The 1,092,331-nt window shown below is 43.1% G+C and overlaps 21 protein-coding genes and 1 long non-coding RNA gene across 58 annotated transcripts in view; 11 read left to right on the top strand and 11 right to left on the bottom strand.

Moving 5' to 3' along the window:
* Window positions 1-700: 700 nt before the first annotated feature.
* On the bottom strand, window positions 701-65,561 carry TRIM24 (tripartite motif containing 24). The gene is made up of 19 exons (XM_080391248.1): window positions 64,984-65,561; window positions 41,166-41,284; window positions 33,312-33,459; window positions 30,883-31,015; window positions 29,464-29,580; window positions 28,199-28,313; window positions 27,367-27,513; window positions 24,453-24,570; window positions 20,882-21,147; window positions 20,079-20,243; window positions 18,329-18,508; window positions 15,419-15,551; window positions 14,206-14,278; window positions 12,058-12,226; window positions 11,181-11,494; window positions 7,948-8,080; window positions 6,478-6,552; window positions 5,053-5,202; window positions 701-3,753 (listed from the first exon to the last, which is right to left on the bottom strand). Exons 1-19 carry the CDS (start codon window positions 65,378-65,380, stop codon window positions 3,544-3,546), a joined length of 3,162 nt encoding a protein of 1,053 aa, XP_080247374.1. The 5' UTR covers window positions 65,381-65,561; the 3' UTR covers window positions 701-3,543.
* A 7,623-nt stretch (window positions 65,562-73,184) lies between these two features.
* Window positions 73,185-129,323, top strand: LOC308065381. The gene is made up of 2 exons (XR_013928753.1): window positions 73,185-74,147; window positions 75,530-129,323. It is a non-coding gene; the product is annotated as an uncharacterized lncRNA (long non-coding RNA).
* A 17,148-nt stretch (window positions 129,324-146,471) lies between these two features.
* AKR1D1 (aldo-keto reductase family 1 member D1) lies at window positions 146,472-233,601 on the top strand. Of its 2 annotated transcripts, XM_080391284.1 has the most exons (10): window positions 146,472-158,206; window positions 158,386-197,557; window positions 213,886-214,053; window positions 218,501-218,617; window positions 222,542-222,619; window positions 224,839-224,961; window positions 226,672-226,781; window positions 227,257-227,422; window positions 228,203-228,285; window positions 231,942-233,601. In XM_080391284.1, exons 2-10 carry the CDS (start codon window positions 197,465-197,467, stop codon window positions 231,982-231,984), a joined length of 981 nt encoding a protein of 326 aa, XP_080247410.1. In that variant the 5' UTR covers window positions 146,472-158,206; window positions 158,386-197,464; the 3' UTR covers window positions 231,985-233,601. The 2 variants fall into 2 exon arrangements, with proteins under 2 accessions (XP_080247410.1, XP_080247409.1); XM_080391283.1 differs by having other exon boundaries at window positions 146,472-197,557.
* Window positions 233,602-274,576: 40,975 nt separating this feature from the next.
* LOC308065379 (protein mono-ADP-ribosyltransferase PARP12-like) lies at window positions 274,577-284,172 on the bottom strand. The gene is made up of 8 exons (XM_080391282.1): window positions 284,030-284,172; window positions 281,583-281,700; window positions 280,999-281,119; window positions 279,853-279,943; window positions 278,560-278,635; window positions 277,667-277,797; window positions 275,343-275,494; window positions 274,577-274,907 (listed from the first exon to the last, which is right to left on the bottom strand). The coding sequence occupies exons 1-8, from the start codon at window positions 284,110-284,112 to the stop codon at window positions 274,627-274,629; spliced, it is 1,053 nt and encodes a 350-aa protein (XP_080247408.1). The 5' UTR covers window positions 284,113-284,172; the 3' UTR covers window positions 274,577-274,626.
* Window positions 284,173-290,277: 6,105 nt separating this feature from the next.
* Window positions 290,278-317,902, bottom strand: LOC308065377 (cystine/glutamate transporter-like). 7 transcript variants are annotated; one of them, XM_080391278.1, is made up of 14 exons: window positions 309,709-317,902; window positions 309,471-309,551; window positions 304,870-307,203; window positions 301,978-302,104; window positions 301,118-301,233; window positions 300,310-300,435; window positions 297,771-297,870; window positions 297,637-297,681; window positions 297,324-297,447; window positions 296,906-297,009; window positions 294,986-295,082; window positions 294,020-294,169; window positions 291,365-291,539; window positions 290,278-290,452 (listed from the first exon to the last, which is right to left on the bottom strand). In XM_080391278.1, exons 3-14 carry the CDS (start codon window positions 305,060-305,062, stop codon window positions 290,388-290,390), a joined length of 1,422 nt encoding a protein of 473 aa, XP_080247404.1. In that variant the 5' UTR covers window positions 305,063-307,203; window positions 309,471-309,551; window positions 309,709-317,902; the 3' UTR covers window positions 290,278-290,387. The 7 variants fall into 7 exon arrangements, 6 of the variants coding, with proteins under 6 accessions (XP_080247404.1, XP_080247402.1, XP_080247401.1 ...); XM_080391276.1 differs by having other exon boundaries at window positions 304,870-305,136; window positions 307,099-317,902; XM_080391275.1 differs by having other exon boundaries at window positions 307,892-317,902.
* A 12,461-nt stretch (window positions 317,903-330,363) lies between these two features.
* KDM7A (lysine demethylase 7A) lies at window positions 330,364-429,173 on the bottom strand. Of its 7 annotated transcripts, none has more exons than XM_080391258.1 (22): window positions 420,403-429,173; window positions 404,057-407,648; window positions 400,090-402,658; window positions 372,033-372,118; window positions 365,810-365,927; window positions 364,400-364,560; window positions 362,745-362,886; window positions 362,278-362,464; window positions 361,447-361,609; window positions 357,959-358,046; window positions 357,121-357,227; window positions 353,891-353,982; window positions 349,540-349,629; window positions 348,518-348,727; window positions 346,905-347,029; window positions 346,225-346,382; window positions 342,379-342,476; window positions 339,924-340,072; window positions 339,571-339,779; window positions 337,353-337,438; window positions 335,990-336,263; window positions 330,364-335,302 (listed from the first exon to the last, which is right to left on the bottom strand). In XM_080391258.1, the coding sequence occupies exons 3-22, from the start codon at window positions 400,203-400,205 to the stop codon at window positions 335,208-335,210; spliced, it is 2,754 nt and encodes a 917-aa protein (XP_080247384.1). In that variant the 5' UTR covers window positions 400,206-402,658; window positions 404,057-407,648; window positions 420,403-429,173; the 3' UTR covers window positions 330,364-335,207. The 7 variants fall into 7 exon arrangements, with proteins under 7 accessions (XP_080247384.1, XP_080247383.1, XP_080247385.1 ...); XM_080391257.1 differs by having other exon boundaries at window positions 400,090-405,561; window positions 407,486-407,648; XM_080391259.1 differs by having other exon boundaries at window positions 407,486-407,648.
* A 135-nt stretch (window positions 429,174-429,308) lies between these two features.
* On the bottom strand, window positions 429,309-454,239 carry SLC37A3 (solute carrier family 37 member 3). Of its 3 annotated transcripts, none has more exons than XM_080391270.1 (15): window positions 454,035-454,239; window positions 450,283-450,445; window positions 449,249-449,363; window positions 446,670-446,762; window positions 446,094-446,177; window positions 444,729-444,874; window positions 443,992-444,088; window positions 442,799-442,883; window positions 441,545-441,726; window positions 438,892-439,033; window positions 437,509-437,610; window positions 435,534-435,581; window positions 434,430-434,581; window positions 432,620-432,685; window positions 429,309-431,768 (listed from the first exon to the last, which is right to left on the bottom strand). In XM_080391270.1, exons 2-15 carry the CDS (start codon window positions 450,381-450,383, stop codon window positions 431,676-431,678), a joined length of 1,506 nt encoding a protein of 501 aa, XP_080247396.1. In that variant the 5' UTR covers window positions 450,384-450,445; window positions 454,035-454,239; the 3' UTR covers window positions 429,309-431,675. The 3 variants fall into 3 exon arrangements, with proteins under 3 accessions (XP_080247396.1, XP_080247397.1, XP_080247398.1); XM_080391271.1 differs by lacking the exon at window positions 454,035-454,239 and adding an exon at window positions 453,592-453,715; XM_080391272.1 differs by lacking the exon at window positions 454,035-454,239 and adding an exon at window positions 453,359-453,580.
* Window positions 454,240-454,310: 71 nt separating this feature from the next.
* On the top strand, window positions 454,311-459,834 carry RAB19 (RAB19, member RAS oncogene family). Of its 2 annotated transcripts, none has more exons than XM_080393449.1 (4): window positions 454,311-454,432; window positions 454,563-454,775; window positions 455,552-455,735; window positions 458,081-459,834. In XM_080393449.1, exons 2-4 carry the CDS (start codon window positions 454,581-454,583, stop codon window positions 458,344-458,346), a joined length of 645 nt encoding a protein of 214 aa, XP_080249575.1. In that variant the 5' UTR covers window positions 454,311-454,432; window positions 454,563-454,580; the 3' UTR covers window positions 458,347-459,834. The 2 variants fall into 2 exon arrangements, with proteins under 2 accessions (XP_080249575.1, XP_080249574.1); XM_080393448.1 differs by having other exon boundaries at window positions 454,333-454,446.
* Window positions 459,835-465,670: 5,836 nt separating this feature from the next.
* MKRN1 (makorin ring finger protein 1) lies at window positions 465,671-486,868 on the bottom strand. Its single transcript, XM_080391273.1, has 8 exons — window positions 486,555-486,868; window positions 478,929-479,057; window positions 474,965-475,191; window positions 468,692-468,918; window positions 467,990-468,204; window positions 467,180-467,290; window positions 466,592-466,730; window positions 465,671-466,165 (listed from the first exon to the last, which is right to left on the bottom strand). Exons 1-8 carry the CDS (start codon window positions 486,728-486,730, stop codon window positions 465,953-465,955), a joined length of 1,437 nt encoding a protein of 478 aa, XP_080247399.1. The 5' UTR covers window positions 486,731-486,868; the 3' UTR covers window positions 465,671-465,952.
* A 144-nt stretch (window positions 486,869-487,012) lies between these two features.
* On the top strand, window positions 487,013-518,768 carry LOC308065373 (uncharacterized protein). Of its 4 annotated transcripts, none has more exons than XM_080391265.1 (19): window positions 487,013-491,188; window positions 492,914-492,998; window positions 493,546-493,660; window positions 494,933-495,107; window positions 495,679-495,790; window positions 496,785-496,891; window positions 497,702-497,828; window positions 498,400-498,520; window positions 498,803-498,888; window positions 499,998-500,122; window positions 501,405-501,464; window positions 505,672-505,738; window positions 506,734-506,828; window positions 508,436-508,564; window positions 510,064-510,178; window positions 510,998-511,135; window positions 511,897-512,063; window positions 512,485-512,573; window positions 515,502-518,768. In XM_080391265.1, the coding sequence occupies exons 2-19, from the start codon at window positions 492,983-492,985 to the stop codon at window positions 515,695-515,697; spliced, it is 2,040 nt and encodes a 679-aa protein (XP_080247391.1). In that variant the 5' UTR covers window positions 487,013-491,188; window positions 492,914-492,982; the 3' UTR covers window positions 515,698-518,768. The 4 variants fall into 4 exon arrangements, with proteins under 4 accessions (XP_080247391.1, XP_080247388.1, XP_080247389.1 ...); XM_080391262.1 differs by having other exon boundaries at window positions 492,914-493,017; XM_080391263.1 differs by lacking the exon at window positions 508,436-508,564 and having other exon boundaries at window positions 492,914-493,017.
* A 5,972-nt stretch (window positions 518,769-524,740) lies between these two features.
* DENND2A (DENN domain containing 2A) lies at window positions 524,741-584,947 on the bottom strand. 4 transcript variants are annotated; one of them, XM_080391249.1, is made up of 20 exons: window positions 584,810-584,947; window positions 560,507-560,605; window positions 557,561-558,772; window positions 556,358-556,512; window positions 552,992-553,113; window positions 551,316-551,513; window positions 549,141-549,234; window positions 547,797-547,847; window positions 544,704-544,891; window positions 543,883-543,992; window positions 543,602-543,671; window positions 542,893-542,970; window positions 542,247-542,387; window positions 539,744-539,892; window positions 531,273-531,450; window positions 530,445-530,486; window positions 528,959-529,076; window positions 527,526-527,765; window positions 526,351-526,437; window positions 524,741-525,460 (listed from the first exon to the last, which is right to left on the bottom strand). In XM_080391249.1, exons 2-20 carry the CDS (start codon window positions 560,575-560,577, stop codon window positions 525,429-525,431), a joined length of 3,336 nt encoding a protein of 1,111 aa, XP_080247375.1. In that variant the 5' UTR covers window positions 560,578-560,605; window positions 584,810-584,947; the 3' UTR covers window positions 524,741-525,428. The 4 variants fall into 4 exon arrangements, with proteins under 4 accessions (XP_080247375.1, XP_080247378.1, XP_080247376.1 ...); XM_080391252.1 differs by having other exon boundaries at window positions 556,385-556,512; XM_080391250.1 differs by lacking the exon at window positions 584,810-584,947 and adding an exon at window positions 579,723-584,588.
* Window positions 584,948-586,640: 1,693 nt separating this feature from the next.
* Window positions 586,641-598,806, top strand: ADCK2 (aarF domain containing kinase 2). Its single transcript, XM_080390870.1, has 8 exons — window positions 586,641-587,700; window positions 588,419-588,565; window positions 590,095-590,223; window positions 590,877-590,972; window positions 592,982-593,233; window positions 594,675-594,803; window positions 595,463-595,516; window positions 596,756-598,806. Exons 1-8 carry the CDS (start codon window positions 586,783-586,785, stop codon window positions 596,897-596,899), a joined length of 1,869 nt encoding a protein of 622 aa, XP_080246996.1. The 5' UTR covers window positions 586,641-586,782; the 3' UTR covers window positions 596,900-598,806.
* A 791-nt stretch (window positions 598,807-599,597) lies between these two features.
* Window positions 599,598-612,741, bottom strand: LOC308065180 (uncharacterized protein). 3 transcript variants are annotated; one of them, XM_080390869.1, is made up of 10 exons: window positions 610,733-612,741; window positions 610,108-610,199; window positions 609,757-609,928; window positions 608,313-608,541; window positions 607,169-607,725; window positions 606,127-606,268; window positions 604,736-604,980; window positions 602,980-603,143; window positions 602,051-602,294; window positions 599,598-601,724 (listed from the first exon to the last, which is right to left on the bottom strand). In XM_080390869.1, the coding sequence occupies exons 1-10, from the start codon at window positions 610,826-610,828 to the stop codon at window positions 601,527-601,529; spliced, it is 2,139 nt and encodes a 712-aa protein (XP_080246995.1). In that variant the 5' UTR covers window positions 610,829-612,741; the 3' UTR covers window positions 599,598-601,526. The 3 variants fall into 3 exon arrangements, with proteins under 3 accessions (XP_080246995.1, XP_080246993.1, XP_080246994.1); XM_080390867.1 differs by having other exon boundaries at window positions 612,122-612,741; XM_080390868.1 differs by having other exon boundaries at window positions 609,757-611,024; window positions 612,122-612,741.
* A 406-nt stretch (window positions 612,742-613,147) lies between these two features.
* NDUFB2 (NADH:ubiquinone oxidoreductase subunit B2) lies at window positions 613,148-617,278 on the top strand. The gene is made up of 3 exons (XM_080390895.1): window positions 613,148-613,306; window positions 613,391-613,535; window positions 613,610-617,278. Exons 1-3 carry the CDS (start codon window positions 613,236-613,238, stop codon window positions 613,682-613,684), a joined length of 291 nt encoding a protein of 96 aa, XP_080247021.1. The 5' UTR covers window positions 613,148-613,235; the 3' UTR covers window positions 613,685-617,278.
* BRAF (B-Raf proto-oncogene, serine/threonine kinase) lies at window positions 615,188-707,720 on the bottom strand. 3 transcript variants are annotated; one of them, XM_080390866.1, is made up of 19 exons: window positions 703,297-707,720; window positions 687,634-687,735; window positions 675,942-676,205; window positions 659,152-659,255; window positions 658,310-658,412; window positions 656,872-657,020; window positions 655,613-655,732; window positions 646,932-647,091; window positions 645,292-645,328; window positions 643,762-643,881; window positions 640,967-641,103; window positions 640,131-640,248; window positions 639,333-639,417; window positions 636,861-637,037; window positions 635,350-635,396; window positions 634,661-634,779; window positions 633,761-633,892; window positions 630,701-630,835; window positions 615,188-629,818 (listed from the first exon to the last, which is right to left on the bottom strand). In XM_080390866.1, the coding sequence occupies exons 1-19, from the start codon at window positions 703,438-703,440 to the stop codon at window positions 629,645-629,647; spliced, it is 2,427 nt and encodes an 808-aa protein (XP_080246992.1). In that variant the 5' UTR covers window positions 703,441-707,720; the 3' UTR covers window positions 615,188-629,644. The 3 variants fall into 3 exon arrangements, with proteins under 3 accessions (XP_080246992.1, XP_080246990.1, XP_080246991.1); XM_080390864.1 differs by lacking the exon at window positions 643,762-643,881 and having other exon boundaries at window positions 615,188-623,170; window positions 629,665-629,818; window positions 703,297-707,716; XM_080390865.1 differs by lacking the exons at window positions 643,762-643,881; window positions 687,634-687,735; window positions 703,297-707,720 and adding an exon at window positions 683,098-684,379 and having other exon boundaries at window positions 615,188-623,170; window positions 629,665-629,818.
* An 8,449-nt stretch (window positions 707,721-716,169) lies between these two features.
* MRPS33 (mitochondrial ribosomal protein S33) lies at window positions 716,170-721,434 on the bottom strand. Of its 2 annotated transcripts, none has more exons than XM_080390893.1 (3): window positions 721,383-721,434; window positions 718,627-718,882; window positions 716,170-716,907 (listed from the first exon to the last, which is right to left on the bottom strand). In XM_080390893.1, the coding sequence occupies exons 2-3, from the start codon at window positions 718,839-718,841 to the stop codon at window positions 716,802-716,804; spliced, it is 321 nt and encodes a 106-aa protein (XP_080247019.1). In that variant the 5' UTR covers window positions 718,842-718,882; window positions 721,383-721,434; the 3' UTR covers window positions 716,170-716,801. The 2 variants fall into 2 exon arrangements, with proteins under 2 accessions (XP_080247019.1, XP_080247018.1); XM_080390892.1 differs by lacking the exon at window positions 721,383-721,434 and adding an exon at window positions 721,349-721,373.
* An 11-nt stretch (window positions 721,435-721,445) lies between these two features.
* On the top strand, window positions 721,446-993,839 carry TMEM178B (transmembrane protein 178B). Of its 7 annotated transcripts, none has more exons than XM_080390884.1 (5): window positions 721,446-739,436; window positions 804,788-804,901; window positions 943,281-943,418; window positions 974,928-974,993; window positions 989,005-993,839. In XM_080390884.1, the coding sequence occupies exons 1-5, from the start codon at window positions 739,055-739,057 to the stop codon at window positions 989,088-989,090; spliced, it is 786 nt and encodes a 261-aa protein (XP_080247010.1). In that variant the 5' UTR covers window positions 721,446-739,054; the 3' UTR covers window positions 989,091-993,839. The 7 variants fall into 7 exon arrangements, with proteins under 7 accessions (XP_080247010.1, XP_080247012.1, XP_080247009.1 ...); XM_080390886.1 differs by lacking the exon at window positions 989,005-993,839 and adding an exon at window positions 975,808-979,578; XM_080390883.1 differs by lacking the exons at window positions 974,928-974,993; window positions 989,005-993,839 and adding an exon at window positions 961,427-974,904 and having other exon boundaries at window positions 721,446-737,762; window positions 737,938-739,436.
* A 216-nt stretch (window positions 993,840-994,055) lies between these two features.
* AGK (acylglycerol kinase) lies at window positions 994,056-1,032,443 on the top strand. Of its 2 annotated transcripts, none has more exons than XM_080390878.1 (15): window positions 994,056-994,249; window positions 1,002,976-1,003,015; window positions 1,007,183-1,007,262; window positions 1,008,527-1,008,602; window positions 1,009,943-1,010,035; window positions 1,010,995-1,011,027; window positions 1,013,009-1,013,103; window positions 1,015,222-1,015,291; window positions 1,017,637-1,017,716; window positions 1,019,799-1,019,856; window positions 1,022,224-1,022,371; window positions 1,023,462-1,023,559; window positions 1,025,788-1,025,858; window positions 1,030,268-1,030,352; window positions 1,031,970-1,032,443. In XM_080390878.1, the coding sequence occupies exons 1-15, from the start codon at window positions 994,140-994,142 to the stop codon at window positions 1,032,105-1,032,107; spliced, it is 1,275 nt and encodes a 424-aa protein (XP_080247004.1). In that variant the 5' UTR covers window positions 994,056-994,139; the 3' UTR covers window positions 1,032,108-1,032,443. The 2 variants fall into 2 exon arrangements, 1 of the variants encoding a protein (XP_080247004.1); XR_013928703.1 differs by having other exon boundaries at window positions 994,058-994,249; window positions 1,025,788-1,025,862; window positions 1,030,271-1,030,352; window positions 1,031,970-1,032,011.
* A 2,121-nt stretch (window positions 1,032,444-1,034,564) lies between these two features.
* Window positions 1,034,565-1,050,539, bottom strand: DENND11 (DENN domain containing 11). 3 transcript variants are annotated; one of them, XM_080390879.1, is made up of 9 exons: window positions 1,050,116-1,050,539; window positions 1,044,069-1,044,168; window positions 1,042,860-1,042,988; window positions 1,042,009-1,042,162; window positions 1,041,618-1,041,756; window positions 1,041,059-1,041,190; window positions 1,040,722-1,040,872; window positions 1,040,193-1,040,261; window positions 1,034,565-1,039,077 (listed from the first exon to the last, which is right to left on the bottom strand). In XM_080390879.1, exons 1-9 carry the CDS (start codon window positions 1,050,348-1,050,350, stop codon window positions 1,038,882-1,038,884), a joined length of 1,305 nt encoding a protein of 434 aa, XP_080247005.1. In that variant the 5' UTR covers window positions 1,050,351-1,050,539; the 3' UTR covers window positions 1,034,565-1,038,881. The 3 variants fall into 3 exon arrangements, with proteins under 3 accessions (XP_080247005.1, XP_080247007.1, XP_080247006.1); XM_080390881.1 differs by having other exon boundaries at window positions 1,042,830-1,042,988; window positions 1,050,116-1,050,512; XM_080390880.1 differs by lacking the exon at window positions 1,050,116-1,050,539 and adding an exon at window positions 1,044,602-1,044,727 and having other exon boundaries at window positions 1,042,830-1,042,988.
* On the top strand, window positions 1,049,414-1,068,361 carry WEE2 (WEE2 oocyte meiosis inhibiting kinase). Its single transcript, XM_080390871.1, has 12 exons — window positions 1,049,414-1,049,554; window positions 1,054,279-1,054,650; window positions 1,057,764-1,057,963; window positions 1,058,833-1,058,881; window positions 1,061,392-1,061,564; window positions 1,062,207-1,062,328; window positions 1,063,607-1,063,753; window positions 1,064,544-1,064,645; window positions 1,064,974-1,065,059; window positions 1,065,955-1,066,125; window positions 1,066,214-1,066,356; window positions 1,067,198-1,068,361. The coding sequence occupies exons 2-12, from the start codon at window positions 1,054,318-1,054,320 to the stop codon at window positions 1,067,352-1,067,354; spliced, it is 1,683 nt and encodes a 560-aa protein (XP_080246997.1). The 5' UTR covers window positions 1,049,414-1,049,554; window positions 1,054,279-1,054,317; the 3' UTR covers window positions 1,067,355-1,068,361.
* A 276-nt stretch (window positions 1,068,362-1,068,637) lies between these two features.
* Window positions 1,068,638-1,073,664, top strand: SSBP1 (single stranded DNA binding protein 1). The gene is made up of 6 exons (XM_080390894.1): window positions 1,068,638-1,068,787; window positions 1,070,078-1,070,138; window positions 1,071,067-1,071,207; window positions 1,071,837-1,071,924; window positions 1,072,143-1,072,231; window positions 1,073,497-1,073,664. Exons 1-6 carry the CDS (start codon window positions 1,068,764-1,068,766, stop codon window positions 1,073,541-1,073,543), a joined length of 450 nt encoding a protein of 149 aa, XP_080247020.1. The 5' UTR covers window positions 1,068,638-1,068,763; the 3' UTR covers window positions 1,073,544-1,073,664.
* Window positions 1,073,665-1,081,165: 7,501 nt separating this feature from the next.
* Window positions 1,081,166-1,092,331, top strand: part of CREB3L2 (cAMP responsive element binding protein 3 like 2) — a gene marked incomplete at its 3' end in the record, with an annotated part of 80,115 nt that continues 68,949 nt past the window's right edge. The window contains exon 1 of the mRNA XM_080391619.1: window positions 1,081,166-1,081,523. Coding sequence (XP_080247745.1) covers window positions 1,081,419-1,081,523 — 105 coding nt within the window. The 5' untranslated portion in view covers window positions 1,081,166-1,081,418. The remainder of the gene's footprint in view (window positions 1,081,524-1,092,331) is intronic.

Here is a 1,092,331-nt window from a genome sequence, read left to right as displayed (position 1 = left end):
TTTAAATTGTTGTCTTTTAGAAATGCTTATCGTTTACGTTTTTATGTCATTTAAAATGTGTATATGGTATTTCATAAAAGACGGGGGCGGAATAATCAAAGTTTAAGTAAGTAAATGGACAAGGCAACTTATTCTTTCCTTGTGAGTGAAATTCAACCCCATGCACAGAGGGCAGAGCACCACTTAGGCCTTCAAATGGTTGAATTTACAGTAATTACTAAGCAAAACACTTCATTAAAACTGCTTTAGACATAAAAGGAAAGTTTTGTTTCAACTCCAGTTGGATTAATTTTGGCTAACAATGGTTGAGATAAATGGGAGTGTAATGATTCCTTAATGGGATCTCCCCTTTTCCTGGGGACTTAACTCGACAGCATTATTATCCTCCCTGCTACAAACAAGCATTATAAGCTCCAGCTGCTCTCCTTTACATGCAGAAGTCCAAAGGATGGAAAAATAAAAAAACTGCAGCAAAAACTGTTGAACGTATTGTCCAAGGGTCTCACACGGTACAGTCATTCAACCCATACAAGAATTTACATACATGATGTAAGAGTTCTTTTAACATGGCAATATTTAGTCCTAAGGCTCCAGGCAATAGATGTGTTCTTTAAAACTAGGTCTATATGAACCAACTAAATAAAAAGAAATATGTAAGTAACTTTTTGTGAAAGCTAGACAATGACATTTTAAAAGCATATCTGCTCTTGTTTCAGTTTATTAAGACAGCATTAGTCTACTCTCAGAGTCACAGGGATTGCCTATTGGAGGCGAGACCTTTTGGACATATCCAATGCATACTATTTTCCCCTGTATCCATTTCTGTTGTTTTTCATGTGCATGTTATTAATTTTATGTGTGTTTTTTTTTCTTTCCCCTTTTTAGCAAGTAAAATGAAAGCAAGTGTTTGATGTTGGATTGGGTAGGAAAGAAAAATAAACCTTTGGAATCTGTCATTTCCTGTCAGCTGCATTTGATGTTGATTGCTTCTCCATACCATTTCCATTATTAAAAATTGCAACTGAACAGTGTAAGAGCTATGATTTATATAGGGAAATGGTAAATTTCTCAAGGACTTTCCTTTTCTTATGATTCAATTAATAGATGCTTTCTACGTGTCTCGTGAAGTGAGATGAAGACTACTACTAGTAGTACACACAAACAGGAAAACAGCCACCACCATCCAAACAGTGGATTGAGGCAAAGGGGGGGAAATACACAACGTAGATATGGTCTTTGCCATAGCAGTTTGAAAGAATATAGTACTTTCCTTTAAAAACAAAATAGCATTCCTCAACTATTTGTGTGTACACCATCTCCATTAAAGTAGTTAATTTTAACATCTCAAAATTCATTGCAGTGACAATTTCTGATGATTTTTAGGATGATATTCAGGACCACAAAATGAGAAGTTGAGTCAAACTTTTCCAGCGGATTATTTAAACAGACATTTTTAAACAAACAGTTTACAGCAGACAGGTAAGTAACTGAACTGCAAGAGTACATCTCCACTCCTGTCCCCAGTATTTTTCCACTGGGAGAACAACTTGACTGTGAAGCTGTATAGGTGTCTAACTTCACCTCTAAATGCACTAAGCCTCCTAAAAAATCTGTGCTTGCAACTTACAGTACAGAGAAACACACAGCACCTTCCTCTGGAAGCACTGTTAAGTTGGTGACAGGGTATCTAGGACTCCTAGGCATTCCTAGACGTTTAAGACTTCAAATGTCGCAATGGCCGTGCTTCTTATTTCTTAAATCTGTGCTACTGTAGCGTGTATTGATCACACCTATTTTGTTAGAATGGTCTCCCTCACCACCCTCTTCTGCTGCTTCATCTCTCTTCCTTTTTTTTCTGGTGCTCTGGGATGGTAAAACTCCTGCTACAAGCAACTTTCTTGAGGTAATAAAAACTTTCCACAAAACTTTCCACTATGCCCTCCCAACCTCCCACCCCCACTCCATAAGAAAAAAAAAAAGAAGAAAAATAAGAAAAGAAATTATTACTCTGGACAGCTTAAAAATCAGCCACATGATCATGGCATTCAAAAGTTACATCAAAGGCCTGCTGCAGACACAACTGAGTGTTCTTTTGAAGTGTCCGCTACATTTCAGTGTGCAGTGCCACCCTATGACAAAGGCAGGTGGATAGTATCTCATCTGGTGAAAGGCAAAAAAAAAGGGGCTTTTTCTGAGTGCATATGTACACAGCAGGGAGGCACAAGCAGCACTTGTACCTAGTCTCTTCGATGATCTATCCACAGCACCACATCAGTGCTATGTCAAAAGCAGGCTTGTGTCTTCACAATTCCATCTGCAAAATTCTGGCACAATCAGAGCTCAATTAATCCAAAGACTGCCTGCTCTCCCCAAAACTCAGTATTCATTTAAGATTACGTAAATGAAGGGTATAAACCAACAGCTGAAGCAACCACACACAAGTACTTCTCTAACTGTGCTCTCTGAGGGCAGATACAACCATCTATATTGTTGTCAATGCTTCTGGAAAGTAGGGAGAGAAAAAAAACAAAAAAGGTAATTTTCCCTCACCTTCTGGTGATTTTAACAGGGACAGACGAAGGGTTGAAAAGCAGTATCTTTCTTTTTTCTCCTCCTCTTCAAACTCATGTACTTCCTCATGTACTTCCAAGTGAATAACTATGCTGGTTACATTCTGGCAATGACCTATTTAACAATTTGAAAAAACAAGAGCTTGTGGATGGAAAGGATGCTTTTTTTCCTTTCTCTAAACATACACAAAGACTGACTGATAGCTGCAAGCAAATGTTTTTGCCCTCGAGACTTTGCCATCAACTTCATTAAATAGAGGTACATTAAACTTAAGACACCTCTTAAAGGAAATAGTACAAGAATACCATTGTTCCTTGCTGGTGGTGGTGAGAAAAATGGCACAAACCAAAGTATTCTGTCCTTTACTTCCTCCATTAAAAACTCTCAAAGAAATTCCTTTCTTTTTTCTTTTCTTTTTTTTTAAGTTATTTTTAATACACTCTCCCTTACATTTTGAAATTACCAATAACTTCTTTGGGGGCAACTGCACTTTCATTGTACCAGTCAGTATTGCAGGACAATAATATTACACCATCTGTTTTCATGGCTTGTGTTAAATACAGTACAAAGAAATCAAATTATGGCCAGCCACATGCCTTTGGTAAAATTAAAAGTCTGGTGCGATCACATTTTCTTCAAACTCAGAAAGCCACATGTTGAACCCATGTAATGTTTTGAAGGTCAATTCTATACAAACTTCTTTTCTTCCTCAAAGTAAAGTTAAACAGCTGTCACCCCACGCAAATGGCAATTTCTGTGCTGTTCAGAAGTACGATGAAAGTTTGGAACTTCAGAGAAGCTCTCCACCTGCCTTGGTCTCCATTAAATTTGTGTTTCAGATAAGGGGTAGAAAGTCTAGTAAATATCCACAAACCTAGAACTCAAAGCAGTCATTATTTTTTCCCCTTTTCACAATTAACAGTGATAAATACTCTTAGTTTTTAAAAAATGTTCTGTAGTAACACATGCAGTTCATTTAAGCAACTGACGTTCTTCTCCTTTGAGACGTTTTTTCCGGGGTTGTACAAAGTCATCATCTGAATCATCAGTAAGTTCTGGATTATCTTTTTCACTCTGGCAGTTGGGTTGTACGGGGAACTTTCTTTCAGGATAAAGGTTGCTTAGAAGTTCTTCAAAGTACGCTTCAAGTTTCATGCCGGCATTAGCCACTTCTGAATCAGGCTGTTGGGTGAATTAACAACATCAATGCATCACAACATAGGTTTATACTTAGATCACATCAGGTCTTTTAGGTACTTCTACAAACTACATAAAAAAACCCCAAGACAATCAGCAGTAAGGATGGCACCTGTGGAACACACGGTCCCAAAGAGCACAGGCCTGCAAAACAGAGGATGAGGACAGATCTTTTGGCCAGCACCCCCAATGACTGTTTTCTCTGATGGATCATCACAGAAGACAACTGCAAAAGGCAACTGCCTGGGTTCTGAAAGCTATATAAAGAGATTCTAAACCCCTTGAACCCTGACTGAAAAAAATAAACCCAGAAACAGAAGTTGGGTTATGCTCTGAAACATATAGGTGTGCCTTCAGTCTGTTAAAATGTTTTGGAATAACTGCTGGAAATGTTAGAATTTCTCAAGCTTACAGACCTTTTAATTACGGTGAAAATATTACCAGGATAGCTGATGACTGTAGCCTGGAAGACTACCCAGTCCTAAAGTCTTTCATAGCCACCACGGCTGATCAGTTTCCTGAAGCAGAGATCACCATGACAGGAAGTATTCCCAGCTGCCAAGGGTGACTGCATGAGAACCTCATTGAAACCACTTAGAGAAGCCTTTCTTCCCAAAATAATTTTCTCTCGTTTTGTGGTCCACTCAGTACCTGCATCCCTTTTTCACCATGTGTTCCTTGTGTGCAGTGAGGAATAATAGCAATCACCCAACATGCAACTAGAAATCATAAGGGTGAGGACAGCCTTCCCAGAATAAAAGTCCCACTGAATTTAAGATCTGAGACAAGAAGGACTAAACCAATTTTTAAATCAAATGCCCACCATTAACTTCTATGATAAACAATTTTCTTATTCTTTAGCTGCTGTCCTGCCATTCAGCTAGCGTAGAATCATAGAATTGTTTAGGTTGGAAAAGACCTTTAAGATCATCAAGCCCGAACGGTAACTTAGCGCTGCCAGGTCCACCACTAACCATGCCCCTAAGCACCACATCTACAACTCTTTTAAATACCTCCAGGGATGGTGACTCAACCACTTCCCTGGGCAGCCTGTTCCAATGCAAGGCTTGACAACCACGTTTGTTACAATCCTCCTTCCTTCTATCTCCACTGCATAGTCATCTAACACCACAGTAGTTTCAAATGTGATCTCTGTTTTCACTGCAGTCTCATCATCAAAGTAAGTTTAACACAATAAATCGTGTTGTAAGTTGTACCCCCACTGCAATTTTCTGGAAAGCAACTAAGCCTACAAAACCTGGTAAAAGTATCTACTTTTCTAACCTCATTAAATTCAGCACAGTTTTGGAAAATCAGTCTGAAATCAGCCACAAAATCTTCTGGCTTTGTGTAGAATGAACTGGTCACTTCAAGTCTTTTCTTGATGGTTGACAAGTCCATAGGCTTTTTGATTATTTTGTAGTAATCAGGAACCTAAATGGAGAATAAATTTTTTTAACAAATGCAGTCATGATCATTGTTACTTATTGTTTTACAAACCTTTAGCTCTGAGGAAGAAGGCAAGGTTTAGTCTCATCTTCAAAGCACAATTGTAAGATATAACAATTGTACTTTCAACATACATGCAAACAGTTCCTGGAGTAACAGTGACATCCTAGTTTTGCTGGTAAAAATATACTCCTCCCAATGCCTATTTTAAAATAAAATAAAGACAAATAAAAAACCCCACCTACATTGACTACATACGATAGAGCAAATGATTTGGACATTATTTTTGGACGTAGTCAAATGAGACAACTATTAAGTTTCACTCTCAAGACTACCGTATGATAACTTTGGCAACCCACTCAAAGAAAGATGGTACATGGGTTGCTCAAAAAGAATTTTGGTCATGAAATATGTCCTTGGAAATGGTGGAAAATCTCAGTGATAACAATGACTTCGGCACTCAAATTGTGGTTGTAGGATTAAGGTTTATTCCTTCTTTAGAAATAATTAAAAATTAGAAAATAAGATACGATAGCCAATGATAGTATTTTTATACTTTTTCCCTAACTAGATTCACATTTTAAGATAAATGCTATAATACCTGCACTTAGTAATACATGACCATCATGTGATTAATCAATCTCCTGTGCCATTTCTTATTATCAGACTCTGTGGAATGTTTTTCCGAAAAAATCTTATTCAAATGGAGTAAAAATGGTGTATAGGAGCACGTTATTTATTAATGAATTCTTTTCCCATTGACTTGTCTTGAAGAACATAAAAGAGGTACTTTCCGTCTGATCACACAGGTAACTCCTCTGTGCATCCTTGGACTTCTAAAGTACCCAGGTATTGTTTGCCATTTTAAGCTAATAAATTTCAAGTTAATAGTAAGAAATTCAATTTCATATTACTACTGTGGAGCACCCTAATACTCAAAATCAGGTAATTTCTAAAAAACCCAAATGCATCCCAATTCACCTTTTTAGTAGTATCACTCAGCATTGTGAGACCAGCAGACAGTGTTAGAACTCACTTTTTGTGTCTCTTTCTTAGGGAATTTTCATAGTAAATCCCCTTCTCACCTAATGCTTCAACTTTTAACTCCCCTTCAGATAGTTTTAATAAAACTGAACATGTTTAATACGGTTAATGTCTGGGAAACTTGACTTCTGATAACGCACTGTGATAGGACATTAAAACGCCATTAGAAACATGCCAATTATGCTATTAACATAAAATGGAAAGTGAGGTACATACTGTGAGAGGAACTGGATCTTGAAAAGCAAGACTCATTTCATGACAGTAGAGGTAGAGCAGCAGTCTTTCGCACTTCTGTGTCAAGAAAAATATATACCCAAGTAATTAGAGAATCCTACGCGATTTGTTCTGAAATAAACTACAGAAAAATACGAAACAGATGCTCAGTACTCCCTCAGGCCATAAGCAGAAAAGTGAGCACACAAACTGTATTTGGAAGCAAGATTAACAGTCATAACTAGTGGCCTACAGCATTCCTTCTCTGCAATAGATGCATCATTATCAACTCTCAAATGCATGCTATGAAACCTCATACAGTTACTAACAGTGTTATTCAGCATTTGCTGAGCCCAGCATACATTCCAGGGAATAAAAAAGCATGTGTGGCTCTTAGTGCTTTACAAATATTCAGAGACAGCAATAATATTTTTCCTGATCTGGGTATAACCACTCTGATAACTGCAAAGCCTACAGTGCTTTTTCTTAGCAGTGGGAAGGTGTATCTTTTCTTTGTGTATCCAAATATATTAAACCAGATCTTAGGCCTCGAAAGAGATTTTAAAAATAGTTTTTGTGTGATTTTAAGCTTGCTGATCCTTTATCAGAGTATTTACAGGACTTACATTTTCATAGCTTACATTTAAAGCAAAATACGCACAGAGCTAGCTTTTTTCCTTTTAGATAGCAGCACTTGTAAATAATGGTTCTACAGATAGACTAAGACCCCAAATAAGACAATAATTTCAGTGTATTTACACAAGTTGCCAACTGAAGCCAAGTAATACACTGCTGAAAGTTTCCAATACAGCTCAAAACTGCTTTAAAAAAGTTTTGAATAATAATAACTACAAAGAAATAAGAAAAATCAAAAAAGGCAAAAACCCCCTCCAAAACTGCCAAGATTCCAAATGATTCTGTCAAGCAGTTCAACTGTCTGCTCAAAGGCACCATTTTTTCTTTTAATTTTTAGGGAAAGACAAGAATTGGGGATCCACTGTTTGCTTTGTAGCTTGTCCACCAGGAACATTCAAAGCTGCCGAAGCATAGAAGTTATTCCCAGAGACTTGTGTTAATCTCTGCAGGATCAGTATTGCATCTCTGTATATCTTCACTGAGAAAGAACCACCTTGATTTTTTAAAAGGATGTTGATAAAGTGCTTTAAAGACTAAAACCATTAGTTGATAACATCAATCTATGTCAAATTTGGAAAGCACAAAGAAAAAAATTCTCAATGCAATGTGACTGTGTACCAGAGCTCTGGTAGGAACAGCACTTGGTAATTCCTAGAACACAGTCCCAGATCACAACCACTTTTCAGACATCCAAGCATGTATTGTTCAGCATGAAAGCTGTTATGATCTCTGAGCTTATTTAAAGAGTTTAATTCTCCTTTTTTGCCATCACTTTTTAAAAGATGCATACATTTCAGAATACAAGAGGCAGCAAGACAGTACTCGTGTTAGCCTTACCCTACGGTCTATCGGTGCCAAACCCACAGTGTCTTCCAATTTTCTTTTTTCAGAGCTCTGAGCAGGTTTATCACAGTCATATTCAACTTCTGGCTTGGACAAATCCCGACAGAACGTACAAATCCACTCTCCGCTAAAGAAGACAAACAGACACATTGACCTCAGTGGCGTAGCACGCTCTTGATAAAAGGCTTTCAACGCATTTCTGGGTCAGTTCCTCATTTGTGGGGTGATTTTTTTCTGCCTTGCATTGCTTTGTCCTTGCTGGTTTTTTAAACACTACAAAAGGCAAAGACTGCTGGTAAAAAAAGCTTTATTAGAACTTTGTTTCCTTTTTAATGCCACAGGCATCATCAGTGATGTCATAACAGAAAAATGGGTTTTCATAATAGACAGATGGTGTTTATCTTTGTCAGTACTGAACTTTTCCACTTGAGCATACAGGATTCAAGCAAAGCAGTATTAAGAGCTCTGTTTCCTATCTACAGACTGAAGGAATCATATAGGCCAAACAGAAGGAAAAGTGTTAATATGATATGGCAAGAACTATATATTCTTTCTACAAGCTTGATCTACAACATATTACCACTCTACATAGATCACCCTAGACAAGATTTTTTTTTTGAAAACTGGAAATTCTTTACTCCCTAAAACTTCCAGATGTGCCTGATAATATCAGCTGGTCTAGGAAAATCCTATAAATTTAAATGACAGCATTAATATTATGAAAAAAATTAGTTCTGCAAGCTACAGTCACTGATTCTCTATTATAATTTGTGAACGTCTAAGTTTTGAAAAATTTATGAAGAGTCCATGTTTTTAATATAGTTCTCCACAAACAAAGCAACTTGCATGGCTGCAGAAAACCACAAGAGGGCTGAATTGTACTTCTGAGACTGCAGAAAGAATTCAGCAATAACCAGTTAGGCGATCTAACTGCATGTGTTTACTCAGAGGTGTGTTATAATAACATCTTTGTAAATGGGAAATAGTTTCTGCAGCACCTTTTAATTCATTTCGATAGTAAGGCTGAAGACCTTTAAAGTTAAAAGAAAAAAAATCTTATTGTTTTTTATTCAGAGTAATCCCAAGACTTCCACCATGTGCTAGTTTTAGCATACAGTAGTGGTTAAAGGGCATTTTACCTCAGAGACTTATACCGTCTAATGTCTTAACTTGATGAAGTTACTTATATGACAGCTTCACCCCTGTGCTCGGGCTAGTATCACAGAAATGATGTAGTAGACATACAAAAATTGATACAGACCATGATCTAAAGATCTTACGACAGAAGAAAATAAGAAACACAGGAATGATGGGGGAATGACGTATTTAAATATCCAAGAATCAGGAAGAGTGTGGTGGGTTGGAGTGAAGAAAAAAAGATGCAGTGACCTTGTGAATCTATAGGGAAACAGTGATAGGACAAGGGGTAATAGTTTTAAATTAAAGGAAGGTAGATTCAGGCTAGATATAAGGAAGAAATCTTTTATAATGAGAGTAGTGAAACACTGGAACAAGTTGCTCAGAGGCGCTGTAAGATGCTCCATCTCTGGAAACATTCAGTCAGGTTGGATGGTGCTTTGAGCAACCTGATCTAGTTGAAGACATCCCTGCTCATTGCAGGGGGTTGGACAAAATAACCTTTAAAGGTCCCTTCCAACCCAACCCATTCTATGATTCTATGAAATTGTTTTATTCACCTGAAGCAAGAACAAAAAGCAATTATGAAAGAAGTAGCCTGACATTGCTGACGTAACAAAAAAGGAATTATTTTGTGTTTGAAGGAACTAATGCTAAGAGACCAAAGTCTGTTAAGCAGACAGCTACAGCTGAAAAAAAACCCAAACCAATCCACAAAGATGAGAACAAAAACCTCATACATATGAAGCCAGGAGGAAACAAGCTAATTGTCGTTCTGAAGCCCAGGAAAACACGCACTTGTATTAATTAATATGTACGTTTACAGATCTGAACACTTGTCAGAAAAGTTGGTTTTGGCTCCCTTGCCCCTAGACATCGTCATTTCAGTTTCCACAGAACAATCCAGTAAAAAAGAGACATTTTAAAGACTTAATTCTTGAAGCTTTAATTTTAATAAAAACAAAGACTTGTAAATACATATTTATCTACCTGCTTAAAGATTCTTTTTTGTCTTGTCAGAAAGGCACAAATGTTTACATGTTTACTGTAACTTTACTGAGTTTTGCTTATGGCTCAAAGCTGTAACATAGTCAACCTTTACTTTTTTAAAAAATATCAACTCTAAAGTTTCAAAAGGTAAGAACAACATTTTATGCCATTGAATAGTGGCATAAAATTATGGCATTGAAATGCCATTTCAAGTGACATTTAAAAGAGCAGGTATACTTGTGGAAGTATGCTAGTTCAGAGTAGCACAGAGATGATAAATGTATGAAACTAAGTTGTTACCCAAATATTTTACACCATCAAACTATGCTGACATTTAATAAGTAAAGCTAATATTTATAAAAGCATTAAACAATGAGCATGTTATGACAGATGTTTTTATCCTTTAATACTAATAAGCTTATTGCATGGCATTTCCAAGTTGGAACATTGCTAAATGCCATTTATTTTAATCAAAGACACTAATTCCAGAAGCAAATGTCAGTAATGCTTATAACCACAACCTATTTAAGACTTTATTTTGAAACTCAAGAAACTGAGTAGTTGTTTTGTAACAGCCAATCAAGAAAGCCTACTGCTTGTTTCAGCATCGAAGGAGATGTTACTAGAAGACGTCAGTCACTACATCTGATGCTTGGAGTGTAGTCATGTTTAGCACTATATATATATATATAAAAATATATATATAATATATTTAATATGATATTAGCTTAGATATTTCTATTATCATTATCATTATTGTTATTATTGGAATGTAAAACCTTTCTGTCACTCTTAAAAAATTTTATGACAGATTGGTAATTCTGTGGCCCAGTTTTAATAATAGATGCCCTAGATTTAAGTGATCTTGCTTAATTGTCAAACTAGTGAAGAATTTTGTTATAGATTTTGCAGTCACAACAAAGTTACACTGAAGTTTCAATATAAATTCCAATTTTCACCAGTTAATAAAACTTCTGGATTCAAGACTTCAAAGATGACACTGCTCCCTTTGAGACTGACACTTCTTGTACTGGGTTTTCCAATGCAAAGCTTATGTCTTTTAATGCAAGTTTAGATGGAATTAAAGGGGTCATAATTACCTTGGAAAGCTCATCAATGTAGGGACGTGACAAGAAAGATGGAACACTTTGGGACACTTCTCACAGCAAAGGAGCTCCCCTCCATTTTGACATACTGCACACCAATCTTCATTGGGATCATCCTCTTTTCTGCCCTCCCCAGTGTGGGAGGGTCCTATCCACCCTGTCTTCCCACTGGATGTGTTCTCCTGCAGTATCCCTGGCTGATCATCTGTGCTGTCTGGTGCATCTGTTCTTACGACCGCTTCATCAGAAGTGGAATTATGATTGCTATCTAACAGCAACGAAGTAAGTATGCTTCTTGAAAAGGTGGCCTGCAACAAGAAACGAAGGAAGCCAGGCTGTAATATTTATGCACATTTACATGACCCCAACAACAAGTAAACTGACCAGAATAACAAACTTACATGCAAGCAGCCATACAAGTTTGCAACATGCATGCAAAAATTACTATCATACTATAACATCAGATAACTAACCACAAGAAATTAGCTATGAAAGGCTATTTACTGCTCTACTAATTAAAAACCTAATCTGCGGTGCCCCCAAAGTCTAGCGACCTTATTTAAGTGTATTACTGCACGATGATTAGAAACACTTCCTAGCACCACACGAAAATATGATGTTTACAAGCTATTTCCTGCCTGCCTAGGTTTTCAATGGATAAAAGCAGCGTGATTGCACCAGTTAATTATTTGAACGGGCAGAAGAGCTAGTTTGATTTTGACTTTCACCTCTTCTTTTTACTTAGCTTTATAGTTTTCCCCTGAAGAACAGGGGATTATTAATAAACAGATTATGAATAAATTATTTTATTCCTCATAAATGCAAAATACCCTCCAAATAGAAAGGAGATCTTTATAACTGTTAATATTACATTTCGAGGCCTGGATTCCTCATCCGTTTCTTGCTTCACTATAACAATCGGGAAATCAAAGTTCTCATTTGGTGCACTTGATTCCTGTTTAATTCTGATCGGCTCCAACATAACAACCGGGACTTTGTGTGTAGAATCAGCTCCTGGTGGCCTGCTGGAGGAGCCAGAACTGTAAAGGACAGAAAGAGGCAGGAAAAAATGGAAAATAATAAGAGTCAAACCTGGACACCTTTTGTACACTGATGCTTTCCAACACCTCAGGATGCTAATCCATTTTGCTGCTTTGAATCCTGAGCACTACAGTATTACTATTACAGAGTACAACATCCAAGTTTATTTACATTACAAACTAAAGGCATTACAAAAAGGGAAAATTTTAATGGTGCAGTTCCAGAACTAGAGAATTATTCATGGTTTGACTTCCCGTTACTGCAAGATTTGCAGATAATCTCCATTTCTTTTATGTCATAGACAAAAAAGCACTGCTAGTGAACATCAGCCCACTTTGGAGGAGACGCAGTTGTATTTCGGGGAAGGTCAGTGTTTCTCCAGAGCTGAACTGATCATTGCAAACTGCACAATAGAACAAGCTAGATAAAACACATATTTAAAGTTTCTTGGAAGAGTTTCTCACAGCCTTGCAGGTCTGCCTAAACTGTGGCCCTACTTTTAGAACTAGATCTGTCTTGCATCATGTGTTTAGCCATAGTAGGATGAGAATGGACAATCAACCTCAAAAATGCCACCTTATTTTTTTTCTTCATAATAACAAAGAATTTTAGATCTAATAAAATTCAAGCAGTAGCAGATAGAATCACATTTTCTAAATGCAAGTAAAAGACTCTTCAAATATTTAATCATTTCATAAGACTCCTTCACAGAATTTACCACATAAATGGAGTAGAGCAAAGGGTATTCTATATTAAAAAGCATCTGCATTTCCAATTAAAGTAGGATGGATGTCATCTGATTTTTCTCTGCATGAAAAATTAATCTCATGTCAGATGCATGCTCTAATTTATTGGAACACATTAATGGATCTGCACTCTTCAAACAACACGGTGTAAATCTATTTGTTCATTAATATTCCATCACTAAGGGATAAAAAACATTTGTGTAGACTCACAGTAGATATCTAGTGCTCACTTAACTAACTGTATTATGGCAGAAAATTCTTAATAACTTTCTTTGTAACATTAGTTTCTTAAATCTGAAGTCATTTATAGTTCCAGGAGGACTTTCAACATGCAACTTTTTCCTTTAGCTGATTTTTCCAAATTTGAAACCTAATTTAGAATTGACATACTTTCAATAACACCAACTTAGCCATCATTTACAGAGTTAAAACGTTTTAAAATGTGCTAGTAATACATTACAAATGAAATTAATGCTTTTTGAATGCAAGGAGTGCTGTAATAACCATCAGGCCTGGCCTGTTAACAGAGGTGGTGAGTGTCATGGTTTAACCCCAGCCACCAACTCAGTACCACACAACTGCTCGCTCACTTCCCCACCACCTCCTCCCCCCGGCTGGGATGGGAGAGAGAATCAGAAGGTGGTAAAACCCATGGGTATACATAATAACAGTTTAATAACTGAAATAAAGTAAAAATGATAACAATAATTGTAATGAAGAGGAGAGGGAGAGAGAGGAATAAAACCCGAGGAAGGGGAAATAACCCCCAAGTGATGCACGATACAGCTGCTCACCACCCACTGACCGATACCCAGCCAGTCCCAAAGCAGGAATTGGCTGCGCCCAGCCAACTCCCCCCAGTTTATAAATGCTGAGCATAACGTTCTATGGTATGGAATATCCCTTCGGCTAGTTCAGGTCAGCTGTCCTGGCTGTGTCCCCTCCCAGCTTCTTGTGCACCTGCTCACTGGCAGAGCATGGGAAACCGAAAAGTCCTTAAGAGTAAGCACTACTCAGCAATAACTAAAACATCAGTGTGTTATCAACAATATTCTCACACTAAACCCAAAACACAGAACTGTACCAGCTACTGGGAAGAAAATTAACTCTATCCCAGCCAAAACCAGGACAGTGAGGCAAATTGACTTCTATATACATTAATGAGAGAAGAGATTGAGGCATGTTGTATGGAGGTGGAAATTACATTTTCTTCTCTCCCACTCTTTCCTTACCTCTCTCTGCTCCCAACACTGGAGGCACTGGGTGAACGAATTGGAGGGTGTATGTTTGTCACACTGACTCCTCCTAGGACAGAAGAATCAGATTAGAACAAAACACAGTTCTGTGCCACGTCTGAGATTTGACTCAGAGAACTGAAACAGGTTTTGGGGAAAATTTCTCCTGCAGTGTCATTTATTTAACCCATATCTCATTTAAACAAATTTATAAGAGGATGAGAAGCATGGGATAACAGAGGGAAGGAGAGGACTAAAAAAGGGCGCACTGCATGTAAGCAGGCTGATGGGTCAGTACCTTTGCCTGGCTGACCACTCCACCTGACTGCTGCAGTTTGTTTTTTGTCTTACCTTATTACATTCTAGGAGATCTGCTAGGAAACTTTAAGCCAGATGAGCCAGCAAGTAGGAACTCTGGGACCAGGTATGAGAGAGACCAAAGGTCTGGGGACCAGATAGCTGAAAGACTTGTGAAGGACATCTTTGCTGAGCATTGGTCCTGAGAAACCAGAGTGGGCTGTCTATGAATGCATTATCCTCCTGTCTCAGCTAATCTGCCCAAGTGTGTGAATGCCGTGCAAGTACATGAACGTTACACGAGTGCTTATTGGGAATTCATGTTCACTACATGAGCATAGCCTCACTACAGATCAGATCAGGAAATGGGAGTAAGGAGCAGCTGCTGATTGCCACCAGGCACGGTGACAGGAATCCCCTGGGTCCTTCAAGTCTACCACATTTAGCTACACATAACAGTAACTTCTCTGGTCAAGTTCTGTCAGTGCTGCTCTACCCTTCCAGTGAAAAAAATTTTCTAATGTCCAACGTGAACTTCCCAAGTCACCATTTGTAGCCACTGTCTCCTGTTACATCCTGTCTTGCTTTTTAAATACTTGCCTCTTACCACAGCTTCTAGGTTTTCATTTGGAGTACCCCTAAGATTGCCGTTTTTCTATGGATTTCTATGCAATTTGCTGAAATCTGCTGGTTTTCCCTCCATGTTTTTTAAGATCTGGGCACTTACCTTTTGTTCACAATGCTAAAATAGTCTCTACCTCCTACGAGGATTTCTACAACTTTGCCTTCATTTTCATATTTCTTGTCTTCAATATAAAATACAAATAACTAATTCTGATATCAGTGTTTAAATGGCTGCATTAGATTATTCTATTATAATACTCAACAGAAAATTGCACCACATTCCAATTACCTGAGAGGCCTGGTGATGGTACCGATGAATTTGGTGACTGCACAGTTCTGTTCAAAGGGGGTTTTGGCTGATTCTGCTCTGCCGTGCCATCCTTCCTTACGTTATCCAGTGTGATGTTTCCTGAACAATCAATCTAAAACACGGGGAAGAGAGGGGAAGCAGTTAGTGTTGAGAGGGGGGAAAAAAATCCCACAACAAAATCCCACCCCATGCCTCTGCCATACTGTTATTTTGAAGATAAAAACCAAAAGGCATTCCACCTAACTTTAGCCACCCAAAAATTGAGGCGGTTACTTTAAATCAGATCATCTTACTTTCTCTAAAAAGAAAAGAAATGCCCAAATCTAGTGCTTCATTTTAAGATCAGATGATTCTGTAAGTGCCAATTTTTCTCCATCAGCTACAGAGAAGGCTTACATCAGACAGGTAGCTTTCACACATTGAAGTAAGAGATGAATTCTTATCTCCACACCTTCTTTTGACATGTTCATATACTCTATATATACACTCTATAAAAGCAATATACCTTAATCCACCAGTGTTTGACAGGACTGGAAAAAACCTCAAAGGACATCCTTATACATGAGCTCAGGAATTGTGGATTAAATGAGTGGGCAGCGAGCTGGGCTGAGAACTGTCTGAATGGCAGAGCTCAGAGGGCTGGACCAGCAGCACAGAAACCTGTAGCCAGTGGTGTTCCCCAGGGGTCAGCACTGGGTCCGGTCCTGCTCAACTGACCATCAGTGACCTGGATGCAGGGACAGAGGGTGCCCTCAGCAAGTTTGCTGAAGACACAGAGCTGGGAGGAGCAGGTGATACAGGTGATACACCAGGGGCTGCGCTGCCATTCAGCGAGACCTGGACAGGCTGGAGAGTTGGGCAGAGAGGAACCTGATGGAGTTCACCAAAGGCAAGTGTAGGGTCCTGCCCCCGGGGAGGAACAGCCCCACGCACCAGCACAGGCTGGGGCTGACCTGCTGGGAGGCGGCTCTGCGGAGAAGGACCTGGGAGTCCTGGTGGACAGCAAGTTGCCCATGAGCCAGCCGTGTGCCCATGTGGCCAAGGTGGCCAGTGGGACCCTGGGGTGCATCAGGAGGAGCGTGGCCAGCAGGTGAGGGAGGTGATCCTGCCCCTCTGCTCTGCCCTGGTGGGGCCGCACCTGGAGTGCTGTGCCCAGTGCTGGGCTCCCCAGTTCAAGGGAGACAGGGAACTGCTGGGGAGGGTCCAGCAGAGGGCTGCCAAGGTGATTAGGGGACTGGAGCATCTCCCTCGTGGGGAAAGGCTGAGAGAGCTGGGCCTGTGGAGCCTGGAGAGGAGAAGGCTGAGGGGATCCTATCAGTGTCTACTAATATCTTAAGGGTGAGTGCCAGGAGGATGGGGCCAGGCTCTTTTCAGTGGTGCCCAGTGACAGGGCAAGGGGCAATGGGCACAAACTGCAACAAAGGAAGTTTCCATGAGGAAAAACTTCTTTACCTTGAGGGTAACACACCACCAGAACAGGCTGCCCAGAGAGGCTGTGGGGTCTCCTTCTCTGGAGACATTCAAAACCTGCCTGGATGTGACTGTGCAACCTGCTGTGGGTGAGCCTGCTTTAGCAGGGGTTGGACCAGATGATCTCCAGAGGTCCCTTCCAACCCTGACTGTTCTGTGACAGTTCTTTCTGTCCCACATACATTCTGGGCAGGTGCCATGCATATTGACTCAAAATGCAAACAGCAAACCAACACTTGCTCTTTCCACCCACAGCCCAGGCCAGACAACTGAACTGTCGGGCTCCCAATTTACCATTCTAACTTTCTGTAAAAATTACACATTCTGGTTTGATAAAGAGAAATGACCTTTTTAAATGTTAGGGTTTTTTGCAATATATAAGATGATTTATGGTAAGAAAATAGGTCACCTTGCTATCAGTTTTCTTAATTACCAGATGCCTCAAAAATCCACTGGTATCAACTTCATTGACCACTGGAATTTCTATTTAAAAGCTAGACTTAGCTGAAGTGGATGCAGAAGTCTCTGCTAGGTCAGCATATCTACAGGGATCTGGGCCATGTATCTTAATAGCACAAACAACCATACAGAAGTAGAAGAGTTCATAATACTGTGCACAAAAATCAGTATGCTAAAATGTCTCACAGTTTTATGATCGCGCTGTGTAGTTCACCTTTTAAGCCTGACAGATACTGTGATTCTGTACTGTATGTACTCTTAGAAAATACAACACTTATCTGTGAGTTTATTGGTGAGAACAAAAGACAGCTAGGAGACACAAGGAGTTAACAGCAAGTTATGACTAGAAAACCATGACGTTCCAAGATGCCTACAAAACCTTAGACCACAAAAATAGGCTTGGCAGTTATTTGAAAGAATGAAGCCAAATAATTAAAACTCAACAGCTCTAATGTGGATCTCTGACAAACACCAATCAGAAGAAACTATGAAAAGAAGTTTAGAAGCTTAAGGAAAGATGATCTTATGATGTTCCTTCTATCACTGGCTCACAGGCATGTTAGAAGATAACATGAAGAAAAAAGTAGCAAAAGGGAAAGATATAAAAATAACATCAGCAAACCAGTGCTATCTATGCACACTGGTAAAAGAAAGCTAAGCTAACGCATTTTTTTAGCATCATTATGGGGGACGGGGGACAAATACACTGCATCCAAGCAAACAAGTCCAATTACAATTTCAACCTGCAAAGTTATTTTTCTTAGTTGTCCTAACTGCTGTCTCCCAGAAGAGTTCTGAATATTGCCGGAAACACATAGGTAATCCTGCATCACTGTTTTCTGGAACTGTCTCACTCTGACAAGCAGAGCAAGAATTTCAGTCAAATGTTTCTACTTCTTACAAACATTAAGACTTACTTCAAATAGAATCCATAAAACTCTGTTCTTATGTTACACTTACATCAGGAAGAGATGGTAGATTGTAGGAGCTACCCACTGGAGAACTCAGATCTATCACAGGGGGACCATATGTCTTCCCATCACATCCTACAGCACTCGTGACTGTGGGGCTGGATGGAGTAGATGTTGTGCTGCTTGCAGTTGAAAGCGCAGTTGAAGTTTGTCCACTACCAATCTGCCACTAAAAAGAAAAGACGATAATCCACAATTCAGCATTGTTGTTTGTTTTTTTTTTTTTCAACAGATCACATCAATTGCATATACCAGTTCTAACTCAGCAGTTAAACAAGCAGCTTGGTTCAGGAAGCTGAATCCTGATTTACTCTGAAGTTATCTGATTTCAAGAACCAATCTTAAAAGACAAAGGGAGATGACAAGTAGTTGAAAACTATTCACAGAAGAAATGAATGTGAATTCAAAGCTGTAACTCAATGTTAAGTGTCTATTAATATTTTATGCTGCATCGACAGTGTTGTGGGAGAAATGTAACAGTTTTAGTGAAATAAAAGCATTACAGATAATAGGCTGAATCCACAACTGCTCCAGTGCCTTATTAAGTAAATAGCTATAGTGTCACTTGGATGGAATCAAGTATTTCATGTTGTGCTTCCCTTAACAACTTAAAGTGATTAAGAATTTGAAATGCTGGCTGGATCTCCACCCACATATACGCTTAACACCATGATATGAAGTGCACAGTCAAGTCAGACTAAATTTCTTTCTCATTTAGACATATGCAGTTTTCAATGACTTTAATGGAATTTCATGGCAACCACAGGCAAAATTTGACTCTGCTAAAATCCTTTTTAGTCAGTCATTCTATTTACTGGTTTCTAGCTTCAGAAAGAAATTACTAGATAATGAAAATACTTGAAAGAAAGGCTTGCAGACAGGCCAATCTTCTTTTCAGAGGCACAGAATAGAAATGACTTAGTTTTTGTCACTACAGGTTCTCTTAGATACTGTACTGCTTGCTTCAATTTAGTTGGAATTAGTTCTCTGACATCATAAGCATTGCAAACATGAAAGGTGTTACTCTGCTTCTCAGGTCACAGATCAGATTCATTTGATTCTGGCCTGCTTACCTCTAGTGACATGATTTTCTCTTTCCTTCCACATACCTAACTCCTCATGTGTTAATATGCTCTTTAATGAAGATTTGCCTTCCTGAACATCCAGAAAACATATGACACATTTGCTTCTTCTGCCCCATTTCAACTGCTGATTAGCTGGGTATTGATCAGTCTTACACAGCAGAGGTCCCACAGTTGTGGACTTTCTTTTCTCTCCTCATCTGCAAAAGTTCAGATTTGGCATACTCTAGAGAATGGTGGCAGCTACAGCTTTTTAGTCAAGCTTTTACCTGGTTCCTAGTGAAGTCAGTAACATCAAGCTAAATAGTGGGATTTTCTATTTTGTCTATTCACTGATTGTAGCATGCAGACCATGGCCATATTAAGTTTTGCACAAGCAGCCAGAAATCACAGTAATAGCAAACAAAGGAAAGAAACACCTACACAGTACGCACAGTGGCTCACTTCCATAATGCTTCAGCTGCTTAGAACTGTCAAACTGAAAGAAACTTGACAGTTATCTCATTAAGAAAACCGTGGGTATCTTGTCATAGAGAAAAACGCAGTCTCTGTTCTAATTGAAAAGCACTCTAGAAACATAATATAAAAGTAAGATGATAAAAAGCACATTTGATGTTTTTTTTCTACAGGCAAGTGAAAAAAGGAAAGAAGCTTTACCTGTTTTATAGCTTGCTGTGCCAAGAATGCCATTTGCAATGGGTTGGGCTTTATTGCTTGCCGTGGTAGGTTCTGATTTTGGGGAAATCTCATTTGTTGTGCAGGAAGAGATGAACCATTGGACTTGGAGCTATGATTCTGAAAATGAATCAAGCGTGGAGGTGCCTGCATGAAAACAAACAATTCTACAAGTTAGCTGATATCTATTCAATGTTCCAGAAATTTTTACCAACTCCAAGTAGCCTTTTAAACTTCTGAAACTCTTTAACAAATCAGATGCAAACTAATAGGATCATACCATTTATCTGAATGATCACACTACACATTGATTTTCAATGTTAAAAACAAAACCTGGCAGATGGTTTTGTATTATTCTGGTATAATAAATGCAGCTACATCACAAGAGCCAGTGAGAGTATCTCCAACTTTGAAAGTTACATAGCAGAATCAGAGTTTTATGCAAAAAAAGCCTTGGAAAAAAATTAATAGCATATTCACTTTTCAATCATTTGGCGAAAATACAAAGTATAGCTCAGTACTATATATGGTTGGATACCATATGATTTTTTTTTACGAACAAAAACAGGCTAAGTGCTACCACACATTTTACCAGACAAGTTTAAAATGCCCATTCAGTTCTCAGCAAAGAAAATGTTACCCAACCCATTTACATAGACATGTGCTGAAGATGATGCTGAAGTTATGGATCTAGATTTAACTTCTTCTTTTGTTCTTATCTTTCTTTACTTTTTCCTTCAATGCCATGGAAAAAAGAGTCTTCTCTGGAAATAGTCATAACCTACCTGATGAGAAGCAGGAGGCTGCTGCATGGCTCCTGGCATTCTTGGATTTGGTAAACTTACTGGACCTGCTCTGCGTTGAGCTTGTTGCCTCTGAGCCATAACCTGTTGCTGCATATGCTGGAGTCGGAGCTGAGCTAAGCTTATCTGCGTTGGGAACTTCGAAAGCTGGTTTGAAGGTAAACTGCCTGGTGGCTGTAAGTTTGTTTCCATCACAGGGCTCTTGGGCATATGTGGTGGGGTTTCTTTATCTTCAATTACTAAAGAACCTAGTTTAAACAAAATCAATACCAGAATACAGCAGTTAACAGAAATGCTATTTTTCACAGTTAGTTCCTTTTATATCATGTAGTCATCATTCATTACTGTAACGTAAAGAATGGATAAATGGGAGATAGAGACTCCATTTATTTTGTTCGCCTGAAAGAAAACAGTTGCATTTTATAGCAAACTGTCTTGTGCTGTAGCCTTCTCTATAGCTTCCAGAAGAGCAAGGGAACAAATTTTCAATGGGACAGAGTATCCTGAGCCAATCATTTGATAAAAAGTTTTAACTGTATCATAAAACTTAAAGGTACTGTGATTCCTTCTGGCCTCTGAGTCAACATTGTGGAATACTGAAATGATACTCTCAGTTGTTACACCCCACCAATTCTAGGATGTGATGGGCACCTCCAGGAGATGCTTTCTCTCTCTCCACTGACTTAGAAGGAAATTTGACTAGACAGTTAATTTTTAGAGATTAATGCTGGGTGAGAGATTTTATCTGAAGAGATATATAGTGTGATTACATGAAACTCAGGTAAAATTCAGGCTACCTCATCCAAGAAACAGGAATTCCAACTAGAAGAGAGTTGATTTGATTCAGTGGAATAGCATATCGTTTGTACAGGAACAGACAAAGACACTTTCTTTATTTAAAATGGAGTGAAGTAGGGAAAGTTGTGGTCCAAGACCAAGAGTTACAAAAATTCCAGTGTTCTGTAAAAGGTTGCACAACAGCTTTTCAATACAGTGGGAGATAGACACCTCATACTCTCTTCTCTCCCAGACATTTAAGGCTGCTTCCCAGGAGAGTTCATTTCACGAGGTGGGCAACGCCACATGACAATTTGACAATCCCTATTACAGCAGAACTTGAAATCACCCTATGCCACTTCTCATATTCATCAGTTTCTGTGGATCCTGTGCAGTTTAGCCTGGCTCATTTTGGGGTAGATTATCTGAACAAGAAAACTTCTTGCATTTTATAGTCCTCTTTTTCATCTCAAGAGCTGAGAAGCTATACAAGTAGCATCATTCTAGTCCCCTATCTAGACACAGGCACAGAGGGAGTCTAGGCCAGCCAATGTACTGTAGCGCAGAGCAGGGCAGAAAGCTAACATCAACAATACTGTTTTCATATTGACACTTGGTAATTTTGGTGTTGCATACACTTTAATTAAGGTTCTACCACATCAGTCATTAACAAAAATATTAAATATGCTAAACAAAATGGAAAATACCTACCAACCTATTGCCTAATACCTTTCATTAAGCCTGTAACAGGTCTAGTCAATGTTTCCCATAAAGTGAGCAAAGAAAAATGCAAATGAATAATACTGTTTCCCCTATACAGTTGTATTTTTTATTTCACTACAGTCAAGATGGATCTGTTTTATTTTCTTTCTCTAGAAAAGGAGTTACTTTGAAAAAGAACGGTATTGACTGTACTACACTCAACTATCAAACCCATACAGCACTTCTATTCTGTTCTCTCCAAGTCTAATTACAATTGCAAAAATATTTCCAGATTTAACATCTGTGGTATAGCTACTTACCCAAAGGTACTACAGAGAATGATTCCCTTCCCTTATTCTAGAAAACTGTGGGCTATCATACAATTTGTGGAATTAAAACAGTTGAAATGTGATTTTTTTTCTTAAATACATTCTGAAATCCATAAGACAATTATCCTATTAGTATAGAGATGTTAATCATATTGTCAACAACAGGCAGCCTAACTAGAATTCAAGCCATTCCCAAAGTAATCTGTTTCTTTACTCAGACTTTAGTGGTTCTTCAGTCTGGTTCATCTACAGAAACTGAACATGTCTGATCACAAACGTAACAGCATAAAGGCTGTGATTTCTGAAACCAGACAGATAAATGTATTCTGGTTTTATCCATCACTTAATTACAAGCACTCCTATGCTGATTGATATAGGTGCCATTTTTATTGCAGCACTTTTCAGAATTTAAGGGAACACATTTAGGCAGCTCATTAAATAAACAAAAAAGAGCCCCAAAACCAAACACAAGAAAAAGACCTCTCTTGACAAGTGTGGTCTCAGTTCATCAGCAGTTCACAGTTATCACCGCACAGCCTGACAGTTAATGTCTGGGAACAAGAGATTCACTTTAGATTCCTTTCCCAAAGAAAATTATTTACAAAGCAGGAACTTGGAGAATTTCCTTGCTAACCATGTAATGTCCTGGTGTATGGGGAAAGGTGCTTGCTGGCCTTAAAGCACTGCCATAACACTTTCTTTCACTGCCTTTGTAGAGAAATGTGCATTTGCACCTCTCTGTACATTTGTAGAGCTCACTGCACTTTCTGATGAAAGGCAGTAGTCGTCCCACAGGTATCCTGCAAAGCATTCTACAGATGACAGAAAAACACAAATCAAAGTAACAGTGGAGAATGAAAGGAAGCATGACAGCAGTAAAAATCCTCAAAAAGACCCCAAAGCTTTAATTCCTGCTCTTAAGCTGATGAGTTCCTAGGATGCTTATCTCCATTAAACTCAGGCTTTCAGGCAATCACACAAGCAGGCTACCTGAAAAGCTTCCAGGTTCTGGGATTCATCAGTATCATAAAACCCTAGCAACTTACAGCTGTTAAGATAAATGTGAAGACCAGTTTGGAGACTAGATCAAAACCTATTAGGATAATGAAGATGAAGTACATTTGCAACTCTGCTAAAAACATGCTTTCTCCTGAATTCCACCCCACAACTTCAGGAAAGGCAATCTAAAAGCCAGGAAACTGTCAAAAAGTAGTGTTCTCTTCCCTATTCTTCTTCATCATTCTCCCTTTCCTTTCATCTCAGTCCTCCAAGGCTTATTATTCAGCATAAGGGAGCAAATCGGGGCTCTTGAACATATGCTGCTGCTGCTGCTGCTATGGGTTTCAGCTCAGGAAGATGAGACTGAAGTAGAAGAAAGAGCTGGAAGATGCAGAATGAGACTGACTTCTGGAATCCTTTCTTAAGATGTGAAGTAGAGTTATAGATTATGTTCCTTGTTTCTGAAGGCAGAGGACATGTGTATTGCCCAGGAAACTGAAAGCTGCTATTTTGACCATCACATATGCCATTCAAGCAGGGTAAGTTCGTTAATACTTTATCGTAAGTATTCATAAGTAATACTTTTTCCCATACAACACTCTTCAAATGTCTTCTGCAGGTAAGGAAATAAATCTAACAAAGTAAACCAAGAAATGAATAGTGTGAAGGCTACTTATTGTCACAAAAAGAAAGCTACTTCCCAAATAGGATAAGGATGCCAAAGGGCTAATAAAACTTTATCATACCTAGATTGAAAATATTTTGAGCCCAGAAGCTAGGATCACAGTGAAACTGGATGGTATTGTTAGTCACTGGTGAAGCATCACACCTTGCTCGGAGAAGATACCGTAGTCGATATGTAATCTAGAACAGGAACAAACAAAGATTTTTTTTTCTCTGGGGCTGGAGCCAGTACCAAAACAGCATAAGAGGTCTTGAAAAAAAAAAAAAAACCACAACACAAAACCATAACAACAACAAAAAAGCAGACACTCCACCCACCCCCTAGAAAACAACAGAAAGCTCTGAATGAGCCCCCAGAGAACTGAGGTGCAAGATAGAGAAATTTGTCCAAGGTACAAATAAAAAAGGTATTCTTAACATCTTTCCCTTATTCCTAAAATAGCTTTAAAATGCAATCAACTACTGCCAAAAAAATATTATTTTTTTCTCCTCTGTAGAAATACATATCCTTCTAAAAATTTGGTCATTACATTGAATGACTTGAACAACTTGCAAGTGAAGTTTCTTCTTACTGATTCACATAACCATTGCTGTATCCCCCCCAAACCTATGTTAGTTCATTCATTTTTCTTTCAAATAAAAGTATCTCATCCTTTTGGGAACAAGTATCATCACAGGAAATTTCCCCTTTTATTAAATATAAGTTTTCTTTGAGAGTCAAAGAATAGATTTTATAAACTTTGTCTTTGAAAACTCTCAGATTCAAAGATATTTTCAGACTCTTACAACTCCTTGGTTCCAAAGCACTGGACTACGATTACATCACACAAGCAAAATGTTCTACCAAATGCTCAGTATTTATCTAGTTCCTAGAAAGAAAATATTTTCTTGCAGTTGTTTCGTAAGAAAAATCTAACACAGGCAGTAATTTCAGAATAACACAGAGCAGATAGAGAAAAAAATTATAAGACTGCAACACTTTTCTTCTTGAATAACAGATTACTTCCAGGAAAAGGTCAAGAGACATACTTGGCAAAATCATCTTACCTCTTTAAAATGACACTAGTTATCTTTTACACCAGTTTTGTAAGAGCTTCCAGTTTATGCATTTCTTCTTTCAATTTTAGGCAGGTCAGTTTTAGATCAGATACAAAAAACATTTAGACTTAAGTTTTTTTTAATGGACATGGAAAATTTTAAGTGCACTAATATTTTGAATATAGATTTCCTGGGATTTCTGCATACACTACCAGAATCATATATACTACACTACAGAAATTCTAGTCACTTGTCCTGTCACCAATACCAGTTGCACACAGTTCTTGTCATAGTTCGTTCCATATATTCCTCCTATTGTGCACACACATATATTGTAGATAAATTCATGACTAGACTATCAGTAATAGTGGTAGCTACTGGTGTTATGTTTGTGCTAGAAGACGAGGCTGGGAAACTGATGTTCTGCAAACAGTTTAGTGTGCTATTTCCCTGAAGTTGACACAGCCTCCTGGCTGTAAGTCTGCATTTAACTCTGCTGAGCATTCCTCCTTCCTAGTTTCAAGTGGTTGAATATGCTGGAGCAAAAGTCTCACATGCTCCTCTATGCATCACTATTCAGGAACAGATTTCCCAGATGTCCACAGACAGGTTAGCTACTCAACTCCCAGGCAGCACCTAATTTCAGCAAAAAATCAGGAGCCTAAAGCTCAGCTGTTCTTTTGAAACATATTTCTCATCTGCTGAGGCTTTATGGGCTAGATGATCTTTTTCTTCAACTGTATGATGATAATTTAGAAAATTAAGATGCTGCAACATATAACTTGTTTTCTTACATAGCAGAAGTCTTTGCAGCAACACTAAGCAATTATAAACAACATGACTCAGTTTGATACCCTTTTTCTCTATTCAATTAAAAAATCTGAATTGCTGAGGCAGCATAAGGCGGGACAATGAATTTAACTACTTGAAGTTGATAAAACCAAGTAATATACCAGTATCTGCTCTAGCCTACAGCATTTTAATGGGTATAAAAAAAAGAAACACCACCACTAAAACCAAATAATATACCAGCATCTGCTCTAGCCTACAGCATTTTAATGAGTATTAAAAAAAAGAAACACCACCACCAAAACACAACAACAAACCCCCAAACCAACAAACCCATCCCCCAGTGGGTTCTCAACTAATCAATGAGAAAATAAAGAAAAAGCTTTGTGATCCAGTTATAGGAACTGGAAAAAATGATCTAGCATCTTTCCTCAATATTGCCACAGATTTCCGTCATCAGGTTTGTACAACCTAGTAATCTCTGGGCAAATCATGGTCAGCTTTTTCTTTGTTTTTTATCTTAAGTCTTTTAGGATTTCTGTTCATCATGAGCAGTCAGCTTAGTGAGAGCACATGCACTGAGATCTTAAGGGTCATTATACCATTGAAACATTTAGCGTCATAACTGTTCGCATGAAAAATCAAAAGCCTCAACTTAATTTTTATCAGGTTTTGAAGACTGTTAGTGGGAAAGAAGCATGACAGAACAAAGCAATACATTATTTTTTACATTAATGTGCTGGATATCAGATTTTACAATATATAAATACCATCCTTCTCTGAACTCAGCAGCTGTAACAAGTACTGAAAAGAACCTCAGTGATGACGTAAGACACACAACATTTCTCCTAGTGTTTCACAGCTTCATGGTTTTCACTTCAGACAAAAGTTGTTGCTACTTCTGCAGATCTACAGCAACTCTATGGTCATGAACATAGAGCTGTATGAATCATGACCAGAAAGCTGAACTATTAGAAACATTCTGTATTTATGTTTAAGAGAAAACCATGAAAAATCATATACAAATATTCCAGTTAGTAGAAAGTCATTAAAAAGTCTAATTCCCTACTATTACTGACAAGCATGTGCATGTGTATCTGCCTTAACTGTAGTCTTTAAGTAAATGGAGAGCTACCTTCCTAACCTTACCAAGCGTTTGCTGTACAGTAGTGCCGTGCTGCTCCCACTGGAAACTGCCCATTTGGAAAAATTCATGACATGTTCCAGCTGTTTAGAGAGACCTGCCACTTCCTGTTGCTGCTGCAGAAGTTTCATCCGATGCTCTTTTGCCAGAGTCTGCAAGTAGAAAAGCAGTTCCAGTCAAAGTGTTCAATTTACAGTTAACAGACATAGCTTCCATATCTGTAATTCACAATGATCAAGTGGTTTCACTTAGCTCTTCTAAAAAGCACTCTTGCCCCCTGACTGCAGCTATCAAACAGAAACGTCAGTATACATTTATTCAAGATGTCAGGACTTTCTGTGCAGATTCCTATTTTCTCTTATGACACATTTTCATATACATAAATATGCCCCCCTCTATACACACATACACTTTTTAAAACACAATTGGAGGTAAGATTTTTCCAGTTATCCATTCCAGACAATTCTCTCCTTTGATTTGCTATTGGATTACTGAATTTATGAAAAATTCTGATGGAAACACTTTTCATACATGACACACAGAATTATGACTTGCAAAAGCATGGAGAAAGAAACTTGGCTCAGAGACAGCCCTGATTCACAAAGCAGGGAACACAGATGATTATTATAAACAAAACAACAACTCCCCCAAAACCAAACCCTCCCCCACTAAAATCCCACTTGCTGGAATGGTTTGTGGGACATCTCTCCACTTTGGAATTCTGACAGGACATGCACAGGTGGTTAATGCTAGAAATGGATTTTATTTTAATGTGGATCCACACAAAAAAATATTAAGATTGACATATTTTGTCTCTTATGATTGAAATGAAATTACCTCCAACTGATGCAGGAGAGCTTTTCCCTTTTTATTTATTTCTACCATCAGTGTAAATATGGCAACTTTAATATCCTGTTCCACCTGCTTTTGATTCTGATTCACTTCAAGAATTCTGTAAGTAGACAGTATAGAAAATAATGTTTTTTAGCTCACAAACTCACCCTCCCAACAGTATAAAAAAACCCACCCTCTACTCTGTAGCTAAGACTACAATATTTCTTGGTCATATGCACCAATTAATACATATACCATCAGACACTTAGAGTAAGGAAAACTACTGAGAGAAACAGAAAGAGCAAGTAACAGTGACCTACTATAAAATTAATTAACTGGTGGCAAATTCTAATGCCATAAGTCTGTAAAACTTCTGACATCTGAAAAAAATTAAATGCTCTTTGTAATTGAAATTCTTGATTTTTAATTGGCACCTTTCTGGAATGGTCTGTGGCAATCAAAACTGTTTAAGTGTACTTTCCATCTAAAGCAGAATGGCACTCCAGAAACAAAAAACAATAAAAAGATCTTCTAATTTAGCTATTTCAACAGCAGTGCTCTAATGTGTAACAGCAAAGCATAATCTATACTGTGAAACCCACTACTGCTAAGACACAAGGGAGAATAACCACTTAGATGCAGCAAAAGAAGAGAAGGGCGCCTGCTGGGTTTTTTTATGTCTCTACCACCCTCAAAGACAAGCAAAGACAGAGGAAGAGTTCAAGTTGCACTCAGCATCCCATACTGTGTTGAACCTTCCTGCCTTTGAACTCTGCTGAAGGAGCAGTTACAAAGACCTACTGCAGCACACATTTTACAGACTTATTTTTCTCCTAGGTTTGTAGTACTGAGTGAATAAAGCCCCAAGCATAAAAGTATTACATAAATCTTCAAATATGTCTCACAAGCATTATGAAAACATGAGTCATAACCTTTCGCTTCCTTAGAGGGATCTACACTAAGAAAGTAAGTGTGCTGATGGTGGGGAAGAATATGACTGCCTTCTACAGTCTCTATTGCCCAAGTTGTTTTCTTGCACCCAAGATATTACTGCCCATTAAGTCCACAGGCTGAGGAGAAGAGTTACCTAACACAACCAAGGACATCAAACAGGCAGCAGTCACTTCAGCAAACTGCAGATTTTAGAATTTATCCTTCTGGAAGTATAAAAGGAGATACAAAATGCACTAATCTAAACATTTCAAGAAATTACAGTGTATACAAAGTTGCCCTCTCTGTCAGTTTCAACCCCAGAATCTGATACATACCTGTTTTGGATCTGCTTTCCTGTATATTTTATGTACTTAGTCTTCTCCATCAATTTGGTGATTAGGGTCTCAATGATCACTTTCTGGTTCTGAAAAGCTTCTTCTATAAACTGGTATCTGCAGTAAAAAACAGTATTTATACATGCAAAAGGTGTGATATACTTGCTAAAGCAGAGTGCCTTACAAAAGCCTTCTTTTATTGAACAAAGATCCTGCTTAAGTCCAAAATTTAACTGTCATCATGGAAGCATGTGTCAGCAAGTGCCAATATATTTTATTTATAACATATTTGAATTTATAGTATAAAGTATATAGTAATTTTAGAAATTTTTTTAGAATTTATGGTTTTCATAATATGAAGGGACATCGCATGACCATAGCCCGCATTTAGCAAAAGAAAAATTAATGTTGTGCTGTAGTCATCACTTTGTAAGTGAACGTGCATGTAAGCTATTTGTGCAAGATAAGGATGTAGAAATAGAAGAAGCGATATTGCTGAGTCAGTAGAAGTCAGCAACATTTTAAATCAAGGAACTGAAATCATCATCAATTTGAGAAAAAAAAAAGAGGTGGCACATTCTAAAATGGTTATAAATCCTACGAAAAGGAGAATTGAAGAGAAAGACTGCAATTCTGCCAGAGCAAGGTTTAGCCTGTTCCAAGGAGCACGTGGCTAACACTTCTCTGCCTGTTGACGTTGACCTGGTCAGGCAAGCAAGTTCTTTGGGTGGTTGCATCAGGTATAGTGAGCATATTAATATTTAACTTGAGTACCTCTGTCCCAGCCCCCTACCATATGCACTAACCAGCAAGATTATTGTCTTGTACTCAGAAGTTGTATATAATCCTGCTTTTCAACTTCTGTGGCCAGTAAGAGATGATCAAAGAACAGCAACTCAAAGATTTGAGCGTTGTAAATAGTGTTGTCAAAGTATAGTACAGCCAAATTTAGGTCTACTGTTCCTTTTAACGGGCTCTTCACAGAAAAAATGCCCATTTGCTCTGTTGTGAAATTGTTTGTTAATGTTCTGTTACATAATCATCTTGTTGAAGGACAAATGGAGAATTTACACATAAGTGTACCATTGCATAACACAGCCCCTGTGCTTTCTAAGGACTCTCTGAAGAGCTGCACAGCAACAAATTCTATCCAAACAACATGACAGTAAAGAAAGGTCTTGTGCCTAAGCCACCAGACTAACAAGTGGAAGACTTAGGTTTTACTCTGAACTACCACATACTCATCAGCCATACCTTTTTTGGATACAATTCTGTTTTTCTGTGGGCTTAATTTCTGAGCAAGAAATTTTATTTTGCACTCTCTTCACCTGACTGTATTCTATACAGCTAGAGCTACAATCAGCTTCAAGCTGTCTTCCTGTAAGTGAGTTGCATAAAGCATACACTTTGTATTGATACCTGTGCTCTTTGTGTTCTAGTAACTGACAGTCTCGGCAGGTCAACTTGTCACAGGTTTCACAATACAACTTCAGCTGCTCCTTTTTGTGGTAAGGACAAAACACAGGTCGCTGACTGGTCACACCAACTGCCTCTGTTGAATAAAGAAAGATGTCATCTCAGTCCCCTGAAATTATTAAAGATCTGCATTCTCCTGTTTCTCCTCACCTAGATGCTGCTAGGCCACTAATAACAAATGTAACAGTTCCAAGCAAAAACTGCAGTGTCTCACTTGATCAAGCATGGAGCTAACACCCTCTCTCAGGGAAAATGTCTAGAGCCTATTTTACCATAACTTATTACAGCCCCACAAAACTATTTACAAAAGGAGAGTCAGTACTGTTGCAGTTGCAAAAGATGCTGCACAATCAGCAAGTTCCTTTCTTAAATGGAAATGAGGATATTGCTGACTTAATTCATTGCTCTGTCTTTCTCAGTCAAATGGGTGAAAGGGGGTTTGAGGATGTCAAGCCACGGGCACTCAAAACTGTAAAACTTACAGACTATACTAACCAGAACTTTACTATGTCCCTTCAGGGTGAGAGGTCTCACTTCAGTTTCTAGTGAGCAAACACAAAAGAGCATAGGAAATACCACCAGATGATAAAAGTGAAATCTGTTCTTTAAACAATTTCACCAACAAAGCCTAATTTCTTCTAAGTTAGACTGGGCAGTGAGTTCATGAGTATTACATTAGTCTGTAATGAAAACCAGCTTCACACTGCAGCCCATCCTTCACTGCAGATCAGCAAGTTCTCTTTTCCATACCCATTAATTTACTTATTTTCATGAAACCTGCAAGAAGTTCTTTTCAGACCTGTATCCTTCAGTCAAAATTCTTTGAAACTGACCAGCAGACTCCGCAGAGGCCTGAATGTGCAGAGAGCATCCCTACCATCAAGTCATGTTCAGCCTGTCAGACACTTCTACCTACTGCTATTGTCCTCTCTTGAAAGTACACTCAGTACTCATTTTTGATTAACCACATCTGAAAGTGGGATACAGAACATAGTGTATATCTCCAAAGTATCATACTGGAAGTTACCCTTTGAGCAATAAAGATTACAGAAATGAAAGCCCACGTTTTATATAAAACTCACAGGACTAGATATGGTGGAATGAAAATAAATTTAGAATACATACATTTACAATAATATATAACAGTTTATTAAAATAACGTATATATTTCCAAGATAAATCGTGCAAGTCCAAGAGACTTATTAGGACCGGTAGAATGTTTGTCAGCATCCTATGTTTATAATTGCCCTACAGTATCATTAAAAAGACAAGACACAATGGGCATAAACTGAAACAAAAGCAGTTCTCAGTTAATAAAAGTACAACCGTTTTTACCATGAGAATAGACAAGATTTCTCAGAGAGGCTGTACTGCACACCACATCCATCCTTGTTGATTCTCAAGGCCCAAATGGTTAAAGCCCTGAGCAACTTGATCTGACCTCACAGCTGACTGCTTTAAGCAGGAGGCTGGACTAGATGATCTCCCAAGGTCCCTTCCAACCTGAATTATCATAGATCCTACTAAGAAAAAACACCCCAGTTCATAACATACTTCTCTTTGATTGCTAAGGCAAAATATTTCAAACTTAAAATATGCTTAGCTAAAACAGGAATTCTGGCACTCTTCATTAGTAACAGAGATGCTTTATTATCAGAGTGCTGAAAAAATATAACCTATTAGTGTTCCTTTTCCTACAGTATACAAAAAAGTTAATATAAAACATCTGGTAGACCTCTAAAAATAACCTAGAGGAGCCAAATGCATAAAAGCAGTATATTTCTGCAGCTGATCTCTAAAGTCTAGACAGCAATTTGCAATCATTCCAGGTGAAAGATAAAAATCTATGTGTATTTATTGGTTTAAAACTTTGCATAGAAATCTTATGAAATATCAGTCTGTAGGGGTTTTTACCACTATGCAGCACACCTGATCAAAAAACCAGCTGTCATACCCCCAGCCGTGACAAAGTCTCCATTTTCCATAGTTACATTCTAATACATCTAATGTTTAAAATAAAGTTTTCTCTTTTGTCAGCTAGATCACTTAAGAGATCCACTTAGATGGACAGCAGCCAAAGAAACACCAGATTTTGTTCAAACGTTTGCAGCCTTCAGCAATGAAGTTGAAACAAGTGACTGGGAGACAGGAAACTATTAAAACATACCCATTACCACCCAGAAAAATAACATGGTTCCACTAATTCATATGTACCAAAGGATTATATCAGAACGAATCTGTCCTTTTATATTTACTATGATTAAGGAACGCAATTTTTGAAATTTATCACTTTAAAAAGAAATGTGGTAGTCTAATACATTTTTCCAGTGCAGACACACATTATTTCTCAAATTATAAATCAAGTGTGTTACCTGGAGATACCTCCTCTTTCTGTCTCACAGTATGATCCTTCGTGAATTTAACCCTCTGGTGAGCTCTGATGCAGGTCTTGCATAACCATTCTACACATTCCACACAAAACCCATTAGCTTCTGCATTGTCTTCACAGCTTGTGCAGACCTAACGTGAGCAAGAAAAGGTAGCTGTTAAAATAAATGTGGAATATATGTACAAGCTATTGTTCATATACCATCAGTGCACATTTAGAGTTTTCTGAAAACAGTGAAGTGAGAATGGAAAATTGCCTAAGGTACAAGAAGGCTATAAATAACTGCATAAAAGAAACTGAACGTGACTTTTCAAAGAAAGTGGGCATTTTGTCAGTGTTACTCTAAAACTGTTACCTGACATGATAAAAGTCAAACCGTTACTTTCTGCCCAACACTGCATGCTTGGAAGCTATATAATGTTTACTATCTACAATATGCTTTTGTAAAATATTTACTAAAGACAGAACACTATCAGCACTGCTCTGATTTTAGAAGCCTCCCTCAGTTCACACAGAAGCTTTAATTTTAGTTCCTGTTCACCAGCTCCGTGTTTCAGGAGGAACACGCAGTACTGAACAGCTTCTCCTCAAGAACCTCTGTATCACCACTTAAAGGTAACATTCTAGTTAAGCTCATCAGTAAAGCTACCCTGGAACTTTGCGATCAATGTTTAGTAATTTTCAAGCTGTGGCCTGTTAACTCCTGGGGCTCTTTGGACTACACCCAAGAGATCTAGAAAAAAAATAAATAAATTAAGCAAAACAAATGTGACAGCAGACCAAAACCTCTCTGCACAGAGTCAATACACACACAAGAAAAAATTCCTATTGATCCACAATCTGAACAACAGGTTGAAAACTAGGAATGATGAACACCACCACTTCACATGTTCAAAACACTACTTTCATTTTTAAATTCTCCTTTACAATGCCTCTGTAGTCATACCTTCAAGGGCCTTTGGGTGGTAAAAATACTGAACAGCCTTACATAGATATCTGTTTAGGCAACCACCATCCATCGTCAACATTTAGCATTGCTGCAAACAAAAGCCTTAAAATACCTGAAAATTGCTGTATCCTACAGATTATAGTTATAGAATTCTGCTAGCAAGAGCAACAAGGAGAAAATTTTAGATGTTATTTTATTTTTCCATTTGATTTAAAAAAAAATCTAACTTTGGTACCCACACAAGATAAATACAGATCAAGTTAAAGAGGAAGAAAATATTTACATCCTATGCAGATAGATAATATATATGTAGAACTATGGCCCACTTTTCCCTTCCAAAAAAAGAGGAAAATGAGCACAAAACTCGCCTTAGGCCACATAGCAAGGTACTGACAGAACTGGAATTTGGACATAGGAGTTCCAGATTCCCAGTGCTGTGCTTATTCTTCTGGATCACATTACCTCTCAAAGCAAGTATCTTCTGAGAAATGAAGTTACAACACAAGGGTTGTTGACCCCTCTTGTTTGTCACATGGAGTTTGAAGCAGTTCTTTTCACTAAAAGTGACCTGCAAAGGGGAAGAAGTTGGGCTTGTGCCCCTTTTTCTTTTCTTTATGAAAAGGAGGCCTGAAAGTTCTATTCTTAAAAATATTCTTAAATATTTTTTATCTTCTGCTTGGCTTTTCTTTTTCTTTCACCTCTTCTATCAACAATAAAAATTCTAGTCCTATCCAGACTAGTTGACTGGGGAGAAATATCCAAGTCCAAACACCATAAAAAGTCAAGAAAATGGAAGTAAAGCAATTAAAGGAAGTGAATTGTAATCAGGAAATTGAAATTTTTTTACTTGCTCTTAAACCTTCATTTCAATGACATTTTGAAAAAAAAAAAAAGTATTCTTTTGCTAAGCATAGTTTCTTGAAAAAAAAAATAGAGCAAGCAAGTAGCACTGAAGCATTATGTCAATGTCGTATTTTCTCTGTCAGAAACTATCATGAGAGAAATTCCCTCCCTTCTCCTTTTCCAACTGTCTCCTCCTCAGGTGTGCCAATGCAACTGTCTGCAAGACTGTGGTGTAAAACTGGATTGATTACATCACTGTAATCCAAAGATTAGTTACATCAGCGCTGCTGACTGGGCAGTGAAATACTGCAGGACAAGAAAGAAGTTTGAAAATCAGTCTTGTTGCCAGAGAGGTAAGACTGTGCTACGCTCCCAGATACCTAGAGGTGTTTTCACAACTTAGAGTGGAGAATAAGAGACTAGGTATTTGTTTTTCTAGTGTAAAAAAAAACAACAGTGAAGACAAAATAAGCAAAGGAAAACACAACAACAAAAAAGTCTTCCAGGCTTTCTTTAAGTCAAAGAAGCAAAACAAAGACACACACATACACACAAAAAAAATAAAAAATTAAAAGGAAAAAGGCAGGAACTCAATAAAATAAAAAGCGCCACACAACCACCAGCCTTTCCAGGTCACCTTAGGCAGATAAACATGCCAGGGCATATAAGTAATTTCAAAGGATTTCTGGAATTCATTCCTCCCAGATTCAAAGATCTTAGTCTGTTTTCTTTTTTCAGTATGATTTAGGGTTCTTAGCTGGTTTGACCTGCTAGAGTTGGAATGAGATTAAGATTGTCATTCAATAACCAATAATCAGGTGCTGCCAAGTGAACTGAAACTTCTTTGTAGTCCCAAAAACACATATTCTATCTTTATACTTTCCAAAGCCATCAAGTAGGAGAGAGGTAGATCTCTAAAATTTTCCATAGACACCATAACTCATGCTGTCAAAATAGCCATGCCTTCTAGGTAGAAACTAGCTAGATTTGCTTCTACCTAATTCTTGTTTGAAATATGCATTTTCAGAGATAACTTGGATTTTGCTAGAACTCCTAGTTATTAGAGTAAGTCATATAGCTAAAGTACATGGAGGTACAATTACTACAAATATTTGGTGTACTCCTACAAAACCTATTTCAGTCTTTATTTCTGTGACTCACACAGGCAGTGCTTCAGCGATTTCAAAGAAAACTCTCCCTAGTTAACCTGTAAGCCTTTATTCTGGTTAGACAGATATTTATTTTTAATTGAGTTTCCCATGTAATTACATTTAATTCAGTTACTAGTTTTAGTATTTATAACCCCGGGAACTGTTCATTCAGCCTTCATTCAAATTTAATGAAAGCTGAGATTACTCAGCATGTTGCAGGTAAGTACTATTTTTTCTGCTGTGAAAGCTTGTATATTTACTCAAAAACAGATTTATATGCAAGAGTTGAGGTAATAGAACTGTCTTTTCTGCTACTGTAGTAACCAACCACTCTTCCAATTAAATAAAGTATTAAAAAGATTAAATAAGCAAGCAAAGGTTTCTTGAGTTTCAAAGGAAGAGAGCAAATTAGTCCAGAGGAATATTCAGTGAACTAACAATTCCAAACTTCACCAGTGTAAATTAGATGCAATGTCTTCCCCTGTTGGATCCAAAACCCAGCAATGTTAATAGTTGTATATCCACCTCTTGGCACATACAAAAGCATAAAAGCCAGCACCTGTCTTTTGGGACATTCACACCTATATGTAACTGTAAATATGAACCACATGCTCATACCTCAACACGCACGACCCCTGATCAACATCTCCTCCTTTCCCCAACATCTCATCAACAGCTGGCTCTCTTTGAAGCACAACAAAACCATATTGTGACTCTTCTGGAGTCTATCACCCACATCCCTAAACCAGTGGCTTTCAAACACCTTTTGGCCACAGCTACAGCCTCCATAAGCTATTCAGCACACTAGTTGTTCTTTGCAAGAATACATAGTGGCTACTCTGGCACCATACTAAACTAGAGAAACTTTTTGTTCTAAATTGTCCTTATTAATCGCTCTATTATGCCAGTCAGACTTGCCGTCTTCGTATCCAGATATCAGGCCTTTTGTTACTACATTCCCAATATCTCACATAAAGTCCAACTGTTCTTCATTCCTACTACAACATTTAATACTCTCAGGTCAGTAAAGATGCTGGTAAAGATACAGCAAGTGTTCTTACTATCAAAAATATTTTTATGCATGTTCTTTTTTGGACACAGAAGCTATGAGAATAAGGACCTAGACTAAAATGCACTACTGGCTCAATATGCTGCAGCAACATCAACGTTATCACTACGATCTTCTGTTCTGCATCCATCTCAAACTTCTCATTTTTACCTTCATGGCTTTGCATGCACATTAAACAATTTTCTTCTGTTAAGTTCCTAAATTCTCCTCTCTTGTCTACCCTTTAGTCTTACTCAAATTTAGCATTTGCTTCAGTAATGTCTTGGGTTTGAAACTCCTTTCTGCTCACTCTTATGAATTAAGTATAATTAATTTTTATTTGCAAAGTTCTCTTTAGCATCCAATAATTTTTGCAAGTCTTCCAATAAATCATAATGTGAAAAAAATTATAAAGAATCTGCTCTTTTGAAGTATTTATGTCCTAGCTGCCCACAACCTACAATCATTACTTATAAGACGACCACAACTGCATTTCCCATTAGTCTTTTTCTCTTCTGGAAAGCTTCCTACACTAATAGCTAGCACAAATTCTTTAATGTTCTCTTTAATGCTAGCTAGGAAAGCCCTTATGGAACATATACTAGGGAGTTTTATGCTTTCTTTATGCTACCTTTTTGCTCCTGAAGTTTTCAGTAGTCATTGCTAGAAAGCACAGCTAAGTAAGGTACTGAACTGCCAAAATAAGACTCGGATAAGGTAAGCAGGAGTTTAGACAGATGGATGGCACTTCAATGGGTCCCAGTTATACTTCTCAGGCCACAATGCCAGGCTCCATGATACGTCATTCACTTGTAAAGTTTTAATTCACTATGCTAAAAATTATAATAGCATTATTACCATTTTACATCTGAAACAATCAAACATTGAATTTTTTGAGTCTCTCTTGAACTGAAAAAACCCAGTCCTTCCTGACAACAAACACATACAGGCTAGTCATAGATATGGACTAAGCCACAACATCACTTGCACAGAACCCATGGCTTGCTGCTAAGTCTAATTTCTAAAACATTCTGCAAAAGCTACCAGACTATCAAAGCCAAACTAACCATCTCAGTAGAAAATTTCTATAAAACAGCCAAAGTTCTTGACAGAATTTGGATGATCTCTGATCCAGTATTTCCTGCAAACCTCAGTGTCTTTTCTACTTTAATTCCTCTGATCTGTTGCCCATCTTGCTACTGGCAATTTTTCTTTCTTTACTCTTCAAAGACAAAACAAAACAGGCCAATTAGATGCATGTATCATCCTTAAACTTCATAATATCCCCCCTTGAACAGGACACTGATCTGTTTAACTTATTAAGTTTGCTGTTCCACAACAGACAGCTTTACAGAATGGTATAACTTTTTTTTTTTTTTATGGTCCAATGTCAAACTACAAAGGAATGTCCAAAAAGCTTCACTATCATACCAAAATAAATCTGTTCAAACAAAACTGAACTGCATAGCATTCATTTCCAAGAGGTAAGATACATGCTCACTTAGCAGGCATCTAACAAAACATATAGTTCCATTTAAAAAAAAAGAAAGCCAGCAGAAAAGCACATGAATGTACTACTTTGCCGGTTCAGCAATGTCTGCTGGTCTGCCATCAACTGCTGCAGAATGTAGCCCGAGTTCAGCCAGGGAACCTAGCTGAAGAACAGATGTGCTTTCTGACTGCAAGCCTGCTGGTTTTTCTTAGGGAGAGAGAGAAACAAATATGGAATAGAAAAGTAAGATGGATGTCTGAGAAGGGAACTTAAGGAAACACAAAATGCTTTGAAGAACGTTCCTGACATTTGCTCACACCACTCAACAGTGGATGACTCCAAACCAGCTGCTGAAATACATGGAATTTCCCTGTATCTCTCTCCAGCAGATCAGGACTCAGTAGTAAACAAAAAAGACACCTTCCTCAGTTCCAAGGAAGCACCTGACTTATCCTGGCATCACGGAGTTTGGTGGATACTCCAACTTTTGATAGCCTATAACCCATTGAAGTACACTCAAGTTGACATGATTATGGTGAACCTTAAGAATATAAAGGTCCCTTCCTGAATTTTCAGTTCCTTACCCAAGTCTCAAAGGCCTCAATTCCCCACTTTCACAGAAAGCAGAAAAAATGTGGGAGGAAGCAAAAAAAAAAAAAAAAGAGACTTTGTCACTAAACCCAGGAAAAATAATTCTACTTCTATCATGACTCACCAAAGCAGTATCTTAGAGGACTTTCATATATCTAAGCAGAGGTTATGGCACAGGCCCCTAGAGAAATTCTGGACTGCTTCTACATAGCAAAGTTACTTGTTCTCTTGTTTCTCTTCCTAATTTTAAAGTCACTAAAAAATTTATGATCAAATTTTCTACGCAACAGGGACTATTCACTTAATCTTACTAGCAGAGTATTGAGAGACTTTGTGTAAATCTCGCAACCATCTCCAAAACTCAGATGTTTCCCTGCAACACCCAGGGGAAAAAGACCAAACAAACAACCCACACAAACACAAAACCCCCAAACTTCAAACTGTCCCACATTAAGAGAACACTGCTTATACTTCCAGAGACTCCCAACTAAATTTCGGTTTCTGGTAAGGTCTATCATTTCTCAGAAATCCAGTTGCAAAATCCCTTATAAGCTAAACATGGTTTAGTGGTTTTTAAGACATAACTTAATTCCCCCTTCCCAGAGATGATGACAACATATGTCTTTAACAGTCATTGAGCTGATATCACAAACCTGAGTGGGTACCTTAATCTGTTCTGGAGAGACATATCCATTCATATATGTAAACACAAATTTCAGCTAAGCTTTGAAACAAGCAGACTACACAATAAAAGACCTCTAAGAAGCTGCCCCAAAACAAATGGATCAAAAGCCAATGATACAGGTCCCTAAAAGAGGAAACTGAAAAAAAAAAAGTATTTTCAAAATAAAAAGTGACCACCATTCAAATGTTAAGGGACAAGTTCAAATGCAAGCCACATTGGCAGCAACCTTTTCGTACTGTTACTATGAAGAACGCAGGAACATATAAAGAGGCTGAATTATTCACAGTAAGTTCCTGGAGTTTAATACAAAGTTTATTAGTAAAGAGATACCTGAGATACTCTCTTACCAGCTAAAAATGAAGACATGCAATATTCTGATACCAGACTCTGCTAAACTGTGGTCCTACACAGCTGTGATTATTCATCTGGTACTGTTTCCACACTAGTACTTTCCTCCTGAAAAACCATCATAAGGAAAAAACTCCAGTATTTCTATTCTTCCAGATAAGCAGGTTTTGGTTTATGAAGTGGCTATTACTTGATTGCAAAAGGAAGAAGAGGCAGCCTACAGAAAAAAAAAACAAACAAGAAACTCCTACAATATACTGTCTTGCCCAACTAGAAGTTTGAGCCTCTTGCTTAGTAACTGCTCTCCAGCTATTAAGTGCCATGTTTTGTCAGTGCTGAGATAAGAAAAATAAAGTTAACTAGAGGATTCTGTTTCACACTGAGATCTCTTGACAGCGTTGTTCAGGTCTCTGCTTAAAAAGAGTGCTTCAAGTGCCCTGTCCAAAGTATAGAAATTCCCATTCTAACACCTATTCTTTACCTTTATCTTTTGCTATCACAATGCAATTTTATATCAACAATTTAAAATAGTTCAGAATAAGATAACATCATCTTCACATGAATTTTCATTGGTTGAAACTGATTTTCTAGAGTAGCTACCCCATGTAATGACTAAGTACTTGGGAGCCTTTTTCTGCATATGAACAGCGAAAAGGCTACACAGCAGGAAGCCAAGGATATGCATACTCTTCCAAAAAGTGTTAACTTGATTACATGTTAATGCACTTACCTGATTTGATTTCTCTACTGTGCTACTGGGAACCTCTGTGGTATCCTTCACAAAAAAGTTATCTATGATGTGTCTCTCTGCACATTCCTGACCACAAATTGGACAGCGGATAACACCGACTGGGAGGGGAAAGAAAAAATAAAATATATATATCAAACAACATCAAAAACAGCTTGCAAGGATAAGTACTTTGAAAGGATGTTTTAATGCTGTCCTGTCAATAAGGTGTGAGAAAAAAGAAGCTAATTCTCATTTATCACTGAAGTAACCTTTACCTGTTATTCCCTGATTATGTACTCCTTCAAACAAGCTCAAGCACCTTTTGTTTCAATCCTATGAAGGATTTGCCTTCATCTTACAGAAAATTAATTCCTTTTCTTTAAAGGGAATGTATTCCCATTGACAATTTGTTGCTATAGAATGGATTAAAGTAAACATTTATTAATGTTGGGATTAATTAGTGACATTGAGTGGTATCATACACACACGCATACACACCAGCAGTATGACATGACTCACTTCCAACTATGTAATACAAGAAGCTGAAACGTGATAAATTCAAAATCAATGAGGTAAGTTGTACAGAGGATGAACGGACCTGTATTAACATCGTGACTGCCTTCACACTAAGCAAGGGAAAGCAAGCAAGAAAGACAGGAATAAATAAGCAAGGTCCCCTCCCTCCTGTCCTCTGCAAGACACACTGGGGAACAATCCTAAGACAATAGCATACTTAGACTGCAGGTTGAAGAAAGTGCTGAGAACCAATAACACAAAGGTTTAAAAAATTAATAGTTTTCTCAAAAGAATAAAAAGACAAAGACAAGTTCAAAACTTGGGGCTCAAAAGTTAGCATACTAGACTGAAATAGAAAATATCTATATAAACATCGTAAAGTAGCCACCTTTCCTAGCTGCAGAAAATGGTATGCCTTATTAGCACTGATACTTGTTTATCATGCAAGAAAAATCTCTGACATGCTAGGCATTAACATTTTGCTTTAAAAAAAAAAAAATTATCACAATCATTACCACTGAAAATAGAAAAGAACTGAAACTAAGTAGGGCTGAAATAATCACTTAGGACATGGAAGTCATCCTGCAAAGCCTACAGTAGCATGGTCACATGAGTCCCCACTGAGATAGATTCTAGACCTACCGCTGGAATTTTAGAGGAGGCATGATTTTAGGGCCTTAAAAAAGATCAGAGGCACCATTTAATCCAATGAATATAACACCAGTATGTAATTCAGCACTTGCATATTTAACTAAACCAGTGTGGGCTTAATTCTGTTCCTGTTTCACTTTTACAATAAAATGTAGAAGCACAGAAACTATTAAATATTTCACTTTATGCAGAAGAACTTAATTCCTTACTGTAAGTGCTTCATATAAGATTTAGATAATTCTTCCATAATTTTCTTCCAATACATGCTAGAGAATTAACTGGCCAACACACTACAAAGCAGCTCTTCATTCTGGAAATTTAGCCAGCAGTTTTCCATTTGTGTGGAAGGCATTTCACTTTTATGTGAAAGGCTATGATATTTGGCTTGGTTTTATTACAATTGCCATTTTGCTAGTCTGCACATCAATACATATTCGTGCAGTTTCCTTTGATATACAAATTCTATATTTTGGCTAAAAATCTTGTAACATTTTTTTGTATCATCGTCATGAAGGATAATGAAGAAATCCAATCCTGGTACATCAGGTAGTTAATAGGACTCCCATGTACTGAATTTCTCCTTTTATTAAGCAAATCAATTTACAATTGTCAAGCTACATACTTACTAAAAAAGACTATTTTTTACATTTTTCAACAGCATCAATATCAAGTCACCTTCTGTTCCCTCACCGCTTGTTCTTGACCCCAACAAAGTACAGTGCACTGGGCCAGCACGAGTGACTGAGTCTGTCTTTGCCTGTTTTGGGGAGCCCAGTACAGACAGAGGATGAGACTGGCAAACTGATTCAGGTGTGGATGTATTTCTCCTGCTCTCTCAGGCTTCACCTGCAGCCCCCAATCTGCTTCCCTGACCAAATGCACTACTGCTTACACTGAAGCAACACGACAAGTAACGTGAGAAGCAGCACAATGGGAAGGGGCCAACCCCATCACTGAAGATTAAACATGGAACCACTCAAACAGATCAGTTTTATTAGTCTGAGTTTACAAACAGCTTGAACTGAAAACACGGACCCAGAATTCAGAGCTTCCTCTGCAAAGAGAGGCAGAAGAGGAAGAACAATGAGTATTTCAAAATTAAGTGGAAAACAGATAAATACAAAAACAAGGTATTCACAGTTTAAAAGAGAACACTGATTATCTTCAAGTAAAGACGTGCTCTAACTGAGCAAAGCTCACGGACAAACATCTCTGTTCCTGCATTAGCATTTCTACTAACATTATCAGGCTCAACTGTCATAATTAAGTACTAAAGTTTTATTTAGAAATAGTAATTTTCAAGTAATTCTTACTTTGCAATACTAGTTACAGAATGCAGCTTTTTGTATAACATGATAAAACTATACACAGGCCACTAAAAGTTTTCAGCCATTCATCCAATACAAATTAGACAATTGTCAACTATTGCAGATCTGATGGGATTTAAGTCAGTTCGTGTTAATTATGTTGCTTATAGCCTAAAATGCATCAGCACAACCCTACAAGCACACACCTGTAAACACCAGACTGCAGAGAGTTATAAACAAGAAATATTGGGTGCAGAAAAGTTACTGGATTTATTCAGCATCTGTTTCTGAAGATGACACAAAACATTTAATTTTTGTCACGTGCCAAGTCTTCTTTTAGAATAAGACCTGGTCCAGTAACATGGTGCATTGGGTTACCAGCTTTTAGTAATGAGGGACAAGGGGGAGCTGCAGGGGTGTCCTCTGTGAGAAGGCACCAGGAGCTGCCCCCAAGTCAAGTCAGAGCCGACTCCAGCCAGCTCCAAGATGGAATCAGCTTGTTGAATTCTGGCCAAAGCTGAATTCATCAGTGATGCTGCCTGGACCTATGCGTGCATGTTTAAGAGAGGGTAAAAAAATGTTGTGGACCAGCAGGTGGGAGAGAGTAAGAAAAATGTGGAAGAAACAGCCCAGGTCAGTGAAGGAGGGGGAGGAGGTACCCCAGGTGCCGGAGCAGTGATTCCCCAGCAGCCCATGAAGAAGGCCATGACAAAAGAGATTGTACCCCACAGCCAGTGGAAGATCTCACCAGTGCAGATACCCACGCTGCAGCCTGTGGATATGCCTTGAAGGAAGCTGCAGTCAGTGGAAAGCCCATGCCAGAACAAGTTCCTGGCAGGAGCTACAAGCCACAGAGGGGTACCCACATAGGAGCAGGTTTTTTGGCAGAAACTGTGGCCAGTAGGGGAACTACACTGGAGCAGCCTGTTCCTGAAGGACTGTACCCCATGGAGAAGATCCACACTGGAGAAAGTCTTGAAGGACTGTATCCCATGGGAAGGGCCCCACACTGGAGCAGGGAACAAGTAGATGGAGGATGAAACAGCAGAAAGTAACTGGTATGAACTGACTACAACTCCCATTCCACATCCTTGCTCAAGTAGGGGAGGAGGCAAAGCCAGGAATGAAGTTGAAGAGGGATATGAGGGGGAAAGTTTATTTCTATTTTTGTGTTTCTATCTTACCCTCCAACATTATTGAACTTCCTCATGTTGAAACTGTTTTGCCCATGATGATAACTGATAAATAATTTCCTTGTCTTTATCTGTCCTGTTGAGAGGCAAGAGGGAGAGAGCAGCTTGGTGGGTGTCTGGCAGCCAGCCAAGGTTAGCTGACCACACACTGGCCCTCAAGACAGACCTCAATGGTCCTGGACAGAACTTAACGGCCTTGGGTTGTTGGGTTTTTTTGCTTGGGTATTTTGTTTGTCCGTTTGGGGCATTTGTTTTGTTTGTTTTTTTAAGACTAAATGCTTTACACTAGAATTCTATCTTGATAAGATAAATGAAATACATCTGAAAGAGATGGAGATTTGTATATAACTTTGCAGGTTTTATGTGGTGAAGATAGTGCCCTGTCATGTTGCAACCTTAAAGAGATGCAGAGAATATATAACTTCATGCCATTTACAGCATCTGTACCACTTTGGAGGTCTAATCGAGTTTTGAATATTGCTAGCTATACAGATCTCAAGCTTCTTCCTTTTCCGAAGTAAAACACACTTGGAAGAGTACTGAGAGAGTGTCGTTGTCTTCAAACTAGTCTGCTGGATGACACCATATACTACAGTATCTTAACAGAAATTTTATTTAAAAGAGTAAAACTCCAGTAGATGCATGCCAGTCTTCTGGTACCAACAAAAAAAAATGGAAAGTGTACAATAAATAACAGTATATTAATGACTTCAGTTTTAATAGATTATTCCTATCTCAAATCATATTATTTACAATATTTTGTATGTACAGTGATGATTTGATAAAGGAATCACATAGTCTGAAACCCTTTTTTCTTCATCCAGTTTTCCAGTACAAAGGCTTAACTCAGACCAAGGACAAGTATCCCCTCCTAGGTCCTATGGCAGTACCAAAACACAACACTGCACAGAAGGATTACTGCTCCCCCCAGCCTCCTAACAGACCTAAAAGAGGAGTTTGCCTTCTTTTGGTGAATAAAGAGGCGGGCTGGTTTAAAGCCATAACTAACCAATAATATCAAGACAGATGGCTGAAGCAAACATAGGAGCACACATACAAGCTTTTTGCTAACACCACAGGTGCTGTAGCAATTAACTAACTTTTTTTGAACAACCAAAAAGACAACAGTATTTTGTAAGACATTTTTGCTTATATTTCAGTGTTACAGTAACATGCAGGATGAAGGAATTCAATACAAAGGCAAGTTAATACAGCCCCAGCATTTTCTTACTACTTTCCATGTATGTATTCACCTTTATGAGGAAAAAAGGTGTACCAATGAACATTAACATTTAATTATTTTAAACTGTTCCTTAAGCATGCAGAGAATGCAATTCCTAAATTAACCTCTGAATTAATTAACATTTCCTCCATCTAGTCCCTCTGCAAGATACTTTCCTAGTGTTATAATGAATCAAACTGGGGGGTTTTTTTAAGTGTTAAGGTTTGGAAGCGATCTTGCAATATCTTTCTAACCATGCTTAATCTTATTGCCAATACTACCTTCCTCTTGTTTCAAGACACCCGCTTCCTGAACTGTGATGCAATTTACTTCACTGCTTTCAAGGCTGAGAACCTTAGGTATTATACTATGGTCTGTTTAAGAAGATTCAGATTCTGAGTAGCAAGATGTTAAAAGCCATTCAGTTGATTTCCTTATAGAAACTGGTAGAGAAAATAACGCATCCTTTGATGAAACTAAGGAGAAGTATACTATGTCAACAAAACTACATTATCACTTTAAAGGGGAAAGAAAAAAAATCCCCCAACTTTGCTGTTCATTCTCCCCTTTCCCCCAAATACCAACAGTTGGGATTTTTTTTAAGAAATGAGGCCAAAGAGAAGATCCAGAAAGCTGCAGCACAGAATGTTAAAACCCCACACCCTGTGGAATAATACAATGAAATTTCACTGCTTAAAATTATTTCTGTAATTGATATTTGCTATACCAAATATATATATTTCAAGTACATTACCAAGTCAGCCCAAAACTAGTATTTTAACAAAAGACAAAAAAAGACTATATTTAATCAAACATTGTCAGAGCAATTATAATGCAGCAGCATCAGAAACAACATCAGATTCAGATTAGCATTTTGGTGAACACTGTTCAGGTTAAGTACATTCCTGGATGCTGAGGCTGTTTATCCCAATTAAACAAGGGGTAAGGAAGACCTCTCATTCCACATTACTGTTCTTTGCACAACTAATTCTTGACCCAATCAGCTCTAAAGAGCTTTGAGATAATTGTGTTTGAATTGAACAATATAGTCAGGAGGCTTCTAAGACCAAGTTATTTTTCAGCAAACAGCAATTTTCCTTCCTGAAGGTTCTCTGCAAGAAGTCTTGCTATGATAGCAACCTGCCAGACATAAAGAGTTGACGCTTGGTATTTTTAATGTCATTTCCTTTCAAATGTTGCAGTACACTCTGGAGACGCAGGGAATATTTGAGAAAACCAGATCTAGTATTACTTACAAGAGGAAACAAGTTGAGATCAAGCTACTTTTCCTACTCCTCCTAGTGTGTGGGGGATGGGGAATTGGGCAACCCTATATTTTCCTAAAATTGCCTGAAGTAGCATCACCTGCTATTGTCTACATCCTGCAGTTTAAAGGAAACAAACACCAGAGGATCCAGCAGGGACTCCAACACACTAGAGCAGCTATAGGAGTAGTTAACCTGGGACCTTCAGTCAGATGTCCCGTTTTTCACAGGACTTACCCTTCCCCAATTGCCTGTTTGTTTCAAACCCTGCTTCCCTTTCAACCTTTTGTCAAGCTTCAGTAGTTGCCAGCTGATTTGCAGTCCTTCCTATCAATTTAGAATATTTACTCCTACAGAACCTCGTTTTCTCTAGTGGTAGGAAGGTTTTCTGGTTCTGTCATCCGTATTATTCACATCAAATGCAATCAACTTCTTCCAGCCCTGTAATGCCTGTCACAATGGGGCAAATGCAGGGGGAGGAAGAAAACCCCACAGGATTCATTTGCAAAATAATTGAAAATTTCAGTGTGTTAGGGCCTGAAGCACGGCAAGGTTTAGTGGATACAAACCAAGAAAAAAAATCTGAGAAGTAGGGAGCACAAAAAAAAACCCCCAACACCCAATGTATTTTGAGAAGTAGCTAAGGTTCCTCTAAAGCCTTATCACTTACTGAATCTTCAAAAGGGCAAAACTGCAAGGGATAAGATAACACGCATTAGAACGATTTTCTCTGGGAACAGATCCATTTTACGTGGACTGAACTTTTCACATATAAGAGTCCTAACAAGAATTGCATAGTTTTCTCTTTTAATAACGAATTGTTACATAAATATCTTCATTCAAAGGTATAAACCAAAGAAATCCATTGTCTATCAAGAAGGAAGAGAGGCTTGAAACTGTTTCTCCTCCTGTCTCTGCATACTCAAGCAAGCTGAGGGAGAACCTAAGCCTAGGTGGGCAGTCCATGGAGTTTTGACAACAGTATTTCCAATGTGTCCATTTGTGTCTGATATAAAATCACTGCAGTAAGTATGCTTTTAAAAATCTTACTTGTTTGTTCTTTCTCAGATGAACGAAGTTCTCAAGTGTCAGGGTTTATTTTTGTCAAAATAGTCCCATAAGATTTATTACTTTTTTTAATGGAGCATGCATTTCCAGAGTCTCCAGCAGGTAGGTGAAAACATATTACTTAACCTGGGAGAAGTTCCATAATCACCATTATGATTATCATGGGGATGGTAAGTGATAAGATCCTACATTTTCATCTACTCCTTTGTGCCAGGATAGCTGTTCATGCAGCTGTATAGTGAGCTGGATTAAAAGCACATGGCTCTCAAGTAGGAGTAGAGGGGGAAGACCTCCACCCTTTTTAGAAGCAGCAGTCATTCATATAAAAATTAAGCAGCTGTGGACCCTTACATTCAGACCTTGCTTGAACCAGGCCCATAACAATGCTGGCTCCCCCTCCCATTCATTTCTAACCCATGCTAACACAAAGATTTATGCTGCCATGCAGTGAGCCAAAATAGGGAATATGACAAGGATTAAATGGCGAAAAGAATTAGTTTCCACCTTAACAGTTCTCACTGGCTACAGGCTCACAATGCATGTGTCTCTTCAAAGAACACTAGCCTGCATTTTAGATGTGTAGGGGGAACCAGGGCGCATTCTTATTCTTCCTCACAAGTTACATGCTGCATCCACAGCAGTGCTGTCTCAAGCCATTCAGACCAGTGGATTTACAGCATATACTGTATTATTTCCAGCTCAGTTCTCAATATCCTGGGAGTACATTCCAGACTACTGAAGCATCCCAAGACAATAGGAGGTGACTGCTCTGGTCTGCCCCAGTTTCAGCTCATTTGCGTCTTCACTGTAGCAAACAGGTTTCAGAGCCAATTTCATAAAGCCACTGAATAATCATCTCTAGGTCCAAAAGGGCTGTTTTGTTTGTAGATGCAAAGTGCTTTACTAAAAATGGAGAGCTTAAGGGTTCCCTTTCCTCAGTACAGACTGGTCAAAAACCCACTAGTTAAGTGAAAAACAGCTCTCTTTAATAAATAGAGTCCTTGGAAGCAACTAATTTTACCTAAAATGACACAGTCATTACAGAATAAATTAATTAGGCTTTCATAATGCAATTTTCCTTGGTTTTACAGAAGTCTTGTTTGAAATTTTAACTATACAGATTTCATAACAGAAAATACTAACAGCAAGTCACACAAACAGTTAATTCTTTTTTAAAAATGGACAGGCTAGTTAACATTAATAGAAGGTATGTCAGACTGAAGACAGTACCAGCAATAAGATTTTTTGCATAACTAAACAGAAAATTAGGGCATTTTGATTGTGACCTACAATCTTTTCTCCTCCCGATGTGTATATAGACACCATTAATACATGCAAGGTTTTTCATTAACATGCATGGGGTTGACAGTAAACTGGCTATATTTACACAGGTCATGTTTTTCCTATTAAAAACAAACACTTAGAAAACATAATTCAAGAGGCAAGATCCTGTGCAATAATGTCTGAATCAATTTTTAAAATAATTACTGCTTTCCTCTTGTTTCTCATTAAGCCAATACTGGTGCTGCAAAATTGGCAACTTCTTCAAACCAGTTTGTTCCAGAAAAAGCTGCTCCTATCTAGTTCTGACAGCCTGCTGCTGCTAGTGGAGGGGAGATAGGTTAAACCAACAAGCAAGCACATCTCAAAAGGAAACTGGCACCTACTGCCAAAATTTAAGCATTCAAAGCCACCAGCAATCTAGCTGCTAAGTTTATTAAAATCTGAATGCTTTGTTTACCACCCTTTAAAATGTAAATAGATGAAAACCAGACAAAGACTACTAGCTATAATCCCCCCTCTGGAAGAGTGTTACAGGCCAGTTTTTATGCTGCAGTGCATTGACTTTCTTGGAAAGCACTGCAGAGCTGAATTAAAATATTTCAGCTGTTCTGTGAAATGGTTCATTGTTTTTGCTGTGTGTGCCCAGTCTTCAAACATTTCAGGTACTGCCTATTAGACTTCATGAACTGTAAGTTTCACAAGGGCTGACTCTCCAGCCACTTCTGAATACCTCAAGAAATTCTGAAAGGAGAGTTTATGTTCACGTCCAAGACTGTCCAACGCATTTCCTTCAACAACACAATTTTAAGTGTCATAATGGTAACAAAGGGAAACACTGTTATTGTGGGACAGACAATATTTAAGTACAAGATGAAGAACAAAAAACCTCACTCCCTTGCAATGAACATGCTTAAGCAATGATGCAGAAGCTGTCAACAATTATGCCAATTGTCACTGCCGTGATAAGCATTTCTTTCATCAAAATTAAAATACATTCTTTCAAGTATTTCCAACTTATATGTAATCAAGCATGCAAGATGCAAGGATTTTTAAGATTCAGTGATATTCTTGCATCATTTTCCCTAAGCAGCCAAATATTTAATTTTCAATTGCTAGCATTTTGAAAGTAGGTTTAATGCTGTCTAGATTCATACATTCTACCAAAACACTATTTCGCAGACACTCGAGGATCCTGCCAACAGTGCTCAAGTCCATTGTATCCATGTGCTTCTGGAACAAGGAAATTAATACTCCCTGAATAGCAGCATGTTAGCATGAATACCTTTCTCTCTGAATAACAGCATTTTAGCATGTTATAATTACTCTTTCAAAAAACAAAAACAAAACCAACCAAAAAACCACCAGGGTAAAAAATGTCTGTTGCCAGAATCTCTGCTAAGGAGGTGAACCCTGTGCCTTAGAGTTGTGAGCATGACGCAGACAGCAGTCATACCTTTATAGCAAGAAATTTCATATTCTAGTTTTCATCTTTTGGAGTTCTCACCTGCTACCAGCTGACAGTTCAGTAGCTGCAGTACAATGCATTTATTATTAGAAAAGATAAGTTATAAAAAAGTAGGTAAGGAGATCATCATTGGGGCAGTTGGAGCCAGTCACAAGCCAAAGAGCCAAGCCTTTCTGGAAGACACTGAAGGAGCTAGTTCTTTTTAAACCTGTGTTGAAAAGATGAAAAACATACTCCAGCACGTGACACTCTTCACTGTTTCACCCACTTCCTCCACTTAGCCCTAGACACCATCATGTTCCATCAACCCTGAGCAGATGTGAAGGTAAAAAAAGCCTTGCAAAATAACTTTAAGAACCTGGACCACATTAAGAGAATCAAGTTGGAAGCTGTAGTGGGAACAGCACTAGGTAACAGGTTAATCAGAGTATTTCAGGAAAACTCATCCAAAACAGGAATGCTTATGCAATTCAAGGCCTTCAGCAAAGCTCATGTTACACCCTCTCTCGAAGTGCTCAAAAACACCCTTGCAATCTGTTCTTTTACAAGTCTCCTCCCATTCTCAATATGATCACCACTCAATAACTGAAAACTACCTCTCAGAACATGGGAAACTAGCCTCTTGGCCCTCATTTTTCAAGCCACTAGCCTCAGGCAAGCAATTCAAGTGCCTAAACAGACATACCTAATTTGAAGAGGATACCCTGCTTGGCTTCCAGCTACTATTCCAGAAGGAAATAGATCTCCTGTGGTTTGTGCAGTCCATCTGCCAGGCCTTTTTTTAATATCACAGGCATCACAGAAATTCAGAAGTAGCAGAAGATACTCCAGTTTGGACAGCTGAATCTTAACTTTCCTGTCTACTCTATTCCACATATCTTTGCTATTGTATTTTCCACCAGGAATTTGAAATCACAACCAAGGAACACAGAAGACCTCTTATGCAGTACCCAAACAAACTGCAGTCTGCAGCTCCAAAAGTGAGTTAAAATCACTTAAGTGTCCATATTCAGAGTCATCAATTTGATCACTGCAGTATTTGCTGCACCCATCTGTATTCTGCTATATAGATACGTATTTTGATGTTCTCCTCAAAGACAGACTTAGAGTTCAGAAGTCATCGATACCTCTATTATGTTTCCTTCAAACTACCTCAAAATATAGCTTACAGTGATGCACCAAACAAGTATGATGGAAGACTCCATCAACTTTATCCATAAATTATATATGCAAGGAATGGATGTTCAAGAGTACATAGAAATAATATGCTAATGTAGAATAATAGATTCTGCATTTAAGTAATTTTGTTTGTTGAGGGGGTGGAGAGAAGAAAGAGAAAGGGCATTCTGATAAAAAAAATAGATTTTTGGCTAATTAGTATCTCTTCAATATATTCTTCAATGACAATATTATAAAAGCACATTTACCATACAAGTACAATGCCCAGGACTTAGATCCCCAACAGTAAAAAAGATAAATTGAATGTCTTCATCAATAAATTCTGAATGTTTATGAAGGTACACTTCTAATCTGTGCTGAAATCAAGTCTATTATGTAACAAACACTTTCATTATTAACCTGGAAATATTTTAAGGATTTCTCAATTTTATTTTTTTTTAAAGCTTGCTGTTGACAGGGACTGAGACAATGAAGGACACATTATTTAATGAAAATTCCCAGTCTGATATATGAGTCAAGTAGCACCTTTTTTTTTGTATTATTTCCTGTAGTTTCCATCCGATAGGTCTGAGTGCTCTGCAAGTCATTATTATTGGAGTAAAAAAGATTTAAGCCATTTGAATTTTTTGAGCAAAACAACCCCAAGATTCCCAAATCAAGTCTACTCTGACTACTTTTTTTTATGTTCAAAAGCTGTTTAATGCTAAAGCTTGTCACATGAAGAATTTTTGCAGCTATGAAAGAGTAACTCTTAATGGCAGCAGAAAAATAATACTGATCTTTTATAATGAAGTGAGTCCCTAAAGTTAAACTTGGCATTTGAAAGATGGATAAAGTTTCCTTGCAGTGTTGCCAAATTTTAGTATCTTTAGTGGGATTCATCTTAGTGTTCATTTACATGAAGTTCCATTCATAGTCAATACAATCCTAGGTAATATAGCTAGGTCATGAGTCATCTCATCCTAAAAGTAGATGTCTGCACCTGGTCAGATGAATCATACTGGAGAGAAATGGATGTTTTTAAGGTAAGTACAGTAATACTCTTTGCCACTATTGGGCATCCAGTTTAATTGCAAGAATCCCCCCAGTATTCTAAACCAAATAATTAGAGAGGAGAATACCCTCCAAGTTATCAGCATCAAACTTTCAGGTGTACAGGATGTACAGAAATAAAGTCAACTCACTTTATATTCCTCTCTTATGTGTTCCCAGAATCCCACAGCACTTCTGTAAGGGTTCAAAAAGCAAGGTGACCAGATTTTTCCAGTTCCCACATAACTGTGAGACTACAAAAAGTTGGAGCAGTATCTGCATTGTGAGATCCACATAGACTATACAGCTTCCAAGAACCAGCATTAATTAAGAAGCAGCACTGTTCCTTCTACTCTGACATTGCATTAATATGAAAATTACTGAATGTAACTAATAAAACATATTCCTTCTGGGTTGAAGGGATGCACTGATTGATCAAGTAAGAATGACAACGATTTCAAACAGCTGCCCTACAGCTCTCAGAAAACAGCAGGTTACAGAGGCAGTGATACTGCCTGTGTTCCCATTACATATCTCCTGATACTCTCTCTTGCTGCAGTAGATAACTAAACCATGAGCTAGATAGACCCTGTTGGCCGACGTGAACATCCACTGAAGAAATCTAGTCTTCCTATGCTTTCCCTAATTTTCCCCAAACCAGAGAAGGGTTCCTTCAAAGGTGCCTTCCCAGCATGATGCTTTCTGTACTAAGAATGAAGCTTTAAGAAAATGAGTCTTCTACCAAAACTGGTCTTGATAAGCATCATTTACCTGTCCTTTAGACTTACTTGATCTCTTTCTACCTTCTTATGCCATATTGCCTGGAAAGACTGGTCATATAGTAGTTTAGATGATAAAGTTCTGGAAAGATTACATCTTGCCTTCAATACCAGTTTGGGAATGAGCTAGGATTATACTTCTATTCCTACTTTACTTTTAAGGAATATCTACAAGGCTTCAAACATGGCATCGAGTTTCTTAACCTACTAGGCTGGCATAATGACAAATGAAAAAAATAAAAACCAACCACAACTTTAGGGCAGAACAGCAGCTATTTTGGCAAAGGTTTGAAGTCAGACATCCTGCAGCTCATAGCACCTACAATGTATTCTCAAAAAATTAAATCAGTCAAAAGACAGCCAAAGAAAACCTTGCTAAATCTGGTCTCATCCCAACAGAACTGGGAGCAGGAAAAAAATCCCGCAACACACACAATAAATGGAGTCAGATTGGAACACAATACAATAATACTGCGGCTAAACAGACCTTAGAAAGGATGTAAAAATAGCATTTAGCTTCTTAAGGAATCCAGACTACATTCAGCTCTTGCACAAAGGGTGGAATGGAGGGAAGAGGACTGTCAGTTCAATCCATTTGGGATGCCCATGTAAAAAAGTCTTATTTCACCAAAACAGCTTCTGGAATGACTATTTTGAGACTAGATATTTGGCCCCATTGGGTTGAAACAGCAATGATAATAATCTAGAAGACATACGAGCTAAAACTGTGACTTTTCTTCCAAGTTGTATTTGGTCTCAGTTATAAGTCCATTTCAAAGAAAAAAAGCCAGGTGTCCAAATCGGCAGTTGAATCAGTTAAGTCTGCTCGGGCCATCAAGATACACACAATTTTACTGATGGTGCCAGTCCCCACAGCCTACACAACACACATTTATTGAGTGATAAGAGCAATTCTTGCAGGTCATTCTTATGATACAAATAAAAGTTCAGGCAAACAAATAAGACCCTGTTACTAGGATTTTTTGTTTGTTTGTTTAATCTTCACTGTTACATGTGGGAAGACCACAGGCCTTCCCATACGTTCCACATCAGGCTCTTCCAAATACTTCCACAACATCGGATTCTGCCTTTGCTATGAAGCAGGGAATAACCATTCTATTTTACAACTTGGAGTGTAGTACTGGAAGAAAGAGCTGCTAGTATCTCTGGACTCACATTCAGGTAGACAACAGGAGGCAAACTACACCTATGTTTATCCCAGGAAAGAATTCTATGTATCTATTTTGAGGTAATACTTGGGCAAGATTTAAAGCATGAGCTCTGAATCTACATTTGATTTCTTGTATAGAGAAGGGAGTGAGGAAAAGTTAAGTAGAGCTTCTCAAAGGAGATTAAGTGCCTTTAACATTTGATTAAACTAAAAATGGAAGTATTTAAATTATTTTGGGGGTTTCAAAGATTTGCTAGCCGGCAGGTTACACTCTTCTAGTCCCCTCTCACTACTAGCAATGGGAAGAGAGAACAGAACTATTGAAGGCCAAGTAGCCTCTAGTTCGGGAATCCTCAAACTACGGCCCACGGGCCAGATACGGCCCCCCAGGGTCCTCAATCCAGCCCCCGGTATTTACAGAACCCCCCTGCTGCCCCCCTCCCCACCGGCCTGCCACTTCATCCATGCCGCCCTGGTTAAAAAGTTTGAGGACCCCTGATCTAGTTGGTAAACTCAACAGTTCATGGGCTGAACAACACAACAGCTGCTTACATGCAGTGAAAGACCCCCACCCAAACAAGCCAAAAGCAACTAACAGAACTACTGAGGTAAAACGATTAAGGCCCCAGAAACAAGGAAGATGTTGTAAGTACCTTAGTTGAACAAAAGAGGCTCCCGATGGTTGTAAGATAAGGGAGAGGTGTAAGATAAGGGGGGTACCCAGATACTCTCATGGTATACAACTCAATCTTGAGAACAATACACAGGGCCATGTAGACAAGAGAATGGCAACAATAGCCTCAGAGGATATGGTCTACTGATCCCACAGCTGAGTTTGCAGAAATAAACGTCAATCAATGGGAACAGTAAAGAAGATCGCAAGCTTTCACCTGAAGACCCTGATGACCATCCAAAGACCAGCAAGGAAGATTGCTGCACATGTGGACCATGCATTTGCATATGCCAATGAGTTCAATAAAATCTCATGTATATGTAAATGCATTCTCAGAAATCTTATGAATATGCATAAGTTTATGGCATATAGTTTCTAAAGGTTTGCCATATTGTTGGAGCACTTATGGTGGAGCTATCCCCCGTGCTGCAGTAAAGAATGCCTCGCTTAATAATACCCCGCTGTTACTGAGTTTTATTCTATCGGACTCCTTACCCAGCCGCACCTAGCTCCCCACTTCAGCAAGGTTAGAAAGCAAGGGGGTTTGGATGCTGCCGATCTTTTTATCAGAGGGCTGAAAAACAACTGCTTCAGCAAGCAAAGGTTAATGCTGGAAACTGGGAATCTGTAAACACTCAAAAGAACTAAATCTAACCCCAAAGTATGAAATCTTCAAGGCAGCAAAGTTCCCAGGACATTTAACCATTACCGAGGTCCTGCTACCAGACACTACAAATCATTACATGGGTCTAAATTTATTCAACAAAGTTTGCCTGCTAAATAGACTGTCTTTATCTCAGCTTCTGACTGACCAGTTGCCTGCTACCCTAATTTACCACTATGGGGCTGGGCAATGCTATGAATTCTGACTTTTACTTGAAAACTGTTGAAATAATACTTACAAGTCACAATTTTTGCAAAGATGATTCAAACTACATCCACTTCTCTAAGCCAACTGACTAGGAGGGCATGTAACTTACACTCCTTCATTACTTCATTAAGTAGTTTACTCATTTTAAAGCAGAGTCCAGGTTGAAAAAAATGTTATGTTTCAATTCACACTTTTGCTGTGCAGGCCAATCTTGCATACTGCTCATTTCTAGTAACAGAGCTCTGATGCTGGATTGTTTTATCAAGGCACTGTACCTTGCATTTAAAATTAGAACCTTGCTCCCACTTTAAAATGTCTTATTCTCCAGCTCCAGTAGTCTGCGGCTCTCTACCTCTCTTTATTCCCACCTACTCATTCCCTGCACAGCTGCCAGCGTTCCCTCCCCTAGCCAGCAGTGTTAGAAGTAACTTGACAGCAAGTTCAGCAGCAGCCCAAGTGTAACATGAACTTCTGTTAGGCTGGCTTACAGCATTAGCTCAACAAACTTCAACTCCACACATCCTTAACCATGTTCTGACTCCATCGCAGATGCCCAAACATGAATGAAGCATATTAAGTGAACTAAGTTTATTGCATGCTTTCTGACCTCAAGTAGACATCCTAGAAAAACATATGGGGGGGTTTCCAAGTCACCATTTACATTGACAGTCCTGTTTCTTTTTCACTATGTACAGTACAGATGTGTCAGCTCACTGGGAAAATACAGAGTCCCATTTCAAAAATATGTAAACATTTTAGCTCCAAGGGTATTTCAGCTACAGTCTAGTTTTATTCAAATTGCACTATATTCACTTGAGGAACTAGCAGTAGAAAGGGGAACCTGCCATTTTTTAAAAAAAGGTTGCCTGTGGCAACTTACTTATTAATCAGAAGCAGGAATCTTTCTACAGTCAGAAAGCTATAGGCTCAGTTCTCTTGTCCACGTACTCCCACTTACAGAGGGTTTAGCACTGGAGTTGCAGATTTATTTCTTGAAATGAGGTTGTGCCCATGACCCAAATGCTTGTTAGAAACAATGGACTTCAAAAGCCACGAGTGCAGTTCAAACAGCCGAGCCTTGCTTACGATCTTCCTCTTTTCCATAGCCCACCAACAGACTTCAAAAATAACTAGAAAGCTTGTTCAACACCAGTCCTCTATCATATGCAAGGTAATACAGCCTTCTCCCACATAAAAGCTTCAGAAAAGCATTTACTTGAGGCACTGGAGGGACAATATCAAGTAATTAGGAACACCCCTTGGCTCAACCTTTGGTTTCATACCTGACTTTACAAGACCATTTCTTGTTAAGAACGGTGTGATTTCCTTAGTTACTTCACACAACTGTTTCATGTGTTGTTTGATGGTAAACATTTATGGTTTTATACATTCTCTCTGGCCACTAGAAAAAAAAAAGTAGATACTTTGTCAGTTCAACTACGACACTGATGTCTTCAAAGCACCTTTGAGCTGCAAGCATGTAGCTTAAATACTAAATGACTGTAGCTACCAAATTGCTAAGGTAAATTTTAACAACATCACTGGAATTTTTCTATGAAAATGATTTTTCTGTGACCCTTACATTAACCCAATAAAAAAGAATGCATCATTAAACTTTTACAGCAGATAAAATTTAAATAAGAAATATTAAGTCCAGTAGGAGATTTTACTAGTATTCCGTTCAGCTGGATCATCTGCATAGGCCCACAATGCAAGCTACGGGGCCATATTCACCTGAAGCCTGGACCAATATATTATTGTTAGGAAAGCAGTGAAAGAATACTGTATTGTTTAATCTTATTGTAAAAATCTTCTTATAGTCTAAGTTACCAATTCCAGAAACAACAGATTTTTCATAAACTGTCAGTTATTCATACTGAAATACATTCACATTAAAATTCACTTCAAATTTGTTTTGGTTTTCCCCTGTCTTGTAAATTAGATATAATGGGCAAAATACCAGCTCCACAAGTTTGCTATTACTGGGAAATTCCACTAAATAACATGGAAATTCCACCTACAGCATGTTAACATAAACTCACACAACCCTGGCAGAAAGCTTTTCCTTTACAAAAGACCAGCTTCTTTAACAACACTACATTCAGAATCAAGTGTTACAACAAAATTCACTTCTTAAATTTAATAAACTGGGTGAAAGCGAGTGAATGTGGCCACTTTGTAGTACTCACGGAAGTCAGCAGGCCAACTTAAAAGCCTGCTGCACAGCCTAGTAGCTTTTCAGCACATTTCTCCTATGAATGACCTAGCCCAAAGAGCGCACTCCTCCCTCGACTTGCCGCTTGATGAAGAGATGCACCACTATTCTCCCTTGCTCTTCTGACAAGTTATTTTCTTAAGAGATCTCTATCATATGCATTAAAACAACCCAATGTACTTTCAACTAGATATACATCTAAGAATTTTTTAATACATTTGTATATATTTCCTCTCCCATTACATTACAATCTAGGATTCCTTTCCATTATTAAAAGTACCATTTGCTTACCAGTGACATTATAAGCCAATTTTGTAACAGAACAGGTTGGCCTCTGAGGATTTAAATCTTCACTTAAAAAATATTCACAGAACAGTTCAGCTATTTTTATAACTTTGACAGCCTAACTTCTGAAAGACTTCTAATTCAAATGAACCTGGCTACATCACTGCAAGTTGTTTTTAACACTCATCCAATGTTTCTGATGGCTTCAGCTCCACCTTTCTATTGGTGAAAGAAGCAGGAATGTAAATGAATCTAATCTACCCTCAAAATGCTATTTTGTAGATATATAAGATAATAAGCATACATTAGATGCTTGTATTAATCATATATCAAAGAAAGTATGATTAATGAGTCTTCCAGCATCGTGTAGTTGTCCACCTTAATAAAAGCCACACAGGTACCTCTACAGATTTTTGTGGAATTCCTGGTAGAAAAGAATGCAGGAATTTTTGGCAAATATATCCTCTACTTCAAACTGCACTTGTACAATTAATATCCTATCCCAACATATGTATCTTGAAAGTATACCTTTTTCTAAAAGAAGGGTGTTACAGTTAGAAAAATAAGAACCTTCTCCAGACAGTTTACTGATTAATATTTCAAGGTTTTACTAGTTTCACAACTTTTTAGCCAAGAGGTATGTCCATTACAGGCTAACAAAACAATAATATTGCATTTCACCTGTAACAATGCTAAATGTTTTTCACATACACAATCTCTGGGAGTTTTCAATTCAAAGCAAGCACAGATTAAAAACAATATGAAAACTAGGCATATCTTTCCTATACATATTCCTATAACATTCTTTTCAAATATCAGCATTCCCACATGTCCTTAAGTTTGTTAGAAGTTAAACAATTTAGTTATTTCTGCTGTGGTGCTATCAAGACTTGTGAAACAATGCATAGATGCGACTACATATGTGCAGCTGTGAGTGTATACTCATATAAATAAAATATGGACTCCTTGCAATAGCAAAGATAGAATTCACTTTAAGCAAGTGGCAATATGAAAGATGAAATGGAAATAATTGTATGTAGCAGGTAGATTTAAAAAAAAAATTAAGTCTTTGTTGACTACTATGATCTGGAAGAAAAATTTATCTTCATAAGAAGCCTCAGAGAACCTATTATATCCTTCAAAATAACAAACAAGGATTGTAATCATTATCAAACTGAAAGAGAGAAAGAATATGTTACATACAGAGAAATAAGAAACTTTAAGTTAATTCCAGAAGCTGTATTTTCAAGGTCAAATAAAGCGATGACATTGGAAAGTCCAGATATCAATATCAGATAAGAGTCTGAGAGAGTTTAAAGTTATCTGGATAAGGACTGACTGTGGGACATAATAAAACAGCAGATGCTACCCGCATACAAGAGGGGATATCAAGGGTTAGGTCTTCATTCCATGCCTTATAGACCTCCAAACTGTACTGGTAAACAAATATTTCTGGACATTAATAAGCTGAAATATGAAACAAACATCATTGAAATCCTTATTTAGTAATTCTGAAGTATTTATTCTGTAATTAACAGCAAGTATTGAACATATTTGAGTTGTTAGTCTGGACACTCCCCAAGAATTTATATCCTGGGAGTGCCTGAGCATTACATGCTTTTAACAGCTTCTTACAGATTTGTTTGCTAGTAGGTTCGTCTATAGTCAAAACATAGGAAAAAAAATCCCTCTATTTTTGGTATTGACACTAGTAAGATTTAATCATGATAACTACATAAAACTTTGCTATGTATTTGCATTCACAAGTTTTCCCCCACACCAGTTCCCAATCTATTTCATGTACAAATTGGTGCTAAAGAACAAACAAGGATGTTTGCAACTTAAATAGTTTTGAACATGAATAGAACCTCAACCTATAGATTTCCAGTTTTCACGTACATTTCACATTCAAAAACTCCACAAGAGGACTGTGATGTCCATACTCCCACAGTATGAATGCTGTCCTTTAACTAAGTATAGGCTACTACTCAACTAGTCACTAAAGTGCCACCCAGCACAAAATTTGGGCAAATGGTGGATTTCTAGTAACAGCCTTCTTGTATGCACCAGTTACAACTTGCACAATCAAGCAGTAAAGAATGGCCATTCGAGAAACAAAAAGAAAACACACATAGCTGAGATGCTTAGTAGCAGCATCTGTAGAGGTTTGCTCACAAGTTAACGTCACATTTACAAACCCGCTCTTGCAGCATTCCCTGCAGTCGTAACATTCTGCACCTGACAACCCTTTTTTTTGGCAATGCAACAAAAAAGTATCACCTGCATCAAGTGACTTGCTATTGGACATTCAGAAAACAAGCAGCAAGTCCCCCAGTGCTAAGACCATGGAAGTCTGGCCCACAGCTGATTCTGCAACACCTTAAACTACAGGAATGGTAGAGAGATCAGAAACACCAGGTTTTATTTTCTATAGAAATTATTTTATTTCAAAACTGAATTCATGTGGCAGTATAGAGTACATTCATGCCAACTGGCCTTACCACCAGCCCACCTTTGTAGGAGGAATAGTGATTGACATCTACCACAGAAACTCCTCCACATGGCAAAGACAAATGTCAAGACATTATCCATGCTGAACCTCATATTCAAGTGAGCAACACTTGAATTCTTAATTCACTCTAGATCCTTAAGTGTTAAAAAAAATTCACAGCACTCCTTTATTAGTTGTTACTATCTTTACAGAAAGAGCATCAACATTCTCCCAAGTAAACTTGTTTGTATGTTGGAAGATAAAGGTATGCATTGTTCTAGTAAAGCAAAAGACTGTTTCTGCTTCGAAACAGTTAACTGAAGACAAAAAGCATATCCAGATTATACTTGAAACTCAGTTCCTCTTTAGCTATCTGTTTCTCAGTTGATTTTGGTATTAGCACAACACTCCTCAAGGTGAGCTCAGTGAAGCATTTTTCAAATCACACCCTTTCCTTTGTAGGAGACAAGATTCCCTTCTACCAATCTTTGTTCAGGCTTCATTTTCTGCAGCATCTTACTGCTCAGCACATGTGCTAAGCACTCTGTGTGCTTATCTTCCAGGAGCTTTTCATAGTTTATGATTCCATTGTGTTCCTTACCTTGGACATTCCTTCCAGCACAAACAGCTTCCTTGCTGTTTTCTTCTTCAGTTTAGTAACAATAATCTTATAATCTACCTCATGAGAGGCATTTACTATCCAACTTTCTAAGCTTATACTCTTCAGTTTATTTCTTCAAGTCATGCCTCAAACATTTTGCACAGCATATTCCCAGAAGAGACAACAGATTTGCACTGTTCTGACCTTCCTTCCATCTTCTGAGAATTTAAGAACTCCTCCAGCCATAAGTTTTCCTCAATATAATCAGCTTTAGACACCGACACATTTTTCTTTTTGAATCCTAACTTAAGTTTACAAGTTTTTTATATCTGCTGGAAAACGGCAGCTAATGCACATCATCAAGTTACCCCTTAGCTAGCCAGTACACAGCCACTACGATTTTAACTGGGCCAAAACCATGACAAGAAGAGATTTAAAGAACATGTCAGAGAAAGTGTGAGACCTATACAAGTTTCTTCCTATTGGACAGTGGATGGTAGTGTGGAAGCATGACAATAACTTGAAAGGAAAGTTGACTGTAAAAATAATGTCGCCAAAAAAAAACCAGTACATTACATTTGTAGAACAAGGAGGAATATACATTGTATCATTCATTCACACAGAACCAACTCAGAGAGTCATAAAAGGAGGGAACAGAGCTACAAGTTTACTGTTGCTACGATTCATTCTTTCATCTATTATTTGTCCTCTCAAGCAGATGTTTGAATAGCATTGATCTTTTCATTCTTATGATGTATCTCATTCCTTACTCTACTACAGACCCCTATTTCTGCTATATGTAAACAGAACATTTGGGAATTGAGCTATGCTGTTCATGACCTCAAAACTGGCATGATGATGATGATTATGTTGTCTCAGTCCACATTGCAACCCTTGAGCTAGCTGCATCTCTGCCCCCTTTCTCATTTCCAAGTATCGCATCTTGAAATATCAAACACCAAAGCTTGTGCTTTTTCTGTTGCTCCCCTGCAGAACTTCACAGTTACGCTTGTAGATGTATGACCAATATCTCCCGAATCAACAAAGCTTAAATGTACTGGCTTTGGATTTTACAGATTTTCCCATTCTGGGACTTCTGACTAGGCAGTCTGGCCACTACATAAGTTACATGCTAAAATTAATGACTGAATAAATACTTTAACACAGACATCTATGTAGATGAAGCGGCTCAGCATATCCTGCTAACAACATACTCAGGACCTTCTCAGATATTCTGAGGCAAGGCTGTCTCTCTAATTGTCCCAAACAGTTCTTTCTCTCAAGGTGTTCCTTTACAAATTACTGCAAGCACTTTGTGTAGTCAAGCTGTAATCTTTCTGGTCAGAACTGCTGGTGGGACGGTAAAGCTTTCCTAAATGTATTTAAAAGGACAACGGGCAATACTTGCTTAAGAATGGCCAACCTTTCTTCCTGTAGAATCCTTCACTTGAGCCCCGCTACACATCCAGTAAGTGCAGCCTCCACATAATACCTATGGAGAAGCTCAATTTCCATCAAACTTCTCTATTCTATTAAGCGTCTCCAGAATCTTTACACATTTCCACTAGAGGATGCTTGTTTGCACCTTTTTCTAAGATGGAGCTGCTTTTAACAAAATTAAGTGACCCCCTACACCTAAACGGGCCAGGAAAAAAGAAAAACATTAGGGAAGTACTTTCAGATTGCAAGAGTTTATTTACACATCTTCTACAGCAAGATGTATTTCTTTAAGCACATCGACATCAGCTGCTATGTCAGCACATGAGCTTACCAAAACTTCCCCGCGGCATTCCCCCTTCAGCACAACTATTAAACAAGTAAGTTTTACGTTAATTTACTAATTAATAGGTCCGCCCAGGCCGCCTGTCACACAGGCAAGTGTTATCGCTCGCCCGCACCTGTCACCGCCCAGGGAGGCGGCACCTGCGGGGCTCCCCTCCAGGTGAGCCCAGGCTGCCGGCCGAGAAACAGCGCTAAAAAAAACAAACAAACAAAACAAAAAAACCAAACCAAAAGAAGTCCTTTATCTCTCTACGTTTTTCTTCCTTCGTACCACCCAGTATTAAAGCTTCCCGCCCGCAAGAAGAAAAAGAAAGCCCCGCTGGGCGCCAAGCGCCACCGGCCCCCCGAGGGCGGGAGGCTGCCCGGGCCGCCCGCGGCCCCCGAGACGGGCCCGGCGCCGGGGGGGGGGAGGGGACGGGACGGTTCTCGCAGCTCCTCTCTATCCAGAGAGGCCCTGGGAAAGTGCATTTACTGCCTTCCCTTCCGAGGTGGGAAATTTGAAAAACAATAAATATGAAACAAACAAAGCCAGCCCACAGTCCCCCGCCAGCCCCGGCGCTGGCGAGCAGCGAGCGCAGCCCGCCCTGACAGGCTGGTGCCCCGGCACCTGCACCCCGCCCACGGCACCCGGCTCCGCCGCGCCGCTCCCACCGCCCCAGGCAGCGGGGGGCGGGCGGGGGGGCCGCGGGGCGGAGGAGCAGCACCCCCGGCTACGGGGGGCCGCGGGCCGGGCGGGGCGAGGGGGCTGGCGGCAGAAGGGCCACTTACCGGGCGTGCAGTGCAGAGGCGAAGAGACGGGCGAGGAGGGAGGCGCCGGCGGCTGCGGCTCCTTCGGGGTGCCGGCGGCCGCGGAGGGGATGGCGGGGGGCAGCATGAGGTAGCGGTCGGGCTGCGGCAGGCAGCGGAGGCAAACCGAGTGGAGGCAGGGCAGCAGCTTGGGCCGCCGGCTCTGGATGGGCTGCCCGCACACGCCGCAAGTGTCCAACAGGTTGAGCGGGGCCACCTCCCCGCCGCGCTCCGCCGGGCCCTGCCGGCTCTCGGCCTCGTTCTCCCCGCTCAGCGTCGCCGCCCCCGTTCGATCCGCCGGGCAGGGCGCCGCCGCCCCCGCCGCTACTGGCGCCGCCGCCCCCGCCGCTACTACCGCCGCCGCCGCCGCCTCTTCCATTGTCCTGCGCCGGCCGCTGCCGGAGCGCCGAAGGGAGGGGAGGCGGGGCGGTCCCGCTGCCCCCGCCGCTTCCCGCCCGCGCCTCCGCCGCGCCGACCCCCGCCCCGCGCGGCCCGCGGTGTTTGTGTGCCTGCCCCGGGAGGAGGCTGCCCCGCCGCGCCACACGGCCAACGGCCGCCCGCGGCCCGCCCCTCGCCACGCTGCGCCCCGCCCCCCCGCCGCCCCGCCCGCTGTCCCGGGCCCGCGGCCCCGCCCTGCCCCGTCACGCCCCCTTCGGGGCCACGCCCCCCGCGTACGTGCAGTGAGAGCTTCTCCCACCCCGCCCCCACAGGAACCAGACGGCCGCCGGCGGAAGCCCCGCCCCAGGAGGCCCCGCCCCAGGAGGCCCCGCCCCCTCCCCGAGCAGTTGTCGAGGGCTGTCCGGCGGGGCGGCCTCGGGGCCCCGCAGGGCATGCAGCGGCCCGGGCCCTGCGCCGCGCCGGCCCCCACGCACGGCGTTAGCGGCTCCCTGCCAGCCTCGCTGGAGCCCAGGGTCCTCCGGGCCTCCGCCCCGACGGCCGCGCTGTCGTCCGGGCAGGCGGTCCGCCCCGCGGCGGCCGGCAGCGTGCGGCAGCTGGGCCCGGCCCGGTGAGGGGCCTTCGCCCCCGTGGCAGGTCGCCCAAGGGCTTGCCCTGCGCCCTCGCGCAGTGTACGGGTGCCTGTGTGCGTAAATTGTGGCCCGCGTTCAGTTTGGCAGATCACATCTATGCTACATGACCCGATGGAAGCCAGTTGGCGATGGGTAAAATCAAAAAAGTGCGACAGAAAAGTAAATTCTCGTCCAGATGCAACATTTTATTAAACTGAACACTTTAGCTCAAGCACGCGTGCAGCCATGAAGCACTGCTGACACATTGGTCACAGCTCAATTGTAAACCTTAGAATATTCGAAGCTCCTCAGAATATTCCAGATGTCTGCACTTAAAATCCCAGAGCAGGCAGAGTGCTTCCCACTTCCTTGTAATCCCATCAAGACCCTAAAATCGGACCCATAATCACTAGGAGCATATAAAAGCCGTACATGATGAAAAATTTATTTCTTCAGTGCATAGAACAACTGCGTACGGGAGCACTGTCATGGTTCAGCGTGCCTCACATCCACAATTTACCGTGATTAACAGGAGAACTATGTTACAGGTTGTTTTGGGGTGGTGGTGGGGAAGTGGATTTGGCTTTGCAATGAGAAACTGTTTAAAGAGGTAAATGTCATTCCCTGCTTAAGAATATCAAACAGAGGGGACAAGCCATGCCTTCTCAACTCTTGACGTGCTAACGCATAGGGAAAAAATGTCACCAGAAGCAGTTTCCTGAAGCACACCTTCTGCCTGCCAGTCCAGCTGCCTCTCTCCCTTTGCTGAGAGTCACCAAGTGGTAGGGTAGAGCCCCGGCATCCTCTTTCTCTGATCCCACACACAGTGGCTTGGTTATCCAACACCCTGCAGTGATGTTCTAACAATTCCTTGTGACAGGAGCTAACATGCGGAGAGCATGTAAGTGTTAATGATGAAACGGGTTCAGCAATCAAAGCTAAGGAGGAAGGTACAGGTTCCATAAAGTGAAAAAGCATCAAAAATGCCATTAGAATAGGTCTATGGGGGAACAAGCGATAACTGAATTATGTTTGATCAATTTTAATAGCAAATATGATCAATAGCAAGTCATAAGATTATTAAACTAGATGGTTTCTGTAATTAGTATAAGCTGTTTCTGCAATCGGTATTAACACAGGAGAACAGAGATATTATCTAATGGTATAAAGATCACCCTGCAAAGGATCTGAACACTTTGTTGGAAATGAGGATCCCCATGAGCCAGTGTCCCAGAGATTAGTAAAATGATACAATTATGTTTCCTGCAAAGTTTGTTTGTTTGGGATGTTTGCAAAGCTCACTCAAACTGTGCGTTAAAATCTGTAGTCGCAGGGCATCTGAACAGCGTCTGATTTAAAATAAATGTTTGAACTTGCACAATTTGAATTTGAATGTATAGCCCTGCTCTCCCTCCTGTTAGTGGCATCATATTAGGATTACTCAGGACAGGAGGAGAAAGCATAGAGAGGCACAGAAATAACCGTCCAGAGATAACCAGCTGTTGCGTATATGAAGACAAGAGAGTGAAAGAAAAGCTTTTACATGTAACTGCATTGCTCAGACAAAACGTGAAAACAACCCATGAAAGATGCTGCACGCCATTATACTTACCTGGGTGCACTGCTTCCGGACCACAGCTACCCCGCGTCTGGCCCACAGGGGCCCCAGGCAGAGCTGGCTTGGGGCCACTTGTAAAAGATGATGCAGACAAACCCGCCATGGCCGATACGTGCTGGACTGTCTTCAGTCTGAAAACAGCTGCTGGTTTTGTCTAGTTTCTGTCAGGAGAAGACATGTTGGGTTCTCCAGTGTTTCACTGGGATGAGACAAACCAATGGAGAAAGAATGAAGATGGTGACAAGCAGGTAAAGAGTCAGTTTATAAAGCATGGAAATGATGTTGACTAGCTGCGGGAAACAATCAGAAGCTGAGATTACTTCATCTCTCCTTCCCTTTTCCACACTGATATAAGAGTTCAAGAGCTTTCTATGCTACTTGTTACTTCTGTTCACAATATGTGAGTTTTACTAAATCCTCTGCTGCTTCTGGACATCCCCAATTAAAGCAAATTCCAGAAGCAGTATTATTCCTCCAACATTTTGCCTTCTGTTTAGATATACACTTTGTGACCACAGTCTAGATCTTTGCTATTTGTGAACTAGATTCCTGCAACATACTCCACAAAAAAGTTATCATTCAGAAATTCCAGCAGCAGAAGGAATGGCTGCCAACGGCCCAGCAGAACTTCTCAACAGAAGGCTCATAACTAGGAGCTCCTTGCACTCAGCATTACTTGCTGGCTCTGATTTCTTCCGTGTCTAGCTCAGTTTGTCTTCTGCCTGTATTTCTAGATTTTCTAGTAGTCAGTCACTCGGTTTTACAAGATGCAACTCTTCCTGGATTACCCCTAAACATCAGCATGTGCATTTCCTCCTCCTAAAACAGCCATGTGACACTAAAGTCTCTCTTGGAAGTATTTTCATAGACCAAAACAAAGCCACACGGCTTGCAGTGTGATTTAGACAGCTCAGTTTTATCCTTCATGTGGCAACAGTGAAGGAAGTGGTGGAGGAGACTCAGCACTCTGTCTGTATCATTAAAAAATGCTTTTGCCACTGTTGTCATCCAAGAGGTAGATATAGCTGCTTTTTGGCCAGAATTCACTACCAGCAACATGAAGCAGTCACTGTGAGGATCTGCCCCAGAATATATAGCATTTACTAATCTGGCTTCTCTTGACAAATGGATGTCTTAATATATGGTTGGTTTTGCCATTGAGTGAAATCCATTAAATAGAAAAGATGTTCACTGGGGGAAAGATGAATACATTAGAAATTCACAGTTAGGAAGATGTAATATATTAATTTTTCTGGCAACAGCGAAGAAGGAGACATTTACACACCAAAACAGCTGGAATAAGCAGTGAATTGACATAGTGACTCCCTAGCTATGATGGCTGAATTAGGAATTAATCTAGAATATGGCTTAGGCCTGTAGGCTGCCTTTTTGCACTCCACTATCAAGAACCCATAAAGCTATAGTAGCTACCTACTTGTCCTCTAAGCCAAGAGAGAGAAACCTGGTTCAAGTAATTTTCTTAGGATTTTCCACTTTCTGTTTTCTGTACTTCACTCACCCAACACACACGCATACGCGCGCACATGCGCGTGCACACACACACACACACAAAACCTTTTCTTCCTGTTATATATGCTATTTACCCAAGTCAAATAGTTCTTCAGGACCTGGCAAATAACCACTGGCACTCTTCTTTCATAGTCAAGAAGAGGTGGTTCACTTGACCAGCTTGGTCTCAGCTGGAAGCTCACCACAGGTGAGGCTTGGTCCAACACCCTGGAGTGGGCCAGCCACCCTGTAATGTTTCCAGTGCTCCACCCAACATGCCTCCACTGTAAACTATGCAATAACACTACCACTTTACAGCTTCCCATTAGTTTCATGTTCAGAGAAGTCACCGCGCTTTTGTAAATTAACCCTGCGCGACATCCCATTAGGTTCCCTTTCATGGAAAAGGGGCTTGCCTAAGGGGCGACGCAACATACCAGTTCTGAATACCTAGTGTTAGATAAAAACATCCTGGTTAACGTCCCCTAACAATGGTCTATCCAATTGTTTTATCGGTTACAGGTCCCATCTCTAATCCCCAATGGACCATTGGAGACCTATGTCTCTCCTAGGGATGAGCAGGATGCTAGGACTGCCTTTGCAGAGATACTGTGGTTCAAAACCGAATCTCTTCCCCCTTCCAGGTCTCGGTGCTTGCCGGCTGTGCAGCCTCAGTGGAAGTAGGGCACCCCAGGGTTGCAAGTACAGACCGGCCCAGCAATAATTTAAGAGTGCAGCTGCAAGCCAACTCCTGATGAGTTAAATTCAGACGTTCATCCAAGTAATCAGGTCAACAGACCATATTCCTAAATTATCACAGGGCAGCTCCAAATCCGTCACATCCAGTTTCTTTTCTAACACGTAAAAGGCCAGAAATACCTTTCTGCAGCAGCACAAGTAACCTTGTTGGGTATTAGACTCATTTCAAGGAACTCAGAAATTATCCAGTGGGGGCCACAGTTTCTGTTGATAAATCTCAGTAATCTCAGGAATTACAAAGTAGGGGGTATAGCTGTAACACCTGTGGATTTGAAATGCAGTAATAATTGAGTGTTTGGCTCCCTACCTGCGTAAGCACTTCCCTTGCCTCTGTCTCTTTGTCTGATGAGGGTTTCCTACGCGGGTTCTTGTTAGCATTAGTGCTGCTGTTAGGAAAAATGAAGCACTGCCAACTCCTGTTGATGTATGTTTCTGGTGAGGTCCAAAGAGTATTTGGACCTACAGAACAGTGTTTCTCAGCTGGCTCCATTGGGAGACTGTAGCCCATCAGGATGAGATTTTACCCTGACTTCATTCCTGAAAAGAGACTCCCTAAACTTCATTTTCTTTTTCAGAGAGGGTGGAGGAGGAAAAAAACCAGTCACTTTCAGCGTCAATAGCGATGGTAGTGAACGCACATGGAAAGGAAGCCACATATGACATCTTTTTTCACTCTTCTAGTGTGAGGCTTTAGCTGTAAGAAGAGTCAAAATTTCATTTAATAGAAGATCACCAAGTTTCAGAATGTTCTTCCATTTGGATTAGGAAAAAAATTCCCCAGTTTTAAAATACTTCATAAAGACAAGCTTTCCAAACAGTCTGGATTTGATTAAAAACTATATTTTCAATTAAAATATTTTGTTTGGATTTTGGCCATTCATTTATTACTATGTTAAATAAATGTTATACTGCAACATAAAGTATTTGGAATCTTTTTTTTCCCCAAAAAACATCTAAAAGACATTTACCAAATTACTTTTACTCCAGCTTCACAATTTTCCAAAGTCTTTTTATTTAAAAATCCCAAAAAACAGGAAAAAAAACCAACCAAAAATCCTCAAAGTTCTGCAGACTGCAAAGGAAAACAGTCATTACCTCATTACTGGTATTCCTACTGTCACCTCACTTGCTGACCCCACCTAGTTTTCAGTAACACATTCACAGCCTGTGCCATATTTGGCCCATAGACCTTTGGCTGAATACCCACAGTAAGGTACATTTTGTTTCATACTTATTCTTACTAAGTGTCAGAGGTTTGTTTTCCCTCTTGTTGACAATAGATCACATTAAATTGCTAAGAACAGCCCAGGACCAAAAATACATTCATTTTCACTAATGTTCTGAAAAGTAACTGTAAAATGCAGTTATGCAATCACATATTTATTTCCCCAATTATTTTAAGGTCAAAGATGCTCAGTTTAAATGCAAAGGGTATTTGTTTGTAAGGTATTAAATTAACTGTTAAGCTACTGCAACTTGCCAACTAAAGGTCATGATATTGCTTCAGGACCAATGATACTCCTAATGAACCCTTATATTTTGACTAGAAAGTCCCTTTCCTTCAACTTAGGCTTTCAGGAGCATCTATATGAAGCACATTAGGGAATCATCTGGGAAGAATAAAATCTCTTTCACTTCATTTTAAATATTGTGTATATTCAGAAATGCCCTACTTTGCACACAGGCGTTACATCTGTATGAGAGATTTGCATCTGTGTGACTAAATTGATTTTGCTGCATCATTGCACATTTGCTTAATGTAAACAAGGTCTTCACTGTTGGCTATGCTGAACTAACAGGGAAAAAACAGCAGAAAAGAAAACTTTCTCTAAGGTTGTTTGGAGATAGAACTCTGAATACAACATATGTTCAGGGAAATACAGGGAAAATAGGAAAGGTTGGTTTGCTTTTACATGTTGCTACTTTCACAGACTTCGTTCTCAATGAAGCAAAGCTTGTTAGAAAATTCAAAATCCATCAACTGAAGCCAAAGGAGTATGCTACAAATTTCCTAGCAGAAAGATATCACTACCCATATCTTGGTTACTGAAAGTTTTATTTGCAGTAGCAATTAGCTAGTAAATAAAATGTTCACCTCTTAAAAAGCCTCTGAGCTATTTAGAGTTCCCCTCTCATTGTGTCCCAAGTCTCTTCCACACAACTAAACCAAAGCCCCACTGGACAACAGACACCAGGACCAGCTGGAGCCAAAACAAGTCCTCTGTTTTATTATGCAACTTCTCTAACAGCCCTGAATAAGAAGATGGGACAATGAAATAGAGGATAAACAAGTCACAATCCTGGCTAAAAGCCACAGTGGACAGACACGGGGCTGCATTACCTGGAACAACACCTTCAGAACCCTCTGGCCATCTGTGCCTGGACAGACATCAAGACTGTTTGTACACAAAGTTCAAGGCTCTCACCTGGCCTCTCAGCTCTGAAAGCCACCTTTGCAATTGGAAACGCAGCACTCTGACTTGTTTAAGTCCCAAGACTTAAGGGATGAGGTATCCCAAGCCTCTCAATTTTTTTCATTCTGTCATCATTTTTTATGGTATTAATTCTTAGGTATTATATGGTAATGAAATTAAAGGGAATAGATATAGATAGATAGATAGATAGATAGATAGATAGATAGATATGAACTTTAGGTAGACAGCTTCTAAACCCCACATTTTACTCTCAGTTAGTACAAGGCATTTCTGGATCTAGGCAAATACTGAACATCTAAGAGCATTTCCTTATCAAGTCTTTCTGTTTGGTTAGCGTCTGGGGCAGAAGGGTGGGAGACAGACAAAGTTCATTTTGCCTTTACTTTTCCACATGCAGTTTCCAGCTGTAGAGAAATTCTTCCCTGGGGTTACGATTTGACATATAACTCTTTTGTCAACAGTGTGTGGTAAAGTGATACCACCTTACTTGCCCAAATGTTCAGTCATGGTCTACAAGAACATTGAACAGCTAAATTACAAATACAACTGTTTTTTGTGTTCCATTTTTTTGGTGGGGCAGGGGGTTATCATCCTTCTGTTGACTGCTGGAAAGAAAATCTTTAAGGTCAATGACTATGCCAGTGGCAACTGTACTGTCCCATCACCACGGTTATAGAGCATTGATTTTACCCTGATGCCCATGTTTCAGCTCCTCAGGCATACCCTCCTCTTGCTTTAAAAAAAGGGGTGATTCGGAATTATATCTATGATCAGAAACAGTATTTTACAAACTAGAAAAGAATACATAAGGTAACAGAGCTATTCCTCTATTTTGAGCTGAGATGCACACCAGTGGTTGTTGGCTCCATCCAGTCTCTCTCTCATTAGATACCCCAACAGAGTGGCCATCACTGGAGAGACCCTGCAGTTCCCCAGCCAGCTCCTTCAGTACCAGTGTGTGGCATAGGAAGGCAAGGATCCCAAGTCAGTGAAGAAATGAGATAATTTATTGCATACACAAGTGCTGGTTATATACAATCACTTATCTACCCAAGTTCCACCTTGGAATTTGCCTACGTGCAGCAAAGCAGTTGCTCATCACAAGCTGTTCGCATGCTTGTAGTTTCATTGCCAAATTTGGCCGCTTATCTGTATACTAACAGTTCCACCTAGTCAGCCTTGTTCTTCTACAAGGTCAACCTATCTTCGTCCCTTATACCAATGGGCTAAAGAAGGATTAGCTGTAAGATCTGTGGTTCACGTGGATCAATGGATGACTACTGATTCAGGGTGTTACGTGACCAGGGCAGGCCATTCTCTGTGTCCCTTTGGCAGATCTGAGAGGAAAGTTTACATGCTAAAATTTTTTCTTTCTCCTTTATGCTGGTGTGGCAAACAGTAGGACTTGAGATTTGCAGAACCCAAAATGCTGCATGCTGGCATACAGGCAAAATTGAAGCGGTTAAGACTGATACCAGCTTTTTATCTGTTGACTTACTTTATTTAAGATTTGTAATATTAATAGAAGACTCAAAATGAGGCTTCAACTGCATTGGTATGAACCTTCAGAACTACTGGTGAGGAGAGAAAAACAGCTGTATATCAGGATTCAGTTATATTTCCTATGAAACCATGCAAGCGCTGCTATCTCTCTTAGAAATGTTTGTACTGAATGTTGTCATATTCTGCCCCTCTTAGATAAGTACCTTACTACATGTTTTTGTTTATATCTGAGCAGTGTCAGCACTGTGCAGCTACCTAATACTGTGGCAAAACCTGCTCCTTCACTCACATGTGTATTTCCATCCTAAATCAAAAGTAAGTAACGCAGGCAGAGTTTGACTCTAATTTGGAGGGCTTGGTAAGCAGAAGCTATGTATTACTGTCACCGAAATCTGACCTCCAGATCTGTGGAGCTGCATGTTTATGCTTTTCCAATACTTGAATAGATTTTAAAATAAATCAGTCTGTAAATACAAGGGAAAATCTAACTGCAGCATTATGAAGTTGTGCAATGCAGCACTCCAGATTTGTTTTCTTCACAACTCTGTAGAACTGTGGGCAATATATAACTAACTAAATGCCTAATTTATTTCTTTTACTTCTTTTCAAACAAGCCATACCCCAAAAGAGTATCTTAGTAATCTACAGTATTGTGAATTTTGATGTGCTTTTTGAAGTTATCACTTCTTTTCAGCTAGGATCAAGGGTGATGTTTCATCCATTAGAGACATTTTCTGGAATTAAAGACAACTGGATTGACTTTTTTTTATATATATCACATATACTTCCCTGGGCAAATTAGTAAGTCTAAACTCTTGCATTAATACAAAAATAGCATTTTCCTGTCCCATGGGCATGTTGTGCAGGACCTCAAAGACTGAGATGTCTCATGTTGTAATTGGAAGTCTCATAAAATATGCGGCAGGCAGATAGTCTAAATGTTAAAGTCAAGCTGGAGCTCAGAAGTGGTTTCTAGTTTGTCATTACTGTCATCCAGTAAAAGGTTAAAATAAGGAGATTATTGCAAATGTTTTCTTAGTCTCAAGCGAAAACTGGATGTATTTTTGTCTTGGGAGACAACTCACAGCTAATGACACAATTCTCATTTCAGATATTGACCAAAACAGAGTTATTCCAAGTTAGTACTCTTAAAAAGATTACACTGTATTAAAAAGAACATGACAAGGATACTCAAAATTCAGATTATCAGCAAATATGGCTCAGCATAACTCCACTGAAGTAGCTAGAAGTAGACCAAGTTGTACTTCCTGGCAGTCTGTCCTAGTGCCCCTACTCACAGGTGTGCAGTGACTAGTACAGTGACTAGAACTAAGAAAACTTAGTTCACCTTTACAAAATGCATAGTTTTATTTCTTAGCTTCTCCTTGAAGCTCACACAGGTGAGTGACAAACTGAGAAGGATTAATGTAAAAACAGACCCGAACAGTATCAGTACCAAGACAACTTTTTTCCCTTGATAAAATTAAACAACCAAAATAGGAGTGGTTGAAAAAAATGTACAGTATCTTAAAAAAAGCCACGATTTTCTGGTAAAAGGAGAGAGCTGTGATAAAACTGCATGACACCATAGTCTGTTGTCTACTGAATTGCAGAAGACAAGATAGAAGTTGCTTTAAATTATTTATGGTTATCCAATAGGCCAGTGCAAAAGTTTTCCATTCTGTAATTTTCTACAGATTTGCCCAGATATGAATGCTAAATAGCTTGAGTTAACAATTCCCGCTCTTGCCACTGGAATATGATGCCTCAACACCTTTCATGGTTTCAGGTACATTTGTTAATGTTTCTCTTTCACTTTCTTACCTCATTTTTCCTACATACATTCCTCTATCAAAAAGGAAAAAAACCCCATCTCATTGTAGTATGGGCATTTCCAGTATCTGCAGACAGTAGGAGTCTTCACCTTCCAATATCTTTTCCTGAATGCATTGACTGGTAATATTCCATTTCAGTACTTCTTTACTCACGTTTTGCCACACTTGACTGCCTTCTTCCCAATTTTGATGCGCTTTTGTTGCAGCCTTTATGTTTTCCTGCCAGCACTGTGCCAGCTCTGTGCTGACTGCAATATAGCAATCACGTCCAAACAGCGTTACAAGATTGTGTCAGATTAGAATCATGCAGTAGTCATATCAGATATACCACACTCTTATATGATTACCTATGATGTGCTGTACTGAGGTACAGGGCTATATTAAGAAAAATGCCTAAGGACTTTTAGAGAAAACACAGGAAGCTGAAGAAAACCAATGTTTCAAATAAAAGGGAATGGCCTCTTCCACTTCAACAAGGTAAAGGAAGAAAGAAACTCTGCTAGTGATATTGCAAGCCAGTAAAAATGGAGTGATTCAGACTTACAAGCAACCAGCGATTACCTCTCATATGTTAGTCTTCTGGTAAAAGCAGTATTTCATTCCTTCCCTCTTCAGGCTGCAGTCCTGTGGCCAGCACCACCATGGCAGAGCCTGGAGATGCTGCAGTCAGGCAGCGGGAGGGAAATGAGGCAGATGTGCACCTACACTTCGGGTACCGTAAGAGCTGGTGTTTTGGAACCGAAGAGTGCTGAGATGTTTGAGCTCTCTCTGTGATCTGCTCAGCCAAGGATGTTGCTGTATGTCAGGTTGCAAGTCCTTTGTCTCGGGTTGCATGGGGAACATGGTTTAACTCAATGGGGAGAAGAGGAAAAGAAAGGAATAGCCCAGGTAGAAACACCCTGGTCTGTTTGGCTGGACCAGGAACCTGGAGATTGAAAACGTTAGACATGTTCCAAACAGATTTCCCTTAAAACAGGGAAAGGACTGGTTTATGGCTTATGATAATGGGCTCTTTTGCCCAGATTCTAATGTTTAGCACAAAATGGGGGGGGGGAGAAGAAAAAAAAAATAAAAGCGTTATTTAACCAACCCTTAAGTCTTTTCCAATGGACTTACACTGTTTAGATGAAAAGAAGTATCCCCTGGCTAGCCTTCGATAGCCTGAATGTGGAAATAAATATAATGTTCCTGTAGTGAGTGGTTCACTCCAACACATCCTTAAACAGCTGATTTCTCTGGTTTGTTTGTTAATAAATATATATACATACAAAAAAAAAACAAAACAAAGACACAATAAAATCTGCACACAAGACTATATAGCAAGACGGAAGAGTAAACCATATTGATTAGGCAATATGGAGTAACTAGAGAATAAGATGTTTGTATAATTTTCTTATTTGCAGTCATACAGAGAAACCTTTTAAACACAGAAAATACCCTCTCTTTTAGATTTTGTTCTAGAGCTTGTCATTACAGAACAGTTTCCCAAATATCAAGTGAAAACAAGCTAAAAACCCCAGGGTTACTTCAGGGTATCCATTCAAGAATTTTGCTTCATACAATGAGAGTAGGCTGCCACCCCCTTATATAAAAATATTACCTAAGACAAGGAAAGAGTATTGATAGACATAGTAGTTAATACACCATCTGTTGTTCTGATACTCACCGGGCATCCCATAGAAATTAAGTACATTTCTATAAAGCCATCACAATTTATTTTTCCATTCAGCTGCACTAGTGCTAACTGACATGTTAGGATGGGAGTTGATTATGCAGCTTAGGAGGTGAATTGGTTTATATCCAGACATACAATGAATTTTCTTGCAGAATATATAAGGGGATTCGACTTTGCTGAGTCAAATTTCACTACAATAAATAGACCTAGAGGGTCAAATGTATTAAAGGTTCTGTGTCACCATAACAAAACTATATTGCTAGACACATTTTGGGATAGGGTTTGGGGTTTCAAATGCATAAAACTTAGCTTATTTATTGCCATGACAACATGAACCACACCAAATCTTTTAAACACTTCATTAAAGACAGAAAAAATAAGGAGAAAAAAGAATTAAAATGTGGAATGCAGAGAAGTAAGGCTTTCATTTTAACAAAACCTCCAGTTTCCATTTGCTGTTAAGAATCTATTTGAGGAAAACACCATTGTTTAACAGGCTTAAAGTGATAGTAGGAAAGACAATTTATGGTTGGGTTTATTTCAGAAAAGAGAGCTGTTCAGTTCACTGAGGCGGGCTGGAACTGCTCCTGGAGCTGTTGTCAGAGCCCAGTCCTTCCCTGGAGAGGCAGGCAATTCGAACAAGGGACAAAGCACAAGCACTGCAGGGGAAGGGAACTCAGCCTCTCGCTCTGGTGTTGGCTCTGAATAGCAAGTTCATTGCTAGAAAAACTCCAGCACAGCACATTGTCTGTTGGTCTCAGGGAAACACAGAAATTGCAGCAGTGCCCTGCTGTCTCTAACATAGCTTTTTGGAAGCTGTCGATTAACAGCATCACAGCAGCTCTTCAAAGGACATAGCTTTAACATCTCAAGAAGATTCTTCTTAAACAGAAAGCAAACACATGTGAAAAAGGAAAGAACAAAGGAGGGAAGGAAAAGTACAAACCAGGGGGCTATGACAGTCTCATTCCAGGTGTTGCTCAGCATTTAGCTGATGCAAATGGAGGTGTGAGGCCACCTGGATTCCCCCTTCTGGCCCAGTCCTTTTATGTTGATTAGAAATGCTCAGTGCAAAAGAGGTGTGGTGGACTGGCTGCAGGGGATAGGGCATATGACTACAATCATGCCAGGCTGTGCTCCTACTGTCTACCTATCTTCCTGTAGTTTAGGTTGAATTAAGCATCCTTGCAGCTGACTCGCGAGGTTAGGGGCACCAGAGAGGTGGAATAGGCCATCCACTCAAGATATTACCCATCAGCAACGCTTACTCTACAGTATATCCATTTGCCCCGCTAAATCTAGTCTCACACTTTTCTTCTTTACTGGACATCATTTCAGCATAGTCCTTGGGGCTTATCATTGTGTCTCTTTTCTTGAAAAAACTGTCATTTTGTCTTTAATTTTTACTGACCTTTACAAATTGCTTTATGTAACAGGCTGAGCAGTACACTGGTCACCTTGAACTATTTAGAGCACAGGCCTTGGCACAGCAGGATCTAATTTTTCTTATTTGCAAGGACATTCCTTATCTTCTCCAAGGAATGAAAGTTTGTATAGTGGTCATTAAAGATATTACAATGCTTTTTATGAGATTAAATGTATCAACTCAGTTGTCCTATCTAAACAATATGAAATTGTATAATTCAGGACTTTTTATTTGACACACATTCTCAAGGGGAACTAGTGTAAAACAACTCAGACATGTCTGACGTGCCGTACAGGCTGTAGGGGAAAATGAGCAGTGCTTAAAAATTCTGGTGTCTTCCATGACAAGGTCTACATCTTGCAAGTTTGGTACAATGGTTTAAAATCTGATAGAAAATAGCATTTGTGTCAGGGATGTGTTGGTTTTATCCTCATGAAATAAGTGCATGAAAAGTTACGGTGCACATTTAATAAAGATGGCTTTGATTTTAACAGCAAACTTTCCTAAAGGTCCCATTTGCTATGGATAGGCATCTGCTACCGTGAGCCCTAAAAGCTCTAGGCACCCAAAGTGAAAGCAGCAGTTGCCTTCCTCTGGTCCCAGCAGCCCCAATGTTCAAATTCTGAGTACAGAGGATGGAGTTGTTCAAATGCACCGTGGAGAAAATCTCACATGGACATACTGGATACCAGAGCTGTGCTAGATGAGGAACAGGGCCAGGAGGAGGGATTGGGGAGTTAGGGCAGTCCAGCCAAGTAGGCTGGGAGCAAAGAATGTCATACTGGAAGTGAGCAAAGACCTATTCAGATTGGGAGATCAGGAGCTGGGATCCTTGCGTGTGTCTCCTCCACAGCTGGGAATTGCTGTTAGGAGGAGACTGGGTCTGGGATGAAGTGGTGCAGGCAAAGGACAAGGATGGTGAGAGGCTGGAGGAGATGCAGCAGGTTAGCTTGCATCTGGAGTATACATCTACCTGGTTACTTGTCACCCCAGCCCAGAAGCAAATCCTTGATTCATGTTTCTCACCAGTGCACATCAGCGATCCTCTCCTGGGAGTGCTTTATTCAGAGGATGATAACACGTGACTGGTAGTGGCACTCCATTAGCTCAAGTAGCAGAAATCTGCGCTTATTTTGCAGTTCTAAGTCTGCTGATGAAAATGAGGTATCATGATGAAATTCATCTTTCCAGCTTGTTTTCATTTTTCTTTTTTCTGTTTAAGAAAATAATTTGTTAAAGAAGAATATTACTGAGATTGCTAAGTCAAGCAATTGAAATACAAAATAGCACAATCAAATAAATTATGTTTATTCTGTTTAATTAATTTTTCCTAATGTGATATTAGGAGCTTATCTCCCCTTCTTATCCCTGTGTGGCCCGATAAGTAATTAGCCCAAACTCATTTAGCGCAGAGAATATGCTAATACAACATAAATATTTCTTCCAGCGTGCCTTTTTTATATGACTATTCTACACAGGCTTATTTTGTGCTCTCTGTGAGTTAGTACAGTGGAAAAACAAGAATGCAACTATGCAGTCATCCTGATTTATCTGTTTTGTACATTGTGCCTGCTGCCCTTGCATTTAATCTCTGTTGTTTCTAGTCTGTGTGCTCTGGTCACAAACTGTCTTTCCATCTCTGCGTGGTATCTAGAATATTTGGAAAGTGACTTATGGAACAATAATGCCAAGTTAATTTCCCCAAATATCTACAAAACATAAAGGACCTTTTGCTCAAGGGAGTAGCCTAATGCTGCCTAAGAGGAAAATGAAAAGCTAATCATATTTTTCAAAGGAAAATAGGGGCCTGTGTTTGTGTCTTGGCTCACATTCCCTCTCTCTTCAAAACAAGCCTTAATGTTCCAGCTCATGTGAGTTATGGCTGAACATGCCAGATCAGCCTAGAGAGACAAGATCTCATATCAAAAGTCACTGTTTTCAAAGAGATTAAATTAATCCAATATTAATCCAAGAAAATTAGTGAAATTGTGGAACAGTCTTAACTGTTCCTAAGGCTTACAGCTGCTCCACCCAACCGACAGCCTTGCACAAGGGCAGAGCTGCAGCTGGAATCCAAAGGTGAAATCATTTATTAGCAGATAATAAGAAAAAATGTCCATTGCCCCGTTGTTCTCTGCTGCAGGGGCTCTCACTGCAGAGCTGGCTGTCATGGACGTAGGAGCAAGGTGTGGGAGCTGGCAGGGCAGGCAGGCATGCCACTTATTTAATTTTGTCCCCAGTTGGTGCTGGGAGCTTATCTCCACCTCTTATCGCTGTCCGGCCTGTTAGGGAATTAACTCAACCTCATTTACAGCAGAGAGTATTCTAATACGGTGTAAGTATGTCTTCCAGTCTATAATTGAATGCTCTAATTATATAACAAAATTGAATGTCATAGCATAGATATTGCTTCGTCACAGCTGTGTTCTGGGACTCATGGCCTTCATCTTGATGCTTCTGCTGCATAAAGGCTGGATACTTTACAGCATGATCTCACCCCAGGAACTGTTGTATGATTACATGCAATGCATACAATGCGTGCTTGTATTATGGTGAGGCAAGTGCGGGCTATGGTTTATATCCCCTTGCTGCTGTCAGCCTTGAAAGCCCCAAGTGATCCAGGTAGTGACATTTCAGTCAAGGTTTTGATTCCAGGAAACAAGCCTGTTCTTCAGTGCACCCCCATTCAGAAAAATGTGTAAACGCACACCAAACTCATCTTCACTAGGTACTTAAAAAGAAGGCACACATTTAAGAACCTCTCCTGAATAAGTCTCTTCACTTCAACTGCTATATACATATAAATACATATGGGCTTTGGTGGGCAGGCTCCCAAATTAAAAAATATAGATATATATATAGTTGTGGAGCTTGGAGAACAAGAACAACCTCATTTTGGAAATTAGGTTAAACCTCTGTGAAAACAGTGAATAAACTCTCATTATGAACACATGTAAGAAACACTGATGCTCCTTCATGGAGGCAGATATCTAAAATAACAGCAGTCTGTACTCAAAACACAGACACATGCTGCTGCTCAGGACATAGGAATATATATAGCACAAGAAGGTGGAAAAACTTCACCAGATACCATTGAGAAATCTGGGCTATGTGTGGGTCTGATTTTATGAGAAAAGTAGAAGAAAGCTGAAAACAGACTGCAGAGTTTTACTTTAAAAAAAAAAAAAAAAAGCACAGAAATAGTGTTTTGTGTTAAAACTTGGCTGAGAAAATGGCTGGGAATTGTAGCAGAGATGATATATCCTGAATTTATTCAATGTAACAGGAGTCTGTGTACCCTCTTACACCAACAGCATCACCTCAAAAACATGCTCAGATCTAAGCTCAAACTTAACAAGCTGAAACAACTTGGTAGATCACTCAAAAAATAACTACTTATGTTATAGATATTGGTCACCTTGCAGATCAACACCAGATTGCACACCCAAATATTTATGGTGAAACAGCAGAATTGTCTCTAATGCAACATGGTTTGATTAAAGATCTGTAATTCAGTCTAGGTAATAAGAAATAAACCATCATTGCTTACGACACCAGTAGGCTCCAGATATCTTTGAAGATACATGAAAGGCAAAATCCCTGTAATCAGGGATCATGTAATTTCTACCGTGGCATGACTACCTGAGTCCCACACCTGCCAACTCTTCTTGGCATGGACTTTCTCCCTAGTCTATCATGACTGCAGCAATCACACGGCCTTGGCAACAGGCCGCTGGCTCCTTGAAGTGTTTGGCAGAGTGCTTTAGTCTGGACATCAGCTGCTCTCTTCATCTCTAGAGCAAAAGCTTTATTTTCCTCCCCTTCAGTAAGGTTCACAACTATTCTCTCCAGTGGCAGCTAACAAAACAAGCTAGCGAAGGCAGGCTTTTTCTTCACAGAGAAAACAAAGCAGTTATGGGGAATGTATCTGATTGTCCAGTAGCACTTACGTTATTCTTACTGTGTTCTCCCAATAGCAAGACTGGGACATGCAGTGGAAATGAGTGTTTTCCATTCCTTTCTGTCCTTTGTTGGTGTTTCTGGTGGACACGGTTGAGATTGATCACTGTCAGCCCCGTGAGGTAGCTCTTCTTAAGATCTCTAATGAACATCCTCTGCTGCATACACACCGGTCTACACAGGATCGTTTCGTGGGGGATTCTTGGGGGCTGCCATTCCGAGAACACACACTAAATACATCCTGTGCTCCCTGCTGGCTGGTGAAAGGTGAGCTGGTGGGCTGTTCCGCTCTATGCTGAGGATAGAGCCCAGTGTTCAGACTTTTCATAGGCACTTTTTTCCAATGCATCTAGTTTTCTAGCATCTTTGATGTCTCTACTTTCCAGGGACTATTTTAGCATTGTAATTACATGTAAATAATAATTTTTAAAATCTAGGTTTCATTCTGGGACTGAATGTCTTGCATTTCCATATGCTGAAATGAGTACAAATGGTGGAATTCTTTCCCAATCCTTGCTGTCAGTTCCTTCCTAATTACTCAGAAGTGGGATATGGACAGGACAGGCAAGCTGTTCTACTTTCCCAGGATTTGTGTTTTCTAACATGACTTTGATGCTTGGTATTAAGATTTCAGGGATGTTTGCTTTGATGGCTGATTTTGAGTCCTGTTTGGCTTCTTGCTTTTTTTTTGCTAGGTTATGTATCTTCACAGCTTTTTTCAGGTCTATGGCTCAGTAACACAATGCTACTAGCACAGTTTATGCTTCCAAGGTATGTGTAATCCACCCCATGGTAGGCTGCTACTTGTGCTGCCTGCATAGCATCTATGTATGATAATGCAAAACAGAAACAGAAAGCAAGCGTGCCCTTGTTTTACACCAGTGTTCAAAGTAAACTGGTCTATTACTTAGATGCACTCGCAAATGCAGCCATCCATCCCTCTGCAAGGCCATGACGATGGAGGACAAGCTGAGTGCTGTAGTTCCACAAGGTGTTCCAGAAGCTGTTGTCAAGTAACCTTAACAAAAAAAAAATCAATGAAACTAGTGATGAGCAAAGCCTGTCATAGCATGTTATTTCAGGATGCTTTTTTGTGTGAATATCCAGTTTTCTGGGCCTGAGTCCAGAGGCTGCTCTCCAATTTTGCATCCATCATCCATGTCATCTTGTGTGGCATTCCACTGCAAATGACCTCCCCTATAGCACAGGGCAGAGAGACACTTTCCCAGTGTCATATTCAAATATTTTAACAACTTCACATTAGTTAGTTAGTTAACTTCACGTCATTGAAAGTTGGGGGGGGGGGTTTCCCCCAGGTTTTATTCAACATCTTTTTAAATCACTAAATGACTTTAAATCACTTTTGCAGTGACATCGTGGGATTTCAGCATTTCTGCTATGAACAAACTATCTTTCATTGCGTTGTCGCTGCTACCTACTAGACTACAACTTGCTTTTCTGATATCACTGCTGAGCTAGTGGCAATCTTCTGTTGTTTGAAGTCACATCATCTCATGTTCACAGAATATCATGTCAAGGTAGGGCTGAGTTTTGCTGCTGACTTCTTTACAATGCTTTGCCCATCTATTTTGTCTCTGTTGTATGTTTCCTTATCTTTGCTTCTGATCAGCCCATTTCCTGTTTAAACTACCCACACAGGATTTTTGTAACTTGGTAAACAAGATCTGTGGTTTCCTACCATGGCAGGAGCTTCAGTTTCAAGTGTTCTGCCTTTAATATGTCTCTGTTGATCTTTCCTTGAACATTATTTTTCACTGTTTTGTCTGCTATCATGTTCCTTTTTATAATTCCACATTTCATCAGTCTTAGCATTAAAGAATTTTTATTTCTGAGTTTTTATTTTCTTTATGATGTGTCCTTTCTGGGCTTACGCATTTTGTTGTTATGCCTGTATTGAAGCTGCTGCAGACATTTCGCATTGTTTCATGAAGCAGCAAGGCAAATTTAATGGCTCACTCCCACCGAAAGGGCCCTGCCCAGCCTTAACTCCTTCCAATCTTAACCACATGTTCCCACCTCCTCCTCATGCTGTGGTGCTCATCTGTCTCCTAGTGAAATAGTTCAGCTAACTAAATCAGCAGAAAGCCAACCAGTTTAAAAAAACTAATCAGCTGCTGCCAGGTTGGTGAGCTGAAACAGCTCACAGAGATGTTGGACAAGGGCCAGCACTAGCTCAAGAGAGAGACCAGGAACACCAGGACAGGACCTGGAGAGAGATGGGATCACCTTACATGATGGCAGCAGCGAAGTTTTACAGACTCAGTCATACTGGGAAACATCGTGCTGAGAATTCTCCCTTTGTAACACCATTTTCTCACCTCACCTACCCTTGGCTTCAACAGTAACTCGATTCACAGGATCACTGAATGATCCAAGCTGGAAGAAGTCTCAGGAGGTCTCTAGTCCATCCACCACACTCAATGCAGGGTCAACGCTGAGCTCAGACCAGGCTGCTCAGGGTTTTATCCTGTCGTGTCTGGACAAACTCCAAGGATGGAGACTGCCAAACCTCTCTGAGCAACCTGTGGCAGTGATTAATTATCCTCACAGTGAACATTTTTTTTCTTATAAATCTGTGCATGGTCAAAGTCAGAATATCATGCAGCACTGTTTCTTTTTCAGCCTGATGTCACTGATTTCTAAGTCATTTTCCCTTTGAAGTCCATCCTTCCCAGACTTTTCTGCTTGGAATTACAAACACCATCACCAATACCATCAGTTACATAGCACATCTGACCCCAGCTGGTGCTCGTATCAGTATCTATTTCTCAGAATCCTTTTGCCATCTGGCAAGGTCCACATTTTTAAGCCAGCAAGGTGCTTAGAAATACGTCAGATAGAAAGCACAGATCAGTCTCCCTCCCACCATTTTGGTCGATCTTTCACACACTCTTACTATTTGTACACAAGGCCTAGGCTGGCTGTGTGACCCCAGCTCTGCCTTACTGAAAAAACGTTGCTAGGCTATGAGTGACAGCACATAAACTTAAACCAAGCAAGATATATATATAAAAAAGCAGAAACAAGGACAGAAGTGAAATTGTTGAGTTGGTAGCAGTCACTCAAGGACTGAAGGAAAAAAAATATTAATGGAAAAAGCCCTAAAATCCTGAGAAAAAAAATCAAAATAGGAGATAGCAAGTCAGCAAAACTGAGCATCCGCCTATCGTAAGGAGTGATGGAGACTGGCGCTTCTACATGTGATTACCATCTGCCTGACCAGCAGAACCCAGCGGGTACCTGCATCAGTGAGGACATTAGTGCTTAGGCTAATAGCACATTACTCCCAGCCATTTATTGCATGTATGATCCAACAAATAGCATAATTGCCACATACTCATAAATTTATCTGTGAGCCTGCTTTCAAGCCTCCATGAACAGGAAAAGACAGCCAAATAAAAGTGAGCAAAAACACTGGGACGGTTATACTATACCACTGCTCTGTCCATTTCTGATTGCTATATTCATCTTTGGTATTAAAGTGGTCCTTGAAAATAAATAGGCTGAGTTTTGGTTTTTCTTTAATTCCTACTCTGAAGGCCATTTTGGAAATGCATGCTTACGCTCTTCTCCACATTTCTGTGTCATAGCACAGCATTGTGTAATATCCATTTTGGCATGTGTGGTGAAATGCATTGCTTAGATCACCTGTTTTGCTGGCACACTTCCTTCTTCTCCGTCCTAATTGCCGGATGACGGACTACCTTCCTGGGGTGACTCAGCATGCAGGCTGGCTGGCTTACCCATCATTCCCTCATCATCTGCAGACGGATGTGTGTCAAGACAGGATATGGGTGGAGATGGAAGCACAGCCCAATTACAGAACCAAGAATGCAAGAGGGAATGTGTGAAATTAATATTTGTAGAGTGGAAATGCTGGCTTTCTTCCTAAAATCTTAACCTTAACCCACCTGTTAGGATGGCTTCCAGCAGAGCCAAAGAATTGGGCTGGTGTTGCAATCTAGGGAAATGGTATTCACAGGCATGACAATGCACAGTACCATCCATTAGCCAAAGAAGCTAGCCACTGAAACTGAAAAAATAAAAAATAATAAAAAAAGGAACAAACTTAAAGAAAAGCTGGGTTTTTTTCAAGTTGAAATAAACTATCGGTTTATTTCAGATAAACAACATCATTGAAAAAAAGAATTAAACAGTGGTGGGAATGCCAAGGTTTGGGAGAAGATGCTGAAGAAGATAGAGGGGGGAGAAGAAGTGGCAATTTGGCTTATAAAGCCCCTTGCTGTCCTGTGGCAAGGTCAGCTGTAATCCTACAGACTCATTAATGACAGCTGTCTTGGGTCTGGGGAAGGAAGGCAGGGTGAGTCTGCTGTCCCTTGCATTTTTGCTTTGTGAGCAGCCAGTAATAGGAGCAGTAGCCCTCCATGATGGACCAACACCTGGTGATCTGCCCAACAACAGGGCCCCCACAGCTTGCCAGCACTTGGTGATTTGGTCCAACAGCAGCTCTGAAAAATTTCTTTTTCCATTGGCGCATCAGTGCAGATGTGTGGCCTCACTAAGTTCAACGCGGTCAACAAAATTTTTTTGGCGCACACACAGTTATTTATCAAGACATGCAAACATGCAGTGCTGCTGTTGCCTCGAATCAGCAGAGTTAATTGTAGCATACACCAAATTTTCCTGGAAGCCAAAGGTGAGTTCCAATTGAAAATTGAGCATATGCATAAATGTCTGCCAAACTGCAGCCTGTATACATGGCCTGATACCTGGTGTTACATGTTTTCTGGTTTACAAATTAAAAAAAAAATCCTTCAGATCTGAAGCTACCCAAACTCTCGTAACACAAACAGGACCTTTTTATTCTCAGATGTAGAGAAAAATATTTGGAAGAAAATATGTTACGAATAAGTGACTACATATAGCTTTTCAGAATTCAAAAGGATTATTTTTCCATCCTCATCATTAACATTAGTTAACCTCATTAATTCCCATCATTAATCATTGATGCAAATGAGCAACTGCCTAGAGGAGAGTGAGACCCGAATCACTGTTGAAGCTGATGGAATAGCAGGTGCAGCTCGCCACCTTCTCCAGCCTGAGAGCTGCCTGAACACATCAGCTAACACTGTTCTACTGACCACAAAGTCCATGAGCAGCCCAGGCAACCTGCCTTTTCTCCTTCTGAACTGGCTGGAGTTTAAGAAGGAGCTGGGGCTACCAGGAGGATGTTGAAGACACAAGGCATGAACCCAAAGAAACCATGCTCCAATGGCTCCGATACTCCACTACGAATAAACCTGTTGACTACAAGTGGTGTCACCTGACGGGAGTATATCAAATCAGTATTTAAGAAACAGAAGTCATTCAATCACTTACAAGCTAATGGATCCTATTGGTATCATATGTAGAGTTTTAGAACACATTTTGAAGGAAGTAATAATTGATAGCTAGATAAATGGAAAAAGGGATTAGAATGTATTGATCACTCAAAAATAAAAGATCATGCTAGAAATCATTTTCTTCAATAAAATGGAGACAAACATTCTTTCAGGCTACTGGAAAAAAATAGCATTTGGTATAAATCAAGCCTGAACGGAAGTGTTAAGTGATGCTTGTATAAATACACCACATTGGACATGCTGTGCATGCAATACACACTATGGTAATATGCAACATTATCTAGGAATGCATAACGTAGATAAACAGCAAAAAATAGAGCCGTGAGTAAGGCTGACCGTGATCCCTCTTCCTGCTTACACCCTCAAGTCTTTAGAATACACTGTTTGAGTATGAGATTCACAGTTACATTTCGCAGCTAAATTGTGATTAGTGTGTGATGTATACAAAGTTACATGCAACGGGACTACATAAGCCTGTGAAAAATACGGGGCCAGTTAAGCTGAGGGCTCTGGAGAGAGAACGCCTGAGAAATTTAGGCTATGACCCCAGGAAATGAGTGAAGGATATGAGAGAGAAGAGCAGTACGTTCCTACTAAAGGAACTGGAAAGGGAATTCAAACATGAGAAAAACACAATGATGTAGGCCTGAGTGGGTCCTCAGCAGCCAGGACATCACATCCAGTTCAGGTGCTCTAGTACATCATGACCACAGCCCTAGTTATTAACATGGCAGAGTGAATTGTCACTAAATGGTGATGATTGCCACTAAATTGAGCAGCCGCTCAGTTGCACACCACTGTCTGTATGTAAGGGGGAGGGGGTGTTACATCCTTTGGTAAGAACAGAACGATTTGTGGTTTGTGCAGCCCACCTCAAATTCAGAAAGACAGAGTGAAAACTGAAAAAAAAAGTCCTTTCAGCTCTGAGAGATTACCAATGTAGGAAGACATATTTACCCATATTTCTGGACAGCTGTCCCCAGACTTCCTCCCCCTACATCCCTTCTGAAACCTCCAACACACCAGGGAACACGATGTAGCTTCAGTGCATTGTATTCCTTCATCTGAACAATGCCAGCCCGTCTGGTTACGCGCTTTCGTAGGTGACAATCTAATGGCTGCCACTGGTACTTTCTAGGATTATGCAGCTGTGTTTTTCCACAATGCTTCTGTCAACTCATGCCCTGCTCTTGAGAAAAGAGATTCTAGATTTAGCTTAAATAGTAGTGATACAAATGAATGGTTGCCTCCAGCACAGTTGTGTGGACTGAATAGGCTGAATCAAGACATGTTTTCTTCATAAAAGCGTATCACTGCAGTAAGAGCACTCCACTGATCTCTTTAGCAAGAATTAATTAGAGAGGAAATAGATACTGAAAGAGCCTGAGCAAAATGAGCAAAAATAGAAAAACAGGAAGGAGGTGCTGGGGAAAGGGAAGTAGCTAGAGAAGAGGAAGAAACAATGAGCCTACCAAGGGGAGAGAGTATACTTTTCATTATTTTATACATCATTGCCAAAATATGTAAATACCAGCTATTTGCATCTGCGCAGGCTCCTGGCTGTGGCCAGCCCCTGGCTCCTTCCTTCCAGGCCATGGCAAGGAAGCCGCAGCATGCAGCCAGCTTCGTTTCCCTCGCCTGGTGAGGAGCAGCATTGTGGGGACCTTGTTAAAGTCCTAAAGCAGTTTAAGCAGCTTAAACTGCTTTATAAGCTTAAAGTGTCTAAGTCTTCAAAGCTGCTTAAAGCTGTTTAAGCTGCTTAAGACACTTTAGGCTGTTGGCATGTGCCATGGGGCTATATGCAACATCCTAGCCCACAGACCAAACCATCCACCTTCAGTTTATCGGTGCTAGCAATGAACCTGCCTCAGCAGGGCTGCCCTAAGCAAGCTCAGGTGGGCTGAGGTTTGGTAGTTTAGTTTAATTGTCCCTCTGCACTTTGGGATTAAGGCTGTCCTTGACACCTGACAGGTTTGTCCCAGGTTCTTTGAACCTAGGCAGTGTTTTACTATTCTACAGCAAGGGTAGGGTGTCTAATGGTAGACCTGAAGCTAGCCAAATCCATTAGGTTAGAATGTATCCATTTGCACAGCAAAATTCACAAGCTCCAGTATTTGTTTACAAAAGAGAAAGTTCTCACGCAGTATGAAATCATTATTCTGGTGTCCAAAAGTCATGTATATTTTTAAAAGAACAAAAGAACCAGCAGACAGTCACTGAAGCGTGGCCTAATCAATAAACACCAAATCTAAACATTTTTTAATTTCTGGAAAGTCATATTTTGTCCAGACCCTGATCTTATCTTTGAGGTTTATGACCATCTTTTTACTAGCCTAAAATAATGATGGTGACTTCAGGTACTTCGAGTGTTTGCAGTCATATTTGGGTCAACACCACAGTGCACTGTGATGACCACAGAGTTCTCTAGAAAACATTCTTGAGATTTTTTTTTATATACTAAGTAGTGACTAGAGTTTGTCAGAAGTTTTACGCAGCTTTGAATTTCAAGCAAAGAGCACATTTTCTGAAAACCTTAGTTTTTCTCAGTTTTCCTTTGGGACTATGATTTTAAAAAGATTTGGTTTGAGCTAACACAAAAAAAAATCATATTGCAGAATGCTGCTTTATTTGCACTGTAATTCTGGTTTGCATTTAGTAGGTCCCCTGGAGGACTGCGGCTCCTATGTTCACTGTGTTCCCCTACCTAAGATATACGTGTGGTACACCATGACTGCAACATTTTGGTTTTTGAATGTTGAAAAGTTAAATTATAATTCAAGCCCTCAGAAATTTCCAGTCTTTTCAGAACACTTACATTTTTTCTCATTCCCATCTCCCATTCCCATTTTTCTAATTTTCAAAATTGGAAAAAATTCTAAAATTTTGAATAAAAGCAATTGCTAAAATTCAGGATTTCTCACAGGTTGAGAAGTCCTGACATGTTAGTTTTACCGAGGTCTGTATCTGTGCTGTTGTTTTGCAGACCCACTGGCACAAAAACAAGATTCTGTCCTTTTCCATTGGCAAAGATTATTTGATCTGTGTTTATTTTGGATATGTTTGTTTAATTCCTCATTTGAGTACTATCATAAACGATTAGGTCATTACTGCCCCGGGAGAATAACTCGTTTAATAGTTAACCTGTGCTTGCAAAGCTCTTCGATAACTCGGAAAAAATACTGTAGTTTGCACATGAATCATGGAAATGTAGACTTGGATGGGCTCTCAAGGGGTTATATAGTCTGTTATTCCTCAATATTTTTAATCAAAGCTGTACTTAACCTTTGTGAGGTAGAATAAAAACCAAACCAAAAAAAAAAAAAAAAAGACCCACAACACAAAACCAAAGGAAAACAAGTTGGTTTTTTTTCAAGAAGTCCAGAGAACAACCTGTGTAATCTTCCATAATGAATATGTCCAGGGCTACACATGAAATTTTCAAATGTTTCCTTAGCAAAAGCCTGTTACGGATTACCTTGTAATAACTTGTACACTCTGTCATGGTTCCAGGGATCTCAGCCACCTACTACAAAAGTATTCATCTGGTCCATCTCCTAACTTTGAAGAGAGGCCACAATTGTCTTCATAATTGTAGATGGCAGTTCCTGTGATCTGTATCTAAAAACATTAATGTCAGGGATTATACAAACTTTTTGGGTAATATATTCCAGTGATAATGTTTTCTACTAGTTACAACATGTTACTATAATACCTCTTACAGTACAGCTAAAAAAATTCCTTCACATTCTGCCCAAATCTTTAATGGGCATGAAAAAAACGTATCACTACCCTCTTTATAATAAACTTTTACATACTTGAAGGCTGTTGAACCACATATAGCTTTATATTGTCTAGATTTAAAAAAAAAACCAGCCTTGCTTTATGGATCCAAATTTCCAGACTTCTTACCTTCTTGATCTTGATCTTATCCGGATTGTTTCCATCTTATCTATATCTTTCTTAAATTATGGTGCTTCAAAGTAAAATAAGAGTAAAATTTTAGCTGAGACCTCACCAGTGCCAAGAAGAGCACACTACTTATCTCTCGTCTTACATCTACTGTTTTGAGCAGAAAATTCAAGAGAATCTAGAATTACATTTATGTCTGTTCCTCAACAGCATCACACTGTTGACTCATTCATGGCCCTCATTAATCATTAGATATTTCTCTGCAGTGACATTCTGTGGTTGTGCTTTTGATTTCATCCTCCCAAATGTACTCTGCAATTGTTCAAATTTTTAATGTTGGATTTCAGAACCCATCCAGATACTTTTGAAATCTACTTCTGTCCCTGAGCACATTTTGCAAATTTTTACATGGTGTCATCTACCAAGTTCATGAGCATATAATTATTTCTAATTCTGTCATCTATAAGTCTGAAACGTTGTACAGAAGCCTATCCATTGCGAGCTGTGCAAGATTCCTTTTCAATGTCCTCCTAGTGCAGCTACCAACAATCATGTGTTAGGTTTACATTAACAGTGGATTGAATTAGGAATGATTTCAAATGGGACAAATTTTCCCAGTTCATTTATGAGCATACAGGACAGTGTGAAAAACCTTAAGTTGAGATACATCTTGGGTCAATATACAGTCATTTTACTGCTTTTCCTTATCTATTGGACCAGTTGCCTTCTTCAAGAAGGAAACTAGATTAATTTGACAAATTCACTTTGGCTGTTTCTTATCACCTTACTAGTCCCATGGCATGTATGCATTTACTTAATAATCTGTCCCATTATCTTTCTTGGTATTGAAGTTAGGCAGAGTATTCTCTATTTCCCTAGATTCTTGATTTCCCATTTTTAAAAGCAGAAATGGTTATAACCCTGCAAACCAGGGCTGCAGCCAAGAACTTCTTAACAGTGCCAGAATGTAAGCCTGCTGTGAATGCCACATTTAAGAAAACTTATTAAATTTCTCTTTGCCTTTCCCTTTCCTTTCCTTTCTTTTTCTTTCCTTTTCCTTTTAAACCATGTGCCACAATGGCAAGAATTAAGGAAGAGCAAGTCTTTAAACTGAATGGGTGTTTTGTTCAAAATAATTTGCAAGATGTATAATGTAATGTCAAATCTCTGATCATTACCAAAGATCAGACATGTGATCCTGACTGTATTTCCATCTTAGGCTACTACCTGGTTACTGCAGGCCCTGGTGACTTATCCACTCTTCCAGGAACTCTCAAAGTTGAGAGCTCAGTATGTATTAAGTGATTTTCAGCAAGCTCTAGAGACTTGTGGACATCTAATTTATTCAAATATTCTTTCACTTTTTTTTTTTCCCTATTCTGGCATATGTCCTTTCCCCTTGTTAAAAAAATAGCATTGTTAAGTACCCATCATTAGTGTTTATGTGCGCGTGAAGAATGCAGCAAAGTAAACAATAAAACATTTCACTCAGTATCTGTTATTTGTGCCTCTGCCCTTCTCTTCCCCTAAATTCTTGGTGTATAAAGAAGTCTTTTTCTTCCTTTTTATGCTCCAGAAAACTTGCAACTCATTTTGTGACTTAGTCTTCCTAGTTTTATCCCTAGATGTTTGTGCTACTGCTTTATTACTCACTCACTTACATGCCCTCACTTTCACACTTTGTAGGATTTCCTTTTTGATATTCAGGTCACTGGAGAATTCTGGATGCAGCCATACTGGTCTCTTACTACTTATCTGTCTTCCACATCAGGATGGTGTGCTGGTGCATGTGCAGCACTGTTTCAATTGCTCACAGGTTCATTTTCCTTATAATTTCTTCATATGGGACAATTCTTAGCAGTATCCTGAATTGCTGTGGTATATTAGTGGTCTTTATTTTTAACTAGCTTGCTTTAAAAACAAAATTAAATGAAACTGATACATTTCATCTGACATTTTCCACATAAGAAAAATAACAGGTTTAAAATAGATAATATGTGGCTCTAAGCAACTTAATTATATCTCATTTTAAAGAACAACTTTGCCAACAAAAAAAAGGCATGTCAGGATTCCAGCGCAATGATTTATGATCCTGTCATAGTGACAGATATTCTTCATGTATCTCTGACATCGTAATCTGGAGTCAGTGTGCTTTTTTTTTATGTTTGCTGGTAAAAAGAAATGCACCATATAAACACATGGTTATTTGTCTTCAAGGCTCTGCCCTGCATTAGCTTGGCAGGTCTAATTTCGAGATGAGTTCTGTAGTAAAACTAAATTGTTCTAGTTTTGAGAGGAGTTCTGTAGTAAAATCGCTTTAGCAGTGATATTGTACCACAAAACCAGCACTGCAGACCCAGTTGGGCCCCCTTACTGGATGCTGACCAGGCTGATACACTCTGATCCAGCAAGGATCTGGCATGCTGCTGTGCTCTTCTGGCTCTTGGCAGACTTCAGCCATCATCTCTGTCTTCAGCTTCTCAGTTCATCCTGAGGGCTGATTCCTGATCTTAAGCACCCCTTGTCTGCATTCAGGATTTACTACCTGTACCTCCTGGCTGCTGAGATGCAGAATTTAAGCCTATGGGAGAGACACTCACCGAAGCATGAGCAGAGAAAGGCATAGACTTATGTGGAGGAAGAGAGACGTCAAACTGTAACAATAAGGAGCTTTTCTGCAGCTCTGCCTCACTCGCTGCGGTTCAATAGCCCTGCACCTCTAGCACTTTCTTAGCTACAATAATTGTTCTTGGCACTCATGTTTCTGCTTAAAGGACTACTGAGAGACACTGGAGGACAAAGACTTCAGTTCAATAAAGTGGTGGAGTGACACAAACATGTAAATATCTATATACATCCTTCTTGCAGTTTTGCTGATGCGGTGGAATCACACTAAAGGTTTTTACCAGCACAGCTCTATCAACCAGGGATTGTACTTCTTCACAGCACAGCCACATTGGTGACAGACTGTAGGACAGACATAGCTAAGCTTCAAAGGTTCCCCAAAACACATCTCATCTTGCTGTAACAGGGAGCTTCCTAATAAAATTTTGTCTTCTATCAGTTTCTTGTTATGAGGGCATTGCTTTGCAGCCCAGATCTCTGCTACGGTTATGTTTACTGGTTAGTCTTTTTCAGCTCCGAGTTCTCAGAACCAAGGTGCAGAGAACTGTCATACCACAAAAGGAAGAAGCTATAGAAAAACCCCTTTTGCCAGATATGACTTTATAACCTATCTTCATTGGGAAAAAAAGTGTGACCAGCTATAAATTCATCCTTAAAAATGTGAAATATTGCAACAAAGAATATTTAACAGTGAACCCTCCAGACTTGCACTATTTTTTATGAAATGCACATTTTGATAAGCTAGGTTTATCATTTTGATAAACTAGGCTAGGGTAAGAATCAAATAAAACGGTTCAGCACTGAGGGAGCAAAAGATGTTAATTCATCTTTCTCATCTCTAGTTTCTATGGGTAAGCCAGCAAATAGGTACAATAATCAATAGGCAATCCAAATTCTGAATGTAAAGACTGACTTCCTGAATATTATCAACAAAGGATGACATTGCTGTGTTCTGGGGTTTCCCGAATAGTACATCACAGATTGAACTAAACCAAGTTTGCCCTGCTTATTTCTACCACGTGACTAATAGTAGCATGTCTGATAGGTAAAAGGAGATATTCTGCTATAGAAGATGTCTGAAACCTTGATGAAGACAGAGTTTGCTTAACAAAAGGCACAGCTACATGCATAGGGGCCCGATGGAAACAAACCCAACAGTGTGTGCTCAGGGATGCTAGGGTTCAGGCCAGTCTGGGAGGTAGAGAGGCACCAAGAGTGGCTCTCTACCACAGCTGATAACCCCTGACCTTCATCTAAAACAGTTACACAGCTTCCAGACCACAGCTGGTGCACATGGGGCAGATGCAAAGCAAGGGTGGAGAAGTTTGGTTCTAGCCCTGACCACTCATATGGCAGTGGTTTGAGATACTCAACCACAAGCTAAACTTAGCAAAACTAGAACATGAAATAAAATTATTATATGAAAGCTAGAAAAAAATCTTATTTTAAAGATGGTAGAACTTATCCATGTCAGTTCTGCAGAGTTTCAGACATCTGCAAAGTTGAAGGCTCACACTGTATTCTTTAGGGTTTAGGAAATCAATAGAAGTTAACCTTTAGGCAATAGAGATGCAAATAATTCACTACTGTGAAAATAAAGTTTCACAGACGGTTACTATTTCCTCCCTTCCTTAGGGCTGCAGATCTTTCAATTTATTTGGTCTTTAAAAAAGAAATAATGCAAGTGACATTGTTCAAAGATTTATACTTGCAAAATCAATATATCTATCAGCTACTACAGAAACTTATTTGGGTTTGAAATATTTTCAACATGGCAGAAGAGCAAAGAATGAGTGCAGTTCCTTGTGTCATCACAGAGCTGTCCTGTTCAGAAAATGTTCTTTTTAGTTTTCTCCATGTTGCAGAAAGCCAGAAACAATAACCAGTAATCATATTACTTCTTTTTAAACGTATACCTTTAAATAGAACCCTTAAGGAAATACTACTACTACTAATACAGCATCTAATATAAATTCTTGATCATGGCCATGAACAGACATATTGTGTACTTTTAAATCACAGTTATTCTGTCTCCCTTAGTAATTCGGTTCATAGCAATAGGGTAGCTTTGAAGCAAATGCCCAGACTGTCCCTACTTTTCATATGTTGGCTAGTTTCTCAAACTGGTGCTGGTGTGCACAAAATAGATTCCTGTTGGATGACACCAAACCAGGAGCTCTACTCCACAGCACTCCAGTGCTCAGTGGAGTCATGGGTCCCTCATCCTTGTGTGGACTTTCCACTACAAGGACCTCCAGCATGTTGCTAAGGTACATGCTTTCCCAGAAGATTCTCAGATCCAGGAGAGTGGCTTCAAAGCCAGAAGGAGATTTCAGAATCAAGTACTGCATACATCTTCCTATTCACTGTCAGCTGCCAGTCCTCAACCACTTTAGTGGTGTCTGCCTATCCGGTACCTTATCCTCATTCATCTAGACTTCAGATCTGAAACCTTTCCCTTCTCATCTTTCCTGCCTTCTGTTGTTGAATCCCCTTGCTGAACATGTCTTTCATTATTCTTCGTTTTGTGTTATCTTCCCCACAATTCTGCTCTCCTCTACCGCACTGGAAGCTCCCTCTTCCACCTGCCAAAAAATTCAGACAACTGCAGCCTGAGCCTTGTGTTTCCCATGAACCTGTGACATGAGAGAAAGAAGAGTTTTTCAAGGGGTAAGCTAACTCAGTGGAATCTCAGAAGGCCAAGAAACTCCCACCAACTGTCACCTACAAAAGAAGTGGTGAACAAGGCTGCCTTAAAAAGTCAAAGATGAGTCACAGAAGCACAGCATGGTCAGGGTTGGAAGGGACCTCTGCAGATCATCTGGTCCAACCCCCTGCTAAAGCAGGCTCACCCACAGCAGGTTGCACAGTCACATCCAGGCAGGTTTTGAATGTCTCCAGAGAAGGAGACCCCACAGCCTCTCTGGGCAGCCTGTTCTGGTGGTGTGTTACCCTCAAGGTAAAGAAGTTTTTCCTCATATTTAGATGGAAATTCCTGTCAGAGTTTGTGCCCATTGCCCCTTGCCCTGTCACTGGGCACCACTGAAAAGAGCCTGGCCCCATCCTCCTGGCACTCACCCTTAAGATATTAGTAGACACTGATAGGATCCCCTCAGCCTTCTCCTCTCCAGGCTCCACAGGCCCAGCTCTCTCAGCCTTTCCCCACGAGGGAGATGCTCCAGTCCCCTAATCACCTTGGCAGCCCTCTGCTGGACCCTCCCCAGCAGTTCCCTGTCTCCCTTGAACTGGGGAGCCCAGCACTAGGCACAGCACTCCAGGTGCGGCCCCACCAGGGCAGAGCAGAGGGGCAGGATCACCTCCCTTACCTGGGGGCCACGCTCCTCCTGATGCACCCCAGGGTCCCACTGGCCACCTTGGCCACACGGGCACACGGCTGGTTCGTGGGCAACTTGCTGTCCACCAGGACTCCCAGGTCCTTCTCCGCAGAGCTTCTTTCCAACAGGTCGACCCCAGCCTGTAGTGGTGCATTATACTATGAAGATAGTCTTGCAGGCCGGTAACTATAATCAGCAGTTGGCCCTATGCCCAGTACAGGGAGCTTGGGAAAGTCTTTGGGAGGGAGCATGTAACTGAGCCAGCATCTGCCCTCCATTTCCATGAATCTAGTGTCCCCACGTAGGAGAGTCTGGAGGAATGTGAGCCCTTGGACATCAATCTTGGCACCTTGACCCCAAGTCCCACAGCAGGCTCCTGGACAGCACATCCAAGGACACTTCTTCAGCTTTCTCCCCTACAGAGCAGATGCCAGCCATCTCCTCTACCATCAGCCCCAGTTCTGACTTGAGCAGTTGTGCACCCCTTTACTACAACATCTCTGAAGTAGAAGGAAAGGGACAGGGGACCTGTAAGATTTCTGGTGGGATTAAAGCGCTGGTCTCAAAGCTGTGGAGAAGGGATGGATTTTGCCAGGCTGTCCATGGGGACTATTGTGTTTTGAAATGCACTGGAGCCATAAGCTGTAGGAAAAATCTCCTGCAGAGGAACTGCATGCATCAGAAACCTCATGGCCCAGCTCTAACCTGTACAAGTGCCTGGCTCGTTGCTAGGGCCTGGGTGAGCTGCACATGTGGACATGTCATGATAATGCAGTTATCTGAGGCCAGACAGGGAGCCCCTGCTCAGCTCCTCCTCCTCACTGGGCATTGCCGCCTATAGTTCTTCTGACAGTCACCCGCTGTGTCATTTGAATGCTTCTGACAGTGTGTTTCTGTTAGCTGCACCTCTTCTTATAGCTATCCTGGGCCTTTCCTTCAGGCCTTGCCTATGTCTGCTTTGCCTGTCCCCCCCGGGTGAGGGCCTGGCAGGAGTGGGGCCCACAGGTGCCCTTGGCCCATTGCAAGGCGGGAGCAGCAGCACGGGAGAAGCTCTTGCCCCGCACCAGGGAAATGGCAGGAGGGAGGGTTACCTTGCTGAAGGACTCCTTTCCCTTCCTCCAGGCCTTAACCAGCCCAACCTCCTGTTTCCTTACCAAGTGTAGTTCTGCCTTTGCAGCCTTTATTGAGCTTCCCTACCCCTGATGCTTTTTCTTCCCGCTGCTGCTTGTGGATCTGTCAGCAGGCAACCCCTCCTCCACACCATCACCCTTCCTGCTGGGCTGCGGTGCCATCTGGCTCTCCCAGCACGGGATGCCTGCGGCACTGATGACACAGGAGGCAGCGTCATGACTTCCTGAGAGCCTTCTTCCTTCACAGACAATCATGCCGCCAGAGGAGGGGCAACAAGGGCAGAGAAAGTTAGAGACCACATAATAAGAGTAAGCTAAAGGGATGGTGGATTGCACATCCATAAGGGCTGAGTGGACGAAGCAAGCCACCTTATGGAGTGCACTAGGGTGTGAAGAAACTCTCTATCCCTTCCCTCAGAAGAGGGAAGATGACACATTGATGTCTCCAAAAGGTTTTCTTATTTGGTCTTCTCATTACAGGCATTGCAAGAAGGCATTGCTGTTTAATTACCCCACTTCATTCTGCTCCATGTACCCTCATGTACAGAGCAGAGAACGTCCAGTACACCACTGCTTTCTTGGTCCCTCAGTGCCCCCAGAGCTGAGAAGAGGTCCATGTGTGCAGCCCCAAGGGAACCAGTCCCCATTGGTCAATCTAGATGGAAGACTCACCTGCATCCCCATGGAGTTTGTGCAGGGCTCAGAAGACACCCATAACTGGAGATCATTGGGAGTGCTGGAGCCAAGTGTGTGTGCTGTGCAAAGCTCATTGTCTGATAGAGAGATGACTGAAAGCTCTTCCTGCTTCCAGTCTACATGCAGAAAATGCATGACTAAACCTTGCAGATGCACCCTTGTTGCCAGGGTATGGCCTTATGATCAAACAACAGAGGGTATATGGCATTTCCCACAAAACCTTAACAGCATGAACCTTTCCCTTCTTGGAACAGAGGTAGACATATCCCCACCAAGCCCAAGGATGGAGTTGTTGAAAATGCACATCATGAGTCTCTGCACCAAAATCTGCTGTGAAATCCATAAATCTCCTTTAGAGGTTGTGCAAAGCCTTACAATGTGTATGGTTGTAGCTGCAATAGGCTGGGACCAGGAGAATATGAAACTTGTCAAAGGCCCTCTCTCAATTTAGGAAGTCATGGAGACCAAAGGCTTGGAGATCTTATCAGATGTCACCCACAGCACTACTGGAGCAAAGAGGTTTGGAAGATGAAATCTTCATAACCTCTTTGCCTGTGGTAGACCTGTCCACCTCAAAGGCATTAGTGACCAAGGAGTAATGGTCAGAGGCTGTGAGACTCTAAAGGATGGCAGCCACTGACTCGGGCATGGCTATAAGCTCTGAAATTTCATGTGAGGATGGTGAAAGTGTAACACCAACTCACAGAAGAGGACCTTGATGATGCCCTTCGCCATCCAAAAGCCTTGTATCTGCCACTGGTTATCCTATCTATCTGTCACATCAACATAGTCCCATCCGCTACATTTATTTTAAGATTTGTATCCTATATTCAGAAAACACTGCAATATTTGAAACTCAACAATGTATTCTAGAAGTAGAGTGGCATTCTTATAGTCTTATGGACCAAGGATATCCAGCTGCTCAGACAAGGTCTTCTCAGTGCATTGCAAACACTCCTAGAAAAAACAGAGCTTAAAACATTGCCACTACAGTGGCAAGATCCTTGATTGATCTGGGTCCAATACATAATCTCAGAAGGAGGGTAATACCAAATATCCATGAGTAAGTCTTGTGATTCAACTGCTACTTGAATAATTGGAGGTGGCTGAATATACATTATTGGAAATTTGTCAGGCAGTGACGATCTTTTAGCATATCATAAAGTTTGTAGCTCTGACAATTAAAAATGTTAACCATGTCAAATCATTCTTTCAGCTACAACAGCGCAAATCTGTTACTTCACTGAAGTTCTGCTGTTTTCCTTTTTAATTACATTTAACCTATCAATAGCTTACTGGCAACAGAAACTGAGAAAATGACTAAAACCAATGTATTTTTTATTTCTTTATCTTTTGAACTCAGAGGATGCTAACTTAAGAAGACAACAGCCAGCAGCTTACCTACCTTCTTCTTTGATCATTTCTATGTTTGCTTGCTGTCTGGAGAAGTGGATGTAAACACTCACTAGAAATTCTACAGCCTACTCCAGTCCTGCTCTAAGAGAATTTCCAGCATCACTTTGCTACAAATGCAAATCCAGGCAGAAGACATGTAACTGTGAGGCAATATTACAATTTTTGTTTCACTGTGGATTGATGAGGAATCAGGTGCCTTTTATTTTCAGTTAGATCAAGATAAAGGAAAAGGGTTATCATTTCTGTCATTTTAAGAATATTAATATGGGCCTCAGCTCCCTTTTTCTTTCCTTCATCATTTTATGATTGTGAAGAATAACTCATTGCATACTAGTGGAAATATAAACACTTCATTTTGAGATAATTGGTGTCATTTTCCAGACTGGCTTCCTTTTCAGGTCTCTTCATTTCCCCATTAGCCACAGCCAGCCTCTGCACATCCCTTGCCCCTTATCAAAATGCATCTTTTTTTTTTTTCTGCCTACAACCCTGCACCTACAGCGCATTCACCCTTCGATCAGGGTATTATGCATTGCCTCAGCAACCTCTTCTGTATGCACTGCCCATATCTACACCAACTGCTGCTCCCTCTGTACCCTTTTCTTTCTCATCTTTTGTTAAAGCCTGCATTTATTTTCAAAGACTCCTCTACTCAGCCTTTTATGTGCCGTGCTTTAATCCCTTTTATTCCCCTGAGCATTCCCAGCTATCCATTCTTTCCCTGAGAGGGAGGTGGATCTTCCTTGAAGTCATTATTCAGGGAAAGGAGACTAGGCCCCATTATTTGATTGATTTCGTAAGTCATTTAAATGAATGGTAGGTATGCGCAACTAGAAAATGCCTGTTAAAATGGTTAATTTGATCATTTCTTTTCAGTGATAGTGGGAAAACCTAAAAATCACAAAATGAGTAACTGAGCAAAATGGCAAGAATTACGTTTTGTCTTCCTTTCTTTGAAATAATATTAAATGACAACATAAATCCTATAGAAATACTTATGGGGTATTACTATATCTACCAAGAGTTCATTATGTCTTACATTATTAGAATGAAAGGCAAAGAAATGAGTGATTAAATTATGATGTTAAAGCTGCACCATTTTTATTTAAGCAATTGCATTACTCGCAGTGTAGCATGCCAGAAAAATGACTGGTTCAGTGACAGATCTTTTTATCTATTACAAAACCCCTTTTAAAATAATTAGCAACAGGACAGAAAGTAAGAAACAAAATATCTTTAAATGTAGGAAAACCCAAGAAATTATTCTGATTATGTAAATTAGCCTAAAGCACTTGCTTGTATGACAAAATCACTGTAATAATTTGTCTAACTTAGTGGTCTTTGTGCAGGGGAGGATGAACACTTCAACAGGGTAGCGGTTAGGGCAGGAAGGACAGTGACAAAGCTCTTCAAACAAAATCTTGCCACTGTCTGCCATACTTGAGCATTGCTTCAGTCAGTACCAGACATTTTGTACTCTAATGGGGGATGGTGCGGGTGGGGGGGAAGAGTTTGTTCTTATATATAAAACTGTCTGCCATCAACTTATTGAAAACATGAGCAACAACTTCCTGATTATTCTTAATTAAAAGACCTTGGAAAATTGCTACATTGGCTTCAAGAGAACGGGATAAGCTTCTGTTGCCAGACATTTGGGTATGATTTCCACTGGCTTTATCAGGAATTGCACCTGCAATCAGTTAATGAAGAGAAAAATATGGCCGTGGAAATAAAAACTGCAAAGTCATGTCTGACAGTGTCTCCAAATAAGCCTGTGAATATACACCACTAAATTTTGCTAGGCAAGTGTACTGATGGCAGGCATCCTTTGTTTGGAGACCTCATTTAAGCATAAACATATTCCTTAATAGGAGGGCCTGAGTCTTAATGCTAGAATTTCCTATGGATTCAGCATTTGTTAACCTCCAGCCCTGGTCCCAAGCTTGCCTCCGTTTGCTCAAATACAGGAAAGGAGCTGCAGTAACTCACCACTTCTCCCTGGCCAAACCCTTTGCCATCACCTTTCACAGCTCTGGTCCTAGGCATGCCTCAGGGACAGCTGTGCAAAAATCTCCAGCCGCCAAAAGCCCCCTAGAAGCCACGGGGAGAAGTGACAGTGTTAGTTTAAGGACTAAATCATAACGTTTCTGCAGTCATACTGCAGTTGGCTGTTGGACTAAATTGCCATAATGCACTCCCTTTACGTGTGTGAGCTTGATTCCCATGAGGGGCTGTTTCTCCTTGGTGGTTAATCCCTCAGTCGTGTATTCTCTATGCCAATAACTTTATTTATATTTATCTATATAAGAGTATACCATATACTTTCCTAACAAGAACAGAGTCATATTTCATGTATATCTTTCTAGCAGTGATTGGGAAGCACCTTGAAACTCATTATTAAGCTTGCTTATGTGCAGTTTGCTAACACTTCCCAGAACAGACAGATGTGCTCATTTCTTGGTTTAAATTCCTTAGTTCTTTCTGAAGTCACCTGGAAGTAGTGTCTGAAATGAAAGGTCACTCTTACTGAAGTCTATGCAAAGCAAGTATCCTTCAGGACATATAGTGCCTTCCATACACTGAAAAACACCAGTCTTATATGCACGCAGAGATATGCTTGCATAACTTGTATTATTTATGCTCTAGACTTCATCAGTTTTCCATATTAAAATGTGATGATTTCACATTCACTCTGTAGCAGCGTATGCTGATCATCCTGGAAAATATTAATCATTTTTCTATGGTTTCAGTTCTACAGTCATTGTTCTGCCATTTCTGTCTTTGCACTGGATGGAGGCTTACCCATTGGTGTCATTGTAAGATGATAGACTGTTACCAGGTCCTTACTAGAAGCATAAAGCATGTGTTTAAAGAATTAAGTTAATAAAGAAATAGAAACTCAGTGGCAGAAAATAGATTATAGACTTTTGAACACCAGGAGCATAATTAGTACTGTGGCATAATGATGAAAGAAAGCAATAAAATAATTTTACTTCATTCTGTAATTCTTAAAGCAATGCAAATTAGCTTGTCAGCAGGGAAGGGTTGGTTTCTTTTCTTTAAATTTCATCTGGATGCTGTCTTAATGTTACTTTCTTTGAAAAAGATTTTGCAGAATACAGTGAGTACCATACAACTGAATTTTGAATTCACATGACATGTGAATGGATCGTCCTTTTTCAGGTTGACAATCTCATCTACAACACAATTAGGAGAGTGGCTGGAGAATCAGTGGTTCTCTGGTCCCAGGAAAAAATGCAGGATATGAGCGTTTGATCTGTGATCTTTGCAAAGCCATGGAGTCTCAGAAGGGCAGAGATAATAGCATCACTGTGCCATCCTTACTCAAAACAAAGAGAAATCATGTTGGTGGCAATTTGAAAAATTCAGAGTGATGAGAAGAACCAACATGCTTTAGTTATTTAAATTTTGTGGAAAAAAAACCCCAAGATTATCTCATAAAATAATGGTGGAGAAAACTGTAAAGTGATACACCAACAGAACAATTAGAGTAAAAGCGTATTAGAAGCAGAAGCAGAAGGCAAATGACACCAAGTGCCATCTCTGCCTCCTGCTGATGCCCATGTCAAAACTTCCCCCGCACTACTTGTTATGTCTACCATATTTTAAAAAGTTATTATTTAAAGTACTGATCAGAAAGATCGTCGTGCCACTGTTTTATTCCAAATCTTTACATTTTTTGTTTCACAGACAGAACATGTTGGGTGAAATTCAGCTGCTACATGTTAAACAACTGCAAAGGCACTGAAATCAATGCTCTTCCAGTGTCAGTACTACATTTGCTCTGTAACCATTTTACTGTTGGATATTTATTTCCTGTTGACTGTATTTATAATACACTTGCAATACAAAACTGAAACATATTAATTTGGTTTTCATTTCTGGATGATAATTGAATGTGATCTGATTCTCTGCTTTTTATTTGTCTTTACTATTTTCAGCAGAGTACTGCGATTCAGATTTCTTTAGAAAGAGAACAGTCAGTCTGAGTTTCCATATATAGTAAGTCAGTTTGCTGCTATTTCATTAAAACCTAATTTAGACTGAACTAAACACTTCTCTGAACTAATTAATCTGACATGGAAAACTTCAGAATACTAAATCACTAATGATCTCGTATTAATAAATGTAGGCAGATATATTGACATCTTGTAGATTGATGTCTGTATGGTATAAAAACACAGAAGAAAAGAGAAGGAAAGGCAAGACCTGACAGGGACAGAAGTTTAATGGAGACAGGCTTGGTCAAGAAATGGGACTGGAGTCTTTTATGAGAAAGGTGGATGGGAAAAATAAGCCCAGAAGATGGGATTTGGTGATGGGATTTAAGGCAATTCAGGGGGCCATTTAGTCTGTTCCAGATGGCCAAGGCAGCATGGGATAAGGAGCTCACTGCCAGCTGTGGTGAGACAAGCAGAGGAAACACAAAATTTAAATGATTTCTATTGAATTACATTAAAAGCCTACATTCAAGGAGTGTTAGGGTTGCAAAGCTGGATACTCAGAGGATAGGAAATGCCTGATTTAAAGTTTCCCAGACAAATTAAACCTGTAGCTCTTACACGCACTGTAAAATCTTTAATTGCAGGATAACATATACCTTTTTACACAGGACCTTTGGCCTTTCTGCGCACATGGAGAGCACACATTTAATGAGCAACTATTCATTAGCTTGTTTTATTCTTATTGTTAAATGCATGGCCTCACGCCTTATTTACTATATCCTATTCAAATTCTGCCCTGAATACACAATTAGTAATATCCTCATAGGATCTCCCACGTAATTTATTGCTATAGTACTTAGTGCTTCACAAACATTAATTAATGTCTCCAACCTCCTAGTAAGGACAGGTCATTTATCTTATTTTTATGGTTGGGAATAGTGTGAGATGATAAAGGACTGATTATTTTTTTAGGAAACCTGCATCCCTGTATTTCTTCTTGAAGAAACGACCGATGACCATTTTCTTTTTCCATCCTGGTGTGAAGCTGGGGCCCCTTCCCCTCCTCCTGCAATAATACTGTGCCAGCTGTTTGACAAGACAGTGAACCTCTGTACTTGATTGTTCTGAGGCAAGTCTATCCCACTGGGCCATCTACAGCCAGACCTGACATTTCCTTGGGCAGCAGGGGGAGAAAGCAAACAACCTCCTGTCCAAACCTACTGCTTGAAGGAGAAAAGACCACTGTGTAACCAGTGTCAGGGAAGTGGTCCTTCAAAACGAACCAGCAGCCCCACAGGAGACGCTGCTCCCACTGCTGCTCATGTGTTAGTGCTGGGGGGATACAATGAGGGTTTGGGTGGCTGCTCCTCTTGGCTGCAGCACACCACAGGGGAACAATGCCACAGGCCAGAGCCGGTGACTGCCACCAGAAGATGCCTAACTTCCTACCGTGTCCCATGCAACAACAGCAGTACAGGCACTACATAAAGGTCCAGCACTCCCAGCCTGTCATGCTGTGGTCTTGCCTGTGTGGAGCATACGGCCATCTCATGCAGCCAGCCATAGTTATGGCATCCCATTGAGCCCTACCTCCCCGCTGGTAGGGAACATCCCCTCTGTGCCAGCCAAAACGTGTCCCTTGGGCAGAGCCTGTTTACTGTAGCTTTCTGGGCTCATAGCCCATCACCGATCTAGATCCCAGCCTACTAGAAGCCCTACATATAATTCTGTGAAGTTAATGGCATCTAAATTAGTAGGTAAGGCCCCAGCACAACTGTCTGCAGTTTCTCTGAACACCCACACTGATAAAAACAAAGGGCAACCTGAATACAACAGCCTAGATCCAGAAAGAGACAAAAGAACAATGAGTTAATCAGTTTTGCCTAATGACTCACAGAGGTGGCACAGTGGGAGAGACAGTTCACAGTTGCTGTCAACTTCTCAAAGGTGTAAAAAACACATTCAAAAACTAACCACGTGTTTGCCAATAAAAACAACCCAGAAGACACGATAAGAATTAAATAACTAGCTTTCCTTGTCCTCTTTCACCACAAATAATCTTGGGCAGACCACGTGCAGACAGATCTTCACACTTCTTAGTATGGAAAAATGAACGAGTAAAATCCGTGGGCTAATGATCGTGCACAGGTGATACCTGGTTCATAAAAAATAAAATTACCTTTCCTTCTTATGCTGCCTCTTGTTGAGGGTTGCTCCATTAGTTGAGCTTTGCAGAACAATTCCAGACACCTGACACCACTCTGTGGCTCCACTCCTGCCAGGACTCTGCCTTGGCTCACCCTCAACGTGCAAATTGCCTGCACTGCCTAAGAAGCAGCTCATGCTCCCAGGTGTGATTTCCTAGTGAAAATCAGATTTTATTTGAGCCCCAGGTCAGATGATGAGGGAGAACCAGCACATGGTGAAGGGCTTCAGGTGGGCACAGGCATATGGCTCTGGCTCTCATGCAGGGACAGAGCATACATCAGCTTCCCACAAGCCAGCATCTGAGTGTTACACCAGGAAGACTACACAAATGGCAAAAGAGGATCTTACCCATCCACCATCACTCTGACCCTTCGTTAGGTCCTCTCTAACCACTGACAAGCTGTGTCAGTCATATCTACTGTCTGCAGAAAGGTGACATCCATCTCCACTCCCAGATGCTCACCTATTGCAACAGATTTAGGTCACCAGTCTACTGAGGCAAGGAAACTTCACAGACTGGGGAGGGGATCTTAAATACCAAAGCCTACACAGTCTTTACAAGCAAATTGCTCCTCCCTTGCCTATTAATGGCTTTGCACACTCCTGTAGCATGTAGCTAGAGTACACATCTTTAAATGTTTTACAAGCTTGAGACAGTCACACATTCATCATTTATGGCTGAGCACTAAAATATTTTGCAGGCAGCTGTAACATAGTAGAAAGTCTTTATAAGTATCAGTTATATAGTAAGAATTACAACTTTCTTACATATAAGAAAGTTGTGACATCAGCATAACTAGCATTTTAATTTTCAAAGCACCATAAACAATAACGAATCCATATAGGATCCTCATGACAGAGGTATGCACTGAAGAGAAATTCAAACTATTTAATTTCCGTGCAGCACTGGGAATGTGAGCCTGGGTTACAGTCTCATACCACCAGGGCTGAAAGCTCTGCTTACACATGAATAAGTAGCACATACTGTAACTGTATTTTCTTGTATACTGTACTCTGCTTCCCTTACAGGTGAGCTTTTAGTTCCACGAAGGTACTGCCAAACAGGCTGCATTCAGGCACAGTGGCATTATTTTTACTGTGAGGAAAAATAAGCTGCTTCAGTGTGTGGCTACCTACAAAAATATTATGCCCAAGATAGTCAACATTCACATAAAATTAAGTTACTTTCTATATCTAAAAGCTAACCCTTTACTGTAAAACAGATCCATGCCTTCATAAGCAAACAAAAAATAATGGTAAAGTAAATAATAAAGGAGTAGTTTGTTTTCTCTGCATCACTTTAGCAGTGCAAAGGGATGCCAGTGAGAATGATAATCATGGCCAAAGCCATTACATAGCACAGCTGTGAAATTAGTCTGAGGCAACATCTGCCCATTAGGTTCAGCACTCATTAAACAATGACTGAGGAGGAAGGATGAGTGCTGTCACCACCAGCTAGGAAACTATTTTGTTCATAGGTGCATGAGTTGATTTACAAGTTGTGAGTTGCAAGCTATGAACTGGAGAACTTGCAAGTGAGAAACCTCATGACTTACATGATGAATTAGTGAATTCACAACAGACTAGTCTGTGCAAAGGGGACATAGCCCTTGTTTGTTGTGTTTCATTCTTAATGAGCTCATATAAAAAAATTTAACTTACAGAGTACATTGTTTTGTAAATTTGAGAGATATAAAGAGACTGTGACAATGGTCTTCAGAAGTTCAGTTTATTTCAACATGGCCTCACCTATTTCAGCACAGAAGAGTGAATGAAAAGTTGAATTAATTTACTTCAACTTATTTTGAAAAAGTAAGTAATAAAAAATAAGCCCACAGATGAGGCCTGGTACATATAAAAGTTTGCCCACAACTGGCCAGGAGGGTGAGAGCCCAGGAAGCCATGTTCATTATTTTGACTACATAAGAGGCCTGTGAAACCAGAGAGTTACAGACCCCAAATAAATTTATTTAAAACCAGATTGGACTAGCTATATTGTTGTCTCCCAATCTACTACACATCTGCCTTTGAAGTCTGGAATTTAATGATTTGTGCTCTAAGTTTTACTATAAGTTTCCCACGTGACATTAGCAAACTTCTATCATGTATTTCTAGAGATGTCAAAACTTCACACAACATAGCGCTGGTGCTTGTAGAGACTTTGAATTTAATTATACCACTTTGCACTTTATGTGATTTGAGCAGGGTGAACCATCTCGATTAACCTCTTCACCAGACTTTCTAGACTGCTTCATTTGTCTGTAACATCTTACCCTTGTGATCGCAATAATTATCATTGCAACACCCCAGGAGTGCTTTTATAAGGAGACTCAGTTCCTTGTTTGTGATTTATTTACAAGCGTGGTCTCATGCCAAGAATCTGTAGATAATTGTATGGTCCCTTTTTAGGCATATAGCCTGTTAGTATTACTAATTCCCCGTAAAATGCTTAAGAAAAAAAAAGCTGAGTTTGAGCCAGTTCGGTGGATTTTTACTGACATGGTAATGAAAAGGGAGGAAGCAGAACCAGGATCTGCCTCACTGGCACTCTGCCTTGGAGCAAACAACTTCTATGCCAAATGGTCCCTGACAGCTACCACAGTGTGTGGATGGCTGGGTTAGGATGCTTTTCTTTTCAACGCCCTGTAAACATCCCTGATGGTTTATGACATGCCTTGTGACAGTTCTCAGCAGTGTACCAAGACAGTAGGTGCTGTACTGCCAGGGGAGAAAAAGGTGCTGGCCCTCAAAGCTTCCTGCATCCCTACCCAATGCAGGCAGGGCAAGACTGAAATCCTGGCCAGCCACACTGGTGGGTGCCAGGAGCCACAGACAGGGATCCATGACTTGAATATTGGTGGTCTGCTGTGCACCCAGTCTGCCTGGAGGTGGAGGAAGAGTGTTGTCAAGCCTGGTGAAGTAAAACAGCCAAGAAAGTGGCAACTAATGTGGTATTGTATGGAACAGCCCTTCTCCCCTGGCCAAGGGATGGAGCTGTGGCATGGATGCGGTGGCTCACATAGAAAGCACCGGAGATGGCAACCACACTGTTTGCAGACACACTGCCTGGCTGCACATAAATGGAGCCGAAGAAATGTGGCAAGAGAAAACCAAACAGAAGGTCTGTCACATGGCTTGTAATAATAAATATCTTGTTATATAACCTCATCCCAGGCCTCCTTCATGTGGGCAACAGAAGCAAATAATCACTGGCAAGGTAAGGCAGACGCAGACAGACAAAGGGGGAGCAGAAGCAGCACCCTGTCTATAGCTAGCAATGACCTTTTTCCTGGATGGACAACAAGCAAATCTGTGCATATTCACACACACACATTACTGTGCCCACACTTTTAAGATGCTCCACCTCTGAGAACAACTTTGCTGTTGTCCAGACTTTTGTTCAAAACAAGCAGAACGGACAACCCAAATGCAGTCTGCTAGCCAAGCACGGATGCTCTTGTTTAGATAGGGTGTGCCACTCACCCAGAGCAGTGCTCAGGGATGGCACCTACAGGTTTCCCAACACCACCATGGCAGAGGTTGGCCAACACTTGTCTTCTCACCCTTCTCATATAGTATTTCCTGCTCTGCAGGATAATATAAGATTTCTCCTAATTCAGCAGCAATTTTACAGAGGTTCTGCTATGAAATTTACTGTTTGGGAGGGTATGGCTGGTTTTGTGTTTCCAAGACAGCAAGTCAACAGCCAACATTGCCTCTTTAGACAAAAGTCACTCACGAGGCATCTCTAGTTCTCAGTTGCTACTGTGGTTTTGCTCGGACTGTACTATTCTTTCCTCTGCTGTGGCATTTATTGTTACATTCTCTACTATAGGTACCTTACAGACCCCTAGCAGCCAAAAATCAAAGGATGCATTTCCCAAATAGGTGGCAGGTCTTGTGCAATCTGTTGAGGCTGACTCCATTCCTCACCAGGGAAAATTAGTCCCAATTTATGTTCTTTGAGCAAAGTCTCACATCACTGTAAAATCCCAAAGCAATTTGTCTAACAACTGTCTGCTATATTCAGCTTTTATTACTGGCAGGCTTGCAACCCTCAAAGGAAGAAGTTTCTGAAACGTGTAGTAGGAGGGCTCTTTGAACATCCCCCAGGCAACATAAAACCTCTGCCACAGACTCAGCTGGAATCCCTTTCTCTGCAGTGGGCCTCTGGCACCTCAGGGGCCAGAATTTACTGACCATGATGTGGTTCTGCCAAATTCCAGCCATTAGCTTCCAGCTAATTTCAGCTCTTAATCTGCCTGCAGTCCTGGTCAAAATGTCCCAGCTTCCAAAATTTCCCACTGCCCAAAGCATTTGCAAATTCCATGTAATCCTCAGTAATCCATGTCAAACCTTGGTCAGGCATTGCTCCAATCCTTCTAGCCAAAAAAAGCTCTACAACTCATCCCAGCACCCCTGGTTGCAGAGGAGCACCCACCGCCATTCTGGTGAAAGCCCCCCTACACCCAGCTGGCACTTTCCCTGTCTCCTGAAGCCTTTAATTGCAGTCACCCCTCCCTCCATGCATTGCCGCTCCTGAGCTCCCTAGCTCAAGATCTGGCACTTCCCGACTATGGATTTGTTCCGGTTGACATCCAGGGCAAGGCTCTGCGCTGCTGATATGCAGGCAGCTCTGCGTAGCCAGGGGGCTCAGCTGGCCTGTCCCATATGGATGTTTATATCCCTGGACAGGCTTTTCCTGCTAATCAGGCTGACCTGATTCCCATACTCTGCTCTCGTGGCGCTTCTGCCTATGGCCAATTGCCAAAGCTGGGAGAGCTCACACTGCAGCTCCAGCGCACCTCTTAGGGCGCTAATCTGCTGGCAGCAAGCAGGCACACACAAGCCTGAAATCCCTCCCTTTGAAGGGCAAATAGCCCAAAATCTGCCTTCTCTCCTTCAAACAAGACTCCTCCTTGCAGCTGAATAACAGCGCATTACCTAGGAACTTGTATTCCCTCACCAAATAAAAGCATTTCAGGTATAGAAAAGGAGCAGAAAGGACCACAGCTTCCCCATCCCTGGACTTTGCAGCAGGTCAGTGCATGTAGGCACAGGCCAGCACTCGACCCGGGATATAGGCAGTGCTGCTGGAAGCGCGAGCAAAGGTGTCCGAGGTAGCTAACTCCCAGGGACACCAGCTTTCTCTAGGCATGAAGCATTTGCCTTGGCCCGGGCAAAGACTGAGTTACAATACCTGGATCCGAGCTCCCTCAGGCAGTAGGAAACCCCATCTGTCAAATCTCAAGTCTACAGAAGCAGCCAAGTGGAAATAATCACTTTTAAATAAAACAAGAAAGTAACAGGGTTTTGATGACCGAAAATCCCAGGAGGCAACTTGTTGCCTGGCTCACTCTTTCTCACACACTTGCAACATCATTCCAACTGCTCTGAATCAAAAGTACAAAGAATCTTTGGGATTCTGGGTTTTAAAGATGCCTGAGAAACCTGCAACAGGTTGTTAGGTAAGAGGATCTGCAAGAAGTGGCTCTGTCAATCCATCCTAAGGGACCAGGCTGAGCTCTGCAGGAGGCCTGCTGAGGGATGCTGACATGTTTATCCTGGACATAAACAGAGATGGAAGAAAATTGCCATAAAAAAGCCAAAACATGAAAAGCCATAAAGGTTGTAGCTACACCTAAAATGTATCAGAGATGAGGCAACTTGTAGGTTTGTTAAGCTACAAAGATTTCATCCAAGCAAAAGCCTGCTGTACTTGGCCAGGTGACCAAGTTCAGAGGTCCAGCGGACTTCCTCAGGCCAGCCACATGGGCCAGCCCATCCCGAACCCCTTTATTTTCTGCTGGGCTGCCAGGAAGAGGCCAGCCACCAGGCACAAGTGGAGATCCTCAGTCCAGCAGGAGGTTTCATCCCCAGCAGCAGTGAGGGTTTGGAGATGCCCTGGTTTCAGCTGGGATAGAGTTAATTTTCTTCTTACTAGCTGGTGCAGTGCTGTGTTTTGAATTCAGTGTGAGAACAATGCTGATAGCACACTGATGCTTTTAGTTTTTGCTACATAATGTTTCTACTAAGTCAAAGACTTGTTAGTTTCTTGGGTCTTGCTAGCCAGAGGGCTGAAGGAGCACAAGAACTGGGAGGGGACGCAGCCAGGACAGGTGACCTGAACTAGCCAAAGGGATATTCCATACCATATGACATCAGGCTGAATATATAAGCTGGGGGAAGAAGGAGGAAGGAGGGACATTTGGAGTTATGGCATTTGTCTTCCCAAGTAACCGTTACACGTGACGGAGCCCGGCTTTCCTGGGGATGGCTGAACACCTGCCTGCCCATGGGAAGTGGTGAATGGATTCCTTTTGTCGCTTTGCTTGCGTGTGCAGCTTTTGCTTTACCTATTAACTGTCTTTATCTCAACCCACAAGTTTTCTTTTACCCTTCTGATCCTCTCACCCGTCGCACTGTGAGGGGGAGAGAGCAAGCAGATGCGTGGTACTTTGTAGCCAGCTGGGGTTAAACCACAACTAGAGGTGGGCTTAAGTCTCAGTGTCACATCAATACCCATGGCAGCCACTAGAATGACGTGCCAGCCACGACTATTCCTGCAGCCTCTGACAGTGGCATTGCAACCAGAAATAGGACTGGTGAGGACAATCTCCCCCTTGGGAGGAAAGTATTAGCTGCAGAAATGAGGAATGATCCTATAAAAGAATCTTGCTATCGAGGGACCCATCTGGCTCTCACCAGCATTTACATGGCTCCCAAGCATTTAAAAGTAGAATTAATAAGAATCTTTTTCTTTCATCAGTTCTAGACAGTAGGAGGAACAGTTGATTACTTTGCTTGTTTAAGTATTACTGACATACCATACTGTAGTTTTCAAACAATCAGATCTTGATTAATTTTGGTCATGTAGATAAAATTTTTACAAGGATTATTTTCAAGCCTATTTAACTCTATATATAAATGCAGCATTCTTTTCAAACCTCAACTTCCCTTTTCTCCAACAAACTAGAGTATATTTTCATGCATATGGCACAGGAAATGAAGAGGTTTTACAGGAATATTTAAAACTCATTTTTGCAGACAAAGCAGACTTAGAAAACCTCATTCAAAAGGGTCACTTTTTCAGGGTTGGAAGGGGCAAATTACAAGCCTTGGGAACAGCATTCATCCTCCTAGAATAATTTCATTTTAATCACACTGTTTACTGGATACTTATAATGGACAGGCAGAAGATTAAAAATGGATGGATGGAAGGATATCAATTGTGCAGAGCTTGGGAAATAACTTCAGATTCTGGTTTTGGAGAGAAGTTCATTGGAAATTCTTGGTGAGAATTCTTATTTCCATAATAAACCCAGAAAACAGACATCTTCCAAATGCACTGGATGCACTACACTGGCCTATGCCCACAAGTACATGTACTTTGGGAAAAACCCAGATTACCAAGCTCCTGGGCCAAGGAACAAGCAAACAGCAGCAGAAATATTTCTGGGCAGAGATGGACTCTCGCCTGGAGGACTGTGGGCTTCCCTGGCAGAGCCAAGCATCCTCAAGGCAAGACATGTTTCAAGAGCGTACAACATGCCAATCTAAATATAAAACTTTGATTCATCTCTCCTTGCACAGTTTCACACTTGTGCTTTAACTGAATGTTCCTTAATGAAAAGGGAAAGGCTGGGGGTGTGGGGGGAGAAAAATCAAGGCAAGTCTCTGAGGAAAGTCTATTGACAGCAACATCTGCTCCACAAAGGCACAGACAGAATTTGCCTCGCTCCCCATTAGCATGTAACTATTACAGAATAAGCAGGGGGGGACAAGGCAGGGCTAGTGAAGGATCTTAGCAGTGACACAGAGCAAATGGCAAGAACTTTTAGATCATCAAGGAACAAAATGGAAATATTCTTCATCAGAAAAAGAAAACCTGTAAAAGTAGGAGAATATCTTACTGATAGGGCTAGAAGAAAACTGAAGGAACAGTTCAACAGCAAAAGTACTGGGCGATGTTTTTCCACAAGCAGTGAATTTGACAAAAGAAAAATGGAAACAATTAGTAAATTCAGGTTAAATTCTGCTAAATTCTTGGCTAAAAGGAGAATACAGGAATAGACTTTTGAAGATGGCGAATCTTTTGATTTCAACAGTTTGCAAAAAAAATTGTGTAACTTATTCAAAGTGTCATTCAATTAAAAAAAAAGACAAGAATAATCAGAACACAAAACATTCAGTTTTGGTGGAATGAAACATTTTGGTTCATTCAGGGTTTTGGCATGATGAGGTTTTTGGTTTCATTTTGCCAAAGAAAACTTCAGAAAATTCTGGCCCAAGACATTTTTCTCTTGCTTTTTCGGTTTGGCCTCTGAACAGAAAAAAAAAAAGCAAAGCAGAATTTGCCCAGATCTGTTACAGTCATTCAATGAAATTATGCCAAAGCAACATCATTTTATCATAGCAAAATAAAGACACTAAAGCATCAGATTAATCCAAAGCAGCTGTGTGCTGGTTTATGATTGCTGACTGCTGAAGGAAATACAAAAGGAGCAATGCAATGCTACATGTCATGAATTCTGGAATATGATTTATCTCTCTAGAACCCAAAGATGGTGGAAGCTTTCTCTCTCTGTGTCCTTTGCTTTTTCTCCCTATGCTTCTGGCCACACATACTAATGATATACTGCTGGCGAGGCAGACAATGCTCCCCAAAACTTTTTTTAAAGATGGACTTCACTGACGAACAGTGACTGCCTTTTGCTAGCACAAGTATTGCCTTGGCCTTCACAGGTTATTTATCGGTGCAGTGCTGCAACATACTTCATTTCAAAAGACATAAGTCATTTTAGCTGTGAAGTTATCTGAAGTGCTTTCAATTTCTGTGTGCCCTCACTTTTAATGCTGAGTGTTCTCTGAAAGGCAAGATGTGATGGTTCATGAGACAAGCACAGCCTCCCGCTGCTCTCTTTGCTCCCATTCCTGCAGCTCCTATGACCATTCCTGCCACCACTCAGGCCACCACTGGGATCAGTGAACCGCTGCCAGCATCAGGAAGAGCAGCGTGAGTGGAAACATGTTTCAGTCCCTCCCATGTATTTGGCAAACGTAAGTTTTTAGAGCTCATTTCTCAGAGAAAAAAAATATCCCATATTGTCTTCACCTGAAAATATATGTACACAAAGCACAGATAAGGAATAATGAAAGGGAGCCAACAGAGCAGTTATTAATGCAGGAGGAATCCTCACAGCACTCTGCTTCCAGCAGCAGTGATCTGTCCCCACCTTGGTGATGGTCTGTGTCTGGGGCATGAGGGACTGAGGGCAGCGGTAGAGAGCTGTTTCATGCCCCCTTTGTGCTCTCTTGTTCGGCTCCATCAGAGAATGTTTCTTATCTCATGTAGAAATAAATTAATAAAGAAGCACCAATAAAAGACGTCTCTGAAAAGCACCCAGTCAAACATGCCAGTTAAGTGTTTAATGAAAACATCAGTAAAATACAGTGTGTGCTACAGCCAAAACAGAAATAGTCTTCCCGACACAATGGTAAACAAGGGAAGCAATGGAGCAATAACAGAAATGATGAATTAAAGACAGGGAGCATAGCATTTTGATGTTCATGCAAGAGCTTGAGAACAATATTTTTGTACTGTCATGAAAACTGTAAGTAGAGTAATATAATAAGATGCAATATTTTCAGTGGTTATTATCCCATTGGATGGCACATGTGACAGCCAAGCATTTTGACAATGATATTAGGACTTGCTTAAAATCACCTGGGATGGGGTAAAGTGATTTAGAACACTTTGTGGTCTGGTGAAGCTCAAATTAGTATGCTACAGTTTGCTAGAAAGGTCCAAAGATGAAGCAGGGAGAAAAAAGACCTAATAAGGAAACATCTACTTCTTCATATTTAGGATGGTGGCAGATGGTGCCTTCCACCCTGCAGAGGAAGAAAGGACAGGTAGCCTGGGGGGAATACAGAGAAATTGTGTGAGCAGCCAGGGATCAGGTGAAGAGAGCTAAAGCCCTGATAGATTTAAACCTGGCCTGGGATGTCAAGGGCAACAACAAAAACTTCAATGGGTACGTTGGTAATAAAAGGAAGACCAGGGAAAAGGTGGGCCATCTCTGGAAGGAAACAGGAGACCTGGTTCCCAAGACTATGAAGAAGGCTGAGGTATTCAACAACTTTTTTGCCTCAGTCTTCACCGACGAGTGCTCCAGTCACACCACCCAAGCTGCAGAAAACAAAGACAGGGACTGGGGGAATGAAGAACCACCCATTGTAGGAGAAAATCAGGTTTGAGACCATCTAAGGAATCTGAAGGTGCACAAATCCGTGGGACCTGATGAGATGTATATGTGGGTCCTGAGGGAACCAGCGGATGAAGTCGCTGAGCCACTATCCATATTTAAGAAGTCGTAGCAGTCCAGTGAAATTCCTGCTGACTGGAAAAGGGGAAACATAACCCCGGTTTCTAAAAAAGATAAAAAGAAAGACCTGGGGAACTACAGACCAGTCGGTCTCATCTCTGTGCCTGGCAAGATCATGGAGCAGATCCTCCTGGAAACTATGCTAAGGCACATGAAAGGTAAGGATATGATTGCTGACAGCCAAGCATGGCTTCGCTAAGGGCAAATCATGCCTGGCAAATGTGGTGGTCTTCTACAATGGGGTTACAGCATGAGTGGCTAAGGGAAGAGCAGCTGCTGTCATCTACCTGGGCTTGTGCAAAGCATTTGACACAGTCCCGCACAACATCCTTGTCTCTAAACTGGAAAGACATGGATTTGGTAGACGGATCCCTCTGTGGATAAGGATTTGGCTGGATAGTCACACTCAAAGAGTTGCAGTTAACTGCTCAGTGTCCAAGAGGAGACTAGTGACGAGTGGCATCCCACAGGGGTTAGTACTGGGACCAGGTCAGCAGCAGGGACAGTGGGAACACATGCACCCTCAGCACATTTGCTGAGGACACCAAGTAGTCAACACACTGGATGGAAGGGATGCCATTCAGAGTAACCTTGACAGGCTTGAGAGGTGGGGCCCATGTGAACCTCATGAAGTTCAACAAGGCCAAGCGCAAGGCCCTGTATGTAGTTTAGGGCAGTCACAAACACAGTTACAGGCTGGACGGCCAGTGGATGGATAGTAGCCCTGAGGAGAAAGACTTGGGGGTGTTGGTGGATGAGAAGCTCAACATCACCCTGCAATGTGCCTTTGCAGCCCAGAAAGCCAACTGTATCCTGGGCTGCATCAAGAGAAGCCTGGCCAGCAGTTTGAGGGAGGTGATTCTCCCCCTCTTCTTCATTCTTGTGAGACCCCATCCTGGAGTATTGTGTTCAGCTCTGGGGTCCTCAACGGACCTGCTGTAGTGAGTCCAGAGGAGGGCCACAAAGATGATCAGAGGGCTGGAGCACCTCTCCTATGAAGGCAGGCTGAGAGGGTTGGGGTTGTTCAGCCTGGGGAAGAGAAGGCTCTGGGGAGCCCTTATGGCAGCCTTCCAGTACCTAGAGGGGGCCTACAAGAAAGCTGGAGAGGGACATTTTACAAGGGCATGTAGTGATAGGACAAGGAGTAATGGCTTTAAACCGAAAGAGGGTAGACCTAGATCAGATTATAAGGAAGAAATTCTTCACTATGAGGGTAGTGAAGCACTGGACCAGGTTGCCCAGAGAAGAAGCTGTGGATGCCCTGCAAGTGTTCAAAGCCAGGTTGGATTAAGCAACCTGATCTAGTGGAAGGTGTCCCTGCCCATGGCAGTGGGGTTGGAACTAGATGATCTTTAAGGTCCTGTCATGGTTTAACCCCAGCTGGCAGCTAAGTACCATGCAGTCACTCGGTCACCCACTCCCCCTTCCCCACCGCTGGTGGGATGGGATGGAGAACCAGGAAAAGGTGAAACCCATGGGTTGAGATAAGAACAGTTTAATAATTAAAGTAAAAGATGATGATGATAATAATAATGAAAAGGGAGATAACAAAGAGAGAGAGAGGAATAAACCCCAAGAAAGACAACTGATGCACAATGCAATTGCTCACTACCCACGGCCCGATGCCCAGCCAATCCCCCAGCAGCAATCAACCTCCACCTCCCAGCCAACTTCCCCCGGTTTATACACCAACCACGTATATTCTATGGTATGGAACACCCCTTTGGCTAGTTCGGGTCAGCTGTTCTAGCTATGCTCCCTCCTGGCTCCTTGTGCACTTCCTCACTGGCAGAGCATGGGAAACTGAAAAGTCCTTGACTTAGAATAAGCACCACTCAGCAACAACTGGAACATCAGTGTGTTATCAATGTTGCTCTCATACTAAATTCAAAACAAAGCACTGTACCAGCTACTGGGAAGAAAACAAATTCTATCCCAGCTGCAACCAGAACAGGTCCCTTCCAACCCCAAACATTCTATGATTCTATGATTAATAACTTCCAAATGTGTAATGGTACATATTATAAATCTATACTTAGTCATATTTCATTAAAATATTCCATGTGGTACATAGTAAGGCAGTGTTAAAGCAGAAATACTCCTGTCAAAAGGCAAAGACGCTGTAGCTATTGGCTAAAACATAGATAGAGAACCATAAGTTGCTGGAAAGAAGATTTTATAGGCAGCTGGGTAATGTGTGCACACAGGCACCCTCACGCATGTCCCCACACCACTGCAAGCAGTTGTTCCCCAGAAGAGCAAGTTCAGGTTTCAAAACATGATGTTATGTCACTTTATTATTCAGCACACGACATACACAACAGGGGAGTGTTTCACTTAATCTATTTCAGGTTTATAATGAAAGCAGGAGTCAGAGTCAAAACCCTATAGCCAGGCTGTATCTCAGATTCACCCACTGTGGGTCTGGTACCCTGGGCAGCTGCTTTGCAAAAAATCCTAAATAAAGGATAGAAACCTATTTTAATGTTTATTGAGCTTTTCCCTTTTGAAACTGAGGAGTCACAGAAAACATCCTTGATATTGTACTGAAAAAGGAAGACAATTTCACTAGCTTAGAGAGCATAATATCTGAATATTTATTTTTGAAGACACATATTCATTGGTAGTTAACATAGATGAAAGTCTTAGGGACCTTCTTTCCAGCGCTAACACCTATTCCCAGTGTTGCCATGAGTGAAACAGCAGGAAGAGCCAATTTAGAAGACCCTCCCTTTAGAAAGTGGGCTTGACAAGGCTAAATTCCCCTCTGCATCCTTCAATCCAGAACTAAAGTTTTTTGTCTCCCGGATACGCTTTGCCCATGATATTTGTTCCACATAGCTTACAGAATGCCACTGCAATGGGAATGCCGTTGTCTACTGCACAGGGTATGCACCTTCACCCCAGGGACTTGCCTCCTTACCTGACTATGCTGGCTATGAGGAGCCCATTTTGAAGCGCTAGAGCAATGGGCTGCATTTAAACTGCTGCTTACAGAAGTCTTGAAAATAGGCACGAAGGCAATTTTTATTCCCATTCATATTACTGGTTACTTGTACCAGGCAGACCAGACTGCCAAGGAGTGTCTTCACTGCATCCCATAAAGGCAGGTGGGACCTGTAGGCTTAGCCTTAATTTAGGTAGGCAAGAAGTCAAGCATGCATTGCTGGAGCTGCAGAGTGACACGTCCTTCAAGACACTGCATGACCAGCATACCAGGTACAGACCAGATGTTGCCCAAGTTCAGCATGTGAATTGGTATCTGCAATACTAAGACTAGATTTTAAGCTCCTTGGTCCAGGAAAACCATCTTCCCCTTTGAAGAGCTGAGGCAAAAAAGCTACAACTTCCAAACATGACAGAAATCTCTACTATAAATTATGCATTAGCTTTCTGTGCAAAGTCTTTCAGGTGACAGAGAAGCAGATGGTTTTTGAGTCATGTATACATATGTTTCTCAGCACAAGAGGTTCCTGTGGAAGCTTCTAGGCACAAAGAACACAGAAAAGATCAGATAAAATCCTTTCATAGAAGAAGAGGAAAAGAAAAGATGTCATTCCAGTGACAAAAAAAAAAAAAAAAAGATACTTCAGCATGCATTTAAAGCTGAGTAGAAGTTTCCTGGATTAAGACACAAATGAATATGTGAGGCTTTGTGTCTTTTTTTCTTTTTAGTGGTTTTTGAGCAGGTTGTGACAGGGGCTTCTGAGAATACACCCACCAGATGACAATAGAGGCCTTGGAAATACAGACACAGGGCAACTCCAGAGGTAAAAGCACAAATACAGATGTCAAGGATGGGCAGTAAATGAATGCAACCCTGAGAACTGACCAGGGCTTGCTTTAGGGCATTGCAAAAAGCTGCAAAAAAGACAACAAAGAACTTATATTGAATATATGAACCCTATACGGTGAAAATGCAAAAGAGGAAAAAAGGAGAAATAATAATAATAATAAAAACCACTTTCCAAGATTGGGAACGCAGAAGAGCAGAGTGAGAGGAGGTGCCCCTGCACTGTGCCATCCCCCCACCCAGGCAGTAACAGCATCATGCCCAGCCAACACTCCTGCAGAGGAGTGCTGTCCTACTGACACTCAGCAACTACCCATCAAGTGTTATCTTTTTGTCTACGGGTTAAATAAACTAGAATTACAGAGTTGTGTACACATGCATATGTGTGTGTATGTGTTAATACACGTGTGTTTTCTGCTCCAGCCTTCCTGGCACAAGGCAATTGAGACCACAACACCAAGTCAGAAAAAAGGTAGACATAACGCAGTTGTTTTATTAAAAAAATAAATAAATATGTGGGATAGTAAAAAAAAAAAATCCAAAAAACTCTAAGTACTTAAAGATTTATAAAATGCTGTAAAACTTCAGATAATGAGTAAATAATTCATTACACAAATACTACCTAAAGATGCGTTTCCTTGCTCAAGGAATTCCTGAAACGAAGCTTGGCAAATGCAATGAACCTATGAAAAGAACAGCATTAATTCCAGAAGGTTCTGAATTTAACAGGTTTCTACTTTAAAATGAGATGGGAATTATTATTCTGTCACTCTTTCTGGAATGAGATTAAGATTCAGATGCCGAGCACAGCAACGGAGTGCAAAGGCTTGCTGTACGCCAAGCAGCTCCTCGCTGCACCTGTTTACAATCGATTGCCTCATTATCATTTTGCACAGCGGGAGAGAACACAGCTAAATTCACCTTCGGAGGAAACTGAAAATTCATGGGATTTATTAACGTCCCTTTCATCTGCAGCCCCTCATGTCACTTCCTGGGGGCCGGGCAGCAGCACACGGCTGTAATGGGGAGCTTTATTGCCCAGTGCTGGATGGCAAAGAATTGCACCAGAGAAGTCTCCAGGCTGCCAGGACGGCAAGTGGACATGACAGAGCAGAGAAATAAGAAGCCATGCCCATATGATGGGTTTTTGTTTGGTTTTCTTTTTTCACTTCCCCCCACTCCCCACCCAAATAGATAAATATAACCAAGAGCAAGCATGGAATAATACATGGAAAGGAAGCAGGAAAATCATTGCATTTTTCATGTTTTCATAAATCATAATAAAACATCATCCCTGACTGTTTTCATCCCTGTGGCCAGATGGGCTCCGTGCTGTGGTGTACAGAACCGCAGTTTGGGCTTCACAGCACAGCTTTCTGCTTCCTGGGCTAGTGGGGACTAGAGACCCAGAGCTCCTGGGCTGCTTGCTGTCTTCAGAGCTGCCAGGAGGGCTTTAGGCACCCCTCCAGGCACTCCCCAGACCTGGCTCAGGGATAGCCTTCTATCCTCTTGGAAATGCAGTAACTACAACCAGAGCACCCTAAGACAAATAGAGATGTATTTCATTGGTATTGACATTCCTCCTGACAATATTTGCAGCCCCTTATCTCTGTTTAGTTTTTGTATGCATACTGCTGAAAGCAAAATTTATTTGCACATAAGGAAAACTTGGTAAATAGATTTATTCATCCAAAAGAGCCACACATAAGAATCACACATGCAGAGACTGGTAACCATCACACAGAAATAAATGACCAACCAGAAACCCCAGAATAGCAAATACCCAGTGAAATGGTTGTAACACTGGAATATGTTTACATAAATTATTCACAGAATAATTCTGAATATGGAATATGTATAATGTTAAGGCAGTCTGGGAAACTCTGCACACATGTATTTTTCCTTTTTGTAGAGTTTTTTGTCCCTCATCCTGCTGGTCCCCTTAATTCCCTCCCTCCTCACAGCCTTTGCAGGCAAAGGTGTAACTAAGTGTCCCTTTCCAACAGCAGCCCTTGTAAGTCAGAGTCTGAACAACTCTGAATGCCAAGAGCAATGGTTAATGTGAGCAAAATGGTTAAATCAGGATTCCTTCATTACAACAACTGCCCATCTGTTATTAGCAGATCCTATTTGCTTGATGCTGAAAATGCTTACAGAAAATGAGTGCTGAGAGTTGACTTGTTTTATTTGCTAGCAGTGCATTGCACTGGTCTTCGGTTGCCCGGATCCTATGCTGACCAGTCCATAACAATCTGTCATCTACCCAAAAACTGCTCACATCTGTAAGGCAAGATAAAGTACCAAAGGTCCAAAAGAGGCAGTTTGACACCACTATTTATTTCTTGTGATTGATTCAGCACAATGCAAGTGATACCACACAACAATTTCAGTTCCTTTCTAGACTGAAAGTATGCAAGAAAAATAAATATTCCTCTTTTAAAATTCACAGAAGGTGACGTTGAGGATTCTCTTGATTCATCATGATCAGAGCATTTAATTCTATTCTGACAAGTGCATTAATTTAAGTCAATGCATCTTGGGTGGGAAAGGTATGAATCAACAAATTTAATTTTATTTATATTCAGTATTAAACAAAACCTAGGCAAAAAAATATATACCACTTTTTCTCTACAGATCCTCCAGCAGCAAACAAAAAATAAGAAGTGTTTTGTGCAGGGCTGTAAATTCTCCTGCTAATGGTGTTTTCTGTAGAACTTGTGCACAGTGAAATGAAGAGGAAGGAATGCTACTCTGTGCCTGAAAGGAGAAAATTAACGTCTGACATGTAGAAGAGGACAACCGCAGAGGAGAAGGAGACAAACAGAAGAGGTCAAATGAAAGGAATAAAACAACCAACAACTGAGATGTTTCAGAGACACAAGCCCACCCTTTCTCGGTCAGTAAAGCCCTAAGCAGAAAATGATCAGCTTGTGATCAGCAATCCTGATTTTCAACACTGAACTCTGTCCAGTGTCTCAGGACACATCTTCATGGCACAATATCGGGCCACACAGAGACCCTGAATGAACTCACTCAAAGAGCTAAAGCAACTAAAGCCTTTCTGAGAAGTGTATTAAGAGCATCACTTTATCCTGGCTAGACCGTGTCTAGTCCTGAGAGGATGATTGAATATAAATCTCTCAAGCTCTAGAGAAAAATGTAGCCATTGGGTGCTTGTGTGCTGCCTGCACAATACAGAATTTTTCCATCTAGGCAAACTCATCATCGCCTTGACTGATGCTGAATGTTTCTTTTGTATGGCTAACTCACAGACCTAGTGATGCAGGTATTGTTCCAATTATTACAGGAAAAGAAATATAAATGAGAATAAAATCCCTTAAAGAGTAAGTGGATCCGCAGAAGTCAATAGTAACATTCCCCACTGATGTCAATATTACAAGTTCATCTTTACAGCCAAGAATATCCTTTCAAACAAGATGGAAAGGTCAAATTAACATCAGGAACTATGTAGTCCTATTTGCAGTAAATTTATGACTTCTATACCTATGCGGTATGACAACTTCACAATTGTTGGTACATTTATCAAGTGTATGAATCATCCCATTTCCATTTTTCAGGTACAAACTCAAATGTCCCTCGGAGAATATCAAGATACTTAGCATCTAACCTTAACCAATTTCCATGGAAAACAAATAAGTGTTATACCTTGAAGAATCTGACACAAAATTATTTCCCTCAGGTCTTAGAAGTAATCAACTGCAGAAGTGAAAACCGAATCCAATTTCCCAAGTTCAAGGCTGGCAGCCTAATCTCTGGACAGGTTCCCTCTCCTGCGTATTAAAGTAGCAGCCTGGAAAAGGAGCCACATGCTGTGTGCATCAGTCAAGTCTTTGACCTTGTCGTGGTATGAAGGATTGGCGGGACTTCTTGGGGCAGGCTATGGGAAGAGGGCTTTCTATATGGAGTAAACACTGTAGGATCTTACTGCCCAGAGTCACTTGCGTGGGCATTTATTGCCACAAGAAATACCATGAATCCACTTTTTTTTTTTTTATCTCTTCCACCATAAGTGTTAGGAAACTCGAAGCTAGCACAGCCCTTCCAGGAGCCACAGTGTTGACTCCACAATCTGGGGCAGAACATGGTTTTTGCATTGCAAGCAGGTGCTGGTGCACTACAAGCAGTCCCCACATGCTTTGCAGTATTGCTGCTAAGAACAGCTGCTGAGGACCTCAAGGGAGAAGGGGACTGCACATGAGCAGCCTTCTTGAGTAGACAAGACCTGAAAGTTCAGAGGCAGATCTATTGTAGCCTTTCTGGCATGTCTGTGTTCTCAAGAATTTCATGGTTTTCTCTCCACGAGCCCCAGAGATTCTCATTCCCCACCTCCAACACACAAGCGAGTCATAAGTAGAAAAACATTTCAAGGCGAGTGTTAAGGCATTTTCTAGGCCCTCTGCTCCACTTCTGTGGGCTTTGCTTGGGAGACGGATGCACCGGGTCAGGGAGGGCTCTTACAGTCCCTGGGATTTGCATGTAAAAATCCAATCCTGATTAGCTCTGCCTTCCTCATCTCTAAAGCAAATGTATGAGACTTTGGATTTGTGGACTCCAGGAATAAATTCTTTAGACTAGCAAAGCCTGCTTATTCAATGTGGAAAAGAAATCTGTTCCCCAGTGAGTTTATAGGACTATTGAATAAATTCCACAGTCAAACACAATCCTTAATCTTCAATTTCCTGTTCTTCATCACAACAACAGATTTAAGTCTGATTAGCTTGTTTATTTTGAATTGAATTCTCCTGTAAGATGTAAAATCTGAATGATTGCTTGACAGTGGGTTCAGAAATTACTTAAAAAAGGGCTTGATCACAACTACTGAAATTAAAGTTTTCAATGACTTTTGGATCAGGCGCTACATAAAATAAATTTTGTACAGATATCTAAGCACATTCTGTTGTGTCGGAAGAGTCTAGAAAAGCTCACATCTCCCTATACCATCATTGCCTTAAGACCACCTGTTGCTTCCTCGAAAATATTTAAAAGATGTTTTATTTGTGAACAATTTTATCAACACATCTCAAATAGTATACTTTCCCTATCACTCTGTTCCAATTACTACTAGTATTATATTAATAAATCACAATTAGTTGCTGTGGAGATAATTAAGTCTGCAAATAAAAGATTATGACTGCGCTTCCAAGGCAAACAAACAGTAAGTATCAGAAAAAGATTAATCCTAAACTACCAATTAGTTTATTTCCATGTAAATTGTGTAATCAGAAAAAGAAAAAATAAAAACCAAAACAACAACAAAAAACTCCAAAACCAAAAACCCAAACCAACTAAATCCCTCTGCTTATCTAGCATTTTCTGATGTCTACTGGGAGATACCATGTCTGCTGGAATGTTTCAATTCAAAATCTGTGTATTTCTTACCTTACAACACCGACGTGCTCACCTCTGGCAGCTGTGCCAGTCAAAAGCAAGCACCAAATGTGCTGCGCGTACAGACAGCTTCATGCATCTGCTTATTTGAAACAGGACTGCAGAGTTAGAGGCAGACACACACTTTAACATTAATACAAACGTATATTTCAGTACGTGAAAAAAGTTTTTAGCCTTGAACTATGAATGTGACTGTACCAGGCCGGCTAGAGGATTAAACTTACAGTAAATTGGGGGTTTCATTATAGCTGAGGAGGGCTGCTAAGATAACGTCTTTAACATCAAGGCAGAAGATAGTTTCACATAGCTATGCCCAAAAATCAAGTACTTCTGAAAGTGAGGTGGCAGATGGGAGGCAAACCCTTGGGAGAAGATTGAAATCAACATTTTGATTAAATTACATTCTAAATGGAACCACACAGAATAAATTAGGTGTAAATGTTATACCCAGAAAGGATCCAAGCAACAAATTTGGTTAAACGTTTTTCGCTGCAGAGAAAAGCCTCTTCGAGTTCATTTAAGTATGGGTGGATAAAAGAACAGTTTTCATCTTAGTTCTGTCTTTAAATTCATTGTAATTGCATTGCCAACATTTGTGCTATGTAAACAAGTTCTCATTTACATTTGTTTTCATCTTTACTGCTGTTAAGTGTGATTTCAGGAGAGCTAGAAAGCAGTGAGGCTTGGGTGTCGTCAGCCTTAAAACTCTCTTTGCTGGCCGCTGCAATGCCATCCCCATGGCCTCCAGAAGGAAAAATCCATGCTGTTCTGGAAACCAGAGGGGTCAGGGCCAGTGCTGTGGCTGCTCATGATGTCTGCACAACAGAAATGTCCTTCTGCACCCAGGATTAGGAGAGATTTTCCCCAACAGCATGACACTGGTGAAGACTGCCTGCACCCTACAGCCTTAGAGTGAATTTCTAACAGTGCCCTCCTTCCTCACAAAATTTAAGGAAAACATTCATCCCCATTAAATTCTCTCTCCGAAGATGCTAACCATCTATCATTCCCTTGCCCTTCTTCCCAACTATCATAATGACTGTTAATGGAATAAAGCATAGTCTACCTTTCTCTCACAAGGTTGACTGCAGGTGGTCACAGTCAGTCTCATGTAAAAACACTTCAAGAGCAATCCCTGTTCTGATAATCAGATTATGTTCTCAGCACTTCATGAAAACAGACAAGGAATTTTACAGTAATAAAGTCAACAGCTGAGGTACAGTGGAGAAAACTGCTAAGAAACCCTGAGATTTTGAAGTTCAAATAGCAAAGATCTTCACAGGCAAAGGCTTGAAGACATATCTGCAGAATGCAGAAAGAGAGACCTTTTCTTTCTCTGTAGTCTGGTTGATACATCACTTCAAGCTAAAGATTGTTTTCATTTTCCAGTTCATGTACATGATGATTTGTTATCAAATTTTGTAACCAGAAGGTATAAGCTAACTAACAAAATACTATATGGACATATGGTTTTGTTTAACAATCTGCGCATATTCTTGAAGAAACAGAATGCACATTCTTTCGATCAGGATGTCCCGTGCAAAGAACTATCAAAGGTGATTAACTGAAGTAATTGCTGCTTAGGACAAGGTGACTTGGAAGAACAATTACTTTGTGGAAAGCTGGCAACACAAGAGTCTTACAACCAAGATAGATCTGCTACTTTCTGGACAGATAAACAAAGACGTGCATTCTTAAGTGAACTACCTTTGCTATAACACTCAAAATCACACCCCTTGTCACCACATACCCTGGCCCACAAGTAGACCCTTCCTCAATGAGCATGCACAGTTAACCAATAAGATTGTGTAACCACTAAGTAGGTTACCATGCCATCAGTGTTAGAGGGTTGGAAGTTAGCAAATTAAGATTCATGTAACCATGCCTAAATCTGCTTGTGGAAACGATCAAGGTGTGCTAGTTCACCTAGCACCCAAGCTCGTGCAACTTTGTATTCAAAGCAGTATCTTGTATTCTTAGACTTTTTCTTTGACTTTGCACACTGGGCAACAAACTCATTTTTGAGATGACAAGATGATTGCCACAGCCCCGATCTTTCAAAAGTGTTCAATACCCACAACTTCAGCTGAACTCAACAGCACCTGGATATGCCTAGCTCCTCTGAAAAGCCAACCTTGTATTTCTTTTCTTCTCTGAACAACACAATCCGGATCCTACTTTCAAAAAATCTAAACAAGGCATCAAAATATTATGTTCTGGCTTATTGCAAAAATATACCTTTTCTTTAAGCAACAAAACCAAAAAAAGCCTACATCTGACCTTTTCTCCAAAATGAAAACATTTTTTTAATCATAGAGTTTTCTAAAAAAAGAAAAAGGAACCTCTGGTTCCTGCTCAGCTCCACTCTGTCCAGGCTTGTTCCTGCTCAAGAGTGAAACCTAGGAAATCCAGTCATCGCCTCACACTCCCTTTGCATCTCATGGTCTTGCCAGGGGGCTCCAGCTGTGTTTTGTGCTACAGAAAAAGAGGCTCAGCTGCTTCTATTGCTGAGCACAAAGACTAAGAGTTTAACATATTCAGCTGCATTACAGATTTGGGATTGCCTTGGTAGAGGATCTCTATTCAGGGGCCATTTTCTCTTTTATATCTAGAGTAGATAAGGAATTTTATATGGCAAAAGAATTGCCACATGAAAACATCAATTTGAAAGCTTTTGTACTATCTTGGAGGGATGGAAACCAACACCTTTTTGTTTTGGTTTGTCAAAAGATATGGAAAGGTTTTAGTCTTAACAGCAGTCTGTGGTTACCTGAATTTCCATGGTTCCTTGTGAGAGCTTAAATGTGTTCCCTGCCACAAGCTGAGCTCTTGGGCAAAACCAGCTCCTGTGATGAGCCATCATTTAGACAAAAACAATATTAAAACACTGGAAGCCCTCGAAAGATGGAATTCCTTCCCCCTACATCTAGCTCTGCTTAGAAAGTTTTGCTCTTTACTGAGCTTTGCTTTAATCAGTTGTTTTCAAACCATACACCCAAAAGAGTTTGATGTTGGACAATATGTGTTTAGAGCCTCGAGCACCCTAAGCACACTACTATTATCAGTACTAAATGGTTGCAAAATTTCATTAACGACTGAGCTTTCTTTAGTACACTAGCAAGCTATGTTTTCCATAGATTTAGCTGGAAAGCCCCTGAAGAATAACTTCTGAGACTTTTACAAGCCTACCCAGAGCGCAGCCAACCACATCAGTGAACAAGAAACACTCTACCATGCCCTAACACGAGCAGCTAGCAACCATGACTTGCACCCAGGCAGTCTGAAGACAAGACCTTGAGGTATGAAGCTGAGGAAGAAATTTCTACATTGAAGTGAATCTTAGTATAAATATTTGTTTTCTAGTCTAAGGGTGCAAGACTACCATCTGATGGTACAATCCCATCTGAATTGTCTTCTCATCTGAACTGAGCTGCCTAAAAGCTAGATGCTGAATCTCCACTTAGCATTTAGTCTCTCCCCTGATGTCTGCAAAGAGCCATAAACATTTCTAAGGATGACTCAGTCCACCCATTTGGGATACCTAGAAATGATACCCTAATTTTTGGCAGGTAAAGTTAGGTCAGGTAAGTCTAGCCTGAGGGTGAATCTCCATGAGGCTTATCCAGGGCAACCTTTTAGATTTATGTAGAGCCTTAGTCTGTTTCTTTCTACTCTGTCATGAGTACAAAAGTGTCAGGGCCCTGAAGGCACCGACAGGCTTTACTCACCCTGACCAGTTGGTAACCATCTTTCTCTGCAATCCTCCTCCCTCTGCAACCTCTTCCCTCCGCGATTTGGCTGTCTGTGTTCAGGGTCAGCTCTGATACAGATGGTGGTGCTGGTTTAGCTGTGTGCCCTCAAGGTGAAGATGACTAACCAGGTACTGAGCTGTATTAGCAAGAGTGTAGCCAGCAGCTGAAACAAATTGATCCTCTTCCCTTCGTTTTGGCACTCTTGAGGCTACCCATGGAGTATGAGGTCCAGTTTTGGGATCTCTGCTAGAAGAAAGACATTGACAAACTGGAACAAGTCCAGCAGAGGGCCACCAGGATGGTAGGATGGCTGGAGGGCTGGCTCATGCAAGTGAAGGAGAGACTGAGGAATTGGGCTTGTTCAGCCATAAGAGGAAGAAAACGCTCAGGCGAGCTCTTACAGCTGTCTTCAACAACTTAGTGGTGGGTTGCAGAGTAGACAGGGAAACTTGCTTGCATTTACACAACAAAAGCACAACAGGCAAACCTGTGCAACAGGCAACAGACACAAGTTGCAACAAGGAAAATTACAGTTGGATATTAAAAGCTTTTCCTTATCAGATGTGGTCGGTTATTGGAAAAGGTGCTCAGAGAAGCTGCAATGCCAACGTCTTTGAGCTCAAAACTCAACTGGATGGTGACAACCTGATCCAGCTCACCATGCCATTAGCAGGAGGTGGGGCTGGATGACACCTTAAGGTCCCCTCCATGAGTCTCTGTGCACCTCAGGGCTCACTTAGCTCCCACTAAATCGGTTTCAGAACTCTGCCAGCTTCAGTGTAGGCTTTCTATCCATTCCATTACACTTGGAAAACAGAATAAAATGCATGCTGAAAATGGGAGAAAAGATTGCTATATTTTAAAAAATCAGAAATAAAGAGACATTTCATTTCAAAATTTCCCAAGATTTTATTTTGGTTTGTTAGTCCAATTCTAGGTATGGTGAAACCTCCAATTTTTCTAACCTCCACTAGCATGTGCATGTATGGGGGTAAAAATTCTTAATATTTAAGATTGAAAGGTTTGGCTAAAAAGTTATCTTTACTAAATGAGCATTCCTTTTGACTGCAAGTTGTTTCCAGCTCACCATTTCTAAGCTAATACTGGGTGTGCCATTCCTATAGGCTCCACCAAGAGCCACCTCTCCATGTTGTCATGTTATTTACTGTTTGATTTCTTAGAATTATAGCAGCTACCAAGATACTCCAGTGAGTCCATCCCACCGAGAGATGGATACCTGGCTTTGTTAACATTCAACTGATTTTCTTAGCTCTTTCTTTTGTTTCTGAAACAGTGTATAGGTTGGGCCTCTGCAATCATTTGACAGGGAACAGGGGGTGGGGTGGGGTGGAGGGCAGAGAGGTAAATGCTGTCCGATTAACTATGATCATGGTTAATAAAGCTTCTGTCTGACCTGTACTAAATTGTACTTGTGGAATTATGCACTTGGAATCCCCAGTTTCTCTGACACATGCAAATGAAAATGAAAATTGAAGTGTTCAAACCTGTACAACTTTTGTACTTTTTAAGTTTCATACTTTTCACAGCTTAACTATATATAAAATGAACGCAACTCAAAAGGTGCGAAAAACAACTGGTTGTCCATAATCACAGGACTGAAATGAAATGGAAAATTTAAAGGCAGCTTGCCTCTCTACAGCATCTCCCAGGAAAGGCAGTAAGGGGAGGGGAGGAAATCTGATAGAATCTATTTTGCATTCAAAGAGGCATAAAGCAGAATTACTGAACGAGTGGGGAGACAGAGGGAAGTGAATAGGCTGGACAGTGTTCAAGGCAGTAATGGCTGTGAATGCTAATGTTCTTGCTGCAATTCCCAACTAAGCCAATTTAATGTGGTGACAAACAGCAATAAAACACAGCACTGCATCATGCTCCTACACAACATCGTGACACTGCACGTTACATTTAAAGATAATTAACTTACTTCATCATAAAATTGTGCCATGGCGCCTGGCCTTTAAGTATACCAAAAAGATAAGGAAATTCTGCACCAAAGTAGAACTGGAGATTCACAGCGGTTTCCCTCTCTGGGTGTGACAAAATTGTACTTCTACCCAAGTACATGTTTCCCAGTTTAGCATTGCTCAATAAATTGCTTTCTTTGTGGCCTTTATTGCAGCATTCCTTTCGTTAATTGAAGAAGAATATTTATATAATCTCTCTGGCAGTCGCTTAGGTTATTAAATCTGCTCCCTACAGAATCTGAATACCTTTACCACAAGGGGTGCAAATTTATATTACAAAGGTTATTTGTCCCAGTTTTCCTTGCTTTGTAGAAAAAAAGCACATCCTACTTGCTAGTGGAATAAATACTCCTTTCTTCAGAGCATGGAGCTCTCCTATGGCATCTGAGCAACTCCCAGCGTTTGTTCAAATTCCCCTGACTTAAGCAGGACAGCGTGATCAGTTCCTGAAATTTGCAGAGCTTAGATAAAGCTCAGAGCTCTCTGACTTTCTTGAGAAATGTTCTTTCCCAAGAAAGTTTGTTTAAAATGTGTCTGTTTCATGCAAGATCCTATGAAAAGCTCAGTTAAAGAAACTCCTTTGGATAACATATGGATAAGACGCTTGCTTCCTAGGACTACATGAATGGGAGACAGCATGTAGGTTCTGAACGAAGATCAAGAGTCAGGTAGGGTTGGTTGACTTCCAGTTTGCTTATATCTATCAGCTTGTTTTCTTTCTTTTATGCATGATTTTCCAGCAGCTGAATTGATCATTTTGATATATTTTCTTTGGAATAAAAATACTACTATGACAGAACAAGTTCCTGGTGTTAATTCTTTTACCACTGTCCAAACCATATTGAAGATGAACTTCTCAATTACCAGTTTATCACTTGCAACACTGTTGAGGATAGGTAATGTACCTCAGATGGCTAACACAGGCTGAAATCTCTGCTGTCATCTCTTTGCTATTATGGTTTAGCCATACCAGAATAAAAACTAACTGCAGATTTTTCGAAATCCACTGTTGTTATGATTTCAAACTATGGTGGTTTTGGCTGAGATAGAATTAATTTTCTTCATAGTAGCTACTCCGGGGCCATGTTTCGGATTTGTCCTCAAAAGAGTGTTGATAATTCAGCGATGTTTTAGTTATTGCTGAGCAGCGCTTACACAGAGCTAAGGCCTTTTCTGCTTCTCACCCCACCCCACCAGTGAGCAGGCTGGGGGTGCACAAGAAATTGAGACACACAGCAGGGACAGCTGACCCCAACTGATCAAAGGGATATTCCATATCATATGATGCCATGGTCACCATATAAACTAGGGGAAGAAAAAGGAAGGGTGTGATGCTTGGAGTTATGGCATTTTTCTTCCCAAGTTACCATTAGGCATGATGAAGCCCTGCTTTCCTGGAGATGGCTGAACACCTGCCTGCCGATGGGAAGCAGTGAGTGAATTCCTTGTTTTGCTTTCCATGTATGCACAGCTTTTGCTTTACCGATTAAACTATCTCAACTCACAAGGTTTCTCACTTTTCAGATTTTCTCCCCCAGGGTCAGGGGTGCGGTGGAGTGAGTGGCTGTGAGGTGCTTAGTTGCTGCCTGGGGTTAAACCACAACACACAGTACCCATCCTCTCTGAAAGCTCTGCAGTCTTCACCTTTTTATCCACACGGTTGAAGGAACAGAGTTAATGCTGCAACACAACAGCATCAGTGTAGTAAATCTCAGTCCGAGACTATATAAGAGGGGAAGGTGACTATTTTGAAGGAGAACAGATTTCACCCCCTGGTACTGTCTTACCTACAAGGACTGAGATGCACATGCCCAAGTGCATCTTGCACGCCTCAAAGACATCTGGCCATGAATACTTGCTGTGGAGGTGGACAAGGTATACAGTTATCAAATCCTCACCACCTCTTCAGGGCTCTTCTCTGGTTGTTTTTGGATATATGTACCCTCCGGGAACACCCATTGTGATACTCCCTCTCTTCATCCTGCCTCACCTCTGTGAGTCATTAGGATTTACCCACCACTTGTTTTTCTCCTTGTAGGGGTGTCTGATATCCAGTCCTGTTATGTTCCCACTATATCTTTTAATGGTTGCAAGCTGGCCTTTGCTTCAGGCTGATCTTTGTTTTCTTCATCAGGACATCCTGAGAAACTGCATGTGTAGGTGGGCTGGGGTCTTGGTGATCTGCTAATCTAGATGCACACCTCTTGTACCTCCCCAGTTTGGTGGTTTCTGGGGGTATGAATCCATACCCAGCCATCCCCATTTAGTCTAGAGTGGTCCTTGGCCCACCAGCAGGTCAGGTCCTGCTACCTGTTCCTCTAGGTGAGCCCTGATACAAGGCAACCATAATCTTGGATCAGACAGTGGAAACAAATTGTGAGGAGGTGTAAGAAGCCTCAATATGGGCTTTCACCCCTGGGTTTGGAGCTGCACTCAGCCTTTATGCCATGAAGAGTCCCCTGCCCAGCCCAGTGCCTTGCTTGTCCAGGCGCTTCTCGCCTCACCCCATGGGATGCCTCAGCATCGCCACTCACCCAGATACCCAACTAAGCCTAGTCACCATTGCTGCAAGCCACCCTCCCCAGGCCACACCAGCACTGTAACATTTGCTACAGGTCTCCATACCATGGTCGTATTAATGAAAAATATACTGTTAGCAAAACAAATGCAGATTTTCTAGCGCCACTTTGTATTCTCACCTCTGCTCGTAACATCCAGTGATCATTGTTACAGCTTCTTGTCTGACTTTGCTTTCCACATACAAAACTCTTGAAGTTTGGTTGATGATGAGATTCTAAGTTCATTTTTCGTATATATTAATAACTGATCTTTGTTTCAAGTAAATTTAATCTATCCTAGCCTCAAACACTGAAAAGTATATCCCAAAATTGGTTCTACACTGAATAATTTCAATTAATGTAATGAATTACAGTTTAAAATATTTCCAGCACTAAAATATAAGCTTTTCATTGTTAAAACATGTTCCCACCTCTGTAAGAACTTTAACATTATCTCACTAATATTGCTTAAAGCATTGTAGGAAGGCTGCTTGAAGGAGAGAAATCCAACTGAATTCACTCTTTAAAATAATGAATAAAGTTTTACCTATCACTTTTCACTGAGATATCTGTGTCATCCTGAATCTCACTAAATCCCCAATACTCACTTTTGAATCATTAGGATTTTATAAATCAATGGAAATTTTAGGCAGTTGTTCTTTATCGCAAAGCTTGAGGAAAACCTCTCAGTGATTCATTTTTTACTACACATTGGTTTTGTTGTTGCTGCTGTTCAATTTACAAAGGTATCCTTCATATCTTGAACTTAATGCCATGGATTTAGTCTGTCTGAAGATAACAGAAAAGGTTTTATTTTCACCCTGCTTACTAACTGGTTTCTCCATGGGTTGGGACCAGAATTTCATTAGCACCACACATAGGAAATGACTGTTTGCCTCACAGATTTTTTTTTTTAAGCTGTAGCATTCCTGTCACTTCTAAAATAAAATACATTAAATATCTCTGACAAATATTAACTTTGTGCTAGACATACTTGTCCTTGCACTGATTTATTATTACAATTTAAGACTGTGAAATTTGCAGTGCCTTTGAATTGTCTGGATTAGGATCCATAAAATTTGAGCAAACAAAACCCAAAAAAAAAAAAAAAAAAAAAAAAACACCACAAAAGGATGAGACATACTGTTCTTCACCAGTCATAAACTTCTTTATGTTTGAGTGATCAGACAAAGCTCATTTCCTCCTCTTTTTTTTATATAATTTACTCTTTTACCAAAACAACAGCTAAGGATTCCAAGGTTTTAAACAAAACTGTAAGCTAATTCTTAGAAAAGAGACAACATGCTAATTTAAGCCTTCAAGAGTTACCTGACAGTATATAATATGGACCTTGAATGTAATTCTCTATTGACTTCTCAAGTGGAGATGGATACTGTCATCTCTAAATAAATAAATAAAAAATATTATGAATTCTGCAGCTACAATTAACCACCCCAGTTTATCGCACTACAAATCTAGGTGCACAGACCTAAACTCTATCACTTAATCTTGATTCTATTGTCATAGTCTCTATTCAAAAAGTGATAAAAAGTTTTTAAATCATGCATGGACACACTTCTGAATACTGAAGAAAGAAAGAACACTTAGGTAAAGTAACTCAGAGATGTCTGATTACAATTCACATGCACAAGTATTTCCAAATCCTTATTCATTCAACTTGGCTCTATAATCATTCAATATTCCATAATATAGAATATTCACATCTCATGTGATGAGATCATCAGTCGTGTCAATGGTTGGCTCAAAACAAGCAGAGACATAAACAAAAATGCTCAAAGGTACTTTATATGCTCCCAAAAAGAAAATATGTTGATGAGTACCAGGAATTTTTATTTTGAATGTGCACATAGTCATATACCAATGGCATATAAACAGGGTTTGTACACTAATTTTTGCTTTCTGTAAAATATATCCTCAGATGTTTCTGAAAGTAGTTCTACCTAGTGCTAATTTGTCCTGAACTTGAACTGTGTGAACGTACATGAAACATTTGTTCTGTGTCCATCAAAGATCCAGAATGTTCAGATATGTCCTGTTACTGTGTTAAGTTTTTTAGTATTATTTTTTTTGCCAAGCAATTTCTCTGCTTTTTCCATTAGCTCATTAATTATAAGCTAATTTTCTCCCTGCTCAACTTGACAAGCTTGCTGCTTTCTTTCCCTGTTCATTCAGTCTCTTTATATGAACTTTCAATGCTTTTCTTTTCATTTTAGGTACTTCTTAGTGGTTCTATTTCAGGTGCTGACTTCAATGGCATTGCATATACCTTATAAAGCTAAGCAAATACAAGACTGAGCTTTTTGTTCCTAAGTTATTAAGCATTTATACATTTCATTACCTGTGAGCAGTTTTCCTTAATCTTAACCGGAATTATTTTGGTTATTAAATAAACAACTGCCGGATGTTGCTGAAGTATTGTCTCCTTTCTGGGGATAAATCCTAAGGAACCAGTTTTCAGTCATTCCTTGGAACACATCTCCTTTAGTGCTGCCATAATGGGATGCCTGCTTCTTAATGCTACATTGGTGTTAAGGAGTTTTCTTATTCCCGATTTTGGTGACAGTTTTGGCAACCCAGATGGGACACTGCTTCTGAATCTCAACGGATCCATGGTATCACAGGACCTCCATCTGGCACTGAAAGATTCTCGGGAAGAACCTCCAATCCCCAGAACAATGAGCTTTAAGAAAGACCCCTGGAAGATAAAGGTGTTCCCTTCTTGAAACGGGACAAGTGTGGCTGCCTGGCCGTAAGGCACAGTGAAAGCTCTGTAGGGTTGTGCTATAAAGAGCAGGATTCTTGAAAAGGGTGGTTGCCTGCCCGTAAGGTGTGGTGAAAGCTCCACAGTGTTGAGCTATAAAGGTACCTAAAGGGAAGGTTGCAGTTCTGCTAGACAAAAGTCTGTGGAACACGTGGGCTTTGGTATTTTATGCACAATTACAGTTTTGGTTGGTATTTTATGCACAATTATGGGTTTGGTTGGTATTTTGTAATAATCAGGTGTAAATGAGGGCTAGAGTCCCACTGCACACAATTGTGGTTTCGATCTTGGAACAGTATTGAGTATTGAGACCCAGATTAGGTTTGAAGACAAAAACGTTTGTAAGAATATGTGTGTGAGTGAATTGTCTTGGGTTTTTGATTTGTCCTGTGTAAGGCATTTTGTTATTTATTGTAATTTTGTTTATTATCATGGGAACAGCTCAATTTGATGGAGAAGGTATTTTAAAGAAATCCCCCTTAGGTTGTTTATTGAAACACTGGGGAAAGTTGAGGGGGAGTCCTCTCACCTTGAAGCAACTCATAGAATATTGCAATCATTGGTGGCCAATGTATACCCTTGATGACCAAGAAAAACGGCTAAATACAATACTATATTGCAATTGATGCTGTTTTGCAGATGAGGGAAAATGGGCTGAAGTCTCATATATAGATTTATTTTTCACATTAAGAAACCATCTAGAACAGCAGAAAAAGTGAAATAATCCCATGAGATCCTATGGTTTTGGTCTTCAAAAAAGAAGGGAAAGGGAGGAATTTGAAATGTTGTTTGGCTTGTAGCACTGGAAAAATATGTTTGATATGTGACAGAGAAAAGGAGGAGAATTTAGAATTTTTGGTGACTCCTTGTCAATGATTAGGAGGTCCTGGTGAGAATCTAGATAGAAACTTGGATGGAGGAGAAGAAGGTAGGAGTGAGAAGGAAGATATGGATTGGAAGGATTTAGTCCAATAGCTGGTAGAATTAGAGGACGACAAGGGGGGGGGGAAACCTTTCAAGCTCCCCTTCACGAAGCAGTTGGGAATAACAGGCCAATTGTGATGGTTAAAAGTTACCATTCTCAATTATGGACTTAGATCATGGAAGGAGACTGCAGGAATATAGAGGGAGAACCCAGAAAGAGTGGCAAAGGTATTTGAAACTGTAATTAGAACTCAGGATCCAGGCTGGAATAATTTACAGGTGATATTAGACACATTATTAGATGGAACTGAGAAGAAAATGGTAGTAAACACTTCAAGGAAGCAAGCAGAAGGAATACATGCTACTGGTAACTTACAAGAGGCAGTGGATCAGAATTTCCCCTCTGTAGATCCAGGGTGGGACCCAAACTAACAGGGACCGCAAGAATTATTAACAAAATATCAAAGATGATATTATTTGTCATTCAACATGCTATGCCAAAAGCAATCAGTTGGTCCAAATTGTATGAAGTTAAACAGGAGCCAGATGAATCACCATTGGCTTTTATGGGAAGGTTTAAAATAACTGCTAGAAAATATACCAATTGAGATCCAGGAAATCTAGAAGAAGCTATTCAGTTGGCCTCTATTTTTACGGGGCAATCATCCCCAGATACAAGAAAGATACTTCAAAAGTTAGAAGGAACAGATTCAACGGATATGCGGAAAATGATGGAAGCAGCATGGACTGTTTTTAATAATCAAGAGAAAGAAAAGGAGACATGACAGATCAGAAGAGAAAATTTGAGAGAGGGAAGGTTAATTGCTGCCTTGACAAGGGCTCCAGGGGGAGTTGCTAGAGGAAGGGAATATCAGGAGATGGGAAGGAGCAGAGGAAGGGGCAGGTTGCCCCCTTTCACACAACCTATACAACCCCGGTTGGCAGAGGAGCAATGTACAATCTGTAAGCAACAGGGACACTGGAAGAAGGCCTGCCCTCAAGCTGGGAAATTGGATCTTGCTCTGCAGGCCATTAAGTTGATATTAGATGATGAATCCTGAAGGGGACCGGGGAAGTCATGCCCAGCTGAATCCCTGGTTATATTCAGGCTGGGGAACAATGAGACAGAATTTCTGGTAGATAGACCAGAGCTACTTTGTACTCAATACTTGTAAAGGAGGTCTTAGTCAAGAGACTGTAAGTGTTGCTGGTGCCACTGCAAAACGTGAGAATCAACCCTTCCTATGACTTTTAAAATTCAAGTTTGGAAAGTAATGGGTAAGTCACCAATTTTTATACATGCCTGAATGGCCAGTGCCTTTGATGGGAAGAAATTTATTGAGTAAGCTAAATGCACAGATAGTGGAGAAGCTAGTAGAGAACTGAGAAGCACAACTGTTAATACCTGAATCAAAAGATGTAGAGGCAAAGATTTTAATGTTACAGAACACACAAAGATCAATGGAAGAAATCCCTGAAGAAGCAGAGAAGATGCAGTAACCACTTTGGTATGGGCTAGTGGAATCCCAGGTCAATCCAAGCTGGCCAAGCCAGTAGGAATCGTTTTAAAATCCAAAACAAAACTGGTAAGACAAAACCAGTATCCTATTAAGTGGGAGTACAGGAAGTGGTTGGAAGAGCTAATACTGAAAATTTTAGATTATGGATTATTAGTAGAATGTGAATCAGAATATAACACTCCAAAATTGCCAGTAAAGAAATCAAATGGGGAGTATAGATTACTTCAAGATTTAAGAGCTATAAATCAGATTGTCCAAGACATTCATCCATATACCTTGCCGACATCCTTAAAGGAAAAGCATAAGTGGTTTACAGTGCTTGATATTAAGGATACTTTCTTCTGCATACCTTTACACAAAAGTAGCCAGTCAATATTTGCATTTGAATGGAAAAGCCCCACCACCAGACACAGAATGCAACTTATTTGGACAGTATTGCCACAAGGGTTCAAAAATATTCCAACAATCTTTGGCAATCAGCTGGCAAAGTAATTGGAATTGTTAAAAAAGGAAAATCCAGAAGGATTGGCATTACAGTACGTGGATGCTATTTTATTGGCTGCAGAGACTCAAGGAGAACGATTACAGATGACTATAAGCTTGTTGAATTTCTTAGAACAAGGAGGATATCACCATATCAAAGAGCAAAGCCCAAGCAGGAAAAGTAACTGCTCTGTCTGGGTTTTGAAATTTCCCAAGGACAACTGACAGCAAGGAAGCAACCTCCCAAACTCCAGAACCAAGAACTGTGCAGGAGCTAAGAGCATTCCTGGGCATGGTCAGATGGCGCAGACTGTGGATCATCAGTTATGGACTGTTGGTAAAACCCCTTCATGAAACCCTGAAGGGGTCAAAAGAGAACCACTTGCTATGGACCCCCAAATGCCGAGCAGCCTTTAAGGACTTAAAAATGTCTCTGATGTCAGCACCTGCATTGGGACTACCTGATTTATCTAAGTCTTTTCTGTTATTTGTATATGAATGACCACACCTGGCCTTGGGTGTGCTGACTCAAAGTGGGGAACATGGAGAAGACCTGTGGGATACTTCTCTAAACAATTGGACAATGCAAGTAAAGGATGGGTAGGATGTTTGTGTGCTGTGGCCGCAACTGTTCTCTTAATTCAAGAACAAGAAAAATAACAACGAGACAGAGAATTACAGTGTATGTTCTGCATATAGTGGTCTCTGTTTTATAACAAAATGGGGGACGTTGGTTGTCTCCAAGACACATGCTTAAATATCAAGTTAACTTGTTAGAGCAGGATGGGATGGTGTGGAACTTAAAACCGCCTACAAACTGTTGAACACATATATTCAAGCAGACAGGATCTGAGAGATGAACCTGATCCTGATTTGGAACTGTTCACCGATGGTAGTAGCTTTGTACGAGATGGAAGATGGCTGGCTGGACGTGCAGTGGTTACAGCTACACAGGCGATAAAGGCCAAGGCTGTACCCAGCAACACGCCAGCCCAGAGGGCAGAACTGGTAGCACTAACACAGGCCTTGAAGACAGCTGAAGGAAAAAGAGTAAATATATGGACTGATTCAAAATATGCGTTTGGGATAGTGCATGCACATGGGGATATCTGGGAGGAAAGAGGACTGTTGTCGGCCCAAGGATCACTTATTAAACAAAAGGAAGAAATTCTTCAACTTTTACAGGATATCAAAAAACCTAAGGAAGTGGCGATCATGCATTGCAAAGGGCATCAATTTGGGCAAACCACGCTGAATGTGAGTAATTGATTGGCTGATAAAACTGCTAAGAAGGTGGCTGAACAAAGCACCCTTGCATTAGTGCCAGCAAAACGCGTAACTCCCAATTCTGAAGCCCAGTTATAGCGAGGCAGATCAACAATTGGCATCACTGTTAAAAGTGACCACATAGGGAGAGGGTTGTTTCATAACCTCCACAAAACAAGTCACTGTCCTGTCACAAAAAACGGCTGAGATTGTAGAAAAGAGATATGAAGTAACACATTGAGGTAATGAGGCTATGATGTCTAGTCTTCAAAATTTAATTATATGTGTAGGAATGACTGGTATAGTAAAGTCCGTAATAGCAAAGCGTCCAATTTGTTTAAAAAATAATCCCATGAACAGGAAAAGACCACCCCCAGGAGCCACTAAGCAGGGAAATTTACCTGGAGGTTACCAGAAAATTGATTTTTCTGAACTATCAAGACAGAATGTGTATAGGTATCTCTTAGTATTGATTGACACCTTCGTGGAATGGCCAGCAGCTTTCCCCTGTTGCACCACCAAAGCTAGAGAACTAACTAAGGTATTACTTAAAGAAGTAATACCAAGGTTTGGGTTACTGATAGGAGTGTCCTCTGTTCGGGTCCACATTTTGTAGCAGACATTGTTCAGAAGTTAAGTAAAATCTTTAGCATTAAATGGGATTTGCATACTCCACAGAGGCCACAATCGAGTGGAAAAGTAGAAAGAATGAACCAAACTTTGAAACAACAGATCAGTAAAATATGTCAGGGAATTTCTTTAAAAGGCCACAGGCCCTTCCACTAGCTCTCTTGGGAATTAGGACACAACCATGATCTAAAAGTAGGATTAGCTCTTATGAGATACTATATGAAAAATCATATTGAATACCATTAATCCCAGGAGAAATACATGTACAGGGAAAGACAAATTTGAAGTTATACTTGATTTCTTTAGGAAAGACCCTTGTGGCTCTCTGACAACGCATTGTTCTGACAGGATCACTTGTGCTGGACACCTACGTGCATCAGTACCAGCCAGGCAACCTTGTGTACTTAAAGACTTGGGACTCCAAACCTTTGCAAGAAAAACGTAAAGGATCTTATCAAGTACTACTGGCTACAAATACAGCAGTTAAATTAGAAGGAATTGATTCCTGGATCCATTTTACTAGGATTAAGACAATTCTATCCAAAGTCTGGACCACAACACCGACAGAACCGTTGAAGCTAGTTCTCAATCAGCATCACCAAACAACCATCACTGAAGAACTTTCTTTCAAAAGAACACCAAGTTCAAAGTGGAGTAAGATGAAACAATGGACTGGAATAATCTTATTTGTACTTTCAACAGATAGTGACAATGGTCAAATTTTGATGCCTAAATGGGATAGAAACTGCAGCATCCAGGAGCTTTTAGCTGGGGAAGTAACCAACATACCATCCTTCTGCATTTCAGCTGGAAATCGGGTGGGAGGGATATATAGCTTTTGTCTAACAGCAGTACCAGCCCTGTTAGAATTACTCAAGAATTATACTATGTTATGGAGCTTTGGCTTTTCTTTAACCTATACAAACATAAATGATACAGGGAAAACAATGCAGATGAAGGAAAGGGGAATGCTGATGGTAAAAGTCTGAGGGATACTCCCTGCAGAACAATGTGTTGTGTTTGAAGGTTGTTCTTTGAAGTGTGAAAATTTAACATGCTTACAACCCCCTCTAAATTGTAGTAATACACAATCCCAAAGCTATGCTTGGGCTTATACTCAACTGCCTTTTGGATGCTTCTTGTTATGTGGAAGGACAGCCTGTTCATATAACCTGGCTAATGTAATGGGAGGCCCATGCACTACTGGGAGAATGGCTCTGTTGTTATTAAAAAAAAGATTTAGTACACAAGGAAAGAGCGAGGAGGTAGGATAGAGGTACAACCATTACCAGAAGATGGTAATTCACAAGTAACTCTACACAGTGTTAGTGAAGTATCAGCTGCAACAATATCTGCACCTGGAGTAGGGGTGGCTATGAATTATCACATGTTGAAAAGAATCACCTGCGCTCTGGTTAAGAACATCAATTACACTTCACAGGCTCTTATGGCCGTGGGGACTGAAATGGCATAGATAAGAGAAGCAGCTCTGCAAAACAGAGAAGCTATGATATCTCTTATTAAGACAATCACGGGTATGAAGAGTTCGAAGGGATGTCTTGTTTCAATCTTACAGATAACTCCCAACTAGTGGAAGAAAAAAAATCAACAACTACAAGAACTAGCAGCAGGGATTAAGGAAAAAGTAGGATTAGATTTTTCTTGGTTGTGCTCTTGGCTTCACAGATTCCCAACAATTGGCTAAAACAAGTGGTTGTGGTTGTGTTACTACTAATCATATTGATCATTGTCACTTGTTGCATGGTTCAATGTGTTCCCTTGTGTAGATGCTGGTCTTACAAGGAAATGGTGTGAGTCTCGTGTATAACATCATAAGTCTCCAAGGGGGAAATTGTTACCATGTATTATTGTTTGTTTCAGTATAATCACTATGGAGAGATTGCTAACCAACCTTCATTGTGTAATTTCATGCCAAGAGGAAAAAAAGCCATCTGAAACTTAAGGTCGTTGAGGAGGTTATTATATAGGAAACTAACGAAACTAACATGGGCTCCTCATGTAAGGGAAGTAAACTGAGGTTCAATGTTCCTACAACAGTAACTATAGGGTCAACTATTGTTTGAGACCCCCTAGAAGACTCTGAAATACACGTGACAATTAACATAGTACTGCCTATTGAATGAATATGCATTATTTTTCTGAGAAATCTAATGCATAAACATTTGTAGTCTATATAATCTTGCCTAAATGAAACATACAGCATGCACGTTAAGTGGAATGATCCCCCATGCACGCAGCACTGAAATAAAGGAATACCTGCTTCTTAATGCTACATTGGTATTAAGAAGTTTTCTTTATTCCTGATTTTGTTGACACAACTATCTTCACCCCTGCTCTGATTTTTTACTTAGATTAAAAAACCTTTCTTCATTTTCATTGTCTTTGTTAGATTGTCTTTTATCAAGGAAAATTATATTTAGGGATGGGGTTTTTTTAAGTTTTTCTACAACAGGCTAACATTTCTCATCTATTTATGCAAATGGATGCATAAACCAAAAAACCATAAATTAATGTTAAATTAGTTGCAATTAAAACCACCAGAAATTTCTTTTATTCTATTTGAGCTCCTCTTGTAATAAGCAATGATGATGAGCAGCAGATATAGAAAATGACTGTATGTACATCACAACCTCAAACTTGTTTGCCTCTCAAGTGGGAATCTTTTAGATAGAAAGCTGTTTAATCAAAGGAGATCTCTTTGAAATGTCTTGCTGTTTTTACCTTATCTCTGTTAATGGGTTTTCCCCAGAATGGCCACACCAATTACACAAGATACAAATCCAGACAAGCACCACCAAAATAAAACTAAACACACGGGATGAGAGAAAGATTGTGACCTGAACAGTTCAACAAAATTTTCACTTTTCTTTGTTGCCCCTCATTCTTCCACCTGTGGTAATTAACTGAGGACTACCAAAAGATGGTTTCTACCTCTCCCTATCTGCTCCAGGAAAGGACGAGAGAGGAAAAACCACAACACTGAAAAGAAGCCAGCCTTCTTTTAACAAAAAAATTCAACATATGCTCAAGGATAAGCCCACACGTGACTCCTTGTCTACACACAAGAATTTTCTAGGTAAAATGCTGTTGTCTTCTGCACACTTGTTCCTCATGCCTTAATTGTCAGGAAAGATTTCCCCATCATCATTATCAGTAACATCCATAATTTTTGTATGTGAGCAGTGACCTATTTTTCAAGATCTTCAGATAAGATCATTGGCTAATTTTAACACTCTAATGAATCATTTTGATGTCTCTGCATATAGAAGGCTACCACTGAGGAGGTTCACCTCTCTCCCCAGTTTTACTAGCACATTTTCACCAGCTTGGAACCACAGATGTTGTCTCCTGCAAGCCTGGACTAAGACGGTGATTCCTCACATGAGCTACTATAAACAATGACAACCCCCAGGAAAGGTTGGGGTTGAGTTGCCAGCAGTCATGGCTAACCTCACAGAGCAGCTTATGGTCTTGTGAAATAAATTATTTCTTTTGGGTTTTATTTTCTTTCTTTGTTGGCAGTTTCCCTCGATGACCTTTATTTAAAAAAAAAAAAAAAAAAAAAAAAAAAAAAAAGCAGAAATTAAGACATCAGATTCTTGATTCTGCCAAGACATGTCTCTGCATGACAGGAGGCCCTCTACTGCCTGTCTCCAAAGGCAGATGCTTTGAGCATGATTCACAGTGGAAAACAAGAGCAGTAGTGCAGTTACTCCACAGTAGAGACAGATGTTAGCAATTAATGCAGTGCAACAAACATTAGAAACGGCCATTTAGGGGCTAAAGAGCAATTGGATTAGTCTTCAGGGTCACATATGAAAGCCAAGGCACTAACTGCCACTTGACTTGCTTAGAAAAGAAAACACTACCTGGGACTACAAAATTGTAACCTCAGGGCTGACATGACCTAAAGACCCAACCTAAACAGGCTCTCACTGGCTGACACCACCTCATACTGACAATAAAACAATAGATTTGCCTAAGGAGGCCAAGCATATAATTGTGACTTTGGCACTTGATAATACGTTCCTGATCGGTCGTGCACCTCACCCCTTATTGTGGTCCTTCATGCATTGGGCTGGGGCACCACTTTCCAGAGTTAATATGAGAAAATAAATTACTTTCTCAATTATGTGATAAACGCAGTCATGATTCATGTCAAAAATAGAATATACTGTGATAAGTGTAATTGTTGTACCCTGTGTAAATCTGGGACCTGTATCGCAGCTGTGGTGAGTGGGCGTGTGTGGTTCTCCTTTGAGACAATGTGATGGCTTCCCCTTCCCCTGAGGCAATCGCTGCTTGGAAAAGCCCACCAAAGGAGATAAGGAAAGGGAAACCACGCCAGGGAAGGCCCGCCGATGGAGACAAAGACCTTGAGATTTGAAAAAACATGCCAAAGGAGAGCCAATAGGAGGAGAAGGCGAATCCTAACGACCCAATGGGGAAAGAGCAGGACGAACATCTGGCAAGAAGGGATTGGTCATGATCTGGGCATAAAAGATACTGCTTTTAGGACTCAGGTGTGCATGTGGTGGAACTAACTGAGTTCTCTGCGCACCCAGTGCTGTTTTTGCTTATTGTTTCTCAACCTAAATTGATTGAACCCAAAATAAAATTGTTTTAATTGTTATCGTTTATAACAATTCTATACTGAGCATCCTTGTCTCTCTCCTCAGCTGGCCAACAATTGACTGACACAGGATATAACGCAGGAGAGCAAAGCGTTAATGAAGGGGAGAAGCCAGCCAATGACCATCTCAACTAGCAGCTCCACCTTCACAGATCAGAGTTATTTCTGGTCACTACCAAAGACGTCTGCTCTACCAGAATTACAAGATGAACACCACTGTAGCAGCATGGGGAAGGAAAGCTGTCATACTGACTTTGCATTCTCCAGCATCAAAATATGCTGCACTATTCATTTATCTTCTCACAAATAAAAGAAGGCAAATATATCTTCATCAAAAGACTTCATTCTTCTGGTTTATTTTTCTAGTGAAAGTAACTGCAGTAGCTACATTTTTCAGTAGCTTGAAGTTGCAAAGTCCAGGATCAGGTAATAAACACAAGTGTTTCTGCTTTATTACCTAAGGCAAGTCTGTTTCCACTGCATGATTGCTACAGAGTGTAGATACTCATCTTTCAAAAGTGTTAAAAGGTGTCTGTGGCATGCAGTGTGGCAACACATCCAACACCATCAAATGCCTTTTCTGTATCGAATTCAAGTGCTCTTGCAGCTCTTTCTGTGATTTATTCCCTGTATATTCTATATCATTTGTCTTGGATTATCAGAAACTGAACAGTGTAGGAAACAGCTTAAATGAAAAGAGAGATTTTTCAGGGTCACTGAACTCACTAAGGCGGCCAACTGAAGTCTTATTCAGCCTGTTAAGAAAGTGTTTTCATAGGTTTTCAAACACAAGCCTAGACAACCGAAATTATTAATAAATATGACACAAAGAAGAATCTTCCTCAGGCTTTTAAAAAGGCTGCAAAACACAGCTAATAATTATTAAAGCAATTTATTATGGGAAGTCGCAGAACCTGTAGAAACCTTTCCTGCTATATTACCCACTATATTGCTTTGTATTCTAAGTTTAAACATTACTTATTTCCCAGGAAGGAAAAAAACCTCAATCATGCTTCTCATGCCTACTGTTAAAAGCTTTGAAAGGTAGGAAACAGAAAAGGAAACACCAGAAAAACTTTCCTCCTTCATACAGTACCTAGGATATTTTTGCATTTAGTCCATCCTCTAAAGTGAAAAAATTAAGGCAGAGAGATTTATTGATATGATTCAGTAGAACTGCTTTTCTCAGACAGCCACTGCAATAAAAAACAAACTTCACAATATCAGTTCCACTTGCATACATGCTAGCACTTCTCCGATCCAAACAAAGCCAATTATTTCAAAATATTATACACTCATTGCAAACTTGAAGCATAAGCGATAGCTATGAAGCTATGGAGAGAACAAGCAAGTCAATGCCTTTCCAAACAATAATGGAAGAAGCATGATTCACACCTCTTCAGAAAATCCTGATGCCAGCCAGGACATAAATTAAAGGAATATTTTCCACCTATAAACTCAGATCTGTAATCTAAGTTGAGTACTTGTTGTTGCCAAAACCTGAATAAGGACAAAATGTCACAGATCAATACCATCAGAAGCTCTGCAGCATATGCAAAAGTATTCACTTTTGATACAACTGTTTTGAAAGAACCAGACAAAAATTGCCGTGACAAAGGACAGGAGAACAAATTTTAAGAAGAAACCAGGCTCCAAGTGTGCTAATGATGTGCTAATGACAAGGCAGATTATATCTTTTGCTGGAAGAAAAGAAGTATCTAAAAAAAATAATCCAAAGGACTCAGGAAATGCTGAGTAACTGAAAGATGACACACGCAGAGGAAAGGTACAAAATGTTGCAGTAAAGGTGATGGGACAGCATAATCTCTGGTTTTGCTAGGAAGGAGACTGTGGCTCTACCAGAAGGCTGACCCACTCTCAGATGATGGGAAACTTCATACAGGCTGGTTCTCCATGAAGTTGGGAGGCAGGGTGTGGGAGTGTGGGTGAGCGTGTGATCAAGCAAAGTATCTAGTCTGGTTTTCTGATATGTTTGCTAATTACAAATACGTGTAAGGAGCATCACTTAAGCCACAAACCCTAAGCAACAGAAAAGGAAGATTTATTATTCAACATATTAAAATTAACATACAGAACCAGCATTTACCCCTATGTGTATGCGATTTTTCAGCAAGTTGTGTTTTTTTTTTTTTACATTATCTGCAGACAACCACTTACGACAGCAAACCAAGACTGAGACTACATTATATAATAAAGTTTGCATTACCACAGGCAAAGACCTCTGCTTTGAGCTAACCAAACACCTGTCAAGGAAACTGAACATTTCCAATTACTTAAAATTTGTCTACAACAGAAAAATACAGTTAGGGTGAACTCTGAGACTGTTGTTATCAGGATCATACTAGTCACTATGAAGCCACTGCACAACTCGGTGCCTCCAAGGATGCATCCTAACCAGTCACAACCATTAATGATGCCTTTGGGCTATGCTGTGTGTTAGGCTATGTGGTAAAAGGCTCATTCCCAAGAACACAAAGGAGCACAAAGAAAACCTCAGTAACCTGGTAAGAGAGGGAGAAGCCCCAGCCCTCCGCCCTCTCAGGGCTGCTCCAAGGGAGCCTCAGCCCCAGGGGCCAGGAGGACACCCTGTACCAGACAGGGTACTACCTATGGGAGTACCAGACTCATCATGGGACAGAAGGGAAGAGCTTTTGGGGATTGCACAGAACTTATAATGGGATGTTTAACAGACAAATTGTAAGTGGGAAGAGGAAGGGAGCAAGATGGTTTGGAGGAAAACGTGCTCGGTATAACAGAAAGATAAAACAGGAGCTGGTCACACATAAGCAGGGCTAGTCAGTATGCTTGTCTGGCATCAGATCACCACAGTCTTCATCATAGTTGCACCAGGAACTGCAGCAAGCGAGGGTGCATGTGCCAGTGTGTGATCGCTAACAGCTAGCCAGCTGGACAGCCCCTGGGGAAAGTGGCTGGGGAGCCAGGGTGCACACGTGTGCTTCTGAGACCCAGAGAAGCCAGCTACCAGAGACCAGGAAACCCACCCAAATGCTGGAGACACCATTGGGTCAACTGAGTGACGCATTTGCATGTATGTACGCACATGTGTGTGTGTGAAAGATATATATATATGCTTCCATGCATGAGGCAGCTGGAGATTATAAGACGCAAGGGCCATGTACAGGGCAGAATGAGCCATCACCTGGATGGATACACATTGCATATTTGTATGTATTTTCCAGTAACAGACCAGAAATGGGAACAGGATGACGCCATTGGCATTTGCATGAGCAAAGAGCACATCTGTCTGTGTTCATCTGTGGGACTTGCTGTGTACATACATATGAGTGCACTGTGTACATCTGCTGGTGTACACACCTATCAGGAATACTTGCTCAGCCTTACAGCTAGTTGGACCTGTGGATATGGATCTGTGGCAGCCACTTCCCTATCAGACAATGGGTTTTAGGAACTCCTAGCGATAGGTTCAACAAAACAGATCTCATAGTATATCCAGAAAGTTAGAAGGTAAACCAAGCAAGATTTACCGATGTTGACAAAGTAACTGGTTGCCTTGGAATTGATTTGTGCAGAACAGCAATTGGCTTATTCAAGGTTTTGGTCTGCAATGCTGCTGAAACTTTTACAGGTAAAGAATAGCTGGAAGCTGTGAAGCTTCAGCAAAGGGAATTAAATTACCAACAAATCTTTCCCAAGCTGGACAAACAAGGAAGCTTTGATCAGATCTTTCAGAAATCTGAGGAATTCAGATTCCATCATGAATTCCCCTAAAAGTAAAATTGAGGGCAATGGAAAGCAATTAGCAGCTTTTCAAAAGAGCTCAGCCATTAACCACCATAGAAACCTTTTAATCCAGTCTGAGCTTCTGCAAAATACAAAGCAAGAATTTAGAGATGAACCTGAAATGTTAATCCAGTGTTCTAGGAACACAGCTGGAAAGCAATGGCAAAGAGAACTTGAACAACTGGCAGATGACTTCACCATCACCAACCACAGCAGCCCTGACAGTTGTGCAATATAGCCATGCCCATTCCTGCCAGATCAGCAAATACACATAAATTAATAACTGACTTCTATCTACACAACTGTCCAAAAGTAGAAACCTCTCCTACAGATCAGTGACAAAAAATTGATGGTGGGTAAGGAAGGCTTGGAGGAAGTGAAAAAAAGAGAGCTGCGATACTCTTTCAAATCCACATCTGATGTCCCACATGTGCCTTATAGCACAACATGCTATAAAAGCAAGAAAGAAATTATTAATGATTGTAACAGAAATTCCAGTAATGACTCTCATGCTTTTTGGTTGGTGGCTATTCCCCCGCATACACAAAGGCAATTTGCGACTGCATAGCTGCAAAGTACTTTAATTTCTGGTGCAATACCAGCCTCACTGCTAATGCACACATTTACATTTAGATTCAGACAGATTTTACCCAGACTTCTACAGCTCTGGTGAGCACGGACCCTACTATCCATATGGTAAAAGCTGCCCCTGTGCAATTCTAACAATGAATAAAATGTTGTTAGCACCTTTCTTATTTTAAAGAACTGGTTCCCTTATGATGAAGAAATAGCAATATTTAAAGTGTCATAAAAGAAAACCAAAACCAAAACTCAAACCAAAAAAAACCAAACCAAACACACCAAAAAAAAACTTCAGACCACAACAAGAACAAAATAAAACAAACAGAAAAAAAACCCCAATAACCAGAAAAACAAACCAAGAACCCCAGCAAAAATAACAATCAAAAATTCCACATTTATCAACTGAGAAGTGTCATCATTGAGACTGTGATTACTACACACAAGGCAGTACTCAGCAAGAATTCTCATACCTAATCTGAGTCCACAGACCTAGATGTTTCTAGAAAGCTTAATCAGAATTTGCCATTTCGGGTTATATCATCTGCTGAAGTTTCTGGCACTTGGTTCATTGACTAGAACGCATTGCCTGTTTGGAAGATGTCTGGTAGACATACTCAGCCTGACAAATGGGCTGAGCTGTAAGCAAGCGCCGGCTGGATGGAGCCCAGGGGGCTTTAATCTTTCCGTTACCTGCGAGATACATATTTGCTGAGAGGTTTGTATTTTTTTATTTCTTTAAACAGCCATTTGGAAGGAGCAGCAACCTTTGCAGGGAGGAGTATCACATAGGTGACAATGACAGCTATGCCTGTCACCCCAGTATGGCTGGTGGTAAGGCAGTGGGACAGCTGTCCAGTGCGTGAGCTGGGTCCCACCCAGAGAGGTGAAGGAAGAGGGGACACATACAGGCACAACAAGAAAGCACTGCAGCACTGCTCCTCCTGTAGCTGTGCAGAAATAAACCATCATCACCGCAACCGCAAAGTCTAGTCTAAAGTAGGGTGCATTGTAAAATTTGGTGGAAGAGCTGGGAGAACACCCCTGAATGATGCCAGGGAAGCAGGCTGCTCCTGGGCTGTCACTGTGATGCCATTTCTGAATGGTGTTATAAACTGCCTGGGTGCTTCACAAACTCACAGCCCCCTGTGTGGTTTTTGGGGGCAATACACCCAGGACACCTCACACCCCCATAGTATTTTATTGGGTAACGATGGTAAATGAAGGCTGAATTATTTGAACTGGAGGCAGAGGAAATTTGACATGATTTATTGAGTCTTTGTCAAACAGAGAGTGACAATTCTATATTAAACAAACAAACAAACAAACAAACCTACCTTAACTTTCCACCTAACCCAGATCAGTTGAAATTAAATTTAGGTTGTATAAGAATAAAAACTGAACACTGAAGGGAAGGAGTGAGGAGCTGTAGCGCAGATAACTTTGCAGAGACAGGATGGGATTTAGAGAGGACAGGACACCGGAGGTGTCGAGTGCTGAAGAGTCAGGAAAGGAATGTGCAGTTGTTCTTTCCTGCACAACACCTTCATGAAAAAGCAAAATATGAAAAACAGGTGAGTGAAAATAGTAGAGAGAGGCTCTCATATTCAGAGATTAATTCTCACTGAGTAACTGACCTACCAGTAAGCGATGTGGAAAACTGCAGAAGGAGAAGAGCTTGCTGCCTGGAAACAGCAACTAGAAATATTCTTGACCCTCTGTGAAAGTGCAGAAGCCTCTAGCCCTGCACAAACTAGCCTCCAAGCAGGGTGCTGCACAGCTGCACCCCTTCATGTCTGCCACACCATCCACTGGTAATGAGGGGAGGGGGTAACAAGCCTTGTAAACCCATTCTTGCAATGATGATTCCTATGTAGAGCAGGAAAAAAAAGTAGCAAGAATTACATTACCCAGTACATTGCTATGTATTAAATGCACATACAATTTGATATCTGAATTATGGATTATCAAGCTGTCCAGTTCCATATGCCCTGTTGTAAAGATCACATGCCTTCACCTTTCTCTTCACCCTTATACCCTGACTGAGCAGACCTATAGACAAATGATGGCTGGTAACAGTGCTTTATCTGAAGCAGTTGTACTCTGGAGCACAGAACTAACCCAGGAACAAGCATGTTTAAAGCAAAATTTCAGAAATTAGTTGTGGAAAATAATTTTTACCATGTAACATGAGAAACTATGTATCAGTGGCCCTGTCTGCACTTTGCTTTGACCTGTCCAAGTTACTTTTACCCTAGCAAGCTTAGGCACTGAAAGCAATTTAAACACAGAAACTGGGGACACCATCACTAGCATTCCAGATATTGACCTGTCTCCTTTGGTAAGTTCTATAGATTGCGTTGAACTCCCTGCTAAAAATACCCAGGCAAGTTTCAAGTTAAATTAGCTTTAAATGTATCTACAAAACCACCTCTGCTCTTTGTCCTGGTCCAACCTGTGAAGCTGCTGACTAACCAGACTATACCCAATGCTGGGCATGGAGACCAGCCCTGCATTGCCAAAAGTGCTCAATAATGAACCCCGAAGTGCCACCAAGTGCCTTTCCCAGCAGAACAGTAGCCTTCTGCTTAATACAAAAATCAAAAATAAAATAAAAATATTCCAGCCAATCCCCTTTGAAGTTATGCAAGAATAGAGGACGCTGATCACATATGCACATTGCTGAATAGCAGGAGATTTCAAGGAGCACTATTTTTGCCTATAGACAAGCTCGACTGTAAAAGCAGATAAATGTGACATTTTTCAGAGGGTCAGCCCTGCAGTGCCAGCACAGAACTGAATTTGGGAGGCTCAGGGAGATGATAAAATTAACAGGAGAGCTGCTTTCAAGTCGCAGAATCTTTCTTCTGGGAGACTCACACACTACACTGACAAATACACAACTTCTCTGCCTTTAGCCTCATGTCCAGTGACATTATCAAGAACAAACTGGTGTTGAGAACCCTGCTTTAGGCTGAAGGAAGAAGAGATGTTGAACTGGTTATCCAAGGGCTGCTGGAAGCTATTTTGTGCTGGGGAGAACGATAAGCCACGTTAATATACTCCAAGATTTTAAAAGCACAATTTAATTGAAAATGCATTCCCTCAGGGGAAAAAAGCTCAAAATGGGATTTACTTGACCAGACATTGTGGTGGCTGTTATGGTGATTAAGAAGTCTGAGATAAACTGTGACTGGAACATATATTGACATTAAACCCTTTAATCAAAGAAACAAACACATCATTAACAAGCAATAACTCAGAATGATGGATAATAATTTTAGTTAGGATGAACTGAGATCTAAATCACAGGACAAAGTGGGAATTGTGCATGCCATAACAAATATTTTGCATTTTGGATGACCGTGGTTTCACAGTATTGGTAAGATGAGGGAAGTGAATTACACCAATTTTATCTTAAGTATGCTTTATATTGAATAGTGAATGCCGTACCACTTGTCTAAAGGATGACGCACCTATGTGTAGTTAAAGGTCAGGAAATGTCCAAAGACCCTTATTGCCACATGATGGATGTACAGACTGCTAAGTCCTTGGGTTGGTTGTCTTTAGAAGGGACATTTTGTCTTAGATTCCTGTTGTACATGCAACGTGGCGAAGATGGAGACTTTAAACATGGCCGCTAAGGAATAGAGTCTGCGCAGAGACAGCTCCTCAAGGACATTGCACAGACATGAGATATGTAAATGAATTCTCAGAATTGTAGTGAATATGTAAACAATTTCTTGGAAAACTAATGAATAGGTATGAGTAGCTTGTATAAAGGGGGGACTGAAAAGTCCCCTCGGTGTGCATGACTTTGGTGGAGCGATCCCACATGCACCCAGCGCTGCCGAATAAAGATAACCTCCGCTCGTCTGTATATTGCTGACTGATTCTTCAAATCAATTTGGCAACTCTGGTGGGACCTCCTCTGCTTGGCTGCGGGACCCACTGAGAGCGGGGACTCCCTAGGGTACCCCCGGGGATTTTCCCAGAGGGGCTCCTCATCTCATCTGGATCACTGCAGGAGCAGGCAAGGACTCCATCTTATGGAGCGAAGGTACTATCTTTATTCAAATATTATATTAGTTCTAAGTATTATATTAATATTATATTTTAAACAGTACTGTTTCGGATTCTGTTCTGGGACCGGTCCATCTGTAAAGCTGTCCGTAAGGTGTAAGATCATTGTATGCTTATGCAGGATGGCGTATACCAGGTAGCTAGCATCCCAGGTATACATCTGATTCTGTTTTGGTACCCGTTCTGATATTAAGGGAATATCGTCGAAACTCTGATTCTGTTTTAGTTGGGAGACAAAAAAAATAAATAAATAAAACAAACAACCAAAACCATTTGATAATTTGACGTCTATCTGTATAGACAGGATTAATAATTATAAGGTTACTAATAATAACTGTTATACTCATTTATGCTGGAAATGTGAGAACATTTCTGTATTAAGTATATTATGAATGTTGGTATGTGGTTATTGTCTTAAACATCCGAGGGGTGAATGTGAACCTCTATATGTTTTAAAGTGTATATGGTGTAAAGAATTATTGTATGTATGGTGGGAGCAAGAAATTGAATGCCCTAACTGTAAGGTTTGGATGCCTTGGGATAAGAGAAAGAGCTGTAAGTGAAATTAGAGTAGTCTGTGGCTGGGATAGCGATTGAGATAATATGGGGGGAAAACAAAGCGGTGGAATAGTAAGAAAGAGTCTGTTGGGATGTGTTCTAAGTCACTGGAAGGAAATAAGGGCAACCTGGAGGAAGTGTGAATAAGAGGACTTTGGTTAAGGACTGCAAACAGTGGTGGCCCCTGTATAAGTTAGGGGACGGAGAGAAATGGCCCTTAAATGGGACATTGAATTATAATGTTTTATTACAGTTAATGTTATTCTTGAGGCGAGAGGAAAAATGGGATAAGTAATGTGTGCAGATATGTTTGTGTGACAGGAGTGTGGGATTAACACCACCTGATCCTCTGATTATGGCTTTAGAAAAGGATAGGAAAAACTGAGACCTAAACTAGAAAAATGTTCTTGTTGAAATTTTTGTGGAAAAAAAAAAAAAAGAGCGCTCAGGTTGTGGTTCCTTCTGTGGAGCAACCAGAATGAAACACGTTGTAAGATAAAAACTTGTACTAATGTATGCAAGATCTGAAGCTGGGGGGTGGAGAATCAAAGACCCTGTGAAAGTGTTAAAGTATTGGGGTGAGTTTGTACAAACCCCCATACTCGCTCGAAGGTGCGGCTGAGTCATGCTGGGCGCATGGCAGGGTGTCTGCTGTTTGCCTGCAAAGGCTGATATGTAAGAACACAGACTTAAAGCAACAAGTAGCAGATTTACATTCAGGGTAAGAAAGAGTTAAAACAGAAGTGCTGTTGCAGAGGCAGGCTTGTGTAACCTGCAGAGCAGGAAAAGCATCTTCTGCTCAGAATCCTTCCAAAGGCAGGAGGAAGGGGTTGCTGTTGCTGACAATTGAGCAGAAGGACCTGAAAATGTTACCCCAAGTGCTGCAGCATTTGCAGTACAACAGGACCGGTAACGGCCCCTCTAGGGCAGGGAATGGGTCTGAGGAGAATAAAGGTGAATCTTTGACAGGGAAATTTAGATGTTTGAAAGTTGGTTGTGAAAGACTTATCAGGATGATCTAACAGGACTAGATAAAGGTTCCAGTTGATTGTTACTAGGTAATCCTGATGTAGAAAAGTTGATAGAAGGAACAGGGAATGTGTACAGAAGTTAAGAGAAGAGCTGGGTCGTGCTAAACTGGTAGAGGAGACAAGGCAGAGACAGAGGAGGAATGTCAGGTAGAAGTGAAAGAGTGAAACCTCTCCTATGGGATTGGATCAGTGTGCACGTTTTAGGGAAAGTGGAAACTGGAAGCGAGATTGCCCTAAGCTAAAGAACCAACAAGGGGTTCAGGTGAACTAGGGACTAGGAAAAATGAGGTGGAATTTTTAGTGAATACAAAACCAACTTATTTGGTGTTAAACTTCAGTGAAAAGAATTTGTTACAGTTGTGGGAGCTGCTGGCCACCAGGAAGAAAACCTGAAACCTTTAAAGTACAAACTAAGAAAACAAATAAGAATGCCAAATTGACCAAAATCTTTGTTGGGATGTGATTTATTAGAACATCTAGACATTTAAAGAAGGAGAAATGAAACCAAAAGTTAAAAATGATCAATTAATTGAAATCTTGATCTTATCTTTAATTCAATAGAAAAGTGGAAAAGAGGACCTCCCTGAAGTAAAAGAAATCTTTAACCAGATATATCTGGAAATAAATTCCAGGTAAGGCAAAAAATGTTTTACCTGTTACAGTAAAAATGATAAGCGGGAGGCCTGCCTAGTTCAGGTAAAACAATATCCCTTGGTCAGCAGGGCTGTAGGGGATATTGGCATGAAAACTAAAATAAAATACACTCTGTAATAGTTCTACTAATGTAAATCTGTGTGTTCTACCATGACAGTGACTTGTTATAGGATGCGCAGATGAAACTCCGCATTGACAATGACGTACAAGGAATAAGGTTGGTCAGGTACCTCCTACCATAGTCAAGGGCAAGACTGGGTCGGCCTCTGTGTTTGCCACCAAGAAGAATCTTGAGTTCCGCTGTTGGCTGCAACCCAGTAGGTACTGAGTGGTGGGAACATATGACATGCCAGACCTTGATGTGAGGAATGGCCCCCTCTGTTACGAGAGGGTCATCCAGGAAGGAAGAATACAAGATGGCCCATTGAGGCACTGATTTGGAAATTGGAAACCGCCTGGCCGACCATGAGGCCAGACGAGTAGCAGAGGAGGTGGGAAAGGAGGAATTATCCTTAATACCAGACAGTAAAATCCAAATTGTAAGTACAGATCAGGAGCCAAACTATTCTAAAGACGACCTAAAGCTAATTCAGGACATGAATGGTAAAATAAAATTAAATAAATGGGCTTATTTGACAGATGGCTGTATAGTGGTACCATCCAATTTAATATGGACCACAGCCTAAACAGAACATTAGACTCATTGGGGAGCTAATACGTTATCTAAAAGTCTAAATCAAAAATTGATAGGGCGAAACTTGTACACTACAATAAAGCAGGTGACTCAACAATGCAAAGTGTGTTTACATAATAATCCCAACGTAGCAAATAGAATAAAACTAGGGAACATTAGTAGAGGAAATTATCCAGGACAACAGTGGCAAGTTGATTTTTCTGAACTCCCAAGAAAAGGGGGGTACCGATATTTATTAGTTATGACTGATACATTTTCAGGTTGGCCAGAAGCTTTTCCTTGTTGAACAAATAAAGCAAGAGAGGTAACGAAGGGATTGTTGAATGAGATTATTCCCCATTTTGGGGTACCGGCAACAATCTCTCCTGATAGAGGCTCACACTTTTATGCCAAAATAGTACAACAAGTGAGTACAGTATTAGGCATAGATTGGCAATTACATACTCCTTATAGGCCTCAAACAAGTGGGCAAGTGGAAAAATGAACCATTTACAGATAGCGAAAATAGGACAAGGAACAAATCTAACTTGGTCACAATTTCTTCCCTTGGTATTATTAAGAATCCAAACTAAGCCAAGAACAAAGGAAAATTTAAGCCCTTTTGAAATATTATACGGGAGACCGTACCAGTTACAATTTGCTGGAGAAGATCTAAGACAGTTGGGAGAGGGATATTTGTGTGAATATGTGAAGGCCTTCCAGGGACAATTAAAGGTTAGAAATAAACAAATATTGGGAACAAGGGCCAGAGGGTTAGATCAACCAATCCACTCCTTTAAACCTGGTGACTATGTGTATATAAAGACTTTTTCAGGGAAACCTTTAGAAGAAAAGTGGTAAGGACCCTATCAGGTACTGCTGATGACCTTCACCGCCGTCAAGATAAGAGAACAACCAGCCTGGATTCACTATTCGCGGATAAAGAAAGCTGAAAAATCATGGGCCATCACCTCAGCAGGACCCATGAAACTACGGTTTATTAGATCATAATTGTCACAGCAATAATTTCTTTAATTGTAATAACTTCTAGAAACACAATGGACTGTCAAAAGGATCAGGGCTATTTGTGCAGAGCTATTCTGATCTTAATTGTAATAACTGTTGTAGAGATATTAGAAACTGAAACATGGGTAAACAATACCTGTCTTCAAACATTACAAATAATTGTTAATGCCACGAAAGCTAAGGAATGTTGGATATGTACCTCTCTTCCTAAGGGAGGCCTGATAACACCCCTGTATGGGGTGGCCTCCCAAAACTGGAATTATCTAGATGGCAAACGGCTTACATGGCCAGACTTTTGGAAAAAGCCAGGCAATGGTAAAGGATACTGTCTATATGATGACAAAATGTATAAGCTGGGTCCTAGATTTGATTTGCAAATATTAAATCTAACCACCACAGTATTCATGAAAAGTGATAATAACTGCCATTGGAAAGCTCGAAGTAAAACAGGAGGACCATGCCCTGGGAATCCAGGGCAAAACACTTGTTCCCAATCTGATGGATGGAATGATTAAACAGACATCCATAAGATATGGAACAAGGTGCAGATCCTGCATGAAATTACTAAAGACAATTTCTCATGGAGTTTTGAGGCTATATGGAACAAACTGACTTTGTGGTTACCTAATTTATAATGGTTAAAGCATACTTTTGTTATAATACTTATTGTAGTAGTTTTAGGAATATTAATATGTATATTACTTCAATGTTTTGTTTGGTGCTGTCGAAGAATGATCATAAGATATGATGATTTTCTGTAGCTGTAAAAGAATTTACAATAGCTGTTAGAAAAAGGGGGAATGAATAGTGAATGCTGTACCACTTGTCTAAAGGATGACACACCTATGTGTAGTTAAAAGTCAGGAAATGTCCAAGGACCCTTATTGCTACATGATGGATGTACAGACTGCTAAGTCCTTGGGTTGGTTGTCTTTAGAAGGGACATTTTGTCTTAGATTCCTGTTGTACATGCAACGTGGCGAAGACGGAGACTTTAAACATGGCCGCTAAGGAATAGAGTCTGCGCAGAGACAGCTCCTCAAGGACATTGCACAGACATGAGATATGTAAATGAATTCTCAGAATTGTAGTGAATATGTAAACAATTTCTTGGAAAACTAATGAATAGGTATGAGTAGCTTGTATAAAGGGGGGACTGAAAAGTCCCCTCGGTGTGCATGATTTTGGTGGAGCGATCCCACATGCACTCAGCGCTGCCGAATAGAGATAACCTCCGCTCGTCTGTATATTGCTGACTGATTCTTCAAATCAATATAGAAGAGAGTTGTAAGGCATGTGAGTCACTGAAAGCCTCAGACCAGTGCATTACACCTTCATAAATTTATTGCTTGCACCACTCTATAGAACACAAATATTCTTATGCATCCCCAAAAATTATTCAGTCCAAAAGCAGTAGAAATAAATAGGTCTAGGACAAAACTAAACTTATTTTCCCAGTGACTTACCATTGGAATTTGAGTACAGACCCCTTTATCAGCCAGCATAATAATTCACTCGGCCTCAGCAGTGGGAGCATTTCTGTATCTCTTTGTGTTAACAGGAGAAAGAGCATTATCCCCGTTCCAGTGCTGTAACATAAACAGTTCTGACCACTGCACCACCACAGCTGAGCCCCCTTCTTCCGCAGTGGGTTAGGGTTGTAAACTGAACATTACTTTCCTTTTCAGTGGCAATAACACCTCTGGCAGTTCCCAACACGCTCATTCCCCCTGCACACACTGTTCCTCAGCAGCACTGGTGCTTTTCTTCTCCCCTATGCCTTGCCAGAGTACCTGAATGGGCAAGGGGCAGAACACAGGTAGAGCAACAGGGCTGCTTGCGCTGGTGCTGCTGCCACCAAGGTCAATGCCATCCAGGCATCCTAGGCTCGTCACATATGTTGTAATAGCTCAGCAACGTTCTCTCAGTGACAACAAGAGTATTCAGTTAATATGAGAAATTTAAGGTACATTTTTTACTTGGAAAAAACATTCCAGCATTTTCAGCTCTTATGGAAACTGCTTCACGAACCAAGGGCTCCCTTTGTGCATGAAAAGAAACCACCTCTTGTCACATATGAGCAAGGATGGTAGATACTGGATGTAAGGACCAGAAATTTGAAGAGACTTTGCTGTGCTTTCTTCCCATTTCAGCTATAATTTCAGCAGTTCCGGAGAGCAGGGTGAGAACGATAAATTCTTACTGAACAAAACCATAGTGACCTTTAATGTGAATTGCCCTAGAGCTCCTAGGCCTTGGAGAACATACCAAAAGTTAGACTGGAAAATAGCTGTCAGCTGGGAGGTCTGCCTTTTGCCACACCTGTGATAAGCCACAAGGCAGGGGAAAATAACATGCCCTCGAAACACCACAGTTCACATGCAACCACACTTTTTTCACCGTTAGCAGCTAAAATTTCTGTACAGTCCTTGAGTACAACTCGGTTTCTGCCAAGACGTAGCTGAAAGCAGGCTGCAGCAAGTCCACCTGACACCAGCTTCTGGGTGTGCCCTTCTCTCACCACCCCCAGAGTGCCCTGTCAGCCCCCAGCACACCCTGCTCCCTCACAATACCAACACCACAAGACCTACACATGTTGTCTTGAGGGTCATTGAGTACATTGCAGGTCAAGGCTAAGATGTACGCAAAAGATGATCTGCAAGTCAGCTCTAGCTCATAGGACAGCTGTGAAACACACACCCTATGTGGCTTAGATGTACTCGGACACAACAGCCCCACAAGATACGGGGGGCAACCATGAAGCAGACATAACTTTTGTGTACCTCTTTCACCAGATCTCTGTAGAGCCGATTGATTTTCCCCCACAGAAAGCTTATCTTTATCTTATGTACCCACCAAAACAAAACACCATGCAAAAAGAGCATTTAGGTTCACCAGTCAAGCCCTGAGAAGGCCACTGCCATCAGCCATGCCCATGCATGAACTCAGCAAAGAGACAGAGCTTAGCATCTCCGGCATGTACCGCATCCAGCGGGCTACAGCAGTTTCACACCAGAGCTGGCTCCCTCCTGGCCAGCTGGCAGGAAGCGCTGAACAAGCCCAGGTTTGTAGAGTACTGCATGGAATTACCTCTAGCCTGCAAAACCATCATCCTAAGCATCATGCCTTTAGTCGAGAAAATTATGTAGGCCACGTAGGTTTGCTTGGTCCTGCCAAAAGCCTCCAGCGATCCCTCCTTTATTTGTTGCTGCTTTCTATAAAAAAGGTGATTGTTATTTTTTTTTGTTAAGTGTAAACAGGAATGTTTGGCATGAAGAACTGTTCACTTTCATGTGGCTTGTGGCTTTCTTAGGATCAAAGACTCACATTATAGGCACCCAATAACATTTTCCAGCTAAATGAGAAGCAAAAGAAAACCTGGAATTTGAGTTAAACTGATTACATAAGACTTTTGAAACCGAAGTTAAACATAGAATTTTGTTTTGAAGTCTGAAGTTTTAGGGCTGCAAAAGATTAAATAAGCTTTACTCAAAATGAATTAAGACCCTCTATTTAAGGTATTTCAGATGGTATTCAGTTAACCTACTTAACATCCAAGGAAATTTATTTAGGCATAACTGAATGAAAATATTTTTGTCAACAAAGGAAGCAGCAAATGCCATTGAAACACAAAATATAGTAAAGCACACAAGTTATGATAAACAAAAATAAACATAAGAACAACATGGGCTGGAGGTTAGAGCAATCAATATTTTCTTTAAAAAATTTTCAGGTGCAGGGTATAAAAATAGTTACTGACCTTGACACAGATGCTAAGCAATAGCAGGTCACAACAGCCACATCACCACCCTGGAGGAAACTCGAAAGGGAATCAGCACCTTACCACCAGAGTAACAAAGGGGATTAAGTAGGAGCGGAAGGTCAGCCCCAACTAAGGGACACATCTACAATGCTGAACGTGGAGGACTGGTAATGGTGTCCGTTGACAGTCCACAGCTCAGCAAGGGATAAGTCAGCACAACAAGCCACCTGAGAGAGAGGACTGGAGACCACCACCCCACAGCAGAGCTCAGGAAAAGACTAACAGACCCAGGCTGAGCTGAAATAGCCCTCAGGCCACGGTGGGCCCAAGGTGAGGCTGGTTGATGAGGTTGGCTGATAAGGTTGTTAAGGCCCATTAAGCAGTTCTACAAGTTGTTCTTGAGGCTATGAGGGACCTTGAGCACATGGTCATGGGTTGCAGTGCATGCATGTGTGTGAAACTGCAGAAGTAACTGAGCGCAAGATGGCTAAAGGACATGCAATAGGGGTCTGAACCTATGAACTTCTGTAACCTTCCCAGGTGTCAGAACTTATGCACAAATCTCCACGGCAAAACAAGGTCAAAAAATCTGAATATGGAATAGGACAACATTTAAGAAAGCTTGGAACGAAGCAGATCAAAGACCACTTGGTGCTTCTTGTTTAGAAATCAAATTATTTATTTTTTATAGTTGTAATTTCTCTTTTCTTCATGCACACTGTATTTTCAAGCACCATCACCAAGAGGTCTCTAAGCTATTTCCCTTCCCCTGGCATAGCATCAGCTTTTGAAGAATCATGATTCCAGAGGTTGCTTCCATTATTCAAATCAGAAGCCATTTTGGGTACTCAGCTCACAGTACTGTTAAGCAACTGATTTTCAAAGGATGGATACTTAGAAAAAATTAACAGCCCCTCAGGGTTTTTGAGTTGGAGGCATGCAAAAGTCTTATTTGCTTTTGAAGGTGCCAGGATAGAATATTTCACCACTGTAAAAAAACAAAACAAAACATGTCACAGTGCTTGTTTACTTCAGCTAGAACCTGTGAATCCCATTATGGGCCCTAAAATAACTATGCTTTAAAGTTCAGCAAATACAGTTCTGACTAATTTGATGACCTGTAAGCAAACTGTGAACTTAGGTCAAATTACCAACTGACCTATTTTTTCCAGAACAGAACATTATATAGAATGGCCGTATGGCTAATGTGTACATTCATACAACAGCAATTTCCCTGAGGAGTCTGCAGCGCAGAAGCTAGTAATTATGTTATGCAACATTTTCAAAACACACTCCACACATTCACGATCAACCACACAATTATGTGCATGTGCCTGTAATTTTGCCTTCTGAACTGTGGTTCTTCATAGGAACCACTGCTCTTGCAGCAATGTTCTTTGCCCACAGCGAAGTGAGAGGAATCTGAGTCATGAGAGGAATCTTGCAGGAGCTCGTCTCTGTGCCCTAGTTTTCACCCAGGATTTCTACAGTCCGTGAGTTTACCAGCTGAAAGATGACAATCCAAAATAAGAAGCCAATTAAGATGAAAGCAGTGACTGCAGAGTCCTCCAAAACTGTGGCCCCAAACCCTGTGCTTCACTTCATCCAGGACACCTTCCCACTGACAACCTTCCTGTGCGCAGCTGCTGCTGCATCATGACAGCCAATTACTCCTATTCGTCAATGCCAGTGAGAAACCTCTTGTGTTAAACCTTTAAGCCTGACCTTTAAACAGCTATGGTAAGACACACAACTTTGTCAATCAGTGGGAGCTGGATGCCTAAACTGATTAAAGAATTGGAAATCTCTTGGGTTGCTCACAGTGCTGTTAGATCCTCAGATTCATTAGAAATTTTACTATGTACCTGCACCCTAGGGATTTTCAGTAAGACACACACAATTAGACATATTTAGACATCTCAGTTTTGAAAACAGAACTTAGTTGCTTCTGACCCACACCTCATTCTGCAACCGAACCACAAAACTGTCTGATTTTTCTTTCAAAGAATCCAGAAGAATAAATTGGTAGGATGAGCTCCTCTGGCATCTACCTGGTGTTCCCCACAAGACAAATGCAGATTTTTTTTAAGAACCTAATAAACAGTAAAACTACCAGGGTTAATTAAACACTAGAGTTACTGGAAAAACCTCTGATGTTAGAGGCACAATTTGCTGTTATGTACAAGTACATGCACCTGAGCTAGAAAATTAAAATTAATGAAGATGGAGGGTGGGGAACACTAAAGCTGTTGGATACCTTCTAACCTAGGTCACTGCAGGGTCCTGAGCATGCAGGTAGTGGGTATGTCCATGTGCTCCCAGGTGGTTTGGGCAGAGAGCAACCTGTTTCTCCCCTGGGGAATAACAAAGTATGGTGGCATTTTTGAGACACCACCAGGCATGCCAGCAGAGTAATGCACCTGCAGAAAGGATGGAGCCCTCAGACATGTTGCAAGCAATGCTGGGTCTGAGGAGTGATTTCCACAAGGATTTGCAGGGGGGATGAAGGAGGAGGGAAGCAGTTGCGGGGCCATGGCTGCGGCATGCACCGCTGGCTCTCCAGGCCAGGTGACGTGGGAGGCCAGGCCTGGATGGATGCATGGCTGCAGCTGCATCCAGGACTGCAGCAAGCACCTCCAATCCAGCGCCTGGAGCTACCACACTGAGAAGGACTTAGCACCTGTGACGGAGCCAGAGTGTTCAAGAACCACTGGATTGTCAAGGCTTTGCCATGTTAAGTGCAAAGCAATCTGAGAGATGAGGCCACAACACAGCCCTAACTGCTTTTAACAGTGTGACAAGCCCACCCCAGGTCCCCAGCAGTGCAAGGCTGGCCCTTGGCTACATACACATACTGCAGCGGTGTTACTGCTACGTCCACATCTTGGCAGGAGTTACTCCATTGCACAGAACACAGACTCACAGGAGCTTCTCATATATCTTTAAAGAGCTGGAGAACAAAACTGAAAGGAAACTATGGATAATAACCAGTGTCATGGTAGGAAAATAAATAACCAAACTGTGTGGAAAAGCAGCCCTGTCAAAGGAATATATATTCTGTTGTCATGTTTGTTTTAAAGCTTTAATAGGTAAAGGTAAACGTTGCAACATGTGAGTCCTGCAGGCAGGAGTCCATCTGCATGATGCTCACATAAGAACCTCATGGTTAGGAAACTCCAATCCCAGGGGATGATACGTACATTTGTTAATGAGGTCTGCAATGAGGAAGGCAAATATTTCAGATCTTGCCTGGTCTTCCAGCAACATTCAAGACTGAGTTTTGCTGACCAGTGTTGTGTGATGTACATGTGATGTGTACGGGTCACGACAGCTGCACTTCCAGAGACTTCCAGAGGCTGCTGTGTGGCATAGCAATTTTGTGAAAATTCATCAAGCAAGTCGGAAGCTATCTCTTCAGAGCACTGAAATGAGGGCGCTGGCAGTACTACTTAGTCGACACATATGGCGCTTTGCTATGATTTCCATTTCAGAGTGTACTATCACTTATTCTCTGTTTTTCTCACAGCTGCTCACTTCCAGTGTTAGCACACCCAGAATAGCCTGCTGGTATATAAATAGGGTTCTCCCTCTGCTGCGCATGGCAGTGCTGCAGGCTGTACCATTCCCCATCTAATTTTAAGATAGTGTTAGTGCCATTAATATCATTTTGTGTCTTTCCATACCCATACCCAAAAGCCTGAGACACTGCAGGTTCCTGGGGTTGCTTATTCTAAGGGATAAGACAAATGACAAGCAGTTACATCCCAATCTAATCAGCAGGGAAAGCAACATCAAGGAAAAAGATCTTACTAACTCCAAGTATCTACCACATGATTCTCATGAGGTTCAGAATGAGCACTCATCAAAGCAGCCCCACCTATAAAGGAGAAATATTAGCTTCAAAGAAACCCCGGGCTTTGGGCAACACGGTTCTCCAAAGTCAAGCGTGTGGTACATCACCACCAGAACCTGACTACATGACCATTTGGGGCATTGTCACATTTCCCAGCCAAGAGATGCTCATCTCTGAACCCTCACTGAGTTTCACTCAACTAGTTGCAGCCAGGCCCTGGTGTCCCTAGTTATTTCACTTTTCTGTCCTGTTCTAAAGTGCTGCACAGCCTCATGTGTCATTTAGTCGGGTACCTGACACCTACCTGCTGAGACATTGTGAAGGGCAGCAGTCCCTTCACACCTTGTGCTGACAATAGAGAAATATGACAAGGTGCAGTTATGGTAGCTAAAAGTAACTGTGCCCCAAAAGCTTCAGGGGAAAGATAAGGGTAGAAGATAGGATTCGAAAAATTATTTTTTATTATTATTATAATTATTACTACTACTATTATTGAACAGATTCTAATAGTAAACACCTTAAAGAGGTACCAAGAAATACTGAGGCTTCTGCTTTTTTTCTCTAGCTTGATATATAATTTCTGTTTTCAGTATGTCCTTGGAAAAAGTTTGAAAACTGTGTTTTGCTCTTAAAGTGATTTTCCTTTTTCCATTTGGCAGATTCCTTGTTGTGATGAACAAAGATGAAACAAAAAAATGATCAACAAATCAATAGATTATTTTCTCTCTCTGCCCAGACTTATACAACCACTAATATCAGGGCATCTTTGTAATAAAAATATTTTCATTTTCTATTTTTACAGACTATTGTATGCTGGGATCTTGATGTCTGGGTGGCACCCCTAAATGTCACTGTAATAAAAGGCAAATATAAATTAGAGGTGTTTCAGCTGTTTTCCTCAATGTATTTTCAACCAAAATAATAAATGTTCTGTGGTCTAAAACATCCAGTTTTCCAAACAATAAACCTGACTATCAATTTAAAATAGCTACTTGCACTGTCAGCAAAAGTTAAGATTGGATTTTTCAAAAACTAAAACACTCCAAACCAAAACATTTTCTATTTTTACGAATGGTCAAGATTCTAATAATTATACACAATAAATATGCTGTCCAAAAATACTGGGAGAAATGATGGTCATGTTTCCAACCACTTGGTTGAATTAATAATACCACACAAATGCTCCCTCTGTTGGTTGATTTTCAAAACCTATTCCAAATATCACAGTAGCATGCATTAAGAGAGTATTTTTTTCTTGGGGGGGTGGGGTAGGGGAAAAAACCCAAACCCCTAAAAAACCCAAACTCTATAACCCAAATTGTGGCACATAAGAATAATTTGTTCAAATTATTGCCAATCTGCAAAACAGGATTAATTAACTTTTAACAGCCATTAGACCAAATTATTTTGATCCAGAACTAAATAGTATTCACACATCAGAACTCTTAAAATTTAATTTTGGAAGGTTTGCAGGCTAATTTTTTCTGGACCAGGGAAAGTGCTCTCTTGCAGTGGAAAGAATACTACTGTTACTTTTCACTGGAGTGAAAAGGCACCACTGTGTATCATTAAGAAAACAGTTCTCTATTAGCATTGACAACAATAATACTAAGGACGAATTTGGGAGTTTTGTTTATGCACAGTAAATTTCCAGCAAGTAGTTCTTTAGGAGCAGGAGTGGTTTTGTGCAGCAAGGAGCCTTCCCGAGCCTAACAGTTGCCATCAAGGAAAAAAAAAATTCTGTTTCCATGGAAACATCGGAGGTGGACCAAGCATGGATTAATCAAAATACAATGAAGCCTTTTTGCAAGGTACTAGGAAAAAACCCAGTTTAAAGTGAGCACCGCTGCTCTTTCCTTCCATTCACTCTGGAAAGCATGGGAAATTCTCCCCAAATATCTATGTGACATACAGTTTAATGAGCACAGTAACAAGTTAGGTTTTCTTACATTTATAATTAGTGTGTGGTTGTGAACTAGGAGCCAAAGATATATTAACATGAAAAAAAGAGAGGGAGTGAAATAAATAATTTAAAATTATATTTACATTTCTCTTCTGTTTGCTACTGATTTTATTAAGCAGCTGTTTATGTGTTAAAAAAAAAAAAAAATAGCTCTTTCTGTATTCTTAGTACTGCAGGCTCGATTCTTAGTACTGAAGGCTCCTTTTGGTATTCTAAATACAAGCTATGCATTAGGGATTTGTTGTTGTTGTTGTTACAACTATACATGATATTATACCATTCTCAGCTATGACCAGAGAAGTTTCTGCCACTAGAATTTAGTTGCAAGTTCTGCCATTGCCTAGAGATGAACAAAAGAGACTACATAAAAGCCAGCATCCCTTCACCAATGTTCACAACAAAGAAGAATGACAACACCGCTCCATTTTTATAAAAGCCCTTCCACTGAAGCGGTTCTTTTGTCAGTTCTTTGCGTTAGCAAAATAGACACCTTTTTTTTTTTTACAATGCTGAAGTTAATTTCTAATTATTCTATTATCAAAAGATATTCAAAAGTGCTCTGAAGATATAAGAGCAGCACACAATAATTACAATGGAAATGAACAAATGTCAAATGACTGTAAACCCTCCATTTGTACACAACACCGTGATACTAATGCCAGAGACACAAAATGCGCTTCCACTTCTAACCCTACCTTGGAGTGAGGCTCTGCTCTGAAAAATTGCCAGCAATAGCATTGGCAGGGTTCCACTTTTGTGTTTTTCAAAGGTTTGGTAACAAATATGCTCACAGATTTTGCTCCTTTTTATTTTATTATTTTCCAGCAGGGATCTGAGAACCAAGCTGGGTTTTCCATCTCCAACATCACCATTAGTAACAAAGGCTTTGTCAGCCAAATTATGATTACAATAATCTGTGTGTAATCTCTTTGTTATTAAAAGATTTTTTTCAGATATTACTCGGTGAAGAAGTCCCCTATTGGCAAGTGACATACGTGGATACCTTGGTGCATGAGCAGGATGAGTGCTACAGGCTCCTACAGGTTTAAATGAAGTAGAAAGCAGCAAATGCTTAATTTCTGTCATTCAGGCAGGCAGATATGACTCCGAACACACAACAGCTTGGGTTGTGCAACCACACACTGCAGCAGCACATCCTAAGAAATAGATTACAGTCAGCCAGTTATTACTTGTATTTTGAGAACTGTTAATGTGTTAGATATAGCCTGGGCAGATAAGCCGAGCTAGTTGCTTTCAGGGCGGTTCAGGGGCATGCACAGCCCGCTATGCATGCAGCAGTGATGTACAGAAGGCACATGGGGCACCACAGGGGACCAAGAGCAGAAGGAGCTGCCCAACATAAGTTCAGGTGAGTCTTTGCAAGGGCACAGGCATGCTGAGTGGCGCAGATGTCCACACCAAGGTGCCAGCCACGGGAGCTAGGGACATATGGAAACACAGCTTCCACTCCAGTGAAAACATGGCCATGCGTCTTGGGCACAGGGAGGAATTAATTGTTCAGGGATCACAGGAGAGGCCGTCGCACTCCCATTGCTGGAGGCTGCCCTCCTAGCCCAGTTGCCACACCGGAATGGAGGGGCAGGAGCACCCCTGTTGCAGCAGGGCCAGCACAGCTGGCTGGAGAAGTGGTCAGGCCAGGTGGCAAGCACAAACCGCATGGCTGAGCAGCCCAGGCTCCACATGGGTCTGCATGTGCTGAGTGACACCGGGGCTGGGAAGCACAAGGAGGGGTTTGGGGAGGGCAGGTGGAAGCAGATTTGGGAGGTTTCCCTGTCTCCCCTTAGGCACTGCCTCCAAGAGCTTGCAGACCCTTGCTAGCTCTTTCTGCCCGCTCCATACCACGTGCCTACCCCAGCCCACCACCCTCACAGGCTGCTGCCTCTCCCGCCAGCCCTGGCCCACACTGAGCCTTTGGGGCTACGGTGGAGGGGCTGAGCCTGGGGTGTCCCACAGGGAAGGGGAGAGGTGGCCCTGGGGACCACCCCGAGGAGCCTGGCAGATGGCTCTGCTGTCCCTGCAGGGCTGGGTGTCCGATGGCCCGCTCCAACTGTCCCAGCTCACCTGAAGTGAGTGGTCTCCTGCCCCCCAGAAGCCTGTGAAGAGGAGGAAAGGTTTTACACATTATTTCTTTGGCTTATATCTGAACCCGATCAAGACCAATTTCTTTCCCCCAATATATTCTTTAAGATGGCAGAATCACTGAGGAGGTGCACACAGGTGCTTGCCCACCAGTTCAGCTGCTGCAGGCTGCAGTGTGCCCCTCACACCGCATCAGCCTGAGCCAGAGCTGGCGAGAGCTGGGCGAAGCTGCGGCATTAGGCCCGGTGCACCGGCACATCCCGGCCTACCGCACTGGCATTCCCTGGCACACCGCACCGGCAAATCCCGGCCCACTGCCTCTCACCGGGAAGTGCCGGCTGGCCCTGGTGGAAGTACCTCTCAGAACAGACATCTCCCTGCCACCCGGCGCCTTTCGCTGGGAAATTAAATGAAAAGGGGCGAAAGAAGCATCTTTCTCCTTGCTACCCATGGCGTTACCCCACAGGCTGATAGATGACGACATATATATACACATATAATTTAAATTTTTTTATTATTGTTATTATTTTTTTAAGGCAGACACCACCTCTCCCCACACGTAACACTGTAGGCCCCGGCCCGCGGGCAGTGCGGTGGTGGTGGGGCAAGCTGCCACCTCTGGCTGCCCAGGGCCACCTAGTAGCTCCCGCAGCCCCAGCCGGTCCCACCACCCACCCTGTCCCCACAGCATTCCCAGCTCCGGGAAGGCTGGCACAGGGGGGACACCCCGCTGCCTGCCCCACCTCACCACCCTTCGCCTCCTCCTTGCTCACTCAGGTCTGCTCAGCTTTTTCAGCCTGCCCCGCCCTTATGTTTTCTTAATAATATATTATATACATAATAATATATTCACGCTAAGAGGCTGGTTATCTCAGTGGGAAAGGCCTGCAATGGATAAGGAAGCGTGCAGCCCGCTCCCTTTACTCAGAGAGACATATGGCTTAGGGGGGACGCATGTCTGCGTGAAAGTGAAATAAATCAGACCATGGTTAGAACAGGACTCGCAAATTGCAACCACATGTCCTGGAAAGATTTTCATTTTGTTTAATTAAAGAAAATAATAAATAATGGCATGGCATCCAGCTCAATTACTTACACCAGTAATAAAGAGTCAAGACACTGTCATGAGAAACAGACCAGTGCCTACTACAGAGATCAGTTTCACAGAATTTCAGTTTCCTGCACCAGCAACACCTTGTTGAGCGGCTTTTCCCACATCAGTGTGTGCTCCTGGTGAGGGACTTGGGTCCAGGCTCCTGGCAGGGAGGGAATGAGCCCTGGAGACTTGGGGGAGCAAGGAAAGGCAGCGAGGGGCAAGGAGGGGAGGTGCAAGGGCATCAGAGTCCAAATCATACCTGTTAGGTAGTTGTTTCATCGGGAAGGAAAATGCTACAGGTGTAAAACACAAAGCCCAGGAAGTGGTCTTTTTACTCACTCATCAGAGCGGAGCTTTATAGGATTTCTGCAAGTCTCCAGCTGGAAGGTGAGCAGCGGTGCCAAGTCCTGCTGGCAAGCTAGTAGGAAAGAGTAAGTCCTCACCTTTTTTTCCTTCAGAACCCGCACATTATTTTCTTTTCGATAACCTTTTATTTTGTCGCAGGGGTTCTTCAAGTGGAGCAGCTCCCCCAAAAGGGATGTCCCATTCTTGTACATCTCCCATCATTTCTGTGCTTTGATGTCTCTCCAGCCACTTCTGGCTTCCCACCCTCAAGCTTCCAGACATGTCTATAATGACTCAAATAAGTTCCTGCTGTTGTCCAAATCTGTGATTTTCTCTTTGGTTTTAATGAACCGATTTTAACTGTTATTTTATAGGTTCAGCCATAATTGGTACAAATAAAATGTTAAAATGGCAGACCCTGAAAGAATCATAACAAGCAACCTAAATGACAAAACTCTTATAAAAAACCCAAACTCTTTGTGAAATGCAGTTATAACACTAAATAAAAACTTCTCTGTACTCAGAAATTTAAACTAAAACATGGCAATTGGGTGACTGAAGCAATGAACATGCAAAGAAGGAATCCAGTGAATGCCATGTAATATCCAAACTGTAAATAGAAGTATTCCAATAACATTTCTTATTATAGAACTTTATTCTTGGTACATTTATAATATCATTAGATTAAATCTATCTTCATATACAAATGTGCTCTTATTGTCAGCAAGTGGAAAATCAGAATGGATCCTGTGTGGGAGGAAATGGGGGAGGAAGGTTCGGAGGGTCAGCTGGGGTTTGGAAGGCTAGATTATCTATCTCCCGAACACGGAGGTGATGTTACGTGTTGTGGCTTAGGTCAACCCAACAGCTTGCTGTCACGGAAAGGGGACAGTTATACTTCACTCTCCCCTGCATGCTTCATGGTGTCAGGTCTGGCACTCACTTCTCTTGACAGAAAACCAACTTAACCAGAAAAACTAATGTCCCCATTCTCCCACTCCCAGAAAGCTACTTAAAAATGGCTTGTGAGAGAAGTCGACTGAGTGGCACTTGCAGCTGGTTGCAGCACACATCTGTTATAACATAGTTATGATCTGCTTTTAGTGCTTTTTTCTCTGCCTACAGCTATTAATTACAATAATTTTCTGGAATATTCAAAAGCATTTGTTAAGAAACAGGAATTCCAAGCTCCTTAAACTTCTTGATCTAAGGGCAGTAGCAGTTTTGTGCTTAGTTAGTGAGGTCTGGGGCCACACATTGCTCATTTCTGTTTATTTGCGTTCTGCTTTCTCAGATGCTAGGCAATACCTGAACTTCACTTTCAAACTGTTCCCAGGACCCACATGAATCAGGATATCACAGATTTGAAAAACTGACCGAGATTGTCCTCCAATCACTTCAATTTCCCCCTCCCAACATTTAGCAAAGCACTTGACTGCTGCAGGACCCATGGCATAAGCAGCACTGCACTTGCACACCATTTCTCCTCCACTGAGCAGAGTGTAGTGGCCTTCCCATCCCTAATGGTGCCCAGGGCCACCTTAGGGTTCCCAGGTGAGGCTGAAGTAACATGCTGCCTAGGAGATATTTTGCCATAGGGTTTTTAAGCTTCACCTAAAAAAACCCATCCCAAAAACCTGAGGTTTTAGTTTCATAGGAGGAGTTCTGATGTTCCTATCTTTCAAAGTAGCATCAAAATGCTTCCCCTGCCTGCCCCCGTCTAGTTTAGATTTTCCTATGAAGGCACTGGGGAAGACAACCCCAACATATGAGTGAAAAAGCAACAGAGAGCTAGAAGCAGTGATAAACCTGCTGGGTGGCCACAGTTCTCCAACCTCAACTTAGAGGCCACGCATGGCTGCAGTCCACCTGTGCCTCAGCCTGGGCTTGCCATGTATGGTTAAGAATAGCTGATTTATTTGTTTTCCTCCCATGTTCTATTCCAAAAAAAAATTACGAAGAACATTTGTGGCTGGGAGGAAGCAGAAAATGACCCTTTGGGAGGTGCAAGAAACCCACAGAAACCCTGACTCATCAGACTCACTTTCAGTTTGTTTGGCTGCCTGTATCCTCCTGTCCCTCCTTGCCCCCCCCCCCCCCCCCCCCCCCCCTTTGCAAACTTTGCCTGATCATCTCTCCCAGGTTTCTTGCTCTACCTATTCACTTTCTTTCCTTTTTCTCTCTGCAAGGCTCTCTTAATCTTTCTTTTGTTTTATTTTACGTTGGGTTTTTTTTTTCCTTTCCCAGTTTCATATTCCCTATCCATGTCCCTCTTCTGTCGCTTCCTGTAAATGCTGTAACCCACTAGAAAAAGATCACAGGCCAAAAAAGAAAGGAGACAGGGCAAAGACAAAGTCTTATGGAGCCTTATAGAACAAAACCGTTCTCACAGAAAACTTTTAAAGAAACAGACCTGTCCTCCATTTGATATTTCTCTTGGGGTGGGGAATAATCTTTTTTTTCCATTGAAGCATCTTACTGAAATGCTAATAAAATGGAGTTTATATGTACACCTGTACATTCTTTTCTTTTTCTTACCTTCTCTATTTTTTTCCCCTTTTTCCTGACCAAAACCACTGTGTGGTACCATGTGCAGAAATACATAAACTACCGTGTAATTTTATTCAGAGCTCATTGTGGCTGTAACACATACGAGCATCTCAAATTTGTAGTTGGCAAATTGCTGGCACAACCGGGTCACTAAAAAAATCTCAGGGAGCGCACGACACCTTTCATGGCCGTTCCACTGCTCAGAGCAGACACCTCCTCCTCCCTCTGAGCAGCCAGCTCTGGAAGATCAGGAGAGACAGAGAGCTTTAAAACAATATTAACATTTACTTTTTAAATGAATGTGAGAAACATCGCAAAGAAAGGTAACCAGCAAGGGCTTACCCGCACACAACGGAATATCATTTTGGTATGGAAACAAGGACTATCAAACTGAGATTCTACTGCCGAGTACCCAAGCCATCAGCAACGGGATGCTGTGTTTTGGGTACCGGTGCCCTCCGAACGCGGTGTGGAGGAGCAAGCCCCGCAGGCCGGGCGCAGCAGCCAGCAGTTGGCACTGTTGCTCCACCGGAGAAGCGGCAGCAGCGCCAGCCAGGGGCGCAGCCGCAGCCAGCCCGCAGCCAGCCGCACCTTCCGAGCATCCCTCGCAAACACGGTCACGTTACACTCTGCCTGCACATGAGCCCAGCCCCGCTACATACACACACTCCGCGCAGACGTGTCACGAGAAAGGAGAAAAGATTTCCATCCTCACTTAGACCCTACAAGCGCAAATCTAACCTGTCCGGTGAGACAGGTGGAAAATAGGATGACATGCTGCAAAAAGACTTGGGAAATTCAAATTAATTTGCAATGTGTGGCAAAGTCGCACATGACAAAATCCTTCACAAAGGCAACAAGGTACTTCAGAACTCACTCAAGAGTATCTGGAAAATGGAAGTTTTCTTCTAAATGAGAGGGACCCTTCTCTCCTTCAGGGGTTTGCTTTTTGCTGTGCAGCCCAAAGTAGCAATAGTTGGTGTAGGTAAGTGAGCGAAGGCCAGAGCAGGGGCTGTTACAAGAGAAAGACAGCCCTGCAGAACTTGCTGATACGAATAAAAAGGTATGTGACAACTTTTCCTGTCACAGAGCCCTTCAGTACCTCATAAGCCTTGGGAAAGTCACAGCACAGCAAAAGGTAAAGTGAAATCCTGTTACTTTACAACTACTTCCCCACCACCACCCTGAAATTAAGGAGGTTAAAACAACTTACACTTGTGCAGCAGGGGCAGGGAAGGGGGAGTCTAATTGGGGAAAAAATACTACCCCCACCCACAGACCCGCTTTTCATGGGTTTTACTACATGCCTTGGCAAAAATGTTAAGTAAGGAAGAATGCATAAGAATGAAGTAAGAACAAGTTACATTTTCAAGAATCAAAATATAATCAACTGGAAACATCTTGGAGGCGAGAAGGAAGAAATTTAAATGAAACACAATACCAACACCAAACCCCCTATATTTCATTGTGAATCCACAGACAAGGAAACCACTTCAGTACATCACATGGGGAACTTTATCCAGCTCCACGCACAGAAGCATGAAAGCTTGTCTGAAGGAAGGGTACATGTCTGAGCTCTGCCTGTGCTCCCTGCTCAGCACCAGAGCTATTTCATCAAACAAGGGGTATTCTGTGATCAAGGTAATGACTGGCCTTGCACACATACAAGCCAGAAAGGCAGAGAAAAGCCTGGGCTAAATAAATTAGATGGTTAAGGGGGAGAGATTCTTACTCAAGGTCTTTCTGCTGGTCACTGGTTTGAGAACAGAAAAAAAGACCCCATGCTATGAGAAAGAAAAAATAAAAAGCAGAAAGAATTGTTGAGAAATAGCAGAAAGACATCCAAAGAAATGAATTCTGGGGTTCAGAAAAGAAAACTAGCCAAGAAGCTAGAGCAGAAGTTTCACTGTGCATTAAAAACACCCCAAAAACAAGAGACAGCTTTGTCTAATAATGTGCCACAAGAAAAACATGGCAGCAGCAGCAGTGAAATCCTTCCCTGCTGTGACTGCAGCAGCAGCAATTCCAGAACACATCGGGGGGGCATGTATATATTGCATTTGGTTTAATAGCCTGAAAAATAAGTAATTAGTTCCTTTACATTGAGGAAATGATGCATTTCTTGGACTAGAGAGAAAGAGGAGGCTGTTTAGCAATACATTACCATGTCTGCCTGTTGCAATGAGCCTCCTCAGGGCAGACCATCCCTTGGGGAGTTGCACCTGAGTTTCTCTACCTGTTATTGGCACAGCCTCCAAGATCATCTTGCCAAGTTGTCTTTCTGAGAGCACATTCCCTCAAAGCAAACCTACCACCAACTGCATAATATTTACCAAGGAAAACCTTTGTAAATCCTAAAAGAAAATAGAACGATATTAGCAAACCTCTTTTATAATAAATAAAATGAATATTTATTCACTATGTTGTCTTACATTGCTACCTGTAGTGACATACATTAACTTTATTTACAGCAGTATATAAGCATGTGGACAAGGGGGATGCAGTGTTGTCTTTTTTAGGTTTACCTTGTGCTAAGGCCCCAACTATTGCCCAATGTGAAGTGATATATGAGTGAGAAACATCAATGCACAGTACTGAGAAATCAGCAACCAATTTCTGCATGTCTGTGACATATAGCAGGGTCTCACTGCACGGCCTAAGTCATGAATATCTTACATATTCTGTGTATTCACATACAAAATTCAAATTACAAAGTTTAAACTACTTTTGATTATGGTCTGGGGTCTCCATGTGCAGAGACCGGGACCATATAAAACCCATCAGGCCAAGTCAAGAAGCATCAATCTTACACCAGTTATGACCATTTTGTATTTGGAAGCCCCACTACCATCAGAGAGATTGCCATACGGAAACTGAGTTGAACTTTGCCTGTATGTAGTAATCAAAGTTGGGAGCTGCTTTCACAAGGGAAACTTGACACAAGAGCACCTTTAATCTCACAGCTGTTTCTGCCCATCGCTTCCAAGGAAGCTGCAGTAACAGTAGAAAAACTAGATGCCTCTAGTTACTTGGAGATCTGGATCTTAAAATACCACCACTAGACGTCCCCTTAGTTCCAGCCAACCAAGGAGAGGTGCTTCTGCAGCCCTGACAGCTTCTTCCAGCCACCCTCTGCAACACCAGAGGCCAGGGCAGAGCAGCACAGGCATATGAGTGCAAGCAGCAGGAACAAGGACTTTCCAGGGACTCTACCTACAGCCTCACCGTTTCTAGACCATGTCAGCTGCACACATGATTTAAGTGCTACAAGTCACACCCCATGTTTGCCAAGCAGAGACATACCTTAAGTATTAGCAGTTGGCTGAGAAGAATGGGTCCATTCAGGCCTGCCTGCAGCCTGCCTTTGCCTTCTCAACTGCCCGGGGAAAACCACCGAGGTGGATCTGCACCAATCCTGATCCTAGCACGTCTGGAAATTTCCTCTGGTACCTTAATTAAGAAGCCAAGGTTCAGCTGGTGTAAGGCAAAGCAGCTGTCTTTGACTGTGATGGAGTCACAAGAGTGATGCCAGTCTGTGCTCTTTGAATGGCCCTTACCTTTCAGAAGAGAAGATCTGACATTCCCCACATCCTGCCTGTGACATGAGGTTAGATAAAATATGTTTAGGAGGCGTGACCTGGCCTGTGGCCCGGCTGTCTGACCACAGTAACCGCGCTTTTTCCTTATAAACAGGACACTGTTCCTTCTGGGTATCTGTGATTTGCCAATTCAGCTCTATTCAGCAATGGCTGTGGAACACTGTTTGAAAACACTGCTGTTCCTGCAGCTTTGACGAAATTCAGAAAAATCGGCTGTTGCGTAGCCACTTGAAGTGGGTTGTTTAGGTACTTGAAAAGGTTTTGACCTGGTTCTTAAGGAGACTTGCCTGTTTGACAGCTGTGTTCATCTTCTGAGACTGACACCCACTTGCACCTTATGTCATAGCTCACAAGAATGACATCATCACCATCACTTCAGGCATTTCAGCCCGAATAGAAGCAGCAATTGAGAGCTAAGGTAAATTCTGCTCTAGCAGCGTGTCAGAATAAAGTAAATGACACCATGGAGGATGTTCTTTTGGGGGTCCAGCTAAAGCAAAAGCAACCACCATTAACCTCCTCCCTATTCACTTCCCCGCCCCCCCCCCCCAGTAACATAAGTGCAATATTCCCCCTACCAATAGGCAGTATTGTGAATAACTCATCATGCTAATTACCTGGACACAATTCCAAATATCCCACTAATAATCACCACAAGATGGCCTGCTGTCTTGCTGTGCTCAGGTATTTCACTGTTGACTTTGGTAGGCACCTGTGGTTGCTCACCCCAACCTGAACGAGGTTGCAGGATGGTTGTTGCTCCTGCTCCTGCCGGATGGCAGATCACAAGCACGTACTAAGAGAACACAAGCTCTTTGTAATAAACCTTCTTATATTCCTTTCACAGTTTCCAAGCCCTGCCACTCGTTACATACTATCAGCCAGGACACCCTTAGGTGCTTTAAAACTATATTGGTATGGTAGAGAGGAGTTTTCTGTCTTCCAGGCAAGCCCCTGCTCAGCCAGGAAGGGCTATAAGTCACCTTCTAAGGTGTGAGTTGACTTTCTTGTCTTCTGTGTTCTATTAGAAATACAAATGCTGTATATTTAAGTGAGCAGAGCACACATGAAGTATAGACAATGGAGTTTTTTGCAGGTTAGGGCAAGAAGTAATAGTCTAAATCAGAGGAAGGGAGGTTCAGGCGAAGCATAAGGGCCTGTTTTCCAGCAGTAGGGATGATGAAGCAGTGGAGTGGAGCACCTGGGGGTGGTGAGGGACCTTGAACCCTGGACATCCTTGAGGACAGGTCAAGAAGGCAATCCTGAGAGGCATTTGCCTGCAGTTGACTCTCCTTCTGTCCCCAGCCCCATCACCCGTGGTACCACAGCTTCACAATGGGAGCAGTCTTGACTATCTAATTTAAAATCAGATCTATCCCTGCCGGGGACTGTGACAATAGCAGTTGCAGAAGATGCAGGAATTCTTTCTCTTTCAGAACTCAGCTGGGGTTATTTCACAAGGACACTTTCCGATCAAAAATGGGGCAGAGCTAACCCATTTTTCTGCCAACTCCACCCTCTGTAAGTAGATGCCAATCTTTCTTTGGACTTTGTCTCTGAATTAGAAAGGTAACCAAAAGGCATCAGATAAGAAACTGGACACATCAAAACAGTCAAACAAAACCTGAAGGACTTTGATAATAAATACACATGGAGTGAAGATATTTTCACATGGATCCCTTACTTCAGCATGTAGGAAGACCTACAGCGGGAATTTAATTTAGGAGAACAAAATACAGCATTGAGATCTTCATAGCAATCTCTAGCCACTCTCTGGGGCTTTTTGTCCCACACACAGGCCACAAGCTCACAGAGGTGTCATCTTTTGGGCACCATACAAACACAGGACTAGTGCAGGAATACCCTGGATGGTAACATAATACAAACAGAGATAAGGGAAGAACACCACTAGTGAACAAATGCAAATGCACTCCAATGACCAGAAAAATCCTGGCTTGCTTCCTAGAGAAGCTATGATAGCACCTGAACCAAAGAGGCCTCCTGGAGCAAAGGACAACGTAAGTGTTAGCCAAAATACGTTGGCTACATAAATTGAATAAGAACTTCATTACAAAGCAAAATATATCCAGAGAAGTACAATTAAAAGATTCAGTTTAAAAGCAGTGTACTCATGCCACTGTAAAATGCCACTTAAACAAACTAAACTTAAAACAGTTTAGCTGGTTTAGCTTATCAGTTAATTTATACAGCAGGGTTGTGCCAGCACAGCAAGGCCCGCTCAGAAAGTAGGAATCATCCCAGCTACATCCCCTCACCAAAATATCTCTCCTGGCAAAAGTCACGTGGAAGATGCAGCGGTGCTGGTGGAAATGGTTTCTGCTGCCTGAGCCTGGGCTGCTTGGAGGTGGCGCGGCTTTCCTGGCCACATGGGCCCCAGCACTGCAGCCGCAGTGGCAGGGCTGCTGCCCCACGTGAAAAACATGCACCCACAGCCATTTACACCAAGTTCCTTCAATGGACTTGAACTCCTTCCTAAATCAGTCAGTAACTGCAGCTGCCTCTGCATTCACTCCTAAACTGAATACAGTTGGTATCAGATCCATCCTTCCTCTCCCTCTGAGTCACATCCATGCACACACAGACATACCAAAGGCATGCAGTGCAGTGTTCATTGAGTTTAATTTCTTGGGTTTCACTTTCCAGCAGACATTCTTCATGGCTGCCAACTCTTCTTGAGGTTAAAATATGGCCTTTTGCTCTGGTCAGTTCAGAAAGGGTAGAGGTTTTGCTTTGCCTCTGGCTAAGCAAATGAACTGAACTTTCACACCTCAAAACCAGCTATATCAATAATTGTAGCACTAATACACAGGGGAAACAGAGGCTCAGCTGAAAAGTCTTTCAGCTCTCCATCTCAGAGAGTAACTTTGCTCGGACCCATGAAGGAACTATTTTTTTCTTTGAACAGTTCTCTCCCCTACCACTTTGATGCCAGGCTGCTGTAGCTACTCAAGTACGCAAATCTGAGCAAGCCACCAGGACAAGTGTTAAAAATCTCCCTGGAAACAAAAGCACTGTACAAACTCCCGCATCCTTCTCCCACCTTCCAACCAAAGGCTGCTCTAGCAGCTGGTAGGATGAGGCTCTCTGGTGAGGTGGGAGCAGAATCACGACAACTTATTGTTATGCACCATCCTCAGTGTTTTGCTGAGTTAGGAAGGGACAGGACACCAAGCACATTCCTAGGCACTCTGCCAAACTGGGCCTCAAAGGGTAAGCAAAAACTAATATGCAGGACACAAAAGCGTCTTTAAAAAAAAAGGAGGGGGCACCAGATGGTCACTGAAATGGTCCAGAACAGGGGAATGTAAATGAACATTTTGAGCTCTGCTTTTAACATCTTATTAAACATACAAAGATCTGTGTCTTAGGAACACACCGCGTTCTGGGAGAGCGAGCCACATTAGGCTGCGATTTTGCAAATAATCCATCTCCAGAGTCACCAGTGAAACCACCACCTCAGAGCTTGAGCATCCCGCTCCTTCCAGCACCACAGTTGGGCACAATCACCCCAATCAGGGTTTTTTTTCCTGATAAGCTCACTTCCAGTATCATTAAATAGTAAATTACCAGAAGCAGGTTTTGTTCATTTGCTTTTTAACTGCAGCCTGATACAACAGAGTGTGCAAACTCTAACGAAGGGCATTTGTACACCAGTGTGGGTTGATACCATAGTTTAACAGAGAGGAGCTTTGTAAAGGAGAACAAGGCTACTGCAGTGTGCTCTAGGGCTTTTACTTCCTATAGCCAGCACCGGATCTCTGTTCCATGTTAATGAACAGCTGCTGTTCATTCACCCGTCAAGGTGGTCCGGCGGGATGGGCCACTATGGGACAATTCAGAGGGGACACGCCACACGCAAAGTCTCTCCATTTATCTGACCACTTCGCATCAACAATACTTCCAAAATCATCCATGCGTATCGCAAAACTCAAGAAGTCACATGGCATCATTTAGGTTTCATGCTGTTTGGTTCAAAGACAGAATAGGCAAGAAAAGAGCTCTGCTTCTCAGAGAAATAAGCTCTGTTACAGCCAAGAGGCAGCCGTTAAAAAAGTTGTGTCCCTTCAGCAGGGGATCCCAGAAGAGCTTTTGGGCTATTACAAGGTCTTGTCATCTGGTGGGACACACAAGAAGCCACCCTCCCACACAAGTTAATGTTCCAGTGATTTTCATTTGGCCTCAACAGTCTCTTGGCTACTTAATAGAATTACATTTCTAAAACTTAAACACTGAAATGAAATTTCAAATGTCAGAAATTTCCATGCTGCCATCCTTGCATTTCTCATACAGAAGAATGCATTTGTTCTTAAAGAAGGTTACAAGCTAAAATCTTGGAAGCCACTATAAGGGAAGAAGTATATAACACGATATGAGATAGTATATATAATATAATAGGAAGGAGTCTGGGTACAGTGAGACACAGCAGAGGCTGCCTGGGCATCACTCTGCAAAGCTAGGTCCAGAAGACCTGGTAGAGGAGAAATTTGTTCTTCTTCATCATTCTGGGAACCAAAGTTTATCAAGCTTTGTCCAGCATACTTTTCTACAAGTTTAAGCACTGCATCACACACTTTTATAAGGAGCTGTGGAAATGGAATATTAATTGCAGTCTGCTCTTAAATGATTTACCTAAGATAAAATAACTCAAAAGTCAATTATTTGAAAACAAAAATATTAATTCACCTCCATGCTGAAATAAGAGTCCAGACCCTTGCACTGGTTTGCCAGAAACCTGCTTAACCACACAGCTTTACTTAAGAGGGTGTAGCACTTTTTTACACAAGCCTGGGAGACAGCCTTGCCTACGAAAGGTGATGGGGACAGGGACTGAAGGCCAGCCCAAGGAAGACCTGGCCATGTGACTGCAGGGTATTTTTTGTGCTTTCCTTTTCTTCCCTGCCAGCTGTCCAACCTGCCTGGGAGCCTGCCTGCCTCCCTAAGTACACGTGAAGGGTGAGCCATTCTCCTGGCCGGTCCTCTGAGTGCTGCAGCTTCACCGGCCTCGTGACAGCTTCAATCAACCTCCTGTTACCTTTCCTCTCTCTCCCCTGAAAAAGCAAAGAAAACCGCCAAGCCTCTTCAAAGCCAGTTACCAAGCAGAAATGAAGCAGGAACCCGAAATAGAAACATTGCCATGAACTAGATTATTTACAGGCTCAAGAGAAAGAAATGCAAATACAAACCCAGTGATTGCCCTATCCTTTTAGTTTCTATTTTCTTACCTTTTTGTTTTGGCATGAGAAATAGCCAGAAGGTGACAGTAAGGTCAGGGTATCTCTGGTTACAGCAGCATCTAAGAAGCGTTTTTCTAGTAAAATGATACCATGTACAAGCCACACTATATAAAAAGCAAAGGAAGCACAGGGCACGGAATACAAAGCGCTCCAGACACAGAGGTATCCACGCTAGCCTTAAATGATGATACCCCAGCTATAGGTCCTGCCCAAAAACCAGGATGTTAGCCCATGCTAAACCCGGCACTGCCATGGCAAAGCAATTAAGGATAGCTGAAAGAGGTAATGCCACCACTGCAGCTGCTGGGCTCGTGCATCTGGGTCCCTACCTAGAGCTGGTTCCTCCCGCTGTGTTGGAGGGGGCTTGCACACCTGATAGACATCTAGTCTGGGCAGATGGTGTGAACAGAAAGCACTATGTGGCACTGCTGACATCAGCCACAGGGTAGGGGAGAGTGAGTAGGATGTCATCACCTGAAAGTTTGGGAGGCAACTGCCCCCCCTGCCCTCTGCCCAGCATTCCTGCCAGTGCAACAAAAAATGCAGCTGCTTTTGTTTTTGCAGGTGTGTACAAGATTTCCCATCCTAGGAGCATCCCTTCCTCCTCTTTTCTGTTAGGTTTGAATCCTTCAAACTATTGATTTTCACCTGGTTTCAAAGCAGCAGCAAAAAATCAGCAAGGGTTCATTATATGTAGCAGAGGCTCCCCAAAAGATTCATAAACCTTTCACTAAGCTGGCCAGAGCTTCAGCTTTCTACCAAAGTGCCTGAAAACAACTTGTCTGCTTTCCCATTAGGAGGCTTTTGCACAGCTCTAGTGCTGATATTACAGCAAAGACTTTTTGAAGCTGTTGATTGGCATGTGTTTTCTGTTTATTTTCTAATAAAAAAGAATCACATGCACTAAGTTTTCTGAAAAGCAACTGTACAGGCACTCGGCCACAGGGAAAAAAAAACTGTAAAAGTCCCTGATGCTTTCCATTAACATCGAATTCAGACAGTTTCATTTACAAATGGGACTGACCTCTTATTTAAGTTCTTTAAGGCATAAAATCTGGGAAAGTTTATTAGTCCACTGTGGCAAATACATTCTCTGAGCAACAAACAGGTCTCTGATCACTTTTACTTACATCCAGACATTTCAGAAGTGGTTGAGTAGATGTTTTCCAGCTTTCTGTTAGTGGAGGGCTGGCTGATCATGGCTTGTACACTGGACCCTGCTCCCATTGAAATGAACAACTAAATCCTCACCAATATCACTAGGAAGAAGAGCAAAAAGGAGTGCTCAAAACCATGTGCGCCTATCAAAAATCTCAGCTTTTTTCACAAACGTGCTTAGACTTTCCCTGGCCCCACTAATCACATTTCCATAACTTCACCATGGCTGAGAAAATCCCAATTTGCCGTTTTTTGATCATTATTCAAGTTTCTGATTATATTTGCAAAAAAGACCATAATATGTTGTGTTAAAGTATAATGAAGTGACAACTGTCTTCATCCCATTTGCATTCCTAGAAGTGATGGGAAGCACTTTATGGCAACTTTTTCCCAGAAGAAACAGTTGAGGTGCTGCAAGTTCCCAGCCCCAGGGAAGGCCTGGCTGGTGAGAAGCAGGACAAGCCCTGGCAGCCACAGGGATTACAGCACTGGAGGCGAACATGAAGGAGAAAGTTTAATTCCTTGTTGTGACAGATTTCAGCAAATGCTTGAACTTCTGTCTCCTACATCGCACCCAGGTGCTCTCCTCTCATGATTAAGTTAATCATCATTTATTATCTTATTTTTCTTCTCAGTTGCTAAATCTCTAAACATTGGTCAAGAGGGGAGCAGCCCCATTCAGCAAGCTCACAGAGGCGGGGGCTTCACATCTACATCAAGGTCCACCCAAGCTGTGACTTGAAGTCTCTTGCCCCTTCACCTCCCTCCCCACCAGACAGGGCTTTATCTCCTGAAATCTCCCCCACTCAGACTTCTTCCCACCATCATTTATAAAGCTCTCCTTTTGCTTTGATGAAGAATGAAAACCAAATGTGCCAAACCTGACTTTTGCATAAGGAAACCTTCCATCACCATTTCCTGCCAACCCCAACCATTGCCTTATTAACACATATGTATTTCAGGGGTACAGACTGCCTCAACGATAGTGGAAATTTAGATAGGAATTGTGTAGCAAGGGCACAACATGCAACACAACAAGGATCTAGATAAGGAGAAAACTGAGACTATCAGTATGTGTACAAATGTGTTTCTGTAGTATATATGCTGGTTTCTGCAGAACAGAGAGTATTTCCAAAAATGAAATTGTCCTGAAGGGAACAACAAATGAAGAAAGTGAAAAAAGGAGGAGATGACAAAATGAAGAGATTTCTAAAAGAAAGGGGCGTTTAAAAATACAATGATGGGGCAGGCTATAGTGAATTTAAATACCAGCCTGCAATAAATGTGGTGTAACAGGATCCCTGAACACAGCCCAGCTCTGAGAGAGGTTTCAGCTCCACTTTACAGGCCTGTCTCTTCGACTTTGTCTCTGTCACATAAATGAACTGAAATGAACATATGTTTTTAAGTTTGTTTCTAAAATAACCAGAGTGAAACAGAAATACCGCACTGCCCACACCAGTCTCCCCCCACCTTCCTCAGGGGAAAGAGCAGAGAAAAACCATGCATGTTAGTAACATCAGATGAAGTGCTACAGCAATGAGGATTTATACAAAACAGAGCTGAGAAAAGGTCTGTTGGGTCCCAGCTGAGACAAACAACCAGCTGTGAGAGCAGGCAGTGACGGCGTGCCAAGGCTCATTCACCCCCAGCCTTGCTGGGCTCCCTGGGGCATGCAGCAGCACTGCAAGTATGCAAGAGATCACCAGGCATGTTGCAGGGATGTGTCCACCTTCTGCAGTGTGTAGAGCTGAGGATGGGCACCAAGAGCATCCTGTAAATGGACGGGATGGGAGGTGCAAGGTATTGCTGCCCCAGGCTTTGCTGTCCTTTCACAGAGAGGTAGACCACATCCAAGGGACTCTAGGTACCAAGGAGATGCTTTTGCCCTTCAGAGGATGCTATAGCAGCCTGAGAGGTGCCCTGACAAGCTTCTTTCTAAGGAGCAAGGATCGTGGAGTTTTAATCACAGTAACAACTGAAAAGGAATTTAGAATTAAAGAGATATGTGTGGAACTGGCAAGGAACAAGCATAAGCAGGAAGCAAAGAGTGGATTAAAACAACTGCTTCCTGGAGAGAAAAGAGACGGTTAACAGAGCACGCATGCTTTTCAACTTGATTGATCCCAACAAAAGTAATTTCTGCTTCAAAATCAAAATGTGATGGAAAATGTCACAACAAAGTTATCAAGTCTAAAAAGCTGTTCCTTATCTTATTCCACACTGAGCAGATGCCGTAACTTCAGGGGTACTTTATTTCAATTCCAAGTTTATATCCCGAAGGATAGGTTTGCACCTTATGAAGATAAGGAGGACACAGGGCTCTGGTAGCCTCCACCTTTTATTCACACTCTGTCTCTTGGCCTGCACTGCAAGAAACCCAAGGCAATTCCTATGCCCAGCATCAATGATTCCCTGTAGTTTCTCTGCATATTTCCCATGTTGCTGCAAGTACATCACTATGCAAAAAGCCAGCCGTGAATGCATCTACATCTACTTGCCTCCTTTCTACCCTAAACACTGAGCCCTGCAGAGTCTTTTCCTTTCACAGGGCCAGTTGTTGCTTGAAAATCCAGGCTGAATGCTCTTCAGTGGAAAAAAAAAAAAAAGGATTTTAGGTCATTTTACCTTTGTGTCCACAATAAGCAGAACAATATACCTGAAATGGCAGCTCAGTTTTTCATGAAATTCAGACATATGGACTATCTAATTAATAATCATTATGCTCACAAAAGTTTCATTTCTCAATTTGGACACTTGATAATTTTCAGGAAGGCCTATGTGAAAGAGATCATCAAACTGGTAGGAGAACCCAAACCCTCTGGCCTAGCGTGTCACTTACTGAGATTACAAGATTTAAAATACTTCTGTTAATGAAGGAATCTAGGAAAGATGGTATTCCACTTTGAAGCATTTTATTTGCTGTCTGCCCACAACAGTATTGTGCATAACTAGTTGAATCGCTGTCACAGGACAGAGTCAGCATCAGCAGAGCATACATAGCTATTTTTTTAAATGATTAAAAATTTCAGGATATAACACTTCAAAGGTGCTTTGACAACAAGGGAAAAAAATTACTTTGCAAAATTTTAGAAAGGTCAAATGTCTCTTTATTGCTTTTGAAACATTTAATAAAAGTTTTATGGCACAATCCTCCCCTAGGGCCACCATTAATCCCTTATGGCTACAAAAGATACCAAGTAACCTATGGAAGCTGGAAGAGAACATTTTGTTCCTTGTTTCCCACCTAATACTGTTTACTAAACTAATTACAGAAGATTTAGTAAATCATCTCAGAAAAAGAAGTTGCTGCAAGCTCTCCATTCTTGTTACGACAAGCAGCCCTATGACTTGTTCTGGGTTCTAGTCCCAGCTCTGCCCCAACTGTTTTTCCAGTCTTATGCAAACAAGGCATTGTTCTTCTGCTTCCATTTCCTAATCCTAAATTGGATCACTACCATTTGATTTGCAAAGATGCTACACAACACCATGGAGAGAGGAGGTTTAACATCATGATGCCTAATTACACAAGATGACATGAGGCACAGAAAAATAGTAGGGTAGAAGGACTGGCCTTTCATAGAAGGCAGCTATTTGGGCATAAGCTTGAATAAACCTGATAATGAAGTTCAAATGGGCAAGGTGGTATGGAAGACAAGTGATAGGCTGGTAGAGCTTGGCAGAATATGATAAGTACGTTTCACAATCCATCAGGAGATTTCTCAATCTGCTGATGTACATGTGAACATCAAAAATTCAGTGGCAACGTGGGAAAAGCAGATGGTGAAAAAATAAATTTTTTTACCTCCACTGCAAAGCAGACAAAAAGAGTGGCCATTGCAAATTGAGAGAGTTCTGAAAGGAAAAAACCACCTTGTGCTTTCATCAGCATGCACTGCCTTGGTACTAAATGTGGAATGAAGAGTTGAATGCGGTTGTGAGTCCCGTCAGGCCCGCTAAAACCTCTGTTCATAAAGCACAGACATTCAAGTGGGACTTCATGTCCTTTGGCAGTGCCACTCTGCCCCCCCAGCACCGCCCCCCTCCCCGCCTGCCGAGGTGGTCCCATTCCCGCCTGCCAGCTCCAGGAAAAGGACTAACCCACACAAAGATGAGTTTATCTGGCTTTTTAAAGCACTCTGGCACACTTTAAAAAGCAAGCAGGTAGGCGAAAATGCATCAGTGGGCTGCTTTAAAGCCTACTCTTCCAAATTCCATGATCCTGCATACAGAGAGCATTGCCAACTAGCAGCTGGCACCAGCAAAACCCCCACCACCTTCTGTTTTTACAGCATCCCAGGAAATACCTGCAAGCAAAGGAACCAGCAGCCGGGCTGTTAGACTTCACCCGGGGGGCTCTCTTTACAAGCTGATAGTTTCCTCCTCCTGAGGTTGGCTCCGGCCCAGGCGAGATGTACTTCAAAGGAAGAGCCTCCCTGGTAGGGACTTGGAGCTGGAGGTGCTGCATTCACCAGGAACTGGCCAGTTTGGGACCCTCATCTCCAAGGCTGTGTTGTTTTCACCCTTTTGAATAGTAAAAGAGAAGGGAAAGAAACTGCATGTGCCTGTTCTCTGCTATTTTACCTCAAGACCATTTGACAGGTGGTGTGCTGTGGAAAAATGTTTTTTCTCCCCGACTGCAAGAAGTTGCCAGCGTGACCTTGTTGTAATTAGTCAGACGTGTCTGCTTGTTGCTGGAGGCAAGGAAAGAAACAGTGTGTCAGCAAGGCTCTTAAAGCAGGTGTCACAGAAAACAGCTGTTCATCCAGCGCAAGGAAGTGAAATGGTCGTTCATCAGAGCTGACCTAGGAAGACCTCCTGGACCGCCCTGAGGTGGACCCAAGGGAGCTGTGTGAGGTTATAAGCCACGTAAGCATGTGAGGTGACTGGAAGGGTGGTGGTGTACTGAGGTGAGCCCCTGACCAAGCTCCGTATTGAAAGGAGACGAGAAATCTCATGGTATTGGAACATGCGGAGATCTGGTGATGCATCTTACTCTGTCCCAAGAGCCTGTTTTGAAGTGAGGGGCTCACATGGGTGCATGACCCTCTCGGTGAGTCACTACCACTGAATCAGGAGTTAAAAAAAAAACAGAACTACAACCCCCCAACTCCCAAAACTTGCATGACACGAGCATTATCAACATCTTCCCACAGTGCCTAACCCTGAAGACAGGCACCTGAAGAAAGGTGAGGAAGGGAGCCCACCGCTCCTCTGCCCTGTAAGTGAGCGGGGCTGCGGATGCACGAGCACCTCTCCTCGGGCTGCCGCTTCTGCCACTGCTGACTCAGAGCCGGGCGCAATGCACGGGGTATTTTCCACCGGCATCAAGACAGGGTTTGGATTTGCAGGATGCCAAAGGAAAGGGCTTTATATTGACAGGATCAAATAGCAGGCCAGACTAACTGAGGTGAGATATGAGGACACTTACTCAGGGCCAAAGGTTAATGCCTCCCCACATGGCAAAGGTCAGTATCTGAGGAATCCAGGGGCCACCATGCAGCTACTGACCTTTGCCCAGGGATCTGACAGACAGACCTCACCAGCTCCAGAGGGGTGCATGAGCCATGGCAGAGACAGTCTGGAGCAGAAACTGAGATACTGTTGCTAGAAGAAAGTGATAACATCAGTAAACAGACCAGGGGAAAAAAAAATAAGCTAGCTTCTGGCTTGATTCCTTACAAGCCCTGCTCTTACCACATTCGAGCATAAGGACAGTGCCCAAAAGACAGCAGGCTCACGTAAACGACACTGGTAAAGGACTAGAGGATTACCTCTCCAAAGCATTAGGAAGATTACTTTTTCAAATGGAGCACCTCTTCCCCTCTCCCAACAGCTGCTGGTCCTCCAAAGGAGCTCCTGGTCTCCCACAGGGCCTTTCAGCCCATCCACAGCAGCCCCTGCAGGCTAACAGAGCAGCTCAGCACCTGAAGTGGACCCCAAAGGGAAAAAAAGCACATTTTAGGGGCCGTACTGCTGGGTGCCAGCCACCCTGCCATCATGCCATAGGAAACACTGTAGTGGTGGTGTATCGGCAGCCTGGCTAATTTTGGCTCTGGTGTTGTGAGATTTTGCTTCCTCTCCCTCAGCTGTGGAGGGAGCAAGCTCTCCGAGAGGCTGCTGGCTCTAGTACAGTATCCACCACAGACGCACTTGGCTACTACAATCCAAACAAGAGGAGGGTTAAACTGCTGAGCGGGCGCTCGCTGTTTGCACAACCACTCGCCTTGGCAGAGCACCCAATGCACCCCATGGCACCCAGTGCGAGGGCTGCGGTGGCATGTGTTCAAGGTGACGCTGCAGCCCCAGGCTCTGCGCCTGCTCCCGGATGGCTCAGGGATGGGGACAGACCGGGATGGCCACCGCTGGCCCAGCCCGCGGGGAAGTCCCCGTGCCTCAATGCAGCGCAAGCACAGCTCCACGGTCGCTGGAAGCGGCGAGAGGATAATCTGGAGCAGCTGCTGGCATTCCTCCTGTACCCCAGGAGCGATCAAAGCCCAGAAGTGGCCTGACTTTTCCAGTGTTACTAGGAGCAATGGAACAGTGTCAAGGATACCTAGGAATTTCCCTTTTATCGCAGCTGTAGCCACAGAGGATTTATCTGAAGCAGAAGGGATAAGTGACCCAGCTGTCAAGTATTTTCCTAATTCTCTCCACAGGCACAAGTGGTAGGCACATTTTCTCCCTGTCCTCATGTTCTCCTTAAGGATCCAGCAAAAGTGCTGTGTCACTGCTGGAAAAGCAAGGCCAGATGAGGTCTTTGGAGGACAGGTACTGCTTTGGGGGTCTTGCAGGGAAGAGTTTCACCAAAAGTGCACACGTATTACGCTGCCATTACTACCAAGCTGTAAGTCAGATACAATTTGAAAGCAGGCTTTGGGCCTTCAAAGAAGGACTCAGCAAGAACAAGTCCTTAGCAGACATAAAAGTTATTTAAATAAACAAGAGCACATCACTTAAGTGTCTCATTGTTTCCTAAGTAGTTTACATGCACCCATGGGAGCTAGGGAAAAAAGCCTTTGCATAGAAACTGCTAAGAAGCCCTTCTTATATCACACTTCCCCACAAAGCCCAGGGGCTGTTATCCTGGCTGTGGTCAGCCTCATTGTGCAACAAAAACGGTCAAAGCAAAAAGATCACAAATGCTTCCATCTGACAAATCCCTTGACCACTAAGGGAGGGAATCACGCAGGCAGTATAAGGCACCACTCACCTCAACGGATGTCCTTGGGAACTATACCATGACATATGTGATGATAATTGGAATCTGCAAATAAAGAGTAAGAAGATGCACGGACATTTTTGACCAGAGAAGAGTTCTCCAGTTTCAATTTATACCATTTGTTTCCACACTGAAAAAAGTAGCAAGAAGAAAAAAAAGACTCAACTCATTTATAGTCCCCCTACGAAACACTATACAGACCTTATTTCCTAGAGTTAAAAAGTGAAACTAGAAGTTTTTCTTGATAAGTATTAGTTTATCATATTTAATGGTAAGAAAGGAAAAGAAATAATAGTCATGACATATGCTACCAAAATCTTTAAGATAAATAGCTGAAAACATATATTACAAATAGATATTCCACATGCACAATGGACACATGCTAGTTTATGTGAGTTGTTAAAGGAGTAGGTTGAAAATATGCAGACATTAAGACCATGTTTTAAGAAATTTTAACTAAAAACACATGCAGAGTATGCATTCTAGCAGATAATTACACAAAGAGTGGAGCACAGCTCCTACAGAAAATAGAAACAGTGTAGCAATGTGCTCTTTTTATCTAATAAATACATGTATTATTAAAGCACTTCCTATTTTCCTTTCTTAAAAAGATAGTTTCTAAGCACTGCAGGTCATTCAGGTCTAGAATCTCACTAATCTCATCTACAATGTGTAAACACACCCAGATTTACGAGATCCAGCAGAATACTTGGTTTAACATCTTTCCTTGTCCAAAATAACAGCTTGCTAAAAAACAAAAGGGGTGGGGGTGGGGAAGACCACAAATCTCAGACAAAACATGAAACTTAAAAAATGACAAGACCAGTCCTGCTCAGCTGAAACTCCTTCTTATTCCCATTATTTATCCTTCAAGAACTTGGGAGGCTGTATTTAAGGGCCTTTTGCATTTTTTCCTCTTCCCAGGATACTCTGCAATTTGAGATAAAATGCGTAAAAGGGTGACCTCTTTACTTTAAAAGATTACTGACAAGTTTTGTTCAGATAAGGAGGATGTTAAGTACTTTCTTTACCTGAGATTTCTGCAAGTTTTTAACAGCAAGCACCCTCAGATTACTGACCTACTTTTCCTGTAAAAACTTACGTTTAATTTTGCTTTACAATTTTAAATCCGTGTGTGTGTGTGTGCGCGCATGCGCCCGCACATGCTTGTGGATATGGGGGGCAGGGAAACACATTTAGGTATAAGATGCTGCTTTTCGAATTCCTGCTCTTTAATTGTCTGAGATGACTAATGTAGCTATAAAACTCTGTGCCATCGATACAGGAATCACAAATCTGCCTTAGTTGCTTTTGAAGATGTTTTTATGTGCTTTACAAGCTTCACTAGAGATGGCAAACTTGTATTGATAGGATGGCAATTCTCATTACTTGCTAGTAAAGCCAGGCTGAAACCTCATTGTTTTTGTTTCCTAGAGAAAGAACTGAGATCACATCTGCATTTTATAAAAGCTCCTGAATAGTTGCTGATCAACAACAACCAGCAGCCAAAGCTTTGCCTCTAGAAACTTGCATTGTTTTGCAGTTGGAGTTGCTAGATACTGTGTCCTCGTAAAAAGTCTGGTTAAGTCATTTAAACTCAAAACTGCGAACTGTACTCCCCTGAACAGCTAGCAGAAATTGTTACTAACAAGAATTATATGCAACAGTCTCCGGGCTGCATTATTTGGCTTCCTTTGTTCTTCAAAGGATACTCATCATCAGCTCAAATACCACTAGTATTTCTAGCTTCTGTGAAACGAGGCTATTTCGAGTGAGTAAACCCAATGTAAATGAAAAAAAGTAATGCATTTTCCTGTCTGTTTTCTGGGGTTTAATATAAAACCTGCAAAGGCATTAAACCAGTAGGGTAGGGAGCTGGAACTGCTAGGGGAATTAAAGTGTCATGTGTGTAAAAAGTGTTCATGCTATTTGCTGTTGGTTAAGGCACCGAAGTGGGGAAAAGGACTTGTAAAACCCCCTGCCTCCAATTTCTCTGACAAGCACTCTGGCTGAATTTTAGAAGGTCTGGTCTAGAAATGAATCTAGAAGAGAGAGGTGACTTTTGCCTCTTACCCCGTGGCTGTCTGTCACCCTGACCCTGCCGTGTGCCGGGGGCTCGTGCCCGTAGCAGGGCAGGGGCGCCTGGGGCTGCCTGGCTTGCCTCGCCAGGTGACTGGCTGCTTTGCCCAACTGTTCCTAGAAGCAGGAGTTGTTCCCCTGCCCAAGCTCCCATTTCTGCGAATTATGGCAAGTCCTTCAATCTTTCTTTCTCAGTTGTCATTGAGGGCTATCGTATATCAGGGCCAGTGCACTCTTGCCAGAGAGGCTCCTTACACTTGCTCACGTGCCCAGGACAGGCACTGCAGACACAGTCATGCTTTGCTTAGCTCGGGATCACGCGCGGCTCAGGGTATGCATTGCTCTGATGCCAGAACACATGAGCTAGCTGGATGTGCTCCGAGCCTGAAGCAAATGTGCGACCTGCACCACAAACACACATACACACCCACCCCACAAACTGCTGGATTAGGAGGAATTATGGAAAAGTGGATTCTGGGGTGGACATGCAGCATGGGAGCTCAGGGGTAGGAATCAGCCACTTGGCAGCAGGGCCTCTTCATGGGTTCTAGGACAGGGCTGAAAACAGTGAGGTGTCTGAATGCCCTCTGCCACATCTTCTCTACTCAGCCCATTTCCATCCCTTTCCATGCTTTTGCTCCTCTGCTGGAAATACCGCAGAACGAGGGCTATGGCTCAGAGATGCAGCACTCCATTCTACACGCTGGCATCGACCTGTCCTACTAAAACCAGACAGAGTGTGCTTAGGCACGGCTGGCACAAAGAGAGGAGATAAGAGCTTCTCCTGTAGCAAGAAAATGGTAGCCAGCTACATGGGAACAAAAGGGAGGCATAGAGGAGGACACTGGTTTCCCTTCCTTATTGTCACATGTGAACACCTGTACCCGCAGGTACCCACAGCTTACAATAGCATGCAGATGGGGTCTGGGCTGCCCACAGTAACTACAGCCAAGCTGTAGTTTGCCCCAGCTTCCCTCCCTGAGATGAGAACCCAGTCACCTTACAGCTAGTTCTTTGCATTGTGTTGTTTACGTAGAGCTTGGGCTGTCAGGAAAGCTTCAGCCACGTTCGTGCCACTTTCCAAGGAGCATTTTACACCACAGCATGCTACCTTTGTCCCACGGGCTGTCCCAGCTATCTAGTAATTTTTGGGCAGGGATCAAGTGGGCTTGCGCTTAGTCATGAGCTGCTTGGCACATCCCTACCAGTAAAAGTGGCAATTTTTCCACCTCCACTGGAGACCCTTGCAGGTATCTAATCTGTAACACTAAAAGGGTCCCTTGGTAGGGAGCTTATTCTCCAGGTAGGTCCCCAGCCTTAACTGCCACTAACCCTTTCACCAAATGCAAATAGCGCACACCTATTGATTTCAAGAACCCTGCAAAGATAACTTATCACAACAGATCCATTAGCCCCTCTTGGAATTGTGCAACCTGCTGAACTATAACCATGCACAGAAACCTAATTTGCGTATTAGAGGAGATAAAATAATCTGCCAGGCAAAGAACATGGTTGTGGCTGAGGAATAATGTCCTCTGAGAGCTTAATTTCAGGTTGATCTAGGAAGGCATGTAAGACCGTACACTTCAAAATCAAACGGGGAGAACTCAGCGTAGACAGGGTTGCGGGACCCAAAGCAGCTGGCTCGGGACAGGGCACCTCCCTGCAGAGCGGTGTAAGGGCACAGCCCTCAGGGGCGGAAAGGGCAGTAAGAGCAGTGGGTTGAATTTCACAACGGGCATTCTTCGACCCTTTCTGGGGTGTCAGGGGTAGGAAACACAGATATTTTTTTTCCGCAGCGGAGCAGAACCAGACGGTGAGGAACTTGGGAGCACGTTCACTGTAATGTGGGACTCGAGCTGAGGCGGAGGAACCGCTCACCGCTCTCCCGTCTGGGATTTTCTTCATTCCTTCCTCGCCCCCACGGCAGTGGTTTCCAGCCGGCAGCCTGCAGCCTTGGGGCAGGGAGGTGGAAACTGTCCCCGGAGGACTCATTGTTGGTAACCCCGAATTTGCAGGTTTAGAAAGAGGTTTTTACGCTCCTGTGGGAAAAGTCCCCAGACCTGCCCCCCCAAAGCGTGGGAAGCCCGTGCCCTGCGGAGGGGAGGGCAGGGCAGGGCAGGGCAGTCACCCCGGCCGGCGGGGGCTGGACCCCTCGCTGGCAGCTGCGGGCAGGGCGGCCCCGCGGGGGCTCCCCGGCAGCGGGCAGGGCCCCCAGCCCCGCAGGACGCCGGGCGCCCCCGGGCCCGCCCTGTTTCCCCCGGGGCAGCCGTCGCGCGGGGGGCCGGGCGCGGGGCGCCGGTGGCCGCGGGGCCGGGGCGGGGCGGGGCGGGGCGCGGCGGGGCGCGGTGCAGGGCCGCCGCGGGCACACGTGGCTCCGCTCAGCCCCCCAAAAGGCGCTGCCCGCCGGCGGGAGCGGGCGGCTCGTACCTCGGTCGCTGCGGAGGCGCCGTCGGTCCGGTCGGTCGGTGGGTGCCGGTTGGCTCGCGGAGCGGCTGCTCCTGCCCCTGCCGGAGGCGGCCCCGCGCTCGGGGCGGCCCTACCTGCCGGCACTATGAACCTGACAGCGGAGAGCCACCGCGTCCCGCTGAGCGACGGCAACAGCATCCCGCTGTTGGGGCTGGGCACCTACGCCGACCCCCAGAAAGTAAGTCCGGGGGCGCCGGGACGTCCCCGCTCCGCTGGCGGGGGCAGGTGACGGCCACCCTCGCTGCAGACCCCCCGAGCCGGGGCTACCCGCCTATTCCCCCCTCCCGGCTGTTCCTTTCTTTGCTCCGCTTCCCGTGCAAAGTTAAAGCCCGAGCTCCCCGAGCAGCACGGGCGGTGCGCAGAGGAGAACAAGGTGGGAAACACACAGACCCCCCGGCTGCTGCTCCCGCACCGCGCCGCGCTGGCGGGCGGGGGGCGCGGGGCCGGGAGCGGCTCTGCCGCTGCCCCGGGGGCTGGGGGCCGGGGCAGTGCAATCCCTGGGGCCGCTGCAGTCACCGGGAGGGGATGTGGGGGCCAGCGAGACCGGGTCCCTGGCAGGGCGGCCCGGAGCCCTCGGTCCCGAGAAGCCCGGAGCCGGGGGGACGGTGGCGCCGGGTGCCCCGGGCCGGCCCCGCCGCCCCCCTGCGCTGAACGCAGATGGGATGGGGGATTTCGGACCGTCTTGCAGCTGGCCCCGACACATTCCAAGGAATGTTCCTGAAACAAAGACCCAGATTCCTGCATCCTGATTCCTGCGGCTCCCACATCTGACTGCCAGCGGCCAAACCGCTCTCAAATATTCTGCATCCTTCGGTTTTGCGTGTCCCGGGCAGGCATCTCGTCTGTCTGCCGCTGACTCTGCTGCGCCGAGGCTGTGGGAGCACACCTGATGCTTCTTCCCTCTGCACACCCGGGAGCGCAAAGCCAGCTCACTAGCTGCTGTCTTATCGCTCTCCTAAACCGCCTGACCTTTCAGCAGGTTTTGGTCTGTGGGTTTTGTTTGTTTGTTTGTTTGTTTGTTTTGTGTTGGTTTGGGTTTTTTCCTCCTTTTGAAGAGTAGGAAAAGAGATACTGTGGCCAGAACCCTTGTATAATAGTGTCCGAGTTGAGATGCAATATTGTGTGTATGGCTCCACGTACCACAAGGTATTTAAAAATACCTTTTTGAAGAAAACTCTTAATTTAAGCAGTTTAACAGCTATTAATTGTACTACGGTACGTTAACAACAGTGCCGAAGAAAATCTTCAGTGAACACTGCTGCAAGCAGTGCGGGAGTGATGCAGAAAGGGTCTAAGAAATCCCCAGGGCTGCGGATCTCCCTGATTAACAGCTGGCTTATGTGGGGAGAACGGGTGGGAATCTGCAACTTCAGAGGCTGGGCACCGTCCCTCACATCACTAGAGTTTCTGGAGGTACTTTCAGCTAGTGCGTTCCTTGAATAACCGTTAGTGAAACAAAATTAAGCTTTCCAACAGGAGTTTTAATGTAGCAAAGCAGAACGTTGCATAATTCAGTGACAAAATATCTGAGCAAACTTGAAGCGCCTCTTTTCAGACTTGCGTATCGTGCCCTCAACCCTCGAGTTGCAATTTTACAGTAGCTTTAAACTGAGAAAAATGGTACTGCCGGCAGAAGAGGCGCTCCTGCCTTGCTGCGCTCCCCCCCTGCAGCCCGGGCGAGCCCTGGCCCGAGGCATTAGCCAGGCTCGGGCAGGGAGCTCAGGGCAAGTGACCTGCCGGAGCTGAGGGGAGGCAGGTTTCGGAGGCAGCTTCTGGGCAATGCCATAACCCTGATTAAGAGTTCGTTCTGCAGAAATTCAAATGTCCCAAAATCACCACAAACAGTTCTGCTTCTCTCTCCGTCCTGCAAAATCCTGCTGCCTCCTCCGCACTGCTGCGGGTCGAGGCGGATAGCGAGCCTCTGCATGGAGCTCTACCAGCCAAAATGAATTATTTTTAGGCAGAGCTGGTTTTCAGCCTGATTAGCCCCAGGTAGCGGCTTTTTGCTTTTCGCATGTACCTCCTTTGTTGTCTGGTGACAAAAGGCGGAGGGGGGACGGGTGGGGGACAGGACACCCGACAGGACAGGATGATGCAGGCAGGACATTGCTATGGCGACTCCAATTTAGAGCCATTGAAGCTGCCGTGTAACTGCACCCTCAGCGGGGATGGGTGCACATACCCAACCACCCATACTCCCTCCCCCCGCGGTTGTAGGAGTCTGGTTTTCTGAGCTGTCTTTCTTTTTCTATATGGTAAACGTGACAGAAAGTTACGGGTGGGAGGGGGAGCTGAGAAGAGGTAGAGAAAGCAGCGCTTTCCCTCTGATGAGGCGCTTGCAAAAGTCTCGTTTTCGCAGGAGACCGGGTGAAACACTGTAAGTTTATCTGGAGGAGCTGGGCTGAAGCTTTACGCTAGGATTACGATCGCGTATTTGAGTCGGGGAACTTGTCACGGAGGGCAGCTGGGGAAGCGCGGTAGCAGGGTGCCGGGGATTTGTTGCAGAACTGTTTGCAGCTACTGGTTGGTGATGGGGCAGGACTTCTAAATAGGTCACGGCTTAAAGCTTGCCCATCTCAAAAAAGCTGCTGTGCTGATGAGGCGGCGGCTTCTTTCAGCACCTTGCCGTGGCAGCGAAGTGCCGCTCCGGAGCAAGCCGCTCCGCAGAGCGCTGCCCTGTGCGTCTGGCGCGGCTTCCCCCGGGATGCTGGCGGGATGTCTGTCCTGCTCCTCCCGCCTGGGGAGCTGAAAGGCTCAGTGGCAACTCGGGACCGTTTCGAAGTTTATCTTAAGGAGTGAGGCTATAAACTAGCACTGACACATTTACTTTAAAATGCCTAGCGGTAGCCTTTTGTGGCTGAATTGCTTGAGAAGCAGCATCTGAGCCACCCATTCTGCAGCGGTGGGGGCAGGCAGCTGGTGGTAGCTACGGTGCCAGCTGTCCCTAGCACACTATTTCTACTCATGAGTCAGACCTCTGTGACTTCTAGTCATTTTGTGCTTCGATACAAAATACAGAGCTGTTCATTTGTCAGATTATTCATCTTGCTCTTCGAGGCAATTTATTCTTTTTTTTTTTCTCTCTCAAAGGTTATTCACCCTGGCACCTCCATGTCAGAGCAGCTTGTCCAAAACAAACCTGTTTTCTCAATCTCGTGTTATAGCCCAGTAGCTCATAATGAGCCCAGAGTGTTCTTCCTGAAGTGCAGGAATGTGCTCACTAGTTAAGAAAACTGGGCAAATCTAGTTAGCCACGGAGCAGGGAAATCTGCTTCTCTGACAGTCGGTTACAAGAAAACAGAGGCAGGAGGCCAGCTTTCATGTTTCGGGCTGTCTGGATACACTGCACAGCAGTGCCTTCAGAACTGAAATGTGTCAGCAGCTTGCCTTGCTTGTCTTAAATAACTTAATTGTTCTCTCAAAGACAGCTTTGGGAGATAAGTCATGCTTCTCCAGTTGTGAAACACTGAACAAAAAATAAATCTATTGACTAGAATTTGGTCCCTGGTAACTGACTCAATGAAGTACATCATGGAGCAGAGCTGGACCACTGTGGAAAACCTCTGTTTGATGAGATTAATTTTGATTGAATGCTCTTTCCCCCTAGGTGTAAGGGAGCTTTTCTTACTGAATACAGGTCAGGGTGGCAAGAATTCAGCTAAATCTTTAAGACTGAAAACACTGGTAGTGCAATGTTGAGGGTTTCTTTTTGTTTTACTCTCCTAGCACAGAAAGAAAGTGCAATGAATCCATTTGCTATCAGCTCATCTGCTAGCAGAAAGGAAAGAGTCTTCACTGGGTCATAGAATTAGTGATAAAGTTGGGCTGTTTATCAAGAAAAGCACTTAAAATATTTTTTGCTGCTTTAATTGGTGTTTCCTATACTTATTTTCAAGGGAAGGTAATAACTGTGTAACTAAAAAGCCTAGTTTACTTTTTGGTGCAGACTTCAGTGTGTTGAAGTTGGTTTTGCATTCTCCTTCACACAGGGAAGGAAGCGTGTAAGTTGTATTAGTTCTTACCTGTATCAATTAGGCTGTTCACAGAAAGGATGGACGCAAATGAAACACTGAAAATCTCAGCACTGACTCCTTCCCCAAATATCCCCTCTCTTCATGGGTCGGGGGAGGGGAACCACAGCAGAAGCAGTGAATCTGGACTATCGAGACCCTCCAGATGGCTTTAAAGTTTGAGGCCAATTGTGCCTTTCTCTGGCTTGGTGGATCCTTCTGGCAAAGCCCTGTGCGTGCAGGAGTGGCTCTGCCAAGGCTCCAGCAGATGCGCCGTTTCCAGCTTTCCCTCCCTACGGGCCCCAAAGCCGTTGACCCAATTCTCTAGGGTATTAAATAGATTGGGGGAGGGAGAGGACAGCCTAACAGGGGAGGGTGGAGGAGACAGCCCCCTTGATGAGCCAGTAGCATCACCTTGTGCCATGGCAGAGCCAGATCAACTCTTTGGGCTCCTGCAACCTCCCAGCACTGGTGCTCAGTTCCCAGCACAGCCCAGGGAGTGGTGCTGGTACCCATCTGGAAGTGGATGGGTGCAGGGACAAGCAGGCTTAGAGAAGAAAGGTGCTAAAATCACTCCTAAATCCTGGAAATCCTATGCCTTGTTAAAATGGCACTTATGCCTACTTCACTTTATAACTCATCCCTGTCAACACAGCAAAGATCATCAGCCCAGTGCCTCCACATAAATACTCACTGTCTCCCTGGAAGGTCAAGGGGCCTTGGCCGCAACTTCTCTCCTGCCTTCCTGTTTTGACTGAGGGAGGAGAGGGCTTGGAGGGAAGGTTGTAGCAACCACACTGTACACAGGCACTACTTCTGAAACAGAAGATTGGGCAAAGTGATCAAGAATAGCACTGGGTGAGGGTTTTTGGCAAGTTGTGACTTTGCTAAAAATGAGGTTCTGAGGTAGCCAAATTCATTCATAAATTGGAAGCAGTTTTGTGGAATAGTTTCAGGCAAAACAAATGGCAAAGCATTTCATTTTGGGCACTGGCAGTACAAGCTGAGGAATCAAAGGATTATTAAAGCAGTTGGAGGTAGCAGTTGCCTTTCCCTGAATAGCCTGCTGGTGAGGGAATCCACATGGGCGGTGGGAAACCAGGTTCAGTCCTCCTCTCTGCCTCTGGGGATTAAAATCATATCACACAACCCAGGGAAATAACATGATTGTGGGGGTATGTGATAGCTAGAGACAGGCAAGAAGAAACATGCTCGGGCTGGAGCAGGAGGAGCACTCTCCCCACAGGAAAACATGCTGCCCACCAGCCCCACAGCTTTGGATGCTGAAGGACTCAGCATGGCATCCAGCCAGGAGGGAGAGAGACCCATTTCCCCAAATCCTTAACTACCACAAAGTAACCCTTGTGAGTGCCCAGACAGTCTGGGTTTTGTTTAAGAAGAAATTGCTGGTTTGAATCAGGGAGAGGAAAAGTTCATCCAGGGCTCCCGTATCCAATCTGAGTGACCAAGTAAAAAAAAAAAAGAATCTGTTTTGGATAAGTAAAAACACTGTTTTGGCACCCTGAATTACTTTTTACACCCAAGCTAGAAGCTGAAAAGAGTAACTTTTTGTTGTACAGGCCTAACAGTGCTCTTGTAGGACCTTTACACCACAAAGTTGCTCGCACAAGGATGCGTGCACACAAACCACTTCAGTTGCGCTTAACAGTGCAAGCCGCACCTCTGCTGCAGGGCGCCTGCTTTTGGAGCTGCTGTAAGTGACCTTTAAGTCAAAAGAGGTAATAAGCAACTTATCCACCCCACCCCCCCACCCCACCCCACCCCCGATGTGATCTGGATCTCTGAGCTGCAGTAAGGGCGGGGATTATACACAATTTAATTCCCTCGGTTTTTCCTTCTGGCCATCAATGGCTTCTGACACATGGTTGTCAGGCATTGTCTGACACATGAAGACAGCAATGATTTCAGGTAATTTGCTGAGAAAGTCACCTGGCCCGACCCAAAGCTACAAAATGGTTTGTGTATTGAAAGTCCCAGGAAGGAGCGACACCCGAGATCTCTGGCAACAAAGCTGAAGTTTAAAGCCTTCCATTTCTTGATCTTTTTACTACAAATTTCTCCTTCTCTGACTCAGACAACTGTCTTCCTCCTTCCTTCTGAGGTAAACCTCCCACTTGGCTTCTAGATTTTTTTCTTGAAAGAGATAGATGCAGTGGCAAGAGCAGGAACTGCCTTAACATGCAAGTGTCCTTACAGCCTTAGCTTACTTCCCACGATATGCTATTAAAATAAACATATAAGGAAAATAATCACAGTCCTTTTAACATGAACAACTACACATGAATATGTGTTTGAACTCAGCAAGTACTGAGCCTGAAGTTAGCTCTGTAATGAAGCAATCTTTATGAACCTACATGAAATCACCACAGATGTAGGCCAGGGAGATATTTTGCCTTTTTCTTCCCTAAAAAGGCTATCTGGAACCCGATTTGAACAGAGCTGGGGGGATTCAGCTGGCATCTTTGGCTAAGGAGATAAAAAAGGGCATAAAAATTTATGCCCTGAACTTAAAAAGTGAAGAAAGTTCCCCAAATGAGATTTATTTTTTTTTTTTTAGATGTTGGGCCATATCCCCTGACCAAGCATCTCCAAAGGACATTTTGTGGCCCTTTACAGTCCCTTTCAGTAACCACCACTGGCTTTCTCAAGCCTTTTGCTTTTTAAGCAGCAGTATTACCTCACACAGCACTAATTCTTCAGGAGTGCTTTGGAGCAGCGGAGCCACGGCTGGCCAACACATAGCAACACGCGGTCTTTCAGGGTTGGGATTTCTGAGATGTTTCGGAGGGTGGCCTTATGTTCCCTTGGCCTCTGAGTATGTCCTTAATCCATACTTCCAAACAGAGATCTGTACGCTTGAGGCAAGGGCAGAAGGGAGGGAGATATATTACTGCAGCCCAGAAAAAGATCTGTGCCTGATCTACAACACATCCTGGAGGGGTCCTTTCTTGTTAGTAAACTCTTAGCCTAGCCTTCACAATGAATGATATTTATCCTGAAGCCATATATCTGTAGCCAACTTGCTCAATGACAAAGTCACGACTTAGTTTCTTGCTCAGAGGACTCATTCTCAGGTCCTTCTGTTTGCACAGGCCACAGGTGGCATGCCTTTCCTTTGGTGGCTGTATCCTGGTGGTGAGTGATACTCTTGCTGCTTCATCTCTTAGATTTTACTCCTTATTTCCTGATTAAGTCACAGTTACTGGCAAGACCCAGTTGCCAAGAGCAAATAAAGGCAGGAGTTCTTGGTATGTGGTCCCCAGATGCCTTGAGGAGGCACAGTAGCAGGCATCAACTTTTAGCCAGCAGCAAAACAACACAGCTCTCAGGCAGGAGAGCAGCTGCCTGCTGGAAACACAATCAAAAGCACCATGAGTAAGAAGATACAGGAGAAGGAGTCTGCATGAGGGTTCAAGAAACTGCATCGGCTCTGGACTGCATTATTGTCCTAATCCACCTCTGCTGCTTCCTACGAAGAGGGCAAATATGCCAGAGGATGAGGGATGAAAACTTAAGATACTGCTTTGGTTGATCAGACTTATTATAGCAAATAGGTGAGAGTACAGAGTAGAGGAATGCATTAAATCAGAAGGGTCTTGGACAAAATCTGCTTTCATCAATGACTTCTACTAAAAACTTAATATTGCATGATGCATTTTAGACTTCCCTTTCATATATGCTTTAATGGTGTACTTACCACCTATGAAAAGCAGAGTTCATTTACCCTACATTTGTCTTTTCTCCTCTGCCAAACAACTTTTCTGTTCTGCCACTGGAACAGTCTTTCTACATTGCTGTGCCTTCAACCCTTTGTCTTCCTGGTGGTTCAGCCTTGACCTCTCCTCCCCTGCCTGCAGCCACCTCTTGACACCTCAGCTCCTGCTAGCTCCCTGTAACCTCATGTTATACAATGGCACATTTTTGGCTTGTGTAAATGCAAGATTGCATCTTTACCTCATTGAAAAAGGAAAACTACATCATCTAATTAGAAAAAACAGGTGTGAGAACTGTACTTTAGCAATTAATGTCGGATTTCAAAGTTAGATTCAATAAAATGACTTATTACTCTCTGTCAAGTTGGAGGAAAGATTCTTGCATGCAACTTTCTTGACGACACAAGCTTTGTTCTTATGACTGTAATTTGCACAAAACCTATGGCTTTAAGACACTGCAGAATTTGCAGGAATTCTTGTTTATCTCCATGTATCTTCTCTGCTGAAATCTCTGTGGTTCTTAATTTCTATGAATCCTGAAGCTTAATAGAAAACAAATTGATAGTATGACTAATCTCTACTTCGTGCCAATGGCTTCCGTGATGTTTCCAGCTATGAACACAATTAGCGTCTAATCACGTGTGGCAGATTAAAAGCTACAATTACTGAAATGGTCAACACGTAAAATTCCTGATGAGGATGGGCCCAAGCTTGTAGATGAGGGTGAATGAAAGACTAACTTTCTAGCTACAAAGTTCATCAACCTATGGAGGACTTCTGAGCAAAATGGCCACAAAATTGCTAGTTCTGGAAAATGGTGTATTTTTTTTGTTTGCTCTGAGGAGTAAATTGTGCTCTAATGACTCCCCCCTAACGATGAGCTTAAACTATAAGCTTTCAAAAAACTCTTCTTAAAAAGATAGCACCTCTAACATAAGCTGACATCTCAGCTGCTATGTGAAAACATTTTCAGACTACGCCAGGATGAAGACACATATCCCCTTGCAGAGCAGAGGACTTCTACTAATGAAACCACTGACAGACAGATAATCGCCTGGCCCTGTGCAGTGATGCCTGCCTAATCCAAGCAGAGGGGATGGCTCTTACAGCCAACCTGGCAACGCATCACTTGGCTCCCAACACCGGTACTGACACACGCGGACTTGGATACTACAAGAGCACTCCAGAGGAAAACGTTACCAGAGCAAGGTGACATTTAGGAGATGACAACTTTGTCTGGGAGTCAGTACAGCTTTTGAATGGTGGATATCAGATGCCAGCATCACCCACCGAGCTACAACACAGGGTAGAATTGCGTTTAATCAGCCCAGATCTGAAACTAATAGCAGGTTAATCCAGATAAGCTTTTAGGACAGTAGCGCTACCCAAAACCAGTCATAGGGCTTCTTTGAAAAGTAACCAAACAGAAAGCAGAACTTTTCCAGTCCAGAGCTACATACTTCAGTGACAAACACTAGCTGTTTCAATATACCTCTCTTCCAAAAACTACAAAGCTAGCTGTTACCAGTGCAATAACATCAAGGCCAAATATTGACACACACACACAAAAAATTATTATTTTCTCTTTTCCTCTGGCTTTCTAAACATGCTGGATTTTCAACCCTGAACAAAAGCCACAAGGAAAGCCCTCTTATGTAAATAAAAGTTATGAAGATTGTTTTACAGAAGATGAGACAGGGAATCACTGGCATTGTTGAAGAGAGGAGAAGCTGAACCCCTACGAGTGAGTAATTTGAATTAACATGACTGAAAGATACACTGTTTGGCTAGAACTTTTAAAGCCCAATTTTCCAGACAAACCTCCATTTTCTAAAACAACCCTGACTGACTCCATACGTTAAATATGGCTGTGGACTCCATGTGTCACCAATTCCCTTCAGTTTTCCAAACAGCGTGAGCATGTTCTTACAGCTCACTCAGGAAGCTAACATCTGGGTTGTGTCTCTGGTTGACCTAGGAGGCCACATTTGTCAAAACTTGAAAACACTGTGCAGAAAATGCCTCTCTAGGCTTAATCAAAGCCAACTTTTATTGGTTCAGCTAACTAGGTGGTGGAATTCCCCAAGTTTTACATATGCCTTTGCAAACACTTACTCCTACTGGTGCCAGAAACCTCTCCCCTTTAACTCTAGGGAATGAAGTAGAAGAACTACTGGCAACCTTTTGTTTCTCCTCTGCCGTTACACAAGCTGGTGCTTTATCTTCACCTTCTACGTCATGCAACCCTGGGATCACATTTCTTGTCTGAAGGGTGTTTTAATAGCAGCCACCCTTCCAGTTAGAGCTGTGCTTTCCAGGGCTGGCTGGCTGGCTGTGTCCTCCAGCTCTTCAGGACAACTCTTCAGGAAACTGTCCCAGTTGACCCCACTAGCACTGCAGGCATGGGACCCGGGCATGCACATTGTTTGCTTGGTTTGCATTAATCCTCTAGCTGCTCACAGAGAGGTATAGCAACCCTTTAGCTTAGGCTTGCATTAAGTGAATTTGCATCAAGGCAGAAGTTGCAGCAATCCTAAAACTGAGGATTCTGCAATCAAGTGGTAAAAATAACTCCAGCAGCCTTTGCCAGCTACAATAATAAGGCTTTCGTGATGACAGCTTTGGCTAAATCTTAGAGTAAGTGTCACAGGAGTTCTAGTAATGCTAAATCTGCAGTTATGCAATCTTAATTTCTGTTTTATAGGCAATCAAACCTCATGCTTCAGGCCGCTGACAGGACATCAGGCTAGAGGAGAAAGGCACCCCTTGTCCATGCTTATTCAGTGTGACACAAGGCAGCATCACCATTCCCCCCATCTTATCTGGGCACATTTGCTGTCCTCCGCTTTCTAAGGCAGCACACTCCATGACAATAAATCAAAGCTCTGGGCCGGCACAGCAGCTGGTGGCTCTCAGCTCTACCTGCTTTTGCAGAGATCACTTCACTGGGTTTTGCTTCCTGGATGGTGGCTGCCAATGCTTCCGGGGGAAGAAAGCCAGATTTTCCTGTGTACGAGAAAGGGGATGTGCTGGCGGTTGCATTTTCCAAGAAAGAGGTGTACAGTACAGCTTCTCCTTTACAAGATTAAACAATTCTAAGAATGTACCCTTGTGTGGCTCACATCCTGGCTTTGTAAACTCAACCTGCACTTTCCTGTAATGCCTTCAATACACATGTTTTCTATGCTCTGTTCCTAACATCTTAAGCCAGTCCTCTCTGCCAGTTTGTCCAGAAAAAAGGCAAATGGAAATAAGCAATTGGGCTTCTAGAAACTTGCATAAAAATCTGTGTGCAAGTGCCGAGCTCTGGTGAAGGAGGCTGTGAGCCCAGGAATGTACCTACTTTCTCCTTCCTGTATTTAGCTGACTCAGATTCCTAAACAGCAGCTCCACATTTTAAATTATAGGTTAGGACTGGAGCACTTAGCCCAGAGTTTGGATTTCTTGTGTAATTCAGCTGCAGCTAAATTCAGATTTTTCCAGGAGATGGCCCCGTCTCTCCCAGCACCTCAAGCTCTTCCTCCAAGGATCATTATTTCCAGCTGAGGGACTGGATCCCGTTGTGCCAACCAGGTGAGGTCCTCAGGACTAAGGCAAATGGCTCCTTCCCTGAAGCGCTGCTTCCTCAGCTCCCACATGCTGCCAAGACTGGTGCATACGTGGAATGAGGCAGATCAGAATCTGGGAGCCTGAGTCAGACTGTTTTCCTTTACTGTATGCACTAATAAAGAATAAATGTCAATAGCGATGTTAAGACGTTTATAAAAGCAGTGCCTATGGTAGCTGTTCACATGGGTTTGCCAGATTACAATCTGCTGCTAACGTGTCCTGTCAGCTTTGTCTTTGGAGGTAACCAGAATCCCTCTGTATTAACTGGAAAGCTGATAGAAATTGCTGACCAGAAAAGGATGCTATAGAAAAAAAGCAAAAGAATTGGAGGACAGCTGAAATGCGACACTAAATAACAGTAATGAGTAGGACAACCACTAACACTGCTAAGCAAATCCTGTTCTGCTTGAAAGGGAACAGTGAAATTCATGGGTATGCCTGCACAACAAATATTCTCCTGTAGCTTGGTCACATGCAACCTGTGAGCAAAACTGAAGCTGTACTTTTTCTATGGTAGGGAGAATAGGTTTTGACAACATGGGATATTATGGAAGGCGCCTGGAATAAACATTAAAAAAATTGAAAAGTTCACGGTCTCAGAGGAAAAAGAGAGCAGACCCTTTCAGACACGCAGAACTGATGAAGCACATTGCTTTTTCAGACTCTTAAAATGTGGTAACTGGCCAGTTGGCTACTTCATCTCTGGAGAAGGGGCCAAATTGCTGCTTCTTTTTTTTTAGTGAAGGTGCAAATCTAAGTCTGCTCCACCTGCCCTTCTGCCAGATTTATTTACCATGGAGCCTGAAGGAAACGGATACTGGTTTAATCTGTCATATGTGGTGGTAAATCAGCAGCTTTACAAGCTATTGAGTGATAAAGGGAATAATTGTGTGTGTTGTTTCCTTAAACAATATGATCTTAAAAATAACCTAGAGGTTCCTGAAGAAGTTATTAGTGATTGACCGAGCGTTTCTAGTCAACCAAGCAGTTTATTTCATAATAAAACATATAATAAATTTAATAACTTTTTTGGCACAAATTAGTGACTGACTGTAAGAGCACTGAAGATAAAAATCTGACTTCCAGGGTACAAGTGGTTATAAAATTCCAGTTCTAAAGCAACAGTCCTTGATCAAAGTAGCACAGTTGCAGGGCACACTGATTAGAAGCTGAAACATTAATTACAGCTAAGGATCAAGCATAACCCTTATCTACACTTAAATAAAAAGCAATAAAGAAGCAAAGATTTGTCTTAAAGCCAAAGCATCCTCAATTACTACTGACAAAGCACAAAGGTTTATAGCATGGAGACATTTCAGTACCTCATCTGGCATTTGTGCTGCTCTGATCATGAGCTCTGCTTATTTGGGAATGGTGGAAGAATAAAGGCCTACCTGAAAGGAGCAGACAGCATAGACAACCACGTTTTAGATAACATACGGTAGTGAGTATAACCTGCAGTGAGGAGGAGAAGGAGGTCTGCCTTTCCTGGTAGATTAAAGGTGGCTGCTCCACGGCCAGGCAGCCTGGGAGGCACTGCTCCATCAGCTGCTGCGATTGAAGTGTCGACCCTTATACAACACCATGAAATGTAGGAGAAGTCATGTCACAAACTTCTATCTGCACTTAAGTAAAAGATGGTTTCCAGTTGGTAGTTTCTGATCTGATCACTACTAGTTAAAGACTTTATTTCCATGAAAGACAGAAGAGATTAAAACACCTCAGACTGAGCAGCAGGGTAGAGGGGAAAGAACTGGGTTTGTGCCTTTTCTGATGGAAAGATGGATGAGCAGTGGTGATCCGAGTCACCCAGCTTTAATATGGTCTGTCAGGAAACAATGGAATAAGATATGACACTTGAAGCAACACTTCTAAAAAGTGGCAAAACCACAACATGTCTAGCCTGTGCAACTCATCAGTACAGTTTACCACAGCCCATTACTGCAGAATTTGGAAGGATTAGATATGTGAAATTCTAGAAATGATAGTTTCTCCATTAGAATAAAAATAAACATATGGTATAAAGTTTCCAGACTCACAGATGTCCCAGGCCTTCAGCTGGGACAGTTCAACAGAGGCAGGATTTTCCAAAAACCATTCCCTAAGTTTGCTTGCATTTTTATATGCAGCACCTTACACCAGAATCTGTCAAAATTAATATACCACATCACATGAAATGAACTAGTGCAATGAAAACATTTATATTTAATGTAAACTCATCTCCAGCCATTGGTAATCAAGGTCTGATCCAAAAAAAGCCTCCTCAAGCCCCTAAAGAATCAAATTATTCCTTGAGATGGAAGTCTTTCACAAGATTATTTGTACAGATGTATGCAAGTCCCATGCAAAAGATTAAGAAATACATAGACGTTCAGCTCTAACTTAACTGATTCAGCCAAAGGCAATTGCAGTAACTGCAAGCTTTCTCATTTTCCTCTATTCCACCCTCCTCCCAAGTCTGCAGTTATGCTGTTCCCCTGTACATAAGACTCTATGTTTCTTTACCTATGCCTTCTGCTTTTGTTTACTGACCAAACTGGCCATGGTGTTTGAGAAAACATGCAACTCAATAACCAACATTTCCTTGCTTGGTGGAGTTTAGTTTACAGCTTCAGGAGACAACTGGGAGCTGTGTTCATGCAATCTCTCAAGAGTGCACAGAGAAGAGAGAGGAAAATCTAGGATCAGGTCCACACCCCATTTTCAGGCTCTTCAACAAATGGAAAAAAAGTTTTTAAAAAGACCCATCTTTTCCTTAAAAAAATAAATCCATATTAAGGTAATGTATCACTGTACTCTAAATGTTCTGCTTTTATACACTTGAACGATAGATGTCAAACGGGCTGAAACAATCTAGAAGTCACACTGTTTGAAAAATCAGATTTCATAGAGAAAACACAATCACATTTCTTAAAATATACTTCTCCTTTGGATAACTAGTCATCACTTAGGCTTGAGCTCACAAGACCTTTAAGGTGAACTAGTCAGCCTGAGTTTTGCAGCTGTGGCTACAGCTGGCATGCAGCTCATTGCTGAGGCAGAGGTCTGAGGTTACTGTCATCAGTAACTGCAGGCTTGTAGTACTTGTATCAGAGCTTTTTGCCTGCTACCTTCCTAAAAGTTCTTTCTTGCAGGTTCAGGCAGGGAAAAAGCAGAGAACGTGTTGGAGGTTGTCGCTGCTTCGTGCCTCTCACTTCTGTAACACTGTCCGACATGCCCCAAGTGAAAACTAGCCATTGACTGTGCCTGAAAGGCTTTTAGCTGCCATGATCTTTGTTATATCCTACTAACAATTAGGAAAAGGCCCTGGCAGGGGCTGAGCATGCCTTTGGGGGGCTCCCACAATGAAAGCAGCAAAGCATTCAAACAAGTGTTTCGTTGTCTCTCTCAATTAACCAGACAATATTGCATCATCACTGCTGTAAATACATTAGCATGCCAAATTATGCCATTTTGCCTCTCAGCCCTCATTCATGCCTGTAATAAATCAGAGCAAACAGAAGTGACTTTGCATTTTAAGTAACCTTTAGGCACAGCATGCTGGAGCAGAAAGTCCCGCTGAGCCTGAACAGAAGTTGGTCCAGTCAAGATTGATAGCAGCCACCCTGACGGAACATTGAAGACCAGAGCAAGTAGGCCAGGACATTACACCAGTATATTCTGACACCAGCCTACAGCCCTGGGACTGAAAGACAGATTGACCCCCACGTGTCTTCAGCAGTCCTTCATAGTTCTTTCTTTCATGAATGTGGAAGAGCAGTCCAGTGTCCTTAGTCACTGCAGCATCCTATGGCAACTATGGGTTTCACATCTAGTTCAGCAGGTGGTGGAAAAGCAGCTGCTTGCTTTATGGCAAAGTCCTGGAGAGCCAAACCAGTGGCTGCTGTAAAAGGGCAGCTTGGAAGGAGGGGAGGGAGACCGCTTGCTGTGGTCCTTCCCAACAGCACCTACTGCCAGTCCTGCTTCATGTGTTTCCTTAGCATCGGTAAAACCAACAAATCTGACATCCTCTCTTCATACGCTGTCTCATTTCCAGATTTCTCTGGCACCTGTTTTCTTTATAGGAGAAGCAGTCTTGGCCCTTCACTCAGAGGTAGCAAAATTCATCTCTTGGCATTTGCTGCTGACAGCAGCACAGCAGAACAGGTTGACTCACCCAGTTTCAGTTTTCCTTTAAGTGAATCAGATGTCTCTGTCACAGCAGAGCAATGCCTATGAAAAGGGTGGAAGAATAGTGCTGCCATGTGTCACTGAGAGCCCTTGACCACCACCACTTTGAGCTGCCCTCTCATTCTACAAAGTGTGGCAAGAATAAGATGTTTTCAGTACAATTTCAGTGACCAGTCTTATGCTTTTTTGCTTGTTTTGGCCTAACTGTATTTTGCTTGCCACATTGGCTGATGGAAAATATGACTGTTCTTGAAAAAACAAGCTTACTCTGAATTTCAGCAAAGATGAGTAAATATAAATGCGGCACACAGCACAAAAATGCCACTTGGACTTATTAAGAGGTTCCTTGGGTTCATCTTAAACTGAAGCAGGAAGACTTATGTAAATATACACTAAAGCATCTACTAGTTCTTAGTCACACGGTAAAGCAACTGTCCCAAACTGACCATACCATTAGACAGTCCTGAGCTATCACGCTTTGGATTGGGATACCCTCAATGGGAAGTTGTTTTGAGGAGAAAGAAGTCAAAACCAAATTCCTGCTCTGCTGAAAGCTTTACTGAGACATAAGGTATTCAAACAGCCTCTGACCAGGCGGGTGGTTGACCAGCTGTGCTCGGCTGAAAGCCCTCTTCCACCCAAGTGAGGGACTTGCTCTCCAGATAGGCAAATTATTTCAGAATTTCTTATCAAAGACATTCAGTTATACTTTCCAAGAACTCTAGTACTCTCTCTTTCCCAGGCATACAGTGAATATTTTGCTTCGCTCCTTTTTCCGCTGTAATTCCGCATTCACGACAGTTTTGAATAAAAGTGCACCACCACATTTTTCTTCAGAAATTGCAACACAGGTGTCTGGGGAGGTAAGGGATGGTTAGGCTGGATGAACTCCAGCATGAACCTTATGCATATCTCAGGGACTCTATAGCATTGCAGGAGAGGTGAGCAGGAGGCTGAAACTGTGTTTATTCTTCTCCCATTAGACTCCCAAAGGTTCCTGTTTGGAGTCGGTGAAGATTGCCATTGATACTGGCTACCGCCATATTGATGGTGCCTTTGTCTACTACAACGAACATGAAGTGGGACAAGCCATCCGGGAGAAGATTGCTGAAGGCAGGATCAAGCGAGAAGACATTTTTTACTGTGGCAAGGTGAGAAGCTGCACTTCGATTATTCACGCTAAATCCAGGATTTCTGTGAATGGGCTTTCTTAAGAGTGTCGGTGGTCAACACCTAGCATGCTTCCAGACCCAACAGCCTTTATTTTTCTTTCCTAGCATTACCATAATGCTGCGGAGCTTTATGAGCACTAGATTTGCTGTTAAGTGCAGGAAATCACTGTTGTTCTCAGTTTAAAGCTCTGTTAGCAATGGAAACCACACAACATCCATTCTGCTTAGTATTGTAGGTACCTGCAAGTTTAGACATTGCTACACTCAGTGGTGCTGCTTAAGCTGTTACAGTTGCACGTGTTGTGCTAGCACACACATTTGTATAGTCACACACTGAACCTAACCTAGACAATGATCCTGCAACTGAATTATTTTCTGTTAGAACCCATACAGGTTTGCTGTGAGATTGCACAATGAAAGGGGTGGGAGCAAGCACGTGCATGCAAGTGTCTGTGTACAGGAGAACATCAAGTGCTTAGGCTGGTACTACTGACAGAAAATTACTCATCAAGCTACACCCTTAGTTAGTGTATCACTTGTCATTAAAAAGTTCTTATGATGATGAATCAGCTTGGAGAGAAGATGTCATCACATCTCTGCTTTAGAGCAACAAGGCCAGAGTAATGCATGAGCTAGCTAATGCTTTAAAGTCTTAGCTGTGAAAGCTGATTCCTCTCCTGGAAAAATGAAATCCCTTGTCCAATTCCAATAAAGTGTCTGACAAAAGCTGTTACAACTATGATGGCTGTATCCCAGGTATGAGAGAGAAAGCTCATTGCACATGGCAGAATAAAGATCAAATGGCCCCAGAAAATTCATGATGCCTGTCTAATTTATGGAGTTTATGACCTCAAGTTCCCCTTCCTGCAGTGCTTCTTTGAAGATGTCAGCCTAATACTTTCCGTTTCTCCTTTCTCTAGTAAGATGTAATCCACAAAAGTTACTCAACAGCCTTGGAAATAAATACCATGGTTCCTAGAGTAACTGATCCTATGGGATAAGAGACATATTTTACTGTGAGCAATTTAGTTAAGCTCTATAATCTGGGAAACTAAGCTTCAGATTGGGTAGTTTGCAGATCAAACGGATTTTCAGCAGCTATAGACCAATTTCAAAGTACAGCAATTTCCAGTCTGTAAGGTATGCAACTCTTTTCCCAGTCCCCTGCTTGTTCTACTGGTATCAAGCTTGCCATCCAGAGAAAGGCTTCATGTCCTCAAATCTTCCACCTTTATCAGGGTAGTCTCTCAGTCTCTCATATGCCAAATATGTTTGGATCAGTCAAAATATTTGGTTTCAATTGTTTTATAGTTTCATTACTGCAAATTACCAGTAATATTTCAAATCAAAACCACAAAGTTGTGCCAAAAGGTTAGAATGAGATGTCCTAACAATGCTGAGTCTTTTCACGTTCCCAACTGCTTCCCCTGAAGTTTATTTTCCCATATAAAACCTTAGGTTCTGTAAAAGCGCATCTCTTGGCAGATTTTCCAAACTCACTTTATTTATTAAACCTTTCTATATTCAGTTGTCTGATCTAATCGCTGGATGATCTGCCTAGTTAATAATCACTACTTAAACACTGAGCCATCTGTGAAACTGCATTTGATTTCTTTATTGTAAGTTCAGTTGTTCCCTAAACTGCAGATCCCACCGGCTACAGGGCTGCAACACACAGTACCATGGAGCACCGTGGTTCCAGCCTGCCTTGTGACTGTGAGATAGGATAAGTGTGAATTTATCTTTCGGTTGTGTCCTGTTTGTGCTTGACAAAATTTCAGGTGCCCAGAGTGATAGTTCATTACAGTATCTCTGTAGTCTTTAAAGAATTCAAAGGCAGAAGTGGCAAATAGTCTGCAACCAATTCAATCTATCACAGTCCAGGATTTTCACAGGTTTCACTGAATATTTTCACAGAAGCTCTGAACTTCCCAGGAGGAGCGAGACTGGATGTCCTTTGCTTTATGAACTTATGTGTCTTTAGCTTTATGTACCTCACAAACTTATGTATCTTATGAACTTCAGGCAAATATCAAGCCACTGGTAAGGAACTGACTGATAGGAATTGCTGCATCTTCTGGAAAACATGGTAGATACAGTAGACCATTCTTGGAAGCGGTCTTTATAACAAAAGTTGGTTTTGTTTTGAGCCACGCTGACATCAGAAGTACTGGAAATTCCCGAGACCCTTCAGACTCAAACCCCTCATGCAGATCTTTCCTTAAAGATGACACAAACCAAAGGCTGGTCGGTCAGGAGGGACTAACAAGAACAGCCCCGCTGAGTGGCAGTGTTACTAGAAAAGCAACTTGGTGCAGTCAGGCTGCATCTGCCAGTTGAAATCATCAGCACTTGCACTTGGCTCTTGCTGCTGGCTGGCTGATCAGGCAGAGCAGCTCAGCATCCAGAAATTTTAGAGGTTTTATATCAACTGCCAACATCTCACTTGGCTTATATAGCAAGACCTTTTTGGTCTCCTCTTTCATCCCAGGATATTTCTTTCATTAAACTAGAAGTAACATTTCCAGGAAATGTGGTGTCCTGAAATGCCAAAGCCAGCTGGCAACTTTGACTGCTCAAATGTCTGCATGGGTTCTACTTAGGCAGATAATACAATAACTTGTACAAATCATGAAAACAGTTATGAAACTTAAGTTTCCATGGCATCTATGTATTAACATAGTACAAAAGTTTGCTATTTCTAAAGACTGTTTCTTTAGAGCCTCTGCAGTTTTTTAAAGTAAAAGTATACTCACTGGCAAGTACTGAGCTCAATAGCACTGGGCTAGAAAGGGCACTTGGAAAAACTGCTTCTAAACTATCAACATAACTCAGGCTACTAAATTTCTAAAACACAGTAACAAAACAAACTAGAAGAAAGGGTATACAGATTCATTTCCTTACCTGTATTTAATTTCATCTCATTTTACATGTAAAATACTTAAAAGAAACACCAGACCACAGGCTTTCAGGAAATCCAGTGGAACAGCCTGAAACTCCGAGAGCAGAACCTTGGTCCCTTTACTGTAGTATACCTTCAGCCTGTGTAACAACCATCTAGTGATCATAAAACTCTTCATGCCTTGCAACATACAGCTGGGGAAGGCCTAGTATGAATTTCCAGATGGCAAAGCCTGTTTTGGTTTGTCAGGTTAGGGCAGGGTCAGATGTGCTGCTCTCAGTGCAAGTGAACTTCAAATGTAATGGGTCCTTGCCTCTGCTGGCAAAACTGAGTAGACAGTTATTATTCCCCAGGAAAACAATAATCTGGTTTAAAAATGCCAAACATCTGAAATACTTTAAAACTTACCCAGGCTATGTGCTTTGACACCTATAATCATTATCTTCTGAAAATGGTAATTCAAGTGTTTTGTGTCTCAAGAACGAATTCACTCTATACCTTGGCATGCGCTGACTGCCAGCTTTGTTGGCAGAACTGGCTAGACAATGACCATACCAACAAACAGCAGGTTTTCCCAGCCAATAAAGGTGCCAAAAACCTCAACATGGCTCCACATGTCAGTTTTGCACATTGAAAAAAGAAGATAAAATAATACAGCTTATTGCGTGCAAACAAATGGTGTTTTAAACCTTCTACTGTGTATTAATTCTGGGTTTTGTCAATTCTAACTGCAGAAATTGGTTTACAGAGAGTCCTTGGTTACTAATTACCATGCTATGGTTTTATTCTTGCTAAAGATTTGCATCAGCAGAGTTCAGTTAGAGATATTACTGAAAGCTAATCAACTCAGCACACTCCATAGCAACCTCAGGGCATAGCCCACAAGGAAGCAGTTGTGATTAAAGCGGCTGAAAAGGCTGCACTTTAACTAGTCACACCTGCACTACAGTAACTAAACTATAATACATATTTCACTGAGGACTAGGGAGTAAATTAAAACTTCCCTAGGTCAGGCACCCACTCCAGCTCCATGACCACAGGAGAAAACGGAAAGATTCTTTCTGCCGGGTGGTTGGTTGCTCAACAGCTAACCCACACCATCCCAGCTTCTGCCTTCAAGCATAAAACCGACCACAGCTTTCTTGTGGGAACAAAGTTTTCCAGTGAAAGCATATGCTTGGAAAACTCAGAAAACAAAAGGCATCTGCCTCAGCTCATTGAGCAGAAGTTTGCAATATCTCGATGCGGAAGAACCTGTGTTGTAATAAACAAATATATAATGCCATTACTGGGTTGGCACTGCAGTCCTGGGCAAAGAGTCCATCTTAACCTCTACATCTGCCTCTGGCAGAGGACAGAATAAGGCCCCTCACCTTTGTCCCGCAGTGATGTAGATCACAATGTCTTTGCACTGTGTACAAAGGGCTCTGTCAGAAGAGAAGTGTTGGTTGGGGGTGTGTGTCAGCTGCAGGATGCATATGTTCCTCCTGGCACCCAGAAAAGAACTTGTGTTTGCCTCCCCAGCTGTGGAATACCTGCCACCCCCCAGAGCTGGTGCGTCCCACACTGGAGAAAACCCTGAAGATCCTGCAGCTGGACTATGTTGACCTCTACATTATTGAGCTGCCAATGGCTTTCAAGGTAAAAGGAAAAATTGCCTGAAAAATGCATGATTGGCTTGAACCAAGGTCTCCATCTAACATCTTACTTGCAGCTTCCAGTTCATGTTGAAAATACCACATTGGCCAGATAGTGTTTGATATATATTACATTTCTGTGCACTACCCATGCAAAGAGAGGCTGATGTTTCTTCATACTGCTGGCTCTGAGCGACTTGTAGCCAAAACCTTTGAATGCAAGGAGCTCACATCAGAGTTGCATGCCTCCCTTAAAAGTCCCTAAACTTTCTGGCTTCACAACCATTTGTACCTTACTTTACAATTTTCCTCTGCAAGTACATGATATAAAGGCAAATTTAGTAATACTGAATTAGAAGAATGAGATTCAAAAAATATTTAAGTGGGTTTGAACCCATTAAATCCTTTTTCTTAGAGATAACAGGGTCAGGCAAGTAGCTGGCTAACTATGTCTGAGGGATGTCTAAGCTCTAAACTGGCCTCTTTTTGCAAGGAAGGCAGTTCTCTGATTACTAAAATTGTATTTTGCTATAGACTCCAAACTGCCAAAAGCATCAGATAGGAAACAATTTACCAATGAAGCAATCACCTTAGACCTGTGGTTCCTTTTTTCCTCCGACAAAGCCATATCCCATTAAGACCTGTATAGGAGTAACTAGACTCCGATATTAAAACTTTATTTATATGGTCCCATGTATGGAATCCTTTTGGGTGCATTTTTAAAAATTTCCCACCACTTGCAATTTCCTGTTTCCCTTTGCTTGTGTTTGTATTCTCTAGTAGTTCATTCTCCCACATAGTGAAGGTCATTGTCTCACAATACAAAGATATAGACAGCTGGCTTTAAAGTAATGTACATCTGACTCCCTGAGGCCTGTATCAACAATCTGAGTTGTTAAAGGAGTAGCAGTCCTAGAGATTCATTCAAGTCCCCCATGAGAGGAGAGAGAAAAAAGTTGCTTTCCGCCTGAAAAATATACATTTCCCTGTGCCAAATACAAAAGGAAAAAACCCGCACCCTTTTGCAATGGTGACTGGTTTCCTCTCTCACAAGTGCACCCATCCCACATGTGATGCTTGCCTTTGGTGAGGGGCATGCAGGTGTAGTACTAAAAAACTTCTATTCTGCCCTAATCTGCAAACATTGGTGCTTTCCTATCTCCCCAAAAGCCTTCTTAGCAATAGTAGTCTTTGCTTAAAACCAGTAAAGTACTTGAGACAAAACTTACAGCCCACTCTGAAACCAGTAAGAAACATGCCCCTGCAGAGCCCAGCAGTGCAAACTGCTATAGGGGCTTTTAGGAGGAGTAACCTGGATTTTGGAGAGCACCACTCGGAGGAGGAAAGCCTCACCATGCCTGCACTTTTAGGTGGCCGAGAATGATTAGAGTAGTCAAGAATAATGTCTGGAGTGACATTTTTCACTGACCTGTCAACATTAACTTGCACCTCCCTGGTTTTTTCCCTCACAGAGATTCCCCATTCAGGACTTCTGTCCTTCCTCCCTTTAGCCCAGTGGTGGAGCTCAGCCCCTCTACCCTAGCAAGGCAGATGACCAGCAGGAACAGGTCTCCTGCAGGCTACCAAAAGCCCTCTGCCTGAGGAGCTTATACCCACTGGCAGGTTTTCTAGGGGGCTCTGCTAAGATGACTGATCTATCAGTGAGCAGGTACCTGTGCACAAAATGATCTCCAAATCTCTCCCAACTACATTGCATTACCTAGCAGGAAAGCAGGTATTTTAGCCCTACACTGAGCAAGTCTCATCCAAGTATCTTATTGTCATTTTAAAAGACTAAATCAAAACAGACCAGTGGCCTCACTATTTGACTTACTATTGCTTTCTGTTTATAAAATAGACATTCACGAGTTGTTAGAATTGCTCTTTCAAGAAAGCCTGCTTGTCAAAGTCTTCTTTTTTGTGAAAAGCGATAGAATGTGCAGACGTTTCTTCCTGCATCTGTGTTGACGAGAAAATTATTATAATGGGCGCAGTGCTTTTCCTATCAGTAGTTACCAACTGCTGTGTTTTAAATATGCAAGTTGTCTGGTAGCTTTTGGAATACCTCCATACTTTGAAATGACATGCTACGATGTCATCCCTGCATAGTGACAGTGACTGTACAGTGCTAGTGCTGTCCCACTTACTTCAGTGCTCATACGGCAGCATGGTAAGAAGCCACCTTGCATTCAGTCTAAGGTGTGTGGCTGACTGCAAGAGAAAACCACAGCATTTGTGGGAGTGACTGGTGTGGTATAGTCCGTAAGAACCCAAAACTAAGAAACGAGACTAACTTCTGAAAGACGTTTGCAAAGACCCAATAACCACCATCTCGTCACCATCAAAACACTACCATCCTTTCAGCACTGTATCCACCTGCAGGCAATTCTTCCATTCAGGAAGAATTGCTTAAAGGGAGAGCCTGGCCAAGAAGGTATTGCCTGGAGATTGTTGAGCAGTGACAACTGTGCTCCGACACCTTGTGTAGTTCCCTGGAGGCAGGAGGATTGATCCTTGTGCAAATCCACAATAGCTGGCACCACTTATCTTAGGATAAGTTTACCTTCAAGCATCGTTCATTCTGACTTTGTCCGCTTTCTGGAACATGAGCAATAGAAATAGAGGGAAGCAGGGGAATGATAAATTAGCTAATGTAATAGCCATTTATTGACTACTATATAATGTTGAACAGAAGTTAATGAATAAGAAGTGGAATAGAGTAAGAAGGTCTTCAAGTAAGATGAATTCAGACTCATCCCCTGAACTCAAAGACATCCAGCTGCTATGCATTGAGCTTACAGTCCTTGAAGAGTCTGGAATGTCATGGGGATTAATGGTTTGTTCCAAAATATCATGGGGCAGTTTTGTAAATAGGGCTTTGCTTCAAGTTATGATGGCAAACAGCTTGCTTTCTAATAGAAAAATTATATAAAAATGTACGCAACAGCCACCTACCTCCTTCTAGTCAAGAATTATTATTTTTTTTCAGGGGCAACAAGTCATCTTTGTTGAATTAATTTAGGAAAATGAGCACATTTGGAGGAGACAGGCTTTTGCCTGTAACTTAGACCCTGGCCTCTGAAATCTGAGGCTGTATTTTCCTTAGGCTCACTTTTCCCCGTGAAATGCCTTGAATTTGAACTTGATTGAATTGGGAGGCACCAGTTACTGATCATATTAGTCACAGCTGCATGTTCCCAAGGAATTACCATGGTAACATCTTGTACTCACACCTTTGAAATGTAGCAGCTTGCAGTCAGATCAAGTGTCAAACATCACTGAAGCATTTTTATGAAGATAAGTGAAATTGCAATCAGACATGAGGGTGGGAAGTGTTAATGCATTACTTGCAACAGCAGTGAAATGACCAGCAAATAAGAGAAAGCCGTGCTCATGAGATATCAGCTCATAACTCATTTCTGAAGTCTTGTTTGTGGTGTATAGAGAGAGGAAGAAAGTTCCTAGTGCCTAAAGAAAGGTGGGTAATGCACTTAGAGAGGTTCATGGCCTGTACTATAGCTATGCACATAGCCCTTTACCACTAGTAAATTGTTCTTGTAAATGGTCCCTCCAATTGTTGGGAGTAGAACTGAGCTGGTACTCTTCCCAGGTGCTTAGGTCACAAGCAGTATCAGGGGAAGGCTGGGAAGAAAGGAAAGAAGTAGTAGTAAAGAATGCAGGTTTGGTACTGTAACCCAGCCCTTTGGAAGGAGACTAATCCTTCGGATGCCATAGTGTAAAAGTCAGAAGTTCACCGAAAAATGAGGCCATCTGTGAACTCCTGAGTGCACACTATGTGACAACACTGAGTGTTTCAGAAAGCTTGATTGTTTTTTTGTTTGGTAGTAGAAACAGTCTTGGAAAAAATCTTTGCTCTGAGGAGTGATAATGTGTCTTTAAAGCACAAAAGTGTGGTTTTGCTTTTCAGCCTGGAGATGCCATCTACCCTAAAGATGAAAATGGGAAAATTATCTACCATGAGACAGACTTATGTGCCACCTGGGAGGTAAGAAAGCACAACATCCATCCACATATGCTCTTAAACCCACACATCCTCATTCTCAGTTTTACTTGTGGCCTTTGTAAACAGAGCTGAGGCACACTGACAAGGCAAATGACTCAAATTCTACTAGCTCCATGGATAAATCTTACTTCTGTCCCTAAGAATGTTGCTTCTTGCCATCACTTAATTATTTTTATAACAAAATGAAACATTGCTGAAGTGTCTGACATTCACATTCCTTCTTTCAGAGTGCACTCTATATTCGGTAGTTGAGGTATCTGTAGGTTTTACCAAGCCCTCCTCTTTATCAGTTCATTACAGAAGGAGAAAGTTGGAGCCCTAAGTGACTGGATCCTCCTAAAAAAAGCAGGGGAAAAAAGGAAGCTTTTCACCTTAAAAAAAAAAAAAAAAAATCAACAAAATTTGTCCTAAAGCTCACCATAAAAAAACTACACAAAAAACAGCAAAACCATTGCCATCAGAACAAATTCATTCAAATTTAATTATCAGATGAGAACACAAGGTATTTCTGCTAAGACGACTTGGAGGAAAGTAGCATTTGTCTGAAAGATGGCATCCTAGTTTTTTTTGCGATCACTCTAGTCCTTTAGCCAGGTGTCTCCTTAAGCCTACTGCCACTTGGCTTCAGGATCTCAGGTGAAGCCACATGTGTGTGATTAGCAATCTCTTCACATTCCTGCCTCTCATAGCCTTGGACACTCTAAGTCATGGCCAAAATTGGTCAGCTCTCCTTCTGCACCAGGTCTGCTGCAGAAGCATCACTAATGGAGCCCAGTTCACACCAAGTGAAATAACATGGGCTACTACATGCTCCACTTCAGCTTGCACTGTCCAGAGCCAGGTAATCACATCCCAGTTTAGCTTTACTCAAGGTGCAACAGAGAGAGGTGGAGGACGGGTGAAACTCTTGAGTGAAAGTTCAGAATGGGAAGAGCCTGGGCAGGTTTGGGCTTTCCCCTGGCAGCTGAGCCATCCAGGCTGGGTCTGAGGGGGAACGGGGTCTTCCACGTCAGCTGTTAACCCTTGTCTTGGGCTGGTACTGTTCATTCCTGTTTCACAGGCTAGTTGCTCAAACATTAAGAGCAACAGCTGTCCAAACACCGTTACGTTTTTATCTTCAAGCTGGTGCTTATTGTAAAGGGTATGTTGTAGCAGGCCACTCTCTTCAGCTAGTAAGCCAAGAGAAAAAATAGGTGATGGTGAGTGCCTGCAAATAGTAACATCAGTCTAAAAAAACTGGCTAAACTCAATCCAGATAATTTCACCCTCTCCGTATGGTGCTAGCAGACAAAAACGGCTCCACATGATTATATTTGCCGACTTGTCACTGAGTGATACAAAGCATACGAGGCCAACTAGAGGTCATAATACATGGTGCCTCTTACCTCCCTGCTTTCAGCTCCTGTGAGACAGAAAGGCATAACAAAACGTGCAGGAGGGGCATCCAGCTCCACAGTGGGGTCTGCTCTGCCTCAAACAGGCACTGAATCATTTGGGTGCAGTTTCTGGGAGGAGAGGGGAGTACCACAGGAAAGGACCCTTTTTTCCCCTTAACAGCCTAGCAGATGAAGCTAATGAAGACCATGGCATGTATTCATATCCTGTATTCATAAGGCTTGCTCAGCTATTAGGATTTGTCTGAAGTACAGAATACCTAGAATTCCTCTCCCCTCCCTATTTTTTCTACTTTATACTGTACTGAAGTTTTCTGTGCTGGTTTTGTCATGTGCCTTGTGAGATATGCAGGGGATTTCACTGGATAGAGACTTCATATAAATGCTGTTGCAGAAATAAAAGGAATAAATTGACTTATCAGGAAAGCAATCTGTTTTGTTACCTCTCCTTTCTCCAGCTTTGAGGCTGCACTAAAGCAGCATAAGGTAAAGAAAGCTCTTTGAAAGCAGATGTCTGGCACTTAAGTATCTGTATCTTAGATTAATCTTTCTGCTCCCCAGACAATTTCTATCCTCATAGGAGGTATAAAACATAAGGGTTTGGTCTGGAAAGCAGATCCACACAGGAATGGAGTTTAGAATAGCGGGACAGCACCAGCCCTCATGCTAAGAGAGCTGTCCATTCTGCTGCAGCAAAGGTTTTTCTGCAGTCTCAAGAGAAGTCCATCTTCTACCTACTTTTAAAATGCATGCTCCAAGGAATCAAGCCAACATGTGGGACTCCACTGATTTTTGCTTTCTTTGCAGGCAATGGAAGCATGTAAAGATGCAGGCTTGGCAAAGTCTATTGGAGTATCCAATTTCAACCGCAGGCAGCTGGAGATGATCCTGAACAAGCCAGGACTTAAGTACAAACCTGTCAGCAACCAGGTATGACTGCAGGCAGTGCCTGCCACGTTGCCCCTGCCCTGTAGGGATTGCCACCGTGTGTGGAAAGGTGACGTACACTTTGCCACAGATGCTGCCTTCCATAATGTCATACTTCCATTTCTAGCTTGAAAATATTACTCATCCTATCTAGGCCAAAGATAAATATTTGAAGGTGCTGGAACAATTGCTCTCCTCAGTTCTTGCTCCAGGGCTATAAAACTAGTGCCTCTGTGCCAAAGCTCCATAACAAGGTTGAATGCTGAGTCAATTCAGATCTTAAGTCTCTGCCATGTACCTTAAAGTCCAAAAAATTCCCAAGACAATCCATTCAGAGTTAGCCAGTTCTCAGTGAAGCCACGTCTACCTCAGCTGACACCAAAACAACACTAAGTATCAGAGATCCTGAGTCACTCTAAGCTCCAAGTCTGAAAGCCATGAGAAGTAACTCCTAGATTTCCTGTACTTGCTTTCCCGTGCCTTTCCTATAAGATGTCAGTAAGAGTTAGAGAAAAACTTAAATTACAGAGGAGACCCTACTAAGCAGCCAACTTGAGCTGAGCAAGCCTGTGAAGACGATAGGCACGTCTGAGTTAAATTACAGCAGCAGAGCTCAGAGAAGGCAGTAAGCGGCAGTGACCCATCTGAATGCCCAGTACTTTGACTCTGGCATTTGGCAGGTCTCTGCATTTCCTCGAAATCACTGGGAAGCTCTTCTAATTCATCTGGCACAAACAGATATCCATGTTAGCAATATCAGAGAAGAGGCCAGAGACCAACTGGGACCAGCTTCCCACCCTCAGCGCCTGGCCTGGAGGGCTGGGGTTGACGTGGAGCAGGGCAGGGAACCTGGCCATCACCTTCAGTTCGGTCTCTGGCCTGCAGGGAAAGGCAGCCTATGAGGGGAGGAAATTCCAGCACCCTTCACTGGGTATTAATATGCCCAGTGGGCACAAAATGCAATTGCTGTTTCTGGCATGCCCTTATGACTGCCCTGAGCATTGCTGCTGCTTCCTGGGGTTGAGGAAAACCAGGCAAAAGATTAAGCCCAGCTTCGGGCAGCTAGCCAGCAGACATAGATGTGCCAGCTAGCTTCAGACTGCCTGCAAACAGTGGTTACTCTGTCACCTTGTAGACATCCCTTTCCCAGAGACCAAGAATGCAGCCAGAAAATCCCTGCCTGTAAGGGAACAGTATTGGCAATGTGGGAGGACAGAGCTTCCAACAAGGTCATCATAAGCATCCTGGGGATGTCTCACCTTTTGCATATCCCCCTCTCACCTTTTTATCTGGGGCAGCTTATGCCAACACTTCCCCTAATAACAACATCAGATTAGTCACCCTGAATGCAAGAGGCAGAGGAATGAAGATCTGACCCAGATGAGATGGGTTGCCTTCTCAGCCTACTTCTCTAGTGAGCTTCCCTCCCCCCTCCTCATTGCTACCTTTCCACTGGGGGCCAATAACAATTCCCTGCAGACAAATTGTAGCCGTGGATATTGATCTGCTGTCCACAAAAGAAAAAAAAAAATCCATCACCCAGCAATGTGCAATTAGAACAGTAACCACAAACTGAGTTTCCCTATTCTTTAACTTACCTGTATCTTTTCCTGAAAGTACCACTTGGTCTGTAGCTCTCACAAATATGGGGACACCATCTGCTTCTATATCTGGCCCTGTTGGTTAATTATTCTTTCTGCATTACTCATGTAGGTTGAATGCCATCCCTATTTTACCCAACCAAAACTCTTGGAGTTTTGCAGACAACACAACATTGTTATTGTTGGGTACAGCCCATTGGGAACCTCAAGAGATGAAACATGGTAAGTCCCCATGTTACTTTCTAATCAAAGGGCAATATCCATGAACAGTATAATAGCTCTTCACAGCTGCACCTCTGTGCAAAATACTTTTGTCCCCATTTTCAAAGTAGTTTTGAACTTCAATGTCTAAATATTCTGTTGTGAATGTAAACTTGCAATGCTCCTGTCGCATGCTGTCATCAAAAAATGCCAGGTTTCTGTATAGGAGGTTGCTTTAGTTCCCCTCTGACAGAAAGCAAGTGTCTGTAACTGGGAATGTCGAGGAAGTAAGGAAGTAAAAACTAAGACAATATTAAGACATCGCATAGGAAGTTGCCACTGACAGCCCACCAACTTAACTGCCAAAGCTTTTCTCCCATCTTTCACGCTGCTTGTCAAAAAGGTGCAGTATTCTGTCCACAAACAAGTAGATTACTATGTTCTGACATGGAAGATTAGGGGCTTTTGATTTTCTTTCTTTCCAATTTTCTTCCAGGGTAAACGTGTCCTCCCCTCCTTTACTGAAGGATCCTGTGCTGAATGCCATTGGCAAGAAGTACAACAAGACAGCTGCACAGGTTGCTTTACGTTTCAGCATCCAGAGAGGGGTAGTGGTCATCCCAAAAAGTTTCAATCCACAACGCATCAGAGAGAATTTCCAGGTAAGTTTGTACTCCAATGGTGCATGGATAAAACCACTTACATTGGCTTAGCCCTTATAGAAGGTTATTTTCCCATTTCTTTCTGTAGACATAAGGCTTGGCCAATGTCAAGCTTTGCTGTATTTTATGGTTTTTGTGCCCATCACTTAATGGTATCATAATGTGACATTAGTAGAGCAAAGCAGACTAAATTTTGTTGTCTTTTAATCCTCTGAAACAGATAAAGTTCCAGGTGATGGTATATCCCAGAACACCAGTTGTTGCAGTAAGCAGCACAAGCAAAATGAAGCAATTCAGTAGGTCAGCATCCCAAGGTTGCTGGCTGTAGGTGTTCAGGAATGACTGACCTGTTCTGCTCAGTCTTCAGATATAGAGCAGCTTTATCAGGGAAGGGTTGCTGCCTACAGGTGTGCCAGAAAGGCTCATAACCACACCACCAGAGAGCATCTGGTTTGCCCACTACACCAAAATGAGATGAAGAATTTGTTCCCATGTCCCTTGCAGCAATGAGTACCCGCACTGCTCCCTGCTTTCCCTGCCAATGTATTCCTTTCAAAGCTGGTGACCCAGTACTTGCCAGACTACCTTTCTCTTCTTGTGAAAGACTATAAGCAAATGTGACTGGACTTTTTCATGCCCTCAAGACTTTTCTACAAGTGCAAGCAAGTATGGTGAGGGACACAGGGGAAGGGAAGGGGATTGTAATTCTGAAACCTGGAACATATGAACATTGATTATGACATGAAACACTAACTTATTCCTAACATGTCCTTCCATTAGATCTTTGACTTCTGCCTCACTGAGAAAGAGATGAAAGAAATTGAAGCCCTGAACAAAAACGTTCGTTATGTGGAACTGTTAATGTAAGTCCAGGAGGAATACTAGATCCTCACAGAACATTCCTGTCTTTTCAGAGAATTTAAAAAACCCAAACAAACACTTCCTTTTAATAGTAATTTTTGTATAAATCACCTTATTTTTAGATAAGGCTTAAATATGGGAGGTCTTTAATGCAGCCTGAATATGTTCCTGGACCTGTTGCGAAAATAAGCATGCAATACTTGCTCACAGCTCAGATGTCAAAAGCCCACCGGGCAGAAAGTGACTGTGTCTGGTTATTCCACCTCTGCTCCATCTCCTTAAACACTTTCTGCTATGTGTTGTAGTGACAGCCTCAGCCACTGATGAGGTGTAGCATTGCCCCATCTAACAGTGCAGACAGAGCTAAAATTCAAATAGGAGCACTTTGTCTTCCCCCCCTTCTCACCTTCATTTCCAGTGCTCAGCAAGTCGTGTTGCTGCTCAAGTACAATGGCTTACGGATTGTAAACCCGGTGTTTCCAGAGGCAGCTTGTCCTAAATTGCCACATGGAAGGCTGAGAATTAAGAACACTGCTACATGAAACCACAAGGCTGATTTAGGGAGAACTCTGCTCCTTTTTGCTTAATACTTTGTTCAGAGTATCAAGATTCACCTACCCAACTTCCTTATTAAAGAGGATACATCTTAGTGACCACAAGCAGTCAGAAACTTTCTTTTGGCCTCTCCTTTGATGCTGTCAACTTCAGCAATCTCCCTCTCCTGCTGTCATGTGAGTTGTACCTTCTTGCATGGAAGGCAGAAAACAATACAGCTTGTTTGACTGCTAGACCACTTCCTAATGATCTCCTCCGAGAACTAACAAGGCTTGATCTCTTACTTCTTGTGATCTAAAGCTTACCACCTAATGTACTTGTGCTTCATGGGAAGGCTACACTACCCCAGAAAACTCAGACTGACCCAACATCATCTTTTCCAGATAAAGAGGCCATTTGTTTTTCTTTCAGCTCAATAGCATGACAGTTTATGGCCAGACTTTATGCTTTCCCCTTTTCAGGGCACTCAATATGTAGCCAAATGCTAGAGATTTTTTCCATGCATTTCTCTTGTTACCTTGGATTATCTGTGTCTTGCCAAACTGTATCATGCTCAAGCACTAAAAATAATGAAAAGCAGGATAGCAGCATCAATAGCACTCTAAAACGTTGACAATTGCCCAAAAGATGGGGGGAAACATTGCAAAGGAACAAATAAGCCACTTACTGTGCTGCATAAATATGATAAGAAATATGAACTCAGTTAAAAACATCATAATGGGGCCCATCTTTAACATTTAAGCTCAGCCAGGTGCTCCGAGGCTTTAGTTTCTTAAAACTTAAAATAGCCTTCCATCAATTAGCTGCACTTAGCTCCAGAAGGCTTTCACATATGGCCTAAAAGATTCTTATATGTGTTTTGGTATTTGAAATTGTTTGCTTTTTCATAGCTAAGTTGAGTTACAACATCATTTAAACTTTTAGTGAGTATATACACAAAATGTAACCTCAGTGCAAATGCAAGAGCCTTTTCCAGAAGCAAAGTTGAAGGCTGCAGACACTCACAGAAGAACTTTAAGCCATTAATCCAAAAACTAATAAATGAAATGCTTTGCTTTATTAGACTAAATTTGGTCACAGGAGGCCACTGAGGACAAGGAAAACAGAATGCATAGGATCAACATTGCCAGCTCTATTTTTCAAAGGAGTGCCATGTTTCGGGAAAATGTTTAAATACAGTCTGACCTCAACTGTGAAAAATTCCTTCTCAGAAAAGTGATGTTGCCATGTAAGGAGCAGCTAAACATATATCTGCCTACTATGTGTTCTTGCACTGAGGTGTCTGGAATCGACACTGCAACAGATGAGTTACCAGCCTAAAGAGATTTCTTATTTTCAGATACATGTTGCTGGATGAAAAGTCAAACTATCATACAGAAATATTTTTGGTTAGTCAGTTTTGTGTAAAACCTTTAAGTGCTGTGATGCAAATGCCAGCAGGAATGGAAAACTCCAGCTTTCCTCTGGCTCTTCCAGTTATCATCTACCATGGGTACTTGTGTGCAGATCTCTTCTGATGTTATAAGCCCATACAAACAGGATGTTGCAGAAGGAGTTGACAAGTTAAGCATCTGAGCAGAAAATTGAGGTTTTGTAGAAGTGAGAACTCCAGGAAATCTCAGTCTGAAATGGTTTCTTTTCCCCCTCAGAGAAATCTGGTAGTATCATGCTGGGCAAGTTTTACATTAATCTGCCTGCTTGATTTATCTTGTCCTCCCAGTCTCTGCTATGGATATTCTTCCATACCAGTTATTCCAAGCTGCATAGACTCCTCAGAGTGAATCGTTTTCACTCAAAAGACTCAGACCTTCGAACATGTGAGATCTGATTAGCAAGCATGCTCCACAGATAGAAAGTAGATGACACTGGCAACTCAGATATTGTCAAATTATACTGAAATCAAACAAGCCAAAGTTTTGTGGCTTGGGGTTTTTTTCTGAACCAACTCAATGTTAATGTGTAAACACTTCAGTTTGGCTGAATATTGGAATGAAATGTTTTGGCACAACCAATTCAAAATATTTGATGCCTTCCAGTTAGTTACCTTCAATATTGTGAAATGTATCCTTCCCTTACTGGAATGATTCACAACTGGGATAAATGCCACTATTTGTTGTGCTCTGCTGTAAGGCAAGACAGCCAGCTGCCATGGTGCACCTGAGAATGTTCTTCAGAAATTTTTGATTTTGCTAATGGAAAGTATCTGTCAAAGCAGGGCTTGTGGTTTAGCATCACTTCCTCAAACAACCAACAAAGCCCACAACAAAACACAACTACCTTTCTCTCAAGTCTGCCAATAATGAGCAAATGGTGTTATTTTTTCACTTGCAGTTGACAACTGGGAATTTTCTCCTTGCCTTCTATAATGATCCTGGACCAGCATCTTCCCTGAGCATGCAGGTTTTTTAGATGAAGCCTGAAGCATCACTACCTTTGGTAGCATACAGCCACGATCATCCCTTTCTCCCCTGAACGGGGTCACCCTAAAGCTTCTTTGTAAATTCTCTGCCACTGGTGATATTAACTCAGTAGGACATCTATATCTAGGCTGAGCTAGATGACAGCCAGACCTAGTCTGGCTATGACAGCCACTTGGAGAAAGCACCAGACCAGACCCAGACATGTCAGCTCTAAGTACATAAGCCAAAGTAGTAGCGTCTGGTGTCTCCACCTCTCCATCAATTTCTGATGGTCTTTGTAGACATCTGAACAAAGAAGTCTTCCTCTTCCACAATGTACATGTAGTGAAGCCATCCTCCTTCCCTAGAACACTCCTACTAACTCAAGTTAAATCAACTGAGTTAAATAGCAAGAATAACAGAGATCCAAACTCTTGGTTTTTCCCAGCTGTCCTCAAGGTATGCAGCCTGTAGGCCTGAAAAATGGTCCTTCACTGCCCTCTCCTTAAATGCACAGGTTTGCTTCCAGTTCTGCAGGGAAGATTATTCAGAGCAGACAGCTGCTGAATAAGCAGGAGAGCCTTCCATGAAGGCCATCTATATATTGCAAGGAAAAGATTTGCCAGGCACAGGTCAACTGCATCTGTGATGTGACATCCTGCTTCACCTGAAAAGCTCACTTGTTCAATCTGACCTATTCACAGGTGGCGTGATCATCCCGAGTATCCCTTCAACGACGAATACTGAGAACAAGGTGTGTCCGGGCAGGTTCCTCAGTGCTGTTAAGCTTCACTGAAAAAGACCTGACATTTGGGGTGCTTTGACTTCATGGGAGACTGTTCAAATCAGCATTAAAAAACATCAAGACATTTACTTCCTCTTGTCTTGTCAGTCTCTTATTGCTACGGAAAAGCAAATCTATTTAACCTGTTGAATCTCTGGTTTTGGCTTAGGAGGCTTTAACTCAGCATTGAAGCTTCAAAACCAACGGCTGATAAAACTGAAGAGTTCTTGTGGAAACAAGCCAAATAATCAATTGCACATTCTTCAGATTTGAAACAAGAAGTTCTACTTCAGTAGATGTGAAGCAGTATCATTTTGTTTCACAGCTCAAGTGAAATTTAGTGGTGAACAATCTGATTTGAGATGATAGATATATTCACTGCTTCATGTAGCAAAGCCTGTTTCACTCTGACCAGGGTATTCTTCAGCTGTGTACATGAGCTATATATTCCATAGGTAGACCCCAGCTGGCTCTACATGCAACTGGCTGAAGCCCTAAAGCATTATAAACATGTTCATCCCCATACCCCCACCCCAGCTGATGACCTCTGTAAACACAGGAGAGTACATCTATATTTCAGCTGCTATATGAGGATGGTAATGCATAGCGTTACCTATGCAACCTGGAGCCATCCTGGAGCTAGTACTTTGAGAGCCTTATCTCATGAAATTAAAAATCCTTTAAACTTATTTCCTGCTCCACAAACCCAAGCTCCAATTCACCCAAGAAAATTGCTCTTCACTTAAATTCTTACTGTTTTGTGTGAACTCCTGACCAAGACAATACTGAATTAGGAAGCTGAGTTTTAAAGGAGGAGAAGTTGTTAAATACCCTTTGCTACTCTGCTTTGAGAATGCAGAACACTGGCAGGTCTAAGAAAGGGCAGGAATCAGGCAGAAGCAGTCAGGCTGAAACTTGGACACCCCATTCTTGGACCTGCCAGTGTTGCTTTTTCAGACCATTTGTTTGCTCAACAAGTTTTGCAGCCTGCAGGTACATTAGTCAATACCCACACCGGCAGAAGGCTGCTTTTCCTCCCTCCGGTGCCTGAGCACTCCAGTGTCCTGCCACAGAGGGGGAGCACCACAGAGTTACTGGAGAAGAAACTAAACTGTATACAGGTAGTACTTCATGTATTAAAACACACATCCTGCCACTGGGAAAAAGTTCATCTGTAATCTTCAGTCTATAGCATTTCTTTTACTGGTTACTATTGCTATTTATTATCCCTGGAGTGACTGCAGCAGGAAAATGCTAGACTGTACAGTTCACCGAGACACTTCTGTTGTGTCAGGGTGTGCTCCTCAGAGCTGAGGCAGAGAGGTACAGGTGACCATTTCACAGGAGCGGGTGGCAAGGCTCCCAAATGGGTCTAGTGCCAATGCTTCTCTGGATGAGCTCAGTGGACACCACTAGAGAGGTCAGGCTCTTTCACTGGGGGTGGCTTTCACACAGAATTTATGAAACTATGTCAACAGAGGAGCATTCTGCTTGCTGGAGGTTACCCAAGGGCAATTTCCATTTTATTCTGTTGCCCACTTAGACCAGAGGGGGAAATAAAATTAAAAAAAAATAAATAATGGGGATCTGCTGGGGTAGATCTAAGGACAATCCCATGGTCAGCTGGAGCTCTGCTCCCAGGGGTGGTCGGAACAGCTATTGCAACCTTGCTTTGCCCCTTTGCAAACAGCTGAGGTCCTGGCCAGAAACCTGAACAAAATCCAAGTCTAAATTCAAGAACCAGAGGAGCACAGTTACCACCATACCCAACATGTTATTCCAGTTGCTTCATAAGTACAAGCCTTAAATAGAGCTATCAGGTCTCAACTGCTTAACAGTAGCACTGTACAAATTTTTGCACTGTAACTTGACCAGGTGCAAGTCTCCAGCCACAGCCAACATTCAGGCCAGGTTTGGCAAAGCTCTTGTTTTCTACGCTACAGATGCCAACTAATGTTCAGCTTAAGGGCTCACACCACCCCCTACACAACTCTCTGCTCTTTCCAGATATCCCCTCCAGAGGTTAGGCAGTGCCCGAGGTTCTAATAAATCAGGTGACCTCATACATGTGAGCAGGGAAGATGATATGACTGTCTAACAGGAAATAGCCTATACTCAAGTTTTCAATCTGTACTGAGTTAACAGGCAGGACAGATTGTGAGAGCTCCTCCAGCCCAAGTCATGCCAGAAAATCCCTTTCCCCCCACCTCTAAATTTAATAGAATCCTCCTCCTCCTTTGCATTGCCTCATTTGAATCTGCTGAAAAAAAATTTCGGCCTCTTCCCAGAGGCAAACACTCCCACGCTCATTTCCATTGGTTATGAAACTGCTACTGACGTCTAGCCTAGTTTTTCGCTCGCTTTGCTCAGTTTCAGACCATTGCTCCCCATTGTTCTCCATTTTGCCCTACAAAGAAGAGGTTTAGAGGAGGGAAAATAAACAGGCCTACAGATGAGGGCTTAGGAAACTCATTCCACCAGCAACTGCACAAGGAAACAGAAAAAACCCAAACCCCAACCCCAAGGTTGATCTGCTCACATCTAACAAGTTTCAGAGGCTTATTGAACTTGCTGCCTGGTGTGAAATGAGTCGCTTGGGTGCTCTGCAGTAAAAATGAGATCTCGCTTCTCCTGGTCAAAGTGTAACACTAACCGAAGACAGAAAGTGAGTTTTTCAAACAATAGGAGATGATCAGAGTTTGTTTGTTTTTTTTTTTTAATCAAAAGATAAAGCCTTTAGTCACATATAGCAGAGTCCTCACCTGATGAAGCTTACTCACTTCACTCCTTTCTTAAATCCAACAAACCCCAAAAGCTGCTCACCTCCAGACTGGCAAGGTGTTTAACCATCACCATATCCTTGGTATGTGCAAAGGAATTCAACAGCAGAGAGGCTGCAATTTCCTTAACTAATTAAGATCACCTCGTAACCAGAATCCGAGTTGATTCTTCAATGTTAATCATTTAAGTGTAGAAACAAAGCTAGTGTTGTAGGGACTCTTAGAGGAAAAGAACTCACACGCCTAGGATGTGCAAGACTTCTCTAGGGTCTCCGCAGCAAGCCAAGAGGACAAATTCAGATCCCTCACGTACAGTAAGCCTGATTTGCAGATTTAAGATTAGATACCCCCTTCCTCACTATGAGGAGTACCGAAGTCCCCTTGTTGCCATCTGCCAAGCTCAAATACTTTGAAATAAATCTGTTTGGACAATTCCCTTATTTTCTAAGGGAGAGCGCTGCTGCCAGATGTATTTTGCCTAACTGTCAATCGGGTACAATTTACGCATCTAGAGAAAAGCACCAAGGTGGAGAAGAAAGTCCATAAGAGAACAACATGTTAGAATGAGATTCAACATGCCTATTTCACTTGTGACCTAAACTGCAAACACATTCGACTTTGGGGGTGGGGGGGTGGTAATTAGCACGCAGTTGGGTACTAGTGCAGTTTTTACACTAATTGATTCTCACCAGTGCCATATTTCAGCTCTTCCCAACATCCTACTACCCTGGAGCAAAAAGTGTAGCTTATAAAGGGCTTTGAAAGTGCAAAAAAACAAAAAAGTTAATTTTTCAATGCCAGACAGACTCCTTGGGGAGCCTTAACTCAACATGCATGAGCAATACTCACAACAGGACAACACATGGCAAATAAAATGCAAAGCAGAACCAAGTGGAAAAAGAGGAGGGAGAGAAGGAGCTGGAAAGTAAGACTACACATGTGTGTGTAAACACAAATACAGGCACACAGAGGGGCACCACTTGATGAAGCAGCTCAGTTTTTGCTCTGTAGATTGCCAAGTTACCTGGATGGAGGCCTCGGATCAGTCCAAGGTCATTGAACACAGCAAAAGCAAAATCCTGCAACAGGACAAACGTGCACTCAGTTACAAGTTAAATGAGAGCTCACAATGATCTAGAACAAATCAGAGAACAACTTCATGCATAATGAGGAAAAGGCCATGCAAGTGCAGGGTGCTGAGGACACTGGATAGGATCTTGCTAACATTTCATCACATACAAATCAGGAATGACTGCTGACTAAGGTTTACACCAGTATAGATGCACAAAACAGAGTCCCCATGCCCTCAGTGCAAGAGAAGTCTCCTAAGTTTTCTGTTCCCCCAATCAGCCTGACCAATGTTTCTCTCCCAGCTTGGGGCAGACCCTGGGAAAAGCTTGCAAGTAGTATTTCATCTTTGTGATCTTTTAGGAAAAATGCTTCTCTCCTCATGCATATGTGTCCCGGTTTCCACCTACAGGGCAACACCCACAGATCCTCAAACGTGAAACAGGGACATTTCCTAGCAAGGTGACCCCACAAGCCCAGTATTGGTGTCCCCAGGCAGCCCCAAATAGCCCAAACCAGCTGTTCAGCAGAACACAGTTCCTTCCTGCTTTTCCACAGTGGTGGGACTGCAGTCCTGCATTGTTTTTCTATAGCATGAGGAGGAGATTGCTTTTACATTTCATTGAATAGATTGATCTGTAGGAGAAGGAATCTCCAACGTTTGGAAAGGTTCTTCTAAGTCACTGACCAGAAATCCACACCCTCATTCAAACAGCCAGTGCAACTTCTCTGGTCCCCTCCGAGGTACGGTCCCCTCAGTATAGAGTAGAAGAAACAAAGCAGAAAAGTAATAGGTAACATACTAGAAATACCCATGGGATTTAGCACTTCTACTATTTTTTTTCCTAAGCGTGGCATTTAGAGCACACCAGCAGTCATGAATTCCCTTGGCAATCTGTACCTTTCCAGGCCTGAGACCACCAAGTTGCTTGGCTCAAGCCCCTGTGTTCATGACTGCTGGTGTGCTCTAAAGGCAGGCATTATAGCTCCCTTCTGTTAGCAGTTAGAGCACTGAGAAGCAAAGCAGCGAGTCAGGTTAAAACCTTTATGGGGGTTTAAACCTACATGTCTCACCTTATCCAGTTACCAAGCTGCACAACCTTCTGTAAGGGATCTAGCTCCATCCACCCCACTGAACTTTTCAACTTCACATGAATTGCAGATGCATCAGGGTGAAAGGACTTGGTAGCTGAGGAACATGAAGTACTTTCTTGGGGAGGAAGGCACTTGCAGTGCAGCTGTCACTCAGGTCACTGCTGACTGGAAAACACTCCCACAGAACAAGGATCAAAACTTCCCCCCTTGTGCCATGGCTCATTCCTATGCTATGTGAGTTGCTCTCTGCTGTTTCTTACTCACGTGCCACCAGTTATATTATCAGACAGGATTCTGTATGTTGGAAAGAATGATGTAAATAAATGCCCCTTTCATCGCAATATGTGTAAACATGAATGTCACTGCATTTCTAGGGTTCATTACTACAGTGAGAGCAAACCCTATAGCATCACTCAACCAAACGCTTACCCCAGCAGGCTGCACAGAAATACCACAGATCCAACTGAATTAAGACATTGATTTGCACCTCCCTCTCACCCAACTGCTCCCAGCACTCCACAAACATTAGTGACTGACCCTATGCGATTATCTTTGCCCCCTCCAAACCTTATTCCTTTGACCCTCTTTGCAGCTAAACACATCCATCCAGATTCTCTGCTCTCTCCCAGGTTTCATTTTGCCACATACCTGAACAACTAATTCAATCAAACTTGACAACTGAGTGAGGGTCCCCCTCACACACTGTCACTCCCTGCAAAGATCACTTGGACACTTGTCCTGATTCTTCTGGTTTCCTCCCATCCACTGAGGAAAAAGGCTTTGATGTGGCCCACCTCCAGCGAAAGGTCAAACACCTAAACTATCTCCCAGCTCCAGTGAAACCCAGCATTTAAGAAGAGTGTTGGGTGTGAAGCATCTTTCCTGTGGCATTTATGATTAAAGCGTTGATATGCTGCACTAGGCCATAAGCATTACAGACCAAAACTAACTAGGAGAGAGAAAATAAAAGGAAACAACGTTATACATCTTTCAGTAATTTTATCCCTGTGAAGGATTCTGAACCTTGCATGGAATAAAGGCCTGATGTGCCCTACAGAATACAGCCTCTGGCAGAGTCAAGACCGAAAAAGGGTAAAAACAGTGGTGGGGAAGGAGAGTAAACCAACTGACAGGTATGGAGACTGGCCTGTGTAGAGTGGTATGGAGAGAAGCGATAGTCTCCCATTGCAAACCATATAATAAGGGATATGAATTATCCTTTATATTTACAGCCTATATCATGATACAGGAACGAGGAAACACTCGAAGAAATCGAAAAGCCTAAGACTGGTCAAGATACGAGTTTTTAACTATGCAGGGCCACTCTTCAGAATTCATGGCTACAGTCATTAAAAGGGCCAGATAAGGGTGCTGGGGTTTGAACCTAATGGCTTGTCTAACAGCCAGTGTTGAATACCTCTGTGCCTAGCTAGTGGGACAGGAACGTGATGGGAAGAGGAAGACTTTCCCACCTTGCCCTGCATGCTACACATGGCGTTACATGACCCAGGCATTACAAAAAGGGATTTGCGTGGTGCTCACGCACTGCTCAGGGCTCAATACTTTTAAGTTGCATTCAATAAAAACACTTTTCACAAAAAAGTAACTTCAGTGCTTCCAGAGGAAGAAAACAGAGATATCTGGAGTTTTGCAGCCAGAAGGCTGAGTATATTTATGATTACAGGCTCACATAGGCACGCACGCACAGAGGCTGGGGATGCAGCCCACTGCAGAGTCCTGCCACGCGTTTCCACAGGGGGGTGCTGGGATGAAGCACATCAGCTTCCATAGGCACCCAGAGCACTGCATCTGCTACAACCATACAGCACTTCACTGGCATTAAGGAATCACAGGCCGAGAGGAGCACAACAGCTTAAACCCAAAACCTGCACTGCAGATAGAGCCTCCCAGGGAATATCACTAAGGTCTAACAAGTAAAACAAAATACTTAAGCCCTTTGCATTAGCTTTACACCAGGTTGATATTAGCCACAGTTTAACCAGTTCACTTGCAGTAGGCTGTTTCACACCCACTTTGCTTTCTTTGCAGCTTGACACTTTCTGCTCACACAAAGTTTTCTCATAAACTGGCCAGAAGCAAAACCAAGAAGCATTCCCCCCCTGTGCTTATCCAGTCTTTTTTCAATTCCTCAAAAATCACTGCAGCATCCCACCTCACAGACCCACCCTTCTATCACAGAGAAGGTGGGTTCCTGCCTCCCTAGTAGGAGCTCAGCAGCCTGAGCTACCAAAGCAAACTTACTTCACCTGACACTTCTTCCTTTTTCTTTCCCCCCCCCTGTGCAAATATCTTACCTGAAGGAAGGAAAAGGTACAGTAAAACTAGCAGCCCTCACCTCAGCAGCTTGAACTGGAACCAGGAAAAGCAGGCCACCCTGACCCTTGTATCTGAGAGATCCTGAAGCTATGGTGATCTTACGTGCTGCTAATTTAAGAAGTCACAGGTGCCGCTAATCTCAGTTACCCCACCCTGAGAGGGGGAAGAAGTAGGAAAAAAGCCCCTGAGCAAGTGTCTCTGCTATATTCTTCGTGTTGCCTAGGGCTTAGGCTGTGAGGTAAACCACTGAACTTAGAAAAATAACAGTCTGTGTATGGCTTTTAACTTATTTTTGTTTTCCCCTACATATGAAATTTATCTCTACTGTTTCTGGGTCATCAGTCTGCAGATCTGCCTTAGTCATCCGGCTAGGGTGTTCACAGAAGAATAAATACATGAATCATGTTCTTTGCAGGCATTGCTGTGAAATAATTCCCTCCCCCTTGACTTCCTTGTATTTCCCGAGTTGAGGAAACCAAAGCCTCCAGCACTGCAGTGAGCATGCTTTGGTCATTGGCTGCCTCACCAGGCAGCTTTGCAGGAAAGCAACCTGTGCACAGCTCTGCTGCTGCCTGCATACGGGGGCAGCTCATGCTCACGGGCTGCGTCAGCCCAACTGCTTGGTCAGGGGCTTGGACATGCCCCTGCAGCACCAGGAGACAGTGGGTGAATCCACACCTGTAAGGGTAGCACAGCATAGGCACAGCCCACGCACACTCCGTGCTTCTGGGGCTGGGATGTTGTTTTGTTTGCAGTTTTCTTAGATTGAAAATAAAAGCAGGCAGGTCAGAAAAGGCAAAAAGAGAAGCTTGAGATGAATTACATTTACCACTCTAAATTACTCCTACATGTGGGTCTGGGGCTTGAATCCATGCTCTGCATTGGACCATGCAGATACGATTTTAGGAGTCATCCTACCCAGTGTGAAGGAGCAGTGGAAGGTGGAAGAAGATCTGTTACAATCTGTCTTGATTTGCAGGGTGAGGGCTTTTGATGGTGCAGTGTCAACCACTGCAGGACCAACTTTTGGTTCCACAACATTTGTGACTCTAAGGTTGCATCTGGGGCTCTTCTGGGCAGCAGGAGATCAGGGAGCCTGCAAGGGGCAGAGGTGTCAGAAGGAAGTTCAGAGAGGAGATGTAAGCCTCACTCTACTTCCAGAGTGAATTAAACACTAATGTTTTCATTGTAGGAAGGCTCACATTTCCAATTTGCCTCTCCCCTGGAGACAAATGTGAAGGTTTTCCTTCTGAAAATCCAGAGGACAAGTGTTTGGTGTTCCAGAAACTCAATAAGAACAAAAGGAATTTTCCACCACCCTTTAAACAACTCACTTCTCCAGTCAATAAGCAGGGCATTAAGCAAGGCCATAGAAGATCCTGGGTTTCATCCGCTTTTGACCCTAAAATATTTTATTCCCTTGACATTTTTGAGGGAAATGTGCTAGCACAACATGTCAGGAGATCTACTGAAGCTGTGTTTCTACAGTTCTTTCAGGTTATGTAGTGAGTTTAGACAAATAATGACAATCTCTGCCGGAGAACTCTTGCAGCCTTCTGAGCAGTCAAGGTCAGCACTTCATTACGAGGGTTAAAGTTTGTTTGCCTTCAACTGCCTTCTGTTTATAGTAGGAAACTCAAAGAACACTTCCAGGATTCTATAAGCAATAGCTCTTGCCTATTTGTAACTACTATGATGTGTTAAGATGGGACTTTCCGCCCATTAGAGAAACAATATACTTCGATCAAATTTCCTGAAGAGTACATTCTGGGATCAGTCTCCCCTCCAAGCTGCCACTTCTTGAAAGCTCTTGACAAAGAGCTTTGCAAAAGAGATCTGTGTGCAAAGTGACCTCATTTTTCTTCTTTGCTTTTACTGGTGTTTTTTTTCTTTTTCTATACCTTAAGTGATCACCATTAAAAATTGTATTTTGTTAGTTACCGAGTGTGGTGGTCAGTGTGAATCTTCTGTAAATAAATTAGTTCAGATCATTTATCCGAACAAGCTCTGAGACAAGCCAGTTCTGAGGACTTGCCCACAGTTACAGCATCACAGAATCAAAGAACCGTCAGGGTTGGAAGGGACCTCTGGAGATCATCTAGTCCAACCCCTGCTAAAGCAGGCTCACCCACAGCAGGTTGCACAGTCACATCCAGGCAGGTTTTGAATGTCTCCAGAGAAGGAGACCCCACAGCCTCTCTGGGGAGCCTGTTCTGGTGGTGTGTTACTCTCAAGGTAAAGAAGTTTTTCCTCATATTTAGATGGAAATTCCTGTCAGAGTTTGTGCCCATTGCCCCTTGCCCTGTCGCTGGGCACCACTGAAAAGAGCCTGGCCCCATCCTCCTGGCACTCGCCCTTAAGATATTAGTAGACACTGATAGGATCCCCTCAGCCTTCTCCTCTCCAGGCTCCACAGGCCCAGCTCTCTCAGCCTTTCCCCACGAGGGAGATGCTCCAGTCCCCTAATCACCTTGGCAGCCCTCTGCTGGACCCTCCCCAGCAGTTCCCTGCCTCCCTTGAACTGGGGAGCCCAGCACTGGGCACAGCACTCCAGGTGTGGCCCCACCAGGGCAGAGCAGAGGGGCAGGATCACCTCCCTCACCTGCTGGCCACGCTCCTCCTGATGCACCCCAGGGTCCCACTGGCCACCTTGGCCACCCGGGCACATGGCTGGCTCGTGGGCAACTTGCTGTCCACCAGGACTCCCAGGTCCTTCTCCGCAGAGCCGCCTCCCAGCAGGTCAGCCCCAGCCTGTGCTGGTGCGTGGGGCTGTTCCTCCCCGGGGGCAGGACCCTACACTTGCCTTTGGTGAACTCCATCAGGTTCCTCTCTGCCCAGCTCTCCAGCCTGTCCAGGTCTCGCTGAATGGCAGCGCAGCCCCTGGTGTATCACCTGTATCACCTGCTCCTCCCAGCTCTGTATCTTCAGCAAACTTGCTGAGGGCACCCTCTGCCCCTGCATCCAGGTCACTGATGGTCAGTTGAGCAGGACCGGACCCAGTGCTGACCCCTGGGGAACACCACTGGCTACAGCTGGACTCTGCTGTTGCTCACAGCCCTCTGAGCTCTGCCAGTTCTCAGCCCAGCTCGCTGCCCACTCATCTAATCCATGCTTCCTGAGCTTACCTATGAGGATGTTATGGGAGACAGTGTCAAAAGCCTTGCTGAGGTCAAGTTAGACAACATCTACCACTCTTTCTTCATCTACCCGGCCAGTCATTCCATCACAGAAGTCTATCAGGTTGGTGAGGCATGATTTCTCCTTGGTGAATCCATGTTGACTGTTCCTGATGACCTTTTCCTCCACGTGCTTTGAGAACAGCTCCAGGATGAGCTGTTCCATCACCTTTCCAGGAATGGACGTGAGGCTAAGCAGCCTGCACTTGCCTGGGTCTTCTATCTTGCCCTGTTTGAAGACGGGTGACATTGGCTTTTCTTCAGTCCTCTGGCACCTCTCCTGTCCTCCATGACCTCTCAGAGATGATGGAGAGTGGCTCGAAAATAACATCTGCCAGCTCCCTCAGCGCTCGGGTGTCCATCCCATTGGGGCCCATGGATTTGTGGGTGTCAGATTTGCTTAAGTGATTTCTAACATGATCCTCCTCAAGCAAGGAAAAGTCTTCCTTTCTCCAGACTTCCTCTCTTGCCTCCAGGGTTGGGGAAACCAGAGGGCCAACCTTAGCAGTGAAGACTGAAGCAAAGAAGGCATTCAGTAACTCTGCCTTCTCTGTGTCCTTTGTCACCAGGGCACCCACCTCATTCAGCAGTGGGCCCACATTTTCCCTAGGCATCCTTTTCCTGCTGATGCACTTGAAGAATCCCTTCCTGTTGTCCTCTGTTTAGTTGTTTTCTGCATGTCTAGTAATTCTTGGAATAAAATTACTTGGCCCCTTCCAAAAATTTCCTCTTCCAAAATGAGGTGTAGAGGTTGTTATTATGTTGTTACAGCTCCACAGAAGAATTTTTTCCTCGAACAGAAAACTGTTCCTCTGGAAATATATCAGCTTTTGTAATATATGTATAATAAAGACATAAAACTTTATTTCTTTATGTATGTGCTTATACCTAGTTTTACCGTTCTGTTTATAATTTTATTTATCCACATTTCTGTGAGTTTTTGTTGTCTTTTAATACAAGGAAGCATTATATTAGCACAGTGTAAAGCACAGTGCATTTACCCAGCACCTTGATACTTAGTGCTGTCTTTATTTCCCATCAAGCAGAGTGACAGAATTTTAATTAATACTCAGTATAATTCTAGCAAGTTAAAAATAAAAGCATAACTGAAAGTCCATGAATCTTTTTGTATAATAAACATGCCTAATAGCCTAAAGTAAGCAGTCATCTGTCTGTTCAAGTGATCAAATGGCACAAAAGACATCTAGCCATAACACATCCAGTCTTATTTACTAGCTCCTCTTCCTGTTCCCAGCTATATGCACAAACGGACCTCTAAATTTACCAGAATGGTTCATTTTACTAGTGTCAGAAGAGCAAAACACTGTAATGCTCCTGCAAGGCTCTCAGGGCTGCAGCTGATGTCAGTGCCCTGCCTGTACTGACCTCCACCACACATGGGTGCCTGCATCCTATTGAAGCTGCTTCTGTGTCATTGGCTCTCACAAGCCCCCATGCATCAACCTTATGCCCATAAGCAAGCAGAGACTCCTGGATCAGACATCACAGGCAGTTTTCACCTTTATGAGAACTGTTAATCAATGCAAGCTGTGTGGATAGTATGATATCTTTGGGCATAGGTGGGACAGATGTGCCTCCAGAAATGAGTAAGGTGGCCCCCAGGCTAGTTTGAGGTGATTAGAAAGATGAGGTGTGAAGTCATGAGCCAGCTAAACTCTTTGAAAGCTATAGTTGGAGGAGATGCCCCGGGCCCCTGTAACTCCTGAGGGTTTCTTGTGCCAGTGGATGAGATCTTAGATAGTGATGTTCCAGCTGCTATTTTTTCCCTCCAGTAAGATGCTAAGAGTGCTTTGCACAACAGTCAGGGAATGCTGTTTCAGAGGAAATGGTTGAAAACTGTTTCAGAAGTTATTTCTGTAGATAAGTCGCGATAGGAGAGGAAGAAACAGCTAACAAGTATTTTGTGACCTATAGAAAAAATATGGTAAATAATCTGGACAAGATTCCTGGACAGGTCCTGGACAGAACCACAGAAGGTCATCCAACCCCTGGATGAAGCAACCATACTATTTTGATGGATATTCTTAAAGACTTTCCTGAATGGCATCCTCACTCCCCAGCATTCTGTAACAGGGCTGAATTGTCCTTATTGGTAGAAAGCATTTTACCTAAGTCTAAACCAAATTTTCCCTTGTTGCCTTTCATGATCTCTGCCTCGCTCTGTCCAACAGGGACTCAGCCCTTCTGGTGGGCCTGCCCTCACTCTCTCCTGTTCCCATCAAATACCACATGACAGTTGCAGAGCTGGGTCTTTTACCACAGACCTCCAGGTTGTCTCAAGGGCCTTGGGAAGATTTTTGAGCTGTTTGGAGTACATGTTCTACCAAGACATTTGAACTAAACATCTACAGCTTGCTAGCAAAGGGGAATGGGTCTCAATGACTTGTCCACCTCCTTCTAGCACCATGTTTTGGTGCTGAGTGGCTCAAGTTAGACATCATTTCCGTTTCGTGTAATCTGACCACTGTTCCCAAAGCACACAAACTACCACATCAGATCAGATCAGAGCATCTAGCAAAAATAATAAGATAACAACTGGGAAAATCTGTCCATTTGAGAAATTTTATCCTAACACTCATCAGTTACTGGGCTGAGTCATACACTGAAATGGGGAGAGAGTTACACTGGAAGGTGGTTGATGAATATGAGAGGGAAAAGCACTGTTTTGGATTAACTGAAAAAAAAAATTATTATTTCCAGCAAAAGGAAAAACATTTAACAGAATGAGTTGTCAGCCTTCTGCAAATTAAAATGAAAGGACAATCCTTAAGGGAAAATTGTTTCAAAATAAAACAAAAAAATGTTGCATTTAGAAAATCTAAATCATTGTAACTTTCCCCAGCTCACTCTGTTTGCTTTAGCTTTAGGCAGTCTGGATTCATCGAGCACATGCTCCATTACCTACCTAGGCTGTCCGTCCTTTCTCTCCCCTTTTTCCTAGTTTGTTCATTCTATCTACATATGGTAGCCAAGGATCCTGCTTCTTCCTCATGCAGGTAGCACTCAGCATGCTTTATGGAGGATGGCCTGGAAAGAAAGACTCCAAAGACATTGGACAAAATGTACATAGCACCTTTTCCCCAGCTCAGGAATTTCACAATGCATCCTACATTTGCTGCCAGCAGCTGCATGCACCCTAGGTAAACCTCATATAGACTGATGGTAAAATGTTGCATTAGGTCATTTACCTTGCTCTTCACAAGCTGAACATCATGTTACTTAAATTCAATGTGAGGGAAGTGTCCCTCTTTTCTGATCAAGTCTTTCAGTCCTGCAACAATGTCAGCATTCATTTACATGCCACAGTGACTTTTACAGAGGCAAGGAGGCTTCGGCAGTCCAGTTGACTCTCACTGGTTTTGATGGTTCCTCATTACTGCAAGATGGATGTACCTCCCAGTCTTAAATGCATTTACCCCCCCAGCATTCATCTGGGTCAAAGCAGTGACCCCATTTTGTGGGCTGGGAATTGAACCCCAGAGAGACTAAAGACTGGAGCAACCTGGGCAAACACATAGGTCCCCAACATTTCTGCTAGGCTTCCCCAGCTCCCACTGTTACGACCACTAAACACTCACATGAGCTCCGTACCATGCTGAGGGGGTTCCTGCTCACATGGTTCAGCAGCCCGATTGGTATGGGACCAGAGCAGCAGTGCTCATTGCTTGTTACAGAGGAGACGATGCAGAGGGTGAGAGAAAAGAAAGACTTCTTTTTTTGGGGGTGACAATCTATACCTGACTTCTTTTTCGCTGAAGTGTTGTCGCAGTTTGACCACAGCCAGCAACGAAGTACCATGCCACCTCTCGCTTACTCCTCCTCCCTGCGGTAGCATGGGAAGGAGAATTAGTAAAAGGCAAAAAAAACCCTGTGGAGTGAGGTAAGAACAGTTTAATAATCGAAATAAAGTAAAATACAATACCACTACCAATAATAATAGTGATGAAAAGGGAGATAACAAAAAAGAGAGCGGAATAAAACTCAAGAGAAACAAGTAATGCACAATACAACTGCTCACCAGTCACTGACCTGTGCCCAGCCAGTCCCCGAGCAGCGATCAGCCCCTCCCAGCCAACTCCCCCCAGTTTATATACTGAGCATGATATCCTGTGGTATGGAATATCCCTTTGGCTAGTTTGGGTCAGATGTACTGGCTGTGCTCCCTCCCACCTTCTTGTGCACCTGCTCACTGGTGGAGAATGGAAAATTGAGAAGTCCTTGATTTAGGGTAAGCATAATGCCACTACTTGGCTACAACTGTGTGCTATCAACATGATTCTCATACTAAATCCAAAACACAGCACTGTACTAGCTGCTAGGAAGAAAATCAACTCTACCCCAGCTGAAACCAGGGCAAGTATTAACCAAGAAATTCCTGCTCTGATACACCTTTCCATTCATTTTTTGTAGCTGTCGTTATTTACTTGAAGCACATTGTTGTAGGTGGACAGTGAGTTCTCATTGCTGACTTGTAGCTGGCATAGCAACAAAACATACACACTTGCATGTCCATGGGGTGGATGGAGGGCATAACACCAACTGCTGCTGGGTTGCCTCAGCCCTCCTACTCTAACAACTTGATTTTCACTGCAGCTAGCTTTGCTCTGTGTAAATATTGACATTTTCCACGTTGGAGAGCCGCTTCTGTGAAGTTATTGTTGTTATTTAACAACATTAATACCCAAGAAACATTATAACATTTATTCCATGACAAAAACTATGCTTTGTAGCAGAACATCAAGTCTGGCAGAGCAGCAGTTTTCATGGCAAGGCCACATCTTTTGCTAATCCCAGGAAAACCTGCCCAACTTGATCAGTTTATAAGTCTTTGCGAAATTACACTTCACAAATATGCTGTTGAAATGCCTTTAGACTTCTTGGCAACTGAGTTCCCATATGGTTTCTCTGTGTCGCTCAGACATTTGAACAGCCAGTCCTTGGGACTGCAGCCCGTGCAGTCCTCACTACCTTCACTTCTGGCCTTCCCTTGCTGACTTTTTCAAGAAATCACTTTTGTACTCTTGACTGTTTCTTTAAGAATCTTCTGGATTTTGTGCATATGTGAGTGAGTACAGGCAAGCTATCTCGCAGCAACAGTCTGAACCGATTTAAAATTATTAGAGGACCTTGGCAGTAGATGCTAGAGGAGTGTGTAGTGTTTATACCGTGTCTATTTACTTGTAATGCACCTTTGCCAGAGCCATAATTCAAAATATGCATACCAATCAACTTTTTAATAATTTCCAGGAATAATTATTGTCATCATTTTATGTTTCAGTGTGTGTATTCCAATAAAATATGTTGCAATTGGATTGAAAAGATTGAATCGCGTTTTGAAAAGTCTTATTTAAAGTTAACAGGTTTTGGTACTTTCAGAATAAAAGTAATTTTAAAAGTTGTGACATAGCAGTCTCACAAATACATTCTTGCAAAATATGAAAACATGTATTCCTCCATGTTCTTGTAGAATTTAATCTCATGAAGTGTGATTTCATTTAGTAGCTTTCAATGATACATATATAAACACTTATACATGCATATGTATGTGTAAGAAAACATAAAGTCCCCAGATCTGTATGTTCCAAATTATTTTTCATGATCTTACTTAGGACTATATGAAATTTGTAATTGTTGCTTCTTGACTTTCATTTAAAAGCACATTCTGTTGCAGTTGCAAGTAACTACTGGAGCTGCATGCTAAGATGCGTGCATTAGCCACCATGTAGACAGGTATAAGCAATACAATGCAATCCCATACCATTCCTCCTGTTGCAAGAAGTGCAGTCCCATGTTTTTCTCATTATTTTAACTAATGAATATCAAAATATTAAATAACCCCCTTAATAAATCAACACCAAAAATCTCGGTACTAACTACTTTCCTGATGGTCAAGGAATGCTGCCAAAATCAATAAACTCATCGTAGTAAAATTTGTCAGCACTTGCTACGAACCATAGAAACATATTACCGGTTGTTTTCTAGAGCTGCAGTTGCTTTTTTATTTTTTAATTGTCGGCTGAAAATTGACCTCCCAGTTGGTCTTCCTGTCAGGAGGGAGCCCTCTTCACACAGCAGTCACCCCCAAGTCAGTGTAACTCCTGTAGCTTCTGATTTTGTCCACCTACCCAACTTCTCCAAGGTGAGCGCACACCTGGAGTGAGTATTAGTGCAAATCAAGCCTTGACTCTGTCCACTGTCAGGTTCACAGGAGGTACTGCTGGAAAACACTGTGGCTGCCATGTTACACCTTCTGTCTCATTCACCTGCCACCTTTGCAGCCTGTGGAGACCCACCTCCCTAGACTTTGAGGCCCAGGGTTCTTCTGCAGTGTCTGAACCCCAGTGAGTGCTGACATCTGGCCAATGCTCCCCATCCTTCCTGCCCTCCAGCATGGTCCCTGTTGCCTCAGCTCACGCGCATTGGCAAAGGAAGTGCCAAAGCCTGACTTCACATTCATACCATGCACAAAAGCAGGAATGCAGAGTCTGGATGACTGGGCCAAATACCATCCAACATGCTGCATCGCAGCAGTGACACGGGTCTGCTGTAGATTTGTACAGGGATGCTCCTGCACGTGCCTCTTGGACCAAGAACAGCAGAGACCTAACTCTCCCAAGGGACTGTGGAGGTGCTACCACAATTTTCTGGTAATACTAATAATTTGTCAGAGCTATATAACAGACACACCTATTTTTCCACTGCTGTGGATGACTGTCAGGCTGTGGAAGACTTCAGATGACAGTGGATCTGTTGCTGCACAATAGGCAAAGTCTTCTTGGTGTTATCCATAGTTCAATTCACACAGCGCCTACAGATATGATGGTTCACTGTGCTTCTTGCCTAGTCACACTGCTTTATGATATTCCTCGTATCAGCCTTTAACATGACTGACTGTTTCATTTAGTATCATTGGTGAGGGAAAGACCGTCTTGGAATAGAAGTAGCCAATAACATTTCTGAGTGCAATAAATAAGAACTGAATTAATTTGATTTTTTGGTAATCAGCACTCAGTAATAGACCATGTTATTCTGACTCCAGCTGAGCAATCAATGAAGAAGTTCTATTCCAATGGCTTTTGAGTTTTTCTAGATCAGCTGGACTGACTTTCAACCTGCTCTTCAAGAGCTTAAGTTGCAACTGGCGATATTTTTTCTAGAAAAAAAAGGGAATGAGAGTAACTTTTCCAATTACTCCAAGAACAGCTACCACTAAAGATTTTGCTTTGGAGTTGGAAATAGCTTGTGGTTCTGTACAGCAGACATTTTTTGTAGCACATGGTCACCACCATGTCCTCTTCTAAGAAGCCGGCCGATTTTTGTCCTTGGCAGTTGCAGGGCAGTGACAGCCCCCGGCAGAAGAGTGGCTGTGACCACCCTCCAGTTCCCCTGCTGCTTCAGTGCGCCTCTCAAAATGAATCCTCACATACTTGTTTTTCAGAGAACAGCAACAGGCTTGTTTCACAACAGCTTTTGCTGTATTTTACTTATGTTTCTTTCTTTCACTCCCGTCAAGGAACACATGAATCGAGCCTTTGTCCAGACTGGCTGTCTTACCCAGCTTAAACCTCTCTGCCCCAGAGACACATAGAGTCACAGCCTTCCTGGCACAATACCCATCAGGGACAGGGCACACTTTGTCACCCACATAGTCATGAAAAATATGGAATGCCACCTATATATGACAACACATGCCTTTGTTGTTTTCCAGCCTCAAAATCATACTTTACCAAATCTAAATCTTAAAATTGAGGTGCCTGTGTCCTGCTTGGGACTGAAAATTATTGAATACAATATACATTACTCGTGGTTTGCTTATGCCTTACTGCTTAGAGTACTGTAACAGTGCTTGCTGCTGACAAACAACTGCTGTTACTGTCACTAGTAAGTCTGTCACACATAGCAAAGTGAGAGAACTTCAGTGTTTCAGATATACAAACTTCAACTTTTCCACCTGAGACATTTAAATGTCTGAGTTTTGTCCAAACTGGTACTGTCCAGGTGTTTTTTCAGGAATATTGGACCAAGGAAATATTGACATATCTCTAATTACTTAATTGCTGTCTCAAACATTGTTAAACACCAACAGATGAATGATGGAGCATACGAGCATCCTCATCCATTTAACACCTGAGACACTGCATGTCACTGTTGACATATGCCAGCCAGCTCAGGTTTGTGGCAACGTACAACATGGTGCAGCGCCATGTTAAATTATTATTGGTACAACTTAGAGAGAAAAAACCAAACACTAGAAATAACAAATTCACTCTTAAGAAAATGTGCTGATGAACCACAGAAAGAAAGAAACCAGGATACTATCTATGAACATTAACATCAGAAACTTTGCAGTAGACTGTTTTCAATAGATATTGCCACAGAGATATATTAGACGACTGTTTGCCCATTAGGTACTGACACCATTATTTTTTAGTAATGAAGGAAAGATTTCATAGAAAATGCATCTCATTTGGAATTATAAAACTAAACTTATAAGAATACCATCTTTTAAAGTACCATACTTTCATCCTGTGTTTTCTCTGGTCTTTCATTATTTTACTCCAAATAGGATGGAATCTACAATAAACTTGTTCAGGTTTTCACAATGTCAAGAACCAAAGTGATCAAAGACCGAACCCTGCACTTCAGTCACTGTCTGGTGATTTTTAAGCCCAATTCACCTCATTGTTTATGTTCCCTACTTTGAGCTATTGATGACGCCAAGCCTAACACTGGCAGAGGTTAGATGTTAACAAGGTTATCTGCAGCACCACCTGGAGCTAGCAGGCTCTGCTGCTGCCGGGTTGAATGATGGAGTGGTTGAGATCAGCTAACACCAAGGAGTCAGACAACTCCCCTACATGTACCAGACCACTTCTGACTGAGGTTGGCGAGCTGTTGGGAACACTGAGAAAAGCTTGTAGAAGATCCCCTAGCAGTTGCCATGCTTTTGTGAGGACTTAAAATTGTATTATTTGTTATTCAAGAACAAATTCCACAAGTCTGGAGAAAAAACCTGAAATTGCAGATGACCCACAAACCTAATTGGCAGGCTGTCAAGGGATTTCTGTGGGTTCAGGTTTGAAACTGAGCTGCAGCAGCAGGATCCACTCCAGAAAATAAGTGTATGTAAAATGCGTAAAATTAAGAGTGCAGCTGTTGACAGCCAGACACTGAAACGATTTGTTTAAAAATAAAACAACTCAAGAAAACACACTAGCAACTGCAGGCCTTAACAGAAGCAGATGCAAAATGTTATAAAGTGATAATTAGAGGAACTGCCTGAATGCATAGTGATGTTGTGCAAGACAGATCAGTTTAGAAATATACAGCTTGTCATGAAATATTTGCTTGTTCCAAGCCATAAGAATACAGAACATTGAGTTTTCTGTTCTGAGGGCATGGGGTTTGGTGGAGCCAAAGTCCTGCTGGCCACAGGGCACCCTGTGCTCCAGTAGGCACCACCTTTCGATAACATTTCCTTTCCTCCTGTGTGGGAGGACATACGTACTCCTAAAAGGAGCTGAGTACTTTAAAATACTGTTTAAAAAAACAGAACAAATGAAAAGACCTGCTCAGCTGGAGAAAGGACATTGTGTTCTTTCTGCGCTTTGAGCACACACACCCCCTCTGCTATTATTAGGGCTCAGTTTGTAGCTGGAGCAGAAAACCAGATGGTAATCCCCAGTCTCAATTAAATGGGAGTCTTTCTGTGCGCTGTCATCTGCTTGTCCAGCCTGTGCATCGAGAACTCAGGGCCCAAACTGGGGGAACAGAAACAATTTCATTGACAGATGGAATTGCTGCTATTTAAGGACAGATGTTTGTACATGTCATCTATTAAGGTCTGCATGTTGTTAAATGCTTGGTTACAAGAATGGGGGGGGAAAAATAATCAAATGTTTGATTTCTTTGGCTAAAAGGTATTTTGCCCTGTCAAAGAATTTCACATGCTTGTGTATGCTACTATGAAACTAAAGTAGTTTCAGAATTTATTCAAATAAAATTTGCTTAGAATTAATTCATAGTTAATTTAATAGATTGCAGTATTTTTGCATATGTTTTTATGCAATTTGAGAAAAAAATAGTTTTTTAGTGTGTGTTTAAATACCCTTCCCTTTTCTTCTGATAACAACCATGGCATAGTAAAGGGCATGTAAAGAAGACACATTTGTAACCTATGCAAGAAAGAAAGAAGGTACAGAGGAAATTCACACTATGGACAGAGAGGTTTACTGGAACAAATGGGTGAAGAAAAAAATTAAATGTATGTACCAGAGAAAACTAAGCATGATTAGACTCCAAGTATATTAAAGGGATTTTGAGATCTCTATAGAACCTGCACTCCTTCCTGTGCCATGGTCCTGACAAAAGATTTGACCTTTAGCAATTTCACCTGAGTCAACTTTCTGTGACAAACTCGGCATTTGATTCAGCTTTCTAACCTGCTGGCAGTTTTTAGAGGGCAGAGGGTTGAGGGGCTTTAGTGTTGATCCTTCCTGCATAATGTTCATGGATTTGAATTGTGTTTTAACGTAAGGTACAAAACATAGTCGATGGAGCTTTATTTCACCCTGAACATTTAACACCCTTCCAGAGAAAAAGATGGACTGGAGCTGTAATTCTATTTTAAGCAACAGAGTATTTGATAATGAATCATAATGAAATTAGAAAGGGATGATATTAGATTGCCTTAACCTTGCTCTGGCTGCCACCTCACTATAGCAGATGACTGGAGAATTGTTGATTGTGTGGCTTTGGGGCTGAGGTGTGTTTTACAAAAAGAAATCAGGACAATTTGAAGAGTGAAAAGTGAATTCTGAAACGCATGGGAAGACCACTGGTTTTCATTCTCCTTCTGCCTTGCTTTCAGGTTCCTTAAGTACTTTCCCCACCCCCACCCCAGAAGGATTTGAAAGGGATTTTTCATTATTCTAAGGTATTTTTTGAACTCCCAAGCTATACTTGATGCCAGAGAAGTGACACTATGATATCAGACCCATGGTACAATCCCAGCTTGGCTCTGCAGGTGGCCTATGGTCAGGAATTGCCAGCAACCACTGTCCCAGAGGTTTTTCCCTAAAAGAAACATTTGTTTAATGCTCAAAATCAGGCCTTCTGCCATTTTATGCCTAATTAATAAGACTGTGAGCCAGCGCTGGTTGAGTTGTCCATACGTTTCACAACATCCTTTACTTGCCTAGCTGGCAGCCTGGGTGCAGCTCACCAGCCTCTGCTCTTGGGGCCAGCATCTGAGCTCTTCTTGGCCATTTTAGGAGCCAGGAATTTATCCATCATCCTGGAAGGAGCATACAGCAGCTCCAAGCAATACTGCTTTTCTTGGAGAGAGCTCAGAGAGCAGTGGTCAAGGCTATTCTTAATGTCTCTCGCTATGCACGTGCCCAGCTCAAGCTTTGCAGTCATCTGGCCCCTCCTCGTGGTGCAAATGGCTGCAGAGCCAACCACGGGAACATCACCGATGAGCAGTCTGCTGCCAAAAAGGCCTTCCTTCCTAGGTGACCTGTGGCCCCTGCTTACTTGCTCTCTGGCACCCTGGCCCAGGTCCTGCTGCCGCCAGCCAGAAGACGGTGGCAGTGGTGTTTACTGCTGTCTCTCTGGCTGGGGAGGTTCATCCATGGTCACAGCTTGGGGATCCAGCCTGGCTCCCCTCCGTGAAGAGCTTTCTCTTCACTGGGGTTTGGCCACGGCAACGTAGGCAGCCTTTACTTTTGGCTGCCAACAGACTGTTCCTAAGCCACGTTTTTCTTGCCTGAGGATTTGCATGCAACACATTTCTGTCACTGGGACTAAGCAGACTTGGGAGCTGGTGTTTTAGCTATCGACAGAGGTTTCTCCTCATCATCACATCAATAGGTTTTCTAGCTGTGGTGTTGTGAGAGGACATTGGATTTAGATGTCCTAAATGATCCAGCAGTTGCCTACATTAGAGCTTGATGTTTTGTGTACAGCTTGCAAAAGATAGAGCTTTTTCAGTTTACAAGGGCCTGTGATGGTCTGTGGACCTGTGAAAATTCTTCCCATGGCTAGAAGGAGTCTAAAAGCATTGGGACTTGCAGCTTAAGCCATTGCCAGCAGTTTTTGAGGGGACGGGGTCATCTGAGCTGCTGGGTGTATGACCTGGCTGGAAGGCAGCAGGTGCCTACAGCTCTGGGTGGGCACTGACTTCTGCTGTTTTGAGGCCCAAGAGAGGACATCAATAGCAATGAATGAAGGGAAGCAACTGTAGTCAAGCTTCCTACTGTCCCAGAAAGAGTTTTACAACCAGAACCAGTGCTTAATACCCAGCTGCAAAGCAATCTTTCCTTCATTTTCAAGCCATCAAATGCCTGCAAGGGGGCAGACTGGCATCCCACCTCAGGTCCAGATCCTCCTCAGATTTCTAACTTGAGACCCAAATGAACTCTTGGTTTCATCCTCCCTTAAATACTCCTGTCCCCTCTTTCCACATGACATCTGTGACTCACACCCACAGAGATCCTATCCTTCTCCAGGGAGAAGCTATCATCCTGTCCTCCATATTGATGTAGTAGCTAGCTCCTCACATGCCTCTCAATAGCATTTCTTTCAAACACTTTTCACTTACAGAGAAAATCCTCCTATCTCATTGGAATAAGTTGATTTATAAGGAAAAATATACTACAGCTACTATTTGTTCAGTGATTGTGTCAAAAGCCTCACTAGGCAAAGTTTTGTGTGAGAAAGAAACCCCTTGGACAGCCTCATCCCAAGAGTTAATACAGAACTGGGAAAGCTTGGTCCAAGTGGAGAGAGCAGACACTGACATACGAGAGAATGACATGACTGCCAGCAGCCCTCCTGCAACCATCTTCTGATTCAGCCCCAATTAGTCATTGCTTCCTACTGCCAGAACACCCTGCTATTACCAATCCTAAACAGAAGCATTTTCTGTGAACCTTACCTAGACCTGCAGGAACCAAAAACCATTATTTCCCTTGACAGTTATAAATACCATGCAGTGAAAATGGCTACATTTGTCAAACTCATCTCCCCATGTACAGGGACACAGTGAGTTTATTGGTGGGATGGGTAAATACGTAATCAGTTTAAGCCACATGGGACTTTCTTGGTGGCTAGACAATAGCTTATCTACTTGGATAAGTAAAACAAAACTTCTTCCAGTAAATAGACTGCAGCCAGCTGTGCCATCTGTGGCCAGTAGGTATTCCCCAGTACCAACCAAAAGTCCATCTCCTCTCCTTCATTTCCCCCTGGACCTCAGTGGACAGAAGTCACTGTTTCCCTTTATCATGCAATAATTGAATCAAGATGTAAGGATAAATTTATAATAGTGCTCTGGGGTGCTTTCCTTCCCTTTGGGACTTGACCACATGAAGGGGCAGTGAGCTCTACTGGTGTGGTACCCTCCAGATGAAAGCTTGCCAGAGCGTGAGGGAGATGCACAGCAAACAGCAAGATCTTACATTCAGTTCTCCAGAATTGTGCTAGCTGTTTGTTAGTCTTCATGCATTCAAAAATACAAAATGCTCTAAGCACCTAGCAGGACAGGTGGTTTAGGGGAGCAAGAAGAGTCTAGGATTTGGTATGCTGATTACCAGAGAGAGCTGAAAGAACAGTCTTAGCACTAACTGGAAATGTTGGCTAGTAAATATCACCCCTTCCAATGCATCCTTTACCTCCTGCTTCCATCAAAAGCTCTCTGCTCAGCCATGGTTAGTGAGATCCACATCCACTAGGTCCACAAAGCTCCTGATGAGCTCACAAGTTTGCTTAAGAAAAATCTTCAGTTTCTGATCAAATCATCCAGCTCCCTACAGAAGGGTAAGAAGGGAAAATGAACCAAATGCAACAATTCAGTCTAGGGGCTAATTTACTTAGATTTCCTACAGACATGATGCAAAATTTGAGATGACAGAACAATCCCTCATCCATCCCACTTGGAGCACACACCACTGGGACACTCCCCAATCACCTGGAGAAGTGCCAGGCAGCAGCAAAGCAATTAAAAATAGCCACCACCAACCAACTTCAGTCTGCAGGGTGGGAAGGGGGGGTGGCTGTGCCAGCAGCCACCCCTCACAAAGCCCCTGTGCCTCACCACTCACTGCTGCAAGCACTGGCTCTGCAGCCCCAGCAGGACACTGCCATGCACGTTTATTCAGCTCACTATGGATGTCCTCACTGTTAATGTCATGGTGCAATGGGGATCTAACTTCAGCAGCCACAATATCCCTGATTCGTTTGACCTAAAGCCAGGAAATCTCTGCTCTGGGACAGGGAGTCACTTAGTGGGGACAGGGCAAGGACAAGGTGTCACCAGTGGGACAGGCAGACTTGACATAGAACAGGTTGGGAAGTGCCAGTAGCAGTGCAGTCAGGGAGCAAAGCAAACCACATCTCCAGTGTTAGTTATGGGGCTTCCAGGATGTTTTATAGCATCAATTTCCTACACCCCCAGGGTCTTCCACTGACAGATGCTGTGGGACTCTTCCTCATGCTGTTACCCAATGGCTGGATGAGATGGGGCCACCAGCACTCAGGTGTTTCCAACTTTATGACCCCAAACTCAGCTCTGGGCAGGTATAGGAGACAACATTCCCAGTCAGGATGAGGTGACTCAAAGCAGATGTGCACTCTTGTTCACTTTATGGGCCTGCTCAAGTCCTCCTAGACCTGCAGAGGCCAGGGCTGCCCACAGGGGATGGCTGAGTGCAACGGCTGGCACCAGGGCAGAGCTCAAGGGAGCTGCTTCCAGCTGGTCTATGGACAAGACCAAGCCTCAGGCAAGCACAGGAGAGCTTGCTCTTTCCTTACCCAGGGCAAAAACTGAGCAATAGCCACCTGCAATGGCCCTGCCGCCTTGCTCCCCACTGCTGCAGTTTAACACCCAAACACGCCAGGGCTGCCCTCAAGCATGGGAGGGCCAGGAGCACAGCAGGCTGCTGCACACCTGTGTGGTAACACCTGGTAGAAATCCACCACAATGTCCTGGTGTGAATCCAAGGAATTTTTCACACGAGTCCTTCAACTTTTGGGAGGGAGGTTGCGTAATCCCTTTAAAGCGAGATCTCAGCCCAGCCTGCAGTCCAGAAGGGCACAGACAGCTCAAAATAACAACGTAGCTCTTTCTAGAAGAGCAGGAAATTACTGTTGTTTTGATTTGTGGTATGACTGGACTGCAGCACAGCCTGTGGTGTCTACCCATTCTCTCAGAGGGGTTATGTGAAGACGGGTCCCTTTGCTAACTGTCCGCTGTGTTGTCTACTCTGGCTTCAGTACACAATCAGTGGCCAAGGCAGACTGAGAAAGACCAGTGAGTCATTTGCTTCTTTGTTATCCAGGAATATTTTTTTTTCTGTCTGAATTGGAGCTCTTCTGACCCTTATTGCAAGATAACCAAATGGGACCAGCAGAGAAATTAGGGAACATGATGTAACAGTCCTTTAGGATATGATCTAAAAACCTTTTCTTGCCACAAAACTCAAAGCAGCCAAACCACAGGACAAAAACAGCCCAGAACCCATTGTCTACTTTTCTTACACTGACAAGATGCTGATGATCTTCACTCCGTGGAAAAACAACTCTAAAGAGTCACCCCTCAAATATGCTTTTTATACTCCATTTTCCTCATTTTCTGTATTAATTTCCCTAAGTATGTCCTAAACAACATCTACTTATGTACCATATTTTACATGGAAGCAATTAGTTTTATAAAATAATTATAATGCACATTTAAATTGACATTGCACTTGCATCCAAATCATCATTACATTGTCATGGTTATATTCTTCATTACTAGTTAACTGCCACCAGTCTTTTTAGGTGGAAAACAACTGTCATAGAGGACCCAGCCATTCCAGAAGTTACCATACTTGTAGTTCCACTCCTGTAACCAAAACAGAGCTGCAGAATAGCTGCACGTCAGATATAGGGTTCTTGCATGCAACATAGGGTTCAAAAGAATCAAACCTTAAAGTGTTGTTTTCAGAGAAGCTGTTGTTACCTCTGACATCATCTTTATCGGGGTGAATGCATATATTCCAAGATGTAGGCCAGGTAAAATGTGATGCTTCTCAAAGATGACAAAGATGGAAGGATTTTTTTGAGTTTCTGAGCAACTGTCCAAAAGGCTGTTTGAAATCCCAGGCCTGGTTGGAGGGTCGAGTTGGAACTGGTTTCCCTGAACAAAGTCCAAGAAGAACTTGAGCTACAAACATGCTGTGGTGGTCTGTGCTGGATGGACAGTGCCAATGAGAATAACTGGCATCTCTGGCAAAGTAGCTTCCTAGGGACCAGAAAAAGCCTCTGGGTAAGAAAATGCCTGAACTGAAGTAACAAACATCTGCCCTCAGCACTTTGGCAGCCATCTCCTTGACAAGCACCTTCTTCTCATTCCTACCCCAGGTACCTCTAAAAACACCCTTGCCAGGTGTTTCCACATGAGTTTATTTTAAGGCATCAACAGCTGAGGTTGATCTGGTGGCTTTCATCTCTGCTTTTTGTTGCTTTACCAGTTACAAAAGGTCTCAGGAGGTAGGATCAGGCCCACACAATAGGAAGCACAGGTTGTGTTGTGCTCTTCCCTGCACTCTGGGAACACCGCAAGCATTTTGATGCCAGTCCAGGTTATGCACTTGTACCTTTTCCATACATTGTCCCATGAGTCCCACAGATCCTCCAGCTGAAACTCTGCTCACAGATCGCAGGCATGTGAGTTGGACTTATCCTGTGGAACAGGAGCCACTCATCAACCTCCTGCCCTGGGCTTCTCTTCTCTGTGTGCTCTTTCTGCCTACAAAATAACACATCAGAAGTTTAACATATGCATATACACCCATGCACAAGCACTTATTTTTATGGATCAGCTGCCTTCTTCACCCAAGTCCCAGGCAGATCCAAAATTATATGGAAGATGGAACACAAAAATGGTGTAGCCATACAACTTATATCCCAGCACGTGATGAAACATGTGCACACTGCACACATTGGAGCGTTGTCTTGGTCTCCCCAGTAAACCTGTGTGTTTGACCAAACCAGAGGCAGCAGTTTTTAAAATCAAAAGAGGCAAAGGAGGTGAGCTAAGACCCTTTTTCCTTGACTCAAGCCTTCTCCTCTCTCACTTGTCAGAACAAAGCCTTCCACCTGAAATCAACTGGCTGGCGGAGGTTTCCTGCATGCCATGAGAAGGCAGGTATTCTAGTGCCCACAGCTACTCTCTGTTCAGCCTTGCCTTTGCAAAAATCCCTTAACAGAGAAAGAGGGTATGCGGCTGTGGAAAAAGAAAAACCACCTCTTCATTTTGTGGTGTTAGGTCATTTCAGCAGACTATGGTCTGACACTGAAATACTAAGCTAGATGGATGGAATTGATGGCATGGCTGAAGGGATGGCTTGATTCTTAACTGGCCTTCAGAGGTTTCTTCTTGACTGTTCCTATCAGTACCAGCAAGGCCAAGAAAACTAATGTGTGCAGGTAGTCTTCCACGGTCAAGTTTTTCCCTCCCTGGCCTCCATCCTAAGGAAAATGTCTTAGACCTTCTTCCCTGCAAAATCAGCAGAAGAAACAAGGGAACTCTGAGCTGGAGCTAAGAGGAATTCCTGTGTCATCACAAATGCAAAAATTCCAATGTGCTTCAGGTATTTTTAAAAGAAACTTTGCTACTATAACAGGAGAAATTTCAGAAATAAAGGATTGTCTTGATGAGGAAGAAGAGAACAAAAAAAAAGAAAACTGAGTTTCTAATATATAGCAAATCGCTGCTACTCACACCTCATACAGGGATAAAGACAATATATCACAGGCCAGACAGCGCTCTCTCATGCTCCCTCTGCAGTCCTGAATTCTAATTCTCAATAGTATTAATACTTTATGTTTTGGTCTCAGACCTCAATTTTTCTGATAAAACACTGGCCAGTAAGCAAACTTCTTTTTCTACAAATTCAGTATATCTGTTCTCAGAGAAGAACTGAAGTAGTCACTTGTTTAGATGTATTGAAACATTTTCAGTTTCTCTCCCCCTCAGAGGGGAAAAATTCATTTAACCACTTACACCCATCCAAATCAAACCTGTCCACTAATTTATTATGCTCTGTTTAGCCACAGAGAAGTTTGACACAAGGAATTTTGTAAAACCACACATTACACCTACAAAACAAAGAGCTCACTCCACCAGAGTTTTGACTAAATGTTTTTGCTGAATTTGTGGAAAATGCCTATGCTAACAGGCACCATATTATTATTCTTTTTCCCCAGGAACTTTCAGGTTGGGTGCTGTTTTTTCCTTGGAAAACTTCAGACCCAGACTGGCATCTCTGGTTACTGCACTTGAGCCCAAGTGACCCTATCGCATGCTCCACTTATGAAATGATAGAGGCAGGCACTCAAAACAGGGAGCCTTAGGTTCAGTTCAAGTACAGGATTAAACATAGGTCTCCCATATCCTGGGGAAAAAGTCCACCTACTCCTCTGGCTGTGGTTAATCAAGCCCTCACATTTCATGAAAAAATAAAACTCTGGCTTTCTTCATTTTGAATGAGAACAGAGCAGTTGTGAGAAGCCAAACAGTAAAGAAAACATTTCCCCAAATCATGTTCTACCAACAGGGAGGGTACGTAAAATTCAAACTCAAAATGGCTGGGTTTGTTTTTTTTTTTCCTTAAAAAGTTCATAGAACCTGGTAGATTTAAAACTGGCTTATGTAAAGCCAGGCTTATAAAACAAGATTTGCATGCACACCAAATCTAAAACCTGGCTTTATAAAAGCCATCTTTATAATAAAAACCTTTTAAGTTGCTGGGGTTTCCTAATCAAAACATAAATATCCTACAAACCCCAGGTCTAATTCCATAGGGCCCCAACTTTTATGTCCTCCCCCTTCCCATTTTCGGATTTAGTTGTTTTTCCACCATAAATCAGAGAATCAGAGCGGTCCGTTCCCGAGGAATGTGCCTGGGCCCACGAGGGCTGGGATACAGGGCTGTGTGGAGAGGGAGGCAGTTTTCCTTTTGCCAAGGGGGAACCACCCACACGCCACACTGGGAGGACGGGATGGGGCCCAGCCATTATCTGAACAGCTCCACTCCACCAGGGGAACGGAGTAAAGCGGATACAAACAACTGGAAATGCTGCCAAAGCGCTGGGCTCCGAATCCTCCAGAGCCTGCAGATGCTGTAATCCTTCATTGTCTGCTGAAATAGGTTCTTGATTTCCCTGTATTTGCTGTCATCACAGCTGTCTTCTGCTAGCTGGAGAAAAGTTAACACAACGCAGACCAATGTGTTACAGTGCTTTCAGTTACACCTTTCCAGTCCCTCCCAGAGGACCTAGCCACCACCTACTGGTGGTGCAATCATGGCCTGGGATTGTTCAGAGCCTTTTGTCATTTATTTATGGTCCTTTCCTCACTCTCCCTCCTGTCCCCGTGTGCTTTAAACTTCTACTCTGAGAGCTTGTCCGTAATACAAAGAAGATACTGCTCTTTGTAGAGCACATTTCTTCTGCCCAGAGAGCACCTGCAGTCCTAAGCAAGTTAAAGCGAAGCTGTGCAAAGACACTGGGGGTTCACAATAGGTGTCCAGCTGTAAAAGAGAAGGTGAAATCATTGTTCTGTATCAAGTCCATACTTACCTTTCTTGTGCACTAACTCATCTTCAGACAAGCCCTGATGTTACTGTAGTGAGTCATCAAAGCAGCTTTATTTATAATCAAGTTGCCTGATGTTTCAAAAACACACAAGACCTAAATCTCATTACAGCGATGCTAAATGAGCTGATGGTCCCCCTAACATGCGTGCTTTGATTTGAAATTCTAGTGCATGACTGAGTTTTAGAGGAGAAACAGTCCTGTGAATAGGAAGCATTGAGGCTCAACCTTCAGATCATCCGCTGTCATCTAGGACAAACCAAAAGCACAATGGATAAACCAACATTTCTGTGCACTGGCCATTTAGATGTACAATTCCATGGTGTGAATGGACGTCCTGTGTCCCCCACGAACGCTTCTGCACAGCTGTCCTTGTTCCTCTTGTAGCTGTAGACTTTGGAGTGACACATGTGCAAGCTGAAAACTATCAAAACCAGTTCCTGGACTCAGACATGTATTTTAGATTTGCTTGATGGAAGCCATTACAGTCTATAACTTTTCCCAAAGCAGCGAGCAGATGTGAACAAATATATACCTCATATCCTATTTCAGGCAGCGCCAAAGGGTCCCAGTCTGAAGGAAACGTGACATATATGAACAGCATCTGAATGCCTGTTTTAAAACAAGTTTGACCAATATTAAGAAACTCAAGGGATTTCCATGAGACAGTCTCCTGGTCATGTTTCAGGGACTGCTACGGAAAACCTTCTGTCTTTATTTTCTACATAAACTTTTCTCTTTTACTAATACAACCTAAAAGTAGGGAATGTCCATATATGTTACGGTGATGCTCTGCAGCAAGATGCATCACACAATGCTTTCAGCAAAGTGTTACCTTTTCCTTCCTCGCTTGGCTACTTGCTTGTAAACATGTCTAAATATATTGTGCCATAGTCCTGCCTAAAGAAAGTATAAACAGCTCTTCAGGCATAATCTTGCATTACCTCTTGTTACCACCACTAAGCTATATTGGCCTCCTCTGGCAGTAAACTACCAAAAAAAGAAAAATGCAGTGACACAAACAGTTCACACAATGTCTGTCGAGACCCAAAGAAAACAGTAAAACTATCCTTTTCCCAAATTGCATGGCAGGACCATGCAATGCAACCCATTGGAAGAGGAATCAGAGAAGGAAAAGCTCACCAAACCCACATCAGATCATCAATATCTGCCTTTTGCTCCAACCTGAACATTCACTTTCTTCCCTTTTCTCTTATTTCCCACGATCGCTACAAGACTCTGCCCACCCCTGTTCCAACAACACTGCACAAATTTCCCCTAATTGATGTCTCTGCTTTTCCAGTTCCACTCTTCCTCCTGCTCCAGACTACAGCATCCACAAATCAGGATGTCAGCCTTACTCCCTGACCTTCCCAGGTCACTAGCAGGCTATGTGACAAACAAAAGTATGTTTTCCCCAGGCTATATGTCTATGCATACCTGCGTTAGACCTGCTGTTTCACATTGTCACCAGTATCAGCCTTGATAGAAGAATATAAAACACCACCCTAGAAACTCCACTGCGGTAGAGTTCTGTCTCTGTCAGATTTTTTTGGACACCCCCAGCCATGTAACTTGTCATCAGCAGAAAGTGGGAAACTGCCCTGGCCGTCTCAGGCCACTGGGATTTCTCCTTGGTGCACTCCCGCTGCAGCACGCCTGCCACAGTGACAGCCTGCCAACACTGAAACCCACCACCCAGCCTACCTGCACGAAGTCTACATTAGCAGATAAATAAGTCATCCTGAAGCAGGAGAGGACTCAATTTTTTTCTACAGGCAGGAAAATAATGAACGTAACATCCCATACCTTTCCTTCACCTGTTTCCTACTGCTACTTGTTATAGCCCTAGGACTTCTGCAGATTTTTATCACAGTCTGAGTATTCAGATTTCTCTGGACCATTTTTTGAAAGAGAAGACAAATGCACCATGAATGAAAAAGGAGGTTTTTGCCATCTGGGAACATTGCCCAGGAGAGCAGATGTCATTGTGCAACACAGTGGGATTAGCCTCACTCGTGCTGCTGCTGCACCCAGCCCCTCCTCTGCTCCCTGTCATTACTGCTTCAGGCATTTTGCTGTCAGTGAGAAGGGATCTGTGCAGACGTTTTGTGCTGTAGTGGCTGACTGAGAAGCTGATTACTACCATCACCCATTTCACATTTTCTTCCTTTCACATAGATTCTGTCTCCAAAGCTACCGAGACTTAAGGGGTTGCTGACCTGGCTTCCAACAGCACTAGCTCCACTCCTGGTATTGAAAGAAGAGACCTTCTTCTCTCTGACCTCATGGTGACAGCACAGGGCACATCCTCACAGGCACTTAAAGTGCTGTCTGTGAAAGTTTTGGGGAGGTTTGTGGACATCTTTGTGACTGTGCCTCACTCCAAGTGGTTGAAGTGTGGTGATATCCAGCAAATTTTTCATTCCATTTAGAGTAGTGTGATCTCTATTAAAAAACAGGCTTCTCTGAACTACGTAATCCTTTTCTGGGGATCTAAACTCTGTCTTAACTCATGCTACCTCTTTTCTGTTTTCCACTGGTGTGACATAGCACCTTGTATTGAGCTCCCTGTCCCAGGCACTTTCACTGTTTTTCTGTTTGCTAGAGATGCTCGGAATAATTTCTGCTGCTCCTCACAATCTGGCAGCTGCCACTGCCCACATGACTGTAGTTCAGAGAAGGACGATGCCTCAGAGGCTGGGGAAGCCCAGAGCCTGCTGCATGCAGACACCCCAAGAACCTGGCAGCCTCTTGGGTGAATGCCAAATTCACCAGCCCCCACACAGTTACATGCCTGGATGGTGTTGGATGACTCAGACTCAGCTTTATCACTGGGGAAGACGTAAGGATCAAAACTCCCCACACTCGCTTACAAGAGCACAGTAATGGAGTGGAGCTGTGAGAAGACAAAACCCAGAAGGAGCTACCAAGATGGAGCTCAGCCATTGTCTGAGAGCTAATTCACTGGCCTGCTTACAGCTCACCTGCCCTGCAGAGGTCTTCAACAAGCTTCTCCCTTTTTCTGGCTGTTGAAGATGTTGAAGATGTTGAAAAAAGGCACATTAACACCCAAGGAAAAGCAGAGTCACCAGCGTGTTGTGCTCACTGTGCACCATGGTAAACTGGATTCATATAGAAAGTCAAATTATAATGCATGCAACAAACAGCTACACTGTGTATGCCGAAGAGGGACAACGCATCCATGATGAATGAGTCATTATCATTCCCTTCAACATACTTGCATCCTGATTTCGGCCCTTGATTTGCCAGTTGTAAATACATGAGAGGTTCCTTTATATACAACCTTAGCTCAGCATGGTGTATCATCAAGGAGACAGAAACACTACTCTAAAATGTCTCACTTTTCAGACCAGAGCCACCCCCACTTTTTATTAGTCTGCAAACACTGCTTCCATTTTTCTCTATTTCATGTTTTACTTCCTTCCCTTTCCCCTTCTCCTTCTTACTGTGCTCAGAGAGGTTGCTTGTACTCCATGAAATGTTCTCTCATTGCTCTCACATCCAAGCAGAAAAGGATTTACAATGGCATTTTGTAAAAGAAGTTGCATGACAGTTGGTTTCCCCATAAGTACATCAAGAGGTAAGCACACGGTTCTTTTATCTTTGAAATTTATCTCAGATTTCTGTGAACCAACTTCCAAATTCAAAAGCACACTGATGAGTTTGAAACCATGGCTCCACATCTGCAAAGTTATAGGGGCAACACCTTGTTCTGGATGCTACAAAGGAGAGGGATATTTGTTAGCAACAGACTTTGGGCCACAGTGGTGTCGCACACTTCACAGAGTTGGGTTTAGCACCTATACAAGTCGTGGGAAAAAGCCAATGGTTTAAACCAGCCAGATCACAGACTCATGTCCGAGCTATGGCAGGGTCTCTGCTGTCTTTGCTGGTCCCTACACCACAGCAGGTTGGGGGGGCTCTCTCCTGTCCACTTCTCTCTGTGTCCCCCACTAAGGACCAGTGGTGGCTGTGCAGTCTGGTTACCTGTGCATGCCACCTCCCGTCACCACCCCTACTCAGCGCTACCCACCTCGCTCCCTGCTGCACATCACCCTCTTCTGACTGCAGGCGTGGGGAGGAATAGAGGCTCCCTGGAAGGCAGAGCTGTGATTCCAGGCTCTGGAATTATTTCCAAGTGAGCTTATAGATAGGGATGACTCCCAGGGGCTTTGACGGGAAAAGCAGGTGGTTTTCAAGGATTTGTTTTTCAGCAAAAATATGTGGAAAGTGAACCTTTCTCTCATACTCAGAACTTTCAAATTAAAATGAGTTTTCAACAGATTCCCCAGCCACCTGTAAAGGCAGCCTGTTTTCAGAGCTGGATTTCCTGGGAGTATTGAGGAAAATCAGAAAAAATGACAGAAATGTGTGAGGTGATCATGAAAGCACTTGGAGAATATCTGCATCACTTTATTTAATAAAGCTATCAAATGCTGAGTTCAAAGCAAGGAAAAGGAGAGCCTCCTTCAAGCAACGTTCAGTTCAGCTGTGGGGATACCTGCCACAAGATGTTGTGGATGCTAAAAAGTTTATACAGATTTAAAAAGTGATGGAATAATTACTGAAAGAAGAACACATCCAGGATTATTGCATATATGGATACCAACTCTGATGCAGGGGATCCCCAGGCCAAAAATTGCTGGAGGCAGGGAGAGCATTTGGGGAAAGTATCACCACATGCCTGCTGCCTTGAGCTTATAATTTCCTTTGGGCACCTCTGTCATCAAGGGATGGGGATGGGGTCTGAATCTAGTTGTACCTCTTGTCCTGGTATGCTACAGTCTTCCTTACACTTTGGGGTAAGGAGACAGCAGAAAGGGAGTGTCTGGCATAGGGTGCTGGGGGTGAGAGGGAGATGCTCACCTGCTTCCCATATTCAGCCCAATGGTTGTGCCCATCCAGCCAACACCAGCAGCTTTCCAGCCTGCCATGGAGAGGGCATCTGCAACAGTGCAGAAAGATGACCATGGGCAACAAAAAAAGGCAGATCATTTTCCGGCAGTCCCAAAAACATTTGCAATAGCTTTGCAGCCCTTCAGCATGCTCTGCAGCACTCCCTGTCTCTTACGTCCTCCTCCAGCTCTTCTTGCTGTGGATCAAAACCTGCATGAAGCTGCACTTGGTGCTCAGCAGCTGCGATTAAACTGTGACTTTTTGGGGGGAGAGGGAACTGACCTGGTTGTGGTTCAGATACTCATGAAGAACAGGACCCAGCATATCCTACAGCCTGGTGACAGTTAACGCTGGAATTGTGCGAGACCCCCCAGCTCTCCCTCAGGCTCACACCTCACCGCGACCACCCTCAGCTCTCCCACCATCCTCTCACCATACCCCAATCTTGCATGTTCCTGCACCGCCCCCCCCTACAGCAGCCTATAGTCCCCCTCCCCAGCCAGGCCACCCTTCCAGCAGAGCGGTCCAGAGCCAGGCTGGCTGCCCGGCCGGTGGGGGCTCCTGGTGGACACCACCACCCAGGGACCCAGTGGCAGCAGGCTCAGCACCCCGGCCTGCATGGGTTCCTCCAGCTGGCAGGGGAGCACCAAGGCACGCAGGAGGAGCGTGGGTTTGGCATGGCGGGGTGCTGGCTGGGAGAAAAGCAGCAGTCAGACAGATTGCAGACTGTTTGTTGAGGAGGATGTTGTTTGGGTGACTGATATTTGTGAGCAAAGAAGATGGGGTGATAGTCAAAGAAGAAAAATAGAAGACTTAAATCACATTATAGGTACAATTTTAAGTGCCCACACCCATTTTTGAGGAGTGGGATTGCAATAGCTCAAAACTGGCTGTTCAATGGGATCAAAAGAAGAGCCTTACAGGTGGACTACAGGAGGTATGTCTGAAGTACTCCTGCTGCCAGTTCAAGTGGGGCATATGCACCATGACCTGCATGTTAGTCTCAAACTATCCTCCTAATACTTCTCCATTTTTTTGTGTGTGTTGAATACCACGACTTCATTTCTCTAATCTTCCAACTGTACAGGTCTCCAATAGCTCCAGCAATTAAATCACAAAGTTAAACAAAAGAATGGGAAATTTTATATATATTTCTCACATTTCGTGCTCTGTCAGACACAGACAACATCTCCCTTAACTCCCCAGTTTACACAATTAGTTTTCTAGTAAGTGCTTTTAAAGATGTACATTCCTTCTGGTGAAGGCAGCTGCTTCTGCTGGTCATGGGGCTACATGAGGCATATTCAGGAGGGAAGCTGCACTATAGAGTCAGCAGCGCATCACATATGTAAATTGTAAACCAGTAAGTAGTCCCCCCTTAAACTTTATCTCATACTTCTGTGAATTGTAGAGTGCCCTCCTGATCTGCCTGGAATCACTTCACCTGGGCAGATGTCACTGAAGCTGCAGAGCAGGTTGAATGCTATAGAAATTAAGGTCATGACAGTAGAGGTGGCATCAGAAGCTCCCCTGTGACAGTCCAAGGACTGGCCAGCACTAGAGGACTATGGAGAAAGCTTGTGTGCCACCTGACAGGCAGTCGTCACAAAAAAACATTCAAAGCAGGATTTCTCCACTAGTGGCTGAGACCTGGGGCTGAGTTTCAGGGGTGCAGTGAATTTTACCTGTACTCAGTTCACTGCAGGGAGTCATGCAGTCAGTACCAGTGGGTTCCCATGCCACCAGATGAGTGAGTGTCAGGAACAATCAAAAGTACAAAACTGTCTTAAAAAGATGGGAGAGAAAGGGAGAGAAAGGGAGAGAAAGGGAGAGAAAGGGAGAGAAAGGGAGAGAAAGGGAGAGAAAGGGAGAGAAAGGGAGAGAAAGGGAGAGAAAGGGAGAACCTGTGCTTCAACCCAGGCATGTAATTTTTTGCCCTCTGAACATGCCAGCCCATGGTATATGCACTGAGCAGACTCTGACCCTGGTTAGTTAGCAGCAGTATTATTTGGTTGTTGTCGAAGTTTCATTTGTGGAAGTCAACACTTCTGAGTTCCCTGGGTTCCCCAACAAAACCTCAGCAGATGTGGGAATAGATCACCTGGTTACCAAGTCCACATCCTTCATGTCACCCACTGCTATGAGTTACTTCCCAAGATGAGCAACAGCCTTCACAGTCATCATGAATTCAGAGCTGTTAAAGGATTGTTCTTTCTTATCTAAGTTGATAGCATTTAGATAGAGAGGAGTCCTGAAAACAGCCTTCCCAGCTGCTATGTAATGAAGATTTTGCATTATTTACAAGTCTTAATAATCATGTTTCAGATCAGGAAACTGCCTAGATGCCACACGTTAACAGGAACAAGCAGAACTAAAAGTTGAGGGGGGGAGGAAAGAAAATAAATCCAAAGGTTGATCTGGGAAGGAAAAGAAAAGCCAGTGAGCAGTACACATCATGGACTTACTCAGAGTATACAGAAATAGCAGCAGCTAAGGAGGTCCTGATGGGAAAAACTTTTTTTTGATAGCACTGTCACCAAGTTTAGGTTTAGTTAGTAGCCTAAAGTTTCATGCAGTGAAAGTAATCATATCTCAGACTATGCTAAAGAAATGTAGAGAGGGCATTCTCTTAGTAAGGCATTTTAGTTGTTCAGTGAAAAAAAAAAAAAAAAAAAAAAAACAAAAAACCAAAACACAAAAGGCAGGCATTTTCTTAAGACATGATAGATGTAAGGACTTTCAGTCAAGTTACACGAAAGGAGAGGCTGTGTAATCACTAATACAAGGTCAGATTGTATGAGGACTGAAGGAGAAAAAGGATATGGAAAAGACTCTTAGAAGAATCTACCTGAGCTGAGAGGCAAAATGAAGGTCAGCTGGCCTTTGGGACAGAAGAACAGATCACAGCTTGAGATGGATGCCACGGAGTACAGGTAAAAAACCGTAAACCTACAGGAATTTTTAAAAGGAAAACAAACTGGAAGATGCAAGGGGCTCTCTGCAAAGTGCAGTCAGAAAGAGTCTGCAAGAAGCAAGAGTGAAAATGTGTACAAACTATTAAAGAAAGCAGAGACCAATGCCACTTCCAACATCTCCTTTGGACTTAGTAAAGGGAAAAACATTTTGAAAAAAAGACAATTAAGGAGACCAAAGCTGAAGATAGAGCCCAAGAAAATGATTTAGAGAACAAACAGTGAAATAAAGCTTCTCTTTGGGAATGGGTAAAGCCAGTTTTCTCCAGTGGTGGGGATATCATGTGTAGACACCTCCCAAGTACTTACAGGTTGAGCTCTGGCACACCAATTAATGGGTCCTCTGACATTGTAGTAAAACATCTGGAAGGAAAATCTAAGCTTATTAAGAACAGATGGAGAAGACCCAGGTCAGCCTTTCCTAGTGCTCCTATTTGTAAGCTAGATGTAAAAGTAATCTTGGAAAGATAGTTTGAGTTGTTCTGGGACATAGTGCCTAGAACTCAGCACCCCAGACAATAGGCTTCATCAAAAGAAACAAGACTGCAAAAGAACAGGAACAAATAGAAAAAGTTGTTTCCTGAATTGCCAAAGTCTGATTCCTACTGATCTGTCTCCTGCAGCCCATACCTGAGGTCCCCTGCCCTCCCCCAAACCCTCAGCCCTCCATCATTACCACAGCCACACAGTGATTTGGGATCTTTACTCCCTTGATCCAGAAACAGCCTTGTTAAATAACGCAGTTGTTAAGCATGTCATGCCAAGAACAATATCTGTGTTTTCTTCAGCTGGCAACCATACAGTGGTCGTGCCAGGTTATGGGGCTCAGGCTGATTTTTAGGAGTTTAAATGTTTTGGAAAATAACATGCCATTCAGCATGTTCAATCAAGCATTAGGTTTCTGCAGTTTAATCATCCTGTAATAAATTCTGTCAAAATTGTTGAAAAGTAACCAGTTAAATGTAACCAACAGTGTTAAAGCAGGGGACATTGTGAAGCCCTAAGAACAGGGCAAGAAAATCAATTAGAAATACATTGTGAGGAAAAGATCTCTTGAGCTAAAATCTTTGCAGGCAGAGACAGAGACAGTGCATCTAAGTATGTAGAAGAAATATTTATATGGAAACAAAATGCAATCGATCTTTCTGAATTGTTGCTGGTTCCTGCAAAGCAATTGCTAAAGAAATGACTGGAGAAGTGCCTCTCCAGGAGATCACAAAGAGAAGCTGCTGCTCCACAACAAGCCCACCCCAACAACTGCCCATCCAGTGCCAGTCTGGCTGGCAGAGAAACCAGCGAACTCCACAGAAATCCCTTTGGCTACTCACAGCATTCCTCAGGTCAGACCTTTTCCACCACCATCTTGGTGACTCTGAAACTGTCAGTCCCAGGCATGAGACAAAGGCCATTTAACCCTTTCTCAACAGAGTAGGGAGATCTTCAAACGCTTCTTTCCAGGGGAAAAAAAAGAAATTAAAAGCCCACAGGTCAGATCCATGCTTAGAGCCTGCCAACAATTGCACGTGTTGTTGATGGCTTGCAAACATTTCTCATCTAAAAGGGGGCTGAGGAATGCTTTCTGCTCAGTGCTCCGGAGGCACCCAGGTATTCCAGAGGTAGCAAATTTATAGTACCAAACAAAACTCCCATGAAGAAGTGTTTACAGATTAAGTTGCTTTTCACTTTTACTAGCGGTTTCTGCTCTCAGAGTCTCACTGACCAAAATATTCCCAAATCTTTTAATGTTCAATAAGCTCTGCTTGGGCTAGAGGTTCAATATCATCTTATGCCAGTCAAAATCTATGCCGCAGCCCACCCCCCTCCCTACCACCACCCCCATCTTCCCCTGCTTCTTTATTAGTGTTGGCACAAACAGGACTGGAAACCATCCTTGCTGAACAATGTATTTTGGATTTGGGTTTTGTGGGGGGTTTTGGCCAGGTCACTTTTCAAGTAGGTGAATGCTCTGCATCTGATCCTCCCCACTCCACTACAGTCACTAGCAGTGGCATGGTGAAAACAGCAGCAACACACACCGGGAGGTGAGACTGCCCCTTTTGGCAGTGACACACAGTAAGAATTGCAGAGAATGACCTTGAAATAGTGCAAGCTGCTCAAGAAGCACTTCCACTTCAGATTTGGTTCTCCAACACCTACAAAGCCCACAACAGCTACACGCCAGCAGTCCCACATACAGCACACAGTTACAGCTGCACGTACCAGACCCATGCCTGATCTTCCTAATATAACACCCAGCACCTAATTTCTGGAGGCTGCAAGAACTCTTCCTGCAGTCAGAAATAGTTTTGACTTATTAGAAGATCTCCTTTTCTTCCAAACTGCATGTTTGCACCTGTCCTCTCCTCTCTGCCTGGTTTCTTTTTTTCCAGACCACAAACCCCCTTTTGTAGTGGCTGACCCGCCCCTCAGCAGGCTGTCTCTTACCTTCTCCTGCCCCCAAGGAGGTTGGCAATCACACCCCAAAGCCCACCTTTCTCCCACACAATAAGTTGTTTGTTCTGTCATGGTGGAGAGGAATGGGGGAAGATGGTTTGTACAAGGGCATCATCCCAAAGAACATTTTCTCTAACAGCAAAACTCTTCCCAAACGCTCCACCTCCCAGCCCCCGTCCTGCCCAAAGCCTGCACATGCAATCCCCCCAATAAGCCAATGAAGCCATAGACAAAATTCATGCAACATTGCAAGGACCAAGGCAGGGTGACAGCTGGAAGTGGTCATTATTCAGTCCCTTCCCATCCTTGCAAGCTTGCAGCTTGGAGGCAACAAGGGGAGGGCAATCGTGGGGTGAAGGCTGCCCATGTACAGCACCCACTGGATGCTACAGCAAGGCAGCAAGACTGTAAACCAAAAAATTCCTCTATATAATCTCACCTATTTATAAAATTAATAGCTTAAAACAGACTTTCCATTATTGTTTGTACAAATAATGCTCAGATTCATGTTTAGGCAAACCACAGATGCAGGTCTATGACAACTGACAAATCCTAAGCAAACAGCTCTCCAAAATCACTGCAGTTTTCCAGTGCAGTGATATTGACAGAACAGGAAAGCAATTAACTGTTGTGTACCACTTCACTTATTGAGAAAGATATATGGCAGATAACTTGCTGCCATATACTTTTATATTTAGTTTTTTAAAAAATTTCAGAATATCATAGATTCAGGAGAAAGTCCATTCAGCTAACTTTCACTTTTACTTCTTGACTGCATGGAAAGCTCTCTGCTCACCTGTGGCTGACAAGATCAGATCACTAACTTGCAAAAGAACAATGTTCAGGCTCCTACAAAAGCGGTGGGACATGGAAGTACACTAAATGTGGCAGCTCAGGGACTCAAGTCAGCTGCCTTTGGGACATTTTCTGAGTATTGTGCCTGAAGATATCAAGCTTTAAGAAAGCTGATGAGATCCTACACGCACCCCTACTCTTGGTTCCTCCCACTCATAGCATGCATAACTGAACCACTTGTGACTTCTTTTCTGAATTGCAACAGCTTAAACAGCAAGACTGTTTTAAAATAAACCATTATTTTAAGTTTATTTAAAATATTTGGCCAGGTTGATTGGGTCTTTGAGTGGTCTAGTGGAAAATGTCCCTGCCCATGGCAGAGGGGTTGGAGCTAGATGATTGTTAAGGTCTCTTCCAACCCAAACCATTCTATGGTTCTATGATTAATTTTTCTTTCCATGCTATCAGTCATCCCAAATGTTATCCCACCATCCACCAAGTTTCAAGTACAATGTTCATCATCCAAGCTTTCACCCATCCATCCCAGTTGGAGCACACACCACTGGGGCACTTCTCAGTTGCCTGGAGAAGTGCCAGGCAGCAGCAGAGCAATTAAAAACAGCCATCACCAACCAGCAGCCACAAAGCTCCTTTACTTCGCTGCTCATGCTGCAACCACTGGCTCTGCAGCCCTGGTGGGATGCTGCCATGTGCCATTATTCAGCTCACCGCAGACTTCCATGCTGTTAATGTCATGGTGCAGTGGGGATCTAACTTCAGCAGCTGTGATATCCCCGCTTCTCTTGACCTAAACCCGGTGGGGATAGAGCAAGGACAGGGTGTCACAGGAACAGGCAGACTTGACATAGAAGAACAAGGTGAGAAGTGTCAGCAATGTGACCAGGAAACAAAGCAAAGTTAATTGCCAGGATTAATTACAAACCATCCTGGCTTTCCTCCTTCCACAGTCCTCACCCAGTCTCACTTTGGTACATCAGCAGCACCACAGGCAGGAACCATCCCTGAGTGACTATATCAGTGAATCAAGTTAATTATATACTCAGCGGTGCCACTTTTGCCAGCAGTAGGTGTCACTGCATCAGGGTACACAAGGCAGGTACATCCCCATCCCAGGCTAGTGATAAGGTGGGGGGTTATAGTTTAGCACTTTCTGCTGGCAAAAGAATAGCACCTACCAAACAGCAGCATCCCAAAGTCCTTCAGGGGTTGGATATTGGTTCACTGCAGTACAAAATGTTCTAAAGCTACTATTAAAATTGAACAAACATTAAAAAGAGATGTACTAAAGTGTAATTTATTCCGTGTAAATTCAGAGGTTCCACCATTCATTACAGGATCATACATTGGGCCCCACTGCTGTACTCCAAGATATAGGCAGGGTAAATCTGGTGCTTCTCAAAGATGACGAAGATGGAAGGGTCTGTCGGGTCGTTCACACAGCTGTCATAAAGTCTGTTTGAATTAACGGCTCTGGGTGGAGGGCGAGGGTAATCTGGGTTTCCCTGAACAAAGTCTCCAACAAGAACATGAGCTACAAACATGCTGTAGCAACCACTATGAGAGGAACAGTACTTGTGAGAATAGCTGGCATCTCTGGCAAAGTAGCTTCCTAGGGACCAGAAAAAGCCACAAGTAAGACAATACATCAACTGAGGAATAAACATCTATCAGCACTTTGGCAGCCAGAAATTCGCAGGCCCAGGTAGCTCTACACCCATCCTTGCCAGGTGTTTCCACATCGGCTTATTCTAAAGCATCGATACGCTCTAGCCACTTCTTGCCATCAACCTCCCAGTCCTGCCTGCCCAAGAGTTTTGCTAAACAGCAGGAACCTGAGGCAAAGAGGGGTGGGTTTAGCCCCTCCAAAAATGGGATTGCTGTGGATGCTGCCTGCAGCAATGCAGATGCACGCAGCTGACAGTGCCCTAATGGCAGGAGTGCGGGAGTCAGGGACAGTCGATCACCTCACACCCACCCACCAGCCCGGCTGGGGTCTGCAGCCCATGCTGCTACAGCCTCTGAACCCACAGTTATGCACTTGTACCTTTTCCATACATTGTCCCATGAGTCCCACAGATCCTCCAGTCGAAGTTCTGCTCACAGATGGCAGGCACGTGGGATGGACTTGTCCCGTGGAACAGGAGTCGCTCATCCACCCATTTTGATTTACTGAGCTTCTTCATCTGCTCCTTTTGCCTAGGGACAAAAAAAAACCCCCAAACCCCAACCAAACAGAAATTAATGACATGTTACCCTGGTTCAAACAAGGACAATTTCCCAACTCAGCTCCTCCTACTTTTGGGTCATGGAGGAACAGTGACACAAACTGCTCTCAGTGGGGTTACTGCCTGCTTTGCACTTCTGTTGGTACCCGGCTGCACAGCTGGCTCCTTCCAACAAAACAAAAAGTTCTCAGCATTGCTATGGACTGTGTCACCCACAACTTCATACCACATGAGAGAGTAGAGAGACAAACATCACTTGACTGGGAATTGGTCAGTTCCCAGGTTATATAAATCTTGAATGCATAAATATGGTTATAAAACTGAGCTGTATGAAGCCACAGCAGAGACTGTATCATCTTTACCCCTATCTTTATCACATAAAAAGTCTGCTTTTTTATTTTTTTTAAACTCCTATGTGGATGACACTAAAACAAAAGGAATAAATCTGAGATACCACAGCTCAGTCACGCTGAAGGAAAAGAACTTTCTTTTTGAATAACACTAGCAAGAAGCCCCCACACAACCTGTTAGGTTATGTGATAAAAGGCTCATTTCCACACAGACAAAAAGCACAGAGACAATCCCAACAGCATAATCACAGAGAGAGGAACCCCAGCCCCGGCCACTTGTAAGGTTACCCCAGGGGAACCTCAGCCCCAGGAACCAAGGGACAACCAGCACCATGAGCAATGGAAAGAGTCCAGAGCAGCTCACAGACATAAGGGGGGTACTGTCGATGAGAATATAGGACTTATTATGGGACAGAGGGGAAGAGCATTTGGGGCTTGCACAGGACTTATAATGGGATGTTTAACAGAGGAACTGTAGGTGGGAGAAGGGAGGGGTCATAATGGTCTGAGGAGGAACAAACACAGGAAAACAGACAGATAAGGGGGTAAAAAGGACTGGCCAGTAGACTTGTCTGACCATGCCCTATGCCTGATCAGCACAGTCTGCCCTGATAGGGTACTCATTAAACTCCATTTCTAACTCTTACTTGGGTGATGGACCTTCCAGCCTGTGTGCATGCGCATGTATGGGGGTCTGGGTGCAGCAACCGCAGTAGGACCTTCGGTCACAGGAGCTATACATCCATAGTACCAGTAATGACAGCAAACAAGGGGGGGTGTGTCAGTATGTGATCATTAACCAACATAAGGCTGAACAGCCAGTGAGGAGGGTAGCTGGCCTGGGAGTCAGGTTTTGAAAGAGTCATAAGTCTGGCCAGATGCTGGAGAGACCAGAAGGTCTGAGCTTGCTTACCAGAGGGACCAGGAGGTCCAGGCCAAGGCTTTCATGGTGAAGACATCATAAAATCTATAGCAACTCACTTGCATGTGTGTGTGTGTATATGCAGAACCTAACTGAAGATGAGAGGATCCAGGGGCCAGTGCCTTGGTAGGCTGAGAGTCTAAAGACCACCCCCTAGAGGGACCCATACATGTACATATGTTCCAGTAAAAGGCTTGCATCCCAGCCATCCGGAGGAAGGGAACAGGATGATCACAGGGGGACCTTATCGCTATCTACAGCTACCTGAAAGGAGGTTGTAGACAGGTGGGTGTCAGTCCCTTCTCCCAGATAAGAAGAAACGCCCTCAAGTCCTGCCAGGAAGGTTTAGATTTGTTATCAGGAAAAATTTCTTCACTGAAAGGGTGGTCAAGCGTTGGAACAGACTGCCAAGGGAGGTGGTGGAATCACCATCCCTGGAAGTGTTTAAAAAACACATAGATGTGTGGTCCTGGGGTCATGGTTTAGCGGTGGACTTAGCAGTCCCATGTTAATAGTTGGACCTGATGATCTTAAAGGTCTTTTCCAATGCAAATGATTCTAGGATTCTAGGATGAGGCCATTGGTGCTGTTTATGATTGCATGAGTGCTGTGCTGTCTGTGTTGGGTTTCGTGGCCAGCTGTGTGCTTATTCATACCTTTTGTGTGTATGTGTGTGTTTGTGCCTGTGTGCCTACTGGGAACACGTGCTGAACCTTGCTACCAGCCGGACACAGGCACACAGATACACGGCAGGCTCACCTCTGCTGGGCTGCTGGATTTGGCGACTCCTAATGCTAGTATGGAGGACAATAGATCAGGAAATACCAGTCTTCTGCTGCCATAAGGATAATGAAATAAAATAGATACAAACCACTGAAAAACTTGCCAAAGCGTGGGGTTCTGGATCCTCTGCATTTGGTGGATGCAGTAATTTTTCATTGTCTTCTCAAACAGCCTCTTAATTTTTCCATACTCATGGGAAGTGCAGCTGAGCTGTACCAACTGAAAATTTTGGAAACACCATAAATAATGTATTACTGACAGCAACAACTCCCAAAGTCCAAAGGACTCACCAACCTCCTCACATCAGGGGAAAAGTCCTGCCGGTAAAATCACAAGCTTCTGCTGTCTTTCCAGTTAACCATCCTCTCCCCACCTTCACATTCACCCACTATGTGGAAGCATAGGCACTGACTGAGGGAGATGAATGCAATCCCAACGAGCTTCCTTCGGTGGACCCACCTCTGCATCTAGGTTACTTTTACTTCAAAGTAACCTGAAGATGAAATGCACAGCAGTATTCATGCCACTATGAGAATAATGAATATCAGTTTCACCTTAATTTGACATTATAGCTCCTTCTAGCGTCTTCCCTGCAAGGCTAAGCCCTAGTTTTAACACAGCAAATAATATTTTGCCTCAAATCAACAGAGGAAATACTGGCACACCCCCTTAAGATGCAGCTCGTCCAGTTTATCAGAGGATCAGGTGCCTTGGGAGAGTGCAAAGGACAGGTCAGACCTGTAGTGGAGAAAAGGGTCTTTCTTATCCAGCATGGTTTATGTAGGGGGTCTCAGAGAGCCTCCCAGGAGACACAGGTCTATTCTGAATGTGAAACTCTCAGTGCTGGTTTACCTCATGGTTTCTTATTTTATAAGACATATTTAAAAACCAGGAATATCTCAACTGCCTTGGGTCACATTCTCAGAAAAATCAGTACAGGACATGGTTTGCCCTACCCCTTGGAGAGTTGGAAAGACATACCTTGAACCCAATATCAGGCAGTGCAGATTGGTCCCATTGTGGAGGATAGATGGAACATGACAGAGTCATGTTTTGGCTGCAGAAAAGAAAAAGAAGCAAGTCAGTCCACGATACTCCTAACTAAATCCCTCTTCCAGAGGATCCAGCCACTGTTATCACTGGATTTTTATTTTTGTTTTAGTTTCCACATTACCATTGTCCCTTCCTCCAGTTTAGATTTCCACACACGTCCTAGTGGCACTAATGCATCTCTTGGCAGGTCAAGACTTTGATAGGAGAGCTTCAAATGAGGAGTAACATGCTCCTAGCTGAATGGTTTGTACAACTGTTCCAGCTAGCCCTCCATGTGTGCTGCTTGAACCTCTAGGAAACAGGAGTGCGAGCCCTCTCCCTCCATGTGGCTACTCATCTCTAAATCCCTGGCCAGATGGGTGGCCTGCCCCTATTTGTCCAAGATCAAGCTTGTCAGGAGGCTGCGGGTGGAGGCTTGTGCCCTGCAGGCACTACTTCACTGGTCAGTGCTCAACGACTTCCAGCATTAATGCCCTCCTGGCATGCATGTCTTAAACCAGGCAACAGAAGCAGTAGCATCCATTCAGGAGCTACAGTTTGTCTCCCTTTTTTTTGAATGAACGCACCCTTGGTTGAACTGACCCTTAAATTGAACACTTAGCTTCAAATGCACCGTCTGCTAGTGAGTTTCTGAAGCAAAGGTGGCTCTTTCTAAAATAAAGCAGTAGCACAACTGACTTCTACAGCAGACATACTCAAACTCTGCCAAGCTGAACTTCCTTTAAAAAAGCCGTAAGATAGGCTATCTCAAATAAGTGCATTCAGTTTACTTCATTTAGAGGGATTTGCTTCTGTGTTTTATTCTGTCCTCAGCTTTTCAGGGGATGACATCTATCTGTTCCACAGTTCTTGGGACTGGCAGTCCCATGCTCCTACTCTGCGCACAGTTTGTTTAGTACTGTTGGGGTATAAATCAAGGAATAAAAATCCCTGGCACAGTTGTGTCAGCCCTATGTGGCCTTGCTCTCACAGAGAGAACAAAACTACTCTAGGGGTCCCTCACAGCTGCCAGAGACTGCGACCAAACATCCCTTCAGCACGCTTCACAGAAGCGTTGCATAATTTACAAATACTGTCACCACAAAATTTGCCATTAAACCAGTCAACAAAAGGTATCTAAACATGAATATAAGAACTCTAAAACTGAGGGTATTCTTAGCAGAAAGGTGCTGTCAGGTAGCGACATTATTAAATATATTATCTTCTTCTGAAGTATATTACCTTCTGTCTTGTCCACCTTGAGAGGACCAAAATTTTGGCCATCGGGCAACTTTTCTTCGAGTTCCATAGGTCAAATTTGTTTGGACCATGTCTTGAAATAAAAACACAATGACTCAATAATTAGATAATTTATTGTCCAGGGACATACCCTTATATGTTTAAAAAAGAAACAAAGCAAGAGGTAGCCCCGAATACCACGTCAAGGTGCTCCCTTTATCACACCTACCCCATACTTCAAAACCATTCCCGCTTGTGCTGCTCTGCTTGGAGATCAGCAAGGCCAGCCACCTGCTAGCATAGGTTGTGAAGCTCAAAGGCAGTCAACTACCAACTGCACTTGCACATGCATTCACATCCAGGCTGTTGGCCAGAGAAAACCACATCTGATGTCAGGCCTACAGCAGGGAAGAGTTTTCAATACGATGGAGGCCATAAATCTAGCTTTCCTAGCAGTGCAGGATTGTTACATGGTGCTAAGAGGAAAGTCTGCCCTCTCTTCTTGGTCCTGCAGCAATATCACAGAGCACATGCTGTGTGACATAGCTAATTATCCATTGTTTCCTCCTTTAAACACCACCCTCTTTATTCATGCCAGGAAACAGATTTAAAGTTTGGAAAGCTAACAGGAGTTTTAAGATGGGTAAATCAGAAACAGAAAAAGCATTTCTCATTTTGCCGTTTTTCTCTCTGTGCAATCAGCCCTAAATTTTCCTTTGCTGCACCTATGTGCTTTCTCACTGCATAAGCAGTTTGCAAGACGTCTATCATGGGCTCACTTCTTCACCATTTGACTTCTCAGTCCTTTTTTTTTTTTTTTTCCCTTTTTCATTCCTCCTCTTTAGTTGTATAAACCCAAATGCATACACCAGATGCCATGAAATATTTACAGTCGGCTCTTCTGCTGAATATACTACATTGTCAGAGATGATTTTTTGGCTATAGATGCACAAGTCTAAAAGCTCGAGCAGGGTATTTCAAAACTGCAGAGAAATGTACATGCTGCTCAAGTTCTGCTTGGAGAAAACTTACAGGAGGAAAAAGACCTGTTCAAAGAAACCCAGACACAGGGTGAGAACCCTGCATGAAGGAGGCTGCCTTACAGCCTGCTGCACTGTATAAGTGGCTTAAAATAAGGAGCTATTTCACCTTCAAAGTCTAACTCATACATCTGAGAACCAGTTGTGAATAACACCGTGCCTTTCTGGTCAGCTAGAAATTCTTTCTCCAGATCTGCAGATGTTACCGTGGCAGAGCAGTGATCCGGATGCTGTAGAAAGAACAAGAAAATAGTCTTTGGTTTAGGTGACACTGTGGGGAAAAAGCAGTATTTTCCCCGGCCTGTATCACTGAATGCCATTTTGAACTAAGTCTTAAAGGCTTCAAGCATTTTGTTCTTTAGCGAGAGGGGTAGCCCACAGAGAACAGCTGCTTGTAGCAACAGCAACCAAGCAGCCTTCAGCCTGTGTGTCAGCTTCAGCCAAAAGGTGTCTGTCATCTCTGGAAAATGCCCCCACTTTCAAAGCCAGGCCTTTGAATGCTTTCACAGAGTAGCAGTACTGCTTTGATGAACGGAAAATTAAGAAGACAAACCCACCAGGGCATCAGAGCAGCACTGCAAGGGCACCCAGCAGCGCGTGTGCAACACCCCAGCTGCAGAACAACGTGCCCTAAATAACTCTTCAAAGACGGCTTAACAAGAGCTTTTGGCATGGACAGCAGGTGGATCTCACCTTTTCCCCATACTCAATCCAGTGCCCAGAATCATCAAGCCAATACCAGGTGTACTCCATTTTGGGAGCAGGTGGATGAGTCAGAAGATACCACAGGTGCAGAAGAGCTGACCAACACCTAATCAGAAGAGAAATCCACATTAAAGTATGGGTCTTTTCCAAAGCTGTCACACTATGTGATATCCCTGGTCTGGTTAGAAGTCTAACTGCTTCTCAGAAAAGGAGACCCCTCCAACCTGGGAAGTGCATGTTTGGCCCAGAACAAATAAACTGATGTTTGTACATTTATGTGGCATGGTAAGCACCACAGAAATGACCCTGACCTCTCTGGGCTGGACAAAGGTCACTGTTTTTCTCTAAAATATATCTTTCTAAAATACACATTGTAAGAAAATAAAACTTGACAGAATAAACTCGGCTTGTTATAGGAAGGCCAATAGTGCCACCTGGCTAATAAGAATAAGATTTGGCTTTCAGGCAGTGTGTGATCAGCTGCAAACGTCAGGACGTCTTCAGAGGGCACTGGTGAAAGCGAAGGTGATGCTCACAGGTACTGTACCGGGTGCAGGTGCCCAGGTGCTGGCAGCAGGGGCTGCAGGGGTGGCCTCTGTGAGCAGATATCCACACTGCAACACATGGAGGACCCCATGATGCAGCATGTGGACATGCCCTGAAGGAAGCTGCAGTCCATGGGCAGGAGCTCATGCCAGAGCAGGTTTATCCTGAAGGACTGCAGCCCAGAGGAAAGGAGACATGCTGGAGTGTGGGAAATTTCTGAGAACAATGCAGTGGTGGGGGGCAACTCTTATGGACTGAGACCAACGCCCATTCCCCATCCCCTCTGCATCACTTGTGGGTGGGAGGCAGGGGGGAAGTAGAAAAGCTGGGACTGAAGGAGTGAATTTCAGCCTGGGAAGAAGGTGGATGAGGGGAAGGTGGTGTTCTAATTTTTGGGTTTGTTTCTTACCATCCAAATCTATTTTAATTGGCAATAAATTAAGTTTCCCCAAGTCAAGTCTGTTTTGCTCAGTGAACTCCCTGTCTTCCTCTCAACTCATGAACTTACTTTCTTCTGCATCCAGTTGAGGAGAAGGTGTCAAATTCCTTTGGCAGGGGAAATCACTTACCAGCAAAGTCTCTGCTCTGCAGTCTACCCTGGAAACACAGTACCTACACAGAGACGAAGCTGAAACAGGTAGCCACCAATAATTCCAATTCAGAAGATTTTATTTTGCTTGATGCAGTGCTTTAGCCTCCTTTGAATGTCCCAGTTTTGGACCCAGCCAATGCTTTTCCATGCATCTCATCACTTTGCTGCTCCTACAACATTTCCCTATCGTGAAGCACACAGACACAGCTGAGACCTGCCCACCTGCATGCCATGGAGTTTGCAAGGGTCTGTGGCTGAGCTACTCAGGGTTACCCAAAGAATTTGAGCACCCTATTCAAACAGAAACTGAAAATGGTCATTTATCCTGCTCTGATGCTCTTCATGCCTTGGCAGGGACCACGGGTATTCAGAGCAGGCTAGTCAGAGGAAAACGTCATAGGAGGAGCTCCCTTACAGAGCTGGTTACAGTACAAAGGTCCACAAACAAAGGCTTGGCAGCCCCTGGACTGCCAGAACAAAGAGCAAGGAAGGACCCACATCTCCTTCACAGCCTCAGCTTGCTCCAGCACTGCCTTCAGACCATGGATGCTCTTTGTACGCAGTAACACCAGCCAGGCCTGTTCCTAGAAAAATGCTCACACTTAATTTGCTCGCAAATCCCACTGCAGGAGATTCATGAGATCCAGCAGTTCTGGGAGATTTTTTTGGATGTGGCGGTCCCTTTTCTCCCCTCTGCACAGCAGTGTGCTGCTGCTGCTGCTGTGGCAGAAGAATTTGAAGTTTGTGGATTTGAAGTGTGGGATTTGAGGGGCAGAAGATAAACAGAGAGGAAAGCCGGGGAGTAGGGTGGGATGATGTTTCCAGGCAGCTTTTCTCCATTGCTCCCCCATCCCTGTTCCCTCTCCCCACTCCATAGATGGATACTAACCCCTGCCAGCTCCCCTGTCAGTACCCAGGGCTCCCAGTCTGCCCTAACCCCATCAGCTTTCCAAAATGCCCAGTTGTGCCCTACTTTCACTTGTCAGCATTTTTGCTCCTGGAAGGGAATTTCCACTTACCAGATAACCCCAACTAGAAAGAAACAGAGGTGAAACAACAAAGCACATGGAAAAAAATTACCTGGCAAGACAGATCTTCACCTTTTACTGAAGATTTTGCTATCTGGTCTTGTGCAATTGAGAGATACCATGTAAATTTGCTTTTTATATCTCCAGAGGAATAGCTTTATACAGAGGGAATTTTATACGTTAAAAGCAACCTCATGCCACCTTTTTTCTTACACTTCTCCCTCACATAGAAGAAAGGACGAATTAATGAAGATATAAGTGCAGCTTACCATATGACTAACTGCAAGCAGGTATCCTTCCAGCAGACCTTATAGCCAAGCCCACAAGCTATGAAACCCCCAGCTTTCTCCATCTGCCTCCCTCCCAGCTCAGCAGCACCCCAGGAAAGCTGCCAGAGCCCGGCACACGCCACCTCCCAGCTGCCCTACTCACAATCATGTTATCAGGCTGCTCAGTCACCACCCCTGGGAGCTGAGGGCACCAGCCACGTGCCTGCCAGTTGGATGAGCCCTCTGAACCCTTGCTCCACATGGGAAAGGTCCCCCAGCTGCAGTAAGACCTTCAGAAAAAAGTACAACTGGCCTGTGATAGCTCCTCATGAACTCCCAACTGCACATCTGTACCTCGCTGTCTCTCTCAGGGTCTCTCTCCGTGGGACATCATGGATGCCTCTCCGCTTAGCCACTGACCCTTAGAAAGTGGAGCTGAGTAACACTTCCTTCTGGTTATTGCGCCATACTACGCATGCGCATCTGCAGACCGGCCAGGCACAGCTGATGTTTTTGGCAGATGCACCAGTAAAATCAACATCCCTACAAACCGGCATCGTTTATCCCTACTGCCTGGTTCCTGTCATCATGCACCAGCACTTAGCTTGTGCCAATTCCTCCCCTCCTTCCAGTGGTTGGGGGTATTCAGGACCTTCTCCTTTCAAGATTCCTGCCAGGAGCAGCTTCTGCCGATCACCATTCTTTGAAAGCCAAAGCTGGCATTGCCTTGCAAAGCAAACCCCAAATCTCAACACAGAAAGTGGGTGCATCTCTCAGCACACTCTCTGCATTGGTTATTACACCGTTCAGCAGGGTTGCAGCATGCAGCGCTGCACGGAGTGACCCAAACCAGCACAAACCGAGCACAGAGTCCTGTGGGGCAGGCTACGTCAGCCCACACAGAGCTCTGCACCTTCCCAAGAATTTGTATTTGTATTCCTTTACCCTGAAGGCTGATCCTCTATTCCATTCTTCCCCACGGAAATCAGAGAAGGGTTAGGAGCTTTCCACTCTGACCTCCAGCCTTTCTGTCTAAAGGTGGACAGTTTCCCAGCTGTGTTCTGAAGCATAACGCTTAACAACAGGTCAAATAGTACTAAGTACATAAACTTGTTCAGATGCAAACACTTTTTGGTTGTGGGGTGGGTATTTTTGTTATACAAATTGCATTCAGCTGAATTGGCCAGAACATTTTTATTTCCTGATGATCTAGTCAGGCCAGATCAGTATTGGCTGAAACACATAAATCTCTGGTTTAGTTTCTGGAAAGGTTGCACCGAGTACATTTTATAGACATAGTACTGAGAGAAAAAAAAAAAAAAAAAGCACACCACCACAAATTGAGAAGAAAAAAAAAAAAAAAGCACACCACCACAAATGAGATTATGAAGTTGAACTTTGTTTCTTCCTCCTCTAGCCTTTTTTGACTGACTTTTGATCTCCCGTATGCTACTCCGGCAGACATGCTCCAGAGCGGAGGATCGCACCAGGGGACCATGGGGAGCTTTCCATGAACTGGCAAAACTGTAAAGCGAGCACGGAGCGAGTGTGGGTGCCCCGGCCCTCCTCCCAGGGCGGGAAGCATTGAGGCCCTGGCAAGCGGCAGCTCTGACCCAGCGTATGCAGGACCAGGAGTGAAGGTGGCCAAACCCCCACCCATACGAAAGCAGCGCCCAGAGAGCGCGACGGCTGGGGCATGGCACGGCAGTCGCCATGCAGTCGCACTAACAGCTTAGAGAGGCGAGCTCAAGCTGTGGAAATCACTCTCCCAGAAGAAACTGAGCTATGGTTTCCACTCAGCCAAAAGCCAGTGCCAGAAGGCATGTGGCATCCCAGACGGCTCCCACGTAACCGCACAGGGCCCAAGTCATGGCCGCAGGGAGTGTCCCAGCCTGCTGCTGCTGCCGGAGGGCACCCGGGTGGGTGATCTGCTCTGCCTGGTGGGAGCTGGAAGGGGAAGGAGAAAGGTTAAGGAGTGTCAGGGAGTGTGAGAGGGAGATAGGCTGCTGGAGCCGCTCTCTACCATCACTGAGACAAATGCACGGCACGGACACACCACAAGAAGCGGAGGCTTCCCTGCCCTCTCACCATCAGGCAGGAGAGGACCTAAGAGGTGAGGACGAATGGTAACAGGTCCCTGCTCAGGGCAGCAAGTGAATCACCTCCCAGCCCACTTCCCAGGTGCCCCTATACAATAGGTGTGCGGCTCTGGAACCCAAGGGCCAGGAAAACAATGTGGGCAAAGGCCTGTCCCGGTTAGAGGGGCTGCCTAGGGAGAGTTGGTCAACGCCAGGCATCACAACCGCCTCTGCTAAGAAAAAAAGAAAGGTGGCTGTCATCAGTGACTCCACTCTGAGAGGAACAGAGAGCCTGACATGCCAATCGGACGCAACCCACAGGGAATCTGCTGCCTCCCTGGAGCCTGGGTGAGGGATGTTACTAGAAAACTCTCTGGTCTGGTACAGCCCTCTGATTATTACCCATTACTGGTTTTCCAGGTGGGAAGCTATGGCAGGTCCTTGTCAAAACCTGAACTCCTTCTACAACAGGATGACCCATTTAGTGAATGAGGGAAAGGCCGTGGATGTTGCCTACCTAGACTTTAGTAAAGCCTTTGACACCATTTCCTACCTCATTCTCCTGGAGAAGCTGGCTGCCCATGGCTTGGACAGGGGTATTCTGTGCTGGGTAAAGTGCTGGCTGAGCCCAAAGAGCGGTGGTGAATGGAGCGACATCCAGCTGGCGGCTGGTCACAAATGGTGTTCCCCAGGGCTCAGCACTGGGGCCAGCCCAGTTTAATATCTTTACCAATGACCTGTATGAGGGGATTGAGTGCACTCTCAGTAAGTTTGCAGATGACACTGTACTGGCTGGGATGTTGATCTGCTTTGAGGGCAGGCTGCAGAGAGATCTGAACAGACTGGACCGATTCGCTGAGGCCAATTGTATGAAGTTCAACAAGGCTCAGTGCCGGGTCCTGCACCTGGGTTACAACAACCCCACACAACACTATGGGCTTGGGGAAGAGTGGCTGGAAAGCTGCCTGGCCAAAAGGGACCTGGGGGTGCTGGTTAAGAGCCAGCTGAATATGAGCCAGCAGTGTGCCCAGGTGGCCAAGGCAGCCAACGGCATCCTGGCTTGTATCCAAAACAGTGTGGCCAGCAGGACCAGGGAAGGGATTGTCCCCCAGTACTTGGTGCTGGTGAGGCCACACCTTGAATACTGTGTCCAGTTTTGGGCCCCTCACTACAAGAAGGACATTGAGGTGCTGGAGCGTGTCCAGAGGAGGGCAGCAAAGCTGGTGAAGGGTCTGGGAGTCTTATGAGGAGCTGGGAACTTATGGAGGGACCTGGGGATGTTTAGTCTTGAGGAAAGGAGAGTGAAGGAAGACCTTACCCCTCTCTACAGCTACCTGAAAGGAGGTTGTAGACAGGTGAGGGTCGGTCTCTTCTCCCAGATAACAAGTGATAGGACAAGAGGAAACAGCCTCAAGTTGCACCAGGGGAGGTTTAGATTGGATATCAGTAAAAACTTCTTCACTGAAAGGGTGGTCAAGCATCAGAACAGGCTGCCCAGGGAGGTGGTGGAATCACCATCCCTGGAGTGTTTAAAAAACACATAGATATGGTTCTTAGGGACATGCTTTAGTGGTTGACTTGGCAGTCCTGGGTTAACCGTTGGACTTGATGATCTTAAACATCTTTTCCAACCCAAATGCTTCTATGATTCCATATAGTATCTGGCTCTCATCTCCACAGTTGCACAACTTTCATGCTTCCTTTTGACTAATGAGATTTATAAGATCAGGTCCCACAGGTTCATTTTTGCATATGTGAATTCTCTAGTAAAATACTTTTCTGAACTGAAGCCAAGAGCCTGAGTAGGCATGAGATATCAGCTCTAGGAAAAACATTCTGGCTTGGTAGAAAATGTTTACGTAGCTTTGCTGGGAGCAGCATACCATCCTCTCTAAAAACAAACTCACCACAAACTGGAGACTTGAGCTCACTGTAAAGTAATACCATTTGAACAGCATATTTTTTATTTTTATCACTTTTAATTGGAATGTCATCCGTGGAGCTGTTGAACCTCTGATTTCTAACTGTCAATATAACCATGGTACTATATCTGTCTGCGTTTCCAGTATCTGACAGGTCTTGGAGCAGGCATCCTATATATAGCCCTGCAAGATCATATTCTTGCAGAGTCAGCAGAGGCACCCAAGTGTGGTTTCCCTGCAGATGTCAAGTGATATATCATGTATAAAGAAACCATGGTCCAGCAGGTAGGATTACTTTTTTCCCCCCAGGGAATTTCAGTTCTTGTTCCCTATTTCTCTTCAGAAAAAATGGACATAGAAGTGATGTTTCACTCTTTCTGTGTGTCTATCTGCAGACATACAGCAGCTCTGTTCCAATTTCAGACCACTCCAAGGTTTGATGCACGAGTACTGATGCAACAGTGTGGGCACACTGTGCGCGCAGGGGTCCTGCAGCATGGGACCAGGCTGGCAGTGCCTCACACTTCTACCTCAGGATTTGGAAAATACACACACACAAGTACCTAAGGGGGGTGGACAGGCTATGTTGGAGTGATGGGGATCATCTTGTTCCACAGTGTCTTCTGCAGGTTGGTTCCCCAGCCACCCACACCAGGGCCTGGCCACTGGGTGTTGTGGAAAGGTGTGCCAGCGGTTCAGCTTCAGCAAAGCCTGGTGCTAGGAGGGACCGAGCAGTGTCTGGGAGCCTGGAAACATTTCCAGATCTCACTCGCAACCACACTATCATTTAAAGCCAGTACGTTCTCCTCCTGTAGGTTGTGATGGTTTTCCCTGTACGACTGGATTTCCTGTTGGACAATGTCCAGCAGCTCATAAATTATACTGTGAGAGAGGAGGGAGGAAGTGAGCCCTGCAACCACGCTGCTGCTATCCCAGCTTAATTTAGCACAGGAACAGGAGGCAGTCATAACAAGAATAATAAATCTCAATTGCTTTGGGAAAAAAACCCCAGCTTATTTATTTCCAAATCTTGATGGTGAATTTTAACAAGTTCCAGTAGATTACACTGGGTTTGTACTTAGAGTAAAACCAAAGTACTGTTTACATAAATGCCTAATAAAGAAGATTTTAAAATGGTCCATGTTCTAATATTGCTCTCTCCAGCAGTCATTAAAGGAACCTCAGCATTCTACTTCCCATCTTTTATGAAAATATTAACAAATAAGTGATTGGAAATAGCTAACTGCTGTTTTATCTGGACGTAATGTTGCCACATTAATAATGTAAACAGAAGTAATCCAATAATGAAAACTTTTCTTATGTCAATAGTTCAAATGAAAATTTATTTATTGATTCAGCAAGTCTTTAAAGTTAAAGCTCTGACAAAGTCTTTCACATGTTCTTACAGCACCAAAAGATGCACTTCAGGATTCTGCCCAAGTCTCATCAGTGGTCTTGTCTAACTAAGGGAGAGGTTGTATTTCATGGGAGTTGAGCCAATATCTGAATTTTCAAGTTTACTTTTACTTACAATTTACTGGTAGTACTGGATAAGGAGCGGGGCTGGGGAGTTGGGGGAGGGATTAGGATCTGTTTTGTCATATTATTTTTGATATTAAACTTTTTTAATCTCTTTGTACACTTTGAAATGTCATTTCAGAAAAATAAAATTCAAAATTGAAACGTTATTTCAAAGCAAAATAAATTCATTCTGCTTATACAAAATCAAAACATCCTGACCTTACTTTGTTAATATTTGACTTTCAAAAGGGGATTCAAATATCTTCTCATTAACCTGAATCTGTATTTTTCAGTGAATAAAATTTTATCCCTCTGCCTCCTCCTTTCCAATTCATCTACTTTACTTCTAATTTGCTGTCCCCACCCATTTCCCTTCGTAATGCTTGTCCAGTGTGGCTACTACACTTCAGTTCGAAATCTGCATGTGGCTTCCATGTATCGGACTCTAAGTTCTGCAGTATGATCCCTTCCCGTATTTGCAAAGTTAGGAAATGTAAAAATTGTGTGCGTGTGTATATACACACACTATTTTACTGAGGACTGAGCTAGGATGCAAAATTAGGATCTTGGTAGATCCTAATCTTCGAAGACACTGCAGGCAAAGCAAGCTCATTTCAGAGAACTACACTGGGTCTGCTGAAAAAAGAAAAAGGCTGAAACAGATGTGGCACATTAATCCTAATCAGCAAGCTTAGGAACACTTGCAACAAGGTTTTGGCTCAGGCTTATCCTCATTTGCAGGATGAAAAGAATAAGAACATGTCCTGCTTTTGGTAGGATCAAAGGTATCAGAAACGAAGTAGATTTTATCTCCTCCTATGAGTTCTGATGGTTTTCTTAGTAAGTCTTGATTTCTTGTTGGACCACTTCCAGCAGTAACTGTAGTTTGTGTGTAAGGTAATCTGAAAGGGGGGGGGGGGAAGGAAGAAAGTTTAGTCTGGAGGAAATCTTGAGATATGACTGAAAATCAGAGCATCAGCACTGATGGCTGGAGTGCTTTATGTTAGCAGATCACTCTATCTGTTTCCTTTCTTGCTTGTTTTCTTCTATTCAGTGGTTACTGATATACCTCAGCCCAACAAAAGAAAACAAGATTCATAACCGAAATTATACATTAAACTAAAAACTGGGCTCTTGTTTCTAAGTAAATAATTGTGCCTCCAGGGCTACATTCAAAGGAAATCTGTGCTAGACAATGCACACAGTGGAGATGTATTTCATTTATATGCCCACATCTGTGCCCAAAACCATCCTGGTCTCTTCACCAAACACAGAGCCCTCAGGCAACACCATCTTCTTCTACAAGACCTCTCCCCTGCCTTTCAGAAGTGGTTTTGTGCACAGGGTTGCAGTGTCTGCCTGTATGTTTCTCCATCCTAGCTTTTGATCTTGTTGCTCAGTGTCAGCCAAATTTGACTGAGGGGTAGTGATCCCAAAGATATGGTAAAGTTTAGTAGAAACCAGGGCTAGGGTGCAAAAGTAATCCTCTTTGTTCCCTCTGTTGGTAGGCCTCAGTCCTGTCTTTTTTGAAACAAAGCATCGAGCTGGCTTGTCAGTATATTCACAAGCCGGGTAGACACAGCCTGTGCCTGGCTGCCAACCACCTGCAGCACAGCCTACCCCTCCTCTCTTCGGCTGCGGAGGCTCGGTTTTGGGAAAGCCAGTGAGGGGGTTGCACAGGTCGTGAATTAGGTTTCATGAGGTCTGTTGGTCATGGAGTAATTTGCGTTAGAGATGAGCCCTGGGAACAATGCAACATCCCCACCCCTGAGCGAGTTTAGACCCACAATACTGAAACTCAAATGCATACTCACAAAATGGGCTACGGCAACGACTTGACATTTGCCTATGGATTATGAGGTAGTAGACTGGAAAGCCACTTAAAACCATGGTGCATCCGATACTAATGTTCACAGGGTCTGAGTAGAAAGACATTGCCACTGTGAAGAGGCAGATGATGGTAAAAGAGATGGGAACGAACAGGGGAACCTGGAGAAAAGAGCACAGAACACTCAGGCAAAGCTGATGGCTGTTGCAAATCAGCCTACATACATCCCAGCACACGCTGTAGTTGCTTCTCCATCTTAAAGAACATGAGAAAAATCACATAGGTGTCCCGCACACTTTTTCACTACCATCAGTTGTCAACAAGTAGGATGCATAGAAAAAAAATTGACTCATACCACCTTTGGAGCCCAGTGTGCCCTGTGGGGTGCATGCTTTCCATATTCATGTGCATCAAAATGAATACCTCACTTGTAACTGAAAGCCAGGCCGGGGGAGAAGGCACCTATACCCACCCCACTGCTCTCTGAATATGCCACTGCTGTGCATGCGCATGCACACATACCTAATTGCCACCTGTGGTGACTGCTGGTGGAAAATCTGCAGCCAACAGCAGAAGCAGCACTTTGAATCGAACTGTTCTTTGGTTATTACACTTGTGACTCATTTTGACCCACCCCCGGCTTGCCTGAGACTTACAGTGGCCAAAACAGGATAAACCAGACTGTCTATTGCACCTACATCAAGAACATGAGCTTCAACGACACCCTGATGAAAGACCAAAGAAGCAGTCAACATTTCAGCATTAGCTGGTTGGGTGAGCCAGTTAATCTGGGTTATTTGGAGAGTAAATCAGAAGACTGCAATAAATAATAAAACTGTGAAACATTCCCTCAGTCTTTGGATCCAACCTCAGCCAACATACTCCTTGCCATGGTTGATGGAATGAAGGAGCTGCTGGTCTCATCTAGGGTGACAATCTCTTTTCCGGTAATAGAGATCTTATTTTGGATGCTGACCATGCCGAGCTGGAAGAGATCAGTTGCTCTAGCGATGGCAGCCATCCAGCCACCAAACTTACGTGCTCTTGCTGTCTTTCCAGCCTGAGCATCCCCTGCCAGCCTCTCTTACGTGCTCGCCCTCACGCTGCACATCTGCTCGAGAGGTGCGCGAGAGGACTGCTTCCTCCTTTTACCGGTGTTTTCTCACCATTTTGAACTCAAATTGGTAAAGAGAAGTACTCGCACAATCACGTTATTTTAGGATTTATTCTTCGTAAACTGGTGGCAGAGCACGACCTAGGTCCGGCCGCTAGAGTGCAGCACACGCCCGCGCCACCTGCGCGCAGCCCTTCCCCCCAGGAAACGGGGCTGCCCCTCTCACCGGGTTATAAAAAAGAAGGAGGGGGGGGGAATATCACCCAAACTGACCCAAAGTCAAGCATTTCCCTCTCTCACTTAATCTGCCCCTAGGAACCGTGAAAAACCTACATCTGTTTAAAACAAGATGGGGCAAAATCTCAGCAGCGGAAAAGACCACTAGTGCCATCCACTAACAAACTTCCTCTAGGAAGCTTGGTTTAAAAGAAAAAGAGAAAACTTATTTAAAATCTGGTTCTGGGTGAGTACACGAGTGCAGCCAGCCAACAAACTGGGAAGCATCAAGGTCTCTGCTAAACATGTTGTCACCAGCAAAGACCAAGAAAAAAAAAAATACCCCAGACCTTACATCAGCCCTTACACGGCTCAGGGAGGAGCCCTGGGAGTTAGGGGGAAGCTTTTCTGTCCCCTGAGCTTCTCGCTGATCAGCTGCCCAGTGCCTGTAGCCTCGGAGGTCTCCTCACCTCCCTCCTCTCCGGGAGCTGGCTGGAGGTGCCATGCAGGCACCACTGGAGACAGGAACACACTATGCACACCTCAAACACCATCCCGGCCAAACACCTTCTGTGCATTATCTGGCAGTGGGAAAGTTGCCCTGAGCACAAGAAAGCTGCTCCAGCACCAATTCCAGCATCCCCCTCTGACACAAGGAGGATCCCAGCACCCAGCAGCTTGAGAAGGGCCACCAGAGGGGCCCAGCTGGAGACTAGGGAAAGGCATGGGAGGACAAGGTGCTTACACTCTGTAGTAGGCATGCACACCCTGTGCTCATCCTCAGGGCTTGCAGCAGCAACAGTTGCACACAAGTTGCTTTACACTATATAATATTTTTGTGCCAGCAGATGGTTGCCTTTAAGTCAGATTTGCTTCCAGGTTCTCTCTGGCCATGCGCTTTTGCCCCAAGCGTGACACCAACCCTCTTGCTTTTCAGCTAGAGCTGAGACTGACTTACCCCTGAAATAACATCCAGGCAAGAGTCCCTCCTTGCAGCCCATGAGAGATGAGTGTGGGAACTGCCTTCTGCACATCTCCCAGTTCCAGCCTGAAACTTTGATCCCTGGAGCAGGCTGTCATCTTACAGATGCAACTGATGACACTACATAGGACCAACTTTATAGGATTTACCACATTTGGCTACTTGGGCACATAAACTAATTTCCCACATGCCTTACTGAGCAACAGGGATCAAGACCCATTAGAGCCTAAAGGCAACCATGGCCATGTAATGCTCTAATTATTAGCAAATCAGACTGTGAAATGACAAGCCTGTGCATTCCTGGCTGTTAGACACATGCCATGCATTACCTTGAACGGGCTGTGCAGCTCCGGATGACGGTGGCGATGGACAATGAGCCCGAGGGTAGCTAATCCTATGAAGAGCCATCGAGAAAAGCTGAAGAAGTTCATTAGATGGTAGATATCTCCGATACACACCATGGCAGTAACCAAAGGGAACTGAGCATTGTGAAGATGAAATATAGTTGTTATATTACAGTCTTACTACTGTACATACATAGCCTTACTACGGTCCTCGGACTAGAAAGGGTACTACAGATCACCTCCTCCAGCCCCCCTGCAACCACAGGCAGCTCCTTCACAGCCCCAACATTTCAGAGGTGAGAAGGCTTTACAAAGTAAGTGTCACAGACTGAAGACAAAAAGCCTAAATGCACTATTATGACATGCCACAGAAAGGAGCGATCCTTTTAAGATCAGCAGCAGCTTTGATGCTTTGTGTCCTAGGCAGGGTAATTAAAACATCCATGATCCAAAAGCCTGTGCTGCCAGTACGGAGGCTACCTACAAAGATACCTGTTCAGTTTTTAGCAGGTCAGCCAAGCTGTGAGGCACTGTAGCACAGTTAGGATGGAGCTGAACCATTGCCGGAAAAAAAACCCAAACCAAAACTGACAGCATCTCTGCAAATGGTCATTCCCTGCATTTCCACCATCCCTGGGAATTTCAGTTTTCTAAACAGCCAAAGCCTGGCAAAGGTGTTTTCATAGGACAATATCAAGCAGCAAATGTGGCAGATGGGAGGGACAGTACTTTTAAAAAAGGTGTCCAAGACTATAAGGTAGTGGGTTTGGATGCCACTGCTGGTACAAGGGGACTTAATACTTTGCAGCCCTTTCCACTCTTCCTCCTTCTTCATTTTTCAGAGGCTGACTTAGTGTCTCAACATCCTTTAAAACTCCTCGGCATCCCCAGGCTTCGCAAGAAAGCCAAGACTGCAAGAACAGGGCATGTCACACAGCCAGATCTCCTTACCATTAACATGACAGCAGGAAGGGGCGTGTGCCTTCGAATGTGGATCATGGAGAAGAGAGGAGGCCACTGTCCTTCCCTGGAAGCGACAAACAGAGTCCTAGGAAAAGACAGGGAGCCCTATGCATTAGCATCCCACATCCAGACTAGAAATTAGATCAGTTGCTGGACTGACCTGAGACCACAAGGCAGCCCCCACCCAGCACAAGTCTGCTATTCAAGGCCACAGTTCTGCCTTTAACCGCACTTTTGGGGCATTTGGAAAAAAAACCCAATGTCGGATTCCCATAACTTTCCCAGGACCAGTTGCTTCAACACAGTGCAGAGCCCACTAGAAGGACCACTGACAGCATCCCCTTTAGGCGGCCCATTAGCAGAGACCTTTGGGCAAGTCCAGAGTGACCATGAAGGAGTTCAGTCTGGAAACAGAAGTAAGGAAGTTTCTGGCCATCAGAGAAGCAGTTAATCTTTCCAGTAGGAAGTGGAGGGCTCACAAACTTTAATTCTTTAAGAGAGGCTGGTGAGTTTATGAAAGGGGATTGTCAGTCTTGATGCATGCATATATATATATATATATATATATATATATATATATATACGTATAGTAATAAATATATAGATATATAAAGTGCAATTTCCTCAGATAATACTGGATTTTCAGACTTCTGGCCAGCTGTTGGGAAATATAGTTTGGTGTACTGCCAAGAGGCCAGTTACATAGAAGACCAGCTACAGAATGACAGCAGAGAGCTCCTTACCTCCATCCCTCCTTTGACTCATGAAAGGGCAATCGGGGAGAAGGCATTGCATCCAATTTCACAAATTTAATATCCACACAAACAAACCGTGCCAGAGCATCAGCTGAGCTGGAGCAGGGCCCAAAGCAGCTGGAGCAGGAGTGTAAAACTGGTTTTATTGCTGTCTCTGTGGTTTTGCTGGGGTGTGGCTGGCCAGCAGCCAGGGAGGCCCCATCGCTGTTTATATGGCCTTTCTGCAGTGATTATCTTAATGGTGCCAGGATGAGGGAGAGAAAAGCAATAGGGACACACAGAACCTCTGTGCTGTCCAGGGACTTATCATCCTCAAAGAAAACCACTATCTGCAGGAGCTAACGGAGAGGATTCTCCACACCTATATTGAATACGGGAATTCAGGGTAGCAGATCAAATAACTCATTAGCTTTCACGCTATGAAACATCCCTTTCATTTCAGCTGATTTTTCCTTTTGCAATCAAAGCTGTGAAGCAGAACCGGCTCCAGAGAGTTCGCTCAGCTTCTCAAGACCAGCACAACATGCTTCTCTGTGAGCTCTGCCCTCCTCTCCAGTTTCAAAGCTCCCATAAGGACTTGCAGCATAGTAACCAGTGAAGCTGGCAAGATAATTTTTCCATGGAACAAAGCTTTTCTTATTACTACAACAAGACTTGTTGAGCCTCGAGTATTGCTTTAGGAATAGCCCATCCCCAATAACATTTCACTGACCTCAAAGCAAAGTCCTCGAGGGAGAGTTTGCCTTTGGCCAGAGATCTTCACAACAGAGGGACCCTGTGCCCTGCAGCAGAGCAGCTGGGTGAACCCAGTGAAAGAAGACTCGGTCTCACTGAGCAGCTGCCAATGTCAACAAAACCTCTAGTTCACCAGAAACATTGACATTTCACTTTAAACTGGGAATTTAAACTGAAGGGCTAGGGGAGGAGATAAAAGTCTTTGTTTGTGACCAGCCTCGGACACCAAAGTCTGGACCTGGCCAGAAATAGAAAGGCCAACAGGGATCATCCTGCACTTGACATCCTGGGAATCAAAGGCCTTACTTTTTGCCTAAGAGTGGCTAAAATGCCATCGCATGGGTGGGCAGTTGCACAGGTTGCTGGTGCTTCCCTCTGATTCAGTAAGCCAAAAGTAACAGATTCTGAGGGATGTGACCTTGAAAATGTGAAGATTCCTCCATTCATTGTTCCAAAGCAGGACAGTGCAACAAGAACAGGGACCACAGAGATCAGGCTTTTGAAGGCTCGCTGCACAAAGCTCTGGAGAAAGAACAAGTGTGACTTTAGGAGCATGTGGTGACATCTAGACAACATCAGATTCACAAGAATGAAAACATCCTCCATTGAAAGAAAGAGTAAAATATAACTCATAAATCTTGCATTTTCATCTGCAGGTTATTTTTCATTACGTTTTAGGCAAGACTAGAAGAAGTTATTGTTGCACAGTAATCCAGAGAAGTGACAAAGCAATAAGCATTTTATATGAAAACCGTCACTGAAACACTTGCCTTGACCACCTCTTCAGCACAAGCTGATCACACCAAAGAAAGATAACAGCAGGGGTGACGACTCACCACAGCCACAGCAGGAGAAGCCAGAACGTCTTGAGTTCCCAGGACTGTGTAATAGGAGATGTTGGTGAGCATGTACCCCACAATTACTGTGATCACGGACACAATGACAGCCAGGGGGATATTTCTACAAGAAAGGGGAAGGAAGAGACACACAAAGAACAAGCTGTTATCCCTTGTTATGCACAGTATTGCTGCAGGTTGCAGCTGGTGTTAGTTAGGTGAACCCACAAACTTATTTCCTCCCATACGGCGTCTGGGAAAGCTGCCGTACCCCAGAGGCTGGTAACCCAAGACAACTCCTTCCCAGCCTTACCGTTCAGGTCTGACCAACTCTTCACGCACAAAGCTGGTCTGAAACCTGCACGATGGGAAAAGACAGGGAAAAAGTTTGAGCCACGTCTCAGACACCAGTCCGCTGCCCATGAAGCGCCCTCCCGTCACACCTACCAGCCTGAATATGCGAACATGCCTGCATAAAAAGCCAGGGGCAGCTTATCCAAAACCAGTGACTGTCTGTCAAATGCATCCTGAAAGTTTTCGGTGTGGCCTGCAGAAGAAATGAACAACAGACACGGAGCAGGGAAACATCAGGCAGGCTTCCTTCCTGCAGGATAACACCCTTTGTACCTCTTGCCCAGACCTAGGAAGTGTGTTTTGACTTCCTTGGAGCCATGTATTCAGATTTTTTTCATTGCTTTAATTTCAGTGCTGTGCTGATGTGTTTACTTCACAAACTGTGACAGAACAAATCATCCCCCATCCAGCTATGGGAGACATTTCAGGAAGGGCAGCAGTGGCGGCTGGTTCTGTTTCAGACAGAGCCTGCTGTGGGAACGGGAGACTGTGGACACGAGAGGACCTAAGTTGTCCTGTTCTTTTTTAGGCCCAAAATTAATCCACCAGGTTTATCCCCCTCTTCCCCCCTCCAGGCCCCTAAGCAGCAGGATGCACACTCCTCTTTGATGTGGTGTAGCCAGCGAGGCAGCTAAATCGGCTCTCGCTGTGCTCCCTCTCGATCCCACTGCTGGAGCGCTGACCCCAGCCCCATGCTGGCTGGAGCATGGGAACCGGGGCAGAGGAGGGAGCAGGAGCAAGGAGCAGGGACCGCCAGCCTGGTACCCCGCTCTGGGCACGCTCCCTGCCCAGCACCCCTGCCAGCCACTGCAGCTCGCTTGCAGGATGAGGAACTGAGGACACAGAGGGCAAAGTAAATAGAATTAAAAAAGCAGAGATGGCTCAGATAGATATCCTGTTTTACCAGCTCTCCCCATTTTCCTAAAAGTTCTCTGCTTGAAATAACAACAACAGCAAACAAACAACAACAAAAAAAAATCAAAGTTAGGATTTTGGATATGAACCGTATTTTATCAAACTCCAAAAAAACCCAGAGAAGGGAGAAACACCTAACAGGTTCTAATTCAAAGGGGAGCCAATAAAAAAACCACAGTCAAAAGGAGCTGTATTTCCAGCATTTTCAAATCCAGTCAGCCCAAGGTTTCACTCCATATCCATACTCAGTTCTTCATGTCAAAGTCTCTTTAAGAGTAAAAGGTGCAGAGCTTGCAGGAAAGGCATGAAATGGTATGGAGCACATAGGCAAAGTCAGGCCACTTCTGTGGAGGTGACTCTGCCAGGAGCTCTGTGACGAGATTTGGGCATTTGAGTTTGAAACACTGGCCCAGCAAGTCTCTAAAACAAACCTGAGCCAAAGGGAAGGCAATGACAGAGGAAAAGACAAGAGTGTAACCAAAACAAGTAGAATAAGGCAGGGGAACCAGAAAAAATGATTTAAAAGCACAAAACTGATTCTTAAGCCCAAAAACACATCAAAAAGAAAACAGATTTGAAGAAAACTAAACCAAAATATGGGAGCAGGCCTATCAGAGTAGTCTTTTTATGTTCTAAAATGATTGCTGGTAAGTGATGGTGCATAAAAAGGATTTATTGTCTGCAATACATTAATGACTGATTTATAGTCCCCCATGAGTCACGTTAAATACAACCTGTCATATTGAGGTCTCTTGGTGAATTCTCCCTCCAGATGTCACCGGCACTTATCCTCCTCACTGTAGGACGAGTGCCAGGGCTCCAGCCTGTCATTTGAAGGCATTCCTAACAATAATGGCTCAGGATTTCTAGCTGCAGGGCAGTCCTTCGGTTCAGAAGTGCTACCAGCCCGAGGGGATCTTTGCATGTTCAAAGGAGTCAGCTCCAGACATCAGAAAGAAACATGAATGTGGAGCCTACTGCCTGTGCTGTTTTCTCTGCAGAGGAAGGTAATAGCTTGGAGAGGGAGCAGGCTTCATCCCTTGTGTGGGAATGCCTTGGGCTTTTCTATAAACTGAGGCTTGGATGAAAGCCAGTACTCTTGCATCATTCCCAGAAGATACGACTGGTAGGGTTTTTTTGCCCACTCCAGATGTGAGCGCAATCCTGTGCGAGTCCATTTTAAGTTTACTAAGTTACTGCTTGTCTCAATTAGGAGGTAAAAAACTTTAGCTTAAGCCACAAAAAGGTTAGAGATGCAGTTACCAGGGCTCAGCTGAGGGCCAGTAACTCATTACACAGCTGTGACTGGCTCGGGTCACCACGGGATGCTGTCACACATCTCTGATGTACATCAAATTTTTGCTGCATTTGAAAGATTTTGAGCCACGCTGAAAACAGGCAAGTCTGACACCAAAGAAAGACAGTCTGTAGAGGAAGGTGCCTGTACGACCCTGAGCAGGCTCACACAGCCTCAGGTACTGAGGCTTGCTCAGTTTTGGAGAAAGCACAGCTGAGCCAGGCGCATTGACCTGGTGCAATGATGCCACTTAGTGCCAACTACCCTGGTCTCAGCTCCCAGCTAATTCACATCCAGGGCACAGGCAGGGAAAGCTCCCGCTAGCTAAAGGAGTGCCACTCCTGTCACTAGTGTCCAATAAAAGCCATGACAGACAGGAACGCCGAGCACCCTCCCTCAGCCACGCAGCAGCACACCTACCCTGGGCCAGCAGCATCATCCCTGGCACGATGATGAGTGCAAGAGCTAGGAGTTTGATGATGGAGAGAGCCGTCTGCAGCCGAGCACTCCAGGTGACACTCCAGGAATTGAGGGTGAGGACCATGTCTGGAGGGGAGACCACACTGCTACAGCTGTAGCCCATGCTCGATGCATATAGGAAAAAATATAGCAGCAGTCTCTGCTCTAGGGATGCCAGGGAGAAGGCTGCATCTTTACAGAGAGGATGCTCAGCATGAGAGATGTCAGAAAATATTACAGGTGTAGCCCCATGTACAGCATTGGAAGGGGAGCTAAGTTATGCTTCTGACAGGGACCAGGACCCTGGTTCCTGTTGGGTGATTCACACCCACCTGAGGGGAAGGTGTGAGTTTGCAGGGACGTCTCAGCAACCTCCTTCACAGTGGTCCCTGTGCCCACACACACCCACCTAGAACAGGCAGGACAGCTTCACAGGCTGGATGCACCAGCTGAGCAACCCAAAGCCTTGAGCCTTATACCCTCAACCCAGCTGGCATTTACATAATTATACAAGAAGAGTTCCTACTCTTGCACTTGGCACAATCTCCCAGACCTAGGGCTCCAGCTGCTCAACAAGGAGGCCCATTCCTCTTCTTGGAGGACATAGCGGCCCCAAACCAGGACCTTGGATCAGAAAGTTTTGGGTGGTCAAAGGAAGATGGGGTCCTGATCCCACAGTGATCCCAGAAGATAACACTCTGTAGGTGCCCCTAGTCTAGGGCAGAGAAGCTTCAAGATCAGCATCCCATAGAAGTTAGTTAGTACTTACAGTACCCCAGGAGAGATACAAGCTTCACAGCAGGGACAGGGGCTGCACAGGGGGCAAAAAATGGCTCCAGCATGTAGCGTCCAAACGCCAAAGAAACCACAGCACTGTTGGCAGGCCTGGGGGTGGGAATCAAGCACAAACTGTGGTCTGTGGATGGCCAAAAAATGACATGATGTAAAAATGCACAAAGCTCAGGGGGTGGGGGTGGTGGGGGGGTGAAGATTCCCCACTCCGCTTAATCCTTCTCTCCCATGCAGATGGTGAATTCCCACAGAGTCTTTTTCATAGGCTTTTCTCAGTAAACGGGTTAAAAATCATATGCACAAAAATATTAGTTCCCAACTTGAATGTAAAAGTTCAGATTAATTGTATGGAGCCATGTAGTGGGGTTCATATATCATCCTGCTTCATCTCAGCTTACATGAAGGACACAGGTTATTGAGAGGTGAGGACTTTCTTTTAGAAGTTAAAAAAGAAGTAACTTACAATTTTCTGAAGTATTTTTTAACTTAGGGCTAAGCCAGAAAATTGCCTCCACCAGAGAATCTGAGAAAGTTTCAAACTGAAAATAGATCTGAAATAAATTTGACATCTATTGTCAGTCTCTGAAAAATACCATGGCTCTTGGAAGATACCAGCTGACAGGGGAGAAGAGAGATATTCTTCAAGTACAGATCACATTGAACATGTGTAACCATTTACTCATTATGCCTTCTTCCTTTTGTCAGCAAAAATCTTTAAAAGTTGTTCAGATTTTTTTCTACTCTTTCCTTTTCAAACTGCCTAGACTGGCACCATAACTTTTGGGTTTTTAAACTGTTACAGCATCCAGCAAAAGGCAAACAAACAAAATCTCTTACCTGATAGCAAAAAACTCTGCCCACAGGAATAAGAAACTTGGCAGAGGCCCTAGTGTCTCCAAAATGTAGATATAATGTCCTCCAGACTTGGTGATTCTTGTTCCAAGCTCTGCATAACTCAAGGCACCTGGAAAAGTTCAGGTAGAAATGCACTGAGTAAATCATCCCATGGATTTTCTTTTCTTTGTGTCTTTCCAGGGACTGAATAAATCTGTTTAAAATAAGTAGTGAATTAGAGAAAGAAAACGAGAATTATCGTTCTAATTTTTGTGGGTTTTGAAGTTTTTTGAAATATGTTTTGAAGTAATTGACTTTGTCAGAAGGAAAGAAATTCTCTATTTTTTGGTTAATGATACAGCTTTTCCACGGAAGTTATGTGGAAAAGTGTGTGACAGAAACATTGCAGTAAGCTACAAGAGGTTTCCTTTGAAAAATGTCCTGAAGGTTCGGGTTCTCGCCTCTCCTCACAGCTAGGCCACTGAAATGGTGCCTAGAAGGCCATTACAGCAGCTCAGCCAACAGGCTATGGCTGAACTGATAATTTCAATCACATTTCTAATCACAGACCACATATTCCTGTGTCCTTATCTTGCATCTTCATATAAATCCCTTCCTTCATTCAAAGACACCAGGCAGAGGACCTGGAAGGACACCTCCTCAGAGAGGGAAGACCTGCCACTGGGGGAAAATATGGCCCCAATGGTGCAGAGCAAGGGAAGCATCCACATGACAGTCTCAGTCAGTCTCTTCTCACATGTTCACATGCAAGTGCACCAACAGAGCTGGGGACAGCCTTCTCCTGCCTTGACAAGCACCTCTGTGCCTCCCTGCCCCTGTGCTGGAGCACAACAAGAAACACCGAGAGAAGCATGCCAGAGAAGGCAGCTTAAAACTTTCAGGCAAATGGATAGGAACATTTATGCCTCTGCCTGTACCAAAAAAAAAAAAAATCACATCTGTGTTTTCTCTATAGAGCACTTTATCAAGTCATTTGAATGCATCTAAGTATGACTCTTAAGCCCTGCCTAAACTGGATTCACCTGCTGGGTTAAACATCCTTTGTTCACCAAAAGAAATCATAAAACATTTCACTTCTTTGAGCACAAATATCCTTGCAATGGGGCTGAGAGCTGTTGGGATGCGATCCTGTTGGGTAAGACCATCTCTAGCTGTGCTATCTACTTATCTGCCCAGCTCAGGCAGCTGTGGAGGAAGAGCACAGAGGAAGGCAGTGCTGTTACGGCCACCGCTCCAAGCCCCACATGGTGATTGTACCATACTCAGGTCACGCTGATGGGGAGGACCTCAATTTTCCTGCCTCTCTGTTAGCAAATCTGTGCAGAATATCTGTTCAAGGTGTTAAATATAGGCAGACACCTCATCTCATTTATTCCGGTGGGTCCCTTTACATGCTTCAAGCATGTGTTTAAGTGCTTTGCTGAACTCATGCTATGGGACTTGTATAAATGCCTTACTTGAAAGAAAAAAGAGCATAAAAGAAAGCAGGCCTTTTCAACGTACTGCAAAAAAAGTGTCAGGAAAATGATCAGGGGAGGTCATCAAGCTGATAAAAGGGAAGAACAACCAAGAAATTTGGCTACAAAATACAATAACTAGATAAAGAGGCTCCCAAGGCTCTTCCAGCAGAATCTATCAAAGGATGCAATGGAGAGAGAAACTTTTCGAAGTGCAGAGCTTGGGCTATGTGATCAGCACACACATTATCATTTATTGCTCTGCTCAGTTAAAAGAAACACTGTGTTCACTTTATATTTTAATATTTTCTTTAAGCAAAAGTATATCATTCGCCAAACAATCACACATAGGCTGCAACATGAAATATCAGTACACATACGCTAAGAGCAATAACCATGCTTGTTGCCTTATTAACAATTTAATGTCCTGATTTCTAAACTTGCATGCACGTCACAGTGCCAAAGTGTTTTTCTCCATATGGAGGGTTTCTGCTTCCTTGGGTTTTTTCTCCTTAATTATGACAGAAGAATGTTAAAGTCTCCCACTGAAATAAACATCAGGTTTCTCCTGAGAGTTGAGAGATCTTGCAGTTCTCCTGACAGCACCTTTAAAGCTTTTATGAGATGGTGATTTTATACAGTTAACGAAGGAAATTAAAAGCCATACATTTTATTCATTGTTACTTTAAAAGCTACATTATTTCGGAAGACCTAGAATGAAACAGTCATCAAAAAAAGTCAGCTCTTTGTGAGAGAAGACTGATACTAAATGCCAGAAACCAAGCCAAGGGCAATGCACAGAAAGCAGGGCTGAACGCACCAGCCCCATCTCCTGCCCCAGGGCAGCACCAGACACATCGGAACCATTTCTGACAGACACTCAGACACCCATCCCAGGCTGGTGGGCACTCTGCAGCTCCCCAGGCAATCTGCTCCAGTGTTTCTTTATTCTGAGTGACAGAAAGGGGATCCCTTAAGGCATATTAAGACTGTCACTTCTTGCCCATTTCACAGTGTCTGTGAAAAGCACTGCACAGCCCTCAGACTCAAGTGCCTTTTAGATGCCTGCATCTCCCTTCCACCTTATGGAAGGAGTCCCCTCATATTCCCCCAGCTTTCCTGGCAGAGACCATGCTATCTCCATCTGCAGCCATGGTCACCCCCCTGCCCTGGACTTGCACAGGATTTCATATTCACAGACCATAAGTGCTGGGATTCTCTCAATCACCCCAGAGGAATCACTTACCCCAAGGACCCATAGTGACCCCTTCCAGGGCTTGTTAAACCTTTATTTCTGTCGCAGTGGGAACAGGGAATTTTCAGTTTATTCTTCTCCCAGTTTTTTGCACGTAAAAATATGCTGGTTGTCCCCACCTCTCAGGTGCTTAAGCAAAGGCTGACAAAGCTCGTCACTCACCAAACATTGAGAGGAGCCCACAGGCAAACCAGACAACCAGGGAGAAACCCACGCTGCCAGAGTTTTGCAGTACTCCCTTTGGGGAGATGAAGATGCCACTGCCAACCATGCTGCCAATGAGGAGCGAGAAAGCCCGCAGCAAAGTTATCTTTTTCCTCAGAAAGACAGCCTCCTCTTTCTTGTCTTTCCCCATGGCTTCCTTCTAATCCCAAAGGAAGGTCATGCATTCAGGAGCTATGGTCTCCCACGTGTTCTCAAGGCTCACCTGTAAGATGAGGAAAAAGTTAGGGATCCGGGGGTCATCTTTTCTGGACAAGGTTTTTCACAGAAACCTGTCAAGATCTCTTGAATCTGTTTTGCTCAGCTGCTGGATGCACCACCCAAAGCACAGGTGCACATAGCACAGTATCACCTCTCACATCGGTACAGCTCCTGAGGGGGGCTCTGACTGCGTTCTGCCTCTTCTGCCAAGGAGCACAGAGCGTTACAAGTTGTGTGCCACACTTCAAGGTATGATTTCCAAATGCAATTTTGATGCCAAGATTGGAACTGGCCAGGTTAGGGTTAACGTAACGGGACCTAATTTGGGGGAACACTGGTATCAGCACACTGGCAGAAAGCAGATTTCAAGTTGCAAACCTAATAATCAAGACCTTGAGGCTCTCTGAGGTTAATTTTTTTTTTTTTTTTTTTTTTGGGGGGGGGAGCAAAGAGCTCTGTTAGGGTACACAGAATATATAAGCTTTTTAAACTTAATACAAGCTTTTTAAACTTCCTATCCATCCTTGCTAAATGAACAAACCCCGGTTTTCTCGCTAGGGCTTCATTTAATCAGTGTTTCTTGATACACTGTCAAGCCTTTTTGCTATCAGAGTACTGAAAAGCCAGGAATAAATACTCCTTACAATTTTAAGACAGAGCATATTCATTAATATCAGACATGTTATTCCTTCTATAAATATAAAAATTTGCTTGGTAATAACAGCAGAAGTGAAGTTTTTCCTAGAAAAGAGGGAACTTCAGACACTCTAGGGATCACATGAATTGATCGAGATCCAGGTCTCACACCACAGTAGCCTACTTCACTACCTTGCCTCCTCAGGCTCTCTGTCAGTCCTGGGCTGGCATCTTCACCAAGAAACTCACCTTTTGCTGAAGTAGGTAAGTTGAATTCACATCAGTTACTACAGTCTAATTTGCTGTAGCAAACTTGTTTGAAGTTTTCATAAGAGCAAGGTAGACATTTTACACTGCTAATTAACGCTGGTGGAGCAGATAAGACAGGTCTGGAGCAGATAATTCTGCTCCTGTCCCCCTTCCTGCCACACATCCCCTCCAACACGCACATGCTCAGCTTTTTTCCGTTATTCTGACCCAGTAAATTGCAGGTATAGTGAATATTTGCCTCAACCCCATGGCTGTATACTACTGCAAAGTTACACTGTGTGTGAGACCACATTTTATGGATTCCTTAAATTAACGACTGCAGTGGTGTGTCCAACAGCAGACAGTGGTCACCTATAGAAACTGATCTACACAGCCAGAAATTATTTTCTTGATAGTCTGTATTTTCCATCCATAGATATAAATGCCTCCATAACTTTGAGGGGACAACTCTTGTTACCACTCACCCACAATACTTTATACGCCCTGTATAAACCCTGTATAACTAAGGGCTTCTGTCCCCCATATCCAGCTATTTTCCCACCTGGAAACTGGCAGGAAGAAGCGGGGGCTATCGCTTTCTCCACACACACATGAATAGCACATGCAGAAAGCCCTCTCTCCTGCCAGCAGCGTTAGATGGTTTCTCTGAGATAGCGCCAAGCCTGCACAAGCATCTTCTCAATCAAACCAGCCAAGTTTAGTTATTAAACCTCTAATGAGTCCCAGAGGACTCCTTAAGGCTCAGATGGGTCTTGTCTGGTCCCGCAGAGCTGCTCCTCAGAGTCCCAAAACCTCACAAGGCTGCTGGAGACAGCAGCTCCAGAGGGATAGGAAAAGAGCCCGGGGAGCTTCCCAAGCCACCAGCTGCAGTTCCCTCAGACGCTAATTAATGGCTCACGTGAAATACCAATATCATCTGGTATTTCTCAGCTAAAAGGAGAACTGCAGAGCATTCATTTGCAATGGTAAAACACAGAGGGCTCACCGAATTGAAACCCGAGAGAGATGCTGTGCCTAGCTATGTCTAAAATGCCGTTGTGAGATAATTAAAAGGGCACTTATCTGTTTGGCTGGGTTTTAAACAAAGCAGGTGCATTTATAATCCATCAGACTCCCATGTCTTGCTGGGATCCCGAAGCAGCAAAAGACAGCGTCTCTTTGCGGGCTCTGAAATTACACAAAGAGGAGGGGAGGAACAAAAAAAGGAGAGATCAAATCAAATTTACAGACCAGGTTAATGATCCAAAGTAAATAACAAACTCCATACTTCTGTCCACATGGTTTTTTGGTTTTTTTAATATATTACTGCCATGCAAAAGTATTTGGAGATAAAACAGTCCAGTACATTACAGAAACAAGAAATCTATCAGGATTTGTTCCAGAAGCTGTTGAAGGAACAGGGGGGAAAAGGGTCGGGGGGGAGAAGGGGGGCAAGAAGAAAAATTGAAAGAGTAACAGAAAGCAAATGAATAGCACTTCAAAGAGACACCTAGCAGAGCCCACCGCCTGGAGAGACCACTCCTGCCTGCTCTGCTTTCCAGCTACATTCCAGCACCAGGCACATTAAAATGCAGAGATGTTAATCCTTGTGGCAATGCTTAAGAATATTCACAATGTGCTTAGCACAAAGGAAATGCACAAAGCTGTGTTTTGTTCACCCCTTTTTGACTTAAAGGACAGGGTCAAATCCTTCTCGTTTCAAAACGCGGTACCTTTGCATGAGATCATCAGTGAGCAGGGCTGGAGAAAAACAAAACCCATTTCACAACTTTTCACACCTGATGGTTCTTTACTCCCTTGTTCTTCATCTTTACTGATTTATTTTTTTTTAATTATTTTTAGCTGTTAATCTTACCTCACAGGCACTGCAGCATGGATGGAGATGAAGGAGACAAGCATAAAGGGAATATCATATTTGTTATTCGTAGTGGTGTCTAGAGGCCCCAGCTGAGAGCAGGACCCATCGTGATCAGCGCACAGCCAGGGTAGATGTTACTCTGCTGAAAAGCTAGCAATATAAACAAGCGAGTTCAAAAAAGCAGAGGAGGGAGAAAGCATCGTTCTCAGCTGGGGTGCTGAGACCCAGAGCAACTAGTGACCTTCCTCCTGTCCCACAGGAAGTGGGTGGCATCTCTGGGAAGCAGATCATACCTCCAGCGTCCCAGTTCAATGACTTACCTCCAAACAAACCCCAGCTACTAGGGAATACTAACTATTTACAGCCGTATTTTCTTTGCAGGGGCCTCAATCAATACCATACAGCCAAAAACAGGTTAACCCTTTCCTTTTCATGCTGCAAAAAAATGCAGGCATTTTCTGCAGTCCAACTTTTTTTTTCCTTTTTTTTTTGTGCCATGTGCCAAAAATGTCACTCCAATGTCCACCACAAGCAACAGGATCTAGCTAAATAAAATCAGCAGTGAATGGGAGCTTTTTTATTCATGCATGAAAGTAGCATAAATAAGCTTTAATGAGACCACTGGTGGTCTGTTCTGGGAACTCGATCAGAAAATCTAGGAGACCTGAGAGATGTTTGTTTATAGATCAAAATGAACACAAGAAACAGGCTGAAAAGACAAGACATGCAGCTCAACTTCTTTTCAGCTTTCTACAACTGGTTTACCACCCTGGATAAGAAACCAAAAGGGACAGTAGATAATAAATCAGACTCAGGCTTGCAGCCCAAGATGTAGTAATAAATCCAAAGTGATTGCCTTAGGTGTAAATGTAAGAATTTCCATTGGCGGCTCCTTCTACAGAGTTACACAAATTTAGTCTCATGAATTGTCTATCAAAAGACTGCCATTCCTAACGCGTATTTCTTGATGAAAACATTTTTTTAAGCCTTAACAGCAAAATGGTTCTTGGCTCAGGTCACACCACTTACCATCTCATTCAGGCATTCCCAGTTGTCCTTTGGACAAGAGTGATTTTTTCTGGAAAACAGACTGATGCTGTGGTGAGTCTGGACCTCTTGGTGATGTGATGATAAACTTTTAATAGAGAACCTACAAGCGTTGAATCCACACTTTGGCTCTTTGGCTAGAAACTGGACTAAACTGAGACTGGTTTTTCAAGCAGCAAAATTCCTGCTGTTTTTAGAGTTCCTTCCTACCAGGATTTATATTCCTACACCAAGTTCAAAACTCTTCATCATAACCCGTTTGCCAAAGCAGCCACTACAAGCGGAGATGTTTTAACAGTAGCATTGATTCATTTTCACAAGATGTACATACAGATCATATGATGTCACCTTACTTTTCTAAGCATCTGAGTGCAACTCTCCATCTAACTGCCACAAGAAACTCACACTTCTGTGCATCCAGAACTGATTTTCCCTGAACGTTGTGCAGGAACATTGGCTTTTTCATGAGCATTTCTTCCTTTCATGTTGCCAGTGACATGCAAAACATAGATACGGGAGAGATGCGCACCTGATTAAAATAGACTCAACTCTTCTTCTTTAACAACAGCTATTGAAGATGATCAGAAAGGTGCAGCAGCGTCCCTGTGAACTAACACAATACCCATTTCTTACAAGCAGGAGAAGGGAAATACCCCAGGCACTTGCCTCCCTGTCCATTGGACCAAATGAGCAGCACCCAGAGGACCAGGCACTGGAGCACATAAACCCTAGGGGAAAAAATCCACGTAACAGGGAGACCGTCTTACATAGTAGTGCTTCCAGAGGCCAGCATCTTGGCTCTATAGTATCTCTTGTGAGGCACAGTACAGGGAACTGTCCTTGGAGCTTTGTTCTTTTGTGGGTGGCTCTCCAAGTAGCAAGCTGTTTTCACTCTCCAGATCAGGACCTCCTCCCTGGAACAAGACAATCTGTCCTATTTGAAACTGTTTTCTTAGCTGCGTAAGACAGAACACAAACAAAAATAAATCTAAACATTTCTAGTAGAAGAGACCCAAGAAGAGAAGTCTAATGCTGTAGGGAAGTACAGCCAAAATTGCCCCAGATGAGAATTCTTCTTAACCATTTCAAATTAAAATAAAAAATAATCCCTTAATAAAGCAACATCCCTTCTCCTCCCAGTAATTTCTTGTGCTGCATCAGTGCTGTGCTCTGAGGGCTGGTCTGCCTTTGACAACGTGGAGCTGGGCAGTGCCAATGCCTGACAGCCCTCACTCTTGCAGAAGAAATTCCTCCATGAACCAGGTCTTTGTTTTACCTCTTACGCTGGCCGAGAGCTATAAAAGATACTGCTTCCTAGCCACTGCTCGGTGATTTATCAAGAAGAAATTTAACAGCTTCAGGCTGCTCCCTGGGGAACACAAATCCCCACCACAGCGTAGCAGGCGCCAAACTGCCACCCGGTCCCTGGGGCTGCCAGTCTGTGGAGCTGCTATGGCCAGGGGGGTAGGGGTTTATCGAGGCCAGTATTCCCATTAGCATTAAGCCAATGGTACCGTCGTCCAGAACCACCCGGTGCTTTTGAGCAGCAGACTAACCCCAAAGCCTTCCCAGAAATGTTCTGCAAGAACAAGGCACATTTCCTGAATGGGGGGAAATGCCAGAGTGGTCGTGCTCATCACCAGTTTTATTCACAAAGAGGAAATTCCCCATGAATGCAAGCTATTTTATCCTGCTATGGAGACAGCTCTCTCCAGGTGAATGTCCCTCTTGACACAGAGGAAACCTTCCTCTGCTCCTGCTGTTGTCAGACCTTGTCAGATGGTGGGCCCCATCCGATAGGGGTTCCTGATCTACCCCTGCCTTAATCATCTGGAACTGAATCCTTTCAGAGCTGACTGTAGTAATAAAACTCCTCTTTCCGTATAGCCTCGTATATTACATTAGTTTCCCCCTTAATTTCACTGCAGCGTTGCTGATTTATCACCCCATGCCTCCAGCTCCCTCAGGCTCCACCGCAGTGCCTGGCTTTGCTCCTTCTCTTCCTGCCTCCAGGGAATTCAAAAGAAAATTTAAACGTTAAAAACCAACAGCCCTTTACACCTGCACTAGCCACTCACTCTGATTACTACTCACTGTCTAGTAACTGTCTAATTCATAGTTAATCCTCAGTGCTTTGTGCTAAATCGCCCACCCCAGTACCTGACTCACGTGCAGCCCAAACTCTGCCTTGAATGTACCTCAGGGTGAGGGGACTCCCTCCTTTGGCCTCTCTGCTCAGCTGTTACTCATTTATTAAAATATCAGCCAAAAATACAATTATGCTGGAGGGAACATGTTTCCTTGTTAACCCTTTCTGGCTCTTATCCAGAATTTCTTAGGCTACAGGGATTTATATTTTACTACGCAGAGGTCCAGATTAGTTGCTCGCCATTCCCCACACCTCTGACGGAAGGAAGGGTGACAAGAAGGGTTTTCTCTGACCAGAACCACTACCTCATCCCCCCTGAGACAGTACAGGAATGCATGTCCAGAGTTTCTGGTGGCCCATCCCAGGTAACAGGGAGCAGTGCCTTGTAAAGAAACAGCAAACCCTCCAGCCAGAAAGAAAACGGGACACACTCAGCCCTGCCAACACATACAGGACGCCTCTAGCCCAGCCACGGGCACGGGCTGTGCTGGCAGCTGCTGGATGGGGGTCTTGGTGGAGCACGGGAGTGGGAGAAGGTTTGGTTAAGGGTGGCAGTTACTAATGCAGAGCAGCCTGAGCAGGGCTTTAACCCCTGGTGTGAAAGGAGCGTCTCCAGTTGTGCACACAAATCCCTCAAAATCCCTGTTCTGTGCCTGCAGCAAAGCAGAAACACGTCACTATGTCTCATGGTTTTAGAAGAGGCGAGGGCATGAACACCGGCACTGGACTCCCCAAGCCCTCCCTAGCTGCAGCCCACTTCACCTGCAGCAGAAGCTGAAGTGCAAAGACATAGCAGAAATATGCGCTGAAGGGCCATTAGGCTCTGATCACAAGGAGGAGTCTCGTTCCAGCAACTGCATCTATAGAGCTCGCTGTGGGGTGGCGTTTGGCACCGTGTCATCACAGGGATGAGTGTGCAGCCCCTGCCAGCTTTCCCAGAGCTTGACAGGTGGCACCAGAAAGTAACCAGAAACCCACTCACGTGTTTTTTCAGGTAACATACGGGTCACCTCCCATTTTCACTCGTATTTAGTGAGAATCAGATTCTAGGAACAATTGTGTCAATAAAATCAGATCAATACGCTCACTGGGAAGGTTAAGTCAACACAAGGGCATGTTTATTCCTGTCATAGAAGTGCAGTCATAGAAGTACCTGCTAGGAAGGACTTCTGTGTGCCTCTGGTCCTGACTCCTGTAAGAAGCAGGACTGTTGCCAACACTAGCTCAGATCAGCCATGGCTTTGTCTAGCCAAGTCTTAAAATCCCTCAAGGTCAGAGGGTCCCTGACCTTTCCGGGTAACCTGTTCCAGTGCTGCACCGCCATCCTGGAGAGAAGCTTCTTCCAATGGCCACCCCTTGTCCCTTGACACCGCTTGTGGCTGTCAACCACAGCCATACCAGCTACCACTCCTTAGACTTGCAGAAGCTCATCCTCACATCTCCCTGCACACATTAGTTTGTACTTGCCTTTGGTGATGGTCCTTGCCACACCACCTTCTCCAGCAACCAGGGCTCCACCATCCCACAGAGACTCCCTTCACTTCAGGTTTCCCTGAAGTCAGTGAACTCCACGCAGCTGCAGGCTGGGATGGCTTAAGCACAGATAGCTACAGGCAAGGGAAAGGCACCAAGCTGATAATCCCCTCCAACCTGCAGCTTCCAACATGGGCTCCAGCATGTCTCTGATGCCCCCTGAGCCCCACACCCAAATGACCTTCAGCCTTGGAAACTATTTTTGGGCTCTTGTTTTTTGGATTTTTCCTTTTCTTCTTCTTTTCCCCTCTCTCTCCTTTTTCCATCCTGGGCTTTGAACCTCCCTATGATCTCTTCTTGTCCACATGATTGCATCATTCACGGCAGGTAAGGTTAGCATGAATAGAAGGAAACACAAACAGCACTTCACACAGCACGCCAGCAGCTGGGAGAACCTGCAGCCAGCAGAGGTTACAGACCCCAGTCAGGTCTAATAAAGACCTGCATCACTGGAGGGGCAGGAACTACAATTGTGGTTATTGATGTTGAAATAGAGGTCACTGCGTCTCCTGCTTCAGAGGCAAATCTGAGCACTGCAGGGCGTCTCGGAAGGAGGTTTCCTTTGTGCACAGCACGAAGCACCAGGTGGCCATGGCAGCCCAGCAAGGCTGTACTGCCAGCCGCTCAAAGGAAGAAACACCATGTGTTCTTTTCCTTGTCGCTGTGGCTCAACACAGACACAACATACGCGTGGAGAGAGTAAGGGAGGACCTTCCACGGCAGGGTAGGGCTGTCACCACGTAAGGCACTGGGATTTGGGGTCACTGTGGTCAGCACCAGGGAGCCACCATCCTGAACGTGGAAGAGCTGAATTCAGCGGTCCTCTCCTGGGTGCCTTAAAATGATACTGGCCAGAATATTCCTACTCCCCATCTCACCACACAGCTCCATCTTGGGGATACTTGCTGTGCAGACAAACAGCAATTCAAACCTCTGTTTCTGTCCCCAGCAGACTTGTCACATAAGACAAGGGAAATGGGACTGTGCAGGGTGACCACGGCTCACCTGGCAGACGTGGGATGAGGAGGCTGTTTACCTGAGGAAGATCACTGCTCTGGCAGGGGCTGTGGCACTGAGCAATGCTGGCTGGCTTGCACGATCCTCTCCATGGAACAAGTGGTTTGTGAGAGATGCTCTGTGTGAGTGAGAACACTGGAAAATTCAGGACATCTGTACAAATTCCAGCCCAATGCAGCTGCTCAAATGTAATTATGAAGAATATTAGCAACTGAATTGGGAAGGCATTGCAAAACAGCTAAGAAAGAAAGAAAATAAACTGGCATGCTGTGATTGATGTAAGCATGTAACAGCCTCCACATGTCACTGGGATCAGCACGATCTGCACCAGCTGAGGCACTGCTTCCAGAGATGGAAAAACACTTCCAAGGGGAGCAACTATGCAGCTAGGGCCAAGCCCTCATTCCCTGTCACGGTGCCGGTGAACCCCACGGGCCTCCCCTGCCACGCAGGATGGTTTTCAAGGGCACAAGGCCTCTGGCCAGTTTGGGCTTCTGTGCTTGTCAAAGCTTGGGACTGATCATGATCAGCTGGGATGAGTTAACTAGATGTCAGGAATGCTCCTCAGCCCCTTTCAGAATTGGACCTCTAGGCCACCAAGAGTGCTTGCTTTCAGCCAGTGATGATGCTCAGCACCCTTAGACCTCACCACAGCCAGCATGAACTGCCAGTCCCTGCCAGACGTTTTCCACCCAGGCACGACCCCTGCTTATAGCTGACCTGGCCCACCGGTGCCAAGCCCTGGAGAGGCAGGGGGACAAAGAAAGGGAGGTGATGGTCATTGTTGCTTGCTGGACTTGCCCATCATGGCCAAGGCTGTCAAACAGCCACCCTCTCCTTTCCTGGTTTGCTTGCCACCTGCCAGGCACCCTAACACAAGTTTGGTGCAAAAAGCTGGGGGAAAGTCTCCATTCCATATCAAACAGTACATGTCATTCAGCCCCAGACCAACGGGCATATGTTGCGCAACTGTCCAGGAGTGCAAAACACTTTTAGCCTCTTGCTGTACTTCCAAGAAAGCACACCCAGAAAGAAGACGCAACATATCCTGCATATCAACAGAGAGAAAACAGTAAGAGCAGTATTAAGAGATTATCCCAGATGCATTTAACTGGTTCTACTCAATACGTGACTACTCAGCGGCAGGTACGGAGGGTACCAAGCTACTGCATTCAGGCAATTCCTGCCACTATCACATCCCTCCCCAGCCAACTACTACTGGTTTAGATAAAGGAAAAAGGTTTGTTCTTTTTCCCCTTCCTCTTCTATATTCTTTTGTTTTATCCTAGCACTAGCAGAACACTACAGATATGTGGCTGACTGAGAAGCAAGTGGCAATTTCAGTCCCAAGACACAGGAAAGCCAACGTGAGTCTTTCCACAGGTTTCAGCAAACTTCAGGTTAGACCTTCAAGGCGAGGCAAGGAAGGAAAGAACACCACAAACCCTTGCACTTTGTCCATGCCCTCAAGCAGCAAGGAGCCCAGGATGCTTGAGGTGAAGCCTTTGAGGGCTGTCCTGTCCCTGGCGTGCCACACGCCATGCAGCAGACGGGGCAAGCTGGCAGGCGCATCCGGCATTGGATGCTCCCACCCAAATGGGATGCCTGCAGATGGTTTTTCCAGGAGGGCTTGGAGGCAGCTCTGGGATTTTGCTGCTGAATCAGGCATTCTGCGGTGCAGGCAGAGACCTCGCTGCTGGCACCCAGCCCTGCAGCTGCACAACGCCTGGCACGCGCCGCCGGGGCTGCGGAGCCAACATGGACAAGCTTGGGGCGACACGGGCTCGCTGCAGCAGTTCGCTCACTTCCAGCTCATGGCATCACTGCAGGATTGTGTCCCCGTGGCAGGAAAAGCTGAAAAATAGGCACCGGAGTATGAACCACAGGAAACGCATCCCTATCTGGGAGAGAAAGGACTTATTGTACAGCACACGCTGAAGATACTGGAGCACAGAGGAGCGGGTGTAGATTTGGCTCTCAAGAGCAAACAGCATGTCCCTGGTGTACCACATCACTAGCCTTCTCAAGCATAAACACTTAGGTTATTGCTATAAGGGTACATGTCCTGAAATATACAATTGTCAGGCTTTTCTGGGAGCTCTTCAAATGCAGTATGTCTCAGCCCTTTCTCCCAGACTGCTTCTACCTGCAGGGAAAGATGGCCTTGTCACCAAAGGTTTCGTTTTCAGCTGCCACCAAATATTTTTCTCTGCAAAGCAAGCAGCCAGGGCCATTTTTGTTCCTGCTTTGCTGTAGGTTCTTCAGAGCAAGAACTCGTTGAGCATGAAGACAGCATGGACCTCAGTCAAGCTCTGTGCATGCAACAGCAATGCAAACATGTACATTCTCCTTCCTTCTTCACTTCGATGCGAGTTGCTTTACACAGACGTCAAGGCAAGCGCAGATACAACAGCCTCCCAGGTTCTGTCTCCTGGAAACCCCAGAGCCCATGCCTGCCAGCCTGTGCTTTTAACGTCTGGCCACAGGAGCACTGTGAAACGGGCAGGACCTGTGCAGCCTTGTTGCAGTACTGTCATTTGCTATGTTTACAGGGCACCTCCTCTCTTTTGGCAGCTAGCAGCGGTAGGCAATTAAAGGCACTTGCAAGCGCAACACCAGGCAAGTGTCTCACTCCAGCTGGCATGGGCAGGAGAGACCAAAGTAAGAGCAGCAGCTCTGAAAAGGGAAATGAGACAGGCAAAGATGGGGGAATGGAAGATTAAAACATCAGATTGAAAAGGAACAATAAGTCCCTGGTGAGGAATATAACTGGAGGGTAGAGAAGGAACAGATTGCAACTCAGTAATGAGGCAGACGGTATTTTCTTTGTGATCTGAAAATTCATTTGGGCTTTCTGGCAGAGAAAGATCCCATGCTATTTAGAAATCTGCTCGATAGATGACCTCCCTCCCTCTGCCTTCAGTGGCAATAGCTGCTGGAGCAGGCAGGTCTGGCAGAGCTCACCTGGTCCTGAGGTCAGCCTGCTCTGGTGGCCGAGCCCTTGCATGCTGGGGAGAAGGCAGGCGTCACAGGACCAAACCTTCCTGGTGCCTGCTCCAAGTTGCACATGCCTGTCAAAATGGGCAGGATGCTCTGCTTGGGCCACAAAGCCAAGGTGATAGCCAGGCTCAGCATCACAGGCAGTGCCCCAGGCACAAGGAGTTGCCTAGAATGGCTGAGGGCACCTGGTAAAACACTGTCTTGCTGCAAGAGTCCTTGGAGTATTGAGAGCCTAGCTCTTCTGTTCAGGCTGCATGGTTTCAGTCTGCAAGGGCTGCAGGCAGCAACACAGAGCATTTCAGGATATGACAACCTTGGAGCAGGGACGTTGCTACCAGCCATCAGGACTAGTGTTCTGGCAGTGCTTGAAAAACTCTTCCAGGGAAGGAAAGGGAGGAAAGACAGCAAGCCACAGATCCTCACATCTAGCTCCCACCTCTCAGTTCTCTGTATTTTATTAGGCAAATAATAGCTTAGGGTCAATAGCATCAGCCTCTTTCCTAGAAATGAAATAACCACAGCCAACTATCAGGTTGCCAGGCTGGGGACCTGGGATGCAGGCAGAGGTTCCTGCTCTGCAGTAGGCTGCTTTTGCTGTCCTTAGCACAGCATTACACCAGGCAACAGCACATCTCTCCTTCGCTGTGGTTTGCGGGACATAAGTATGAAAGATCATAGAGTCATTTATGTTGGAAAAGACCTTTGAGGTCATCAAGTCCAACCGTTAAGCCAGGACTGCCAAGTCCATCACTAAAGCATGTCCCTAAGAACCATATCTATGTGTTTTCTAAGCGCTTCCAGGGATGGTGATTCCAGCACCTCCCTGGGCAGCCTGTTCCGATGCTTGACCACCCTTTCAGTGAAGTAATTTTTCCTAATATCCAATCTAAACCTCCCCTAGCACAACCTGAGGCTGTTTCCTCTTGTCATCTGGGAGAAGAGACTGACCCCCACCTGCCTACAACCTCCTTTCAGGCACCTGTAAAGAGCGATAAGGTCCCCCCTCAGCCTCCTTCTCTCCAGGCTAAACAACCCCAGTTCCCTCAGCCGCTCCTCATAACACTTGTGCTCCAGACCCTTCACCAGCTCCGTTGCCCGTCTCTGGACACGCTCCAGCACCTCAGTGTCTGTCTTGAAGTGAGGGCCCCAAAACTGAACACAGTATTTGAGGTGCAGCCTCACCAGTGCCCAGTACAGGGGGACAATCACCTCCCTCATCTTGCTGGCCACACTGTTTTGGATGCAAGCCAGGATGCTGCTGGCTTATTCAGCTGGCTGTCAACCAGCACACCCAGGTCCCTTCCCTCCAGGCAAGATGGAGCAAGACCTCCCACCCACATGCTTGGTTTCCTCATTGAAGCCTTGGCAGAAGTACTCAGAACAAGTGGGCAGAGGGAGTCCATTCATTTTTTTTCCTGTGGGATAAAGAGATTACAGTTCTCAGTCACCAGACTGATACTTGCCTTTAATGCTAAAGCCTCCAAAACAAAAGAACAAAGAGAAATTCAGCATAATCAATAGCTCTGCATGCAGAGTGCACCTAATGGCCCACACAGAGTTCAGCTCTAGGAAGATACAAATCCTCACTAACATTCACCGGGAGGTTTCCTCTCCCCTACCATTTGCAGGGAGGAACAGCAAAGATGCAAAGTGCCCTTTGCAATATTTGGTTCCAACAAGACACAAAGGCTTGGTTTGCTCAGAACAACTCACACACACTTGCACCCCAGAGGCTGTGGACTGCCAGGCCTCTGACCATCTCTCTGCTTCACACTAACATGTGTGCTGCTACCCGTTGTGCAGTCAGCAGCAACCTCCATGAAGAAGACAAGCCCATGAGAGAAGCCTGGCTAAGCAGGAATTCATCAAGTCAGCCTTCGAGACCCTCTCTCTGCCCACCAGCTGACATGGGCTCTTCTACCCATCCACAAACTTAACTCACAGCCAGGAATGTCACCAGAGCTTGCTTTTACTCTGGAAACACAGCAAACAGCATAGTGCCAGCATATGGACCAGATCACCAACCACGACCACCTGATACAGGGCATCCCCAGCAGCAGACAACTTCAAATGAAGATGCCTCCTTAGGAGATTTGCTCTTGGCTCACACGATAAGTAGGGGGACAGCTACAGGGCCAACTTGAAACACCAGGCTAGGCAGTTTCCCTTCTGACACAAAACCAAAAGTGAAGCCCCTGCCACATGGAACCATTGTAGACTGGTTTTGCATTACCAACATGCTTGCAAAAGGCATGAATATACTTACGTCCTTCTTGGCTGCATAACCATTTAGGTGTTACCACCAGTAGTTATTCAGGGACCATCATACTTAGTTCTTGTATCTTCCTCTCCTATGGAAGTTTTCATCATGTTTTGGAATCAAGTTCACAGACTCTCACAAGCCACCTCTGGCCTTTTATTTCAAGACATTTGCTTACAAGGGGTGAATTATTTCTGACTGGTGCTATCATTGCACATATTGTTAAGAAAAGCCCACCTGTAGGTCTGCAAGGTCAGGATATTCCTGAGGAGTAACAACAAAAAGGCAGACACCGTTTAAAACGGATCTCAGACCATCAGTCATTAAGGCACTCTGCTTTGTAAGTCTTGCATACAAAGGACCGAGTAACAGCCCTCATGCTTTGCCAAAGCAATGTTCCTGCCTCATATGAGGAGACGCTTCAAAAGGCATCTCTGTCCCAATTTACTTAAAACAAAAAATAAAGAAATTTTTGCTCTGGCCACAGAAGTGCCATGCAAATCCCTGTGAGCTGATTTTTCTGGAGAAGTTCCTTGCCTCTAACACTGCTGATAGAAAGTCAATATTTAACGGGACAGATGCCACAGAGATACAGTTCTGTTTTTGGAAATAAACATGAAGACCATATTGAACATGCCCACACATCCCCAACATGACACACATTTACTGCATGGCCCTGAAGACAGCCGTGAGCTGTATGTCAGAAAGCTGGCTGGATTTACCTGCAGGCTGGTGGGAAATACCTGCAGGCATGGGGGGAAATAACCTAATTAGTTGCAGTCCTGAAAAGCTGTATACATTTCAGGTTCTGCCTAAATGTTCTTCCAAAAGACTCTGCAAACTCCAAAGGACAAGTGCAATGTCAACTTTCTCAAATTACTTTGTTAGGAAAATACGATGCAGGGCAGAGGTTTTTCCCGATTTAAAGCAGCAACAAAGTGCGTTCAATGGTAACAATTCCTCAGCCCAGCATGTGGCTTTCTAGAGCAGTTAAGGCAAGATCATTGTGAATTGCATTGAGATCCATCTTTTTTCTTATCTTCTTCTCACTTTCCTCCAATCTCTTCAGTTTAGTGGCAGACCAATTGCAAGATGGATACCAACAGAGAGACATTAAGGTTTTCTTTGCTGTGACACTGAAATAAAGCCATTAAACAATAAGCACAGGCTCACAAAAGAGATCACCAGATTCTCACCTGTCCCCCCTCAACAAGTGAATGCCTAAAAATTGATGAACAGGCTAAACCCCTTCTGAATGTTTTACTGCATGCACAAACACGCAGACAAAGCGCACTCTTAGGCTATGGGAACTCTGGCAGTCAGGCAACTTACATCAAAGCAGGGAAACTGCAGGGAAAAATCTAAGAAAAAAGTTACAAGACATTACACGAGGAAACCCAGCAGCAAGGTGCATTTGCTACAACATCATTCCTGTGATTCCTCATGGGTCTCTTCAACAACTTTCAGTTGCAGCCAGGACTACAATGTTGTTTTTCTGATAGACAGGACTACTAAAGATTTTCAAGCCTACCAAAGCAACACAAACCCCCCACAAATCCAAGCCACAAAAACTGTCACAAGTTGGTATTTCCACTCCCTCATTTATCCCCAGCCTTCTTCCCAAAAAACTGAGTCAGTCAAAAATCATTTTAGTCTTATTTTAAGGCATTGGCTGTTTTGCTATTTAAGTGCAGGTTACTTTGAAATAAGAATAGAATTGTTTGCATTTTTTCCCTGAAGAAAAGCTGTACCAAAACCTAATCTCCTTTCACACACAATGTAGGTGCCAGGAATCTGCATTTTCCCCACAGAAGAACGCTGTGGGAAAGACATGCCATACACATCTCCTGGGTTCATGGGAACTGGATGTAAAAACTGGAGGACCAGTTGAGAGATGCAGTAAAAAGATTGGCTTTATTCTGTTGTAGGAATATCCCTTTGACTGTGACCCTGCCGTTTTAGTCATGGTTTCTCTGGGGTACATCATGACTAACATCTCCCACTGTACATCCCTGACAGCAGAGGAAGTGCTGGCCTCCAAAGCAGTAACAGTGGTGAGTGCAGCCCTTTGTCTTCACCGGATATTTTCAGGGTAGCACAGAAAAAGCAGTCACATCTGGGACCATCACAAGGGGCCACTGGCAAAAATCCAGAGGCTCCATAGAAGCAGCAGCAGCAGACTGTGGATTTCGACGCCTTGGGCAGGATGTCTGTTTCCACAATGGCTGGGGAAGGAAGAAATATAAAGGGAGATGGTCTGATAAGAACATAGCCATGATAAAAAGACTCTGTTCAGGATTAATTTATTTTAGCAAGAAGAAAGGTGCCCACAGTAACTGGCTACAGACGTTAGTCTCTTGCCTCAGTGAAATGGGAACTGGCTACTCTTCAGGCAACATTAAATGCTGGGTTTTTGAAAGAGTACAAAAACAGACAGAGAGCAGAACAGATGTGAGAGACAGTGGGCTTGTCTCATTCATCCTGGAGTTTTGCAGAAAGTTGCTAAAACAATTTCCTCAGCAATTTCAATGCTGGTGGCTCTGTCCTGCTTTCTCCTGGACAGAGGAAACTTAGCAGCTGCAAGCTGAAGATCTCTGCTTTCTGAAATCAAGCATCTCTTCCATAATAAAAGCTACCAGCCTTTCACTTCAAAATTTGTTCTGCTGCCCTTGGATAGCTGGAAACATTCATGTCAGTGAGCAGTGGAGTAACTGACCCGCCTGTAAAGGGCTTTCCTAAAACTTTATAAAACACCACACCATGTGAACACTCCCCCCTTCTGGTTGCCAGCTGGTCTTGATGCCACCTCGGCTAAGGTTTTTACCGAGAGAAAACCAGAGATTTCAGAAGTAAAGTTTGAGGCTGGGATTCCCTACACAACGAGGCCATTCGCATGACGAGTCATCACGTTCAATCTCCCAGCACCTGCCCGGGGCAAGCTGTCCCACCTGCCCTCTATTTTGGGTCGCTTTGCCTTTTCCAGACTTAGTTTTATTTTGTGCATTCCTGTGTCACATGCCAGCAGTGACAGCTGTGATGGGGCGCTGCCCCCCACCGCGCTTGGACTCCCAAGTTCCCCCTCGGGCGGGCGGGAGCGCTGCAGGCTGTGCCATGAGCTCCTCCTGCTGGTACCAGCATCGCATGAACTGCCTCTGTTCAGGGCTCAAAAATAAAAACACAAGCTTTGGGGCATTCTTCTATACTCAAGAAACACATTTTAAAACGGAAACAGAAAATAAACTATCTTTTCTGAGAGTGATGTAAAGGCGTTCGTTCCTCACCGCTTGCAGATGTGGCAAAGGGAATGAACACGTCCTTGACCCTCACATTGATTTTTTTCCCCCCATAAAAATCACAAGTTTCACCTTTTCTTCCTAGCAGAAGAAATACTTTTGATTGCTGCAGTTTCCACTCTTTTTATGACCTATAGTCAAAGAAATACATTTCTTAACCACTTACGTCTGTTGGAAACAGCCTGCTCCATGCCGAGTCTGCAGGGCAGGAAGTGGGAAAGAGGAAGGAGAGTTATCCCTAACATTTTCTGAGACGGGGATGGACTAGATAGAATGGGCAATTCTATTCTGATCAAATATCTTGGGTAAAATATTACAGAAAGCTAAAGTATAAATAATCCTGGCTCAAGGCTTTAACCGAATGAGGCACTGCACAGGCAGCTAGCATCCCCAGCAGCTGCTGCCCCAGAAAGGTCACGTTGCAAAGAACGAGCAGCAACACCTGAGTGAATGGAAAAAACTGTGAAAGAGAACAGTACAGGAGATTTTGCAGACTGCCAGTAGCAGTGGTCTCCACTACCCTTCTAGCTGGCCGTTAATAAATGGTATTTTGGCATTGTAGAGTATCTTCTGATCTCTTTATAACATGATGTTTCATAAATATATGAATATGTAAATAAATTCATAAATTAATTAATACGAATTCTTTACACACACTCTGCTAGCCAAACAGCAGAAACAAAATCTTGCTGTCGGATCTGCCTCTGCTCAGACCCTTGCTGTCAAAAATGGACTTGACATACTTTAAAATTTTCAGAACGGGGCATCAGACACTGTTCACAGTGGGCTAGCAGAAAACTTTGTTAATCCTGCCCATTTTCAGTACACAGCCAAAATGTCTTAAGTCAGAACTATTGAACATCTTGCATTAGAAAGGCTCATTTTAGAAATGTGTTTGCCAGGGTATCCTTCTGATGACTTGGCATGGAATTGTACAATAGCTGATCTACATAACATCAGACAATCCACTTTTCCCCACTATCTTCAGCATCCCTTCCTTTTTTCCCTTTGCTGCTTTTACATGATCACTGTCTCTTATGCAGCACAAGAAGTGCAGACCATATGCTTCCAAAAACCCATTTTGCTCAGGTACTGTCACATGGAGAGAGAAGTGGATTACACCAGCGATCGGAGGCACAACCCAGCCCTGTGCCAGACGGCATTCCTGTGCAGACAGTATTTGCCTCGGCAGTCAATCCCCACTTCTGGGAAAAGCATGGATTCAACGAGCTGTATACACATACACACAAATCGGGATCTTTTCTTCCGCAGACCTCTAAGATACCGTATGAACTAATAGTGATGCAGGTCCTATGTTTGAAAGTGATCTGTAAGTCCCTTGCCAAGCCTCTAAGAAAGAAAAGTTAACGCCATTTCAATTCCCAGCTATTGATGTTACTGATGATGATCTTGATAGTGCTGATTTGGAAGCCCTCTGGGCTGTTGAATGTTACTGGCTATTCTGAGGTATGGCAACCTTTGGGCTCTCACTGCATCGTTAATTAGTAACTTTAAGATATCAATACCATTCAAGGAGACAGGAAAACCAGCTAGCAATAGTTGCACCCAGAAACACCCTCAAAGATGCAGAGAATTTGAAAAACGTAGAAATGGAAGGCCAGAGATATCTTAGCTTACATACAAGAATTACATCAGTGAAAAGGACTAAGCACTTCAATGCAGAAAAGCTGCAAAGTGTAGCCAAAAAAATTGTGAAGTAAAAAGTAAAAACCCATACAGCACCTTAAAATGCCCAATGAGATTTTTGTTCCCTTCTTCTACAAAAACTAAAAATCTACAGAAATAACCTGTAAGATTTTTCAGACTTGTGATTTTTAACTTGGCATCAAACATGGGTTGCAAGAGAACACAAGCCTAAACATAAGACAGTAGTGAAATGGACTAAAAAAAAAAAAGCCATTAAAAAATACATTTAAAAAATTAATGTTACTAAATATTGCCCATTTCAGATTCTTTGCAGAACTAGCCAGTATCTAGATCCATTATAGTCCAATCTTCCTGGCAGCTGATAATTAAATTCAAGCAGAGAGATCCAGAGATCTTAAATTAAATTCAAGCAGAGAGATCCAGAGATCTTAAGTAATTCTCAAAGAGGTCACCTAGTTTAGATGGTTTTATAGAAAAGGAAATGTGCCTGTTTAGCCTCCTTCTGTCCTGTTACTACCGTGACTGAGACACTGATGAATCACTTCCCAGGCTAAGCTGCTACGTTATCAGGTGACTGAAGCATTGGAGAAAGCTACATTCCACTCAATTTCATTCAAAGTAACAGCCGAGGAATGAAACATAGCAAAACGACACTGGCTTAGAAAAAGCTTTTCCAAAACTGCAAAACGGAGAGGTCTGCTTCATATTATGCCAGTGGTGTAAGTGAAAGACTGATTTGGAAAAGTAAGATTTCAATAATACTTTGAAATACTTAAAACTCAAGCTGATCCCAGGGGTTGCATTTATAAGGAGGTTTGGATACCTCTGTATTATTTTCTGGCCTGTCTGTCACAGAAAGGTACTTAACTTCTCCAAACCCAACATCTTGTACAAAGGGTTAGGTCACCAGTCCAGGGAAGCACAGAACCTTCCCCAGCTGGAAGCAGTCCCCAGTGGGCAGTGGCTGGGGGATGGGAGCCTTCCTCTAAGGCTACTCTTTTTTTTCCAATACAAATTCAGAGTTTCACCTTTTCTTCCTAGCAGAAGAAATAAATTTGAATGCTGCAGTTTCCACTCCTTTTATGATCTTGGTCTAGCTACTGCTTCTCCCCACACACAGGGGAAAGCAGATGTCCATCTTTTAGGCCCCCACCACTTCCATGTTCACCACATGGGCTGGCAGGATTTGAATACAATCAGGAAAGAAGTGAAAAGAACTTCTTCTCCACATGGGAGCTGGCATGTCAACCAGTCAAAATGGGAGAAATTCTTTCTGCCCTTTGCAGGTGTCTCAGTGATGCCTGCAGACCTCTGCTTCCCTCTCCTAAAGGACACCAGTTCCTCTGCTGAGTGGCCAATTACTCCGATCCTTGCTGCTCCCTTCCCTGCAAGTACACCCCAGAGGCCCTCATCACATTAGCAAAACAAAGGTTAAGATACAGCAGCACAATCCAAAGCCTTTCCATTAAATGGATTCCTGCACAGGAGAAAGCAGCTCCCAGGCAGCAGAAGGATGACCCTCCCACCAGAGGCTGAGCTGGGAAGCACCGAGACAACCTTTTTTCCAGGAGAGCACTGGGAGTTCTGAATCATCAGTCGTCTTGACCAAGGATCCCAAAAGAGCACACCCCGGCATCACCTGAAAACCCTTAGAAGCAGTGCCTACATATTCAGAGATCTGTCACTACATCAGCTGAGGCATTAATTTAGACATTAATGTCAGTGTGTGCATGTACAGCAGCTGTAGTTAGAAATTAAGGGTAGGATTGTAGCCAAGATGTGCAAACCTAAGCAGACTCTTCCCTCGAAAAAGAAAACCGGGGTGCTTCTAGCCAGAATCAACCCTGTTTTGGCCCTACTACTTGCAGCTATTTCCATCACCTGACAGTCCAAGTATCTCAGGTATTAAGCCCATTCAGTATAACCCCTCCATGCAGGTGAAACAGTGGAAAATCTAGCATTCCCGCAGCTAAAGAAGAAAAAGTTACCTCTCTTTATGTATGTGTAACAAAATTATTAGTAAAGATATTGCTTTAATCATAGTTATGGTAAAAATACTAATATTACTGGAGTTTTGGTAGCTTACATTCTGTAGTGTTTAAAATTATTTGAAATTAGAGACAACAGAAAAAATGGACAGAATAAACATACATGTGTGTGTTAAGTATACACACACACTTGCTATTGTACCTGCCATGGTTGAAGACAGTTTTAACATAAAAATAATAATAAGAAAATCTAGATCCTGTGGCCTGCTAAAGCATTTCTGATTCCCTCAGTTCTGTAATCTTGGGAATCATCCTCTTTTTGAAGTTGTGGTATTTTTAATGTACTCAACACGTCAACCTCAGGGACTTTGCCTCGCTCCTACATCTCCTCCTAGACACTACATATATTTTGCATTCAATACATCCAAACAACATCCTTTTCCTCCTCACTTACTATAGTAAGTGATACTTAAAATGTACTGCAAAATAAGACGGCTACTTATGGCAACACTACTGAAAACAGCCTGTGAGCAACCAGTTCACAGCAGTGGCCCTGTACTGTGAGTACATAAGCCAGGCAAGGTTTGCATGGAGAGGAAATGTCTTACATCTGAACCATGGGCGCTAAACACTGCAAGTATTTCCCACTCTCCAAATAAGTCTAATGCATCTCACTTCCCCTTACAAACCTCACTCATAGGGTTACTGTGGGGATGTATAACATGAAATCTTTCTGCTTTCAGTACAAGCTCAACTCCTTTAAGTGAAATCATCTTAATATTGAAGAAAATGGATCAACAGAACCAGTGCCTAAAATGATTTCACGTAGCCACAGAAGACTTATGTTATACAACGCTTTGGCATTTTCCCAAAGCATCACTAATACCTCTTCTCTGAGCTGTGCAAAAGCCTGGGAAGAAAGACATCGTTCAGAAGCCACATCCAATTTAATGCTTGGTCACCCTCCCAGGATTACAGCAATTCAGCATCACTTGTGGTGCTTAGTTTTATGACAGGCACAGCTGCCCAGCGGCCTCTGGAATATGATCAACTCATTTTGCAGTAGCGCACTGCACAGCTCGCAGATTCTTCTCCTCCCTCTCACTGGAGCTGGGCTGAGTACAGATGAATTTAGGAGTAAAAGGGTTCCTCTCAATGCTAATTTCATCTGAGTCACCCAGGTCTGGCACTGCTTTTAGGACACTTGGCAAGGTAAATACGCTTTTTGAATGCTTTCCTCCTTCAATAGGTGTAACTCAGTGGGAACACAGAGGTTAGCTGTCACGTGAGGCACAGCACTTTAACCACATTGGAAGAACTCTGTTCAGGAACCATCACATGATGGCATTCAACAGAATCTCTACGAGTGCCGGTTGAGCACAGGAAAATCCTTACTGGGCCAGACCTGTAATGGATCTATTCAAAGATCTTTTGTAAAAAAGTAAAACCTCTGTAACTAGAAATCAACAACTTAAGAATGAAGCACATGATTTAGTATTTTTTTCAAATTCATACCAGTCTGAAAAAGCCGCTTAGTTGAACCACATTTTCACAGCCCAAATTCTATTTTGGGAGATCAGAGTAGCAGTTTCTAGTTTTGTTGGCTTTTAGTTTTACTGAAACAAAGCGCCAGCTTGCATCTTTATACTTACCAGCAAAGTGTATAACTCAAGGGCAAATGTTTCTTCCAGATAAATACCACATTCTCCAAGTACGGGTGGGAACTTTACTCACACTCATTGCAGCAAAAAAAACATTACTTACAGGAAATGAACTTTGGGGCAAAGCATCACAAACAAGCAGACTCTTTGTATACTGTTCTTTTAGTTGACTTACATGATCCAAAGTAGAGTATTTTTTCCAAGACCAAAGCAAATACAGCAGGAGCAGTACAGATAAATAGATCTATTAAGCCAAACACAATTCTTCAAAAATTTGCAGTACTTATTCTAAAGACTGAATATAATTGGCTTCAGAGAAATCAGACCTTAGTCTAGACAAAGCAAACTGTCCTATTAGCCGCCTGTTAGGTGGAATACTATGAGCTCTGGCAATGAGAGACTTTATTCACTGTCTTTATCACCCAGCTATTTCTTCTGCAGGTGAAGACTTTAGTCATTGACCACTGTAGAAACAAAGGCATTTCAAATTCCTGGCTGTATCAGAATGAGTAACAATAACATTCTGGTTTTACAGTTTCAGTCTTCATTCACTTTTGGCTTGAGACAGTTTACATTACTTACCAGCAGTAAAAGCGTAATTTCAAGGGCTCCCAAGAGAAATACTTCTATACAAAAAAAGTTTCTATAGAAACCAACACTCAGCATGATTGACTTCGTATTAATTCTACTACTTAGGTTTCCATCATCAATCCAAAGTTATATCTAAACAAAACAAACAAGAAAAGATTTGGTTGAATCTGTTAACTAATGAGCCACCACCACAATAGCTTCACAACTTAAGCAGGTCATGACAAGTCCTCAAGACAGAGAGTTGACCTTCACTAAATGGACACAAACCCAAGTTTGTAGGCACTTTACAAGGGGGTACTCTACCTCAAATGCAGTAGAAGACTGTTGATTAAGAAAAAAAAAAAAAAAACAAACCCAAACCAAAAAGAAACAAACAAACCCAACAACTTTACTCTTCAGATACCAAGAATATCTTGCCCATTCCCTGACTTTAGAAATTGAATTCTTTTGTCTCAATTTGGTAGCCTTGAATTCTTCAAAATACATCTGTCCATTAGGGAAGAACAATCCTCCTCAAATAGAAAAGTAAGAAACCAGGAACTGACTTTTAATGGAAATATGGCTCCAGGTGCTCAAGGCTATCCAGTAGCATGTAAAGAAGCACTTTTGAGATATTTCACACATTTTCCAGTGTATTATCCTACCAATTATGCACCAAAAAGCAGTCACAGAGGAAAGCTCTGGAGCATAGCTTGCAAAACAAAAGGACAAATAGTAAAGGTGCTTATATAGGTTTTTATATGGGTATGAAACTTGTATTTGTGGCCCACTGAGGTGCCCTCAAGTCTATCGCTTTCTTTTAAGACCAAAACATTGGTATGAGCAAGTTCAGCGTGACAAACCCAGATGAGTGAGTCTGATGGAAATGCATAGGTTGTAGCATTGCTCTTCAATCACAGTGATCAAGACTTTTTCAAAATATGTGGTTGCTCTAATAGAAAAACAGCTCTTTCAGATCTTTGGCAAATCTTTGGCTAACCAAATTTAGAATTAGTTTTAATACATTAATTGAAAAGATGTAAAGGCATGTCAAAATACAGCAGGAACTGATTTCTGGACATATGAATATTTAATCTTTCTCCCTTGTACTTAAATAATTATTTTTCCTCGCTATTTCTTACTCCACTCAAAACTTGTTTTTGAAACAGCACAGAAGTTTCTGCCCCCAAAATCTACAACACTACCATGTTTTAAACTTCAGGCCACAGAACATTTTTGTTGGGGCTTTTTAACTATTCCCATCTTATACTCAAGCAGTACATGGTTTCATGAGATCAGCATTCTTGGTTTTTGCCTGTAAAGCACCTGGCACAATGAAGTCCTGTCTCCGAACAGATCTCCTACTTATTACAGTCAACCATAAATTCTCTGTAAACTAAAAGCCAGGCTAAGTAGTAAACTTGAGCAGCTGCAGAGGATGCTCAAATCAAACACTTTTTGAGACCTGGTTCTTCCAATGCCACTGCTGTATCATTTATCTAAGGTTCTCATAAAATGACCGTCAGTGGAACCTAAGGATCTGCCCATCACAGCACTGAGGCAGTTCAGTAGCGTGGACTACTATCTGCAGAAGAAATGCATTACGTGAAGTTGGAGTGCAACACAGTAATGCTTCCATTACCCCCAAGTAGAGTACCCACATGCAAACTGTACTGCCATAGGGAGTTAAAACAGGGAACGCTGACAACTGTAAACTAGATGATGACATGCATTTAGAGAAATCAGAAAAGAAGTCATCCAGGATGTAAGCAAGTATGACGAAGTACATGGAAGCGTGAAAGAGAAAGCTCTTCTTCCAGAAACTGCATACACTTAAAGGAAAAATAAAGTAATTTAAAAAAAATAATCAAGATATGAGTCAGTCATCAGTAGCATGAGACAAACCTGAACAAAAACCAAGAACAAGAAAATACCATTTGACACCCTTCTTGCAGTTCTAGATCTGCTAATATGATCAATCACAAACACTTCCACCACCCTTTTATATCAGGATTCAAAACGAGTATTCACATCTTCACAAAATGCATTTAGTTGCCATAAAACATACTTGGATTGAAATGAGATTTGCACTTTGAAAAATAAAAGAAAAAGTACAAGAATATTCCCTCTCACATTTCTCCAGAAAATGTCTTCTTTAAAATGCACAGAGATTGGACCTACAAAAGCATTTTTCTCCTCATGATATTCTGTACAGTTTTCTGTATTTACATGGGAACAAATGAGCATAAGCCTGGAGAAATTAAACACTTTAGAGTGCTAAAATCAAAACATAGGCAATACAATTTTTTAATTTCAGTATTTTAAAGTACAGAGTGGAAACTATGAATATCAAATACAAATTTAAACAAAACCACTTGTCCTCCCCTAGAATAATCAATGTGAACTACTTATAGAAACTTACAAATTTAAAGTAAAATCAAAACAAAATAAATACTGTACATACACTTTCCCTGCCTGCAGGCAAAAGAGGATGGGAAATACTGTTATGAATTGAAAAAAAAATGCTCTTAAAGCTGCAGCATCCCATTTCCCAGCCAAATACTTAACACAGTAGTGCGTTTCTGTAAAAAGGAAGACACACATACACCGACCCCTACTGAGCAGACAAGCTAATATTTTCAGAGACATTAGAAAGAAAGATAGAAATTAGACTATGAGTAGAAAAAGGAGAGGAAAAGACAAACGGGCCAGCAAAACATTACTACAAAACTAGTAAATATAGCCAAGAACTAGCCCCTTTTTTTTTTTTTTTTTTTTTCAAATTCCATGTTTTTTTTTAAAAAAAAAGATTCACCAAAGCATTGGCAGCAATAGACATTTCCCAGCAGAAGTGACAATACATATCAATATAATCTCTTAAAAGTGATCCCTTTCATTCCCTTCCCAAAGCATGAAACTCTTATGGCTTAATTTATATTAAAAGTAGAAAAAGTCTTTTTTTCCAAATAGAAATGCAGTCTATGAAGAACATGCATTTCCTTATCAGTGCTACTTATATTTCCCATCCACTGCATGATTTATCACTCACACGCTCCCACAAATAGGGTGCTTTTTGTTGGGGTGGGGTTTTTTTGTTGGGTTTTTATTTTTTGGAAAAATGGATGTTGCAGCTTTTAATCTTGTTTAACCACAAATAGTAAGGCCCTTGGTTCCATTTATATTTCTTCTGTGAAAGAGTAGCTCTGGGCTCACTCAACCCCAGAGCTACAAACAGCTTTTAATGGAAGTATTACATGAATGAAACTCTGGAAAGACACTGATCTGGGGGTCATGGTGGGGGTCTGAAGGGACAGATGAACATGTGGAGCCTGAACAGGGCACTAGTTATAGGCCTGTAGTACCATGTCGTTCTAGCTTCGGTTCTGCTCAGTCTCCACAATTCCCAAAAAGGGGGTAGAAAGATTCACACCAGCTCTGACTCCAAAACCCTGCAAAAATTTTCAACATTTACAGTTTAAAGGCCTTATGAATGAAGGTAGCTTTTGCCACACAGCAAAGCTGAAGCTTCTAAAATGTGATGACACTGTGCTCTTATCTCTCTACTAAAGATAATGCAAGCACTTCAACCACCAAAAAAACCAAAACCCCCAAATGGCCCATGTGATCAGAAAGCAACAATTTTAACTCAACATCTAACCCTTTCAAAATTGTCTTTAAGAATGGATTCATGTAGAGTATTATAGGTTGCATAGGTAATCTACCTCAGAGGTCAACAAAGGCTACCTTGTAGCCAGGGTTTATTAGCAAGTATAGTAGAAGAAGAAAAGGGAAAGTTGCTGGAAGAGTCTTTGATATAGTTTCTAGGTGGCCTTTCCATTTTCATGCTTGTTTCTTTTTTTTTCCAATTGCAGGAACGTGAGAACTTAGAGAATGGGAAAACCCCTACAATATTTCCTACTGTTCTGTGTAAAAAAAAAAAATATTAAGTTTTATGCCAAATCCAAGTTCTCTGACTTTTCAAAAAAGATTATCCTTGAAAATGAGTTACCATAGCGGGCTTAATTCTCTTTGTTGTCCAGTCAGTGTTCCCTACTCCCTCCCTCTTCCACCCCAAGTGAAACAGCAAGAAAAAAAATAGGGCTTTTTCTCTCCACTACAACAACACAAGGTTCAGTCCATCTACAGAAAGATTGGTGCAGTAGTGTTTTCATCTAAATTTATCCCTACATACAAGTACACAAAACAAGTGAGGTCACTACATCCTCTTCATGAGCTACCAGGAGACTTCTTTTTTCTTCTTTTTTCCCCATTTTTTTTCTTTTTTTTTTTAATACTGCTCATCATGGCAATTTCTTTTGTGTTACTTATTCTGAGGTGGAACATCAGAATTAACTTCTGCTGGAAGCATGGATATCTGAAGAAAATGGGAACGAACCTTGCCTGTTGACAGCCTGTGAAGAGACTATTACATAAATTCATGACAGTGGAGAGCCACTTTGAAAAAAAAGGTAGAAAATAGAGTAGAGAAAGAATAAAATCAAGAAGAAATAATATATATGGGTCCAGCCACATCTGTGTTCCAACTGTAACATACAGATAAATAATGCAGATGGTCAGAAAAGAGACTTTGTATAAGCCAGTTATGGGTACAAGAAAGCATACTCCATATTTTCAAATTCCTTACTCCAGATTCTATTCTGGCATACTTCTATTTCAGATAAGTATTCTTTAAAAACTGCCTTTAAGGAGAGCGAGCTCATTCTTCATTCTGTTCTGAATCTGATTCCTGCCCTAAACTGAATTTTTCTTTTCTTAAAAATTATACAGCCAGCAAGAAGGAAACAGTTTGGTTCAATACGCTAAAGCTAAAACAGTTTCCAAAGCCTGCCAGGCATTAATCCATTTGCTCAAGCGTAAGCACAGAGAATACTTATATGGATATATAATTTTACCCAATATTGACAACACGGTTTATTTCTTTGACTTACTTTGGTGAGAACATATTAAAGACAGTTAAAATATTTTCTTTTAATTATTTCCACCTGGAAAACATAGCACCTGAGAACAGCAAGTACTCCTAGTGACTTTCAGCACCTGTAGAGTACCTCTTAGCTTATCTTCTGCTTTTTAGAAATCCTGTTACCTCCGTTCCCAATAGTCTAAACAAGGCTAATAGCTTGCAGTAAATTAAAAAAACCCCAACAAATCAAAACAGACTGAAAACATACTTTTGTGAAACCATAATTAGAAAACAAAAAAAGGTTAAAAAAATTCACCCATAAGCACACACACAAAACTATAAAGTCAAGAAGTTACAGTTTTTAAGCTCCAGAGAAAGTAAAGACATGAAAGCTACCTGACTCACTTGCAATCGCATTATGTTTTGATGTTTCTCAGTTCAGAAACAGGATAACATAATGCTAAATAGCTCTGACCCTGCAACAATCAAAAACACTTGACATCAGAACTATTTCCATAAATTTGTAAAGGCATTCATCATCTAGCCTAGATAAAATAACTCTGCACAAATGTTCTAGAAAGTCCAACTGAGTTTGTTTTTAAACCACAACAAGAGAAAACAATTCCAGTATAGAATATGGAGGAAGGAAAGACTGGTATGGAAAGTTAAATCAATTCAATGACTTGGAGAACTATGCCTGAGTATTTTTACTCTTAGCAACCAAAAAATAAACCCCAAACAACCAACAATATTGTTGTCACCAGCATATTCATGTTTACATTTTGGCTGGACCCTACAAAATGCCCTTTTTCCAGAATCAAGTAAAAGTATTCCCCTTTCCGCCTTCATCCCCAGCCCCCAGAAGTTAAATATTTAATTTTATATTACAGAAAAATACAAATTTTAAATCAAAAGTATTTACAATAATTCAGAATTGGCATTTGCTATCAGCTCAGTATGAAGCCTGACACAAATGAGCATTCTGATACCAGTAAGCTACTTTAATGCTTATATATGCACCAGTTAAGACTTTTAATTGGCTGTTTCACCCAGCTTTGAAAGCAACACACATTCTCCTGCCTTCCTGACTCTTCAGTAAAATGTTTTTAAAGTACAATAATAATATTTTAATGCTTCTTCCATGCTACATTAAGTAGTATGCCAAATCTTAAGACTGCAATGTATATCTTATGAGTTACTTCAGAGTAATTATTCTGAAGAAACATTTATCTTAACTGATGTCCCCGTTCCTCCAAAAAGATACGTTTGCCTCCTTTGTACCAACTCTTAAGTAACCTGTACAAATACAATTTCAGGGAGTCTTTTTACAGAAGAAAATCATCACAGACAGATCATCAGAAGGAAAAGTATGCACTCCAATTTGGAGGAAAGGGGTGCAGTTTAAAACAAGTTAGCTACTGGACCGACATAAGAAGATTCTTTTGTCTTTAAGAGTCTCTTCTAGTTCATCAAATAAATAAATCTGTATTAAAGAGGACAGGTCAAAAAATAATCGAGCTGGCAGAGAATATGCAACTTGCAAGTCAACAGAAGCCCAGCCAACAGCTTACAAAAAGCAGGGAAAAAAAATAAGATTCCATATGCCTTAATTTAAAAAATAATTAATAATGCATCTCACCCCTATGTAAGACTATAACCTGAATACCAAATTTAGGAGTCCAGACTAATCACAATTAATGTGGCTCTCCACTGCACCAAACATACATTATCAAAACAATTAAAAACTTTCACATTCTTAAATCTAAATTAATAACTCACAAAAAAAGCCTTCCAAATAAATAGGTTTCTTAAATGAATTTAAAAGTTGTCAAAATCTATCAGAAATAAATTATTGATAAACCACCTTCATCATCTTCCCCTCATTAATTAGGTCAGAAACTACCAGCAACAAATGATATTCAAGCCCTGACGAGAGACTGTTTCTCACAGTCCATGTCTCTCTGAAGATTTCCCCATTCCCATATGGTTATTGCTGAGCAGGTGTGGCACAGTGAAAATGCAGCATTGGGTTGGTTTTTTTTTTTGTTGGTTTTTTTTTTTTTTCCTCGTTTTTGTTCATCAGGCAGTGTTTTATATGGTACATGCAAGTCTGCTTCAAGCAGAGGAATAACAGCAGCTCCAGGCTCTGTTGACCTCAATACTGGTCTGTGTAGGAAAGACAGCAGTAGTAGAAGTAGCAGCTACATTAAACAAAGAAGCGTGCATGGCCATTTCGGTTCAGCTTCAAGATCTTCCCAAGGCGCTGCTTAGCAGTTGCCATTCCTTTCTTTGGACGTTTGCCTGAAAAATGAAATCAAGTACTTCAATCAAGAATTTCAGAACAAATTTTTATCACTATAGAACAAAGATGAAACCTGGTTTTCAAGCTGAAGTGGGCAAAATTTTCACCCTAATCAGCTCAAAAAAAAAGTGCCAACAAATGGGGAATCAGAATTGTCAAAATCCAAGGATTGTTTTCTATAAACTCTGGCCAGCATTACCATAAATAAAGCGATTCTATTATTTACAAATGTTTGCAGTCTAGGGAAAGGCAGTGGGTGTGGTAAGGGAGAGCCTAAACTGAGCTTCCTGAATTTTGCTCAAGTTATTCCCTCTAGTAAATTATAGAAAACACACTAGAAATTAAAAACGGAACAAGTATGATCATCAGACTATTTTTTGAAGTGTTACAGATTTTAAACCTTCACTTTGATAAACAAAACTGATTCAGGCCGGTGTTTCAGACTACAGTTGTGGTTCTGTTCCCTGTAATAAATGCAAAACAGACATGTATGCAGAGGTGCAACAGTAACTACGAAAGTTTCACCTGGCCACACATCCAGTTAGATTTCTCTCAATTCCACCTCCACACATTCTGAGCCAAAACTTGTGTGTCCACAGGATGCCCATTTTATGTTTTCACTCAAGGTCTAAGCCTGTCCTTTTTTAAGTTTCTGTATCTAGCAAGAGGACAGAGATAAACATTACCTTTTGTCGCCTGGTTGCTGATAGGGGGTGGATTTGATGCTGGCCTCTTTGTTGGATGAAGTGGTACAGACAAGGATGTTTCACCATAGGGCCTATCAGGGCTAAGGCTGCCGTCACTCAGCCGACATTCTCCTTGAATTAGATTGGAGTCTCGAGTGTACTTGCCATGCTGAAAACTCAAGCTGTTGTGGATTATACTTCTGTTTTCCTGAACCTTATGATTGGCTTCTGATGCACACTCTTTCTTGATATATTTTTGAGTTTTACTGGTATCCTAGTATGGAAATGAGAAGAAAAAACGTGGAAGTTAATACCTTCTGGCTACAACTTCACTCGAGTTTTTCTAATTATACTACCATATCTTTGAAAAAGATACTGCAGTTCCACCAGTGTCTGACCACTTAATGATTCCATCATTTCTTTTAATACAGATACCTCTTAAAAATAAGATATGCTATAGTATCTCTATGCAAGCTTTTCCATATGCACTTAAGGGCAATGCCACAGATTAATTACACGTACTAGTGTATTCAATTTTTCTACTTTTTGGGTTTAGTTTTAAGTGATCAAAACAAATACAATTGCTTTTGATTAAACTAGCCATTACAGCAAACTATAACATAAACATTGATTAACTACCTGAAAACAAATCGCCTATTAATATTCAGCTGGTGAGAGAACAAATGCTAAACTGGGAATTACAAACTAAGAAGTATCATGTAGTTAGATATTCTTACCAAAAAAAATCCAAAACCACTTCAAAGCATGCAGTTAAAATACAGCTATTAAATAGCTCTTTTCTAATACTTCAAATATAGATAAGTTTAGAAATACTGAAAAAGTTCAGTGTAAGACACACAACCTTTCATTTATATATTCCTTGCTGGATTCCACCTGGACATCAGAAAGCAAAAATATTCCTACCTGCTCACTGTTGAAAGGTTGTATCAGTTTGGCAGTGCCAATTTCCTAAGCAAGTATCTTTACTAGAAATACTATCAACAGGTTCCACTTGTTCTGAAGCTCTGGTTGGGAATAACAATGAATAAATAATAGAGTGCTTCCCCAGTTCAACTGAATGTAAATTCACAGTTTTTTATAAAGTATTTTTTTTTATTTTTCAAGATACTGCCCTGAGCTTCTTAATACTAGCTACTATGACAGAAAAGAGTTTGAAAGGAAAACTCAAAACAACAACAATGAAGATAAGCATGATAAAAATATATATTCAGCCACCAGAACCAGAAGTATCTATTATTAGATATGCAGAGTGTCCACCTGTCCACCATGCTTGCTGACTTAAAATTTCATTATCTCTTTTTCCTACAAAAACGTGTTCAAAAAGTTTAAAGTATTGCTTTACCTGAGGGGTAATCCTCGAAGCTTCATTCAGGTGTCTAGTCCATGCCGAAGTCCCCAAGTCTCCTTCTTCTTCCTTCATGGACCTACCTAAAGAGAAGTTCAACAAGCTTGAATTTATATTTATATTTCTAGTTATTGATTTTCAAAGCTAATTATGCATTTGAACGATTTTAAAATTAAAACAAGATAAGAAAGGAAAAATACAATGGAAAATATTTCCTAGATACAAAAAAAAGTTGTCAGAGCTTCTTGGTTCTACACACTAAATTGGGAAAACAATCCCACAGTACAAACACACCTAAATAAAGATCCATACACCACAGTAAGGTGGTCAGACAAATATAACCATTCAAATTTGAAAGTACTGACGTTGAAGACAGCTTACTTTCTTTGTTAAGCTACAGTCTTCTACCGTAGCTTTGTATCATGAGGAGTTCATACTAAGATAGACATTTAATTTTCAGGTATTATTGACTGTATTGTTTCTAAGCACTGGTGTGTTATTCAGGTATAACATATGGAAGACCTATGCTGACAGGCTTATAGAATAAGCATCCACGTTGAAAACACATTTACAATACAGTTAACCTGTAAAATTGAGAGTATCCTAAGACACCAATTCAATTCAAATTTGGAGACACTGAAAGGTTTTGCAAAACCTGCTAGCTAAGAAGCACAGTGTCAACTTCTTCACCCCTGGAGGCTGACACATGTACCGGGTCTGGCCAGAACAGAATTTTTCCCTAACAGTCCATATGGTGCTATATTTTAGATTTGTGGCTAAAGCAGTGTTGATGACACACCAGAGTTTTGGCTGTTGCTATACAGTGCTTGCACAGCTTTCTCTTTTCCCACTTTGCCCCTAGCAGTAAGTAGTCTAGGGGTAGGCAAGAGATTGCAGGTAAGCAGGACAGCTGACCTGAACTGGCCAAAGGGATATTCCATACCATATACTGTCATGCTTGGCAATAAAAACTGAGGTTGAGGAAGAGGCTCAGGGAAAGGCGGTCTTCCAAGGCAGTCATTGCTCAGACTGGCTGGACCTCAGTCTGCTTGCAGAAGGTGGTTAAGTGACTACCTTTGCACCATTTTTTTCTTTTCCTCTTTCCTTCACTTACTAAACTGTCTTTACGTCAATCCATGTATCTTCTTGAGCTTTTGCTCTTTCTCATCTCTCTCCCATCCCACAGGGTAGGAGGAGAGAACAAGTGGCCATGTGGGTGCTCAGCTGCTGGCCCAAGTCAAACCAACACAATTTAGAGAACTGGATATTACGTTTTTCATAAAGTTACAAAGATAGAAAGGCACTGTATGTATCTCTGTAGTCTGCTGGTTAGGAGGTTTAGGTGGCGGTGGTGTTTTTATTTATCTGTTTGGCTGGTGGTTTTTAAAGACATACAGCTTCAATTACCAGAACACATCCATGTTGTGGGAATTTCCTGGATTCCCATTATCCATTTAAAGAAAAATCAACATACTATTACTTCTTTGAATTAGCACCCTATTTGTTGATGGAGTTCCATTTGTTTCACATCATCAAAGCTATAATCCTCTTCCATTTCCTTCTCAAGCAAAGAATTTTCAAACATAATGACTCTCCATTCTAAGAAGTGGTTTTGATTCCTTTGAGAGGACTAGCGTTAAATGTTCTGCTGTCATTCCCAGAACACATTGAACAGATGTCTATTTTCCACAGACATCAAAATGCCACTGAAAAAAAAATTACCTCTGAATTCTCCTCTTCAAGATTAGAATCTCCTTTAATGCACTGCCTTCATAGCAGAATTTCAGGAGTAAAGCCAAATATGCCTTCCAAAGACACATGAAAAATCACCAAGCAGATTCCTATGGATATCTAACACTCATGCCATGAAAGCTGCAACCATGAAGGTTCTGTCAATCTTGTCTGAAGAAGATTACTTTCAATAAAGAGACTACGCTTTCAATCTAGCCATAACTTTGCCACTCTTGTAAGGATGCCACAAAACTTTTAGATGGCAGTATTTAAAAGATGTATTCTGATGACATTTCAAGCTAAGTTTGTTCCAGTTTTCAGAAGCAACAGTTACTTTTTATAGAAAAAAAAACCCAACAAACCACAAACCCGAAGAATACACCTTCTCAAATGTCAAATCTAAAAATGTAACTTTAAGTGTTTATTCTGAGCAGTTTGTCCACGAGCAGGGAGTAGAAGAAGTGTCATTAGTTCAGATACCTACCACATTCTACTGTTTTGTGGCTCTGAGATGGCTGTCTGTCTTTATGCCGACTCCTGGGGTAGCTTCTGTGTTCCTGAAGAGAGGTTCTTTTATCTGTGCAGTCTGTGCTTTGAGTATGACCTGGTAAACATGTAGTATAGTGCAATCCTGCCATAGAAAGCATGCCCTGAATAGCTTCTTCTTCTGTACTTGTCGAGGTAGGACATTCCCTAGAAAAATAAAGGGGTATTAAGCAGTTTAAAACAGAACCCTAAATTTCTCTGAAGAAATTATTTTGACACTGTTACAAAGCATAAACATAAATATGTGCAAAAAGGTTTACGTTTATAAACAAATGCCCGCTATGTGCTTACTTTTTACTGGGAGTTTCATTTCTGGATGGCTTCTGGGTATTTTGACAAAAGTCTCTCATGACCTTAGAGTCCTCTTTGAAATTGGATGTTACTTCCTGTTTCTCTTCATCACCTGAGCTTTCCGACTCCTCTGTGGAGGAATCCTTCTGCTGAAACAAGACAAAGAAACATGCAGAATGGTCACCACACCTTCTAAATAGAGATGCTACCTTAATTCATGCTACGTAAAAAATTCAGAAGCATCCAGGTCCAACTTATATATATATATATGTGTGTATACATATAGTATTCATAATGAGGTTAATGTGAATATAGCATCTGAGATGCTATACATCCAAATTTTGTAACATTGATGAGTACATGCTCCAGCAATACAGAAAGAGTATCTCAGAAATGCATTTTCCTACAGAAAACATTACACACATTAAACCATGCACAAATCATTGTATTATCTTTAATGACAGCACTGATTAATCTGATCTTTAATATTCAAAGTAGAGTGGGAAAAAATGGAAGTATGGTTCCAAGCAGCTGCCAGAATTGATGCTTATTACAAATAAGGGGACACATCCTGCCCAAGGAACTGTTTCTGGTTCTTGCTCTCACTAAAGGTAACTTTTAGCAGCAGCATCTCTCTGGTGACAGAAGCTCTCAGGTAAATCCAGAACACAGCAGGAACACAAACACAACAGCTGTTGCCTCTCTTACAGTGGCACAGCCTCATTTCATCAATGAAAGGGCTTTTCAGCTCCTGCTGAGATTACAGCTTGTATGGGCAAGAGTTTCTCAAAGGTGGAGCAACCGTACATGACTCAATATATCTTTACGTTAAGCAAGAGCTACAATAGGCATGTTCCATCTTGGTAATTCAGACTAATCTATTTTCAACAAGCACAGAGAACACAATTTTTTTTTTTTTTTTCAAGTCAAGGAATATACATGACATTCAATAAAGTGTTGAAAGTGGAAGATCAGAACATGGAGGAATCATAATCCTTCAAGACTGATACCTCTATCCCTATTCACCAAAAATGGAACTGGAATGGAGTGCATTGTATCACTAAGGGATGGTCTTATACAATAGCTTCATTCACAAGAGCAGCTTGTTAATCTTTGACACTTGGAAAGTGACACAAATGGCAATTAAATTATTACAGTGACTCAATGTTAGTAATAAAGCTATTATCTTGTTTTGTTAAGATCTTCAGTGCAATATAAAAACATAAAAAGGATTTACAGGAGCTACTGAGAGAGTTCATTTTGGATATATCATTACAAAAGACAAATAAAACATGCAGAAAAAACCTATTAGATACGATTATAAATAAAGAAGTACAAGAAAATAGCAGGACCTAACAGAGTAAATAGCATTAATATAAAACATTTCACTCAATGACAAAGTCATCCAAAATTTGCAATATTTCTCCTGTGAAAAATTAAATACATGACTACTGAATAACTACTAATTCTATGTGTTAAAAAAGGAAACCTGCTGAGCCAAATTTGCTGACAATGAAGTTGAGGAAACCAGAAGAAACCACATCATGAAGGTTCCTATCACCTACTCCAACATCTAGAAAAGGTAATGATGGAAGACAACAAATATTAAAAATAGATCTTGACCACCATGGAAAAAGTCGGAATTTGAAGACTTCTGGTAAAATCTTAAAATAGGCTGATGATTGGAAGAAAGACCAAAACATTACCTTCCCAGAAGCACAAAATAAAAATCTGAGGTAATCACTCCACCCTACTAGCATTTTACCCCTATTCAAATAAAATTGAAATTAGTAAGTCAGAGCAACATTTTTCAAGGGAAAAAAATTATAAAAATATTTGTATACAAATATGCAAATTTCTAAATACTAAAAATTGTACTAAAATATGTTTGTAAATGTACATATGTGTGTGTGCATTTATATTTCATTTAGCTGTAAAGACATCACTACAATCTAGATCTCAAACGGAAGATTCCCATTTATTTCAAATAGTCTAAAACACCAATAGGATTTAGCCACTTGAGCTGATTTAAAAAACTGAAGGCCTATAATATTGTTTCAATTTAACCATGCTTCAGAATGAAACTGTGTGGTAGATATTCGTAATTCTAATGATGAAATTTAGACTTGTTATAGAAGAAATGAACAACGCAACTGGGATCTAACTTTTCTCACTTTGCCTGTTCCACAGCAGTGCTCATCCTCTAGCAGCCCCACTTTAATGACAAAGATGATCATAAAATTTGGCTCAAGATAGCATTATCTTGTCATTCTACTCAACGCTAGAATACATTAAGAATGAGGCAGAACTGTCCATCTAAGATACTAACTTGGACAAGAAATAAATACTTTGTTAGTGCTCTTTTAACACAAACTTTGACCAGATAAACTAGAAGTGAGTGAGCAAAGTTATATTTAATGGCCCTGTTTACTTCTGTGACTTTCTCTAGCTATACCTGTGTAGTGCAATCAGGCTCAGATTCTTCTGAATCAGAAATATCAGAGTACTCTGAGGATCCATTCCTGAGTTCTGATTTCACACTTTCAAAGAACACTGCAGAGAGAAAAATTAAAATATAAGACCCAACATTTATTACATACAATGTTTAACAGTTAATCCAGAAGTAAAGAACAAGAAACACACACTTAGTTTTTAACTGTCTGTAAAGAAAAGCACATCCAACACACTGATCTGGTTCACAAGTAAAGCCTGCTTAAAACTAGTGAGTTGCCTAATGTTGACGAATAGAGTCCTCAAGCGACTGACTGGATGAAGCCAAAGGAAGAGACATCAGGTGAAACAGGAGCATATACTTTTTCTCTACTACAAAGCACATACTCCACATAATAATTTATGCTTTTGTATACAGGCCCGAGTCAGAGAAGTGGCCCTTCGAAAAAGTTAATTGGAAGTAATCTTCAGTGTTACTTTGCCTTAAGACTCTTTGAGCTTAGAAATTCCTTTTTAAAAATAAAAACAGTTACAAAGAAATAGTAAACATGCAAGTCAGAGGACATTAAGTGATTTAAAGGTTAACGAAAAGATCATTGTGTTACTTGCAAATTTACTTTTACATCAAAATTTACTGGCATATTCTGCCCATTCTGTGCTACTACAAAGCTGCCACTCAAGGTTAAAATGCAGACCTGTTAAAGAAGATTCAAGTATTACTGTGATGATACCCAATATAGTTGCATTGGTTTTCATCACAGAAAGACCTGAAAGGAAGAGAAGAAATACCATGCTTTTTGCTAGTACTAAGATAAAGTACTAATCAGAAAATAAGGTGTCAAAATAAGACATCAGAAACACTGGCATATGACAAAGCAATCAATCAAATCAGCCACTTAGTCCACATGGTTTACTTTTTTAAGTGCAGAAAAAACTCAAACATGAAGTAGCTGAGCAGCTCTCAGAAGCACGTACTCTTAAAAGACACTGTATGTCCCAGACAACCATAACTAGGCAACACATGTGTAAGTGTTTGGAATCCAAGGCTCAAGATCAGTGGGTTGTATGTGCACCTGTGTCAAGGCTGCTGGCAGAAACCTTAATTAAGTATAAATTTGTGGAAGACTGTAATATACAGTTTAACTAGCAGAAATTTATTGGAGAAAACCCAAATAGAATAAAAAAAAATTATGAATGTGTGTCCAAAAAGGTAGTGGATAAAGAAAGTAACATAAGTTCTTCAAGTTTTCAAGTACTTATGGTTTCAATATAAAACTATGCTGAAAGCAAACCAACATTTTAACTGTACTTCTCTTCATTCCAGAGCTAGTTTCTGATCTGTGTTGTTTTGTTTCAGCACAGTTTTATATGAAACTAGATAAACTGAATGCAATTCTTCATAATTCATTCATTATGCAAGCATAAAAGATGTACCTGTAACCCCATATACACTGCAATGCCGGTAGGATTTTGTTCCTATTGTAGACTGTGGCAAAGGCCACAGATAGGCATCAGATATATTCCAAGGGATATTATTAATTTCTAAACACTACATAAGCAGTAATTGTTTTTAGAGTCAGACACAAGCTAAGAATGAAACCAGTTATCAGAAAGTGAGTAAAGTGAACATCTGGGACCAAAATCTAGAGAAGACTAATTAAACTTAAGCTAGTATTAGAACGAGCTGTGAGGACTATTGAAACACAGTAAATGAGCAACACCACTGTATATGAAGTTAAGCTAAGTAATGCTGAACATATGACAATAGAGTGAATATTCTAAATTACTGTAGCTGAAAAAAACCCAAGGGATTTCTGTTGATATCTCAAGCCTTTGGCTCATTTCAAAAAGGCAAACAAGATTCTACGATAAGCAACAGCATGCACAATACAGAAAATAATATCGTATGTAGCTCAAATGAATTTTTCTTTGGACTACTGCCTTTCTCAAGAAAAGTTATGGCTCCACACACATCTAGAGACTGGGAGGAATACTCCAGAAATTGGGCAAATGAAAACAGTTGTTACCAGTAAGATCAGGCTAAGCTACTGTGATTTCAAAAAAAATATCTTAAATCACCTTCCCCTTCATCCACACAAAGTATCTTGCTCTAATAAGCACAGCACATGATCTTTGTCTCTCTGGTAACACCGGGTCACCATTTAGAACCAGGATCTTGGCATGACACACAAAGCTATACAGAGCTTGATCTGTTAAAAGGCATCTCTCTGTGGACATTGCCTCTTGGCCTAAATCCCAGTAAGAACAATGGCAGGTGGTAGCTGTTACAGAGACAGGTAGTTTCTTCTATGGAATTCTTGGAAGAAGAGTATCTTCCCTCTCTGTCTCTTTTTCTCTCTGTAGTCCTTCAGTTAAAGAAAAATAACCAAATGAAGGTGATCTTTAACATGGAAGTTTGAAGACTCTTACTATTCAACTAAAAATATCAGCGATAGTCCCGAGTACTCAATTTCTGGAAGAAGAATCTCAATGTTCATTACTAGTTCTAAGTACATTTCCTACATTTAGATACACATTGCCATATTCACTCTGTATCAAATAAGAGCAACAACTTTGAAGAAAACCTACCATTTCTCTGTATGACTTAATCTTTGATTCAAGTGTAAAACTTAGTTTCATTTACTTAAATTCTGAAAGTGGAAAAAGGCCATACATGCTGAAGCCTTCACTCAATAAGCTGTTTGCCTTGTTGGTTCATGAGTACTCAAGAGGGACCTCTCTCCTGTGCAAATTTTTTAATACTGTTCTCTGTGACCTTTGGAAGTACAGTCAACAGGGATTACAAATTGCTTTATTAATGAAAATAATCAAATATTTTATACAGACTGACAGACTCAAAAGTTGTTACAGATTGTTGTGCAGGAAACTAAGGGAACTGTAAGTCTCTAGAGGAGTCTTATAATCTTAAGTGTTGATGTCAGTTTTCTAACACATACCCTCTGAGCCCTTGTAAACTCTACTGTGAAAGGATGTGACTTCTATAATTAAACTGAGAGCTGAACAGCTATGTCAAGGACCAATTTGTCACTGCACAAAGCCATGCTATTAAAAATAGGCACCAAAACCAGACATTCAGTATTGATACTTTACTAATGCACTGTGTGATCAGCACTGCTGAACACTTGGCAGGAGGGTTTGAGGGTACAGAAAGACTAAAAAAATATTAACTACTAGTGAAGAATGGTTTAAAGTATTGGCAAGTGGTGTTAAAGTGTTTTACAGATAACCTAAATTCTTCCCCAGCCTTGCAGATTACTGCCGAGGTTGAAAGCAGAAGATTTTATTAATGTTAAATGATGTTTGATCACCTCTATGGAATAAACCTATTCATTAGCAAAATGTAAAAAATTGTATGGTCAAGTATGTAATCACCAAATGGAACAGAAAAGTGAGGTATAAGATAGGTTTACAATTAGCTGCATGTTATGAACTTTTATCCTCTAGAGTGAATGATGTGATGAACTTTTCACACTTAAGTATATTTTGGTCAAGAAAAATCAGTGTTCTTATATTATGAAACAGATCAAAAGGAATAAATACTCATCCAGAACACCAATTGAATCTCCACTCCGAAAAACACTGTACAGGGTATTCAAGATGGCACTAACATAAAAAGGTGAATTTACTTTCCTACTCTATCCTGTTCTCTTCTTCAGTAGACAGATAATATTTGACAAATATTTTGTTGTAACTTCTAATATTACTTCTCTGATCTATTAGTTTATCCTCTTTACACTTAGGTAAAATTTCAGTCACAACTTGACAATAGTTAGACCCTCTTTAAGATCATCAAAACGTTCAATGGATAGGACTTAAGAGACAAGCTTACTGTTCAGTGGTTTCTGGGCATCTGCATTCCCTTCTCCTTCAAACCCTGAGGGCTGGTCTTCTACCTTAACAGTCGTCTTTTTTGACCTTGTTCTGTCATCTTCATCCTCACTATCTGCTGTGTAAAGACTTCGATCAGTAAATGGGCGTCTCTCATCTCTGTCTCACAAGAAAAAAAAAACAAAACAAACCAACATGTTATTCTTACCAACCTGAAGCAACTGTTTTAATTATTTACAACACACTCTTGAGATACAACAGTAATGTTCTCTTATGCTCACCTCTTCATTCCAAATTGTACATATTCTTATTCTATGCCTGTCATTTCCACAAAGATGCAAAGTTTTACACCTCTGTATTTTTAATGAAAAATCACTCTAATAGATGGATACAAACCAACCATTTCTACTGTGAAGCATTCCCTTCAGTACAAACCCAACTGAGCAACTGAATGAAACGCTGTTAACAAAGGAACATACGAACATACGTAGATCACTCCATAACCGTGGCTCCACTAGGGGACAGCAGACACAAGGGACAACGCATTCCTTCAACATTCCTAACATGAATCTTACTGGTAGAAGGGAACCCAGAGCTCCACAAACAGAAATGTTATTAGCAATTAGCATGCTCCAGACCATAATGACTAGGAAGAAGTGATCCACAATCAACCCTCTGTACCTAATTATTCTTCCATTTGAGAGCAGAAGGCGAAGATCATTGTCTTTTGTTCGCCATTCAGGTACTGTAGAAGATGGCTGAAAGGGCTTGTTAAATCTCCCATTCAGTTTCGAGCTTGCGGTATCCTAAAGAAGTAAAAGCAATATTGCTTGTTATTTATTTCTATAAATTCAACCGGTTTTCCTGTATTCCACAGAAGTTTAAACTCAACATCAGGATGATTACCTTCCTGATAACCAACTGAAGAAAGCTCAGACAAAACATGTTTGGGTGTAAAAAAGAAGAGACTGCACCTTCTCCTTCCCTGAATCATCAATATTCTCCTAAAATATCTGGAACAACTACAACTTCACTATAATACTCCTTTTATGTTTCCTTTGAAGAATTATCACTGTATTCAAAACAAAGAAATACCAATAGACAGGCAAGCCAAAAGTTGGGCTTGGAACTGATAAGGCAGCTCCTGGATTGGATATCTGTTCCCTGGAATTAGTATCTCAAAACTGATTTACAGGACAGTAAAACATCAGTAATGCAAAGTAACCTGCCATGAGCAGAACTTTCTTAGCTCAAAGCCATTTGCATTTGACACATACTCTGAAGCAATCAGTGATACATTTATATGCCAAACCAGGAAAATGTAAAATGGTATGTTTTTTTAACATGTTTTACATGTTAATACTGATAGTGAACAATATATTTGTACATTAAATGACGGTAACTAATACTCCTAAACATTTGTTTGTAGCAGTGAACTGCAGAGGTTAACTATTTGTCATAAAATTTAAGTTCAGCTTTCTGTCTTTGGGGAACGTCTCGAAATGAATGTCTCTTGTTCATGCCTTATGAAAATCAGTATCAGTATTTTTCCACTGTGACAGTCCATCCTGTCCCAACTAAATTTGCCAGCATTTGTTATTCTCACAAAGCTACTTATTTCCTTTCATAAAGCTACTTATTTCCACTCTCTCATTCCTCCTCCCATTTCTGTTGCTGTTTTGAAATAAGGTCATCAAACCTGAAAAAAGAATTTTTCAAGAGACTACATTTTACTTATTTATCACTCCATGATACCTTTGTAATACGACCACAAAGTCCACAGCCCCACAACGGAGACCAGAGGCAGCCTTAGGCTTACTGATAGAGAGGCACTGTCATACAGGAAACAGGAACATGACTGAAAACCAAGGCTAATCAAATCACAGTAACAGAACTATAAGAAAAAGCTATCTAAAAACACATAGCGAGGCAGGCTGGCTCAGAGCCTCACCAAATAAAGGTTCTGCAAGCTCCCTTTTCTTCACAGACCTGATTCAAAGTAGCACTTGAGAGCTACAGCAGTCCCAATCCAAAAGCTATACTTGAAGTAGGTAGCAGATTCAGGGCGCCTTCTGAAACACAACATTGAAGGAACCGCCACAAAAAAATGATCAAGGAAGAAAAAAATTTGTTTCAGGAAAACTCAAAAGAAAGAAACTGAAAACAAATCTATCCATATCTCATATGACAGAGTAGTAGCCTGTATTCTTATGCCTGTTAAAAGCTTCTCCCTTTCAACAGAGATTAGAAATCCACTCTGGCTTTGTTTTTCTTGCACATAACTTAATACTTGCCTCCTCCCAAGGTGACATCTCCAGCCTTTTCAGTACCTCCCTAGTGTGGAGTTCAAGGATGTCCAGATTGGAAGGAGTTTTGGTGGCATGATCTCGCAGTTTCCTCACCCTTCGTCTGGAGTGGTGAGGCGAAGTTGTTTCATGCGAAGACCGTGAAGTTGGACACACACCGAGAATTCCCTGAGTTTTAACTAGTTTGCCGTTTTCCTCCTTTAATTAGAAACACATACTTCAGAACAGTCTCACAGGAAAAAATCCACATATTTAAGTGCTGCTTCTTATTCATCTATTTAAATGTAAATTAGATAAATAAATAAAACTGTTAGACCTTTTAGAGAAGTACTACGTATTTCCTATGGATTTGATGTACAAGGCTTATTTCTATTGCACCTCTTTCCCATATACATACTCCCGTAATAGCAGTGCTTAACACCAAAAATTAACACCAAAACATAAGGTTTTATTCACAAAGGCAGCATAGGATAGACATGTATTCTACTCAGCAGATCACATCTCTCTTCAGTTCTCAGAACTGTTCTCTCCACATGCCAATGTGAGAATTTTTCAAGAATCAATATTCATTAAGAAGAAAAAAACACTGACTATAACACAAATATCATTAAAACATCAGAAAAAGAACAAAAGAGACGACAACTGGACCAGAAATAATAACAGTACGACAATAGAATATGCATAGATTTTCAAATTAAACTCTGTAACAACATAATCACAGTAATTATTTTAAGTGGTTTTAAGTAAGAATGTATTAGAAATACTGACTTACAAGTAATTTTACCATTAAAAATATGAAAAACCCAAACATAGAATACCCTTGCTATACATTTTATCTGAAATGCTCATAGCTTAGTATTCCGTAGTCTTCCTCTTGATCTTCTAATATAAATGAACATTAAAAAATTAAAGATTAATATGATCAATTAGAAGCATAACTACTATGAAATTCCCTGACCCAACGATTTTTTTTTTCCTGCAGACTTATGTAGGGTTGCCTCTGTTCTTACCTCTACAGAACGAATCACTTTTGAGAGCTCTTTTATGAGATGCCCAGGCCTAATGTTGTCTGGAATTTCAAAGGCATGTTCTGTTACAAGCTGTATGCAAAGAGGGGAGAAAAGATACTCAATTCATTTTTTTCAGGTAAAAGCAGAAGTAATACAAAAGAAATGTACAGGAGGAAAAAAAAAATAAAATTAATATCTGTAATAAAGACTGCAAACTTCCAGAACTGATACACACACACATTGAGGCTTCCAGTTCAAGCTTTAGGAGGCAGCAGATATCCCTCAATGTGCCTCTTAAGAATCCAAGGAAGGGGTAATACAAAGCCATACTGACAACTACTTTATTTTTTTGTCCCCCTCAGTACAGTAATCAGCTTCTTTTTTTTTTCCTTTAGCAGAAACTTTAATAAGAGTCATGACCTTCAAAACAGCTAAAGACTAAGGGAATTTCACTGCAGCAAAAAATTTAATCTACAGAGCAAATAAAGAGTAATAATCAGTAACCAACATGCAGATTTTTAGACATCTGCTTCACATTTCACTTTAAAAAGTTACTTTCTTAGCTTATTTAGAATCTAGTAGGTTGGAGAAAGTGAGTTTAAAAAGTCATTCCCTATTAAAAAAAATTATGAAACCACAACAGTTTATGTTCCCTTTAATCCTCTGAAACTGTATCAGAGACATATTTCTGTCTCTGATAAAACATATATACTACCAATCTGAGTAAGTCCAAACACTCTACAGTTAGATCTAGTAAAAAGTATGTTTAATACTTCGTATGAACAGTTTAAATGTGCCTGAAAACACTTTCAGGTAAAATTAAACAGAAAAAATAACACTCAACTCATCGACCAGAATGACTGACATGAATTCTATCCTCTTAATCAGCTATTTAAATGGAAAAACATCCCACAAACACTTTCAGCTACCCATACTTCAAAAACAAGGTTCAGCAGCAAAATTATGGCTAGAAGCAATTTGATACTGCATGTGCGTTTCATTGAATGTGGCTTCCTCTGAGTCAACAAAACGAACGCTTCCTCCAAAAAACAACTTGGGTGTATAACCATAGTATAATTCATTTCAGTGCCATTAATTCTACAGGAAAGATTAAATCAGCTGCTATTATTTACCATTGCTCATTCTTTGAATGCATCACCTCCACACACTTGCACGTGGGAACACAGCACCTGTTACTAAACTGTATAATTTTTACAGTAAGTTACTGGTCATCTTAGGACCATTCAGTTCTTTCTACTTGAGGACTTCACTCTCCCAAAAGCCTTCCCGTCCATGAGGACTTCCAAGAGGGAGTGACTGATGGAATCCTCCACAAGACTGACTTCCAAGTTTTTCTGGTATAAAAATACTGAAAAGCTTTCCCAATGCAAACATTTTATATCAGAAGCACATTAGTTTGGCAGTATGATTTACGGTAACTCTTTGAGCAGAGTAAGTTCCACTGGCAAACTCACTTCTTTGCCACTATAAGAAGTATCTATTTATACCAAGGCTTTCTCAAGTAAGCTGTGGCAGCATAATTATTTTTTTAAAAAAGGGGGAGAGAAAAGAAAGAGAGGCAGGAAGGCAGGAAGGCAGACTAAAAATTCACCCCAGCAACTTAAATACATGAACAAATTCAAATGGATACATAATCTAACAGTCCGACAGAAGGGAAGAATGTGCAGGAAATATAAATACCTACAGACACCATGCCTGAAAAATTATTATCATTATTAAATAACTTGGGTTTAAGTTGTCTCTGCATATTGGTTCTTGGAAAAGGAACAAGCAGCCTTTGGGACCGAGGAATTCTCCTGGAGTAAGGAGAACAGTAGCAACAAAATGGCCTAAGTATGTCAGATATAAATTGCAGGTAAAGAAAATAATAGAAAAAAAGCTGTGATTCATTCAAGAGTTTCAAGAAATGGTTTTGTAAATATTTTGGAAATATACAGAGGAAAAAGAAACTTGTCTTAAATCAAGAGATACAGATAAAAAAAATCCTGGCAGGTAAATCAATGCACCCATCTTTGGAGACTAGCATCACAATGAAGTATATCAATACTCAAACACACACACAAAAAAAGATAAAATACAAATAATAAACCTCACATCCCTCACTCCTTATAAAAAAGAAACTGGCCATTTTTTTTTCTTTTACAACACCTATTAATATCTTCTTTAAAAACACAGAACAGTTGCCCAAAATCACCTTATTGGTACATGAATCAAACATCTGAACAACTCAATCTGAGACCTGTTGCTTATGCAAGCTGGCAGGAAGCCAGAGCTAAAATCCAAGAGCTCAGACAACTCAATAGGTCATCATAGTCATTGTTTACAACAACTAACATGCAGACTGATGATCTGCACCAAAATAATCTGAGAATACTCATACTGATAAAAGCCTTGCACAAACTGAATTCAAATCAAGACATGAAAACTAAAATAATTTTAGTAGCACTCAATCTCTATTCTCAGCATCTTGTAAATTTTGGCAGTTTTTAAATATTGCAGAAATGAAGATACTGCTGCCCTGCTGAAGCAGAGTTTGAATTTCTCCAGCAAGTAGTTTAAAACAATTCACTAAGATAATTCACTTGTCTTGAAAAGACATACTCCATGATACAAATGTGAAACCTCATGAGTAGGCTTCTCATTTGAGGAGTATTCATTTGTCATTTCTCTTTCAGAATCTCTCTGAAACCCCCAGCATGAGCAATCATACAGCAATGTACAAAGCTCCTCCTGCCTTCAGCAGCACACAACTACAATCCTATCATGCACATGGCCTGCTGCAAATAAAAGATTAGCTCTTTTACAAAGCAGCAGCTAGAAAAGATGAACACAAGGTACAAAACATGATAGCTGGTGGACAGCAGAAAACACTGAGTAGTTCACTGATGCTGCACGGTTTCCTCACAATTGATGTTTCTGTTCAGCCAGTAGTTTGGGAATACTCACAGGTCTCATTAATAAGCATTCAGAATGCAGCATGTGCAATTAGTTTCTTTGCACAAGAAAGCAGGAAACAGATCACATTCTAAGTGATATAAATAAAATACTTAATGAGCTACAAGACGGTACACAAATGCTACAATACTGTATTACAGCAATCTAGAAAGAGGGATTCCAATCCAATTTCAAATCAAAATAAGGATTTATACGGGCTATGTTTGATCTCCGTTACCAGCAGTCCGATTACTGGGTTTGCTTATTACCCATACCAATACGGGAGAAAGAGCTTGGATTCACACATGGTTTAACAGCTTAGGCACAATATCCTGTAAATACTGCTACACTGCTTACTAGCTAGTTTTGATCCAGAATGGCACAGACAGACACTGGAGAACCAACTCCAAGGTGTTTCAGAGGGCCAGCAAAGGTTCACCTGGAATCAGTAACGCTACACAGGCTGGACTCCTGCAGCTTCCACACAAAGCAACCACCTCTGCGTTTGCACTTGGTGTTCAGTTCCTCAAAGCTCATTACGCTGGATGCAGCACTGTGCAAATATCGTACCTGTTGTATAGTAAGTTCTCTTACAAGGAGAACTTCTGTGCAGAAAGACCAAAGAGATCCCCAAGAGCCAGTTCAAGTCAGCATGGCCAGAAAAAACCTAGAATTAATAAGCTCAGTCAGAACCAAACTGCCTGTCAGTGAACAGCACTTCCCAGAAGCACCGGTTCCAAGAGGACTGATTAGCTCAAGGCACATGATAAAACACATGGAGTTAGGCCAGACCCAGTGCTGTGCCAAAACAAATAAGCTTTCCTGAAGAGTGGAGCACCAGCAAAGCCAGCATAGACAATATATTAATGATTTTACAAGAGTCAGCCAATGTTCAACAGGGATGGTATTCAACTGAAGTTAATGTCCTCATCTGAATCTAAACTAACTCTTCAGCAAGACAGGCATACCTGAAATGTGTTCTCCAAAGTACTGACGTTATTGGAAAATGCTAAGTATCAGGGCATTCCATCCCTCCATTGCCTCAGACTAGAATGAATCAATTATAAAGCCAGATTTGTTAGAAAAAAGCCCCACGTTATCTGCTTATCCTCTAGCATTCTTATCCTCATCCTGAGGTGAAGCAAGATTCTACTTCTATCAGCTAAAATACAAAGCTTATTATTAATTGGTTTAAAAAGACTTTATTAGCATCATGGAATACAAAATTGTCATGATGCTTCTTCTCCAGATCAGCAGTATATAATCACCACAGAGTCTTTCAGTACTCATTAATGGATGAAAATAATCTTAAACTTCAAAAGGGGATAGGACCTTCACTTACTTCTAAATCAAACTAGAGCTCACCAAAATAGCAAACAACATCACTTATACTTACTTCTTTTTTCATCCATAATTTTAAAGCAGTAAGTAAAGCCTTCACTCCTTGTACTAAATAGCTTGGAGGCTGGAAACCATCTTCCCTCAGTTCTAAAAAGGATACAGACACCAATTTAGAACCACATTAACAGTGAAAACAATAGAATGATACCTACCTTTCAGCCAATAACGTTGCACAAAAAAGGATAAATTGTGCAAGCAAATGAAACACGACATCCTGTATTTGTGTGCATACCGTAACAAAACAAGCCAGCCCAACCCTGAAGTGATACTATGCAAAATCTTCCTTTCCTTTTTGACTTATTCTTGCATGAATTGGAGATAATTTACAACATAGTAAAGGTCAATTAGACCAAAACAGATCTCAAGTACAGAACAAGAGAAAACACCTTTGAAAAAAGAAATCACTTTTACTTCATTCAGAAATATTTTAGTCAAAAGGAACCAGAAGGATGTGGGATGTAGCTCTAAATTACAATTCCTATTGCTTATTCCCATACATACAGCAAATGGTTCAGTGGCACACTTCCACTCCCCAAATATTTTCTGACACCCTTCCAATTATCACAGTTCTCCCTCGTACAGTTGACATCATTTTTCCTCCCAAAAATCAAAGGGAGCAAGGGGTGGAAATCACTCTGCTACAGAAGCTGCTCTTCTTAAGAAAGCTGGTGCTCCCAAGGGACTCCAATTCCTTTTCAATTTTCTCTTTTCCTTCATGGGGAAAAAGAGAAGGAAAAAGACAAACACTCCATAAACAGTCAAAAGTAGACTGCAATCTCTCTCCATGTTCCTGACAAATATTTCCACTTGTCAACAGCAAACTGACCAATACTAGGGATATTTGGCTCATTTTATTCCCTTAAAAGAATACACTAATAAACCATATTCTGATGGATAATGTATTAGTCTGCTGGCAGAAAAAGGGAAGTTTGTTACTAAACAGCTGTTCTTCCCTCAAAGATGCCTCCTACTTGTTAAAGGGTACGAGGAGTGGCAGGCCTTTGAGTTGCAGCAGAAGTCTTCCTGCCCACTAGCTGACTCAGTTGATAGAATTTTGAGAATACAATGCAGCACCACAGGCTGGATTTTTTAGTTGCAATAGAAAAGACTGCACGGCATAACAGTAATAAAAATTAACGAGTATCAGATGAATAAGTTACCTAATCTGAAGCCCCAAGAACTATGAAGAAAAACAGTTTAGGTGAATGCCACAGCACTTACAGTATCATAAAACACTTCTTGCCAATGAAAAGACAAAGTCAAAATGTTTATGACCTTGTTATCATTTTATAAAAATAACCAGAAAAACACATTGTGCTGATTTTGCTTACTGACCTGAATTTCACACAAAGTACTGCTAACCACCATGCACTCAACGTTTTACAAGTTGGTCATCACCATACTTTTCAAAACCAAACTGGTATCACCCCTTATTTATTAAACAACAGATTCTTACTAGTAAACACCTAATTCACATGAGTCTGTCTTGATGCCAAAGCCCAACAGAATCTTCACTCTAGTCATGGAGACTTCAATTTTTATTTTTTATGATAAATTCATAGATTATAGCATTGCTCTGCAACAAAATATCTGCTAAACCATAGATTAAAAATAAAATGAGAATAAGCTTCATACTCATCCTCTATGACACAAGTCCCAGGAAGCTCCTAGTCTATGTACTCAAGGAGTCATGGTATAAAAAGGGGAGAGGGAAGAGTCGGGGAAACAGACACTGGAAACTATTAGTATTTAGCTAGATAATATAGAAACGTATATCCCACTGCTTTTCCAGTAGAAATACAGCTCCTATTGTCTTCTGATGAGTTTGTAAGTTTTAGATACACAGAAGTGAGACCAAACAAAGTAAGCTTTCAAGAAGAAAATACTTTTTTTTTTTTTAAAGGAAAAAATTTTTGCAAGTTTGTTCTACTTGTTAAGATTTCCGAGTTGCTTTAGGTTTCTAAAACTTTCAACGCTTGTTTTGGAAACAAGGGTTGTTCAATGCCTTAATTTGCTGAAAGGAGAATAGATAATTTTCAGTAACTGTGACTGTTTCCCTATTAGAAAAAGGTTACATGAGATTCTGATCTCTTGAGAAGCTGGAGCTGAAGTCAGCAGCCTCCTCTGCAAGTTGATTTCTCTCTGTTGAAATACATCATTTGGAATATGACATTTACTATTAAGATTAAACAGAGCAGACAGAGGGCAATATACTTGAGGAAAAGAAGGTCAAGTCAGACAGGCACTTTTCTCAAGCTCAATTATACATGGGTACAGATAGAGGAATTACAGGACTAGATGAGGAGTTTGGAAAGGACCAGCAACTGTCAAGAACATCAGGCTGTTGAGATGTCTATTGATAAGCACTGATATAAATGATTTAACACAGCTTATAGGAACTGATGCACCTTTTCTACAAAAGCCCTCACAGACACCTTTGCCTTTACCACAAAGAGCAGAACACAACAGGTGTTTTGACTGAAAAGGTCAGAGAAAATTGTAGAAGTGCAAGAAAACCTCTTCATTCAGCTGTGAAGCCACAAGAAGAAACCCACAGGTACAAGTTAGTGGGATCATATAAGGAGTCATTTGCTGAAATGAGAGAAACGCTATCAAAGGGTACTTAAAGATTTAAATGATAAAGAAGAAACCTGAATGAAAAACTGATGTCACTGAAGTAAGTTTTCTATTTTCCTTAACAAGGTCTTGACAGATAATGGCAAATTAATCCTGTTTGACTGGCAGTATAATTGCACTGTGCCAAAATCTCAGATACTCTGTCTTGATGATCTAGAATGTTTTCATTGACCATTACCAGCACTGGATGAAAATCACTAATAAAATAGTTCAAAGGTTCCAGCAGCATGCTACAAAGTGCTGGTTACATGCACCACCAAGTGCACCAAGATTTCCACAGTGCAAGTCACTCTAAAAGCCTTTGATCACTGAAGTAGTTTTCAGAAAGATCATTTACTAAAACCAAAAATTGCTGGATCTAGAACTGTCATAGTGTAGTATTCACTGAAATTTAGTTAAAAGAATAATGTGACATTTGAAAAAAAAAAAAAAAAAAAAAGGAATAGGAATTCAAGTCTAGTTTTCCAGCTTAAAAAATTTCATCTGTTCACACAACAGCAGTATAAATTTTCTCCATTATCAATGAAGAGAAAAAAAAATAAATGAAAGCAGATACATGTGTATCTCTTAAAATAAAACAAGGATTACCTTTCAATGTTTCCAGTAAGTTTTTGGCGACAAACCAACAGATGGCTTCAAAGAAAGGGAATTTGAAAAGATCTGGGGTTTTTAGCCTCTTCTCCATTTCATAACACCTGATTAAATAGAAATATTACACAACATTAATGTTTTAATTGTGACATTCATTATTCAACTACGTAATCATTCAAATTTACACAATGTCCAAAATAAAATAACATAACCATGGCCATGATAAATAAAAGAAGTCAAGTACCACATAGTTAAATCCCAACAAGACCACAGACAAGACTGAACTCTGGTCTCATCCAGGCTCTGACCTTATCAAGTTTGACTGCGGCACTTCTAAGAATAAAGTTGGACTTCATAAAACTAGGATACAAACCCAATGTGTGATCTTTTAACAGATGGAATTTTATCAGGATTCCACTGTAATAAATAAAAACAATATGTTTAGAAGACAGCTCCACATCTTGGACAAAAACTAAATACAGCTGCCCTTAGAGCAATGCTGACTTGAGGAGGCTCATTTCAACTCAAGTGTTGCACACCTGGGCTTGCTTAGTTTTGTTTTAGTCACTTATACTAATCTCCAAGGGGAGTTTTTTTGTGGGGTTTTCCCCCCCCAATTCATTTAAATTCTTGCATACCCTTCATTTTGCTTTTGAAACAAACTTTGCAGAAGTGAAGTAAGAGTATGTGCTTGATGCATTCTAATTGAAAATGCCACTATTGTCTATTTGAGAGCCTGTACTGATTTGATCCTGGTTAAGAGCATGAAGAAAAATATCTATTGAAGAATATCCTACTTAACCGAGGAAAAGGTATAGGAAGAGCTGAGACTAACCTGAGCTGCATGCCAATATTGAGGTTGTGCAAAAAGTTTCCTCCAAAAGCCATACAATCCTGAGATGTGAGCACAGCATGAATCCAGCCTGAAATGACAGATTCGGAAACTTAATACATACATATAAATTATTCTAAGATTGTTTTTAAATACTTGTATAAGTAAAAATGCTGTACCCAGAAACAAAAAAGCAAACAAATTTGTATTCTGTGCTAGAAACAAGTAATCTAAATTTTAACAACATGAACATTACAGTGTTTAAGAAATCTAGTGCAACTATAGTTTTCTGAAGAAGCTAAGACATTTTTCATGGTGGGGGGTGAGTGCGAGAGGGTGGGCTGGATGTAAGATTGCTAGTTATTTTTCAAGTAAAAATTCCCAAAAGTTTTCCCTCCAATGAACAAAAATAAGGAAGTCAGGAAAGGAAAAATATATTGAACAAAAGTTATGTCATAAACCAGAAATTATAATCCTTTCAATACTTACATGTTGCTTACAGTAACTGAGCTGTTTGCACAACATAAAAGTCAGTTAACGATACCGAAGTTACTCAAATAAGAATTCAGATATGTTCCATAAATTACCCTAAACACAGTCATCCTAATTCCAGCCAAATTATCATCTGTTTAAAACCCGGTCTAGGCACTCTGACTATATAAATTTGTCACATAATTGAAATATTGTCCTTGTGAATTCCACTATTCATTATGGCAAAGCACAGCCAACATTATGCTATCAATTAACTGGTTACTACTGGATAATTTCAAGTAAGTACACAAAAGAACTCAAGCTATTAACTTTAAAGGTAACGGTTTTTAATTGGGAAGCTTATATTGTGCAGCCTTAACATAATTAGACTACAAACAGAGTTTCTTCTTTCAAGATTTTTTTTTCTGGTTTTGCATGCATACAGATGATCTTTTAAAAAAAGATAAGTTGACCATACATTTGCAGATTACTTCATAGTTTGACTGAATGTAGGGCAAGAGGTACAAACACAGGAAGCTCCCCAGCTTGAAGCAAGATCAGACCAAATCATAAAAAAATATATATTGCAAACTACCATTAAATCCATGCCCTAATTCAGTTAAGAACAACCAGTTTGAGTGAGTTTTTGTGGTAACACATGTTAAAAGATCCGAAACCTAGCAACTACGCTGACTAAGCAACATGCCTACTTGGAGGGAAGCTACACAATGGTATATGAGAGAATCTATAATATGATGCTGCATGCAGTATAAAGGGTTTTTAATTTTATACATTGTTCAGTTTTACTTCTGTTCTTTGAGAAGTTCTGTGCAATTAAGATTGCCTTGTATTACCAGCTGCACTTTGCACTTGTTAATATGGTTTCAGTTTTTCACTCTTACCATCATCACAGTAGATTAATACCTCTGACTCTCCGAAGAATGTATGTATTTCAATCCTTTAAACAGACATATCCCCAGACACTGACAAAACTGACAACAAAACCTCATCACTATTGCTTAAACACCAAGTATTTTTATGGCATACCTGCATCAACTAAAGGATTTCATTTTTTTACATTCCTACTTGCTATTTTTATGCTGTAGTTTTGATCAAGATCTATGTAACAAGGCAAAAAGTTGGTGTAGACCACACAGAGTATCTTGAATAATATTTAAATAACTCTCAAGAGCCTCCCAGTAGGTGCTATTCATCTATATGCAAGACTAATTTTAAACCAGAAATCTACTCTGAATGTATTTCAGAGATCATAAAATAATTATTACATGCACTAGCATCAGCGCAAGCAGGAACAGCAAAAGTGATTTTCAGTAGATACAAGGGGTTTTTTAAAGCCTTTAATTTGCCTTACAGAATTACCCATTTTTTAAACGCCTGTCTTGAAACTTAGTTTAATTTATTGATTCTTACACTATACTCCAACATACATATATAAATATTTATGTGTGTGTACATATACACATGTATATGTACACACAGACAAATACACATATACATCAGAAAATGTTATAATACTTTTCTTTTGGGTGACATTGTAGTGAAAGCCCAGACTCATCTGATTACTTGGGAAGCAGGAACTATTTTCAGAGATCTGTGGGTCACATTGAAGTTCTTTGTTCTGTAATTCTGCATTCTTTGTTCATAGATGTATGACTTCACACTTAGATAAATGGAAAATTAATGTAATCTCTTGCCAAAAACACATGTTTTTTAAAAGCTCTGGATGTTCAGGAATGTTTAGTGCAAATACAGCTCCTCACCATGTAGTATTTATTCTTCACAAGCCATGAACTAGAACAGTAAACACCAAACCCCACAAACAGAGAACAGAGACTACTACATTTTTCGTGTAGCTAACTAGGAAGTTATAGTTACATAGGACAGATTAAGGTACTGACCATATTCTTTGAGGCCTATTCCAGAAGCAGTACCGTGCACCCTTTTCTTTCTCCACGTATTTAAAGCCTCCTCCCCCCCAAAAAAAGGGAAGCTAGTACCCGTACAAATCTTTAGTAATAGAATAGTAAAAAGTATTTATATGGATGAGCTGGATAAGTGAAAATACAAGAAACTAACTGGCACTCCCTTCATTGGCAAAATACAGTTTGTTTATTAAAGACTTCTAAGTTTATGGTATTTGGGAGTTTGGAGGTGTGGGGGTGGTGTGCTTTGTTTGGAGGATTTTTGTGGGTTTAATTGTTTTGGTGTTTCTTTTTCTTAAAAATGTCCTGTAAGTTATCAGATGCTATTAGGTGACAGTTAAAAGAAATGTTAAAGAAAACCAGAAAAGACCATGCCTCTGCATCATTTTTAAAGGAAGCTGCTGAAATGCATTTATGAACGCTACAGTTTCATAAACCATATATACAGGTATCCTTTTATTTTTAATAAAAGGAATTAACATTTGAATTATGTATTCTTCAGCTTTATTTAGGGACACTTTCATTTTGATTCAGAGTCTCCACTGGCTCCACCCCAGTTTAGATGTTCCTGCTGACAGAAGACAAAAAAGGAAAAAAAGAAAAACAAACAAAAAAAAAACACCCGACTTATTTTATATCCTCTAGCCTACAGCATAAGAAGTTTACATGTTCTTGTAATAATTTTGCCTAATAGGTCTTACAATATTCAAAAGCTGTAAAAACAAAGCTGTATTATACAATTAAGATAAGAATTCAGTCTGGATCTCTATCAAATGGTGAAAAATGCGTGTTCTATGAATTGGAACTATTTCCCTGATATCCAAATTAAGTTTTTATTTGTTATCTTAAAACTGTTTAACAAACACCCTTTTTTTCCCCTAATAACTAGTATTACTGCCAGGCAATCTAAAAAGCTAAGTACTTGTTTTGAAAAAAATGTAAATTTCTGAATTTATTATTCTCTTTTATCCAAAACTTTAGAAGAAACCAAATGCTGGTAACACAATCATTTTAGGATACCCTTAACTCCTGGTAATTAAGCACCTTAAGTCCTAGTAGTAAGGGTAAAAATCTTACCTGTTGGAACAAATAAAGTGTGTCCTTGCTTCACAACACATTTGTAACATTTGTCAACTTTGTCCCCAAAATATACTTCACTCTGGGTTACAGAGGAACTCCAAGACTCATACAGAGCCAAATTTTCATCCGTGGGCTTGATCAAATAGAATATCTTCTCACCCTATTAAACGAAAAAAATCAAATAAATGAATGCCCTCCTGTAGGCGTACTACAACCTCTGAGCCACTCCTAATGAAGTAACAGATGAATCTAAATGCTAAGAATTCCATACGTGCACTGTGGAATATTAGGGCTTCCCAGCCCCAAGTATTTCACAGTTGTAATCCACCAAAAGCTTAGTTAACAGTACACGAACCCGTTGGTGTCTTGTGATGTAAAAGAAACAAACCAAACAACCAGAACTTTTCACTGGAGCATAAAAAATTCCAACTTTTATAAACAATTTATGGATACATGCACACATGCCAAATGAGAAAATGTAAAATCAAATTGCCTCTTCTATGATGTATATATGGTCAAAGTTTGTGAGAATAAAAAAGTTGAGTCTGTCAACGATTTTCATTCATTCATTTTTTTCATACTAAAACATCACTATATCACCTACCAGTCTACTAAAATGATCAGCCAATCAATTATAGTCTAGAAGTTACCAACAGCATGCTAAAATAAAAGCATAAAAATGCAACACCAACAATCAGTAATCGACTTTCAAGTTCTTCCCCCAGCTTTTTAAACACAGAATGCCATACAGGTGATAATGCCACGGAAGAAGGCAGCACACTGAATAAACTTTGCTTTGTGTAGTCATAAATCAAGAAGCCTTCATACCCAGAGAACATGGTACCAAACTGACGTTCCTCCAAAATCGATATGAAAATCGGTATAGCTGTCCTGGACACCCATCAAACAATACTTCTGAACAAAAGGCTTAGGGAAGACGGAATCATCTGGCCAATAATTTTCCACCCATGAAAGCTTTCTGGCAATATCTGGTACTTCCACTAATTCAGACATCCTTTATAAAAAAAACAAAACCAAACACAAACACACAAGAAAATAACCATAATCATGAGTAAGCACACCTCTTTTTAAATGACAGCTTTAAATTTGTTTCCTACAAAGTTATTATTTATGAATTAATAAAAATGTTTTATACCCACTTTACATCACAGTAGCTGTCTATATAAAATACACAGTCTCCTATCTTTCCCGCTACAGACATTATGTTCCTACAAATATTGTTCAGCTTAGTAAAAACCACTTCCTACGTTTAAGGAATTGAAATCAATACTCACTTTGTGTCCGAGAATTCCAGGCTGATCACATTCAATACTTTTGGTCGGTCAGGATTTGTGAAATATTTAATATAATTATGGAGCTTCATTTTACTGTCTGCTTGTCTTGCTACATCTATTACATCTATCACTTTGTCGCCACCTGCGAAAAATAGGATGATTTTCTTAAACCTATCACAGATAAAACCAGCCAATTAAGGTATTTAAGAGAAATTTAACTTTTTTCCTACCTTTATCAAAACATTTATGCTCAAAAACTCCACTACCATCAGTATTCTCTTGGAACAGAGACAGATCAGTATAAATGAACTTTTTATTAGGTCTAACTTTAATTGCTATAATCAGCTAAGGACAGAACTGAAAACACTAAAAATAAATCCTCTTGCCTGTGGTTAACCAAAAAGAAAAAGAGCAGTACAGAATGACTGCAAATGGTTTAAAAAAAATGGAGTGTGTAGCTTCAGTTGGAAAGACTAGCATAGAGAGAGTTATTAAGGAAGATCTATTCCGCACTCTTCCTATTAATCATTGCTACAGCACTTGAATATTTAACAGAAGGACCACTGAGAATTCTTCACAAATAATAGATCCTATTGCTCACAGCTTGTAATTATTAGCAAACTGGACTAAACTTGTGCCATAATTGTAAGTTATTAACATTAAAAACTGTGCAGGTATTCCTTTGTAAACATTTTACAAGCCCATCCCTACCCCCCTAATATATACGTGTTAACTTTATATAGCACAGTAGCTTCATTGAATGGTCATGAGTGTCCTTCAGATCTGCAGACAACAAGGACTGGTTGTAAAAGATGTGATATTTAAATGATACATTGCAGAACTACACAAGCAAGAAGCAACCTTTAGCCAAGAGAAAGGATTAACAGCAACACTGTAATAATTGTTTTACATCCATTTAGTTATACAACGGTTCGACAATTTGACAATTAATTGTGGAATGCTGAAACGTATCTAGATGTACATTATAAATGTGATTACTCTAAAATTACAAGTTAGTATCATCTTGATAAAATTCCAGTTAGAATAGTACTTATACAGTTTTCTTCAGTAACAGAAAGGTAAATCTGTGACATTCCAATTTCTTCCCTAAACTAGAGAACCTGGCAGGTCAAAATATATGTATGAGAATCAGAAGATCAAGTCTCTCTAAATCTGAAGAGGCAGTATTACAAATGAAAAGATTCGGAAGTAACAATATTATAATTGCACTTTAAAGCAGAACACATTACTTTTCTAATCATCATAATGGTAACAACATTCCATACACTACATATTTCCTATAGTCAGTAGGTTTTCTGTCCATCAGCATTTTATGATGCCACCTTTCAGCACACATCATTATATTAGGTTATCAAAAGAATACAGACAAGGCCAAACACTGTACTCCTACCAAGTATCTACCACACAATGAAAAAGGAGAAAGTAAAAAAACAAAAACAAAAACAAAAAAAAAAACCACACAACAAAAAACCCACACACCAACAACAAAACCAAAACCATAGCTTGAACATTCCTCTCTGCTAGTCTTCAATTTAGTACATATATTTAAAACCCTGGAAGCTCTTACAGTCATGCAAACATTTATTTTAATTTACAGATAGGATCATTTGTAAGTACTCCAGAGTGACTCTTACCTACATAGCGTTCCACATCTAAAACGGAGAAAGTTGGCGGAGGAAGTCTGAGCCCCAGACCATCTAATTTAGGAACCATAATGGGAACATCAAACCCATGTTTCTCCAAGTATCTTTGTGTCAACTGGCTTCCATGCATTTTTAAAATGACTTCATCAGCACTGGTGGAAGGAAATAATGGAATATTAGCAGAAAAGTATCCGCCAAGCACTACTAGAAAAAAAATTTTATCACAGTCTGTGGGAGGACTGATGGGAATGGCTACATTTGAATCCAAAAGAAGTGGACTCAGTACTATTATATTAAGCGTTTAACGAAAAAACAATGAACATGTCCTAAACCAGCAAGGAAATGTTTACTGCCATGCATAACCTGGGAACTCAATAGTCTTTCTATATGACTGAACATAATAATTTAATAGGATGGGGAAAAGGAATTCTCAGAGAAGGCATTAAAGTACAGTCTGGTAACAACAACAAGCTCCTTTAAAGAATTGTAAGTCATTATGTTTCAGTAAGATAGTCAATCACAATCACAAACAGCTCAGGGTGTAAGTGCAACGATGTTTCTCCATTTTCCTCTAAAGCATGTGAGAATGGTTAGACTACCAGTTCACTGTCCTGGTTTCAGCTGGGGTAGAGTTAATTTCTTTTTAGCAGCTGGCGCAGTGCTGTGTTTTGGATTTGGTCTAAGAACAATGTTAACAGCCCACTGATGGTTTTAGTTGTTGCTTTGTAACATTTATACTAAGTCGATGACTTTCCAGTTTCACAGGTCTTGCCATCAAGAAGGCTGGTGGGGCACAAGAGGTTAGGAGGGGACACAGCCAGGCCAGCTGAGCCTGGCAAAGAGATCCATACCATAGAATATCATCCTCAGGATATAAACTGGAGGGAGTTGGTCAGGGCCTGGACTGGCTGGGCATGGATCAGTGGGTGGTGAGCAATTGTATTGTGTATCACTTGTTTTTTCTCCCTTCCCTTTGGATTTCATTCCTCTCCCTTTCTCCCTCCTTTTCATTATAACTGTTGTTATTATAATTTTGGGTTTGGGGCTTTTTTGCCTCCTATTTTAATTATTAAGCTGTTCTTATCTCAGTCCTCAAGTTATACGTTCCTTTCCAATTCTCCTCCCCATCTCTCGGTGGTGGCAGGTGAGGGGTTATGAAGTGAGTCAGCAGCTGCATAGTACTTAGTTTCTGACTGGGGTTAAACCATGACACTCATGTAAATGATCTATGTTATTTGTAATGGAACTGAGGACTATTCATTGTCAGACAGAATATTCTGACAGTTTAGGCACAAAAAAGAAACACAAAAACCAACCACTCATGCTGCTGCCCCTGATACACACTCGGCCAACACCTCTTCTCTACTTTTTCCACTGAAATGTCTAAGTAAGCTTCTGTACCTTGGGAAAGAGCGAGCCCGCAGCTGTTTAACAAAGGTCCGTGTTCCTGCCTGCACTGGTTTGGAACCATCGTCCAACTCTGTGTAGTCATGTCTGTGCCAGTTTCTCCTCTTCTTCACTACAAGTTTCAGAAAGATTAAACTTTGAATTAGTTAAATCAGATGGTTCAGATCAGCAGTTATCCTATCAGTGAGCCAGACATGCCTCAATTACATTACTATGATTAACAAACCATATTGCTTATGCAGTTGACACACTACCTATCTGCACAAATGAATCGTCAGGACACCTGACAGTGATCCTCTATACTTCTATAGCTCCTTCTGTGTGAGAACCTCAGAGCACATTATACACGATTTAAGACTCCATATCCAGTGCAGCACAAATAAAAAGCAGCATCCTGAAAGCTGTCCAAACTTAAGTTAGCCACAAAACTAGAAATAGAACTTTAATTTACTAAAGCTTAGACATTTTTTTTTTCCAGTTAAGAGAAGAATTGTACCTCTTCAAGATCCATGGACTTAATTTTATGTATCAACACAGAATTCACAGGACCTAATCCCATTGTGCTATCTCACCATACAAGCATAGCTGCATCCAGTCTGATAATATTACTATTACTCACTACCATATGCTGTTTAAAACCAAACCACCTTTCTTTTATCAACTGCTCGCATCTCCATAACAGTTTTAGGCATAAAATGTTTTACACAGTTTTGACCTTTACTATACAAGAACAACACACATAAATACAAGCATTGCACCCCAAAACAATCAACTTCTGAGTGGTTTGAAGCTTTAATGTGCTGTTAAAACAAACTAATAAAGAACAAAGGATAAATTAACATTTTATTACAATTTTGGGAATCAAACTGATTGTTCAATAGAGACTAAATTGCATTTGTAACAGTTCCCTATACTTAAAGGGCTGAGGAAAATGAAAAACTAGACATTCTCATACAAACTGTTGTATTGGTATCCCCATGACAAATGACAGATACACAAATGAGAAAAACAACACTATTTTTATAGAATCATAGAACGGTTTGGATTGGAAGGGACTTTTCAAGAGCACCTAGTCCAAACCCCCCGCAGGGGCAGGGACATCCTTCAGTAGACATAGTTGCTCAAAGCCCCATCCAACCTGGTCTTGAACGCTTCCAGTAACAAGGCATGCACAGTTTCTCTGGGCAACCTGTTCCTGTCTCACCATCCTCATTGCAAAAAAATTCTTCCTTATATCCAACCTAAGCCTACACTCTTTCAGTTTAAAACCATTGCCCTTTATCCTGTCACTATAGGCCTCACTAAAAGTCGTCTTCTTTCTTACAAGCACCCTTTATATATTGAAAGGCTGTATTTTAGAACATTGTAAGCTGTAAGCAGCCACCCCAGTTGAATTTTTTAGTCTTCAGTGAAGCAGAGGACAAAATTACTTATGCTATCATGGTGAACTTACTGCCTGTCTTCAAGTTTTCATTATTTCATGACAAATTATTTCATAATGGATATTTCATTAATTAATCTTCATCAACCACTCATTTTGTATCTTAGTTTATAAAGAACCCAAGCTTACTGCTTTGAAAAGAAGCCCTCAGCTGTATCACCTATCTCTTTCTTAGCGAAACGCATTTTTGAGCACTTTCTATACAAACAAGCCTGTATCTCTTGTACTCAAACATTCAACAGGCTGAGAAGCCTTATTAAATTCCCAAGAGGTGCCTCAGCAAAAAGGACTACCGCCTCATCATCTGGGAAAGAAACTCCAACAGTGCTGAACTTGCCACCTTTCTACTCACCAGCATATTTACCACAGTAAGAAGCATACTAAGGGTATGGCAATTTTTAGGTTGCATTTCAGTTTTTCCTCAAAAAACCAAATTCTGCTCCAAAGCATTAGATAGCTGCTACTGGAACACTGCCCCAAGAAGATTTACTGAGACCAAATGTATAATTTAACCACTAAAATTAAGCATAAATTTAGTTACATCCTGCTTTAGCAGGGGGGCTGGACTAGATTACCTCCAGAGGTCCCTTCCAACCCCAAGCGTTCTGTGATTCTACAATTTGCTGAAGAAGTACAGAAAAGGGAAAAGCTCCTGTTCTTGTCAACACAAATGAGTGTTTTACACACATACAGAATGCAGCCTGCAATGCAAATATAACACCCAGCTAAACCACTGTATAAATACAAATTTGCACTTTATGAAGAGCTCATTCTTAAGTCCACCATAACCATGATGCACCCAAAGTCTGAAAAAGTGCTAGCAATACTGAAAACACAGCTAACAGTAACAGGAAGCTAAGGACTTAAGAAGTGGGAAAAAAAGTAGTTTCTAAAAAGGAAAAAAACCTTGCTGCTTCTCCAGAAAACACAGTTGGTTATATCAGAATAACTGACATCTTAGAGTCTTTACATGTAAATCATAATTATTCCTACTGATAAGCTGTTTCCTACAGACATGACAAAATGTACCCTTTAGAAGACATTTAAATAGCTATAAATATCAGTTTATTCTCTTGCTAACCTGAAAACCAGTGCTGAAGAACTTGCTTAATGAGCCAACTATTCAAATACAGTAAAACTTAATAAACCTGGCTTCATTATTTATGAAGTTTTCAAAGCTATTTTCTCAGTCATAAATAATAATACAAGAAATTAGTGGCTATTACTAATTTGCAACAGAGTAGTTTCTCATAAATTCACTGCTGTTATAATAGCTCATTAAAATTGTAAGATGATACAGCTGCTTAAGAGATTTTATAGCACAGAATGAACTTTTAAAACTCTGTCTTTCCAACATTTACAAATCAGAAATCAAAGTCTTTTTTGTCTTTCCAACATTTAAACATCAGAAATCAAAAGTCCTTCTTTTACTTAGTACTTGGCAATGTACATCATCCATCTGTAAGAGAGCACTGAAGAACAGAAAACAGTAATGAGAACTTTTTCCACTTACATATCTTTTTAATTCTAGAACTTTTATAACCCCTTAAGACATTACAATAACAATTGCAAGAAAAATAAGTTAAGTGAATGGATCCTCATGCTCAAAATGAACAAAACAACCCTACACATGTTGAACTGCACATGTAACACCTCCCCCTCTAAATCACTCCAAACTAGTGGAAGAAACTTGTGTTCACCCTTGCTGTTCCTGAGAACTGAGGCACAACCTGCTGTGACAACGCTGAAAATACACACACTGAAAGTACACTACACAGTTGCAGGGGGGCTAAGAAAAGGAGAGGAGTATACTGGAAGTTTTCATGAAAAGTAAGCAGAAAGCTATTTTTAAACTGCATTCCTTATATGTTCAAAACTATGGACCAATAACTTTACCTACTTCAGGCATACACTGTTCCCTGCCTTCTCACACTACTAGTCCGGTTGCCTTAGAAGTCACATACTAGACTTCAAATGGGGACCATCAAGAGGTGTACATCTGTACAAAGAGGCCCCGAGTCTTGGAAGTGGTCCTCTAGGTGATTCTCTGAGACCAAGGTAAGAGAAATGTTAGCATAGGAAGACTGGAAAACTTTAAGGAGCACACAGTAAATTTAGAATGCCACTTCTAAGGTCTGGTACATCATCTCATATTGTCAGCTCAGACCAAACACTGGCATTACTACCACAGTCAAAAAAACCCCAAAAACAAGTGGGAGGGAATTTACAGAATTTGAGAAGGTAAAACCAGGTTAATACAGTAATCTCCTGACAAACACAGTCCTGTTAACATTTACTGCACATTGTGATCTCTTAAGCTCTGGATTCTAGAATCCGGTGACTGACCTGACTCCCAGCATTCATGCAAACAGCATTTTCAGACTTACAGATCACTGAGAAAACTTTGAAAACAACAAAATATAATATGAAGACACTGAACCAATAAGCTGAGAAAACTCAATAGTGTATTTATGATTTTTTTAAAACAGTCTTAGGGTTTTTTTAATTATTTAGGATGTTAGGATTAATTATTTAGTATTTTACACACATGGCTGCTTACTGAAGGTCTTGTAAAATTGTTGCTCTTCCAAATCAAGAAAAGGATTTTTGTTTGAAAAACAAGAAAAATTTGATTGGTTAATTTGATCTTTACATCTAACTATGCAGCAGCTTTCTTTTCATTATTGGAACTTTTATATAATTAATTTGGTAGGACACTGCAATTAACTATCCATTTGGTAGTACGAAGTATGTGTTTCTTGTCTATTTTTAGTAAATTTTTTGCACTACATCATTTCATTAGATGGGATTATATACACAAGTGTATGCTGAAATCACAGCCATACTTGCCCTCTTTAAACCAAACAGCTGCATTTTTGTCTTTTTCAAAACTCTAGACAAAAGATTTTAGAATATGAAAAGCTGAAAATAAAAATGCTTTTTTTATTTTACTTACATACATAATTTCATATGATTGAAGCACTCTGGAGCATTGCTGCAACACTTGAAGTCACAAGACATTATCAGTCTCTAAATATAAAGTAAGTAGAGCCCAAACCACAAACTATCACAGATTTGATTCTGACAGCTTAGCTGAGAACAATTAATAAGATTCCAGGTGAAGACATACTACAATATATCACCTCTACTTAGGATGATAAGTGACAGGTCTGAAGCTTCCACTAAATCTACACGATCTACTTACTTGAGGCAATAGGAGTGATAAGAATAATTTTTACCAGAGATTTTTGTCTTTTTGAAAAGACTTCAGACACAAAAAAATCACTCTTATCTCTCTGTCAAATTGCTGCAGGTGAGAGAGAGTGCTCATCAGAGCTAGCAGGCTCTGCATTACAAGAAAGGTTATTCACAGGCATCATGGTGAAGCATACTAGTTCTCCCAAATCAAGAAGAGAAAAGAAATTTTGAATTTACTCTATTCCACAAAATAACCAGGCAGAAAGGTAGGAAAATAAATGGCTGTTATTTGTATTCTGATTTACTGGAAAGACATGCAGATTTTTAACTGAAAATGACAACTGGAATATTAAAAACCACAAGCATGTAAAAGAGCATTTATCTTAATTTTTAGCCCCTAACCTAAAAGTAGCTAACCCTGAACTCACATACTGTACTAGATACATATCATGCAACATATATCAATTACATGAATAAGTGGTGCTTTATCACTTTGTTCACACCCCACACGACTACCACTGAGATTGCAGTGGATTTAAACTTATTTCTAAATTATATTCAGCTTTGAGAACATTCTAAATTTAAGTCACAGCTGACTATAAATTACTATGTGGTCTTCAAGGAAAAAAAGAACCAAAGCAAACCCATGTTAGAAAACACAGACAGCCATGACAGCGCTGGGAGGTTAAAGACACACAGTGCATATAAACATCTGTCAGGTCTGAACATAGAAACTTAATTAATTGTTGGAAAGGTGACATTCATTTTTACATTGTTTGCTTTTGAGAAGTCATGGGGGAAAATCCAGAGAGTTGGATAAAGCAGTATCCTTTCAGTAGTTACAAAAAGACAAAAAACTATTCCATCTTTCCACTGCATATCTCTACAGCAAATTGATTTACTGAACCGAGAACCAGAGAAGAGGTGTCTCTTGCTGCTCTGTTTCACAGGCTCTTCTGGCAATTCATAAAATTGCATTAGGACCTTGGTGGAAACTTCTTTATAAATCTGAAACCTGAAATTCAGAGCTGTGTAATTCTCAAGGATGCAAACGGGATGGGGCGGGGAAGAAAGAACACCCACGGGAAGTTCATATTCTCAGGTTGCACTGGACTGTTGCGGCATGTAGCCCACAATCATCAAGAAAGGCAAGACAACAAACTTCCATGTTTTCTCAGAGTTGCCTTCCTAAGTATTAGAATTTTGATGATTAACATACAGGAACTTTAAGCCATTTTTTGCATTTTTCTTGTTTTGGTTTAGTTTTTTTTAAGAATTATTCCCTAATTTTAATTCTCTCACTCTCTGTCAAGTCCAGATTGTTTTATTATAGCTCTGTGCACTTTGACTTCTCTAATGTGTAACAGTGGCTTATATTTTATTCTATCTACATCTCCAGATAAACCTTTCAGGGTGAATTCTTTGGGTTTTTATCAGCTCAGAGTTAGTCATGTAGAACTAGTAACTTCTAAATAATAAACAAGATCTTGAATATTCTTTTGAACAGTCTTTTTCAAATTTACCTGGAGATAAAACAGACTTAAAGTGTAAAATAAAATTTTAATAACCCATACTTACTTAGAGAAGGTCCATGGAGAATTGCACAGTTGGGACAATGGTATAGATCAATGTCAACAGCATGGTGCTCCTCTACCCCAACACAGCTGGAATAATATTTTTTAAATGTTAGTAAGAATGCATGCCAGATTTACTTTTCAAACTAAAAAATAATTAAATCTTAAGTTTTTACCAGAACATGCATAGTCTACAAAATTGTAACGAGATACCAAATTGTCTCAACTACTGGGATGCCACATAGATTTTGAGTAATAATTTGTTTGTCACCAGAGAATACCATTAAACAAAAACAAAAACAAAAAAAAAAAAACAAAAAACAAAAAAAAAAAAAAAAAAAACCCACACGTCATAAAAAGGAAACAAGAATCAATTTTTTTTAAAGCAAGTTCACAGTACAAACCATTACCCCTCAACCCCAGCTTTGATCCTAATTACAGGAAACTTTATGCAAAATCATTCAAGCAATTCTCGTTATGAAAGGTACGATTTAAAAAAAAAAAACAATTTAAATCAATTTATAGAAATTATGGAATTTTTTCTTGTTTCTTCTTTTCTTCTATCCTACAAAAAGCACTTTACTGACTCCTACCTCCCAAGACAAACCAATGAGGAATACTTTCATACTATTCCTGAAATCTTTATACTACTAGTACTAGGCTATGTAAGCTACACAAAGCACTCCGTAGAATTGTTTTTATTTTAAAAAAAGCAACAAGTATTTCAAAGAGCACTTGAGAGATGTAATATTTTCCCAGTGTACATTTTTTCCCAGATAAAACAAAGTGGGATTAAAGTTGAAGATCTTTGTAACAGTCATAACAAAGCACCTATACTGCTATCTGACTAAGTAACACAATTTTAAAGTCAAAATTAAGTACATTTTCTTAGAAGCTGAAACACTAGAACTTAATTGGAGAAGATGTGCTTTTGCACAAAGTTCTCAAAAGAAAAAGTAATCCTTACTTGCTGGTAGAATCTGAAATCCAGCAGAGTTCTTTCTCTCCAAAGTTCACTGACACTTACAAAATTCTTGACTTTATAATACAGAAGCAAGACTATAACACTGAAGACTTACATCAAAATCAGGTATTTACATTCAATGCATTCTAGTAACATGAGAACTTGAACAGTACTCCATTCACGTAACCCATTTCATATCAAATGACTGCTTGAATACTGAAGCTTTGAAATGATCCAGCTAGATGAAGTCTTTTCCTTAGCAGCCTAGTGCCAAAACTGCTGACACACTCCAGTGTCAGTACATGCTGCCAAAACAACACACTAAACAGTCTAGCATTCAAACCGCACCAATGAGCAAATCAAATCTCAAATTGAAGAGCATCTCCCGCGTAACCATCAATGAGAAGTACACCATTCCAAATTCTCTGTAAACTGATTCAGCTGGTTCTACTTCTCCATTCACTACATACCACATGGGATTTAGAAATTACATAGCTTCTTTATATACATACTATTTTAAAATCTGAACACAAAACTCAGCTGCCTCAGCTCATCACAGTTCTTGCAATATTTAGTATCTGTTTTAAGATCAGACCCAGAGCAATTGTTATTACATGAAAATTCAGCTGACACAAAAACAAAAAGGCAGAAGCAGTCTTTAAAAATGCGTGTCCGATTTCCTTCTGCTTGTGTTCTCTTTTTATAGAATTTATGAGTGACTCAGAATCCTATGTGTTATAAGAAAACTGTTTTTAAATGTACACTCTAAAAGCCCCAAATGAGAAGGCTGTTTTATACATCCTTAGGAATCCCATTATTTTAACTAAATTTCTGGGGTTTGAACAGCTACAGATATTCATGTTCCAACTGTATCTTGATCAAGTTTGCACAATTACTCAATGAAACACAGTGCTCCATGGGAAAACTTCACTTACTCCCTTCCCTTTTTCTTGGTGTTTATCATCTGAGATGTTCATCATCAGCCTGATAGATTATCTTGCTGACTAACAGTAAGACCTTTTTATCAAAGTACAGTAAAAATACCTTCAGTTTTGACAACTCTTTGTCATATTCTGTTTAAGAAAGTTAATTTTATTGTCTCTTACAGAATGTTAAACATAGTCTGAAAAGAAGGCAGAAATTCTGGTAAGTACTAAACACTTTCTCCGACTTGATTAATTCCAAAACCTTTCATGAAGGCACATGGGATTTCCTGTACAGAAACAGCAGGCAACACTGGAATAGTATTAGAATAGCGGGAATAGCCATTCAATAAAGAAAGCAAATGTTTTGAGGCTACTATTTATGCTCTAAACTCAGACCTAACTGGAAAGGCAAAACACTAACTGGGAGATGTTGGAAGAACCTAGCAGCAGATACCTGACTGATGCAAAAAGCAAATGAAGTGCCAGCACCTGCAAGAACAAGCCTTGCCAAGGATGCCACAGAGCATATCAATCACGTACAGCAACATCACAAGTCACTTTCCTGAGTTGTTTTCTCCAACGTACATAGATGAATCTGACATTAATCACTGTGGCTACTAGCAAGCGATCAATTACTGTGGTAAGTGCAACTTCAGACCTCAAACATCAAAGCAAGGTCACCAAGAGGTAGCAGAGGGCCTGGAAAGCATTAACATACTCAAATACGGTAGTGCTCCCAACCCACCATTGTTTTCCTGAATGTAATATCATTATTACCCTTCACCTTACCATCCATCTGGGTTGAAATTACTTTAGTATGCACTACATATTTTCTGAATTGCTCATCTCCCACAGGGAGGCTGTAGACCAATCCTCAGGAATGGTGAAAAGTTTACAGTATTACAAAATAAAAAATGAAATACAATAATAATAAGCAACAACTGTGGGAGAGGAGACTCTGCAAAAAATACCTCTCTCATTCTGTTCATGAAAGTGAAAGGCCTGAACAGGCCCAATTTTACTTGAAATGGTTTTAGAAGCAGCAGCAAGGTAGAAAAATCTAGTTTAAAATAGACTCCGTGATAGCAGTCTCTGAGTGGTCAGGCCTTCACAACTTCCCCAAGGTGTCTAATATCAAGGCAAGGTCAGCAAAAGGTAGCAGAAGAATCAGGGCAGTGCTACGTTTTTTCATATACAAGAACATGCCTATCCCTGGCAACTGAAGAAATCCCTTGCTACTCAAAGTTCAGGGAACCTGTTCTCCAGATTTAAGTCTCACTAGAAGGCAAATGTTTTGATTTAGTCTCAACTTTCCATTTCATTATTACATTTGTAGCTATGTAAAAGGAGTGAGTGTAAATCAAATCAATCAGAAGAGGACTGTCTAACATATCTGATAGATACTGTGGACCTCTGCTTTTCTGTAAAGGAAAAATAAGATTTCTTTCACAGGGAAAAAAAATAATCCTGCAGAGACTGCTCTCTACTGCAGTATTGCTATAAGTTTAGAATTTAAGAGACAAGTACAGATAATTCAGTATGGCAGATTCAACAAGTACTTCACAATTATGCTGAAATGCCTTGCACAAGGAGTTTTCAAAAGTCCAAAACATTTACAGGAAGCATTATCCCTGAAGACTGCACTGGCTGTACATTACTAAGCCGCCTGAGGCACCTGGCACCTCTTCTCTCCTACAGCAGCATGACGTTGTGAACAGCTATTGGACCCATGTCAGTCACCACGCAGGCTGCTGCACCTTCCAGATCAAATACCTGCTTGCTTTCCATCCAGTCTGGCTTTTTCTCTTCACTACTTCTGATGTTATCAAGCATGATCATAATGTGTAGAGATTGCATAACCGCCTCTGTTGGTATGACTGAAAAAATCCTGGTTTAAGAAAAAATTCCAAAGCACTCTTGATTCAAGGCCTTATTTTCAGTGTTCTTAAAGGGACATGACCACTTGAAAAGCAATTTATCTTATTAAAACAAGTAGTGTATATACTCTACCATTAAATAAAATTCCAAGTATAAACAGGAATGATTGCACACATAGAACTACAAAAAGTCAAGTGAGGAGTAAAGTTTGGATGCCCATTTCTCCAACTGTCACAGCTGAAAAAAACCTAACAGGCCAGATTATCAACTGTTGGCAAGATATTCCTACTAGCAAATTTCTGATACTTCCTGTATAAAAGGCATACTGAAAATATACATTTTGAAAATTTAGAAATGTAAGCAATTCTCAACGATCTAATGAAAGGACTGCAGAAAACAGATGGATCATCCTCAACATCGAAAAAATGAGTTGATTTGTCAAGAAGCTGGGCCATACACAAGATGCCATCCTCTTGCATTCCATCTTCTGCTCCTTTCCCCCCATCACTTCAATTCCTTAAGCTCCTTTTTCATCTTTTTCAGTAGCATGTGGAAAACAATCTAACAGACTCTTCTTTCTAGATGCAATTATACTTCTTATGAAGCTTCCCACAGTAGCTTCCACTTCTCTCAACACCAGCATGACACTTTGTACCTATAGGCCTCAACGTAGCAGGTGAAGAAACATGACTAGCCACCACAGGAATGTCTTCTACTTCTTCAAAGGATATTGTCAGATAGATATTATTTTACAATTAGGTATTTATTTACAGCTTAAAATTAAGGCAAAGTTGGGTTTTTTTAAAGTTTGTTACATGGAGTTCAGGCCCAAAGACCTCCTGGTTTTCCACAGTCTGACCTGAACAGTCTGACTTTTTCTGTTGTCACTGCACAGCAAAAATGCAGGTTCAGGACTCTTGCTAGCATGTGTAATTAGGCAAAATACCTTGCATCTTTTCCAAGCTACAAAATTACTGAAAAATACATTTTCCAAAATCCCCCCATATTCTCCCTGAATAAACACTATGGTTATTCTTTTTCTTTCTCTGCTATCCCATTTTTGCAGAGGAATTCAGCGCATCCTCTTCTTCAAGTCCACCCTTGCATCAGCACCCACAATCTTTCCTTGCTATGCCTCAAAGAGCACTGCAGGCTTTATCCGTAAAAGGAGAAAAAAACTATGTCTTGACATCCAGTGGGGAAAAAAAGTCAACAAAAATCCTGGAATAGTGGAAAAATACTAGGGCTATTAGCGCATATTCCCTGTTACTACAAATGCAGGGCTACAATTACTAGGGGTATAGGCGTGTTTCCTATTACCTCATAGGGCAGACCCCCAAAATCCTTCTTCAATTTCCAGTTATCCAGAGAACAGCTGAGAAGATATATATACATAGCGAGCCCCTACTGTGTATTAAAAGGGATGAAGAAACAAGCAAATCAATTCTAGAGGCAGCAAAGATTCACTAGTAACTGGACAGCCTTAACTGTCCAAAACCTGAAGTCACTCCTGCAGGGTACTTCACACCATACTACACAGAGTGTAGCTGTTGCTGCTGAAGAGAAGCCCCACTCTCCTTCCTCCAACTGTCTGACTATACATTTCCATTGTTTCTCTCACCAGATCTAAAAACAACAGGGAGCCACGTGACAAGCCAGTTCAACAAGCTGATCCAAAGGAAAAAATACTAACTACCACTCAACTCACTTTTTCAGATAGGCTTTAGCAACCTTAAAAATAAGATTCCTATAAATGAAAAATAAATAAAATGGTGTATGTTACAGTTATGTGCAGTTATTCACCAAATATATAACATGTTATTTTCAAGACACAATACTTTAAAATATTCTGTTATTCCATCTCTACACGATTCTGTCTTTCTAAAAAATATTGCTGAAAAATAGAAAAGAAATGCCTGTTCAGCAATCATATGCCAACAATACACACATACAAGAAAGAGACTGGCACTTGCCTTTCTAGTGTCAGGCCTTATTAGTGAATTTCAAATCATCATAGCTGAGAGAGATGTCTATTAATATAGTGAGCAAATAACTAAGTAGTAGGTGAGTATTACAGCAAACTTCTCAGTTTACCTATAACAAGGTCTGCAGTTGCTACTTTCAGTCCCGATCCATTTGAACATAACAAAATACTATTGCATTTATTGTCAAAATTAATTAGCAAGCTTGCAAGTTATGCAAAGAACAGCTTCTCCTACTTCATTCCAAGAATGCAGAAAAAAGCATGGGGTAGGAAGTCAGTTCGGCAAATTTAAATGACTAACAAGAATTCCTTAAATCAAGCCTATTATTTCCAAGTGGGAAAAGGATGCCAAGTAGGCATATTTTTACAGGTTAAGACAATGGAAGTACTAAAGATGGCACTGCCACAACCAAATCGCCACATCTGCCACTCATTCAGGGACAATATTAAAACATTTAATTAGGAATAGAAAGACAAAGTCATAGTGTGACAATACTGTTAACATACTACATACCATCCCGTAGCACAAAAACAGCTATACAATGAAGTTTATTTGAAGGAAAGTCTAAAACTTAAAGTAAGTGTAGTGAGCTTTAAAAACCTGAACCTCAAGTGCCAGCTAGATTTTTGGTTTTCCCTCTTCAAAATACATGCAGTTACACCAAAGGAATAAAACTGAAAAAAAAAGAAAAAAAACCACCACAAAAAAGTACAGGAAACCACCATCTATTTCTTAGTCTTACTGTGACAAACATGGTAACAATTCTGGAATCACAATACTAGTAAGTTTAGGTTTACAAGGATTTACTTTGGCAGTTAAATAATTTTAAGTAACCGACAAATTTCTATACACTAGATATAGACCATAATGCCTTAAAATAAATTACAGAAAAAAACATCCAACATAAAAATATTTTGAGCTTTTGATTCCACCACATTCACTTTCCAAAATGAAATACCTTTGACTGGCATAAACACAACTCAAATAGCATGCATAAATACACTTTTAAAAAATATTTTTAGAAATAGAAAAACAGAATAATAGTTATCTGTAGCAAATATACCCCTCTCTCAGAGCTATCAATTTTCTCCAGAAAAAAAAAACCACCACATTTTTTAGATTTGTACAGAATATATGGATAGTAACCCAACAGTATACGTAGCTTTAGTACGTACTCACAAAGGTTCCATCAACCAAGTTCTTAAGGACAGAAAAACTACATGTAAGACCAACTCTCAAAATACACAAGCTTATTCAATATTGCATCATCCTACAACGCACTTAATCTCGAGAATAACGATGCTGCATAATACACATAAAACTCTGATCCTTGATTGCTCAGAGGCATCTCTTCTGACACTTCCAAAGGCCTAAGAGATCTTAGTCTACTTTAGATTAACAATTACATTGCACAGTAAAAATGTAAATGTTCATTACACAGGTTTACACTTTTTAAGGTAATTGAACTCCGTTTCTTCTGCATTATGTAACATTTATCTGAAATGAGGTATTGCAGTAACACAAAACACACAGACAGGTACATGATCTATTTTGATTTCCAAAGGGCATTCCAAAGACTCAGACTTCCTGGACCTTCAGAAATAAAATCTAAAGTTTGATAGCTATACTAGCGCTGTCCTTACAGAAGACACTTTCAATAGCAATAGTCACACACGTTCTTCCATTGAGAAAGAAAATCAGTATACATGACTTCTCAGGTAACAGTGCTTTACACTCCTCAAAGCACAGACCAAAAAAAAAAAAAAAAAAAAAAAAAAAATCAGTAAATGACATCTAGTCAGAGAAAGCTCAACTCCACAGAATGGATTCTGAAAAGCAGAAACCTAATAGGAAAATTATGATCAATGGAACAAAGCTATGAAGTTACATAATGACAAATGTTCAGTTACAGATACAACAAAACCTTCTACCTGCAGTTACGGATGTAGCCATGTGTTCAGCATGATCACGAGGGTACCTAAAATCTCAGGGAAACAACACTGACATACATTATCTGTACACCAATTCTTCCACTCTGTAATTCTAATCCAGTCTGAAAATTAGTTGGTATGTTTTTGGAACTGAGCATATGCTTTTTTCTAAGATCTGGATTTTAAGTACAGTCAGTTCAATTTATTGAAATTGCTAGAAAAAAAATTAACAGAGAAAGGACCATTGCTTTTACAAAATACTTTGACAACTGAGTATTTGGTATAATCAGCATAATCTTACTTCTAGTCATCTACGTTGATGAAAAGATTGTGTGGAGAGCTGATTTTTGATACAAAGATATAATGTAACTATTAGGAATTTAATCAAAAAAGTAAAATGACTTTTCAAACTGCAGTCAAAAGAAGGACATACTCAGCAAATCCAAAGAGCTTTACATGCAAAAATACACACTGAAGTCAAACAACCTCTTCACTACGATGTAAGACTGTTAGGAAGAGACACACAGTCCAACATTTCATAATAGCGTTGACCATCATGGATTACGTGTAGCAGTTTTATGAGAAGTACTTTTCCTAATGATGATTTCCTGACAAGGCCAAGTTAACATTACCAAAGTACTTCTGACATATTCCTTCTGTTTAGTGTCATCTAGTAAGCACACAGCCAATTTCTCCCTCCTTCCTATGCCAACTGAGATTTCTACTTATTCTTCCCAACCAGACTGATTGCATCAAGATGCTTTAAGAGTATTTACAATTAATTTTTGTCCGTGTCCTTTTAAAATCATTGTATTACAGAAATGAAGGTCTGAAGGAGCCTAGAACTTCTCGTGTACATTTTAGTAAAATAGGCTGCCTTAAGAAGATCAGGAAAATAATATTTAGAGAAAACTACAGCAGACTTCAAAACTAAACAGCATGTCAGAAAGAGAAATTCATTTTAAAAACAGCAACGATAGCTGAACGCCTTATTTCAGTGTGAAACCTATGAGAGAAACCAGGATGATACCAGCAAGTGAATCAAGACGTAAGATTTATAGGAAAGAAGAAAAAAAGAAAGTGCATCAAATTGACCTGAAGAAAATTTTTTAGCACTTTAAACCCAATAATCACCGTAACCCTTCATATATGAAGCAAAGGACCCCGTTCGGGAATTCAGAAAGATTCTCTGTAGCAGTTCAGATTCCCATCTTCCTCTATTCATTTTCCCAGTATGGCCAGACTGACACACCAAAGAAGAGGAGAAACAAGAGCCCAATCTTACTTCAGGCACTGTGTCTTAGTGGAGTTGCAACTGCTAGAAGCATGTTGAAATAAATGAGAGCTATCCTGTTGTTCCCACACTGATGCAGAAAAAAGGATTAACATTGGATTTCAAGTAATTCTAGCAATACTGGAGTCCCAATTTATCTGGCCACAGCGAACATGAATTTTAGTTCTGGTTATAAAGCAAAGTCTGTAACAGCTTTGTTTTCCCATTAGGTAGCACGGGCCTTACATACACAGAAAAATACACACACTAGTTATTTGATTCAAAGAGAGAGGGCACTGGAAGGGGAAGAGAAAAGACAGAAATCAACTATCTCCCTATACATTGACAACAAAGGTTAGAATTTCTACATCTTTAAAGAAAGTTTTTCCATTAAGTCTTTTTTATCTTCTCCTCAAGAGTTCAAGCCAATGGAGGTTTATGTCTTCCCCACTAAGATATTCCAGAACCTAGTAAAAGGTTCTGACAAATAATTGCATCCTATGTACATAATTTGCTTTATTTCAGTTCCCCGACAGGGTTATTCTAATCATGCTTAGCAATGAGGAAAGAAAAAAAAATATCCAAAACTTACAAGAAGTAAAAAAAAAAAAAAAAAAAGGTACGTTAAAAATAATACCTTGAAACCACAGAGGTTTTAAAGGCAGAACCAACACTGCCTTGATTCTATGACAAGAAAAACAAACAAAAAACCCAAAACACAAAACCACAAAATCTTCAACTTGTTTAAAAGGGCTGCCATAGCTATCTTGAAAAAGGCATATTAACTGAGTGCCTGTGTGTGGTTGCATTCTACCCAAGGACACACTATGATCCAAAATCACCACCATTATTTCCCAAGCAGAAAGAGAGGAAGAAATAAGCTAAGCTCTGCTACAGAGATAACAACAGGATGGAAAAGGGAAGTTGGTATACAATTATTAAACCTTCACTCATTCAGGAATAAAGCAGCTATGACAACTGTAATACAGCAGATGAAGGCCGCCCCTTTTTCTGAATGAAGACATTAAAAAAAATGAAATTTAAATGAGAGATACAGTCTACACATACTTGCTTGCTGCAACTTTTTTAGTTTCTTGTCTTAATCTTCCTCAGTGCCAACTTGCACACAGACTCCTGTTAATTATCATTCTGTCTCTAGCCATCCTAATGAAACATTGCATATGATGTGGTTTTAAGAATTACTAGTATCTCACATCCTCTGACCACAGCCAACGTGAATTTCAGTTCTAGTTCCAGTGCAGTTTCCTATTAGGTAACAAGGGCCTTCTGTACACAGAACAGACATAACAGTTACTTGTTTCTGAGAGGGCATTGGAAGGGGAGGAAAGAAGAGAGAAATCACCTGAATCACAAACACACAGCCTATGAAGAGAAACTGAGGTTCAACTCAAAATGACAAGCAGATCTTAAGAAGCAATGACATGACATAGCTTGTGTTGATCAAACAGCTTGCAGCCACTGGAAGAGGCAGGTTACTCATTCCCTTCCAAGCAAGCACTCCATTTCCCCATCCTGCAGTGGCCCTGGTACTTGCCTGGTTACAAAGCAACCTGTTTTCACTTGCTTATCTGACAGAAACTACCTTAGCCAGTTTTTTGCCTGTTTACCAAGTTAGCTTACAGCACAGTTGGACAACTATCCGAGCCAATCCATGAGGGGGAGAGGGACTATGTCACCTGGAGAGAGGGATAAGAGAAGTAGGACTGCCCCTTCCGACAAGGGAAGGCATTAGACCTGCTCGGGCCTAACTGTTGAACTTCACCTTCATCACTCACTAATACTCAGAACTACTTCAACCTAATGGATAAATTGCCAATAGCTTACCAATTAGATTGCGAGGAACAACCCTCCCTGCACCTGAAAAACTTGCTAGAATTTAATCCTATACCCTGCACAACATGGAAAGAGACATTACTAAGTCAAACATGCATTCATTGGCACCAGATGCTGTAGGTGAAGCAAGGTTCTTTAGACGAAACAGCATTTAAGGTGGTCTTAGTCTGACTCTCCCTAGGTATCCCAACCCTTCTTAGATGAAGTGTTTAGTTTTACCGGTTCCTTGAGACCAGTTACCTGTAGCTCCAGCTATAAAAGTAGCTGAGGCATGTACCAGGCAGATATATGACTTCATGCCACCATCAGTATGTTATTTGCCTACAAGACACAATTTCCAGCAGGTAATTCACTGAAGTACAGCAGTAACTGTAACAGATCCAAAAAACAAGCAAGTAACCCCAACAGTCTGAAAGCTACATTTCCAAACCACAGCAAACATGGATTTCCATAAAGCAGGACAAGATCAGAAGGACAAATTTTCAGCTAGATTCCCACCTCCTAAGTTTGAAGAAAAATGTGATGACCATTGTGAAGCGTGAAGATATTTACCTGCTCTTAGTAAAAGAAATATCCCTTTACATCAGCTTTTAGGGAAACAAGACTCAACATTTGGGGTTTAATTTTTAGACACTGAATAGAAAAAAACTCACTAACAGCTCTTGCATACTCACTCACAGCAGTCTCCAAATTCCAGAATTACTTACAGCCAAGTCTCACAAAAAAAAAAGCCCAAAAACATTTATTATAATATTCTTACGGAACAAGCATCTCTTTAATATTAGGTATTAGGCCAACCACCTCTTTTAGATGACCTGCACTGTATATTAAAAGCTGGGTTTAATTCATTTGGGAATTTGTTGGTATGTCTTCAGCAGTTCCATTCCCTTCTCAATAGCTAGAAGTGTTGACTGCTCGTCAACAAAGGGCATGGACTGCAGCTTCCTACAGAGAGTACTAGCTGGTTATTCCGGTTGCCTAATAAAGATGAGCTGTTTAGAAAGATCAGGTTGCCTAATAAAGATGAGCTGTTTAGAAAGATCACGAAGCATGACAAGCACTACTGGTACTGTGTTATTTTATGCAATGCACAGTCTGTAAAGCTTTCGACATCCTGAGTAATACTGTCAGTACACACCATCAGATCTGTCTTGTCTTCAAGCACAGTGAGAAAAAAAAGGTTTTGAGGCGAACAGTAACAAACCCATGTGGCTTCTCAGTCTGAGAGGATTGATTAGGAAGCTAACGATTGTTTTTAAACTGTGTCACTTCATTGGAAAATTGTCAGGCATGATTTGAAAATATGACTTTCTGCTAACAACATCAGGCAATACCCTCTTCTGTCTCCCACACTGTAGCACCAGTAACAAGTATTAGCACAACCTTAAGACTCCATTGCTGCAAATCCCTTAATCCTGGGTTACTGCATGCTACTATCTGCTGCTTTTACTGACTGCAGCAACAGCAAACTTGGTCTTTGCCTACTTTACACACCTTTTACTTGGCTCTCTATACCAAATACAGTTTATCACCCAACTGGTCTAAAAATTTCTGAACCAGGTTGGTTTTAAAGACCTCCTGGCGCCTCCTAAGTAGCCTTAACACTCACGGTAGCATTCAGTCTCTGCAGCTGTATCTGAAATGAACCTTTTATTGCCTTAAAAATTCAAATAATTAAATTAGTTCTCCTATAAAGAAAAAAAATTAGTAATCAAAGACTTTTTTTTTAAATTCCTCTGCTTCTCAACGGTGTAATTCCCCCTCCAGCCTACAGTATTTTTCGAACTTTACTAAGAACTTTTTAGCCATCTTCTAACCACAACATAAAATAATACATGATGGCTCCTATAGCTTTGAAATACCTTACTTCTTGTAAGGTAAATAGACTTGCAGTCAACAGCAAGTAGAGACAGATGCTTCATTTTTGAAGAAATCTGAGAGCAAACTGTCTCATCATCTCTATCTCGCCATCCTCATTTCAAACACAGATGGAGTAGCTGATTACATTAACTTCTATTTAAGCTATGATACAAGCAAACTGTTTCAGATACACAGATAATGAGTTTAAATATCAGATGTTACACTGACTGGCTGGCAAAGCAGTAAGCAGAATAAGCTCCTTCAGTCAACTAGATAATGCTCATCATTTAGAGATCGTTATTGGATTCTCAGCTGTTTGCAGAGGTCCAGAGGGTCAGACTAGCCAAAACTGTCCATGCAATCCATAACATACCAAGAAGTTACTTTTACACATTATTCCATCTACAGAAATCCAACTGTTCAATACTCTTCAGATGGAATTAATGAAGCACAGTAATTTTCAGACCACATGGAAACTTCAATAGTGCAGAACAAATCTAAACAGAGTTTGGGGGGTTTAGTTACATCAGCACTAAGATTGAATTTTATCTGCAGAAATCATTTTTATTCTGGATATAATGTGACATTCTGATTTTAATCTAAAACTCCAAAAAGTTCAGATCCAAGCTACTGAAACCAGGTTTACTCTATCATAAGCTATATGGAGCCGTCTAAATTATTTGCAAAAGCACAAATCCACATCTTTTATTCTAGACTTTACACACAAACACTTGTAGAGGCAATCTTTACTTCATTGTCTGTGCTACTCAGCTCCACAGCTTTTAGGTGGGGGGAAAAAGATTTTATCTCTCTATCACTCTAGTGTATGTATACATAGCTCTCTTACAGTGTCTTTTTCATAGTGGGCAAAATACCAACAACAAGAAAGCTCAAAGAAACGCACAAGCAAAGTATGAAGCAGGAAGCAGAGGACCTACTGCAAAAGGTCCCCTGGAAATGAGCACAGACATCTACCAGTTCTGTAAAAATTACAGGATGCATTATGGTTTACTTACTGTGAAAACCACAAAATTAATTCTTTGAGACAAACTTTCCGATTCAAGTTTTGCTTAATTGTTTCTATGAGAGAAGACAGGAAGTCTGCCAAAGAGCAACACATCCAAGTGTTTTATTTTGAGTGTTAATACTACAAGTGATTATATGAAAGTGTTTTGATATAAGCTAAGTAAATGATGTATTTGCAATTCAAGAGTGAAAGTACACATTATTACTGGTTTTAGGCTTTGTCTGCAAGGGTAATCTGCACCACTACATGCTGGAGGCCAACTGGCTGGAATGCAGCTCTGCAGGAGAAGGACCTTGTAGCCCTGGTGAACAAGCTCATCATCACCCAGCAATGCAACCTTGTGGCAAAGGCATCCAGCAGCCTCCTGGGCCTTGTCAGGAAAAGCCTGTCCGAATTCAGTCAAGGGAGGTGATCATTCCCCTCTACTCAACAGTGGCGAGGCCACACCTGGAGTACAAGCTTCAGTTCTGGGATCCCCAGTAGAAGAGACATGGACACACCAAGCAAGTCCAGCCAAGTGCCACTAAAATGATTAAGGGACTAAAGAGTCTTTCAGATGAGGAGAGCCTGAGAGAGCTGTGATCCTTCAGCCTGGAGAGCTGAAATTGCAGGGGGAATCTTACCAATGTGTGCAAATATCAATGTGTATAAAATTCCTCTGATGGGAGGGGAAAGGTGATAAGACTTTGCTCAGCAGTGCCCAGTGACAGGACAAAAGGCAATGGCCTCAGATTAAAGCATATGAAATCCATCTAAATACAAGGAAAACAAATATGTATTATTTTTTTAGCTGCTAGAGTGGTCAAACATTGGAAGAAGTTGCCCAGAGAGGTTGCAGAGTGTCCATCTGTGGAGATATTCAGAACACAACTGGACACAGTCCTAAGCAGCCTGCTCCATCTGACCCTGCTTGAGCAGACAAAGTGGACTAGATGATCTTAAAAGATCCCTTTCAACCTTAATAGTTCTGTGAAAGTTATTTATTAAATCAAAATATTCTAGATTAATTTGGGTATGTCACTACACTGTTATAAATGTAGTTTAAACCAAAAATAAGACTACCAGAGGACTATTGTTCCACACCAACTGATACCAAGTGGATTAATTAAAACAGCAAGTACAACAGGAGGCAGCCTTGGAATAAACAGTTGTAAAGAACAACCACTTTCAAATCCAGAGTACAGAACAATGAGGGGAAGAACTGCAAGAACATGGGGGGGGGAGGGGAATGGATACATCTATACAAGGGTATCAGGGCAATATCCAAATAAGGATGCTGGCGCCTAAAGCCTACCTGAATTCAGAAGACAGACAGCTAACCACTGCGGTACCTACACTCACCTGGCACCTCACCACTTGACACGAAAATTCCAAAAGCACCATCTATACTGCTTGCCCTGTGCACCCAGCCAGCATGTTCCCCGTTCCCTGGCATCCAAGCCAGAAGGCAAGCACCACTGCCATGCTTTCAAAATACTGGGCATTAAAAAATAGTCAGGAAGGGAGAAGTTATTTTGTTTTTCCAAGTGAGACAGCAGCAGTGCTTATTCAGGTTGTGGGAGTTCAAGCTCATGCATCTCAAGGCAATGTTCACCCACCGTGTTAGTTTTTATGTAAGGTCACTTTATCTCCTCCACTTACAGCCTCTTACTCTGCAGAAAAGAATACAAGAAATAAAGGCCCAGAATAGAATGTAATGTGACCCAAACACAGTCTTCTGGTTAGGGTGCTCAGACATCAACAAGATTATTTTCAGTCTGGTCCCTGTTCCTGACATTAGAGAATAAATACATACAGTGAGCTTACATTACAGCACAACCTTTTGCCTTTTTTAACAGTGCTTCCTACAGGAACATAACAGTCTACCCCAGACTATGAATGCACCCGTTTCTTTTAGATAAGCAGAACTGTCCATTTCTCTAAATATTTCAGGAACTGGTGAGGACTTCAAATTTGCAACCTGACTCATACCCACCAGCCTTTTTGGAGTACAAGTAACAGTTAACAGTTGTTGCCTTTCTGGTTTGAAAGTGGTAACAGTGATTCACTTTTCTTTACAACCTCTGCTAACATAATCTGAAAGTGCCAAAAGGTTTTTTCTTTAAATACTTCAGCACGAAAACAATCCTTTACCACAAGTGTTTCCTAGATAAAGAGCCTTTACTGAGTTCATTAATTGTGGTGGTTTGACCCTGGCTGGGTGCCAGGTGCCCACCAAAGCCACTCTGTCACTCCCCAACTCAACCAGACAGGGGAGAGAAATATAACGAAAGGCTCCTGGGTCAAGATAAGAACAGGTAGATCACTCAGCAATCACCACCATGGGAAAAATAGACTCAACTTGTGGAAATTAATTTATTACAATTCAAATCAGAAAAAAAAAAACCACCTTCCCCCCACCCCTCCCTTCTTCCTGGACTTAACTTAATTCCCAATTACTCTACCACCTCCTCCTGAGTGGCACAGAGCAATGAGGAATGGGGGTTACGGTCAGTTCATCACATGTTTCTGCCACTCCTTCCTCCTCACACTCTTCCCCTGCTCCATCATGAGGTCTCTCCCACAGGAGACAGTTCTCCATTAACTCGTCCAAGGTGAGTCCTTCCCACAGGCTGCATGCAGTTCTTCACAAACTGCTCGAGCATCGGTCCCTTTCACGGGGTGCAGTCCTTCAGGAACAGACCGCTCCAGAGCGGGTTCCCCACAGGGTCACAAGTCCTGCCAGCAAACCTGCTCCACTGTGGGATTCCCACAGGTCACAGCCTCCTTTGGGCATCCACCTGCTCCAGTGTGGGGAGCCCTTCCTCCCCCTCCTCCTTCACTGACCTTGGTGTCTGCAGAGTTGTCACACAGTCTCACTCCTCTCTTTGGCTGGCACAGTTCATTCCGCCCCCCCCCCCCCCCCCCCCTTCTGATTAGCTCAGCCTTGGCCAGCAGCAGGTCTGTCTCAGAGCCGGCTGGCATTGGCTCCACTGGACATGAGGGAAGCTTCTGGCATGTCCTCACAGAAGCCACCTCTGTGCCCCCCCACCATTACCAAAACCTTGCCATGCAAACCCACTGCAATAATTCACTGAATGCAAAGTATAAGCCATTTTCTCACAATTCAATTACAGAAAGGATTATTTATCAGTTTGTATTACACAGCACTGGCTATGAAACTAAGTAAAACTAAAAATACTAAGAAAAAATAATCAAGCTTCCTGAAGAGTGAGAATTCTCCAACCTTATAATTTGTAGTACATCAACTTAAATACAGAGTCAGCTTTCTTTAAAAAGACAGTTTTTACTTTTAGCAATCCAAACCATACAGCTACATAAGACAACCTCAAACTGTGAATTTATCTTCAGAAAATGCAAGAATTAAGATTGGGCTTGATACAGCTGATCCAGGTTAGATTCCGTTCAGAGAAAGATACAGAAAGCTACATTTTAAATTTAATGTTGATCATCACTTCTTATTTTTTGCACACCATGAAGTAGTTTCTATCAAATAAAAAAAACCCAACCATGCGTCTGCATCAGCAAGCCTATGAGCTGCATTAGAACTTGGATCTTCCACACTTCAGAGTGATTGGTCACTGCAACAGATATTTTAGTTCAGAGGCTTTTTTCACTCACAAATTAATGTTCAAATTCAAAACTCCAGACTCTTGCAGTATTAACATTCTCCAAGTATTCTTTGTTCTAATAACCATTTCCTTCTGCATTGTCTTCACTTTCCTGTCCTCTCTCCATCCAGCTTTTCACCTAGAAGACACTCTTCTTACTATGCTGCTTACTCCCTTTGTAGATACCCTGAGAACAAAAAAAATAAATCTCCTAATCTCAGTTCTGATGTTTCAGACGCCTGAAAACCGGAGTCCTGTCCAGTTACTTTGTGTCTGCTACAGATTTTTGAAAAGGAAGTGTCTGCTTTACTCCCAGCCTCTTAGCATACAGTCAGTAAATGTCCAACAATGATCGTTCAGGACTTTACAGTCTTTCTTCCAAACATATATGAGGGTATACATGACACTGGCAAGTATATTAAGGGGTAGAGCACATTTCCTAACAAAAACCTTTTTCCAAAGTATCATGCTGCACAAATTTCATAGAAAGCTAAGGATTTTCTCAGAGCCTCAGAGCAATGACACACTCACACTGGAAAGAGACTTGTCCAGCTTCCTCAGGTTGGCATTATAAGAAACAGAATTTTACTATACTGCATTAACCAACAATCTAGTACACAAAACACATTTGTCTGCTACTTATGTCTCTAAATTCCCCATTAGCTGTACAAAAAAAAAAAAAAAAAACCACAACAGAAAGATAGACTATGCAAAACATTTATTAATGGGTTATGAAAAGCGTATTACATTTTACTAGCACTGCCCTGGGATGGTGCGGAAAACTGCAGATAGAGGCTTTCCTGCTTCAAGTTGCTATATGGTCCACAAGCAACTCCCTAGTCATTTCCCATGTAGTTTGCATTGGGAACTGACATCACATACTTGCAGGGATGCGTTCACTTCCATTCTCAGCACACATGTGCCAAGAGCAGTAAGGAATGCATTGCAATTCACTCTTAATTACATGATGCAAATGTACGAGTGCCTGTTACATGTAAGTTTAGTCCAGACAAACAAGATACTTGCTCAAAATCATTTTGCTGATCATCCAACCACACTTAAAGGCTAAAGCTTTATTTTCCCATTTTTTACTACTTTTTCATTATTTTGTCTCATTTCCCTGTCCCCCTCCCCACATAACATCGTGGCTTAACACTGTGTGTAGCATCAAAGGAAAAAAAGACTTAGATGCAGTGCTACCCTATGAAAGACAAAGATTCAGCCAACTAGAGACATGCATTAACAGTCACATGTTGGAAGGGAAGAAAAAAGGCACAAGACCACAGAAGTGCAACAAACAAACAGGATTGTAGAGCTATCTCAGATCTATTCCTTAGCATAAGGAACTACTTTTGGGAAAAGACCACTTATGTGTTCCTTGCAAAGATACCTCATGTACAAGGGCACCTCACATTAACAGGTCAAGCACTGGCACCAGCTGGCACCAACCGATACCTTCCTTTCACCGATATACAAGATTTTGATCTCTCTCATAGTAGTAAGTCTATTCAGTATCCAGTACCAGAACTAACTAGGAGGAAAGAGCTTTATTCTTCTATCAAGTGGAGGGTTTATGGTTTTTTCATTAGCCAATAAAGTCATTTCCACACTCAAATAAGGGCCAGGAAGTGGAATGCACAGTACATTCTCATTGGCGATGCTAGCAGAGTTTTTCAAAAAACAAAACAAAGTTAGAATTTGCCCCTACTGGTAAAATATAAAAGCTGAGAGGTAACACTTGCACAAGCACTTAAGAGTTACATCTTCCCTTCAGAAAAATTTGATCCACTCAAATGGTACTCCTAACTCTAGCTCATACCTAAATCCTTCTTACCAGAGTTTCATGATGCTTCAAGCACGATCCAGCTTACCGTGATGGAAGTATAAGCCTACAGTCAAGGCACCTGCTTTCACTCAGTTAAATAAGACACTATACAGCACGGACACTAGTCCACTCACTCAATACTACAGCTGCCCTGTTCGTTCTTAGCAAGAATGAGAACAACAATCTAACTACTTCTTTTATATTCATTACATCAGAGCAGCACATTTTACCGCAGCATTAAGAGATTCAAAGTGATGCCTCCAGAGGTCCTAGCAATTCACACAGGAGGGCACTGCATCAGAGGCAGCAAGTTGCTTCTCACCTTCGCATCACATCGATGTGTCCTCTGAGCACACAGATACTGTAGTTGGAACTTAACTTGAGATTTAAAAAACTACATGTGTACACCATTTTTGTTAACGTGCTTTTGGTCCTATCTTACATAAGCAATAGAGCACAGAGAAATACCTAGGACAGCGCGTCAGGGCTTGAGGCTGTGGCATGTCAACACAGCACACCATCAAGGAAAAAAAGGGAAAACACTATCCTGAGAGGCAGTAGACTGGCAAGATTTGCCTGGGCACGATGTCACATTTGTATGGCTATTTTGCTTTTGGTACTGTTCCTAGATGGCTCCGTATAGCACTCTACAGCTCACAGATCTGCCCATCGGTAACCCTGAATGCTGCACATGAAGTTGCAGTGCCTCATTTCACTGCCGCCTGCTCTTGACACTGAGATTTGCAAGTCAACAGCATGATGTAATCTTTTAGTGAAAAAATCCAAATATTTTTGTTATTGAAACAAAACTAAAAATGCATGCTTTAGGCAAGCCAACTAGAAGTTTTACAAGTACTATCCGGTAATAAGATACAGCAATTTCCTTGGGTGCTCTTCATTTACCCATTTTGGTCTTTGTTTATTGGCCTTCAGACATCAATATCCCAAAAGAAAAACGTCACTCTGTTCAGATAATACTGTCCAATAAGTGCTAAGAATGAGAGATCAGATCAATCCTATATCCTCAATATCAAAGATTTCATTTCTAAGAAAGTCACCTTTCCCTGCACTCATTTTCATGAATAGTGCTTTAAGAGCCTTTAAGTGAATAAAGCACTAATGTAAATGGAACAAACATGAATTTATGAAATTAATTTCCCAGGCTAGCTACAATTTCATCTGACAGTTTCAAATGAAAATAAATAGAATTCTTACCACAATGTATTAAAAATTTAGAACAGTCATCCTCACTCCAGTTGGCTTTTAAGACAGAATGATGTGGGAGGGTTTTTAAAAAAAGCTTTCTTGCTTTTGTGGCAAACATCAGCTTTTATGCCTGCCTGAGCAACAATGAACTCAATATTTTCAAAAAGAAAGACCAGTCTTAAAGTCTACTTTAGTTAATGCTGAAGTAATGGAGAAAACAGTATTAAATATTAATTCCATTCAAAAGCAGAATTGACCTGAGGAGATGTTACTAGCCACATAAATCCACATTACCACCATATAGCAGACATCTCAAGACTATTCATACTCCATAGATTGTTAGTTCTGTGTATTCATGAGCTAATGTTACAATACATTAGAAAGGACTGACAAATGAAACATAGCTTAGCTATTTTAAAAGCTGTATGTCACTAAAACATCTCTCCTACATTGCTAATAAAGTAATAGCAACGTTGTTAATTGAATTTTCATACTTCAGCAATGAGACAAATTTAAAACTGGAGCATGTTCCTGTTTTTAAAGCATGCACATTGTACCTATGAAAGTCTTTACTGATTACTCAGAGTTGTTTTGAGACAATGGTATTTTATTTTAAAATTATATAGGAAAGTACAATTATTTACAAGAAGAGTATGAGTTCATCTTCAACTTGTGCAAACTGTCATGTAAACAGAATGGAGACACTATCTCATGATCTTCCAAGAGATGATATAGAAAGCGCACAGAAAACTGCACTGAGCATAAGAAATCTAATTAATATGAAAATTGTCCACACAAAAAAAAGCTTCACCACAAATGAAGAATGAAAACAAAATTAATGTGATTTTGCCCACTGGCAGTTAACAGTCATACTCCACTGTAAAGCTTAATCCATTTTATTGCCATTGTCTTGCTGTAAGAGAACTCGGATTTATAAACAGATCAAGGTAAGTTTAAAATAAAAAGAATGTATTTCATGCTCTTCACTGTAGCACCTAGCAGATTTATGCACACAGTGTATCAAGGAGCAGCCCCCCACCCAGACTGCTCTTACCTCTGTAGTTCCTAGATACAGAAGTCACAAAACAGAACCTTCTGAAAACATTTTAATTCTTCAGTCAAATCAAGCATACGTTAAATATAACAAAAGGAAAGGAAGATACTGAAGTGCTATGTAAGCATCAACAAATTACATTTGTGGAATATAAAATCATCATAAATTAACTAGCTAATTAAGTTACACATAAAGACTTACAGCGCCTTGGTCTGCATAGTCAAGAATGGCTGAAGAAAAAAGAACTATATCAAATATATTGATATAGGTTGGGTACAACAGTACAAAAAATTAAAGGCAGTGTTTAAGTCACTAATTCTGAAACTTTGCATCTTTCAACTAACACCAAATAGGCCATAATTAATTTGTACTTTAGAAATTAGAACTATTAGCGTTTAGCAATTGTTTAAAAACTCACTAGAATCTTGTTGCAATTCTAATTAAAAAAGCTGAACTATGTACCCTTCAGTTCTCTTACAGATCTTCATTGGACAGCACTTTTTTCCTTGCCTAGTTATCATTTCAGCATGCATATTCAAAACCATCTATGTTTTATTTCACAACATCAAATGATAAAAATTACCAAGTTACAGATCTAAAGGAAAGAAGTGTTAACTTTCAAAGTATACATACTTCAAATAAAGCCAGTTTTTCAAGAAAACCATAAAGAAAAAAACCACCTTGTACATATAATTCTACATGTTATTACACAGCTTCAAAAATTGAAGAAATTTGAATACTTACTACTCTACAGTGCTTATTATAGTAGCATACAAGCATACATCTACTTTAATATATATTAATAAGTCTTCCCACTTCACAGATGGGAACCAAGAGGGAAAAAATGGTTTGCTCAAATGAAGACTATAAAAGGATGGGAAACAAACACCCTATTACAGAAGTGCTAGTCTGGCATCTTATTATTATTAGTTTCTTCTCCATTTAACCAAAACTGTATTAGCTTTTGTATACTTAGAAGAGCTGAAGTCACTTAATTCTCTGGCAGAGGACACACAGCTCAACTGGACTTAAGCTGCGGCTTCCATCCTACCTCTGAGGATACAAGGCTAAACCAAAGAAAATAAGGTTAACAAACACATTAACTTTCCCTTGAAGTCTAAAACAGTTTCCTAGCATACACCCAGTTGCCTCAGGAAAAAAATTAAGGCTTATACACTATAAAAGCCAGTAAGTCAGCTCAAGAGCCTCTGGTGCCAGACCAAAGCTCTAGTGACCAGACAAGGATTTGTTGATTCAGTTCAAGCCCCCAAACATTTATAATCACTGGGCCTTAATTTTCTGCGAACAGAAGGTCTGTACCAGAAGGCATTTGTAACTGCCTCTCTTTGCAGTCTTTTCTAAAAGTCTCTCTTAGGAGTCTCCATGTTTCTTAACATGAGCATCACCATACCTTGTCCTCTAAGTCCCTTTAAGACAGAGGCAAGAGCTTCACATGTCTCTGCAAACAGGTGATGCTCTGGGGTCACCATACCGCAGCTGGGCTGGAAATGCCTCGCTTGCTATGGAACCCACTAGATGAGCAGATGGGTCTGGGTCAAGGCCATCAGCTTCAAAGCCAAATCATATATGGTGACAGAGACACAAAAACAAGGTTCCACAAAACTGGGTGAGCAAAATCAATCCTGAAGTGGGCAGTAAGGAAGAAAAATGGGCAGTTCCTCTGTCTTTTCCTGCCCACTATCATCTCCTCCAGCAACACAGCCCTCACCAGTGTTTTGCAACAGTCTGGGATTCATCCTAGCCCTTGATGAGCCTGTTCAGCTCAGCAACCCAACAAAAAGCTAATCCAGCAAAAGAGTGGGTTTCATCAGTTTTCCACGCAGAGTTGATTTACCAATCAGACAAGCACTGAACCAGCAAGAGAGAAATTACAGCAGCACGCAGCCAGTAGTGGGACAGCCTTTTTCAGCAGCAAAGAGTTGGCGAAGCCCATCGTGCAGAACCTCATGTATAAAGCTCCAAAACAAAGAACCAATTCAGGAGTAGTCGTCACTATAGCATGTGCATTTCCTTCTTAAGGAGAAAGCCTGCCTTCAGAGTACAAACTGGTGTGTTGAGGGACCTGTACCATGTAATCTAACAGCTGCAAGATGGAACCTTGATTTTGAAACTGACATCACATCAAGGAGTGGTTGAGCAATTTTATCTTTCTTCAGAGACCAAATGAAGACAGCCTCAAATCTATACAATATCAGAACAAACATGTTCTGCATGAACTTAGCTTAGATGTGACACTGGCACAGGGGTTTTTTTCTATTTAAGAAAAAAGCCTCAAGGCATCTGCAATTTAAATAATCATCTTCAAAAGGTGCATGAATCACCTTTCTTTTCAAATGATATTATTAAATGTTTTTTAATAGTGACAAAGATGTAAAAAACATCAAACACTTAATGGCAAAGTTCTATATACTATCAATGAACTCCTCTTAGGAAAGGAAAAAAAAGTGAATCCTTCTTTTCAGGAAGGCTAACACAGAATACAGAATTAATCCTGACAGCAAGAGCTACCAATTTGAAAACAATTCCATATAAATTTAATCATCTGATTTCGCTTTGCAACAGATGTAGGTACATACACTACACAAATATTAGTAATGTATTTCCTTTCTTGCCCTCTTACCTGCTCAAATGAAATGCCGATTCCTGTAAACATAAAAATTTGTAAAATAAAAAGGATTTTTGGCTTCCAAATTTAAGTTTCATTTACATAAACCACCAAAGATGCGAGCTAAGTAAAGCTGCATGGGCTGCCTTCTTTCTTTCTTCTCCTTGAGGGGGAGACACCAAAGTTGATGCCCTTATGAAATTTTATGAAAAATTACTAATTTTGTTCAAAACAAGGATGCTTTCCCTTCCTATTCTCCACTGTTCTAGCTTTGAAGAACAAAACATTTCCTTTGTTTCAAAAAAATATTTTTTTAATGTAAAAAAAAAATTAAGAAGGTTACAGGCATTTTAAAAGGCAGAGACCATTACTGTAACTGACATTCATTGAGGCATGCTACAAGTTCACGGTATGCTTGTTGACAAAACACAACACACCTTGGAAAAGTGCTACACAGAAAATTTAATAGGGGTACCTGCATTTCTCTCATGATTTAAATGCCTGACTGACTTCTCCATGCTCCTTTACAACCAGTACAGTACCAGTGCAGTTTTACAAAGCAACAGCCCTAAAAACCTAACTCTACAATCACTTACTCCTGAAGCATTACAGACAACATTACATTGTGCAGACAAAAACTGAATATGCCTGAAACTGATATGCTTAAATTTAAGTTTGTTTCAACCTACCTGAAATCTAGTCTACAGGAATAAGCGGCATCTACACAATGCACATAAATCTAGTCGAGTACAGATATCATACAGAAAAAAGGACAAAATTTCAAAACTGACAACTGATTTTCTGCAGGCTCCATAAACACATTCCAAGAACAGAGCTGACTGCAAGATTGGTGTAAAAAAAGATAATCTGTGCAAAAGGCTGCATATATCACAGTAAAAAACACAACTGAGAAAAGATGACAGTATGTAGTTAACTGAGGTAGAGCATCAAAAAAACAGAGACAGAAGTATCACACTATGATATATATCATTTGAAGATGAAGCCAAGAACTTAAATAGGTGTCAAGAGTTACTGAACAGATTCAAGGAAAAGTTGAACACCTGGAGTTTCTCTGCTGCATCCTAGCTGGAGTATATCCTAGACGTGCCAGAAAGGAGGAAGCAGCTTAGTGTGACTGTTTCATTTAAAGAAGATAAAAAGACCAGGAAAACACAAAAACTGTCTAAAATATAAATGGATTTGCTCATCTGAAAGATTTGACAGTTTGTCACACCTAAGTCTGTAGTCTCTCCGCTCTTGCAAGCCATTCAAGAAAGTGATGAAGCCTAGAACACACACATTACGCTCTTTTGTTCAGCAAGAGGTAATGACACAAGATGTTAGACCCACTCTTAAGAGCAGCTAAAACCCAGAATATGTAGGTTCACAACCTTGTAGGGCACAGCAAAATACTTGCTTCTACACAAATATTTACCAGAATAAAATGCGCATTTGATAACATTAATATATTGATAGCAGTAAACAAAAACACAGTCACTTGAAACAGATAGCACAAGAACACCCAGTAAAAACATCACATAAAATTTAAAGGGACTAGTACCAATCTGTCAGAACAGACTTTGTACTGCCTCTAGCGTATTGCTAAGGCACTCCCTTGACTATATACACAGCAAGGCAGCAAAGAGTCCATAGTCTAACACATGCTAGGTATCATGCTAGTGCAGCACAGACTTAAGCAAGCACAGGTTTCTATGTTTCTTAACATGACGTCAAATCAATCCCATTGCACTGGGGGCGAGAGGGTGGTGGAATAAAATAAAAACAAAATAAAAGAAATAATCCAGAAAGCATGAAACCAAGAAGTTCACAAGCCACGTAACAGTCTTCAGATACTCGCAGAGCAAAGGGAAAGGCACTCCCACAGCAGACCACAGCTGGTAGAGGACAACCGGTCACCCACAAGCCTGTCCCTCAGTCATGAGACTGGGTGAGCATGCAACTAAATCCCAGAGCGACATGGCTGTTGCCAGGTCCTGCTGGCTTGCTTGCTTACTTTCCGCACTTAGGGTTTCAGACTATCAAAGTAGTTCAACGCTAGCACTGGTTTTCTAGCAGCTGCACGACAGAGCTCAAGCACAGGAACCACTATGGATCTTTATGCAGACCAAGATTTAAGAAAGCTATAAAGCAGTCTGTCCCACCTTAGTATCAGACAGTCAATACTCTCCTCCTTGTAACGATTTCAGAAATTAGTTCAGTTGTGCTCCAGTAATATTAGTACACAAAGCCAGCGTTTAGATTAAACCTGCACATAAGCAGAGCAACTGCCAACACAAACCGAGAGAAAAATACACAAACGCAGGAAAACACTTGCAAGAGAGAGAACCTGTAACCGTACAAAGATGTTCAGACGATGTCTGCACCTTTACTACTAAAGGAAGCGACCAAGTTCTGATGAACTTGGATTAAGTAACTTATCCAAAAAAGCTGTTGTGCATCTAGCTTCAGACAACAGTACTGGCAAGAGTAGTCATAGTCCAGTTAAAAATATTAATGAGGGGTTGTTTTTAAAGGTACAACAATCTCACTTTGCCAGTTTTTTACAGTTTACAAAGCCCTTTTCACAGTTTCATTATACTGTGGGTTGAGTCTGGGGAAACTCATATACAAAGAACAAATCAACGTAAGTACAAGTCAACATCTGAAAAGCTGAAAGCCTTCCTTTCATCCTAAAACGTGGCAAGAAAACACCCATGTGTAACAATTACTGTTAAGTAACACCGAGATACGCAACCTACTTTTGGCCAGCATTTTTCTACTGCCATTGAGGGGAAGAAAGAGAAAAATAAATAAAGGAAAAAACAACAGCGACACAAAACCCACACAACCATCGCTCCTCCGCCGCAAGCGCCGAGGGCCAGAGATGAAAGGCACAGGCGGCGGGACCGGCCGCACGATACCCCTCGGCAGCGGGCAGCCCTCCCCGGGCTCCGCTTTGTTCAGCCGCGCCGTGCGAGGCGCCGGTGCCGCTCCCGGCGTGCCGGGACACTCCGGGGCCGCGGGGCCCCGGCGACGGCGGCAGCAGCAGCCACCCCCGCTCCGCTCCGCTCGGCCCGGCCGGGCCCTGCCGCCCCGCGCCGGCAGAGGGCGAAGCGGCCGTCTCGCCGGGAGCCTGTTTTTGTTACACGGGGGGTATTTAAATGTCCTGCTGTCAATCACAGGGCACTTCCTACACGGCCGGCAGCTCCCCAGCCGGCACGCCGCCGCCGGGGCTCCCCACATAATGGGGGCGGTCACTCGGGAGCCCCGCAGCCCCGGCCCGGCCGAGCCGCTGGAGCCGCGGGCCCCCAACTTGCTCCTTTGTTTAACTGCCCGTGAATCCCCACCGCCGCCGCCGCCTCCCCCCGCCCGCAGCCGGGGGGCTGCCGCCGGGCCTTTATTATTCACACGCTCGGCTCCGCAAAACACACGCGAGTCGGCGGCGGCCGCTCGGGACCGGGCTGGAAACGTCAAAGCGTCGAGAAGAGCGGAGCGACCCTCCTCCGCCCCGCGCGCACCCAAACAAAACGCACGGCAGCCGGGAGCCCGGACCGGCCGGGGGGGAGCCCCGGCACCCGGCGCCGTGTCCCCCCCGCACTTCTCCGCCAAGAGACCGCCCTGTCCCGGGAGAGACCCCCGGGGGGAGGGGGCGCGGGGGGGGACACGGCGCCTCCCCGAAGCCGGCTCAACTTCAGGGTGGCGCCGGCCCCGCCGGCGAGCCCCGCATCTGTTGCTCTTTCATAACCGGCCTCCCCCCGCCCGGCCCGGCCGCCCCTCGCAAACGCGAGTCCATGTGCCCAGGGACGGCAGCGCTGGCCGGCACCGGCCGCTGCCACCGCCGCGGGGGGGAGCCGGAGCAGACAAGAGCCCGGTTTCCGCCACCACCCCCACCCCCCCCGCCCCCGTACTGCCGCCGCGTAGCCATTGTCCCCCCGGCCGTCACCGGGGGGAGGGTGACTGCCACCGCCTGTGCCCGGTGGCCGGCCGACCCGGCGCCCCTGCCCCCGCGCCGCCCGGCCCCGCGCGGCTCCCAGCGCCTACCTGCCGTGAAACCAGTCCTTGCAGATGTCGCACTCGATCATGAAGCGGCTCACGTCGTAGGGCTCCCGGCACACGCAGTACACAGGAGTCGCGGCAGCCGCCACCGCTCCAGCCATCTTTAAAGAACTCACTGACTGAGGCGCCCGCCCGCTCCCCCTCCCCCTGCCGCGGCCGGCGGCACCAATAACAACAGCGCGCGTGCCAGCCCCACACGCCGCGCGCGCCCCGCTGCCGGCAGGCAGGCACGGGCAGGCGGCGCGGGAGCGAGCGGACAACAGCGCGCGGGGGCGCGCGCACGTGCGTCACCCGGCCCCCACGGAGGCGGGGGGAGGAGGAGGAGGAGGAGGAGGAGGAGGGGGACCGCCCCCCCGTGCCCTCCCCGCCCGGCGGCCCTCCCTCCGCGCCTGCGCCCCGCCGAGAGCCCGCTCCCCACCCCCACCCCGGCCCGGCCCGGCCCGGCCCGGCCGCCTCGCCGAGCAGCCGGCACTGAGCGTGCGCGGGGGCAGCGGGCTGCCATTGGGGGCGGGGAGGGGGGCGCACGTGCCACCGCCCGCCCCTCCCGCCGCGGGGCGGGGCGCGGGGAGGCACGCGCTAGCCCTGCCCTTCTCCTCCCCCGGGCGGTGTCACGCGGGAGGGGGAGGGGCAGGGTGCCGCGAGGACACGGGCAGCGAGAGGGCGGGCCGCGGCGCGCGCCACCTCCCCCTTATGTAAGCGCGGCGGCGGAAGCGCCCGAGCAAGGCCGAAGGCGGCCGAAGACCCGGTGCGGGGGTCGGGGGCTGCGCTGCGGGGCCGCTGCGGCGGCGCGGCGCCTCCTGCGTGGGGTCCTCCCGCAGGCACCGCCGGCCTCGGCCGGGGGCCGCTGTTAGGGAGCGGGAGGGCGGGCCGGAGAGGGCTCTGCTGCCCGCCCGAGACCCCGCTGCGGCGGGCACTGCCGAGCGGCCGGAGGTGCTTCGTGGGAGCAGGTGTCCGGGAGCACCGCTGCCACCAGGGCCCGGGCTGCCGGCTCCGCCCTGGGTCCGGCCGTGGGACCCGCGCAGGCCTGCCCGGGGGGGCTTCTCCTTCGCGTGTAACTCCGCTCTTCCCAAGTAGCGTCAGGGAAAGTGCCTGAAGGCCCGGCCGGGGGGGGCAGGGCGATGCAGTAGCCTCCGCTCGCCGCGGTTCTCGAAGGCGGTTTTTCCCCAGGGCACGGGCCGGTGCCACACGGTGTGCTGCCGCGGGCACAGCCGCCCTTCTTGCTAGGGGCGCCTCAGGCAAGCGGCACACCTGGCGTGGTGGAGCCCGTGGACAGGCCGGTGTTTCCATGCTGGTGAGCTGGGGCTCGCAGTCAGTTTGGTTTTTTTTCAAGCTCTCTGCATGTTACATGGCAGTTCCATTCCATGCCATCACCTTTTCTTTCAGGACGCAAAAGTAACACTGATGCATTCGTTATGTGTCATCAAGAACAAAAAAGTAGAGCTTAAAATGGAAGGGGTTTTCATCTTTTTTCATTTCTTCACTGTTGGCAGGCAGGTCCTCAAGAACCTATGGAGATTATGTTATATAAGGGAGTGGGGAGTCCTGCCCTCCACACTGAATGCACCAATTTAAAAGCGAAACAACAAATGTTGAAATGCATGTTATGGTGATCATAACTGTAATAGACTAACCGTGCATACAGCATTATAATTTTACATCCCATGCCCTTAACCACTGGTAGCCACCAAAAAAAAACATACACTACATTTGCTTGGCAGGGGGAAGCTCAGAAGTAAATGTTTCCTTTCCAGGCTGTTATTGTGAAGCTAGCTAATGTTAACATTTATATAAGACAGCAACACGAGATGATGATTTGACAGCAAAGAACTGCAAAACAAATTAATCCGGCACACAGGCTATGTGACCAAATGGAGAAGTAAAGGAAATTTAAAGGACATCTTCAAGAAATACCAGATTCTCAGACCAAACCCTGACCTATTTAGAAAGTGCTCGGAGTTCTGCCCTGCAGGATGTTGTTAGTGGGTGCTTTGGTACTCTTGTTTTCCAACACATCTCACTATTTCAGCAACTCAGAATGTGGCTGCAGACACACCAGTCCTCTAAAAAGCTGATGTTAAGCTTAAGAGGGGTAAAATAACAAATGATGATTTCATGGTTTCTGGAAATAATACATACCAAGAGGCTTTCTCATGAAAAATACTGTTTTCCTTTATTAATCTTATTCAAAAGCACACCCAGAAAGATGCATATTAATGGCAGAGCCTGCAAGCTCTTGCAGAAACAATTACAGGTAATACAATAACTACAAAGAGACAATAATTCAGGTTAAAGTTCTTATTCTGCATTTGTGCAACAAAGCATCAGTAAGCGTATGTAGCCATGCTGGAGTCTGAAAATGAGCAATTCCTTGCTCCTTTATTTGCTGTTTCTTAGGCTGACACATGGCGAGTTTTATCTTGAAATTGCAGTTACCAGCTGCAGTGGTGCCTTTATCCAAAAGTGGCCGTAAAAACACACACATATTGTGCTTCAGGAGGTGTCTGCAAATGACGAAACCCTTAATCACCTTCATAAAGCACTCCGATGGGTATTCCTGTAAGAGAGGGGTGTGACGCTGCCTAATGGGCGTTACGTGGGGAGAAGACCTTGTTTTGTTCAGGGTGAGCCCAGTGTTACTGGGCTGGACAAGGAAGTTTTCACTTGACAGAGAAGAAAGTTGCCCAATGATGAGAGTGCAAAGAACGAGGAAGCAGGCTGGTCTCAGCACTCTGTGGGGACCTTCCTTTCACCAACCTCGATTACTGCAACAAACTTAGGTTTTTTGGAAAAGAAAGAAGTTGCGACCTTAAGCATGCAAAGCAAAGCTCACCATTTAATAAGCACTTTGTCTACTGCCAGAAACAACATCCTTTTGTTGTTGTAATTTATTTCAGAATAAGGTGTGTTGGTGATACAGTCTGTTGTAGGTACTCCTTCAGCAGGTGGGGAATACCGACTTCATCTGTTGCAAAAAAGAAGCATAAACCAGCTCCACCTCCCTCTTGTTCTGATCTGCTCTCTGACATCTTTTCTCTTTCCAAGCTTTCTTTCCAACTATACTAAACTATATTTAAATGTGACACAGCAAAAGTTCAGAAAAGCCAAAGACCACACACTGTAAGGGTTACAAAACCACTTTTAGTAAGTATTCTTTGCAGAAACTTGTGGAGCTTTTATATGACAGTCTTATTAAATGCCATTTAGAAACAAAACATGCAATACCAACTTTGAATACAAATAAATAAATGAAGCAAGTGTCAAGCCCAACCCAAAGCAAGCTCATTATTCACAGCAAGAAGTTGACACCTGAAGAGACCTGGGGCCATAGCACTCTCGTTCCTCAGCTCCCAACCAGGAAAACATGCCAACATGAAATATGGGGTGCAGGGCGTCTTGTAATAAGCAACCTCATGTTCATATGCTTGGCCCCTTGGATGCGCTCTGACTGCCAAAAGCAGGCGAGGCAGCAGTGCCACAGGGCTGGGGAGGGCTGAAGAACTAGCGCTGGAGCAGCAAGTAGCTCTGGAGACCCAGACTCGGGTCAAGGACCGAGGACGGTGATGAAGAACCAGTGGAAAGGCAATGAGAAGTAAGCAGGTAGGGTCAATGAAGCTTAAGAAAGGAGCAGGGTCACTGGAACACATTGGCCATTCTCAGGCTGTTCTAATCATCCCTAACCCAGCGCTGCTTCTCTGTGATCATCTTCCTGCTGTCTCACTGATGTACAGACACTGTCATATTCCCCCTTGGCCCACGCTCTAGGTTGCACCCGTCCTACCATCCCCTCAGCAGCTGGAGCAAGCCAGTTCATCCTTCGATCCATGCCCAAACAAAATCTTTGCACCTTAATCTCCACCAAAATGTGCCCTGCCCTATTGAGCACAACCCTTGACAAACGCAGCTTCCAACCTCTACACCCAGCAAGCCCCACTGGCTGCCCCCAGCCCCGTACCTGGACTCCAGCAAAGACCTTGGAAACAGTCAGGAGGGTGGGGGCTGGCAGGGGTGGAGGACTCCAGCACACAGAGGTACAGGCCCATATGTAAAGCGCATCAGGTCTGTAGACACGAAAGTCAAGGTTGGGGACTGGGACATCAAGGACTAAAGAGCACACCACCTCTTTCTTTGCTCCTCAGGGCAAGCCTGGGTGCTGGTACTCACCAAGGCAGAAGGCTTGGGGTTATGTTTGGAGGGGTGTTGGCTGATAGTTTATGGTTAAGGCTGGAATCAGGCTTCGGGGGGAAAAGGGCTGAAAGTGTAGGATTATTCCTGAATAATGTGAGGATTGAAGAGATATTATAAGGTCTGGTGCCCGGTTCTTATCATTCTGGGACAGGGCTGCAAAGGCACCTGAGCTAACCGAATCAAATCACTTCCTGTGAGGTCTGGAGGGACAATGGATGTGCTCAACCTTAAGCTTGGAGTTAGTTATTGCCATGGGTGGGCGGCAGAGGCTAGAGAAAATGTCAGGAATAGGGAGTAGATCTTAGTACTGAGGAACTAGAACAATAGGAAAATTATACAGTCCCCTAGAACTACAATACATGCTTATGCACATGGCTTATAATTAGCTATGGGTGAGGTATGGCTCTCTGTTGTATGGGCCAGTATAGAGTTGGGATCATAGTGGGGTTTAGGTCACAGTGCTAAGTACAGGTCACGTTAGCCAAGGCCATTGCTAGCGGTTGAGTGTGGGAATTTTTCTGTGGTTAAAGTTACTGTTACAGTTGCTGTTACAGATCAAAAAAAGCAGGGTGTATGCAATTCATTTCACCCTGCATGCTCTACAGAATACATCTATAAGGCAGAACATCTTCTGATCTCCCAAAAGACAACCTTTGCCATACAGCATCCTTCACCCACAAGTCTGTTATTGTCTAGGCATTCCCAGATCTTCAGCAAGGTTCATGGTGGGCTGAGGGCTGGTATCACCAGGGAAAAATGGTTTATCAGTGGCCCTAGGATGCTGGGCTATGATTACAGGTAAGGGTCTTAGCAAGCAACCTGTTCTTGCTTGCTAAGTCAAGGTTGCTTGCTAAGTCAAGGACATGACTACCAGCACTTTGCTCAGCAGCAGAGAAGAGGGTGTGGGAGAAGAGAGCACTCACCATTGCAAAATAAAAGCGTCCACAGCCCATGCCTGGCCTCATGCATCTCTCAAAGCACATGCCATACACTGTACATGGCATAAAGGGAAGATAAAGAAGGGGGAGTGTGGCAGGGAGGTTGCCAGCAGGGAGAAAGTGAAATTTTCTGGGACTTCTGTGTCAGCTCTGAGTACTGGCTGAACCACATACATGTATCCACAAATATGCCTACTTGTCTCTTGGGAGGAGGGGGAGAACTCACAACCATCGCTCAGAGGCCAGTGGCTCTCACCCAGCAGTGCACGGCTGGTTGAACTAATAGCGGAGATGATATTCAGCAGCCAAAGAGATCACCCAGCAGTAACTGAGACTAGGGAGAATCAGAAAGAAAAATCAGACATTAATGGACCTTTCCAGAATAACAAAAATTATCAGATAAATTGTTGGGAAAACATGGGGGCAGAGGTAGTTTTCAAATGTTCGGCCATTTCTTCATTGTATTTTTGTACATTTTGGCAAAGCACTCATTTTTAAAATTAATTGCTTATTTTCACATCAAGAAGCTTAAGGCTGCCAAAAAGCAAAGCTCCAGACTAGAAAAGCATTCCAGTTCTCTGCATGAAACTGCCTGAAGTATACCCAGAATTGGCAATATGATCTTTGCATCTGCAGAGAAAATACTGAGTCATGTTGTCAGCCCACACACATCTAACAAAAATAAAAGCAACCCAATGATTCAAGATTCACCCACTCGTCATTTAGAGAAAACACAAGTCATTCAGTCATGCCTTATGCTTCAGAGACCTTTAGAAAACACCCAGTGTAGGGAACATTCGCCCACATCGTTCCCACACACCATTTCGAATCAGCGATGTCATCTGTAACTCGTGGGTCTGGGTGGCGTTTGGTTCAGCATCCTTGGAGGAAGTTGCTGAGGCTTAAAGGTTTCTGCTGAAAATGTGACATGATAGCTGCAGCCTCAGCAGCGCTGAAATGGTGTGCATGGCCTGAATCCCTGAAGGAGGCAGGGAAGTGTCCTGTGCTTCATTGCATGAAACGTCTGACAAACTTAAGCCATAGTTTGTATAAGATGCTACCGTACTCTTCATTCAAGGGTTAATCCTGTACTGAAGCATTAGCTCTCCCCGTGCTGAGCTCCCCAATCACTTGGCATACATTAGACCAGGAAGTATTTGCACAAACATCAAGGTTTGGGGAATTACCCAGGAAATCCTCCTCCTTTTACCCCTTCCCACATTATTGTCCCCTAGCAAGAAAAAGCAGGTTCCTGTATTTCACCCAGCTGCTGGCAATCTCTCTTCCTCCTTCAGTGCTAAAAGCTGCTTGAAGTATTAACGGCTGAACGTGGATGCGCGGCAGCCAGCCCAGCTCATGACGGAGCAGGAGACGTCACTGCACGAAGGACACGGAGTTACACGGTCTCTGTGGTGCTGAAAGCAGCGCTGGAAACTTGTCAGGAGCCCAAAGGCCAGAGCTAATTTGTATTTTCTTTTACACAGCATGATTTCAATCAGAGCAAAAAGCACCCGGTTGTGGTTTATGTACAGAGTGTTACAAGTAGAGACAAGTTAACAGAACAACTAGGGGCAGGATGCACTCCAAGGGTAGCTCAGGGAGGAACATTAGACAGGGAAAGGAACAGCAGGCAAGTCTCCTATACCCAATTTATCAGCATCTCCTTGATTCTTCAGGAAGGCCATGAGCTACGAAGCAAGAGGCTAAGAAACAACATCATCAAAATGCTGTGATTGCCTAATTGTCTTTATAAGAAAGAAGAAGAAGAAAAGAATAAAAGAGACCTGCAAAAAGTTTGAGGACAATCTTATTTGAAAAAGCTCTTCCCAGAAGTTCTGGATGTGTCACCAAGTAAAACATGGTATTCAAGAAACCCGTCTCACTTGCAGCCAATATTTGATGGCAGTCAAGTCTGGGTGACCTCTAACATAAGCTGCTCTGGCTTCAGCTGCAAACAGGTGTGTGCGAGTTCCCCTTTAGAACCGATCTTCTGCCTTGCTGAGAGCAGACAGCGCAAAGGGCTGGCACAGCCCCGAGCACCGCTCTTCCCAACGCAGGCTCCCCTCCAGCACCCTTTCCACGCTGTGACAGCCGGAGAGCAGGAGTTGCAAGCCAGGTACTCATTCAGTCACCTCACCCCAACCAGGATCACAGCCATGCCCCCTTCCCAGGACACAGCATTGGGGTGCACCCTTGCATGCTGCCAAAAGGCGCCAGAGAGGGAGCGGAACAGGAGGCTAACAGGAGAGTAAATATACCTTGACGTTTCTTCATTTGTTTGTTTTGTAGTTCCAGTAGTTTACTGGAAACCATGAGGTGGGGTTTGATGCCTGGAGAAAGTCCTTGTTTTCAGCCTTCCTATCTTTACTTGCTGGAAATAAATGCTCCTTTCCCCCTCAGTTCAGCTTTATTCCTTGACAGCTAAGAAAAAGAAAAACAAAACCAAAAATAAAATTAAAAAAACCCCAATAAATAAAACCTTGCACTTTTGCTCTGGAGCATGGTATAGATGTGTTGTTCAATGTATAGTTCAGGACGGGATGAACTGCACGTTAGAGATATAAAAGGAAAGCTGTCAGACAAGCTCATCTGTAGGTTCCTTCATTTAGTCCAACAAACCCGACCACGGAGCTTTATCCCACCAGCTAGCCCCTTTCTATTGTAGCCCCTGAAAGCAGCACCCTCTCTGCTCTTATCCCTCCTCCATGTGCTCCTTCAACCCCCTCCCCCATGCACATTTGTCCCCCTGACTCAAACAGCTCCCCAAGGAGTTCAGGCACTACCGCTGCTTGGGGATGGGGAAAAGGGAAGACAGAGTCGGCTGAATAGGCAGACAATCCTATTTGCACCCCAGCATGTACAATCCGGGTCTTTGTCAGCATGATGGACACTCCGTCCCATTTGTTTTCCTTCCCTGGTATTACCATATGCACCCTTTTCACGTGAGCACTATCAAATGCTGTACCTGAATCAGCCTTTTCAAGACAGAAGCTGACTGCTGCCTGGCTAATATCTGTCCACCACCTGTGTATTTACTTTGTTCAAAAATTATAGCCAGCCATAAAATCTAGAGTAAAATCTACAGCTGCCATTTAAAAAAAAAGGCACCAAAAAGGCTTTTCTGTGCTGGATTTCTGATGCCAGTTAAGGCACTGGGTGGAAGTGTTTTCACTTGCATGAGCAGCCCGTTGTGACTGGAGCACGATTGCTCCTGCACTTCGGGGAGCACAATTGCTCCTGCACTTCGGGGCGTGTGTTTGGGAAGCTGCCTGCCTGCCTGCCTGCCTGCCTTCTTCCCTGTGCAGCCTCATGCTGCAGGGACACGCACTGATGCGCGGGTGTCAGCTGGTCCCACCTGGCATCACCCTGGACGGACAGACACCCAGGACGGGAAGGACATCGGGGCAAAGGTGCAAAGTGCTTTTGCGGCTCGGGGTGGCGGTGGCAGCCGCCAGAGTGGCACCAGCAGGGCCCCAGGCCTGGCAGACAATAGCTCTCTCCCTGCTCTCTCTCCCTCCCAGCCGCATCTGTAGTCCCCAAGACGGAGGAGTCTCATGAATCAAGTCAAACACCCAGTGACAGGCTGGAGAGATCCATTAATATGCACCCGCCGCAGCACGTCGCCAGCCCCTGCCTCGCACGCCGCTCACCTGCCTGTCTCACCCCTGGCAGGCAGCGCGGGAACAAAGGAGCAGGGGAGGACAGCACCGAAGCGGAGGGAGGCAGCAGCTGGAGACAAAGCTCATTCTCTGGCTGCCATGGGTGTGAGGAATGCTCCCGCTCGCCCTATTGTCTGGGGTCCTTTGTGCTTCTCCACCCCCCCAGTCCCCAACCGCACAGGCAGAAATATTGGGAGCAGGACAGAAACGGCTTTGTTGGAGGAAGCCTTCGCGTGCGAAAAGCCTCCTGCCCTGGCCCTGCCGTACGTGCCTGTCTGGCACACGGCTGTGCTCCTGCTGCCCCAGAGCGCAGGTAGGGAGCAGGGGGCTGCGCACAGGCAGATGCACCCCAGGGGGTTGTTATTCTGCACCTACAGGGCACCTGGCGGCCCCCTCCTGAGGGTCGCCTGCTCCTTCCAGAGATTTGGCCCTGCGACACCTGTGGGAGATGAGGAACGGTCACCTGGTCCTGTAGGGGGGGGAGCAGAAGGGCTGCCCTCCCCCCACACCACTGATACAGGGCCAGCAAGCCCTGCTAGGCTGCATTAGGGAGCAGATCTGGCAGCAATGACTGGTGTACACTGAGCACCCACCACGCTCCACCGCATCCCTCCCGGCCTCAGGAGCGGCACAGATGCCTCTGCCAAACCTCTGCTGCTTTGTCAAGTGGCAGCCGTGGCCCGCTCTGTGCGAGCCACATCTGTGGCTGCAGCATTACAGCCCCTCAGGTCCTGCAGGGCTGGTGGCAGGACCCAGGTTCCCCTGTTTCAGGGCAGAACCATTAACTGCCAAGCCCCTGGGGGTCAGTCCCCAGCTGCAGCACACTGCTTGCCTCTTCTCCCACCACCCCTGCAAGCTGGCATTGGAGGCACCAGACAAAGAGAAGCCTGGTCCTTCCAATGTAGGGAGCAGGGGGACCCTGTGACACCCGTGCCACCGCCCAAGGGACTACAATGCTGCCTGGCCCCACGGCAGCTGCAGCACATAGGCCAGCTCTAGCAAGCAACCACAGAGAGGTACTGCTCATCCAGGCATGGCACACTGGCTCACGCAGTCCCTGCCCTGGCCACTCTCAGCTGTCTCATACCTCCCCATCGGCGCTGCTTGCACAAGCAACCTTAGCCACACAGAAACAACAGCAAGGTGGGTCTCCTTCAGACAATACGACCTATGGGACATAAGCAAAGAAATAAAGATAAGGTCCAAACCCAAGGGAAAAGCTTGCTCCTGAGGGTGGCACCTGGGACCACAAAGGAGCTCCGGCACGTGCCTGCTTCACTGCCAGGAGGCAGTGCCAGGCGCTCCAGAGCAGAGAACGACAGGGTCCAGGAATGAGCCAGGCAACTTACTGTATGGAGGCTGCTGATGGAGCCTGGAGTGTCTATAAGGGTGACTATATGGGTGAGTATAAGGGACAGGAATGGTAAGGAGGCAGCTGTACACATACAGCTAAAGAGCGCATTTGTCAGTTTTTTGCTGGAAAAATGGCTTCTGGCATTTTCTGGTACTAAGAAGTGCACATCGAAGAGGAAGGCTGTATCCAAGGTTCAGTTTCTCTTCCGATTTGTTGTTGTATTTGGTGTAGTTAAAATAAATTCTATGTAATTGTTGCAAAAAAAGCTCCTAGGGCCAATAAGAAGGTCTCCAAACAAGCTTTGTTCAGGAATAAGTTTTTGCTAAACTGTAAAATTCCTACTTTAGAAAAAAAAAACAAACCCAAAAGTAGAAACCATGATATCTAAACAGCATTGCTTCCTTCTTTGGGTTTTGCACTTCACAGTGAAGCTTCAGCACCTCTTGTAAAGTATACTTGTGCTTTATAAGCAGGAATCATACTGAGTTCAGTGGACAGGAGATTCCCAGCAACTACTAAGTCTCAGAAGCAAGGCAGTCATTCCCAAAGACACCAACTAAGAAAAGACTTTGACAGCAGATAAAGCAAAAAGCCACATAAAGCAAAAGGCCTTTAACTTGGGCTATGAAAAGTCAGAGAAAAGAGAAAGACTGGAGGTGGACAGTGCATCGGTGGCAGAGCTCCTGGCCTCTCTTCTCCATGGCTCTTCCATGACACCTCCCTGCTTCCCCGGGCAGATGGGGACATGGCAGCTCTGCTACCCCGAGCCTCGGGCCTGCACCATGCTGCAGTTCCTGCACAGCCACATTTCAGCAGCTGGTTGCACCAGCCCAGAGCTGAATTAAAGTGACTAAGAGAGCCGTCCTGGCATCCAAGCTGGAGAGGCTGCCTGAGTTAATGAAGCCGATGCAAATGGGATGGGGTGTAACGAGGTGCCTCTGACTGAAAAGCAGGGAACTCCCCCAGGCTGCCTTCAGCTCCTGCAGAGCACTTGGGTCAGTTTGTAACTTATTAACGCCAACACTCGCACGATCAAAGTTCAGCACATGTTTAGTTGCTCTTCTGGAACAGCGGACTTGAAAAGCCTATCACGCAGGTTTCCTAGGAATAAAAGAGATGTCCACAGAAAACATCCCCTACTCCATCTGCCCAGAGACCTCCACTGCAGCACTGTGCGTTTGGGTCGTGAGACAGCGTTCATTCACCACCCGGCACCTGAGGAGCCGGCTCTGCCCAGCTGCTCGCCCGTCTCCATCAGGCCACGGCTCCCTCCTCCTCTCGCCCTGAACAACCTTTGCACCCCAGCGAAGCCTGAGAGGGTCCCTGGGTTTAGGAGGGAATTCTCTGCCAGGAAGGCAGATTTATTTGCTTTCTGGTGAGATGAGTGTGCCTGTTGGCACACGCACTGCATGTTGTGTCCCCCCTGCAGCTGGAACTTAACCCTAATCTAAATTACACCTCCAGTGCCCTAATTTAAAGAAGTGTTCAATAGACTATGCAACTCGGAAAATTAATTGCTTTGCCACTGGACAAGCAGGGATGGGTAATGGAGTCAGCGTTGCACCTCAGCATCAGATGAGAGCAGTGAGAGTCGTATGCAAGGGGACCACTGTGGTTCCTGCAGTCAGTCTATTGTCAAGCCATTACGCCCACTCAAGCCAGGTCACCTCCAAAAGAAACTTCAAGATCCCAGGGGTGATTTTCTGTCCGCTGCCTGCTGTGCTGACCACTGCTCCCGAGGAGCCGTTCCTTCAGAGGCAGAGGAAGGGAGAGCAGCCCTGGCAGACGTGGAGCATGGTCACCCCGCTGGTGGGCAGAAAACACACCCCACTGGAGGCAGCGAGGGCACGTGCAAAGGAGCTGCACGAAAGGCACAGAGGAAAGAAGGATCTTATGAACCAAAGCAGAAAGGAAGGTGAGAGCCCATCACTGATAAAACCAGAAAGAGAAGCGCTGATGGATGGCACTGCAAATGTAGTCTTTCATAGGTTTCACTGGGCAGGGTAACACCAGAAAGAAAATCAAAGCAACAGAGAAGCTGAGCAGGTGGCATGCTTTGAATCCTGGGTGGCCTGGGATCAGCACTACTTACCCCAGCATACGCCTGTTGCAGCAACCAAGTTGCCCAGTGAAAAGGGGTCACACAGAAATTACAACCACCTCCCCAGCAGCGGAGCAGCCAAACACCCGCTGCTACCCCCAGCTTCCCTGCAGGCTCACAAGCAAAAGAGCCAAACGTTTCATTTACTTTGCAGCTGCTGCCCAAACCAGTGTGGTAACTGCGCTGGACCTGATACCCAAGAAGCAAACCTACACTGACTTAAAGGATGATGCAAAAGCATGCTTGCTTGCTTATCCAAACCTGTAGATGTCCAGAGAGCATATAGCTCTCTGGTTTAAAGTATTTTCATTTGGATACTTTGTAATGAACAGTATCTGTGAATTATTCTTTGTAAGTATCTGCGTTCCCTGAAGGTCAGAGTTAAGAACGTCCAAGTAAAGTTACTGGAAACATTCCTCATTTCTGAGCATTTTATTGGAGCGATCAGTGATTTATCAACCACTTCTGGCACCGGCTGTGAACATGCAACTATTGCTTACTCTGACCCACAGAGTGCCACTATTTTAGCCCTATTAGAAGCAAGATGTTCGTTGCTATTCAGATGGTACCAGTGCCTATTGTCAGACCTGCAAGGACACACCATTTGCCACCTTTTAATCAAAGGCCAGGTTTTGAGGGAATGAAGTTCAGAGCTGATTTCTTACTGTGTATTGAAAGGCATCACTGAAAAATTCACCACATTCCCAAGTGTACTTCGTGTCTGGTGGGAGCAGGCATCCCTTCTCCCTCATGTCTGCAGAAGCAAATACAATTGAAGAAAGGAACAAAGTTCCACTTCTGCAGACACTTACCAGAAGAAATAGTGCATTTTGGCCATCACAATAATTTGTTTTCCCTGCAAAGACATAAAGTCCCTGCTGCTCAGTGACTGAGGAGGAGGGAAAGGGAAACCTTGACTGCAAAGAGGAACCCAGTCTCTGGGAAACAGGCAAAGAGGATGCTGTTAAACATTTCAGGAAACACTAGGGGAAAGATGGGGGCAACCAGAAGCTTTGAAAGTTTTGATTTCGCCAAGATAATGAACTGCCTGTTCTAACTAGAGGAGAAATAGCCTGTAAAGCCTCTCTCCTGGAGAGGTCTCCCCTACAGCACTCAGTACTGTAAAGGGCTGTAGAGGAGGGAACACTCTTGGCTGGATTAATATACAAGGTAAAATATTTTTTTTTTCCCGGAGGAATTAAACTAGACTCATGTCCTTGCTTCCCTGGCGTTGATAAAGAGTGTTTGAAACCCTCCTGCTTGCACAAGCAGGGCAGGAGCATCTCCTGCTCCAGGAGCACAGGCGCTGCCAAGCCCAGGACCACCCCAGGAACTGGGGAATTGCCCAAGCAGCGTCTTTGTGGGAGAACTTAAATACTTCAGATTCCCTTTTCAACCAGGCTGCTTAAGCTTTGGATCTGTTTTTGTTAAAGCCTTCTTATTTTAATTAAGAAAGTCCTTGTTGAAATGCAGTACCCTGCCCCTTTGGTTACCATTAACATGTGTCTGCTGAGATCACCAGCAAGCCTTCAAGATGCAGCAAGGCTGAACTTCAGTAGTTCTCAAGGAGTAATAAAAACCCTTTAAATGTAGCATGGGAGAAAGACCATAGCCTCAGCAAACGGAGGATCCAAAAAACCCTGAGAAACTCACATTCTGGGTCAACAGCAGCCTCACGAAGCACAGGAAGGGGAGTGCAAAGCTCTGTCTTGGGATGGTATAACAGCAGGCATCAGCGCAGGCTGGGAACAGGCTGGCTGAGCAGTCACCCAGCTGAAAGGGACCCGGGAGTTACAGGCATGCCAGGCTGTGAGAGTTAGCAGTGTGCTCGCATCACAAACACCACGAACCGCAGAGCGGGCAATGTCAGAGGCAGTGTGGCCAGCAGGCCAAGGGGAGGTGATAATTCAACACTGCTAAGGCTGCACCTGGAACTGAGCTGGAACAGTGGGCTACATCAATATTATAAGCCCCAGAGCAGAGTTAGGGCTTCCTGGAAAATCCATTCATTTTGATTATCAGGTGAGAGAAAAAAAAAAAAAAGGAGGAAAACAAAAAACACCCCGGAAGTGACAATTTCCTCCCAGTTCCCCTGTCTATAAATGGCCCTACATGACCACATTTAGGATGCGTATCTGAAAAAGCAAGATTCTCTTCTAAAGAAAAGTTTCTTGTAGGAAGAAGACTTGAAAAAGGGAACCAAGCTCTGTGCTGTTCAGAGCACAAGGCAGCGCTGCTGGCACCCTCCCTGCCTGCAGGATGTAAGGAAAGGACAGAAGGGGGGGGGTGTAAATATCAAACAGATTGCTGACAACCTTCCTGCTCTCCTACAACCCTAGAGCATCACAGCAGGATTCATTTGAGGTAGCATGGACTAATAGGTGGTTTTGACAGGGTAAGGTGGAGAAGATCAAATAGGAGAAAATACGGCTGCACTGAACTGGCTGCGAAATCCTTGATACCCTTTGGAGAAACGCATTGCTTTTAGCCGCCGGGTGCCCATCACCAGTGCAAGCCCAGCAGGTAAATAGACACAGGCGGTGTTTGCAGCAGAAAGCTTAACCAGAAAATAATTTTATCTGTCCGGAGCAGGCACCTGCCTGGGGCAGCTGGGAGACCTCTCTAGCAATCAAACACTGACACCACTTAAGGTCTAACCTGCTCATGTTGCCTACTGCTTCTGTGCTCTTACAGCTCCTGTGCTGGCTGGGGGCTGGTTTTCACTGCTGGAAACAGAGACATCCATCTGCATTGACCAAAAAGGAGTGTTCAGCAACAACTATTAAAGGCAACTGCTGCCCAAGCAGCACCAACAAGCATTTGGCCTGGCCAGGCTGAAAATATTACAGTTCAAGTAGGCAAGACCCCCTGCTTAGTCCAAGGGGAACAGCCCTCAGTTCAACAATTTGGGCACTTCCACATAGCCTGTAAATCTCAGTTGCTTGACTGCTGCTCGTGGATATTTATCCTCCCCTCTCTTCTTGCCTCCCATCCCTCTGTGAGCATGCTGTCCCTCCAGCAGAGAACAAAGTTTTTTTCTGGAGAACATCAGTAGTTCCCCACAAGACCTCCCAGACACCAGAGGTGATGGACAGCAAGATAGCCAAGCCTAATCCCCACATGCTACGTGGGGTTTTTTAATCCTATTCCCTTCCTTTTACAGTTTAAGTGGGAGAGACTCAGGCTAGATCTCAGTCTCCATCTGCAGCCTGGGATTATGATCTGAAGCATAATATTTCTTTATGAGCAAATTATCACCGAGACTTCAATGCGCTGTTGGCCTTTTAAAAAACTAAGTGTTTAGTATTTTTATTTCTTTCTGCTTTGCAGTTTATGGCTCCCATAAATCAGGTGACAGGCTGTGGCGCAGAGGGCTGATCTGATCTGTGGGAATGAGAAAACAGGCAGGAGAAGGGAACACCGGCTGAGTCCTTAACCAGGGGATTTCTGCTCCCTGCTGTAAGCATCCCCATGGGAGAGGCAGGGTGCTGCCCACCTGAGGCAATGCTAACACCATGCCAGCCCTTTCTTCTCTGACGCGAGGTTAAAAAAATCTTATTTCTTCTATGCTGCATCATGTACTTGTAAAACATGAAAAACAACTTCTTTCTTTCACAGGAGCAAGAGCAGTGATAAATCCATTAACAGTTCACAAACTGTTCCATCAGTACAGGAATTAGAGCTATGCAGGGACAGACACAAGCAAAGCACTGACCCACTACACTGGTAAACCAACCCAACTGGTTGTTGTAAACCAACAATCAAATCTGACCCAACGTATTGCTGATCTAGAGGTCTTACCGTGTAGCAAATGAAGGATCTGCCATGGTTAAAAGACTACTTCAGAGTCAAAACTTGGTGCTGAACTCCCAAGTCTCGCAAGTCAAAGACTAACTTTTCAAGGACATTTAATTACTCAGAGATACACCAAAGGCTGTGCTATGAAGCATCCCAGCAAGCGACCCATCAGGGAAACCTCCTCCCTCCTTCTCTGTGCTTCCAAATATTATTAAAAAAATCTGTCCTGTAGTCAGCCTACTCCCTGTCAGGGAAATGGGATCCATCACCCTTCCTTTCCCTGCCCCTTGCCCCTGTCTTGTGCATTTGGACTCTAAATACTTCAGGTCAGATGCTTTCCTATATGCATGTGTGTGCCTGTTTAACACCTTGCCAAGCAGGCCACCGTTTTCACAAAGACCTTAAGGCTCAAAAGACAAATAATATATAATATTGCAAGAAATTGCTTGGATTTGAGCTTGCAGGGTTTTTGGTGCTAGTTTTATTGCCAGCCGTACTGCTTTGTTCATTGATAAGAACTGGTCTTTCTCCCTACTCTTTCAGTGCTGCTTCGCCAGGGGACACATCGGTACAAGTACTTTGTCCTCCACTGCCTGGAGGATGGGAGCACAGGCAGCTTGCTGCTGTTTCAAGGGATGGTGTGTAGAACAGGGCGAGAGGACTTCTGCAAAGACGAGCCCTGACGTTCCTTCTCCTGGTTTGCATAAGCCCAGGAGGTGACATAAGTTCACACAGCAACCCTCCCTTGAATACTCCCACTGTCCCAATCCTTCCTTTGGCATTTCCGAAGCTGGAAACCGCCACCGGTCAATCATTTGAAGTCCCACAGACACTTTGTCTACTGAGGCAAAAGCAATGCCTATCATTGCCCTGCTTTCGAGTGGCTGCCTGTAGTCCAGCTCCCACCACTGGTCCTGCACTCAACCAGGAAGGTTTCACCTGCTACGGAAGGCTGTATAGGAGGCAGGTGATGCTGCCACCCTCAGCAGGAACCCATCTTCTTGGTGGGTGCTGGCAGCTCCGGGCTGTGCACCCAGGCTGCTGTCAAAGCTGTGTTACTGACTGGGTAGCCAAGTGCCAATAAGCACAAAGGTGTGGGGGTATGTAATTTTATACGTGTTTTATCAACATTTAAATGCACAGAAGAGTCCCATCCTGCCCCATAACCTGTACACAGGATTGTATGAAAGGTACAGGGAGGAAGTTAATTGAGCGTGCATAACTTCACCTAATAACAGAGCTGGCAAGAGTCTGAGGCGCATGGCTCGGCCCCAGCCCCGGCCGGGCACCTGGCCCTGCCAGCCGGCTCAGTCCTGCTCCGCAGCGGGGAAAATGGCCCCGCTTCCAGCCGGAGCTGAGGAACAGAGGGGAACGTGGCCCAAAGCGCAGCCCTTGCACAGGCCTCAAAGCGCCTGGGAACCCCTAATCCACACAAAGAGCACGCTGGATTTGGGGAGGATGGGGACAATGGTAATTTCAGTCCCTTCCAAGAGTTCACAGAGCAATCTGCAGAGCACACTGATTTACCAGCTGGGAAAGGGAAGGAGGGCAGGCAGGCTCAGGGTGGGGATCCCAAAGAGCATGGCCCCTTCCCAGGGCTCTCGGCCAGCACCCTCGGGAAGGACACGGGCGCTGTTTCTCCTGTTTGGCAATGCTTGAAAGCAGAACATGCAGATGCCCTTGGAAAGGCCAGTGGAGAGGGCCCTCCACGAGCAGCAGTGGGGCCCCTGGGCCAGGTCCCTGCCCTGAACTCCCACCCTGCTGATAGCCAGGGAGAAGCCCCCTGACAGGTTGTGGCACGTAAAACCATAGGAACAAGCAGCTAACCACACCGAGGTAGCAGGGGTCTGACTGCCGACACTAAACCACACAAGTTGTTCCAGTAAATCTGAGATCAGATGATAAGCAGCAAGCGGTTAACAGTGGGAGGACATACACACATCCACCCACCCACAGCCATCAGTACACAACTTGGTGTGACAACTGGAGCCAGGCTGTGACATTAAGGACTCCCAGTTGGAGAGTGCAGGCAAGACAGAGCCCTGCCAGCAGCTCACCCCCATGGCTGGGGCTCTCACTGGAAGTAACAGGATTAGCAGAGAGAAGAGAAAGCTTCCAGGCTGACACGGAGTAGACAAAGTACCTAAGAAGTTCAAGCCATGCTTTTAAGTGAGTTTTAGAGCATTAGAGAATCTCTTCATCAATACTAAGAATCCAGTATTTAAATAAAAATAAAAAAAAGGAAAAAAGTAGCAGGAACCCGCTGTCTCCCCAGGGAAAACGTGTGCTGCACAGAGCAATTCCCAAACACAGACACCAGTCTTGTCCTCCCAAAACCCGGCTGTAAAGCTAACAACTCTTGCACTATTAAAGTGTCAGATAAGACAAACAAAAGTGCCAGCGAGACTCCTGGAGCTTCAATATGCTCTGGGATCACTTGGACACATCGGGTTTTACTTTGAAGGTATCAAGGTCTAGGAGCGTTAAACCAGAGGTAAACGTTATCAGGAGTTGCTCTGCCCTCCTTCAGGAACTACAGCTGACAGCTGCAGAAGGACAGGCAGGAGGCAATGGCACCCATTTCAGAAAGCCACTTGCTCTCTCCTGCAAAAGAGTTCAGGGAAGTGCAAAATTCACTGCGTGCCTCCGAAAGTCATGCAACTGCTCTCAGAGCTGCAAACGAGCATCTTGTTTCCGATGCAATATTTTCGCCATTTTCCCCTCCAGTCTCCAAGCTGGCTGTGGCTGCCCCTGACGGGCAGGAGAGCTGCCTGCTGCAGAACGTTTTGCCCCCAGATGGGTGCTGGCAGCCTGGAGCCTCTCACCACCCAAGAGCACCTCTCCCCCCCACTGAGTGGAGTGGCACATTAGGATAGAAAAAAAAAAAAAATGACCTAAAGCAAACTAAAAGCCCAGGGAAAGTGCGAGGAGGCAGGATGTCATTGCCAGAGCTGGAATTTGGCCTGGGTGCCATGGAGATGAAACACGGCAGATGGTTAAGGTGTACACGGGAAGCGTGCACGCAGCACCTGACTACAGATTTAAGACCAATTAATACAACAAAAGAGAAAACTTGACAAGGAAGCCAGAGATCTACAAAATGAATAAGTGAACCATGAAAAGAGGAGGCGCACTCATCCAAAAAAAAAAAAAAAAAAAAAGCAGCAGAGGGTACAATACCTACAGAGCCATGAATAAACTGAAGTTGGAACAGATGGAGACAGAAACAAACCACCGTGTGTATTAGTTGGCTACCAAGTAAAAGAGCTGGCATGGGGAAAGAGCTTCCCCACAATTCAGGGTGAGAACAATAGGCTCTGGTTCTGCAGCACCCCCTTTCCGAGGTGCTCAATGTCCTTCGTATGGCTTAATTTAAGGCTCACAAGCTGCAGCACTCTCAGATACAAAATCCTAACAAACGACTGCGAAAGCATATTCTTTTAAATAATAAACCACGTGTCTCCAATTAAAAAAGCCCAGGCACTACGCAGCAGAGACAGAAGCCTTGCCTGGCAGCCCGTCACACCGTAACGGACACCAACTACATGGCCCTGCCTTGGACCAGACCCGAAACAGATCAGGGGACAACAAACAAGGGCTTTCCAATGGACAGCGACTGCCCTGGAGTGGCCGCAGCCGTAGCTAGCTGGGTAAATAGTAAACCCTGGTGCTACCTTGGAGGCACGCAGGTGACCTTTATCTTTGTAGGCGAGAGCGGCTTCACACACAAACGTTTCCATTGAATTTTATGTCATCGCCTGTGAACTGAAGCCCTGACCAGGTCAGAGATGAGAAAACAAGCAAGGAGACAAGCCAACACACCAAGGGAATGGCAGCAGGGAGAGGTTAGTGTCATGCAATTAAGCACAACGAGAGAAACCCCTCCCTATAAGAGCATTTAAAATCCCAGCCACAAAGAAGAGGAAGCAAGCATCCCAAGGAGCACAGGGTGCTGGTTTCCCAGCAGTCACCCTTGCTCCAGCCTGAGGGCGGCTGTGGGAAGGCTGAGCCCGGGCAGCAGCAGCCCCCTCCTCAAGCCGGACTGGCAGGAACGGGTGCTCAGCTCCAGGTCTGCAAACACAGGACTGTCCCACCACTCTGTCTGTGATGTAAATCCCAAAGATAAACAAGTCCAGCTCTGCAGACAACATTTATCACCCGCTTTAAAGCAGGCGGCTGGGGGCTAAGCCCCCTGAGAGGCATCCCCCACCCATGGCAAGCTTAGCCTGGAAGCAACAAGCTTTTCATGGCATTAAGTCCTACCTTGAAGCCAACTGGCCAAAACTTAACTGACTTCAAAGAAAGAGGGTTTTTGCAGAGCGGTGTGCTCCCTGAAACCCCTGCCTGCAAAGGCCCTTCTTTTTGTCGGTGGTCTGGGCAGACCCTGGAGCACCGCTGGTTTGTACAGCAGCAGGCGTGCTCGTGCATCAGCTGCTCCGCTTCTTGCAGCGCTGAGGAGACACCAGAGCATTTCCCCCCCCCACAACCAAGTTTACAAAACAGTGCTGGCTAAGAGGCAGCACCTGCAGTGAGCTCAAGCTATAAAAAACCCTCCCCCCCATCTCTACCCCCACCTGATTCCCTCTGTGGCTTTAAGCAAATCACATAACTTTTCCTCTTTAGTTTCTGCACCTGGGAAAGAGTAATATTTACCTACCCCAGAAGGGTGTTGAGAGGATTAGTTAATGTTTGCCCAGCATTTTAAAGGATAAAATATTCTGTATTAATTCCTAGCTGCTGAAAAGACTGATATGTATGGCTCTCATTAGCTCCAGTGGAAGATTTTTGCTTGAGTTGGGCTTTACCACTTCAGAAAAGTAGAAGCAAGACGATGTGATATTAACATTTCAAAAAGTGCCTGCAGCATGCGCTGCAAAACCTCCTCTTTTTTGACTACCGCCAGCCTCCTGCTCCGCTGCCTGGGTTGCGGAGGTGCACCTGCACCTGTTAAACATTAAAGCAATGCAAACTCAACACGGGTCCCTGGGGCTGTGCCAGCCGCACTGGGTAACCCCCTCGGAGGGGGTCCCTTTGCAGGCCCCCATGACGGGCAGCTGGCCTCACCTGCGAGATGTCCTCTCATTGATGAGAAGCAGCCGTTGCACTGGGATTGCCCTTCTGCTCGGATTTATCAGCCTCGCCTAGCTCTTATTTGGAAAACAGGAGCCAACACAGGTTTTCTTGCCCTGATGACTGAGCCATAGGTGAGGTCTGTGTAGCGCCGTGTCTCTGTGCTGGCGGGTGCGTGGGGTGGGTGGGCATCCCCTGCGCGCTGCCATGCCACTGCTCAGGCTGTTTCCCCTGCGACCTGGTACCGGGCAGAAAGAAAAAGCCGTCGATAAGAACTGGGCTCTGGCAGAGCACCGGGCAGCCCCCGCACCCCTTACAACCCAGGGCACACACAGCACTGGGGAAAATATATCTCTGCACACCCCACAAGTCAACCCACCTACTGCTCAGGCCCTTTACGTTCCCAGCATGGCACCAGTGCCACCGCAACGTCATTGTTCCCTCCCTGTTCTCTGGGCACCTCATTTCAGAGGGTAAGGACAGCGAGGTGCCACCTCTGCATGGCGTTGCACCCTCGGGCTCCTTTCCCTTGGCTGTTTCCCATCACAGCTCTCCCCAGTGCTGGTGTCCCACAGGTGATGGGTGCCCACCCCATCCAGTGGCTCCGCTCTCGCGGACAGCGAGTGGAAATGCCAGCAGCCCCCGTGGGTTCCCAGGACACAAGAAGCAGAGGAAAGGGACTAGCTTCAGCCCACAGGGTCTGCGGCTTGCTGGGCTAAGCAGGCTGCACGGGTCAGGGCTGTGGGCACAGCAGCCAGCGAGCTCCCACCTCCTGCCAACGCTGCGGCTGTCCCCACAGCCTGTGGGTACGCCCACCCCCAAAAGCAGCATGGCAGGGCTGAGCCCACGGCAGCGCGCAGCCCGGACAGGGGCACACAGAGCCTGCCAGAAAGGGATTTGGTTTTAACTGCTGGTTTACTGCTGGCAGAAGTATATGGCTGTACAATAAGGGAACGGATGGAGGAAGGTGTTTGAAAATCAAGCTAACCCACCCCCAGACGCATGAAAGAAAAATGCCACCAAAGCAGTCCCCCACTGGCCCCACAGTTTCGGGGAAGGGGAAGCAGTTTTGAAGCCCGGGAACAATGGGGCGACCTTTCCCTCCTTTCTTCTGGCAAAGGTAAAAGCCCTCCCTGTGGAGGTGTCCACACTGGGGAAGCCGCTGAATGAGAAGCCCCAGACCAATAAAGCGTCCCTTTGTGCCTGCAAACACCATGTCCAATGCGCTTCCCAACCTCCATCGCTCCTCAGCCCTCAGCAGCAGGTCACGGTGCAAACCCCTGACCATGGGCCGTGGCACGGCCGTGCCGGAGCGGAGAGCTGCCTGCCGGCGCTGCGCCCTGCACCGCCCTTGCGTGGTGGGGCAGCTCAGGGGGCTCCGTTTTCCGTTCTGGAGGAGACAGTCTACCCCCGTAACTCTGCTTCTCCCATCTTGCCTGGCAAGGACAGCAGGCGGAGGCCGAGACACCACAGACGGCTGCTAAGCAAAATCAGAAGCACAGACCAAAACATGACTAATTTCTAACACATCACAGCCTGGGAGTCATTTTGTTTGTGAGCCTAAATCGCTCTCTGCTGCTTTCATACCGGCTTGTTTCAAGGGTGAGTAAGCAGACAGTGGCAGACATGACTTTTATTATTCCCAGAGCTTTGAAGCTGTACCATTTCACTGTGGTTAGCTGACTGCGTCAGCCGTTTGTAGTGGCACATTTCGAAGAACTCAGCAATGATGCATAGGTAGCCAGACTGAGCTGAGCTGGAGCTCAGCATATTCCATTGGCGGTGTTTCGTGGTGACTCATTACTTGCCCACCCTCTATTATTCATTGTTTTTATCGCATCATTTTATTCAATATTCTCAACAACTTCCAAGAAGGCCCTTTCACAGACAGAGGTCAAGGGCAAAGAAAACAGCTTCAAGCTGTAATTGAACCCCCTTTCTGTTAAATTAGCAGTGCACAAGTTAAAGTGGATTTTGTGATTAATATCCTCGAAGACTAAACAACGCCACCTGAAGAGGGAGAAATATGGAAAAACTGTTCTATCTACAACAGTGTGAGCATTTCATGTATTTATAAATGTGTATGTACTCATACATATGCAAAAGGGTAAACACAGAGATATGCATCTCAGATGAGAAAGTGAAACTTCGTGCATTTCTTAATGACTCATTTAAAACAGCTTATTACGTAGATATTTTTTAAATTTAAAAATACAGCACAAATATGCACATTTTTGAGAGAGAATTGTGTGTTTTATTTGCATCCCAGGTTAAACTGCTATGGCACATTTTTTCCTGCTGCTCCAGAGTCCCACATTTCTCATCTGTATTTCTACATTCAACCACTTTAGCTTGAATGGCTGAACATCAAGAAGATTCTTTACATAACACGAAGCAGCACAGTTCAAAAGCAAGTCACATTTTTAGCGACAAAAGCTACGTCAGCTTCAGCACAAACATGAACCCTTTGTCAATCAGAGGCATCACAGCCACTTCCCCGGAAAAGGTGGCACCACGAACACCAAAGTCTAAGCAAAAGCTCTGGATTGTGATGGTGGGGTTATTTACACAGACCAGTTCAAATTCTACTTTTAATTCCAGTGCTAAAAGTTTAGGGCTCAAGATAAATCACTCTCTCCCCTTGAAAGGGGTTGATTGCATTTATGGCTCATTTCAGAGCCCAAGGGCCCAGGCCGAGATGAAAGGCTGGGGCAGAGCGGGGCGATGCCCCACATCCCGCGCCGCAGAGGGCGAGAGCTCCGGCAGTGGGGAGAGGAACTGTCGGATTCGGTTCCCAGCAGTGCTCAGCCCTCTTGGGTAACCTCAGATGTGTCATTTAGCCTCCCTCTGACTCAGTTCCTCATTTGTACTGTGGAAATAACACGACTTCTTTATTTCGTAGGAGTTTTGGGCAGACAGCTATCTTTGAATTCACTATCGGAACCTGCTCAAGAAGCATAACTAAAATAGAGATCAGTTACGATTTAAAGAAATGACACAAGCAGGGGCTGGGAGGAATGAACGAGATGTACAGTACAAATGCAGGGAGCTCTCCGAACGGAGCTGATTTCTCGTATCACCTCAGGGTACATTCAGAAGGAGAGCCTTGGCTCCCCGTACAGCATGGAAAATTCCAGGGACCAGACAGTTTCCCCTAAGAGTTAGGGCTCGCTTTGTCAGTGCGGTTTCCCTTCTCTCCCTACCACACTCAAATGGGCTCGGCCGTGAGCTGAAGCACAGGAGAGGTGATGGATGCTGGGTTGGGATCCCGACAGGGTTCCCACTCCCCTGGAACTCCTTGGGTCCCTTCGGAGTCTCCTCGGTGCCTTTGCCTCCTGGCTGCGAAGGACCAGCTGTGTGGCTCCCGCATCCCTGAGGGGGGCTGCTCAGTCGCCTGGGGAGGGACACGAAAGATGGGACACACCCACCCCCCCAAATCAGGTGCACCTCTGCCCCCGCCCCGCAGACCACCGAGTTCCCACTGGATGGGCTTTCAAACCCCTGGGCCACGCCAGACTTTTGAAATGGCGCTTGGTTTGGCATGTCAGAAGGCCACGTGATCCAGATTCTTCTACCAAACTGTGAAGCAGGTGCATGGGCAGGTCCCAGCCCTGTTACACTGGCGAGGTCAGCAAGCTCTGTGGCTGCCGCCTAGGGCGAGCGGCACAGGGCTGCCTGGGCCAGCGTGCCTTGCCTGCTTGTGCTCTGCGTCACCACCCCATCGCACAGATGTGGCAACTACTGCAGAGGAACGTGCACGGCCAGATGGGATTTGAAGACAAACGACCTTGTGGCCCTGCCCCAACACAAGCGTTTCCTCCAGGTGCCACACGGCTGACCCCAGCCCCCTTCCTCTTCGGCACATATCGGTGGGGGAGCCAGGGGAGGTAACAATACTTCTCTTTTTTTCACAGGAGACAAAGCTGTGGAAGACACCGATTCCCATGGCAACAAAAGCAGAGAAGAAGTGTCCCAAGATGTGATTTGCTGTCACCATACCCACCTCGCGGCAGATAAGGACAAGCGATAGCTCTGAAAGGAACTGTTTCCATGGGACCCTTCCCAGCAAGCCCACGCGATGACAACCCAACCGTCAGCCACAGCTTTTGGTGTCAAACAGGTCAGACTGGTAGAGAGCAATGCTGTTTCCCATAGAAAACGCTGCCTGTGTCTCCTCCTCTGGTGACGAACAGTGCCCTCCTGGCTCCCCTCAGAGCCTGCCTAACCCCAACAAGCCACGCTGCTGCTGCTAATCCACTTACCCAGGCAATTACACTGGGACAGCAGCCTGCAGAGAGCCACGCTCAACTTTGCAGCTAAACATCGTCTCGGGTTTTTTTTATCCATTGAGTGCTTCCTTCAGCTACGTTGAAAGCTCCTCACAGAGCACACATTTATGCTCTGGTAGCGTGTGCCATGTAAGTGCATTTCCTTCCGACACTTTCATTTATCATACTTCTCCCCTCCCAACCCTGCCCCTTCAGTTCCCCGGGGAAAGTTAGTGAATTTATGCAGGAACAAAGTCACCTTGAGCTTTAATCCACACCCCAGCAGAAGGAGTATGTCTGTTGGCAATCACATCCACCCACTCTGCAACTGCATTACAATGCTCACTTTGTTAGCACAGAAAATACTGGCTCCTTTTCTAGTCTTGGAGACAAGCTACCACAGGGGCTGGACCAAAGCAAATGGACTGAGGACAGAAGAGGGAGGAATCTGGTCCTGTACATTCAGAACTGAACAGGTAAACTGAGGTGAAACAGCAGAAGCAGGAAGAAAAGAGCAAATCAGGCAAAACGAGTCCTTCTCTTACAATAAACCCTCCAAAACAACTCCCTGCTTGCTTCCTGTGTAAGAAGTGAGGGCAGTTAAGAAAACTGCAGTCAACAAAGTCACAAAAGACAGGCAGGGATCCTCATCCAACTGATAGCAAAACAGCAGCCAAAACAAGTGGCAAAGTACAGCAGAACCAGGCACATAAAGCAATCTGGATTTTGCCATCTGGGAGCAAAGGCCAGATTCCCTCAGAATGAGGGTGGCATCCAGCTGCCGGGGCCGTGGCTCCGTGTTCCCTCAGCACCTTCCTCCGTCCCTCAGGGAAACCAGCCCTGATGCTGCCTGAGCACAGAGGGCCAACGCAGTGTTTAAAAACAGGCCTGGGAGTTCCAGTAGCCCCAAACAGCATCATAGATGTGCACAGAAACAAAACTAAGCAGCAAGAGCCACCTCCAGCAGAAACTCTACCAGCCCTGCACACGTGCTCACCTGACGTTTTGGAGGCGTGCACTAGTTCAGAAACCACTTGTGCTGGTGCAATGCTGACACGCCTGCTATTGCAGGCAGGGCTCCCACCTTTGCCTCTCCCCCCGTGTAACGGCTCCTTTGCATTCAACAGCAGGAACCGCAGCTGCCTGTTGCAGTCTGCCTTACTTGTTGCCGTGCCTTGCTAAGCAGTCCTGGGATGAACCTGCTTCTGACTGGAAAAAATGAAATATTAATATTCCCAGAAGGATGCAAGAGTTACAGCAGAGGGCAAGGAGGCTGAAGAGGAGGTGAATGGATAGTTGAGCCAGTCCCGATGAAACTGCCTCTCGGATACTCCCATCCTTCCGGCTGAACAGCACGGTCAGCTATTACCCAACTGCTTTGTCATCTTTGGCACTCGCTGCAGGCAAGCACCAGCTTTTGTCAGCCTGGTGCAGCTTTGCCCTGCCGCGCACCCCAGAGCAGATGCGTGAGTTTCTAGAAACTGGTCCCACCTGACAAACCGTAAAAAGGGTGAGGATGTCGGTCTCCGGGTATACGCATCCTCTTGAGCTAGTGTTGGAATCCAGGAACCTGGAGAAATCAGCCCATCATGAATACCCAATGCTTTGCTTACCACAGGATAAGGAAAGATTTAAACAGCACATCCAAGTAATCTCATCCTTATCCGCTGTCATTCCACTGGTACGGTCTGGATTACATTGTTACTTGTGCAGCCCACAAGGACGAGAAGTGGCGTACGGATTTGCTATCCTTCACAAATGAGCAAGAATACCAACGGACACAGACTTCACCAATCCACCTACAGGTCCATCAACTGCCATCAGTGCTTTAAAAACTGTTCCAAAACAAGACAGGTTATCCCCAAATAGCTTACCTGGGCTTCTGTAATCTCAGCAGAAATCTTCCTTCTCCTGGCAGTAAGCTTAAACCTAACGAGAGCATCACACAGCTGGCTACCTGCTCCCGCGCTCCGCATTTGCCCACTGCATTTGTTTTCATAGGCACCTGCACATGGTTGCAGAGGCGGTCAAAGGAGACATTCCAGGAGAACCTCCTGGGATCCAGATGTGCACAGGCACGACCGCCAGCGCAGGAGAACCAAAGGGGACATTCACAGCAATTGCCTAATTTCTTCTTCTTTGCATTACTGTAAACACTCATCTAAGCAACCATCATTTAGGAAGGGCTCTAATAGAACCAAGATGCTTTCATGGGCCCGTACATAACACACAGCCCTGATCCAGCCCCACAAAACGGTCTAAGAGCCTGTATTTACAGCCCTCAGAGAACGGTAAGCTGTTTACTAAAAGGATTAGATAAGGCTTGACAAAGATGTAGGAAGGTGGGCATGCTGTGCCTTAGAAAACGTTTGCAATACAGAACCCAAAACAGCCCTGTAGGCACTTTCAGTTAGAAAAGACCCTAAAAAAGAAGGGGAAAGAAACTGCAAATAGGTTTGGCAGAGCACTTCGGCCACCGCTGGAGCGAGGGCAAAATTACACGGAGTAACCAAACAGCAGCGCGTGAGACAGCCCTGAACAACCAGCGCTGTTACTGGAGACATCTGTGGGACTCTCTCTCAAAAGATACTTTCTCCTTTTCTCTCAGGTGAAAAACAATAAACCTTTAAACATGCCGCTGCTTCTCCTCCCACTTCCCTGCAGAAGGGAAAGCTACTCTTCTGGGTTCGGCGGGGACAAGCAGCTCTGCTCTCTGATGCTGCCCAGCAGAAGCCCAACTCCCCCACCTCTGGAGAGCACCGTGGCACTGCCGGCAGGCAGGCTTCCACACCGCCGCGCTCCAGGCTTCTGGGAAAACCGGGACACAGTATCGCTGCTTGGAGGGCAGCTATTGCAAGGACCTTCCCAGATACAAAAAAGCATGACAGGGCTGAAGGACACCAGTTCTTTCATAACCAGCTTGGTCAGTCTGTCACATCCTGGGCTACAGCCAAACACACAGAAATCGGCTCTTAACGTGCTTCCTCTGCACGCTGAAGTGATTTCTACGCTTCTGCTTGCCCAAACGCGGGGCTTCGGCGATCGCAGTCAGTGCCGGTGATGGGAACTGCTACTAATCAACATTTTCAAACAGACACTCAAGCAAAACTCTGCCCCTTAGAGTACTTCCACAGTAGGCAAGTTCTTTATAAGTAGGGAAAAAAAAAAAAAAAGTCACAGAAAAGCAGCAGAAATATGGATTTTTACTCTTCTCAAGGGATGGCATCATAGCACCACCAAACTACTTGGAGTTGAGGGACCAGAACATGCAGGCACAGGGATTTCTCCAGCAATCCAGTACGGCGCTCAGCTCTGGATTTACAGTAAACTATAAAACACAAACACAATTACAAAGTTCCCCGCTGTGTCCATTTAAACACAGCCAAGCATAGGTGTGGATTTGTGTTTAAAGAAACAAGCCACAGAAGACAAGGCACAGCAGGGCCAGCAGCCACATGGCACATTTAATTTTAAGGGAAGCACACCTGACTTCTACATGCAGATCAACAAATAAATAAATAAAACCAAGTATATGTTCTGGCTTCTTTATTTAAGACCATTAATTACACTGTTATGGACATCTCTGTTAGGGGAGCCTCACAAAGCTTCTCGTGAGGCTGATCAGGAAGAGTGCCAAACCGCAGCACATGGGAACACCGTCCCCTTTTAGGCTGGGGTGAGGGGTTGGTTTCGGCATTAGTTAGGGCTCAGGTCTTCACAGCAGCCGAGTGAAAAACAGGAGCTAGGCCTATAATGAGCAGGACGAGAAGCACGCTCAGCAGAACCACAGTGAGAACAGCAGAATAAAGCACATGGAAGAATTAGGCCAGATCAAGCCAAATTAAGTTTATTCACGTGAGATGTTTGGACATGATCAGACTGAAAACCTTTCTCCATCTGAGCACCTTGAAGAAATAAACAGAACCCAAAATTCAGGGCAACAACAACAACATCCTGAAGTCATAGGCATGCCTCACTAATTGAGGGTGGCCTCAAAGCACCGCTGCACACTTACATGTGAGCTGCTGGGCAGCTTGTGCTCGCAGTGCTCACAACACATCTGACACTTACCAAGAGGGGACAGAACAGTTTACAGGAAACCATTTGTTACGGGGCCTGCCTCTCCTCCCCCCGACCCCAGCGACGCACGTCCCTTTCCCACCCCACCTTTCATCAGAAGCTTATCTAGTGCCCAGACGGTCGCCCAAAAAGCTCACCCAGGCTGGAATTTGAAACCACAGATTCTCAGACGCAGCGGCTGGGGCAAACGGTGCTGCCATCAGTTTTAGAACTGAATTTTTGGGAGTTTTGATTCTATTTGTATAGGGGCTAATGAGTAGCTTGGGATGCAGACACTAACCCCAGGGCGTGATTCTGAGAACAGGATGACAGTTTCTCAGTCTCCTGCTCTAATTATACAGGCAAAAATCAGAATGGGAATGAGAAGAGAAAAGGATTCAGGTCCCTCACCAGCTTGATAGCATTGCTTTCCCAAGCACTGAATTTTTTCAAGGGTTAGCAAAAAATGCAAGAATCTCCTCCACCAAGAGACTGACTCAAAAAAAAATATAAAATGGAGCAACTGAGTTTCACAGTAAGCAAAGCTGTGCACAGAGCTGTCACTGCACAAGCTGCAATCACCAAGCAACCATTCAATACAGTAAAACCGTAAGGCACTAAATGTTCCACTCATTACAATCAACACGTGACTGAAACCTGACATTCATAAGTTTAAAAAAATAATAAAATCACTGTACATTTTGAAAAGGCAACTTTTCCCATTTAAAAAGTTTCAAATTTTCAGCTCCAAGAATCTTCCTGTCCCCCACCCCTGTCCAGGCATTGCTGAGTAGTTAAGATTGAATGTTTGATCAGAAGTTCTGCTGGTTAACACATACCTATTACAATCAAACATCCCAAGGCATAAGCAGAAAGCAATTTGTTGTGAAGTTACCTGATGATCCCATTAACATCACCAACAAATGTTAGGTGTCAGTTGCTCACCGTGCTTACCACAGTACTGCAAAATACTCATATACCGCCACAGTAAGCGCAGTCATATGGTTTTAGTGCTGACTTGCATCTACCTTTCTCTTCAAGGTACAACTCAAGCTTTAAAACCCTGGAGCCTGAGGCCCCCTGTGCAGCCACAGGCAGAGGAGCACAGGGGAAGACAGCAGCACGTGCTCCTTGATGCTATCACAAGTACGCTTCAGTCCCTGGAAGCCAGCGTCCGAGAGCAGGCGGTCCCTTAAATTCCTTTAATTCCATTCTGGTTCACCTTTGCTGGATGAGCAACTGCCCCACGAGTATGAAATCAGGGACACCAGCTTCCTGCAGAGGGTCACCTGACAGTCCCATTTTGGTCAGTATTGATCAGACTTCAAATAACAAAGCAGTAGTGAAAGTACTTGTGTCCCATTACTGATCCCCCAAAGCCATTCAAGGATCCTTTAAACACAAAGGATCTATTAAGGCTTATTCTCAGAGATCACAGTAAAGTATTGCACACTATTTGTCTACTTAAATAGTTAAAAACTGAAATCTCATTTCCCAGAGATTAGTAATATTACTATTTTAAAATGCTAAAAACAGATACGGAGGTAAGTTCTCCGTGTGAATCTAATGGAATATGTGACAGTTAATAGCTAGGGATAGCAGAGGTCTGTCTGTGCAGATTTAGTAACAGCATTTTTTTAAACAAATAGCGCACATTCCAAATAATTATTTTTGCCCTTTCTAAAAGCTAAAGTGGTCATAAATTTAGACTACCCATGAAATGCACTGTAGGATTTCAACAGCACAACTGAGCATCAAAATACATTGCAAGACAGCCTCTCCACCGTCAGTTTTAAACACTTGACCTTTGGTCAGGACATCCAGAAATAAATAAGAAAGGGTATAGCAGTGAGACCACCCAACACAAGACCCTAGTGTGACCACTGACATGGAAGAGTCTGGTAGGCCAGGACAATCCGCCAGTCCCATAGATTGTCTAGCTTAAGTCAGCAGCTCCATGAGGTGGGTGGTCTCAGGACGGGTATTTGGTACTTCACTATTGAGCTTGCCAGAGGCAGGTCAATCAAGTCTTGCAGAGCCGTTTTGAATTAGTTCAAACCTGGAGGATGTAAGAAACAAGTCTCCCAGAGTTTTGATAAGTCAGGTCCGTACAACAGTCCTTCCAGCAGCAAGCAGAAGTCACTCAGCCAGCATCCGCAGGCGCCGCTCATGCAGAAGCAATCTGATCTCCCTCACTATTAATGGTGAAATGAACAGGATTGTTGAACTCGTCTGTGGAAAAAAGCATATCCAGGACAATTAGCACAGAGCAGCCATAGCCGCAGCCATCCTGCCCTCCAATGTGCGTTCAAGGCCTCCCCAGAAAGATACAGACTAAGAGGAGCAAGGACAAAGTAGCACAGCAGATGGAGGGACTGTGCCTGCCGGAAAGCTCATAAGCTCTACCATTTCAGCTGTCGTGATCTTTTCATAAAGAAGCTGAGCTCTTCACCTCCTCAAAGGTTGTCCTCCTGGCCACCTCCGCCGGCTACCGAAGTGGCCTTTTCCCTTGTTAGCACAGACACAAAGACAATTCCTTTTTTTGGAAGAACAGGTGAATTTTAACACCATTCACCACTGTGGCAACACTGAGGAGATCAGGGCTTGAACGATCTTCTCCCCCAGTGGCATAGCACGGCAAAGTCATTTCCATTTTAGTTTCAAGGTCCTCATCACTCCTTCCACTAATCTTCAAGGGCTAACAAACAAGGAGCTTCACTTCAGCTCCCTGAAAACATTAGGAACTACCTATCATGGAGACGAACGAGGCCTTGGAAGTCAGTCAGGTGGTATGAGCTTTAAAAAATTAATTCCAGTGTTTTTAAACAAGTATTTTTGCGTCTCTGCTACAACCTCAATTCCTCTTGGGCAACATGACTTCAAAAGGATCCATATGAACGCAGCTGATTTAGACACCCTGAGGCAAAGGCACACCACAATACCACTTGGAGAATGGCATCAGAGTTTTCAGCTGTTGCAGAAATAGATCGCATGCCTAAGTCACAATGTTCAGGTTCTCACAAAAACTTTCTATTGCAAACAACTTTGACAAAGAATTTTTTTTAAAAAAGGAGATTGCTTACCATTACAATAAAGAAATAGAAAACCCACATCCATCCCAGGTTCTCCTGGATCAAAGACACTAGATACTAAACAGAAAGGGAAAAAAAAAAATTATTCAAACTGGGAAGATAAGCATGACTTTCAGGCATTACTCTCATTTTTTAGAATTTGGGGGCTGTCGACACTCCATACAGAGCTGATCACAAAACCTTCCAGCTGATCTTTTCCTGTCAGAAGAGATGACGCAGGACAGCAACCCTTCTGTAAAAGACTCACAGTCTCAGCAAAACGAAGACACCATCCTGAAGCTTTACAGTAACTCATAGCAGCATAAAGACAGAACTGAACTACAGTTTCAAAGGGTGACAAATTGACTCCGCTGAATACAAGGTTTTCGCACAGCACACTGGGACATAAGTGGATGTAAGTACTCTCAGAAGAACTAAAAGCTCTAGAATGGCTTATAAATTACACAGGACGCATTTTCAAGAGCTGTGCAACCACTAACTACTTAACCCTTCATCGTAGGCAAGACACTTGAGATCACAGTCTGTTCTGAACTGCACCCTAGTTCAACAGGACTATACAGACTACAAAAGAAAATGTATTCCCTGTTAGCAGATTTATATTCAGATGCTGTACAAGGGCCTCCCTTCTTCACTATGGGGTATATTAGCACAAAACAGGATCTGAATTTCTAACATGTCCATTGTGCATTTGCTGTTATTCACACACCCCCAGAATGACATCATGGTTATCTCTGTTGAAATAAACGCAACGTTAGAATAGGAGGCAGGTGGAATTTTTCAGAACTAAAGACCCAATTTTTATGATGACATGAGTTTGAATGGTATGTGTGGGGGAAGACAGAAACACTGTAGACAATGCAAGAAGAACACTGAGCATAACAGTGCACTTTAAGATGTCCACAAAGCACTTGTAATTTTCCCATGTTTAATGGTGCTAAACAGCATCTTTCCTACAAAATAGAGACTGAATGATTGTATTTATTAGGCAATCAATGGCAAGTACAAACAAATCCCTTTCCAGAAAAGAAACTTGTATGCCTTGCCTGCATCCTTGGTATTTTCCAGCATTAGAGGATGCCTGGAACAGAACTGCCTCTGATCTTTCTACTAAATCCTCCCTTCCCCAAAGCACCACTGTGTTCCTCCACATAGTTAACACTTGTGTTTGAGAAGAAAGAATGTCCCCAGTGGGCACACTGTCAGCTTCCTTTTCTGCAACAGTCTAGTCTTCAGACCTCTGGCAGCACACTGTAAGGACTATCGAAGGCAAGTGGTGCTGGATTTACAAGGTGTAAGAGAGATCCATAGACAAAAAGGGGAACCATAAATAAGAGCAAATTTTAGATTACTTTATAAACACTGTAACATTCAGCATAAGTATTCTAATTTTACTCAGTTATACAGCTAAACTTTTCTGTAACCAAAGTTTTTTCTATTATTTGGAAAAAAAATTCCCAAACAAACTTCAAAATGTTTTATTTTGACTCTTTGTGAAGCTGACCTTTATTTGCTTTTTGGAGCTCAGGATCTCTAAAATTCATTTGAATTATGAAAGTCCTGTAACATTAGCACTATGAATACTTAGTTCTTAATTTAATTGCTTCCACTGGAAGCTTAAAACAGACATGTTCCCTTGGTTGTTTCTTAAATAAATAATTTTTAAAAAAACCACACAAACCAAACCAATCAACCCTCTCTTTCTCTCCATGTGACTTTGGAATGAGGAATGAGCTAACATCTCTAACCACACCAGACTCTCTGCCTCCTTCCCCAGACCTCTATATTTCGTTGGTAGCCTCACCTGGCCAACTGCAGCACCAACGCTGCCAGTTCCATCCACAATTCCCGTGACTGTTGCCAGAGCCTCACTGCTGCCTTTCACCAGATCCTGACGCCCCAGGTCAGCAGAAATTGCAGAACTGATCATGTTAGATGGGCCTCCGATGAAAAATCCTGAAAGTACCAAGAAACAAGCCTTAGTGCAAAACAAGCGTGCAGGCAGATTCTCAACAGAACGTCTTCAAAACACAGGTTTTCTACCATGCACAGCTCAGGAAAAGGATTAAGTCTAAGGACAGTGACCACAGACTAATTGTGTGTAGAAGGGTACCCTCACAGCTGAAACATGCAGTCATGGAACACCTTGCGTACCTGGAGTACACACACAGAAGTTGCCAACAATCATATATTCATCCCACAGCAAAAATGAGGTCATTAGCTGTGGCACACTCTGCATCGAACTGCATTCAGAAAGCTAGTTTTGAACAGCATGCACATACAAACCCTCAACATGAATCAGATTTAGACGCATTTCTGCTTTGGAGTAGTATACCCCCATGCTACAGCCTCAGTCTCCAGGGGTTCATGCAGAAGATGGAAGGCAGAAAAAAAACCACGAAAGGACAGAGTTCTGAAGTAGGAGCGTTTGAAAAGAAAGGCTCTATTCATGCAGGCTAATCTTAATTCCATAGCACAGCACAGTATGTCTGGTAGCACACAAAGCTTGTGACCTCTCGCAGTACACAGGGCATTTGGGGTTCTGACAGACAAACGCCCTCAAATCTGAGCTGCAGCTCATGACTTTGCCATATATCCACTTCCTCAGATACCAGACCACTGCTAGGTATTTTAGCATAAATCTGTCTCCATCGTACTGCACCAAGACAGACCCCCTTAGTTCCAAGCCATTATTCTATACAGTCTATATTCTATACTTCCCTTTGTAAGGCAATTTTCCTCCAGCTGTATTCCAAGAGCAACAGAAATTGGGCCCCAGCTTTTGGTCTTTCTGCAAAACCAGCAGAGGTGGCACACAAATGTATTACCACCACCTGAGGTTGGCGTTACTGATTTTTCTGCAATGTATATATGTCTACTAGCATAACAGTGACATTTGATAAGATACCTGTAATTGCCATGATCACAGCATTGATAGGTTTGCTGTTTGGAGAACCTGCAAGAGAAAGACCAGATAAGTGTGAATAAAACAAATGAACTTGAGAAAGCCACTTATTTAGGATCAGAAAGAAGCATGCAAACATCCAGTTTGAACTGCCTGTTCAGTTAGCTAGATAGCAACAACAATAACTTCTATTTGACTAGATGACTAGAGACGTCTACAGAGATTAAAGACAGTAAAGACCCAGAAGTTTCCTAACAGCACTTTACAGTAGAGCCACCTCTGCCATTAAAATTTTGTGCCCTATTAGGATACCAGATTTGTGTAGCTCTGGGTTCCAGTCCTTGTCATGCCTCTTTCTGTGACACAGAGCTTGCGTTTACTCTCCTTGAAAGTCCTTCTGAAGAGTAAGAGAATCCTCCTGCTGTCTTTCTGGGGAAGGCAGATTAAACTCAAACTCTCCCACCATAAAGTATTCAGCACTTGAATCACCCCTTCCTGAGTTTTCCAAAATATTTTTAAAAATACAGATATTAGATCTGGAGGTAGTAATCCAGCAACTGCCTAAACAATGCTGCACAATGAAATAAAAAATGCAAAACCCCACATCCCAATTCCTCCTTACAAAGCCACATTTGCACGCCTACAGGTTCTGCTTCCCTTTACAGGAACAGCTTCATAATGTGTATATGCAGCAGGTTTTCCACTATAGCCCCTCGGTGCTTTTCAGACACTGTTTTCCCCAATATCTCACTTCCAGGCATCACCTGAATTCCTTACTCACCACTTCCAACTTAGGGCCCACACATGGTCAAATTCCCCTGTGTAAGGCAAGTTGCAGCCCTTTTCCCATATTCTTGGGTTGTTATTACTCTTACGTGCAACACACTAGGTGCACAAAAAAAGTTTCCTGGTTTGGCTTATGGAAATTAAATTATCACACCGCAGTAACTTCATATAGCCTGTCTGAGCCCTCTGCATCTGGCTGGACATCAGTGCATTTTGAGCTAAGCACAAGACACCTGGACCTCTGGCTGCCCTGCTGTATCTAGTACAAACTTCAAACTTTTTCAGCAGCAATTTTATTATTTGCTTCCAATTCACTTTTGAAATAACGAGTGAGCACAAAAGCCCACGAAACGCCACCAAACCCAACCTTGCTATGTAATGATTACACTTTATTGACCTTACTTTTGAGACTCTCTGAGTAAGCCCACATACTTCTGAAAGGCACACTTTGCTTCTCATGTCCAGCTCTAGCAGTGATTTCTGTCCGCAGATCTCACAGTGCTCTACAAAAGCTTGTCTGTATCACCACCCCACTTTGGAGGAAGACACACAGAAGTCAAATGACATCCCAGTGAGTTAAAGCACTCTGGTACCACAGGACACCATGTCTGAAGACACGAAACTGTTACCCTTAGAAGAGCTCCATATATGTTTCACAGAAATCCGATCTGCCTGTCTCTTTCTACTCAGTTTTCATGACAGACTCCTTTCGATAACCAGTCACTGAGAACTGTATTGTAAGAGGCAGGAACTCTTCAATTTCACCACTTACAGAAGCGTAAGTGGTGAAGTGCAAGAGCTTCTGCCTCTTTGTAGCATATATGTACGCCAACACAGATCTGTCCCCAGATTCTCTTTCCTCTTGCTACAGAAGATAAGATTTCCTGAGATTTCCTACTCTGTCAGTTGTGGTGTTGATACAATGACAATGCCAAAAATCTCACTGACACTGGAGAAGGATCAGTACCATAACTCACCAGTACAGGGAAATCCAACCACTCAGCTAATTCTTTTCCACCTCATTAACCTGAGAACAGATTTCTTTCTGTGCAGCGCCACACTTCAGGCAAAACAGACCGAAAGGCAAAGCTGTTTCAAGACCAGAAAACATAACTGGAACAGGCTGTGCTCTGGTTTTCTTTAAGATGTACCAAACAAACCTCTTACCACTGCACAGTAAAAGCATACTCACGGCTGTATCCAAAAAGAGAGCCTACAGCAAAGAGCAGGCTGATCGCTAGCACTGGGGCTCTCTTCTGTAGCACATCAGAAATCAAGCCCTGGATAGTCCCACCTGCAAATAATAAAAAAATAAAAATAAAAGTCATTGTCAGGCTCAGGATGCTAACACCTTGAACAAAACTCATTTCACCGAGCGCATCGGCCTTTTGCCTTCTCACCAATACTTATTCTCTCTAAAATCCTGGAAACTAAGTCTCCTGCTGTGACTGCCCCAGACACAGAGACCACAGTAAAATTAAGTGGCTCAGATAGAGCAGAGAAAACTACTCATACTGCTTTCCCAGGAATTTATTACTTCTTTTTTTCTGGCATGCAACTAGCCAATGCTCCTGCTTTCCTTTTCCTTCCCCTATAGGGCCATCACAGCTCTAGGATCACTACAACTCTGGATGTAAGCAAGCTTAACACTGTTGCTGGTTTCTTTAACAGAAAGTGCAAGAAAAGTCAGTTCTTTTCCACAAGGAAAGCATTAGCACAAAGGGGCCTCACATTCCCTGCTGTCTCACCTACTTAGGGTAGGTGCAACAAATTGTAATAAATGCAGATAACTGATAAAAATCACCTTATGTATCATTGCTACCTCTGTAGGCTCTCTCAACACTCTAGTTTTTACCAGCAGAGCAGTTCCAAACAGAAAAGGCCACAGAGGCAACAAAAAAAAAAAAAAAAAAAAAAAAAAAAGTGTCCTTGAACAGACAGAAACAAGGATGTCTGTTCTAGGAAAGCTAACTGGACAAGGTAATAAAGCAAGAAACTGAGCACAGGAGAGTGGAAGTCTAAACAGATATACAGTATGTTCTTTATTCTGGAGGAACAGGGTCAGATTTTGCAGCCAGCAGAAACAAGTGCAATAACATTTTATTTCTGAACACAATACAGTTGTGTTTACTCTGCTGAGATCTGTGCCGAGTCTGTTCTTAAAAATACAGGACAGAAGGGACAGTATAGAACCCAGTAGGCCCGGATCTAAATTTTTCCTTAAGACTACCTGTCAGAAAGGAAGCAGCAAGCAGCAGGGACACCACTTTGTACACGGCACTTTTCAAGAAGTCCTCGTGAGTAAAGAAAAATGCCTGCTGGGGGTAGTGTCCAAGAATATGACAATGCTCTTTAAATTATAAGTAAACTCTTTAGGGGGCTCACATACTCTGTGTTTTAGAAAAAATCCACCAACAAACCAGCGGAGCAGCCACATACGTAACTAGACTTCTCATATATTCAGTAAACAGCTAGATCCCACTGAACTTGACTGCTCTGAGCTGCATTATCTGTCCTTCATCTTCAAATGCTAGCAGCGCAACTGCAGGAAGACGTTATTCACTTGTTTACTCACCTATGATTCCTCCCACATCATACCAGATCGAGAGCTGGTCAGCTTCTGCTTCTTTCCATCCAAAGTTGTTGCTGAGGTAGAAGGGCAGCCAGAAGAAGAATGAGTAATTCACCAGTTTCAAGCAGGCATAGGCCAAAGAGTACTGGAAGAAAGGGAGGGCCAGCAAGCAGTTAGCACTTGAGAAATACAAACAACATTTCTGCTTCTTCCCATAAAGCTCTGTATCCAGCTACAGCTTTCAGGGGAAAGTACTTCTGCATTTCACGTAAGAAGGCAGCATTATGAAAGCTTAATGCTGAACATCAAAGAGAACCCGAGAACACAAAAATCAAAGTCAAGATGTTATTTTCTTTTCACTGAATGCAATGGGTTAAAAGATTACACTTTCAGCGTAATCTTGAAAGAAAACGACACCAGGCTTCCAAAAAAATGATGGAAATTTAATTCACCTTCTGAAGAGCAGGGAGCCAACTATGTGACATAAAAAAACCCTAGAGATTTAGTTATCTGTGCATCATGCTGAGAAAAGTTAGGTGAAGTAGTTCCTCTGTGCTATCTTTTACTGCTCAGAAGGCTCATCTGCTTACAGCACCAGAAGAGAAAGTTTCATTCATAATCCCTAGGCAGGTATTCCAGGACAGAAGATGAAAAGTTTGGCCAAAGCTAAGCACATGCTTCCAAACCCAACAGCTGAGACAACCTCCTGCTTTTGGCTGCTGGGCTCAAGTTCTCCTTAGCCAGGAGATCTCCTTGAGAGCTTTCATGTGTGTGGCAAAGATTTGTTCTCTGGGATTGGTGGCCCAGCATGCAGAGGGACAAGGCACACTATTTCGGTAAGGCCTCCTAGTAACACACTGACAGCAATTCAAGGAACCCACATTTGAAGAGGTAAACAAGGATGAAGACAGAAAACCCAACACGTTAGAGTCACAGCTTTTGAGACTGTCCGTGTATGTACACACTTGTCTTTGAATTTCAGAAAGCAGATCTTTTTATATATTAAACTCCACAAAGATCACCTCTTCTGAATTTACATTATTTTAACAGATACAACCTCTTTAGCTGTATTATTAATTCTTTTTCACTTTCACAGGACAGAATACAGGTACATGTATTGTATCGCCGCAATACATGTAAGACACAGGTATGTTTGGTAGAGTTCTCCTGCCGCTGGGTGTGAAAAGTGCACTGTATGAAGTGATATTTATTACAACATGTTTAGAAACTGTCTACCAGACTGAGTGATTAAACATTGAATTTCTAGAGGCTCAGGGGAAAGCTGTCTGTGCTAAAACTCTTCCACCATATCACTTAGCAGGAGAACAGAGGAACTACAGAAAAAATGTGTCAAATAAAGCCTTTGTAGAATCTTGACAAGGCTTTGGAGGTTCTCTCTGTATTTGGTCTCTCACTGATCTGCCATAGTGTCCCAGTTTTGCTTGACACTGATCTGACATCAGGTAAAACTCACAGACTCCGAGGTGTTCATGTTGCTGGGTTAATGCACAGAACAAGTCCTCAAAATCCCAAGTACAGAAACAGCGACATCAGTTGTATAGTGCCTCCTCACGTTCTGGCCAATGAAAACAGTCGCACGTCAACTGAGGCGGCCTCCACCACGAAAAAATGTTGCCTGAAGTACATCGGCCTATTCTTAGCACCACCAACACCAAGCCAGAGTTTACATGGCATTTAGCCATAAGGGTATGCTTTCTGTTGCCATCCCTCAACCAAGGTCTTAACAACAGAACAGAACAGTGGTTGTCCAACACTTTAAACTCCGACAGTCCACCCATCCCTTCTACATTTTGTGTTGCCTTAATCACAACCAACTGCTTTGCGCATAAAGAGTACCTGACCATACTGTCCATTCGGTAGTTCTGCTTCATGATCAAATCTAGACAGTTCACGCTATTACTGAGCCAGCCACTCTGTCCCCTTTCTTGTATTGGTTCTAGTATTCAGGGAACACACAGAAAGTTAACATTGTTTTTTAATGGCAGCTTAATTATTCAGCTGAACCAAATCCATGAATTGGGCAATACTGCCTGATGGAGAAGTACAAGTTCTCATAAAAGGGACAGGATGAGAATATGTGGAAACTGCATCACCCGGACTTGTTTCCAGTTCATTCCAAAAAAGAAACCTACTTTGCCACATTACATCATGCTGATTAATAAGACTTTTCAGGACAGCTTTCTGCTTTAACGCAACAAAAAACCCCATCAGACCCCAGTACCAGTGCCACAGTTCTGTGTGATGCTCTCCTAGCAGTAAGAATACCATTCCTCAGGGCAGCATAGTCACCTTAGCAAGAAAGCATCTTACAGACGCCTTTGCTCATGGCCTCCCTTCTAAATTCTGCAGCAAAAAGGGCAGGATCTCTGCTGCCCATAGTTGTCTCATTACATACACCAATGAAGCAGGAGTCCAATGGGAAGAGCAACAGGCAACCACACACCCAGACAGTATTACAGTCCACACGCGCACAAGGGTAACAGTCCCAGCCCCGAGGTTTTAACAGCGTAAGAAGTCAGTTGTCAACAATTACAACACATACTAACAATGTCGTCAAAAAATGCTGACAACACAAAAAATCAGCTTTACATTTAACAACAGAAGTCAGATCTCGCTCATGAATCTGTGTCCTCACCAGTACTACACCCGGAAGGCAACAAGCCTGGAAAAAGCCAATGGCCTTTGGCTGGTTGTCGGTGTCAGTTGCTTGAATAGAGTAATTCCGGTCGTCATCATCTACATCATCATTGCTCATTAAAGGTCTGTTGGCATCTTCCTCCACACTGCCATCTTCATCTGCTCCAAGCTCAGGGAGTCCTAGGTTTTACAAGGGATATGCAACAGGAAAAACGGACCACAGACTCTTCACCCTCTCCCACTCTAAAGCTACGCTCGCTTCTTTTAAGCAATTCTCCCTTCTAGCAGTTCCCTTGCTCTCCCATACCTCCATCCTCCTTTGGCTTAGAAACTCTTCTAGATGGTGTTCTGCAGTGTCGCCAGTTTCTACCCTTTGTCTTCTAGCGCTCTTGAAAGTATTCTGTCTGATCCTGGCGTCGGCTTTGTCTGTTCTGAGTGTCTGGCCATTAGTTGGAAGACAACAAATTAGTGCATTTCCCCCCTTATTTAGTGGTTGGGATCCTCAGCCCTGGCTCCTGAGTACCACTTCTCCTGAGTGTGGAGGCTGGGTGTACTAGCAACTACTCAGACAGCTGCTGCCTGTTAACGCCTCCACTGAAACGGAAGATCTAGGAACTGCACTGCACTTTCTGGGCTGCTGAGTGCTCTAAAGGGCACTCTTTATCGTAGCTTTAGTGCTACCAACTTTATAGCCTTTGCAGACACCTGGGAAACCTCCTCCATGGCCCTATCAAAACCCAAAAGTTCTTTTGTTTTCCTGTTACGCTTTGGCTTGCCTACCATCTTCTTGGAGAAGGATTATATCCAACTCGAGAGCTATTTAACTGGCTGTGGAAGACCTGCAGATGAAAATTACTTTCCCTTCCCACTGCACAGTTAAGGCTTGCCATAGTTTTCTCCCACAATAGCCAGTTCCAGTTTGCCTGCTGCTTCTTTAAAAAAATACTGAATTTCCAGGTGAAGAAAAACTGGTAATTAGGCACACCCTAATGGAGATGTTGAGCCAGGCTGTTTTATTTTGCTTTTTAAAATATCCAGACACATGTATAGACACATGATGCACGCTGGCATTTAGTGTGATCTTGGCGAGTAAAGCATTTGCTCCATTAAATACACTGAAGTGCAACACCATTTTATAAGAGCCCTAAGGATAAGTGCTGTTGAAATGAGCAATACTTTTAGTACTACATGGAAAGCTGCAGATCTGCTTTCCACGAAGGGACTGAAATACTACAGCCCTCCTTCTACTTACCCACTTCCTTTGGTGATGTCAGGAGCCCAAAGAACACAATGACTCCTCCAGCAAACTGCACAGAGGCAGTCACCAAGAAAGCATACTGAAGATAAATAAATAAAAGATTATTTTTTAAAACATTTTCAGCCTCATAAGCTTCTGACTAACGAGGGTTTCCTTACATTCCAGCCTTGTCAGAGAGTAAACACAGCTACAATAACTCAGACTACATCCATAAGACTTGGAAACAAGTGATCTCTGCATCCCCTGAACAGGCTTGATTCTATCTAGGCTGAAAGACCACATTGAAACAGTTGTTTTAGTGTACAGAAGTAACAGCAGTGAGGAAGGAGTTCACCCAACACAACCACAGATCCAGCTATATTGGAAGGGACTCCTCAAAGAAGGGTCAAACACCAAATTCAGACCAGGTTGCTCAGCGCTTTGTTCAATCAGGTCTTGAAAGACCTCCAAAGACAGATCCTCCAGGCTCTGGCCCTTCATTTTAATGCTTACTAACTACATAGTGAAAGTTTTCCAAACATCCAGTTGGAACAATCTCTGCTTCACTTTATAATCATTGCTTTGTAGCTCTCTCTCCATGCAACCCAGGAAAGAGCCTGGCTCTGATTTCCCAGCAATCTCTTGACAGGCTTTGGAAGGCTGCTCTTTGGTACCCTAAGCCTCCTCATCTCCAGAGTGACAAGCTCAGCTCTGTTAGCCCATTATCGGAGGTCACGTGCTGCAAGATGCACTAGTTCACTTGCATTCCCCATATTCAATGGCTTGTCTGCCATATTACAGCAATATGGTGCACGCCTGGCCTCTTCCCAGCTACGGAAGCTATGCCTCCATGCCTGTCAGAACCTCACCACTATTCAGTAGCAGCGACTTCAGAGTCATCCATCACAGGTTCTAAACTGAAGAGCACTTCAAGCCACACAAATCAGGAGAGGGTATATGATGACATTAAGGCTCTTCAGTAACATCAGTCCCATTTACAGAGAAGTCTCAGGCTCATTTCTCCCACTTGGAAGGGTCAGGAAAGCAATACCCTTTCTATTTTGCCTCCTACTCACCACCACCAGGATTCAGGAAGATGAAACTGGACACTCTGAGCCTGTTATCTCTCAGAGACAGGATAAGAAGCTAGTCTCTCGTAACCCAATCTGACATGCAGTCCTAGCTAGAAGCCAGACAGCAATACCTACCTCATAGCCATACTGGAGAACGCAGGAGGCAAGGAACGCCCCAAGGATATTTCCCACAGATGCACAAGCACTCCAGAGTCCAAACACAAAGCCTCTCCTGCAGAAGGAGAAGAAAATTTGAAAAAGGCAATGTGGGGAGAGATTACATTAGGAGCAAGACAAATTTCTAACATTCAAGTCAACTTCAACTTATGAATAAAGTCACAGCATTCTCCCAATCCACTTCAAAGACTCAAAGGTCACTTAAAACACAGAATAACTTGGAGGTACCAAATAGAGATAAACGAGGAATGTTCTCTCCTGGAACACCTCTGTTACAGCAGAGGTGAGCTGGCAACGACAGGATTACAAGCTATGGCTAGAGCTCATCTGCAATACCCCAAAGTGACAAAGTTGAACCTACAATGAGTTAGCTTCCATTCAGTCTCTTCAGTGGTAATGAGACAGAAAAAGGTTTTCCAGTGGCATGAAAAACGGCCACTCTGCACTATGGAACTTTTGAAGTTTGAACCTCTACCTTTAACATATTCAATTGTGTTCACACCAAGTTGTTGTGTGGCTCCAGGGGAAAAAAAACAACCCAAACAACAAAGAAATAATAGTAACAAGTAATGTGTATTTCATCCCATATAACTTTAATTCTGACCTAACAGTTGGCCTTTTTGGTTTAACACTTTTAGCTCAATCTGCTACTCAGCAGGCCAGATAAGTGAGTCACTGAAGAAAACTCAACTTACCCAGCTTTTCCAAACCAATTGCCCATGACAGCAACCACACAGGGCCAACCAGTAGACTGCAGCAAGCCATTCACAATCCAGAGACAGCAGTAGAACCACTTGTTGTAGAAATGCAACCATTCCGTGAGTGTGCCAAAGAAGAATACCTGGTGGGGGAGGGAAAAAAAAAAAAAATCACAGAGAAGAAACCCTGAGGCTGAGAAGAAACCCTGCTGAAAGCCAGGAAGGAGTGGGGTCCTAAAAAAGAAATAACATTTCAGAGAGAAGGTCCCCCACAGGGGTCAGGCCAGAGGCAAGCCTGGCATTGTTTAAGAAACAGCTAAAAGCTAACAGCACCATCTGCCGAGCCACCCCAGCACGGACTCCAGAGCCCAAACACCCCAGCGACAAATGTGCTGTCATGGCACTTCCCCTCCTAAAGACTTATCTTCATAAACAGCACAGTTGTAACAGGAGAGGAAAAGAGACAAATACTTTCAGTAACAACGCTAAAAATACAGTAGCCTCTTGAACTGCAGTTGTACTGACATCCACATCCACAAGGCTCTATGCAAACACCAAAACCTCAGCCGTCATTTATCTTCACAAAATTTAACATAAATACTACAGCCAGGTCTCAAATTACTAAGAGCCATAACCCAAACTAGCCAAAATAAACACACTTTGTGGCACACTGTGCTTGATGCATGATTGTGGCCATGTGTTTGCAGAACACAGTAGGCCATAGCAGCATTTATAGCCACTGGGTAAACCAAAAAGCACTCCACACTTTTACCACTACTTTAATAACCAGAAAACCACAATGAGATAAAACTGATTCACACTTATCTGCAGTGGCTTGAACCTGAAGAACTCTTTTGTTTTGAGTGGACATTCTTCTTTGACACATGCCCTCCCAGTAATTACAAAATAAGTAAAATCAACGCTTAGTATTGTTAGCATGCCCTTTAAAGAAGAGAGCAAAGATTGTGTTTGGAAGCAAAAGCCTTGATGACTACATATGTGGGCTGGGAGAACAGTTATAATACAAAACAGTCTCAAAAAGTCCAGATACACCAATCTCGTACAAAAGCTGGCCACCAAGTCTCTAGACGGTGCCTCAAACTTAGGAATTTCCTTCTGACATGGTATCCATAAATAGATATTTCAGGAAGAGGTGAGTCATCTAGCATAGCTCTATGCTTTAGACAATGCACTAAGTGCATCCAGGACAAAGTTTTACACGCACACTTTGTGTCCATTGAGGTACAGCTACAGCCTGTGGGCAGATTCACACAGAAACAGAACCCCTTCTCCCTTAAAGTCAAACCCCATCCAGAAACCGTAAAAGAGATTTCTAAATTACACTCGTATGTTCCGACTTACCACCAGAGCAGAGGAACACATGCCAAAAGACAAAACCCAACGTAAATTCAGGCGATCCCCAACTATGCCACTGACGAAGAGACCCTAGGAACAAAACACAGCATTAAATAAAGCCACAAGATTTAAATCTGTTACCTGCAAGAATTAAAATAACGTAGAAGGGTCAAGCTGATCCAAGCATTGCTGTTATACCAACATACAGTCTCATTCTAACCACTTCTTCCACCACCTCATATGCTCATAGTTGTTCATTAAATTTCTTATTTTTAAAAACTTCGGCTGAGAACTCTTGGAAAGATGGAACTAGCCCTCCTACCCGCTGGTGACAGGGGTGTGAGAAATTCTGAAGTGACAGTATTCCTCTGGCATTTGTTCACACACATCTTCACATGGTGACAGGCACAGGCAGAACTAACAGAAATTGAAGGAAAAAAAACCTGCTCCTGAATTAAGCTTTTAAACTGCATTAGTGCTAAGCAAGTCCAAGAAGATCCTATTCACCCCCTCCAAATGTGGGTGTGATCATCGCAATAAGATTCAACCAAAGCTTAGCAGCTTTCAGTTAGTTTTACTCACCACAGCATAGGAAAACAAAAAGATAGTGTCCAACGTCCCCAAGAAGAGAGTTGCTTCTTCTGCATTTGGAAATAAATGGCTGCTGTTCCAGAGCTACAGACATAAAATTTTAACAGGTAAACAGGGAGAGGCATAGGTCGTTCTACTCTTTTTTTGATAGAAACCCCAACTGCAAAGCAGAATGGCATCTGCCCCCCCCAGCCTCCCATTCCTCCAACACTTTCAGTATCAAATCAAGTACAATTCTGGCATTATGTACTGCAGAAAATGTCCACTGCCACTTCATTCACTTCTAAAGGGCAGCAACCAGAAGCAAGAAATATGCATTCCACCTGTATCAAGACAAATGACTGGCAAAACAAATGCTACCGCTAACAAGCATGCAGCTGTTCGCTTCTTACACAGAAACACTGAAGAGCATCTTAATTAATAATACAATAAAGACATATTCTGTTTCATGTGCAGTGTCTCTTCTGTACTTATCTTGCTGTCTTCAGTACATGAAACTTTGCCTTCAGCAGCAACCATATTAAGAAATCACAGACCACAAACAGAAAAGAATGAACACAAAAGGAACAGGGGGAAGAAGTAGACTGGTTGGAAACTACAGTGAATTCCAGTCACTAATGTTGTTATTTTTTTTGCTTACCCTGAATTTCATTCTCATATGATCAAAAAAAGGGAAAATGACTCAGTTGTCCCCAAACTAAAATTACTGACATCAGCTGAAAATAGCAAGCTTTGAGGATGACTTGAAGAATGAATCAAGTTAATAAGGACAAACTTTTCTTCCCTTCCCACCATGCCCCCATTAGAACACAAACAAATAAACCTAACAGAAACCTGACCTATGGACATGCTTAACTCAAATATCATCAGTTTTAGTTTGATTCCACCTCTCCAGGAGAACATCTTGCAAGACTACACATCCACTCAGTTTAAAAGACGTAACATAGGGCCTATTGAGACAGCTTCTGCTTAAGTCTCATGTGTCCAAGAAAACTAGTAAATCCCTTGAAAAATACTTTTTGACACTTGAGGCCACCAATACCTACTTACACCAACAGCTTTCAACTTTTAACCAGAGATCCCTAGTAGTTCCACAAGCTATTAAGAGCCTTTGAAAGATAACAGAATCAAATCTTTTGTCTTAAGGCTTAAATTCATTAAACAACCTCTGCAGAACTCACAAATCTTTAAAGGCTGAAGTATAGATCTAAGCTGTCCTCCTAATAAAATCACACTAGGGCTTACTCACGAAACAACTGCAAAACATTTTTTGTACTTTAAAAAAAAATTAAGTATAAAAACAAAGAACAGCTGTGGTTAAGAAGATACATCAAAGCTCAAAACTGTTAGCACGTGATGACTATGTTCATGCCCTTAACCTGTTTTATCAATTTCTCAAAACTCACTTTACTGTTAGCTGATATAACAACATAAATTGATACCAAAAGGGCCGTTTTTCTTGATCAGACACATACACCTCAACATCCAGCAAACACTAAATCATCTTGGGACAGGGGGAGGCGGGGAGCAGAGGGGGGAAACAAACCAGCTTCCAAAATATACTAGTTGCTCGAACGCCAGTTAAGGAACTAAATATAAAACACCTTGTAGTTCATTTCAGCATCCCTGATATGCTCACTCCTTTTTGCCACACTATAAAATCCTGAATACATTACAGGCCCAATTTACTGTTTCCACATATCACAAAGAGTCAGCATTTATCATCTCTCGGTCAAACGTTCAAATAACTGATGATTTCTAATGGAGACAATACCCAAGCAACTGACTCCAGACTCCCTGCTACAATAGATCTCATGGCCAGCAACCAAGGTGTTAATGTAAGATTTCTCCCACTTCTCAAAAGCAAAAGAACAAGCCACTGCTAAAAACAAGCACGCCCCTAAAAGGGCCACGAGTAGGAGCCAGGAGGTAGCTCTTGCATTCCCACTTGTGAGATGCAAGCAGTATACAACTTCCTTTTCTGCAAGCAAACACTGCCAGAACTCTCACCACTTTCACTGAAGTTAGGCTTTTACACATGAGGGGTACTCAGGATGTTCAGCAAAGGAAGTCAGACCTTTCAGATGAAAGACAAAATGTCATTCTGCAGTATCAGTTTAGGATAAGCAGCTAGTTTTTTCAGATTGCTTTCTTCTCTCCTAATTCTAACAGACTGGCAGCAGCATCGCCACCACAAAGCCACAACCAGGGTTTTCCAGGGATCTCTAATCCCATTAACTGCTCTCATTGACTGTCTCCAACACTTCAGAAGCAGGCTCCCTCTTTCCCCCTCCTCTGTGCTGCTGGCTGCTATGGAGACCCTCCTGGGGTCCCCATTTCCATTAGACCACTGTAACTTCTTGAGAAGTTTCTCTCTTGGGACCACTAGGAAAGATTTCACCATCACCTGATGATCCAGAAAACTACAATTCAGACACCTGAAGTTCCCACCCACATTCTGAGGAGTGTCCTTGATTGACACTTTTAACAGGACGTCTTCAGCACCACAAGCTCAGCATACTGGAAGTTGCCCGTCTTCCTTTGCACTTGCCTATTCCTTGTGTCCTTACCTCGTATGGCCGGAGCTCAGGGGTCGTGCTGTTCAGGCAGAAGGGAGTCCACTGGCTGGAAATGCTGACTTTGACATTACTGAATGTCTTCCTGGAAGCATGGAGCAGGGAATAACTGCCAGAAAACACATAAGCACAGATTGGCTAAATCTCCTCTGGAGGTCAAGTGGGAAAGGGTAGGACTCAAAACAGAGATAATGCTATCGCAGCAGGCAGCACAGCAGAGGACTGGCAGTTTTGGAGATACTAGCCAGCAGCAGGAACCCCCAAATTATGGGTAGATACAGAGATTTTAGTAGGTTGTGAAATAGGCTCTTGACCTCCTCTATTTTCAAAAGAGGAGGTGACTGTGCAACAACAGTTAGGTACCTCAAGGGGAAAAAAAATAAAAGAGAAAAGAAGATGCACTCATTTGGCTAAGCACCATTACAAGTGCTCTTCCAGAGACAGATTAGGTATCAGCGGCAGTGTTGCTGTGAAGATCAAAGGGTATCAGCGAGGCAAAGTTTGTAAGGACAGGCAGTATGGTATTCCAGCTCTTGTCAGGTGGCATAACAGACAAGCTTTTAACATACAAGTCTAGCAGACCTTCAGATATGAAGCAGTGAGAGGGTGGAAACGGTACTTCCAGAAGAGTACCCCAGAAGCAACAGCACGTTCCATCAGTCAGAATGGGCATTAAATTGAGTTCTGAGCATCAGGGTTTGCTTCCTTCCTCATTTCAGGTAGTTCCTCCCCACAGCCACCCGCATTCACCCTTCTGCAACAGAAAGCTGCTGGCTTGGCACAGTCAGGCTCACCTTTGGTGCAAGCCCTGTTTGTGGTTGGATTCCCCAGGGGTATAGCAAACTTGGCTCCACTACCGCTTGACTCACAGACCGGCCGGTACTACTAGCTTTTAAGCTTGTTTTCAAGGCTCACAGCCACAGGTTAAGACTATTTCCCTACTTTCATTCTCTTTTTTTGGACATGGCCTCACCTCCCCAAATCCAGTGAGATGAATGCTTCTCTGTGCAGAGATACACTCAACTTACCTGAAGAAGGTCAGCAGGAACACAACAACATGATGGTGGGTGCAATGGGACACAAGGCCTCTGTTTGCAGGCTGCCTCCGTAAACTCCCAGGCACAGCCATGCTCCTGGCAGCCCTATCCCTGCTCTTGGCCACAAAGGCTGGATGGTGCTTAGGTCATTTTTCTTCACATGTAAACAGAAGAAGGTGGGAAGGGAGGAGAAAAGAAAATATATTTGAATTAAAACACATGTATAAAATACCTCTGTGTCCCCCAAACCTCTGGAATTCATCAGGAACAGCTCTATGCCATTCCTTCCCAATTTGTTTCATATTGCTACCCATCTCATGACCTGTACCTCCCTTGACACCTAAGCCCAGAAATGTCTTTTTACTCCCCTTCTCCCAGTACCCTCACGGTTATCCTCCAGCTCACTTATTTTTTGTTCCTCTCCTAGCAGATACCTCTTCAGCGCCCATCACCAAAGGAGTTCCCCCAGGGTCTATCAGCTTCCAGTGTTCTCACGTTAAAGACCATTCTGCACTATTTACATACACAGTGCGCTACAGAGTGGGCATACATAAGCTAACTTTCCACTGCTACCTGGCTGGTCAAAGACTGGTGATTAAGTATAGAAGGTACCCTTGGATACTGGTGGAGAATGGGTTTGGATCTAACCCCCTCTTTAAAATATTGTTGAAAGAACACACCCAAGAGTGGATTTGCACAGCTGGAAAAAGAAAAGTAACTGCGAGGACAGTGCTGAAGTCCAACAGCTAGATTCCCTGCCTATTCATTCTCAAGCCCTGCATTATAGCTCCATCTGTCACTAACTCTTTAGTTATTATTAATAATAATTATTATTAATAATAATTATTTGTATATTATTATTAGACTTGTGGTAAGTCATACTTTCCTGTCCCTACTATAGGGCATGGGTGACATCTGCCTAGACTTCTAGATACCAGACATTACCAGTACTGAGGAAAGGCTATGACAGACACACAGTTTCTCAGTAGTGGCTCATGCCACACTGCTTCACTCCCTCAGCTGTGCTGGTGTGGCTGAAGAACTGTTTCTGCAAACTGAGTCTGGGAAACAACACTGCTGGGCAGTGAGGTGGTCAACCTCTCCAAACTTCCCTTTTCATCTCTTGGCAGAGATCTTTTCAGCCAGATTTCCCTGTCACAGCTCATAAATGCGGCTACACAAACGCGTCTCTGCAAAGAGAGAGCAGCGCAGAGAAAGACACACTGTATACCGACACCACTGCTGAAGGCAGAACTTGATTTTGTTCATGCTAGCTGGCCAAAGACTGCCAACAAATCAGTTGCTAGGAACTGCATTTTCAGTTATGTGTCTTATTTAAACACCACACACATTCTGAATGCTGAGGAGAGGTAAACTAACACACCACACTGTTCCCCCAAAGAATCAGAGTTGAAATAAGATGTAACGTAATGCCTTTGTGTTCTTTTGTGTCCACAGGTGGCTTTTGTAATGATTTGTAAATCTGACAGAAGACTTCTCAAGTTCAGCTTCTTAACTTCACTTGGAGAAATTAAAAGCCATGGCCCAGACTCTTTTATCTGAACTTCTGCTGCTGAAAACCCTGTATTTCATAGAGACTTTCTGCTGTTCCTTCTAATAACTTTTAAAGATTTTTATCAAGACAACTTTCACCGTAAGAAGTCTTCCTTTCCTGTTCTCTCAGTGATGACGCACACCTGACCGACAAACAGATACCAGCTACCACCACGAAAACTGAAACATCTGACCTCCAAAACAGAATATGGCACGGAGATCCTCCAAGTAATAGGGAACCAGCTATTACACCTTTGAAACACTGGAGTCACACTTATCCCACACCATGCTTAAATGCCTCCATTCTCATCCAGGACAAACACAGCAAGTCTATACAAGATCTGAGGCCATCTGCATCTACGCAGCTCAGACGCATTTGAGCCATGCTCCCACCGCTCCAGCTAGCACAGACCACCTAGGTGTGCCAGCGCCTTCTCACATGGACATGCTTCTAGACTTCTTGGGTTCACACAGAGGGGAAAAAAAAGCACCTACAGCTGGAGCTGTGGGAAGGCAAGGCTAGCCCCTGGACAAAGCAGCTTCTCAAGCAGCCTTGATACTACCTCCACCTAAGGTCCCAGGCCATTTCTCAACATCAGTGAATGATAGCTCAGCACCCACACAATCTATATCACACAATGCTACTCCCTTTCAGGCGGCAGTAAAAGTGCTCAGGACTGTTCCCTACACCAGCTGCACGAAGAAGATCAAGGAATCCAATGCATTCCAGTATCCCAGCACCACGGGCCTTACAGGCCTGTGAACCACACAGTCTGCTGGCCAAACACAAGAGCTCCTTCTTCCTTGCCTCTCCCTCCCCTCCCACCAGGCAGGTAACAGAGCTCTCCCGAGGAAAGCAAATCACCGCTGGTTGCGCAACAGCACAGGAAAAGTTCCTTGGGGTAATCAGTTCACAGCCTGAAGCACAAGATTTACTAACCAGCGCAACAGCACAGGAAAAGTTCCTTGGGGTAATCAGTTCACAGCCTGAAGCACAAGATTTACTACTCGCTTCATGTCAACATGTGCAAATAAAGACCTTACTTGTCTGAGATATCGAGTCTTTTTAAAGCTAAGACCTGGTTGTGACCTTAAAGTGACCTTTTTTTAATAGCATTTACTATTGAAACTATCTGTTTCTCAGAGCTTTTCAATCTCAGCTAGCTTTCTAGAAGACCTTCTGGCAGAGAATGACATCTTTCTTTCACTTATTTACAGTGTAGAGGTGAATATGAAAGATTTCTTTTTCTCTTTTTTTCTTTCTTTCTCCTCTCCTTTTTGTATTAAAAACTGGCATTCTCCCTAGGCTAGAAGGATGTGCAGCTAAGAGCTCATCCTTACCCATTAGTCTTCTCATTATTTTGAGAATACCACATTGAATTTGTAGTGGAAGGGAAGCAAAAACTAGAAAGCTGGATAAACCACAGAGCAGCGAAGCACAAGCCTTTAGGAAAGGAAGAGGACTCCTTTTAGGTTGTTAGACTGCCTTGTCTGCTTGTTTAACTCTACTTACCTCCAGCTAACCGATATTTTGAATAAGCTTTTAAGCTTTCCGCATTCTCCCTTATCCTTTCACTTAAGGCCAAAAAAACCACATAAGTTAAAAATGAACGCCCTTTAACACCATGCTACTGCCCTCCAAACCTGGCAGGAAAAACCAGAATTAACACCCCTGGGACTTCGAAAGTGCAAAACAAACGAAGTAATTTTTTTTTTCCTAATAAACCCCAACACACTCTCTCATACCGCCTTTCGAAACAGACCCAAGAAGCACAAGCCCATGCGGGCCCTGGGCAGCCTGGTAACCCCGCTCCAGCGGCGCGGCCCGGCGCACAGGCCGCGCTCCCGCCGGCGGGCACGGCTCACCCGCGGCCGGGCACGGCTCACCCGCGGCCGGGCACGGCGCCGGCGCCGCACGGCTCGGCTCGGCCAGGCCGGCTGCCCCGCTGAGGCACCGCGGCCAGCGAAAAGGACGCGGCTCCTTCCCCTCAGCGAACCCCGCCCGGCTCCCGGCGCAGGTGGCCCAGCGGCCACGTCCTCAGCGGGGCGGGGTGAGGTGAGGAGCCGAACGGGCAGCGGCAGAGCACCCACCGGCTCCGCCGCAGCCGCCAGCCCACCGCGGCCGTTACAGGGCCACCCCACTCCCCCCCCGCCGCCTGCCCCGGGACAAACCGCCCGCCCCCGCGTACCGGGCCCGGCGGCCAGCACGGCCCTCAGGAAGTCGGGGGAGGCGGCTCTTCCGGCGGGAGGGACCGGCGGGCACGGCGGGAGCTGTAGTCTGGCCTCTCGCCGCCGCCAGGGGGCGCCCTCCGACCCTGCCGCCGCGCCCCCTGCCCGCCTACCGCACTCGGGGAGCGGGCAGCGCCTGCACCGCCCCGCGCCGGCCCGCGGGGCTGGGAGCCCGCGCAGGGGGAGGGGGGAGGGGGAAGGGGAAGAGGGGAAGAAGGGGGAGGGGGAGGAGGGGGAGAAGGGGGAGGAGGGGGAGGAGGAGGAGGAGGAAGAGGAAGAAGAACTACATTTCCCGCCGGCCCCGAGGGGGTCGGGGCGGGTACAAAGCGGGCGCTACCTGTGCTACCTGTCCCGGCAGGTGAGCACCGACAGGTGGGCGGGCGGGCTGGTCGGGACCCGGACCGCTTCCCTGGCTCGACTGCCGCCAGCTGGGCCGGGGCGGCTGCTTCTTCTCCTTTTTCTCCACCTCCTCCTCCTTCCCCCCCCAGGCCCGCCCGGGAGCCGCGATGCCTTTCCCCAGCTCCGGCGCGGACGATGCCTTCGACTACCTCTTCAAGATCATTCTGATCGGGGACTCCAACGTGGGGAAGACCTGCGTGGTGCACCGCTTCAAGACGGGGCAGTACAACGAGAAGCAGCAGAACACCATCGGCGTCGACTTCACCGTGCGCTCCATGGACATCGACGGCAAGAAAGTGAAGGTCGGTGGCCGGGGCGAGCCGTGGCCGCCATTGCCGTGTCACCTGCCCGCAGGGGTGCCCGGGGCGCGGGGGGTGCCCGGCGCCTCCGGCTCGGCCCCGCTGAAGGCAACGGCCGGAGCTGGCTGCCCCTCCGGGCAGGGCTGGCGCCCCGGGGAGCTCCCCGCGGGATGCCCGGGCAGCACCGCCCCGCTGTGCGTACGCGCCCGCGGAGCTCCCTGGAGGCTGGCTGTGCCTGGGCGGGGGGCGCCTCCCTCCCCTGAGAGATGTGGGGGGGCGAGCAGGGACACCAAGGAGGGAAAACCCTCTGGTTTGCAAAGGCTCCGCTTGGATGCGTGCTTGGCTTGAGGGAAGACAAAGACTTGTAAGACAAACACCGTAAGAAATTGTTAGCTAGAACTTACTCCTGTGTGCAGATGAAAAGTTCTTTAGCCTTCTCTTCTAGCCTGAAAAAGCCTGCCCTTTACACAGCTTTGCTCTGCCCAGACCTCTGCCGGGGCTTCTTAGCTCTTATTCCATTCCCTGTTAAAGGCTGTATCTTTCAGTACAGTTGCTGAAACTTTGCAAAGTTTGTCCTCTTTGCAAAGCTGAGTTTACGCTTGCAGCTCTTTGGTCTGTGTAGGTTGTCTTCACAATCCTTCAGATCTAGAGAGAGCAATGCCACGCTGTGGTGTGGTAGTGACCTGGCTGCCTTCTAGACAAGGGGTTTCAAAAGCAGAGGCAAACATCTAGCAAGCGGCATTCGCTGGTCTTCACAGCTTCTATCCTTTCTCTTACAGATCCAAGTGTGGGACACAGCTGGTCAAGAACGCTTCCAGACAATAACCCAGTCTTATTACAGGAGTGCCCACGGGGCCATCCTTGCCTATGATCTTACTAGGAGGTCCACGTTTGAATCCATTCCTCACTGGATTCACGAAATTGAAAAGTATGGTGCTGCAAACTTGGTCATGATGTTAATTGGTAGGAATCTAATTTTAATGTTATGTAGCTTTTTTAATATGCATATAAAATCTTCCTCACTTCCCCCCACTACTTGAAGCATCTATAAACTGTATCTTAAAGAAGAACGCGGCTTTAGTTACAAGAGAACAGAAAGTGTATCAATTTGACCTAAGCTTAAAAAATTAGGAAAGTCACATCTGGTCCAGACCAGATCAAGCCCACTACAGACAGTGAAACCTTTTCACTTGTCCCTTTCTTGTTGGAATAATGCAGCAAGCTTGCTTTTGCTGCTAGTCTAGCAGGCAGGGACAACCTTACTAAGGTTAGAATTGCAGTAAGTCTGACCCTATACTCACGATGCGCAGGAATTTAGTGGCTCAATAATTCAAGACAAAGGGGAATGCGCAGAGCAACACAACTCCTCGTTCTCATCTTTCCTCTGTTCTTTTGATATGCATGCACATTGCTCTGTAATGGGACTCTTGATCAGGTAAGACAGTAGATGGGGACAGAGGTTTTCTTGAGCATGAAGTAGTCTGCTTGCATTCCCCCTTGTTTATTCCGCTAGCATTCAGGAAGCTTTGCCTCTTGAGGAAAGGAATCGGTAGAAGTTGCTGAGAGTAGAGCTGGTAGGAAGCAGTGTGGTTCTTTCCCCTTGCGTTTCAGGGTATTATTGCTCTTCCCTCCTGCAAAGAGGAAGCTGCAAATGAGAAAACTGGTGTAGTAGGATGACAGAGCCTCTTATTTACATTCCACTGCTTCTGCCTGTTCCACTGTGGCACTGTGCTGAGAGCAATGCATGCAGCCGCAGCAGCCCAAACTGGCTTTTAAGGACAGGCAGCGCTGAGCCTCACAGCACAGCCGGGATGGGACCTCAACTGCTGCTTGTGCTTCTAGCCACCAGTTACTTCTGCTGTGGTGGTTCTTCCTGTTCTTCCTCTGAAGAAACAAACAACAAATTCTGACCTGCATATAACTGCAGTACTTGGAATGAGTAAGGAGGAGGGGAAAAAAAACCCCATAACTAAACTTCAGGGGTTTTCTGTATTTTCTCATGAATCTAAAGAACAAGACCTAGATGTGTGTGTGGTGGTGGGGGGGTGGTAAGAAAGAAGTTCTAAAGTTGGTAAAAAAAAAAAAAAAAATTTGTCAACGACCTACCTTTTTGCCACCTTCTCAAACTGGTGCTGTTTGGTTTACTTTGGCAGGAAGGTTTTGTACATTTCATTACACACAGTCATGTTATACATCTTTCTAGCATGAGATAAAGGGTAAGAAATCTAATTTTCCCATCTGGAACTGAAGGAGAAGGTGGGGGCCTCTTTTTAAGAAGGTAAATAACCCTCAAGCAACGTGATTGAGTTTTTTTTAGGTGTTTCCTCTGTTGTGTGGGCTGCATTCCCCACCCCCACCCCACCCCGAGAAACTAAAGGGGACTTAATGGGAGGGGAGTTGGCTTATATATGCTTAAAATTCAAGATCTGAATCTGATGAAGGGTTGTCTTCAAACTATGAATTAGGCTTCAGCCAAGTACTGCAAGTACCAGAACTGATAATTCCATGTGTGCTACAAATACTTAAATATAGAAAGGTATTTTATCTGAGGTGTTTCATGAGTTTTGACAGATTGATTAAACTGCTTCAAGTAAAATTTTATTTATACATGCAGAAACTTTTGAAGTACATGTTTTAAGCATTAAGGTAGATGGTGTGAATTATTGGATTTTTTTAATCTTAAAATGACTGACTTGTATAAATAGGTTATGTTAAAATCTAGCAGTTGGGCAGATTCTTCCTGGGTTTTAATTGTGTTTTTTTCCTGAGACTTGCTTTAGACTTAACAACATTCCAGATCTTCAGAGATGAGCATTCACTTTGAGATGTGTCAAGGTAGCCTGACAATAGAATAAAACATGTGGCTTCTGCTTAAGGTTGAGTGAGGAATAAACCTTTATGCAACATTGCTTTAGTTCACTGTGTGCAATGACTGTAGCTACAAGATTTCCATTTTTAAAAAATATTTCTTAAATGCTACTTAACATTTAAAAATAACAAGGGAGTAGGGACCTACAGTTGCTTCCAAATCACCTTCTAGCACCACTACCTACAGCAAGCAACTAGATGAACACAGGGGTTTAGTTTTTGTTTGGATTTTAACTCATTTGATGATTATCATTGTATGATTAGCTGCAGTTTTGATCCACATTCTGTGTTTGTGGCTCTGATATGCTCACATCTTGTTTTTACCAGTAACCCCAATTCCTGAAAAATCTGTTGTTTAACAAAACTGAATTAATGTATTGCACTTAAAGATGAATTTCTGAGATTACATTATTGAGTTACTTATTTGCCCTCTTTTTAAGGGAACAAATCTGATTCACTGGATCAGCGCCAAGTCCTGTTTGAAGATGCCTGCACACTGGCAGAGAAGCACGGGCTCTTAGCTGTACTGGAGACATCAGCAAAAGAAGCTCAAAACATAGAGGAGGTGTTCACTTTAATGGCTAAGGAGCTAATGGCCCGAAATACCTTACAGCTTCATGGAGAGAACCCTCCAAACAGCATCTATCTCGATTCCAGGCCAGTGATTGCCAGTCCAAATGTAGAGAAGAACCAGTGCCTCTGTTAAAGAAAGATTTCAGGAAGAACTTGGAAGCTGTCTTTCTTCTGAGGCTGTTTGATTTCATTTTAATCAGTTGATGAAAGTATGCTATGTGACCTCAAGCCACCTCTTGATATCTCTACCTTGCAGTTTGGTTTGTAAGTATCTTCAGAGATTGTTGTTGCTGTTGGTAGCACAGGTTGCTTTGAACATGGCAGCTGACACAACACAAAACTTCTGACTCAGAGGACCTGGAAAACTGCTGGCCATTGCCTTAACCAAAGCAAACTATAAAAATGACTGCCTTTAATTATATCCTTAAATGAGTTTCTGGCTGTGTCAGAAGATAAATTTGTAGCAAAGCACTGCATTGATTTGACCCTTCTAAGCTATGTTGGTTGTTCTAGTGCAAGCACTTTACTCTCTGCCAGTACCTTTAAATGACACATGCTTGGACAGCCCTAACCCTACTGCTGCTTAAACTTCCATTTAGGGATGGTCCTGATGTCAGGCATGTAGCCACCTGGCCCAGGGAACTTAGTAACATTTGTGGAAGTACATGATTTCACATCTGTACCAATTTCCCCAGCAGAAAAACCTGTAGATGTCCCTGGAGTTTCATAGCAGATGGAATACGATATGTTAGTGATCCCAGCCTTCTTTCTAGGGTGAGAAAAGTTGTCTTTCATCTTGCTCTCTAATTATAGGGATTGTTTCCAGTAGTGATATCTTGCTATATAGACTTGCTAGGAGTAGCGAAGCTTCCAAGGCACCAGTAATGGTCTGAATCAATGCTGGGGGGAAAGGACTTCCCCCCTGACACTCCCCAACCTTGTCTTGCTTTTGATGTGTTGATTTTAATCAAGAGTCTTCAGTAGTTTGTGTGTCGGGCCAATGGCACCTTGAGAGTACAGCTGTGGACTTTTCCAAGGGAGTGTGAAGAAGGGATTCAAGCTCCTGTAAAACTCAGCAAGGGATAAGATGGTTTAATTATGTAACCTCGCCTTGGAGAAGTAAGGGAATGGTATGGCTACCCCTAGGCAAGTATATATGCTACTGCTATGGCCATGGAACGTCTTGGTAGCAGTAAGTTTTGTTTTGCTCCTCCCAAATGCAAGCTCTGCAAATGGGGCTCACTTCTTCTAATGTACTAGAACTGAAGGAAGGGTTTAGGGTTTTGCTTCTTTTTGCTTTTGTTTTTTTAACAGTAGATGGAAACAGGGAAGGGGAGGGAGGAAAGAAATATTATAAAGGAAGCTTTTTTTTACTGCAGTCCATGTACCAAGATGTATTGCTTAGTGTTAAGCTATGAACCAAAATTCAAACTTTGCAATGGTAAAATACAGTCTGGGTTACATGCATAAAAAGCCCTGGGAAGGCTGGTATGCTGCTAGCTTACCAAATGGGAGTCTGCCCATTTCACAAGTTCTTGAAAATTAGGGGAAAACATGTAGCAAGTATTTCTGGAAAATCTTCTCTGGGAAACACAAAAAATAAAGCTGCATAAGTCAATGATTTATAGTCCTGCAAATGTTTTTGTACTGTTAATGCTTCCTCTGGCCAGGTTCTTTGCCATCACTTGCAAAAAGCAGGGGCTAATTCAGCTACATGTAAACTGAGAGAGAAATCTTCAGTGTTGGCCTCCAAGCCTTTTGCTATAGCTTGCTGTAGACAAAGCTTTGTTTTCTTCAGGCATCTTCTTTCTGCTGTTTACTACTTAAATATTTCATCTTTATTTGGTACTAGTCTACTAGTTGCATGTCAGTTTGCATATTTAAGGAACTGTAAACACCACAACCTTTCAAAGTAGCTGAACAAGTAGCAACCCAGCTTCTAAACAACTAATTTCAACACCTCTTGTCACAAGGAAAACAGTCAAATAGAAGTTTAATATTCTTGTGTATTTAAAATCCAAACTACTCCTGGTCATAGCTTGTAATGTAGCAGTTTTTACTTTTTTAGTATCCACACCTAAGACTGCTAGCAAACTTTGTTCTATTTCAGATACGCAAGAGAGAGTATTTGCTACAAATACTAATCTTCCAGGAGACCTTAACAGAGAAGTACTGTGTTCATCTCATTACACTCTTTCATTAGCCAAGAACTGGAGGAAAGCATTCGCCACTAGAAAATTAACCTTTGTAGGGTTCATTGGGTTTACTGCCTTAATTAGAGATTACTGTACAAAGTTATTTTGCCTACCCTCAGTATGGAGGCTTCTGCAGATCGATGCTGTTGCAGCACTCTCCAGACTATCAAGCTGCAATAAGGTCTTTCACCACCTCATACCAGCATACTCTTCACACAGTCCCTCTGCTGCCTTCTCTTCTTCCCACCTCATCTAAGGGGTGTGTTCTCTCTCCTCTTCTTCCTCGGCTGCTCTCCCTTAATTGGCTCTCCACCACTTCACTTAACCAGCCACAGCTGCACCTTATCTACATCAGCCAACCCCCCACCTCTGAAGCCAGCCCACAGTTGTATATTATCAATAATTAACCCAGCTTCATTCCTCTACAATGCTCCCTTAACTGCCCAGCACTGCCAAGGTACAGGGCTCTTGCTGTTCTCTTCTCACACACATGGAGCTCCTTGCAAAGTCAGTCCTTCCCTGGCAGGAGGTTGTGCAGCACGGGATCAGCGAGAACAGGCTTGTGATTGTGCTTTGAGCAGCACAGTTTCCTTTAACAGGTGTAACAGGCTCCTTCCTACTCTTTTTCAAGAAACTATAGTCTTAAAAGTCTACCCTTTGGGCAGTTACACTGACTGGTTTCCACTGGGTCATTTTTAAAGCTGTCCTCATGGGAATGAAGAATGAGCTGGAGGAGTTTAACTAGAAGGTTCTTCAGAGTGCATATGAGTAGACAATATTATTGAGATAATATTGGAAGCTATAAACTTGTAAAAAAAATCCCTTCATCATAGCATGTTATTCTAGACTGTAAGATAGCAGCCACTAGGTTTAAAAAAAAAAAATGCACAGTGTAACTTCTGTGGTTGTGACTTTCCACATCAAAGAGCAGATGGAAGCATGCAGCTCCAACAATGTTACTTGCATTAACTGCCAGGGAACCTTGTGTTAATGTTTTTGTTCCCTCAGCATCATATGCAAACTCAGTATGCTTCTCCACAGCATCATTAATGCACTTGTACAGACTGCAGCTCATTGTAACGTTTATAAAGCTATTCTTAAAATTACTACTGTCCCACAATTTTAAGAGCTGCATATCCAGCTTGAAGGTGAGCTGATTGTTACATTTTTACCTATTTGGAAGTATTTGAATTTTACCTGTGGTATGTAACTTGCACTGGTGTCACAGACATGCCAGATGAGACCAAAGCAGCACCTATCCACAAAACAGGGCAACAAAAAAACCTACAAGTATTTTAAAAAGGGAGCAAACTCTGACACCTCCCAGACTGGCTTAAAAGCAAACATAACAGCAGTCCAGTGATGGGGAAGGCACACGGCACTGCCTATACGTGGTCAAGCTTTTCTTCATACATAGGGGACAGGCTCTTAGTAACAAAAGTTGAGGTTCTCATCTAATCATTCCAGCTAAGGTTTAAGGGTAGTTGGAAAGGAGACAGAGAAAGCAGTTTTCAGGCTCTGAACAGAGATGGAAAGCTCCATCCTTCAGCTCCCTGTCAGGAACACTTGTGCTTTTGGGCAGGGAACTGACACTTCCCCCAGCCAGATGAGTGCTCTAAGCACAGCCCTGTTCAGAGGTGCCCCTTCCCAGCTGTGGGCTGCCAACAGGCAGATTTTTATACACCTCCGTTCCCAGAACACCACATCTGGCTGCTGCCAGGGGGGCTTTAATACTCACTGCTTACTGTACTGACTCCTGAAGCCATTCTCAAGCATGTTCAGCACTGGAACTACAGCAGGCTGTGCTGGGCTATCAGAGTCCTTTAGAACCAGTTTTAGACAGGCCAAGAGCCCTTTTACCTGAGAGTACTTCCACTTTTAATAGAAATTTAGAATTTGAGTGAGGACTTTATAAAGTCTCTTAAAGCATTTTTTCTAGTGCTGTTAAAAACCACAAACTTAACTCAGCTGCCTGCACAGGTTCTGTCTATGCAGTCACAACAAGCTGTTGCTAAACAGGTGCAGATTTTGGCTCAACTGCAGGTGACAAGCAGCACACCCATGAGTAAGCAGCAAGTACGTGCTGAAGTTTAGCATGTTTGCAATCCCAACTTCCTTGCTACCACTGTGTCCACGAACATCACTGCTTATGACAGTCTTCACTGCCAAGTCTCTTTTGCTTACCTGAAGTGAGGCTGACCATAACTACAGTTTAATAATGCCTTCCCAATGCTAGCATCAGAGTTAAAACTGACTTGATCCCTACAGCACAGTCCTGTATTCTATCTCAGTCCTAAAGGACTACATGTGGATTCCTTCTTGTTTTAAGCTGCTGCAGCATTAATACTACCATCTATACAAGTTTTGTTCAGAATATGAGACACCCCCATACCTCAGGCTATCCTCTGAACAGAAATCTGTTTTGCACCTGTTGTATCAGGGAGGAGTTACTTTGTATTTCATTAAATGAACCAGGTATCCCTTCAGCAAGGCTGCAATAGACCTTGGACTACAATCAAAATTTGAACTAAAGCAGCAGAGGCTGTAAGAAGCACTCTTTGCTTCTAGGATCACATTCAGACCAAGCAGAATGGGCAGCCATATGCTTACCACAAGATGCAAAATTTTATGTCAAACCACATGTATGTATTCCTGTATAGGGAGTCAAGTCAAGGCACTTCAAGTGAGAGCATGCATTTTTAAGATTTTCATTTTGAAACCACTATTTTGCTGGTGGAATTTTATGGATTTTTACTTTTTTAATCTTGACACTACCCTCATTGGCCTCTTCCGTTTCTATACCTTAGGCTGTGCTACATTTTCTTTAAGCAAGTACCTAAGTCATCACCCTCTGTATTTTTTACACTGAAAGCTTGCCTTGGTTCTAGTGAATTTATTCCTGTTCTAACAGGGGAAAAACATAGCAGCTTACTAACATACTTATTTCAAAGGCCCTGCTCTCTTTAGTCATTCCAGTTTGGGGTAGAAGGGTGGAAATCAGCCCAACAGCAAGCTTAGGAACAGGCCTACCACCAGCAAGATGCAAACTGAAGTCACACACAGCAGTGCTCCCCGATGACAAGTCCTTTAACTTACAGAAGAACCACAGCACACTTCAAAGCAAGAGATCAACAGAAACCACCTACCACAATGCACTTGACAACATCAGTCACCTTGTAGCTAGACAGACCCAAAGCCAATCACTTATTTGTATATTCTCAGCTTCCCCTGTTCGACACACAGAAACAAGGTTTAAAAGCAGCAGCAGCCATTGTGCCACACACCCCCACACACAAAGAGTAAAGCATGCCGTTTCTGACCCCTTCTGAAGGAAAGCTGAAGCATGTGCTCTGTGGCTGTTATATTACCTTTTTCCATCTTACCAGAACATAATCTTTGTTAAACTTACATTTGAATACAGCTTTCCAATAGGATGCTAACAACTCACATTCACTATGTAAGGGAGGAAAGGCTAGCTCTTATTCAAAGCCCTTCGTTTTTCTGTTTCTCCCTATATCAGCTTCAAACATCCGTTGCACAAATTACATTTAAATCCCTTTCTCCCTCTGCTACTTGCCTCTGGGAAAAATAAACCAACCAACCAATGATGGTTTTAGACTGTTCGGTTAAACTTTTTGGTTGACTATGTGTCTAGTATTTTACTTCCAACTTTATGTAATTCTGCAGAAGAATGCCTCTTTCTGAATATACACAAGCTTAAAGCATGTGGATTCTCAGGAAGTGGCCTGCAGCAATGGTTGGACTGGCTGTCCAAACAGCATTACAACAGGAAACTATCAACAGAATATGTACCACAATCGACCTTCTTTAGGACAAATAAAGTGAACACCACAGTGCAGGACTTACTTCGGAGAAAGCAAGCCATGTCTGTTCCCCACTAAAGGCCCCATATATTCCTTCAACAGTTCAACTGTCCCAACTGTCTGTTCAGAATGCATTCCTTATGTTACAGGCTCTGCTGGAAAGGTTATAACCAAGGTAAAATTCTGTATTAGTGTGACATGATCCTGCAGGAGTTAAGAAAAAGTGACATAAATGCCTTTGTATTTACAGAAACACACATGCACACAAATCAAGCTGAAAACACAGAAGCTTCAAACTTAAAAGAACAGACAGGCTTCTGTTTAATTTTTTTGATTTTTTTATTTGGGAAAAGTGCTTCTTACAAAAGGCAGCTGCAAAACAATACGTTATAGACCTCAGAACAATTTCTCATTCCATTTAAAAGTGAAAGGAGAGGCAGTCTAGGGGACAAGAGCAGCAGGAGAACAGATCACGGGGCATCCACAAGTCAATAAAAAACAGCAATAATGTAATGCAAGGTTAAAATTCTTGTGCTGGGGCTTTGGTGGCAAAATAATTTCTCAATGCAAATTACAGCCAGAAACTGCATGACTGCCTTTGTAAGCAGTAACTCACATAAACTGAGCAGCTTTACCAGGCAACCTGCCCAACTCAGATGCCAAGAGGCACATGTACCTCAAACCAGCTGAGAGGCACAGCTATTTCCTAGCAAAGCTTACAGCTTAAGTGGTTACACCAAGTTCTAAAACTTACAGAGCAATAAAGCTAAAGGGGCTTCTCTGTTACTCCTCTGACCCCACCTTGGCTAACCGGATTTCTGCTCCTGAACAACCCTAATCATACACATGAAAGAGAGCTGGTGTATTAGGGAGTGCCATGTATTAAGTTAAGCAATAGTTAGTTAAGATCACTGCCACAGACTGGGCTGAGACCGCTAAACCAGTTTCATGTCCAATTGGAGGCTAGACTTCATGCACCAAGAGGGGATGAAAGATGGTTTTGTTATTTTAATGTACACAGAGTCTCCCCATCCTTGAGGTCCAACTCTACATTTATCTGTATATACACATAGAGAGTTCTCCTTTCACAAAGACATCTTCCTTTCATGCTAAACACAGTAAAAACCCAGAACATTCACACCTGGTTCTGGTTACACAGTAGTAATAGTAATGTGCAAGTAAACAAGAGACCAAAATCACAAATGAAGATGTGTACATGAGGGGGCTGGAACGGAGCTGATGCCAGAAAGAGTATTTTTATCTGGCCTGAAGTCAGAAATATCAGTACAAAGTCAGAAGAGAGGCCATCAGCCAATTTACATCCCCACTGCATGGCCACTGCTCATTTTTGTATCTGGGCTCTTCAAAATGAGTGTGGAAGTCCTGTAAACACTTTAACCCTGGAACTGGGTGAACTCTGTTGGGTACACAGATGAAGCAACAAACCTAAGCTAACTGTTTGACAGTTAAATTTATTTTTACAAAAACTAACATTTTAAAGATTTATTTCTTGTTATTTGTTTAAACAGAGGAAAAACAACACTCCTGGGGTGGGAGGGGATGGGAGGGGATGGGAAGAGACAGACCCTGGGTAAAAGTTATTACAACAGCACCTGGAATTGATCGGCCTGCCTAGGAGAAACACAGGCACTGCCACAACACCACAGGTAATAGCTACTGCCTGAAGCCAAGACAACAGTCCACACGCCACTGACAGGTGCTATAGATCCAAGTCATAATAATCTTCCAGCTCATCATGAAACAAGTCCCACTCATCTTCTGAATCCGTTAGCTCATCGTCACCTCCGGCTGCCAACAGCATAAGCAACATCTCACCAAGCTCGAAGGTCACCACCTCATCCTCGTCGGTCTCAAACGGATCCCCATTCTCTCGCTCCTCAATGAATTCCCAGAACCGATTCCTTCGCTGGGCCTGCGAATTGAACACAAGTATTTCCCCAGGTGACCAAGCAGCACAAGGTAGTAGTCTTCCCAGAGGCTGACATGGTTCAGTCCCCTGGTGTACTTTCTGACATGCAAGAAATCATGTTTCTCTTCTGGGGAGATACTGACTTCCAGTAGAATTCACCCTTTACACAATCCTACTAATGCTAACCAACATTTCTACTTCAGTATGTTTGTGTACTACTAGGAAAGTTTTAAAAATTTACTCTTTCCATCTCAGCCTCCAGCATTCACAAACTTCAGACCACTGCCTCTTTCAAATTCACCTTTACAGAGGTCTAGCAGAAATTAAAAAAGCCAACATTTCCCTCTCCTCTTCTCAAGGCAGCTGATTTAACACAAACCCCTCTAGCACTCTCTCTGTATAGAAAGGACAAAAAACAGCAGCACTGACCCGGCATCTACTTGATGTTCCCACTTTGGGTCTCTGTGGCTCCTCTCGGCGGCCATCAGGGTAGGCATGCTTGTAAAAACAGTTCCCTCCAAACGGACAGCTCCCACGGCCTTCATCAAAATACCTGCATGGCTTGTTGCTGGAAAGGAAAATATCGCAACCCTTACTCACAGCAGACCCCAACCAGACTTCAGAATTGCATTTACCTGTAGTCCAAAAGGATCTCAGGTACCATTTGGAGCTGAAGGCATTTTGTCAGTGTAACACCTATGTGCAGAAATGATGTATTACAGTGTGTGGGCCGATGCATGCATAGGGACACTGATGGCTCACAGTGCACAAGTTCGTACTACCTTACGGCTACACCACCAGTGTTTTGCAGATAGAAGGGAAAAACGGAGGTCAAAGAACACAGGAACAGCTTTGCGACTGTATGGTTGCATGCATCTGTGGGCCGATAGGCAAGGACGCACTTCACACGTGGTGGTGGAAAGGAGGTGCGAGAGGGCTTTACATCCACACCCTTCTTCTCCAGATGTGCCTTTATCTCTGCAGTCTCAACTTGCCAAAAGGCTGCAGTACTCATACCTCATTGCCTCCTTGTATTTCTGAATGAGTTTCTGCTTCTCTTCCTTCTCTTCCACCCAGTACTCACTTGGAATGACAAAGTTAGATGTGATCCGACATTCTGGGCAGGACCTGGGGAATGAACAGACTGTGCTGCAAAATTCCACATTACAGGGCGCTTTCTCCCCTATATAAGTCATGGCATATATCCATCTTTAAAGATATATTGTACCCACACACTTGCTGTATGAGCTTTTCAATCTAGATTCTCTCTTACACATGAAGATAGCCTAAACTCTCTCCTTCAAGAACTCAATGGCAATGGCAGCTGGTCAGCTTGTCTCAGAAAAGCTTGAAATAACACTTCACACAACTCCTTTTTCTTTAGAATTAAATACATTTATTTTGGTATGATTTCTGTATTTATATGATTGGAACTTTGTTGGTTTTTTTTTTAGAACAGCCTTTAAATGGAGAAATGTTGTCAAGTGATTAATGAACTAGGTCAGTAATGAATTAAGAAGCATACATTCTGAACTGGTTAACCTGTTTTCAGGTTCCTGGCTAGATGTCCAAAATGTAAAACAGTAACCATTGGACAACATGCTACTAAATAAATGAAAGTTATTTGCTACCATTACGTGAGTTTTGCAAACTTAATCCCCATTAACCAAATCTGAGTGTAAATGTCACCCCTAAGAATTATTCCACTTCCAAACTAGTTAGTATGCATTAAATACAGTCTGCATCTGGAAGTCTGTTGCAAGTTGTCACAAGTTACTAAGTTCTTCCACAGTAACAAAGCACAATCGAAATGGGAAAGTGCCTCACTTTATAATCTTGCTCTCAAATTGTTTAGCACTCCTCCACTTGCGGATGCACTTGAGACAGTAAGTGTGGCTGCAGTTGGAGAGGATCCCAAAGCGGCGCTCGCTAGGATTAGCTTTCTCATACACCACTTCCATGCATATCCCGCACACCATGTCTTTACTACGTTGGACAGCAAATGAAAGCTCCATGTCCTTCTCATGAGCTTCAATGCAAGACTGAAAAGGAGAGACAAAGAGAACAACTACAGAGACAACTGGTCATCTGGCGAACCCTAAGCAGGTTTTTAAGCTCAGTTATACTCTGCTGTTTTGCATAACAAATGGAGTATGATTAAGCTGAAAAATCTTCATCCTCAAAAAGTATTGCTCAGATAGCGGGGAACAGTCAATTCAGAGTTCAAATTCCTTTCTTCACGCACTGCCTTTAAACATGAAAAAGGCAATCTGAAAGACCATCCAGCTTTACTGGGCAAAGAACAAAGCTTTAGTATCTTTAAGCAGACTGCTCTCCCAGCACAGATAAGGAAACTCAACTCCTTTTGATTATGGCCCTAACAGGAAACAGTCCAGTTTACAACAGGAATTTCATTCACTGCCTGACCTGCATGCACCTTCAAATGAAAGGGAACTGGTGATAAGTGATGGTAGGGAGCTAGGAAGCAATAACTTAAAGCTGTTTAACACCAGACAGTTGTTTGCTTACCTTTATGTGCTGGGATCTTTGTGCAGCATCAATTGGATGCAAAACCTGCAGCCCACACATATCACACACATCCCCATGGATATACACGCAGTTTTCTCCATAACGGCATTCTCCTACTGCAGCATAGGGGCACAGCTCCTTCTTCATCTCCACATCTGCTTGCTGCTTTTCGTATTCTTCCTCAATCACCATTTCCTGCAAGGGTGCTTCAGCACAGGAAGGAGCAGCTGGAAAGAGAATTAAGGACAGTAAGCAATACATTCAGATTTAGAGCACTGGGAGCAAGAATACGTTGTTTCAATGTAAAGTAATCTTCGGGTAGCCCTGCTCAAGTTATCCAAATAGAATAATGTAAACAACCAAGGTTCATTTCAGTCCAAGTTTCACATACTCTCAGCCTGAACTAACAGTTATTTTCCCACTCAAGAAAGCATGACCAATTTCTTCATCCTTCAACCCAGACAAGATTAAAGCTGTCAAAGTTTCAGTGGTCAGATTCAGATCCATTTACAGACTAGGTCTGCACTAGAAAAATCTCACTAGTCCTCACAGCAGCGTAAAGGCATTCATATACAAACACTGGTTCAGCAACAATTAAGGTTACAAATCTCTCACTGCTTTGAGAATTGATTTCATATCAGCTAAGTTAATAGGCTTTTTCCCATAAATTACACAGTTGAAGCAATAAAGGTGTATCCAGCATAATAAACCACCAGTAGCTCCTTATGTGCAGGTTAATTAGCATGTCACTGTTCAGCCTGAACATCAGACTTTCACTTCTAGACACCCATGCATTTCTACGAATTATACAAAAGCTGCATCCACTTCTCTCACCCAACTAACTCAATTCTAGGTATCTGCCAAAAAGACTATCCTAAACAGGTATCTGGTCTATCAGTCAGACATGTAAACCTAGCTTTAAGAAGCTGAAATTCAGGGTGTCTTCATTACGTTCTAAGCTGGCCTTCGGTTTCGCAAAATCCTAAGTAAACTCCTTTATCTAATTCTAAACTGAGTTGAAATTCATACCATTTCCCCATATCAGGATGATAAACTAAGTTACAAGACAAAGAGCAGTCAGTTTGAAACTGAAGATGTAACACACACAGAAGGACAACAAAGTATTACTATATTCAGAATAAATACCAGGACGAAGAGAAACTGGACTTCATTTACACAACCAGTACCTGTTACAAGAGTAAAGTCAATACCACTATAAAAAAAGTGTAACTTTTTTAGGCCATTCGAGCACTAGATTTGGAGAAGCTGTACACTCGCAGTTTTCATCTCCATAGAGCAAAGAGATACAATAAGCATGTGTCAGTCAGCCTGTTAGCTTTTGGACATGTAGAGAAAAAGGAAAAGCAGGTCCCTCAGAGGTCACAGTTTTGGGGGATAAGCAAATATGGAAGATTCTGAAGCAGAGGAAAATATTAGCTCTCAAAATAAGTTTGAATCTGCTTCTAGAACAGTCTCTGATTTTAAAGGTCACTCGCCACTGATCTTGGATCAGTCTGTTTCCTGGAAACATACTTTTCAAAAGCAAGTGAACAAACAGAATAACAAGTCAACTGTAACCTGCTCATTTTTTGGTAAGACTCCCAAGCAAAAAATCTTCATTACCTCTTCTCCCCCATGAATTCCAGTTAATTTTCTTGATGCCAGTTCACAACCATATACTAGGCTCTACCTACTCTTCTGAGTAGCTGAACACAACATGAAAAACTGAAATCTCGCCCACCCCCCCAATTTGAAATCCTTGTCTCCATTTCGAAAAGAAGTAACAACAACAATCACAACTACCAGTCAGTTTCTATTCCCTCAGCTGTCATTTCTGCAAGTGCTTTTTTTTCTGGTTAACGTTACAGATTTTTGTACCTAATTGATTCACATGATTCTGGAATCTTGTTTGACCCTTACCAGGGAAGGGGAGTTTGATACATCATAGTATGGGGATGGGCAGAAGCCTACTAGACAGACAAATGCCACTAAGTTTCAAAAGAACCGAGCGATACAGTACTTCTTTTAATGGGACTGGCAAGATGATCTTTGCTTAAGGCAATCCTATATCCCTGGAAAATGCATACTTTGATGAAAGAGGAGGCACATTTGAAGCTTCTCTTAATAGAGAATTTTTCCAGAGTCACCTGCACTCCCTCCCAAGGATATTTTTTGTCAAAACTTTATTCACAGGACACACATATTACTTGAGGTTCTTTGACAATAACGGCTTCGAAGTCTCACACACACACACGCCTTTCCAGAGACTGACTTAGAAACCCATATGCTGGTCCACTGAAGGAGAGGGCAGAGCTTCACGTCTTGGCAGAAAAAAAGTACAGAGTTGTTACTTAAACAAACCAACAATAACTACTTAAGTCAACAGGCACAGTACAGCTACCAAATTCTAGCCCAGTCCACAGTACCATCTTTGCACAAAAAAAGTACAATCAGTTCTTAGTGACTATAGACATCTAGAAAACAAGATACAGATCCATGCACGTCAGTTTTTAATAATGGCTCTAGGTAATTCTACAGTATGAGAGGGTAGGAGAGGGAAAAATATGCAGAAAGCGACATCAATTTTCCAGTCCCAGTCTTCGTGCTGTTCCAGCACTTCCCCTCAGCAAGTGTTGTTTTTCTATGAAATATAAATTACATTAGTATTTCCATTTCTGAATATCTTGGCTTCCATAACCTAAAGCCCTGCATGCATGTCTCCTCCATCTACTGCACTGTATCGGCTAGTTTTGCTTCCTCTTTGAAAGCAAAATTAGAGAAACTCACAAGATTTCACTGCCTCAGTAGCCCTGAATCCAACATCCCTGAATAACATTTAGTCTCTACGACTTGGCTGCTTTCAAAAACCACTACCATCCAGTAGGTGGACCCAATCCCTATCTTCTCACTGCCCATCTCACAGTCAACAGGATGTGGTGAAAGCTGATTAAATGATTGAATACTGTTTATGAAAAAGTCTTTAATCAGATATTTAATTAAGAATTGATTAACTTGGACAGTGAACTCAAGGAGCTCAAGGACAATGTATAAATCACATTTAATGAAACTGACAGGTGGTGCTTATTCCAGGCTCCCTGAACAAGCAGGATGTGAGCAGGACCATCCATCCAAATATTCTGTGCAGCTGTGTCACGACAGTAACTTGACCAAGCTCAGACATCTGGCCAATGTCCTTGGCATGTGTGGACCTTATGGATCATGAGACAGTGCATGCCTGCACTTGGCACAAACTTAAGAGCTTGCATACACTAGGTATGTAAGCTTTTTTGTCTTCACTGAGTATAAAAGTGGGCAAGCTCTGGGACCGGGTCAGAAGCCCCACCCACAGGTGGATGCATCACATAGGAACTTCCCAGTTACTGAGAGACTCCTGGCACCGCTGCAATGGGGCTTCCCAGCCGAAGTGTGGGCCTGGATGATGTTATGAAGGTGGTAATTGGTGATGCATCCTTTTCTTAATTACTGCATCACATCATTACTGCGAAGTGTTACAATGCTCTTATTACTTTTATCATACTGTGCATAATAACTAGTACTGTTTCCTTTTATCATACTGCATGATATTTTCCTTTATTATATTGAAATATAATAAACTACATTTCTTTTTATATTTGGAGTCCATTTTTATTCAGTATCCAGTCATGCAGCAAAACACAGGGTTAAATTCATACTACTGGAAAAACCAGTTCATTACCTTCAATTCACACACCACCTCCTTTCACTCTAGAACACACCTGGTAGCATCAAATGCATTCATCTTGTAGCAGCAAGCAACAGCAAACCAATTCAGTGTTTCTTTTATTTCTGCCTTTCTACTCTCCCTCAATTATTCCAGAACATCTAGCAGCAGCAGCAGCAGAACAAATGTGGAAGTGCGGAGCATCTGTACATCAAACAAGCGATTACCTGAAGAATTGTCGCTATTTTCTTTGCCAGGCTCCAAGGTCATCTTCAAGACATCGTGTTTAGTCCCAAATCAGAGAATCATTTGCATTAGCAGAATGTCTTGTCTCATAGTAAAAGATTAACATTACAGCCCAAGCTGCACATAGCTAAACTGCCAACCCTGAATCTGCACCATTTGTAAGACAACTTGAAACACACAGGCTTCTAGCTTAACTTGTGAAACGGGTTCCACTTTAAAGTTTCCAAGTATCTGTACGTTTCTCCAGGCGTTTAACAAGAATAATCTGTAAGGCTTTAACATATACACTGTGGAACACACTGCGCACATATTCCTGATGACTACAGCAAGGTTCTTCACTTTTATAGCTTAATCAAGACAGTGGCTTCAAAAAAAGTTTTAAAAACACAGCTTTTAAGAAGTCACCAGGGGAATTAGCATCATGTAGCACTGTTCAGAACAGAAACAGCTGAGTATGTTTGTACATTAAAATACACCAAATTTCAAAAGGATACAAAAAAGATAATCTGAAACAAGACTCAGAAGAGAATGTTACTTAATCTGTGGCTGCCCCAAGTTTCCATGAAAATAAGCCTGACCCTCTAGAAAAGAAACAGCTTCAGTAAAACTGAGCGAGCTAAAGGTATAATGAAAACCTTTAACACTTAACAAATTTAGGAGAAAGCACCAGCTCTCCTATAAGAAGCAGGTGTACTTGAAAGATCTCTGGCTATTCAAACTAGCAATGAATTTATTCCAGTGAAGAGCCACCCAGCCATTAGGGGGGGTCTGAAGCTCATAAAAAGAGGCTCAGGAAACCAGGCTTGTTCAGCCTAAGAAGCAGTCTTGTTGCTATCTTCAACTACCTAATGGAAAAATGAAACAAACAAGAAACCGAACAAACAAAAACCCACAAAACCAGAGCCAGATTCTTCTCAGATGTTCACAGGACAAGACACAGAAGGCAAGCTGAGGCAGGGAAAAATCCAATTACATACTAGGGAAGGCTTTTTCCTTGTGGGAAAAAAGTCAAACACTGCAAAGGTTGCCCAGAAGTTATGGCATTTTGAACATCTCCAAGGATGGAGATTCAACTAAACAAAGACTCTGGTAACCCAACATAGATGACCCTCCTTTGATCAGGAAATCAACTAGATGAAATCTAGACGTCCCTCCCAACCTAAATTATTCTATTCTGATTAAAAGAGTAAAAAACAAAGATCCTTTGTCTCAATGTACAAAGAAGCTGTATCCCTTATGAGACAAGGTGACATATTAACAGGTAGAAGACAAGTTTTCATTCCTCTGCACTATACCCAACTCACAGATAGACCAAATTCCATAATCAAACTTCTCAACAACACTAGCAAAATGTTAATGTCACTCAACCATTTCTTTCCTCTTCACCCTTCCTCAACTCAGATCACAACAGGCTCCAGCAGCACCCTGTAATATTGAGAATGTAATTCTCTTTTCAGATGTGAGAATCCAAGTATTGCTGTGGAGACAAAGTAGTATAATCTGAGCGCTGTACAACAACTTCAAACTCTTCTGGACACAAGGCGTCCGTTTTGGATTCAACCAATTATTTGAGTACTCATGGTTGTAAGCCTTCAGTTTTAGAGAGCCACATAATCAGAAATTACACTAAAGTAAACATCTTCAGCCTACTTTTAAGTGAAAAGTTTAAATCTTTGTGCTGTCTTTCTGCAGGGAAAGCAGATGACAAGTATGCTACTCAAACAGTATGGTCCCACATATTGACGTTCTTTAATCTCATTCTCAACGTGAGCTGTCGCATGTGAAAGGTAACTAGAATAAATTATTTTCAACCTCTGGTTCAAATTGCCAGGGGATTAATGAAAGCAAGCATTAGGCATCAATTCATTCTAGAGGAACCTGTACATCCACTGGAAAAAACCTTTAAAGACTGCAAAAACAACAAAAAAACCCCCGAAACCAACCCACCCAAAAAACAAAGGCAAGATTATCTTTCCAAAGCAGCGCTATGAATTGCACCACAAGTATTTTCTTCTCCTATCACATATGCAAACTAAACTTCAAAGGAGGATATTCTCCCAAGTCATTCAGAGCCATAACAAGAGGAAGTCAGTTATGCAGAGACTGTCTTTAAGGATAGCTGTTTTTGGAACGTAAGGACAGCAGTAGTAACTGATATGGAATGGTCCAACTATTCACATTGGAATATTCAAGCATAAGTTAAGGACAGATCACGTGAAATGAGTAATAAGTATGAACAGCTGTACTCAAATGCATTAAAATAAATGCATTACATATAAATTGTCAACCCATGACAGAAATTTATTGTTAACCCATGATCAACTTACCACGTCCACAGTATGGCTGCCCAGGGATAAACTCTACAGCATTCACCCAGTCTTCAGCACCTACTCCTGCAGCTGCCAGATCTGTATTTTCATCTTCCATCTCAGCAATAAATTCTTCAACTGTTTCAGGGAGTGATGCAAAGTCTGAGGATACCGAGGGATAAAGTTTTGCATCTGGGTCCACATCAGTCATTTCCTCCTCTTTCAGTGGCTTGGTGTGCTCATATCTAAAGAGTTAAAACACATCATGTCAACTCTTCACAAAAAAATACTTCCATAAAGCGGCTCAAGGTACTGGAAATAAACCGATTAAGAAGTAAACACACTATTCAGAAGGAAGACCTAGAAATGGCTTGAAAGAGAAAGCCACTGATGACCCATTATCAACACATGCTTCCACTCGTATAATCTGTCAGCACTGCTTAAGAAAACAGTAAGATTCTCAATGATTTTGGAGGAAACGGAGCAGCATACACAATTCTTACTTAACTGACATAGAATGAACTTGAGTTATGTCCAAAACTGGTCATGTACCTATTACACATGCGTAGTATTACCAAATGAGATTAATCAGTTCATTCAGCTTTAGAAAGAAAAGACTTAAGAGCAGAAACTGCTGTCTTCAGCTACCTCATGGGAAGCCACAGGAAAGATGCAGCCAGACTCTCCTCAGAGGTGCAGTGATAGGGTAACAGTCAGTACACACAAGCCAAAAAATCGGAAGTTACAATTAGGTATTAGGGGGGAAAAAAAGAAAAATCACTGCGAGAGTAGTCAAACACTGGAATGGGTGCCCAGAGAAGCTGCATAACCTTCATCCTTGCACATAATGAAAACTTGACTGGACAATGCCTTGGGAAATATGACCTAAACTGCTCAACCTTCAGCAGAGCTCCAGAGATCCCCACCAACAGAAATGAGTCTTCCTCTCTACCTGAGTGTCTTTCCTCATTCAGATTTTATGTTGAATTTTAGTAGTTATTTCTAATGCCAGTTTCAACTTACTGTGGAAAACTATGCTCAGAACTCTTTGATCCCCTACCACCCACAGAAAAGTGCTATTTCCCTCAAAAATCTGTCTTCCAGCAACTAGTAGACTACATAGGAAAATAAATTACAGGTGTACCTTTGAAGTCTTAAGACACTTGCTGACTGATTTCCAGGACAAACAGAGGGAATTTTTGGAGATCACACATAGCTTTTAAACAACTGTGATTAATTAACCTTGTATCAGACTGAAGCCAACAGCGTCATGAAATCATGAAAAATGAAACCATGACACAGCTTGGGTTGGAAGGGACCTCCAAAGATCACCTAGTCCAAACCCTCCCCAATAAGCAGGGACACCTTTTACTGGATCAGGTTGCTCAGAGCCCCATCCAACATGACCCTGAATACTTCCAGGGATGGGGCATCCACAACTTGTCAGTTCTTGCGTATTAAAGAAATGCTCCCAATGAAATGTCAGCTTTGAAATCCTAAGGAAGCTATGAAGCACAAATTTGAAATTCATGCCTTCAGACCTTTACATTAGTGGCCTTTAAAGTGGTATGCAAGCACCCTATGAGGCAAGCAAGACAACCCATTGCGGTGCAGGAAGAAAATACTAGAACTCCTGTCATTTTTTTTCCTAAAAAAATAAATTTTACTAATATTTAACATAAAAATTAACAGCAATGTCCTCAGTCTGTATGTCAGAGGATCTCAAGTATGGTATGTGCAAGGTGTCCTGAAGGACAAGTGGGTGTTCCACCACACAGTGGGGCAGATGCACCCTCACTTGTTCATTCACTTTCAGCATATTGCAACACAATGCAGTCTGCTTGTGCTCAATTGAACGGATCGACAGATTATCTTGTTTTACCTAAACTAACCCTGACAAAGTTTGATCAAATAGCTTAAAAAGATTCCTGTGGATTGAAGACAACACTGGTAATGTGAGCGAAAGCAAACAACCAGGAAATGTTAGAGCTAACACTTCTACTATGAGCTCTTCATCAGCCACACTGCAAAATAAAGACAAAGCCAACTTACTCAGATCTGACAAGAACTTGGGGGGGGGGGGGGGGGGGGGCTCAGTGTACATTGTACCTTGGGATATTAGCCAATGGCAGCATGAAGCCATCACAATTAGCAAGACACTGAAAATCTAAACACCCAGATCATGAAGACAAACCTCTACAATTTTTTCTGAGATGCTTCAAATCATGCGATACTCAATCCTGCACTTTACAAAACTTCACAATAAATGTTTTAAGCCTCTTTTGAGACTTCTTACATAACAGTGAAAGACAAAAAGCCACATACTATTGGACTACTTGTTCTTTCTGCTGTGGTAAAAATTACTGAAATAACCTAATGGTGACAAAGTAAAACACATTCCTTTGTCAGCAAAGATTGTAGGGAAATGCATAGAAAACACTGCTGAATATTTGAAATGTTTTCTAATACTTGTTTCTTCAGAGTGGGAAGTTTGCTGTTCACCTAGATGAAAGTCCAGTTGTTGGTAACACGTCTCAGCTTATGGCATTTGCTAGGTTCTGTTTCAATAATAAACCTTTTTGTGAGCCACTAAAGAAAAGATGTACCAGAAGAGATAGATATACTCTCAACAAATTACTTCTTTAATAAAGACAAAAAGATGAACTGGAAGAGATACTTAACAGTCAACAACTTAAATAAAAATTGTTCAAGTGTAACCACTGAAGGAGCTGCTGCTTTCACTAGAATGAAAAAAAAGGATTCCATGGTAAGGTTACAGAGATAGCACCACACCAGTACTGAAATAAACTGAACTTAGAACAAGAGCTTCAAATCACTGCATTACAAAATGTTAAATGAAGTTTTTAAAAAATAACGGAAGCATACTCAATCAACAATACTGTCAGTAAAAAAAATATTAAGGCTTTCAGTGAAAGTAACAATGGGTTTAGACTGTTAAAACATCTATAAAATATTTCATATTTATTACAGTCTTTTTCTGATTTTTGTGTATGTTTCATAATGTACATAATATATTAGTAAAGTAGCAGATATATATAACCTATAAATAAATAAATAGGGAGTGCTCAAAAACATTTCACTTATATGGTAGCATGATCAAGTTTGGAGACCACTGATCGACATGATCAAGAAAGCAAGAATGGCAGAGAGAAGGCTACAGAGATGCTTATTTTTGTTATCTTTCTTGTACATAGCAGCCATATGTTAAACATGAACATAAAGCTATGAACTAAATATTAGTGTCATGACTTCATATGGTAATCATGTATTAGAGCTGCTGCAAGACACAATGTTAAAAATCCTGATAAATTTTAAGAAATTGAACTTACGATGATGAGCACACCCCTAACCCTTTGTAAAGCTTTGTTATGCTAGGAGTGCAACAGTTTCCTTTCTTCACATTTTTTTCTTTCTAACAATTTCAGTGGTACAGGTTAAGTCATAACATGTTTTCATAACGTAGGGCCATTTGGTACAGGCAACACGATAGAACCTACAGGACTCCACTCCAGTTTCGGTTCCAAGATGACAGTTCAACTGTCAGAGTAGCAATTCCTGAAGACACACACAACTGGGGGGCGTGGTGGTGTGGCGTGTGCGAGAATCTTACCTGTTCAGGCTTTTATGATCACTTACCAGATGTAAGTCAGTTCCATCAGTTCAGCTAGTCTGAATGTAGCCTCAGACTTCAATTAATTCATTAACAAACACACAAACCCCCACACCCTGACAACTAGCCCTTTTACAAAAACCAGTTCTCTTCTGGCATTGCCTTTGCTTATTTATTTGCATAGCAAAGCAAACACTACAGTATTTAGCAAGAGAAGGCAGTTTGTGAAAAGAAGCTATTTTTATAAATTTTTGAAGTTGCAATGAAAGAGGAAAATAAGGATTTACTGGTTTTCTGTGAGCTCTCTACTGAAATGACTCCCCTGAAAGATGGTAAATGGCATTCCTTTACCTGCAACGATCTCCATAAGCACAGCATCCCCGCTGATAATACCTGCACACCATAGCAGAATGACTAGTGGAGAGGTCATGGGAGTAGCGACAGTTGTCTCCTTCCTTGCAAACTCCATGCATGAAATATCTGCAAGACACAAGATTACTGTTAATTAAGGAGCAGCAGTGAAGCTGTAAAAGTATTTAATGATGAGTTATTCTGTAAATCAAGAAGTGGCGTAAGACCAAGTCCCAGTATAAACATACAAGTAAATGTCTGAGGAAGCATGAAACCTTAGCTATTCCAGCAAATTGCACTGCACATTCAGGACCGATGCTTACAAAGATCTGAAAAAAACTGCAAAGCAAACCTTATGCTGGGCTATGACACAGAGAGGAAAGAGACAAGGACAAAGCAGATAGGAACAAAGTTTTATTTGTAGCCCCTGTGTTCTGACACGAACAAAACTTTTGAGAAGCCCACTGCTGAATCAAAGATTCAAGATCAGCCACACCCTAAACAGTTTTCCTGAGGGCTTTAATCTATTTAGCATTTGTAAATAATTCTAATCAGAAGTAATTTCCTCTCCAAGAATGCAAAACATGTTTGTGATAGATAATTACATCTGACAAAACACAGATGTTAGTTTTTGCCAGAGGAGCCAAATAATCAGTAGAACCACCCTGCTTCAACACTGTGCTGCCCATCTTGAAAGAACTGCATGGTTTCAAAGCTTTTGAGGACAGTTACTAAGTTTTAGCATGTCAAATAATGGAAGTTTAATTGAGCATCCTCAAACTCAGCTGTTCAAGAAAACCAAACGGTCATTTTCAACTTGTTTTAAATTTTAACCTAGAATACACAAACATCTTTAAATTCAAGGCACCTGTACTCACTATGCTCACATCAAAACCACAACTGAAAACACAAGCCTAACTACATCTATCCCAATCCACATAGAAGAAAGTCAAGCAAAAAGAGAAAAAAACCCTAAACCTCCAAACCTATGTAAGAACTGAATCTATCAACATGTTTAGTAACACATTGGTTTAGAAAGCGAAGCACTGGCCTCCAGATACCAAGTCAGCTGCAAACTCTGAACTCACTGGAAATACCAAGACCTGGTAAACAATAAAATTTGTTAGGGGTCTCATACAAAACACCACTCAAGAAAAGACTGAGAAGCAGATTATACCAGTCTAAGTTTATCTTGCTGCTGAAAGGGGCAGCCCTGCCCTCCTCCTGTTGCATACTTCCACCACTTACCACCAAAGCCACCAGAACCAGGTCCTCCAACCAGCTGACTGTGCAGCCACACAGCAGTACAGCCAGCAGGAGACAGAAGGATCACCTTTCAGCAGTCCAAACTAAGATTAGGATAGCTCTTTATAAAACAGCACATTCAAGCTGATATTCCTAAACTTAAAAGGCATCAAGTTGTTGAAGTGCACGAACTTCTACATAGGTACTTAATCTACTATATTTTTGAGAAGTCAGGTAAATCCAAGGGAACAATTCACCAAAGGACAAAAGCAGAGCTACATTTGTAACCCAGTACTGGGGATATTAGAACCTGAGGTGAGTCTTAAGAGGGCTGATAACCCTCCAAGGGCAAAATCAGTGTCGTATTCAAGGTACTAAGAACAAAACCATCTGAAGTGGTTTTATAAACCACCAGCTGATAACTTGCCATCAGGCTACAATCCACACTCAAAACCGTCCACTGCCTGTATACTGAGGCCACATAGTAGCCAGGTAGGAAATGTGGTTCTACATAACAATAAGCGGTGTAAGACCAAGGTGAGGCTCTGCAGGATATTCTCCCCAGGGAGAGGAGTACCTTAGTCAGGTCTGCCAGGTGGCTGTAAACAGCTATGCCATCACACACCAGGAATGAGGTGTTGCGACAATAAAACAAAAAAACCCCACCCTCCATAACCAGCACTTTCCACTGTTAACAAAAAGGCAAAGAAAAACCCCAGCTCTTCCACCACCCCCACACAAGACTACCTCACTCAAAGCCAAAAAACAACTACCCGTGAACTCATGAAACCAGAACATAACTGGAATTTCTGGCTTGCTCTTAAGAAATAAGAGTCACACCAATAGGTTAAAAAAAAATCATCCAAGTTGTTGAACGTTTGCTCTTTTAACAACTGTTATCTCTACCCCTTGCTTATTTCCACACAGCATTGCTTCCCCCATGTGTTGGGGCATGCAATTTCACAGCCACCTGTTGACTCAGATCAGGAAATGGCTTCAGATGTAACCTGACATTCCTTTTGCTGCCCCCATGGTTATTTTTAATCTAGATCAGATCACTGCTCAGCCACAGCGCACAGCTACACTGCTCCTTAAGCCAACAAAGTGTTGGGACATCACCATGGCTGAAGTAAGTGACTAAAAGAAAGGGACCAGCCTGGAGTGAAACCTTCTGTTGCAAAGTACTCGGTCAACATAAATACTCTTAATACTTCTCAAAATTAGGTTCTCCCACTGCTGCTTAGACAGAGAAAACTGCAAGTCCCTTCCTCCTTTCTCAGCTTATGTTAGAAAATCCTCTGCAAATACAGGTTCTGTATAACCCTGAAAGTTGTTGTAATTCATTACATAAAGATGGTAGGCTATGAAGGGAAAAAAACCTGAAACATTCACAAGCTCAATTTAATCCACACGTCACTTTAAAAGGCCTGCAATCCTACACAGCAAACTCAGCACCATTTCAACGAGAAGGCTGGGGTGGGAGGAGAGAAAAATTTATTTCTCTGAGGCTTACATCAACCTTCCTCTGCCCCCACCCAAAAGGTAAGACTTTTTACTTTAAGGTCACAAAGAATTTAACACCTTACATGTGAAATTGTGCCATTTGGCCGAAGTGTGCTTTGGTCATGTCAAAATTAAACAGAGTGAATTACTTATGGTGAAAGGTAACAAAACTTCTGTTGGAGTGCACCTTTACACACACAGATTATTCAATTTAACTGTAACTTTACGCAGCAGGAATACTAGTCTCTTGTTTCTCATTACAGGAAAAAAGGATCCTTAAAACTGAGAAATACATGAATTACCTGCCTCACTCAGTGATGCCCAGAACGCTACCTGAAATTTGCATTCTGACAAGTAATAAGAATACATATCATTTCATCTCAAAAAAGCAAAACTTGATCAAGTATTGGAACTGATCTTCTCCGACTGCCTGTGATGCCCTCATCCAAAAAGCACTTATTCTGGTAGTGGAGCGCTTTGTCTTTCCTGTTCAGATATACCAGTGTGATTTGGTGAGTTTGCATGGGGAACCAGACCAGAGAACTGACAGGGGTCCAAACCCAGATGATCTCCCCAAATCGGTTCATTGCACAACTGTACAAAACATGAGTGATACCAATACACAGAACCACCACCCAAAAATAGTAATTGCCTGCATTGGCATTTTATCATTGAAAAACATTTCAATTCATGTCTAGTTATGGATGCCTTGATCAAAATAGAATCTCCTGATTTTCATGGGGTACTTAAAAAGAGGTCACAGAAATCAGGCTTTATGCATGCGAAAGTCTCAAATGGTACACAAGATCCTGTGGGCATTTTTTGGAAACTGTATAGAGAAAACACTTGCCCAAGGCCATAAACCTAATCATGTCTCCAACTGCTGTAGGGGGATCAAGTGTTACAAGTGCTACAATTCATTTACTAGAATGCCTAAAATGTCCCAAATTTATCCAGGTTTCAATGACCTTGATTTCCATGATGCTTTAAAGTATAATAACCTGCTGAAGATTTTGTTTTCCACTGTTACATGAATATTATTTCTATTACTTGCCATAAGCTACAGAAAAAGAATTTGTAATGCCTTTATCAAAAAGACAATGCAGTGTTAAAACACATATAACTCCAGTCTAAAATCCTGACCAGCACCAGCTTCTTTCAGATACTCCCTCCTATGTATTAAGTCATCACCACTGTAATCCTATTAGTGAAATCAATACACAATACTTCTTTCCCTAGCTTTTGAAGCTTGCAATGGGTTTGCTTATTCAGGTATGGTTTGTTCAGGTCCACTTAATTCTGATTTTAGGTAACCCCATTTTTGTTTATTAAACTACGGGTTTTGCTGAATTAGAATATCACATCAGCCAACAGACCTCCCTCAAAATTGAGACATTGTCACAACTGGCAGACAGGGAACCTCAGAACAGCAGCCAGCTGCAGTCATTAGCTTCTTCAGGTGTCACACAGAGACTGAGAATTCTCAGGGAAGAAGGGAGCAGGGAAGAGGCCAGGCACATTGTTCTAGCACAGCACATGAGCCATCAGCCATGCGAGTGGCCAATGAAATTCTACATGAATTAGTAGCCTTAAGAAAAAGGAAAAGAAATAAAGTAGGTCTCAAAAGCATTTACCTCCTTGTCCCTTCTTCTCCATAATGTCCTTCAACAAGAAGCTACTGGGAGATCCAGAACAGAGCAGCTAAGAAAGGCGCAATACAAGCAAGCTGTTAAGAAGTTTGCACTCCACACCTTATGACTAGAGCTGCAATGAATTAAGAAGCCATACTTTACCTATTCAGAGTCTTCATATTAAAAGACAGATAATACCTGATCTAGGTTTTCAGAAAGAATAGCAAAAATACAAACATGTAGACCACTTTTCAAAGTACACCAATTAGTTGCTAAGGGTTTTTATTTGTATTCAGGTATTAAACAAACAAGTGAAATGTAACATATCTACATCAACTTGATGACCTTCATTACTGCATGACATCTGGAAAATACAAGTACCTGGAGCTAACAGTGTCAAGTCTCTGGAAAAAAAATCTTTGCTAAATCACTGCTCAATAAAACCACGTATCCTTCTGAAACTGGAAGGACAGAGAAGCTTGGTAAGAACATTCTTCTTACCATTTCAAACATATCAATAACAAAAGGATCAGAATATTAAATAAAAAGTATTTATAAACTAGTTTTATTCCCCTGTTTATTCCAGACAAAAGGATAAATTGTTACACACTACAAAAGCCTTGAAAACTGCTGAACCACAGAAGCAATGCAAGAAATCTATTTTTCATCATCTCTTACGGAACATGGTACATTCCTATGTTTAACCATGAGATTGCTACACTTTAGCTGCAAGAAAAGCAGAAGGGTAACATCTGCAAAACTAGATGTCTAGGAAAACCCAAGTCCTTCATCTTAGTCATTGTGTCTCTCACTCAGATATCATCCCAAGGATATCACACTGGCATAGTAAATATCATTAGTGAACTAATTTACCATAACAGGCATTCAAAGGAGCGGCAAGAACTGAAACAGCAGTATTACTCCACCAGCCATGAAGTGTGAAGTCCTTATACTGAAGAGACTATTTCCCCAAAGTTTTTCAGGCAGCATTTACTGTCACCCATATGATGACTGAAGTAAATAAAGCCTATGAAGAAACAGAACTGTGCTGTTACTCAAAACAGAAACTGCTCTACCTACTACAAAAAAAAAATTGCGTTTTGAAATTCAACCCCTTCATCTCACAGTCAAATCCTCAAGCTCATTTACAAATGTAGATCAAAATTTAATAATAAATTTATTTGCTTGAATACAAATGCATCCTATTAAAACTAAACTTAGAAAACCAAAGTTATTATCACACATTCCCAGAAGCTCAAGTCAGGGTTGTTATTTTCACGTTGAAGCCTGAGAAAAGCTATTCTGCCTACAACCTGAATAGCCCTGTAAAAATATGCAAGCAAGCAATGGGATAACTAGGAGGATTAGTCAAGAAGAACAAAGAATAGAGACTTTCATTAGGCCCAAAGCTGAAATCTTACTGCTGTTTAAGCTCCCATTAAAACAAATTAACCATTAAAAAGAAGAGTAGCTTTAAGTTCCCACTAATCCTGTTTGTAAATAAATATATTCATTAGACAGACTCACTGCATGACACATTAAACAGATTCGCTCCACTGCACACTACCAAACTTCACTGCTTCTGTAATACAGCAGTCACTATCTTCAATAAATTGATTCATTGTGTTTGTTACCTAAGAACATCTATCTATCTATTTATATCTCTCCCCAATCCATTTCACTTAACTGAGCCTTTCGATCTTCAGAGGCATTCTATCTAAAGGGAACACCAACCTATACCCTTGCAGCTCACTTAAAAGCTGAGCTAAGCATCATTCCCGGTCATTTCCTCACCACTGGCCTATGTTTAACTACCACACATCAAATATTAACCCGGCTATTAACAGGGAAAACTCTTTGTATGCAGAAGTACTCAGAGCTGAGAAACAGTGCTTCTCATCACATAGATACATTAACAAAAAAACCCCAGTTATCAACAGTTAACAGGAATGCTTTAAAAACTGCAGGGCATATTTAACAGCACAAAAGAGAGACACAGCAAGGAAGTTCCCTGCGAAAGCCAAGCAACAGTTCTTAATAGAGCTCTTTCAATCTGCAATTGGCACAACTGGAAAAATACGCAGACAACAGAGCCTCTTCCTTTCTGCCCAAGGGATGCTCCTTTTTGCTTTCAAGTGACTTGGCAAGTTATTTGCCCAGGGACATATTCAGGTAAATGTAACTTACAATTTTATTAATAATAATAATAAAAAAAACCCAGAAGATGGTCCTTGATGCTAATCTTAAACTACCGCTTGCTTTCATACAAACTGACAAATGTATTTCTGTATTCAGAGAACTGGTTTATATTCCTTTCAGCCTGCAAACAGAACAGCAATAAACGTTTAAAAATAGCTCATCTGGCAAGCTTTACAATATGCAGTACGATTTGCATAATCCCATATAAAGATTTATCAGAAATACAGTTTAAAGGAGAAACACAAATAGAAAATGACGCAGCATATAGAACGTTAGTGTAACACAAGTAGCAGCACTCCTCACGTTTCGCAGCCTATTTTTCCATTCTCTGGTTTAAGAAGTTATTGTTCTATCAGTCACGAATTCAGTTCCATTTTAAAATTTTATTCAGAGGGGCCAGAACTTTAACCGTTTCCCATTTCCTGCTTAACCGCATTTTCTGGAAGGCGGTTGCAGGCCTGCCGTCCCACAGTCTCCTTCACACCGACCACTGCGGGCGCATTGCCACACAATGAGGAGCGGCCCGCGGCACCGCACGAGGGGCCAGCACCGCTCCCCGCCCCCGCCCGCCGCACGGCAAGGGGTCAGCAGCCACACGCGACCCTCACAGAACACCCCCCGTCCCGCAGGGCAGAGGCGGCTGCCAGGCCGCAGCCCGCGCCGCCCCGGGCCCGGCTCGGGGAGCCTAGGCCCGGCGCGCGCCCGACGAGGCCGGTACTTCCGGAACGGCCCGCGGCAGCACTACATCCCCCACAAGGCCGGCCGCGCCCGCCTTCCGCCCCGGGGCCGCCGCAGGGCGCGGCCCGGCCCGGCCCGGCCAGCTGCGCAGTTTGCCGCAGGCCTCCCCCAGGGCGCCGGGCGGGGCGGGGCAGGGGGGAGGGGGCGCTGCGGCCCCGCGCCGCGCGTACGTGACCGTGGGGGGAGGGGAAGGGCGCGGCGCTGAGGGAAACGGCCGCGCGCTGGGGGGAAGGGCGGCCGCGGGCCGGGGGGGGGAGGGGAGGGCAGGGCGGCCGCGGCCGCTCCCGCCCGGGCTGCGGACAGCGCGTACCTGCAAGTGACCTGCTTGGTCCAGCCGCCTCCTCCCGGCCCCATGGCGGGCGGCGGCACGGCTGCAAAGTCGAAAGCCGCGGCTGTCGCTCCCGCGGCCGCGGCGGCGGATGTTCCCAGGGCCGCGGCGGCCGCCGCGGCGCCCGCCGTTGTTCCCAAAGCCACCGCCTCCGCCATTACTGTTTATCCCACACAGCGGCAGCACCGGAACTTCCGGGAGCGCATCCTTCCGGCCGGGCGGACGGGGCGCAACCGGGCGGCGCCGGGGACGGCCGGCAACGGACAGCGGGGCGGCTGAGGCGCGCGTCGGCTCCGCCCCGTCCCGGCGGGGGGCGGGCACCGCCCCCCAGCCGAACAGCGGCTCCGATTGGCGGAGAGGAATGCCTGGGCGGAGCGTGCGGGGAGGGTGGTGCTGCGGCCGTTGCCCTCGCGCGGCCTCGGCAGCGTAACGGGCGTTTGGGCCGCGGGGGGCGGCGCCTCGACTGCGCCGCCGGGGACCGGGGCCGGGCGCGGGCCGGCAGCTGGGCCTCGGACTGCCTCGCCCCCAGCCGGCCGCGAGGAGCGGCAGCGCTGGCCTGATGAGGTGCGGCCTTCAGGGACGGCCCGCGGCCGGCCGGGGCACGCCGGCTGGGTGGCCTAGTCAGCGGCGGGAAACGGGCCGCGCACCTGCCGGAAGAACGCGTAACGGCAGCGTGGCGCTGGCTGCGGGGGCGGGCGGGGGGCGGCAAAACCCGCCAGGGCCGCCTCGGGAGCCCAGACCGAAAATTGGCACTAGGCCACCAGAAACTTCAGTTCTGGTAGTTTGGGGTGAGAAACATCACGCCCTTATGCCATAATAAATCCTGGTTGTGCAACTGCCATTTGTTGTCCTTGTGTCCTTGTCTTCATACTGCCAGGAGTCTTAAGCCAAGTATAAGACACAGCCCGAAAAGGCAGAGTGACAAACAGGGATGCAGGGGCAAGGTGAAGAGAGAAGTCTGGCAGTGCAATGTTACTGATACTGTGCATATCTATTTGAAAATAATAAACATTTAAGCCAAGGGGCACTTGAGAAAATACTGAAATTAAGCCTTTGTTCTAAACGTAGACAGTAGGACACTATCATAGGATGGCAGGACTTTAGGAAGTGCACTGGGGAGGTTAGAAGAGGTAAACCTGTTTCAGGCTGGCTTGAAACAATGACTTAAATGCCCTCAAATGACCTTGAGCAATGAGGTAATGTGAATGCACTTGCTGGCATCCTTTGGAGTGTGCAGAACTGTGACCTGAGCAAACAGAACTCTGAAAAGGAGGTGAAGTATACATACCAATTTCAAGGCACCTTAAACCAAGATAAAGGTATGCATCAGAAAAAAGGATTGCCAAAAGTTGAACTTCAAAGGATTCAGCAGACAGATGTCTGGGCACAGAGACATTTAATTCTTAGGAATGAACATGGCTGGTTGTAAGGAGCTGGCATCACATAAACACCCTGATCCAGGTTCTCTATGCAGCATTGATAGTCAGAAGCAGCGACTGATTCCGTCTTGAAATTAGCAGTATAGTGATTAATACCAGGTAGTTTGTAAATTCGGTTCCGCAGATCCCTGTTATGAGAAAGCCGGCATGTTCAATGGAAAACTGAGCCACAAGAATCAGGAAGATCTTTTTAAAAAGTTCATATTAAAAAGAAGAAAATTACCCTCTGCACCTAGCTCTATCACACGGCATTTTTCATACAATGTTCAATACTGAAACATTGGTTCAAAAACCATACCAGGTTTGTATGTTCACTGTTACATTCTGTTAGAAACAGCAGGAGAAAAACAGATTTCTTATTAGGAAAAAATGGAATTAAATACTTTATCATCAAGCCATTAAAATAATCTGGAAAGTTGGAACCATTAGAATGATCATGAAAATCTGCTGATGAAAGTCCAAGGATGTATCTAAGCCTCTAAAGATGGGTTAAATCAATAAAGAGCGATTTTGTCAGGCCTTCATATTGGTTACATTGCTGCCTTACATAGCAGCCCTGGCAAGGCAGCCTGTGCCAGGCACCGTAGTTCACACAAAGGTGAAATAAATAAATGGTGAAGTGAGTGTGTCCTGTATGATTCTGCATGTCCCTAGTACGTCTCCTGGGTACTGGCAGCCTAGAAGCAAGCTTCAAAACAGAGGAACACATAGAAGCAAATTCCAGCCTTCAGAACTGTGGCAGGTTATATAGACTCTTAGAAATCAGGTACACAGGGAAGGTAAAATACTGTCCCAAGGCAGACGTGCCAATGTGACAGCATTAATGTGGAGCTTCTTATTTCCCTAATGCATTCAGTAGTGACACCCCTGAGGGAGAAAAGGTTTCTGGGGAGATGGTAACTCTAGTAGGAATCATTCACAGATGAAAATGCAAGGGTGGCCTGAGAGCACAGCTCCCAGCAAGCAGTAGGAATTTGCCATGGAGATTTCTTTGTTCCCAGCCGCTACCATTTTACCCAGCAACCTGTTTAATATTAACCTCTACTTCTGAGACCCAGAGGGGGAAGTACCAGTAGCAAGCTCTGTGGGTCACCGCAAGCAGACAGGGCTACAGTCAGCTAACACTGCAGCAAGCAGAGGAGCAAGTTATATGCAGCCTCCATGGTTTCCTACAAAAACTGTCTCCAGCTGCTCTGGGGCTTTCTCTTCTGCCAGTCACCCATGCACTGTAGTCCTGACTGCTGCTCAAGCCCCTATACCAACATCAGCCATACATCACATTTCAGAAACTTGCCGGGAACAGCACAGCCAGCCTGCCTCTCAGGGGCTGGCCAGGTACCAAACCGGCCCATTCTCTTCCTCGTTCAGCAAGCCTCAGTGGCTTTTCTAGTAGAGCAAACCCCCTTGAAAAGTGCTCATATAAGCTCTTATTTTCATTGTAATAAACCCAAAAGACAAATCCAATACTTGGGATGCGCATGAGACTTCAGGAATACCCTCAGAAATGTGCTTCAGCGGCCCTGTTTTGCCTCATGTTCATATTGGAGAGCTGAGCTAGAAATCCAACAGGCTGATTTTCCACTTGGTTTGAGGAGAAAAATGGCAAATCAAGCAACACTCTTACCCCTGACTTACCTGATACATCAGACTGAACTGGGTGCCCACCGCATAAGGTCATCTTGAGATGATCTTGATGTTGAGAATTGGAAACTGAGCAACCAACTTGATCACTAAATCGTCTTGAGCAGTAGCATGGCCAAAAATGTGATAGCCCATATAGGTTCCTGTAGTACTGCAGTCTTTCCAAATAGATTTCACTGAAAGTAAAATGATATCATTATAATTTGTGTATATTTTTTTAAAATGTTATTTTACCTACATATTTTCTTTTCAGTACATCTAGCTACCCATCCCCCCAGGGAAAAGATACCATTCACAAAATCTTCAGCATCCATTTATGGTATCTAATGATGAAATCTATCATTCCTGCAATTAAATTTCCTCCAGACCAGGTAGCAGAAGTCAGAGGTGGATTGTCCTTAACTCAGCAAGCTTTGTTTGAAGTTCCCTTGAATGTGTTTAGTTGAAGAGACTGGAAGGATGTAGAAAGTAAGAAGACATTCATTACTGCTGAGTTAAACAAAAGTTGCAGGAAACTTCTTTTGAAAGGGACAAGTGTGAAGTGCAAGTACTGCATTAACAACCTATGTTTTACAGTTTCCTGATTAATGGATTGCAGTAAAACCAGTTCCCTGACACTGATTACTGCAGCAATACACTAGCAATTACTTCAGCTAGTTTTATGTTATGCATGGAAGCTACACAGAATCGTGTCTGTCTTTTATCTTGTAAATCAATTCCTTCATGGGTAACCATTTAACTCTGAACTCTGTTTTTTTCTGCATAATATAAAATCAAAATACATGTAATATCAGTGCGGTAGATCTCAAAATATCATGGTGCTTTTTTTTTTTTTTTTCTTTTTTTTTTTTTTTGAGGAGACAAAGATTTATTAATTTCAAAGTCTTTGTCCAAAACCACCCTAGAACTGCTAGAACAGATTGTCTTTACAGTAGGAGACTACGATAGTTTTTCTCTGTAAACCCAGCTTGTGCTCTCAGTGCAGCCAGGTGTCTGCATCACATAGAGTATTGTCACAACTGTCTTTAGACCTACAGATTTCCTCGCTCGGGAGGCCGAGAGCTGGGTAGAGCTGCTAGAAGAAAGAGCTTAACCACTGCGTTTGGCAAAGTTGTGGGGGAGGCATGAATGCAATTCCTCTGCTTTTTAGGAAGAAGTACAAAGGGGCTCAGTCTGCAGAGGCATTGTTTTAGTGAGCAATTAACTCACTGATAAAAAAAAAATATCTAATGGAATCTGAAAAATGAGAAAAGTCTTCAAAAGAGCGAGCGGGGGAATCTGGCACCATGTGAACAAAAATAATCACAGAAGCTTTCTTCACCCCGTCATGAAATGGCCCCCTGCACCCCGGGCAGCGAGCGGTTGCAAAGCTCAGCTGCTGCCTGTGGTTAATAATAAATGGGCTCTCCCAGGCAGGAGCGCCCGGCTGCGCACCCCCATGCTGCTGCTGCCCCTCTCCTCCCGCCTTCTCCCAGGGCTGCCCAGGCACTGCTCTAGCACCCAGCCAGCCTTCCTACGTGAGACGGGCGCCCAGAGGTAAGAGACTTGCCAGGCCATTGCTCCGTGAGGTCAGATGTGCTGGATCAGTCACAAGGGGAGATGAGCAGGGATGGTTTGGAGGAGGGACAAAAGCTGGTCTGTGATAAAGCTGCCGGAAATTTGCACTAGGACTCTGCAAAGTTTCATTACAAGGTGGAAGGTCAGATGGGTCTTGCTGCAAAACTTGCCAAGCTTCAAAAATCTTCCCACCAGCCCCGGCTGATTGTTGGCTGGGTTTCCAGCAAACACCAGCTAAGTCGTATTGGGTTTCAGGTGGTGACCAGCTGGGTTTTATCCACCTGCCAGCACAGCTTGGGTACTGCTGGCTGCTGTGCTTCAGAGTTTGGGGAGCTGTTAAAATTCAGAGCACAACTCGAGCAGCTGAGTTACACTGATCCTTGGTGTAACCTTGTTGGCTTAATGAATTTATTCCAAAGCTGACTTTGCCCCGGAGAGGGGTGTGTACACACACAGCGAGTGATACCAGAACATTGAACTGCTGAGCTTAGCGCTGACTGCACAGGCAGAGGTTGTAAGCGTTAAGACCGAGCTTCTGCCACTTTTGTGCCATGATAGGATTCCATAAGTAAGATTTTTGTTTTTAAAAAGGGTTTGGAAAGTGGAAAATCTTACTGTGCATTGTGTCTAGCCAAACCAGTCTCTCTTTCCTTGTGTCACACTACCCAAGCTGTCCTGCATAGCTGGAATTTTTAGATTTGGGCAAAAATACTCTTCCTGCGTATAAGATATCTATCTAGCTGTAGCGCCACACACTGTACTGAGACCAGAGCCATGTTCTGCTAAGTGTAACATGAACACAGTAGTGTATTTTAATTAATTTTCCATCTAAATTAACAATAGGTACAAAGGACTGAAGAAAGGAATCCTTTTCTTCTGGTGAAGGGATGAGGAATGGAAAGGCTGGAGGGATGTGGCCAAATGCCCAGTGAAAATATGTGAAGCAGCCAGGCATTGAGTGAAACTGCCCCGGGGCCCAGACCAGTCTTAACGTTTGCAACTCTCTCCCCCTCTTTCTCTGTTTGGAAATGAATTTAATTAAAGTGAATAGGAGTTGCTAAGAGACCAGAGGAGTTCTGGAGTTTGTTGCCGGGGCTGAATTGCCACTCTGCTTCCAAGGTTTCTGCTAGGAAGGATGATGTAAAGGGAGCCTACATAAAGCACTCCCAGCTCCAGGGAAAGCTGCTCTTTCCTCCTTGTACAGTCTGGTTTACCAGCTCTCAGCTCCTTTATTTTGTGGAACTGCTTGTTTCCTCCTAGACACCAGCAAAAACCAGATTAATTTCTTTATAGCATTCCTCCGCCTGCATCCGCCTTGTAGATTTCTCCTTGTGATCTTTCAGATTGGAGGTGGCAGTAGCTGAGCCTGCAATCTGTTATGAGCAAGTAGCTTTGGAAATTAAAAGGTTGTCTACGTCTAAACTCTCTCTAGTTCATTACTCTTCATCCTTTCCACTGCTCCACCACGATTTCAGCCCAGCATCGACAATGGGCCAGGCAAACCTTTCCAAATCCATTTCTGCAGCTTAACATTTTGCTTTGACACCCTGGCTCATGCTTGAAACACTAGAAGTCTCCAGACAGTCTGCTGAGCAAGGGTTGTTTACCTTCCAAGGTCAAGGCAAGCAATGATAGTTTAGCTTCACCAGGTCACATCATTGCTAAATTACTTCTTTCATATTTACTCAATTTTTGTTATCTCAGGATCATCCATATGCACAAGATGATTAGGAAGATTACCTATAGCCTGGGAAGACACTTGCCCACTGTGGCATGTGGGACCACCCAGGTGAGAAGATTTCTGCATGGTGAGTAGTGTGTTCTGAAAAGGTTCCTGGGTGGAAAGCATTTTCCTCATCTGAATGCAGCGGGGACTTTGCTAGCAGTGTTCTGGGATCAAAGAAAATAGCAACACAAGTCTTGATGCACAATAGTCTTATAATATATTGAGTTACTGTGCTATCCTTGGTGTTTCCACTCTTTTAAAACATGTTCTTTGGACATGGTTGCAGGGCTCAGTTCATTCACAGTAATGTTCATTTAAAATAATGTTACTGTAGCCAATGGCAATACAGCTGCAAAAATGGTGGCAGAGGAACACTCAGTGATGATGATGAGGATTATTATTCATATTAACAGTAGAGATATTTTGCAAATATTTGACTTACATAAAACACAGCTTTAGTCTTCATGAAGTTCTTTGTGAACTCACCCCAAAAACAGCTGAAGACGAGGATAAATTTATTGTGAAGATGACAATTTGCCTTTTATAAAACAGTTCAGTAGTTACTGTAAATACCTGTACAAATAATTAGCTTTTCTATGTTTATCCCCAGGTGCTTATGTCAGAATTCAGCCCTTCGTACAGGAAGCCCTGATGAAGGGGAGACCAGTTGTAGCGCTGGAGAGCACCATCATCACACATGGGATGGCCTATCCTCAGAATCTGAGGTGGTGAATTTTGGTGTTCCTCATTTCAACAAGGTTGTAAGAATGAGGCATATAACTGGTGGATCAGTATCCTTAGTTAAGCCAAAGCCCTTGTAAGAGCAAAGGGAAATGTCAGGTTGCTAGGCATGCAGAATATGAGATCTGGTGTAAAACAATTGTATCTGGACTTTTGAAGATACATACGGGGTACCTATTTACCTCCTTATCCAACACCTTACATTTCTGGCTTCCTTGAAAATGTGGCAGCAGATAATGTCATCTCTTGCTCTAAGAGAGACCTACCAGCCTTTTTGGCTGCATGGTTTGTACAGACACTGAAAACACATTGCAGTTTCTTTTGGTATCTTTTGTAATGTAAAAAGGATTGGAGCACAACAGTGAAATCTGTTCCTCAGAGCAGTTACTGTGAGAGCTGCAGGTCCCTCTTGCTGCATTCTGTACCCTGCACAGAATGGCCCATCCCTGTACCCTTTATTTATTGATGTTCAGTAGATTGTGTTTCATTGAGTTACAGTGCCAGCAATCATTGCACTCTCCCCTCCATCCTTGCTTCTGGAAAGCAGAGGAAGGTTTCAGTATTGATTTTCCATCTTTTTACCTGGCCATCATTCTGCCTGACATTCTGTCTTAGGATGAAGCTCTAAAAATTTGGTTTTGGGGAGGAGGTAGTTTCAGTAGTTAAGAATTGCCTAGCATATATACGGGTAGCTCAGAAATGGAGAAGAAGCTGCTTTTAAAAAGGATAGTGTAAGCTTTTAAAAAGCTTAGAAAGACCTAGTCTGCAGCCCTACAGCATCCTGAGGCTGCAGTTTTTTGGCACTGTTGTTATTCTATATCTAACTGCCTGTATTGTGAAAAATATACCCCGGTTAGTTGAGCAGGGCTTGAATTACCTGGGGTTTCTGTGAAGGTCTGTGATCTCAGAGAAGTAACAGGAAATAGATTTAAAAAGGTCCTATTTTGAGAAGATCCCTTTTTTCAGTAGTCTATTGAACAACCAGATTGGCCTGTAAACCAAGTGATTTTTCTCAAAAATGAAGCACAGAGCTTAGACATTGCTGCCCTGAAAATAGGAGCTCTGTACTTCCGCAAATTCAAGCGCAACGACTTCTGGCATTGTGAAGATACAGAAGAGGAGCTGGACTTAGCTGAAATCACAAGAACTGTATAAAACTGGAAACTGGGAATCATGACCATCAAACATGGCAGTTTTCTTGTCTGATTGTTTGCCTCACTAATTTTGTGATTGTAGTCTGGTTTGTCTTACTCTAGCATGGCCAGAGAAGTGGAAGAAATTGTGACAACAAATGGAGCAGTGCCAGCCACTGTAGGTATTTTAAGGGGTCGAATCCATGTGGGACTCACAGATGAAGAACTTCAGTTCTTGGCAAGCAGTAAAAATGTAGTTAAAGTGTCTCGGAGAGATCTTCCTTTCGTTCTCAGCCAGGTATGGTATGCAGACTTTCTATTGTCGTGTTCTGTATACAGCAATAGTATGGTGCTCTCCAGCTTCAAGCTAGGTTTTAAACCTCTTGAAAGCATCTTATTGGTAAGCTCAAACATGGTCCTATCTAGAGTCAAAATACAACAGACTAAGGGAATAGCAGCCCTGAAACAGGGCTCCTGAAAAGTCATTCTGGATTGGCTGGCAAGCCATGAGCACTTGGCTAAGAATATTCTTATTGGCATGATAAGGCATCATCATGTTACATGTAAACTATGTGACACACAGGCCATCGTGAGCTTAAGGTGACACTAGCTGCCTGTGAAGCCGCCTGGCTGGAAAGCCCTGGGGAGCAAAGGCCTTTGCTATCATCAGGGCAAGAACAGCTTACATATCAGGGACGATGATTCCTCTGTGTTTTCGCTGAATAGAATATTTGTATCAGAATTTCACTTGTCAGCTGGGGAGGGCAGGCTGTTGTGACATTGCTGCATGTGAGACCACAACCAGAGCTGCCTGCACGTGGTATTCTCTGTGTCACCCTGGGTGCTGACCATGACTTGTCCTCTGACAGGGCTTGTCTGGTGGCACGACCGTGTCTGGAACAATGATCGTTGCACACAAAGCAGGAATCCCTGTGTTTGTGACGGGTGGCATAGGAGGCGTCCATCGAGGAGGAGAGAACAGTAAGAAAATCAATACATTCTAGTTTTCTCTGTGTTGCTACTGTTTTATTTAATTCCATCTTTCTGTTTTCCCAGTCTGTCCTGCAGTAACTGCCTGTTCAGAAGAGTAAGGTTATCATTCTTCTTGACTGTACTGTGGTTATTTTATCCCCAGTATCTCCTTTCCAGAAGCTTTAAAATACTCCTCTTGAGCATTGGTCAGTTGTTGAAGAGGGTGGGAGTTTCTTTTTATCCTTTGCTTACACGGGGTTTTGTGGATATTTGCTGATGCAACAGGAGCTGACTGTACCTCCCACACTTTGTAGTGGCTGGATAACCTGATACTGGCTACCCAGCAAAGTGTTTATTGACTCTCTCTTATCTGAGGAGAGGGAGAGTCTCATCACAAGAGAAACCTAGGCCCTGGTCTGTGTCAGAGGTGCATGCTTCTCTCTGGAAAATGGCCCAGCCTTGGCAGTGTAGTTTGTGACCTTTATGTACATTCTTTCTTCTTAGCCATATATATTCCTATCACAGCGTATGTGCACTGCACTGCTGGGTGCCATCCCTTTCAGATGTGATATAAATTCCAGACCAGGAGGTTTCTTGAGGTCAGCAAAGCTCCTATGGCACTTTTTTTTTTGCCAGTGATGTCAATACCAAAATCTAAATCTACTGAAGTTATATTCCATCTCCTTGAATTTTGTCCTTGCTGCATGACACCTTCTTTCTTTTCTACCAAATTTTTGCACACTGTTTATCAATGTGGTAAAAGAACTGAGAGATACAGTGCAAGGCTGCACCTCTGCCCACCTTGTGACTTCTTTTTGTCGGTATCTCTTTCAATCTCAACACCTAAAGGCATGTCTAAACCTGTAATATTTGTTTGTGGATCTAAGTGGTTACAAAAGCAGGCAGTGGCATCCCAGGCAGGTACGGCTTTTGAGGAGGGCAGATCACATCAGTTTGAAGTAGAACACAATCACCAACACAATGGTTGCTTGTCCCTTGACAGCTCTGGATGTGAGTGCTGATTTGACAGAGCTAGGACGAACTCCAGTTGCTGTTGTATCTGCAGGAGTCAAGTCTATCCTTGATATTGGCAGGACACTGGAATACCTGGTAGGTAGCATGGGCTGCTGAGCCTTGAAAGCAGATGATGTTGCACTTTCTGTACAGAATGCCCCATGCTGTTGGGGTAGGTATTAAGCCTAAGATTTTTAGAAATTACTGTTGAGAGGATGTGAAGCCCTATTTACAGTTTTCTAGCCCTGGGGCTGTACAAGCACTGGGCTGCTCCCTAACATGTATCTATCCAGGCCCAAGGGGCTGTTCCAACAGCTGTTCTAATTGATGCCAAAGGCAGCTCTAGCCATGCTCCTATTCTCTGGCATTAGACTTGCTTTTCTGGGACAATGCTCCAGAACTGGTGGATCAGGCAAGCTAGATCCATCAAACACTAAAATAAAATCAGAATTAAAATGAGAAACCTTTTAAGGTCTGGTATGTTGGAAACCAACAGGGCTAGCACTTCAGGTGACAGCCAACATCAATACTTCTCAATCTCAAAAAGAACTCATTTATATTCCTGTCAGCTCCTGACATGTCTTCAGATCACAGGTTGTTACCTTGGACTCAGTATTGTGCTAATGACAGCTGCGTGGCTTTTGATCAGCTCTGAGCACAAGCAAAGGATGTACGTGTCTCCTGTGTCTCAGTAAGCCAGATTCTGTCTAACCAGTTACCGTGTCTGGCTCTTTGCTTTGAAAACTGTTGGTGATAGAACAGAATAGAATGGAACATACAAAAATAACCAAACCCTGTGCTAAAGAAAGGCAGTTTCTAGCTGGACAGAAGGAAAAAGTTCCATTCTTTTCGTGGGTCCCTTTTCCCTCTACTGATTACCTACTTGTACGGCCTCTACTACTGCAGGAGACGCAGGGAGTCTGCGTGGCTGCCTTTGGAGAGTCAAGAGAGTTCCCAGCCTTCTTCTCACGCCAGAGCGGCTTCCATGCACCATATCACGTCCGGGACGAAGAGGAGGCAGCTGAACTCATTGGTGTGTTTCAGAAGGCAAAGGCCTACTTAGGACCCTGGAGAAGAACGACACAAAAATCACCTCGGATGAGGCACTTATTTTTTAACTTTGGAGAAGAGTTTGCCCCAAAACACAAACTATCCCACTTCCCCCGCTCCAGCTTCAGTGCTTTGAAAATAAAATAGCAGGAAAGTTCAGTCTTTAAAGCAAGTTTTTTTAGCTAGCTGCAACCACCTTGGCATGCTCATACGTGTTTTGTTCACAGTGGTGAAGTGGAGGCAACACGTATGTTAATGTGTTTACAAAAATACCGTCTGGGCCTGCAGAAGTGGAATTAGTGTTTTTTTTAAAAGAAAAAAATATTTGCCCCTTTTATTGTACAGAAAGAATTGTACAAACATTATTGTACAAAAAGAAATAGGCAAATGTAAATTGATTGGTATCTGGAAAAGACCTTGACCTTGGGTCATCTAAAAACAGGAGCTCCAGCTCTGTGGGTTCCTTCACCCCATCCCCACTCTCCTCTGTCCTTTTCCTTCAGCATTTAATTTATCCAAGGAGAACCACTAACGATCTGCCTGTCCTCTCCCAGCCAGTGCTCTGGGGCTAGGCCTGAGCAGCGGGGTGCTGATAGCAGTTCCCTGTCCCCAGGAGCGAGCTGCCTCAGGCCAGGTCATCGAAGAGGCCATCCAGCAAGCTCTTGGCGAAGCCAGGTGAGAAGCAGCTTAAGCCCTACCCTTGGCTCACCCTGTGGTCTTGGGGAAGTAAAGGACTTCAGGGACTCTGCTGCAGGGCTATAGCACAGCTTAATCTTGGGCATGGGTGAGCCCACAACATGGTTCCAACCATAGTTTTATCTAACCTGAAGCTTGTTTACAGGACTTTTTATGGTATTTGGTTATGGAGATAAATTATCTGCTAGCAACAGTGCTTCTCCTCTGATGCCGTTTCAGCTCAGTCCTTCTCATCTGCAGGCATTTTCTTTACATTTGCAGGTCCAAAGGGATCACAGGCAAAGAACTGACCCCTTTTATGTTACAGAAGCTCAATGAATTAACTGATGGGAAATCACTGGACTCCAGTATCCTTTTACTGAAGGGGTGGTGGGGCGGTGGGGGTGGTGGGGAAGTACTCCAGTGTGCTTCATATCTGTTCTGGTAATGCTTGGTGGAAAATGCTGTCACTTTATTGACAGTCTAGCAAGGGGAAAACACTTCAGTATCTGCAAACAGGTGAGAGCTTAGTGGCTGCATCCTGCTTTTTCAGGAACACCCTTACTGTCTTCATCCACTTTTGCATTAAAAACTGGAGGGCAGCACAGCAAATGGTCCAGAGCCCAAAGAGATCCCTCACATCTCATCACCAAGCTTGCCTGCTCCGTGGTAGAGTTTCAGGACATTGTCATCCGTGGTAGGGTTGCACACTGGAAGGTACCAGGGCTTCCCAGAGCACTGCTCTGTACATCACACTGCCTTATCCAACCCTTCACACGGGTGCAGAGTAAGAGAAACTTGGAAAGAAAACTCCCCGGGTGAGCAGGAATTCTCTTGTAGAGTCAAAAGAAAAGCAGATCTACTGGGTGGGATGCCAGTGTAGGATCTGGGAGAGCCAGGTTCACACCCAGGCTCTGCTGCCAGCCCTCTAGGAGGCCTGGGTCAGTCAGGACAGATTGGTAAAGGCATTTTTGGATACTAGAGCTGTATGGAGCCACAAAGTGGGGCTTTCAAAGCCTCTGATGCTCTGATCCCAATGAAATTGCTAAAAAAATTGCTTATAGAGACTTGACAAAAATCTCAGTAGGCATCTCTTTCTGGGAAAGCTGTCCAAGATCCTCTGAGATTTTTAGACTTTTGGCTCTAGTTTAAGCACTTCACCTGCTCTTTTCTCTGTGAAGCCTTTGCTTCCCAATCTGTCAAATGGAGATGGAATTGGTTCCCTATCTGTCAAACGGAGATGACAGATTTCCTCTCCAACACAGGGGGAGGAAGGTGAAAAAGCTTTAAAATTCAGAGTGTTCATTCAGTATTGCAACCCAGTATGCGTGCCCCCAAAGGATTATGGTATAGAGCAATCAAATCAAGTCTCGCAGCGTGTATTTTCTGCTTTCTCCCTGTAGGTAGTTCTTACATAGGCTTCTGACATATCAGTCTTGCTGGTACTTTTTCTTTTCCTCAAAGAAATGCCAAACAGACCTTGCACTGATCCAGAACAATGCCAGAGTGGGCAGCTGCATTGCGGTGGCCCTGAGCAAACTACAGAAAGCCAGAAGGAAGGGTCACCTGCCTCAGCAAAAGGACACAGCCCCTCCTCAGCCAGTGAGTCCCCTGCTGCTCTCCATAGAATGCCTCTCTGCTGACAGCACAGGATAAATTTATATCTATGCCCAAAAGTAAAAGGTGACTCAGATAGAGGCTAATCTTCCTGCTTCACACTGGCAGACATTCTCTCTTTAGTATTCTTTGCTCTTCTCAGATAAATATCCTCAGTCCGCCTCCCCCTGTCGACATTTACAGGGAAAAAATATTGACAGCGGCCTATTCCCCTTAAGTCTTAGACCATCAAATCCATTAAAACTATCATCACCTTTTCACCTTTTACTATGCCCTTACATGCAGCCTCAGCTGTGTTACTCTGAGGCCCAGGGAACTCGTGACTACAGGAGTAGATCTGGAAGAGGGTGGAGGAAGATATTTTGAGCTGCTGAGCCATACACGTTTTATAAATATCTCTTTTTGTTGGCCTCCTGTTTGTCATTGCAAAAATTACGAGAGGTACAGCATATTCCAAACAAGATCGGTTATAACCCTAATATTCTATTCACAATCTTGGATTTTTTGTGTGTGCCACATAACTTAACAGGAAATCTATTTTAGGTAGTCTTTAGAGAGCTGAAAAATTTTCTAAAATTCATTTTCAGTAGGATGTGTCAACATAAAAGAGGGCTGTGACTCCAGAGGCAATAACCCCACATGTGATGGAATGAGAAAAACCATCTGTATATCCCCAAAGAATCTGGAAACTTCCTGTTTGTGGAGCTGTACTGCTTTTTCTGGCTTTGTAAGACAATAAGACAGTGATCCATAAAGTGTCACTGGGTATAGCAGTTTCTCCTGGGAGCTTGCAAGAAATGAATGCATTTTTCTGCCCACTTTTTCCCTTTTTTTTTTTTTTTTTGCTTTTTTACACAGCAGGGCTTGAATGTTTCTGAAGTTTGGTGTGTCAGAAATTGTCCCAAGAGAGATGGCTTCAAGAGGACTGACATGACCAGACGCATGCAGCTTCTTATGTTTCTCTATCAGCACACAGTGAAACCACCAGCGCCCATATGTGTATACAGTAACATCCCACCCACCATGCTGGGGCTGGCTATGAGCAGGCATAATTCAGAAAGCAACACAGAGAAGAGATTTCAATTCTTTCTAGCTGGAATTGTACAGACATGTGTCTAGCCATCCAAAATAAGCACAGGCCTTCACACTGTAAATGGGATAGCTTTCAAGAGGGTGGGAAAAGTGACTAGGAGAAGCAATGAGGACTTTGAAACTTTTTCTTCAAGCCCCTTCCAACCACTTTTCACTTTTTTCTTCCCTCTCAAAGGTGGTGATTGGAGGTATCAACATTGACTTTATAGCCAAGGCGCAGAACCCTGTCATCCTGGTACTGTATCTATAGCAGTTTTCTTAGCACCACTGCCATTTCTAGCTACATTTACAGGAGTGCCAAGCCAAAGAGGGTGGGTGGGGTGTGGGGGAAGGTGGTATACATGCATGATATTCACATATCTGTATGGACACGTGCACTAATGTGGGAGGTGTAGCACTCCATATTCGGTGTGTTGGCTAGGTGGGTAGTGGGGAGATACATATTGACCTACTCCGTTCCCGTGCTATCCCTACCACTCAAGACAGGTACAGACTAATATATCATCCTTACAATCTCCAGATATGACTCTGGCCTCTACGGTTTATGTTAAAGTGCCTTGGAGCTATTCTTTGATGCCGTAAGTCTAAAAAGTTCTTTTTGCAGAAGAGCAGCCCAGGGCACTCTTGAAGCACATGTGCAAAGAGCTAGAAGAAATGGGTGAAGATCCTCACTGTGCTATGACAACCTCTAATTCAAGGACATACCCTATAGGGAGGAAATCCCCATGTAAGAGCCAGCTCTGGCTGACTGGGACTCTCTTAGCTACGGAAAGCAGCATGAACAGGAGTAAGAGTCTCTGTTTAGAGTACCCACAGTCATAAGAAACCTTTGAGAAAAGTAGTACTGACACAGTTACAGCCAAACAAGAGCCAGCTTCCTCAGTCATACAGGATTTGAGTCACACACAAAAAAGAAAAAAAAAAAAAGCAAAAAGCAAGCTTTAAAAAAATAGAACATTTTAAATGTTGCCAGACCCTCTCCCTCTTCATTTGGTTTGACTAAGAACCAAGAAGCTAAAGTGGAACAAACCTGGGAATTTCCCATTCGCATGGTCTATACAATTCTTATTAAGCTATATGAAGTACACACAGGGGTGGTGAAGCTTGCTCAAAAGTTGTTTTGTGTCTCAACTTACTCTATGCTGATTGCTGAGGCATGAAACTCCTGTTGTTAGATGGGGCAGTCTGTGAACACCTCTCCGTCAGACAGGGGAAAGACGTGCTGGGGAAGCTGTCCTTAAGGAATGTGGCCATCCAGTGATACAGAAGCAGAGGCAAAACAATATTATAATGGTCAAGGGTGACACGTGCTGGGGCATCAGCTACAAAGGCTTGCAAAACCCAAAAGTTTAACTACTTCAGTTGTGATCTAACTGTTAACATACCCCATTCTCAGGTATCAGGACAAGGAGCTAAGCTGTGTCCAAGGGTGGACAGCCACCCTTTGATGTGTCAGGCAGGAGAGCAGATCTCTGGACCACCCACAGCACGGGAAGGGGCCAAGGGCAGCTATAGACTCTACTGGGAACAGCTGACGGGGGGAAAAGAAAAAGGACATTTTAATGTTGCATGAAAAAGTGAGGCATTAGCTGCCCTTCTGTACAGCAGTGAACCCTAGAGCTGATGCGTCCATTGTGGCAACTTCCCAAAAGTTAAGCTGAAGGAGGATTTGGGAACTGACAAGTAAAAATGTTCCTACTGACAGCTTCTGTGGTTAGGCACAGAGGAAGAGGCGCTCTTAACAGCATTTCTTTTAGCTGTTAAAGACAGATTTTTTCCAAGCGCTCAGCACCTAGGAGGTCCCACCCTTATGCATGCTGGATTTGTTGCAGAGCACTGGGGTACCACTCAGGTCTCTTGCTGTCTCACCAAGAAAGCAGCTGTATTCTGTCCTGGTTGTAATTCCTACATGGCTTTCAAGGCTATCCAAAAGCAAAGCGCTTTATAAGTGACCTGCAGAGAAGGATGCATGGTCTTGCTCAGAAAAAGGTACTGGAAGAAACATCACAGTTATAACTCTCTCAGAGTACCCAGAATTTGAGCTGAGTCTCATTTTTACATTAGACTTTTAAAGCCCTTAGGACATAGAAGAAGGTTCAAGAAACTCTCTCTCAGTTCTCTGAAATATTGCCAGAAAGCATCAGCCCAGTCTTGTTTCAAATCACCTCAGCAAGCCCATTTTCACGCAAGTTCTTTCATCTCAGCCAGCCCCACCTGAACACAACACAGAAGAGATACTCAAGTACCGCTTAGACTTGGGGTTACCAGCTGAGCTGGCAAGGTGCGATAAGAGCCAGTCATTTATTTTTCTTAAAAAGCAGGCTGCTAGTTTCTTACTGCACCTACCTGCTACTTTAAAGAGAGATTTTGCATCTTCATTTCTTTTAGGCCCTGTGGGGTTGTACAACAGCAGAGATCACAGCTGGATTCCCTGAGCGGGAGTCTGGCGCGCCTGCTGTTAGGGCAAGGCTTGGCTTAAAAAACCCTGCAACTCTGCCTTTGTGATGTGTGTGGGACTAAAAAGGAAGATCAGCATGCTAGACAACAAAAGGAGCTCATGAGTATTTCCAACATTCCTGCAGGCATCAGTTTTGAAAAACAGATAGTGGAACTGCACAAAAAAAAGAGTTTGTGCAGTTTGTGCTCATTACTGATGGCAGTTAGTACCCTCTTTTAATATTGAAATAGGGGCTAGCGTTCAAAGCCATGTTGTTAGACTTGCCTAAACAAGCATCCTTGCTTTTTACTTTGGAATTTTTAGGGTTTTTTTCTTCCTTGGCTGCCTCTATTATGGATAGTGATCTTCAGAGTTAAAATAGCCAAGCTGAATGCTCTCAAAATCTGCAACACTCAACAGGAGGCAGTTGCAGATATCCATTCCTGGCAGTACCAGTGGCAATTCCCAGGGAGCATGAGCAAGTGTAATGGAGGGGTACTTGGGTTAATGAGGAGTGACAAGTAGTGGAAAGACGGACAGAAGCCATAGGTTGCTTATATAGAGGCAGTTCTGCTCAGGTGGTCTGAGCAGTTCAGGGCTTGGAGAACTGCCAGACAGAAAAGCAAAGGCATCGAGAATTAGCACAAAGTCTTACAGACTACGGAACTGGGGAGAGTCAGAGCAAACAAAACCAGCTTGGAGGTCAGAAGAGAGTTATGAAAGAGCGTATTTAGATGGGAGAGCAGCCTGTTACAGTCATAGCACTGGATGCAGAAGAAAGCATTGTGTGCAAAGGACAGTTGTGCGGCTTCACACAGGCAGAAGAAGGGTCCTTGGGAAAGCTTCAATATGAGTTTTGAGAACGCCCAAGACCAGTGATGGGTTGGAGGCAGGATGTTTCTTACTGTGAGTTGGCAATACATTTACTTGTTTCAGACAGATAGTGGTGTGTACAAGCAAGAAAAACATATGTGCAGGGGTATTCTGGTGCACCTGGGCTAACATGGGGTGGAGAAAGTCTGGGCCAGGAGCTGCCATGTACAGGCATGCACACTCCTCAGCGCTTGCCACCCAAATGCTCAACATAATCTTGAAAGCTCTAAGTCGTCCAGAACTGTGAAGATCATTATAACCATCAGTGGCAAGCTGTCTTCAGAAATGGAAAGCATGTCTCAGGTTTTTATGGAACAAGAGCTTCATCTGATAGTCACATGAAGCCCAAATTGATCTGAGCACTTACTGATGTAATTTGTCTGGCAGAAGAATTAGAAGGAGATGGGTAAGGGATTACCTGTGTTCTGGCAATTTGGCTGTTTGTGACAGGCTGACAGATGAACAGAGGAGTGGAAGGCAGAGGCAAGAGAAAAAGAAAAGGTGATAACCACACAGTTGGAGAAGAAGTGTATATTTGGTGTGGGGTATGTTTGGGAAGAGACAGTTGAGTGAAACAGTATCCAGGCACTGAAATAGATCTTTCCATGAGTAAAGTACAGAGGCGGTACTGACAAAGATAACAAATCTCATTTTACCTTCAAAAATGAAAATAAATAAAAAACCCCAAACCGCTTTAGGGGAGAGGTAAGTAGCAGAAGGAAGGTAGGGAAGGCAGCTGCAGTGCCCATCAGGTCTGGGTCAGCAGCTCTGGAGTCCTAGCACTGTTGTGAGCAGGCAAGTCCAGAGGGCTGCTCGTATTGACTGAAACACTCATTAGTATTGTTCGTATATAAACTGAGAGGTCTTAGCAAGTAAGACCAAGTGAGAAATGGATAGGGAGATTAAGTGGACCTCCCTTCCTAGGAAGCAGACCTTTGTCATCAAGGTTGAAGTCTTTAGATGGCTGTAGAAGTTTGTATTGTCCTAGATGCGGTAGCTAGATGCCTTCGGCTCCCTCTAATTGCTGACCTATATTTCAGCAACATCAACTCCACTTCACATGTTAATGGAGATGTAGCATCTACGCCAAGCAGCCCTCTCAGTTTTGCCAATTAACAATTTATTCTTCCAGGGCGGTGGGCAAACAAATGCTGGAAGAGTGAGGCGAACCTTTGGTGGCGTTGGAAGAAACTTGGCAGGTGCCTAGTGCTTGGGTTTGCCTGTGGGTGCATGCCAGCTGTGAGTTGTCCTTTGGTATTCCTTCAACAGCAGGAGCTCTTGAATGCTGTTAAGACCTGGGGCACGTTAGGCAATATACTGTTGGGCAGACTGCCTGGAAAAGGCAGAAAATAAGGGGAGGGAGTTGGGATCAGTAAACGAAAGGTCCCCGAATAGTTAACTAGCGTACAGCACAGTGACCCCAAATCAAAGTTAAATAAACATCAGTGATCTCCAACGACTACTGAACAGTGTGGCCCTCAGCACTGACTGATGCCAGGTTAGCTATAGTTGCAATAGAAGTATGTTTTGAGCAAGAATTTGAAAGGAATAAGCTTAATCAAAGATGATCATCTTTGCCCCATGGATGAGAGGAACTGGGGCACAGGAACTGCTGTAGAAGAAAAAGGGCTACAGTCCTTTGCAATAGGAAAGGATCACACTGTACCTGGTGCTCCACCACAAGAAAAAAATACCTGTGACACCCACTGAGGTAGAATTTGTGGTAACTTGAAGGGAGAGAGGAAGGGTTTCCCGTTAAACCATTCAGGTTCAGTTCTAGTAAGATAGCATGGTGGGAACAGCAGCGTGGGAAGGCCAGCAGCAAGGAACACTGTATGCAAAAGCAATGTGGAAAAGCCCACATGCCTGTGGTGGTAAAGGAGATGATGCCGGGGAAATGCAGAAGTCTCTTCCCCCTTCTTTTTTCCTCCACTCCCAGATGTTTCAAAAAATCCAGAGAATTCAGAGTGACAGTGCAGCAGGCAGATGCAGATGGCCCCACTCAACCCCAGCCAGTTATTTGCAGCAGCTGTGGCTGAGTTTTATCCCGAATGTCCTTCTAGACAGTAATTGATGGGCATTAAGTTTTGCAGGAGAGGACTTTCCTACAGACATTTACCCTGCACACGCTGTCACTGTGTTCACAGGGCTCTGCTGGATTTAGTAATATTTTTTGTTTCCATTTGCTTTTCAGACTGCTTAAGCCGTCTTGGACAGACTCCTCTCTTTTTATCAGCTGTGGGGAAGGATGAACATTCAGAGTCCGTCCTGCACTACTGTCACCACATGGTACGTTGCACAGTAGTGGCACCTCAGAAGCATGGAAGCAATGACGTTACATAGAGGGGAAAATCTCCTCAACCCTGGCAGACATAAGAGCCACCTTCCATCAGGTTAAGAGTAGGAATAATTCAGTGCTCCTTTAGTTACAGGCAATTAGAAGGCAAGGACCCACCCTGCAGAAGACAGGCTAGATGTATGTGGCCTTTGGAGCCTGAACTGTGGGGTCTGAGCTCAGCTCCAGAGTGGTGCTTGAAGGAGAAATCATGAAAAATTCTACTAGGGCCTAAGCACAGCCAGAAATATGAAACCCTGACCCTGAGGACAGACAAAGCAATGCCCAAATCAGTCTGGTTTGGGTAAAGCATAAGACAGAGAAAAGCTGGAGCTGGGAGCTCAGGCTGGACACCTCCCAAGTTCAGAGGAGTAGTGTCCTCCACATCGCTGCACACCCCTACCCATGCACCAGAGCAGTACCTGGCTGGAGCAGCAGCTTGTCCACCGAGGCCAGGGAGCCAGGGGCAGTGGGAGCTCACCAGGGGCAGCAAGGCAGAGCATCATCACCCCAGCGAGGAGCAGAAAAAGCCAGGAGGGCAACCCTAACCTAGGGCACCAGGCACCTCCATGGTGGAGAGGCAAGGCTGAAGACAAGCCAGGGGTGTGGGCAGAGCCCTCAGGTGGGGCTGGTCAGGGCCATTAAGGCCTATTACTGCCCTCAAGGCCCTGGCATCCAAATAGAACACATGGTCCATAGTTCTGCCTACCTGAGCAACTCAGTAAATGAAGCGATGAGAACAAGAACTCTTTTTTTCATTTATAAAGGCTTCATAGCACCATGCCTATAATTCCTCCTTTACCCACCACAGCACAGCTTGTGCCATCAAAGTGAGTGGTTTCCCAAGGGAAGATGGACTTGGTGGCCAGCTGCCATGCAATCCTTGCCTGTAACAAAACACATTACCAACAGCATTGGAGAGGACCCTTTCCTTAAAACCTCTGACTTCCCTGTGAACTACTGGGGCTGACGCGTTTCTTCATCTATATGTATATTCCAAGAAATGCCCTGAGTTCTCTAAGATGATCATTCACAAGACCCACGGAGGAAGGACAGGACACCTGTAGCTATGTCTGTGACACTGTTGTAAAAATGGCCCCAAGGCTGCCCTCAAAATCAGGCTGTGCAGTCAGTGAGGTGGCTAACGTAACCGCGAGCTGAGGTGTGCCACCAAGGCATGCCATCATGTTAGTAGGCCATCGAAGGGTCACACCAGCCACGGCAATGGATGACGGGAGTAGGCAGGGCTGCAGACCACTCTTCCATTATGCCAGAGACACAACCTATGGAAGTGCATGGCAGAGACCTGTCACTTTCATTTACTAAATGTTTTCTGTAACCTTGTTGTGTTGCAAATACAAAAAAAAAAAAAAAAAAAAGCCATCTGCCAGCACTGTGTAGACCGAGATACCTCTGCAATGTTGCTAATCTCAAGGGAGAAGGGAGGCTGAAGGGGTAACAGCAAGCTGGGCTGCTGATCAGATGGGCCCAGGGAAGGAACGAGCCAAGCGTGGCAGGGAAGCGAAGCATGCTCCGTGTGTAACTGTCCTCCCTGTTTTAGGACATGAGCGCTGTCCTTCAGCTGGAGGGGAAGAGCACAGCCACTTACTGTGCTGTGATCACTAGCGCTGGGGAGCTCAGCATCGGCTTGGGAGATATGGACATCCACCACCAGATAACAGAGCAATACGTATGCATCCATCTGATTTGTAAACTTTTTCTTATGAGCAGGTGTGTGGACGTGTGACAAAAGGCAACGGGTAAAGCTGTACCAGGAGGGACTGGGTGTGCAGAGGGGACATGGGGAATCCTAAAGTTAACCCCAGACATTGACCACTGAGACAGCAGCAGGGTCAGCTACCAGAGCCCTCTATTGCTGCTGACCCAAATGGAGCTTCTATCTGTTTCTGCTTCATACAGTATCACCACTACTATCATCCCTGACATGTAGACCAGTACCCTCTTCATTAAGTAGTCTCAGCTAACGTGTAATTTTTGGCACCTTAAAGCCAGCAATAAATCCAGTCCACCTGCAGAAATGGTGGACTGCATTTCTCCCTTTAGGGAAAAACAAAAAAAAAAGTGAACAGAGCACTGGTTAAACCAAGTTTTCCTGTTCCATCCCCACCATCCCTGTTGTGTCTACAGGCTGAGTCGTATCAACAGGCACCGCTGCTCAGCACATCCAAACCTTCAAAATGTCAGGGCTAATGGAAGCGGTGATTAAGGACTGATTCAGTGAAAGCCCCATTACTGCACCCTCCTTCCCTGCTAGTTCTTTTATCAACAGAACAAAAGCCTGTGCTTCATGACTGACAGCAACATGGAAGTTAAGTGCAATTTACTTACCAGTGGCATCCCCATGAGGTGGAGCCTTCCTAGGGAAAAACACAGTCATTGCTCCCACTTCCATCCCCACCCTGCCTCTCCCAAGCCTTGGCTTGGCACAGAAAACCATTACATGACAGATTAATTCTCCCGAGCTTTACGAAACAGCTGTGGCCAGTGGAAACTCTGAACCAGTCTGCTGCTGCGAAGTGCATTCTGGCAGCCCTTCTTTCCACCAGGATTAGCAGAGACATGGGAGGGATTCTGCAGGAGTGCCTATAGCATTGCCTTGGCATTCAGGCAGCGGTCATGCAGCCTCAGAGCGCCAAAGGAGGGAACAGAAGCTCCCCACTCTACTGCTCCACTGTCCCCCATCCCTACACCATTGAGTTGGACCCAGGAGTAAAACACTCTGATGAACAACCTGTCTGAGGAGGCATTGTGCCCAGAGGACATCTAAATAACCTGCACAGCTAGCAAAAGCATAGTCAAGCAAGGCAGAGCACAGGGGATCCTACAGTGGCATTAAGCAGCAGCGTTCCCTTTCCCTGTACAGCTCTGACTGACCCACAGGTGCCAAAGTGGTATAGTGAGGACCAGCAACTATCTCTCTCTGCTGGAAGGGTCCTGCTGGTTGAGTTCAGCTCTTAACGTCAGGAAGCAGGGGAAGGAGAAGAAGGGGTGGAAATGAGGCAAATGGAAAAATCCATTTTCCTTAGGAAATCAGTCTTTTAGGTTCGTGTCTGCACCCAAGGGCTGCAATACAAGTGAAACTCCTACATCTCGAGTCTGACCAGCAATCATTTTGTCCCTCTGCAGTGACTCAAGCTGTCTCTACTCTGTGTCCTGGATTTTCACTAGGTGTCCCAGTTCAAGGAGAACCTGTGCCAGGCACCCCTAGTTTGCATTGATGGAAATGTGCCTCTTTCCACTATTCAGTATGTCTGCCAACTAGCCAGAGAGCATCAGCTAGCAGGTAAGGAGAAGTCGCCCAACCCTGGCCCCGTAGCTCCTAACAGTGTTTGTGCCAAGATACTTTGGAACACCCTGAGTGCTCTCCACTGCTGCTTGCTGGAGATGCCCAGTTATTGTCTGACATGCTGTGTTATTCAGCCCTCCTTAGGGTACCCTGCTGCTCTGTTTCAAATGGATGAAACATTTCTGCTTTCTCTTGAGTTTTTCTCATTCTGCAGCTAAATCACATTTCCTGTAGCTACAGCCCTTGGGCGCTGCCAGAAAGCCAGGGAAAGCTGCTCCCTTTGCCTTTAATCTTAAGGCAAGCAAAATATGTGTGCTTCTGCCAGTTCGAGCGGCAATATAGTTTGCTGCTCAGAATAAGCACTAAAGCATCTTTTGAGAGGCTTTATCTCCCATCCCGCTTCCCATAAACCCACACACCCCCACACCCCTCTGCCCTCCCAGTGTCCTGGGGACCCTTCACAAAGCTTCCTGTTGGATTTATGTCTTCATTTTAAAAAGCAACTCCTAAAGGAGACAGTGTTCTTGAAACCTGGCAGAGGCTCCAAAACCAGCTAAGAAGAGTAACAAAACTGAAGTCTGATTATATCACTCCAGAGCCAGAAGCAATTGTCTCGTTGCTGAGCACTGGAAAGGAAACCTTGGGGGACCTGGTCCCAAGCATGGGGGAAACAGTATTTAAGTTTCTAATAGATTACAAGCATAACAAGCCCAGTTGTGCAGATCATGCTAAGCCTTCTACACTGCATCTTGCTCTGACATAGAGATGAACCACTAATTAATTAATTATCTAACCAATCGCAATGTTGTTTTGAAGTGTGCTATGAGCCAACAGATGAGAACAAGGCCTCTAAGCCATTCCTCTCAGACAGCTGGAAAGCGCTCACATACATTTCCCCCAACCTGCAAGAGCTAAGAGCAATAAACCGGACCCTTGGGAACCCTCTGCCAGCAGGTATTGAATACTCAGAAGGGTCAGTCACACTTTTAGATAACCTAGATCCTGGAGAAGAGCATTTTCTGCTCCAGCCCCCAATTCAAGCAAATTGGGTTATAACACAGCGGGAATTCATAAGCACTCCTGGTGTCTTCCACCTTACAGCCATCTCTGCATGGTTTGTACAGCCCAGGCTGGCCTGATGATCTATTAGATAGCACTGTAGGCCTAGGATGGCTTCTTTTCCAAAATCAGAGATCCCATTTGCCTCACTTCATCAGCTAAATGGGAACAATCTCTGGTTTGTAAACAGATCTCTGAAGCATGATGCTCTGAGGGCACACGTCCCAACAGGATCACCCTTTGCAGAAATGAAATACTCCACCACATGCAGGTGGAAATCCAACAGCATTAGGAAAAGGAACTCATGCTTCAGGACAGGGTTTTGATCTCTACTGACACATCTTTAGTCCCATGAGGGGTGGTTTCCTCAGCATAGGATAGAGGTATGGTATGGTATGGTATGGTATGGTATGGTATGGTATGGTATGGTATGGTATGGTATGGTATGGTATGGTATGGTATGGTATGGTATGGAAGTCTAACGTTGGAGAATTCCATATTTCCCATGATTTAAAGAAAAAAATATACATCAACCACATTGCAGAAGTGCTCATAAATAGTAGTAACAGCGTTCATAAATAGGCTGCCAACCCACAAAAAGACTAGTTGAGGACCCTTGCAGTTATACCACAGTTTTTCCTCCCCACTTTCTGAAGAGCTGCCATCCAGCTTGGAGGATGTTGTCCAGACTGCAGTGGCCTTGGCCTGCCCTTTGCTGGCCCACCTGCACTGTGTGGTGGTGACCCTCGGCGCTCACGGCATCCTCCTTTGTGGCAAGAGCCTAGGAGGGAGCATCTCGCTTTGTTCAGGAGCTCATGAACAGGTAAGGGCACAGAAAACTAACTGCGAGCTCTCAGTTGCTTCTTTCTTGGACCATATAGCACCGTTGCTATTTCTGGTGGCATGGCAGTAGTCCTGGGGAAACGTGGCATCACTGCTGGCAAATGTACATCTTTGGGGGGTGGAATACACAGCTCCGAAAGAAAACCAAGTTGTCTGTCTGTATACTGCTGGCTCCTAGTTTGATCAGTGTTTATGGTCAACTAGTTTTAAATGTGCTTACATGAATATTTTCAGGAAGCTTCATTTAAATCACTGCTCTCTTTCAAACTGTTAAAAAAAGATTACTGCCTTTTTTCCCCCCTTTTCTTTTTTTGGCATCGTGCAGGTCTGGATGGCATCAGCCACATCAGGCCTTACCAGCTTGGGCAATTCCCACTAACTTCTCTCCCCTCCCCTCACAGACTGCTGCTGCCAGCCTCTGTGCCACCCACTACCCCGCCATCCACATCAGCAGGGAAGAGATAGTCAACGTCTCAGGAGCCGGCGACAGGTATACTGCTTGCTACTTTGCCTTCGCCAGCTAGATGTGGAAGGGCCATAACTGAATTTCTTTGAAATTCTACTGCAACGGCAAATGACCTTTTGCTGCTTGAGGAACAGACACTAAGGACACAAACCTGGACTGGTTATGGTGATTCCTTGCAAAGCTTGCTTAAAATGTCCCCCTAAGCACCTGGGAAGCCAGTATTGCCATTATTAGTTTTGCTTTTCTTTAAGGTCCATGCCTTTCATGGCAATCTAGTAGTTCTGAATTAGTCCAGGCTGAGCTGCTAAAAGCAAAGTAAACCACCTTACATCAAAGCTGTCTTACTAGCTACTTTATTTCCACACTTCTCCAGTGGAAGTGGGACTGACACTCAGTAGCTAAAACCGTCCTATAAAACATTTCATCAGGTTCTGCATTTGCCTCTGGCGATAGCTCATGCTTCAGAAGAGCGCTGTATAACCTGTCTGGCTGTTCACACAACACTGTAAGTAGAGGTAGGAAATTCCTAGCCCCACTGATCAATTCTCAGTCTGTCAGAGTAATATTTTATTCTGCTCCTTGCTAACTTGTCAAACTATATGTAGTAGTCAGGGTTTTTTTCTTCTTGCTTTGAACAAGACAGTAATTGATTGCCTTTCATTGCCTTGGGCTAGACCAAAAGGCTGCATGTGACAGATACTGTTTCCCTTTGTTTTGCTATTCTTACCTACCAATAACTCAACATAGCAACATTCTTTTATCTTTTATGGTTGGGCAGAATGAAAAGTCTTTTTTTTTTTTTTGAAACCTGTAGCATTTTCAATATTTGAATTAGGATCAATCAATAACTTTTTGCCCAGCTAGTTAATGTGCATAACGCCAGGATGCACTCCTTGTGTCCCACATCACCTCTGAGATGAGTCGAGTGCAACTGCAAGTTGGTCTTCTCCAAAGAAGACCGAAGTGTTGTTGGGATCAGTATGTGTAACAGCAGAGAAATGGGGGCTGGGAGGAACCTCGGCGGGGTCAGCCTGCCCCAAGGCAAGTTCAGCTTTGCTCACTGCTTCTAGCAGATGTGCCCAACCTCTGCCAGCCCCTCCAGGGACACAGCCTCCTCCCTGCATCATCTGCTCAGTACACAACTACCCCTTACTGCAGGACAAGTTTTTCTAGAGGCTAGTGTAAACTAAACATCTTCTTTAGGGTTTCCTTTCCCTTTTCAAAAGCTTAATTTAAGGGAAGACCAAGGGTGAGATAAAGTATGCCACTGCCAAACACCTCCACTGAAGGTGGAGCTGAACAAACTTGACATTTGTTTTTTGTTCCAAAGCTATCTGAAAGTTTGGGGCCCGTTACTGCTCCCATTCCTGAAGTAATATGGGTTTGGAAATCCCATTTCCCAGAGTCCCCAGGTGTGTATCGGAATTTTCATAGTCCTCTTGTTTGTATAGGGGTTTCCTCCCTGGTAACCCCAGCTGCTCCACTGAGCTGCAGAAATCCCTGTTCTACAGAGTAGGAGTGGCAAAACAGGTCAGAAATGCCGGGACACTACATTGACATGCATGTCACCTCCTCAGCATATAAACTGGTGAAGTCACCCAAGGCCAGCCTGGTGGCACTTCCAAGGGACTATGCAGCAGGGTGTAAGCCAGGGCTGTAACCCATTCACAGTTCAGCCCCCGTGAACCCTTGCGCTTTTGAAGCACTGCTCAGGGGACACCGTGCACCCAGAAGCAGTGATCAAGGGCACCTCGCGCCATGCTCTGACCCTGGGGCTCTCCTACAGCTCTGGAGATGCTGCCCAAGGAGCTGCGTGTGTGCAGGGAGCAGCAGCTGTTTGCTCTCCACACCTGGCTGCTGTGACAACATAACACTGCGTGCCTGCACGTGGCATTGCTAGGGGATGCTCCCCCAAATATTTACTCTAAATTTCTGGAGCTGTTGAGAGATTGAATGGTTTATGGGAATCATAATCGTCTGTGCCTTTGTTATGGATAAAAAGATGTTGAGGTAATTAGAGCACACACACACAAAGAGTCTTTTTCCCTTCCCTGTAGATTTGCTCATTAATCCTCCATGCCATCACACTTTCCTGTCCTTCCTTCTTCTCAGATATTATCTTATCCCTCCTCTTTTACTTCTCCTTTGTCCTTTCCTAGCTTCTGAGCATCATTACTGTATTTAGCTGTGAATAAACAGCAGTTGTCCCCAGTCAATCACAAACACCACCCTGCATGTATCCATGCCTCAACAGAGCCTTCCCCTGCAAGCCAGGCAGATGGCAAGGTCATCCCCTTCTCTTGATGGCCTCTTCGGTGCCTTGTGAGGACCTGTGGGTGACAGCTGTTGTTCCAAACACTCACATTGTTTTTACAGGGAAAGCTCAAATGGAAAGCCACAGCAAAAGTTTACTAAAATCTGAATCTGCAACCTCATTTCAGCTTTGGATTTCTCATTCCAGCTGTGTCTGTTGCTCCTTTCACATACATATGGAAACTTTAACTCTCTTCCCACCCACCCCTCTGGGGACAGAAGGGAATGTAACGAGGTACCAACAAGGAGCAGAGAAGTGACAAAATGATCAGAGAGCAAGGGAAAAATAGATTATTCCCTTTTTAGACTCCTTTCTTTTCTCCTGCCTCACCTGGAAAACTGGGAAGAATAGAAAATGTGGCGGAATGGGCAAGTACCTCAACTTCTCAGATGAGAAACAAATAAGATGCTAATAAATAACACTATTTGCTACTCTAAATTTAAATATAAGTACAGAAAAAGCAAAAACTTTTCCTTATAACCTCACTCCTCCTGTGTGACATATTCTGCTTCTGTAAGTGTTGGTTTAGGTGCAAATGAATGCTCTTACAAACGAATGGCCGAATGGCCGTGTTCCCGAGAGCAAAGCTGATCCCCCGGTGTTCAAAACTGCCTTTCTTTCTTTCTTTCTCTCCACAGCTTAATGGCAGGAATCCTTGCAGGGATGCTTGCTAAACATGACACAGACACCTGTGTCCGGATGGGTCTGCTCGCTGCTAGCTTGTCTCTCCGTTCCTATGAGCCCATCTCCCCTGCAATCAGCACTTCCAGTGTTAGCCAGGAGCAGGTCAAGAGCAGGAGCTGGCCAGAGGTGAAGGTATGGAAGATGGACTAGAGCACCATGGCTTTCTCATCGATCACCATCTTGCACTGCCAGCATTGCTATTTCCAGGAACTGGCCTGTGTTTTGAGCTTTGAGCTCAAAAGCTGGCTGCTGACCTGATAGACTTTCAGTGCACGCTACCTTTCAGGAGGTCAAGTGTCAGTGGAAGGCATTTGGTGATAACTTGTATTGCACTGTTCACATTTATGTTTGTCTGCTGTTGTTTCCTCTTTTTTTTTTTCTTTTTCTTTTTTTTAATTTGGTGGGTTACAGCAACCTCAGCTTGGTTCTTCTGTCTGCTGCTTGTTGGTAGTGTATCTCACTCCCTCATCTAAGGTTTTGGTCTTAAGTAAATCTTCACAGAAGGAGGCCCCAACCTAGGGAACTTCTTTATAAAGAAAAGCTGGTTTCTGGTCTTTCAGACCTGCTTCCCTGAACCTTCAGTCCTTCCAGATTTTCTGTTGAGGGAATTTTCCCTTTCTCCACCTTGTGTCACTGCTGTCTAGTATCATGGTAGCTCCTCTGTCATCAACTCCTAGATCTTCAGGACCATGTCTCTTTAGGTGGGCCCAGCAGCAACATCCTCTCTTGCTGCTTACTCCTGGTTTCCATCCAAGAGGTTCAATGGACCATAACCTGTGGCTAGGTGCAGCTGGCAGGCACGTAACAGTGTAGGACAACCTCATCAGTCTTCCCAAGCCAGACAGCAAGAGCTGCCCTTTCTTGCTCTGAAGTGCAATGCCCCTGGAGAAAGCAGGCAAATCTAATCAGAAAGGGGTAACCAGGGGCCAGCTGGTGGCCTTTAAAAGATGACTGCCCCTTGTTCCACATGCCTCCCGCTGAAACTGGGGCTTCCTTCACCCTCAGCCCAGAATGTCAAGTCTGAAGCAAAAGTCAGCAAGCCCCCCTCACCTCACCTCCATTACTGACCACCTGGAAAACCGCTGAGCATTTTGCAAAGAAAACTTCCCGCAAGTGGCTGGCTGGAGAGGAGCACTGGCAGGGATGCGATCCTAACAGAGCACTGCGTGCTAGGACCAGAATGTTTAGTCACACCTTCCTTTCCCTCTGGAACAAGATGTCTCCTGGTACCATTGCAGAAGCTCAAGCTAAGGATATTGTTTTGAGGGAGGAGGGGAAGCACAGCCCTTCTTTAGAGGTGGACAGGGCAGCCATGTAGCTCAAGTGATTCTGCGAATTTCACAGTGAGTACACAGCAAAGACAGGAGCAGAGGCAGACCTTCCTTGTCCCTCTCCAGGCTAACGCTGCACGGTTATGCCTCTGCCTTTAACCCCTCCAGCATCTTCATTGGCAAGGATGTCTACACTTAGATAATTTTATGCAGATTAAGTCTGGTCCACAGCCTTTTGAAAATTAGCTAATGTAGCCAGCTTAGCTATGGAAACCAGGTTCTCACTCTTCTGTTGTGTAACTCATCTGCCAGAGGCACCCCTTCTAGATATCTTCCAGCCCCTGAGTGACTACACTTGAGGGTGGGAAGACACCAGCTCTACCTGTGGTTTTCCAGTGTTATGCAGGACCATCAGTGCCCGACAGGGGAGTACGGGGATGGCAGTGGGTGAGTGGCCAGAGACCTCTGTGTGGGTCTTACAGGGATCCTTGCTGGCTCAAGGCTGCTGAGCCATTCCCACGTTAGAGGTAAGAAGGCCAGTGACCACATGAACTCATCCTTGGTCTACAGGGGAATGCCCACGGTGCAATTACAAATGCCAGAATGATGTCAGGGGGAGAGCAGGACAGAGAGGGTCCAGCACAGGCTTCAGGTACAGTGTCTGTGAAACAGCCGCCCTCTCCCTTACAGGTTCACACCAGCAGTGGTGTCCAAGGTCATCAACACAACAGCGATGCATAAAAATACCTGTGCTTTGCTAGCACACCTTTGCTGTCTATACAGAAAATAATAGCAGGAGATGTGTAGAAATCAGCTCTCTGGTCTCCTGCCTGGTCTCCTGCCTTCCTTTTGCTCACACCCAGGGGGGTGGGCTAGCAACTCACTACACCCTCGAGTCCTTCCTCCCACCAGGAGGATGCAGCACAGCAGGCAGGACCACAGACAATTTTCACACTGGAAATGTGGTCTTGGAGCAGTCAGAGGTGGTGGTGGCTGCAGTGGTGCGACTGGTGCCCATCCTGCCCAGTGTTTTAATTCAGGGCTCCCCACTGGCTAGAAACCATGACAGCATCCTACTCAAATGCTGTGTCCAAAGCCAGCATTGTCAGCCCTTCCTCAGCAGGCACACAGAGCAATTTTGAATGAAAAGCTTCTCTCCTCCAGCCCCGTGCATGTGCCCTTTGGTGGATGAAGAGACAGGACTCAGTGGAAAAAGACTCTGGGGTGACCCTTCCCACTAATAAATGGGGCTGAGGGGAAGGGGACAGCGATAGACTATCACTATCTATAGACTATCACGACAGACTGTGACTATTTCTGCCAAGAGGGTGCTGATGGGGAAGCTGTGATGTGGTGAAGGGTGCCATCCCTTCTCCATCCAAGAAAGATGCCAAATATGGACAAGTATTAAGGAGCAAAGGCATTCCTGATGGAGCAATGAGGAAAAGTCACCTCCTCTCTCCCAGCACGTGATGTGCACAGGATGCAACTGCCAGCACCAACAGTTCAGTAAACACTGAAACTCATTAAAATTAATTTCCAGTGGAGTTGGGTCTTGGTGCTGGCTGTTTTTTGAACTTGATTGATAGTAAGCCTGGAGTACAGACTCACCTTTCCTTTCATACAGAGGCCACCCATCAGCTGACTAAAGCTTGGTCAGGGCAGCTCTAGTGCAGCCCACCTGGGTGGGCTCTGCTGTTTAATAAGAAGTGAGATCCCACTGCAATGGATGGAGGCATTAACTGGGTGTCTTTCCTCTACCCAGACCACTTTCACCAGGCTCATAGCAACTCCTTACCTCTGAGCCTGCCACCTTCCCATCAGATTTGGCTAAAACTGGGCAAAGAGCTGAGAAGGTACGAGGGGTGGGCTGGAGAGCTGACAAAGCTGTATCTCATCAGTGCTACCTCCTCAGGCAACCGAACTGAAAATAAAACGGCTGCCTTTTCAGAGACTGAAGGGACTCATTTTGATCTTACACACCCCCTCTCCCCCTGCCACGCACAAACATTCACCGGCAGCCCTTCCCTTTACTAAGACCTTGCTTGCAAATGTGATTTAGCTAAAAGACTCTTCGCTCAGCGGTGGGAGATGCTGCGTGCAGGCACACGTGTACCCATCAGCAGGGATGGGGTGGCCGTGGTGGGAGGGTGCTGGGGTGTTTGCGAGTGCAAGGGAGGGGGATGGGGGCTCACGCAAGCAGCCCGGGTTTATTCACAAGTAGGGAGGTGGGACACAGCAGGGGCGGGCGAAAAAGGCTGTGCCCCTGGGATATGTCCCTGCCCTATAAAAATGGCTTTGGCTGGATCCAGCGGCGGGGAAGATAGGCAGCTTCTGCCTCTGTTCCTGCCTCCAACAGCCTTGTCTGGGCAGGTGGACCCCGAGCAAAGCCAGGTCCTGAGGATGAAGGTCCAGGCGCTGCTGGTTGCTGCGCTCCTCCTGGTGCTGTTCTGTTCAGCCCTGGTACCATCTGAGGCTTTGGGAGGCCAGGCCGACACCCCAAAGAGGCAGCCAGGAGCTGGAGGCCCTGGAGAAGACCCTTGGCCACCTGGAGATGGAGGGGACAACCTGCCTGGGAAGGGCTCAGACAGGAGCCACACCCCAGCCGGTGCATGGGAGGTGATGGGAGAGGCCCCCCCTGGATCCAGGTCCCCCAGCAAGGCCATGGCCAAGCCCCCGCTGGGCAGTGGTGAGCAGGACCCCCCCAGCAAGCCCCAGAGGGTCCCGCCACAGCCCTCCCGCAGCAGGAGCCTGGGGCTGAGCCATCACCTGAAGGGCTACGGGAAGTTCAACGGGGACACGGTAAGCACAACGCGGCCAGCAAGAATGAGCTTTTGCATGGAGGGTTTGCAGGGGGACCAGGAGTGAGGGGAGACACCAGCCCCCCACTCCTGACCGTGGGGCAGGCAGCTCGGTGAGCCCCTTCAGCTGACCTGCCTGCAGGGCATGGAGGGGCTGTGTGTAACGGCGTTAAGAGTGCCGAACGAAGAGGATGGGACCAAAGAAACAGGCCCTTCCCTCTGCTTCACAGCTCTGCGGGTTCCTCCAGGGCGAGCGGGCAGGATGTCATCAGCCCCCGGTGCTTTTTGTAACAGGGAGCCAGCAGCAGCTCTGGTAGGTCTGTGCAGCACAGACAGCGAAACCAGGCAGGACAGCCCCCAAACGCATTGCCTTGCTGCAATGCAGAGAAAGGAGAGCATCCTCCCGGCACAGCCCCGTGACCCGAGCTGCCAGCAGCTTCACCACCCAAAGGCTTGCAGCTGTTTGGCCATACGCTCATGCTAGGCAGCCAAGGCTGGGGCCCTGGCAGAGCAGGACTGGGGTGGCACCTCCCCTCCAGGCCGAGGGCTGCTGCACCCACACTGACCCATGGGCTGCCACTGTTTGCCCTCACATTGGTGGTACCTGCCTGAGCAGCTCAGCCAGCTCTCCAGCTTCAGAACGGGGTCCCCCATGCACACCTGAGCCCCAGCACCCCCACGCAGAGCCTCACTGCCTGACAGTCCCTGTGGCACTGTGGGGACATAAAAAACCAGGCAGGACTAAGTGCAGCAGGAGCAGGTGCCGAGTGTGCCATGACCCTGCAAACATCAGGCAGAAAAGTTGCTTTTGGGCTATTCCTCATGAGCCAAGTGTGGAAGTACTTGGTCACAGCGTGGCCTTACAGCACTGCTTGGCTTGTGGTGCAGTGTCACCCAGCACCTGGTGAGGCTTAGAGCAGAGCTGATGGCCATGCATGCAGGTGACAAGCAGGTCAGGAGGTGAGCACAGATCTGGCTGCACTTGTCCCCCTGTACTGTCCCCAGAGCTGAGGGACAGTCCTTCTCCAGCCCCAGCAACACTCCCCTGCCCTCAGTCTCGCGTTCACCGCCCCAGCAGCACTGCTATGAAGATCTCCCAGCTCAGCACCATTCCCTGACACCCCCTGCCGCACCGATGGGCACCGCTCCTCGCAGCGCTGCCTGGAGGGAGGCACAGACCTTCACTGCCCGTGGGAAACCTGCTCCACAGGCTCAGCACTGCATCCCACAAATAAGCAACTTCTCATTTATCAAACCCAAACCACCTCTGAGTCTGTGACACAAGCAGAGCTTGCCTTAACCAAGAAGTACCAGGTGATGCTCTGCCGGGGTAGGTAACACTGCAGCAAGAGGGTAGAGGCAGTGGGCAGGGGCTGTGTCATGGCTGTGGGGGGCAGCTGCTTAGCGTGCTGTCTGCCAAAAGTGGTAATGAACTGCTCCTGGAACTACTCCTTCGGGCCCCGACTTCTCCAGCTCCTTGCATGAAGCTGTTGCTCTATAGCCTGGTGAGTAGCTTGTCCTGCTACTGCAGGTTTTACTGCATTATTTTGCTGTTTTAAATGGAAACCAAACATCCACCAGCAAATGCTCATCCCATCATATCACATAATCTTCTGCAACTTGGCTTTGCTTTCTAACAAGAGCCTCTCCACCCGGCCCAGCTCGGGGAGATGAAGAGGCTCTTTTAAGCTCAACTCACCCCCCGACATCACACCACTGTCAGCTTGAGCATCTGGAGCCAACAGCCCCTGGCAAGCATGGTCCCGGGGCTGAGCAGTTCACATCACCCCAAAATAACTGACACACTGACTGTGGGACATGCACACCCCAAAAGGAAACCTTCCAACTTCATGAGAGGCTGCTCTCGGGCAGCCCAAGCTTGTGCAGTAGGTGCTTCTTTGGGGCTGCGTATGGCACGGGCTCCTTGGGGCCAGGGCTCTCAGCAGTGTGAGCACAGTGGTGACACCCCTGCGACTGGGAGGGGGTCCTGGGCCAGGAGCTGGGCAAGGCTGGACGGTGGCACAGTGGCCGCCACTCTCCCTCCCTCCACAGCACTCCTGCCGTGGCATCCAGTCCCGGCCCTGCCAGAAGCCCTCAGACTGCAGCGGCTGCCTGGGGCTCTACACCTGCAAGTTGCCCGCTGGCACCTGCGACCTTAAAGCTGTCTCCAGGCAGAGAGGTAGGTTGCAAACCCCTCGGCCGCTGGTACCGGGCACACACCCACCCCCGCAGCTGCCCACGACCACAGCCCTGCGGCTACACCCCTCCAAACCCAAATCAGACCCACCCTGGCAGGGCAGGGTCTCGTCCCTTGACTGCACAGGGCTCTCTGTCCTGCTGGCACGGGCCACCATCAGTGATGAATGGACAACTGTATGGTGAACGAGACGTTCCCGTAAGTACCTGTAAGAGCTGGGATTTGCCCAATACCCTGAGCTCTCGCAGGACGCTGACAGCCTGCATGGGGAAGCCAAGGAGGGGTATAGGGTTCAGGGTTTAGCCAGCGGCTTGGGTGTCAGCAAGTGCAGCTCCCCTGGGCATCACAGGCCCCACAGAGCTGCTCACATCGGCATGTGCAAGCTGCTCGATTACTCAGGGACCAGCAGGGAGCAGAGGTGGTGGCTTGTAACATTTGACTTTGCAGAGTGAGTGTCGCGGTTATCCAGTACCCTTTGGTAAATCCGTACTGCCCCCAAACTGGCCTCCTGCCTTAGCACGTTTGTCTACAGCCATGCACACACAGTCATGGAAGAGAAACTCATCCCAGGCTACTAAACACAGACAGCAGCTCTGGTGCAGAAGACCACTGGCTGTGGGACGTACAGGCAAATATAACGCTTTGGGTATTTATAGCATATATATAGTATATCGGGCATACCCAGCATACGGGCTCTATTCATAGTCTTCTCTGGCCACCTGCTGTCAGCAGCCTCCACAGGAGGGCACACGGATCTGTAGTCAGACAGTCTTACGCATTTCTTCACAGGTGGGTTCCTCCAAAACTTCCAGAGCCCTAAGGGACGCAGGGTCCTTCTCATCCGGGGGCAACACCACCTGATATAAAGCTGGAGAGGCTGTCCTGCAGCTGGAGACCAACGCTTTCTGTTCCACTTTCATTGTAAATCCTCAATGACACAGCTGCTCATGTTTCTTTCATTGCACTCCTCATGCTGCTGCTTTTTAAGACCCTCCTTGGATTCTGTACGCTATGCAGGCTTGATTCCCACTTTCCTGAGAGCTGCCAATGAAAGCACTGAGCGGCCATAGAGCCCAGTGCTGGCAGAGACCCCTTGGACCCCCAAATGAGATAAATGGGGCTATTTCACCACCCTTTTTAATTTGAGCTATTAGGGTATTTCTGTAAATGCTGCCAGTATCTCAGCATGCTCACACATGAGTTCAAGCTGAGCTAAGGAGCTTGTGAGCATCGGGCATCCCGGGAATCCCTCCCAGCTCCTTACCACAGCTCCCACTGAGGAAGGCGAAGTTCCATGCTGTTGAAAATGTCACTCAAGAAAGGGAACATGGAGCCCCGAGGAACAGGCTTGGCAGCTGGGGGCCACGTAGGACACCTGCTTCTGGAGGCCTGAGCCGAGCCACAAGATCAGCTTCATTTAGCACCCCAAAAAGCTTTGCAGGCATCCTGGCTGCCTTTGCATGTGTGGGTGCATCCCAGCTTTGCAAACCCTCATTTTGCTACCATTAAAAATAAAAACACCTTTTAAAAAGGGAACCTAAACACAGCATTTGATTCACCTTGAACTCCACTGCAGTTTCCTTTGGTGGGCCACCACTGCGTCCTGTGACAAACTGGGCTTTAAGTAGTGCCAAATTTTGCTCAGCACACCCGAGGGGCAGCTCCCCATACCCTCCACCTGGTCACCCCTGTGGGAGCCTGACCCTGGGGAGGGGGGTGGATAAATGCTGCTGGCTTCTCCGACCCCCTCCATCACTGCTTCAGCTGTCTCTGCACGTGGGTTAGGGAGCACAGAGCTGCAAGTGCTGCCTACCTCCCCCCAACCCCTCGTGGCATTACTGCTCTTCAGTATTTATGGTGCTCATCACAGAACCACAGAAAGGTTGAGGTGGGAAGGGGCCTCTGAGGCCAACCCCTGCACAAGCAGGGCCATCTAGAGCCGTTTGTGCAGCTTACCTGGTCCCCAGATAGTAGCAGGTCACAAGACATAACAAGCCCCTCAGTGAAGCACCCTCTCCCCAAGCACTCAGCCCTCCATCTCTCCACCCACCCAGCTGCCTGCTCCTGCCACCACCTGTCACAACCCACATCCTCTGTCCTTAAACACAGCACAGGAAGAGGATGCAGGAAACTTTGGAAATGCAGGATTCAAAAGTTTCAGAGCAGCACTGGACCCACGTTACCGTGTGGAGGTGAGCCCCCTTGAACCCCAATACTCGTCAACAAGGGGCACACGGACCATTTTCAAAAACTCTGGCAGCCCTGTGTAGCCCAGCGTAGCATGGCTGCCCACAGCAAAGGTACCCACATGCAGCTCTAAGCCTGCAACCCCCCAGGCCCTGGGGAAGAGATTCCCCTTCGGGCCATAGCAGAGTTACCCTCTGGCTTCCTCTCCAAAGAGCAAAGGAGACCCAAGGATGTTCCAGCTCCTCTTGACTGCCTTCACAAGTGGTGCAAGGGGAACAGCTTTTGCACCAGCTGGAAAAGCGCCCTCATCCCACTCTCAACCTCCATGCGCCTCCCCAACACCTCCTCACCTCTCCTCCCCACTGGAACAGAGAGGCAAGCAGAAGGTCCTCCCTGCTCCCTAGCCGGCAGCACAGAAGGTAGCAGCAGGCACTCTCCCCTTGTCCACTTCCTACCATGCTTCCCAGCAGCAACACTTGAGCTGGGAGAGCACATCCCACTTTCAGGAAGCGGGTTTCCCTGGCAAGACCCTGCAGATGAGCTCCACTTTGGGCTCCCCTTGCAAGTGGCCAGGCTAGGGAATAAGGCCATCCAGGCTGTGAGGCTTAAAGAGAAGCCAAAGGCTTGGCCAAGCCAAGAGTTCAGCTTCTAAATGTCCTCTCTGGCTCACACTTGGCACCAGGTGGGCCAGTGGGCAGACACAGCTTGTCCCCTTCCCCAAAACACCAAGGGTCTGCTGCCTTTTACACCACTTGCTTTTAATTACACTGCATAAGGAAAGACCTCTTCTTGTGCCAGGACCCCCTGGCACAGCCACCCGGGAGCTGGCTGGCCCATCAAGTCCTCAGTAGGTTTAGTGGTTCCCCCTCACCCTTCTCCCTTGCTTGGAAGCTCCTCCTGGTCAGTCCACATCATCCCTGCAGCCCGCAGCATCCTTACTTTGCAGAGACCTATTTCCATACATCTCTGTTCCTCCCCTCCTCCATGCCTGAGCTTTGCCGGCTCAGTCCCGTGGGAGTCCCACTTTGTCCTCCTGCAGCATCAGGCAGAGAGGAGGCAGGGCAAGAGTCATTGGTTAATAATTGTTCTAAACCCAATATAAATAGAAAAATACAACAAAACAAAGAATTGACTAGCTAAGAGATCCAATCTGCTGGGATGCCTGCAACGTGCTAGTGCAGAGTTCAGAGAGTGCTTGGTCCAGTGCATGGTACTGTAGTTATCCAGAAACCTGTCCCGGCAGCCCCGCAGCCATCAAATCTTCCTGTGGCACCACACGTCTGTGCGAGCACGTCCTGGCTGTGGTCAGCTCCCCAAAGCTGTTGGCTCCTGGGAGCAGGCTGAATCGGAATGGTTGATAATAGTCTGATTTATTGCTGTTAAATGGTAAAGCCATTCTCTTCTGTGGAATGATGTGCTTTGCTCTTACTTTTTGTGGAGGAATTTCATTTTGCTACCTGGAGAGACAGAGAAAGGAAAACGGACTCCTCACAGTAACAGGCAAAACAAGTGTCATTCCTCACCACCACCAGCTGAGGAAGCCTATACAGAGAATCACTCCTGCTGCCAGCCCTGGGTCCTTACCCACAGCCACCCGCCCTGCAAAGCTGGAAGCAAGTGCCAGCAGAGCAGGCCGTAGCTCTGCCCACCCCCTGGAAGCAGCGTCAGACTGGGACTCTGCCAGCCCCGCAGCACACCCTCCAGAGCCCACTTGCTCAGTGACCCTGGAAGGTGAACTTATTACTAAGCTCACCTGGCCAAAGCACATGTGGGTAAGAGGCAGGGCACACCAGCCCCACAGACACTGCTGCTCCTAAATGGCCAAGAAGAGGCAAGAGGGCCAGGGATGTGATCTGAACAGAAGATCAAACTCTCTTAGCCATGGCGTCCAGTGACTTAGCGAGAACTTCTAAGCTCAGTCTGGAGCTCTCATCTAGCTCTCCTTACAGCGGAACATGGATTCAGCCTTGGGATGCTCCTGGGCAATTCCCACTGCTGATCCCTAAACGCAAACCTGAAGGCAATGGAGACTGTGTCACTCCCCCCGTCAGGACATGCATCCACCACTCACAAGTCACTGGCTGCTCCGTTGCCTCCTTTGGAAGATGGAGACATAGCCCATGGCCCAAATCTTTGGTTCTCCATCAGCCTCCAGGTCAGTGGCAGATCGGGGGCAGAGCCAACAGTGTGCCAGAGCAGGGATACACAGCCAGGCTCACAGCTCAGAGCACGGCGGTCAGTCACCAGCAGAGCCCTGCCACCCTTTGGCAGCTTCTCTGCTGCCAAACCTGAAGGCAACAAGAATCCCAAGCCTCACGAGAAGCCAAGGGGGTTGCTGGTTCCTTACCTAGGCCTTTCAGGAACCTATTGACTCCACTCTGCTCCCCACTGGGAAGTGTTTCCAGGTACTCCTGAGCCCGTACCTCAAACAGTCCTGCCGAAAGAAAGAAGTTAACAACTTCTATTTTGTTTCCCTATAAATAAAAGTCAGACTGCCCATCTGAAAGCGTACTGCCCCAAGCTTACCAATAAACTATTGCACACAGAGGGAACAACTTACTCCACCTCTTCTACCAGCTGAGCCCAGATCTGGGACAGGAGCTCTGGTCTGCCTCCTCCCTAACCCACTGCAAGGCTGCCTGAGTTTTTGTACCTCACACAGGGAGAGACAAAAACTCCGTTCATTCTGCTACAGACACAGCTAAGTCCAGAGAGTGAGATCAGCCGTGGAATCATCACATGGGATGTACCACCCTGTAAAAACTCTTTGAATCAGCCATCTATTCGAGTGTCCACTGCTTATGAGTGCTTGGGAGGAAACTGCTAAGTCAGGGATGAGAAACTTCAGTTGCCTGTAGAGCCCTCAGGACTTGGGATAACAGGAGTGAAACAACAGAAGCAGCTCTGGGAGGGACACGAGCATTCACATTTTCTACTAGCCAAAAAAGCCATAACCAATACAGCCAGTTCTTCCTCTAGACACGGGAAGGGGACACGAGGGACTGCAAGAATAAATGTTGTTCAAGCAGTGTACCCCTTCTATGACAGTCCTAATGAGAATTCAATGTGGAATGAGGAGGCACACACATGGAGGATACTGCTTATGTCCCTTACTGCGGTGGTGAAGGGTGCCTGTAACCCCAACCTTGATAAGAAGCTACTAGGTCACACACAAAAAGCCTCCGATCTTCAGCAGCCCGTTCCCAGGCACTGTGCAAACATTACGCCTCACCACCTTCCTGGTGGTGCCACCACCAAGGTGATGCTCCCCTTTGGGAAGATAAGGAAACAGAGAGAAAAAAAATCCCCAGATGGCTTCCCGAAGGCCACACAGGGGTGTCAGAACAAACTGTCAGCCTGTGCTAGCACTTCCCTACCGTGTCCCTCCCAGTGTCCCTGCACAGACACTGCAGTATCTAGCCATGGGGCTGGGGCTGGGGCTGGCAGCTGGTGAGCATCTCCTGGCTCTCGCAGGAGCAACAGCAGTTTCCGCAACAGCAGAGCCCGGGCAGAGCCCCTCACCTCTGACTCCCTGCTTCCGCAGCTCCCGCTCCTGAATGAAGCCCCCGAACATCTGTGTCTCCATGAAGACCTCCAGGAAGTGTCGGAGGCTCTTGGAGGAAACGGACTTGCGGAAAGCCTCTCGCTGCAGGGTCCGCTCCTCTCGCTCGGTGGGGGTCAGGAAGAGGGAGTAGTGGCCCACAATCTCCACAAAGAAACGAACAAAGGCCTCAGACACCACCTCATTCAAAGGGCTGGTCTCTAAGGAAAAAACAAAGAGGCAGCGGTGAGGATAGTGCTGTAAGGACATGCTAGGAAAAGCACTGGGTACAAACTCCCTGGGTTTTTTTCAGATCTGACATAAGCAGAGAAAGCTGCTCAAGAGAGACAGCATCCTAGGAAGTGCTTGCCATGGAAGAGGACTGGGCTGCTACTACTTTGAAAACCACCAAGCCTTGTCTTGGTGCTCACTCCCCCCCAGTGGGATGGGGGAGAGTATCCAAAGAGTAAAAGTGAGAGAACTCGTGGGTTGAAATAAAGACAGTTTAATAAATACAGCAAAAGCTGCACACGCAAGCAAAGGAAAACAAGGAATTCCATTCACCACTTCCCATGGACAGGCAGGTGTTCAGCCATCCCCAGGAAAGCAGGGCTCCGTCACGCATAACAGTCACTTGGGAAGACAAATGCCATCACTCCGAGCATCCTCCCCTTCCTTTTTCTTCCCCCAGCTTTATATGCTGGCCATGACATCATATGATATGGAATATCCCTTTGGTCAGTTGGGGTCAGCTGTCCCAGCTGTGTCCCTTCCCAAGTTCTTGTGCCTGCCTCAGTCTGCTGGTCTTGAAAAGGCCTTGACTGTGTGAGTGCTGCTCAGCATAACTAAAGCACCCCTGAATTATCAACACCGTTTTCAGCCCAAATCCCAAACATCGCCCCATACTAGCTACTGTGAAGATAACTGACCCTATCCCAGCCCAAACTAGCACATTCTTCAGGCTCCCCTCCAACCAAGAGATGCTCATACTGCCCCACAAAGAGCTGTCTCAGCCCTGTCACCTGTGAGCCACACGGCCACCTCCGAGCCTGCAGCTCTGCCAGTGGACTGTCCCCAGGAGGAGCCTGCATCTCTCACAGTGGCAGCAGCAGAGAGGTGCCTGTGGGTTCCCCTTGAAAGGAGGACAGGTGTTCCCTGCAGCCGTAAGGGAAGGATGGACAGAGCCAGGAAGGGATAAAGTACTGTTTCTCTTCACCCAAAGAGAACTGACCCCGGTGCAATGGAATATTTAATACAGCTTCCACCAAAATCCTGACCTACCTCCTATTTCTGTGGTGTTAAATTCAATACAAGCCTAACCCTCCCCTAAGAAGCGACAGGAGAAAAAGGGGCAGGAAAAGACTTTGAAAAAGGTGCAGGAAAAGGTTTGAAACTGAAAGGCACCGTGCTTTACCCTGCTTGCCATTGACAGGGCCCTCCTCCTTGTCACTCGCCAGCTCATTCCTCTGTTCCAAAATGTGTTCTAGGGCAGCCTGCAGCTTGCGGGGCAGGATGGAGTCCTCATCTTCCATCTGTAAGACAGATCCACCTCCTCAGGGCCTGGGGCCGGGAGATGGCTGGCCCCTGCCCTTCTCCTCACCAGCTCCTATCCTGTCCCCAGCACGGCAGGGGGAGCGCTAAAAATAAACTGTGAGGAGAGGAAGAGGGAGAGGGAGAAGGCGTAATATGCTTGGCATGTTCCCAGCACCTCCCAGTGCAGGACTGTGAAGAAGCACGAGAGGACGGAGAATGGGGGTGTCTTTTTCCCAAATATTCCCCTATTCTGGAAGAATTTCAGGTGTTTGACCTGAGAGGCTACCGGGCAAGGCTCATCCGTGGCCCTACCATCTGCCTGGGAGCATTCGCAACACCTCAGAGACTACATCTCTGAACAATGCTGGCATGCAGTCAGGTGAGCACAACCCCTGCTCAGCTCTTCTCAGGCACGATTGCGTTATGGAGGCATAACAAGTTCCCACAGAGCAACAAAGCCAAGGAACTGCTGGTGGCTGTGTTCGAGCTCCAACCAGCCCCAGCTGAGACAGCATGATTTAGCTTAAACCTCCAAAAAAGAGGTGCAAGGTGAAGCGTATCACTGCAGCTAAGGCAGCTGACAAGCAAGAACCGCACTGAAGGAGTGGCCTTCACCCACACACCACTTCCTGCAGCAGGAGGTGCACTTGTCCCATCCTATCCATGGGACCTGAGGGACGGCAGGACCAATGCAGCCAGTGTTGCTCAGCAATCTGCCAAAGAGCTCTGGGGCAAAAATAGCTTCCTGAGCCAGGAGTATGTTCACTCATCTATCCTCTTCCCTTTAATATCCCATTGTTTCTCTCCACAACAAAGCGAGGTAAAAATCCGCAAGCAATCTTGTCTGCAGAGCAACACACAGACTCCTGTGTACCAGCTTCCTACTTGTGACCCACCCAGTGCAAGGAGTGAGGAACCACAGGCTCACTGGGCAGGAATGATTTGAAGAAATCATCAAGGCTCCCTTTGCCATCAGGGCTGGGTATGCGATAGGAGATGTGACTGACAGACACAGGCTGGCAGAGCCTGCGCTGCTCCCCAGCAGACAGCGCTGAGCTGAGGCTTTCCAGCTCTGCCCTCAGCCTTGCAGGATGCCACTTAAGGACCCACTGTGCTCAAATGATAATGAGCATGAAATGAAAATGAGAGATAACGGACAATGATTTGGTCTTTAACAGCTGTGGTTTGGGATGCCCATATTATATAAGTACACAGTGACCCTTATAATGCTGCCAGCCACAAATCCTGCCTCGGTTTGCGCGGGGAGTAAGCAATCCATCCAGCCAGGCAGGTCAGCAAACAGAGGGAAGTAAGGTGTGGTGTAAAAAAGGGGGAGAAGATGAAGGATAGGCAATAGCCCTGCTCACCTGTCTCAGAAACCGGTTATTTACAAGGTCAACGACGAGGACCTAAGAGTGGAAGAACAAGAATAAAAAGGGAACGTTGTTATTTCCATCGTCGGAGTTCACCTTAATCTGTAACTGCCCTGGAAGAAAAGCTTCAGCCCTGCCCCTGCTCCACCGACCCACCCCTGCAGCTGGAGGAGGCGCCCAGCATGAGCCAAGAGCGGAGCCCTGGTTGCGGCTCTGTGACACCATCGCCACGGACCGCAGAACAGCCGGGACAGCAGGAGCCTCTGCTCCGAGGCCCGGTCAGGGTCAGAGCTCCATCTTTTCTCCCTGTGCGCTGCACCACTGTCCCCTGGGTGGGCAGGGAGGGAGATGCCTCCCCAGCCTCGTTCAGCCTTGCTGTGTTCACCTTTGTGCACCGTGAATCCCACTCTTAATTATGTATCCCTTTCCTTAGGCGCCTGTGCTAATTAAAGGGGCAGCTATTTGTAGCAATCGTATTTCAAGCCTAGCAGACCTTGTGCTCTGCCCCTAGGCAGCACTGTGCAGAAACTAACAGAAATTTTAATAAAATCATCTCCTAACCACAGCAGCCCCACGGTGGGAGATCCCAGCCCCCCGTCTTCCCAAGCTGCGGCCAAGGCAGAGCGCAGCCCTCTGCCTCCCTGGGGGACACCTGCTTCCTCCCTCACCCCACGCTTGCAGGAGCCAGAGGACGAGAGCTCGACTCCTTCACGCTACCGGCTGCCAAAGCAGAGTCTCAAGAGCAGCCTTTCTGCGACAGGAGACAACTCAGCCCGCTGGAAGCAACGGAGAGCAAGGCCGCGGTGTGGCTGCGGGGCTCACCTCCTCCACCGGCAGCTCCTTCAGGCGCGGCAGGGAGCTGGAGAGCAGGCCGATGAGGAAGGGGGTGGGCGAGCACACGATGTCGATCATGGAAGGGGGCAGCACGGGGATGTAGGTGTGCTGCCAGGTGAAGGGGTACAGCAGGGCCACCGTGGCGTGGCAACACTTGGAGAGAGTGCTGGAAGATGAAAAACAACCAAGGGCAATGGCTGGTCAGTCAGGAGATGAGTGGCGTGTCCTAGAAATCAAGGCTCTTTCAATCGTTCCCTGAGTGATCTTGGTAATTCCTAGGGGCTTTCCCAGATTTCTGATCCCATTTATCAGCTTCAGGAGCAATGACCTGAGGTATGAGCCCAGGTTATGAAAGATGATCCCGGCCCACATGCATGTGGCAAGAGATGGGTCCCACTGAATCCACGATCTGCCACTCCAGTGCCCTGATGGGAAACACCAGACAGACACAGGGTCTTCCATGCCACCGCCTTTCACTACAGACATTAGTTTATTCTCCCACAGCATGCCTCTGTGGCTGTTCCCATGGGAAAGCCACAGTTCCGAATGCACAGGGGCATACTGTCTAGCACAGACTGCACACAGCCGCGGGGTGCAGAAGATGGCTCCGCCACTACAGCAGCTATCTGCTGGGCTGCACTGGGGCCCAGTGACCTGCTGGCTGTACTCTTGGCCTCATCAACACGGCTGGATGGCCTGCTTGGACCCCTGGCAAAGCCCTGGGCACAATGTGCAGCCACAAGGTCTCCAGGTGTTCCTTGCAGGTCATTCAAGCCATGGTCCACTGCTGCCCCTTGGCTCGAAACCTGTGCAACATACGTGCTTTGACCCCGGGAAACCCTTTAGAGGAATAATTGCATGCCGGTGGCATCCTTTTCTATGCATCCCAATCGTACCAATAGCTCCCAGCAGCCATGCCACAGGACGGGGGAAGGAGGAAAGCAACGGCCTCCAGCCAGTGCTATCCAGGCACCCTGCAGCCCGTGGAGCTTGCCAAGGCTACTCAGAGCCACGGGACAGTGAAATCATAGGAGGGGAGCACACAGCTGGCCTCTGTAGGAAGCTGCCTGTGGCTCACAGGACCACAGCCTTCCTTCTTCCCCCTTCAAATGCCACCAGTGGCTCAGCTCTAAGCACCTTTGCTGATGACTTCCAGTAGGGTCCCATCCAGAAAACCCATCAGCTTTCTGGCAGGAGGCAGGCTGGGTCTGCAGTCAGACACAGCAGAGCTCACGGCAGGGCACCAGTTACTCATCCATTCTGAGTCTGGAAGCATTTGTATGCATCAAGGGAGAGGGAAGGCTCGCCACTATAAACCCTGCGTATAATGTAATTTTGTTTTACTAGCATCCTGGTCTCAAAAGGCTGGAGGAGGGGAGGGAGGCTGGTGTGGCCGGGAGGAGTCACGTTGCGAGGAAAGATGCCCAGCTGGCTCCTGTTCAAGTCCACAGGGGAATTTACACTCAGCAACCCGGATCTGGCAGTTCATTGCTGACTTGAGAGGGAAAGGGTTTAATGGGTGTGGACTCGAGTTCACTCCGAAAAGTGAAGCCTGGTTTGCCTCCCTCCAGCGAAGTCTGGCAGATTTCAATCTCTGTGCCGTTACACTAACACATGCTGAGCAGAGTGGCATGGCTGGGCTACAGCTCACTGGCTTTCATCAGGTAAGTTCAGTTTAGCAGAATACAGTTGGGGTTGCTGGTACATCAGTGTGACCATACGAAGTAATCAGGCAGCAAACAGTGTTAAGCACATGATGCTTTTTGGAGGCAAGTCAATCCCAGGGGAGAGGCCAGAATCTGCTTAACATGAGAATTTTATCTGGGACTGCAACAGGTAGGGAATGGGCGCCCGGGATCTCTGTGCTGAGAAAGTCTCTTTACAAGATGGGGACAGTTTCTTCCCCCTGCGCTCCCAGAGGCTTTTCTTTTCTTAAGGGGATACTCTATGAGGACCCTTCAAAGGCTGTGTCACAGACTGGTAACTTTAAGCCTTTAAATGGGAGAAAATGCTCAGTTCCACATCCTTGTTTAGGAACGTCTTAAAGTATCCCCCTCCCTTCTCCACATTCATTCTGCTGGTTGTCCCTCTGTCACTGCTCTGAAGCTGTGCCTGCCCTCATCACAAGCCTATGTCTTGCTGTGTCTACCACACACACAAGGTAGATAATGAGTCAGAAAACAAAATGAAAATAATGAGAAAGCATAGAGCTAGTAAGAAACAGGAAAATTTACAAAAAAACATCCCAACATCAAAAAAACAGAAAAAATGCAGGAACATTATCAGAGAAGATAATTTTTCTTGTAATCTTTCATACAAGCTAATCTTGAAAGGAACTGCAACAAAAGTGAATGTGCCGTCTTACAAGTGCACTCCAAGTTAATGGGATCCTTTAAAAACTGTCTGCTTCGAGTTTGTGCTACTTGTACACCCATCCATTCCAGGCCATGTTAGCAAATGCAAAAGCAGGGGCTTCTCTTCCCCTCTGTTACTGCAGAGCATATTTTCCACTTCTCAATTTCTGACTGATAATAGCTCCAGTTAAAACAGCAGCAGCAGCATGGAGAAAGTCAAGAGAACTCCGCCCTTCATCACTTGTGCAGAGCACTGTGTCATTACTCATGGACTACCACTGGACTTACTCCTCTTTGAGGAGAGGTTGAATGTGGAAGCGTTAGGAGTTTCGCCTTTGCCACAAATCCTCAATCTTGAAGGCACATCCAACTTTCCCGCCTAAAGCTGGATGTGTTCCCAAAGGAACTGACTTTATAGATAGCACTTGAAAACCAATGGAAAAGATCTCTGTGATTCCAGGTAGCTCCACAGAGGAACACTGAACAGCTGAAGTACATGGTTATTTATGGCATGGTGAGATATTACGGCATGCTCTCTCCTACTATATTTATGGTGGCTTGTTCTTCCCTCAACCCTGCTCTCAAGTCCCAGTGAGCACACATGGTACGTGAGAGATTGAGTGGGAGGAAAGATGGCTGAGGTCCAGTTAGTGGAAGTCACAGACAGAGCTGCCTAAGTCTGAAATTGTATGCACTGCACCACGCAGTGGGAAGTAAAGATAGCTTCCCTTTCCACCCTTCCATCTGTGCCTGCCTCATCGCCTCCAGGATGAACCCTAGTGATCTCTGTTCTGAAACATTCCTCACCGTGGAAGACATTTTCAGGGTACAATACTGATAGGGTTGAGGACCGTGAGCTTCCGTTGAAGGCAGAGCAGTTAAGAGGTGGACACAGAGGAGGTAACATTGAGGTGTCTCTTCCACATGTGATGCAGTCAGACTTGCTCTCCAGATAGCCCCAGGGAGCTGCGGTTTGCCAGGAGCCCAGCAGAACCTCCGTCCTTTGGAATGACTCAAGCTTAAGCTCCCTCCTTCTCTTGCACAGGCACTGCAACGAGCACTGAAGGACTGCTGATTCACACCATGACTACTGAGCCCTGCAGAAGAATCCCATATGATAAATTCCCTTTATGCCATCTGTGTGACCACGTGCTCTTCAGTCAGCAGTGATGGGGGAGGCTGCCCAAATTACACCACAGTCATAATATGGCAGGCACCTGTCTGCGAGAAGGTGAATATGGCCACTGAAGTTCTGGCCACTGCTCAAGCTGGACGCCGCTTTCTATGAGATGTGCACAGAATCAACCACAATTGATGTGCACAACACAACCAGAACAGTTTAACGCGCTCTCAAAACACTGTTTCAGTGTCAGTCAACATTTGAGGGCTCTTAAACTAAACAGGCAGCCAATGCCTTCAGGTAGCTACAAGGTAATGTCCCTGCTGAAATTCTGATATCCCAGGACGCTTGCACCATAACCATGACTGCTGCCACTGGAGTAATACTGACCCAGGGTGCTGTGTTTTGCTTGGCACACTCCTGATGCCACCAGGAACGAAGAGATCTACCCAATGTGATTGCAGTGTGCTCTGGGGAGAGGCCACAGACGTTCAATGCCAGTTGTTCAAAGGGGATACAGACACCACTTTTTAAGGCTGTTGGTTTCAACAGTAATCCTTACAATATTGTGTGGGTCTTTAAAGTACACTTTCAAGACCCTGAGCACATTTTTATGTGTTCATTCAGCCTTCTGTAGGGAACACGGCTGAGCTGCACGTCTGATATCACTTGCACAGAGGCTTGCAGGAGAGACTGAGGTATCACTAGTAGAGAGGTTAAAAAGTGTTGACGTACACAAATAACGGTGTCAGATCTCTCCCTAAAGGGCTGCATTGAATATAAGCTGACACACGGGTATCTCTGGCTGAGCACTCCCTTGGTCAGAACAATGATATTGCATCAATTCATGACATTTGTTTGCTTGAACAACAGGCCTTCCCATCACAAAGCATCATGTGCAAAATCCTACACAGAACAGCCTATGAAGCTGCTGCTTCCTGGTAGCCGCCTTGAACACAGGGGGCCAATACAGAATCTGAATGCAGCAGCTGCAACTACACAGAAACTCGCCTTCCTCTCCTGGGAAAATTTACTCCAACATACAGGAGTTACTCCAATTTACATGACTGGCTCTAAAAAGACAGCTTGACAACTTGCAACAGCTCCTAAGGAAGGATACTGGCTGCTCAGTTTGGTTGTTTCCTCCTGAACTTTAAAGTGACTACAGGGTTTCCAGCTTTCTGCTCCAAAGGCAGGCACCTATGCTAAAAAGCCCCCCAGGCCGAATCCCTCTTTGGGTTTAGGAGACTTCACGATTTCTGAAAACCACAATTGATTCAATTCAATAATGCCAGGCAGCCCTTTGCTCCCTGTGCTGACCAAACTGCTGAAAATACGGCGGTATTTGGCAATTTAAGACAGTTTGATTACGTGCTTTTTTCCTTTTCTTTTTTTATAAGCTCTGTTACAGTAGGATTCATTTTACAAACACCTTTGGATTTCTTACACTGTGTCACAGCTGGATTTACTTATGATGGATCGCAGATCTGGTTTACAACATTTAACAGGCACAGGAGCTTCCAACCATTGCCCCACAACTTTGTGCAGCATTGCTGCAAATCCTGCCAGGAGGATGCCACATTCCACCAGCTGTGGGGACTGTCACTGCCTCCCACTGATGTGGCAGGTTAGTGCGGGTGGAGAAGTGAGCACAAAGATGCTCTGAAGAAACAATGATACTATCTGACATCCAAACTTCATCTTTGGGTTTCTTTTTCTTCCTCACCACAATACAAAAAGGAGAAACCTGGGAGGCTGGGATTCACGGTCCCAGATTTGTTTTTGTAGCACACAGAAAATGCTTCTTCTTGATGATTAATCACCTTTTACTGGGGATGACCACATTTAAAGTGTCTACTCTAATTCTTTCAGATCTGCCTTTGATAACAATGACCACTTTGTGTTGTTGACACAGCTGTGGTTTCTGGCAGGGACAGAGGCAATTGCTCAAGTTAGTCAGATCTACAGCAGGCTTTTGAGGAGATCTGGAAGAAGGATGCCTTGATTTTAAGCCCATGCAAGTTTTCCTGATTGAAAAAGCCCTCTGAACCTAACACTTCTCCCCCTCAGGCCAGTAAAAACTGCCCACTCTAGGCACCTTGTGAAATGAGGCCACTTTTATTTGGAAATGCGTTCTAAAAAACGGTTCTACGGTGCCTTGAACCACATGCCAGGCAGCATCACTTGGAAACAAAAGCAGCTCTCTGCTGCAGTGCCTAACCTGTGCCATGACCTCCACTGCTCCAGGACTAAAATTCACAGCAAAGGAACGAACAAAAGCTAGGGAAGATTACACAGACCAACACGGTTTTAACAAAGCCATTTTCCTGGGTTGCGAGGCAATGTCTAACTCCAGTTTCCATAGTGATGGGAGGGGGAACCCCACCCAAAACCTAATAAACCAAATTCTTTCCTTTTCCTCTGCCAAGCTTTGGATTGACATGTCTTTAAAAAACACTCAATGTTCATTCTAAAGATGGAAAACACAAAGTATTTCACTTGCTGTACACTTGTTAGATGCATTTTTTGGCTCAGCTCAAAAACATTTCACAGTCCACACAGTATTTGGCAAAAGACCTTTCAGCTTTCTTTTCCCACGGACTGATTTCATAGCAATTAAAAGATGTAAATAAACGGCATACATTATTTTCTCTGCCACTCACACCCAGACACACCTTTACACACACATACAGACACTGATAGTGCCCACACAAAGAACTACAAAGATGAATGATAAATGCGATTTATTATGCATCTTTCACCATGTCACCTGCACTCTCCCTGTTAATCCATCTCAGCTGGATTATTTCTAGCATTCCTAACCTCTGAGCAGTTTCCAACAGCTGCTTTTATCATTTTTTTTCTTCTCTTAAGCTATTGCCAAAAAGGTGGTTTTTTTCCTCTGAAATTGGCATTTTAACCCTAAAGTAAATACTTAATATTCATTGAGTTCAATGTGTTTCTGTCTCAGGAACAGTATCATTTGGACAGAAGATCCTGTATCTACAATACCATCAGTTTTCAAAACACGGATTTTCCACCAACAAGTAGAAGAGACTTGCTGACCTTTTGAAAGGCTCACCAATCCAGCGCACTCAAGTCACTGGACTGAATTAGAATACAATAGTTTACTTAATTATTTTGTTTTCTGTTTTTCAAGCCTTTACAGACCTTTGGGTCATTTTCAAGTTTTTTCTCCACAAAAATGAGCCAGAGAAACTTCATATTTTGTTATTGGAAAAGAAAAAGACTCTTCCACAATTTCTCAGAGCAAAGTCTTCTCAGAAACATCAAGTATTAGAAGTCTTGTAGAGAGATGGCAAATCCACGGCAAATATTTGAATCTCAGCCCTGTGGCCTAACAGACTCTGGATCTTTAAAACATAATAATCCTTTTTTTCACAGAAGGTGGCTGTTTATGGTATATTTAGAGATTCTAGAAACTACGATCCTATAGCTCTCTCCCATTCTCTTTTACAGGTCTGGGCAGCTGGGCTCATTCTTAAGGACCCCAGATATACAGACAAAAGATACACGGGGGAAAAAAAACCAGCACAAAACCCACTGAAGTGCTCTGAAAAGAGATATTCTGTAACATACACCATGCTTAGAATACGTGTTGGTGTGCTGTCATACAAAGATGTGATAGGAAAAGATCTGGTAAATGAAGGTTCATTCTAAAGTGATGCTTTAAAAAAAAAGTTCCCTACCATTTTTACTCTTACGACCCAGCCCTCATGTAGAGATTACAATGTCATCTGTACCCTTAACAGTTTTTCTCAGAATGTAAAATTTGTCCTACAGAGGAGGAGAAAAACCTTTGAAACCAAAGCCAGTCATCATAAATTATCACATAAATCATATATGCTATGTAGAAATATAGCATGGATGAATTATCTTATTTGCAATGCAAGTCTGGATGCTCTGCATGGAATGTGTGGCTTAAGTATCCAGAATAATAAGCATCTATGCATATAATATATCAGTGATAACAAAGAGGCAAATCTTGTCTCTGACCCAAGGCAGCTCCCAAAAACTGCAAGCAGACAGTGCTGCCTGGATGCTACAGCCTCCCTATTCCTGTAATGAGGATGCCTGAGCCCTGTCTGCAGAGAGCCCCAGATCCCTGCAGGATGAATTTTTCCCTTCACTTTCCTGTTGAAGGGGCCTCCCCATTCTTTGCCCCAGAGCTGCAGCCTGCTGCCTGGAAGTTGTGAAAACAGACAGCTTAGGGGTATTGTACACTGCTGAAACCTGAGCGTGCTCCTAAGTGTCATTACTCATCCAGGCAGCTTTTCTTTCCCCAGCCTTGTCGAACTCTCCTCTCTGAATCCTCAAGTGCTTCAAGGGCTGGAGAGCTGCCAGCCACCAGCTGCACAAGATCTTAAAGAAACCTGGGCCTATTTTCATAATTCAGGAGAACAAACAAAACAATTTTAAAAAGCAAATTGAGCAGACTCAAAAATAGAAGGGGGAAGTCCTGTGTCTCATTCCCCCTCGCTGTATCCTTCACTTTCATCCCCCACAAGAAAAAAAGTCTTTAGAAATTAGTATTAAAACACAAGCTGAAGATTAAGAAGATTTTGTGACATCAGGGAACAAGCCAGAAGGGACTGTGATCTCTGCCCAAGGCTTGATCCTTGGAAACTCTAGCACAGCTCAGTGGGAAACACTGCAGCACGATGGAGCAAAAGGAGGGGGGTTGCTTCCTTAGCACCAGGTATCTACTCTGAAAATGTTTGGAGGAAAGGGAATTTGGTTCTCTTTGGGAACAAGAAGCAGCACAGTCTTTGCAAGCTGCAAAATGAAATTACGGTGCATGGCCGAAGTTCCCCACTCCTGGGAAGTATAGCCCTGCTCACATCAAACACAAAGTCGGAAAAGAGCAGAGAAGAGAAAAAGAACAAAGCAGAGGGATTAGTCACTGCAGTCTCCTCAGCCTCCCTCCCCTGGCAGCATTTTGTTAAGGAAGTGCAAGGGGGTACCTAAGCTTGTCTGCGATAAAGATGACCCTCCTTTCCAGAAGCAGGGAGGCAAAGACTCTGCTCAGATGCCGCACGCTGAGGGATGTGAACAACGACTCAAAATCAACATGCTCGAGCCTGGAGTCGAGAGGCCGCCGCAGCTCGATGACCTGTTGGAGAGAAAAAAGGCCACAGGTCAGCTCTTGCTGCCCAGCCATGCTGTGGCAAACAAGGAACTAACAGGTATTTTCACAGCTAACAAGCCTTACTGACTGTGCTGGCAAACACTGCACGGTGTTAAGCCCTCAAACACCATCTTTCCAAAGACTTCCCATAAATCCTTCTTCCAGATGAGGAAGATCCAGAGTCCACTCCAATGGGCACAGCATGAGACCAGCCACAAGTTCTCCCCACTGGACTGAGGACAGAGAGCTCTTCATACAGAGGAAAACTAGTTTGTGTCCAGCTGGGAGTGGTTTCCAGCCTTTCTGGCATTCATGCAGCAGAATGGCATGGAGCCTTTCAGATCTGCACTCTTACTTTTACAGTTATGATTTATTTATTTATTTTTTTACTGCAAGAATCTGGATGCCTAGCCTACTGACTACAGATATTTTAATCTGTTACAGAAGAGAACAGCCTGTGGGCATTCTTCTTTGTTCATACCTACTTAAATAATTCCTGTCACAGCACCTTAGCACTTCATACTCCTTAAGACCGATGCTTATCTAAACTCTTCTTAAAAGCCTCCAACACCACACATTTCATAAATCCCACAAGAAAATTACTCTAGTTCCAAGCCACCCTTACCAACACCAAGCCTGCAGCTGAAACATGTCAGTGGCAAATTACTTCAACTAGTTGTTATCTTACTAACAGTATAAACTCAGAACAACTGGTCACCTTTCTCTCTGTACGAGACTCCTTGTGTAGTTAAAGGTCATCATCATGTGTCCTCCTTTGTCCTTTGTTTTCTATATTAAGCAAACAATTTTCTCAAGCTTTGCCTGTATTTTCTAAACCACTTAGTAAGTGGAACTACTCTTCTGGGGCTTTCTCCTAGTGTTTGTATTTTTTGAAAAAATGATACTTCAAATAAAAATTTCCACCAATGCTGGAAAGTAGAAAAAGTGCTTTTATTTATTATCCATCCCTTCATTTTCTTTCACATTGTGGGAGTTTGTCTAAACAACACCATACTGCTACTTCTGCTCATTGTATGGCCCACTATGCCGCCAGATCCTTTTCTGAAGTACTGTGGCTCACTCATTTACTTCCATGTTACGTTAGACTATTCATTTCTTCTACCCAGCATTTTGCTCTTGTCCATATCGAATTTCAGACTAAACCTTCAACTTAGCAAGGTCATTTTGAATTTTAATCCCTTATTCCCCAAAGTGCCTGCAACCCGTCCCAATGCTGTCACTTACCCATTGCATAAACATAGGGTTTATGCCATCAACTAGGTAACTACTGAATCATAGAATCATTTAGGTTGGAAAAGACCTTTAAGACCATCAAGTACAACCGTTAAACCAGGACTGCCAAGTCCATCACTAAAGCATGTCCCTAAGCACTGTATCTATGCATTTCTTAAACACTTCCAGGGATGGCGATTCCACCACCTCCCTGGACAGCCTGTTCCAATTCTTGATCACCTACCCTTTCAGTGAAGAAATATTTCCCAGGATCCTAGGAAAAAAAAAGCCAAAACATTCTCACAGCCTAACGGCACACCTCTGGGACTCTGCTCCTCAAGTGCAGATTTTGCAGTCACTTCATTTAGTTTGGACTGTTTTCAGTTTGGTTGAGGAGAATGCCACCATCCAGTGCCATGCTAAAAGCCCCCAGACACAACCTCTCTCAGCTCGCTGCCCAACAGGACGAATAGCAAAGACTACCTTCAATTTGGCTCTCTCCATGTTCCCACAGTCCTTCAATGCTACGCCCAAAAGCACTCTTAAAACCCTCCCAGCATCCTCATACCACACTGTGAGATGCAATACGTACCCTCACCCCCACGCTGTACAAATGCCATTCTGAAAGGCTGCAACATTGCCCTTGTGTAGTTTCAGGTATTTTTTTGACCAGAATCCCGTGTCCTGTCCCACACAAACTGTGGTTCTGTATTAAGGACGCTGGAGCACATGCTATGAACCCTGTCTTCAGGAAGCTAAGTATGGGGGTCCTTGAGCAGATCCAAGGTCATATGCTGGGCAGCATGGGGCCCGCCAGCCTGTGCCACTTGGCCTCAAGGCCAATACCTTATTTCATTCTGCCATATTAGCATGGTTGTGTTTTTACATTAATTTTTACCATATGATTTCTCTGTCGATTCTGAGGTCGCCGAACTCTCTGTGCCGTCCCCTCTGGTTCCCTATTTTACTCCCTAGCTTCCTTGCACAGTTGCCAGACAATCTGTCCTTGAAGATCTCCAGTGCTATATCAAAGTTCCAACTTCCAGTTGCCAGTCCTGCACCATGTGCTGGCCTAAGTCTTGCTCTCTCTAGGGTGGTGTCTTTACCTCGGTTCCTGAGCCTGGCAAGAAGTTCTTGACTGTAATTGTCCGGCCCAAAGCTGGGAAAGGTGCCTCCATGACACTCCTCATGAGAGGCTGCACCAAGGCTGGGGAAATGCCTCGTCTCTTCTCAACCTCATCCAAGATCTGAAATAAAGGCATGAAGATACAAAAAACATGTAAATCAGGAGGAGGCAGGCAACACCAGGAATTAAGTGCACCAGCATCTGCATTCTCTCCTTAACCCAGCATTAACACGGAGCCTTGAATCATAAGGAAGAAGGTAAAAGGTGCATCTAAACACCCTCAGTTTCCTTCAGCAAGAGAAACCCAGCTCCAGTGAGGTTACTGGAAAGCTTGCAATTTGCAAACTCCCCACCACACTCAGTGTCAGGACTCCCTGCCTTTTAATCTCTCAGTACTTGTATTCTGGTAGTACTGCTGAAAGATGAAGGCAACAGCTGACAATCTAGTTTTCTTTTCAACTGTGTTTTTCCTAGGTGCTGGAATTAGCATATGCTTGCCTTGACACCACTGTTTCAGGCCCTTTCTTCAGCTACCACGTTCCCTAATCCCCATTCTTCCGGTGTTGACTTCACCTTCAGGTCCCTCTGTGACTACAGCACAAATTCCCTTTCTTTCCCCTCCTCACCTTAGAGAAGAGGTTGAAGCATCCAAGGCGACTCACAATGCAGTAAACTTCTGGGAGACGCTTTCCCTTCCCACTGGGCTTTCAAGACAAATGCAAATACACACACAGAAACACCAAAAAAATGTCAGTTACAACTACTGCAAAGAAAGTGTGACCAGTCTCTTACTTCTGCAGTTTGCTGGTTGGCTCAGAAACTGGCAGATGTTTGACAGCATGCTGCTGCTGACAGTATCTTAAGCCTGACTCAATCTCTGGTATGCTAGAAACAGTGGGGAGAAATGGGTACATCCACAGTATGGTGCCAACCTTCCCAAGGCAAATGACTAATGCAGGGCAGACTGCTCTACAGAGACAACTCTGAGCCTATAGGACCAGCACAGGTTTAGACAGCTCTTTTGTAGCTATGTAAACCTAAGGGAGACAAACCCTGTCTTCAGCTTAGTGGTGAAACAACAGTCCATGGTCATAATGTTAAGTGCTGGTGTAAGGAGAAGGCAAGAGAGCTATGCCTGGAGCAGAGGACGGTACTCAGAGAGGGAGTTTGGCAGTGAGAAGAGCAGAAGAGAGCAAAAGCTGCTCTGTTGCTGCTCTTTCTTTCCACACTGAAAGAGAAGAGCAGTCAACTTTCCACTTTCCAGAGAGGGTGCCAGGAACACCAACCCCACAGAAGGCAGCATCTCTAGGAAAAGAAAAAAACAGGGATAATTACCAGCAGCCTTCTACAGTATCCGAATCGCCTACTTCCATCTTCTCCCGTCAAGACAAATGAGAACGTCTCACTGAAGAAAGAGAAGTCAGAATGACAAGAAACCCATCATCCACATTAACAGTCTTTGACATACAAATCCAATACACCCACAATATTTTTGCATTTCCAGTACACCCCTCTCAGGGCTTTGCCCAGTTTTCTACCATAACAGCTCTCATATTTAATTAGCTTGACAAATAAATCTGTTTCTTATGAATCAGGATACAAAGTACAGTACTTACCTGGCAAACTGATGGATGGGGGCCCAGTCCTTTGCATCAGGGAAGCAAAACTGGGGAATAGCTTTCAACTGATCTTCTGCCTCACGCATGAATTTGAACGAGCGCTCAAGCTAGCAGAATAGAGAGAAGGAATGTTTCCAATTAGTCATGTGGGGATGGAATGACTTCAAATATTTTTCCTGTGACAAATGAAGAGGTGATGACAGAGGCTAAGCTTCTGCCTGGAAGATATTAAAATTTCTGTGATTCTGGCTCACCTAATCTTTACACATCTTAAAGTAACTCTGTGCCCCCAATTCCGCCAAGCCCTGCATCTGCAGCACCTGCCCCTGCTACACTGTGCCTCTAATTGGGACACATCTTCCAGCAAGTGGTAAGAGAACTGAAGTCTGAGGGGAGCTCTGATTACACCCCGTTTACAAACACACTGTCACACTGTCACTGTTTCACCCATTCCTTGTTCCCCATTTTGAGCCAGACTATTGGTGAAAGCTGTGCCTTCCCTTTAAGAACATATGTCTTCTCCCAAGTGTCAGTTTTCTTTAAAGAGAAAAGGGGCAGAACGGGAACAGCTACATAAAAGTCATAGCCAAGGGCAGCAAAAGATCTAAATCAGCTGCTCTTTCAACAGTGAGAAATACCATGACAATTCTCAGGGAGTGACTCCAGCCCCTCTTACTTTAGTCTCACTGAACACTGACACAGCACAGTGGTTACTGATATAACATGTGGTCAACAGAGAAGCTGTGGCTTCTCCAGCTGTGCAAGCACACCATGCTGTCTGAGACATGTCAGCCAGACCTTCCTGATGGGCACCGTACCTTCAACGGGAACTGCTGGGTAACCTCAGGGACATAGGCAGCCCCAGCCTGCTTCTTGTGCAGTGACACCACTACGAAGTACTCAAACAGCTGCCTCTCTTGATATTCGATCAAGTCCCGTTCCAAGGTTTGGTACCGTGGGGTTTGCTTCAGGCGAGATTTCACATGCACTAGGCGCTGGCTGTGAGCTATGAAGAAAAAACATTAGAGATTGTAACGATCTAGCTCTTTGCACAGAGCATCAACAGCGCTTTGCAGAGACTTACAGATAAACTCAAAACCACCTCACTGCATTTACTTTGTCAGTGGCTGAGTAAGAGGCAGGAACCATTTGGAAGCTGCGCTATAAATATCAACAGAGACAGGGCATAATCTTTCGAGTGCCGTCACCTTGAAGAGTTCTGGCAGCAGCAGGATTTCATGGATAGCTTTTACAGCTGAAGACAACCCAAACGGAGATCCATATGGGACATGGTGTAACAGGTAACGTCTGGGCACTCATCCTAGCATTCGTTTATGCATCTTTCAAAGCCAACAGTTAGGTGACTGATCACCTTGGTGCAGAGGAGGCTGTGGGTAGCAATCCCCATGGTTTTACAAGACCAGCACTTGGGTCAGGTTAGGGTTCCACTGGCTGAGTAACACTGGGAACTCCCAGCTTCAGTAACACAGGCTGGGCTGTAGGCCAACAACAAAAAAGTGTGACAAGAGGTGCAAATGAAAAAGGCTGGCTCGTGCCAGTTCTTCCTGTGTCTAAAACTAATCTCTCAGGACCATGTTTCTACAAGTTCACCCAGGACAATGGGAAAACAAGAAAAACTGCCAAGCAAGCTGTAACTGCAACACACATGAGCTGTGGGACAATAAACATTCCAGCATGGAAAGTAATGAAAAGCTGCCTGCTGAGAAGAGACCAGATGAGATTCCCTAAGACCACCCCCTTGCTTTGTTTTACAGTCGCATCCAAAATTAAATCTCCATGATGTCTCCCTTACCCCTACTACAAAAGAAAGAATTAACTACAAGCAGAGACCACAGCACATTCTCACAACTGTGCTTTTTACGAATGCGAGTGGCAACGCAACGTTTTGACAGAAACAACCACACAGATGCTGCAGGAACTCCAAATACATAAGATGTCTGCTTGGCAGAGAGGGCTTCCTGAGAGATGCTATATACTTTAGGACAGACACTTGACCTTTTGTCTGGTAAAGTTGTGCCACTCACAGACTATTCCAGATAATGTAATTGAAAGCAATCTTGAGGTGCCTCTTAAATCAGACAGCGTAACAACCTCTGGACAGTTGAAGCCCTGGAAAGATGCCTCAGACTCCTTTCTCTCATCACCTATTATGTGATTTGCTCTAAGGCTTTAATTCTTCAAAAGTTTTCAGAAGTGGTTTCTGTTTTACCAGGGACTTCAAAAAGAGCAGTGTCACAGCAATGCTGAGTGCTTCTGAAAAGCTTGCTCAAGCTCTGCATTGTTTATATCCTGTGCAACCTACTAAAGATATCAGGATTTTACTGCTGTCATCATGGCAGAGGTTGTCTTTGAACATTTTTCCTTCCCAAGGGTCAGCACTTAGGGCTCTGACATGCAGTCTGATTATTGCTGTCTGATGATTTACTGTGTCTCAGATGATGTACAGTGACTTGCTAAGCTGAGGTAACTGGATGGTGTGTTTGGTCTATTAAGTAAAACATACAAAATCGAAAGTGCCAGACAAAAGAGACTTGCTAAGTCATCTCACTTTCCTATTTAAAAATAGGAAAGTCAACAGTTCAACAAGGCATAAAGCAAAATACAGGTGTAGCTAAAGCAAACAGCAAGTGCCAGAGCTCCTGTTCACACTTACGTAGGCTTGCACAGTCACTCAGACCCACATATGGATCTGAATATTGTTCAGTCCAGTGCTGTCGGATTTGAGATGACTTCACACAATCTCCATCATCCCCTCTAAAGGCAGTCCCTAGCTGCAGTTACACAGATGTTACAGAGAAACATAGGATGATGCACACGATTTGCTATGGCAACCAGTAACAGACAAGAGTTTGAGTCTTCCTGGCCACATCTAGACTGTTTTTCACAGCTACATCTGAACACAGACTATATTTCACAACCTCGTGTTACAAGACAGTTGCAAATGTAATTTCTGTGCAATCTGGGAGCAAACCCTCCCTCCCCATCTCCAGCGTAGCCTGAGAACCTGTCAAAAGGTAGGTGGTGGCAGCAATTTTCAGCTTGATCTTGCTAACACAGCAGTACAGATGAAAGATTTCCCAATGCAGAGGAGTGTAAGAGTATACAGTCGCTCTTGTATGGGAAGCTGTGCTCACAAGAGGGAACTCATTCTGAGGTTTCTGTTCTAAAAACCTGAAAGAGGGTAAGAACGAGCACTCCTAAGCACAACACACTGTAGTTGACACAGAGCTCACTGCTGCTTATGCCTGTCTTTTCAGCTTGGGAACTGACCTGCGACCCAGATCAGGTGTGCATGTGAGTCAGGAAACTTTGGAATCTGAAGAAGATTCCATCTTGCATTCTAACTCTACAGGAAGGTTTCAGAAGAATATTATGGAGACCAGTATACCATATAGCTATACTGAAGTAAGCAATGCAATGCTTTATCCCAACTTGGCCAGCGCAGAAGAGTTTAACTAGCAATAAATCATAGACTGCAATTCTGTTTTCCAAGCTAGGCGGTCTGGCTGGCGGTTTTCCTCCCTTAGTAAACATGTAGTGGGGTTTCTGAACACTCTGTCCCATGCAATACTGCTTCTGTCAGCCTGGTCACACATCTGTGACTGTGTACTTAGAAAAATCTCACTGTATTTCCACAGTGTCCAAGCCATCTCCTAGGAAAGTCAGTGCAAGGAGCTTTAATGGGAAATGGAACAATGTTTGGTTTGGACTCTTCTAGTTCTCTGCCCATGGATTTTCTTCTGCGGTATTGAGAACTTTGTTTTCTCACTGTGTTCTGAGTGAAAACAAGCTCCTTTTCCGAAGGCAGAACACAGAGGAGAGCTCTTGACCCAGGATCTCAGTGCAGAGTTGGTCAGGAGCCTTTTGCTCTCATCACACATTTGCCTTACCTTTCAGCTTCTCTTCAGTATCACTGTCTGATTCACTGTTTTCATCTGTAACTAAGAAAAAAGAAAGGGGAAGATGAATCAAGTAAAGCCTGTTTATAACTGTCCATTTCTTACCACTGGCATGAGAAACCCAGGCCTGGCAACTTCAAGGAAGACAATATAGATCCCAAGGGATTTGTTCTTTTCAAGGGTGCACATACCCACAGACATTTAGCTTACCAACTTTGGTATCTTCCCATTCATTCAGGGAATAATAAAAACACCAACAAATTAGATTTTGCACAGCCAGGTGAGTTGCATAAAGAATAAAATGCCAGAGCAGTGTTTTATCCAAGTCTGTATAAGCACAACACCAAGGCAAATTACTGATTAATATGCAGTAGTTTGCAGGAAAAGGGATAAAAAAATAAGCAAACAAACAAAAAAAAACAATTTCCAGACTGAATCAGACTCAAGGTCTATATGGCCCAATAGCCTGTTTCTGTCAAGGATGCCTTAGATGCTCATCTGGGACAGCTTCAGAGAGGAGTATAAAAAACAGTGTAGAGACAAGTCTGGGATGCTTCCCCTGAAGGTACATATAAACACACTCATCCATCCATTCTGCAGGTGTATATCCTATATAAAATAGGATAAACAGTAAGAAGCAATTGTGGGAAATAAATAATGCTGGTGGTCACCTTTTGTTGGCAATTAGGGTGCTTGGGAAAAAAGTACTGTGTTGGAAAAACATAATTATAAGTTTTACAGAGATGAGATGTTTAAAAGTAATGGCTCTGAAGTACCTGAACACTTCTGGCAAGTTGTTAATTGACAGTGGAAAGCTGAAAGTCTCAATCTTACTATGATGGAGATGGTCCTACAGTCAAGTCTAGAAAGCCTGATTCCCAACTGAGGCTATTTGTTTATTGGGATGCTGAAGGAACCACGACTGTTGCAAAATCTGCTATGTTCCATTGGACAGTTCACTGAAGTGACACATTCCCACAAAATATTTTGATCTCAACAAACGAGACTTTTTGGACAGAACATTCCTCTCCAAAGCTTCCAGCCTGTTCCAGAAATAAACATCAAAAAAGGGAGACATTTTTGGTGTGACCTATAAGGTTATCATGTAAAGCCATGGAATGAAAATGAAGCAAGAAAACCAAAAAAGTTCTGTTTTAGTGAAAGTCTTTTCAGCAGAGGAACAGCCTTTATCTTTCCAAAAGAATGGGTGGAAGCCCCAACTCAGTCTCACTCTGGACTGGGAGAAGCACTAGAAAATGTCACATAAATCACTAAGCCTAAACTCTAAGTCAAGTCCTCAAAAAATCTTAGATATATGATTCAAAGTTCCTTTACCTTTCCCTGAATTGCTCTCTGTAGACTGTGATAGTCTCTTGACACGCTTCTTTCCCCTTCGTGCCTCATAAATGGCATTGATTTTCAACACAAGCTGCTCCGCAAACACAAACAAACAAATGTTATTTTCCTCCCCAGGCAAGAAATAAAGTTAGAATTTCATGCAGAGTGCTCTGTTTCCCAACCCTGGCCATACTGAAACTCTTCGCTTGACGTCCCAGAACTGACAATTACCAGCATCTACCTTGCACAGCCATCTGCACCTGTGCTGCCAACGGCCACACTCTGGTACAAAAGCAGTACAGTCATGCTGGCACAGCGGGAGCCCAAGGTAACAAGCCTTGATGAAAGGCCAGGTCTTTACGCACTGTGTGACCATACAAACTTGACAGTGCCTTCCTGGGCCTCTCCATACGATGGTCCATACTCTAGGGAGCATCAGGTGGTGCCCTGGGAACCTGTCCTGGTCTGCAGGTTTGAAGCAGAAAACTGGTTGGAGAACGACAGCAAACTTTAATGTCTTATGCCTTTAACATCTGCTGTGAGATGTGCTGGAAAAGCCTTCATACCAAGCACGGGGGAAACACATCATACAAGGAACGCTGAAGAAATTGAGATGGGTAGGCATCAATGGTGCTGAAGTACCTTATACTAGTGGTTTTCTTTGCAAATCCTTTAATCTCTGGCCCCCCAGCTGGCCAGGAGAGAAGACACTTCTGTTTTGGGCATAGCTGTGCTTAGTGGTTCATTCAGTGTCTCTGGTCTCCCTATCTGTCCCTGAAGGAGAGTGGAATTGCAGAAGGACCATGCCAGGCTTCCCCAAACCTCCTTGAGCAGAGCTGCCTCCTTGCCAAGGTCGCAGGCAGAAGCAGGAGGACATAGCCACAGCATTCAGATTTATTCCAGAAAGTCTGGGATCCCTGCACACACGTGCTGAGAGCTCAAGGTTAAACAGGTCCACCACACACTTGGTCAGGGAACTTTGAATCCAAATTTTTAAGTGAGAGGCAGGATACTCTGATGTGGAAGTACAGTCTCCACCCAGCTGCCCAGCTCAAGTCTGAGGCTGATCTTGCCACTGACACAATGAATCAACCTGTTCTGAGCTTGCTCTGCACAAGTGCTCAGTGGCACTGCCTGGTAAATACATACTTGTAATCCTCCCTTCAGCTGACATAAAGTATGTGTGAACACACTGACAGAGCTCAAGCACATGCACAGACGTGTCAGCGTACTGGGAAAGAAAACCCTAGACATTTGTAGTCTTTGGCTCATTCCTGAAGAGCTGACCTATACAGAGAGGGCATTCAAAAAATCAGATATGCAAACATGAACACAGATTTGGCAACCAGGAAACAAAGAAGATACACAAACATATCCCTTTTTCCCCAAATGAAAACAGTGGGTTCAGAAAAAAACCCACCACAGACAGCCCCTGGTAGCCTCTGCTTCTCCTGCAAAGACTAGGATAAGGAACTGTGTTTTTATAACTGTGTTTTTGAAACATTCAATAGATAGACTGCTGCTGAACCTCATTTGGACTGAATACACTTCCAGCTAGATCTAAAAGAAATAAAATTGAAATGGAGTCATGTTGTATCTAGATATGAAGTAGGAAACATTGCTCCAGAAAATGCTCTTGACTACAGTGAACTCCTTGTGTCACTCAAATGTTAGTATTTTCATTGTTCACCTACAATCACACCCTACCTTGAATTACAACCAACCAATGCATCCATAAGACCTAGCAAAGAACAACAGATTGCCAGGTGGGAACATCACAACACAGAGACAATTTCTGACTGTTCCATCCACGAAGCAAAGAAAGAAATATGACGGGGTACGTCTTTTGCAAAAACACTAATTGCTTTTTTTGCCTCTTACAAACTTCAACTTTTATCCAAAAATTAAAATGCCTTTTTTCTTCTTGTTATTATTCTTCTCTCTCCTGATAACTATGATAACTCAGACAGAAAAATAACCGCTTCAAAACTTGCAGAGATGTTTGTGAGCCGCCTTCTTCAGGCAGAAAGGGGGTTAAACAAGTCAAGTCAACCGCCAGGACAACAGTTTTGTTGCAGGAATGCCACACTGCAAACTGAAAAAAGCCATTGTCTTGTACTCACATTCCTGTCTGGAAGAAGCCAAACATAAAAGAGAAAGCCCTAGATTTACCTTGGGAATCTTCCTTCTCCTCTTCCCATTCTGAGGGTCTCCCAAGGAGAAGAAGGTGTCATCTGGACTGCTGGGGGTCGAGGGAGGGCTGATTTTAGATGGTGACCCAGTCCCATCACGGCTCAGTTTTCGAATGTCTGGCAGTTTGAAACTCCGCCGCTCTGAGTTTTGTCGGAAAAAAATGGGCTTGGAAAGCAACTGGAAATGGAGGAGAAGGAACGAATGAACACAGTACCTCTCGTACCTTTGCTTCATTGCTAACACTGTCATGGCAGCAAATCCAGTGGGGCAGCCATAGCACTCAGCTGGCAAAACAGCCCTGAGAACTTTCACAGATTTCTGCACATGCAAAGAACTCATCCAGCTGCCAGGCTAGACCAGGACTATCTTGACCAGCAATTTAACTATCCCATATTCATTCCAGACCAGAACACAATCTCAGGGGTTGGCCAAGAAGCCTTGCTCCAGTTTGAGAAAACCCACAACTTCTCAGGACTTGTGTAATCCAGGCTGGAACTGTAAACAGGACAAGACTAACCAACCAGCCAACCACACACATTTGGGATAATCAGCAGCAGCACAGAAGCAGTGAGACCAGACAAAACGCACTGTCAGTATGGCTGTCTTTGACAGTAGCCAGAATTAAATATTTCAGATGAGGGTTCAAGAAATGCCATGATAGACAATTGTGGAGACTGGCTTCCTCCCAAGCTCATTAGCAAGTTCAGTGGGAGCACAACAGATATTTAAGCACCAAAGTTCTTGAAGTCCATGTCCAAAAACAGCACCAGAGAAGCAGAAAACTCAGCTGCAGTTGCAAACCCATTAGTTGGCAAGAGAGCTGCACAGCACTTCTTTTCTGACTGATGCAGATCACAGCCTTTAGACGTCAAAGCACTGTAGTGTAACACAATTACTCCCATTCAGCCCTTTACTAAGTGTCTCCTACCGGGAACCATATCTACAGTGAAAAGCATTCCTGTGTAACACTGCAGCCCCCTTTCGATAGCAGAGGTGGGAAATCAGGATGCACAGATGATTACAAAGCTCTCCGAGGGAAATCGACTCCACCCTAATGTTCATAGACCCTTGCAGATCTACATCTCACTAGCAACAAGGAGAAGGGATTGAGAACCACAGAACAACTTTCACTTTTAAGGGTTGAATTATCCAAAGAAACCTCAGTTGCTGATTAAGCTGGTTGGAAAACAGCAACACATCAACAAACACTGCACATCAAACTTCTGAAAACACTGGGTAACAGCTCTAATAATAGCTGCATGGAGAGCATAAGAAAACCTTTTGGTCAGGAAAACCATGTTTAGATCCCTGTTATCCACTCTGAACCCAGCTGTTGCCAAGATGACTTCTGCTGTGACATAGTCCCTGCTGTTCCAGGCTTGGACTATCTAAACAGACAACAGGAACCAACCAGAACAGCTTGGGAGGCTGAGGGCAAGGCTGGCCTTGGTAAGCCCTGAGCTCTGAGCAAGAAGTGCAGTCTGATGCAATAAATCCCCCCCTCTTATCACACTGTACTCTGTGGTAAAAAACAAAAAGGAAAAAACCCTAACATGATGAAAGTCATTGACAAAACTCCACCTTTTCCACACAGGGCCTGGATTTCACCCAAAAACCTTCTGAAGCAAGAGAGGTGGCCACCTGAATCAAAGTACCTTAGTGGGAGTCCCAGGTACAGAAGAGGTGGGTGATGCTGGGAAGGTCAGGACACATTTCTTCCCCAAACAGCGGCTGTTGGTCTCAATGTCTTCGTAAGGGTTTTCCTTCGATGGTGGATCTGCAGCAAAAAGCCACAAGCAAGAAACTGTAAGTGCAGAAAATCCTTGAGGTTTGCCATAAAAATCTGTTTTGGGATCTGCTGGCCTTCTCCCACCTCCCACATCAGACCAAAGACCTGTTCTCAAGCATTCCTGCATTGCTTCATTCTCTCCATAGCCCTAGAAGTCCAGCTGCTTGCTGGACAGTGTCCAAACCCTGACACTGACATACGCAGCCATAGGAACATATCACAGATACTACAGATGGAAAAGACCTAGTGAGTCCTCAAGTTCATTTCCCTGTCTTCAGAGGAGCTGTGAGATTCTCATGCACGTTGGCCCATAGTTGTATTTCCTTCTTTCCAGTCTTCTGCTTAGGATTGCCTAAATGAAACTGTGAGCTGAAGGCTAGCATAAAGGTCCTCTCTCTTCTGTTTAAACCTCACATCTACAGGGACCTCTGGTCATCATTTAATTGGGCTGAAGCAATGCACTGCTCTTGGGCTGACTCTGCAGGAAGATTTAATCCCTTCTCTGAACATAGATGTTGGTCACACAACACAGGTTTTCAAACAAATCTCACGTGCCCCACTTTAGAAAGCGAGAAGGATTCGCCTCATCTAACCCAGGCCACCTAAAAGTCAGGATGCTCTCCCTCTACAGGAGGCGGGGTAGGGAGGGACACTGCTGAAGTAACGTTCAGCTCATTCTTATCTAGGATCCCCTCAAAACCACAAGGCTTGAATGACCACACAGAGGTGTCACTTTCCACTGATTCTGGAGATGAGGCACACAACTAATCTGAGTTTTAAACAGCCAAAATTACATATAATGTATTTCTTAAACCCCATTCTTCAGCAGTGCTGGGAAATGCAAACATAGGCATGTTCAAAAAGGACACACAACTCTGAAAAAGCAGGTTGTGACATCTCCATCCAAGCATCCAATAAACCAATGACAAAGGCTTAGTCCAAGCACCTGTATGGGCAGGCAATCTCTTACAAGGTTTCTCTCTTCATTGCCACTATTTCGTGCCATCCCAGTGGACAGCTGGGGCTCAGAGCAGCTGCCTTTTTCTTATTGTCATGAATGCTTGGCTGAGAGCAAAGACTGGAGGTTGGTGATGCTGCAGGCCTCTGGAGTGGGCACCGGTAATGGCTGTAGGATCTGTCTAACTGCTGCATTCCCACCTGCCTGCCTGCAGGAGTGCAGCGGAAGTCTTCAGACAAGGACAGAAACCCAAGCCTTTTCCAACACTGTCTTCTACAGTGGTTTGATGATTCCCATCACTACAGTGGTGGATCTGAATTCACCAAGGAGAAGGAAAGCATGTGCAACACCAGCAAAGCAAGTCTGCATGAACATCCTGTAAGCAAACACGCTCCTGCCCCTGAAAGTGACTCCCCTTTCTGTCACATACCTGGACAGATAGGAGAAAAAAGAACAAGCTTGGGTTCTGTTGCCTACCCATCCTCAAACTGCTCAGCAGCACATCCAGTTAGTCTCAGTCTGGAAGAAACACCATTTCCCTCTTTTTGACAAATAAACCTTCTCATCCATCTGCCCAGTACAATTTGCAATACTCCAGGTAAGCAATGGCAAACAGGTAAACAGATGGTGCATGCAGGGAATCTGTGTGACTTCCTGGGAAAGGGAACAGTTCTCCCACCAATAGCTGAACCCCCTGTAAGTCACACATATGAATATGGGGTTTATGTGTGTGCTTGCATGCCGTGATGGACACACATGATTATCTGTGTGTCAGCACTAGTGTCCTGTGGCTGAAGGTCCTTTTTGGTTCCCCCTCCATCGGTGTGGTTCTCATATGTTGTTTTGTGTACTACACCCATCTGTGGTCTTGTGAAAAACAAAACTGCAGCTTTCTTTGTTATCCCTGTCGACCCCTTTTCCCAAGCTTTCATGGTAACACCACCAGGACTGCAGGAACCAATTAAAGTTCACTGACTCCATGCAAAGCCTAAACATGCAGCAAGAAAACAAAAAACCAAACATGCCCCATTAGCTGACAATTATCCGTAACTTTGTTTTCTTCTAAGCTTTGCAACTAAAAGCTGGAGGGGAGAGAGATTTCAGCCTGGTATTTGAGTTCCCTGCAAGCTTGGGACACAGGGGTTTGCTTGTGTTTGAATGGATCGATTTGCCTATACGGCCACTCTGTAACGTTATCCATGTTATTCCAGCTGATGAGGTGACCCTTACACAGTGGTTTCTGAGACCTCCCACCACGCCCCAACACAAAAAAAGTCCAGTAGCTGCTCAGGCACTCCCTGTTCCTTTGCCCCCCAAGTAAAGAGAAGAAAAAAAGCAAACACAAGGCTTCGAGCTCCACAAATGAGGCCAACAGCTTCAAAAAATGTCAAAAAGGATGGACTGGCATCACCTTGTCTGCCATCAGTCCCAAAGGAAAACAATTCCTTTAAGAGATCTTTCTCATCAGCTATGATCAGATTTTATTCATATCCAACTAGTAATGCCTGGTCTACTCCTCAGAAAGCACAGCTCCTCCCATGCTGAACAACACAGACCACCTTTGTAGGATTACAGCTGCACAGCGTGAGCTGATACAGCTATTCTCTTCCTGTTCTGTTAAAACACAGCCATGAGCTTTACACAGCACCAGCCCACAGCTACTAAAACTTATTAGGGCTTTTTCAAGAGGGACGCTTCCATTCTATGTTCTGTAAAAGGCCATCTAACTCACAATATTCAAAAACACCATATAAATGGAGAGGGTTACAGGAAATAATCTTTAAAATGGCATTGATCTGCTGCTGAAGTTAGAGAATTAAATAAAACTCAGTTTCAAAGACTGTAGGACCTGGTTTTTTAATTTCAATGGTACCTGGAGCCATACACAATCCTACTTCTGAACCGTGGAACTGAATTCAAGGCTACATTTTCAGACTGTTTGCATTATCTCAGCAGTAACAAGCTCACCACCATGGGCAGACCAGAGCTGTGAGAACTAGTCTAGATGACAAAAGGAAGACAGGGGAGAGATGCCAGCAAAAAATTAAAGCTGGTTCCCACATGTCTAAGGTTCACCTTTGAAGCTGATGTGTTTTGAAATATTCCATCCATTTTTCTTATCACTTGCCAATAAACCGCATAAAATGTGTCTTAGTTTGCATCTGGATAATAAACATACTCCATTCAGCACCTGTGGTGAGTGCCTGTTGGCCATGAGTCTTCCCAGTTACTCAGCATTAGCAGTCAAATTCCTTCCCTGTCCAAAGCTCCTACCCAGTATGTCCTGTCCAAAGCTCCTACCCAGGATGTCTTCATAGACGTTCTCCTCAGATAAAGTGCGTGTGAGGGCCAGCTTGGTCTGCGCGTACCAATCCACCCGGCCATTCTCTGACGATGACTGCAGCAAGTCTTCAAATTCATATGACTTCCTGCACCATTGATGGGAGGGGAGAAGGAGCAAAGAGGAGGGTGATACAGTTAACTCCAGCATTTATAATCAAATCACAGCTAATTCACTTCAACATGCCACACGGTTGACAAAATGAATTACTGAGAACGTTTCACAGCCTCATCCCATATAAGGCATGAAAAAATGACCCTGAGATCGGTTATTTTTATCAGCCACACAAATAAAGGCATTTTGGGGATGCTGTAGATAATCTGGGTTGTCACGGCAATAACACACTGTGAAGATGCGAGTGTTAAGTGGCACATCCTGCAACACTGCACAGAACCTTAGGGCATGAGCGGTCCATTTACAGCGCAGATCCCACCCTTGGCAGGAACAGGGGCGGCCCAAAATCAGCTCTCTTTGAGCAGTACAGGAAAGCAATACTCACATGCAGGATGGTAGAAAGGGTAAAAGCAATTAAGTGTCCTCCACTAACAAACCTGGAAAATTTCAGTTTCCTTCCTGCACCCAAGCCAAGAATTTTTAGGTGACAGTTTATGCAGAAGTCACTGGAAACAGCTATGCATTTTATGCTCCCCACCCCGAAAGTGTGACAATCATGTGGGAGGGGAGAAAAGGCAAGAAAGCACACCAGAAGAACATGTAGACATCAGATTCAGTCAGAGGAATAGGTTTACTATGAACAGTGAAAATGGTGAAGTAGAGCCTAGAGATTATCATTCCAAACTGCTGCAGCTGTAGTAGTTTTGTAATGAAATAGATTTTCTGCTAAAAAAACCAAAACCCCAAACCTCTCAATCCGGGGCTTGAAGGTTAAGCCACATAATATAGTGACCTTAAAGCCCAAATCTGCCATGACTTATCCCTTCACAATTACCCTGTGAAGTTGTGCTGGCCACTCATACATTCTCAGAGAGATGGCCGAGTGCTGGTTATGGCCAGCAAGGCTCTCTGGGGATTGGGGATTACGGGTGACCAAGGAAGATCCATCTCTCCCAGAGAGATACAGGAAGGCAGGACTCCACCATCAAGACCAACACCTTTGTGAAACACAGCCCGAATACCTGTGGTCAGCGTTGTTCTTGTGCTTCCCACTCCAGAGCCTCCTGCTGACAGCTGACGGGGGAGGAGAGGAGGGTAGAGGAGGGGGAGGGATGGATGGCAGAGGGGGTAAGTTTCTTTTATTCCTAGCTGCTGGCACCCAGTCCTCTTCCCCCTCGTGTTTGAAAGTCCGCCGGGGCTTTGGCAGTGGGTTGATGAAGGGTTTCTTTTCTGGCACCCCTGGCTCTGTGTACACATTCTCCACTGTGCAGTCCTTGGATTTCACGTGAGAAGTTCTTACCTCTTCTAGGGTCCCAAAAATCGGCTCACTGATTTCAGAGTCCAAGCCAAGAAGCTTTTTATTGAGCTCAGCCCCACATACGCTCTCATGGCCCTCAGGAGCAGTGTGTCCTTGTGCTGCCTTCTCCTGAAAGCACTGTGGGGAATAGTAAGTACCAGGCAACTGCGGCTGCAGCTCTGCTGAGCCATCTTTCAAAGCCTGCTCCAGCTTCTTTACCTGACTAAGCACTGAAAGATTCTCCTTCTGGACCTCCCACTTCCCACCTTTCACCTCTTTGCATTTTCCAGGGCTGGATTCCACTTCCTCATCCTTTTGCGCTTCCCCCTTTCGCTCTGCCGCCTGCCCTGTGCCTTTCTGAGTTCCTGCTTTCCGTTCATTCTCTTTGCCTGCTCCTTTGCGTTCCAGTTCCCAGTTCATAAGTCTCTTGGTCTCCACTTTCCGAGTCACCAGTGCTTCCCCACTTGTCTTCTCAGTTACACAGGGCACCTTGTGCTCCTCCTTAAATCCCTGCTCCTCCTCTCTGCGAGGAGCACACTGTGTTTCCTTTTTCCCTTCCCACTCTGAAATTTTGTCCTTGATGCTGAAGGACTTATTCCTCAAGCCAATTTTTCCAGGTGACCGTATACTCTGAGTGCCTCCTATCTGTCTCCTGATGATTTTACTGTTTTCTTTAACATTCAGATCCACAGACGGGTCACTGATGATCATTTTGGGACTAAGCATGTTCTGCTGAAAGCAGTCTAGCCTTGGATCCAGCATCAAGTTCTCCAAGGCTCCCAGTGGGTTCTTCACCACAGAAGAAACTGGTTCAGCTTCAGGTATTAAGCCCAGGGTGACAGATGCACCTTCAGAACATCTCTCACTCAAGAATCCACACAAAGGTCTTTCTAATTTCTTCACAGCTGCTATGTTGTTTACATCTGCAAGCTTGATCCTACACACCAAAGACAAAAAGAGAAGAAACATTCACTGCCATTTTTCACCCCTGGTTTAGTCCATCAGCTCCACAAGCTCTACTTGTAAAGCTGGTAACAGCAGAGGATGTTCAAACCAAGCACTTGAGAGATGGGCTTAGTAGGGAGGATGCTCAGGGAAAGGTCCTTCTAGCCAGAACACAACGCTCCCCTCTTATTACAGCTAAGACACAGTTTGAAATGAAGCCTTTCTTTGTGGCAGAAGTAGGTGGCAGGTGAGAGAGGTATTTTTTTTGTACATCAGACATGCTGATACCAATGAGAATTCACCAGCATTTGTGTGTGTGTGTGTGTTCAGAAGTGCTGTAGTTTTGGACATTGTCAGGGCATTAAGCAGGTCCACTGCAAGTAAATGCAACATGGACCATCTGCAAACAGCAAAATTGCTGCTGTTAACCAGAGGAGAAAACACATGATACAGCTGGCATTCCTCTAGCGCCTGCTCAGGGGATCTCTCTTGGTCCATACAAATGTTCTCTAAATGCATATCAATGCACAAAGACTTTTTTTATTACACTCCAGTGGCCATACCATCCCAGGCCACACGTGAGCTTGGGCTCCCATGTACTCAGACACACTCCCTCAACTTAGAGCACTGATGTAGCACCTGGACAGCAGATTCAACACTCTCAAAGCAAAGGATTAAACGTCTTCACTGTTTGAGTCCAAACTGCACCAAAAATCCCAAATATATTTAGTTTAGAGATTTCCAAGTGTGTGATATCAGAGTATCAATACTGTGACATTTCATCACTATAATAAAGTTCCAGCTGAACAGACAGTTATTCCAACACAAAATGTTTCTGAACCAAAGCGCTTGGCCATGTCTTTGGGGTTTGCCTGGGCTTGGGAAAAAGCACCAGGACAACACAGGGTAGTTACCAGCACGCAAAGCTACATCATTAGTCCCATTTAACCATGATCCCAACCGTGAGATTCAACTTGGAAAATCTGCTCCATTAACTTGAACTTATCAAGCATGCCTCTTCCAGAACTCAGCGCTCTTGTAAGAGCATTCACGTGGATACCCTGTGTGCTGGCAGGCCTCGAGCTTTTTCCTGAGTTAAGCAACGCTGGCAGCCATTGCAGACTCAGTTGTAGCGCAGGCTGAGTCTGGGATAGGTTTCTGAGCAGAAATGGGACCTGAGCCAGATACTGTCCTTCCCTTGCCTCACAGTTATTTAACTCCTGGCTGCCTCAGTGACAACTTTGGTTAAGACAACAGCTGTGGTTAAGAGCTGGCACTGTGAACACCATGGCCTTTCCCAAGGAGCAGGGCATCGCAGTGCCGCTGGCGGTTGGACTGCACAGTAGAAACCAAGGCTGGACACTGGGAAAAGCCTGCAGTGGGTGGGGACAGCAGGGCTTGTCTGCCCAGTCTCCAGCACCGAAGATTTCAAGCGCAGGTGAGGCAAACACTGACAGGGATATAATCAGCACAAATGGCCTTGCCTCGAGGCAGACCTCTGTGAGTCTAGGACATTACCAGTCTGACTGCATGCTAAAATGCACAATGTCACAGTCCTGAGATGGTGATGAAACCACCCAAGATCTACAGGGATGTGTTTTAACATGTGAGGAGAGAGGGACAGTGCAGAGCAGAGAGAACGTTTCCCTCCTTTGGTTTTCTTTCTGTTAAGGCCTAATAAACACAAGCAAGACACTCTTGACACTGAAACACAGAAAGCTCTCACCTCTCAACAGACTTGCAGACACTGCTTTCAGACTTGCTGCTCACATCGGCCACCTTGCTAGCTGTCATCATGTCAGCACACAGCAGGGCAGCAGCTCACCTGCAGACAGACACAAGGAAGAGGTGTTGCTCTGTGCTCAGCATCCCTCTCTATTCCTTATACACACACACACACACGCATGTTTCTCCTTGAAATCCAGAAAAACTGAAGTGAGACAAGACATCTCTCTGAGGACAGCCCCAGTTTCCTCCTCTGCAAAATGGGAAGAGGGTTGATAGAAATACCGCTCAGAAGCCCAGGGAGGAGTCAATGGGTTTTGAGGGCAAAAATTATCTTTGATCCAATTATCAACTGCTGTGCCATGACTTGAATACAGAGCACGCTTTATGAAGGTGTAACTGTTGCCAAAATCTCAGCAGATTTAATTTTTTTTCCTTTGCATAAAACTAAAACAAAAACAATTTTAAAATTGCCTGTATTACGGCCACATGACCAAAGTGATTCCTGTGCATGCAACACTATCACAACGTCCCCAGCTTGGGACAGAAAACAATTTATGCTGAAGAGACACTGTGCTGCAGCCGCTGGTGTCCTTCTCTCTGGTGGGCCACATTAGGCTGCTACTGATCTGACTTCAGAGGACAACGCCTCATGGGGGTAAGATAAATCAGTCACAAAAATGAGTCATTCTGCTTGCCTCATGATTTCTAACATTCATGGAGGGACTGTCTGTCTCTTTCTTTTGAGTACTGCTCCTACCCAGTCAATGCAACAGACTTTGTCCTTTTTATTGCCCCACAATACTTGTCCTTGTTAAATAAAAAATAAAATAATTACTCTGTTACTCTACAGCACCACCTTTCCTCACGTCTCGGGGTGGTCTGCATGCTCTGCAGCACTGCAATGACAAAAGCTCACCACCTTGTAGTATATTTAGAAAATCTGAAGACTCTCAAATCTGTCCACTTGGCTGGTCTGCCAGATGCTGCTCCACCATGCCTAGCACTTGGCAAGATGAGTGCCTCGGGAAATCTAGTAGGTTCTTGTCGTTAAACATATAAAACCCACCACACCAGAAACAGTAAAGAACAAAAGGATCTCTCATTTCCACTGTTCAAGTATTTTGGGCAAAGAGGGGAAAAAGGAAAAAAAAAATATTTAAAAATCAGTCTTGTTTGTTCGCAGTTTTCTCTCCTTCCCTTTATCCCACACTGGCAACGTTCCTGAGGCGAGGAGTGAACTCTGGGTCAACTCAATGTGTACAAACTCAGGGCAGCTCATTGCTAACCATTTAGCAGATTCTCTTTCCCCAGACAATAAACCCCTTTGGCTTCTCTTCCTCGCTAGTAACTGGAACAAACACTCACTTTACTTCTAGACACAGAGCAGCCTTGCAACACTGTCAAGAAAATTTACCGGCCTTAGGAACAAAATCTATTCATCCATCCGTTAACTGTTATGGATTGAGAATAACAAAAAGCTAATGATTGCTCACTCCCTGGCCAAAGAATGACTCACCCAGGCAGCCAAAGCAGATTCCTGCAAAACTGCAACAGAGGCTGCTCTGCACTTGGCTTACAACATCCTTAGAGCAGGGATGGTCTCTTCACTCATCATTCAGTGCCTCGCAAAGCAGGGTCAGTGGCCAGACTGGCTCCTCGTCACTGCCTTTAGCAGCAAGAAATAGCACAGCAATGGGAGTCAGCATACACGCAACCCCTGTGGCTTTGCTGCCACACCAAAAGTTCACTTAGGATGAGTTTCTCTGTCTTGATAAACTCACACAATTTTCCCATCAGGAAACTCCATCTCTGAGCCTTTTCCAACAGCCCCTAACAAACACTGCCTTGACAATGATCATCTAAGTGTGAGGAAATGTGTGCTGGTGCTCAGCATAATCACGTACCTGATGCACCTCCTGCGGGAGAGGCCAAAAAGGAGATAATACAGAATAAGACATGGACTTGTTTCTTCATCTGTAGTGGATGGAACAGACCCCCCTCACCCTTGGCGAGCAGAAGCAAGGCACAAAGCAGTTGCTCAGTGCTGCAAAAAGTCTCCCATGAAAGAAGCACCAATCAGCAGATCAGCATGACTTGGAGCCAAGGCCAGAGGGACATCTGTCCCCCCAGGCACTATGTGTGGCAATAGTAACCAAAGCAACATACACTAGGCAGATTAAAGAGCGGGCCAAAAGCTTCCAAAGCAGCAACACATCAGATGCTGCAACATGGCAACAACCAGGTACCTACCAACACACCCACTGACAACACAGGCCACTTAAGGGGGTAAAGTACCCTAGGAGAGAGACAGATTACTGTGCCTTCACCCTTGAGCAGCAGGGTATACAGGGTGTCCTCAGCATCACCCAGGGGATTATTGTAGGATATCAGCTGGCCCTGCCTAGAAGAATGGATATTTATCCAAACACACTGGAAGACATGAGGGGGGAAAAGAAGAGTCACCTCTGGAATAAAATAGCAGAAAACAATAAGGTACCCTCCAATTAGTCTAAGAGTCAGATAATTTGCTTGGGGTTGATCCCAAGCCCAAATGAACTTCAGAGGTGATGAGATCATCTCTTCCATTAATAAGGTCATCAGAAACAACTTGCAGGCCTGACCCACAGGCATTGCTAGCACCCGATGAGGAAGCTGGGATGGCAGTGATGGAAAATTGCCTCCAGTAGGAAAACAAAAGGTAGTTGATCTCTACTGAGGTTTGACTCCACGAGACACCAAGAGCTAACATGATAGTTCACTGCAAAGGGCAAGGGGAGCTCCTGTTCTTCCTGCCTCCCCATACCTCCGCTACGATCAACCACACGCCACTCTGTTTGCTGGCTCGGGCTCTCTATGGAGCACCTCTGTGACCTGCTATAGCTTGCTGAGAGTTTTAGACAAAGCAGCTAATGGAAGGGGTCCAACATGTACCCAGTCTGGTAGAAGGGAGGTGATAATATTGTGTGGACAGGAGGGAAAGAGGGAAGGAAGTGGAGAGAGAGAACTTGAGAGAGCGTGTGTAGGGATGGGGAAGAGAGACTTGCCAGAGGCTCAGAAGTGTCATCTGAAATGCTCTGCTTTCCTGCCTCGTGCAATGTGACCAGGTCCCTACAAACTGCCTAGAAGAAACTGGAGTAGGGCTGAGTTCAGTTAGGAGGCAACCTGAGAAGGACATACATACATCAGTCTGGTACTTCTTGACTGATTGATGCCTTCTCTAAAAAACACACAAGAATTTTCTACCAGCAATGCCCCACAGCAAGCCAAGCCCAGGGCTGCTCCTCCTGGCACGTACATCCTGGAGCAGCATGGCCATAAACAGAGAGAGAAGATGCAGAGCCCCATTTGGAGAGCCTTGCCACTGCAATTTATTCAGTAATGCCTGCCATTGTTTGGGGGGAACAAAGCTGTCATCTGGTATTGTTTCAAAATTAAACTGGGAAAGGAAGGACAGGGGAGGAGGTGGGAGGAAAGAGGGAGGGGAGGGAGCTCTCAAACCTGTTGGCCAGACCCTGGGAAGGATGTGAAGTCTCCCAGCAGAAGCCTCTCGGCGTATCTCCCACATGCACCCGGCCTCACAATTCCCAGGGCCATGTGATAGGGGCTTCCTGCTACCAAGTGAAGCGAGACCTACCCCGACCTCTCTCTTCCAAACAGAGTTCCTGCCTGCTTTGTGTTCGCAAAGAGGCGTTTGTTTACTGATCTATCATTGGCATGCAGGAAACAGCCTTGAAATGAGCTGTAATCATCCGTCTCCAGCAATAGCTGTTTGGCTTTCTTCTAATGTAAGTTTTCCTCCCGCCCCCCCTTTCCCCAATGCCCTCTTCCCCACTTCCGATCAAAACGCTTTTGGATTACGAACATCTGGTTCAGGGCACTGGATACTATGCGACGTTTCCAAAGCAACCGGTGAATAAAAAAGAGGTGCTGACAGTAGGTACGCTCCCACCCCCGAAGGACAGAGAAGTCTTCCAGAGGAATACGAGCTAAACTCCTTCAGGGAGAGAAAGAAACCAGCTTTGCCCACTGCACTTGGTGCAGCCACCAGATGATACCAAAAGCCAAAGGAGCACCAAATGCCCTGTAGCCTACATCATCAGAAATGTATACAGCCAGCACATGGGTCACACACACGCAGTCTTGCGCCCAGGAAGGTGAGGCTGTGATGGCATCAAGCTGACCAAGCCTCCTTTCTTTGCTATTTCAATTGTGGGGAATAAACCAAGCCTCCCTCAAAGGGTCTTGTGGTTTGAAGATGGGTATTACTATTGCTGCATGCTGGAGGTCATGTCTCAAGATTTTCTTTGCTCTGTTTACTCTGTACCTCACACAAAAACTGGATCCAAGTCCGTAACTAGATACTAGCCACACCACCAGCACCTATAAACAGTAAGGCTTCACAGCACCTCGGGCAACCCACAGCTGGTCAAACTCTCGTCCAAGAAGAAAAAAAGACACACTGCCTTTCTTCTCCTTGGTGCTCACAGAAATGGTCTCTCCAGTTAACTTTCATGAGTAACCCCAAGCAGCCAGCCAAAGCCTGCAAGTAACACCTCTCCGCTCCAGTGCTTTACAGAACAAAGGACGCAACATACAGACAGCGATGAGACAACAATATATAACTTACATATATAAAGAACAGGAAGGATACCAAGAAGACAAAACACTAACAGGAAAATTGTGAGTAAGGGGGAGCCAAGAGTTAAAGCCTTCAAGGCTCCCTCCCCCAGCCCTGGCTCTGTTTGGAGCCTGTTTCCCTTTGGGGGAAGCAGCAGAGTATTCGTGCTTGTGCGCACACACAGAGGCCACTGTGATGCCCCTGTGCACAGCCCCAGCACCAGGCAGCATTCCTGGGCCTGGGTATGAGCACACTGCCTTCCCGAGGTCCCCAGCAGCAGTGTGACCTGAGGAGGTGAGCCCCTGCAGAGCAGGAAGGACACTAGCCAAGCAGAGATGTGGCTCCAGCCAAGAAGGCTAAGTCCAGGCTTCCTTGGCAAAACAAGATGCTTGCAGTGGGGGAGTCACTGTTTTGAGGTGCCCAATGCCAATCCAGCAGCAAGACAAAGAGTTTTCTGAAACGTGAGCTCAGGGTGTTTGACCCAAAGCTCTGCGACATGTGCCATGAGCCTTCCCAGGCTGATAATAGCAACAGTTTCTCCTCAGAGGACTTCCATGAAGTCCACTTCTTTCCTCTCCCAGCCAGCCCTCCAGATGAGTGTACCCCAAGGTCTGGGACAAAAGGCCACCTCCACAACAGCAGAGCTTCTCAGTAGCATTCAGTGAAAAGACAATTCAACTTATGCATGAGAAAGACTTTTTTTACCAAGAGGGTCACTGAGCACCAGAGAGGTTGTGGAGGCTCTATCCTTGGAGATACTCAAAATGCAACTGGACAGTGTTCTGAACAAGCTGCTCTATGTAACTCCACTCTGAGCAGAGAGCTGGACTTGGCCATCTCCAGCGCTGCCTTCCCACCTCAGCTACTCTACCACCCTGTGCTGGTCACAGTTAGTTTGGGACAAGGTGAGCTGTCATCTCTTTGCAGGCACAAGCCTCCTGTGGGTCAGAGATTAAAGACACTCACAGCAGGATCATTCAGTTCATCACACTCATAATGGGGTCCTAATCGTAGATAGTCAGGCCCAAGTCACTTATTAAATAAAGAAAAGCAGAATAAACTTATGCAAACATATTCATGGAGGACCAGTGACTGGGAAGCTGTATGCTCCTACAGTATCTTTTAGAGTTAGATCCCACACAGCCTCCTACACCCCTGCCCTGCTCTGTCCTAACTTGTCCCTTTGATCTATCATATCTTACACCACAGGGCTTACAATGAGGTCAGGAGAATCCCATGTGTCAAAACAAACTGTATTTTCAAAAAACCCAAGTGGAATCAACGTACTGCAACCTCTCTCTTTGTGCATGCACCCCATGTCAGAGGAACAACGCTGCAATGCAAGGAATGCAGAAATTTGCAGTGTCGGCATTCAGCCTGTGTGCAGAAAAGCTGTGTTGTGTGTTATGTTTTTAATTTTATTATATAATTCATTCTACTGACCTTCTCCCTCGCTAAGCCCACAGAACAAACACTGCCCACTTATAAGTCACTAACCTGATTTAAAGGATTACTACGGTTAAAGGGACTGCCCTGTTTCTCCCTCTCCCTGGGCCCCTGCTCCTCCCTTGGCTGCCACAACGTGGTCTCATCCCTGTCCTTGGTAAGGGACATGCCTGATCAGATCTAAGTTGCCATTGACTAAGGGTGTGCCTACGTTTTCCTCCCTTCTTGCTCCTGCTTCCTTTATCAGCTCCAATGCTTTTAAAGCCCTTTCTGAGCTAACATGGGCTAGCAAGCTGGCTAGTTCAACTTACTAAACCAGCAAAGAAATAAAAGCAGGGAAAAGCAAAATGTTTCCTGCTCAGATAGCGATGTCAAGTCACCTGTCATGGAAAACCTGATGAGCGCTGAAGCACATGGAAGGGAGGGGATGAAATCATATTGCTGGGTCAGATACACTCGGTATTTTGCCCTTCAAGGACATTTGTTGCTTACCATATAACCATATAACTAGCAAACTGGGCTGCACAGGCTACAGGCAAAACTACAATTTGTTCTTAGTACAGGGACAAGCAAGATTTCATTTTTCAGGCTTCACAAGCAGCTGTGGGGCCAGCCCCATGGTCCCATGTCTGGCACCCAGGCCAGGGAACACAGAGCTGGCAGCAGCTCTGCTTTCAGGGTTTGTCCGACACACGGCAGTGAGCTGGGAAGGGCAGGTGAGTAGGTTCCCAGCCATTTCTCCTTCATTACCTGCCAAATTAAGGAAGAACCCCCTGCAGACATTCATTTCACTTGCTACATTACCCAGATCCACCTGTAGAGCTGCTCCCCTCTGTTGCACTGAAGCAGATCACAGATGCACAGATGACTGTAAGTGCCCAGGCAAGCCTGCCAATTATTTTCAAGTTTGACCCCATCTTCCAAAAAAACTTCACTGTTCTACCCCCACCTCTGTCCTCTCACCTCTTCACACTAGATCCTTGTTACATACCATCTTCCTCACCTACTCATGCTTGCCCAGACAGCCTGGGTTTAACTGTCTGAGGTCACGATTCGAGTCCCAGTTCCCTCACTCACTGCTAATGTCATGCCCACTACCAGCTGTCCCAGCCAGGCCCTCTCTGCCCCTCCCCATCACCACTTTCTTTGTATCCCTCTCTTTCCAGACTTGTCCCCTCAAATCATTGCTTAGCCAGTCCTTCTCTACCCCCAGCTCCTCCAAATACCTTCCTGCCATCTTAAGGACTTTCTGTGATGGGTTCTAGGTGTAGACTCTTCTTCCAGGTGTAGACTCTTCTTCCCCTCACTTCCCGCTCCCTGACCAGACTAAGGGCTTTCCCAGACCTACCCAGCCCTCAGCCTTGCCTCAGTTTTCCTTGTCCACCCCTGTCCTACCTCCGTGTCCTACCTTCTGCTCCAGCAGAAACAGCCTCCCCTCCACACTGCAGACTCAGGAAGCCTCCACCATTCAACCTACTACCTTAAAAGCTGCTTCCCTACAGCATCCAGTGTGTGTTTGGTTGTTAGGTTGTTTGTTTTACTTGCCCTCAGGCCTAGTATCACCAAGAGAAAGCCACCTGACACCAGACTGGCTTAAGCACCTTTTTTCTGCCTGCCCTTATGGGGCAGAACTTGAGCAGCTTGCACAATTCCCCAGGTTTTAGATCCACTACTGCTCTCTCCTGGCTACCAAACACCCTAAACTCCTGGATACAGCTTCTGCATGTCCATAGTGCTTATCTAGAAGATGCTTCTCCACACGGATGGTCTGCACCTACATGCTGAAGACACTGGACTCCAAACATGCATTTCCATTGTCAATATCCTGAGTGGATCCCACACTTCTCCCTCACTGCATACCCACGCATGCACAGTGCAGCAATGATTTCTTCAGAAGCAGAACAACTGCATCTTTATGTCCAAATCATTGATCTTGACCAGGACTGAGGATCTTTCCCTTTCTCCCTAGTCCGGGCTTTGCCTCTACTGGATGCTAGTAAATAAAGCAATTTCTGCCTCTATTCTGCTATGGTGCCAGCGGGATAACTGACGGCATGGGAAAAATAAAGTCCTGGCAGTCTGGTCCCCTGTTTCTGGGCAGATTTTTAAGGTCTTGCTAAACCCCAGAAACGTATTCTGTACTGCTGGTCAGGTGGCCAGCCTTTGGCTCTGAACTGCAGGTGGCATGTACCCATCCACATATGACTCCCAGGCTGGGGCTTTATCATAGGCCCAGTGTTAGGATTGCACCGGCAACAAGACTCCGCTTGGAAAGAAACGAACCCTGGCGGGTCACCCTGGGTCTCAATTGCATCCTTAGGCCATCCCTGCTCTGTTGTAAAGCCGCTGGACCTTTGAGAAACTACTCTCACCTCCTGTCTATTACTGCCTTCCACCACCCATTTGCTGCAGGTTGCAGGCCAAGCTCCACAGGGATAGCACCAGCATCAGCTGCCTGGCACAGGGAGTTGGAAGGACAGGACATTTGGGAACAAGGTAACTACTGAAGAAGGTAGCTGCTAAAAACAAAAACCTCTGCTGACAATGTGCCAGACGACATTTTCTTCTCACAGAGCCTTGGAAAAGTTAAGGTAGAGATGACACAGGAGTGGCCAAGGACAATTCCTGATCAAAATAGCATGTAACACTTCTGTTTCAAAGCGCAGGATTAGGCCTTCATAAAAGACAAGCCTGATGTACTTTCTAACATAGGGGAAACGGCACATTTTTCTCACCTAGCTTCACTCTTTGAAACAGCTGAAACATTTTGGCTGAAGGCTTTCAGAAGTAATTCAGCCAGAGGCAATGCTCAGCATGAAAAACTGCAGACTGAAACAAAAAAAAAATGACCTGAGGACAGAAATAAAAATCAGGGTCTCACAATGTGAATTGTCTTCTGTTAAAGGTGGGGCACGTTGCACCCACTATTATTAAACTCGTCCCACATTTCCTATTGTCTTATTTTCCCTTTGTTCCTCCCTCTAAACACATAATAAACAAAAAAAGCTCAACAACTCAAAGGGTATTCAACATCCCTCCAGTTTCCTTCAGGCAACCACACCCTCAGCTGGAAAACACAGCATTTCCAGGGTTAGCAGCGAGATGTTACATGACCATGTCAAACAAAACAGCAAGCTTTTTCCAATTCACTGCTTACAAGCACAGATTAAGTCCTGCACGTTTAGAAGGTAAATACTGTTATTCTTTGTGTGGCAAGTATGGTTTGTGTTACTGCTTAGAGACACAATGAGTCTTCACTCCGGCAGGTAAGTTAACAAATACTGTGAAAATATTAACATGGGAAGGAAAAGAAAGACTCAGTTACTACCCAACTGGGCTGCTAAAACGACGTCTAATGACAACGTTTAGTGGAATGACATGTTTCAGGCTAAGTTTTCTACAAGGAAGTAATGAACAAAAAATTTTTTTTTAAAAATACAATTCCAGATGGAGAAACCAAGACCCTGGGAAGTGAAGGCAGGAATAGAGGACAGCTCTTCGGTGATGGTTCTTGGCAATACTAGACCATCTCCTTGTGTTTTAGATCTTGCATTAGTGCAAGTCCACACAGTGGGGTTGCTCAGCCACTTTCAAACTGGGATACTATTTACTTATGCTTTGCAGCCTAATAAATGAAAATTCAGTTAGTTTAAGTCAAGGCTGAAGAAGACATTAGTGGTGAATCCCACATTACTGAAGCGAACATGAGCTTGCTGATGACATCAGTGGAGCCAGTGTTTCATATACCTGTTTTCTTTGGCTTTGAAACTACTCACATACAAGATGACTGTAGTCAATATGGACTAAAACAAAAGAAATATGGACCAGATTTACACAAGCACACGTTTGCCAGCAGTACTATCAGCCACATGGAGAGGCAGGATTCCTAGCAGATGCAGTGGCTTCAGTCCCCGACAAAGACAAAACTACATTGGCAAATGCACGTTTCTACCAGTGTAGCCAACTGGTGTAGATACTTTCTCTCCTTTAAGAGGAATGCTGTGTTACAGATACACCAATCCTACTACAACAGTAAATCACTTCTAGTGTAAAAAGAATTGGAAAGAATTCAGGGTTATTTTTACGCTTATAAGAAACCCAAACATTTGACAGTATAGGAAACAACCTGCCACTAAAACACAGTGTTCAGCTCATGAACCACACTGGAATTAATTTTCGATGTGGTGAGATAACCTCTGCTATTCTAGCATAAACAGGACCCAAAGAGGTCCCTTCGAGGAGCAACTCTGCAAAAAGTTTCCTGGCAGGAAGACAAATTGTCTCACATTCAGAAAGGAAATGAGAGCATTAAAACGAAGAACCTCAACTTCTTCCAAAATAAGTTATCATCAGGGAAGACAAACAGAGCCTCAGCAAATCTCTCCTTCGGTGGCCTTCACCCTGCAGGATGCTGGCTCTTGCCCCTCCTGGTGAGGATTTAGCACACAGCTTCCAGAATCGCCCATTGCTACAACCTTGGGGCACCATCTGCAGAGCCCTGGTAGCTGCGTGCTCCAGCAGACCTTCCTGTACTAGTTCCGAGTCCATGACCTGCCACTACAGTCTGTCTCTATTAAGCATCATCTTTTGAACGCAAGCAAAAAGTCACCTGTGGATTCCTTTCTGGTTCCAGAGACCCTGCCTTGCACAACGTCCTCTTTCCTCCCACCCTTGCTTTCCCACATATCTTAGCCACCACAAATGCAGGACCTGCTTATTGCAGATCTTATTCCTTATTGAAATCTTTCAACCACAGCACAGCACACCATCCCCTCATTCAGCTTTCCTCAGCAAAAAGCAGGGCCCAGGCAGCACGTGAGCCGCCAAAGATTTACCCATCACAGGGAGGAAACCTGCACAGCTCCAAAGAAGAAAAACCTCTGCAAAAAGGGCTTGCATTTATTTATTTTTCCAGGAGGAAAGCTGCTCTCTGTGGGTGTGTGCGTGCATGTGTGCGTGTGCTTGTCAGGACAATAGGAAAAAGGACATTGGAGCAGAGCTGCCAGGAAACAGTCGGCCATCTGCCCGTGTGGAGAGCAGTTTTTCCTTTTCTTTTGTACTAAGAGGAATGTAGCTGAGAGCCGCCATCCGCCCGCGCTGGGAGGAAATCTGAGAGCCTGTGCTCTGCCAGGGAGAGGAAGGTGGGGGAGGGCGCACGCCCGGGCCGTGTGGTTAAGCGGTCATTGCGCTCACGGCCAATAAAAGTGGGGAAAAACACCCTAACCAAAACCCCCAAATCGTAGGGAAAAATCGCTCTTCCACCGCCACCCTTTCACTCTCACATGCGGTTTGATACTCTCTCCCCGGGTGATCCCGAGCACAGGAACAGCTGACGGGGCTCGGCAGAGGAGGGTGTCAGAAGGGCAACGGCCTGGGGAAGAACAAGGGTTTCCCCCTGCGCTGACACCTGGCATCCCCGGAGGAGAAAGCAACACAAACAGAAAACCAGCCCACATCCCTTGTGGCTTGTCGGCCTGCGCCCTCTCTGTAACCGGGCACTTGGCAACCTGAGCACCAAAGAGCTTGAGGAAGGACCCTCTGCTCTTTTGGCTCCCCAAACCACCAGACAAGGGTAGAACACAAGAAGCAAACCCATTGCATATAACCATCCACACATTCTTCCCCAAGGGCTTTGGTACAGCTTCTGACTATAAAAGAAAACTATGTAACAGGAGGGGAAAGAGATCTGATCTCCTGGTACTGTCAGGCAAAAACGCTGGCTTGGTGGTACATTCTTCCACCACCTTTGTGGCAGAAGAGCCCTAGGGAAATAAATAAAGGTAAAATTTTCAGAAGTGACTACATGACTTTGAAGTTTAAGACCCATTTTCAAAGCCAACTGAGGATCAGATTTTTTTAAAACAAACACTGTAGAAGTGGCTAACATTTTCAAAGAACTGTAAGCACATGTTCCTTATTCACTGATTGCAACAGGGGAAGTTGTCTAGGTATTGCTAGGAAAATTGAGAGAACATCTATCTGCATCTGTGTGTGCCTGCATAACTTGCAAACTGGCACTTACCAGGTGCCACATCCAGTTCCCCATAGCCAGCAGAACTCGCTAACATGGGAGATGTCCAAGATTACAGGTCACAGGCCTGGAAGAGGGCACTTCCAGAACTGATTAACTGAGGCATGGTCTCAAGAGGTTCCACCTCCCAGCAGCTTGGAAGATGGACAGACTGACTCAGTGACACTCCGCACCTCTGCATGTCTAAGTCAGATTTGGACTACCACCCACACAACCCAGTCCCTTTTAGAAACGAGACTCAGGTTTCCAAACTCTGTTGTGACTTTTAAAACATTTTACTTCTCGTAAAAACAAAATCATTGGTGTAGCACACCTGTTTGACCTGAAGAAAATTCTTTGGCTGCTTCTCCCTTGGATGACAGACAATGGTAACAAGTATAAACAAAGCAGAGACTTGATACAAGGAAAAATCTTTTTCACCATGAGGATAACACAGCTCTGGAACAGCCCTGCTGTCCTCATCTCCGGAGGTTTGCAATACCCAACCAGACAAAGCCCTGAGCAAGCTGGTCTGAGCTCAGTCCTGAACTTCTTTGAGCAGGAGGCTGGAGCAGAAAGATACCTCCTGCAATCCCTTCTAACGTGGATTATCCCATGATGACCCGTCATTAATTACTGTAAGAGAACATTCACTCTCATTTCCTCTGTGGAAAACAAACAAACAAAATACAAAACCTGCAAAAAATACTCCCCTTCAAAACACTATTACTAGGTGCCCCACCCCCCAATATTTTTGCTTTTCTCCAAGTGACCATCAAGCAAGCAATAAAAAATGGCTGCTAAAACAAGATAAACAGTTACACTATCCCTAACACATTTCCATGGTCTTTTGTCCCTACTAATTCTGTAGTGCCTAACGAACTTCAACAGTTTGGTGGAAGCTATTAGGGAGGCCACAAATCCACCAGCAAGGCTGCCTTGGCAAATACTGACAAGTGCTGTAAATTCTTACTATTAGAAAAAGAACGTATTTTCTTCCCAAATTCATTCCACTTTCAGAGAGATCAGGATACAATTTTTTGAAAAGCTTAAAGTTATTTCATAACTAAATTAAAAAAAAACCAACAAAAAACAACAAAGAAAAAACTGAGAAATACTGAAAGCATTTATTTGGATGATGTGGGGTTTTTTTGCTGAAGCATTTCTTTGGGTTTCTCATAGCAGAAAACCTAGAAAATGGCGAGTATCAAACAAGCACATATTGTTCAATACTGTCTTCCAAGGGATGTGCTAAAGGCAGTACATACTCTAGAGGACTTTAATTTTCATTGTTTACTTTCTTTCATATATATCAGACTGTCTGATAACTGAGCAGAAGCATAGCACCCACGTACAATTCCTCCATCAAGCCCTTACTTCACAACTGAAGCGGAGTTTTTCTTACAGAAGCTTCCAACCCAGAGAACGTGCATCCAAGTTTTGTATTCCAGAATAACCACAAGGGTATACTCCACCCAAGATGCTTGAATGTTGTCCTGGACTGGGCCCCAATACTGTTTATTGTGCACAGGAAAAACTCATTACTACAAAGCAGCCAGCACTGAATGCATTTCACAAGGGCACATTTTACAGGACCCAGAACAAACTATCAAAGTAGGAGTCTCCTGGAGTCAAACCCTTTGCAGAAGCCCTTATCCCCTGAACTATTCAATAAACATCATCCCCTTTCATCTTAAATGCTCATAAACATCTCATTTCCAGTCCAATGCAAAGAGAAATTCTAGCTGTACTGAAGATAGCAATTTGACTCCAGTGATTATGGTGTGGCTTGCATTTCACCCACTAAACCCTCCACACTCATCTCATTTCTGCTCCTCACCAACACAGGTCTACCTACAGAACCTCAAGCACAGTCTCCTCAGCTCAAGTCCTATCATAAAACCTCTCCAGAGAGGACAAGTCTTACAGGTCCTCCTTAAAAAAATACAAGTGTTTCCCGCCAGGTGAGAGACAAGGTCTCTCACAGTAGATGACCAGCACTAGGAGAGAGGTGACCTACTAGGTACAACACCCTGGTGATACACAGGTTCCTCTGTGAAGTTCCTATCCCCACTGCCCCAAAAAATCACACTCAGCTCTAAAGGTCTGGCTCAGGAAAGAGGCTGTCCATAAATGCTTTTCTCCCTGCAGAAGATGGTGAATTCAACAAATGTACGTTCTCTAGCTTAGACACCCTATGAACAGGCCGGTCAGGTATTCCTCACCAGAACCACCTTCTTCATGCAAAGGTAGAAGCTGCACTACATTGCTTCAATTATCATGGCTGAACACAATGGATCTTTTGATAACTAGATTTTCTTTATTGAAAAGAATGCCTACAGACATTACTGGCAAACTAAACCTAAACTCGATCTTTTAGGGGAAATTCCCCAAATATTTTCTTCAATTAGAAGAAGTGCAAGAAGAGCTTATGTAATGCTATACTTGATTTACTTCTTGGCTGGTAAGAAAAATATTTGGCATTCAAGTAGGCGTTCTTCTTCCCATCTCTTCCACATGTAATAACTCAAACATTCAGATTTAGTTAATAAAAACTGTCATCCACTTCTCCAAGTGGGTTCACTGCATTCATATTAAAAAGAAAATAAGACAGAGGAGAAATTTTGGCACTAGAAATAGGTTAGCAAGAAGTTATCTTTGCTTATATGCCTTCCCAAGCAAAAAGAATATTAGAGATACATACTGTTTGTAAATACAGTTAGCATACAAAACTAAGAAATCACTTTTCTTTAGACCTTCTTCACACAAATCTGACTTTTTATGACAGGTAAAAATGATATGAGTAAGAAATCAGTCCTACAAGTCATATCTTTGGCAAGACTGACCTTTCAAAATATCGTACGCTGACATAAGAGTAAGCAGTTTATATGGCAAAAATACTCCCAGATACCTCAGATCAACACAATTTTCTACACAGGACCTAAACTGGAACAGTGGGCCAGTCCACCTCAGCTAAGTCTTGATGTCCACACATGAGCTACCGCTCTTTAATACTTGCAAGAGATAATCTGTGCTCTAGAAGTAAACTTTTCCTGGGACAGCCATCTCCCAAACTCCGAACTGTCCGGTAAAGGCATCTGTTTCTCTTACCTGATCAGAAAGGGTCCAAAACCTAACTTATTTGGGCAAGGTGCACTCACAAACCTGAAATACAGCTGTATAGTTTCAGCAACTCAATTTGCATAAAGCACAAACAGGTTTGAGTGTTGCTGGATGAGTAAATTACTTGTGGTTTCTGATCAACTGAAACAATTTTTGCCAAGTTCGATCTAAATTTGGTATGCCAAAAAAACCCCAAGCAAACCAACAACAGAGAGAGAAACTTCCAAGAAAATGTTTGATGTAATCTGAAGGAAGCTTACAAGAGTCAGGTTCTTTACTGTGAAATTATATGACCTACTTAAATTTAGCTAGATGGGGGGGTGTGGGGTTGGTGTCTTTATGCAAATTTGCTTTATTCTGCATTCAAGGATTTCATGGTAATTCCTACCAAAGTCTCCTCCACTGAGAAATATTGTTCATAAGTTTAAAAAGAAAAAAAGTTACAATTGCAACAGAAACAGTGAGGCAGCTGAACTTCTTAAGTTCTTCACAAAAAAAAAAAGGGGTTGTCGATTAAAAAACCCAACACCTGGAAGCAGGTAATTTTTTTTTTTACTTAAAAAGAGAAAGAAAAAATCAACATAATCCAAGGTCAGGCTTGATATTTCAAAAACCAATCTTTACCAGGAACCTGCAGTAAAAATAAAGTACTACTACTGAACGCATCCAGAGGAGGGGAAAAAGCTGGTGAAAGGGCTGGAAGCCATGACCTATGAGGAATGGCTAAGGACTTTGGGCTTGTCTAGTTGGGAGAAGAGGAGGCTGAGGGGCAACCTCACTGCTCTCTACAGCTTCCTGAGGAGGGGGAGTGGAGAGGGAGGTGCTGGTCTCTTCTCCCTGGTACCCAGTGACAGGGGGTGTGTGGATGGTTGAAAGCTGCCCCAGGGGAGGTTTGAACTGGACGTTAGGAAGCACTTCTTTACTGAGAGGGTGGTCAAACACAGGAACAGGCTTCCTAGAGAGGTGGTCAACGGCCCAAGCCTGTCAGTGTTTAAGAGGCATTTGGACAATAACTTTAACTTTTGGTCAACCTTGAATTGGTCAATCAGTTGGACTAGATGATCATTGTAGGTCCCTTCCAACTGCAACAGTCTAGTCTATTCTACTAACTATAATAATAAAAATCCAATGGAAGGCTGCCTTGAGCATGAATGAGCAGAGGGACTGGGATCAGCATATATGAATAGTTTGAAGAACAGAAAAGCTAGAATTTTTATTTCTACAGCGATTGCTGGTCAGAGCTGAAGTCCTTCACTGCTCTGACAATGCAAATGTCTGTTTCTGATAATACTTCCTCATTTCTTTGGATCAGGAAAATAATTTTACTCCATGCAAGCGAACATTAAGCAAGTGGGACATGAAGCAATATATTGCATGTCAGAACAAGTTAGTTTAAAAAAACCCAACCCCATCAAATTCTGACAACGTTTTATGAAATTTGTGCCTTTTAGAGGCAATCCTATTTTTCCTTGAAATACACCCAAATGTCTTTCTCTGACTAGTATTGGAATTCAGGAATTTAACAGGGGAAACCTTGGTTTCCTACTGAATTTGTGTACACTAAATCATCCTACAAGGAAAGTTTCTTACTTAGAGGATACCTAAGAGGCAAGCTTCAGGACAAAGTGGCAATAGCCATCAGTATCTTTCACCAACACAAGTACAGGACTGTTGTATGTGAGAGGTGACACTGTGGCAAAACTTCAACTTGGAGTCACTCATCGCAATCTCAGGGGACAGAGGCAGAAAACTAATGCAAAACACAGTTATCACATGTTGATTTCCCAGTAGGAAAACTCTCAGCCTCTCTCACAGTTTGACAAAGCTGAAAAATGGCAGCCAGCTAGATCAGGGCTTCCAACATCATCTGGAAAAAGCTCAATACCTTACTCATCTCTTTTCAGTAAGAAATTCTCTTGCAGAATCTGACTACAGATTGCCGCACACACAGCCTAGCATAGCAAGGCAGGGAAAAACAGATTCTCAATTAGAGCCTGATCCCAAGCTCCCTGAACTCACGGAAAAGCTCCCATGAACTTCAGTAGGCTGTAGAGGATGCTTCAGGGTCTGTTTTGGCCAGATGCTGATTTCTGAAGTGCTACATGTGCTGGAGAAGACACGCTTCTCAATTTTTCTAAGAGGCATTTATTTCCCTTTGCTACTATGCCACTCCAAGCTCTGGATAACCCAAGACTCCTCTTTTACCTAAAAGAAAACATGAAGCCTATATTCACCCCATGCTTTGCAGCTGAAATATATTGTATTTTTGTGTGTGGAAAATCTACACATCTTCAGGGGGGCTTAACATTTTTAAAGGAAAAGCTCCAACAGTCTGAAAAGTCTCTGGGAGCTCTTTCCTTTTTAATTTAGCAAGGTAGTGTTTGGCTGACACTAGCAAGTAAACTCATATTTTTAAAGTGCCCTCACAGCGCCCTGTGAAATTTGCCATTTCCCTCCATGACAGTCAGCACCATCTATCACGAGAACATAATCCCCTAGGAGACCCGAGCCCCTTCGTTGCTCTCCTCTGCAAACAGATGTGTGCACGTTCCCCAGCTCTGAAAGTCACGGCCAGCTTTTGGCAAAGAACTACAGCAGCTGCACATCTGCAGACGGGAAAAGCTTTCAGCAAAAAATACAGAGGGGGATCTCATCCTCCCCCCCGCCTGCAAAGCAAGCTCAGCATTTGTTCCTCTCCAGATGACACCCTGATGGGTTCATTTAATCATTCACATATGCATGCCTATTCACAATGCTAGCAAAATACCAGGGCTGTGACAGCATCTCACCTGAACTGCTCACAGTAACACGGCTTGTCAGCAAGCACTTGGCAAGAAGTCTCACAGGAAATTAAGAGGAAAGCAATGTTCAAGGACACTGCTAATATAAAATGATTCTGCAGAATACAGCTGAGTGTGAGAGACACCACTTGTGATGAGGAAGACACCTAAGCAGGTGTTTAATTTTAAGGTTATGCTCAAAGCCCACTATCTTCAATTAGATTGCATGAAGCCCAGCCTAACTTCCCTGAGCAGGAACGATGTACTGCACTGGCAGCCAAAGTGTTCTGCTGGGTGGATTTAAGCATGCGCTTAGACCTACACGTCTGCTTGAACAATTTGCCCAAGTGGGGGTACCGTACAGAATATTTAAGCATAGCAGGATCACAGAAACACTTCACCACTTTAATTCCCAAAGGGAAATTTAATTAAAACACAGAGCATCTAGCCATTTAAAATTATTGTGGTTACAAAGAGCAGTAAGTCCTTGCCCTCTGAAACAGTCTCTCTGGTGGATTGCCAGAGTCCCCAGTAAGTTTCTGGAAACACAGCTTACGTGCCTGAACTTGGTCAGGAGCCATCTGCTCTCAGGGATCTGCAGGATCAGGAGTCTCAGTGCCTGGCAAGGTCCCACCCAGAACTCTTTCGTCCACTTCCAAGTGAGGTGGCACCCTTCCCCACTCAAGCTGCCCCTAACTATCATCAGCTCTCAACTTCTGAAGTGTCTGGCCCAGATTTTCAAATGAGCTCACAGCCAAGCTTTTCCAACTGCTTCTTAGAGATCAGATTTGCTGCCAGGCACAGTCTCCTCCTGCACAGGTATCTAACCAAGGCAAGACCCTTCCAAGTAAGGCCAGAACCCCATATGCTGAACTGTTCGGCAAATCTGATAACTTACCATGACGCTTAATGAGGAACTGGGCACAGGAAAATACAGCTGCCAGCACCTACTTGCAGAACCTATCTGTACACTAGTCTCAATCCAGATTGATAGCTCTCTACTGTACATGTGCTAAAAGGAACAAGAGCAGTGAAACAAACCTCCATCAGCATTAGCAATACTATTTTACAGAGGAGACAAGGCAATGCTTGCTGCAGTAAAGGATGCCACACTTGAAAGCAAATGCCCCTCTAATGGCTCACACAGTGGCATCTGCCTTATTAGTGGCACAGCACCAGCAGCAACTCACAAACCTCACTTCAGGCATCAGAGAGCGCCAAATAACAACTAACTTACCCGTCTAGCTTCCTTCCTTTTGCCTTGTACTCTGACCTTCCATCATGCATCTCAAAATGATCCATGCCTCATACCCACACTTCTAGGTGAAGCCTTGTCAGTGATGCACGTGAAGCCAACTGCGTGAAGAACCCAGGGGATGGCTAGGCCCATCTGTTAGAGGCTTTTCTCTGCGTGGGTTGGTATTTTTATTTTAACTCCCTCTGCTTCTGGGCCCCCTCTCTGTCTCTTGCCCCTCCCATCTCCCTCTCTCTGCTCATGAGGACAGAGTTTCCATCCTGGCTCTGGGCCAGCACATGTACGGGCAAACGCAGCGCTCAGGAAAAGCCATCTTCTGCTCCCTTGCATCGCATAAACACTGCCAGTTCCCAGCCCAGGAGCACAGGGCTGAGCAAGAGCTTCGGCTGCAACGCAGAGGGGACTGAGGACCAGCAGCTCCTGCCCGGGCTGAACACAGTAGCCTAGCTGCAGGTCAACTGCCTCATCTCCTGTCCCCCTTGCTTCTGATGAGCAATCTGAGGCTTTACCCCAACTACCCATGAGTCGCTTGTCAGATGGCCGGCACAGATCCCTCGCATTCAGCGAAGGACACGTGTAACAGCACATAAACAGGAAACATTCAGCCAAACGTACAAGAAAGCCTCAGAGGCATACTAACTCAACTCCTACCAAGTTTAAGTGGTAAAAACTGACTTTTAATCACCACTGTAACTATTAAGTCTGCCCTGTTAAATCCCAGTATACCAGCTGCAGCTGGTTTCCCTAACCTGGAGAGGGGAAGAAGCACTGAAACAAAGGATGAAGATTATACCAGCACTCACAGCGTTCATTCCAGCAGGACAACTACACTTTCAAGCTTCTAACTTCTCAACTACAATTGACTTCCCCTCAGCTTTACCATGGGACAGCACTATTTGCAGAAAAGATGGAAAAAAGGTTCTTAATACATGTTATCTGCATTAAAGAAAGGAGTCCTAGGATTTCAAACCTCTTGATTTCTCATGAGCCCCCTTTTGAGGTCTTTGTTGCACACACATAGTGCCCCACATTTGACCAGCAAATATTTAGGCAACATTTACCTCAAAACAGTACAAACCCAGGGGGTTTCAGCATAGGATTACCCTGGCCATCACACCAGGATTATTCCAAGAGCACTACCTCTGTTGGCAACTGCAATGTTGACAGCCTGGAACCACATGATATGGTTCAGAGCTGCTCAGAGCCATCTCAGCACAGGAGGGACAGGACCATCATGATGGCAGAGCCCCAAAAGGTGTTTCACTGCAGGTTCTATGCCGTGAGCTCCTGGCTCAGTAAATAACATGAGCTGGTAAAGACTCACATAAGCAGCAAGCAAGTGTCCATTGCTTCGATCAGGAACCAGACTGGGGATTTACGACTCTCACCTCATCAGTCCCATGTCTACAGACAGAGTACCTTGTCCCAGTTGGGTGGTGAACCATGTAAAGGTTGGGACAGATCTTGAATAGGTCTGGCCTGTAAGACCTGAAGTATTTACTTATGTAAGGTAGCGATGATGCCTTTTCATGCTATATCGACCACAAGGACCTTGAACTTGTCCTCAGCCTGTTCTGTGCCAGGCTTCCACCCGAGGACATGGTCCTCGGTTGAAAATCCAGGTTGTAGAGGGTCAGCAGCTCCAGGGACTCTAGCTTCTTTCTCTTCGGCACCCAGGTTCAGGATCACCCAAGGTGCCTGCAGAAGCCTATATTTCAAATCCACAGCCTTCATGAAGTCAGGAGCCCGGAGTTCAGTCATATAGTGTACACAAGGCTAACCACAGACACAGAGAATGAAAAGTGGTCTTCACTAAAACCTGGGCTGAAGCCACCAGCAAATGGCATGCATATTCACGCATTTCAGCCTTTGCTTTCATTTCCAGTAGTTGGTAAAGCTGCTTAGAGGTGGAAAGGAGAGAAAAATCCCATAAGCAAGATGTGTGCTATTGTGCTTTCCACTGCACTTCAGAGATGCAATCAGGAAAACACTGTCTCTTCTCCAGCGCGGAGTAAAACAGTGCCTACAGATCAGCACCCCTCCGATGCAATGTACACGAGCTCTATCTAGGCAAAACTGGGCTCACTCATTGTCAGAACTCAAATGCAACAAGGAATTTCTTTCTAGCTATGTCCCACTCCCTTCCTCCCTGTGGAGAGCGTTCTCAGTCTTAAGGAACTGCGATGCAAGTTCATTAAAAGTCCTATTTCAGCATTTCCTTCATAGTAGAGGCCTCTTCCAGCCAGCTCTTGGGATCCTGCCAACAGACATATCAGCCACTAGTACTTAAATCCTTCCGCTAAAAAAATGCTTCCCCAAAGAGCTTATACCCCAGTTCTGGATGCCTACGAGAGCTGATCATCACAATTAACCAGCTTCAACAAGAGTTTAAGAGAGGTACTTCTCCTCTCTGATGGGCTTAATGATGCACTACAGAACCTTTTCTCCCCTTGGTCTAGCCTCCATTTAGGAAGAAGCAGCTTCAGCACAGTTCCAGTCAATAAATAAATGTCAGGTGCTACAAAAGGAAGACAGAACCAGCTGCCTTGGACAATGCATTCGGGGGGATTATCAGGCACTTGTGAAATGCCCAGCACCTCTCCATGTTTAAGAATCTGGCTCTTTCACGTCAAGGTCTCATCGGCAAATATCTTAAACTTGAGGCAAGGTTTGCATTTGCCTCTGTGCCCCCTGAGCACCCAGCAAAACAGATGTTTAATTGCTATCCATATGAATTAGCTATTACAGCTGATATTCAGAATAACGCAACGGAAAAGCTCCAACTTCCTACTGAATTAAGACCATCTCTATACCCACAGCCTTTCACTTAAGTGGTCTTTATTTATCATCTCCTTGTCAAAACAAACATTTCTAACACATAAATACACCAGGCATGGGAGACAGACAAGCATATTATAAGTGCTTGACAAAGGATCTAAATGCCCTTCTTGTTTTTGGAGAACAAAAAGCATCACATGGTTGTGTTTGCAGACAAAATGTCCTAAAAGATTTCCCAAGGCAACAAGCTGGGGACACTACTGAAAACAATTTGGGACACTCCATGCACACTTGTGGTCTACAAGGACTACTATACTTGGGGATCTGAGCTGATAAACACGGAACAACTTCTGTGTTGACTGTTGGGACAGGGACACCAAAGGCCAACCTGGGCTTCAGCATACAACCTTCTCATCCACAGGTAGAGAGAGGTCCCAGCTGAGCCATAAATCTTTAGCCTGCTTTTTACATCTCAGGTCACTCCAGCGCCTTGTTTTCAGTGTTTTCTCTTCTGTTTCTCAAAGAGGCACTGTATTACCCTGGGAAATCCTGTGGCTTTCCTCTCATTTCCATACTTAGCATTTTCAGTTGTTTCCAAGTCTGTCCCAACATGGTAGATATCCATTCTCATATGCTGAAATACTGTTTGGATTATTTTAAAACAACCAACCAAACAAAACAAGAAAACCCCAAAGCCAACCACCACCAAACCCCATAAACACTACCCTGATGACAATTCAGAATGTAACACAAGGGTCGAGGAAACACATTCCTTTCCTCTGGCAGGATGCAGTAACAACTCCCTTTCTGGTGATTCAGAAACAGAGCCTGTACACTTTATTGGCCTTTGCTACCACACACCAAGAATGAGTGGTCAGTAAGGTGGCAGCCAACACAGAAACCAACTTTTTAATCCATCAGCAACACCAGCAGCTCCCCTCCCAGAAGCAAATGAAAGCTTCATGGAAATCCCTCTGCCCCTCTATGCTCTCAGCTGAGCTCCAGGTCAGAGACACTCCTTTCCAAAAGGAACAACGCTGCCTAAATAGCAAGGGCAAAGGTGGTGGGGAACACCTCAAGGTCAGGAACAGCTCCCACACAACTTGTTGACCTGTCCAGGAAACAAACTGTGCTCTTGTAAAGAGCAGGGACAAAGCAACCCATGCTTAGCATTCACTACCTGCTCCTCTGAGGCTCCAGTGCAGCCCCAAGCAGTCAGAAAGCCATAATCCCCCCTACACCATCCCTCTTCCAGCACCGAGCATCAAGAGCAAGGCTTCTTGAAGACTCATAAAATCAAAACCTCTGAAAGAATCCCAAAACCCTTGCACAGTTTACCTTTCCGTTTGCATTTGACACCCTGGGACCACAGACGCAGACAGCTCTAAGTTCTTTCCTGTTCCCTTCCCAGCCACTGTTCCCATCCATGCCTAACCCATTAGCATCCATCATCCCTGGGTACCACAGCAAGAAGGCAAGCTGGCGTTTCCCTCCCCAGGACAGATGAATATTCTCATGGATCCTAAGCAGGAGTCAGAAATGCCACCCTTGGTCAATGCATTTAAGGTACAGGCTGCACCGCCGGGCAAACGTTTTCTCCTGCCGGAGGCAAAGTAAGAGAAAAGCAGGCTATGCAGAGCAGAAAGAAATGCAGAGCTATGATCACGGAGAGATTCAGGGCTTTGCTGCAGCTGAGGACTCTGCTGCTTGCTCCAGGAGGGCCCGGGTTTCCCCCAAGGAATTTGCTCAAAGTTTCGCCTTTTTTGTTGCCGGAGACCGAGGCAGGGCTGAGTTGACCCAGGGGCCCCGTGCCGGCTGGCTGGGCTGCCGCTGCTCCTCTACGCCATCGCTGCCGAACCACTCGGGTCGGCTTTTCAGCAGCTCCCCACGTCCCCGCGGCCCTTCTCCCACCCGCCCTCGGCCGAGAGCCGCCCCGGCAGCCCACCCGCACCCGGCGGGGGACGGAAGGGAGCAGCAGCCTTCCCCGTCCCGGCGGGAAAGCGGCGGGGACGAACGGCGGTACCCTCAGCGGCTGGGAGGATGGGGGGGGACTCGGCTCACGGCCCCCAGTTTCCGTCTCTGCAGCCGAATACAGTACCGGGGGGAAGAAAAACCGATCGGGGGGGGGCGCGAAGGGAAAAAGCGATAAGAGATTTTTTGGAGCGGCACCGATCCCCCGCGCCCCGAGAGACGAGCGGTCTGCAGGCGGCAGCAAGCTGCCTCCCGTCACCCCTGCCCGCTCTCCCCCGCTAACGCCCGCCGCTGCCCCGGCCCCCTCCGCGCCCCCCTACCTTCCTCGGCAGCGGCAGGGGTGGGGGCCCGTGTCCCGGCATGGCGGCGGCGCCCAGCGCCGGGCTGGCGGCGTGCGGACGCGCGGCTGGGGGCTTCCCCGCCCGCCGCGCCATGCAGCGCCGCGCCGCTGCCACCGCCCCCCGCCGCCCCGGCCCCGGCCGCCCTCCGGCGGGAGCGCCGCCCCGCCCCGCCGCCATGGCAACCGCGCCCGCCCCCCGGGAATACCGCGTCCTGCGCCGCCGGCCCCTGCCCGGGGCGGCGGGGGGCTGGGGCTGCGCGGAGGTGAGGGGGCAGCTGCTGGCAAGGCCAGAAATAAAAATAATTAAAAAAAAAAAGGGGGCGCAAAGGCGCCTTTCTGGTTGCAAACAGAAACACCCGAGGGGAAGCAGAAAGTCCTGACTTGCCACCAAAACAGCACCAGGTACACCAACAGCTTCCCGCTGCTGCGGCGACCCTGTCACGGCATCCGATCAGCTCACAGACGCTTCACGGGAGAGCGGCTGGCCAGGGAAACCTCAAGTCTGCAAAACAATTTCCATCAGCTGGTCTGTTCACCTGTGTGGGGCCATAATCCAGCTCCCTGTTAGCACAGATGTGCTCGGGTCAGGTCTGAGCTACCTATTGAAGCCAGGGAGGGATCTGGATTGGAAAATGAACTAATTCTTCCTACAGGCTTTTTGTTCGCAGTGTACATTAAAATGGAAATTCCCCTCGCAGAAGTGTGCAAATACACCCAAAGCTGGGAGCCAACTGAACTCCTGGTGTGAAAGGCCACAGCTCCCAGCCCAAAGCATCCCCGCACAGGACAGCGGCTTTCCTGAATCGCCATGATAGCAGCGCAAGTTGCGGCATCACCTCTGCGGTGGCTGTCTCCTGACACAAACTCTTTGACAGGCTGTGCTCACACACACACCAAACCTCTCATAGGGGGAGCCACAGATGATGTTGTTGGCAGCTGCATCCTCAGCAGTGGGTACATTAGTTTTGATTTTTAAAAAGGCACGTGCCCTTTGCAAAGGAAATGAGCAATCCTCTGTATCTGTGTAATTACAGACAAGGTTAACAGATTGCCAGCTGATGCAGGAATAAGCAGGAGACCCAGCACTGCCATCAGCAGACCTTTTGTGGGGCAGAAGGCCCAAGTTCCAGAGCAAGCCTGGAAAGTGAAACAGCTTGTTAAGTCTACTCAGCTACCATCACCTCAGGAGGCTTTTGCTTTTAGTTTCTTTTACTAGTATGGATGAATCATCATGTGCCCTCAAAGACATTACTCAAAGCACTGATTACTTCATTAATACCCTGCTAAGGAAACCACTAATAATCACAGCACTTCACCTGCCAACATCTGGCTACCACTAGAATGCCACAACTTTTGCTTAAAAATAAAAAGGTCATTGCTAGCTTCCTACATCATGGAAGAAAAAGGAGAGACAACCAACACCTTACAGTGGCTGAAATACACCTGGTGTGTGTCAGCCCCCTTGCTTCACTTATAGCTTGATTCACCACACCAGTCTGAACCGGGGTAGGCTCAAAACCAAGAGGGCAAGAGCCCACCTTAACCATCAACAGGGAGGGAGACATGAAGGCCTCCAGCCCTAGCAAGGGACCTTTCCCTCTCATCCTCCTCCGGTACGGCCTGAGGCTACAGCGAGCCCGAGCCCGAGCCCGAGCCCGAGCCCGAGCCCGAGCCCGAGCCCGAGCCCGAGCCCGAGCCCGAGCCCGAGCCCGAGCCCGAGCCCGAGCCCGAGCCCGAGCCCGAGCCCGAGCCCGAGCCCGAGCCCGAGCCCGAGCCCGAGCCCGAGCCCGAGCCCGAGCCCGAGCCCGAGCCTCCCTGCGAGGCGGGAACAATCACCCCACAACTCGCCAAGGCGCTCGCTCCTGCCCCTTTAAGGGGCGGGCCGCCACCGCCCGCCGGCGCTGATTGGCCCGCCCCCCTTCCCCGGCGGCCGTTGGCGGCGGCGGGCGGACCATGGTGGCGGGCGGCGCCGTGCGGCTGCTGCCGCTCCCGCGCCCCCTCCTCGGGTGGGCCGCCGGGGCGAGGGGGGCGCTGCCCGGCTGGGCGGCCGCGGGGCGCGGCGGGCTGCGTGCCGGGCGCTGGGTCGCGGTGGCCTTGGCGGTGCCCGCCGGGACCGGCTGGAAAGAGAGGCCGGGGCAGCGGGGGCCGGTGTGGGCGGGGGAGCGCGGCCCAGAGCGGCCGCCCCGGGGGCTGCTGCGGCGCGGGGGGCTGGCGCTGCGGCTGGCGCTGCGGGCCTGCGGGTTGTTGCTGCGCTTCGGCCCGCTGCTGCTGCTTTACCCGCTGAGCCGCCTGTGGCCTGGCCTGGGTGCCCTGTGGCTGCGGCTGCTGCGGAGGGCAGCCGAGGCGGCTGGCCCAACCTGTATCAAGCTGGGCCAGTGGGCCAGCACCCGGAGGGACCTCTTCTCTGAGGCCTTCTGCGATGAGTTCTCTAAGCTGCACGTGGAGGTGAGCCCACACCCGTGGGGCCACACCGCCGAGCTCCTCAGGAAGGCCTTTGGTGAGGACTGGACGGGAGTCCTCAAGTTCCGAAGCCGGGAGCCGGTTGGCTCGGGCTGTGTCGCGCAGGTGTATAAAGCCTATGCTGACCTCACGGCTGTCGCCGGCTGCCAGGCCGAGGAGCTGGTGCGACACTCGGAGTTAAGGTCCGCTTTTGAAGCGTGGGAAGTGTCAGGCTTTAGAGGTCTCCTCAGGTGGCTGAGAAGGAGGAAGAGCCGGGAGATGTGGGGTGAGAGGAATGGGGCGGAGCTGAGCCCAGCAGACTGCTCCCAGGGAAGGCCTGCGAGCCGGGTGTCCTTCATGGAGCAGATGGCCAAACCACTCCTGAATGCAAATCCTTCATCAGCCAGGCATCTCGTGCCTGTAGCTATTAAAGTAAGTCAAACGTGTCTGGTAGATAGGTGAAAACAAAGCGTGCTGGATGAGGCCAATCCGATTTTAATTCCCATGGAGATGGATAGCTGGCTAGGGCCAGGTGGAGTGAGAAAAGTGATGCTTGTCTCCATTGGTGTCTTTTCCTCAGCATTTGTGTTCCAGCCAGCTGTGATCCAGACTTGCAGTGGCCCCAGCTCTTCCCCGCCGGGAGAGCTTGAGTACACATACTGCCTATGGCACCATTTGACATGACATGTGGATACCAGAAATGCCAACAAGGGCCCAGTTTACATTAAAAGAATGAATATTAAGCTTCATTTCACCTTCCAGACAATGAAAGCCCTTCTCTGCTCACATGAAGAAATCTGGAACAGATAAGTTCTTTCCAGCAAAGTTTATTTACAGAAATCTTGTATTTGAGCTGTGCCAAATACTAGTCAGTACTACATGGCAGGGACAGGGCAGGAGCATGAAAGCAGTAGAAAATGGCATTGGGTGAGACCGTAGTCTCCAGCACAGATGTCCATTTGACAATTATACAGTGTTTCTCCACAACTTAATCCATGGCAAATGTAAATTTTTTTTGAGGACTAGCTGGGGAAGCATTGTTAGCTCCCAGTCTAATAAGCTGGGTTTTGTCTGTTTGGAATGTATCACTTGAGATGATTGAAATGAAGCGTTTCGCGAGTTGATCCTGCCACTGTTCGTTCTTGTGCAGGTTCTGCACCCTGGGCTGGTCCACCAAGTCCAGATGGATCTGTTTATAATGAAGATGGGTAGCCACATCATTGAACTTCTCCCTGGATTCAAGTGGCTCAGTTTGACAGAGATTGTCAAGGAATTTGAGAAGCTTATGATTCAGCAGGTGCGTGCCATGCCATGGTCCCCATGTACTGAAACAAAACTGCCCTTTGTCTTGCTACTGGCTGGCTCTAACTCTGTTCTTAGCGCTATTTTTTAAAGGGTTAGATGAAGGCTTGCTTATTCTTTATTCTTGTCAGTCGCATAATGTTACTGTAGGAAAGTTTATATGCTTACAGCGTTAAAAAGCAAAGCAATTAAAAAATCTAACAATCTTTATTAGATGTAAAAATCTTTTTTTAGACTTTGAGTATGTTTTCTCGTGAACAGCCCGAACAGCCAGCTAGCCATAGTCACAGTCCTTTTTGCACCATTATGAAAGACGAACACTGGTGAGAGACCTCACCTTAGGAAAAGAATCCAAACAAGTGCACAGATGTGTTTTTTCTCTTTAATCCTATGCATATGTTTGCAATCTGTACTCACTGGTCATGTTTGTTAGTGCTGAGATATATATACAGGCATAACTAATGTACTTTCACATAAGTTAATATGTTTTATGTTGTATTGTCATCAGGTTCATAGTATTGGTAAAGTTAAGCTTTTCAAATAGATCTGAAAAGTCCTGATTCACTAATGTCTTCTAAAGACACAGTCCTGAAACATCCTTACTACCAAACTTGCAAAGATTTCACTACAGGCTTAATTAGGCTTAGGTTTCTATTAAAACAAACGATTACCTGCTAATTCTATTTTTGCATCTAGACTGCAGAGTCTGAAGTCTGTTACGAGCTTTTGAAAGCTTTAATTCTTTTCTACTCTTGCAAAAAATCTGCACAGTAAATCCATGTTGTAAACTGTTGACTGTATTCAGAGGTGACTCGAGGTCATTAGTACCAGTTTAGTCCAGCAGAGTTTTTGGTGGATGCACTGAAGACTGAGAATTAGGAGAGCATCTGATATGCTTGTTGTAATTTCCTTTCATTTCTTTTTGAAAGAACAGGAAGTATTCCTGGGGTATTTCCCCTTGCCGGATGAGGAAGGTGAGGCCTCCTTGAGCAGCAGCAGTGGGTAGGAAAGATACCCTTGCGTCAAGGCATTGGATCACTGAAGAGCTAGGGCCAGGACTTTACACAATGGGGGTTTTTGTATGTGTTCATTAAATTTCTTCCTGCTATGGCTGCCTAACTGTAAAACAAGGCAAGGGCTGCAGTTCTTCTAGCCTGTCTGCCTGCCTTGCTATTTGGACAGTAAGCTTTGGTTCAGGATCTGTCTTACCCTTGAAAATGATGTAGTCCCGGTCTTTTTTGAGACACCATGCCTATAGTAAGAGTCACATGTATTTTGAAGGTGCTGGGTTGTGGGCCATCCACTACTTAGTCTGTTACTCTATTCTTCCATCAGGAAAGCCTTATAGCTTTGAAGAAGCATGTAAGAAGCACCACTCTATTTTGTTTTCATTCTAGCTTTTGGACTAGTTTTGTTGGTATTGAGTATTGCACCGTACGGTCATATCCTCATACAGGATCCTGAAGATCTAATTTGAACTGAATCTAGTTTCCAACCTCCTTTTTTTTTTTTTCCTCCCTTGAGATTGACTTACGCTATGAAGCCAGAAATTTGGAGCGCTTCCGACAAAATTTCCTAGATGTTGATTTTGTGAAGTTTCCGACTCCCCTTTGGCCTTTAGTAACGACAGATGTTCTAGTGGAAACATTTGAGGTAAGAACTGCAGGGTCTGGGATTGGTGGTAGCAGTGAGAAGGCCTATAAGAAAACATGCCAAGGAGGTGTTTTTTTGAGGAGGAGTGATCAGAGGCAGAAGGATGTTTTCTCTTATTTGCTTAAAGAGATCGCTGTCCTCCCTCAGTGTCTCTTCCGCTCTCTTTGTTTGTAAGCAGTGCATCCCAGAAGACAGGTGGCAGGCAGCTCCACATAGAAGTGAACACTTGGCCTGAAACCAAGCAGACCAGCAGTGTGTCCAGCCACCATGTGCTTGCCTGTGCTTGCAAACCAACACCATGCCTCAACTCTCCTTTGTGGTGGGTCAAAGCAAGGAGCTCAGCAATCTGACACTTTCTGATGCTTGCCTCACTTCCCTTTGTGGATGTCTGAGTCACAGACCAAAGCTACTCTCAGCCTTAGGTTTTGTGCTGTGATCCTGGCAAAAGTATTTCTGCCCCAGGCTATATCACACCCCCTTTTCAAAAAACAAACACTTGCTTTTCTCATCTTCTCCATCACATTAGGTACAGCCTCTATCGAGCAGGTCCTTTCTACGGTATTGTCACCTTTCCTCAACTCTTGGCATCTAGGTTAAAGTATGGTTGAAGGTGGGACACAAGGTGTGTTTGACTCCAGTTCTGTCTTTTTCAGGAGAGTGAGCCTATTTCGCACTACCTGCATGCGGACATTGCCACAGAGCTGAGGCAGAGAATTGCAAAGATGGGCATGGACATGCTGCTAAAGATGGTAGGCACTTGGCTGAGGCTAGAAGTAAAGGTTGTTTTCCTGCAGAAGTTATTCATTTGGGGTAATAAGACAATATGGCAAAAGAGAGAACCATTTTGCTTCCCACATCTCCTACTGCTCTCCCCATGGACTCAGATATATGGCTGTACCTTTTGGAGATGCTAGGTATCTCGTGGTAACCCAGGACTTGGGCCGTTAGGGCACTGTGTAGCTCCTGAGCTGGCTGAAGGAGGATCTGTCCCTCATGTGCAGTGTAACACGGTCTGAGTAAAGCCTGGGCTAGATACACCACTGCTTTTGACATGGAGATTTTTCCACTGTAGAAGGGCAATCTGCTTGCACGCAGTAGGGTCAGCCTATGCAACTTGATCAGTGCATTGCTTAGGAAACCCACTAATCCATTTAATGAATATTCACATATTACCCAAGTACTGTGAAGTGCAATGTAATTGGCAAATACCATGTTCTCTGCAGAGACTATGGATGCAACTCACAGGTAAAACAGCTAGCTAGTTTCTTCATTTATTGACTCCTCCTCCAAACTGCCTTTTTTAAAGAAAGAACTAAATACAGAGTAAAGAAAACAAACTTAGCCAGATTGAGCTTATGATTCAGCTTCGGGCTGTCTAGTTCTTCTGTGGTTGAAATAATCACACATGATCTGGGAGAGGGTGACACAATTGTCTTGTGAGGAGCCATGAGAACTAGCAGGGAAGAGTTGCAAAAGAACCTCACAGTACCGAGTGTGTGGGCAGTAAGTGTCAGATGAAATTCAATTGATAACTGCAACGTCATGCTAGGCTGGTGGCGAGGCCTGCAGTTTTGACTCCATGTAGTATAACAGACTCTGAAATAGCTCTTACCACTCTGAAAAGCAATGCTGGAACTAGAATAGTTTTATGCTAACACTGGATTCAATGGTTAGGAGCAAAGCAAAACCCCCAAATTTTAGGAGTAGAAAAGAATTATAGAGCTAAGAAACAACATTATGGCTGTAAGTATAACAAATAGCTGTTTCTTGAATACTCTGTGCAGTTCTAGTCCCTCACTGTCCAGGACTCTCCTTTCCAAGGGCTGTAACAGAACTAGAAGAGGTGCAGAGGAAGGCAGCCAGGGTGATTACTGGTGTGGAAAGACTTCCATACTGGAATGGTGAAATAATTTGACTCTGACTATGGAAAGCAGAGAAATTAGTAGTTTCTGACAGATATCTATGCAGTCATGAATGCCTGAGAGTGAGTAATGGATCTACTGTGTATGGTTTCTCAAAACAAGACCAATGAGAAGGATATAAAATTATCAGAGGTCACTTTTTCAGGCAACACCTAAAAAAATAATCTTTTTTCACACAACTCTTTTTACCTGGCAATTGGACAAATTCTTAGGAGAAATCCATGAAAGACAAAGATAACCTCCTTGGGGCAGGAAGTTCAGCAGTCCCAGGTGGCCAGGAGGGTTGGTGGGGAAGTTTTCTGTGCTTGCCCTCTTGCTAGTCCTTTCCGCTGCTGAATGCTAGCAGAGGCAGAGAAATGCTATATATTTGTTTCCTTATCTCTTGTTTTCCTTACTTTCCAATACAGTTGTAATGTGGGTTGATGTCCCAGACCAGACAAACTTAACCATTCACTATAACTCATGCCACTGAATGGCAAATGGCCTATTCTTACTGCATTACTCCTTGCCAAGGCCCACCAGTGTGCCCCCAGTTTAGGGTTAATTACCAAAGAGCACTCCTGTTCCCTGCTGGGACACCTGGCTGTCCTACCTGATCTCTAGCAAAGACATAGGATTGCTTCACACAGCTCTGCTGACTCCCCTACAGTAGTACCCATGCCATCTCAGCACAGCTGGTCTTCTGCAGAAGCCATTTGCTGTGTTGCTGCCTAGGGTGGTGCACATTAGTAGTGACAGTGAACGGACCAGAAACAAACCTCTGCTGTTTGCCTGGGAGTTTTGGCAGGGGCAGGTTTGGTTGAAATGAGCTGCTCTAAGAGTTGTCTGTCCTCTAGGTTTTTGTTGACAATTTTGTCCATGCTGACCTGCACCCTGGGAACATCCTGGTTCAAGGCATGGCCCACGTCAGCACTAGCTGCAAGGAGCAGACGGCCATCGTGGACCTGTGTGACACTCTTGTGGTGGAAGTGAAGCCACCCCTGAGGCAGCTCTGCCTGGTGCTGCTGGATGCAGGGATCGTGGCGGAGCTGCAGAGCGCTGACATGCAGAACTTCCGAGCAGTTTTCACGGCTGTGGTCCAGGGCCAGGTGAGGCCTCTGTTGTGGGGCTGGGGAAGGGAGACAGATGGGAATCCAGATAGCCAAGGCGATAGTTTTCTATTTCCCCTTACAATCCTCCGTAAGAGGGGAGAGGAGACTTGCTAGCCTGGAAGCTATACCAGACACAGGGATAAGATAGCTGCAGCAAGGAGGCTGCCAGAGTGGAGTGATTTCAGTGACACAGGAGATGGAAGGTGTTAAATGGGAAGCGCTTGCCGGCACTCCCTGGTTAGCAGTACTTCTGGTGCATGGTAGGACTGCCTGGGAGCCACTTGCAGTTGGGACTGTTGCAGAATCTGCCGGGTTTTGCTAGAGAAGAGGAGGGGATGGATTAACAGTTTCCACAGTTGCAGACAACTCTGGAAATCAAGAGAGACATGGTGGTCTTCCACACGTGTTCCCTTCTGCAGCCTTGCTGCTAGAAAGCCTGTATGGCATCCTCCATTTGCTGCTGTGTCAGCATCTGTAGAGAAGAGGAAGCAAAAGAGGTGGGGGGAGGGTCTGGCCTCTGCCAGGCTCCTCTGTATAAGGTGAACTACTTTGTCCTTCTTCACACTTTTTTAAGATGAACTCTCAGATGGACTAGGGAATCCAGTGGTGGTGTTTCCTGTTCATTTTGAGAACAAGCATCTGTGCTCATAGTTGCATGTTGCTGCTTCTCAGCTGTGAGTTGGATGGTCCACCAGCATATCTCAAGGGACATGTTTTAACTTGGTCTGTTCAATCTGCCGAAGCATACCGAGGAGTCAGTGCTAAACTGCGTGTTCAGGCCCATCCTGTGCTGCCAGACTTCTCAGACACAAAGCAAAAACTGCAAACGTTTGATTGCAAGTCCTTAGTGGCTTAGGCTGGGTGTAATTCATGATCTATAGGTGAAAAACTTCTATGGTCTCTGCCAAACCTGGGCCTCTGGCTCTGCGTTGGTGTCAGACATGTCTTCCAAGAAGATCTATAGAGCCTCTCACAAGTGAAGCTTGGGTATGGCTCCCCCCATTTCTCAGCAAGCGTCTGCTGTTGCAGAATCAGCTCACTCTTCCTCTGCAGTTTGCAAATGGACTTGGCCCACAGGGCAGGTTAATATACTTTACACCATTATCTCCTCTGCTAAGAAGAAAATGCCAATCCTGTGGGGTTTACTTCCCCCCAGAACTTCTGATTGTCTGAGAGATCTTTGTTGTGTTCTACCCTACAAGATCTGCAAGATACCAGCTAAGATTTTTGGACTGGTTCTGCTCTTCCTGCACCTGCTTCTGTTGATTCATTGGGTCTCTGTTGCTGGAAGAGGAAGGCATGGCCCTGAGAGTTCTCCCCTGCCGCCTCCAGGGACCTTCGCAGCAGAGCCCTTCCAGGGACGATGATGTGCAGCTCCCTGTAGGCCTGCTGGCACCAGTGACCGAGTTCTGATTCTCCTTTTCAACTTGTCTCACAGGGGGAGAGAGTGGCAGAACTGATCCTTCATCACGCCCGTGCTAACCAGTGCCAGGATATTGAGCGATTTAAAGCTGAGATGGCGGAGCTAGTGACCAAGGCCCGGGGGAACACCATTGCCCTAGGAAAGGCAAGTGCACAATGTCCCACCCTCACTTACCTGTAATTCAGTGCAACTTGGCTTTCAGAATGGTCCGTGTGGGAAGGCCGGCTCTGATCTCATCAGCACCGCCAACCAGTACTGGGTGCTTTTAGTCTCTCGGGCGCAGCAAAAATCCATAAAATCCTTTCTTATTTCCTCCTAATTGAAAAATGTATTTTGTTCATGTGGGTGTTGTTGGTGGCGTGTTTTTGGGGGTTTGTCTTTTTGTTGGGGTTGTTTGTTGATTTATTTTTTTTTTTTAATCAAACATCTGCAGCTCCCTGTGAGGAGTTGCTGAGCCTGGTGTTACAGCTTGGATCCTGTTAGCTAAGGCCAACCTGGGCACTTCAGAGAATGTAGTGTGGTGGGACTGAGTGAAGTAATGCATGTTGCATACTGCTGTGAGGTCAGACGTTCCCGGCCTTTCTGGGCTAGCAGGTAGGCAGAACCACAGGTCACAGCTGAACTCCTTATCCCAGGCAGGGTGTGAGGGGGATCATACCTTGATGCTGGCTGTTGTCAGCCCAATAATCTTGTCCCTAGAGCCAAATGCTAACAAACACTTAGAAGAATCCTGCCTGTCACTCACATGGCTCAATCTTCTTGACCACAGTTTTTTTGATCAGTTAACTTCTTTTGTATTCCAGCTTCAGGTGGCAAATCTCCTCTCGAATGTCTTCAAACTATTGATGACCCATAAGGTGAGGTCCTGTCACTGTCTGCCTTCAATAGTTGAAAGTTCATTTGGGGAGGGAGAACTACTGCGAACATGAAGGGCTGACAGGGAGCAGGACTGTGACTTCTGAAATGAATTGCTACGAGGGGAACTGCAGGAATGCATCCAAGTGTTGGAGACATGCTGTTTCTCAGGTCTTGATGCACACCCTACCAGGACCAATTTCTGTTTTGTTGGGTTTTGTCTTAATACTGCATTTAATGGTTGATACTATTTACTAAAACGAATGGTTTTGTAACGCAAAGTTTTTCCTATCTTTTTTTTTTTTGTCCCTTAGAAGCAGAAAATGAAATTTAATATGTGTTCCACTTGTATATCACTGCATGCTTTCCTGCCTGGACCTATTTCTTGATATGGGGTTATGTAACAGCACCAGGCCATTTTACTGGTTTGTTAGAGGCCTCAAAAGTGAGAAGCTGCTCACAGGACAGAGATTCCTTCTTATAACTGATACTGTTTGAGGGACAAGTTTCCACAGTTGCAGACAACTCTGGAAATCAACAGAGACATGGTGGCCTGAACTAGAGTTGATGAGAAGGTTGTCTGCAGGCTGGGCAGCCCTGTGGCTAAGAGTCCCTCTAAACATTCCTTAGGTAGAGGTTTTTGTCATTAAGCTGGTTTCTAATAACATGAAATGTAATTTAGGCTCTTATAAAGCAAGTTCTTCCAGCTCCATAAACTCTTCATGCCCTGGTATGCCTTGAAACCATCGTGGTGTCTGGCTGGGAATTGGGGGGCAGTTTGTTGACATGCAGAGCAGAGGATAGTTTCCTCTGTGATCTGCGGGGGTCTTTTGTGGCCATTCAGAAGGTGAGCTCCCCCTCACACAAATGCAAGTGTTCAAGTATGTTAGATACCATCGCAGCTTACAACTACACTAGCAATAGTGAGCACTTTCTAAGCTCCTGCTATTCCAATATGGAAGAAAAAAAAACCCATTCCCCTTCTTCGAATTGAAAAACAAACTCTCGTGTTCCCTTAGGGCCCTTGCCCTGAAACTGTTGCCTTATTTTTGGGCCTGCTGCTGGATTTCAGTGAGTTCTGAAACTCCCAAGTGATGGAGTTGCAGTATGGTTTCAGGTGTGCATATCTTCTCTCCAGCCTCTTCCCTTCCCTTTCAGTTTAGCTAGAGCTGGTACCTCTGTGGAACAGGCTCAGAAGAAAATAAGGTCTGCTGAGACCATTTAGTCTCTTGTGGTTCTAGGTGAAGCTCGAGAGCAATTTTGCTTCTATCATCTTTGCCATCATGGTTCTGGAAGGACTTGGTCGTTCACTGGACCCTGAACTGGATATCCTAGAGGCAGCTAAGCCACTGCTCATCAAAACTGCAGCTTCTGTCCTTGAATAGACTCTTGTGACTGCTGCCCTCTCACTGTGCAGGGTTACCTGTGCTGTCTGTGAGCTGACAGAGAAAGAAGCCGAAGGTGAGAAGTCACACGTATTTTGGGGACACACCATGCAGTGGTTACTCTCCATTAATGTTGCCTTCAGTTGTTTCAGCCACGCACCAGGCATGGGATGATGAGAAGGTCTATTCCAGAAACTAGGAAGACTTTGCACAATTTGAGAGTTCTGACTCATTACACAGTTTTAAGAACTAATGTATTCTGGTACTTTTTAAACTGACATATCATGTAGTTTAGGTGCACAAGATCACTGCAGACTGATGAGAAAAGCCGTCTTACTTGTCTAAAAGTCTTTAAAAAGGTGTTCGTTGATCAAGTCTGTTTTGAAATATATCAGGTTAAATATTTATAATTTACTGACTTAGCTGTCATAGTGGTGTGAGAAATGATGTTCTAACGCCACCTAAGCAACTAATTCTGTCTGAAAAAAGCCAGAAAATCTTTTTGTCTTTTGTACTTTTAACTTCTACTTTTATTGTAGAATTATCCTGAGATCTTGCATGGAGTGGTCTGTTCTTAGTCATTTTGGATGATAAAAACAGACCAGTCAATTTTATTTTTTTCAAGCTTCCATACTCCAGCACAATACTATAGGAGTTTGGATTATAAACAGCAAAAGAAAATATTTCCCTAGGCAGAAAACCTAATTCTATAATAAAACCCAACTTTTGGAAATATTTGTACTGGTCTTTTTTTTTTTTTTCCCCCGAAGCTTAAAAAAAAGTAGAGTTTTTTTGTGTGTGTACTTCCTTCCTACGACCCTCCTTCCTGCTCCCCTAGTCTCACTCTAGTTAACTCAAAACCTTAACTAATATGCAAATTCTTGAGTTTTGTTACCAATAGTTTGCAAAACAAGGAGTCTAAGCATTTTCCTAATGGTTAGAAAACACATTGTAAATGTTTAAAATTAAATAAAGCCAGCAAGAGAGCTAGATCATACATGGCTTTTACAGTCAGTTATTTTAATAGTAGTATTAAAATTATTTTATGGCTGTATTTTAATAGTGAGAAACACAGTCTATAAATGATTGGAAATACTGTAACACTAAATATGTTTCCAGATATACTGTATGTGAAATTGCAGCAGCACAGGGTGTCTGCAGTGGTCTGTTTTCAGATGGTTAAGCAATGAAGAGAAAGTATATCAGCAGACAAGCTGCTGTTTTATGGTGATTATAAAATAATGATTAATGACATACAATTAAAGTCTGAAAAATAAGTTTAGATTCTGCTCAATCTATTTCATGTACTTCCCATTAATCATTTCATATTCCATTTCCAAATGTTTAAAGGACACAAACAGCAGTAGAGTTTAATATCTTTTAAGTTTTAGGCTTGTTTCTCTAAGTCCAGTTAGATTTAAACTCATAACTAGGTACACTGTTGTCCTAACTAGCACATGATTTTGCATAAAAGAGAACTCAAAAAAGAAGAAAAGCAAGCTTTACATTGAAGAAATTCTCCATGTGCTGCCAGGACCCACTTTCCTGCAGTCATGTGCGTGCCCCCTCCCATTTCCATCCAGCTTGGGGGGTAGAGGTGCCAGGCACACCATGCTGCAGTGTGTGCAGCCTGGGCTTACTCTATTAGTCACACAGGACTTGGGCAGTCACCCATGTTCTTGCTGAGCAAATTTCAGCCAACTTTTCCAGATGCTAAACAGCATTTAAACCAAATGACAAAATGCCATTTTTAAAATGCAAAATTGTGCCTCGCAGGTAATTTCCATATATGCAGTAAGTTAGAATTTTTTTCAGACCTTAACTTAAACAAAATGTCAAAGCCTTTACTTGTATTTAGGTTCATCTTTCCTTTTCCTTTTTTTCCCTTTTTTTCTTTTTTCTTTTTTCTTTTTTAAAAAAACCAACAACCCCAAAATCTCAAGACAGTTCATGCATATTCTGGATTCTAAATTAAGAATACCCCTTTTAGCTATTTTACCTTACAAACCTTAGAAGAGTTTGTAGACATCTGGATGAGAAACTTAACTTTAACTGTTTTTTTGGGGAGAGCTGTGAAGGCATAACCAGTTATCTCTGGAGGTATGTAGTCTGAGACTTATTGCTAAGAAACTGCTGGCCATTCAAAAGATTTGGCGGAATGTCAAAGGAGCTCCCTTTTACAAGTTTTCTTAATTTTAGATATTTTTTTTAAAGAAACTGCTATTATCACTGGTGCCATGTTCCTGCAAAAGGGGTGAATTTTTATAAAACTTACACTTTTTGCCAAGTGATGTGCCAGAAAATGCGTAACATGTCTCTAAGTGTACACAGAATGTCAGGCAACAACATTTAAATTTTGCATCTAGTTTGGTTCTAGGTATTAAAACAAGGTATTGCAAATACTATATTTTAGCACAGTTTTATGTAAAATAAGAATATCCTTTGATACAGCTTTCAATGTTCCAGCAAGTAAATTGTGCCAAGTCCATTCTCCTTTTGTAAATACCCATGTGAAAAGAAGTTACATTTCTGGCTACCCAAAGCTGATAATAAATAGCATTCTCTGTGACACAGCCACTGTATTTTGTATCTCTAATGATATGAGGAAAAGGGACAGCTCTTCAGGATGTGAAAAGCATAACCTCCTCCTCCCCTTTGTGAAAGAAGGCACCTCCACTCATCAGAGTACGATGCACTAAAAACCCTCTTCTCTCCTTTCCTGTTGCAGAAAACTCTCTTGATGGGCCTTACTGTTTCCTTTTGGGGGAGGGGAGAAGGCCATAGCTTGTCCGTGTGAGTGGCTGACCCCACATGCTTCAGTAAGGAAAGTCAGTAAAGCACTTAGAAACAGGGGAGGCATGAGTAAGTTACACTGTGGACTCCAGGTGGTAACTATGTTTTTACCCTATAGCCTGAACGGGGAGCTCTTCTTGTTATAGCACTGCTGGCTACCCTGGAGTCTTACACAAATTTGTTAACTGTCAATTTACCAGTTTGCTTGTCGTTGTAACATTCTCCTCCTTTGTTCATGGTGAACAAAAAGTCTGTTTATTCTGACCAGGCACCCTACCTGCCAAGGTATCTGAGTATGTTCCTGACATAAGATTACCTGCTTTTGGAGACTGCCAGCCTGAAAGCTCGTAAGGCAAAACAGACCCCCAAGCCCACCATTGGGTTTGGTGATTCTCCAAAGACATGTAATTTGGAGAACAGACATTTTTCTCATCACAATGCCTAGAAAGGGTGGCTTGTCACCAGAAAAGCATCTTCCTTTTTGCATTTTGGGCTTCTATAAGTCATTCCTCCTCTAGAGGAATGGCCTATGTATTCCAAGGAGTATGTACGCCCTGACAGTAGATTGTCTACGCTTACCTGAAGCCTGAGTTGGAGAGTTCCAAACCGTCTTACCAGGTTTTCTGAAACACCTCTCCTGTCACTGGATCCTGCCCTGCCCTCTACAGCAGTCTTGGCAGGGAGTAGCACAACTCTGTCACATGTATGGAGACTTCTCTGTAGATCTCTGCAACTCATGTGCATGGGACGTTTGCAAGAGTCAGTTGTTAATAATGGAAACTGCAGTGGATAATATACATTGTATTTTAGCATGTACATTTTCATTGCTGCAAGTGTTTGGGTTTTGTTGGTTTTTTTTTCACATCCATCTGGTGTCCAGCTCTCCTTCCCCATTATTTCATATAACATTGACACAGCAAGGTAAGTCATACAACAGCATCACGTAAACTACAATTCCTATTTTATGTGGTCCATGACCTTAAAGAAATGTGTCTTTTGGCACTGGTCTGGAAGGAACACAGCAGGACAGAAAGTTCCCAGAATGCAGCAGTGGAAGCCTTTTCAGGCCTGGATTTCATTTCCCTGCAGGCTTGTATTAGCAGGACATAACCTGCGCCTGCGCTTCCACCGCTTCACTTGAGGCACTTATTCCCAGGGCATTTCTCCTGACCTTCGTTCTTGTTCTTCACCTCCTACACTATCATATGGCCTATGCCCTCACTTAACAAATTCCTTTCTCTGTCATTTACATCTTGAAAGCAGTTACAACCTGATGCCCCTCTGCCAAGCTATAGGTCTTGTGGCCATTGCATCACTTTCGTAACTCCCAGGTCCTCTGTTGCTCCACTCTGGATTGCCCCATTACGCTTCCACCAGCCTCAGACTCACTACCCAGCACTACAGGTCCTGACTCTTTGGAGTCCCGTGGAAAGAGCCAGCCCCCTCCAGATGCCTTTGGAGCAAAAAGCTGGCACTGTGGCTTTGTCTCCTATTAAATACCAAAGCAGCTCTTGCTCGCCGAATTGGGTCTGTCGGATGGGTCACTGCACATGCTTAAGTTGGAGGAACAATTTGACAGAGGTGGACTAGAGCAGTAACTCCAGAAAGAAAGGCTTGTAAAGGACAGAGCAGTGAAAATGCACTCTGGCTGCAATGAAAGGGAGATTAAAGACCTCTCCAGGAATCATAATTCCACTGGTCACAACTGCATTCAAGCACCCAAGCTCCAGCACACTGACTCACACCTACAAGATACAGATCGGGTCTGTGAACTGCTCAAGGGCCTGCTTACCCACTCTGCAGCTTCCTTACGCTAGCACTGATGCCTGCAGCATTAAAGATTCTGTTTTCTGAGGTACTGCTGGAGGTCACAGAGCTTTTGGCCACCTTTTTTCATCTTTTGCTGTGAATGGTCTCTGCTCTGGAACACTCCCCCTTTGGCAGCTTGGTGCTGGTTTTGTTGCCTGTCCTGCTCCCGTAATACTTGTTCCAACATTTCCTGCCGTGACTGCATTCTGCTCCTGAGAAAATCCTACATACAAAGAAAGACATTACAATAGTACAGCCAGCTTTCATGCTGAATTTCTTCTGCAGTTATCATTGGCAGAAGTCAGAAATTGGTATAATCTATGGAAGTTCACTCCTTGCATGCAGAAGTACTCCTATGGCAGAGAAGGAGAATTTTACTTCCCATCTTTCATTCTTTATACATGTGTCAAAAAAATGTTACCCTTTGTTTATTTATTTCTGAATGATATACTTATATTGGATATAAATCAGGTGAAAGACAAATACTCTGGATGGTGCCAGTGCTGCAAACATGGTAGTCAGGAAAAACATTTCTGGAATTGCCCTTACCAGCCTTTCTTTCTCTTGTTCAAAGCTCCTTTCATTGTGTTCTGCCTGCAACTCCTCTCTCTGCAAACGCTGTGTCTTCAAGAACTGTAGCCTCTGACTTGCCTTCCTCTTCTCTAGCAAGAAGGATTCCTTCCTGCTCCTCTCTGCCCCAGCAGGCTGGAGCAGTGCCATGTGCTGCAAAGCCCTGTCTTTGTGCTCCAGCTGTTTCTCCAGCCCTTGCAATGTTCTCTGACACAACTTCTGCCTGTTTCCAAAACAAAATTTCTCAAATTTCTCAGAACGAAAGAGCAAAAAATGAAAAAGACAGTGCATAAGACACAAAGCAGATATCCTGGCGATCTGCACTCAATATTCCAGTACTCTTTCTTAGGTTATGACGGTTAAACCTGTGTCCTAAACAGAGGTGGCAAAACCCCCAAATAAGCTGGTGCCTGATGTCAGCTAACTGCAGTCATCTGTTCACCTGACTACATCACCTAGTGTGGCCCTGGAGACCAGGAACCAGGGAACTGGATTATCCAGGCAGGCTGTAGGGCTGATCTGGACAGCTGGGTGTGATGTGTGTCAGTGGTAGAGCCACAGGGCCAACAGAAGGGGGTGGGTAGGGCAAGGGGGCAAGGACCTGCTAAGCTTCGGTGGACTGTAGGGCCAGGGCCAGGGAAAAGAGATTTGGGAGGCATAAGGACTTTGCATCTGAGGACAAGACTGAAGGGAATTTGCCCTTGGAGGTAATGCTAAAGGTCCATGTGGGTACTTGCCCATACCTCAAGATCAATTTTATTCCCATTAGTAAACCACTGTGACCGCGCTGCAGAGACTAGCGTAAGGCACAACATGTGATGTTCAGAGACTAAATGAGAGCACCAGGGAGTAGACATTACCAGCCTTCCGACATCTACTACAAAAAACAGTTAGCTCCCAGGTATCACCTCTGGTTGCCCCTGCACAGCTGGCGTCGAATGCCATCTGCCTCTTGCTGCTGCTTCTTCTTCAGCTGCCTATGTTCCCCTTGCCACCTTTTGTGCTCCATCTCGGCTCTGTTGAAGTCCATCTCTTTCCGTCTCTCCTGAGATGCACCATTAAGGATTGATTTCTAAGAGAAAAAAAACCAAACGGAACCCTTAATCTCATCAGTATATTTTTCTAATGTAAACTGTAAACCTACAAAACCAGAACAACTTAGTCTTCTAATGTCACTCTTGAGCTCTGGAAGCCACACTGACTCATGAACGTTACAGCGTCACTTCCCATCTGTGCACATGCTGAGTGTGATGCTAAAACCTGTACAAAATATTAGGCTTAACCAACAAAGGAGTGCCTGAAAATCCAATTTTTAGAGCTCTTTATAGGTCAGTAGGCTGTGTTGTTCTGGTTGTTCTGGTGTTGAGCCAATGCTTAAAACTTCCAGTCTTTGTAAAGTCAGCTTCTGGATTGGATAGAAAATACAGGTTCTGACCACATATGGTATTACAGATTGATTGTGAGATTTTACGAGAAATATCTGCCTCCTCCTGGCCAAACACAAAATCTTCCTGGAGTTCTGTGCAGGCGTACTAACTCTCCACTAACTGTTGTCAAGAGATCTCTACCCACGGTCAAGCAGTCTTTGTTTTCTTCCATAGCAGCTGCATTTCTGTGCTGGGCAGTGTTCCTAATTTGCACTTTTTAGTGCAGTGTGCTGTGTAAAGAGATGAAGGAGCACCTACAAGGCTTCTTTTCACAGCCATAGTGAAATCCTTACTGCTTTTGTACTTGCAGTGCCCTGTATGAGGGAAGGAGCAGGGAGACATCACCAAAACTCAGACACGCATTCCAGTGTACATTGCTAGAGCTGTTAGGGGCTGGAACAGAGTTTCCACAAAACATTTTCCTCTCTCAGATGCATTCTCCCTTCTCCTGTTCCCCCCATCTGCAATTAGCATGTTCCTGCCATTAACTGCTCTGCAAACAGAATGTCTCCTTCCAGTTCTTTCCTGAGGACACCTCTAATACCACAAGCTGGAAAACACTGTGGGACCTTCAAATAATCCCTGCCGGTCTCGTGTAGCATTTTGACTGATTTCTCTTAACCTATTGATCTGTATGGCTTCCTAGGAACGGTAAACACCTTTGTTCTCCAATGTATTGCTACTCTTTGCGAAAACTGTACCTTGTGGGTGGTTTATGTTTAATGACATACAGAGGGAGAGATCAAAAAAATGAATCAAAGGTGTTTTATAGGTGGAAAGTGAACAAATGTTGTTTTCCAGCAAGTAAAGGACCAGCCTAAGGATCAGGAGACTTGAAGCTCCACCCCAGCCCTGACAGGCACTCTGCTATGGGATTCAGCTGACTACCTAGACTTTCTCTTTTTTAGCTTTCAATTATCTGTAAAAGAGGAGTAGATTTTTTGCTATCTAATAGAGCTGGCTGAGAGGTTTATTTATAGAAGATTAGATCTAAAATAAAAAACTCTTATAAAAAATGATGAGCTCAAATACTAGAAGTGCCCTTGTTCCTGTACAACACTGATTCTCAAGTGGAAACCTTATGTTTCTATTTATGCATAGCCATTATTCTACATAGTCATAATTTTTGTTGCAGTAAAAACCTTTGAGAAAGAGATCAAAGGAGAGTATATTCTCACATAACATAAACAAATTGTTTGATCCTAATAGCTAAATCTAGTTTGGACCAAATACTTACTGTAATGCTTTTGTCTTTTAAAAGATTTAGAGGATTTGTGGATCTCCTAGTCTGCACATTGGAGGCACTGAGTGGTCTCTGTGCACGTAGAGCTGATTTGATGGTCAGGCTGTCTTTCTCTAGTGATTGATTCACTTGGTCAAAGAAGCTTTGGCGCCTGAAAGGAACCAAAGCACTGGTTCCGAGGGAAGAGCTCCTTTGGGAATGCTGGATTGGAGCTTCTGTTGCTCTGGACTCAAAAAGACCTTTCAAATAAATCAGGGCAGGGACATAAGAGGTTATAGGCAGCTTATAAAAAGAACACTTTTTTTTTTTTTTTAAAAAAAGGTTTTCTCATATAAAAAATATTCAAACATGACTTTTATAACATTGTTCTCTGAGGAAGTGGGACATTTTTAGTCTCCATAAAACATGCCCCAGCTTTCAAAAAATAAGCCTGCCGTTGCAATCAAGCAAGAGTTTTGCCTAGTAACACAAGATCACCGACTGTACTTACAGCTACCTCGGCTAAGGGATTGTTTACGTGGTATTTCGCAGACAGACATAAGCTGTTTCTGCCAATGCTCTGAGACAAGAGACAGGAGAAATTAGCTCGGGCACAACACTGTGTTAGCAGAGCTTTTGGGTAACTGAGAACATGAGCAGAGTTTGCTTGCACCTTTCTGCTAAAGACAGCATGGACCTGAGTGGCAGTTGTTGCATGGAATGATGCTGGAACACCAGCTGGGAGGAAATGTGCACTCCTGTTGCACTTTTCATTCTCCCTCTACTGGCAGTGACACAGAGCAAAGCAGTAACAGAGAAAGCTTTAGGCTTTCAGAGTCATCACTTAAATGTCTGTAATTCTCACAAAATAGCTTAAATGAGAACAGCAACAATTTGATTAAAATCATGATCCATCCCCTTTTGGATCATAAGGGAACAAAAGTTTACTCAATGACATTATAAAGCAATCAATTTCAGCACAGGTAAGAGAAGGAGTGTTTCGCAGAACAGTCCCAGTGAGATCTTTCTGGTATAGGCAGTCATAGTTAATGCTACAGATTGTTTTTTAAAGTAAGGAAATTGTATAATAAATAATATTTATAGTGAGCATTACAAGGAAGGTTAAGAAAACCCAAAAGCTGCTACTGCAGTAGCTGTAAAAGCCCCAAGCCCCCAATGCCTCTGAAAATATTTTCACCTTGAGAAACTTCAACTTCTCAAGCCATACTACCATTAATACCTACATATAATACTATGTAATGGTGACTATATTCACAGCATGGCATTATGGTGTCTTCTTTTGAAACATCAAGAACTATGGCAACAGATTTTAGACATGATGGCCTGCAGCACTGATACTGTGTGACAAGTGTTATGTTTGGATAGAAGAGCTACAATTTTAATACCTTGCTGGTGTTTAAAATTAACCTCGGTTTCAGCATCTTGTTGTCTGCTGTCTGCTTCTTCCTTGTGGACGACCTCCACTAACCAGCTATCTGTGTTGACAGCAGCATCAACCATAGTGTGAGCAATCTCTCTCTGAGGACTCTAGAAATAACAAGAAACGCAATCGTAATCCAGATCTGATAAGGAAAAGGTTAGTTTCATGAATTTACATTGTAAGATAAGTTGCAACTGAAGTTTAAGAAAAAATAACAACTCTGGGGGAGTTCTTTACTAAAGAAACAACTCTTAAGTAGAGTAATTTCTGATCACTTTGAGGGTTTCTCTACATCTTCAAATGACCTAAAACTGGCAGTACTTCTGCCTGGAAGGGTCCAAGCTGGTACAAAAGAGATCAGGCCAGAGGAGCTCTGGTTGAAAGACAGTCACCTTTCTGGCACATGCCAGAAATCAGGATTCTAACACTCGCAGGCCAATGGAGAAAAGCCTGGCAGTATCTGGTGCACATTAACCTCCACCTTTCTGATCCTCATCCAGTACCCTGCTCACAAGCAGTAAATCAACTACCGAGGATCACAAAAGCCTCTTTTGGTCTTTGACTGCAAGAGATGACGCCTTTAAGAGGGTGGAGAAATATCTTAATAGAATTATGCGAGGGACTGCCTTGATATGGAGCAATCCTTACTGTAATCCATATCTGGTCTAAAGTCTTCTGTCTGACGCTTTTTCCTGCCTCTATCTCCTTCACGCAGAGGTAAGATGTAGAGGAACTGGGCTACGCAACACTTTCATATTCTGCATCCATGGAAGAGGTACTAGGAGTCTGCTCCTATGACAACTTCTAGCTCTTTCCCCAGTCAAAAGATCAGAAAGACAGCACAGAGCAACGTCTCTCCATTCTTTAGCAGGCATACCTAAGAGCCAGGCCCAAAACCTCCAGTAATTTTTTGGCACCAAGAGCAGAAAACCTGAGGTAACGAAGCAGACATTATACAAATAGCAGACCACATGTTAACAGAAGAGCCAGGGTGAAGCACTTTTTACCTTCTTAGGTTCTGTAAGCTCATTGTCCTCTTCCAAACAAGACTGAACATATTTTGGAACATCTTCTGTCTTCAATCTCTTATCTTCCTTTTTCTCTTCCTCTCTGGAAACACTTTCTGGAGATGAAATCCTCATTTCAGACAGTTGCTCTTCTATTTTCTTGCTGAGCTCTTCTTTAGTCAGGCTCGTTCCTGGGATGAAGGCGTCTTCCTGCTGCATTTTGCATGTGTGTTCCCAGGCTGCAAGGCAGCAATGGGGAAGCAAGGTACACCTACAACTGCACTTAGCACATGGCTGAGTCAAATACAGACCCCTTGACCAGCAGTCCAGGTCTGAGTGACCTTGTCTGTAATGGCCTGAGGCTCTATAACCCGGTGTCACAACATATGGGTAATCCAAGCTTGACTCTACCAACATCTGCCTGGCTGCTAGAGGCATCTGCAGTTCTAGGATGATGCGTTCACTTAAGGGCAGAGGAATCTGCAGAGCTTGGTCAGAAGACACCTCCTTAGTCTGCCCATTCCAGAAATTCACAAGCACTACCCTTCTGTTGTATGCTGTGCATATTAGGAGGGGAAAAAAAAAAAAAGGAGGCAAAGAATGTATTAGCATGTTAACCTGTGTGATTTATCTCTTAGAAAGCAGGAGATAAAAGTAACAGCTTATGTTTCAGACAGTTATGTAACAACTTCCATGACTTTTTCTTTATAGGTTTAAAATTTGACCTCCTTTTGAACTTCCTATGAAGACACAGCAGATAGCAGAATTCTTGCTTGTCACAGCGAGCCAGGATTTTGCCCTGCAAAAGCTGGACACCAGACTAACAATAGGCAGGTGAATACTCATGAGGGCCAGGAACATTTTTTTCCTTGTGTTGGGAGGATGTTCCCCCCCCCCCCCCCCCCCCCCATCTTTTTAGGAATTTTCCACTCACAGAACAAAGCAAAGGCTGATTTTGTGAGGTGCACTAATTCTTAATTCTAGCACTTAAAAACACAGGCTTAGTGCCAACAACAAATAAAGATCATGAAGAGAGCCCAGGCAGCAAGTGGTGAATCCTCCATGACTGAGACTGTCCTCTTTTCTCTACAGTGACCAGCAACTGTGGCAAGTCTAGGACTATTAAGAATACCAATACCCGTACCTAAATGTGCCTCCTTGTTCTCCATAACCTTTAGCACAGTGCCTGGGCCAAAACGTTCAGCTCTAGCCTCCCATGGTGCCAAGACCCTGTCTCCCGGAGCAAGAGGCTGTTGCCTGGCATCGTCATAGTGGAGAATGTCGTAGAGAGGCGTTTCCTGCAAGCAGAGCTGTACCTTGCCTTTCAGACTGCGGCTTTTGTCAAACTCAATTAAAAAGCGTTCCCTGGAGGCCTACAAAAGTAAAACATGTGGTTTGCAAGACAGACATCTGGGTCCAATTAACAGTCAAACATAAATGCTAAGAAGGAAGTGGCAGAAATCCCAGGAAGCAGAACGTGATCTGGGAATGCAGCTTTCCTCTTCTACCAGGTTTCTCACTGTGTCCATATTGGATTTTAAAAGTAATTGAAAAGCGGGGCTTACGGGGCTGACAGCCTTTCCCTTCCTTTCATTATGGACTTAGATTTTAGTATGAACACAATTAGTACCCTAAGGCAGAACTTTACCAGGAAAACCTCCCATCAGAAAAAGAGTAGCCCAAAAAAATTGCTATGTATGATGCAGTTTGTTACATAGTAATCAAAATGATAACAAACTAGTAAAATGTGGAAACTGTCATGAGTTTAAATGTTTTATTTTAAGCCTTCAGCAATGGATGTGGGGGAAGCTCTATTGCTTAACAACATGGCTTCGTGGTAGACTTGGCAGTCCTGGGTTAATGGTTGAACTTGATAACATCAAAGGTCTTTTCCAACCTAAATTATTCTATGATTCTACTGAAATCTCAGCCTTCTCTTCAGCTCTATGAGTGCACTTACACAAACAATGCCGTCAGCTAATGTCACTTATGCTTTTAGCTGTCCTGATCTGTTCCATCCCGCACTGGAGCTTACAGCCGTCCTCACCTATACTGGCATCACTATTTATTTAACTAACTTGCAAACTGCAAAATGAACTGGATTTTTAAAGAAAGCCTGCAGGGGGTGGATTTTCTGTCTGGCATTCAAAATCATCTCACAAATCCCAGACGCATAGAGGGAAGAGGACAAGGAAAGCTCTGAGTTTGGTAAGGAGGAGGTGGTCCCTGGAGGCAGACATTTTGGATTACTATTATGCTTTTTAGCTAATTAACTTTGCCGCTAGACTGCGCAGAAGTAGACAATAGGGATAAGGGACTTGTTTTGTTTGATTGTCTCTGAATGACAGCCTACTATAACTACTAAAATGGATCGCGTTCCAGGCTGCTTTTGCTCACAGTAAACAGCCAGTCATCCTCAGGAAACAGATGAAATGGGATGTGGGGAGACAACAGCGGTTATGAAGTGCACTGTCTCACAGGAGAGCCACCCCACAGCAAGGGCATGGGACTGACGAGGCATGGGAAGAACAGGGAAAAGACACACAGATCCTCTTACAGCACAGTTCCCAATAAACAGCTACTGTTACCTCTTGGGCAATGTGGCCCAGGTAGTAATGGCCATCAGCTTCTCTCCTTGCCAACACACGAGCCCCCCTCACGAGACTAGAAGCCTCTGGGGATGAATCAATGAAATTCCTTTTTGTTAAGGATATCAAGGGCATACAAAGGGAATCCGGGTTCCACGCACAAACAGGAAAGCTGTGGAAAACAAAAATACAAGAAGTAATGAAGACCTTGGCAACAGAACTTCTGCAACTTGCTGCAACGGAAACTAAATCCACATGTGACACCCGCCCCACCACACAATAACTGCCTTTGTTTCCTAGCTCTTTTCTTCTCTGCATTTCCAGTGACTCACCTATAGATTTTGAACTTACTCTGTTACTGGACATCTTGGCAGCAGAGAGCCACAGGGATCTTTATTAGCTGTGTGACAACACTGGGCATATAAGTTAGACCTGGAGCTTCCCTGGAGGGGGAAAGGTGGAGATGGAAGCAGAAGATAAGCATGATTTTTGAACAATTAAATCCTTAAACAGGAATATTATTTATAAAATTTAAATTTACTTTCCAGTATATTACATCTCTCTTTGTTTTAAATCTTCCATCATATCTTGCGATAATATGCTGTTTATCTGTAAGCTCATCACAAATGGTTTTAAGAAATCAAGCTTGGAAAGAAATATTAAAAAAACAAAATACAAGAACTATATGATAAAAAAAAACCCTTGTGCTTCTGCTGCTTTCTATTCAGCTGCTAGATATGTAGCAGGTATAGCGATGTTTCTTCAGTTGTGGTGGGATATGTTGTTCAAAAGACAATGGGTCATTTCAAGTATACATAAAGCTATAGTAGATATCCATTTTAGTCCATCTCTGATCCTATCATCATTTTATTCTACCGTGTAGGAGGCACTAGGTGTGTGATTCTTCAGAACAGTTTTACTTTCTTATTAATTCTTATGCCTTTTAGTTAACTGATTTTAGTAAAGAGCTTTGAACCTGGAAAATACACCAGTTTCTCAGGACAAGGCACAGCTTGGAGAATGGAGAAGCAGAATGGAAACAGGGTAGGGGTTCTGGAGCTGCCTCTCGCATCCCCAGGTGCAGGTGCTCAGTGATGATGCAGGCATATCAACCCTGCTGGCTTCCTCCCAGTCTGTCTCCCTGTGACTCTCAAACAGTAGCTTATGGTCAGCCAGTGGTCATGTGTGTATTCCTTCTTGTACCCTGCTTCTTACGCAGCTTTCCAAAATCCCCAGGCAAGCAAGAGCTGTAAGGTCAACGAAATGATCTGAAATCAAGGAAGAATGAAGGTGGGGATTGAGTCTAGGAAGACAAAATTGCCTCTGCAGGTCAAAGCCAGCAGTGGAGCCATCTGGCCTGAGTAGGATGGAAAATGTGAAATATCTGAGAAAATGCCATGGGGAACAATATGCCAGGGACTACAAGGGAGAAAGACAAAATGCAAGGGAGTTGGGAGGTGGAGTCGACAACAAAACTATGAACCTTATATTAAAGTGTTAAGCTTTTATGGAAAAAGATAAACTCATGTTGCATTAATCATGTGTTAAGTAAAAACAGCGGTTGAATGGTTTGCTGCTATTCTCTGTGAACTGTTGCTGAAAATGCATTAGGGCTGTTACGAGACTCAGAAGAGCAGGAAACTTAAAATCCCTTAACTACAAGGGCATCCACAGGGTAGACAAGCAAAAGCTCTGCTGTTTCAGCTGACGATGTCATATGTTTCGGATGTTAACAGATTCAGAAGATTTTGTTATTTATTTAAAATACAGAATTTGACCACCCTCACCTAAGAGTAAACCAACACTGAAGTCTGTGAATCGGAATACACTGTAAGCAAAGCTGTACAGTCACCTAGCTAAGAAATGTAAAATCAAAGCAAGGCATTTGTTTTTTCCTTCGGGATCTTCACTTTTACCTGTCAGAAACACTTCTTTTCAAGTGCTGGTCTATGAAGTTCAATAAAATCGCTTTACAGGGCAAGCTTTTCCCTGCAAAAGTAAATGGAGCTAGACCGAGACATACTCAAATTTGACTCCAAGTGTTGGCAATGATGCCTTTTGCTCAGGGGCTATGTGAAGTGCTGTCTTTCTTCACAAGCAGAGATTTAAGGTACAAGTAACATACAATTAAAGGGTGTTTTCCCTTATTCCAGCTCAGGATGTCAGGTACAGCCTGTCACAGAGATGCCAAACCTATTTTAAATCTTCATCCACAGACTACTTTGTTCACTAGCTGCCAGGCTAAACAAGGTTACTCTTCCAGAGGGTCACAGAAACTCTTCCCCATTTCTGCTTTTGAAGTGTCATCCCATAAAGATTCAGGAGGAACTGATGAGTGTGCACTAATTTTATATTAGCGGCATACCTTTCCAGGAGCAGTAGGGAGGAGTCTGATTGCTTGAAAGGACCCCCCCGATTGCTTGGCTGCTTTCTCCATTATGTTTTGCATGTTTCTTTCATGAGCACCTGAATCTCTCAGAAGACACGCAACATGTACTGGATATGACTCGTTCTCCATAAGAAGTTGGCAGGTTTCCTCTGACTCTTGCTCTGGGAGTCAGTGATCAGACGCACCGACTGGCAGGCTGGGTCTTCAAACGCCACAGCCCAGCCGCTCCAGCTTTCGTGCCATTCCCAAGCCACAGGGACCGGACCCGGCTGCTGCTGCAGCGACGCTCCCGGGGCGAACGCCTGCCTGGGCAGCTGCAGCGCTCCGCCACCTGCGGCGGGGAGAAGGAAGAAGAAAAGCTCACTCACACGTGCAGGTCCTTGCTAACCTGGGAAGTTTGTGGAGAGGGTGGGACAGGCGTGAAATTCTTTATTGGGCATTTGTGTGTCCGCCGCTGCACTGCCTGTGCGGCGGCCGGCCTGCAGCGGGGCCTCGCCTGGGCCCCCCGCCCCCCGCCCGCCTCGCCTAGCCAGGGACGCCACAACGTTGCAGCAGGACGAGGCTCCGCACCAGCTGTTCCTCCAGGAACGCCCGCGGCGCGGCGCCGCCATGGCGGGGGGACGCAGCCCGGACGGCTCCGGCCGCACCGCGCGCGTGCCCCGTTGCCAGGCAATCAGGTGGGCTGGACCACGCGGGCCGCCTAAGGGAGAGCAGAGGGGCAGCTTATTTCTTTACCCCCTTCCCTAAACACGAGCAGCCGGCGTCGCCTTCGCCCCCGTTCCCAAACGAGCGGCTTGGCTCGGGAGGCGGCCCGCTCCCTCCTGTGCGCCCTCCGCGGGTGACGCCAACTTTTGAGGCTCACGAGGAGCTCCCCGCCGGGGCATTGGTGCGGTCCCGCCGCTCCCAAGTGCCGGGGGAGGCGGGGGGCAGGGCTGCCCTCGCAGCCACAGAGGGGCGCTCCCTCCTGCGGCCCCTTCGCCCCTCCGCAGCCCGGAGTTGGTAGGCGCCGGGGCGGGCCAATCGCCGCGGCTGTTGTTGGGAGGCGGCAGGGGTGACTTTGCGGGAGCGGGGGGGCGGCAGGGCGGCCGTCATGCTGGCGTCGCTGGGGCGGTCGGCGGGGCGGCTGCTGCGGACCGGGAGCGGCGCGACCGGGCTGCGGCAGTGAGTGGGGCGGGCGAGGGGCAGGGGCGGGCGAGGGGCGGGCCGGGGGCCGGGAGTGACACGGCGGCGGCGCGTTCGTTGCAGCGCGGGCGGCGAGGTGCACATCCAGCCGCGGTACCGGCAGTTCCCGGAGCTGACGCGGGCGCAGGTGATCCGGGGCGAGGTCCTCAGCGGCTTCATGTGGTTCTGGATCCTGTGGCACTTCTGGCACAGCTCGGACATGGTGCTGGTGAGGCCGGCAGGCGGCGGGCGGGGGGGCAGGGCCGGGGCCGCGGCCGGGCTGTGACCGTGCCTCTCTCCCAGGGCCACTTCCCCTACCCCGACCCTTCGGCCTGGACGGACGAGGAGCTGGGGATCCCCCCGGACGACGCGGAATAGGCGCCTGCGGGTGCGGGCGCTGCCGGCGGCACAGCGGAACGGCTCTGCCGCCCCTCCCGGCGCAGGCCCCGGCCCCCGGGAGCGCGGCCAGGCCGGGCTTTGCGTTACACGGCAATAAACAGTCACCAGTCCGCACGCGGTCCGGGTCGTGTTTTAACTTGGCTCCGAAGGCCCCGGCTGGGATGCAGGGCCGGGGCATCGTGCCTGGCCCTGCTCGCTGGCCGCCCTCACGCGGTACTGCCAGAAGTGCCCGTCTTCCAGCAATTACTTCTGCACTTCCAAAGGTAAATGGCCCAGTTCTCTGCTGTACAGAACGCAGGTGTTTGTGCTGTTACTGCCTTCACCTGCTCTTGGGTAGCAGAGTGCTGGAGTCCAGGTAGTCTAGTTTTGGGAGTATGAGCCTGCAGTGTAACTACTTTTTGGTGAGTTGTAGCTTAACTGCTGCCAGTTCGAAACTACTTTCTTTGCTGTGCTGTAGACCCAGCATTAGCTAACCGTGAGGACACATTCCCTCTGTGTCCGAGAGACCTGTGCCGTTGTCCCCTTAAAGAATTGAGGCTTTTGCTGGTTTCTGTTTCATTACCCTGTCTCTTAAGCTGCTGTGTTCACATTATGGCTCTAAAACGAACAGCTTCAACCACTGCTGAGGGCAGCATGGGCGCTGTGTCAGGGAGGTCCTGCCCCTGCTCTTAGCAGTGGTGGGGGAAAAAGAATAGGTGAAAACATTCTCAGGATTCTTTCTGCTACTTGCAGGCCCCTGGAACCAAAGCTTTAGCTCCTCAGTCCTAATTTCAATAAACGTTAACTGTAAACAAACTCTAAGTTGTATTTTGAGTGCTGTAGGATTTCTGGAGAATGAACATTACTGCTTTAGAGGTGGGGTACTTGAATCCACATAAGCTTCTGTAATGTTTTCGCAATACATAAGGTGCTGCCCCCGAAGAAATAAGGTGATCTGTCCATGTTCAGTTATTTAAAGCTTACCTACTGTGGATTCATGGAAGAATCCTGTCAAAGCTCTGCCAAATAGCCATTAAAATGGTGGGGGGAAATAAAACTTGTCCATGTTAGAAACACAGAGAAGCTCACTTACAAGACATTTCACTGAGATCTTGTCACCAGAAACCAGCCCATGTAACAGCTGTCATAGAAGGAGGGGAAGTTACCCTGAAGAGAACTCAAGACCAGCTTTTCCCAGGGGGAATTGCCCTTGGGTATTACCAAAGCTCAGAATAATCCTTGCGAATCAAAACCCTCTGCAAAGGTAAAAGTGCCTCAGTGCTATGCACAGCAGCTCAGGAGGTAGCAGTCCAGCGTAAGGAAGATCAGTTACTCTAGGCATTCTGGGGTTGGTTGGTTTTGGGGCTCTCCCCCCTGCCCCCTTTTTTCCTTCACAGAGTTGTATTCTAAAGCAACAACAAAGTACATTTTTTCACACCCCTGAACCACCTCTGGAACTTCCTGGAGAGGAGTTGTGAATTAAGTGATAAACAATATCCTTCAGACCTTTCCATGCAGTCAATCTTTATTATAGCAGTATTCTCGTATTCACATCAAGTACATAGAACTTTTTGCCTTTTTTATAATACAGAGTTCTTTAAATAACTTTACACAGAAATAGTTTTCTTCAATCTGAATTCAGCTATCAAATTTAGTATGTTTTAAGTCTCCATGCTCTCTAACCAAACTGGACAATATTTCCCATTGTACAAATTTACATGAGAAAAACTCCAAAGTACAAATGAAGGGAGAACAAAAGTAAAGGGGGAAGGAACAAACAAGAAAAGTTGTATTGGCAATTACAAGGGAAACTTGAGAAGGAAAGAAGGGGAGTTGCCATGACCTATGTAACAGGAAACTGAAAATAAACATTTTCTTACTAACTGAAAAAATAAATACAAGTTTCAAAACAATTACTCCATTGCAGATTTTAAAAAGCAGCTATGGAAACTTACTAACCCAATTGGTTGTTTTTTTTTTTTTTAAGTAAGCAGACTGAACCTTCTACTTTGCAGTCATAAGCCCCTTGCAAACCTCTGGTGGTCAAAAAAAATACACAGCTGAAAAGGAATGTGTTAGCACAGAGTTTAAATTGGTGGGACATACATTTCATTGCACTAAGGAACAAACAAAAGAAATCAAATCTGTATATAAATTTCCCTTTCTTCTCCTTACTAGATACTTTGCTTCTCATAAACAAGCCTCTGTACTATGAGGTAATGCCATTGTCTTGACTATATATAAAAATAATAAAGTTTAAAGGATATAGATGTGTGCATCTATAAACTTTAAACAAGCCAGTCCTCTCTCACTCCCCCATAGGGTCCAAGTACTGAGTGCTACACCTTCCATCGCTTTTCAATGAAACGTATGCCTTGTGCCTCTTGTGGAACCCCCCCCAAGAAACCAGTGCACCTTTCCTAATCTAGGAAAAGCAGCCTGTGCTCAAGTAAGACAGACAGTGCAAGTCATGCACGACAGATTACAAACACATAAACCTGCTCCTTCAAAACAAGGCAGTCGCAGAAGGCAACAGCGGCCAGCCTGCATGTGTGTTTTGACAAAGGGGCAAAGGGATCCAATCAGACAGCTGATGACTGATTACTTTTGCAATTGCTGAAGAATAAAGTCACCTGCCCAGCCCTGGGGACCAGCACCACACCTGAAATGAAGTTAGAACTGCCGGTCAAAGGGCCAGGAGGGACACTGCACTTGCAGCCGGTCCCAAACAGACCCTGCTCTAGTGGCACAGGTCAGCACTGGATCCCAAAGGGTTTTCAAGGGTGGCAAGAAGTAGCGGGCAGGACTTTCCCCAGTCCCAACAAATGAGATCAGAAGAAAAGCAACATTAATTTGGGTTGCCAACACATGCAAATTGGCCGCTGTCAGGTTTCTGTCAGTTGAGGAGAAGTGGGGGGGAGGGCAGGGCAAGAAGGGGAGGCAGGTAGGACACAAGGCTCATGAAGGAATGATGTGCATTTTTTTTGTTGTTTTTTTTTTTTTTCCCCTAAAGGTTCACAGCTTTGAATAAAAAAGCACATTTATTGCACTTACATTTGATTTTAGACAGAGTTAATTTAAATTATGCCCTCAGAACCCCCACTGATCCCAAATAACCCAACACCCAAGTTTGGTCCATTTTGCCCCCTAGACCCAACATCCACGCCCAGATGGTGCGATTCATTTCTTCTCCTAACATTCCACTGAACTCCCAAACACACAGACAGACTTTCTTTTCAACTAGGGTGAATACAGAAATGCAACACAGAATGACATTTATCAAAACAAAACCCAACCATTTTCCCAACCTGAACAAAAAAGAAAACAGTTATTTTTTGTGGTTTACTTGCTCAAAAGTAAATGTCACACAAGGCTTATTCTAAAGTAGAGCTGCTGCAAAGGTGACAAACTAGACAAAATGACCTGACAGGCCGCTGTTGGCTCTTAAGGAGCTGGATGAGCTGAACACGCTGCTGCTGTGATGCTATGAAGCAAATACCTAGGTAGTTTAGAAGTTTCTAAACCCTCCCATCAGCTCCCTTCTCTTAGGGAAACAGTTTCCTTGTCATTTAAAAAAAAAAAAAAAGGAGAAAATACTATCTTCTCACATGTACTTTTAGTGCAGAATTTGGGGTAGGTAGAAGGATTCCAGATAGTTCCTGGAACATTCGTAAAACGTTTTTACACTTTACTTTCTAAAAGGAACAAAACCAACTTAAAATTGGTCTGATATTTCATATGAATTGTGCATTTAGACATAACTTTATGATTTACAATTATGTCCAAAGTCTTGCCCCAAAGAAGAAAAGGAAAAGATCTGAAAAAGCACTAATATCAAAACCCATTATTTTGTCCTTTATGGACAAGTAGATTAAATATGACACTGGTACATAGGTACTGCCAGAAGTCTGTGTAACCGGTTTGAAATCTGAACAAATTCAAACAGACTGGTTGTCCCTCAGCTGACAAGACACCTACCATCTCCCACAGCTGATGTGCAATACAGTATGCAATCACTGAATTACAGCTGCAAGAGGCCCGAGGAAGAACTGAGGAAACCTGCTGATATTCCAGAAAACAAAATCAATTGCGGTTTCTGGGCCAGGGAATTAATTGTATGGTCTGGTATATATGGACTTTCATTACATGAGTACTCGCCATCAATTTCTCCTCATCTAGCTGTTGTTTTTCATCTACCATCTCATTCCAAGATGCTGTGACAGTGTAACTTTGGGCCTCTTCGGAACTTTCCATTACCTTTCTTTAACAAGATCTTTGTGTCTCGCAAGGGGGAGGAGAGATTATTTATTTTTAAAGTAAATTAACCTCATTTAACTTTTGATAGAGCAGATTTCAAGCAGCAGGTTTACTGTAACTTAATTAGGTATCCTTCAATTCCTAGCTTTGAAATGGTTAACAGGTATTTTGGGAAATGCTCTCTGCCCTCCTTGCTCCTTTACAGAAGTTTATCAGCTCCAAAACTACCTATCTACAGTAATAGCTATATACAAAACTACTGCATCAGAAGTAAACCAAAGCCACTGTTCTAGTTACAAAGCACCTGGTTTACATTCTGTTGTACTTCTTAAGGTTGTGAAGGCACATGATCATTTGGCAAACTGCAAAAATTGTTTTGGGGGATCCCTATGTAAACCATTTAACAGTGTCTTGGTAGCTCGCTTTTCTAAAGAAAAGAGATAATGCTAGTTTTCATCATAATTTGTTCTCAGTATACTCTAATTCTGCATTTTTTGAAGTTTCCTCCTTCCAGAGTTTCGTAGTTATATGCTGCTGTCATGGTGCTGACTTAGTAACTTCTGTGTTAGCATTCATGATACTTAAAATGCTAAGAAACAGTCCTAACAGCTTTACTCTGCTCTGCTCTTCCGGTAATTTTATTGACTAGGTAAGACATAAATGAAGCAATGGAGAAAGATACTTAAAATGCATGCCAAAACAAAAATGAAGTGCAAATGCATATTAACAAGGCTACAGTAAACAGATAATTTGTTTCATAAACTTCTATGTAAAATGCGTAACAGAAAAAACAGAAAAATCCAGCACCTTCAAAGTGATGCCATTAACAGTCCACTCATGCACCTGCTTTTTAACTGAACTTGACTGTACCTAGAAGCTTTGCCTGTCAAATTGTGCTACTGGTGATACTTTTTTCAACAGACAGAAGACACGTTGTCTACAGTACTATGAATAGTTTGTGCTACACATGCTGCACTCACAGTCAAGAAGGGAGTGAAATCTATAGGCTGCAAAACTGTGAAATGTCTACATGCTTCTTCCCTAAATTTAGCCCCTCCAGCCATCAAAACTTCCACTTGAACTTGTTCGCGAGGTTTCTGAGGATCTGGCTTCCCCAAATGTTCTGTACAATGCTGGATGCATTTATACGACCAGGCAAACACAGAAGCAAACCTACCTACGCATGATCTTCGATGTCTTTTTTTTCCTCCTGATTTGGGCATTTGCGGACAGATGTGGTATTTATCAACAGTCACCATTTCACTGATTTTATGTCACAAAAGCCAAATTCTGCCTCTAATGATCACATACTAATCTAAGCGATGTTGAGTGGCTATGATAAGATGGCTGTATTTGGCCTCAATCAGTGTGCATCATCAGCTACTAGACCACTCAAGTGCAAGAAAAAATGATTTTAGGTAAGCATAAAAAGCAGAAGTGGATTCATTTAATGACCTGCATGAGTTTCACAAAAAAGAAATGACTGGGTAATTGTATCTGGGGCCATGTAGGACTTAATTCACACATAAATTACTTTCAAAATAACCAGGCCTCTATACTCGTAGTATTTGGTTTAAGCTCCACTACAACGTTCCAGTTCCAGCAAATACGCTGCAGGAAACAATCACAGACTGACAGGGAAGATGTAACAAGGGGAACAGGGCTCTAACTGGATGGAAAATGAAAGGCAGAGGGGAAGGTGTACATGTGGTTCATACAGACATGAATAGCTGGGATTGGATACTGGTATTTTTGCAAGTAATTATTAGATACTAGACACTGTAGAGCCAAAAGCAGTATGGCTGTCTAGGTGCTTGCCCCAACATGCACACACAAAAATACATACTAATATTTCCATAGTATGGTATGTGCTTGTGGTTGGGACACCACAGAGACGCTTTAGAAATCTGGTGTTACGGACATGAACTGGTCATTTCAGTTTACCTCCTTCATCGCACTGCTACACAGGGCACTCAGTTCTTGCCTACTCTTATCTCCCCATTCACTAAACAGCTACAGGGAACCTTTAGGACTGGTTCTGATGGCATGCAAGACATCCAGAAAAACTCCTGAAGGAAAAGATTTTTAAAAAAATTAAAAAATAATCCTAATTATTTACAAAGCAAATTTCTTCCAAGTTTTGCCATGAGTATTACGTGGGACCTCTTACAGACAAACACACATTACTACAGCTAGCTGGAGGGAAACAAACGTACATGAAAACCAGTAGAAATGCATCCTGAAAGGACTTCTCTAAACAGCAGCCAAACAACTTGCACATTCCTCAGGGAAAAAAAAAAACCCACAAAACAGAAAAACAAAACTACAAACAAACCAACCCCAATACAAAAAAAACAAACCCAAAAAACAACAACCCAGAGATCATGTGTTACTTATAAAGTGCTTTGCATGGACAAGGATAGCAATTTTCCTTGTGCTTTTCCTATGGGCTCAAGAAGCATATTGTAGACTAATGGGTAATGAATCTTCACAAAAATAAGTTCATTTTAAGCAAAGACAGAATGAAATTCCAATCAGTTATATTTTAGCAGATAACCTTCTGCCAGCATAACCCTGTGGAAGGAAACTAGGGCTTTTAACAAGCTCTGTGAAACAAATGAACCACCTGTACATACTTGCTCCAGTAACAGTTTCTTTTGAGAGAACACTAATTTCCAGTATGCCCAATACGTACAAATGAGGCCACACCTCATACAGGGGCTGGAGCAATGCGTGGGGTGAAAGGAGAATGAGCAGTGACTACTTCACCCTCTGGGAACCTGTATCTGTAAATGCTCTCACCTGCCTGCTGACCCCAGTGGCCCCAGGCTCCTTCCACCTCCTGGGTACTGTGGTATTGGCCACAGATGGTCACCAGGGAGCACTGGATTTCACTGGTCTGCACACCACCGCTCGTTCATCAGCTTCTCCACACTGGAAAGTGGCTATTGCTACTATTTAAATTCCTGCCAATGTCAATAAGGAAAAAAACCTTACAGCATCTGAAGACCCACAGCAGACAAGAAAAAAAATAATTGTGCTTTCTTTTTTTGTTTTGTTTTTAAACGCATCCTGTACACAAAATCAATTCTATTCATGTACCAACATGAATCACTTCATTTTTGTAGTGACTATTAAGTCATTCGCTATTGCTGTCTTGCTAATGTTTGTGGAATTAATATGGAATACACAGTATTTCAGTTATAATTCCCACTTCAGATTAGTCCGGTCCCTATAACCCCAGTAAATATTTACTGACAAACAAAACAGACTACCAGCAACACCGCAGAACTCCAGGGTTTTAAAAGCACGTTCCACTACCAATGTGCATTTCTCCCTTCACCTGGGAACAACCTTCCACAGACAGGAACAGTCCGATTCTCCTAGGGAGGGAAGGACAGTATCCTCACCCAATACATCCATGTTTAGCACAGACACCACATTCACACACATTTAACTCCTTCATTTATTTGCTATGATTTTTTGTAACACCCCCCCACCTGCCCCCAGCAAGAACCTCCCTGCTAGAGGGGGGCAATTTCTCCTGCCTCACCTGGAGTGGTACAGGGCAGACAGGAATCAAATTCTGAAAACTTCTGAGCTTGAATCTCTTTCTAATGTGGTCTGACTTGCCTCTGTACAAATAATTTACATGTAATACCACATACCAGAGAACTCTGCAAACAGATCACATCACAAGATACTCTACTAGAGGTAAACGATGTGCAGAACTTTGAGTTGTTTTTTCCCTGACTGGGTAACTTGTCAAAAAGCTACCAACCATTTGAAAACCAGGATTGGAGGACAGGAAAACAAAGCATTCTAATGGAGATACCGCCACCTTCATCCTAGTTTGCAAAGTGTACAAAAGAGAAAGACAAATGGAAGGGAAGAGATGACAGGGACGAAAGCAACGAGAGGAGAAGTAGTCAGCGTGGATCCAGCAAGTACCGTTTTGTTTTGATCTAACAACTTGCCATTAGGACAAGATGCTCCACATTTACACACACACTTATCAGAGGACGTTTAATTAGCAGGATAAAAATCCTTTAAAAAAACCTCTTGAAAGTACCAAAACATAATTTTCGGAATGTCTAATTCTAGGGGGTTTTGTATTTGTATTCAATTCAACCTGAGAACTTTTTTCCCCATTTATGAAAACATTACATATTGGTAAGGTACCTGGCATTAACCTGCACCCTCATTTAAAATAAAACTTTTAAAGTAGGTACATACACGATTCACAGTCTGTATCAGCGATTCTTCTACAGACTTCAGATGCTGTGGTAGCATCTTTGATAAATACATTGTATCGTATGATACAAAAGAAAAAAATAAAAGAGGACAATCTTGCTACTTTTTTTTTTTTTTTTTTTCAACTTCAGTTTGTTGCTGGACCAACAAAAGAGGGATCTACCTAATCCTTCTAAAGATGTTTTATATGCACACACCAAGAAAATACTGGAAAAGGAAAAAGGTTAAGGTTGGTGGTGGTTTGTTTTTTGAAGTAGTAATAAAGAAAATCTGAAAAAAGGTGCAGCAGCATCCCCTTTTCCTTCAGATTAACCTCTTTGCCTTTAGAGTAACATCTTCTACAGCTCCCATGACCCCACACTTTTAATTTTACTGGCATAAACCCCAATAATATAGACAGATTTAGGTGTTTGACATTGTAATACAGTGAAAAGGGGATACTGCATTGTCCATAAATCAGTGAGTACACCAGGAAAAAAAAAAGATCAGAACGGAGCATGATTCTTTCATATTAGCACTCATCAGATTTTCAGCCTCTGATGGTACGTTGTTAGAGGGAGAAAGCCGACCGGCAGACCATCCAAAGCAAGTCTCTTAAGTTGCAGCAGCAGTTCCATCCCCTTATGCCCGAGCACCACAGTCAAACCACGAGGGCCCTCTCCTCTCTCCTGGGAATGATGCCAACGGCACAGGCAGCCACTGCGGGTCTCCGAATGCACGTGGTTGTTTGTGTTGAAGGAGAAACACTGGCAGCAGAGGATTCTGGTTCCCAAAAAAGATACTTTTTCCCATTGTGTTGGACTGGCAGTTCCATTCTGCTCCACTTTTAAGCTTATGGGTATCTTTTTCTAAATTACTTTAGGTTTTGCAGAGCAGAATAGAGTTTTGATGTTAAGAAACTGTAGGAACACAAGACTTAAATAACAGAGTGGGTGCTGCCATGGTGCTGTGGCTACTTGAACGCTGCAAATTCTCCTGTAGAGGGAGGACAAGAGCTTGGTTTAAAAAGGTAATTTCAGTCACTAAATGGTCAGAGATTTTCTCCAGACTAGCTGAACATTAGGTTGAATGTAAAAGATGTTAAAAAATGCAAACTGTTAAAATTAAAGCATAAAAGAATACACAGTGAGAGATCACTGAATACAGACCCAGCATATTTTTTTACTGAAAAAGAATTTCTTGCAAGCAAGCTGTACCCATTCTTCCCAAGACAAAGGTCTGAAAAGTTCAAGCAAAGTCTAATTCATCATGCATTTGAAAATAAAATGTATCAGTTTAATTTCACTTTAAACTCCTTATTGCACATATATCCTCCTGAAAAGCACAAGTGTAATAAATGCGTCAGACTGCAATCTGATTTCTATTCTGGTGTAAAACTGGTTTAATAACAAAGAACTATTTGACACACCCGTTAACCGTTGAAGACTATATACAGTAAAGTGCCTGAATATTAAATCAGTACTAAAAAACCCTGCCAGGATCTGGTTTAGAGACCAACATAACAACCTACTGTGGAAAAATAAGAATGGTGAGATTGTCTATTCACTCCCAGAGCAGAAATCAGGCCTTGCTAATAGGGAGCACAACAAATAAAGCAACCCCATGCTTCCTTCACAATTATGAAATAACCAATAATTCTATGCATTGCTTTCACATGCAACGATCTCCTGAAATTCTACATAGCTTATTTAGTGTCAGCATGCCATGAGATGGACTGGTAGTCCCATTTCAGAGATGATGAAACTATGGTATAGAGTAAAACAGCTGTCCAAAGTCTTACGAAGTTTGCCAGAACACCAAATAGAAGCTGAATCTAAGATATTCATTCTTTTAACTTTATACTTCAGCCAAAAAATATCCCTGCCATCCACAAAGAAGTTGTATTCTATAGGATTTTTAGGGAGGGGTGTCCAACTATCCTTGACCAAAACGACTCAGGAGAAAGAGGAAAAAAAGAAACGTACATATAACTTCCCTGTGTTGGGTTTCACATGAATTTTGGGTTAGTTTATGCCCCTTTCTTGACAGCACCCCTCAGAGCTCTCCTAATAATGAAGGACTGATAAGCAGGCATAAGAGACCCTTTGTTCTGTTCAACAGAGGTGTGCTGAATGCCATTACATCCAAACAACTGCTCTGCTATCTTGGTGTCCTTCCATCCTTTCAAGAGTGAGTGTTTTGTTGGCTTTTGTTTTTCTTAAGATTCCTATTCCAAATATTGGAAACAAATGAGAAACAACCCTGCAAACAGAATTTTAGGCCGACAGCATTAATTCCATGGAATGTCTTGCTCTATGAAGAAGAGAACCAAGAAGAATGATCAACAGTCTGCATGAAGAGGGGGAAGAAAAGGCATCTACAGGACCTGCCTGGTAGGAACAGCTGATACGGCTGATCTAAGGGCACTTGAAAGGAGGGAGAGAGCAGAGGTCTCTATGCATCATAGGAAATGAGAAGGAAGTACACCCAAGGTCTAAAAGTAAGGGTGGCTGGCACAGGGGGCTGTGACATTCCTCAAGCTCTGTGTGTCTTGATAGACTGTGGTGGTAGGTTTAAGTTGTAACAACAAAAGAGTAAAAATTTCATGATGGATCTAATTGTCTGGTTTACTAGTTCTACCAACAGATAACACCCTTGCTCCAAAATACTTTATCTTATAATTTTTCTTGCTTCTCTCTGACTTTCACTGATCTCCCAACTCTCTTCACAGTATCTTCTAGAAACATGCCTTTTTTAAAAAATATTTTTCTTTTAAGAGAAAGACAAAAAACGTAAGCAAGTATTGCCTGTGAGGCTAATTTTTAAGAATGACATTCATGCTTAGCTGCACTTTCAAAACATGCTCTGCTTAATTTATTTTTCAGTCTGCCTTCCTAAACTGCTGATTAAAGATCAATTTATAAACAAGACATGGTTCTTTCATTACTCATCTTGTCCTTCTGCCCATTTCTGGTAATAATTCAGCTTTTAATAGTTGTACAGGGATTTCAGAAGATAAAAGATGAACCATTAATTGGGAAAAGGCAATGGAAAAACAGGATCAGAAGTCAAGAAGCATTTCAGATAGAATAGTAGCTGTAAAAAGGTGATTTTCAGACTTTTCTGCCATTTAAATAAAACCTTAGCGAAGACATTTTCTTTGACAAGCTTATGCTAAATCTTCCCTTTCAAAATTCAGGTGCTAATCGGATCTCAAATCAACAGGTGACCCAAACAGGTAACATGTTCACCCAATAATGAGATTACGTCAGTTGAGCATGTATGAAATGCAGTCACCAGTAACAGCTTTCCCTCGATGAGGAACGCAGGTGGCTATCCCTATCCACATACAGGCATCTCCCATCCTGCTACGTGTCAACAGGACTTCCTGAGCAGCAGCTAAAATGCTTTAGGTCACCCCTTTCTATTCTGAAGATGCAAAATACCTGTACCTAGTTCTTTCATCTTCTGAAAGAAACCTCACCTACAGGAGAGGAAAAGAGAACACAGGCAACCTCTTCACGAGGCTTAGATGTATACAGATCAATGAAGTAACCTGAACTGTGTATTCACCGTTTGCTAGCAGGACAGGAAGGTCTTGCCTGAGAGCAATAAATGCACAAAACGAAGACTGTTTCAGGAACATCACCCACGATGCTCTGCCCTGCAGGAAGAGGATCATACCGATTCTGCCCTGCTAAGTCTTTGGACATAGTTCTGTAATGGCCAATGCTAATCTAAACTGGGACTACTGCAGTCCCACTCTCCCTCCTGACCCGAGCTGCAGAGCAATGACCTGCCTGTTGTGCCACACAGGCACTATCTGGCCCTGAGGCAAGATGGCTCAAGCAGCTGACCTAGCAAATGCTAGCTCAAGCTGGTGGGCAAGGAAAGTTTTCCAACCAGTTTTTGGAGAGCTGCTCCGTTAATGGTGGGGGGGATCCACTCAACTGTGCCGTACGGACTTGTGAAATTGGAGACCATCTGCCAGTACAAGGGTAAGGCACTGAGCCATGGATGCTCCAAATGAGGTCAGCTTACCATAAAGCTATGAAACCACATACTTAGCAATTTGCTACGTGAAAAAAAAGCAATACATTTTTATTAATTGTGGGCCAGACAGCTGATGTGCTTTTTACCAAGCAGAACTTCAGATACTTGTTTTGACTGGTAACAAATTCCTTTCCAAAGGATGGACAGCATTTGAAAATGTACACTTCTTAAAGAACCCTTTCCAGTTAGCTACTAGAGTCTTTTCATGCTCGTCACGTGCAAAGCAAGTGGAAACTATTTTAAATACATACTTTCAAAAAATCTGTACTAAAAAGATGATCAAATTCTTTCACGATGTGTCCAAATAATATATTATAGGGGCATGTTCTGAGCGAACCTACTGCCCCTGATTGCTGGAAAGATTTAAGACAGTTACCGATCTCTACTCTCACAAATTTCCAAGTTACCTGGATTCATGAGGTTACTAAGGCATATACACAACACCTTAACTGTACTTCTTATCCTGGGTTAGATGCCACATTTCTCAGAAGAATCATAAGGAGAAGAATGGTTCCCTTCCAGGTCCATGCCAGCCTTGTCTACTGAAGTAGAGTGTAATGGACTTATCAGAAGGAAAATCCAAATTCCAACACTTTGCCTGGATTACATTCACAGACACAGAAAAATGTGACAAAACCACAGCTGGATCTTGCACTGAGCTTTTAGTATGGATACCATCCACCGGCTAAGTAAAAATCTGGAACATACACTGATGTGGATCATTAGTATCCTTGGAAGAACACAGCAGTGTTTAGGAGGATCTAGTCCTTCTAAAAGGTACTGAGATAGATTTTGTTTCTATACTGAAACATGCAGGGAAGTAAGGAAAAAGAAGAATCTCACATAGTTTTATAAACTACCACTGCAGAAAAGCCTGCAATCCTACAGACCTGTTTTCAGGACCAACAGGCATCTGTTTCTAAACCATATAGTCAAGCTGCATCTTTGAGAACAGACCCAAATCCACAGGTGTATTTAGGCATCTTCATCCTACATACGTTCCCAAATCTCACTGAAGCCACAATTACAAACTATAGAAGTTAAACCCCTAAATACCTTTATGACAGAGGTTAATGATCCACAAAATCCAGCCTTCTTTTAGGCTTCATAAAATGCTTAGTGAGATGCTAAGATCACATCCTGGCCATGGATCCCAAACCGTGCTTGATGTTTACAAACAGGTGACACAGGAAGAAGTTTAACACACTGACCATCCAGCAGGAAACAGGGCTGCTGTGTCTGAGGATGGCAGCATTTTTTCACCCCATCACTGCAGTTCCTATAGCACAGAAGAACACTCTTAACAAGGAGGATAACACTATTCTAAGGAATAACTTGTTTGAACTGATCTGGCAGTTCCTGAAAAAGAGTAAGCCTGGGCAGGGCAGTGATGATGGTTCTGCACTCTCCGTAACTCCTCAGGTGGATAAGCCTTTTGTGTGTGGGATGCCACGTTACATCTAGATTCTGCAGGAGACCCAGCATCATCATCTTGCTCTTACTGACAGGGGCATTGTAGCCTGTACTGGATACCATACCTCAAAGCTTAAGAAGCATTCCTCTTCACTGTCCAGAATAATAATTAAAAAAAAGTTGGTAAGAGAGGAAAAAAAATTAAAACCTGTTTTCATTTTCAGATAAGCCTGCCAAAATGAGGTGAAGCTATCAGAAAGATGGGAAACAGATTTTCTAGAACAATAACAACTTCCATTCTCCATAACTATTTCCATAGAGATAGATTTCAACAGCTGAATTTTCTTGACTAACAAAATGAGAAAAGTTAATTCCCAAACTGTTCCAACAGCAGACACTAAAAAGACCCCTAGAATCTGGGCAGAAAATGCAGAAATCTTCTCTTGCCTATATCTCTTCAAGTTCTCTAACTCCGCTTTCTGCTTCAAAAGGCTCAGATGCCAGACAACAGAAAAAAAACCCCTTGAATTCCTGATCTACTTCAAAAACCTATTGCTAGCAACATGCAAACGTCTCTGTAAGCATGTAAATCAGAAGCCATTAAGAACACTCCTGGCCATTGAAGTCCTAACAAGAGCAGCAATAGCTTGCTTCTGATACAGAAGCATCTGTGAAAATTAATAGCTTAGCAGTTTAAAACAAACAAAACCACATAACTAATTTAAAAAAACCTGCAAGAACACAGTCAATAATAACGTTGTTTTTATATCTGACATCAAAGACTGATATAACCTGAACCACTATGTTTCACCTGTTCCAGAGGAATGCTCCTGAGAAAAACAGAATCTTTAAAAGTGAGCTGACAGGATCTTGGTAAGGTGTCTAGCTTTCTTAGCTAGATATCTAGTCAAGTGATTCACTTTTAGTCAAACTAGCAGCATTTTTTGTGAAGTACAAAACCAATGCGTCACTGAACAGAAGCATGTTCAGGAGTATTCCTAACAATATTGAAGTAATTAAAATCTTTCATCTAACAGAATTCATGGTGTAACACTGATTTCCATGAAAACAACTGCTTTTTCAAATCCTCTTTTCCTATTATGGGTGTTAATAGCCTTTTTCCCTTAAAGCATTTGGTTATGCTTGGGATTTAAAATGTTGGTTTTAAATTTTAAATCCATGCTAATTGAAGGATACAGGCACCGTTACCAGTAATATTCTTGAAGTTCAGCAAAAGCAGGTTCAGAATTCCATATGTAATATAACATTTTGAGATGGTCTAAACTATAGCAGATCAGAGTATTCAAGGAAAAATAGAAAGTAAAAAAAAACCAAACCCCAAACAAAACCCATACCACCACTCCTCTGCAGGAAGACATGTTCTCTAAACAGCACTATTTTAAACTTCAGTATTCAAAATGAGACACACATCACTAAGATCTTTCTTTGGATTCTGTGTTGTATCTGTTCACTTCTGCTGACCACAAGAAGTTTTGACTGTGTTCAGCCTTGAAACTAAGTTTATTTTTCCAATTGTTTCCCACATATGAATAGCATTACTAACTGAGGAATCTAAAACCTATTGCTCAAATATAATGACTTCAACTGAAATAAAAAAACACCCACCATATTTTAAGTAGACTAAAATCAAATTCAATCCTGAGTAACTAACTACAAACATTAAACTAGGCAAAAATGACACAGGCAAATGAAAATGACACCCGATGACCTTAAGAAGATTTTTTCTTTTTGCCTGTTTTGAAGTGACCTTTCCCATTTCTCTTATGTGACCTTATAATTCTTGTGCCAGCTTTTCCTATGACAATCATTACCAACACAGACTTTATGTTTGGGACGTTCAAAGCCCAGTGTTAGGAAGCGAGTCTTCATTCCCTCAGTAAACCTTAAAGACATAGCCAGTAAGAACTGAGAGCGTACACGTGTGTTGGACTCACAGGAACACACCAGCACACGACACACAGGCACATCCTTTCACATTTCTTTTCAGTGTACTGGAAACCCACCGTATCCCCCTGCTTGGATAGGCGTTTTTGGAGAAGCACAAGCATATAGACTAAAATCCTCCGTCTGGAAGCCAGCCCGGTTTAATGAGGGCTCAGATGCACTGCGGTGAATTTTTGGCAATGACCGGGCCAGAAGCTCAATGGAGGCAAGAATCTAAAACAGGTAGAAAATAAGCCATCACGTTTGTTGTTGCAAAGTTGTAACATTCTCAAAATCAAAGGCAGAACCATCAATTAACCACAGAAAAATATTTATGCACATATTTAGACAGAAACTTTTAAAAACAGATTACTGCATTGCACTCTGATGTTCACATCCTCAAAAAGTTAAAAAGGACATTTTGGGAAGAAACTGTCTCGTTTTCCCGATTAAAAGGGCATACCGATTTCCCTCTGTAAGCATAATGCATACAGTTACCTTTTATGTGCCTCCTTGCTTACGCACTAGTACCTATACCTCTACCTACCATCGCTGCAAATGGGCAGCTTTGGCAGCAGTTCGCTTATCACCGCCCACCGCAGAGCCAGCAGGGGGAGCGCCTTGAAAACGCTTGGTTACATTCACAACAAAACCAAAAAAAAAAGGTCACCCCCAAGCTTTTAGAACCCAAACCTTCCTCAGCAGGCATGATAAATCAAGTTGTTGTGACAAAACTATCAGTTTCCCTTCGTCAAGCCTGGGGGAGAGCAAGGAGGGTGTATAAAGATTTGGATCATACACCAAGTTCTAAAGTTTGTGTGTCTAATTGCGATTATTAAATTTCACTGTCTCCCAGTTTGAAACGTTCCCCAACACATGATTTTTTTTGAACTACAAAGGTCATTTTAATACCTGCTTTGAATTGAAAATAGACTTAAAAAACCTTCAATTTTTAATTAAACAGCACTAGCCAGGCGCTGAAACAGTACTCTCATGAAGTCATGCTATAGCACTAATCAGAAACATTTTGAACTGGCCAGTGAGTTCATAACTGATCTTTATTTTTAATATTTGAATTGTAAAGTCTACTAAGAACTGAACAGGAACATATCTCACCTGTGGAAAAAGGGGTCTCTCATCTCTTTTCTTTTTTAAGCATTCTGCCATTAGTCTCTTCATAGCTTTTGGACAGTTGCTCCGTACTTTGCTGAGGTCTGGAGATAGGTATCCTCGTCCCACCATAAAAATTATCTTTATTTAATAGGAAAAAAGATGAAAGGGGAAGATGAGGATTCCATAAAACTAAAAGTAACAAAAGATTAACATTTTGCTAGACCATTTTAGTCCCAGCAGCAAGTTTTCTGCTACCGGGAAACATTATATGGTATTGAAATTGCCAAGTTTCTTAGACTAATGCTTGCTAACCTATTCAGTACAGAGAAAAAAAATATCAGATTTTTCCTCCTCCTCCTCAGAGATATTTCTGTGCAGCTTGAACACTAGTAAATGGTTACCATTTATAGCAATAACCATCTAAGGAGCGGTTCTTCGGTGTCAAAAACTGTTACAAAACCAAGAATAAGCAACTCTGTGGCAGGAACAGAACGTCTGAAAATAAATACTCTGTAAAAATAAATATTGCGTTTTATATTAAAAGTCAACAGCAAATTCATACTGAAAGGTATTTTAAGAAACACACAGACTTACGGCCTCAAGTTGCACCAGGGGAGGTTCAGACCGGGTATTAGGGAAAATTTCTTCACTGAAAGGGCTGTCAAGCACTGGAACAGGCTGCCCAGGGAGGTGGTGCAGTCACCACCCCTGGAGGTATTTAAGAGACATGCAGATGCAGTGCTTACAGACAGGGTTTAGTGCTGGACTTGGCAGTCCTGGGTTAACAGCTGGACTTGATGATCTGAAAGGTCTTTTCCAAACTAAATGTTCCTATGATTCTATAACTTCAGATATTAAACCCCTTACCTTTTGAGAATAAATTCTGTCATATACTTCACCACCACAAAAGCTTATTCTTGACATCTGACAGCCTTCCCCACCCCCCAGAAAAAAACCCCCAAAACACAAAAGAGAAACTGCCTCTCCTCTGCGGAAGACGAAACAGACAGGCTTTGTATTTTTACAGTAATTCCTTTACCATGGAAAGTTTACGTTTCACCTAAGGATAAAACTTAACCATAAGACAAAGTAAACTAATAGAAAGCAGGAAAGCAAAACAGATACGGTTAATGTTCTCTTGGGTATATTAATTTATTATTTTTTTTTAAATCAAACAAGGTCAGATGCAATGTGGTTTGAGTACTGCAGTTGCTCTGACACTAAAAAGCCCTTTCAAACCAGCTGATCAAGGATCCATTCATGCTGCAGCAGATAATCGCTGCTTCTTCTGTACACTCAGACAGACCCAGCAGGTGCATCACACCTTGTATTTAATGAAATGTAACTATTTCATATCTTGACACTGGGAAAAAAAAACAAACAAAAAACCAACAAGAGAAAACCCCCACATCTCAAGCAAGCTATACATGTTATTTATACTAACACAATCCTTGTCCTTTTTAAACTTTCCAATTCGGTTGCATCTGTGTTGGCATCAAGGAGGAGTATAAAACTCCCATATGGTTTCTTTATAAATCCCCATGTGCCAGAGTTGCATTTCGTAGTAAAGACTTGTCTACCCCGTCCTTTACCTCTGCTGCAATGAGACTTACCATCACCTAAAGTTACTCTTTTCCAAATATTTACACTACTTAACTTGAAATTTTTCAAAATTCATTATTGGTTATGTTTCTGATACTCTCTTCACAAACATACAGGGATTAAACTTTTATTGCAACCAGAGAAAAGAGAATTTCACTACAAGAACACACCTAGTCTGTCTAGAAAAATCTGTTAAATGAGAGAAACACTCTGAGGTATAGCAAGAACACAATGCTTTGTTCACCAAGAATCTCGGTTGTCTTCATAGCAGCTGATGTAAATGCACCAACACAGTGAACAATATTTACAGCTTTTCAGACAATAGACTGGGAGTGACAAAACTCAAAGACATTATATCACATTTTATATGTTGGCTTCACTTGTAATTTAAAATTTGTTTCAGCACTTGGTCGTAAGCACCCACATGACTGGCTTCATCTTTCAAATCTCAAAAGGTAAAACCAAAACAATGCCTTAATACTGCTTTTAGAAGGCCACGTCCATCTGGCCAGGACTTTGGATAGTTCCCTTATTTCATAAGGCGAAACCAATTCAAAATAATAATAATAATAATAGAGTCACTAAATCTGATGAGTTGGGATTAAGTATTCTGACAGATATGGAAGCAGCCTTATAAAATGGCATTCACAGATGAACTGTTGCTATGGTTGCAATTCTCAAGTACTGACAGTGAAAAAACAAGGGATGTGGACACAGAAACAACATAAATATATCACTGCCCAGACATGGAATAGTTTACACCAAAGATCTTGACGCATAGATACTTTTTTCAGACTAGACAGAGAAATAACAAATCAGATATGCCTTCGCAAATGTGCCTATTCTGTGGAGATGTAATACAAGTGTGTGGTATCATTAGACTTAAGGAATATTTGTTCACAATTAAGTGATCTTCTTACAGGATTCACACATTCTGGAAAGTCATATACTCTTGATAAATGCCAATATCCTGAAATTCAATTAGACAGCACATGCATTTTTCAAGACTGAAATGAATATAAAACATTCAGCAAGATGATTGCTGTTCCATTTTGTCAATCCTATTGCTGAACTACTGTTCCATGCAAGGAGAGGAGAGGGAAAAGGAAAAAAAAAAAAAAAGACAGAGAAATAATTGAACATATGGAGGATCATTTTGCCTTTGCAGAACTAATCTAAACTAGATTACTATTAAGGAACCTGCTCTCTCCCTAATAAGTATCCTGGCAACCAGCTCAGAAGCTGAAAATCTATACTTGAAGTAAAAAGCAAAAAGAAAAATACCTCAAGAGACGTAAATAGGTACTACATGGCTGAGGCAGATCTAAGAATCGCAGAAATGTCACGTCATAACATGAGAATCAGAAACACAAATCAAACACACAAACCATCAGAGCGTGCACTTTGCAAGGCTCAGTCTGTTTCAGGCCACAGCTGACTGAAGTCAGTCCCTTCCCTTACCTGGTCCCTGTTGTTGATGTTTGAGTATGGTAACTGTCCAGTCATCAATTCATAAAGAACAATCCCAAACGCATACACATCCGACTGAAAGCTATACGGGTTTTTATCTTGCATCCGAATAACTTCTGGTGCCTGTACCATAAAAGGAAAGAATTATTTTTTATTTCATCACACTGGGCTGCACATTGCAGACCAGGAACAAAACATGGACTTGTCCAGAATGTAACAAGTTGCAAGGCCCACTCTTGGCTTCAGATGTTACTGGGTCCTAATATAGACTGGATGTTGATGTGAATCTCAAAATCCGTTGGTTTGTTTTAGCTTGGTGACCCCTTTATTCCTCTATGGCAGAACAAAATGACCTTGTCTGGGCCAAGAAGCTGTTTTGAAACTAGAATTGTAACAACACTGAAAATAATGCCAACTAACAAAGCCTTCAGGTTTTTCAGGGAGAAAAGGAGAAAGTGGAGTTGCACAGGAGGTTGTAACTATACTTTTTGTTACAACCTCTGGAGAGTAACCACATTTGGATCCTTAAAACTTGAAGAGCATCTCACTTTTAGCTGAACTAGCTCCTCTGCTCCTTTGCAGGATGTTTTCCATGGCTTTTCTCACTTTCTCCTCAACCCTGGATTAAGCCTACCTTTTTGCCTTAGCCATCATTTTGTTTTCAGTTTAAACCTCATAATAAGGGATGAGAACACTAAAGTTTTTTGCTGACTACTGGAAAACACATGCTTAAAGAACTGAAAAGCATTCATTTAGTATTCGTATTACTGCTTGTCTTTTCCAGCTTAAGACAGCTTGTATATGTCAGTGTGCTAGAGGGATAGTCTTGGAAACTTTGGCTGAAGGCAATAAGATTTATTGAAACAAACTCACCACTTCCCCCTTGCTTACCATCCATAGAATAGATCCAGACAACTGTTCAAACTGATGGGACCCACTCCATCGTGATTTCACTGTAGCTAGACCAAAATCACCTATTTTTACTGTGAGGTCTTCATGAAGAAAAATATCTAAAGGGGGAAATGTTAAGGAAAAACAAAGAGGTACTGATCCTGTCCTGCAAGAAGAGTAAACAGCCACAAGTTTGCAACATTAACATTTTTAACCATCCACTACTACTGGAGAAGATTTTCATGTAATACACATTCTAAGCAGTCAGCATGGTGAATTATGGTACTTAAGGGTTACATACATCATGACTGGGCCAGTGTTGAACAGACCATGGCACAGGTGGTTTTCTTGAAATGCCAAGTACTCTCTTGAAATAGTAAGTATAAGAAAAGCTGAAAATATTTAATGAGTGAACTGGCACAATCTTTCATTACATGTAGAAACCAAATGACGCAAAATCTTAATGATATCACAATAAAACTTGCTATGTTGCTGCAATCACATCAATAGAGATAGTAAGTATTCCTTACTTGGCTACCGGTGATATTAACCCTTCTTAGTGAAATTTCAGCTCAGCAAATGTTCACACATTAACTGCTTTTCACATCAGTAAGTTCACTTCTGGCAGAAAAAAAAACAAGCCAGGAAAGCTGTCATGTTCCACAATCATAAATTCTAGGAAAGGATACTATTACTCTTGAGGTCTCTGTGGATGATTGACTTGGCGTGCAAATAACTAAAAAGGAACATCATAGATTAGGTGGGTTAAATGATATTTCACTAATCAACTCCAAATTCACTGTATTACTGAAACACAAATTCTGTAGATATTCAAACTGCACATATTTATCAAGGTGGCAAGACTTCAGTTACCCATGACAGTTCCTGCAACAGTCACAGGAAAAAAACAAAAATAAAATAAAGCTTAGATTTCCAGCTCAAACCTGATGCTACTAAGAACGAAATAAAATTTATGCACCACTTCTGCTTTTCACTAACTCAATACTCTGAATAAAAATAAATGAACTTCAGTAGTTTTTGACATGCCATTCGCTGCTGAAGGTTCTGCCTCCTAGCCTTAATGGTGACTGTCAAGACACTTTGCAGGCTAAGTCACAGGTTTATGTAAGGTGTTTCTGAATTATGGGAGCTAAAAGTGCTTCCCAGTCTCAAATGTGTACTCCAGTATGCTGATGGCTTTTTAGTATAGGACTGGAAAAAGGATCCCCTAATTTCAGACTGGATAAATAGATTGCAGGGAACAGAGAGGAGAGTACTTGCTCCACAGCATAGATGTAGCCTAAATTAGGCAACTAGCCTCCCTTGGCTCTTTGCTTAGTCAATGAGATTGGCACAAACCTGCTGGAAAAGTCCCAGTTTACATCTCTGCCTTGAATCATGCTCATAAAACAGCTTCTGCATCCCCAGTACCTACAGAGGGAGCCCAGGGAGATGAGCAGGCTAACAGAAGGCTGAGACTGCTTGCTGCAAAAACCTCCCCACCTCTTGACTGAAAATGTAATAGAATACTTGGTAGAAAACCAGCACAATGAACTGCAATCATCATAGCGGGTTTCCAGCTGGAGGGTGATTTGTCTATCTCACATCAGTGTTCTGATTTTGACACACAACTTTGGGCTAGTTTTGTAAATTCTAACTCAAGTCAATTGCCCTCTATGGGAGTAAGGATTATTTACAGTCCTTAGAACAAAATAGGTATGTTTTTCTCAAATGCTGAAATCTATTATCTAGAGAGCTACAATACTCCTAAGAAAAGGAGGGGGGAAAAATCAATTCTTTTTGCTAACAGGACTGTGCTTTGTGTTATCTCACAGGACTCTGTCCTTTCATTTGCTGTGTGTTTCTTTTCGAACTAGTTTTGTGTAGGAGGTAAAACATATCTGCACTGAAGATCGTAAAGCCTGGAACAGAAATCTTTGCTTAAAAGATTGCAAGTTTAACTACACTGTAATTGTCTTTACTATCCTAGACCATATTTTCTCAAGAATTTGTATTTTCCTATGTTCCAAAAAAAGAACGCGAAGTCTGTTTTACAATAATAAACACTTTACCAAATGCTCTGATCATCAAGGCAGGACCCTGGGCTTGGCAAAGCAAGCAGATAGCTGGCATTACTTGCTGGTGTCAGATGTGAAGAGGGTAAGTAAACATTGCCCCAATGCTCAGATACGATACTTACTCCATGCCTTGTGCAGTCTGTCGTGCAATATCAATTAGTTTGATCATTTCAAATTTGGTCTCAATGATGTGTAGATGGTGATATAAGCTGGACCCCTCACACCATTGCGTAACAATAGCCAACTGGGGTTTTGTTGAATAACCCATAAAAAGCAGGATATTCACATGTCGTGTTTTCCTGTTGAAAAGAAAAATCAAAAGGAAATCAGGTGGATCAGGAAATCAGGAAAAACCCAGGCAGATCTGTCACAATCTGAATATGTATTTCCAAATAGAAGTTGCTGGGTCAGTCTCAACTTCTACTAAGATAACACGATAACCTGTTGCTAGATTCAATTTAATGAATTATTCCAGCAGTTAGTCTTTCTTATCATAATGACATGGAATAGCAACTCTGGGGTAAGCTCCACTTCCTCTTGCTTTTGCAAGCAACACAGCACACGACTGCTCGGAAGATGCCATTACCACTAGGTCCCCATGGAACAGTGACCGTTTGCAGGCTGGTCTGCTTTTGTGTAACCCCAATCCAGCTACGAGATGTTGCTCTCTTAAGGAGGACATCCAAAATGAAATTCCAGTCTCAGAGGATTCCAGAAAGGACAACCCTTTTGTTCAGAAACCATCAACACACTTCCTTGACAAGGCTTCAGTTTTTCTTAGTGTTTTATTGCACAATAATTTTGTACTCTCTCCGGAGCCAGCACACAAGAAAGGATGGAAACAGGTATGAAAACTGTATCTCAGTAACGTTACGATATGAAATTGTTTCCAAACAGCACTGGAAGAGACTGGAGTTCACCACAGAGATCTGGCCAGATTAAATTAAACCTATTTCAAAGATGAAGCTACTCCAGACAGAAAAACTTCACAACGAACAATACAGAGATTATCATCTCAGTAGATATCCCAGCACATTCAAGGCCCAAAAGAATCTACTGACGCATTGTGAAATCTGAAAGATTATCCTCACCCTCCAGGAAAAGTCAATCACATTCTTATTGCCATCATGGCATCATGGACATGAAGAACTAGATACCTCCAAACGTACCAACAAGATATCACAAAGATGAGGCACCTAAGAATTCTGGACTATTTCCTAGCTTTCCCAGGGGCTGAGGAAAAAGGCAATCTTCTTCCAACACAGCTCAGTTCTGAAACCTGGCAGATCAAGCTTAAAACCTGTGGTAGCTTCTTAAAGCTATGCTACTGTGGAAGATGGCTCTTTATGTTTTCTTATATTAAAAAACTAATATGGGAGCCTAGATTGTGAATCCCTTTGTCCTCTCAGCAACGTAGACTAGGACAGTTCTGTATTATGAGACTGTGCCTTTTCCAGGTGCAAGGATTTGTCAAGTGATACTGAGGGTAACTGCTGAGTGAACAAAACTCAAGTAGTTTCTTGCAAATCCTACCTCAAAGCTAAGAAAGTAATGATGAAGCATCATCGAAAGGGTAAAACTACAGCTAAATCTGACTTGTCTGCATCAAATGACAAGACAACTATTTACTGTAAGTGCTGAAATGATCAACAACAGAAAAAGACTGGACTCCAGCTATGAGACTGCCAGCAGAAATCTGGGCTAAGTAGGAAATACAAGATTTTTGATTTCACGCAAGTTCTCCTGAGCAGTTATGTCAAAAATATGCAGAGATATCCAAAGTAGCATAGCCCAGAAAGCCTCTATTTCCACAACTATGGGCTTAAGAGTTTTCAGAACTAATGTTTCCTGGGGAGAAAGGCTGACCATCCCCTTTCCACTGTGCAGCTTATTGGGGATGCTCCTCCAGCACAGGCACCCAGCTCAACACAGCAGTCTTCCAGAGGCAAAAGCCTTCTTTCTGTTCTGTTTCTTAAAGCAGAATTATGCTCGAGACTGCTCAAGATTGTACTTGGATGCTAATGGTCTTCCCCAATATTCTATTGTATTGTGTAGACTGATCCTCTTTTAAGAGCTGAGCCGAAGACAAACACTTCCTCTGAGAAAGTACAAGCAGTTGACAGAGAAAAGGAAATCAAGAAGTGACTTTGAGAAACACATTTTAAAAAACGCTCAAACAAGTGGTACTGAACAGAAACTATTAAACAACAGGTAGTGTGGGCAGTGCTGTAGCTCAAAACCAACAATTAGTCATGCTCTCCTTCAATCTCAAAACGCGGATGAGGAAAGAAAGGCCTACAAGCTCACACTTAGGCTTGACTGTGCCCTTGGGGTAGTACAAGGGCAAAACCCGGTGCTGTCTTGAGGGTTTGGACATACGTATATTTACAACATAGGTGTGCAGGCAAACACACACAGGGGAAGGAAGAACTAGCAGCAGATACAAAGAAATATCTTTAAATAGCAAGTTGTATTTTCTGCCCAAAGTATCATCACTGAGGAATAAGAGCAATGTGTTCTAATGGAAATCTAAAATTCAATGATTAATGAAGCATAAATCTACACACATTTTGTGCCATTACAAATATTCTTACCTGAGCACTCCTACTTCATTTTTGAAAGCCTGTAACTGTTGAGGTGTGGGTGCCGTAACATTCAACATTTTCACTGCCACATCACCTTTAAAATAGCAGGTTTTAATAAGTGCCATTGATACATACTCCTCTATTGAGAAAATGCTATATAAAGCACCAGAGATCTTAAGACACCCTATTTTCTAGCTTTGTGAAATAAACCAGTACAATACTAAAATAAGCAAATATTCCATAAAATGTATAAACACTATTCTTATTTTACTCTGAGAAATCCTAGCCAAGTCAAAACTTTCCAAATAAACAATTGAAATCCTCATTCATCAAGTTGAGTACTTCAGACTTTATAGTAACTGTTTCATCTCTACCCTAATACATACTTAATTCACAAGAGCATGCAACAGTTGAGTTTCTAAACAGTTTGATGTTCTAACATTACCTATTTAGCAAACTACTTATTAATTTAAAAGTAATCTTTACGGCCCTTCAGTGGACTCTCCCCAGTATCCCCGTCTCTCTCTCGTACTGAGTAGCCCACAGCTGGACCCAGAGCTCCAGGTGTTGCCTCACCAGTGCTGAGGGAAGGATCATCTCCCTCAGCCTGTGGGTAATGCTCTGCTTAATGCATCCCAGGATATCATTAGCCTTCTCTGCGGCATGGGCACACTGCTGGCTCATATCCAACTTGGCATCCACCAGAATCCCCAGGTGCTTCTCTGCAAAGCTGCTTTCCAGCTGGGTGGCCCCTAGCAGGCAATGTTACCCGCTTAACAATAACTGTTTGCCATGACAGCCACATACCGTGCCACTTTCCTTTGTAGACTGTTCCAAATGATCCAGATCCTATCCTTTGTCCAACTGTGATCTGGCCATCTGGTATCTCCCAATCATCACTTGAATCCCGTCGACCAAGGGTTTTCTTTTCATATATGCATAAAGAACAAAAAAGGAAGAAAGCAAGTGCATTAATGGCTGCGAACACCGCTCCTTTGTTAAAGATTTGGTATCAGCATTTCATATCATTGAAGTCTTAAAAGAACTTTCTTTTTCAGATATTGCATTTGACTTTTCAAGTCAATTATACACAACAGCTCAGCATGCAAGTATACCAAATTATTTCCTGGCATGAAATATTTGCCACAGGCTTCTGGCAGTGTTAAAATCAGTAAATACTAAGAAACTCTTATGAAAAAAGAAAGTCTCATTTATTTTCCGATTCTTATTCAATCATAATGCCAATTGTGAATTAAAAAAAATGCAAATATTTTAATGTATTACATTATTACATGTTACATTTGAGAATCACTAGAGAACTTTCAAGGTTCATGAAACATGGTGGAAAAAGTTAAGCTGTTATTTGAAGGGAAACTGGCATTATAATGTGAAGCACACCAAGACATATGGGTGCAATGAAGTAAAAGTGAGAGTAGTCAGTTATTGAAATGATCTATGTATCAGTCACACCATTTTAATATTCCATTATTTATTGATTTTAAGTCCTTCATCATTACCATATTCATCTTCAAAATAATTCAGAAGGCTTTGATGAAAGAAAAGTGAGAGGAACACGGTTGTGCAGTATTTCTATACTATGAATATACCATACTGTGAGTGAAAATAGCTGATCTTTCCCTTACCATTCTATTTCTGTCTTCTGAGGATGAGGATGATTTCCTTTCCCGCTGGGGTCCTGGTGATTTCTGTAATGCTTTCACATTGGTGAGTGACCCAGGCAAAGAGGCTGGAGGCGTTGCAGACAAACCTGCAGTTGAACCTAAATTTCAGAAAGAGGATAATTTTATCTATATGAAGTCAGCTTACGAGAATGTATTGATACTAGGTGCAAGAATTGTGTTTAAGATGCAGTATCTCCAAAAATTAATGTAAATGTTAAGAGGGAACAAACATATACTAAAAGTATTGTCCTAATATTAGATTAGTGCTCAAGGCTTAGATTTCAGGAAGAGACAAGACTATAGCAAACATCCCTGTATACCAGATAGTTCCCAGTCCCTGGTTCATGAATTATCAGAAGGACAATGTCTCTTTAAGTAGAAAAAAAATAAAATTTAATTCCACCAGTTTCTTTGAGAGGAAAAGTAGTAGCGTTTTAATTAGCAGCAGCTAACTCTCAGATTTCTTGTAGCTAACCTTTTAGGGACCCAATAAATAGCTGCAATCCTGTACTTTGGAATAAAATTGACTAAATGCAAAAAATTGAGAAGTTTTCTAGTTGAGTCTCCAAGTGCCACCTGAAAACCATTTGGCTGTTTTAAAGCTGTTAGCAGAGAGCTCTTATTCAAAAGTAAGTATTAGACTGTAGAAAAGATTAAAAAAGAACAAGTACTTTAGTTAGCTATTTGAAGCATATTCTATTAAATACAAAAAGAACAGTACATCTGTAGCTTGTATGTTCTCTAAACAAATCTATGCAGGAAAATGTCACTAACAGAGCTGTGTTTCAGAGCCCCAATGGCTTTCCAAATAGAGCACTTCAACTAGACACTGCTTTTTAAAATACACCATAATTATTCATAACAAGGTTATGCTGACCCTCCCAATACAAAGGACATAAAATAGGGTCAACTGTTAATTAAATTCACGCTGCTCTGCTAAACAATGTATGTCATTGTACAAGGCCTCCAACATTCCAATGCCTTCTCTCACATCAGTGCTCTGGGAAATGGCAGAAGATGATACTCCTCCTCCTATTCCTTCAGAAGCCCCCTTCTTACCAAGAAAGTGTCTCTTAATGCCAACTTGAGTTCAAAAACTGACTTTGTGACTTTTAAAGCTGTTGCTCTATTTCAGTCACTCAGAGTATGCTAATTTATCAGACTACATAAATCCATCACTGCCTGTCTTCACTGATAAAATCCATACATTTCATACAAGTGGAAGCACAAAATAATGACATATCAACACACAAAAAATGGGACACAGCATCCATGAACTTTGTCCCACATGCTAAAGCAAGAATAATTAAGTATATGGGGCATCCTAACTACATTTACAGCCAGTGACCTGAAGGATGGACTTTTGTTCATGTTACGATCACTGTGTTGTCATATGTTTATTACATTATTTGTCTGAAATCACACATATATGGAATTAAATGCATGATGTTCCCAAAAAATAAGCAATTTTCCAAAATCTACCATGTTACAGACTTTCTCTGCAATAGCCAAGCTCTACTAGAATGCATTTTCTTTAGAGTTAACTGAAGTCTCCTACTTAAATTTTAACACCATGATATAGAAACACTAGCACAATAATCACCCTTCACCAAAAATGCTTACAGCATATGGTAGAACATTAATCTGTTCATAATAATACCAGATGGCCTGTTTTCCAAGTTATTAGAGTAGAATACTTCAGATACTGTTGGACTTAAGCCATTAGCTTGGACTCTGAAGTTGTATGTAACGTGTTCCATTCTGTAGCCAGTTTGCTTGTTGGAAACACCTGTCTTCTTACAAAGACTTCTGGAAGAACTTTACAAGTTCATAAGGTGAACTGCTCTTGATATATTCTGAAACAAAAGTCTTTGAAACAGCCAAGATGGTAGCATTTGAAAACCACACTACATGCACTGAACTACCCATTTCTACGTGTATACGTATAGACACAAATATTTACATTTCATGCTATTACTCAAGAGTTGGTTTCTCCAGCATATGAAATCCCACAGTCTGTTGGGATTTTGTGCAATACAACAGATCCATTGACAACTTTAGGCCTGAATTACCTCCAGAGTCAATGATGTAAAATTGGAAGAGTGTCTTATTTAACATGATACAGGACACAAATACTGTTTTCACTGGAAAATTACTAACTAAATAAAACCTACGTGGTCTAAACCATCTAGGGCTCCAATGTGGTATCTATCAATAGCACATTCTCAAGATGTATTTGTTGAAAGCTAACACGACATGTTATTTGAAAAGCTTGAGACCTAACAAGATATCAATGGAAATGTTTGTAATTCACATTTGATTTCCTAGATTACTTTTCAAAACAAAGAATATTAAATATAGAAAACTACTAAAGCACTGAACTGACTTAAACTAAACAGTCAAGGAAATTCTAAGTTAAGGACTTCACTTTGTCTTTAAAATCACTGCAATGCAATCCAAGCACCTTTGTTTAGAAAAATTGTATTAAGGTCCACACAAAAACCTCAACTATGAAATTCCTTGCTTTTGAAGATTTAAGTCAGATTTTATTTATAGTAATTTTCAAGCGTGTAAAGGTGAAAGTGAGTATGTGTGAAAAGCACATTCAAAGCATTCCAGCCAGGCCAAGCAAAAAACAGAGGTGTTCTGATAAACTCACACACTTACATACACACGGTGTGAGGGTGAGGCACAAACAGCATCTGTGGTTTTACTTATTTTGTTTGGGTGAAAACAAGAAAGAAGAGCCCAACTACCTCTGAACACTGGGCCAGGCTCAAAATCAAACACTATTTCACTGGGGACAGAATGAAGGAGGGGACTGGGAGTCCGGGATTGGTATTTCCGAAGACAGCGCATCAGCTGGTTCAAAGGGGCTGTTAGAGAGAAAGAGACGGGCAGGCAGAGACAGAAAGACAGACACATAGAAGAAATGAAAGAAGTCATGGGAAATAACTAGGATGCTTTGACTCCTATTCATAGATTGTTTCTGTACTTGAAGGAAAAAAAAAAAAGTCAATTACTAATAACACTGTTTCAGGACTGGGAATAGCCAATTGTTTTCAGATGCCAAGCAGACAGTTTATGATCAAAAGTTAAAACCAACATGATAGCACAACATTTAAATGCTGGACAAAATGGGCAAAACTGTGGAGAGCCACACCTATCAACACACACAAAAATAGCTAAAACTGGCAACTTTAAATTAGTAGGCTTGCAGAATTAAAGGAAATTTTGTTTTAGAAAGTGTTATATTGCTGGCATAACAATAAACCAACTCCATCAAACACAACGCAGTAGGTAGGTACCATCCCACCAACTACCAGATTTGGATGGGAGAAAGAAGGTCAGTGATAGCCCATAGCACAAAACCTTAGAGATCAGGATAGAGTGTATTAAGGTAATTCAGTCTTAATGGCCGAAGCAAGATATAATTAGTAGGAGACAACTGTGTTAATGGTTTGAAGTTGGAGAACCTGTCATATGCCTGCTCTACTTACTATTTCCTTATTTCTATTTTTTCTATATTATTATTACAATCATAGGAAAAAATACAGCACATAAGAAGCCCTCTCAGGACCTTGACAGTCAGTGGGAGAAGAGCCTTAATAGGCTGTACATAACATGAAGAGAATTAAATCTGGCACTACTTCTGACTTAACCGTGAATTAGGGCTGTGTGTTACTGAAGGAATCATAAAAAGACCTGGCTTTAACATAAGGTCCTAACAACCTGGTTCCAAAAGTAGCACAGGCATGCAGTACAGCAAAGCAGCATCTTCAGCAGGGGTAGAGGGGGAGAAGAACTGGAGTATTTCATGCTGCTTTAGGATGCAGCAGTTTGTATGGAAGGTCCATCTGCCATGTCGATGGTTTTCAATGAAAACCCCCATTGTTGCCATGGGTGGAAAGGTAACAAGAGGCACAAAAATCTTTGAGAGAGAGTTGGGAAGTTGTAGCATATCTCTGTGCAGCCATGTGAGTGAGTGAGTGTGTGCACGTGAGAGCAAAAAAAGTGATGGTGCAAGATAATTTTAAAACTAAAAAAACTAGACACCACTTCAAAACTTTTCCTCCTTCTGTCTCCCCCACTCCCAGAATGACCAGCAAATGACTCAAACCTTTGTCAGACAAATATTAAGTTCATGGACAAGCAAATGCAAATTTATTTTTTGTTCTAGTCATATTTTCCTTTGTGCCTGTGTTTCATACAAGTAGAACAAAGGGAAAGGACAGTGCTGTTGTGTAATTAAACATAGCACAATAGCTAGTTTAAACACTACTTACCTCCCTCTCCTCGTAAACCCTGGTCTCTAATCAAGTCCTGTAAATTAAAAAAAAAATTTAAAGTGTTTAATTTAGGTATTAACATTTACATTCCAGAATCAATTGAGATTGATCAAATAGAAAATCCATAAACACATATGTTGTTCATGAAATAAAAGCTGTTTCCTACCCTGGCTTACTAACAGCAGTGACTCTAAAGAACTATTTATAACAACTACCAAACTTTTCAAAATTAGTTGCTTTAAAACAGCATCTCTCAGTAGTAAAGCGAAATGTACACCACCCAAAATAGATGCTGACATGAAAATATTGATTTTAACACACAGTTGGCCAAAATGCATAAAGAACTATCGAACCAAACGTTCTAGTTAGAGTGTGGCACAAATTATTTGTACTGTCGTATCAGAAGCTGGGACATCAATTTCCTGTACATCAGTCAAATGAGTTCTGCTTCGTTTTTTGTTGTAACAAAGCACCTAATTTGCATAGTCAGGTGCACTCTGTTCTTCTCAGAAATGGCAAACTGTGAACTTGCAATCCACTGTGACCTGAGAGTATCTGTTACAACATACACAGACTAAACCCAGGCTACACTACGGATTTTTCTAAGCAGAAAAAACTTAGAAAATTCTAGCAGTTTCCCTCTGTATGTCCCTTTTCACCATCAAGCTTTTTTTTTGGTTATACAATTATATTATTCCTTTACACATCTGCACTGCTGCTGAAAGCACTAGTCCTGCTCTCAGCTGCACCACTGCCATACACCATATGCAAATGTCTATGCAGCCACGCTCTTAATAGTCAAGTAACATTTCACCTTTCGCTCAGTTCACATGCAAAATAGATTTTGTGCCTCAGTGTTCAGGCAGACTTCAAGACTGCTCATCTAACAAATGACTAATTTCTAGAGAGTAGACTTCAGGGCAAAATACAAGCCATACACATTAGCAAAATTAGAAAGAGGCTGTTGTGACCAACATTTTGACAAGACCTAGCTAGCTTTATAGCTAGCATCAACCATTATTATTATTTAAGATTCAGCATCCAGAAATCTCAAAAATGTGGAAACCAAGTTAAGTGCAGCAGTTTCTGAACATTCTAAAAGAATGCTCAGAATAACATCTACGAGGCTCTTGAATTCCTAAGGAACATTCAGTACATCTGAACTCAGCTTACTGCAATAACTAGATTTTCTTCAATGCCAGAAATATTACTTGAATTTCAAACACTAAAAAATCCCTCTCTGACATATAAAGAAACATGCTTAACAAATAGCATGGTTTGCAAGAGCGGTGACTGACTTCTGTATTCTTAACACCATGGTACCCTTAGCAGCATGAGCCTTGCAAACAACAGCAACAAAAAAAAATAGAGCAGTGGTTTGTAGCAGAACGTTTCTTTGAAAATGAAAGGACAGGATTGTCCAAAGGCAGTTTCTGCTTTTAAAGAACGCGTTAGTTGCATCTTACAGCTCTGAATAGCAAAAATGTTTCAGGCGGGATCTATGAAGATTCTGACAGATTACCAAAGATTATCTCAGAAACACAGCGGTTGCATGTACACGATGTATTTAATGCACTGATATTCATAAGGGAGAAATCAAACCTACTATAACTGATCAAAATGTTATTAATACTTACATCAATATTGACTGGCTCGATTGTATTGATGTGAACATTGGGAGCTGAAGAGGATCGGTCACGTTGCCCAAATTGATTCCGATGGTCTTCATCTGCTGGTCGGAGGGGCTGTGGGATTGGAATGGATTTTGAAGGAGAAGGACTAGGGAGAATTGGTGGTCTGAGAAACAAAGTCAAGGAAAAAGAGGATTTAGGTCTACAAATGGCTTCAAATACTGCATAGTGGGTGTGGTAAGTCCTTTTCAACTATAATAATACATACATTAAAAAAACTGATCTAAAGACCTGTGCATAAAAACAATTTATGATGAATGATCTCTACTCCCTTAAGATCAATTTCAACAACTCTCTGCTGTACAAACTACCTAATTACATGGCTGTGAAGTGCTGAGTTAAAACAAAACAAAACCCCCTAACATACCATATCAAACTAGTAATAATAAATCCTGATCTGAAAAATTCATGTAGCTCAACATGCACTGCAGATAGCAAGATACTCTGCAGTTTCCTCACTTCAGAATTAACGCAATACACTCTTCTTAATGGCAACCTACTGAGAACTAAAAATGCTTAACATCCCACATCAATATTACAATCAGAAGATGTCACAAACCAAACTGTATGGATGGCATTATTGTTCAGTGAAGAAAGACTGAAAATTACACACTGGTCAGTCAACATAGTTGATTAATATTATGACCAATGTAATATGAGTTATTGATACTAAAAATAAACATACTACCTCTTAACCTCAACCTTTAAGAAATAACATTTTGTTATTTACAGTGCTAGTTAGGCAATGCAATAGTTTTGACTTAAAAGATAAATGTTCAGACTACACAGACAAGTTTTCTGAAGAAATGCAAATGCTGTCAGTCATAAAGATAGATAAAGTCTTTAATTTATAGTATCATGAATCATGTATTAAAAGACAAAACATCTAAACACTTGCCTTTTCATTTGTAAGAAGACAGAATGTCACTACTTTGGTTACCCACTTTTTCAGTTGAAGTACAATAAATGGGCTTTTATCTCTTAGTCAAGTCAAAGTCAGTCACTGTTAAGTGTAATGATTCAATTTAATGGATATAAGGCAAAAGGTCAATGAGAAACATCTGCCACCTTTGTCAAAGAAAACTTCATGTTAAAATATATGTGATATCTGACAAGGTTTTTAGAACTTACAGAAAACACAACTCCTAAGAGAGAAGTCCTCCAGCCATTTAATTACTCACGGGTTCATCACCATGCCCACAAACGCAATACCCACAGGGAGAAACTTCAGAAATAAACCATACAGAAGCACATATAACAGCAGCAGGTCTTGGTGCTGACTCCCCTAAGCGAACGCTCCTTGGCCTCTCCAAAGATCTTTAGGGGCAACTAACATTTTCCACAGGATCTCTTGACATTTTTTCAGAAATGACTATTACCCTACCTTTCATTGAAGAGTTTATACAGTTTGGCACTGATCCCAGAACTCAATGCTATCTGTATCCCAAGTACCTGCCATCTTTTCCTTCCTGGCCAACAATCTCACAATTGAGCATGAGGAAACAAGAGTACTTGTGAGTTAATTCAAGTAACAGTCTAGTAAGTCTTGTAATAAAATTCTTAGATTATGTTTGGGAAGAGGAATAAAATTAGGGTTAAACCCCCTACCTAAACTGTTTTAAAAACAGTTACCTGTTGTCACATGACAACATATAAACATGCATATACTGCAGAAATACTGGGAAGCAATGAACCAAAACTGTCAACAGACAAATCTCTGAAAGGGCCCTGAACATTTAAGATGATGCTCAGTTTCGGAAACATTTTTTAAATGCAGATAACATTATATATATATATATATATATATATATAAGCTAAAGTTTTCATACATTGCTAACAAGTGCCTTCGGGTAAAATATTTTCTATTATAGATGAGGAAGTTCTGAACTCCTGAACATTTTTGTAAGGACTATCATGCAACTGGAACCCACATCAGGAGATGGGACACTGCACAGACACAAACATGGGACTTGGCTGACATTCTAAGGCACTGTATTTTCATGTTAAGACAAGTGTGCCACATGGTGCACAGAAAGATTTCACAAGAAAAGCCTAAGAAGTGTTTCAGCCAGACCGGTACTGTCATTGTCAGGATAGCAAACTCCTGCTCCAACTTCCTGACAGCTCTCAGTAATAATGAAATTAAGGGAAACTCGTTACAACAAACATCAGATAATTGCACTAAGAGTGACTGTGAGCCAGCATCTGAGCTGTGCCACACGATGAGAACAAAAGCAATCAGATTTTCTGTGATCATGAGTAAGCCAAGGGAGAGACAACCAAATTGCAGAAATATTGTTTCAATTACATTCCCCTTTGAATCATAAATGGTCATCTGCTAACGGAATCTGCAAATACTTCTGTATTTCTGGTCACACGTCACCATGTCCACCATCATGTTGCTAGCATGGGCAGCACGCTGTGTCATACCATGTTTGAAAACCATTTGAATAGCTTTTTCTACTCATTAAATTCTAACAGGGAAGTTCAGATCTTCAGAAAGTAACTACAGGCTGATAAATCTCTTCTTCTGGAGTCTCTGAACTGTTATTGGCAGGGTCTCTGGGCTTTAGACACCAAAGAATCCACAGATGGGAATCTCATAAGCAGTTAGCAGTGTGCTCCATCTGTACAATCAGGATTTCACTATGGGTGTCCTTGGGACACTTACAAAAAAGGTAGGTTATTTTTGCTAAATGGGAATTTTGCTTGGAAAAGGTAACTAGTTTGTTTGCTGGCCGAAGATGGCCTACTGAGATCATAAGCTCAGAAGATATTATCACCAGCCTCTGCCTCTGTGCGGCAAAGGCTGTATCTTGATCTGCACCGAGATCTTGATTTACAGAAAACATGTAATCATGAAGAATGCAGCAATACTCTTTGCTACCAAAAGTCCATTCTTAACAGCATTGCTACATTTTATTTACTCCAGGAGTGTAGAAGGGACACTGGAGCAAAAAGGACCAGCCACCTTCATTTGGAAGTGGGTGACATTGTCTATTCCAGGCGAGTTACAAAACTAGATCTGTAAGCTATGCAAACATAGTACCAACAAGCATGCTGCCAAAAAAGAAAAAAAGAAAAAAAATAATCAAGAGGACCAGAAAACAGCTGCTGCGAGGCACTGTTTACTGTGTCATACATGTGTGTCAGGCATGGTATGGCTGGGGCTTAAAGAAGCAGTAGTTTAAATACCAGGATCTGAGTTTCTGTTGCTCCTCCTGTGGCCTTTGAGTAGTTAATAGCCAACCTCCTAGTTAGAGGAGAATTTCTACAAATAAGATCAGTATTCTGACTTACTAGAGAGGTTATACCACCTCATCTTGCACACTTTCTTCCAGCCTCTTAGATGTGGGCATTCCGTTAAACGACTCTCATCTTCCGAGACAAGCTGATAGAGTTGTCAAATACTGATCTAATATGTTATAACCTTTTCTGGCAGTATGACAGAACATGCTTTTTCCTTGGACCCTGTACTTGGGATAAGCATGTTGTTCCCTCCCTTTTTATCAAGACCAAACAGGAAGAGGTTTTGTCAGGAAACAAGAGTAACGCAGGTAGATGTACCATTTGCCAATCACAGCAAATACCAACATTCACTGTTCTACAAAACTGGGTCCATGGGAAAGAGGTAACAGAAAAGTGCCCACACATACTACTTTTATATATAAACCAGCAAATTTTGTAAAATCATATACAATACTTCCACCAGATCTTAAAACTTGCAATGATACAGGTTAGCTCACTTTAGAAATAGGAAAGAAAATTTTAATACAGATTTTCCTCATTTTCCTTTAACTCACCAATATGATGTTTCATAGATTTAAGAGCTGGTCTACTCAGGAAAGATTTTTCTTAAAAGAGGTAAGCTTGGGCTTCAAGATTTTGGCTTAGATTTTTATTTTGCTGTAGTTCGGCAAATACTTAAACGGAAAATTCATGTACACTTAGCTTCAGCTATGGAGGTGGCACACATCCTCTTTTAAAATGACAGCATCTCTACTGGATTGCCACTCTTCTCCCCCTCCCAGCTCGAATGAGTGCATCTCAGTTTAGCCACAAGGCTCAGTGCAGTACACGCTATTCACCTGGTAGACTGCATACTCAAACCCAAGCCAAACCTACTTCAAGCTACAACCCATAGGTACCAAGGCTTTTTTTTTTTCTTTTCTGTTTACACCAGAGTAGACTGCCTTTGTTTTTTGTTACTACCATTAATGAAGAACACTGTGCATTTACATTTTCAAGCAGTTTCTAAGGACTGCTAAAGATCTGGGATACAATGGCATTTCTGTGACACTAGCAAGCATGTAAACTGCAAATTTTGGATGCCAAACATGCTCTAATTACTGTGGTACTCCACAGATACTGCCAGAAAAACAAAGGTGTTTTTTTTTTTCTTTCCCCATCTCTGCAACCTGGAAATACTCAATAGCCCCAAATCAAATGTTGACTTGGAGAACAGGATAGCAGTGCAACTTTATAACCGCAAACTAGAGAAGATCATCACACTTACAGCATCCTGTGAAATTACTCTAAAAGCATCATGGGACAGATCTGTAACACTCATAACTTCATAGGTATTAGTGCATTCTTCTATACCGCGATAACTTGTTTTCATCCATGCTGGCTTGTAGATGAAAAAAACCCGCCAGGATTATCACAACAGTGCATTTATACTGGCCTTTGGGCCCAGATCAAAGCTTAGCAATGCTTTCCTAAAATTTCTGATAGCTTCATATGCAGCAGGGGCTATCAAGAGAATCCACACAGCTGTCATTAGTCCTCCAAACCAGGTTTCAGTTCACTAGCATGCTTTTGCAAATAAAGTTTAGGGGAGCAAGAGGTTTCCCCCACCTTTTGTACAGACTAAAGATGGTTTTTCTAAAGATTCTGATACCAGGCCTTTTCTGCTCAGCAAGAATGCATTTCTAGTTGAATAATGTAGGAAGTTTGCTAACATTTACATGGAGTGACCTGGAAAAGATCCAGTGCCAGAATTTTTAGGGGAAAAGTTTGTAATTGTTTTATGCAATAAAACACAAAGCTTTTGCTAACTTAAACACATGGAGATCTAAATGCTGTTGTAGTACTCAGTGCAATATTATAAGACTGTCTTTGTTTCCTTGGCTTTTCAGAAGCTTTTCTAGACATTTAAATATCTCCAGCTGAGGCAGAATGATCGGTGAACATTCGGGAGACAGAAAGGAAAGCAGACTTGTTTAATCACAGGCTGGAGCCTGCTCTAAGGCAGGGACTGGCAAGCTTCCAAGAATGGTGCATGAGACAGTCCCCCTTTCTCCCTCAAATTCAGAAGATCAAGCATGTTGGGAACTTTGTGTTTCAAAGAGAAGAGATGTGGCCAGCCTGCTCAGTAGCAGTGTTCTGCCTCAAGCAAAGCAGCCACTTTCAGTCTCCACTGAGTCCTACCTGCCTCGGTGCTATTTCAGTCCAACCATGCGCCCCTTACCTCCCACTCCACAGGCTACTTACCCTGCTATAGTACCTGCCTCGTGAGTTTGCTGAGTGTTGCCCAACATCACATCAGAGAGAACAGATGGAAGTTGAAAAAGACAACTCCAGAACATTTTGAATAGCTAATCTCTCCCCTTTTCATAGCTCTGCAAGGTCCTGGGAACTGGGTTCATCGAAATTCTGTGCTCGTATTTTACGAGCAAAGATACAAAGGAAACTTTATGATAGTGCAATGAATGAAATGAATACAATGTGTTCTATACAGTTTGCGTACTTCAATTTTATTACAAATGGCTATTATTAGGGAGACCTGCACTTAATAATTCTTTCCAGTTAAGTGCAGATTATAACTAAAATGACTGCTTTGGCACAACAGGATAGTGCAAACTGAAAGAATTAAAATGGGACAAAAAACCTAATGTGGAGGCTGGACACATTTTTGTAAGGGGTTCAGAAATCTGAAGGTGGGACCATATGTGCTCCCTTGTCTTGGGGTGGAATGTTCGGAGGGAGACAGTCTATGGCTTACAGTTGGAAGAATGAAAGGCTACAGGACTGGATTGCTTTAGGATGTCACACATGAGCAATGTGAAACAAAGTTCTCCAGCATGTTTAGCAGCTTTTGCATCATGTCCAATGGTCTCTTCCATTATGTCCCTTTCTCTTTCCAACTTCTCCATTTGATCCCTTGACAATTTCTCAGCATGTCACACACGCCTTTGCTCTTGAGCTTGTCTTGCAACACAAACTCTTCCTTTCTTTGGGCACTTTGCCTGCTGCTGGAATCCCTTCAAAAGGCTAAAGATGAAGAAGGATGCTTGCCTTCTCTTTCCTCATGTTTACCAATCGATTAGTAACATCCCTTCCTCTGTGGGCTGTGCCATGCAAGATGCTAGGAGAACAGAGAAATCAAAGGAACAATTATTGAACTAGTAAGTGTTAATAAAGCGCTAGTTCCTCATATTTGCAATCCCGCTGCCCAGCTCTCAAATTTCAATCCCCTAATCTTTCCCCAGACAGGATAACCTCAAAATGTAAGTCTTTTTTTTTTTTTTTTTAATTCCAGTTGAGCTGTTGTCTCATACTGTAGCAGCACCCTTTAACAAAACTGTGGGTAAGTATATGTTTTTATAGAAAAGGCCAGCATTTTTTTCTTAAAAAAAATCAGAGAAATTAATATTTCCACAATTATGTCTTTAAAAAGCAGAGAAGTGTTATTAAAGAAAGGCAAAAGGATAACTGGAGAAAGGTAAGGACAGTGCTATATGCTCATGCAATAGCATTTGAGGTGCTTCTGGAAAGGAAATACTACAAACACAGATGTTTGCAGAAAATTGTGTGACTTTGTAACATGCATACTAGTTATGAACACCAGCTGATAATCACAAACCATTTTCAAAATAAACAGAATTTTGAAGGCATGATGTACGCCTTTTTTTTTTTTTTGCTTTAACAAAGAAGTGTACAGCAAGGAAAAAAAGCAGAAAGCTAGAAACCTTTTACAGCTCCTGTAACCACAAACATTTACAGATGCAACACTCAGGAAAACTCCTTACGCTTAACTGGCAAGTACACTTAAATGATAAAATTTTATATATGTGAATTTCAAAACCTCCAGGCATTAACCAGATTTGTTCCCAATTTTTTCGGTTCTGTTTTTACCTCACAGAATTAAAACTGCCTGAAGTAGTACATGTATCAATTAAGATAATCCATCCTTCTTGTATCCTCATAAACTGGTAAGAAAGCACAAATAGGAGGTAGGCAATTGAGAAGTAGGAAAATTTAGCATGTACCAATATTAGCACTGGGGCTGTAAAACGCCCTTGGCATTCACAGGCATTTAACACAGTTGGTATGAATAAGTTCCTTCCCAGGTTAATAGTTCTAGCCTGGTTATAATTTCAGCTGTAACATGAGAAAGGCAGAGCCCACTTATCTTAGAGAACCACAACAGCAGCCTTGCCCACAGCGTGCTCTACTAACAGCCATGGGATATAAAGGCAACATCCACTACCTGGAAGAGGCACTTTTGAAATTTACTTGAATCTGCACAAAACAGTATAAATAATAACATTACCTCTCTTTGTACTTACCAAATGAGGTTCCCTCTGCAGGACTGTTAATCTGTTTTCCTGGGAAGCATAGTATTTGATCTTTCATAAAATAGTCTCGACTGTTCAGGGAATTTCTCTTCTAGTCAGTGTCCACAGGTGTCTGCGTAGCTTCCAGCTGGGTTTCTGCTTTAGTTTGGGCACAATGCTCGCTATTCCATGAGAGCCTCTCTGCCAAATTCACTTCATCTCCATGCAGCACATATGTCCTAGGAATGTTTTTCTGAAGGCTTTTGTATTTAGTGTTCTTAATAAATCTGCATCAGGTTTCTTGACTTTGATACACATCCTTGAGTTGCTCTTTCCTGGAGATTTGTTCAACTATCTAATGCTGGGTGGTGTCAGTGATCTCCCAGCTACTGGGAACATAATCTAGGTATGATCACTTGTCTCTTCATAGAGGGTCCAGAATCTTTGTTGCAAATATAGGGGATGGAGGTTGTAGTCAGTTTTAGAAGTCTAATTTTACAAAACCTGGGTCTGCCGCAAAAGATGCTATATCTCAACATCTAAACAGGAGGGAGACAGCTAGTGTGGACGTTACTAAAGCAATAGGTATGTGGAAAAACTACTGAAGCAGTATTATGAACCTGCAATTGGCATCTGCTCACACTGATCTTACAGTGGCGTGGCTTACTCTGAAACAGAGGTATGTCAATGTTACTTCAAGGCAAATAAATTGTAGTTTGATAACACAAACTGAAAGAATTTGTGAGGATATAGTTTTGGCTTGTATTAACTTTTAAGTATAAAATCTTTCCAGTTTAGACCAGGTCAAATCTACCATGCAGAAGAAATCAGTTTAACAGTTAAAGCCCCAATTCTACAGATGCTTATGCACATGTTTAACTTCGGCTCATGACTAATTTATATCATTCATGTGAATGAAAACATTCACTTCTTTGAAGTTAAGCATAGGTGATTATATTTGCATGGCAAGCCAGATTACAAAAATGCAGAGAGTTGCAAAGTAGTATTTTGAGTGTTTCTAAGCATATAATACTGAAATGTTATTAAACAGCAGGAATAAGGTCATACCCAACAGAATCTGTGGGGGGCACTGAGGGGTACGATCCAGATGCTGGGGTGGTCTCTCCTAAGGGGGCCTCCTCCTGTGGTATGGGGTGATGTTCAAAGAACTTGGAGACAAACAGCAAACTGTGAGGCAAGAACAAAACAAAAACCACCTAACTTGTGCAAAACCCAGAAGCTTCACAATATAACACTCAAAGATTGAAAGAAGAAAAAAAAAACCCAAATCCCCCCCCCCAATCAAATTCTAAATTTTAAAATAAAGACTACACTAACACACTAATCTGCAAGATTAAAAATATTATTACTTTGAGAAAGGATCAAAAGATTATCCCTTAAACACACCTTTGCAGAAAGTAACTTTTTAATCTTTTGGTTGAAATTGCAAACATCTGGCTCCAAGAATGTACTATGTATACTTCTATGTTGAGCACACAAACTTATTTTAATGTTTGCACTGATACAATGCCAAAAACCAAATGCCAAATGGATAGAACTATGTTACCCATAAGCCCCGAGCACAAAATCCAGGGATGCCCAAGGAAACAGTTACAAATACCAGCATAAGCAGAAATTACATTTATTCTTGGGGGAAAACCTAACATCTTAAATGATTCCTTATATAAAAGTCTATTTAAAAGACCTAATAGACTCTGCTGAAACTAATCAAATAGAACACAGAGCCAGCTTATACCAGATCCTTAACCTACATCAAAAACTTACACAAATAGATCAATAATTAAATTCAAGAACACATGACTGTTTGGGACATTCTCTTTTATGTTTCTTACCTAAGCACCAAACCCACTAATGGATTTGGTTTTAATCACTGTAAAACCAACTGGAATTTCACCATATTGAACTAGTGTCTCAACAGTTTTTCTCAGGTTGAAGAGAATAAACCCCCATTTAAACCCACATCTAAACATTTAAAGAGGGCTCTAGCCATCACGTAATAAAGAACCAGTTTTGACTAAGAATAACAACTGTGAACAAAGAGAAGTCTGTCTGATACAGTCAAGTGTTCAGCCACCCCGTTCATGCTTCAAAGAAAGCATTTCATAGTCCAGCAAAAAAATATGAACTTGTTGTCTGAGCTAGCACAGAACGAATACAAATTATGCAGTCTCACAAGAACAGCTGAACTCCTATATTTTTTCAGGCACCTTCTCTGACTTCCTGAATTACAGATTTAACATAAGAAATCACTGGCAGCTGTAAGCTTAATAAATGGCTCAACTTTAAAACCAATTGTGATTACTTACTCAAGTTGGTCATAATTAACACACATCAGTGGCACTTCCGTACTACAGCGCTGGTGAAATTTGTAGCCACATGTCTGGCACCGGAATCCCTGGAAAAGCAGCTTTCGACAAAAGTCGCAAAACGCTAACGTGAAGAATGTTTTTCGTACCTATATTGTAAAAAATAATCGTAATTAGTGCCCTTCTGTGAGCCTAAGATAGGCTGTTTGCTTTTACCTCCCTCAAACAGACTTACAAGCCTCTTTTTTGATGCTGGAGCTACAGTTTCATGTATCAAACAGATTTACATAAAAGATTGTTTCCTTTTTGAAACAGTCTTCATGCATTAAAATTTTCTTTCAACTGTTTATTGGAATTAATGCTTCACTTCATTAGCAGTAAGAAGAGCAGCAACAAATCTGAAGCAAAACAGTGCACTATTATGCTAGAGACAAACATTCAGAATTTAATTGGATACAACCTATAAAAAGAAAAGCTGCTGAAAGATTATCTCATCTTCTAATTTTTCCAGGAGCTAAATGACATTTCTATCCAACACTCACAGGACTTGAAATACACATACAGCTTATATGCATGGTTTCTATGTAAGGTTACATCTACAGTTGTAATTTTGACTACTGAAACTCAGAAACATTTTAAATCACAAAAGGGTGAACACTTTATCCCCATATTATGGGGGGGAAATGATTTAGTTTAATTTTCAAATTCAGCAATACTTGGCATTAAAACACATTCTAGTAGTTGTATTACTACATGTAATAATCAAAATTTCAAAAGCATATAAAAAAAGTTAAATCTACTAGACTTTCACGTGACTAGCCATAGATAAATTAGCTTGTTTGAGTGAAACAGATCAAGCAGCTTGCAAACAGAATTTTGTTTTTTTTTTAATCTAAATAAAAGGTCTTTCTTCTCAATGTGACAAACATTATTTCCAGGATTTTGTATGTAGCTGGAACTGTTTAGATGGATTCTGTTTAGCAGCTTCCATTTACTTGGTGCCTTATCAGGTCAAAACATATTTGTGCACTAGCATCATTGATGATGTCAGCTCCGCTCTGGGAATAGTTAGTTCATTAGTTAATTGCTGCTGCAGAGCCAGCAGGGAGGCCCAGAATACATTTTATAGATACAGCAATACAAAAATAGTAGATTATTATTACAGCTCTGCAATGCAGTGCTGATTTAAACCCCCTACATTTATAGATTTTAGAGGGTGTATTCCATCCATATGTGAAAGTTTTAAGGGCAATCAAGCACTAACATCACTTATTTCAATTACAATTCTAATTCACTTAAGCTATTGTGATTAAAAAGTCCATTTGCAACCCTCACCACATCCTACAGATACAAAATATTATTCAAAATTGTTAATCTGAATTCCAAAGTACAAAGTTGATTTAACCCTACTCAACATTTCATAAAAAACAGTACATACAAAATTGTGTGTTGTGAGTGGCACATTCTCCAAGACTTCCACATGCAACTCCTCTCCCGTGAGCCAGGAAATGTCAGTGTCCCAGCCAATTGGCTTCTTCTCTCTAAAGTGTAAATAAGCCTTTCATTAGCACCAGCACACAAGCCCTTACGGGTCTCCCTGCTGAAGATGTAAGGCCAGGTAGAAAGTGTGGGGGCTTGCTACCCAGTCTCTAACTGCAGGAAACTTCAAAGGCAAGACATTAAGCTCAGCACATACCAAGGAGAGCACAGCTTCCCTGGATAGACTGCATGAGAAAAATGCACTTTTCCAATCAGCTCCAGTAGTGCCCGACTCCTTGGTTCCAAGGTGACAGATACCTTTCTAATCAAATGAAGTGCTTGCGAAAGTACCTGTTCTGTAAGAGTTCCAAAGAGATGGCCAATTTTATGCAGTAAGATAATCTACAAACTTTTCAGGGCTGGAAACTCAAATTTTTTTCCTTCCATAGGAACTCTATATTCAGCTATGAATGCACCGTAACCAAATCAAATAAAACCAAAAAGTTAACAAACCTATTTAATACTTGTTTGGCTAGTACAAGTTTGATTAACAAGTGTTTTGCCAGCAGTCTATAAGCCCATATTATTCTATATTATACCTATTCTTGAAGCGATTAAATCTTTTTCTAGGTGTTTGCCATTCTTTTTCGACATGTCTTCAAGGCACAAATTGCTTTAGTGCAAAGTATCATATCATTCCGAAATTTGAAAACAACTTCCACAATGCTGGATAGAATCAGCCATACTGGGTAACTCCAAGACGAGATCCTAAGAGCAAAAACCATCACACACAAACCATACCCATCTTGTATTCTGTAAACAGCACAGCATTCTGGAATAAGACCTCTCATCATCAGAGCTTTCTTTAGGCTGTCTCGGACTGTCACTCCACACCTTGCTGGAACCTAGAAGTCAAATATAAAAGAAATCAATTAAAACAAGTTCTAACTTATCCCCCCAAACCAATGCAAACATTTTGACCCTCAAGTGTTAAACTTACTTTTCATGATGTTTTACAGAATGCTTGGTAAGAATTTTTCAAAATGTTTTTGTACTGTGAAGAATTTTATTGGTGAATAGTATATAAGCAATATAGCTCAGCTAGAAGGGAGAACAAGCTCTACATTTCTATTAACATTTGGAACGAAATCTTTACCCAACTCCAAACTTCCAACTCTTCTCAACTTGAAGAAAGTGGAGACACAGCACGCAGATAGCTAATAACTATGCACATTATAAAAAGTTCAGGCCAAGCTGCAAAGTTATACCATATACCAAGTGGAATTTAAATAAAAGAACTAACTTGACTACACTGAAAATACCATTATGATAAAATGTAAATATTTTATTTTCTGTTTCTAAAATAGAAGATAAGCATGCAAACAAGTAAAACAAAACCATCATCTGAATCAGACAAACCTTCTCCTTTCAGTTTAACTTACAATTGCAACTCTACAGACACTTCCTATCTGAAAAACATATTCCTCTCTTCTGTTTCACTATTTGAAAAGTTTAAATATCTAACAGGACGTGAAGTATGGAGGAGCAAAGAACCGCAAACTATGCAAAGTAAAGATATTTTCCTTGCCTTTATTCTAGCTGTAGGCATTTCCTATAGGAATTAGTATATTATCTCTAGGTATACTTGTGATTTAATAGTATATAGTGTCAAGCCATAAAAACAGAACAATACATAATCTGGTGATTAAGTGTAGTTAAGGTGTTGAGTATAAACGATTTACTATTTCTAGAACTCAATAGTGAAAATATGTAACGCTAGGTGGTATACACACTGGGACATCTCCTATAATCATGGACAGCACCTCGAACATGAATCAAGAGAAAAACTCACAGACTTAACTAAAAAGGTCTCTCTGAATACCTGGGACTTCTAGCTTGCTAGTGGCCTAAGCCAGAGCCCTCAGTAGCCAAAAGCAGTCTCTTAATCAGCTTCAACTGGCTTTGGATTGGAGCCTAGTTTTTGCTGCTTGCACTTAAATTTCCATGGGTATTTAGAGGCCCTATGCCCTACTTAAGGATCACAGTGAAAAGCAGCAGTCTATTTCAAGGAGCTTTGTGAACACCACTTGAGGTTATGCTATATATTGCATTTCTAGAACTCAAACATATGCTCTCTCAGAAGAGACAAATAAAAGGAATATTTTGTTTCACAACCTTCCTCCCATAAATATGGAGTGCTTCTTACAGGATATTTGTGCATTTCACGTGGTCAACACAAATATTTAAAAAAAAGAGGATTTCTACTAATTCCTTGGAAAAAACATCCCATAGCATACTGCTTTACAGTCTTGATATTCAGCCTTAAGTGACCTGGTTTTACGCATTCCATTACTTCTAAATGCATCTTTTTATTAATCTAAGTAACTTCTTCCCATCCTAGAAGTTAACACTGTGGCTTTCAATCACTTTTAGGTCATTCCTCCAGCATAAAATAGCCATAATTGTTAACTAATACCTGTCACAAGTATTAAGAGAGAGTCTGGGAGCACCTACTTTCATCAATATAGTCAACAACTTTCCACTATAAAACTCAGTACAGTCCTCTTTTGCTCGTCTCTACCAAACTAGTTGTCCACACTGAAACCAACTGTTCGCAGGGTCATTCTGTGACAAGTTCCCTGTCCTCCCGACCCCTGGCAACATGGTTAGCATAACTAGCGCCATTTTATGAGGCAAGCAGCCATTCTCTGTGACCAAGTGGGCCAACATATGCATTCTCTTTCCCCTCACTATCAGGCCCTGAAGGCCCTGAGAACCAATTCGACAAACAGATTTCTTCTTCCCCTCCCCCTCATCTCAAGGTTCCTGGGTGTCAGGCTGATGAACTCCTTCCCCTGCTGGCCTTGAAGGTCGCAGGTACCCAGGGCCACCAGGCAGTGGCGATGGCCCCAGCACAGAACAGGGAAGCGTAACAGCACCCAGAGCACTGTCCATAAAACCAAGCAGTTACCAGTCCTAAGAAAGGAACATGGATTGGAGCTGCTGCTGGACAGTGAGACCCGGGACCTGCCAGTGGCCAGGGATGCCTCCATCACCCTCTGCTTCCTCCAAGGATTGAGAGAGCGACTCGTATTCTTTTACATGAATTTCAAGTCTAGATTATGACTGTTCTATTGATACAGCAAACCATATATTAAATATTTAACTTCATCTGCAGAAGGTCCAGATGATAAATTGTATTATAAATTCTGCATTACACTACTTATAAATTGTACAATATTGATTCTGCTTGTCGAAAACCTGTGCCATTCTAATCATAAATTCTGTGCTATACTAATCATAATATCCTGTTGAGAAAATAAAGCTTTAATTGCAGCTATGATTTAGTGCCATCATCATTCTGCCAAGGATCCCTGAAAGAACCTGTCTGCCCCCTCAGTGTTGGGTGACAATTTCTCCCTGCCTCCAGTATATATATTTAAAAATACAGAGTAAGTATTTTCTCTTAAATTCTTAATTCTTAAAATTCTTTAAAATTCAATTAAAATCTTTGAGGATTTCAGAGGTGTACTCCAACCTCCCACACAACAGGAGCAATCATGAGCCATTCTGATGCAGCAAGCGTTTTTCAGCTCATGGCTATTTCTCCTCCAAGGCTCCTGCTGGATCGAGGTAGAGCTCCCACAGACACTTCAGGTCTACCTTTCCAGCACCCTCAGTTACTTCATCAGTGATATCCACAGTGGAAAAAGACATCCAAATACTGAGAGGTGACAGACAAACCGTGGGGGGGAAAGGGGAATGAAGAGAGCCAGGAAAGCGGTTGGGTATGAAGGAGAAATGGGAACAAAGACACAGGACAAACTTAAGAACTGACCCAGGAAAGCATGTGTATACTGGGAGAAGGCACTGCTATCAGCAGGTTGGTGGGAAACAACCAAGCAAGACAGAGGGAAGACAGACTGAAGAGCTACATGAGGCAGAGGGTAGGAAACAGATAGGATAAACTACCAGGTAGGGGAGAACTGGTTGAAATAGCTGAGGAGGCAATGAAGGCACGTGCTGAACAGGCATACTGTGATTAGGAGAAAAGATGGCTCATTTTGGACAAGGAGCACCAGGGGGAAGGGAGTGAGTGCCGAAGAGAAGCGTTAGAACTAAGCGTAGAGGGAGAGGTTCAAGCTTCGGCAGAAAACTTCAAGGCAATAAGCATTAAAAGAAACCAGGGTGGTAAAATCAAGACCCAAGTCACTGAATGGAACAGGACAAGGAGGAAAAGCCATGCAGTAGAAGGGTAACTAACATTAAAGAAGAGATGAAGAGAAAAAGGGAAGGAGCCTTATGTTCACTGGAAGACGTTTTCTTCCTCCAGCACTGATTCTCCATAAAGGGCGACGACATCCTCCAGTACCTCATGAAGCAAAGATCTGCATTAGGAACCTAAAAGTTCCAGCTCTGAATGAATTACACTGGCGTAAGTAATGCCATGTCAAGGGAATTTTTAATTTCTTTTTGCTTTTAAATTTTGCTGAAAACAAGATTTATGAATTACAGGCTTCCCTTTAAGAGTTCAACCAAGTCAGCAAGGCAAGCGCTCAAAACTTGGGAAGTGTCAGATTAAAGGTTGCCTACAGCAATGCAAGTGCAACAGGACTATGAAAAATGTGCCACTTACCATTTGCTGTTCCTCAGTGTTACTTCCCTAAGTCCACTACACTAAAATCCAACCCATATTTATGCAACTTCCAATTAGAAACACAGATAGAACATTTGATCTCTTCACCGCCGTTTGCACCAAGATCCAGTTAAACAGCTAGGCAACTGTTTTGATTACTTTCAAAAATTACCAGGATCCTGAATCAGCATCACATTTAGAACATTCTCTTACAGAACTCTTGAGCAGAGAAACATAAGGCTAAATTAAAAGAACTAAATACTAGAATAAATCCCTGTAGTATTGATTAATCATTTTCCCAGACTGGTACAGTACGGTCTATCACCATCTGTGCATGTAGCCCTTCAGCCCCCTCCTTCAGTCCCTACCAGTGCCTGCTGTAAAGCAAAAACCTCACCCTGCAAAGCATTCCCTCTAAAACCTCTCCTTCCTGCAACCCCCCCATCTTCTTCTTGCACACAAATCACGTCAGAGTTAAAGAAGAATCCTGCTCCAAAAAAGTTATATGGAGAGCGACTCAATCTAAATAAACCCTCCAAAACAAATTATTTTTTTCCAGCTAACAGATAGCCTTCCCAAAGCAGACATTTCAGAACAGCTTCCTACTCACCCCCAGCCAGAGGGAGAGCATGTGGCCCTGTAGCCTGGGAGCACACGGAGCAGGAGCCCTGGCACGGCACAGCCCCCCAACCCGCTGAGCCCCCAGGCTGCCTCCAGGACCCATGGCACGCAGGCAGGCACCCAAAGTGGGTTTATCAATTCCATCAAGAGTTTTGACAGGATTCCCACAGAGCATTTTAACTGAATCACATCAGTGGGTTTTTTTGACAGTTGGTTCCTCATGAGAAAATTTCTGATCTCCTCTAAAATACACAACCATATGACTGTAATCCAGTAAATTGAACAAAGTTTGCATTTTACTGAAACAAAGAATGCCTAATATTATTGCAAACCCATTTTGTCCATGTCCATCCATTACCCTTTGATTCCTCTGTTTTCTAACTGAGGGAATCTAGTTATGTTTCACAACAGTCACCTCCTAGAAATTCATGCTACTGAATCAGGGGATCTGTTTCCAGTAATTGCTAAGGGTTTTCTTTTTAAGTTGCTTATATACCTAAGATTCGTATATCAAAAAATGTTTAGGTTTTCATAACAATTTGAAAGTTGATTTAGCAAACCACTTTCAAAAGCGAAGAGCATGAAACAGTATGGGCTGTCCAATACTAAGGAATAGTACAGAAGCTGCCAATACAGACCGCAAGATGTATTCAGTGCGTAGCTTAATAACATACCAGAGGAAGTAATTTACTTGTGCATCTTGAATCAGGCAAGTAGTGATTCAGGAAGACACCAAAACACGTGCTCAACTTTGCAAATGTGAATTCCCAAGGAAACAAATGAAAATTATTCCAGATTACAAAAAATTCTCGAAGCAGTCTTACTATGTAGACAGGTTAAACAGAACTATAGCACTTGATTTTCTCATTTCATTTATTCATGTAAAATATTTCTATGGACAGTAAGTATTCATAACAACATTGCTGATACATATTTAGTACTGCAGCCACAAGCATTTAACCAACGCATAAATCATTTATTTCTGTAAATCAGGTCATTCCCGATTCAGTAAGAAGTTCAGGGCTACATCTCTAAATAACCCTTACATCACTCTTCTAACATCAGAGCAGAAACTGGCATAGACTCACCGAGTTAAAAAAGCTTCCTTACACTACTGCAGTTTCCAATATTTTACAGCAGTGAAGAGACTGAAGACACTAAGAAGCACTTCAAAAATCAATGCAAAGGTATTCTCTGAAAGGTTGAACCACTCTGAATAGTTTGTCTTATACTTTTCAAAAACAGCTGGTTCTGTTTTTTCCTCAGCCTAGCACTGTAGTTCAGCTTACTTCACCATTAGAGCTTCATAAAAATTCTAAACAGAACAGAGTACTGGGTACAATAGCGAGAATATTCCAAGTAGTATGGATTTTGAACTATCACTTTAAAGTACTGACTGACTTACCTCAACACATACACCTTGAAAGATCACACTTTTGTTCCCCCTGCTACCAGTATGACTAAAAATTGCCAGCAACATGCGCACAGAATTCAGTGTGTTGGGAGAGAAATAAGCTAAGCTATCTTTTGGCCAAATAACTAGTTTTGTCTTCCGACATGCTTGGATTTTTACCAGAAAACCTAACATGAGATCCACATTTAGTTTCTCATCTTAGATATGAAGGACAAATTGTTTAACCAAAACAGTCACCCACTTTTTACAGCACTAACAGATACAATTAACCCTCTCTGTGGCAAAGCGGACGTAAGATGATACTAAACATCACATCCTCTGTGAAATGAAGAACATGGCTTTCAGACACAGCTGTGTGGACTTCAGGGCATGAAGCTCTGACCAGCTTCGAGGAGAAAGCAGCATTCAAGAATACACATTCTCAGTGGACCGCATTAATAAGGCAAATGGGAGACAATTCCATCACATTAAATCTTGTTTCCAAGGGAAGCTGAACAGAATCTAACCATTTCACAAAACTGTTACCATTCCATCAAATGCATCCCCATTCAACTTACAAACACGTTGGTGACCAGCACCCACTCACACCTCCAACGCAGTTAAGGGGTACTCATTTGCAGAACACAATGGACTGATGTATGTCAATACAGAACTGTTTTCTCTCGAGTATACCATCACTAAACCGCACTGGATTAAACCTGCAGTGCCTAGTCAACAGCAGCCTCCGCTGTCATTTTTTAAGCTTTTGAGGGACAGCTCCCAGACTGTTGAGAAGAACACTGATCATTTATAAGGTGATAGTAGACAGCAGGATCACCACCTTAAAATCTTAGGGTGAATACCAGTGCCAGAAGTTGTGAAGACTGACAGTGACCCACTAATAAAAAAAAAGTTTGGAAAATATCACTTTAGACTTTTAGAGTCTAAATTTACATTTAGAGAAATGCTCGTCTAGAAAAATATCCACAGCCACTATACGGGAATAAAAAAACAGGACCTTGAGGTTTCTGTTCAAGTGATGAAAAAGTCAGCTGGCTGCTCTCCAAACCAAAGCCAGAACGCATTAGAAATGTAAGTCACAAAATAGTTTAAATAAATCTTTCTAACAGGTCAGATGCAGAGTCTACTTGTGCAGCATCCTGCCTCAAATGATCACTCTCCTGACACTTAAAGGCAGGGGGGCAAGAAACTACTGCAGAAAGGCGAGAACTCACATCCCTCTCTAAACTGTTGCAACTGATCCTAAACCCAAATGGATACTTCCATCTCCAGGTAGTACACACATTCTCTACAAATATTTAGTTTACTTAAACAACAAAAGAAGCCATTAATTTATGTATGACTCACTAGACATGGAATTAAAACATTTTTTCCAATTATTTTCAGATTTGTGACCTGCATTCCATCAAGTGTCTGCCTAGCACATCCTGAGGTAGAGGAAACACACTCCAAACAATATTTTCCTCTACCATCCACTAGTTTCTACAAACAGACTTTGCATCTCTTAAGAAATCACTAAGCTGACCTTACTCGAGGAATACTCTTAAAAAGCAGTGATCAATGTTGCACGAGGCATTCCAGGCCACAAGCCATCAATTTTTTAATGGCAAGTTTTCAATATTGTTTGACTTTGCAAACTAAGACTGTACGTCAATAAAACTGAAGTAGATTAGTATGTGTTGAAAAGAGAATAATTTACTTTGAATTTATCCAACACTGAGGTTAGCCTGTGTGGTGGGTTAACCCCAGCACGCAGCTAAGTACCACCCATCTGCTTGCTCACTCCGTACTCAGTGGGATGGGAGAAGTGGAAGGATAAAAGCAAGAAAACTCCTGGGTTGAGATAAAGACAATTTAGTAAGTGAAAGAAAAAAAAGAAGGGAAAATTTTTCCTAGTGATGCAGAAGCAGTCACTCACCACCTGCAGACTGGTGCCCAGCCAGTCCATGAGCAATAGCAACTTTGGAAAAACTTCCCTCCTTTTTATTGGAGAGGATGATGTTATATGGCATGGAATATCCCTTTGGTCAGTTGGGGTCAGCTGTCCCCATTGTCCCCTCCTCAGCCTACTTGCTGGCAGGGCAACGGGAAACAGGGAAGGCCCTGACCCTGTGCAAGCACTGCTCAGCAACAGCTAACACACTGCTGTGTTGTCAGCACTGTTTTGGTCACGAGTCTTAAACCACAGCACTATACAAGCTGCTGTGAAGAAAATTACCTCCGCTCAAGCCGAACACCAGTACAGTCTGCTGTAGCACTGCTGTTCGCCTTGCTTCACTGAACATGGCCCAAAGACACATTCTTCAGGCTTTCCTAGACACGAAGGACTTACTCATGGTAGCTGTAGGGTCTGTATCATTGTACAACTCGTGTGATAGAATAGAATTTTGTTTGCTTACTGACAGTCTAAAAGAGGTCTTCCATAAATTTCTTCCCAATGAAAACTGATAACTTAAGTCTGATTTGATTTTGCCTTTCAGCAATAGGACAGGTTGGTTAATAGCTCTCCTAGATGATCAAAGCATTAAAAAAAATAAAAATCCAAGTGAAGTTTACTTGAAAGTAAACTACCATTTGCTTCATTCTACCAGACCGGTTCACATGATGCATACAATTCCAAAGCATTCAGATACATTCAGCAAGCATCCAACGGCATAGGCTATAAATAAGCTCTATTTCTGCTGCATGTTTGATATGGCATGGGAATTTTTAATTGTTTTTTATTAGAAAACCTCATCATGTTAAACCAGGTGTGTAATTAAAAGCAGGAAACTAGTTTGTTCAGCTGCCTGAACATCCCTTCTCTGAATTTCCCTTACACTTGACAAGTGAAACTGGTAGGACAGCTTGGATGCCTATAGAAATCCAGTGCTTACCATGTGGTAAGCTTGAGGCACAAACTCAACAGCATAAACTGCAGAAAGCAAGATGTAGACCTTAAGTCAAAAGAAACGCATTGAATACCAGATTCAAACCCAGAACATTTGAAGGATCCCAGTTGTGCATGCATGATGAATTAATTTATGCTAAGAATTTAGGTAGGGTAAAAATATCCGATTCTTTCAGTCTTCTTGACTGCAGAGAAGACCACATGATCACTTCTCTAATTAAAAGGTAGATGTACTAATTAATCAAGGTGTGACAAGAGTGAGAAACCTGAAATAAGAGTTGTCCCCATGCACAGCATTCACAATTTTATTTAGTTTCTGCAAATCTTAAAAATACAAATTCTCTCTTTTAAAAACCCAGTCTCACATTTGCATATTGAGAACTTTCATTAACTTTCTAATACATATGTAACTATGACACTTTATGAAGCATATCAACACATAACAAATTGGAAAAGAGCTTTCCTGATCCAAATTTATGCTAAGCTTTTACACAAATTAACTTAAAAAAGGCAACCAAAAAACCCCACACAATCTTCTATAGTTGAACACAGAAGAAAGGGAAATTTTTTTACCAAAGAGTTATTGTTTGTTTAGAAGCTGTCATAGAAGTTTTTATACTTCATGCTAGGTGAAAACACACAATGATTTGATCCTATCCTGAAAACACACAGTGATTTATTTTGATCCTGTCCTGAATCTGCAGACAGCTGAAGTACTTGGAGGCCACCAAGCTTTCCCAAAGCTAAGAAGCACCTGCTGCTTCCCCCACCCCTGTTTCACGGTCACTACTCAGACCACTACAGACAGAAGTGAAATTCAAAACAAACAAATTCACTCCTGGTTCATGCTCGCAGAAAGCAGGTGCTGGAACTGCAAAGAACTTGCTGAACAGAGCAGCAGAGACTCCATACCACCCTTACAGCCACTCCACCAACACAGCCAGAAGACGAGAAGCAAATGTCTCCTCTGGAACCTAGAAGTGTACAGCAGACAGCAACAGGCTACGTAGAGATTAAGAGCAAGAAACCTCACCACCTGATGCATTTCAACTGCCCATCATTTCTTGTACCTAAACACCAATTTTCTAATTTTCCCCAATCCAGCATACCATCATTGAGCACTGCTCATCTGCTTTCAGACTGTTTCTTCCCACACTGTAAGTACTTGGCTGGAAGAGATTTCTTGGGTAATCGAAATCACTCAGGGCTACTAAGAGAAGCAAGTTATACCATCTTGTTCATAAAGTACTTGAGTTAGAAGCCCCCCTACCACATTATCTTCCTTCCTACTAAACTTCACTACAACATCAGAAATCTCCTAAGACTGTTCCTCCGTGCATTTATGACTAGTTTTAGCTATCTGTTTCCATACCAGGCCTTGTACTAAATGGCCTTTCTCAGAAGCCTTTATTTCCTTCAGTATAAAGTTAGAGAGCTAGCATGTAGCAGATTTACAGACCAACACAGAATATAATTACCTCACACCCCATATAACCGTGCCTGTGGAGTTCCTTACCCCAAGACACAAATTTCTACTATTCATCATGTAGGTTTAATGGAGACTGGACAGAGGGTTTCCAAACAGAAAACGCTTACACTCGTAAGACTCCTGAGTGACAAATGGCTCAATTTGGAAGACTACTTGGGGAAAGTATCATACGTGCCTGCCCTATTCTTGTACTCTTTCACGGTGACAGAGAGACACTCCAGATACATCCACAAAACGTTTATTCCATTCTCAAAATGCTTTCCTGCAAGGGACCAGCCGCAACTGATGTGCCACATGAAACCTGTCTAAAAAGCCTTACTAATGTCTTACGGTCTACAGTAAGCAATTCAGCAGATGAAATTTCTAAATAATACTAACTTTTTTGTCAGCTTTTACAGAGGAAGGCAAAAATTGGTAGAGTCCTTGCAATTCAGAATGGGGACTTTTTCCTCATCCCAAGCTTATCAGTTTAAAATTGGCAGTCCCAAAGACACTTCACCCAAGTGCTCAAAAAACAAATCCTGCCCCAAACCCTCACAGAAAAAAAAAGGCGAAAAAAAATAATCACACAACTAGAAGCAATCCCCCAAAATGCTCAAATTTTGTCCTACATGCAAATACCATATTCCTGTAATCTTTACACTCACAGAAAGCTGTTTATGCTCATTGCATGGAACTCCTCTTTTTTAGTTAGTTTAAAACTTCTCCACTGGCTTCTACCTCTTACATTAAACTGAAGTTATTCTATTGAGATCCTTAATGACTTCTTCCCATACCTCTGGATCACTTATTAATCCTTATTCTCCTTGCATTACCACCCCTTCCCAACCACCAGCTGTGTGTGTCTTTCTGTTAATGTGTATGAATGTTGCCTTCTGTTTCTTTTCTCTCTCGGCTTGCAACTTCAATCATACAGTCATATAATCTGGAGGAAAAAAAATAATCCTAACCAACAACACAATATCTAAACATCCCACAAGGCTGTGTTCTCTTCTTGCTCCCATGCATTCCCTCAGAAATCTCACTGGTAAACATAACCTATGTTTTTATGCTGACACACTATCATCCACGTCCCATTCAAGACTATCTCCATTGCACCAAAAGCAAGCCTCAACATTTAACATAATCTCCCAGACTTCCAGCAGCCAGCTGAAGGTCAGAGTTCTTACCTCTCTCTCCCATCCAAAAGCTCTCCCTTAATTAGCAGTTCTGTTAACTATCCACCCTACAGCCATTCAGATTCCCAACCCAAACAAGCTTTAAACTAATTTCCCCCTAAATTCTCCCACCCACAGTTTGGATAACCCTCATCAATTTGTTCCGCAAAACAACTGATGATCTTAGGTAGACTTTTACCATCTTGCACTTTTATTATTTCAACATCCCTCTCTCTGGCCTAGAACAAAACAAAACAAACCCACCCGCACAGACTTATCCTGATCACATTTATGCAGAATGTTTCTCCAAAAGACATTTAACTTGCTAGTTGAACCATGCCGCTAAGGAAAGAGGAAGTATATGTATTTCAGGCATTTATCTCTCTGCATTATTGGTGATAAACACTTACCCCCCCTCTAGAGAACAGCAAACAATCTGTGGTTTTTCTAGAAGGTTGTTCAGAGAAGGAAACTTCTCTTCATCCCTTCCCAGGCTGACTACAGAGGAAAACAATCTTCTATTCATGACAGTACTTATTCATTGATTCCCCTCCAACTAACCATGCCAGCTACTTGGATTTGATTTCAAAAGAAATTATGCTCTAACCTTGCTGTGTTGCTGGCTGAATCAAGATGCTGACTTCAACTGCTAACTGATCAGGAGCAGTAGGCTCTACCATGTACTGGCTATGCTTTCCAGGAAGCACCTTCAAACCTTTTCCTACACTAGGAAAAACTTCATCCAACACACTGCTTTATCTGAACACATACAAAGAAACGACATCACCTACACTACCTATGCACCAAAATCACTTACACTGATCAGATCAATGTGTTCTCACTTCTTCGTTATTCCAGTCTCCTCGCATTGTATTTCTAACTGGGGCCAACGCAAACAGATCTATTTGCTGGATCCTATACACAAACAATACTACTAGTAAACAAAAACCACAGACAACTCAAGTAACAAGGCAGTTGCTAGTCAAAAATGTAAGTATATCCCCCTCGCCCCCCACCCTTTCCTGTGTTTTTAACAGCTCCAAACAAGTAGCAGAAGGCTGCTGCAGTACTTGGGACTGCTGCAGCGTATGATCAAGGATAAATACGGAGATTGGTTCTCCATTACCAACTAAATTCCAGTCACTTCAAATTAAGTCAGTTTAAGAACTGTTAACTGCATTCCCAGATAAACAAGGTCACTCTAGTATCTGACAAGCTTCTCTGCTCCTGAAGTGGGTCTGTGGTTGGAGGCAGAGACTGAAAATATTGTGATACTAAAGAAGATTTCTTTCAGAAATAGATATTAATTGAAAGCAGTTAAGGTTGGGGTGGGGGGAAGCTTTGTGCAACACTGCAACTTTCAACATCTCTCCTCTCCCAGCTATGCACTTGGTTGTAGGACACATTTTATCTTTATTTTAACAGCCATATGGCGACTTGGGCAGGGAGGAGGCCCTAGTGGCAGGTACCATGTATTTTCACAAGGAATCTCCCTCCTGCTTCAACCCATCACATCTGAATAATACTTGAAAACCCTAAACTACCACCACGGCTACGTAAGCACATGGCTCAGTTAACGGGCACAAATGAGACACAAGACACCTGTTTTTAAACCCACGGGTTATGAAGGAAAACTAAAATGTGTGCAATGCTTTCTATCCACTGAGAGAACAAAGGAAGCCTACTGCATCAAGTAATCTCAGTGTCCACTGAAAACTGCTAGGTGCTTTTTAGGCTAGCAGCTTATCATCTGACTACTGGCAGTTAAAACTGCACTGTAACTACAATTCCTTCTGAATTGGGTTTGCTACTGGAATTCCCTTAGTTTTCAACAGACTACATGTAGGATCAATAAATATTGAAAACAGAGTAACTACATGAAGAGTTGCCATACAAGGAATTCCTTTCTCAGTAACATGAGCAGTTTGAGGTTTCAGAGAAATTACCTTCAGCTCCAAGGCCAATAACCCCAACACTAGGAGTTCCTGTAAGTACTATTTCCAACCTCCAAACCAGAGTTAACTTACTAGGTCTAAAAAAAAAAGTGCAATCCAGCAACACAACTAGATCCAAGCAGTATGTAAAACTGAAGTAAAAAGAAGTCAGCTTGTAGTACCAGCTGACCAGACCCAAGTATGTATTTCCAATTGCTTATTTAGAATAACAAATTCAATCAAAAACAGGTCTCTCCTAGCAGAACTGGAGCCAACCTCCACCTTGCTATATAGCATATGAAACTAAATCCCGTCAACCTGAGTTTCTAGCCAGTAATTCCATATGTGTAGCTCATACCTCCATGCATCTGCAAGCATCTGTCTGTTTCTTTATGTAAAGGCATCTACAAACTCACATCAGATCTGAGATAAAGGGACTTGCACCTTCCTTCCACCACTAGCCCGTCTCCTACTCTTCTGTTGGTACCACATTTTTTTTCCCCTTTTCCTTTTTTTTTAAATTACCACAGCACAAGACTACAGATCTTCCTGAAGCTTTATTCTTAGCATCCCACATTTAGCAAGCTAGAAACAAGCTGCAGGGCTAGACTGGAAAGACTCTGGTAGAGACCTGGGGACAGGAGCAAGAGCCTCTCCCTGACTACACCCAAATTAAACCACATTTGCCTCTCACAGCCAAGGAAGAACGTCCAGATTCAGTGCTGGAAAAAAACCCCTATTGGCCTGCAGGCTGTCACTGAGTATACTGCTAAGTGCTACAATTCCTTCCTTAAATGACAACACCTACTCAAGCTAGAAAGTTAACCTTTATAGTCAAGGCATGACAAGACAAGCTGGCACTCTTGAACTTTAACCTCCCTAGTTAAATCTGCAAGCTCCTAAGGAGCGTGACATACCACAGAATCGCAACATCCTCCAAAAACCCCAAAGCTTAGGGGTAAAAGTGAGAAGAAATGCTAGTCTGGCAAAGCACAGTCTCACACATGTTGAGCATACCAAGCTGATCTGTTACTATTGCTTAAGAACTTAAAGATGGTTGAAGACAACTTGTTTTGCTTTGATTAAAATGGACCAGCAACATGCACGAAACTGTCTCAGATGAAGCAAGACAGTTCTGTACTGGCTGAAAATTTTACTACTTAGTTCACACTGAAATTCAGTTGTCTCTTTCGTAACTTGAAATCAGATTTACTTATTCAGAAATAATTTAAACTTAGTGACATACACACACTTCAACATCAAAAAACCCCCCGCATTCTTGCCTACAAGTTTGATGTAGTATATTCCGTAATTACAAACTATTCTTTATAGAAAATGATTCTTTCAAAAGTAAAACAGAGCTCAGACTTAAGAAAAGCCTTACCACACTTCCTTTAAAACAATTGAAGAGGAGGTGAAAAAGAGCAGGAGAGTTAAAGGAGCAGAATAATATGGTAGATGAGGTGAAAATAAGAGTAGAAATATACTATACGGCTTAGAGAAGAGGGTGAGATAACACATAGGAGAGACTGAAAAGGAAATACACTGAACAAGGCAGGAAGTGATATACTGTGACCCACTACAGGAAAGAACCAAAAACAACTTTTGGGACAACACCATCACAGGGGCTGTGGCTACAATAGCTAGAGTGGGCCAAAACACACGAAGACAAAAACAGAGCCTCTCCAAAATCCAGTACCTTCGTGTAGAGTAATTGTAAAGGAATGAAGGCAGGTTAATTAACATTGATAATATACAGCTGTGGGCTGGCTTCAGGGGCAGTGGGTTGGCTGATGTGGATAATGTGCAGCTGTGGCTGGTTCCTGCTAAGTAGTTAAATAGCTCTAAGGGGTATAGAAGAGGAGCTCTGGATGAAGAGAGCCAGAAGAAGCAGAGGGGGGAGAGAGTGCATGCACCCCAGATGTAGGAGAGGCCCTGGGAGAACAAAGGGGCCTGGATGAGGAGAGGCTGGCTGGAAGAGGAGCCCAGAGAAGGAAGAGGCTGGATGCAGCAGAGGCAAGAAGCAGGGTGGACTGGCCTGAAGAGGATGAAGAAACAGCACGGACAGTAGATAAACTTTTGAAACTCTGTGGGGGATCGGTGGCTGTGCAGGGGCAAGGCATGGGAGCTACTTATTGAAGTTAACCCGGTATGTGATGGTAAAAGCCTTGTTACAGCCGGCTAGTTTTGCTAGTGCTGCGACACCTTTGCAGCAACCAAATTTCACAATGCAGGTAGTACTACGTGCCTAGCTATACCTCGCAGGCAGACAACAAGATCACCTTGCTTAAGAATGTACCTCTGCACTGCCATCATAGTTGACATTAAATCCTCATATGCCAAAGCTGACATTACCAAACCCCCATTCTCTAGGTTGAAACCCAAATACTACTTACAGTCTTTAACCACATGTTTAACGATTAAGCAGTATTAAGAAAAAAATTCAGATTAAAACAACTGTCCTTTAATCTATTCTTCACACTAAGTCTTATGATCTCTTTTGTTCAGTGGGACTGGGGAAGGGGAGGGATGGACATTATTTTCCCACTTTCTCTGGAACCACAACTCCCCTTTTAAGTGAAGGGTATGCACCACCTTGCAAAACAGAGCCTAGACTATGGCTTGTCAGTAATTTCACATATATGTTTGCAGTATATTATGGTAAAGCACATATCAGAAGTTCTTCAATTGGTAGCTCTTATCCAATCAGAAAATCCTGCTTATAAGGGACAATTAAATAGCCAGCAAAAAGTCAACTCTTCTTCCGTGACTGCAGGAATCACTGCAACATTGTCAAAACCGATAAATAACAGGTTCTAAGCAGTTTGTGGGCAGCACTTCTTGACCTTCCTAACAGCGACTATGTCCCTCCTCTAGCCAGTTCTCTACATAGGGCCTCATAGCATCAAGGTCCCAACATGAAACACTCACCGCACTGAGTGGGGAGGAAGAAAAACAACCAACTAAACCCCAAGCAATTCTGTGCAGCCCTCCTTAGATGCAGGAAGCTGGGACTTGCTCTAAAGCGTTCACTGCTGCTAGTAACTGACATAGAAAACTTTCCCCAATCTTGCCCTGTTAAGCTATTCAACAATTTTGTATAATACAAGAAACATAGCTTCTTGCCCCCTCCTAACCACTGTAAAACAGTAATAACTATTTATCCAAGAAAGCTGATTTGAGAAAAAAAAAATTCTTGAAGTATCTTCGTTGTTACAAAACTGAAAGGTTTTTATTCTGTATTATTGCTATAATGGACATCTTTGTGTTTAACTTGTAGAAAACATTCAACATATCAAAACAAGTGTGGCAGAGCACAAATAGTGATCATGACACCTCTTTGACCTCTACACAGGTATTTTTTCAGCTCCTAAATTAAGTTTTACATACAGAGGGAGAGAGATACAGGAAATACTGAGGTTACAAGTATGTGAATAGAAACTGACTCACCACAGTCCTTTGCTTGTTGGGCAGGAAGACTCTAACAATAGGCTTCTGTGGAGACTTAGGGTTATTCCGTGACATATCAGCAGGGTTTTGATAAACTGAAAGGGATGAAGGTGCTACAGAGAGGCTAGAAGAGGAAGATGATGCAACTGTGTCTGTTGAAGCTGAACTTGAGACAGAGAAATCAGTTCCATTCCCCATGGATTCCAATAACTGCTGTTCTCTCTGCTGTAAAGCATCTAGTTTGCTGGTGTATTCTTCATAGGCCTGTGAAGGAAGAGCAGCTGTTTTAATGATGTAGTAACCTCAGACAAAAACAGAAATCTAAATTCAGAATGATCATGAAATAAACTCATTCTAAACTAACTCAAATTTCCCAGGAATATGAACAAAATGATAGGGTCAAATTTTTCAGTAGGATGCAAAGAAGAAATGGCTTTCAGTTCATTAAATTAAACATTCTGAACCAACAACCAACTCTTTAGTAGATTAAATATATACAAAGATAAAAGAAATCATAATTCACAGTTTCAACACACCTGCACTGTCTAATTTAAAACTACTTTAAAGAAGAGAGCAATCTTTGTAACCTATGTTAGCTGCATTGCCGAAATACTGTGCTACAGTTAAATACATCTCGGGCAATAATAAAGAGAAAGCTGAAATCTGCTTTTTACCATCTGTATCTGACAACCAACCTAGCTCATTGCTCACCATCCTTCACCTCTGGTACTGTTCTTTCATTGTAAATAATATAAAAAACTATTTCAGTTAGAATACAACTACATTTGCCCAACTATTTTGTAGTATTACAGAGTACAAGTTTGCAGTATTACAAAGTCATTCATAAACATGTAAAAGTGATCCTTTGAAATAATTTTTTAACATCTGTATGAGTTTATACATAAACTTGGTGGAAAATCAAATTAATGTGATTACTCATTGACCAAGTTTCTTAAAGAAATAAAAATCAGTAACATTAAATTTGCCTGTTATTTTTTTATTAAATATAGCCAAGTTAAACAATACTGCCAAACGATAGTACAAATATGTAATTGGTATATATTTGTTTCCATCAACTTTGTCTTTGTAACAAGAAAATTTTTGATCTGTACCCAAGTATCACAATTATTTCTGCACCAAATAAATTGGTACAGAGTATCTTCAAAAATCTGAATCAGTTAAGGAATGTGTGTTTCATGCTATATAAGCATGTCATTGTTAATCAAGGACGTGTTCGACCTTTACAGACAAGAAACAACAGAGATATTACAAACCTAACATCCAAGCAGCAGGGAACAGAATTTTCTATTTAGGTCTCCAGAAAGACCAAGATCTATGCCAAGCTGCATAAATTTTCAATGCCACAAAGAATATTTATTTTAGGGAAAAACACTTTTCTTTTTGTAAAAAAAAAAAAAAAAAAAAGGAAAAATTTGTTTTCTTTAAGTTTTCTATGCATAATATGTTGCTAACTAAAGTTACAGGAGAACTGAACTGACGAAGAAGTCTGCAGGGTTGCGGGGTCTGCATGGGGAAAAAAAATATTAAAGTTATGAGAAAAAATAACCAGCATTCAGTAGTGCTGCCACAACTTTTTTTATTATTTTTGTTTACATTTTACTATTAATTTATTTATCTGGGTTGTATGTGCAGGTTCACCTAACCCAGGCTGGTTTTGTCACGTAAACAATGGTTGACCCAATCTTTTTTATGGAAGTTCAGAATCCATCAGAACGGACCTATGTAAAATGTGTCATCATCCCCACAGAATTAACAAAGAGAATGATAATTTGACAGTGAGGACTAAGAAAAAGTATTTTAAAAAATGATGCTGAACATCACTATTTCAAATTCTAAATTTTAAGTCTTTCATTTTTAATGGATGGACATAAGTTGCAGGAAACAGAGAACTAGTTATTATTTCTTTTCAGATGTCTAGCGTTTCACGAACAGACCCCAAACATGGCGACTTAAACCCAAAACATTTTCATTCTTGCCCAATTCTACTGTCAGAAGTAAATTGAAAGGCTCCCCAATTATAAATAATGGCATTTTTTTGGCAGTACAGTAACACAAGTGTCCCTCTCCTACTTCTAGGATCAACTTTTCATGTAAATTCCAGTAAAACCTCCATGTGGCAAGAATTATTTTCAGTAAACAAAAAATAAGAAGCATAAACTGTTACCATTTCACCAATACTTTTCTAAATACTTACTTCCTTTTCTCATGAACATTGCAAAACATTATTTGAACACATGCAATGTTACATTGCTTCCGGATACTCAAGGGCTTAGCTCCTTCAGAAAATTACACATATCTTTCAAAATATTCAATCCTACAATGTTTACTCTGGCAGCTTAATCTGTTAGTAATGTAAATTTGAAGTCAAATGATTTATCTTAAAAGAATAAACAATGAACATGGAAAGATGGGAGCTGCTACTGGCTTTGGGTTCTATACCATTAAATTCTGCATGAGCAGCTCTATTTTTTATGGAGACAAAAGCTCTCAAGCAGTATACTGTTACTCAATATCACAGCAGAAGATCCCATAACAAAACAGTAGAACTAGAAATGCATCAGTAGACTTTAAATACATTTTTCTTTTTTTAAAAAAATAACTCTTTTTATACAGAAGGAACAACAGTACATGCAGCAGAAAGAGAATACCTCCAATAAAATCTCATTTTCACAAAGATTAAGTACTTTGGTGAAACACTGGTTTCAGCTGATGACTAGCACCCATAGACCTTACTCAGCCAACAGCACGAAGTCAAAACACAGAATTATCCTATGGAGTTAAATTGAAGAATGAATTGAGTAGAAGAATCTAGAAAGAAATATATTCAGTTTACATATTCCCATTAAGAAGCAAATAATGTTCTACACGAAAACTTTAATCTTGCTTTGAGCTTGATACAGAATCACAGGAGAGAGAGAAAAAAAAAAAAAAAAAAAAGAGGATGGGGGGAAAAAAGGCTGGAACGTATCCCTGGAAGTCATGTAGTCCAAACACTTGTTTAACACAGAGCTTATTTTTAAGTTCAATCAGGTTGCTCAGGGCTTTAATAAAGCAAGTTTTAGAAGTCTTGAAGGATGGAGACTCCACAACCTCTGGGCAACCAGTTCCAGGGCTCAAAATCCACTCTTGTGATGACAAATTTTCTCTTTCAAAATTCCCTTGATGCTATCTGCGATGTTGCCTCTTTCCCTTCTGCTGTCTGTGCATGTCTGTAAAGACTCTGGCCCTCTCTTTAGGTTGCAAGAGCCTGCAGATTCCTCCTTAGTCTTCTCCATGCTAAACATCGTTCTGCTGCAGTCACGCAAAATAGTAAGCACATGGCTTGCTCTCCATGCTGGCTAGGCACTTGCTAACGCAGCCGCTGCGGTCCAGCCTGTTACCGTGAGGGCGAGTTACTGGCAGCTCAGCTTGTTGCTCACCAGCGCTCCCCGGTACTTTTCCTGCAGAGCTGCTACCAGCCAGCTGCCTGCCTGCACCAGTGGAAAGCCACCTTGTCCCAGGTGCAAGATGCTGCATTCGTCTTTGCTGTTGTACTGCTTCTTGTCATGAGGCTTCTGTTCAACTCCTCCAGCTTGTTTATCAGTTGCCAAAACCAGACTGTCTTCAGTAACATATATTATCTTCAACAAGTTTGTATACTGTATCACTACAGTGCTCCCAATTTAGTGGGAATTTACAGTATTTCACACAGTTAAAGAAGAAACAATATTTGAAAAGCTGAATATTAGATTCAAATTGGCACATCTTTTCAGTCTACACATAATTCTATGGCTATCTAAAATAGAACAAAAAGTTAATTTTAGTTATATTGTGTACCATATAATATAGTCTCATACAAGTAGTAATACTCCTGAGGCTTCAACTATGTAAAAAGTATAGAAGCAAGCTGCCAAGTCCATCTAAAGCATTAGAAGTTGGCATGTTTATATAAAATGTCTGTATGTACCAAAATACAACTGCTACTCACTCAGGAGGAGCAGAGCAGAAGTTACTTCTTAAATGTTGCAATCTATTGACAAAATAAAAACTGACCTCAGAAGTCAACAGAATTTACATGATATTATATAGATGTGCCAAAAGAGTTCTTTTGACATGATTATGACAAGAGATTTTCTCAAAAATGTGGGTTTTTTTTAAATTACTTTTAATTTATATTATACTTGAAATTTCCTTTCCTGGGCCATAACCAAGCTATACATTCAAGTAATATCATCTAGAGAAACAAAAAGCAACAAGTTAAATATTTTTTTAAAAATGAACCTGGGACAAAACCCGAGTAGCATAATATAGTTTCTCCTTCTCCCTTGCCCCCTACCACGTATCTGGTAAGAAACCCAGTCTAAACCAAAGGAGAACCAACTGTTTTTACCATGCTCTTTCCTTTCCTCAATCAATTTTAGATAATATCCACACATTACAAGACTCTTAAAAGCCTGAACTACAGTTTCCTGGTCCTTGAAACTGAGATTGTGTTTCTATTTAAGAGACGTCTGACCTTTTAGGCTGTTCATCAAATGCAAATCCCACTAAGTTAAATGGGAGCTGAAGATAGACAGCAACGTACGTCAGGATTTCTTCATTTAGTAAGACTCCTAAATCTGTACTTAGTCTAACTTTAGACACTCCAGTTTTGGTCCAACATATCTGATCAGCATCTGTTAGAAGCCTAGTAAAAATTAATCTGAGTTTCCCCAGAACCGCCACGTTTCCTAGTCCCTATATCCAGAGTCAGCATTTTCCTGGAATCCCGCTAACAGTCTGAAACAACCTGAGATTCAGCACCCAGATCCACTTCAGACTGTACCTGCCTGCTCTTGCAATAAGCATACTTTAGATCAGCAAAGAAGTAATCTTTAATTAATTAATTTGAGCTCCTGTGTGGATTCTTCAGATATAGAGAAATAAGAAATGAAATACTGTCCTGAAATTCAACAGCCAAACTCCCAAAATGGCAACAGCAAGGCCTCTGAATAAAATACATTTAATAGTCCAGGAAAAGAGAAATCTGGGGGGTGGGGGGGAAATCACAGTAGTTGGGGACAAACATATCTCTACCCCCACAATTCTCATTTGAAATTGCTTCCAAGCGTAGGAGTAGGAAAGCGGATGATTCCTTGAAGACAGCACTCCAAAACTGACAGTTTTAGAACTTACTGACACCACTATCATTCTATCTCTGCATTTGTGTACCGTTTTATTTTGCATGGAGTCTGAATTAAAAAACCTGACAAGACACCAAAAAAAACCATCAGGCAGCTTACTTATACCGTTAGCTGAAGTAACCTACAGGTCCAGGACGCAACCTCAGACCACACAAAGAACTGTTTACATGCGAATGGGCTAATAGTGTTCAATTAAGTTCTCACAGATGAAGTGGTTGTAGATAATACTGTACACATGACTACGAGACAAGAAGGACACACAATGTATTTTGGAAGTTTAAATAAGGAAGGTATCCCTGAACAGTCATTAACTGTCTACAAAGGCTAACAAATCTGATTAATTCGTTTAAGCATGATCCCTCCCTTCTAAGTTTAAGCTGACTGCTTTTGGCCAGTCTGGATCTGCACAACCCATTTCAATTTGTGAACACCATTTGTTGTCTGTGCCAACTGCACAGATCTTTCTTCTCTCTAACTCAGGTTATCTTCTTTGTCAGTACTTTGTTGGTAGAGATGAAAAAAACCCAGAAACTAATTTTGATGGCCATTAATAGAAGAATATGCAACTGCATATTTTAACCATTTTTGCTAACTGAAACTCAGGTTCTCCCAGTATCATAACATTAGACTTCCTTGCAGAAAAGATTTCCAGTATTTACAATGCTTAGACAAACCCTTAAGAGAAGGGGTTTTCCACAGTGAATCACAAACTGTATTTTGGGAAACAGCACTTCAAGGACAGATATAATGCACTAAGAAATGATGTGGGAAGACAAAAAACATTTGATGTTTTCAGCTGCTGTGATACAGAGTGCTTACAAAAAGTATGGTAAAACCTGCCAAGGAGCTCCTGCAGCCTCTTTTCCAGAAGAAAAGAAAAATGCTATTAATGGTATTTCTACATGTACTGAGTCAAACAGTTATTTCAAATATTTGACAGTGATTTCGAGGGGTCTGTTAGGTCTGAGATACATGCTCACACACAGGGGATGGAGGAAGTTAAGAACTCCGACTACCTATTTAGCTACAAGCCATTTTTAGATTTTAATACAGCCACTGCTTACTACAGTTATTATTTCTTCCAGCCATAACAAGCAGAGAAGTTTTCCTTGTAATCATGTTAGAAAACATTGATAAGATTCCCAAAGCTATTACTAATTATAACAATTAGAATAAAGTTGCGTGCTTAATGATAAATGTTCTCTTCTTTCTTCTGTTCATTTTTTTCTCTGCCCCTGTACATTCTACACATGCTCAGAAGTCTCTCTGCAGCTTTGGTCTCTTTCCTCAGCCCCTACTTCCCTGCCCTGAGAGGAGAGAGACAAGCTACTCACTGCCCTCCAACTTCACACTACATTTTCCACTCCTAGGCAGCTGTACACAAAGTAGCCCACCCAGGCTTGCAGGGCTTACTCCCTGTGCTCTACAGTCACTGTGGAGTGATGGATCAAGGCAGGGAGATAGCCCTGACTCCGAGTACCCTCTCTTGCAGGCATAATTAAATATATGCTGAACTCAACATAGCACATGTCAATCACTTTCAGTACTTCAAGAAATCCATTCTTTCATAGTCAACTGATGAAATATGAAATGATGGCTGCAACAACAGCTGTCAAGTTTTAAAGTTCTCTATGTAAAATGCAATGACACCCTCCACAGAATTTTAAAAAAAAAAAAAAAAGGCGCAAAAAAAAATTTTGGCTTTTCAATCTCAGATTAGCAAAGAAACAAAAGCTTCTGTTTTCTTGAGCAACTGTAACTAAGGCATAAATTCCTTTTTTACTTTTAAATGATGTGTATGTTTCATATTCATTGCACAAAAAATTTTAGTATATCCTTTTCAATGTTCAATTTTCAGAATTAATCTCGTTCAGTTCTTCAGCTTTCTTATGCGTGCTTCTGCTCCCCCCACCCCTTCCTTTCCACTTTTAATTGCAAAGCAATTTTGTTGCCAGGTTCAACCATAATTTTACTTGACATGTCCGCAGAGGCAGCTCGAACACAGGCCAGGAGCCAGCATACAGGGTGCTCCAAGTTCCTTGAACGTGAGCAGTTAGTAAGATGCCTAAGAAATGAAAGATAGAAAGCCAGACAGGAGTACAAAAGAACTGAACAAATCCTATTGTGCTGAAACTCTACACGCCAGTAGATGGATTGATAGCTGTCAAGCTTTTCATAGGTATACAAAAAGCCGTAGTTTTGCAGAAAGCACTACAATAAACCTAGATGTTTACAACAGTGAGAGGCAATATGGGTGAAAGCAAAAGTGTTCATTTGCAGGTACTTATCTAGCAATTAGCTTTGGATAATTCCAACTTTTGCTGAGAAGCAAAACCCATGCTTGCTGATAGCACTCAAGAGATGATCAACAGGCACAATCTACAGAAGTCCGTAAGAGTCACTCACATTTTATGGAAGATGCAAAGAGATCAGAGCAGTGGAAAGGTTTTAAACCCGGTACCAATTGATGAAAGGACTGAGAGCAGCTTTGTGGAGAAGGTCGTGGGGCTACTGGTGGATGAAAAACAGACCATGAGCTGGCAATATGCACTCACAGCCCAGAAAGCCAACTGCATCCTGGGCTGCATCACAAAAAGTGTGGCCAGCAGGTTGATGGAGGTGATTCTCCACCTCTACTCTGCTCTAGTGAGACCCGACCTGTAGTACTGCATTCAGCTCTGGAGCCCTCAGCACAAGACAGACATGGACCTGTTGAGGCAGGTCCAGAGGAGGGCCACAAAAATGATCAGAGGGCTGGAACACCTCTCCTACAAGGAAAGGCTGAGACCTGCGGTTGTTCATCCTGGAGAAGAGAAGGCTCCACAGAGATCTTACTGCAGACTTCCAGTACCTAAAGGAAGCTTGTAAGAAAGACAGGGACAAACTTTTGAGCAGTGCCTGTTGTGACAGGACAAGGGGTAACAGTTTTAAACTAAAAGAGGGTAGATTCAGATTAAATATACAGAATAAATTTTTTACAATGAGGGTCAGGAAACACTGGAACAGGTTGCCCAGAGAGGTGGAGACCCCATCCCTGGAAACATTCAAGATCAGGTTGGACAGGGCTCTGAGTAACCTGATCTAGTTGAAGATGTCCTGGCTTATTGCAGGGAGGGTTGTACTAGATGACCTTTAAAGGTCCCTTCCAACCCAAACTATTCTATGATTCCAAGGAAACAATGGATAGGTGATCCAGTCCAAGTAACAGACTAGCAAAATTACCCATACAGATTCTGGGTAAAAGCAGGGCAATATTTGCACTTTATAGCCAGAAATGATATTTCGGGAAGGGGGGAGGGGAGGAGAGAGAAAAAAGGATGGGTAGAGTATAAGTTACATCACCTTCTTGTTCAAGCACTTCGGAGATAGTACACAGACCCTAGCATCAAGACCTAGACACAGCCTGGCCATGAAAGCTTGGGGGTCATGCAGAGAAGTCAGTAATAACAGCCAGGTACAGAAATTGAGCAACTGGCATGACACTGCACAGCAGCTCTGTACATAGGAAGTTTGCTACTTCTAACAGATGTATTCAACAAGGTATGCTACCCACATGTATTCTACATACTCTCCTGTTCTTTTTACTCATATCAAAACTACTGTATTTTCTTAGTTCCGCATTTCCTAGAAGTAAACGCATTCCTCCTTCATCACACTACATTCAAAGCTTTTTAGATATGGCTTTGTCATTTCATGTTGTGACCAGGGTTGTTCAGTCCCTTTTTCTCACAGGGGAAGGAATACAGAATGTCAAAACATTAGCTCTATCAGCGACAATTAGGTTCAGGTAAATTGCTGCAAAGTAAATTCTGACAACAGAAAGTATCCCCTATACTTGACCAAGCCAAAAGCAGCCAAAAAGGTGGGAAAGGCACAGAAAGGAGGCACTAAACAACTGCTGCTAGGTTGAAATGAACAGTCAAGGGTAGACAGTAATCTCGCTTTGACTGTATCAGGTACTCTGTAACACACTACTTTTTCTTTCCTTCATAGACTTTAGTTTTACTACCGGAAATCTACACACTAAACAAATGACAGGTTTGTAGCATTTAATGCTGTTCAATCAATCCATCTGGGGATGATCTAACCTATCTAACAAGCATCTTAAGAGAAAATCCTTCTCCTCTCTCATTCCATTGTCATGGTTTAACCCCAGCTGGCAACAAAGCACCAGACAGCCAATGATTCACACACACCTTTTCTGCCACAGCAGGATGAGGGAGAGAATCAGAAAAGTGAGAAAACTCATGGGTTGAGACAAAGACAGTTTAATAGGACAGAAAAGGAACAAAATAATAAGAACAGCAAAAGAATAAGAAAATACAAAACAAGTGATGCACAATGCAATTGCTTAGCACTTGCCGACCCATGCCCAGCCAGCTCCTAAGCAGCTGCCCCTGGCCAGCTTTCCCCCCAGTTTATCAACTGAGCATCACATCATATGGTACAGAGTAACCTTGTGGTCAGTTTGGGTCAGTTGTCCTGGCCACATCCCCTCCCAACTCCTTGTGCCCCTCCAGCCTTCTCGCTGGCAGGGCATGAGAGCTGAAAACCCCTTGACTTAATATAAACACCACTTGGCAACAACATCAGTGCGTATCAACATTATTCTCACACCAAACCCAAAACACAGCACTGTACCCCAGCTACTATGAAGAAAATTAGCTCTATCCCAGCCAGAACCAGGACACCCATTTTCTAGGTTCTTGGCTCACAGCTGCAAGCTCTCCCCTTCCCTAACCTTAGCCACAGCTTTAGGGCTCACTGGACTTCATGACGACCAAGTTCAATCTACTAACTGGATGGCAAACTAATCCAACAAAACCAGAATATTTTCCTTCCAGATTAGTGACTGGAAGTGCCTTAGCCACTACCGGTACTGCAAGTACCTGAACAAAGGAAGCGGTGGAACCACACAGCAAACAGCTGGGGAAAGCATTTCAATGACGGTGGACTCTTTTCACAGGACTTGCTGTCTCATGGGATAATTCAACTGAAAAAGCAGAATCCTGGTCACTTCCATCTTCTTCCCAATGGCTTAATGCTCCCTAGCCAGTACCAGCACTACTTGTCGCAAGACGTGCTTTGCGATCCAGCAGAACTCACTGCTGCAGAGGAACACCCTGCTCCGTCTTGCAGCGCTTCTCTACCACGTTGATGAGCCAGAGTTTCATGTCAGTGGCACATGGAACCACTGGACTTTCAAATCTACTTTTAGGCTTCATGGTTTGTAGTCACCAAGTATTTCAGACTTACCACACTTTTTACACTACTGTAATAATTTCCTAGTGTATATTTACAACTGCAAATGTCCTTTTCCCCATCAACGAACCGCAGAATAACCAAAAAGTTTCCAGTGTAGGGATCTCAGTTTTAATTTAGATTAAAGCAAGTGACAAATGGCTGCAATGAACAACTTCACTACCTGAAATCCAGACTTAGTACAGATTAAGCTCATTATTACTGCAATTTGATACACACTCTAATGAAACCAACATACATGTGGCAATATTAAGTCCAGACACATGGAATGAACTGGTTCAAGTGAAAATCGAGTGTATTTATATTATATACCACTAAGTGGTTAAAATAGTGATTAGCACTTGTTCAATACTCCCATTTCACATCAGCAATAAGTAAAGCAACAATGGAGGGCCTCATTTGACCTTAACTGTTAAGGACATTATGTCAACATTTGTATAATCAAGCTAGTGCCCTGCTCTGACATATTAAGATAAAACCTAAAAGTACCTCAAATAATGAGATCTTTATTTTTAATTACCCTGTGCCTTCAGGCAGCAATTACAATTAAAAAGACTACAAAAGAAATCTGGTTGACCTCCAGTTATTTCAATACTTGAGAGAACCAAGAAAAGGGCAGGGTTTGGAGCAAGTGACACCCATTCAATTCCTAATAGATGTAACCTATGCATGCAGTCCTTTTTTATCCTCTTAATGGTCCTACGTCAATGCAACTTTATGAATCTGGACTGATGAAAGAATACACAAATTTAATTTGTAGTTAGTTTACAAATTAAACAGCTTAAAAATATTACCCCACCCTACAATTTTATATACTTCTTTAAGAAGTTCCCTTCTACTAACATAATTTTTTAGATCCTACATGATTATTTTTGGAAGAGAAAAAAGTCAACTGCTTTAAAAGCAATGTTAATCTTATGTTTTCATGTGTATGTGTATATGCTTGCTTTTAACAACAGAGCATGACTTTTTCTATTATACAATCTTCCCCCAGCACCTAAAAAGCATGCATTACATTTCAATTGCACCAACATAATTATTAGACCATGCCAGTGATCTTTCCCTAGTGATGCGTATCAGGAATACCATACAGTTCCTTTCTATCTCCAGGAAGAGTTACGCTTCTGTTGCACAAGGAGAATATTCCCTTTTATTAAAGGTATTCTCAGTTTTAACATAAAATGGTTCATATAAGATCAAGATAACACACCATTAATCTAACCACAATCATTTGAATGTAAACTTACCTCTAAATATATTGATGGTGGGTTATGCTCTCCTCCAAATTTATCTAGCAGTGCCTCTATATGTTCTTGTGTTAATTTAATCATCTGTTTGATATTCCACACCTAAAACAGAAAATTAAAATTTTTTATAATCAGAAACAGCATAGAGAATCTGTCCTAAAACAACAAAAAAAATACATTTCCTTGATATTTAATAACAGAAGTCCATAATAAAAATTCCTGTTCATCCACTGTCAGTAATACACAGCTTGCTTCTGAGATAAACAGAGAAAAATTAAATTCTAAAAGTTCTAAAATTCAGGGACCATTGAATTAACAACTTCAGAACAGTTTATTTTTCATGTTTATCAAAATCGTACGAAGTATTTTCCTTGCAAGACTTTGCAACCCAATTTATACAGTACTACAAAGTTTAGTGGAGGAGTTAGTCTATCAGACCTTAAGTCATCTGTGTAAACAATCACAAAACCAAGACCTGCTGTTCTATTTGCATGGGAATAGGATGTCTTGATCTTAAAGAGCACCTTCTATACCCTGTCTTCTATACTCTGTCTACCCTGCAAGTTTTCTTACAGACCTCAGACGTGATCTGTATAAGACATTTATTTCTAGTACACAGGGAAGACTTATGGCACTGCACTGTGAAACATCTTGGGTTTACTCATTCTTCATGTCTTGAAAGAGTTAGTTTTAGGACTTTGATACTATTGTAGGTGAACAGTATTATGAATCCTAATTTATACCTTAAAAAGCCAGTGACGCACAAACCCAAACATTTAAAGCAAAATGCTACGCTGATTTAAGAAGCCACTACAGTTCAACCAAAGTCAGAAATTTATAGTGGGGTAACGGGGAGGAAGAGAAAAGAATCTCTTCTTCATAGGTAGTGTTATACAAGCTATTTATCAAGAAGAAAATACTACATCAGAGTTATTAGACCCAGGATGGAAGAAATGAAGATAATATAAATGGTGCTTCTTCCAAAGCTTTTTTTTCTGCTTCACAGATTATAATATGTATAGCCTTAAGACCAGGTCTAGATTTACAAATTTTGACAACCTACCTCATCGAAAAGATGATGCACATAACTTTATATTCTAAAGTAGATTGGATCCTATTACTGGTGCCTAAGTTGGATCAACACAAGTTTTACTGTGAAGCTTGAGATGTTCACAATGAAAACAAACTCTAAAATACAGAACTCACATTTTGCACACCACCTTATTTACCCCTTCTAATTCTAGACATCAGTTATTTACCAGCAATTTCCTAAAGTAAACTAGCAACTGATTCACTTGTAGCCCAACTTTAGAACAGACACTAGAACAAAGATTTCATCAAGAAGCTACAGTCAAGCAAAAATAAGTTTGCTCAGGAACAAGCAATCCAAACTACAAAAAGTGAGGGAAGCAGGGGAACACCAAAGAGAGAGTGCTATTTCAAGTATTCTGTATGTAAATTCCCTTGAGGCAACTGTGGAAGTCAGCTTGCTTCTAAACTCACAATCTATCACGCTGAAGCTAGGACTCCCAACCAGCAGCAAAGAGAAGGTTTTCTCTATTTTGCTAGTTCTTTCCAAGATGGCAAGTGCTGGTTGTATGCTTGGTGAAAGAACAAGCTTGAATCAACAGTATTTCAATTAACCTGTTCAATGTAAGAGTTTAGGATGCTTAGTTCCTGTGTAACTGGTAACATGCTGTTAACCTGGGTGTGCATATAGAAAATCCCTGGCAAACGAAGGAATCATCTCAGGATTGCCTTCACAAACAGGTTTCATTAGTACTTAACACAACTTCTATTATTTGGTCATTCTGACAACTTTACACACTGAAAGTTTTCATCAACATACACTGTACCACAACCAATACTGACAACTTACTATACTTAAATGCCTGGCAATAGGGAAGGTGGGGATGAAAGTTGCTTCACGGAAAGTAACCCAGAATTGCAGAAAGGTTGAGGTTGGAAGGGACTTCTGTTGGTCATCTGGTCCAACCCCCTCCCCTCAAGCAGGTTGCCCAGGAGCACAGATCATTTTTTGAGCATCTCCAAGGATGGAGACTCCACAACCTCTCTGGGCAACCTGTGCCAGTGCTCAGTTACCCTCACAGTAAAAAAGTGTTTCCTGATGTTTAGAGGAAACCTGCCATGTTTCAGTTTAAACCCACTGCCTCTGGTCCTGTCACTAGGCACTACTGGAAAGAGCCTGGCTCTGTCTTCCTTTCACCAACCCTTAATCATCTTTGTGGCCCTTCACTGGACTCTCCCCAGTGTAGCTGTGTCTCTCATTCTGGGGAGCCCAGAACTAAACACAGCACTCCAGGTGTGACCTCACCAGTGTGCTAAGTAGAATGAACCCCTGCCAGATGAGTTTCCAAATACTTTTTTTGAAGACTGATAGTGAGTAACTTCTTTGCTCATGTTTTCTATTTTGTGTCCATGACCACAACCTTACTTCTCTCTTCTATTACAGTAAAGATACAGAATAACAAATATAATTGAGAAACAATAACATGCACAATGGAAGCATGTTATTTAGAAGATGTGGGCAAGAAAATCAAACAGCCTTTAACAAGGGCAGAAATCTTCCTGCTAAGTTAACATCATGGCAAGAGCAAAAACTGAGTGACTAATGAAGAAAATTTAAAAAAAATTAAACTTACTGCCAGGCTATGGAAAAAATGTCTTCACCTGAAGAAGCTGAAATTAGTCTAAAGGAACACAACATTGCTCAGAGAAGCTGAAAACAATGCTCTGAATTACCTACTATACACCTGTGCACTAAACCAAGAGCCTTTACACAAGTGAATCTTGGAGACAATACACATTTCTATTATCTTAGAAAAGCTATTCACACAGTTAAAAGTATGCTGAAGGCAGAAGGAAATTTATCAAAGTCAACCATAGCAACAAATCATTACTTGTTGCTCACAGAAATGGAAAACCTGTTTTGTGAGCCATATTTATCAAAAGTCTTCTGACAAGCTGGAAAACTTTCACAAATCTAGTATTGACTAGCATATTCTATGCCTAATCAAGTACGCAGAAGAACACATATGCCAAGGCAAATTTCCAAGCTTCACAATTTCCCTTTAAGTGGCAACTTTACTTATTTTTACTTCTAGAAAATTTACCTTTTGGCTTCCCATATCAGTGAATATGCTTATACACAGTTTTTGCGGTCTGGAGCAACCCTTAACTAGCTAGCCCCTTGACAATCAACTCCTGTGGAAGTATACTGCATCCTACTATGCAGGATCTACAACTACTTCAACTGAAGGAACTCAAGCCTTTTCCTAACTGGAATTTGAAATTAGTGCTCTGTGCAAGTGACCTCATGCAACTTAGAAACGAGTGCTTCTGCACAACACAGTACCCACAGGTTCTGCCTCACAAAAAATACACCATACCTGTTGCACTTACACAGCCAGCAGAGCCAGCAACTTCAGCCTGTCTGTTCCCCTTGCAGAGTTGCTTGTTCCAATAACTCATCTCAGCTAAGTTTGTATCATGTGCGCCAGCGCAGCCTTACAGACTTTGAGACAAGACATACGCCAATCATATCTGTGAAAGAAACCTGAAACACTAGGTTCTTAAGAATTAAATCTTTTGAGGTCAGTAGTACTCACAGACATACGGGTTTCTTTCAACTGTGCAAATGAAACCTAAGTGTACAAAAATTGCCTAGGATTTTAGGAAGTGTCTCACTCTCCATAAGCACACACATTCCAGGACAGCAGCAAAGAACTACCAAACAACAGGGACAACAAAAACATGAAATGTAGAATCCTTTTAGCAATCAGTTCTAGATCAAAGAGCTTGTTCCTAGATAACAGAATAAACCCAAGCTTTTCAAGTTAAACACGTACACATTAATACCATTCTTTCCTCAAGATCTCACAACAATCCCTTTATCCACACTTTATTCACACTTTCTCTAGAATAAGAGAAAATTGCAGAAGGCTGCTGGTCATTAAGAAAGAACAGACATAGCTTTTGATAACCCTTATGAGCACTCCACCACACTTAGGAAGCTCCACACCTATAGGAAACCATAAAACCACAATTGCCAAGTATCTCGCAGAAATATAAAAAATTATGCCAGCCTAAGTGACAGTTGCTAGAAGTCTTAACATTTTCTAAAGTAAATCTGCAATGTACCTAGTACCATCCACATCAAGTCCAGTCCCTTCCCACAATCAGCAGCAAGGTTATTTGAGACACATCGTTTCATTGTAGTTCCACGAAAAAGTAATGAATCCTTTACAACCTGGGTAACCTTATCATTTTTTTTTTTAAAAAAAAAAGCCTCAAATTAATTATTCTGTCCTGTGTGGTTAGGTTAAGGTTATTCTCTGTCACAAGAGATTAGATTTGATTCTCCTTTTAGTGCTGCTGATACAAGGAAGCTGACACAGGCTAACATGGACACAGGCAGCCAGAAGACTGGAAATATTCCAGATATGCTGGAATATATCAACTTGTATCTGCCTATTGTGGATAACTGTGCATTAATTTTGCAAATAAGCACTCCCTTGCAATGTAATAAAGATGATGACCTATTTCAAGCCAGAGGCAAGCCAGATACAGTAGAAGCCTAAATCCATTCTATTCAGGGAAGACTATGGCTCCACAAATGTGAGCCTATAAGCCACAGTTATTTCTGCATCTTTTGCTGCTTGTCAAAACATGCAGTGCCTGAGACAGCACAAAACAAACTATCTTTTATACTTTTTGCACCTGGCATCAGTACTCAAATCTTACAGCACATCTCAACTCTAAGCTGCATGATTCACATTTGGTAGAAGACACTTGAGAGTTCAAATATATTCTGTAAAGAAAAAAAAAAAAAAGCCATTATTTGTCCAGGCACAGTATGTTCTGCATTGATGGAGGATACTTTGATAGAATCAAGGTAATTAAAAACAGAAATAAGAAATTAAGCATTTAATTTGGAAACTGTTCTATAAGGAGGCCAAAATCATCAATACCTATCCAATACTATTCTAATCAGTCCCTTCAGGCTTCTTTCTTACACAATCAATTCAATTGTTCGGTCCACTGAACTAGGGTCCACTTTGTCAGAAAATGCTTTAGAAAGCTGTCACGCGTGAGATTGTTCATAGCTAGACTAATGTCTTAACTAACCTGATCGTGAAGCATTAGGGAGAGAGGCATGAGGACATATGAAAGGGGTTAATAACTCAGCACCTCATCTCAGCATTCACATGTCAAAATGCAGAGTTTGCATTTTCCAGTTTCTTTCCTGAAAATCACTCTTATCTCTTCCTCATGTTGCTATTTTTTCTTGAGATACTTTACACCCGCATCAAGCTTGAAATGTTCTAGTTTATTACAAAGCTTGTTCTTAATTTTCTGCACTGCCTGCTGGAACATGCACATACAGTGGGAAGGACAGTCCTTTCCTTCTTCCTTCAGCCTCTAGATCTTCTCCATCTCTCAGTGGAAGATTCTCTCAACTCCCACATCTGCTGTGTTAATTTTTCCATTTTTCCTACTCTGCTGGCTTTTCATGTCTACCACATTTTCAGTGCTGTAGTTAAACTTTTTATTAAACAAGTATGAAAAATACTATCAGTTGAAAAACTACTGAATTGAAAACCAGCTTGCAATGGGTTTCACGTACAAGTTTACACAAGTGACATAAACGTAAGCATTGAGGCTGCCTTTCCTATTGTATTTTCCCCAACTTTTTATTAATGTTGGTGAATCATTTTTATCACAGCTCCTTTACAATGTCTGAGATATGAACTCTGACAGTGTTATTTTCTTTGTTGGCTAGCTAGACAGTTCAGAATGGGTGTGGTTAACATTTACAATCACAGAATAGTAAGTTATGGACAATATCTACAGAAGTTACTGTAGCCAAGAGAAAAAGGAACTGGTATCTCTTTTTCCACAAAAGTCTATGAACATATCTTTCTAGACTGGTCAAGAATAGCCTGGTGAAGATGTGTAATAGTATATTCAAGAAGGAAAATCCTCAAGAAGAGGTACAACTTTTTTTGTACCATCATGTCTGATGACTAAGATCATAACTAGGTCAGCTAATACGGTAAAGTGATCAGAAGGTATCTGTTGTAAGCACAACAGTTAGTAAAATATTAAAAAGGTTTAAAGATGAAAACTATTTTCGATTTAACAGACAACATTTTTTTGGAAGGAAAGGCCAATTCTTATCCCCCTGTAACCAGCAGTGCAGGTTTTCAACTGTGTCTGTTGTGACACTGCTCCTGTTAACCAGTAAACCCCACCAAACCCAAACACTCAACTCCCTCCCTACTCCAAAAACCTAGGAAGTATTTGACCAAGCTAATGCTCAAGTATCAGAGTATCATCTTTGAGGAGTTAGCAGCAGAAACTCTATTGACACAACCAGTAGTAGACTAACTCTGTGATTCCAAAACAAACACATTCAATAAAAACTTGCTTTCTTTACTAGAGAACTTCCACCACATAAAATCCTGGTATTACTTAATACTTAAGTTTTTATGTAATATTTGTGCATCTCTCATTTATTTACAAACCACCAGTTGTAACTGAGAGCAATCTATGTCTTTTCCTTTGTTTATTTCTAAACATGAATTTAATTGCTCATCATTCAACCCTACTCTTAAAGCAGAATAAATAGCCTTTCAGTCTGGCTGGCCTTTGTCTCTTAAGTTGCCTCTTCTTTAACAAAAGGAATTCAGACTTCAAATGTTCCTTGCTTCTTAAAAGCATTTACAATTTTTTTTTAATATAGTGATAAATTGTAAAGGATAAAGCTCAATAAAGTCTACCCTTGAAACACAACCAAGCAGTTTGTCTAGAAGAACAGTCACCAAGAGCCTTTGGCAGTGGTTGCTTCGCAGCTTACACCAACCTAGAAGGTGGGTGCAACTATCGTATTGTCCTTGGCTATTTACCCCTGCTCCCTTCCTTACGCTTTCTCCAGAACTTAAACCTTCGGCTGAACTATTTCAGTATGCTAAACAAGCAGAAAATTGTTCTCTTTGTCAAGGTTAGCTTTCTGCCAGTCTAGCGTGCTCAAACAGCTTGGCAAACGACCCAGTGACCACCTAAGCTGGGGAAAAAAGCCACCTTTCCTCTCCACAGCCCACAGTTAGATGGATTCAGGCTACTGTGAAATAGCAGCCTTCTTGTTTAAGTTTCAACTCTCTTTCATTCCCCCACTTTTTCCATCACCTGCCATCTTTGCTGCTTGCTGCTAAGTAGAATTTTCCTCCAAGCACTATAAAAAGGAAAGTTAACAAATGGTTTCTACCGCAGTAGAACAGCAGTGTGTGAAAAAATAAGAGGTGCCTGTATCCTTCATTTAAATCATTAACCACCAGTTGCACAGCTTTCTTTGATCTAACTGAATCTTTAATTTAGTATTCCATAAGGCTTTTGTGTTGCACTACTACTAGCCCTTTTGTTCATTTTGGTACTTAATTCAGTAGACATGAGGCTCATACAGAGATCAACTTCTGGTACAATTCACTGTATTTACATTTATGAACTTAACTTCTCCCTAGACTGTCACAGGTTTTAACCAAAAAACAAAAACAAAAAAAAAAAAAAAAAAAAAACCAAAAAAACACAACACGAATCTACCCAGATTTTCTAACTCATTTAAGAATGCAGTTTTGCTTTAGAGATATAACTACCACAGACTCTCAAAAACTGTTAAATCCATACGGCAGTGAAGTTCAAAAAAAGACAATCATGCATACAGCAGACTATTTCTTTGCACACCTTAAGCTTAAGACAAGTCATATTTGCGATGAAAAGCAAGCAGCCAACCAGCTAATTACAATAATAAGAAGAAAACACTAGTCAAGCAGAGCTCTTAAACGGCTTGGGTCACATGAATTAAAATGACAAAACAAATGAACTCAGTCTCAGCTGAACTACAGAACTTACTCTGCTCTCTCCTTGCCAGAGCACACTAAATTAATTAGACTATCCAGAAAAGATAATCAGCACCTATTTAACAGTTAGTTTTCAATCCATAAAATAACTTGTTACACACTTCACAATATTCCACCACTAAACTATTACTACACAGTGCATGTGTTTCCTGACAGCTGGTTAGAAAATGTAGACAGCTGGAATTGTTAGTCAAATACAAATATATTCTGTTTGTTTAGAAGTACCTGTGATCCAATAAAGTAACTAAGGTATCCCATTTTTATCACAAACAGGTCTCAAAACCTAAACCAGAGCAAATGTGATTTGCTCCCAATCACAGAAAACAGTCACAAATAGAAACTGCCACAGAAACCACATTCTCCTAAACGGCATTCTATGTTCTACTCAGCAGACCATGCTGCCTTAGTAACCCTAATACCAACATGAAAAATTAAACAATTTTAAACGCAGAATTGGTTCCTTGCCACTCATTGTAGAGTTGGAGAGTTAAAAAAAAAATAAAAATAATCCAAACCAATAAACAACAGCTACCATAGTAGGATGGTGAAAAGAACCATCTAGTTTAGAAAACTGAAAAAAACCCAACACTGGGAAAGATGGAAAAGTACATTTAACACCAGCTTTACTAATAAAGATACTGTTTAAGGGGCCTCACTACAGAACAGATGAAGATATTAGAGGTGGTATACCCCTTTTTGTGGTTAAAAAAAATTTAATCCCAGCCACTTAGTTAAGCAACACATTTTTAAACAGTAAGTACATTTTCTTCATTAACTACCTCACTTGCTTGCCTCCTAGAAAAAAGGTTTTAAAGCAAGCTGGTACCCTTCCTATGGAAATTGAATTGCCTCTTCACACTAAATTTTGTGCTGGTATACTGGGAAAACTCACAAAAATATTTCACTTGATCAGAACCTTGGAAAAACAAAAGCTTCCTTCAGTGCCCAACACACTCCCTATGATCTCCTGAATTCAATATCAATAGTATGCAGAATTAATTTGGTACCAAGCACTATACCTGCACTGCATGACAAGCTTCATTTTGAAGAGAGCACAGACTGTTTTGTGATCTTCAATGCTCACATTGGTTGGGGAGTGTCATGGTGGGATGACAGCCAGCAGCACTGTTCCCTGAAAACTAACTGAACTGAGAGGACCTTTGGATAATGGGAATTAAAAATTAGATCTTTGGCTGTTTCACCCTTTTTTGCTAGGGTACATGTTAATAAAATGTCATCAGAAACAGAATAAAGAAAGGCACTGTTACTGCTCCTTCAAAATAACACAAATACTAAAAAGGTGAAGTAACAAGCCAAACACTTGCAGCAAGGGATTTAAACAGGAGAGGAAAAAAAAAAAAGGCATGTAATTCTGCATCAAGCAGCCTTGTTGGTAGCATTAGCCACAGAAGAGGAAATCAGTTGCATAAATATGTATTTCATCATTTTGGAAAGAAGCTGTGCGCAGGAGGGAAGATGAGGAGGATTCCATTGTACACCCAAAAATTCAAGAGCAATTGCAATAAAAAAGCCAAAGCAAAGAAGTACATATCCTGCACGCTGACTTCTGCATCCTCCTGCACTAGCTATAACAAAATAACTGCGTTCACACACAGAGATTTGTGAACAGTTGAAAATTACGAAAACCATCTCACACCTCAAAAAACTAAATACTGTCTCTAGAACTCTCATGGTCAAAGCTGCTGGAAAAGTATACTTAATATACAAGAAGATCACAGAGGACCTTCACATCCCTGGCATACCGGCAAAACTATGTCATGTAATCATATTTCGGTGAAAGCTATGCTCAGAAGCAATCCAGCATGGGAAGGTCACAACCATAAAGATCTAACATGTCAGGATCCAAACCTGGCAAGTCCAGCTAAGGAAGCCTCAGCTGAACAAGACTTCTCATTCAAATATAAAAAGTGAAGGCCTATACAGTTTTATGGGACAAAGATGATCTTAAAAAAAAAAAAAAAAAAAAGAGAGAGAGAGAGAGAGAGAGAGAGAGAGGGGATAGGGGAAACCACCATACTACCACTACTCCCCCTAAACACGTTCCCTTTGTCTCCTACCTCACAAGAGTTTCAGAGCTCATTGGGTGCTGAATGTTGAAGACATTCAGTTCACTAAGCTTGCAGAAAAATAACCCAGCAAAAGTGATGCCAATTTTCTTCAGCATTAATGAGCTGTATCAACTTCAGAAAAGACCTATGTGGTACTAAGTCAGCACAAGGGAGCAGATCTGGCTGAGCAGCCTGATGCAGGAAACAGCAAAGGCTCTCCCTCTGGGTGGCAAAGCACCATTTGATTGACTTCAGTGTAACTGCAGTGACAGGGAGCGGCATCAACCGTTAGGGACTATGGTTATGACACAGCATTTGTGCTACACTGTACGTTACACCACCCTTCAAAAGCAAGTGATGCAAACTGAAAATAAAGCTTATGTACAACTTACACTTGGCCAGAAAGTTTCTCCAAAACCAGCTTCTAATGTAAGGCTGGACTGGAAGAGGATTAGCGATTTCATGATTGTTTGAAACCTTTTATTGCTTCCCTTGGAAGTACAAATAAAATTATATTCCCTTCTAATTGACATTCCCTCCAAAATATTTCATGCAAATTTTCTATAGATAAAACAATTAATAAAACAGAACTAAAGACTTACTGCAAAGTAACAAACCAAAGCGGAATATTGGAGCTTTAGGGAAATTGTTGTTTTCCAGTTTGCTTTAAAAAAATGTCTACAGTATTTTTAACTGCATGCAACAAAAGAATTGTCTTTCCTGGCTAAGAAGCGTCAAGAGGGATATTATTAGAACAGCTTTAAAAGTAAGAGGTCTTTTGAGTTTAACAACTACAACAAAATACAAATGGGAATAGCATTGGTGGCTTAAGTTAACAACAAAAATTAACAAAAAACTCAGTATCAAGCACTTTGTACCCAATCAGTCTGCAAATATCAACAGACAAGAAACAAGCCTCCTGAGACATCAAAACTTTTCAGAGGAAGCTACTACTCTATCAAGCAAATTTTCTGTAATCAAACAAGCTACCACAGGACAGAGCCGTTAATCTTACTCCCTTTTGGGAAAGACATCATAAGCGGAAATCTCTTTAATATCCCCAATAAACTCAAGTATTTCAAGGCTGTGTTCTAATGTTCGATCTACATTGCCACAAAAAAATCATAAAAAGCCTAAGGGAAAAAAGACAAAATATTATCAAAGTCATCAGTTTTTCTACGCCTGGATGAACTTCATTCCCAACATGTATTTGCCTGTGGAGGTGACAGAACCTATTATTGAACATTTTACAAAGAAGTTCAGAAAGTCTGTTTTTATGCTTCACTATACTTACTCATAAAGAAAAAGGTCTAACAGTAATGCGAAACCATCTCCTCTTCTACCATTTAAACTCACTACCACTGGCAGTAATCACCACAAGCCTGGAGAATGAATTATTTGCATTCTTTGCATCAGATTTGACAATTTCCATTTCTTTTTTAAACAGCTTGAGGGTTTTTTTCAGTCCTTCCTCAAAGCTCTGACTTTCCAGATTTCAGATAGCTGTTATCGTTCTTCTCTAGACTGACCTCAGCTAGCCTGTGCATTTCTTGAAGCTGTGACCTGAAGTCAGACATAGTATTCAGCTAAGGCCTTTCCTGTGTTATGCAGAACAGAAGAATTATTTGACTTCTCTTTTGAAATATACTCCTGCAGAATATTATTGGATATGAAGCATAATGTAGCTAAAGTTTAACTCGTCCTCACAATTAAATAGGATGTCATTGACAGGCTATAAAGTTAACTCAATCACTGAACAAAAATGCAATGAAACATAATTGAGATTCAACATCAAATGTATTCCCAAAACTACAAAAGCAATGAAGTAAAAAAATGCTTGCATCATTTCAACTTTCCAAATAAGTAGCACGTTTAATTGTAAACTCTTCAGAGAAAGAGAAACTTAAAAGTTCTTCTAATACTCAGCGTGATAGATTCCCTAAATGCTATTGCGACAAAAAACACCTCAGTTTTTCTTTTTATGTTACTTTATGAGAACCTACTACTTACTTTATATCATAAGGTTAGAACACCTTTTTGTTCTATGCATTTTATTATTCTTCTTAAATCATTTTGTAAGATTAAGGTTTCTAAATATATACCTAATATTCATGCAGGATAAATTTCAGCATTGCCACCTAGAAAATGATCGACCGTTGAACAGCTCAGTGAAGCCCTCACTTCACAACCTCCAAAGCTATTTTTGTCTTCCAAAGAGAAGTTCAGGGCACAAAGCTCCAAGTACAGAAAATCCCATTTGAATTATTTAATATTGGTGTAAATAATCTCTAGCAACAAGAACAAGAGCCTTTCCTCCCAGCTGTCACACACTCCTTACTATATCAACAACCCTGTAATACTCCAAAAAGCTTCCATCCAAACAATCTCTTGTCCTGAGAATTCATCCTGGGGAAGAAGCCAATCTACGTGCCTCTGGACACCAGCACTTATCCTAGGCCTCCCAACACCAGCAACTCAACGGTAAAGCAGAAGAGGAAAATTTCTGCAAAATTCACTTGCTCCTACTCTTTTCAAATACTATCTCTCCCATAAGTACCCATTTCCTAAATGTACTATATGAGTGCACAGGCAACTACTCTCACTAATCTGGAGTACAAAAAAAAAAAAAAAGCTTCAGCAATTTTTACACTCTTACGAAATAACTTAATTATTAGAAGATTTTTAGTATCAGCAGTTAGGCTACTGAAACAACCTCTAAAGCAGTAAATTCATTATTTGATCAAAAACTGTCCATGAGTTGAACAACACTACTTAAATTTGTTTTTCAAAATCCCAACCCTGAATTTGTAAGTGACACTGATGCAGTTGTAACCAACACAGAGCACTCCATTACTATCTTGACACAGAATACCTCCTTTACCAGAGTGCTCCAACTTAAAAGTTTGTGTATAGACTACTTCAACTTAAAAGTTTGTGTAAGACTACTTCAAGGTCTGTCAGAAATTCTTGTCCATTCCCCTCTTTTAGAACTAGAAACTGAGTACAGAACTGAAGGTTTTCCTTCTGGAAATCAGGGCTGCAGGGAATGAAAAGATTTCCAGGTATTTCTTCAAAATAAGTGAGATGATGCTCCTTGATTTGCTTTCACAGCAAGGTTACTTTTTAAGCTTAGATTTACCTTGTCTTGAAGGAATGAACCACAACACTAGGACACGTACTTGCATTAGAGCCATGAGTCAGTCAGAAGCACTTCAGTATTTTTCTGACTTATGTCACTTTGCATTTACACTAAAGGTTGGCTTGTTTTAGTATTAAGGATAGCTTCCATTTTACTGAATCAGCAATTTTTTGGTCTTGAACTTTATTAAAAGTATGGGCTTAGATGAAGTAATAGGTGTACTTACATAGTAAACAAAATTTAATTACTGATGACTTGAGGAAGTACTAGCTAAGTAAAGAAAAAAAACACATCAGAAAATAAAAATTCTACCACCAGCTCTGCCCTAGACCTGTGTGTTTCAGTATTTCCAATGTATGAGAAGTTTGCTTTTAAATAATACAAGAATACCCTCAAACACTTTCTAACCTTGAACATATGCACCCATACTTGCAACGTACCAATCTCTCTGGCTGGCAGGTGTTCCAGACACCAGACTGCTCCTCTCCCTCCCTCCCTTTCATATAGGGATGCAAGACATTCAGGGTGGGAGGAGAAGCAGCTATGCTATGTAATTTAGCATTTGGAGTCAAATCTAATGACTGACACAGGCTAAAGCATTTTTGACAGCCAAGTGACTTATGGCAGTTTCACAAACACCTCCCTTGGTAAGAAAATTGATTTCTAAAAAAACATTCTTGCCTCCTGCCATGCCTTCCCCTCCTCTCTCTTGCACTGCAGTTTATTTACTCAGCTCAGCTGTATTGATACTACGGTTTCTAGGGCCACAATATAAACTAGTTATTGAAATAATTCCACAGAATCTGTTTTTTGGTTTTATGGCAGAAATAACTGAGAAAGTCAGTTCCATGCACAGCTGCACCAACACAATCTAGGCGTTAAGTCAGCAAAAAGCTTATTAACATAATTTTGGTGCTGAAAGAAAGCATTTGTTAAAGCCCACTCTTTAGGTATTTAGATTTCTCAACCAGTTGAGAGTTTCTCCTTACTAGGGAAAGTTAAGATTGAACTTGCGTAACTGAAAGCAACTGATCACCCTGCTGGTTAGGTGCAAATACATGTATATTGCTAAGTTTTGCCTGCCTTCAGCAAGTAAGCCAGTAGCTCCTCAGGATGAGGGAATCAATCTCACCTCTTGCTAGCACAGACAGGAGTAGACTTCCCTATTTCTCCTTTCTGGCCCTCTACCCAGAATGAGCTCTCGTACTTGTCAAACTTCTCTAACTCATTAATTCCACTATAATCCACTATGCTATTAATAGATCAAATGCATAAAAAGACAGTCTTTTCCGGGTTAGCTGGGAGTCAAACTGGATCCCTCTGTGAGCTGATGATTGAAGCCAGCTCATTTCCCTGCAAGAGGCTCTCCCCTCAGAGCAGCAAGGAGTTGTGACCTGGTAGGCTCAGCACCTCACAGGGACACAATACTCTGCCCACAGAGGACAGGCCCGGTACTAATGACACAGGCACGCTCAGGAAAGCAAAGCTGAGCTGAAATAATCTTCACCAACTAAGGCTTGAAACAAAGAAGCAAAGCTTCTGGCATCCGTATTTACCTCCAGAACAGACCTGATGCATGGCATTTGGCAATTTGTTCTGACTTTGATGCCTATGGTATTTGAATCTGCAAAACACCTTGCATTGTTAAGGCACATTTTAGCCCACCTTCTGAAAACGTTTCAGAAGCATAAAGAACTTACACTTGAACCCCAGCAAAACAGGGAGCACCACTCGCTCTCCGTGGGATCGGGATGTTAAGTAACGTGCCCCCAACACGGGAAGCGTGAGAGAGACACACGCCAGAGGCCCGGCGCCCCCATGGCCCGCACCGTGCCCCGGCCGTTAACGTCCCCTCAGACTCCCCGTGCAGAAACGGTTAGCCAGGCCAACGGCCACCCAGGAACAGTACCCACCCCGCTTTTAAAATGTATTTCGAGCGTTTCAAAACCACCGGGGGAAACCGGTTATAACCCCACCCCACCCCCCAAACCTTCGCCGGCCGCAGCCCCCAGGTAACAGCGAGCGTGACAGCAGCGGCGCGGAGCCGGGCGCGTTTGAAACGAGGCGGTGACCGCCACCGCCACCCTGCCCAGCCGGAGCGCGGCGCGGCGGGGGAAGCCACAGCCCCCCCGGGCCCGGGCGCGCCGCCTCCTCACGGCGGCACGGGCCGCCCCCGGGACGGAGCGGGCCCGGGCCCCGGGCGCTGCCTGCCGGGAGCGAGGCCGCGGCGAGACGCGCAACCTCCCCGCCCCGCCACTGCATCACCGGCGGCGGCTGGAGCCAGCGGCGCCCCCGCCGCCGGAGGGGGGAGAAGGCCGAGGCCTGCCCGGAGCGAGGATCCCCGCCGCCACCGGCCCCGAGCCTCGCCCTGCCCCGCGGGGCCCCGGCGAGCCCCGCGCCGCCGCCGCCGCCCCGTCCGGACCCGCCAGCGGCCCCCGGGTGCGGGCCGGCCAGAGGGGGCGGGGGCGCGATCGGCGGCGGGGGGCGGGGGGCCGCCGCAGCCGCCGTGTGGCCTCACCTCCTCCGGGATGGCCGGGTCGCCGCTGCCGCCGCTGCCCGCCGCGTAACAGGCGCCGAGCGCGGGCGGCGGCGGCTCGGGCTCCATGTCCCCGTTGAAGAGCGAGGCCCCCTCCGCGCTGCTGCCGCTGCTCAGCGCCGCCATCTTGGATCGAAGCGCTTGGGCGAGGGAGGGGGAGGGGGGAGCCGCGTCCCCGCCGCCGGGACGCCCCCAGCCGCGACCCGTAGTGGGAGGGGGGAGGGGGGCGAGCGCAGATCCCGGCCAGCTCCCAGCGGCCCGCGCCACCGTCACGTCACGCCCGGCCCGTGACGTCACCCAGAATCGCCACCACGGCCACTGCGCATGAGCAGTCTGACATCACCGGGAAACACCCTGACGTCACGGCGCGACCACCCGTCGCCCTGGGAACTCGAACGTGGGCTCGGGCCCCGCCCCCTTCTCTCGGCCCCGCCCCCTGGCGGCGCAGCGCCCCCTGGCGGCGCGACTGAGCGCTGCGCTAGGAGCCGGGGGCGCGGAGGCTGGCGGCCGGCGCCGGCGGGGCGGGAAGTGCGGGGGGGCGGCTGGGAGCGCGGAGCCCGGAGGCGGCCCGCGCAGACGCGGCCTGGCGGGGGCCGAACACCGGGATCGGGGAGCCTGCGGGCGAGTCCCGCCGCGGGCCTCAGCCATCGCCCGGAGTGCCGCCGTGCCGAAGGTGCCGAGCGCTGAGGCGCAAATGGGCTCTGGCGCGGTGCGGGCTGAGGGGGTGCCGGCACGGGGGCGGGGGGAGGGGAGCGCCAGGCCCCCCGCTCGGCTGACAGCATTTGGCAAGCAGCGGTGTGGCAGCTTTGAGGTAAATCCTCACGGACACGTACCACGCAACAATGACAGAAATACTTCCAAAAAATCACGTTTTCGTCTGAAGATGTGGTACCTGCGCCGGTTACAACTGAAACAGTGGATTGCTGATATTGACAAAACATTGTTTTCTCCATTGAGGGCGTTTAGGCCCTGAGCTGCCGCAAGCGGGTGCGTTATTTCCATTGGGTGCTTTGGGCGAGGCGAGGGTCTGGCCATGAGCTCAGGTGAAACCGGGGGCCCTTCCTTGTCCGTAACACCTCCCTCATCCTCTGGCCAGCCTTGTCCAACCTGGAGGTCTGGGAGCAGATCCCAGTTCCTCAATACGAGCGGCCATCCCATCTGCACCTTGTTTGCGTGCTGGGACATGCTTAGCCTTCCCCGACAGTCTGGTTTTCCAGGGGAAAAAAAAGATGGGCTCCCACAGCCGGACCTGTTGTGGGCTGCGGTCATTTGGAGCAAGTGACAGAGGAACCGGGGTGGTAGGTGGGGTGCATTGGGAAATGTTGTTCCCTCCACCGCAGAAATGAGGAGGAGCTGCAGCCGGCGGCCACCGCTGCCCTACAAAGCCTGCTCCCCCAGTGTCCCCAGTGCCCGCAGCCGTCATTCCCCAAAGTGGCACAGTACTCCCATTTAAAGTAAAAAATTTACCTGTGTGATACCTCTGGATGCCACAGCCATTTAAACGCCACTTACACACAAAAAACATTCACTAAATCAGGTGGTTTAAGTTGCTTTCTTGCATAAAAGGACTTTGTGATAAATACCAAATCTTCAACGGTATTTTAATGCATTGCAAAGAAAAGCTAACGTAACAAGAACAGCATTTCAGAGAAGGTGAAGGCTGTTCTATCACAACCTGATATATTTTATGGTAGTCAATTAAAATACGAAGTTGAAACATGCAAGTGCAAACATCCTTATCTTTGTTTCACTTCACCTGTGAGTACATAACCATACAAACTCCTAATGTAATAACCATGATGATGGATTTGAAGTTTGTATTTCACCTCTCACACTGAGGCCATCAGTGTGTAAAAGCGATTCAAATTAAGTTTGGTACTGGCAGTGCTGTAACTGGTAAATAAATGCAAGATCTATTTACTGTATGTACACAGCAAAACCACAGTGGAGTCAGGAATACCAGACCCTGTGGTATGGAGGGAAGGAACTTTGGGCATTCATTTAGCTGAGGGTCTTCCCTGTAGAGTATTAAACATCTCCTGAACATATAAGTAAGCAAAATAATCTAGTTAATATTTCAGTGGATTTTAATTTATTATCTGACAGGCTATGCTTTCCTGAGATAGGAGCATAGGTTTTCCTACGACTGGTGGCCTGCAATGCAGTCAACAAAAAGGCTGCACAAATATGTCAGAATCAAATGTACAAACTAAGCAGCTGGCCACATTTAGAAATTTCTCTACAACAGCTACATTAATGAAGAGGATAATTATCAGCAATTCCTGCTATGTGATGGGAATGTGTAATCGTCGTGAAAAAAGCACACAGACTCTGGAAAATAACACACATGCTGAAGACTAAATGCTGGGGCAAATTTCTCTGATCTTTGAAGGAAAAGGTGGCAGAGGTAATACGAGATGGCTTTCCCAGCACACAGGCTGCTGTGGAAAAGCCAATAGAGTAAGTAATATGGGTTGACTAACAGAGTAAGTCCATTCATTTCAATGAAATTTATAGCAAGGGGTAATTCAGTCTCAATGTACAAAACACGGTCATAGCCCTCGTTTTATTCCCCAAGCAATTTATGTTCGGGGCATAACTCTAGCCGTGGAATTAGTAGCCTATCTTGCAATGCCTTTCCCAATGTTTTTAGTAATTTTGCGTGTTGCCTTTGCTCCTGAGCTTCTGATTTTTTTCAGATTTCCACTCACATAAAATACATTTGCTAGATTTTCTTATTACACTTGATGTTCCGCTTGAAGAGTTGCAATTTTAAACCCTAGTATTGACAACTGATGACAGATCTGGGAACACAGCAGAGTTACCACCCCAAATGTCAGATAAAAGTGTTCCACCTAAAATAAAAACCATTGTACTAGTTGAGAAGATAGTTGTGTAGGAAGGAGCAGAAATCTGCTGTTCATGCTATACTTTCCTTTTGTTTGGGGGAATCCACATCTAGTGATATGTACTCCTTCACATGGTGGCATCTTTGGTCTCTGCTTAATCCATCATGATGAAAGATAAATCATTAATAACTGTGACTATTTCATGGTGATTTGAAATCCTGTCTACTGATAATTGGTATCGTCAACATCTTTTAGAGAGACTAGCTTTCATTATCAACATAGGTCAAAATCAAACTTAACCTAGGTGTGAAAGACTGGTTTCTGCTGTCAGCTCTGTAGGCCACGTAGAGCACTGTCTGGTTGATTCCTACAATGCAGCATAGCCAGTTTATCTGGTATTGCAGCAGGTAATGCATACTTGTAAACACAAAACCTGCCACCTCCCATCAAATTCTTAGTTATGCACTGGGATTTGATCCTCCTCAGAATTTTTTTATTTGAATTTAGATCAGAAAACAAGTCCAGCTGTTAAGAGACAAAGACTTCAGCTTAGATTGCCCACCACCAGAACATTTGTCTGATCTAACCAACAACTGAACTTCCAGAGATCAATGTTTTAATGAGTCAGTAGAAAAAACTATGGAGATACTTGACAGCAACTGTCTCATTGTGAGCATTTGAACACATCTTTATCCTTTTCCCCCAAAAAGAATGAATCTTAACAAGATGCTCCAAAATGCAAATATCTAAAAGAGATATTAGATGAAATCCAATATTGGCCTCATTTATTATATATTCTTTCAATAGAAGACAGTATCTAAAAATAAACCCCAGCTTTCCAGTTTCTTAATGAAGAAATTATATAATTTGCATATTGGTATGATAATAGAAACTTATTTTTTAAAGTGGTGTGAAAATTCGACACAACTTAAACTCTGGATGTCTAAAGTGCCCTCAAAGTTTGTCAAAATTTCCAAAAACTACTTAGCCTTTTCACACACTGAAAAGACAGTATTTGTCCCATTCATTTTATCATTTACGCTTGGCCCATGTACATTTGAAAATGCTGGATTAAAATGTCTATACCATGAGAAAATAATTACAGATTTTCTAAAGTATGTCAAAATATACATATCACTTTAAAATGCTGTAGTATGAAGAGAAAGTGCGCAACCATGCATCGAAGGCAATGGTACAGTTTATATGTCAGATTAATTCTCAGTCTTAATAGCAAATATACAGATGTTGATGGAACACAGATACTAATGAAAACAGTCATGCTCCCTGTTATCATGGCCAGAAAATGGGAAGCAGAGCAAAAATTAGGCTGTTGTCCAGAGTTCAGTCATCTTCTGATCACTAGTCAGAAAAATACATACTTAAGAAAATTACTTTGCTTTCCAGGAAAAGAAGATATTTTTTGAGGAAAGAACCTAGAAAATTTTTTTCACTTCCCTTTAGCACCTTTATATTTTTATTATCCCACTCAAAAATATACTGTACCTCTTGTTGTATTTCTGGGGATTGCTGTCTGATTGCTCCAGTCTGAGGCAACAGAGAAAGCAAGGCTGCTTTTCTTCCCCCTCCCCCCCCCCTCTTTTTCCCCCCCCCCTTTATAAACGATTCTTGTACAGACCATATGTATTCAATGTATTTTTTCCTTTGGTAGCTTCCCAGGAACCAGTTCAAGAGATTTAGCATTCTGTGACACTGCTGAACCTGAAACATTCATACCTTCAGTGAGGAATTAGGTCGTATTCAGGTGGTGATTTGAACTCGGCAGCTGAACAATCTCATTTGTATTTTTTTTCCGTTGATGGAGACTTCATAGCTCTTTGCCTTTGAGTTAAATGCATGAGCAGAGTGATGAGCATGGGTGGAGACTAGAAGAAGAAAGGAGGTAGTGAAAAAAGAAGAAATGTGAATCCAGCAGGTTAACTCAGTTTTTATTCTACCATTAAAAGCAATGTTGATCTAACAAGCTTTCTTTTATATATAAATCATAGTGTATTCTGGATATTCTTGTAATGATACTGGAAATACTTCCATAGTTCTCATTTTATTCAAGCATAATTTATTTTAAAGTCATTATTTATAAAACTGTTGATCTTTTCTCCCTAAACCACAGCCCAAACCTTCAGAAAGTAAAAAGCAAAACATTTTCCTCTGGAGGCAATGTGTGAGAGGCAGGGGGCAGGAGAGGTGATGGGACTGGGACATGAGAGTGACTTTACATATAGGTCCCTTCTGCACCCAGCACATTGTTCGGCATCGCAAGAATAAAATGCAAACCCATTTCCTTGCTTATGTGAGTAGTGACTTCAGGGTCCAGCAATATATGTGCAGCATCTCAAGGGGAGGGATGGGGAAAAAGATTAGATGGAGAGAGGATGTAGTAGAAGTAGACACCGGAGAAGAAGATGTGGCTCCCCTAGGAAATGAGAAGCAGATGAAAATAGGGAAGCAAAGGAGTAAGGAGCACTGATTTTCCTGCCTGATGTGCTTTACTGAAACTGGCATGAAATCTTACGTTTAAGATTAGTCAAGACCCTCCTGTTACCTTGGCATCCCTTATCATGAATGCTTTAAAGCATTCAGCTTGTTCTGATATCTAATTTCTGAGTCCTTTGTGTTGGATAGTGATAAGCTGGTCAGCTTTAAGGACTAAATAGTTTTAGATTCCTCACATTATTATTATTCCAATGTGAACAATCACATTGCATAACTCAGAACCATCCTATTTAGGGGGAAAAAAAAAAAGTTAATGCCATCGAGTGAGTTCCAGGAAAGGGCAGAGAAGGATACCACCTCAAACAACTTACTTCGCTGTTCAGAAAATGACTGTTCAATTATGTTCCAGTCTTCGGAATTTCCTTCATAATATCCAGGCTAGCTGAGCTTCCCCTGGCCTGAATACCTGCTGTAATTTGATTCTTCAGCACTTCACAGGTGGGTTGGTAGCTCTCTACATCTCTGATCTAATAACAGTTTAGATAGTAACTGCACCTTTCAGTTTCTAGTGTCTTTACGGAGCAGAAGTAGTCCATTAGCACTGGTATTGGCCAGGAGTAAGGAAACTTTAAAAGCTCAAAAAGGCTAAATCTATAATATGAATAAAATACAGAAACTGCAGCTTTGATGTGGAGCAGAGAGAACATGATGACCAGTCATGGTTTTTCAGGGCAATACCTCATGTTGCTGGAGTTTTAGGAGTTATTGTTCTTCAGTGATAGGTCAAATAGGACAGGTAACTTTTTTAAATGAATACTTATATTGTAATACACACATACACATCTTACATATTTAAACGTAAGTGTCTTTTGCTGACAGAGTCATAATCTGTCCTTGTCTTTTAAGCTTCACTACCACTGAGACAATACAAGCCTCAAGACATTTAGTCTTTCCTATAAAGGCAAGCTTCCTGCCAAGCATATAGGAATTCGGACAGTCTCCAAACCATGTTCCTATATTCTCATTGTTCCTGTGAGTATGCACTTGACCAAAGGCAAAATTTCTGGTGTAATGGTCAATGGTCTCTCAACGCCTTTGATGCTGTGGATTGCTTGAAGCTTGTGGTTGTCTAAAGGCCTTCAGATGTGATTATTCCTTTTTAATATAATATGACTTCTCTCCAGAAGGCACATTTGTTTTGGTAAATGAATACAATTTCTGTTACCTCCTTCTGGAGGAATTCTGCAAGAATAGATCTTCATTTTATCTTATTTTTAAGTGATTTGCATGCCTGGTCAATACCCTATGATCTGTCCTCAGAGGGCATTAATGTTTATTAATAAACTTGATGATGCTATCAAATAACTTGAGTTTGAAAATACAGAGACACATCACACTGTTGGCTGTATTGGTGTCAGGCAATGGAGCAGTATTTTGGCAAACATCACAGCATATAATCAGAATGACTGAGTGCAAGAGCAGGAAACAAAGAGGCTGCAGTGTTACTTTCTAGTTGTCAGTAACAACTCTGACATTCCCAAGCCTAATTAATACTTTTTGGTTTATGCTGTTCATTCAAAAAGCATTTGTGAAGTTTGGAGCTTGTGAACAACCTGCATGTCAGTTGCACTGAACAGATCCAGGACAGACAGCCAAGAAACAGCACATGCTGCCTCACACGCAGCCTGCATATCAATCGCCTCCCTCCACTCATGCAAGAAATGTCATCTGTCTAGGTGGCATCTGCACTGTCTCATTCATGGGCTCCTCTCCGATACAAATGTGCCAGTTTGGACAAGGCAGCTGAATTCTGCTCTAGGTTGGAGCTTTCATGTAAATGCTCCTATGCGTACAAACTAAATGTAATACTAAGTGACATCAGCTGAAACATCAGTCATATCTCTTTTTAAATAACAAGCCAGCATAAACTGACATCTTAGAAATATTTTTTTAAAAATCGAAAAATATATAATAAACTTCCCTGTTAACTAGCCAGCTCAATACTGAATGCAATACCCTCACACCTCTCAGACCATCTCTGTCATTGCCTGCTATTCCCCCAGAAGTACTCCGAGCAGCAGCTTGATGCTGCCTGTCACACACAGGCTCTTTCACATGCAAGTACAGAAATCAGAAACGTTGCACCCTGCCCATAATAGTTGCTGCCTGTAAATAAGACAGCATCAGCCAAATGTCAGCACAGCACACTTCAGTGGTAGTGCTCCAGTCTCTCAGGAGGTGAGGCTTTCTGTAAGCCACCTGCCGCTCTCTCCTCCGCAGAAACCGATGCATGGTGACCAGACAGCCTAATATTATTCTGATCAACACTGAGTATCACTAGGGAAGCAGCTACTGCATACATAGGCATAACAGAGTCTCTAGAGAGATGTTTCATCAGTCCTGTTCCAAAGAGACCACTATTAGTCAAAGGCTAAAGGGGACTACAGCACTGTATGCTGGCACAGAATTTACCTAGCCATTGTGCAGAGGCAAGTCCCATCAATACCAGCTGGAGATACCCAATATTCACACAGCTTCTAAAGTTAGAGCACTTCTGTAGGTGCTTGAATCTGGAACCACATTTTAGACATTCACTTTTGAAAGTTGAGGGCCAGCTCACCCCATCCATTTTTATCCAGGCAAGACTATAGTGGAAACTGAGGTATGTGATCCATTTGCAATTGTATATTTTGCAGGGACACATCATTGTGTGAGGCAGTAGAATGGTTTTTAGACTTTCTGGACCTTGTATGTTTTTTGCCTCTAATATCATTAAAAACCTGTTTACTGAAACAGCCCATAAGGCAAACATCAGACCTACAGAAACAACAATTGAAGTGGGAGAGACCCTCTGAACTCCATGAAATATTTACAAACAGCTTTAGGAGCCCTGGGATGAAGTAAAGTACTTTCAAACATAGACATAAAACCCAGTACATATAAAAATCCTTTTTTAGCTCTTGGTGAGATGTGTTTTCACAGACCTAGTTATGAGAAAATGTATGAGGTCATCCGTTTTGCCACCTCCTTTTTCAGGAGAGATGTGGTCCCAGTGCTATGTTTTTTAACACTTGGTCCAGCCTAGCTCTGACTGACTCAGACAACAGAAGCCAAACCCACTTCTTGGGAATCTTCTCAATTTTTCTAAGTATTTCACTTTACAGAATTTCCCCCAGTATTCCACCCAGAACAATTCAACACAGTATGTATAATATATCACGATACTTAGATGTAATGATCATTATCCTGTTGATTTCATATTTGTCCCCTTAGAGAACCCTAAATAATTTCTCAGCCAGCATGGTAATGTCCCTCTAACATCTGTCTGCAGTCACGCTTCTCACCATTGACACACTATGGCAGTGCTCTGCTGTGACTGAACCTTCACAAGCAAATTCTTTCAGATGTTTCCATGTCTGTTCCTTCCTCTCTGTACTCAAGGCCTATTATTATTACACTTGAGGAAAAGGACAAAGAAAAGTGAGGAGGAGAAAAGCGAAAAGGCAAAAATGCCTTTCTTCATGCTACCCTAGCTGTGCAGGCACAGAAAGATCCATTTATCTGGCCCACACACACCATTTAAACTTTACCCTTTTTTATAAGCGTAATTTATAAGGGTATTGTTTTCATTTCTGCTTCCTCTTATATGTCTAACAAATCTTTATTATTATTATTACCTTTGAGTTTTCCACTGGTTTTTGGACAGTTTAGAGAAATGATGCTGCCCCTAGAAAAGGTTAAATAGGAAGGGCTGCTGCTCTCAAAAATCTCAAGATGTCAAACAGAGAATGTCCCCTTGACGCATTGTTTCCAGGATGTACCCTCAACGTGTCACAATCAAACAGTTACAGAGAAGAACTAAGTTTAAAGGAATCAATCTGAAATCCCCATAGCACTTGTTTTTTTGCATCTTATCGTTTGTGCTTTAAAAGAACAAAAAAACCCCTAACACACAAAACACAAAACGCAAAATGAGTCATTCCCTCATCAAAGCAGCCTTTCAGATTCATGAAGCTTTTCCAAAACATATAGACTTTGTTGACTGTTGTTTTTTAAAATGATCCTAAAATAACCTTCAGACTCAAAGTGGTAGAGGAGTACATGCACAGATAACTTTAAAATTTCAAAAATACTTATGTCTATGAAATATCTGTGATTTTTTTTTAAATTATTTTTACTTTCTGACCAAATCAATTTTTTTGCAGCATTTGAAGTCTCTAACTTCTAAAGCAGAACAGTGAACACAGTAACTTACCACAGCTTATTTTATGTGTTAAAAATTCCATCAACTGTTGCATATAATCATCTCTCTGAAACAAAGCTCTAAAATACGCAGAGATACAAGTCCTACCATAGCCTTCTTTACACAAGGTTCTCCTGGGGTATATTTCCATCCTAGAAGCAGCTTACCCTCATGACAGTATTCACCAAGTGATCGTTACTCTAATTTTACTCTGGAGGAAACGTAGGCAAGTAAGACAAAGCATTTGTCTATAACCATAGAGTAACTCAGGTGCGTTTCGCTGACCTATGTAAACTAAACTCTTTCCACATTAGGAGAAACTTTTTTCAAGGTAATACTTCCCAGAGCAGAGCGCATACATTTTAGCACGCTAGTACCTTTGCCAGAAAGCAAGACTGCTCTACAAAGACTGCGTTAAAAAGCATGGTCATATGCACGTGAACTTCTGCCTGTCTGCCTGCAGGACTTCCAACAGTCAGAGGTTTTAGCAATAGCTGCACTCCTATAGGACTCATACAGCAGCTGGGTCAGCCTGCTTACAAAATATCTTGTGATTATCAAGGCAGTACTCAGCAGCTATGACTATATTATACCAGAGTATAATTAAAGACAGAGTTCAAGCACTGTAAAGTAAGGAAGCAGTAGCACTTAATCAAGCTGTTCAGGACTGGGAGGAGGTTAAGGTTTTGGCTCTCAGTTAGTCCTTCGTAGACTAGCAGACCAGGTTTATTCCAATCAAAAATTAAAACATCCATCTAAACATCTGCTGAGGACAGTCAGCTTCCACCCTCAGGAAAAGAGTGAATTTTGTAACAAGACATAGCAGCATTTGAATGGTGAAAAGAATCACTGTTAGGGAAAAGTAAAAAATAAATATCGAATTGAACTTGATTATTTGTACATAACATGGATACACCACTATACCAATAGCTGTATAAAGCATAAGTGTTCCCATCCTTACCCCCCAGAGTATGGCCAAAACACCTTCCCCTCCTAAATACGTATTGCATTAACACTTGGCACGATGTTTCAGGATTGACTTCCAACTTGTCTAGACCCTGTAATTCACCAAACGTGGTCTTCTTCAGGCAATGTCTGTTCCTAAATGACAGAGTACAGGTTACAAGGGAGGTAGGAAAGTGCCTATTTCTATCGCAGCTATGGAGAGGAGAAGGCTGTTATTTTCTGAAACAAAATAGTTAAGCTAATAACACTCCCAGCAAGCAATGGATTATCCTAATAGTAGGATATACTCCATTAATGGCTGAATCATCATTATTTTATGATGGGGTCTTAGGGAAGGGGAAACAGTCATTTTTGGAAAGACCTAATTAAGATCATGAAAAATTATGCAGGCAGACCTTTCTTGTACTCATATTGCTCTTTTTAAAAGTTACTATTTTTTTGGCTCCATCCACTTTGCTTTTCTAAACACTGTCCAGAAAAGAAAAAAAAAAACAATTCAGTCGATTTGTTTCACATCTGCTTATTTCACAGGCACTTCCATCAGTTTCTCTCCCTTTTTGGATATGCTGCTCTATCTTCCCAAATTACGTTCCCAGGGTGATGCTTTGATTCTAGAGCAGGTTTGCTCCGACAGATTGCAGACAAAGGAGATCATTATAGATGACTAGCCAAACAAGCCTTTTGCTTTCCTGTTCATGACATGAACCTCTCAAAATCCATAGCTAGATCACCAAGCCAAATTACCCAATATTACAGTGCCGAGTCTGTATCTGTGTCTAGCAAGGTGGCATGCTAAAACACAGAATATGTGTAGCATTCACAGCCCCCAGTATGTTCTGTAGATGCTCAGTCCTTAGGTAGGCTAAATGTGGACTAAGCATAAGCATGGCCACTCATGCTATGCAAGTATTTTATATATAATTATATGTATATTCATAACCAGGTCTGCCCACATACACACACAGTTTAAGACCATACATACTTACTGTACTGGACCAGGACCATAATTCACTTTTTGATGCATGCACACTTTCTCTTTCTTGCATGTTTATATTATAAAAGATTTTTAAGTGTTTCACAGGAACAAAAAAAGATGCTGTTGATTTTTCATTGTAAACTGCAACAAAAACATTTTTATTGATCTTCAGTTTAATTTCAAAAGACATGAAGTTCTTGCCAACAAAGCTGTTGCAAGTACAATCACCAGCTGTCCAAAGCTGCTGCAGTAATGCTACTGGAGTTCAGGACTGCTCTTTCTTTCCACCAAAACAAACAACTGAGGAGCTTCACCCCTCACAGCCACAAACCTTTCTACTCAGGCAGTTCCCTCTCCTACCTAGTCTGTGGCTCTATGCTGCCCTTCCTCCTGAAGAGGAATTTGAGGTAACCAGACCTCTTGCCTGCACACACGTGTCCCAGGAACCAGTACTTCTCAGGTGGCCCATCACAAGCCCTCTATACTTCAGTGCCAGTCAGGTCACAACCCATAGACAACACAAAGGACACCAAAATGCCTTAGGCAAGTTAGAGTTGAGCATAAGTTTTAAGTTACTAAAATGATTTTGCATTAGAGTAAGAAAGAAACATAACACTACACTACAGAGCAGATACATATTTTCCTAACTTCTATAGCATTTTGTTGACTGTGCTTCTCAGGTGCTTCTCCCACAACATTGCAGATCTAAAATGTGCTTCTCTTCAAGCTTAGAAAAGCAGATAACGGTAAGGATACTGAACAAGAACTACACAGCTCACCAGAAACAACTTTTAATACAATCAGCACCTTGGTGAAGTACAGTTGTTGAGCTGTTACCGATTTATGTAGATCCACTGACGTCAATGATCAGACAGACCCCTTCAAATACACTTCAATTTGAACAAGCTTGGTTTAGAGATGTCAGTTAGTACTGCTCCCTGTTTCAGAATGCCTCTGTACACAAAAATCAAGCATGCCCCAAGCTAACTGGGCAAGTAGCTCCTGCTCCAGTCACTCTACATTTTTAATAGCTCTTCTTTACTACATCAAGGCAGTTCCTCTAAGCTTACATGGTCTGGAAAGTAAAAGACGCTGTTTCAGGGCACACACAGGCAAGATGCACACATGGCCAAGCAGCACAGCACAGCAGCATTCTGTACTTTCTATTCCCTGAGAGGACTGATGGGTAAGAATGGTAGATGTTTGCAATCATTAATATTAGCAATACTGAAGAAGCCTAGTGATAAAAACCACACACTGCATACCAGTAAAACTGTTCATCAAACTATGAAGTATTTCATACATGTTCTCCAGATAACCAAAATAAATTCACAATCCTTTAAAATACAGTATTTAAATGTACTGTAATAAATTAGTAGGGGGTCTCAACCTGGAAAACAATTTGAGCCTTCATATTTCAGCCTCTTCTGTTGCAGTATCTAAATATTCAGGGTACAATGAGACTGTTGTGGGGAGGCAATGGACCATGAAGTATTGTCCAGTGCAAAATGCAGAACAATGGGTTCTAACTTTAAAAAAACCCAACACTAAAGCTACCTGAAGTTAAGCTCACTACAATACACAGGATGACAAGCAGCAGTAGAAGCAGGAAACCTTTTTTTCATGGCCACAAGCAAAACAGCATTGATATTAATCCAGGAAAGTAAAACAGACAATGAAGAGCAAACAATTTTCCAGATCCAGAAGAACTGAAACAGCTACAGGTGTTTGCAAAAAAAACCAATGAGCACTTTTTTTTTTACTATTGTTTTTACTGCTTGGATAAGAGAGGGCTCTGACAAACGTGCTACGACAAAAATTCCAAGACAATAAGGCCAAACACCCAAGTGTGCTCCCAAGATGGACTCCGGTATTCACAGTGTGTTTCTTGTGCTCCACATGCAGCTCATGTGCCAAGCCCTCTCTAGCTGGGAACAGAAACCCTGGGTTACAGCTGTTCCCCAGCTTTTCCAGAGTAGTTCATTCTACTGTCCAAGTAGTACTATTTCTTCTTGAGAGCTCTCTTTCCTTCTCCCTTCTTCGGTTTTTCCTTCCCACGGAGCTTTTTCAATCGCCTCATCTCCTCCTTAAAGTCTTGATGCTCATCCCTAGATGGGGGAAGAGGGAAAAGAAAAAAAGTTTACTCTGTTTCTTGGATGTGAAAGGTTCTTTGAACTGTATGATAATGAAAAAAAACCCTCAAAACTTTTTTTAACAGGGAAGTCCATATTGAAACTCACTGCAGTGTACTCAGTATTACTGCTAACAGTAATTTTTGATTGAATAACATGAAAGATTTCCTCTGGTACTTCCAGAACTAACGAAGGTTGCCCTTTTCAACAACAAATGCTATGTGCATATATATATTAATATATTATTTCCATTTCATTTATTGATCCACTGTGCTTAAATGAGCAGTAAAATATAAAAATCAGCAAGAATGAGAATTTCCCCCTTCTCATCTGGCTCAGCAGTCCAGCAATAGCACATTGTGCTTCAGTGCTAGATACTAAGTTCAGGTCATTAGCTTCTAAGAAAACAGGGGCATGCTCAGCAGTAATTACAGTACATGACACTGCTCTCAGGTGACTTCAAGAATGAGTTATGAAGAAAGTATCAGCTACTGGTAAAATCTTAATAGCAGAATAAAACAGAAAGGAGGATAAAGGGGCTGGCAGATGTAATGAGCCCTCAATAATGTTCTAATAAATCCTGTTTAATCTCTGTCCCTGTATTTTTCAGTGCAAAGGTGTTTTTCGTAAGTCACAACTGCATCCTAAGTGACCTAAGATTGCTGCACTGCCATTTTTAAACACAACTTGCCTAAAAATTTTAAACCCAAAAAGCTTGCAAGTTATTATCAGGCCTTATTATCCATGACTTTTCATTACCGATTTCTGACCAACAAACCTGATCCTCTACAAGCTCTCTGTACACAAAGTAGCTTAAGAAGGAACTTGAGATTAGGAGGGGAAGGAGAAGAGTAAAGAACATTATCATGCCATTGAGGCTTTCTGTGTCAACTGCTATCCTAGAAAGTGTATGCACACCCACCTAAACGAAGAACATCCTGTGTGCAAACCTTGATGGCTAGTATTGTGACACTAGCAATAGAAATTATTCTGCTTTACTTTATAGGGTTAGCAGCCTCGCTTTTAAGGGATTTCTTTAGTGGTACCTGACTAGAGTGCATTTGACTCCTGCTGATGTTCTTTAGCAGTGCAACTTTTCCTACTCAAGACTTGGGGAAATTCATTTAGAAACTAGACAACCGGTTTGGATGAAGCTGGAATTAACAAGATTATTTAAACCACAACTGAGTTTATTTTAAAGGACAGAAAGCCCCTTCAGAATAACACAGACTTTGCTTCTCTTCTAAATTTCACTTATGAGCTGTTGAAACATTGAGGAATACATGGTAAGACTTTGTGCATTTTTTGTGTTAAGGTAACGTCACCTCTTTGTAGCACATTTGTTTGCCGTATTCAGAACTACAGGTACATCTCCTGTCTGTAAGGAAGCTCTCTTCCCTTCCTCACAAACCAAAGCAAGTACTGTTTCTTGTATAACTGGTTGCCCATAACTACACCTTAAGTCTTTCTCACAAAAGGTTCTAATTATGGTAAAAGTTACTTAGGCAGCAGTCACTTATTTTACTCTCCTTGTCCTCACTGCAACAACCCAGTGCCTATTTTCATATGCACCATATTCTGAACTAAACATTTTTCTACGCTCCTCTTTTCCTGGAGGAAAAAAACTTAACAAAACTCACACTCATTCCTTTCCCATCTCCAGTCCTGCTCCCACCCTATAAAGGCAGAGATTACCTGTAGAGACCAAAGTAACGGAGTTTCTTCATGAGGGCATAGTAGGTGTTGTGAGGAGGATACCAGCTGTAGACCTCCTTCCGCTTGGCCAAAGGCTGCTCACTGAATAACTTCACTACTTTCATAGATTTTGAGTCAGTTGGCCTGACAACTTCTCCAAATATCTGAGAACTCAGCCGGGCCATTCGAAGGGCGTAATTAGAAACATTGGACATTTCCAAAGGAATAGTGGGCACACATAGACAGACACACCTTCCTGCAAAAGGAAACACAAAAGAGCCACAACTAGTATCATTTGAGTATTGCAAGCTCTCCCAGAATTAAGGCAAACAAAACAACTCATTGTACACTGATCACGTTTGAAGTCATGCGTTCGTTGCATGAAATCAGTCTAATTCTTAGTACATAATCCTCCATCTAAAGAATATCCACACTAACTCAGGTACAATTACCAGCCTAACTAGGACACTACAGACAGCAATACAGACTATAAAGGTACCTACACTGAACCACAATTTACCATGGCTAGTTTATTAGCAGATCCCACCCAGATTGCTCAAGGCTACTTTAAACTCCAGTCACAGGAACAATTACAGTGTGAACTCTAAACAATGGTGGCCACTGCAATCCCTCTGACTTCCACACAAGCACTAAGTAAGACACCACTTAAACCGAGGAAGCAACCTGGAAGTTTCTCTCACAAAACTTCTCACCCCATTTAAAATACTGTATGAACACTGTTATAGTCCATCCAGCAAAAATTGCCTATTAATTAAAAAAAATTGTTTTTCCTCAATGCGAAGCACACAGATCTTTCCTATCTCAACTCCCTTCCCTTGATCTTTTCCATCAGCTTTTTCTCCATTTTCTTTCCAGGCCTTCTTAATATCTATTCTTTTCAAGAGAGAAAAGAAATCATTTCTCCATGCTAGATTCTTTTTTTCCACGAAAATCCCACATCAGGAACTTCCTATTGTCTTTCAGCTGTCTCCCACCAAAAGACACCTCTGCAAAAACTTTGAGGACAAAACTTATTTTTAGACCACCAGAGACAACATCTACACTCTTGGAAAGGAGGGTGTAGAAGGGTCCTACCCCTTCCCATTTTTTCTCTTCTTTGCATGTTTACTTACTCTTGCTTTGCAGGATGGGATGTAACAGACAAGAATAAGAGTCCCATAATCCTGTATTTGAAGCTGTATGCTGTCAGTACTGTGCCTTTTTGATTAAGTGATGGCGTAAGTCTCCAGAGAAATTAAGCAGGGTTCATTCAGGTGTGATACACTTTTGTTAGTTTTAAATTCTTGTTTTAAGAACTATTGCACAGCTGATTGCAGAAAATGAGTATAAAAACCAAAAGAGCACAGAGCAGGGACAAGAGTAATCAGCAGGACAGGGCTAAGTCCATTTTAGTACCGTAACAGGGAGCCTATTGTTTAAAGAACACAAGTCTTGAAGTATTCTTAACCTCACTTACATACATCTGCCCACAGGAGAACCTGTTGTAAAACAGTCTGCTTTGATTTACTCTTGTTAGCAAAGCAGTGAAAAGGAAGCAGGAGAAAAAAAATCAAGCATGAAAACAATACAAGTAGCCTGAATCAAAGAGGAAAAGGAAAGAGTAACAGAAGAAAAGGCAAAGTGTCAGAGACCTCAAGTTAAGGCAGCAGGCCTAGTGTGAGAAGGCAGCACTTCAACTTGAGCATCTATTACATGGGGAAATGACCACTAAGTCTTGCTAAATCATCCATTCCAGAACAGCCAGTCCTAATTCCTACATTCAGAGATAAAGCAAGTTGTCCCCAAAACTCTCCATTGCATCATCACTCTGAAAATATCACTAGACTCAAACACAAAGCTTGCTTAACCTCTTCCAGCTGCAGCTCTAAAAAGAAAATACCTTTAGCTCCTAAACAATGCAAGCCAGCAGTCTGAAGGCCCTCTCCTCTTTTGAATCGTTACAGAAATCGAAACAGCCCAAGGCAGGGCTAGGGACCCCCATTAACCCTCGCCAGCCTAAGAACAGCAAAGGCTACAAACTCCCAAGTGCCAGAGCTATCCAAACCCTGCTTTATGGCAGCTTCTGATTCTGTGAGATGCTACCAGAACAGTTTTGTTCCTCTCACTCACAGCAATAACTTCATTGTCAGCTACTGGTAATTAATATACCCGAACCAAAAGTAAAACCACCACTGCTGTGCTGCTTCTTCACCTGCCCCCTGGCCCCATCGCCACCCAAAGCCCTGCTTTCCCACCCCAGGCCGGGCGTTTTCCCCAGCCTGCTAGCTTGCCTCACACCGCTCCCTGCGCGCTTAGCACAGGCCAGAACTTTCCGTTCCCGTAATTACTTGTAATTTTCCCATGGCCGCAGGGGGAAGAGGAGGCTGCACCGGGCCGGGTCCGGCCAGAGTGGCGCCCGCGGCCCAGCGCAGCCCTCGGCGGGCCCTGCCGCCTCCAGCTCCGCGGCCCCGCTCCCCCGGGGGCAGGGGGGAGGCCCCCGCGGGCTGCGGCCGCACCGCGGGGCAACCCTCGCCCGCGGCTCCCCGGCGGCAGCGGCCCGCGCTACGGCCCGCCCGCCAGCCCCACCGGAGCTCAGGGCCTCGGGAGGCGGCGCAGCAAAGCCGAACGCCCCGGGGCGAGGGCCCTGAGCCCACTTCCCCCCTTTCCGCCCACCCCGCCAGGGCGGCGAGAGCGGACAGCCCTTGCCCCGGCAGCCGCTCACCCCCCGGCCCGGCCCGGCCCGGCCCCGCGCTGACCCGCGGCCGGAGCGTGCAGCGCGGCACGGCACGGCACGGCACGGCTGGAGGACGCCGGCGGCGCATGCGCGGTAGAGCCCCCGCCGAAGCGTCGCAGCGGGTGACGTCAGGCTCCGTGAGGCGCGGGGCGGGGAGCGGTGGTGGCCGCCCGTTCCCCCCCGGCCCAGCTGCCCCGGGCGGTGCTGGCTCCCATTTCCCTGCACTGAGCCGGTGTTTGCCGGGTGCTGGTGGCCGGTGCAGGTCCCCTCCGCGCCCCGTGGTCACTCATCCTCACGGCCCCGAACGTGGGCCGGGGGGCCCGGGGGGCAGCGGGAAGCCCGTGAGGCTGGGCCGCAGCCTGCTGCCAGCCCCTGCCGAGCCCCCTCACGGGAGCTTTCCCGGTGCTCGGGTTATGCTAATTTTTAATCAGGCTGGGAGGTGCTAAATCAGATTCTGCAAACGTCTGAGTAAATGACAGTTATGTGATTACAGTTACAAGCCGAACGTGTAATGCTATCAAAGAGTGAGGTGGGGTTTGGCAGGTTTCCAGAAGAGCATATACAGATGGGCATTAAATATGTTGTTAGCAATTCTTGATAGATTTTCTGTCACCTTTTCCATACTTACCTCAGGGGGATCAGCCTCATGGCCTAGGCACCCTGGTCACCTCACTTGCTCTTTTTTAACATTGGCACGATCTTCTATAATTCCCTTTATATTCCAAGATTTATTAAAAATTAGCATTCCTGCGATCTCTTTCGCCTGTTTTTCAAAGATGGTTACACAAAAGTTCTCTAGATAGCCTGATTTTAAAATTTTCTAGTAGATGTTGTTTACCATCTTCATTACTCACCAATGGGCTGAAAAGTGCAGCTTGGTTGGGGGGGGGGGGTTGGTAGATAATAAAGTGCCTCTTCCTTAATCTTGCTAAAAGTGCAGTAGAAGTTTTTACCATTTCTGCCACTTCTGTGCTATTTTACCATCTATCTAGTCATACACCTCGGTGTTGCTGCACTACACATTTTACTGTCTGCAGTCACATCACTCATGCGTGTTCTGCAGTCTTCCTTTTTTATACGCTCCAGAACACATTTTCCTGTATTTTTGCCTTTCCATGTTGTTCTATACCATGCTTTAACTTCTGTTTGCTTCACCCTGCTGCTGAGCCAAAATTGTCCTTCAGCCAAAATTGGCCATTTTGTTAGTTAAGCAATCATGACTTTTAGACTATGGAGTAAGATTATAAAAATTCTCATTTACATTTCTAGCTCTATTTTTGAATTGTATTTTTTTCTTCATTTCTCTTATCTTGATGGAGATAGTCTTTCTGAAATATCTCTGTGTGTGTAGGAGAGTATTTCTGTATTTCCCTGGCTGGGACTATGTTTTTTTGCTTGTTATAATCAAATTGTGATTGCTGGCTCCTAAGCAACCACCACTTTTTTTGTCCCATGATTAAATTATTTAAACATTATGAGTTCCAAAATACTAATGCCATATAGACTGGAATAGCTTCTGTCATAGAAAATAAGTTTTAGGAAACCTAATGAGACATGGCTGCTGGCTGCTTGGGACTTTTCCCTCGTACAGCTCCAAACTGAGCACACTTTTTGTACATTGGAGGAATAAGCAGTCTGATTCTCTGTTGCCATCTCCACTCCATTCCACCTCAATACAGTTAACTGGGACAAGTTCCTGTCTCTGCATCTCTAAAGTATGTGGTTAGCCTGTACTGTTACCTTCTCACATCTTCAAGTTTCTCAAATTTCTTTATTTGTTTAAAAGGATTGTGGCAAAATATTATTCCAATTTGGTAGGTCATCCTGCATGTTTCAGTAATTATGTGAGTTTGTTCTCATTTCTCCTCATCAAGGAAAATAGCCAATTCTTCTTGCACGTTACCCATGCTCAGAAATTTGGCAATACAGACCAAAAAAACCCCATCTTCCTCTTTCCTGAAAGTATTGATTTACCTAAAAATGGACCCAGTAGCATGGTTCTGGTTCCATTTCTGGTTTTTCTGCAACATTATCACTCTGGGGTCTGATTGTCTACAGTTACTCTGCTGAGTAACTGCTCAGAGACATTTAGTGGATTAGGCTGATGTGAGAATTATGGCTGTTCCTGACGAGGGCAGTAGGAAAACTGACCTTCTCATTGGTAGTTACATATCACAGGTCTGGATCACTAGGATGGAGTTACAACACCAAGGTTTTCTCTTCAGAGACCCAGTGTTGTTGCCTGCACTTTGCAGGCTCCAGCATGGCTTTTTGTGGTGTGATGGAAGCACACATATATGAACAAGTTTGCATTAGTTAATTTCTTCTGCCTTTTTTCCTCTAAAATCAGTAGTTTCTCCTGTCAGCCATGCAATAACATGCAAATATTGCTAAATCTGAGGTCAGCAATAAAATAAAAATGTGCACTCACTCACAAGTGCATATTTTTGTTAATGCATCACTTATTACTGTGGTTATGAGGAGACTTGCTTGCAAGCACCCAGCCAGGGTTAGTGTGTGTTAACCAGTAAGGTGGCTTAGAGACACTCGGGAAGGAATATCGAGGTCACAACAGTCAACAAAGTGATAACTCAACACATCTACAAATTTGCAGAGGCAGAGCGTGGTCTGTTTTGCAGTCCATGTAGCCATAAATGGCTTGGGCACCTCATCTGAAGGACTGTGTCTCCCTAGACTCTACTGGGGAGTTTTAGCTCACTGGGCGATGTGCTTCACGGGTGAGGACATGTCCAAGTCACTCTCCCTGAAATGATGCCCATGGTGAGAACAGTTTAGACAGGTCGGTCTAGCTGACAAGCAGTGCTGTAACAGGCATCCCTGGGAATAATTGCCATCAGCAGTATGCTGGTGGCTGCGCTCCTGTTCTAGTTGCTAGTGCATAACATTCAGGATGACGGCTGAACTGCTGTCCAAGCTCTTCATTATTGTGCTTCTAGTCACAGAAGGTATTTCTTTGCCGAATTTTTAATTATTGCCGTGGGGAGGTAAAAGGAGTAGAAGACATTTGTGTTGCACTCCTGCATCCCTGTGAAGCTCATCCACCTTCACGCTAGTGCAGAATGATGGGGGTCGTTATGGAGATGGGGTGCACAAGACCTAGACCTCCAGTTCCTGGAGCTGGTGTATCTAGACTGCTATGCAAAGCCACCTGTCTAATCAGATCAATGTAATACTATTTATGTAGCTCTCTGTGTGTGGAGTCTTTTGGACACGTAAAATGAACATCCCCACTCTGAGGTTTTCACAGTCCAAATTAGACTTGACATGCTAAGGGATATTAACAACAGGGAATGAAGGAAGGAACAGAGGCTGACAGAAAGAATGGGCTTGTGATGAGCTGAATTCTTTGGACATGTTGTTAGATCCTCCTGAGCTTTTTGTTGTAAATAGAGCAAAGTGTTTGGACTTCTGTCATGTTTAACTCCGTCTGGCAGCCAAGCACCACACAGCTGCTGGCTCGCTCCCCCCCCACAGTGGGACGGGGAGAGGATCAGAAGAGTAAAAGTGAGAAAACTCATGGGTTGAGATAAAGACAGCTTAATAGGTAAGACAGAAGACATGCATGCAAGCAAAGCAAAACAAGGAATTCGTCCACTGCTTTCCATGGGTGGGCAGGCAGGTGTTCAGCCATCCCCAGGAAAGCAGGGCTCTATTACACGTAACAGTTACTTGAGAAGATAAACGCCATAATGCCAAATGTCCCCCACTTCCTTCTTCTTCCCCCAGTTTATATACTGAGCGTGACATCATATGGTATGGAATATCCCTTTGGCTAGTTCGGGTCATCTGTCCTGGCTGTGTCCCTTCCCAATTTCCCGTGCCCCTCCAGCCCTCTTGCTGGCAGGGCCCAAGGAACTGAAAAGTCCTTGACTTGGTATAAACATCACCCAGCAACAATTAAAAACATCTCTGTGTTACCAGCATTGTTCTTACACCAAATCCGAAACACGCACTGCACCAGCTACTAAGAAGGAAAATTAACTCCAAGCCAGCTGAAACCAGGGCAACTTGTCAGCAATTATTTAGAAGAAAATCAGTTGCAGATGGGTGAGTGAAAGAGATGAAACCCTAAAAAGGAGTTAAAGGAGAGTGAGTTGAGATGCAAGTGGGAGACAGCATGATTGTTTTCTGTATGGAGACTATTGTGAAGGAAAGAAATCAAGAGAACAGAGACACATGCATGGAGCACAATCAGAGCAGCAAAAAAAAAAAAGGGGGAAGGGACTTCATGATAAAGTACAGGGAAGGCCTTTTTACAAATAGTTGGCAGTAGTTTGGTCTGGAATTACTTTATTTGATTGATAATGACCTGGAATTACTTATCTGGTTAATTCCTGTTCTGTATGTATTTTAGTTATAACTGAATGTTGAGTAGCCTCCAGGCAGGTTTTTGACAAAATGCAACACCTGAACCACTGTGAGTTTGTCCTGAGAAGGCAAAGGTATACCCAGAAAGAAAACAAGATCAGGGTGCCAGTTTGCTCATTGGTGCTTGTTTGTGGACACTTACGAGGAAAGAGGCTGAACTTGCTTCATTTGATCTTGGTAAATGAGGCATGTGAGTAATTTGTCTATGACACAGTAATCAACTTTACTCCTGAGTCTTAATGCTTAGAACTATCATCTTATGCTGCAAGATGATCTCTAACATTGTGTTGTTGTAAATATTGACATGAGGGAACAAAATCATCTTCATCTGAGTCAAGCAGAAGGACCCTCTGAGCATCTGATAAAACTGCATTGGCTACATGTGTGTTTAGAATACATTTGTTATTTATTTTTTATGTGATCATGGTCAATTGGTGAACTTCAATTGTATTCTGTTGTGTAGCAATTCACACTGAGCCATGGAGATGTCTAGCAGTGCAAATCCCTCTGCAGAGAATGTCTTGTATTAAGAGACTGATGCCTTTGGGTGTGCATTTGAAGGATATTTTGACTTTAACTCATCAAACTAATGCTGCAGAGTGAAATCTACAAAGATGCAGCTATTAAATACTGCTGCTCCAGCTATCTAACGCTGGAAACACTTGGGAGAGAGATGCAGCATAAAAGAAAAAATATAAATTATTTTTCAAAGCCAGTTGGCATCTTGAGCTTATTGCTTTCCCAGATAGCCAGGCTGTTGAGGCAGCTTTCTTGCCGCCTGGGGAAAGAGAGCAAGTGCTCTTCCTCTCTCTTGCGATGCCCTTGGACTGATGCCTGAAATGGTATTGACGATTCTCCAGGAGAACTGCAGCATGTCCGTTTTTAATGGAAGACGAGCTGTTCAGCGTAGCAGGGGGTACATGAAGCTGAACAGGCAAGTGAGGGGAGGATGCTGTAGATCTCCACACATATACGTTGTTGTTTAGACTGACTAATTTGTAGTTCAACAATATGTCAGAATAAATGATCAGTGATAGTTTTAAATGAAGTACTTAAGACTGAAGAGAAGGAATGTTTCTTAGTGGTTAGATCAAAGGACTGGGAGTGAGAGTTGTTGAATCTTGGGGTTTTTGTAGCTCCATTACTGACTCACTGGATGACCTTAAGCAAGTTAATTAACCTATCTGCCATTTCATCCCTCTGTAAACTGGGGAGAACAATGTCTGCTTCAGAAATTGGTTGTGAAGAATAATTGATTCTTAGAAAATGCTTCAGCTTCCCCCTATAGAAAACATACTACAGAAGTAGAAGTATTGTTGTTACTTTACCAACAACATGCACGTAAAACTTTTAAAGGCAACAGTAACAAAGATGCACCTTTCTTGGCTGGAACAAAGTATTGCAGGGGGGAGGGACAAAAGCAAAAACAGTTAAATGACAGAATCGGCTGAAAAGAGAACAAATAATGGAGGCACCTGGCTCACTGCTGATAAAAGCTCTTGTAGTTTCTCTTCCATCATTCCTTGCAGAACTCATTTGAAAGGACATTCACTAAGGTTTTCAAACAGGGTCAAAACAGCTGTCCATCTCTAACTCTGTTTGACCAAGTGTAAAAATGAAAAGGGAATAAAAATGTTCCAGCAATGAAATTTTCAGGAAGACATCAATCTCTTAAACAGAAAATCCAAGGAGAGTCGATAGGTCTGTTGGAGTTCACATTTCTGTTTCTGCATGCTGAACTCTTACCAAGATGCTGTCTTGAATTTAGATCTCTAGGGTTTGTGAGCTGTTGGCTTCCCTGAGTTTTGGCAGACTTTGATATTGTATATCCCTGTTGACCTCTATGATGCATTCCAGTGGAGATTTCTCTCCATGTTTTCCTGGTTTAGGTCCCTCTTGTCTTAGGGTATCTCAGCCAGTGCTGATCACAGGGCACATTAGGTCTTTGGGAGCACTCTAGATGCCCACTCTTTGACTGCCTCTATTTGCAAGTCATTGGGTTTTCTGGACTCCCAGGTACCCAGTCGTCTCAGTAGGACTCTTTGTAGACCTAAACACCATTGGTCAGCCTTTCCCCCTGCTGTAGTCTTTTGGAGGCAGAGCCATGGAAACAAATAACTTTTTTTGTTTTAGTTTGGAGTTCTTGTTTCCAGTCCTGGTGTTACCAAAAATCATAACCAGGAAAACTCTCCAAAACAAATGATAGTTTAGAAAATGACATTGGTTTGTTGTGTCAGTGGGTGCGTGGGGGATCTTTACCCCTAACATGCACACGGCGTTACTCGAGGTTACACATTGTACATAGTAAAGTACTTGCATATTCATAGTACATATTAATTTTCATTCATGCATAGGATTAGTTAAAAGTTTCTCACTCCTCATGCAAATTAGTACACATACTCAGATGTCACTGCTGAAGTTTTTTACCAACGATGCATGCTTCCCAAGTGGGGTTTTCCCCTCTTTTGGGCAGCTATTTGAGTTGGAGGTCATGATCTGCCATTACCACAATTACTTTTGTCCTACTTTCAACTAATTACCTGTGGATTTCAACACCTTATCTGCTTGCCTCCTCTGGTGGCCAGCACTTTCTCACTTGGAGGCTTCTTTCTGCATAATTTAGATAATGCTGTTCTTATCATTATCTGTTCTTTGTTTCCCAAGGTTGACTCCCTTGATTAGAAGTCCTTTCATTCATCAGTTTTGATGACTTGAGGGGGTGGGTCACCTTAACCTAAACATTGTACACATACTTGTTTAATACATGGTTAAACACTAAATCAGAGTTTAGTATTTTGGGAGTTTAGGTGACACTAATGGGTGACATGAAGCTGCCATTTATTATGTCAGGGTAGCCCCAGGATACATGCAGCGACCTTGTATAGCACTAGTAACCAGCATTGCTCTCTGTTTCAGAATTTGCCTGTCTAGAGGAACATAATCCATCTTGCATGCACTTCCCAGCCTCAGTTTCTTCTGGACACCTGTTCCCTTTTTCCTGAGAAAAAGACCTTCTTCAGATTTTATTGCTATGAGTCCCAAATTTCCTTTTCTTTGTTTTTGTCCTTGGGAAATTTTGTTCCCTGGTCCATTTCTCTGGACACAGTTAAGGGAATTAGCGTCTTGAAAGCTGGTCTCTTTAACATACCTGTTGGGCAATCAGAGTAGGCTCCTCGAAGCTTAGTACTTCCCATTGTTTCTTGTTTGGTGGGTACTGAGGAGAGGCCTTTACAGCAAAGGTGAATGAATTTCATGTCACAGCACTTCTCACTAGAGCAACTTCAGAGTATGAGCCGTAACGACTATGTTGCAGGTGACTGAATACCTGAAGTAACTGTCAAAAACATACCGAGCTCCCCATTTTCCCCTGCTGTGGTGGGTAGTCTGCACCAACTACTCTCTGAAAGCGTTAAGAACTTTTGTTGTCCGTTTGCCCTAAGCAGGTGAGGCTCAATCCTGTTATGTGAATGGCTAACAAAGTATTTGAAGCCGGGCTATAGTTGTTGACATGGTTTTAGAGATTTCCTACACTGGGATTACTGGAAGTGCTGGAGATGCCTTGGAGTACTCTTCTTCCATCAGTTAAGCAGATAAGCAGCTAACTAGTACTGAGCTTCCAATTCCAATTGTGTCCAGCCTGGCTGGAGTGGCCCCAGTCTGCCTAGTTATGGGTCAGTTCTGCTCTGAACAAGATTTCCAGAAGTGGCAGCAAGGGGCTGTGCCTGCAGAACTGAGCTTTCCGTGACATCTTCAGAATCGCAGGTACTGTTGCCAGCATGCAAGTCACTGGCAAATGTTCAGCTGCTGCGTGGGATTTCCAACCATAAAATCCTCCTGAATACAGGACTGCAGAGATCACTCTGACCCTCAGTCAGGTATACGGGGAGGAAAGCAAGTCCATGTCGTGGCTGGACACTCCAAACTGGCATTTCCCTCAAACATGTTTGCATCCATTCACTGCACTGTAAGCACTGTTGCTGTAAAGCACTTTGAGATGCCCAGCTTCTGAAAGGTGCTCTAGGAGGGAGACATCAAGCTGTAGGCTTCTGTAAATGCTTCATTTTATGTATCAGATTTAGCGGTATAATGGATTGCAATTTTCGATGAAAAATAACAATGGCATGTGAAACTAACTGCTGTTGTGATTTCAACTGAGTGTTGACAGAAGAAGAATAGTCCTGAAGGAGCTGCTGCCCCCTCTTACAAAATGAGCACTGGTAGCAATTCTGCTGAAATGGATAGATTTTCTTTCCTCCTATTTCCTTTATTCTTTGTTAAGAGTAACAAACCAATAGCAATTGCATGGAAACTAGGTCTTCTTGCTTAGGTATTCATCTCTTCCTGCTGTGTGTTTCCCACCTGGAGCTGTAATCCTCTTTTTGTGATCTAATCAATTCCTCAACAACCAATTGCGATATAGCAGTGCTAAAGTTTTGGGTAGGGAAATGAACTGCACAAATGGATGAACTCTGAAGAACCAAATACTTTATTTTCATGGGGATATTCTGGGTGATAATAAATGAGGAGAAGCATGTTGAAGATAGCAACATGCTTATGTCTAAATAGAGAGTTTATCATCCTAGATGTCAGCTGCTTTTACAGAGACACACAATGTATATGTATATATCTATGCACATTTTTTCTTTTTTTTTTAATTTATTTTAAATTAATCTACTTTGCTAGGACTTCACAGCCAAATGGAATACATGAAGATTGAGGTCTTATGTCTGAGTCATGTTCCAAAATGGAGGAGCGCTTTTAGAGAATATAGTTTTTCTAGTGATCTTATGATCTATGAATTCTGATTTTTAACTAATCCTTGTTCTTCTTTTGTGACTAAAAGAAGCAACAAATTGAATTGGCAGCTGGGAGCCAATCACAGATGTGATACACTCATTACCAAGGATCGTGTTATCAGTCTACAAAGACTGTGGCTCTGTCTTTCAGTGGATTAGTTCACAAAACACTGCTGATAGAACCCATGTCCAGAAATCTCTCTGGGAACGAATGACGGGTTTTGAAATCTGCCAGAAGCTTAGGAAAGGTTGTGCAGCGTGACTTGCCACATCAAGCAAACTAACAATACTGCAGATGCACCTTTGTATTAGATTGCTCATATGAACTAAGTATTGATGCACTACAGCAAAATCAGATTTATTCAGGCTTTAATATATTGAAGATCAATGTGTTAGATGTAGCTTTAAGAATAAAAGTCACTTCTTACCAAATATGCTTATTATTGGCAGCCAGAAGCCTGAAATTTTGCTCAGTGTCAGTACTCTTTGGCCCTAATAGCTCATCTCTGCCACCCTGGATTTGTCTTGCTATTTCTGTAAAAGTTGTAAGATCTATGAATTTTAATGAGAAGTAAGCACAGGGGGGCTTGTATGAAACAGCAGTCCTCTTAGCAAGGCATTTAGGGAAACGGGTCTGTGGGAGAGAGTTCACGTGAAACCTAGTCCAACTCAGAGGAGAAGAAGCTGTAGGATATGAAGATGTTGACTACAAAGTTGGCAAGATAATAAGCAGGATGCATAACAGAGTGGCTGCTGCGATCACAGGGTGTACCAGATCGAAGCTGGATCTCTGCTTGTGAAATCAAGGGTTAATATATGTTTTCTATTGTAGAGAGATGAATTTGAAAGAGCCCTGAGGGCTAAAGATAGCCTGTGTGCTTTGGTTGAGTTGTCTTCTAGCCCAGCATAACTCTCTCAACAGAGACTTACGTGCAACTTCAGCCTTTTCTTTTTCTTGAATCTTTTCGTGATGCTCCTCTGGCATTGGAAGCACTTGAGCATTTACTCAGGCCTCAACAGAGACGGGGACAAGGCCAGCTTTCCTGAGTCACTTTGGTGCTCAGCTGTGAGCGTGGTACATGTTAAATGTAGCAGGATCCACGTTTAGATCCTACCAGCTGGTTGAAAAAGCTAAAACTCACAGCAACACCTTTAAAGGTGGAGTGAAGTATCCAAGTTAGTCTGCAGTTTACCACACTGCCCATGAACACTCAGTCTGTGTGGAGGTGGTGCAGGGATAATGCGGGAATAAAGTCTTCAGCTGACTAAGTTTGCCTACCAGGCCTTGTCTTCAGTAGCATATAGCTTTGCTAAACTTTAACTGCTTGGATTTTGGGCATTTTCCAAGCATGATGTGCACGTTAAGCAGTTTGAGGGAGAGTTTATCATTTACTTTAGAAAAGTTAATCCTTGTTTTGTCTGAACTTAAAAATGTTCTTGGAGATGTTCTGATGAGAAGCAGTGGTTATCGTACATACTTAGCTGTGTCCACAGTGTAGCCTGAGATTGGTAACAGCGATGTGGTTTTGACGGTTGACAGCTAAATAATACAGAGTAAGTTTTCACAAGAGGAAGCAATTTTAGTGGAAAGCCCCCAGTAATTTTTTTTCGCTTTGTCTTTGGGAAAACAACATTATACTGTCATTCTTTTTAATTGGGTATTGTCTTTTACTTGCCTGTGTGTGAGGCCATTTGGTATTTGCCATTCCTTCAGCTATATTGAAAAAGATTGTATAGGACTGCTTACCTCCACGTCTTCCTGCTTTCTGCCCAGCAATTCATTTTGCTTCCTCCAAAACAAATCTGTTCTTTTGATGTAACACCCCATTCATCTCCTGCCCCCCTGATTAATTCTGTCTCAGCTCATGTGTGCTTCTCCTGTTCATCACAACTTCAGGTCACTAAATCAAGACTCTTAAGAAAACACCAAAATAAAAATTGCCCATGAATTGCTATTCACTTGTGTCCTGTGTTCATGACAATACATGATCAGATCCTACTTTCTACACAAACTGTTTCCATTCATGGTAGATGATGGATGAACTAGGACTCTGCAGTGCCGATATGATGGCTGTTTGGTGAAGAATTTGGAGTCTGTATAGTGAGCCTAGCAGACAAATACAGGAAGGAAAAATCATGGTCACATAGTTAAGGCATTTGAATTGAAATTGAAGTTTGGATTTTATTTCGCCCTTTGTGAGAGTTGCTATTATGAAGCTAGGTGATTCAAATACATGACATTCTTCCCAACTACTGTCCGTGGGGTCCCCATTTTCTGTGTATCCAGTTTCAGTCACCCATGCACTAATTCAGAGAAATACTGCCCACTGTGTCTAGAGCCAAGGTGACTGGGAGCTGTCCTCTGAGGAAGGAAAGTACTAAGCACTCTGAAAGTTTTCGTTCAAAGCTTCTTTAATTGAGCCCCCAAAATACACTGACATGTTTGAAAATATTGGCTTTTATCTCTGTTCCTCAGCAGGGAGCTGTGCAGATAAATTCATTGATGTTTTTTAAAAAAACACGCCCAGAAAACCCCAACCCTCAAACACTACAATGGGAGCACCACTATAGAAAAGCCCATGAGGAAATTAATCATTCTGTATTCAATGCAAGATCTGGATGCTCTGCAGTAAATGGTACATGCACCACACATTGGATGATAAGGATAAGAGAAAATTTGTATAGTGTTCATTAAGTGAGCTACATCCATCCTTTGCGCTGAAAAAAGCAGGAGACCCATGGAAACAAAAATCATGTAATTAAAGATTGTATCATAATGTGTTTGCATAAGGGGTGAATTAATGTTGCATGGGTGATCTTAAATCTGTCAGTGACTAACTTGCTTAACTTTACAATACAAGTGGGTTTTTTTAGAGAGAGCAAAACAAATGCCTTTGGGAGTTGGCAGGGGGGAGAGCACAGAACATCCAGCTAGGTGCTGGTGTGTGCAGCTAGATACTGGTGTGTGCACAGCTAAACACTGGAGTGTACATAGCTGTCTGCCTAATCTCTGTGTCGTGTGTGTGTGTGTGTGTGTGTGTACAGCTAGCTTGTGTTTATGCAGCTGGCTGATGTTTCCCTCTGAAAAGGCCTTTTGTCTTATATATAAATTAACTGCTGGTTTAGATGCCTGGGGTTTAGATGACAAACATTTATATGGTGTTTTGAGGTCCAGATCTTCCTTTAGAGAGTCTCTGCTTGGTTCTGAGCCACCTGAACACCCCAGAATCTGTTTGATTGATGGCTCAAGTGTTTGTGGGAGTTACTGTAAGATGCTTCTATGGGATAGGCAGCATCTCTTAGGTCTGTGTTAGCAGAAGGGCTGGCATGCTGAGGATTCACCCACACCAGTATCCAAGGTGTATTGGAATGATAAAAAATATTAGTAGACATAATTTGTTATATCTGTGTTTGATTTGATTACTGTCTTGTATTTGAAATCCTGTAATTAGAGCAGCAAACTGCCTCCAGAGCCAGTGCTACTCAAGTAATGCAACACTAGTACAAGTTCCTTTGGCTTCAGTAGATGGTTCATTGCAAAGAATGAAGGTTGGAGCCCGTGTAAATTAAACATCGTCTCTTCGGAATTGAAGACCACAAAGAAAGAAGGAAGGTGCCAAGGATCGTCTCTCCCTGTTGAATAACTGAGTTAGCAGTACAGATCCCTAGAAATAAGCAGCACTTGCTCAATCCCCTCCCCCACTAGATGGCACTGAACTCTTTTCCTTTAAAAGAAAAAAAAAAAAGAGGAGGAAGAAGAAAAATATGGTGGAGGTCATTTTGATGTTAAAAAAACCCGAAGAAAATCACATTGTAATTGGTTGACCGTTAACTTTGCTCTCCCCCCGTCTAGCCCAAGACCCTGCCTGTGTGTACCTTGGTACAGGCGCTCTCGCTGCTTTTGTGTCTGAAGCTTTCTTGGAAGGCGGTGGGCGGTGATGGTAGCTGGAGGATGCTAAGGAAAGCAGAAACAATCCTGGGAGGGAATGGAGAGGAGACTGGCCCTATCTGTAAGATATAACAACCGTGGGGAGGTCTAGCAGGCAGCGCATGGCTTGTCACAGGGAATTTGCTCGGAACAGACTTGCTGGACTCTGCTTCTCTGTCCCGTGCTTTCAGACATTTTTCCTGTGCACCCATGTGCTTTAGCTTTCCCTCTGGATCACTGCAATTGTAACCTGCAGAAAGGAAAACCTCAGCTTTTCATCCTTCAATAAAACTGCATTTTCACTCCCCGATTCATTTAAGACCCATGAATTACCTCCCTTTGCCAAGATGCCCTTAATTCACTGTCGGGAGCAGTTTCCATGTAGGGTGCCCAAGTGTGCCTTGAGGTTTGTTGTTTTTTTTTAAATGCCTTTCTCCCAGCTTACACTCATCTGAAGATCGACAAGGATTGTTTTTTTCCCCCCTGTGGTGAGGTGGGGGTGGGGTGGGAGGAAGAGAATTTAATAATGATCTGTTTGTGCTGAGAAGGGGCTGCCTATGAAAATCCCAGGAAGAGACAGAGGAAAGGTTCCTAACGCCTGCAGTAAGCAGTATTCTGCCCCTCCTGAAAAGAAGGGATAACCATGATGAGGGAGAGAAATGTTTAATTCTAAGAGTTAAAGTGGAACTCGTCTGAAATCCAACACTTTCTCCTACATTTATGTATTTAAGGTGACTTGCAGGAGGATATAGATTGCCATCTGATAAATGCAAGCAAAAAAATAAAAATGCATAGAAACTGCCGCTGAAATGTCTTTTGAGAGAAAAAGATAAAACCTGGAACTGCATGCCAATTTTTTGACTTTCAAACACTTGTTTAAGGACAAGAAGAGTGAACAAGTTTGGCTTCTCCAGGCACAAAAGTCCCCCTGCCCCAAACTCTCTTACTGCCTTGGAGTGTGATGGAAAAACCTGGCACCTGGACTTGCCTGGGTTCAACAAAATCTTGATTCTTTGCACTGTAATCCTAATGTTTAACTAGAAAAAAAAATCTAGCTATAATTACACTATATGTTTTTCCTGTCCCTTAACATATTTTTGGTCAGTATTGTGAGAAAACCAGCTCTAGTAGCTGGATCCTCCATTTTGCTTTTACTCTCAGTCTTCCAGTTCTGTCTAAACTCCCAGTTCAGACAGGAAACAGTTCTGCCTTCCAGTTTGGTTTAAACAGAGAGTAAATGTAGCAGACTCACGCTTAAATTGAAAATCCAACAGTCCTAACAGCTAAATAACACGTTCGGTAGAATTAGGCTCGTTCCCTGTTCCCGTCCTTAAGCGTGGGACCTGATGCTAAAAATTGGCAAACCAACCCAGGTGTGCTCTCGTCTCTGTGTGGGTCCAATACAAGAAACCTGTTTGCCATCTTCTTATAGAGGCCAGCAGCTTTTTGACCACAAACCTCTCAATTTTATCTCTGAAGAGGAAACAGGTATGGCTGGTCCAAGCCCACTATAAAATTTAATTCTTTTTATCTACTGACATGTAGTTCCTTGAAAAATCCAGTTATAGAAGTGGATCCACCTGTGCTATTTTTAAGAACCCTTAGATCCTTAAATATTTGCCTCAATTATGAACAACAAAGGGAAGTTACTGCTAAAAAATTTTTAACCAGTGCCTTGTTTCAATAAAACAATTAAGTTTATCTAGAGCTTTCCAGATAGAGTTAATATTCATAACATAACATTGAAATTTTGCAGCAGAGCTGTTTCAGTGTATGCAGGTGACCACAAAGTCTATGATTTGGGTGACTGACTTTCCTTTGCGAGTTTTGTAATCATGCGAGGGGGTTAGACAATACAGCGCATTTCAAACTAAAATTGGTTTGATGGGAGAGATGCCCTTCCGTAGCTGAAAAATCCCAGCTGACTTGGGGCCTGTTTTCACCAGGTAAAATGGAAGAAGTCATCTTTTTTGATGATACAGTTTGGTTTGGGGCCAAAAACTGGCATGATCCAGCCGTGGTTTTTTTTTTTTTTTTTTTCGATGCGGCTGTATTCCACAAGAAAATCCGCTTGTGTATTTCTCATACATGAAGAGCTACTGTGTCCCGCCTCTGGTGTCCCCACTGGAGCAAGTACAGTTTGTGTGGCTAGTGCTGGCAAAATCCCAGTACTCACTCCCCTTCTGGGGCCAAGGGCTATCACCAACCCAGAGGCTCCAGTAAAGGCTGTGTTTATTTCCTGCTTTGATGATAGAGCTTGGACTTCAGGGGCCAAAAGCTGCTAGGATCCAGCGTGGATGTGGATTTTCGCTGCACTGGTTTATGGAGAGGCATCAGGCTTTGGACTTTTTGGTGCAGTAGGAGCGGCTGTGTTGTTCGCTGTTCATGCTGTGGAGTCGCTGGTGTGTGGGAGCCAAACACTGGATGGGGCTAACTAGATTCCTCTGCCAGCTCCAGGATGCTGTGGTACTCACAGATCAGGATGTGCCAGGATCGAGAGCTTTTTGATACAAGGGAAATGGTGGTGCTTATTTCCTTTTCAAACAGTACAGTTCAGAGTCTGGAGGCCTCAGTTTTCTGGACCACACAGAAGGTCTGGAATCCACGGGTTTTTTGAGCTCACGCTCTGCGTTATGTAGCAGGTTGGGATTTTTTGGTGCAGTAAGGAACAGCTCCTCTTGTCTTGGATTTGGTTGACACAATGTAAGGGCTTGCGACCAAGAGTGAGCAGGATCCAGTTAAATCCAGGTTTTACATTTTCCCCTCTTAAGAAAGTAAGGCTTCGACATTTCCTGCCTGGGAAGTGGTGCAGTTTATCTTTAAGGAGGCTAGAGAAATAAGAAATGAGTCTCACGTTGCATGGGTGACATCACTGGCTTTTGGCTCAGCGCTCTGTATGCTCTGTCTGTAGGCTTTAGCCAAGGCTGCAGGGCTCGGTGTTTGAACAAGGAAAGATTCCCAGGTGTACGGAAGATTGGATTCACTCTTATTTGGGTTAGAAACGGTGAAATGAGATTTCTAAAGCTTGGGGACTCCAGCTCGCCTTCTGTTGCACTTGATCTCTACAAGATGGGTGAGTTATTCCCATTAGAGAGAAAGGGAGAGGAAATTTAAGGAGAAAAAAATATGTCTGAATACATAACTGCTGATGCTGGGGATACGATTCGTGTGAAGCTGCTGAGCTAAAAATCTCAGCTCCGACGTGGAGATCGGGCCATATGGCAGAGAAATGGTGCAGACCGAAAGCTGTTGACAACAGTTAGGGGCTGCTTTCCTCTCCCCGTGTAAGGTGTGTAGCTTTTTTGTGCGCGGCCCCCCTCCCCTTCCCCACCCCCCCCCACCCCCACCCCCCACCCCGCCTCCCGGTTTGTTTTGGTTTGATTTCCCCCGACCTCCCTCCCCTCCCCGTTCCTCAGCATCCTCCCAGCCAGCCGTAGCCCTGCCTGCCTGCCTTCATCTTGCAGATGGCTAACGTGCCGCCGTGTTAGGAAAACTGTGCACAACACATCCCAGCGCCGGGGAGGAGGAAGCCTTTCAGATACCGGCGGAAGGGGGGGTGGGGGGGGTGCGTGTGGAGGAGCGATGCCGGGGCCGAGGGCTGCTCCCGGTGCTGCCTAGCGGAGTGCAAGGCCGGCGGCGGGTCCTGCCGGGCTGGGCTGCCCCCGCCGCCCCGGAGCGCCGGGGAGGGAGGGAGGCATCGCCGCGCTGCGCTGCCGGGCTGCCAGCGCAGACCACAGAAGCAGGCGAGTGAATGGCAAGGCTGGCAACGAGAAGCCGAGGTGTTTCCGAAGCCAAGATGTCAGTGACTGTCGGCGAAGTCTGCTAAGGGAGAGCCCCGTGCGTGCGGCGCGTCCAGCCCCCGCCGGGCAGGTTCTGTTTCAGGCAAGATTTCAACCGGCGGCAGCAAGCAGCAGCGACAACAGATTGCTCCCCCCTCTTGCTCCCTCCCCTTCGACCCCGCTTTAAACCCGAGCAAGTGACTGACCGTCCAGACGATGATGCTCTTGCTGAGCCACTGACAAAGAAAAGGCAAGTCACCCGTTCCTGAAGCGGGGATAACCGGCTGCTTGCAAGCGGGAGATCTCTAGCTGTTGAACTTTTCTGTCCCGTGATGATGCTGTGGTGAGCCTGCTGGTCTGAAAGCCATCTCTTCTGGATTTCTGAGCTGACCAGATTGAAAGAGATTAATGGACTGATCAGCTGCGGCTCTCAGGTCTCTTCAGGGCGGTATATCCCTTCAGCCCCTGCCGCTCGAGTGCTTGTGGTGAGGGGAACAAGACATCTTTGTATAGGTGGGTCACTGGCTTGCTCCTGTTCAAGGTGGAAGGCTGCGCTTCTCCTCGCCAGGTCTCCTCCGCAGAGAAGAGGCAGATGAGACTCCAGGACTGCCTCCAGGGCAGAACTTTGTAGCGCTGTCGGCAGTCCTCTGCAGCGTGGATGTGAGCCACGGGAGTTGGGGATGTTTGAGGCAGTCTCTGCCAAGTGACACCTAGCAGCTGCTCCAGAGGTTTTTGCGTGGTCTCACACTTCAGGGCTTTGCCAGTTGTGAAGATGTCCATGGTGTTTCTGTGAGGCTGAGGTATGGCTGCTGGAAGGTTACTGCTCTATGCTGGCCTCTCTTTAGCTCTGTGTGCCCTGGGCATGCTGGCTGTGGCAATCTGCTCTGACCATTGGTACGAAACTGATGCCAGGAAGCACAGAGAGAGGTGCAAGAGCATCACCACTAAGAGAAATGATCCTGGCTTCATTTATAACTCCAACAACAACCTGCCTCTCAGGGCCAGCAGGTCTAGGTTGGACCGCTGGGAAGGGAAACTCCTCTTGGCAAGAAACAGGAGGCAGATCTTTGCTATGAGCGCAGTTGACGAGTGCAACAGACAGTACAACTCAACCAACATGGGGCTCTGGAGGAAATGCCACCGACAAGGATTCGACCAAGAGCTGGAGGAGCTGATTGCCAAAGGTAAGGGCTGTTTTTTACCAAATGAACATGCCAGGCCCTCCTGGGCTAAGCAGAGGCTCAGCAGAGCCCTTTGGGCTCACAGATGGGAGCTGGCGTCTCTAGACAAGTGCCTCTTCTTGCGATGGGTGAGCTGGCCTGGCTAGGCATCGCTTCCAAAAGGACCACCAGGCCAGTTCTCCCATGGGGTCTCTACTGCTGAGGCATGGGGTTTGGGAGCAAGAAGGCGGCGGGGGGTGGGTGGGTGAGAGCAGACACACCCCAGAATGTCTCTGTCATGTTGCTGTCTCTCTAAGCTTAATGTAGTCTGCCCATCACCATGGTATCAGATTATTTTCCACATACAAATAAAAAGTATTAATAAAGCAGACACTGGATTTAAAAAAAAAATTGTTTGACCCCGGTGACTCAGGCAGAGTACATATTATTTTATTGGAGGCTACATATGTCTGTATTTCATCCTTCCCTTACCGAATGCCCCCAAATACACCATTTGCAGTGCTCACATGTAGGCTTTTTCTGTCCTCAAATGGAGAGTAAACAAAGAGAAAAGCTAAAGAGCAGGAGGAAACCCAGCCTGCTGTTTACACTGAGCTATGTTTTGGAATATTTTCAATGTCTACAAAATATTGTATGAATTTATTAGGAGTGTTAGAAAGGAATCGTGTTCTCTTGGGGTGGAGATGCATCTGCTTGCCTGTAGCATTTTTGTGCAATGTTTTTTCTTGTCTTTTGGTCCTTCCTCTTTTTTTCCCCAAGGTACCAGTTCAAGGTGATGGTCAGTTTGCCTCAAATATTTCTTTGATGTGAAGTATAGGAAGGGGAGATGGGCGTAAACCCCAGCCTAAACATCTTGTCTACAGGATGTTTTTGCAGGATGACGAGGGTTTCAGTAAAGGATGACAGCATCTTTGCTACCACAGCATGATTACTCTATACAACAAAATAACGTTTCCCTCCCATGGTTCCTCTGTTGCATTCACATGATTTCCCAGTGGTTTATGTCCATTGCAGTGAAACCATTGCTTCTTGCACCGTGCAATCTTTAAAAATACTTGTTTTCTAAGTGTGTTCTCTGTCCCAAACTCCCTTGATAGCCTGCATTAATTCCCTCTTCAGACATAGCAAGGGGAATTATTGCTCAAAGCTAATTATTCATGAGGGATATACTCTCACATGTGTTTGCCAATGTATACATTTTGTTCCATATGTTTTAAAAGTGAGCAGTCGAGGTGGGTAGCATGGTATAGACTTACACTGAAACAGTGCAAACAGGTGGTGTACCAGGAAACCTAGACGGCTGGCTGGGATCCTGCCTGTGCTGCTAGTGACCCTTAATGCCTAGTTGCTATGAAATGCTAGTTGCCTATGAAACGAACTGATGGCTTCAGTCCCATTTGTAATGGACAAGTGAACATGTCCAAAGCTTCTCAGCACCCCGGCACCCTACTGCTAGTTTCAGAGGGAGGGATTCCTCTGTCTAGGTGAGAGCACAGACGTGCTGTGCTGGCCGCGGAGAGCTGGATCGCTCTGCCACGTGTGCTCGGGGCATAAACAAAGAAATTCAACCTTGACAGCAGGCGAACGTGTCACCGGAGCTCACCTTTGGCAAATAGAGTTTCAGTTATTAGGGAGGTTTTTCATTTTGGAATAAGTGAGACTTGTTCCTCTTTCACCGCCTGCCTTGTCCTGGGTTCAGGAATGTCCGTTCTCCTGCCAGAAACTGCTGAAATCGCCTGGCACTGGGTTATGTGTAATGGCAGCTCTGCTGAGTGTTAACCATAGAGAAAATGTGGCAACTCAAGCTGAGGTGGTTAAATGCAGGAGAAAATAGTCTTTGAAAGGTTCTGCTGTAATTTGTGTTCGTGTGTGTGTGTGAGTGTGTGCATATGAGTGTGTGCATGCATGTGTTTTTGTGTGTAGTGAACTAATTCTAAATATACAACATTCAGCTGGTAGCAAGGGATTCCTGGGCTGAGGTACAGTGTGCATTCCTGCGCACATATTCCTGGACATATGTGTCTGCAGATGGCCAGATAGCCACTTCGCAGAGTCGCTGCCCCAAGGTCAGAACTGCAAATTGTACACATAAGGGAGGTATGTGCACATATCAGTGTGTGTCACTCCTTGCCTTCTTTAAAGGTTTTCTGGCACCCATTTAACAAACTTCATTGTACACTGAGAGAAATATATTAAAGGAGGGAGGGTTGTAACACTGAATACCAACATTATAGTTTGTTTGATGGTATTTCTGGAGTGAGGATCTACCTATGCTATAACCCTCAGCCATGATGAGGAGTCACACATGTTAGTGCTAACACTGTAGTGGTGTGTTCCTATTGCACCTCCAGATTAAAACATAGAAAAGCAAGTATAATGACAATTCGATAAAATAAACTGACTTGCTCAGAAAACTGGAGATATTATAGGATTGCTTGTCCACTTTATGATTTGTTAATTAAAAAGAACTGATGGATTTTACTCTTCCTTTACCAAATGTAAAACACTCATCTGTTAAAAATCCTTGCATGCTGGAGTCACTGAATTAGAAGGAGCCAGCTTTACATGGGTAGTCAGCTAGTGTCCCTGTTCCTACCTAAGGCCAGCTACCAGACTGTTTCTTTACAATCCTCAGCTGTATGATGGAAGTGGAATAAACACATCTGCCGTCGCTGTCCAATGTTGAGAACATCCATGAGTTCACCACGAGGCAGGTATTCCAGGTTCATCCGGGCAGCACCACCTTGTTTTTCTAGTTTTTCTTCCATGGCAGACGCTCATCTGGAGTTAGGGGTTGCAGGGGTGGGTGCCTAGGCAGAACATGCCCTGTGCAGGTATGAAGAGCTACACATGTTCTCTCCCTGTAGTAATCAAATACTCTGACTGGGGTACATATTTCTGTATAGATTAAATCTCTCTCTGTATAAGCTCCAGGGCAAATACCATATAAAAGGGATGTACATAGGCTTTTTATTCTCCCTCCTCTGCCAGCTGTTAATTTAATCTAGCGCACCTCTTCTGGAACTGGATAAAGTAATGCAGGTTCTGGCCCCAAATATTGTGTGTAATGCTATACATAATTGAATGTAAATGCTATTAAGGACTGGTGTATTTTTTTTTTCCAAGCTGGACAGGATCTAAGCGATCCAATTGTTTTGAGACAGATCCTACATTTTTCCCTAGGCAAAACTTCCAGTTTTGAGAATGGTAGGTTTGTCTATCAAAGGATAATGAAAAATGGTCATTAAGAGCCTTACTAGCTTTGCAAATACCCTGCAGTTATTCTGCTTATGAACTCTGCTGAAATTAATATAAGCTGCAGGCAATCGCTTGTGGCAGGATCAGGCCCTGTGGTACTTGGCAGTATTCTGATGCCAGTGGTTTTAAAAACCAGTTCTGTTTCTGAATAGGCTGGGTCACTTCTGTAATTCTATTCAGTATTTATTAGTTTTTACTTTCAGGCAAATAAAAACAAAACTTCATGTTGGATTTTCCTGAAAAAACTGGAGGTCTGTTACTTCAGATTTCTTATGGATAGATACAATAGACCAGGGGTCCTCAAACTACGGCCCCTGGGCCAGATACGGCCCCCCATGGTCCTCAATCCAGCCCCCGGTATTTACAGAACCCCCCTGCCCCCCTCCCTGCCGGGGGTCGGGGGGGAACCAAGCAGCCGCAGATGACTGCCTGCCACTGCATCCGCGCGCCGGCCTCCTGGTTAAAAAGTTTGAGGACCCCTGCAATAGACACTAATGCATATACAAAATACTGGGTCCTATTTATATTTCTTCTATCCCTTTTTTAATATTTCCATAGAACCCAGGTGCATATTTCAAACAAGACAATTAGATAAATAGGCAATGAACTGAAACAGATTGTCACAAGTAAGTGTACTCGGGGAGAGGCAGGCAGGCGTGAGACCAAAGGCCTGAAGAATATTCTAAAGCTACATCAAAATTAGGCAGTTAATCTGTTCTCTTTGTTATGAATGAAAAAAACCTCACAAACCAATAAAATCAGAAACAACAGAAATTACAGTCAATGCATAAATTATAGGAGTTGAACATGCAAATCCAGGGCTCAGTCTTGCTAACTTTTACTCACCTGAATAATCTTTATTCCTGTAAATGGGCTGCTTCAACTGAGGGAAGGCACTCTTGTACAGAAGTACCGGTAAAAAAGAAATAGCTTGCAAAGCTGGTCCTCTGATTCTTTTTTTTGCATCTGATCAAGTCTTTTAGCACCTTGGGACCAGAGTTTGCCTCCTGATCCCTAAAGCCTTGCAGAATCAGGAGATGCTGGCTCTGGGTTTGTTCAGCACTATACTCTAAGCTTCTTCCGATTCTCAGGTGTCTGTCTATTCTCCATGAATTAAATAACACTGAAGCTTAATACACCTTTGAATATAGTGTTCCCTTATCCTATGAGATGCCTGCTTACTACTGAGTTTCTAGCAAAAGCAGCATTCCTGCATCCCACCAAAAATCCCAGTGAACCAACCACCTCCACCACAAAGCTAGAAGAGATTTGAAATGCAGGCAGGTGCCCATTTGTGGCTGGGAGAAGGCAGCTTGTGTCCTGCTTTGGCAACCAGCAGCTCATAACTCCTTGTATATGACTTGTAGTGACCCAGAAACAAAACTTGAAAGCCAGAGTCTTGTTTGCATCCTGCAGGAATGTTGCTCAGATGCTTTCCTGCACTAGTCAAGAGGAAAACACGAAACAAAAAAAAAGTAATTACATAATTTAATTTAAAAGGTACAATAAAGTAGATGAAGAAGTTGCACAGTAACCAGAGTCTGTTCCATTTATACAATTACTACTCAGAGGACCTTTCATCTCACTTTTGGAAGACTGCCAATTAAACCTGTCTGGATGCGGCTCTGCTGCCTGCCATTGGAATCCAATTTTATTAAAAAAAAAATATTTACAATGACCTTATTATTTCAATCCCTCTTTCACCTTCCTTCTTTCCCTGAGATCCGAGGACATCGTAGTAAATCCTATTTTTGAAACATTTTATTGTGAGTATACTTAGCCCATGCCACCACTGGGGAAAAAAAAAAAAAGCAAGTAATTCCTGTGCAGTCTACCTGCACCCCAAATAATATGCAAGACTTCTGGGATGAGATAATTCTCTGTTTTGATTTGTCAGATGTATGGCACAACTGAGGAAGAAGGCTTAACAGGACTACTCTGGCCATCGCTAGGGATTATTTATACACAATTGGAAAAGCCTGAAGAGAGTCTACTTGCAGCTATCTCTAGGAGTAAAAAGATGTATTTTTATAAAACTGCTTGCAATACTTTGCAGTGTTGTAGATTTGACTTTTAAAATGCAATGGTTTTGCCAGGTCAGTTAGGACAGCCATCTTTTCATGTAACCTTCATACATTAAAGAATCCAAATACTTTGTTTAAAACATGTGCTTGAAATCCCAACCATTTTCCAAATGGACTCACTATAAAAGAGACTTTATTGAAGTCTTGATTCTGATCCTAGCAAAGTCAATATTAAATGTTTTATTGAATATGGTGATGCAGCAAATTCAGGCCTTTAGTGTTTCCTTTGAGGATAAAATTGTCCCTGGATAGAAAGGCCACCACAAGGTCTGTGCTCCCTTCTGTCACAGCAGAGTTCTGCTGGAGGGAGCCAGTGAAATTTAAGCAGTAGACAGCCTTTGAGTTGAATCTTGGGCTGCCCAGGTATTTAGCCCTCACCATTTTCGATGCTGTAATTAGTCTGTCGATGCAGATTGGAAGTCAAGCAGCTGCACATTTCTAAGATACAGCAAAGATATCCTCTTGTTCAGAGATTTTCTAAAATCATTTAATGGATGAAATCACTGGTGTTTCATGCATGTGAGTTCCAGGAGGATTTGGCCCATTGTTTCTTAAATGAGCAATTTTAATATTTTAATTGCATCAAACTTAAATAGCAATTCATTAAAAGGTACCTTTACCACAAGTAATGAGAACCTGACACATTCCTCTGACACATCTAAGATAATTAGTTTGACAATACATATTTGCTAAAAATACTAAGAACATATATGTGATTTAACAGAGCTGCAACTGTTTTTAATCATGCTGTTTTAAAGGGCAAATTTCAATCAAGCTGTTGGCTTTCAAGCAAAATTGCCAGTGAAGACAAATGGAAATTTTGTCTGAGTAAAATTGACAGGATCGTGCCCTTCTCAAGAGGAACTGATATTTGCAGAGCTGCCTGCAGGACTGCATGCTTAATTCCTGTTCATCTAATTGAGCATCCAAATCCTTTTGAGAAATCTCAGTGTTTTTATCCTTTCTGCCTATTGCTTAAAAACTTTCTAAAAGGTGTGGAGGAAAGGTTTAATAGGAGTGCAGATGTGTTCTGTTTACTCTAAAAATAAGAGAGATTATTTTCCTTAAATAGAGGTGAAACGATCTGAACTATTTTGTCATCTTCAGCAATAAAAATCCATATTAATATTGCTTTTTCTAATTGGAAAATGTCTTTTGGTGCACTCAGAATAACTTCAAGAGTGGAATTAGTTCATTAACTCTTGCAGAGCCAGTAAATGAGGAAGAAGACTTCATGTTTTGTAGGTTCTGCAAAAATAATGACAGTCATTTATAATGCAAGTTACTTAATGGCTCATTGCTAACAAGGTGTTGCTGGAGCCCTTGAGTACATATTCACCTCTTTAAAGAGCAAGAGAAAGAAATGAGATGGTCTTTCTTAGTTTTTGAGGAAATAATAAATTAAGAATGTGGATTCCAGAATCCAGGTGCCCTTAACAGACCATTCAGAATAAAATCCACTTAAAATAAACGAATATAAACCAGAATATTTTTCTGCAGGAGAGAAATCAGACTATAAAATGGAAATTTCCCCATTTTCTTTCTCATAAAGCCTAATTCTTCCACAAATAAATATTCAGAATTGCCCAGCTGAGCCTGCTGAAATCATAATCCTTTGTAGATAACTACCAAAATAGATGGAAGAAAGGTAGTACTGCCATTAGGGCAGGGCTTACGAAGTCAGAATTCTGTCTAAGCTCTGCCATAGTCTTTCTTCATGACCTGAGGCAAGTGACTTAATCTCTCGTACCTCAGCTCAGTAGCAGTATAATAGGGATTTCGTTCATTATTATTAATACCAGTTAGAGTTCTACCATAGGATTTATGAGCCTTAATCATGGATCAGAAATCATGGATCAGAAAAATGTCTCTGTCCTTTTGACATGTTGCTGCATTTTAAATATTGGCAAGTAATGCAGCCTTACGAGAGAGTACAAGGAGACGACAAGGTAATTATGTTCAGCATGACCGGTAGCAGTTTTAAAAGACCTGCAGGCTGACCACATTTCTGTAAGCACCACAAAATGTGTGATTCCTAGAAGAGTTGTAAAGAAGCATGAGGAGGAAGAGATGCAAGTATTTACAAGATGGTCTTCCAAATATTGAGGGATGGCACCAGAAAAATCATGGGTCATGTCTGCTTGAGAAATTAGTAAGTAGGTGGATGGGGTTTGACCTCTTTGCTTGAATGTAGGAAGAAGCTGACATTTCCTTAATGAAGACAAGTAGATTACGCTAATGAGATAGCTATTGGGACAGCAGTCTACAGCTGCCAAGAGAAATGACGCGGTCAGAGTGATGTGTTGGGAAAATGATATTTCTAGTAGCATCCTGAATGGATGCACGGAGGGCAAGATCACGTTTGTAAAGGTCAGAAAAAGAAATATTGTCGTAATAAAGGCATGAGATAATGAGAGCCTGGATGGAAAAAGAATATGCAAACCTTAGACATCCTCTGGATCAATGGATGTAGTGAGAGACATGAGATGAAGAATGTTGCTGCAGTTGTTAACCAGAACAACAAGGAAACTCAGTATTGGCTGCAATTATAAAGAGGGGAACTGAAGAGAGCATATAGTAAAGAATGGAGAAGAACAGTAGGAACTCTGTTTTAGCTACGGTAAGATTAGTTTGATATCTGTATGTCTATGAGGGAGTATTAGAGAGATTGTGGGTATGGACCTAGGGAGACATTTGTGTTACAGGAATGAATGTGAAAACCTCTGCATGAAGATGGTAGTGGAATCTATGTTTGTGATAAAAATTACCAAGGAGTAAAATACAGAAAGAGAAAAGCCCCATGAACTTCTAGCAGAGCTGGGGGAAGAATAATGTCTTTTGGAGGATATGCAAAGGGAGCAAATTCAGAGGTAGTTGCAAGAGAAGTGATTAATGTCATGGTAGCTGAAGAAAGACACCATTTCAGATTAAAGCAGCACAGGAGACTACTGAAGGTAGCCGATATGCTGCAGCAAATGAGAACAGAGTATTTAGACTTTGCTGAAATTTGCATAGTACGTTAACCAGAGACTTTGGCAGCAGCAGTTGCAAGGGAGAAAAAGTTGCATTGAACTGGTAGGGCGGACTCCAGGTGGCGTTCGTACCTGGTGTATTCAGAGACGTTGGTGATAAAAGGGAGGAGAGAAAAAGACACAGTATTTAGAGGGGAAAATATGTGTTTTAAGATGAGAATATTTTAAGAGGAAAGAGATTGAATGGTACTTGTGTTATGAGAGTAAAGAGGTAGAGGGACATGAGAGGTCAAGGAGAAGAGAGAACAAGAGGACGAGAAAGCCATAAGGAAAGCCAGGAGATAGGGTAAGACTGGCTCAGTGGGAAATAAAAGAAATGAGGTAAGAGAGCTGCATAGGAGGTTTTTCATCTGTGGGAGAGAAGAATGAGAAAGGAGTTGTAGCTGGGGAAGAGGAATCAGAAAGCAAAGCTACTGGAATAGGAAGATCATAGTTTGCTGTTTTTCTCATGGAAGAACTGGGTGAAATCCTGTGTAACAGCTGAAGTGGGGGCTGGAGGAGGCAGGAAGGTCTGAGGAATGAGCCAAATGTGGCAAAGAGGTGACTATGACTGTAAGGCTGAGATTTAACTGAGCTGAGCTACAGTAGTAAGTCTAGGAAATGAGCAGAACTGACTGGGGGAACAATGGGTTTATAGTGGAGAAAGTTAGTCAGGCAGCAGGGTTCCCATTAGAGATGCTCTGCTGTGTGAGGCATAGCAAAGACCAGCTGGTATGGGTCAGTTCAGATTTGGGATAGCAGGGCAGGAGTAGATAAAGGAAGGCAGGACAGAAGGTCTATGAATGAAAGAGTGCAGCGTGGATAACATCAGTATGTGGAGAAAGGAAAGAAATGATAAAAAGAGTGATAAAAGACTTGAAAGCAGGCAAGAAGTCCTTAACACCACTGATCTGAGAAGATAGAAAGGCCAAGCAAGCTTAGTGTGAAAGGTGGTGGCTGATCGTTGTTGCAGAAGGAGCCCAGGGGGTGGTCCAAGCAGTGGAGCAGGAGGATGGCGGGAGAGCACTAGTATGAAGCCCTGTCTGTTTGGTGACTGACAGGATCAAACAGGGTTGTAGACTGAATGGAGGAGACACTAAAACATAAAGCTTAAGTGGAAGAGAGGTCACTACCACTTACTCTGTTCTATAATTTGTCCTGCCTTCATGCTGCGAATACATCCTGTATAACCTTACAGAGGTGTCAGTGTGGTTCTCCACAGCAGAAGTCAGCAAGTTTGGCTAATGCTTGGAACAACCACGCTCCAGTCTCAGATCGAACCTGCAGTGCACATAAACAAATATTAACTACAAATTCAGGATGTTTTCCACAAAGTGGAGGAATGGAGAAAGGTATTTACAGGGCTGAAGGGCTTTTATGGAAAAGGTCTTTTCAGTCTGTTGTAACACCATCCCAGTGCTTCTGCACTTAAAGTGCTGCAGTCTGTCAAATCAATGTCAGGCCAGCCAGGGAGCCTTGTGTCAGAAGTAACTGCTTAGACCAAGTGGCAGCCTGGCCCATGCCAGGTACTCCTCTGCTGGGCTCATGGTCAGATTTCTCCTTACTGAGTGGCCTGCTATTGTCTGTGCCCACTTCTTTTTCTGACTCCAGTGAAGGTGTAGCCTTGGAACAAGCTGAAGTAGCCTAACATGCTTTGGGGTTGCCAGAGAAGTCAGAAAACTAGCACTCACACCCCGTTAAAGCAGAGCTGAGAGGATCTTCCCAGTATCCCCACCTGCTTTTTCCAGCAGCTCTACCTCAGTAGTCCCAGGAGGGACTCTGCACTCAATGCTGAGAAGGAAACTTTATGTCCCGAGCTGGGTGATAATCAGCATCTCTTGTCAGATGACAGGGAACACGCTTGGGCTCTGAAATGCCTTCTCCCCTCTGTGCCACCTTAGTGTAAGTGTCTGACCTACCTGTTCAAAAGTGCCCTGTGATTCTCCTGTTTCTTACCATAAGCATGCAAGCTGAAACACCATAAAGGAATAGAGGTTCCAAGATGTCCCATGTATAGGGCAAAGCAGGTCCCATGAAGATATCCCACAGACTGTGTGAAAGTCACAGAGAATCTCCTGTTGCAGCCCTTATTTATTTCTGAGACCTTTTGTTGATTTTAAGTTTTAACAGGAGACATTTCAAAAAAAGCTTCCTAAACGTATTTCTAGACTTCCTAATAGGATGAAACAGTTATGCTAATGTTACTGGGTAACAGAAGCTATTTAAAAAGATCTTTCTGCTTAAATATGAATGCATGATGCTTGCCTCTGTGTCTCCATTAATCAGTACATACCTTTGAATATACAAAAGAGCCTTTATAATGTAGATACTGTTGCTTTCTGCCCAGTGGGCATTTAATGAGATAAATACTATAACAGAAACAAACAAACAAAAGAAACAAAACCATTTTTCAATCAGATGTCAAATGTGTAAAGTAAGGTCACTAGACAGACTTTGAAGGGGTCTGTTGATTTATGGTGGCTGATAATCCAATTGCATTGCTTTGTCATAGGTACTTAGGTGGTTCCCATTGAGAGAGTATCTGAATACTGTACTTCTTGATCTTTAACCATAAAAGACTTCTGAAGAGTGGAATTATCCCTGTTTTACACAGAGGACAGTTGCCCAACAATGCAAAGATCCTGCAGGACAAAAGTTCACATTGGAAAGAAATTTCTCATTGTTAGTCCCTAACTGCATGAGCTGGTGTTCAGTGTTGAACATCATCGCTTTTCTATTCACTACTCCTCAAGATTACGCAGTTTTGTTCATACGATATTCTGTAATGCTTAAAGAGAGGGAGGGATGTTACACTGATCAGAGAGACAAAGGAGCCAGCTAACGGGAACAGGAGAAATGAAAAAAACTCAAATAGCTTAATGGGCTCAAATTGGGAAGTTGGATAACTTCCATCTCAGACTTCTGAAAGATGTGGTATGTGACACTGCAAGTCCAGTAAAAAGGATTTTCAATAAATCTGTCTAATTAGGATGGTACATTAGAATGAAAAGTAGCAAATCTATATTTAAAGAAAGGAGAAAAAGTTGTCTGGGCCACAGTGGACCTTTTAGTTTGATCATAATAATACCAAGCAGAGTTTAAAGTAAGTTCTAAAGGAAAGATTAATTAAATGCACAGGGGGAAATGAAATAAACATGCAATGTATGTTTTTTTATTTGAAGTGTGCGAAACTACCCTGATATATTTTGCTAGGAAGATAAGTGGGTTTTGAGACAAGGAAATACCTTAGACCTAAGCTACTGGGAATTTGGTAAAGGGTTTTATAATCTGTCCCTAAAGAAATGGTTTGTTACAATGTTAATTACTACACAGTTTACAGTGTGTTTAAGGAACTGACCAAAGGAAAGCAACGAGTGCTAAGAGAGTGAGGATGAAGGTCAACAGCAGAGTTCCTGCAATAGGAGACCAATCATATTTGATAATGTCATTAATGATGTTGGACCAGGGACTGTAAGGGAGGTGATAGCTCTCGTTGGGCTGGGCACAAAGGAGTGAACTTGAGACATTTGCTGCTGCCACCAGAATGAGACATTGCCAAGAGAAAGAAGGTCTGGAATAGTATATACAAATAACTTGGTAATGTTGATGACTGGGTGATAGGAAATATGCGAAATTTCTTTCAATGTGAACTTTTGATCCTGGAGGACATTTTTACGTTGTTGGGAAAATATCCTCTGTTGAACACTGGAATGCTGGTCCCCCAGACATCCAGGGTGTGTGGAGACTGGGTCTCAGATGGCTTCCTCCCTGTCCAGGTACTGCGGCGGGTTTCCTTTCAGGGTGGGAAAGGTGCTTACCTGAATCTCACCCAACGTGCAGCTGGGATGTGACCACAGAACACACCTCAACAGGGACAAAAGCTTCATTAAGGTGCACCTATCACAAAGCACAGACAGAGAGTGGTGTAGCCACGACCAGGAGAAAGGCAGATATGACTGAAGAACAGAGCTGGCCAGACATTTTGAGTAAAAAAATGTTAAAGTCATGGGCAAAGTGTTAATCAAAATTTCTCTGTTATAATCTTTGCTGTTCTTGTCAACCAGCTCAGAGAAAGAATTCAAAGCAGGTCCAGAGTGGGGTTATTAGTGTCTGGAGAATAATGGAAAATGTATTTTACAAATATAATTTTTATCCAGAAGAAATAGGATTAAACACAGGAGAGGGGAAAGAAGTGTTTAAGCTAAGGACAACATTAGCAGACAAAACAGTGTGGGAGGGCCACAAATATATGTAGGCTGGAAGCTGTGCTGAAGTGGGGCTCTGGAAGAAGTGATGAGGCCACAGCCCTTCGAACAGGTTTCAAGGAAGAAGATGGACATATTTTGGAAGAGGGATTATACTATATTGTTGTGGAGTGGCATGCAGGAAGGGCTCTGAAGCCCTGCCAGCTCAGCCAGGGAGCAATGGCATCCACCCATCAAAAAGCCCCAGCCTCTCCCAGCTCCGCACCCACCACGACTGACGCGGTTCCCCCGGCAGAGCCCCGGTGAGAACACGCAGCCACCCCGGTGCTGGGCTGCCGGCCGTGCCCCGCTGCCATGGCTGTACCAGCCGGCAGCAGGGAGCTCCTGTGGGAGCTGTGCCGGGGAGAGGAGCTCCTGCGCTCAGTGACGGAGCTCCAGGAGGAGGTGAGCAGGTTGAGGAGCATCAGGGAGCGCGAGAGACAGACAGACTGCTGGAACCGCACCCTGCCTTCCCTGGGACCAGACCCACAGGCAGACGGGCCGCACGACACGGAGGATTCCCCATCCTCTCTCCGCCCGGCCAAACACAGCGACTTAAGGGATGGGGGCAATGGTGACAGGCTCCTGCCCAGTGCAGCAGGTGCGTCTCCTCCGTGACACCCCACCTGCCCAGCTGCCCGTGCACAGAAGCTACGAGGCTCTGCAAGTGGAACTGAACAGTAACGAGGATGGTGGCTCATCTAGCATCGAGGTTTCGCCAAGGTTAACTCTGCCTATGCCCTGCATCCAAACTGCTTCCATAAAGAAAAAGGATGGGTCAGTGCCATAGGAGACTCCAGACTCCCGTCGGAAGGGAACAGAAGGCCCAGCGTTGCAGACCGAACCCACTTATGGGAGTCTGTGTCCCAAAAGACGTGCTAGTGTGGAGAAGACGACTGTTGTGGCTGAACAGAGGAGAGCGTTTTTTGGAACTCAGGAAAAAAAAAAAAAAAAGAGAATTTATGACCTTTGGAAGGAAGGTCTGGCAATTCAGGAGGACTACAAGGAGGTTGTGAGCTTACGCAAGGAGAAAATGAGAAGGGCTGAAGCCCAGCTAGAACTTCATCTGGCTACCGCCATAAAAGACAATAAAAAATGGTTCTATAAATACACCAGCCACAAAAGGAGGCCTAAAGAGATCTCCATCCTTTATGGATGCGGGAGGAAACGTGGCAACAAAGGATGAGGAAAAGGCTGAGCTACTTAATGCCTCCATTGCCTCAGTCTTTAATAGTAAAGACCATTTTTCTCTGGGACCCAGACCGCTGAGCTGGAGGACAGGGATGGGGAGCAGAATGAAGCCCCCACAATCCACAGGGAAATGCTCAGCGACCTGCTACACCACTTAGACACACACAAGTCTACGGGGCCTGACAGAATCCACCCAAGGGTACTGAGGGAGCCGGTGGAAGTGCTCCCTGAGCCACTTTCAATCATTTATCAGCAGCCCTGGCTTACCGGGGAGCTCCCAGTTGACTGGACGTTTGCAAATGCACAAAGGGCAGGAAGGAGGATCCGGGGAAGTACAGGCCTGTCAGCCCGACCTCGGTGCCGGGGAAGGTTATGGCGCAGATCATCTTGAGTGCCATCACACAGCACATACAGGACAACCAGGAGATCAGGCCCAGCCAGCATGAGTTTATGAAAGGCAGGTCCTGCCTGACTAACCTGATCTCCTATGACAGGGTGACCCGCTTGGTGGATGAGGGAAAGGCCGTGGACGTTGGCTACCTAGACTTCAGTAAAGCCTTTGACACCATTTCCCGCAGCATTCTCCTGGAGAAACTGGCTGCTCATGGCTTGGACGGGTGTAACCTTCTCTGGGTAAAAAATGTTTACTGACTGGACGGCCGAGCCCAAAGAGTTACGTCCAGTTGGTGGCCGGTCACAAGCAGTGTTCCCCAGGGCTCAGTATTGGCACCAGTTCTGTTTAACCTCTTTATGATCTGACAAGGGGATCGAGTGCACCCTCAGTAAGTTTGTAGGCAACACCAAGCTGGGCAGGATGTTGATCTTCTTGAGATTAGGAAGGCTCTGCAGAGGGTTATGGACAAGCTGGGTCGGTATGCTGAGGCCAACTGTATGAAGTTCAACAAGAAGTGCCGGGTCCCGCCGCTTGGATCACAAGATCCCTGTGCAATGCCACAGGCTTGGGGAAGAGTGGCTGGAAAGCTGCCCAGCTGGAAGGGACCTGGAGGTGTTGGTTGACAGCCGGCTGAACACGAGGCAGCAGTGTGCCCAGGTAGCCAAGGCGGCCAACAGCATCCTGGCTTGTATCCAAAACAGCGTGGCCAGCAGGACCAGGGCAGTGACTGGTGACTCTGCCCCTCTACTCAGCACTGGTGAAGCTGCATCTCTAATACCGTGTCCAGTTTTGGGCCCCTCAACTACCAGACGGACACCGAGGTGCTGGAGCGTGTCCAGAGAAGGGCAACGGAGCTGGTGAAGGGCCTGGAGCCCAAGTCTTATAGGGAGCGTCTGAGGGAACTGGGCTTGTTTAGCCTGGAGAAAAGGAGGCTGAGGGGAGACCTTACTGCTTTCTACAGCTGCCTGGAAGGAGGCTGTAGTGAGATGGGTGTCAGTTTCTTTGTCCTAGTAGCAAGCAACAGGACAAGAGGAAATGGACTCAAGTTGGACCAGGGGAGGTTTAGGTTGGATATTAGGGAGAATTTCTTCCCCGAAAGGATCGTCAAGCATTGGAACAGGCTGCCAAGGGAAGTGGTGGAGTCACCATCTTTTAAAAAGACATGTAAGATGTGGTGCTTAGGGACATGGTTTATTGGTGGACTTGGTAGTCCTGGGTTAATGGTTGGATTCAATAATCTCAAAGGTCTTTTTCCAACTACATGATACTATGATTTTATGATATACTTGCCTGCTATGTGAGAAAAATGAACATAGTCCTTTCTAGTGCTGTGTCCTTGTGAAACATGCCATAGAACTGTGTAAGATTAATTTATTATTACTAATAATTTGTCTTTTTTCCCCCAAGGAAGAGCATATTCAGCTGTGTATCAAGCGGGACCCAGTGGAAAGAGTTCTGTCACTGGGCTGCCTGACACCAGTCATGGGTGTCTGTTGAGAGGGAAGCAACCTAAGACAAATACAGCTGCACCGTCCAATCTGCTTTGTCTCTTTCACCTAAATTTGAGGTGCACTTTGTTTCCTTCCTGTGACACTCCACACTTTCAGGAAGGACTGGGGATGAGGGCTGGGTGCACTTAATTCTCATTTTACATAGCTTTCCTTTAGATAATACCATTAATAGGGTCTTTGTTTTCTGGCTTCCTCCTGTGATTTTATTTCTTGGTGTCTTGGCTCAATGACAGGAAAGGCCTTTTTGATTCTTAGCTATTTGTATTCATAAGCCAGGAGAATGCAGATCCTTCAACTTCTTCAGTAAAATACTTTATATAAAAAAAAGAATTTCCTTACTATATTTAAATGTTTGGGATGGCTGGCAGCAGTGGAATTAAACTCTTATTTTCATGTATTTAAATTACCATGAGATGTGTATTTCAGTTCACAAAATGTTCAGCCATTTGGTTGGTGATGCTGGGTGAGTTTCCTTACAGTGGGAAGGATTTTGCTACAGGATCATCCAGCTTACGAGGGCTAAAGGCACCTGCTCCTGGGCTTTGTTCATTTATGTATGTAGCAATGGACCATAATTCTCACAAACGTTTTGAGGAAAGGTCTTGCTAGGAACAGAAAGGCTCCACGTTACTAAAGGTCTGGGTTACATTGTCTGGGTTAGCCCTTTGGGCTATAGTTCAGCTCCAAGAAAAGATGGAAGAAGGGCTTCATCAGTTGGTATGGAGCAAGACAAACTGGGATGCTCCACCTGTTTGGGTGTTCAGGGAACCTTACCTGAGACTCTTGAGCAGCAAAGCTGCCTTCTGTGTTCCTGGAAGAAATTGTTACCCAGCTCTGTGACTGAGTACCTGGAGAAGGAGAGTTGTATCCATGGTGGATCAGAGAAGGAATTTTGTTTTCTACTTCTGTTGAGTAATGACTGCAGCCTTATGAAAAGCAGTCCCCATTCTGCTCTGGGTGAACTGGAAAAGGTGATGGCAGAGAATGAGGGATGGAAACTGGAGGTTGTTGGTGTTGCCTCTATGGACATGTCACATACATGGAAGCAGCTGAATGTGAGGTCCTTTGCCACTGCACTGAGCTGCGTGAATGTGAGACAGCTGCTTTTTAGGACATGTGTCTATGGCAGATGGACACAATGCTAAACCACTATACGCTGCAGAGGGTTTGGAACAAGGGCAAAAATAAATAGTTTTCTGTGGTCATTTATGTACACTCAAGACATCCTTTTTCTATGAGTTAATCTTTCACATCCAAAAGGGAAGAAGAACCGTCTCTACCTGGTGTCCTAGAAGCGTCCAGTTTTTAAATGCTATTCCTTGTTATTCGTTGATCCTGGTGGGAAACTGGAAGAGGTAGCCACAGACTCCCTTCAGTGGCATCAGTTTTGCAGGGATGGGAGCATAACAACACTGTCTCATACTGACCACTCAATGATGTCTGTTTCCCAGTGATGAAGTGGCTGCAGAATGAGCTTGTGCAGTGTCTTGGCCTCAGGACTTGGAAACTTGTATTTGGAGAAAACATGGGGACTTGTTTCTGATCAGAGAATCACAAAATGACAGATTGGTCGGGGTTGGAAAGGACCTTCAAAGATCATCTAGTCCAACCCCCTGCTAAAGCAGGCTCAGCTAGAACAAGTTGCACAGAGTTGTGTCCAGAGACAGTGAATGTCTCCAGAGAAGGAGACTCCACAGCCTCTCTGGGTGGCCTATTCCAGTGCTTTGTCACCCTCAAAGTAAAGAAGTTTTTCCTTGGATGGAAATTCCCATCTCACAGTTTGTGCCTGTTGCCCCTTGCCCTGTCACTGGGCACCACTGAAAAGAGCCTGGCCCCATCCTCCTGGCACTCGCCCTTAAGATATTAGTAGACACTGATAGGATCCCCTCAGCCTTCTCCTCTCCAGGCTCCACAGGCCCAGCTCTCTCAGCCTTTCCCCACGAGGGAGATGCTCCAGTCCCCTAATCACCTTGGCAGCCCTCTGCTGGACCCTCCCCAGCAGTTCCCTGTCTCCCTTGAACTGGGGAGCCCAGCACTGGGCACAGCACTCCACGTGCGGCCCCACCAGGGCAGAGCAGAGGGGCAGGATCACCTCCCTCACCTGCTGGCCACGCTCCTCCTGATGCACCCCAGGGTCCCACTGGCCACCTTGGCCACATGGGCACACGGCTGGCTCGTGGGCAACTTGCTGTCCACCAGGACTCCCAGGTGCATGGTGCTGGTGCGTGGGGCTGTTCCTCCCTGGGGGCAGGACCCTACACTTGCCTTTGGTGAACTCCATCAGGTTCCTCTCTGCCCAACTCTCCAGCCTGTCCAGGTCTCGCTGAATGGCAGCGCAGCCCCTGGTGTATCACCTGTATCACCTGCTCCTCCCAGCTCTGTGTCTTCAGCAAACTTGCTGAGGGCACCCTCTGTCCCTGCATCCAGGTCACTGATGGTCAGTTGAGCAGGACCGGACCCAGTGCTGATCCCCGGGGAACACCACTGGCTACAGGCCCCCAGCTGGACTCCGTGCTGCTGGTCACAGCCCTCTGAGCTCTGCCATTCAGCCAGTTCTCAGCCCAGCTCGCTGCCCACTCATCTAATCCACAATTTGGGAACAAGGTTTTTAGACAGGAGGTTTCATGGGGAAAAGTGAGGCAACTTGTTTAAGTGTCTTTAAGGGAAGGAGGGAGAGGCTGCTTGACTGGTTGAAGGGAGGAGAGGTGTATGTCAGTGTAAGGTCTGGCCTTGCACTGACAGTGATGTCATTACAGAGCTGGCTTCTGCTTTCCCCCCAACCTTTCCTTCTTATCCCTGCAGTTAGGAACCATGTCCTGTCCTTAGCGATGTCCCCTGCACTCTGTGCTACACCAGAACTGGTGGCACATCTTTCCCCTTCTTGTTCATCAGTTACTGTTAGCATCCCACCTGTGACAGCAACTAACTGCATTGCCAGTGCCTTCAAATGAAGCAGAAGCAGCAGGAGCAGATGAACTCTTCAGCACCAAAATCTTCTTTTCCTGTGCATGTCTCTAAGAATGCAAGTACAAAGAGAGAGAAAGGGGAAAGAAACAGGGTTTGTCTTAGCAGAAAGTTGCCCCCAGTGCTGAGGCATGGCCAAGTCTTCAGGCTCTTCAAGCTCTGCTTTGCCTGCTGCCAGCCTTCCTTCAAATGAAGGGGTCGTGGCATCCATTGGGTAGTGTTATTATACTTCAACCAGGGTGTAGTTTTTGGCTGGTGGCATTAGGATCACTGGAAAGACATGTCTTTAAAAGACTAAAGACTCTCCTCTTTTTTAATGTGGTTCATGGCATTTTGGAAGTTTCTGGACCTGCAATTTGAGGTGACCTCTTCGTGATTGCTGTGATGGCATGGTACATTGTATCTGTCACCTAGAAAATTGTTTGGATGTTCTTCTTGGGCCCAGTGTGAGTTTGGCATTGAGATACCTCTGAGGACTAAGACTTTTGAGGATGCTTGTGATAATGTTTCACTGCATGTCTTTAGGGTCGATGTTTAGAAATGAGATCCAACTGTCCAGCTCTCAGAGGGCACAAATTGGCCCCATTTCTATTCACCCTGGTGGCACCTCATAGCAGTGCAGGACTTGGTCCCAACTCCTATGGACCAAATAAAAGCACTCCTCTGTTCTTTTCAACACTTCTTTCCAAGGTTTCTTTCTGTTCTAAAACTCAGTTTGACCTGCACCCTTCCTCCAGAGCAGGAGTGTTATGATTCTGCATGGTGTTGGAAGAAGCCACAGAAACTTTCTGGCAGATTTGGTGGAGCCTGGTTGGTAAGTGGGTGGGAGTCCTTGAGCTTGTCTTGTGCATCTTGGACCCTGTCAATGTGACACTGTATTAACCAAAGCCATTGGGGTCCACAGACTGGGCTGCCTATATGGAGCAATTTTACAGCTGTAACATTTATCACAGAATCTACTCCATAAAGCAGGTCAGTGCTCCTGAGTTTAAGTTTTTATTTGAGAAAGTTTTGCTATCTGTCACAGCTGTGGCAATGACCTTCAAAGCTGACATCACAGTTTAGGCATCTGGTGCACAGATACTTGAACCAGAAGTTAGAGGCAACATGTGAAAAACTAGATGCAGATGGAGGAAATAGTTCAGGAGTCCTCTCTATAGTCATTAAGAATTTCCTTTAGCATCCAGCCGTTCCTTTTCAAAGTCTAATATAAATTATTTTTCCTGTGTTTCTAAAGGCCTGAGAGCTGAAAAGTGAGTCCTCTGACATTTCAGTAAATTGCTGTAAAGAACATGGAGAAAGTTTTCACATGAAACATACAAGAGCCAGAGTTTACCCATTACAGATGCCAAGCTGGTTTCAAAGGTTTAAGAAGGCATATGTCTGCCATTCTGTTTGATATTTTTCTGTTGATATATTGTCTTTGTAGCTTTTTCATCTGCTAATTGATATATGGCTGTATGTACTGGTCTTTCAGCTGCACTTGAGTTTTGTGTTAGACGCAGTACTTTGTTTATTCGTGATTCTTATAGTTCTATTGAAGAGTTTAGGAATGTAAGACAGAGGTATGTTTGTAGCTCTCATGGCTTCAGAGATAACTTTATTGAAAGGAACCAAGGGAAAGCAGAGATGCAGTGAGTGCCTGAGCACTCAGGCAGACTGAAGAAATGACTTGGCAAGGTGATCACCGGAATCTACCTTTCATCTCACTGCAGCAACACATTTCAAGCCATGTGACTGTTCTTCTTCAGTGGTGAAGGGGAGGTCAGTGTGGGAATGAAACCACTGGGACTGAAAGCTTGGAGCTGTGGAAAAAGAAAATGTAGACAAAATTAGAGAAGACATACTCAAAGAGATCCGTAGAATTGAGGAGGAGAACAGAAGCACTGATGAGCAGAGACAGCAGTGGCTAGGGGAGTAGCAGGTCTTTTGTTGAGTATGAGGGCCAGCGTATGGCCTTGAACAAATACTGAAGTGATAGCAGGTACATAAAGACCATGTTTCCCCTTTGACTCTTAGCACACTGTCAACACACACACAAACTCTCAGAGCGTGTTTGTGGAAGGTGCAGGGAGACCCTAAACTCCAATCCTGCCTGTGAACCAGGCTCACTGTGAGATATTTCTGCCAAAGATGCGTTTGGGTCCTTACTGTAGTATGGACAGGACGAAGGCAAATCTGTGACCTATCTTGTGAATCTTGAAAGGGTAAATTCATCTGCCCCTTAGGTCGGTGCAGAGCCCCCCTGGGGGCAAGTCTCCCTGGGGGCAAGCAGAGCACTTTTTCCTCCAGAAACTGAAGCAGGAGCCAGAGCCCTTTGGAAAGCCCTGCATATAAATATCTTGTTTAGTTAGTCTAATAAAGGTATTACTAACAGTGCTGCTTGGAGGATTTATTGGGGGATTTCACTAAGACAGCGTTAGCAGTGGAATTATAATCATTCTCTGGTAAGACCTTGTCAATGCGAGAGAAAATAAGGTTGATCCAATCAGAGATATTTTACAGGATCAATGTAATATTCCTTTGCATAATCAAAACTGAAGGATTATGGGCCTGTGCTGGGAATGATGAAGACACTTGACAGATCACAGCCTCATTTCTTCTCATTGTCTTAACTGGTGGAGTACAGAGAGTTTTTAAAAGTGTGCATATATACTCCTGTATCTTAACTAAATCAGGGCTCCTTCAGGCCACAGGTGTTATTTTCAGTCTATTGCTTTTAAACAATATTTTGGGCTACATACATTTTTCATAGCTGAGCCATACTGAAGCATCTTAGTATGACCTTGAGACAATTCCCTCTGCAATCCAGGAAGCCAATGTACATGAAATGGGAGAGGAGGCCCCGAGGCAGGCAGAGGGGAGGAGAAGACAAATCAATATACAGCATGAGCCTTATAGCCCAAACCTCATAAGGGACCCTGAATAAGTTTGTGTAATTGAGCTTTTGGATAACACAGCAATTCCTCCAAGGGCATATGAGTGGTGCAGATGGCAACGAATTCAAGAGGCTCAAGAGCATACTGTGGTATGCTGAGAATAATTTATAATAAAACAAGACCTCCTCATTGTTTACACTACTACCTTTGCAGTTTTCAAGAGCCCAGTACTGCTCTATTGCTTTAATGACAGCTTTGTCACACATCATGGAGGCCCTAAATCCCTCTACTGGCTGCAGTTACCTAAGTATCCCCCTGGCTTTAGTGAGGCTTCTTCCGCCGAGGAAGAGGAGCAGTATGTTTGATAGCTTCACTGCATTTGACCGACTCGTTCCTTTGGATTTGTGCGTACATCTCAGTGAATGATGGAAAGGAAAAATGGTGGCTGAGGTGCAGAGCAATAACTCGGCTCACAGATAATATCAAGGACCATTCAAACTCCAGTCTTGTGGTTTCAGGTGACTTCAACAGCAAAGCTGCGAAAGTTATTTGGGGAAGAAAAACCAGCTATTACAAGTGACATTTAAAATTAGATGGGACACAGCTCTTGTGAAAATACAGCAGGGATCAGCTTGTTTCCATGAGGGGCAGGGACAGATAACTGAAAATGTCCCTTCTACCATCAAGGGCAGAGCATAGTCTGTGTCAAAGCATGCAGCTTTGCTAGGCGGTTGTGACTAGTATGTGAGAGGATGCAAGAATGTTGGAATTAACAGCTTCAAATGAGCTCAGGCCAGGGGCAAGACCTCCAGGAGACTGGGGTCTCTGTGGCTTTGCCTTGCACCAAGCAGCAAGGGAAGAGGAAGAAGAGGTAGGGCCAGTGTAACAGAAAAATATAGACAGGTCATAGCCTCCAGGCAGCAGCAACACCTGTCAAAGTTGCCGTGCTGGCCTTGCCCTTGGAAGCGCATATTTGGCAATGCAAGTCTTCCATGGCCATTGCTGTGGGGTGATTTATGGAGGAAGACTGGCTTGATGGCTCATCTTTGCATTGCCCAGTGCTCCCTGTGCTCTGTGACGCGTGGTGGGGAAGCAGCCATGCACCCCCTCCTTATGCAGACTGTGACCCCTGCAATGCTACACCTGTGTGGGCTCTTGCTGCCCATGGGAGAACTGCTCCTGTTTTGCTGACAGCTGTTTCCATAGGATCTGTGTAACCCTGCCCTTTGTGTAAGTCCTGGGACATCCTCATGGGTCTAGCACCGTGGGTGGCACCGACACGACAGGCCAGGCCTAGGTTGTCAAAATCATTAAGTGAAAGTAATCACAGTGGCTTTTTTTTCTGCTTTCTGTCTCAGATGTACCTTAGGCTACTACAGCCCTCAGATGTATTTATATCCTTCCAATTCATGGGTGTCTGTCAGTTCTTCTGTTGGTGAGCCTGTAGAAAACCCATATTAAAAAGAGGTTCTGACTTAAACTGAGAAAAGCATGAAAAATCAGAGCAGATCCATGACGATAGTCTGTTCTTTGTTGTGTAAGTTCAGGACCGACTCTTATCTGGGATTTTCACTCTTAACTCGCAGCGTCCTGGCTTTGGTGAGCCTTCTCAGATCATGGATATTTCTGGACTGCATATTTCCATGTTAGTGGATCCATAGGCATATGATGAGTATGCTGGTGTAATCTGCATTTTAAAGTAGTCTTAAATAAGTTCTTATGTCTGCAGCTGGGCTTTGAGAGGATCGTGTTCCCTGGAGTTAGCCCAGGGCAATGTGCTGAAGATCACACATAGCTTTTACTCTGTTCTTGCTCAAGGAAAACTGCTTTTAAGTCCAGGGGAGCCAAGTCAGTCTTACTGAAGTTGGAAGCAAGCACGCCTTTGACTTCAGTGGAACACAGACTTTGCCCAGCATTAATTTTTGCTTGTGAAAAGACTTGAGGGAAAAATGGAAAAAGGCCTTCTAGACTGAACCTCCCAGGGGCTTACTAATCACTCCTTCTTGCACAGGTTCACTGCCATGTGAGTCCCCTGAAATACTTCCTTGAGTTGAGCAGGAGGTTTGCCTAAAGAAAATGACCTACATACAAGGCAAGTGCCATGTAACACTTGCTGTTAACATTTTATTTGTTGGTATAATAAAAGCATGTCAACAATTCAGTCTTGCTAAATTCCACTTGCCTATTTGGCTGGGATATTTTTCCTAAGGAGGGAGTAAAATTATGTTCATTTGTTTCTTCACTACGCTCCTGGCAAGAAAGATTTTGTGCTTGGTCCGATAAATTTTCAAGTGAATTTTTTAAGGTTGTTAATTGAACTGCTGCCCAAAAAAGTCCAAAGAAAAACAATCTGAGACTTCATATCAATTCATATAACTACTTTTACAAATGAAAATGTTGGGTCTTTCCTTGAATAGTCCAATATGCCTCTAATACCGCTATCTCTGCAGAACTCATTTCTTCTAAGAAAACTGCAAATGTAAATGTTCCATTTCAAAATATGTCATTCACAAATAACTAATATAGATCTTCCTTGATGCACGTTGTGTCCACCAAATAATTTCCATTGCCTTATGCTTGTTACTTTTTCATTTTTCCCAGAGGCATTTGCAATCATTGCGAGTCACTTTCCATTTTGATTTGTAGCCTAAGCAATTGAACATGGGCGCAAGGCTTCCGTAAGAGCTGCTCACTGCAGTTAAATGCAACCCCCATTAAAGAGCAGGTGAGGTCAGGCTTTTCGATCATAACCTCTTTGTGGGGGCTGATCTGCCAGGCTGTTACACAGGCTGAAGAAGCATACCACAGTGTTCATGTCACTGAAATTTTTATACCATCCCATCACAGTAGCATCTAAACACAGATGTGCACATCTCCACAAGGAAATACAGTTCAGAAACTGTCTGGAATAGATATGCCATGTATTATTAATTACCCAGTTGAAGTATCTATAGTAATATTTCTGCTATGCCCTCTGCAACTCTGTTTCCCCCCCACTTTCAGAAACCTCATTTGAATGTTATTATTTATCTTAAGTTGCCTGGTGACACTCAGGCTTGAGAAGGTTAATTCCTGTCGTAGGTAGGGAAAGTTTGACACTTCTGTGTGTGTGGTCCTTGCCATTATGTGGGCTTATTCAGCAAAATGGCTGATGCGGGCAGAAGATGTGTAAATCAGCAAATGCTGCAAGAAGAGCACTTAATTGAAGCTTTATCAAGTGCCTGCAGAGCTGACCTCTGAGCAGTAGCTGAACCACAGTTGGGATGGGAGCGAGCCAGCAGCTTTCACTGATGACTAAGCCCGTGTGCTGGGAAAGGATTTGCTTACAAAACTTCCTGCTTTACCCATGGGTGGCAGAGCACCGCATAGCTAGGCGTGACTTAAATCATTCTGCTTAACTCACTTAAATTGTTCCTTTCAGCACAGATTCATAGCTCTCAGTACACTTTGATGACTCTATAGTTGTGTACGGGGGATTTAAGTTAAAGCCAGGCTGCTGACTGTCCGGGTCAGCACAGTGCTAACGGCAAGGGGGGATGTCAGACCGTATGGTGACATGATGGCATGTTCAGGCCTGTGAAGTCGTTTCTTGCTGGTCTGGCACTGGAAGAGAAGATCCGGCATGTTTCCTATCCCTTCTGCATAAACCTCTCCTTCCCCTGTATGTCTGCAGCTGTGTATACACAGACAGGAAAATACCGAATATTTGTGGATATTTGCCTATTGAGAAATGGATCCTACCCAACTATACAAGCATACTTATGACAATAAAGCCCTGAGGTTGAAGGCAAAAGGAGAAAGGACTGCGTAACATTCCACTAAACTGAAAATAATGAAGGACCAAATTCATTTGGAGATAAAACTTAAACAGTCTCAACAGGTAATTGGGAACTTACTGTCAATGTTTTACTACATGTCCGCAAAAAGCATGGTGCTATATATAAGAAAGAAGACCATATTGTTAAAAATGTTAAAAATTGTTACTTCACTATGAAGGAAGTAAAAGCAGCAGGAAATAAAAATTGTGAATGTGCCTGTTCTCACATACAGGAAGAAGAAAGGGCAACATACTGAAATACCTGGAAATTGAAAACTAGGAATGGTAAAAGCTAGATAGGAAAAGAGGTACAAGAAAGGAGAGCTATGTGTAGCCGAGTTAATATAGGAAGCAAAGCTCCAAAAGTTATTAAAACCAGACACTTCAATTAAATTATTATTATATACTCTATAATATCAAAGCATATTAATGATAGAAATGCTAACAATAGTATTTGTCTTTTGCAAAATGGAAATGATTTAAAAAAAAGTGGAAATCAAGGATATGTTTAATAATTATTTTTATTCTTCTTTTGGAAAAAAAGCTAGATGAGTTATTCTTGCCATATGATGACAAAAAAATACTTTCTTCTCCAGCAGTAATTTAGACTGACAGAGCACAGTTAATGAAATCAGTTATTTGAATTTAATAGATCTGAATAATTTGATACCAAGCATTTTGAAAGAACTAAGGAAATTTCCACACTTAATTAATATAAACTGTGATTTTTAGAATTTATCAGGATACTGGTTAAATATCAAAGACCTAGGAGAAAGCTGATATTCAAACTCCTGAAAAGTGTAAGTATAGCAATACTGGAAAGAGTAATGTAGGAGCTAAATGTAATTGATTAATAAATTAATAAAGAATTAAATGCAGATATCCTAACTAATACTAATCAACATAGATTTATAACAATAGATCTCATTAAACTAATATTTGTTGATAAAGGTGCTAGTGTTGATTGAATATTCCTTCTCTTAGGCACTTGATTCAGTACCAGATGACGTTTTGATTAATAAGCTACAGAAACCAACATGATGCATATTAAATGGATTAAAAAGCTGGCTAAATTATAGAGTTTAAAATGAAATTTTCTATACATACAAAACAGATTTCACAGGGTGTTACAGGTAACAGCTTTTTGCATTAGGCTAATTACCATTTTTATTAAAGAACTAGGAAAAAACCATGACAAGGTGATCCATAAAGTATACTATTAATAGTTTGAGGAGTGATAAACAGTAATGAAAACCCGGTAACTCTGGAAATGATTTAGATCTCTGTAAAGTGGATGGAAACAATGTGTCCTTTAGGTACATGTGTTTGGGACAGTGAGATGACAAAATCAGATGTAGTTGATCTGTCCTAGCATCTGTACTGGAAGCAAATGATGTACCTCAGCTGTGTCTCAGGCAACATGTCTCGGGGTACAGTTGGCCCAGACATCATCCCTGCATAGCATTCCACTGGGCTACAACGGCTTCATAAGGCTGATAATATATTTGTTTTGCAATTATGAAAGTTTTGTGGCTTTTCCATCTTTGGCACTCACACAGTCAGGAAAGGTTGAGTCATTGGAGAGGGTTCAGGGCAGAAGCGACAGCGCGGCTGAGGAGAGCATGCTCTGTAACGCAAGGCTTAAGGAGTTCAACCAGTCAAGTTTAACAAAGAGAACATTGAGGGGTGGCTTTATCATAGGCTATAAAGCTGCGTATGGAAAGACAACCTGCTCAGAAAGGACTCTCTATCTGGCAGGCAGATACTGGGTTCATCACGAGTGGAAGGCTGGGGTTAAACCAGCTGAATTCAAATGAGATATAAGGCTAACAACGGTTACTGCCTTCCCTGGTTAGCGGGGAAGGCATTAACCCCAGGAACAGCTTGCTGTCAGAGGTGGCGAATTCTCCATTGAAAACTCTTTGAAAACTTAGATTGTATCTTCCTAACATAAATGAATTCAGGAGTCCCATGGCCTGTACTCTACTGGTTATCTGAGTGAATAATCACAGAGCTGCCTTCTGGGATCATAATTTATGATTTAACATTACATGGAAGCTGCAGCACTGGAAAATGAGTGCCTGACACCAGGAGTTCAGATTTTATGTGTCAGCCAAGGGGTTTTCTGGCTTTCCTGAATGTAGATCAAAACTTGGAGTATTTTATGTGTCTTAAGTACACAAAGCCATAAACGCATCCATGTCAAAGCACACATTCTTGACACACTTTGGGTAACTGGCTGGATCTGTTGGCATAGCAATGCAATAAACTAGGAGTGCTCTTAACACAGGGCCATGTTCTGCTGCTGCTCCAAGATCAAGCCAAGAGGATTTTATCAACTTCAGCAGCATTTTACTGTAGCATAACTCAGAGATGAGTTTACCCTGACAAGTCAGCACTGCCAGTTGTCCCACAGGAAGGAATATGGTGGGTGATGACAGGAGCAGGCAATAAAAGAGGCAAAGAATATAAGGGAAAGATAGTGAGGAAGGACATACGGAGGAAAACCATCAGGAGCATGAGAGAGGCTAGAAAGCAGAAAGATGGGAAAGCTGCATTTTAAACCATATTTTTGTGTACAGAAGAAATAAAGGGGGAGAAGTATTGTGCAAAAACAGGGAGATTTGCGAGAGGGAGACCAGAAGAGACAGAGCATGTAAATAAAGGATGGGGAGACAGAAAAGAAAACAGAAACATGTTTTTTAGTCTTTGTGACCTTCCGTTACACATACTGAATTATTTATTCTGATATTTGCTGGTATCTTCCTGCCAGCCATTTAGTGTCACGATATAAATAAGAGCAGAACCCCGTTACTGCTGTTCCTGGAGGGATTTTGATGTTCAACAGCAATGGTGCACCTCCCCCCACCACCCTGCCATTAGGCGATTATGAATTATATGCCGAGTGCCTCTAATAACGAAAGGGAAAGGGCTGCTCAGCACATTTGGAATGTAAATCTCTTTTTTTTTCTCTTTTGTAGGTCATGAAATGCAGCCCTCTTCTAAACCCCTGTGCTCAGATCACAAGCTCCTGCTGCACACAAATTCCTCAGCCTGTCCTCTGCAAGGGTGACATTTCACCCAGCACTGAACCCCCAGCATCCTGTGGGCTTGAGATAAGATTGTTGTTATTATTTTAAACACAGACATGCTGCATCATGTCACTTAAAAAGTCCTACGTAGATGTTATACCATATGGGAAAGCAGACTATTAAAAACCCAGACATTTGCCATATTTCAGTTAAAAAGGAAAAACTTCATTTATGTTTTTCCCTAGGCTGCAGATAGTCACAGGCTGCAGTTGGCAGGGAATGAGCACTTCCTAGCCAAAACTTCAGAAGTTTTCACTGCCCAGCCCCTCTGAAGTAACCCATGTAACAGAATAAGCCCTTTTGGGCTTGTTTAGCTTCTGAGCTTCTACATCTCCTGCCCATGTCATGTCTTGGCAGAAGCAGGTTCTGGGCTGTTGCATGAGGAGCCAGTGGCCTCTGGAGAAGATAGTGCCATGGTTTTGCTTTGCAATAAGTGAAAAGGGAGGGAAGAATTTCTTAAACACAGATGAGCTGAACTCTTTGCTTTATGACTGGGGTCATTCAGTTATAATTGAGGTCATGGATGATCAGTTTTTGTTTCCTACTTTACTGACATTATGGGACATGTGGTGCAGAACCTCATTTCATTTCGGAAGAGTGAGCAAGGTACGTAAACAGTTAAAAGGAGAGGAGACAGGTAGAAGGGAGAAAGAAGTTAAAATTACTTGGTGTTTGTTTTGCTTTTGGGATAGACAGTTACTGTCTCTGGGGAGAAATTAACTTTTCTACACCACTTAAATATCTCTTAAACCCTGAAAATAGAGCTCTGGAAGTGACACGGCGCTGAGGCCTTGGTGCTGGCCAATTTCACCTTATCGTATTTGCTCAGGATATTTCCATCCCAGCAGAGTCACGTTACTGACAGCTCCACACAAGCTCCAAGATATTTCCTTGCTTGCAAATTAAGTTTTCTCAGCAAGCCACCCTGCCGCTTTGGTTATCACCACTGGAGAACGGGTGTCCTAAGGGACTCAGAACAGACTATGCAGTCTCTCACCCATGGGTTTTAATTTGACCTTGCTCACATCACTAGTGACCAAAAGTTATTACCATAAGTGGCTTACGTGAAATGTATTGGTCTCAGTCAATTATTAGCAGACAGTTGTCTGCATTAGCAAACCACCATCACAAATGGTGCTTTTTTGGGAAATCTTAAGCAGAGTGAGGGTCAGTACAGCTGGACTGAAACCTCAGCAAAAGTGCAAGGAGAACAGGCTTTATGTTTTTCACTTTCCAGAAAATGAAAATAACACAAGCTGTAAAATAGCTGTAAAAACTATTTCAGGCCTGCATAAATAGAGCAGTCTCTGGGGCTGCTCTGACTTAAGCATGGGATGATCCCACTCCCCAGACAGCCTCCATCTTCAGAAGATACAAAGGTGGCATGAAACCTTTCTGGCAGCCTCTGCCCCCATCTCTGCTGAGGCAGGGCAGAAGCTGGCAGCCCAGGCTGTGCCCAGCACATCGTTTTTTATCCAATGGGCTGATGTGACAACATGCTCAGCTTTGGTCTAAGCTCTACACTGTGGAGAAATAGGGTCTGTGTCTGCCAGGTTTTCCTGAGCCATAGAGCACCATCAGATGTGCTATGACTACCCAGAGGTGCTTGGCTTTGTTGGGGTACAGATGGGGTGAGATGCACAGCCAGAGCTATGGCCCAGGAGGAGGGAGAGCAGTTGGGCCCTTTTGCTTGAAGCTACAGGCAGCAGATTTCCAAGCTGGGGAAGGCTTGCAAGAACTGATCTTGCAAGTCAAAATAGCTCATTTTTCTCAGAACCAAATGACCAAAGTAGGCATTCTGTTTGAATCAACTGAAAGCCTCTGTTTTAGTAACTGAGATACTTAATTTTGATTTTGTTTACTTATTAATTTATCTCGGTAAGCACGTATTGCCTGCTGCCTGCTATTAAATCCCCAGAGCCTTCCCTCTTCCACCACTCTCCTCTCCCCAGGCACTGACAGTTGTACTGTGCAGGAAATGTCTCTGCATACGGCTATAGGGAAACAGCAGTGGAAAGTTCCTTCTTGGAGGCTGACCCTTTGCCGTTACTTAATCACGTCTTTATAGCTCTCCTTACAGTGGGGGAAAGCTCTGTGCCTGCACTCTGGCTACTTCTGCAGCTGTGTGTAGTCCTGCAGTCATGGGTATGAATTGGATCCTGCTGTCTGGTTATCCTTGTAGAAACACTCCTGCCCAGCGCCCTGCGTGCTCTTCATTGGGGTGCTAAATGTCTCACATGGTTTCCCCTGTGGCAGTGCAGAGCAGAGGCCAATGGGGCTCTGCTGCTCTTGCTAACTGGGTTTTTAGAGTGGGGCCGTCTTTGTTGCAGCTGAACATGGGTTGCACAGAGGCGTTTGTGTTCCCTGACCATCAGCATCATGGTAGTGCCAGAAGGGAGATGGTTTGGTGGCAACGAGGCTTTCTGAAAGGGGTTCTCCAAAAGGAGCAGAAAACATGGGCAGGAGTATCTTGACAGACCTCAGTGGAGCTGCAGCGTGGCATAGATATACCAGGGAAGCCTGCAGGGGCTGCAGCTGTCCATTAGCATCTGCTGGCACAGCACATGGCCCACATGACACTGGCATGTGGTGCCAGATGGGAACCCTTGAGGTACAGGTTATCTGGGCAGCTGGGGCATGGGAGAGCTGAAGCAAATAGTGGTTTTGGTAAATGAGAAGGGCATCACCAGACTGGTGCTGGGGATGGTGCTGTCAGCTTATGGTAAACTCTGCTGATGAGAAAAAATATGCAGCTTCCACCTTCCAAAAAGCAGAACCAAAAGTAAACCAAATCCACCCTAAAAGCATTACAGTTGAGCGTCAGCATGATATTTCTACCAAGGGTCCCAGCAGAAGACCTAGTCCCCAGTTAAGGACAGTGTATCTAATTTTAGGTTGCCTAATGTGATAAGGAAAAAGATTGCCTCAAAGCATAACATCTGAACAGCGAAAGAATTATTGAGATACTCTGTTTTCCTTATTTTGCCAAGAAACTCAGGATGCCTTGTCCATGATCACACAAAAATCTGAGCTAGAGCTGGAGATGTGTCCAAATATCTTGACTCCTAGTCTTATGCTTTAGATATAAAAGCATCCTTCCTTCCTAAATAGCTCAAGTAATGGTCTACCCAGGGAACAAAAACAAAAGTAGACTCTTGTCTCCAGTATTATAGATCTCAATAAATCCTTGGGTCAATGTAATCAGACATATGGAAAAAAGAAAGATGGCATCTCTATGACATGGTTGAATTACTGACATTGCAGAGCTGATCAAATATTTTTTTCATAAAAGGTAAGCTTATCAGTTTAGGGAGAATCAAAGGCTCTTTTTTTTGTCAAACATAGTGAAAAATAGTCACTATAGTGTTAGAAGGTAAGGAAAGGTCAAGGGAAACAAAGGGGTGAAAAGTAATTTATTTTTTTTTCAGCAAAGAAATACCATTGTGGAAATGATTACAATGTTTAGTATTCTTAAAATAGACTTTCATTTTTTAGGGAATATTTCTCAAGGAAAAATTGATCTAGTTAAAATTATTAAAAATCAGAGCTTTTCATTATGGTTTGAACAAAACATTCTGGGTTGACCTAAAATGATATTTTTTTACTTACTATTTTGCTGAAAAACTTTAAAAATTTTATTCATGTTGATTCAAAGTATTTTTTTCCTGATTTTTCCATTTATCCAACTGTATCTGATGAATCATTCTTTACTGAAACAGTGTATTTACTTTTTCTAGCTGGCTCTTCCACACTTAGTTTGACATTAAATATTTTTGGTTCAGAGTTTCTAGTTTATAATTTTGAATGTGAAAAAAGGCAAAAATAATTTCAAAATTAAATGCATTAAATTTTCATAATGCATAACTTTATTATGGGTTTGTAAATATTTTATCCCATTTTGGTTCTTCTAAAACATCCTCTAGCCCATTGACTGTAGCAATGGGTCAGGTAAACATCTTGACCTCTATCTACTCAACTAAAAACCCTATAAATAACTTCCGTTGATTTCTGTACTCTGCAGCTATATGTAGTGTCACAGCTAAGAATGTCATTGCACAAAACTGACAATTATCTTTTTTTTTTCATTTTCTTTTTCTTATTAGATGGTATATAAAGTGCAAAGGCAAGAAAAGTCAAAAGGAATGTCTTCATTCGAATAAATGTAAAATCCTGCTGCAGACAGAAAAGTGACTTTGGAGAAAAATGACATCACCAGGCTCCATATTTATTCTCTTCAGTGGCATCCAGATCAAATTTACTTGATTTTCAAGGTGATGTTTCTAACCAGCCAGCCCTTAAACTCAGATTGGTATCTGAAAGTCAAGCTGCATTCCTTCTGACTCATGCATAATCATCCTTAAAGTTTCTATAGACAGGATTTAGCTGACAAGCTGGCGTTTATCATAAGACAAAAAAGATTAATCCAAGTCATTCATCCATAGCTAGGCTGACTCTTCATCATTAATTGGTTAAATGCATGCTATCTGTAAAGCAAGCCAGAACACGATGATCTGAAGAGCAGATCTCCTAAGATGGAGTTGTTTTTAAGTAGTGCTTTCCCCCACCACAAATGCATTTCATTTTAGCAAAGTATTTCCCAGACAAACCCACTGGTGCGCCCCTGTGATACTAAACTTGGGAGAAATCCCTTTTGCCTTCCTTCCCATCACCCACCTTTGTGCCCATCCGCTAGCTTCCAAAAATCCGCTTTTGATTGTGAGGTCAAAAGTGGGGACGCAAGAGAGGAATATGTGGGACTCTGCTCTGCAAAGTGATCAGCTCTCCAATGGAAGATGCGGTTAGATTTGGGGGTTTCCAGCTCCAGAGCTCTCCTTGTTGAGCATGATACCACATGGGGTTTGGCACATGACACTGGACACCCTCCTGAGCTCCTTGACATGTGCATTTGTGCATTTAATGTATGTGTGTGGCAGCCTGACATGGCCTGTGACAGAAACTGCCAGTGATTTGTGCAGCAAGCTGCCATCTTCCATCTCTTCAGGGTGAGGTAAGGATGCAGTTTGAACTTGCTTTGGGATCTCACCTCTTTTTAATGAGTGTTAAATCTTGTCTTAAATGTTGTTTTAATCCACTTGTCACGTACTTAGCATGCTGAGCAGTTAGGTGAGGAGGAGGGAGCTGGGCTGTCACAGGGTAAGCGGAATATCTCTCTGCTTGGGAGGGGTCTGGTCCTTCCCCTTAACCACACCTACGTTCCTCACTTCTAATGATGAATGTTAAAGGGAAGAGCGGATGTCACCTGGCTTTTGTCCTGTCACCAGGGTAACTGTAAGAAACCGGAGGAAGTGTATTCTTCAGTTTGAAGGAGAAGTGATCCCCGTTTAAGTAGAGAGAGGAGCAGGTCATGCTTGTAGGAAGCATTGCTTTGCAACCAGTGCACTAGAGCAGGAGAGTGGTGGCTGGTCTCTATTCCCCGATCTACTCCTAGACCACCTTAGGAAGCAATTTCATCCCCCTGAGCCTCAAGCCTACACATCTGTTACTGGCAATAGAGGTACTTCCTTTGCAGGGTGCTTTGACATCCATTAGTAAACAGTGTGCTATTAAAGGAAGGAGTATTACTGTCACAGTGCTATTAGAGTTACTCAGTTTCTGTCTGGAGAAAGATGAGATTTTGTTGGCTTCTGGAACAGACATGTGGCTGGGTTTTATCTCAGTAGAAATGGCTGTTGGCTATTGCCTTCAAATACCTACTCCCCTATAGTGGCTCAGTCCAGGGCTTCTGTGTTGTGTCAATAGTGTTTGAAATGCAGAGGGTGTCCCTTTGGAAGCTGCCAGGGCTTCCTTTGGATTGCATTCGTGACACGAGATGGTGCTTGTAATGACCTGATGCAGTCTGCTGCCTTGTGGCATGACAGTCTGGGGCTGAGCAGCCTTTCTGCTCTGCCTCCATACTACTGTTTTTCCTGCTCCTTTGATCCTCTTTTCTCTGCTCCCTTCTTTTCTGTCCCTTTCCCTAGTCCCATTTTGTTACGATTACACTTGTCCTTTCAAGTTAGCCTGTTACTTAACTCAGGTTTCATCCCCTGTCCATTTTTGCATTGACCCTGTGCCTTTCCATGCAAACTGTACAGTGTAATTCATTAAGTTCCCTATCATTGAAGAGCCAGAGATGGCCAGCATGCAACAGTCCTGGCCTCCCACAGCAGGAGCACACAGGTAACTGCTTTCTCAGGGAGCCTCAGGACAGTAAGTGGGCAGCAGTCAGTGCAGGGAGAGTCCTCCGTGTATTCTGATTTGTCCTGTGTGTGAGTTGGGTGACTTTGAGTCCCCCACTCCAATACTGTTTCCTCACTGTCTTCTGAATCCCCTGTCCATCCATCCACAAGGCTTTGTACCATGTGTCTCCCCTACCATGTGCTCCTGTAACTGCAGGCTCATCAGCTTCCTTCACCGTGTGAATGCAGCTATACATAATCCAAGGCTACAGAGGTTGTTTATAGTGACAGATGCTGCTCCACAGTGGTCTCAGGACTGTGTGATTGTGGGATTTGGTGGTCCTTTGCTGTCCCAGGAGTAATCTCTGTGCACACAGAAACTAAACAAGGATTTAGCCTAACCAATTTTTTCTTCAGGGGGAAAATGCCGTGGAGACTTTGGAAAATACGTTGAAGCCTTCTTTTCTGGTTATTATAGTGTATTCTGATGCTCCTTCTACTGAGGTTTTCTGAGCCTGTGAGCTCTGTATCTGTCTACTAATGGAAAAAGCAAGATCCGAAAATAATCTGAAACTCACGCTACTCAGAAAGAAGTGAAAACCTGCAGATCATCTCTGAGACTCGAGATAAGACATTACATGTTAATTTGTAAAACAGCATGTTTGCAGAAAAGTGACAATATAGGTTTGAGCTGCATATATGGAAGAACCATATCGCAGCTCAATGTGGTAATAGATTTACTTTATACAGTTCTGATGCATTCACACCTAAATCCATCACATGCAGCCTCGCACAAAACTTTACTAGCAGTGTCTTGACAAACTGAAAGGAGTTCAAAGAGCAAAAAAACCTATCGGATGGCTTCAGGATTGACTTAGGTGGAAAGATTAGAAGTGCTAAATGCGGGTAAGATGATAAAGGCACAGATGTGCTAAGAGACTACAAATATTTGGTGGGTGTTAATGCTAAGAGGAGAATAATTACTTTGTGTGATTCAAAGGGGTATATCATGAGAAATGACACACAAGGAAGCGACAAATTAGTCTGAAAATTACAAAAAACTTTCTGTTGTCAAAATGCATAGTACTAATTTTATCTTCAAGTTCTGTTGTCAGTAAAGTATCTACAGAAGGAGATAACAGGCCCTGGAGGCAAAACTTGGGAGGCTGCATGGAATCAGCCTGCACCAGAAGAGAGGTGAACTGGAGATTACCCATTCATCTGTCTGAGACAACTTCCATCTACCACACATTTTGTTTCTTCTGCACTGTTAGTTTATGTTATGTATATTCTGCCAAACAAAAATAGGCCAAAGTAAAGTGTTGACTGTCAGGTAGGAGATTATAAAGACTGATCAATACTAGTTACTTTTACAAGAATGAATATTATGGACAGTTGTGGAGGTAACAGTCATTTGCTTCATTAGTACCACCAAAGAGGCGCTCTAATGCCACAAAAGCTGTAGGGCTTGTTATCCCTTTCACATTTATGAACTTCTGGCCTGACAGAACAAGATGATTAAGAAATAATAAAAATAGCATCTTTGCAAATGCACTGTTCATTCAGTCTGTCCTTTTCTAATCCAATACACCTAATTTGCATATTCATTTATTGCTACATGGTTATGACTTCCATATTTTGTTCCTGGTGAGGGTATGCATTTCAGGAATCTTGTTAATGTAGCCCAGTTTTGCAAATGTTTTATCCAAATATCTAGTCTGAACATTAACATCCAATGAGTTCCATTTGTGCCTTGCCACACAATTAAGAAGAGCAAAGGTTGGCTTATTTTTTAAAGGTGAAACTCTTCCACGGTACCACTTCAAAAATCTCTTCATTGCCTGAGGCCCAGCTCCCCTCTACCTGTAGTGTGGCCTCTAGCAGGAGCTCCCGTGTGCTTGGGGGCAAGACCTGTGTTCCTTTTCATTTTGGTTTCTTCCCCAAGTAAACTTTGGATTGCTTTCATTTTGTTAATCCGCAGTACAGCAGACTGTTTACATCCAAAGACAGCAGCTCTGGATCAGACCCCTGCTCCTTGCTTGCTAAATATTTCTGGAGGGCGTTTTCAGTGGGCGCCAAACATGCCTGGGCACCGCTGCAGGGCTGCGGGTGAGGACAAAAAGCCAAGGAGATGAGCAGGAGGATGCCTCAGCCAGCTGGTGTGGGAAGCATCTGGAGGAATGTGAGAGACAGAAGTGCTCATGCTCCGAGCGCTGTTGCAGGGGTAGAAATTTTAGATACTTTTCTCTTGCTATTTGTTTGACAATTCGCTTGTTTCAGTGGCTGCTTACTGCTGGAGTGGGAAATACATAAGGCCTCTAGATATTAATTGCTTCTGCCAGGTGAATGCTGTAAATAATCCTGAGAAAATTTATGGGGGGATTTGTTTGCCTTTTATCAGCTTGAAGTTTTTTTGAGGGAAAAGGAAACCACACTTTTCACACAAGCCCTCCCACTGCAGGGCCGGGTCCTGACTGGGCACTGGTGGTACCATTGGCAGCAGCTCCGGACCCTCAGGCCAGTGACCTCTGCTGTGGGCAGCCACCGCAGCAGCACCAGTCTGGGTATGGCTCCTCTATATCTCCACGGGGAAAACAAGCTCCACACACCACATGAGGCTGGTGGCAGATACAACTTCCCCTGAGCAGAGATGGCCAGATGCACTAACAGGCCTTAACGGCTGAATGGGCACCACCTGGGGCCTTCCTACACCCATGCCTGGGGAGCCATTTTAGCTCAGTTCTGGGACTGTTGGCCATTTCCTGAGCTCTGCTGTGGGGTAGTGGTCTCTAGCCCCGTCTCTGGGGTGTGCCATGGTCTTGACTCATTCCTTGCTGTGCTGATGGACCCCATTACCACCTTCCCACATTTGGTCTTGCAGGAATGTGCCCCTCATGAGGTTTTGCCTGCCATTTGACCAAGGTATGTGCTTGCTTGGGCTCTGTAGTTCATGTTGGCCCTATTTTTGTGCTCCTGAAATCCTCTGTGGTTGCTGGGAGCTGGTGCCGGGTTGTCAACCAGGGTGCTGTGGCCTCTGCAGGCTAAGCCAGCAGTGAGGGCTTCAGGGGTGCCCTGGCCTGGGCATGGCTCTCCGTGCAGGCAGGTGGTGTGAAGGCACACAGCAGTTGGTTGAAACCCCACAGTGGTGAAGGGTGAGCGAGGCAGGAGCACAAGAGATGGTGCTGCTTGTGTGCCGTGGAGTGTGACACCTGTGCCACCTCCCTCAGGTGGGCACCTCCCCTGGTCTGGGAGGTGGCATGGGACCCGCTAGTGCTGCAGGGGCCTCCCCCATGTCAGCATGGCTTGAGCAGCTCTCAGCTGTGCAGCCTGAGAAAATGAAATGCCCCATTAGCTTGGGGTTGATGTGGTCTTTCCCTTTTCCTGGCTCTTTCCTTGGCCTGGGGAGACTTTGCTGTTGGTTTGTGGCATCATCTCTTGGGAGGAGCTGTGGGAGTTTCTCACATGAGCCACCTAATGTGGTGATGTTCACCTGAGAAGTGCTGGTGCTTGGGCTGGGTGATGCACTAGCACAGAGTTGGCTTGTAAAGCAGCAGTGTGTGATCCTGGTAATAAAACTGGCTGCCTGTGAGGGAGGCACTGTGCTGAACCCCTGCCTGGTGGGTGCCTGAGGTTGGGCAGGGGTGGCAAAGGGTTGTCCTCATGCAGGCTGGCTCTTAAACTTTTTTATTCTCAGTCTGGGGAGGCTGTAGCATGGGGTGTCTGTCTGCCCGAGAGCTTCCACTGAGGCTGTCCCCGTGCTGGCAGGCCACTGGCTCCAAGCCTGTGGGCCTGAAGGGGCCCAGTGTGACCAGGCCAGTGGGGCTGCTGAATGAGCGGTGAGGGGAAAGCGATTCATGTGTGTCTGGTCTATGTATGAGTAAGCAGAAATAGATTTAAACAAGCAAGGACTTTACTAACACTTTCCCAAGAAAGGTCCTTGTTAGGTGGCCAGATTGATCAGGAAAAATGAGTTCAATTGAATTAATGGGACTGATCACATTCTTTAGTATGTGTTGCTTTTCCAGTTTGCAGGCTTTGAATTTGGGGTTTGTGACTTGCTAAGGCTGGGCAGGAATTAAGAGTTCTTGCACTGCATTCTTCTTTAGGTCTTCACCTAGCAAGTACTTCTGTGTTCAATTCAACACCTTTGTGTAGTTTCCTCTACTGCAGTGACACTGCTTGCTGGGGCAGTTGCTAGCACAGGTACCAATATGCTGGCACAGAGCCGAGGACTGGCCAGTCACAAGAGTTTCTGCTTTGCTGCAATCTGTGTAATTATTCAGCTTGTGACTTGGTTGGCAGTACTTTTTGTGTCAGCATGTAATTCTTTGCTGCCCTAAAGTAATGGTCTTCATCCAATGGTCCAGGAACTATATCTAAAGATTTTTGAAGGTAATGAGAAAAGTGAGGCTAGTGTCGTTAGGCTTAAATTCATTATCCAGGGCTCCATATCTCTGTTTGAGATGCTTATAGGTCCATGAGTTTTAAATACGTTGAAACCTGTGGCTCTAACAGCTTTCTTACCTTCTGATGGTCCCTTACATAATGTAATAGCAACACTCCCCCCCCCCCCCCCCCCCCCCCCCCCCCCCCCCCCGAGTAACAAACAGCAAGAACACTAGGTCACACATTTGTAAAGCAAACTAATGCCAGGAGGGTATAATGGTAGCAGCCTAATTTAATTGACATTTTATGTATTATAAGTTAAAATATTAAATGAACCCTATTACAAAATGTATCATATTGTGTGAGAATTTAGGGGATAACTGCTACTTTGTGCAAAATGTTGCTGAGAGGAATATTGTAAATGGGGAAAGCATTAGAAAGGCTGTCTTTTCCATGCAGGTTTTATGTCTAAGGTCTACGTTTTAGTGGTTTTGTTCATATCTGAATTTTATACTGTTTATTACTTGACAACACCAACTTCAAATGAGCAAAAAATTCAATCTAGCTCTAACACCCCCCCACCCCCACCCCGAGATTTAAAAACAATACATGGCTGACAAATATTAGCTTAATTTTTATTTCCTTCTGGTTATATTCAGGGTATGTTTTCAGTTGTCTTCCAGGAGTATAACTGCTAGCTTTCTGGAGCTGAGCCTTTAAAAGACAAAATATTGTGTGAAGTAGTAGTCAACCTTTTATATTTTACTAATGATTTGCAGTTGGAGCATAATACAGAATTTGATGCTACTCTTTCTAAGTACTATGGTCTTGTCAAAAAAGATCATTTTCCCCTGGGACATACTGTTAAAGCTGGGGTTTGTGGGGTGATCATCTATATTGTGGGAGCTTTCTTCAGAAAAAGATCTGATAAATCTTACTGTGAAGAACTGGAATAACCTGCTTTTGGATTTCATATTTGTGTGAAGCTTGCATAGCCAAAAAGATGAGGCCCATGTGACTTTCAGCTTTATTTTGGGTGTTTGAATTTATCCTAGATGGCATATAGGCACTGTGATGGTGGATTGCACAGGGGTATTTTTATTAGGCAAATGCAGTAAGAGAATAGCTGTAAAATTTGTCTAGACAGAAGAAGAGAGGGACTAAAATAGCACAGTGGAACATGGGCAGGAAGGAACAAAAGATGAGTGTGTGTTTTGTGGCAGAGGGAAGTACACATGGCTGCTTATACATTCAGGGCAAATCTTCAGGAACATGTTACCACTGGTTAAGAAATGTCTTGAGGACAGATGGGAGTCCCAGGGGTAAAAGCTGTCTGAAAAACGAGAAGGCAGTTGTGGAAAGATAGTCCCAGTCTTTTTAAGTAGCTTTTTTTTAGGGAGTTTGAGAGGCTCATTTTCTTTTGTCTTTCCTACATTAAATTTCAGTGACATCTTCATATAACCTTAAAGGGGTTATAATGAAATCCTAATTTTCTAGCTGTTAAATTTAAATTTTCAGTAATGTTTCCATAAACGTATATGGTCATGGAAAATTGCAGAAATAAAAAAAAAACACAACATGGAAGACTTACATAGTTTGATGATGAAAGGTGTGTTTTTCTTGAAGTCAATGATCCCAGGATCTCATTCACTACTGCTCTACACTTGTTGGCAAGAGGTGCTTCACAGCCCATGGGGGTCTTTGCTGTTTCAAGCCTGGACTCTGTAAAACTGTCATTGCTCTTGGGCAGAGTTCTGTCAGTTCTTTTAGTGAAAAAATATGAACAGTTGTAACCTGTGTGAGAACAGATATTAAACTGTCAGCATTTAAAAATCTGTTATAAATATAGAAGAGGTCAAAGCACCAGAGTACCCCAGAACTGTTGTTAACTATTGTTTGGCTGCACAGAAATATTTTACTCTGCTAATCAGAATAATACCGGGTGGGGGTCAGGAATCAAAGAACAGTAAAAACTGGGACACTGGGATGATTGGCTTGAAGTTGAATTTTTTTCAAAGCTACATCAGTAGGGCCAGATTATAGAGCTTCTATTCATGTCCAGTAGTAACCCCAATAGTGACTTTCCTTCCTTCTGACTTTACACACAATTAAAAGGGTTACTTCCAAGAGCCAGATTAATGGTATCAAAATCTGGCTTGTACCTTGATGCAAAAAATAGAGGGAAAGACAGGAGATCATCTAGCTCTTCATAGCTTTAGTAAGAGGAATATTTAGAGAAACACAGAGGAAGTGATTAATAATGAACTGAAATGTAAACTTTTAGTTCAGTACAAGACAGAATAGATTGTGGTGATAAGCTGTGGAACTGTATTCTGAGATAAATGGTAAACGCTGGTTGCCTGAAGCTCTCAATTTGTTTGAGAAACTGCTTAAAGCTATCTTCTGTAAAGTAGTTTTATGTATTAAACTCCTGGAGTGCAGCGTCAGGAAGGGAGTAGAGGAGCACATGGTCCGTGTTAGTGTAACCCCAGCACTTGATGCAGAGTTTGTTGTGCATGCTTTGTGGTACTAGGAAAAAACCAACAACTTTCTGGTAAATGTGCCCTTTCCAGCTCTTGGAGTACTACAGGGAAGATGGAATAAATTGCCATTTTCTGAATTTCAGAAAATCATGCTTGTATTGGAAGCTTTTTAATATTAACACTTGGAGCATAAGAATATGTGTAAAACTAATAGCTTGAAGGCTTGCATACTTCGTTGGGTGTGGGCAAAGAAAGTGAGTTTCAAAGCACATCCTCAAGTGAAAGATTTGGTATTTGCAACCTAAATCACGCAGCATTGTCTGTTTCCTGGGAGGGCAATTCCTGTAACCACCCAACTGTTAACTGCAAGTGTGCGATTAAAAATGTATGCTGTCTTTGTCAGCTGTTTAAATTGTTCAAGCTAGTTACATAAGGCGAAGAAATTTATTACATAAGTTACACCATGAATTGCAAATTGTTTACTTAAGTTGTGACAGTCATAGTTTAAAATGTTTGTAGGCCAAGAGTTAGTCAGTGAAGACATTTATGAATCATATGAATAATGAATAAATTTAAGATTTTTTTTGTAGCCTGTTAGAAGACAATTAACAAAAAAAAGGACAAAACTTGTCAAAGTTGTATTTAAATTATTCCATCTGCTTCAGATTAATGACTTAAGCTGAGTAGCTGTATTTTTACTACTGACTAAATTTGGCAGTTTGTATCTTGTTGTCGAATTCCTGAGTCATCTAGACTTTTGAATATTTTTCTGTATAACTGTCATTATAGTGAGAAAATAAAGTACATTAATAAGGCTTAATTAAAACATGTATATACACATACACTCATGTATACAAATGAAAGTACCAAAATGTCTGTGTTCTCCTGATTGAGCATCAAACACTAGTACTTTGCAGTGCAAATTCTCTGTAAACTTAAGCCTTTTTTTCTACATTAGTACAGCTTTTCAAGCGGCTTGGTAATGTGTTAGCAATCGTGCAGAGAAATGACCAAAAAATGTTGGTGTCTGAATTTTTGTAGTTTTTCACACTTTTCCAGTAGAATAGCTTGTTCCAGTTCTGGAACAAAAATAAGCTATATTTACAGTGGACAATTTGCTTCTAAGACAGTGGACTGGATTTTCTACTAGTATGATTTTTGAAGGAGAAATCTTGCATTTATTGCAATAATGTGAAAACCTTATTTAAATACAGACTACCCCTTGAGTCTGTGTTCTAGGGGATCTTGTTAATTCCAGTTAAGTTTTCTGCTATGGGAAGTTTGTTCACCAAGAAGCTTTTGTGTCAGGTGTGGGTAGTGGGAGCCACCTGCCACAATGACAAGAATCTCTGTGCTCTTTCTAACATGTGGGTGACTCAGCTGGCTGAACTGTAATTCTGTGATCCCATGGCCTGTGGGAAAATGTGGGGTCTGGCTGTGTCCTTCCTTCCCTTCCACCCTGGCCTGTGAGAACTCATTAGAGGTGGCTGAAGATTACTTGTGCTGACAAGTGTGGCCACAAGCTGTGGCCTGGCTCAGCTGCTGGGTTAGGTGAGATTATCAGTTCATGGATGCCTGGACCTCCCTTTTCTTCTCTTGGCTGAAGCTTTTGGGATGGTTGACAAATGCAGGGGTGATGTTTTCTTACAAGAAAAGTAACTCTTCTGTGGCTGGAATGGCTCATAGCAAGTTGACTGTGTGTCAGCAGAGCAACATTGAAGTTGTCCTAGTATAAAATATCCCCTAGCTCTGTCTCTGGTCACCTGTTTGATGTAGTTATCAAGTAGTTTGGTATCTTACAGGTACCTTGTGGTGATTAATGAATGTTTAGTGTTCTGGAGGTCTTCCAGGGGAAAATATTTAATAAGTACACAGGGGTGCTTTTGATATGCACTTCACTGCATAGCAGGAAAAGATGTATTTTATTGTTTCTGTAATTGGTGGGCATCTTCTCGGGAATGTGAGTTGCATGGGCACTGCACGCAGAGCCTTTAAGGTTGTAAGTGCTGTTCATCTTATTTAACTGAGATGGCTGGTGAATGGCTACCCAGCCTGGCAGGGGAATGTCTTCAGTGTGTGACCCATGTTAAAACAGATGTGTAAGTGCCATATGTGCTTTGAAATGTGGAAGTGGCTTCTGTTTCACTCTGAGTTCAGAGCCAATGAACCAAGTCACCTGATGAATGAGGCAATGGAAATATTGAGAAAGGTCTACGTGGGAGATATAAGTATGGGAAAAACAAGAAAGAGAAAAGAAGTTGGCTTTAATGATCAAGGTGCATGGATCCTGCCTCCTAAGATGTTATGGAGTCACTCAAAGCTTGAGAATCTAAACCTGAGCAGCTCCCATCCTGCTAAATCATTGTTTGTTCAGGGAAATAAAGCGGATCAGCACAGAACTCTGATTTCTACTGTTACTGGAGGTGAGTTGGGCATGGACAGGACATAGTCTGTGTCTGGTCCTCAGTGTTGCTTGTATTTCACCTGGACTATCCACCTATCAAACATAAAGTAATTTTAAACACAACTGTTCCCACTCTGAAAGTCAGTCCTCCTCCAGTGTTACCTTACTAGAAGTACCTATGTTAAGCATAAGGGGACAGGGAATATTTAACTAGGGAAGTATATTGATTTTCTTTTTTATCCTGCTACTTTCTAATCATACCAATGAATTCAGTCCCCTCCCGCAATAAAACAGTTTGCAGGTTTTGTTTCCACTGAGATTGTTCTCACCCATCTTGACTAACTTATTTTAGCAAGGTAAGATAAAACTCAATTTCCCCTAATATTGGCATTCCCTTCTTCCCTGCTTTTGTAGTATTTTGTCTAGCTTTCATCATGATTGAAATAAATCTGTAAAACAAAACAACAAAAAATTGAGGCAAATCCATGAAGCAGGAATCACTGTTCCAGATCTACAATAGAGTAGAAGAAGCTGCAGTTCATTACCAGGAAAAGTAATTAGTATTTTCTTCCAAAGGGTAAAAAATTATTCTGAAATTAAAGTATTCCCTGTTGCTCTTTTGTACAAGGCAGCGTAGCTCTGGTGCTGTACAGAAGGCTCTGAATGGCTATACTGAGCTAGTTGTATGGGTGGGGAAAGGTGGGTATAGTGGAATGGAACGGAGGCTAAAGGTGTTTGATCCTTCTTAAAATGTTAGCAGAGTAGAGAGTTCCTCAAATAATACAGTGTGGTCATAGTGACAGAAAATACAGAGGAAAGTTAAAATGTTGAGTTGCTCGTGTGTTTTCCCTTTTCCAAGAAATCCAGATAATTCCTACTGCCTTCTCCTGACATATCTGTCACTAACTACTGTCACTGTCTGTAGCTAGGCAGAGTTTCCGAATCAGAGTAGTCCTCGGTATTGTGAGCAACTCTTCTGTATAATCCCAGCCATAAATGTCTTGAGCTACATGTGAAAAAGTAGAATTTTTGCCCTTTCCTCTTGGCTCTCACAAAAACATAGGACTGCACCTATGTTTTTGTTGTTTGGTTTTTTTTTTTTTACATTTGGCCTCATTCTTAACTTTTTGTTCTTTCTTAGTTGATAGTCTTGCCCCATTGATGTGAGAGTTCTTTGCAGCCCTTCCCTTCAGAATGAACTTTTTGAGTCTCATTAACTTTCCACCTCATCTTAAAACACAGAAGAGGATGTATGTACCCTTTGTCTGTCCCTTAACTCCTTTCTGTACCTGCTGTTACTTATTTGTCTCTACAGGCTATTTTGGGATTTAGCATAAAGAATATGCTATAGCCAAGTGAATTCATGTTTTGCTACAGCTGTTGGAGAAGACCAAAGCTGTTGCTGTTAAAGACCAAAGAGAAACAGTGGATGGACTTTAGGTATTAAGTGGTCCAATCCTTTCAGGTGTAACTCTTATTTTAATGAACCTGTTGCCTGTGGCTGCAGTTGGTGTTTGCTAATATCCCACACTTGGATTGTGTTGTAATGACTTCAACTACTTTGAAATCAAGGTAGACCACTTATTTGCATTCAGTTACTACAGTGGGACTTACAGACAGTACAGAGAAACTCTGGTGATGCCAAGCCTTAAGATGGACCCTGTGTACTCATCCTAACCAGTGTGAATGAAAGGCAAAATACTTGGATGATGTCTGGGTACAAATAACAAAGGCTGGAATAGTTCCTGAACTGTTTACTCAGACACTTGCTTCAGTTTAGGCTACTGATGGGAGTGTTCTGAGTGACCTGAGAGAATTTGTGTGAGTTTCTGGGCAATCAAAATTCTCTCATATATCATATTCCCTTTCTGGATGCTTCTTCACTATTATCATAACTAGCTCACTACTTAACTGCCTCCAGCTGCAGCTCAGCGGTATGAATCAAAAAATTGAGTGGTTTATAAGCTGAGGAGAATATAAGCATCACGCTCTCTCAAATTGATATTTGACAAGGAACAGGGCTGAAAAAGATCAAATAGTGCTGCTTGTAAATGTATGAAAGAAACAGGCAGCCACCTTGAAAAGAGATTTGTCTTCTTGCCAGGGAGTCATGGGGAAAGAAACCAGCACAAGCTGCATCCACTCACCTGAACGTCACTCAGCCATAGTTAGTTGTGTGATAGTTTTGTAATATAACTTCAGTTTTCCGTGGTCTGTGAGCTGTTCTGTCCAGAGCTTTAATTCTCAGAGGATGGGAATTTTTGCTTTGCCTTTATGGTTGGTGGTTACTTAAATGCAGAATTCTACTTGTGAAAGAATACTAGTCATGCCAGAGACTATGTATTGGAAATAGAGAGAGATGCAGAAGGGGGAGCCCTTAGTGGTGCTGCATTCTTCTGCTCTCCTTAAAATAAAACCCTCTGATCTCCAGATGAAGCAACTAGCACAATGGTTCATGTTGATTGATACCACTCAATAAATACACTTGACTTCTGCAGAGAACATTAGTTAAGCAGCACTGGCAGAGCATCAGTGGAAGTTAATTTTGATGGTAATTTGGAGACTGACTTATTTATCTTTTAAAATGCCTTTATACATGAAATAAGTTTTTATTGCTAACTAATTTCATAATAATCTGGTGTGGGTTCATGCTAAATAGTGCAGGTCACTAATTTTTCTTTTCTGGAATAGGGAGAAGCTATTGCCCCCTCCTAAATACTCATGGCTTGTGAGTGTTTGTAGTTCAGAGAAATGAACAGCAGGGCTAAGGAACCAAAAGTAAACCAGTGAAAGGGATACTTGTTTTTAATCTGGCAACCTTGCAAACAAGCTGTGCTTCCTCTGATTGGGTATTTTATGACACAGGAGACTGGGTCTGCCTGCCAAGACCCACTATGTAGTCTCTGGCAGGACAGAACTTGGAATTTTCCTGTTGCTTTCCTTCTGACTGGGAGCAGCATAGCCCTAACCCTAAGGAAAAATGCTTTCAGAACCTTCCATCGTACTTTGACGGGGTGTGGCAGAGCAGTATAGCTCACGTGTGGATATCTCCTCTCCCTGCTTAGGACTATCTGACTGCATTCCTGATGCAGCACAACTGCAAGTGTGCATGTTCCTGCAAGTATGAAGGTACCAATTTTTGACAAGGCAGTCTAGTGATTATCCCTGTCCCTTCTAACATAGGCTGAGGATCCAGTAGGTATCAATGTCCTCCAGATAGACGTAAGTAACAGACTATATCTAGCATAGCTTAAAAAAAATCAAACTCCTTCTAAAATCTCTTAAGAGTATGTAGTGAAAGGAGTCTGCTCTTTTACTATAAGAAGTGAGAATACCATCCTTCAGCTGTCATGCACAAAGGCCACATAGTATTACTCAATTCAGTTTATGGCATTAGGAGTAATAGCTGAGAGGAAATCACGCTCAGTTTGATGCCCAGAGGAGCGTATTTGGGTCTCTGGTTCTGCAGTGTCAGTGGTGAGAAGTTGCAGAGCAGTCTAGTGCTTAAATGCTGCAAGTATTATGCTGTTGCCATGGGTCATGTGCAATCATTTGCAGTAAACCCATTTACTGATTTTGTACTTTGTGGCATGGAATTGGGGATGCAGAATGATCAAAACCTCAGACTTAATTTGTCCTAATCAGGCAAAAGGCATGTGACTAAGTCAGAGGAGCATGTTGTGGCTCGAAGAAGACTGTACAGGCAATCTGCAGCTTACATGATCATATACTACCTTCCCTGTGGACCTCAAGAACATACATATTCTTGCTTCCTCTTGGGGCACAGGATGCTAAGTCTTCTAAACAACCAGGACTATTTCAAATTCTTTTCTGCCCTGGTATAATACAGGGTTGTCCTCGAGGAAGAACTCCTGTGGGTAGGTGAGACACATAGTGGAGCGTAATGAGGTCATGTGGGTAGGTGAGATGTATGGTTGAACATGAGACAGTTTTACCTGGTTATGTCTTTTCTTGGACCTTGTATATTGGTAATATATACAGCTATTTTTTTTAAGGTACATCTTCCCACCCCAGTATAAAATCAGCTTATTAGGTATGTTACTGAAGACTTGAAACTCTTATGAAATGGTAAAGGAATTTGGTCTGGGACAGTTTTAATTTCATGACTGCACAGTTCCTGGCCTCATGGGAATGTGGTCCAAGACTGAGGCTCCTAGGCACTGCCACAGCACTGCTGAAATACAGTAAATGTCACCAAGTCTGTAGGAAATATAAATGGAGAACAAAGGTATTTTCTCTTGTTCTCTCCTTATGATGACAACCTAAGTGTTCTTAAATATTATACTCTGTGACATGGACTGCTGTGTATTTTTCTTTAAAGTAACTAATTGTCACACAATTTCATAGCCAAATCTTTCTTCTGTAGCTGAAAAGCTGTGGAGGAATGAATGAATACTGTTATTTCTCATTTCTTAAGGTAACTTAGTTATTTTTCTGTAGAAAAGATGTTTGCTGGAAGGTGGGAAATACTACCTATAATTTTCTGGTTTCTGCCTGCTGAGGGATTCTTCACTTCTGGGCCAGTTGCTCACTAATTTTGGAAAGATAATTTTTAAACCTCTGGGATTCTGTATTGCAGAGGTATCTCTTCTTTAATGTAAACTATTACAAAGTGCTGACATCCAGTCTTACCCCTGTGCATGCTCCTGGCAAGAGCTTCTCTCTTGTGTGGATGAAGTCACATCGATGCAAGTTCAAGCTGTTCACTTTCTGGTATCCCAGGATTGGAGTATTTACCAAACCTGTATCTCTGTACTGAGAATGGTTATACTTGTATCCTGCAGCTGCTGTAGATATCTTTAGAAAAGCTGTCTAATCCTTAAGGTGTAAAATCTATCACATTTGCAAATGAGTTATACAAGGACGCAGGATAATGTTATCTATTCCAGAAATTGGGCTAGTTTGTCTTTTATTCCTCTCCCTTTTTCTTTTAGAGCTCTGGGCTGCTAGCTCCTGTTTTCTTGCCTGTTGCACAGTTGTGTAGCTATAAGCATAAGTACTGTAAGCCATCCTGTTAACCATGTACGTTTGGGTGCTATTTTCTTCAGGCATGATCATGCTAATCAGTTGCCAGAGGAGGCCGTGTTAGTGTTTGCTTCTAGCTGATTGCAGCAATGGAAACAAATCTATTGTATGACAGTCTGGGGCATTGACTGTTCTGCCAGAGTCTGGCTCTTGTCTACCCTCACTGCATTTCTATTGCAGTAGGAGACTAGCTTTTTCCTTCTCCTTCCTAAGTCTCCTTGTCCTGGGAGTTCTTCCCTGAATCTCAGCCATGTACCTGCCACTTTAATCTCTTGTTCCTTTTGAGTTAGGGTGTACTTAGAAATATTTTTGCTGAAATTGATTTGAATATAATTTGCTCACTGAGATTGTACTGCAGTTTCTTCCTAGGGCTGCATTTGGCTCTTACCCTGGTGGTGGAACATCTGGGCAAGATCAGCTTGCAGCTATATCTCTTTACCATGATTTTTGTCACAATTGTTGTAATTAAACCTGATATTGCAGAACCCTAGGGGATACAAATAAAGCTAATGGCATGTTTTCTTAAAGGTTTGGATGTTTTCCAAAGAATGTGTTTTCCATTAAGTTGACGTGTTCTTTTTGTACCCTTCATCAGAGTGGCCGATGGTCCAGTGGAGGCATGTTAAGAATCCTCCTGGATCTTCTTCACCTGATCCTGCAGTCAGTGAACTGAAGCCTCATGCTTTTGTAGTCTGAGAGGCTGAACATGGCCTCTGACAAAATAAGAAGAAAGAAAATTAGGGGGTAGGTTAACATCTGGCCAGTCATTCTCCAAAGCCATGTTGTAATTTAGTGTAGGGAGAATTCCAGATTATGATAAGATGCTGGTCCCTAACTTGGGACAAGCAGTGATTACTTGCTATCTGCATTTTTATTGCCTTAATTTTTAATTGGGATGTTTGGAGGGGTGAATAGAGCTCTCAAATAATTTTATAGTTAATAGAATGATGGATTAGAGTCTGCATTTAGACCAATTGCAGAAGGTGTTGATTGTAGTGTCCGCAGGTAGGAAATAGGCCTGACTTTTTTTGGAGGGACTAGTATGTGACTTCATGCCAGTCAGCAATACTGTCTTTATTAAATGCTTTGAGATATTATTGAGAAATACACTGTGCAAGGTATTGTTAGAGTAGTAATTGGAATAGAAAGTAAAGCATTAATAGTATGCAATGGTCTATAATAACACTTGGATCTAGAATTACTTGTACAGATAAAAATAAGAGTTCAGAAGAATATAGGATGCTGAATCATAGATTTAATAAATTCTAAAACATTACAGTTAAAGAATTGCATATTAAATAAAATGAGCAACTAGATGGGCAAGGAAGGTATAAAACAGGAACAGCAAAAGTTTTCCAGGGCACATATTCTGTTCACTGTATTTGTATGGCATTTTGCCTCATAAGCACCTCTGTCCCATTGGGCGTTATCAGATTCTACTGAGACACAGGCATTTCTTACTCAGCTCAGACTAAGAGTAAAGACTAAAAGAAGATAAATCTGGAGTTGAAAGTGTCAGAGTAAATGCCTGTTTACATAGCCCCTTCCTTACAAATGTGAAGTAATGATCAAAATGTGAAATTCCAATGTGGAGTTAAAAAGCTATTTTGTACCTTGCAAGTGGTGCTAGAAGTGCTGTCCTCTCTGGTCCCAAGTATGGTGATGGGTCTTTTGGGATATGGTTGACCCTCTCTCCTGTCAGAATGAGGATCATAAAGCAGGTCCTTGAATTGTAAAGGGCTGAATAATACTAAGGCTATAAGCCCCAGCGGGCTGCTTCTGGGCTTTCAGGCATAGGGGTGGTGGGATGAGATAGATAGTGACAAATGTCTTTGGCAGTGTTTGCTTGCCTTATGGATAATGCTTGTTGCTGCTGTCAATACAGTAATATTAACTAATGATGTGCAGTACATTTTGAAGCATGTCTTTCAAGCTATGAATCCTTGACAGACAGCAGAAATGTTCTGGCCAGGGCAAGCTGGACTAAATGTCTTACACTGCAGTGAATGGAAGACTTTCATACTGTGACCCTCTCATTTGATTTGATGCTTCAGACAGGAAGATGCAAGAAGTGCTAGATTGCTCTTACCAAATTGTAAGAGGATGTTATACGCAAAGGAACATTGTACCACAACACACTCTTAAAGCAAAGCAGTATCTACCTCTTCCTGCAAAAAAACCCAACCCAAACCGAACAGCAGCAGCAAAAGCTTGCACTGACCCAGCGGTAGGCATGTGTTTACTGGATGAGAAGTTTGCATCTACAAGATGCGAAGAGTCTTTCTCCATTTAAATATGCACAAACTCTGGGTCTAAGCTTCGCATGATTTTACAAGAACCTGTAACTTTCGTTGGCATGTTAAAAAAGTAATAGCTGCTAGAACTACTTGGATTTTCTTTACTTTGTTTTGCTTCTCTGTTTCATAAGCGGGGCTAGCTTCTGCCACTTCTTATTTCTGCATTAAATGGCAAATCTTACACGTGTCTTAAAAGAAATGACATGAATCTTAGCTAATGTGTTTGGAGTCTAGATGCCTTTGGGATTTGGCTAGAGCAACTTAATTCCCAGTTGAAGACTGTGCTGGGAATAGGTCTTCTCAGTACTAACTTTTTTGTAGCTTGGAATACACTGGTCCTCACAGTTTTGTATTGGATGTAAGCAAAGGGAGGATTGGGGCTGGAAGTAAGCTAGTCACTTCTCAATTTCTGGCCCCCTCGACCCCCATACAAGGGCATTTATCCTTTCAATATTTTCAGCCACTGAAATGTGTTGCTCATTTGGTGCAGAGTGTGTGTAGTTGTGTTGAGATTTTAGACCTAAGTTGTTGACTTAAGTATGTTTCAGTGCTGCCAGAACTTGATGCTAGCACCAAAAATGAATTATTGTAGCATTTGTGAAGACACACTTAATGTCTAAGCCTTCTAGACACAAGGACATACGATGACATTGCAAAACTCATCACTGAATAAATAAGGGCACAGTCTAGTCAATTGGAAAAATATTTTTTTATGACCCACCAACCTTTCCTATTTCAAATAGTTCAAGAATCATTTCCTTCTGTAAGGGAGAAACCACTTACAATTTCAGACAGCTTCAGAGAGATTAACAATATCTGTGGTTCATAGGTTTGAGAATGACCAAATTGTGCTTTAGCTCATCTGTTTTTTATGGTACAGTTGTTTGTCTTACTACCTTCTTTATCTTCTCCTTTCCCCTCTACTTGTGTCTTTCAGTTTGTTTGACTAGTCAAGAACTACTTCTTAAATATCTACAAACATTTAATTTCTTAAGGCCTATATTTGATTCAAGCCCTGATACACAATAGTATGTCCAGTTCCAATAGTGTAGGAAATGGCCTTGCAAGGAAAGGGCAGTCAGTTGTGAAATCTCTTGTCCCTGTGAATGCATACTCCTTTACAAAGGAAGATGGAGCATCCTTGTAATTTAGTGATGGTGACCCACTAGTTAATAATTCGAACAAGGAGAACCCAGAAAATGGCTTTGCAGGGAAGGAGCATGGTCAAACATGAAACTACTCCTTGTTTTGGAGAGCCGTTATACATGCTAACTTTGTTATTTGGTGGTCTCTACTTGCCAGTAAACAGTCCCAAGGTTTATTGCAAGGTAGTTTTTTGTCCATCAGGCTGCATAATCTGAGTAGATATTCAGTTGGTAGAGTTTATGGGGCAAGAGACGTTACAAACTTACAGGGTAAACTGCTCACTTAGAGGTGATCTTGTCTGTTAGCTTTACATTGCACATACATTTAATAACTGCAGGGCACCTTTGTCTGGGAAGTACTTTTTTGTGTACAAATTTATATCTTGAAAATGCCTTTCTTCCAACCACACTACCCTGACAGTTATTTGAAATAATTAGAATGGGGACAGCATAAAAAAAGGCTAGTGAAACTTAGGTAATCCAGAAGTTAAGGTTGTAGTTAAGTGCTTTCTCCAGCTCAGCAATTTGTGGGGCTAGCTGTAAACTAACAGTATGGAGACACAGAGAAGGGCTTATGATCCTCTCACTTTGAGAAGTAAAGAGGAGTAAATGTATATAGAAAGGCATATTTATGTAGTAAAACAGCATATAAAATAGCTTTCCAAGGTACAGAGATAGGCATCTTTAGACTTCACTGCATGTGATCACACATCCTCAACAGAATTGGTGGTATCAGTGGACCCATCCTGATTTTCTTCTTGGCAGTCTGGGACCCAGCTTCCCAGGCATCTCTCCGAAATTGGTTTCAAAGCTGGTTCAATAAATACCAAGCTTCATGGGAGTATTTTTATGAGAATCAAAATATATATGTTCATATAAAAGAAACCTGTCCATAGCATATCCTTTGCTATGCTTTTTCTTTGGCTTAACAGCAGTGCTGAGATAATGCTTTGTTCCATGAGCTACTGGGTCATCAGTAAGTTTTTACTGGTAATTGCTCTGTCAGTGACTTCTTATTGATCACTTAATTTCTGCCTCCAAACAAGTAGGAGCAAATATTTTTCAGCCCTTTTAACCTTAACTTTTCATTCGTGCTCTGCTTCCCTCTCCCCTGTGGCCAGCCCAATGCAAATAGGTGGACAAAAAGATTAATAGAAGCAAGGAGATGTCTTCCTCCTCTGAAGTGCCCTGTGGCTTGGAGACTGTTATTAATAGCTGAAGTAAAAAGTGTTTCATAACCATCTTCTTGCTTCAGCTTCCTTGCCAGCCTCCTTTCCTTGGTCCCTGGAGAGAATGTGTGAGCTCATCACTTTCCAATGCAAATTCATCTTTTGGTCTCATACTTGCATTTTTTTCTTATCATGGGTGGAATATTTATCTTCTGCCAGCTGGTTGCTTTAAGCAAGCTGCTGTTTGCTGGGATATCCAGAGACCATGTGGGGAACAGGTCTGGCAAAAGCTGCTCAGGCACTTTCTTCTTCCTTTACTCTGAAAATGTTGCTGTCTGCTCAGTGCATGCACACACACCTGTATCTCTATCTTTACTCACACAGTGGCTGAAAAAGAAATTTAGATATTTTGCTGTGGAAACAGAAGTTGAAATTGATAAGTAGATTTTTCTGTCTGAAATATTTGGAAGTCCCTGTATGGAATCTGGTCACCATAGAACCCCTGTGTGACAAAGTTCTTGTGTGCATCTGGAGATTCATAAGCTTCATGGATTTCTTCCATTTCATGTGCACTTTGTATCTGATTATTTTCCCATATCTCTGGAGATCTAATGCCATCTCGCTTTCAGTGCTGATCCAGGTTTTCATTGCAGTTGACCTAGGAAAAATGGGAATGACATACTGTCATTTATTACCAGATTTCTGTATAGATAGTACAGTATGTTGGATCCATTCAACCATCCCCCCTCCTATGTTTTTGCTGGGGTTTTATGAGACTTCTTCACCAGCTGAGCGTTGTCTAACAAATTTTACTAAGCTAGAGGCTCTGATTTCATTTGGAAATCAAGTGAGATGAACTGTAAAAGAAAAATGGGAGGAAAAACAAGCAGGAAGGTTCTGTTTGTCACTGAAAAAATGTTTGCTCACTTTCCTAATGAAAATCTTTAAGCTGTACATTCTGTTAATGTATTTGCTGGGTTTGTGCCATTTCAGGGACAAAGTAATATTTATCTTATGAATGTCTCATCCTTTCAGTGGTTGCCAACTTGGTGAATACAAGCAAGCTCTTCCTTCAGGTAAAACAGAGGATACTGTTATATTCTGAGTATGTTTTGCTGAAGCTATGTGTTAATTAGTTTTTCTGGTAGTCAGTAAAGCCATCTACATGTAAAAAAGTGAGTTTAGGTGATACCGTAGATTTCTGGCTATTGAAATATCCCTTTGCCACCAGCAGCCTAGCAGGCTTTCTGCACTTTACCCGGCAGGGAAGATATTGGTGCCTAGTGCATTTGTAAGTATGTTTATAGTAAGTACAGTTAGCAAACTGTTATTTATTTTCATGCAGAAAATTGGATCTGAAGCAGAACCAGTTGTGAAACTTGATCTAATATGGTTGATGGGTTCAGTTGGAAAAAACACTATGAAATTATGAAAAATCTTAGTGTTTTAAAACTCTCAAAATACATTTTTCAGACTTTCAATTTAATAACAGTTTTAAAAGGTTTTTCTCTAAAGGTCTCAGAATAAATTAATTATTACAGTTTTATGGCTGTACAAAAGTTTTTTTCAATTGATCTGAAATTGTCATTAATTTATCTTTTTCCTGGTGTCACTGCTCCTTCCCCTGTGCTCGCCCCCTTCCAATTTTTCAAGTTGGCCTATGAATCCAAACCACAAACTATTTGCCCACCTGTGTGTGAGTGGCTGGTGTGAGCAATATCAGTGATGGCTGCAGCTCTACGGAACTCGACTGCAGATCAGTGCTTCTTGCTGTGGTGGCTACTCTGTATGCTTCTACAGTCTCGGAGATCAACCACCTAGGTAGATAAAGCATCTTTACAGGTGGGTCTCCTAGAGCTATGGTCAGTCGGCTGAATTTCCTTTGGCAGTCCTTACTAGGATGATTTTAACTGTAGAACCACAACACAAGGCATAGGCTAGATCTACATTTATAAATAGTGTAGTATGATGGAGGTGAATTTGTAAGAAATAATTGGTGCTTAGGGCCTATTATTCACTTTGTGTGCGTTTCAGGGAGGAGATGTTACTTCAGACTGGCTCTGCTCTTGTACCATTAGTTGAATGGTACATCTTCCAATTTCACTTTATTTGTGGAGATTCTAGTTGGCATGGTCTTACAGCACATCATGTTATGAACCAAAGCATGGTAATTTTAAGAGGTGTTCAGGAGGTCATTTTCAAAAGTGCACTCCCAATGCATGCTGTGTTACTGTAGACATATTCATTGTCTCTCTCAATACGTGACCCTTGTGTGTGTCTGAATGGGGAAGGGGACTGTCTCACATCCCTCTCTGACTTCTATGCAAACCTGTAAACGGTGAGTAGAAGCTGATAGTGTACCTCTACCCACTTGTAGAGGTAGCAGCTAGGAGCTAGCAACTTAGTCTAAAACCCAAGACACAATCCCCAACTCATCAACTGAAGTGAGGCATCAGCCCAATTTCTTTGCAGCTCACAGCAAGCAACAAACAGTACCAGAAGTTGTTTGACTTTAAGGGAAGTAGCAATGATTCCTACTGGCAGCCCAAGTTAACATCAATTCAGGATGATGCCAGAGCCAGCCAGGAACAAACATGATCTGTTCTAAAAATTTGGCCCATGCTGCAGCTGAAAATCTATCTTGAGCTCCATTAATTAGAACATTGGCTTCTATTTATGCATGCATATAAGCTAATGAATATTCATCGGACATGTTGATTAAGGTGATGTTATTTGCATATTCTTCCTAGATTTGTAGACCTTTACCCTTAGGTATTTGTGTATTCAAGATATTCATGTGGCATCATGGGAAATACTGATTAGGTATTGAGGGAAAAAAAATCATAATGAAGGTGGTCAGATGGTTGAACAGGTGCTCAAAGATGTTGTGAACCTCCATTCTTGGAGGTATTTAAAACTTGACTGGGCAAGGCCCTGAGAAATGTGAACTATCTTTGAATTTGGTTTTAGCTTTGTTGTTCCTCCTCTGAGCAAGGGCTTGGGCTGGTTGACATCTAGAGGACCCTTCTAATATAAATAATTCTACAGTTAATGCATTTTTGGCATTAATGTATTTAGAGATTGGCAGAAGTGTCTAACCAGTACTTTCATAGTTAGTATTACTCCAGAGGTAATGAAATAATCCTGTTAAGTGTGTTGCAATACTTCCTAATGAAGGCAGAGGCTTCGTTAAGAAGATAGCTACTCATAATGTGTTCTTTAACTAGTCAGCATATCTGACTGAAATTCTGTCATAGCAGCTGGTCAAGGCAGAGCCTAATTTCTCCTCGTACCTTCCTCCAGGGTTTAGTTTGACCAGTTAATGCATGCTGAAACTGCAACAACCTTGCCTGCATTAAGGTACCTCCAGAGGAGTTCTGATGATTAATATGAAATGATTTAAGAGACTGAGGGTAGCATGTACGGCTGAGGGTGATAATTCTTAAGTTGCACCAGCCTGAATGGCCACAGCTGGTTTGTAAGCTACATAAAATGGTACTACAACTTAACAGTGAACTCTTCAAAGGGAGACAAGACCTATAGATAACAGATATATGCCACATGCAATTGCTTTATGTAACCTGATCCTAACCCTAACTAAAGTTTCCAGGGGCTATAATCATACTGAAATGTTATGCTAAGAAAAAGCTATAAACTTTCTCTGCTTTACAGATTTTCTGAAGATAATGTGAAACAATTAGAGGCTAAATAACGAATCTACGTCTTCTGTCTGCTTGATATGGATACAGTCACCCAACTGAGGGAACAGTAACCAAACCATGGGATTAAGGCAATGTCTCATACAGAAGGCAATGTCTCATAATGAATAGCAAATACATGTAGTGAGTGCAGTTTGCAAGCCAGAGGCTAAGATTCCTTTTACTAGGAAATGTGTGTGTAGTAATTCTCAAACAGATTTGTAAAAATTAGAGCTAGCACAAAGGGTGAAATTTATGGAATAAATTGCTTGCTATGAACAGTTCATCCAGAGGTATCTGCAACACAGAAGAAGGAAAAACTGCCTGGAGGTAGCAAAGGCACAGAACATCCATGTCAGTCTTTTCAGGGAAGCTCATCATTTCAAAAGCCTTGGCAGGAAATATAACAAAACAAGTATTAACTGTACAGCTGGATCCTTCTTAGAAATCAACATACGTATACAAGAGAAGAATGGGTACCACTTGGTTTCAGATTTGAGTGTTACGGAAAGTAAGGGGACTGTCATGTCAGTGCTAGCTTGTTGTGAAGTCTGGAATGGCCATGTCATAGTTCATCCTGAGCAAGTAAGGTGCTGGCTCCATGCATCTGTCTGAGATTGCTGATCACTCTTACCCAAGGATTGCTGCAAGGAGTCTGTGTGGGAGAAATTCTCATGTGTAGCTGTGAGCCCTTCAACTACCAAAGGTGACTTATTCACAGGCATTGGACTAATCTTTACCTGAACCTTAAGGATGGTTCCACAGTCTGCAACCCTGAAAGTCAGGAGGGAAAAAATGTGGAATCTTGTAGCCCTCATTGGCAAGAGGGAAGTATAGTCAGATAAACCATATAAGTAACTCTTCCGTGTGCCATCTTGGGCTGAATCTGAAATATTACTGACACTTGCCTAACTGCTCTCACAGATAACCATTTTCTTGAAAGACCATCTGAAGGACTATTTTCTGTTGCCAGATCTCAGATGAGTCAGTCTGTGTTATGCAGAAGACTAAACTGTACGACCACAGTAACAGTGCAGATTCCTGAAACTTGACAACCACCTTTGTAAAAGTCAAGCTGACCTTGCAGGGCAAATGCTTCTGGGCACTTTTGAAATGCAAATTTCAGGACTGATGTGACTAATACCCTGCTGGCATTTTGAATTTTCATTCTATTTCTTAAATTAACCATGGGTAAAGACTTTGTTGGAGTAGTTTGAAAGCGTTGAAATATTATTATGCTTAAAGGCAGGGGAGGGGAGGTCTCGGTGATGAAGAGTATTTACACTGGCCCAAAAGTCCTGAAAAAAGTTGTCAGTTTACCCACCAGACAAATACAGTGTGGATACCAACAGCATGGCCTTCCTTTTAATTGATCTCAACTCCGTTGAGCCTGGAGTGGGAGAAAATTGAATAGAAGAGAATTGCACAGTGTTTTCGGGTCATATTCCTGCTATAGCACATCTTTTTTCCTTGTAGTGAAGAGAAGAAATGTTACATAATGATAAGGTGGTAGTATGGAGCAATGCTCAACAGATATGGGAGTGAACTGAGCAGGTAAGTGGATCAGTAAGAGGAGTGGCGTGTTTGATGCCATGAATTAGTGGCTCTGGATGAAGCCTTGTCTACTTTCCTTATCTCGATTTTACTTGGCATCTGAACTTTTCTAGAACAGGGGCTTGCCAACCACAGTTACAGCTGCTGAATCCTCTGTGAGTATCTATGCTTATGTGAGAACAGTATGGCAGAGTTCTGCTCTGTATGGTTCTAGTTGCATCTTTCAATGATCCCTTTCCTAGCACTCTATTAGTAGTCAGACACTTTTCCTTAGGATTTTCAGCCAAACATTTCTCTTTTTGATCTGAGGAGTATGGAATCTATAAGTGGCGCAGCTTTGTGGTGGTTTTGTGTTTCTTGTGGCCAGCTGTAAGACTTGCTATGGCGGTTGCATAGGTGAAAAAAATCATGCTCACTGGTTTGCTTTATAAATGCCTTTCCCAGTTATTTGAGCCAAGTGCAGAGTTCACCTGTAGTTGCATTTGGTCTTTCTAAGTTAAAGCTGAAAGCTGGATGTGCTCCATAAGTTGCATTTACCCTATTGAAGGTATGGAAGGGAAAGGGGTGTGGTTTTTCTTACTCTTTCTTCCCCTCCCACCCCAAGGACCAGAGTGAGCATAGCTATTAATTCATCTGAACGTAAGGATTTCTTAGGGGTTTTCTGAGAGGACTTTACAAGAGAGCAGTAGTTTTGATCCTTGCTGCCTTCATCGACTCTGCTCTCCCAGGGGCCTCCAGAAACTGGGTGCTTGAGGGTCTTGAACCTAGTTCTTTTTGTGTGGAACAAGTAGGGAAACATCATGAAGTATGAAATTCACTGCTGTAAACTCATCCTTATTTTTATTGCTAGGTCCAGGCAAATGAAAGCCTTGTTCTAAGTTTCAAAAATCTAATTCTCACTTCCAGCTAGATGTATGCTGATGCAGTTGCATTAACGCAGCAGGGTTCCTCTTCTACACCTGTGAGAGCAGGTTTAGATAATAACTAATGTTTAAATGCCAAGCAATCACAAACATTGTCAGTTTGGGCCATAAAAAGCTTGAAATTCCTGGTAAGATCCTGCATGCTTCTCCTATCAGCAGTGGTCATGTGGACGAAGATGGCTTCATGGTCTCCCTCATAGTTTCTGCTGTTCTAGAGTCTGAAATAACTGAAGTGCTGGAAGCTAACAGAAGACAGATCTAAAACAATCTGAAGAACATTCTCCGAAGTGTAATAAACTCCAGTGTTCACAGGAGGGTTTAACAGCACAAAGCCAAAAGGGCCCTTTAGCTCATGCAGACTGACCTCTACTATATTAAGGACCATTGTGTTTCACTTTAGGGCTTTATTGAGCCCAATAACTTGGATTAGACAAAAGTATTTTGAACCCTGTAACAACAAATTAACTAGACTTACATATTCCAGCAGTGAACCTATGCTTAATGCTTCAGAGAAGGGTGAAAATACAGGAGCAGCATCCTTGACTGTCTCAGCTGTGGGTCTGTTTCCCTGTGTAAGACAAGTGGTGAGGATAATTCCAAGGTGCAAGTGAATTTACTGTACTCTACTCAGCCCTGTTGGGTGTGTGCAGTGGTCAGCCCTCATATTTCAGAGACAAGCAGGGAAAAAAGGAGGACATATCTCACTATATATACTGAAAAGCACTTTACCTTCTGGTCCCTACAAACTCTTGGTTGGAATCATGATGTTTCTTAACTAATAGCATGTTATACAGAGGTGGGAAGGAACAGTGCTGGAATATGTTGTGTGGCCAGAAAGGTGATCATAGAGTTTACTACTAAAATATTGCCTGTACTTCACCCATCACTGAACCATTGCCAATGCAGTTGTACTCTTAGTTCTAGACAGTCTTTAAATGTAGAATTGTAGAATTGTCTAGGTTAGAAAATACCCTTAAGATTGAGTCCAATCTTTAACCCTAGCACTGCCAAGTCCACCAATAAACACTGCCCTTAAGCACCACATCTTAGATGTCTTTTAATGTTCCAGGGATGGTGACTCCACCACTTCCCTCGGCAGCCTGTTCCAATGCTTGACGATCCTTTCGGGGAAGAAATTCTCCCTAATATCCAACCTAAACCTCCCCTGATCCAACTTGAGGCCATTTCCTCTAGTCCTGTTGCTTGCTACTAGGACAAAGAAACTGACACCCATCTCACTACAGCCTCCTTCCAGGCAGCTGTAGAAAGCAGTAAGGTCTCCCCTCAGCCTCCTTTTCTCCAGGCTAAACAAGCCCAGTTCCCTCAGAGGCTCCCTATAAGACTTGGGCTCCAGGCCCTTCACCAGCTCCGTTGCCCTTCTCTGGACACGCTCCAGCACCTCGGTGTCCGTCTGGTAGTTGAGGGGCCCAAAACTGGACACGGTATTAGAGATGCAGCTTCACCAGTGCTGAGTAGAGGGGCAGAGTCACCAGTCACTGCCCTGGTCCTGCTGGCCACGCTGTTTTGGATACAAGCCAGGATGCTGTTGGCCGCCTTGGCTACCTGGGCACACTGCTGCCTTGTGTTCAGCCGGCTGTCAACCAACACCTCCAGGTCCCTTCCAGCTGGGCAGCTTTCCAGCCACTCTTCCCCAAGCCTGTGGCATTACACAGGGATCTTGTGATCCAAGCGGCGGGACCCGGCACTTCTTGTTGAACTTCATACAGTTGGCCTCAGCATACCGACCCAGCTTGTCCATAACCCTCTGCAGAGCCTTCCTAATCTCAAGAAGATCAACATCCTGCCCAGCTTGGTGTTGCCTACAAACTTACTGAGGGTGCACTCGATCCCCTTGTCAGATCATAAAGAGGTTAAACAGAACTGGTGCCAATACTGAGCCCTGGGGAACACCGCTTGTGACCGGCCATCAACTGGACGTAACTCTTTGGGCTCGGCCGTCCAGTCAGTAAACATTTTTTACCCAGAGAAGGTTACACCCGTCCAAGCCATGAGCAGCCAGTTTCTCCAGGAGAATGCTGTGGGAAATGGTGTCAAAGGCTTTACTGAAGTCTAGGTAGCCAACGTCCACGGCCTTTCCCTCATCCACCAAGCGGGTCACCCTGTCATAGGAGATCAGGTTAGTCAGGCAGGACCTGCCTTTCATAAACTCATGCTGGCTGGGCCTGATCTCCTGGTTGTCCTGTATGTGCTGTGTGATGGCACTCAAGATGATCTGCGCCATAACCTTCCCCGGCACCGAGGTCGGGCTGACAGGCCTGTACTTCCCCGGATCCTCCTTCCTGCCCTTTGTGCATTTGCAAACGTCCAGTCAACTGGGAGCTCCCCGGTAAGCCAGGGCTGCTGATAAATGATTGAAAGTGGCTCAGGGAGCACTTCCACCGGCTCCCTCAGTACCCTTGGGTGGATTCTGTCAGGCCCCGTAGACTTGTGTGTGTCTAAGTGGTGTAGCAGGTCGCTGAGCATTTCCCTGTGGATTGTGGGGGCTTCATTCTGCTCCCCATCCCTGTCCTCCAGCTCAGCGGTCTGGGTCCCAGAGAAAAATGGTCTTTACTATTAAAGACTGAGGCAATGGAGGCATTAAGTAGCTCAGCCTTTTCCTCATCCTTTGTTGCCACGTTTCCTCCCGCATCCATAAAGGATGGAGATCTCTTTAGGCCTCCTTTTGTGGCTGGTGTATTTATAGAACCATTTTTTATTGTCTTTTATGGCGGTAGCCAGATGAAGTTCTAGCTGGGCTTCAGCCCTTCTCATTTTCTCCTTGCGTAAGCTCACAACCTCCTTGTAGTCCTCCTGAATTGCCAGACCTTCCTTCCAAAGGTCATAAATTCTCTTTTTTTTTTTTTTTTCCTGAGTTCCAAAAAACGCTCTCCTCTGTTCAGCCACGACAGTCGTCTTCTCCACACTAGCACGTCTTTTGGGACACAGACTCCCATAAGTGGGTTCGGTCTGCAACGTTGGGCCTTCTGTTCCCTTCCGACGGGAGTCTGGAGTCTCCTATGGCACTGACCCATCCTTTTTCTTTATGGAAGCAGTTTGGATGCAGGGCATAGGCAGAGTTAACCTTGGCGAAACCTCGATGCTAGATGAGCCACCATCCTCGTTACTGTTCAGTTCCACTTGCAGAGCCTCGTAGCTTCTGTGCACGGGCAGCTGGGCAGGTGGGGTGTCACGGAGGAGACGCACCTGCTGCACTGGGCAGGAGCCTGTCACCATTGCCCCCATCCCTTAAGACGCTGTGTTTGGCCGGGCGGAGAGAGGATGGGGAATTCTCCGTGTCGTGCGGCCCGTCTGCCTGTGGGTCTGGTCCCAGGGAAGGCAGGGTGCGGTTCCAGCAGTCTGTCTGTCTCTCGCGCTCCCTGATGCTCCTCAACCTGCTCACCTCCTCCTGGAGCTCCGTCACTGAGCGCAGGAGCTCCTCTCCCCGGCACAGCTCCCACAGGAGCTCCCTGCTGCCGGCTGGTACAGCCATGGCAGCGGGGCACGGCCGGCAGCCCAGCACCGGGGTGGCTGCGTGTTCTCACCGGGGCTCTGCCGGGGGAACCGCGTCAGTCGTGGTGGGTGCGGAGCTGGGAGAGGCTGGGGCTTTTTGACGGGTGGATGCCATTGCTCCCTGGCTGAGCTGGCAGGGCTTCAGAGCCCTTCCCTGTGAACTGCCGTGCAAACGACCATGCCATGCTCTTGCCAACGCTCTGTGCCCTGTTTGCCTGCCCTGGTCTGACAAATAAACATTTTCCACGTTCTTGCCAATGCTTCTGATCCATGAAAGCAGCTAAACAAAAGCAGATAGGAAAATGTATAGGAATGCAAGGTTGTGATTTGAGGCTTTTTTAAAAGATTTTTTGCACACTAGTTGTTTTATTTTTAAAATACTATTCTTGGTTTGAAACTTTAATTCTGGGCATACATTTGGTGCCCAGATGGTGCAGACTCACACAGAAGCCCATCACGCTGTTAGGGCAGGCGGATACATATGTAAATATTTTGCCTTTTTCCCCTGTAATATTTGGCTTTGTCTAATATAATTGCTGTCAAAGGCAGAATGTGAAGAATGCTTGAGAGGAGCAAACAATGAAGACCTCAAATGTTTGTATTGCACTAACTTTGGAAGATGGTAGTTTACTGCAATGTAACTAAAAATTTTCTTTCATGGACTTTCTTATTTATGCTGTGAATTTATGGTGTATGATCTGAGTTCATGCCAAGTAATGTTTTATAATCTGAGATAGGAACTTCTATTTCTAATGGCATATTTAACCCCTTGGAGTTGTCAATATAAGGCTAATAGCTGTGCTTTTTCAGTTCAGGCTAACAGTATGTGTTCTCTACCTGCATCTTGGTGTATAGGGTTTGTTCTTGTTTGTATAATTCATTGCTTCATTTAATTTATCCTATTGAGTGCCTATCTTAATGTATTTTTAATACGTAAAAGCATTTCCAGCATAGCTGCTTCTCTGATCAGCAGCAGCTAGTAGTAAACAGTGTGGCCAACCACATTAAGGATATCTATTTAGTTATTAAAGGCCTGATTCAAAATATCATAATATTAATGGAAAAATTACTTTCCTGAGCTTTGAATCTGACTGCTTGGAGAGAATGTCTTATAAAACCAGTTTTACTTGAGGACGCTGGCAAAAGGTGTGTAGGAAACCTTACTGTTTTTCATCAATGTGAGAACGGCTGCACTATCACACATTTCTGATCAGATGTGAAATTTGGCTAGGCTATAATTCATAGAAAGCATCAGGCTATGCCAGACCCATTTCTCCAAGGGCACTAACTATGTAGAGAAGGTGCCAGGAGATCAGGGCCTGGAGGTGTCATTATTGTAGAGGAAGGAAAGTGGCTGTAAAAGGAGAATGTAATAATGTGACCAGAAGACAAACAGAAGCAGCACATGGTGCTTTTTTCTGTGGAACACAGATGAATTCCTGACTACAGGGGGAAAAAATTGCCCAATTCAGCCATTTGTGTTACCATCTGAGGCTCATTGTTCAGAGGTGCCAATAAATTTTGTTTCTGAGCCTGCTATGAAAGTGTTTGCGTACCTTCAAGAGATATACCATAGCCTGTCACATATCCTTATGTTTGTCTGGCTTCTTGGATGTGGGGTGGAAGGGGAAAACTTGTACGTTATCTACATATATAATTTTTCCTGTGCTGTTTTTTATTACTGAAGGAAAGATCAAAGATATTTGCTTTGTGTATCTCCTAGAGTACGGGCACTGAGACGCATTACTGCACAATAAGCTAAGACATGAATTTACAATTTCTACAAAGTAAATATTGGTATGTCTGCTACTAGCTCCTGGTTCAGAGAAAAGTAATGAATGAAGAGGCCATTTGCCGCATATTTATCTGATGCTGAAAGCAGGCACTCTAGCAGCTACTGTGGGGCCTGTTGTGTATCCTAAGTTTGGATGTGAGCTTATCCTATGGGTAGCTTGTGCTTGTCATGGGCCAAAGACAGCATTGTCACAGTGGACTGATGGTAGGGATTGCTTTACTCCTATCCTTTGACTTTGGTTGTCAAGACCATCTGGTCTACAGTTGGGAGGATGTTGCATTCATTTAACAGCACTCTCTTTTGCATGTTGCCCTTCCCAGGAGCAATTGAGCGGTGCACGTACATCAAGTACCACTACTCCTCAGCGACCATTCCCAAGAACCTTACCTACAACATCACCAAGACAATCCGCCAGGACGAGTGGCATGCCTTGCGTAAGTGTTGCTGGCTTTCTTCTCTGTTCTCCTCATGTGTGGATTAAGGGAGGTACTCACTGATAAATGAGAACAGAGGCTTTGACTGACAACCCACTCAGAGCCCTCTTCTCACATAGTTTGTCTTTGTAGCAGACTGATCGATTTGTTCTTAGGACCTACATCTGTTTCTGCTGCTGACTAGAAATTCTGCTGAGGCATGAGAAAGTGGTGATGGGGAAGAGGCATTTGTATGCAGAGATTAATATTGAGTTAAATACAAAAATGAATAACAAAATCAATGCCCTATTTTTTAATTCAGTGGAATGCTCTGTACATGAAAGTATTCTTATGCAGTTCATGCTGCTGCTGAGTATGCTGCTTCCAGGAGAATTCATTGCTGTCTTTTATTGTAGACTATGTCCTGCTGCCAGCAGCTCCTGAGTGAGTGTGGCATCACTCCTTTGAAGATGTAGAAAGAGAAATGCTGCACCCTTTAAGGCACAGAGAAGGAGCTTAGTCCTCAGTGATAATTGTAGCCAGTGGTCACCAACTTGTAACACTTGCTGAAGCAACAAGATCTGACAGGAATGGAATTGCCTTGGGACGTATTGGCTGGCCTTAAAGCTTTTCTCCTTCTTATCTTTGAGATGGAAAGGAGTTTTCACTGATAAAATGGAAGAGGTAGAATTTTGTGAGGAAGGATGCCATTGCAACTTGCCCTTGTTACTACATAGTCATGGGGACTGATTAATGTCCTGAGCTCTTCTGTCTCAGTAGAAGCAGTTAACAGCTCTTTGAAGATGGCAGGGTTGAGGGATGCTGATTCAGACTGAAAATCTTGAAAGGTGGTAGTGAGTAGCTACTGTCTGGACTGGGTCAGTTTGAGAAATATGTAAGACCTTTGGTGTTCCCAGGGCTTTCAGTTTGATTCACTCCTGCACTATGTGGCTGTTGCTTTGGGAGGGTCCTTTTAAACTCTGGGGAGAAGGTGTAATGATATAGTTGACTTCGTGCTTTGGTAAGGTCAGGCCTGGTTTGAGACTTGTTGGTTCATGTAGGCCTGCCTGGTCAAATCTGGTAAAGCATTAAGAAAGTTCTAGAGGGTCTTCCTAAACTCCTCTAATTTTTTGGGGAATGCGTCTGTATGGATAAATACATATTTTTATTGTGACATGACAAAGAAAAGGAACATTGAACTCGTGCTTCTCAGAAGGCTGTAAGAGGCTGATCTTGCAAAATACTGTGCTATGCTCTTTTCCTGAAATTAGAAAATCAGGTGGTTGCATTCACTTCAGGTTTTCTACTACTACCTGTCGTCTCTGCTGGCGTCAGTTTTATGTTACCATTGTTCTTCTGTGGGCAGAAAGAAATGCACTCCCACTGAAGACATCTTCTGTATTGGTGTTCATAAGGGCAGTAGAAAGGGTCTTTGGTTTATGGGATTATTTTTTTTGTGTAGGTATGCTTTTGCCACTGTTGTGAGCCACAATGACTTTTCTGCAGTCATCCACTGGGAATCTCACTATTTAATGTAGGAATTATTGTCTTAAAGAAGTTCATCTTTAAGTCAGCAACGGCTCAAGTAAAGGGTTATTCTAAAGCTGTGTTTGTATCCACCCCCCCACCCATCCCACCACCCCTTAAATATAATTATTGATATACCTGGCTCATGTAAGACACTTTGTGCATTCCTTTGTGGGATCAGCAAGTTCCTGAGCCTGGTGTTTTGGTAGCTGACAGGAGCATTCAGTAGGCCATTTGTCAGTCTCCAAAGTGGCTACACTGTGCTCACATATTTACATATCTGATTTGTTTGAGGCACTTTCAGGGTGAGGCTCCTTGTTCCCTCCCTGGGGAGGGTACACAGAGTGCGTGGGTGTGCATACGTATTTCTGATCCAGATTTTCTTACTAGCTCATAATTCAGGTAAGTAGGTAGATGTGGATAGAACTGACGTTTGAATCTCCCTATCTAAAGACAGGGAAGGAGAGAAGTACTTTGCTGAAGCTCTCTCTTCTCCAGAGTAGTTAGGTGCAATGGTGAGTGCAGTGGGGCTAGCCACCAGAGGAGCTGGAGGTCACTGCATCTAAGAGTGAACTGAACCTGTATGAGCTACGTAGGAACAGCAACCTTGCTGGTCTTCTCCAGAACATCTGCTTTAAAAGGCAAGGGTAGTCCCAATCTTTTCAAATTGTGTTTTGGTTGAGAAGGATGTTCTCCCTTTGCAGTGGAGTAGACATAAAATGGGGTAAGACTCTAAGTACTTTCAGAGAATGCCTTCAGAGAAAGTCCCTGTGACTTTAGTCACTACCTTAGCAGCTGACATAGATCTGTACCTGCTTAATCCAGGGCACAGTCACTTCAGCTTTCCACTGCTCATCCTGAATGTTCCCAAGTCAACCTGGCAAATATTTTTCTCTGAACAGTTTTCTATTCAGAATTTCACTTTTGCTGAGTGTTGTGACAAGCACCAAAAGGAGCAGGGCTCAGGCCTGTTGCTCTTCCTGCTTTTGCCACGGGTTGTTTCTCAGATCTGTAGCATGAGACGGGAAAAAAGTATTTCTTGATGAAACACTGGAGCAAAATGGCATCCTGGAGAATTTCAGAGAAACTGGAAAGGTGAAACCAGAGTGTCTGGTCACCCTCCTAAAGAAAATGCTTCTTCCAGGCTGATGCCACTGCTGTCCTTTGCCATATTTGTATTTCAGTAGTGGTCATTTTCCTTCCCTGGTTCATGGGTAGCAAGCTGTGGTGCCTGGGAAGGAAATCTGTTGCTTTGCCTGTTCAGTGGGTGGGGAATCAGAGGAGGAAGAGGGCTCTAGCCATGCCCAGAAGACTGCTTTTTCAGACTGACGGGCAGGACTGATGCTCCAGCAGTTTCTCTTGAGTTGTAGGAGTGGGTGAATGGTATTTAATTTGAGGCTGAGGACCCCATGGCACCAGTCAGCACAGAAAGCAGATAATCTTCTAGCTGTGCTGTTGGTTATGCTAGAAGAGACCAGGGGAGCAGCTGGACCTGGAGGAATGGTTGGAGCTGACTGCATCACTTTTTATTTTATGTTTTTTCATTCTGTTTGACATTTTCAAGATGGAGTCTTTGCTCCAAATTGATTGCTGATGGCAACAGGAGCTGGTGAAACAGGTCTTCACTTCCCTGCAATCACTTCCTCTCATCTCTGGTTAAACAGGGGTGGAGGGAAGGATGATTGTAGTATTGCCAGCTCTTGTCTGTCAGGGGATAAATGTTCATCTAATTAAATAAAATTAGTTTCTATATGATCTATATGAGGGGAAGGGAGAAGGGAAGGAAAGCTGTGTCCAACAACTGTGAGCATGAGTAAGTGTCTCTTTGTGGAAGATGCCAGTGTAACGATGTGGTTGAGTCACTGTTAGGCATTTATCCTGTCACATTTTGGCCCCATGTTGTGCACAGAAACTTGATCCATAGTTCTGGTTTCTGAAAAACTCCAGCAGCATCACTGATGCTTTTAAAAATGAAGGTATATCTCATTTGAATAAAAATCCAAGAAAATCTGAACAGTTCTGTATTTATTCACACATTCAGTTCCATGTGTTTTATGCTATTCTCTCATTAGTTCAATTTCAGTATACTACAGATTTGTGTTCACAAAACATGGGGAAAGTGATCATGGCAGGGGTTTGAGCTGTAGAGTATGGTACAAACATTGGGAGAGGTGAGAGGCATTTTCAAGTGATGGAATAAGCACTTTAACTAGATGCTTGTACTTTAAGAAAGTTAACCATAAAAAAGAGACTATCTTGATGCTATTTTTTTTCTTGACTCTAAAACTTCAGGAAACAATTATCTGGTATGTTACGGCAAAGAAGGTGAAAGGCTGCGTTTGCTTTGAAAACTACCACCAAGGCAGTGAGGGCATGTGCTCTATTCAGTTTGGTGTCTTCCAGGAATCAACAGTGCTGTTACCACTCACAGCAGCTTTGGGGAAGAGACTCAAAGTCCAGGGACTATTTGGTCCATTGGCTTGCTCCTTGGAGCAAGACAGACGCCTGTTGGGTTGATACTGTTTTATACCATCAGAAGGATGGTAGGAAGGTAATTCCTGGTTGGTGGGTTTTTTAGTCTTGTTTTGTTGTTCCCACTCAATAGGCTATAGACAACCCAGTTCTAAACTGTTCTGCTGCTGCAGTCTTTAAGAAACAACTATTTTGTGCAAAAGGGTAACCACAACACAGGAGTTAAGTGCAGAGAGGAATTTCTAAGTATGCTTAAGCCAGCTACCTACATTTCATTGTCTTGATGGGAGAGTTTTAGGATTAGAAACTTGTTTTGAGGAAATCAAATAGTACAGAAAAGGGAGGAAGATGCAAATAAGAGGAGAGAGATTGTTTTCATGCTTTCTTAGAGCCAGTCTGGCATGATGGTGTGGTTTTTTTGCCTCTATCTTCTTTCGTTTAGACCTTATGCTTCCTTGCTGATTTTTACCTTTGAACGTACTTGTATTTGCCATGGGATGACTTTGTGTATCCATTCCTTGAGCAGTTTCAACAATAACAATGATGTAGGTACTACAGGACCGGGGTTAGTCTGCTGTAGGCTTAGACCTGCCTGGAGCCTCACAGGGCTGATGCTTCTGCATCACTCTGCAGTCTTCCTCACTGTGGTCTTGGCAAGGGAAGGAAAAAAGGGGGCTTTTCCAGGTCCATCTTCTCCCCAAGACAGCTGAAGAAAGTATTGTGGCTTCAAAGCATTGCAAACTGCCAAGTTGCTGGCATGTGTTCTTGGAGAGTGAAATTACTTTTTCTCTCAGAGAACAAGTCAGACATCTGACTCTTCCCTTTTTCCTGCCTTGGTAGCTGAAATAAGACATGTGCTGCACGTCACTCAGAGCATTCGTATAGCAGAGCTCCCAGTAGCTTGCATTATATTGCGTGAAAGTCTCCATATCAGGAGAGAGATGAAAAAGTTTTCCTTCTCTCCAAAAGCTTTTTTTTTGCTGACTCGCAGAGCCCATCATGTGAGGTAGATAGCTGGGTCTTTAAGTCTGTTATTTTTCCTTCCTCCCTATACATCAAAAACCTGTATTTGTACTTTGGATTAAATGCAGTCACAAAAGAGGGTATTTCTGGTTTTCTCCTCCAGCTTGCCATTGCCACCTAGGCCTGTCTTCCACAGCAGCCGTGTTTTGTGTCTAGGAACACAGTGTGCTGTATTTGGGCAGAAAGTGGCTGGAATTGCTATGGAAACTGATCTCTTCCTGCATAGCTTAGAAATTGTGTCACCCAGCTGCTTTAGAGAGAACAAGTTCACAAATAGGTAGATGATGCTTCCTGAGAAATGGTTAGAATTTCCTGAGTTTTTTTTGGAAATGCTGCTTGTCTGGCACTGTGGGACCTCCTTTGCCTGTCTTCTACCTCCCCACTTCTACTGCAGGACCATAGGATATGGGCTCTGAAATTAAAGCATTGTCATGGGGAGCTGCACCGTCAGGAGAAGAGGAACCATAATGCCTTGTGTTAATTGGAACAGTAACATTCATCTGCGCTGTTGAATACTGCAATAATCCTGTGTTTGTGGTGGTATGAAAGCCATTTGCATAAAAAATGAATTCTAAATTCAAAAGTAATAGCCTGGCACATTCTGAGAGGAGCAAGCATTGGAGGAAATTAAGGATTTCTAGAGGATGTGGAGCATGATAATATTTTAATTCATATAGCATCTATGCTGAAAGCTGAATGGATTTTATCAGCCTTAATGGTCCAACCCTTGCAGGAGATTAAGGCTTTCTCGCTTAGGGTCTACAAAGCACTGAAATACTTCCTTATAACCAGTAAAACTACTGGGGGAGGGACCTGGAATAATCTCCTTTTGTGGAGGTCAGTTATGGTACTGATAGCAGAGGCACCAATTAACACTTTGAAAAACACTGTAATGTCTGTACTAGTAATTTCTACAGGCTTCCTAAGCCTTCCTCATTCCATGGAACAAGATGTTGAGATTTGCACAGAAGCTCAGTTGACAGCTTAACAATGCATTAGTAACACCAGTAGGCTCATGGGCTTGACCCTGCCTGCTTTTATAAGCAACAATAAATATTTCATTGTTGTATCTGTATTAAGTGCTGACCCAAGAGAATTTTTGCTTTTGTGTTTTTGGGTTTTTTTTCTTCTTGGGTACTACTGAAAGTGGTGTTTGAAATAAATACACAGCATCCCACTTTTCTTGCTCCTTTCTTCCACTCTCTTTCCCATACTCCCTTGGGTCTTATTCCATTCCTATCTTTCTCTACAAGGAAATGCTGTTTCATTTTTAATTAGTTACCTTGACCCCCAGATGGAGTATACCCTGAAGTATGACACTGTCCCACTGGTCAGTGCCATTTGGCTGACAATATGATGTCATTCCTTAATGCATTGGTTATTAAAGAAGACAGGGCATCCATCCTGGAGGTTAGTCAGGCAGCAGGTGCTTACATGCCTGGAGGTCTGATGTTGTTGGATCTCCATCATATTCATTGTTCCCATAGCTAATGACCAGGTGGTAGTGACAGACCTTGTCATTTCCCTCTCTCACTCTGCTGTAGGGTTTCTTCATATCCTGTTACTTCAAGCTAAGATATAAAAAATGTTTTTTTGGCATCAAAATCTAAGACCCATTTTGAAATCTGTAAGGGATTTTATTGCCTTCTGCTAGGCTTCATCTTAGGATCTGTTAATATGGCTGTGACCTTAATACCTACACTAAATAGCTCTCCCAACTCCATATTACTACTTATTTCCCATACTACTTTTGCTTTTTAGGGACACAAGAGCAGGGAAGAAATAAGGGAGGAGGATGGTAGACTTCCCAGTCCTGAGCTGACAGGGGTGTTTGAGTAGAAAACATGGCCAAGGGAGGAAATGAGGGCAAGAAAAGGGGTGAAACTATACTGGTGAGTTGGGAGAGGTAATACAAGGTGTTACTGAATACTGAGACTAGGATAAGGGCTGGAGTGGTGGACTGGAATAGTTTGGAAGGGCAGGTGCAAAAATGGCCAAGCTCTCTGTGTGTGTTGGAGGGGGACAGGGAATGAACAGGGAAGAATCCCTTCCAAAGCCCTGTTCAAAGTGCACTGAGTCAGGAGTCTTACTGTACATCTACTGCTAAGACACCTGTGAAACACTGGCAGAGGGGAGGTCTCATCCAGCTCCCTCAGCCTGCAGGCTCTTCCCTCCCCCAGCTCACCTAACAAGGGGCCCAGAGGTGAATCAGGAGAGTCTCGTTCTGCTGACAAATCATTCTCCACTCTTCTGAATCAGTAAGAAACCTCACGCTAGAATTCCTGCTTTTGCAGTTTGTTGTTTCTTTTAAAGTTAAGGACTTAAAATCAGATAAGCACTTTTAAAGGTTGCAAATACAAGCATGTAAAGTTAGGAGATAACAGTTCAAGCTGCATGCTTGGCCTTAATTTATCTCCTCTGAGCACATTCATTATCAAGTCTTTAATTACTGTAATCACATACTGAGTTTTCCACAGGACCCTTGCCATGTTCCATACATTTGGGATATTCTGTTTCCATTCAATGTCTTCAATGTTTGGTTTCTCTTTCATTGTTTAATGTATGGTTGCCAGTCTTTTTATTGGAGAATATACAACTCCTGGTCCAAAGATAGTTAACCGCTTGATGAGCTTTGCCACATTTCTAAATATTGTACTGAATCATGGCATGTTAAAGATAAATATATTAATATCTAAGAACCTTTTGAGGTGGGCTACAATTTCCATTTTAGGCCTGGCAATCAAAGTTAACTGGTTTGGGTGGGGTTTGGATGTCCAGTCGGAGAAGATGAAGACTTGGGTTTTACTTGGGTTTTACAGTAATTAGCATTAAATAGCCTTTTGTATGTTCAGAGCAAAGCTCCCATTGCCTTTCAGAGCAATGGTAAGTGCTCTGAACCCTGTAAATCAGACTTCGTATGGTCATCCAGCTCACACTGGGTCAGAGTAAATGAGGAAAACATGGCTAGGGACCACTTCTGAAGAGATTTCTTAGACTAATTACCCCAAAAGACCTTGGTGTTAAGTGTAGAGGAAAGTACTTGTGTAAGAGGGAGGAGGAGCTGTATGTCAGCTGCCTTGATCTCAGCTCCAACTGCATATATCTTTCACACCGAGGGTCACATTCTTGTATTTCTTAGCTTTAGCATGCTCGACTCGAGAGGCTTCAAAATATTTCAGTATATTGTGGTTTATTTTATATTTGTAAGCGCAAGCGCTTGGATTCATCTTGGCTTAGGCAATGTTTTTACATTTAAGAGTTGTCTCCCACTGTTATATTGGAAAAAAGAAGACATGTTTTTATCTTCATCACTGAAAAGAGTCTTAGGGCATATATAGAGCTGTTCTGAGTGCAGAAAAATTAAGAGCAAACCCCCTCCACCCTTACTAGCAATTGCAAAGGAGCATTATAGACATTTTGCCTGTTGCAGTGTGGAGATGCTGACAGGTAAAACATACCATTGCTAATAATTTGCAGTCATTCAGCCAGTCAAAATATAGCTTTATTAATATGCATGCAGAGCTCTCAGTTTCCCTTCCCTTAGAGACAGAGCAGGAGAGATGGGCGTTTTTCTATGTCTCTTGGCTAATCAAGAATGATGCCTTGTGCATTCCTAGGGTGAGAACGCAGGAAAGAACAAACAGGATGATCTAATGGGTCTCTTCCATCTGACTTCTGTAATTTTTGATTTATATACCAATTTAATGCCTGGTTTATGATTTATATCCCGGTTTATTTATACCCCAGTCTGATGCCCCACCCCACACTGTTGGCAAGATGAAAGCCAGCCAGTTAAATATTTCAAGGTGATTGCATGCCACGTGCCACACACAGTATGTTATGAGAAGTGCTTCCTTGCTTCAGTGCAAGAAGAAAGACTTAAGTGGAACATTTTGGAAATTAGGTTATTGTTATTTGTTCACAAAGCCATGCACCATCCACAAGGGAACATCACAACAGCCAGCATGAGATAGATGCCAACGAACTTTGAATCAAACAACCTGACTTTGACCCTGACATAAGCTGCAGGCTGAAACATGTAGGTGATTTTAATATGTTGATAGCTACTAGGGAATAGTTGCCATTTTAATTACTGTTTTGCAGTGATGTTCTTTGTACATTGAATTACAGAATCCTGTTCATGTGTCCTCACAGCATCTATATTCAGAGCCCATATCTTCTGGTCCTGCTGATCTTCATGTACAACCAGGACATCCTCCTACTTGCTACTTTGAAAAGGTCTAGAATGTGTCAATATTAATGTTCAAAAACTATAATGCAGCTTTACATCCTCAGATTCTTATACTGTTAACTGGGCCATGATTATTTTGGCCACGTCAGAGCTGAATGTAGTTCTGGAACAGGAAGACTGTATCAGCCCGAAGGATTTGTCTTAGGGCCCATCCCAAGACTCCTTAATTGGCTGGGTGAATCACAGTTTAGCTGTTCAATTATTCCCTGCCCACCTTCAGGAACTGATTGCACAGTTGGTGAGGGAATAGGAAATCAGGAATATAAATCAACAACAGGTATCTCCTGTGGGACTTCAGAGTTCAGTCTCGCAAATCTCATCTGACTGCTCTGGATGTAGGTTATATTTAATGGAGCTTGAGTCTGCGTGTCCCTCTGCATCACTGGAATTATGACAGCTAATTTGACTCTATCTGCTGCTAGTGTGTGCAATTGATCAATAGCTCTTTCATAAATACAAACTCTTTCATATCTCTGCCTCCATCAGCTTTGTCTTTTCTGGCTTGCCCTTTGCATCCCTGTTTCTTTGGGTTTTTTTTCCCCCAAAACTTAATTCTCACTTAGATATTCTGAGTGAAGGAAATCGATGGAAGAATATCACTTACTGACCTAAGAGGGGCTTCTTTGCAATACACAACTCAGGCTGTAAATAATTCAGTAGAGTCCCTGTCTTTTTTTTTTTTCCCTCCCATAAGATTTGGTTTATTAAAATTTCATGGGAGGGGACATGGAGGTGGCTGAATTACTGGTTTTATCTGATAGAGTATTTAGCAATGCATTAGCTTGGTACTAGCTACTCTTCACTCATCATCACAGGCACATGGTAAATCAGTCTGCCTTGTAGAATCCATTCTGCAGCGTGATATAATCGCATATTTGAACATGATGTAATGCCATTCCTTATAACTCACTCTCATGCCTGATTATGTTGCTGTGGGAAGAAGAGTGTTAAACTGCCAAGGCAAGGCTTAATCTTTTTTTCCAGTATCTGGTGGAAGTCAGTAGTGGCATGAATCCATATACACATAGATACTAATCAGAATGGAATAATAGGCTGCAAGTGTTTGGTTCTGCTTATATTTATACCAGAATAATAATTCTACTGAAACAAGAATAGATATTTGGAGATCAAAATAATGCAAAATCGGCATCTGGGTGCAAAAATACTCAATAGATTTCAGAAAAAGTGCTCCTTGAGATTTTTACCCTTTTTGATATTTCAATGAAAATGAAGAGATCCCACAATTTTATGCTTTTATTAATGCTGCTGGTGACAGTATGTAGTGCACCTTCCATCCTAGCATCTTGAAACACTTGGGCAATGGTTTTCACTAGGTATTCTTCTGACTTAAACAGGGTGCCACAGGAAGAACGCAACCCCAGTACGCCCATTTCACATCCAGAAAGAATTACAGAGAAGTTAATTATCTGCTAAATGTCATGCAGAGAGTTAGTGGGAGAGCCAGAAACAGAACTTGGGTCTTTGGACTCCCACTGCTGTAAGTGCTTCACAATGATGCCTCCTATAGTGGCCAGAGATTATGCAGCATATCTCCTAGAAAAGACTGTTGCAAACCCCTCTATAAAGGATAGTTGTTTTTCTAAATATTTATATATATGTGTATAAAAATAATAATTTTCAAGTGAAGACTTACTGTCCAAACCCAGAATCCATTGCATATGTTAGTGGTGATTTTGTCTTAGAAATGGTTCCAAACCAACGTACGAAGTGGTGATTCCTCAGCATCTGCTGAAAACTGGGTCCTTGGAAATATCTGAGAGTAAACAACTAGAATAAATAATAATTTCAAAAATTATCTCCATTAGAATAAGCGTAGGTGTCATGGGTTTTCTGCCACATATGAATTGGACCTTAAACCAGTGTCCCGATTGTCATGACAACCTATAAACACAGCAAGAATAACATCCTGCTACTCGGAGTTTTACCTGCAAGTAATCTTAGCTGTCATTTTATTTCAAAAGTAATCAAATGAGTAAATTTTGACAAATAATGATCAGTCCTTTCACAGAGCCATAAAATAATCTGGAAGAAGAAATGCACACTGAATGGAAAACTGTAGACAAATAATTTCCAAATAGCCTTCCTGATATGGCCCGAGAGAACCTGTCCTGTATGGCAAATTCTCCTTGGCCAGCGGAATGGCCACAGCTGGCTCTGTACCTCATCCCCTAATGGCTTGGTTGAGGAACTGATTAACTTGACAGGTATAGTCCTGCACCCTGATTACTAGCTGTGAAGCACCCATTGCCAGGGTATACTAGAGCTACCTGTGATTTATTCTGACATAAACTCATGTTGGTCTTTGTCTTGTTTCAGTAGTGCCTTCATCCCTCCCAGAACTCAGCATATCAGGACTATGTATTGACTATATCTGATGTATTTTATTGCTGTTCAGGCTTTGCATGAAAGCAAGATTTCTATTCAGTAAACAAGCCTTGGATCTGACACTTAACTCTTCACTGGAGCACTAGCCCTCTGTACTGACTTCAGCTGATGAAGTGGAAAAGTCTGTGGTGAGAACACTTTGAGGGAGACCCAGATTTTTTGTATGGAAAGAGTTGAGACATTTTTCCCAAGAAGACAACAATTCATGCAGAAGCTTTTTGTAACAGAACAGGGCAGAGAAATACAAAAACTACTTGATGGGGCAATAGAATTAGCTTTTCAGAGTAGTCTTCCCAAAGTTTTCCAGGAGGAATCAGTCATTCTCTGAAGAGCTGAATTGACCGCTGTGCTAGGTGAAACTTTTTGACAGACCAAAGGTAGCACAGGCAGGAGCATTTTGAAAATCTGTGTGATGCATAGATGGATTAGATCAGTCGATGTATCTCTTTGGCTGTTAGTTTGTAGGATTCTCTGATTAATGGTTCTGGCCTTGGCTTTCTATGAGAAAGCTTCCCCTATGCGAAAGAGCAGAGTTCCAGAAGTAAATGAATCTCCATTTTATGGCAGTCACATGACACCAAGTGTAATTTAAGGATATTCTTATTTTATCACTGTTGGGGGAGACTCAGTATTTTACTAGCCAGAAGAGAGAGGCCATTTGTCATCAGTTTATTGGATTCATGATGAGTGTTTTGCTGTCCTTTTCTGACAGAGCAGGAGAGTTGATCTGTTGCTGTAAAAAAAAAAAAAAAAAAAAAAAACCAAACCAAAAACAACCTACAAAAAAAACCCCAAAGCCAACCCCCTCCCCCCAAACCACAACTTAGAGAAGGCACAGTAGATACTGTTGTGGGGGCTAAGACCCTGTAGTAGGGTCTGGGAGGCCCCTAAACCTGGTGGTGTAGCCCTCAGAAGAGATGCATTAGCTGAAAGGGTCCCACCTGAGTGAGGGACCAGGGAGAGCTAATCCACGGGTAGTTATGACCTTTAATAATTGCAAACATGGCTGTGAAGTTGGCAGAAGGAGCTTCAGTCAAAGAGGACATAGGTAGGATGTTGATGTGGCCCCAAATTATCTGCAGAGGGCTCTGACCCACACAGCAATCTCATCTTGGTGGGTTTGTGAGGGGAACTAGTTTGGGGCAGACAGCGACCTGCTTTGACAGCTGTCTTCATTTTAGCAGTGATAAAAAGGGAAAGACATCTGGTTGGTGACTGCTTAGTGGCATGGTTGGCAGCTGGAGGAACAGTGCTGCTTTCCAAGCCTTTTATTCCTATATTGTAGGCATGAGTAGAGAAGATATTCCCAGGTGTAGGAGCAGGACTCATACAGCCTTGGAGAGTGGTAAGTGAAGGGAGTAACTCTTTGTATGACTGGGACAGTTTGGTGTGTGGCTTTTTGGTTTTTATTCTGAGGATGCAATTGGATCAGCTTTTAGTGGTACCTTTAAGAATATGAATAAGGAAGCCAAGATGATGTGTGTAAGCACCTGGGGAGAAGCTAAAAGAGGAAAACAGTCTAATGGAAAAGCTGCTGGAGGAAATAAAAATGCAATGCCTAGATGCTCTTCTGTGAAAAGAGAAAACCTCTCTCCTCTGTTTGTTATGCATCAATGTGGATGCATTAGATTCATGAGGAAATCAAACAAATTCCTGACATCGCTGGCACTGCTGAGACAATAACGAGAAGCTGTTGCCTCTGTCACTTTCCTTTTGCAGCAAAGTCTTGATAGTGAATGAGACTGACATGAGTTTGCCATCACTCACTCATTACTTTTTGAAATTTACTTCTCAGTCTGTGTGTCAAGCTCTTGGCACAACCCTGATAAGTAACAGAAAGGTTGAGCAAACAAAGTGAGCCTTTCCACAGATCAATAGAGATCAATCTCTTCATTTTGACTGAATGACAAAACAAAAACAGCAATTAAAAGTATGTTTGATGCCAACAGCTAGCAGGCAGCTCCCAAAACCAAAGTACCAAGGGACACATAGGAGAACTCTTGCCTGCACGGTATTTATACTGACCCCATCAGAGGGATGATGTTAGCACAGACATGACAGGTAGATATGCCTCGAGGCATGTGTGTGGAGGATCCTGGCCAAACTATTTGACTAGGGCTAGCTTCGTTTCCTTGCGTCCAGTGGTCCATGACACAGGCTGCAGTGCCATACAGCTTTGCGTATATGTTTGTCCTGAACCATAGCATCTGGGGCAGAGCTGCAGGTGACATGAAGATGGGACTATACTGTGGTGTTAGTCAACATCTAAATGTAGATTAGTACCTGACCACATGCAGCTGTCCAGTAATACAGCACATATGGTGCACTGACTTACATAAAAGTCTAGGAGTGGGATAATTTGTTTATTTAAGTGTCATTAGATCATTTAGTCAACCATGTGGGACATAGCCACACCAGTGCACTGAATCCCAACAAACCTTACAGGTATATCTCGAAGGCAGCGTGACTAGACTGTAGGAGATTCACTGGGCTCAATTTCCTGACTGACTGCTGCGTACTGAAAGGCTTGCTCACTGTTGCTTTCAAGTATCAAAACACAGGTCTTGGTGAAGTAGTTTTAAAAGGTCTGTCAGTATCCAGTATTGTCAAGAAAATAGCTGTCCAGGTAAGATCACTGGCTACTTAGAACACCAAGTTATAAAAATATTATTATAGGCACTGCTAATATATATACCCACCTTATACCCTCCTGTACATGAATGGCTGGGATGGTTATACAACAGGTGGTATACAAAAGTAAGCAGTGTAAGTAGAATATTACTGCTAAAAATATCAATAGCTGATGCTTGACTTTCTTTTATGAAGGAGTGGAAAACTGATTTTTTCAGTTGTCCTGAATTCAGTGTGGTGGTGTTTCTCTTGCTGCAATGCTGGCATCGTCAATAAAAGTAAATGAGACACAGCTGGATGTGACTGTTCTGGTGGACCTCTAGTGTGAATGAACAGACAGTAGGAACAGAACACTGCAATAAGATGAGTTTTGTCTTTTTTTGGGGATATACGTGTTTGGGAAGGCTGAAACAATGTATTGCTTGTGAAAGCAAGAGTCTTGACAGCTCCAGCTAAAACCAGGCTTAATGCAGGCAAGTACTGGGCACTTTTCCCAGGTACAGCTATACCGGTGTGCTTAGTTGCTCTGTACAAACTCTTGTTCTTGTAAGAGTTGATCCCTTGTTCATGTGGTGCACTTTCTTGTCTTCAGACAGCTTTGTGGCTGTGTCTTGAGGCTTCCCCTGCTATATTGCCCCGCTTTTCCTGAAATTCAGTACTATTGCAGCTGCAGCCACGCGGCTTTACTCCCAGGGCTGCCAGTCATCTCAGAACATATCTTGCTTCAGTGTCATGCTCTCCGAGGAGGTCAGGTCCTGCACACTATTGTCCATCTGTAGGGTGCGAGTTCAACTCGTGGTCCTCATCTTTAGGTCCTTGGCTTTATCCAGCCCCTAGTTTTGGGGTAGAGAGTCTGTGTGATGCATTTATGTGCTTCTCATCATACAGCTGTTTAGAAGCACTTTGGCCCCTGATGCAAGTGTGTTGTAACTGGGCCTGACAGACATGGCACTGAGGACTTGTTGCACCACTAGATCTCATTGGAGAGCAAGAGCCCTCTGGAGGGAGCTCTTACTCATTTGTGAAGTGGAAGGAAGGTAGAGTCAGTGATTTTGGCTTGCTGAAGCTGAAGGCATGCAAGCTGCCCAGGAATAGGCTAAAGGTGCTGCTGCCGTGCAGCTGGAGTGGTGCAGAGGGGCCATGGGCCTGCCTCCAGGCCCTGGGAAGGGAAAGCTGAGGCTCAAGAGCCGGCTGCATCCTTGCACTCCCCTTTTTCCTGGTGGTGCTTCTGTGTGGGTCCTTCTGGGGCGGTTTACCAATGTGAAAGCCTATGCCTGAGATGTACTGCTGCTGAGTCGAGGAGAGCTAAAGAGCTGCAAAAACGGAGGTCTAAAATCTTATGGAGCAACATCACGTGGAAACCACAGGAGGTGGAATATTTTCACTGTAGCATCAAGTAAGACAAAATCCCAGCACCTCAAGCAAACAATACCAAGCCCTGGGTTGACAGAGCCACCCTCCTGTGAAGGCTTAGCTGTTGTGGCTTCCTGCTCTGCCAGAGTTGCTCTGAGTCTGCTCAGAAACAATTACCTCTCCTCCCTCTTTCGGGAAATGACAAGGGGTGGGCTGGGGGAAAGGTGCCAGCAAGCACAGAAGGGAAGAGAGAATAGAGAAAATTTGATGTTGAATGTATTCATCACCATCTATTCTAGGGTCAGTTGTTGTCATTTTGTTGTATTAAATGAGGTGTTATTTTTAGTTTTCCAAATCCATATATGGAAATTATTCTCAAGTGTTCCAGCTTTCATCCTGTATAAAAAACCAAACCCCTAACCTCATCTTGATAGCACTTATTGCATTATTTTTGTGTGCTTTTTTTACCCTTTTTTCTTCCTGCTACAAAAAATTATCCCTTCTTGCTCCCCTACCTTGGCTAATATTACTGGAGATGCAGCAAGAAAGCACTATTTAATGTTTCACTTGTTGCTTTACTGTTCTGTTAGTTACGGGGGAAGTGCTGGTGGGTTAAGAAAAGGCTTAGCTGGCAGCCCACCCACTTCCTTGTGATTTTTCTTCAAAGAAGAGTCTGACAGAGAAGAGTTGTTCTGTTGCAGATTTGCTGAGTTCAAAGCCAGTGCCCTACAGATACAGCTCTGTGATTAATCCTCAGAACTGGCACATAAAGCTTATGCTATGCTAGTGCTACTAATGTTAATGGGAGTCAGGCAGCTTACTCACAGTGCAGTGCTTTAAAGGGTAATAATTTACCCAGAAAAGTCCTGAGGCAAGAGAAGTGACAGTCGTTTATTAATTCTTTTGTAAATCCTTTTGTCTATGGTGCTGGCATCACTTTCTATCCATTTCTAAGTCATGATATTTTGGTGAGCCCTGGGCATTGACATGGGAAGGCAGGATGGTCTTGTTCCCATGTCCTTGAACTCTTTGGTGCCAAAAGCAGGTGTGTATACTAGATTTCTAGACTATATTTAAAAAGGACAGACAAAAACCTCATCAGCATATTTTACACTGTGGTGCACATGCAAAATTAGTGGCTATAGAGAAAAATGTGACTGTTAGGCAGCCATTGGAAAGCATACGGATAAAGCCGCACTGTTAGTGTTGATGGAAAGCAGTCCCGTATCTGGAGTATGGTTTTGACATCAATGAGATATTTACTTGTAAAAGCATGTGCTTTTTCAGAGGGAAATGAACTGGAGCACCTGATTTTGAGATGTCTGACATGAAGTATGTTTGAAAGGGCCTGCCTTTCAATGGTTGGTGGAGAAGGGCTCAGCATTCCTCAGCAGCCTGAGTAAGATTGTCAGCATCAGGCTATGGTTATGTGCAGCAATACTTCCTAGTACAGGCAGCTGCGCAGCAAAGGTGTCCCTTTGGCAGGTTAGTCAGTATTTACTATTTCTGTTAGATCTCAGATTTCCAGTGAAGATGCTGCTTTCGCACTGGAGGAGAAAACCTTGGCTGGGAACCAACTCACGGAGAAAAGATTGTACCTTAGTACTGGATATTTTTTGCTACATCTGAAAAGTTTCCTCCATGCATACAGTGGATGTTGGTTCCAAAAGCAGAACTATAATTCTAGGACAAATTAACATACTGTGTTGATTTCTAAAGCAATTGGACTACCTGGGATCCCAAATGACCCTGAAAGTCACAGGTAAATCTTGAAAATCCTATATTTTGTTTCCAGAGTAGACAAACCAAACTGACGGATGAAAACTATCTTGGTGATTCTGGTGTGACTTTGGGAGATATGTGGCAAATGGCAGTTAAAGTCAAAGGACCTCCTGAATACTGAGTTTCTGTCTTGAGATGAGTAGTCATAAATACAGCTACACCCGTAACTTGCATCGCAAAACTTGATTCCTTCAGAAATGGTGTTTGAAGTAATGATCCTGCGCCATGAGCTTGTGTATCAGTCTGGGGGAGCAGGTCATTCATTAGGTAGAATTCCCTTTCCCTCCCACCTGCTAATAAACATTTTGAATTGTCTCTTCACCTCTTCTGTTGTTTTCCTTCCTTCCTATATGAACCAATTTTATATTCTTTCTCACTTTAAATTATACAGTATCCATATGCATATCCCTGTTTCCGTATGCAACTATAGGATTTCCTAGCTGATTTCTCTCTTTGCCTGCTGTGTTTTTCATAGCAATGAAGCTGGAGCCAGGTACCTCTTGATAAGAGAATTTTTAGTTATTTGATTCATGGTATCTCAGATACTTGGGTTCATTTCCCTGCCTCTGTCTGTGGTGACAGTGAAAGGATAGAGAAGAGACTGAGTTTTCTTTGATCTAAGACAGGTGAGTAGTGGCAAGCTGACTTCTCAGCAGGATGAATGGGTGAAGAGCTCTAGATAATTCTCGGTATGAACTATTTAAACTACCAGCTGGAGCTGGGCAGGCAAAGTTCAACTAAAAGCACACTGTCCCTTCTTCATTTGCTTTCTGGCACATCTCACAAAGGGGTATAGGGCACAACCTGGATGATGGTGGCCCTTCATGGGGCTGGCAGGGGGGCTTGGGATAACATTTGGTTGGCAGCAGTTGCTGCTGGAGCATGTGGCTGCTGTTCTAGGTAGCAGCCTGCCTGGTATCACCTCTTAGCAAGTGTAAAGGGACTAACAGTCCTCAGTATACTCTTGTCCCCTTTCCCCGTTTTCAATCCTGAAACAGCTACTTTCAGATCGCCATGATTACTGAGGGCTGTTTTGGATTTTGGAGTGGGTTAGTAATTTAAAACTCCAGTTTAGCTACTAAAAGAGCATGATTGTACTGCAGGCAAAATCTTGTTTATTCAGGAAACATAAGCTTTACTGTCTTATTGAGTTTACATAGGTGTTTTATGTGCCCTAGCAAGATATTTGACAGTGTCATCGTCACGTCATGCCATTACTGTATAAAAATGGAGTTCCTGAGTTTAATTTTTTTGTGAGAATGCATTACAGAAATCTGGGGTAATCCAGAATTTTTAGAAAAATGATGACTGCTGATGTTCAGAACTCCCTGTAGACGAAACATAGGAAAAACAATTTGTCTTTCAGGAGAGGATTGAGGACTGTAATTATACAAAATAGCATATACTTGCAATGAGTTGAATTTTCAAATTTACATGTTTAAAAAGAAACAATACTCATCCTTTCTCCAAATTGCAGCATGAACTAGTTAGTACTCAGTTTGGGTTTTTTTCCATTATTGACTTTTAATCCATAGCAATTAAAGAAACAAACAAATTCCTCTATAGCTCCCTAATCGGATTTAAAAGTTACCATGCGAAAGTCACAGCAGTCACACTCCAAAATCCTTTCTTTAAAAAGTCATTGTGAATCCTTCCTATAATAGTCAATATGGTTATTAAATTCTCATACTCCTTCCTGACAGCCCTGTTCCTGTGCCTTCATTGGCTTCATCATGTCTCTGACATTTGGTTATTGGGTATTTATCCATTGGATACATGTATTTATTTTTTTTTTCACTGAAAATGTTTCTCTAAGGGAGACAGTTAGCAGTTTGCTGCTAGAAAGTAATAGGACAGTTCTTGTAAAGTACTTATGTGGATGAAACATGCCTGTGCACCTCATCTTTGCTCTGTTTCCCTCATGTTCTCTCTCCATGTCCTTTTCCTCTGTGGAAGGGCAGACTAGCACCTTGCTAATAAGACTTGCAGCATGTAGGCTGGGGTGTTTTCCCAGAGATGCTGTCCATGCACTTGCCCAGCATGAGCCCTCGATGCCTCTGGGAGGCAGGAGCTATGTGGTGGTGGCAGTGGCTGGGCAGGCAGGGGCTTGCCTGTACCTGAGCTGTGAGGTGACTTGGGCTTCTGCTTTCTTCCCAGCTAAGCTCTGGAGCACACTTAAGACAGTTTTGTTCTTCAGTAGTTTGATTACAAGTTTTTGAGCAAGATCTAATGTTGCACAGAATATAATGTCAGCATCTTGCCCCCATCCCCGTGCTTTTAGTTTAGGATCCTGTGGGCAGCAGTTACTCTGCACGTGCTCCTGCCTGGGGCTGCTCAGGTCCTTCACGCGCTGCTTTGGCAGCTCTCAGACTGCGTGGCTCTATCTTTAGAGCTGCAGAAAGTCCAGTACTGCAGTGTCACAGCATCCTACAGAGTGGGTGGTACAGCAAGCCGTGATCGGAATTTGAATTTCTTGCAAATTATGTCTTGAGTAGGAAAATTTGTCTGAGTTCATGAACCTCAGTTTTAGAGGTGCATTAACTATAGAGAGAGCTTTTGACACATGCTTGCTGCAAGGTCTAACAACGAGGAGGCTATCTGCATGTTGGAATTACTTTCTGTAATCTTCTGATGTCATTTCCTTAACCTTGTGCTAGTTTTATCACAGGGCTATATCTTTTGTTACCTTCTACTTAAAAAGAAGAAAACAACTAGTTAGTTATTATTCTAGTTGAATCACATAATAAAACTCAGACACAGCTGTCACACAGTTCTAGTATCTGAGGAATATCAGCATTACGAACTGAACGTTATTAGCATATTTATTAATGGTACACAGTATTTATTAACAGTAATGCACAGATATTTCACTCTATGTGCTTAAATTTCTGTTTTGGTGTAGTTAATATTGAAAAAAGCTTGTATTTTTCAGTTTGTTAAAAATATTGATGATAAAGATTAAGTTTCTTTGCTGTTACTGTGTCATGTGTCACCTCACACTGCCTTAGGGACAAACTTAAGGCTTCACTTTATTAATATCCTTTAAGTACATGGCAAGGTGGATGTTCCCAGCTAGTATTGATTAATGCTGTTGATTCTTGAAAATTTCAAAATGCTATAGTAAACATTTGATGTAAAATTTAAATCAGCTTGTAAATGCTGAAATAAACAAATAATTTTTCACCTTCATATTTTTAGTAACATACACTCCCTAGTGCAAAACAAATAACATGCACTGTGCTTTATAAATTCACATCACAAAAGTAAATTATTTTCATAATCGCTGTGGATTTTATTCACTGCCAGGATTAAGACCTAACGGCACAATCCACACAAATACCCCTGGTTCCAGCTGTGGCTGCTCACAAATAAACAAGACTATTTCGGGTAGCAGAACCAAAGTGATGGGTGCATGTGCTGATGCAGTCTGTCTTTGGGAAGTCCTCAGCAGCAGTGAGCTGATGGATCTCTGGTTGGAAAAAAACCATGTGTTTTTCTTTCCAAGGAAAGAAGCAGCTGCCACCCTCCTCTGGGACTGCATTCTGCTCTGTCCTAAATAGTGTGATACATTTGACTGGCATTGTGGTTGCTCAGGATTCAGTATGATTCCCTTAATCAAGAACATCTCAGTAGTGGTTGTGGTGTTTAATAAATGCTGCACTGGCCTCTTGTCACAGATCGCTCCCCAGCACGGATGTGCCTTTTTGAAAGCTGTTTCCCAACTTGTGGCCCTTCTTTGAGGGGAACCAGAACAAGACGCATCAAGTGTCATCCAAAGGGTGTGAGAAAAGTTTCCATGCCTGATCTGACCTTGTGGTTATTATTTGTTTTACAGTCTTAATTGGCTTTTTAATGTCTGGAGAGAGGAGGGATGCTCTCTGCTCAGTTAGAAAGAACGTTGACCATTGGAGAGAGATTGTCTGTCCCAGAGATTCCACTTGTAGGGGGTGGTGTAAAGAAGAGCCAGGTGGCTTTTGAAAGCCATTCTCAGTGTTCTGCTGAGCTCACATCTAAGTTCTAACTTTCTGGGACCAGCATGTATTTTGATTCTTTTAAAACATGTGAAGTTTCACTTTCTAATAACTTTCTGTAGTCATCATATTAGACCATAGACCAGATTCAACCTTGGAGAAAGCAGAAAAAACAGAAGTCAGTTGGCCCACTTTATACAATGTCACATCTGCCAGAGGGAGCTGGAGTCATGCTGTGGATGGAAGCATAGAGATGGGGCCGTGCACACTGTGCCTATTAGCTACAGCCCTGCAGGGGACAGTTGGAAGTTTTCTTAGCTGGTCCATTATCCTGGAGGAGAAGAGGAATTGATATTTACTTGACTTTGCACTGGCAAGCTCCTTAGCTGATTGCTGTTAATTATCAGATTTTTTGTTAACCCTTTGGTAAATGAAGACAGATTTTGTTTTACATTAAATAGCTATGAAGAATGCACAAGAAATAACTCTCAGCCAGGGAGTGCCCAAGGGATTTATCTGTAGTCAGGGGTTTCTTCAGGACACTTGATTTAAACAGGCTGCTTGCACAAAATATCAAAGGTGTTTTGCTTGGAATTAGTTAAGTGGCTAGAGATAAATTTAGAAGTATAGCTCCTTACCCACAGATACCAGTTCAAGTTCAGAAGTGTGTGTGGGTTGAGTGTTCTTAAAAACAGTCTGTCTGAAGCATTTCTAGTCTATTCAGACAGAAATTTTTAGCTACAATCTCAGTGGTTCTAGGCACAGGCTGATGTTGCCCTTTTCCCAGTAATGGGAGCCTTCAGTGTCTGAATAAACTCTTCTTCAGTTTCCAGTGATCTCCTTATGTTGCAATTGTCTAGCTTTCCCTATGCCATAAATATTCTACAGAACTTCCCTCTCTTATTTTTTTTTGTTCTTCAGTACTCCCTTTTCATCCTACAAGTATTTGAATGTGATTTCTCACAGGGCAGCACAAGCAGAGCTGTACTGACATCTAAGGATATTCACATGGGTTTTCTTCCTCACAGTTCACATCTCATTTAATCTCCAGAGGGAGAGGTTTGTCTTTCCCACAGAACCTACCTAAACTAGTCCATGCAGAATGAGACTGCCTTTCTTTTCTCCTGCATTTCTGCTATATCAGGTACCCTTCGGTCCTAAGTATCCTCTAGTTTGAGGGGTGACAGTCATACCAAGAGGATTCTTGGTGTTTAGTCCCCAGTGTTCTGCTCATCACAGGACTGTGGTGCTGGTATTTTGTTGTTTCAGGCAAGAACTCAAAATACTCCAGCTTTTCCTTCCATGTGATTTGATTGCTTGAGTTGAGGTGTAGCTAATAAATCATGCCCTCCCCACCACCCTGAGGACTACTGTCTTCAGTTTTCATTCCTGATAGAATGCCTTTTTCCAGTTATTCTTGCTTACTGTCTCTCTTCTATCTGTAACACACATACACAGTCATATATATGGGACTGAGGGCAAACTCGTCATGTTGCTTAGATGTCCCATGTGTGCAAGAGGTGAATATAAATAAATGTTTGGTGGTTATGCAGTTACTAATGCTGACTATGGATGCTGTTGTCTGCACTGAAAAACTGTGGAAGTCAGTGCAACTGGATAGTCTGAGAACTTGACAGTATCTGTAACTTTCGTCACATGTATATTGACATCTTACACATTTTTGCTATGCCTTCTAAAGGTATAGTGTCCTTAAACGATTGGCTTAACACTGATATACAAATGCTGTCAGTGAGAATACAACATCTCTGGATTACCCTGTGCTCAGACAAAGAGCCAAGGGCCTGAGTGTGGAGAGAGGCGCTTTCTCTTTCCATGAACTTCTCAACCATTTCACGCAACTACCTATGCAGTCGGCACCTTGTAGCAATCTCAAAAGAGAGGCCAAGAGCTGAATGAATCAAGCGACTGTGCTGGTCTCAGTCTGGCAGATAAGCTCCCTCCTGGTCACAGCTGAGGTGAGTTCTTGCAAGCTGCCACTCCGTGAGCTGTTTCTGCTGTGTAAATAAAATGGGGACTTCTGTATGGCAAATTTACACCCACGCTAAGCTTCACAGCATTACTGGACAATCTTTTTTTGGTATCATCCTGTACTTTCTGCAGGTATTTATGTTGCTAGGAGAGGTTATATTAACTTTGCTGGCTTACAGAAAGAAAAAGGCTTCTAATACATAGGGAGAGAGGGACTGGCTTTGGGGGAACTTTGCTCTAGATGAACCCCAGAAACTGGCTTCTGAAGAGGGTTTCTGAGCAGTCTCCTGAAATCCTGAGCTAAACATGGGTTTAATTTTAGGTTTTGCCTCCCTACCCCCCACCCCCCCAGGAGACTGCATGAGGGAAGAGTGACTTTTCCTTACTCATTGTTTTTGAGCAAGTTGGGAAATCGAACTGGTAATAAAACCCTGCCACCTGAGTGGCATATATGAGGCACCCTTCATATATGGGTATATGAATGATGTCTTGTGAAAATCAGGTGGTTTTCTTATTTTTCATATACCTCATTTTTTTAATCCTCTTAAAATACAGTTTGACTAGTGAAAACAGGCTTGGACACGTGTATGCCATGCATATTGGATTTGGCTCATGAGTACTCATACTCAGGATCCTGGAACGGCTGCAGTTTTTGAGGCTTTTAAATTATGAAGAGTCAGCAGTATTGAAGGAACTACATAAGAGATAAAAGTGTCATGGCATGAAGGCATCATCCATCTTTTCACTTGTTTGCAGCTAGAAAGAATCTCATCTGTCTGAAAGTTTTTGGCAGGCATTCTGATTAGTGCTGTTAAAAAAGACATGCACAAGGAATTACATTAAAAAAATAAATTACGTGCCTCATTCAAACCTATTCATTGTAAACTGTTTCTGGACCTTTATAATAACATGAGAGAGCTTTCTGGCTTTTCACCAGTCTCTGAAAACTGACAGAGCTCATCAAATGCAGGGAGGAGGAGAGCAGCACAGTGTGGTCTTGTGCAAGCTTGCTGTGGCCCAGGTTGTCTTATGGGAGGCAGCAAGTTGCCATGTATTTTTGTCGTTATACAGATAAGGATGTTTGTTACTGACGTGATCTTTGTAGAGAAGGTGCCTCTATTTTTGACATGCATACTCTTTGATGGAGAATATCAGTTTCTGGTATGCTATCACTTCCTTCTTGAATTTCTTTATTGCCAGTAGATTTTCTTTTTTTTGTCAGATAGACTATTTTAAACACAGAGCTGAATTCTTTCCCATTGTGACTTTAATGCTTCCTGCTGTGATTTCACAGCCAAACCTAACTTACAGTTGTTGAACGTCAGTACATACTTATAAAAGATACCACCCTGCTCATCTAGCATTTCCACACTCACCCGTTCTTTCTCTGTGTATTTTTGTGTTGAACCAGATGTGTGTTGAGGGCTGATGGAAGTGAATGTCTTCCACTGAAGGTTGGTCTCCGTTGTCAACCGCACACTGAGGATGCTGCTAATGCTTGGGAATTCTTAGGGAGGAACCTGGGTCCTAGGTGGTCATAATATTTCTACTCTTTTTGTTAAGGTGCCTACATCAGAAAGAGCAGTAGGATATTTTTTTGTATTGTATGTACACCTGTTTTGTACAATCCCCCAACAACTCAGAAACTGTGAACAGGTTTAGAATTAAATGTGAGGGGTGGGAGAAATCTTCCATGTTCCCAGGGGGCTTTGAGCCTCAAGGTACATCATCAGATCATAAATTAATGAAAAACTTTTACAGTGTGATGCCTCTTTAAAGATTTGACATGCAAATGTAGTTCACAGGAGTGACATGTCCATAGCATGGTTAAACAGAGCAAATACCTTTGCTAGCAGCTAAGCACAGAAAGCTGGCATTCTTGAATTTGCACAAACTACAGTGCCTTCTTGGCTGAGATGTGTGTGTGGGGAAGTGTTTGCTTCAATGACTATTTTTGACCTATTTTGTGAATAAACAGGACTTATGCCTCTAGAGCTTTCAATCTGGCAACTTTCAGTAGCGCTACATTACCAAGGAGAAGAAAACAATTATTAATAAATACACTTGAATAGAAAAATTCTCCTGCTACAGCTTTCAGAATGCTGTATTTAAGCTGGTTTTGTGTGAATTATGCCTCTAAGGCTACCTTTGTTTAAACAAACCTTCATTATTAATAAAAATCCAATACCAGGGTTTTGTTCTTCAGTTCCACACAGGTTGTTGGCAATGAGATAGGGGAATGAAAGAGCTGTAAAAGGGGAATCTGCAGACAGAAAAGGGAATGAAAGAGCTGTAAAAGGGGAATCTGCAGACAGAAAAGCATATGTGGAAAAAAAATAATAATCAGTGTTCCCTACCTGCTTGGGTTTTCCTACTGAATTTAAGTTACAAACAAAAACAATTGCAAAAAATCTTTAAAACAAACCTTTGTTCTGAATAACAATGTGGTTGGTTTTTTTGTTTGTTTGTTGTTTTGTGTTTTGGTTTGGTTTTTCAGAAAGACACGAAGGACACTTACCAGAAAGAGGTTAGCTAGTAGTTACTTTGATGTGCAAGGCAGAATGTGGTTTAGTTTGTTCATTTTTGTGTTAGTGTAGTAGAAAAAAACTGGTTTGCAAGAATAAAACAAGTGGGTAGTATAACATCACACAGAAGAGAAAACATGAACTGGAGCCACTTGTTTAAATGAATCAAGTTATAACTGCTCCAGTATGATTAATAAGAGGGATTGGAGAATGTCCTGACCAAAAAAAAAAATTGTTTTAGCAGTAGAGTGCTGACATTTCCCAGTAATTCTTTTGTAGTGTTCAGGCAAGAAGTTTTGGGGTCTTGTTTTTTCATAACTATAAACTGCTGAAACCTCCCAAACTTCAGACAAATGCTAAAACTTCTTTAACATTTATTTCTCCAACAAAACCTCTTTTTTTTTCAAGGAAAGTGAATGCTTTCCACATCACTTTTTGTTAAAAATCTAATTATCTCTTTAAAAAGATGTTTCAACAGAAATTTTTGATAGTCTCTGAGAAATATTGAGTTAAAAGATTCCCATTTTAAAATATAACTTTTTAACAGTACTTTCCAGCATGTATAAACAACCAGATGCTCTGAAGAGCTAACAGGGGCTGCACAGATTTTGTTTAGGATGTTTTTTTTTTTACCTTTTCTGGGTTTTGGTTATAAGGTGGTCAAGATAATACAGCACCAGCCTGAATCCAAGATCTTCTGTACATGTATGGTGCAGGATCCCCCAAGCAATATCAATGCTATTTATTCCATACGGTGCAGCGCAGTGACAAATCCAGTGGATGCACCTTGCATGGAGACAGCAGAGCTACCTTCCTGTGGCACTGTGCCTGTGCCAGAGAACCCACTAACACTCACACCTGAGCTAGCCTGTGTCCTACCGCCTTTGATGTCTCTGCGTGACGCTCTGCGGCATTTCTGTTTCTGGGTTTAATGTTGGATTCAGCTTGGGTCTCTCCATCCCTAGTGTGGATTTACTCTGAAGTCGTCTCCAGTTAAGCAGTTCCTAGGCTCCCATATCTGAGGCCTGTCAGAGCCCTTAGTTACCTCTTCTAGATCACCTCCTTGCCTTTCCCCAGGGGAGTATAGCAAGCCTTACCTCCCACTGAGCTCTCCTACACATACGCTAATGCCGTGCTATTAGTGCCACCTTCTTCCCCAGAGAGTTGGATGGAATAATGGTTTTGGGAAGCAGGGACTCCTGGCTTCTCTTCTGGTGCTGACAGCGTTCTTCCAGTGGCTTTTACCATCTCAGCTGCTATCTCTGACTGAGTGTCTGTAAGGTTAAAATTGAAATGATAACACTTCCTTACCTGACAGGCTGAAGGCGAGAAGTGGTTGTAAGGATTAGTTACCTAGGGGCTATAGCATGCCAAATGTTATTAATAATGCAAAGCCAGAAATGTTCTGAAACAGAAGCAAAATTTTTGCTTTTTTTCTTCAAAGGAGAGATTTACCAGAACACTAAAGACCTTGCTTTCCAGTCAGGTGGATTAGCTGATGTCTTATGGCATTACAGAAGTACATGAAACAGTGGGAGAGTGGCAGGTCTTGAAGTGTCTCCCACATCTGGGTCAGTCTGCACTGTTCAGCAAATCAGTGAATGAGAGAAGATGACTCCTGCCCATGAGATACACCTGCCAAAAGCTTCCCAGGTTGTTTGCTTAATGTTTAGCATGTCAGGGTTTTGCTCAGATAATTACTTAGATCCTTCACTTTTAACAATCTGTCCTAGAAGAGCCAGCAGAAGCCTGAGAGAGGAAAATACTTGTGTCTCTGTGTCTGTATAGGGGTGAGCAGAGATAAGATGAGGGAAGGACGACAAAGGACAGAGAAGAAGCCAAAAAATATGTCGAGTGAGATAGAGGGGAAAGGAGAGCACAAAAAAGAGAGAAGGAAAGACAGGTTCAGTAGCACAAGCTAAATATAATCAGTGAAGGGAATGAAAATTGGTTGCAAAGGATGGAATGTCAAAGTACAGGAGACTGCAAGGGAGGGTGAGTCAGGGAATAAAGAGGAAAGGAAGACAATGAGTTTATTATCTCTTTTATCTGACGGTATTGAAAGGGGTGTAGAACTCACCTGATGGAGAGCCAGCAATTGCCCTGCCACACGTAGGCCTCTACTTAAAAAAGTGGTAAGGAAATGAACCTGATTTCTGATCAAAGAGAGACAGCCCTCTGCTCTGCCATTGTTTGTGTCCTGGAGCAGTTTCTGCTTCTCTGCTGGCTCTCCACCTTCCCAGCTGAGCTGCTAGCATGCCCATCATCTAGATGCTAGTATTATGCAATGCCTAGAGAGGGGGTCTTATCCATGCCAAGAGGGGCAATGTAACAAGTACTGGAAACGCTCCTAGGAAGCAGCTAGGAGTGGATTGCTTAATTGGTTTTATTTGTTAACAAACCCTCAAAACCTGCATGCTGCATGCCACATCTGTTTACACAACATCTGGGAGACAAAAGGGGTTGGGTTCATGCCTCTAAGCTACTTCCTTCAACACTGACACCTGTGGAGGCTTGGGGGATTTTTCTGCTGCAGTCCCCCGTCACGCTCATTAACACTCTCTGCAAGAGGTAACATGCACTTCCCTGTCCCTGCTGTAGGTATTGCAATCATCCGTGGTCCTCGTTTTTGCTGCTGCTGTAAGTAGACAATGCAGTGCCAGGGACCAGCTCCACTCCTACCAAAGCCATTTGTGAATTGGAAGGGTGCAGCACACAAGCTTCAACCAGGAAAAAGTAGAGAAGATGACTTTGTAGCCTGACAGGATTCAATAGTCTGCTCTGGGGCTATTGAATCTTTTTTTACCCCAGAAGCCATTTCCAGTGCAGCTCCTTGTGTCCCTGGCACATTACTTACGATGGGACTAGACAAGACAACACACTGGTCTGGTACTGGGGAATCAGCCTCCTGCTCCTTTGTTTCTCTTCCGTGGCTCCAGCAAACCACTGCAGCAATCTGGGCATTGATGAAGAGGGTCCCTGTTCCTCATTTTTTCAGTGGGATAGGTTTGGACCTTTGAATGGAGATAGTAATGTAGTAGAAATATAGGGTCAGCTGCTGATTCCATCTTTTTATTGAATTTTCAAGGATGAAGAACTTTAATCTCTAAGTCTTTAGCTTACATCCACCCCAGAGGTAATGGGTGTCAATCACTATAACTTGATAATCTGGACAAATATCACTGCTATCAGATCCACCGCATTTTAAACCATGCTGATAACATACCTTGCTGGCAATCAGGGTAGAAACAAGTGAACCAGGAGCATACAAAAGAATTGCCTTCATAGAAATGAGCTGGAAGGAGAGACAATATGCAGGCTTGATTTTAGTCCAGATTTTATCACCGATGCCTGCTGATGTGGCTGCGTGCAAGCCATGTAACTGCAGCACCTTGGCTGTTATCTCTAAAATTGGAATAAATATTGCTTCCCTGATTGATGCTATAAATTATAAGGCACTTAAATACTATGTAAATGAAGGTCCTGTAAATAATGCAGAAGTGTAGATGAGCGTAACTGGCAGGAGATGAGTAGAATGAAAAGAAGTTCAACCTGAAGCAGAATTCCAGTCTGCTAAGTGAATATATATGGGGAGTCCGTAAACTGTACTTATTTTGAGTGGAGCGATACGGTTAGACATAAATCTGTAGCACTAAATCATTTTAAATATTCATCTAGTTGGTTCAGTTTAATTTTCTGACAAGTGAGTTATTATTTAAGAAATATGTCCTTAAGAGTATGCCTTAGGTTCAGACCCTATATTTTGGTCTAGGCCTGCTTCTAAAGTGTAGGGACTAAATTCTGCTGTCAGGTACATAAGCACAGCTGACAGGGATATTGGTGAAAACTGGAGCTGCAGAACTAAATTTGCTACTTAATAAGTTTTTCACAGCAGCAGATTTTAAAAATAACATTTTAAAAATATGTTGGGTTTTTTTTGTTGAATAGAAACAGTATTTGGTGATAATGCACTCATTTCTGCTAAGTGAACTCAAAGACTGAAGAACTTAGAATACTCTGTATACAGTTTCCAGGACTGCACCAACATCAAACTGAAGCTACGGCTCTGCTTATGAAGTGGATGGGTGGTGTGACAAGCCTTGCCCTGTGTTGAAGGGGGAGCTGAATGACCTCAGAGCCTGCCAGGCCCTGGCAAAGAAGCTGCAGTTGTTCAATGTATCACGGCCGATAGAGCCCAGTTATAAACCTGCAAGTGATAAACACAGTCTGTCATGTAGATGCAGGTACATGAAGCATGGCAGTGGGAAGCACCCTCTGTGAAAGCTGCCAGCGGTACACCAAGAAGAGATCAAAGTTTTGCTGCTTCTATATTTCACTGCAGGACTTGCCATTTCATTGAAAACTTCCCTAAAGGGAAGCTGGAAAAATCTAGCTGCGAGTATAAAGGGCTTAACTATAGGCAGTCCCATGTGAATGTGGTATGAGTATAATCTATGAACAGCACCCATATACTCTGAATAATGTTGTTTTAGGTGTGATGGTTTCATGATATAACTGCATCAAGTCTTGTAGGAAGAGGTAGTGTCTTGCCCTTGGAGAAGGGGGTTTTGTACCTGACAGGATCTTGGTATTTCTGTCAGCTGCTCTAGCAAAAAGAACTGTGTTTTCCATTAAAGTTTTCATTGCTCTTTTACTGTCACAGGCACTTTAGAAAGTCCAAGGAACAACTAGTTAGATCAGTAATATTTATGTATGGGCATAGCAGAAACCAAACTGGAATTACGTTGGCGTATAAGGCTTTGGAAGAGCAGGGAAGTAGAGCTGTGTTTGCCAATTGTTCAAAGGCAAAGGAACAATAGAGGCAGGTGCTCTGCCTTTTTTCCCTGCAAACATCGCAATCTTGAAAGAACAAAAATAAAAGAGTCTGTTTAATCCCAGTGGTAAATTGCTAGCATATTCCTCTGCCTGATTTCTTACCTACATTAATATAATACGCTGTGGTGGTAAAAATGCAGCTCTTCAGACTGAATTTCAGATTATGGCTGGACAGCCAGAGAGAAGTGCTCTGAATAACGGTTTTATGGGCACTAGTGAAATTCTGGCTTTTGAATGTAAAGGGAGCTCTGAAACACTTGTATAACTAACTGTGAAAGCTAATATGAAGTGGAGTCAATTTTTCGGCATGAAAACTAAGATTTCACTTTGCTTTTTATTTTTGAGGTTTTATATTTTTCTCATATTTTTGAACTTTCTCAAGGGATATAAATAACATTTCCATGATTTGCTATTATGCTGCGAGGTATATGTGGGATAGAGACACATTAAATGGGTGTCGTTTAAAGCCTTTTCCATGGCTCTTTGTTTCCAATAGGTGTAAAATTAACCTGACTTCAGCACATTATTGAAACACCTGCACAATGTTGGATAATGTCTTTGCTGCCCTGGGAATTGGTTTTTTCAGTTAACAGATGCTCCCTTTGCTTGTTTTGAAGCTGGCAAAGATAACACAAGGTAGGACCTACGTAAACACAGAAAATTACTCTTTCAACGTTTCTTGGCAGCAGTTGTGGATTAGATACACTCCTCTGATACAGAGGTAATATTAAACTGAAAAGTCATGTGATGCCAATTAAACATGTATGTCAATTGGCTTTTGTTCAGTAATTTGTTTTTCCCAGTGCATTCCAGCATCTTTAAAAAAAAATAAAATATCTGACACTAAATGAAAAATAATTAGCCTTGCACAGTAGTGTTTCCTTTCCTACCATGAGCTTATGTTTTTTTTCCTTTAGGGTTACTAACATGGCCTAAAATAGTCATCATTTTGTCTTTGATCCTTTGGACATAATGATATGACATGGTGCAAGTCAGATAACTTGCAGCCATGCAGAGCTTGAGACAAGAGTTTTATGCCACTTGGAAGGGAAGTAGCTCTCTTTTCCCAGTGGGACGGACTCTCTCCTACAGCTTTCAGACAGTCTGAGATAAGAGTTAAGATATTTTTACATAAAGAAAGGCTATTTTTAAGTCTTTCTCTCTCTCTCGGCTCCCTCTGAGTCCTCTGTGGTTGGGGTTGTTGTAACTAAGGCACCTGGTGCTTAAGCTGAAAAAAGAATGAGTAACACAGTCCTAGCAGCACTTTAAAAAGCTCTTTGTATTGTTCCAAAAAGACCTTTTTTAACATGTAGTATATAGAGAATATATGATAGTATAAAGTTTTGGAAGTAGGCTATGAAGTCTGCTTGATACAGAATAAAGACACTGTGCAGTTCATGTTTTTGTCACTGAAGAAGTCCTGTGATGTGCATATTTCTCTCGGCAGTACGTTGTTTCCTGTCCACTTGTTCCTACCTCTGTACCATCTCCTTAGTGGTACCAGTGCAAAAACTTGGTGTCTGTAGAATGAACCAGATCAGGGAGCTGATTCCTCTTTAAGAGGACCCGGGGGGGCGTTGGGGAAATGCTTATTTTTTCCTATGGATCAGTTTCCAAGGCCAGATCATTAGAGCCTCCAGCACATGCAATGTGTAACGGGGCAGTGGTGTGAGAGCAGGAGAAAGTGGCTTTGTGGTGTTGGGGCAGAGCTGCTCGTGCACGCTGGCTTCTGAATTGGTGGTGTTCTGCCATACCTGCCCACCGTTTTTCACTGGGATATATAATCAGATGGAGAAGGTATAAAGACCCATACCAGAATGTGACAGTTTTAAATTAAATGAAATTTTGAGCACACATTATGGAACCACTTTCAGTAAAGGATTGCAGCCACTTATTCCCAGTAAACTAACACATTTACTTTCATCCCTATGGGCCAGTAGCACACAAAAATTTCAGCTTAGCCTTCTGCATACCCTCTGCCAGGCAGACAATAAATTCATTTAATCTTCTCCCTGAAGCTATGTCTTTTCCACGCTTTCGTTTGTGTCTATTAAATATGAAGGGACGTATTTACTTGAGGTGTTTTCCAGTCCATATCCTCCAACCTTCAAAAGGGGCAAAGCCACAAAGCCTGCTAGGTCAAGGCACTGCCCTCATGCCAGCGTCAAGTCTTTTCTCTGTGACACGAGCAAAAGGCCGGTTAAGGCTGCAGAAGAGGAACACCATCCTGTAGGTCTCGCACATATCCAGGTTTTTGGTGGCTAATTTGTCTTGTGATCACCAGGAGACTTGGTCTGTAAGTTTGAGCCATGCTTAGGGCAACCTTTTGACAAAACCTGTAGATATTCCATACAGCCTGTTTTCTGTAAAGAGTCATCTGAGCTGTTTTTCTCTGGTGAGAGACCCTGAAATAATCATCTGACCTAACTTGACAGGCATTTGTGTACATGTATGCCATATTAACAAATATGTATATGTATGCTAATGTAAATAGAGGGAGAATGTGTAATAAAAGGTCAGATTGTGCTGTATATCCACAAGAGGGTTTTATTTACTGTTGCACTCCATAGATTTCTTTTAAACTATTGCTGAGAGCTAAAAGAGCCCTGAGCCTGGTTTAGGCACCTTCTAAGACTGCTGTAAATTTTGGCAATCTTTGCACCATCTTCATCCTCCCTTTGTTTTTGTGGAGTTTTTTTTGGTTTTTTTTTTATATACCTTTCAGTAAGAAGAGAGTAACTGTAATGAAAGTCATTACAGCTTTCTCTTTTTCCTTCCTCTGGCTGCACACCTGATGAGACTCAGAGGTTGTATGGATTTTTTTTCTAACCAGTTGCTGTGATTGCTTGAACCTTTGAGGTACGTGAGGCTTTGCATCTCATCCCAGCACAAAATCCAGAGAATCCTTACCCTTGAAGCCTGTTTTATGAGATCTGGTGTAAGGTTTTCTGTCTGGGAAGCTCACGATCATGTGGAGACCCCTCACACTCTGTGTATAGGGATGCAGGTGTGTTTCTGTGTGTTGTGGTCATGGTCGTTCTGTCAGTCTCATTCCTCCACCAGTTTTGAGATTTATGCTCTCTCTTGTCTCCGCCCTTTTGATAAAAGGGACAAAAAATTGATGGCTCATGAATAGTTGGAAATTTTCTTTAGATGGTCCTTTAAAATGTTAATTTAGATTTTCTTTTTCAACAATATGCCAGAACCACCATTCTTGCATATTTTATTGTCTTTTCAAGCTTCTTCAAACCTGAGTTACATAGATCTTGACTGATCACTGTTTTACTAGCATGTGTATTTTTATAATATATTGAAGCAATAAATGTATAAATATGTTAACAGGAGAGTTAGGAATGAGGAATGTGTGTGAGGAGGGTGAAGACACAAGCAGTGCACCTATAAAGCCTTTTGTAGAGTCAAGTGGGGTCACTCTTTCAATCTCTAAAGCTTGCTTGGAGCTGTGTTTGTGCTGAGCATGGGCAAAAAAGAAGTAACATCTACCTAGGAAAGATTATGTAGGCATATGCAGGCAGAGGAGGAAGTGTGGGGACATAGTTCAAGTTCTTTGTTGTTTTCTGGGAAATCAATAGCCTAGTCCCAGATAACTGAAGAATTTTCTTTTTTCTGCTTTTCAGGCTTTGCCTTTTATGTTCACTGATCACAGAACTTCTTTTAATGTTACCTTCACTTCTTCGTAGGCAAGTCTGCTGACCCACAAAAGCAATGAGGCTAGAAGGGTTAATGCTGAATAGGCAGGTATATTTTTGCAGAAGCAAGACTGGATATTGTGCAGGCAGTAAAGGTCTGTGAGGCTCTCACCCTAGGTGCAGCAACGAGCTGCATCTGCTAGTTGTGAGTCTCAGAAATCAGTTTTCTATATGAAGGTGAAATGAAATCTCTAGTGCCATGTTAATTTGGGATTTAGTACCATTCCAGTAACTTAAAACAACAGAGCATAATCAAAGTATATGTGCAAGCCTGGTTCCTATGCACCTATTCATCCAGTGTTGATCTTGAGGATGAAAAGTAGTTCTATAAAATCTTTGGAATCACCACTGTAACCTAAAAATACTTTTTGCTGAATGAAATTTAGTAAGATGTATGAGGCTGTTTCCTTATGCTTTTGTATAGCAATGTACTGATGAGATGCTTATACTCAAGGTCATGGTCCCGTTTGCTGCTGGTTTATGTTAACTCCCTGGATCTTCAGAATCTCAGATAAGGAAGGTGCTGGTCTTCAAACAAACAAACAAAAGAGTTCTATGGGTGCAGTTTTAGGAGTTCTAGAGCTCTGGAATTTGCACATGCTTCTTTAATCAGAAATTATTAGAGACAGCTTTAATAAAGTACCACACTGTGGTACAAAGTCAGTTTTATGATATGTGAGCAGAGCATCGCTTACTATTTGGGATAAAGACAGCGTGCCCTATGCTGTCAGATATTTCTACCTCATGTTGCTGTCTGAATTTGTGTCCATTGGTCCTGGTTCATGTGGGATCTCTGTGTGAAATGGAAAGCTATATTTGCTTGGGTGCATGCCTGGTGAGCTGTCTGAACAGAGGGGAGGAGATCTTTTTGAAAACAGCTGTCTCCACAGCCTCATACCACTGCTCATGGCAACAGCAGGGGTTGTCTTGCTGTTCACCCACACTGGCATTTTGCTCGCAGTCCTTGGTGTTACTGCTTAGGCCCCAGCACAAATGCAGTGTAATGAGCTCCATTTTGACATCTGTTTATTAAGCTTTAGACTGGCTTTTTACCTAGCATGAGTCAATGAAAAGTACCACGAGATGGCACTGCACTAGCTCTGCTGCAGGCAGTGACAAAAATGCTCTTCTGAAGGGAAAATCAGTGCACTTCACTCACAAGGCAGTGGGTTGATAGACCTTTCCACCCCATGCCCACAGTATTACTGCTTTACAGCCAAGTGAAAGACCGTATTTTTGCTTCCCCTGGCAGCTGGTAAATGAATCTGCCCCCTAGCAGAGCGTGTTATGCTAGGTTATTCTGCTGGGGTACAGGTGGAGAGAAGGAGAGGGTTTGCAGAGGAAAATTGAGAGGTGGCAAAGGTTGTTTTGAACCAATGTTTGTTGTACTGCCAGGCCACTGCGCTGCGCTGGCTAGAGAGAAGGTGCTTCCTTCCATCGGCACTCTGTTTCTTCCAAGGCTGCCCCAGCAACATATAGGCAGCGTCTTCTCAACAGGTGTTTCGTCTCAGAAAATTGTCTGCAGTCCCCTTTTGAAGGGGCTTTGTGCTCTCTTCTTTGTGTGCTTGTGACCCTTTAATGGTGACTTTGGTTGTTCCCTCCTTCACTGCCCCTTTCCAACTGGCATCTTTAATTGCTCCCTCTCTTTTCCAGTTTCCTTGTTGCTTCTGGTATGAAATGATTTCACTTTGCAGTCCCCTTAGCAGGAACCATAGCAAGGAGTCCCAGAGTGCCTTTTGAGCCATGTTCTTTTTCTTGACAGCACAGGGCTTCAGTCTTTGTCCTATTCCCAGACAAAGCTGACTTTGCCAGTGGAGCAAACCGGGGACAATGCCTGTTGCTGAATAAAACTTTGGAGCACAAGTGTAACAGCAGAGCAAGGAGATGACCAAGTGGTGCCTGCCTGCTCTGCCATGTGTGTGCCCTACCGTGCCATCTGTTAGCATTACCCACGGCTAAGCTGTTAATTTTTCGGGCCATCTAATGGTATGACTGTATTAGGTCTGGGAAATGTAAGTCCCTTGATTTTTTAGTACAGGTCAACTAACATTTTCTGTTCAGAAAAAAGTTTAAAACTAAGAACTGACCTCCAGGTCCCTGAGCAACAAGCAGTTGAATTTGGGCTCGCTACCCCCTCATGAGTTTAATGGAATTTTCTCCATTTCCTGCAAAGGATGCAAGGTTGTAATACAAAAGCTAGATGACTTACTCAGGGCCATCCAGACAACTAGTACTCAAACCGTGAATCTTTTTTGGTTCTTGTGCTTAGTCCTTTAAGAGATGTATCACTTTAAGGGCTATACCACCTATGTTAAAGTGACCTGCACACACTCCACAGATGTTCACTAGTAAATGTACTGACACAGAGAGTAGGACTGCCACCCTCATACTCTCAATTCAGTAGATAACTCCCCTTCTCTGCTGTCTCTTTTCCCCCTTCTTCCTCTCCTATGTTCCATCTCTTTATAGTCCTTTGTCTTTCCACACCTGTCTTAAATCTTCTTCCCTCTTGTTCTTTGGTTTCCTTCTCCCCTTCTGCTACTTCTCCTTTCCTGGAGATGGTCACCCCTGGGTGTTGAGCAGTGGGCGCATCTCCCTGGCTGGTCACTTTGCAAGCTGCTGTGCTCTTTCATTTTTCCATCCCTTTTCCTATTTTTGGGAACAGCAGCATGGACAGAAGGTGGAACCTTCAGCAGAGGGTAGCAGACAGGGCTCAAGCTGCCATGTGTATGCACTAGAGGAAAGCCAGGGAGAACAGGCTGCATTGGAAGGGCAGGTATGGATGTCATTTCTCACCACTGATCTTTTGCTCTGAGAGAGGGAAGGAAGGAAGGAAGGGTGTTAAATCCCCTCTTCTTCGCTGAGCCTGTCTTACTCACCCAGCTTTGGGCAAGCTGGTTCCAAGTAGCCCAGCTGATATGTTACTAATAGTCACCATGTCCACAGGCTGCCGCCCCAGCCTGTGCTTTTGTTTCCTGTACTGTGAATTTTAAACTGCTGCTTTCTGCTTGCTTTTGGAAACTGACAGAATGTTTCTGTTGCACTTTGTGACCTGAGCTTTAAAGGCCATAGGAAACCTCTCTCTGTCTCGATGAAGTCAACTGCAGGGAGCAGAAAGGCAGATGAACCAAGTGGGAAGATTTGGAAATCTAGCTTAGAAATGGGTTGCAGGCTCTCCCAAGCATGTACCTTCCAGACGTGCCGAGAGCCTTCCAAACCCATTGCGTTCCTCTTTCAACTTCTGTTTTAAATAAAGGCAGGGGAAGGAACCTCTCCCAGTGTATATGAACTCCTGGAATAAAACTGGGTACTTTTTAATTTGTTTTCCAGGCATTTTTTTTTTTTTACAAACATCCAGGGACTATGGATTTTGCAGGGTGGTGCACAGTGTAACTGACCTCATAACCTTCCTGTTGGATTTTTCAGCCACTGTGCCTTTGCACTCTCAAGTTGGCCTCTGCATCCCTCGACAAAGGAATGTGTGACAAAGAAGCCCTTTTAACAGCTTATTGTGCTGGACAAAAAAGAAAGTGCAACCTTCCTAAGATTAGTGGCTTTAGCTAGGGAGAGGATGGCCTGCCAAACAGTGAAGAAAAATATTGTGTGGAACATACTACATGATTCTCTTTCCCCGATTCTTTAGTTGTAATTTCACTATCGGTGGGAGTGTTTCTCTCTTGGGTACCTTTGCAGAGATTACCCATAGTTAGCACTTACCTTGCCAAGGCAGCCTGCAAATATTAATTAAAAAGTACCAAAGAAGAAGAGAAGCAAAACCTGTATTTTGGGGCTAGGGAAACGGAGTCACATATAGTTTAGACATTTTGCACAATCTCATAAAACAGATAAATTGTAGAGCTAGAAGAAGAAGCAATTAAAAGCAAGTGTGACTGATGGCTGGTGCCAGCTTCTCTGTAATCATGACAAGATGATAGTTGATCCCTAGCTCCCAGCTCTGGAATATGGCACTTGATATTTCCTCTCTCACCACACAAACTTGGCGGAGATTCTGGAAAAGTTGGCAATCTTCTGTCTACCCTTTCTTGTCTTTATTTCTCACAGCAAGCTCTGTCTGCCTACATATCTGTTTCTCAAGGAGGGATTGCTTCAGAGCTATTTAGCCAGCCTCAATCAGAGCAGCTAATAGTTGTTTTCAAATAGGTTCCTTGTAGTCCAGCTGCAGTTTGTCAGATTTATTCTGTTTTAATGTGTTGTCCATTTATCTCCTGCACTGTGTAGTCCCCATTGTGGAGGTGCCCCCTGTTTGGCACTCTTTCATGATTTGTTGCCTCTTGAGCCTGGTGGTTGGAGTGTACATGATGATCTGTGCTTGGCATCAGTCCCACCCGGCACCGTGGGGTACTTTGCAGAAGCAGCACTTCCCTCAAAGCCAGAATGTTACAAAATCTGTATTGAACCACGCAGTCCAGAGCCAGTGTGTCCAGAGGTGACCCAAGGCAGAGGACAAGTAGGCAGCTAGCCGAGATGGCAGCCAGCCTGTTTCCTGGAGAAACGGCAAGGAGGTCTTCCATCCTGCCCCTGCCTCTGCTTTGCAATGCCTTTTAGGAGTTCTTCCTGGACCTGCACTGCTAGCTTGTCCCTTGCCATACTTTATCCCAGCAATGGCTCCCAGCCCTCTCTGTCACTAGGCTGGTCCCCCTCCTGGCAGTCTACTCCACCGGCCCCAAAGCAGAGCAGTCCCTTTGCTCTAAGAAGTCACCCTACAAGCAAAGCCCAGGCTGTTCAGGCTGCCAGGGAAGGGACAGGGGGAATTGAGAGAGGATGACAACTGCTGTGAGATGTGACATCTCCTCATTGCAAAAACACACAGCCCCCACCTCTGCTCCTGCCCCACTCTTAGCACGAGGGGAGCAGAAATCCCTGCTCCTTCTGATCCTGCCCTTTCTCTGCCCTGTGTCATGCGAGATTGGAGCTGACTGCCAGCCCTGCCCTTTCCTCCTCTTAAGCCCTTTCTAGCAGCCAGGGAAGCAGGGGAGAGAACAAGAGGCTTGTGTGTGGGAAAAGGTTGGAGGAGGAGACTTTATTGCAGAAGAGGGTTGGAAGTGACAGCTTAGGGGGTCTCAGGTTAGATTAAGCGAAGTGCTGTATGTGAGAGGATGGAAACAGGAGAAGAGGGAGGGCCAAGAAGGAAGATCAGACTGTATGAACAAAGAGGTTCCCTAACACTCCTTTCTGATCTCTTGGCCCTGCCTAGATCCACCATCTCCTGAGAGCCTTCAGCTCACTCCCAGCCCTCTTCACCCCTCTCATAACCACTGCTTCATAACTCCCTGACTCAGAATCTGCTCTGTTGCTGCTCCAAATTTAAATTTTACCTACGAAGCCAGGAACCTTTGAACAAGCTCTGGCCTGGTGTGTATCCAAACATCGTTCTTTCTGTTCTGTGTTGTGTGTTTATTGCTAATGTTACAGAGCTGTGTATTTTAGAAAGTTGTACTCATGGACTTGCTTCCTCTTCTAGCTTCTGAGCCATATGTAAGATCTCTGGTGGGGAAAGCAAGGTCATTAGCAGCTGCTGTTTGGAAAAGATAAAGTATATTTTAACCTCTGCCTTGCAAGTGCCTAAGGTTCTGAAGCTGGGTATGCAAAACAAATTGAAAGCAAAAAGCTTCCCTCAGTTGCTTAAGGTCTGAGAAAACGCGTTTCCTGCATTGCAGACAAAATGGAGGCATTCAGAAGGAAATAAATATTAAGAATTTGAAAAGTAGTAATGGCCTAAATCCCATGCTTTAGCAAAAATGCTTCTTGTTGCCACCTGGTCAAGTTTTGCAGCAGAAAAAGCAGTATCTGTTGTCATGGCTAATACTAACATTTTGGCTTCTCACTCTCCGATCTCTCCTGATGCTGGCAATGTTGAAGTAAATGTTCAATGGATGTTACCATCTCTTTCCTGTGCAGTGCTGCTTTCTGATTGTCCTACTAATATTTTGGGACCACTGGCAATTCACATAAATTACAAGACTGTTCAAGCTTACCTGTGATAGTCCACAGCAGCTGTGAAAATATGAGAAATGTAAGTTCTGATCTTCTCTAAGGACATTGGTGCACGTTCAGAGTTCAGCCTGTTTCAGGACCAAGTATTTGATCCAAGTGGGCCAGCAGCATATTAGCTACTTTATATAACTAAATGACGAAGGACGCAGAATCCTTAAAAATGGCTTGTTTTCCTTCAAATGCTATATAATGCTGATATTAGAAAGTATGTTAATAAGCAAGCAACCTCCTTTGCACATATGAACCCAAACATCATAACCACAAATCCCCAAACTTTAAAATAGCCTGATTACAATCCCTTCCACTAATCACTCCTAAAACCCCCTGGCTTTAGGTTTATCATAAATAACATTTCATAGTTTCTCAAGTCATTATCACATCCTCCAGAAAATATCCAGACTTCACATATAAGAATAAGATACCAGCAGGAAAATACCTTGTAAATGCAAAAAATGCAAATGGATTAAAAAAATTATCTTCTGATCGTTCATAGAGCAATAAAAAAAAAAGCATAAAACCAAGCTGTCTGTCCATTTATAGGTCACCTTCAGGGTTGCTGAGCTGTGATGAAAGGTATTTCTTCCCGCATGATAAGAATAATGTGTTTATTGCATGGGCAGAATGCAATTTATGAGCTCCTTAGCTATTTATTTCCTGGGGCTTGAGTTGAGTTGGGTCATATTTGTTCTTCAGTTTCACACCCTTGTTTTTTTAAAGGAAGTAATTGATCTTCCTATCTGTGAAGAAAATTATGAAAATGAGTCCACCTGTGTCTGCAGGCAGCCTGAAACCATAGCTTGTGGACATGTCAGGAGCTGTCTCTGTAGAATGCAAGTTACTAGAATTTCAATGGTAACATCATGAATTGCTGCACTGCTGATCAGTGTGTGATGCAGTAAAGGGATGAACATATTACTAACAGATGCTTTTTTGTCATTGTTGGGTTTTTTTCCTCTGCAGTGAGGAGTGGAAGCTGTTTATTTCAACTGGTGTATCAGGATCATCTGACACCCTAGAGAGGAATTTTCCTACACAAAGCCAGTTTTAAATATTCCTTAATTTTGGTCCTGTCTTTGAAACTCTCCCAAGAGATACCTGATAGCACATGTATGAAAGCAGTTTTAACAGCTGCAGAATCTGTGGCTGATGCTTTGCTTTGTTGTCTCAAGTACATTAGTACTTAGTTCCAAGTTAGATTAGTATTGTACTTTGTGAGTGATGCTTTAGAAAATATCACTGCTTGTTTGTCCCAAGTTCAGCCCTTAATATCCATGTTTTATGGATGAATAAGTACTTTGTCGTCACTTAGCAATGTTACCTGTTGCTTTAGTCAAGATGTTCTTGTGTATGGTTTTCCAAGATTTTAAATATTTCATAAAGCATTTAATTTATTTTTTGTTGGTAAGTAAATAAAGAGACAGTGGTGCTTAAAAAATTACTAAATAGTAATCCAGTTTAAGAATCAATTCTTTCAGTCGAAACTAGTAATTTATGGAAGTGACTTTGATACACCTGTAATGGCTTTGAAATTCTCACAAGAAAAAAATCTGTTAGTGAAAGCATATTTTATAAAAGATCCATTAGCCCACTATCTTTCTCTTGGTCAAAAGAATGGATTTTTGAGTGATAATGGCTCTCAAAAATACGTGCCTTGTCTTTCTTACATCAGGTTCTGTTTTAGAGAATTAGGTATTCAGATACTGGCAGTTTGCTGAATGTTTTGCTGTTCCTCATCCTTGAAAAGTGTCTGTTACACTAGCAAGTGTCAAAATCTGTGGATTCTGTTTATTGCCCTTTATAAAACACGTATCATTGTGCTATTCAGGGACTGTACATTGATTAAAAACCAGTAAGGAAGCTGTCTTGGAGGAGTTGGTGTGACTTGTTACGCTGCGCATGTTACAATGTAAAGCATTATATAACTAGGATGTGGAATGGACACAAAATAATAATGGTAATAAAAAATAGTGATAAAAAAAATTCTTTGCAGGAAGATGTAAAATAGAGCTACTTAAAACTGAACCACCTAGGGCAGTAACCATACCAGAGCTGGGGCAATATCCATGCTCTGACTTGTAGCTGTATCCTTATGTTTAATTCCCTCTGATCCCACTTCAGATGCCCTGGTGGGTATTCCCATCCATTGTGCAGAACTGAGCGTGGCAATACTGGATCCTCTTCCCTGCTGTGACACTTCTCCTTCAAGTGAAGGAAGTACCGGTATCATCTGCACCATGGAGAAAAAGGGTTTTATTGGTTTGGGGAGTAACTGCCTGGTTGGCCCAGGTCTGTTTTTAAACAGACCTTCTTGAAGCAGTTCCTTAACTTGTTCTTGTCAGTGACATTTAACTATAGGAAATCGAAAACATCTTTATTTTTTACAAGTGGCTTCAAGCACAGTTTTTGATAAGACGGTGGTTGTACCACTGGTGAGTGTAAGGTCTGCAGCCCACGCTGGGACTGGAGCACAGGGTCAGCAGCACACCTTCAGCTTCTGAACCTAAAGCAAGGTACTCCCCTGTTCTGGCTGGCTCGTGCAGGGGTTTTATGGACAGGCAGTAGCTTCCCTGTCACCAAAACTGCTTCTTCTGCCTATGCCACAGCATCCTGCAGTCTTGTCCTGGGTACTTGGCTGTCAGGGTTTTTTTTGGGAAAAAAACAACCAAACAAAAATCTCTAAAAAAGATGCCTTGGTGAGCAAAATAAGTTTGATAGCATCATGTAAAAAGTCCTGCAAACATTGCTTTATAAATTGAAAGGTGTTTTTTTTCTCCAAGAAATTTTGAAGAAAGCTTACTTTCTAAATTAAAAGTTCATTTTAGAACTTTTTATTTACATCTGGTTTTGGAATGATTTCAAATGTTGATGTTAGTTACCAGTAAAATTAAAATGTTAACTTCATCTAGTTTTAACAAGAATACTGATTTCTGTGTGTATTTGCAACATGGTAACACAGGGTGTGTCACATGTTTACCTTTCATACAGCTGAATCTAGTGCTTGAAGTTCTTTCCAGTTTAGTATTCCTGAGATGAAAATAATTGATGACACTGATCTTGTCTGGATGGGTGATTAAGATCCTCAATATTACATTTACCTTTTCGCACCCTCCTATTTTATTCCCACTGTAGAATATTAGCCCAGCATGCTGTAGAAATACCAGCAGTGAAACAGTTAAGGAAAAACCCATAAATCCCGGTGCAGTGGAAGGGTCCCCTGAAATAATGTCTACTTGACATAGTTTCTGACCTTATGCCTTTGCTTCCCCCCTACCCCTGCCTCGGTCCAGTTTTTCATTAAGATGTAGGAACTGGATCAATGGGCTGAGGGCAGGTGGCGCTTAGGTCCTATAGTCTTGGGTGGAATTGACTGTGATGATGAAGTGGACCCTCATTTTGTATTAAAGGCTGATGCTAATCCCTCTTCCCCATTAAGAAACTGCCACCAAAGAGCAAACTTATTTCCTTGTGTTTTGACAGAAGATGAACAATTGCATTTGCAGAAGCAATTTGGGAGAGTGTAAAAGCTGTCAGCACAACTAGAGGTGTCTTTCAGTGTGCATGTTCACATGCAGAAGCTTTGTCTTTTTTATCAGCTTTTTCCTGACCATGTATATCCATGTGGTCTGGTGTATGTGAAAGGACAGGCATACAGGGCTGCAGGAGTGAGTGCTTGCAAATCACTAGCCAGGCTCCTTTGTTTTTTGTTTTTGGGGTGTTTTTTTGGTAGTTTAGACATGATATATTTGCTGTCAGCCACTGAGAAATCTTTCTTCTTCAGGGAGTATGGCTGGGGGATAGATTCTGATCCCTTTCTGCCTTGTGCCATGTGTGGTCCTCTGCATCACTGCAAAAGGGACTTCAAAGTACCACCATTTTGATGCTGCAGTTACTGCATGCCCATGCAAACAGCTCTGTCTGGTGCCAGGAGACAGCCTGGTTTTCTTTTTAAACAAACTGCTTTAGCATTTTGTTATACAAGAAAGAACTCCACAAAAATCCCTGAGAAATCAGATGTGAAAAAGAGTTTGGACACAGCTCTGGTGGTAAGCGTTGCTCTGCAGCCTACAGAGCTGCTGAGTACTGCAGATCGCTCTTTTCTTCCCCCTTCAGTAGGAGCCACTGAGGGCTGGGCCATTGGTCCAGCTTGGTCCCCTTTTGCCACATGGTCCTTGCAGCTGTACAAGACTTCTTTGTTCTGTGGTCTGAGAGGCCAGATGTGGTCCTTTCCACCTCTCGCTGTAGGTGATGAGGTAGCTGTTTCATGCATTCACTTGTCATAGGGAAGTTCTCAGCAAGTGGTTATGCACAAGAGAAGGTAGACATGCTTGCACTATACATCAGGGCATATGGGGAACTGCAGGTGTGTTTTGAGGTGTGTGAGTGTCCAAGGCAAGCTGTGCTTGCACTAGAGTTCGCATATTTGTGGCAACAGACAAGGCTTGGGAGATGTGATTGATCAGGACTAAACACGTGGAAGACAAGGGATGCAGTCCTGTTTTTTCACAGCTCTGGGAATCAGGGGGCTTGGATTCTGCTCGCAATCCTGGCACCATCCTCTGCAACCATAACCCGGTAGCACAACATCTGCATGCCTCAGTTGTCCTGTTGATAAAAAAGAACTGCAGCTTTTTGCTGTACTGTGCTGATGGTAAGAAGAATTTAACCTTTTAGTATTTGCAAATGATTTTGAGATCCTAGCCTGAAAGCTATTATATATATATAAAATATATTTTTATGTTTTGTTGCAAAACAAAAAAATGGTTTTAATTGTGCATTCTTTGGGCAATCAGTTTCTTGCAGGAATACAAATAAAGATCACAGCTTTTCACATCATTTGAAAGAGGCTGTTGACAGCAGCATGACAGAAAAATACCTTAGAAAATTTAAGCAGAGTCATCTCTGCAGAAAACACTTCAGGTTTTGCCCTTTTATCTTTCCTTTGCAATTCTAAGTTTCTTCCCCACATGCCCTGCAGATAGTATCCTTTCCTGGAGGGATGCCACCCTTCCTGATACTCCAATCTTCATTTTCTCACATCAGTGGGTGTATATTAAGGAGTGGGTAAAAGGGGGAAGGATGTTATTTGACAGCTAATATTGTAAATGCTGTCTAGCATGGTTTGTATATAGAAACAGTAATAGCTACTGCTGCTGTGGTTTTGTGGCTGCAGGGAAAATGCAATAAATAGGAATTTCAGAGGAAGATCTAGCAATGAAGAAAGGTCCTGAGATTTCATTTGTTCCTATTGTGCTACCATTGTTATATCTCCCTTCTCATGTTACTGCCATAAAATGTAGAACTTAACAGATCCTGGCATGCTATGGATGTACCATGTGAAGGCAATATATGTACCTGTTCCCATTAAAATTCATCTGTATGATGCTCTGTGGAAAACAGTGATGTTGTGTTTCATAATAACTTCCATTTCAAGATCTCAAAGCACTCTCCAAAGACTAATTGCTCATCTTTATGCTGCCCTGTGGTAAGTTAGCGTTATTGTTTTCCTTTAACAGGTGAAGGTGGGATGTTCCATAACCACATAGTAAGCCAGTAGTAAAGCTGAGAAGAATGCACACTTCTGACCTTGCTTGCTTTATCCACTAGGCTGTACTTTTTCCATGCAACCTCAGCAGTGTCTGCTAACTGCACATCGTTTACTGGTTCCCTTGCTCAAAGCTCCATGTATCCCTTCTTTGCTATTCCCTTCTGTCAAGGCACCCAAGCATGACAAAAACTGCAGAACGCATATTAAGAAACAAGACTGTAAGGGGATGAGATGCAACTTCTTGGGTTATTAAAATAAAGGAACGCATTTAATGCGTGCCCTGGCAGTAGAAGGATAGTGTTCTCCCTCCTTTGCATGTGTAGGCTGTGTTCCTGGAGAACCGTGGAGGAAGCTACTGCCTGACTTCATAAGCTGCCCAGACGCAACATGTAGTAACAGAATATAAACCCAGTATTTTACTATAACTCCTCTTTCAGAATCACTGAGGAATATTTGATTAGCCAGGAAGTTGTATGATGTGGCCTGGAGATGTCATGGGTGCACTCGTAAACTGGTCAGTTGCCTTTTCTCTGCCTGTCTGTTGCTGCATGTCTGAAGGTAGGTGGAAAGGACAGTGGGGCTTCTCAGCTGGTTAAGAGCTCTGTGTGCTTATTACTTTCTGCCTCATTTTCCCCAGGGGTACTGTTTTTTTGGGCAGTGCCAAGATACTTCTCTGTGAAGCATTTTTGAGGGTGAAGCAAAGGGCTGTTCCTTAAGCCTTAGCACTGTTCTGACTCAGGCAGAGCTTAAGAGGTGTTTTTCTTACCTGAGACTGTCGTGGGCTGGCCTGTTACTGCTGGAATGAACTGTGGTATTTGCACATTTAAAGGCAGTTCAAATCACAATTAGTCTCTGTAGGGTTTTCTGCCGGAACTTCCTCTCCTCAATCCTGAATGTTATATGTATTGTTTAGTCTGTCCATAGTCTCTCAACGTGACCTATGTCGCATTCTCAGCCCTGAACTTCCCTGCATAATCTGGTAAGCCAAACATCTCTCTGACTGCCTTCTCCACTTTCTTGAACCCAGCCAGTCATTCTGAAAATGTCACAAACATTTCTGTGTGATCAAATGCATATATTTTGCTAAACAAATCTTTCAGCACCTCTGATCTTCTCTCAGCTGAGGTTTTCCTGAAGACCACCTACATTATCTGGGTGATAGTATTCTGTTCCTTCTGTGGTTACTTGAAGTTTGACCCTTTAGGACTATATCCTTAGTAGGATGGGAAGTCAGTAGAATAAATTAAAAGGAGTTTTGGTATAATCTAATTTCTATTTAAGATAACTAAACTGAAATCCGTTTCTCTGACTACAGTGAAACAAATTACAGTGGGAGTTTTCAAAGCTTCTTCATTAGAAGTCCCCAATTTTTTTCCTTCTGATGAGCTCTGTGCCCAAAAGCCCATCCACTGCCTCCACTCAGGGTTTCTCTTGTGAGAACTTCTGCAGCTTTCTATCTCTATTACACCATCTGGACACTGGCTCATCCCCTGACTTGCAACATTTGAACCTGGGAAACCTTTCAGTAGAGACAGCTGTGATCTGGCCAGTCTCCTGCTCATGCTGATGCAGTCCCTTCTGTTGTTTTTTGTTTAATGTCACTCTATGAAAAGGTTTGACTGCATCTGCTGACAAGTCTGAAAGATCGCCACCATTGGTTTTAGCATTGTGGCTGATCATTTTCAGAGTGCACCTGGTCCACCCTTGCATCATTTGCTCCTTCCCATGGTTGAACTGGAGAGTGTCTGGTTCAGCCCAGCAGTGCTGACTGCGCCTCTGTAAGGCTCTGCAGCTGCACCCCTTATGCCTACTCCAAATTTTTGTTCATCCTAATGTGTAACTTATCTCAGTGAATGACTATGAATGCAGAAGGGTTAACAAGATGTGAGCCTAGTCTGTGCATACATGAGATACTGAGGCTCAGATGGTGTGCTTAATTACTCTGGCCAGCTCTGGTACCATCCTGCTCCAGAGGGAATTAAATGAGGAATGGTGTGTCAGAGTGTTCCTTTTCAATCTCCCTGGAGCACCTCAGAGGTACAAGCTCCACAATGCATCAGGCTAGCTCAAACACCCCCAAGACAAAGTGTCTTTGGGGTGGTGTCCAACCTTGAGGGTTCCAGCTGGGGTTTTACACACTCTGCATGCCATCAGGGCTGCAGTGGGAGTGTCTCATTACAAGTGACTCCAGGACACCATTTTCTTTGCAGAAGCAGTCAAATTCTGATCACGAGCGTGGCTATAATGTTCACAGCTCATAGAGCCTCAAATGTGTGAGAAGAGTTTGCTCTCTGAATTTTACTGTTAATCTGGATCCCTGCTGCTCGCTATCACATGCCTGGAAGCGCGCTATCTTGGTGGCTTGCTTGGCAATATACTTGCTCCTGGGCAGAACTTACTGGGCTGATCCTCTTTTGCTGTCAGGAGGGAAAACCCAAACCACATCCACAGGATGTGTAGTCTCTATTTTTGCTTCTTGCATGTGTCTCTGCACAGGGAGGCAGAACATCAAAGGAATGCAGATGGCCCCATGGCAAGATGAGAGCCAACCCCAGATGGTGAAACTTAGCCTTTCCCAAGGAGTTATGGCCTGGCTGCAGTGGTTGAGTCCCCAGCTGGACCTGCTCTTGCCTGCAGTGCCAGGTCTGGTAACCAGCTGTTAGGAGAAAGCTGGCTGTTGTTCTTTGCTTAGCAGAGTGATGGCTGACATGCACGCGCCTTGATGTACTTCCACTTCCCTCTTCTCATAACTGCCAGAATTTTTAAGTGATAGAAACACTAGAGAATGAATTTTTAGCAGGGGCTTGTGCATTTAGCATTGCGCTTAAGGTTATCAAGATGCTTTAAAGTCTTGTTTTCAGATTGGTCCTGGGAGGCATTCTGCATTTGGTAAAGGTTCATCATACTTGGTTTCTGGTCTGAAATAAAGCTTTTTCTTTTTCTTTTTTCTTTTTTTTTTTTTTTTTTCTTTCCCTTTCTTCCTTTTCCAAGCAAAGCTAATGTAGTTATTCCTGAGAAAATTAAAGGGGAGGATTGGAAGTGTCTTTTAGGTGATGGCATTTTCTTAAGCTGTTTTAGAGCAGAAATGGCAAGTGTTTGAAAGTTGTGATTTAAGGTGGAAATGCTCCTCATTGAAGAGTGATGTGTGGCCTTTTTCCATAGGAAATTGAGTTTGATTTTACCACACTGTTAGCACTGGAAATCATATACTGAGCATACACTGTAGAGTGTTTTTCCTGGGTTTAAGTGTGCACCATACATGAGTGAATAACTTCACTCTGCAGTCAACTGGCTAGGCCTTAAAAGGGCTTTAAAAGCACAGGCTGCTTTTCACATGGCTTAAAAAACTTAAGGTAAGAAAAGTGTGTCCCATAGTGCCTGCCTCTCCACTAGTCAAAATGCCTCTGTTGCCTGGGGAAATGCACTCAGCTCTAGAAGTGGAGAGGGCATGAATCCTATTTCCAGGTCTGTGCTTCACAGTTTTCTGTGCTTCACAACTCCTATTTAGTGCGTCTGGCTGGTGCCGAGCTGGCTGGAGTTTGAGAGCTGCGGTTTGTTATGGAACTTGTTGCCACTGGGGAACAGCAATAGCTCTGATCCAACGGTGACTGATTTTTATTCGACCAGTTTAAGGAGTTTTGAAAATCCCACGGTGAATGTATAGAGCAGAGGTTTTAGTAGGCAGACTGACACAGCCCCGGAGGATGGCTGTGTGCCACAAAAGTGGCTTGACTGAGGTTAGGGCCAGACTGAAGTCCCTGGTCTCCTCAGAAATGTCACTACCGAGTCTGCACACACTTTTCAAACAAAATTTGGTGAGAGAGCGAGCACCATTCTTGTGTTTAGTAAACTAGTTTCTGTATTTTTGGGAGCTTTCTCCCTGCGGAGTAAAGATTATCTCTTTTGATGTTTTGCTTCTTTCTCATAAAGCAAGTAGATATAAACACTGTAAGAAAGTAAATGGAGAAACACACATTACATTTGAGTTTGAATGATGTCATCTTGAGTCACGCACAGAGTGCTGCCACAGAGTGTGTGCCCATTGCCCCAGGGGTGTCAGGGTTTGTTACAAGGCCATGAGAGGGGGATGCTCTTCCATGGGATTGCCTGAGCTGTTTGGTGCACCTTCGCTGGGCCTTGGGCAGTAGTGGGAAAGGGGAATGTGTGTCCCTGCAGGTACACATTGCTGGCTTTGTCCTCTGCAGGTTAGTCAGCTGGATCCACCCACACCCTGAGTGGGACAGGCCGGGCAGCAGCTGTAAAATCTAAAAGCCAGCAGACTCCTTCCCTGGCAGATGGAGCCTGGGGGCACTTTGCAGCCAGTCCTGGAAGGCGATAATCATGAGAGGGATAATGGCTTGTTTCGGGTTAATAGATCCTGACAGCCTAATTTCCCCTGGTGAAAATAAAAGGGAATAAATCTTACGAATACTGTAAAATCAATAGCTAGCACTGAAGGGGCTGACAACAAGATCCTATATCCACAACACATTTTTTTTGTCAATTGTTCATTTCACATTTCAAGCGGATAGATTCCCTGTAGCTTTGCTAGAGCCAGATAATCCTCCATTCTCCTTCCTGTCATGCCCATCTCTTCAGTGCTTGTGTTTTACTCCCTCATTTTTGAGTAAGGAATCTGAAGCCTTGAGAAACTGAATCATTGAAGAACACTGCCTTGCCCAGGGAAGACCCACAGCACTATTGATTTTCAGGGGACCTTGGAACCTGCTCTTCCCTCTTGTTGTAGGTGGGCACAGCTAACCTGGCTACAGGTCTTTATTTGTAAACAGCTAAACAACTGTACCCTGACCCTCCAAAATAACTCAGCCACAGGAACCTTTGTGCACCACTCTGTGGCTTGTGCTCCCCAGAGAAAGACTGCAGTCTCTGTTATGTTAACTCTGTCAATATTTTAGGTCAGTAACATCACATTTCTTTGTCTTCCCAAGGTCAGAGTTTAAGATTTGTGCACTGAACAGCCAGAAGCTTCCCCAGATAAATCTCTGAGTCCACTGAGGAAGTCTGCAGTGAGTGTGGATTGGAAGAATTAGAGAAATAGGAGGTCATAAAATAGGAAGTAGTTAAACAGTATGTATGCCTAAATGAATGCTGGGGAAAGCATCACTGCACTGCACTGAGCTCTGAGTTGTTGGACTGGGGTGAAGCAGGGAATGGGATTTTCCTGTGGATCTGCCTTGCTGCTAAGTGGTGGGAGCTTGCTGAGAAGGGTTGCTGCATCCTTGCTGACATACACTTCATGGACAGGAGCACGAACTCCTCCTGGCAAAATAAGCGTGAGGGGGACCTCAAGTTCCAGTCTTAAGGAACTCCTGGCTCCTTGATCTGGCATGAGTATGGACTGAACAGCCCACCCAAAGGAAAGTGCATGCAAGCTTGAGGAAGAAGGCTTAGACTAGAGTATTTTTCTTGCTGTTGGTTTCCCTGTAAATGAAGATCAGTGGGAGGAATGGTTTCTATTCAATACTCCACAATACTTGTGGACCCTATGTTAAAGCCAGGGTAGAGGAACTACCTATTACACAGTTTTCAAATACCAGAGATTATTTAGGTTGGTAAAAACTGTGGTGAAAAGCTACTGTCCTCTCAGAGTTAAGAATCACACAAGGATTTAAGAGAAGCCTCTGTGAGTGGTTGATCCAGCCTCTCAATTACAGGGCTTTGGCTCTTTTCTGTCAAGATATGTGCCTTTGAGCTTTTGCTCGGCATTATGTCCTTAATTTAAAGGAAAGAAAATTCTTACTTTTTTTGTTTCCTGGATACAGACATTCTTGGACAGACCCAAGTGAACATTTCTGCTCAGCCTGTTCCAGCTTCCCACTTTTTCCTCCCTGCTGAAGGACACCCAGAGACAACCTGCGTTTCATACTTCAGGGCACTGTCCTGGGTCACACACTCCCACCTCTGAAACAGGATTCCTGTGTGATGTTGAACTTGTTATCTCTTGGCCCCAGTTTTTCTTCTGTTAGATGACTCCTTCCTTCCATTTCCCTTTTCTGTCTCTTGATCATGTAGTTTTGAGGCTCACACTTCCTCCCTCTATGTGTGTAAGTGCAATGCCCATTCAGTGATATCCTTTCCTTTGCTGGCTGTGGTGGGCTGACCATGGCTGGATGCCAGGTGCCCACCAAGTTACTCTATCGCTCCTCTCCTCAGCAGAATCAGGGGGTTAAAATAAGCTGGAAAACCCCCTTGTGGGTCAAGATAAAGGCTGTTTAATGAAGCAGTAGCAAGTCATGCACGTGGAAGTGAAAGAAAACAAAATATGTTATTCTCTACTTCCCGTCTTAAGAAGACAAAATGTCATAAATAATGAATGCCCCCACTTTTATATCTGAGCTGGCATCATATGGTATGAAATATTCCATTGGTCACTTTGGGTCAGCTGTCCTGGCTGTGTCCCCTCCCAAGATATTGCCCATCCCCAGCCCACTGGTGAGGGGTCAGGGGCAGGTTGGAGAGACAGCCTTGATGCTGTGTGAGTGCTGCTCAGCAGCAGCCAAATCCCTGGTGTGTTGTCACCAGCTGTAGCTACCAGTACAAGCACAGAGCTATGAGGGCTGCTATGGGGCTCAGCCAGACCCAATACACTGGCATTTTAGTTATTACATTTAGAACAAAAGTACTGCTGAAAGAAGTCTGTAAGGGTTTCTTCACAGATGCTTGAGGTTCCCTTTGAAATTTTCTCCCCCCACAAGGTGTGTTCTGTTATTCCTTCTCTCCCTGTTGCCATTTGTAGTGCTGATGATCTGGTGCAACACCTTTTCCACCTTTCTGTAACTATCCAGAGGCTGTGGGCAGGCACTTTGAATAAAATAACTTAAGCATATTTTTAAGAAGCAGATGTATCGCTCGTGTTACTGTATCAGGCAAGCGGTGGCTAAAATTGCTTTTGGAAAGGACTGGTCATCCTGCTGCTTACTGTGGGCTCCTTCTTCCCTCAAAGCAGAAGAGAATCTCCATTCCCGATCTCCCACCAAGAATTCTGCTAATATCAAATGATACCAAATGCAGAGCAACATTAATGAAAGTCTAATTTAAATTGTACAGGTAACAATTTCCTTGTAACACCTTTTTGTGGAAAAATCAAGAAACTGATGTGTTAGTTCTACATTTCCAATGTGAAAGGTAGACAAAAATCAACATGCTGCAGGCAGTCCATGTTTACAGAGAAGAGGTTGATATCAGGCTGGGCAGAGAATCCCCTAGTGACTCCTATTCATAGTATGTGTTTTTCTCTGTTGGAGTAACTAATGAAATACTAATAACATTTAACAATAATGATAATAATAGCTGGTTCACATGTAGTTTTTTTCAGTCAAAGATTACAGCACTCTCTTTTTACTTATGTATTTGCATTTTGAAGATAAATAAGCTCTGGACAGTAAAATATTTTTCAAATGTCATCCAGCAAATAATCAGTGTTGGGATGGGATCACTAGTGATGTACTTCAGTGGTTACAGAGATGGTTTTGTGGAGGAAGGGTCTACTGGTCAGGAAAATCAATCTGTAGTCGTGAAGGCACAGAAGTACTTGGGGTCCTCAGGCAAGCTGGGGCCTCTTTGTGCTGTGCAGACAGTGGGAAATGTTATTCTTGTGCCACGTGATTTTTCATGTCAGTGGAAGTGTTAGAAGGAAAAATACAGGCCCACAAATGGAAGTGGGCTTCTTGAGTTCCCATATTTCTGGGAGATATGTGCGGATTAACACTGTGCGTGCACAGCTGATGATAGTCCATGGGTCATGACCCATGAAGGAAGCCTTCCTGGATACATCAGGCCTTGAGACATGGAGCGAGAGCTCAGGTACGTGCTTTTGACAAATGTGTCTTGTAGCACTGAACCCTCCCTCCTGCTTTGGAATCCTGTAGCCCAGACACAGCAGGCTGGCATGCCAGGAGGGGGCTGGTAAGCTGTAGCTCGTGTAAGTGATCAAGAGGCAGAAGAGAGACCATTTGCTGTGTGAAACTTGGCAGATGTTTTGAAGTCATCTGTCTTGAGTAATATTCAGCAGGTCAGTGGCAGAGTCAGAAATAGAAACCAGGTCTCCTGAATACTGGGGCCACCACCATATCTCCAAAACCATATTGCCTTTCTAAAGTTACTTCAGAAGTATGCCAAGGGATCTTGCACTTTTCTACCCAGACAGCTCTTTGATGTGGCTAGGCAGGTGCTCTTTGATCATGGCTGCATATTCAAAATCTGTGACAGGTCAGTTTTACACAATAGTTAAAAATGAGTTTTTCATGTGGTGAGGATCTTCTGCTACTGCAGGCAGAGGCAGGACTGTGATGCTAGAGATGAAATGAGTTGGCTCTTTATGCTGCAGCTTTCAAGGTGACCTTCACGTTAAAAGACACCTTGAACCTTGTAAATCAGGAAGTTTTATCTATTTATTTGTTTGTGATTTAGGAAATGCAGTTTAAATATGTGTTGCTTTACAGACGCCTAAGAGAAAACCTTTAGGAAGCTTCTGCATGCGTTCTGGCTCATACACTATGCTACATAATGATGTAAGATCATGCAGACTTGACTGGTATGGAAATCAAACCTGGGAGGATTTGTAAAGCAAGAACCTGAGCCAAAGTCCTCTGAGGTCAGTCCTCTGGGGTTTCAGTCAGACCCTGCATGTGTTTTTCCCTCTCCTCACCCCAGCATTGGGTTCTAACTACAGCTGTGACTGGCATCTCACCATGGATCTCCAGCAACTTGTTCAAGCTACGTACTAACTATATTTCTCTGTAGAGAAGACTGCCTTCATAGAAGGATTTTTCTCTGGTATGACACTTTCCTATACAGCGTCTTTCCTTTAAGGCCTCCCATACACTCTCAAGGAGGCCTAACTGCAGTGAAGCACTAGGTATTGCATGAATAGTTATGGCTATAATTTAAAGGGTCACGTAGCTTTGCTATATCAATAAGAGTGCAACAGTGAAGAGCAAGCACAATGGTACCTCGAACACTACAGGCAGAACAATATGGAAAGTGATGATTTTTCCTTCAGCAGTGAATGTGATGCTCAGCAACCTTTTCACATCAGCTGTGGGGTTTTCAGTGATGCCTGGTATTGACTGCATCCCCTGCGAGGTGGTAGAGGCTGAGTGCAGCCTGCAGGCATGCTGGGGAGCCTGAACTCTCCTGCCATGCTACAGCTACATCTGGAGCTGGTAGTGATCGGGAAAAACCTGGCCTTTTCAGTGCTGCCCTGCCATGTCCTGCGCATCCACAAAATACTAGTCATTCAAAGATTTTAGCTTGGGATGACTTATGTGCTATTTCTAAATCCCCTTAGGACCTGGGGTGTGTGTATAAATGTATTTCATATGTGTGCGATTCTGGGATTTTTCTTTTTTTCTAAAAGAAGGTGAACTTGGTGCTGCAGTAGCAACAAAATCCATAAAGAAAACTTGAAGTGCCAAGAGAAGCTGAAACAATGCTTCTGGGACGGGACGCCTGTTCTGGTGCTACCAGGCCAAGTGTACTCACCTGAGTGGGAGCTCATGTATCAATGGCTTTTGCTGACTTGAAACCTCTTTTTTACATTTTAAATAAATGTTAGTCTTTATTTGGCATTTATTGACTATTTAATATTTAAACGTGCTTAATAAATCCTGACATGAAACCACTGTTATATGACCATGGCACTTCTAGTCTAAGCAAAGGCAAGCATCAGCAGTAAAAAGATAAAAAGGCCAAAGTAGGGACAGTGTCCATATAAAATCATCGTTCCTTGTCTCGGTAAACTTGTGGGCTTGTCTCCACACTGGCAGCAGCAGGGCAAAGGCTCCTCTGGGAACGTAGTGCTGCACTGAGCTCTGGTGTCAGACGCCACCCCCTTGACCATGGCAGCGAGGAGGGCCAGACAGCGATGGCTCCCTCTCCGTGGGTGCCTGGTGTCTCTCACTGGGCGTAGGGCGATCTCTGCTGGGGCACTGGCAGTGCCCCCTCCGCAGGGGTGTAGTAGAAGACGCTGGTGACGCTGGCACGGCATATTTCGTCACTTCACAGTCTCCTCACAGCTTTCATCTCTTGACCTGACACTCTCAGTGGTTCCTTCGGACTGCCTCCAAGCTGTTATTTATCCCTCGCTGTCAGGAGCCAGCTTTCTCTTCTGTGGCTCCATTTGGGTAGAGCTCTTCCTGAAGGCAAATCCCTCAAGCCCCCATGTCCCCACTGCTGCATCTGCATCTGCAGGTTCTGCTGGTGCAGGTGTTTCTAGCATGAACTTCGTAGCCTCTTACTCACCCTGCAAACATGGACTGTCCTGGGAACTCTTTTTTGCAGAAGATCCCCCTTAATCTAGATTCACTGGAAGTCCTGGAAAGATTCCTACAGCTTTTCTCCTGCTGTCTGTTGGTGTTTATCTGAGTGCTCACACTGGCAATAAATGGTCAGCTCAACAGCCTCATGGTCTAGAAAGTGATGTGTTTCTGTGCTAAAGCAGTCCTGAGAAGGTTTAAAACAAAACAACAACAAAAAAAAACCAAACCCCAAACAAAAAACAATATAAAAGAAAAAATATTTTGTAGGACCATTCTGCCTTTAATAAGTTAGTTCTGTTATGCAGATCTACTCAGTGGGCATGAAAGATTCTCAAATGTAGTGTAAGTACCAGAAAACTCCTCTATGAATAAAGATGTTGAAATAGCTTTATGTTAGGAAGCAGCTCTGAGCTGTACAGCCACAGTGTGTCCTAATGGCTGGTCATCACCTTTGTTTTCCACCTACGCTTTTCTAACATACCCAGCGAGTTCAAGTGTTCAGTTACGCATCTTAGGCATCAAGACGTGCAGTTGGCGGTTTGGAATGGCTGCTTTCAGGCCTCTGGAGTGCAGATGAAAAGCTCAGTATGAAAGGAATAAGATCTGTCCCATATAGCTAAACAGTGGGATGGAGAAATCTTCATAGCTGTTTGCAGTGGATGCTTTGTTGGTGTTAAAACTGTCTGTCATAATAGAGCCTGAGCAGATATCATATCCAACTCATTCCTCTTTCCTTTGGGACTAAACCTGGGCGGATGGCAATGACAGGCTGCAGTGGTTTCCCCACTTAGGTGGGCCCCAAGGCTTTGGGGTGTGCTGCATTCTGCAGTGAAGGTGAAGCCAGAGAGAGCTAATTCAGATGTGCTTTTCTACCTTTTTTTTTTTTTTTTTTTTTTTTTTATAGCTACTAGGAAGTATTTTGAAAGCAGTATCTGTCCTTGCTCAAATCCAGTGACGAGTATTTTGCACCTGGTGAATGTTTTCACTTATGAAATCTATTGCTCCTTTTGGCTATTCGGTGGAGCCTAATAAGCCCTATCCTGAGAGCTATTTAGCTATGTCCTGATGCGGGGAACACTGATAGTCAGACTAGAGAGTGTGCGTTCTGCTTGCTGAGCCATGTGCTAAACCACCATGCTGCAAAATATACATCCTGTCTGCTGTGCAGATACACAGTGAGCATACATAAAAGAAAAGGTGGGGAGAAGCCCACAAGGTAATAAAGTGTTTAGCAGCCAACACCAAAGAAGCTCTGTGGCTTATCTAAGAATGGGATGTAAGAAACTACTCCCTGCCCTGGGAGAAACTGTTGTAGTGATAATGAAAATGTTATTGGTTGTTAAATGTTGTGAACTATTCAGAGCACCAAGGAAACCTCTACCAGTTTTGAAGTCCTTATGCCTGAATACAAACCTTAAATCTAAAAATCCTCAGAGGTTTTGTAGAAGTTTAGATTATGATTTTGAGGTCCGTTTTACAGATTCAAATGCCTGTGTGTCTGGAAGGGTCTAGAACTTGGGCTGAACCTTGTAGCTTTGAAGGTTCCTTACACATTTGCAAAGTTTTTTTCCTGCTTCTCCCCCCACCCCGCGATCCATCAGTAGTTCCTTTTCTTTCCTATGGTTCTACAGCAGGTTCTGCCATGTGCTTTACACTGTATTTGGTGTAAGTCAGAATAACATCCTGAACTATGATAGGTTTGGAAAAGCACTTGACTTTTTAACAGTATTTTAAGAGGGAGTTCATGAGACTGTTTCCCCACTGTGTAGCTACAGTGGGAAAACAGAAGTTATGAAGGAAATAGAGATTGGTACTGGCTAGCACCAATGCTTAGTCAGAATTACTATTATTACAGCCCTGATGAAATATTGTAGTGATGGTGGATGTGTGTGAATTAAAGGTAAAGAAGCACTGACGCTGATGATGGGAGCAGGTGTATAGATCCATCCTCATTCTCCACTGAGATCTTTTTCAATATGTGAATCTGACCTAAGCATGTTAGAAGGCTCTGAAATGAATTTGTTCAACATGTGAACTTTGATCATGTGCAGAAACCAGTATGGATGTCCTTTGACGCTCCTTCCACACCACAGTTTACTATTTCATTGGCCATGTACACTATTGCCTTCTTCTAAAAGTCAGCAGTGGGGTTCAAGGCTCAAAGAACCAGAGACTGTAAATCATAAAGGAGGAGGAACTTATTGTCATTCATTCCTGTGTTAATACCCGAGAGCAGTGACAGCTTGATTTTGTTTATCACAGGTCTTTGTTTTCCTGATTTCCCCCTACTTCTGTCAGTAATTTTCTTTTCAGACACTATGTCCAGTCTGTCATTCCCTCTACAGTCTTGAACCCTGGCTGAAAGACCGCGACACCTGGGAGGATGCTGTTTAACACCCTGCTATTCCAATTGCTGGTCTGGCTGACTCTTACGGAAATTCATCACAACTGAAACTGACAGGAAACAAAATGTGCTTATGTTAATATTCAAAGACTCTAAAATGCTTTTTCCTTAAATACATGCTGCATATGACTATGATACCTTTTAAGGATAGTCTTCAAAATATTTTGTTCTTTTTTTGATTTGGTCTGGGAATTGTACTGCTACTAATTTATGAGCAGAAGTCGTTGAGTGGTAGTAAAATGTATTCAGAAACAATTTGGCAATTTTTTTTTGGTTCTTATTTATGCCTCCTCCATACTTTACACAGGTGTTTTTTTTTTTTCTTCTAAGAATGATTTTGGTACCTTTTGACAAAATTTGGTTTATGATGAAAGGTAATGCAATCTGTCAGTAGACAGACTTCTGGAATGACAGACTTCTTGCTTTCCTCGGTCTAAGTCTTTAAAACACTCTTGTTTCTTCTCAGCATTTGTGTTCATCTTGGTCAGAGAACTGAGGCTGTTCCATGGGAATAAAGTGATTTTATGCTGTATTTCTGTAACAATTGTCTAGGAAAGACTTTTAATAAACACTTCATAGGTGAGATGTGTTGGCACTAAATCTTTGCTCATCCATATTGACTAGGAGACATATTTTAGGATTAGTCTGTTCACAAGGAAATAAAAAATATCCCAGACTATCAAACTCTAAATAAATTATTTACTTTCAATAAGTCATGTAAATCTACAAGAGTCAAATTCAGCATCCATTGTAGGTAATACAAATTTCCAGTTATGTCAGAGGTCATTGCTTTGTGTTGTTAGTGATTTCAGTGGAGTTTTTTGTATTTTTCCATCACTGGGCTTTCTGAAAAACCTTTTATGGACCCTCTGTGCTTTGTATTAAATAGGGAATAGGCCAGTTGTGGTGGTCTTTGTTGCATACATAGACTTCATAAGCCCTAATATTGTTACAAGGAATAGAATTTTATGTTTTTAGCACGTGCCAGAAAAAAAATGTCTTTTTTTTTTTTGTTAAAGGTGCTGATCTCTCCATCTGTCTCATAGGTGATAACTGAGATATCTGGGTAGCCAGATACTGAACTTGTAATGTCATGGGTGTTGGAATTGCCACACATCTGGTTTTCACTCACACCTGCCAGGAATGGGGAATCTTTGGCGTGCATGCTAATGGATGACTTGCCTGCCGAGTATCAGTTGGGCAGGGAAAGGCTGGACATGCAGAGAAAGAGGGAAATATGGATAAAGATTGGATATTAGCATTCTTCCTCAATTGTACCACTAGGGCTTTGGGGTGGCCTCTGTCCAATGTTTGGTGCACCAAAACACCACCAATGCGTGCCATGTCTTGACCCTGCACTCCTCCGTGGCAGACATGGATGTGCGTGGGCCAGCAGGTCACCACTTCCTGAGCAGGGGTTTCAGCTCTGAGCTAAAACATCCCTAAAGGTGTCCCTTTTGTTCGTGTCAGGGACTGACTCCAAGGAAGGAGGCGGAGGGACTGGTAGCAACAGCTTCAGCAGCATTAGCAAACATAGTGGGGTGGGAGACCTCTGCAAAACTTAACGGTTGAAATAATGTGAGTTGGTTGTTTTTACAGGCCTGACTCTTACAGACTTGCCCACCTGCCTTTGCTCAGTTTCCACAAGCTGAGCTGATAGGATTTTAAATCCTTTCCTCTGCATAGATTTCTGTACTGTCCCTTTCCTTGATGACTCTGGCACATATAATTTCCAAGTCTTCTAGGCCTCCAGGGACAGTACTGGTCCTCAAAAAGACCACTATGTAATCCTATCTTTTTCCAAATTTTCAGCTTTATTATTGCTCCAGCTGATGGCTTATTGCCCTGGGACATTTGAAATACTTAACAGTCTGTGAGGGATTCCAAGTTGGTTTACCCTTCAGCTCACACATCACAAGACGTGACAAAAATCAATAAAATACTGAAAATATTTCTCTGCATCAGTTTTCTTGGTCCTTTGGTATATTCCTTGTGTTTTGGATTCTCTTGTAAGACCAGGATCCCTCCTTTTTCTCTGTACATGACCTCTCCTCTGCAGTGGAGTGTCTGTGGCATCTTCTGTCTTTCTTTTAAGCAGGTGATGAGCAAAACCTGCCTTTAAAACTTGCTGTCCCACTTGCCAGTAACATCTTGGCCAGTATGGTTGACTGATCACATTGCCCCACCAGCTTGCTTGCTGTTTAATTACCAGCTTATCAAAGTGGATGTTTTTTCCCTGATCGACTGTCATTTTTTCTTTTGTTTCTCCTAGCAGAAAATGGTCACCGTTTCATGGTTCTTTTTCAGTCCAGTCCTGCCAACCTTACAATTTCATTTAATGACAGAGATCTAAGAAGAGGAAAGTAAGCCTCTTGTACAAAAGCTGCAGTTTGAAAGCGAGTCTCCCGTACCAAGCAGAGCTCTGATACAGAGGAAGCAGATTGTCAGCTGTTGTTAATAAAGTAAGAAAACAATTCAGAAAGCCCACATCAGTCTGAATGAGTGTGGAGGCCTAGGGGAGGTGGTATGCAAGATTTGCTTCCTTTTCCATTTTACAGTCAACTACAGGGTTTTTTTTTAGGATAGGGACATATCAGTATGCCTTCCAGCATTATATTCCCGTCCTGTTTTATTGGAATTTTAGTTGGTGATGGCTAATGGAATTGAGCACTGGCCCTTTTCTTTGGAGCTGTTCAACTGGGCACGTAGTGGTTAATGTGAAGGGACGTAACAGGAGAAATAAATTTCATGATTGCTGCTGATGGCTGCCAGAGTGCTCCAAGCACCCCAAACCCAGCGTGTACTCTCATTTCTGGAGGAATAGCTGGCTTCATTCATCAGCTGCTTTGTATCTGATGAAAGAAAGATGTTCTCAAAGAATGCACACCTCAAACAGACCGTGGGATTTGAGGCAATATTTTTGCTTCAAGGCCTTCTTTGGGCCATGAGGAGACAAAAAACAACAGCAAGCGGGGTTAGTGGAACAGCTAACCTTTGTTCTACATTTTCAGGAGCAAAAAGGTGGTCATTGCTCCTAACCTTATCGCCTATTCCTAGCCAGTGTTTTTGTTAACTCTTAATGTTTTCAATGTGCATTTGCCACAGCATCCATCTTCCTGCAATGCTCTTTTTTCCAAGCCAGTGAAATAAAAGGAAGAGAAAAAAGATGCTTTAATTTCTAGCCAGAGGGGAAATTGTTATCTCTAAGATGAGTTTGGAGAATGTAAAAATGTGAAATGAGCTAGCTTTGTAAGGGTGCTGGCCGCTTATAAATGACTCTTTTTGCTTCTGGTGCTCTCTGACACATAAAGAGCTTTACCTAGAAGTGTGTACATACATCTGGTAGTGAGAAAATACTAAGTAAGCAGGAGCTAATGTTACAGGGAAACATCCTCTGCTCCTCCTTGGGCTGCAACTGTGTGAGGAATGAACAGATATTCTTTGGTATCCTACATTCCCTTCATCTCTTCCCTTGTTTTGTGCTGGCTTTAATATGGGCTTCACAATCCCAGACACTGAGTCCTGTGCTTTTCTTCAGAATGAGGACAGCACAGGCAATAGAAATGCACATTTCTGCCTTCCACCAGAGCACCTCCATCCTTAACTAGAAGATAAAAGGTGAAAAGCTAGTTTGGTTTTCAGACCTGACTTCATTCTTGCGTGGCAGCATTGGTGTCAGATGACTGCGCTGTTTTCTGTTTATGCATTTTACTTATTTATTTTCTGGACATGGAGCTCAGTCTGTTGTGAAACTGTTAACTGCTTTCTCACAGTTGACCAAAGTGTCATTAAAGCGGAACAACTTTCATTTTGCTTTTATTTTGTGTTGAGACGATACAGATTCTTTCCAGTGACCTCAAATGAAAGGTTTACTGTCCCATTACCACTCACCTGACCTGTGCAGTCACTCATTCTTACATCATCTTCATGGCTAGTTAAAGGTTTTTTTGTATGAGGTGATGCTGTGGATGCAGAACAGTTACAGGGAAAATACCGGGTGAACTCATCTTCTGCCTTGTATAACAGAGAAAGAAAGCAAGTCAAAAGAATGAAAAGATTATAAATTGAAGAAATGGGGGTGAACAGGAAAGCCTGGGAATGGGTTTCAGGTTATCCAGATCCTTGTGGGACTTAGAACAGGGGTTTGATGTGGACTTTTCTCTAGTGTATTGTAAGAATAAGCATTAATATCAGGACACCTGCAAAGTTAAAGGACTTAATAACCACAAAGGACATGTAGTTTGAGTTCTGGGGACCACATTTTTTCCACTTCACCTTGTAGGACACTTTCATACCTATTAAGTTCAGGGTAATGTGTGTATAAAATGCTCTTAAATCAGCATTCCCTATTTCTCCACTGCAGGCATTTTACACCTGCTTGATACTCGTGATGTGTGGGTGCAAATCACTATACAAGGCAATCAAGACCTGTACCGCTTGAGGATTACTTCAGTAATTCACAGTTTATTTCAGTTGCATTCATGGAAGTGTACAGGTTTTTACTTAACACCTTAAGATCCTCAAACCAGAGTGTGCAACTCCCTGGGTGAATTGTCTGACTTTAACCTCTAGAAGCTGTGAGTTCACATCCTTGTTTGGGTGTGTCTTTCAGTCAGAACATGCCAAAAAGTCTGTTTTCGTCTGTGTGAAATGAAGGACTAAATTCCCCACACGCTGTTATTCTTATCAGCCCAAAACATGCTGCACAGGACTACAGCACTTCAATGGCTCTTTGTACTAAGGAAGAAAACATATGAAGTCAGGTCTGATTTTCCAGAAATGGTGCATGCATGAAGACAGCTTTGCTCTGTATGAGGGAAGGGGATACACTTTGAACTCTCTATCCTTTTGCTTGTGTAGTAGGCATCCCCTTATACTGCTGTTCCCCTACACTTCTGTGTAGACCTTTCAAGGAGCTGTAGTACTGAGTTCCATGGTATGAGAGTATTTGTCGGCATATCTGCAGCAGCCCAGGAGATGCTGAGTGGCGGCATGCATCTAGTCTGCAACTGGCAGAAAGGAAGCAGTTAATTAGACTTTTTTATGCCAATGTCAATATGTTTCTATTACAATCGTGAGTCTGTGTTGGTACCCTCAGGTGGCTAATTTACATGAAATTTCTTGTGTGCGTTGAGCTTTAAACAACATCCCGGGTAGCCTAGTGAAAAAGGTTGTCATTGGCTTTTATACAAAAGATTGGAAATTTGGCCCCTGTTGGGACCGTGCTTTCAGCAACAGCACAAAAATATTAATACTTGTCTTTCTCTCCCTGTTAATAAACAAATCTTTATTGCTGTTTTTTCCCCCTAAACAAAAGAAATGCTCTAAAGCATTTAAGACAGACAAAGCCAAGATGTGCTATTATAAAAAGAGCTAAGGCAGATAAAGAATGATTTATGATACTCATAGAGCACCTTTCAGCCAGCTAGGCCACACGATGTCTTGCAAACTGATTGTATACACTCTGAGTGTCTGTGTGTGCTGTGAGATAAATTAAAAAAGTCTAAGTTTTTCTAGAAGTAAGTAAAAGTAAGGTACATCACTATAACAGTAGTTTAACAAATCTGCACATTCATTTCAAGGAGGCAGAACAACTGAACAGCAGGAAAGATAAATGTACTGTAGTTGGATGGGTCTTGAAGCAGCACTAAAACCTTTACTTCAGTGAGCAGTGATGTGTTATGTTACTAATGATGAATGGCTGGCACTTTAGGTATACCCTGTGCTGAGCTTTGGCTACCCAGAAGTCAGGGGAGCTGCACCAATTTATGCTGACCCGAGCATCTGGCCAATTCTGCATTAAGTTTATTCAGACTAAACGAATTCCTGAAAAACAAGTGATAGCTGTTTTGGCAGGAGTGGGAAAGTTTTATTGGAGAGGATTCCTTTGCTATCCTTACTGCTCTTTCTGTTCATTACACAACTTTCCTAGAAATGAACCACACTACAACTCTTTCCTGTGGTGCCTCACCTTACAGATGGGATCCCAACTGAAAGAAGCAGCAGTTTCAGTTGTAAGGAACGTTGTCATTGAATTTTTCCACTTGAAACATGGTAAGCCTCTTTCACTGTGGGCCCTCCACTCTGAAGGTGGTGGTTACAAATCCAAAGATGATGGATGGACCTGCCATCACTTCTTCCTGTTTCAGTTTTCTTCTGGCATTGGAGAAGTGCCAGCCTCTTCCCCAAGTGCTCTCCTTTCACTGTGAATTAAGGATCTCATATCACTAGTTGTGTTAACAGCTCCTGCTGCTCTGCCCTTTGCAGATCCTCCTGCTCGCTCACTCTGTGAGGTTTTCCAGAGCATGACTTGCCTTTGGAAAGGTGTCTTCAAATTGTGCCTCTATTTCTGCATCACTATGTTACTGTTCTCCAGGGCTGGGACCCTGTATAGCCACAGCAGACTGTAGAAGCTTTGGCTTTTCTGTGCCAGGGTGATCCATGGGCGGCATGTATGGGGTGCATCCTCATTCTGTGCTTACTTTGGGTGAGATGGTGGTACAGGAAACCCCTCATCTTCCCGAAATCAGAAGGATTAATGCATTCAGTGCTTGCAAGACCCTTGTTCAGTTTCTGCTGTAAGCCAGACATGAGGTTTTCTCGTGCAGGTTGCTTCATCCTGCATTTCATTAATGCCGGTTAGCAATGTCTGCTGTTCATAGTGTGCTTTAACACACCCGTTCTGCAGGCTGAATAACTGGGACAGAGTAAGGCTAGATGTTTTTTTTTTCAAACATGTATGGCAAGCAGTCGCAGAAAGAAGAGGAGCACCTGAGAATCCAGACTCTGTTCCTGTAATTGCTGGACTGACTCATGGTTGGAGAGATGTGAGGTAGTTTAGGAAGCATCAGTGTTCGTGATTGCTTTCTGGTCAAGTAACCCAGCTAAAGAACTCAGTTTACCACACAAACTTCAACAAAAAGCAATGAGACATGAGTTGAATATCTTTCATAGACCTTAAGTGCAGCTTCTTTCAAACCTTTGGCGTTTGTAGTGAACAATGTGAATGCATCTATTTCCACACAGTAACTGAATGTGCTGCTAGAAATAAGGAAGATGCAGAAGATGAGTAGAAGCTTATAAGGATCCTGTGATTGTTAATCCTCATTTAGTCCAGAGAAACAGCTGATACATCTGCTTTTTTTGTAAGGTATTTGGAAGATGTGCTTTTATTTTGTCTTAAGAGATACAGTCCTGATAGAATTAAAGGTGACAGATGATCTGTTGAGCTATTGATCTGTTGATAGATCAAGCTATCACATGAATGCTTGTATGACCTCATCAATGAAGTGTGTGAACTTCTGCTAAGATATTAAAAGTGAAATAATATTAATAATCTTTTCTCCCATTCCACATGCATATATGTCTGAGTATGTTGCAGGAGCTAAAGGCACGATTTGGAACTCTGTAGAAAGAAAGGCAGTTATAGAGATGTGTTTTGTGTTCAGCTCTGAATGTGGGTAGACCTGCATTTTTAATGAATATGAGTGATGGCTCTAGTAAATAAAAGTTGTATGCCATGAGCCTCCTATTGCTAGTCAGTGGTGTAGTTGCTTGGGTGCAGTGCAGTTATCTTGGAGGTTACAGTGAGGTCCCTTGAACAGCTGCTGTCAGTAGCATGAAAAAAACCCCAAACTTTAGCAGAGGGCAGAAAAATTGAAATACATCTCGAACTTAATGAAGAGTGTTCGATGTGTACGATGTCTTGACTTTAATAATAAGTAAGCAGGTTCATTGTATATGCACTGAAGCTTCTTCTAGTTATGTGGCTGGATAACTAAGCACAACTAGTTGTCACAGTCAAATATTGGCGTCATTGATACTTGAACCATAATAGCCAGGTATCTCTGATAAGGTGGGATGTAATCCTTATAGCAGCAAAAGGATATAGACTACATTTTTCCTGACTTCATTATTTTGGTATTCAGTAACCCTAAGATATACAAAATGCATATTTTTAAATCCACACTGATTCAGTCTTGTCCCCTGCCAGCAGAGAGAGGACAGTGGTGCTTAATAACAGGACAAGGGCAATAGGCACAAACTGAAACACAGGAAATTGTCTAAATATGCGGAAGAACTTCTTTACCTTGAGGGTAACACACCACCAGAACAGGCTCCCCAGAGAGGCTGTGGGGTCTCCTTCTCTGGAGACATTCAAAACCTGCCTGGATGTGACTCTGTGCAACCTGCTGTGGGTGAGCCTGCTTTAGCAGGGGTTGGACTAGATCTCCAGAGGCCCCTTCCAACCCTGACTGTTCTGTGATTCTGTGAAGGGAATGAGCAGCTGGGGGGCAGGAAGGCAAGGCTACCTGTTGTGGAGGTGAACTGTGAGATCATATGGGTGTGACGTTGGCAGAATACTTGCAGTGTTAGCAGAAGAAAGGTCTTTGATGTGTTTCCTTCCTTCTGCAAGCCTATGTTGGAAACACTGGGAACAATGCTATTTATTTTGGTTATAAAGAAGACAGCACACCTTGGAGTCATCTGTATTCATGCTGTATGGTTTTATCACTAATACCAGCAGCCTGGGTAGGAGTAATGGACCCAAAGGGGCTGTGGAGGTGGAAGGAAAAAGTTAACCCTAGTGACCATCTGTCTTTGATCTGAGAGGAAGGACCTTGGGCCAATTCAGAGTGGTTAAAATAAGCAGCGGTAGGATTTCTGTAGTTATGGTTGTCTAAAATACAGAAGTAAGGCAAGTTTTATAAGGAGAGAATATCTTTTATTAGATCACCTGGTACAGCTGGAAAAAAACAAATAGTTTTTTTCAGGCTGAAAACTTGACTCTCTGTTTCTTTCAGCTGTATCAGCTGGTCTAACAAAAGATATAATCTCTCTCTCTAAACCTTGCTTCAGGGATGGCCCTGTACACTCCTGCCCTGCATCCTCTCACAGGACAATGTAACCAAGAAGAACAGAGATGCACTTTTGCCTGCCCTTCATCCCACAGTGCAGCAGGTCCTGTCTTCAGACTGTCCATTGGTCCAAAGGTGACCAAAGAGCATCCTGCACCTTAACACGAGTCCAAGTTTGTGCCAAGTTATCAACTGACTTGCTTTGAAGAAGGAGACTGGTGGCTTGAGAGGTAGCTAGTGTGGAGTATGGTTTCTGTAGTACCCAATTGCCTAATGGTTAATATGAAATTCCTCAGTTGCTAAAACAGGTACCCATCATCTCTGTTGGGAGAGACCTCCAATATATTCTGCATTCCCATCCAGCTAGGAGAAGTCACAGACAGTGAACATGGTTAGCCACTTTCCTCTGGACTAGTTGTGAAGACCTTCCAGGTGCTGTGACCTTCTTCATGAAGTATGACAACTACTTGCAATAGCACTTCAATGGCACTTTCCAGCTTCTGGAGCTGAAAGGTGGTAGCCCAGGTTTATAAAAGGGTTTATAAATAAAAAGTTAAGTAGGGAAATTCTTCTCCTGCACTTTTGTCTAGACATCACAGACTTCTAAAGGAGCTAATAAGAACATTCTCTGATAAAGAAGTTCTCAAAGGAAATTCAGACATCTGTTTGGGGAGTGCCTTTGATACATCATCTAGTAAGCTCTGGTAGAAACTTTTGACCTCAGATTCCTCACGGTAAGTTTCTGGATCTCTGAATAGTTTATTTCTTGAACTATGTCCTAGACTGAATACCCCAAAACCCCAGAAAAATTTCAGGCTAGAGAGGGGCTGGGTGCTGTCAGAACGGGGACAGAATTTCCCTACAAACAGTGAAGTTAAAAGAGTCTGGTCAGGATAAAAATCAAGGGGCTGCTAGTACACCACAGAGCTGTTCCAGCAAATAGTTTGTGTCTGTATTTAAAAGCAATAATAAAACAAATGTACTTAGTTTTTTACTTAAAACAACCTTAGAAGATTAAAACTGAGGATTAAAGTGATAGTTTTCATTTGTCAGTATTCATATTGTTTGATCACGATGCAGTTTCCTCCGTTAATGTGGTGTTAGTGATTTTCATTTTTGCCTATACAGTCATTTTCTGCTCAGTTTCAATTTTAGATTTTATGCTGCATCACAGAGATGCAATCGCCAGAGCAGATTGTTAATTTATATTTAAAATGCCTCTACTGTTATGTTTCTTTTTTTTAATTAACATATAACCCCATGGAAACAATTCTTTTGGGCTTGAGCATTGTATAAGTCCTTCAGAAATGAAATTGTAGAAGTGTGACTTCCAGTATTTTATTAATCTAGGAAATTGTTTGTTTCCTAATAAGCTCAGTACTATCAGTAGATAAAACCCAACAGCTGCGCCACTGCAAGTCAGAAAGAAACCTTAAGGTGTTCTTTGTACATTGAATATTTACAAAGCATCCATCTGAATTTCTTAACAAAACATTTTACCTATATTAAATACACTAAAAAGGCTCTTGGCAATTTTGAGATCACTATAGACAGTTGCAGAAATACTTGAGAAGCCACCGCTGCTTGCAACTATGCATCACTGGGAGTAGGCTGGAATTAACTGTCCAGTTTGAGAGCTTAGAAGTGACTGATAACCTCCACCTTTACTGGACACCAAATTTTTCTAGCCATGGGGAACAAAACTTTATAGTTGAACTCTATTTTAGACCATGTATGTTTCAGAATTCATTAATGACTTACGTACATTTTGCAATATTGCAGTATTAAGTGTAGTGTAACAGAGGTGTACTGCTAATGCCAAATCTATCCCAATTTATACTGAAGCAAAGGTTGTTGCTTATTTCTCTCATCTTGGCAAAAAGTTGCATGTTATCAAATGAGTGATACGATTTGATTGTCAGGATTGAACTGGCTTTCAGGAGTGATGAATATGTGGAAAAAATATTTCTTGTATTTGGAAATAAGTGCAGGATTGAAAACCTAGTTGCCTTTTCTCTTCTCTTCTTTTCTCTTCATTTATTCTCATTGGAATAAATGAAAAACAGCTGCATGGAAATCACAGGAGTTTTAGGCTTATTATGTTAATGCAAAACAAAGATAAAATCAATTGTATCTATCAAAAAAAACCCCAAACATTTAGCAAATATGATGTACTAAGGGGAGTTTTAAAGAAAGAAGAACCATTTTCCTACAAGAAGATGGAGAATTTTGCTTCTACCATACACGATCCCATGGGTTTTTTGAGGGTATACATCCTGCTGAGGCATTGCAGATTTAACGGCAGGGGGCTAAAATGACACAGGCCTGCTGATCCATGCTTAATTTTAAAATACCCGTTAACAGTCTACTCTTTACTAGAAATCTCCGGAATTAATGTTTTACATTTGCAGGTAAAGACTAAAAGTCAAGAAGCTGTAAAAAGAATTGGGTACATTTGTGACAATGTATTTGCATTAATAATTTGGGAGCAATCAAGACTGAAAAATTTGCAAACAGGTGTGAACAGTCAGGCACATGGCCATGGTTGCTGAAATCTGCCTGAGAAGCTGCACTGGGAAAGTGCTAGAAAGATGTACCAGTTTATCCCCATGTGGAATGGGTGCCAAAAATGCTTCTCTGTTGTACAAAATTTTGAGTAGAACTGAGCAGAAAAACCTCTATCAAGGGTTTTCTTTGATATCATATTTGATTTTGGCCTAAACTATGTTTTTGGTTTTGTTTCCAGAAAATATACACTTCCTTACAAGAATACATTTATGTTTAACAATCATTAGCCAAAACCAAGAACATGTGGACAAGCATTTAATCCAAAACTGACTTTTTTTTGAGGTTTTATCTTCTCATGAAAGTTTGCATTACTAGTAGAAGTTTCTGATGAGAAAAATCTGTTTATTTTTTGTAATTAGACGTGTCCATAGGAAAAAAACTAAGCAAACCATGTTTCAGTCTCCTGCAGTGTTGTAGAACTTGGAGGCTAAAGAACTCAGTGAGGAGGTTTGCCTTGATCTCACCAATGTGGGACACCACAGTTTTGGGAGCTTTTGAAGGTATGGTTTATGGGGAACTGCCAGGACGTGTTAGTAGACTGTATGCTATGAAAAAATCAGCATCTTCTCAGGATGCCATTTTAAACCTTCTGTGTTGCTGACACTCTAGTCTAGGCAGTGCTTCCTGGGAAAATGAGCCTAAATTTGTGATTCTCACCTGGATTTCAGCATGGTAACCAAGACACTGAAATAACCAAGAGACAAGATGCTATGGTCTTTGTCTCCTTTTCTGTCTTCCTTCTATGTTTCTTTGTAGAACAGGGTTGGTAGGACTAACTAATAGTGCTAGGTCAGGATGTGGGTATTTTTATATTGTTGCTGCAACTGTCTCACTATCAATGGGCTTAGTTTGAGGTCCTCTTGTCTCGGCTTGTCCACAAGGTTAAAAGTCTGGAATCAGACCCAGCTAGAACTTACTTTCAAAGCTCAAAATACAGAGGTTGTTGGTACTGTTGAATGTTCTGTGTTTGGTCCTTAGGGTCTGCAGGGATGTGGCTGGGTATATGGAGCTCATGTTACCCTCTTCCTCCCACAGGTTTTCAGGATCAAGACTTGTGAAAGGACTGCTTGGGAGGCAGAGAAGGGCTGGTTGGAAGACCAGGCTTCATTTCCCAAGGTTTTGGGGTTGAACTTCAGCCAAGAGAATATTCTCTGTATCAATTAGATTGTTTTTATTACTGGTTATGAATATTATCCTTTGAGTTTTTGCTGAGCCATCCCTCTGTTGAGCGTGTAGTTGAGACCAGTAAGGGAGGACAAAGTGCACGTGGCAGTTACAATCATGACAAATCTCTGTGTACTGTGGTTCAAATTGAGGTATGTTTCTGTGTCTTGTAGGGGAGCATGGTGTGTTTTCTGCATGTACACACGTCTGACAGTCTGCAGCATGCCTGCAAGAGATGCAGTGTGAGTCTTGCAGGCCTGGGAAGGAACTCAGAGCTTCATGCCTGATATGATGTGTTTCCAGTTTCTGCCAGCAGTCTGTGGTGAACTATGACGGTGCTGTGCAGAAACCCCATCACACAATGGGCCAGTCCACTCCTATACCCATCACTTTCTGCCTTTCAGCATGCTGGTGGCTGCCTGGCATCATACCTAGGTAAAGGGAGTCCTGCTGTAACCTGTGACATTCAGGGACCATACCAAGTTTAGAAAATCCATCTATAGACTTGCTTGCTGGTGCTAGCCTACTTCTTAAACCAAGTAGTTTGATAGTTGATATAGGCAACTCCAGCCTGCTGAGAGTAGTAAGTCATTGCTATTGATAGGCAGATGGAATAAGGGTTGGTAGGCCTTGATCTTACTAAGGTTTTATATGCCTGTAGACATTTAAGTCCATCCCCATCAGCGCTCTTACCAGAACTGTTAAGGAGCAACAAAAACTGACGTGGAATTACCCTTCTATTAGAAGTTAGCCATGCTGACTGAGGACATGGACACAAGACATGCTGGTAAAGCCTTCCCAGGCTACCTCTGGTTTGAGGATGAAGGGAGCCATCTTGCAAACTGCTGAACATCTCTTCAGAGAGGCTCAGCACTCTTGTCTTCCATTCATGTCTTTGAGAAGGCTCAAGTGTTTTCAGGAGACACTCAACACCTTGCAGAATTAGGCCCAGAAGAGGGCTACCTGTCAATCTGATCCTGTCCTCAAGCAACAGAATTGTTGAAAAAGAATAGACTCTGTCTGGTTCTTCCTGTTTCCATTTGTAGCTATAAATATATGTGTTCAAATGATTTTATGAATCTGATTGTGAGTGGCAGCTGAGAAAACCTCAAATGCCTGGATTTTAATGCAGTTACTTCATCAGGAGAGGGGAAGAAGAAGTAATGAAGCCTGTTAAAAGGGAATATTTCTGCTGCTTGTTTTGCTTCATAAATATTCATGAACACCCCCCTCTCCTTTCTTTGCCCTTTGACTGGTTGTATTAACTGGGAGCCATTAGCTGTGGATGAGGCTTGAACCTGATAAAACATTTTGTGGTCGTCAGATGCATTATTGGAGGAATTTGTAGACACAGATACTCTTGACATTTGCATCTGTTCCATCTAATTATTCCCAAATTGAAATCGTAAGCCCCTCTTTGTGACAATGCAGTATTTTTCAGTAGAGTTGATTGCGTTTTTAGAAGCAAGGTTTTACAACTTCAGCCAGAGAACAAGCAAGACACTGATGAAATTTCATTTTTTCTTTGCAGTATTCCTAGTGATGTCAAGTAAGTTTCAGAAAGCATATATGATGTATGTACAAGCCTATGTGATGTATAAAAAAAATTAGTTTTTATGTCAGCATTTTATTAAGGAGGTCAGAAGACAGTAGCAGAGAGCTTATTCATTGCTTTGAATAAGGGCTGAATACCTCTCAATCATTCATTTGGGTAGTAAGAAAGTATTCCTGTATCAGGAGTGAGTATGTCATAGCGAAGTTCTAGGTCTGAAGTAGCTTCATGCTTGGAGGCTGCTAAGGAGGTATGCCAGGCCGTGCACTCTGCACTCCCTCGGTGCGGCCCGCGAGCTCTGTCAGAGGAGACTGAACCAGTCACCTAATGGTGGCCAAGTAGTCACGAGGAGGATAGGGACACAGCCATAAGCAGTTTAGCTATTTGGATCTTTAGTGTGAAAAACAGTCGTTTGAATCAGTAGTTCTGTTTTAGTCCCTTTTTTTCCTTTGTCCTACTACCCTTCCCCCCACCCCCCGCCCCCTTTCAGGATTTTTTTTTTTTTTAGCTGCTTTTTTATTTTGGCATGTCTCCACAGCCTGATAAGTAATACCTGCTGTAAAGATTGCTTTTGTGAGGTAAATACCTGTCCAGCAGGAACCAGATGAAATCAGCAGCTCATTTCACAAAGGATGCTAGATGTTGAGTAAATGCTAACAGATTTTGATCAGTTCTCGACTAGAGAGGAAATGCTAAACTGGAGGTGAATGTTTTCTTAAATGGCATGTTATGTTATTGTGCTCTTACTTTCTCTGCATCCATTCTCTGCATCATTCACCCACAGACTGTGGGACATCACCAAAATCAAACATGACATCCCATAATGTTGAGAATAGGTGGAAACTGATGTTATTCTTTGTTACAGAAGATTGGCTTTGGGGATTTAAGGATGAAACAATAAAATGACCAGCTGCTTGCCTGAAAGGAAGATCCAGTCCATATCTCATTAAAAAAAATATTTAAAAAATTATTTATTTACTGCAATTACTTACAGACTGCTGATTCACCGCCACATTTTAATTTTTATTCTCGACGCACACACACTCACACACACACCACTGCAAATACGTTATAGAAAAGCTGCAAATTACAGCATGTCTAATTAGAAACCTTTGAGTAAAAGATGACAAAGAATCATTCACCATGGAGACAGAAGTTGCTTGCTGGTTTATAGCCAGCTAAACAATGCTGGAAACTCTGATAAGCTATTCCTGGGGAGAGTAGGAGTTAGCCTGTGTGGAAAGCAGGGAGCTGGTATGCAGCATGCCACGGAGGAGCAAAGCTGTCTTTTCTTAAAGAGGGAGACCTGAGACAAGGATATGTGAATACAGAGTGGTGAATGTATGTGCTGCATCTTAGATCTGTTTTATAATCTGATATAGTGCCTGTTTCAGACCTCTGAAGACAGCAGAAAACCACACTTTGCTTTCAGTGACTGTTGTTAGGTCACAAGCGAAACACATCTGTGGTTTCTCTGTAGACCTGGTCATCAAAGATGATCTGGAGACAACAGACCTGAATCTACATTACAAGAGTACTAGATTTTTAAATGCTCAGATAGGATTTTTTAACTTCAGCTGCGAAATCCAAATGTTTGTTCTCAATCTGTATTTTCTCAGCCCTGTAGAACTGGCCAGGAAAGGGATATTTGGTTCAGGCTATTTTTACATGCAAGATGTTTGTCACTAGCAGAAAATTCAGCGTGATAGGCAGCCTCTGCGTAAGACAGTCTGGGGACAAGAATAGCAGAAAACGCTGCAGATGAAGACTGAGGTACGTTGACAGTGATCTGTTGTTATGAGTAGAAAAATTGCACAGTGTATGACTGGATAAAGCACGTAACATAAGCTTCTCTATCCATTTTGCAGATATGCCATTCCGAAGGTTTTAGACTTCTGCTTTTAGCCGAAGGGGTTCCAAATTCTTCCACATTTCTTGCATTTCAAGAGCTATGTAGCAACTCCCATTCACAGCCTTGTGAGCTGTGGGCATGCATGCTGTTGTGACCATGGGATGTCACACGTGGTAATGTTGCACCCAATGCAGTATCACAGTGGCACTGCACACGAGGTGTCAGATCCACCACAGTACTGTGTTAGACATCTGCTTTCCTCAGAGGCAAGGGAGGTATAGAGACTTTAACTAATGTTTTGATTTAGACTGCGTTCAAGCTAGGGACCAATCTGATCATCCAAGACCTGCCTTGCTGCAAAAAACCCTAAAGCAACCAAACCCCAAAAAAATGAAATGTTGCTGAAAACCTACCTGAATTACTGAGAGAGGGAATAAATTTGTCAGGTCTGAAAACCTGACAATATCCCTACTGTGAAAACATTTGGGGTTTAAATTTATACTTTTCTGCTCGAAGTACACGTCCGCCCCTTTAGAAGTAGGTTTTGATTTGCATTTGGAAGTGATCATCAGGCTTTAACAATGACATCAGAAGTCACTGAGGGTTATTTAAAAGAGTTCTTATGAGAACTAGATGAGATCTGGGTTCTGTTTCAAATAGGGGATGTACATCAGATTAGCTGAAGGAATAAGTTCACTGTATTTAAAAAAAAAAAAGAAACAATCCAAGATACATTGCCATTCTGAATTGCTGAGCAAGCATCATTAACGTACAAAATAACAGTTTTGATAATATCTACACTCAGCTTTTAACTTCAAATGCTTGTACCCCTGGATTGCTTGTTCCTTGCAACTGTAGAGAAAATGTTACTCGGTATAACAGTAAGCCTTGGAGAAATATTTTGTCATTTGAAAAGCCACAATTATTTCAGCTGATGTAAATGAAAACCAGAGCAGTGATGTTCCTTGATCACTGGTACCTCATGTGAGATGAACCTTGGCTATACGTGTTTCTCAAGAAAACTTTGCTGACATGTATCACGCAGGGAAGAAAGCACAACTTCTTTCAACATACCTAGACTAAGCTTCAGTTGAATTTGGTTCTGGCTTTTGGTGCAGAGCTGCCATTTTGTCTGGTCATCAGAGAGAAACGGTTGGCAGAAGTCACTCAAAACTTCTCAGCAGCATATGCAAAATGGGATATTTTCATTCCCAGAAATCTGAATGTGAATTCATTTATATCTGTGAATGTTCAAGAGTCAAAATCTGCACAAAGCTGTATGAACTGTACTTGCTGAGACTCCTAGGAGTGTCCTCACATTCACATGCCTCCTTCACTTCATGTGCCTGTATTCAGCAGTACCTGCTTCCTAGCACACCTTCCACTGAGATTATGCAATGTGGAGCAGGCAGGATGGAACAAGTGATCAAAAAAACTTGACCTGGAAAACTCCCCCACTGGGCTGTGTATTTATAAGAAGACTGCAGGAAGGCTCAGCCTAAGCCCCAGTTAGTGGTAGTGGTCTCTAGGATGGCATCCTAAGCACAGGAGGGGATGCATTGCATCTGTCAAGGGTACCAATTTGACAAACGGCAGTATGTACATGTTGCGATGGAACATAAAAACAAAGGGAAAATGAGGGTTTAGATAACAAAAAAAATTTCAAACACAGTCTAAAAAACTGCGAGGAAAAAATGGTGGATTGCTTCTGTGTAATTAGGCTGTCCTGTGAAAAGAGTTCCTGGACAGTCGTACTTACAAAGCAGTAGTGGGTGATACAATTCCGTCAGTGCTGTTTGATCAAGAAGTTCCTCCGGGATAAGTGGTCCCACCATTAAATCAACGACAACAGTGATGTGTTGAGCTAATTAAGATACGGACTTTCTTTTCAGCAGCTTTTGCTTTCCCAAAACCCCTTCAGGTGTTGGTAAGGCAAAGACAGAGCTTATTCAAGCTGTGCAGGCAGGACACCACTCCCTCCTACAGTCAAACCCAAACTCACCCTAGGAGTTGGAGAACACTATCAGGGAAGAGTCTGTAGACTGAAATTGCTCCCACCCCAAGGTCCCAACAGATTAAAAATCTGCTGTGTGTTTGTCCGCGTTCCTGGCTGGGCGTACAGTATTCTGTAGAGAGAAAGAACTTGAGCCAGGTAATTAAACATGTCAGCTCTTTATCCAGGAGAGTATTATATTAAATTATGTACAGTAAATATTTTTGGAAGGTGGAATTCTAAAGAGAACTTATTGATTTATGGCAAAGGGCCAAGCTGCTGATGGGGTTGGCAGACGTGTTCAGCATCCAGGGCGAGCCTGGGTATGGTGCGTGCTCGGGAGGCGCAGTGAGCCAGGCATATCGGCGCAGGGGGAGGCTGCTTCGTGCTCTGTGACTCTCCCTCTTTTTTGCAAGTGCACAGAAAAATTGTGAGCACCCCTCAGCTTATTGTATGCCTGTTGAATCAATAATGGCTTTGTAGAAATGCTTGATCAGCACTACTGCCTCAGCTGTTCTTGTAAATCGCAACATTAGCAGGGCTACCCGGCCATAGCAAGCAAGGGTGGCAGTGAGAGGAGGGCAGAGAAAAATGTCAGCGATATGGATGGACTTGCCAATGCTGTCAAGGACTGGAGGCGATAAACAGGCAGCTAGAGACGTCATTTCTGCTCCCCAGGGAGACCGGGGTCAGACGTTCATCATAGCTCTTTATTCCAGGGGGAAATGCTATATGTGAGGCATAGGTGGTGTACTTCTATATATTGTGTTCTGTCAGGGCTGGTAGGTGCACTTGGCTTTTTGATGTTCATGGGCTCCCAGTGCTCCTCAGAGGTGCTTTGCATCTCTGTGTATAGTCGGATGAGCCTGTCAATCGTCTGTAATATAAGTAGAAAGTCATCTAGAAGTCATGCTACACTAGCAAAGAATGGGTTAGGTAACCTGAAGAGATTTCTTATTTCTAATATCTTTGTTTTACACCCTGGGGACTGTTTGCACGTGCATGTTTAACAAAGGGCACAGATTACTTGCATGGCATTGTAGGAATGTAGTGCTACCTATGTCTGCGTGTGGCCATGGCGCACACAGCACAATGATGCTAACTCACCTTGTAGCTGTGTGATCACAACATGGTGTACTACAGATGCGTGTGTGTCGGGGGGGTTAGGCAGGAGCGCAAATGTATTATTGTATAAGCATGGAACATTTACCATCATATTTACTGGCTGTTAAAGTAAGATGTATGTTTCAGTAATAGGCATGTATGTTAGCCATGCATGTGTAGATATGTCCAAGTCTGTGCTTGTAGGTGTCTGAGTTATAGGTAAAGGTTTCACATGAAAGATATATATTTACGTTACCCATTGCATACATGTGTGTTTGCGTGTGTTCTTGTATTTTTCAAAGATAAGTGCTTAGGTGGGGCAACCTGCCATGTATGGTGGAGTTGTAAAAAATCTTATTATGCATACAGGTGCATTTTTATTGTAAAATATAGAGACATATGAGTATATTTTCCTAAGGTAATTTTCATTTTCTTTTCTGCTGGGAAGTTAGTACTGTTTGTGATAGTTTCTCAAAGGAAGAGAAAGTTCCAGTGTAGTACAGAGTATGGCATTATGTTCTCTGCAGGGAGCCATCAATTTGTTATTTAAAGATGGTTCTTCATTTTGCAGCGTAAGGTCATTCCACGTCTAAATGATGGAAGTCCATTTTACCCATAAAGTTTTTAAAGTGCCCAGTGCCTTTCCTCAGCTGAAAAGAGCTATCATTGGATCTTTCTGTGCATATCATCAGAAAAAAAATGAACTAGGCAAGCAGAGAGCCTTCTGTACTGCCCTTTTAGTGGGTCTCATGTATCCAAGGGGGCTCTTCTCTACTTAGGAATGTTCAGGGATTTGGTGCAAAGAAATGTCATACTGTTTTTGGAATATTTTTTAGTTTTTTCAAAGCTAAGGTGAAGTTTCCCAAAGACACGCTTTGGAAAAGATTTGTCAGTATTACTTGCTTGCAGTTGAAAAAATAAGCAACATCAGACCAGACTTGAAAGGTAATACATGCAAATTCGGAGTGTGTTTTCACTTACATAAATAAATGGTGACTGGATATGCAATTAATCCAAAGTTTGGATGCCTAAATACCACTTTGCAACTGCAAAGGCATATGCATGAAAATGCTGCAGTTTGAGCATAACTTGAAATTTTCACCTCATGCAGTTTGAGCTGTCGCCTTGAAGTGCACGTCCCTTTCTCCCATCTCATAGTGTAATAATGTATGGTTTACCGAGTATCTTTTTCCAAAATAATCTCTGAAATACTTTCTGCAGTTTGATTGAACATTCTTGGACGCTGTCAAACAACCCAGAGAAGATTTGCATTTCCACTCTCCCTCTTCCACAGCACAGTAGGCAAATGAGTCTTGAGGTCATATTTAATCTGCTGACTTTGCTGGAGTCATGCCAGGTTAGGCCAGCTGTGAAAATTTGGCCCCAGGTCACTAATGAGAGCTCTGCCACTGGAGCTTCAACCTTGCAGCGGTCTTATTGACACTGCTGGCACTTCTCTAATGCAGAAAAGCATAAGAAAAATTTTGGTTATGATGCAGTTAAACCCTCTTTAATTTGAAAGTGATTATAATCAGTGGAGAAAATCCTGTTAATTAGGCAATTATATACTCCACTTCTCTTCCAGCCTTCCTCTTTCTTCATTCTCCACCTTGTTTTCCACTTTGGAAATCAGAAGAACAGACATATTATTCTTGGCTTCTAATTCTAAATTCATTGCCTGGGTCAACCTCATTCCAGTCAGCTCACCTCTCCCTTCAACAGCAGGATGATTTAAAAGCTCCACCATACCACTGTGATTATTTAAAAGTGAAAGGTGACATTGTGTGTGTTTGTGTGTGTTCTTGTCTTTCAGTACACCCTCTCAGGACATCTCAAGTGTCTCTTACAATAAAACCTTCTGAGACAAATTGACATCTGTTTCCATTGCAGTTTGAGGATGACTATGAGTGAAACCTTTACTGGCTAAACATCCAAGGCTTTCCTGTTCTTGAGGTTATTAACTGGTATGCTAGATTTCAGTCAAAATCCACATAGATGAAAAAGTATACCTCAGTGTAGCACATATGCAAGTGTAGCTCTATAAAGAAGGAATAAGGTTCTGTCATCACAATCCTTCTCATCCTTTGTGTCCCCTTTCATTCCACCTTGGTTTGTTTGATATTGCTTATCTTGGGGAAACAAAGCTATGTTTTACTTTCTCTAGTGGCGTCACTGCCCTTACCCCAAACCTGAAAACCCATGCTAGCTCTAGGGTTGTCTTATTTTTAATGCTGTAAAGGTACCCCTGGGGCTTCATGCAGTGACCTCTGGGTTAAGGAAATACTGGGTGTCTTAGCATTTTTCTAGAATGTTTTCTCAGTCTCTGCTGTGACGGTTGCTTGTGAAGCAGAGACCAGACGGGTAATCAAAATCAGTAGTTATGCATGCTTGTTAGAGAAAGAGGCCATCAAGGCAGTACTTAAGGGGAGATTAAAGTATATCATCAATATAAATAGATACATGCAAGGTTGGAAAGAGAGAAGGGAGGGGAGGGGGGAGAATCTGCAATAGCTCAGCATTAAGGTTCTCAACCCTTCCCCGCACCAGAAGTGGGATGATGCACAGAAGTGGATCAGGAGTGGGTCGAGTGAGTGGAGATGGAGAGGAAGCAAGGGGGAGGCAGGTGGAAGCTAAGAAAGACTACATGGGACCTGTGGAAGTGGAGTAGGAGGGGTTTTGACATGTGAAAACAAGTTTTGGAGCAGGTGGAATGAGTGGGAATGGAGCAAGAGTGGGTAGGGCCCCCAGTTGCTTAAAGACCGCATTCATATTTTTGACAGCTTTCCTCTCTTTTTGGTGTGGGAGAGCACTGTCTTCTCTGGAGCACATCTGGAGGTGATGAGAGGATTGGGAGAGGCAGCTAAGCACCTCCCAGCCCAGAAAGGGGAGAGGGCAGGAGACATTTCAGAAGCATTTAAATACTTCACTCTCCAGCAAGGAACCAGACAGCAGGATGCCGTCAGGTACCACGCTTCTTGGCAGCAGAGCCTCACAGCATCGTGTGTGGTGACAGCGTTAAAAATGTTTGTTTCACAGTTTTTATTTTCCCGCTGCCCGGGGGTGGTTCCCCATCATGTGGTTGGGTGACAGTTAGTTGGCCTGAGGCTCTCCTGACTCCCAGCAGCAGCACCAGCTCCTCCTGCCCACCCCTGCAACGGAAGCAAGGATCGAGGGTGGGACAGAAAACAGCTCAGCCTTGGAGCCGGGGCAGACCTAGACATATCTTTGTCTCCAGCTTTCTCCATAGCACCAACTCAAAATGGGAAGAGGCTTTGGTAAGGATTAGGAGGGCTAGTGAATTTATGGAAGCCACGTGGACATGAGAGGGAAGGGGTGGAGGAGCAAGGGTGCAATCTAGCCAGGCTCGTCTCTCCTGGGACTCTCTCAGATAAAGCAAGAGGCTGAACAGCACATAGCACAGGGTCATGTGTTTTGGATGTAGGACTAACGTTCCCTTTATTTATATTCATGAATGCCCTGTGGTGACAGAGGTATTCAGAAAACACTGAGATGTTTAGCCATTTATCTTTATGTCTCTGCAGTCTTAAGCACAGCTTATTGCCAAAACCAAAGAAATCAGAAAAAGAACTGGGAGAATGTTTAGCTCCAGATAAAATATTCAGTGAATATGGTTCATTTCTTTTAGCAAACTGATTCTGATTATGGCTAATATATTCTTTCTGAGTATTATCCGAGTAGTGTGGGACTTTACGCTCAATGAAGGTTGCTGCTATCTACTGCATGACTGACTTGTCCCTGGAATAGGTTTTCCAGCAGTGCTTTTGCTCTTTGACCAGATATCTGAAACACTTTCAGTAAGAGAAATGCAAAGGGAAAATAGGGAATAACAAATTTCTGTTGTCAGTTTGGACAATGTCTATTGAGCTTCCTGGGGTTTCAAACAAGAGATTTAAATAACAAGGCAAAAAATAACAATACAGCACTTACTAATGGTTCAGCAGTGTACCCCCTGCTTTTATGCATATCTCCAGTGTGGGTGCTGCTTGGGCAGCCCACCTGCAGTGTGTCACATGGCATGTGTCCTGGCAGCCAGGCTGGAGCCCACTGTCCCAGCCTGGGTTTCTCTTGGCACATCTCTTTCACAAGCATCCTGACTTGCACGCAATATGGCCGATCAGGCTGTCTGGAGAGACGCCTGAAAATAAAACACATTTCTTTCTGCTGCTTTCTGAAGAAAAACGAATGTGATAGGTTAACCCCTACCCCAGTGCATCAAAAAGAAAAAAAAAAAAAGGGGGGGGGGGGGGGGAAGAGGATGGCAGTGGAAAAGAAGAGGAAGGAAACAGCACATTTTCTTGCTTTCCTGAAAGCAGGGGCTGCTTTTGACCCCTGGTTGAATTCTGTGTTGAAGGCAGTGAAACAAGGATGCTTCTGCTGGGCTGCTGTTGCCATGGAGACAAGCAGAGACAAGAGAGGCAAAAGACTACCAGAGACGATGACTTCTGAATTAAAAAAGGGTGTTCCTGCCCTTCGCACTCCCATAACCCAATTCCTGCTGGTTTTTGCTCTTCACAGGCTGTGGGTGTAGTAGCTTTGATGGAAAGGGGGAGGCAGGTTTTTACTTATCTCGTGGAATGGTTATTTCCACACCTTTCACAATCCAACAAAACAAATACAGCTTTTTTTGTCTCGCACTTGGTCAAAAAAAAAAAAAAGAAAGAAAGAAAAAAAAAGACTGTGTGAAATTGCTCTTCCCACCCCCAAAACTCTCCACCCCCCTGGAGACTAAAAGGAAGTATCATAATTTTAATTTGAACTATCGCTTTCAGCTCCAGTGGGTGGGTGGAGGTGGGTGAGAGCTGAATTTCTAATTTCTCTCTCTGCTATCAAAAATGAGTATGTGGATCAGGAGCTGGCAAAGTCCGTTACCTGCCTCTTCCTGTTGGGTGTGTTTGAGGGAAGAGGAGGAGGGGGAGGCAGAGTACGGTGTGTTTATCCTTTATCTCTTCCTCAACTTCATCCTAGATTTACAATTATTCTAGACAAGTTCTTGACGTTTGGTTTGTTTTGCTTTTATTAAAATCATATGTATTTCACATGTATGCCTCTTCTGTCTTGTGCTGTCAAGGTTAGAAGGAGCTAGGAGCTGCAAAAACAACAGGCAAAAGGGCAAAGTCACCTTTCAGTATTATGTAAAAACAACGCTTTCTTTTTCCATTTAGGCTTCTATACTGTTAGACCTTTCTGTATTTTTCCTCTTTTGCCACACAATATCCCAGGTTGGCCCTTTGTGCTTGAATGCCAGGGCTGGGAGGAGAGACTCAGTTACTGACCTCTGACCAGGCTGCCCCTGACTACCAAAATCTGCGATCATTTCATCAGCATGCAGCATCCCGTAGAAAAGGATTTTTAGTCTCAGCCTTCATCCTTCCTGAAGCTGCACTCTGCTGAGAGCCAGGCCCGGACTTCCCACCCACAACTTCAGCCAAATGCACTCCTCCAAACCCTGCTTCTCCTGTTTCAGTCCCCACACCTGCACATCTCTTGTGGTATTTCAAGTGGCTGCCTGGTAGGCAGCACACAGAGTAAATGCTGCATTAATACACATCATTTTAATAACCCCATAGGCCCTGGCTTAAAAGACCAAGGAGACAAGAAAATTGTTGTACCAGAAAGCAAAATATAACAGGTCAGAAACAGAAGTCTTCAAAGTTTTGCCCTGTTTTCCCAGGCCCTCAAATGGCTTAAATTTTCCTTTTTTCACCATTTCTGGTGGGACTAGCTCCAGTCCTATAAAAATGCCATATCTGGGTTGAGGAAAGATTTCCTTAATCTTTTTCAGATCTTTGTTTTTGCATTCCCTAGTCTGTCTTTTCCTACCCACCCCCAGAAATCCCAGTCCCAGCCTTCTCTCTGCGAGCACTCTGTGGCAGTTGGTGGTGATGGGATAATCAGGACTGGTGACATTTGGTGTTTAATTCTCCCCAAGGCCTCTGAGCTTCACTGTCCGGTAGCAGTTGAGAACATTTGTTATCTCCCAGGCTTGGGGCCCAAGCAGGAAATAAGTATTTTTAAGAGACAGACATGCATTTGTTATTGACATCTGTTCTTGTTTTAATGAGGAGAATTAGAAAGAAGGAGGTCAGGTTTCAGATAGAATTAAGTTTCCCTTTTCTCCAGCAGGACACCCCATTACAAGTCCTCCCAAAGACAGTGCTGAGTCTTTAGTAAAAGAGAAGGAAATCATTTACACATCGATAAAAATCCAAAGAGCAGTTAAACACTGTTCCCCTCGCCATCCCGCTCTCCTGCCTCCCCTTCTGCCTAGGTTGGTCAGTAATCCTTCCCGAGTGAAACAAGCAGTTTTCTGGTGAATCACAGGTATAATTTCTCCACCTTGACTCACCCAGTGCTGCTTTGAAATGCAGGTCTTTCTCTGGTTTCTTCACAGAGGTCCTTCTATGAATGTTTCTCTGTAATAAAGAGATGGACCTAGGACTGAGATTGATGTCTGTTACGATAACTCAATCGCTGGCCTTTGATGATCTATTAAATCAGCCTGTGATCTCTTCTGATCTGCCCCTTGCTGGAAGGAACCCTTGCAGCAGTGGAATTGCTTGCTGCCTCCATTAGTTTTTACATAACCTGTACATTTGGAGGTCAGTTTGGCGTGGTGTTCTCTGGCTCAGCAGGTGGCCTGCACCATTGAACTCATTTGATTTTTGAAGGCTTTAAGTCAAGAAGAATAATTGATAGAAAACTTGGGGGGGGAAACAAAGTTCCTCCCCACTTATTTGTCCTTCCAAATGGGAAGTGTGGGAGTGAAACAATGAGTCCCTGCTCCTTGTCCTTGACCCCTGTGCACTGTTGCTCCCGTTCCTTTCATTCCCCTCTGCTCTGACCTTCTGCTAGGATGGAGTTGTTTTTTTGGTTTTGGTTTGTTTTTTTTTTTTTTTTGTAAAAAAAATGCCATCTGAAGATAGGCTGCTGGCTTGTACTCGTAACTGTGAGATAAATGCCTTTGGGTAGCATCTCTGGAACAGATACCTTCCCAGTGCTGATAAGCCTGACAGCAAGGAACACGCTGTGCTGATTTTTCCACTTTCTAAGAGATAAATTCCACCTTTACCTTAGCATCATTTCTGCTTCTCTCTTCCACCTTTGAGAGAAGTCTGGGCTCAGCTTTGCAAGTTGGTGGGTGTTGTTTGGGGTCTGTCAACATGGGTGGAGCAGTTTGGGAAGTCTCCCCTTTCCCGTTGTGAGTTCAGTGGCTGGGAGAGCCCAGCCTTGCCTCTGTTGCTGCAAGATGCAGGGTGAACACATAGGAAGGTGTTTTCTGGCTTGCTGGTTATCAATGCTTTGGATGTAGAGGCAGCCTGAACCCAGAAAGCTTATAAGGTGAGGCACAGTGCTGTGTGCACGAAGCCGTGTTAGATACAGAGCCATATCACCTCCACCAAGGGTGCGATTGTTTGGATGTCTCCAGCAGGTTCTTGGACTTGGGGATAGTAGGAAAGGGAGCAGTAGCCGGAGAGCGATTCTGCATGGAGCAGCTGGTTTTAGAAGCTCCAGACCCAGCCAGGCTCGACACACTGGTGGCATGAAGAGGCTCCTGTCCTCTGCCTGGTACAAAGATTCCTGGCACCAGGAACACTACAAACCATGATGGAGGTGTGCACCTCCCCAGAGTCTGCGTGTCAAGTAATCTAGTCCAGAAGGAATAACGTTCACCTGAAGTTAATAAACCTATTTAGACTTCAGCTGGCTCCGTACAGAGACCCTGGCATGTCTTGGTATCACATTCCTGACTGATTTAGTGAGACTAATTTTGTGTTATCTGCGATAACCCAACTTCTCCCCCATTACTCCTGATAGCAGAACATTGACTGTAGTTCAGTTTCCATGAGGGATCATAGACACTGAATGGCCTCATCACCAATTAGGGATGAAAGGTGTCTCTTCTTTGGCAAGTACATCATGACTGTTTAGATCTCATGAAATTAGCTAGGGAACACAAGTGACATCACTGATATACTACCATGTGGTAGACAGATGAAAGACCCCATTGCAAATATAATAAATAGGCAGTTTCACTTGCAGTAGCTACTTCTGTGCTCCATTCCTAGCTCTTGAGGAGAAGTTGCCATTGACATTGGGTAAGGATGTGTGTTTGTGTGATGTATTGATGTTCTTTTGGGCTAAGAATGAAATTATCAAACTCATTGTGCTCAGTTAAAGTGTGAATTCAGGTTCCCAGAGGCCAGTGTCCTGACTTACAGGGCCATCTCTTTTCTGTAAAATAGCTCTTGATGAAAATTCGCCACTAAAATCTATCTGTCTTCAAAGAAATATAGTTCTCAACTTGTACTGAAATATTTAACTTGTCAAGTAAATAGGTTGTATTAAATAGAAAGTAGTTTGATGCTGGGTTTTAGTGGTTGTGTTGTGCCATGAGAAATAACTTTCTTTCTAGTAGTGACGCCTCCTGCAATACTACTAGAAATATGGAACCCCTGTGATATTAATCCTGAAGATCTGAAAATGGCTGTGCTGTAAAAGGAAAATAGCAAGCTTTAGGATCCTCCATGTGGTTAGAAAAGCCCTTTGCCTATACAGCACAGGGCTTATTTAGTCTTTCTGAACAAAACACTAAGATGCACTTTAAAACTATGCATTATGGACTTGTGTCAGTGCAAATAGGACAGCATTTGCTCTGCTATTTGAACCCCTCTCCTTCTTTGGGTATGTTGCCAGTTAGGGCTAATTACAAGGGACTTACCGCTGTTAGTGCTCAGGTTTATATCACGGTAGCTACCATGTAAATGAATCAGGTTGTGTGGCTGAATCAGCTTTACCCTTGCTCTACTTCCTACCTAGCCCTTAATTTCAGAGTGCCTTTCTTCACTCTTGCCACCCAACTCACCTGCCCCATTAGCTCTCTGCCCATGGTCTTCTCTGGCTTCCTTTTGCAGAGTCCTTTTACCCTGCCGGTACTGCCTACCGCACTTTGCAAGAATTTAACATTTTGCTGCTTCGTCTGGGTTGCAGTTGTTTTTCATTTGTCATTATTTTTGCAAGGCTATCATAAACATCATTTGTCAGACTCTAGGAGACAGCCGTGCAGGCAATAGGATGGAAATTACCCAGCTTGGGTCAGTCCCTACTGAGCGCCCATCGCAGGGCAAGAGAGAGGCTTCACAGTGGGAAGCTGAAAACCTTTCTTATTTCACATGCAGTCCTTCAGCGTATTTTCAAAGAGCCTTGCCTTGCATAGCATCCTCTCATGTTTCCTTTTGATATTCTCACTTCCCGCCTCGTATTTTATTCTACTGTCATATCAAGGCTGTGTGTGGTGCCAGCTCATTCTGAGCTGTCATTACTGTAGCTGGAGAGCTGACACCAGAGGCCAGTATATGTTGTTTTGATCATGGATTTTATGTTACAGAGGTACGTTAGCAGTATTGGGTGGTAGGTCTGCCGCTAGTCTGTGAAATACGGTTTCTTAAGGAAGCTTTTGAGGTGGGCTGAGGCTGTTTTCAGGACAGCTGAAGAAAGGGGCAGGACATACTGCCTCTTTGCCCCCTCGGCTCTTTTGGGGGCTGACTGTTAGAGCTGCAAGGTGCACGTGCAAACTGAAGCTGCTTATGGTTTCTTTGGCAAAGTCAGAACAGGAAAACAGTATATTTCAACTACATAAATGCAAGGCAGGAGAGCAGGGGCAAGCATAATAAAAGTGACTTTGTATCACTTACCTACCAGCTTAGAAAGCACACAGTATGGTGTTCTCATTCAAACACTCACGAGTGGAAATGGCATTTAGCCTCTTGTGATACATGTTCTGTTGTGATCTACTTGAGCTGGACTACAGCAGGACTTGTTCATCTTGCACTAGGTGTAATTCATAACACTGACCACTTCTCAGCTACTGCACTATGGGTCTTCTCAGTCTCCCTTGCAACTGTAAACACTATTTTAACGTAAAGAGAGTGGCTTGTGGACTTCTCATTCCAATTTGCCATGCTGCACCAACTTCTCCAATTGCTGAAGAATGCATTATTTCCTTGTGACAGCAGCAGCAACTGCCTACTGAGGAAAAAGGTAATTTTAAGAGGGCATGCAATGTATTTTTAGGTGGGGCATATGTACACTCTGTGAACAGGCAGCTCTTTGCAAAGAGCTGATGCTCAGCAAGACACACATGGTTTGTGGCATGTCTCTGGGGAGCCTATGTGCTGGAGTTTGCCACTCTGTACCACAGTGTCACAGCTGGAATTCAATGTTTTGGGGAGACTCACTCAAAAGCCAGGAATAGAAGCAATACTCACTCTAGCACTGGGAAATGGAGCGCTGCAGTGGAAAAGGAATCCCTAGGCCAGAGTTAGAAATGCTACAGCTGCTGTTCTTTACCGTTTAAAATCAGCAAGATCCAAGGACTGGGTTTCAAGAGAAATCCCGACATCGAAGGGCCTGATTCACTTTTGAATTGGTCTGGCCTGGAAAAGAACTAACTATTTTGAAGTGAGTGCAGCTTAAATAGACAGGGGAATAGTACTGAAATCTTAAGCTACTAATCGGACCAATGTATCAATGCCAACTGTATACTAAAAACTCCCCAGTATCTTAACACAAACTCCAGGTACAATTTCCACTATATACAATTTCCACTCTCAAAAGCAAACCAGCCTCAGATCCAGCCTGGGTGTCTTTGACCAAGCATGTTGGTCTGCCCTGCTCAGTACCTCCTACCCAGGGATAAGCCAGTGCTCAGCAGCAATGCACAGATCCAGCAAAACAGGAAGCTTGTTGGGAGATATCCCACCCCTGGGAAGGACTTCCCAGAGCAGCTGGGCTGTCCGAGGTGCCTAAAAAGAGCACAGTGAGATTTGGGAAGACAGTTAGGACTGGCCTCATCCTGCAGCGTGAAATTCTGGACATAAGTTTCTTGGCTGCTCCACCAGGAGAGATGTGTTCTGCATGGAAAGGAAGGATCCTCTACACAACTGACAGAGCAGAGAAAGCCTTGTTCAGCTATGTATGTAACAAGTGGTCTGGAAGCAGGACAGCGTGTTTGCATGGTGGCTACACCTGCTAGTAGGCTAGTTGGATCTATATAGAGCTTGACAGAGCCAACTTGTGCCTCTGTGCTGATGTCCAGTATGTTTGCAAACCAAATGGTCTACTTACAGGTCATTAAAGTGGACCATGCCTTTCTAATGACCTTGTCACGAGAAAGAACTGGAGCTGGAACTCCTTCCCCAGTTGTATGGTCTAGTTAGAGCACTTCCACAAGATTTGTCCCTGCTGTAAACAGGGAACTCTCAGTCTCGCTGTGTGGCAAGGATCTTCACATCCATGCACTCAGAGGAGGGGATTCCTATTTTTTGCAAAAAAGAAATAATGATGGCATGTGTGTGCATAATATATAGCTATTTAGCATCTGAAAAATTGCTGATTTGGAACTTACTCTCTTGCAGTTGTATACAAGAATAATTTTAGTTCACATTTGAGGCAGTTTACAAAGTGCAGGGCCAACCACTTACGTACCATTTTTTTGCCTGCTGCAAGTCATTGTAACTAAACAGGTTATCATTTTGAGATAGAATGTATTTACAGAACTGGAAAACCAAGGTAGTTGTAAATGAGTTAAGGTTCTAAGAGAGCTAGGACATGCTCTATCTTTTCAGTATTATCTAAAGAAAATCACAAATTTGGTCTTTGGAGTTTGGTTCATCCTAATAGGACACAGCAGGATAACTTCAATGAGACTTTTGAGAGCAGTTTCACAATCAGAGGCTTCCATCTCTGAAGACCTAAACTGGAACGATAAAAGCAGTTGTTTTAATGCCCCCACAGGGTGTGATGCCGTTATGCTAATTTGCACCACAATGCCAAAGACTCTGCTTTAATAACAATAATGTCTTAGACCAGTGGCTTAGTAACTGCCTTTTAAGATGCAGTGGATGAATCAGGGATTTGGGAGCAAGTAAAGAAAATTAACTTTGTCAGCTTATCCTTGAGTGGAGAGTACCAAATCTTTTTGCACTCACAGACAACTTCAGAGGTGGGGGAACTTGGAAGAGGAGAAATAGTCAAAATGGAAAGTTGAGTGCAACTTGCACGTGCTTTACTGACTCCTGTTGTCATGCCTGTCAGTGACAGAAGACTACTTTATTCCCTCTTCTGTTTAACTCTAGGCGATATAGTCATCACCATAGTCATGATGTGTCAATGCAGTCTTCTTTAGAGACCATTGTCACTGACACCAACATCTTTCTGTTTTCCTCCTGCTTCTCCCACCACATTGTGGTCAGAAGGCAGAACATGGTGTCTGGGACCCAGAGGAATTTGGGCCAGAGATCACAGAGACTATTCCTATGGCTGTGCTTCCAGGAGCACTGAGTTCCAGTGGCAATTACAGCAGGGGCAATGGTGGCCCTGGTGAAAATAAAGGCATTTTTTGCTTTGTTGAGGCTGATGGTAACATTTCTGGAATCAAATGGGAGCTCTAACAAATTGCTTTTTTGTGTGTTCTCATCAGATTTTTTCCATTACACATTCCACAATGCATGGCTAGGTGTACCCAATTTTCCACTGCTGACCACCAGCTGCAAGTGATTGCTAAGGTCTGTACAACTACCTCTGTAGAGGAAAGGGGCCAGCAAGTCTTTGTAACCACATGACTGGGATAAGGTTGAGTTGCTGGCTTGTACTCACACGTCATATTTTAGGCACAAGGGACATAACCAAAAGGGAAAGACTATGGTCCATAGCCACCAAGTGCAGCTCAGAGCTATCTGAAGTTGCCAGAATTATGATAAGGTTATGAGACAGATTCAGAGATGTTCTTGGCAAATCTCTCTCTCAGCTGTGTACAGCAATTTTGTTGGGTCAAACTGTGGATTGAATGCCCCTGGAGTCCAGGTGTCCTTTAACACTCCCTTGTTGCATCATGAGCCCTTTTTTTGGAAGTGATTCCTTTCCCTTCTGGTTTGTTTCAGGCTTTTTGTAATGATCACTTGCCATATTGTGCATTAGTTAATCTCAGTTCTTTTGCAAATAGACAGATGCCAACAACACTGAAGTGCAAATTGCGCTGGCTAGCATTTCTGCCTGCACTTTGAGTATGACCATGGACTGAATGGTATGGGCAGGGAGACAGCCCATCAACTTTGGTGTCGGCATCTCCAGCTGAGGGTACAAGCCCATTGGCAAGGCAAAGGTTACAATGCTGGCATCTGAGAGTCACAGGAAAAAGGCTTGGATCAGATCTCCGCCATTCTCCCAGGTGTCTGCATGACTTGTTCTGCCCTACAAGCCCCATGGTCAGCCTAGACAGTCTGTTCCCATGGTGAGCCCTCACTGCAGACAGTTTCCTAAGGTCTAACCTGCGTCTTGCACGCCACAATCAATTCAAACTTGTTTCTTGTTCTGTTCCCTATGAACAAGAACTGCTCGTTGCCTGCCTTTCTGCAGTCACCTTTCACATGTCTGAAGACTGCTGTATCTCCTTTCAGCTTCCTGGACAGTAAATACCCTGAATTTCCTTTAAACTCTGACCCACTTGGTCATGTTTTCCAGATGTTTGATAACCGCTGTTGCTTTCCTGTTTTACCTGTGATATGCAGATGGTAGACTTCTATCTCTAAGGCTGTCAGCATAGCACTTTTCACCAGCATTATCTCATTTGAAATAAAAGACATGAGTAAAGCAACACTCTGACCCGCAGCATCTGTACACTTCTGTTGAAGGAGTGAGGGTCATTACTGTCACCTAATGAATATTGGTTTTAACTCAGATTGCATCAGTCCCTCCTTCCTATGCATTGCTCACTGTGTTAATCATCAGAACTGGAGATAAACAAGGTCTCAAGTGAATAAGCTTCTTGGCTCTGTTCTTGTGGACTCCTGGGAGATGATGATTTATCCTCCATATGATATTGAGGACTGGCATCTGTGAAAAATGAAATGACATGAACAACAAAAGGACAGATTTGTCATTGCATAGTTACCTCTTCCTATGTAAGTGCATTTGGGAATACTGAGCTGGGTGGTTAGAATTAAGGAAAGGAAATTAATCTTAGTAGTAGGACTACTTGGTGTGTAAAGCTAGCTAGTTATAAAAAGGGCATGAAGGCTTCGAAACCATAACCCAGAGTAAAATAGGGGGGATTTAGACATCAGCTAGGCTGCCAGTTATGTCTTTTGCCTCCTTCGCAAATGTTTCCTGTTATTTGAGGTTGTGACTCCATAGATTAATGCAAACAGCAGTGTTAATAAAAAGATTCTCAAATGTTTCTTTGCAGAGACTAAGCTTTTGTTGGAATTTGTCTGAGTGTGACCTATGGCTGGCCGTCCCTTGTCAGCCATATGGTACAGTTAGGAAGTGTTGTAATTTTGGAACTACCTAGAGAAAAGCTACATGAAAGCTACATGTTTTAGGACAAGAGAGTAGTGTTAGGGTAAAAGCTGGAGTAGGAGTTCACTTAGAATTTGGGCTGCTTTAGCAAGATGTTGCTTTTATGCAAAAGTGTGCTGTGCCATGCTGTGTGCATGGAAGCAGGGAGCAAGAGCTTGACTCATGGAGAGAAAGAAGCAGAGGAAGAAATGAGGGAATTGGCACTTGGTGCCAGTTGTATTTCTGTTGCAACCTTCTGTTTTGCTGTCAGGATTTTACACTGTGGTCCACACAGGCACAAAACATCCACCTATGTGGAAAAAAAGAGAAGCTGAAAGTAAGACAGAAAAGAAGAAAGACAATTGTTTCCCATTGTGGAAAGGGGGAATGATAACTTTACTTTCTTAAAAAGGAATTCAGTCTGTGAAACTGTTCAGTTGCAGGACAGATTTTATTCCTTACATACATGGACGGTTTCTGTCCTCTCATCAACCTGTTCCACATGTTCAGATGGCTGTAGTCAGTGCCCTGTATTTCAGTTCTTTCGCTACATTCAGAGGCAGCTGAGGGTTAACATTTCCTCTATAAAATAATGCCCTTTTCCTACATCTGCTCCTTGTCTTTCAGAAGGTTCTGAAAGACAAGTTTTCAGAGTGCTCCCATGCCAGCAGAGAGCTCAGCAGTTCTGGGATTTGCAGGTAATGAAACTGCATCAGAGAGAAAACACTACAACAAAGAGGAGTCAGATTGAAATACTTGGGTGGTTCTGGTCTTTCTTTAGTTGTCCAGTGTCAGTGCCACCGTCACTGTATGACATGGTGTCTGTCACCATATGACTGTCACTGTATGACAGTGTCAGTGCCACTGTCACAGTACTGAGCTGTACTATAGCCATATCTGGCTCTTCACAGAGGTATCAGAAAAGGCCCCTGCTCAGGAATGTGCAGCCTGAGCCCCATGGCAACGCCCCATTGGGGACTGCACAGAAAAGACAAAGCCACCAGGTGAAACTGTGCATGTCTGGGAGCCCTGTGGGGATGGGGACCCTCCTGGTGTCACCCTGCCAGGAGCACCGCTGATCTAACTGGGGCAGGAGGAGTCCAAGAAAGAATGAGGGACAGCACTGTTTGTTGCAGGAGTCCTCTCCATCCTGTCATGTCCTCAGCAGCCTCTGGCTCTCCCACTGCAATTCCCTCCAGTTGCTTCTGGTGATGGGGAGGTCACACAGCCCAGGGTAATAAAGTGATGTGCTTGTCTCAGCCTCTCACCATTTTACAGCCAGTAATGCATTTGTAATGAAGTGCCAATAGGTGCCACTAACTACTGTAGAGAGGCTAAACTGCTTATCTGTGGTTTTGTAGGTCTCATTCGGGGAAAATCTTCTTTGGCTCAGTTTGTGAGGGTCTGTGCTTCTAGGTTCAGAAGGGCTTGGGCTTTGTCCTCAGTGACTGCACAGTTTTGTGTGGCTGATATGTGTAATATTGGTGACAATGGTGACATCCCAGGAAGCTATAGATTGTTGGGGAGGGGTACTCTGTGCTCACACAGAGTTTTTTACAGCCTGTATAGGTCCTCCTTGTCTGGCGTAAACTCAGAGCTCATCCTCATGGGTTCAGCTGTGGTTTGTGAGGAGGTGGGGTGTGTGAACATCCCAGCTCAAAAGGCACTACAGCAGCAAGCGCAAGAGTCCCATGCAGTGAGCCCAGCCATAGTGTCTGTGTCGTTGCTCTGACAAGTTTGCTTACCTTGTCTGTCGATCAGGGAGCAAACAGAAGTGGCTTAGAGGCAGAATCCCCTGGGTGAGCTTGCCTAGTTTCAGTGTGATTGGGTTTTATGCATGGAAAAGCCAGTGGATCAATGCAGGGTACATGAGGTCAACCTCCTCCATCATGGGAAGTCTGAGGACCTCTGATTTCCTGGACTTGCACACCCGTATGTTGCAGCTGTCTCCCCTGACCTTCACCTTCCAAGAAAAATTGTCACTTTTGTCCTGACAGATGCAAGGAAGGTCAAAACATAGCGCGCTCTAATTTTGTTCCTATTATCTTTATGTCTTTCACCCTTCTCTTCCCCAGGGTTAAAAAGAGGAAAGACGACATCTGAGAGATGGCTACTAATTTATTTGTGTAGGGTGTTTTGTTTTTAAGGTCCCTCCCTACTATCTGCCTTCATTACTTATTACTCAAGGGAGTGTTTTCTATTACTTAACAGCTACTCCTTGAAGAGACCTCACAAAAGCCTTACTCATTTGTTTAACCAGGAAATAAATTGAAGTAACCCACCAAATTATTTTTGAAACAAGTAAATTGATATTTTAAAATAAAATGTTTACAAGCTTTTTCTTTCTTGTGCCTTCTTTCTCCTCTGCAGTTTATGATTTCCTGATCCAATCTCTTCTTTCCTGACTTCTTGCAGGCAAGAGCCCCAACTACCCAGTGTTTTATTTTCATTTGAAGGCCTCTATAAAATTGCATGTTACACTATATGGTCTTGCTCTTGTGTGACTGTTTATAATCTGCTTTATGGACCTTATCGCCATCCAGTCCTTTTATTCCCTTAAGATAGGTGTTGAAATTAAATTCCCTGCAAAGGCTTCTTCATTTTTGAAGTTTTTTTTAGGGAAAGTTTGTTTATTCTTTGCATTTTCTTAATTTTTATTTTGCTATTACTTCTCCTTCATGTTCAGATAGTGTAAACCAATTGGTCTTTTCCTCCAGGTTTCCAGCTTTCAGTCCCATGCAGGGGGAAGTGGGACTGAAGTGGGCAGCAGGATGAGGCAGGGGAGAATGTGATTCTTGCTTTGTTTGTACAGCAAGGTGTCATCTGTGTAAAGTCAGTAGCCATCTACTCACGGGGAATGATGTGCAACCTTCTCACTGCATAAAAAAGCTCGTATCATCCTGTTCAGCAGGCACTGAACAGCACAGTGTGGGCTCCATCTCGTGTCGTATGCTGCAAGCTAAACAAAAGGTCTCTGGGTCCCAGCTTTGCTAGAGATGTATCTATAATGACTTTTTAAGGATGTGTAATGAATGGGAATGAAATCTGCTTAACTCTTTAGCTCCTGGGCAGCTCCCTACTGCTGCTGTTGTCTGCTCCTGTCTTCTGAACTGGCATGCAGCATGAAGGTCTTTAACTGTTGCTGTTGTTCTTGCTGCTGGTTGGACTAGGAAACCATTCCTAGTTTATTGCAATCTAAATAGGAGACAATATCTTCAAAGTGCTCAAAAAAGGTACTCCTTTAATTCTTTGGCTCCCTAATTAAATATGAGAAGCTCCGGTGTTTTTTACTAGGTTTTTCTTTCCTCAAATAGCTCTGCAGGTGGCCTTGCAGATTTTTGTTTAAAAATGGGAGGGGTTTTGCTGAATTACATATTTAGACAAGAGCGTGCTTGTTGGTTGAGACACTGGACTAAAACAGTTGGATTTTACTTCAGACTTTGCCCATGCTCTTAAGTGCATTGTTTGCCCATTTTACAGGCATGCTTCAACCCTGCAGTATGTAACAGGAATTTAGGTGTGTTGAAAACTCACTTATACTGTGGCCAGGTTTAGTGTTGCCTTGTAATGTTCTGATCTGCCAGCTAGGGATAAGAGTACTTGCCCATTAATGGAGAAATGCTCCAATTTACCAGCCCAAGAATAAGAAATCGGAAGGCAGCCATACAATAAGAAAACTGACTTAAGAAGCAACGTTTTTGTTTGCTTGTTTGTTTCCTAAAGTGGACGCTGTTTTTCAATTACCTTCAGATTTTTGAATCCTAAGACTTGATTTTCACCAGCCCCTGCCCAATTATATAGCTATGCATCTTGCATATCGGCCGACTTTCGAGAATTAGGGCTTCACATAAGACAGAGTAGAACAAGCAAAGTTGCGAGACTTATGATAAAATCGAGAGAGATGGTAACACTGATGTTGTAGAGACAGGGCTTCATTTGTTCCTATTTGTAAACTGTTTTGTGAGCCTCGTATGATATGAGCTATAAAAAGAAGCGTTACTGTGCCATGTGCATCACCAAACGATGCACCACATGTCTCTTCAAAGTGCGTGTGAAGTGAGAGCGTGGGGCAGTGAAGTATTTCCATCTCTATTCACTAATGATCCCTGAGCAGGTGCTCATCTCCTAGGCTGCCTGCACACAAACTGCTTTGTTGCCAGACTAACTCCTGTGTTCTGCTGTTGTGTTTTTAATTTAGTAACTGCAACAAGATGTAAGATTTCTCAAAAAAGAAAAGAATATGACTAAGATAAGTAGTCTTTGCTGCTGTTTCAAGTATTATATTCACATTTGAATCCAATATGTGTAACAGTGATTTTCATCATTATAGCACTCCAAAGGTGCAGATTGTTAACCTGGGATGTATCTCCACAGCTTCCACTACCACCAGTGAGATTTACAGGGTTAAAACTGAGTGTCCATTGACCTGTAAGAACTGAATCTTTGCACTCGCAGTGACACTAATTCCTGTAATTCCTAGTGTGGAAAACCTTCTTGAGGTGTTTTGCCCATTTCGTGACTGAAGAATTTGTGAGCCCACATCTCCTGTATGTGAATTTTGGGAGTGTCGGGGGGGGGAAGCCTGTCTGTTATCTTCTGAACAAAAGGATATGTGGAAGGGCAATGAGCAACAGGCCTCAAAAGACTTTGGGACACGCATTTTTTCTAGGCAACAACTGCTGCAGTTCATACAGATGCTGCCACACTGGCTTAAAATAGTCAGATAGGGTCTTCCTAGCATGGCATCTGCTTGGACATCAGTGTGAGCTACAAAGCCTGCCCAAGAGGCTGAGTAAACACTTTCTAGTTAACAAACATTGAGTTACTATAGGTCGGTGCTAATATTACCCGTTAAGTTAGAGATGTCCACACAAATGTAGATATACCAGGCTCCTAAGGAAGGAAATTGGTTCATGGTGTTTTGCACAGGTAGCTTCTGTTAATTCCTTAAATGACTGTAGATTGGAATATGGTATCAGCAGAAAAGAAAAATCTCTTTTCCTTCATTCTTCTAAATGGAGAGCATCAGGCAGTTCCCCCGCCTCTCCCCTCTGGTACTCTCCTCCTCTGTTCATTTTCATGCCAGGTCACTTCTTGCCAAAAATCCCATCTGCTCATCAGTGGCATTCCAGAGCAGGAGGTGCTCTGGGGACTTGATGTTGATTAATAGCCTGAACATCATTCATGAGCCTGTGTGTGAGAGGAGGAGGAGAGGGAGGCTGTGCCAATCAGAGCTGAACTAGTAAGATTTTGGAGGTTCCTCTCAACGGGTCAGTGATCACCACATATCCTTTCCCTAGGTAATACATGTTTCTCTATTTTTTCCTCAAATACAGTCTTCACTGTAGTTTGAATGTCCATAGAGAAGCAAGGGAGCTTCTGCCTGGGTCAGAGGCAGGCTTCAGAGTCAGAACAGCTGCCATGGAAATCACTCTGGTTTTTATTATGCTCATTTTCATTCCATTGTTCCTAAATATTTGCTTAAGTGCACATGGTAGAAAAAAATCCTGCAGATATATGTGCACCCACTTGTGTCCGTCTGGGGAATTTCTCTTATCGTCTAACACCCATTGCTTGCCTTTTGCACTCCCTACAAGCTTTTTAGGTGGTCACCTTGTGTGTAGAGCATTCTGAGGTCTGTGTCCCATGATATTGCACAGTGGGCTCTGGGTACTTGACACTAGCATCCTCTGTGATCCTGCTGTACAAAGGATACCTTATGCATATACCTTTTTGATTTTCCTTATTTAGCCATCCAATTTAGCTTTTTCAGTTTTCCCTATTTAATGAACTAGGTTAGGTTATAGTCCTTATCTTTCCTTAATCATTCTACTGAACAGCCCTAAATTGCCTACTTTCCTCAGAGTAAAGTGCTCTACATCTGAGTATAATAGCTTTTTGTCACTCTTATCATCCTGTTTTCAATCTTTGCCTTTTCCCCATCTCTGGTCCATTTTCTGTGTCACCTCTTCCTTTTCTGTCTCTGTTGTGAAAGTCTCCTTGCATTCCTCTTCCTGATATGAATAAGCGGTGGGAAGAGGTCTTCTTCAGCCATGTCAGTACATCCGTGACAAGACACGTGAGAGTCTGGCCCACAACCAGTAGTTTTACTTGGAAGGAAAGGCACAGATGGAAGTAGAGGCAAAGAGATTTCAGTCTCCTCAGCCTCTCCAGGTAAATCCATGCCTGCCCTCCCCTGTGTTTTCCATGCTACCTGCAAGTGTTGCTTTCTGTGTTTTCTCTCTATTGATGCTCCTTTTTCCAATAGTTTGTCTCCTTAACAGTGTTTCCACCCCTGCTTTTCATTCTTTTAATCCCATCTCTATTCTTCGTTCCTTCCCCTTAGGGTCACCTGCTCATCTTCCTTCCCTCCTATCTCCTTCTACTCCACTCCTTAATTTCCCCCCCCCCCCCGGCTAACACCCCCCACCCCCACCCCACCCCTACCCCTGCCGTTTTTACTTTCTATCAGGCTTCAAAAAGTACCAGCTCTTCTGGGTTCTTTGTTCTGTAACGATTTCATTTTCCGTTTGCTCCAGGAAAAATATAATCAGGTACAATGCAGGGAAATCTGAGGAGACATCCATTACCTATATTTATAGTAGGACATGCATATACAACATGAGTGAGGAAGAAAGAAAAATTGTATTAATGGTCTCTGCTGCTGCTGAAACACCTCTCAAACTATACATCTGGGAAAAGATCACATCATTTGGAAAGGGAGATCTCTATTGCCTCTTCATTAGAGTGACTGGGATGAGTTGGAAAACAAAACTTGGCAAGTTCTGAGTTGAGTCATGTTGTTCTTAAAGGTTACAGTGGAAGTGTGGTTTAATCAGCAGATCAGTACAGATTATGTGTTATTAATTAATTAATGTGTCCCTTGGCATGGTAGAAGTAAGCTGTCTTCATCTACTGGAACTGGCTGGTGAGCATGGGGCTGATGACAGAGCAAAGGCACTTGCTGGCTATGTGGGTTCTCATCTGTCTCTCTGGCTGCTGACAACACCTTTTGCTGCCATCATAGCTCCTAAAGTGTGCATCGCCCCTTACTTTAAAATGGAGAGAAAAAAGGTAAAATGAGGAAAAAATTGCAAAAAACCACTGAAATATCTACACGTATACATTGATTTGGCTTCATTCACTCAGCAAGGTGATCCAGTTTGACCATTGTCTCTTTTTTCCTCTTCCCTCTCAAACTTGCGCATGTTGGTGCCAAATTTGTTTCAGAAAGGTTCATTTAATGGAGAAGTCACTGCTATTGTTTGCATTCACTACTTCCTCTAAAATACAAATCAGACTTGGAAGGGATGTCTTGCAAGTCTTATAAGCAGCATCTAAGGGAACTGAAGTTGTTTAGCCTGGAGGAAAGGAGGCTGAGGGGAGGAGACCTTATCGCTCTTTACAACTACCTGGAAAGAGGTTGTATCAAGGTGGGTGTCAGTATCTTCTCCCAAGTAACAAATGACAGGACAAGAGGAAATGGCCTCAAGTTGCACCAGGGGAGGTGTAGATTGGATATTAGGGACAATTTCTTCACCAAAGGGGTGGTCAAGCATTGGAACAAGCTGCCCAGGGAAGTGGTTGAGTTACCATCCCTGGGAATATTTAAAAGATGTGTAGATGTGGTTCCTAGGGACATGGTTTAGTGGTGGACTTGGCAGTGTTAGGTTGACAGTTGGACTTGAAGACTTTAAGCATCTTTTCCAGCCTGAACAATTCTGTGTCTCTGGGCCTGTGTGCATCTGTGCATGCCCACTGCTTGTGAGGCAAATGTTTACAGTCCCATCCTCATTCCTTTCCTTGAGATATTTTCCAGCCACTGCATTTCCTTTGAACCCTGGTTCTTCTTAATCAAGACTTAACATTTCCTACACAAACTTATTAGCATGGAATTAAAATAATGTCATATTAATGTTTCAAATTAGTTACATGTTAACTTAATAGATTACGTGTGACCACAGCCTATTTAGAGGCATCCATGACTCTCAAATAATTTCATTTTATTGTTTTGTTTTCTAAAGTATCTCCAATGCAATCTCTTTTATGGCAGAAAAAAACATGAGAACATAATAAAGTCACAAGTAGGGATTAATATACAATTACAGAAAAGTCACTTGGTTTTGATCGATAAGGCTGTGGTAGGAACAGCACACAGTTATATACACCAGCTAGTATTAGAAAATTGAAACAACCATATCATTATCCTAAAATCAGATTTCCAGAATTCCTTATAGATCACGGAAATGAATGCTGGTCAAACTCAGGTTGAGCAGGGCCAAGGAAGAAGACGAGCTCCAGAGTTGAGAGTCTTTTGTTGGGATGTCCTAAAGAAATCAGCTCAGTCCTGATGTTCTTACTTGTCAAAAGACCAGCGAAAAGGTTGCATAGCTTACAGGCTAGGGACAGGAACCAAACCAAAAGCATTCCTGGGCAGAGGACTGCCTTAATTTACTAGCCCACAGGCTATTTTGAAGCTGCTTGACACAAGTGAAGGGAAAAAAACCCCAAACTACCAACCCAAACACTGCACTATAGTGATTCTGGTTTGTGTTTTACATTCCTTTTTCTTCCTGAAAATGTTCAATATGGAAATTGCTTGTCTTTTCTTTCTGTGGATTCATCTTTTACTTCACAAGAGGTACAATTCTTAATACCCCAGGTACTGTGAAGCAAATACCCTGCAGACAAAAACAGCTGAAGAGGATATCTCCATTCAGCTGTCCTTCCAGCCATCCTCAAGCCAGGATCTGGAGTTTTGGAGGCTGTAGACCCGAAACATTTTGTGCATATCCAAAAGGCTTTATACAGTCGGCATGTAGGCGTGTCATTTCTAAGTCAGAGTCAACATTTTTAACACCATGTTACTCTCACTGCCTTTGGTCCCTCACTTCCAAAACAAAATAAAAAACAAACAAACAAAAAAAAAAAAAGGAAAGTAATTCCTATGCACTAGTTTCAGTCTAAGCCATTTATTAAACCCCCTGGTTTTGCAGTGGTTTGAGATGTGCTGCACAGAGAAAGCCTTGATTATTCACAGAACTGTTGGTAGCCTATACTGTAGGTTTACGTTTGCCTCCTCCTTCTTAATTTCATTGAAATTTCCATCTCCTGCTTGTCACGCTGTCTCCTACATGCTTCTGGTGTGCCCTGCCTGGTAGAGAAACTTTGCACGTGAACCTGAGCAGACTCTACCACTGGCTAAGCAGCAGTGCACTCAGCTTCGCTCCGTGTTTGATGATTTAAATCCTGTGTCTTCATACGCAGTGGATAAACACATGGAGATGCCAAATTCCCATTTGCTGCTTGGAGCTGCAGAAGGCAGCACTGATCCCCCCAGAAAAGGACACTGCGCTTCCCAGTTTTGGCAAGAGGCAATTTGCTGTATACATCTCGGTTGAGCTAAATTGCTGATGCTTCAAGCAGCCAGACACATAAGCATGTGTGTGCGCACATGCACTCCCTTCCAGGACTTGACAGTCCATGCTGTCAAGAGATTAAATTATACTAGTGGAAAACGGTGTGAGGGAAATAGCCTGAGACAGATTTTTCAGATATTGACCAGTTTTCTGTGAGACCTGTTAGTGTTAATTCTCTGTTCTTTCACTCCAGTGTTTTCCTCGGTAGCAGTTAGGTGCAAAATGTAATGAAGTCAGCATTTTTGGGGTGACATGTCCAGAGCATTAGCTGTGAAAAGCAAGTCTCTTAGATTAGTCCCCAGCTCAGGAGAGTTGTTAGGGTTCTGGCTTCTAGAAATGCTGAGCAGTCTGAAACACAGGAGAAATCAATGGGAGCTGTGGGGCTTCAGCTTGTCTGCAATTCTGGCCCTTGATGTACTGCTGATTTAGCAAAGATTTTTTTCTGGTCTGTCCACTAGTAAACAAGATATCATTCCCATCCTTATTACTTTTCCTCCAGTTTCTGCCTTTTTTCTGCCCTCGTGCAGGCTTCCCCTTCTATTTTCTCCTCTACCTCAGGTGTTTCATGTTACCTAGCTTTTACTGTCTGAAAGCTAGGCTATTAAATTAAACCGGTTTTGAGGCTACCTGGACAGCCCCACCCCATCTGAGACAACTTTTTACGAAGGAATAATTAATTCTTTGAAAGTGCCCCCCCTCTCTTCCTATTGACTATAGCACAAAGAGCAGGGTCAGATAAGACACCTGAAGTTAGGGGCGATGAATCCTGCCCAGTCTGCTCTCTGCACATCCATTTCAAAGCATCAGGCACTGTGTAGCTCCAGCCAGATTCTGGCATTAGGTCCCCAAAGGTGCTGAACACCTGGCACCAGAGGGTGCTGATTTGGCTCCCTTATGGGTGTGGAAGCTGAAATTACTGGCCTGCAGAATAACAGGCCGCACTGGAGGCTCTATGTGGCTGGCTGACTGGGTTTCTAAATAGGCTGGCTGGCTCCCCTTATGGCTCCGTGGCTATAGAAATACCTTGAATGTTGTTCTCATGCACTTCTCTGGGTGCAGGCTGTGGGGAATAGATTGAGTGGGACAGGAGAGGTAACAGGCAAAAACAGCCAAATAGAAGAATAAAGACAAAGTAAAAGAAGGGAGATATAGAATAGGAAAATAAGGGGAAAGAGGCAGGGTGGAGGAAGAGAAAAAGAGAAGTAATGAGAAAGAATGAAGGTAGGAATAAGAAAGATGGAAGTGAGATCAGGCAAGAGGATGAGGAAGGTGGATAGAGGGAGTATATGAGGGAAGAGAGAAAATGGGAACCTGACAAAGTACAGGAGAAATGCTTATTAAGAGTTAATTTTCTTCCCAGTGGAATAGTCCTGTTAGGAAAAAACAGTCATCTAACAGACAGCATGTCAGCTTGAAATAACACAAAAATTAATATTACACTGCATATGATTTACTAAATTCCATCCCCTGGGGGACATCTGGTGGAAACAAACTTTTGATTTGTCAGAATGAGGCTTTCTCTTTGAAGGTAAATTGTTCTGTCTTTGTCTCGTGTACCTGGCAGTGATTCTTAAGCTGACAAAAGCTCACGCTAGGGAGAGGTAGAGGTGAGAGCTCTTTCCTCTTATCGTGCTTGTGTGCTGCGGTGGAAGGGAAGTGGAGGGGCAGGGTCATAGTGAGGGAATCTGTGCAGATTAATGCTTCTAAAGAGAAATATCTGTAAGGGACTGCTAAGAACAGAAGGAACTGTATGACAGACAATAAAAGACATGACGTAATGGAGAAGTATAACCCATGAGCAGGAAGAGAAACATGTCACCTTCCCTTCCTATCTTTTCATCAATGAATTCTCTTCTGATGTTTGTTGGTTTACTTCTCTGGCTTCCCTGGAATTTCTTTATGTTCAGCTCCTTCTGTACGTTCCTTCTGCTTCTGTTTCCCCATGTTCAGCTACAGCCAAAGGCCCTTTTCCAAACCTTTTCCCCTTACGTATCCCTCCTGCTTTTTCACAGAATCTCTGCACATAACCAGTGTCTCCCTTACTCCCTTTTTCTCTTTCTCTCACACTTGTCTTTCTTACCCATTTGTGCTCTTTTCTTGGACTTGTCTTCATTGTCCAGCTGTTATAGGTTCTTGCTCTGGTGTTCTCCATAAAAGCCATGCAGCTGTGAGTGCACAGGCTTAGTCATGAGAGTAGCAGTGCTTCTCCTGTGTCTTCCCACTATACTTCTTCCTCGACCAAAACAAAAAAACCCAAACAACCAAACCCAAGTTCTGCTATGAGAGGCAAGAAGGCTTAGTTTACCTTAACCCTAAGACCTGAGTCATAGCAGGTTACAGAGAGTCAGGGTTGGGTTTGCACATAGCCTTGCTGAGACCAAGGACCCAGCAGCTTATAACAGTCAGCCAACAGCGTGTAGAAAAATGTTTCCACGTTCTGAGTTTGCAAATCTCTCCTATTCACATTTTTTAGATTTGTACCCTTTTGGTTCATTGAAAAGTCTCCTTTTTCAGAGTCAAAGAGCTCAAGGCCAAAAAAGTCAAGACACGGTATGGAGGGACCTTCTGTAGAACACAGACTATTCCATTTTATTGACTTCCACTTGCAAGGAGGGTAATAATTTGTGTTGGTGAAAGCATATCTTCCAAAAAGGCATCAGCTCTTCATGTGAAGAAGCTGAGAGATGAAGAAGTTACTGCTTCTCTTGGTAGTTTCTTCCACTAGTTAAATACTTGCAGTATAATTTGTGCCTCATTTCTAATTTGAACGTGTGTTGCTTCACTTTCCAGGCTGCATTCACCCATTTTTCCATGGCTGTGCTTATTCACAGTTAACCTTAATCTTCTTGAAGATCTCTGTTTTCCCAGTTGCACCCTCTTGCTTTGTAGATGTGGTCTGCATTCCTGGGTCCTTGACATCTTACTCTATATTTGGCTGAATTAAAATGTATTCAGTTTGAACAGGTAGAATTTAAAAGTGATCCATTTTATTTTATGTCTGCTCCTCTACCAGTCTCTGCAAGCTTCACCTCAAGTATTTTGCATTTATTTCCACGTAAGTGGTGAGATGTAAAATCATGTTCTATTTACTCATGATCTATGCAGAACCTCACACCAAATCCTCCTACTGAATGATGATTGCCTGTTCATTGCTCCTCTTTGAGATTCCTCAGACAGTCCTCAGTCATTGAATAGGTACTTTATTGTTAATGTGTAATGCAGTTTAAATCACAGTGATATGAGGTAATAAGTCACAAGCTTTACAAAAGCCAAAACTTTTGTAGGTATTCATTTACCTTTGTCAACTGAGTTTGCAATTTAGAGTATGAAACCATATTGCTTTAAAAAGATTTTGTCCCCATAATCCTATGTTTCTTGGCATTAACTTTATGGATATTGATTAATTCTTTAAGTATTTAATACTGACTTAGCACTCCTGTGATCCTTCCTGGGAGTATTGTCAGCCTGAGAACCCTTCCTTCTCCACCTGTCGTTTTTGACTTTTGATTCAACATTAGGAGTCTGCTGGTCACACTGAGTTCCTCAATATTCTACCATGTATTAAAAATTAACATAAGGAGGCCAGGGGTGTCTGTAAACCGTTTTTTCAAGAATTGTGGGTGTAGGCTGTCTGCCCTGCAGAACTTGTCCCTGGCCCCAGTATGTTCATTATTTACTAATGGAATTAATTGTTGCCAACATGGTTCTAAGACATTTTGCTACCTCAGCATTAACAATTTTACCACGTTTAACTAGTACCACACTTTTCACTTTTCTTCAGGTTCCTTTTGTTCCCGGAGTATTTTCAGACACTTACATTTTGTCATTCTTAACTCTGTCAGCCAAGCATTTTCCCCTAATGTCTTCAGCTTCCCTTATCAGTTACTTACGCTCCATAACTTTCATTTATGTTGACTGCTACCTGTAACTGCTGCCTTACATTTTGCCATATGGTGCTTTTATTTCTAATTACTGCTTTATTTGCCATCAAACCAAGCATTGTTTTCTTATCCAATGTTGTAAGCTTTCTTCACTGTGAGACTAGCATTTTGACTGGTTAATTAACTCTTCTTGTATGAAGTGCTTCCACTTTTCAGTTGCGTTACCTGTCTAATTTTCGGTCCTTCTCAGCTTCACTTGAATTTTCTTCAAATTCCTTCTCTTGAAACCTTAAGAGTATTTGCAGGCATCTGTGTACTTTGTATGCATGTGGGTATGTATACATAAGTATTACTAGTAGGTTCTGACCTTTTATTGCTCTTATTGATTGTAATCTGATCATGATAGTGGGTTTCCAGACAACTGCTGGTTTTCAGTCCAGTGATTATTTTATCTTCTCATAGGAAGAAGAGAGAGAAATGTAGTATCTTAATTTAACTTTTGTTCACCATTTCTTGTTTTCATACTATTCTGCCCTCCAGGATGGGGTTTGTTCTTCTGAACATATGCTCTCCTAGTCTTTAAAATCTCTTTTTTTCCCCTCAGTGTTTCCAGTTCTGTAACAATTGCGCTTTCTGGAACTTACACCTCTGATTTTTTTCTACCAGTTATACCCTTCGAATTTTTTTCTATTGAATTCTTCCCCATGCATAGATATCATGGTTTACTATAATGAAATTATAATATTTAAGTGTTCCTCTTTGTTCTTTTCTTCATACATCCTGATACTTAATTTGTCCTGAAGATTACCTTTGTTGCACACTGAACTGTCCATGGAGTTCATAGATAATTTAGAAGCCAGTAATGTGTGCAGTGAGTTCAAATGATTCCTTTTGGTACCTTGCATTTTTCAGCACCGAGTTTCATTTCTCATCTTTGTGCTCATTCATATATCTTCACCAGGTTCAGCTGAAAGCCTTTGTCATCTTCTTCACTCTTGATTAAGCAAAATAAATGGCATTATTTAGAGGTTTAATCACCTCCCGCTTCACTTCTTTTAATAGATCCCTACTAAACATGTTTATGTAAAGCACTAAAAAAATATCCCAAATCTCAGATCTTTTGCCATGCAATGCTCTTGCTACCTCAAAGACAGAAAAGAAAATTTTTGAGATTCCAAGTTGTATTATGGAGCAGTGTTAAACTCTGCTTTAAAATCCAGAGTTAGGAACCATTCTACTGACCTGTTGTTCACTGGCTGGGTAGTGCTGAAACCCCCTTCTCAGCCACTAAAAGCCTCTCTTCTTCACTTTATTTTCTCTTTGGAGAGATGTCCTCCTTTCTCTTAACAGTTGATTTCAGAGGAGTTTTGATAACAATGAGATAAACAGTGTCAAATCAACCAAGAGCATTTTCCTGTTCATACACTGAATAGACGTTCTCACAGGAGGTCATCAAGTATTGATTTGTCATTATGAACAATGTGGACCAAATTCAGCTCTTGGTTACCTGACTTCAGCAAAGTGTATTAAGATAGCAGGAGTAGAGTTTAGCTAAAGGTGCTGGTTTTATTTTCATGTGTGACTGCCTTCAGCTAAGTGACAAGTAAGGAGCCTGCATGAAAAATTCCTGATTACACATGGTGTCGCTTCTCCCTGCCCTGCCCTCCGCTTCCACCATGGCTGCAATGATCGGCTAAGTGGTGCTAGAGCGATGGATGTCATCCTTTGCCGGGAGTGTGAATTGCCATTCAGAGAGGAAAGCACTTGCTTTTAGTCTTCCTTCTTTCCTTGCTTGGATTTATGTGGGCAATTGTCAGCAGGACACTTTTTGGATCTGTGATTGGGTCTGCAGAGGGCTTTCTCTGCTGAAAGCGGCGACATGTATTCAATCAATCACTGTTATAAACAAAGGACATTGGTGTAAGCTAGGTCTCACAGCTTAGTATAACATAACTGACATTAAAAGGAACTTTAAAATTTGATTTGAGAGGGGTGGGCTATTTATGGGAACGAAGCCTGCATGCAAATAAATAGTCTGTGGAGTATCACTGTTGTTTGCTCCCCACACAGGATGGAGAAAGATAAGGAAAGGAAAGTGAGAAAAGTACCCCCTGGCACATCTCTGCCAGCTTTCAGTTGCAGTCAAGCAGAAAGTCCATGCATGCACCAGTTCTGATGAGCTTGATAAACAAATCTATCAAATTTGCCAAGTCTGTGGGAATCCCAGGCTGTCTAATGGTAGATGGAGGTAGGGGTTGCAGCAGGATAGAATTTACTATAGCTGGAAGCTGAAATACAATAATAATATAGTAATAAATATGTTGCTGTTCCAGCAGAGAGAGCAGAACTACTGGGGCTGCATGAAATTTCAGTATAAAAGGGGCAGCAGTGGGAGACCTGAAGGATATTTAGCATAAGGCAGCTGGAGATATCCAGGAGTTTAGGAGATGTGGCAAATGGAGGAGATTGCATTCTGTAAAGCACAGTAGTCCAAAACTCAGACCATACATTACATTTAAAATGAAAATGATATATGTTTTGGTTAATGTTATAATTTTATCATAGTGTTTAGTAACTGGATGAAATATTTGGCCTCTCTGTGGAGTAATATCCTCTTTAATTTACCATCTGCTGAACATGCAAGCATGTATACACATGTTGTCCCAACCATTCTCTTTTTACTTTCTAGGGGAATTAATTTTGAGTCAGGAACATGTTAGGTGATATTGTATCACCTTAAAATTTTTTTAAAGATGTGCTTTAAATTATGCATTGTCTGTGCACCCAGTCTGTGTACTGTGTGCCAAATGTGAATGGACATGCTTATCTGTGTGGGAACTAAAATCACACCAGAGGCCACTGTAAGGGTCTTCAATTCAATAGGTGGATGAGGGAAAGGCTGTGGATGTTGTCTGCCTAGACCTTAGTAAAGCTTTGACACTGTTTCCCACAGCATTCTCCCGGAGAAAGTGGCTGCTCATGGCTTGGGTGGATGTACTCTATGCTGGGTAAAAAGCTGGCTGAATGGCTGAGCCCAAAGAGCGGTGGTGAATGGAGTTAAATTGGGTTGGCACCTGGTCACAAGTGGTGTTCCCCAGGGCTCAACACTGGGGCCAGTCCTGTTTAATATCTTAATCCATGATCTGGATGAGGGGATTGAGTGAACCCTCAGTAAGTTTGCAGATGACACCAAGTTGGGTGGCAGTATTGATCTGCTGGGGGGCAGGCAGGCTCTGCAGAGGGATCTGGACAGGCTGAACCGATGGTCCAAGGCCAATTGTATGAGGTTCAACAAGGCTCAGTGCCGGGTCCTGCACTTGGGTCATACCAGCCCCACACAGTGTGACAGGCTTGGGGAAGAGTGTCTGGTAAGCTGCCCAGCTGAAAAGGAACTGGGGGTGCTAGTCAACAGGTGGCTGAGCAAGAGCCAGCAGTGTGCCCAGGTGGCCAAGGCGGCCAACAGCATCCTGGCTTGTATCCAAAACAGCGTGGCCAGCAGGACCAGGGAAGTGATCAGCCCCCTGTACTGGGCACTGGTGAGGCTGCACCTCAAATACTGTGTCCAGTTTTGGGCCACTCACTACAAGAAGGACATTGAGATGCTGGAGCGTGTCCAGAGGAGGGCAGCAAAGCTGGTGAAGGGTCTGGAGCCCAAGTCTTATAAGCAGCATCTAAGGGAACTGCAGTTGTTTAGCCTGGAGGAAAGGAGGCTGAGGGGAGACCTTATTGCTCTCTACAACTACCTGGAAAGAGGTTGTATCAAGGTGGGCGTCAGTATCGTCTCCCAAGTAACAAATGACAGGACAAGAGGAAATGGCCTCAAGTTGCACCAGGGGAGGTGTAGATTGGATATTAGGGACAATTTCTTCACCAAAGGGGTGGTCAAGCATTGGAACAAGCTGCCCGGGGAAGTGGTTGAGTCACCATCCCTGGGAATATTTAAAAGATGTGTAGATGTGGTTCCTAGGGACATGGTTTAGTGGTGGACTTGGCAGTATTAGGTTGACAGTTGGACTTGAAGACCTTAAGCATCTTTTCCAACCTAAACAATTGTATGATTCTAAGAGTGTTTGGCACCAAAGTTGTTTTGACCTTCTCTCAAATATGTGTTAACTTAAACACGGGCATAAACAGCTGAGGAGAGATGTGATGTGAGCGCTCAATGCTTGGTAAGTCTGACAGGAAGAATCAGCAGCAGCTCCTGCATGCAGTGTTGTGGAGGCGATTTCACTGATATGAGCAAACTCATGTTGATGACTTGGGTGAGAAGACAGAGTAAAAGAGGAATGGACAACATGACATTTCAATTACATCAGTGTTTAAAAAAGATATTTAAGGAAGGAGATGGAAAAGGATAGGGAAAACAAAACAACAACAAAACAAAACAAAACAAAAAAGTCCCCAGGAGCTCCATGGCTTTAATCTAACCTTCAGCATGACTGAAAACTGCACAGGCAGGTGAGCAGAATTATTGGCGTTTGAAGTAATTACTTCAGCCAGCACTGCTATCAAAATTCATAGTGATTGATTTCCCACTAGTCAGCTTATCTCTCCGAGAACAAGTTCACTGGAAAGCAGCTTATAACCCCTTCCTAATAAGCCATGGCACATCACTGGAGAAAATGGCATCAGGCTCATTTTGTTTTGCATTCACTGCTGTTAAAGGATGAATCATTCAAAATTTTAAGACACCAGGCTGTTTTCTTCTCCAGATGTCCTAGGAATACAGAGATCTGCACTCCCCAAGCAACCCACCCTTGTCCTCCTAGGTACAGCGTGAACTGAAGGGCACTTTCAAGCTGAATTTCTTTTGGTAATGACAGGGAAAAATAGTACCTGAACACACATGCAGACCATAACTTTATTTTTAAAGGTGGCTTTCAAATATAGAATATTTTCTGCAGGCTGGCTGAAAGCTGGTTAAATCAGGGCACTGGAGGGTATCAAAGAGGGGCCTTCCCATAGGCCACACCAATGATATTGCTGTATATGCATTGAGCAGCATCAGCTTATATCCCTGTTCTCACTATCTGTGGATCCAAGTCTGAATATGGGGTAAAATCTTTAAAAACAGGTTGGATGAAGATACAGGCTCTGCTGGGGCTGTTTTCACCAGAAGACCTAGAAGACATGATCCATGTCATCACAGTTAGCTGCAGCAAAGGACCACAGTGTTGTGATGAGAATGTGATTAAACAGCTCTCTTGTCCCAGATATTCTGAGTCACATTAGGGAACGAGGAATTACTGTCCATGATACTACATCAAATATTCAGGCAAATGCAGCCTCCATCCCACCTCTGGACATTGGCACATGACTTACAGAGAGAAGGTCTGTCAAGCCAGAGCTGGAAGGGGTCTTTTTTCCTCCATCCATTTTTTAAAACAGCCATGAGCTGGAAAACAGCAGCAAAGACATGGAGTTCTAGCACTAGTTCAACATCCAGAAGAGCTTGGACCTTTACCTTTGCTTCTTGTCCAGCCCCTGCTGACTGGCAGCCCTCTACTCCCACAGATCAAAGCACAGGAAAAAATCAAGTGAGGGACAAGTGCGAAGAGGCTGAACTATCAGTCTCCTGGGTTTTCATCAGTCTGTGTCAGGAGGCGCATAATCTGGAAGTGTTTTTCCTTTTCCTTTTGGCTTGTTTCCCATGCATACAGCCAGAATGCTTCCTCGTGCAGATAGCTGTTTCACCCTGCCATCTGGCAGGGTGCATGCACATGGGACGCAAATGGTGCTATTTGTCAGGAAGCAAAAGGATTATTTGCCGGATTGGTTTTATGGAGGAAAAGAGAGGGAAGAAAAGGGTGCAGGAAAACCGTTTTGTACAATTGGCAGGAATCAGAGCTGGATGAGATCATTTGTTAGAGCAGAAGTGAGCTGCTCCTTCCAGGACCCAACAGCTCTCTGCTTAGAAGCCATGCATGAGAAGGAAAGGTGAAGGCAGGAGGAGCTGAACTTTCACGGACAATCTAAATGGCAACTTTTTTAGAGTTTGGGGAAGATTTGGGCTAGCTTTTCCTTTCACTATTTGCCCACTTAATGAACACTTGTGTTTTCTGGTCTTTGGTGGCTAATACATACGCAACGTGTGCAGGTGGCTGTCTCCCTGTTGGTATATCACTTCCCTTGACGTGCCTTTGGGTTCCCAGCCTGGAGCCTTTCTGTTTGCACTAGTGAAGGCTGACAGGGTAACACTGCAATGGCATTGTGCTTCCAGAGGTATATGGTATCCCACGGTACCCCATCACGTAGCACCAGTACAACTGTGCCTCTGCCGTATGGTCAGTGCTAATCTTGCACCCTGCTCTGTGCCACCCTTTGGGGCATAGCTGAGTCTTACTTGGTGCAGAGTGACCTGGGTGAGTCTCTGCTCATCCTCCCAGAGCACAGGCAGCTGCTCAACACGAGCTGTTATGAAGAGATGGTGGTGGGTTTTCCTTCTACTGCCTCGGCAAAAAGCAGTACTGCTGTGTGTCTGAAGTCTCTGTGTCCAGGAGGGCAATGGAGAAGGCAGTAGTATTCTTGCCAGGGAAGCAGGCAGTGCAGAACAGCAAGGTCTCTCAGGGACAGGCTCTGGCCTCTTGGCCTGCAAAGAGGGAGTTAATAATGAAAGGCAGAGAGATCTCCACCCAGAGCTCCTCAAAATCCATCCAGCTCCTCATCCAAAATACCTAAGTGTGTCACAATACATAAACACATTGCAGTTCTTCTCTGGCAGCAGCAGTGTCCACAGCTCCTTTCACTGATCATCTGTACTGTTTGGGCAACCAGGAGGGGATGAAAAGGTCCATAAGCTCCTTTGCTAGAAAGGCCTTCAACATGTGGTGGTCCTAGTACGGAAGCTCCAGGTTGTGTAAACAATGTATCCTGGCAGTCCCAGGTGGCCTGTGACTCCTCAGATGCTGTGACAGTGTCAAGGGAACCTTTTCTTCTCTCAACCATGCACCCATCAGACTCTAGAAACACCAGAGGCTCCATGGATTCCTGTGTGTGCCTTTATTCTCATGGATTTCTTCACCTGTGTTCTTGTGAGCTATAGGGGCCTCAGGCTCTGTTGATATGTACTCTATTCTTTTGTGGGCCTCATACCATGGTCTGCAAACCAGTATGTCAGCCCTGGGGTTTGGACCACTTTCCTGATAGGCTTCTGTGCTCTTTTTACCCTTCTGGGTTTCCAGTGCAGTGGGCTACAGCAGAGACTGAATTCCCACATTGCCCTTCTGGCTTGTAACATTGTGCTTCTATTTCAGTGCCTGGCTCCCTGGTCAGTGTATGGTGATCCTCGTGGTCCACGGGAGACTGGCAAGGGTGGGGGAGCAGATGGTCACAATAGCACAATGAGGTTATATGAAAACAGCCTTTCACGGGGACACATTTTTCTTGGATGCATAGTGATGACTGCACCTTGTCACAGCTAAGGAGGAAGCTAGATAAGGATCCAACTGGCTTCCCTTGCAAGATGCTCCCCCTTTAGTCCCCCAAACCTTCAACATCTTTCTTGCATGTTTGTATGTCTTTCCGCTTGTCTGTCTGTCTGGGCGCTGCAGCAGCTCAGCTCTCTGATTCCCGCAGAGTCGGGAGGTGAAGCGCAGAATGCAGACCGGATGGTTCCCCCGTGGGGCTGGAAAGCCTCTCGCTTTCTGTAATTGTTTCTGACGTTTCACCTGTCACATCCTGAGCTGCTTCTGGGGGGTGATAAAATGTTTGGATCTCTGAACGTGTAGCCAGTACGCTGTGTTCCTTGTCAACAAGAGATCAAAGATGTCAGAGCTCTGGAAAAGACAAAAAAGATATTGAAAAGCAAAATATATGATAGAGAGAGAGAGACATAGAGAAATATAAGAAAGTAAAGTAGAAATAGGAACAATTGCCTAGAGACAGGTGGACAGATGCCTAGCAAACCAGATAGACAGACGGCTGTGGCAGAAAGACAGCATGCTTCTTGCTGTTCTTGGGCTGTAATTATCAGCTATTTAGGCAGTAAGCCCGGACAAACCAGTTATTATCAGTATTCAACAGCTCTGAGGTGAAGCCCAAAGCAATTAATGCCCTTTGAGAACTGAGGGCTAACTACAATGAGCACTGATTTTAAGCAGAGTGTTTGTGGGGAGGAATGGATTAGGACTTTTTCATTATATAAGGAAGGGGAGGGGGAATCTGCTATAAAGGAGGTCCCGGTGGATGAGCAAAACAGGTATGAACTCAAGCAGAGCTAGAAGCTGTGAGCAAGGGGCAACTGCTGATCATATCTTCTCTACAAGCAGCCCCTTTTCTTTAGAGGAGAAATTGCTGTCTGAACTGATAGAATCCTAAGAAAACAGCAGCACTCAGAATTACATAGCCAGGAGAGCAGAAAAAAACCTTGGTCTGTGAAAAGCAGGAGCACCTCATTCCTGGGTGGGGTTTTTATTGGTCTTATGTAACTATAGCATCTGAAAAGGAGGCAAGCCTCATACCATGGGATGGGGGGAAGGAGAGAAGAAGGTATGGATGGAGGGAAGTGCACTTTCCCGGGTGGACCGCTGTCGTTCAGGAGCAGGGCTCACCCCTCCCAAGTATTCATTCCTTGCCTTAACTAGAAAACCATCCTCTTGCCAGTCTGGTTCTACAGTGATGGAGGACACTTGGCATGGCATTACAAGTCTCTGGCCGCTTCCGTTTTTCAGGGAAATACAGAAGAGTATCCCAAAGGAAACCTTTCAAAGAAACTTCTGAAAGACTGCGTAGTCTGCAGTTTTGTATTTCAGCACTAGTAGCTATATATGTGCAGCTGCTGTATAGACAGGCACACAGATCTAGCTGCGTGTCATGGGTCTGATGCTCGACTGCTGTAAAACACTCTAGCTCTGCTGAGTCAGTGAAGTGGTGCCGATATGCCCTTACTCAGGGTCTAATCACTCATGGTGTTAGTAACCAGCCACATGCAGCATCCTGGCTTGTGTGATGGCTCAACAGCTGGTGCTGGGTGCTCCTGAGTCAGAAACCTTAAGAAAACATGAAGTCCCAGCACAGAGAATTTTGTCTGTCAAGGCAGCCTGAAACTCAGATTTCCTCCTGACACTGAGTGGCCAGCCGCTGCTCTTTGGCTTGGAAAATAAAGTGTGAGCAACTGAGATGAGAACTTGATGGAGTTGTTACACTGGGATACTTTCCTCTAGATCTCAAGCATGCTTGGGGGTGAACAGCAGAGCCAGCAGTTTATGACTCAAGGTACACAAATTAATAGTGTATTTTGGTGTTTCTAATTAGCCCCTCAAGCACAGCACAGAACCTGCTTGGAAAACCCGAGCCTGTGAATTGCTGCTCCGCTGTGAAGCCTGTTCTGATAGTGAGAAGGAAAGTGTTTTGAAGGAACAACATATGTGAAAAAGCCGTTAATCCTCCCTAAAACTCCCACACTTTTTGTTATAGTCTCCTGGAAAACACCTCATTTTCTACTTTGAGCTGTATTTTTTATGCAAACTTGCTCTGTGAAATTTTAGAGTATAGAAACAGCCAGCATGCAGTAAGAGTGGCAGGGGAGAGAGAAAAGAGGGGAGAGAGATAATCCATTTCCCTGAGATCTGAAAATATCGAGAAGTGAGGTGGCTGAGTGAAAGGGAACTGGTGGCTGCAGCTGCAGTGAAGGATGCTCTTTCATCCCACTGTGGTGAGGCTGTGCAGAGAGGGGCCTGGTGATAGCAGATGTTGTGGGGGCAAAAGCAGTGAGGAAAATATTTCTTTCAGCAATGCAAGTTTCGAAAGTTCTTCCACCATTGCAAGCAAAGCACCCGTGCCAGGAGGCCCACTTCTGATTTGCAGGAGCCTCTACCAGGATCGAGAACCGAGCAGTGTGCAGCAGCTGCACAGCTAACCATACCTTACTGAATAAATCAGGTGGCTGACACTTACTGAGTGGGGCATGAAGAAGTGCAGCCACATGTCAAAATAGGGTAATTAAGGTAAATGTTGGAGTTCTCTGACCCACTTATGTATTTGTTCAACCTGCAGCTTTTCTCCAGAGCTACACAGAGTCCCAAAGCAGAGCTTTAAAGCTGACTCAGTGAATGATGCTGAGGTTTGTTTTCCTTTTAGAGCTAGCAACATCACTAAGAATCAAGCAAGCTGGGGAGCGGTGGAGGCACCATGTTCCTTACACCACTGGGCTAGGATCAGAGCTGCACTCTGTGCTGTGCAGCCACTTGTCAGAAACCCTTTAGGCTTTTCTTGCTACAGAGTGTTGGAGATGCTTGAAAATTGAGTGCTTTCCCACACTGGTTTAATCTTTATTTTATTATTTTTTATTTTACCACATCCATTGCTCTCCTCCAGATATTCTGAACACAGCTAGAAATTTATAGGGCTTAGTGCTCATTTTCTCTTTTACTTTAGGTCCTGGCATGGTGTCAGTACACCAATTGTGATTTATTAGGTTCGTGCGGTTGCCTGACCAGTAAAACAGCTCAGTGTGTTTGCTTGTGACTATTCCTCCATTAAATGGAGTCCTGCCTTGCACAGCAGCTGCATGGGAGTGTTCCATTTCTTCCTCTGAAGCACTTGCTCTAGTCACTTTTTGAGGAAGATGGCATGGCAAGATGACAATTAGCTTTTTGTGATGTAATAGTTTCTGTAAAGACTACATTGAGTTTTAGTGTGGCGATGAGAGAGCTTTTTAAAAAACACACAGTTAAATGTCCGAGGAGAGAAGGCCTGTGGAAGATGTTTGGAAATGTGATACCTTCTGGATGCCTCACCAGAGCTTCAGAAACAGAGCTGAGGCTGTCCTGGGTTAATCCTGTGTAACTTTGTGCTGAGTCTGCTACGCGAGGAGATCAGATTCGGGAAGTTAATATTGAGTGTTGCGGGAATGCTCATGTGGTACAGACATGATAAAGAAGCTGGTACATTGTGTCTCTTCTGTCAACTTTGTGTCTCGATCTACCGAGTTTTCAGTGTTTTAGAGTCCTACAGCATTATAATTCCAGATTGCGCAGCATTTGCCTACTTTGGGATTTGATCTGAAACTCTTCCTATGTACACTGAAAAGCTTGATACCTTTTGGATCACACGGTTTGAAGCATTTCTTATTGATTCATTCCCCTGCAACAAAATGGAGGGAAATCTATTGTGTTGCTGTAAAATAAAATAAAATAAAATAAAAATTAAAAAAAAAAAAAAGAAGGAAATGTTTGGAGAAAGCCTTGCTTTTTTTGATCTCTGGGGTTGTTAGAAAATCAGGCTCAGAGCACAAACAGCAGGTGCCTTTGTCTAGTCTGTGGCAAATAAGGATGGGCATAGGGGTGGGGAAAAGGAATTTACTTGGAAAGAAAAGTAAACATTCCTCCCCCCACCCCGATTCTGCCAAGCACTTTAAAAAATAATTTTTAAGAGCAAATTAGGAATGTGTCTTTATTCAGTGGGCTGGATAATGATTTTAGATGCTGACTTTGCTGGCACTTTGGCATCATTTTTTCTCCAGCCTGCCCTGCTCTAGCTTTGTTTGGAGGGAGGGAATGGAGGCTCCCAGTAGCATCACTTGGAGCTCGGCTCCACTCCCTGTCCCTCCCCCTCCCCTCCACCTCCCTCCCCTCTCGCTCTGCCTCTTTGTGCCGCATGTTCCCTTTTCAAAAAGTAATTTCATGGCTCATGCACTTAAGATTCCATCAGAAAGTCGAGTCTTTGATCAGGCAGACAGACTCCCTGCTGGGATTTCATTGGCAAATCACAATTCCCTTAATTAAGACTATGTGTCTTTATATCACTAAACTGATTCCAGCTGGGTCCCTGCTCATTTTACATCCAGATTTACCTAGACTATGGATTTTCTCCCCCTGCAACTCTGGAGGAACAAAAAACATTTAAAGACTTTTCGTTCCCAGCTTCTCCCACCAGCTGCTTCTCCCCACCAGTGCAGCAGTTGGTGTGGGCTGGGAACTAAATCTCTCCCTCAGTCTTGTTGGCACCCTCCACCGAATGGTGGTATGAGGGATTTGCTCTGTTTCTCTCCAGCGCTTGGAAGCTGGAAGCCACTAGTACAAAGGGTATTGAACTTGCCTGGTTTTTTTCTTTCTTTTCAGAAGCCACATTTTTACTGAGAGTCAAGATGATGCCAAAATTTAGCGTAGTTTTCTCTTCCTTCCTGGCTTGCTTTAGCTATCAACTGAAGATGAAGCAGGTTAAGAGTGCTCACTTATGGTAATCACAGGTCCTGTGTGGGAGGGACTTTGGTGACACTTCTGCTGTGCTGGGCTTGCTTGTTGTGTTAGTCATGCCAAGGCGAACGTTTCTCTAGAGACACAGTCAATGAGTCCTGACTTCAAAGTGTGTGGTCTGCTCTGGCCAAGGAGATAACGCTGGGGGGGTGGTTCAATGGCCAATGTTTTTTTCCTTCAGTCATATGCGTTTTCCCTTCCTCCTCCTTAATTTCCTTGTGTCCTCTGAGCAGTGCCCTGACACTTTCTCTAGGGAGAGGAAACGTCCATAGCAACTCGCTAACAGAACTAATTCCAGGGATGGCAGCTAGCACGGCTGTGCAAGGCAGCACCCAGCCTCTGACCTAAGAGCCTAGCCTGTATCACGATGCCTGTCTGGCAGAGTCAAGGAGATTCAGGGATGGGGCTTCTCAATACGCCAGCCCCAGTGGTATGGGTGCATTTGCCAGGCACCAGAGAGAGACGTCTGGCCTCTCTAGAGTGTCGTCTGGAGCAAATCCTTTAGTTTTTTTCAAAATCATCTGTGGGGAGATGGTAGGGACTAACAAACATGCCCAGTGTTTGAGAAACATCCCCATAAATGTGATTGCAGATGGATGCAGTCTGACTCTGCCCTACATGTTGGACATGTATGGCTGTCCCTGTGTGGGCCTCACAAGATGCCACCCCCGGGCTCTGAGCATCCCTCCAAGTGACAGCTCTGCGGCCAGGAAACCTGGTTGCTAGCTGATCAGCATCAGATAGTGCTACAGCACGTGGGAGGCTGTTGGCTGTTTATGCAGTCATGCTTAAAATTAAGAAATAGCCAGCAAACAAGGCAGCTCTAACGGCTAGTGAACCCTGACCTGGCATTTCCTGAAGATGAGCTGCCCACTTAATAAGTAAATCCAAAGTCTCAACTCAGGACACATCCTCTTCTACAGACTGATTCATCTTCAGAATTATCATATGGAATTCTTTGCTTGAAAATGCCTACTTAATTATGTGCCAGCAGAGCTTCAAACCCTGTCTCAGGGATGCGGTGACTTTGTAATGGGCCATAGCAGAATCTGACTTTAAAGGGGTTTCATTTTAAGGAGCTGGCATATTTCCAGCTGTTACTCCCAGCAAGAAGAGGTTTGGTTCAGTCAGACTACAGCCTGAGCTAAACCTTATTTAACTCTTAACATGCTAATAAAAATGTTCACTGATACAAAACTCTTAACAGGACTTTGCACCTAGATGGAGCTTTGATTTGAGGATTGCAAAGCTCTTTTAATAAGAATTGCTGATTATGACTCTATGGTAAGATAGATTAGATCACAAGATGTTCAGGATCTGTTTTGTTTGAGAGACAGAACAAACCTATCACAAATGTACAGAAAGTACATTCTGTGACTAGAAAATTAATTTTATGAGCCTTTATAAATAATTGGATAATTTTTTGTTGTTAAAATTAACTACAAATCTCATACTTTGTAGAATGTTAACATCTATGTTTTTCTTGTCCCGAATCATCTTATTGGAATGCTAGAGATGCATTAAACTTATATATAGTTAAAGTTAATTGAAATCTTGCCCATAGGCTCTGTGTAAACAAATTAGGATGTAATTAAGCTAAGTAGTTAATGATTGCTGTGTCTGGATGCTCTGTTTTTTTGGGGTCTGGGCCAGGCTCTGGTCACTTGGAGTTGCAGACAAAGGAGCCCAAGCAGTTGCCATGTTTCCTCTGTGGTTTATTGAACACAGTGGGACAGTGGGCTGCAGGGACTCGAAGGCACTGGGGATGTCCCTCCCCTGAAGGAAGAGGTCTCTGTTAGCAGGAGTATGCCGAGACCCAAAAACCTACTGTGGGTTGGGGATGGCCAGCTCCATGGCTGGGTCTTGGCTGCTGGGAGAATGGACCCTGAAGCACAGAGACACTGAGACTTGGCTGAGCATCCTCTGCACTCCTTGCTGTAATGGTAGGCTCATTCATAGAGCCCCTAGATGAAAATGTTGATCAAGGTGAAAAGCCAGTCACTAGCATGCTCTGGGGGTGTGACACCACAGCAACACAGTATACATGTCCTAAAAAAGCTTAAATTAGAAGAAGCAATGTAAAGCTGGTACTTCAGGTCATCAAGCCATTAGAAATATCAGAAGGTAGGATTCTCATCACACAGCTCATTATGTGTGATTTTTAAAAAAATAATTAAAACAAGCACAGTAAGAAAATTGCTAAGCAAAACATCAAGTGGTGTGACAGTTAAGAGTATCAGTAACTTACAGGTAAAAATAGTAGAGGACAATATCAAACAGCAAAAATCCAGGATATTCATACCTGAGTTTATGCATAAGAGAAAGCAACTGCATTGAGGTAGGAAATGCAGAGATAAGGCACACAAACTGTCTTACCTCAGCTCTGGAAAGATACCACAAAGGGAGAAAGTGGAAAATCTGTGATGTTGCATTTTATCAACAATTTAAATCTCATCTAGGACCATAACGAGTGATGTCACTCTTGTCCACACGGAACTGTAATCATTGCATCTGGCCACTGACTTCCCTAATGTTTTCTTTTGACCTGATAAGGAATGTGATACCTGTCTACAGCTTTTCAGATGTCTTAAAAGTCATTGGGAGGGTATTCAGATGTGTCAGCCCAGAGAGAAAGAAAGGAGATGGGAGGAAATTATAGGGGAATGTTAGAAAGGGAAGGGAGGTGTGTGTTATGAGAGGAGGAGCAAAAGACAATGGAAAAACAGAGTGCTACAAGACAGAGAAGAGCAGGTAGAGAAAAGAAGGGGATTTGCACCAGAGATGGGAACAGAGGGACAGATAGGAAAGACGGGGAGATAGCTGGAGGGGGCAGGTTGGCAGCTGTAAGGGGAAAGGTGGTATGTTTTCTTAAAATAAAGATAAAGATATTTGCATGCATTGAACTTATTTTTTTGGCTCTCTAGATGGACAGGCCTCAGTTAAAGAAAAGGTGAATGGGATCCTGGAGCATGATAAAATGCATCCTACCTTTTGGCAACTGAGAATTTGGAAGGATAGGCTCTTTTAAGGGGCATATAATTGTCGTCAGAGGCATAGCTGTCTGCCTTCTGCTCTGCTGCTAATAACTAAGGGAAAAATCATGCCTGTAGCCTAGTGGAGTACAGCAGAAGCGAATCCTGGCCCCAGTGTACATTGCTTCCTGATAAAGTGCGAGTTTTCTGGACTTTTTTTCTTATTGCACATACATGAACACTACACGACCAGGAAGAAAGCTGTTATTTCCCAAACAAAAGATGCTTTTTCCATCTATCACAAATGTATTTACTGTATCCTTCTCCTGCTCTGTACCAGGCTGAGGCATGTGTTTTGATATGCAAATGCAGCAGAAATGCTTGAAATCTTTTCATTACCTTTCAGTATTTCATACTGCATGATGAGATCAAAGAGGTTAACCAAATTAGAAATCTCTTAACCACAGCTTTTTGGAAACGTGCAACTGTTAGCAATGCACAGTGGGCCTTTCCCTCCATTTGTTCCTCCTCCTTCACATATGTACCCATCACAGCTTCAAACGCCGTATCAGATCTGGAGAGACCCATTAGGATGTGAGCAAACCAGTCAATGCAGGCAAACTGAAAATCTTCTTAAAAGTGAGAAATGCACTACAAGGATTTCAGATCCCAAATAAATCGAATCACTCGTGTGTAGGCACAAAAATGAAACCATATGTCATCTCAGAAACAAAGTATTTGAGAATTAATTCTGGTTTTACTCACCTGTCAAAGCTTGGCTTCCAAGTTTAGCCTTCTCATTCTTGCCAGGGATATTATTAGCCCTCTGCCACTGCTCAGGTGCTGCACTGATGGACAGAGCTGTTGAAATAAAGGGCTTTCTGGTTGGAAAAGCAAAGCGAATAAAACAGCATGGTGGAAAGGCTGCAGGTGGCTTTTAGAAGTTTTTCAGCAAAATGAACAACAATTTATTTTGGAGCATCCAAGAGAATTTTTGGCTGAATTGAGATGCTTTGATTGTCTTACTTAACCCTTTTGAATCCTTTCTTCTTTTCCTTTTTAATGTAAGTGCAATTTTTAAAAAATGCTGTTTGAAAAGTCAGAAGTTCTATTATAAGAAAAGCCCATATGAGACATCTTGGGGTTTTTATATGGAACATGTCAACATTTTTTAAGTGATACTTAAATTTCCCTCTTTTGTAACATCTCAAAAACAGTAGAACACCAGAGCTGAGCAGATAACTACACACACACTTTGTTGCACTGCTTTTGGGGTCCTCTACGGCCTGAGAGCCACAGGGGCTGGCTGCCGCCTCGGGGGGGACAGCACCTCAGCAGGCCTGAGGGCCAGCCAGAAGGTCGGCTTAGGGGCAGGGTCTGCACGGTGATTTGGGGAGCCCCTGGCCAGGCCTACGCCTGGCTGTGGTGTGGCGAGGCCGTAGCACTTGTGGGGCAGGGGCTGTCACCCTGCCTGAAAGCAGCTGTCAAGGGCAGGAGGTCAGCTCTGGTGGACATCTCCCTGTTTCCCACCACCAGCAGCCAGACTGTTTCTGAGCTGATCATGTAGATTTAACGTAGGACCTTGCTTTTCTCAAGTTCTTAAAGAAGTTTTTGTCATGAGGGGCGGGTGATAGTACATCTGCCCAAATGCCTCAGCCAGTCCTGACTTGCATGCTACCATCCTGCGGCCATGGCTGAGCCCTGCGTCAACAAAAGCAGCCTCAAGGCTGCTCTGGTGCTGCGGGAGGGGAATGGACTGCCTACAGCACATACGTGTGCGTCTCCACATGCAGCACCACAGCACCTGGGCAGTGTGAGGAAAATGCCAAGGCAGTTTGGTGGTCAGCTTCCAGCTTGTGTTAAAAACATCTCTGATCTGCATCAGCATCACAGACTCAGCCTTTAAGGCGAACACATAAAGCAAGCCGTGTAGTAAGGTGAGCCTTATGACTTTTTAGTAAGGTGAGCCTCATGACTTTTGAGTGCAGCCAGCGGACCATCACCCAGTGAAAGAAACAGGACGGCTGTGCCTTCTACAAAGAATAGTTCCCTGGGTGGAGGTGTTATAACACCATGCATCCTATGCTGGTATTTCTAGGCTTGGAAACTTACTAAAACTCTCTTCTCAGGAAATGAAGTATATGTTCTATGGAGCGGGTTTTGATTGCTTAGCTATCTGATCATTTCAATATGCTTGTGAGTAATTAAACTTTATGTGGAGCTCCATGGAGTTGCTCTAGATTGCCATTAAGTCAAGGATCTGACTAAGTACAGGGTTATTTCTTTTTTCTCAGTAAAACTAGAGAGTCTGTTTCATGGCAAGTTCTTCCAGATCATTGAGTAGTTTTGTGAAAGTGCTGTCAAACATGGTATTTATTAGGGTTGTGCACAAATAGCTAATGTTGTGAACACACGGCATACATATATTAATGTCACATTCAGGTTGCAAAACATTTATAACTGTCACCTCTTTCCCCATCTCTTTTTTTTGCATGTCTCCAAACAGATAATCAGCCCCACTCCTGGCTGATTGATGAGGCAGGTAGGGTAAAGTCAGATGGCAGCCTTCATCCTCATGTGGCTGTGCAGCCTGCAGGCTTCAGAGACTGTGCACAGGAACTTCAGTGGTATATGGCAGTGACAATAATCTACCATTTGGGATGGCAGCTGAGAAACACATGGTATGAAGCAACACCACCAGGGTCTTTTGGTGGTGTTGAGGGAGGAGTTTGTTGATTTTAGGTGATAGGATCATCTTGTAGATAGGATAATCTTGTAGAACAGATAGTGACATTCTTAAGAATCAGGGCCCTTCTATCCTGTTTACCATGCCAGCATCGATCCCTTCAGAGACCTCAAGATACATGCCATGGCCTCACACCACTCTGTCGGACCCTGGAGGTACACAGAGTGCTGCCTGCAGGACTTTGCTGTATTAGCAGCACTCACTGTTTTCCTTAGCAAAGATCGAGGGGTGCTTTCCATGAAAAGGTAACAACAGGTCCTATGAGACCACATACAGCTGCCAGTTTTTTCATCCTCCTACCCTGACAGTCAGCACGTGGAGGCTGTTTAAACTGGCCAACTTCCACTAACATGCGGTCATTTCTCAGAATATCTCCCACCGTTGTACCAGTTTGGCATAGGCTTTTGTAATGATAGCAGCAGCAGGAGTGCTAACGCGTGCTGTAGAAAAATCTGCTGCTTCACCAGTGCTTCCACTGCGGCTGCCATGAGGGGAGCCTGTGCAAGGATAGGTCTTTCCTGAAAAAGTGCGAATAGCAGCTCAGCTTCTTAGCGGCTTGGGAAATCAGAGAAGGAAATTAAACCCACTGAGGGGTGGGAACTGGGTGCTGGGGCAGGGAGGCCCTCTACAAAACTGGGGTGAGATGACTTGAAGAGAAAACTTTGGATGAATATCTATGGGCTATTCTGTGTCACCAGCATTGCTAGAACAAGGCAGGGGCTCACTCGGTCCCATGCCATGTGTGGAAACCTTACCTGCTTGCAGGGCTGTGGCCAAATAATGACTAAGTCTCACATTTTTTATTTGATGAGATCAGGTAGTCTCACATGCCAAGTTGGATCCTACCAGTTATTTTAGATGAAGGAATGTGTTGCCAGAAGCAGTCAGAGCTAAGTATGGTACTGCCTTTGGAAGCAACTTCATGCTGTTCCTGAAGTCTGACAGGTAAGTGACTTCAGATCAAGCATGCCATAGTGAAATCCAGCATGCTCTCTGTCACAGCTGCTGGACACCCTGCACTTCTGACCCCCATCATCATCCCAATCCCATAAAGCACAACCCCTTACAAATGTCATGCTGGAAGCAGTCATCTGTACCCTGCAGTCACATGGAACACCCACACATGGTCCAGCCTTGGCCATGGTCCCCTGCCTATCAAGTGGCATTACTTCAGAAAGGTCTTAGGCTTCACACTCCCCATGAGCGTGGTTAATGCAGTGATCCAGCAGCTACCCTACTATTATTTCTTCAGCAGAAAAACACTTCAGGGAAAATGTCTCAACAATAGTAAATCTGACTTTTTCATCAGGCTTACTGTTCCCAGTCTGTGTAAAGACCCAGCTTTCTGAAGCTGTGCTTTCCGTGTCAGCCCACCTCTGTCAGCAGCTGCTGACCAGTGGCTCAGGCTACCTTTGCTGAGGGAGCATTTTGGAGTTTGTTAGAGCTCTTTCGGGCTCCGCATTTGGCTCTTTGTTTCTCGAGATGGCAAGAGTATGCTCCATTGCCTCTCAGTTGCAAGCTGGGGTACACTTATCTAGGCCCTTGTGCTGCCTCTCTGCCTGATCTGCCCAGAGGATCCACATTGTTGTAAAGAAAATTCAAATAAACCATTATATTTAAATAGTAATTTTGCATCACTGGTTAGCCATGTAAAACAGCTGTACCATTACTAGACAGGAGTAATTATGTACACATATACAGCGACTACACCTCCACATTTTCCACCAAGGCATCAGTAAACTGTGGTAAAAGCCACAGACCTGTGATTTCAGCAAAAAAAAAAAAAGTAATTTCAGTGTTGCTGAAATGGGGATCAGAAAGAACGAAACCGATCACACACCACTTACCTCACCATGTAGCAATAGCTGTGCCTGGAAGCAGAAACCAGACATACCCAGATGAGAACATGATTGTCTGTCTAACAGTGGGGGTTAATTAACCACCTGAACAAACCGCTAAGTGTAACATTTTTCTTATCTTCATCTTATCACATGATGATTGGACCTCCTTCTGGAAGTTAGTTTTTAGCCAGACATTATGGGATTCAGTATAGATGCAATTTGGGGAAGATGTATGGTGTATGATACATGCGCTGAGTAGCTGAGCTAATCTGTGAACTGTCAGTGACATTTTGTGCGGAGACACCTTGAAAAGTAAATACAAAAACGCTCCACAAAACAATGTTACAAAATAGTTGTTTCCCTAGGGCTGATCACACTGGCAGAAAGACTGAAGATTCCTTGTTAGAGCAACTGCCGAGTCCTGTGACATCTGATGCTAACCAGATAGTTTGCGCAGATTGAATGCCGTGTCCCATTTCCCTTCTGCTAAGACTTTCCCCAAATTTGCCATGTAAGGAGAATCTGTTGGAAGGCATCTCAGGCTAGACTGGGCTTAATGGGTGCCTACGGCTTTTATTCCAAGCACATTTGCTGGGGTACTCCAGCTGTGGATGTGCTTTTCCTTTTTGTTGTGCGTAACATCTGTGCAGTGGGCTTTTGTTTGGCTGGTTGGCGGTTTTCTCCTCCTTCCTCCAAGCTGCTTTGGCTGCTTACCCAGCCTTTTACCAAATTGCAAATTTATATTCCTTCTGCTTTCGGCAGGCCCATATGTGGAACTGTCAAAATGTCACTGGCATCAATTGTGAAAGGTTAGTACCACGTTATAGTCAGCGAGCTTATTAACAGGGAAATGATTGAGTTTTAGAGAGGGGGAGGGAAGGACAAATGGAATCCATTTTCCAGGCACCTGCTTATTTTACTAAACATTTCTTCTTGTCACGTATATATTTTCAGAAAGTGGATGCCATCTGCACACGAAAAAAATTAGCTAGAGACCCCATGAAGAATGAGGCTGTTCTTTGTGAGATCCCAGCAAGCTGGGAGGGGGAGATGGAGAGACAATGAGAGCAAGTTGGCCAAATTTGTTCTGGTGTTCAGTGACTAGATATGTTTGTCTTCACTGACCCAGCGACTAGAGACAGGATCAAGCTGCTAAAATTGTATCTGATGGGAACCCAGTGTCAAACCAGGATACTGTGGCTCTTGGTTCCATGATACCAGCTTGGCCCAAGAAGTAGTCATGATGTTTGGTTGCTCTCCCCAAGTTTACAGATGCCTCTATACAGATGAGATCTACCATTTTGCTTATTTACATCTCTGTTTTCTCAGACTGTATTCAAAATCACCACTGAAAAAATTCTCATATCCTACTGCAAAGCTTTTACCTGTCCAAAGCATTTTTAGGGCTTCTGGTACCATCATTGCAGAGAACCTAGCTCACTATATTTAATGTATTAATCCTCAAAATGACCTGATGAGATGAGACTATCCCAGTTTATGAGAACTGAGGTACAGAAAGCCTGACTTTCTTGCCATAAAGTCTGAGAGACAGCAGAGAGTAGTATCTGCATCTTTACAGACTCCCTGATAGTACTGAGATCACTGAACCATCCTTCTCAAGCCTTGTTTTTCCTTTGGATTTCCTACCTTGTTTTTTTAAAGTCAACCGAATGTCCAGCTGGAAGCACTGGACCTATCCATTAGAGAGGCAGGAGGAAGAGAAGTGCCTGGACCCTACCAAAATTTTAAATCTGTATTGTGCTGTTACTCTCTAAAAAGAGCCAAAGGACAGTGTAGGTACTTGTCCTCTGGGTTTGTATGGAGCTGCTGTCTCACAGCAACCACTGCCTGGCTTTTGGACTGTAGCTCACAGCCAGAGACAGCTTGACCTGGATTCAGACCAGTGACCTAAAGGTGAAAGCCACCAGAGTCCATAGCTGAGCCTCTGGGACACCAACCCTCCTTCACTCTTGATTAGTCTCTTTTTGACATGGCAGAAAAGGCCCTTGATGTGGCCAGTAACGTACTGCTGGGGGGTATTATGTGGCTGACCTCTTCTGTAGGAATGAGCTTGAAAATGAGATGGAGAAAAAAGGAATGAATATTAATAATTGGATTGTCCTGGCGATTCTTCAGTGGCAATGAGGCCCATTGTGCACTGGAATTACAGTGCCTCTTTGTTGGTCCCTGAATGCTGCTGGCAGGTGAAATTTAATTTCACCGCTGGTGACAGAAAACCAAGAAATGAGGATTCTGCAGCAGACACAGCCAATGGGAGGCCCCTCTCTCATGAGGCAGGAACTTCCCTACTCCCCCCTACGCCCCTGCCCATCCCTCTGTATGCAAGCTTGGGATGCGGGGCCCTGGCGTGTGGCAAGGCTGAGCCTCAGGTTGGTCACTTCAGGCAGAGAGGAGGCAGGGATGGGCAGGTGAGGGAAGGAGGTACAGAGGACATGCATGTGATGTGGGGGTATTGCCTTTATTCGTTCCCAGATTTCCACCTCTGTGTGTGTGTGAGCTCTACTCTGCTCAGGAGGCTGCTCTTGCTTTTTATCCTTCTTGCTGCTTTTGCTGTGGGAGAGGAGGTAGTGCTGTGCAAAACACTAGGTCCAAATCTCGTATAAGGTTTCTAGGATTGTGGTGGACTGTGCAGAGTCAGAGACATCAACACACGTGACAGAAGCATGACGTGAACCATGGACCAACTTGTGGACATTTCCTCCTGTTCCAGGACTTCTTTCCAAACCCTCTGAGTGCAGCCTCCCAAAACCCTACTGACTCCTCACTGTGAGCTCTCCTCCTGTGACACCCTGCTCAACACCACTCATGAGAGCTGTGCCTAGGTGGTTTTCAGGGAGGTGCATGTCCCTGTTTTCTAGATAGTTCTCTGAAGACACAGAGCTGTCTAACAAAACTGCAGAAAGTCTGATTCTCCAGCTGGGACTAGGGGCCCTGGTGATGTCCCCAGTGAGGTGGCCATTGTGGTGGGAGTGTGCAGCCCCTTGGGCATGGGAGCTACGGCACCAGGACCAGGCAGAAGACATCCCACTTGGCCTCATCTCAGGCTGCAGGCTCCAGAGGCCCTCCTGCAGAATATCCAAGCTCAAAACCCAGGTTTTGGGCAATTAAGCAGCCACCCCCCTGCCTCTTCCTCATGCCAAGCGGAATTTTAATGTACTTCCAATTTCTCTTTTTAGCACACAAAAAGAAAAAAGAAAAAACATTAATAATCATCTATAAGAGAAGTTCTTTTCAGACAAATGGAGAAGCATTCAATGCTGATATGTATTTTTCCCTACATTTAAATGGTATCTATTTAAATGCAGATTTTCTGGTTTCCTATGTGGAGCCTTTCAATTTAAATGTTAATAGGAGAGTAAACTTCAAAATAAAAATTTCTCCGTAAGGGAGAGTGTTTTCTCACCGTTTTAAATGTCTTTCTGTAATTCCTCCCTCCTTCTCCCCCATCCTCTTTCCTCTCTTCCCAACCCCCAGCTCCCAGCCTCACTTGCATTAAACGGTCTTTTTTAAAAACAAGAATACACCTTTCAGAGTTCCTGAATTAAAATGTTTAATGCTGGATTCTGTGGAATGAGTATGTTTGAGCAGAGTGCTGGGGCACTGATAAAGCAGGGATACCATCTCTCCGCCTCCAGCCCTTTTCATGCTGGCCATTTGTTAAACCTGCTGCTCTGAATGCTTTATGATGGGATTATTCTCGGGCTTGTGCTGCATAATATTGCACCAGTGGTTGGGGCAGGGACTGAAAGGGAAGAAACCCCCTTAGGATAATCCTTTAGTTGTTCCTGAAAGTGAGCAAGACTTTGGTGGTGGTCTGGGATGAGCAGCGGAGGAGGGAAGTCAAATGCAGAGGGAAGAAGGTAAAACAGAGGAGGCATTACCAAGTCTCTCTCTTTCTGTATTACCACTCCTGCTTCTCCTGTGTTCCGTTCCTGCATACCTCCAGCTTCATTTATCTTCAGTAGGAGCTTAGGATAAATCTGCATTTTATAAAAGACCCTCAACATTGCCTGATACTGGGGTTTTACATACAATTATGTTTCTTGCTTCCTGTCACACTCCATTTGTCTTCTTTAATACAAACTTTTCTTTAATTTTCCTCATCACTCTCATTGATTCTCCATCTGTTTTTGTCCTCTCTTCTCTCATCGTCAAAAGAAAAAGGGAGGAAAAAAAAGTGTTTCTGTTTTTTCTTCTGCTTCCTTCTGGCTCTGATGAGCCCTGGCCACCTTTGCAAGAAGTGGTTCAAGAGATACTAACTGCAGATTAAATTTTAATAAACTTCCATGTATTTAATGGACATATAGATACTGTGATGATGGCTGGCATATAAAAAGCAGAGTGTAACAGTGTAGAGTCTGCACTTTGTGGAAGGACACTTTTGTAAACTGGACAATAAAGCCATTACTATATATAATAAGATATAGGGTTTTCTGTATCCAAATTATTTTCACACAACTGTTACTGTACTCTGTACATCATTATTATCTGGATGCCTCTGAAGAAAAAGTGGTGAACTGGCTTTCACGGCACCCTTGGGAGACAGGAGAAAGTCTGATTTTCAGAGGACAGCTTTGGAGCACCCGACCCTCCCACTGATTTCAGGGAAATCAAACTCACTGTGATCCTCACTCTAGATGTTCAGACCCTTGCAGGTAGGGGTGCTGGAGAGACCACTTGCCCCCAAGGCTTCTCTAGGTGCCTGTGACACCCTGGCAGGGCCGTGTGGTGAAGCTTGTCCTGATGCCCTGCTCTGCATTTCCTTCTGTGCATTGTACCTAGTGGTGGGGATGAGTGGAGTAGGTCAGTCTTCAGTGGTGTCAGAGCAGTGCTTCTCACCAGCACCAGAAGCACTTTACAACAAAGTGTGTCACCTTGCCCTGAAACCCAGAGCCCATCACAGCTTTATTCCAGACCATTGGAGAATACAGTAAAACTTCCATTTAGAAAGCTGGGCTTTCCACCTGGCCTTTCCCACTGCTGCCAGTGCTGGAGGTGCTGGCACAGGGACATGGTGCCTCACATCCTCCAGGAACCATCCCTCTGGCCAGACTTAACGTGGTTCCTGAGGGTCTGTGTTCTTTCTCCCCAACAACATCATACTTGTGGTGTGGTGGCTCAAAGGAGAGGTCACTTGAACTAAGAGGTGACCAGTATAGAGAAGTGTGTACTCCTGAGTTCTTCAAGGGAACAGAAAGGGAGAAAAATGAAAAAAAAAAAAAACCCAAAAAAACATAGCTCTGATCTGATAAAGTCCCAAAGTTCACATTGAAATTAAGCAGAAGCCATTTTATTACACGTGCCTCAAATTCTTCAACACCTGCATAATCCACAAAAGCTGTGTAACGAAAAGCCTCTTGGCATGGCTACAACTGGGAAATGTTTGCTTTGTGTGGCCTCACCTAGCAGGAGCAGGAAGGATTAAAATTATGAATATGATATGAAGAAGGATGGCCAAAAATGCAGGTGCCTCAGACTTTCTTCCCTGTTTCTAGGGAATGAGAGAGGGAAAGGAGGGATGAAAGGGTTGACTGGGCAAATTACAAGTTTAACTCTGCTGGGACCAAAGCTTGGAAACGTTCCTAGATGATCGTATATTGCAGCGCTAAAAGCCTGGATAGTAAAACTGGAGAAAGATTCTTTGAGATTTGCTTTTGAACATCACTGAATAAACAGAAGTTATCAACTTCAGGTACTTTCTGAGAAAAAAGATCTCTCCAGAATCACAGAAGGGGAAGGAATGGCTTGGAGTAGGGCAGGGTAGGGTAGAGTGGAACAGTGCTTTTTAGGCTCAGCTACTCTGGCCCACTACATCAGGGGATGTAAGGGCAAAGCTTTTGTTTCCTTCCTAGCCTGCTGTCACTCAGAGCTGAGTAGCAACACAGCAGATAATAAAAAATCCTTTTTCCTCCTCTCTGGCTGAAGTTTCTTTTGCAGCAGAAGGTGAGGTAGGATTGGAGCAAAAGGCTGAACCCTTGTATGGGACGGTATTCACAGCCATCTTCCTCCCAAGACCTAGCATAAGTTTTCTGCCTTCTACAGCAGAACTGCATCTGATGTGTTAAATTTCTGTTGTGCAAATGCCTCCTCTATGTATTGACCTCTCTAATATCCATATCATAATGTCTCTTGAAGACAAATCCATCTTTTCTGCCTCATGAGGCACTTTTTCTCTCACATTTTTCCCCTTGCACTTAAACAAGCTTTGTTTCCTTCCTTCTCTACAGCCTCCTTAAACCTCTCCCATATTATCTAGGGGTTCTCCTTTGTCTCCTATCTGCTCTACACAAGCAAAAGGCAAGAGCAAAATCAGAACTTGATGTTAAAGCTTCAGATGGTGCTTTCAGCCACCGCAGAATTCCTTAGGCCCCTGTAATTTTCCCAAATTCTGGAGGAATTGCTTTCAGACAGTAACACACCAGTGTGTGACCTGGTCTGGGATGCCCCCTCCCTCTCTGGTGCTTTATAAGAAAGTTCACTGGTAACAAGAAATTGCAGCATTGTGTGGAGTGTGCTGTTTGTCAGCATGAACCTGTGAAGGTACCAGCCTTGGTAGAAGACAGGACTTTGGTTCTCGTCTAATGAACTGCTCACCTGACTCTGAAGTTGAGGGATTTCTTGTGAAGGAAGGCAGGCTCAAGTGCCAGCAGTGCACAGCTGGCACCTCCCTTTTGTGATTGTTTGTTTTAAATAACTGTAAGAACACTTAAGAACTCTAACAGAAGAAATCCAGATAGATGGTCTGTCCTGACAAGAATAAATCATGTGTCAGGATATCCATTCTACATGTGTCCTGAGGGACATCTTGGCTAGCACAGACCGCAGACAGTTTGTGAAGCTTCCTATCAGCATTTCCATATAGGCAAGTTCATACATGTTGGCAAACAAACACTTAACACCTCGCCACACAACCAATAAACTCTAGTGAAGAGAAGGTGACGGGTTTTTCTGATTTAGGAGAAGTTATGCATGTATCTTATAAACACCATTGTACCTCTTGTGATAAGAAGGCTCACCTAAATTCTTTAAAGTGCCAGTTTCTCCTTTTGTGAGGGCCTTCTGCTGCTCTTTCTCTCAGCTTTGAGAAGGCTGTTTTAGTATATGTGTTTGTGACTTGCGCAGTTCCGAGTCACCCTCTGGTGCAGAGTACTTACATATAAATATAATCCACTGTTGTTGAAGTGGGTTGTACTCATTGTGATTGCATTAGAGTAATCTTTACGCTGAAGACTGGATTGCCACATGATTCAGTAAAAGGCACTCAGAGATTTTAACTGAGTCTCAGGCAAACTAATACATATTTCTTTTCTTATCTCTCCATACCTGAAGTGGAAAGAAAAGATTAAAACCTCACCCTCTACTTGCCAACCTCATCCAAAATACAGTCTTAAGCTGTGTGGAGACAATTGTGAGAGCCAGAAGATGAAAGTCAAAATCACCTGCATTAATACTTACTTGTTCATTTGTAGCTGGGAGCTGCTAGGGTTGGCCTTCAGTAAAAGTCCAATTTTACATCTTGCCCCCCTTGTAGTGTTGGGGTGAGGTAAGAGAAGGGATGATGTCAGAGAAAGGTACTTCTGCGCTGCTGCTTCTTTGTAATAGAAATCATTTAAATGAAGATTAGTGAAATCCGGTAAATTGTGCTCTTGGGCTGTGTGCAGTTCTTGAACACTTTCCAATACGTATATTTGTTTGGAAAAGACAAAAAAGGAGTGATTTAGACTCTCTCCAGTTACAAATGTTTTTAATCCCTGGTAGAGACAAATGAGAATGAATCTAGTACAGGAGGGTATAGATCAAAGTGATGTGCAATGAAGGATTATGCTGAAGAATTATACTCTCCTAGTGTATTTCTGTTTATGGCAATACCATATTCTGAGATTTGGTCCTGGAGGGGCACAGAAATAAATTTGTGATTTCCTTTTTGGTTCCCCTGTTGTTGGGACTTCTCAGGAAAGAGCAGTGCTATACCCAGAGTATCTTCTCAGCTGTTCTGGACATTCTGGATAGAGACTTCAGAGTCCTTATCGTCCCTGTGAACTTTTCTCTATTGGGAGGAGAAAGGAGGAGATGTAGGATGCGCTCTGTGAAACATTATTTGCAGCAGTATTGCACTTCTTGATGGTCTGATAACAAGCACTGTAGCTTGATCTGGTAACAAACTCTTGAGAAAACAAAAGCAGTGCTGTGTGGTTAAAGGTCTGCCCAGAAAGCCTGATAATATAGATTCAGTTATATGCTCCTCCACAAACTTTTCACATAGCCATGGGCAAGTTGACTACTCTCATCTTGTCTTGGTTTCCTGATCTTTCACAAAAGGCTCATATTTTCCTTTCTGTATGTGTTGTGAGGGAAGAAATCTCCAATATTTTGGAAGTATGATTAAACTCCTCTGTGGGAAGGAAGATAGAGAGACATCAGCAGGAAGACCGAGCCCTTGCTTAGGAAGATGACTTGCAATTTCAAGGAAGAGGACAGAACATCAGAAGTCAAAAAGGCATATTGAAATTTTCAAGAAGTAACACTGATTCAGAACATGTTACATTTGCAGCTGCTTGGGTGTGAAACTTCTTCCATGATGTGACAACCAGCTCATTTACTTTACTGCTCATAACAAATACAGATGGACAGATATCAGGGTCAAATGAAGGGCAGGGGCATTTGCAAGGTGACAGAGAGAACCTTCCACCATACAGTGCTTGGAAATAAATGGATCTTAATCAGCTCTTCTGCCTTTATCTTCAGAAAACCTTTAGAGTTAATATTCTCCAACAAAACACTAAAATGCTTTTAGGAAATGCATGTTGTTTTATGAGAATCTCTATTTTAAGGAGGTTGTCTAAAATGCTAATGTTTATTTTTTCATCACGATTCACAAAGCTTGTGGCTTTCCAATTTACCATTTCAGTTTCAGTCATGGGAACCAGATTACTTCATTCCCTGTCCTTTCTCCAGTGTTGCCAATCAAGAAATTTGTTGTTTCCAGCCTACATGGACATGATATGATGCCTGCATTCCTTGCCTGATGATCCACATTGGTTTTGAGTCAGGACTGAGTTCCCTGCCTGTTACTTGCAGCAGCACCTGTAGCAGTGCTAGGCATGGAAAGTACTCCCAAGGGGAAGATATTTACACACAGCTTTTAGTCTGTAAATATAAAAAAGAAAATGGGATGAAGACGGTGTCTCTAAAACATGAGTGGAAAGATAATATTGCACATTCACCCATAAGTGATGGCGGTATCTAAACCCATATAGTAAATCATTGAAAGTACTGGTCATGCAGGCAAGGCATTGAAAATAACTTCCGTATTGTAGGTTTTCCAGAACAAGCAGTGTAATACCTTCCTTACTTGCACCCTGTAGCTACATTTCTGAAGGTTTGTGTTACTAGATGGTGGAGAAGGGGGATTCATAGCAGCCCTGAAATCTGTGCCCTTTGCTTCAGTGTGAGGACTTGGGATGGGTATCCAGGAGAGGATCAGCTGTAGAACCAGCTAACTAGTGCACATGAGTGAGCTAAAATAAGGGATGTTTGCTGTTGCAGCTCCCATTTGGCTGCATAAGATTGAACAATGCATTTTGCTGGCATAGTCGCTCCTTCACTTGATTGGGACTGTCATGCTGTGATCCTGAGATGCTGCAGTTACTCAGGTTTTCAAAGGAAGAAAGATTGTAGAGAACCATTCATTTCATAGTCTAAAAATAAATAAAAGCAATTTCAGAAAATTTTAAAAAAACAAACCCAGGATGCGCTGAAATGTTGTAAAGTAGTTACCTGACAAAGCATGACCCTTTTTACCTTTGCAGCATGTATTCAGGAAAGGTCTTATCAGTGCCAATCAAACACAGACAAAGCCCTATCAATTTTTACTGATGAGCTGTTTATTTATATGGCATCATTCGTTCCTAAATTAGCAGAAGGAATTTATATATTGCCTCGAGTAGATAGTGCAAATCTTTGCTTTTCTGCTGTCCTTTCCACATCAAGCACCACGCCAACAGAACAGTAATCATAAAAAGTACCACTAATAGGGTTTGTGCTCCTGTTCTCTTGCCTTCTCCTCACTAAATAGCCTGAGGGTAATGATTCAGTTACATATATTACATACCTTTCCCACAAATTAATCACTCTGAACAGTTTTGTTCCCAGCACTGACCTCAGCTTCATGTGGGCTCTGACAGGTGAGGAGCACTGGGAAGATGCTGTTGGACAAGTGCAGGCTGTTTATGAAACCAACTTTGCAACCCCCTTTCCCAGCACTGCCATTTGCAAGAGCTGCCCTCGAGGAAGGTTATGGCAGGACAAAAGCCAAGATAGTTTTGAATAGAAAAGGAAGTTTATATTTTATTTATTTCAGATAAGACCTTATGGCTGGGCTTGCGAGGAGCAGCTTTGCAGCTGGCCTAAGCAGTGGTAATCTTAGACTAAGCCCACTGAACTTGCAAGATTTCATAAGGAATTTAAATTTTGAATTTTTTTATATGTATTTTTATATGTATTAAGTGTCTGTCAGAGGTTAGCTTTCTGTTTTTGTCAAGAGATTATGTAAGCCCAGAGTTGAGATGCTGATGGATTTTGCTGTTTTGTTAGAAAGGGAATTTCAGGTTCCACCTGGAGAAGAGGTCAAGTGAAGCAAACTTCAAAACTAGGCCTAGAAATCTTGGTCCTGCTACTTCAACTCTTCTGTTCAATGACAAACTCACACTGATTTTAGTGGGGTAAAAAAAAGTTCCTCAGTTTGGTATGTAGGATGTGGGAATGCTTGTGATCCTCTCTGGGATCTATGAAAACTGGCTCCATCAGCTAGTCATTAGCGTAGGTCCGAGGAGTTACTGACATCCTGCAGCTGAATAAATCTATTTAAATTTAGCTCATTAAAAGCAGGTTGTTAGGGTATGTTTCCATTAGGACGAGCAAGTGCTGTTACCTACAGTCAGCAGTTGCAAGTTTAAATGGCCGGGGTTTGTAGGGCTGACACAGACAGCTGTGCAGTGCTTCTGAGAGACGTGTTGTGCTGTTATTGAAAATGGCACAGGAAACAGTAAACATTTTATGTTTTTATATATCTTTCAAATTGAGCCCAGGCCTTCATGGGCTGAAAAGTAGGAAGACACTCTGCCATCAAAGATGCTTGCTAACATTTACTGCTTGTTTTAGAAAGCACTCTGAGAAATTCCAAAGGAACAGAGACTAGTGTTGCCCATGGGAAGTATGAGTTTCTGCAGGAAATGCGTTTTTTTTCCTGCACTAGACTTCCTTGAACATATTCAAATGCTTTGTAGGGAGTTTCTATTAGTTTTTTTTTTGTCGACAGTCACAAACCTAAAATAAAAATACTAATTTCAAGATGTGTATCGTGTTAAAAGGACCCTGGTCACTGGTGGGCTGAAGGCCTGGTAATCTTTACATTGTCAGAAGGACTCCTTGAAAAAACAGTGTCCAATCTACAGGAACTGGTTATAGTTTCAAGAGAGGGATAGAGTTCTGCAACTCAATCTTGCATAAGAACTGACGTAATGAACACAGCCCTGACTAAGCTGCCTTCCACTGGATCAAATAATTCTGTCCCAACACACCTATAGATCTTGTAGACACTTAGCATTTTGGGTAAGGAGTTTTGTAAGTCTCTGACAATGCTGATTTATCACTGTTCACAAATTTCACTGAATCTGCTCTGCTGGTATTGGTGGTCCTTTGGCTCCACTGTGGGAAAAAGGTAAAAAAATAACAGAAATTGAGAAACAGTCAAAGGGCAGCCAAGGAGAAAAGCTGCCACAGAGACTGGTGGATGATTCACAGTTTTCAAATCTTCCTCCCCCTGTCATAAGCATTCTGTTTCTTGTAAGAAAGTGAAATCATTCGTATGCAAAAAAAAAAAAAAAAAAAAGAAAATGTTTCAGGAGGGAAACAAATGTTTGGAGAACTGACTTGGCTGGAATTTTCCCTGCACATAGACTCTTGACATATCAGTGCTTAAACTTTCTAAGCTTGCATGATGGGGGACAGGGAACAATCAAATGTTAGTGAAGATGCCCTCATCTGTTCTGTTGAGGGTGTAAAGATGCTCTTTAGCTCTCATAGTCCTTGCTATTTCAGTTGCCAGGTGGTCTGCCTGCCCAGATTACACATCAAAAACATCTGTGAAAAATTTCTTTTTCCCTCCAGCACATGCAGAGGGAGTCAGAGGATCCCAGTAGTCCCATTCTTTTTGCAGATGGCAAATACGTGATGTAGCCAGGTCTAATTTAAGGGTTCCTTACATTAGGTCCTGGGCATCTTTTTCCTTTATTTATGAGATAAATAGGGGTCAAACCCATGCACCCATATCAGATGTACTCAGTCCTCACTTGCAGAGCACAAAATGCTTCACTCCAGTCCCCTGACCTCCTCTTACTCTGAGTGCTCCCCAGAGCACTCAGAAATGTCCTCACCAAAAATCATCTGACAAGGTCACCATATAGATACAAGAAAAGACAATAAAGTGTCCTATGCCCTAGCCATGTATCTGCAGTGCATTTATTATCTCTGACACCAGAAGATCTGTGTGCCTCACCATCCTGGAGGTACCGGGTTCCACACACACCATTGCTGGACAGCAAGGCATCATGGCCCAACTTACACGTGGGAAGTCACAGCCCAGAGGGGCTCAATGACTTGCCCAGGATCATACAGGGGGTCAGAACCAAGGTGGATTCCCCATCACGTCTGCACTGGAGCAAAGCATAGAGACTGCTTTGTATATCGGTTTGAGCAGGTAGATCCATTGGATGCAGTAGAGTAATGGATGGAGATGAGAAGGCTGGATTTAAACAGATGCTGTGCTACTCAGACACTAGAGCTATTAGGTACAGCATTGCACTGAGGCCATTTTACAACTTTTAATTCCTGAGCAAATTGTCACAAATCACTTGGGAGCATCTGCACTGAGCCTTGTTGTATGGTGAAATAGTCACCTGCTCTTTCTCCCCAGCCCAAGCTAGTTTCGTAATTTATGGATTGTCCTCCCTCTGAACCATCCTTACTCAAATCATCCCATGCCAACACACACTAAAGACCTTGCAGATCAGTAGTGTTTTGGATTGAGACTGTTACAAACTTCTGATGATGCTAATTATTCACTGTTCACACACATACTGTTTTTCTGTCTTTCCCACTGCAGATCTGCGTAGGATGACAGCTGGCTTCATGGGCATGGCTGTGGCCATCATCCTCTTCGGATGGATTATTGGGGTGCTGGGGTGCTGTTGGGATCGAGGCCTTATGCAGTATGTGGCGGGGCTTCTCTTCCTCATGGGAGGTAAGGATGTTGGTGTTTGAAGAAATGTATTTTCCTCGCTGTTTTCATGTTTCCTCTTTCCACATGTCCCTTCTTTTCTAAGTCACTGAAAACATGTTTTCAGAGTTGTTTTAGGTGATCTGGACTTGGTTTCATCCCAAGCTCCTTCTGGTGGACATCAAAGATAACCCAACCATAGTTACATTACTTCTGTCACATAACAGTGTCCATAAGTCACAGGACTGGAAAGGGCCTTCTCAGTTGTTCAGTCCAGTGCTCTGTTTTTGCAAGTAACATTGTCACCCTTGAACTTAATAAGCTTAATAAATTTAGTAATAAAAATCTGAAGACTGTGCAGATGTTATTCCCACCACATCCTGTTTCACCACAGCGGGACTCTTTACTTTGGTAACTAGAAACCGTGCTCAAAATTTTAATATGTATTTATTCCTCATCAGTTGTTTTGGAGTTGAATGTAACCTTTAGTTTATGTGTCTCTCTTCTTTCTCTAATGTATCTATCACATTTGCCTTTTTCATGCAGGGTCACACTAGATACCCACAGTCGTCTTTCAGTTGGATAATACATCCAGGCCCTTCTCCTCCTTTGTAATTTCCTACTGATGATATCCCAATTTACGGCAGAGGTTCTGTTTATTACTCCCCAGGTACATGCCCTGGCACTTTATGCTTTTGAGCTTCTTCCCCTTTCTACTACACCAGCCCTCGAGGTCACCCAACATTTCCCGTGTAATGTTCCAGCCTTTCTTACTACAGATGCCATCCAATTCTGTCAGCAGGTTTCATGACACGCAGTTACTTGAAATGAAGGATGTGAGAGTCAAGTCCCAAACACAGTGCTGGGTGAACGCCTCATAGTGAACAGCACTATTTCTGTTCTCTCTTTTCTCTGCTGGTGTTTTTTGTTCGACTAGGGTTTTGCCTCCCAGGCAGATCATAGTGCATGTGGTCACCTGTTCACCTGTTCTGTGGTGTGACACGGCTGAGTGTATGAATTACAGGAAAGCTTCTTTAGTCCCAGAAGAGGAGTTAAGTGCTCGGGTAACAAGTATTTATGTTCCAGTGCTGTTGGTGCGGTAACATAGATATTAGCTCTCTTGGTGCCCCAAAACACATTTGAAGTCTACCAGTACCTTGTGCGAGCACACACTGGTCTATATGCAGATGTCTGTAAATGGTTTGTTGTGGGTGTCGATACTTTATGGGCAATGGGTCTGCCAGATTAGCTTGGTATTTCTTATGTAATTAAAAACTTAGTTTGCACAGGGGCCTATTTTGCTCTATTATACTCAGGTATCTGTGTGGATTTCATTTACTACAGTACAACATTCAGATTAAAATATTAGGACTATACTAAATAAATATAGAAAACAATTTTATTAGGAATTAGCTAAGAATTCTTTACTAACTGGAAATCTTCATCATATATGGGGGAGTTTCTAGTGCAGCTACAGAGATTACTTGTTGGCTTAATGTTATTTGTCAGTGATTTGAAAGTCGGTTGATAAAAGTTTTCAGGTGAAACAAGACTCAGTGTAACCATGCATAATGGGATGGGTCACTCATAGCTCACAAAACCGTCTTTTGGTATGCTCAAACAATATGTATTTCAGCAGAGACAGATCCAAGGTTATGCAACTGGGAACAAAAGGTGTCAGTCATCCTCGTAGAATGAGAGGCTGCCTCGCAGAAAGCAGCAGCTCTGAAAAGGTCTCTGGGATCATGGTTGCTGGGAGCATCCAGTTGCACAGGAGCTCTCAGTGCAATGCAGCTGCTAAACGTACCTCTTTTGATGGGAATGCGCAATAAGAGCATGAGGTGGGGTTATCTCTGGGCAAAGGACATCTATTTCTGGACATCCTAATCTAGTGCCCATACTGAAGAAGGACATAGAAAAATTGGGAGATGTTTGCAGAAGAGCTGCAAGAATGACTCAAGGTCTGAAAAAGAAGAAAAATACAGCATGCCACAAAAAGGCGATTGCTTGAAACTGTTTAACAGAAGGTTTGTAATTGACTGGAACACAGTGTGGAAGTACCTATGCAAGGAGAAGTCATCTGGTTGTAGCATGCTCTTTGCATAGACAAAAAAGTCCAGTAGTTGGAATCTTAAACTAATTGAAATGCGAGGCACTAGATTTTTTTTATCTGTCAAATTCTGTCAAGATGTGTGATATTTTTAATAAAGATGTGTTGGGAGGAGATCAAACTTATTTTCTGCTCCAGCAGAGACATGTGGATCAGGGTTACAAAAGGTTGATCTCTTTCTTGTTTTGCACAAGTCAGTGGCATCTGCTATACCTTTCCTGATTTCTTTTAACAGCATATGTGCATAAAGTAACACCTACAAACTGAAGCAGTCAGCTAAAAAAATACACAAATAGACCATCTAATCTAAAAGTCAGTAGCTATCCATGTTTTCGGACTGTGTCATATATTGCATAGTCATTCCTTTTACAGCCAATGAATCTTTTAATTTGAACCTTTTTATTCCTGGACAGAGTTTGAATACAAAGATGTTACTTCTGTGATGGTGTAAATGCTGTCTACATTTCATCCTGCTGGTCCTCAAAATGCACGGAGCTAGTGTGCCTCTTAGTTTTGCCTAGCTTTTTCTCTGGCCTAGTAACAGGAAAAATGCTTTGGGAGGCTTATGGCATCTGACCTCGCTGCAGATGAGAGTTAAAACTCAGACTGTGTTAAAACAGTAGCTATATAATCAGCCTGAAATCTAACTTTCCTTTTCATTTGCAATGCCGCTTGTCTTGGCTATGTTTGTAGCATTTGCTCTGTTTTAATTTCTAGACAAATAGCTCCTCTGTAATGCTTAAACATTCCTGGCTTACCATATCTACGGGGTTTTTCCCTTATTGCCCATAATTCTTTGACCAGGAAATCTCAGTGGAGCACTGGGAAATGTGCTATGATAATCTAACAAGACCAGACGTGGTTTCCTTGGACCTCCGGTTTTTTATTATCTTTACTGAACAGTATCCTTGCTAGCCCATGTGGCGGTGCCTAATAAGGACTTGCTTTAGCGTGCTTGATCTGATTTCTCAAGCAAATCGCTGAAATAAGTAATTTGTGAAATGCAGGCCGTTATCTGGTATTAGCTCATCTGGAATCCAGGACATATAAACTGTGATTTACACTCTTATTCAACATGTTTTGTAACAAGTAAAAAATTATTACAAAATCATCTTTTTGATTAGTCCAAATGTATCTATATCAACAGTAATTACAGCTCTCTCTTGGCTTCCAAAGTTGTTCTGCAAATTTTTCTGTATTTATTGTAGAATTTGTACTTGGATTCCTTATCTTGAACAACAGCATTTGCCTGACCGTAGTAGAATATTTTTTTCAGTCCCTCATCTTGTGCAGAGCCAGATGGATACTGCAAATTATGTTTAGTATTTTTGACCTCATTTTGCATAATGGTACTGCTGCATAGCCTCCTGTACCCAAAGTTGCAGTATCTGTTGTAGTTTCATTTTAGTATTATCAGTGTGATTTTATCCTGCAAGGTGGGAGAGTTTCTCTTCCTGAGAGTTTCTCCATTTGGAATTGTGCTTTTAAGTTTCACTAAGACTAGTTCATTTTATGCATCTTATTTGAGACTGTTTAATTCTATTACAGAAGTGGGTCACACTCAAATTATGCATAACTCCTCAAGCACATCCTCTTGCAGCTTCTTGCGTTTTCTCTACGTGCAAATTATTGAAAATCTTTGTACCGGTAAAAGCTCCATACTGGGCATGTCATCCAGTAATTTTGTAATTTTATAATCATTTCTGGAGCCTCTGAAGCATCTGTAACACTGCTTCCAAATGTCAGAGTCCTATGGCAAACCTGATGTTTTCATGCTTATCAAGTATGTGGTAGTAGTCTAAAAGGAATTCAGTTAAACATTTACCTGAGGAAATGCATATGGGGCATTTTTTACATTGTGTTTTGATGAAAGTTATATTTACTTGCACCAAAACCATGCCTTTGGTTTTTGAAGTCTAGACACGACCTCCTCATCAGTTCCCAGGAAGTAGTGCTCACATTTTCTGGCTCTGAGCTCTTTTGAATGTATTCAAAGCTTTAACTTGTTTGGGTTTATTATCATGGCAAACCTGTCAAATCATTTGATTGGTGTCTTTACTCCCTCAACAGTAGCTAATATTACTGCCAGGTCAAGGTCAGATTTCAGGTTTCCTTCCAGTTTCAACGAGTTGAGATGCTATGAAGTGCCACACTGGAAGTCTACCAAGGCAAATTCCTGTATCAGTTCTTTGGGTTGTTCAAGAATATTTTCTGTTTCATGATAAGCAGACAAGCTAGATATCCATCTAACTATTGGGGTTTTCCACCTGCTGACCAACATATTAATTCACAGGATCTTCCTGTTTTAGCACCTCAGATTCTGCTAGGTGGATTGTCCTTCCACAGCTGTGCAAACCCAACCCCACCACACCTTCTGGTATTGTACTCGCTTTACAAAAGCAGCTTTTAAATACAATCTCTGATAACCTGTTGTTTCCCAGTTCAGCTCTGATTTAATTTGTCAGCTGTTTCGAAACATCATGTGGCTTGATTTATTTCTAGTTTTGAGGACAGGGCTGACTTTGTACCTAAATGCCCCAAAACCTTTTTCCTCCTCATCAGCGCCTGCTTGGGGAAAGTGGGGTGGCAGGGCTGCCTCGTGGTGATGCGCTCCAGTGCTTTAGCAGCAGTTGCCTCCTTCCCTTCCCGACCTGGTACACCTCCTTGCTGAACTGCTGTCCCTTGTCCCAGCTGGAAATATAAAATGGCATTTCCAATACCTTGTTCTGGTGCTTGCTACAGCACAAAATCACCCCTGGCCAAAGCTACATTACTTGCCTCTGTAGATGTATTCAAAGACCCACAAAGAAAGAGATTTTATCATCCTTATCAGAGTTCTGTCCTTCAGCCACACATTCATGTATTTTCTTCTTGTAAGTCTGTAATTTGTACTGAGAACACATTCCAGTGAAATAGTTAGGGGTTTTACTGCATGCCTAACAAGGCAGCCCTTCAGGGAGAGACTTCTGCATTGTCTTATTTTGTTCCAAATTTACTGCAAATAAATGCAATAAATCATCTCTGCGCTTGTTTACTGTTTCACCTGTTCTCTTCACTCTTATCTGGTCTCTGCCAGTTTTGTCTTGTGACATGCACTTTAGGATCACTTTAGGGTTTTTTCCCCATTTGCTAAGTTTCCTTAGAGAAGCATGTAATTTTACTTGCCTTGCAAATATTCATTATTCTTTGCAAAGTCAAGCATGTTTCTTGCTGTAACCTTGCTTTGAGCCAATTATAAATTTTACCATTAATAATTCAGTCTCTAATTAGTCTATTTGAAAATTATTCCAGCTGCTAAATGCCCTTATTCATGTGATTTAGCTTCACCATGCAGATCTGTAATAAAATGATCTGTAGTCTCACATACCAGCTCATTTCTTGTCTTTGCCTAGTGACATTTTTGCATGAAATACTGGGCTTGAGGCTTTGCTTGGGAGTCTGAAATACTTTTTTTTACTGGCACTTAAAGGCCTGGAAATCTTGCTGCACACATACAGCAGTGCTATGGAGTTTTCCCTCTGATTTTCTGCCCTAGCATTTGCTTTCAGAAACATCAGGAATTTCTTTCATCTTCTCCTCCTCTCTCCTCTCCAGTGATGCTCTGCCAGTCTGGGGGATTTGAGCACCATTTGCCAGCCCACTTCTGCTGGTGATTTGGGTTTCTTCTGACCCACCTAAGAGTGCTGTGGAAACGTTGCTCTTCGCAGCTCATCCATACTCACAGGAGTTAGGTCAGGGTTACAAAAGCTTCAAACCTTTTCCCACAGCAGAAGTGAACACCTATTCTTTCCAGTGCTGGCTGCTGTAGCAGAGATAAGCAGGCAGGAAAGATGTGTGAGAGGGAAGAAAAATTCAAGTTATGCAGGTGTGCTGGCACAATTCAACGCTTTATTTCAGATACACAAGAAAGGATGTTTATTAAAGAAATAAAGAACAACCCACTTAGAATGTATGAGTACATTCTGCTTTCATATTCTAATCCAGGGAGAAACAACCTTTTATAAATAATTTCCATCCTTCTCCCTTCTCAGAAGTATTTCCAAAATATTCCTTCCTTCAGTCCAGGGGTAAGTCAACCAACTGCTTTATTAGCCCTGCAGCCGGAGGATGAACTGACCATTTACACGTGGTCACCTTCTCCCACCCCATCCATGCCACGTTTCACACAGGTCTGTCACAAGGTGCCGGGGGGGGGGACAAGGACACACTCAGGGCTTCGTGCCAGTGTCTGCTAGAGCCCAGCAGCTGCCAGACCACTACTTGCTGTGGCCACGAGCTGACGACAAGGCTGATACTGGGGGATGCAAACCCCATCAGAAAGTGGGACCTCAAAATAGGGCTTGGGAGCCCATGTGGCACATTTGTCAGTACAGATGTGCTGCACACATCTGTATCCTCTGTCACTCCCCACCTCCACGGACAGTCTGGTCTTCAAACTCCCCAAGCCTGTGTGCTGTGCTTCCTTCGCCTGTGCTGTGCATATGTTAGTAGATGACAACTGAGGCATCTGTGTATTTGCAGCCATGGATCGTTACCAGCTGTTGAGTCATTTGAGTCCCAAATTTAACTCACTGTACTTTGAAAATAGCACATAGCGGTAGCAAATAAGAGTGTTTATTCTACACAACTGTGGTCCTGCCATCTCAAAATAATCATTCCACTGCTGAATAATTTAGGAAACAAAAATGGAGCAATTTAATACAGCAAGTGTAAGGCAAAGCTCTGTGATTGACATCTCCTAGGCAGTTACAAAGTACTTGCATAGCAGCTGCCAAGAGGAGGCAAAAAGAAAGATAAACAAAAAGAGAAAGCGAAAGACATTCTTCGGTGTTCATTTAGAAATACAGTGTGTCAAACAGGGCACCTAGGATTTCTATTTCTCATCAATAATCAAGGCCTCTACCCATTCTTCAGGATGTTCACTTGAGGTGACATGGAAGTTGGAAAATACTTTCTGTGTTCATATTTATTTTTTTTCCTTTTCCATAACATTCATTGAAAATTCAGTTTCTTTTGCTTCTTTCCCAAAAGGAATAGCGTTAGAGAGTTTACATAAAATCTTTTTTTATATGGAAAGGCAAATGCATATGGGTGTGCACAAGTGTATGCATACAGATCTTAAGGAAAAGCACATCATCTTTATAAAAACAGAAGTCTACAATAAGTAGCGGTTATCTGAGCTGTGAAGCTTGGCATAAATACAGTTTTCACAAAGGCATAATACCTTTTGTCAGTTTGGAAAGTATTTATAAATCAAAAAAAGTTAGATTACTGGAAACGGTGAGATGCTGATCAAGTTTTGATCCTACAGGAGATACTAAATTAGTGATGACTGCTTAAGAACTTAAGAATTCAGCAAAACTCCTTGCAGACCACTGTAAGAATTTATTTATGCAGATTGACCTCCAGATGGAGACAAAGGCTGGTTTGTATCAAGAGGTGCCATAAATTGGTTATGAAAGTCTTTCAAAAAAGCCTCAGTGTGACAAGGTCAGTCCCCTCTCTGCCATGCCTCCCACACCACACACATACACTCTTGTTCTTACTTGCACTTTTGGTTACATTTTGCATTATGCTTTAAAGTGATCAGGCCTCGAATTGGAATGAACTTGAGTTAATGCACAGTGTTAATGGGTTTTAAATGTTTAAACCTCTCTAAGGCTCTTGATTGTTTAAAACCCTCAAACAAATTAGAAGGATGTTGTGGAAGGCAGAAAAGGAGCTGATGGAAGTCTTCATGGACCTGTGATGAGACCCAGAGCTCAGAGCAGCCATGCAGGCTTTGTACCTTAGTGCCCATCAGACGGTAACGTAACAAGACCAAGTGCATGCATATTAAGGTAATAAGAGTTAGCCTGGTTTTATAAATGACCTTTTTCATCACTTACAGATTTCTCAGTCCCTCCGTTCAAACCGCTCTCTCCTGCACAGATTGCAGTATCCCTCATGGGGTTGCAGATCATGTTCCTTGCTCCCATTTTAGGCTATCTTTCTGGGGCCTAAAGAGTGGCCCTTCTTTTCTTATGTATTTCAAAACGTGAACACTGACGGATGGATGCATGTCCTGATACACGTATATGGACATAGATCCACTAGACATATATACATCCAGTCTGCATATGTAGATAGGACTGGAGGTGCTTCTTCATCCTGACTGACTAACCAACAGTAATCAACCTTTAGAAACTGGTATCACTTTCCTTTTGAATGTTATCTAATTTCCTATTTTCACTCAAAAAACCCCAAAACATTAGGAAATCATCCACGCAGACATACACTCCCCCTTGCCATTTTTTTGAGGTTTTAGTATGATGTCAAGGTGGCCTGTTTAACATTTCCAATCTAGAAAGCAGTTGCCCAGCTGACAGCATGACAAGGTTCACAATACATTATACTTAAAAGGCAGAGCTAGGGTAGCATGCTATGTCTTTACTTCTAGTACTTCTCTATGCTTACTGGTGCACTGAGAACACATTTTGCATTTATTTATTTGTTAATGCTGGCACCCATTGTGAAAAGGAAATAGGAGACTCTGGAAATACGAAAGATCGCCTACTTTCGCTGTACAGGCACCCGTGTGTCACTGCGTACCAGCCACTGAAATGCTCTTTTATAATCTTGAGTTACAATACTCCTCAAGGGGAATCATAACACCCATCTTTGCATCTCTTAGAGCATAAGTTCAAAAGCAGAGTTATGTCCTTCTCACTATTTTCATTAGATACTATTTTTTTCCAGTACCTCAAGAATTTAGCTGATTCTTTAGGTCAGTACTGGCTGACCTAGCCCTGAAAACCCAGGAACTAAGAGTTAACACCTCCCTAAGAGAATGGCGCTGGGATACAGAAATGTTTTTTTTTCAAATCAAAAGCACAGCTGTACTGCAGGATGTAGTCATTTAGAAGTGGTTGGGTTTTTTCTCTTTTCCTGGAAGGAAAGGCACAATGAGAGAATTCATTGTCAACTCCATAGCATTTGATCTCCATGGAAACATTATCAGCTGACTTCAAAGTCAACCTTCAAATGTGTTGGATTTTTTGTGTGTGTGTGTGTGTGGCTCATTTCTGATGCTTCTATATGTGCACTTGAATGCTGGGGGGAGAAATACCAACACAAGCAATTCCAGTGACAACCTTGTACCTGAACACAGAAGAGCACTGGCATTTAGGAGAAGGAGAGGAAAGGCTTCATAATGAAGTGCAGAGATCTTATTGTCTGGAGAAAAGACAAGGCAAGCAGTGTATATGCACCTATAAACTCATTGTTTTTCAGTCTTAAATCAGTCTCCCTGAACTTGGCATACAGTAAATTAAGAGTCAGCTTGCTCTGGCTTTTCAGCAAAAAGAACTGTTCATATTCCTCTGTGTGTTCACTTAAAGTCAGCTATACTGACTTGTAATTTCTCCCTTACCAGGATGGGAGGTACTGACAGAAGCATCAGTACCTTCTAGAGTTATGAGAACAGAAAACGTAGCATAGTCTATGAAGGGCATGTAATCTAGTTTGCTTCTCAGGGATGTCAGTAGGTCTTTGGGGGGCTGACAGAAGGTGAATTCAAGTAGAAGAAAAGTAGAGGAGACAGATCCAATAGAAATACAAGACTCCCACCCACAGCTGTGGAAAACATGTTACGTGTATTTTAAAATTCTGTGGTCATTCCTTATCCTTTAATAATATCACCAGCCACTGTTGCTGGCTTCTGAATTCCAGTGGCAAGACACATCAAGGCCAAACGAAGAAAATGAAAACAAAACTGGCATTTATTCTTGGGTTGATTTTTATTTAAAAAAAAAAATGTTTGCTGAGTTGTTTGCATGCCTGATGTTGGCATCAAAGAGGAAAGAAGACTGTACATGCAACAGAAGGAAGAGTAATACTGGCACGATTTGCTAGACAGAAAGAATTCTTTACAGAGAGGAAGGGGAGAAAATTTCTCTGTGTGGCAGATCTTGTTAATTGCAAAGGCTGAAGCAAGGTTTAGATTCACCTTCTTGGCTCCTCTGGTGGTCAACTTAGAGAAACAACATTCCCTTTGGACAAGTCACTGCTATGCGTTCTTCGTCTAATCTGCCTGGACAGAGTCCAACTGGCCACTTAAAATTCCATAGAAAAAGCAGCTAGAGCTGGCAGAAACTAGATGAGTGGGGCCTTCCTCACTTCTGCTCAACCTGGCTCTTCCAGGGGATACAGAGATGAGTCATGCCAAGTCATGCCGATGTACTTGTGTGGGCTACAGAGGCAGGAGAGATACTTCTTCTGCAACAGAAAAGATTTCAGCATGTGATCCTTCAAGGCAGTACAGGGTCAGGGTAGTCTGTTGCTCACAAGCATTCATGTGAATGATGTAAACTTCATAGAGGTGGCCGGCACCAAGTGGTTCTTGTTGACAAGACAGTTACATCTTATTTTGATTTCTGGCTATTTTATCTCAGTAACTGTATCACTCAGCCCATACAGAAAGAGTTTTTATTTTCCTGGCAGGTTAGCTTAGGAAAACAGTAGTACAGCCTAGAGCCTTTTGCAGGCAAAGATCCTCAGTTCACGTTCAGTACAAACAACTGAAAGTTGTACAACCACAGAGTCTTCTGGTCACTTGAAAAATGCAATGGATAGGCTTCTCTCCAGCACCTGTAGGGGAAAATATCCAAATCAAGTAGCCATCACCAGCACCCAGAGCTCCCAATGGCTCCTTTAGCAGTGCCTTCAGCGAACAAAAGGATTAAAAAGGCATGCGAATAACTCTGCCCTTTCAGCCCTGAAAGTATTCCCTCTAAGAGTGTTTTTAGTAGCACACACTAGGCAACATGGAAGAAGGCTACACTGAGTTTGTTTGTGCTGTGTCTGTTCTCCAGTTTCACTTGTCTTGAAGAACATCTGTCTGAAGACTTTTCAACATTTGATGTTTCCTATAAAAGAAAGATTCCACAAGCCTTCTGAGGCTTCATCTGAGGTTTCTTCTGAGAGAGGTTCAATTTTTGACTAGAAAAAAAAGACCTTACACAGAAAGAGGCAGAATAACCTGGCTGCTAAAAGACCAAATGTGGTGCGCGGATTCCCCACGCTATGGGAGATGTCCTGTGACAAGGCAAACCCAACCTGACTGCACAGGTTTCTCTTCAGCCCTGGCAATGCCTAGGCTGGGAAGCACCTGCCTGAGGTACAGTTTGGTACTAAACTTCTGTGTCTTGTCATCTGGTAAACCTGAGATGTGACAGAGTCACTCGAGTTTGCTCAGATCTCCAGTGCCCTTTTCCATTTAATCTTTTAGCCTCTTCCTGGGCCATCCTGGGAGGTTCATACTGCAGGGGATAAAAGAAACCTGCTGGTAGACTCCCCGTGTTGCCAAGCATCATGCTTGCCAGCACAAGGATGGGATAGTTTCACTAAGCATTGATTAGGATGTTTCTTCATTTTGACATTAAGAGATCCTCTTCCTTTCCCTTCTGCTCCCAGTAAAATACCGAATCACACACCACTACTACAACTGGCACAATTTTTGCTGCCTCCTCTGTTGTGGTTGCAAGTTGATGAGACATTATGTTTGCTTGATGGCTATAGTCAAGTCACTTTATTATTTCTAGGTTATTTTGGGTGGGTCATAGGAATCACCATTGCTAAAATAATCAGAGTTATTCAACTGAGTTTTTGATCAACTCTCCAATTTCTCACTAGTCCGTTTTATCAAAATAACATGCCTTTAGCTAAGTTGTGTTGGGTTTGCCTTGCATGCTAACTCATAAATTCAGATGGTGCCTGCTCGTAGCTGGTGCTCAGTGGCTGCTGTAGTGCACAGCATGGGTATCCACTCCCAGTGCAGTCCCATGCACCATGGGATGTGGTAGCAGAAATGTCACCATGTGCAAATCTGCAGGGTACTATAATGTGCAATACAGCCTGTCAGTTGTATCAGCACGGCAAAGTGGAGATCAGCCCTCAGCTGCTGTAGTACTGTTCCATATACTGATTTACATGAGCCTGAGGGTGGTACCCATTCAGTGTTTGGCAGTTGCGAAAGAGGATACATAGTCCTCTGTTGCCATAACATATTACGGCTTGTGCAGTGGCAATTCAAAGACAGGCACCGCCGCTGAAGTAACACACAGTGGGCGCACAGCTCTGGTGTGGTGTGGATGCCGCTGGTACATTTTGAGGTAGGAGGCCAAAGGCCAAATGCAAATCGCATTCTGACAGTGGCTGTAATGTAGTATCATAGCACCACTGTAGACTCTGCAGTGTACTCTGGCTCATGGTATGAAATAAAAATGCATTAAGTTCCAACCCAGGTGGGTATGTGGTCTCACAAGGACACTGCACTAAATCTCCATCACCCAGTCAGACTTCTCTTTCCATCTTGGCTTTTTTTATAAGGACAATTTTACAGTAAACTCCTTGCTATTCTGCAACCTACTGGTGATGCTGCAAGCTGCTTCTGCTGGTACAGTACATAATTAAGCAATAATTTATATTCTATGCATGTATGCACAGAGCAATAAAGTGTTCTCAAGAGCTGCGTGCTGCTGAGGCGTTTAATCCGTGCACAGAAGGAGTTTACTGCAAAGCTGCTCCCTCCAAAAGGCTTTTGTCATCACTGTGTAGGGAGGGAATTCAGTTTATTCTTTAATAATTTCATTTGATTGTGATATAATTTAAATAGCTAATGGTACACACACCACTTTAGGGTCAGACCTCATTTTATTTGTTTGTTTGATGTACAGACCTCATTTTATTTGTTTGTTTGATGTACCTTGAAAATAGTAAAAGCTAGTAGGGCAGAAAGAAAGTAAAGATAATATTGTTTCACTTGTGAGATTTTCCCCCCATAACCCTATAATAAAAACCTGATGATAATTAAAGCACTTCTTCCAAATACATTAGCGGCCACAAATTGCCACCAATAGCAGCTACTAGAAATACTTTAAAAGGTGGAGATTTGCATTTATTTGAGAATTGTGTGGTTTCAGAGGACATCTTTAAATCCATACCTTTGTGTTTCTTTTTTTTATCTACTAGTGCTTGTAAGTAATACTTGATATTTCTCTTGGGGGGGGGGGGGGGGGCGTGGGGCAGGAAGGGGAACCACTAAAACCAAGAAAGGGAGAAAAATCAGGGGGTTTTGGTTTGTTTACTTGTACATCTGACAGCACAGTTTGTGAGTCATTTTTGCCTGTTGTAGGGGGGAGAGAGCAAGTGTCATTCCATCACATGTGGAAGAAATGCTTTCCAAATAATGAGAAAAATGATTTGTAGAGAGGAGGGTCTCAGAGGCTGACTTGGTGCCAAGATCATTTTTTACTAGTTTTTTGGATTTCCCTTGACTTCAAATCATCTCTAATATTAGGGATGAGAATGTTTAGATGAAGTTCATGCTAGCAGGGTCTGTTTGTGCACCAAAACCACCAAGGCTCACCTTTGTTTGCAGTATATCTAAGAAAGGTAGCAATTCTTGTCTCACAAAACACTGTGGACCCTGGAAAATCCCTCAAGCTCTATCACTGTGGAAGCCGAGCCAGGTCTGTGGATGAAGGATGTGGCTTCTGACATGGTTCAGGATTCAGAGGGGCACTAGCATGAGGCAAAATTAAAACAGATTAGGTATGAGTTGGTTGGAGCCTGTTTGTATTTGAATCGGTTCACCCACAAGTAGTTCTGCTCTCCTGTGGAGGCAAGGCTTGAAAACTGTAAATGGAGGCATTGCAGCCCCTCACACAGCCGGGCTGATTGAAAAGAGAAGGGAGTTTACCAAAAAGAAAAAAAATTCTAGCAGCAGAGGCCCATGGCTCTGCTTGATATAATCATGCTTACCAACAGCTACAGCAAAGGGCGCTGACTCATCAGCCACGCCGAATTAGGCTTTGACCAACAGTATTACCTGTCCCAGCTATCCCTCTCCTGACCGTGTCTGCCCCGCAGCAGGGATGGCAGTACCCCAATCTTATTCACATATATAGCAAATAAGTTCATCTCCATCCTAAACAAACTTCCGGCCTAAATGGAAGAGACATTCAGTGTAATTTTTAATATTCTTCTTCTGTAATATATAAGATGGAAAAGCGCAAGATAGCCATGAGGTATTTAATAGCTCAGGTGCTCAAACCACTGTTGATCATCAGCCTGTTAGCAGGACAGGCACTGTCAAAACCAGCCTAAGAGGAAGGGCAGCTGTCTGATAAGCAGTCAGGACAGAGGTTTGACTTCATGTCAAACAGCATTTTCTGTGGCACAGACACAGCTTTACATGAAATTTAATCTCTCACCTGACTGAAGCATTTTGCAGTGACACATGAATTTTCTTTGTCAAAACCACCACTGTTGCCTTGTCTCATTCATTAGTGTTTCACTTAGGATGACAACGTGTAAATCCCAGCACAAAGAACTTTGCGCATTCTGCTCTCCCCAGCTGCTGAAGGAGGAGGTCTTTATCTCCCCCATCTAGCTCGCATACCAGCACATTCCTGTTGGTCTCTTATTACCACCTGTCCTTCACATTCTGTGTGCCAGTGCCACGGCTGGACCCACCAGACTTCAGGTCTGTTCATCTGCTTGGGCCAGTTAAGGGAAGTGTTTTAAAGTTTGTATTGTGGCAGCTGCCTGGGGATGTGGGGCATTAGTGCCTGTGTAGGGGGCACCTCACTGATGGCAAGAACCTGCCAGGAAAGTGAATAAGGGATCAGTTTATTTTCTGGGGAGGAATGGAGTCTCAGGGTTGGGAATGCTTGACTTGCTAGTCCTGCTGGCTCTGAAGCACTGTGTCCATAGTGCAGGCAGGAGTGATAGCCTTCCTCCCCCTGCCATCCCAGCCTCACGTCTTCCCTGGACCAGCAGAGGCTACACTTTGAAGAGTAAGCTCAGTCTCTGCATCCCTTCCACCCATGACTCTTTCACTATGGTAGCCAACAATCGTGCACTTTGCAAGGATGATCCTTTTTGTTATATTGCCAGTTCATGAGGAAAAGCAAACAGTCATGAGGTAGTAACTGTACTCAGTAACCCTCCTGGTGAGAGACCATATTAACTGCAAGTGGGAACTTCTTGCTTGGCTGAATACAGACAACACATAGGACTCATATAATGGCCATAAAGATTCCTCCAGGTGGTATAAAATGGCATTTTTTGTGTCTGTAATGAATAGCACAAGGGAGGCTGATAAACCTGTACCATACAAGACATCTTGCAGAAGCACAGGGGGGTGACTGACTCAGGAATGTGCTATGCATCTGCTAACGTTGTGCATGGCAGTCATTATTTGTCGTCGTGGGATTAGCACATTCTCCACCGAAGGGGCAGGAAGGGGACATCCTTTTTTTAAAGAGGTCTCATGCTCATAGTTTGTTTTATTCTCTGTTGTGGTTACTTGTTCTTCTTTATTGTTCATTTGTTATGGGGCAGAATACCCCCAGCAAGGTGGAGTGCCAGTGTATTGGGCACTGTTCAAGTACAAAGAGTAAGCAACACTTGCTGCATTGAAGAGCTTGTGATCAAAACAGCGAAGACAAAGTGTGAAATCACAGGGAGTATTTGAAATCCAAAGTTATTTCCTTCCCTTTTGTACTTAGAAAATGCAGCTTCAGTCTGGCCACACAGATTTTCCCACCCACCTCTTTTAACGATCTTATATTTCAAAAAGAACTGAAATTATCATGTTCTTGCTAGCAAAGAAAGGCCTTTCATGTCATTTTCTATCCACAGCCATTTGAAATGAGCCACAGAACGTGGTTCAGAGGACAGTGGCTCTGATGGATCCTTTTTTTCCCCGATCCCACACTGTACTAGTCATGTAGATGTGTCACAAAGAGAACAACCGCACTCTTGCCAGATACCTTCATGTTACTGGATAACCTAAGTAATATAGTGAAACATGGAAAGGAGTTTGTGGTTTCTAATCAAACCGCCTGATTTTTGAGGAAAGGATTCTGTGAGGGAGACTTCCCCATTTATCCTGCTTTGTGCTTTGAAGTAGCATAGGGCATCTCTGAAGACAGCTCCAGAACCTGGGATCTCACAAGGCTTTTGCAAAAGTCCAGAGCACTGATTATAGACTAATTGGGTGCTAGTGAGAGGCAAGAAGGTTTTTTTTTTTATTTAAATAGGCATAAGTACCTACTGCAGCAGCTTGCTGGTCCTCACCGGTTCCCTGCGGCACTACCATAATATGAGTACTTACGAATAACTTGGGGCATCTGACAGCTATATATAACATTAGGGGAGGCACCCAGAGTTCACTTATTCCCTGACCTTTTCAACAGAGACTATCTAAGAGCAGGACTCCACAAGACATTGGAGTAAAGACAGTCCAAACAGACAAAGCAGTGATCAGAAGAGGGAACAGAGAGGGGGCCATGATGGTGGTCTCACAGCAGGTCCCTGATAGAGATTTGCCTGCAGATTCTACACCTGTGTGATGTTCCTACTAAGTAAAGGAGGTGGGTATGGTGGTGTATATACATTCCTACAAATGCCCCCAGTGTCTGAGCCTAATTCCCGGTGAATTCACCGCATAATCTTACCTGTGTCTTTGGAGTGGTGAGTGTAAAATCCATTTCTTCAATGCAACTGCAACTAAAAAGATCAAAGAAGCAGAGAAACAACTGGAAAAGTGTTGAAGGAGAAGAGCAGGAGCAGGGGCAGAAAGGAGTAGGAGGTAAGGGCACCAGAGCTTGACACTAAAACCAGGCTGGCTGTAAGTGCTTTGGAGGATTATGCTTTCTTAGGGATGGGACCAGGAAGAGTAGGAGATTCCTCACTAGCAGCTGCTAGTGCACAGATGCAGGATGTGCTGCACAGGTGGCACACACAGCACGCTACTGACCTGTGCATGAACGGCAGGACAACACATGGGACTGACCACACGTGTTACTTCAGCACGTCCTGTAGGTTGCCTTCTGTGCCCAGGGCTCTCCAGGAGATCCAGGGAGGCCCACATACAGAGGAATTAGAGAGGAAAAATAAACTAATAACTTTAGGTTGACTTTAGTTGTTATCTCTTGAGACAGGTGCGTAGTGTCTGTAGCTATCCATTATTTGGTGTGTGGGTGGCAACTGTGACATTTCAGGAACTCAGAGTTTAGCTTTGATGAAGCTGGAGGCCAAAGATCAAAATTAGACTCATCTGGGTGGGCTAAGGTTCAGTCTCATCTGATACATGTGTCTTTCCACAACACTTACCACCTGACAGAGTTATAAAGCCTGTCCTTGCAGTGTTCTCAGAAAGAAATGAAATATTGCTGCAGAGATGGAAAACAAGAACAGGATATTTTGAAGATTTCCCCAATAATGCAGAGGGCACCTAGACTGAGACTGGAGACGTGCAGAGGATAGAATCTGAATTTTATGAGGGATTTCAAAATTTTGACAGTGATATTTAAAAGGGGGGTATATAAAGAAAGTTTTTAGATTTTGATATAAGAAAAATCTGAAAAAATCTGCCAGGACATTTCAAATGTATAATTCAACAGAGCCAGAATACGTGAAGTATTTTGTAATATTTTCTTCTATAAAATCCATCACTGAAAAATTGAAATTAAACAAAAATACCAAGCTTCCCCCCCCCCCCCCCCCAAATAATACTGAAACATGATGACTCACTCTGTATTTGTCTAAAGCAAAATTCCAGAAAAATCAATGGTTTCATGAAGCATTCTGGTTCCCAAGAGGGTGCTTGTAATGAAAAGACCGTTCCTGTGGATGTTTCTCCATACAGCTCTGTTCAGCGTCAGATCAATATTCAAGGCTCTGGTGGCACTCAGTTCATTCCCTGTGGAGCTGCTAGACTAAGCCACTTTCTAGACAAACATCTTCCCCTAGGTATTTCCTTACTGCTTGCACCAGCTCTTCTCAGGCGACTTGGAAAGTGGTATGTCTATCACTCTTCTAACTTCTCTTTGTTTTTTTCCTCCCTTCTTCTCCCCTTCCCGCTCTCCTCCAGGAACCTTCTGCATCATTTCACTGTGCACGTGCGTGGCTGGAATCAACTTTGAGCTCTCCCGCTACCCCCGCTACCTGTACGGACTTCCCGACGACATCAGCCATGGCTATGGCTGGTCCATGTTCTGTGCGTGGGGGGGCCTGGGCCTCACTCTTATCTCTGGCTTCTTCTGCACTCTGGCCCCTTCTGTCCAACCTGTCCCCAGGACCAACTGCCCCAAATCTAGACCTGAGAATGGGACAGTGTGCTAAAACAAATAGCAAACAAATACACACACACACACACACACACATGCATATATATATGTCTATGTATATGTATACCTATACATGCATATATATGTATATATAATTATATATATATAATCTCAAATTAATGCCAGTGCCAAGGTAAAGCTGAGTCCAACACGGCACTCACATGTCCACCGGACTCTGTGTTGCTTCGTTCTTTCTCACAGCGATGGGAAAGCTTTTCTCTCACATGGCTCTTCCATCCGACTCTTAACTTCAGCATCATACCTTAGAGGTCGAATGAACATATAGTTGCACCTGCCCACTGCCATTTGGGAAGGGGAACAGGGGGTCCGTGTGGGGGATCTGGAACCAGAAATCTGTACAGGACATGGAGGGTGGGTGGGAGGACAAAAGCCTGTCCATTGCAGCCAGAAGGGAAAATGCAAACAGCAAGTGAAAGAGCAAATCAAGCATTTCAGCCACCTCTACAACATACCTCCTCAAGGTCATTCCCAGAAACCCACCCACTTTCTTCTTCTTTCTTAAAACAAAATGACAGAAGCCTGCCCTGTTATTGGTTTTGGGCTTTTTTTGGTTTTGTTTTTGTTTTTCTTAAAACATAGAAAACAAAATGGACAGAACGTGTGGGGAAAAGCAGAAAAGCATTTTTTCTCTTTGCCTGCCAAACTTTAGAGAGAAGCAAACAAGTGAAAATATAATAATAATAATAATAATAATAATAAAGAGATCTAACAAAATAAAAACAGAAAGCAACAACAAAAAAACCAACTCCATGAGGACATCTCAGCGGACTTTCCAACAATGCGGTTTTAATCTTCCAGCTGCCTTACATCCAGGCTTACAACTGAGGCTGAACTGCTAACGTAAATGCAGCAGAAGGCCTTTTGAAAATGCTGTGATACATGTGTGTATAAATTTTTCTTCCCTCTTCTTTTATTTATTTTTTTTTAAGAAAACAAAAAATTTAAAACATTGCAATGTGATTGTCCACTAAGTCATCCATGCTGTGTTTGTGGCCCAAGACTGAGGCACCGCAACTACAGAAGCGTGAGGAAAGCTGTCAGGTCTGAGACGGCATGTCTCCTCTGGTGGATTTCAGGATGGTTTTTTTGTTTTCATGGAGCATCTAAGAGTTCGGGATGGCGGATCCAAGGGAAGACTGACCAAGGAAAAGGGAGGTGGGGGGAGCCCTGACAGTTGTTCCTCCCAGATATCTGCTGGAGTGGGATTTCATCGAGTTTCCTTTTTGGATGTTTAAGACAACGGGGCAAAAGCCATTGCCGAGGAGGAAAGGGCAGCTAATTTTTGTAAGGGAGAAGTAAGAGACGCCTCTCATTGTGTTCATGTATGACAAATAAGACCTTCCGACATCTAGTCTTTGGAAACTGCCCTGGTTCACTGGACATCTCCACTCTCCATCTGGGAGAACTGTGCACAGATGGAAGCGAAAGGGTCAGATGCAGAGAACAGAGATCCATTTCCCATAAGTTCAAGTGTTGTATGATATAATTGTGAATCTGCAAATGTGACTTTCTCTCTTTTTTGGTCTTTCTCTTTTTCCTGCTGCTCCTCTTCTCTTCGTCTCCTTTTTCCCCTCACTCTGCTCTTCCCATTGTTCAGGTCATAGGTCCCAGAAGAGCTAAACGAACAGCTAAGTCTGCAGAGGTGGGTGAATGCCAGTAGAGGAAGCGAAGTGTTTTGGCTGTGAGGGCAGCGGGTCCTTGCAGGGAACAGTGGCTGAGCAGAAGGTGGGGAGGAAGGACCGAGGGTGTAACCAAAGGAAGTCTGAAGAGGCAATGGCTGAACGGCCATATCCTGGGGCGAGGGTACCACTGGCAAATAAACATATAGGCAAAGGGAGACAGGGCAGAGAAAAAAGGCCTCCCCAGAATCAACCCAACCCAACATGCTCTTAATTCAGGGATAGTACCAGCAATCCTTTCTTACACGATAGCTGCATGCCATCAGTCCTCCTTTGTCAATAAGAAGTCATCCTCTATATCTAAAAATATCTCTCCAGGAGGCGGCAACCTGTTGAGACTGTGCCTGCTACACAGAAATGAAGGCATTAATTTCCAGGTCATGCCATTTAAACAGCTGGCAAGAAAAAGTATTTTGCTTAGTTAAAAAAATCAAACCAACGAATAACTCTTATGTAATACAATTGCACAGCCATTTTCCTTCCAGTCCTGCTTCCCCTCCCCTTACACTTCGTGTGATAGTGTTGCTTTATTAATAGTACCCAAAGAAATGAAGTTTATGGAGGGCATTTTGGAGTAGGGTAGATTTGGGTTTCTTTCATTCTTTCTCGACTACCTGGCTTTTGCTTTCTCATGTCTACAAATTCCCCAAACATGCCAATGCCAGCTGCCAAGTCAGTGTGTTGCCACTGAAGTGCCATCCTTGGCAGCTGAAGTTTCATCATTTCATTCTCCATTAGATGTGACCAGAGAAAGTATTTATTTATTCATCTTGAAAATACAAGCCTTTTGAAGCTTCCTTTTAAAGTAGATTGGTTTATTTCTTTTTTCTGGAAAGATTTTCAAATAGAGTTGTTTTGGAAAGCTTTGAAACTGTTTGACTGTGCCTACTAGGTAAGGAGGCTGATGAACCATTGGACAGAAGAAGGAAATTAAAAATAAAAACAGCTCTTGGAAAGCTAAATGAAAATTGAAAGCAGAAAACCAGTAACTAAAAACTGAAAGAGACCTATAAAGAAATCTGTGATTTTTTTCAAAATTTGTGAAAAAAACTTCTCATTAAGATAATAATGCTTTAGGAAAATAACTGTTAGATTAAAACAGCTTTGAACGCAAACTTTGTTCTTCCTCTGCAGTGCTGAGTGTGATAGGATAGTTGTTTCATGTGAATACAGGTACCTGGAGTGACCCAGGCAAACTAAAGGGCGGAGGTATCTAGCTGGAGTCCACCATCAGGCCCTGTGCCATGGAAAGCAGTATGACAGTGTCTGTGATGATGTACCTTTGCATGGTCCGTGACTGTTTACAGCGTGTATTCTTTTACAGATACAGTTTTGAAAGAGGGCTAGCCGTATGATTTAAAGAAATGGAAATAATTTTGCTCTTTTATGGCCTCTCAAAGTTTTCTTTCTGCAGCTGGCATGAAAATAGTTCTGCCTTGATGAAGTGTTCTCGGATGATGTTGGCTTACAAGCTGTATATGAGCCTGTGTGTTTGTCTGTGTGGCAACGGTGGAAGAGGGTTATGATTATTTTTATTTAGAACAGAAGAGTGTTAACCCTGGATCTTTGGGCCAGTTCTGTGATTTTCTACTTGCTATAGCATAGGCTCTGTAAGGTCTGTGTGGCTGTGAAGCATCTTAAAAACTATTGAAGTAAGTGTCTGAAGCAGCAGATGATCGTATAACCTTAATCTCAAACTGGATGCCCAAATATTTCTCCAAACACCAGTTCTCTCATCTCTGCCTCAAGTAAGGGCAAAACCCCCTTGAGATATTGTGAATTTCCCTCCGTGCTACTCAGAGAACTGGAAGGAGCCCTATGTGCTTTGATACCCTTGAATGGGGCGCATAGCCTCACCACGCTTTCTGTTTTTCTGTTGGCTCAGACTCTTCTTTAGAGCAGGATTGACTCAAAATACATCCAGATTCAAATTTGCAATCATTAGCGTCTCCGTCTATCCTGAGCCAGAACACTCACATCTAGTCTGAGTTTCTGCATTTTGGGGAGGCTTTGAAATAATCTTTCTGAACAGAGATTCAAGCTTTTTGACTAGTGTGTCTTTTCTAGTTGGAGGAGCAGCTAATTAGAAATCTGCTAGCTGTGATCCTAACGTTAAGGGGCTTGATGCTGTCCCTCAGATCTGCTCTGGCAAAGTGCCTAAGCATGTGCTTTACTTGGAGCATGTGACTAATCCCCTTAACTTTGGTAGACTTATTCACATGCTTAAAGTTAAGAATGTGTTTTCCTGGATGATGTTCAGCTTCCTGCAGAGTCCAGCCCCCGCTCTTCTTTTCCTATCCCCCCTTGTGGATAAAGTGACACTGCTGGCCTAGCCTGATGTACCAGTGGGTGATTGGTCTCCCTTTCCATGAGGTGGTAACACAGGATCCTGTAGCTGGCAGGCCCTTTCCTGCACATGGCCTGTCATGTTGCACTGCTGGGACAACACGTCTCTATGCTCCAGAACTTCACTGCAGTGAACACAGATGTCACGAAATGCCAGTCCTAGGGGCGCAGGATGAATTGGCTCAGGCTGAGGTTTTGTGTGTAGTGACTCTTGCTTGTTGTGCAGTGAAGTTGTCCTGTGACCGCAGCAAGTTAGCTACAAGGGGTTCTGCTGTCCATCCCCGCCGGGGGCACTGCATACATGAGGGGGCTACATGGCAGGAGTCCATGTGCTCTGTATCTTACGGACTGTGTGGGACACCTTCTTCAAGCTAAAACTGTTTGCCTGTTAAAATTCCTGACTCATACTGGCCGCCTGTATATATCATCTCTCCCTTCTCCCTCTCTGCAAACACAGAACTGATCTTCCCTAATCTAAACAGTACAGTCCCTGCACTAGTTGGACTTTTTTTTATATCTTTCATTCCACTCCAGGGACAGTCACAAGTGGATCACAAACCACAAGTGACCAGAGCAATTTCTTTAAAATATTGCTTCTGAAAAATGTCCATTACTTTTAAAAGCGTTATTCTAGCTGCAGTAACAAATGAAAGGAAAAAAAAAAAAAAAACAACACAGCTCTCAGAGTCCTCTAAACAGAGGATCCTCATCCTTCCAGGAGAGAATCATGAGAGCAGGTATTCTGCTTTCCTGTAGATGCAAGTCATTTGGGACCATTTTTAGCTATGGCATGTTAGCTGTGCAGTTCATTGGACAGTGGATAAAAACAGCGTTGGTGAAAGAAAGAATTGATATGCAGGGGGTATCTCAGATTCCCAAGCATTCTGGAAGACTGTGTCTCCATGGTTGTCCATTTACCCACCATGCAGCACCTCCAAATCAGGCTCATCCCTGGAGCCCCACTGATAAGCAGAGCTCAGAAAAAAAAATCACTGTAATCTGTCCTTAATTCCTGAGTGCCAAGCTAACTGCCAGCAGTGAAATGGAGAGGAAATAATATGTTACCAAGTATAGTTTAAATAAAGACATACATTATTCGGGCTCTTTCTTCTGTGTGTCTCTACATAGCCCTATAAGGGCTATAGGAGTGCTCAGACACATTCACACAAACCAACACTGCATTTCCTTGCCCCCAGGTTTTTCAGTCTTTCATGGCCCGTACTGCTGTGCTCAGCCAGCCAGCGAGGGAAGACTCAAGGTGAAAAACTGAGACAGCTCTGAACGATTGCCAGGCACCACTGACAGACAAGGAGCAAAAAGTGTGCATGAAGCACAAACAGCACATAAAGATTAGTGATGAATGAAATTCCAAGGTCAGGAACTGAGTTTCAAAAAAGCCTAAAGTTTGACTGCAAACTCCAGGCTGGATCCATAAGATCTTGCTTCTGCCAATCTAAGCTGAAAAATCATAAAACCAGAGCTTAGCTCAAAACTTACTGTTTGCAGGTACAGCCAGGAATATAATGCATCTGTTCCATAGTCTGTCGAAGTCCATAGAATGCTTCCCCTTGGCTTCAGTGAGGTTTGGATCAGGTGCCTTAGAAAACATTTTAGTGCTGTCGTGATTAACACTGAAAGTGAAATGTGTGCTTACACACTCACAATATCTAATCTTTGGCTTTAGTAAGAAACAACCATCAGATGTTACACACACACACACACAATTTAAGGTTTCCTGCCTGCCTGCCCCGCTAATACCCCAATCCTACAGCTTTTTTCAGAGCCATAGTTAGAGACTGCAAACTTTTTAAAACAAATTACCTACTGTTGGTGCCAGGGGCTCTGACAACTCCCTGTTGACATCTGTGGGAGAACTGGAGCTTGATACAATGGTGTCATTTTAATTGCAGTTTGCCTTGCACGTGTTTAGATCTAACTTGGAGAAAGAGCCTAGATGACTGCCTCAATATATAGGCCACAAGAGGGAAATGAAATGCTGGTCACCTCTAGTAAAGCACTCCAGAATCACAGATCAATTGTCCTTCCTTGCTCAGGGAAGACTTGCAATGAAAATAATGGAGGCTTAGATAGGTTATCTCCAAGGGAAGGCAGGGGACTGGAAAAAAGGAAACCAAACAACAGTTGCTATAGGTCAAAATTGACGGCATTAGTAGCATTACGTGAGGACAATCCAATGTCACCTGTAGTATCAGCAGCAGAAACTGTCAGTCCCTCATAGGATTGCATTTTTATATTTTTCCTTCACTGATTAGCACGCCAGCAGAGTGGCTGAAAGCGACTTCAAAAGTTTTCTCGTGTAGGGCGTATACACACAGACACCCTCACTCCCCTCCACACCCAGACAAACACACGGGTACATCCCGCGTGATGTGGGTGCTAGTAACCTGTAAACATGTGTACTAGAGAGAAAATACACAGCAAAATGAAGCATAATAGTTTGTTTTCTATTAAATCAGGAGTTACAATGCAATTCAGATGCCATCTGCATCCATGTTAGGTTGTGTGTGCAGACTGCATGGAAACTATCTGATGAAGAGACATGGGGAAGCATAATACAAGTGGGACAAACTGGTATTTGCCATCAAATGTATTAGAATATTTAGGAAAGAGTTGCCAGTGTTGTTCTGATCCCAGAGATGCAGGGAAAGGAAGCAGCTAAGACACAAATATGTGTTTCTTTCTGCCTATCTTGCCTTTGGGCAGGTACCTCCAGCAGAAGAGGAGGCAGTGAACAGCTCAGGGCAGAAACATCCTGAAACACTGCAGCAAGACTCTCCAGAGCTGACCATCAGTGCTCTTCAATACAGGGTTTCTATAGAACTACTTCTGATCCAGGCAGTCCCGAGCTTGCCATCCTACCTCCAAAAACACAGTTGTGTCCACAAGTCCTTACTGTCTTCTAGTGCCATAGACTGTGGTACTAACCACGTATTTGTGATACATATGGGTGTCGCTTTCGGAGTGTGTAAGGCTAAGGGAAAAAAAATCTGAAGTCCCATCAGAAGGACAGCCTTGGTATTCACAAGACTGATGCTCACAGCCTGGTGTTGCAAGGTGCTTCTCAAACACAGATGGCCTCAGTCACAAGAGAAAAATCGCACCACATCACCTCCAAATCAGAAAACTTTTTGATCCCCTAGTGTAAAAATCCCGCTGTGCCAAGAGGCAGCACCACGGCAGGACACTACTCGAGTCTTATTTCTGTTCTCTGCAGAGGGCTTGTGCGGGCTGTGGCAGCATGAAGATGGTTCTTGCTGCTCGGCACAGTAGGGAGCTTCACACCCCTGTGGCTCCGAGCCCCACCTGTGGCAGCAAGGCAAAGGAATATCTCTGTAAAGGCAATTCCTTCCAGTGGCCTTGTTATTTTGCCAGCTGGTCAGAAATGCCCAAACAGTAAGAGCGATTCAGCAGTAGATGAGATAGAGCCAAATCTTCAAAAAGCTGTGTGACCTGCGGGTTTTGCCCCAGTTTCAAAGTGATGTAGACACCAAGGAGGATGAATTAGATACGGTTCAATCTCCTGGGGCCAGCCACAGAAAAAAGCCTCAGCATCCAATTCCTCCTTAGACAGTGAACAGAAGTAAAACACTAAATGCCTTTGGTGCCTACATATATTTTTTTTTAAATATACGCTCCTAATTTGCTTAAGCTCTTGTGACATTTTATCTCAAGAATAGTTTTCATCTGACTGTAAAGCATAAGGCTGTATTTTTTTATGAAGGGTTATTCATTAACAATATAGATCATAAGAAAAAGGCTTGAGTAATCAGAACAATAAAATAAAAGTGCAGCCTTAGACTATTCAGTTAGGGTGTACTGAATTATTTATAACTCCTGGGCACCAACAACAATCACAGACATCTAATTTAAACTGTTACTATTTTTACTCGGCAATTTCCATCACTTAGAGTGTTTATATTCATGTATTTGTTGTTTGATCTTTTGCAGGACAAAATTTCCCCTACTTAAACAGAAAAGCATATTTGGGGACTTTTGAAGATATTTTTCTGCAGTAACTTTATTTTTCTGCAGTAACTTAAATTATTTTAAAGCATTTTGAGGCCTAATATGACAGACATTAGAACTTTCAAAGCTGTAAAATGTACCTAAAATGGGTTTGAACTTCCAGTTCTTTCTCAAGTAAAATTCCCTTTGATTACAGGTCATTGGAATCAATGGGGAAATTGCTTCATTAACAGCTGTAAGACTAGGTCCTATTTATTGTGTATATGTGGTGAGGGGACTTAAGTGAGGGGGTTGTACTTACATGTCAGCCCACTTAAGGATCTTGTGCGTAGACACAGGAACAGTCACTACTAAGTGTCTCCAACTTTATACCAACCTCTTTTTGCAAAAAACAGCCATTATACATGTGTGTGGCTGAAATAATGCAGTGGTAAATCTAGCCCATAGGCTGACACACATATACATGTATATATGTATATATATGTGTATATATATTTGTAAATTTATGAAAAATGTCCATAGCTTCATGATTGCCTGAAATAACCTGAGGTTGATGTACAGAATTTCAGGCAAAGGACTGTTTCTTTTTCACAATCTTCATATGTATCTCAGTTTTAAATGAAAGCAAAGTTAAAAGTACTCTTTCCCAGGAAAATCCTCATTCCACCATTGTGCCAGCTGGGGAAGGGTACCACACTAAAGTCAGCAGCATGCACATCCACACACATATATCCAATCATAGGACTGGGTCTCGAGGGTTTTTTAAGGAAAAGAAATGGACTGGAAAAGCCACGGCAGAATTTCTGTTCCGCATTAGCTCTATCAACAGACTCACTTACTCTTCATTAAGAGGCCCTTTGTACAGATGCCGTTCTTCTGCACTAGGTGTACGTTCGTGAGGAGCACCGTTGTGAACGAAGTCGAGCTACGTGAAGGCCTGGATTTTCTGACCTGCACTCATCCGCATTAACCTTAGGCGCTTAACGGAGCTCTTCATGTTAATGGGCTCATCTCCTTTGGTTTCTTGTGTAGTTAATAAAGACAGTAGTTTCTAGATGGTCAACCAGTAAAACTGACATCAAAGTCAGCTTTAGAAGTTCCCTCTCACTCTGCAGAGTGACCACTCACCTATCTTGCGTGGTCCCAAGATCTTAAAAGATCTTAAACCGTGGTGAGATGAATCAGGGACCTAGTGCAGAAGAACATCCATATGGAGATCAGCCATGGCCCTGTGCTTCAGCTGCATGGCCTGGCTGACCATGCAAAACAGAGGTGTTAATTGTGGAAGACTGTTGGAACAAAAGGAGATGTTCATGGCAGCCTTCCCCTGCCAAATTGCAACATGACTCCAAATGATAGGGCTTGCATCAGCCCTTGGAAATGCAGGTAAGGTGAGTTCCTCTGAGGTAGTCTCCAGGCATAGACTACTGGGTGCTCCATTCAATGCTGGAGATCAGAGATCTTTGGTCTGAACTCTTCACCTTTCTCTGCCAGTCCTGGGCGTTGCTAAAGCAGTTCAACGAGTGAATTTACATCCTAAAATTTGAATGGCTGAGCTGTTTGAAGGTTACTTTCTTGCTCTGTCCCCAAACTGGCCTGAAAAAAGTCATCTAGCTGGTAGAAATAATCAACAAATTCTCCTCTAAGGTACACTCTGTGTAGTTTCATATTTTTTTCCCTATGTTAATAACTGCTTTACAAACTGTTTACATGGAGATTAAAGAGATTGCAGTTTCATCCCTTATTGTTGGGATTATAGTTGTCCTCAGAAAAAACAACCTGAGGACTCAACAGGAGAATGAACTGTGACTGCATTATTCAGAAAGCTGCTCTGACAAGGCTGAACGTACGTCTCCATCTCATGGTGAGAGTCTCTCAGAGCCAAAATTTGGAATCACATATTAAAAGCAAGTCTGTCTGGAAGGACCAGTGATTTAATCCAGTATAAGAATTCAGGAGGTCTTACATATTCCTATATTTTACCTGAATAAAACAAACACAGTCAGAGGAGTGGGAGAATTAAACTGATTTCTGTAAACTCCAGAGCTAAGTGAACTTTGAATGTTGTGCCAGGGTGTGGTCACTACTAATTATTTCTACGGCTAAATGTAAGTCAGTAACTTGATAATCTTCACCCATCTCTCAGAACGACTTTATTTTTTAAAATACTGTTAAGGTTATGACAAGAGGGAGTTTAGCTGGCCTGCAGGGACCTGTAAAGTACAAATACAATACTGTGTACCAGTACTTAGGGAAAGACTTTAGCGAGAATGTGGAAGATAAAGCTGAGTTGCAGGGATCAAAAGTTATTTTTCAGCATGGCATCACCTTGACCAAGCTGTCCCGTTTCATCCTGACATTCCTCTCCTGTTCTCCCTTTCCCTTTTTTGAGGAATCAGACATGTGCCCCTCTCTCCCTCTCTTCCTTTTCCTCCCTCTGTGTGAGAATATAGAGATGCTTCCTGTAAAGACGTTTTTCTCTAAATCCCATTCCATACCAGCTCTTGCATACGTGACTGTTTTGTTATTTGAGATGTCTGTGAAAAAGAAATAAAGGCTTTAAGGGTGAATTCTGGAAATAAGGAGCTTGAGAATAAATCAAATTTAAGGATGCAGCACCATTTTCTGCATGATTTTTCAGACTGTTCCTAAATTCTCGTCATTGCCCTCCTGCCCTTCCTCTCTGTGAGAGAGATGAGGAGGTTTCTGGGATGTGGGACTCTCAAAGGTTGCTCGTTTTGTTGTCAACTCACTGTGCCCCATAAGGGTTTTGCAGACTTTTCAGAGTTTTACTGTCAAAGGAAACCTCCTTTTCAAAGGCGATAAAGTCAATGTGCAACATTGTGTGGGAGGAGGCTCTAAAGGGTGATTCTGTCCCAGTTCATCTTTCTTTCCCGTATCTTTACAACAGCGCTGCGTGTCCAGCCATGCACACTCTCCTCGCTGCCGGGCTGACTTTGCCAAGGGTGCAGCTTGCCAAGGGAGGCCTGCCTGGTCCCTCAGCCCCATGCTGCACTTGGATTATCTTCTTGGATAATCTTCCACTTTCTCTTAAAACAGAACCGTCTCACCTGCTAATGAAAGCCATAACCTACTCCTGCGACGCTGCAACAGGGAGAGAAGGCACAGCCTCCCGTGGGACAGCAGCAATGCCTGGCACTGGGGTGATCCAAGGCAGTAGGCAGGAGGAGGGATGGAGCTCACATGGCCACCTCACATCAGAGAGCTAAAGCATCACCTTGCCTTGCCAGCTCCACCGTGCTGCTCGCGAACCACTCAGCCAGTTCAGAGGGTGGGTCTGACTCCTCGCTGACTCAACTCCTATGGCAAAACATGGCCGGGCTGTGTGAAGGTACTAGCGTTTTGCACAAAGGTCAGTGAGAAATGAGACTCGCTGGACTCTTGTCCCCACACAGCAGGTACATCTCAGGCAGATATTTGCTCTTTAGGATTTCTTCTGCCACAAGTAATATTCACCCTAGTCATGAGCTGCCACACTGGCCAAAAGTTTTTGGAAGGTTCCCTTTCCTTGGCTCCTTCATTGGTCCTTTTTTCCTTAAGAAGCATCTTTTTGCTCAGAAGAAATTAAACAACTCCCCTAACCATCCTTTGGTGATGACAAAAGTCGCAGTCACCACTGTCTCTAATTGACATTTTGAGAGGCTTAGGATAATAATTCACTTAAATGCTTGTGAATTGAAGTACGTCAGCCCTTTTCTAGGACTTTCCCAAGTAAAATGAGATGACTGGTACAAGACATTTGTCAATGAGATGCATCTTGGCCAGATGTTTATGTTTCCTCTAAGTGCAGTACACACGTATCAAAGCTGGATTAAAAAAGACCTAGAATGCCACAATACTCAGGCATAATCAGAGAAATGCATTGATACGTTGCATTTATCTGGCATATTTTCTCTTCAGAAAATTTTACAGGTATAAGTCACACCAGACCTGTCTCAGGCAGGTTTGTATTATAGCCACTGTAGAGATGGGAAGCCAAAAGCCTGGGGAAAGACCTGATGCTTAGTGGTTTGATGCCCCCTTCCAGCTTCTGCTAGCTGCAGGTGGAGTCTTCTGTTTTCAGCACTTCTTAAAATCCAGACTGTAGCTGGTTTATCCAAATCTGCAATGGTTTAAATGTGAAAGCCAGGATTAGAACACTCAGGATCCTGACTTCATCAGAGCACTGCTACAGAGCTTTGATCCCACAAAGCACTTGCCCAATTTCGAGCATGAATGTCACACTAATGATGTTATTGCCATGCTTAAAGCTAGGCATATGCCTAATTGCTTTGCTAGGTTGGGAATTACATTGAAATATATTAAACTAGCATATTTAGAACATCCAAAAATGTTTCAATTTCTGGAATTTTTCAGGCATTGTCAAGGATATTTGAACTGTGTATGCAGCCGCTCAAGCAACTGGACCACTTTTTAGCCAATTTGCACAGAGTTTAATGCATATAATAAATAAAAAAAATAAGAATTTGGGTAGTAACATCCAGTTGTCAGAAGTAATTGAGACTGGCATGTCCTGTGAGGTTCAGACTTCAGTGCTGCTGCAAGAGGCAAAGTGGCTCCTGTGGCCATCGGTGCTAACGATACATCAACAATAAGTGACTATTACGTTAGGCTGTTCTGGTAAGATGTGAGTGTGGTGGCTAATTTCACAAGTAATGTGACATCTTATCAATGTATTGTACTTTTCCATTTCTTCCTGTAAACTGTTGCAGGAGAGGTGAACAGAGGTTGTTTAAACATGAAACAAACCCAAACTTCTTGTTCCTTTAATCCAAGGTGCTAATCTGCAGACCCATGGGTGTTCATCTACATGCATTGGTGTTTGCTCGACCATGGCCCTGAAGGATCATTTTAGTGGCAGGATTGAGATCAGGGAACTAACAGGGGGAAAGAACAAACCCCTGTAACTTCGAAAGACAAAAGTTGCAGAAAGCATCACAACTGCCAAAAAACTGGCTACATATTACAATTTTCCTTTTGTTTTGATTTTGTTTGCTTTTGGTTTTATCCAGATTGGCAAAGAATACTGTATTTCCATTGATTAAAATCTTGTCTGGTAACTAACTAAAGAACTTGTTCATGGAAAATTTAAAAATAAATAAGTAAACTGTCAGTTGTGGAATGTAAACTGATTAAACAAATAAAAAAAATCATGTTGTGTGTTTTAAGCGGCTGTGTCTGCTTGTGTCAGGAACAAGGCTGGACACCTCTCACCATCCCCAGATGAAGGATGAAGGACAAAGAGCAGAACTGGAAGGTGGGTGGCCTCTAAGCAATGGGGTACTGGAAATGCTCTTTTAAAACTGTTAATAATAATGATTGGACGGCTTCTGATCAGAAACACTGCAGGAAACATTAGAAACACAACCAGTATCTCAGCCTGACTATTTATGAAGAGGGTTTTCTGCCAGTCATAGAAGGGATTGATTCCTCCTGGAGCCTTGGGAACTGCATGTACTCTAACACCATTAATCCCTTCTGGAGCCACCTAACATGTCGAAGTCTGTGGCTTGATTGAAATGTATAGAGACATCGCAGCAGTTTAGCCCCCACCTTCCTCCAGTAAATAAACAAAACCAAATATGAAATACAGCCTTTCGGGTTTCCAGTGCTCGGCTGTAAAGGCTTCAGGAAACCTGGCAAGCACAACGCTGCACTGATATTAGTGCTTCCTCATTGCACTTGTATCCTCAGGACAACAACAGCGAATTAGACATACATTTTCTATGCAGCCTTGAGTGTGCAACTAAAGCCAGGCTGCAGGTATCCCAGGTTGAACATGCAAGGATCTTTCATAACAAATGTAAATGTAAAAAACCCTACCCCAAATGTATAAAAAGAAATTAAGAGGAATGGGCAGAAGTGCTTTCAGCTGTCCCAGCAGAGGAAAAGCAGAAGAGTAGGTCAAAGAGAAAACCACAACTTTTTAATTTTTTGTTCAATGAGTTTTAAATTAATTTGCCTAGAACTAAATTGTTTCAAAAAATGCAGGCAAGGTATGTTTAAAATGTGATTATTTTGTTGGGTATGGTGTTAAATATTGAACTTGTCTGTGTTTTTACCTGATTCAGCAGTTGTACCTATCAAGATCTGACAGTCAAATATAAGAAGGCACCTAAAACATCCTGCCAGGTGGCACGTTTTTCTAGCTGATGGTTCTTCCCAAGCTGACTAGTTTTTAACAACAGACTTTGGGCTGTAGCAACAACAGTCTCCTGCAGTTCTCCGGGTGGACTCCTTCCTGCCCCCAAAGAGGTGCTGTCTAAAATATCAACTGCAGTAAGGAACCAAATGAAGGGTCTGAATGAAGAGGCATAAAAGGGGATTCTCTGTCAAAAACCTCATTGGGACTAGCATAAATTCCTTCGCCTCTTCCCTGTCACTAATGGCTCAGTGACATCAGAAATCTCGGGAATATACTAAACTCAGAACTTGGAGGATGTACCTATTTTTGCCACATTTTGAGTGAAATTGCTTGCATTACCAGTACTTATGACCTGCCTGCTCCTGCAAATAAAGTCTGTGGGGTGAAGCAGAGAGCAGGAGGGAGAAAGAGCCGGCTGGAGGCTGCTGAAGCTGCAACCCTCCCAAGGCAAATGAAGAGAGTGAAGGCTGTACAGCGGTGTGTCGGCACCATGGGGGATTAAAACTCATTTGATTAAAAGTCTCTTCTTCTTGCTTACCCTTGCCTGTGCCTCCAGGCACAGCCACCCACCCAGCCATCCTCATCTGCTTACTGACACCTCTGGTTTAGCAGTAAATGCTGGTGGTAGGGGCAGCTCAGGTCTTTGCTCTCTGCCATCAGCAGAGGCAATGCGATTCATTGGTGCTAAAAATGGAAGCGTGCAGATCTCGCTTTGTGGCAGGGGAGAAAGCAGGTGCTCTCTTTTGTGGCAGCAATGGCAGGGAAAGCCTCAGGAATGTGGCCGCTGGGACAGAGGGCTCAGCTGCTCAGTGCTTGTGCAGGGAAGGGGAAGAAGAACATGAACTGAAGGAGCTGGCTGCTGTTTGAAGGTAGAGCTAAAGATGCCATCGTGGAAGCGTCTGCACTGCAGAAAGAGAGTGGCCTCACTTCAGGAAAGATTTGTACATAGAACGCCAGGTTTGCATTAGCTACACGAGGGCTGAATTTTAACCCCCCAGCGTACTGGTGCTCCCTGCAGTGCCTGGGCTGCCCAGCCCTGTTGCTGCAGGCTCCATGGTGCTTTGCCCGCTGCTGCTCACTCCTTGGGGTCCAGCCCTCTGGCACAAGGGGAGATGCCATAGCACCACACAGGAACCTGCAGTCCGACTAGACAAAGCAGGCAGAGAGCAAGAGAAGGGAAGACTCATTAACTTCGCCAAAGAAGACACGGAGAACAGAGGGATTTGAATAACTCAACATCACACAAGCTGCCTGTGGCAGAGCAGGGGCTTGCTGTGCCCTTGTTAGCTGTCTCAGTTGGGAAGGCAAGGGCTGAGGCTGCCTTGCATGGACACTGCTTCCCTGCCATGCTGGCACCCGCACTGGGCAGCTCACCATTTGGGGAGTGTAGCAGGAGTGCCCATCTCTCATGTCCAACTCCCACTTCAAATTAGCGCTATCACATCCAAAGATACCTCCGTCTATTCAAGATTCCACCTAGTCATGAAGGGAAGTAACTACTGACTGACTTAGGAAAGAAAGTAGTGAATATTTTGAGAATTAGGTTTAGGAAATCTACCTTTGGCTTCTTCTGCAACACAGTGGGGCCTTGGCAGATTGAATGGAGGGACAGGGGGCAACAACTCCAGCTCTTCAGAGCAATGAAATCCCTTGCTCTGCCCCTGAGCAGCACCTCAAAGCACAGCTTTCCCTTTGCTTTGGGTATCTCCTAATGCTTTGTGCCCACACAGGAATAAGGACCCTCTCGCTGAAATACAACTGCTGTTTCAGAGGCAGGATAATCTCATGGTAACCTTTCTTGTCAGAAGCGCATGATAACTGCAGCAGACTGGGGCTGCATGGGGTGAGGATGCTGGTAATGAAATGCTTTCATAGCTCGACACTCATTATTCCATTACCTTATTGGGCTCTTCCCCAGGGGCCCTCTAAAGAGTCACGGCTGAGCTCTTTTCCTGCAGAGACCAAAACCAGGCCACCTAACAAGCTACATTTACTAAAATTTTCACTCTCTCCCGGCTCAGGGGGAGTGTGGTCTTGTTCATTTGCATCAGACAGAAGTGGAAGAACTATGCCAGCTCAGCTATGATTTTATCAGCCTGCTAACCCACGCCAAACAAAGCAATCGGCCTGTCACCAGCCAGGAGTGACAGAGGCTGCTGCCACCACAAGACTCAGCACGAAGGGGCCATACTTGCCCCAGGGTCCCCAGCAGGCTTCAACCGCCATCTCTCTGCTACCCTGCATCTGCTGTCAACTTGCAAAGGTTGAACACTGACCATTTCTTTGCAGGAAGCTGCACTTTCCCTTTGACTGCTTAATTCCCTGCAATTTCTTCCCATCCTCAGATAAACCCTTGGCCTTCTCAATTCTGAAATTCAAAGTGGTCATCACTGGGAGCGAGGACCTCACCCGGAGCTGGCTGCTCAGAGTGAAGCCTGCCTTAGCCGCGATAGCAAAGCCCTCTGACAGAGCTCAGCTCTTTACCAGGAAATGAGCCGGTGGCCCAAGGGCATGCCCAGCAGCGTGAGAGCTGTACTGCCCACAGACACAGTCGGAGAGAGGTCACAGACACTAAGCCATCATCTTCCCCTGCTCAATACCCCGGAGACAGCCCTTTCAGTCAGAGGTGGTGGTAGGTATTTCAGGAGGTATTAAACAGGAGAACTGGAAGCACTAGGCATCTTGCTTTGGCTTTTGCTCACTGTTCACAGTGTTATATGGCAGAATGCATGCCAGAACACAAAGGGAGAAATAAGCCGTGCCATTAGAAGAATGTGATTTGGAAAAGCAGAGGCAACCAAAGGGTGAGAGAAGGGAATAAAATGCACAGGTGAAGTCTTTATAGCCACAGTCAGCACTGGGAGTTGGCCATATGTATTTGAAACCGCTATGCACAGAAAGCTGGTTAGTACTTCAATGCCTTCTGATGGCTAAATAAACTTCAAGTGAGCACACACATGCATGTACACATGCAGACACACGTGCAGCCTCAACTGGCAGGTAAAACACAAAACAAAACTGAATATCAATCTTCACAGCAAGGCAGATTTCCTTCTCTTCTGTTACGTTTTCTTACAAGCTTCCTGCAAACCTGTCACAGAAAAGGAGACTGAGAGTGAAACAAATTGCTCTGTGCATTAAACAAAGGCTTGACTTTTCAGTTTCACATTTGGGGTGTCTCCAACAGGCTGCAGTTTCTGCTTCATTTAACGTAGCTTGTTCCCTTTTGGAGTTCTCAACCCACCATGTTTGTGGCAAGAAGTACCACGTGCTGAGGTTTATAAGGAGCTTTCATTCAGAACAGGTGACTGCTGAGTCCTCCCTTCTGTCAGACAGAAGTTCACGCATTACCTTGCATTTCTCATCTCTTCCCAGCTACCAATTTTCAAAATTAGAAATCTAAATATTACTGAGACTTCTAATGTTCCATCAAACTTGTTTGCAAGTAGCCAGTGGATTCAAAAGTTGATGTGGACAGATGGGAAGACATGAAGTGACAGAATCTTCATTTCCTTAGGAAACAGGTCTAAAAATATTATGTTCAAAGTTCAGCTTTTTCTGTGAAGAAGCAGTTTCCTGGGAGGCCCAGCCAAGCCAGTGGACACAGGTGGCAACAGCAGCTCTGTGTCCTGGGTGACACTTTTGCCCATCACAGCTGTCATTGCTGTTCCTGCCTAAGGTTCATCATGTTGGCTCTTCCTTTTGACGTGCGGAATTAGACTCTATAACTCAAAAGTTATAAAGTAGGTATGTTTATTGCGCGCAGATGCACGGGGGATCGCTCCTCCACAAGCGTGCATGCCCGAAGTGACGAACCACCTCACAGTTATACAATAAAACAAATGAATATTCAATTAACACCTATACATATTCGTTACCTAAACCCCGCTTCGTATGTTAATTAGCTTATCAGTCCGTTTCCTGGAATGTGGTGGTCTTGCAGGTTTGTAGGTGATTCATGTCCTTGTGACCATCCGATCTTCTCCAGCAAGGAGACTTAGCACTCCCTCCCCCTAGATAGCATTGGAATATCTCTCATCCTTTTCTCATTCTCTTTTAAATAGCCCCTTTGTTAAAGGAAGAAGGGCAGGCGTCTCCTCAAAACTGTAGTTGTCTCCTCAGAGCTGTGTGCCTATGTGACCAGACACCGCACCCATGACTAGTCACCGTACCCACATTCCTGAGTAGACATATACGATCACAGTCGGTGTCCATCATCCCCATTTCGCACTATTTCTCCATATCACTTTCAGCTGGGAGGCTCTGTGGTTTTGAGGTCTTTGCTCTGTCTGAGCCCTGAAAAAGGAGCCCACCAGGGAGGATGATACAGAAACACTCGTGGTTGGAGCAGAGATCCACATTGTCTGAGGCAGGACCTGAATGCTCCCAAGATAAACCCGGCAAGTTGAAGCATATCTGAAGAGACGGGAAGATGCCCTGAGTGAAGCTGTGTCTCAGGATGGGCAGCCAGCCAGGCTTTCCTCCCCCCTCTAGCTGTAACAGCGCCATCCTGAATGGCCTTGCAGGAAACCTTGCAAGCCACCCGTCTGCCTTGTTTGCCCACCAGTAAGCAGGGATGGAGGCTAACATCTGTAAGAGCTTATTGTGAAGGCTACTAAGGTAGTGCTGCTAGAAAAGTTGCCAGGTGGCATAGTCCCATTCTGTACAAAACAGTCCCAGAGCTGCCTTTTCACCATTTTGCCAGTAACAACAAATTAATTTTCACCAACCTTGCGACTTCTCTGGAGAGCTAGATGCGAGTCACACATTTATTAGTAACATGCTCACCTATTATTGAACACAGAGTGTGCTGATGCAGCCCAGGGGCTCGCAGGACTCGGTAACAGGGGTGCAGGAGGTCACGCACCAGCTTCACCACCCCGCGTGCGTGGGGGGAGGGGAGCAGTGCTCTACCCCCAGGCAGTGCCGAGGTGGCTGCCAGTGCTTGGCCTCCAGGCAGCGTTCCCAGCCAGCACTGTGGATGGCTCTCGATTGTCCTGTCAGGCCTTTGCTGATAAGTACTTAAATTGAGCGAGTTCATCCCATAAAATTTAAGGAAGAAGCAGGAGGACAGAAGAATGAAAAGCAATGTATTTTTCTTTTAGCACTTCTCTTTTTCTTATTTTCTCCTGAAGTGTCAGCACCTTAAATAAAAAGCCTTTTACTGCCTCACTGCTGCCTGCATCCAGTCACAAATAGCGCATGTTGCTGGAAAGAGGCCAAGGTCTCAGCTGGCCAGCACCACCCTCAAGGGTGTCACCTCTGTGCAGAGCCCTTCGTTCTCCTTTCTCTCTGTTTCTCCTTTGCTGTCACATTCGCTCCTGCCCGCTCAGAAAACACTCGCCTTTTGCTTGCAGAGATCGGAGGAGGTTGAGGGCAAACTCCCGAGGTCTGCTGTTTAGCTTCCATCTGATCAAAAGAATGGCCAGGAGGAACGACGTTACTGATTTCCAGTTTCTCACAGTTCATTTCCAAACTTGTGAACCACACTGAGAGCTGACAAAGTACAGCTCTGTCCCTGCTTCCTCCTGCAGCCCCGAGGAGGGCTGGCTAGGAAGGGATCTCCTACAGATTCTGCTTCCTGGGGAGCCCCCATTAAGCAGTGTGAGAGCGCTGGAGATCAGAAACTCCTCTCTCAAAAAAAGAAACATGTCTTCTCCTCAGCAGCTCCAGGCAGAGTCAGGGTACCCTGTCACCGGGCCGAGGGAGGATGAAAGGGGGTCCGGAGTGGGACCTGCAGCCAGGCACAGATCACTCTCAACCACGTAGCAAATGCTAAACCAGTGGCACTCGTTTGGCTGGTTGTTTTCAAGTTGATTGCATTTTCGCATCTCCCAAGTAAGCCCAGACAGCACCACAGCAGAACAAATGCTGACAAACGTGCAACGCAGGACGTGCGTTATGGGGGAACCGGGAAAAGGGGAAGCTTTGACCTCTTGTTCCTCCCCACACTGGAAGAATTGTGTCACTTCCAACAGCATAGTGGGAGGCCCTGTGATCTGGGACCCCCTTGTTTCTCCTAAAATTGGCTGTATGCGTAATCTGTGATGTATTTCTCCGCAGGAACATAGTCATAGGCAAGTGTAGTTCTGACAGGAAGGTCACAAAACATGAATGGGAAAAGGACAAGAGATTTACAGGCAGTCGTACCAGCAGGGGTGGGACATTATCCTGTTATTCTTTCTTTATGTATCCAGGAGCGTTCTGTATTTTTAAAAACCTTTATTTGTTATCCCTTTGCTCACTTTACTGAAAAATGTAACTGAATAGCCCTAAATTCCTACTATATTTGCAGTCGTAATACTGAATTATTGAGGTAAATGCAAACTTACGTACTAAAACAAAACAGGATTTCAATTATTTGGAGGAACACAAACTAGAAAGGGTCTGGGCCAGCACAAAAAAGGTCATGACCAGTAACGTCTCTCGAGTACAAACTAAATCCAAGCACCTCTCTCTGCCTTGACCCTCTCTCACACAGTAATTTGCACATGCATGCATGCATATAACATAACACCCCCTCGTTGATTTAATGGGACCTGCTTTACTTCAGGGGCTGGATTTCTTCCTTAGAGGTTTGGCTGAGCATACCAAAGAGGTCACAAGCTCATCTGTGATACTCAGGAAAAAATTTTCCAGGCCAGAATGAACATTAAGTGTAAGAGTGGAGTTGATAAAAATAGTGAAGCTGGATGAGAATATTTTTGACGTACCCAGAGAGGAAGCAGTCATAACTGTTTCCATCAGGTGTGCGATGTACCCATAAAATGTTCCAAATATATTTTCATGCATTTGCAGCTGGAAAAAAAAACTTACATTTGTCAGCAGTTATTTTACCAGTAAGACAAATGATGATCTGTTGTTGGACTAGACAGCATGGATCAAAGCTAGGGATGGGAATTGTTTTCATACACGTTCAAGTGACTCTGTGCAGGTGTAACTGAGCTAAATATAACCTGGCACAGCTGATGGGCAGCAACAGCTTGAAAATCTAGCTTTCTGCTCTTCATGTATGCACTTCCATTTACTTCCGCAAGCTGAGGATCGGGCCCCAAATCTTTTAAATATGGGTGGCTCGGAACTGCTCTGTGGTTTTGCTTTGCTCAGTGCAGTATCAGGAGCTGCTACATGTCAAGAAGAAAGTGATGGCTTCCCAGTCCCATGCAAGACCATCCAGTATGTCACCTGGGAGTATCTGGCATACCCAAGAGATGTTGGATCACTGTCACAGAGTTCAGCTTCACCGTGTCTCCAGCAGCCCCCTCAGGCTGGCCTGTGCAGGGACTGGTGTCTGCCATGGGGATCAAGCAATGCTGTCTCTGCTGAGACGTCTCCCTGCTCGCAAGGGGAGAACTCTGCGACCATTTCCAATTCTGACTGTGCCATTTTGTGGCAACCAGATCACATAACCTGGCCAGACTCTAGAAAAGAACTCTAATTGAAACAGGATCTCCTTGAGCTATTTCAACCTTTCTCAGAAAATAATGGCCAAAAATCTATGAGAATAAGCTGCTACAGAATTATTCATCACTCACTGTGAGAGTCAAACTTAATTTGATTTCTATTATTGTATGTTTTTTTATTGTCCTCCGTTTGCTTAATGATTGTTGCGGTTGTAGTAACATTGTTGGTGACATGAAACAGATTTGCAGAATATGAGAAGACTATTGGCTGATACCTTGAGGGTGATTTCTGTTTAAGACACAGTAACTATGTCATAGAGTAAATAAAATTGGTGAGGGAAGATATCAATTAATCTTAACTTAAGATACAATTATTTCCAAATTACCAGGATACACATTTCACTATGGTGAAATACCTAGTGACTGATGCTTGGTCCAGGCTCTCCCATCCACCTGTGCGGCTCTGGGACAAAGCGTTGCCCAGGGCGGGAGCAGGCAAACAGCTGTGTTTTCTCATGGCTCAGGATGTGGTGGTGGAGGTGGGACTCAGCACCCACACCTGAGATAACCCAACACACTTACAGGAGGAAAACTGGCAGTGGAACTCCCATAGATACACTGGGTCATGAACTGTGAGGTTTTGACAAATCCAAGTTATCAGACAGTGCCTGGCTTTCAAGAGCTCTGCCTTACATCTTGTCTAGCTCCTATTGCTTGCATGTAACAGCAACAAAAGCCTGACAGCACAGTGGTGACAGTGGTGCTTGGCCATCAAAGTCATAGCCTTAAGACCACGTCTTCCTTTCTAAATTAATGCTTAGCAACATTTCAGGAACAGCATCAGTGCAAAGAATCTGCTGCTGCTGCTTGGATCTGTGGTGCTGGCTTGGCACAAAGCAGTCAAATAGCCATGGACCTTCAAATCCTGAGGCTGCCCACCTCTCCTGGATGAAACAGACTCATTTCCCCCTTCCTCCCTCCCTTCTTGGATGTGGAGATGATCACATAACTAACTGTGTGCTGGAGGTGACCAGCTCCAGTGAATACACAGCTGTTTTGTGTCCCACTGTTTCAATAAAGCGATGACAACTCCTGTACACACACACAAGCAGACACACAGCTCTGCAGCTTGCACTCCATCATCCACATGAACTATCTAAACTGCTCACATTTTCAGTATATATGGTGAGTTTTACCAGCTTCCTCAGGGCCTTTAATGGTGTGGGGAATATTTTCCTGGCTCTTTGCTCAGATTTTTCAGTCCCTGAAGGACTTTCACAACTCCATTTTGATCCTAACTAATGAGAGTTTCTACATAATTTTTAATAGTAATTCTGCTAATAATGTTATTTATTTTCTCTACAGTCTCTCTCTCTCAGCTATATTTCCGGCAATCACAGTCCATCTTTTGTTCAAATTTGGACAAAACTTTGGATATTTGGTTGGTTGTTTTTCTAAGTCAAATCATTGCACACAACATCTGGTTCTAAGATGCACCTATTTCATTTGCACACAGGTAGCTGGGATTGGGTCCAACCCCCCAAAATGCCTGCCAGCTGTGCATTTAAATGTGAACAGTAGTTCCCAGGAGGAAATGGCTCATCCATCTCACTGAGTGTGACATGGTCAATTTCAGCAAACACTCTTTTCTGTGAATTAAAGCCAAAATCTCTTTATTTACTAGAATACACCACTACCGTGTTTCATTGGCATCTGTGGCACAGAAGTCACTGTTTTGCAGCTTTGAGCATGGCTTTGCAGCATGGCTAATAGAGTCCTTGGAGAAATAAGTGCATAACTTAACGCTAGAGCTGTGAACCACTGGAACAGAGTCCCCTAATCAACTCCTTCAGTTTCTCAGACTCTGTATTAACATTGACATTGCACATCCATTAAACAGTGCAGTGCAGCAGTGCTCCAGGTGGTTGCTGCAAGCAGCTAGATTGGGAGCAAATGTCTCTATGCTACTGACCTTCCTGATGAATCTTTACACATTTTCTTCATCTGTGTGGGCATGCCTTCCTCTGTCGTTTCACCCATGATCTATTCATTTGACTTCTTATGTTAATGTCATTTAGTCATACATTTTTTGCATTATTTAGAATTTTCCATTTTGTTTGCTTAGCTTTGTCCTGGCAGTTCTGGCACTAGAAGATACTACTTTTTGTAGATTCCCTACAAAAAGGAATGTGATGGTACATGTTCTAACATCCTCCAACCAATGATCCTGCTAACAGCCCCTCTTTGACTCTGATTTAAGGGCATCTTCCCTAAAGACAAGAATTTCAGGGAGGAGGTAGGTAGCCTCAGCATGAGGCTGAGGGAGGGAGACTCTACAGAGGTCTGCTCTGTATCCAGTTGAAATCTTTCCTGGGTTGGTATTACAAATTATGCCTTTTCCAGTATATTTCCCATTTATTTTCCAGATTTTTTCCACATAATTCTTTGTGCTGAATAAGCTTATCATTGTCCATTCTGTTTTCCATATTTACCTTCTGCTATGTGTGACTCCCCTATGAGCAGCTTCTAAAAGTATTTCTGGCAACACATTTGCTTCTGTATAACAGTTAAAAAGTAAATGTCCTATTTACTTCCAGAGCCCACTTCATCTTTGGCTGCTGTGTTTTGCTATATAATTTTCATCTAAGCAAGTAGTGATGTTGTTTTCTCTACCCATCCTATACATTCCTTCTTTTGGTTTCCACGTATTTTTGTAAAGCGATATAATCCCTAATACTCCCTGCATCTTCTGTCATATAATGGACATTATTCCAACTTTTGTTACCCACTACAGTGTGCATAAATCCACAAACTGTTTTACATGTTTGACAACTTGAGTATCCTGTTTTCTATGACTTTTGATTCTATACGTATCAGTAATGTCAGAGCCCTGTCCATCCTCTGCAAGACTCACCCTGAACCAAGTGATTTCTGTCTCTTGGCAAAGCTTATCTTCTCTGTTAATTCTTAATTGTAAATCTCCTGTTAGCGGTTTAACTGCTTCACTCTTTCACTTATGGTATTTCCTTAATTTACTTTACTCCAGGTACCTTATGTATTCAGTACTTAAATGACTCTTCCCATCTGTTCTTAGAAAGGGGAAGCAAGAAAACAAAGCAAGCAAAGATGCCGTATAAACAGAGGCGATAACACCTGTGCATTTGGAGAGCACAGATAAAAAGTGGTGGCTTGTTACTGTGGCTCAAACTGCTTTCATTTAATGTAAAATACAAGGCTGTTCTAATCTAGCCTAGTCGAATCCCAGAGCCTTACACTGCCCTCAGCATCATCTTGTCATAGACCCTTAAAGCAGCATATTAAGTGAGAAGAATATCTGAACAGCACAAAAAGCAAAGCCAGCCTTTGAACTGACGCCAGATCACAATGTGATACAAATTCAAAGAAAATACATTGTATGCAGTGAAAGAAACTACATGGAATTCAAAAGCAATGCCCGTGTCATAATTAGCATGTCAATTAATAACATGAGAATAACAACAATTTTTCAAACCATATCACTTAGTAACTTTCTGGAAGATAAACGCAATGTGAAATTGTACAAAACCCAAACTAGCCACAGAGCCTTTTGAAATACATTTGCTGAAAATGCTGCAGCGTTTATACAGAAAACATGTTGGGAAGCACTCTCTAATGTCTTCCAAAACCTAAGGAAGCAGATTATATATGACAGGTTCTATAACTCCAGCAACTTTTTTCTTATGGGAAGAGTAAAAAGATTACTTTGAAATAGCTGAAAGCTGGAAGACAATGAAAAAATATTTTATTCTAATGCAACTAATTTAGAAGATTAAAAAAAAGAAAAGTTATGCATTCATCAACAACTAAGAACATTAAGACTTTTATTTCACAGGCCGATGAAGTGGCCAGTAACAGTTCATAAGCAAAGGTCATTGTCAGTGTTAGATGCAGAGTATATCTTTTGGCAGAGACTGAACTAGTCCAATTTATAGTAACTCAGCAGGACTATACTTTTCCTAAGTGGCCATATTTTGTGCTCCAGAATCCAAGACAAATTAACTTTCTTGCTTCTACGAAGGCAAAGATTTTGCTGGTGAAGAGGAATGGGAGTGGTTCCTCGTTACAGTGATGGATTTTCTCAGCCCGCCTTTGCCTGCGACTGATTCTGTTGTTCCCCCAACTCCACTTAAGGACAAAGCTAAAACAACTGCCACTGACTTTGGAAGAAGTGAAACTCTGAGCGAACACAGTAATGTGCTGGGTATGTGATCTGAGATGTCAGCCAGATGTACTCAGTGGGCCATGGTGATGCACACAATTGAGTCAAAACAAAATGAAAATTGAAGCATTTAATAGGAAACCAACTGGGAATCTCTCTTTCCTTCATACTGTGGCTGTTGCACTTTGATTACAATTGCCCAAGGCCCCACTCCATCTGGTCCATAGATTAAGATGTCACTGCCTCAGTAAAAAATGAATCATTGCTACAGATGTATTAGTAGTTTTCAGGAGCTCTTTTGAATATGAGATCATTTGGCTATAGGATATAACCACGACGGTAAATAGCAGAAGCTGGATTTTCAGGTAGGTGATATCTTAACATAAACATAGGTAAGTAGTATGTAACATCACATTTCTGGATGCACCAAAACCAAGAAAAGGTGTAAAAGCCTTTATTTCCTACTCTCTCTCTTACCCAGCCATACAACAGGGATAAATTGAGAGAATACAACTTTTTTTGTTGTTCTTGTTAAACAATGAGCATTAATCTCTGCCAGAAGCAAAATGCCTGAGTGGAGATTCTCATGGTTTAAATCACTCATTTTCTATCTGTAGAAGTGAAAATACCTGCTTGCAGATGTAAACCCAGGAGAGGTTAGGCATTACCAGCGTGCTGGGTGGCAGCTACCTCCCTTCCAAATAGATGCTGCTTGGAGAAGCATGCACATTCTGTGAGCATGCCTGCACTACGCATTTGATCTCTTTCCTCTCTCTCCCTCCCTGTATCGTACTATTTTCTATGCAGAGTCCCTTAATATGTAGCTGCACTGTAGTAACATCAAAAGCTGAGATAAGTGACCTCAGCCTGGGTCAGCAGGACTTTCTTAAGGGTCAGAACTTGTACCAGTAACAAAACTGATGCCCTCAGCGTAGCTTTTGCTGAGACCTTCACTGAAAAGCAGAGTGTAGAGTAGCTAGTATTAGCTGCTACAGATTTTTCTGTGCAGGGGGTTGTGCTGCTGGGTGAATGGATAAATCCCAGTCCCAGGGCACTGTCCTTGTTCCTTCATTCAGAGCAGACCCAGAGGAGACCTAGCTGGTGCCAGGAATGACTTAATACCTCTGGCCAGCTCTGAGACCACAAGCTTAGAGAAATTTTTGTCTGTCACCCTGCTACATTTAAAGCTTAGGGTCCAGAGCTGCTCACCCTTAACACCTTAGTGGCACCTGCATTTACTGAATCTAAATAGGTTGGGAGTGAGTGCAGAGCCTTCTGAAATGTACCTCTGCTAAAGGAACAAGTTCCTGACAAGATTGCCACAGAGCAATTTAATGGGTTTCTGCTGCTGTTCAAAAGCTGTGAATATCTCTATTCATTCCCTTGGAAAAAGGTTAATAAACTCTGAGAATCGGGGAATATTTCTGTGTAATAGCTCAGTCATGGGAAGAGGGGGTAGAGTGTAAAGGTGGTGGGTTTTGCTCTAGAAATATGCTAGGCACGCTCCTGAATTTCCTTCTAGGGGAGGGAGATGCTCATGTCATGTTCTGCTTACAGAAGAGCCAAGGAAGAGTGTGGAAGGGAAGGAAGAGGAGAAATTATTTTTGAGCAGGGTTTCTCTGAGTCACCCAACCAAAAACCCTGCTAGTGTGATTCAGATCTTTCTCCAAGCCAGTGGAGCAGGCACTGACTGCAGACATGACTACCCTGGGGACTTGTACCTCCAGGCAGAGCTGAAAATGAGAGCAAGAGAATCCATCATGAACTTTCTCTGCTCTCACAGGCAGGAACTTTCCCTGATTAGCTTCAGTGGCTGCAGCACTTCCCTCTCCTACACAGGACAGCGGTCAAGGTGGAATGGAAGGGGACCTGGGACATGCAGTGGAAGAACAGCTTCAGGCCCTGGACACAAAACCTGGAGAACAAGAAGCAGAGAAACACCAGCTGGGAAGCTCAGCAGAGATTTCAGCTAGCACAGGAACCCTTCTGGACAGGGAGAGGAAGAGCTTTATCTGCAGCCCAGTCTACATCTACGGTTGTAGGGAGAAAAAAACTGGAGGTAGATGTGCCTGCAATGCTGAAGCTCCCATCCCACAGCCTGACAGAGACACTCAGCCAGTCCTGCTCCCCTCCACCAAGGAGAAGGACTCTTCCTCATCATGCTTGGTGTTCAGGTTCATGTAATTAAAACAGAGAATTATAACCTCCCTCACCATGCCAGAGGCATGGAGACATTTAGAGTCTGGGGCTTTTCTCATCAGCCGCACAGGAGTTTGAAAGTTGTGTGAAGATGCTCTGCCTGTCACTCTGGCCACGGTGATATTATTTATGTGTGAAAAGGTGGGGGCAGGGGCAGACTACAACCAGATGCTGCCTTAGTCTGGCAGGAACATGGACTTACATTGGTGTAGCAAACACACAGCTCCTACAGAGCAATACATTTGGTCTCTGCAATACAAGCAGCTATTTGCATTTTACTTGTAAGGAAGCTCCTGAAGACATACGATCACTGTGATGGCAGGAGATGTGGTTGACAGCATTGTTGCTTGATACCCTCAGCCCATCCTTCACTCCGTCATGAATGCCAGAATAACCAGCAGGCAGAGGGGTCTCAGTTCTCTGGTGCTGTAAGGATGACAAATGACTGCTGAACTGGGGGTGTCCCTTTCTTTTAGGAACACACAGGCACATATCCTTCATGTTACCATTGTGCAAAAACTCTCTTCTGCCCTTGTACAGTGCTGACACAGAACTTATTGGAGATGTAGGATGGGATCATCCAGTTCAGCCATATGACATGGCTAGAATTAGCTTTCAGACCACAAATTTGAATAAAGCCTAAGTACTAGTACTAAGTGAGGGCTTCTGTTCCTGATTTTTAAGGTCCCACTCAAAGCTACATACCGAGTGATGAAACCAGTGACTTCAGTAAAATGATTATGTATGTTCAACCCCATCCTCAAAGAAATGACGATGAGAGAAAAACAGCAACCCAGATGAATTAGCTGAGGTGAGGACTTGAGGACAGATTGTGCTGGACAGAAAACAAGACTAAATAATTCTTTGTCTTTATCAATTGTAGGGCATTGCCAAGTAGTAGACAAAAATCTCTCAACTGTTTCACCCATATTGTCTGGCTAAGAAGAGAACTGAGGTGGCTGAGCAGGTGACTTTCCTAAAGTTACAAACAAATTTGTCCCTGAAGCATGGTCATGTATCTGAGGCTTGTTCTGCTAACAGGCTTGGCACTGATGGTAGAGAAAGGATGATAAAAAATTACTCTTAAAAAATAGGTCAGACACGAGTAACTAGGATGAGGCACTCACCTGTCTTCACACACAACTTGTGTGATAATTTTAGGTGAGACATCCCCAGTCAAGTATTGGAGTTACAGAGCAGCTTTTCAAATTACTTTTTTAAACAAGCCATCTAGCAATTATAAGAAAACAAAACACATATTCCATCCTTCTCTGAGCAGTTTTTTTGAAAAAGGTAGCAGTCATTTTACTTGGCCTAAAAAATAGCTACAGTACATAATCTAGAGGATGTTCAAGATCAACCTTTTATCCTCTCATTTTCCGTTGCACATACTCTTAATACTTATTTCTATTATTATGCCTAATACTCTAATTCTATTGATCTGACATGGAGAAAACTAGGAGAGCTAAAAGAGAAGAACCTGGTACATGCAGCAGTACTGCAGGTGTGATCTACCTTGAGGGTGATCAGATGGCCACAGCCAAAAACTAGGACGTACGTGTTTGCCCAGAGGGATTTCGGAATGGATGCTGCATTTTAAGTAAAGCCAAGTAATGAGACAAATACACAATCTGTCACTGTTGTCTGCAGTGTTTATTTCTTCTAAGGGCGGTTCTCTTCAAAAAGCCCCATCTCAATATCATCAGCCCAAATTCTCAAATAACACCACAGAATCCCAGAATGGTGGAGGTGGGATGGAACCTCTGGAGCTCATCCAGTCCAGCCATGCTACTCAGAGCAAGGTCAAGTCCCTCTGCTAGGGATGTTGAAAGACAACTAGTATCTGAGCTAAAATTTCTCATTTATACTAACTCTGATGTGTTTTCATGCATAGGAACTCAGGAAAATTTCCATTCAGTCATCTTAGTGATATTCAGGTCTTTCATACATTTAAGTGTTTTTCTGGTGGCTCCAAACATGTATCGGCATACTAAAGAGGCTTTATGTTAAAAATTCAAGCTTGTTTTGGAAGCATTGTTAATAAACACAGCTATACTCAGCAGACTTGTTTGTGAAATAGGAAGTTACAGATGCTTGTAAATTATTTGTGGCACCTCATGAGAATTATGAATTTTAAAAGTATTTATCAGTTTTCGTAAGCTAAGGAAAGCAAGATGAGAGTACTAGTATCTGTTGCTATCGTTGTTAGCAGTTGCCCGCACCACCTGAATCCTCACAAAAAGTAGGACAAGACCAAAAAAAAAAAAAAAAAAAAAAAAGAAGTAGGACATTTAATCACTCCACACCACCTGGAACATTCAGCAGTGCATCAAGTGCATGTACCCAGTACACGAGATGCACTGGACAGATGAACCTGGAATGTTTAAGTGGGAAGTGACAGCTGCTGGATGAGAGTGTGCCTGAAATACTCATCAGAAGCTGACCATTTAATGTTTTTCTTAGAAAAACATCCCAACTCTTCTGCTTTACAAAACTGAGGGAAAAGAAAACTCAAAACATAGTAGGGAAACTAATCCATGGGGTTTAATCTGCTTTCCTTATCATCAACAGAAAATGTCTCCTGGTCCATCTTCTGCATCATCTTGATTTTTGCAGAAAAGAGTTTTGCATACCCAGAGTCCTAAAATTAGCCTCAAGCAGCCCCCTTATGTTACTACTCACATCCCATCCAGACATCATTAAGCAGAAGGATTTGGAGAAGCTTTTCACAGAAAAGCCATTTTATTGACTTTGACATTTTTTGTAAACATTCAGATTTTGCTGAAAACAGCATTTTGCAGGAGGGAAGAAAACATTCTGAAAAAAAATTTCTGCCCAGCGTCATGTTCATTACCCTGACCTGCTGGCTGCTGCCAGACTGCATCCTTGTCTCGAGCCTTCCAGCGTGAGTCACTGTCAGAGGAGGACAGAGGTCTACAAAGGTGGCATTACTTCCTCACAGCACTGATGTAGCTGACGGTTCATTCTGAGCGTCCTGCCATCTCTGGTGTGCTCTCGCAGGACTGGGTGCCTTTGGGTGTTAGCCACACAGGGCTCCATGCAGCGCTTCTGTGAAACTTCTGGGGCTGCTCACCACCCCTCAGGCGTAAGGGAAGCCATGGCCCGAGGTCATGCTGGAAGTGATAGAAAGCTTAGAAATATCTAGATTAATAGGATATGGAAAACTTAGAATAATTAGAATTCTCATTGTATGTACAAAGAGGAGCTTCACAGTATGACTTTGCAAATTAGGCCCGGTTCTGGGGCCCTTTGTACTGATAAGATGGACCTGGGGTGCTTGTGCGCTGATAAGAAGACACTGGTATGGGAACACCTGTGCCTTGAGATAGGAAAACTGGATCTGTCCTGGTTTTTCCTTTGTACTGGCAAGATAGACCTGGGATGCTCTGTGTACTGATAAGAAGACACTGGTACGCGATCTATCCTGGTTTTTTGGTTTTGAAGAAACTCGAGACAACGACCACCATGACCACCACCAGGGGACAGTGTGCAAGCGCAAATGGGAGGAAACATGTTAATGACTTCTTGGTAGACTAATTATCCTAACCCAACCTATTATTGGGCATCTGTTGAATATGAATGTATACTTTAAATCACACATGCACAATGAAGTCGAAGCAGCAGGTGCTTTTGAAGTTATCCACCCTGATGCCCACTGGTGAATTAAACATACCTGCTTTATAACCTATCCTGAGTTATAAAGTTTAATTCCGCATGCCAGAAGAGGCCACTAGCCACTGGATTGTCCCAAAGCCTTTTCCATCGTAAGGTCAAGCCTTGCCACTTGGCTGTAGTTGTGTTCCTGCCTTTCGCTGGCAGGGTGTTCATGCTGCTCGCGGCAGCACGGCATCCCTGCGATGATGGTCTGTTTTCCATAAGTGGTTGAAGACATTTCTCATGGCGCCCGTGGTCAGCCATTGGTGGGGCTCAGACAGCAAACCCCAGGTCCTTCCAAGCCAACATTTATTGTAGCTGAATCTTCCAGAATATTTTGGGGGTTTGGGAGGAGGACACTGGATATTTCTACCAGTGGGAAACATGCACCTATTCACCTCTGCCCTCGGCTAGGCAGAGAGCCCCCTGCTCCCCCGGGCCTGCTGCCCGTGGCTGGGGTCACCTCATGGTGGCTGGAGGGTGGCGCAGGCTGGCCAATACCGGCACGGTGGGGCCAGGAGAGCCCCCAACCCGGTCCGGGAGAGCCCCCCAGCAAGAGCCGGGAGAGCCCCCCAGTCGGGGCCGGGAGAGCCCCCCAGTCGGGGCCGGGAGAGCGCCCCAGTCGGGGCCGGACCCCGGCAGGGACCGCCCGGCCTCCCCGGGAGGCCACGAGGGCCGCGGTGCGCGGAACGCTGGAGCCGGGGGACGCGTTTCCAGCCGAGCCGGGCCGGGCGGCGGGAGCGGCTGCACGGCGGCTCCCGCCGGCCCATCCTGAGGGGCGGCATGGCCGGGGCGGTGAAAGTGCTGACGACCCTGAGGAATCACTGGAAGAAAACCACGTTCGGGGTCTGCCTGCTGAGCTGGGGCGGGAACTGGCTCTATGGGAAGCACTGGTAACTGCCGGCTGGGGCGGGGCGGGCCGGGCCGGGCCCGGGGGGCCGTGTGCCCGCGGGGCTTTCAGAAGCGACCGGCCCCTTGCGGCGGGGGCATCGCCGCCGGGTGCGCATGGGGTGCCCGGGCTGCCGGCACTCTGCCTCGAGCGGTCTCCCATCGCGGCTGTTCAAGTGGGGTCTCTCCTCAGAGGGGCTGCGGTACCTTGAGGGGACGGCGCTGCCTCCCGCTCCGCAGCCGTGAGCTCGGGAAGGCTCCGTGCCTTTTCGTGACTTCCCGCCTTGGCCTTGCTGGAAGTTTCAGTCTGGTTCGGGCGCTGGTTTGAAACAGGTGTTGGCGGGGGTGGGTTGAGTAACGTTGGGGCTTGCCGAGGAGGAGAAAGGTTTCACTCTTCTGACTTAAAAAAATTGCCAAGCACGTGCCATCGGGTTGCAATATTACAAGGATGAGTGAAACCAGTCTGGGCACTACACCTGGAAATGGTGCCGCTGGTACCAGGCTGATGGGAAGGCACCACCACAGCACGGTGGTCGTGTGCCTATGGGTTTTCCCACCTCCATTTTTTCTTTTAATGGTGCCGGACACCTTGTGAAAGATGCCAGATCGCTGTTGCGTGGGCACGTGTGCCTGCCTTGGGGCACGGTGGAGTCCTGTGCCTCGCCAGTGCACCTGCTTTGCCACTGTCATCCACACAGCCATAAGGAGCCCGCCAACTGCTGCAGCAGCAGTACTGCTAACGTCAGTGGTACCAAGCATGGTGTCATTTCCGCTGTTTATCTGTAGAGCAAATGTTCCTTTACAGTAAGCAGAATCCTTGTTTGCAATTTTTTAATAGCTAGGCTTATATTTTAATCCCTGTCCTTCAAGATTGTGGTGAATACATTTGACTAAAATGCAAGTAAAGCCAAATTATTTTCCAAGAATTGTTACTTTTGGTGTTGCTGCTTATCCTGTCACCGTCTTAATGCCTTTTTACTTGTTAAGCAGTGATTTTAGTGGTGTTCTTTGCTGCTGCCAAAACATCGGTGGAAAATTTAGGAAAATAAATCTGTTTTTATTGTTTGTTATACTTTCCTTCTTTATTTATTATATATTTCCTTTGCCTAGGGACTTCTGCATTAAATCAGCTTTTGATTTGAATGGTACATCTACTTTAGTTGCTTACTTATTACCTGAAGCACTAAGGCTCAGTTGAGTGCAGGGCAACTAGCAAAAAACCTCTCCCTCTGTACTTTTTTCCTTGTAATTGCTGATTGTAGGGCAGGCTATGGTAAAATGGAGAATAACTGTGTAAAAGTGGTGTTGACAAGGTCATGGTTTCACATGTGTTCCTAACATGGACCAACAGACAGAAAAGAAGTACTATACGGCTGTGTTGTAAGCAGAAGTAAAAAAACAAAAAACCCCAAAACATACAAAAAAACCCAACAAAACAAAACAAAACAAAATAAAAACACAACCAAAAAAACCTGTGCTAAACCAGTTGGGTCTTTTTGATGACTTTGTGTAATGTCAGTGGATCCTTGAGCTTGTATTTCATCCACCTTTTTCCTCAGATGACTTGAGCTTTGAATTTGGATAAAATAGTGAAATGTAAATGAGTAATTATTTGAAGTTCTGTCATTCTAGATACCTCTTAGCCAGCAGAATAAACTTGATGTAGAAAATGAGGAGGAAGAAATTGCTCAATGACATTCATACAAGGGGCTGACTGGTGAGGCAGAGCAGCCTGTGACCTTCCCAGATACCCTGCTTACGTAAGTGGCCTCTTTACCCGTCTTAGTTGCCACAGATACTAATGACAGCAGAGTGCATGTCAGGCCTGGGTACTGTAGAGAGCTACTAAAATAGAGCATTAAGAAAAAGACTGTATTTGCTCCTTGTGCATATGGAGAGCAGGCACTTGAGGAGGCCTAGGAGCAGTGGGAGACACAACCAGTCTCCCCTTTGTTTCTTGTGTCTGGGAATTCATGTACCTGTGTAGTGTTGTTTCCAGCTGTGTTGATTTCCTGTGTAGTAACTGTGAAAACACATTATGATCATGGAGAACATGAAGTGTACCACAGGTGATACGGTGGTGAGTAAGGAGGAAAACATGAAAGACAAACAAAACGGGAACTTTTGGTATCTAGATTTCAGTACTTGGAGGTTATTTGCACCAAGTGTAGGCATGGTGCTTTAACCCAAATGATGCAGTGGTAGAAAAAATATGTTTACACGTCTCATTCTTCAATCTTCCCTTTTATCTGTAAGGGAAAATACAGCATTTCTTTATCAGATGTTGGAAATGCAAGGTAGGAAATCCTTTGATGACAAAACAGCTCTATGTGACTTTGATGTAAACTGAAACACAGCTGTAAAGTACTGCTTTGAGAGGTTTAAATAGTTTGGAAAAAGTAACAACTGTCTAGCTGTTTCTCTGTGGAGGATTGTTTTAGCCAGGGACTAGAAAAACAAGGAGTGACAGAAGAACCTGGTGGCAGGAGTGTAAAAATTGAAAGGTGGTTTCAACAGCCCTTTTGTGGTCCGCTGTGTGCAGTGAAGGCCTTACCTTGTGGCTGCTGGATGGCAGGAAATAGGCCAGGATCCCTCTCTGCAGCCTGTTTTGTTTCCAAATTTGGTAACGGCTTTTGGTGGTTTGTGCTTGGTTGGTTGGTTTCTACATTCCCTCTTCCCAGTTTCTTTGTTTATGTACCAGTTGTGCTGAGGAGCATGAGAGGTGCCTTTTGCCCCGTGCACAAGCTGCCGCAGGCAACTCTTGAAGAGGTTAATGAGGGAACCACTTATGGGCTGTGTTGGCCCTGAGGCTTGCTGTTACCAACATCAGAGGCTAAATCAGTGTGCATGAGGCATACTTTACTAAACTTACATTTGCCATTTTAGAACAGCTTAAAGGTTTAGTGAAGTCTTGTGCTTCAGTTTCTGGCATCACCGGAGTTTGTGATGAAGAGGCTTGCTTTAGCACAGCATCAGTTCAGTTTAGCCTCTGACCTCTTGGAATTATTTGTTCATGTATTTGCAGCTGAAAAAAAATTTGTTTCCCATCCTGCATTCCTCCTCTTGGCTTTTCAACCCTCATGGATTTGCTAAGATATTACTCTTGCAAGAATAAGATAATTTGGTTTTTTGACTTCTCCGGATTCATTCTTCTTTTGGATGCACAGCTTATGGTGTGTGCATTAAGTGGAACTGTTGTAGGTAACAATCAGTCCTGCAAAGGTATGACGCTTCTTCTGTAGTCAGTCTCTACGGGCCCATAGGGACAGAAGAGCTCTGGAGTAGTTCCTTAAGACTTTGGGAGGATGCTACTTGGACAAATATAGACAAGAAGAATGTTACCTTTTCCAGACCTGTGCCTTTTCCCTGCCTGGAAATGGACCTGGGTGTCCCCTGCAGACTGTGCTGTGGGGTCTGGTGTGGATGCCCTTGTGCTCCACAGGCTGTGGAGGAAAGAGGGGCACTGGAGTGTAACGGTTCATTGCTGAGTTAGTCTAAAGGTTGTGGATGATGGTAACTGTAAAGGTTGAGATGCTTCTTAGTCCAGTCTTGTATGATAATCTCTTCATGCAGCATTTAGTTTCTGGATCAGTGTGTTAACCTTTCATCTTTGGAGGTGTGTGTTTAAATACTGACCGATTTCAAAGTAAGGAGTTTTTGGATGAACAGGAAAAGAGGAACCTTTGTGCTGATTCCTCCTCCCCCGTTTGTGATTCAGCCCTTCTAAGTATGTAATATAACAGAAGGTGCCTCTTCAAAAGAGACATTGATCAGCAGGTGGCGAAGGTTTTTCAGGTATAAAATGATAAGCGTTATGTCTGGTTGAACTGTTAACTAAAATGCTATTGCTATTCTTACAAAATTTTAGCAAGTTAAAATACCTTTCTTCCTCATAAAAGAGCATGTTTTTAAAATCCATTGTCTTGCATTTAGGATAGCAAATACTCTTGGGGTATTGGAGAAGTAAGAAGATAACTCAATGTTGTCACATGTGAGATTGCCTCCCTTTAATTTCTATGGATTACATGAATTCACTTATTAGCATAATTTTAATCTATAGCGTATCACACTACAGGTATGAGGGAGGGACACTGAATTTATTGTACTAGAACAAAGCTTAGAGGGTATGCAGATTGTCAGATACATGCTCATACACAGTAATGTGATTTAGTTTAATATATACCTGTAAGGCTTATTATAGATAAAGTAAAGATACCATATGATTATTTTAAAATTTCTGCCAAGTATGGAAGCCCCTCTGTGACCTTTGTGTCCTGGGTCACCTTTCCTGAATTGAGCTGCTGCTGTTCTTTGTATGTCCAGGTGGTGCAGTGAGTCACCAGCTATGACAAATCAGCAGAAATTTAATATTTGGGATGATGAACATCAGTTTAACTGATTGTCAGATTTGGCCAGACTCTTACAGTGGTGTCACTGGGTAAGTGATCATCACTTTGTCAGGATGGGAACCCTTGATGTTATACTGAGGTGGTGGACTCATCAGATACTCAGTTTTACTCTGTATTTGTTAAAGTATTGACTTTCTCCATGGAAAATGCTGGCAAGGCATCTGGGCCTTTGACTGCTTGCCAGTAATCTGAGTGTTATTGTTATCTATAATTTGAATGTTAGTCTCTGTGTGTTTGCCAATTGATAACTCACTTTGTCACCTTTCTGCACATACTTCCTGAGTGACTTGACTTTATTTCGACAAAACTTGGTCAAAAAAAAGGGGTATAAATTCTGAGTCCTGGGTAAAGGTGATGAAAATAAGATTTGTCTTTCATGTCCTCTCAAAGTCAAGCTGGAAGTAAATGCTAATATCCAGCAAAGAGAGTGCTGTGCTCTTGCTGTACTGGAAGCAGCCAAAAAGCTCTCTGCTAAGATAAAATCTCTTCTTGGATTTCTGTTATAGCTCTTGAGGAGTGATCCTATATGCACAGCTTGGGTCAAGTTTCTCCTCACAAAATCCTGTGTTTTGATGCAGACACTGAACTGGTGAGTTTTTAGGTTGCTTCCAGTTTTGACAGGGGATCTCACACCTGGGCTTCTTCATACATTTGTAGTATGGTCACTTTCAAGGGAGTTGCTTTGGTTGACTTCAAGACAAAGGCTTACTCTTGCTACAGCTGTGGGCCTCAAACAGCTTCTTCGGTCCAGGTTTGCTTGTTGAAGTTCATTGCTCCCCTGGCTGACCTTTCATTGTGGGAATTGTCCTTTCAGCCCTGGCATCTGCTGGCACTCTGTCCAAGGATGCAGTCGTAGCTGGAGGGGCATATCTACTAAATATTGTGTGCTTATGTGTAAGAGTGTTAATTCCCTATTCTACTTGAGAATGCTTAGTACAGGAGCAGTGGCCACCAGTCCTGTGCTGGGCATGTTGCAAACAAATCAGAACAGCCCTTGTTTTAGCAGATCTTATGGATGCCGTGCTGCTCTCACAGCCCGGTATGTTCTGGCAGCCTGACATGGCTGGTGCATGGTGAGCTCTGGACAGTTGCCTTTCTTTTCTTTCTGTGTTGGTTCCTTGCTTTGGCGTAAGCCTGCTCTCGTCTCCAAAGAGTCTGGCTGCCAGCCTTACAAGGTTGACTGATAACTTTGTCAAACCAGTCAGAGTTCTGGCCATGGGTTCAGCTTAGGACATCCTCTTTCTTCCACACCCCACTGCCACTGCTCGTTCCTCTCTGTCTCCCATTTTTTTACTGCTTAAGCAAGTTGGCCCAGTTGTAAGCTGCGTGATGCTGAATTCTTACAGCAGGAGGGCAGCTCTAGGTTGGCTAGCTGGTGCAGTACTGCACAGCTGTTTTGCTTTAAGGCTGGAGTTGTGTCTGTAAGCCTTTAGGGGAAACTTAAAGTAAATGATTTTTAATTTGCTGTGGATATGGTGCAAGTCAGAAGAAATCTCCCTGTGTTCTTTAAGGCAGTGCAGTAATTTCCCTCAGCCTCTACCTGATCATCTTTGAGTGTCATTGAAAAGGCATTGTTACTACGTAATAGTAGTCAGTAAAGTACAAAAAAAAAATCAACAAAATCTCATGTTTATTATTAAAGTCTTCTCTGGGAGCTGATACGCAGCTATATTCTGATAATCTCAATACATACTGAGATGGAAGAAATTAAGAAGTTACCTTTTTTTGTTATTTTTAACATTTTCCTAGCTGTATTTATTAATTGGTATGACCCACAGAGGACTTCCAGACCCACTTGTGGTACTGGGTGATGAGCCATATGAGATGAGTAAAGGCAAGAGCCTATACAGGAGGAAGACTACTGTTCTGAGACACACCCCTGTGAGTATATTTGCATGCATAACATTTTAAGAAAATAAAAATTCTCCTGTTACCTGGCATCTTTAAGCCAAATTTGGGACATCTTTAAGCCAAACCCAGATGACTTTGAAATATATGTCCTAGTTGAATCAGTGGGAATCCTGTGAATGTGGCTGGGATGGCATGGGATTCTGGGTGCTGTGCTGCAGGAGAGGTCAGACAAATCTCGTATAAATTACTGGACAGTAAATGGTTCTTCTAGTCTCAGAACCTAAACCTTTTCTTTGACACCAAAATGATATGTATCAGAGCAGACTTCTTTTTCTGTAAATACTTCAGTGCAGGGGAAAATAAGCGTAAATGTTGACATCGAAACTGTCAAGCCTAATTGACTCTGTTGAGCTGAATCAAGCTTGCATCCTTGACAGTTGTTTTGAGGGTCTTTGCACATTGAGACAGAGGGCACGGTATCTTTTGCTTGCGTTTGAAAAGTTGTGCTGGACTCCATTTTAAAGGCAACTAACACTGCAGCGTAAGGTTTTGGGCACCAGGAGAACATACCGGTTGATGATGTGGCACAGCTTGACTTCTGAACAAAATAGCATCAATGTGTAGTAAACAGATAACACGGATTTGACTAGAATTGTTAGGACAGCAATCTAATACATCAGCTGTGCAGCCATCATTTGATAGTTAGCTTTTCTTGATATCCTGTAATATTTCAACTTTATGTATTGAAATTGCAATTGTTTTGTGTTTGCTCTGGCCACATGTAGTCACAGAGTGGGGGAAAAAAGTCCCTATGTGAGGGCAGGTGCCCTCAGCAGTGCAGTGTGGACTTAGCCTGTTGCGCTACCTTGTTTGAACTGGAATTAGCTGTGACAATGTTGTTTAGCTTGGAACACAAACCCTTTCAGAGGTAGTTATTTTAGCTAGTGCACTTTCAGTATATTAATGCGATCAAAAAGAAGCCTGTTGCTCATTTATTTCAGGTGCTTAATACAAATGACTTACTCCTTTGGTTTTAAGGAGCAAACATGACGGTTGAAAGCATGCCTCTGAGGAAATTTTTTTTTAGACATTCCATTTATTTGTTAATCCTGGTGAGGTATTATTCACATATTTTCTTTTTCCAAGCTTGAATTCTTCCTTTGTCTTTTTATTATTACCACGAATAAATCTGTGGTTTCTTCGCTGTGTTATTTTCTCAGAACCCAACTTTATATCTCTCGTGAAGTCACCCTGCTTCTTCTTTTATGGCATTGCAGCATCTTTTGGTGATGCCAAAAAGAGCACCTTGTATAGCTCTTGTGACAGATCAATACTGTAAACTCACGGAATTGAATGGATTGCACTCATTTTGGGTCCAGAGATCTGACCAAGGCCTTGCTGCCTTTTCTGCCGTTTCCATTGCAGGGTTTGGCCTGATGAACCACACTTTGTGGCAGGAGTGTGCTGCTTTCCTAGTACAGTACCTTATTTTTCCTGGTTAGCCTTGAATCCTAATTGGTGTAGTGTATTCATCTTGGTATGCTGACTATAATTGCCGGGTTTTGTGCTTGGTGTTTTTGACACATAATAGACCATCTTGCCAGGTGTTGGCAAGGGCAAGCTGAAGGAGTTTTTTGGGTTTAGGAAGGATGGGGAGTGTTTGGTGTCTAAAGGACAGGTGAGACTCGGGCACTGCAGAACAGGACTCCCTGTTTTGTCTGCAGGGGCCAATAGGACGTTTTTTGGTCTGGGGAAGAATGGAATTTTGTTCTGCACTCAGAAGCTCTGTCTCCAGATGCTTGCCAACTATACACTGCTTACCACCTTGCTAATGCTGTCTTGTCATCAATGACAAGCACAAGGATTAGTCTGGAATTTATTTCTGAAATGACCATCAGTGACACATCTAATGGTATTTTCCTATTTGTTTTTAAATTTCATTTAGGTGAGTTGAGAGTGATTTTCACCTCTCTGAGTTACTGCTTTAGGCCACACTCAGACCTAGGTGGATGGTAGGTGTTGCATTAACTTGTGTTTATCTTACAACCTGATGGAGAGGGGAGTTCACAAAGATTTAAGTCCATGAATGTTAGACTTAAGTCTTCTCTAAATCCCTTCTGTACTGCCAGAATGGTAAGTATCTTCAGTGCAAATAACAGGCAGTATTGGCATTAGAGGAAAACACACCTTAGATCTGGAGTACAGTCATGTACAAATTTAAAAATAAATCACAGTGTCTCATAGCTTACGTAATCTCAGTACACTTGGCATCCTGGTCTTTGTTTTCTGCTTTTCTTTACTATAGAAGAGGTATTGGTTTGCATATGCAGAAAAAAAACTATACATGTATGCTTAAATGGGTATGTTTCATCCTTAAAATGTGTTAAATAGGTCTTAACCTGTATTTTTTTAATTTTAGTTTTAAACTTACACAACCTAATGTCCACTCTCTTTTCTGTTTTACTTAATAGTGATAACCTGGTACGAAGAGCTGCATGCCAGGAAGCCCAGGTAATACTGTTTAAGGTGATAAAATTAGATTTATATCTCACTCTTATCTTGGTTGTGCAGGGCTCCTGAGATTTTCCCAGCAGGCCCCCTCTACGTGACAAGCCTTGTAATGGTGCCATCTGTGTTCTTTTGCTAAAGTGCCAAAGGGTGGACAAGGCCTTCAGCCTGCAGCAGAGATGCTGTACTGTCTGTGCCCCGACTGCTGTTGCGATGGACAGCGTAGTGTTATCACTGGGGTAATCTTAGTTACTGCTGTAGGTACCCAGACCTCCATTTCTGCAGGTTTAATTGCTCTGTGCCTGTAAAGTTCTGATAGGAAAATGATTTGTTGATAAGGCAGGAGACTGAAATATCAGATCCACCACAACAGGTGTAGTCTGGGCAGAAGCAGTGCAAACCACTTCACGTTTGTGCTCAGCTGGAGAGACCTTGCCCTTGTCTATTTGATCCTGAATGACTTTATCAAGAATAGTAAGTGTGATGACTGACCTAGCACTTTTGAGACCCATGTACTGGGACCTTAATGGAGACAACCCACTTGCTGATCGCTGGCAAGAAAGCTAGTATTCAGAGAGAGAACCTCTGAGTATACCGACTGTTGCATTTCGTAGTTTGTGGCCTGCATGGGCAACTTGCATGGGCAAGTACTGTTACTGGCTCTGACTACCTTGGTAGTGTGCTGTAGGTTTTTAAGAGTCTTTGTACCTCCCACAAATAAAGGTTTTTTTAAACCTGCTTCTCAATGTCAGATCTTAGAGGTTTTGCAGGGTGTAACGCTGTTCCCGTCATTGCTATGTACTGGGGCCTGAAAAGAACAGTGAAAATTGTTTTACTTATTAAAGACCTTTCCTTGAGGTTACCCTGTTTTTATGGTGCACCTGAATAATCTCAATTTTAGCTTGCCTGCTGTTGAAGGAAAGATAGTCACAACAATTTGATTTGGGCAATGGGACTTCATGCCAGAATACATGCAAGGGAGCTCAAGTCTCATGAAATAAAAAGAAAAAATCTTTCCCTGAAAATGCTGCTTTCATAAATCATATTTAGAGCTTTAGAGTCAAATGCATTTCCAACTCATAGTATTAGTTGTTCTTGATTTTTATGTTTTCAATATTCATTTTTAATGCATAATATCAAAGTGATGGAAGTTTTTCATATTGCCAAAAATAGCAGTTAATACCTCTGTATTTGAAGCATACTGACCAAATTAAATGATGCAGTGGTATATCAGGAAAACTTAAAAGATCTGGGTGTGTATGCTGTCAAAAAGGTGTAACTGCTAAAGAAAGACTGGTACAAGAAGATAGTTCTACTGTGGAAATTCTGACTTTCCTGTTTCTTAATTCCAGTCATTAAGTGATTGGAACTATTCCATTATGGCTTATTCTTATAAATGAAAGCGCAGAAGCACTGTCAATAAAGCTTCCTACAATTTCAATGGTTAAAGCCTGGGAAAAGATCCTGCAGAAGACTCCTGCATTAGAAAGGAATGAACCAGAAAGCCTAGTAATCAATTCTTGCTGTAATTTCCGTTCTCACTGATGTGTTCGTGCCAAATACTGCTTGAAAACACACAGCAATACAGCAGTAAGGCATTAAATGTCTGATATGTTCTTCAGAATAACAACATCTGTAATTGTTTGAAAAATGCTACTTGCGCTTATAGTGCTGCATAAGTATAGGGAAAAAATAAGAGGTAGGCTTGGCCAAGAAAAAGTTTAGCCTGGATGAAGGGGGAGGGTTTTTCCTATTATTTTTACATCAAATTTTTAAGTTACAACACCAAATTGATAAGGCACCCACCTTCCTGCCAAAGTACCCGCTACAGCAGTATTTCATGTAAAGATTCCACCATGCATGTCTGAATTTAAATATCAGTTTATGATGACAGCCTCGGGGTGGCAAATGATCATAGAAAGATTCTATAATGAAGAACCTATTTATCATATTTTAAACCTTTTGCACCTCATTCTCTGGGCAAACCAGCGTCAGCTAACTGTGGACTTCCTTTACGAATGTGGTCTCACTGATTGACCTTGTTGTTACTGAGCTCAGGGCATGTGTTTAAGGGGTCTGTTTAACTGGCAAACAATTCAGTCTCTGAAGCAGGGATAGTTTTCTGTAAAGTAATGTAGTTTCTCTGTTAGTTGTGGTGTCGCAAGTCGAGGCAGACTTAAAAGAAACACTATGTCTGCGTGGCTGGATTTGGACAAAATGGCCATTATTGTTTATACAATCTATTTATATATCTTAGACAGTGCAGGTGTTAGACCCTGATAGGTTTTTGTGTCCTTCTTCTTGCTTGCTATTTGCTGTTGCTGTAGGTGCCCGTATGCTGCGGTTCTAAGTTCCGATTCTCCACATCCTGTTTACATACCTGACAATTTGTGGCCATCTTAAAGGTACACGGCTAGGTCTTTGAAGTCAACTAACTTGCCTGCAGACCCGCTGCAGACCCCAGCAGTTAGTATTCATAAAGAATTATAAAATATTTGTATAGAGAGGTTTTCATAGTTGCAAAATAGTGATTGTCATCTTTGAAGTCCAAATGCAATACCTGGAAGTGTGCATTTGACAAGGAAGTGAAAAAGGCATTGACTTTCCTAAATTTTACCTTTGTGTGTATATATAGGTTTTTAATAACCATTTGTAACGCCTGGCTTTAAGTTGTCTTTCCTTATGTTGTGCTCTGAAAAAAAATACTTCTAGAATTTTGCATTACTATTTTTTTATTTCCTGTCTTAAAAATAAGCGTTTGCTTTAGAAATGCCCCTGTATGTAAGAAATGTCTAAGTATATTACATAAAGAAGTGACTGTCATTACTCATAAATTCTTCATGAACCTTACTGTTTAGAGGAAGCAAATACATCACATTGTGCCCTGCAAGCAAATAATTAATTGTTTCTAACAGCTGTAACATGCTAGAGGTCCCCTTTATTTCCCAGTTCCTGCCCAACATTTTCAATAAAATAAGTTCGTCTGTTTTCCAGTTGATTTTTGAGTAGACTTTAAGAGCTATTTATTTGTTTCCCTTTCTTTGAAGATTCCTTTACTCTCAGACACTTCTCAATTCCTTTTTCTTTCTTGAAGAAATCTGAATGTTTTAACCAACACAGCCAGCTGTACACTGCTTTTAATTGAGGTTTCCTGAGCAAAGTTGGCAAGTGGAATCAATTATAAATTTAAGCAGCTAACAATGACTAAAATCTATTGTGCTTTTTGTGCAGTGTCCACCTTGTTCAATATAAAAATTCCTGCTAGGGGGGATTGATTTTCAAGGTAGAGGGGGAAAAAGTCAGGGAGAATTGACCGTGTCTTGTGTTTAGTGCAGTAGTCTTTTGTTCCTACTTTATTTCTGGGGCTTCTGGATAGTACTGCTGAATACGTTGTCATCCTTGTACTCAAAACGAGTTTAATGTGATGTGGTACTGAGGATGCCTTTTGGTGACCTAAGAGAGGTTTACGGAGTGGGAAGTAACATGCATACAAGCTTGGCCTTTTCTTGCCTCTCATGCTGAAAAGCTATGGAAATAGGTACAAATGGCTAAAAAGTACAAGAGACTGTGTAGAGTAACTCTCAAAGAATTTAAAATAGAGGCATCTATTCAGAATTGGATTGAAAGTTGAAGAGGAATTCAGTGATTTTTATATGGAGACATTAGGAAGTAAAAATGTCTGAGAAACTGACCTTGCTTATAGTTAAGGGCTGATTCTCTGGTGATTATCTTTCGTATGTTCAAAAACTTAAGCATAGAAAATAAAAAAATGAGCAGAAGAGCTAGAAATTAAGTACAGAGGTGGGAAAAGATGCAGTAAGAGGGTGACAGGCAGGTGTGTGAGAATTACATAAGGAAGGAAAATCAAGTAACCTTGGAGTCAAGGGTAGTTCCCTGGATCTCTGCCCATGGCTGAAAACCAGAGATTAACAAAAACAAAACGGTGGTGGGATTGCAAAAACGAGCTGAAGAGTACTTGTGATAGTGATGTGAGCTGTGCTAAGGGTGGAGGTCTTTGAATAGGACACCTGTACAATGGCTGAAGTTCAAGTCATTTGGATGTCATGAGACTTGAAAGCCTGTTGACATTTGTAGAGATACATTATTTTGAACTGTTTTACCAACATGCTTAAAAGGTAAATCGAGCTGTGCTCTTTTTCTCTTACTTAGGCTTTTGGCAACCAGCTGATCCCTTCGAGTGTGCCGTTGAAGAAGGCAACAGTGTTCCTCAACCCAGCAGCTTGCAAAGGGTAACATTTCCCTTTTCCTACACTCATATGTGAGGCACTCTTTATGTATTTTTGCTCTGCCATCCACTATAAAAGCCAGCCAGATTTCTCAGCTCATTTTTACCTCCCTCTGGTGCCAAGCTGGTGCTGTGTAACTATGCCAAACTTTATTTCACCAAAAATATTGGGATGAGAAATAGAGCTAGATGCTTGAAGTGAAAGAATGATTTCTAAACGTACATACGTTTTTAATTTTTCTTTTATCCCATGTTTTGGCCTTTGTCATTCTTTTGCATGTGGAAATCCTTTGTATTACTTCCAAACTTGTGTATGTGACACGTTTCTGTCCTCAAAAACTATAGAAATAAGAGATGACCTTGATTTGAAGTTAGCCAGCAGTGAGTTCAAGGAACCTGTCCTTGAAAGGGATGAGCCCACAAAATAAGAGGCTAAATACGGGCTCAGAGAAAGACTCCTGGAAGAGGTCAGCTGCTATTTTTGCATGCTCGTTAGCAGAAAAACAATATTCTTGGATATGATGTGTGTCTCTTTTTGCTGATCAGCTAAGCTTTGTATCAGTTCCATCTTGGGGAGGGGCAGGGAGTTGTTAGTAGCAGTATGAAAGGAATAACAAATCTGACATGGAAGTGCTTGGACTTAGGTGCTTTTGTTCAAAAGACCCATGACTGGAAAATGCAAAGTGTTAATAAATTTAGTCTCTGACTTTTAGTCTCATGTTTCTACTTGTTGTAAGCAAATAATAGTTAATGGCATGATTATTTTATTATGCGGTTACAGGCAGAAAATGTATCAGTCCTATAAGAAAAGAAGGTCAGATAAAATTTTACTTCTAAACTTACTTAATAATATGTAACAGTAAATTTTTTTTTAAAAGAAAACATTTCTGAAAACCTAAATGGGCCTTCTCTGTGGTCTTAAAGCCTGGTGCTCTGTAAATCATTAATCTTCTAATAAATTTCTTTCTGGAGATCTTGATTTATTTTGTTGTGTTTTTAAAATTATTTTTGCAGAAAGCTAGATAACCTCTTCCACATTTATTAAAACTGCAACAAAAAAACTGACGTCTGAGATATAAGCCTAGAAATTTAATACATTTGAACCAAATGAGATCTCATCGTTCCTGACTGGCAGGTTGAGTGACTGATTGTGTAGATTGTATGCTTGTTTTTAAGTATATTTCTTCTTGTTACTCATTTGTTTCTTTCCTTTTTAATTTTTTTAGCCACCAGACTAATTAAATAGTTTTAACTCTTGTTATTTCTAGCAAAGCCAGGAACCTTTTTGAAAAGAATGCTGCTCCAATTTTGCACTTATCTGGCTTGGATGTAACTGTGGTTAAGGTAAGAACTGATAGGTTCTGCTAACGTAAGATACATTGTCTGCTCTGCTTTCTCCTTTTGAAGAACCGAAATTAATTTCTGGATGCATTTGAAATTCTCAATTGTCCTGTAGACATTTTGTGGGAAGAAATAAATACTGAGATATTAAGCTGGTACTTAATCTTTTTAATTCACAGTTAATTTACAAACTGCATACTGAATTTTTAATTTTCAGCTAAAGCAGTACACGTGCCTGTCTGTCTAAAGCAGCCCTTCTGTATTTCAAGTTTGAGAGAAAACTAAATATTCGAGTGCTGGCTAATGGTGCGTGCCCATCACTGTTGAAATTGTCAGTTGTGCCTGAACTTGCAGAATTCAAAAGTGAGGAATTTTGACGTGCAGTGGAACTGTTCAGATTAATTAAAAATAACCTTTTATTTTTGCACTGAAAATAACTCAGTGCATCCCCAAATAGTTCAACATTCCCATCACAAAAGCAGAACACCGAGTTCTAAACAGTGTGACTTAGCAGAGAGGTGGTCTTTGGAAAGAGAAGAACAAGTAAACATGAAGGGATTCTGATCTTTTTTTGCAGGTTTTTGAGGCTGTGGTATGTGGATTGGTTAATAGTCACTGTGTTCTAGCAGTGAAGTACTCTAATATGTCTCTTTCTGTCTTGGAATCTTTTTCACAAGGTTTAGTGTTAAAGTGCTGTTTTTATTAATGCCTTTATCTGATCATTGAAAATACATAGTCCCACCCTAAGAGAAAAAATTACTTCGCGAGACTAAAACCTGATGCTTTGTAGCTTCAGCCCAGGGCTGGCTCAGTAGCCAAGGCTGAGATGTCTCTATAAAAGACATTTGTTTTGCTGAAAACGGTCTTGATAGTTTAGACTAAAGTCAGCATACTCTCTATTGCTAAACCCATTATGAACAGCTTGCTGTTGAACATTAGCCTTTTTTGTAGCTGATGCTATGTTTCAGGAGACACTCTTGAGTACTTTGGCTGCTAAACATCTTGGGACTTTTTCTGCAAGAGCATGGTTTCCTTCTGGTTTTGTTTCAATGTAAAACCACCTAGAAATATGATTATTGCTGCAATATTCTAGATCTGTTGAATGAGATTAACTCTGATGTTTCATTTAGCCTTCGTGTGTGTGTTTGCTTGCACTCACTGTATTAGGCAGCAGACTTGTTTCATAAGTTGAAGAAATTTCAGTGAATGTAAGTGATATACAGTACTGCATGCTTATATGAGAATGACTGTTAAGCCAGTGGGTAGGTGATTTTTTTTTCTATAAAAGAGAAATTCTAGAAGTGGTCACTTGAATTCTCATGTTTCGATTTCTGTTTCTTCAGACTGATTATGAGGGACAAGCAAAAAAGCTGCTGGAATTAATGGAAAACACAGATCTGATCATTATTGCAGGAGGAGATGGCACAGTACAAGAGGTACTGCTGGAGCTTTGCCCTGGTTGTTGAGAATCAGAGTCAGGCTGAGTGACAAGTTTTGAGACTGTGTGATGTAGGAACATCACAACAACTTTTACTAGAGATTTGTCCATTTTAGTATCTGTGGCTTTAGTCAATGTTGTAATCTTCTGGGGACAAGAAGACTGTGCTAGTTGTTATTACTCTAAAAGTGATGGGGTGGGTGTGTGCAGGGGCATGTGACATAGCTATATTCCAGAATTTTATTCTAGAATGAGAAAACTATGTGGTGAGACATGATTCTAAATTTTTTTGTTTCTGTGTAATGTGGCTGTAATGGTTTAATTTTCAAAGTTCATTCCTATCTGTACTCCCCAAGAGGAATGCATATTTTGCTAAATGGGAATCAAATAATTTAAAAGTTATGTGGGAGTGATAACAAAGCATGGTATGTATTAAATAAATGCCTGTTGTCAAGATGATTAATGACAGGAGCAAACTACCAGCAGACCTGGGGGATACTCCATTTTTCAAGGAAGACTGTATTTTATTAAAGCATTTCCTGGAATGCTAACTACTGGCTTCATAAGGCAATGGCTAAATGAAATACAGTGACCTTAAGAGAGAGCAGTCAGAATACATCTGTAAGTTTCTGCTGGTCTTAGAATTGGTTTTATTGTTAATTGCACACTGACCACTGCTATTTTTGCGTTATGCAAAGCATTATTCAGTGTTAGAACATTTACACTGGCACTGGTGGTGGTGCCAGAATACACTCATGCACACTTACAACCCTGCCAAATCCACCATGTTTGCACACTGAACACGCCTCCTTTCCCATGTAAGCAACTGTAGCAGCTTCTGTAAGAGTAGCTGCTCCTTAAATCTTTTCCAGAGTAAATATGGGTATGAATTTTGTAGCTTTCTACTGTAACTGAAAAACAAAATTATCAGAGCTGAGAATTTCCTACATTTTTCAGGTCATAACTGGGCTTCTCCGCAGAGCAGATGAGGTAAGGAAGTATCATTCTTAAAATTTTGTGTATTTCTTAGAGGAAGTGTCTTGTGCATCCACTGTGATCTTTTGGCCTCAGGTGTCTTCTGCAGATTTGTTGCTTACTAATCTGAAGCCAGATTGCTGCCTAATGTCAGGCATGCTACTGTCCTGCAATTCTGCCCATTGTTCTTCATTCCCTTTCTCAGGGAGTGTAATGGCTCCCAAGCTACAGCTTTGAGAAGTTTCCAGCGTCAGAGCAGGGATTGTGGAGAAGCCAAATGCACAACTTTCAAAGACCCATGGACCAGCTGTGTATGCTGCTTTGTTTGGCAGACGCATCAGGCGAAAGTACATGTTTTTCTTGTATTTGTACAAGCTTGAAACTGAATTCAGTTATGGCCATGCTCCTATTGCTTGACAATTGCTTTGCCATTTTTTCTAGTGGTGAATATCTACCTATGCAGATGGCTGCAGAAAGCAAATGTTAACCTCTCAAGGTGGATCACTCTGAATGGAAATGAGAGAGATTTTTCTTTTTAAAGAGGGAGGACAGTATTATTGAAGAAAGGAGGGAATCATTGTTCCCAAAACCTTCTGGCCGGAGCTGGCAAAAACTCAATTAAATGATCCAGACAAGATTATGATGATACCCTTGGCAGCTAGAATTGTATCTGTTTAGGCAGTTGCTTTTGTCTGAATGTGACAAGAGAAACTCTGCAATGAAGCCAGTATTTTTAAAGGGGCGCTGGCTATATCAATTCTGAGACATTAGTTTTTTTAAATTTAATATTATTATAGTTGGCTCCTGAGACCTCTCTAACCTAAAGATACTGGGAGAAAAGTTTTTTTTCTTTTTAGAGGCTTTACTGGCTAGTTTTTCTTCTTTATTTTTTTTTAACTTATTATCTTGATGTAGCTTGGATTAATTTGCAGTGGCATAGAAAATTCTGCATTTGGCACTGTTTTGGGTGGAATATTGCATTGTAGTATTGCCACTGTGTCACTGTATGCCTTTGACCGGGGAATTCTTCTTGTCCTTCATAGTACTTTGTTCTAGGAGTAGAGATCTGCAGCTCAGCCCCCTTGCTCCCCTCTGCTTCCCTTTTTACTTGGGTATGTCATACTGCCATTGCCTGGGTAAGAAGAGCCTGTGCAAGGTATTCCAGAAATGCTGTTCCTGGCAGCCAGGGGAGCAGAGCGTGACTGCATGAGCTGCAAACAGCCTGTCACTGTAAGACTTCTACAGAAAATGAGGGAAGGGTGTTTGAGATGTGTTGAGACTTGCAGGTGACAACGAGATAGCAAGGGAGAACGGGTGGGCATGACGTGAGAGGCGCATTACTTAGTGCAGATTTGCAGTATCATGATGCTGACAACAGCAGTGCCCAGGAGGGAGATGGTGCATTGTGATATATGGTAGTTTACATTGATTTTCTGACATGCTTCAAGAAGCACAGTTTATTATGAGGTATGGTGCAATAACTTGCTCCTTCAACAAGCCCTTTTGCTAAACTGTAGTTCAGAAAAATAACATGGTCAATGACTTCTGAAAATTAGACCTTCTGCTGCTTCATGGTTTGGGTGCCAGAGGAATCAATTAATTTCCTTTCCTTAACTGAGAAGATCTCTTTGCCATGCAAGGTTACTCTGTCAGGGGGGTATTCCTGCAGTGGTAAATGAGATTCAGAGCTTGTGATGTTACCGTCAGTATTAAGAAAGATGGCAGATTGCTGACAGAATCCGTGCATTAGTTAGGACGTGGCTGCCAACCTGCATGTAGCAATGCTCCTAATGATTCCAGAGAGCTCCTTTGTACTCAGGTAGCAGTGGTGAGTTCACAGATTTAGATGCCGTGTTCTGAGCCATTATGTATTACTGCCTCATTTAAGGAAGTGCCTGGCTGCTTAGCACCAGAGGGGTGATATCAGACACAACTGTGATCTCCACACAGGAAGTTTCGTTTAGCTGATGTTAATTTACTCTCCTCATGTGTCCAGGCTGCCTTCAGTAAGATTCCTATAGGATTCATACCTCTTGGAAAGACTTCCACTTTGAGCCACACTCTCTACCCTGAGAGCACGAACCAAGTCCAGTAAGTATTATGTTTCCGAAAGGGGGCTTTTTTTTTTTTTTTTCATTTGTTTTCAAGGAGCAGCACTTCTCCGTAGCTTGATACTTTTCTGTTTCTTCTATGTTACATAGAAGTTGGCAGTCTCTGGGCAAAGCCTGGTGATTATCTGGACCTGCCTGAGCTAATGACTTCCAAAAACTGACTAAAAATTAAAAGAAAGACATGTATGTATTATTAGAACATTAGAACAATTTCTGTGGCTAATTTCTGTGTGGTTGTGTGATGCTCAGAGTTTAAAAAAACAAAGGGGGGGATTAAAAGGATCAAGCCTCTTGGGAATAGTCAGAAAGGATATGACAAGGATATAGCAACAATATGACAAAATAAAAGAAAAAGAAGTCCGCTTTCTATCCCTTCTCCAGCTTAAGAATTCTAGAAACCAGTCTGGATATAAACTGGTTAGCACCTGCAAAGTAAGGTGTACAAGAATATCTTTATGGGGAAGGTTGGATCTTATTACTGACTTTGGCAGGATATCTTGCCCAACCCTGTGATGAGACTGATGCTGGCAACTCTCCAACAGCCTGAATCTTACCTGTTGGGAGCTTGGATGTGATCCAGTCTGGCAGTATCTGTTGCTTGCATTTTGGTTGGTTGTAAGATTGTTTTGTTCACTCTAATGTAAAAAGGCTAGTCAACTAATCTTTCTCTTCCCCTCACTTCTTTTCAATTTTTCCCTTCCTCTCTTCCCATACTAATGAATATATTTCTCCTTGCTCCTGAAATCTCTTCTCTCTGGTTCTCCCAGTAACTCATTAACATTCTTCTTTGCGGAACCCTTGCTGGTATCCATCATACATAAAACCCACGAGCCAACTGGCATAACATCCTTCATTAAAACTACCAGAGTGCTTTGAAGCTCTGCAAGACGGACAAGGCTGTAATCAGCAGCTAAGATTAAAATAATAATTTATGTTTTCGTTCTAAAAAAGCTGTTTGAAATGAAGGATCTTCTTGTCCCAAGGAGCTGTGCAGGTGAGACTGCAGCATATTGATGAAGTTGAAAGGAATTTGGTCAATAGATTGCTTAACAACCCACACCAGTAACAGAACCTGGTTTAAGAAGTGCAGAAGTGATATTTTACAAAGAAATATTTGGGCTTTGGTTCCATCAGCACTATTATTACCTTTGGAGTGTAGGAATTGTAGAGATCTTACAGAAGGATAACAGTTTGGAGAAAAGAAGGGCTGAGGGAAAAACAGCTTCCTTCTCTGTTTCAGTATTCTAGTCCTGATGGAGCCAAGGGCAATCTCTCCTGCCAATTCACATGAATACTGGGCTGGATCTGAAAATTGCATTTAGTGTTGGTTTTCCTTTTTTTTTTACCTGTTTAGCTGAGACACTGGAAATACATGCAGTGGGGAATTTAGATTTTACCCAATTTTTAAAACAAGGAAGAGGTTTTGATGAAATAGATGCTTCGAAGTCTGAACATAGACATCTTTATGAACTTGAACAGTTTGGTTACAAAGTCTTTAGTGCTGCGCTTCATGGCTTGAAATGAGAAAGTGCCTTAGCTACTGTCCACAGCTTAGTGGAGACCGAAAACACATAAACACTGTTGATTGGTAGATTTATGTTGATTAAAAACTTCAAAACAAATTAACATAGCAAGGCAATTTAATCCCAGGCAAATTAATTAAGACCAGTCTCATGACCATCACCTTCTCTTCCAGGTTGCTATACTTGCCAACAGTAAAATAAAAATGTGGTTTGGGTCCTTAGTGTGTTAAGTATCCAGAACAGCAAGTAAGAGTTAACATGCGATCTGCCAGATTAGCTGAAGAAAGAGGAATCTCTGAAAAGCTTAGGCTGAGAACTTCCTTTTGCTTTTCAGGTCTTTTGCTGTTTGTTAGGATGCAGGCTTTGTCATATGTTGCAGGCACTTAGTTTGCTTTCTGATTTCAAGGAAGTGCAGCACTTGTCAGAGTTCCTTCCCTGGGGTTGTTGTGTTTGCTGCAAAAAAGCCCCACCTGGACTCGTAGTGGAGTGTGCTGAAAAACAATGTCATTTTAAAATTTACTGTTTTCCTTCCTTCCTGTTTGTTTTCCTTTGCTTCTTTCCTGTTTGTTTTGCAGACATATTACTAATGCTACACTGGCCATTTTGAAGGGAGAGACAGTTCCACTTGATGTCTTGCAGATCAAGGTAAAAGCATCTGCTTCTTTGGCACCCAACATTCCTAAACCTTTCCTGTTCTCGTGTTGTTCTGTTTATGTGGACTGCTTTTCCTCTGTGTAATGCTGTCATGAATTTTGGTTTATGGTATCAGTAGTTCTGGTGGCAGTCATGTCTCCACTGTATGCTATGACATCATCCTAAATGTTAAGAGATCACTTAAGCAAACCTGACACCCACAAATCCATGGGCCCTGATAGCATGCACCCCCAAGTGCTGAGGGAGCTGTCAGATGTTATTGCTGAGCCACTCAGCATCATCTTTGAAAGCTCATGGAGTAGAGGAGAGGTGCCTGAGGACTGGAGGAAAGCCAGTGTCACTCCAGCCTTCAAAAAAGGCAGGAAGGTGCACCCAGGAAACTACAGGCCAGTCAGCCTCACCTCTGTCCCTAGAAAGGTGATGGAGCAGCTCTTCCTGGAGGTCGTGTCTAAGCACGTGGAGGAATGTGGAGGAAAAGAGGGTTATCTGGGTAGGCAACATGGATTCACCAAGGGGAAATCGTGCCTCACCGACCTGATAGACTTCTGTGATGGAGCGAATGTCTGGCTAGGTGAGGGAAGAGTGGTAAATGCTGTCTGCCTTGACCTCAGCGAGGCCTTTGACACTGTCTCCCGTAGCATCCTCATAGGTAAGCTCAGGCAGTGTGGGTTGGATGAGTGGGCAGCGAGCTGGGCTGAGAACTGGCTGAATGGCAGAGCTCAGAGGGCTGTGACCAGCAGCACGGAGTCCAGCTGGGGGCCTGTAGCCAGTGGTGTTCCCCGGGGATCAGCACTGGGTCCGGTCCTGCTCAACTGACCATCAGTGACCTGGATGCAGGGACAGAGGGTGCCCTCAGCAAGTTTGCTGAAGACACAGAGCTGGGAGGAGCAGGTGATACAGGTGATACACCAGGGGCTGCGCTGCCATTCAGCGAGACCTGGACAGGCTGGAGAGTTGGGCAGAGAGGAACCTGATGGAGTTCACCAAAGGCAAGTGTAGGGTCCTGCCCCCGGGGAGGAACAGCCCCACGCACCAGCACAGGCTGGGGCTGACGTGCTGGGAGGCGGCTCTGCGGAGAAGGACCTGGGAGTCCTGGTGGACAGCAAGTTGCCCACGAGCCAGCCGTGTGCCCATGTGGCCAAGGTGGCCAGTGGGACCCCGGGGTGCATCAGGAGGAGCGTGGCCAGCAGGTGAGGGAGGTGATCCTGCCCCTCTGCTCTGCCCTGGTGGGGCCGCACCTGGAGTGCTGTGCCCAGTGCTGGGCTCCCCAGTTCAAGGGAGGCAGGGAACTGCTGGGGAGGGTCCAGCAGAGGGCTGCCAAGGTGATTAGGGGACTGGAGCATCTCCCTCGTGGGGAAAGGCTGAGAGAGCTGGGCCTGTGGAGCCTGGAGAGGAGAAGGCTGAGGGGATCCTATCAGTGTCTACTAATATCTCAAGGGCGAGTGCCAGGAGGATGGGGCCAGGCTCTTTTCAGTGGTGCCCAGCGACAGGGCAAGGGGCAACGGGCACAAATTTCGACACAGGAATTTCCATCTGAATATGAGGAAAAACTTCTTTACTTTGGGGATGGCAGAGCACTGGAAGAGGCTCCTCAGAGAGGCTGTGGGGTCTCCTTCTCTGGAGACATTCAAAACCTGCCTGGATGTGACTGTGCAACCTGCTGTGGGTGAGCCTGCCTCAGCAGGGGGTTGGACTAGATCTCCAGAGTTCCCTTCCAACCGTTCTGTGAAAACAGAGAAAACACTAGAATGCCTGAATTATCTTTTTTTGAGTCTCAGGAAGTATTGATGAATACAAAACTTGGTAACACTGCTCTTTCTGTAGAAATGGTGAGAGATAACAATAGCTGTCTGAGCTGATTTAATGCATTCGTATGTAATGTGGAGTTAATAGCTTTCTTTTACAACCTGAAAAATGTGAAATGGGAAAACCTTTGACTATACCTCATGTGTTTTTAAATATTATTTTTCTGTTATGTTGTAGAATGTACATTTCTGCAGTGAGAACCTAGTGTCACTGTTCAGAGTTCCTTGCTTTTGGCTGACAATATCCACAAAATGAAATGGCTGTTGTTGGGTGTGCAGTCAAACTCAGTCAATCTCTTCAAAACTTCACCTCTTATATTCCTTTCTGGGAGCAGATGGAATGTGTAATGCTTAAATTCTGCTTAGCTTTATTGCTGTTAGCTCTTTAGCATACCTCTTCTGTGAAGTTTCACTTTTGGGATTAATCAAAAATCAAGTTTTACATAGAAATGCTATTTTTCTAGCTGCAAAAACCAAAGTTGGGAGCAAGATAAGAGAAAGTAATTTCACAATGTGTATTTTTCTTTATAGGGGGAAAAGGAACAGCCTGTGTTTGCGGTGACTGGTTTAAGATGGGGATCTTACAGAGATGCAGGAGTTAAAGTTAGCAAGTAAGAGAATACTGTTTTTTGAAAGTGTACCTTTTTTTAGCATCTGTTGCCTGAAATTACATATCCCCTTTAAGTCTTTTCTGAGTGTAGGCATTTGACGGGCAGAGGCACCCACTCTTGTTAGGTCTCACATTACACACATGAGAGTGTAAGGCGTTTCAGCATTTTTGTCATTTGAAATAAAAACTTGGTGCTGACCTGTTCTTTTAAGTATTTACTTTCTGCTTGCCTTGTGGTGCTCACTTCTGGAACTTTATTCAGATTGTTTCAGTGGGAAAAGCTCTCCCTTGAGTAAAGTCTAAGTAAAGTAATTGGCCATTGTTTTTCATCAGCTGCCAATGAAAAGACACGCACAGACTCTGTAACTTAATTCCAACAAGGGATATCAGATGCAGTAGAAATGCCCTTCAGTTCCTGCCAGAAATGGCATGGACCGTGTTGTCTGATGACTGTTCTCTGAATGTTAAACTAATAATTGTTGGGCTTTCTCCAAATGGGCATTTAATATGCCTCTCACTGTCTGTGTATCAAATGACTAGCATTATCTGGTGAAGGAGCAGCAGGGCCAAAGCATTTCACTTCTCAAACTGTTATGGAGGAATTGTAGCACATGCCTCTGCTGCACAGTTATAAGGAAATACCATGTGGTTTGTGAATGAGCTGTCTTTGTCAGAAAGCAAGAGGTAGCAGACCTCTGGAATCTGTCAAGCAAATATTTGAGTAGGTTTGAGAAGTGATGTGGGATGGAGGACAGGCAGTAAATGGTCAGAGTGTTTGTCCTTGGGAAGCAAGGGACATACTTGGTAGCTTGTGTAGGTGCCGGTGTAGCTGTGTTGCAGGCCCACCTGCTAATTGCAGCCCCAAGATTAAGGAACTGCAATTCTCTTCCCTCAGCATTCTTACTAGCCTTCCTGCTCATACCCTAGTTTTTGCCTAGTGTCAGCCTTAACATCTCTTCCTGCAGCAGTTCCCTTTCCTAAGAGCCTTTTGGACTCAGTGCCAGAGGCACTTTTTGTACGTGGGGCAGCATGAACGTCCTCAAAACTGGTTCTCTTCCATGAATGTTTTTGAATGCACAGAAAATGAGTCTAGCTTGGAAAGCACTTCAGCCACAAATGAATGGGTGCTCAGTGTGCGCTTGGGACAAGAACCATGTGTGCTCGTCCTGTTTTTATACTTCTCCACTTTATCCACTTTTTGTCCCCATGAAAGATGGGTTATTGGGCTAAATAAACATTTTGTGTACTCCAGTACAACTGATCTTACACTGAAAAGAAGGCCCCTACTACAGAGAGTTAAGCCTTAAGCCACAGTTCCAGAAATTTGGCTTGATTGTCCCTCTGCTAAGCACTGTCCTGGTGGAGACATTGTGCTATATTATTATTTTTAAGATTTTATTAATTTTGCAGACAATTTCATGGCTTGATGGGAGTGGTGTGACAGTTGCATGCCTTAGTAGTTAATGATATACTTAGATCTGCAGTACTTTTGAGCTGGTGGTGGTTAGTATGCTTTGTTGACCTTCTTTGGTGGAAGACAAGTGATAAAAATGTGTGCCAAGCCTGCCTAAATATAGTCACATCTTTAGATTCTATACAGTGCTGTATGGCCGGCAGGATTTTTATTTTGTAAAACATTGATTTTGATCTGAGAATCCTTTGGGGCAAATGAATGTTTGCTGGCTCTGTTCTTTTGTCATTGAAGCTGTTGGTTTTTGTTTGTTTCCTCCAACCTCATCCTTTATTGCATATTGTGGAGATGCATCCTACCAACTGTTAGGCCACAGACTTTTAAATCATTCCCAGTTGTGTCACATAACTAGGTAAATTTCTGCTACTGAGATGTCACGCTGCCTGTAGTGAAGATTATATACTGCATTTTGGTGTTCTGTAACTCAGGAAAGGGATGTCACTGCTAAGCTGCTGGTGATGTGTAGAAATGATCTTGCAGTATCACAGAGCTAAAGGTTGTAGGGGAGCACTAACTTCAGTGGCAAACAAGTCTGAATTCATACAAGATTTCTCCCTTTCCCAGTATCAACCCCAAGATATCTAAGAAGTTCTGTTTGTGTTCTTTTTTCAGGTACTGGTACCTTGGGCCTCTGAAAACCAAAGCAGCTCACTTCTTCAGTACATTTAAGGTAAAGGGTAATTGTGAGCAAAGTGGGTTTGTAGTTGGGAAATGAAAAGGCTGACTATGCTTTGTATAATTTATCTGCAAGTTTTTGTGAAGGATTCTGGTAAAAATAAAAAATTGGAGTGAAGGTCGACTTGTTAATAAACCTACCAGTTGATAGACTTACCTTCCGAAGAGATGAAGGGAGAAGGAATACTTTAAAAAAGTAATTTTTTAACGAGGATCTGTTGCTGCAAGATCACCAGGGGGAGCCAGTAACCACTTTGAAAGGAGAGCAGTAGTGATGATGAAGGTAAACACTGAAGTGCTCTGTCACCTTTTCTCAACAGTTTTTCTAATATAACATTTCATTCTGATTTACTCATCTGACGGAAGTGTCTATAATTAGACTGCTCATGCACGTTGATAATCAGCCTTCCGTGTGTAGTAAATTTCACATGAAGATTAATAGCTTATATCTCACCTTAAATTTCTCTGTTGCTTAAAATTGATCCTGGAAAGATTAAAATTTGACCTGCATGAAAGGTGAGGTATTTTCATTCACATGCTTTTCCAGTTCTCTGAATGCATAAGTAGCCTCATGAAAGGCTGTGGAAATATCCAGGAGCTGGTACGGTGGGTCAGATAATGCAGTCCAGCCATGCCATCTGTGATAGTGCCAAAGCTTCCTTTATAGGAAGCTCCTGTAAAAGGGAGTTAAATTGTAATGTGTTTGCGAAAGATTTTATTTTATTTTATTTTGGTTCACCCCACCCCACACCACCCACCCCCATCCCCAGGATTATTATTCTGTATGCTGGCATTCTAGGTAGAAACCTGTTCTTCACTTCTCTCCAGCCCTTTTAGCCCCTTTCTCACTTTTATTGAGTCCTTAGCCTCAGTTAGTGGCAGTGATGGTGGATTTCACTGGTGAGCTATTCATTGTACATTTAAAAGATCTGTTTAACCTGCTGAAAGTTAAAGAGAATTGCCCACTTTTTCTGCTATTAAGATAGTAAAGTTTCTGCCTCGTCTCCCCTAATTGTGGTATTTGTTGCTTTATGTGCCTCTTATGTTACCATTTTGTTAATTTCTGTAAGAAATGGCTCCAGCATTCTGAGCTTAATCTTTTCCTGGCTTGTCTTTGCTACTGTGCACCCAATCTTTTCCGGTTTTGCTGTAGTTGTCCTTTGAAGCAGGATGACCTGTAGCTGTAAACAGTGTAAGGGGGAAGAGCTCACCTCTGATATTAGCAGGGGCATTGTCATGAGTGTTATCATCTCTTCTAAAATATACAGGCTTAAATAATCACAGCATTACTGCTTTTCCTTTTAATCATTAATACTTATTGTTTGTATTGCCCTTACTGGTACAACCTCTGTTTTTCCTGTTTAGTATGTAAGTATGATAACGGAGTCTTTCCTTGCTCACAGAGGTGTGAAGTGAATTAGCTTAACCACCTGTGCTATATGACCTAAAACTACTTCTGAAGTTTTGTGCATAGAAAAATAATTGCATTTAGTACATGTGGCCTCTTGGCTGGATTGTTTTAGTATATACATTTAAAAAGCAATCATATAGGACTTATGAAGGGAATAATATTTTGAGCATTTCAAAACTTAATTTTAAAACAAAATGAGAGGAAATAAACTTTGTCAGCTTCTGAAAATATTTCAGGAGCTAAGGTTCTTCTGTAGCCCATCAGTTTCTGGCACTGAAATCTGAAATATCATTGAGAATAATGTGTTACTTTTTTTTTTTCTTTTTTTCCCCTCAGATGCTTAATAAAGCTCACCTGACTTGCCTTAAGACCTGTTGTATTGCTGTCTATAAGCAGCTGACTATAAGGTCAGATCTTGATTGTTTGAGTTGTTGGAGAACAAAGGCCTGCTGGGTTTTAGTGCCCCTTGGCTGCACGCAGCACTGTAGTCTTTGTTTGCACTAGACCCTGCTGTGCAGTTGCTCTTTGAGGTTGTCTTTGTGCCATGCAGAAACCAATTATGCTTTCAAACATTAATGTTGACCTTGCTGGTTTTGGTTGTTCCCTCCAGCAAGAAGCAGCTGTATCACCCTGCCACACAGCAACAGCAAAGAAAACATCCCCCTCTATAAGCAGAGGGGGAAATACCTCACTCCTGTAGGGGGAAGGAGTAGGTTAATAGACTTGGGAACCGTGGGTAATCTTTTTCAAGCTGCAAAAGCATTCGCTCTCATACGAATCTGGAGGCTGGAGAATCATGAAATAGGCCGAGCTGATGGTGGGATCTGGGTAGCTCTGCAGGAGTACTTGGGAGCACAGAATAAATAGGCTAAAGAGCTAAACAGAATAAACAGGTAGGTGCTAAACGAAAGGCCCTTTATCTTCTGTCTTTCCTTTCCATGTAAATCCAAGGAATGGCCTCAGAAGCATCAGGCTGCTCTCATGTATCTGGGTCCAACCGAGAGACCTCCAGAAGAGCCAGAGGAGAAACCTTCCAGACCTCCTTTGTATGTGAGGCTTTACAGACGACTTCGGTTATACTGGTCATCTCCTCCAAAAGGTGTGTGTGTTTTGGCATAAACTCACAGGCAGGCTTTACTCCTCTAATAGGTCAGAGGGGAGTGTTTTTCTGCTTTACTTCTCTGCTCTCTCATTTTTATGTTATTATTACTTACCTATTAAAACTGTGACTTTGTTACCGTGTTATTGGCCAGAAGAGGAGCAGTGTAGTCCTGCCAGTGTTTGTGGTCTTATAAACAAAAGTGCATTTGTAAAGAATCCAGGGCATTCCCTGGGGTCACAGTTGCTTGCCGTTGCTATGGAAGCCTCCGCAGGTGATACTTGGCACTTATGGGTGAGCTTCTTGAAATCTTCCTCCTGCAGAACGGCTTCTTTGTGAGCTGGGGAGAGAGGAGCAGCCCTTGTTTTGCAGGATGGGGGGAGCTGCTGACACGGAGCAACAAATGTTACTTAAAATAGAACGATAAAACTTGGGCCATGCAGAAGCCTTAGGTTTCTCTTAGTACATTAAATTTCTTTGTGTCCCATAAATTTTCTTCGCTGTACTCTGTGAGCCTCTCTTAGGTTGGCTTGTTAGCTCGGCAGTGCATGTGGCAGACTCCAGAAGGAAGGGGAGCGTGTATTTTGCGCAGTCTGGTGTTATGCAAAGCACTTCTCATTCCTTCTTGGCTAGCAGAGGTGATTTAGACAGAAACACGAACTATATGAGAACTGGACTGTGGAGTTTCCTCCTATAGAAAATACGTGTTACCACAGCATCCTGAAGATTAGATTCCTGGTTTTTTGGTAGCAGTGCTTCGTATGTTTTCTGAATGTTCCTGTAATACATCAATCAAGGAGATCTGTTAATCCTTGGCCGTGAGGACTCACAGGGCTGCCATGTAATGTACTTGATAGTCTTTCCTGCTACTGTGTGAGTGCTGGTGGTATTTTTTTTTCTTCCCTTCAGTACTGCCAAACTCTCTTTTCCTTTCTTAAGATTTTGATCTTTGAAAGAAACAAAGCTAGTGATCACAATGGGTCAGAGTGATATTTGTGGCTGGCATTGACGTTTTGTGCTTCATAGTAGTGCAAAGATGATCTGTGTAATTAAATTCCACTTAATGGTATGTTCTCTTCTTGATTTGCAGAAATCCCTGAGGATGTAACCCCAAAAGACTGGGAAGAATTGATGCTATCCACCATTGAGCTTTCCATTGCAACTCGCAACAGGCAGCTTGATCTGACAGTAAGACTGTAGTATAACTGGATTCCAAATGCTGCCTGCCCACACAGTTTTCCTTTCTTGCTAAACTCCCTTGCGTCTATATAAATAAAACTTACTACTACATGGGCAAGGAGGGGCCCATGACTGAATCCAGAAATGGGCAAATTTCAGAGACAGTGCAAAAGCACTGAAGACCCACATGAAACTGGGATGCAGTGGGATTTTATGCAATGAGAAGGTTTCACTAGCCAAACAGAAGTTTTAGGATTGCCCAGGAGAAAACAAAGCATCAAAATAGGTGCCCCTTTCCTTCTTGACCTGTGGGATTCTGAGTGATTCTGTTTTATCAGCTGGTGCTGGAAGGAAGCTGAGCCTGAATGTCTGGAATTGTGGCTTTTTCTCTTTCTTTCAGTTTGCAGAGCAGAGAGCAAAAAAGAACTGGGACTAGAGAAAGAATGGGGGCTACAGTGAGTTGAAGGACAGGAAATGCAGGTGGTTGTGGAAAAGTAGAACCAAGAGAGCAAGGGAACTGTTCCTGTCATAACCTTCTTGGCATGCTCATGCTGTTCATTTGCTGGTTCAAAACCTGTCTTTAGCTTATGTCTGTGTTTTGGTGCAATTTTATTGCTGTGAAAGCTATTTGGATAGATGCCAGTCTTTAATTTTACTGGAAAATGCTAACAGTGGTCCTGTACCAGTGAGCGCTCTTCATGTCTTCCTCAAGCCTGCAGGACACCACTGCCACTACACCCAGATTAACAGGAGGTATTGAATTTACTGCAACATGTTTCGTGTTAAGAATTTAGGGTCTTTAAGAACCTGAAAATTTGTGTTATATTGATACGTTGTCTTTGTAGGATCAGACAAAAAAAAAATTCAGGCAAATCTAGTCTTAAAATTTACACCTGTTTTCTCCTTAGTATGTGCCACATAAATCTTAATTTCTTCTTCATCATTGGCTTATGATTTGGACCATTAGTGTCCTAGTAATGGTAGAAGCTAGATGAAGGCTAGTATTTGGGGTTTTGGTAGTTTCTAGATGGCATTTGAACAGAACAGTTTTGGTCACTGATCTGGATTGGAGTCAGTGATGTAAAGTAAAAACAGACCTACCAAGAACTGAAAAAGTATCTCATTGCCACAGACCATGTCTTTGTGGTTTTTCTTCTCCTTTATGCCTTCAAGGTGCACTTTAATACTGGTATTGAACAAAGAAGTGATGTAGGGTTCTCAGGTTGTCTTGCATAGCCTAGAGAAATGGACAAGTTTATGTTAGGGCAGTTGTGCTTTTGCTTCTAGATCTGGAGGTATCTTGATACTGCATCTTTTTTTCTACAAATACGGACCCCTTATAACTGCTTTTAACTCCCACTGTTGAAGCCATTGTCCTTGTAGCTATCAAAACTGAACAACAGCTCTCTTGAATCGATACCAGGGCATATCTGCTTAGTGCTGTCAGCCACTCCTGTCTTTCTGTCTCACCTCAGATTCATGCTTAGGCTGCTCTATGGAAGAGAAGCCAATAAAGCCATACAGGAGCAGCTCAGACAGTGCCAAGCCTACCTCTGCAGATACAGCAAAGAAATAAAACAAGTTATACTAATAGATGCATTCATTTTTACTTTTGTCATTTTGATTGCATCTGCACTAGGACTTTTGCCAGGACAGAAATGTTTAAAAAAAAAAAAGAAAAGAAAGGAATTGCATCTTAATCAAAGTTGCTTTCCCAGCAAAAGCTTTGCTGTATGCTTGGTTTAAGGGCAGGCTGTAAATAGAGAAAAAGCCAAGTAAGGAGTTTAAAGGAATGATATCAAGAACACTTTGACTTTCGCTTTATATTGTTTAAGATTCTTTTACTGTGTATTTGGTGGCCAAATGTTGCATCACTGTACTCTCGTTTAAATTCATGAAAGACCCATTGATCAGAAATCTTTGTGTGCAGCAGTAAACCCAAGTGATCTGCTATTACTGTCTTTAATAAGTGTGTGAAATGTAACAAGAAGCCAAATGTGTGAGTTGTTATTTTACTTCTCGTGGTATTTATTGTTGAACGGTCATCAATGAGAAATTACTATCTATAATTTATAATTCGAATCTCGAGAGTGGAAAAAAGCATGAAATGCAGAAATGCATCTTCTGCCTCATTTTGTTGGACAAAGAGCTGGGCATTGTGTGAACATATTGCATTATCGTGGGTGTGGCATTTTGAAATGTTAACTGCTTGATTTCTGAATCTGTTTTTTGCATAGCGCACTGAAGACTTCATGGATATTTGCATTGAAGCAGATACTGTCAGCAAAGGACAGTTTATAAGCAGAGGGTGAGTATTGGAGGGCTGCGAAAAGATGACAGAATCTCTGTATGAGTTGGAACGCTGAGAAAGATGCTGCTTTTTTTATGTTCTTGTGCTGCAAAATTTAGAAGCAGAGACTGAAAGGACACCAGGCAGTAATACTTCATTGTTTTTAATTTATTTTTATTAATTTTATATATTAATAATGTATAAATTATTAATAATATATATTTAAAAATCAGGGAATTACTGATTTTGTTCTTTAAAATTCTTCCTAATTTTCTCATTCTGGAAACCAGGCAGAGCTGTCTAGTTGGAGTTCTTCCTAGATTCTGAGTTTGCTATACCTTCTGTCTTTTCCCCCATTGCTATTGATCAATGCTACTTGGATGATACTGTCATAACCGAGTTACAGACAGCTGTACAGACTTTTCCCCAGAATCTTTCCGCCCTTGCTGCTCAGTGGATTGGGAAGCAGGTCACAGAGCTGATATGTTTGTACTAGTGGTACCTGGAGTTTTTGAACTGATTAGGCAGGCCCTGCTTCTAAGTGAAGAGTGCTTGGCTCAGTAACTGTTGTGAGTAATTAGATCTGAGCTGGAAGAACTTCTGGAAGATGTGAATTTAAACAGGGACTTTAAGCAAATGTATTGGTGCAGCTTGTACACGGAGCAAGAAAGCTGCAGGTATGAAGCAGCAGCATGTAGAGAAGTGAACATGTGCTTTCTTTGCGCTTGGAATGTTGTCTTGTAGTGCACTTGTTCCTCCTGCTCTCACCAGACACAAATCTGAGCTGCTTCTTCGAGCTTCTCTGTGCAGTCCAACTACCAAATACATTGCAGCACCAGATTTTCCTACTAAATCCAAGAGTGCTCTTGTGCATGGGACGTTTTTATTTGCTAATACTATTTTCTAGTCTTAGGGCTCCCTCTAGTGAAATCTATGGAAAAATTTCAACGCAGTTCTACCTGCTTGTCATCACCCTAGTAATTCCTGCGTGTATGTCTTGTTTATGATCTAACAGCAGCAGCGAGCCCCTTATTTGGGCAGTCTACGAGTCTTAGTAGGTATAGGATCTTCTGACCTATGCATATACGGGTAGGTCAGGTTACCACTTGCAACTACTTTTAAATTACATGAGCCATGTGGACCATAGATTGCTTGGGACTGAAATCTTTGCTTTGAAGGCCACAGAAGGAGAGGAGGAGGAGATTTTCCCATTAGCAGCAAGAGGAATCTAACCTCTTAAAGGAGAGAGACAAAGGAGATGCTGTACTGGGTTCTTGGACACTTTGCTAGCAGAAAAATTGTAGATGAATTTGTGTGATTTAAGGGAGGGGTATTTGATTGTACACCCACTGTAAAGGATGTCTCCCGTGAGGACTGGACATGTTTCACACAGTAGTATGTCACATTTTCTGTCTGCAATTACACTGTCATGCAGAAAAAGCCTCTGATGAGAGTTAACGTGCCCTGCTGGCTAGAGCTAATTAGAGGCAGTACTGAAAGCTTTGAGCTGCTGTTCAAGCAAAATTCAAAGAAACAAGCTCTTTTGATTAAATAGTGCGCAAAAGTCTGTAAGTAACAAAGAAAGAGGGCTGCATGGGGTGGAGGAACAGTGGGAGGGACTGGTTAGTCCTACAGAGAGGAATCAGAACAGAAAAAAAATGTACCCTGTTTTTGCAAGGCAAAACTCAGGGTGTTCAGAGGAGGTCTTCACTGCACAATGCCCTTTGCCAGCTAGGTTTGAATTCAGCCCATTATCAGAGGCTTCCCAGTGCTTAGCACCAGCAGGGTTTGTCTTTGGAAATGCGTGAAGAAGCTCTTTCTTTTTTCTTCTTTTTTAATGCATGGTTCTAAACTGCACCAGAATTTGGGGGGTTGAAAAGTTTTTTAGGGAAAATACCTTACCAGTGCAGATACCAAGGGTTTTTTACATTGAAGAGGGCACTGACACAAGCTGATCAGAACTGATGGATCACGCAGACACACAGAGGAAACCACATATCCAGCGGGAAATGACCATGCAGGCTCAGGTGGGGGGTGGGGGTGGGGTGGGGGGAGCTGTCAGGGAGTGCATCAGTGCTGTAGGGCAGCTGTAGTTGGATTTCAAAGAAAGGGGTAGGTCCTCTCAGGCGTATAAAAGTGCCCTCTGGCTGTGGATCAGATTTGTGTGAACAAGAGCATCTGCAGCAGGGGTAGAGCTGATGTTTAAGATAGGATGGGGGAAGAGCGGGTGGCTACACTGCAGTGCTTACTAAGAAGTGCTGGAGGGAGGGAGAATGAGGATGGGAAGTGGAGCACCGGTAATGCACATCCTGGTAGCCAGCTTAGATTCTGTGTATGAAAGTATGGAGAGCTGTCACTCCAGGGCATGAATACAGTTACCAGCTACAGTGCAGAAGACTGGGGGTGGGGGGGTGGGGGGGTTGGTTAGAAGTCTTACCGTGAATCATTTAACATCGGCCACTTTTGAGAAAAAAAAAAACTAGATTAAATTTGTGTCTTATCTACAGTAGGTGCTGTGGTTCTCTCTCTGCCTGTGTTTTTGTGGTTCAGCATATGGAGTGGGATAAAACAATTTAAACTGTTGGTGTTTGGCTTTGGTCCTCCTCCTGTTTCACTTTCCAGTATTGTTTTGAGTAAGAAGCAGAATGAAGTGGAAATGATTTCTGATCCTTTTATATTGGGTCACTAGAGAAGCAATCAACTGCAAGTGGAGATGTGTGTGTTTGCTTCTACCAGCATTCTCCTTTGACTGATCTTTAGTTCCATGTCTTGTCTCTTTTGAGCTTACCTCGACCCCATAATTGCACCTATATAGAGATTCATTCACCTCTGTGTATCAAAAAAATCTTGCTCACCAGAGTGCAATATCTAGGACTTCGTATGTTAAACTTTGAGCAGATTAAACTGGGGAATTAAAGTGGGGAATCTTGATGCTTGTTTGTACAACTGTATAAACTGACAGTATTGCATGCCATCAATGATTTATAACATATATTGCCAGGAGGATGTTTTAATTCCCTCACATTCACTCATTAATCTTTTAGTATATACATATTTGATTAAAAACAAACTTTCCACAGTTAGTATTGCTTCTGTCCTTCCTGCCCTTTCCTTTTGGTATCTTAGCTTTTCTTCCTTTGTCTTTGATTATCATCTGTTTCAACCCTCTCTTCTCATGTTCTTCCTCAAACATTTTCTGTGATTTTAAGAGTTGCTTGCATTCCTCAGGGCATGGAAGTATGGGTTTGGTGTATGGGGAGCTTTTGACATGTTTTTGTGATTTCTTTTCCTGGGCAATATTTAAATACACTCTTCTTTCGTATCAATCTACAGAACATACAGAAAGGGTGAGGACAGCTGGCATTGACTGTCAGAGCAATATCTGCGATAATTCTGCCATGCTTAAGAGCTGTGATATATTAATGCTGTAACTCTCTGCTGCCCCTTTTGCTATTTGTGTGTTGCTGTCTGTCTGGAGAGAGGCCCAAACTGAGGGGTTACTGCTTGGGGTGTGGGGTACCCTTTGTCAAAGGTCAGCCAAAAGGTTGTGTGTGTTTCCAGTCAGGAGGCCAGAGGTAGGTCACTGTACCCAAGACCTCATGCTTACTCTGAACATGTTGGGAAAAGGAATTGCAATGTGTTATTCTTTAACAGTTGATCCAGTGACAGGACAGAAATGTAAGTCTTGAAAAAGACCACGTGGCACTTGTACCACCAGCTTTCTAGGACAGACAGCTGCCTTCTGTGTGCTCTCATTTGACATCCACAGAAGTAGGAAAGTGGCACTGCTCTAAGTGCAGTATGTAAGAATCAATCTCACAGGCACCAGAAGAGGGGGGGGTAATTGATAAAAAAGGATATATTATTTGGAGTGGGTAAAACTATGACGTTCTGGGAGTTTCTTCACAAGCGTGGTATAAAAGCAGCTGGTAAACATTGTGCTGACTGGTGTTGATGTAAGAGGGGGGATTTGTTTGTTTGTTAATGGTAATTCAGTGGTTCAATGTAATTCTATCAGCTTTTTTGCCTTAGGGCTCTTTAAATTGCTGGTAAATTATGATGGTGCATGGGATATGAGGAGGTGGTGGTCACTGCAGGAATTGTGCTGTTCAGCATGTAAGTGAGAAGTGGAAAACTGTGCTGTATGTTCAAATATACAAAACTGTATGTTCAAATATGTTCAGTGCGCCTCAGAGCAGAAGCTGGTTGGAGGCTGTCAGTGCATACTCGTGTGTATTGACTGCAGCAGAAGAGGAAATGTCTTTTACTTTCTCACACTTAAACCTACAAATATTTGTATATATACATAACCTCTAAGTTTACTGAATGCAGAGTGATTTACCAACCCACAATGACATGTCATCCCTAAAGATAGCTGTTTCCGAGAGAAACATCTCCTTATCTTACCTCTTTTTTGATTTGAACAGAAGTCAAAAAATGCGTGATCCACATATGTGCCCTGAAGGGAGTCAGTGCATCCAGGCCAGCAGATGCATCTTGCAACTTCCAGAGGTGAGAAGCTGAGGGAGCTTGAAAACTATTACTTTATTTCCTCATACCAGTTGATGCTGCATATTAAGAAATCCCTGCTCCAAATCTGGGAGGTTGATTACACTGCCAGGGAGACACTCAGTTGCTCCGTGCAGTGCTAAGCCCCTGGCCAGGAGATGCACAATAGAATTTCCCAAGTGGTCTGTAAACAAGAGAGGGAGCTTCATCCTGCCAGTAAATAGTGGCAGACCTCTTATGTACACAGTGGTGGTGGGTGTAAAGGGTCTCTTACTTAGGGGTATTGCATGTACACACCTTCTCCTTAGTATTGAAGATGTGTACATTTTACTCTAGAAGGGATTATGCTATACAGAAGAAGATAAATATTAGAAGCTTTATGGTGACCAAGGAGGGTGAGACAAGGCAGTGGGGCTTAGATCACTACAGGAAAGTATCTCAAAACTTTGAGCAGATGAGGCTGAAAAAGAAGCCAAAATCTGTGTGTCTGCCTATGTAATTTAGATTAGTCTTTTGTTGCCTGTTAGAAAGAGGAGGCTGTTATTGCGGCCTTGAGGAGGATTATTTGTTTTTACAAAGATATGATCTATCATTCAGCAAAATAATTCTGTATTAAGGGAGAACAGAATGTGCCAAGAAGTGAAAAAATCTGTTGTTACCAAGTAAAAATCATGAATTACGATGTCGTGATTAGCCAGCATTCTAATACTTGCATCAAACTCGTATCGTGGCAATTTCTTGATTCCAGAAGCCCAGCACTCCAGAGTATTCTATGTACAGCTGAGCCATAAGTAAGGATTGTGGTATAAAATGAGCTGTTCATACTGCAGCTGCTGCTGAGATCTTCAGAGTTACGTGTGCATGGCACAAAGCAGTGCTGTTTCACTCCATGACATAGCTCTGATGAATGCAGCTCAGATGAGTCTCACCAGCTTTGAGAGAAGCGGGGCATGTTGATCCAGGTGGACTGCTGTACCTCTTAACTTCCAGAACCTATACTATTTTCTCTAATCTGTGCTGTTCTGGTATACAGGTTCACTTGCAGCATCTATGTAACATAGCCCTACCCTGAGTCAAGTGCATGCAAAGCAGTCACCAGATTTCTTTAGGTAAAGTCAACCTGCCATTTTGATGAATGTTTTTAATCATTGGTGACTTTATCAGTTAAAGAAAATGCTAAAGAACATTCTACTGCTGAGTAATTCCTGAGCCATGAATTACTTTGCATCTCACGTTTCAGATCAATATAGTAAAACAATACCAAGAGGTGTCTGTAGCATGGATTTACTAGGACTTATTTAACAGGCACTCCTGCAGATTAGCTTGTGTCACCACTGGCAGACCAAGATCTAGGTGCATGGAATTGTAGTTCCAATAGCAAGGAATCCTTCAGTATAAACAATGTGGGCCATTAAAGCTTCCTGGCATTTGATTATCATCAATTAGCAACTAAGTGAGGTAACATCTTATGCAGCAGACTCTTGGTATATTACATGCAGTGAAGGATAGCTCTCACTGTGGTGTTGAGACCACATAGGCTGGAAGGCACAGAGAGGAGGTCATCTTGGTTAATAGTATGTTTGATGTTTAGCCCTGATCAGCACTGTTATCTGTACACAGGGCACCGAGGGATCCTTTGGCATTGATAATGAGGAGTATGAAGCTATGCCTGTGGAGGTGAAGCTATTACCCCGGAAACTCCGGTTCTTCTGTGATCCCACAATGAGAGAGCAGATGCTTCACGCAGCAGTACAATGAGAATTCATGTCAAAGGGGCCAGTGTTTGCCAGTCTTATCAGGGTCTCTTCGAGGCACACGAGACCTCACTAACTTGATTAACCCTGCCAGACTAATAAGCCATTTGGGTATTTTTATGCACAAGGTACTTCTATTGGAAGTGGCTGATTTGGTTAGTCTCTAAGGGGTTAAAAATGCAAATGAAAATTCTGAGAAATGCATGTTAACTTGATGGCGTCTTTTTTTTTTTCCCCAAAGAAGTCATCAGTGTTCCATTTACAGCACTGCAGGCTGAGTGCTGTATGCCAGATGCTACTGCTTTAATGCAATTGTATATTAAAGTGAAATGAAAGCACACTTGTCCTTGCGTTTTAACAGTTTAGATCTACTCTACCTATGTATAAATCTCACAAAACCTGGGATCTTGGGGAAAAAAATATTTTGGAGGAGTAATGCTAAGGAAGTCTATGAAATGTTGGAATTGCCACATAAAAACAGGTGGTTGGTTGCCTACAAATAAACAAGTTCAGTGATGCAAAGCTTCAGAGGAAGTCTAAAAATTCCCCATATATATATATATATGGATATTTATGGGGTTTTTTTAATCTTGCCAGATACAACAGCACAGTTCCAGTTAATAGTAGAAATATATTCCTTTGATGAAGTTTAGGTATATTACACAGACGCAAATTGGAAAATGGCATCACTGACCCAAAGCTGTATGAAGTACATGTGGAAAGACTCTTTAACAAGCCAAGTAAGTATTTTTCTGTAAGTATTCCTTTTATTCCTGTAGTAGTGTAACACAAATAAGAGCATCCAAATAACTTTTATTATTCATTGTGTCTGGTTGCTCTTCTTTAATGTAAACAATGCTCACCACTGCTTATGCAACCTACATCCCCTTGAGCCTCAGTACTGTAATTAGTTTTGTTGCTTTTCTGAACTTTTGTTTATAGTTTCGCTTTAATTGCTGGATGGAAATATTACTGACTTAGAAGGGCAACAGATAACCTTGCCTTATTATAACTTAGGAGTTCACATGATTCTGCCTTGCTTACTGGAAGAAAAAAATTAATCCTTATTTTTCTGATGTTATTGTTGGTACGTAGTGTCCCTGTTACATTGCGATCTAGTGTAAATTCATCTGTTGATTCTTTGCTGTAATCAAAATAAGGACATTAGTGAATTGACTTCCAGCAGCTTTGTTAAAGACCGTGTCCTGGCTGCATGCTGCTGCAACAGCAGCCTCTGCTGGAGTCTTGCTAAAAGGAAAAAAGCTTTGGAAGGAGAAGGAGGGTTGGTTTTCTGCAGGATGCTGGAACCAAATTGAATGCTGTCCCTTCCCTTGACTATACTGTGGAGAAACTTAATTACCTAAGCTACTGGGGCAAGCACTCATCCCTTTCTTAGCTAAGATCTAAGGGAGCAGAAGGCTGCTAGTTCTTTTTAATAGTTATGCTGGTGCTAGGGCCTGTGTTGTGTTGTCTGTCTTTTATCTGCAGCAATTAAGAGTGCCCAGCAGCCCCCTGGGTCACTCTCTAAGGAACGTGTTGGCTGTGCTCTGCTCTTTTTGCTTGCCACAGAGACACCTGGAACGTTGCTCTGCAGCCACTGGCTCATTCAGAGTCAGTTCTCACTAGCTGAGTTTTTCCTCAAGCTGATGCTTCTGTAGTAAGATCAGCAATGTTTATTTTGGTTTTTTTCCTCTCAAGCGGCAGGAAACACAAGGCAGCAGCCATTTCAAAAAGGTAAGCTTTAATTGTATTAAAAAATACCCATGTTTTAGTAAGCAGTTTCTCTACACAGCCACAGGCCTATGGGAGCAATCACACATCTGCAAGATGCAAACAACATCAGAGCTGTTAGAACTACAACCAGCCTGCTGCAAGGGGCAAGATGATAAGAACTAACTTCTGATTCATCTGTACCATTTTACAGGGAAAATGACTAATTCTCTTCCATAGTATCAGACACATGGCTCCCATTGCAATGTGATTCCTTGCTTGAGGGTGGCCAGGAGCTCCCTTCAGAATTGGTATTGATGGTATTCTGATGTTAAAGTACCAAGGATCATCTGAGACACAGGCTGATATTTAAATATTTGCATCAGCGTAAGTTGAGTAGCTTGTATAAGTACCATTCAAGTAATTTTTCCCCTTCCTCTACAGTTCAGAGGTCTTCTAGTATGGGGTGGTTCTAGATGTCTGAATTGTAACGTTCAGAGGGGCGGTGTGAGGAAAACATTACATAAAATAAGCAGGGGCTGAACCTGCTACCTACAGTGTTGAGGAAAGGATCAGTTCTCATGTTTCTGTCTGACAGCAAGACAACTTTCTTTGTACAAACTCCAAGAGAGCAAAGAGGAGTAGAATCCTAGGTCCCACTCAGGAAAACACTTAATCTTGGCTTCAACTTACAGTCTGTTCTAGAAGGGCTTAAAATACCGTAACATAAAAAGGAAAGATAACAACCTAATGATGGACCAGCCCAAGGCACCTGTTTATTTTCACCACAAGTAAATATTCCCATTTGAATGGTATTTTGCATTAACCAGGACCTGAAATCCTGGTTCACAGGCGTTTACTACCCTCTGCTTTAGACAGACATATCATTCTGTTAAGTTAGTACATTCCAGTCCCTTGCATTTATGTTGCCTTCTCCCATCATCACAAGAACCACTAGCTTTGGGGGTTGGATGGAGAGGAGACCTCAACTAACTTAGAAGCTAGGATGAGATAGTTTGGGTTAGTATGCATGCTTTGTATCTAGACTTTTGCATTAGGACAGAGTGCTTTTGCCCTGCTATTCCAGAAACCACAGCCTTTCCACCTCCCGGAGCAAAGCATGCCTGTCCCTTGCATAGTCTCTCACCAAGAGGGCCACGGCTATTCCTAGCTTTTTGCCCATTAACTTCGGCAGTTCTTAAAATGGAAGAAGCATCACGGTAACGCTGCTTTACAGAGTAAGCTGTTCAGTAAGCTGCCTTCTCTTGAAGAGGTGATGGAACTTTCTTCTGCTTATAAGGATGCTGGATAGGCCAGCTCATCTCCTGTAACAGACGTCACCATTAGCTCTAACATACGTTGGAGTAACTACTTCATAGATGCTAGAAAGGAAGTCTGTCTGCCAGACAAATCTGAACTCCAAGGAAAAGGCCTTCCTCCTAATACCCATTATAGTTCTTAGCTGCACTTGGCTTTACGCAGCTTGGCCTAACTTTGCAGTGGGAAGACTTCTGCATCATTGAAATGCCTGACAATGGTGTCCTTTGTTCAGATTTAAAATCTAGCTTTTACTTCTCTCTCCCAGGCTTTACCCTCCAATCGGATAGTGCCAGTAGTAATAAATTATTACGCGATTACACCTTTCTAGTGCAACTTGAGTTACGATGCCATTATGAAGCTCTTGTTCGCCTGTTTAAACTCGGAAGTACCAAATGAGAACCTGCTATGGCTATACTGTGTCTTGGGCGTTAAGAAAGAAACGTAACAGACTTGGTCTACCAGGGCACACTACACGGTGACTGTAACCACTGTTCAGCCTGGGCTCTGACCACAAGCAACTGACCAGAGGCATCACACCAAAGACATTAAAGGCACCACTGTAAAGGCAAAGTACTTCAAATGGAGAAGGGGATTTTATAGTAATTAGCAATATCCTACCTTCTGCCACACTTTTCTCTCTCTTTTAATTCAAAATACACCAAGTAACTGTCTCCCTTCCAGCTGCTAGTATTCAAAAAAGCAACTATTAAGTGTCAAGGAGGGGATTTTAAATGCCTGCACTGAACTGTTTTATCTTGAATTAAGTTATCTCCTGGAAAGATAAGATCCAGCTAAATTGGTTCCAAACAAAAACAGCCTGCTGAACAAGCCTTCATGTCCCAAGCCGTAGCCATTTGTTTGTATTATGTACCCACTTACCAAGGACTTTCCACATCTGTCTACAATAAAAGCAATGTCTACTAGCAAAGGAGAGTGCAGGTGGAAAGGTCTTTTGCAGCAAATCAAACAAGCTTAGGAAAGAGAAGTCTTTTTGTTCTGTTTCCTGTCTGGCAACTTTCTGACTTCTGTAGCAGTCACCTGCCAAGAGGGGCTGTAGAGAAGCAAAATTACAAGGAAGAGCAAAACATGCTGTAGCCATCCAGCTGGGATGTAGCACGGATGCTACTTTGACAGTAATCTGCTTGCTTTGATGCTCCTGTACCCACATGACTGCTAGCAACTGAAGACCTAGTTCCTGGAAAACAGAGGTTTAATAAATGTCAAATAGTAATTTCAGGAGGCTCTGCTTGGTAGGCTCTAGCAGTGCCGTCTAGTAGACCTGATGTTCTGACAGCGTGTGAACACAGCACTCTAATGCAGGGTGTTAGAAATCCTCTGAGTGCAGAGGCTTTAAAATTTCAATGACAAATTAAAGGTTTGTTTCTATTTAGTTCAGCAGAAGAGCTACTCACATCAAAGAGAACAGAAAGTCATTAACAGCTGGCCACGGTTAAACTATGTAGCAAACCTGCAAGAAAATGGAGAGGAAGAATTACTAAAAAGCAGTTTCAGTTCCCTTTTTTGTATTTGAAGGAAGTTAAGTGACCAATACAGTGCCAGCTATACTTCCTCAGGGATCTTCACTGCAGACAGCGTGTTAAAACTGAAGTAGAAGTCAGAAAAAAGCATGGACATTGTGGATCACTTTTATACTGGAGGTGTCAATTTACAAACAAAGCCTTTTCTTAAGGAAAAGAGACTAGTCTTTTCATTAAATTATATTCATCTCCATTTTTTTCTCCTCTTTCTCAATTTTTCCCCAGCCTTCTAAGGATGATTATGTTACAGTTGTGAGCAGCTGGCAAAACAAGCAGCAGCATGTTTTATCTTGTACAAAAACATTCAAGCCCTGACAATGCAGGCAGGGGAGCAACTGCTCAGAGACAGGCAGATCACAGGAACATAATATGCTGAAGCTCATACCAATGAACTGTGCAAAAAGCCTTCTGAGGCTCCTGATCCCACACCTCAATAAAACCTCTGAATCCACAGCAAGCAAAATGACCCCTTTGCTGCAGATAGCCAGCCTTCAAGGAAAAATGGGACATGCCAGCCTCCTTCCTTCCAGGAGGAGACAACCCACAATGGGTCTACTTGGAAAGCATTTGCTTCCCTTCTTATTAAAAAGAATTAGCAGGTGAGACTTTGGTGGTTCACGCTGGGTCTCATCCTACAAAATGCTAGGATAAATGGATACATCAGCTACAGTTTGCATTTCTACAAACTGCAGAAAGCCTCTAAGGGTGCTGAAGTCTATTATGGTAGAAGCAGCAGCTAATTAGCTATAGCCACAGTTCAGGAAGAACAGTTGGCTTAGAGCTGATGCTACTACTGGCTGAAGGATTTTGGGCAAAGCAGCATGTTACACCTAGAACCCACAGTACCATTCCGGGATTTTACACAGCGAAGGGATTACGTTTTACTGGGACAGCCTTCCTGGAGGTAACCATGGGTCCTGCATGAACTGAATCTTATTCTTTCCACAGCACAAGAATAAGAAAACACTCTTCATCTGGTTCTACAGCTTCTCTGCCCAGGAAAAAAAAAAAAAGGCTTGCTGTTAGACATTGCTTCTAGCAGCTGTGCCAGTTTAAAACATCAAACTTCAAGGGACCCTCCTGCAAACTGTGAAGCTGTTCTAGCTGAAAGGTCACATACTGCTCTCTGTCTCGCACTGAAAACCAAGGACAGCAGCAGGCAGTGCTGAAGGCTGCTTGACAAAAGGAGGATCAGCAGAAATGTTAAAGCAAAGGAGTGACAAGTACCATCTGCTACAAAGAAGGGCAAGTGACATCAGTTAAAGCATACTTATTCAACCCAATCCGGCCCAGCACCACCTGAGCTGAGGCCAGAGAACATAGTAACTGCAAGGCGGCTTAGTGATGTTGGTCCCTGCTAAATGAGAGACCATCTTGCTGGTTTGAAGATTTTATACCAAAGCAGCAGGTGTGATGCAACCAAAAACCAGAGAAAGTGGTAGGAGGGATTAAGTACAGATGGTGCTCTTCTCCAGCTATGAGACAGGTAGGCATAGTCTTTGCCAGTTTATACCGCTTCAAATGCTGGAAGTGAAACTCTGCTGCTCCAGTAACAAAGTCATAAGATCTTGTAGCACCCCGGTATCACAGACTTGCTTCTGTCACTGATGAGGAAGGATGACTTTAATCCAACTCGGCTGCTAAAGTTGGGTGAGGGGTGTTCAAAGGAGTCCTGGGTTTTATCATTGGTTTAACTGTCCCCACCAATAAACATAGTAGGACAGATGTTCTATGAGACTGGGCCGCTAACAGCCTGTGCCAAAACTCTCTTCAGTCCCCAAGTGGAAGAGGGGTGACAGGAGCGTTTTCCAGTCAAGTCTTGAGAGCTCAGCTACAGCATTTCACATCAAAGTGCTTTCCTGAAGTCTTCAGCCCTCAGGTATCCAGGCTAGGCCAAAACCCAGCTATCACTGGCAACACTGGCAACAGTGAGGATTGGTGCAAAGGTGCCACTGGTCCTATCTAAACAAAACAAACACAAATAAAAGAGAAAGGGAGACAGAAGCAAACAAAAAAAAAACCTGGAGCCAGGTACTCATTGGGAGGTCGAGGGAGAGAAAATAAAATCACATTTTGTTTTAAAATTATAAATACTCTCCATATAAAGTTATTAAATAACTGTGGTTGTGGTGAGTTCCAGTGATCCTCCTAAGCAGTGTCTGGTAGTCTTAAAGAAGTGATCTTTGCTCCCCATCTCTCTGGCTCTTGGTTTAAGTGCAGCAGGGGTTGTCAATGACTAGCATAACATCAATGCCATACACTTCCAGCAAGTCCATAAGGAAACTTCGATCCCCTTGGGGATCCAGGCCCATGCCTCGTGCGTGGTCAGCTGTCAGTGTCTTGTCCTGGCTAGCCGACACCTCCATCAGTGTCTGAAATATGCGGTTGTTCTGCTCCATGAAAAACCTATAGGATAAAGTCAGCTAAGATGATGGCATCGGACTCCCAAAAACATAGTATATTTACCAAACAGGCCGCAGAGCCCCAGAACTACCTTTACCACCCTTTAATCACAGATCCCACCTCCCTGGGTGACACTGCAGTAGTTTTCTCTCAACCCTGTGGATGGCCCAGAGTAAACAAAGATAAGCAGTAACTTCTAATTTACAGCAGTGCTTCTCTGGCTGATTTATGGCAGGCTTCACTCTTCAGAAGCAAGCCATCTTACCAGCTAACATGTACTTTGTGGTAACCAAGCGGTTACCTATCAGACCTACAGCTCCTATAATGCAAAGGAGGACACAGTGTTGTCATCCAACCAAGGCGGCACTGGGTAAATAAATTCTCTATTACCAGCACAGAATACAGCAGTGAGAGCTACTTCTTACCTAGTGCTTTCCTAGGAATGTGCAAGGCTGTTCAGAAAGAGCTCTGACTACAACTGTGCAGCTCAAGGATCACAGCTCTGCCCTGACAGCCCTTCACACGCCTTCATCCCATTACTTCTCACCTGCTGCAGACTGTGAACAATGGCAGCAGGCAGTGAAGGGCTCAGAGGTGGCAGAGTTGGTTTTCATGTAATTCCATACCTCATACTCTACACCCAGTTCTGATTCCTCTGCCAAGTACAAATCCAGCCACATCAACGGGCCAGTCCTTCACACGCAGGTCTTACCTCACCGCTGTACCACCCACAGTATGGTACAGTGCCTGCTTCCCATGGACACCGTCCTTCCCTGAGCCAAATCTGGCATGAAAAGTCCTGTACAGCTTATGTTTTCAAAAATGGGAGGGGATTCTTGCATTTCTAATTGTGTTTTTAAAATACTTCTCCCTCCCAGCATTTAAAGAGACCCCAGTGGACACTAATATGGCTACATTCAGATCCTCAAACTGAAAGGAAGATCATCTGAAGAGGAAGAGCCAGTTTGGTTCCTGGATCCCTAGTGGAAGAGTGCTGACTATGGAATTATGTTAATGATGATATTTCGTAATATGCCAAGCAAGTGCAACACGAAATCAGTGAAAGAGACTCCCTAAACCTAACAGTGACCAACTAAGTATTAGAGGTAGCCACTCACAAGATGAAAAGGTCCTCTTCACAGGAGCTACAATCCTCACCCACTTCTTGAGAATACATTAACATCTGCCTGAGAGAAGGGAGACAGATTAATTGCACATACCTATGTGAACCTCAAAGTGTTTTGAGAAGACAAGGTTTACAACTAAAAACTTCACATCCATTTCTTGAAGACCAATCAGACTAAAACTGTTGCCCCAGTCTTTATAAGGCACTGGACTAGAAAGCAGGCCGTTTTCAGTTCTACTGATCAGTGGTGAACCAATGGTGAGTCATGACCTCTGATTCTCTTCCTGCCTTCTATCTGCTCGATCAGCTCACTGACACTGACCATATGTGTGCAGAGTGCGCAGGGACTCTTGTACCAGTCAGCAACAGTGGAACCAGAATCACAAAGAGATGAGCTGAAGCAGTGGGAAACTTTGAAAATACCAAGACAAGAAGGAAAGCACAGAGGAGCAGTGTCCTCTTTATCCCACATCACACTGCTCTCCTATCAGGACCAGGACCACCCAGATGTCTATTATTACCTCTGGTCATTGAGCCGTCGGTACTTCTCCTTGTCGGCATTGTTAATTTTCAGGAGTGGTTGCAGATGCTCGTGATGTGTCTTCACATTCTGGTTGTCCACATAGACATCATAGAGATCCCGTTTCTCCTCAAAGATCTTTTCTGTTGTACCTGCCAAAATCAGAGATTTTCAGAGCAGCTTGTTGCTTTCCCAGAAGACCAACTGTTCACTCCTGCTTTTGTAGTTAGTCATTCCATGCACATCCCATTTCTCAGCAGTTTCATTCCATAGTCTGGTGTCTCAAGACATCTTGCAGCCTGAAGTTAAAAATGTCACACCTAATCCATCATACTTACAAGCCACATATGATACTTCTGTCTCCAGCATTTCTATGTCTGCCACATTCACATAGAAGAATGGTTTGGACTCTGGGACAGTTCCTCCAAGACCGGGCAGAGAAACATTGGCAAGGCAACAGCAGCAATACACTGCGGACAAGAGAAGTACATCCTGAGATGCTTTCAGTATTCCCTCAAGGGCATTCTGAACCACACTTACCCAGTTCTCCCGCACACTTCTATGAAAGCAACAGTTAGAGCTTTGAAATGCCTCTGAACACCAGAACGTCTCAAGTGGGGACATCCTATTTCAGATAGGAAATAATCAGTTCTCCCATAAAAATCCCTGTGCTTACAGGAACTGGGTTTGACATGTCAAGTATGTCCTTGCCCAAAAGGCCTAAATAAAAGCTTTTTGTAGGAAACAGGTAAATGCAGGCTGAACGGTATCTTCACAAGGAACGGTTGTGATGGATTTTGAAGACCTGCATGATGTCTATCCCCTCAGTACCCACAAGCATTTCTGCAGTGCTTCAGCCCACTAGATCAGAGCTCTGCGGTGTCCCTGGAAACATACCTCTATAGCAGACAACTCCAACTGGGGGCGGTGAAAATATCAATATGCGCTTGCGCAGCAGGGCAAACTTCCAGAGGACAAGGATCTGCTCACCGAAGAATTTGATGAACTGAGACATACAGCCAGCAGGGTGTGTGATCTGCAGGTGGAGGGAAAGGGAAGAAAACAGCTCAGAGGTGAAACAGGGACACACGCACAGATGCTAAGTTTAAATGTGGGAGCAAGACGAGCACACAGCAATGACAGAGAACTGCAGCTTGTAACAGTTCAAGTAACAAAGTCTTATCTAAAGCAGCCTACAAAGCACCAGTGGCTGCTTACATAAAGCATGAGACACCAGCAAGGAGCAGCACACTGCCTATTCCTGCAAGTCTCAGAGCACCCGCCTTACCTTCATCTCTGGGTACATGTATCTGTGGATGGATGGCAGCCAGTGGACAGGTTGCTGGGAGGTGGGAGTGCCCTTGCTGTCAGGGAGAACTCCTTTCTTATCATCATAGAACGCCTCTAGATGGGAGTAGTGCCCTGGCATCTCCAGCTGGTGTCTGGAAAAGAAAGTGAAAAACGGGAGACCTATAGTGTCTCCAGACTCTGCTTATGCAGTGCCTTGCCCCCAGCCAACATCTGCTTTTTCAGCTAGCGAAGGACCCCTGGGTGCCTCAGTTGCACAGACTTAACCAGGAGGGCAGCCAAAGCATCAGGAGTAACGCCATCTTTCAGTGCAGCCAGAGAACACGGGCAGGCCTGAAGCAGAAAGCGAGCTGATGTATGCAGAGTACCGATCCCATTTTCAGTATGCTCAGGTACAAACAGCTTTCCCTTCTACCATCACCATTTTCCCTGCCAGGTCCACTCAACACAGCTGAAGCACACACCTAGCCAGGATGACCATCACAGGTTTAGAAGCCTTCTGTGAGCCCTCAGTAAAATGGTTTTCAGAAGGAGAAAAGAACTTCTTGTCCTCTCAGTTCTCCCCCTTGACACTTATGTCCCCACAGAATAAGTAGGGTTTGGATAGCAACTGACTAGGCTGGTAGCAATGAACAGACTGCTGCTCATCAGTTCCTCACCTCCTTCCCATTGAGAACCTGTAACTCCTTCTGGAGTAGTCGTCATTCAGGGAAATCACAGCTCAGCACTGTAGCCAAATTCTCACTCACACCTACAACCGCTCCCCATCGAGGCAGCGTTACCTCTTCCCAGGGAACTTACCTGACCTGATTCTCTAGGAAGTGCATGTACCTATACAGCAGGGTGTAGGAAGGAGAGAGAATCCCCACGGACTTCATGCGGGCACCACGCTCTAACTCACTCTCCACAGGCATGTTGGCAAAGCAGGCCAGGCCAAAACAGAGCCCTTTCCGGAAATAACTGGAAACAAATGTTTGACAGAAGGGTTAATGTTAAAGAGAGGGAAAAGGAAGAAAGGAAGGTAACTGACTGCTTAAAATACTGATTTGGGAACACCGTTCCTTCTTTAAGGAACTCCCTGAAACCCCACCATGCTATCTGAAGGGCTGACGACAGGCCTTGGGTGTCCCAAATCTTCTCAGGAATAAGCCAGGACATTTAAGGCAAGAGTTCCCAGAAGTCCCCACTAAAGCCCCTACCAGCCACGTCACAGGCTGGTAAGGAATGCAAGTAAGGTAAGAACTTGCAAGGAAGACCAGCAGAGGATGCAGGACGCAGTCAGCGCAGTGCCCTTCTTCCAAGGAAGAAAAGCCTGCAGTGCTTGAAGTTCTGAGTATAGTTACCTAGTTATATTTTGGGTGCCATCGTGGTGAAGCATACTATAGCTGAGTGCAAGGGTTCAGTTCGTGTGCCTTTGAGAAATTAACTTATTCCTGACTGAAAGCAATTGTGACACTGCAATGCCTTGCAAAACATTGCTGCATTGCAACACTGGGTTAGCAAAAGGATGGGAACACAGAAATTTCCTAGCTTATGTCTTTCCACTGAAGGAGCCAGCAAACAAGAAAGTGAAAAGGGACTGTTTATTACAACATTTAAAGGATCCAAGAGCACTGGCAGAATTAAAAACTTTTTTCCCAAGTCCAGTTCCTGCAAAATACTTCCCATTTCACAGTTCTACCATTCTTTCCCCTTCACCCTAGGCTTCTGCTCACAGTCCCAATAGTGGCAGTGCAGGATGATTTGCCCAATATGCACTAAAATTTGCACACCACTGAGAACCTGGCCTGCCCTGCTCACCAGTTGACCTCCACTAGCAAAACTGTCATATGGCAGATCCCTACAGCTAGCTGGTACTTTGTATGATGTTGAGAGTATCTGAAAATTACCTTTGGCTCAGCTAGATACGCTTTAGCAGCACATTTATGCAGGAACTTGACTCTACATATTATATTTTTCTTGCATATTTTGAATTAAGGGGTGGTGGTGTAGATGTACAGCTAGGAGAAAGAAGTAGTAATATAGCTCAGACATACTCACATAAAATCTGACTGGATTTTGTGAGACCCGCTTGCCATGGATTTGAATTCCACGCCTTCCAAATCAATATCTTGGGGTAAACACCACTCCACCATGTTGCCTGCAGAGAAGCAGATTTGTTTGGCTGAACTTGAACACAGTACTCATTTCTAAAGGGCAAACACCAACAACGGCAAGTTGTTGCTGTTACATCACTGGGTGCCAGTAACAGTGCACTAACGCAACTCCTGAACTCCTAAACTGTCACAGACAGCAGCTGACATACTATAGTCCACACATCTCTTGTAAACGTTACTTGTTGCGGCACAACTCCCAGAAACTGCAGGACTTTTGGAGCCATTTCTGAAGCTAGCACTATTTTGTGGGTTTATGCTTTATAAAATTAATGACAGAGCGGCTACAATTTTACCTGACAGTGGATAGGCTACGGTATTGACACTTACTCTCAGGCCGTCTACACAAGTATCTGATACAGAACAAACCCAAAGTATAAACTACTGCTCTTTAGGATGAGTTTGTGTGACAGCTCATACCACCATCGGTTTTGTCCTTTGGCTGTGCTTGGCAGTGCTGGTCAAACAGGGACCCCTACACCAACATCCCAGTCATCACTACTTCCCTGGAATCTCTCACATTTTGTTTAGAATGGGAGGAGTTAGCTGAAGCTTTATGTGGAGGCTGAGGTGATCCAAGTACTGCAACATGTTTGTGCATGCTAGAATAACCAAACAAAAAAGCAGATAAATTACAAGCTAGATCAAGATTAGTGAACATCTGTCACCTGCCAACCCAAGCAGAAAGCATGCAGTTGTTCAGGGGAAAAGGCCACCTGAGAAGCCTGATCCTGGAACAAACGATACCAGAGAAGTCACAACAAGTCCCTAAAGCCAATGAAGTCCTGCTCTGCCACTGACAAGCTTACCACAGACAAAAAAGGGGACGTCTCATGATGCCTTCCCACACCAGCACTTCAGAGCCTAAGCCGCTCATCTGGACACTCCCACTGAACCAAGATACGCTCCAGATCTGCCCACTGAGTTTCTGTTCTCTGTCAGCCTGCCCATACCAACAGCATTTGAAGTAACGTGGCTTACTTTTATGTAAGTAAACGTAAAAGTTTACGTTACAGTTAAGTAATGTTTATGTAAAAAGTTACAAACATTCTCCAATACAATGCAATGGCAGATGCAGCCCAAAGATGCTTTCTACTGGTACAGTCCTTCCCCTGCCCTTTGGGATAAGCATCCCACTGTGCTTGCACAGACAGGGCACATTTGGAAGGGCCTTACACTCAGCTGAGACTTTTAGAGATATCTGAATATGACGCCTCATTTCTGAAGCCTGTCTTTTGTTACTCATACTGCACAAGTATATGCATGCACTCTCGCACAGGAATTATGCTTAGCTACTGACATTTAAATAGGCTATTTTTCTTCTCACGCAGCTACTGCATTCAGCAGACCTTCCCCAACCTTGCCTAGCAAGGACTTCAAAAAAACCAACACTGTTAAGCGTGGCAACAAGAGAAGTTTTACATTCAACTAACCACTTCTAGCCCAGAAGTAGACCTCTCCCGCAGAGCCAGGCTGGCCGGGGAGCAGCAGCAGCCTCGTGACCCTGAGCACAGCTCTGTGCAATCACACGCAAAACCACAGAGCTCTGCTGTAAAGCATCTTCGCCTCTGAGGCGTGTGAAAGGCTGGCAGAGAAAGCCAGTGACATCATGCCAGCCTGCGCGGTCCCCTGTAGGTTTTGCATATTATATATAGATGTTGGCTTTTGTTGTTTGGGGGTTTTTTGTGTGTGTGTGTGCTTGGTGTTTTTTTTTAAAGGCACAAGACCCTTCCTTGAAAGAGTGAGGAACTCAACTCGACTGTTGCCTCTTAACCACAAAGTTGTGGTTAAGGCCAGATCCACTTTTAAGTCTTGCATCGCAGAGAAACACTTACTGGTCATTACCTATAGATTAACAGATCAATACGCAAGAGTGCCATCAAACAAAGGACACTGTTTTACTTTGTTCAGTTTAGTCACAAACACTACTGTCAGGTATAATATCCATTATAGAGGTGTTGAAGCGGACATGGCCCAAACAGCATCTGTTCTGCAGCAGTAAGTAAGGACAAGATGCCTTGAAACAGATCTTTACCCTACATGTAACCACAAAACCAACTCACATGCCATGCAGCTATTTTTTTCTTTCTGGGATCTATCACAAGCAACCCACACCTGTGCTCCTGGCTGTTCCTCACGTCACTTTGCCCTATGAACATACGGGCGACGTGGCAGTCAGAGAACAAACATGGAGATAAGAAAAAAAATTAAGAGTCAGTCTGGTGAAACAGTAGAGCAAACAAAGGAGAAACTTCACCCAGATGCAATAGCAATTGCCAGCCTGCCTGAGAAACCGGAGGAAGGAGGGAGTAGTGTACAAAAACAGGAAGCGTTACCCTTCCCCATGCAGAAAACAGCTCTCGTGCACACAGGAAACTTTCCAAGTGAGAGTTACCCAGCATTAGAGAGCGGGCAAGTGGTTTGCTGAAAGTCAAATCTCTTGGGAGCTATCTCCCAGCTCTAGACCAGGTAAGAACCAGCACTCTCTTTCTGGTGTGCAAGGTTAAGGACATTCTTTCTCTTATTTCCCAAGATCTTTAGTCCCCAGCTGTGCAATGTTACCATGTCGTGGCAGGAGAGAAGCACAAAGTGTGACCTAGCCATCACACTGGCTCCATTTCCTGTATGGAAGGAATGTGGGACAGAAAAACGGGGTATTTATATGTCGACTGGTGTAAAGTGGATTACTTCCCTCTGTTCCTTCTATTACTCACACGACGCTGTAAGCCAACAGACTGTGAAACCTCAACAAGGTTGACTACCATCATCATCTCCATTGCAGAAAAAGGGCTAAGAAGGTTCAGCCTCTTTTTGACTGCTGTGATCTGACAGAGTTGGTATGGCCATGGACTTTGCTTCCTCTTTCTTTATCTCCCTCTCAAAGCAAAATTCATTGTTCTGTTTTTCCCCCCACAACTTTTCCCCCAAGACAACTGTGACTCTTGGACAGCACACATGCTCAAACCTAACACCAAGTAAGTCACACCTACCAGCTGTATCCCCATTGCTGCCCAAGATAGTGCTGGGTCTCCTGTTATCCCCTGCCCAAGGGAACACCTGCACTAGGAAATTCAGCAGCCTCACCGTGCTCTTTAAGGGGCAGTGTTTGCGCTCATCCGGTGCTCGTGCTGTTTGAAGTGCATCCCCAGCTCATCACTCCGTGAAGGAGGGGACTGCCAAAGGGCAGGGAGCAACAATCAGATGGCACAGTTGGCTCCAGGGCTGCCACCATTCTGCACTTAATTTACAGCTCACTTTCTGTGTTAGCGCCAAAGCCATGTTTGTAATAGTGGTAAAAAGAACTCCTTCTCAAGTGCCACAGGGTTCACCATGCTGGAGGCAGGGACAGCACCACTGATTTAGTAACTGCCTCTTACATTTGGCCACTCACAAGAGCACTGACAGAGTCCCAAGGACACTGGAACCGTAAGAGTAGCCTAGCAACCCCATAACCCACCTGCATAAACTGTTCACGTGCAACTGCCAAGATACAACGAGCTTGTCTGCTTCAAGCCCTTCTAAATTTCGGAGGAAAGCTGTTACATTTTGTATCAGTGTAGTAACCACTCCATCCTTCAAAAGTGAAACATCTCTCACCCCAATCGCTTGCCTGTATTCGAGTAGACGTTACCTGGCATAACTACCCTCCTAGCCACCACCAGAAATTTTGCCTTTCACATGCCTGAGCAAGCTACCAAAGGAAGTCTGCTGTGCTTTTCCTCGCCAGGATCAAGCAGGTTTCCAGCTCAGACACTGACTGGATGATCTCCTTTAAGTCACACACAAGAAAAGGTATCCTTATGAACATTACGGAAGTCCTTCACGCCATCTGATGTGGCTGACCCAGGATTCCCATATCCTCTTTCTGACCCTAGGAAGTTTTGCACCACTGCAGATTCAAGATCTTTTTTCCAAGCCCACATCCTCCACAGGGCACTTTGCCTTCCACCTGTGAAGCTGACCTTTGTTGATATGTTCCCGACAGTCCTATCATGCTCCTTACATTCAACATCCATGCTGAGTAGCAGCAGGACGCTACACCTTCCTGGACTTGACAGACTACTCCAAGGCTGATGACACCCAGCATTAACTGCGCATCAGATGTGAGAAGAGCTGTTTCCCAACTTGCCCTGGACTTCATTCAAAGCAACAGCTGGTTCAGACAAACTCCTGAGAAAGCTCAGCTTTCTGCCAACCAAGAAAATCTCACCATTTCATAGATGGCATATGCTCTCAGATTGGAAGACAACCTGCTGTTGCTGCAGTCATCCGGACTCCTCCATGTTTTGGATACTTACGAGGAACACCTCTTCCTTCTATCTCCTGCTGGAAAGATGACATCCAATCTCATTTCAGATTTTGATGAGTCAAGAGTTTCTGACCTCTGGACTGAAGACACATCTCTCTGGTGCAGTATGAGACAGGTAACTTCTTGAAAGCCCTTTGGTGTTTCAGGACGTAGCAGCCATGCTGTTTAGCAGTGTGCATTGCTGACAGCTCATCACACTCGGGGGGCTCCGTTCTCTTCACAACTTCCTTGGGATTTTCAGTTCAAGACCAGAATTCAGTCTTCACTATCAGAGGTCCCCTGTGAACATGATGTCCGCTACCTCTCCCTTGCATTGAAGAGCCTCACTGCGCTTCCCACTGTGCTTCTCAGAGCTCTTTCCTGTCTCTAGGACTTTTGCTATGGATTTGCTAACAAAGCATCTGCCTACAAAGGAAAGAGGCGTTCGCTCCCAGATCTGGGTGCAGATGGACTCCTGCACGTCCCAAGCTATTTCCTGAACTCTCTGACTGTACCAAGACTTTCAGCTATGCCCCACTCTTGCCTTTGCATGCCAAACTGCTGCCAGGCAGCCAAAAGACCCAACAATCTGGCTTGGGACATCAGACCCCTAAGCAGACGTGAGGTGGGTGCTAACTTTCTACCTGTGTCATAACGTCCTGTTTTCGTGGATACCACTAGAGCAGCAAGACTACGAAAACAAAGTTCTTTTCTGAAATGCTGAATTACAGACTTTAAAAGAATAACCTCTGTCAGTAAAAGAAGTGATACAGCGCCAAAGACCGACAGTGACGAGGGAGACAGATACGGTAGTGAGAGGTGGAAAATGCATTCCCTTGCCCCTCTCCTCTGCCCTCCTGGACCGTAGCACGGCAAAGCATCAGGAGTCCCAGAGATCCCACCAGCGGCCAGCCTCTGAACACAGTCAGCAAGAAACACACAGCCGAGCTGCTGCTGCTGGGGACCATGCCCTGCGCACCTGCCAGATTTACACCTGCCATAACCCCCACCCATCGCCCGCGGCCGCGGGCAGCTCTGCGCCATGCCACCGAGACAGCGGGATGCTCTCAGGATGCTGCTAACAGGTTGGTGGCCCCGACGGCACCGGGCAGGGGCTCAGCCCGAGGCCTGGGCGCTGTGCGGGGCACAGGGGGTGCCCCAGGGCCACCCCCCGCACCCCGGTCCCGTGTCCCACCGTGGAGCCGAGCTACGAGCGTCCCTGCCCAGGCCACCGGCTCTGAGAGCGGCACCTTCCTCCCGTCCCAAGTTCTTCTCGGCGGGACGGAGCCCAAACGCTCCCCCCTCACGCTCCGCCCCGCAACCCCCGCAGCTCCCGGTTCCCTGGCGCACGGCGCTCCCCGGCAGGCCGGCGGGGGCACGGGGGGCCCGCAGCCGTGCCGCGACGCCGCGGGTCCCCGCGGGGGCAGAGGGCTCCGCAGGCCGCTCTCCCCGGGCCCGGCGGCGCTGCCCCCGGAGCGGAGGGGGCGCGGCCCCCGCGGGAGGCGGGACGCGAGCGGCGGGACCGCAGCCCGGCCCCGGCCCGCATCCATCTTACGCCAGCGGCACCGGGGAGCCCAAGGCCCGGCCCCTGCAGGCCCCGGCCCGGCCCCCCACGCCCCGGCCCGGCCGCCCCCGGCGCCCCTCACCCGTGCGGGGGTCGAAGGTGACCACGAAGACAGCCACGATCTGGTCCTCCTCCGCCTCCGCCCGCGGCGGCCCCGCCGCCTCCGCCGGCCCCGCGCCGCCCCACGGAACCGCGCTCCAGCCGCCACCGAGTCGCCGCCCGCCGCCGCCGCCCGCCTCGGCCGCGGGCGGCGGCGCCGACACGGCGGGGCCCTCGGCCCAGAAGAGCAGCGGCGCCTCGTCTGCGCGCTCCACCATGGCCGCGGCCCCCCGCCCGACGGCGCCGCGCCGAGCCCAGCCGCGCCGCGCCGCACCGCACCCCCCGCGCCGCACCGGCCGCCGGCGGGGGGCGGCTCCGGGGCGGGGACGGGGACGCGGGGGCCCTGCCCCGCCGCGGAGGGGGCGGGGCCGGGCGGGCGAGCGGGGGCGGGGCTGCGGTTCCGCGGGGGTCGCGGGCGGGGGCAGGGGAAGCAGCCGGAGCGGCCCCCGGGGTGGCGGCGGGGTCTCGGCTCCCGCGCGGTGCGGTGCGGTGCGGTGCGAACTCCCGCGGAGCGCGGCAGGAGCAGGGGTCCCTCAGGCGAGGCGCCGCGCATCCCCCCGCTGCACCTGCTCCCGGGAGGCAGAGCCGGCCGGCCGAGCCCCAGCAGCGGCGCTGAGCGCGGAGCCCTGCCGGGCCGTCCCGCCGGGGGGGCCCGGGGGGAGCAGCCTCCCGGCCGGGCACCCAGCAGCTCCCTGCCGGGAGGAACCCAGCAGCCTCCTGCACCCTCCAGTTGCTGTGGTGGAAGTTGCAAGCCACAAATTTTGAGCCGGTGATGCTGATCCCGCATGCCGGCTGTGTGTGCATACACACATACATGCGCTATGGAAAGATGTGAAGCAGTTTTCAGAGAAATAAGCAGAATCGGCTTGAGATTAAAAGACGGAGACACAGGCCTGACCATGGCACCCACAGGCAGCCAGCTTCTGTGTTATTGCTATCCTTGTTACCTACCACCAATGACATTAAGTGTCATTAGGTTTACTCGGTTCCCTAGGACTTTCTGATTAATTGGATTACCCAATTAAGCAGGCCACAATTAAAGGGAAGATATTCTCATAAAAGCCTTAATTGTCTAACTTTTTTCCTGTTGAGCAGCTCTGAGTGTTCAATGCGCCATTAAGAAACCCATCATCCAGCTTCTTCAACAGTGGGGTTTTTTTCTTTTTTTTGTTATATTAGCTTCCATTTGCTGTGAGCTTCATTTCAGACAGCTTCAACACTGAGTGGGCATTTTGTTTCACAAAGCCCATGCACAAGTTTACTTTGCAGAGCTATAAACTGCAGTAGGTGGTGTTCAGCAGATGGAGTTTTTCACGGAAGGTGACTGGTAAAGAAAAAAAACAAACCCCAAACCCTGCACAATATTTTGTTACTGTATAAAGAAAAGCCAGATCCTGCAAATACTTGGCTACGTGCTTCACTTTAACCATGTAGACAGTGCCAAGCTTCGTTTTGATGAGTGTTTTTTTGGTGATGCTAAAGTGACAGCTCGTTTTTCTCCTCTCCATCCCCACAGTGGTGCTGGCAGGAATGTCAGTCTGTCCCCCAGTGATTCAGACAGGGGAAACAAATCTGCAGTCAAAATTCCTCTGTGACCTGCATGGGCTATTTGCAGTGCAGAGCTGTTCCTGGTCCTCTGCTGTGCGGTGGCACCAGCATCACCCCAGCACAAGGGAGGGGATGCAGCAGGGAAAGTGGCCAGTGACAGGGAGCAGAGGCTGCCAGCGTTGGCTCTGAGACACATGAAATGTCATCACCCTCTGAGCTCTCAGCTTTTGGTGAAAAAACACTTGTGGGACAAGAAACCTGCTAGTACCAGAGCTATTTACACTGCTTTGGCAAGCAACCTGGGCCTGCTGAGGGCACACCGCTTGGTGGGTACGTGCAAAAACCAAAGGCCACAGTTTCTACTTTATTACTTCACCAAAATAAAAAATACCTAGGCCAGGAAAGAATATGACCCTTTCAAGAGAAAATAACTCTCCTTCAAAAGAAAACGAACACATTTTCCCTCCAACTGAGGGTTAAGAAATTTGTCACCAGATCTCTGAATAGTCCTCCAGAAAAAAAAAAAAAAGAAATGAAAATGTGGTGGCTTTTAGTTAGAAGATGCAAGTTGAATAAGTTGGACTTTCTTTAAACAGCAAGCCCAGCTTTTCTCCTTTACATATCACATTCCTCCTTAGAAAAATGAATACTGCCTATAAACCCCAAGGGAAAAAAAAAAAAAGAATAGTTTTTCAGATAGGATGGAAAACTGGTCTGAAGGACTTGCATTGTTGTGCTATTAATCAAAATGTAGTTATGAGGAACAAAAGCATTATTCTTCAGATTTAAAATAAAATATTCCTATCCAAGGCTCCAAGTACTGAACACCTGATTAATACAGTCAGATCACAGCAGTAATGAAGTGGTCCTGTCATAGGATCTTGACTGGCCAGATGCTGCAGGGACAGCTTTTCACAGCAAAAAGCAGCCAGCGCTGGCACCCCCAGGCTTTTGGACCTCGCTCAAGGTAAGGTGCAGGGAGACACAGCAGCTGCAGGAGAAGGGAGTCTGCACGGCAGCAACAGGCTCTGCCTGGAAGGAATACTACAACTTCTGGGCCAGATGCAAGCTGTAAGACCAATACTGAATTCCTGGCATGTCCTTCCGATACTGCTTTGGTGGCCTGTATCAAATGAATTGCTCATCACAGCCTTAACAGCTATCTTCAGAGACCTGCATGGCCATACTTTTCATTCAAAGACCAGGTTAGGAGGGCTGAGTGACCTCAGACCAACATGTCCCTTTATTTTCCGGTGGGAATTCTCCTTGACATGTGTAGGTGCTGGTTTGGACAAACCCCCATCTCCTCGGGGCTGCAGCCACTTCCAATTTCTGCATGTCCTTCCAGCAGCTTCCCTCGATGCTAAGAAAAATGTAACCTCGCTCGCAGTTAGTTAAAACTCACTCTAGTCCTTCTTGGAAATGCAGGCTCACAAAGACACAGAAAGATCCCTGATTGTACAGAGAGGGGCAGCGAGAGGAGACACTGACCCGCTTCTGGTAAGCAGCAAAGTTGACCCTACCTGCGGGGCTGCCTTCACCAGCACAGCCAGCTTCTTCCTCCTCTCCCTCGAAACCTCAAGATGGGAACCCATACAACAGCCTGTGTATGGTCCCTAACTCTCTCCTGAAGTCCAGCAGGTTATAAATCAGGCTACTAACCTCTCCATGCAGACCGCAATGCTTGTCCAAACTAACACATATCTAAATGCAGGAAGCGAAATTCAGGCTTGAAAGAAGGAAGCACAGGGCCCCATCACCACAAAAGTAATCACTTATACAAGTAAAGCCCACAAAGACTGCATCTCTGATGGGATTATCATGGAGCAGACTGGCTGCCAGCAAGCATCACCTCCCCGTAGGCCTGGAAGCCGGGGGAGGGAAGAGCATGCAGAAGCAAGGAGATGACTCAGAGGGAGCCCTGGCTCCCTGCAGAGCTGGTTGCAGGCACAGCAGATTCACAAACACAGCAAAACCCCTCAGCCACCAGGCAACCATGCACAGGTGCTGCTAAGCTCCAGATGTTTCCTGTTAGCCATTGCCCAGGTGTGGGGTGGTTATAAATGTGCAGGGCAGGAAAGGAAGTGTCTATGTGGTATCTGGTAACTGCTGGGGGTACCCTCTGCTTTTACAGCTGTATGTAGCATGGGTTCTGTGTCAAGGTAGAAAATGTTGAGGGGAGGGTTAGTGTGTGTTGGGGTTTTTTGGGATATGGTAGTCTTGTTTCTATGTGTGATGGGAGTAGTGGATGAAGTATGGGTGGGTGGAGAAGTTGCCTTGGAGGCTTACCGGGAAAGGCAGTGACTTCTGAATTGTATTTGACTTGCACCAGTAAAACAAAAAGCACAATCTGTTGTTATGTGAGCAGCAGCTGGATGGATTAGTACTTGGTAAATCTGGGGTACTCCTCTTTGACCAATGCTATCAAATGATATCTATGAGTGATCAAGGCTTCTGTGCATGTGGGATCAGGGTGGGGGAGTGCATGCCATGAGTAGAGCTAATGCTTTTGATAAGGCAAGGAAGAGGATGGTTAATTTGCCTGTGTAAATAATGTTGTCTTCCTTGCCCTCTGCCCTTTTCCCCCTAACAAAACAGGCCAGTATCAGCTATACCTGTTCTGTTTCATGTGGTAAAATGTATGACTGGGACAACAGCGATGGATTCATTCAGCAACTGGATTTTTCCAGTTGCAGTGAAGAGACTGAAGAACAAAGCATAAATGAGGAGGATGCCCTGAGCTCAAGCCCCACTAGAAGCTATGAGTTCCAGAAGTGTCAAGGGAGCAGTCCTCTGCCAGCTACCCCTCAGAGAAAGCTTAGTGAGATTTTCCTGAACAAGATGAATGCGTGGGAGACTCCCCCACTGAAGCCTTCCCTGGATATGAGTAAGAGCCAGGGTAATGCTGAGACACCGCTGCACATCACCTGGAAAAAGCTGCAGCTGTGTGACACCCCACACACTCCCAAGGTAATGGCATGTATCAACTCTGTGTCTGAGCATCCAAGGTCTCTGGTGTTGCTGGGGCATCACTGTGTTGGTGGTGAGGACATCTGTTGCTAGCACTGCGGAAAGTATTTCTCAATGTCACTGTTGTTAGCCTCTACTCTTCTCCTAGAAACCTAGACTGAGCCCCTTCACTATGGAAGGGTTATTACATGGGTGTGAACAGAAACCTGTGTGTGGGAGCAAGCGTCTTGACTCTTTCCAAGCTCTTTCCAAAACCAGTTAGTTGGCATTGGGTCAGTCTGACTTAAAAACACGACGACAAAAAAACCCTCAACCATGTGTCTTGGTAGCCCTTGTGCCCCTCACGCTCTACTTAGGGGCATGGACATCTGTCGCATCTCTGTAGGATGATGCGCTGTGCTCCTAGAGGGATATATGCATCTCTGCTCAAAGAGCTCACCATTCCAGGGGGAACTTGGAGACAGGCAGCTGCCCTGACTGCTCTACTCAGTACACTTCTGGATACAAGTGAGTTTTCTCTTTCAAGAGAAAGTTGGAAATGATGTTGTGGCTGGGGTATGGCTTCGTCTGGCGAGTCTGGATTGCTTCAAACCAGCTTGTTGTCCAGTGATGCTGACTCTCTTGTTGTGTGAAACTGAGCTGCTCAGTGAATTTGAGGAAAGTGAGACTTTGTTCTCAGGGTAGCAAATCTGCTGTGGAAGCGGTAACAAATCGGTGTGTGCTTGTGGAAGAAGGTTAGCCTATCTTCTGTGCCACTGTCCTAAAATGTAGCTAGTTTGAGCTACAAAATACTGAGCTAGTTTGAGAGATGCCAGCCTGTGTGTTCTGACACATCTTATATAGAATATAATACAACTACTTGTGCTTACAGAAGACAAAAAGGAGAGACTTGGCACCAGCTTCTCTGTTCCTAGATAATTTCTATTGTGTGTGCTGCCTTCTAGCACTCAAGACTTGCAGTGAAATGTAGCTCTTTCAGTCCCCTCTCAATATTCCTGCTTACTGATAGACTGGGTTTTCCTTTGCTTAACTAGTACACAAAAGATCAGCACTTCTAGTACTTCTGGTCTAGGATTTTACTTCTGTACCCCCAGTCCAGAAACCTGATTATGTGGGGAGAAGGGTGATTATACGGCCATATATGACTGAACGTGTGGCCTTATTTACTGAGGAATGGCCTGCTGCTGTCTAGGGCAAAGTGGCTCTAAATGGCATCACTGCAAGAATTCCCTGCAATGACACTTTATGAGAAATATACCTGAACCTCATCTGAAAGTAGGTGAGAGGTCTAGAGTCTCTTCCAGACCAGATGAGCTACTAGTCATGGAGGGTTCTTTAGTGTGTGCTCTTGTGTAGACAACATGTTGGCTAGATGCTTCAAGACATGCTGTTTGTAGCCCATGAGCAGCAATTGCACCAAGTCAACAACTTTGCTGTCTTCTGTGAGAAAGGTCTTGGATTCCAGGCATGCTGCAGAAGGTAGGCTCTACGGGGCCTACATCCGCTTATAAACAAGGCCGGGAACATTGATTTTTGGGATACCTGAAGGCGAGAGGAAGGGTAAGAGTGCAGAGACACATTGAACTGCAGACAGATGAGCACTGGAGCTCCAGGTAGGATGCATGGCAGAGGAGGCAGACGACTGTATTTTGTAGACTTACCCAATCCTGGAACAGATTGCTAGAGCTAGTTAGGGTAGCTGCCTTACACTGTGTGGTAGCTAATATCAGATGATGTTACAAGAGACAAGTCTGATTCCCATCTGCTTTACTAGGGCTCTAATGTATAATCATATGCGTATAACAGCAGGCTGTAATGGTATTCCAGATCCTGTCCTTGACTTGTGGCTAGACTAGAACATAGCCACAATCTTACAGAGCTTCTAGGCTGCTGGATAAATTGGGCTTGAGGGTATACTGCTTTTAATACATCCTGTATTAAATACAATTTAATACAGTGAATTTTTCCACCCAAGAGGAAGGAGGTGCAGACCATAGCTTGAGGAAGTAATCAACAAGTACTTGCAGGATCATAGTACTCCAGCAGCTGAACTTCCAAGTGTGGTATAGAAATAGATGTCCCACAAGTAGCTATATCCATGAGTGCAGCATCAGTTAGGTGGATGCACAATACTGCATCCAGTTTTATTATTTACTTTCAAAAACTTACAATGAGAGAAGGAATGAATGATACGATCCTGGAGCCACATCTGCACTGAAAAGAGTGAAGACATGGTTGGATCAAAAAGATACAGAAGTATCATGGTCTTCATGATGGAGGGACTTTTGAGTTCTTGAAGGGCTTTTAACTAGGAGAGATGTTAAAACCATGTTTAGTCCTTGCACTCACGCAAGTGGTGGGGGAAAAAAGTAACTTTCAAGAAGCTGATGGTTTCTGAGGGGGCAAATCACAAAGTAAGTGATTTTTCTGTCTTCAGTCAAGACTGGGTGCTTCTCTGAAATTATGCTCTACTCGGCCCAAGGTTTTGGACTAGTGGGTGAAACCCTAATGGGCTGTCTTATGTGGGAAGCTGAACTATAGAAGACCTAGAGGATCCTTCTGACCTTAAATTTCTGAAACTGTTTATCATTCTCAAGGAGAACTGTTTTCTGCTCCTTTTGCCAGTAGCTATATAAAAATATTTCTAACAACTTGCCCTGTGCTAATGCTGCTTGTTGTTGGGGAATTGAAAGGAAACTTGGGCGATGTTCTATCTCATTCCCTGACAAACCTGTCCTGACCAAACTGATGCAACAGTCCATGCTCGATGGAATTGGGTCTTCCTTGTTAATGCAAGATGATGCAATTTCTGTGTCTTAGGTGGGGAAGATGAGTAGCTAGCTCCTCTTAGGGACTGTGCTTGCCAAAATGGCTCTGCAGGCCTCACCCAAGTGAGCGGGGAATAGAATTGGGAAAGGTTTAGCAAAGAACATAATACTTCATGGAAGGAAAGAAGAAAACTGTCAGAACTAAGTTAGGGATGTGGGGGGTTAATAATTTCCTTATCCTGAGGAAAGGAGCTCTCCTCGATTTGCAGGAGAGCAGAGATTTTATTCTGACGTGGCAGCAACAATAACTTTGCCGGCTTATCTCCCCCTTCCCCCCCAATACAGAGCCTGTTATCGAAGACTGCTTTTCCTTCATCTGGGACAAAGGCTCCACCCAAAGGCTTCAGACATCTGAGATTTACTCCTGGTGCTGACTCAGACGACTGCACCCAAGCTTCTCTTGTCAACATTAATCCCTTCACACCAGAGTCATATCGACAAATGCTCTTTCTTCCTCATGGCAAGCAGAAGGGCAGAGGAGAGCTGTAAGTAAGAACTACTCTTAAATAACAGGCTAGAAGGAGACTGAAGGAGATAAGTAGTGGAGATGTTCAGTACCTGGACTTACTTGCTAACAATGAATCAGTCACTTCTGTAGTATTCATTGGTGTGGAGCAAACATTAGCAGACATATGAAGGTAATAGAAATATAAATAAAGTAATTTCTGTTTTTCACTGTTAGCTGTTGATCCCCCACTTACCTCAGTGCTGTAGGAGAAAACTACTTTTTTTTTTATTGACCATGAGTGGAGCTTGATTCAGTTATACACATACCTACAACTCAGAAGAAATGATGTGCCCATTATCATATAATACAGCTTTTAAGATGGGTGCAGGCCACTACTGCTGACCTGCCAAAGTTCTGGATCTGGTCTGGGTTAACCAAGACACAAACTTGGTCAAATACCTGTGTGCTCCAATGACATTGAGCTTCTTTCATAGCCCCAACTGTAACAGAGGCTCAGCTGGGCATTGCCCTTGAAAGTACAGTGGGGAAGTTCTCTCCTTCACTAGGAGCTTCTTGTGCAAGGTCATCTCCTGTGTAGTTCACCACTAAGGTGGCAAGGAGAATGATGCCCCTGAACGATGCTGCTCTGTCCTGTGAGCAGTACTGATGTTGGTATGTGGAGGCTTTCTAAATGGAAACAAAGACTTCCTAGCCTGGGACTACAGTCTTTAAGACTTAAACAAGAAATTTCTTGTGTATTAACACTTGACAAAGTATGTCTTTGATTAAACTGTGAAGCAAGGTTTGGAGATTATTTTGAAACTTTGAAAATGTTTTCACTTCAAATCTCAGTTGAATTGCTTCACTGAAATGATACATGCAGACTTTCCTAAACTTCCGTTATAGGAGGGATTCTGATCCAAGAAGCCAGGTAAAACAGGAGCTACCTACGAAGGTGAGTGTCTGTGTATTTCCCTCCACAGAGAGAATAAGATGCTTGTAAAGATTTGGTGATTGATGAAATTTCTTCTGCTGTTGGAGTATAAATCATGGCATCATGACAGAGGATAAATACCTATGACAGAATAATTCCAAGCTGAATATTTTTGTTAACTTTTGTTTGAGACAAACTTAGAAATGATTCCTATCTCTAAGGAAAACTTGTACTAAAGCAAATCTGAAACTTTGACAAGTAATCCCAAAACTCATTGATCTTGGTCAGGAGGTCTTTCTAGGAAATATAATTTGGGTTCTTCAGTGAGTACTGTGTTACTTTATTATTGAGTTAGCATAAATAGTGACTGTACCTTTGTGGTTTGAAAAAGCAGGTGTATTGTTGTTCCTATGAATAGTGTACTGAGCATCTTTGGATGTGGCTGGAACATGGTTTATATATTACAAATAATATATAAACCTGCACTGCAAAACCACAGACTGAGCTGAATGGCTTTGATGTGGATTAATATAGAGGGCAGTGTCAGCTGCAGTAGTCACAGTGGCAAACTTCTGAAGCACGGCAGCAAATTCTGTACTCTCATTCAGTAGGAAAACGTCTGGCTTGGGGGTGGCTGGTGTGCCTTGGGGTCCAAGGGAAGGCCCCACCACAGCTTATGTAGGTACAGGACAGCAGGCGCAGTCTTAAAAGTCAAAACCAAGTTCTCTTGCTGATGTTGATGTCTTTGCTTTGCTGGCAAACCTCAGCAGTGGGGTATGTTGGTGTGGCTGCATGGGGCCGTATGAGAATTCTCATGTGCACCCAGCTGTGCTGGCAGAGATGGGCAGCTGCTGTGGGAACCAGTGTCCCGCAGCCTTTTCCCCAGATTTATCTGGGGGGAACCTACTCATCCAGCTGGCTTCTGGAAGGCAAGCCAAGCCTGAATTAAAGATCTGTGTTCAGGTGAGGTAAAAAAAATTATCTTTTTTCCTGAGCAGCCCCTTGAAGTGAAGAAAGTATCCTGCCTCGTGCAAGTAGGTAAATTGTTCATTCTAATTGTGAAACAATTGGGCTCACTGGAAGAACAATGGCACCCTCTAGCGGAGAAGACCGGTATTGCAGGAAAGCTGGTCGTGCTAAAATACAGCTGCAGAGTAAATCTGCTACCAGGTTTAACATCTGGGGCTACCACAATTACTGTTTTCCCTTGGAAGAAAGCCTCAAGTAACTTGTTACTTAGAGAAATATTATTATGCACGAGTGCTGATTAGATTATGCAATATAGATATAAATTATGTACTAGGAGGTATCTTTATTCCTTGAGATTTTTAAGATACTGTAAAATATAGCTGCCTTATGAAATACAACCTGCTGTGAAGGGCTGCTATTTCATATGGGCCACACTTTACTGGCTGTGAGGACCAACTCTTTACACCCACCCTTTAAGGTCGTATACTGTGTAGTACAGCAATCACAGCAGCGGTTTCCACAGAAACCACCATGCAACATGAGCCACTGTTTCCGTAAGGGATGCAGAATGAAGAAAAATCACTTGGTTCACTCTCTTGTTCACTTCATGCTCCACTGCTTATCTCTTCTTCACTTGTCTCCCCTACCAGCAGGCATCACTCTACAAGCAGTACTAACAGATTTTACTTCCCTGGTGACCATTACTGTAGCAATAATGAAGTTCCAGCTGCAGGCTTTCAGCCCTTTGTGGAAAAAGTGGCTCCTGGTGAGAAATCACTGGGAACACAAATGGATACTGAGACCTGCTAATGTGCCATTAGCCAACAGCTGGTCCTTCAAACCTGATGACAGCCTGAACTGATGTATAATGTCCTTCCTGCAGTCAACATTAGCTGCCAGAGCAAAGCAACTCCTACCTAGCTGGAGCCACATGAAGCCAACAAGCTTGTCTCCCGAGCTCAAAATAGGCAATAGCTCTTACTTAAACACAAGTTCAGTGCATGAGCCTGGCTAATTCTGAGGTACCATCTACCAAAACTGGTAACGCATTTTTCTTGAGTGTGCAGTAGCTGGCCAAAAGACAAGTATTTTGTTGTTGCCTGCTGTTCATCCCTGACTCCATCAGCTATGGGTCTAGGAACTGGGCTGGCCTGCCAAGAGAAGAGGTGTGATGGCAGTAACCCAAGGAGGCTTAGGCACATGTAGCCAGCTAGACTACAGCTCTCCTTAGCTGCAATTTCTACCTCTATGGCTATTACGTACTGATTTGGGAGCAGGGGGGAAACAAACAACAAAAAAAAGAAACAGCCTTGGCCAAACCAGGCCAAGATACCCTTTGTTAGGTAGTCTGAAAATATACAACACGCCTGAGTGAAAGGGAGTACTTCAGGAAGAAATGGTAGCACACCTGCATGCCTGCCTGAATGAAAACGCAGAATGGGAGAGGGAGCAACATGGGTGCTCTGTGAGAGAAAGTGCTACACTGCCCTAAAAACATGACAAATGCTATTATCCAAGTCTTTCAACTCATACTTGTCTTTGCTGTTTTTGTGACCTTGTAGAGATACCCTCTGAAAGCGAGCAATATGGTTTCCCGTTACAAGAAAGAGTTCCTGGAACTAGAAAAAATTGGTGTGGGGGAATTTGGCTCTGTCTACAAGTGCATCAAACGCCTTGATGGATGTGTTTATGCCATCAAACGCTCCAAAAGGCCTCTGGCAGGATCCTCAGATGAGTGAGTGTGCTAGCTAGAAAATGCCAGTTGAAATGACAGGCATGTTCTTGGGAGGTGTGATGGGGATGGAGGGGGTGTGGACCTAAAGGTATCTGCGGGGTAGCATGAGCAAACACTGGCTGCTGTTGCATTCCCAAGTAACGGCTGGGAGAGTGCGGGAAGTTACTACTTTAGAAATACTGAGTACGTATGTCTGAGAAAGGGAAGAAGCCCCATGTGTTGCAAAGTGAGATGACAGTTACCTGAATTCCTCAGGTCCATGTAGCCAGTGTCTTTAACTGTCAAATAGTTCATCTGTGGTATGTTCCTGCCCTGCTGTATGGCCAGCACTGGTTACAGCCGTACTGTCCAGCTAGTGTTGTCCTGCATGTAAAGCAGTCTTTGAAGCTGCCTTTGCTGCTTTAACAAAGACTTGCTCAGGGATCTATTTTTTTTTTTGACAGCTGCTTAGCACATGTCAGAAAGGGCAGGTTTTGCTTCAGCAGCTGTGAGAGCCAGTCTGTCTCTCAAAACCCAAAAGAAAGTGCTAAACACTTCTGCTTTCCCTTTTTCAAGCCAGGCTGCAAACCAGGGTTCCTCTCACGGTCCCAAGCAGGACACTGGCACCCTGTCACCACTGCTTTTTCTGTGCATGCTTTCTAGGCAGCTGGCACTGCGCGAGGTTTATGCTCATGCTGTGCTGGGACACCACCCCCATGTTGTGCGCTACTACTCAGCATGGGCAGAGGACGATCACATGATTATCCAAAATGAACACTGCAATGGTAAGAGCTGTGACATTGTTAAAGGCCGAGATCTCAGGGTGGGTGCGGTTACCTTCTTTTGTACTTCAGTGTGGGGTATTTTGGCTTACAACAAAGCAGACTGCACTGGGCTACAGTTCCATAGAGAATCCAGTAAGGGGTAATATTTAGACAAAGTTCTGAATGGTCCCAATGTGTTACAGGCAGTAAATACTCTCCAATTTGTGGGATTTAAAAACTTTTTCTGTGTTGGCTGGCCTGGAAGAGTATTCCTCATGCCAGTGCTTAGAGCTGCATCTGGGACAGCCCGGGTAACCATAACCCGATGTGAGTGACTCAAGAGCAGCCAATTAGTGTCATGTATCTTGGAACCAAACCCTTCTTAATGGAGGGGAGCGGTGATTTGAAGAGTGGCTACCTGGCTGAGACAAAGGCACCTTGCATCTTGGCTAGAAGAAAGGGCTCAATGGCTGCAGAGGAACAGAGCTAATTAATGAGGTAAACTGTAAATGCGGGTGCTGCAGGCAGGGTGGTACCCTCTTACTTGAGTTCACCCTTGGTCATACCACTGTCTGGGAGACACATTGGAAAAGAAACCTCTGGTTACTAGAGGAGCTGAATTCACATATGTAGCACTCCGCTTTCAACTGCTCCTGCAGCCTTGGGGCTTGACGAGTGGTGGTAACTGTTTGGAGTAATGACTTCAAATCTGGAGGAGGTAACCATGAAACATGATTGCTGCTGCAGTATTGATGCATTTCTTGCATTGTAGTGGATGAACATCTGAGACTAAAGGTTAAGTATTGAAAAGCAGGCTGATGGGGCGAGAGGCCATGGTATTAGTTGTGAAATAGCCAGTGCCTTAACGGAGACCCATAAAACTCTGTTTCAGTGTTCAATGTTCTGTTACATTCTTCAATCAAAAACCTGCTAATAGGAGCTTAATTTCCTTGCTTCGCTATTCATGTATCTGTTTTCTGCCTGTAAGTATGGCAGAAGTAATTAACTTTTTGACTGGTTCACTTGCAGCAGCACTACCATGTCAGCCCTTCTGGTGCTGTAGGTAGAACTGCAGTTGCTCAGTCCTTGGCAAGCAGGAGGCAGGGTGCTCTGAGGCTATAAGGCTGAAGCCAAGAGGTGATGTCCAAGTTTGATCACTAGAGCATATATAGCTGGTCTCGTCAGGGTTTGTCACTAGCAAGCCTGCAAGTGCTCTGGGCAGTAGTTTCTACTAAGCTATTTCAAACATGCTGCTCTATAAGATCTTTGTCTTGTCTCAGACCATCTGTTTTCATCTAGGTGGGAGTCTCCAAGATGTGCTGCTGGAGAATGCGAAGCTTGGCCAGTATTTCCCAGAGGCAGAGCTGAAAGAAATACTGTTACAAGTCTCCATGGGACTAAAATACATCCACAACTCTGGCCTTGTGCACTTGGATATCAAACCTAGTAAGTAGCGCTCCCCTGCTTTTGAGAAGGGTCTTCCAAGTGACCCTCCAGGGGTGGGACCTGTAATAGGTCCTTCTGACTGGACCTATAGCAATGCTTCAAAGGAAAAAGAGAAGATCTTGCCCTGAAAGGTGAATGACTTGTGGGTTGCTTTTTTTGTTAATCTCGTGTTGCTCTAAAACTGAGCCTTCTCTGATAGTTGGCAGCATTTTACTTCAGTCTTGTGATCTTCATAATCCTGGCTAATGGGACTCACTTGCATACTGGTGGAACAAGTAGGGCTGCTAGTGAGGACAGGGACTTCCTTATTTGCTGCTGTCTGGTTGCACAACACTTGACCTTTGTATGTGCAAGCTGGAGTGAGGTGCATATTTATTGTGCCTACTCTGAGGGATTAAGTTCCTGCAAAAAATGGTAAGAAGCTTTCCTCTCTGCAGCTGAGGATGGATACCCCCAGGGCAATGCTCTGCCCACCCCCAGTCACATAGGTGGATCCTTATAGTGGAGTTATTTTTTCCTGCTGAAATCATGCCTCTAGCTTGGGGGGGGGGGGGGGGCAGAAAGGTGGATTGTGCTAGGGTATTTTATGCACAAGATACAACTGTCTCCTGTTAGCTCTATTGCTGAATACATGAGCTGGGCAGAAAGCAGACTAATGGGTGGGAAACGTGCATAGTTTCTCTGGCTGAAAAGCTTAACTAGCTTGTCAGGTGGGATTTTTACAAAGTTGTCAGGCTCCTGCAGTCTGGCTACAGATATCACACTATTGCTAAACTTTGCTGTCTTGCAGGCAATATCTTCATCTGTCACAAGCTGGCAGCTGCGGGCCTTGCTGGGCAGGAAGAGAGTGACAGTGAAGATGAATTCTCTTCTGGTGTGGTGTATAAGATTGGTAGGTTTTAGCCCACTTTACACTGGCTTAAGATTAGGGCTGCCTCATTACTGCCTGAAAGAGCTCTCTTCTGCTGACTGAAAAGTCTTGCATACAAAACTGACAGCATAGTTCTAAATGCCTCTGCTACTTACCGGAATTAATTCCGCTAAGGAGGAAAGTCCTAGGAAACTCATGTGCTTGTTTCCAACCCTGGACTCCTGAGTAGGAGCAGCCTTGCTCTCTTAGTTGGTATTTTCTGATTGCTCTGTTGGTGCCTATAAAATGCAGGCTTTTATTGATGGAGATCTGCATCAGTTTTCTCTAAGTTGCTCTTTCTTTGTCTCAGGTGACCTTGGCCATGTGACATCAATAACAAACCCCCAGGTGGAGGAAGGAGACAGACGGTTTTTGGCCAAAGAGATTTTGCAAGAGGTACAGCCACTGGTGGGGAGAACAGGGAGGCAAGCAAGTGGGGAGAGATTAGCTGTAGTGAAATCACTAGTCTAGCATATTCCTTGCCTTATCTCCTCTTTCTTGTACCTAGTCTGGCTGTGAAATCAGGAAAATTAACACCTCTTTATTAATAGTAAAAGCCTGGGTCTTGTCATGTAAATATTTAACATAATTTATAAGCAACTTAATCATTAGATTATTTGCAACTATTCTACCTGTGGGGGATGAATGGGACAAAATCTGTATCTGTTTGATGCAGTTTCATTTGCACACCCAGCTGAGGTTAAACTGCTGGATGTGATTACTGCAGTATATATACACTCAGACAAATGCTTTGTACAACAAGCACTGATCAGGTAGGTGGAGAGGTGGGAGGCACAACACAACTCTTACACTGACTGCAGTTTTGCCACTCTGGCCAGTGAACAAAAAAGGAGTTGGTATGTAACAAGTTTGAATGTGTTAATCAACTCTGGTATTTGAGTGACAGTATCTTTTTGTGCTGTAAGTGGATTTAGGAACTGTTAGGTCAACACATCACAGGCAGTCTTTAGCTTGAGTTGGGCATGGCTAGTTTATTGCCAGTGAAGGCTGGAGGCACCCATTTATTAAGCCACCCTCTGGATATGCTGCAGTGATCCTAATACAGGCTGCAAGCTCCTTGTGACTGGGTGGAAGCCAATGTGCTATCAGTTACCAATACTACATGCTATCAATCTTTTCATCCTGAAGAGAAGGAAACAGCGAACAGGGATGGTGAAGGCAGTGTCATAAACATACTTGTTTGGCTAGGGTTTTTTGAGTTGGTACCCCAACCCACTCTTGCTCAGTATAGCAAGACATTCCCTTTCTGTAACTGTTTTTCTCTCTGCAGCAATACTGCTATTTACCAAAGGCAGACATCTTTGCCCTGGCACTCACAGTAGCTCTGGCAGCTGGTGCAGCACCACTGCCTCACAATGGGGCCCTGTGGCATGACATCCGCAAAGGCAATATCCCATCAATCCCCCAGAAGCTTCCTCATCGCTTTCTTGAACTCCTCAAGGTGAGGAAGTAGTCTTGTCGGGACAGAGGCTTTTCCAGTTGGCATGTGACAGAGGCAGTGTTAAACCCTGAACTCCTTTGCCTTCTAGCTCATGATTCATCCTGACCCAGTGGAAAGACCGTCTGCCACAGCTCTTACTAAACATCCAGTTCTCTGTCCTTCACGTGGAAAAGCTGTGCAGCTCCAGAAGCAGCTAAATGTGGAAAAGTGCAAGACTGCCATGCTGGAAAGGTAGGACTGGCTTGAGCATGAAGGGGAGAAAACATGGGCACAACAAGCGCTGGTCACCAGGCTTCTGTGGGTGAATATAGGGTAGTAATACTGGGAGATCCAATATGCAGAAATATTCAGTCAGTTCCGGTGCCTGGAGCTGGGAGGATGATTGGGCTGTAGCAGGGACTTGTAGTGCCCAAGCAGCTGTGGCTCACTTCTGGCTTTGAGGAGCTGGCTAAATTAGAAAAGTGGATTTGCATGCTTACTGCAACCGCTGGTGTTGGGGAAAATACTGATACAATATGCAGCCAGTGGGCAGACAAGGAACTGATACTGCATTGAGGTAATGAATGGTCTAGCACAGAAGGAAGAGAAGTATCAGGTGGTGACAAACATTTTCTTTCCCTTTGCTCCTTCTCACTGCTGTTAGAAGTAATGTTTTGATGTGCTGGGGCTAGGATTTGCTCCACCACCCCTCTTAGTGCAATAGTCAGATGGGGATTAGGTTTTCCATATATACAGGAGAGCATGTGCTCTGCAGAAAGCCACTAGCATCAGGAAAAAAAGGCAATAAAAAAAAGCATATGCCTTAGGTATGTGCTGCACGAGATGGCACTGATCTAAGTTCCACCATTCACAAAAATCTGAAATGATGGGGGAAAAAACCAAGAGGGGCTCTTCATGCTGATACCAGTGTGTTGCTGGTTTTCTTTTGGGAAACTTTCAAAGCTTCATCAGCCTCTGGTGTGAAAAGTCAGCACCCTCCAGCAATGCTGGAGTACTGCAGTAATCCTCTTGTGCAAGATGGATTCATGCATGATGTGGTTTTCTTCCTTTCCCTTCTGTCTTCCCCCTGCAGGGAACTTAAAGCAGCCCGCCTTGCCCAGACCCTCATGAAGGACCAGCCCTTAGGAAGTGCCAAGTTGCAAGAGTCTGAAACCTCTTCTAAGCAGAAGAGCAAGCGCCTGGTGGGAGGGAAGAGCTGTCGCTCATTTAGCTTTACTTTGGGTTACTGAACTTCTGTGTTGTCCAAAAAGCTCTGGCTGCTGAGTGGCCCTGTGAAAGCAGAGGGTCCGTACAGACCCATACCCCATATTAGCTCTCCCTGTCATGGTTTTTGGTTCCCCTCAATTATGATTGAATGCTGGCTGAGGGAAGAATGTCTGGCTTATAAGTGTCAGATCATGGGATTTAAGATTATTGTCCTCAGTCTTTTAATTTCTTGTGTAATTGGTCTTGTTCTAGACTAAGAATAGCTTTGCCATGCAAGGGAAAGGATGGCATCTTCTCTACTCGCTTCCCTCTTTTAGTTGGGCCCTGTTATTGATGGTAGTTTTGTGGTCTTCACATTCTGGCCACCTGTGTACCCTTAGAGGGGAGGCGGTGGCTGTACACAGACAGCACCTACAGCTGGGTCCGAGGGGTGCGGAGGTACAGCCTGAGGTAGAATTTTAACAACACACCAGGATACAGATAGTTACATAGCAGTGCTGGTGGCCTTGGGATGCAACTGCAGTGGCATTTCACTTGAGGATACAAAGAGTAAAAGGAAAACTTTTAAGGGGGCCTTAATCGTGGAAGTGGAAGGAAAACTTTCCCTTCCTTCCCTTTGAGCGCCAAGCACAACGCCATGAGCTGGTTATGCCCCAGCAGGCCAGGCCCTGCCGGCCTGGCCTCGGAGGAGCGGACCCACCCTCAGTGGGCTGCCCCCTCCCTGAAGGGAGACTAGAAAGGGCTTTTGCAGGCCTTGTCAGGTTTGTTTCGTTTTTTTTTTTCTTTTAATTTCCTCTTTAGACTGTGTGTATTTTCGGTATGTGTTGGATGTGGCCTCCCCCTGCTAAACACTGCTCTGCGAGTCCCTGCCGGGGGCCTGCGGCCAGGGAGGATGCTGGGCCTGTAACTGTTATCTGTAGGTTTTACCGAAGTTTGTTCTCAAGTGTTGGACGGTGCTAGCTTTTGAACAATCGGATGCTACCCTATGAGAAGCGAAACGTGCAAATAAAGATTTTAATCTTTTTATCTACGACGGCCTGCCTCTTTTTTTTTTTTTTTTTCTTCTTCCTCCCCCCTCTCTCTTCCTTTGGGCGTCCTTCCCCGCCAGGCGGGACATGTCGCTCACCCGGTAGGCGACAGCGTGGCCGCTGGTAGGTGCCGCCCGCCGCCGCAGCCCCTCGTGGCGTGGGCCCGCCCGCCGTGTGCCGCCCCCGGGCCCTGCAGCACGGCCGGCGGGGAGAGGGTCGCGTTTCCCCCGGCCCCTCTGTGGGCAGGACCCGTCCCTGTGCTTCCGCTTCCGGCCGGCTGCGGGCTGCGGCGGGAGAGGTGCTGGCGGGTTGGTGGGAGCGGTCGGTGGGGCCGGGGGCGGTCGGGGCGCCCTCCGGCGCCGCTTCAGCCGTGCTTTTCCTTCCACAGGCGCGGCGGCGGCGGCATGTTGCGGCGACCGGCGTGGCAGGTAGGGTCGCGCCGGGGCCGCGGGTGGCGGTTTAACGGCTCCCTGAGGGAGCGGGGCCCCGCGCCGCCGCAGTGCGGTGGGGTCGTTGCGGGCGGGGAGGTGGGCAGCTGGGAGCCCCCCCGCCCCGCCGAGGAGGGGGTAGCGACTCCCCGCAGCTCGCCGGGCCGGGCGCTGGCAGAGCCCTGCGTGCGAGCGGCTTTTCCTCTGCGAGCTCTGTAGCTGTAGGTGCTCTAATATACCGGCCTCTACCGCTGCACGGAATCTGGCCTTGGGAAAAAAGTGGGAATTCTCCTATGGGTTTGTAGGGTCACAGGTGGTGTTTCTGCCTGTTCTCAAAATACGTGTGGCACTACCTATGAAGAAAAGAGGGAAGTTCTGTTTCTGTTCATACTACTACATACTACAAGAATACAAGTGCTGGACCTTAGTTAACTTAGTTACTCAAAAAAATGATTTGTTAAAAGATCCAGCTTCTGCATGGAATGAGTCTTAGATGATTTGAGTGTACATCAATGAACCATACAAATATACTGAATAACTTCTGTTTTGTAAGTTGCTTTTCATCTGGTTTAGCATCTCTGCTCAACACAGGACTGTCAGTCTTGCCTGCCTTTAAGTTTTGCAACCACTTGTTGTAGGAGATGAGCTTTTCTTTCAGTTCCTGCATATGGGCCTCTTGCAAAGGTGGTCTTGGGCTTTGCTTTTTTCCTGCTGTCTTTTAGGGCATGGTATCTGCCAGCATCAAGTCAGTTCCTTTCCATTTTCTCACTCCTGTTTAACTGGAGCACTCAGGTTGTCATGGCCTTGATTTACTGTTTGCTTGGGAATCTGGAGTTATCAGTGCATCATACTACCTATGGAGGTGGATAGATGTACATTTTGGGTACAGCTTGTTAATCTCTGAAGCGAAGCAGAAAGCTGATGAAACTACTGTGTTTGTTTCCAAAAACCAAAGCCCAACCAAGTAAACAACCTCACTACTTCCAACCCCTCCTCCTCCTATTATGTGTTACAGAAAAACAGTCCTTACTGGGTGTCCTGAAAATAATTGATGGAGATGTACTTTTGGGCCATGCTTTTTTCTAGGAATCTTTTTAACCCCACTTTAACCAGGTATTCTTTTAATAGTCCTGTTGGCTTTATTTAGCTGAATGGATTTCTTCCCTCTAAGTCACTGGAAAAGAATGTACTTGCAAAACCTCTGTAAGTGTTCAGAAAGCAAGGTGTAAAAGCATATAAATACTGTTTGCACTTTGTATCTTGGGAACTAATATCTGTCTGTTTCTTCAGGTGCTTCGCCAGTTTGTAAGACATGAGTCTGATTCAGTTGGCTCATTGGTACTTGAAAGATGTAAGTAGCTCCTGAGATGAAATTTAGCTGTTCCTCTTCATGGGTTTTATCTCAGTTTTAGAATGGCTGAAATATGCCAGGAGAAAAACAGATAGGAATGGTAGCTCCTGAATGCAGTGACTAAAAATGTGTTGTTTCAAACAAACAGATTCTTAAGTAGCTTCCTGCCTGGTCTTTGTCAAGTCAGGCAGCCCTTGAGGGGGAAAAGAAAAATGCCCTGACACGGAGTACAACCTGTAAAAGGCAGGTAGTTGTGCTTTATTAGTGGCAGTGAACCGGGTACTCTGTTGTCATGTTTTCTAGTACCTCCTCAGTCTCCCATGTGCCTGGGGGATTTGTTTGGATGCTGCTGCCCCAGCGTGATTTGCTCCAGGTGTACACTTCAGACTTTACCATTCAGTTCACGTGCGCATTGTGCAAGAGCAGTGCTTCCCTGAACTCCTTCAGTTGGTCCTTGAACAAGGAGAAGTAATAAATTGTGTCCACCCAGTCCTGGTACCTGTGTAAAAACTAGTGACCCTCTGATTCAGAGGATGGGGTATAATAATGCAGCATTGTTGTTTTAAAGGTACTGTTTTAAGAACAAAACAATGCAATGGTATGGTTTTCTCTTAATGAAAAAAAAGTCAAGATAAGTAAATGCAAAATAGTCTAAATGACATATGGATGTGTCTGTGAAAAAGATGACAAAGGAACAGGAAGAATAAGAACTTTCTAAATGAGCTCATTTAGCAGTGATAACGATAGTACAGGCATAGTCAACTGTCAGCAGGGCCTGAAGAAGCCAAAAATCACAAGAGCTTGAAAAATGGTTGGAAGTACAGAAAGTCATTGTTCTGGCCCTTGACAAAAGCTTCTGAATTACAACTTGCCATGATTAGAAGCATCATAATTCACCTGTATATGAATTTACTCTCTCACATTTCAGCCATGAATCGTGTTCAGTTGCTTGGTCGGGTTGGACAGGACCCTATCATGAGGCAAGTGGAAGGAAAAAATCCCGTTACCATATTTTCTCTTGCAACCAATGAAATATGGCGAACATCGGAAAGTGAGGTAACCCAGGGAGGTGAGTCTGCAATGAGTGATGTGCTCCTGCCGTGTTTCAAGGTCATGTTTGCATATTCATCAGCACCATGTTTTGTCTTCAGGCTGCTGTGTAAATCTCTTGGGTGCAGAGAAGTTCCTTTGAGGTCAGGACAGATGCTGCTGCATTTGTGTGTCGCTTACTGATCCCCAGCAGCATGTACTGAATAGACATCTGCATGTCGACCTTCCTCTGGAGGAGAGGAAAGAGTATGGAGTCAGCTGTTTTTCACTGTTGGGGTTGCCAGAGGTGTAGCAAGTTCCATGCTCTTATTTGTATTCCAAGAGGAGAAGAAAAATGAATGATACAGATGTCTCTTCTTCTCTAACTTTTGTTCAATGTGGAATGTGAGGGGGGAAAAAAATGTATGAGCTCTGGCTTCCAGGAAAACATCTCTTGGTTTGAACTGTGCTTTTGTACAATAGTTGCATTTGAACACAGATGGGTGGAACACTGAGTTCTACTGGTATGGAGCAGGGGATTGAGTGCTAGTATACTTCTATTGTAAATAACTTTTCATAATTTGAGAACACCAACATGTTGAAACTAATTTCTGAGACTTGCATGAAAAAGGATTTGGCATCCAACTTTGTTATTTTTATGTGACTTAGGTGATATCAGTCAGAAGACGACGTGGCACAGGATCTCTGTCTTTAGACCAGGCCTCAGGGATGTTACGTATCAATATGTGAGGAAGGGGTAAGTGAATAATTAAGATCATGGAGGATTTAATGCCTTATTAATCCATTGATGTAATAATTATGGTGATCAGGAGCTATACTGAGAAGTGCCATAAAATAAGCTAGCAGACCTCCTACAGGCAACTGATGCAAAAGCGTGTGTGTTCAGAATCATAGAGAGAGGAGAAAAGAGCAGTACAGTTCTCTGACCAGAACCAAATTCTTGATTTTTTTCAGTGCTCGACTCTATGTTGAAGGGAAGATAGACTATGGCGAATATACAGATAAAAACAATGTGAGGCGGCAGGCCACAACAATTATAGCAGGTAAGGAACAACATACCGAGGCCTATCTTGCCCTTTTGGGATGGAGGGGAGGTGGTGCAAAATCTGCACTTGGGGATTTTGGGAGAATGATAGGCTGTACCAGTAGATGTCCTCTGGCGCTGCTTGTGAAGACAGAAAATGAGAGCATGTAGTTGCAAGCTGCTGCTTCATTTGCTCACACAAACCAGTTTGTGTAGGAGATAGATACTGTGTGTTTTAAGATCACCAGTACATAGTTCTGCAGGTCAGGCAGATCCCTTTTCTAAGGAGGGTTTGTTTAGTAGCTTTGTATTGGTTTGGCAGGGATTTTTTTCTTCGTGTTTAAGACCAGATGCTTCATAACTTTAAGGACCTCTGTTTGTAAAAGATGTTCTATGTGGGGATAACTTGATGAAGAATTTACCTCGGTCTGGTAGCCAGTACTGGTAAGAAGAGCACAGAATGGACAGGGAGTAGACTTGCCGTTGGGTAGACACAGTGAAGAAGAGAACTGGGAAACTCAACTTTTTCCTTGAGCCTTTAAATAGCATGAACATCCTACAGCTTTACCGTGGGTAGAGCCACTATCTTGTGGCTTTTGAGGGACGGTGAAAATAATTGGGTAGTAGAGTAAACATTTCTGTTACACAAGTGTATCTAAAAAAACTGGACCAGAGGAGAAGGGAAAAAACCGAGCCACAATTCTGGATGCTTCTGCTGTGCAGCCTCTTCGAAACAATAGTAAAACTTTCACATGAACAGTTCAGCTAGCAGTGCTGTAGGTTGCTGTTTATAAATAGCTGGAGGGGAGAAGCAAAACTCTTGTTGTTTTACTAGTATTTATCCTAATGGTTTCTTTGTGTTCAATATCCCCAGTCTCAAGATGCTTCAGAAATTACTGAGGCTTGATGGAATGTGAGCTTCCTGTAGGCTGATGACATGGTAGTCCATACTGAAAATGACAAAATAAAAAGGAAATACGCTGTAATGGATAGAGATCATAGTCAAATAATTAAACCATTATTTTAAAATGTTTCTGATATCTTTGACTGTTCAGCAGCTTTTCATCAAGTTTATTGGTTTCACAATATATGTGATTGCCTTGAATTGTCAGCTTTTGAGGGAGACAGCAAGAACCCTGTATTGGACACTTTTATTTTATGAACTGTTCTGAAATACATGTCTTTGCAGCGTATTTTAACACAAAGAGGTTTTGTTTGTGGCTGTGCAGGCTTGCAACAGGGCAAAACCATCCTGAAGATTAAATTTTCTTTATTTCTTTTCAGATAATGTAATTTTTCTGAGTGATGGTGGTACAAAAGAAAAAGTGTGAGGTCGTAAGTGCTTGGACCCAGGCCATTTGATTCCTTTTGTTTAACAGTGCTTCATAATTCTGTAATCACGTATATTGCTGTAGTTTCTTTAAAAAGGAAATAAAATGTTTGATACCTGTAGGGTCTCTGTATGTGTTTTGTTTTCCTGTGTGTTTTCTCTCTGTTCATCATCATTTGGATTTCTTTCTTACTTTCTCAAGAGAAAAGGTAAACCGGGCAGCTACATTAATTCTTGAGCTGGTTTGCATCTTCAGCTGTTTTCAAACCTTAAGTCCTTGGCTGCCTTAACAATCTCTCTTCTGTTGTGCAGGGCCCGACAGCCTAATCGCCTCTGTTAAAATCCCTCCTCTGTTCTATAGGTGCCATTCCCCATTTTTTCCCCTAACTTAAGTGCATTAGACAAAAAGTTCAGAGCAGAGCCATTGGCCTCAACTGGTGCTCGGCTTGAAGTTCCTCCTTGTCACAAACCCTGAGAAGGCCGCTTGGGCATTTGCATCTGCCCCTCCCCCGACCATAGCATTTGATCAAATTGGGTGTTGGCTTTCACCAAACCCTGTTTTGATCTTGTGCTTAGGTCTTCATTATTAGGGCATTTCCCATGGGACGACTGTGATGGCATCAGCATTCTCGTGGCAGGACCTCGTTAGGTGCTGTGCTGTCGTTTGCCATCAGGAGGGGCTGGAGGAATGACTGCCTTGGCCGCTCCTTCTGAGAGGCCTGCGGTAGGGTGGGGAAAGTACTCCCGGTCCAGGATTCTCGGGCGGTGTGGGAGTGGCGTTTATTCTGCTTTAACTTTTATTGTCAGAAAGATTGAGAATTTTTAGTATTGTTAGTAAAAAAATAGCACAACTAAAGGGTGTTGGGAAAGTGGTGAGATTCCCACTGTAATACAGTGTGATGTGAACAGGGAAAGTAAAATGTTAGAGGCAACAATTTCCTGCCTTCAGAGCTGGTGGGATTTTGTATCTCCTCTCTCTGAGCCCAGTGTGGAGCATGCTTCTTTATAGTTTTTTGCAGCTTTTCCCCCTACAGAATGGTGATCTTGTCTGTGCTTCTTTCTGTGAGCATAGTCAGTGCTACCAAAAGCTTCAGTTCTTTTAGTTCAGTATTTACTTGTGGTTGAAGTTAATGCTTTAGCTAGTATCCTAGCCCCTGTCACTGCCATACTGCGGTGTTAGATGTACTGGCAATGCTTAGTTACTTAAATGGGTTGTTGTCCACAGGAGATTGTGGTATCTTTTTAAATAGGAAGTTCTGTCTTTAATTCCCTTAACTACTGCTTGTTCAGTCTGAGCCTGTTGTAGCGCTGGGAGCAGTTGTGATGGTGCACTTCTATAGTAGTGATCCAAATACAGTTTGTGTTTGGTCCACACAAATTTCTCCTGTTAGCTGAAAGCTGGGGTTTGTCTTAAGCTTTCTTCATATCTAGGAGGCCTTGAGTGACTGTGCTAAGCCTCTGTTCATTCAGCGGTTACCCCCCTTTTTGCGCTCTGCTCTGGTGGTGGAGCTCAACTCAGCTTATGACAGTGTCTGCTTTGGACCTTGGGAACTGGCTTTCTACTCTGAACTCGGAGTAGAAGTGGCAGCGATTATCCCCTTCACTGCTGCACTAGGAGTGGCCAGAACTGATAGAAGTCCTCTCAGCAACCACTGAATGGCTTATGCTAATCATTGCCCCTCGCTCAGGATGGGGACAGAGCTGAGCTAGCACAAGCATAGGATTAGGTGCCAACAAAGAAGAATATTTGCTCAAGAGCTTCAACTTGCCTTGCTTTTCTGGTTGTTCTGTTTAAAGTTGCTAGTACACTTTTTAAAGATTGACCTGCTACACAGACAACACATGCCTACTTTGAGAACACATTGTTTGAAGAGTGGTGCAGTATCTTGTGTATTCATCCCAATTTTGCATTAGGGTGGATTTTCACAGATGATTCTGCATTAGCAATAGACATAGTTAAAGCAAAAATAACCAGTGGCAAAGGTACATTGTGTGTTCACTTCACGTCTGCTTTGCTGCTATATGGCGTAAAGTTAATCTGTAACTAAGTAATTTTGGTGATGAGAAAACCAGGTGTGAAATCAGAATTCCAATAGGATGTGGATTGGGGTTTTTTATGGCTGGGTACTTGGGTCTGTGAGGAAATGTTGAAGAATGGAAGTGGTATCTACTGAGTTAAGCACAGTGATACCTTGTTTTTAACTAGGCAAAGAGTACTTTTCCACGCTGTCCCTTGGTAAATGGTATTCAGCTATTGGTTGTCTGTGTTAACCTCTTGTGTAAACTGCCTTAGGCAAAGCCTGGTTGCTTACATCAACCGTTCAGAAGTGTTTGACCTTAACAAGGAATTTATTTTATGTATTTATGGAGATAGATTGGAGGAGATAAAAAATTGACATGATTTCTTTTTAAAACGACAGAGCATTTTAACCAAGTATTTGGAGCATTTCTTGACAGCCCTGAGACAGAGCTGTTCTGGGTCTGCAATGCAGCTCAATGCCTCTCAGTTATTTCTGTCAGTTTGGTGTAAGGTGTAGGAAACACTCTTCTGTGCTTGTTTCTGTGGCTGTGGTGCGCAGGTTTGATGAAGACACCATGGGCATTGTGCCTGTGTCACACAGCAAAGAACATTTTCAACTTCAAGTGAAGTGTGACTGGAGGGCTGTTGCAGTGAAGTGGAACGTGATTTCTTTAGCTGAAGCCTCTTCTCTTGCTTCTGTTTCATGACTCGGTTTCTGCAGACGGAGTAGCACGATGAAATAAGAATGACTGAGGGCTTGGACCGGTACAGAATTACTAGAGAATTTTACCAGCAAGTAGCTGGTTTGGGTTCTAATCTAACCAAAAGACTTGCACCCTGGTGACTGCACGGTGCCCTGCATGAAGTGGGTAGGTGTTTGCGCCCCGTCCCAGCTCCACTGTGAAGACCAGCAGTGCCTATGGAAGCCTGGTAGGAGCCCATGCAGAGAGGCCATGAATTGCAAAGGCAAGAAAGCTGAATTAGTGCTTTGAGAAGTCCCTGGGTACAACAGCTAGCAATATTCTGGTAAAGGGAACTTGTGTTTCTGTCAAAGTACCAATTATGTGGTTTTGGTAGTAGGCTGTCTCCAGTACTAGCAATCCCACTTCTTCCATGAGTATTCACGTTAGAAAAGGAATATAATGCCATGACTGTGGGAAGAAAACATCACTATTCTCAAGCACGCGGTCTATTTTTAACTCTGAAATTTCTGTGGTGGAAGACTTTTTGCCAAGTAGTTGAGCGTGTCTGTACATACAAACTAAGACTTGGTGGCTGTTTTATCTTGGTGGTGGTGAGCTTCTCCACACCGTAGTGTGATTTAGTTCTCATTAATGCAAGAAATTTGCTTTATTAGTGCATTACGAAGTCCTGGGTAGCGCAAGTAATGTGTTTGCACATGACACGCTTTCGCAGGGCTTCTGCAGAGACATCCTCTTGTGGGTAATGTATGTTAGTATGTGTGAGATTTCTTTCTTCTGCTTGTTGCTTTATGTCCCAGATAAAAAAAAAAAAATCAGCTCATTTGCCATTTCAGAATAATCACCAGCAACTACTGAGATTAGAAGTTGATTGCTTGGTCATTCTTTGTGTTCTTCGTGCTGCAGTTTGTGCCCTGTACTCTTCAAGGGGCGCTAAGTTTGTTGAAGAAACCTTCTCTAACTGTGGCCATTGTTTTTGGCTTTCAAGTGGTAGGATTTTTAAATTTGTAGCTGGTTGAAAACCTAGCAATTGTTATCCTGTAGGCTTTGTAGCTATTTGTTCTTTTCTTGCTGGTTGACTTTTCAAACTTATTTGAACAGAATGGCTGTAGGAAATGGATGGTTATCTTGATCTTGGTTGTCATGAGTCAGAAAAAATGTCATCTGTAAATATTTAATGAGCCGTTGTGCAACTGACCCGTTCAAGAACTGAGTAAGGATGCAGTCACAGGAGTTGCAGCTTCTGTAACCCAGATTTGCAAGGAAAAGTGAGCACCTTTCCTTTGCTAGGCTCTCTGTGACTTACTAGGCTTGTAGTATTGCTAGTGTTTTTCTTTGATATTTAAAGTAAAGTGGTGTTTGTTTGGAGCTCTGCCTTAACAACCTCCTCTTTCTTAGCTAGTTTGGTTTCCTGTGTGGGTTTTCTATGTTTTTTCTGTGTGGGCTTTCTACTCCTTTGCAGAAAGTTGACAATGCTTAGTAAAAGAAAGATGAGTTCCCCTCTCTCCTCAGCCCTATCTCCGCAGACAATAAATTTCCACCTTTTTATTTTCTTATAGATTGTTGGTCAATTTTTGCACTGTCCCTGGGTTCTGGAGAGTGAGGCCAAACCCAGTTCAGTCTGTGGTGAGGAAATGGTCTTACACAAAGGCGAAAAGAAAATGCTCTCAGAATTAGATGAGCTGGAATTTAAAAATACTGCTAAAGCTGCTCTAAGAGGAAAGTTATGAAACATGGAAAAAAAGACGATTTTCATCATGCTAGTAACTGTTGAAATTACAAATTTAAATCCTCCAAGCAATATAGAAAAGGTTAGAAGTATAGTTGTATGTGTGTAATGTTCTTGCTGGTTTTGTGGTCCTTTCCACAGTGCCTGATTTCTGGTATAGTGTCCATTTGTGAGTTATCTCATGTGTTGTATGTTGTATTCAGGACACTGAATAATTAATATTCTCTGGAAAGGATTAGTTTAATCCACTTTCATCTCTTCCTTCTTGGTGCCCTGTAGGTGCTGCCAGTTTTTAGCAGAAACTTGCTAATGCAGATTGCCCAGTAAGAACTGGTGCTGCAGCAAATGCTGTTAGTTGGTACCACACAGTGCAAATTGGTCTTATTTCTTTATAAACTCTCAGGTAATTGTTTTAGGAATGTTGAAACTCAAAAATAATATGTAGCCTTGAACACTAATTTTAACAATATGGTAGGAACTGGCCAGTTGCTCATTACCAGTTACCAGTGTCTAGTCACTAGTTACCAATATCATGTTTTATATTGGTGAATAGCCCCAGAAATGGATAGTCTCTGTGTATTAAAATATTTCAGTGGTCTAAGAAATCTTCCAAGATGCTTGTGAATACTCAGCAGCACTGTGTACCACTGTTATAAGAAAGCCCCTGGGGAAGCGCAGAGCAGACAGGGACACAAGGTTACATGATGAAGTAGCGCGCTGTTTACCCAAAGTACCTGATTTACCCCTGAGCGCTTTACCCAAGGGGGAAGGATAGAAGTAAGCACTGTGTAACTTGTTTCCTAAATAAGTATTTCTTCCTGAGAAATGTGTTAGGATGAGAAAGTTCAGCCCAGTACTCTTGGTCAAATACCAGTCCTTAGGAGACACTCATCCTCAGCATGTTCAGCAAATGAAGCTGCAGTCACCCAGTCAGCACCTTCTTTTAAGGTGGTTTTTATTTTGTTGGCTTACAAGGCAAACATAGAATCATATAACTGTTTATGTTGGAAAAGATCTTAAAGATTGTTGAGTCCAACCGTTAAACCTAACACTGCCAAGTCCACCACTAAACTAACTATATCCTTAAGCACCATGTCTACACTAAATACCTCCAGGGATGGTGACTCAGCCACCTCCCTGGGCAGCCTGTTCCAGTGCTTGACAACCCTTTCTGTGAAGAAAGTTTTCCTAATATCCAATCTAAGCCTCCCCTGGTGCAACTTGAGGCCATTTCCTCTTGTCCTGTCACATTACTTGGGAGAAGAGACTGACACATACCAGCAAATCATTAATTCAATGCCCTAGCCTGAAGAAATTCTCTAGTCACAGCAGTAATTTTAGAAGGATCTAATGTCAGCCAACAGAGTGATGGAAAACCTTTTGTTAAGTGGATTATCACAAGGCTGCAAAAGCTTTGAAAGTAAAAACACATCCAATGAAAACACTGAAGTTTCTAGATAAGGAACTGACCTTTACAAGTTTCACAATGTGCATCTCTGGACTGGCACAATGTAATTGCTTTGACAACAGTGTCTGGCAGTACCAGGACATAGTACCTCCTCAGGTCAGGCTTGCCACAGTGGTAGGTAGCAATTCAGGCGCTAGTAATTTGGCTTTAGATGTTTTCTGTGCTGTTGAGGGCATATACTGGACTAACTTGTTTCACAAAGACTTAAAAGTCTTTGCAAGAGCTCTTTGGTTGGGGCAGTTAGGGATTTTCCCTTCATATTCTTCACCGACGTTGCTTTTGTTACACTCTTAAAAATCATTTATTTTTAAATCAAACCAAAAAAGATTATTACATTTTAAAGGGACAACCCCAACAAAGTCACTGTTATTTTTCCTCTTTTTGTTGCTGTTGTGCCTGATGGGTGCTGGGGAGTCCTTGGGGCTTTGTTTTCCTCAGGGGGCTAGTCTAGGCTCTCCTTAGCAAGGGCTGTATCACTGAGGCTGCACCAGTGTTTGCTCTGTGGGTGAACGGGAGTGGCATTCTGCAAGAGATGAAGTCTAAATGGGACATCCAGAAATGAGAGACTGTATCAGGAAATCCAGTTACGATTCATGCACGTCACAGCATGCAAGTGGACTGACCCCCAGAGAAACGCCTTTACTGAGTTCCAAGAGCTGAAATAAAGCACTGAAGAATGCCCAGTTTCTGGAATCATAAAGATTTGGCATATTTATTTTTAATGAGCGATGAAATGTCAGCGTAGTCCTGGCTTGGCATGAAACAGAGCCTTAAAATACCAGAATTTCACATCGATGGGGATTATTTTTACTGCTGGCTGATCAGCACTCTGGAATGGTACTGGTCAGTCCGCAGCGTGCTCAGTGCTGCGGACGTTTAAGGGGAGTTCATTGTAAAACTGCTCCTGTTTTTTACAAGGTCCATTCTGGCATGTCTTTTACAAACAGGTAAACTGTGCTCAGTCAGACCAAATCATGAGTGGTTCCTGATTTTCCTTTTTAACTAAACCAGAACACCCAGTGCCCGGTAACTTCAAACCGTGAACTCCTTGAAGGCTTCTTGAACTCCTTGAAGGCCGAGGGGGGCTCGGGGCTCGTGGCCGCCCCGGCCCGTTCCCCTCAACGCTCCCCTCGGTACCGAAGCATGACCGGCCTCGTTCCCCCCTCCGCCGGGGCGGAACTGTCTCAGCCCGCTGCCGTGGCCCTGGTGGGAGGCCGCTGGCAGACCCGGCCGAACGGCTGGAGCAGAGGCCGCGGGCATCTGGGGAGGGTCCGGCGGGGATCGCACCGCCCCTGGGAGGCCCCGCCGTGCCCTCCTGCAGGCGGCTTGCGGCGGGCAGCTGCCCGGGCCGGTAGGCGCCGCTGCTCGCCGGGCTGAGCTCCGGCCGCCCGCCCCGGCCCGCCGCCCTCAGACGGCCGCCGCGGCGGGGGCGGGGCGACGCGCGGCGCTGCAGTCTTGTCGCTGTCGCGTTGGCTGCCGCGCCCGTCGCTCCCTGTGCCCCCGGCGCGCCATTGGCCGCGCGGGGCACGGGGATCTCCCCCCTCGCCTCGACGTACCAGGGAGCCCCCGCCCACATTCCACAGCTGGAGCCACGCGGGCGCCGAGCGCCGAGCGCCGATTGGGCCGCGGCCCGCCGGCCTGCCGCGCTCCGCGCTTCGGATTGGCGGCTTCGGCTGCGGGGGCGGGCTGCGAACGCGGGGCGGGGGGGGGGGGGCGCGGCGCGCAGCTGGCGGGGTGACCCGCCCGCCCCGGTGCCCGCACACTCCTGGTAGCGGCGGGGACGCGGCCTCGGCGCGGCGTTGGGCCCACCAGCGGGGCGGGGAGCGGAGGACGAGCGAGCGGCTCCGCGGCCTATGGGAGCGGGCGGCGCGGCGTGAGCCGGGCGCCGCGGGTGGGCAGGGGGCAGGCGAGGGGGCGGCGGATCTGCCGGCGAGGGTGCCCCGTTGCTTGCGGCCGCCATGGAGGTGTGCGAGAACGGCGGGGAGCAGCCGCTGCTGCACTGGGACCGCAAGCTGAGCGAGCTGTGCGAGCCCGCCGACCCCGACACCCTGCTGTGCCACACGGTGAGAGCGGCGGGCAGGCGGCGGGGCCGCGACCGTGGGGCGGTTGCCGGGGCCGCTGCCCGGCGGGAGCCGCCGGGTGGGCGGGGGTGGGGCGGCTGCGGCGGACCCCGCGGGCGGCCGCGTTTGGGGGGCCGTGCCGAGAGTCGTCGTGTCGGGCGGCCCGGGCCTCCCCCTGGGGCTGGGGGTCCCAGCGGGCGCGGGGGCCGTAGGTCTTCGGCTGGCAGGTGCCGGCCCGCCGCCTCTCCGCGGCCCTCCCCCACCCGCGGGCCCGGGTCCCGTGGCAGCGAGGGGCCCCCGGGCGGGCGTCGGGGCCGCGGCTCGCCTCGTCCGTCCCGGGTGCCGCAGCTTCCTGCCGGGCGCGGTGCTGGCAGCTCCGGGGTCCCGCGGTCCGCCCGCCGTCCCGGTCCCCCTCCGCGGGCCGGAGCCCAGCCCGGGCCTCGCCGCTTCCCCGGTGCGGGCCCCGCTCCTCCCCGCCGGGGCCCCGCTTCCCCCTCGGCGCTGCCCGCTTCTCCCGGGGCCGCCTCCCAGAGTCGCCGGCCGTGTCCGCCGCTCCAAAGCGGAGCTCCCTCGGCACCGTGCTGGTCTCCCCCCGCGCAGGAAGGAAGCGGCGGAGGGGCCGGCTGCGGCCGGGGCGGCGGCGGGAGCCGAGGGGCTCGCTTCACCCCGGCGCTCAGGGGTGGTCGTTAGCCTTCGTGCCGGTGTTGGAAAAGTTTGCTGTCCCGTAAGGCGTGCTATGGCGGGTCTCTTAGAGACGTCCGTGAAGTCCTTGCTTCAATGGCTGAAGGGTTAGAGCATCAAGTTTTGCTGATTGTTTACGATTTTTTTTAGCTGGAGTCCCCAGATTTTTTTGTTGTGCAGAATGCATAGTTAGGGCTGTCTCAAGGGAATGTGTCTTACGTCTGCTTGGTTGTTCCTCTGTTAACCTGGAAGCTTTTTGCAAGCACTGAGATACAGCTTTATAAAGCTGTGTTAGGTGCACATCCCAAGTGCAAGTGAGCCGGCCTGCTTGGGGATGGCGTGTGCAGGACTCCTGGCCCGCTGTGCGAGGCATGGGGTGGGCAGGCTTGGTGCAGCCGTTGAGCCCGTGATGGGATGGAGACCCGGTGTAACATGGTGGTGGTGGCCGGCGTGCAGCAGAGCACCTGGGGAAAAGTGCTTGGCAGGTGCTGGCACGTGCTCTGCCTTGGGCTCTTGCACCTAAGAGTGATGTGCAACTACAGTCACGCCCCGGAGAGGAACCGGCCACTTCTTGTGGGAGCAGTGGTGATCCCACCGCACGATGTGTGGTGAGGCAGTGTGCAGGCACTGGCGAAGATCTCAGTGTTAGTCTTGAAAGGCAAACAAGGAAAATCTTATTTGCTGTGTACAGTACACAGTGGCCTTACTGATCCGGGATCACGTCCATCACAAGCTCCAAACCTTGTTTCAGCAGGAAGCGAGCCTGCTGCACGAGTGACTGTCTTTGAATGTTGTTTGGCTTCTTTGTCTTTGAAAATTCTTGGACTTTCTTGCGCAGTGTGTATCTTCTGGGGAAAAGCAATCATATGTTTTGCTGGGTTGTTTTTTTTTTAAAGAGCTAGAAGGAGCACTTAGCAAGGGAAAGCTCTTCCTTCAGACAGGTTTTTTTTTCATGTGTTTTTGCTTTAACAAGACACATTATTTAATGAGATGAATGTTATGAAAGAAATGGGAGGCTCTTTGGAGAGTGTTCCTGCTCCAATTTTATGTTTGTGCTGGCATGCTTCTTCCTGCTTTGTTTAGATCCTTGTGCTGAGAATGGAGTTGACTCTCTTTAACTTTTGTTTTCTTATTTAGTGTTCCCTTATTTTTTCTTAATTAGTGTCCTGAGGGATATCTTGTGCTTAGGCTTGAACTTGTGGCTGCAGTGACTTGGATATGTGTGTTTTGTGCCTGTTTCAAGGAGCCTGGGACTTGGTTTTAAGTGTAGCTTGAGAAACAAAACTTCCATCCACCAGACAGCCAGGGTATGTGGTGCTTTGCCCTCTGCTCTTTTCAAGTGTTATTGGGGATTTTAAACTTCAAATGCTATGATGATGTCTTTGTTGTGAGAGGCAGCACATAACTGGGTCTGCGAAAACTTGGGCTATGACCCCCTTTGTTGGGAGTGACAGTCTACCTTGATTTGTTTGTGTGATCTTTTTTGGTTGTTTTTTAGGAGTTTAAGACTTCTTCAGGGATTGTCTAGAAGTCAAATAAAAAGTATGAAATCAATGTATCTTTTTGTGTTGTTTTTGGAATTCTTTTGAAAGAAGCAATCAGTAAAAATAAAGCTACTAAATGCTGTGGATAAAGTAGGTATAGTAAGGTATTAGGATCTTTAGAGGCAAAAGGTAGTTTTCTGAAATTAACATTCTTGGGGGCGGGGGGGGATGGGGGAGAGCATATGTTTCTGCCTGTTGAACTTTTTATTTTGCAAAGTGCCTCCTGCTATGTGGAGGAAAACACTATACTTGATATCATGAAACACAAGTTCTTCATTTACCTCTGGCCAAAATTTCATAAAATCAGTTTAAAAAATAAAAAAACCAAACCCTCTAGTTGAAACATCTGTTCTTCTACTGGCTTATGCTTTTCATCTGGGAGGACTGGTTTGACCCAGCTGTTTGTACAGTGTCTGTAAACTTACTGCAGGGTGTTTCTGAAAAGACTGAGGTGATGAGAAGGCTCTCCTATGCTCCTTGCCTGCACAAGTGCCCACCACCTGTGCTGTCATCCTTATGGCCTCATGGCATCTTGGTCTTTGCACAGTCCCAAGGTGTCCCATAGCTGGATGTGCCAGTCTCCATTCATGGAAACTTCTTGGGATAGTCATGCAGCCCTAGGAGTGTGAGTGGAACTGGTGAGAGGGAGGAGGGAGAAGATGAGGATGATGGAGGGGAGAACTCACAAGCAGGAAGAGGGATCACTGTCCTGTGGCAGTCAGACCCTTGTTTGCAGAAAGGTGAAGTTGAGAATACTATGCCAGCTGCCTTTTGTGTATTTTAAGTTAAATTTTAACCTTTTTATGACCATAGAGGCTGTTCCTGGGTCTAGTTGATTTGAAGCTAGTACGCAAGTGTGAAAGTATGCATACGCTTAAAAACTTGACCTCTATTTTAAACTGTTCCAACCTGCCTTAATTACCAGGGCTGAAATCCAGTCTCCTGGGGATTTACATTTCTCTTTAACAGCTGATGATTTCAGCAGCACCTGAAGCCATGTGAGGAGCGGTTCCCTCACTCAGCTGGTGCTGTCTATGATACCATCAGCTGCGCTGGCAGAAAGTGGGACCTCGAGCAGCTCAGCTCTGGTGTTGGCAGGCAGCAGTCCTTGAGGTGGCTCATTAAAAGTCTTCATAGTTTACGGTAATCACCTGGATACCAGATAGCTTTATAGTGGTTATTTTTCCAGTGTGCCTTAGTTTCCTGTCTAAGAAAAAGCTGAAAGGTTTCCCAGAGGTGTGTTCATGGTATATGTGATGTGTCTGCATATATAATCTTTACATGCTCTGTAGCTTGTTATGATTGTGTGTTGGTCATCCTATAAGCTGGCATTATGCAAGGCATTATTATTAGTATATGCTTTTGCTTTTTCCCGGCAGCCAAGCGGAAAGGAAGCACAAAGTCTGCCACTACCCACAGGGAGCAGAAGCATGGCCAGGTTGGAGACACTTCACCTTCTTGCTGCTGCAGTTAACTTCCTGTAGCATGCAGGCAGGCTAGGAGCGAGAGAGCTCTGCTTGCGGCTGTGGTTGGAGTTGATCCGCAGTTGTACGTGGCCCAGCTGGGACATCTTCAGTGACAAATCTGAGATGTGATGTAGATCGATAAGTCTGACAAACACACTGTGAAATGCCACCTACCTGTCCCATCGATGTATGGGAACTGAAAAGCAGCTGGTTCTTCTGAGCCTTTGACATGTAAAACCTCCTTATTTAACAGTGAGGAGGCAGTGTTGTTTTGTGTTTTTTTTTTTAATCCCACTTTCATGGTTATTTTAACACATTAGCAGCTGGTTGCTGCTTCTGGATGGTAGCAAAATGCAGCTCAATGTAAGTATGACTCGGGTCTTGGCATGGCAGATACAGAACTGCACCTGCTCTGCAGGTACGTCAGGGCAGCGGCTGGCTTAAATATTTAGGTCTAAATTCCCAGATGTCATGTCCTGAGTGTATTGATGATGAGTGGTTAACTAGAAGATACTTCAAATATTAAGTAGTCTAAATTGCTTATTTTTGAAGGAGCCTGACTATTGAACTTGAAGCTCATATAAAAAAATTGAAACACCTCAAATAACCTATTGCTGATGCCATTGTCTGAGCAGTGTTTGAGCTCAGCAAGCCTGTTGCTGTGTTGCTGGTGATGCTGTGGGCAGCTCAGCCCTGGAATATGGGTGCAGCGTAGGTTGGCATGAGTGGTGGAGGTGTCCCAGGCCTCAGCTACCAAATTGCTATCTCCCTGCAACAGCAAAAACAAAGTGATCAGCTCCTGAAGATTAGTGTTCAGTGGTGTTGGAGTTCAGGGTTGTGATCATTATCTCAGACAAGCTGGGGAAACTTTGAGCCGGCCTTCTTTCCTCAGATAAAAATTGCCCATTACAAGCTTCTGAACCTCACTGGAAGCTTGCTGTGACTAATTTCCTCTGCCACAAAAATGATGGTCGCTCTGTTACTTGGTGTTCTGATGACTTCTGCAGAAATGCTGTCTCTGAGCTGTCAGGGATTGCTTCTAGTTTTCGGCGTACAGCAGTGGTGATAATTAATTTAAATGGATGACAATGCTTGATTTTTACAATCTGTGTATTTAATTAGAAGTTGCAGTTGCTGCAGCATGTATGGATGTGGAGCTGACTGTGTCTTGTTTTCTGGTGGCTGCATGTAGCTGTCTAAAATCTGTTGTCAGTAGAGTTTGATCAGTTTTTAAGGGGGTAGGAGATACTTTGTTTATTTGAAAGTGGAGTTTGGCCTGTTGCCCACTGACCAGGAAGCTGAAATCTCCTGAAATCTCTTTTCTTCTTGATACACCTGCATATGGAGGACCAGACAGCTAACTAGGTGACATATTTTTAAAGTCAGTACTTCCAAGGATTTTGCCAAAATCCATCAGTAAAAAGGGGAAATGTGAAAATGAGATTTTTGAATAGTTGTATATAGACTTTGTACAAAGCAGTGGTGTTAAATTTTGAGAACGGGTTTCCAATTAAAGAAAAAGTCAGGGTCACAACTGCTGAACAGCAGAACTAGTTGTATTTAGTGCATTGTACTGAAAGGCACACCCCACCTGATGTGTTCCCAAATTTGAATAAGAAAACCACACCTTTGCCAAGGGACATGTCAAGTACTGGTAATGGGTCTAAATGATCTACAGTTCCTCTAAAAGCTGAGATGAACACAAGTGGGATACTTTGAAACTTTACCCTCCCGTTTTCTGATAGTTAAAATTAGAAAAATAAAGATACTGAGCTGCTGGCTGGTTTCATTTGGATGGGCTGTAACTGTATAGTGAAGTACTTGATCCGCAGTGACGATGGGAGCTGGAAAAAATGTTAGCCTGTCCTGGGACTCTCTTTGAAGTGTGGTAGATAAGAATGAGCCAGTGTTTAATGTACAAAAACAGTATTTTTTTTCCTGATGGATGTGGGCTGATCTGCACTATGTGAATGTTTCCTTACTTTGGAAAGCCAGTTAAGTGTGGAGCAGGTCATATGTGATAATTGTGGTAAAGGAATTTCATTCGTGGTGTTACCAGACAGGGTTTTCCTGTGTCTGGAGTTGCTGAAGTTATCTACAGGGATGGGGGGAACTTGTGCTCTTTGCAGGTCTTTGTTCTGTGAAGACTCCCTTTGGCGTCTTTCATAGCTGGAGGTTAAGTAAGCTTCCTTTATTCCTGAGGTGAAAGGGGTGACCGGTTTTTTATTAAAACAGTTTCACTTTTTAGGATCATCTGTCTGTGAAGGAGGCTGACCTGACTTTGCTGCAGATCCCAGATGGGGGTGTGGAGTTTGATTTGATCTGTGTCCCTCTTGCTCTCTGATGGACTGACTTCAGCTGCAGCAGTTCAGGCTACTTGGGTGGAATGTGGGAATGTCAGAACATGCAGGGATGAGATGAAAGCAGCTAAGGTCCATTTAGAATTAAATCTGGCAAAGTATGTCGAAGACAACAAGAAGAGCTTCAAAGTACATCAGTAGGAAAAGGACGACTAGGGGAAACGTGGGCCTGCTACTGAATGAGGTGGGTGCCCTGGTGTTGAAGGACACAGAGAAGGTGGAGTTTATGAATGCACCTTTGCTTCAGTCTTTACAGCTAAGGTCAGCCCTCAGGAATCCCAGACCCCGGGAACAAGAGAGAAGGTCTGGAGAAAGGAAAACTTTCCCTTGGTTGTGAAAGATAGGATTAGAGATCATTTAGGGAAGCCTGACACCCACAAATCCATGGGCCCTGATAGCATGCACCCCCAAGTGCTGAGGGAGCTGTCAGATGTTATTGCTGAGCCACTCAGCATCATCTTTGAAAGCTCATGGAGTAGAGGAGAGGTGCCTGAGGACTGGAGGAAAGCCAGTGTCACTCCAGCCTTCAAAAAAGGCAGGAAGGTGCACCCAGGAAACTACAGGCCAGTCAGCCTCACCTCTGTCCCTAGAAAGGTGATGGAGCAGCTCTTCCTGGAGGTCGTGTCTAAGCACGTGGAGGAATGTGGAGGAAAAGAGGGTTATCTGGGTAGGCAACATGGATTCACCAAGGGGAAATCGTGCCTCACCGACCTGATAGACTTCTGTGATGGAGCGAATGTCTGGCTAGGTGAGGGAAGAGTGGTAAATGCTGTCTGCCTTGACCTCAGCGAGGCCTTTGACACTGTCTCCCATAGCATCCTCATAGGTAAGCTCAGGCAGTGTGGGTTGGATGAGTGGGCAGCGAGCTGGGCTGAGAACTGGCTGAATGGCAGAGCTCAGAGGGCTGTGACCAGCAGCACGGAGTCCAGCTGGGGGGCTGTAGCCAGTGGTGTTCCCCGGGGATCAGCACTGGGTCCGGTCCTGCTCAACTGACCATCAGTGACCTGGATGCAGGGACAGAGGGTGCCCTCAGCAAGTTTGCTGAAGACACAGAGCTGGGAGGAGCAGGTGATACAGGTGATACACCAGGGGCTGCGCTGCCATTCAGCGAGACCTGGACAGGCTGGAGAGTTGGGCAGAGAGGAACCTGATGGAGTTCACCAAAGGCAAGTGTAGGGTCCTGCCCCCAGGGAGGAACAGCCCCACGCACCAGCACAGGCTGGGGCTGACCTGCTGGGAGGCGGCTCTGCGGAGAAGGACCTGGGAGTCCTGGTGGACAGCAAGTTGCCCACGAGCCAGCCATGTGCCCGGGTGGCCAAGGTGGCCAGTGGGACCCTGGGGTGCATCAGGAGGAGCGTGGCCAGCAGGTGAGGGAGGTGATCCTGCCCCTCTGCTCTGCCCTGGTGGGGCCGCACCTGGAGTGCTGTGCCCAGTGCTGGGCTCCCCAGTTCAAGGGAGACAGGGAACTGCTGGGGAGGGTCCAGCAGAGGGCTGCCAAGGTGATTAGGGGACTGGAGCATCTCCCTCGTGGGGAAAGGCTGAGAGAGCTGGGCCTGTGGAGCCTGGAGAGGAGAAGGCTGAGGGGATCCTGTCCGTGTCTACTAATATCTTAAGGGCGAGTGCCAGGAGGATGGGGCCAGGCTCTTTTCAGTGGTGCCCAGCGACAGGGCAAGGGGCAATGGGCACAAATTTCGACACAGGAATTTCCATCTGAATATGAGGAAAAACGTCTTTACTTTGGGGATGACGGAGCACCGGAACAGGCTCCCCAGAGAGGCTGTGGGGTCTCCTTCTCTGGAGACATTCAAAACCTGCCTGGATGTGACTGTGCAACCTGCTGTGGGTGAGCCTGGGTTGGACCAGATGATCTCCAGAGAACCCTGGTAACCCCAAGCATTCTGTGATTTTTACTTGATTTCTTCTCCTATGCAAATCTGCCTTCATGCATTTTCTTGTACACTGTGAGATCAGATCATCTTTGTGCCAGCTGTGACAAAATTAAAATAAATACAAAAATAAAGAGGCCTTTGACCAATGTACCACCAGCTTTGACTGCCTCTTTGCTTGTCTCTGTTTCTTGCTGTGTGGCTGTCACCTGTAACACCACCTGGCAAAGCCACTTGGTGTCTGAGCTGTCTGGCAGTAAAGTAGCTACTGCAGAATAACATTGCTTCAGTGCTGTAGGTGCCACTGTGTGCAGCAGGACTGTACTGTTGTGGCACGAGATGGTGCCCCTAGGCTTGAGGGGCTTATAGGCTTCCCTTTAACAGTTGTTTGTTTTTTTGTTTTTTTTTTTCAGAGCTGTGCTAGCATGGTTGTGCTCATCTTTGTTATGGCACGACCAGGGGGATGTCTGCTTGGTAAGCTGGTACCTTGTCAGCAGCATGGCTCCCATGGCCCTGCTCATGCAAGGGCTGCAGATCTACCCAGTACTGTGAGTAGGCACCTAGCTTGGGCTGTGTCTTGCTAGCTGCTCATCCCTCCAGAGCTGCGTGGTCTATGTCACCATGGTGCCTCAGCTACCAAAGTACCTCTGAGATACTTGGTTGTTGCTTTGAAAGTGAAGAGATGGTCCTTTGAAAGTAGCTCGCTGACCAGGCAAGTTACCTTGTTGGTTCTGCACTTGCAGATAGATGCTGCTCTTTTGTGCTGTTTCCAAATACCAGGCCCTGCTGTCCTTAGTGATATCTGTATTCCTTCCTCCCTGCATTCCCAAAAGCTGTTTTCTTGTTGCTTTGTAATACATGGTTTAAACAACAACCACTTGTTCCCTCTGTCTTGGGCTGCTTCTTTCCCTTTTGGAGAAGGATTTTTCTGTGGGTGAGACTCGAGTAACTACTGATAGCTGGTCAGATAGGATGACTAACCTAGCTTGGTGGCGTTTTTCACAGGCTGTATTGGTTGCCTACCCTGAGCTTACAAGGCTCTTCCTTTAACTCGTCAGATTCCTTGGAGCAGCTTTCTTTTTCCAAGGGAGATTGGCTTCTGGATTGGTCCCCAAGAGGCTCTTTTACAGTAGAGCTCTGCATCTGCTTTTTCAAGGAGGGCACATTCATTTCTGCTGTTGCTTCCCATTCATCTCTCTCTGAATCATGGAGATGAAAAATCAGTACTATTTGGATGCCCTTTGGCTGTGCTTTTTCTGGGTTACAAGACCTGACAGTGCGGTTCTGCACCTGGACGTAACCACAGGCTGTTGTGGCAGCTGCCTGGGAACTCATCCAGTTTTAAAATTACTTTCTTGCAAGAAATTAGCTTTCGGGGGTATCGGTTTCCTGATGCAGCTTACCATGTAGCAGCCCAGATGCTGATGTGAGAGGGCAGGTAGGAATATTTGGCTGGGGAAGGGGTGGCGGAACAGTATTTTGGCCTAAAGGAATGTGCTGTGGGAATAGTCTGGGTGACTTTATGGGTTGTGCTTAGATGTAATCCTGATGTGTGCATGTGCGTGTTTTACTTGATACCAGTGAACTGTTATTTGGATGTCACTGGAAAGAAAGGAGATACCTGGAGGCAGTTGTTCAGGGATGAATAGGAAAAAGGGTTGTTTGGGAAGAGTATGTGTATGTAGCAAGAGAAGTGGACAGACCTGAGGCTCAAAGAAGCACTGATGCTGGGACTGGTTGATGGTAGTGCCACCCCTCCATGATGCTGAGTGTTGGTGACAAGTGGAGGCTGTCTTGGACAATACATTTTTTTCTTGTATAAATGTGAAAGAAACAGTGTGTGAAAAATAAACTTGGCTTAGGGCCATGTTTTTACTGGCAAATATGTTACCCTTTCACCTCACTTAAGCAAGTAATAGACAGTAAAGACAACAAGTTAGAAGTGGTGAGGTTTAGTAAGGTGTAGCAGAGGTGGGCATCATGTCCACTGTCTCCAGTCTGAGGTGCTGAGCTCTTTATAGCAGGGACTGTCATTATCTTTGTGAGCTGTAAAACATAGCTTGCAACTGCAGAAGAGAGAGCTATCAAACTGAGTTATATCTCAGTGTTAAATGCATACAGGAAAGATATAAATGCTCTATCAAGGAAGGAGTGCTCCCTCTCATGAGGGAGAGTTGGGAATCAGAAAAGGCAATGTGAGGAAAAAAAGGAAAGGCTGGTTAACTGGGAGAGACCTGAATTACTAGAGGTGCTCCCATAGCTGCCATCTATCCAAATGTGTAGCTTAATAGTGCCAGTGACCTCTCTGTGCCTTTGCTGTGTCTTGGAAACTACTCACTTTTTTTTTTTGCCATCTGCCGCTAACTGGCTTTCAATCTTCTGTACGTGATCTGGCTCTGCTGTGGTGACAAGCAAAACCCTAATGGAAAAATGTGACACCCACTTCATCTCTTCCTTCTCTGTCAGGGAAAGACATTCCCCTGCAGCCATGCTGGGGCTGGCTTTGTCCTTTCACGCAATCTGTTAGTCATATGGGGCGAGAAACAGAGACCAGGCTGCTCTGATAACCTCTCGGGGATCTTTGGGCAGGTGCCTTAGGGAACTTCAGGCATCCTTCCTGATGTGTCCTGAGCAGAGATGCAGGAGGAAAGTGAGTTGGTGTTGGTGGAGGCTCTGCCCTGTAGTGTAGGGGTGAAGAGCTATATTGCTGATACACTGCAGTGGCTCACCTGGAGCTTACATGCTGGGCACACTCCTCTCCTGCAGCTCTGCTGGGACAAGCCCTGGCTGTTTGGTGACACCCTGGAGCATGTATCTCCCAGTGCTTGCTGGGGTTGAGATTGCCTGCAGAGGTAAGGTGTGTGTTCCCTTGTG

Source organism: Falco punctatus, assembly GCF_963210335.1.
Source record: "Falco punctatus genome assembly, chromosome: 6".
In the NCBI taxonomy this organism is placed as follows: domain Eukaryota; kingdom Metazoa; phylum Chordata; class Aves; order Falconiformes; family Falconidae; genus Falco; species Falco punctatus.
This window is presented reverse-complemented; position numbering and strand designations above follow the sequence as displayed.

Coding starts and splice junctions, on each gene's coding strand:
- TRIM24 (XM_080391248.1), bottom strand. CDS start 65,380: ATGGAAGAGGCGGCGGCGGCGGCGGTAGTAGCGGCGGGGGCGGCGGCG. Junction 28,314..29,463: donor GGAAAGCAGATCCAAAACAG/GTATGTATCAGA, acceptor GTCTACTTACAG/AATTCTTGAAGTGAATCAGA. Junction 15,552..18,328: donor ATCTACCATCTCTTCCTGAT/GTAAGTGTAACA, acceptor CCCGTGTTTTAG/ATTGATTGTTCAGGAAACAT.
- SLC37A3 (XM_080391270.1), bottom strand. CDS start 450,383: ATGGCTGTGCCTGGGAGTTTACGGAGGCAGCCTGCAAACAGAGGCCTT. Junction 449,364..450,282: donor TTCCTGCTGACCTTCTTCAG/GTAAGTTGAGTG, acceptor GTTTTCTGGCAG/TTATTCCCTGCTCCATGCTT. Junction 434,582..435,533: donor TGTGATCATGGCAATTACAG/GTATCTTATCAA, acceptor TGGTACTTTCAG/GATTTTTCATCGGAGGCCCA.
- KDM7A (XM_080391258.1), bottom strand. CDS start 400,205: ATGGCTGGAGCGGTGGCGGCTGCCGCGACTCCTGTGTACTGCGTGTGC. Junction 358,047..361,446: donor CACTTTATTTGTTCCAACAG/GTAAGATTTTTA, acceptor CTGTCATTTCAG/GCTGGATTCATGCTGTGCTC. Junction 337,439..339,570: donor CCACAAAACAGTAGAATGTG/GTAGGTATCTGA, acceptor ACTTCTCTTTAG/GTAGGTCCATGAAGGAAGAA.
- LOC308065373 (XM_080391262.1), top strand. CDS start 490,896: ATGAGAAAAGTCTTCAAAAGAGCGAGCGGGGGAATCTGGCACCATGTG. Junction 498,521..498,802: donor CAAGCTCTTGGCGAAGCCAG/GTGAGAAGCAGC, acceptor TTACATTTGCAG/GTCCAAAGGGATCACAGGCA. Junction 511,136..511,896: donor TGGGAACCCTCTGCCAGCAG/GTATTGAATACT, acceptor CACTTTCTGAAG/AGCTGCCATCCAGCTTGGAG.
- ADCK2 (XM_080390870.1), top strand. CDS start 586,783: ATGGTGGCGGGCGGCGCCGTGCGGCTGCTGCCGCTCCCGCGCCCCCTC. Junction 590,224..590,876: donor TTCTAGTGGAAACATTTGAG/GTAAGAACTGCA, acceptor TGTCTTTTTCAG/GAGAGTGAGCCTATTTCGCA. Junction 594,804..595,462: donor ACACCATTGCCCTAGGAAAG/GCAAGTGCACAA, acceptor TTTGTATTCCAG/CTTCAGGTGGCAAATCTCCT.
- NDUFB2 (XM_080390895.1), top strand. CDS start 613,236: ATGCTGGCGTCGCTGGGGCGGTCGGCGGGGCGGCTGCTGCGGACCGGG. Junction 613,307..613,390: donor GGCGCGACCGGGCTGCGGCA/GTGAGTGGGGCG, acceptor CGTTCGTTGCAG/CGCGGGCGGCGAGGTGCACA. Junction 613,536..613,609: donor ACAGCTCGGACATGGTGCTG/GTGAGGCCGGCA, acceptor CCTCTCTCCCAG/GGCCACTTCCCCTACCCCGA.
- TMEM178B (XM_080390883.1), top strand. CDS start 739,055: ATGGCTGCTGGAAGGTTACTGCTCTATGCTGGCCTCTCTTTAGCTCTG. Junction 739,437..804,787: donor GGAGGAGCTGATTGCCAAAG/GTAAGGGCTGTT, acceptor TGCCCTTCCCAG/GAGCAATTGAGCGGTGCACG. Junction 804,902..943,280: donor GGACGAGTGGCATGCCTTGC/GTAAGTGTTGCT, acceptor TTCCCACTGCAG/ATCTGCGTAGGATGACAGCT.
- AKR1D1 (XM_080391284.1), top strand. CDS start 197,465: ATGAACCTGACAGCGGAGAGCCACCGCGTCCCGCTGAGCGACGGCAAC. Junction 197,558..213,885: donor CCTACGCCGACCCCCAGAAA/GTAAGTCCGGGG, acceptor TTCTCCCATTAG/ACTCCCAAAGGTTCCTGTTT. Junction 227,423..228,202: donor GCATCAGAGAGAATTTCCAG/GTAAGTTTGTAC, acceptor TCCTTCCATTAG/ATCTTTGACTTCTGCCTCAC.
- DENND11 (XM_080390881.1), bottom strand. CDS start 1,050,350: ATGGTGGAGCGCGCAGACGAGGCGCCGCTGCTCTTCTGGGCCGAGGGC. Junction 1,041,191..1,041,617: donor TGGAGTTGTCTGCTATAGAG/GTATGTTTCCAG, acceptor TCTTGTCCGCAG/TGTATTGCTGCTGTTGCCTT. Junction 1,040,262..1,040,721: donor CGACGGCTCAATGACCAGAG/GTAATAATAGAC, acceptor CCCTTCTCTCAG/GCAGATGTTAATGTATTCTC.
- WEE2 (XM_080390871.1), top strand. CDS start 1,054,318: ATGTATGACTGGGACAACAGCGATGGATTCATTCAGCAACTGGATTTT. Junction 1,061,565..1,062,206: donor CTGGCAGGATCCTCAGATGA/GTGAGTGTGCTA, acceptor CATGCTTTCTAG/GCAGCTGGCACTGCGCGAGG. Junction 1,066,357..1,067,197: donor AAGACTGCCATGCTGGAAAG/GTAGGACTGGCT, acceptor TTCCCCCTGCAG/GGAACTTAAAGCAGCCCGCC.
- LOC308065180 (XM_080390867.1), bottom strand. CDS start 612,274: ATGGAGAACGAGTCATATCCAGTACATGTTGCGTGTCTTCTGAGAGAT. Junction 603,144..604,735: donor TAAAAGACAAAAGCATTACA/GTAAGTATTTGG, acceptor TTTTTCTCTTAG/AAATCAATCCTTAATGGTGC. Junction 601,725..602,050: donor AACAAGAGAAAGAAAGGCTG/GTAAGGGCAATT, acceptor CTTTGTATGTAG/GATTTTCTCAGGAGCAGAAT.
- DENND2A (XM_080391249.1), bottom strand. CDS start 560,577: ATGATGACAGCTAGCAAGGTGGCCGATGTGAGCAGCAAGTCTGAAAGC. Junction 543,672..543,882: donor CCCATCCATCAGTTTGCCAG/GTAAGTACTGTA, acceptor CTCTTTCTTCAG/TGAGACGTTCTCATTTGTCT. Junction 527,766..528,958: donor CCCTGTCAATGGCAAGCAGG/GTAAAGCACGGT, acceptor TTTTTTCCTTAG/AGACCAGCCCTTTGAATGAG.
- LOC308065377 (XM_080391274.1), bottom strand. CDS start 305,062: ATGGGGAAAGACAAGAAAGAGGAGGCTGTCTTTCTGAGGAAAAAGATA. Junction 300,436..301,117: donor TGTATCTCTCCTGGGGTACT/GTAAGTACTAAC, acceptor TCTCCCCTCCAG/ACATGGTCCTCACCCTCAAT. Junction 297,448..297,636: donor GAGTTGGTCAGACCTGAACG/GTAAGGCTGGGA, acceptor CCTTTCTTGTAG/AAATATCCCCCTGGCTGTCA.
- BRAF (XM_080390866.1), bottom strand. CDS start 703,440: ATGGCGGCGCTGAGCAGCGGCAGCAGCGCGGAGGGGGCCTCGCTCTTC. Junction 687,736..703,296: donor ACCCGGCCATCCCGGAGGAG/GTGAGGCCACAC, acceptor TTTCTGTTTTAG/GTGTGGAATATCAAACAGAT. Junction 633,893..634,660: donor CTGGATCTATTCTATGGATG/GTAAGCAAGGGG, acceptor TTTATGGTACAG/GCACCAGAAGTTATTCGGAT.
- MRPS33 (XM_080390893.1), bottom strand. CDS start 718,841: ATGTCCAATGTTTCTAATTACGCCCTTCGAATGGCCCGGCTGAGTTCT. Junction 716,908..718,626: donor CGTTACTTTGGTCTCTACAG/GTAATCTCTGCC, acceptor TCCCCCATCTAG/GGATGAGCATCAAGACTTTA.
- SSBP1 (XM_080390894.1), top strand. CDS start 1,068,764: ATGTTGCGGCGACCGGCGTGGCAG. Junction 1,070,139..1,071,066: donor CTCATTGGTACTTGAAAGAT/GTAAGTAGCTCC, acceptor CTCACATTTCAG/CCATGAATCGTGTTCAGTTG. Junction 1,071,208..1,071,836: donor AAGTGAGGTAACCCAGGGAG/GTGAGTCTGCAA, acceptor TATGTGACTTAG/GTGATATCAGTCAGAAGACG.
- AGK (XM_080390878.1), top strand. CDS start 994,140: ATGGCCGGGGCGGTGAAAGTGCTGACGACCCTGAGGAATCACTGGAAG. Junction 1,008,603..1,009,942: donor TGGATGTAACTGTGGTTAAG/GTAAGAACTGAT, acceptor CTGTTTCTTCAG/ACTGATTATGAGGGACAAGC. Junction 1,010,036..1,010,994: donor GAGATGGCACAGTACAAGAG/GTACTGCTGGAG, acceptor TACATTTTTCAG/GTCATAACTGGGCTTCTCCG.
- RAB19 (XM_080393449.1), top strand. CDS start 454,581: ATGCCTTTCCCCAGCTCCGGCGCGGACGATGCCTTCGACTACCTCTTC. Junction 454,776..455,551: donor TCGACGGCAAGAAAGTGAAG/GTCGGTGGCCGG, acceptor TTTCTCTTACAG/ATCCAAGTGTGGGACACAGC. Junction 455,736..458,080: donor CTTGGTCATGATGTTAATTG/GTAGGAATCTAA, acceptor CCTCTTTTTAAG/GGAACAAATCTGATTCACTG.
- MKRN1 (XM_080391273.1), bottom strand. CDS start 486,730: ATGGCGGAGGCGGTGGCTTTGGGAACAACGGCGGGCGCCGCGGCGGCC. Junction 468,205..468,691: donor AAAGATCCCAGCACATAAAG/GTAAGCAAACAA, acceptor TCTCCTTTTCAG/TCTTGCATTGAAGCTCATGA. Junction 466,731..467,179: donor AAATACAAGGAGGCAATGAG/GTATGAGTACTG, acceptor TTTCCTTTCCAG/CAACAAGCCATGCAGGTATT.
- LOC308065379 (XM_080391282.1), bottom strand. CDS start 284,112: ATGGAGAAAGCTGGGGGTTTCATAGCTTGTGGGCTTGGCTATAAGGTC. Junction 278,636..279,852: donor CAAGGTGGACAAGACAGAAG/GTAATATACTTC, acceptor TCTTTTCTGCAG/CCAAAACATGACTCTGTCAT. Junction 275,495..277,666: donor CTTTGGCAAGTTTTTCAGTG/GTTTGTATCTAT, acceptor TTTTGTCCCTAG/GCAAAAGGAGCAGATGAAGA.